Source organism: Acanthochromis polyacanthus, chromosome 19 (assembly GCF_021347895.1).
Source record: "Acanthochromis polyacanthus isolate Apoly-LR-REF ecotype Palm Island chromosome 19, KAUST_Apoly_ChrSc, whole genome shotgun sequence".
Lineage (NCBI taxonomy): Eukaryota > Metazoa > Chordata > Actinopteri > Pomacentridae > Acanthochromis > Acanthochromis polyacanthus.
Genome location: NC_067131.1, coordinates 20,925,810 through 21,860,809, shown reverse-complemented (window position 1 = coordinate 21,860,809; position 935,000 = coordinate 20,925,810). Strand labels below are relative to the sequence as shown.

The 935,000-nt window shown below is 41.4% G+C and overlaps 3 protein-coding genes and 3 long non-coding RNA genes across 19 annotated transcripts in view; 4 read left to right on the top strand and 2 right to left on the bottom strand.

Annotated features, from left to right (window-relative positions):
- The window catches only part of spata20 (spermatogenesis associated 20), a 101,094-nt gene extending 46,138 nt beyond the window's left edge, over positions 1 to 54,956 (top strand). The window contains exons 13-19 of one of the 6 annotated variants that reach the window (XR_007937893.1): positions 1,623 to 1,831; positions 4,455 to 4,496; positions 10,875 to 11,074; positions 15,283 to 15,363; positions 50,617 to 50,919; positions 51,288 to 51,363; positions 52,001 to 54,956. Coding sequence is in view for 2 of the 6 variants with exons in the window: in XM_051939221.1 (XP_051795181.1) it covers positions 1,623 to 1,831; positions 4,455 to 4,496; positions 10,875 to 11,074; positions 15,283 to 15,363; positions 50,617 to 50,811 (727 nt within the window). In the remaining 4 variants the exon portion in view is untranslated. Of the gene's footprint in view, positions 1 to 1,622; positions 1,832 to 4,454; positions 4,497 to 10,874; positions 11,075 to 15,282; positions 15,364 to 50,616 lie in introns of all 6 variants that reach the window. The other 5 variants (XR_007937892.1, XR_007937891.1, XR_007937890.1 and 2 more) reach the window with 5 other exon arrangements.
- A 25,485-nt stretch (positions 54,957 to 80,441) lies between these two features.
- On the top strand, positions 80,442 to 83,869 carry LOC127531046 (uncharacterized). 2 transcript variants are annotated; one of them, XR_007937906.1, is made up of 4 exons: positions 80,442 to 83,091; positions 83,204 to 83,305; positions 83,390 to 83,500; positions 83,584 to 83,869. It is a non-coding gene; the product is annotated as an uncharacterized LOC127531046 (long non-coding RNA). The 2 variants fall into 2 exon arrangements; XR_007937905.1 differs by having other exon boundaries at positions 80,448 to 83,305.
- Positions 83,870 to 115,491: 31,622 nt separating this feature from the next.
- On the top strand, positions 115,492 to 810,706 carry cacna1g (calcium channel, voltage-dependent, T type, alpha 1G subunit). The gene is given in 42 exon segments (XM_051939241.1): positions 115,492 to 115,643; positions 116,256 to 116,575; positions 311,391 to 311,500; positions 374,662 to 374,795; positions 420,180 to 420,277; positions 475,880 to 476,039; positions 481,286 to 481,589; positions 482,201 to 482,293; positions 482,424 to 483,306; positions 484,024 to 484,457; positions 536,371 to 536,522; positions 548,575 to 548,760; positions 560,642 to 560,756; positions 573,409 to 573,564; positions 582,680 to 582,745; positions 598,503 to 598,596; positions 599,612 to 599,793; positions 600,285 to 600,623; positions 601,981 to 602,160; positions 602,957 to 603,057; positions 633,308 to 633,431; positions 652,556 to 652,624; positions 662,297 to 662,481; positions 665,586 to 665,595; positions 707,749 to 707,865; positions 708,855 to 708,942; positions 708,945 to 708,979; positions 709,110 to 709,199; positions 709,382 to 709,574; positions 745,457 to 745,489; positions 745,492 to 745,607; positions 748,524 to 748,633; positions 760,546 to 760,679; positions 775,682 to 775,752; positions 780,083 to 780,161; positions 780,509 to 780,630; positions 782,645 to 783,067; positions 785,157 to 785,309; positions 790,149 to 790,271; positions 794,256 to 794,457; positions 801,274 to 801,443; positions 808,973 to 810,706. Coding segments are annotated over 41 exon segments (7,743 nt in total). The 5' UTR covers positions 115,492 to 115,643; positions 116,256 to 116,262; the 3' UTR covers positions 809,969 to 810,706.
- Positions 184,590 to 189,040, bottom strand: LOC127531044 (uncharacterized). Its single transcript, XR_007937903.1, has 3 exons — positions 188,912 to 189,040; positions 186,774 to 186,882; positions 184,590 to 185,183 (listed from the first exon to the last, which is right to left on the bottom strand). It is a non-coding gene; the product is annotated as an uncharacterized LOC127531044 (long non-coding RNA).
- A 1,522-nt stretch (positions 810,707 to 812,228) lies between the features above and the next one.
- LOC110956095 (urotensin-2 receptor) lies at positions 812,229 to 882,511 on the top strand. 8 transcript variants are annotated; one of them, XM_051939230.1, is made up of 7 exons: positions 812,229 to 818,772; positions 818,848 to 818,939; positions 820,541 to 821,726; positions 821,824 to 821,924; positions 824,392 to 824,505; positions 876,509 to 877,224; positions 882,016 to 882,511. In XM_051939230.1, exons 6-7 carry the CDS (start codon positions 876,511 to 876,513, stop codon positions 882,391 to 882,393), a joined length of 1,092 nt encoding a protein of 363 aa, XP_051795190.1. In that variant the 5' UTR covers positions 812,229 to 818,772; positions 818,848 to 818,939; positions 820,541 to 821,726; positions 821,824 to 821,924; positions 824,392 to 824,505; positions 876,509 to 876,510; the 3' UTR covers positions 882,394 to 882,511. The 8 variants fall into 8 exon arrangements, 3 of the variants coding, with proteins under 3 accessions (XP_051795190.1, XP_051795191.1, XP_051795192.1); XR_007937897.1 differs by lacking the exons at positions 876,509 to 877,224; positions 882,016 to 882,511 and adding an exon at positions 854,261 to 861,233; XR_007937895.1 differs by lacking the exons at positions 876,509 to 877,224; positions 882,016 to 882,511 and adding an exon at positions 839,729 to 843,478.
- A 751-nt stretch (positions 882,512 to 883,262) lies between these two features.
- LOC127531043 (uncharacterized) lies at positions 883,263 to 885,819 on the bottom strand. Its single transcript, XR_007937902.1, has 2 exons — positions 885,640 to 885,819; positions 883,263 to 884,890 (listed from the first exon to the last, which is right to left on the bottom strand). It is a non-coding gene; the product is annotated as an uncharacterized LOC127531043 (long non-coding RNA).
- Positions 885,820 to 935,000: the final 49,181 nt, after the last annotated feature.

The window sequence follows — 935,000 nt, the reverse complement described above, 5'->3', positions numbered from 1 at the left end:
GAGTGTGTTGTGGGCGGAATGTGAGGTGGATCCACCTGTGCAATCTTCCAGCTGGTGTGTGATTTATCAAGAAATTCCATGCAGCTGTGCTTACGCAAAGTTTTATAAATCAGGGGCGAGGGGCATACGCCCTTTTCGTATTATCGGCGTACGCAAACTTTAGTATGGATCCTACGCAATGTTTTATAAATGAGGCCCCAGGACTTTAGATTACAGAGAAAATTGAGCCCACAGTGAGGAAAAAAATACATCCAGAAAGGGTTAATGAAGATAATGAACATGCTAAAAATGACTTGCTTCAAAGTAGCATACCAATGTCAGGCATTTTAAGCATCCCTAACCTGACTTCCTTACCATCCACTACAGTTACTTCACTGCAGTTTTACAGTTTTTTTTCTTCATAGTAAAGACTTCACAGAACCATTAACATAGCTGTAGATGTTACGTCTTTTTCTAAATCTTTGCTTCGTTGATATTTACAAATCCATTTTTCCGTTTCGGATTTATGTTAAACTCCCCCTGTTGTGTCCCGTGCTACAGTGCTTTCTGTCTCCTTCTGGCTTGACTTATGAGTCAACCTTTGTCTGTCTGGAGAAGATAAACTGAGATATGAGTCCTTACCTCTGTATGACCTCTCAAAGTCATACACTTCATCTCTTCCGAAGCCTCCTCCTGTTTTAAGCCTCCTGACCACCAGACATCATCCTATCATGACAGAGCACTATCTGGCCTCCTGTCACTGTTCGTCCCCTTGCACTCACTTAGATGTGGTGCAATGTGAAAATTCGAGGGGGAAATCAGCATAGGGTGGAATAGCAGTGGAATTTAGAAACTGATTTGGAGTTAAGGACAGAGTTTATTGACTCAATTTTGACTCTGGGAAGGACTCGTCTTGAGCAATACATCACATTAAACATCAGTGGCAATGGGTTGTGAAATTGTGACAGATTGGTATAGACATAAACCTCCAGGTTTGGATCAGATTTCAAAGTTAAATAGAATAAGGAGAAATTTAAAAAAAAAAAAAACAGATTGGGAGAGTGTAGAAGTGAAGTACCTGAGTGAAGATGATGGGAGAAGAAGAAAGAGGTGGCATGTTGATTCTAGGATGAGGAGGGGCTGGGCTGTCTAATTATAATTATTAGATTTGCTTGATCGTTGTTGTTCTTCATTTGAAACTCCAGAGAACGTATGTACACAGTTGTGTGTGCGTGTATGAATGCCATTGCCTTTACTGCATTGAAGGCAGATGAATAATTTCACATCGCGAAAAATGTTTTAGGGAGAGATTATACTCTGTGCTGCTGTGTGTGTTATAATGTAGCTCTGTACTGTCCCACAAAATTCCCTCAGGCTCATTATAGTCTGTCTTTAAAGTCAGTTCTTCTGGATTTCTTTACTGCCTTGACAGAAAACATGGCTTGATCTTCTTCAGGCATTATAAACGTGCACTTTCTGTATACAAGATGAAGGGGAAAAAACAAGAAGCTGAACTAGTTCACTAGCAATAACCCATCTCAGTGCTTCTCACATTGATCTGTCAATAAATTCTTAATGAAAAATGTCCTCATTCCCACTCTTCATCGTCTTCTCTGATTTTCATTTTCTTTCTCCCTCTCCAGATCTCCTCCTATTTCTGGCTTCCTCGATGACTATGCCTTCATCATTTGCGGCTTGCTGGACCTGTATGAGGCCACGCTACAAACCAAGTGGCTGCAGTGGGCTGAGGAGTTGCAGCTCAAGCAGGATGTGTTGCTGTGGGATGACCAGGGAGCAGGCTACTTCTGCAGTGATCCCAGTGACAACACTGTACTGCTGCAACTGAAAGAGGGTGAGGGATGGATACTTTTACAGACTGGTGGACCTGTATACTGTCACATATCATCAGTATAGACCTTAAGACAAACCTAATTCTCTTCTTATGAAATGAAATTAGTGAAATGAATTACTTACATATTGGAAATTGACCTTGTATGTTTCAGCAAGTTTTGTTTTGTTTTTTTTGTTTTTTACTGCTTATACCAACCATAGACTGTATATAAAGTGGACGTAGCATCTGGCTCCAAAATTGAAGCCCACCCGGAAGTGTTAAAAACTTGCAATATCATGCCGTCCGCTAGGGTTGGCTCCAAAAAGCTTTTTCTCCATAGACCCCAATTCATTTTTGGAAAAAATAAAATTTGATAGACTGATTTTCTACAGCTCAGGATTTTTTTTCCCGTTAGTTTTCATGGTCAAAATGAGAGATCAGGTGGCCGATCTTAAAATAAATCAATACTGAATTTTAAATAAATCGTTAAAGTTGGCGGAGCCAGGGGGCGTGGCTATACTTGATTGACAGTCCCATTGACTGGTCCTGCCCCGAGTTGCTCTCCATTCCAGCCTGTTTGATGACGCTTTTTACGTCACTGGCTCCAAAAAATCCAAAATGGCGACCAGGAAGTAGCAAAATCTGGGCTTCATTTTCTCGGCGTTGAAACCAACGGGTGACGTCACGGTTAGTTTACGCCTGATACCAACAAAACTGAGCACTATGTGGAACAGAAATAACATCCTAATGTGATTTGTGTGGTGACCTTTAGGTATACAGATAATCGCAATCTAGCTTATAAACTCTCATATGAAAAATAGGATGTTAGTGTTTTATCAAAGTTTTAATTAGTTTCTTTGAGGCCCAGCAAGTTATAGATGATTGAGTCACACCTCATGATCTAATGATAGGGCCACGTGCTGCCAAAACACCTATGACCTCTGGTGGCCTGGAGTCCACAGAACTCTGAAGGTGTGCTCTGGTATCAGACACCAAGACATTAGCAGCAGATCCTTTTCACCACATTTTAGTAGGTGCGAACCAATGCATACTGGGAACACCCTACTAAACCTCATGTTTTGGAACTCTTCTGACAGAGTCATATAGCCATCACTGTTTGGCCTCTATCAGAGTTGCTCAAATCTTCATGCTACCAATTTTTTCTGCATATATCACTTCAGCTTCAAGAACTTGCTGCACTTGTTGCCCTATATATTCAATTCCTTGACAGCTTGTATTGTAGTCAGATAATCAGTGGAATTCACTTCACCTCCCACTGTTTTTCATGTTGTGGCTGATTGATATATGTACAGTCATTGCTAGCTGCTCTTTGAAGTTTCACTGAGGTCCTGCAGTGGTCTAAGTCAAATGCTAGAATTAGCACGCTAACATACTCACAGTGACAAAACTCATAAGATGATGTTTAGCAGGTACAATGTTGGCCATGTACATGAATACATTTTTGCAGATAATTTGAAATTATACTCAGTAGCAGTAGAAGATAAGTCAGTTTACCAATCAATTCTGAATGGAAATTGAATGTCTGTACCAAGTCTTCTGACAAACAGACCAACTACTTTGAGACAATTGACTCTAAACAGCAAATGTTCACATTGTGTTGTGCTAGAGAAAAGGCCAGGGGATCAAGGAAAGTCTTCAGCATCAATCATTTGAGCTCTCAGAATGCTTTTGCATAGCTTGTTGCCAGTTCATCTAACTGTCATTTATTGTTTCACTGAAAACTTAGGCCAGCTGGTGGCAAAACAAGTTAAGTAACAAGTAAGTCATCACTAAAATGTTTGCATATTCCATTAAATAATTGTTGCAATATTTCAGTCTTAGACCAGAGTGATCCACGAGCCAACTGGCAGACCTACTTTTCGAACAATGTTCATGATTTTCAGCTCATTTTTTATTCAGATTTAGAAAATAAATGGAGTGACACTATTGCTGTAGGCTTTGGTGCTTGCAGCTTTAGAGATATGGAGAGGGCTTGATGGACAGGTGAAGGATTAATTGTACTGCCACAACATCCCTCTGTAGCACAGACCTGTATAAGGAGTAATATCTCAGGCAGATGAATAAATAAAGGATCTGAGGGTTGCAAACACTGCTGACAGTTTGCTACTGTCAAACACAGTGACACAGTTTGACCACAGGGACTTCAGCGAAACAGCAGGCATGAATGGATTGCTGTAATTTATTTGAACAAAAGAAGAGTTAACGGATCAAAATAACTATTCATTCATTCATTCATCCATCCATCCATCTATTCCTCCATCATCCATCTTTTTCTCCCATGCCTGTATCCTTACCTTATCGATTGACTCAGAGCTTACAACATGGAAGCCCCTGCAGTAATGTCCCTACCAGTTTCATTCCATTGCTACCTTAAACCATAAGAGAGGGCAGAGACAAGGATTGATGTATGAATGGATGGATAGTTGGACAGATAGATAAATGGGGAGAGGATAAAAGAGGGGAGCAGAGGAATATTGACCTCTCCTATTTACTTTTTAGTAGTGTGCACTCCTCACCCGTTCAAGCTGAACCTCTCCACCATGAAAGCAATGGAAGAAGGTGCTCTGATTTTCAACTACTTTAATCACCAAACCTGTCAAATATGTCTCCTTCTTTCTTTCAGTTCATCTGCTTCTGACAGATTGGAACAGCACCAAAATGCACAGTGAGAATCTGAAATCAACTTTGTGTCTCTGCTTCCTTGTAGCTCGCTCACATGATAACTTCATCTAGAATTTGTTTATATTAATTACATTTTCCTACTTCATTGCTTTTCTACTTTCAGCTCAGGTATAAGTTACGAACTGGCACAAAATGTTATAACATTTAAATGTTTAATCTTGTAGACATGACAGTGTGACATTTAAAAACCAAATGCTTCAACTTTTTTATAACATTCACTTTTTGATACACTGCCTGAAAAGTTTATTGCCAAATGGCATGGAATTTTTTTCCAGCTATGTCATTATCTGCCACTGTTAGAGATGCTTTTTGAATATTATTTTAAAAAAAATATGAGTTAAAGGCAGTTATTTGAGTATCATTTCATTAATATGAATAATGGACTGTTAGAAATAATTTTTAGCCACAGTAAAAGCAAGGTTCCAGGGAATGATTTTGATAACTTGCCTTTTCTTTTGACTGCTGTAAGACTTACACTGAAGCTGAGTTATTGTGAAAGGTTTCAAAAGCTATTTCTGTGAATGTAGTACAGATGGTAATGGCCCCTTGATGAACATAACTTTGCACTCATTGCCATCGTCAGAATTTTAATCTGCCGTACACTTTGTTTAATGCGCTGCAAAGATGGTGAACCTGGTGAATATTACCTGTCAAATAACAACCTATTGGCATGCTGGTTTTAGTGTTTAGCTCAGTGCACAGCTGTGCCTCAGTACAGTCTCACAGAGCTGTTGGTGTGGCTGCACACTGGCACCAGAGCTAGATCAATACAAGATGTGTTTGAAGCTTACATTACATAACCAATATTTTTCACTCAATGACCGATGAGGAAATGCATAATCGGAACATTTTAGACAAGGTCCTAGACTTGCCGGTTGAAGGCTGCATGAACCTGCCACTGGCTTCTCATTACAGGTGGCTTTGTCTTGTCAGTATGTTACTCTGTTTTCTTTGCTGTGGGAAACACCAACCTCCAGACTACCAACCTACCACAGTGAAAATATTAGGTGTTGGCTAGGATTTGGATCATGCAGTAAGCAGGCCCTGTTAATTTTTTTCCAGTGGAATATCCATTTTTATCACAGTGCTCACATGCTAATATTCCACTGAAACAATTTTACCTGTCACTTTTTTAAGGGAACATTAAAGTATCATCCATTACTTAACCCCACCCATAACAACTGCAGCCAATTTAAAGAAATTCAAACATGTCAGAGTGTGTTTCTATCTCTATCTTATACAAGAATCATACTGGCAGTGCATTATGTCTGTTATGTTCTACAGAATAGGTTATCCAAGCTTGACCATTCTATAAATTATTGCAAATATATTTATGACATATTTTTAAAATATATATATGTCTTATTGCATGTACACTGATATATGCAACTAAAATATCTGTTAAAAGTTAAAATTAACTCATATGTAGGGTTGTATGGTTAACGTTACTACAGTTACTACTACGTTACTACTAACAGTAGAATCCTACTTTTATATGAATGCAAGAGTAATATAACCTAATGATATAATATTGTGTGTTATGGTATCCCAGGATGCTTTTTTTGTTTGTTTGTCTTGTGTACCTTTGTTTTTATCATCATTGTACATATTTGTGATTACATTGACATGCATTTACTTTAAGTACCATTTCCAGTGCAGGACTTCAAGAGTGTGATATTAGTACTTTAACATATCTAAGGTACTCCTCTGGTACCTATATTTGTCTGTCAAGGTAAACTGACACTTAATATTTATGGGAGTTCATACATTTATTGTGTTTTTTAAGCATTGAGGTAACACAGTGACTGCCTGATTGCACAACCACTTTAATGACAGTTGTGATCTAGACTAGTGGATGTGTTGTGAGAAGTGTGTTAGAAAAATACTAACAAGTTGCTGCAATCATAAGAAGTGTGGCTATATTGGCTTGTATAGTTACAGTGGTCTGCTGTATTGTGCTTAGACAAACGGAATAGTTCATAACAGTTTGTGTTTTGTGTTTGTTGCAACAGCAGAGAAACTTACTTGAAACGCTACTTAGCAATGATAAATGCTGGCAACAGAAACCCAAAACTCAAAAAAGTAATCCTAAAATAGCAATAATGGTGGTTTCTTTTCGGGTTTTTTATGTTTCGGAGTTTGTTTCACCTACTTTGCTGAAACGATAGCAGAGTCCAGTCCCGTCCTTGTGAGATGTGTTGTTTTTGGTAAATGAAGGCAATGGTGACAAGACTGTGACACAATTTGTGCTAATCAAGCAACTCAATAGCTGCCGAGTAGGTTAACTGAGAATAATGCTAAACTCATGATTTATTAAGAAAAAATGCATTAGGAATCGGGAAGATGTGCAGGCATTCAGTTTGTATGACTAATGGCTCAGATAGATTGCACTTAGTTTTTGCAGTACACTGTTTAAAAACTAGTGCGAGTGAAGTTTGTTGACAAACCGATAAGCTGAACTGAAATGAAACTTTCCTAATGAAATTTTTCTTTAGAACCCAATTGAAACTGGTTCTTGATGCCCTATTGTACTCATAAGCACATACAAGGTCACACATTTCCAGCATATATATAGCTTATAAAGGTTAAATCCAACTGTCTAAATCTACCCTATATCCTTTTTCTAATCTGTTGTGATTTATAAGCCTGTAGTCTCTCCAAATAAATACTTATTTTTCAGTAGGAACTTTTATGTTACAAACCTGTAGATAAAAAAGAGTTTTTATACCACAGGACTGATGGGATATAAATATAAATGGGTCTGACCTTGATGTGCTCTCCAGTCTGTCTTCAGTTGCCAGTCCGCTCCTTTCACTGATGGCTGCTGGCAGGTCAAAGAAAACTGACACATTGTAGACATGCAGACATTTACCTTTGATCTGTCAGACCAAAGTTTCCAGTTTGGATCTGGTTGCAATTTTCTTTTTTGCTTTTGGTCTCGAGCTACTGCATCTGACAGCAGCCATCTATTTTAACAGCATTCTTCTCCCACATGTGTTTTTATTCTTATTCCCTTGTCATCTCTCCTCAATTTAATATTTTCCTTTATAATACAGCGTATGCTGTCAGTGGGCTGGTCTTTCCCCCATCACATTGTGTCTTTCCTGTTTGTTGTCACAGGATTTTTTCAGCTGAAGATTCAGGGCTTTTGGTTTGTGTGGTGTTATAAACTAGGTTTTGTGTGTGTACTTGTTCTCCAGGGGCTGAGAGACATATGCACAGTTTAAAAAAGGCTAGATTGGAACGAGCACTGATCTCATTTTCATGCATCAACATTAAACCTCTGCATAAAATCCTCTAAACTAAAAATTATGTCTGGAAGATTGTCAGTTTCGATGTTCCACATGCTATATTTTTCCACGTAAAACAAAATGACACACAAACTCGTGTGCTTGTAGCAGGTAACTCGGTGAAAGTATTTCAGACAGGAATGAGATACTACAGATGGGTGGGTGAACAGAGAAAAAGCTAACAGTTATTCTTGTTATGAACTGTTGACAGATCAGAGATGATGGCTGCATGTGAGCTTGTGTGTATGCGGGACAAATTGTCCCTGCGAGTCGTAACACCTGCATCTGTATGTGTTTATCGGAGCTGACGTGCGAGAGGTTTCTCATCTGAGAGGATTGACGGAGGCATTGTGGTGGCGGCACTGTGCAGGGTTGAAGCCCATTAGTGACGCTACAGCCGCTGCAGTGTGGACGCCTGTCCCAGCAGCGTAGCCTGTCAGTGCAAGACGGATTACCCCACCGCGCTGCCACTCTACATCTTACAGCCTGCCAGACTCCCCTGTGTGTTTGTTTTTCAGGAATAAGGTTTTAATCACGCACAGTATCTGTTCTGCTTTTATTTAAAAATCTTATACCATGTGTTTTCAAATGTATTTGCATTTCAGAAGCAAATGCATTTAGGAGACATCCACTTGAGGTTTCTTCAGTTCAGAAACATCAGTGTTTTTATGGACTTCTAAAAACTAATAAAAGTATAAGCAGTGCTGTAGTGCAGAGTGTTTGTGGGCTGTGCTGCCATTGCTTTGTGACTTCCATGAGTCACTCTCTGTACGTGTACGTTACAGTGTTGTGCATTCCATCACGGTTTCATGTGTGTCCGTGACCTCCTTTCATGGGGCTTCTTAAGAGTGGAGATGTGAAACGCGGAAGGCGGACACACTCACACTCTGTCTCTGTGTATTTACAGTATATGTGTGTGTATGTTGAAACTTCCTTGCCCTGGGGCTCAGAGAGAGCTGAACCATACCACAGGATAGAATCTCTGCAATTTCTGCAATTCAGTCATGCAGGGGTGTTCACTTGCATCTATATTTGGTTGTTAATTCATGCTTGTCATGAATAATACTACTGCGGTTTACAGTACCGTTTGAGGCTTTTACCATTCATGCTTGTGCAAGGCTATCTTTGCTAGTTGACCAATTCCGTCTGAATTCACAGATGGGGGTTGCAGCACCATTTTCAATTTGGCTTTGGAAGATGGTGAGAGATCATGATAAAAAAAAAAACTTTATGTGCAAAATTGCAGGCATCTACTCCCAGTAGTTTTTGAGTTAGGGCATTTTCAAATTTTAATAATTCAGGCCAAAATGCCCTCCCCCAATCCTCACCTGGAATTTTTAGGTTTTAAAATGCTTATATCTCTGCTTCTGGGTATCAGTTTTTTCTCCAAGCTCCCTACATGTTGGTGATGTCCTAGAAACAACACACACACACTCAGGAGAAGTCTCTACAGAGCAGGGGGGCTTGCCCAAAATGTATAAATTATTTGTAGTTAAGGGTGTTAAAAATACTAGAAATCTTACAGATTAATGTCTTAGCACCATTTAGTATTGCTCTAGACCAGACTGGTTTGTAACGTATACAGGGGGAGCCCTCTAAGCACATTGTTTAGAGAGATATGGACTGCTGAACATTGCCCCTCATGGAAAGTGCCTAATTTTCAAGGACCCTGAAGTCAATGTAGCACAGGTGGTAGAGATCTGCAAATTTGCACAGAAACTCATCTATCCTCTTACTATAGCCATGCAAAGTCCCAACTTCTAGCTATCACTGCATCATGCTCAATTTTACCCTCATCAGCTACCAACTCGGAAGTCTTTCTGGCACTCATTGACACTCAGACACACATTCAAAAGCACAGGCATCAGGGCATTGCTGAGAAGCAGACGTGTAGTGAGGTCATAGGTTATGAGAAGATCATCTCCCGCCTCACAGTGGATGCTGATTAAAGATAAGGACCCAACCACTTAACAGAGCTAAGTCATGAGGTCATCTGCTACTTCCATCACATCACACCACAAAGTGACTCTGGGAAATGAGATAGTTGTGTACTGGGAAATAAAGGAAGACATGGAACATGCATCTGCACTTAATCAGTTTGTTTGACAAATTGTAACAGGAATGTAATTTTTTGGATCAGAGGCATCACATCTGTTATTTATTTATGTATGTATGTTATGTAAATGTCAGAACCTGTAAGTCTACATTCCATATCCTGACAAAGAAGCCTCCTCAGACCAGTGTCCTATCCCATATAGGTCTATAGTTCCTATTTTTAACCTTACTTATGTGCCATTCCTGAAAACAGTGGTCAGCTTGAACCGAAAACATCACAAGCATTTTGTCTCTCTGAGATTGACTAAATATGACTTACATAAAAATAAATGGTTAACAAAAAACTTCAAACTGAGTTTGTTTTCACAGTTAGTTGTTTTGAATTCTATTTTGCATGCTAGCTAGCCTAGCTAAGCTAAATCCATCTATCCATTATCTGTACATCGCCTTATCCTCTGTAGGGTCGCAGGGGGCCTGGAGTCTATCCCAACCGACTCAGGGTGAAGGCAGGGGACACCCTGGACAGGTGGCCAGTCTATCACAGAGCTACACATAGAAACAAACAACCAAGCACACTCACATTCACAGCTATGGACAATTTACAATCTCCTAGTATGTTCTCAGACTGTGGGAGGATCCGAAGTACCCACTGAGAACCCACGCAGGCACAGGCAGAATGTGCAAACGCCACAATGAAAGACCCCAGGCTGAGAAGTGAACCCTGGATCCTAGCTGTGAAGTGACAGTGCTAATCACCGCTGACTGTGCCACCCTTAGCTAAATCAAACACATCAGTTAATGTGATAAAGTAGTTGTTTCCCGTCAAATGTGCTATATACAGCATAAAGACAAGAAGCTAGGTTATGCTATGTAGTTCATATTAACAGACTGGCACTCATTCTGTTTGCATACATGCTGAAACATGCTGTTGGGTATATTATTGCTTGAAAAAAGTATAATGTTGGTCTCAGGCTATATTTGTCTAAATATATGTTTTGTGCCTTTGTGTGTCTCAGATCAGGATGGAGCTGAGCCCAGTGCTAACTCTGTGTCAGCGTTCAATCTCCTGCGTCTGTCCCACTATACTGGAAGACAGGACTGGCTCCAGAAGTCTCAACAGCTGCTGACAGCCTTCTCTGACCGTCTGAACAAGGTTCCCATAGCCCTGCCTGAAATGGTCCGTTCTCTTATGGCCCAGCACTACACGCTCAAACAGGTTATTCTCACACCAACACAAACAATAATTGATAATGATGAGTATGCATTCATCCACCAGGGGGATTTTCTTTGTCTGCTGCTTTCACAGCATAGACTGTATATATAGTGGACATAGCATCTGGCTCCAGAATTGAAGCCAGCCTGGAAGTGTCAAAAACTTGAAATATCACTCCGTCCGCTAGAGTTGGCTCCAAAAACCTTTTTCTTCATAGACCCCAATTCATTTTTGGAAAAAATAAAATTTGATAGACTGATGTTCTACAGCTCAGGATTTTTTTCCTGTTAGTTTTCATGGTCAAAATGAGAGGTCAGGTGGCCGATCTTAAAATAAATCAATACTGAATTTTAAATAAATCGTTGAAGTTGGCGGAGCCAGGGGGCGTGGCTACACTTGATAGACAGCAACAGAAGCCTCTGCAGTAAAATGTGGGCGGGATAAGAGAGTCCTCAGCCAATCCTGCCCCTAGTTGCTCTCCGGTCCAGTCTGTTTGATGATTCTTTGTACGTCACTGGCTCCAAAAAATCCAAAACGGCGACCAGGAAGTAGCAAAATCCGGGCTTCATTTTCTCGGCGTTGAAACCAACGGGTGACGTCACGGTTAGTTTACACCTGGTTCACAGTTGATTTAATTTTGTTGATATTTTTTTGAGTGGTTTATTGAATTAGAGAATTAAAAAAAGGTGAACTAAATATTTAGCAATCGAATCCATGCTGGATTGAGTTGAACAGTACAGCTATGCTTTGTCACTGCTATTGACAGAGTAGTCTGTTCCATTTAAAATGGCATCTATGACTGAACTTTTTTCATTTGTGTTAACCCAGTAATTTGGAAAAGCCCTTTAATCAGTTCTCAAAAATATAATTGTTAAATCTTGGCTTTCCTGGTTGAGCCCTAAAGTTATCTTAGTTTTTGGTTGTATTTACCTGGCTGTTAGTCAAAATTCATTTGCATGTCCACCCACTATAAGACACAAAAGACATTGCATTTACTGGTACAGTAAAAACAATACACAACACCATAACAAACACTGAGCAAGAAGCTGGTAAAACAATGAATGCTTCATCCATATTGATTACAGTGACTCGTTTCTATTATCAGTTACCATGCTGATAACTAAAAATGCATCACTGCACGCATACATGATGCCAATACAACAAGCTTCAGTGCCTCATAGACGGTTTGTTTAACGGTAAGACTGTAAGAATCTTTTCAGATTCCTATTTCACAGCAAGCATTTAGCTATATATTATTGATGACTGTTTTTTAGTAAAGCAATTCCCTTAATCTATGTCAGCAATGTGAGCAATGCTACAACTCAAACAGAGCCTAAAACCGGTCTCTTTATTTCTTCTTTTGTCTGAGGAATAGTGGAAAAACATCTCTCATACATGACCAAGGGACCTTTTTCCATCCTGACTCAAAATCTGTAGACATCCACCCTGACTAAGCTGTACACATTGTACATATTTTTACATATTTTGTGCCTCTACTAATTACTCTGACAGTCTATCTTTGACACATTAATAAAGCTACTGACAAAAAATCACAGAATAACATCATGACTCACACTAGAATATAGGTACAATGTAGAACAAAACCTGCTTTAATTCAGCACCAAGTGGGTTTAAAGCGCCTCTTTTATCAAACTATGTTTTGTTGTGTTCATCATAATCAAAAGGTAAAAACTGACAGTGATTTAACCACTAAAGAGCATCATGAAATGTGTTCATTACATCGGTTTTGAAGCTGAGGGTGTTGGCTACGGTCGCCACCATTCTGACTTGTCCTAACTCCCAAATAATACAAAAATTAGCTCACAGGTGAAGCGTGAGTGGAGCTAAGGCAGGTCATGCCACCATCTCAGGGCCATGGACTGTCCTATGAAGGTTCTCACCTGACACTCAAAGCAGTCACTCCCTTAACGATACCTAACTTTCAAAATTAATTAATGTTTAAATGCCATGTAATAAAATATTCCTTGTACACTTGTTATGAAAAAAAGAAATAGCTATAGAGTTCACAACAGTTTTTTTTATTAGGCCATAAATATTTTTATTTGTGCTGTAAATCATGTTGATAATTTGAACTTTGGGGATTTTTTGGGGGATTGACTCATTTTTGAAGCCAGCCTCAAGTGGCAATTTGTGAAATTACACCTTTCGACACTTTGCAGTCACATTTCAGTCGTGGAGGTTACCACATGGGTTACACACCCCATTCACTAATTCAAACAAGGCTGAACCCCTTTCAGAGTTTTGTCTTTTTTGTTTTTTTTGGAGGGGTGGGGGTGGGTGGGGGTGGGTGGGGGGTGACATCATTTCTAGAGTCACCGAGAAAGCAGGGAGTCTATGAAATGATTTTACTGTCAGTAAATAATGCAATAAAAGAAAACAAAAAAAAAACTGCATGGGATTTACTGGCACAAAATTAGATTTAGTGTTGAGGTAGTCAATTCAAGATCAACTATTCACTGTATGTCATTTTTGTCCTGTGCTGTTTCAATTTCCACTGCTAGTTTTTCCTCAATAACAAGTTGTCTAATTAAAGCTAGAGTTGGAAGCTCAACACAACATAATGTTAACACTGTTTGGATAAACATTTGCTTATGTTCCTCCTTAAAGCTCGTGTCCGGAGTTTCCGTTTGTTTTCAATTTATGTATCATTGTTTAACAAAGCTTAAATGTGTTAGTCTAGTTCGATACTATAATATAATGTTAGTATGACGCGATATGAAAATTTATTCATGAGCTCCGCCTTCCTCTCATAGACCCCCATGTTATTCCAAAAAGCGCCGGTCGCTGCCGACCAATCAAGTTCGAGCTTCAGCTTTGTCATGCTGTCAATCAACGGTTACGCGCACAGCAAGCAAGCCCATGCAGAGGTGGGCGAGCTACGCACTACGCAACCGTGCACACATTTGTTTTGCTTGTGGAGGAGAGAGCATCAGGGCTCAGCAACTTCCAGAAAAGTTAGCAATCCCACGGCTTGTCAGGCCAAGAGACTGCAGGACGTTTTTTGGCTCGGGGTGCTCGCGTCGCTCCCCGACCACGGCCTCCATAGCCCGCCTGACGGCTTCGTTTAGATGTCCGACCTCTGGAGGAAGATGTTGGGGCGTCTGGGACATACTCTTCGTCAGAGGAGTCATGCAATTCTGAACTCTAGATAGAAATAAATAAACAATGTAACACATATACACGCGTAAATGCACTAAGTTTGATAAACAACGTCATCGAGAGGGATACACGAGTGTAATCACATATTGAAACTTTACTCGTTCGTCCTAGCAGATTCATGTTATTTTGGTATTAGGACAAGTTAGACTCAATACAGAATTCTAACGTAATTCTTTTATTATTTCCTAAATGTACTAAATGTAGAAGAGTGGAAAACAGCAAAACAGGCAAGATGCTGCAGCACTCCGGGCACTCCTAGCTGGTACTGTGCGCGTGCACAAATAAAGGGGCGAAATCAGAGGGAGGGAGGGACCAACAGTGTTTTGGGAAGCGCTGCTATTCAAACTCCGGACACGAGCTTTAAGTAAGCAGTTAATGTGTTGATAGACATTTCTCACCTCATTTCAACCGTAGTAGGTCATCACTATCTATCTCAGCTCCTTATTTTCATGCACACTTAATCCCTGGACACAGACTCCAAATCTTTCCCCTAATTTTTACAGCCCTCATGCATTTAATAGGTTATTTGAGCTGTTCAGGCTCAGTTATATAATCTCTTTTGAAATATTAACACCCTCAGTTTAGCCTGAAACCACTGAAACCAGCGTACTTGCAAAGCACAGCAGCAGTCACCCCAAACTTTCTTGATCACCTGAAGAAAAGTTTAAGCATGAAAGCTTGAGCTGTACAATCAAACAACCAGAGAAGAGAGTTCAGTAGTGTTAGCTGGCTTTCTGTCCATCATACGTGACCTGCAGAAGATAAGTCGTGACAAGGGTATGAGGGTAACAAGCTCAGGAGTGAGGCGAGGTTAGGCAATCCCAGAGAAAACACCTGCACCCCTTGTTACTTCTACAAATGCAGCACTGACCTTGTATCCCTTTATCCTCCTCTCCCCTCCACTTATGTGTCACCTTTCCCCTCTTACATTACTATTTATGCTCTCTGATTTCATAACTCTTTCTTTTGTTCCTTCCTTATCCCTTTTCCTTCACTTTTCCTGTCACTCCTCTCCAATTTCATTTTTCTAGATTGTGATCTGTGGCCAGAGGGATGCTCCAGACACTACAAATCTTCTCGCAACAGTCAACTCTCTCTTCCTTCCATATAAGGCAAGTATTTAGCATACTGGTAGTGTGAAAGTGATGTATCATCTTGACCAACTTGTCAACACAAACATGTCGCTGAAGATAACCATTAAAAGTAAACATGAGCATGCAACAGCACAGGCATGCACTGATTCACTCCAACAGTAGTACCTCTGTAAAGGCAACAAATTAGCAGTAACCTTTGATGCACAGACAGACACAAAAACATACAGATACAGAGTGAGAACAGCCTAGAACTGTGCCTGGGGTTTTGGCTGGTTGAAGTGTGGTCCTTTAAAGGTCAGCCGAAACGCCTCTCCTCTCCTCAATGTAATAACTTCTCAGCTATCGCTTTTTGGGCATTAGTTGACCTTCAAGGCCTTTCCTGACATCTAAATGCCTTGTGGGTCCAACTCCTCCTTTGGTGTGGTTCTTTCTGTGTGCTTTGAGTAGGCCAGAATTTTCCTGCTTGCCCTGATGCAGACTCTTTGTTGAGAACTGGACAGCTGTCAGTCTGAGTCAGACTTTAATTCAACGTGGATGGCCAGCATTTGTGTTTATGGCTGCAGAAAATTTTTCAGCATGTCCCACTAAATCTCAGTAGCAAATCAAGGAATCTCTGTATAAGTGTTTGTGTTTTTTAGACATATTGATAATCTTGCATCTGATCCACTTCAGACTTGGTGGATGTGTTAATGGGAACCAAAGGGAGTGCATTGTTGAGGTTAAAGCAGATCGGGTGATTGGGAAGATGTTTGCAGTCCGCATCCTGGCCTTTGGCAGCTGGTAGGGAGAGCCCCTGCTGCTAGGCAACATCATCAAAGGCAAATGTGCAATGTCATGTGAAGAGTTTGCAATTTGATGGTGGGTGCCCCACTTGGTCTAGAAAATCCTATTAAAAGCAGTCACCTCTGTACAGCCAGAATTCACATCAGCCTAGTCACCAGATAATGACACATAGAGAGCCGAGGAGAAAGCAAATCATTTTGGTGGAAGCAAGAACAACAAAAGGTAGTGAAGACAGAAAGAGACGACAGAGAAACCTGCATGCCTGTGATCATACAGTTAAGTCTGTGAAGAAAAAGCCATCTGTGTAGGCAGGCTGTCTCCAACAGGAGATGGAGGTTTAGGAATCAGCGTGCCATCCAGCCACCCTGCCATCCAGACACCCTGCATAACTGAATCAAACCTCCCGGTGGGGGGTTACCCGAACTCCTGCTTACATCTCAACAACTCAGACATTCCTGCATTCACACAGCAGGAACAACAAAGTCTGTGACTAAAGAATAAAGAAGAATGACAAGATGTTTGCATATTAAATTGCATGTCCATTACCTGCAATGAATTCTTGTTTTGATGACCAAAATACAAGCTGCAGCAGGGCTCCATACTTACTGTTTCGCTGGTGGCACTGGTGCAACTTCCTCAGTCAGTCGCACCAGGACTGCTTTGATCGCTTCTTCCCACACCCGTTGGTGCTCTTGAACAGATATGAGACCATAAATTAGTTGGAATAGAGTGAAATAAGGCATTTGTATATCAGATTTGAGTTTTCTGAGTGGAGAGTATTTTTAAATGGAAATACCACTGTTGATTAAGTTCACATAATGTATTTGTGGGGAGCTAAAATATTGGTTGTGATAAATATTAATTTTATTTTGCAGCCTTAGCTCAACCTTAGCTGTTGTAATTAAATGTTTTTTTTTCTTCACCGGTTTAGTCAATATCTTCCAGCCTGTGCAAGAAGGAGCGCTACCGCAGGTCCTTCATCCCCACTGCCATCAGACTATATAACACTACTGTGTAGTTCTTATTATGTGCAATATTTATTATCTTGTTCTTGCACTTTCGTGACTTTTGCACTCCTCTGTTTTTTGTTCCTAAGAGCCCTGTAACAGTAAATTTCTCCTTTGTGAGATCAATAAAGTCTATCGTATCTTATCTGTACTTGCACTCTGATCATCAGGTACAGTGGGGCAAAAGAATATTTAGTCAGCCACCGATTGTGCAAGTTCTCCCACTTAAAATGATGGTTTGTACTTGAACTGTGAGAGACAGAATGTGACAAAAAATCCAGGAACTCACATTGTAGAAATTATTTGTAAATTATGGTGGAAAAATAGTATTTGGTCACCTACAAACAAGCAAGATCTCTGGGCTCTCACAGACCTGTAACTTCTTCAAGAAGCTATACTGTCCTCCACTTGTTACCTGTATTAATGACACCTGTTTGAACTTATCTGTATAAAAAACACCTGTTCACAGCCTCAAACAGTCTGACTCCAAACTCCACCATGGCCAAGACCAAAGAGCTGTCGAAGGACATCGGGAATAAAATTGTAGATCTGCACCAGGCTGGGAAGAGTGAATCTACAATAGACAAGCAGCTTGGTGTGAATAAATCAATTCTGGGAACAACTGTTAGAAAATGGAAGACATACAAGACCACTGATAATCTCCCTCGATCTGGGGCTCCACACAAGATCTCATCCCGTGGGGTCAAAATGATCATAAGAACGGTGAGCAAAAATCCTAGAATTATACAGGGGGACCTGGTGAATGACCTACAGGGAGCTGGCACCAAAGTAACAAAGGTTACCATCAGTAACACACTACACCGACAGGGAATCAAATCCTGCAGTGCCAGACGTGTACCCTTGCTTAAGCTAGTACATGGCCAGGCCCGTTTGAAGTTTGCCAGAGAGCATATGGATGATCCAGAAGAGGATTGGGAGAATGTCATGTGGTCAGATTAAACCAAAATAGAACTTTTTGGTACAAACTCATCTCGTTATGTTTGGAGGAAGAAGAATGCGGAGTTGCATCCCAACAACATCATACCTACTGTGAAGCATGGAGGTAGAAACATCATGCTTTGGGGCTGTTTTTCTGCAAAGGGGACAGGACAACTGATCCGTGTTTAGGAAAGAATTAATGGGGCTATGTATTGTGAGATTTTGAGTCAAAACCTCCTTCCATCAGTGAGAGCATTGAAGATGAAATGTGGCTGTGTCTTCCAGCATGACAATGATCCCAAACACACCACCCGGGCAATGAAGGAGTGGCTCTGTAAGAAGCATTTCAAAGTTCTAGAAGGGCCTAGCCAGTCTCCAGACTTCAACCCCATAGAAAATCTGTGGATGGAGTTGAAAGTCCGTGTTGCCCGGCAACAGCCCCAAAACATCACTGCTCTACAGGACATCTGCATGGAGGAGTGCGCTAAAATACCAGCTACAGTGTGTGCAAACCTGGTGAAGACCGACAGTAAGCGTTTGACCTCTGTCATTGGCAACAGAGGTTATATTACAAAGTATTGAGTTGAACTTTTGTTATTGACCAAATACTTATTTTCCACCATAATTTACAAATATATTCTTTAAAAATCCTACAATGTGATTTCCTGGATTTTTTTTCACCTTCTGTCACAGTTGAAGTGAACCTATGATGGAAATTACAGACCTCTGTCATCATTGTAAGTGGGAGAACTTGCACAATCGGTGGCAGACTAAATACTTTTTTGCCCTGCTGTATGTCTTAGTCGGGATCTCCCTCTCCACTAGCTACAGACCGCTTTATCTGTGGAACACAGAAACAGGCTTAATAGGCTGTTTTATGTGTCGCACAGAGACAGACTGGGAGAACCAAAGAAGAAATTCAAGTACTAGTTTCCACCACTGGCTAAGTCAGTAGCTAATCCGAGCCCCATGATCATCATAGACATATACAAACAAGAATTTTACACACACTTTTACATATGCAACCATTTGCAGTGACCACTGTACAGCTTTCCACAGTTGCTGGTCTGCCCACTGCTGATCTTAAAAAACCTGTTGCAGCCTCCCAACTGCATACTGCAGCCCACACACTGCAGCTCATCACCATAATCAAAATTTAGCTTGCTGCAGCTCCTGGAAACGCAATCTGGCGCAGATCCCACACTGCCTGCTACAGCCCACAAACTGCAGCTTGCAGTGACTCGAGCGCAGCCTGCTGCTTCACACAAACTGTACATGCTGCAGCTCCACAATCCCAGTCTACTGCAGTTCAGGAGCTGCAGTTCAGGAACTGCAGCCTGCCACAGAGTGCACAGTGCTTCTTATGACACCAAAGACTAGATTCTCAGTATTGACCATCTAGCTAATCTATCTAATTTAAAGAATCTGTGTGTATGTATGTGGGTGGTGTTGTTCTTCACTATCTTGACTAGTACATCCCACTGTCAACTTTATAGATCTATACCTTGGGACCTGAAAAATACTGCAGTGTTAAGTTTAAAGCTAATCGGATGAAAGGTGGCCAGTTTGGTTGTTGTTTTGGAATCTTTTTGGGAAACTAAGTGTTTGTATGACATCTGTAAATACAAGATAACTGCTGACATTAAATGTATTGAATTACAGAAAGTAGCTGCTCAAAAGTCAAATCGTCCTATAAGATTGAAATTTTGTGCTCTTTTTTTAAATGTTGCTGTACATCTTGGAGATGGTAAAAAAAAAAAAACTTTTGCTGTTCTTGTCACATTGTGTGCAAAGCTCTCGAATGGAGCTTAACAAACTGTTTGAATAGATGAAATTCAACACAAAGACCTCACAACAGTCAGCTTCACCACGGATTGTTTAGGACTGCTCACTGAATTGTGTTAATTCGACCAGCCTGTAACCAAAATTAGAACACTACATTAAAGCAGTAATTGTCCAGCGATGCTCCATCTCTCTCTCACACACACAGACCCACATACGGGCTCAACAGGGCACTGTTGAAATATAGATGAGTTGTGCAATATCAGGCACTGGCTGCAGTAACATCAGGCCATTCCAGTTCCCTGCAGAGAGACGGAGACCAAGAATGAGCAAGATAGAGCCGTTATCAACTTGGATCTATTATTAAGGAGAATGTATGTTATGTGCTATCACATTTTGCCAGCACTAGTCACATGCTTGGTCTTGTTGCAGTCAGATTATTTGGACAGAATCCTCCAAAGCAGGAGCTGTCACAGTTGTCTGTAAATTTAAAAAATATATATACTAGATGATTTGGGAAGGATGTCATTACTCTAAAATCAGAGCAGTTTTGCTTTTCAGTTTGTTGATGGTGGATTTAGTAAGTAAGTAAATGACATGAGAAAGTAAGTCATTTCTATCTCCCAGATACAGAAAAAATGCTTTAGCACATCAAATATTGATACTGTTTTAATGCTGCTATATTATGTTAGGTAGAAGTAGTGCTGGGTGATATAGCTGAAAAAGCTGTCACGTTTCCTTTCACTTGATATTGATAATGATTACTGATGAAATGTGTGTTGCTGGTACATGCAGCCACCATTCAGTCACCCAGGCAGAAGTTTTATATAAGCTCTAAACTAAAGTAATCACAAAATGAGTACATGGAGAGGAATTTTATCTCTCCTGTCAAATGTTCAGTTCTTCCTTCACATTTCTTGTTAGGTCAAGCTGTAAAATGATATGCTGTGTTTGAGTGGCTATTTCACTATAATTGTTATTTTACTTTGCTGTTAAATGCAAATCCTGTGTGTTAAATTGATTTGTTGTGGCATTTGTGTCCTTTTGATGCCTGTGGGAATGTTTTACAGGGAACTATTTGCAAGTCAATTCATGTGTGTTTGTATAAGTTGTCTTCAGTCCAGTTAACAGAATGTTAACTGGATCAGAATGTTAAATTTTGTGCACCAAATTCAGACTAATAAACCTTCACTCTAGTTGAGGGTACTGGGCTGTGTCTGCTAATGCAGTAAGAGCAGTGATGGTTGAGCTGGGGATGCAGCAATTATGGAGTTTTGAAGGCCTCATACATTGAAGGATCAGAAAAGAGATGATGGTGACCAGAAGAATGCACTGCTCTTTGCTGCTGGGATCAATAAGAATAAATGTGAAATAATGCACACTTAAAGTAGTGTGAAAGTCAGTATTGTGAAGTACTCCCAGATGGGGGAACACTCTCTTTATTACTATAACAGAGGCAAAAAGTTTTTTTTTTTTAAATCCAGAAGTTGTAACCAAAAAACAACTTTGAAAAAAGACGGTTGATGTAAAGATAAAACAGTATGGATTGTATGTGTTGTGCAGAAGCCAGAGAACAATCTATTAGCAACTGCTCTTTCTTACTCTCATCTATAATCATCATCATCATCATTACTTCTATAAGAGGAACAGATTGCTGTAAAGCAACATCTCCAACTAGGGACTGTAATTTTTTTAACTGTTAATTTTTACTATCAATAATTTAATTGAGTAAAAATGTATTAACCAATGAGGCAGAAGAGGAGTTGCATGCAGTTTAAGTGAAAAGGTATTGCAGATGTGTTGTAAAATCTGGTTGCATGACTGGATGGAGCCTCTTTCTGTTTATTGACATGGAGTTACAGGGGTGTGTGATGATCACCTGAAAAAAAATTGCCTAAAAGGAACACACTTCCCTGTTGTTTAACTACTAACTGTGATTGTGAAATTCGTGAACTATGCATAAAGTTGTAAAAAAAAGTGTTTGGCTGTCCAGTTTAGCTTGCTACCTGAGGCTCATGCTAATGCTAGACTAGAAAGCTTAAATGCTAACACATCCTGAGAACTGAGTGTAGCTATGGTAGCTGGTTACACTACTAATATTCAACAGTAGCAGCAGGAGTTCGATCACATGTTTCTAATAACATTCAAACCAAAGTTATAAAGTGTATTGGCAACGTTCTGCCCTGAGTATACATTTATAGATTGCAGTAAACACTGACAGATTTCTTGGACTGATAAAGTTGCCGTGTTTCATATCTTGGAATTTTTCTTAAGAATTATATAATAGTAATTTGAATAAAGTCTGCGAACAAAAAAAAGTTTGCTTTTTGATCTATGATTATAGTAATTTGGTGTTTACTTATCTGTTCTTAACATAACTAAAGAAAGAAATACAATTTTGCAGTGGCTAAACAATGATTTTATCAGCATGTGGAAAAGGGCTCACTGTGTTTAATTAATTTCACTGAGCAATTACTGCTTATTAACATGGCCAACTACCAGTGAAATAAATAGTTGAAATTTTGCATCCCTATTTCTAACTGCTGAAAGCAGTCACAGATAACTGAATACTGACTGTGTCTTCTCCTTACTATTCTGCTTCTATGAAAGCCTTCACACACAATTTCACACTTCCATAGGAGGGAGACAGAAAGTGGCAAAGCAAAGATGCATACGGCACCACAATGATCAGAGGCACAAACACACGCCGGGCGCAAATACAGGCATGCAAAAGTGTGGAGAGAGGCCTAATTGCTAGAAATACTGCATCTCTATTTGTACTGCAACTCCCGCCCTCTTACAATTTCAGTACCTTCTAACCAACAAACCTCGACCCAACTCTAATCAAGCAATATTCCTGTGTAATAGGAAAATGAATCACAATTTATTGCAGCAATTACAATTACAAGCAATGTTTTGAGCTATAACTGATTCCAACAAGCGAATCACAGTGCAGGAGAACCGCCGACTGCTAGGGTGAACTGAGAAGCATAGTGAGTCTTGCAGTGAATTAAAATAGTAAATAAATTAAATGAAGTGAACATTTCAGTGTGTATGCATGTGTGTGTGTTTAGATTAGCATGACTTGAGTTCTGAGCACCTCATTCACCACAATTAGTTTGTGTCGGCCTCAAACCAGGAAAACAGGCAAGAAATAATTGGATTTAAATTAGCCATGTTCTCTGCTCATAGCGACCTAATGTAACGTGGAGCATGATCCCCTCGCTGACTCTTCCTTTACTTCTTCCGTTTATCTCATTTGACATCCCCCAATCTCTTCCCACCCTTTGCGCTTACATAATCCACCCCCTTGACTCCATCCTTTATCTGTCTCATACTGACTCCCATTCTCCTCCAGTCTAATTGGTTTTCTTCAAGTTAATCTTTTGCATTATCTAACTGTGCAGACATTTTTTCCTGCAGCTTAGTGTCGTTTTATTTGTTGCATTTTTTTTACTACAACCAGGGAATTAATCGCAAAATGTATTTGATAAATTAATCTTTAAAGGGTAATCACAATTTCCTAAGGCCCTCAGTGAAGTCAAGTTGTGTGAAACTTTGTAGATGTATTTACATTTGAGAAGGGATGTGACTTGTACGCTTTACAGAATAACACAATTTACAGTACCTAAATAATAGATGAAACTGCATCTGCTTTAGCAGAAGCTGCAATGATTAACATGTCCTGCTCAGTAGAGGGCTGCTGACTAGACCAAAAAGCAAATTTTTCATTTACTCACAAGGTTACATTTGTCTGCGGACTGGGACATCCACTTTGAAAACATTGAACAAGTCAGCATGTGTGACTCCAGACTACAACCATGAATACATAACTATTTTTGAGAGCATATTAGTTCAAATTTGACTGCATTAATGCAAGTACATGATGATCTTTAGGTTGTTTTGGAACCTCTCTGTCAAGCACATACAGCTACCGTAGTAGCTATACATATTGTAGTACATTTTTCTTCCTTACTCAAGTCAAACAATCCATTCAGCTGTTACTGTAGTCCAAAGATGAAGCAGTCTATAGCCGACTGTTTCAAATACACAATAATAACAGAGGAGAGAGCCAATGAGAGCTCCCCACTCAGACACAACTGATGATGAGAGTGCAGGTGCAGGCACACATGTACCAGTTGAAGAAGAAAAAGTACATCTTTCCACAATGGCTAACATTGGCTACTTATGTTTGCAGTACAAAGGGAATGCTATGATGTATATATATTGGGGGCAGTGTGGCCTGTCCCAAGTAAACACAGAATAATCATGAAACTTTGAAGTTGCACAAAACCTGCAAAGACCAATATATCACCAAAATCATTGGGTCTCTCCCCACTTCTTTACAGTGGTAGAAGAGAGTAATCGCTCAACAGCGGACAATAAAAGCGCAAATTAGCAAACGAGAAAGTGCCAGTTCACAGTGACGAAGAAGAATAAGTTGAATAGGAATCTACTGTTCCGCAACGAACCAGTTTACAGTGGGTCGATATCAGACAACTTCTGAGAAAAGACTGGCTACAACACAGTGTCAATTCTTACACTGATACAAAATTAGGGCATGAAAATTAAGACAATCAATAACTTACAGATGCTGACTTTTTGCCTGGGACCCACACCTTTAGAATAATAACCCTCAAGAGCAAAACAATAACATTCTTTTCACAAGATCTGCATAGTGAACATTAAAAAGTCAGGTAAACACTATTTTTTTTCAACCTGTTATTGAAGTTAAAGGTAGCTCAATGACCAAGCTAGCTGCTGCCAGTAAAAACAAACAGCAGCTGTCTTTTTAGGTGATAAAATTACTGTTGCCAGCTGGGAATGTGAAGCTACTGTAATATGCGTAATAATAAGGGGGAATAGGTTCAGCTGATCAATTTTTCACTTACAAAAACTGTGGCGGATTAAACTTCCCCTCAAACAAATAATCAATTAATCAGACAATTGTTTACCACCTTTTTCTGCCTGTCTCATTTTATCACTAATGTCTTTGTGTTCATAGAATGTAAATGTGAGATCTTGTGCTTTTGTATGTGCTTCAATTTGCATATGTTTGTGTGCAATATGTAGCAGAATATGGTTGTGTTGGTATCTGGGTATATGTTTGTGGACAGAAAGTGTGTGTTTGTGAGTGTGTGACTCACATCTGCTGGAGACAGCAGTGCCATTCCTCTCAGAGGGTGGCATCCCATCTCCAGGAATAAGTCTATGTGTGTGTTTAGTGTTGTGCGAGATCATCACATCTTCGTCTGGCCAAGATAACCCTGCTGCTAATGGCTAACATCTGGAGACAGACCCACATTTAGATGCACACACTCTCCCTCCTCTGTCTCATTTACTCCTGACCAATCCCCCCCCCCTTCACCTCTCTCTGAGGCTCAATGAAGGCTCATTAGAACAAAATCTGGATTGTTCTCAAGGTTGTTCTGATTATGAAGCAACAAAGCATCTTGGCACTGGCAGGAACGGTGGTTCAAAATATGATTTTTTTTGTCAGCACATAATTTATGTGTGTGGTCTTTTATGAGATGAACAATGTTTTACAAGCACAATAATTCCCATTGTGAATTCGCATTGTTGTTAGCCTGAATGCCTCTGTCAACACTGCTTGTTAATCAGTCTCAGTGCTTTCGCTTCCAAAGGACTGTCTAAGTAACTTTGTGTTTGTGTTATACTGTTAGAATCAGGCAGTCACAGTGAGTGGTTGGCTGACTGCGTCTCTCTGGAGTGTATTTAAGTAAGGAAATGGAGTGACACGAGTAGAATCCTTGGAAAGGTGTCTGTGGACCGTAAAATGTGGGTTAGTGAAAGATGCTTGCAACAAAAAGAGTTATCCCTTGTTTTAGAGGGATATTTTACAATTTAGGAAGCAAGATATAAGAATTCTTGAATGGAGAAAAATGTGAGTAGGCATGTTTCCTATTTCCCCTGTCCCTTTAGAGAAAAGATCAAGACAGTGTGGAATAGAGGACAGATAAGAGAGGGGACAGAAGGAACATGGCATTTTAAGAGAAAAGAAAGGTCCTTTTGAAAACATCTCTGGAGGGAACCAACTGAGAATCTCTAACAGGACCTTAGAGACATGGGGAAGAGTGAACAGGGTGACATCAAGTGCACAGCAGAGAGAAGAAAGGAAGGAGGTTGTTGAAGATAGAGAGCATAGTCAGAGGCTAACTAGCACTGGTAATAGCACAGTGCAGAGGAGGATTAGAGTGAGGCAGTCTCACAGTCCTTCATAGTGATCTCTGAACCCCCTTGCTTCAATCTGCTGCTTTGTTGGCCCTCTAGTCCTTTGTCCCCACCATCACAATCCCTTGGTGCAGTCATCAAAGCCACGTGTAAGACAATGTATGTATTTATCTGTGTTTAGTATATGTACTAAGAATTAATTCCCCCTCTTTGCTCTGTTAATGACCTGCTAAGCCTAACAACCAGCCAGAGAGCAGAATGTAGGTTGATTGACAGCTGTGGGAAAGGTCGCAGATGTTTATAGTTGAAGGAAAGTGCTTTCCATGCTGGCTGTAATGCATTCAGATAGCCACTCATCCTCTTTTCTCTCTTATTTTGCATGCTATCGTATAAAAATTACTTTTACATAACCTATATCTCACTCCATCATTCTTATATCAGAACGGTTACATTTTCCTCTGCTGAGTAGTTTTTTCCCGTCTCTCTATCCAGTAATTCCACCATGTCCATAATGCTATGGGGGAGGTGCATGTGCACTCAGCATCCAGCAGAGAATGGACAGCATTACTGGTGTTGTTTGACATGTAGTCCTTTGCACATCTTGTCTGTATATCTACTGGCTTGTTGTATGGGAACATGTACACTTGTGGTTTCCTTCTCTAGCTCATATATCTGTCAATATTCATCTTTAATTTTGGCAACTTATATGAGGTGATAGCCCATTCAACTATGATCAAGCTGATATATACTTTCCTATGGTTCTGCTCATTCTGTGGGAGTGCACACACTGATTTAACATGAAAAAAATGGTAAATTTTCACATTTAATAGGGACACCTATCTAAAAGGGGGTTTAAAAAAGTGACTGGAAAATATTCTAATGCAGTGCCAGCTACTTGTGAATATTTGATGTATTACAGAAAAGCATGTAAGTTTATGAGGTAAAACAATAATAAAGAAGGTGTTTAACTTTGGTGCCAAAACACCTCACTGTTTTTTTTTTCATTAACGATGACAAAAAAAAGTTTTCAACAATCACCTGAGATATATATGTAACCAGAACAAAATGAGTTGTGAGTTTTGAAAATTGACTTGTTGTTTTGAAATAGCCATACGGTATGGTGTATAGCAGAGTAACATCACTGGTATGCTTCTCAGAGTTGGAGATCATTCCACTGGTGCAGCCTTTCCTCGCTGTTGCTTGATGTTACAGAGTACGATATTTTCCTTTACATCTATCAATAATACCAACAAAGCTGGTTCATGTAAGATTTTTCCACAGAATATGATCACATGTGACAAGATTAAAGTGTTTGTGCAACATGGTCATCCTACAACATATAGACTTGTTGCGGTGGACCATGTTACGTTGTTACAGAGTACGTCAGATTTCGGTACGTCACAAAGCATGCAGCCAAGGGATGGCTTACCAATGATACAGGCCAGCTGTTTATGTTATTTTACTAGTAGTGGTAGCTGGTTAGATTTAGTCACTAAATAGTCAACTATTTCTTCTAATATATCTGATACCAGGTCCATTAATGATACACAGACATAGTACGTCATGTTTTGTGTACGTCACGCTCTGTAGCTTTCCAGATGTTACAGAACCAGCTTGGAATCATGTCATGAGTTAGTGTGTACTATTGATTGGTGCTCACAAAAAGGTATCGTCTTCAGCAAATAAAACCCACACTGCACAGATAAAGTGTCTGTGTCATACACATTTTGACATACAATTGCAGAGGCCCACATGTTCACACAACTCTCTCTGTGTCATTACAGGCTGTGAATGTTTTCCTGTCATGTAATCAGGGATGTAAATGGGGATAACAAAGTTCATCCATTCATTCTCTATACACCGCTTTATCCTCACTAGGGTCACGGGTGGTGCTGGAGCCTATCCCAGCTGACTCGGGCGAAGGCAGAGGACACCCTGGACAGGTCGCCAGTCTGTCGCAGGGCTACATATACAGACAAACAATCACACTCACATTCACACCTACGGCCAATTTAGAGTAACCAATTAACCTCAGCATATTTTTGGACTGTGGGAGGAAGCCGGAGTGCCCAGAGAAAACCCACGCATGCACAGGGAGAACATGCAAACTCCATGCAGAAAGATAACAGGCCCAGGCTGGGATTTGAACCAGGGATCTTCTTGTTGCAAGGCGAAAGTGCTAACCACTATACCACTGTGCAGCCCGATAACAATGTTGACTGAGTTTAGTGTAATCACTATTATTTAAGGAGAGTTTTCCTTTGCCTGCATGGTTGCAAAAATTAGTCACCTTTATTTTGGTAGTTTTTGATGAAATAATTAATGTGGATGATAAATACGATACTGTATTAATAGTATTTCATTTCGTTATTATACTTTGCAAACAGAAACACTGAAGATATGCAAAGATGTTAACCTAATCATCAGAATTGCATAATTCTATAAATCTCACTCGAACATTCAGCAAAACTGAACTGTTTGACGTGATTTTTGAGTTATTGATTCCAGATTTTTTTCTTTTACATTATTGTAAATTTACTAATCAATACATCATACTTTTCTATTATTTATGACATTATAGCTGTTGTGCTGTTTTAAAGTTAAGTGAATAAGTTAAAAGTTGATTTTCAGTTGGGTTTTAAAAACAGCATCAGAGTGAGTGCTTTCGTTTTAGTTTGGTGTCAGAAATGACAACAGTATGAGCACTCTAACCGCTATGATCTATCTTTGAAGTTGCTTCGTCTCTTGCTGGTTACATCTGCTGACGTGCAGACAGCGCAACAGACAGAGCTAATTCATGGTGTTGGTAATGTTTTAGTATGCTTCTGCCACGGAGATTATTTATCTGTGAGTAAAACGTGTACATAAGCACAAATAGAAATGTCATGTTAGAAGTTTCTGTTATAATTTGTCAAGTAGTTAAACTGTGTCATACAGTGCAGAGTTACACACGTGGACAAAATTGTTGGTACCCCTCAGTTAAAGAAGGAAAAACCCACAATTCTCACTGAAATCACTTGAAACTCACAAAAGTAACAATAAATAAAAATTTATTGAAAATTAAATGATCAAAAACAGCCATTACTTTTGAATTGTTGATTAACATAATTATTTAAAAAAACAAACTAATGAAACAGGCCTGGACAAAAATGATGGTACCTCTATAAAAGATTGAAAACTATTTGACCAGAGTGACATGATTAACTCAGGTGTGTCATTTAATTGACATCACAGGTGTTTCCAAACTCATAATCAGTCAGTCTGCCTATTTAAAGGGAGACAAGTAGTCACCCTGCTGTTTGGTGAAAAGGTGTGTACCACACTGAACATGGACAACAGAAAGCGAAGGAGAGAATTGTCCCAGGACATCCGAAAAAAAATTATAGACAAACATCTTAAAGGTAAAGGCTATAAGACCATCCCTAAACAGCTTGAAGTTCCTGTGACAACAGTGGCTCATATTATTCAGAAGTTCAAGACCCACGGGACAGTAGCTAACCTCCCTGGACGTGGCCGCAAGAGGAAAATTGATGACAAATTGAAGAGACGGATCGTTGGAATTGTATCCAAAGAGCCCAGAGCAACCTCCAAAGAAATTAAAGGCGAACTCCAAGGCCAAGGTACATCAGTGTCAGATCGCACCATTCGTCGTTGTTTGAGCCAAAGTGGACTTCATGGGAGACGACCAAGGAGGACACCACTGCTGAAAAAAACTCATAAAAAAGCCAGACTGGAATTTGCAAAAATGCATGTTGACAAGCCACAAAGCTTCTGGGAGAATGTCCTTTGGACAGATGAGACCAAACTGGAGCTTTTTGGTAAGGCACATCAACTCTATGTTCATAGACTCAAAAACCAAGCATACGAAGAAAAGAACACTGTCCCTACGGTGAAACATGGAGGAGGCTCAGTAATGTTTTGGGGCTGCTTTGCTGCATCTGGCACAGGGTGTCTTGAAAGTGTGCAAGGTACGATGAAATCTGAAGACTATCAAGGCATTCTGGAGAGAAATGTGCTGCCTAGTGTCAGAAAGCTTGGTCTCAGTCGCAGGTCATGGGTCTTCCAACAGGACAACGATCCAAAACACACAGCCAAAAACACCCAAGAATGGCTGAGAGAAAAGCGTTGGACTATTCTAAAGTGGCCTTCTATGAGCCCAGATCTGAATCCCATTGAACATATGTGAAAGGAGCTGAAACATGCCATTTGGAGAAGACACCCATCAAACCTGAGACAACTGGAGCTGTTTGCTCATGAGGAGTGGGCCAAAATACCTGTTGACAGCTGCAGAACGCTCATTGACAAATACAGAAATCGTTTAATTGCAGTGATTGCCTCAAAAGGTTGTGCAACAAAATATTAAGTTATGGGTACCATCATTTTTGTCCAGCCCTATTTCATTAGTTTGTTTTTTAAATAATTATGTTAATCAACAATTCAAAAGTGATGGCTGATTTTGATTATTTAATTTTCAATAAATTTTTATTTATCGTTACTTTTGTGAGTTTCAAGTGATTTCAGTGAGAATTGTGGGTTTTTCCTTCTTTAACTGAGGGGTACCAACAATTTTGTCCACGTGTGTATATGTCCGTGAACACTTGCAGTCGGTTTCAGTACATGTGTAGTTAGGGCTGGGCGATATGACGATAGATATCGTCTGGACGATAGAAAATGTCTATCGTTTTATGTGAAGATCCTATTGTTTATATCGCAGTGTCACAAAACACGCTTTACGGTAGTATTTTACGTCACCGACGTGCCTTACGGCAATCCCAGGCACGCGGCCAGTGTTGCCAACTTAGCGACTTTCTCGCTAAATCTAGCGACTTTCCAAAGCGTCATAGCGACTTTTTTTGTCAAAAGCGACTAGCGACAAATCTGGCGACTTTTTCTGCCGTTTTGGAGACTGACAGGAAAACTCGGATCATTCTGCAGTTACTGTTTTCAACGAGCAGCAGGTGCTGCTGTGAGCTCCTCCCCGTCCCAAAGCACAGGCTGTCAGTCCAGTAACGCCACAGCAGTCCCAGTGTCTGATTAGAGGACACATTACTCCGTGGCCAGATGGCAGATGAATCGCGCATGTGCAAAGTCACTACAGATCTCATCCAGACGGGATATAAATGAAAATGTTTCTTCACTGTCATACTAAAATAAACCACAGCATTTATCCTCTCGTACAAAACATATTTTGGGTGTTTTATAATCACTTTTTGGTCTTTTCCACAACGTTATTCCTCTCTCCTTCAACGTTGATTGCAATTACATGCAAACTGGAAAATATGCAAATTAGGCGATGACGTCATTTGGCGATGACGTCATTTGGCGATGACGTCATTTAGCGACTTCTAGCGACTTTTAGGACAGCCAACAGCGACTTTCCTTACTGAGGAGTTGCCAACACTGCACGTGGCTAAAACATAAACGGCTATGGAGTAAGACGGTGGACTCAGAAGAACAATCTAAACAACAAGATGACAAACAACCAGCTCAAACCGACGAGCTTGTACCTAAAAGAGGGGGAACTTCTGTCATTTGGCGGTGGTTTGGATTTAAAAAGACCGACAAGGATCAGACTACCATACTTTGTAAGGTGTGCCGCTGCCCGGTCCCAACAACAGACTCGAACACGAGTAACTGTTTTTATCACCTGAAAAATATGCTATATCATGATGTATATCGTATTGGGATATAAAATAAGCTATATCGGGATATAAAATTTTGGTCATATCGCCCAGCCCTATGTGTAATACTTACTGTGTTCATGAATATATCAGTGCTTGTATACTGATTTATTGTATAGTCTTTGTATTGTTTCAGTTTTACAATACTGGTCCAAGTCATGCTCAAGTAAAGTACGGGAAAAGTAAGCCTTGTGTGGTTATTTGAAGACTTTGGAATGTTAGCTAGCTGTCCAGAGCACACGCTGCAAGGGCAACATAGCTGTCATACTGCACATTTTCTCTCTACTTCTAGCCATGGTTGTGCTTTATTCATAGAGGTATAGGACTTTATATTGCAGAACAAACATATGTAGCAAGAGCAAAAAACTGCCAGAAATTGCTTGGAGTTCAGAGGGTTAACTTTTTTTTTTTTGCCATGAAAACGTATCCAAAACCTTCATTTACATTTCTAGGAAGAGCAGTCAAAAACTGCTACAAGTAAGCTGTTTGTGTGGCCAGAAATAGTTGGAAGTGCTCTGAGCAAAGCCAGCATCTCATTGGCAGTCAAAGGAAGGAAAGCAGTTCTGAGCATTTTGTTCATGGACGTTGCCAAAACCCAATTTGCATTTACACGTACTGGAGGACTCTGTTGCAAAACATCCTGCATCAACATTTCTCTGCACTGCATACAGAGACTATACAAGCAGTTTAGTCAGTACAGCCTAATTAATTGAGATCATTTATCCCCAAAACAACAATTCAGATTGTGTTTCTCACTAGTTGCCTGTTTGTCTGTCTTGTTTTGGGTATTTTTCATCATCTGCCTCTTCATGAAAGCCAGTGTTGGCACTGCAGTGCTGCTACTGTGGATGCTGCTCTCACCTCTCACTGTGGCTCACAAAGCTCATCCTCTTCATCTTTCTCACTTGTATTTCTAACTAGTATCTGGACATCACCTAACATCTCACCATCCAAGATGCCAACCTGAAAGGATTCAGGCACCGATCTTTAACCGAGTTGCAAACAGACTTACAACATGACTTGAAAGGATAGTAGCAGTATCTTTTAATAATAATAATGGTTACATTTATATAGCGCTTTTCAAGACACCCAAAGCGCTTTACAATGAATCCATTATTAACAACGCAAACTGCATTCTGTCTTTAGGTGAGATAGATTTTCTGTCTCTATAAGACCTTAAAACAATTGTCAGGTCAAAAAATAGTAATATAAACTAGTATCACAAATACTAGAATATCAAAAGACTTTGCATTTAAATGAGACAAATGAGACTATGTTGAATCTTTCAGTTTCTCCTCTACTGCACATTTCTTCTGTCTGAAGAAATTTTTGAAGACAAAAACCTTTATGTTCAGATGTCCCATAAACATGACATAAATTAATGCTGTTTTTGAAAACAAACACACAAGAGAGAAAACTACATTGTGATACAGTAGCACACCCCCCCCCCCCCCCCCCGCCAACCCGGCTCAGTGCTGTTTGTTTTCTTCTTCCCATTTCTCCCCACTGTAAATGAAGCATCACTGTGATTAAATGACAACGTATGTCTGTGTACATGTATGTTACCACAGTATGAAATGGAATGTGGGCTAATGCACAGATGATTTCCGACAGTGTGATGTAACACTCTTTATCACTCTTTATCACTCTGTCAATTAGACATTTACACATGACTTAAGATTCAGATTCTTTACACATGCCTACGTTTATAGTTTCCTGTGAAGAGTTGGAAAGAAACTGAATTTTTGGATCTTATTTCAAATTCTGTCTCGATGTATGACCAGGAGATAATAAAACACCTCTGATGGATTCCAGCAGTCTTTCATCTCACACATGCAGATAGTTGTTAATGGTCCTCAGGGGTTCTTAGTGTTCATCTGCCTTTCAGCACAGTGACACTGACTATAAAGCTATGACTAAGGATGTAACAGTATGTGGATTTGTCCTTCCTGCACAGCCAGAACCTGCAACCTTTGCTGCTCACACTATACTAGTCAATCAACCCAGCACCATGCTGAGCTCACACTAAACATAAATGACAATAAATAAGCACCGTCGCTGTCGCCCGGTGACCATTGTAATGAAGTTCTTTCAAACAACATGGCTGTGTCTTCAGGGTTAGCAAACAAAGAGAGACAGGCAGTGTTACTGTGCAGTAATTCAACATAAAATTGCACTGCTGCCTTTGATGGATAGTTATAGCTACTCCACCAAAGAACAGTCCCTCCTGGAATTCACGATGTTGTGATCGCGCGAACTCACGCAAAATCAATCAATCTCCACAAATTTTGCACGGCCTTGCAATTTTGTCCAATCACCGCAATTTTCCCGCAATTTTGGCCCGCCTCCCAAGAGTTCCACCAATCATAGCAGCTCCCAACGCAAACATGTGCGTACGTCACCGAATTCACTTCCTGTTTATGGTTTGAAGATGCAAACGTGCGATACTAGTGTCTCTCATTTACCAACAAAAATTACTGCTGAAGACCGTGATAAACAATTAATTCACTGATGTTCTTCACCAAAGCGGAGCAAAACTGTTTTACAACCGTGCAGTATTGTGGTGGAATACAAAAAAGAAAAAAAAATCACACTTTTTTTTTTTAACACTAAACATATTAGAACGGCTGAAATGAGCTGACAACAGACCAGACAAATCAGCATGATGGAAACTGTTGCATCCAGATCCGTTAGAGCACTGAAAGAATGAGGTAAATTCGATTAAAGGCATTAGAGGAGATTTAATTTCCTACGACTTTGAACGTAGCATGCGCATGCGCACATACAACCTCTCCCTCTCCCCCCTCTAACCTCCCCCCTCTTAACATTTACGAAGAAACGCCTCCCTCCAGAAACTTGCGTAGCACTCGTGAAGTTGTCTATTACGGCTGGGTCCCCCTGGATTTTTATCTGCCATTATGTAAAAAAAAGATGAGCAAAACAAGTCGGCAGCTAACTACGAAGCTATACCAAAGCAACACATACACAAAACACGTAAGTCCAAGGCGTACGTAATCTACGTAACTAGGACTGAGCCGGAAGATTTTTGATTGACAGGAAAGGGAGCAAACCAAATGCCTCGGTCCGAGCGCATTGATTGGCTGATGTTTTTCAGGTCCTGCCATGTCCACAGTTATTTATTTATTTTTTTTATTCTTTTGGAGACCATACATACAAGTCCACTAAAGGTCAGTATATTCATTTTATGTGAATCAGACAAATTAAACAAAAACAAATGTCCTCCATAATGCCTTTAATTATTCCACCAAAGAACACAGCGGAGTTATGTGACGATCAGCATGTGTGAATCATTCCTCTGTTACAAACATCACTCAAAAACAGACTCAGGGATTTGAATGAAGTTTTCAGGGTCGGTCAGAAATGACACAAGGACCAAAAGATTAGACTTCGGCAGTGATACGGCTTAAAGTTTGGATCAACGGACTTGTTAAGGATTCATAGCAGCACAGCGTCTGATAGTGGCACGGTAACCATGGCAACAAGTGAACGCTACCTCAGTGGCCTGCTGACGATCACATGATTGTGATCCTACAACAAATCTACCTCTGTGGACGTATCGGAAATGACACAAAGAGCAACTGATTAAATTGTGGGGGTGTTTCTGAGTCCCATCAATTCCTGTTGCCCCCTGCATAGTTAGGTCATATCATATTAAACCAGTATCTGGCTGCTGCTAATGTCCCACCATGGTGTGCCAGCTTTTGTGGAAATGGGTTGGAACGTTAAATAATTAATATCGGAATAAATATTGTCAATTGCAGTGTTGAAACACGTTCTACAAGCTGGAAAAAATGCAGCTTTTTAGCAATTGTCACTTGTCTCCCGCAATTTTATCACAACAAATAAGCTTAAAACATCGCAACTTTTATCGCAATTTTTTAGAAAAGCTGCCGCGAATTCAGGCATTTTCAGCGGCAACAATCACGAAAAACACCCGCGAAATCCTAGAGGGTCTGAAAGAATGTGGCAGAGTTATGTCGATCAGTGTACATTTCTCCTTCGGTGAATCTTTGAATCTGTTACTCAAAAATGGGCAGACGGATTTAGATGAAATTTTCAGGAAAGGTCAGAAATGACAAAGAGACCACCTCATAAGATTTTGACAGTGATGTAGCTTATAGTCTGGATACATGGATAGTTAAAGTTTTCTGTATCATTGTGAGATAGCGGCACAGTGTCACTGTAACTATGACAAGTGAACAGTGTTGTTTTCGTTAACAATGACGATTTAGTAGAAATGACTAAATTGTGACTAAATAGAATAAGGATTTCGTCCAAAAGACTAAAACTAAGACTAAATCAGTGTTGTTTTTGGCAGCCAATTTAAATTTAGTCTTAGTTTTAGTCTTTTGGACGAAATCCTTATTCTATTTAGTCACAATTTAGTCATTTCTATAAGTGATAGTTTTAGTCCAGTTTTAGTCCAGTTTTAGTCGACGAAAACTCAAAAGGTTTTAGTCTAGTTTTAGTCTAGATGTATTAGCCTTTTAACAAATTACGTATTATTAACCTCACTGACAAAATGACAGTGGAATCAATGTTCATTACTACAAAAATGCCAACAAAGATATTCCTTCTTCAGGACTTGCGGGTTTATTTTTTGTCAGTTTAGAGTAGTATGTTAAGGTTAAGGTTTTGTAGAATAAATATCCTCGTCTCTATTATTGTTCTACGTCGTTAGAAATAAAAAAAAATACCTTTAATTCTGTGTTCTGTAAAGTCAGTGCATTTAATTTACAATGCATTGATTCTATAGAATACGATGTTGATTAACTTGCAATGCCCCAGTAAAATAAATAAATCCTGAATAACGGGGGAACAATTAGATGAAGCATATCGATGTTCTGAAGGCTGGAATGTGAAATCTCTGGTTAGAATGTGGTCAGATGGTTTATATGATGTTATTGTTTTACTTAAAATCTGTTTAAAAGTAGAACAACTCAGGTCCAACTGCTTTATCGCAGTAAGCTTTGAAAACGGTATTAGAACTTCTCTTGCCGTTTCTGTCTGACCGTCAGACTGAGGCCACAGACTGTCAGCAGTTAATCTGATCGTCACACTCTGCCGCAGTGAAGCGATATTTCCACTCCGTTAGGTGGAAGTCCTCATTAAACCGAGAATTTTACTGGTAGACGGAACAGCCGTGAGTCCCAACAGAGCAATAACGACAACGTTAAAGCTGACAAGAAGAACATTTCGGAACAGTTTATATTGACGTCTGTGTGTTTTGAACAGGCATCGGTACAGTCACCTATGCTATGCATTGCCGTTTTAACAGCCTCGCTCACTGAATATCACCAGTTGATCGAAACCATCCATTAACGTTTTCGTCCAGTCTCGTCTCTTGAACGAAAACTAGCCCACGTCTCGTCATGTTTTGGTCATCAGAGAGCCGCGTTTATTTCGTCATCGTTTCGTTTTCATCATGAAAAAAAGGGGCATCAACCAAATAATTTCGTCATCGTCATCGTTAACGAAAACAACACTGCAAGTGAACACTGTATCAGCTGCCTGCATCAATCGACACGGCCCGTTACATTTTTCGGTCACGCAGTTCGTTGTCTCTACATATCGTACGCGTGAATACCACGCATGCTCACGCATGGTAATTTTTTTTATTTAGTTTGTGGGTGCATCTATGTTAAATGGCCAGATTCTATGGTGTCATGATTTCTGATCTTCAATAACTAATAAACAAATTCTGCATTTATTTTTAAAATATGCTGCATTTCTGACAATACCATAAGGGGGTATGAACAGCCTTGGCAGAGTACTAGGCTCTCTGGATGCTTTTCTTGTTTGACAACGCTGCACTTGTCTTAATAGATATTGTTAATTTTTTGACCCCCTGCGATTAAAAAAATACATTTTTTACCTGTTTAACATGTCTATATGAGCTTTTTTTAATGATATGCTAAAAGACATGGCATGAGTGTAATACGCAGTTAATACAATGGCTGAACATACTGATAACCATTTCAAAAACACTTTCAGGCTTTCTATGGGTTTCATATGTAACATGCCTAAGGAACCAGTCCTGTCAACCTTCGGGCAAGAATTTACCATATCATTATTCTTCTCATTGTTTTCTTTTTTCTTTTAAAATTTATTTTTTGGGGGCCATTTTGTTGCTTTATTTGAGAGGACCATGAGAGAGACAGAAAATGTGTGAACGAGCAGAGGAGTAAGATGCAGGAAATGACCCAGTCAGCTGGGAATTAAACCAGGATTCGAAACTCGCTGCTTACGGTGTTTGTGCCATGTGGTATGCACCGTAACCTCTCACCTGTTGGAAATTTAAGTGGCATTTAAGTTTAGACGGCTAAATAAGGTCGACAGTTGTGTCTAGATCTGTATTTCAGAAAGAATAATTTAACAACAGATGGGAAAAAACTCTCAATTTAAACCATAACTTCTCTCAGTTTTTGGCTACCTCAAAGCACAAACACATCTAATGCTCCAGTGGACATGATAATCTTATGTATACAAATGTTCCGTGTTATCTGTAATCTGACCAATGTAATCTGCTTAGTTTATTTTACTACTGTTCTTTTGACTATCAGTACATGTCAAATTCCTGTCTTTTTATTTCAACACCCACTGTCTGTCCTGCATTGATGAAAGGAGTGGGGCTAGTTAGCATTAGCTGTCTCTCTCATGGGTCCAGTCAAGGTTACACCAAATGACCAGAGCAGTCCTATAACCTCAGTGCTTCTCTCCTTACCCTGTATATTGAGTTGCAACTAACGTGTGGAGTAAAACACAATGAATAATAGTTGGGGTCAACCAATGGCAAATACACTAATCTCCCAGCTGCTTAAATGTATGTGTGTTTTTTAAATTGATGTGATTTTGCAAACTATGACTAGTATCTGCTTACATAGGTCTTTCAACGTTCACTTTTTTTTTTTTTTTTTTTACAATTTTGTCTGAGAAATGCATGAAATGTGGGGAAGAGGAACAGGGGAGTGACATGCAGTATGGATTCAGCCTGACTGGATATCGAACCAGGCATTTGCTGTTGAAATGCATTTACGTCCGTATAGTATACGCCCTCCACTCTGTACTTGCGGTCAGATCATCCTTAAAAAAATCTTCATTTCAGTATCATGGAAGTCACAGAGGGGAATGGCTTTTGGCAAGCATCATTTAAGAGAACTGTGTCACAGTTAGTGAAACCTTTCTTAAGTCCATTATTCACATATTGACTCTCATGTTTATAGATCTGAAGTACATCAGTGCAAGATAAAGATTTTCTGACTAGGAGGTTTGTATGATCTTTTCTCAGCAAGTTGTAGTACTGGGCGCTAAATAGGCACAGAAGTCTACTGTGTTTCCAGAAATTATGATTGTGCAATTAGCAGGGATTGTCAATTTTTGGCTGGGCTGCCTGGGTGACAGTGTCTTGAAACATCAATGTAGTTTGTGGCAATTGCATCAGGAGATTTATGTATAACAAACACATCTGGGATATTTCAAGACATCGTCTTTGTAGCACTTATATGTCAAACTTGATCTCTTTATATAAAGCATTGCTAATATGCCATGACTTTTCAACATCAACAAATGAAAATTCACTTTCATCTTAAATGCAACATAAGCTGATGAAGTATGTCATTGATGTCAGGGCCTGATTGAAGAGAGAGGCTATTAATTCTGCACAGACACCCAGGAGTCCTCACATCTCGCTGCAGACACTGTTGATTTAGTGAAGAGGGTCTTGCAGAGACTGTCAGCAGCTGAAAACTGATGCCCAGTGTGACAAAGGACAGAACGCACCGCCGGAACAGGCCCGACTGTCCATTCTAACTCGGGTTGAAAGATGAACAAGCGAGTGTGTGTGTGCGTGCGCAGTTTGTATGGGTTTTTTCTTTTCTTTTTACATGCAAGTTAAACAGTTTTTGTTATAGAAATGGGATTTTAGCAGAATGTTTGCCATATAGAATCTTGACCTATTTCACCATTTTTCTTCTCATTAACAGCAGCTTAGGGCAGTTTGTTCTCTGTCAGTGCAAGACTAAATCTCACTAAATATACTGGTTAGTTTATCATTTGGTTATTATGAAACCATGTAATTCACTGGCTACATTACATATTGTTTCATATTTGCTTGCATTGGAACATTTGTTTTACTCTATGAGAGTCTTGTTTATGCAAGGAGCATGACTTTGTTTCATTGGACTGCCTTGATCAACTTTTTTGCAATGTAAATATCATAGGAATTTGAATATCTTATCACAACGCCACCTCTCCAGGGATGGAACATATTATCTATAGTGTATTATGCAGTACGTAGACAGCAGGTTCTTGAAGTCGATGTGTTGGAAGCAGGAAACATTATCTGAGCAACTTTGACAAGGACCAAAGTGTAATGGCTAGACAACTGGGTCAAAACATCTCCAAAACGGCAGGTGTTGAGAGGTGTTGCTGTTTGAAGTGGTCAGTATGTACCAAAAGTTGTCTTAAGATAGGACAGCTAGTAAACCAGCAACTGTGTGTGTGTGTGTGTGTGTGTGCGTGTGTGCATGTGTGCATGTGTGCGTGCGTGTGTGTGTGTTTTGTACCAGAAGAGATGGCAGTAAGATACTGTGGGGAAAAGCGTAAGCCAGCAGAGGCAGTGTAATGCTGGGAAAACTTGAGTCTTACATTAATGTGCATGTTATTTTACCACATATCTAAACATTGTTGCAGATCACACACATCTCATCATGGCAGCCATATTCCTTATGGCAGTATCCTCTTTCAGCAGGATAATGCACCCTGCCACGCTGCAAACATTGTTCAGACATGATTTTATGGACATGACAGAGTTGAAGGTGTCAGCTTGACCTCCAACTTCCCCACAGCACAGTGTGATCGGCCATGTGCAGGACGATAAACAAGTTTGCTCCATGGGGATTTCACCTCGCCCCGTCCAGGACTTAAAGAACCTTCTGCTAACATCTTAATATGGGAAGTCATAGGACTCAATCGGAGGTCTGTGGAGTTCAGGCCATGAGGGATCAGAGCTGTTTTGATGGTACTGCGGTGACCTTCACAATATTATTAAAACCACTATTAGGTGGCTTTAATGTTGATCATTGTGTACCTATCTTCTGACAAAAAAATGCATCTAGTCTTTTAGGATTTCACAGTAGAATTACATAATTATATGAACTGATAAAGACATACATTTACTAACATTTACCTCATTCTTCTATGCTGCTGTAACTTTTGCCTCTTGTCAGTGACAGAAAATCATTGGTTGTACCAAACAATCTGCACAGTATTCGCAGCTATGACTCACACAGCTGCAGTGAGTAAAGTTATTTTTTCCACTGGAAATAGAGATCTATCACTACACAACGTTTTTAGCTCACACTTTAGGTGTAAAATGCTCCAAAATCTTGAATTTGTTATTTGTTCAACTAGGCTCAGATTTGATAACTTCAATGCAGAGGGTTAGCCTTGAAAGCTTGTCTTGTATGAGAATCTCTAGGTTTTCCACGGATGTATCCATGTTTTTCCTTGAATTTGTCACTTCTCTGTATAATTAGAAGTAGCCTAAGAAAAGTGAAGTTTTACAGGACCTTTGCTGTCACACATCACAACATTCTGGGTTTCCCTCCCCCCACAGTAACAAGCAAATTCATTGTTGTGAACAATAGATATCTAGTGTATTGACCAGCAGATATCTGATTTCCAAAAACAGTGCAGCTTCAGTCAAGTTATGCTTGTTAAATCTTATTAATGTTCTCATATCAGTCTGTCTGAACTACAAGGCTCCCATTCCCTAAATTCTTTCTGGCACACTGACCTCTCCCTTTCCCTTTCTTCTGGTGAAAATTCAAATGAAGCTGACGGTAAATTTTGTGTCAACGGATGACTGATAATGTGCACAGTACATGTGGCCCAGCTACAGCGACTCCGACTGTCGCCAAATTTTATGTCTGAGTGTGAATACACACGTGGACAAAATTGTTGGTACCCCTCAGTTAAAGAAGGAAAAACCCACAATTCTCACTGAAATCACTTGAAACTCACAAAAGTAACAATAAATAAAAATTTATTGAAAATTAAATAATCAAAATCAGCCATCACTTTTGAATTGTTGATTAACATAATTATTTAAAAAAACAAACTAATGAAATAGGGCTGGACAAAAATGATGGTACCCATAACTTAATATTTTGTTGCACAACCTTTTGAGGCAATCACTGCAATTAAACGATGTCTGTATTTGTCAATGAGCGTTCTGCAGCTGTCAACAGGTATTTCGGCCCACTCCTCATGAGCAAACAGCTCCAGTTGTCTCAGGTTTGATGGGTGTCTTCTCCAAATGGCATGTTTCAGCTCCTTCCACATATGTTCAATGGGATTCAGATCTGGGCTCATAGAAGGCCACTTTAGAATAGTCCAACGCTTTTCTCTCAGCCATTCTTGGGTGTTTTGGCTGTGTGTTTTGGATCGTTGTCCTGTTGGAAGACCCATGACCTGCGACTGAGACCAAGCTTTCTGACACTAGGCAGCACATTTCTCTCCAGAATGCCTTGATAGTCTTCAGATTTCATCGTACCTTGCACACTTTCAAGACACCCTGTGCCAGATGCAGCAAAGCAGCCCCAAAACATTACTGAGCCTCCTCCATGTTTCACCGTAGGGACAGTGTTCTTTTCTTCGTATGCTTGGTTTTTGAGTCTATGAACATAGAGTTGATGTGCCTTACCGAAAAGCTCCAGTTTGGTCTCATCTGTCCAAAGGACATTCTCCCAGAAGCTTTGTGGCTTGTCAACATGCATTTTTGCAAATTCCAGTCTCGCTTTTTTATGAGTTTTTTTCAGCAGTGGTGTCCTCCTTGGTCGTCTCCCATGAAGTCCACTTTGGCTCAAACAACGACGAATGGTGCGATCTGACACTGATGTACCTTGGCCTTGGAGTTCACCTTTAATTTCTTTGGAGGTTGCTCTGGGCTCTTTGGATACAATTCCAACGATCCGTCTCTTCAATTTGTCATCAATTTTCCTCTTGCGGCCACGTCCAGGGAGGTTGACTACTGTCCCGTGGGTCTTGAACTTCTGAATAATATGAGCCACTGTTGTCACAGGAACTTCAAGCTGTTTAGAGATGGTCTTATAGCCTTTACCTTTAAGATGTTTGTCTATCATTTTTTTTCGGATGTCCTGGGACAATTCTCTCCTTCGCTTTCTGTTGTCCATGTTCAGTGTGGCACACACCTTTTCACCAAACAGCAGGGTGACTACTTGTCTCCCTTTAAATAGGCAGACTGACTGATTATGAGTTTGGAAACACCTGTGATGTCAATTAAATGACACACCTGAGTTAATCATGTCACTGGTCAAATAGTTTTCAATCTTTTATAGAGGTACCATCATTTTTGTCCAGGCCTGTTTCATTAGTTTGTTTTTTTAAATAATTATGTTAATCAACAATTCAAAAGTAATGGCTGTTTTTGATTATTTAATTTTCAATAAATTTTTATTTATTGTTACTTTTGTGAGTTTCAAGTGATTTCAGTGAGAATTGTGGGTTTTTCCTTCTTTAACTGAGGGGTACCAACAATTTTGTCCACGTGTGTATGTCTGTCCTGAGGCGGCAGTCCAGATGCCAGGTTGTTATGATGACTGAGCAGGTCCCTTCGTGTGTGTGTGTGTGTGTGTGTGTCGGACCATGCAACAGTAAGAGGAATGGAGGAAGTAAATCTCCCCGTGCTTGGCTGCACACAGCGCATTCCCAGTCACCATCATCACTCTTCCTCAGGTATGACAGCGGTTCTCAAAAGTGTGTGTTTAGTGTGTCCATTGTGTTGCTCTGCCTCACTGACAGAGGTTGGCCTGTGAGTTGTGTGCATACTGGCACTGTTATAATGGTTCCTGAAGCTGTGTGTGTTTCTGAGTTACTGTCAGCACAGGTACACCCTGTTCTTTGTAAGTGTCTGAGCTCAGCTGATTTGGCGGAGGGAGCTGTCAGTGTAGGGACATTTACCGAGTGGGAGTTGTGTGTGTGTGTGTTGATGTGTGTTTGTTTCAGGGTTGCCCAGTATGAGGGGATTAACCCTGTGGGAGTTTGACTGTGTTCTCATGTGTAGTCAACTGTGCTGTCTGCTACAGCTTCACACATGCAGGCTTGCACATTTTGGGATGCATAGAATACAAGACCACACAGTTCGAATTCACTTCATTACTATTGCAAACCTTGTGTATACATTCACTCATAATCCATCTCCCTCTAGCTCTCTTTCGCCATCATTCATTCCCACATACACACTTGCTGTGTCCAGTCACCAGGGGTCTGTGCAGATAGTGTTGTGACACAGAGAGACTACAGTGTGACCTTCAAGCTTAGTGTGTGTGGCTGGGTGTGGTCTGAGCCCATGGAGGGACCACATGAAGCTGACAAGTGAAATGAAGAGTCAAGACAGAGAGGGAAAGGTTTCGGCTTGGCAGGGAAATCCTCCTCCAGTCTCCATAGCAACGGTCACACCGTTATGACCACATTCCATTGCACTCCTCACCAGTCTTCCCTGTTTGTGTGTTTTAATGTCTAAAAATGTTTCTTGGCAACTCTCTCTGCCACTCTGTGTGAATCCATAGTTCCCCGTATTTCAGCAGTCCATTTATTTACTGTGTGCTCTAAGCTGTATCTATCAGGTGTAGTACCAGCACCGCTGAGAACAAGATCAGAGGAGATAGAACAGTATCACTTCATCATCCCCTAAAGAGGAATTTTATGTACCATGCATCCCATTTAGTAATGGAAGTGCATCAACACCGCAGAGAAAGATAGCATAGCCCATTGGTAGCTCCTTGGCTTTAGAAGTGCAGATGTCTACTGCCACAAATGAGCAGCTAAATGGCTGAGTAGAGCAAGCACTTGGGGCACATTGAGAGGGCCGTTGAATGAGAATATGAGGCTCGTTGAGACGGGATGGAGAGGATACAAACAGTTCTGCATGATGGCCTGGGTGAGTGCTGGCTGACAGGTCTACAGGGGACAGAGGAGGACTGTCGCCTCTAATGGACAACTTTATCTAATGACCAAGGAAAGAGTCAGGATGAAGGTAGAATGAGGGCTACCTGCAATGCCCTAATTTGTTAAAGCCACCTCTACATGAGCACATGGCTTTGTGTAAATTGGCTGGATGCAGTGAGCTACTATTAATGGGTCAACTAACAATAAAATCACTCTCTGGTCATTGATTGCAGCTCAGAAAATTCACCTCTATTAATTTTTATCTGTGAAAGTTAGCCCTTCCTGTCTGAAAATAGCTTAGATGGAACTCTACACTCTTCCTGCTTCCTCAGAAATGTGTGGATCAATGAAGTTCCTGCCTCTTTTATCTACAAGCAACTATTTTTCTTGCTGCAGCTCAAGCACACACTCACCTACAACTCTGCTAAAATACTATAAAGCCACTCTACGCTACACAATGGAAAGTTTTAATACAGGAGTAATTGAGATATACATGTTCAACCTGGAAACTAATTCTAAATATCAATGCTATTTCAGGAAGCTCCACCTTGCAAGTTGACAGGATCAGTTCCTTCAATTTGTTTCTTACTAAACACTGACTGTCTGAATATGTGTTTTTGAGACTGTCATCGCTACACTGCAGTTTCAAGGTGGAAATCCTCAATAATGGTGTTGGCTGGTTATTTTGCTCATGATGTGTTTTGTAGTATATAAAAAGAACACCATACAGACAGCTTGCTATATAGTAGACACCTGAGTATTATTTAAAGTTCAAATTTAACGCCACGCCCACACTGAAGTGCAACTGTATGTTCAGTTTTTGTCCTCAGCGTAGTGCAGTGGCTACTGGCAAATAAATACAGATGCGCTGATCGAGCTTAAAAAGCCTGTTATAATGTCCTGTATATTGGTAGTTTAATTAAAACACAAACAATTTATGCCCTGTTTTTGTGCAAAAGGCTAGCACACACCTCACCTATTTTGATAATTACTTATCTGCTCACACTGGATGTAGTTTGTTTTGTTGACTACAATGGAAGCAAAATGTTGCATTATCTGCTACACAAATGACCCATATGTGTTACACACTCATTTAATCTAAGTTTAAATTCAGTTTAGACAGTTTTATTAATTAAATTCCACATATACGTGGAAATAACTTTAGTTTTTTGGCAAATTGGTCTGAAATCAATATTACTGATTGAATTCTCTCTGTCACAAATACCAATAGATTAATCCGTTTCCTGAACTGTTCTATTAGCTGCAGTACCAACAAAGTGAAACAGATTTTGCAGCAAATTAGGACAAACATAAACATATTTATGCCTTATTTGCTTCAACAGAATCCTCATATGTTTCCATGGCAGCGTGATGGGTCCGTGTATGTCACCGTCATTCTATTTTCGTTTTGGGGTCAAAACACCAAAAACTGATAACGGCCGTTTCCCGTTTTTCGTTTTCAAAATAAAAATCTGAAAACAGAAACCAATCCGTTTTCCGATTTTCTTTTTTCAATAAAAACTAATATCAAAAAACAAATTAGAAGTTAAATTTCATTTTTTGATATCCGTTTTTTACCTACACTTTTGCAAGACAAACATCAGAAAACAGAATATTCACATATACACAGGGCTTTTCTGCATGCAAAGGTGGTGTGTGGAGCGAGGCCTTAATTCATCAAACTCATGTTCTGACGAGCGGCTGGAGCTTGAGGTGGCAAAGGCGATTGAAGAGGTAAATGGTCCATGTATTTTGATGATATTTATTGTTATAGTCCTGGATTCATGAGACACCACAGAAGAAGTGATCAGCGTCCGATTTGTTGATAATTATTAATTATTATTTCAATGGATGACAAACGTCAAGCAATCAAATCAGTCATCAAATTTATTTTTATAGCCCAATATCACAAGAGTTAGGGGCTCGACACACGGGAAGCGACAGTTGAGGGGGGAATGCGAAAGTCATCGCAACAGGAGATAAATTCAACACACGGTGCGCGATACTTGGCAGCGGCAGGCGACGGCGACACACGGCGCGCTGTGCAAAAGCACAGATCGCTTGTCTCCCTCACTTCTGATCGGCTGTGAAATTGGAGGGATTTTTTACGTTTTCAAAGATTTTCATGACAGAAAAGCATAAAAGTGATGAGCCAGAAGATATTGCTTGATTTAGCCGAAATTTTACTATTGACATTGGCTTATAAAAGTTTACCCTGGCGCCAACCAATTCCCATGCAGCAGCTTTTTTTATTTATATAATGATAGTCATTAAGGGAAGGATCATAAAGACTCGGGAAGTCAATCACAGCTAAAATGATTTGCTCCTCAATGTTGAAAAAGGGCTGAAAACAACTGTTGAAAACCGGAGCGGACCATTAATGTATGGGAGACGCCAGCGTGTCGTCATTTGTTATGGTCACGTGGTACAAGACCGCTGCTGGTTGGCAAGAACCGGCCACAATGAAGGATCGTCAACCCACCCAGTCTTCAAATTGTAGGGATCTGGCAAGGTTTTACTGTTTCCCTGATATCTCAGCTTACTCACGTATCTTTGTCGGGCCTCAGGTGATAAGGATTGAGCATAATCGGACAATTTCACGGAAGGATAGTTCGTTTTGTTATCATCAGCCATTGTTCCTCTGGTTCCTCTTGCCAACCAGCGCCGTAATCACGTGACTTTGTGACGTCACTGTTTGTAAACACTGGCATCTCCCATAGGAGCAGACTGCACTGTGTAACATGCTGTAAGCTCATTGGTAAGTGAGTGAAACCCTCGCCGATTGGTTGAAACTCCAGGCGACAGCAACAAAAGTTGAACATTTTTCAACTTTCTTGTATCGCGTCGCAAGCCAGCGGGTGCACGTCTACGTGAACGCGCGCGAAATTTCACATGCACGAATGTTGCCGTTGCGTTGTTGGGAGGGGGGAAAGCGATGTTCGTCTCGTCGCACAGCAGCCATAGAAATGAATGGAGCGCGACTGTTGTCGCCTCCCGTATGTCGAACCCCTTACCCCAAAGGAATAACAGTCAATATTCTGTTTTCTGATGTTTGTCTTGCAAAAGTGTAGTTAAAAAACGGATATCAAAAAATGAAATTTAACTTCTAATTTGTTTTTTAATATCCGTTTTTATTGAAAAAAAGAAAATCGGAAAATGGATTGATTTTCTGTTTTCTGATTTTTATTTTGAAAACGAAAAATGGGAAACGGCCGTTATCCGTTTTTGGTGTTTTGACCCCAAATCGAAAATAGAATGACGGCGACGTACACAGACCGTGATGCTTGCTGTTTGTCTGCTGTACTTGCAAGGTGTGATACAGTGGCATCAATAACGTACAGCTCAACAAGTCTGCAGATGTACCATACTCCTTACTATTAGAGAGTATGGTCAGAAAAATAAGCAGGTTGGCTCTGTAGCATCAGTTATCGTGGTGAGCTACCTTTGTGGCATTGAATACTCTGACTTTATGCTCAACATACCGGTACCTCACTAACCCATTAATCTTCCTTCGTAGTACAGCTGTCTGATGTCTTAATTATGCGGAGTTTCAGTACAGACGCTGTCAAAAAGCTTAAATTAAGCATGTATCATGCAGCATGTAGCTCTGTTGATCAGTCAAGCCCACAGTCATCAGTGTTTGTGCACCCTTGAATGTATTCGGATTGACCTTCAATCTATCATACACTGATAGACATGTCAGTCTCACAAAGCATCATCTGACATGAGATGCCTCACTGGACCTCTCTCCTCATGTGGTCTCCTCATCTCCTCCCCTGTGCTCCTTCTTTTGTTGTTTTTGTGTGTTAGTGCTTGATGTTGTCATTTCTCACTCAGTTGTGAAACAGAGGTGGTGCCAGGCCAAGAAGAAATGACACGTGCTTGACAGGAAACTGTCTTGGGGACAGACAGGGTAGCCCTCTTTAATTCTACTCTGCTGCCTGTCCAAGACCACACACACACACACACACACACACACACACACACACACACACACACACACACACACACACACACACACACACACACACACAGATACCAAGACAAGGGAGACTCCATGGAGACTCTTTCATTCTCTGGTCTGTAACCTTGAGCCATATTCACACACTTGTCAGTAGTATTGGGATATTTAATGTATTTGGTTGGCTATGACAGGACAACCACTCTGAATTCAAACATGCACTGACATTCCAAACCTCCCCCCCCCCCCCAGACTACCTCAAAACCGTCTACTGTGCAATACGGACTATTCTAATGTGCAATATCACACTGACCATGCACTTTTATTCTTTTTAACTGTTTTAACTTATCCTTTTTTGTGATTTTTATTACATGTATCTTGCACTGATGGAGATGCTCTAAATCTCATTGTACTTGTGTATAGTGACAATAAATGGCATTCTATTCTATTCTAACACTGGTGTCTAACTGGGAGTCACTTCTGCTGCAGGCCATGACAGCCACTGACCCATGACTCAATGTGTCAGTGATGAGAGAATTATTTTTGGGCTACTGTATGCATGTATGGTTGAATTATATGGCTGAATAAAAAGATAATATAAACTGATCATGATACAAACTAGGGTCTTCCCCATGCTGAGAGGATCCACTGGCACAAAAAATGAAATTACATTGAACATCTTTGTCTCTGACAATAACATTCATCTTTAATTAATGACTGGACTGCTGCCACGCAGAGGAAAAAAATCCCATAAAATTGACAATCTCAAACCATTTGCAGAGCGGTCCTCAGACTATCAACTGACAGGAATCTTACTTTTTTATGGACAAAGCAAACTTTTTTTTTTAAAGTGCGTTAATCTTCATCTGATTGCCGTGAATCCCAAATATATTTTATGACTGACTGCTCCTACTCACAGCAAAGTTAAAACCGCCCACTTAAAAGATATTTGTGTTGGATCCAAAGGGACCAACAGGATCCTAGTACTAACATAGTCCTCTTGTCTCTTGCCTTCAAGAGACTGAAGGCCCACAAACTTTATTGTGTTATCCTTAACATATTTATAAATGTGAAATCTTTATCATGTCAATTATGATTAACCACTAATCTAAAAACTTAAAATGTGCATTAGCTAGTTAATTATGTTGGATAATAAAAAAAAGTTGGTCAAATACAAAGAAAAATAGATTTCATTTCAGTTGATTGATTTCTTTTCCAATTTGGTGTAGGAGATCACTCTCAGTCTTTTTATAAATGTGGGGAGTGCCAACAGTTTCAGCTGTTGGGACTCGCATGCACTAACATGGATGTACGCCAAGACCGTCGAAAAACACAACACAAAGAAACTTGAGTTATACACACACATACCCCCTTTTGACCAATAAGATGCTAGTTTGGTGCTAGTGCTCAGTTGGTTCAAATCTTGTGCCTCCTAAGAAACTGTTTGCTTTTCCATTGGCAAGGAGCCAAGTTGGAGTCATGTCATCGCGTTAGCATAAAACATCGGTACGTCATTTCATGTGTAGCCATTCAGCAATGTTGTCACACCCTAAAAATGCAAATGCCTTATTTTGCAAGCCTACATTGCGATCCAGAAACAAATAATCAAACTGTTAGTGGATACCTGTCTTCATCGTAGTCACAAGCAACAGCGACTATGTTTGAGAAGACAGGTAATTATTGAAGATGTTGATTCTTAACAGTGATGTGTTGGGTTAGTTTAGCTACTTAGCCTCGATTACATTTGCATCCATTACATAACGGTTAAACAAATGCAGGAACAGAGGAAGTAAGACTTCATATTCTTCTCAGGATACCATTGCAGACTAGATAGTTGCTGCTGTTACATTGATGGTGCATTTCTATTCAAAATCTTGCATAATTTACCTTTAACTATCTTCACATATGCTGGTTTTTGTTTGTTTATTTCTGACAGGTCTTGATGATTGCTGACGGAACTGCCGACAGTTTCCTGTGCCAGCGTTTGCCCGTCCTCTCCTCCATGTCCCAGCTGGGTGGTGTCGCCACAGCCTACGTCTGCCAGGACTTCACATGTTCTCTGCCTGTCACTGACCCCCAAGAACTACGTCGACTGCTACTGCATGGCACCACGGACATGCCGACAGAATGACAACTGCAGAACTGAATGACTATTTAACCAGAAGGACATAATCTTCAAAAGCTACACTCTTTAGATCTGCAGTCCCAGCCAAGCTTCATTTTTTCCTGTATTTGGATAGTAAGTCTGGTTTTATTATAAATGAATGCCAATGCTTTTAAAGCAGATATGCCACATTGGTAGGGGGTTGATACCTTCCACCAGTCATTCCAGACCTATAAAGAAAGGCTATTCTTTGTTAGCAACACCAGCTAAGTATTACCTCACATATCAGATCAAGTTACATTTTAGCAGACTCAGATCAGTGAAGCCATGTTGAAATTCAGGTGTACAAATGTCCTTATAAGGACATACGCACAGCAGCACTGGCAGCCTACTGAAATGATGCAGCACTCTTACTTGACTATTAACCCAGACGTAAACTTCAGGCTCTTAATAGACCATAACCTCAGACCACTTGGATGAAGTGGACCGGTAATATTTTGCAGGTGAACCAAACTGCCCTGTCGTCCTCTCCTGGCTCTGTGTTCCAGCTCCTGTATTCATGTCAAATGGATCTGACAGGTGAGGCCAGCATGTCTTGTGCATGTTTGTGTTTGAGTGTATGAAAAAGGTTAGTTACAGATTTGTATGTAACCACGGTAGTAACTCTTAAATGTATTTGATTTCATCTGTAGTAACATTGCAGTAAACAAGCTGCTCTCTCATAAGACTCAGTTTACCACCAGCTTGCGCTTGTTTGTCTTTGTTATCTTGGATAAAAGGTTTCTTCTCCGCTGCAATATGCACTTACATCTTCTGAATTTCAACTTGAGGTTTAGACATCAAGAATATGCAGCATGTATACGCACAACCCGGAATAATAAACATATTTCTTTTACAAGCAGTGGCCATTTCATTTTAAAATGCACGCTTTTCTTTTGTGATAAAGTAGGATCGTTTCAAAAAAAAGATGGCCAATTTAAAATTCAGGTTTCTTTTTATTTTAGCTTCAAGAGAGGCTAGAATAAGATTTGCTGTGTATTTGGGTACCATTTTTCTGATATGTTCTTTATTTCTGTGTGAAAGTCAGTCCAGGTTGGGAAAACTTCATCAGGAAGGGAGTGAATATGTCCCAACAGTTTGCCTTTCTCTTCTTCTGTGCTATAAATACTCATCATACGCTATTGTGTATTCTTCTCCTCGTCTCTTCCCCCTGTAGGCTTGATGAAGGTAATGTAAACACTGTGGAACTGTGTGTTGTTGCGAGAACAGGCACATGGGAGAGAGTGTATGAATGTGTGAAAGGGAGAGACAGATGGACTGTTGATGTTGAGGCAAGGGAATTTGTCCTGGAGGGTGCTGCTTTGGGCTGTGGGAGCAAAGCAAGAAAGAAAACGGGAGGAAGGAGAGATGCGGTAAATGCGAGGCTTCCACCACGACACCATGCCTGATTCGCATGACTCACCTCGCATGTACAGGTGAAATGAGTAGCCATGTCATCGACCAACGTACTGCGAGAACACCTACACCATCTGCACTTGTTTACCTTTGATTCTGCCTCTTTTCACGTTTGTCAGCCAATTCTGCCCCTCCTTCCAGATCTGGGGAGGGCCTTGTCGCCTCAAGAACCACGGAAGTCGATTTGGCAGGCGACTGCTTCTTCGGAAGAACAAGGAATTGCCAGAAGAGAAAAACAGGGCGAGGAGGAGGAATATGAGGCGTGGGGATAGACAGGGACAGGAGAGGGAGAGCCATCACTTTGTTCCATTTTAGCTCTGGAGTGTCCCAACCTCACTTTTCTTTACCTGTCAGATTGGGTACAGTCATGCTTTTTGTCACTTTAGAACTCCTTTTTATGTATTTCCAGCAAATACATGAAGTCTTATCTCCCCTTCCCTCCCCGGTGTCTCACCCTATCATCTTCTACCAGGTTGGGACCCCTCTATCTTTGGCTGCACATGTCTCTCCCCCTCAATACCTCTGCTGTGCACTATCCCTCTAAGCATGTTGGAACTACTGTCTTCTCATTTATTCAACCCTTTCTCCTCACACACATCATTTGTTATCCCTCCTCTCCCCCTTCTCAAATTCCACACTCCTCTCATTAATGTTCTCCACTAATTGTTTTGATGAGCTGCACAAGCTAAATTTTAATTAGCCCTGAGATTAGTGGTTGACCCCAGCTAACCTGTCAGCCCCTGACAGGTAACAGCTAATTGTGAAGCTGTAATCTACATACCACAGATCTAAAGATATTAATCAGAACTTCATCTGTATAGCCCACTTTATAACGAAAGTAGTGCTTACAAGACTCCTGAACAAAAGGCATGAGACAGTAATGAAACTATGCTGTGCAAAGTGAAACCAGAAAAATAATAAAAACTATATAAAATCATCCAGGCCAGTTTAAGTCAGTTTTAATAAATGTTATTGGCTGATTTGTACATTAAAATGCTCAAGTAGTGGTAGTTTTTTGAATGGGTTTTCATGCCATACTTTATGCATGAAGCACTAGAAAAGCTATTCCTGCAAACTTAAGTGTGTGACTTTATACATATTAAAGTTAAACGGTCAGAAATATATCTGGAAGCCAGTGCATTTATTGCTTAATAGGAGATTAACACCATTGTGAGCTGGCTTCTGCAAGCAAATGAAGGGAAACGAAAACTAGGGTAATGTGCTCTCTCCCCACATTTTGTGCAAGAAGCCTTGCAGCTGCATTTTGGATTGAGTTAAAGATGATTTAGTACTTTTTAAAAAATAAGCACCGGGTAAAGAGAGGTCTAATAATCAAGATGAGGATAAATGGAAGTGAGAATAACTTTGTCAAGTCCTGCTGCAGGCAGATGATGATGTTTTTACTGATCCTGTCCTCGCTGATGACAAAACTAAGAGCCTGCAGCCATGCCAGTAGCTATATGACGCAGTTCTGAGGCACAGCAACACTCTGAGCTACATGCAACCACCAGTGTGCCAATATTTAGCAGGTGTAATGTTTAACATGGCATGTTCATCCTCTCTAATTTGTTAGGATTACAAAATTACAAGCACAGTAATACTAATGGAAATGTCATTAGCATTGCCATAGACTAAATATTATTAAACAAAGCAGGACTGAGACAGAGGGAGCTGCTTTTGTATGGAACTGCAATGATTAAACGAGTATTTTTCAATGATATAATTACTCATCAACTATTGTTCTTTAATTCCATCTTCTTAAATGTGAATATTTTCATGTTTCTTTACATATGTCTGACATTAAACCGGAAAGATTTGTGTTGTGGACAAAACATTTAAGATGTTCTCTTGAAAACTTGACTTTTTTTGTGATTTTCTGACATAAACCTACCACACCTAACTGATTGAGAAAATAATCAGCATATAATTGACAATTTTAATGAGCATTTTATATCTTCAGGCTCTTTGTTTGACTCCGTGTAAGCTGTCTCTGTGAAACCCTACACATACCTCCCAGTCTACATTGGTGAGCCTTTTTATTTTTTACCTTTCTCCATTCAGGAAGTTCATAAAACCCTTAAAGCTTCAGAGCATAGAAAACCTCTTGACCTTTTGAAAATGACACCGGATTTTGTAGCAGAGTCTATTACAATCCTTTTTAACCTTGTTGTGAAAAGAAGAGCTTTTGCTCTCCCTTTATTAAAAGGAGGCAATTTTAACTAATTATAGACCAATTTCTAATCTATAAGTGCTGACCAAAGTTCTTGAAGCTCTTGTGAGTGAGCAAGTAAAGACATTCTTATATTCCAATGCTGTTTTATCAAAATATCAATCAGGCTTCAGAAAAAAACAGCACCATCACAGCTGCAGTGAAGATAGTAAATGGCATTAGTGTAGCACTTGACAAAAAACAGCATTGTGCATCACTTTTTATGGATTTGTAGAGGTTGATAATCTAAATGGAATTTCTCCTAGTTAAATAAAGGTTAAAAATATTAATTTTAATATAAGGTTTGGTGGAAGCCATACTTCTGTGCCAAGTTGATGGAAATAACATTGCATAAAAAGTACCACGTGTGTCAAAACTACGGCTGGTTTTGAATTGCTTCTTGTTTGTAAGTACATTCTGTAAATTGCAAGTTCCAAATGTTTGAACAAGTTGATGTCTAGACTGCATATGTGTCTTACAGATAAATAATGAAGCGACAGAAAATCTATACTGGTTTATTCGTGGGTTTGTGTATATGTGTGTATGTAATCTCCTATTTATCAGAATGTGTGTATAGTTCATGATTTCCTGTGTGTGCATCAATCTCTGCTATGGATGAAAGCAGGTTTTTGTGAAGCCAGGCTATCTAAGATTGTCTGTTATTGTCCCCGCTATCAGATAAGACTACTGTGTTTCAGTCTGTGTGATAATGAGGCCACAAGGGGCTGAGAACAGTGACGCACTAACTTGGAGAGAGGCAGAGGCGGTTCTGGGAGTGTGCGAGGTGAAGATATGGATGCTTTTATTCTGCTCTTCTGTCACCGAACTTAAAAACCAGACACCTCTTAAGTTTTTCTCTGCAGTCTGAGGTGATCTTTCACATTTCACTGTACCATTTAAGCAGCTTCATGTTGAAAAACTTTAAAAAAAAAAAAAAAAAAAGTTCCTGTTTAATTAAAAACTTTTCTGTTTGTTCTTGTTAAAAGAAATGGTATACCTGCAAGGTACCCAAAGTGCTTTACATGATACGTCACATTCACCCATTCACACTCTGATGGCGGAAGCTGCCATGCAAGGCGCTAACCACGACCCACCAGGAGCAATTAGGGGTTCAATGTCTTGCTCAGGGACACCTTGACATGAGCTCGACAGGCCAAGCATTGAACCGGCAACCTTCCAGTTACAAGACAGCCACTCTACCCACTGAGCCATGCCACTCCCAAAAACAAATTAATGTTGCATATATATATATTTATGTGAAAAGGTTCACTATATATTAGCTATGTTCCCACCGCAGAGTGTTTGGTGTGTGTGTGTGTGTGTGTGTGTGTGTGTGTGTGTGTGTGTGTGTGTGTGTGTGTGTGTGTGTGTGTGTGTGTGTGTGTGTGTCTGTGTGTGGAGTAGTGTGTGAGCCAGAACAGTTATCCCACCCATGGTGCCTGTCTGATAAGCTCAAGAAACTCCCAGAAAATCAATACTTCTGCTCATCAACCCAGATAGGTACCTTGGTGACTACACACAGACGGCGCACAAAATAGAGTTAAAACATGAAGAGGAGTCCTGGGAATGTAAATGTCCTGATGTGCTATCTTCCACAGAGTAAAAAAGGCTGGTCTGTGTGGTGTGTTTGCATAGTAATGGGCTGAAACCACATTGCATTTCTTACCAACTGATTTATGCATGTTCTAGACCACACAATAGAAGTCAGGTAGGAGTTAGAAAGAGCATCAGTCATGAGAATTTTCAGTGAAATCATTTTATATAGAGCAGTAGTGCAAGATAGCCAATTCTGCATGGTTCATAAGGCTTGAAAAAGTCTTGTTGGTCAATGTGTAAGAATAGTTCTGTTTCTTTGAAGGCTATGGCAGAGTGATCGTGTATGTTCACCTGCTCCTTACTAATTTGGTCTCTGTGCCATTTGATGCTGAGAAGGTAATATCTGTTGGATTTTTGAAAGCTTTTTGCCAAAAAATAGCTGCCTGCAGCAGCCAGAAGCCATGAGCTGTATATAAAAGATGCATGTAGCCTCAAGATCGATAAAGTGAAGCCAACTCAAAGGTGCCTTAAGCCTGCATTCTTGCTCAGAGACAACAAATGGAGACTGCAATCTAATCTACTTCTTACGTGATTTGATGCTTTAGTAAACATTTTCCTGCTGTATTTATGGTCTCATTCATTAGATTAAAGCCTTCTCCAACACAGTATGATTATCACTTACTAAAAAGAAAAGCACTCAGAGATCGCAGTACTCCGCCAAGGCTGTTCATTTCCCCATATGGCATTTTCAGAAATGCAGCATTTGTTTATTAGTTATTGATAATCAGAAATCATGGCACTAAAGAATGTGGGACTCGGAAACACCCCCACAATTCAATCAATTGTTCCTTGTATCATTTCCAATGGAAAAGTCTGCAGCAGTCGATTTGTAGTAGGATCACAATCATGTGATGTGTTTTTATTAGTTTTGTCTGATATGGCGGGGCACCCGGATGCAGCGGCTTTGCTCTCCCTGTGGATGTTTATGTATGTTCTGTTTGTCTGTTTATCGTTAATTGATTGACTAACAGAAGCATCGTACTGCCGACAAGATCTGTTAAGGATTGGAACATTGTGTCATTTGGTTTGATGTGATCGTCAGCAGGAAGCTGACAGAGAGTTCACTTGTTGTCATAGTTACAGTGACATTGTGTTGCTATATCGCAATGATTAAGAAATCTTTAACAAATTCATACATCTAGACTATAAGCTGAATCACTGCCAAAATCTTTTATCAGCATTTTTTTTATTGAGAAATTCACACTATATACCTAAAGTATGTACATTAAACAATACAACTATAACTGATGATTTTCTGTAATTTTTTAACATTGCACGTTCTTACCCACCCCCCATCCTCCCTCTCTCTGTCCCATCCCCCCATTCTCCCTCCCTCTGTCCCACCTCCCTATCCTCCCTCCCACTACCCCCCATCCACCCCCCCACAATCCAACCCCCCCATCATCAACCAGCTACAGTACATATTCATGTTATGCAACTACATCACCAAAAAAACATATAAATGACAGCTATATAACACTTAATTCTGAGAGTATTTTTCCAAGATCTTCTATCAGTTGTGACCACAGTTCAGTTGTATTAGATGCTGCATTGTTAATCCTTGCAGAAGATAATTCCACATAAGCAATGTCCAGAAAACATTGACGCCAATGAGTGAATGATACATCGTCAGTTTTCCATCTTTGAGCAATAATCCTTTTGGCCCCAGTGAGACCTGCCAGCCAGATTTTATGCATCTTCCCGTGAAGCGATATTTGAGAGTCATCATCCAAAACCTGTACAGCGGGATCCATTAGTAGAGGGACACCTGTTAATGCACTAAGGCAGTTTATCACCTTCACCCAGAGCTCCTGAACTGCTGGGCATTCTCATACAACAGGAATAAAGGAGGCTATGGTTTCTGTGGAGACAGTAATAAGGGCAGTTAGGATCAGGTGCCGCCCCCATTCTATGCCTCACCAGTGGAGTTAGATACACTCTATGGCAATACTTCAGATGAATATAGTGGTGATTAGAATTTTTGGAAGCTCTTTCGATATTGCGCTAAATTAACTGCCAGTCTGGTTTAAATGTGTCTGTTGAAATATCTTCTTCCCATGTTTTCATCCCCACTGAAGGCACCACACTTTGTTTTAGTAGTTGATCATGAAAAATATGACACTATCCTTTTGGGAGCATCTAGTAGCAACTTAGAAACAGGGTGATCCTTCAGCTCCGATCCCCAAGGAACTCCATGGGATTTAGATTTAGATATTATTCTGAAGGAAAAAAATAAAGAGTGCTTATCAATGCTATATTTTGATAACAGATCCTGAAAGCAAAGAATTGATTATTCCCAGTTAAGGCCATGTAATACCTTAATGCCTTTGTTATTCCATCCTTTGTTTATAAATAGTTTTCCCCCTGAGAGTACGTTACTGTTCCACAATGGTGATGATTTGTACCAATTTGGTTTGCACTTAAGATACCTTTCCACTGCTCTGAACACTACCAACATATATGACAGAATTGGACTATATATTTGTTGACAATCCTAGGAACAGAAAATCCTTCTGCCTTAAAGGTTCAAAAATATTACTTTCGAAGGACTTCTATGCTGTTTTTTTTTGGTTTTTTTTTTTGGGGGGGGGGGGGGGGGGGGGGGTTGCTATCGTTTAACCAGTAATATAAGACCTCTCAGCACAAAAGCCCAATGATAAAGTTTAAAGTTTGGACATGCACATCCACCATCAGTCCTTTTCTTTTGGAACACTGACCATTTAATCACAGGACACTTCCCATTTCAAAAATATTTCCCAAGTAAAGAGTCAAATTTCTGCCAATAACCTGTCGGGGAAGGTAGTGGAATTATAGAACTTACAAAACAATTGTAGGCAATATATTCATTTTGACAGTAGCTATTCGGGCTGGGACCAAAGCCAGCAGGTGTGTCCACCTACTGATACCTTCTTCAGTTCTTTTAGAACAGAAAGGTAGTCATTTTTTGTGGTCAGTGTTACATTAGGGCAAATCTGAATGCTCAAGTAAATAGTTTCTGTAATGGGTATTACCTCCAGGGAAAGGGATACAACTTGTTTGTCAATATTCACTAACATTAAGGCTAATTTGGAATAGTTGACTTTATATCCTGAGAGATAGCCAAAATGTTTAAGCTTCTTCAAGACAATAGGCAGAGGTTGGTGATCATTAGCCATGTAAATCAATGTGTCATAAGCGTAAAGTGACATAACACCAAGTGTGAGGATGTACCGATAGTGATAGGAAGTACATTTGTGGACAGTTTCTAATTAGTTGTGCCAGTGGTTCAATAGACGAATTAAATACCAAAAGTGATGATGGATCGCCCTGTTTACTCCCTCTTTCAATGTCAAATAGTTCAGAAAAGCAGCCTTCAATGCATACCCTCGGTGATGGGTTTGAATATAGAGTTTGGATTATACTGATAAATTTTTCCCCAAATTTAAATTCTTTGAGCACTCTTCACAAATATGTCCATTCTAGGCAATCAAATGCAGCATCTAAAAATAATGACCCGCAGGCTGGAGGTATCTTGTGTGATGAGCTGAGCATATGGAGTAGGCGTCGAATATTATCCGAAGAGAATCGGCCTTTTAAAAAACCTGTTTGGTCAGGGTTAATTATGTTTCCTATTACTTGTTCCATCCTGTAAGCTAAAACTTTAGAGAAAATTTTATAGTCAGCATTAATCAATGAAATTGGATGATAATTTGCACATTCAAAGTGGCCTTTTCCAGGTTTTGTTACAACAGTTATTAGGGCCATGGTGAGGTCCTGAAAAAAATTAACCAGTATTAGTTACATGATTTATCGCTTCAAGTCAAAGTGACCCAAGGAGGTCCCATAGTTTTAGATATAATTCAGCCGGGATCCCATCAATTCCTGGTGTACGACCCTTCTTGGAGCTTTTAACTACTTTTAAAAGCTCCTCCAGTGTTTTGGGTTGATCTAGATTTTCAGTCTCTTCTGGTGTTAGTTTTGGGAGATTCAGGCATGCAAAAAAATCATCCAAGTCATTCTCCAAAGCAGTCCCATCACTAGTGTACACCTTGTTACCTGCATCATATACTCAACTCTGATTCTTAATAAATCATTTAACTCTGTTTAGATTTAAGCGTGTTCGCTATGGCCATTTTATGGTCTTTTTTAAATCCCTTTCCAGATTTCTGCATTCATTTTTCAGATCTGAAATTTTTTTAATCTGCGTCTGTGAAGATTTGAACCAAACTGTATTGCCATGTTACGAATACATCCTTCACCGATACCTAACTAAAGGGAGAAGGCTAGCAGACACTAATGTATAGTCGATGTGGGAAAATGTTTTTGCCTAGCTGACTAGAAAGTATAGTCCCTTGCTGATGGATTGTGTATTTTCCATTAGGGTGCAACAACGAATCGATTAAATCGATTAAAATTGATTATTAAAAGCGTTGACAACGAATTTCATTATCGATTCACTGTGTTGCGTAATTCATGCGTCACTCACCATGTCGCGGAGCTGTCTACTTCACCTGCAGAGCTTTGTCAATGCTGGTTGACTGAAGTAAAGATAAAAACAAACTCCACCTGCAGAGCGAGTTAAACACAGCAAGGTGGAGGAAAGCGCAGGCAGTATTTTCAAAGTAAAAGTCAATTCAACAAATGCAACATGACTGGCACAGAGAAAAGAGTTTGACCAAAGTCCTCAAAAGTGTGGGAGCATTTCACACTTCACAAAACAAAAAACATGCCGCATGTCCACTACATGCAATTTTCCCGCATGGTAACGCATGCCTCTGAAAATCCAACACGGTCTCACGGGGATTCGTGAAACTGTCACGTCAGTTTTTGTTTCGGTTTCGTGCGCACCAACACGATGTCATCATGTTTTTCGTGCCGCTCACCACGAGCGAAACCCGCTGTGGTAATCACATCTGAAAGTGGTTTATACCGGCGGATTCATGATGATTTAAGCTGTCCATCGGCGTTCGCGGCCGCGGCCGCGGCCGCTACTGCGGCTGGATGTCTGGCGGCCGCAATGGCGGCTGCGGCGGCGGCCGCAATGGCGGCTGCGGCGGCGGCCGCAAACGCCGATGGCCAGCTTAAATCGTCATGAATCCGCCGAATTTGCATAGGAAATTAAAGAATGTCCGGCGGCCGAAGCGGCGGCCGCAGCGGCGGCCGCTAACGCCGATGGACAGCTTAGATCGTCATGAATCTGCCGGTATAAACCACTTTCAGATGTGATTACCACAGCGGGTTTCGCTCGTGGTGAGCGGCACGAAAACATGACGACATCGTGTTGGTGCGCACGAAACCGAAACAAATACTGACGTGACAGTTTCACGAATCCCCGTGAGACCGGGCTGGAAAATCACATGGATGGCGAGCAGTCACTAGCAGGCCACAACATTGTCACATGACAGTGCTTGAGCGAGAGCGGACCACTATGTGGTCACGTGACCACGCTTTTAGCTTGATGGTCCCGCAGCTGAGTCGGATAAACACAGCAGCTCTGCCGCAAACTTTCTTTCATTTCGAAAACACCTCAGTGAAAAATATTTCTGAAAGCATTTGAGGCAAGAAATAAGCTGTGCAGTAGCTAAATCTGTCCTCGTTTTAGGTCATCGACATCTAGTTTAGATGTTTGAGGACAGTTTCACGATGCGTGGGATCCCTGCACGCCGCATTGAATTTGCATAAGGTAGAAATCCAGTCTACTTTATGCAAATCGTAGCTGGAAATGCACCGCAACCGAACCAGCATGCCATATGATGTGTGTCGCATCTAGTGAACGCGCACCTTAAGTCACTACATCATCCTACGTTTGTTCCATTCTAAAGTGAGGAAGCGCAACGTTAGTCTCTCTGGTAGCTCGCCTGATGCTAGCGTTTGCTTGTTAGCTGATTAATGACTGTGATAGGGCACATGTGTGTGAGATACTTTTTATTTCACTTTAATCACCTTAAGCAGGGTTTGAATATGCATTATAAATAAACGTAACTTGCACACAATGGTGGTAATAATTTAAAGATTAAGCCTCAATTTTTAATTTTCTGACAAAGTCACAGTGAAGACAGTGGTCTGTGTTGGAGTGAGGCAGGATGAATTGCATTGACAGGCTTCATGATGATTGCTCGGAGCTCAGCGCCTCGTCACCATCTTGCCTTGTGCCTCGACTGGAAGTCATTACTGCCAAAATCTAATGAAGTGGTCCTCGTATCATTTCTGACTTTCCCTGAAAATTTCGTCCAAATCAGTTCTTTTTTGAGTAATGTTGCACACAGATGGAATGACAGACGAACACACGAACATACACCAGATGTCACACAACTCCCCGCGTTCCTTGGCAGAATAATTATGGCCCCATTTAGAATTAAATATATAATAAAACGGTATTCTTTAGGGCAGGGATAGTTTGTGATCGACAAGATCCTCACGTGGAACTGCAACAGCCAAATTCCAAACTCGCTTCAAACTCCAAACTTCATGGATGGTGTCACAGCTGTCACATCCATCAAAAGATGTTCAAGAATATATTAAAATATATTCTTGAACATGGTTCATGAAAACAACCAAAACAGTAAGGTTGGGGACTGTGAAAGCAACATAGTATGGTATGGTATGCATTTATTTATACAGGGACAGCGTACAATTTTACATTGACCAAAAGGAAAGATGCAATGTACCTGGTTATAGCAAAAATGCTAATTTCCACCAGTAGTCCCTATATGTCCATGAGCTGAAAGATGCTAAAACTCTTTGGAAAATTTGACAGAACGACATGCAAGCAGGAACAACTAGTCTGATGCCTGTGATGTGCTATGTACCATGATTATTTGCATTCCCAAGAGGTCTGTTGCCTGCACATTTCTTCCCTGTGACCTTTAAAGCAAACTGATAGGTCATCATCATAATTGGTCAGTTATTGAGTAACTTCATGGTACTATTGTCACCTCAACTGACTGAGTGACCATTCTAAAAGACATAAATGTTACAAAGTCTGATTCCAGCATTAGTATTCTCCTCTGTCTCTCTAAGGCTACGTTCACACTGCAGGCTAAAGTGACCGAAATCCGATTTTTTTTGCCCCTATGCGACCTGTATCTGATCTTTTCATGACAGTCTGAACGACACAGATCCGATTTTTTCAAATGCGACCCAGGCCACTTGGATATGTGGTCCTAATTCTGATAGGTATCGGATCTTTTGCCATGCGACTTCAGTCTTTATCTGACCTATATGTTATTGGTACACGACAAACGTCACTATTCTGCGTTCAAGCAAAACACGTCTTCGGGCTGCCGAAGACGTGTGTCTTGCCGTGAGAGTGTTAAAAAGAGGCGCTCACATATGTACGTAAAGGTCGCCCTTGTCATTCAAAAATTCTCCATGAAGTCCGCATCTGTGAAGCCTCTCACATCACTATCCCACCACTCCTGGCTGCGACTCCACACCCACACAGTTCTCTGGACAGTTCTCTGCCATTGCCCCACAAAACGCCAGGGCCAAAATCCTGGTTCTCTTCCTTCTTGACCTTCTCCTCAAAACGATTAAGTTATAAATAGGCTGGCTCCGGCTAAACAACAACTTTAAAATGGCCAGACATGCTCTACTGTTAGCGTCCATGTTTACTTCCATAAACACTGAACACGCTCTCTACGTGTCGTTGTGTCCTCTTCTGCACATGCAGGACACTTTTGGGTCGTGTGAGGTTCACACAGGAGATCACATACAAGTCGCATTTAATTGGAAATGTGAACGAACTCGCAAAAAAATCGGATTTCACAAAAGCATCGGAATTGAGCGTTAAGCCCTGCAGTGTGAACGTAGCCTAAAACATTTAAGCCAGGGTTTAGCCTCAGCAGTTAAGCTAAAACAACATCCAAACACTTGGACGCAATCACCAGAAAAGGCACCCCGACACACCTTTCTTTCTTTTCAAATGCCACTGTGACCAATCTGTTTTTAGCTGTCATCATTGGTTGAGAGCGGAATGAAGCGTAGTTTATCGGAATGCCCAAGGTGATCTGGGAACGATCGATGCAGCTATTGTGGGAGGTGCTGATGGAGGTGAAGAAAGAGCCGTCTGCTGACATTTATCATCACTTTTCTAGATTTAGGAGGAGGGATAGAAGACTGAAAAACAGCTTTAAATCCACACATCAGGCAGTAAATGGCATTAAAATACTATATTTCTGTATTTCTACATCTGTCACCCTATTACCTCTCAGTATATGCTTCTTTATGCTTTCTCTCTACATGGCAGATTTGGCTGGGCGGGAGTGTTGGATTATGACTCAGACTGTATCAGATGCAGCAACATGTCACAAGCAGTCATGAGCAGCAGAATGCATCTAGACAGACAGTGTCGGTCCAGCTGACGGCCACGGTGGAGGTGGAGAGGTAATAGCAGAGCCCATCCTCACCTCCCAGGGGCCCTCAGCAAAACTCTAACGGGCCCTCCTATCTGACCTGTGAGCAATCTAAACCATTTGCCACACTGTCACATCTGACATGCCAGAACTTCCACTTCAATCCTCCTGCCTTTAAAACTGCTGCAACTACAAATAAATACACCAATACAGAACAGATGAGGTGTAAATGATTGTTGAACTCAATATTTTTCCTATGGAATATTAAGATAAATAATATTAAATTTGACATTAAACTTGGCTGATGGCATTCTATAAACAGTAATTGGCTGATTATTCTTTAATAATGGCTAATCAACATTAGAAATACAAAATTAGTCCAATAGTCAATCCATTTCTTTCTATCTTGTGTAAGTCCACAGTTGGAACTAAACCTTGCCTGAGAGATAAGCACTGCTCCGTTTTAAAATGACATACACGAATGACGATACAATGATGTCTATGTAATTGTCATGAATTGCTGGGATTGGCTCAGGTGCAGGGAATGAACAAACCAGCCTTGAACACAACACAAGACTTTATTTACAGAGAAATAATAACTATAGAACCAAATTAAGACTACAAACGGAAACGGAAAGCGGAAGCACAAGGCTCGAAAAACTATAGTGCCTGCTAGCGACTAGGTGGCAAATAACAACTAAATATTACAAAACGAAAATCAGGTACGTCACTGGATAACACGGTTAAGATTACCACATCGGCTCCAGGATAATAACTAGGCAACGGCTGCTCTTACAAGAGCAATACTACGAATTACTCTAATACAATGACCGTTTCTATGGAAACTAAACTATGACTCGACCAACTACTACTACAACACAGGAATGCTCGGGACGGGTCCACAGCGAAGCTGGAAACAGGTGAGGGCAGCGTGAGGAGTGACAGGTGAGTGGGTGCCGGGACAGGTGGATCCAGCACTGGAATAAACGGAGGACAGCAGCGGTTAATGAGTTGCAGAAAACAAACAGAATTTCTGAGCACTGGCTGTGAACCCTATGAGCACTTGTCACAATCCAGCACAGAGAGGTGGGTGGCGTCTCCTTTTATGCAGCGTTGGTTGCATGTGTTCCACCAGAACCGGCTGATGAAGCAGATGGAGAGCACCTGTCGCCTTGCTGCAGGAAATACCTAAAAAGCACAGGAGAGGGGAGGGCACTATCTAGGCCTGGCTGCGGCCGGCCTGACAGTATTGTCTTGAGTGGACTCCACTGACGCTGCTCCTTGAAATTGTAAATTTTGTTACTTGTGCACACATATCAATGCATGTTCATATGCAAAGCCTTCATCTATTCCAAACTGCCTTTGAATGCCGGCATTCATCTAATTTTGTCAGGAACAAAGTGACACAATACAGTCCTGAAAGTGGCTGCAAGCAAGTAAGACACAGACGGATCAAAAGATGTACTGCCCAGCTGGTTTAGCAAGACAGAAGTACTGCAAGGGAGCACATCGGCTAAATCTTACTGTTATTTATTATAGCCAAACTGGAAGAGGAGAGAAGGTTGTTTTAATAGGTTGTGTTTTCAGGGGAAATTTTAATGGGGATTTTGAAGTAAAAAGTTATGGAAACAGCAACAGTTTAAAAGGACTCAGAGAGGACTCCACTAAGGCTGCTCAGTCATTGTATGATTTTCGATGGATAAGTCCCAACAAGTTTGGATTGTGTCATTTCTGACCTCTTAAAATTTCATCCAAATCCAAGTTCATTTTTGAGTAATGTGGCTACCAAACCGACAGCCAGCCAGACAAACAGACAAATCAAGGTAGATCGTCACATAACTTCACTGCATTCCTTGGTAGAGTAACTAAAAGCATAACTCCAGAATAGTCTCTCTCTGAACTCAAAACTTACTGCCCTCTCATTGATGAGAATCCAATATGTATTTAATGTGAAAACTTGGAAATCACATGCCATGGATACAACCCAACAGGAAATGAAAGGCAGACAAGCACAAAATTACTGCAATTATTGTAAAGATAATAGCTTTATGTGCAGTGGACCACCATAACTGGGGTTGCCAATGAAACACTGGTACCTGTCACACTTGTAACCTTATTGTTGGTGTGCTACCTATTTTTCTTCAACTAGTCAATTCCAACATTTTGCACAGTTTAATGCAAACTGCGGAGAACTCTGTGGAGGCACCACCTCCTTGGTGGAGTAAACATCAATTTTGCAAAAGAAAAAAGTTTTCGCTCTTACTTGTGGACTTTTTCTTTGTCTGTTTCAATTTAATGCACATAATGGGAGGAGGAAATCCCTTTTGCAAGTAACTGCTTACCTAGAAAGCATTTAATTCATATGACTGATCAGCGTTTTCTGCTTCTAGAGCTTTCAGACAGCATGAAACATGGCTTACACCAGCCGACATGTTTAATCTTCTTCACTGTGGATTCTTGGCAGTTGGCAAATAACTGGCTTTGTTTTCAGTCAGCATGGTATCATTTAAAGGCATATGTGTAACATGGCAAGTCATGAGGAACGTTACCAGAATGCATTGTTTGCATTTGGTGTTTCATTGCGTGCCTTGTCGTTGCCATATACTTTAACCCCAATCTTAACTACTTTGCCTTTTTTAACACAGAAAAAATGACACGCTATGTTTCACGTAGCCTTCTCCATTCTCCAATACCTTCTCATGTCACTACACAGTCTAGTTTACTTGTTCCAAAGTAGCTGATGGAAACAGGCCTTAATGTCATTTTCATTTTTGTAAAATTTCAAAGTTTGCTTCAAGATAAAATGGGTAATAGAGTGACAGTCACAGTCTACATGAGAACTCCCTGGTTTATCCCCCTAAGAACTGCTATCTGTAGGTACTCACACCTGCTGACCAGGAGTACCCCACAAGTGCGACAGCCATGTGAGCTAACCTACATTACCATTCAAAAGTTTGGGGTCACCTGGACAATTTCATGTTTTCATTGCATTCATGGGCTAACATAACTGCACAAGGGTTTTCTAATCATCAATTAGCCTTTCAACACCATTAGCTAACACAATATACCATGCGAACACAGGAGTGATGGTTGCCGGAAATGTTCCTCTGTACCCCTATGGAGAGATTCCATTAAAAATCAGCCATTTCCAGCTAGAATAGTCATTTACCACATAAATGTCTAGACTGCATTTCTGATTAATTTAATGTTATTTTCATTGAAATAAAAGTGCTTTTCTTTCAAAGATATGGGCATTTGTAAGTGACACCTGCAGAATAAGTATGTGCCTGAATGTCTGCTTGCATTTGTCTTGCCTGCGTCATGAGATAATATTGAATCGGACAGTTCATGAATGCTGCTTTGTAGAAAGCTCACATCCCTTTCTCTCTCTCAGCTCTGGGTGCAGGTGACACCCAGAAAAGAAGTAATGATATGTATGTGGGAGGATGAGATGGAGTGAGGAGAATGGGGCAAATGAAGAAAGAAAGAGTCAACAGGTCAGTTATTTAAGAGTGAGGAACAGGGCCGGCCCAAGCCTTCAGTGGGCCCTAAGCGAAATTTACCTTAGGGCCCCCCCCACGAACGACTTCAGTGCAAAATCTGAATATATGTCAAGTAGTGATGGGTAGATGAGACCCCATCGTGTGTGTCACACTTTTCCCTCATTGTATCATTCATGTATCACGCAGTGTCGGTTTGACTAACTGGTGCCACGAGTGGATTAAGAAATGTACTGCAGCCAATGAACAATAAAGTTTGAAACAATTTGTGACGAATGAGTTTGACTGAAAGTAATGCAACTATTTTTTAAACTGTATGTCTAAAAATAAATACAAATAGACTTGAAAGTGTTTTTGTTTGATAGAGAAAGTAGGCCTACATGTGATAAATTGAATGTTATATTATCATTAAAATGTAGGCTTAAATGCTTTGTGCCTGTTGTGACCACAGTCAATGTCAAGTGTTGTTTATAATTTTCTTAATAAACCCAGTTGTGTTACCATGCAGGAAATCATACTGGTAGTAATTTTTAAGCCCCAAAATTATAATTCATAGCATGTATTTCAGCTGTTTTTATGCTTTTACTTTACAGCAAATGCTTCTTTACTTTCACTTCACTGAATTACTTTTGCATTTATTGGGGTAAATTTTGACCCAATTTACTTTTACTCAAGTAATGTAATCAAGTTCTTTGATCATTACTGACTATGTTGATGTTGGAAGTTCATTAAGATGTTTTTTTTTAAAGTTCCTTTTATCTTTTAACAGAAATTACCTGTAAGGTTGCTTAGCTTACTTTTTTATTACAAATGATTGTAAAACAGAGCATAAAAGTACAGATTGGCATGCCAGAAAAACATATTTTCATATTTGAAAAGGCACATGACATGTTATATTATTATACATGGAAGATCTTTTCCAAAAGGACAATTCAAAATTTTTTGATTTTATAAAATACATAAAAAACCAAGTTCTCTAGAATACTAAAATCTTTGCTTTCTTTTTGCTTTTTCTGCTCTCTTTCTCTTTTCATCAGTGTGTAATAATGAAACCGCAAATGTGAGTCGCGCTGTGTACGTTAAAGCCGTGTATAGAGAACGGAAGGATGGATATTGGTTGTTTGTTGGACAAATGTGTTTATATTACCCGCTGTGGTAATCACATCTGAAAGTGGTTTATACCGGCGGATTCATGAGAATCTAAGCTTTCCATCGGTGTATAATGTTTCTATCATCGAGTTGGCAGTGTCGTTCTATTTCGAAAAATGCTTATGCAAATATCAAAACGGCCCGCCCGCAGGCCGCTGAACGGTTCAGCGGCCCGCGGGTTACCGTCAGCTGAGCTGAATATATCAAGGACAACAAGTGCAATTAAAAATGAGACTCACAATCATAGTGTCCACAAAACAATCAACTGATGTTTTCAAAAATTACCTTGCATATCTCTCTTTTGTTCGTCCTCCTTCTTTTTCCTTTTTTCCGCACCTGAAGGATAAACGCGCTTCATCTTGTTTTTTTATGTTCTTCTTCTAAACATCCTCCTTGATGCCAGTTTTTGATCAACCAACCAAATAATTTGACACATGTCTGGGGCTGCGGCTGCCGCCCAATCAGCGACACTGAACTTACAACGCGTGTTGGGTGGTTGCCAGGTTAGTCCGAAGCAAGTAATGTTAGATGGCAGTCTGTGGGTCACACCATCAGACACAGTAGAGTGCCTATATAACAACCCGGTCTCACGGGGATTCGTGAAACTGTCACGTAAGTTTTAGTTTCGGTTTCGTGCGCACCAACACGATTTCGTCATGTTTTTCGTGCCACTCACCACGAAATGTTTTTCGCTGTGGTAATCACATCTGAAAGTGGTTTATACCGGCGGATTCATGACGATCTAAGCTGTCCATCGGCGTATACTGCTTGTGTGATCGCGTTTGCGGCCGCCGGCCGCCGGACATTCTTGAAATTCCTATGCAAATTGGTAAGTGTACCAACGGCTTATGGTTAGGTTATGGTTAGGGTTAGGGTTAGGGTTATGTTTAGGAATGATGTCATGCAAAATATAGCGTTGGATTCGCCACGGTTTTACATTAAAAATATAATATACACATTCTTTTGAAATACGTTCTGAGTGGCACGAAAAGTCCGCCGTTTAAAATACATTGGTGCGCATTTCGTGGTGAGCGGCACGAAAAACATGACGAAATCGTGTTGGTGCGCACGAAACCGAAACTAAAACTTACGTGACAGTTTCACGAATCCATAATGAGAGTGGCGACAACTGGGGATTTGAAGCCATTTTGTTTCCATTCACTCAATATGGGACGCGCAGCGCGAGGTGGACATTCACGAAAACTATGGATTGTTTATTGATTTTAAGACACGTTTTGGACAAAATAATTTACTGGCTTGTATTGTCTGGATGTCCAAGGTTGGATTATGGCCGTTTTTAGTTGAATATTTTCATCTGTGACTAGTTTTGAGCCTTCAAAGGTGAGTTGTGCTGTTTACGTTATTTGCTGTTTGTTGGACAAATGTGTTTATATTACCCGCTGTGGTAATCACATCTGAAAGTGGTTTATACCGGCGGATTCATGAGAATCTAAGCTTTCCATGGGTGTATAATGTTTCTATCATCGAGTTTGCAGCTTCGGTAAATTTAGTAAAATACGTTTTCCCGTCCACCTGTACGCTGCTGCAGCTGTAAGCATATGGCTAACAGCCCAGAAACAGGTGAAGACGGAGCCTGTTCGGGTCATATGAGGCTGATAAGTGACTGCAGGTTGGACGGAAAACAGAAAATAGGAAACAGAAAACTGTCAGCTGTTTGTTGAATTCGAAATCATGTGAATGAACAGGGAGGCTGTTGTCGAAGCTCAGATGGGCCGCTGAAGTTTAACGGGTTACCCCGTTAAATTTCAGCGGCCCGTATTTCATGCATCTCCATGCATGAAAATGGTCAAAGTCAAAATAACCACAACTGCCTAAAATCACATCAAACTTTTCTATCTGTCATTCACCCATACATCATAACATGAAAGTACATATATGGGACTAACCTGGTACAAAAATCATGATGAAGTCGGTTTCCATCCCACTCTCCGGACTTTATTTTCCCACAGTTTCATTCTTTCACTACTCCTGGGAAATCTAAACGTGTAATCCCTTCTCGGATCGATTTGTGTACCCAAAGGCACAACAGCCCGTCATTTTTCAGGTATTTATGAAGCCAAAGTCCGAGAATTACTCTCTGCGTTGTAAACAACGTTAACAGGCATAACCGGCGTTCATAAATAGGAAACAAAATGGCTCCTATAGATCACGTGACCAAAATTTTTTGGACCCGTCATGTCGCCACTCTCATTATATAGGCACTCTAAGACACAGTGAATTCGGGGGCCCCCTAGTGGCGGCGGGGCCCTAAGCAGCCGCTTAATTCACATATAGGGAAAGCCGGCCCTGGTGAGGAAGGCAAAAAGACTTATGAGGTGGGTTTTCAGAGAAAGCACTATATGGACTGTTATTACTGCACCTCAGATTATTATGGTTTTAGTGCGCTGTACAATACTGGCCATCTTCCTTTTTAGGTGGAAGATTCAGTAACTTGTTTTATTGCTCCCGCTCAGTCACTTGGTGTAAATGTTTTTACCGCCCTTCCGTTGTTGTGCTGCCTTTTTCCACCTGCTATACTGCACCATAAAGCTGCCCAGTGGATGTAAACTACTCCTCCAGCAGAGATATTATTAAACAATATGAGCAGAGATTCCGTTTCCTTCACGAGAGAAAGAAAAAAAAAAACATTTTAGAGGTTTCATACCAGTCTATAAATGATAGCATGAAGCCTAATGTTTCTCAGTCAGCTATTTAAACGCATTTAGTTTGTGCTGGTATGGAAGCCCATTGCTGCCCAAAAAAGAAAAGAAAATTGTTGCATTTTTGGACATCTTTTGTCAAGTTGACATTCTATACTCAAGTCTGCAGATACATATGATGTAAGTGCAAATGTTTACAACTTCCTTTTTAAACCTGTGATATTGTCTGCTCTCTTTGCAACTGATGTGTTTGGTATCATTATGCCAAGCTCTGAAAACGCTCTCTAAGGCTTTCAGAAAAATGTTGCAGATGCCTTTGAGTCTGACAAGAAATTTTGAAAAGAGAAGTTAGAAAGATTTTAAATGACTGTAAAATTGTCTGGGACTTGGTGTTCCTAGAAAATTTAACCCAAGAATAAAATGTTTGAAGAGAAGTTTTTAGGAACTTCAGATTTCATCACATAATCTGAAGGTAGCTCAGCAGCTGTTGGTGTCAAAGTTCTGCATCTACAATCACAGAAAGTTTGCACAAATTTGACCTGTATGGGATCTGTGTCACGAAAAAGCCTTTACAGTCCAAAAGAACATCAGAGCAAAACTACAGTTTGTCAATGAGCATGCAGGCAAAGAGCAGACCACTGGGAATAATGTGTTCTGAACAAATGTATCAAAGATGCATCTGTTTTGTCACATACTGGTCGACATGTTTGTCCACTGGTACAATGTTTGTTGCAAACTGAAGGCAACTTTTCAGGAGCAGAACATCAAACCAACTGCAATGCAAATCACTGTAGTGGAAATGTTATGGTTTGGAGTAACTTCACTGCTTCAGGGACTGAACAGCTTGCAGTCATTGATTTAAATATGAATTCTGCATCATATCAAAGAGTGCTTGAAGATAATAGGAGGCCATCTGTCTAGACGTTAAATTTGAGCCGGAAATGGACTATTCAACTCGGTAATGAGACAACAAATATGCTGTCCAGTTTCTCAGAAAGAAGAAATGATATTTGAAAGAGGCAGTGTTCTTGTGTTGCAAATATATGGGCCATACGTGGCCATTGAGCAGGCCGAGGGGGATCTGGCATGGTATTTTATCTATAGAGCACCTCCTCTTTTTTGCATTCTTTATACGGGATGGAAATAAAGTAATGTTTGTGTCACAGTACCAGTTGTATTTTTGTTATTGAGTTTGTATTTTATAGTTGCATGGTTTTGTTTGCAGTGGTCATTTTGTTATGTTTCTACTTTGTAGTTGCATGGGTTTATTTTGAGTGTGCATGTTTACTGGGTGGAGTGATCTTTCTTTTTTTGTGTGAGTTGTAATTAGTGAATACAGCTGGCACTGATTAGTGGAGACTGCCATTGACAGGGCTTAAAGTGAGAAAAAATCCTGAGCCTGAACTTCTAAGATCCAATTTATAGTGTCAATAAACGTATTTAAGCGTATTTTAAAACTCACTAAAACACAATATATACGAGATTCTATTAATTCAGAGCAAATATGAGGTCATCTGGTGGAAATAATGCCCATCATGATCCCACTGTTTTATTGTTGCTCAAATGTAAAACCTTACTCGGCCAAAACCTAAGGCATTTTAGAAAGTGCCCCAAGTCTGATTTTTTTTTGTGTTGATGTTTCAATACCACATCACTATAATTGCAAAGATTTATTTCAGTGTAAAGGGGAAAAAATCATGAAAATCAAGTACATGTATTATTAATAACTTTTAATATTTTTTTTATCTCTTCAGTAGATTTAACAAGAACTCAAAACAACACCAACCACAACAAAACTGCTACAAAACTAACTGAATTTAAATGTTTCTATTTTTTATCTATATTTTGGGAAGAAAAAACGGTGAAAAGCAGGCTAAGAACATTCTTATTTAACTATCTATCCATTATTCATTTCACACAACCCATACGTTCGTTCTATTTTTACTAATAATATTTGCTTAAGATTGGAGATTTTTTGTTTGTGGCTAGACATCATTCAGATGCATAAGGTCACAAAATCTGCTGAGAGCTATTTAACTCATTGTTACAAACATCCTATATGTCCTCAAATAAAAAAGGTTAATATCACCTAAGTTACATTCAGTTTGTGCATATTTAACTAAACAGATGTTCTGAGTAGAATAATGGGACAAATCCGTATGGCTTGATCTTTGATTTTTTTTTCCCTTTCAAAATAAAATCCAGCAAACTAAATAGCTGTTTCCTTTTTTCCTTTTGCCAAAACACATAGAAAATGTTTAAAGATTAAGAAATCAAACAAAATCAACACCTTCTGTTTTTGTTACTTTTTTTTAAAGGTAGTGTCTACAGATACGGACCCGTACCCGTAGGCTGTGGCCAACGGATACGGCACTTTACGACATTTGGGGGTTGAAATCAGCACTACTATTAAAAATAGCAAAACTTTTTATTCACGTGACCCTGTTCTAATAAAGCACAAACAGCAAACAAAACAAATGGCGGAACTAACAGCCAGCAAACTACAAGTATTTTTTTACCCTCAAAAGTAGCGACAGACTATTACATATTAACAACCTGAACAAAACCCTGACGTATTTTCTACGTCTGTCAACACAGACCCTTTCACAGTCACTTTAATGTTAGCGGACTCTGTTGAATGGCTAATTTACATAACCACAAACAAATCTCACAATATCACAGTAAATCGAGTTTGTGTTTTTTTTTTAATTCATGCCGAATTAAAGAGCTGCTCCTCACCATTCACGAGTGTTTGTTTCATATTCGACATCCTTAATTTTATCTTGTAAATTAGTGTCCGAAATTAAATGGGAACACTTGCAATGGAGTTCGTCAGCCGCTTCCACCACTGAACGCAGTAAACTAATTAATAGGATCTGGACTTCAAACAATTTAGACACGGTGTCTAAAAGCGTAAAAACTACATTGTCTAAAGTGTGAGAGGAGACGGTGTACAGTATTTTTGGTTAAATTATACAATGTTCGCCGTCAAAGTCATTCATATAAACTGCCTGTAATGTGCAGCAAATAGTAGTTAACCGGCGCCAGCTCTTCAGTGACCTTAACGGGTCCGTACCTCTAGTACAGATGCTACGGGTACGGTCCGTACCTGTAGCATCAACCTTTTTTAAATTCAATACCTAAGCCCGTTTGTTTTTATTTTGTGGCGAAACCATGGGGACTGTGGGGCGTGCACGCGCATCGCCACTGACGCACTTACGCCAATGGCTCAGGGATCGCGGCAGCGGCTGCTCTCTTTGTTAATCAGCAGAGACACATCCTCTCTCCTCTGTCACACAAAGTCTGCGCAAACTTTAGTATCTGCGTCTTTGGGCGAAACACAAGCTCCAACGCTATTGACCAGTGATCAGCTGCTCCATTCTTCACCGCACCACTCACAGATTGGAGCTCCGTGCGCTCTGGAGAGACCAGGCAGCCACAGGGCTGGGACACGTGGAATGGGTCTACAGTCCAAGCAGAAATAAAATAAATAATATGCAATATATATCAATGTGTTTCCATTAAGTCCCTTTAAATATAATTACAAAAAACACCAACAAATATTGCAAATTTGGATTTTGTTTGTGGGATACTGTTATTTCTTATCAGTGGCTCAGCAGCACTGACGATGCCGAACCAAGAGGGCGCAGCATATCGCGCGCCCAGCAGTCGATGCGCACTGGCAGTTAGAAAACTGTAATTAGATAAAAGTTCTATCAGAAAGTCGCATGCCTGGACAGAAGGTGTATATTTTTTAATGTAGGATTTGGAGTTTGATTGATTAAAGCGGAGCAACTGAATGCACAATGACGCACATGCTTGGAGCCTTCGGGATGGAGATGGATGAACTTTTTTAAATGATACACTTCCATGCGCCGGAAATCCGGCGCGGCGCCGGAAAACTTTAAGCCCTGCATTGATTGGACAGAGCTACCTGAGCTGATGAAGAAAAGAGGGACACGTGCAAGAAAGGAGCACATGGGGGGAAGAGAAAGCAGAGGAGTAACAGAGCAGCCGCGAGGAGAACTGGGGACAGACGGGGACAAAGTGGAGCGACACGAGAGTGGACCAAGCCAAAGAAACTCCGTGCCACACGCAGTAAGCAGCGCCGGTTCGAGGGGAGAGGACGGAGGCGGACTGAGTCGGGTTGTGGCTGCACGGAGGCAGGAACTGAGGGCTGAAGTGAGCGACGGACGCCGAGGAGGATTGATACAACGCAGATTCCCAGATAAGTGAAGGGACGCGAGCCATCCTACCCAGCAGTGTGTGTGTGGTTGGTTGTTTTTATGGTGTGCTGAAAATTGAGTGACGCTCCCTCTTCCACAGCGCTGCATCACGTCGGACCAGCCGTGAGGAGGACTCGGAGGTACGGAGGCCAAGAAGGAAGTGTGCTGCTCGTCACTCATCGACCTGTGTCGCCTGTCCCCCAGAGAAGATTCCCTTAAAAGGACTATTGCACTGGCCGAGATAAGCATAGCCTCAAAAAGACCAGTGTGCTCTGTTTTATTGGTCTGATGCCCCCCAACGGGACTGTTTTTAATAGATCTTAGTAGGATTTTAGTCTATTCCTTTTAAAAAAGTTGTTTTATCTTGTGGTGTTATTTTTAAATTTAGGAAATAAATTTCCTTCATTGCTCACTGCATTTGTGGATTTTTTTTTAATTTTTTTTTTAACAGTGGAAATCAAGTCTTTTGACTGCTGGTAAAAAGTTACTTGAATCTGTGCAGTCCGTGTGACATTCGTTTAGCATGTCAAAGGTCTATAGGTGTAAAGCAGGAAGCCCTCCACAATAAGGATGTGAATTTCCTCCTCATTCTTGTGGTCAGACTTTGGGACAATCTCTGTGTCTAGGGTGTTCATACCATGAGACTTCTCAAACTGGGGACTGCAGAGTGGCGTGGTGGCAAGCGCTTTCACCTTGCAGCTAGAAGATCCCTGGTTTGCGTGGGTTTTCTCTGGGCACTCCAGCTTCCTCCTACAGTACAAAAATTAGGATAATTGGTTATTCTAAATTGCCCATAGGTGTGAGTGTGATTGTTTGTATATGTGGCCCACTGGCCCTGCAACGGACTGGTGACCTGTCCAGGGTGTCTCCCTGCCTTTGCCCCAAGTCAGCTGGGATAGACTCCAGCCTGCCCACGACTGTAATGAGGATTAAGCAGTGTTTAGACAGTGAATGGACAGCCCGGTCTCACGGGGATTTGTGAAACTGTCACGTCAGTTTTTGTTTCGGTTTCGTGCGCACCAACACGATGTCGTCATGTTTTTCGTGCCGCTCACCACGAGCGAAACCCGCTGTGGTAATCACATCTGAAAGTGGTTTATACCGGCGGATTCATGGCGATCTAAGCTGTCCATCGGCGTTTGCGGCCGCCGCTGCAGCCGCCGCTGCGGCCGCCGCTGCAGCCGCCGGACATTCTTTAAATTCCTATGCAAATTCGGCGGATTCATGATGATTTAAGCTGTCCATCGGCGTTTGCGGCCGCGGCCGCTGCTGTGGCCGGATGTCTGGCGGCCGCAATGGCGGCCGCGGTGGCGGCCGCAAACGCCGATGGACAGCTTAAATCATCGTGAATCCGCCGAATTTGCATAGGAATTGAAAGAATGTCTGGCGGCTGCAGCGGCGGCCGCAGCGGCGGCCGCATACGCCAATGGACAGCTTAGATCGTCATGAATCCGCCGGTATGAACCACTTTCAGATGTGATTACCACAGCGGGTTTCGCTTGTGGTGAGCTGCACGAAAAACATGAGGACATCGTGTTGGTGCGCACGAAACCGAAACAAAAACTGACGTGACAGTTTCACGAATCCCCATGAGACCGTGTTGGAATGGAAGGATGGATTCTCAAACTTTACCGGGTTCTCCAGCCATGCATCGATCATACTCATCATGGCATACATGTCCAGAGCAGTAAGGACTCAAAGAAATCATCCTGATGAAGCACACAGCAGTTGTTTAGGTTCTTGATCAGTCGGTTGGGGTGAGGGTGGTTTTCCCTCCATTGGTTATGCTGCTGATGCCGATAATGTACTTCATGTTCTCGGATTGGTCAAAGCTCGCAGAAGGTCAAAACATCAATAAAAACCAGGTCAGGAGTGATCGGACGTGGAAAAAAGCTGAAAACGAGAAGTCTGCAGCTGGGAATGTCAACTACTTGAATTCTCCATGGTACTTGAGTTTAGTGAGTAAGGTAAGAGCAGAAGAGGAGCTGCCACTCGGATGCGGTTCTTCCACCGAGAGATCTCATTTAGCTGTCGCTGCTACACGCACTCTCAAACTGTCTTCCAGCTGAAGGATTTATTTATGGAGGGATGGTCAAAAACTTCAACAGGGAAAAATCACACTTAAGTTCACACTTAAGTTCAAGAAGTTATTTCCGCAAAAGGGGAAATACTAGCTTGCCAGAGGCACTTACTTATTCCACAAAATAATATATCTATTGATATTTTTGTTGAATTAATGATTGAAAAAGTAGATTTTCTTGTTTTGTTGTTCAAGTATATCATCTTTAGCTTTAGACACTGTTTCAAAGTGGTTCAAATGTTCACTTGGTCAACTATGTCATAAAACTTCACATTTTTGTCTAGTGATTAAAATGAAATCAAAATCAGGTAAATGCATGTAGTTGCTTTATTTAGAGTTAATTCTGATTAACTCTAAATAAAGCAACTACATGTATTTCCCAAAATATTAAACTTTGATTCAGTCAAAATTTAAATGACTTTCCATTATTGTCCTTACATTTCTCATTTTGCACATGTATTTTTCTTTCTGGCAGCAAACTTCCACAGTCTTGCAATTAGTCCTGGCGAAGTATGTATTAAAGCACATTTTAAGAGATCTACTCTCTAACTTTTATGTAATGTGACAAAGACCTGTGATTTGAGGTGATATGCCTTATATCTGTGCAGTATCGTGTTTTTTCAAGGTTGTTCAGCTGGAATAACTTGATTACCGTCACAACGATTTTTGCATTCACAGCGAGCCAAGTTGAATTAGAGCTCCTATTGATTGATTTCCTCTCAGTGAAAACCCAAGGTAACTGTGTTTATAATCATAAATTGAAATTAATGTAACTTGCCTGTGTTTCACTTCGCTTTTAAATTGAGTGAAATTAATGTGTGAACTTTGAAACATCGAGACATCACCGAGACGAAATTGATCTCATATTTTCTCGTTCACCATGAAGCCGAGAGGCATTAATCTTTGTGTTTTATATTTACTGGGTGAAAAGCAAGAAGTCCTTGATTTGAATGGCAATTAAACTGCCGCTAGAGCTGTTGTTCAACCAGGTTTGGATTCACTTTCCCTCTGTTCCATGTATCCACTCACAGCTGCTGATTAGAAATAAAGTAAAAAAGTGACGGTGCAGAAGAAACATGAGAGAACTGATCAGCATTTTATACCGAGTGAACCGCTCTCGCTTGCTCCTCCTGTTGATTTATCATGTGTTGCCAGGCCTAGTTTGTGTGGTGTGTAGGGAGGTAACTAGAGCGATGGAGGCTGAGGGTGAACGGGGCAACTAGTTCATCATGTTAGCCTAGTTAGATGAAAGCAGAAAAGAAAGAGATGCTCATTAAATCCTTCCATCCCCTCTGCCCATGCTACTCCACATTTCCCCATTTTCCTCTCCAGTTCCTTCCTCTACCCTCTTACTCAGTGTCACAGTTTTGCGTCATGCTTGGCGAGAAAAACACAAGCTGTTGCGCAAGAGAGTCAGGTAATTATATGCTGCCTGCTGCTCATTTCATCCTCTAAATTGGAATCACTGTCAGCAGTGGTGAAAGGTAGACTATGTCATCATTGATGTTGGTGTGATCATTATTGGCTTTGGCACTTGTTGAACCAAACTGCCACAGACTGGTGCTTGGGTCATGTCACAGAAGTTAAGGTGAAGGATAATGGAGTGTAGAACTAGTGTGGATAAATATAGTCTGCTTTTGTCGTGTGTGACAGCTTTAGTGCCCTCTTTGTGTTGTCATATTACCATTTTTGCTGACTCTTTCCCCTTTGAAGAAGAAAGTTCCTCCCTGAGGCTTTTACCTGATCAAGAAAAACTAAAGAGCAATCAGCTAAAGCAGCGTGTTTGTTCGTGCAGAAAGCAGAGTTGAGCTGAAGTTGTAGCTTCACACACAATGAGACACACACACACACTCAAAAACTCAAGTATCCATGCCTGTCTTCATGTCCGAGCCCTTGACATTTCCCTGACATTTGATGACATTTGTCGACACATGTAAACTGCAGGGTTTGAGAGTTTATCAAACAGGGCAGGAGAATAGTGATGGGCAAATGTCATCGGGTTCCAGCCATCTGTTATTATGGCGCCAGCACTGAGATGAACTGTACTGAGGGACAATGTGACACTGGTCACTTCTGCTGGGCCATGGCTTCGAGTCAGGGTTTCTGGCTTCGTAGACACAATAAACTTTCCGAGATCTCAGCACTTAACTTGATGAGAAAAATAATATACACAGTAAAGATACTGTCAACTGTGGCCATAATATTTTTAGAAAGTAAAACACAAGCTGTAATTGTCCAAAACTGGCCTATACTGTTCATTATATGTGCCCTCGCAATGTGCTTTGTCTCAAACAGAAGCACACAAAGTTATGTAAAGCAATTCAACTTTTTCCACATTTCAGCAACATTACGGTGTAAAAATATCACAGAAAGCAAAGGACATGGCTTTCTCCTTCATTTTGCTCTACATTTTTACTTGTAAAAATGAAATATGAAATAAAATGTGTACAAAAGCACAGAAATCTTTTTTGTAAGACTGCAACAGGACAGGTTCATTAGACTCACCAGGGGTCCGCTTCACAAAGCAGGTTTAGTGAAAACCATAGGCGTTTCTAGCCCATTTTTGGGGGGTGCTTGAGCATCCCCAAATTGAATCCCAGCACCCGTAAAGATTGAGAGATTTTTTGTATTGCATATCCTTGTTTTTTTTTTTTTTTTAACAAACCAGAAAAGTGTAAAAATCATACAGCACTTGGTTGATACGTAATGTTTTAACAACAAAAATACAGCACTCCTCTCCCCCTATCTTGCCTCAAAAATGGTTTGATCCCGTCCAACTTTCCCAACTCGGGTTCTGAGCCTTTACGCTTTACCTGCAGAGCTAAGCGCTGCCTCCCACAGAAAGACATGTTTCGTAGCAGTGCAAGTACCTGGTTTAAATCAGGACACGTGGCACAATTCTTAACTTCTACCACTCAATACCAACACATTATTATCATTACAAGTCCTCGTTTTTGCTGCATTTAATCACAGGTTACTGTTTATGTTGTTAGGTAGGAGTTAGCTGACGTTTTTTCTAGCTAGCAAACGTTATAGGTGGTCAGTGTCTGTTTGAACTGGACAGAGAAGCTAGCTGTTGTGTCAGTGCATGTGTTAATATTAAAGCAAAGGTGCTACTGACTAGCTAACTGACTGGATGCCCATTAATATTATAACTCCTATTGTGTGTGTGTGTGTGGACAGACAGACAGACAGACAGCCTCATCATGGACATAAGACTGTTTCTTAAAAAAAAGAGCCAGGAGCAGGTAAGAGTGTAAGATGAAATGGCTTATCTACCATGAGTAATGTTGTAAGTTGAATCAATGTATCAGTGTTTATATCTCTTATTAGATATAAAATGCATTGCTTGGTTATTTGCTTTTAGGCTGACAGCACAAAGAGAGAGAGAGAGAGGACGTTATTTATTTGTATTCTTATTGGTATTTTTTCATATTTATGTAATTTCTCATCGAGTTGAATACAATCTACTTGTGTATGATTGTCAGTCCAAAGAGGGAGAGACGAAAAAGGGGAAGGAGAAGAGAGAGTGCAAGGTCAGGAAGAACCAGGTAAGAACACAAACAGAGAATAGAGGCAACAGCACCTGTTAAGATGACAAAGAAGAACATTCCATTCACAATATAATTTTACATATATGTCATGGAAGTTATGTGTTCTCCCCACATTAAATGCTTTTCAGAAGCACACTTAACAGGTATCAGTGGACTTCAATTTAAACAGGACGTCTTCATTACATTTTCCTAATTATCTGTATGCTTTAATATTTGCTTAATTTCACTATACAAGGAAGAGAAGAACAGGGAGAGACTCGAGAAGATGAGAGAGAGCAGACCAGGGAAAGAGATGCTGTGCATCGCATTTCAAATAAAAGTCAAAAATAAAGTCCAAGGTCCATATTTGGTGTTTTTGGTACTCAGTATAGGGGGCTGGTTTACTCCAGAAACATACATGCTATTTATGTGTATGTTAAGGAGCTGCTGCATCTAAATTAGTCACTTTTCCAAGAAATTAGGGTTGTGATAGGTTTCTTTTAAGATTCCAGAGCATTCCTCCTTTGCTGTGACTCAGCATTTAAATATCCTTTATCAGATTGGATGGTTTAGTCACAGACTTTTTCTAAAAGTGTTATGCTTTTCTTTAACAAATGTGGGAATGAAATTGCGTTAAAATGTACAAAACAGTGAAATTTATCTTCCCTGGCCAGGCACCTCTGGGTGTTCAGCACCCCTAAACATTTGATCCTAGAATCACCCCTGGTGAAAACTCGAAGTCTGTTAACCTTGAAATGAGGGAAAGTCAGAGTTTTCCATTTCACAAAGGTAGGTAACTCAAACCAGAGAAAGAAGGGTAACTCTAGCCTGTTTCACAGAGAAAGGTAATTTAAGCTCTCGGTCAGTTACCGTAGTAACAGACTCTATGAACCTAACCTGGTTGGGACCAGGTTTTTCTCAGTAAACCTTGAGTTTCTCTCTCTCTCCACCCTCTTTCAGCAACACACACTATCTGATTTCCTCATTCATTCATTCAGTCAGCTGGTAAGCTTTGGCATAGCCTAGTTCTGCAGTCTGTTAAAATGGCATGTCCTTTCATGAACGATCCAATGGATGAAGGAGTAGCATTACTGCGCAGAGAATTAAATATTTGTCAGGAGATTGTTATCAGACCGAGCATAAGTGTTCTCACATTTCTGGACAATTAATCTTTTTGAGCGGGGCCGTTTCACATCACAGTCCAACCACAGTCATGCTGTCACATCTCAGCAGATATTGTGTGTTGCGCTGCAGTTCTTTGCAAATAGAAATTTTTTTATATAATGTCAGAGATGCAGAGCACTTAAGTAAGGCAACTGTATGCAGGGCAGTCAGAAAAGTGTGCCTTGCCCGGAAACGGTTTCTACCCGTCTTTGTGTTTCTTAAAATGTTTTTACTTATTTATTTTATTTTACTCTGTTAAGCGCCTTGTGCTACTTTTGGCTGTTGGAAAGCGCTTTATAAATAAAATTTGATTGATTGATTGATTGATTGATTGATTTGTGGTTTTCCCTGGACATAAACTTGTCACCTGAGCCATCAAGGAGGAGTTCCACAGGATTGCAGGTGAATGATGTAGAGATCTGTTAAATGAATTTTAATTCATATTCTGTTAATGACATTGTGCTGCAACCTCAGACTGGGATTAGTAATTTTAATTTCTTTTTGGATTTCCCAGTGTGATTGGCTGCATAGATGGCCCACACATCCCCATCACAGCTCCCTATAATAAAGAACATGATTACGTGAATAAGAAGTCCATTAATGCATTAATGTGCAGGTAGGCTACAGTTAGATTGACCACGGTTTCAAAATGTTAAAGACTGCATCATAATTCAACATCTGTCATTCTCTGCACTGTCAGGATCATATGTGATGCTGCATACATCATTTTTGATGTGGAGACATTAGCCTGGGTCTGTTCATGACTCAAGGATTTATGGAGAGTCCAACCTGAGCAACAGACTGCAACATGGTAAGCAGCCTGAAGATTTTAACAATATAATTCACTTGTCTCCCTCCTTTAAAATACTCTAATGTATCCACTATATATTACAGGAGAGTTTGATAGCCTTCTGCTGGGTGAAAGGGATTACCCATGCCAACCTAGGCTGATCACCTCACCCTGACCCTGAACCAGGCCCCCAACAGAACTTCAACCGGGCTCACTGCAGGACGAGAGCCCGGTGGAGATGACCATAGGCCTGCTAAAAACGCCCGTTTCTAGGACCGACGTCGCTTCAGGGTGACCCCTGAGAGGGCCTGTGATCCCCCTATAGGGACCTTGTAACTGTAAGTTACATGGTCTGTTGGGCCAAAAGAATTGTCATATATATACACATACATACACACACATATATATACACATGTGGGGGGGGGGGGGGGGCTGCACAGTGGCGTAGTGTTTAGCAAGAAGATCCCCGATCTTCCGAGTTTGCATGTTCTCCCTGTGCATGTGTGGGTTTTTCTCCGGGCACTCTGGCTTCCTCCCACAGTCCAAAAATATGCTGAGGTTAATTGGTTACTCTAAATTGCCCGTAGGTGTGAATGCGAGTGTGATTGTGTGTCTGTATATGTAGCCCTGTGACAGACTGGCGACCTGTCCAGGGTGTCCCCTGCCTTCGCCCAAGTCAGCTGAGATGGGCTCTAGCACCCCCCGCGACCCTAGTGAGGATAAAGCAGTGTATAGAGGATGGATGGATGGACATCTGGGGGGATGGGATCTTTCTGCATGGAGTTTGCATGTTCTCCCTGTGTGTGTATATGTAGCCCGTTTTTGTGTCGGTCTTTTTTTTCTTTTACTGTGGTGTAGTGATATTTACACGGGCGGACTAGGATTTGCAGTGCGTGCAGCGGTTTTTGGTCACGTGGACCAATAGGAGCCAAGTTGTGGTATCACGTCAAAACAACATGGCGTCGACTGTATCGACCACAGATACGAGCAAAGATGACGAAAAGAAAAGAAAGACAAGGAAACCACCTTCAAAAGTTACTAAAAAAGGATCGAAGCGATGCTATATGCATCTCACAGATGTCCAGGGCGAAGACGTGCAGGACTTTACACAGAAATGGTGGGAAACTTACACAACCTGCGGTTGCAGAAGGCTGCTGAGCTGAAGGAGGACACCAGCGTGCTTTTGTACTGTGTGGCCCTGGAGGTGCGGTACCACAAGACCTGTTATGCACAGTACACAAAGTTTTTGTCAAGGCCTATGGAAACAAGTACTGCAACCCAAGATGAAGCGTGAGTTATTACAATTCATTAACATTTTATTACACATTGTACGTTTCAAAATGAGGCATTGACAAACATAGTCTTTAGTTTGTTTAACTGTAGTTCCAAAAACCTATTTGATAATTTCATTCAGGAAAAATTGGCTGAATAGACAAGCTTAGATAATCTTGATTGGATGATTATGTAAATATGACATGGCTGCAACAGTTTACACATGGTTTGTGTGTGTGTGCGTGTGTTTTTCACTGTTTTTAACTGAAACACCATTCATTGACAGCTACAATTACTTCTGTGAGACTGTCATCCGTCAAAGGAGTATAGTTGACCAGGAAGTGCTGCGAATGGACAAGCTACGAAAGACATTCGTGGACATAGTGAAGAATCAAGAGGGTCTTGATGCTTCAGAATACAGGTAACCGAAATATCATCTCTCACGTGCCTCTCACGGTTCTTGTAAACAAAAAAAGTAAATACTACAAGGTTAATTGTTATTGACTTATTCTCACAAAAAAGGGTATGTTTATGTAAACACACACGTGCATGCACACACACATACTCATCTTTCCCCGTATTTTTTATGTTTCAGGCAGGATCTACTGAAGAGGCGGCTGACGCGTGACTTCCCACAGCTCACTTTCCACTGCCCTGCCAAGAGAAACATCAGTGAACTTGTTTTTGTTGAGACACTGTCAGCTGACACTATTACAAAAGATACCTCCACAGTCAGGTACATCTACTGAGTCCACTGAGGTAAGCCAAGCTGAAAGCCAAACTGAAAGTGACAGTGAACACATGGCTAGCACAACATCCGGACAGAATACTACTGATGTCACAAGGACACTATACAATGCAGGCTTGATCTTAAAGAGGGTTCTCAGTGACTCTCCTGGTATGACATGCCCCTGGCCTCCCACCGCTGACAATTTAAATGTGTCTGATGCTCAATCTGTTGTGCCAGAAGAACTATATAATCTTTATAGCAGTGGCGGCTGGTGATAAAATATTTTGGGGGGCACACTAGCAGACAGGCATTACAACACAACAAAACAATTACTTGAACATAAATTTTGCTCTCCTCTCCTTCAGACCAGCAAATTTATCAATGACTTTCTGATTGAAATCTGTCATTTCACAAACAAGTATCTTTTCCATGGAGAGCATGGCCAAGGCATTCAGCCTTTCCTGGGTCATGGTGTTTCTGAGAAAAGTTTTCACTCTTTTCAAGGTTGAGAAACACCTCTCTGCTTCAGCTGTGGTCATGGGTGTGGTGATCAGGATCCTTAAAAGACTGACAGTTTCTGAAAAGACAACTTCAAGATTGTCCTCCATGAACAGCTGGAATAGGTCCAGTGTACCACAGCAGGCTCTGAACTCTACTTTGCTGTAGATGAGACCGAGTTCTGTCTTCACCTTGCTTCCATTCAGCATCGGGTAGGCCTTCAAAGTGCGTTGCAGTGCCTCTTCAGGAAATGACCCGTGATGTTCTTCAAACCTGTCCCCCTGCAACAAGGTTGCACAGACGAGATGGTTGGTGAAGGAGAAGCGCTCCTTGGTGTGTCCCAGAATGGTGTGGCAGATCTACAGAGAGAAGGATACAAAACATATAGAGAAAAAATAGATATGAAATTAATATACTTTTGTTGACACTGTTACCCTCTGTTGCTGCATGGTTTTGGAAAAAATATCTTGCTATTATTGACTACTGCAATTGTGATATGATTTTTAATATTTTTGAATAATTTTCATTAAACAGATAGTGATTAGATGATCTCTGCAACATGACAATGACATATTTAATGCCACATTTCAAAACACATTTCTCCTCTAACAAACATTACAACCTCCAATGAAACATAGACTACGAGATTTCTACAACATAAACTCACCTCTTCTGCAACCCTTTGACGATCCTCTGAACTGAGTGCCCGACACCTCTTTGCTGCCGGACAGCCACTTCTTTGCTCACCCATGGAATGGAGAGAATTTCTGTGAAGGATAAGGAGAAGTCATAATAACCAAAAAGGGGAAAAGAGATCATGTTGAAAAATGTGATGATCATATTACTGACAGGAATACTTATTACCTGATGTTTTCAATGTCCTGTTCAAACTGCTGGATGCTCACTTTTATGTGGACTGCATCTATGTTCTTCTTCTAGAGCTTGGCATAGACGAGGTCCACATGTGGCATGATGTGGTGAACATGATGTGGTGATGTGGACAGTATGTGACGATTGTCCTTCTTCATTGTGCCTTCTAATGCCAACTCTGTAGCCCTCATCTAGTTGTTCAGCAATGCTAACACGGCCAAAAAAAAATGTAGCTTCATGCTGTTGTCAAGGTGGCTACGGCTACCTTCATGCCGTTTGCATTTTTCAGAGAGATGTTTCAGATCTCTGACCCCCGTTGTTGTCCACAGAACTTCAGTACCAAGATTTTGAAAAAGCAAGCAGGGAAAACAATACAGAGCATTGCTAACTTCACATCCAGCTAGCCAGCTGTGTTTAGCATAACACAGGCGGGAGAAGCCCCGGGTGTAACTCCGTCCACGGTCACTTGCCTGCTGCTGGATTTGTAAATCAGGTTGCTCTGGTCCTAGCTCCTTTATCCTTTTTTTTTCCTCCAGCGAACACCTCGTAAAAGGATTATTTCATAAAGAAACAACCGAATTTTCTTTTGCTGCCACCAGCATCTTCTGTCTTGTTGTTGTGGTCTGTCTGTCTCTCTCTGTATGTGTCTCTGTACGCTGCCAGGGGTGACTTTGATTGACAGGTATCATGAATCAATCAGATCAGATGAAAAATGACCACCCAAACGCGCTGATTCGCCAGGGACGCAAAGAGCTGCGCCCGGAGGACAATCTTTAAGTAACCAATTTGAGACCAGTATTAAGTCACATGAAAGCCAAAAGTTTTAGAATGTACATGCACGCTCATTTGGCAGGCGCCCCTCGCTATTGAAATGTGTAAAACAACCCCGAAAAAAAACCCCAATATGGAATGGAAAGGCTTAAAAAAATAAAAATGAGACCCATTGTATGAGTGAACACTGTGCAGATGTGTTAATTACTTTAAATACGTATTTATGTTTACTGTGTCAATACCTTTTTCACAAAATCTTGATGGGGGCGGCGCCCTAGCGCCCCCTATTAACAAGCCGCCACTGCTGGTTGGACTGAACAAGACTAAGACCAGGAACAGTCTGGCTCTAGAGGGAACACTCTCCTCTATTTTGACTATTAAAATGGCTGGTTTGGAGCAATGTCATAAATGGGAACCCACCCCAGAGATAATCAAGGCTTCAAAAAAGGCCACCAGAGAGGACAAGATGGCTCACAAGAATATATTTTTCCCTGTTCTTTCTTTTCTTGACTGTGTTTACAATTGTGCCTTGTATTCTGAGTTTACAGTCTTTACTATTTATTTTTGGGCCTAGTAAATAAGTTATTCCCCCAGCTCCTGTGAGGTCCAGTCAGACCTAGTTTAGTCCTGGGTTTAGTTCATGTCACCCTGCTCCTGTGGGACATAGTTTAGTGCCTGATTGTAATTCTGTTCAGTGAATGCATAATTTAAGTTATGAAGATGTTTTGTTTTTGCTGAAGCACTTTTTAAGGTTTAGTTTGCTGATGTGGTCAACTTGAAGCTGTTGAGTGTGTGCATTAGAATCCTCCAAGACAAATGTTACAAAGTGGTTGCTGGAGTTATTTCAATTATGCATATATTTATGGAAAATACTGAAATAGGATCAATCGTTTTCTAAATTTTCTGGGGGAGGGCCCCGGAGCCCCCGTCAGCATCCCGCACAAACCAAATCTCGCTCTAAGGTCTGGTCTAAAGTTGGCAGCCCTGGGATTGCATCTAAATTAAATAACTTAATAGGCTACCATTCAAACAGTTTTCCCTTGTATTTTTAATTGTGATTGCAAAGGACTACATTTAAACTTAAGCATTGACACGGGCAGCAATGTTCTCCTACACCTTCTCCCTCTCTGCAATCTCGTTATACATTGTGTTGTATAATGGCAATAAAGAATATTCTATTCTATTATATCCTAATCTCTGTTTTGCAGCTGCAGCGGTGTTGCACTTCTTTCTAACAACATGTTAAAACTTGCCATATGAATGCATTTAGATTTCCAATTCAAGTGGTGTAAAAAAACCCGCAGCCCTCCACTTCCCCGTTGGCATGGTGACTCGTCGAATCGACGCTCCATTGATACTGGCTTTTTAGAGTTGTGGTGCAGTTGCTTAACTGCGGGTGAAGCTACTTCCGAGTTGATTAAACAAACTTAAATCAGCTGTTCTGGAACCGAAAACTCAGTTTCCTATCTCAGAGTAGATCAACTCAGAGTTCAAGGTTATACTCAGAGTTTGTTAAACTGGCTTTGTGAAACAGACCCCAGTACTGAAGGTAATCTGGGTTTTGACAACATGTTAACACCAACTGAAGTTCAGTTTGTTGCTTCCAGTTGTTTGTTGGCAAGAATACTGTGCACATGTAAAGCAACCACTGAAATTTTATTAATTACCTATAAGTTATGCTGACATGGAGACCGGGTCGATTATAATCTTATGGTAAATGGGATTTTGTACATCAGACAGGTGAGCTGTCATACACAGAGTGAACCATTAGCCATCTTCAGGTTGAGTGCCGTCATAGCTGTTTCGTTTGAAGAATCCTAAATAAATCAGGCCAATAGTTATTTGGACAGTTTAATATTCTTACCATTAGTTTAGATTTTGTTCATTAGTGTATTATTATGCATTAGAAATGACTTGATGGAGTGTTTATTTTCTATTGCATAAAACATGTGCGTACCGTGGATCTCTGAATGAATCCGTAAGAACATAATTTAAAAGTGACCTACATTTTGTCTGATTGAAAAAGACAGCAATGTCCCAAGGGCTATAATAGCTTATTTGTGGGTTGTGGCAAGCGTTTGTTGGTTTTGGTTTCTTTTGTTTGTAGCATAATTGACACAAGCAAGTTTTTGCCCATTCAGCAGAGCTAGCTGAAATTCATTCAGATGGTGTGACTGCCTGAGCTTCAGAATCCATTGATGTTGAGTTTTACACAACAGCACAGCACAAGCAAACACATACCGCTAGAGTAAATTAGAAGCAACACATGGACCAGGGTGTGAAGTTAATATTCAACAGAACCATCAAGAGAATACTCAGCTACATGTAGAGATACCTAGCCTTTACATGTGTGCACACATGTGGCCTGGCATCATTTTTAACTTTCGATTGTGGAGGTAATTTTAATTGCAGAAGAATTAATGTACCATAGCGTTGCATGCAAGCCCCATACAAGATTCCTTATCAGCAGCAAATCACATCAAAGCAACATTCCTTTTTCCAAAGTACCTCCGATACTCTATGAGAGTGCAGCCAGCTAAGCCTCTCTGATGGAACCGATATTGAGAGATTTTTTATGACAGATGCTGAGACAGATGATTATTGTTAGCATATGGTGCTCTGTGATTCAGTCCTGCTTCACTGTGTGAAGGATTTATAGAGACGCAGCATTGCCATATTCCAGAAACAGACTCGCACTGACTCAATAGAGGAAGGATTAAAGCTTAGATATGGTGTGATGGGGTGCCAAAAAGAAGAAAAACAACAGGAGATAAGGGACTGGCTATAGTCTTATAAAGTCCACTCACTTTGGTTTCAAGTGAAATATCTCAACTGCTGGAAGAATTACATTGAGATTTGGCACAGACATTCATGAATTCTCGAGGATGGATCCTTTTGACTTTGATGATTCTCTTGCTTAGGACCACACTGATGATGAAATGTATGAGCCTAAGTGAAACGTTTCAATAACCGTCGGTTTCACTGACACATTTTGTGCTTAATCCATTAAACCCTAGAAACTAGAGGGTATTTAATTCCATTTGTAGCAGTTTTTCAACTGTAAGACCCTAATTAGCTCAGTGGATATGACTCCAGTCCTCAAGTGTAAGATAAATAAAAAACTTCAATTTTCCTTCTGTAAATCGAAACTATAAATCAGAGAGTAAATAACAGCCTGATAGCAATGAATCAGTGACACTGAGGTTTCTGAGTCTGCTCTATCATATTTGATGTCACATCTATATACATTTCAGGCATAGAGCTACAGGGAAACATTTTCATTGAATGAGCTTGGCAACCTGGTAGACAGTTGTGTTTTAAAAGAGATGCAGGCTGGTCCTGGTACAGAAACCTCCATGGTGGAATACCTTGATTATCAAGTATATGATAATATGCTGAACTATGAGGGTGAACTATCTAAGCATGTTTGTCATCTTATGTTTATTTCCACCAAATGCCAGCTTGTTAGCGTTGTAACTGTAAGACTTTAACACAATGATATTAGCCTTTATTTGATCACACCCCTTGAGCCTCAGTTGTGAGTTGACTCACTTGTTGAGACTCTTCCGAGTACATCACTTGTTTCCACATCTCTGTAGATCAGTCCCATGTTTTTTTTGTTTATTTTACCACTGAGCTCTTAAATGTGCATTCATCTTTCCAGTGAAGATTTGTGCATTGAACCCCTACTACAATATCCCCCTGAAGCTCCTGCCATCAGTGCCTCAACAATTCAGAGTTACTTTGATCTTTTCTTCTTGCCAGCTTGAAATAAAACTGAAAAACAACTGGGCCTGCACCTCATTGCTATGTAGGACCCTGAGTCAATGCTAAATGCGTTATCGTACCATGCAGTGCTGTGGTATGAAATCATGTGCGTTTGCTGTGTTGAGATGAAAGGTGAGGTAAATTATGAATACAGTATTGATTCACTGTTTAATCCTTATAATGAAAGCTGCTGATGATCTTGAACATCTTGTAAAGTCAATGGTAACTGCAACCCCATGAGTACATTCCATCGCTATAAGTGCAAATAATTCCAGTGGCTTTGATCTGTCTTTGCAGGAAAAGGTGGCCTTGCATTGCGCTAAATGTAAACAAACAGCATCTGATTAAGTCTGAGCCCTGCTATGATTTACTGCATTAATTTATGTTCATACATACGCAGATAACAGCTGTGATATTCTGTGAGTGGCGTGTGGTATATTGATGATTTGATTACTGCTGCATTTCCATTGACTGGCTGTCGTGCCATTCAGCTGGAAAGACGTACGCAGCTTAAACTGAAAAATTCCCGTCATTGCTTCAGGGTTCACCGGGGGTTTGTTTGTCAGCATCAACAGGATGCAATAATTCAGATGTTATTGAAAATATTTGACTGCTTATCTTGGAAATGGTGTTATGAGGTTGTATGAATATAGAGAGAAGTTCTAGTCCACAATATTTGGATTGGGGCAGCTACAGTGGGGTCTAAATTGACAATGACCACCATTTTTAGGCTAGCTCATTGAACTTTAAAAATATTACATCTGCAAAATGTTTATTTGTTTTGTCTACTTGGGGTCAAATATAATGTAACATTACACTTTGAGAAAAATATTTATGGATGGGCTATTCTGGTGCATTACAGGCTATGGCTTATTTTCATGGTTTTAGACATTTTTACTGTCGTTAGGATAGCATATAAAGGAAAATCTTAAAATCAGAGTTAAGGTTGTTGATTGTGTGAAGCACTTTGCAATGTGAGCTTCAAAAAGCGCTTGGTAAAAATTTTGTTATTTTTAAAAGCCTTTTCCTTTTCAAAGTGAAACATTGCATACTTCCTGTTAAGCATAATTGAAAGTGCATCTTCAGACATGAAGAGTCTTTTTCTATCATTTTGCATTAAACTGAACACAATGTTGGAATTGACTAGTTCAAGAAAAATAGGTAGCATACCAACAATAAGGTTTCAAATGTGAAGAGCCAGTGTTGCACTGGCAGCCCCAGTTATGGTGGTCCACTGCACAAAAAGCTATTCTCTTTACAATAATTGCTGTAACTGTGTGTTTGTTGGTCTGTTTTTTTCTGTTGGGTTGTGTCCATGGCATGTGATTTCCAAGTTTCACATCACATGAAATACAAATTTTTTCTTTTTTCAGTATTACACATTGGATTCTCACTGTGGGGAGGACAGTAGGTTTTAAGTGACAAACAGAGACCATTTTGGAGTTCTGCTTTTAGTTACTCCGCCAAGGAACATGCCGAAGTTACGTATATGACTAACAGCATAGTTTTGCCTGTCTGTCTGTCCGTCTGTTCGCAACATTACTCAAAAACCAACCGAATGGATTTCGATGACATTTTCAGGGAAGGTCAGAAATGTCACATGGACCAAGTGGTTAGATTTTGGCAGCGATGCAACTTATAGTCTAGATCCACGGATTTGTTAAAGATTTCTCTATTATTATAAGATTGTGGCGTGATGTTACTGCAACTATGAAAACAAGTGAACACTATATCAGCTGCCTGCTGATAGAAGTCACATTGTTAGGATTGGGGGGTGTGGAGAACCCAGGCGCAGACATCACAGACAGAACACTGGGCATGGTTAAAAGATTTATTAATCAAAATCAAAAATCACTAACAACTGAAGGCGAGACTGAAGTGGACAAAGAACAAAACTAGACTGTGACAAATGACCAAGCTAAACAAAGTACTTACATATGGAGAAACCGACGACTAAAGCAAAAGCAAAACTAGAGTCCAAACAACCATAGAGTCCAAGGGGATATTCCAGAAAAAGGTGAATCGTGACGAAGTCCAACAAACTGATAATCCAGCAGTGTAGGAGAGGTGGGGAGTGGAGTCAGAAGCTGCATCAAAGTCCTACTATACACCAGCAAAGACTGAGAGGAATGGCAGAGCTTAAATAATAGGGAAGGGAACCAGGTGCGATGAATAGAGCTGATTGCAACAGGTGAGAGTGATGAACTAATGGGAAGACAGAGCCAGGGGACGAGCGACAGGAGAGAAGGGCCACAGACAGAGGGAGACAAAGACACACCAGCTGAAGCACACACAGAAGGACAACAAACACTGAGGGGAGAAACAGGCTTAGGTCAAAAGCAAAAGACAACAGAATCCAAAAGGGTTAATTCCAAACGAGGGGGAGGAAGGAAAAAGAGAGGAAAAGTGGAAAAGGAACAAGAGGCAGCAACAGGGCAGAATCCTGACACACATGATTGTGAACCTACAACAAACGGACCACTGTGGACTTATCGGGACTTATCCGTCATAAATGATACAATGCACAACTGATCAAATTGTGGACGTGTTTCAGAGTCCCATCAATTCCCGCCATCTGCTACATATTTAAGTCACACGATTCGGTATCTGTACATAATGTACACATGCATAACACACGCCTGTGCTCAGTGCAACATCATTTTGTTTGTGGGTTACATCTATATTTAATGGCCACATTCTGTGTTGCTGTGATTTAACAAACAAACGCTGAGTTCTAAAAAGAATGCGGCATTTTTGACAATGCCACATAGGGGAATGAATAGCCTTGACACAGTACTGCCCTGTCTGCTTTTCTTGTTACTATTTACTTTTGCTTTCTGATGCAGTTTGCAGTTGTTTCTGGTTACTTTTTGCTTTAGTTCACGTGCTTTGATAAGTTTAGGCACCAACACTACTTGGTTAACTTTTGGAAAAGATATGCTTTGGGTTAAAATACACGAGTGCAAATGCTTTTCAGTTGCTATTTACTTGTTACTCATTTTCAATTACTGCTCATTTTCAGTCACAGTTTGCTGTGGTGTAGGCTACATGGCTATGTAGTTAGGTTTTGGAAAATATCATGGTTGAGGTCAAAATACATCTGCAAATGCCAGACACAAAGGTCTGGCTTTCTTGGGTGCTACAGTGATGAGTCCCACCCCAAGAGTAGTCCCTAAAAACATAGGCATCTCACAATTTGTCAGCCTTTTTTGTGAAAATATAAAATTTTGCACTGTAGATCAATGTCTACTACAATTTTTTTCTTTATTTTTGTGAAACACCATTCTTATCACTCAAAAAGCATATCTGATACTGTAAAGACATAACTGTCTAGCTCTCAAATATAATACAAATCTCTCAGTTTTACTAAAAATTAAAAACATTTGAGGAGACTAAATGGCCGACAATAAAAGTCAAATCAGAATGACCCAGAAGTGTCCTTTACAATCCATACGACGAAGTGACTCTTTCCATTGTTTTGTCAAGATACACACTGAACTTCACCCATAACCCATTACATAATATCTGCTTTATTTAATTCCGTTACCATGACTTAAACTTCAGCAGTCTGTCACATCTGTAAGCTACTTCACAGGCTCCCGGCCCCTTGAAATAAGATTGATAAAGTGGAAGTGAAATTCCTTTTTGATGAGACATCTAAACTCCAAACAGTGCTGTGACCACAAAGAACATGGATAAAAGCTGCAGATCGTTTTTCAGAAGGACATGTTGCAGCACAGAGTGAACACTTGCGTGGCTTCTTGCTATTGTGGCTGTAACTCTCTCCAGACTGTTAAAAAAAAATTTGCCAAAGGCTGGCCAAACTGTGGATGCACTCTCACACACAAACACACACACACACACACACGTACACACACACACACACACACACACATATATGTTTGTTTTTCTATACCGGTGGGAACTTACCATTGACTCCCATTCATATCTAACTCCTAACCCTTACCCTAACCCTAACCTTAACCATCACCAAATCAATGCCTAACCCTAAACAAACGTTTTTGCACTTTTACATTTTTTATTAACAACAATATGGCCAAGAAAACGGTGTTGCCACCCGTGGGGACCTCATTTTAGGTCCCCACCGTAAGACAAGTCCCCCACCTTTATAGCAAATAGTCAGGACAAAGTCCCCACCGGTATAGCAGAAACAAGTACACACACACACACACACACACACACACACACACACACACACACACACACACACACACACACACACACACACACACACACTCCTGTCTGCCTCTCTGTCAAGTTAATGAAGTGTGGCTGTTCTGACAGGAGAAACCCACTGAGGAGCAAGGTACACCCCTCAGATTTCCACAGAAAACACACACACATGCATCCAGGATTACCCTGAGTCTTCCAAACTGATGGTGTCAGTACTGTTTGTGTTCGTGCGTGCATGTGTGAGACAGGCTTGGGGTTTTCAGTGGCTTATGGAAATGTTCTCCCACCTACGATACCACATCTGTTCCCTCGGTACCACTCCCCTCCTTCCCTCTGATCAGTGTCCAGATGACATTCCTGCAGAGCCAGCCTCATCACAGTCCCAGGATGGATGAGACACATTTACAAAATCATTTACATAATAAACTGCTGGAGATGGAGACACAGGAATGAAAGGAAACCTACTTGAACTGTGACGCCTGTCTGAACTCTGTGTGACACATTTTGTTTCTTTTTGGGGTGAAAAAGCCACATTTGCTGTACAGTTATGAAAGTAAGTTAGATTTGTTGAATGTGATAAAAACTGCTATAAAAGTTTGGTGACTTTGCCCCCAAAATAACTTTTAAAAAGCCCAAAGGTTCTACTTTTCCTATGCAGTTTTACAACACACGTGCATCAGTGCAGGTTCATGATTGGTCAGTCACCCAAACACTAGGCTTACCAAAGTGATTAACCCAGAATTGTAGCAATAGCTTCATTTAGCTACGTAATTTTTGGTGAGCCCGCTGAAAGCGGCCACAGCCTCCTGCTGAAAGAGGCCACAGCCGTCAGAGAATACCGTTTCCATGACAGACTCTACATGGTCTGCAACAATGCTTAGGTAGGTGGTATGTGTCAAAGTAACATCCACAGGATGGCAGGACTCGGCCATCCATGTGATGTAAAAGAAAACGTTATTCATCAGACCTGGCCACCTTCTTGCATTGCTCCGTGTTACAGTTCTCATGCTCTTGTGCGCATTGTTGGTGCTTTCAGCAGTGCACAGGGGTCAGCATGGGCACCCTAACTGGTTTGCAGCTATTCAGCCCCATATGCAACAAACTGCAATGCACTGTGTATTCTGACACCTTTCTATCAGAACCAGCATTAACTTCCTCAGCAATTTGAGCAACAGTAGCTCATCTGTTAGATTGAACCACAGCCTTCTTTCCCTACGTGGATCAATGAGCCTTGGCCACCTATGACCCTGCCACTGGTTCACCACTGTTCCTTCCTTGGGCCACTTTTGATAGACACTGAAACCTGCAGATCAGGAACACCCCACAAGAGCTACAGTTTTGGAGATGTTCTGACCCAGTCGTCTAACCATCACAGTTTGGCGTTGTCAAACTCGCTCAAATCATCATGTTTGTCCATTGTTCCTGCGTCTAACACATCAACTTTGAGGACAAAATGTTCACTTGCTGTCTAATATATCCAACCCACTAACAGGTGACGTGATGAAGAGATAATCAGTGTGACTCACTTCACCTGTCAGTGGTCAGAATGTTATGCCTAATCAGTGTATGGTATTTTCCTCCCTCTTTGAGTTGAAAATCTCCACCATGGCAGCATTTTCATACACCAAACCATTGTAGCTGTAGAACATTTTGTTCCTAAAAATATGACAAAAATGCGTGTTGTCCTTTCCATTGATTGCATTTTCTGATTTAGTGGTATAACAGAGATATCCAGAATCTCCTCTGTAATAACATTTTAGTCTCATGTCAACAAAATGAAAAAAGAAAAAATTGAAGTTGGCTTTTAACTCATGTTCATATTTTGGTCCTGAAAATCAAATGCAATTCAACATGTAAAAAGTCATTGCTTTACTCAACAGGGGGAAGTTTTGTGTTGATACCCCTTAGAAAATGTCAATTTACTCTGTTTAATGTCTCCATTTAATCAACATTTGAATTTAAACTAAGCTCTGCAAGTTCCTGGAAATGAAGGGTAGAACGTCATTTTACACATTGTTTTCATGTGTCAGATTATTAGGTCATATTGCTTTGTATGTAATGATCTACATTATATTGCCAAAAGTATTCGCTCACCCATCCAGGTAATCAGAATCAGGCGTTCCGATCACTTCCATGGCCAAAGGTGTATAAAATCAAGCACCTAGGCATGCAGACTGCTTCTACAAACCTTTGTCAAAGAATGGGTCGCTCTCAGGAGCTCAGTGAATTCCAGCGTGGAACTGTGATAGGATGCCACCTCTGCAACAAATCCAGTCGTAACATTTCCTTGCTCCTAAATATTCCACAGTCAACTGTCAGCTGTATTATAAGAAAGTGGATTTGTGTGGGAAAAACAGCAACTCAGCCACCAAGTGGTAGGCCATGTAAACTGACAGAGAGGGGTCAACGGATGCTAAGGCGCATAGTGCGAAGAGGTCGCCAACTTTCTGCAGAGTCAATCTGTCACGGACTGAGCTGGTGGACCTGAGCAGAAAACCACACTACCAGGGCTGGCTGAATGCAAGTGGTTTATTGTTTGGGGTGAAAATGGTGGCTAGGTGGGGGAAAACCAGGGTGTAGGAGCGGGGAGTTCCGGGCAGGAGTGGGGGTCCAGGCAGGAGTGGGGGGTCCAGGCAGGAGTGGGGGGTCCAGGCAGGAGTGGGAGTTCCCGGGCAGCTGAACTGAAGAAGCAGGAGAAAATAACGTCAAAAAACACGGCAGAAACTCAAAACAGAAAATGTTGAAGGCTAGAGCGCAAACCGAACTGCATGGTTCTTGTTTAATACTCTGGCAGGGAGTGGAAGGCTGAGCCGGTCTTTATTGCAGAGGTGAGTCGTTAGTGAGATGATTGTCAGCTGCCCGGGAGACGTGGAGATAGTTGATTGCCTGAGTGGAGTCAGCTGGAGAAGCTAGACTCCACTCAGGCACCGAGCTGTAGGGGAAAGACAGGACAGAGGAGCAGATGAAAGATAGGCAGGCCAGGCAGGGCAGAGGAACAGATGAGACAGGCAGGGCAGAGGAGTGGATGAGAGACAGGCAGGGCAGAGAAAACAGGAGAGGGGGAGAGAAGCAGATGGGAAAAGGGGTATTCGGGGATGTCAGGTGGGAAGGATGGGGGTGAGGAGGGAGCCCTGACAGTACCCCCCCCCTCAATGGGCGCCTCCTGGCGCCCTATGGAGCCAGCCGGGGCGAGAACCCACGGCTACCAAGGGCAGCCAGGAGCCCCACAGGGGAAACTAGAAGGGCCCACAGGGGAAACTAGAAGGGCCCACAGGGGAAACTAGAAGGGCCCACAGGGGAAACTAGAAGGGCCCACAGGGGAAACTAGAAGGGCCCACAGGGGAAACTAGAAGGGCCCACAGGGGAAACTAGAAGGGCCCACAGGGGAAACTGGAAGGGCCCAAAGGGGGAACTGGAAGGGCCCAAAGGGGGAACTGGAAGGGCCCAAAGGGGGAACTGGAAGGGCCCAAAGGGGGAACTGGAAGGGCCCAAAGGGGGAACTGGACTGGGGCAGGACGGGGACTGGACCGGACTGAACTGAGAACAGGGCAGGACGGGGACTGGACCGGACTGAACTGAGAACAGGGCAGGACGGGGACTGGACCGGACTGAACTGAGTGAAGGGAAGGGCCGGACTGGACTGAGTGAAGGGAAGGGCAGGGCCGGACAGGGCAGAGGGGCCGCTCCGGCGGACGGCTCCGAGGCCGGACAGGGCAGAGGGGCCGCTCCGGCGGACGGCTCCGAGGCCGGACAGGGCAGAGGGGCCGCTCCGGCGGACGGCTCCGAGGCCGGACAGGGCAGAGGGGCCGCTCCGGCGGACGGCTCCGGGGGCCGGACAGGGCAGAGCCGGGTCCGATGGGTCCTCCGGGGGCAGGACCGAACACTGGGCCAGGGGCCCCTCCGGGGGCGGCGCAGGATCCAGGGGCCCCTCCGGGGGCGGCGCAGGATCCAGGGGCCCCTCCGGGGGCGGCGCAGGATCCAGGGGCCCCTCCGGGGGCGGCGCAGGATGGGAGGCGCAAAGCCTCTTCCTGGACTCGGGGAAGACCTTAGTCCCTTTTAAGGTTGCCGAGGTTCCAGGGAGCAGAGTCGGGGCGTCGACGGCCTCCTCAGGGAGCGGAGGCGGGGCGTCGACGGCCTCCTCAGGGAGCGGAGGCGGGGCGTCGACGGCCTCCTCAGGGAGCGGAGGCGGGGCGTCGACGGCCTCCTCAGGGAGCGGAGGCGGGGCGTCGTCGACCTCCGCGGGAACTGGGGGCGGAGCGTCGTCGACCTCCGCTGGAACTAGGGGCGGAGCCGGGAGCCCCTCCGGGGGCGGAGCCGGGAGCCCCTCCGGGGGCGGAGCCGGGAGCCCCTCCGGGGGCGGAGCCGGGAGCCCCTCCGGGGGCGGGGACTGGGACTGGAGCCCCTCCGGGGGCGGAACAGGAGCCGGGGACTGGAGCCCCTCCGGGGGCGGAACAGGAGCCGGGGACTGGAGCCCCTCCGGGGGCGGAACAGGAGCCCCTCCGGGGGCGGAACAGGGTCCAGGGGCGGGTCTGGAGGGGAGGCCTTAAGCCTTTCGACGGCAGCCGAAGTCCTGGGGGCCGGAGGCGGAGCATCGACCTCCGCGGGAACGGGAGGCGGAGCGTCGACCTCCGCGGGAACGGGAGGCGGAGCGTCGACCTCCGCGGGAACGGGAGGCGGTGCGTCGACCACCGCGGGAACGGGAGGCGGTGCGTCGACCACCGCGGGAACAGGAGGCGGTGCGTCGACCACCGCGGGAACAGGGGGCGGTGCGTCGACCACCGCGGGAACTGGAGGCGGTGCGTCAACCACCGCGGGAACTGGAGGCGGTGCGTCGACCACCGCGGGAACTGGAGGCGGTGCGTCGACCACCGCGGGAACTGGAGGCGGGTGGCTGCCATGGGGAAGTGTGACGGAGCTGTCCAGGAAGTCCAGTATCTCCTTGGGTAGGCGGCAGGTTAGCTCGGGCCTCTGGGCTGCTAACCTGCGCGCCAAGACTACCGTGCTCTCCTTGCCAGTCTCCTTCCACTCCCACCAGAGGTCGCTGACAGCATAAAAGAAAACGCTGTTCTCCTTGCAGGAAAAGAAGAACACGTAGGAAGAACCTGAAGTCTGGGTCTGGGGTTCAGCGGGCTGGGTCGAGGTCTTGCTAGGCATGGTGACTGAAAACTAACAGGGTGGCTCCAACAAAATTAACAGTGGTGTGTACTGGGCTAGACTGGATTTAACAAAAGCAGAGTTACTCACAGGACTGACGGTGACCAGACGAGGAGCAGAGCAGAGGGATTCCAATTACGGGGACGGCGAGGGCTGTGAAGGGGAGAGGGTTGGTCCAAACCCCGGTAGTGGGCTCTCTGGGTCCGTTTGTTGGCCAGAGTATTCTGTCACGGACTGAGCTGGTGGACCTGAGCAGAAAACCACACTACCAGGGCTGGCTGAATGCAAGTGGTTTATTGTTTGGGGTGAAAATGGTGGCTAGGTGGGGGAAAACCAGGGTGTAGGAGCGGGGAGTTCCGGGCAGGAGTGGGGGTCCAGGCAGGAGTGGGGGTCCAGGCAGGAGTGGGGGGTCCAGGCAGGAGTGGGGGTCCAGGCAGGAGTGGGGGGTCCAGGCAGGAGTGGCGGGTCCAGGCAGGAGTGGGGGGTCCAGGCAGGAGTGGGGGGTCCAGGCAGGAGTGGGGGGTCCAGGCAGGAGTGGGGGGTCCAGGCAGGAGTGGGGGATCCAGGCAGGAGTGGGGTTCCAGGCAGGAGTGGGGGTTCCAGGCAGTAGTGGGAGTTCCCGGGCAGCTGAACTGAAGAAGCAGGAGAAAATAACGTCAAAAAACACGGCAGAAACTCAAAACAGAAAATGTTGAAGGCTAGAGCGCAAACCGAACTGCATGGTTCTTGTTTAATACTCTGGCAGGGAGTGGAAGGCTGAGCCGGTCTTTATTGCAGAGGTGAGTCGTTAGTGAGATGATTGTCAGCTGCCCGGGAGACGTGGAGATAGTTGATTGCCTGAGTGGAGTCAGCTGGAGAAGCTAGACTCCACTCAGGCACCGAGCTGTAGGGGAAAGACAGGACAGAGGAGCAGATGAAAGATAGGCAGGCCAGGCAGGGCAGAGGAAAAGATGAGACAGGCTGGCCAGAGGAGAGGATGAGAGACAGGCAGGGCAGAGGAGTGGATGAGAGACAGGCAGGGCAGAGAAAACAGGAGAGGGGGAGAGAAGCAGATGGGAAAAGGGGTATTCGGGGATGTCAGGTGGGAAGGATGGGGGTGAGGAGGGAGCCCTGACACAATCGCTACAGACCTTCAAACTTCATGTGGCCTTCAGATTAGTTCAAGAACCATACGCAGAGAGCTTCATGGAATGGGTTTCCATGGACGAACAGCTGCATCTAAGCCATACATCACCAAGTGCAATGCAAAGCGTCGCATGCAGTGGTGTAAAGCACGCTGTCACTGGACTCTAGAGCAGTGGAGACGCCTTCTCTGGAGTGACCGATCACGCTTCTCCATGTGGCAATCTGATGGACCAGTCTGGGTTTGGCAGTTTCCAGGAGAACGATACTTGTCGGACTGCATTGTGCCAAGTGTAAAGTTTGGTGGAGGGGGGATTATGGTATGGGGTTGTTTTTTAGGAGCTGGGCTTGGCCCCTTAGTTCCAGTGAAAGGAACTCTGAAGGCTTCAGCATACCAAGACATTTTGGACAATTCCATGATCCCAACTTTGTGGGAAGAGTTTGGAGCTGGCCCCTTCCTCTTCCAGCATGACTGTGCACCAGTGCACAAAGCAAGGTCCATAAAGACATGAATGACAGAGTGTGGTGTGGATGAACTTGACTGGCCTGCACAGAGTCCTGACCTCAACCCGACAGAACACCTTTGGGATGAATTAGAGTGGAGACTGAGAGCCAGGCCTTCTTGTCCAACATCAGTGTGTGACCTCACAAATGTGCTTCTGGAAGAATGGTCAAAAATTCCCATAAACACATACTTAAACCTTGTGGACAGCCGTCCCAGAAGAGTTGAAGCTGTTATAGCTGCAAAGGGTGGACCGACGTCATATTGAACCCTATGGATTAGGAATGGGATGTCACTTACACCCCGTCAAAAGTTTTGAGACGGGTTCTGATTCAAATGAATGAGAACCCGTCTCAAAACGTTTGACAGGGGGTGCACGTTCATATGCGAGTCAAGGCAGGTGAGCAAATACTTTTGGCAATATAATGTATATATGTTCATGTTTATATATTTATAATTTGTCACTTGTGAGTAGATTCAGACTGTACAGTTAAGCATAGAAATGTTTTAGTTATATCAGGCTATTGTATACAGTTCATAGTTTCCTTCTTTTAACTTTTAAATCACAGTGGACAGACAGGAGGAATGTAGGAATCACAACATGGCAACAGGAAGGGATCTATATATGTCTACAAACAGAAAAGACACTGTGTGAGGCAATCAGTATTTCCCCCCTTTCTCTCAATGTTTCTGTCTCCTCTCACAAACACATGCCTCCCCAACTCCTACACGTTTCCATCATTCAAATAATTCATAACACCCACTTGAGCCATCACATAGATGGAAATATTGATCTTCCTTTTGGTGGCAGACTTCGGTCAAGGGAAATGGCTTGAAACAAATGTGTGGGGCCCCGGCCTTTGATTTAATCTTCCCAGAGTTGCATGTATACATTCAGAGGGCTGCTTGCCTTTTCTGACATACGGATGGAAAACACAAGTGTTCAGTCAAAGTGGGTGCTGCGGGGAAGGCCGCCGAGAAGCTTTTCAATCATGTGTGGGATGTAAACACCTTCGTCTGTTATCTTTCGTTTTTGTGTTGAAGTGGGATTGGCCTGTTTCTGAGTTTGAGGTGGGGACAGCAGGGAAAGTTCGCTCACATGATGGCAGTTTCCCATTTGTTCTTAACTTCTGTGGGTATGTGAGTAGTTTCTATGCACTGCTTCTATTGCTGTGTGCCTGTTTTGTTGTCTTTGTGTTGGTGTATGTGTATGTTTGAATGTATTCAAGGATATACTGTACTCGATTGTGTGTGTGGACCTGTGATAGGCAGGTGAACAGATGGCCTGTCAGATGCAATTGGCAGGTAGCAGCTGTAGATCATTTCTGAGGTCACACACGTCAGGCCATTTTATTCGTGCTGTCCTGGTAATAAAGGAATCAACAAAGGACTGTTTTGGATCAAAAACTAGAAAGATAGACAGTGGGAGGTAGTCTAACTTCTAAAAGTTTGTGTTTTGAATGATAACTATGGATAAAATGTCAAAAAAAGTCATATTTCTTCTTCCAAAACACAGAATTCGGTACAATAAGATGCTTAGCAGGGGTGTATGTCTTCATAAAAAATGTGTGTCTATATTCCCTGTGGGAGTGATCAATTGCTGTCATCACTTTTCCTTTTCCTATGTGAACAGCCAGCTTTTAATCCACATTAGCCAGACTGCGACCATCACTGAATGGTTGACACTTGGACTGTGATTTCTCACACCGCCTATCTGATGCCAGCAGCAGTTGGCCGCCTGACTGGAATGGTCTTTGCTGTGTTATGTAATCTTTTCATCAAACAGTTTACACATACAGCAACTGCAATAACATTTAGATATGATTCAGGTTGTTAATATCACGTTTCCGACTTAATGCACAATGGTGTGTTGTTTGCAGTGGTCTAAATATGCTGTTAGCTCAGAGAATCTGTGTGAATAAACTGTGGAGATGCTGATCATTCTTTATGTCAGACCACCATGTCCAGATGGAAATATTCTGAGTCGCAGAGGATGCCACCATGAGGTTGATGTTTTTTTTTTTTTTTTAAAACATCTCAACAGCCACTGATTGTCAGGTAATCTGATACAGACGTTCCTCCCAGAAGATGAATCCTAATTGTTTCTGTTGTCTCTGGTATTTTCTTTAGTGCTGCCATATGTGTGACATCTCTGTTTTATAGTGTGATGACAAGGTATTTTGAAGGATTTAGTTCTTCCCTGCATTTCCCCTCTGCATCACAACATGAGGTTGGCTTTCATGTTTTTGAGACTTGGTGAAGACTTTCTTATCCTCCTCACAATCATTTGGAATAACTTTCCTCTGATCTTTTAACTAGCACAGTCATTGAGACAATCAAAAAAAAAAAAATCACATTAATCACAGAAAAGCATACAGAAAAGTAGGTATATACATTTGTATATATGGGGGTTTCTCAACTTATGTTGGAGTTCCGTTCCTACAGATCGATGTAAGTTGATTTTTGCCATAAGTCAAAATTCTGGCAAAAATGTAAACAAAGCCGTTATGTGCATCACGATATCAATCAGTTCTTTGGAAAAGTCATGAATACCAGTGCCGGCAATTATTCTGGCGACTTGCAACAGCCTCGGTGTAACATTTCTGTCAGTTGTTGAGCTGTTAAGTATACCATCATCAACACTAACATATTGTGACACCCCTATTAAGATTAAATATACTGCTCAAAAAAATTAAGGAACCCTTTTTAATCTAAGTATTGCATCAAATCAGTTAACATGTGGTATACTGATCTGGTCGAGTAAGTAACTGAGGGGCTTTTTAGTCAGTTTCAGCTGCTTTGGTGTTCATAAAATTAACAACAGATCCACTAGAGGGGTAACAATGAGACAACCCCCAAAACAGGAATGAGTTTACAGGTGAAGGCCACTGACATGTTATTCCTTTCTAATTTTTTCTGACTGTTTTTCACTAGTTTTGCATTTGGCTAGGGTAAGTGTCACTTCTGGTAGCATGAGGCGATACCTGGACCTACAGAGGTTCCACAGACAGTCCAACTCCTCCAGGATGGCACATCAATGCGTGCCATTGCCAGAAGGTTTGCTGTGTCTCCCAGCACATTCTCAGGCGCATGGAGTAGATTCCAGGAGACAGGCAGTTAGTCTGGGAGAGCTTGACAGGGCTGTCAAAGGTCCTCAACCGATCAGCAGGACAGGTATCTGCTCCTTTGTGCAAGGAGGAACAGGATGAGCACTGCAATAGCTCTACAAAATGACCTCCAGCAGACCACTGGTGTGAATGTCTCTGATCAAACAATCAGAAAGAGATGTAATGAGAGTGGTCTGAGGGCCCAGCGTCCTCTCATGCCCGCTGTGCTCGCTGACTGGCACCGTGGAGCTCGGCTGGCATTTGCCATAGAACACAGGACTTTGCAAGTCACCACTGGTGCCCTGTGCTTTTCACAGATGAGAGCAGGTTTACCCTGAGCACATGTGACAGGCATGAAAGGGTCTGGAGAAGTCGTGGAGAACGTTATGTTGCCTGTAACATTGTTCAGCATGACCGATTTGGTGGTGGGTCAGTGATGGTGTGGGGAGGCATATCCATGGAGGGACGCAGAGACCTCTACAGGCTGGACAATGGCATTCTGACTGCCATTAGGTATCAGGATGAAATCCTTTGACCCATTGTCAGACCCTACATTGTTGCAGTGGTCCTGAATTCCTTCTGGTGCACGACAATGCCCGGTCTTATGTGGTAAGAGAACTGATACCATTAGCTGGCCCCATGCTCACCTGACCTGAATCCAATAGAACACCTTTGGAACATTATGTTTTGTTCCATCCGAGACCATCAGGTTGCTCCTCAGACTGTCCAGGAGCTCAGTGATGCCCTGGTCCAGTTTTGGGAGGAGATACCTCAGGACACCATCTGTCGTCTCATTCAGAGCTTGTCCTGGCATCGTCAGTCATGCATACAAGCACATGGAGGCCATACAAACTACTGAATACCATTTCAAATGGCTGCCAAGGCATTTCAGCTAGATGGACTAGCCTGCCACATCAGTTTTTCACTTTGATTTTGGGGTGTCTTGAATTTAGCCCTCCTGGGGGGTTGATAATTTTCATTCCCATCAAACAATATGACACTCTTCATTCCTAACACATTATCCAGTCCATATCAATGCTAAGATCCAGTTTGTTTTTTCCCCCCGTATTGAAATATGATGTATTTTCAAGTGTTCCTTTAATTTTTTGAGCAATGTACTTAAAAACTAGTAACAGAGCAGCCTTACCTATATATTGTGCCATTATCTATTTTAGTATGTTAACACTCAGATCTAAAATGTTAAATATCAGCACATTAGCATTTAGCACAAAGCACCACTGTGTCTAAGAACAACGTCACAGTGCCTGTCGTGTGGCTGTAGCTTCTTACTCTTGCTATCATGAGCACCTGTGCACTGATAATAAATGTTAATGGAGTAATGATTTGAATCAATACTTACGTTGGTTAACCGAGGCACATAATCCTATTCTTGGATATCAACTATATACATAATCTCGAAAGTGACCTCTGTTTATTCATATATGCAGAGATATTTGATATTTTCTAATTAGGATTACACAGAACATGACCCAGTATCTGTTGGTACACATGTAAACACTCATTATGAATATCTTCAACACGCAAAAGCATTCATTCTCGATTTGTATAGACTAGATACACACAGAATCTTTAATGAACAGATTAACACACATCCTGAATTCAGTTCACTCAATCTGTATTTCACCCTGTGGTAGTTTTAAGGTACTTCTCCCACTTTGACAATGTGGGACCGTCTCAGTATTCCCACATAAAGCAGGTTGTGCCCTCAGCTATTAGTAGCTCAGGCTCCAGAGCAGGGACCTCACATAGTCCCACCTCACCCCAGGGACAGCAGCCTGTCCTGGGTTGACTCTGTAAGACCCCCCAGCGGGAGCACAAATCTCTGTGGGAGTCGACACTGACAGAGCTTGAGGAAGCTCAAAGAGGAAAAAAGATGAAAGGCAGAAGCAAAGAGGGAAATGCTGAGGGGCCCCTTCTGTTTCTCCCCTGTCGCTTGTCTCAACTTTTTCCTCAGTTCTGTCTCTGTTTTGTCATGTTGCAATAGCATCTTCGTGCTAGCAATTTATGTTTGTAATAAAAAAAAGATGCAATTTTAATTAGGCTCAGAGAGGGGAAGCGGGGGGGAATCAAAGAGAAAACAAAGTAGAGCGTGGAGTTCCTGTCTCAGCACCTATCTATTAGTCATCATGGCACAGACTTGGCAAATTTGCTCAACAACTCAAATGTGATCTTCACTTGTTCTCCTCTTCTTGTCCTCCATCTGCTATCTCTGTGCTTCCTCATCCTCATCTGCTGCATCTTTCCCTTACCTTTTCCTTTCCCTCTGATTCATTTACTCCAATGTTTACCCCTCTACTACCCATGCTTCCCTCCTTCTCTTTTGCATCCTGATCATTCTTCTGGTGCACTTCCTTCTCTTGCTTAATCCTCACCCTTCCCTCTCTGTCCTTTTTTGGTTTTTCCTTCCTGTTGTTTTTTCACTTCTTATCCTACTCTATCTCCTGTTTTTCAGCTCCCTCTTGCCCCTCTTGTCTCCTCTCTTTCCTTGTTTTTTTGCCTCCATGTCATTGCCGGCATATAATTTATGAAGTGTTGAAAATGCTCCTCTCTGCCGCACTCCTCCGTAACCAAGGTTACGAACATGTGAATCAGTATCACTGAAATCACGTGTGATTTTTAGGTGGGCAAGCAGGAATGGAAAAGCTTCAGAGTTACAGCTTTGTATAGTCTGGAGTCTTGTGTTTACATTTTTCAATTAGAGGTGATTTTTGTTTCTAAATGACTGATATTGTTGTTGACCCTTTTCAGGCTCCCATAGCACACCCACACACACCGCATGGACGCACCATGTGAGTCACGCAGAGTGCATTGTATTACCGTATTGTTTTGGATTGCATGTGGGCTAAATAAACTGACATGCTCATTTTCTTTTATTTATCATCCATCAAATAAATAGAAAAGTGAGACCACAGGCAATCCCCTCTTGTCCCTTACTGACAGCCTTCTGTTCTGTCCGGCAGATTCATCTCAGCCATGTGAGTGTGTGTTTGATCAGTGTGTGAGATAGTCCGGCCGCAGTCCTGCCATATCTCCAAGACACCAGGAGAAAGTACTGCGTCTAAAGGAATAATTGACATTTTGGTGAAGAAGATCATTAGGTTTCTTGCTGAGCGTGTGATGAAATGATGAACGCTACTTGTCACATCAACATAGTAAATATATAGCTCGCAAGTTAGTAAATTTCCCTTTGTAAAACAGCAAATTGTCATTGTTACAAAATATTGCAAAGCAATTATTTTCCAAATTGAACAAACCAAAAAAGTATTGATTAGTGTGGCATTAGATATAAGAGACTAGAAAAAATGGGGTCTTTTTCCTTTGATGAAGCCAGGAAAGCCATCCACTCTGTTAGTCCGAATGTAAAGCTAACCAGCTGTAGATTCCAACATATAGACTGGTGAGGGATAGTTACTCACTTAAGTCCTCGAGCCTGACTGACATCAGATTTTTGGGGCCAATATCGATTTTTGTGGAGTCCAAAAGGGTCGTTGTTTGCAATGCCTTTCCACAAAGAAGTCTGCAACTTCCTGTGATTGCTCCTTGACTCTGCACCACTTCCTGCTCAGCTGAAATGCACACTCTGCTACATGTGCAGCAGCCAGTGCTGGGAGTGTTGTAGTGAGCGAATTGGAGCCCTTTGCTAAGGCAAAACATTTCTAAACAAGAAAACCACTCAGAGAGTGCAGGATTCCGCCAAGACTGCTCAGTCGTATCATTTCCGACGACTGAAATGCAGAAAAAATTTGTTTTCTTGCGCTGATCACAGGCATGCATTGCATGTGTACATTATGTACGGATCCGTATCGTGTGACCTAAATATGTAGTGAGTGACGGCAATTGATGAGACTTGGAAACAACTCCACAATTTTATAAACTGTTCTTGTATCATTGAACCAATGGCAGGTATAGACTCTCTAATGTACTTACTGTAAGTATCAATGTTTGCAAATATCAGTGCAACAATCATTTTTTGAAATGGAATTGTAGTTTTCTATGCCATATGCATACAGATTTTAACTCACTACCTTTAAAGGATTAATTACAACAAAAATGATCAGTTAGTTAATATTTTTTGCCACGTTAGCAGCAGTCTGTGCACTACTAACAGCTATTACATTTGTTACTAAGTTACTATTCAGGGTCCCAGAGAATAATACGAATGATTTTGGTGACAGGGCCATCACCAGAACATTGACATCTGTGTTTTTATTACTGAAAGACTATACAGTAATTGGATAGATTGCCATGAAAATTGGCCCAAACATTCATGTTCCTCGCATGATGTTTCTAATAACTTGGTAAAATCTTTGACATCTAGCACCATCATCAGGAAAAAATATGACCGTCTTCATACCTCAGACGTTATACGCTGTTGCAGATGTTTCTTATTGCTAATGATCTTTTGGTCATGCTATCTGTTGAAGGCTGTTAGGTTGGCTTGTTTTAGAAAGATGCCCATATTCGTGTCAGCAGATGACATTGAATCCCTACCAGCTCCAGAATCTCTGACCTCTGACCTCCCCATCAATGGGTGAAAGGATATTTATGTAACCATAAAATGATTCTTATTTATATGATCTCATACCTGATTATCAGTGATTATAATACAGTGATGCACTTACATGTGCTCTAAGTATTTGTGTTGATGTGTATGTGAGTGCAATCTATTCCTGTTATCGAACCCTCATTAGTCTCCCCTGCAGGATCCATGACTGAGAATTGTCCAGAGAGGTAATACTATATCGATTCATAGAGTCATCTTGCGTTCAAGCCCCAATATTGTCTTACAGATAATCTTTTACGCTACAGGACAGGGGCCTATCCAATCACTCAATTACTATTGCGTAACTCTGTTACAAACGAGCCTACAGTTTGCAGCACCGCATCCCAAAGTAAGGAGCCAGTTCTTTTTCATCCTGTCACACAGGCACACTGAAAACAAACAATTACTGTTTGTTGCCATGAGGAGAATCAGCAGCAACAAGCCAGTGATAATAAAAGCACAATTCATTGAAAAGGAACTTAAAGCAAACATCTGCTTCTTCACAAAAAATGCAGTAAAGTTGATGCAGAGATTGGTTCAGATATTAATATGATGCAGTGCTTCAAACTATTTCTGCATTACTTAAATCCCATTTTTTGGCAGATAAAAGTGAGGGAAAGGTCAGAGTTTCACAACATTTGACATCACATGTTAAGTTTGGGGCTGCATAGTGGTTCGGTGGTTAGCACAGTCGCCTTGCAGCTAGAAGATCCCCAGTTCATTTTCCGGACTTGTCGGATCTTTTCTGCATGGAGTTTGCATGTTCTCTGTATGCATGCATGGGTTTTCTCCAAATACTCCAGCTTCCTCCACAGTCCAAAAACATGCTCAGGTTCACTGATAACTCTAAATTGTCTGTAGGTTTGAATATGAATGTGACTAATTCTGTGAGACCTGTCATAGACTGGTGACATGTTCCAGCCTTGCCTTCACCCCTATGTCAGCTGGGATAGACTCCAGCACCCTCACGACCCTAACGAGGTTATAGATAATGGATGAATGGATGTTATGTTCAGCTATTACTTTCAAGATGCATCTTAAGAACCTAAAAATTCTAAAGTTGTGTGCCCATAGTCTATGGTTTAGTGGTTCAGAGCTGTCTTGGCAGCACTAAGGAGACCTATACAAAGTAGGCAGGTGGTTTTAATATTGTGCCTACTATTCTTGTTAGTCACTAAGAATTTGACCACTACCGTTTTTCTTGTATTTGTGTTTGAATTGGCCAGGCTGTATTTGTGTCTAAATAGACGTTAGCTGCAGCTTCTAGACTGGATGGTTATTGCATGTTGAAAGCACAGGGTATTTGGGGGTTTAGTTAGCAGTGGACTAACATGACAGAGACTCCTGATGGTTCATGACATCTGCAAGAGCTCGCAAAGAGAAGATGAACTGAAATTTCCTAGAACATCTTTCTTATAGCCCATAGACGAATTAACCACTGTTCTTAATGTGATATCATATGATTTTATTAAAACTTACTCAACCAACACATGGATAATCTCACTATGATTATTTATTTATTTATTTTTTATAACCATTAATTGACTACTGATAATAATGTGACCAGTTAGGGAATTTTGTATTCCTGATAAATTGCAGGTTTTATCAGAAACTTTGATTTTGCTGGATTTTCCTTGTTTGCTTTGGACAATACAGCTGCCAAAGAATGAAGTAAAAGCACTGATCTGTAGCTAATTCAAATTTCTGCCTGGACCAAAGTTCAGGGTAGACTGATCAACAAACGGCAACAATATGCAAAGAACTCCTCCAATAGCATGACTGATACAAGAAAGCACCCAGTACTATGTAGCCATGGCTAAGTGATTGCGATCTACACTAGCAAATCACACGCTGTGGACTTAACAGGATTTCTTCATCGGAAACAAAACAATGAACAGTTGATTAAAACTGTAGGGGTGTTCTGAGTCCCATCAATTCCTAGAGGTGAAAACGATTCAGGATCTTTCATAGCATACACAGCATAACACATGGGTATCTATAATAAATGGCCACATTCTGTGGTGCCGTGCTTCTGCCACAAATTTTTTTAAAAGATTTCAGCTGTCGGAAATCATACAACAACTGAGTGGCGCCATGCCGCTACTCTTGCAGTGATAGAGAAATCTTTGACAAATCCATAGATCCAAACTATAAGCTACATCACTGCCAAATGTAATCACTTGGTCCTTTCTTGTGTCATTTCTGACCTTCCCTGAAATTTCATCTAAATCTGTTAGTCTGGTTTTTTGAGTAATGTTGCTAACAGACAAACAGACCAACTGACAAACAGATGGACAAGCGTACGCCGATCGTCACATAAGTTTCCCGATCCTTGACTGAGTAATTATCAAGTGCAGAGGCCAATTGCAACTCAATCTATCAGTTGTCAAGAGCACAACCTGATTAGATTAATTTGCAGGCTATTCTCAGCAACCATTTATTTACAGATTTTACATTTTCAAATATTTCTGTCTTTCCTTAGGCCCATAATTGGATTACTTCTCTTTGGATCAGAAGTCTTCCTGTGCTGTGGGCTTGGATGGGAGCTTCTTGTTAAGTCACTGTCAAGTAATGCTTCAGTGTCAGGATTTTTCTGTCAGTACAGTCTTTGATCACGTTCAGCCAAAGGTGAGCACCAAAGAATAAGTAGTGCAATTGTGCAAACACTGCTGCAGCCTGTGGAGGAGACATGAAAGGGAGGAATCTCCCTAGAGAATCAGATCAATTCAGTTGATAAATTGGGGTCTACCTCAGAGTGGCCACCACTAACAAACATTATTCATCACTACTCATAAAGTTGCTTGAGAAGTGTTCTGGAACTCAGTGTTGAAATGCCAATGCTTCATTCCATTTAATGAATAACAAATGCATAATTGTGTTTTGCTTATAAATGAATGCATGTTGAATGCTATACTTTTAGGTGTGCTTTAACCAGAACTTGGTCAGAATGGTGTTGTATTTTTAATATTAATGAATTCAAAGCAATGCTCATCCTCGCTTAGTCGCTACAGACCATGCCGGATGCTGCAATGAGTACTTTGTCAAGAAGTACACAATTAAGGTACACTCTAAACATGGTTTATTGACCAGATGCCTTTAAAGAGTTGGCTCTCACTTTTTCTCTCTTTGACTGTTCATCCTGTGCGCACATGCAGGTGTTTTGTAGGTCATGTGTGCACATGAGCTTCTCAGTCTTCATCTTTCATGATGAGCTCCGTGTAAACAGTCCAGGTGATTAATACATGCTGCTGCACACTGGCGCTCGCTGCGACGGTGCTTATGAGAAAGAAAATTGGCCCTCCTCATTGATTTGCCCTGCTCTCAGATCAATGATCATACACTGTAATGAAAATAAAGTACGCCGCTGCTTTGTAGTGAATAATGTGCTGAACTGTGTGTACATGTGCGCCAGGGTTTAGAATCACAAAAAACAACTGGAAAAGATATGAAACAGGGAGCTGCTTTGTAATTCCTAGACACTATGTCACTTAAATACCGCTTCGTGCAACTATCTGCTCTGCCTCAGGCTGTGGTACTTTCAAATTGTCACACTCTGTGTGTGTGTGTGTGTGTGTGTGTTGTGTGTGTGTGTGTGTGTGTGTGTGGTGTGTTGTGTGTGTGTGTGTGTGTGTGTGTGTGTGTGTGTGTGTGACAGATGGCCTGGGGAAACATCTTCCCCTAGTGGCACCAGCATGTATGTCAGAGCACTTTTCCAAGACCCAGGGTCCCAAGATCTGGCTTCCGAAATAAAAAAGGAATACCATTATATTTGAATGACACTATATTTCCTATGTAAGAATTCTAGATTTCAGTTTTCCTTTAGCTGAAATGCAGTAATGACTAGAAACTAACTTCTCATTCTCTTCCAGATGAGATTTCTGGGGACCCTGGTGTGAATCTAGAGTCTTTGGGACGGTTTCCTCTGCATAATAATTTACTTGTCAGATTTTTTGGCACAATACAGTAGATTATTTGACAGTTAAGCAATCCTCACTATCAAAATGTGTTTTGTCCTAAATAATTACGATTTGTGCTGTAATTCACCAGAAATGTATACCTTTTGAACTGAGGCAACAAGTCTATAACACTCTACAACAAATTATTATGCTCAACAACAACAACAAAACAAATTAAGAGTCTTTTTTGAGTTATGATGATGCCAGTGAACAATGCTGAGTTAAAAAAAAAAAGAAGAGTCCTTCTTTGCATTCAGTGTTGTTTTTCTTTCTTAAATAGCCCTTACTTAATCATTGGTAGCATAAACATAAGTTAATAAAGGGCTTGTAGGATCTGAACTCCAAGGTGAGAAAATTCAGTTTCATGCCAATTTAATTAACTTACTACAACTTAAATTTAGTTTTCCATCAATTAGCACAGGCATTATAGCTGGTGTAATTACCAAAAATATTATGTCAACACAATTCCATCAAAACAAAATTTGCAACTTCAAAGGCGATTTTTTAATTATTTTTTTTGTTTTAGCTTGCAGCCATGTTTTTAATTAAGTGGGTGGTTCCCTGAATTACTTTTTTTGCAATGTACACACATCTCTGTATTTTCAGTTGCAGTCACATGCACCCTGTGGCAACTTTTCTACCACTCAAAGTTCCTCATAATAAAGCTCTGCACCAATCACACTGAGGTGCTCCTTCGATGCCATCACTCCCTTGCTTCTCATTGGTTGACAGCGGAAATTAAGATTCCAGCTGTTCACCCCCTCCCCTCCGTGTGCAACTTAAACCGACGTGTAACTCACCCACTGAGGAGGGAGCACCGAGTCAGGTCGCGGCGTGATTGCGCAGAGCGAGCGCTCTTTGGGGCGGGAGTGAGAAGTTGGGATCCCCCATCCAGCTGTGTGAGCTTCGCTGATGGACGGAACCGAGCGAATACAGTCTGGAGGAGACAAGAGTGAGAGCAGGAGCGCCCGGTCTTTCATGTGTGCAACTATGGAGAGGGAGGTGTCGGTGATATTTAGAAAATACCAAAGGTCTCTTTGACGTGCAGCAACGGGATGCGCAGCAGCATCTCGTGGATCTTTAAAACATTGATGCGGGATATGCGCTGAAAGAAACGCCTGTGGATGCACGAAAAGTGTTGGATTCTTAATTTAAATGAGGAAAAACAGCGGAGGAAGCGCCGTTTGAGTTCTCCTGTTGTAAGGGTTTGTCCATGCAGCTCTGTGGAGGAGGAGGAATCATACTGAAGTTTGTGCACGGCTTCAGTAATTTTTACAAAGGCGACGCGCTGTGAAGTAGACAAAACTCTCACTGCATGCGCGTTTATTTCTAACGGGAGATGGTTTCAAGTGTTGCTGAGGCCCCTGGAGAGGTTTCTTGGACAGCGGAGACCGGGGCCTGGGCGCACCTGCGTCTGCGGAGACGGACCCGGCAGCAGCGCACCACCTGGAAACTATACGGTCGCTAGACGCACAAAACCCACGGAAGCCTCTCTTTTTCTCCCCCTGCCCCTCTCTTCTGCATCTCTTCCCTCCTCGTCTCACCTTCTGACCAATCGCTTTATTTCTTCAGCCTGGTGTGACTTTGTAGCCACGACAAAAACTGATCATGCGATGACTGAGCGTGCTTTGGGCACATCTACCGAGTCCATTACAGGTAATAAATCGAACGGGAAAGATGCTGCTTCACTCTTTATCGGCAAATAGCTGTTGTAAATCACTTGAAAACGAATGTATTGTGAGTGGATGAAGGATGCTGCTGAGGTTTGGTAACGAATATTAAGAATCGTAGCTATCGTTGCAAGATTTTGATTTGTGTTTTAGTAAAAAGGAATGCGATCTCCTCTTGAATTTTTGGAGCTCCATTCTATTCTAAATAGCTGTTATTAATCCGTCAAAACAAAGCAGGCCTGCATCATATGTGCTGCTTCAAAACAGTTCTTGTAATCATTTCCGATGATGGGTGCGCATATTTTCCGAAAATAACCTCTCCACCACCTGTCTTTTTCATATTGTTGCTTGCTTTCCAAAAATGTAGATTTAATTGTCAGCATATGTGCAACAGTGTATTTTATTTATTTATTTTACGAGATGCAAAGTTTTTGTTTCAAAAATCAAAATCTGCAGCTTTAAAAACACCTTTTCCCGAAATGTTAACACTGGCCATTATGCGCTCTCCTCTGGCTGCTGCAGATACTAAGCACTTCGATGGTTGTCAGCTACATCCACTGTGTCTAATCCTGTGTATATGGTCGGCTATTGCTTGCAGGAGGTGAATGATGGCAGAGGATGGGGGAAATCTCTCCGGGGTCCCCGACGTCAGGGACTCGGAGTGTCGCTCCTCTCTGCCGAGGACTTTCATCCGGCTCAACGACCTGTCCGGGCTCGGGACAGGAGGCGGGGAATGCAGCGAGGTGGTGGTGGAACCGGCGTCCCCGGCGCCTGACGGGATCTCAACAGGCGGGGAGGAGGCGTCGGCGAGCGGCGGCGAGAGTCTGCCCTACCCCGAATGGGCCCCCGTGGTCTTCTTTTACCTGAAACAAACCACGCGTCCTCGGAGCTGGTGTCTCAAAATGGTCAGCAACCCATATCCTTTTATACCTAGAAGTCTGCTCATGCGCACATGCGCGCTCCCACCTGTGACAGGTAAGAAACACTTGCTTGGCTGTGCAGCTTCTCCAGTGGACCTCGGGAGTTGGAAACATTTCCTTACATGTGGATGTGAGTGTGATTACTGCTGGCTATTGTTGTGCAGATGAGCTTGGGCCTGATTTGAACAAAAACAAAGGGTCAGATGTATTTGTGTGACTACAGATATGTGTGTTGGTCCCACTGGAGCTCCATCCACAGTCGTCTGACTGAACATGTGAGTGTATGTGTGCTTCGGCCCTCCAGTCCATGCACTTCAGCTTTTCTGTTCCCACGTCCTGCTCTGATTCCTCGGAGCTGGTGTTTAGCTTCCAGATCGATTATTAATAATGAGTGCGGGGATGAAAATCCATTGACCTCACATGGCAGGGCCTACAGACAGGGGCTGTGTGTTATAATTAGTTTATTGATACACACCTGGAGTGGCTGCTTGTGGAGCAGGCTCCTTTCCTTAGCAGTGGAGGGGTGGAGACTATCAAGTCACAGAGCTTTATTAAATCAGTCTTGCCACTGAAGTGCATTATTGATTCATAAGTGTACAGACCTGATCTGATGTTGCCAGGATGGCAGCAGGAGAAAGGAGGCACTAGAGATTCCTTTATTTCCTCTCAGTGTCTGTCTCTCTCTCTCTTAGTGTTTAGGCAACATGTGTGTATGTGAAATCTTGGTAGCTGGATGTGAACAAACTGTGGGAATAAATGTGTCCTTCGCTGGATGTTTCAAACAGCCTTTGTTTTTATTCCTCTTAGATGCTGCGTGTTAATGTCTTTCAGAACACCTTTCTTCCCTGTCTGCCTCCCTCCTACGCCTCCTCTGTCCTCCCTCCATCCATCCCTCCTGCCTTGTCTGTTGCTGTACATCCTGACACCCCCTCCCCTTCCCTCATTTGTCACTGTTTAAATTGAAATGCAGTCAGCTTGTCCTCCTCTCCCCCTCCTAGGATTGTTGTCTGTGATGCTGCTCACATTGTTACTCCTTCAATCCCTCTCCTCTCTCCCTTCTTCCTCTCCTTCTGTCGTCCTTCTTTCATCTCTGTTTTCCATCTTTATTCTGTCTCAGTCTCTCAGCGATCACAGCTGATTTCCATGTCTGTAAATGTCAAATCTTTAAAGGTCTTACAAATACACTTTTTTAGCAGCAGGGGCACATGAGTCCCCAGTGGTCCCTCAGGGAGTGAAAGCGTTCCTTGATACTATTATCCAAGTCAGGGGTTCTCAAATATTTACTTTTCACGGACCCCCTCCAAGACCGCCATTAAGGCAGCACGTTCGGTGATAGGAATGATCCTAAACCCTGAGCTCTTTGATTACATCTGTGATAGAAATGAGTTGGTTTTGATATTGTGATTTACGATGCTCAACTTCTTGTCAGTTTTCAGGTTTAAAAGATATTGGTAAGATGGAACTGGATGTCACAAATGTAGAACTCAGGGATGATGCATTTTGTCAGTAGAGATGTTTTAGATAAGAGACATTTATTTGGAGAAGAATAAATATACCTGAGAGACTTACTGCATTGTATTTGATTTACAGTCAATGCAGAAAAGACACGGATTGATGCAGAAAATAAAATGTTTGACACTCAAAATCCCCTGCTTGAGGACCCTCACACCCCCTCTTAATGTATTTCACCCCCAGTATTCAAATGAATGTTATCCCCATATAATACATGTTATCTTGTAACCTCACAAGTCGTCATGATTTAGAAGCCGGTGAAGTTATTATTTGTTTAATGACAAACAAAAGCAGCAACTTATAACTATTGAGTTCAAGCCAAATAATGTTTGAATTCTTTTACTAAACATGCTCTCAAAGTCATCCAAATAGTTGCTAGTTTACTGCTAATATACTAATTGATTTTTCTCCTGGAGAACCATTCCAATTAGCTCCATAATGTCACTAATGCATTACTGAAAAAGAGTCCCGGATCTGCCGCAAATGATCCGACATCCTGCGAGTCCCACCAGAGCCACTCACAACCTCTTACGAACTCGTAAATTTAAATTTTTTTACTAAGTGCGACGCATATTGGTTTGGTTTATAGTTCAATACTTCTATAGCTGTGACCTATTTAGGCCCAATCCTGCATAATAAAGCTAACCTGCAGGTGGTGCCCACACGGATGTACTGAAACCTGTGCCACAGACTTATTGCACAGGTCCTATACGTTGCAAACTTAGTTTTGGCTTTTCCTTAGTCTGGATGCTTTGTCCTGAAATCGATGGGTTTTGCACGTTTTGTTTGATTATTTAGCGCATGTCGACTCTCATCAAGTTTTTTTTTTTGTCCTGACAACTGATTCTTGTCAATCAAATCACTTCTGTGGTTTGATCAGTTTCACAGACCCTGCTTTAAAATGCAGTATGGATTTCAAGGCATCGACAGGACTGCTGGGTAATTTGCGATGATGTTTGAATGTTCCTCCAAAGAGGTTTGTGTGTTCAGCCGTCCCTTGGGCTCCGTGGATTGTATTTCTCTGTCATTCTCGGTCTTCTCGTTTGCCCTTTAATGTGTATCTGCACCGATTTAGGAAAAGGTCACTGCTTTTGTAATGCACTGTAACGTTACTGAGATCGATCTGTCTCTATGCTCCCTGTGTGTTTGTGCGCTGTGCTGTGCCGTGTGAATCCGAGTGTGCGGGGAAGTTTTGTATCCAAGAGAGCAGATGTATCTTTAGCTATATTTTTAACTCTTCCTCTCTTGATCTGTGGCCCTCCTCTACTGCTGCCTCTCCACTGGTTCGAGAATTAATCCTGCAGTAGTCGCTCTCTCTCCTGCTATAAATACATCCACAGCACACCAGCAGCAGCAGCAGCCAGGAGGAGGAGGGGATGCACAGAGACTTCTTCCTCTGTCTGACGCTGTAGACCAACAACACAGGAAAGCCCGACTGATCTCAGAGCCAGAATCTATTCTAAACAGGCATATCTTGGTAAGCCCTCGGCCTTAGGCAGCCCACGGCCATTTTCAACAGTCTGAAGTAATTAGGACCCCTGGATGCTCACTGAGGTATTTAGGGTCTAATGGAAGACCCCTGAGGTGCACGCTCTGAGTGATGTTTTGCCCAGCACATTGCCTGTGTGAAATTCCCTCTGCTGGTTTTGCTAATGATTCCTGCAGAATCTGTGTATGATAAACAGTCCCTCCAGGATTTCGCGGGCGTTTTTCGTGATTGTTGCGGCCAAAAATGCCTGAATTCACGGCAGCTCTTCTAAAAAATTGCAATAAAAGTTGCGGTGTTTTAAGGTTATTTGTTGCGATGAAATTGCGGGAGACAGTGACAATTGCTAAAAAGCTGCATTTTTTTCCAGCTTGTAGAACATGTTTCAACACTGTAATTGACAATATTTATTCCGAAATTAATTATTTAACGTTCCAAACCATTTCCGTGGAAAATTTCCCACGGTGGGAAATTGGCAGCAGCCAGATACTGGTTTAACATGAAGTGGTTGGTAGATGATAATTTGCTATTGAATGAATCATATTTGGACATATCTGTCAGTGGCTCCAAAAGTTAATTTCACTTCCTGGCACACGTGTTCAAACACACGCTCACGGCTTGCCACGTCAGTTAACAAGAGTACAGTACTCCACCAAGACTGTTCATTACCTGACCTCGCGCTGAACACAGGTGTGTGTTCTGTATGTGTATGTACTGAATCGCGTGACCTAAACATGTAGCGGGCAAAGACGGGAATTGATGGGACTCAGAAACACCCCCACAATTTAATCAGTTGTTCCTTGTGTCATTTCCGATACGTCCACAGAGGTAGATTTGTTGTAGGATCACAATGATGTGATCGTCAGCAGGCCACTGAGGTTGCGTTCACTTGTTGCCATGGTTACCGTGCCGCTATCAGATGCCGTGCCACTACCTCAATGGGAGATCCTTAACAAATCTGTGGATCCAAACATTAAGCCGTATCACTGCCGTGTCCTTTATCCAGGAGAAGATCTGACACCCTGAACGCCACACACTCCCAGAGCAGATGGACAGAAGCAACCACTATACCAGCTCTGACAGGAGCTCTGCAGTGAGGCAGCCAACCCACAGACGTCTTTTCAGAATGTCACTTCTGACCGACCCTGAAAATTTCATTCAAATCCCTAAATCCGGTTTTGAGTAATGTTGCAAACAGAAGAATGATTCACATATGTCGATCGTCACATGACTCCGGCGTGTTCTTTGGTGGAATATTTAATCTAATTTACCTTCATTCCTTCAGTGCTCTAATGGATCTCGATGCAACAGTTTCCATCATGGTGATTTGTCTGGTCTGCTGTCTGCTCATTTCAGCCTTTCTAATATGTTTCGTGTTTAGAAAAAGAAAAAAAAGTGTATCAATCCATGATTTTTTTTTTTGTATTCCACCACAATATAGCACGGGTGTTAAACAGTTTAGCTCCGCTTTGGTGAAGAACATCAGTGAATTAATTGTTTATCACGATCTTCAGCAGTAATTTTTGTTGGTAAATGAGAAACATTAGTATCACACATGTCTCCATCTTCAAACCAGAAACAAGGAAGTGAATTCGGTGACGTACATGCATTACATTTGCGCTGGGAGCTGCTATGATTGGTGGAACTCTTGGGAGGCGGGCCAAAATTGATTGGCCAAAATTACAAGGCCGCACAAAATTTGCGGAGATTGGTTGATTTCGCGTGAATTCGCGCTATCGCAACATCGCAAATTCCTGGAGGGACTGGATAAAGCTTTGTGTGTGATGCTGTGTAAGCAGCACACACACACCACACACACACCACACACACCACACACACACACACACACACACACACACACACACACACACACACACACACACACACCACAGGACTCCCGTAGGCGCCTCCTCTCTGGCGGGGAGCCTGAATGTTGTGCCAAGATGGAGGAGGAGGAGGGGGAGTTTGGGAACCCATCCCCAGTCCTCTCGTCCCTTTCCTCAAACTTTGTTCTTAAGCAGAGGATTACACATGCCCAAGCACAGCAGAAACAGTGAAGGAGGACACCTGGCCTGGCTAGGTGTTTGTCATCACTTTGAAATAGCATAATTGGATGGCTGATAAACCACTTGCACTCGAGGGAGTGGAGGGATTTTGCGAAATATGCTACTGATTGTTTTGTCCTTCTGTTTCGCTCTCTTGCCGCGTGTATCTGTAAAGCAGGGCTTTCTATTTGTTGCTCATCACTGTGATGTGTTCGTCATGGAAGCCGAAGCGAATGCTTACTTAATCAGCAGAAATGTCTCCTGCTCTCCCTGCTGAGTACTTCTCTCTTCACCCTCTTCCTTCTTCTCCTCCTCTTCATCTTCTCCAGCTTCTCTTTTCTTTAGGACCCGTTGCTTTTCTCCCTCTTCTGGAGTTAAAAGCCTTCACGTTGACTGGAGAGCGAGGAGGGGTGTGTGGCCATCTTCGATGGCCTCCAAACCAGTGGAGGACAGAGGAGAAGCAGATGAAAAAAAGCACAAGAGGAGAAAAAAGAAGAAAAAAAACAAGGCTCAGTTAGAGAGCCGAGTGGGATTTCAGAGAGCCATTTTTTAAGAGGTGAAAAAGTAGGCCTGCACCCACCAAAACTTCGCTTTCATATTTTCTCTTTCTCCTCCCACACTCCATCCCCCCTCTCCTGGTTCCTCGGAGAATTCCTGGCGTTCCCACTTCGTGCAGTTTGATCCTTGTTTGTGAATTTATTAGAAGTTATTATTTTAGGCTGTGTAGGATTATGTGGCTTCAAAACTACATGTGAACTCAAAAAGCATGTTCTTTTTACCTCACCCAGAGGCTAAATATGAAGTCTGCTGATGCACTGAAAGATTATATTTATGAAGGATTCATTAAAATGTATAGGTTTTTGTGTGTGTGTGTGTGTGTGTGTGTGTGTGTGTATGTGTGTGCAGGGTCTTAAAGCTGTGATTCATATGTCTCGCTGAGCATGTGATTTGACTCAAATGTGTTTTGCATGTAAAGTGCTTGCCACATGGGATGTGTGCCTGTGTTTGATTGTGTATTTCTGTGTAAATTCAGAGCTGCACTAATGATCATATTGAAGTTTATCTGGTGAATTTAACATATGCCTTAACGTAAATTTTTAAAGGAGGTTTTGTATGTAAAACACAACTTGCCGCAACAGATGGGTCTGCAGGCGGTGTTCGTGCATGGTTGTCCAAACAGAAGAAGCCCTGCATGATTCATTAGAATACATAATCATGAGGAAAATGTGTAATTGGTCAGTGATTGCAAGGTTGAAACAGATCACTTAGAGATGTTTATAACTGAATGTTATTATTCCAACCAAAGAATGTGGCGGAGTTCTGTGACGATCAGCATTGGTTTGTCTGTCTGTTTTGTCTTTCTGTCAGCAACATTACTCAAACACAGAATAATGGATTTAAATAAAATTTCAGGGAAGGTCAGAAATGACACAAGGACCAATTAATTCGATTCTGGCAGTGATGTAACTTATAGTCTGATCCACGGATTTGTTAAAGATTTCTGTATTATTGCAAGATAGTGGCATAGCATCACTGTAACTATGACTACAAGTGAATGCTACATCAGCCGTCTGCTGACGAACACGATGATTGTGATCCTACTACAAATCCACCACTGCTGATTGTCAGGACTCATCCGTCGGAAATGATACAAGGAAAAATTGATTAAATCTATATTAAATTGCCACATTCTGTGGTGTCGTGATTTCTGTCGCAAGTATTTTCAAGATTTCAGCCGTTGTAAATGATACGACTGAGCAGCTTGGCAGAGCACTGCTCCTCCTGAGTGCTTTTCTTGTTTAAAACAGTTAGCATTAATACTTTCCAGTTGAATTTTGTTGTGTGCTGATATTTGTGACCATTTAATATGTAAAAATGTTTATTTGTGCTTAAGGAAATAGAACCCAAAACCAAAAATTCTTTCTGGGGAAAAAAAAAAAAAGAATGTTGATGCACAGCGAAGTACATGTTTGGTGGTGTAATTATTCTAAACCCGCTGTGTAGATAAATCAGACTAATTAGAATTTCAAGCTGCTTTCATTCATTTCTGGCCATTTGGCGCAGGCAGCACAATCCAAACATTAGTCATACGACACTGAACAATATGGGTATGTATTTCTGTTAAATGTACACTACCCTTCAAAAGTTTGGGGTCACCCAGGCAATTTCATGTTTGCCATGAAACTCATGCTTTTTTTTCCATGTGCTAACATGATTGCACAAGGGTTTTCTAATCATCAATCAGTCTTTCAACACAATTAGCTAACACAATGTAGTATTAGAACACAGGAGTGATGGTTGCTGGAACTGGGCCTCTGTACCCCTATGTAGATATTCCATTAAAAATCTGCCATTTCCAGCTAGAATAGTCCCCCAGAGGAAAGCAAATCCAAGAAGAGATCTCATTGTTGTCTGTTTTATTTCTCCTAGACACAAATGAGATATTATTGATACTAAGGTGAGACCAAAGACTTTTTCTCCTGCTTCTCAAATTTGACTCGGGAGAAACAGTCACATATAATCTCATGTTGGATCAAAGCACGAGATCTCTATATGATCTCAAATAAATTTAATTTCAGTCTCTTGAACGTGAGACCATGAGATCAAAGAAAGAGCTCAAAGAAAACTCAGCTATGGCTCCCAAGATCTCATTATTCTTTCATTAATGTCTCAGTTTTCTCATAGTGACCTCAGGAGAAAGAGCTCATCTGTGTCTGATTCTGATCAAAGGATAGATCTCTACATGATATTAAATAAGTCTAATTTAAGTCTCCAGAACATGGATCAGAAGCTCCATAAAATCTCATAAATCAAATTTTACTTTACTTTTACTTGTACCAGAGTATTTTCATTTTAGAGGACTAGTTTTTATACCACTATATTTCAAAGTCTGTATTGTACTTATTATAACACTGAACCCTGTAACTGAGAAGAAAACAAGACAAAATAATTCAAATTTTTCCCCAAATTATTAATAAAATAATAACACCCAGCATAACTAGATTATCAACCACTTCCCCAGAATATGTACCATCAGAAGGAAAATGAGACTAGAGATAGCAAATAATGTAGTGATATTGAACATAAAATCCTCATTGGGGTAAAAAAAATTGCAGTAGCAAGTTTGAAGCTGGCACAGAGAGTAGGCTGGGTTATGATCGGACCATAATTGGCGCATAGTTTCCTATTGGTCAGGTAGGCTGTCACTCATTTACTGGTCGACTGCAGAGCTGCCTGATAATAAGAAGTCGTCACTGTGGGACACGCCCCTTGTTGGTTGGACCACCAGTTTTGCCAGTGACACCTGTTAACGCTGTCAAGTGGAAGTTATGGAGTGGAGGTAAGTTTTGAACTTCTTACATATACTTTAGTTACGTAACCGTCAGCAGCATTATACATTGACACCCTTGATGCACAGATATCAGCAGCCAGTTTATTTACATTTTGGGCAGTGAATTTTGAACCACCATGCATTTAAGCTAGCTCTGATTTCAGCTAGCTGCTAACATTACAGGTAGCGGCTTTCCCTTGATTTTTAACCTATTGCTCAAATATTGTGTGTGGATATCTTTCCCAGAATGTCAAATATTCTCTCAGGTTAAACTTCCATAAAATAAAACCTGCACGCAGATGTGCTGAAGTAGCCATTTTCAGTAATGCATATAAGGTGAATAAATGCCAACAGTAAATATTAAGTGCAAACATTTCCAAATACATGTTCCTATCAAATTCCATAGCAAATACATTTGGATAATTTTGGCTCATGTTTAGCTTTGGTTTATTGCCTTGACTCAAAAAAACAGTCTCTCTGATGCACACGTTAAGAATTCTGTGGCAAACATTCTGTATTATTTCGAAAACACTTAAGCGAAAAATATTTCTGAAATCATTTGAAGATAAATAAGCTGCAGCAGCTGATGCTGTCTTTGGTTTAGTTCACCGAAGGCTACTTTAGATGTTTGAGGACAGTAGAAGTCCAGTCTACTTTATGAAGATGTCATGTTGTATGGGTGTGTGAGTTATTTTATTTTTATTTATTTTTTGTATTTATTTATTGTCTTCTTTGTTTTTAATTCTTGTGAAGCACTGTGTTGTTCTGCATGCAAAGTGCTATACAAATAGAGTTTAGTTTAGTTTAGTTTATGCAAATGAGCTGCAGGTAAACACACCGGATCGCAGCTGGAAACGCACCGCAACCGGACCAGCATGCCACCAACGGTGTGCGTCATCTAGTGGACACACACTTTAAGTCACTACATTATCCTGCGTTTGTTCCACTTTAAAATGAGGAAACGTAACATCAGTAGCCTATTTCTGTTAGCTCGCCTGATGCTAGCTTTTGCTTGTTAGCTGATTAATAACAGTGATAGGGTGTGTGTGACTGTGAGAGATGCTTTTTATTTCACTTTAAACAGCTTAAGCATGGTTTGGATATGCATTATAAATAAACGTAACTTGCACACAGGGGTAGTAATAATTTAAAGATTGAGCCTCAAGTTTTAAATTTTCAGACAAAGTCTGAGTGAAGACACTGGTCTGTGTTGGAGTCAGGCAAGATGAATTGCATTGACAGGCTTCATGATGAGAAAAACCTCATGTACACCACAGCAAGCAGCTGTCTCACTGAGAGCATCCTCAACATGATGGTCACTGACATGAGGCCTCTGTTGATGGTTGAAGACAAAGGCATCACTGCAATGATCTTATTTGCTCTGTCATTCCAAATCTTCGATTTCTGAATAAAGAAGCAGAAATTAAAAATGTATTTTTTAATCCAATTCATCGATTAATTGAAAAAATAATTGACCGATTAATCGATTATTAAAATAATCATTAGTTGCAGCCCTAGTTGGTATTGACATGAATGCATTTTCTACTTACTGTAAGTGTTTATTCACTCCATTTAATTCACAGTAGTGTACAATGCTAATTCAGCCCTTTATTTCCTGTTTGACATTTCCAGAAACTGCTCTGTACCAAGAACACATCACTCCAGTCATACAGTTCTACAGTAAACTGTTAAACTCAACTGATGTCTTGCATACTCTCTGACCAGAGCCCTGCAGTGGTCAGTTAGGCTATGAATCAGCATCAGAGGTCTCAATCTTCAACAACATGCTTAGAGATTTTTTTCTTCAATGCACAGAGAAAGAATAAACTCACACATCACATACATTTAACCAATCCACTCACCGTTTGTGCTCCATCACTTGAAATTTGATTTAGCTTATTGTGCATGTTTTTTTTAAAAATACTAAAGATAAAGACAAAGGAAAACAAGTTACAAGTTCAGTCATTTTTAGGGACCAAATGTCCTCTTTCAGCATTGCCTACCTCATTTGATTAACACTATATACAGGGTGACACAAAAAAGGGAACGTTTTAACAATCCAATAAAACCAAGAGTGATGGAAGAAAAATATTTTATTCATAGTAATTGAAACCTTAAAACATGCCATTTAAGAAACGATGGAATTTTCATTTTTTTAAAAAATACTTCCTGTAGATGGCGTCCTCCTGTACGAATGCATTCTTGAAATCTACCTGGGGCTATCTCAAGAGTAAAGTGTACACGACTCGACCAAGAACTCTGGATGAGTTAAAACAGAGAATTCAGGATGAAATTCACAGTATCCCAGCTGAGATGTTGCAGCGGTCAATGAGGAATCTCAACAGCAGATTCACAGTGAATATGGAGTGGGATTTTTCTTTCTCACTTTCATTATACACTTAGATGGAACCATTTGTGTATAGTACAGTCGTTTTACAGATAGCCAAATGGACAGAATATGCTAGAAAAAATCAAAATTAATCTCAGCCCCTTTCCTTGTTTTGTTTGCAGCCAACATGAGGCGGTGCACGACGATGGAGAACTGGAAACCAGTAGAGGAGGCCAAGCTTAAAAAGGCACGTGTAAATAAATGCTATCAGAGGTCAGTAAAGTGACTGGCTCTTCAGACATAATGTTTACAACTGCCTCTTGTTTACTAGTCCTGCTTTTTTTTTTAACCATTTTTTGACATGTTTTTCAACTAGTGATTCGGAACTGATAGGTCAAGACCCAAATGTGTGTTGCAGGGGCATTTTTGATGGGTTGTAAATTCAATAATCTTGTAAATTTTGTACCTTTTTTCAGAGTTGAAACTTGTTTTTATAACTGTCTTTTCAAAAATCGTGACTTTTTTTGCCAAAAATTTTGACTTTTTTTTCCAAAAATTGTGACTTTTGTGATTGCTATCATTGTTACATTCATTGTGTTGTATTAAATAAATGGGGCTGCAGTTTGTTCTCAGTTGGTTCTTATTTCTTCCATTTTAATCTTTCTATTTTAATCTCAGTTTTGTTTTACCTTTGTCCCAAAGTCATTATCACATTATCTCATTTTTTTTTAAAGATGGGATGATGAGATCTTATCTATGACTTACTGTAATTTCCGGGCTATTGAGTGCACCTGAATATAAGCCGCACCTTCTAATTTAAAAAGAAAAAAGTTTTGTTCATGTATAAGCCGCACCTGACTATAAGCCACAGGTGTCCACATTGTAACATGAGATATTTACACAGAAAGATTTTTTTTAAACTTGTAATTAAATACATACTTTTTTTCCGAACAGTACCTGTAACACGGCAGTGAAACACATTGAGTCAGTTCACGCTGCCAACTCCAACGTCTCACCATTGATTCATTGATGTCAAGCTAACGGGCAGCAGCTCTATTTTATTCTTCGTCAGGCAGATCAGTTGCCTTTAACTTAATAGCTGTGTTACCGACCCGATTCTGCCGGCTGCCGAACCGTGGTTGGGCAGCCTCGGGTAGCGCTAGTGCGCTTAGCTTAGCGCGCTAGCGCAAAAATTTATCTTTAAGTTTTTTACTGTATTGTATATCATCGTGGTGCATTTTGCTCTGCCTCCGTTTAATACACACACACAGCTGCAACACTCCTCCTCACGTCACTCTCACACACACACACACCGCAACCTGCCTACGTTTAAGGAGAGCAGGCTTGGCCTGCAACAGCTGCATGGTATGCATTTCTTCGTGTTTTCCATGATGAGGTTGTGTGAATGAAGCGCAAAATGACTGATCTGAAGAATTTTGTGTGTGTTCAATTTAATTCGAACAGTGTCAATGGTCCACTGTGACCTCTTTGGTAATTTTATTGGTCTGATGTGACGAGGCTAAACTTAATGATGGCAAGAAGCTCGCACGTAAAAATCTATACATTAGCCGCATCGATGTATGAGCCGCAGGGTCCAAAGCGTGAGAAAAAAGTAGCAGCTTATAGTCCGGAACTTACGGTACATTTCTCTTACACGTCTCAAAAGCTCCGTCTGACATTATCTCATTTTTGCTCCACAGGGGGGTTTAGGAGCAACAGTTGAGATTCAAATGATCTTAAGAAGAAAGGAAATTGAGATCTCTCTTGCCACTCTATAGTGCTCCTCCTGACTTTTTAGGAGCAATAAGCAAGACATGAATGAGATCGTAAAGATATGATGATGAGATCTCACATGATCTCAGTTTTGCTCCTAAGGGGGTTTTAGGAGCCATAATTCAGACTGAGATGATCTTAACACGAAAGGCAATTGAGATCTCTCTTACAACTCCTGAATGCTCCTCCTGGCCTTTGAGGAGCAATAAGCAAGACATGAATGAGACCGTAAGGATACAATGATAAGATCTCATATAATCTCAATTTTGCTCCAATGGGGTTTTAGGATAGCCTAGCTGCGCTAGACAACCCACGGCAGCGAATTTAATTCTCTGCCAGGGTGGGTCTAGTTACCCTCCATAAGGCTCGAGGCTGGATTCTCCTAAAACTGGCCGGACGAATCACCATGAAGTTTAGAGTCAGAAGGCGGGCATAACTAAGTGACGACAGAGGCGAGACGATTCTGACAGAAACAACCGGTGCACAATAAACAGTTATCTTTCGACTCGGCTTTGGCCACAGCCCTTAAAGATTTGAAGCTAAAATTCAACTTGAAAGATAAACAAAGGACGGCACTGAAGTGTTTCATTGAGAAGAAAGACGTATTTGGACTTATGCCGACGGGATATGGCAAATCCTTAATATACCAGTTGGCTCCGCTGGTTGGGAAGCTAATGGGACTTAGCCACAATCCGCCGGCGCTCTAGGAACTACATCAGCCTATTCGTAGTGCTGATTGGTTGTATATCTACCCAATTGCTGCAGAGTGATTTGAAAGACAACCTTTTAGCCCGCCTCCCTCCCTGTCGAGCGTTCCTAGACCCTTGTGCCTTCAGAACATGGGTCTAGCGCGGCTAGGCTAGTTTTAGGAGCCTTAATTCAGATTGAGATGATCTTAAGATGAAAGGAAATTGAGATCTCTCTTGTAACTCCATAGTGCTCCTCCTGGACTTTGAGGAGCAATAAGCAAGACATGAATGAGATCGTAAAGATACAATGATGAGATCTCACATTATCTCATTTTTGCTCCTAAGGGGGGTTTAGGAGCAATCATTCAGAATGAGATGATCTTAAGATCAAAGGCAATTGAGATCTCTCTTAAAACTCCTGAGTGCTCCTCTTGGTGTTGTAGGAGCAATAAGCAAGACATGAATGAGATCATAAAGATACAAAGATAAGATCTCATCTATAACTTACATTTCTCCTACAAGTCTCAAAAACTCAGACTCACATTATCTCAGTTTTGCTCCTAAGGGGGTTTTAGGAGCAATAAATCAGATTGAGGTGATCTCAGAAAATCTTCAATTGAGATCTCCTTGCAGTCTCGAGAGTTCAAGAAAAGACTATCTTGAGCAAGAAAATTTTCCTCTGGGCCTTTACCACATTAACAATGTCTAGACTGAATTTCCGATTAAGTTAATGTTATCTTCACTGGCAAAAAAAAAATTTTTTTTCAAAAATATGGACATTTCTCAGTGACCCCAAACTTTTCAACAGCAGTGTACGTTAAAAATTCTCTTTTTTTGCTTCACCAATTCCTGAGGCTAGTATTATGGTTAAATTCACCACTATGTTCACCAGCTAGTTGCTAACTTTAGCTGTGTAGTGGTGGGCTGGTAGCATGCAGTGGGATCAGAGGTTATTTGCTAAAATAAAAGCTGTGTGGTGTTGATGGAAATGAGGTTGATGAAAGAAGAGAGAGTGAACCAAAATCCGATATAGTAAGTGTTGTGCTGGAAAGTGAGCTGAAAGATGCTCTATGGTTCGAAAAAGGTCTGCAGAGTTGGGTGATAATTGGGAGTTTGTCAGTATATGCAATGTTTTGACAGTACAAAATGCAGTTTCAGCTCGTTGTAACAGACTGATGAAACTTTAATGTTTAGAAATCAATCAAACTTTTTAAATTTAGCTATGTTAAAGCATTTTGCACTGCTGGAGTATCACAAAAGTGGGAATCCATCCCAGAAGAGTAGAGCAAAGCATTCCTTCCACTGACAAATAATCTATCAGTTATTTGCTCGATTAAGTGTTCTCAGAAAACAGTGAAAAATGTCTATCATTGTTTCTATACGCCCAAGATGACGTCCTCAAATGTTGTGTTTTTGTCTACAACCCAACCATTTGTAGTTTGATGTAGTAGAGGAGGAAGAAAACAAGAAAATTTTCACATTTTATAAAGCTGAAAATAGAGAATATTATTATTTTTACTTAAATAAATACTTATTTCGATTAATCATTATCCAGATGGTTGGTAATTACTTTAATAATTGACAACTAACAGAAAAATCAGTTTCACATCACTTGAATGTAATGCAGTTTAATACTGTGATTTGCCCTTCCTATGGAAAAAAATGGTATTATTGTTCTATTTCTCTCTCTTACAGGCCAAGTACTCGGATTTATTCTCTGTAGGTGAACAAAAGCATTCTGGGAAACACAGGAAATTATTGTGAAGTTGAGAGTCAAGAGGGATAATGGGTACATGGAATATGTTTCCTATGACACCTCTCTCTGAAATGTTACATCTCCTGAACTGTTGGATGGCATGAGTGTGAACTTCTCCGTCTCACTTTGTGCATCCCCTTTTAAGATGAAAACTAAGTGGTGGATTGAAAACTTACATAACTGCAAACCAAAGAACTCTAATGAGAGCACAGCTACATTCAAAAAACAAGCAGCGCTGTTGCTGGTATTTATGTAGGCGTGTGCATGTGGGAGTACGGCTTTGTTAACAGGCTTGAGAATCTTTGTTACATTCAGAATTTAATGTTAGTTAGTAGGGATTTATTACTGTTAGTCACCGAGCCTTTGGTCTTGGCTCTGACTGAAGGAAATGAGTGGGTGTTTATCATATCCCTATCCAAATATCAGTTGCAATGTTTACCAGAATAATTGCGGTGATGTTTTGTGCTCCATATCGTGCAGGCCTACTGTGTGTGTTATAAATCCATCTGACATCTGTTGTATACACACTCGACACACATTCACAGGCACCAAGGTTGTTTGAAGTAGGTGACGGTTCTCTTAGCATAATGTGCTGAACCCGAACCAAACTCTGATTCACTGAAAACAGTGATAGATCAGTTTACTGGCAAAGACTAACACCCAAATCCGGACACACTATACATAATGTGCGTGAAATTCAGTGATTCAGCCCCCGCCACAGTGAAAGTGCCAATTATTGATGAATAACAGAAGTGACAATCAGAAAGAGATAGTAGAAGAGAGAGTTGGCTGGAGGGAGTGAGGCCGAGGCAGAGCTCAGACTACAGCAAGGTGTGAGTAGACGACTCAGCATGTGGTCTGGTCTTAATGAAGAGCTTTGTTTAAGCTGTTGAACACAGAGAAAAACCTTTCTTTGTACTCAGGCTTCCACTCATTTATCTACTCTGCTGATTGCTACAACACTGTAATTTCAACATTGAGTCATATTAGTCAAGCTTTTACTTTTCTCTGCATTACACACCTCATGTTTGGGAGGTTTTTCTCAGGAAAAGCTCTCCTATGAAGCAGAGAAAATGAGTACTGCATTTTTTTAACAAGAAAATTGCCGCTACCAGCAGCTAATGGATTCCTCTTCAAAGAACTCTCACAGACAGCATAGAAATAAAAACGTTCGATATTGGTTTACTAGTGCAAAATGCCCCTCGTGTTGTATTGAAGGGTGTTCAGACCACTCTGGTGTTGCTATATGCTACTTCTCCATTCAGTTTCCACCAGGGATGTATTGATTTTCAGCCTCAAGTCACCCACCCACCCAACAAACCACCCAACTGAAGCTAACAAAATCCAGAAAAGAAAGGAAGGCCCCTCATAGGTCTTCTTCACACTGTGTTTACACCATAACACAGCGGACTATATTGTTTTGTCTGATCAACTTCACTCCCTTCAGTTTGTAATGGATTTTCTGCTTCAGGCCCTTCTGAGATTTACCTTAGACAGCTCCCTCTAGAGACACAAAATAGACTATGTGGGTCATTCCAGAATTGAGGGACATTTGGGCTTCAAAATTTTTGAAAAATGCAGTCTATTTTTTGTCTTTCATAATTTTCTGCTACATTTTCATCAATAATAAGTAATAAACTTATTATTGCATGTTTTTTTTTTGTTTGTTTTCTCACAGTAACAGGGTTGCAAGTAACAGGGTTGCTAATCCATGCTAATGTTAGCTTTTTCTCAGGTATAGAAGCTAGATATTTCGCTAGCTGTTACTGCTGACCAAGAGGACAAACTAACTGATGTAAAACAGTAAAGAAAAAGGCAGAAAGAATTTTTGTTATCCTAATAATATGCATAACAGGGTTGCATGAGGCAGAGACATTCAGTCAAGGATGACAGTGCTATGAAAATCAGTTTTCTTCTTCTACTATCATGCTTAAAAGTTATGCTAACAGGGTTGCGTGCATGTTGTAGGGCACACATTCCATGCATAATAATTATTTACAATATTATGTTGAGTTAAAATGTTCCCATCAGTACAAGAAACACCAATGAAAAAATTAATGTCAAAAAAGGGATTTAAACTTAATTTTAACTGTTTTATTTGAGAATTTCAATTTGTTCAGTAATCAGAATCAGAATCACTTTATTCATCCCCGAAGGGAAATTCAGTATAGTATAGTATAGTATTCAGTATATAAATTCAGTAAGGTGGGACAAAAGAAAAAAAATGGCATTTTAGGGAGAACTCCAGACTTACTTGGTATTCTAAAAATATTTTCAGAATTCTTTTCTCTTAGTGTTTTTTAGATTTGGTCTCAGGACAAGTAATTTACAAAACAACTGCCTGTTTTAGTATTTTTTTTTACATGCATTTATTTAATGAGTAATGTCCTCCAATTCTGGAATGACCCATGTACAGTTGCAACCAAAATTATTCAACCCCCAGTGCCAATTTGGGTTTTAAGTACTATCTACAACTTTTAAGTTGTTTGGAATAAATTTAACATACAAGCGAATTTTAAACAGCTGAATATAACCAATAATACAAGGGTTTTAAATTCCACACAAAATGTTAATTTTCATAACTAGTGCAGTTTCAAAATTATTCAATCCCCTAATGTCAAGTGTCTTTAAAACTTGCTGGAGCATTTTATGACTGTTATAACCTTTTGCAAATAAGATATTTAACCAAACAATACCTTCTGGTAATCCAAATGAAGAATCTGAGTTCCTTCCTCATGGGAAAGTGTCCTAGTTCAGCATAATTCTTGAGTATATCTGCTGCAACTGTCTTCACCAAATCCCAATAAAGATTTCCTATGAAATCCTTCCACTACCAATACCACTCTAGAATATTCTAGGATGTTTTGGAAAACCCAGCCTTTGTAGACAATGTGATAAGCAGGGTCTTGTTGCTGGAAAGCCAAATGTTATCCCCAAGCATCATCTAATTCAATGTCAGCATGAAATTAGCTTCTGAGATTTCCTGATACTATTTGATCAAATTCATCTAGTTTTCTACTTATTATAGTTTTGCAGTAGCTGATGAAGCCAATCAGGCCAAGAACAGCATTCGGCCACCGACATGCCTTACTGTAGATAGGGTGTATTGTCATCTTCCATGTCCAGCCATATATACTGATAAATCACAAGCCTACAGAAGTTCTTATTTTCTTTCAACGCTTTGGAAAATATGATTACAAAACAGCTATGGATTATGTAACTGGATTTAAGAAATTTTGAGCTGATTTTTATGTGTTTGCTGTGGGTCAATAGAGGTTCCCATCTTTGAGTACCTGAAGAAGCCCTTTGGTGTGAAGTTGTATCTTACTGTACCAACTAAATATCAGTTACTGATTAGTTCCTGATGTCAGAATATCTTATTGTAGCTCTTTTATAGTCACTCAAGCTATTTTGCCACTTTTCTCCATAGAAATCTGGTGGTAGTGGTGGTTAAGTTATTCTTTCTCCCTGGTCAGGTAGTGTGGCCACTTTATGTAAACCTATTAACTGGCGAACTGCGCTTTCAAAAATATCCTTAGAACAATTTAGTGCACATGCTACCTTTTTGGATCAATTTCATTGCTTATGCACAGACATTGCCATTTTTCTTAATTTTTTAGGGTAGTGTTCTTGACTTTGATACAATATTAAACTATAAGATGCAAATCCAAGCATGTAGAAAAGAGAATTTGCAACTGTAGTACTAATGTTAGCTTTCACGCACGCTATAAAAGCTTAACCACACTTGATGTGCAATTGTGTGTCTTTATAAAGAATGCTCCCTAGGGGGTTGAATAATTTTGAAACTGCACTAGTTATTAAAATTAACATTTTGTGTGGAATTTAGAGAAAACCCCTGTATTATTGGTTACATTCAGCTGTTTAAAATCCACTTGTATGGTAAATTTATTCCAAACAACTTAAAAGTTGTAGATAGTACTTAAAACCCAAATTGGCACTGGGGGTTGAATAATTTTGGTTGCAACTGTAGGTTTTCTCAGGTTGGATTGTATACCTCATTATGTTTGACTGTCCTTTGTCTTGTCCTTTGTTTCCTTACTGGCAGAAAGAAACTGCCATTTATTTAAAAAAGACTCATATCAGAAACAGGGTGTCATTTCTACTTTGTTGCCTGTTTCCCAGTTTATATATACTCAAAACATCCTCCCCATTTCTGTACATTTAACATTGAAAGTATTAAATGCTTTTGAGGTTAAAAAAAATGCAGGAAAATTTCAGTTTGTTTAAGGTCAAAATGTCAGTCGTTTAAAATTGAGAGAGCAAAGAAAAATAAGGTCTACAATCTAATTAAATGGTGAATAAGACTAGTGGGGAATATACAGCGCCCTCAATAATTATTGGCACCCCCGGTTAAGATGTGTTCTTTAGCTTCTAGTAAATTCATTTTTTCCATATAATATAGGACCACAATGAAAAAAGAGCAAAATCGAGCCTCTAATTAAAGTGCATTTATTGAGTGGGTTAAAAAATCACACATTAAGAAATAATTCTTTTACATAAAATCATGTGTGCCACCATTATTAGCACTCCTGATGTTAATACTTTGTACAACTCCCCTTTGCCAACAAAACAGCACCTAATCTTCTCCTGTAATACATTCTGTACAATTTTCAGTGTGAGAGTATGCTTCTGCAATACAAATTGAATTTTTTTAAGGCTTTCAACACATCTTAACCAGGGGTGCCAATAATTATGGAGGGCGCTGTATCTGGACTCTGTTGTTGACTAATGCAAATGTGAATATTACTGAATTTACCATATGAGTAGACCACAAATAGCTTGACATGCAAGACTACATGACAAGTAGTTCTCAACGATATGCAAAAAAGTCATTGTGACTATTTTGACAGATATTGAGATATGCAGCTTTAGTTGCAATGATAATATTTACTTTTTTCCTGACTGAAAAGGATATGTGAAAATGATAATGTGATTTTTACCCCAGTCTGCTAAACAAGAGCTACACCTTGGGGCATCTTTGTCGCACCACAGTGCTTCATTCAGAATGATAAGTGGTGACACATTTCACCTTTATCAAATAACTGCAGCTCCTGTGATTTCAATAGTGCATCTCTCCATATTGCAATTTCAGTATGATTTAATAAGGGATAGAATATCACAGACTGATAATTAAAAAAAAACAAAAAACTTTTTTTCAGATACACAGATGTGTACCTGAGTTTTTGTGAATGTATAACCTTTACATTAGGAGTCAACTGATGTGGTATTTTGTTTTTCCATGGCTGATATTTATTATTAGTAATTGAGGAGACCAATAACTGATGATGTGTACTGATACAGATTTGCAGTAAAAATGAAACTCCCGGTTTCAAAATTGTAAATTATGTAAACTCCAACACAAAACTTAACTGAAATGTTTTTGTCTGTTAAATTAAAACTATACTTTTAAAAAATGATTTTAAACGCTTCTTTAGCATATGTATGTATATATATATATATATATATATATATATATACATATATAAACTTATTTCCTTTTTGTTATGTCATTTGCACATTCAAGCACATTCTCATTTGAACATTCTGTCCCTCTCTTATCTTGATTTTTTCTGTATTTTCTTATTTTGCTTTGTTTAATTTAATTTTACCTTCACTTTATACCCTAATATTCTGTGCTGTCTTTTTGTTTACTCATGATTTGAATATTCATGCTGCTTTAACAACCTAAATTCCCTCCAGGGATTAATAAAGTCGTCTAAATCTAAGTCAAAGTATCGTTTAGTGTTGATTGGCTAGTACTCATTCAGTACACACAGTGCTATCGGATGGGTGTAACCAATCCGATAGCGCTGTGTGGCTAGAGAATGGTGGCAAGAATTGGAGAGCGGGGACTATGTGAGAGCCAAGGAAGCACATTCCTACATTAATGTATTTTATTCTGAATCACAGTATTCATAAATGGAAAAATGCTGAATACTGGGTCCAGTAATGGCCAGGTCGATAATCAGCTGATCCCTATTTTACATCCCATGAAGAATCTTAGTAAACTAATCGAAACTTCAGAGCACCCTCAGACTACTTTGCATTCACAGTGCAGCTCTGTGGACTGAAGCTGTGGTTTGGCCATTCTTTGTTAGAACTATCATGCATTCTCCAATTATCTCCATAACTGGGTTCTTCTGAGTAACCCGGTTACTTGATGTGTTTGTGGTGCCCGGCAGCTGCCTGTGTGCGTGTTGGCAACGGCTGATCGGCTAACCTGATCCACACCCGGTGAGGCTCCGACCACAGTGATTCAGGAGCAAACCACAAACTCCACTGTAGACTGCCAGACAGCAGCAGGAAGCACTCTCACTGTCTGTCAGCATACTTATGTGCCAATGCATGATTGTATGAATGTTTGTTGTTTCTCAGTTCTTGATGGATTCATGTGTGACCACTGATTAGGTAGAGTGTACATGAGGCATGCAAACTTTTTTCATCTGTGTCAACTTTCTGACTCAGTGAGGCAGCAACCAGCTTTCACGCACTAGCTTTGTTACTTCTTTATACATGTTGCTTTATTTGTCCTGTCTGACGTGTTGTGCCCTGTGATTCCGGTGGCCTAGTTAACAAATTAATGTGAATCCTGTAAAAACCACAGGCTAGCTGCTCAACGGAGAAAAAAAAGGTAGAATGAGAGGGAAAGGGCAGCAGTGGAGCGGTCTGGTGACAGGAGGTAGTGAAATTCAGAGGGAGGGATGGAACTTAGACTTTTACAGATGTGGTTTCTTCCAGATTGTCTGCGGCCCTATAAAAATCACATCACAGTGTGTGTCCCTCACCTGCTCATATTCCTTATTTTCGCCTGCAGCTGCAGTATTGCCCCTCACATATTGCCTGTGGTTGAGAGGCACAGTCTAATGGGTGTTTGTCTCCAGACAGCAGATTCAAAACTCCGTTAAAATAATGGAAAATTAGTTAAAGTTGCTTAACGTTGCTTATAGTAATTGCTTTTAGTGAGTTGATAAGTTGATCGATTAGTGGCTGGTATACTGATTTGGTGGTTCATGGTTGCTTATTTTGATGGATGCTTGCTTTGTTGAAGTGTTAGAGAATTGAAAATCTCAACTTAAACATACAAGATATGTTTTACTGAGGTGAAATACTCAAGTCATTCTATGAATTATCAACCCGGTCTCACGGGGATTCGTGAAACTGTCACGTAAGTTTTAGTTTCGGTTTCGTGCGCACCAACACGATTTCGTCATGTTTTTCGTGCCGCTCACCACGAAATGTTTTTCGCTGTGGTAATCACATCTGAAAGTGGTTTATACCGGCGGATTCATGACGATCTAAGCTGTCCATCGGCGTATACTGCTTGTGTGATCGCGTTTGCGGCCGCTGGCCGCCGGACATTCTTGAAATTCCTATGCAAATTGGTAAGTGTACCACCGGCTTATGGTTAGGTTATGGTTAGGGTTATGGTTAGGGTTATGTTTAGGGACGATGTCATGCAAAATATAGCGTTGGATTCGCCACGGTTTTACATTAAAAATATAATATACACATTCTTCTGAAATACGTTCTGAGTGGCACGAAAAATCCGCCGTTTAAAATACATTGGTGCGCATTTCGTGGTGAGCGGCACGAAAAACATGACGAAATCGTGTTGGTGCACACGAAACCGAAACTAAAACTTACGTGACAGTTTCACGAATCCCCGTGAGATCGGGCTGGAATTATATGTCCTAAGTGGGCACTGCCTGAGTATTTTATTTCCATATTTATAATGGATGTCATGATACCATAACTTTGGTAGTTGGTGCCAATACCACTGAAATTCTACACTTCTCAACACTCTGCATGTTCTCTGTTTGAGCTGCTGAGGTAACTTTGAGGTGTTTCCTCCATTTGTTCCACATGGGACACTGTTTGACTTCTGGTTGTTGGTTATCTAAAACTGGTCCAGCAACAGTGATTTAGTCATTAAATGTCTATACATACATGACATCTGAGGGGTTTTCTTGTCCACATGTCCACAGTCTTCATTTTGACAGCTGCAGTATTTTAGGTACTTTTGTTCTAGAAAATAGTACTGTCATGTTTTATGAATTTTGGTATAGACTTGATACTGAAGTATCTGTCTTGTGGCAGATACTTGAGACTCGTATACAGGACTGAGAAACGCTGAATTAATATTCAGTGAATAAATACTCTTATGTATGTATTTAGAACTTAATCAAAACACATTTGCAAAAAGAATGAGTTGAAAGTTAATTTTTCTTTGATTGTTCAGCTTTAGTTGACTGGTTAGGGGGTTACAGACTGGTCAGTTTTAGTTGTTGGTTTGGTGGTTGGTTGGATGGTTGGGAGATTACTGTTTGCCTGATTGGTGTGCTGGTTGTCTCAATGACTGGTGTATTCATTTTGTGGCTGAATGGTGAATTGCTTTAATGGATGGGTGGTTTGTTGTTGAACTGTTGGGGAATGCAAGGACCTCAGCTTATACATATATGTTTGGGTAAAGTTCAACAGCTTTTTAAATAGGATTGATTTTATCCTTTACACGTCATCTTTGCACTAAAGTTGTTTACACCGTAATCAATGTAATTTTGAACATTCTGAAGTGAATCATTTACACATTGCTGCACACTGTAAATCTTACTGTTACTATCTGTTACTTAAAACTCATTGGATTTATTCCACCTGCTGTTTATTTGGGTTTTAACACTTACTTCTTCTGTGTTGTACCACTTACTGACTTGAAAGACTTGCTTTCTTTTTAAATCTTTTAATCCCTCTTTAAAAACCTCTTCTTGTCAGCATTCACTGTAATGCACCAAGACACCACGCCAAACTCCTCATATGTGAAAACCTCCTTGGCAGTGCAATAGATTCAGATTCTGAATAGTTTAGTCAACTTTTAAATGATATAAACTAAATGTGTTATTTGCACTGCAGTGTAGTAATTAATTTCCATGTACAAAAACTATCGGAAAATGAGGGTGGTAGCTTGCCAGTACGGTAAATTTGCACTTGGCGCATTTGTATTCATAAAACATCATACTTTCTGCTTTTGGTAATTACCTGCTATAGCTTAAGACTATGTTTCCCATGCTGTTAGCACAGTGCACCCAGTTCCTTGACATCTTCTCTTGATACAGATGTAAAAATAGACATACACGAAGACTTTTTTATATGCTTTATACATTATCGATATAATATATGTACCATACTCAAACCAATGGAGATATGTCCTTTTTAAATTTGTCTTATTTTTGCTCTCTTATGATATTTTTTCTTCTTATTCAGCCCCCCTCTCCACTGGGCTGTTCCGTGAGATGGCTGTAAGTTTATGTAGGCCTCAGTTCAGGATTTTCCTACCAGCTTTTTCTCATTAGGGTATTGTAGAAGACTCGAGCTTGGCTGCACAGAGTGGCAACAGAAAGGGGTGGGGGTAGAGAAGAAGGATGAGGACAGGCGTGGACAAGCTATACACTTATTCCTATAGAGTGAAATTTCGCTGGGCGTCTGAATCAAGTGGAACTGTCTTACCCACGTCATAGCCGATATCTCAGTCTCTTTATTCCACCTTCACCTTTTCTTAAACTCCTTCTCCTCTGCTTCTCTCTCCATTCTTGCCACCTGCTTTAGTCTTCATATACGCTTCATATTTCTAGACATATTCCCCTCTTTTCTTTCTCAAACCCTCGAGACACAGGGTTGGTAATCGGATTTACAGTTACTCCACCCTCTGCCTATAGTTCCCGCGATAACTACATTTCCCCCCCTCCTTTCCAACTGTATTTTTCCTCAAACAGATTGATAAGCTCAGCAGGGGATGCCATGTCTGATAGAAGTGCCCTTTTAAGGCCGTGTAACTAACTCAGAACTCAGGTGGCATTGACACACACCAGACCTGACCACTGGCCTTATCTCTGCACCAACACACACATACTCACAAACACTTATCAATGGACAAACATGAAGAGTGGCGAATCAGTCGACTGTCAAATGTAGCTGCGGCAGAGATACCAGCATTGTCAGTAATTCACACCCCCAGAGACACATTCAGAAATACATCTTTCTTGTCACTTTCTGCACTTTTTTGTCTCCCGCTCCACCTCTCTCTCCTCCTCCCTTTCTGTCTCTATATCTCTATCATCAGGACACTAATCAGGATTTTTCCACAGCAGGACTGGAGAGCCTGGTGAGGGAGTGAGGAGAAAGAAAAAGAGAGATGTCCTATTATAGATAACAAATGAGCGATATAAATACCTCTGGGGTCGGGAAGCTTATATAAGAGTCATGATATGTCCGTTGGCCTCTCAGCTGAGTCGAGTGAGCGAGTGAGTCTGTATCTCTGTGCATGTCTGTCATGTCCATAGCCTCGCCCATCTGTAGCTCCACTTTCCGCCATATTAAAACTCTCTCATTAATTTAAACGCAATATATCACATTGCGTAATCTTACAGCAGCAGATTGCATGATAGTGATTCACTGAATTAGCGTTCTGATTCTGCAATGTGTCTGAAGCCTCGCTGCACCGTTAGCCCGGTTTGTTCTGGTTGATGCAGATACAGTGAGTAAAAACTAATGAACTTCACCAGCTACAGTAGGCTGACCACCAGAAGGGAACTGTATGTGTGTGTGTGTGTGTGTGTGTGTGTGTGTGTGTGTGTGTATGTGTGTGTGTGTGTGTGTGTGTGTGTGTGTGTGTGTGCATTAACACATGTGATTGTGTTTTCAGTCATTATGGATAGCTGTTGTGTCTAATCCCCCCATGGTGTGTGTAATTAAGAAGCAGCTACAGAAGGCAGGAGAAACTGTTTGTTTTCTTAAAAGCATGGCCATGTATTGTTGAGCATATGTGGTGTGTGAGCATGAGTGAATGCCCAGTCATTGCAAATCTCTAAACCCCTCCTCCAAACATCGACTATCCAGTCATAGCTTAGGTCCAGTCAAGCTTTCTCCACATGGTGAAATATTGTGCATATGCAGTAAAAAAAAAAAAGAAAAAAAAAGATCTGGTAAATGAATACCTTTGCAAAACCAGCAATTTAAAAAAAAACACAGGCTTTCAAGTAAAAGTGAAGAACCCTTCATGACTGTGTCACGTGTGTAGGCTCAACACTATGTGTGCAGGCTGTTTCTGGAAGCCACAGTGTCACAGTGTGCGAATAGAGTTTAGTTGTAGCAGCTCTGTCATTTGGAGGAGATTACACTCCAGCAACCCTGGCCTAATGTGTTATCTAAAACAGTGGCAATTTTTTCATGTGGTGACCCCTGTTGTTGCCTGTTCCGCGAAGTAGTTATAATTCATCTGACCTTCCAGCCATCTCACACCATTCTCACCCCAAATGTACTCATCCTGTGTCTTTTTCATGTTTAAATTAGCTGCTTCAATTAAATAAATTGCTTTATATAAAGTTCACTTTGTCATGCGGTAAGAGCTAGGTTATAAAAAAATCAATGCTAAAGCACAATTCTAACTATAGTCTTGCTTGTCTATGTCCAAGTGTGAGTTTGATTATTCTCCTCATCATAGGCAAAATAAGTAGCTCCATGTTGCATGTATTTTGACATTTTTTTCTTATATCCATGTCTGCTACATTGATCCACAACTAATAAAGAAGCTGATTTTATGCCTGGATGAGTACCTTTGGTGGCATTTTGCACAATATATGCAGAACTAGCTTAAAATATTGAAAGGTACCATATGCAAAATCCAATTTTTCATTGATTTTGAACAATGCTTGTCTCCAACGTGCCTACAAAGGCACAAAATATGACAAAGACTATCCTTTCGTTTCTTTGCTTCCTACATAGATCATAGGTGTGTCTCTGAATGGCGCATTCAGGTTTGCAGCCTGTTGTGATGTTACAATAGAATAACCACCACCCCCTTGGCTAGCTCCTCCTCGTCAGGGTTCAATGAACAGAGAAGGTGTGAAAAGAGGTGTGTCTAGGGTCATCTTCTTTAAAGACGTGGTCAGCAACAGCTCAGTTTGATTTAAAGCTACAGACACTGAAATAGCCTGAGAACAGTGCTAATAGAGTATAGTACAGTGAAAGATCTGTTTGTATTTTAAGCTGAAATCTGATGTACACATTTTGGAGATACAGGGGACCCAGATTAACTTGTTAAAAAAATATGGTATGGGACCTTTAAAACAGCGAGAAAAGGTTACCCTAGTTTAGACGGCTATCTAGTTACAGCTGCTAAAATTCATCGGTGGTAATTGTCATCTCAGCAAACTGGCTTATTGCTGGCTATAAATGAGAACTGCTTTTATCAACCTTTGTCTGAAAGTGTCCCAGTGTTTCAAAAATTACTTAAAGCCTAGAGTTACCACAGGAGCTACACACAAAGCTTTCATGACCAAGAAGTCAGTGTAAGTGAGTAATGCCAATTTGCCATATTTTGATGAGCTCTTGATTAGCTCATGTATAGGAAAGTGTATGTCTCTCTGTGTGTGTTCTGTGTCCTTACCTTTGTCATACAGTAATTACTCCGCTTCACTTCAGTGCCCTTTAACTGTGATCTGTTTTTCGCAGACAGCGGCTCTAACAATAGATTCACAAACACACACACACACATACACACACACGTCTGGTTCTGCTATTCCCATGGGGACATACCATTGACTCCCATTCATACCTAATCCTAACCCTAACCCAGACCAAAACAATGCCTAACCCTAAAGAAACTTTTTTGCACTTTTACTTTTTTCAGCAACAACAACATGGCCAAGAAAACACTGTTTTCCCCCGAGGGGCCTTATTTTTGGTCCCTACCGTGACACGAGTCCCCACCTATATAGCACATAGTCAGGTTGAAGTCCCCACCGGTATAGATAAAAACGTACACACACACACACACACGTTTGTGTGTCTTGCTATCATTGTGGGTACATACCATTGACTCCCATTCATATGTAACCCGTGACCCTAACCCTAACCTTATCCAAACCCTAAACCTAACCAAAACAATGCCTAACCCTAAAGAAACGTTTTTGCACTTTTACTTTTTTCAGTAACAACAACATGGCCAAGAAAACACTGTTTTCCCCCGTGGGGCCTTATTTTTGGTCCCTACCGTGACACGACTCCCCACCTATATAGCACATAGTCAGGTTGAAGTCCCCACCAGTATAGATAAAAACGTACACACACACACACACACACGTTTGTGTGTCTTGCTATCATTGTGGGTACATACCATTGACTCCCATTCATATCTAACCCCTGACCCTAACCCTAACCCTAACCTTATCCAAACCCTAAACCTAACCAAAACAATGCCTAACCCTAAAAAAACGTTTTTGCACTTTTACTTTTTTCAATAACAACAACATGGCCAAGAAAACACTGTTTAAACTTGTGGGGACCGAAATGGGGTCCCCACAAGTGACATAGTTTTCGGTTTTCCTACAGTTGTGGGGACATTTGGTCCCCACAATATAGCAAAAACATGGGCACACACACACACACACACACACACACACACACACACACACACACACACACACACACACACACACACACACACACACACACACACACACACACACTCACTTTACCGGGCTCTCTCCCCTCAGCGCTTGGCCCAAATCACTGTGACATTTACAGTTTCGCAGCCATTAGAGCTTAATGTCCCAGGGGCGGCTGTGTAGTGGCTGTTCCAGAATCAGATCACAGCATTTTGTGAGAGTTCCGAGCCTCGGCATCCTTTTAAGCACTACACCTGTGCTGGGATCAGCTGAGGAGAGAACGGGATCAAGTCCCATGAGCCTGGAGCTTACTAGATTTAAAGGCAGTTACAAGGACAGGTGAAACAGGTGTAATCCCTTAGACTGACAAAGAGAAATAGTCACAGATCAGTCATTCTTTTAAAGATTTCAGCTAAACCAACTGTGTTTCTTTAGTGGACTTTATGGGATATGGATTTGCTTATGTTATTAGTTAGTAGCAGTTGCTATCAACTGCACTTTGAAATGTCAAAAATATATTGTTTGGAGTTTTATTTTGTGCCATTTAAAAATGTTGGAGGATTCTTTTGTAAATACATATACAAGTATTGAGGCAGGAGGTTGGCAACAAAGAATATGTGTAAGCAATACCATTAACATGAAAAGCACTCAGAGAATGCAATACTCCACCAAGGCTGCTCTGTTATCATTTCCGACAGATGAAATCTTCAATAAAAAAATGACCTTGTGCTGAGCACAGGCATGTGTTATGCATATGCACGTTATGTATTTATACTGAATCACATGTAAATTACCCTTATAAAGGTCTGTTGATCAGTTCATCAGTTTTGGCAAGCCTTTGTTTTGCTAGTGTTAAAATAACCCTTCCATCCAGGCTTATATTTCGAAGGCGTATTTTGAATGCTACGGACATTTATTTTGTAACCATTCCAGTGGCACAGGAAGTGTTTCTCTAAGAAGAGGTTTATTGACATGACGAAGACACTGCCGAAAAGTCCGAAAGTTCACGTGACGATGAAAGATGTTGCTGTCTAGCAAAGGATGTGTCTAAACTTAGAAGCAGCTAGCTGGAATGGGGGCAAGCTCTTACGGTGAAGAAATGAGTGAAGGACAGAAAGGTAAATTTGTGTTCAAAATAAGGCTGAACTCAACGTGTCTGGCTGGGGTTTGCTACATTGCGTGGCCTAAATATGTAGTGGGTGGCAGGAATTGATGGGACTTAGAATCACCCCACAGTTTAATCATTTGTTCCTTGTATGATTTCAAACTGATAAATCACAGTGAATTTGTAGTAGGATCACAATCATGTGATAACTGACAGGTAACTGACAGTGTTCACGTTATGGTTAGAGAGACGACGTGCCAGCAGCTGTATCTCCCAATGGGAAATCCTTAACAAAGACGTGGATCCAGACTATAAACCACATCAGTGCCAAAATCTAATCACTTGGTCCTTGTGTCATTTCTGACTTTCCATGAAAATTTAATCCAAATCCGTTTTTCGTTTTTGAGTAATGTTTCACACAGACATATTCACAGACAGATTCAGAGATTCACAGACAAACGTACGCCGATCGTCACATAACTCTGCCGTTCCTTGGTGGAGTAATAATGGCTGCTCTCATTTGGACGCTCTAGTTTTAAGGCTGTAGTATTGTGCATGCTGGCTCACAGACATGGGTTACTGGGACACTTAAATAGAACACAGCCTCTATTATGTTATTAGTTTCACTTGTGCTTTCCCTGTTTTGACTACACTAAAAACCTGCTTATTTGAATATATCCAGATTTATGGAATTATGTACATTTTAATGTACACTGCTTTTCAAAAGTTTGGAGTCACTTAGAAACATCCCTATTTTTGAAAGAAAATCTTTTTTTTTTCCAATGAAGATAACATGAAATTAATAAGAAATGCAGTCTAGACATTGTTCATGTGGTAAATGACTATTCTAGCCGTAAACGGCTTATTTTTAATGGAATCCCAGATAGCAAACTATGGGTGAATCAATGTTGAATCTATGTTGAGACCTAACGTCAAAATTATACAGAAAGCACAAGGTTGATAAAATGTTGAGTCAACGTTTGCTTTTCAACCATAAATCACACTTTACCCAGATAGCAAAAGATGTTAAATCAATGTTGAATTAGGGTTAAGAAGGTTGAATTGTGGTTACGGTTGAAGATTGATGGTTAGATCAACGTTGATTCAACAACATTTTGTCAACATTGAAGTTTGTGTTTAAAAGATACCATTGAATCTACATTGTATTTTGGTTTAATTAAAATGTTTGACAGGTCAATGTTTAATTAATGTTGAATCTATGTTTGCAAACATGTAATCTATGTAAGCAAATGTTGACTCAACATTTTATCAACCTTGCACTTTCTGTATAATTTCGACGTTAGGTCTCAACATAGATTCAACATTGATTATTGATTGTGATTGTTTGCTATCTGGGATATCTACATAGGAGTACAGAGACCCATTTCAAGCAACCATCACTCCTGTGTTCTAATGCTACACGACAGGCTCCCGGAGGAGCGGCAGTAGAGGGGGGAACGCACCGGCACTCATGGCGATCCGCAGAGAGACTCATCTCATTCATGCAGATCACCTGCAGCAGACGTGACTGATCAGACTGCTGGTAGGAAGATACTGAACCAGAGACAATTAACATTAAATAAGCATTCATCACAATCATAATTTTTGTCTGCTAACCACTATACGAAAATAACTGACCGCGGCCTTTAAAATTTAAAAATGCGCTCTGCTCTTAAAAGACGTAGCGCACTTATGTGTGCTGTTTTCTCCACTCACAGAAAACAACACATGGACAAAATCAATCACTTTCATATTGGACTAATCTAAAATGAGGACACTTTATCTTACTATTATGAATAAGTAAATTTAAACAAATTTTGCTCTCACACCTGTCTGATCACCCAGCCACTGAGCAGCATCTACCATACTCTGCGCTGTGTGGCGTTCAGGAAACATTGGTAAATGTCCCTCGATAAGTAAATGAGGTGTTTCACCTGTAACCAGGTAGGTGCAACGAACTTACAATGTGTATCACATTTTATTATCAAAGACAATAACGGGGAGGGGGTGCGAGCAGAATTAAAAGATCGTATTTGACATTACTAAAGTAACTGCAAAAAATATCTTAAAAATGTACTATTGCAAAAGTTAGTCTGGAGTATCAGTATCGATATCAGCGATACTGATACTCCCTGTATTTACTTGGTATCGGATCGATCAGCCCGATCTCACGAGGATTCGTGAAACTGTCACGTAAGTTTTAGTTTCGGTTTCGTGCGCACCAACACGATTTCGTCATGTTTTTCGTGCCGCTCACCACGAAATGCGCACCAATGTATTTTAAACGGCGGACTTTTCGTGCCACTCAGAACGTATTTCAAAAGAATGTGTATATTATATTTTTAATGTAAAACCGTGGCGAATCCAACGCTATATTTTGCATGACATCGTTCCTAAACATAACCCTAACCATAATCCTAACCATAACCATAACCCTAACCTAACCATAAGCCGGTGGTACACTTACCAATTTGCATAGGAATTTCAAGAATGTCCGGCGGCGGCCGCAAACGCGATCCCACAAGCAGTATACGCCGATGGACAGCTTAGATCGTCATGAATCCGCCGGTATAAACCACTTTCAGATGTGATTACCACAGCGAAAAACATTTCGTGGTGAGCGGCACGAAAAACATGACGAAATCGTGTTGGTGCGCACGAAACCGAAACTAAAACTTACGTGACAGTTTCACGAATCCCCGTGAGACCGGGTTGGATCGATACCAAATCTTGCAGTATCGCACACCACTAATTGTGTTAACTAATTGTGTTGAAAGGCTAACTAATGGTTAGAAAACCTTTGTGCAATTATGTTAACACATAAATAAAAGTGTCAGTTTTCATGGAAAACATGAAATAGCCTGGGTGACCCCAAACTTTTGAACGGTTGTGTATAGGAAGAGGAATGTGAAAGAGACCTCACTGATTGGTCCCATTTTACATGAGCTGTCGTGACAGTCTGTTGATGTCACCAACCTTTATATATTTCAAGAATTTGTTATTTGGGGATATGGTTGTTAGATAAGGGAATTCATGTGACAGCTAGATGAAAAGATTGATCCCTCTAGCATGTTTGTACACTAAATATTAATACAGCTAGTTAGCTTAGCTTAGCAAATAGAGTGGAAGCAGTTACCCTGGCTCTCTATAAAGGTGACATACTTCAATGAATACCTCCAAAGTTCACCAAGGAATTCATTATATGCCATTTTATCATATCAGTCATATATTTCTAATTTAATTTCAATGTTCACCTTTTATCTCTATTTTTGGTCTCCATCAATCCATAGGAAAAAATTTCTAGCTCTTTTGGTGCCAAAAGATCCACTAGCTACTTGCTACCTTTGTCTTTCCTGTACTAAACATGTAGTATACATTGGGTTTTATGGCTTATTGTAAAAGCTTTTCTTACTGGACGTGTGGTTAATGAGTGCCTTGAAAGTGAACGAATGGCACTGTACATATCTGGGAAGCTAAATCAATCTTACAGCAGGAAGATGCTAATTATGACTGGCAACCGCTTTAACATTACTTTAGCCTATTTTTAATGACAGATTTATTGACATCTGCACTTCTAGTGCTGTGACAAGTCATATGCGTGGTGCTAAAAGGTTAGGTTTGGGAAATGGTTTGCCGGTTTGCTTAGACTGTTCATGAGTGAAAAATGTAATATATGCTGATCAGCCACAATATTAAAACCACTGACAGGTGATATTCAATTCAATTCAATTTTATTTATATAGCGTCAATTACAGTCAAATTGTCTCAAGACGCTTTACAGAACCCATATGCCTGACCACCAGAGCAAGCCCAAAGGCGACAGTGGCAAGGAAAACACCCTTTTAACAGGGAAGAAACCTCGAGCAGAACCCGGCTCTATATAGGGGGGACCCATCTGCCTGCTGGCCGGGCGGGTTGAGAAGGACAGAGGAGGGCAAGGGGGAGGGATGGGAGAAAAGGGAGGGGTGGGAAAGCAAGGAAAAACACAACACACATTTGGATACATGTATGACAGGATATGTGACACAAACAAAGAATGGCTTGAGGAATGCGACCAGGAGCCTGGGCATTGATCTGGCCCCTAAACTCCACAGATCTCTGTCCAGTTCATGTGTAGAATGTACTGGAGCAAGCCTGATCCAGAGAGGCCCCATCTTGAAAACACAGAACACCCAAAGATCCTGTGTCCATGGCATGACGGGTCAAAGCTATTTTAACGACATGAAAGGAACTTAAAAAAATATTAGTCATGTGATTTTATTGTTGTTGCTATTGCTGGATTATTCATATTACATTTTGTATGCTGCATTATACTGTACAGATTGAATATTGCTTTTCATTACTGCCTCAGATGAAGTCATGCTAACCCAGACTCTCGCCTAGTGTCAGCTGGAATAGATTCCAACCCCTCGCGACCCTCTGCAAGATAAAGTGGGTAATAAATGCATGGATGAAGTCATGCAAGATTAACAACTAAATTGGGAAGTGAGAAGTATGAAAAAAAGTTGGGAAAAGCAATAAAATATTCTATGCACTGTATTGCGAAAGCCCACCAGCTAGCACAAAGAGTCACACAGCAACAACGGCTTAGTAGAATGTGAAAAAAATCTACAATACTCGCATCCTACACACATACAAATGATAGGTAAACGGAAACAGCTCGACCCTCTTCCTCCATTACACATATTGCTCCCTCACATTCATAAATGTGACAATATCATTTCATGGAGAAAACTGCATGCGCTTCACCCAAGGGTGCAGACCATCCCACATGCAGGATGAGGAAGAGAGCGTGATCTGCTTTTTGTCTTGATTAATATTTCCTCTTAGTCACCAGTATATGATCACCCCAGTTCTCTCATTTCTACTCCCCTGTGTGTGTGTGTGTGTGTGCTTGTAACAAGTGTGCATACTGTTGCGTATCATGCTGTAAGATCTGGTCTTTATTAGTCTTTATGTTACCATGGGCTTACACAGCAGAGCTTGGCCCAATATACAAGCACACAGGGAGGTCTCAATGCTCAGTTGCATGTGTGTGTGTGTGAGTTTTGCAATCATGCCATACATACAGTTTGCAGATGTAGACTGAGAGGGAAACCCTGTCTGGTCCCTGGAGGGGTGTGGGCCTGTTTTGTGCAGGTACATGTGTGTGTTAGTGATGTGAAACAAACTTGTATTGTGTTTGTTTGTGCATTCCTGTGCCTGCATATTTGTCTGTATTTATGCATTGTGTAGTTGACTTGCCATACGTGTGGTTGTGTGTTTGTTTGTATACAGTAAGCCTGCTTTTAAATGTTTCTTTATTGTATGTTTGTCAGTAGTGGCTCATGCAGTCTATCTGGGGGTGTGTGTTGTACTTTCAGATACACACATATATACACGGAGCACAGGGAGGGGTGCCTCGGCGCTCGTGGTTTCGGTGTCCCTCGTTAACTTGCTCTGTTCAGGATTTCCTACAAGATGTGGCTACAAAACCAGTTCCAGACTCCTCCGTCTCTGCTCCTCGTCTCCCTTCACTTCCTCCCTGTCTCTTTGTCTTTTGTGAGAGAGGGAGAGAGATGCAGAGGCAGGCGAGAGAGAGAGCGAAAGAAAGTCTGCTTCTAATTTAAAGTGTTCCTTGGCTGTCTTCCTCAGGGTCCTAACTCCCCTCTGTGTCGAGGCAGGCCGCCAAGTGCCTCTTTAAGAAAAACACAAATGAAATTCATAAATAAAACTGTGTGCCTGTGGCTCGCAGGGGAGCCCTTGTTGTTTGCCCTTATCCTTCTTATTTGTACGTGTGCATTACACGAAAGCTGCTCTCATGCTGATAGAACATCATGTGTCCAAATTGGGGCTGCAACAAGGAATAGATAAAATCGCTAAAAATCGATTATTAAAAGCGTTGTGTCACGTGATTCATACTTCACTTGCCATGTCGTAGAGCCATCTACTTCACCTGGAGAGCTTTGTAAATGCCGGCAGATGGCAGTGTTGCCAACTCCTCAGTAAGGAAAGTAGCTATTGGCTGTGCTAAAAGTCACTAGAAGTTGCTAAATGACATCATCGCCTAATTTGCATAATTTCCTGTTTGCATGCTATTATAGTCAGCATTTTAGGAGAGAGGAGTAACATTGTGGGAGAGACAAAAAAAAAAAAAGAGTATAAAATACCCAAAATATGTGTTTGAACTAGAGACTAAATGCAGCGATTTATTTTAGTATGACAGTGAATTAACATTTTCATTTATATTCCACTATGTAAGCAAGGATTGGATCTGCAGCGATTTTGTGCATGTGCGATTCATCTGCCATCTGGCAGTGATGTAGGTCTCATAGACTGTATGTATGCATACATAGACTGTCTTTATATACAGTCTATGGTAGGTCTCAGTGGGACTGCTGCGGGGTTACTGGAATGACCACCTGTGCTTTGTGAAGGGGAGGAGCTCACAGCAGCTCACCTGCTGCTCGTTGAGGACAATAACTACAGAACGATCCGAGCTTTCATGTCAGAGTCTCCAAAACGCCAGAAAAAGTTGCTAGATTTGTCGCTGCTTGCTTTTGACAAAAAAGGTCGCCAGGAGGCTTTGGAAAGTCGCCAGATTTAGTGAGAAAGTCGCCAAGTTGGCAACACTGGCTGATGGAATAAAGTTTTGTTGTTTTTAAAAAAAAAAAACTCCACCTGCAGAGCGAGTTGAACACAGTGAGGTGGATGTAGAGCAGAGGCAGTATTTTCAAAGGAAAAGTAAATTCAACAAATAAAACAAGACCAACACGGAGAAACAGTTTGACCGAAGTCCTCAAAAGTGTCGGAGCACTTCACGCTTCACAAAACAAAAAACATGCGTAACATGCAAGCTTTACACAACTGATATGAGATGACACGGGAACACCATGATCATGATGAAACCTGAAATGCAACATGTCACCGATGAGAATGAAGGGCCCTTAACAGCAGAGTAAGTCACTACTATATCCTACGTTTGTTCCTTTTTAAAGTGAGGAAACGTAATGTTAGTCTCTCTTGCTTGTTAGCTAATAAATGACAGTGTTAGGGCGTGTGTGTGTGATACTGTTATTTCACTTTAATCAGCTAAAGCAGGATTTGGATGTGCTTTATAAATAAAGGTAACTTGCACACAGTGATAGTAATTTTAAGATTGAGCCTCAAGTTTCAATTTTCTGACAAAGTCTGAGTGAAGACACCGGTCTGTGTTGGAGTCAGGCAGGATGAATTGCATTTAGACAGGGGTTAAAGTAACTTATTACATCTGCTCAGTTTATGTAATGAAGTTTTTTTTATAGTGCTTGTACTGTGTGTGTGTGTGTGTGTGTGTGTGTGTGTGTGTGTGTGTGTGTGTGTGTGTGTGTGTGTGTGTGTGTGTGTGTTCTTGTACTTGCTACATTGTGAGGGCCATTTTATGCATTTAACTATCAAAGTGAGGACATTTTGGCCGATCCTCACTTTGAAACAGCCATGTCTGAGGGTGAAGACTTGTTTTTAGAGAACAGGTATGAATTGAGGTTTGGTTAGGGTTAGGGAAGGATTAAGTTTAGGCAATCAGTTATGATAGTTAAGGTTAGGGTAAGGCTCTAGGAAATGCATTACGCTTATGGATGTCCTCGTGTGTGTGTGTGTGTGTGTGTGTGTGTGTGTGTGTGTGTGTGTGTGTGTGTGTTTTATGTTTTGCTCTTTGGGCTACTTCCTTGCCTTAACCTAATACTGCAAATAAAGCAAGATAATTATTGAGTTGTTGTAAATTGTGCTATAATACATACTCATACTATACTATCTTTCTCATTTCATCAACAGCAAAAAATGACAGGCTTCATGATGAGAAGGACATCATGTAACCACAGCAAGCAGCTGTCTGGACTGATCATCACTGACACAAGGCCTCTGTCGATGGTTGAAGACAAAAGCTTCACTACAGTGATCTTAATTGCTCTGTCAGTCCAAATCTTCTCTTTCTGAAAAAAGTGGTGGAAATTAAAAGTGTGTTTTTTTAATCCGATTCATCGATTAATTGAAAAAAAAATAATCGACCGATTAATCGATTATTAAATGATTGTTAGTTGCAGCCCTAGTCCAAATGCAGTTTGCTTGTCCCACCTATTATTATGAGTTTGCCAGCTCTTTATAAGGTGTGTTTTTGTGGCAGAGTTACCTCTTTTATGGTACACAGCATTATACTGATTCATCAATATATATTATACTTATACATTAGCAAGAAATTCAGTTGAGGATGTGTTGATAGATAATATAACGAGATGGGATTGTCTGTTTTTGACACTCATAAGTGCCTAACAAATGAAGGTACCTCATCATATTGATGCAAGTCAAATATTGCCATCAGGCATCCCTGTTCGTTGATCTCCAGAATTAATAGTAATGGTTTAATACAACCAGAGCTATTACAAAGACACAGTACATTACATGCACTAAACCAACCAGGTTAAAGCCACGTTTCTTCCTTTAGATCAGGGGTGTCAAATGTGCGGCCCACAGGTCAAAACCAGCCCATCAGAGGATCCAATCCAGCCCATGGGAAAATCACAGAGAAGACATAAAGTGCAAATTTTAAACTTGTAGAACTATAAATTTCAGTTAATTTCTAGACCATAACAAGTTGTTTTGATAATAAAATACTATATTGCTCATTGTTCTTTTTTCATTTTGTGTTTCATTTATGTAATTTTTTGTCACTTTGTGTCTCGTTTTTGTCGTTTTGTGTTTCCTTTTTGTCTCGCTTGTGTCTTTTGTCTCATTTTTGTCATTTTGTGTTTGTTTTGAGCATCGTTTTTGTCATTTTATGCTTTTTTGTCTCGCTTGTGTTGTTAGTCTGTCTCTGTCGTTTTGTTTGTTGCTTGTGTCATTTTTAAACACGCTTGACGTACATCAGCAGGGTTACTGCAATCGCTTCGGTATCTGGCTGGCTGGGTATGTATGTTTGTATGTCCGTTCCGATATCTCTGCAAGTGCTGAAGTCAGGATGATCAAACTTGGCAGTGATGATCAGTCTAAGGTCCCCTGCTCAGGTGTGGAGTTACAGGACAGCATATCAAGTAGGAAGGGATATACGTAGGATGATCAAAATTGATACAGAGTCATATGCAAGTATTTAATGCCATCTACTGAAACTCGCCAGGAGATGGCGTGGTTCTACCCTCTACTGAGATCTCGTCTAGTTTGTCTAGTTTTTGTCTTTGGTCAATTTTTTTGTCCCTTTCTAACTTTTTTGTCTAATTTTTTGTTCGTGTCATTTGTCTCATTTTATGTAATTTTGTATTTCATTTTTGTAATATTTTGTGTTTATTGTTTTTTGTCTGACTTTTGTCACTTTGATCGTACAATATAATACTACATCATTCAGTTCCAGATACCTGTGACTAAGTGTTTTGTGCCTTTGTAGACACATTGTGATCTGTAGGTTTTAAGGTGTAAATGATAAACTGAGGCATAATACTGTTGAAATTGAACTTAATTTTCTTGTTGTTGTTCATAATGTTTTGTAAAAAGATAATTTCCTTTCTTTTTCTTTTCTTTTCTTTTCTCTTTATTTGTTTCGGAGGGACACTGCACATTAATAAACATTTTATATACATAAAAAAAATGTAAATGCACCCGAATTAGCCAAAAGGCTAGTTTGCATCGGCTGTCCCCCCTGCCAGAATTAAAAGGCCAGTGCCTGGTAGGAAAGAGATAAAAATAATAGACAATATACAAATGCAAAGTACAGATACCATGCAAATCAACAATAAAAATACAAGAAATGCATTAATAAACAGCTAGATACATAGTATCATACTATGTGACCCAGTCTCATACTCATAGCATATATAAAAAATTTAAAAAAGTTACACGTTAGTACATAAGATTTCTACCTAACATATATCATATACATGTGGTTACAGTAATGCTCGATGCTCAGAATCAGAGCAAAGAAAAACCAGTTCAGGCTCCAGCAGATGTAGGATTCAATGTTCACATCTTTGACTATCGATTAGCCAACTCTTGAGTTTATTTTTGAAGGAGATGTATGAGCTGGATTCTCTGATGCTTTGTGGGATCTTATTCCATTCTTGAGCCGTCTTGTAGGAGAACACAGACTGTCCAAATGCACTCCTTCGAAGAGGAATTTGACAGTCACCTCTGACTGCTCCTCTCGTTACAGTCGTTGGAGATCGAAAGTGTATTAAGTCACAGAGCGGAGAGGGGGCAGAGCGCTGATGTATCCGGAACATTAGGCAGCAGGTTTTAAAAATAATGAGATTTTCCCAGCTTAACAGTCTGTATTTTTGCAATATCGTGCAGTGATGGTATGCTCTGGGTTTTTTATCCAAGACTTTGAGAGCTTGTTTATATAGAGACATGACCGGTGCTAAGGTAGTGCTGTTAGCAGTGAATCAAGTGGATAAGCAGTAGTTTATATGGGATAAAATAAGACAAAACATGTACATTTTTGCAGCTTTGGTAGTCATATGATTTCTTAGATGACGAAAATTTGCCAAAGCAGACCTTATATTTCTACAGATCTTGGAGACATGATTTTTAAATGTGAGATTACAGTCAATCACAATGCCTAAGTATTTGTATTCCTTTACTATTTGTATTCTCTGTCCACCAAATAACACTTCAGGGTCTTCATAAGCTTTATTTGTTTTATCGAAGAACATAGCAACTGTTTTAGTAGTGTTGAGTTGTAGGCAACAGTTGTTCAGCCACTCACTTACTGTGACCATGGTATTTGTGAGTAGTGTAGCAGCTTCTCTGTGGTTTCGACCTTTAACAAAAATGACTGTGTCATCCGCATACATAAGTACTTCACAGTCCTGGCACGCGGACGGCAGGTCGTTGATGTAAAGACTAAAAAGGATTGGGCCTAAGACTGATCCCTGTGGAACACCTGACATAAGGTTTTTATAGCTGGACATAGAATTAAGGATTTTAACACACTGAGTTCGATTGGAGAGATATGATTTAAACCAAGTAGATGTGGATATAGAGAAATTAAATTGACTTAATTTAGCCAGTAAGACATTATGATTGACTGTATCAAACGCTTTCTTAAGGTCAAGAAAGACAGCACCAACTACACCACCTCGGTCGATCAAGGATTTGACCCTCTCGGCGAAGTAAACAGTTGCAGTTTCTGTGGAGTGGTTGGCCCTAAAGCCATGCTGCATAGGATGTAATAGTTGATAAGTATTAAGATAAGAGATTAATTGTTTTGCCACCAGTTTTTCAATTACCTTGGATATAACAGGAAGTATACTTATGGGCCTATAATTTGACACTAATTCAGGGTTGCCACTTTTGAGGATGGGAACGATAGCAGCTGGTTTCCAATGTTCTGGGAAACCACCCTGACTCTCAGAAAATGAAATATTTGCAATGTGAGTTGTCTGTTTCTTCACCAGAGGGCACAAGTCCTTGATCATAGCAGAGTCCATTTCATACACATCTCTAGATTTTTTGGTTTTAAGCGAGTCAATTACTTTTTGCATTTGTGATTGTCACCTTTTCAAGGTTGAAGCTATTTTGCTCTGGGTTTGGAGCAGTGATGTTGTAAATATAAGGATTTGAAAAGCTGCTGGCAATGCCAGCTACAGAATCAACGAAGTACTCATTAAAAGATTCAGCCACCACAGACGGTTTGCTTATTATGTTACCATCAATCCTTAATTCGATCTGTTTTCTTACATTATTTTGTCCAATTAGTTTCTTAATTTCTTGCCATATAATTTTGGGATTTCCTTTAGAATTCTCTATTATTTCCAGAAAGTAATTTGCCTTGGCTTTTCTAATTTCTCTGGTCGTTTGATTTCTTAGTGAAGTGAATTTAAGCCTATCCGTTATCAGCTTCGATTTCAATGCCTTTTTTAGAGCCCGATCTCGTTCCTTCATATTTTGACCTAAACTCTTGTTTATCCATGGGAGGGAGGCCTTTTTATATTTACTTCTAAATTTCTTTGAAAAGTCCCTGATTGTTTTATTTAATCTTTCTGTAAGGCACTCGCTAGTGTACTCCAAACTGTCGGATACCAACAGGTCATCCCAATTAATATCCTTTACAGCATTTTTAAAATCTTCCCTTTTGTTATTTGGTATCTTCATACATTCTAAATTCAATTTTGCGTTAGAGCTCCTTTTATGTAGTTTTCGTGTCATTAAAATCATATTGTGATCAGATAGCCCTGTTAGAAGATTGTATGAGTTGCTTATTCTTTCAGGCTTATTGCTAAAAAGAAGGTCTATCTGGGTTGAGGAAGAATTAGTGAGTCTAGTGGGTCCATCAATTATTTGTTTTAAATTAAAGCTGTCAGTTACCTGTTTCAAATGCTTCCTTGAGGATCTGCTTAGCCAATTAACATTTAGATCACCCATTACAAGGACTTCTCTGTTAAAATTACATTGAAGTAATAGTTCTCTAAACTTCTCATAAAAACTACCATTTGCTGAAGGGGGACGGTAAATCACTTTAAGGGTGAATGACATTGAAGATGACAGTACTATAATTAAACCAAGACATTCCAGTTCACAGTTTGCAAACGTAATCACATTACAGCAAATTGTTTCCTTTACATAACAGAGAACCCCACCACATTTTCCTTGTTTTCTATCATTTCTGTAAATGTTAAAGCCAGGCACATTCAAACCGGCTGTTGGCGAGTTTTCATTTAACCAAGTTTCAGACATTTCGAGGAAGTCCACATTGGATTCATACAATAGATGTTGAACTTGCTCACATTTAGAGAGGATACTTCTAATGTTTTTATGTCCACCTAGAAGTCCTTTGGGTTTGCTGTGAGGATCCCAAACTAGTCTAGAGTTATTTACTGTGTTAAAAAACCTTCCTTTTCCGATGCTTGGCTATAGCTTGGTTAATGCAGTATGTCTTTACTTGCGTTTTACTGAGGGCTCCATCTGCTGCTCCACACTCGGCCATCGTCGCGGGAGCTAACTGCTCAGCTAGCGTGCCAGCAAGAGCAGTTGCTGGTCCACCAGCTGCTCTGCACCCTGCCATCGGCATGTACCCTCGGAAGGTCCGCTGCAGCAGCTCAGCTGGTGTCTCGGCTGCTGCTGCTGATATTAGCTGCTCAGGTAGCGGGCGCACGTGGCCTCATGGAGATGGTAGCCGCTGGTCAGGCAGGTCCTCGGTCACCGGCGTCTGCTCGACAGACAGCCCCGCTGGAAACAACCGCACGTTATGTCCCGCGGTGAGATCACCGCAGCCAGGCTGCCAGGCGCACCGCTGCTCTCCGTGCCGACATCCCCAATGCCTGGCCCCGGGCACTGATGCACGTCCCTGGATAGCAACAGGTAAATCGTGATGATGATGATGTTGCGGTCACGTTGATGTTTGCCTTTGGTGTTGCTGGAACACTTGTATTGGTGTTGTCCAGCGGTGGAAACAAACGCCTTCATTAGCGTATATTTGCCGTACCCGAAGTGTTTGACATAGTTGCCGTTAACAGTGAGTTTGCCTGCGTTTTCCTCAGTGTGAAACAAAGGACCCATGTCTAGAGGGTTTAGATTTAAAATGAGTCCAACAGTTAACAGCGTTAGGAGAGCTCCTGTCGCACCCGACCTGACTGCCGCCATCTTCCTCTGTTGTCCTAAATGTGAACATTTTCAGAGTTGTGCCTTTTTGCACTACAACAAAGGAAAAATTTGGAATTGTAGTTATTTATACGTTGATATGCTCTGATTTTACTGGTCCAGTCCACTTGAGATTAAATTGGGCTGAATGTGGCTCCTGAAATAAAATGAGTTTGACACCCCTGCTTTAGATGATTGTTTAAATGCCAAGTAAATGAAAAACTTGGTTTACACAGTTGAGATAGTGGTTTACCCATAGCCCGTGTAACCTGGTTTATCCGAGTAACATTGTTGCTTCAGTGTTTTGTTCCAAGAAAAAAATACATTAAAGGTCAAGAACTATAAGGTACACTAGTTTTGTGTCATATTCTTATGGCTTACAACTTCACTATCGAGTTAACTGAAGCCGCTGTCTCCCATGCTGTGGTGGGCTCAGGGTTTCTAAATGTAAGCCCACATTTCCTCATTTTCTGTCAAATATTTCTGCTTGATTAGTTTCTTCACTCACTGCTCTGCTGGTTTTGGCTTTAAGTGAACACATATACACAGACTTGTTGTTTCGCTGCTTAATCATTGCACATTTGTCAGTATTTTTTTCATATTTTAATTTGACGGGTTTGCACCTTTGATGCTTCACAATAAAATTGAACAAAAACACACCATTCACAGATTTCCCTAGAGCAGAATCTGTTATCTACAGCTATGACGGTAAACGAACGCGAGGTCAGATAAATGAACATACACGCAGTGAATGAACATGCTGAGTCTGCTTTTCTGATGCCAATACAGGAGGAGAAAGTTGGGGAGGTTTTGCAGAGATGTGGGCAATGAAGGCCGCAGTGGAGCTGAGAAGGAGTGTTTGACTCTAAGAACTGCTTTTGTTGATTTGTTGACTGACGTGCTTCTGTGCACTTGGAAGGTTTTTGCCAGAGTTGACTCCTTCATGTACCTCAAAGCTTCATTTTTTCCATCTATCTTTGTGAAAATCTCTTGAAGGAAACTGCTGCTGTTCTGCTTCTATTGTGCACCTGACCATTTGTATTATATAGCTCTTGTTTCTACCAGTGTCTCAGAATATTTAAATCAATCACTCTCTCAATACTTTATCCTCCTCCTCTTTCCTTTTTGCTCATCTGTTTTTCGCAACCACAATGACTCGAGTGGAATTGCTTTGATTTGAATTTTTAAAGGAGATCGAAAGAGACTGAGGAAGTCAGCCATGCAAGAAACATCATCTGTTCAGCCTCCTATTTTTCCCATCCCGCTGGTGAAAAAATAATGTTTTAGCAAATTCTGACACTCGAGGAAAACAGTTTAAGTGAGAAGCGTAGACAAAACAGGGAGTGGAGATGCACAGGTGGCAGAGAAGCATTTATATAAATGTAATATTGGTGCTATTCCTCCAAGAGCCTCAAGGTCATTCCTGATAGGTCGATTTGGTTCAGTGGAGCAGCTTATTGGTCATTTTTCTATGACGGAAGCTGCATAATTTGTATCCCAGCGAGGCCTCTGCTGTACCCTCATGCTCCGAGCTTGTGGGGATAATGTTCTGAGCTTGTCTGTATTAGCAGAGCTTATGATAACACATCCACAGACGGCCAATGTCTCACTGTGTGTTTGCATTATTGAGGATCTCAATCCCCACAAGGTAGGGCTAATTGGACATGCTACATCTCATCCCTTTAGAGTAATGGGAAGGCGGTTACCCCTGGAGGAATCATCTTTGACACCCGAACCAGTCTTCTATTGACTAAACTTGATACTTTGACCTCAGCTTAATGACTCGCTGACCTTATCGATGACACACTCACACAGAACACCTGCACAGGGTGAAGGTCTTGTGTTTTTTTTTTTTCCTCAGTAGTTTGCTTTTTTTCATCTCACATGTGCATACTCTGTCACACAGTTCCCCTCATCTACAGGTGGTAACATGTGGCAATCCACCAGCAAATGGCTTTACTATTGAATGAATCACATTTGGACATATCTGTCAGTGGCAATTTCATATCGTGGCACACAGGTAATCACACACAAACTCATCACACATTGTCACGTCAGTTAAAGGGGAACTTTGTTTTTTTTCAACCTGGGGTCTGTTTTCATATGTCATTTCATACATGTGAGTGATGGAGAAATTAATTTTCGATATAGCTCCAGTATTTAGCCAGGCAGGCAGCTTCGCAGCTCAGCTCGCGAAAAGTATGGGGTAGCTTGCCTTCCCCAGCGTCAAAGTCCGCCCTAACGTGCTTTTCTAGCTGGACGCTAGAAATCAAATCTCGTTCCGAAATCGTGCGATAGCTCGCACCAAAACTTTCTAGCGTCCCGAGATTTGGATACAGACCACAACAAATAGCGATCGCCAAGTAATGTGGAGATTTTCATTCTCTAGTATGTTGTGGGACACTCATTGAGACTATCCGAGCCGGTCAGTGTGGGAAAAAAAGCACGTTAGGGGGGACTTTGACGCAGGGGGGCAAGTTGCCCCATACTTTTCGCTAGCTGAGCTGCGAAGCTGCCTGCCTGGCTAAATGCTGGGGCTATATCGAAAATTAATTTCTCCATCACTCACATGTATAAAATGACATATAAAAACAGACCCCAGGTTGAAAAAAAACGAAGTTCCCCTTTAATAAGAGAAGCACTCAGAGAGGACAGTACTCCACCAAGACTGTTTTTTCTGTGAGCTTGTGCTGAGCACAGGCGTGTGTTTTGCATGTGTACGCTGTGTACGGATACCGAATCGTGACCTAAATATGTAATGGGTGACGGGAATTGATGGGACTCGGAAACACCCATCCATCCATCCATTCTCTATACACCGTTTAATCCTCACTGGGGTCGCGGTAGGGCTGGAGCTTATCCCAGCTGACTCGGGCGAAGACAGGGGACACCCTGGACAGGTCGCCAGTCTGTCGCAGGGCTACATATACAGACAATCACACTCGCATTCACACCTATGGGCAATTTAGAGTAATCAATTAACCTCAGCATATTTTTGGACTGTGGGAGGAACCCGGAGAAAACCCACGCATGCACAGGGAGAACATGCAAACTCCATGCAGAAAGATCCCGGGAAAGCCAGGACGCGAACCAGGGATTTTCTTGCTGCAGAGCGAAAGTGATAACCACTACGGCACTGTGCAGCCCCTCGGAAACACCCCCATAATTTAATCAATTGTTCCTTCTATCCTTTCCGATAAGTCCACAGCAGTGGATTTGTAGAAGGATCACAATCATGTGATCGTCAGCAGGCCACTGAGGTAGCATTGACTTGTTGTCACGGTTACCGTGTCGCTATCAGACACAATGCCACTATCTCAATGGGAAATCCTGAACACATTCATGGGTCCAGACTACAAGCCGCATCACTGCCAAAATCGAATCACTTGGTCCTTGTGTCATTTCTGACCTTTCCTGAAAATTTCATCCAAATCCATTTTATCCGTTTTTACCTGATGTTATGAACAGAGAAATGATTCACATTCACATAACTCCAGTGCGTCCTTGGCAAAGTAATAAATTTAACTTACCTGCATTCTTTTAGTGCTCACGACAGAGCTGGATGCAACAGCTTCCGTCACGGTGCTTTTTGTGGTCTGTGGTCCGCTCATTTCATCATTCTCCTAATACATTTCGCAGTAGAAAAATGTTTGTCATTCAATGATTTTCATTTGTATTCCACCACAATATTGCACAGGTGCAAAACAGTGTACCTCCGCTTTGGTGAAGAACATAAAGGAATTGTTTGCATGGTCTTTAGCAGTAATTTTTGTTGGTAAATGAGAGACATTAGAATCACACATGCCTGGATGTTCAAATCATAAACAAGGAAGTGAATTTGTGCTGGGGACTGCTATGATTGGTGGAACTCATAGGAGGCAGGCCAAAATTGTGAAAAAGTTGCAGTGATTGGACAAAATTGCAAAGTTGCGCAGAATTCGTGGAGATTGGTTGAATTCGTGTAAAATGGTGACATTGCAACATTGCAGATTCCTGGAGGAATCATTACAGTAACGCCGTGACGCTGTCTTGCAATTATACATAAATCTTTTACAAATCCGTGGCTTAACCGCAATTTTTTTCAGACTGTGATCAAGCTTCACAGCCAGTGATGAAGTTTTATGTATGTGTTTCTCCTCATCAAATCCAGCCACCGCTTTTACTGCATCTATCACAAGATTAAAGTTGAAGGACACAAAGAAGTCTTTAATACATTTCAGTCTCTTTTCTGAGACTGCTGGATCAGTCGCTGTGCTTCGCGCATTTTTTTGTCTTAAGTATTCGTGTTTGGTTTTGTCATGTCCTTGTTTAGCTTAAAGATGTTTAGCACGTTTCAAAATGCTGTTCTCTTTTCTGACAGTGCTCATGACATCTTGGTGCATGGCATTCACAAGCTCCCAAACTTTTCGGGTAACACAATCAGGAACAGGTTTTGCAAAGGCACAGAGTGACTGGATGTGACTCTTGCCTGTCTTTGGAGAGCTAAATTTTTTTTGAAAGCCTGTAAGTGGACATGTGCCTCCATAATTACTTTCGTTTCAAAAAAGCTTCACCATTTATTCTATCCATATAATCACTTGTTTTCACTGGTTTTGGAGTTTGCTGACCAGGGACTAGTGTTAACGCAGCTGACGAATGCTTCAGAACCATTAGATGTCCTGGAAATTTGCTTAAGGTATTCTTTGGTAAGCTAAAATAAGAAAATAAATTTCTCAAATTAGAAAATCTAAATTTGCCCATAATACACTAAATACACTCAAACCTAGACAGTTCAACATGACAACCAACCCTGTGTTTTACAGGGATAGCGTTAGCTTTGCACTGTCAAGAGTCAAGAAAAACAAGATAGATACAGGGTCAAAGAATTTAATTCCACTGAATATTTTATTTTCAGTGGGACTCATTTTAAAGCAATGTTAACTTTGTTTTGCACTGTCAGAGTTTGGTGCCCTTCTGATTTCAGAATGCAAACTTACAGCTACACGGTCGGCTCTTCTCAAGGGTGGTACATCTGGGTCATCACCGGTATCAGAGCGTGAACTTTCAAGAATACATGTATCTGCTGAGTCTGAGTTTGATTCCTAAGAGGAAAAAAACAGCATGTGTCAACAGGGGACCAAATTCAAATGAAATTAAAAACTGAAATACTGGTATGTGGAGAAGTTTAAAAGACCACCACACTGCATTTTATCAGGGCTATGCTTAACTCTGATACGCTGTTATAAGTAATTACAAATCCAGATAACAATACTGTAAATTCTATGATTAATCAGATCATAAAATTATATATTGTGGCCATATTTGCAGATGTAAAATACAGTGGCAGACGTTTTCTTCTTCCATCACTGGGATTCTCTGTAAGAGGTGTTTGACTGCAACATGTTATATGATGGACTTCTGGGGTTTATTTTTATAACTCACAACTTTGTCGCCTATGCAATGCTAAGAATTGCCCAAATGATGAAAAATGCTGCAGCTAAAAGTGTGTTATACAGCCACTAGAAACACTAGAAAGCTTCCCCTGTACTGGGGGCTGGGAGATCAGTCATCCACATCAATTCACGGCAATTCCCGGTAGTTTTCTTTGTTGCCTGTGAGTTCCAGTTAACTGCCGTTAACTTGAATTTCCAAATCAATTTAGAGTGCCGTTTACTGACGAAAATCCCTCCTTTTATGCAGAGAAGTGGCTTGTGGAAAATATAGTGTGCAAATGTTTCTAGGCTTCAGCAGTTATGTTCAATATTTCTGATACATATTTAATTAACATTTCTTATTTATGTCTCTCATCTCATTTTCAGGCTGTGAACAGGATGCAGTGTTCCAGCCAACAAAATCAGCTTTTAGATCTCAATGGAATCTTTGAATATTTGTCACTTATAACATATTTTTATTCTTTCATTTTACAAACATTAAAATATACTATATCAAAATTGATTCTATAAGCAGTTCTATGGGATTCATTTTGGAAAGTGGATTAAGTGCTGGATTTAGTTCCAGTGAAACCCCAAACCTAATTATCTTGTTTTGTCCGATTATCTCTCCATGTGTAATAGCTGAATACAATTATTAATCATGTAGCTGTGTTTTTACTTTGCACATTTAGATTAGATGTATCCTGTCAAAGTTTGCAGTGCTTCTGTTAGTGGCTCTATGGGGTTCGAGAGGGGAAGCCCCAGAATAATGAATAATCGTTCGGTGTCCCTGTACTTCAATTAACTCCAAATTATCCCATTTTATGAGTGCATAAGAATGGCTATTGTAATCACAAGTTCACCCACCCACCACTATTGTTCCCTCACACAGAGCAGACAGTTGCATTTCAGCAACACAGATTTTCCCATATGAGTGTTCCCTGGGGCAAAAATCTATCAAATGGTAGTCTGTAATGCACGTCTATTTTGAGGCTCAGAAGAAGTGGACTTGTGATTGGAACAGTGCTCGTTCTGATCTACAGAGCAGCTGGGAAAATGTGTGTGGGGAAACGAAATGGGAAATGCTCCCTCCTCCCTTGCTGATGTATTTCACAGTCTGGATGGTTCAATTTTCTCTACCTACACAAAACCATGAAATACCTCAATCAACAGTAAATTCACCCAACCTCGATTTAAGATATTTTTTCACATGATAATAGTTGTTTGTCTCTCTCCCATAGACACACTGCTCCTGGCTGTGTGACTGTGATAACATAGGTTGAGCGAGATCACGGCCTTTTCATTCGCCCCAAATCCACAACTGCTTACACCAGTGCGTTTAGGAACACACTGTGCCGATGTTGTACACAAGTTGGGGAACAGCCACGTGTCATTGGAGATTAGGCTGCAGTGTCATTCTTTGGCCGTAATGAGCTGACAGACTGATGAGCGAGACCGAAACGTCTGGGCACTACAAGCACTCTTATAAATCAGGGCCCGCTCTGAATTATTCATTACATCTTTACCCCAAGGAAATGGAGAAGGGAAAAAAACGAAGGAGGGGAAGATACAGTAGGACCACTAAGGGAAAAACAGAATGAAGAGAAGATGAAAGAGCAGAGGGGAAGGAGAGGCCAGGGGTGAGAGGCTGCAGAGCAAAGCAGTGCTGGAAGCGATGACAAGGTGAAGAGAAGATGAGTAAAGATGGAGGATGGTGTTTGGCTTGCTCAGCTCAGAGTGAATTTTAAATTTACCGTTGAAGCCTTTTTGAAGCCTTTCTCTTCTCTTGTTTGGTTCTTTAGTTAGCCATGCTAACTTTAGATGAGCTACAGAGTCATGAAGTGCAGGAAGGATTAATCCCACAGACTGTAGTGATCCCTGACTTTACCTCTAGTGCCGTGAGGTTGACTTTGTTTTGAAGTGAAATTTCTCAAAAATGACGACACAAAATGCCTAGAAAATGGTTATTCTAAAAACTTTGGATGGATTAGAGAGAGTCACAGTTTTTGTGAATTTTGGTGACCCTTTGACTTTTCTTGTCAAATCAAAGTTTAAATTCTTGCAGTACTTTGGTTTCTGATTATCAGACCCAGCAATTTCCTATGCAGTTACTGAAATATGAACATTTTTTATGAACTTTTTCTTAATGTTGTCGTCCTTTGTACTTCTACTCCATGATGTTTTAGGGGCAAATAATGTACTGTGCACTCCACTACATGAGTTTGAAAACTTACGGAACTAGTTACTTTGCAAATTCAAATTATTGGTGGTTTCTGTAATGTTTGTGGTTTCAGTAGTGTAGCGGTTGCCACGTGCACATGCACAGGGGGAACATGTTCCATTCAGAAAAATCCCAGGGTGAGACCCGAACTTGGGATCTTCTAGCTGCAAGCTCTAGATTCCAGGAGGGTCATGGAATATAGTAGTACAGGTTGTCTTTGACTTACGTTGGAGTTCCGTTCCTATGGTGTGATGTAAGTCGATTTTCCCCGTAAGTTGGAACTCTCGTGAAAATGTAAAGAAAATTAAAGCTGCAAGCAGCATTGGGCGGGACCTCGCCCCGCCCCCCCGTACGGTCGGCAAGCAAGTGCCATCCGTGACCGAAGATGAAAGCCAGAGGAGTTCCTCTGCCGGAATATTGTAGGGTTTCAGAGGAAATAATTTTAAAGGGTTTGCATATTTCAGGTTATAGCGCCCCCTAGATTGAAGATAGCTGAAATGCGTCGACAGGTTTTCGTCAAGCTCGAGCAGACGAACGCGTGAGTGGTGGTTGCATGTCTGTACGACATTCCTGTGCGAAGAGCTGAGGCCATTTGTGATTTTTGCAGTATTTGTGTCCCTAGGTGGCGCCATAGAGTTTTTCCAGAATTTGTTTTCAGAATATTGAAATGTTCAGCAGACCGGACCTGTGTCCCAAATTTCAGCAAAATACATGCACGTTTAGGGGGCGAAATTGAAGCAAAACAATGTTTCAAGTGAAGACAAACTCTGACAGCTTATAAAAGAAAAACTAGACAAGTTAGCCTTTTTCTTCTGGATAACTTTTGTTTGGCTGGATATTCACTATAATCTGTCCAAATATGAAGCCAGAATATTATACGGTTTCGGAGGAGATAATGCTTAAAGGGTTTTCATATTTTGGGTTATAGCGCCCCCTAGAATGAAGATGGCTCAAATCGGGCAGACAGGTTTTCGTAGAGCTCGAGCCGACGAACGCTTGAGTGGTGGTTGCGTGTCTCTACAACATTCCTGTGCAGAGAGCTGAGGTTATTTGTGATTTTTGAAATTTTCGTGTCCCTTGGTGGCGCTATAGAGTTTTTTCAGAATTTGTTTTCAGAATATTGAAATTTTCGCATGACCCGACGTGCGTGCCAAATTTCATAAAAAGTTATGCACGTTTAGGGGGTCAAATTAAGGGAAACGTGCGGGGAAGAATAATAATAATAATAATTAAAGCTGCAAGCAGCATTGGGCGGGACCTCGCCCCGGCCCCCCGCACGGTCCGCAAGCAAGTGCCGTCCGTGACCGAAGATGAAAGCCAGAGGAATTCCTCTGCTGGAATATTCTATAGTTTAAAAGGAGATAGTGTTGAAAGGTTTTGCATATTTTGGCGTATAGCACCCCCTCGGTTATCTGAAATCCGTCGGCAGGTTTTCGTAGAGCTCGAGCAGACGAACGCGTGAGTTATGGTTGCATTTCTCTACGACATTCCCCTGCGACGAGCTGAGGCCATTTGTGATTTTAGCAGTATTTGTTTCCCTAGGTGGCGCTATAAAGTTTTTCCAGACTCTTTTCAGAATATTGAAATTTTCAGGAGACTGCACCTGTGTACCAAATTTCAGCAAAATCCATGAACGTTTAGGGGTTGAAATTGAAGCGAAACATGGTTTCAGGTGAAGACAAACTTTGACAGCTGATAAATAAAAAACTAGAGCAGTTACTGTGTTTCGTTTGATAACTTTTGCTTGGATGAATATTCACTATAATCTGTCCAAATATGAAGCCGAAATATTGTACGGTTTCGGAGGAGATAATGTTTAAAGAGTTTTCATATTTTGGGTCATAGCGCCCCCTAGGTATAAGATAGCTCAAATCCGTCTATAGGCTTTCGGAGAGCACCAGCAGACGAAGGCGTGAGTGGTGGTTGCATGTCTCTACGACATTCCTGTGCGCAGAGCTGAGTTTTTTTGTGATTTATACATTTTTTTTGTGTCCCAAGGTGGCGCCATAGAGTTTTTCCAGAATTTGTTTTCAGAATATTGAAATTTTCAGCAGACCAGACCTGCATACCAAATTTCAGCAAAATACATGCACGTTTAGGGGGTCAAATTGAAGCGGAACATGGTTTCAGGTGAAGACAAACTTTGACAGCTTCTAAAAGAAAAACTCGACAAGTTCGCCTTTTTCTTTTGATAACTTTTGTTTGGATGGATATTCACTATAATCTGTGCAAATATGAAGCCGAAATATTGTACGGTTTGGGAGGAGATGATCTTTAAAGGGTTTTCATATTTCAGGTAATAGCGCCCTCTAGATTGAAGATAGCTGAAATTAGTTGGACAGGTTTTCGTAGAGCTCGAGCGGGCAAACGTGCATGCAAAATTTCATATAAAGTCATGCACGTTTAGGGGGTCAAATTGAGGCGAAACATGGTTTCAGGTGAAGACAAACTTTGTTAGCTTATAAAAGAAAAACTGGACAAGTTAGCATTTTTCTTTTGATAACTTTTGTTTGGCTGGATATTCACTATAATCTGTCCAAATATGAAGCCAGAATATTGTACGCTTTCGGAGGAGATAATCTTTAAAGGGTTTTCATATTTTGGGTTATAGCGCCCCCTAGATTGAAGATGGTTCAAATCGGGCAGACAGGTTTTCATAGAGCTCGAGCCGACGAACGCGTGAGTGGTGGTTGCGTGTCTCTACGACATTCCTGTGCCGACAACTGAGGTTATTTGTGATTTTTGTAATTTTCGTGTCCCTCGGTGGCGCTATAGAGTTTTTTCAGAATTTGTTTTCAGAATATTTAAATTTTCGCATGACCCGACATGCGTGCCAAATTTCATAAAAAGTTATGCACGTTTAGGGGGTCAAATTAAGGGAAACGTGCGGGGAAGAATAATAATAATAAGAAGAAGAAGAAGAAGAAGAAGAAGAAACCAAGCAAATACAATAGGGTCTCGCCAGCTCCGCTGGCCTGCTCCGCTGGCTCGGTCCGCTGGCTCGGTCCCTAATAAGAAACGAAGCAAATACAATAGGGTCTTGCCAGCTCCGCTGGCCAGCTTCGCTGGCCTGCTTCGCTGGCTCGGTCCCTAATAATAATAATAAGAAGAAGAAACCGAGCAAATACAATAGGGTCTCGCCAGCTCTGCTGGCCAGCTCCGCTGGCCTGCTTCGCTGGCTCGGTCCCTAACTATCGATCCGTTTACATATTTGTTCAACTACAAGCGCGACAACAGTCATTAGCCCACACTGAAACAGGACTCAACAGGAAAATAGTGGCGAAAATGTAAACTCTAAGTCTGACTTACACTTGGGAGCCAAAATGAAGTATGTAGCATAATCCAATGTGGTGGCAAATGTAAACAAAGCCGTGTGACTACTGTACGTACAGTATTCATCCAAGACGGTGTACGTTAAATCGCGGACCGGCCCATAATCAGTTCCAACGTAATGGCAAAGCGATGCAATTGGAGGACCTCCTGTATAGTGCATAAAGTACAATGTAAGATGCCAAACATCCCACTTGTGGATTTATAACTGCATGCATTATCAAGTCCAAAAAAGAGCCTATAATAGATTAGCTCAAATAAAAGAAATGTTAAAATTATAAACTTATAAAGGAAAAATATATAGAGCTGTCCAGGTACACATTCTCAATTTCAAATCAGAAAAAACAGCTTTAACGGCTCAAAAATATTACAAAACAAATAGATAACACACAGGACTGAGTTGGATAATAGACCCAAAAAGGTTAGGACCAACATAACTAGCAATTAATACAAGAAAACAAGAAAATATGCTTGAGGAATTACTGCTAGTAATTAAAAATATATAAAGTTAAAAAAACAAACACAAAAATGTAGTAAAACCTTCATTCAGCCTTCCACAGGTTTTCATTTTAATTAAATTTACCAGGTTTATGCTGTAAGTGCTCACTGTCATCAATGGAATGTCTGAAAGTAAAACACCTACAAGTTCGCACAACAAGAGACAAAACATTCTGGGACGTAGCTGTAAAGCCAAGTAAGTCTATTTAACGTAGCAAAATGTCTTGACTTCACCCCTTGAGTAAAAATAAGCTTCAAAATGTGACTCAGGGCGATATACAAATGAACCCAAAGAGTCACTTTATTAAGGCTGGGACTTTAACATGTTAATTACGATGACTTAATTACAGAAAAAAAAGGTGTTAAAAAAAACATTTAATGGCACATTTCTCATTTCCCTAACTTCTGGCACACCAGTAACACTGAAATAGGACACACTCCAGCTCTATAGGTGGCAGTAATGCACCTAAAGTCTATTTAACAGCCACGATAAAGAGTTAATTAGCGCAGAAACATCAGACCAACATGGCGGCTCAGTCACAAACATTCTCTTTTACTACGAAAACTGTTAAGCAAAAAGTATTTCTGAAAACATTTGAGGCGAGAACTAAGCTGCTGACTCTGTCCTCATCTTAGTTGAACGACGGCTGGTTTAGATGTTTAACAAAAGTTTCACGATGCGTCGTACCTCTGATCCCCACACTGCATTTGAGCTCTGGGGCTATCACCATACATTTAGCTACGACAGACCTGGTATCAGCAAGCAGTGTAGCCACCTCACCATTGATCACTTTTCAAGACATTGAAAGTACTTGAGTTTACAAAAAATCTTAAAATGTTCTATATAATCATTATAATTGCACTTTGAGTTTTCAGTAATCTGTGAATGTAGTAGACAGATGAAAAATACAAATAAATATAAATTAAACAAACTTTTTTGTTGTTTAAGTTCACGTATATGTCTGTTCATTGATTCAGTCGTCAACCAAAATTTATTTGAATTTAAAAATTTTGCTTATTGTGTCAAATATTGCTATCTCACAAAAATGTGATCAATTGCGATGAATTAATTACAAAGCCTCTCATTAATTAGATTTATTTTTTTTAATCGCATCATATAACTTGTCAATATCAACAAAAACAACCACCTCCCACAATTCATTCCTGGAAGCCCTGGAATATATATATAGCCCTATATGGTGATTAATACACAGTTGATGCTTAAATTGTGCAGAAAGTATCATATCTAATGCCAACAGTAGCTCTATCATCCTAATTAGGGTCCGAGCACCGAGGGTGCGAAGGACAGGCGGTGCAAGGGCACCGACTGTCCAAGGCACCAGCGGTGCCAAGGACCCTATTGAAACCCTAGGGTTTATTATTAGGGTCCGAGCACCGAGGGTGCGAAGGACAGGCGGTGCCAGGGCACCGACTGTCCAAGGCACCAGCGGTGCCAAGGACCCTATTGAAACCCTAGGGTTTATTATTATTATTATTATTATTATTTTTTTTTTTTTCTCCCGTAAAGTAAATTGGCTTTTTGGCGGCCTTATCATATTCCAAAACGCGTGAAATTTGGCGTGCACATCAGGACTGGCGAAAAATTTGATATTTTATGGGAGTTGCGCATGTGTGTGGCAAAATGGCTCTATAGCGCCACCTGCAAACTTGAGAAAGTAGTCATTAGGCCTAAACCCAACAGGAAGTCGGCCATCTTCAATTTGCTGTAAATTTGTCAAAATTAATTTCTCCCGGCAAATGAATTGCCTTTTTGGGGGCCTTATCATGAACCAAAACGCGTGAAATTTGGCGTGCACATCAGGACTGGCGAAAAATTTGATATTTTATGGCAGTTGCGCATATGTGTGGAAAAATGGCTCTATAGCGCCACCTGCAAAATTGAAAAAGTGGTCATTAGGCCAACTTCCACAATGTTTTATTTACAGCTACAATATTTGGTGGGCATATGCACCACATCAGGACACACCAAAAAGTCAATCACAGCCACACCCTAAACCCAACAGGAAGTCGGCCATCTTGAATTTGCTGTACATTTGTCAAAATTTATAGCTCCTAGTGGATAAGTCTGAGAGAACTGAAATTTGGCCAGTACATGCACCAGACCTTTCTGATGAAAAGTTATCAAAAACTCAACCAGAAGCCAAAAGGTGTGGCCATGGCAGAGCCTCAAACAACTGATCCTTCGCCATGAAACAGGAAGTGGTGTCTAATTCTTCTCAACATGCTCCAATCTGCCTGAAACTTTACATGTATGATGACAGTCCTGTCCTGATGTCATCCACATAGGGATATTCATTGACAGTCATAGCGCCACCTTGTGGTTTCAGGAAATAGACATCTTTTACACTTTCATGCCCTATTGTTACCCGGTTGATCATATTCACTTCAAATGCGGTGACAACAGGCTGAACACATTGATGATGCATCCCAGTGAAAATGGTGACTTGTCATTAAAGGGCGTGTCTGTGTGCGGCCAAAGGAATTTCGATGTTTCGCCATGAAAATTTAACAATTCATATCTCAGCTGAACAACATCCTATCTGCCTCAGACTTCACATGCTGGATACCAGGTCCAGTCTGAATACATCCACACTCATAAATTCTGAAAAAGTCATAGCGCCACCTGTTGGTAATAGTAAGTTTAAGGCCTTATATTTTCAGGTACAATGGCCCCAAACTTGGTGATATCATGCTGGAAATTGGTCAGTCGAGTCTTCTCCTCTTGACAATCACACACTGTGAAGGGTGTGACATTTCATGCAACGCTGTTGCCGTAGCAACCAAATATCGCCATGCAAAACAAAGTGCTGTTTGACAGGTTAGGAATACTCCAATGCTCACTAAAATTACCACACACATCACCATCGACCCAAGCAACGACACCGTATGCTTCTTGGCACTGCACATGCTATAGCGCCCCCTACAGTATTTGTAACAAACAGCCCCCCCAGCACGTTTCACCTACATCCATGAAATTTGGGAGGCTTATAGAGCACATCAGGACGCACAAAAAAGCCTCTTGGAGCTATGTCCTAAACCCAACAGGAAGTCGGTCATCTTGGATTAATTGTGAGATTTTTGATGATTTTTCTCATTTTTGAGAGTGAATACCTCCGAGGGGATAATTCCAGGAGACCTGAAATTTTGTCAGTCCACACAGCAGGACTTGGTGATGAAAAGTTATCAAAAGTTTAACCAGAAGCCAAATGGCGTGGCCATGGCGACCATTAGAGTTTTGATGCTTCGCCAAGAAACATCAACTACTGTATAACTCTCCTCTGCATGCTCCAATCTTCCTCAAACTTTCCATGTGTGATCACAATCCAATCCTGATCACATCTACAGGCCAACAGACACTCTCAGTTGCAGCGCCACCTGTTGGATGGACAGTAAATGCTGTATAACTGGACTCTACATGGTCAAATCAGCCTGAAACTTTACATGAGTGATCAGAGTCCAACCCTCATCACATCCACTGTTTGAAATACACTCTGAGTTGCAGCGCCACCTGGTGGTGGATGGGCAGGAAATGCTATATAACTAATCTGAACATGCTCCAATCTGGCTGAAATTTTACGTGTGATTAAACTCTGGTCCAGATGTGATTCAGAGGCCGACACACACTCTCAGTCACAGTGCCACCTGGTGGACGTGCATGGATTCGCCGACCAGCGTGGATGCGAGGACCCGTCCATCGCTGCTTGCAGCTTTAATTTAGCATTGCTCTCCACTAACAGTCTTAGCGTGCTTGCATTACCCCTAATAACAGTCTCCCACCCACAGTTTGGTCAAGGACTCAGGTGTGCAGCCTCGAGGATCTCATCTCAGGCAGAGATGAGCAGCGGGCTGCAGATTTTTGGTGGACTCACTCGCTCAGATTTGTTCTTTATTTTTAGTCGTCATCAGCCCCAGTGGACTCTGACTCATAAGTGTCATCACTTGACCAATTGTATAATGCAAAGCTCCCTTTGTAGACACTAACATTGTACACAACTGTTTGCGCATGTACAGTAGTGCTCCCCATCATCTCTAAACAGACAGATGTGTAAAGCCGGCACACTCTCCCTTTACTTGCTGTTGCACCACTGTAATGCTGCCACACACATCTCTGAGCGCTTCCAAGCTCCCCACATGATAAACTCTCTGTTACAGCTTACTGAAGACCTTTACTCTGACCCCCATCTTTAACCCTCTTATTCCATTTACTGCCCCGTGACTGCTAAAGATTAAACACCCATTCTGGACTTCACCTTTCATCTGACACATAGTTTGTGTTTCTGTACAGTGAGCAGCACAGCCTCATACCTGTCAACACACATTGTTCAAAATCAGCTTTATGCTTATGTTTTGTTCAGTTCTGTGCCCTTTAAGCTCCAGTTTAAACCTTCTCACCCACTGCTGACAATAATTTCTCTTTCAGTATTTGATCCTTCGTCAATCACCCCTTTTCCTAGACACATTCATTTTCCTCTCTTTCCTTCCACTCCTTTCTTTCCCATTAAGCATTTTTTTTCTCCCCATCTTTCTGGTATGCTCACCCGTCCCTCCTCAGCCAGGGTTGCCATGGTGATGGGGAATATTTTTTAATATACTGGGAGCTTCTTCCAATGTTTTTTTCTCTCCTTCTTCATGGTTTTTCTTTTGTCTTTTGTTTCTGACTGCCTGTTTTCCTGTGCAGAGAATGCAGCCATTGTCTTGCCTCGGAGGACTAAGGTGTTTAATGGTTGTGTGTGTGTTTTTATTAGATGTCTCTGAAACAGCCGCAGGGTTGATGTAGTTGGCTACAGGAAGGACAAGTGTCTAATTCTTCCTTTAGCCTAAACACTCCCATTTCCTTCTCCTGCTTTTCTTTCATTTATTCCTTATTTCTGCGCCCTACTGTCCCCCCTCCTTTAACTTTGTTCTCTCCTCACCTGTCCTCCTCTCTCCCTTTCTTTCTACCTCGACGTTTCTCATGTGTCCACCCACCTAACATGAGCTTCCACTCGTTGAAATATGTGTGAAATTCACAAGAGCACATGCACAGCAGTGTCACACTCCGGTGTCTGTTAGGGTTTTGTGGACGCAGCATGCAGCCACCCAGGGAAGCAGGGAGGAGCGTGGATGAGCAGCGAGGGGAAAAAGGGAGAATGCAGTTTAAGAGAGTAAGAAGCATTTAGGAAGGGAGGGAAACCCCTTCTGAGGAAGAATGTGGGAAACGGCATTTGGCACAGAAAAACTGAAATAAATTGAAGTAAGCTGAGTGATAAGAGATAAGATTAAGATGAAACTTTGTTGTTCCCTTTGGGGGGGATTTAGTGGCTGGCAGCAGCACAATTAATTTTATAGCAAGGTGACAGAATAACAAAAGAAAATCACAGTGACAGATGCAGGTGATAAAGAAAGCAATGCAATAAAGTGTCAACAGTTTGGTGGACTGGAAGAGCAGAAAATACAGAGCAGAATTTTGGGTTTCTTACGTTTATGGAGTCGTACAGCCAAAATTTAATACCAGACTTTGTGCAGAGTTTGCTGTAATAACAGAAGCAGATTCATCACAACTTGATATATTTTATGTATTTTTCAGTATTTGATTTCAAACAGGGCTGCACAGTGGACTAGTGGTTAGCACATTCGCCTTACAGTGAGAAGATCCTTGTCTCACGTCCCGGCTTTCCCGGGATCTTTCTGCATGGAGTTTGTAAGTTCTCCCTGTGCATGCATGGGTTTTCCCTGGGTACTTCAGCTTCCTCCCACAGTCCAAAAATATGCTGAGGTTAACTGATTATTCTAAATTGCCCGTAGGTGTGAATGCGAGTGTGATTGTTTGTCTGTATATGTAGCCCTGCAACAGACTGGCGACCTGTCCAGGGTGTCCCCTGCCTTTGCCCAAGTCAGCTGGGATAGGCTCAGGGGTGAAAGTAGTTTCAAATTCTTGCCGATATTATTACCAAAACTCTCATCTCGCTCTAACTTCATGCATTTTAAAATAGCAAAGTCAAAACGCTGATAAATAAAAAACATATTCATATTTTACTGTAGGCCAATGGAATAGGTAGGAATTAAAAACACTTGAAAATACGGTAAACTTTTTGCTTTAATTGAAACACTGATAAACATCCAGAATACAAGGCTCTAAGAACAGACATGAGGTCACGAGCAAACACTTAAAATGGAACTGAACATCAAAACACATCACCTAAAAGATAGTAGTAGCAGTTCGTTTCTGATTTTCTGTGGTAACCCATCTTCAGTGTCCCTGTCTTTTCTTTGAATCAAAGAAGTTATTTTCCTCTGCACTATTACTTTGACAAAAAAAAATCTTGACTGTTTTGTAGTCCTCTCCGTTTTTATTTAAAACATGTATTTGTCGATGATAACCGTTGTAAATCCTGTTGAAAGTTTTTCAGCCAATCACAAGAACGTGTGGAATTTCAGGTGTAATTTGTCTCGTTGCAAGCAGCGCTTGTTGACGTCTATTGAGTAGTTGTGGAAAATGTCCCAGTGCAATAAATCAAGCGCAAGTATTTGCTATTGGCTGCTACTGGCCATAGCGATCGCTGTGTTACAGAAAGTAGACACGCATGCACACTAACGTACTGCTGAGTGAACGGTCGATAGCAGGCAGCTGGGCGGCGTACCGGTGAAAGAGCGGCGTACCACCACTGGATCTTTTCCCGGTACTCCGTACCACCACCAGATTTTTTGCTGGTATGCAGTACTGGACCGTACCGGCTTACTTTCACCCTTGGATAGGGTCCAACACTCCTGCAACCCTAATGAGGATTAAGCGGTGTATAGAGAATGGATGGATGGATGATTTCAAACAGAGGCACAGAAAAGAAGCTACGTATTTCTCTTTGGTAGATTTCATTGACTTGACAGTGGTTTGAGCTGGAGCTTGTGATGACTGACCGATGTATATTTTTCTGGTTTAAAACCAGTTATAATTAATCAAGGAGACAGATAACTGATATTTGAAATTCAAATACATTTGCAGTAAGAATTTTAATCTTGGTGTGAAAATTCAGAATAACACAAATTCAGCAGGAAGCTTCATTGAAATGCCTTTGTTACTCTGTCATGGAGGCAGAGTTTCGGAAGAGTTATATGACAATTTGCGTACGTTTGTCTGTCTGTGTGTTAGCAACATGACTCAAAAATGGACTAACAGATTTGAACTGCATTCCTACTTTCTACCACTTGTTCTGCTGCAGTTCAGCACAATTGCTGGCAGTTTTAGCTGTTAGAAGTTCAATGTTGGATATGAATACTGTGCTGGTTTCCAGCATGCATGCTGATTTAGGACAGAAAAATGAAAGAATAGCAGAATATAGAGAGGAAAAGCTGTCATAGTAACAAAGACACAAACAGAAAAGAAAAGAAAGAGTAAGGCTTGACCTGCCCTGAGGTAATCTTCCAGCACTTGTACAGTCATTCAATCAGTAAAAACATGCACGCAATCCCACTGCATATTACCAAAACAATTGCATGTTTGAATTTTTATCAACTTTTTAATTGAATTGTATAAATTGAATGGTGTGTGTCTGACATGCACATTTGAATTGTGTGTTAATTTTGTGAGGTGAAGAAAAGTGTCTCAATCAGAGTTTTTATGCATGATTTTCTCCCCTCACTATATTTATCTTTGCTGCTCCAGTGTGCAGACAGCTGAATAACATGAATGCCCAGCAGAGACACACACACGCACACGCACACACGCTATGGCGTCAGAATCGTGTCAAAAAGCGTGCGCAGCTATCAACTGAACGTTTCACACGCGCGCGTACTTTGACGCCTGTGCGCCTGACGCGTAATGCTGTTTCCCCATTGACTTATAATGGCCTCCCGTTCACGCGTGCGTTCACGCGTGACCATTGCTGCGCACCGGCAATCACACTACGCGGAGCGGTCACGCGTAAAATTCATGCGTTTTTTTACAAACGCACGCATTAACGCTCACATGAAGATAATAGAACATTTCGGTCACGCGCTCACACGTACGCGGAAATGACGTGCGCGAACTCTGTCACGCGTAACAAGAAGCTGCGTGTGTATGAAGCAGCGTGTACACGCCTGTCTGTCACTGTTTGACAAATACTTTTACGCGCTCACACACGCGTGCGGTCGCAATTTCTGATTGTACACAATAGTTATAAAAGCATAAAAACACCAAGGCACTCTCTGGGTGAATAAAATGCCTTTAATACTACATGGCAAGTCAAAAAAGGAGACAATAAGCCCCGACGCGTTTCAGCCTACAAGGCTTTCCTCAGGGGGACAATCAGAGTAAAAGGACACACCATGTGGTCCTTATAATCAAAAGAACCAACCAATAGAAATCCTCCACCTGTCAAGGAGGAAGTGGAGAGAGTAACCAGTGCTTGCAAGCATTAAAAAAAAAAAAAAAAAAAAAAAATCAAAGAAAAACAGAATAATCAATATCCTCATTCAGTCCAGGATATTTCGTAGCTTGTAATTTATATATCCAAAAGGTCTCACGTTGTCTTAGTTTTTTCAATCTATTTCCTTTTTGTATTGAGTCCTGTATATGTTCAATTCCATGTATTTGGAGAGAAGATGGGTTACTATTGTGGAGGTCCAAGAAATGTCTAGCCATAGGATAATTGGTGTTAGCTGTACGGATAGCATATTTATGTTCAGCCAATCTGTCCTGCAGCCGTCTCTTAGTCATCCCTATGTAGAAGACTTGACATGTTGGGCAGACCAGTCTATAGATGACAAAAGTAGTTTTACAATTAATGAAGTGCTTAATTGAAAACTCCTGGCCTGAATGAAGATCCAAAAAGGTTTTTGTATTCAGAACATTAGTGCAATGATTACAGTTTTGACATTTGTATGAACCAATAGGTTTAAAGTCAAGCCAAGTTCTTTTACAGGAAGAAGGCTGATAACTATGAACCAGTTTGTCTTTAAGGGTGGGGCATTTTTTAAAACAAAATAAAGGAGGCTTTGGGAAAATTTGTCTCAGAGTTTCATCACTGTTAATAATATCCCAGTTCTTTTTGATAATGTTTCTAATACCATTAGCCTCAACGCTGTATGTAGTGCAAAAAACAACACCTTCCCTAGAATCCTTGGGGGGATTTCTTACCAAAAGCCTATCCCTATTCAAATTTTGTACCCTTAGATAAGCCTTTTGCAGAGTCTTTCTGTTATATCCTCTTTCCTCAAATCTGGAAATCATCTCCTTAGATTTAATCTCAAAATCATTATCGTCATCACATATTCTTCTGACTCTTTGTAACTGTCCATATGGAATATTTTCTTTCAACCAATTAGGATGACAGCTTTTATTGTGCAAAATGGTGTTCCTGTCAGTTATTTTTCTGAATAGAGTTGTGTGTAGATTACCCAAATGATCTTTATAAATTGTCATATCCAAAAAATTAACTTTTTCTTTGCTGTATTCTAATGAGAGCCGTATATTGGGATTAATATTATTCAGAAATAAATGAAATTCTTTTAATTCTTGCTCTGTACCAGACCAGAATAAACACACATCATCAATATATCGCCCCCACCAAATAATGTATTTATAGAACCTGTTAAACTCTGTGTTAAGGACATAGTCTTGTTCCCATTTTCCTAGGAATAGTCCTGCATATGAAGGGCTATAACAGGCTCCCATAGCACAACCCTTAACCTGTCTAAAAACTTTATCTTCAAATACAAAAATATTATTATTTAAAGTCCACTTGGTAAGTGAAATCAAGAACTCATTAGGAGGCATATCTGTGGGAAGGCGGTCACTAAGATAAAACCTCATTGCTGCCAGTCCTTCTTCATGTACAATGTTAGAATAGAGGCTTTCCACATCCATAGTGACCATGAATGCTTCTAAGCCTATATTTTTCATTTCTTTAATTTTAGAAAGGACATCGGTAGTATCCTGGATGTAAGCTGGGAGGGCAGGAAGATAAGGTTTAATAAAATAGTCGATAAATTTAGACACAGATTCAGTAAGACTATCATTGCCAGAGATAACAGGTCTACCTGGAGGATTAACAAGGCATTTATGGATTTTGGGAAGCATATAAAAAGAAGCCATTTTAGGGTGTTCCTTAAACAAAAACTTGAACTCCTGTTCGGAGAGCCAGTTTCTCTCTAATGCATCAGTGAGTAACTGTTTCAACTCTACTTTCAAGTCTTCAATAGGATTGTATGGAAGACGTTTGTAAAATTCTTCATTATTAAGTTGCCGATAAGCCTCTCTCACATACATATTTTTACTTAATACTACTACCGCACCACCTTTATCAGCCTTTTTGATCACAATTTCATCATCTTTGATAAGTTCATCTAAAGCACATTTTTCTTTGTATGTAATATTAGACTTAACAGGTTTATGTTGATTATTAAAAAATTTATTAACTTCAAAATCAACTTTCTTTGCAAATGTATTAAGAGTGGCATTTTGGACCAAAGGACAAAAAGTAGACTTAGGTTTAAATAACAGTCTTTCATGATTAGGAGCACTCTGACCTGAGTCTGATGAAGTGGCTGGTGTGTTCAGTCTATACCAAGTCTTCAGATGTAAGCTCCTGTAGAAGCGAAATAGGTCAATTTTGGTGTCAAATTCCTTGGCAGAGAGAGTAGGAGCAAAAGATAATCCTTTAGAAAGGAGCTGTGTACTTTCAGCAGACAACGGCTTATTGGAGATGTTGATCACGGCATGTGTCTGGTTCTGCTCCGAGTGATCCTGGCTTCTGGGTTTCCTCCTACCACGCCGAGTCCTCCTCTTCCTCTGTACCATCCCCTCCCGCGGTTCCTTCCTCTTGTAGATTTGACCTGAACAGATGAACGGTCTGGAGGTCCTAAAAAATCTTGTGAGGACAAAGTATCAGAGGAAGTAGCAATGTCTTCATCCTCACTGCTTGTGAGGTTAAAGGAAACAGTCCTTGGCCTCGTTTTAAATGATGGTCTCATAGCAGTGCTTCTCTCTGTCTTCCTACTCCAGTTGTAAACTTTCTCCTCTTTGTAATCAGTTTCATCTCTCTGAAACTTTTTAATTTTAAGTTGTTTAACATACTGTGTATACTTCTCAATGTCATTTCTTAGTTTTTCTTCAAGCTGGTCACAATTTACATGTGTATCAGCTTCAAAAATAGTCTTCCTCACTTCAGTGATTTCATTCTGTACAGCTTCTCTGTCTTTATTCGATTCCTCAATTAGTAGAAGCATAAGATCGGAGGAGCATTTGTTAAGGATGGATTCCCACCTTTGTCTAAAGTGTTGCTTCTCTTCTCCAAATGTAGGGTATTTCTTAATTCTTAAACCTCTCGGAATAAGACCCCTTCTCCAATAATCTGAGAGAGTCACAGAATTAAGATGTAATCTGATTTCTTTCTCCATAAGGTGTCTCAAGTTAGAGTAGGTTTTATTCACCATTTCCTGAGAAGGTTGTGCATTAGGGAAGTCATCCATCAATGAAGAGGTTGTGATAATTCTTTGTCCATCTTCAAGAGAGTATGAAAAAGTATTCGCCATATTTGATGTAAATCTTGGGTCCAAACACACTGGGTGGAGCTGTACCTCACAAAGTACTCCCCAGTACTTTAATAAATATCAAAAAATAGGGTAAAAGAGGAACGCTTCCTGGACATATACTGAGTAAATATTCACAAAACAGAGGTGCTCTTTGGTAGGGGAAAAATCGTAATAAAAGCATAAAAACACCAAGGCACTCTCTGGGTGAATAAAATGCCTTTAATACTACATGGCAAGTCAAAAAAGGAGACAATAAGCCCCGACGCGTTTCAGCCTACAAGGCTTTCCTCAGGGGGACAGAGTAAAAGGACACACCATGTGGTCCTTATAATCAAAAGAACCAACCAATAGAAATCCTCCACCTGACGCGTAATGCAGTTTCCCCATTGACTTATAATGGCCTCCCGTTCACGCGTGCGTTCACGCGTGACCATTGCTGCGCACCGGCAATCACACTACGCGGAGCGGTCACGCGTAAAATTCATGCGTTTTTTTACAAACGCACGCATTAACGCTCACATGAAGATAATAGAACATTTCGGTCACGCGCTCACACGTACGCGGAAATGACGTGCGCGAACTCTGTCACGCGTAACAAGAAGCTGCGTGTGTATGAAGCAGCGTGTACACGCCTGTCTGTCACTGTTTGACAAATACTTTTACGCGCTCACACACGCGTGCGGTCGCAATTTCTGATTGTACACAATAGTTGTTGATCTGCACCGTGCGCAGCATAACGCGTAACATGAGCGTGTCGTGCAGTTGTTCGGTTCCAGCTGGTGGCGCTATTGTTCCAAAACACGGGGATAAACTTTTATTATTATTTAAATTAGGTTCTCAGGCTTCACAGCCCCGAGCCACTCGGCTGCAGTTCTTCTGACGTTTATTATTATTCCATAATTCATTTAGCTTAGCGACTTAGCCTCAAATACGTTTGCATCCATTACATAGCGGTTAAACTTCTTTTCCTTTCGGCTTTTCCCTTCAGGGGTCGCCACAGCGAATCAATTGCCTCCATCTAACCCTGTCTGCCGCATCCCCTTCTCTCACACCAACTACCTTCATGTCCTCTTTAACCACATCCATAAACCTCCTCTTTGGTCTTCCTCTAGGCCTCCTGCCTGGCAGTGGGAAACTCAGCATCCTTCTACCAATATATTCACTCTCTCTCTCCTCTGGACATGTCTGAACCATCTCAGTCTGGCCTCTCTGACTTTATCTCCAAAGCCTCTAACATGTGCTGTCCCTCTGATGTACTCATTCCGGATCCTATTCATCCTGGTCACTCCCAAAGAGAACCTCAGCATCTTCAGTTCTGCCTCCTGTCTTTTCCTCAGGGACACAGTCTCCAGACCAAACAACATGGCTGGTCTCACCACAGTTTTGTAAACCTTTCCTTTCATTTTAGCTGAAACTCTTCTATCACACCTGACACTTTTCTCCAGCCGTTCCAGCCTGCACGTACACGCTTCTTCACCTCTTTTCCACACTCTCCATTGCTCTGGACTGTTGACCCCAAGTACTTAAAATCCTCCAACTTCTTGATCTCTTCTCGCTGTAACCTCACTCTTCCACTTGGGTCCCTCTCATTCACACACAGATACTCCATCTTGCTGCGGCTAACCTACATAGCAGTTAAACAAACGCAATAAATTGATGATAGTATCTATATTTACCTTTATAGATGATCTTAATTACGAGACAGAGGTCAGCTGTTGTCTGGGAACATCCGTGACCATGCTACTAGTGGGACACAACTGTACCGGATTTCAGCTGAAAGCTGCTGTTCTGTGCAAACTGTCATGAGACATTTTTATTGTGATATACCCTTCACTGCTGTTAGCTTTTGTTTTAATAAATTGTTTGGGATGAGGAAATCACTATTGCATGTTTCTACTTAAATGCCCTACTTTCATGATTTAATATCACCATAGCATTAATTTTTACAATTTCCATAAATGTCATCTGAAAGTTGAGTACCTTTTTTTGAGTAGTGTATGTAGACATGTAATGTAAGCACACTTCAATAATATATCTGCTGCAGTAGTGCAGTTTATCTAGCTTGGTGTGACATATGTTGTAAGAAACAACATACTGGTATGTTGCCGATATGTTTCAGAATGAAATCTGCTTGAAAAGCACAACTGATTATCTGTCAAAATGTGTGTACGTAGAAGTGTGCACTTAACACTGAATAAAATCTCTGTAGATTATAGACAAAACACGCATCTTTCATCACAAATATATTTGTATTCACCCAAAGTGCAAGAGTAAAATACCAGTGTACTTAAATTGCTAAGAAGGAAAATAATTTATAAAAAATATGATTACTTTTTCTAAAAAAGGTAGGAATAGTGGACAATGCAGTTTATTTCTGTGACAGTCGCTCCAGCACCGACACCATGCGTCCCATCAGTCCAGCAAAGGTGATTGAATTTTCATCCGTCCTCTGGATGTTCTGGAGCATGGCAGTGGTCAGGTCTCGGTGTCTTCAGATCTGTTTCAAGAACCGTTCCTCTGACGTCTCCAGATACTGCAGCAGATCCACAGTAGCATCCTGGTTCCTTTATCCTGCATAAAAGCACCCAGGCAGCATTAGTTGTCAGTAATTATTTTCTATATTCATGAACACAGTTAACTTATTACCTCCGCCAGGAGGTTATGTAATCATCGGAGTTTGTTTGTCTGTTAACAGCATAACTCAAAAAGTTATGGACAGATTTTGGCGGCCATCTCTCAATTGTACAGAGTCCTTCAAAAAAATCCTGGATCCAGACGGTGATCCAGGTCACCTCCAAAATTTAATTGATTGTTACTTTTGCTCTTCCGGACATTCTGTAAAAATTTGGTGAAAATCTGTCCTTAACTTTTTGAGTTATGCTGTTAACAAACAGACAGACAGACAGATGGCCTGGCGGAAGTCTGCGCTCTCTGCGTGCTTTTCTAGTTATTTCTGTTGTAGAAGTGTGTGTGTGTGTGTTACGGCCACCAGTGTTGGTGTGCCATTTGTTTTTGAGGTGGTGTTTTGTTGGGCCTTCTGTTTGGGAGAAGTTTGTGTGTGGGTGCAGCTGTGGCTTGTTACAGAGTCTTTTGGAGCCCCAGCTGCCAGCCGTTTCAGCTAATGATGAAGCTGATGACAACCTGCACTCTCGTCTGGTTCTCCCCGCTTTCCGGCCGTCCTCATTGGACCACCCTCCAGCAGCTCCTCCTCCCTGGACCAATCGGAGGCAGCCAAGCACCACACCTGTGGACTATAAAGCCCCACCACGCCATTAGGCTTGGTGGCTGGTGTTTAGACCAGTCCACCCTGGTGCTCTCTTTGTTTTGTGGCTTTGTGTGGTCCTGTGTGGTCATTCGGTCTGGAAGCACTTGTGGTGGGTGCTCCAGACAACTCCGACCTTCTGTTGGCTTTAGTTTAGTGTGGAGACTGAGGCTCCACTTGTGTAGTTGCCAACTTTGTACAGAAACCACTATGTATGCTGAGCTGTTGTAAACTATGCTCATTATGTACATCGTTTCAGAGGCACCAGTTCTGTTTAGTTTGTTTTGTACACTATTTTGTATTAGTTTTTGTTTCTGGTGGTGGGTGTTGCTTCTGTAGTTTGGTTTGGCTAGGGAGTTTAGTTGTTTTCTTTGTGTTTAGCTCAGTTACGAACTCTGTTAGCCGTTATGTTTTATTATGTTCTTTGTTTTAGCAACACCCACCAGTCTTGTGTTTCTTTCGTTGTCACCTTTTTTGTTCCCTTTTACTACTAAGCAATAAATCCCTTACCTAAACCAATTACATCTGGTTATTTTGTTGCATCCAGCCAGCCCCTAGAGGTTGGATCGTAACAGTGTGCGTGGCTGTGTGACTGTCTGCGTGTGTATGTGTGTGTGTTGATAGGGAGCATGATGGGAGTTGAGTTGGGAGGGATGTGGGGCATTGTCTTTTTATTGTTTGTTTTTAACTTGTTAAGCACTTAGTGCTACTTTATGTAAGAAAAGTGATATAGAAATAAACTTTGATTGATTAAAATAAATGTTGTACGTTGTGATTTTAGGATGGGCCAAAAGATAACATATTGATCATGTTGATGTCTGCATAGTCTAAACAAATCTTACTTGATTTTTTTTTTTATTGTAAATGTATGGTGTTTATTAATTAAATCAAAATCTTACTTGATTTGGTCTGTAGCGAGGAGGACAGCATGAAGGAGCTGCAGGACGGAACCAGTAAGCTGCAGAGTAGTGATCCTGGTAACTGGACCTCATCATCCTAGGCCGACAACTAAATAAAATTAACAAGAAATGTTGTTGATAGCATCTGTAATTTAAAACCATTTTCTCCATTAATTATTAATTTGTCCGTACGATGTTAGAAAATGTTACAAAAAATGCCTGTAATAATTTCCAGCAGTGCTAAATGCCTTGATATATTTGAGTAACAACTAAAAACCATCAAAGAAATCTGTGTATAAGTAATGAATGCATTGAATTTCCACATCTGCAAAGCTGGAAAATCACAGAACAATCAGCATTTTACCTTGAAATTATAAAAATAGCTGCACATTACCAGTATTCCTCACTTCATTGTGTTAATTTGATCTTTTGAATAAGTTTTAGACTTGTATTAATAATGTTAAACAGTTTATTGGTTCTTCAAGGGAAATTTCAATGATTATTATATAGTTCAGCAATATGATTAATGGGCCATTGTGTAACAACATGGGAGGTTCTGAATACAGGTCTGGTAATGAAATATTGCTGCTGCTTTTCTCAGGTTTTATAAGACGGTTTTCATAGCTTGCTAGCTTAGCAGTGGCTAACTGGTTGGCAAATAGTCAACCTCTGATCCTGTGTCCGGACCACGTTCGCTGGCATAACGTTCATAATATTGATGTGGATCTGTTGTAGCTGGCGTATTCATAGTCGGCTAACAGCAGGGTGTTTAACCCTTTAAGGTCCAGGCAATTTCCGCCCGAAATTTCTACTGAGATTTACAGAAAGTAAATTGAATGCTGTTCTTGAACTGTTTGGAGTACATGCATGGTTGGGGTCTCATTTGAAAGCTGACAACCTGAATTTTCACCCAGTGCAGTCAGAATTACTCTAGGTGCTACTGGCACAGAGTATTTCATGTTGGCACACACTGAATTAGGATGAATTTTTTTTCTCGCTTACATTTTTTCCCTAATAAAACACCTGAAAATCAGTGTGGCAGCACTGTAAGAGCTTGAAAACACAATATTGCAAAAGTCTGGGGTCTTATATAGTTCAGGTCAAAATTTCAGAGCAATGCTACAAGAAATGAGTGTTGCACACATGTATTTGTACTGATATGCTCCGCCCCTGTCAATGTTGGATACAATCTTTATACACTGTGCACACTCTGTACAGAATGGTATAAATTCATTTTCACTTCATTTTCACATTATTTTCATTCCAAAAACTCATAAAGAACTCAAAAAATCACTTCAGATAGGCTTCAGTGTCGATCACACACACAGATTGAGAGGAATACAGAGAAACAGCAGGTGGAGCCCGGAGCTCACGAATGAAATATCATATAAAGCCGCTGGCAGAGGCGGGATTTATATTCAAGCCATTCAGCAAGCTCATTGGCTACCAGGCCTGTCAATCTAACGTTTCCTCCGGCGTGATTTGCTGAGAAACAAGTCAATCAAGTGATGTAATCGATATCTGTCAGACTCGGCCATGGTTGGCTATATCGCCGAAGTAGGCGGAAACGAGTCACCTGATTGGTTGAAGTCCGGTTTGAAGCGGTAGAGAAGCGTTCAGTATCCATTTTGAATCGCGAACAAAGGAAATAGGACCGTGTATGATAAAGTTATAATAGAAAGATGCAGTGAATATGAAACGCACAGCGCCACCACGCGCCGCGTGCACGCGCACGGAGCCGATCGTTTTCTGGATTTTTTACTTATTTCGAGACATGTTTTGGCCAAAGTATTATACTGGATTGTTTCCTCTGGATGGCTAAGCTTGGGTTCTGGCTGGTTTTTGTGGATTATCTTCTTTTATGACCAGAAACGAGCGTCCAAACTGCGTCGACAGGTGAGCTGTGCACGTTTACATGACTTGTTGTTTGTTGGATAAATGTGTTTATATTACCCGCTGTGGTAATCACATCTGAAAGTGGTTTATACCGGCGGATTCATGAGAATCTCAGCTTTCTATGTGTGTATAGTGTTTGTATAATCGTGTTTGCAGTGTCCTTCTATTTTAAAAAAAAGCGTATACCGATAAAAAAAAACGGCCCGGCGGCGTACTTTAACGGGTTAAGAAATAAAACTTACCTATCATGATCGGTACTGCGGCCTGCATCAACTCCTGCTCAGCTGTTGCGTTCAGGGACCCGGTTGGAATCACGGAATGCTCAGCTGTTGCGTTCAGGGACCTGGTTGGAATCACGGAATGCAACCGGAAAAAATTGGGCTCTTTTTGGCCAAAAACTGCTGCATCCCGGCTGCCTTTTCTGGTTCTTGTCGTCATTTCTGAACTTTTTAGTTGTTGAGGAGTTAGTCAGGCTCCGTTCGTATAGCTGTAGCCGTCTCCCACTGGACTGTTTCGAACACTGGTGTGGTCCAAGAGGCTCCCTCTAACTTCCACTGAATTTAATATGAAGACCACAGTTCCAGGAAGCTTTGGGTCTCCTCCTCAGACCGTTGCTGCTTGGATTTTGCTTCTATATTTACCGGTTTTTAAAACACAAACACTGAACATTACTGCTGCTCGCTCGGCTGTTTAAAAACGGCGCTTCTGTGTTTCCGCTGTTGACGGTCGGACTGTAACCCCAGCCCCTGACATACTGGGCTCTCACCTCGGGCCACCTCTGGCCCAGCAACGAGTTGGGGCCGGTGCGAGTCCCAGTTTTTGGAGCCCGGAGGCGGCCCACCGCCTGTTGAAAAACAAAAAACCGGAGCCGAATCGGCCACTGACTCCAACCTCGAACCGGAACTGCCTCGGTCGAAAAGGGGAGACTCTTCTTCGTCTTCTTCTTTTCCGCCAGTATGGCTCACTGCTGCCTCCCCTGGCTGACTAAAATGAAAAGGCCAACTACACGACACGCTCATGTGAGGCGGACTGGTACGCACGGTGCAGAAACGTTCTCTAGTGTATGGCGACCGCACGCGTGTGTGAACGCGTAATAGTATTTGTCAAACAGTGACAGACAGGCGTGTACGCGCTGCTTCATACGCCCGCAGCTTCTTGTTACGCGTGAAATACAATCTGCACACGACAACGCACGCACGCACGCACGCACGCACGCACGCGTAAGAAAATAATCATGCGTGTACAGACACGTTGCTGCGAGTTGCTTTGATTGTTTTGACACGATTCTGACGCCATACACACGCACGCGCGCGCGCACACACACACACACACACGGAAGACTTGGTTAGCCTTCACAGAGCTTCTGATTAAAGCCTCCAGTTTATCTTCTTCTATATGTGCAAACTCAGACAGCACAAAGTGTAGCAATATGGCAGGTGTGGAAAGTATGAATCTGTTTGCATTTCAGGGCGATGGTAGTTGGTTCGCATGTGTAACCATCCTACAAGAGCTCAATCAGCAACACTAAAGGCCTTTACCCCCCTCAGAGGCCTGCATCAGCAACATCACTGTCAATGAGGTTGAAGAATATTAGCGCAAATGTGCGCGTGCTTCATGAAATATGCATTGTTGTCATGCACACACAGGAGTGATTGAGCTCACGTTTGGTAGAATTGCTGTGTGTACATGTGTGCAGAACCGCCTCTGCTGTTTTTTTGTTGTGGCAGGTGTGCCAGGAATTTTCTTCCTCTGTTTCTGAATTGCGCTTACTATTTGCTCCGCTTACTTCCACGTGCACACACAAAGCATTGCAGCTGCAACAGACATAGCAGCATCTGTTTGGGCATAAATGATGATTCATGAGACACAGATAAAAAGAAGGTAGAGATGGATGGGAAGAGCTTGGTGTTAAATGAACGGGAGAATGTGTGTAAAATGGATGGCTACACAGTGATTTTAACGAATTAGTCTTCCAGGGGAACACAGCCTAACTGTTGTCGTTTCTGGCTTGAGGTTTAGAGAGGCCAGAGATGAGCAACACGTCAATTCAGTTGCAGTTTTTGATGATGAAGTAAGATGCGAGAAGAAGTGTTTTTATATATGTGTGTGCAGGGTTTCAAACATTTTCTGATTTCACAGAAAGAGGTGCAACATCTTGTCTGCTTTACTTAAAGGGCTGGTTCAGCCACTTTACAAAGTGAAAACATTTTAAAGCTTACCTGAGATTCTGAAAAAAAAGGAGGGTGTGTGTGTGTGGGGGGGGTGGGGGTGGGGGGGTGGGGGTGTTGGTGGGGGGGGGGCTGGGCGATATGGCCAAAAAATAAAATCTCGATTTATTTTTTTAGTCATCTTGTGTCACGTGCTGGCATGTGAACCCAAACAGCAGGCACAAAAGAGTGGGTGAGATTAAATAAGATTTAATGAGAAAATAAGAATAAATACGAACAGAAGACGCTGAATAAAGGAAGCCGGGGGGGAACTGCGGGGAGGAGTAAGGTAAACTGAACAAAACTAAACTGAGGGCGGACCCGAAGGCCGAGTAGAACTAAACATAAAACAAAACTAAACTACGGGGAAGGAAGACTCACGGAGGTCCTGGGTTTGGAAGGTGGAAGTGGGCGGAATGGATGGAGCAGACGGAGAGACGTGGCGAGGGCAGGGAAACAGGTAAATCGTCCAAAGGGGAGATAGAGTCCAGGAAACAGCGTGCAGGAGACAGGGGAACGGTGTGCAGGGTTTAGCGGAGTGCGTCGTGGGCTTGGATGATGAGCAATGAACCGGCACTGGAGCTGTCGGCGGATCCAGGCTTTATACTGAGCTGATTGAGCATTGAGTTCAGCTGAGCTTCTCCTCAGCTGTTCCAAATTGGCCGAACCAGAGCACTGGCACAGGGAGTGTGACATCTTGGACGATTACGATTTTAATCGATTTTTGCTGTTTCTTTGCGGTCTGTTTGCTATGGCTAGTGCTAGCCATGCCGCACTCCCGTAGCTGCGAGCACTCTTCCCATTCTTTAGGATGCCTCTGCCAGAGGTGCTGAAAGAGGTTAGCTGTGCTGCTACTCTTCGTTTTCACAGTACTTTTGAAAACCTTGCACATGACTGTAGTTTGCTCTGTGTCAGTCTTGTCAAAGCCAAACCACTCCCATACAATCGATGTAACATGAGGTCCTTTTCTCGTGACCAACTCTTTGTTTGCTGTTGTGTCCGCCATGACGGGGGTGTGAGTGTTTTGGCGGAAGGAGATAAGAGGCGGAAGCAAACACCAGTGGACAAGTCGTGAAAGGCAGAAGAAGAATCTGTATTGTTATATATTTAAGCTTGCCTCGATTTTACGATTTGGCAAATTTTCAAATCATCAGGTTTTAAAAACGCGAATTAATCGAATTAATTCGATTTATCGCCCAGCCCTAGTGTGTGGGATGGATGGCCTGTGTGAGGGGATGTCATCAGTTACTGCCAATGAAAATCTGACACAGCTCTGCTGTTCCACTGACAAACTGGCCTGGACTATTTTATTTGGATGAATAAGTACATAGTCAAGCCAGTTTTTTCACATGTGTATGAGTTGAAGGTAGTATACTGTAATGTGTGTGTGCTGCCTGGTGGGCGTACGCAGGGGAGTGTGTGTCATATGTACGTCTTGTCTATGCTTCCTCCCCTGCGAGTTTGTCTGTGAGGCGGGTTTGCCTTGCTAAGTATACCTGAGGGAACGCTGCACTGTGTAGCCTCGCTTTATCATAGCTGACATTCTACTATATGTTTTGTGAGAGAGAGGGAGTCTATCACCAGCAGATGGCCTTGGTCGACCCCTAACGCTCTCCTGGCTCAGCATTCAATGTTGCCGCTGAGACACAGTCATCCATCACACTTACCTACACACAAACACATGCTTATATACATGCATGCACACAATGCATGTGCACCAGTGGAGGGGATCACATATATATCACACTAGACTATGTAAACATATTAGGATACACTCACAGGTTCTTCACATTGTAACAATAACATACAGTGCCTATCATAAGTATTCACCCCCTTTGATGTTTTACCTTTTTATTGCTTTCATAAATCAATCATGGTCAATAAAATTGGGCTCTCTTAACGTAAAAATTTATTGGAAAAAACTCTTTAATGTCAAAATGAAAACAGATTTCTATAAAGTAATGTTAATGAAAGAAAATTATATAAATAAAAATAATTGTTTGCATAATTATTCACCCCCTTTTTAATTTAATGGTCTAATTCAATAGAGGTCCATCAAATTGTTGCCAATAGTCTCACAATTAGTGAAATGAAGATCACCTGAGTGGTGTGGGTGTGTTTCAAGTGATTGAGTTGTAAAACACCTGTGTCTGAAGTGGTTGATCAGTATTCCTGGCTATCATTACACCATGAAGACAGAAGAACACTCTAAGTAACTCAGGGAAAGGGTTATTGAGAAGTACAATTCAGGGGATGGTTACAAAAAAATTTCCAAGGCACTGAACATCCCCCGGAGTTCAGTGAAATCAATTCTCAAGAAATGGAAGGAATATAGCACTTGTGTGAATCTGCCTAGATTAGGCCGCCCTCGTAAACTGAGTGACCGTGCAAGTAGGAGACTAGTGAGAGAAGCCACCAAGACCCTACAACTACTCTGAAGAAGTTACAAGCTTCAGCTGCTGAGATGGGAGAGACTGTGCATGTAGCAACAGCTGCCCGGGTTCTTCACCGGTCAGAGCTTTATGGGAGAGTGGCAATGAGAAAGCCACTGTTGAAGAAAAGTCATATTAGATCTGGACTAGAGTTTGCAAAAAGCACGTGGAAGACTCCATGGTCAAGTGGAAGAAGATTCTTTGGTCTGATGAGACCAAAATTGAGCTTTTTGGCCATCAGACAAGATGTCATGTTTGGCGGAAACCAAAAAATGCATATCACCAAAAACACACCATCCCCACTGTGAAGCATGGTGGTGGCAGCATCATGCTGTGGGGATATTTCTCAGCAACTGGACCTGGAAGGCTTGTAAAGATAGAGGACAGAATGAATGCTGCAAAATACACTGAGATCCTGGGGGACAATCTTTTTCAGTCTGCAAGAGAACTACATCTTGGGAGAAGATTTATTTTCCAGCAAGACAATGATCCAAAACATACCACAAAACTTACACAGGAATGGTTAAAAAAGAACCAGGTAAATGTTCTGGAGTGGCCGAGTTAAAGCCCAGACCTCAATCCTATAGAGAATTTGTGGCTGGACTTGAAAAGGGCTGTTCATGCCTGATACCCGCGCAACCTGACAGAGCTTGAGCAGTTTTGCAAAGAAGAATGGAGCAAAATTGCAGTGGGCAGATGTGCAAGACTGATTGAGACCTATCCACACAGACTCACTGCTGTGATTGCAGCCAAAGGTGCATCTACTAAATACTGACTTGAAGGGGGTGAATAATTATGCAAACAATTATTTTCATTTATATAATTTTCTTTCATTAACATTACTTTATAGAAATCTGTTTTCACTTTGACATTAAAGAGTTTTTTCCAATAATTTTTTGTGTTAAGACAGCCAAATTTTATTGACCATGATTGATTTATGAAAGCAATAAAAAGGTAAAACATCAAAGGGGGTGAATACTTATGATAGGCACTGTATATAAACACACACTCATACATATATTTCAGATTAACTCAACTAAATTCACCATCATTATTCTGTCTTCAGTCAGACTGATATTCATCTTCTTTGTATAAACTTTAAGTCTGAGTTAGAATAAGGAATTTGTCAGTCGTGTCAGGTTCGACACGATGATGATTTGAATATTTGTTCGTTAGGTGTTGACATTTACTGTCCAGAACAACTGTACAAGGATGAGCAATAAACAGAGAGAGACATCTTCATAACATTACAGCGTAATATCTTTTATTTCTATATGTAACATCTGAATGGTTGTTTCTCTCAATTTCTCATGTCATTTGTTATCTCAGTGAACATCTTCCTAAAAGGTTTATGGTCTCATTCACTAGTTTCAGTTCTTCTTTAAGCCAGAAAAAAGGTTCATTTATCAAATTATTGTCTTATTTAGAGTAAAATAGACTGTAAAGCAGGGTGTGTTTTGAGCAAGGCTGCTTGCCGTATTGTTCTCCATGTCTGTCAGACTCATGGACCGACCCACATGCTGTTTCCCCACGCTTCCACTGGATTACAACAGCTTCTGGACTCTTCTGCTTCCGCCCCTGTTTGGAGTCTCAAACCTGGGACTCTGTGGTTTTTGTTGTGGATTAATCCTTGCCTGTTCACTCCCTCAATTGTTTGCTTTCGTCATTCAGTGAGTACCTTTCAGTAGCTCTGTGTTTCTGATTTTTTGTATAGTGTTTGGCTTTGCGCTGCCCCCACAGTCCTGTCCTTAGTTGGTAATAGTTTTGATTTTGATTCAATAAAACCCCCTTTCCCTTTTAACCCCTGTTGTCTGCCTGTTTGAGTCTGCACTTGGGTTCAACCACACACCATTCATAACACCTGGTAATGTGTGGCTCCTTTTACATTAGCTGCATTCATTTTAATTGACAACTCAATCAGTAACAATAAAAAATGCACTGTCCTTTAGAGAGTGCAAGCACCTTGAATCAATATTCCTTCAAAAATCCCATCTGTAAATAAGTGGAAAGCAAAAAGGCCACCTTACTTCATTCTGGGAATCCAAGAGAAGATGCCAGTGTTGGGACTGGAAAAGATTTAATATTTTTTATATGAATAAAAACCTGGTCTCAGTTTAGTAGTTATTTTTAAAGCCTTTTCACATCTTTTAAATGGATAAGTTGCCAAAACTGTACGTATACAGTGTTCATACAGAATTTAGTGTATCAAGATATGCCTGGTTGCACATTCCTTTTATGGTGCTTGCATGATGCTTGTATGATGCCAAGATGAATATGTTTTGTATAATGCAAAGCTATGGTAAAGTAGAGAACCAAAAAAAATCCAGCCATATACGGCATGAAACATGACATTTGCAAGAGTGAAAACCGTAATCATTGTCACTTCTAGGCAGTGGCGGCTGGTGAATTTTTCTCTTGGGGGGGCGCACTTAATTTACCAAACCAAATAGCAGAGACGGCAACACCGGAATACAAGAATTGATGTAATTTATGTTCACAGCCATTTGATGTGTTATTACTATGCACCACTACTAGGGTACACCTAAGCACTACTGCTGAGTCAAATAGACAATTAAATGCACGTAAATGTTACCAGCTAGTGAATTTGAATTTTTCTCCCCAGTGTTCGATATGATTTGCTCTAGATAAGGTGTAATTGGTACACACAAACCCTTAAAATCTCCTTTTCTTTAATTAAACAAATTAAGAATGTATAAATATGCAAATCTATTTTTTTACTTCAAAAGTAAAAAAAAAAGAAACAATTCATTTTTCCAGCTTCAAAGAGTGCCAAGTACTTCTTCTGTCCAGCAAAATCTTTGGAACAACATATTTATATTTACATACTCCAATAAACAAAAACAAATCCAGACCTGTGAAACCAACAAACATTGGACATTTTGTGAAAAAAACAAAAACAAAAAAAAACCTTACTATAAGGCTTAAAGCAGACAGTGCTTCTGTGAGCTAACTTTTACATTAACAACCTTACATGACAATGAGAAAACAGCAAATCTGCATATGTAAGATCAAAGCAATAAAAAATTTGTCACTTTGCCTGAAAAAAAAATACTGAAACCATTAGGCATTATACTATGTATAACTGTGCATGTGACAAATAAAACCTATCTTATCTTAGGCTTTGAGTCCAAAGTGCTTCTGTCAACTAACATTAAATATTTACAATGAAAATAAAGAAAAACAGTAATTCCTCAGATTTCAGAACATATGAAAATCAACAGGCTTTCAGTCTAAAGTGCCACTTGTGTCAACTAACATTTCTATTTACATTATTAAATGACAAAAAAGTAAATCCTCACATTTCAGAGATTAAAGCCAAGCACCTCTACATCTGTGTTATTTTTTGTATGCAAGTTTTGCTCTTCTGTCTTTGAGACATGCAAATTTCTCAATGACTCTATGTTTAAAATCTGGGGTCTCCCTCACAAGTTTCTATTCCATAGAGAGCATGGCCAGTGCATTAAGACGATCCTGTGACATCGTGTTCCTGAGGAAGGTCTTGATTCTTTTTAGTGTTGAGAAGCACCTCTCAGATTCAGCTGTCGTCATTGGAGTTGTGATGAGGATCTTCAGGAGAGACACAGTCTCTGAGAAGGTGTCCTGAAGATTGTTGCTCATGAAGAGCTGGTACAGAGCCACAGCACCATTGCAACTCCTGAACTCTGTGTTGCTGAAGATGAGCAACAGTTCAGTTTTCAGCTTGCCCTTGTTCAGCATTGGATAGGCCTCCATGGTGGTGTTGAGCGTTGCTTCAGGGAACTGGCTGTCGTACTCGTAGAATCTGTCTCCTTGAAGCAGTGTAGCAGTGATTAGGAGTTTGGTGAAGGCAAACCTCTCTTTTGCATGGCCCAGGATTGTGTCACAAACCTATAAAGAAAGACACATTATATCACACAAAACCTACATAAAACTGTCTTGTCCAATTGTTCACATAACAGCTTACTATGATTATAACACTGTAAAAGACCATACAACACACTCAGGTCATGTCCATATTATTGAATCTTATCTGGAAAATGTTTATCTACAACAGAATAGCATATACTTTATTGGAGAAATTGGAGGTTTGGGAATATGGTTGTGGACACCCTCATGTCCCTCTTTAATTTACCAGGTTTCAAACATGTTACTTTACAGAGGAAAATAACAGACTTCAGCCTTGAATACCAGTGTTAATTCAACACAGATAATCAATTATTGTTGCTGACATATGTGTATGCACTAGCAGCTGTTGTGCAGTTGAATTCTGTGTTTCATAAACGCCCTGCTATCTACATGTGGCAGTTTGTTCAGCAGGTTTATCAGCGCTACATAGAGCCATGTTGTTCAGATTGCTAAGGCCAGGAAGAACCGCTGCCAGTTGATATTAGATTTATTTATGAAGCTGTGTGTCCTGATCAGTGGTGAGAAAAATTTTGATTGTTCAGGTCACCACTCATCAACTTCAGGGAGAGACGACGTCCACATATAGAAAGGAATAACAACAGGAAGGACAACAGTCACAGACATATCGTAGGATACTAAGTTACCAGAGCCTCAGCTTTGATCTCACCTCTGTAGCTATCCTCTGTAGTTTATCTGGTCCCAGTGTGCGGCGCTTCTTGGCCAGCTGCTGCTGAGGCACACATCTGTGATGTTCTTCACTGACAGTAGGGAGGGAGTCTCTGACCAGCCCCAGAAGAGAAAAAAATTAAACTTTAGTTGCCAGGAAACAGAAAGAAATTAAGCACATTAAGTATCATAAATAATGACTTATTAAGGTTAACATTAATCAGAAGTTTTTTTATTACAGTCATGTGATGCGCACATGACTGAGTGTGAGTTTTTCATTTCACACAAATTATCCACAAATAAATAATGATGGAAACAAAATCATTGTCAAAATCAGTCATTGTTACTCATCACTAATACATCCAAGACTGCATTAGTTTTAAATATTTCCTTTAGCATTAAGTGTTTGGGTAAAACTCAGTTTATTTTATTTTTTCACAATAAACAATAGTGATATAATGTAAATGAACTGGGAATTAAAGGTAATAAAGAAAATGTTAATACTCTGAAAATGATCAGTTCAATCAAAACTTTTATTATCTGGACTGATGGTATAAAAATCTAACTATGTAAGAGGAAAATGATATTATTATATAATTTATTACAGTTTTTGACTTGGACATTTTTGTCCCACAGTATTGCGTATGACTAGCCTAGACAACCTACTGCAACGAATTTAATTCTCTGCCAGGGTGGGTCTAGTTACCCTCCATAAGGCTCGAGGTTGGATGCTCCTAAAACTGGCCGGACGAGTCACCATGAAGTGTAGAGTCAGAAGGCGGGCGTAACTAAGTGACGACAGAGGCGCGACGATTCTGACAGAAACACCCGGAAACAACTAGCCTGGCCACGCTAGACAACCCACGGCAACGAATTTAATTCTCTGCCAGGGTCGACAACAAAAACGACAACAGTCGTTGCGCTCCATTAGCACCGACTCTGAATAATCTTTCTGTTAACATGTCTGTAATATACTTGAGCTTCACCCATTGACTATATAAATAAGGCTTCACCGAACTACCACATCCCCTGATTTCCGGCGCTCTAGGAGCCTATTCGTTGAGCTTATTGGTTGTATACATACCCAATTGCTGCAGAGTGATTTGACAGACAACCTTTTAGCCCGCCTCCCTCCCTGTTGAGCGTGCCTAGACCCTTGCGTCTTCAGAGCATGGGTCTAGCACGGCTAGGCTAGCGTATGACACTTTTTGTGAGAGGATGCATAAGGGTTTAATATGGTAACATACAAATGTATTTACCTGATCTTCTGCACGTTGTCGGTGAAATGCTGCGTCACTCTGTGGACAAAGACCGAATCGATGGACCTCTTCTGGAGTTGGCTGTGGAGCATGTCTACATGAGGCATGATGCGGTGGAAAAGCTCCAGGAAGAAGCAGAAGGTAGCATCCTCCAGGAGTCTCACAAAACCTCTAGCTTCACGGACAGTGGTAGGATCAAAGTCACCTGAGTCCCTGATGGTTTCGAAGCACTGACGGAGGTCGTCTTTGTGCTCAGACACAGTGTTGACAGCACGGCTGTGGAAGTTCCACCTTACTGTGCTTGCTCTTGGAAGCCTGTGTGCCACCACTCTGTCAAGCACACTGGTTCTCTTGGGGGATCTTGAAAAAAAATCTGAGAATCCAGCTAGGTCAGAGAAGAACTGACCAACTTTTGGGATACGGGATGTCACCTGCTGCATGATAATGTTGAGCTGGTGAGCATAGCAGTGGACATAGTGTGCATTCGCATACACATCGCTCACTTTCTTCTGTACACCACCTGTGGCTCCTCTCATGACACTCGCACCATCATAGGCTGGGAGATGAGCTTGCTCTTCTGGTCATCAGGGAGAATGAGGCTCAGCCTCTCCAAAAGTGCTGTGGCAATGGACTCAGCTGTGGCAGATTGCAGAGGTATAAACTCAAAAAATCTCTCCTGCACTTCATTCATTTTGTCGATGTAACGGATCACAAGAACAAGCTGACACTGGGTGGAGATGTCCATTGTTTCATCAGCCTGGATGGATATGAACTCTGCACACTGAACTTCCTCAATAATGGACTCTCTCAAAACTGCCAGCATGCAGTCAAGGAGTCCCTTTAAACGAAGTGGCAGTCTGAAGGTGCTCATTGACAGCTGCATCTAGTGATGCTACAAAATCCACCAGCCCTCTGAAAACACCTGGATTTTCGGAGCTTTCACTCTCATCATGGCCTCTCAGGGCGAGCTCAAAGGCACAGTCTATTATTTTAGACAGCACATGCCTATTTTTGTCGACCTCCTCGTTATGTTTACGGATGCCTATCCTGTAGCCATCATCAAGCTGAGCTGCTATGTTAGCTCTCCCAAACATGCCCAGACGCATAGCATTTTCCATGTGGCTCCTAGCATGCTCATGCCTTCTTACTTTCTCTGAAAAATGCTTTAAATCCGCCATACCTGTCTGAATCCAGGCTTGATCAGTTCCCTTGGTTTGAAAAAGCAGGCAAGGGAAGCAAAATAAAGCAAACTGCGCATGTCAAAGTTATAACGAGAGTCAATGGGGAAAGATGAGTGCGCCCCCGGCCAGATATATGCCCACTATTAGTAATTGTAGACAACGTTGGACGTTTCTAATCTGACTTTTTATTACAAATTATACATTTTAGTAACTCTCTTCAGGCTCTATTATCCATTTTGCTTGTTAAAAACATAGGATATACATGTAAATGTAATTTGAAAAACGTTTTATTAAAGGAAGCCTGTGACTCTACATGATGTGAGACAGAGGGAGTGGCGCCCTAGCGCCCTCTATTGACCAGCCGCCCCTGCTTCTAGGGACAAATTCGGGCTTGCCTTGACTATGTCTTTCTTTATTCTATAGGACATTAAAGCTGCAGTAGGCAGAAATTTGGAAAAGCCTAAAAAAAGACCTTCCTCAATCCTAAACCCCTCCCACTAGCAAATGCTTCGAATCAAGTTAAAAGTCAGCATTCATTTGTTGCTTCACCTGTGATAAAATTCTTTGTGGACTTTGTTGCTATGTATATTGTCTCATATGCTCCCTGTGAATGGTTAAAATCATCATGGACTTATTTTTTAAAGCTTAAAAACTGAGCCAAGAGGAGGTGTAGAAGTCTAGTTTCCAAGAATATTTGAGTGACAATATGCAAAAACTTTAGTATGGAATTTTTGCCTATTGATCCACAATACAAACACTACTTTCCCTATTCTTAATATCTATTTTCTTCTAATTTGCTAGGGTGACACTGTGCTTTGGAATGCAATTAAGTCTTCCAAAATTTCTGTTTATGTACAATTTACATAGGCAAATTTGTTTTGTAGGAAATGTAAGGCTGCCAAGATTACATTTACACTGAACATAACTTTCAGTGTATTTTAATTGATTTCCTCCAAATATCGAAAAAATTAAACTGAAGCACAGGGCTGGAGTGCATTTTACACATTTAATTAGAATCAAGATTATTCTAAATCCTTTAAGTTTTACTATCCTAAACCTTCCAATAAGCACGACACAGGACATGAACCCTGTTCTCTGGTGCTTTGTACACCCAAATGTCCACACTGACCTCCTGTGACTTCTCTGCAGTACAGGAATGTCACACCTTCTGTACTGGAAAAAATAAAAAAATATTCCTAGTGACTGGTACTATAGGTTCGACTGAACAAATTAGTATTTTATGGAGTTGTGGAAGAACATAGGTGCAAAAGTGTACAGGTGAGTGACAGGATGACTGTAGCTTTAAGAAGGTATAAAGGTAAAACAGAGTAGAAGCTTTAAATGTGGTGACATAGAGGCAGTTGCTGCTGGTAGCTCACCGCTGCTCTGTGTAAAACAATAAAAGCCGATTCATGTCTACATTCCTCAGCTGGTTGTAAAACCTGCTTGCTTGCTTTAAATGAGGGCTCTGCCAGTCTCTTTCCTTACATAGGCCTCTTCTCCTTTTGATTCTTCCTCTTATTTTTTTATGTTCTCTTCTCTCAGGGCCACTTCCCAGATGTACACACATACACACACAATCTGATCGAATCATTTCCTGATTTCAGGAAATACCTCTAAGTCCAGAACATTCCTCTGATAAAGTGAATGTGTTTGTGTGTGTGTGTGTGTGTGTGTGTGTGTAATGTTTTGCTTTGTGTGTACAGTATTTTTGTGTCTGTATCGGTTTGACACACATTTTGAGCCAATTTGAGACCCCGCTGTGATATGTGAAAGTTGGGGAAAGAAAGATCATTGTCCAAAATAAGAGACATTGAGTGGTTTCTGGCAGTGGCACAAGAATAACAAGTCATTTTGGTGTTTCCTTGGCTGGAGGGCAGAACAAAGCAGAGGGGATCTAATCAGCCTCATTTCAGCTTCATTCATGGCCCGGACTGACTCGTTTTACATTCCTCGCCTCTCCGCTAGCATGAGGCTCCCGTCGTGGTGTTTGCTACAGCCTCATAATTTGATAGAAACAGCTGTTAAAGTCATATCCCTGCACAGGATTATGACTTGCTTAGGCTGGGAGTCGAAGACTTTTATGGGTTTTCTGCAGGTTGTTGCATAACCTGGCTTTAAACTGTATTAAGACCCATGAAATGTCTAGGACAAAAAAACAAACAAAAAAGTTTCTGTGGCGGCCCTGTGATGTAGTTTGTTATTGGACAACATTAATTTTTCATAGGAAGTATATTTTACAAACTAGGGATGCAGAAAGAAGATTCATAAGAGGCTAATAAAACTTATTAGTTCTTTGTAAAGCTGTGTTCAGGGAAACTGGAGCTAAATGCTAATACACAGACAATGAACATGTTAACATTCTAATATTTAACAGGTAAGTTTCAGAGTTTACCACATTAACAAAAAGTACAACTGAGATTGTAAATTTTGACCTGATGAAGGTGCTAAATGAAAAAGGAGCAATCACAAAAGACATTAGGATTAACCCTCATAAAGCCATCAACACAATTTACACTCCTCTTCTAGGTGTGACTACTGTATTAATTACAAAAAGATGCAACATACATCAACTGAAACTGCAGGACTTGACCTGTCCAGTCACACCAGTTGCTTATTTGTGTGATAAAGTGTTAGTGTAGTGGAGGTTAAGGATCTTTAGCTGATTCTTTTAGGTTGATACAGTATCCAAGATGGATGTCGGTCAGGACACAAAGGGAGGAGACCAGCGTCTTCAATATGGTGACATTTTAATCTGACACACGGGTGTATACAGTTCTGAAATAATGAAAATAACAATAAAAAACATCAATTCACATCATAACATATGCACATACAAATAAACCATAAACTTAAATCTATACACCGCTCCTCCTGCATATTCATCATTAAACAACACCCAAAATGTGTCCTCATCCATATTCGCCTGAATTACTCTGACTGATACTGCCCTCTGCTGGCCAAACAGGGCCAATAAGTGTATCAGTACTAGCACACATGCTACATGCAAGCAATGACAATATGAAACGATACTCACGTTTCTTCATTGACTTAACAGCGAGTGTCAGGACAAAAAACACACACTTCCAACAGATCTGGAAACAGACAGATTTCAGTATTGCCCAACAGGTAACGACACAAATCCGAACAGGTAAGGAAAGGGTTGTGCTGCGGCTACGCTCTCTCTCTCTCTCTCCAGGACAGCTTCTTGCCGTGCGGCCGTTACTTCCTGTGTCAGTGGAGGAATGTCCCTTCAGAATAAGAGCCTCTAGTACAGCCGCCCCCAAATGTGCATGGCACATTTGCATCAAATAAAGCTCAATTCGTCTTAATGGGTCCAGAACTTGGAGGAGGAACTCCCTCTCCCGAGGGAAGAGCTGGCAACATCACCAGCCGGGCCACTGGTCTGGTGAAGATGCGCCCTTTGATGTTAACATCGGCGGATCTGACACAACCGTCATCACTTCGATGGATCTTGACCACGTGTCCAATCGGCCACTGCGCCCGCGGTAGCTGGGGCTCCACTATCATGATGACTGCTCTGTCTTGCAGGTCAGGAGGTGAGGATTGCCATTTCTGCCTGGTCTGGAGACCAGGTAGGTATTCTCTTAAGAACCTTGACCAGAATTGATCCGCCAGGACCTGCAAATGACGCCAGCACCTGCGGGTCAGGATCTCAGTCCCTGAGTACACCACCTGAGGGAGCGAGCCATCAGGCCGCCCCATGAGCAAACTGTTGGGTGTGACTGGGTCGATGTCAGCTATATCGGTTGATACATAGCCCAACGGTTTCGAGTTGAGGATGACCTCAACCTCCAGCAGGACAGTGAGCAGCACCTCTTCAGAAACTGGTTGCGAGCCAACACATGTGTAGAGTGCTGACTTAACTGAGTGAATCTCTTGCTCCCATACTCCACCAAAATGGGGAGCAGCAGGGGGGTTAAAGTGAAACTCGATCTTTTGACGGGCAAGTTGTTGCTGCAATGCTGGAGCCATGCTCTCGAAGGCTTCCCTGAGTTCCCGTTGGGCTCCCTTGAAATTAGTCCCTTGGTCGGACCACAGTTCTGCCGGAGTCCCTCGTCTGGCAATGAAATGCCTCAGCGCCATTAGGTAGGCATCAGCATTCATATTCTGGAGAAGATCCAGATGCACCGCTCTTGTCGTTAAGCACTTAAAGATTACTCCCCAACGTTTCTCCTGACGTCTGCCTACTTTCACCATCATAGGCCCGAAACAATCCACGCCGGTGGAGTAGAAAGCTGGTTTATGTAATCTGAGGCGTGCTTCGGGAAGATCAGCCATCTTGGGAATAGAAGGCTGACCCCTCCAACGTTGACACTCAGCGCAGGCTCGTTGATGCTTACGAACGGCCTCCCGTCCTCTGATGATCCAGAATGACCGTCTCAACTCGGAAAACACACGCTCAGGCCCAGGATGATGCAAATCACGGTCATATTTCTGGATGAGCAGACGGGTCACTGGATGCGCGGCATCAAGGACGACTGGATGCAGGGGCATGTCTAGGTCCTTTAACCGTCTGAGCCGTCCACCTACTCTGATTAGACCAGAGGTCTGGTCGACGGCAGGGGCTAATGTGAGTAGCCGCCTGGAGGGTGGTACTGTTTTCCCAGCAGCAAGGAGTTTGTAGTCTCCCAGGAATGACTGCTTCTGAGCTTGCTGCAGAACTTTGGCTTCGGCTTGTTTGTACTCGTCAGCAGTGGGTGACTTATTAGAGGAGGTCGCTCCCTGGAGGTCTCTGACAGTGTCATCCAAGAGTTCCTGCCAGGAACTGTACCTTTTATCACCAGGGTCACAGACTGCCGGTGAGGTGACTGTAGCTCCACAGAAAATGGTCTTCCGGAGCTCTGTGTGATCCTCTGGGGGCTCAGTATTAGGTCTTTGTGGCCAGCTGTCTGCGCTCTGCAGCGGGAAAGAAGGGCCCTCGGACCACCTATTGGGATCTTTGAGCTCTTCCAAAGTTTTCCCTCTCGTCAGGTCATCCGCAGGATTTTGGTGTGAATCCACATAGCGCCAGGTGCAGTTCTCTGTCAGTTCCTGTATCTCGGACACTCTCGCCCCGACAAACACTTTGAAACGGCAGGACTGCGAATGGAGCCAGGAAAGCACTGTCGTAGAATCGGACCACAGGACGGTGTGAGCCACTTCCAAGGTCAGTTCCTTTTGAAGAACACTGGCTAGTTGGGCTGCTACAAGAGCGGCACACAGCTCCAGGCGGGATATGGAGTGCACACGTTTAGGGGCAACCCGAGAATGAGCAAGGATGAAGGACAGGTGAATGTGGCCCGACTTTGTCTTTGTCCTCAGGTAAGCCACGGCTCCATAAGCCTGCTCTGAAGCATCTGCGAAAATGTGCACCTCTCGAAGGACATCCTCAAGGTCAAGGTCAGTGGGCACGTAGGCTCGGGGAAGGGTGAGGAAAGGCAAGAACTGGAGCTCGTCTTCCCAGGTGGACCAGGCTTGAAGCAGTGCTGCAGGTAAGTTTGGATCATCCCACCCTCGCTGTTTGTCCCACAGGTGCCGGATGATGAACTTTGCTCTGGTGGAGAAAGGCAACAGGTAACCTAAGGGGTCATACTGAGAAGCTAGAACCCTGTACAGGTCCTCAGGGTCGGAGCATCGTAGGACACTGGCCTGTGCTTATAGCTCAGGGAGTCTCTCTCCCAGTTCCAACTGAGTCCGAGGGTGGATTCCTCAGGGTTAACCTTGTCCTCTGCCAACCACAGGTCTAAACTCTGAGATTGGGCCTCTTGGGGCAGATGGTCCAGGACACTTGGCTCATTACATGCCCACTGCCGTAACTCAAACCCAGCTAAAGATAGAAGCTCCCTAAGACGATCCACTAGCTGTTTAGCTTCAGCTGGTGTACATAAGCTCTGTAGGCAGTTATCAACATAGAAGCAGCATTCTACGGAGAATCTTATCGGGTCATCAGGCTGTCAGTGGCCCACCACATGGCGCTGCAGCGCATATGTAGCACAACAGGGGCTACAGGTTGTACCAAAAGGCAGCACCTGCCACTCAAACACTCTCGGGGACTCATCCACTTTCAGGTCACGCCACAGGAACCTCAATAGAGGGCGGTCTTCAGGCAGGAGGCGGACTTGGTGGAACATCCCCTTGATGTCTCCACTCACTGCGATGGGGTGCTCCCGGAACCTCAGTAGGACGCCGACCAAGGAAGCTCCAAGGGTGGGGCCAGGTAATAAGTGCTGGTTCAGAGTCTGCCCCAGGTATTGGTGGGAGCAGTTAAATACAAGCCGATTCTTCCCATTGTGAGCAACTAGGTGGTGGGGAATATACCAACACTCTTCCGGGGTTTCATCCCTAGTAACCTCCTGGACGGCACCTGCTGCAGTGAGCTTCTGCATCTCTACTCTGTAGATCTCTGCTCTCTCAGGATCCTTCAGGAGCCGTCGCTCAGTGCTTCGCAGAAGAGCCATGACTGACTCCTTCGGTGCCTGCAAGGGGGGCATATCTGCATGACGTAGCAGCGGTGTAGCATACCTGCCCACCCCGTCAATGTCAATGCGGGCAGTCTTGATGTCCAGCAGTGCAACTGCCTGTTTGTCCTGTTTTGACCGAGTCACTTCTTTTACTGGTCGGTGAGGTATAGTGTCCATCTGCCATAACCGCTCTTCATGACGGTACAGCTCATCCATCTGTGGTGGAAGGGAGGTGAAGAGGCACGGCACCGGATCTGCTGGCCGCCCCATGGAACTGACAGGACCTTGGAGGGTCCATCCCAGCCGGGTGTGGACTGCTGCAGGGCCACCAGGTGGTCCAAGTCTGACTGGTTGTATAGGGGTTATAAGATGTGCCTGATCGGAGCCAAGGAGGAGAGATGGTTCTGCATTCTTCAAAGCTGGTATAGGAAGGCCACGGAGGTGTTTGTACTTCTTCTGTAGTTGCTCTACGGGGTATGAATGCAGGGCTAAACTGAGGCGACTCGCCGTGAAGGCACCGGTGATCTTATAACTGACCTCAGGGTTAGCAGCGGGAGACACATGGAATGGTATTTTATGCCCATGTAGAACCTGGATATCCTGTCCGAAGAGGCAGGTGTTCAGGGATGCCCTTTATTCCTAGGGATTCGGCTGCAGCTGGTAATAGCATGGACCGTTCTGAGCCGTCATCCAGCAGGGCGAAGGTACTGAGACTACGGCCTTTGTGACGTAGAAGCACGGGAACGATCTTCAACAGGACACGATTATTAGCTCCAGGCCGATCGAGGTAGAGGGAGTCAGAAGCAGAGCTTGTCAGGCAGCTCTCTTCCTTCACTGCAGTCTCCTGGTTCCTCTCAAATCTCTGATTTATCTCATGCAGGGCTAGGAGATGTTTCCTCTGGCAGATATTGCAGGGCTTCTTCAAGGTGCACTGGGCTGCTTGATGGTTACATGCACAACGCCAGCACCGCTTGTTCACCTGAATCCACTCCTTCAGCTGCTCTTTAGAGAGTCTGGCTACTTCACTGCACTGGCTAAGGTAATGTTCACCACTCTGGCAATAGGCACAGTAGGCTCTCCCCGTGGGTTTCTTCTTCTCAGAACTTAGCTTGGAGACAGAGACTTCTCTGGACGGCTCTCCAAGGCCATGTAGGACAGTCACCGTCGATTTCCCCAGACGAGCATCAGCCCTAGGGGGTTGTCTGTCCTTACTGGTCCTTGTGCTGACTGGGCTGTCAAAGCTCAGGCAATAGGACTCATAGCTGAGCCATTCTGACAACTCCTGCAGGGTGTGTGAGGTGCCAGGCTGTTTGAACCGGTGCCGACGGAAGTCAGCCCGCTGTTCCGCTGGAAGCTTGGTTAGAAGACGAGCCACATGGGAACCGCAATTCAGCTCAACTTCCCCCTCTGGACCTAAGGTCTTGAGCAAACCCACTAAGGATTGGATCTGGAGTGAGAACCTTTGGAAGGCTGCCGAGTCACCGTGTCTGATTTCAGGGGCTTCTAGGACGCTAGCTATTTTCTTCAAAGTTAGCTGATGAGGCTGCCCGAATCTATCATACAGAGCTCTCATTGTGTCAGTGTACGGGGTAGGTGAGTTGAGATAGGCGTCAGCTATTAGCTTAGCTTCCTCCAACTTCAAGTGGTCCACAAGAATCTGGTACCTGAAGAGTTCTGTAGAGTCCGGTGGGAGCAGATTCTCCAAGGCGATGCGAAGTCTGGCGAACTCACTGGGGTCTGGCTGGATGAACTTAGGAATTGTAGGTCTGGGGCCTCTATACACTATTTCTGACAGAGGTGCCTGTACAGGGTTGTTAGGGGGGAAAGAGTTGTGCATCACCCCAACGACAGGTGGGGAAGGGGCTGCTTGGGACTGTATTGGGGGTATTGAGCTGGCGTAGGCAGGAGCAGGGTGAAAGGGTGGCTGAAGAGGAGTGGCTGCAGGACAAGGCGGGGGACCAGTATATAGAACTGGGGGCATAACCTGGAGAGGTGTGGCTGAAGGATGAGACTTGGACGATGACATCTCCAGATTAAGGAAGCTGTGAGGAGGTTGGCTCTGAGGCGCATTCTGTTGCCCCAGGTTTAGATGCTTTATTCCTGCCGACATGTCTTCCTCAGGTGCAGGCCAAGGAGGTGGGTCAGGCCAATCTTCCTCTACTTCTTCCTTAGGCAGACAGGAAGTGGGCTTGGGCTGGGATGCTGCAGCACTGGCTCCAAGGGGCCTGTAGCTGCTGTGACTTGAAGCAGAGCTAGAGGACTGCTCAATGTTCTCCCTCAGTGAGCGGGCTACATCTATTAGCGCCTTCATTTCTTTCCGAGCCTCATGCAGTTCCTCTAAGGTGGACTAGAAAACTCGTTGGGAATGTAGTAGCTTCGCATTCTCTTCCTGGATGGCCTGGATATCTGGGCGGAGGGAGGGATGCTGGTAGGGGCCCCACTGCTGTGATGTGGGGTAGGATCCAGGTAGGATATCCCTGGCTGAATTATTCCTCAGGAGGAAACCGGGGGCTAGCTGAGGCGTCTCAAAATGAGCAGCATCCCCAGGAAATCCATCGGTGGAAGGCTGAGGTGTGTAATAGTAACTTGACTTAGCTGGGCCATATGGGGGATGAAAGGAAGCATGCTCTGGTGAGGGGAGAATGGGCGGTGGCCTCCTTGAGGATGGGTTTCTAGCATGATCACTCATGTAGTCCACTTCATAATCCTGGAGCCTAGCATGTCGCCGTGTCTGACGCTGAGATCTCACCACAGCAGGAAGCTCATCATCTGACTGCATCTTGAATGCTGTATCCGGCTCGAAGGACCAATGTAGTGGAGGTTAAGGATCTTTAGGTGATTCTTTTAGGTTGATACAGTATCCAAGATGGATGTCGGTCAGGACACAAAGGGAGGAGACCAGCGTCTTCAATATGGTGACATTTTAATCTGACACACGGGTGTATACAGTTCTGAAATAATGAAAATAACAATAAAAAACATCAGTTCACATCATAACAAATGCACATACAAATAAACCATAAACTTAAATCTATACACCGCTCCTCCTGCATATTCATCATTAAACAACACCCAAAATGTGTCCACATCCATATTCGCCTGAATTACTCTGACCGATACTGCCCTCTGCTGGCCAAACAGGGCCCAATAAGTGTATCAGTACTCGCACACATGCTACATGCAAGCAATGACAATATGAAACGATACTCGCGTTTCTTCATTGACTTAACAGCGAGTGTCAGGACAAAAAACACACACTTCCAACAGATCTGGAAACAGACAGATTTCAGTATTGCCCAACAGGTAACGACACAAATCCGAACAGGTAAGGAAAGGGTTGTGCTGCGGCTACGCTCTCTCTCTCTCTCCAGGACGGCTTCTTGCCGTGCGGCCGTTACTTCCTGTGTCAGCGGAGGAATGTCCCTTCAGAATAAGAGCCTCTAGTACAGTTAGTGAGAAAAATAATTTTGAATTCATAGAAAATTGATTTATAGTTACAGTCAGTATGCTAGTTACTCTTATTTGAATTACTCCTGAACGCATTATTACGTAGCTTTGAAATTACAGCAAATGTCTGTATTTTTTGCATGATATCTGTACCAAAATCCATGTACTTGATGAAATATTTCACCAAACACTGCCTGGTGCCATCAGAAGAAAAGTCACACTTGGTTTTGTACCACGGGTTGTTAACTTGGCGAATGGTTGGTGTTTTGCTTTGAGTACCATTAAAGTAGAAAAATGCAGGCAATTGGGACTACCAGGGGGGGCATTCCAATTAGTGTCGCTTGATGAAATATTTCAGACTGGACAAAAACTGGCAGAGCAAAAGTCTGACTCTCCCACGTGAGCCTCTGTGCTAGAGTGGCTAACAGGATGCTAACCAGTGACATAAAGTACATTAGAGGATGTTTGAAGCCCTGCCCGTCCATTTTGGATGTTGCCATGGTAATAGATTTCAACAGATGTCTTCCACCTTCTACTGGGCTAATAACCTTTTTTATTATTGAGGTTTCATTTTATTTATTTAAGTTTAGCAAAAAAAACATAGTCCAAGATTAGCACATGCTTTTGCTATGTTTACCACATGTTGCACAGCTCTATTTTTAATATTCAACATGCACTCCAGGACTACAAGAGGTCGCCTGTAAAATCTGGGTTACTCTCTGTTCATCAGTGATGGATGATAACGTACCTTGTGGTCTGCTAGTGTGTGCAGCACAGTGCCACTGGTGATATTTATGGGTGTTGTAACAGCTGATAACAGCCATTTAATGGGCTGGTAATGTCTGAATCAAGTGTCTAGCCTCAAAGCTGTGACTCCTTCTACACCTGGTACTAACATGCAGTCTGTATCTGCATAGTCATCTGCTTAAAAATTGTCTCTTTCACAATTTTCACACAAAAATCTGCCAAACAATGTCAGGTGATCTAACTTTGCCTCTGTGTGCTATATCTCAAGCAGCCAAAAAAGACAAAAAAAAAAAAATCCAAAGCAACAGAGGACTCTTTTTCTCAACAGCAGAAAAATAAGTTGAGACCAGTGTAGCAGAATGGATTTACTACACCCTGGACAAGCTCCACCTGCCTGACTTTCTTACAGAAAGCACAATATGCGCAGAATTGAGATAACCAGAGCACACAACGCCATGTGCCAATGCAGAGCCCTATGTTCAGTCAGTGTGTCTTAGCCTCTGCCATGTGTCTTGCATCCATCTCTGCAGATTTTTGTTACATTTAACACTGAAAATGTGCTTTCATTCAGGGGTTGGAGGCAAGAAAAAAATATTTCATGTTGAGCTGTGTCTTATCGAGTGCACATGCTATGGGGTGATAGTGAGAACCAGGTTTGCTGAGTTTTGGCTGTTGTTGCCTTATGTGTCTGGTTACACTTCCTGGTTGACTGTGCTTTGTCTGAGGGCAGCTCTGCATTAGATCATCCATCAATCCATCCATTAACTATACACCGCTCAATCCTCATTACGGTCGCAAGGAGGCTGGAGCCTATCCCAGCTGACTCATTCGAAGGCAGGGGACATCCTGGACAGGTCACCAGTCCGTCGCAGGGCTACACATACAGACAAACAATTCCGCATTCACACCTACGGGCAATTTAGAATAATTAATTAACCTTAGCATATTTTTAGACTGTCGGAGGAAGCCGGAGTACCTGGAGAGAACCCACGCATGCACAGGGAGAATATGCAAACTCCATGCAGAAAGATCCCAAGAAAGCCGGGACCCGAACCACAGATCTTCTTGCTGCAAGGCGAAAGTGCTAACCACTACACCACCGTGCAGCCCCTGCATTAGATCACTCTACTTTTATTGCAAGAGTAAAGTACTGTCTACGCTGTGTGTGCGTGTGTTCTTGTACTTGCTACATGGTGAGTACCGTTTTCTGCATTTAACTATCAAAGTGAGGACATTTTTACAAAGTGAGGACATTTTGGCTGGTCCTCACTTTGAAACAGCCATGTTTGAGGGTGACAACTTGTTTTTAGAGAACAGGTATGAATTGAGGTTTGGTTAGGGTTAGGGTAAGGATTAAGTTTAGGCAATCAGTTGTGATGGTTAAGGTTAGGGTAAGTCTCTAGGAAATGCATTACGCCTATGGATGTCCTCACTAAGATAGAAGTACAAACTTGTGTGTGTGTGTGTGTGTGTGTGTGTGTGTGTGTGTGTGTGTGTGTGTGTGTGTGTGTGTGTGTGTATACATGTATGTACTGTATGCTGCTTATTTTTGCAGCGACCGCCTCCACCCTCCACCCCGCTCCCTTTCTCTTAACTCCCCAATGACCAGCATTAAATTACTGTCTGCCAATAATCTTATCCTCTCTTCCTTTCAACTCTTCCTCAGTTTGCTCTTTCATCTCACTTTCTGCATTTCCCCTGGCCCTCCTTCCCCTCATCCAAGCGTCTTCTTTGCCTTTCTTTCCTTCCCTCTCTGTGGTTCCCTGGCTTTGCAGGAATTTTCTCCCAAGCTCCAGTCCACTAATCAACTCCCTCCTGAGTCAGTCACTTCTCCCTCTCTTTTATTCCCTCCACACCTTCCATCTCTCCCTCTTTCCCCCTTTTTCTGGAGTTCCACGTCTATTTGATGTGCTCCATTTTCAAATTTTCGCATAACTCTGTGGCAGGATCTCATGCTTCTCACCTCCCTCCCTGCCCACCCTCCTGTGTCCACCCTCCTGTGTCCACCCTCCTGCGTCCACCCTCCTGTGTCCACCCTCCTGCGTCCACCCTCCTGCCATTGCTCTCGTTTTCTCTAATTATGTCAGTTTTATCTGGTGATTTGCTCCCTCCCAAACCTCCCATTCCCTCCCTGTCCTCATCTTTCGCCATCTCCTCTCTTCCCTGTTGCCTGCGTCTTTTATGGGAACTGTTGGGAGGCTGCGGTGGCCCTTCTTGAGTTATAGTTTGTTTTGATGTGCTGGTATAGATAGAGATAGCGGCTGAAGGACTAGGGCACTGGGAGAAGGAGAGGCGGGAGGAAAAGCACAGAAGAGGGAGACAGAGACAAGAATAGATAAATTTGGCTACGGGAGAAACAGGAGAGAGTGACAGAGCAGGCAAAAGGAGAAGGGGAAGTGAAGAGGAGACGGTGTATGAGTGATGGCTCACTTCATAACGGGCTGCTGCACCTCCCAGTTGACCCATAGGACCACGGGTCTGAATGAATTAAATCTGAACAGACCTCTGGGGATAGTCTCCTTGCATGACAAGCTACAGCGATGGACGAAAGGATAGAGGGAGGCAGTGCCCTGAGTTGGGGAGACAGGGAAAACCCCAGAAAGGTCCCTGTGTGGCGTGAGAACCATGTTAAAGCTACAGATGGCAGCCTGCAAGGATTATGCAAAGAAGGAAAAAAGCAGATGACAGAGCACTGTGAACATGCTTTGTTCTGGAGCTTTAAAGGGAATATCTGTGGATGCCTTCACTCTTTATTTTGCCATTGATTCATTCCCAGTAGTTAAAGTTTTGTGAGGATTCAGAGATCAGAAGATGAATTGATCTAAAAGAGCAGACTTTTAGCTTTTGATCATGGAATGTGCTACTGTTCAAAGATCAAGTTTAGCCAACAAGTCCCAGAAAAGAACTGATATAAAAGCTTGTTTGTCATTGCTTTCCAAAACTGTGTGACCATGTTTTTTTGATCTGATACCTCTAATAGCAGGATGGTATTGTTTGTGACTGCTTTCCAAAAAGAAAAAAAAGTTATAGAAATAAAGCATAACTGCTGTAGTTAAGTTTATACAGGTCACTCAGCTTTTAGGGAGTGAAGTAACTTGTTCATTGATTCTTTGGCTTTATGCATGAAGCAGGCACAGAGCAATATTAACATTCAATTTGAGACATGTTTGTGTCCATCTGACATAAGTAAATCTAAGATCAATTCTCATTATTGCTTTGTTTTGGTCTCCGCCAGGTTATGAGAAGAACCTCTGGGCCCAGTATTTCAAAAAATTAAATCCAGATTAAATTGATCTAGATTTCCAAATCCCACTTTCCTGATCCATGGATCAAGATCTTCTATCCTGGTATTTCAAAACTTTGCTGGATTGGATCAGAATAATCCTGATCCTCTCGGATTGAGATTTTCAAATCCATCCCGCCCCAAGGATCAACCTGCCTTCAGGGTCACAGACAGGAGACAGAATGTGTGTTTTGTAGATCTTAAGGCTACAGAGATCTTTGATAAATTAATATACCAAAAGTAAAAGTATTATATAGTCATTCAAAATATTTTCTGTTGCATGGAGTCAATGTTTACTTCAATTCTCTGTTTAAACAGTTGCCTTGTCACTGACCTTTCATATTTCATATTCAGGGTAGGATCACACTCTGATCCTACCCTGAGGTGGGATTAATTTAATGCTGTTTTTCAGGATAAAACTGATCCAGATTTGGGACTGAAGTTTTGAAATACCCAACACAAGCTCAAATCCGGATTAAAGGCAGGATTGGATTTCCAAATCTGGATTTAAATTATCAAGATTAAATGCTGTTTGAAATACCCAATTTTGGATCAGATCTGGGTTTAATCCAATCCACCAGGATTAATCCTGGTGGATTATGTTTGAAATACTGGGCCCTGGGGATTGAGCAGCCAAAAAGTCACTACTTAATTTCTGACATTTTCATTTGATGCTGGGTTGAAAAATTCTTTAGGCTCTGGCTGGAAATGATGTTGTACCACCAAAATGTTAAAAGTCATGCAAACCACAACATTGAACTGAAGGATGCCCAAATGGTAAACTGTCTGAGTACTTTCTATGTCATACACAGCCACTTTATCCTTTGTTATGATGAAAATATTGATTACAGAAGCTTTAATGTTAATGAAAGATTGTGGTCATGTTGAGAAGAGAGCGATGTGAACTACCACCATATATGCAATACTGCTGGAACAGCATGAACGACAATGATGAAACAGAAGATATGCAGTTAGAATAATCCAGTTGAAATTCATATACTTTTTTTTCAAGTGCTTGAGGATCTAATCATCATCACAGCGTCTGTCATGCAACAGAGCCAATGAAAACAAATGGAATGATTCCACTTTTCTTGTCATTTAAGGCTCATCCACTGATTCACTGTGTCAACTTGCAAAGAACATTGGACCCTAAAAGTTGCCATTAAGCATCACAGTGAAATCATTTATGTTTTCTTCCCAGGTGCTATTAACTAGCACAGATGTAAAGGCAGCAACACTTTCTTTCATTTATCATTCACTCTGATGGCTTCTATTTGTGATGCATTTGCAAAGTAACATCAAAAAACTGACCTGCTGTACTTAAGCAGGGCTGCACAGTGGAGTAGTGGTTAGCACTTTTGCCTTGCAGCAAGAAGATCCCTAGTTCAAATCCCGGCCTGGGCCCGGGAGTCTGCCTGTGACAGACTGGCGACCTGTCCCGGGTGTCCCCTGCCTTTGCCCGAGTCAGCTAGGATAGGCTCCAGCACCCCCCGCGACCCTAGTGAGGATAAAGCGGTGTATGAATTGATGTACTTAAGCAGCTTGTGCTGCATCCACAATGGCTGGCTTGGCTATGTTTTTATAGCATCGACTGTTGGATGAGCTTGACTTCTCCCTGCACATCAACATTTCCTCAAAAAAGAAGTTTCAAATGAATTTCATTTTTTCAAAGCCCGAATAAGTAAATATAATCCTTCAAAATGCATTTGCGTTTATTCATCTATATTGCTTAATGCCACACTAATTGCAACCTACTACAACCATGACACTGTCTAATACCAGGTGTTTCACTGACTCCTGTGTAGTGTTCTTATTATTCTCTGTACTCTCTGTACTATTTTCTTAGGATCAGAGGTTACATAAACACAACTAAATCATGTGCGCTTGCAAGCATCATAGATGCTCTTAAACAAATGTCTCTACACCTCTGACTCATTGCTGGTAGCAAACAGGATGCAAAACAGCAGTTTCTGTTGTCAAACCCACACACGTTATTTATCCCAGCATCTTCCTTAAGAAGTTTTTGTGACACAACAGCTTCATGCTATTTCCATCCTTTGCTTGTGTGACTCTTAATTAAGATGACAGATGGTTTCTTACATTTTGGCCAACATCAGTTTCAGTTTAGCTCCCTGGACCTTTAAAGCAATTGTATTCCCATTAATACCAAATACAATTAATTTTTTGTGACTCATTTCCAATTTAAAGCTTCCTGTGGTTCGTTATTTGAATGCATTTACTGGTGAAGTGCTCTAAGAAAAGAAACATTTGAGTTACGCCAGCAGTAACTTAGTCCAGCTGTAAGCGACTGACAAAGCTTCTATTAACAATCCTGACCAGTAACGTCCAAGCACATGCATGCATTGTTTGCTCCTCATCTTCCCTGGACATTAGAATTGTCTTTTGTAAGATTAACTTCATTCTCCTCGATAGCTTGTGTAGTGTTTGATCACAGAGTCGGAAACTTCATTATGTCACCACATTATTGGCATAATGTACTTCGGATCACGTTGAGTAATTAATACAAGTGTTGATCGCTTTCCACAAGCATCAAAATTTTGGCATTGGAAGTTTTGGAGCCATTACCAGCAAGCGCTTACTCGGCCAAGAACAAAAATCTGGCTTTACTTTGTGCATTTTCGAATTTCCAATTTTCCACTTGAAACAATATGGTTTGAACTCTGTCCTTTAGCTTTCTGAAGTCATAAAACTCAGCTGCAACAAAATTCTTTCTTTATTAATGGACTCAGTATGCTTTACCTTGGAACAGTGTAGAAGCTCCTTGTTGCTTTAGCTCTTCTAGACTTTGTGATTTAGTTCTATTTAACTGCAATATACAGTACGTAAAAGGACAGTATTTTTGCCCAAGCAGGACATTATATACTTTTTCCAACCCTGTCTCTTTTTCCTTAGATTGCCATTTTATTTTCTCTTCTTTTTTCATATATAATTACTCCCTCCTCCATCCTTAACCCCTTCTCCTCTTTCATACTCTCTCTCTCCTGGGCCCTGTGCTGGTATGTGACCTCTCTCTACCACCTTCCATCACCACTGCAACTTCTTTCATTTCCAATGTCCATATTGCAGCGATTTGCACCATCTTTCATGATCAAAGTGGAAATACTAAATTCAGTCACATTCAAGTCCCGAAGAGGGTCAGTTGAATCATAGCCACTTTCTGTTTCATCTTCTGCTCCTCCAACCTCTTTTCCATTCTGTCTGGCTGTTTTGTTCTGTAGCTCTGCTTTTTATCAGTGAAATTTCATTTCTGTGCCTTTGTCTACGGCATTTATATTTTCTGTCTTCATCATTTTCTTTCATTTCGCTTCCATTTGCCGGCTCTGTCTTCAGTCAGTCAGCTGAGTAAACAGGGACGGTGTATCAAGATTTTTTTTTACGTCAGAGAGCGATCCCACAACCTCCATCATCTGCCTCTGAGGTCACGGGTCATTTTTTCTGCCCCCCCCCCCCCCCCCCCCGCGAGAAGAGAGCAGCCTGACGAGAACAACCTCCCCTGCCCACACAAAAGCTAAACAGTTATTAAATAAAGTCGCTGCTCTGAGGTGCCAGAGCACTCTCCAATTCTGCTCCAGCACGTCAAATGGCGCAGTCCAAGTTGAAACCGAAGCCAGCTGATTATTAAATGGGAGGCCGCAACAGCTCTGACAATGCTTTGCTGCTGACACCAAAATCTGTGATCCGAGATGATTTGACGTATGAAAAGTGAAACGCATTCTTTGATCAGCCCTGTCAGGGCCACCGAGAGTCATTTTCAGAAGACAGCTTGATTTATAATCTGAGAGTCTACTTATAGAAATGAGATATTTTTGTCCAGTGGAGGAGTCGCTTGATGGAAAGTTTCTTCGGAGAGCGTAAAGCAGAAAATGCCTCTTTTGTTCTTCTGTACCAAATTGTATAAAAATGTCTGTTTATCTCCAGTCCAAACAAATTACTGTTGCCACATAAGTGTCATTTTACAGTTTTACAGCATTTATGGTTTATTTTCTGTTGATGTAAAATCTAAACTCCATTTCCAACCTTTAAGCTTAAGGCACAGAAAAATTTGTTACTGCTGTTAGTGACTGCATGTTTTCATCTACATTAGGTGGTTTGTGATGCACTGGGAAAGGATGTAGTTAAAGGGATAGTACAGAGTTTTGACAAAAAGCATCTCTCAGCTGTGACTGTCACAGTGAGGATGTGAAGTTTGGGGGGGGGGCATTTTGTAAAGCTTCACTGGATGAATAAAGGTTAAAACAGTCAGCGAGCTCAGTCTCACTAAACAATGTGTAATTGCTAAATTGACAATGTAAAATATATTACTCTCTCAAAACATCTAAATTAATAAATGCTAAATCACGGGGTCACTTGAGCAAAATAGAAAATAACCTGAGCTTTGTTCATTTGCATATTAAAGGCATAATAAAAACTAAAACTATGACGTTTTCCTAAACCTAACCAAATACTTTTGGTATCTAAACTACACGAGTGTTTTTGTAGTGTGCAGAAAAGCAAACAGTGACTGAAAACAAAAGTAAACAGCACTTGAAGTGAATCGGTATTGCTGTAGTTTTAGCACAAATATGATCTTTTTCTAAATGTAGCAAAGTTCTTTTGGTACTGAAACATTAAACAATTTTATAGCATAGAGAAAAGCAGACAGTGACTACAATTCTACAATTTCATTTGGCTTCAGAGAGTGGTTGATTTCCATGCTGCTCTTGAGACATTGCAAGGCTTCATCTGCACTGTGATTGGAGCACCTAAGAGTAAATACCACACAAGCAAGGATCTAGTCAGAGAAAACAACCTGAATATGCACCATAACTGACTGAAAATGACCAAAAATCGTGACCTAAACCAAAAGTAAACAGCAACAGTGTGGACAAATTTAAACTTAAACCGTGATCTTTTTGTAAATAGAAACAAGTTGTTTTGGTGCCTAGGTTTAATTTTGTATTTTATACTGTGATATTTTCCCAAACCCAATCAAGTAGTGTTGGTGCCTAAACTTGACAGTGTTTTTGTAGCATTAACAAAGGCAAACAGCAAATGAAAACACAGGTAAAAAGTGAGTAAAAGGACCACAAATCACCAGGACCTCATAGGACTCAAACCTCAGTTTCCAGTGTGAAAATCCTGTAACAGTCTCCAACTTCCTTAAATAGACTTTGTTGCTTTCTTATGTGGGTCATATAACATGGTACTCAAGACCAATGTGATAGACCAAAATGGGAAGCAAAAAAAGAAAAAAAAATGTTGCAATCTCACAGTTTAACAGCCTGTATTTTGAATGTAACATGTTTTTTGTGCTGTGAAGCAATGCAGCTATTGCACATTTTGATGTGAGACAGTGTTGTCAAATCATCTAGACCAGAGGTCGGCAACCTTTAACACTCAAAGAGCCATATCGACTTTCCCACAGAACAGAAAACACCGAGAGCAGCAAAAACCTTTTGGCATTTAAAATGAAGACAACACTGCATACATCGCTTTTTTTTGCCTCTATGCCCTTGTTAATTTTGACTAATTAATTAATAAAAAATAATGCATTAAAAAAATAATGTATTTAACCGCACCTTTCTCAGTTCCCAAATTTCTGGCACACCGATAACACTGATGAACACTCCAGCCAGGTGGGTAGCGCTAATGAACCTAAAGTCTGTTTTCCAGTCGTGAAGAAGATTCACAGGATACACTGTCGGCGCACAACAAAGTTTGGTGAACAGTGATTGAAGACGAGAACACTCCGAGTGTGTTGAACAGAAAGTTTCTTTTAAAAATCTTCCTGATGGCAGCTTGGATAAAAACGTGGTTATTTGGAATTTGTGCAACAAATAGTTTTCTGATCACCACAGCACTTCAAGCCGGTGCATCCATCCCATAATAGACCACTTTTCGAGATGCTGAAGGTGCTTGAGTTTACAAAAAGCTTTAAAATACTGAATATAATCGCGACAAATGAAGTTTGAGTTTGCAGTAATCTGTAAATGTAGTAGACAGATAAATATAAATAAAATATACTTGTGCAGGACTCTGCTGTGAAGGCGGAGACATGCGGCGGTGGTGTATTTGCGACAATAAAAAAGAAAGAAATTTGAAGGAGCGACAGCTAGGATTTAGGAATGGTGGCCCGCCGCTGCTGATTGAATGTAGAGCAAACACTGGGATCCGAAGATCAACAGGATTCCACATGAATACACTGTTAACCTTTCCTTCTCAGCTCCCGACCGTGGTCAGGAAGCCCAGGGGAGGACAGTTCTCCAGTGCCGAAGTTATTGTTGTTACTTCGGGGTTAACCCCCTTCACTGCCTCAGCAGTCGTAGAAGGCAAAGACACAGGAGCCCGGCCTTATTGAAGAATACTGCAGCCTCTATTGCGAATTAACAGTGGCTGAACCATACAGTCACGCTAACCCAGCAGCTACACACCTCTTCTCTCTTACTCCCCGAACCGACTGTCGTCTTCCTCGCTTGCGCTGCATTCAGGGTCGCTCGGACATCTCATTCTCCCCTTCTCTCTCTCTCTCTCACACACACACACACTCACACACACACACACACACACACACACACACACACACACACACACACACACACACACACACACACACACACACACACACACACACACACACACACACACACACACACAAGCTGCTCTCTCTCTCCCTCTCTCATAACGGAGCCACACACTCTCATAACAACACGCAGGCCGGCGAGTGTCGGAGATTGACGGCTGGGACGCATATTTTGACAGACAAAAATTAAGACATTTTATTTTGATGTTACAAGATCACAATCATCTTCAAATTTGGAATTAAAATTTTAAAACTAACAAACTAAAATAAAAGAAATTTTAATTAAATAGCCTGCTGATTATTAATTTTCCAAAGCTACAGGGAGTCACAACAGAGGGACGAAAGAGCCACATGCGGCTCCGGAGCCGCGGGTTGCCGACCCCTGACCTAGACTATAAGTGTGTGTTGTGATCTCATTGCCGTGTTGTCTCTTGGCGACTGCTTCTTCTTCCTAATCACAACAGTTTCAACATCAGCCCTTCAGTCCCAGACACACTCCACACCACCCAAACCTTGAGAGGATCTGCAGCAGCCCTGATAACATACTCATAAATATGTGCATGTGTGATTAAGTGTTTGTAAGGATTGGTGTACCCACACTGGTGTGAATGTAAAAATGCATACACAACATTTAATGATACAAATGCCTAAAGACATGCATGTGCAAGCTGGCAAGAGGCTGGGAGAGGCTAATAAACTAACCACCTGCTATCTGAGCAACAGTGTGTCTATCTGCATGTGTGCGATAAGTAAAGTAGATTAGAAGTTAAACCCTAATCAGCGGCTGTCTTCCTCTAATGGCTCTCTTCACCATCCACTCTGAGCAGCGCCACATCTCCACAACAAACACACAACCTCTTCACAACAGTAGACAGGCCTGGTCTGGTCAAACACACTCATGCATTCACATATAGACAAACACATAAATGAGATATACAGCTCTCAGCACCATCACCACGGTGTCTACTGTTTTTGTCAGCCAGGCCCCAGAGAGAGGATGCAGTTTAAACACACTTAAAATCAGTTTACCCACGGATTCGGGCTGAGTAGCATTTTTATGAGATACACTTACATGCAGTGTATAAATTCACTGTTGTGTACCCCACAGTAGGCAATTTAAGTTGATTTAAGTGGGAAGATGGCAGCCTTTTAACTATCGACAGTAACTATCTCAGATGCTTCAACCACTACTTTATTGTGGTGTTTTATTTCAGCCACTTTTCTAGTAGAAATGCCAAACATTGAACCACTGTTTCCATATTTTTCTTAACACTTTTCTTTTCTTCCATCATCTGCAGGGCAAAGTTCACAGATTTCTTCCACGATAAAACAGAGGTGTCTCTATATACCTGGTCGTGGTGATTACGGAACTATTGATAGTAACAATATCATACATATTCCAGCTCCAGTAGCTATCTGGTTGACAAACCACAACAACAACATGCAGCACACTAATCATGACAGACTCTCTTCACCTCCCTAGACTTTTACTTTGAGTGGAATTTAGCACTATATTACTGTTTCCATGAAGTCTTTTGTCTAGTCCTCTAAATAGGGCTGTAGCAATGTCAGAGTTTCGCTAAACAGTTGATCAATCAAATCTACAGGTTTTTTTTTTCTTTTGACACAGTTCCCCTCTGGCTTTAGTGGATGTAAATTAGAAGTCTTGCCATTGCTATATCAAATTTAAATTTGAATACATTTTGACTCTCACCATAAAAGTCATGCTGTATTAATTACAAGCACTCCTTGTTTGTGATGTTTACATGTATAAATTTGATTACTGATTATCGACTGTGATAGGATTAGCATTTCATAAGTAACAAGAAAAGCACTCGGAAGCGCAGTGCTCCGCCAAGGCTGCTCAGTCGTATCATTTCTGATGAAGTCTTTAACTGATGGGATTCATAAACACTACCACAATTTTGTAAGTTGTTCCTTGTATCATTTCTGATGGAAGACCTGATCAGTCTGCAGTGATGGGTTTGTAGTAGGATCGCAATCATGTGATTGTCAGCAGGCAGTTGATGTAGTGTTCACTTGTTGTCATAGTTATAGTTAAGGTCAGAAATGGCACAAGGACCAAGTAATTAGATTTTGGCAGTGATATGGCTTATAGTCTGGATCCACAGATTTGTTAAAGATTCTGTATCATTGAGAGATTGCACCACTGTAACTATGACAACAAGTAAACACTACATCAGCTGCCAGCTACAGACTTTTCAGGACTTATCCGTTGGAAATTATACAACGACTGAACAGCCTTGACAGAGTACTGTGCTCTGTGAGTGCTTTTCTTGTTATTATTTCACCTGCTTTCTTCTTCTTTTTACGTAAGTTTAGTTTGCACCCACTGTTTGGTTAAGTTTAGGCACTGAAACTACTTGCTTAAGTTAAGGAAAGACAATGGTTTGGGTTCAAGTACACAATTTCATAACATTAAACACGTGCTACAGGGCAAACTTCTTGTCTGAAAGGGAGCAACGGTGACGACAACAGTAGAGAACCTTTGGCTACAGCCTTATTGTGTCTGTTTCTGATGTTCAGGGAATTCTTTGGTGTGTCAGATTACCCTGCACTTTGAAAAATGATGCTTACGGGCACCCAGTGCATTAAAATGTGATGCCAAGTGGTCCTGACAAAGTGCCCAAGTTGAGAGCGAGAACAGGCTCAAATTTCACACACAGGGAAAAGCACACAAGTTAATTTGGGTCTTTTCCAGTGTTTAGAGTGATAAAGAGGAGATTCTGCTGGGTGAAAACAGCAGTAGATAATCCCTGAAGCAAACCCAAACTGTAACAATAACAGAACTGTCGTCGCCAAAACTATTCGCTACACACACACACACACACACACACACACACACACACACACACACACACACACACTTACTTGTATGGAAGTACATGTGCTCACATCCCCATCCACAGTCAGATCGGTGTGGGAATGTGTTTGTGCCAGTAACAAGCGTGTTATGCTGTGTTGATGTTGTGATTACAGGGGGGTGTTTAAGGTTGAGGATGACTCATCTGACATACACACACACGCTCACGTACACACAACGTGCACCCACAGCAATCTAGATAAAGATCATCACTCACTCGCCCTCTCCTTCCTCCCTCTTGTCCTCTGACAATGCTTACAGCTTACCAGGATTTATGCTCATGATTTTAATGGTTTAAACATCTTTATATAAATGCTTTAATCGTAAACGCTGATAGGGGAGAAAAAATATAACAGCAATAGAAAAGAGTGAAAATAACTGAAATCATTAGCGGAGCCAGTTGTATGTGCATTTTATTATTACAGGCTAAATTCATGACTTGCTGGGTACCTAGGTTGTTACATGCAAAAAGCTAATTCTCCTGCTCTGTTTTCGTCCCGACACATCTGCCTTGTTTTACTTTCGTTCCTGGCAGGGATATTATTCACAGACATGCCTAAACTCTGTCAGATGAATGCTCTACAAGATTTATCTTTTCTTGTGCTTGGTGTTCCCATTTTTCTGAGGCTCTTGTTTTGCTTTGCTCTTCACATTTTCACTCACTCATTGGGATCATGTATTTATGTGGGCATGTACACATGCTGAGCCCTCGTGCTCAAGTGAAGTCCTGGTGCAACAAAAAATCTAACTACAGATCATAGTATGTTTCCATGGGACTGATTTTACATCATTTTAACCTGTTATATTCCATTTTTGCGAGCTTATACTGTACAAAGCGTCAATAAACTTTGTGCTAATCTGTATTTTAAAGCTGCGTTTTCTGTCTTTTGGGGACAGTGGAACAAACTAATTGATTTCCAGCAGACAAAAACTACTCGTTTTTTAAAATGTAATAAATCTAAGACCAGTATTGATTCTGTTTAGCTCCTTTTTGAAGTTCCTAATGCACTGCTATGTTAATCAGCCAGTTGCTAAAACAGCAGCAGCAGCTGAAAATGAGATTAATAAGGGCAGACAAAAAAAACAAAAAACAAAACAAAAAAAATGTGCTAAAATAGGATAAAAATGCTCTATAATAGCAAGAGAAAATAGAGTTGGGTAACAATTCCATAAGTCATTGTCCATGTTCTAATCATAGTAATTGTGCTTATTATTAAAATAGTCTGACTCATTGCAGCTTTAAGTTTGAGTAAAAATCCCAAGGCTTTATCATCTCCATCTGAGGTCAATCCTAGACTATTTCCATTTGAAATAATGGGGCGATCATGAAACAAAAGTAAACAAAAATACCAAAGATGTTTAATACATCTACACTCCCTGCAGAAGAGATATTTTGAGTTCTGTCAATGCGTGGGTTGGGCTCTGTTTGTGGTCATCCAACTCCACTGGGATGTTGTCAAGGAAGGAGTTACATTCAGACTAGAAAGTAGAACAATCACAACTCTGTGGTGTAGGGCTGGACCCGAATATCCGAATATTCGTTCCCTACGGCGGTATCCGGATATTCATTTTGGCTCATCTCGTCGTGTTGGGCTCATCTCGGCTCCTCCATTTGTGTTTCTTACCACCACCCGAATGACCGGGTGGCTGCCGACTCTGGCGTCACGCTTCACTTCATTGCATAAACACAAGACAAGATGCTGAAAACCTCCACTGTTTGGGAATTCTTCACTTTAACTGAAGACAAAACGAAGGCAAAGTTTGGACCCGGGAGACCAGACGAACGGATCCGAATATTCAGGCCGTCTCCACCACAAGCCGGATGTTAGGGGGCAGAGCGAATATTCGAATATTCGTCTTTAATAGGGCCCGAATATTCGGAGCCAGAAACCACTATTCGGGCCAGCCCTACTGTGGTGTCGGCCACTGTCTGTGTCCATCCGCAAGGGAGTATACTCAATATTTAACAGGTGCGGCAAAGCTCAGGGAATCAGGGAAATGTCAATCAAATCAAGCATGAACATGACCTAAAAATTAAATGAAAGGTATGCTACCATTCAAAAGTTTGGGGTCAAAACCTCATGACTTTGTCTTAACAGGAAAGCAAATGCTCTTATGGAAGCCATTGGACTGAATTATGATTATTGGGTGATGATTTTAAACTGTATGTTCAGCCTGTCGAATGGTTAGCCTGATTCTTCTTATGCAATACTCAGCTGGAGCCCCACATTTGGTCTGTGTCCAGTGCTGCGTCTGTTCTCGCTGAAACTGAGGGCCAAGCCCTATAGTCCAGCTGACTCCACTGTCATGTCCTAAATCAGCTCTGTTGCTCTTTAGATCCAAACATGCATGAGGAGATCATGTGGAGGAATGAAGGAAGAGACGATAGGCATCACAGTAGACGGAGGGAATGCTGCACCGTCTCCCAAACAGTGGGAAAGTCCTGAGGGAGACATTTGTTTTGGAGTCCTCTGCTACGCCTCACTGTCCCTCGTTCTCACTCTTTCGCTGTCTACTTTTATACCTCCTCTCCCCCTTCCTTTCCCCCTGTGTTTGACTTCCCTGGCTGGTCTGTGATTTGTTTTGTCCTCTCCTAATGCTATCTGTTGCTATTCTCAGAGGCTTACTGGCTACAGGGATGGACAGTGTGTATACAATACCCTCGGGTGCAGCATCACATCAACACTGCCCCATGGCTCTGTGAGTGTGTGTGTGCGGGGGGGGGACCAGAGAGACAGAGAGCTGGCACATGGACAACCATGGCTTCACTCCACATTCACAAGACAATTTTACTATCTACTTGCTGACAGAAACTCTCAGGGCACCCTGGGAGTAAAACTTTCTCTTGGACAACTCTCTATGAAAATGACTTCACTGAAAATGTATTTTTTTGTTATTTTTTTGCCAACAAAGTGAATGTCATTTTTCCGCTGAAAGAGGCTCGATGCAGGCATCACTGTTTTTCTGGTGGCAGCCATTTTAAAGTTTCCTCTCTTCATGGTGGCATTGTGGCACAGTCCCAGTTAATTAACATGTTGTCGGTAGCTGTGGCTGTGTCTCTGCACTCTCTGTAAGCCACTGTGCAAAGACAAGACACAAAATTGGGTAATATATGACTGTGGAGACCTGTGATCTGTTAGAAAGCGGGACTTTATTGCATGTTGTGAATTCAGTGCATATGGTTTTGATTTTGGCTACTTTTTTTCCCTCTGAGCTAGAGCACAGACACTCAGCCACACACATGCAGACAAACATGGAAACATATCCATGCAAAACACACACACATGTCTGGTTCTTATATCCCCGTGGGGACTTACCATTGACTCCCATTCATATCTAACCCCTAATCCTTACCCTAATCCTAACCTTAACCTTCACCAAAACAATGCCTAACCCTAAAGAAACGTTTTTGCACATTTACATTTTTAGTAACAACAACATGGCCAAGAAAACGCTGTCGCCACCCGTGGGGACCTCGTTTTAGGTCCCCACTGTAAGACAAGTCCCCACCTATATAGCACACAGTGAGGTCAAAGTCCCCACCGGTATAGCAGAAACAAGTACACACACACACACACACACACACACACACACACACACACACACACACACACACACACACACACACACACACACACACACACACACACACACACACACACACACATTTAAAAATACAGAGATGCAGATAATGAATGCGCTTTAGCTGAAGATCACTATATTCAGTGATCGCTGGCCTTTGACATTCTGACTGTACCATGGTTTATTCCTGATGGCTGCTCTTACAGTTAATTGCTAGTCATGACCAGTGTGTTGAGCTGCCTTGATCATACTATATCCTGTGCTGGTCACGGGCTCATTACTTTAATAGATCTGCTCTGACAACTATACATTACAACCAAGGAGGAAGGATCTAAATGCTTACTTTAATGTCTTTTGACACATCTTTGTTGCTCTAATTCTAAGGAGAACTGCAGTGTCCTGGAGCTTGTTGTGGTCACCCACAGGAAGTATAGGGATGATTCTGGAATTCAAAGACATTTGAACTTCAAAATTTTGAAAAATACACCTTCTCTTTTACAATTTTCTGCTACATATTCATCAATAATAGGAAATAAACTGTCGAAGGCGTGATTGGCTCAGCTTACACATCAGTGGACCAATTTTTGTTGCATGTTTTATTTCTTGTTTGCAAATCCTACTCTTATCACAGTAACAGGATTGCAAATCCATGCTAATGTTAGCTAGCTATTTAGTTAGTTGTTACTGCTGACCAAGAGGACAAATTTGCTGATGTAAAAAAGTAAAGAAAAAAGTAAAAATAATTTGTCTTCTCCTTATAATATGCAAAACAGGGTTGCATGAGGTAGAGCGAGGCATTCAATAAAGGCTGACAGTGTTATGAAAATATGAAAAACAGAAGAGAGGACATATAGTTTTGCTCTACCCATTCTTTTGGAAAACTGTTTGATGGTGTCAATTGCAGCATTTCATGTGATTCACTGTTTTCTTCTTCTATAGGCTACAAAGGTTATGCTAACAGGGTTGTTGTGGGACACACGTTCCATGCATAATTATTATTTAAAATATCATGTTGTTTTAAAAAAATTCCCACAATTATAAGAGACATCAATGAGATTCAATTTTGTCTTCAGAGGGATGGGACAAGATAAAAATGGCATTTTAGGGGGGAACTCCAGACCTATTTGGTATTTTAAGAAATGTTTTCAAACATTCTTTTCTCTTAGTGTTTTTTTTTTTTTTTTTTTTTTTTTTAGATTTGGTCTCAGGACCAATAAATATACAGAAAAATATTATTTTGTACATGCACTATTTGAAATTTGATGGGTGGGATGTAAAAAATCCTTGAGTTCTGGAATGACCCATAAATGTTGTTTTTGAATGCTTCTCATCTATGACAGTTGTAAAGGGTAACAAAATAGGATTGGTGTTCATAGCTAAAAGTTGACACTGCTACATTACTAATGGCAGTCACACAAAAAGGAAGTGAGATGAAAAGACGATGTATTGTGGAAAAAAGCAGATGAGCTGCTGAAGTAAAAAACAAAGATGTACAGTGTAGCTGTGATAATCAAATATGCAGCCATTGAAGCATGGCTTGGTTTAAGTAAGCAGTGTAGTTACTCATTCTTACTATGATGGAATATATGTTTACTGACTTTATCTGTGGCTGGCGCACAGTGTAAAACACTATAGCTATATCCAATCAATTAAGGTATAATTAAGGCAACCATTTCTTAAAAATCTTGTTTCTATACAACTAAACTGCATCAAATGTTGAAAGAAACATAATTCTGTAAAACTACGACGTAGTAGGAAATGCATACAGTCTGAAAGCACATAGTCTGTGCAAACAGGTAAGAATGGAGGGTGGTGACACGAGTCAGCAACAGGTCTCCGAGGTCTTCAAGGAACTTCACATAGGAGACAGGAGTTTACATCCCTGTGGGACCATTGTTATTAGACTTCAGCATTAAATTCACTTGTGTATTTTTGGTTTCACTCACTGTTTGCTTCAATGATTAGGTTTAGGGAAATATTGGGCTTTGGTTGACACTTTCACAGTGACAACTACATGTTAGAAGCCTAGTTAGTTAAGACATCAAAACTGCATGGTTAAGTGTAGGCAACAGGTTTAGGTTAAAATATGACCCTTTCGAAACATGTTTGAATCTCATCAATATATAATTGGTCGGCTCAATGGGAACAACAGTAATGCAATATAAGAAATGGAAAAAAAAATGGTTATTTGAAATGCATTTGTGATGTGTCACAAATAAATGTAATCTGGCGGAAAAGTATGTTTCCCTCATAACATAACTAAGAGTACAGTTTAATTGTGGGAAGCAGGGCTGAGTTTAACATTCGACAACTAAATACTTGGTTAAAAGTAGGAAAATATTGTAATTATGGTAATCAAATATTAGATTAGGACAAGGCAGCTAAAAATGTTTAGTTAGATTTAATGAAAGATACATAAAGGGACACACACTTCTTCCTGCTTTGGCCCCAAATGTTGGCATTGGATGTATATTGTGAGCTGCGGGATATGGATGTAATGTCCAATATGGATGTAAATATTGAGAAGCATCACTGTATTGGCTCTGTCTTAGTTTGAGCAAATACCAGTTTCCACATCACTAATGCTGTAGTGTGCATCAGCACAATTGACTGCATGTTAAACTCTAAACGTACACTTCCCTTTTTAATCAGAAACAAATGAATATTTTCATGGTTCGAAAGGCAAGAAGGAATATAGAGACAAACAGTTCTTCAGAGGCAAGTCCCCCAGTATGAGAGAGTGTTTGAGAACATCCTCTGGCTCTGACACAAGGAGTTCCAGTGATGGTACTGAAATACAAAATACAAAACAGACATCATTCCCTGAGCCACTTAAGGCAAGGGAAACCATTGGTGGACGGATATAACCTGACCGAGCTGTGCATGTATGTAAAGCCAAGGTGCCCACCCAAACTGCAGAGAAAGTTGGCTTTAAGGCAATGGCAAAAGCATTGCATTTGCAGTCGACAGTGCCAAGCCGCAAACACTCCACACAAAACAAAATCCTTAACTCGTACAGCAGCTGTCGTGAGAAAGAGGAGCAAATGGCACACATGCACACTTACACATAGTGTCAGCTGTGCAGTTTCATAACTTCCACCAACTTATATGAAACTGTCCCCATAACCACTGCAAAGTATATTAATAGTTAATTGATAATAACTTTAACTCCAGGCAATATATAGTTTCTTTTCCAGAGTCTTGTATAACTATTTCAACCTCATTCCGCTATTGGGATGAGCAAGGAAAGAAGTATGCCCTTATATATACTTTTACTGTAAAACATTAAAATAACGTGATCACTGGTGCCCCTTAGGCTGAATTAGATGTGCTAGTTTTATCATGTTTATGTTGCATATTGATTTGTGCAGCGATAATGCCTCTGTGAGACAGAATGGAATATGCAATAGGCCTGTAATTGCATCTGGCTTGCTCACAATGCAAACACAAGAGCCAGTATTTTGCCAATGTAGCCATACGCTGTTTTCTCCTTTCATTGCTCTACCAATCCGTGTATATTACCCTGTCTGCTCCCATGTCCTCTCTCTTTTCTGACTTGCAGAAATGTTGGTAAAAGGAAGTATTGTTAAACATTTACTGGCTCCAGCTCCAACATGGCCTGCATCAGTCGCCATTGTTTGTAGCAGACAAAGAAACTCAGTACAGTGGCATGGAATCCCACTGCTAACTAGTAATTGCAGAGTGATACAAACACAGCAGTTCATAAGTATATTTTCACAATGGTGTTGGCCACTTGTGTAGGAAACAATGTCACTCTGTGTAGATTCAGTTTAAATCAAGCTGTACAGCATCCAAATTCACACCTGTCAGAGGCAATAAACAAAGTGTTATGGTATAAAACTGCCTGTTGACTGTCTTTCTGACCTCCCTCTGCTTTCTTAATACAACAGCACATTAGCTTTAAACTTTCCATCAAACATATTATGCTGCTCAGCCTTACATCTGCATGACATCTCCGGAAAATATAGGTAAACAGTAAAAATATTTCTGAGAGCATTTAAGGCGAGAAATAAGCTGTGCAGAATCTGTCCTGACTTTAGTTCAACAACGGCTACTTTAGACGCAGAACAAAAGTTTTGCGAGCCATCTGACCTTCGATCCCCACATGTCATTTGCATAAAGTTGAAATGAAACTATTTATCCACATGAATTGTGGACAAATCAAGGGCAACGCACCACAACGTTGCTCAAAAGGCACTGCGGTGCATCCGGCATGCAATGTGCAATGCGGGTACTTTCACACAATGACAAAATATGAGAAACTGATGGATCCTTTCGACAAATGTTAACTTTAGCTAGCTAGATGTCTGTGTAGGTTCTCATTTAGCTAGCTAATGTTAGACAGTTTTTAACTGTGCTTTGAGAAAAAAAACTAGTTGACAGGTCTAATCTGTACACACTTCATCCAGTCTAATTCTGAAACTGTAAATTCAAGAAAGTGAAGTGTTGTAAGCCATTTAAATATTAACCTAATGGTTCTCCATTTCATTTATGCATGGGATGCTAGCATCGACTTTAATGAGGATGCTTCAAGTGAGCATAGACCGTACATTTTTGACAGGTGTCCAAACATGTAGTTGAACGCACTGCATGAGACTTCTAAAAGTTATTAAACGTGTGGCCAAAAGTAACAAATAATGCCTTTTAATAATAGATAAATGGCTGAAATAGTTAACACTTATAAGGAAGAGCATACATAAATGATTCATATAAACATAATGGTTGAATGTTAACACTTGTAATAGCTAGCTAATAGTAATGTATAAATAGCTGGTTTATCAAGCAAAAAAGAAGTGATAAATGTTAAAAATTGACATGTCAATCAGTTTTAACCGTAGCTAAAAGTAACAAATTGTTAAAATAGTTACCTGAAAGTAATACCTGTCTTAAATAGTAGCTATATAGTAGCTGATAAACGGTTGAAATAAAGGCCTAAAGAAAGCATTGAACTGATCGGCTATGATAGTAAACAACCAGTTGTAATACAATACAATACAATACAATTCAATACAATGACTTTATTAATCCCCGAAGGGAAATTAAACTGTCTTGAGGTCTCATCTGTTTACTTTTGAATTAAATAGTCTGATTGCTGATGGTAGGAAAGATTTTCTGAATCTTTCTGTCCTGCAAGCACAGGGATAGGAGCCGTCCACCGATGGTTTGTTGTTCCCTGAGGCAGATGTGAAGTGGATGACCCAGGTTTGTCAAAATGGCCTCCATCTTTCTGAGTGCCTGTCTCTCCACCTCATCTTCCAATGTGTTCAATCTGATTCCAACCACATAGCCAGCTTTTATAATCAGTTTCTTCAGACACCTTGCATCCTTGTTTTTAATACTGCCTCCCCAGCAGACTGCAACATAAAACAGGACACTTGCTACCACAGACTGATGAAACATCTGCAGTATCTTACTGCAGATGTCTAATGATCGGAGTCTTCTGAGGCAAAAAGTTGGCTCTGGCCCTTTTTGTAGATGAAGTCTACGTTTATAATTAATATATTATATAAATATTAATATTATAATTATTAATGTTATAATATCAATTAATAGTAAATAGTTAGCTAAAAAATTAAAGTTGAAATTTTTAATGTAAAAGTAAAAAATAAATGTTAAATAAAAGTTGTGTCAATGGTTTGAAGTCATTCAAGCATTCAACCATTCACTAATAGCTATAGTAATAACCAGCTCTTAAACTTAACTATAAGTAATAAAAGTGGTTTGTATGCGCATAAAGGCTCTGCTACTTGCAATTTACTTTACCAAGCAAGCCCGAGCATTCATGGGTTGTTCATAATATGTGCGGAACAGTGCAGTAATATCTTCTAATGGTAAATGACATTGAGTTTAAGATGAGATCTGATGATCATGTTTGAAACACCTTTCAGTTTATCTGACAGGACTGTGTGGTGTGCTACAGAAAAACAACCAAAATAAAACTTATTAGTGGGCAATCACAGATGTATACCATCAAACTACCTCACCAGCACTCACTCATGAAAAAGTTCAGCTGTTGGTAAAGTACTTACTACCACGTGTTTGAAAACAACAGTGGGAGGTAACTAGGTCAACAATACACACACATGCATGCCATGAATTATTCATCTCTGCTTCTCATATTTAAAAGGAAAGTTTTTGTTTACTCGACACCTGATTAACCACAGTTGGGCTGAATTATTGGCAGGGGAAGCTGTCGCTGCGCTCATTTAATAATGTCTCACACAACAATGTTTCTGTTGCTGGGTCTTTTTTAAAACTTTTTCCACCTTTCCTGTCAAATATCAAATCTCTGCTCCTGCAAACAAAGTCAATACAGTCTTCTGTAGGCTTTGCAACAATCCTTTTAAAGGTGTATATTTGGGTTTGACTGTGTAGACCAGAACCTGTTGAAAGAGTTTTCTTCTTTCCTACAACGAAGTTGTGGGTAACACTCAAATATCTGTGTGCTTAAAGAATCCATAATAACCACAAACAGAATAATGGTTAATAAATGTTTAAAGCTACTTATTTATAGTTTGTTGAAATAACCTGTGTCTATTTTCTTGTGATGGATGGAAACCTCTGATGTTGACATTGTCTCAGGTCTATTTACTGAAAGCGCAGCCAGTACTTAAATGCATAATGCGTAAAGCTGCTGGTAGTTTGGCCTTTTAACCTGCATTGATTGGTATCTTTCACAACTGTTCGTTTACTCTGGGACTGAGATTTGAACTATTCTGCTGCCCCTGGATAATAAATGTTTAACAGTCTAGAAAAGACATAGTGTCTTTGGCTGGCTGTCATCCGAAGTTCATTAGAAAAAGGAAAAAGGCACACTGGAGGGGGGTCCACAACATAATATGTTGAATGACACATAACTGACATTTGAAACTAATCCTTTTTGGTATTTTCTTATTATCCTCTGAACAGATTTGTTTTACTCTGCTGAGTCCCAAATAATCTCATTTTCATCTAAATTGTACTTAGCTGATATAAGGAGATGTGTGATTTTTGGAGAGAAAGTGTTCTGTTTCTACTTCACTATTCCAATAGGTGCTCACATAGCCAAAGAGCTAAATGTCAAAAATAACTAAACAGCATGGAGGAGCTTCACAAAGATATTTACAAGAATTTTTAAGACCACATCTTATGCACCTTTCCAGATTTCCAATTCTAGGTTTGGGATGTAGTAGAATATGTTTACAGCCTTAAAAATAGAAAAATAAAATAAAAAATTCTCATACTGTGCAGTGCTACAACACCTCTACCCACCTTTTGTCTAAAATACTTCATTTTAGCTCCAGTGTCTCTAAGCTCTTTGAGGTTTCCTGTCTCTTTAAGGTTTTGTAGTTGTAGCAGAAATGGCTCTGGTAAGGAAGTAATGGCAAACTGTGAGGAAGTTGCTCGATCCTTGAGCGTTTGCCATACCAGCTGCTAGCCAGGTGTAATGCACATGTGTAACATGATGATGTAAATGAGTAATGAAAGAAAGCCCAGACTTGAAATTAAATGTTTTAGGCAGATAGAGAATCCTCTGTTGGACAGAACAAGTTTTTTGGTATGGACTTAAGATTTTTTGGGCTTGCTAGGCTTTTATATGCACAAAAGGCTATAACATACTCAAGGAAAGGGAAACCTAAAAAGCAGAATATGGGCTCTTTAAGATCATAGCCCCCTAATTTGGTTTAACTTTTGTCCCAAACTACAGATCAAAATGTTACAGAAACAGGAAGAACAATGAAGTTTCCCCCAAAAATACAATCCTATGTAAAATGTAAAGACTATCACCAGGACTAACTTGGTTGTCATGGTTTTAGAGAAAAAATAAATAAATGCAGGGATGTCTTCAAGTCTCACAGTTTAATGAACCGGTGCCTTTGTTGTTAAGCAGCTAGCTGTTCATTAAGGCAAGTGTTAATGTTCCAGGGCAATCTCAGTGCAACAGACTACAAAGGGAGCTGCACACAAAGTCCTATCCTTACCTGCCTTCCACCAGAAATTACCCTTCTGTCCTTGCTTCCATCACATCATCCCCCACTTCCACCTCCCACCTTTCTTTTCCTTTGTATACCTCCATTTCCACCCACTTTTTGTTCTATCTCTTCATTCCCAACCTCGTTTACTTTCTCCTTGACTCATCACTCTGCCTCATTTCACTTTTCCATGCACCTTTCTGTTTTCCTTTCCTTCCTTCCGATCTCATTGTTACACAAACTCAGAGCCTCATAGCATTTGAGGATCACTTTGAAACCCGGCGCATTCTTAAAATTGAGAATAGCGCCAGAAACAGAAGCATTTCCTTAGAATTATACACTACAAGCCCTCAAGTAATATCAAGATCACAAACTGGCTCACAAAAATCCTTCTAAAAGGTAGAATTATTTATACCTTTGAGTAGATTTTGCATTTGCTTTAAGAAAATGTATGACTTTAAAACTCATTGTGCTAGAATAAATGATTGTACAAGAGGCATATTATTCCCTGTGGGAGACTTCCATATAAATGACAACCGATTCTTCAAAACACTGTATAAGTGGTTTTCTCAGGGTGGGTGGCAGCAATAAAATGCGGTAGTTGTGTATTTACTTGTGTTTGTTAGCCAGCAGGGTTGAATGGGAGATCAGATGAATAAATAGCTGCTCCTACAGTAAGGCTAGGATGGCAGACAAAGCCAGGAACTGCCAATGGAGAGATTTCTGCCTCTAATTCCTCAATAACAACAACAACAAAAGTACTCAGTCGGGTTGAATCAGACTCTCTCCTCTCTATCCACAGGTTCCTCAACTCTTCACGTTCAGTGGCACTCTGCATATTTTAGCATGCATATGAGTCTCATGATTTTTAATGGCTTTTATTGGCTATAGCTCATCATGCTAGAGTGGGCTTTAATATTTAGTGTGTCAAGGTCTCGCCTCACTTGTGGAACTAAAACAAATTAAAACTGCAAGCAGCACTGGACAGGTCCTCGCATCTTTGCTGGTCAGCGAATCGACACATGTCCACCAGGTAGTGCTGTTACCGAGAGTGTATGTCGACCTTTGGATGTGATGAGTGTTGGACTCTGACCACACATTTAAAATTTCAACCCGATTAGAGCATGTACAGGCTAGTAATTCATGGCAAATTCATGGCAAATTCATGGCGAATTGTCAAAATCCAGGGACCGCCATTTCCACGCCCTCAGATTTTTGTTGAGCATTATTATAACTTTTTGATCATCCACGTCAGCTGTACATCCTGACCAAATTTCAGTTCTCCTGATGTTACCCTGTTTGAGTTAATAGCTTTTGAAAATGTCCAAAAATGACCCAAGATTGTCGAAAATATCACACATAATTCAACATGGCCAACTTCCTGTTGGGTTTTGGGCATAAGTGTCAATTACATTTTTTTGCGTCTTGATGAATTACATATGTATATCAAATTTCATAACTGTAGATGACATGTACTGACCGTAGTAAATGTTGGAAATTTTCTAAGTGGCACTATGGAGCCATTTTCTACAATTCTACAATTTCATTTAGCAGACGCTTTTGTCCAAAGTGACGTACAACACAAGCAAGAATTCAGACATAAGGAAAAACCTGTAGTAAGTGCAAAAAGTGCAAAAAGTGTGATTGCTCAAAGGTGTTGCCATCAAGTTGCAGAAGAATTGCCAACCACCCCACCCTTTTTTTTTCTTTACTTTGTCAGCACTAAATAAGTGCTGGGTTTTGGACCACCTAACTTATTCTACCCCTAAGGTGGAGTCAGATTAAGTGCGTAGGTGTTCTCTAAACAATTGAGTCTTCAATTGTCTTTTAAAAGTAGAAAGGGACTCAGCAGAATGCACAGAGTTTGGTAATTTTTCCACCATTTGGAAACAACAGAGGAGAAGAGTCTGGCTAGACATATCGAGGGTTTTGGACCACCTGACTTATTCTACCCCTAAGGTGGAGTCAGATTAAGTGCCTAGGTGTTCTCTGAACAATTGAGTCTTCAATTGTCTCTTAAAAGTAGAAAGGGACTCAGCAGAACGCACACAGTTTGGTAGTTTGCCACACACATGCAATTTATCTAAAATATCAAAATTTTCAGCAGTCCTGGTGTGTATGGCAATTTTGGCAAGCATTTGAGCATTCCGAACCTGCCAAAAAGTACTTTGTCACAGCAATGATGCATTGCCACGACAACAGCAATTTATGAAAAGTCAAAATCTTCACACTGTGGCATCGTCAAGGTGTGAACACTGAGCTGACCGATTTCCAGAATGATATGATGAAGTTTCGGGCAATGGTACGTGCAAATATAATGACAATAACTTCCTGTTGCCAATAGGTGGCGCTATGAATATTTCTAAATTTATGAGCGTGGATGTGTTCAGACCCGGACTGGTCAGGGGCCAAAAGTATAAACACAAAAAATAAATTCTAAATTCTGTTGTAAACATCTGCATATCTGAATGGAGATGTATATGTTGGGAGCCCTTGTTAATTGTAGTGTGGTTTTTTTTTATTTGTCTTTATTCAAATACAATTAGTTCATGACTATTCTATATTAAATTAAATAGTCTCCTAAAAGTTGAAGACAGCAATCTAAACGGCAGTCATTGTTTATTACAATGACTTTATTATTTTATTTATTATTTTATTATTTTATTTATTTTATTTATTTCTTTATTTTTATTATTTTATTATTAACTTTATTTATTACAATGTTTATTACAATTCCGTTTAGATTGCTGTCTTCAACTTTTTACATCTCCATTCAGATATGCAGATGTTTACAACAGAATTTAGAATTTATTTTTGTGTTTTTGGTTTAATAAAATGTTTCTTACCTACTCCTCCTCCTCTTTCTCCTCTGGAGCTCTTCGTAGGCGGTCTCTGTGAGCGCAACTATCTTTCTGAGATTCTGTTTCCAGAATGCCAGACCTACAGAAAAGACCAAAAATGTGTTATTGTTTTTTAATGGGAGAGCTTATGCCATGTGCTGGTATATAAAGAGCCTATACAGAATATGTGCTTGTTTCATTTACAAGTATAACAAATTTGTATTGTCTTAACCACTTTTGTGATCTCTTCACACTTTCAAGCAAAACCACTGTTTAAGTCTACCAAAGTTGGGATTTTCCAAAGACAAAAAAATGGTCATTGCACTCTGAGATCATTGTATTAACTATAGTAGTGGTAGTAGTAGTAGTAGTATTGCTGTTAGTTGTTATTGTTGTTAATAATAATAATAATAATTATTATTATTATTATTTTCTAACATTATCACAAGCCTAGTAGTGTATATAATAAATACTGTGCAAAAATAAAAACGCTATTTAACGTAATTTATCTTTTATTACCCATTTATTAGTAAGGCTTTTATTTTGGTAGGGAGTCCATTTGACCCGTGACGGTCAGGGATCACGTGCTTCCGTTTTTTCGTTTTGAGACCTGAAACGAAAAAACGAAAAATTGAAATCCAAAAAACGAAATTCGGCCGTAATTTGCTTGTGTTAGTTTCGTTTTGGGGTTTGAATTGAGAAAGAAAAAAAATAAGTTTTATCGTTTTTGGTTGAAAACCAAAAACGAAAATTGAGCCGTTTTTCCCTTGTTCGTTTGTTGATTTGGTCAGAAAAACAGATTATACTTTTGGCCCCTGACCCGGACTGGTGTTCATCACATGAAGTTTGGTCAAGATTGGATAATGTGCAGCTGAGATATGAATAGTTGAATTTTTATGGCGAGAAATCAAAATTTGCCACGCTGCCAGACACGCCCTTTGATGATGAGTCACCATTTTCTCTGTGAATCATCATCAATGCGTTGAGGCTTAATGTCACCACATTTGAGGTGAATATGATCAACTGGCCAAGAATATTGCATGAAAGTGTAAATAATGGCTATTTCCTGATACCACAAGGGGGCACTGTGACTGTAAATGAATATAGCCATATGAATGCTGTCATGGCAGGACTCTGATCATAAAGTTTCAGGCAGATTGGAGCATATTCAGGAGAGTTAGACATCACTTCCTGTTTCATGGCGAATTCATGACGAATGACAAAATTGCTGAATTTTCCTAATATTTGAGGGGGCGCTATTAAGACATTTTGCCATACATGTTTGCTATTCCGTTAAAATATAAAATTTTTCGCCAGTGTGTGTGCAAATTTTTATACGTTTTCCAGTATGTTAAAGCCGCCAAAAATGCTGATTTCCCGGCAGATGTATAAAGTAAAATAATAAGAAACCGAAGGGTTCCAATAGGGTCTTCGCACCATTCAGTGCTCGGACCCCAATAATAATAAACCCATGCATTCCAATAGGGTGAATCAGTACTTGTCTCTGTTTAACTCATCTGTGCTCATCCAACTCCCCTCTTCTGCATGCAGTGTGAAAAATCTTAAGCTCATGTTGATGGGAGGGGAAACAATAAATTACCTGCTCAGAGTGTCTGTCACTGTGAAAGAGGAGCTTTTTTGAATACATTTGAAGAGCTGAATTCATGAATTTTACTTTTATTTAAGTACACTTTGATTGAAGTATTACTGCACCTCATTCCATTTTGTATTTATTTTCCTCAGCTTTAGAGTTCAGATTTAAAGCATGAGCATATTTAGATGAATTTGTGTCATTTTTCCCCATCTAGGTGTATAACCTAGATGAGCAAACATGTAAACCAAATGCCAAACTTGTATCAGAGCTCAACTCAGTCCATCCAAAACCTTGGCCAGTTGCAAAAGAAGCATTCATATTAACATCAAATATGCAAAACAAATAAATAAGAAAACAAATGCATTTTTTGTACAGAATCTATAGATCATTTATTATATGTCCATCTTGTCCTTGGATATATTAAGAATTTTAAGAAAGAGTGCAGTGATGAGCCTTGCTGCCTTGCAGTTTGTTCCAGTGGCCAATGACACTGCCATACTGCTTACCATAAAGCACTGAAATGGTCATTGCCGACTGTATTATGATTTTTAAGATATGATATGTGTGTAGCTGTATCAGAACCAGTTACCAGCTACTTTATAGCTCCATGTAAAGTCTATAACAGTTTTAGGAAGAATACATTTGTGCAGAAGTACTATCCATAAAGACAAAGACACATTTTTAATCACATCTTTAGAAGTAGAAATGATTTTGCATCTCTTTTGTTTTTCATCTTATTTGAACTAATGACTCCGTGAATGAGTCTTTAACTTGAAACACTCTATTATGTGGCTTTAAGGCAACTTAACAACAATATGTTACGTAAATTTCCCAAGATGTGTGTTCTGACTGCAAGAACTGCCCTCAGAGACGTTTTTCAGACCTTTGATATCTTTGCCGGGAAGCAGTCTTCCACCATGACCAACATTAAGCTGAAGCTAGCTCCAGTCCACTACTGTTTGTCATAGTCTCGGTACATTCAGAGTTAAACATAACAGTTACAGCTGTTGGAAAGAAATACAATGCAGTACAATACAATAGCTTTATTATCCCTGAAGGGAAATTCAATTGTCTGGGGTCTCATCTGTTTACTTTAGAGTTAAATAATCTAATTGTTGATGGTAAGAAAGATTTTCTGAATCTTTCTGTCCTGCGGCACAGGGATAGGAGCCGTCAACCACTGATGTTTCGTTGTTATTTGACTCAGATATGAAGTGGATGATCCATGTTTGTCAGAATGACCTCCATCTTGCTCAGTGCCCGTCTCTCCACCTCATCCTCCAATGTGTTCAATCTGATTCCAAACACAGAGCCAGCTTTTTTAATCAGTTTGTTCAGACGCCTTGCATCCTTGTTTTTAATACTGCCTCCCCGGCAGATTGCAGCGTAAAACAGGACACTTGCTACCATGGACTGAGAAAACTTCTGCAGCATCTTACTGCAGATGTCTAATGATCGAAGTCTTCTGAGACAAAAAGTTGGCCCTGGTCCTTTTTGTAGGTGAAGTCTATGTTTTTTGACCAGTCTAACTTATTATCAAGGTGGACACCTAAATATTTATACGTCACCACCTCGATGTCCACACCACAAGTGTTCACTGGCTGAAAAGGGGGTTTGGATCTGTGGAAATCTATGATAATTTCCTTTGTCTTTGTGAAGCTGAATAGCAGGCAGTTTTTGTGACTCCAGTCACTGAAGGCATTTATCAGATCCCTGAATTCGGCTTCATGTCCATTTCTGATACATGCCATGATAGCTGTGTCATCAGAATATTTCTGAATGTGGCAGGACTTGGTGCTGTATTTGAAGTCACATATATACAATGTAAACAGGAATGGAGCCAGGACTGTTCCTTGTGGAGCCCCAGTACTACTCATTAATGTCCCAGAAACACAGTTCCCCAGCCTGACAAACTGTGGCCTTCCTGTCAGATAATCTATGATCCAACAAACACAGAAAGGATCCACTCTCATCTCTGTGAGCTTGTCTTTGAGGATGGTGGGTTGAATGCAGTTTAATGCATTTGAAAAATCAAACATGATTCTCACACAAACTCCAGGTTCCTCCAAATGAGACAGGGCATGGTGAAGCATGAAGTGGATGGCATCATCCACTCTAATGTGTTCTTTGTATGCAAACTGTAGGGAATCAAGTTTGTCTTTGAAAGGCTGAAAGAACCAATTCTTGCAAATGCTCACATCACTACATTCCTGCAGTGGAGAGCCATTGTATTACTACCTTCAGCCGAGCTGTTCTAGTTCTGAACTAGCTCACTAGGACTAGTTTATCTGTTCTTAAATTTCTTCTTCATCTATATTAAAGTGCTGCCTTGTGTAAAATTTTGGAATGATATGATTTAAATTTGAGAAATTTAGGATTTAAATTTTAAAATGTTCTGACTTGAATTCTAGAATGTTATGATTTAAATTTGATAATGTTGTGATTTAAATTTAGATGGTTCTGATCTGTATTTAAGAATGTTTGCTTTAAATTAGAATTTTAGAATGTTACAATTTGAAGTCTAGAAAGTTATGATTTGAATTAAGGAAAGTTATGATTTAAATGTAAAAATGTTATAATTTGAATTTGAATTTTAAAATGTTATGATTAGAATTTTAGAATGTCATGATTTGAATTTTAAAACTTAGGATTTAAATTTGAATTCTAGAATGTTATGATATATTTTAGAATGTTATGATCTAAAATTTACAATGTTATAATTTGAATTACATTTTTAGAATGTTATGATTTGAATTTTAAACTGTTAGGATTTGAATTTTAGAATGTTATGATTGAACTTTTACAATGTTATGATTTGACTTTTCGTGTCACGATCCGAATTGGAATTTTTTAAATGTTATGATTGAAATTTTACAATGTTATGACTTGGATTCAAATTTTAGTATGTTGTGATTTAAGGTATGTATGTTTTGGTGACATACTCAATTACTAACATGTTGGAGAATTAAAAATTATTTTACAGTCCAGAAATCAAGTAGGACAAAGTCAGTCCTGAAGCTATCTACTCTGCTAATTTACAGCTGGATGGAGATCATCGTAGTTCGGTTCTTACCCCTTTTTTATACTTTGGTAGACCAGTTGTCAGAGTCCAATTCAGGTATTAATTCATTGTTGAACAATATATAGTTTCACATGTAGCACTTTTTGAAAGTTGTGTAATTGTGATTTGACCTCAAATAACAATTTGGACTATTAATGTGAGTGTGTTTTTTCGGTTTAGACCCTCTGTACTCCCCATAATACACCAGACTGCGTTTGTTTAGAAAATTCTGTGTGTAGACTGAGTGAGATAAATTTTAATTTGGGTTAAAAGAGGTGGTATTGTATTTCATTCACAGTGTGTTATTGTGATGCAGATGGCTGCTTTTAAATGTCTGTCTGGCTACTCCCTGCTTTCTATGCCTCTGTATGTGCTGCATGTGTGAGTGTGAAGCCCAGGTGTAGCTGGGGAAGTGAGACCATTAGCATGATCACACTATGACAGAGATGCTCTCCTCTGGGGCAGATGAAGTGTCATGGTTTCTCCCAGCAAACTCCAAGAACTATCTAAGTGTTGATGGAAGTCATCATTTGTTTCCAGTCGAAAGCTCCGTCGTCTTGAATCTCTTTTCATACTCAGATATCCTACATAATTCCAGAACATATTCATCTAGTAATAGCTGCAGGGACATTGGTGCTGTCGTAGAAAGATTTGCTCCAATCAGTAACTGATCCCTCGATGAATATATAGTCTTTAATAATGTATGAAATTACTCAACCTGCAAGCATCTGTCAGACTAGTGTGAGTTATTTTTTAACTCAGAAATCTCCTAACTTTCATGTTTTGTTTTCTGTTGGTATTAGGTTTTTTTCTACTTTCAATTTTTGGTTGACTCTGTGCTTAATTTCTCCATCAAGATCAATAATTCATCTGACTTCAACTCTGTGTTGAAATAAATGAACTGAAAGCAGTGGAGGGAAAACTGGCTTCGAGAAAAATGGCCTGGAGCAAACACTATTGACCCCTGACTGTTAACCATTTGACAATTTACTAACCCAATGGATTGGGGTCACAGGATGCGATTTGTGTCATGCACGGTCATGCTCACAACCCATCTGCTGCATGAATCATGAATTGAATGGTCAAATATGGGGCAGAGCGATGGGTCATGTTACATCACTGCTGTGAGATATGTTTATGTTGACAGAGGGAGACAGCGTGGGAGGAGACCTGTGTTTCTGTAGGGAGAGGATGTATATACTCACATATGCTCGCTTGCAGAAACAGGAACATGTCCGCCTGTATAAGAGGAGAAAGTAGGCTACTGTATGTGCTCAAACACAAGAGAACACAACAGCAGCTTCCCATGAAAAGTCGAAATGAACCCAGGCACCACTCGTCATGCTTCAGCACTGGAGCTTTATGTAAATCTAACTGGGTAGAACACAGAGCTGCAGCTGGTTATTTCTGTTCTAAGAGCACATTATCCAAAGTGATGAGGATAGTTTTGAGGTCGCTCCCACTGGAAAATACTCAAGACGCCTCCCCCAAAACGTCTCTGTTCTCTTCTAATTGCTGCTTCCAGAAAAGCTGTTCCCTGACAGTTTTTACACCAACTTTGACAAACGCAATGGGAACAAGGGAGAAAGTGAGGAATGAAAGTGTGAGAAGGAAGAAAAGTGGGCGGATGTAAAAAAGAAGGTGAGATTGAATTGCACAGACTGAATGTCAATATCGTTTCCTTTCAGGGAAGTGCTGCCAGCGGCAGTTTTTCCCTGAATCTCTTGGTATTTTAGCTTCACCTCCAGTGTCAAGAACACTGCAGTGCCCACCTACATAAACTACTCAGTTTTTATGCATTCCCCTTATAATGTTCTACTGTTTTATTCACAGAGCTCCTTTATACTGGCCTGCTGTACCTTAGTTTTTTACAGCATTAACCAAGGTGGCCATGTGAGACGCAGAGTCAAAACATTACGACCACTACATGGTCTACTGCGTGCTGCTAAAACAACTTTGACTGAGGTATGGTCTCTTCAAGACCTCTGAAGGTGTCCTGTGGTATCTGGAACCCAGATGTTAGCAGGAGATACTTAAAGTCCTGTAAATAGATTTGACTTATTCCAGCACATCCCCCAACACTCTGTTGCTTAGAACATCAGTGTCCCACAAGCCTTGCTGTTTAAGAGATGCTCCAACCTCGTCACTGACCACAAAAATGTTGCTCTCATCAAACTTATTCAGGTCTTCAAACCTCCCTGTTTCTTACCTGTCCATCCAGTTGACTGTGAGAAAGCTGCACAACTGTCTGTGTGCTAATGCTGAACTCTACCCACTGCTGAAAGCACCTACAATGGGAATGCGAATGTCAGAACTGGACCATGAAACAATGAAAGGAGGTAGTCTTGTCTGATGAATCATATTGTTTTTTTCTTTTTCTTTAATGTCATGTGAACAATTAGATATAATAAAGAGGCGTTAGCAGGATGCACTATTAAAAGTAACCAATCAGGCTGAGGCAGTAGGATTCCCTGGACAATGTTCTGCTAAGAAATTTTGAGTCATGCATTCAGGCGGATGTTATTTTCACACGTACCTACTCATTGTTTCATCCCATCATGGCAACAGTATTCCTGATGGCAGTGGCCTCTTTCACCAGGACAATGTTCTCTGCCACACTGCAAAAATTGTTCAGCAATGACTTGAGGAACATGACAAAGAGTTCATAGTGTTGAATTTGCCTCCAAACTCCCAAGATCTGTAATAACATGATCAGTTATCTATGGGATGTATATACCACTTAGCACCTCACAACTTCCCGGACCTTCAGGATCTGCTTGTACCTGAAACCAAAGGACACCTTTAGAGGTTTCATAAAGTCTATGCCTCAGTCAGTAGGTCCAAGCTGTTTGGTGGTGTGAAGGTGTAGGATTTCTTAATATATGTTTGTAAGGGTTTTCTCCACCAATTATAACCGTAAGATTATAATAATGTTTCTCCACCAATATTAATGTAGGGTTAATTTTTGCTCAAATTGGGTTAAGGGTTTTATACAGAATTATTATATAGTCTACCTGATATTCGACCAACGAAGTATTTAGATTAGATGAATATAATAATTAGCATATGAAACACTTCTTGTTGCGCTGTCAAGAAGAGCTTCAGGAATTGTAAGGGGAATTATTTAGCTTGACAAGTTATGTATAAAATTGAGGTAGCCGGAATCTATACAAGTTAGGGACCAAAATGTGAACAACAAAACAATTGAGGCACTGAACTTATATTTGTGTACATTTATTAAACTAAACTAAACAATAACAACAACAATAATACACATTAAGATGAACAACACAAAACAAATAAGATGGTGAGATGTGAATGATGGTTAAAGGAAGGAAGAGAACACAATATTTCAACATAACACTGGGATTAATATTACACTTGAAATATGATGTTCTGAGAGAAAAGGAATAAATAGACCACACCTGAAAGCAGCCCTCAATTTGATAATAGACTAATTTGTTAGCCTTTGAATTTTATCTTTGGAAAGATAATTTGAGAAAGTTGCACCAAGTTCCAGTGACTGAAAGGTACTTGTGTGCCGTGATGATGAGGATGATGATGCTGCTGCTGCCTCGGTGTGGTCCAGTCGGCCTTTGTTGATGTGAGTCGGAACAGCGGTGGACAGAGTGGAGCCTCGGAGTCTGGATCGTTCTCAGGTAGGAGAACTCATGGGTTGGAAGCCTCTTGACTGTGATGGTAAAGGAGGACTCCCAAATAGTAAAAGAGACTCAGGGTGGTAAAGAGGTCTCCCAATGGTAAAATGAGACTCGTGACTGCTACGGTGAATGAGGACTCCAAATGGTGCTTTCAGATGTGGTCTTTTATAGTGGACCATTGCATATCATTAACTCAGCAGGGGCCTGGTACATCCTCCGTCAGGGAGGGCTGGTGTCCAGATGTCCCTCACAGAGTTACATTTTCAGGTATTTTTTGTGGTGTCTGTAACTCTCAAAAATATTGAAATTTGGTGAACAGGATGTATCTAGGTGCATTACTAATAGATAGCTGATTAAAATGATACCAAACATGATCATATGTGATTGGCAGACATGTTAAAATTATGACATATATGACATACTAATTAGGAGGAATAAAATATTAAAAGTAAGGCCAGAGGTAGACTGATCATGAAGTCATTGAAAAGTTCACTTATTCAGTGAAGTGGATGTACATAAAAGGAGTTTTGTCCATAATTGTGGGATGATTGTCTTTGTTGGTTCTGACCTGAGTTTAGAGTTCCTTTGTCAGTGAATGGAATGTCTTTGAAGTTGTCATCCAGGTCAGAATGTATATTGGTGGCCATTTGGTCCTGATAGTGAGTGAGGGTTTAGACCAGCTTTATTTTCATCCTGGAGTGGAGGTCTGTTTGGGGAAGTCCTGTAACGCCTGGTCTCATGCTCTCCTGCTGATTTGATACCTTGCGTCTTCGGACCAGATGTGGAAGGTGTCTTTGTTTGCAGTGTCTTTGTGTCTCAGCTCCATTAATCAAAGCAAGCCTCGTCTCCACTGTGGCTGTGAAGGTGTTAAATCTGTTCTTGTCCTGTTCAACTGTGTAATGGCTGGTGGATCCTACAAAGGAGACCTACAATATTATTCTATTGTAGCCACTAGAATCATACAACATGAAGCCTTGCATTGTGGAAACAAGGCCCGAGCTTTTTTTTTTCTTTTTTTAAAATAATTTACCTGTAATTATTTATATTTCTAGTTTAACCTTTGGACATAGAGAGAGATACAATGATATATACTGTTTGGATTGTAATATAACAACCTTCAGTGCAGTGTTGTGCCACACACCTCTGCCCTGGGGATAATCACCATTTAGTTGTCACACTCTATTTGGTCTCCATCGATTCATGAAAGCACAGCTTAATCTGACCACAGTCTGCAGGGTTTCAACCCAGCTATCAGCGTCGGTGTGTGGGCAGCATTCATCAATACAGTCCCAGGCTGAGGGCTAGCTGGTGACTCCCACTTGCCAACTCCCACTCGAACAAACAATGTGTAAATACCCTTCTAAAACTACTTATGGGACCAAAGCAGAATCAGTGAGTAAGTAATCGGATTCGTGGGTGGTTTAGCTGCTGTGTATATTTGCATGCGCAGTTTTATTGAAAGAACAAACAGTATTAAGAAATGGATCCATTACTGTGGTTTATGAATCATATACTGATCTTCATTTCAAGCCTCAGTAACTAAAGACAGATTCTTATTTATTTCATTTTGAATGCACTTTTAATGGCTTTTCTGTCCTTTGCATGCAGTAATATGCTAGTGTCTTAAAATACTGGAGCCACATGTTTTTTTGTTTGTTGTTTTCCCCATCATCAAGCAATTCAGGAACAAATTGTACCATTGCTGCACACACAGACATCGCATTTGTGGAGAAGGGATCTGGAAGTGGTTCAGATACTGGTGTGTGGTTCAGAGTCAGCACCCAACCGGCCGGTGCACGAGGGATGCAGCTATTAAAGCTCCCCACTGCGTGTGGACGGATTTGTCGGTCATGATAACATTACAGTGGCTACAGTTTACAGAGCACAGAAATTGGTTAGCTGCAGTAGCATCATGGGAAAAAGATGTGAAAGAGCTTATTGCCAGTATCACAAGTTCACCTGTCAAAGTGAGGAGGCGGGTGGTAATGAAGAGGGGCAGTAAAAAGAAATGAATGGAAGGCTGTAAAGGAGGTGAAGAAATTGTGCTGTGCTTCAGTGGTTGGTGACTGATTACAAATTATCTTAATTATCTTAGGTCCCTTGAGATGCTTTGGACTCCATGTAAACAGCAGCATAGGGAACAGCCATGTGTTGCCTCCCGTTTGCCTCCTCCTCCCTGGATCTTTGGTCTGTATGTTTTTCTTTAGTGGCCCTGATCTTTTCCATTCTTTAAATGTACCAGTAAGTCTTTTTCTTCCATATCTGCCTGTATAAGCAGATATTGTCCCAGTGACTGTGTGACTGAGCATCTGTACAAATGTCATAAAGATCTGGGAAGTGTTTGATTGATGGTGACATGCAGTGACAGCATCACCAAGCTCAACCAGGCATCCGCTACCATCACCGTAAGCTGAAGCCAGTTTGGAAGTATTAATACCAACTGCAGCATGCCAACTATATAAAATAAGAAAAAACTCTCCCTTCAAAATTTCACAACTTGTATGACCAGCCTGTCCTCAAACCAAAAACGACCACATAGGTCATCTGTACATGCCCGTATTATGACCGAGTGTTACATTTTGACTATGCGACCTCTGGCGGTTGAGTAAATATTGACACTCCAGTGTCGCAGGTGAAACGTCACCATGAACAAAGTTTTATCTAACACTATCCCTATCCCTTTCCCTCACCCTAACCCTAACCCTAACCCTAAACCCGTGCTGGGAAAGTGAGGAAAAAGTCGTTTCGCGAGGGAAAAGCCGTTTCTCGAATTAAATCCTGTAATGCGTTCCTTTTCCCCGTAGGGGTGCTACCGTAAATACGCTCTCATGGGTCGTATTCCGGTGCACGTTACATACGACCGATGTGGTCGTATGAATTTGAGGACTTGTTGGTATGACTCTTAATCCTCTTCTTTTAGTGCACATATGTTTTCTTGGTGATTTTCAATCAGATTATCGGCTAAGCCTGGATAAAGTATCTTTTTGTCCACCATAAGCTTGCAGGACATCCTCAGTGCTTGGCAATGAACAATGATTTTCAAAGTCTGATTACATTTTGACAAACTGGCATGAATAAAACAGTGCTGTATTAGCTATTTGCAGTGTTTGCTTACAATGCAGTCATTTTAGGGCAGCCAGCCTTCACTGTATGTACTTTGATACTGAAGACAACTTTGAGACATAATGATTTTCAGGCAACTTCTGAAGTTATTCAAGTCTCATAAGTTGTCTGGGATTTTCAAGCAGATTTATTGACATTACTACTAATGGAAAATGGATAAAATGCTATCCTTGGGAAGCGAAAATCATCATGTCTGGGAGTTCAGACTTGACAGAGTTACTACTCAGTGTTACAGGCGCTGCCACTGCTGCAACTGTTGACCGTGTTGATAGATTGAGAAATTTCACCTCACGCGGTATCGTTGCCTCATGTCTCTCCCTCTGTGCCTCCCTTTCAGTTGGAAAATCTCTGGCAGAAAAGCTGTGTGCAGAATTACTCTTTTGCTCTTTCATTCATCATTCTGCTACATAATACACTCTGTAGTTTTCTCTATAATAAGCTGTGAATTGAGATCTCGGACACTCAGCGCATCGCCTTTTTCGTGTCATCTGTGACAGCTGTGGAGTTGCACAGCAATTTAATGCAAGATTGTTAACAGTAAGTGTTGTATATGCCATGGACACTTAAATGTATTGCACTGAAAAGTAACTAGGGAGTAGGATGGCATTCAGCTCAAGATTTTCCGTGAGTAATTCAAGGCATTAGACATCTAGTAAGCTGTCATTTACGATAATATATTAATTATTGAAGTATATACAGTACTGTTCAAAAGTTTGGGGTAACTCAGACAATTTCATGTTTTCCATGAAAACTCACACTTTTATTCATGTGGTAGCATAACTGCACAACGGTTTTCTATTCATCAATTAGCCTTTCAACACAATGTACCATTACAACACGGGAGTGATGGTTGCTGGAAATGGGCCTCTGTACCCCTATGCACATATTCCATTAAAAATCAGCGGTTTCCATCTAGAATAATCATAATATCTAGAATCAGAATCAGAATCACTTTATTCATCCCCGAAGGGAAATTCAGTTGTCAGGGTTCTTATCTGTTTAATTTTGAATTGAATAGCCTGACTGCTGATGGCAAGAAAGATTTCCTAAATCTTTCGGTCTTGCAGCGCAGGGATGGGAGCCGTCCACTGATGTTTCGTTGTTCATTGAGGCAGATGTGAAGTGGATGATCCATGTTTGTCAGAATGCCTCCATCTTGCTCAGTGCCTGTCTCTCCACCTCATCCTCCAATGTGTTCAATCTGATTCCAAACACAGAGCCAGCTTTTTTAATCAGTTTGTTCAGACGCCTTGCATCCTTCTGTTTTATGCTGCCTCCCCAGCAGACTGCAGCATAAAACAGGGCACTTGCTACCACAGACTGATAAAACATCTGCAGCATCTTACTGCAGATGTCTAGTGATCGAAGTCTTCTGAGGCAATAAAGTCCGCTCTGGCCCTTTTTGTAGATGAAGTCTTATTTGTAGACCAGTCCAACTTATTATCAAGGTGGACACCTAAATATTTATATGATGTCACCATCTTGATGTCCACGCCACAAGTGTTCACTGGCTGAAGAGGGGGTTTGGATCTGCGGAAATCTATGATCATTTCCTTTGTCTTTGAGGCGTTGAGTAGCAGGCAGTTTTTGTGACTCCAGTCACTGAAGGCACTTATCAGATCTCTGTATTCAGCTTCATGTCCATTTCTGATACATGCCACGATAGCAGTGTCATCAGAGTATTTCTGAATGTTGCAGGACTCAGTGCTGTATTTGAAGTCAGATGTATACAGAGTGAACAGGAATGGAGCCAGGACTGTTCCTTGTGGAGCCCCAGTACTACTCATTAATGTCCCAGAAACACAGTTCCCTAGCCTGACAAACTGCGGCCTTCCTGTCAGGTAATCTGTAATCCAACAAACACAGGAAGGATCCACTCCAATCTCTGTGAGCTTGTCTTTGAGGATGGTGGGTTGGACGGAGTTGAATGCATTTGAAAAAATCAATTCAATTACAGTCAAATTGTCTCAAGATGCTTTACAGAACCCATATGCCTGACCCCCAGAGCAAGCCCAAAGGCGACAGTGGCAAGGAAAACACCCTTTTAACAGGGAAAAAACCTCGAGCAGAACCCGGCTCTATACAGGGGGGACCCATCTTACAACACACATTTGGATACATGTATGACAAGATATGTGACACAAAGAAAGTATAAGCTAACATTGAAAACTGACTCATAGTTTACTCTTATGATGTACGGCTCCGACATTAAATATACTACATATATAGCTAGCAGTAAAATTCAAACAGTATGTAGATTAGCATAACAAGTATAGTGAGGGCGATGCAGAGTTGACTAGTGGAAAAGGAGAGCTGGAAGCGGAGGGCTGGAGGAAGGTCAGCAGCAGCATCCCACAGTGGACATGGTGGAGACTAGACCAGTTGGTGGAACATCAACCGCAGATCTGAAGCATCCAGCTCTGGGACCAGAGACACTTGGAGAAATAACACAGGGGCAAACAGAGTGAATGTAATGCAATAACGGTATACATATTAAATGTAAAGGTAGATAGAGAAGGGCTCAGTGCATCAAGAGAAGTCCCCCAGCAGCCTATAGGCCTATAGCAGCATGACTAGGGGCAGAACGAAGGGATGTCCAAGAGGGAGTCAGCTGTGGAAATGAAGACACAGGCCGAACCCCTCTGGGTCACCCAGTCAGCCCTAACTATAAGATTTGTCAAAAATCAAAGAACATGATTCTCACATAAACTCCAGGTTCCTCCAGATGAGACAGGGCACGGTGAAGCATGAAGAGGATGGCATCATCCACTCCAATGTGTTCTTTGTATGCAAACTGCAAGGAATCGAGTTTGTCTTTGACCTCAAACCTCAGGAGACACAAAACCAGCCGCTCCAGGGTTTTCATGATGTGTGAGGTCAGAGCAATAGGTCTGTAGTCATTTAGTTCAGCTGGACATTTGATTTTTGGTACCGGGACAATACAGAATGTTTTCCATAGAGCAGGCACCCGCCCCAGCTGTACACTCAGGTTGAAGATCCCGTGGAGAGGTTGACACAGTTGTGCAGCACAGTCTTTAAGCAGTCTTGGACATACACCATCTGGGCCAGCTGCCTTCCCAGAGCAAAGTCTCTGAAGCTCCAACATCACCCCTGTCTCTATGACAGAGACGGATACAGGTGCTGGAACGGAAAGGGCTGCAGCTGTGGAGACATGTGTAGGAGACGGAGGAGAAGGAGGAGGAGCTATAGTGGGGATTTCCATATGTTGAGGAGAAGAAGGAGGAGTAGCAGTGGAAGTAGGTGTGTCCACAGTGTCAAATCTGTTGAAGAACAAGTTAAGTTTGTCAGCTCTTTCTACATCACCCACTATTGGCTCCCTCCTCTTTTTATTGTTGTGTCCAGAGATGGTATTGATTCCTCTCCACACATCACGGATGTTACTGTGTTGAAAATTCCTCTCTATCTTCTTTTTGTATTCCATCTTTGCCACTTTCAGTCTCCTCTTCAACTCATGAAAAGCTTGTTTTTTTCTGGTTGAGGATTGCCTTTATGTCGCTTGTGATCCATGGTTTGTTACTGGGGGCAGGTATGACTGTGTCTCTATAGAAGTTGATGTATTCAGTAAAACAATCAACTTGTCTGTCAATGTTCATACTGTCCTCATCTGTTTCCAGGAGCACATTCCAGTCTGTTGATTCAAAGCAGTCCCTTAGAGCAGTGGTTCTCAACCCTGTTCCTCAGGACCCCATGTCCTGCATGTTTTAGATGCTTCCCTGCTCCAACACACCTGACTCAAATGATCAGCTTGTCATCAGGCTTCTGCAGAGGCTTGATGACGAGCTGATCATTTGAATCAGGTGTGTTGGAGCAGGGAAGCATCTAAAACATGCAGGACATGGGGTCCTGAGGAACAGGGTTGAGAACCACTGCCTTAGAGCTTCACTAGCTTGAGGAGTCCATTTTCTGATTTGGACTTTAGTTGCAGGCTGTCTCAGCACACAAGGTTAGTAACAGGTCTGCAGATAAACCATGTTATGATCTGACCTGCCCAGTGGTGGTAAGGCAGTAGCTCTGTAAACTTCTTTGACATTGGCATACAGCAGGTCTAGGGTTTTATTCTCTCTGGTAGGGCAGTTAACAAACTGTAAATACAGTCAGGTGAGAGGAGAGGCTGACATGATTGAAATCTCCTATTGATATTATTACAAGTGCCTCAGGATGTTGAGTCTGTATCCTAGCAACAGTATCATGCAAGACATCACATGGAACAAAGTCAGTTGCTTTGGGTGGAATGCATACAAGTATTGTTATGATGTGACTGAACTCCCTTGGGGCATAATATGGCCGAAGTCCAACTGCCAACAGTTCAATATCTGGACAACACAACTTCTCCTTAACCGTTATGTGTGAGGAGTTACACCATCTCTGGTTAACAAATAAAGCTAGACCTCCTCTTGTCTTCTTGCCACTAGCTTTAGCATCTCTAGACTATATTTCTGATTAATTTAATGTTATCTTCATTTAAAAAAATGCTTTTCTATCAAAAACAAGGACATTTCTAAGTGACCCCAAAGTTTTTAATGGTTGCTGGAACATCAGAAATTGATTTGAGTTTCAGTCTTGAGAAAGAACTTCATGAGGAGATGAATACTGTTAACATTACAGAAAAGTACAAAACTGCAGCTAATAATGACTCTTTAAAATTTAAGTATTGCCAGTGCACACATGAAGTGAGCTGCAACAAAAATTTTGAGAATCATGATTCTGATTGTGTCTAAAAGAACCAGCAAGGAGACTGAACATTCTGTTAATAAGTCTGATTGGATAGTGTGCCACCAGACCACCTGGTCCTTAACTTATCACAGAATCTAACCTTAATGCTGCCATCAATCTATCACTGTCCCGTGTGGGTAGCTCATCAAAGAAGATAATTACCACTGCATTTGAGCTTCAGTGCATTGTCAAAAAATCCACAAAGTTTTCACCAGCTCTGATTGTCTCTTTACATGCCCACTGTGTATGACTGCCATTTGGGTTGCACATGGAAGTGTATGAAACCATGTTCTGAGAGTGATGGACTGTGCTCCATCAGAGTCGGTTCCAGCTGCTGAGCCAACCAACTTTTCTGGCAACAGCCCTAATTTGCACGTCACCCTCAAGGGGTTACTCATTATTTAATTACCAGCTAATGACAGAAGGGACCAGTTGTGTAAATGATTTTCTCCGTCCATTCTGTGGAGTAAGATTGTTTTTTGCTGCAACCAATCATCACTTGGTTGATCAGGATCAGGGTTGTACTGTCCACATCCTCAAGGATCCGCATGATGTATATTTCAGTATCTGTCGAAGTTCGCAAGTGTCTGCACTGTCCCCTCCACAGACATCCACATTGAAGCCTATAATTTGAGTCAGCGCAACTATGATACAACTGTAGTATCTGTAGTGTGTACATGTGGAAGTGAACTCGAAAAGTAATTTAGTAGAGACAACTATGTGTTCTTGCCGTCTGCATTGTGCACATTCACAATTAGAAAGTAACCGTCCAGAGAAATTATGTTACACGTAAGTTTTATTCAAAAAAGTATATTCTCTCATTCTGTGTTTTAATGATAATACAAATGATTGCCTCCAAAATCTTATAAAAATTATTAAGTTCAGATCTGTTGAGGCAAGACCATAGTGTAGAACTCATTTTCATTCTCATTCAGTGACCCTTTGTACCCAAGGGAAGAATCTGCATTTAGTTAATTCTTCAGTAGTTTATTCAGTTATTCCCATAATTTATCACCTACATATATGTAATTTTTGTTTTATTCATCATCATTGTTTTCTGCGTTATGTTTTCTTAATGTTAAACTTTGTGCTATGCGACAGTGGATAGGACTGTGTGAGGTCATGCGCTATTTTAAGCTTCTTAAATGAAAATGTGAAACTGTTTTTGTACTTGAGTGTGATCCTTTGAACTACAGACACCATAAAATATTTTTTATATGAGTGTGTGTGTGAATGAGAACAGTGCTGCAGGCCACTTCGCAGTGGCAAAGTGAGAGTAGTGTGGCGGTCACATACATCACTCCAAATAGAGCAGAGTGAGGACGCAGGCGGCTTTACATCGGAGCGTCCAGTCAATGGTGGTCTAGTTAGCAGCACTCTGAGTCACTCCTGCTTCATGTTCAGATCCAAACACAGTGTAGCTGTTTGTCTCTGGTGTTGGTTTTGGTTTGTTTTAGCTCAAACTGCTTTTCTATTCATGGTTTATATGCTACCCTTTTATGTACTCTGCTCTCTGTCCTGCTCTTCGGGATGTATGATTGTCATATTTTCCATCTTTTTCGTATTAGCATTATGGCTCTGACCGTATGACGAGATGGCTGGAGTTTGCCAAGTTTGCGGTTGCAGCTTGTGAACGTGTGTGTCTGTGTGTGCATGTCAGTATCAATGTGTTTTATTCCTGAAGTTTGACTGCCCATATTTGTGGCTTTATAGATGATCTCAGCATTGCGTGCTTTGTGGGGTTGTGTTGATGGTGTGTGTGTGTGTGTGTGTGTGTGTGTGTGTGTGTGTGTGTGTGTGTGTGTGTGTGTGTGTGTGTGTGTGTGTGTGTGTGTGTGTGTGTGTGTGTGTGTGTGTGTGTGTGTGTGTGTTTGGAGCAGGCATGAGGTAGGTTCAGGGGCCAGCGTGTTGTGGTGTAGCATGGCCTTCCTCCAAAGCCCTGTAGCTGTTGAACTTTTATGGAGAGGAGCTGCACAGACCTTTCAGTCTACTCGGTGCACATCGCATACACCAGCAGCAGCTCAGCCTTCATTAAAAGTGCCACCAGTAGCCGAGCCTGCAGCTCGACACTTCAAAGCGCTTTCTCCCTCTGTCTCTGTGTCTCTTGTTTCTACCTTGTGCTCCTTCTCTCATTTTTTTGAAGCTTGTTTTCTTCCAGTATCCCTCCATGACTTTCTTTGTAATTCCTCTCTTTCTCCCATTGCTTTTTTCTTGCTTATTTTCTTCTTTTCTCTCAGTCAAACCTGAGGAAAAACACTTATAATTTGCTCAGTGTGATCTATTAAAGGAATACCGTGATGAGGATCTCTCCTATGTATAGAAAATACACACCTGGATTTACTTGTGGGCTTGAAAGGTAACTCTGAAAACTTTGTAGCATACTCTTCTGTGGAGAGCAGCAGATGGATCAACTGGGATTCAGGTTACTCCAAAGAGTGGCACAACAAATTTATTTGCACATTTTCATAAAATGGAAGGAGCTGGAAGCTTTGTGAGCTAGTCACTATTTGCACTTTGATTCCAAATAATATATTTTTCTCTTTTACCTGTTGGTGATTTACTGGTACACCTTCCTTCGATTATCTTATTAGGGTCCGAGCACCGAGGGTGCCGAGGACAGGCGGTGCAAGGGCACCGACTGTCCAAGGCACCAGCGGTGCCGAGGACCCTATTGAAACCCTAGGGTTTATTAGGGTCCGAGCACCGAGGGTGCGAAGGACAGGCGGTGCAAGGGCACTGCCCAAACGATCACCGTTAAACTGTAAATATGCTACATATGCTGACTCAGGTGGATTTGCTTCTCAGATCCACCTGAGGACCAATGTGAAGACCAAATGCACAAATGGAGGCAGTATAGAATTTGTATACAGATGTTATTGAGAAGCTATAAGGATTTGAAACGTACATAAGAGACTGCATGTATTATCAACTTTTATTGCCAGCAGCCACTGGAATTTATTAAAGGAACAGTTCAACGTTCTTGCCGAGAGTTAGATTAGAAGAGTGCCACCACTGATCAATGTCCATCTGTTAAACGTCAGGAGCCAGGAGACTGTTTAGCCCAATTTATCTCATGTGTCTGATCTATATAATTACTTCAGTGGATACATGTATGACAAATTGCAGTTTTTCCAGTTGGGGTTATTTCTTAGCCTGAAGCATGAGTTTTCTTCACACACAAATTAAACAACATTCTAATTAGTAAGTTTTAATTGATACTGGTAGGCATGGACAGAGCAAGGCTAGCTGTTTCCTCCTCGTTCCAGTCTTTGGTTTCTTTTTATCATATTGAAGTTTACCATGACTTCCCTCACTCACATCTTAGCTTCTCACAGCACCAGTGTGAGCTGAAGCTGACTGAGTAGAGGTTCTGGGTCAGCTGTACAATGAAACCAACATCCGTGAAGGTGCTGCTTTTTTTTTTATACATCAGGGCACAAAGACAAAGGTACATCCATGATTCTTCACTGTAAGGCCTTCCTGGAGATGCTTTAAAGGTCCCATATTATCATTTAAAAAAAAACACACATTAATGGAAATCTCACTTGTTCCAGAATACGTCTTTCAAGTTTCAGCTCAAAACAGGGCATAGATTGTTAATTTTGGCATCCCTACAACACACCTGGTGACAGCCCTATCCCAAACAGGCTGTTTTAGTGTCTGTGGATTTAAATCCAACTGAGAAGCTGCTGCCCACATCCCTTCCAGAAACAGAGCCACAGGTCAACTTCTTTTTGCATATACTTTATTGTTCAGCGAGTGACCGAGAGGAGCCCAGAGGAGAAGGAGCCAGACAAGGGGCGGAGCTCATCCCGTTGTGACATCACAACAGGCTGCAAACTTGAAGTAGTTGTTTGGAGATACACTCTCTAAACAATGGAAAGATAAAAGAAACAATGAGATGGTGTTTTCTAGTATTTTCAAAACTGTTAATTTTTCACCAGAGCTGCACAGTGACTTGGTGGATAGCACCGTTGCCTTGCAGCTGGAAGGTTCCCAGTTTGTGTCCTGGCCTGGGATTTTTCTGCATTGAGTTTGCATGTTCTCCTTGTGCATACATGGATTTTCTCTGGGTACTCCAGCTTCCTCCCACAGTCCAAAAACTTGCTGAGATTAATTGGTGATTCTAAATTGTCCGTAGTTGTGAATGTGAGTGTGATTGCTTGTTTCTAGCTGGTGACCTGTTTACCCTAAGTCAGCTGGGATAGACTCCAGCCCACTAACAACCCTATTGAGGTTTAAGCGGTATACAGATAATGGATGTATGAATTTTTTGACACACAAAAAAAGAAAAGAAAAATGAAAAAAAGAATGGTTGCATAATGTGGACCCTTTAAGTAATTTATAGACCCTCCAGAAAAACGCGATTATGCGATCGCATGAATTCCCGCATTAATCATCAAAATGCCGCTGATTATGCGAGGGTCAATTATTTCCCAAAAGGCCGCATAATCCCCGCAAAACAGCGCATAATTCCCGCAAGAATCTCATATTTCCACGAAAAAAAGAGAAATATGCGGGTCCCGCTTGATTTCAGAATTTCCTCATAAAATGAGAAAACTATAACCAATATAAATGGAGTTGTGAGAGAGTTTTTATGTGACACCCGGCCTGACGTCATCAGTTCGCGCATTCACACACACACTAGAAGCACGAGCTGATGCAAAGCGCGTTGCCAGTGTTGCCAACTTAGCGACTTTCTCGCTAAATCTAGCGACTTTCCAAAGCGTCCTAGCGACTTTTTTTTGTCAAAAGCGACTAGCCACAAATCTAACGACTTTTTCTCCCGTTTTGGAGACTGACAGGAAAACTCGGATCATTCTACAGCTACTGTCCTCAACAAGCAGCAGGTGCTGCCCCTCTCAAAGCACAGGCTGTCAGTCCAGTAACCCCGCAGCAGTCCCAGTGTCTGATTAGAGGACGCATCCATCCGCAGCCAGACGGCAGGTGAATCGCGCATATTTTTGCATATTTCACAACTATTCGCTTACTTTGCAACTTTCCGCAATTTCCCCTCATAAAATGGCATAAAAACCCCCCATATTTATTCGCATAATCAAGGATTTTAGCCCGCATAATCAAGGATTTTAGCCCGCATAATCAAGGATTTTTGTCCGCGTTTTTCTGGAAGGTCTAAATTTAATTACTCTGTAATGGCGCCTATTTCTGTGTCAAGAGAGAAGAGAGGACGAGAGGTAACATTCGCTCGCATAGTGAGCACCTCTTGTGTGCTAAGCCAATTGCCCAAACCTTCATATTCACACTCATAAAAATATGACTGTTGTCGATCATCTCATCTACTCTAGGCAACTTTTTTTTTTTGCAGTTTTGGACCCATGTGAAGTATTTCTGGCGTCCACCATGAATGTATAAACCAACAGGCAGCAAGCATTTTTTTATTTAAGACTGCAGTATTACTTTTCAGGATCACGTGGTCGGCAACAATTTATCAGCAGTGATTGATTTTCACAGCAGAAGATCAGAAAAGCCTGAGTGTCTGTTCGTTGAGGGAGGCACATGGCTGAAGTTACAGTTGTTCAGGATTGGCCAAGTATTGTCCTATCCTTTGTGCAAAGCAACAATGGAGAATAGTTTTCCCATGTCCTTTTCCTTTCGCAATCTCTGTTGCGTCTTTTTCTGGTTTCTACAGTTAAACATTCTACCAGCACATGCACACTGAACCCATGGAGGGAGAAGGTGTTCTCCAGGCTCCACTCTCTTTCTGAGGGATGCAGTAGGGAACTGAGCCCCACTTGGTTGCAGACAAGATCCCAGATATTGATTGATCCTCATGTGGACTGTTCCCAGAGAAATACAGCCCCGCAGAAGAGCGCTGCAGCCGTAAATGATGCTCTATGTGCTAGTCCACCAACGAGAAGGTTTCACCAGGAGCATGCAGACTAGTGCACAGATTATAAATGTCATGATTCAGCATTTGGAGGGCATATCGGATGGATTTCTGTGCTTAATTCACACCGCGATGAATCACAGTTGTACATGATAACAAGCCTGACAAAACAAAAACATCAGTGAGGTGCTGCATTGGAGCAGAAGTTAAGTTTGCAAATGTTTTCACAAGCAGAATAGAGTTGAAATTAAATGTATTTGAAGAACGTGTTGGTGAAATTAAATTTTTCACTCCAATTTTTGTACTTGTGATTGTGGCTCGGTGTTTTGCCAGTTGCCATGTGGTCTCAAGCTGTGTGTATTCCTTCACAGCATCTCTCAGACTGGAGGCAAAACTATGTCTGGCTGTGACTCAGGGAGACCCCAGTGTGTGTTGTGTGTCTGTGTGTGTGTGTGGTGTGTGTGTAGGTGTATCTAATAAGGAGTAAAACTGTCACATACTTTGACTTTGTTCTTTCATTACAGGAAGTATTTCTCGCTTATTTTCTTTTTAGCTTTTACCCCTTCTTACCCAGTACTTCCCACTCATTACCAAACTTTTTCTCTCCCCTCTTTCTCTCTCTCACCGACACACACGCCTCAGGGTATTAATAGTTCTGCTAATTGTGCAGAATATTTAGTCGAATGCCTGTGTCTATGTAAGAGGGAGAAGGAGGAGAAAATGGCTTCCAATTACGTAGCTCAACTTTGAAACTTTGGCCACCATTCCCCCCTCTTGTTTTTTTCTCTGACGTTCCCCCATCTAGGGGTGTGTATGTGTGTGTGTGTGTGTGTGTGTGTGTGTGTGTCATGAGCTGGAGGGTCTGGCACTAAGATGGCCAATTAAAATCAGTGCCGGCAGCGAAGGACCAATGGGAGAAGGGCGCCAATGCACTTCCCCACCGTCGACGTGGTAACACAAACCAGATGCAGGCACGCAATGTGTATGTGTGTGTGTGAGTTTGTGTTAGCCAAAATGTGCTGTATGTGTTTTTGCAAATGCCTCTTTGCTGACCCACACTTTCTGCTTGTGCATGTAATGAACATCTCTACCTTTTTGGAAAGAGAGTTGCAGAGGTTGCAGTTTTAGTTATGTGAGAACCAAAGGGTGGAACAAAAAGGGCTGGACAACAAAAATGTGGTAAAAGAAAGAGAGTTATGCCCCTGTTTCCTCGCAAAGTTATCCCAAATAGTGCAATAGCCCCCAATGCGCCTGCCTATGAAATATCACAAACACTGAGGCTGTAGCACTATTCTGAACTGCAAAGAATTCATTCTGATCATCAAAAAACGTCATCCCACTTTCCAATTAAAATGTGACGGCTTTGAAGGGCAGCACTATGAACCCCAACATGTAGCTATTGCTTTTTAGAAATCTCTGTATTTTCTCCTTCCATGCAGAAGATCCTGTGGAAGTATGAGTGTAAACTCCCAAATTCCAAAACTGAAGAAAGTTTTATATTGCATCTTTTCACATTGGTTACATACTTGCAGCAGTATATAGGGAAATGCCCAGAAGAGACCAGATGCTGAATTCTCTGTATTTGAACACAGAGCACCATATTGGCACAGTTAACAATGTCAGTTGTGAGTCATAACTCAGTCAAACAAGAACACATGTGACATACTGCTGGAATCAGTGGAACACACTCATTCCAGCCAGTAACTACTGAGGACCAGCCTGCTGAGGATTAATTTCCTTAAATCCACTTACCAATCAAACACTGCAAATGCTTCTTGTTATGGTGTTTCCTTTACTCAGTTTCAGTGTAATGTTTCTGAAATTAGGGGGAAAGTTTTCAGCTTACAACAAAAAAGTACTCACAGAACTGAAAAAATATACTAAGAATAACTGAGAATAATGAAAAAATATCCTTTGTGCCAACTTCCTGTCATCTCTGATCTGTTGCTTCCTCTCTAGTTTGTACATACAAAAAAAAAAAAAAAAAAAAACTCACCAAGCTGCCATCTCTTTCCTAATCCACATATAAATGAACTCATTTGGAGAAGAGGAAGAGTTGTGCTACATTTTTTCATATTTTTATTTTTAAAGTTATTTTAAAATTTCAAGTTGTTATTTCAATCCAATAATTATGTCATGATGACAAAGTTATAGTAAGAGCTTGACTGATGCTGGATTTATGGGGCCCTATGCTCATATCGATTTTTAGGGAGTAAAAACCGCTATCTGCTCAGCTGTGATGCACCCTCTGCTACATGTGCTGCACACACTGCTGAGGAAATTGTTGGAAAGAACTAAATCTGGTGAGTGGGGTGGGTGGGTGGTGACAATTGTGTTGTCGTGGTTTAGAAAAACCCTGTGTGTAAACACCACACTGTTGGAACTCCCAGATGCCATTGTGCTGTAGTTCATTTGCACCAAATGTTCTCGTTCAAATGCTTCAGAATGTTACAGTAGAACAGAGTTTCTGATCCTGGGGGATGAATTTGTAGTCAAAGAAAACAACCGTTCACTACCATTCATGTTTGGGGTCACCCAGACAATTTCATGTTTTCCTTGAAAACTCACACTTTTATTCATGTGCTAACATTGTTGCACAAGAGTTTTCTAATCATCAATTAGCCTTTCAATACGATTGGTTAGCACAGTGTACCATTACAACACAGAAGTGATGGTTGCTGGAAATGGGTCTCTGTACCCCTATGTAGATATTCCATTAAAAATCAGCTAAATTCTGCTAACTGGTGTCTGGGTCGTAGCCATAGCATTTCAGTGATGATCCTCCCCAGTGGTTTTGTCTCATTCTGGGCTGATGACTGACACAGAATATGATGTTTGCTCTCCGCTCTAATTAAAGGTGCACTGTGAAATCGCGAATGCACTCTATTGGTCACAATAATGCATATGACACAGTTCCCAGTGTTGATCGTGTGATGCTACAACAGTTACTGCTTGCTCATGCTTGCACCATGAGTGTGCAACAGGAACACTCTCAGAACTTTATGTACCTTGCAAATCTTGCAATGAAGTACAGCTTTACAGAGCTGCTCAGCATTTAAACCTATGGCATAATTGTTATTTTTTTAATAACAATAGAAGGCCTGGTGTTTATTGTTGTGGTCATCATAAAATGAGCAGTAAGTATGCCAAAAGTCTAAAAGGAGTGAAAAATGATTAAAGCTGACTTCTTGGACTGTGAGTTTGTATCAACAAAAATAATACTCTTGAACTGTTTGAGTGACACACACTTGATTTACGTACCAAAAATTAATCCAGGAGGAGAAAAGCCAGAGTCCCAACCGTCACGTCTTCCATTTTCTTGGCTGTCCTGCTTCTCTTAGGGTTTGCTGAGAATGTATTGGGCGCCTGGAGAAAAAAATTGACTTCACCTCCAGACTTGCAATTTGAACCAAGATGGTATCAGCGCCAGGGTACTTTGGGAATGATTAAACACTTGCTCTCACACACACACACACACACACACACACACACACACACACACACACACACACACACACACACACACACACACACACACACACACACACACACACACACACACACACACACACACAGAGCAGCTGTATACTATATGATGGACATTCACATCCTGCAGGGTGTATGAAGTTGAGATAAAGTGGATCAATCTGTGCATGTGCCAGTGTGTTTGTGGATGTATTCTCTCTGTTTGCCATATTACAATCTGACTGCAGACAACTGGGAGCTGTTTTTGATTCCTTCTGTAGTGATAATCGTGTTGTGATTGTCTTCTCTTTCAACATGGTAGTGTTAAATAACAGAGAAACCTCTTGGGTCGAACTTGCTCTGTCTGTTAACAGAGTCACCTCATTTAGAAGGTTTGACTGATTGTGGTAGATTTCATTCTGTGATCAATGGCTGAGGAGTGATAGACAGAGGAGGCTGTCAGAGGCGGAGTGAATGAAAGAAGCATGCATGGAAATAAGTGACGACCTCCCCTGTGTTGACTGGGGGAACTTGTGCAGAGAGAATGATGCAGAGAGGGATGGACAGAAAGAGACAAGCATTGAAAAGGAGAGAGAGAGATGGATGGACACTGTAATATAAAGCGACAGTCAGACAAAGGGGCGGAGGGACGTCAGACTTTGTCGTGTGTCTGTGGCTGTTCAGGATAGATAGGAGACCGAGACCAAAACTCATGACTTGTGAAAAGTGTATTTCTTTGCTCAGCATTATTGCTTTTGCTCCTGCCTCTTTGAGAGATGATTTCTTCTCGATTTTGTTTGAGTTCTTTTCCTTTCCTTTTGTGCACCTAGGGAAATGTCTCGAATTTACATCTCAATCTTTTCTGCATTCCAGTTTTTCAGCTCCCAAAGGAGTGGTGGCCATCTGTCCATTACGTTCCAGTAGATTAGATATTGATCTCTGATAGCCATAATTCCATCAAGGCATATAATGCATTATTGACTGAGAATCAGGATCCCACCTAGATTAAATATTTGTGTGGTAGACGTTTGAATATGTAGCGTGGATCACAAAGCACATGCACATGTTAAACAAAAATGACTGTATGTTCCTCTTTTCACCAGCGAATCTTTGTACCCACAATATTCATTAAAAGGATGTGTAATGTATAATACTAGCAGGATGGATGTTGACATTTTCACTTTGTAATACTGCACAGCTCTATGGAACTGGGTTATAGGTACAGAAAAGCAAGCTGCCATTATTATTTTTGACATTTTAAACATACACAATAACAGCATGACAGATCCATGAATAAATTGAGTGCAATCAAAGTTCAAGTTTGAAAATGATATATTTATGAAGAAAATTTATCTGCTTCAGGTGGGTGTGGTACTGGAGTTTGGCAACCTGCTACAAGTGGAAGTATAAAGCATATGCAGTATGCAGTGGTGGCAAGTAAGTACATTTACTCAAGTACTGTGCTCTGATGCAATTTTGAAGTACTTCACTTGACAATTTCCACTTTCTGCTACTTTACACTTCAACTCCACAATGTTTCAGAGGGACATATTGCACTTTTTTGTTCCCTGCATTTGTTTTACAGCTACAGTTACTTTGCATGGGAAGATTTTACCCAGAATAAGAAGAAGTATGATAAGCTTACAGTTTAAAACACAATGTACTGGTAAATATTATACCAGTAGGTCGCAACATTTTTTGCCTGTGGCAACGATCTTAAAAAAGAAGAAACATTTGTGTGTCAAAGCTTTCTTTTTCCTTTCTCCAGTGATCTTTTCACAGCCTTTCAAAGACACCTGGAAATCCAGATAAGACACTAGCTATAATTTCATGTTGTTGGCCAATGTTTTTTTTTTTTCAGGGCCAAAAAATAATGCATTAAAAAAAATGATGTATTTAACTGCACCTTTCTCAGTTCCCAAATTTCTGGCACACCGATAACACTGATGAACACTCCAGCCAGGTAGGTAGCGCTAATGAACCTAAAGTCTGTTTTCCAGCCGTGAAGAAGATTCACAGGATGCACTGTCGGTGCACAGCAAAGTTTGGTGAACAGTGATTGAAGACGAGAACACTCTGAGTTTGTTGGGCAGAAAGTTTCTTTTAAAAATCTTCCTGATGGCAGCTTGGATAAAAGCGTGGTTATTTGAAAATTGTGAAACAAATAGTTTTCTGATCACCACAGCACTTCAAGCTAGTGTATCCATCCCATAATAGACCACTTTTCAAGATGCTAAAGGTGCTTGAGTTTACAAAAAACTTTAAAATATTGAATATAATCACTATAAATGAACTTTGAGTTTGCAGTAATCTGTAAATGTAGTAGACAGATGAAAAATACAGATAAATATAAATGAAATATACTTGTTGTTTAAGTTAATGAATATGTTTCTTCGCCAATTCAGTCAACCAAAAATTATTTAAATTGAAAAACTTTGCTGATTATGTCAGATATTGCTATTTGATGCCATCAGTTGTGATTAATTAATTACAAAGCTTCTAATTAGATAGATTTGTTTTTTTTAATTGTGTCCTGCCACTAATATTTATCTTACTTGGTTAATGTCATTTTTGCTCCTGGACCTCATATGGTACATAATGTTAGCTGGAAATCAATATTTTGTGAATGTCTATTTAACTTGTAAAATCTATTTATCTCTTTATCTAGTTATCTTGAGCTAATAACTTTTCTCCGGTAAGTCACTGCCCGATTTTCCAAGACGACACTCGAGATTGACGGCTGGGACACATATTTTGACAGACAAAAATTAAGACGTTTTATTTTGATGTTACAATATCACCATAATCTTCACATTTAGAATTAGATTTTAAAAACTAACAAACTAAAATAAAATAGATTTTAATTAAATAGCCTGCTGATTATTTATTTTCCAAAGCTACAGCGAGCCACAACAGAGGGATGAAAGAGCCACGGGTTGCCGATCCCTGACATAGGGATACTTGGATATCAGGATATGCATTTTCAGCAACAAAGAAAATCTTGGTGTCAAATCCAGCAAGCTGATGATTGGCCATTCCTTAATTTCTAAGTCAGATGCCTTTTTAAAGTAAGAAATAGCAAAATGGACTGTTGATTTTTTTGCCTAAAGACTCCAATGGAAATTCTGCCTACCCCTGCTTTAATGTTCATAAACTCCTTTGAATGTCTAAAACTATAACTCTGCACACTTAGGTCACCTGTGTATAGTCTGTTATCCTAATAAGCTACCAAGTTCTGCATAACTATACATACCATTTACATCCATCCTGTGGGGCTACTGCACCACATTAGCATAGAATTGCATCAGTGTGGTTTCTTGATGCTTCTTTATCCACAAAGCGTCCACAAAGTGTTTTGAGGCTGATAAGATCCAGACTGACACTGAATACCTTCATCTTCAGATGCAGGATGGGGATTTTCTGGGCTTGGGATCTTGTATAAATTTGGACATATTGCGTAATAAGTGACAGCCACATGCTTTATTACCTGGAAAGGCTTTCACTCTAAGCTTAGTTTACCCAGCAACTGGAGGAAGCTTGCTGTGGTTTTAGTTATGAGCTGAAATGAAACAAAACACAACAACAGAGCTGAACAAAAGATTATACTCCACCAATCCTCCCATCTTCCTATCACATGCTGCACTCTCTTTTGGCTCATTAACCAGAGTGGTTTCAAAGTTTCCAATGAGCCTGGCGGTAAATCCCAAAGCTTGTTAATTAGGATTCACCTTGTGCAAGGCGGATTTTTTTTTTTAATCTAGCATGGCACTGTGGAAACAAATGCTTGTTGAGCGAATGGAACAGAGAGAGTTTTTAGTCTCTAAACACATTTCATCCCTGCAGTGGAAGAGCAGTGTAACGCCTCGGGGACCCCGCGGCTTTATACCTGCTGCCTCAACATCACTGCTCCCAGGTATCTGCCCACACACATTTACTACTTTGGTAGAAAAGACACAGACCAACTGTTGTGGTGTACTGGTGCATAGAAATGGTGGCAGGCAGTGACTTCCATCGAGCACTTCTAATCCATAAGCCTTTCAGTTTGGCTGCAGCTCTGTTAAAGCTGCCTAGATGTTGTACGAAACAGTTACTGACCAGAAATGGAATGCATGCTGATAATTTAATGGACTAATGGTCAGGTGATAAGTAGATGGATAAAAATGTTGGTGTTTTAGATCATAGTTGCTAGGTTTGAGAGGAAAATAACCTGTTACTACTCTGCAGATTCACTATTTGCTTCCTAAAATAGCCATAGCGACATTAAACTCCTGCTTTGCAGATCAATGACGTTCTCCTTCTGTTTGGCTCTGAACGAAAGGATTCAAGGATTAAACAGCTACCCCTTCACTGGAGAGTGGGAGAAGGAGAGATGATGTGTGTGACAGAGCCATATAAAGTCCCAGAGAAGAAAAAATAAAGTGGCAGTTTAATGAGAAGCCTGGCTCCAATGCAAATGGGAATTGATTGGTGTTGGCAACGTGTCAGGAGATACTTAACTCTGACGGGACTGGGTGTGTGTCTATCTTTTGCCTATCTTGTGGTCAATATGCTGTCTCTTTCATCTTCTTTACTTATCACTTTATGAGTGATCTCTAATTATGCCTTTGTGAGCGATGATGCATTTTACACGCTTCTGCACGTTTTTTAAAAGCTCCTCCTACATCGACAAACACCAAGAAAGAATGGCTACAAGTGTGATTGTGGGAAACCTACTGAGTTGGCTTTGTTGCCTCATGTCAGCAGAAGCTAGCTACAGCTCCCAGGGGACCCTGGGTGACATTTAGAAATGGCAATGGATCGGCAGCGCCTGTTGACTGACCTGCTACATTGTACCACAGCAAATAAGCAGACGTTTCTTCATTCCTTGACCAAGACGGTATAAGATACACTATAATGCCAAAAATACTCACTCACCTGGCTTGACTCGCATATGAACGTAAGTGACATCCCATTCCTAATCCATAGGGTTCAATATGATGTCGGTCGACCCTTTGCAGCTATAACAGCTTCAACTCTTCTGGGAAGGCTGTCCACAAGGTTTAGGTATGTGTTTATGGGAATTTTTGACCATTCTTCCAGAAGCACATTTGTGAGGTCACACACTGATGTTGGATGAGAAGGCCTGGCTCTCAGTCTCCGTTCTAATTCATCCCAAAGGTGTTCTGTCGGGTTGAGGTCAGGACTCTGTGCAGGCCAGTCAAGTTCATCCACACTGAACTCTGTCATCCATGTCTTTAACCCTTTAAGCTTCAGTCAATTCCAGCCGTTTTCAGTACAAAAAATCGCTAATATTCTATTTTTAAATAAAAAAAATTACGAAAAATACGGGGAATATTGGACGGGCATCACGAGGTGCATTTCCTTGAAAATGACCGATTCGGGGATTTTATACCGACTTCAGGACATGTTTTGGACAAAATAGTTTACTGGCTTGTGTCGTCTGGATGTAAAAGGTTGGATTATGGCCGTTTTTTTGTGGAATCTTTTTTTTTGTGTGTAGTAATGAACCCGGAAATGTGAGTCGCACTGTCTGTGTTGAAGCCGTGTATAGAGAACGGATGGATGAATATTCGTTTTTGTCGGACAAATGTGTTTTTCTCACCCGCTGTAGTAATCGCATCTGAAAGTGGTTTATACCGGCGGATTCATGAGAATCTAAGCTTTCCATCGGCGTATAGTGTTTGTATAATCGTGTTTGCAGCCGTCGGACATTCTTGAAATTCCTATGCAAATTAGTAAGTGTACCGCCGGCGGTACACCTACGACGCACTGAAGCGTAAAGTGTTAACTGTCATCCATGCTTTTTCAGTGGTGCACAGTCATGTTGGAAGAGGAAGGGGCCAGCTCCAAACTGTTCCCACAAAGTTGGGAGCATGGAATTGTCCAAAATATCGTGGTATGCTGAAGCATTCAGAGTTCCTTTCACTGGAACTAAGGGGCCAAGCCCAGCTCCTGAAAAACAACCTCACACCATAATCCCCCCTCCACCAAACTTTATACTTGACACAGTGCAGTCAGACAAGTATTGTTCTCCTGGCAACCGCCAAACCCAGACTCGTCCATCAGATTGCCAGATGGAGAGGCGCCATTCGTCATCTCCACTGCTCTAGAGTCCAGTGGCGGCGTGCTTTACACCACTGCATCAGACGCTTTGCATTGTACTTGGTGATGTATGGCTTGGATGCAGCTGCTCAGCCATGGAAACCCATTCCATGAAGCTCTCTGCACACTGTTCTTGAGCTAATCTGAAGGTCACATGAAGTTTGAAGGTCTGTAGCGATTGACTCTGCAGAAAGTTGGCGACCTCTTGGCACTATGCGCCTCAACATCCGCTGACCCCGTTCCGTCAATTTACGTGGCCTACCACTTGGTGGCTGAGTTGCTGTTTTTCCCACACACTTCCACTTTCTTATAGTACAGCTGACAGTTGACTGTGGAATATTTAGGAGCGAGGAAATGTCATGACTGGATCTGTTGCAGAGGTGGCATCCTATCACAGTTCCACGCTGGAATTCACTGAGCTCTGAGACCGACCCATTCTTTCACAAATGTTTGTAAAAGTAGTCTGCATGCCTAGGTGCTTGATTTTATACACCTGTGGTCATGGAAGTGATTGGCACACCTGATTCTGATTATTTGGATGGGTGAGCGAATACTTTTGGCAATATAGTGTAGTTCCAATGGAAAGTGCGGCTGTGAGAAGAACATTTATGAAACTACAACAGTTATGCATGTAACACATTCAAAACACTCTCCACCAGTACCAAAGCAGAACTGAGCTGCAGCAACGAAACACACAAGTCAAAAAACAAAAAGGTCAAAGAGAAGGTCATAGCCTAAAGCTTCAGTTAACGCTAGCCTGGCCTTTAAATGATTCGTAAAATTTGTCTTTATGGAACATCCTCTGTGGATCAACAATCTAGCACTGGTCCTCCTTTTTTTTCTCTCTCTCTTCTTTAAAGTAAAGAGCCATTTAAAAGTTAACAAAGTGGCCTTCAGCTCTCATCTGCAAAGGGATCACTCATTAGGAGCTCCATTAGTGTCTTGTTTTGTGTGATCCTGGTGAATTAGCTGCAATCAAGCCATCTTACTGATGCTAATCTGAAACAACTTAACGGGGTTAGCATAGCTGCTGCCGGCATTCCAATTAAGAGCTGTGTGAGTCACTTTAACAGCCCTTGCTTTTACAAATGGAAATTCAAAAGACAACTGCGGCAGTACACAAAGAAACATGTGAGCTGGTTGTTTTTGTGTTGCTGTAGTATTCCCTTCACTGCATGTACAGTCTGAGATTAGCATTTGGCTGGTTGGCCTTTTCAAGAGCTGATTTTATAAGGACTGAATGTTTTTATTCATTGTCTGTTGCTTCCTAAGTTAAAGCCATTTAGATTCTGTGCAAAATGAGGGGAAGTGCACAGTACCTGTTGTTTTAAAATGAGAATAAATACACACACAAGAAAAGCAATAATGAATTTAGAAAAGTGTGTCTAGATTAGGCTTCCTTTAATCTTAACGAAGCAGAAAATAACTGCAGAGCACGCACACCAATATAGAGAAGCAGCCAAATGTGGTAAAGCAAGAGAAAAAGGGCTAATATGTAGGACTAATATGTGAATTAAAGCAGTGTAGAAAGACAAGAAAGCATTTTCTTTTAGACCTTTCTTCAGTGTATTGATTAATTTTGTAGAAGATCAATGTCATTGCTCAGTTAGACCATAAAATTATCACAGAGACTTACTTTGCTAATGGAAAATAACTTTTTCCATTTAGAAAGCTGATGTGATGTCCTTTATTCACATTTAGTTGCCTAAGTAATGTTTGTTGATATAACTGTGCACCCAGTGCCTCCATTAGGTTAGATGCAAAGATATAACTCCCATATTTGCATAGTAAATACGTAGTGTCTACAGATACGGACCCGTATGCGTAGCCTGTGGCCTACAGATACGGCACTTTCCAATTGCTTCTTTAATTCTTGCTGCCTGAAATACCCCAGCGCCCCCTATCGAGTGGCCATTTTCACAGCAAACAGGACTTCCATGTCGATATGCACTGCCTTGTGCTCTATATACATGTGTCTCTACTGCATTCACTATAGTTACATCCGCTGTCTTTGGCCAGTTATTTAAAAAGTAATAAAGATGAATGAGATCACCGTGGTGTAGAAAGGTTTATAATAGAGTATAAGATGTATTTCAGTAGATCAATGTCATGGTTAAAGTTATATAACAGCTGTACACATACAAACAAAATCACGGCATGAAACAATGGCAATGTGTATGTCATATATGCCCTATATCCGTACCTCTAGTACAGATGCTACGGGTACGGGTCTGTACCTCTAGCATCAATCTAGTAAATATGCTAAAACCAGCAGCTACACAAGCTAGCTAAGCTGTCAACAGGTGTTACCAATGCTGGGAACATAAAAGGTAGCTTCCCATGCTAGACATATTTAACTATTTTCATTTTTACAATCTCCACAAGTGAGATGTTTTTCACACACTGCACATCCTGAAAGGTGTTTTACCATACTAACTGCATCCTTTAACAACTTGCTCCACTGTAAATGCAGCCTGCATTTCAACTGAAAAGTCTCAGTATTTTTGGTATGTGACTATAGCTGAGTCAGTCATGGCTTCTCAGTTGTGTGGAGGAACTCTGATTTTTTTCTTTCTTACACCATCTGGTTAATACAAACGGTTTATTGTGATTGTTGACGCAAACTTGGTTCCCTTAAGAACGCGTGGCTTCTGGCTGCTCTGACATGCTCTTGTACTCCGACGTGGTCCAAAAACAACAAAAATAACACCAATAGAGTCTATATATGTTTTTGGTCCAAAGATAACAAAAACAACACCCGAGTCTATATTAAAAAAAAAAAAAATGTCCAAACTCACAATTATGAATGGATGTATCATCAATTTATTTACCATCTGGAGTTCATCAAAATTTAAAAAAAAGCAAAGTCTTTCCAACAGTCTGCCATGGTCAAAAACAGTTCACCTCCTGTTATGTGGCAGTTGGTGTGGCCTTTAAATACACAGGTAACTAGGTCACAGCACCACTTGCTGGTTACCGATTGAAATGGCTCCAACAGTCATATTACATTTTCATCAAAAATTTTGACAATACATAAGTCACACATTTAAAATCCAACAATTCTTTCTCTTTGTGCAGTTTGTACCTCTGTTAAATGGTGAAAGTTTGGGGGTTTTGGGGTTCTGAACGCAGTATATAAGAGAAAGAAGAATCAGTGGTTGACTTAGTCAGTTGTTGATTGGAAATCACTCTTTCAAATATCTGCGCTTTAGAGGAAATTGTACCAGCATTTTGTCATCTTTGAACAAAAGGAGTCTGTCTTGCCCTGTTTTCAGTCTTTGCTAAACTAACCAACTCCTGACTCTTACTGATAAACAGAAAACATTACATTTATACACTTTTTACTCACTATGTTCATTTTCTTAACTTAAACTAGCACCTTGCAGAATGAATACCAAACTGGCTGAATGGTATTTCCTCTTGTCATGCATGAGAGGATGTTTGGTTCTTGGGAGGACAAAAACACATCAACACACACACACACAAAGTTGCAAATAATGCCATGATGCTACAGTTATTTCATTTTGTTGTAGGACATAATGGCTATTAGCCAACCACTGGTATTTATTCAGCACCCATTAGAGCTGATTGTTAGCCTATGTGGCTAATTAGCATTCCCCAGCTGGCTCTTCCATTCTGTTATTAGGGCGCTCTTATCCATCAGCTGCTATGCTAGCAAATGTATCTGTAATGTGCATCTAACCTGACACACTTCCATGTTTAGCTCCATGGCTATTAGCAGCATTGCTAATGATGTTTCCCACAAGCCTGGAGACTTGGTGTGTTCAGGGCTCTATAATCAGTCCTGGTTTTGAATCTGGTCGAATTTCTCCCATTAAACCAAAGACTCCTTCTATTTGACACAAGACAGGACATAAAATGCATTGGATCCAGGTGTTCCACACCTCCCAAACCCCCTCTGATGGTGGTCGGAGCTATTGTTGGCTCCATTAACAGGTGTCATTGCCACATGTCTAGAATCCTCACATTGTGAAACAGATCAAACCAATGCAAATGAAACAGGTGGTAGACAGTTGGATAATAACACCCAAGCGGAAAATAGATATATGATGGAAAACAAATGAAACAAAGTGTTCACTGTCTCTATTTTTTCAAAGTATGTAAGCATCAGTTGAGGTGAGGGGGTGCTTGTTTCAATGTTTGTATGAGGGGCACATTTGAGCATATGATTTAAGTGAACGACAACGAAATTACATCCAGAAACCAACAAAAACCAGCAGGGGGACCTTTATGTATGACGCAGACTCATTACATCACCATATTAAAAGTGAAAAATGAAATCAGTGCATCATCACGTGATCATACACTTCTTTCTTTCTTCTCTGTTTAAAAGTGTTGTTTGATTGTACATTAAGAACAGAGACGATTGGCTCCCCGGCGTTCATCAGAGCAGCAGAGAAATTCAGATCTGCTGGGCTCTAATTGTGCTGTAGATTTCCCTCTCTGCCTCTCTCCCCTCTGTTCTCTTTGTTTCTATGTGAAAGACATATTGTTTGTACCGCGTGCACCCGGGAAGGCATTGGCCACTTCACACAGTGGCACCCCAGGGAGCTGACTGCTCCTCATGATTCCCTACCTTTTATTCCCCTGCTCCCCTGTGTACTGATGAGCCTCACCAACTCTGTCTTCTGATCTCTTACTCCACCCTTTGACTCTTATTCATTTGTCATGCTCTAGATTCCCTCTTTTCACCAATTGTATCATTGTTTTATGATACGGATGCTTTGTCAGAACTAGGTTTATCACTCCCTAGTTAGAGCTAAAGCTTGGTCGGTTTATGTAACAACTGTGTAAGTTAAAAAATATGCAGAAAATTACCCTTTTCTTGTTTTGTAAATGCAGCTTTGATGAACAATTGTGGCTCGTACTATCTGTGATGACAACCGCATTGTAGTTCCAGTGCCAAAGCCACCCACTATTCTAAAAAACTCTATAAGGAATGAGCAAGATAAGATAGCACTGCATTGCTCGCGTGCATAATTTCTTGAGAATCTCATCTGAATCCAGCACAAGAATTTTCGACTCCATTGAGAGAGATAACTGCTAAATGCAAATATATGGAATGGTTACTGGAAAAGAAACACTGACCATAAACAGTATGATAAGATGAGGTTTGATTTAACGGACATCTTGAGGTTTAGGAATTTAGGAGATTTGATCACTTGGCTAAGCACTCCTTTGGAAAGGACGGACATAAAAAGCTAATTTTGTTAGCATGGGGTTTCTAATCTTCTCCTGCACTACATCAAATTGATTGTTGTCCAAAGCATCCCTGAAACCAGGCATGGTGGTCCCTCTGCTCTCTCCCCACAGTATAGACACCAGTGTCTTCGCAGGTCAGCAATGTTTCATATATGCAAACTCCTATTGATCTTTGGGTTTTGACCGGTCTTCTAATTGCTGATGCCTTCTTTTGTTGTTGTAGTGAAATATGTGCTTCTCAAACAGTTGCTTGTGTTGTTTTGCCCTCTGGTGCATGTTAGTGTTGAGAACTCATTATGCTGCAGTTTGCCTCTCAGTGAGAACAGGCCTAAATTATATATCAACATGTTTTGAGTAGTATTTGCATCAGCACTCTTGTTTTAAACAGTGTAACTTTGAAAAGGGAAGAACACAACAGTCAGAGGCACAGAGTTTTCAAGTATTTTACACTGTAAATCTGCAAATTTGGATATTTGAGCACAGTAATCCTTTCCTTTATGGCATACACATGCATTCACCTGCAGACACCAATCAGCCACAACTTAAAAATGGGTAACCTTGGGTCCTGACATTCATGTGAATGTTACTTTGACACTTACCTCCTACCTACACATTGTTGCTGACCAAGTGAATCCCCCAGATAGCAACCTTCCCTGAAGGCCACAAACTCCCCCAGTAAGACAATACATCCTGCCACACTACAAAAAATTCCTCAGGAATGACTCAAGGAAAGCAATATAATCCCCACTGGATTAACCCAGCCTCCAACCTTACCACATCCCACTCTGATCGGGCATCTGTTGGATGTACAAGAACAAGCCTGGTTCATCAAGGTCTCACCCAAAGGATCTGCCAATGTCCCAGTGAAAGATACCACATGTCAGAGGTGTTTTGGGGTTCAAAATATTGAGTGGTTTTAATGTTATTTCCTGTTGGTACATTTACTTGTATTTCTTCCTCCTTAATTCACAAATTGGCTTATGTGTCACAACATTGTCCACAAAGCTGCATTTGTTGAATAAAACACTATGAGAATTAAAAACTAAACATCATGACCTACGATTAATTAATTAGAAATCCACAATATTAAATTATGTACAGATGAAAAATGTAATGGATGCCCATGATCCTAAAGGTGATAGTTTTAGTAATCTGCATGCAGAAATGTCTGCTTCTCTGCTAGCAGATACTACACAGCAAAAGATTGGGTGATTCAAAAAAATATAAATGCCACAGCATGTTAAAGCATCTTACTATAAAGAGTTTACAAAGGAGCCCATGCACATTATTATCATTATATTATAATTTCTAAATTTGTATGTATTCTGTCCTCCTTCAAGTTTCAAGCAGAACCAAAAGCACTTTTCACCTGTTTAGACACATCTTGTCAGCACATTGTCATTGTGATGCACCTGTGTTGCATAATGGTGAGCACAGGTGGCAAAAGTCAAACACAGTTAAAGCTCAGATGTCACTGGTTGAACACAACAACTCAAAATTGATCACACTTGTGGCTAATGATGTGAGGGTACATATAAGCCAAACCCCTGGTTTGTGAGGCACTACAATGGATAGAAATCTAGGAAGAGGAGCATGGATACGGCATGCCAGGGTTTTTCCCCCCATTGCCTGGCCAGAGAAAATTCTGCTTCACAAGTGCTGGTGCAATTACAGAAAGTGTACATGAACTGTACATATACACGTACCGTTCGGTCCCTGTACGACCAAAGTGAGAGCTGTGTCCGCATACTCGGCACCAAGTCAGACACGTTTCCAGTGGGTGTTGGACTCCGCCAGGGCTGCCCCTTGTCTCCAATCCTGTTTGTGGTCTTCATGGACAGGATTTCAAGGCGCAGTTGTGGTGGGGAGGGTTTTCGGTTTGGGGGCCTCAGGATCGCATCTCTGCTTTTTGCGGATGATGTGGTTTTGTTGGCGTCCTCAGAAGAAACTGTGAAGCGGCAGGGATGCGGATCAGCACCTCCAAGTCCGAGGCCATGGTTCTCTGCCGGAAACCGGTAGATTGCTCCCTCCAGGTTGGGGGGGAGTTACTTCCCCAAGCGAAGGAGTTTAAGTATCTCGGGATCTTGTTCACGAGTGATGGGAAAATGGAGCGGGAGGTGGACAGGCGGATTGGTGCGGCGTCAGCAGTAATGCAGGCGTTGTACCGGACCGTCGTGGTGAAGAGGGAGCTGAGTCGTAAAGCAAAGCTCTCGATTTACCAGTCCATCTACGTTCCAACCCTGACCTATGGTCATGAGCTTTGGGTAGTGACCGAAAGAACAAGATCGCGGATACAAGCGGCCGAAATGGGCTTCCTCCGTTTGGTGGCTGGGCTCAGCCTTAGAGATAGGAGGAGGAGCTCAGACATCTGGAGGGAGCTCGGAGTAGAGCCACTGCTCCTTCGCATCGAAAGGACCCAGTTGAGGTGGTTTGGCGATCTGATACGGATGCCTCCAGGGAGACTTCCTTTGGAGGTTTTCCGAGCACGTCCGTCTGGGAGGAGACCCCGGGGTAGACCCAGAACTCGCTGGAGGGATTACATATCTCGTCTGGCCTGGGAATGCCTCGGGATCCCCCAGGAGGAGCTGAAAAGCATTGCTGGGGGGAGGGACGTCTGGAACGACCTGCTTCGCCTGCTGCCTTCGCGACCCTGCCCCGGATAAGTGGAAGAAAATGGATGGATGGATGAAAATGTGCATGACTGACTTTTCCCTCTGTTTTGTGTGTGTTTGTTCCAGAGAGTTTTTTTAGTTGGATTTTGATGATACACATAAATACACCTGGGACAATGTTAGTTTTCATAGAGGACTATTGATTTGGGAATGGTTCAATATGAACCCTCAAGTTATTGTGATTTTTCTGCCTCCATATTTTCCCTTTCTGAATCCTATAGAAGAATTCTTCTCTACATGGAGGTGGAAGGTTTACGAGCAGCAGGAAAATCTTTTGCCATCAATGGTCTTGACATGTGGTGATCTTTCTGTTGATGCATGTTAGGGCTGGATCAGACACACCAGGTCGTTCTTTCCAGAGAAAATGTGGCCTGTGATGTAGATGAAGTCCTGTGGCCTGACTAGGGCTGGGTATCAATCTAAAAGTTTCGATACCGGTACCAATTCCGATACCTTCACTTCGATACCGGTTCCTAAACGATACTTTTTTCGATACCAGTTTTACAATATATACTCTAACAGAATGAAAATTGTATTCCACATTACTTTTCACATCTTGAGTTTAATTTTCCAGTGATTTCCAGTGCAAAAGAACATTTGCAAGCAATGTACAGTTCAGTACATACTGAGCCACTTTCGCCCCCGGACCCTTCCTGGCCGACCCGGAGCCGGTCGCGGCACACCGCCACAGAGGAAATGCGCCTGGCGGGGGACGGCCCGCACCCGGCGAGAGGTCCCGCGAGGGGATCCTCCCGCACCGAGCGGCCGCCCCTGACCCGCCGAGTTGAATACCCCGGGTGGACTGCGCGGACCCCACCCGTTTACCTCTTAACGGTTTCACGCCCTCTTGAACTCTCTCTTCAAAGTTCTTGTCAACTTTCCCTTCAGGTACTTGTCGACTATCGGTCTCGTGCCGGTATTTAGCCTTAGATGGAGTTTACCACCCGCTTTGGCATATACTGCACCGCGCACTATTGGCGTCTGTGGCGATGGGCGTGGGAGAGCTCAGCTGCAGAGGGGAGAGGTGTGGAGGAGAGTGTGTGGAAGCAGCGTCAGGTTAATTAGCGCAGCTGGCACCAATTAGACTCACCTGATTCTCTCGGCAGTAACAGACTGAAGCAGAGGACAAAAGACAGACGGACAGAGAGGACGGGGGAACGGACGAGCGGAGAACAGCGGACAGGACGAGGTCCGGTGGAGCGGGTAGCTTACCGAACGAGATCCTGTGGAGAGCCGGCTGACGCCGAGACTGTTTACCGGAGGAGAACCGGCGGAGAGCCGGCAGACGTTGAGACTGTTTACCGAACGAGGTCCGGTGTAGTGCCGGGCAAGGAAGAGAGACTGTTTTATTTACATTGAGACGGTGTGGTGAATAAAAGACTTTGTTTGCATTGGCCGAACTGCCGTGGTTATTGTGCTGAGCAGAGCCGCAAACAGGTTCTCCTGTTACAGCGTCCATTTCACAAAAGTAGAGCCACATTTTAGACCTCAGAGGCATCTTTTCCCACTTCGACGACATGCTACACAACTGCAGTAAAGTCAATGTACCTAACGTGAAACCTGTCTGTGAATGGGCAGCATGCTTTTTTCCAGCTTGCCGCAATCACGTCTGATGTTACAGCCAGTCACAGGTTTGCTTTATCATAATCACGTGATAAGTACCGAAACATGGAACCGAAAGACGAGGCTTATTTCAATACTCATTACTATCGAAACATTTCGGTCGGTGCCATTAAAGAACCGAAGTTCGGTACTCAGCCCTATGCCTGATCCAGGACGGAGAAATGATGCTGTGGCAGAGTAATGCACTTCTTTTCTTTATACTTCATTTGTAAATTTTTGTGCTTTATTTTTTACAAGTGCTACATGTAAATGCACAGGATTTCTGGGTTTTTTGCAAATTCTTTTTTCTATGTACAAGTGTTACAAATGCCCAGGCATTTTGTTTTGCAACATGCATTTAGCCTAAATGAACATTTATTTCGACCGCTTCATGTCCTGAGCATTGTGTTTTTCTTTTTTCTATGTAGTGTTTAGTGACTACTCAGTAGAGTATTTAATTTAGATTGATTTGAGGCATGATTTGACAGCATAGTTCAGTTTTGAGCACAGATTGAACTGTTTTGGGGTGAAAGTTTGGTTTTGCAAGAAGAGTAAGAGGTTTTGTGAATGTAGCTTGAAAATTGTGTTTTGTGTTCACAGTTTAGGGAAAAGGAGAGCAGCTTTCCAGGAATGTGTCTTAGCAATCGAGAAAAACTGTAATACAGGAAGAAAAAAACGCATGGGTTAACAAGTTGGGATGCACAAGGACCAGGGGATTGGGGATGAGGGAAGTGTGTGTGTGTGTGTGTGTGTGTGTGTGTGTGTGTGTGTGTGTGGTCAGGTGCTGGCTATACTTGTGGGGACCAAATGTCCCCACAACTGTAGGAAAACCGAAAACAATGTCACTTGTGGGGACCTCATTTCCCCACGGGGATATAAGAACCGGACGTGTGTGTGTGTGTGTGTGTGTGTGTGTGTGTGTGTGTGTGTGTGTGTGTGTGTACTTGTTTCTGCTATACCGGTGGGGACTTTGACCTGACTATTTGCTATAAAGGTGGGGACTTGTCTTACGGTGGGGACCTAAAATGAGGTCCCCACGGGTGGCAACACCGTTTTCTTGGCCATATTGTTGTTAATAAAAAATGTAAAAGTGCAAAAATGTTTGTTTAGGGTTAGGCATTGATTTGGTGATGGTTAAGGTTAGGGTTAGGGTAAGGGTTAGGAGTTAGATATGAATGGGAGTCAATGGTAAGTCCCCACCGGTATAGAAAAACAAACATGTGTGTGTGTGTGTGTGTGTGTGTGTGTGCAGCCCGATCTCACGAGGATTCGTGAAACTGTCACGTAAGTTTTAGTTTCGGTTTCGTGCGCACCAACACGATTTCGTCATGTTTTTCGTGCCGCTCACCACGAAATGCGCACCAATGTATTTTAAACGGCGGACTTTTCGTGCCGCTCAGAACGTATTTCAAAAGAATGTGTATATTATATTTTAAATGTAAAACCGTGGCGAATCCAACGCTATATTTTGCATGACATCGTTCCTAAACATAACCCTAACCATAACCATAACCATAACCTAACCATAAGCCGGTGGTACACTTACCAATTTGCATAGGAATTTCAAGAATGTCCGGCGGCCGGCGGCCGCAAACGCAATCACACAAGCAGTATACGCCGATGGACAGCTTAGATCGTCATGAATCCGCCGGTATAAACCACTTTCAGATGTGATTACCACAGCGTAAAACATTTCGTGGTGAGCGGCACGAAAAACATGACGAAATCGTGTTGGTGCGCACGAAACCGAAACTAAAACTTACGTGACAGTTTCACGAATCCCCGTGAGACCGGGTTGGTGTGTGGGGGGGAGGGGTGTTGGTGGAAATGGAGTAAGCCAGGTGCAGAGAGCGAGAGCTGTAGTCCGAATCCTTTTTTCTGATTGGCTGAGACGAGACACGTGACAGTGTGCATCTATTAATGATCGGAAGCATTCGGGTCGTTCCGGTTATACTCGGTAGTGCTCTTCAGTAAAGGAGACGCGGTTTGTTACTTTCTTTGATTATCACTCGGCAAATTACAAAAAAGTTGTAAGTTAATCCTTTTTTTACATTTATTAGGCAAAATTAGCTTAGCCACCGTGGCTACACATGCTAAAAATGGCTTCCTGAGGAATGGCTAGCGCAAGCACAGATTAGCTGATGAGGTCAAACGTGAAACAAGGGGATAGACTTGAGCGCATTTGTAAAGTAACAATGTAGAGTTATATCTGAGCAGTTTTAAGGTAGGAAGAGAATATGTTATGAAAAAAATTGAAATAACTCTAAATATGATGGGGGGACTGTATTAATGGAAACAATCAATCAATCAATTAACTTTGTTATTTGTCCCTTGAAGGGCGATTTGTCTTGCAGCAGTTTACACAAGCATTCCAGTAAGCAAACAATAATAAACAGGTTTTCCTTATTGGTGCGATCAAGTGTTTTAATGTACCACTTGGACATTTTCACTCACAATGTACACCTAAATTTCAGCAATTGTCCCTAAAGCAGTGGTATCAGTGTTAGTTAATTGCAGCACTCTTACAGCAAAATATACCACATCTCACATGTAGTCACTAACTGTATTTAACTCTAACTATAAACTATATATTTAACTCCATCTTTCTCTGTTCTCCTTTTTTTTGCCATGTTCTCCTTTGCCTCAGCTTCTTTCTGTCCATCTTTCAACAGACCTGCTGTGTTTTGAGGCTCCCTTCTTGTTTGTTTTCTATTGTTTGGATTTTCCTCCATCGCTGATTCTTTCCCCAGTTCTCTCCATCCATCTTTCTTTCCATCTGTTTCTTTTTTCCCCTGTCACTCACTGGTGCTCCCTCATTACAGGGGCTTGCTGATGGCTACTTCCCGCTGCACTGCTCTGTGAGGGCTGCACATGGATTAGATGTGTGTGTGTGTGCTCAGTATATTTGATTTTTTTTGCAGCATAGTTAACTGGAAATGAAGCAAATCTTTCAGAACTTCCAGCCTTTTTTTATTTATTGTTCTCATGTAAGAAGATGCATTTTAAAGAGATTTGTCTCAATTTTAAAGACTCTTTTATTGACTAAGAGAAATACTACAACATAAGAGCATGCAGCTCATCTAGATATGACTTAAGTATTAAATTAAGAAGCAAGACAGCCAATCAAACCGCTGAGTGCTGCTTTAAAGGCATGCCATTGGTCAGCATCCAATTTTGAGACACATGATATTCCTGCTGCATCTCTGCATGTGTGTGTGTTTGTGTAATCACAGCCATATGAGCACACATTCCTTTACTGTACATAACATAACACTCACAGCTCACAATGCACAAACACAGAGTTGCCGACTCCATCGCCATAGTAACCGGATCCTAGCCAATAAGAAGGAGCTGCCTGCTTGGGAGTGTAAACATTTTCTTTGTTGTCATTGAGAAATGGACACAGTTTGCATGTCATGTATTTGTTCCAATTTTTTCGACCACCTTTTTGCTCTTTTTGCGTGTGCGACCTGTGTTGCCTGAGGGTGCATGAGAGAGCCAGAGAGGATTTGGGGCTGCGTAACATATTAATACCAGCAACAATTTATGGCGCTCACAGTCTGGTGCACTTTTAGGTGGAGAAATGCTCCAGCAGACTCCACATGTTGTGGACTGTGGAAGCTGTGGTTTGGAGTGCAACGGATGATGGCTTTGTGTTGGCGTGTAGGTCTTTGGGGAGAGGTTATTTAGGGTTGTTGTTTACTAAATGTTTGTTCTTGCTTGGCTTGTGCTGCACGCTTGAACTTCATGACAAAGACATTACCACTACAGTGGGCGAAGGCTGTCAAAAGGAGCTTATAAGCTCGAAGATTTAAATTTGCTGTTGTTGCATTAGCGATTCCCTCTTAGAGATCGCCTTCTTCTCTTTCTCCCTTTCTCTCTTTGCCTTTCTGATGTTGGCAGGGGCTAACAACAACACAGACCTAGGATTGTTGTATAGATACAGAGAAAGTTTTGAGTCATCCAACATTTAATATCCACAAGGCATTCTTTGAAATTGGCAAAGCTTTTAGAATCACTGGGGTTTATGGGCTCTTTCTCTCTCGTGCACACACTACTCGGCTACTTTGCTCTCCCTCTCTTAGAAGCAGTTGGAGCCTATAGCCATGGCTTATTTGCTTTGTATAATGGGCTGCTCAGTGCCAGAGGATTGGCTTGGCTGGGAGGAGAGACCGGAGGAGAGGAGAAAATGGAGTCAAGGAAGGGAGACAAAGCAGAGGTCTGCTCTTTGAAAGCTGCTGTTTGGGGCCTTTGGTTTCCCAGGTCTCTGTTTTTTCTTCTGCTCTCCCCTCATTTTGCTGTGTATGTGCGCACGCTTGCATGAAGTGGTGGTCACAAGCGGCAGCCAAGGAGAGATTAGAGGATACTCAAAGTGTACTGAGAACCAGACAGAAGTCAGAACACACCAGACATTACAACACCCTCACTGCCCCACGTATTATACACTTCTAGCCCCTGCGTATACAATTGTGTTGCTAATGTTGTAGGGATGAAAATATGTTCATACAGTCACAATATGGGTAGCAAAAGCTGTTCCCCATATAGTGAACCATTAAATTTGACAGTTAAGTTTTTGGTTAACATTGGAGTGGCTGCATGTAGTGGTTATGGTTAAGGTTGGACAAATTGCAGAGGGTATAAAGTTAAAGTTACTTAAAAGTTCTCATTTGTGAAAAAAAAATTCTTGTGAGAGTAGAATTAGGAAATTGAGTGATTATGGTGAGGACTGAATTATTGTGTTGTCATAATACAGAAAATATTGGTTTTGTCTACATTAGATTAAAATGTAGTGTGTGCACTATTCATATGCCATGTCTGATTCTGTAGCAGTTCAAGATTGATAGTGTTTTATTAAAAATTGTGTAAACTCATTCAGTCACATCAAACACATCTATCGTGGCCAAATGAATTGACTATAAGAATTATATTGCAATATATTATACAAAACATAAGTAAATTTTAACTTCGTGGTTACTGGTGCTGCATTTTTTACAATATAATGTGTTTCATGAACATGATACTTTTGTTATATAATTATTACCAATACTGCTATATGGAACACCTGTTCTTCCATGCATATATTTTCAGATTTATTTATCCTTTTTTTCTGTTTTATCTTTTATTACTCGGGTAGAGTGTTTGTACTTTCTATTTGGATTAGCTGTTTTTACTCAACTCCAAAAGCCCCCTGCATAAGAATTCTACTAATTGACTGGTTGACAGAAGATAAACTGGCAGCTTCGATAGACGATTTAAAGCCTTTTGAGGTGGAGATGTTCAAGCAATGACACTGACTGCTTATTTCACCCATGATTTGTCTTCAAGCATATCAGCTAACACCACATGGACATGTTAACAAGTTAAAAGCTTTGATTTTTTACTGAAGGTAGTTTCAGAAATCACACATATTCACCCTATCACATCATCTCCTGGTTTTGTCTGTCTTCTGTTACATTAGACTGAATATTTTGAATCTACTGAATTTCCCCACATGTACCAATGGACTGCTATCATGTGACCTTAGTCTTTGGGTCAGTACCGGGGTGCATTTGCTGAAGAATGCGCTGGTATGTGGTTGACAGGGATGAGTAATGAGGCCTTGCTCTGGGCAAATCTCTGTATGTTTTACACGAAAGCATTACATCTCATGAAAATTCCAAAAATACCCCCTTGAGATGAACTTTAGTCACCCTCTAACTGCTTTTATGTGATCCCATCAAAACCCCAATTTAACTGCTTTGCTCTGAGGAAAATGACACCTATCTATAGGTGTGTACATGAGGAAACATGTCTGTAACTCCAGACAAAAACTGTATCCTTCTCACCATATGTATATGTATTTTAGCACAAGTAATAAAAACAAACATCTCCACTAGATCTCTGCAGTGCCTGCAGTCTGAGAAATGTCTCATGATTCACGGGCCAATCAGCCCCTAACTCAAAGGCACACCGCTGCCAGAAAGAAATGCTACTGCTTTTGATTTAGGACAGAACATTCAAATACACTCTTATTTCTTCCTTGTTACGAGCACAGCAAGAGAAGACAACCAGAACTGACTGTTCTTTGCTCATTTAAAAATATTCAAGCAAGAGAAAGCAACAGAAATAAAATTTAGGGCAACAGCGAACAGTTGCTGGTAAAGAGGTGTGAGCGTGACTTCAAGCTTGTCATAGAAACCTCCATTTCTTCTTAGGATCAGGTTGACAATTTTATGGGAATTTAAATGTAGGAAGTTGCACCACAGCCTAAAGTCCATCATCATGACATCCCTGGAAAGAATAGAAGCAAAGAATGGTATGGATTTTAGAAATGATACACTGTTTCTTTATGTCTACGAATTTACAACAAACTTTAACTCAAACCTTAACTCATGATCCAACAGGGCTTTAGGTGTCATCAAATGACCTATGGCTAGATCATGTGATTATATAGGATGACACCTGAAAGTTGCTTTCCTCTGCTATATTTGAAAGCTCTGGAAAAATAGTAATTTCACAGTGCCGAATTTCGGGTTGTTTCGATGATGTGAGCGAATTAAAAACAGGGAAATCCACAGATGTAACCTAAAATGACTTCTCTATTGAGGCTATTTTGGTGCACATGCTGCCTCCAAAAGTAAAAAATAATTCTGCGCAACACTGGGAAAAATTGACCATAAACACCTCACATATAGGCTGCAGTAGAAATTAATAGTGCAGCTCCAGCGCTGTGCACACAGAAGCCTCTAGTTTCCATTCAGTTACTGCATTGCAGCAGCAATGCAGTAAACATCAATATTATAGCTAATCATTAAAAGAAATAATAGTCATTCATATTCCATTGATTGTGCAACACAACAACTGATCATTGCATTTCTTTTTTCAGACAAATCTTTCTTTTCACTGTTTTTCTTCTGCTCTCCCCTCATTTTGCTGTACATGTGGAAACATGCTAGTTCTCCTGTTGTATCAAGCAGGAAAAGAAGTTCTTAAATGATGTGTTTCAGTAAATTTGCCTTAATTTGTATGCATATATGCACATCGCACTGTTGACACAGAAACAATATATTTTCAACCTTATTGAATGAACTTCCACACCCAGTTAGTTGGGTAAATGTAAGAAAATAAGGTCCAAGCTGTAAGAATAAACCAAAAACAGCAGTCTTGTTTTATGTTAAATACACTTTATGCCCAAATACCTTTTTATTATTTTTTCCCCATGTGCACGTCATCATTGTGCAAGCCTGCTTTCCCATTGTTAGCACTGATTGTTAATGAGCTTACTCTAAATATTTGAACTATATCTCCGTACATGAATATCCTGTGTGCATGAAAGTGATTATGTGTGCTCATTTGTATTACGTCTGTGTGTGTTTTCGTGCAGACTACAGTAGCATGCCTTTGCTAACCTCCCTGCTATTAGCCTGTGTTCTGTTTCAGGGCCAGATAAGCTGCACTGATAAAGCTAACCTCCTGTTAATCATGCTGATTCTGGCGCTGTACCGCATTTTTCTCATATTGTAATTTCCCTCTCTTTGCATATTTTAAGTATTCTTTTCACTTTGTTTTCTATGGCTTCTCTTCATTTGCATTCCCATGCTAGCTGACCTTTTGCTAACCTGTCAATGCTGCACAAGGTGTGTTTTCCTTTTTCTTTCTCAAAGGATTAAGGGCCTATTTGTTTGCTGTAGCATTTTAATGGATTACCTAAAGCACTTATATAGGTGTGCATGTTTTTGTGTGTGCGTGCATTCAGTGCTAATTCGACTGAATGGAAGGGGGACTTTAAATTGCTTTGCTTATGAATGAAATAGCAGTGGTGTCAGTCTCAAGACAGGGCGAAAGAGACAGACTGAAAAAGACAGAGAGCAAGGGCACACTTGAGTCGATGCTTAATTAATGAGAAGCTACAAGGAATTGAAACACTGCCTGACCTCTACCCTTCTTGAGCACACACCCTCTCCCTTCTCCGTCACTCACACTCTCCAACAGACCAGTTTTATCTAAAGATTTATGAGAATGTGTGTGTGTAAACCAACAGCGGGCCTTTTAGCCAGCCGTGGCCATTTGTGGTGGTATCATATTCTGTGCATTTGTGTGTGTGTGTGTTTGGTCAAGATCCCTCTGCAGAGGATTAAAGCCTCATATGGCCTTCAGGTCAATTATTCATCCCTCATATCTTTTCCTCTCCCACTCTTTTCACCTGTTTAATTTACTATTCTCTCACCTCTCCATCTGTTTTCTTTATATACTTTTTTGCCTTCATTTTCCCTACTTTTGTGTATTGTAACTCACCAAAAACTGGACATGAGATGTGACTGTGTGCATGCTTTCGCAGCTCCCATATTAGAGTGATTTCTGTGATTTCACCCTCTCTTCAAACATCTAATATGCTTTCTGTATATGTCCTTTTTGCTTCCTATGGCTGTCACAGCTCTCACTCATGCACAGAGGCACAAACATTGTATAGCCAAGCAGATGCATGCACAAATATATACACACACACACACACACACACACACACACACACACACACACACACACACACACACACACACACACACACACACACACACACACACACACATACTTGCCAGTACATCTCTGACAGTTAGGATGACAGATATGGTGCTGTATCCCATCTGACAGACACACATCTTCTAATCCAGTCTTCAGAGTGCTTCCTGGCCCCAGGTGTTTCTGTGTGTGTCTGACTGCTGGTTTTAATGCATGTGTCCATACTGCTCTGTCTGTATGTGACTGTTTTCCTGTCAAGGGATGCCTTGCGGTCCTACAAATCACTGTCTTCTTTCAGCAGCAAAGGTAGAAAAGATAAATCACTGTGACATTAAACCAATACAGCAAGGCTCAGAAAGGACATTGGTGTGGTTTAAGGTGGACAAAATAGTTTTATTCAACACTCATGAATGTATTTGGTGTTGCATTCATCTCCTACTAAGATGCATGTAGCCAGCTTTTAGCTACCTATGCTTATCAAGACCTGATGTTGTTTATGATAAAAAGTTCTAGGGCTGCACAAATATTGAATATTAATCACAATCATGATTTTGCGATCTCGCAATTAAATGAACATGACTGAATTATAACACACGCATTATTTCACTCTTTTCAAAGTCATTTTGGGTGCTCATGATGCAGTAACAGATTGGGGAGACTAGAGGCTCCTCTGTGCATAGATGCTTAGCAAGCTTCTACTGTAGCTTGCTCATGAGGTGTTTAGGGAACAGTGATAAATTTTAGTGGCTATCAATGAGCAGATTTTCAACAAGTGAGGTAATTTGGGTATTTTAATTATATTTTGCCTCTTGGAAATGCATGGAACTGAGGTAAACAAGAACATTATTGAAGTCTTATTTTGATGCAAAAAGTTGTACATTGTAATTAATGTATTTTACCCTGAAAATCACTGAATAATCTTGATCTCAGTATGAATGAAAATAATTGTGAAGCTCTAAAAAGGCTTTGTAATAGTTTGTAATGGCCACAAACCACCCATTTAATAATTTGGTGTCACTTAGAAATGCTATTATTTTTGAAAGAAAAGCAGTTTTTTTAGGGGTACAGAAACCCATTTCCAGCAACCATTGCTCCTGTGTTCTAATGGTACATTGTGTTGTCTAATCATCTTGTAAGGCTAATTAATGATTAGAAAACCCTAGTGCAATAATGTTAGCACATGAAAAAAACTGTGAGTTTTCATGGAAAACATGAAATTGTCTGGGTGACACCAAACTTTTGAATGGTAGTATGAGCATCAAAAACGTTCATCATGTCTTCTTGTTAATATATTAGTTTTGAATTCTTTTATTCAGACATCAGGTAAATAGATAGATGTCAATTACCTTCTTGACAGTTTCGGCGAACACTCTCGCCTTCATCAGAAGCAAGAGTGCCATCACCAGTCTACCTGCAGATAAAGGAAGAACAATAGTAGTTATGGACACCAAATAATACAAATCACAAATGGAAACAATGTTAGCCGACACAGACACATATGACATATTGAAGAAAAATCCCATGGAAAAAAAGAAGAAAATTCTGAAAGACCTGCTAAAACCACTACTGGAGAGCAAGAACATAGCACAGGAAGCATACGATCACACTCTGCCAGTAGTCCAGGTGGGCTTTCAATAAAGGAATCCAATAGATAAAAACAAACAGAAAGCAAGAAGACAACAAAAAATGAGGCACGAGACACACATTACAACAATAAAACCATAGCTACCTTACCATAGATCCGGGGATAACAGAACCCATTCAACGAACCATGAAAAAACACAACAAAGGTACCGCCATAAAACCACACACAAAACTTCGACAATTACTAGTATACCCTAAAGACAATATCGAGCAGGATGAAAAGTGCAATGTCATTTACGAGATACCATGCAACTCTTGTAATAATACATACATCGGGGAGACAGGGAGAACATTTCATACAAGGAAAAAGATCATCAGAAGGAATGCGAAAAGGAAACATCTCCCTGACTCACAAGATCACAGAAAGAAAAGGCACTACAAGACAATCTCAAATCTGCAATATCTGAGCACTGTAAAGGTGTAAATCACGTAAATCATGTTATGGACTGGGACGGGGCAAAAATTATTGGAACGGAAGAAAACAAATTGAAACGCTGGATTAAGGAGGCCATGGAGATCAGAAGGAGAGGGCCATGGACAGGGACGAGGGGGGCTTCATGCTCTCCCACACCTGGGACACTCTACTCCAGAAGAAATAGTTCGGCGGGGGTTGCGGCATGCTTGGTGGGGTAATCGGGTCCGTTGGGCTCACCACAACATGCCATTACGGGGTGGGCGTGGTTGACCCAATGAATCTGGGTGTGCTGCAAATGCCGGCTGTCAAAATCTGCTGGCTGACACGTCACACACTGTCAGTGAGATGCTTCTGATAAAGGTGAGAGTGTTCGCCGAAACTGTCAAGAAGGTAATTATCATCTATCTATTTACCTAATGTCTGAACAAAAGAATCCAAAACTAATAAGGTAGTGTAGCATACCAAGACAGACATTGCTGTTTTTTCGTATAAATATAAGTTTGTTGTTCAGTGCTAATGTTGGTTGTCAATGTAGGTAGCTCATTTTAAAGTGTGTTCTTTTTTTAAGCTAGAATACTCACTATAGCTCCTTTGCAAAACCGCTGTCATTTACTTAGGGTTTTGTGAAATTGTCCAGCTATCAGTGCTCTGTCTAGTCAGAGATTTATGTTCTTACTGTATTAGTTCTGTTTGTGTTGTTCGTACAGTTGACTGGAAGTTTCAAAGACACTGATGAATTAACTAAGTGGCTTTCACCTTGTGTTCACAGTAACAAAATTCCTCTCCATCAGCCTCCAAGCATGAACAGCAAAGTGCTGTAATCATCAATGTGGATGGCCATTACACTGTAATAGACATTTCGAAGCTATAACACAGGTGTCATGCAAGAGGGCACTCTGCCTTTAGAAAGCTGCTGATTTGACAGTCTGAGATAAGTACAAAGAAGCCTTTGAATGAGCAAATAAAGTACATCATAAAACCAGACTGGAAGAATTAGCTTATTTGAAGCAAGAGCAAGAGCTACAGTACCAGTGTGAGATGTAGTGTGGTACTGTGCAGTCTTCCCTTCCCCTCTATTCTTCCTGCCTGTCAATTCACATGTCGGCCCGCTGGCATGTAATAGGATAGTAGAACCGTATTTTCTGCTCTCATTGTGGTAGATCAGAGTGTAATAGCCTCCTACAGGTATTAGATCAATTCTGGTCATGCTACATTTTTCCCATACTATTGAACACTCCTGACTTCGGGCCTCTCAGTTTCAAATCCAAGTGGGATCATCTGTAAGTAAGCTAAGACAACAAAACAAGAGTTTAGTCTTAGAAGATGGTTAAGGATTAAACGGAAAAGACAATTATTCATGTCTTGGATGGTTTCCATGGCTGATGATGTTGGCAAAATAAATGTCAAATACATCACAGACTTTCAAATGCCTTCCTCAAAGTTGTGCTCTGTAGCTGCAACAACTCTGCCCTATCGCCTCAACTACAGATACCACGGCAACAGAGATGTGACTTCCCAGTACTTCTCAATGAAAGCCTGTGTTGCTAAGCAACTCACAGTCTACAGTGGCAAGATACAGGGGTGTTTCCTGGCTGATGAGAGAGATATGTGTGTTATGTGTGTGTGTAGAGGAAGTGTTTGTGCACTGGGAATCCTCCACCCACCTTGATGTGTGCATCTTTTATGCAAAACTCACATGTAAAAGCGCAAGCAAGCAGTCTGCAGCAGAAATGATGCTGCATATCCACTAGAGGACATCTTGGATGTTAAACCAGTTTGTTATGGATATTGATGAGGAACTCGATTGTAAAGTCAGCCTTTTCTTTCATCACTCTCACATAAAAATTGACTTCATATATTTCCTCCTAAGGCTCCCCATTTTGTCAGTATAATAGTTGCCATACTGTATGCATCCGTTATTCATGAGCCAGGCGCTTGAAACAAAGTTTTTGCCTATTTAAATGGACAGCATCTTAGAGAGAGGGATGAATTTGTCAATAACATAAGCTGCCCAAATTTTAATGGTGTTTGCTGTCACCCATGTTCCCCCACAGGAAATCTTTAGGTCAGTTATCTCACCCCCAAACCTTCCCAACACACACACACGTGATGGTGCAGCTACTGTGCTGAAAAGCTGTGTAAGGACATTAAACTGATATGGATGTGTGTTCAGCTCCATCTTTCTCGCTTTCCCCTTCTTCTTTCACTTTTTCACATTTTTCCTGTTGCTCCTTCCCCGCTTGTCATGTCTCTTTCTCTCCAACATGCTCATCTCTTCTCTCCCATCCGTCCTCCCCGCTCAGCTCCTGCCTGTTTTTCAACTCGCCTCTCATATGGTAGGCACTGATACAGCCGGTGTAACAATATGCCGCTATTTCCCTCAGCCTTCTAACTCCCTGGCTCATGACTCAGACTGCTGATAAGTCATGTCAGCGAACCGTCGGGATATGCGGTGTTATACCAGCAGGATTTTCCACACCGCCAGTTGAGACGCGCCTTTTGCTCAGAGTTGCGCCTCTTGGTATGCCTGCTAATGCAACATATTCACAAGCCCAGTGCTTATTTGAACTGATACAATTTTGATTAAACTCAGTATTACAAACTGACAACTGCAGCAGAGTATTAATTTCCCTTTCCCCTTGTCGGACTATGGGGACATTACAACAGTTTACAGAGTGACTTCTTGTGATTGAGATTATAACAACCCCCCTGGAAGCAATGATTGAAGTAGTTTGACATGGGTATATAACCTCCTAAAGCATCGTCAACTAGACCAGCACTGCACATTTCTATGAATCTTGTATCTCCTGCTAATGCATGTTTAACATCACATTTTAATTACTCTTTCTGAATAGCAAAGATATATTACTAACTAATTAAATATGGAACTGCTCCTGCTGTGATCCGAATAACCAATAGTTATTCCATGGTAGAAATCCATACGGCTGTCCAAAGGCCAGGTTTTTGATAATGTGGGCAATTAATCAGAAGCACTTTCTTCTTAAATTCCTTTCCTATAGAACTAAATTGCATCCTCATTATGTTATGTTTTGAGAGAAATGTATTTTCTTGTGGTATGGAAACAATGTTAAGTAGCAGGAACTTCCTAAGCCACAAAGTCCATGTTGGAGGTAGGAGGGATGGTGGTGGTATATGCATGAAACATTATCTGGCACAGGATCCTAGCCCACTGGGTAAATGGGGTTCATGTCATGTGTTCCATGTGTAACCATCATATCTTTTTTTTTTTTTAAGATTGTCATCACTACACTGTAGTCTCATGGTGAAAGTGCTCAGCCATGGAACTGACTGCTTGTTTGGCTCATAATGTATCTTCCAGGATATAAAAAGCATCATATGAATATGTTAACAAGGTACAAAACTTGATTTTCACTGACTGTTTTGGCAGGTTTAGGCACTGAAAGTAGTGGATTAGGTTTAGGGAAAAGATCATGATTGGGTTAAAATGCACCCTGTGACAACATCTTTCAAATTGTTCTTCATTTTTTGGGTTGCCATGGTAATCCCCACGTATTTAGTGTATTATTAGTTGGTCAAACAGGAGCCACAGCATAGGAATGCTGATTATAAACATATTTGCATAACAAATGTAATTTAGCAGGAAATATGCACATAAGTATAAATGCATTTTAGTTGCATTTAAATGTCATTTTGGGTAGCCAGGATGCCCTATGCACTATTTTTGGTTACTTTTGACCATGACTACGACTGTTCCCAACTTTAGCTAAGAATTTTTCATTGTGAAAGTTTTCCCAAACCTTTAATCAAACAGGTGGCAGATCAGAGAATACTTTCTGAAGCAGCTATTTTGACTTCTAGATGTGAGAACTTGCTGAGCGCCATTTGGGCAGTTCTGTCAACCGTTAAACATATTTGATGATTTTTTTTAAAGTTTTTGTGTAACTTGGTTTCCCCAGCAGTCTGATGCCCCCATTATTTAAGTCTGTCCCAGGCTTTACCACCTGCTGGCTGCAGTAATGAAGCAAAGAGTTCAGAAGCTGCTTGGTCCATCATAGTGCCACTACTTATTTTGTCAGCCAACTGTATGCATTTCCAAACCTGCACACCTCAGAATTTGCCATATGGAATGAAAGCATTTGCAAAAGATGGTTACATTCCCCTGCACCAATTGGGAACAGAAGGATAACCATTAAATTGTGATTTGTTTTTCTGATCAAGTTGCATTTCTTCATGTGGGATCTCATGAACAAAGACAAATACATGTAGACATGTAGTGGTGTGTGAATGCACGCTCACGCACATTTATGCTCGATGACAGTGACAAATTAGGCATTACAAAGGGCTGCAGCAATCATCCTCAGGATTTCATGAACATCCTTCCTCTTTCTGATCTCTCCTTTTTTATTTTATTCTGGCATGTTCAGCACTCTTCTTCCAAAAAAAGGTTTTTATTTTTGTCAGTCTCTTCCCAGAAAGTAGCTAGGGTAAGACAGTACAGACAGAAGAATGAAAGGAGAGAGAGAAAAAAGTGATCAGAGAGAAAAAAGACTTTAAAGGGTTTGGAGAAAAGTAGGAATGATGGGAGATGAGCAGTAAAGGTGAGGCAGCACCAGCTGTCTCTGAACAGACACAAATCTCACTTTTCACCCAGAGTTGCCTTCCTTCCTGTTTTGTTCACCTTCACATGCTGTGGCTACATTTTTTGGCTTTGTAAAGTTTTCTCTTGGAAGAAAAGGCGATGCACCCCCGAGGAAACAAAGTCAAAACTGAAGGGCGGTTGTCATGAACGGTACAGAAAAAGAAGGTTTGTAAAACAGCAAGGCCACTGAGGAGAAGTAGAACTAAGAGAAAGGGGAGTGATTTTAGTGTCAGCATTTCTCCTCACAGGAGCCACTTTATAATCGTCTCTTGAGTGATTTCCTGTCTTCAGACATGAAAAGTTTCAATTTCTCTTGCTCTTTCAAACTAAGTTCCGGCTCAATTTCAACCCAATCTAAACTTGCACAGGTTATACGGGAGGCTGATTTCGACACTGTCCTTCTGGGAAGAAAGGCAGCATCCAACATTTGTGCACATTCCCAGTGTGCATTCAAATAACGGGATGACTTTTGTCTGTTTGAAACAAAAGAGGAATTAGAGTGAGCCAAAACCTCCACAGAGGGAGGAGGTCAGGGTGGATGGATGGATCAGCAAAATGATTGACTTTGACATGAAAATGACTTTGGTGTCTATTTTTGTATGAGTGGTAAGGAATGGTTTTGGAGTTTGTGTTACCCTGCCAATAGGAACGTCAGATCAGAAAATGCATATATAAGTCATTCTGATGGGCAATTGCAAAGAACTCATGTAGAAACATATTTGGTGCCATCGGTTTTTAGCGGACCCTCTGCTGACTTCTAGAAAATCCAGTCCAAATGTTATTCATAGGGTATAGCAGTTGGTGTCTTTACTGCTGTAGTGAGGCTTGATATTGTGCAGAAATTACTTTGGTCATCTTATGGTTTACCATGTGTTTGAAGCAGTTACATTAGTGTTAACATGCTGTGTCTTCTGCCACATTTCCAATCTACGATGAATCTATCAAAATATCAAACCCCTATATTTCACAGTGACGTCTTCTTCTTTAACTCTGTTTCATACGCCCACCGACCTTATCTGTTTCCTCCTGCTGTTTCTGTCCAACTTGCCCTTTCCAGGCCAGGACATCTCACTGACAGCTTTTAATGACTGAACAAAGACATATACCTTGTGACGTGAATGTCACTGCCTCCTGCATACTTCTCCAGGTGCTTTCCAAACCAGGACACCTTGCGTTTCGCTGGCGATGGGCTCGGCCTTTGTCGTGTTTTCAACTTAACCACAGTGTGAATTTTAATCAAGAAGAGGTGCCTTTGCACATCCTCTGTGAGAATCCTCTGTGCTTTCATCAGAATTTCTTTCATGAGTATACTAGGGAGTTGTGAAGTCAGAATTTCACCGGGTTGCATCAAGCAGACAGTTGGGTACATACTGTACAAAGTAAGCAATATTCATGCTATTTTAACTAAGGCTCATACATGTTTTTGAATTCCAATGAGTATTTTGGGGGCAAATGGAGCAGCCTATTGTTAGCATTTGTACCATATACAATGCTTCAGAGGATGCCTTAAATTATGAAATGGATGGTAATAAAACATATTTCTGGTGAGCCAGTTTGAGGTCTTTATGGATAGCTGGCCTACCAAAGCTGCACATCTTCCTTCAAGTGTGCCAAAATCAACCAAAGGCATTGGTGCTGATTCACCAAATAGGTGCTATTAAATCTCTATAGAAGTGAAGGACACAATGATGTGATATAATTAGAAAAACACTAGTCCAACCTCAAATGAACAACAAGATTGAGCATTTATTCGATGTTTTAATTTAATGAATGTTACAGTTTTTTTCTCACTGGTCCACACAAATCTTGGCTACCAACATTTTTCATTGTGCAGCATACTGTAAAAATATAGGAGAGCTGGTGTGCTTAAGCCGTCGCCTGTGGCAAAAGAGACGGGGTAAAGGAGAGAACAAATAACTTTATGGAGCTGCACATTTTAAAGAAAGCAATAGTGCAGAGTTACATTCAGAGATTTTTTTTATGGAAAATACTGTTAAATATGTAACTTTAATACACAGAGATGAGTTTTTAGGGGTTTATTTACTGAATGGAGAGAGAATTTAAGTGGCTAAGATGTTGGTAAAAGTCATTTTGTTCCATATTGTTTTGGTTTGTTCAAGAACATTTTGCTAAAGCTGTAAAACTTTCACTCACACCAAAGTATTCACTTTTGCACAGTCAAGTTGCAGAGATTAACCGATCCATAACATGCCTACAACAGCTCTTGGTTTACCTGTAGCATCACGTCATTCATTCCTACAGTGAGAGATATAGATTTTAAGGAGGAACGTACGTAGAGCCAAGACTGTCTGGTGGGCATGGAGATGGGCCGGTCAGAGTGGGATGCAGAACCACGTACTCCTTGAGTTATAGTGAACACAATAAATAATATCTATTCAGAGAGGCTCGTCGGTATTGATCGCCTTCGGACTGTGTGTGCACCTCATCTCTTCCTGCTGAGGAGCCATTTCCCTACTCTCATGAAAGAAGTAAGAGCTGCAGAGAAGTTGATGAAACTTTTTCTCCTTGCATCAAACTTTGTTTTTTAATTCTGACAGCTTATTCCTCCTCTTTTTCTCCCAAGCTACACACATACATGAACACACACTGGCTCTTTGTTGTTTGTGTCCTGGTGTCTTGTGTCAGATCATTAGTGGACAGAATCAGAATGAATCAGCAGTGTGATGCAGGGATGCAGAGGCAGACATGAGGCTTGGTATTGTTTCCCCTTCATTATGCAAGAAGAAAAGGGACTTTAAATGTGTGCATATTTATGTGCACGAAAGAACAAGGGTGTGAGAGGGAGGACAGGCTAAGAGGAATCCATGAGAGCAGCGCAATTTTTGATGAGTTTGATGGCATTGCCTCTCTGATTAAAGCATTGTTGTGTGTTTGCATGTGTACGTCTGTGGTGCGGAGCATGCAGGCGTCTGGCTTTTAGAGTTTTGACAGGCCATATCCTTGTGTATCTTTCCTCTAATTGAATCCATCCCTCAGGGCATCACCACTTGTTTATATGCAGACACCATGAAGGTGTGTGTGTGTGTGTGTGTGTGTGTGTGTGTGTGTGTGTGTGTGTGTGTGTGTGTGTGTGTGTGTGTGTGTGTGTGTGTGTGTGTGTGTGTGTGTGTGTGATCACCACAAACACCCTGTCCTTATTGTTTAATTATAACCCACCAGCTGGAGAGACAGAGGAAGAGAGTGAGGGCTGAAGAGGAAGAGTTATTGATTAAATTAGGCAGATTATTCATATTTAATGTTTTGCTTTGTCTCCATCTTTTTACCTAAGCCCTCTCCCCTGACTTGTCCTTAATGCCTTAAATCCTCTTTATTCTCTTGTAAGAACTCTAGTAAACTATGTTTGTTAGGGACTAGATAGAGAAACCGAGCAGAGAACACACAGCAGAGGCTGGGGCTGGATGAAACAGATTTTTAATTGTGAGAGAGGGGGAACGGAGGGGAGCGAGGAGGGATGAGGGGATGATGAGGAAAACCAGGAAGGGGCGTTGAGGAGCGGACTGGGGACGGAGCGGTGGAGCCAGGGATCAGTGGCAGGGAGCAGGTGGATGCCCGATGGCGGCGAGCAGACGGAGACCTGGGTTCCAAGAGGGGGGAAGCGAGGCACAGGTGATACCGAGACGTCAAGGCGGCGGTCGTTCGGGCAGAGGACTGAGGAGGGGATCTGGAGCTAGGCACGGGGGAATCAGGCGGAACAGGAGGCAACTGGGTCGAACTGAAAACGGGAGAAGACAAGCAGGGATTAGTATTACTAGAAACACGGTTAAGATACTTTTCAGAAGCGAGAGGTGAACTGACTGCGTGAGCAGAGTTTATGGTGTGGAAGGTGAGACCGGTTCTTATTGCTATGGAGTAATCACAGGGGATGACGCATAGCTGCCCGGATCCTGAGGAGGCGCTGATTGCTGAGCAGAGACAGCCGTGAGGCTGCACTCCGCTTCAGCAACAGCAGGGAGAGCGAGGGGGAGAGGGAGAGAGAGAGGGAAAAGGGAGAGAGGGATGTCAGGTGGGAGCAGAGGAGGAGGAGGGGGCCCTGACAATGTTTACGTTTCATCAGCCGACGGGGGTTTGAAGTGTACCGGTAATACCTGTCTACTTTATATATGTAGGTGGAACGTTCAAAGAACTTTTACACATTCACCCTTCAAAAAAAAGTTTGACTTGTCAGTTTTAATGAGAGATTAAAATTTAGTTTCTCAGTAGATTTTAAGTACCCAGAAGTACCCTTTTGTTAATCTGCTTAAAATTTTATGACTTCCCTGAGCATTTATCTCATTTAACAACTTTCGAGTTTGTGAATTGTGCAATATTAGCAATCGCAACTGTTGCAACAAATATGAGCAACAGAATAATGGCTAAAGTTAGCAATTGTATGTTGGCAAAAAATAGGAAAAGGAGTGAAGAGTCATCTTTAAAAGTCACTTTTATCAAAAGATTGCTCTCGTAAGCCATCAAAAGTCACTGAGTGCACTATGCCAAAGCAGCAGAACAAACTCTGTTTGTTTATACTGATCAGCCACAACATTCAAACCACTCTGAGGTGAAGTGAATGCCATTAATCATCTAATTGCAATCTCATGTTTTGTTGGAAAAACTCTGCCACTAATGTGTATGTTAGTTTGTCACGGATCTAAATATTGCTTATGACCAACACTCTGCCACGGCTGGAAGGTATCCTGCTGAGGATAATGTCCCAGCACAGCTCAAAAACTGCTCAGGAAAGTCTGAGGCACTGATCTGGCTTCCACATCCTATTCAGACTGCGCATCCATATGATGTGCTGGAACAAGCCTCATCCGCTGAGACACCACCCCACAAACCACGAGACTTAAAGCATCTGTCCAAGTACCAGAGACCACAGCACTCCCCAAGCGCTTTTGCGTTTCTATGTGGCGGCATGGATCAGTGGGTAGAGTGGCCGTCTTGTAACTGGAAGGTTGCCAGTTCAATCCTTGGCCTGTCGAGCTCATGTTGAGGTGTCCCTGAGGAAGACACTGAACCCCTAATTGCTCCTGGTGGGTTGTGGTTAGCGCCTTGCATGGCAGCTTCTGCCATCAGTGTGTGTGTGAATGGGTGAATGAGATGTATCATGTAAAGTGCTTTGGATAAAAGTGCTATATAAATACAACCATTTACCATTTATACCGCAACGAGTCAGCACTATTTTGGCAGCATGAGGTGGACATGTACAATAGTTTGTTTTAATTTAGCGACTGATCAGTGTAATGAAACCATATTATCACCTTTTAAGTCAACAAGCTGTATTAGCAATAACAGGTTATAGAGCAACATTTGCATTTATTTTGGGCCACTCTCTTTTAGCTCTATGTTTGGTCTCCTCCAGCTTCTGAATAATATGTCTGACTGTAGCTGCTAATTGCATCACTGTCCTCACCAGCTAGTAGCTAACTTTGTTGCACTGCTGTTTGCTGAAGGGCTGCTAGCACAGAGAGGGCATTATCAGGACTATTTAACCAAAAAACAGCTACCTGTGGTCTCCAATAGTAATGTTACAGGAATAGTGAGCTGAAAGTTGCCAAAGAGCTAACATGAGCCGCAGAGTTGGGTGATGACTTATTTTTTTTATTGCATTATCACTGAGTTTCATTTTTTGTTAACAAATGGTCATAAGAACCACTGAACATTACAGAAGCTTGAAGCAGGGGCAGGCTTTTAATGCAAATGATTGCAAATTTTGTATTGATGGAAGGAAGATTTCACTATATCTTCTTTTTAGAGTTACAGTTTCACTTTACATCCTGACATTTCTAGGTGTCTCAGGCTGATGGTGAACTTTCTACATCCACAGGTATGTGAAGGTGCGCTAGGGTCAAAGTATACACTACACTCTGCAGGTGTCCATGTGTCTTCCGTGCATGTTCAGTCCACATGGTCGCTTCACTACAACAGCACTGGCTACACATTTGCTAGAATAGGCAGCCTGCACTACCAGTCAAAAGTTTAGGGTCACTTAGAAATGTCCTTATTTTTAAAATAAAAGCATTTTTTTCAATAAAGATAACATGAAATTAATCAGAAATACAGTCTAGACATTGTTAATGTGGTACATGACTATTCTATCTTGAAATCGATGATTTTTAAAGGAATATCTACATAGGGGTACAGAGGAACATTACCAGCAACTATCACTTCTGTGTTCTAATGCTACATTGTGTTAGCTAATGGTGTTGAAAGTCAAATTGATGATTAGAAAACCCTTGTGCAATAATCTTAGCACATGAATAAAAGTGTCACCCAGGCAACTTTCACGTTTTCGTTGAAAACATGAAATTGCCTGGGCAGTTGCCCCGAACCTTTGAACAGAAGTGTACATGCAGATCTACTGTGCATGCATGGAACACGTCCTTGAAGCTGACTAGAAATTCTGCCTGTGCATCCTCAAGGGACTATGACCAGACCCTTAGTCAGCCTCCAGCTCACTCAGCCTACCAGTCAGTTGTCAATCTTTTTTGGTTTGTCCAAATCCCCATCACCTTACCTGTCTGTGTCTATTTATTTGTAACAGATCATGCCTTCAGTGAGTCACTCTATCCATTGCAGTATCCCCTAATGATCAGTAATTATTGATACAGCTCATTGTGATGCCCAACCTTTACACCATGGTGCTAAATGCAGATAGCAATAACCTTCATCGAGCGTTTTTTTTTTTTTTTTTTTTTTGGCTTCAGGTTATTTTCCTTACTCTAGATGCATGACTCCTATCTGCTTGCTAAGAAGAGCATCATATATCTTGTCCAAGGTCTTGGATATTGGTCTGACTTTTAATCCACACACCATGGACCTACACAAGCATTGCCAGAGCAGAGTGTTCTTATTTCTTACTGCAAACACTTCATGTATAAGTTATTTCATCTTCTATTCTTTATACCACATTAATGTTTAATAGGAATTGTATTGTTATACGGTTTATAGCTTTCTGCTCTCGCTGTCTCTCACAGCTAAGAATGTTTTAACTGAAGACAGCTTGCAGAGCTTAAAAATTAATTGGCCTGCCAACACATAATTTGACAGATGTTCTTACTATAGCAGTTATATACACAGATGACATTATCGCCACCACTACCATATGTCCTTGCTGCAAACGTAGGATGCTGAGAGACAATAAGGCAGGGTCAGAGAGAGACTTCATGCAACTGACCATTAGGTATTGACTGTGCAGAGAATCAAAGCAGATCTGCTTTTCTTTGTACTATACATACAAGTAATGGTACACACTGTAAATTATGCTGTGCTCTGTTTTCTAGGAGTTTAAATTATGCATTGTTTCCTTTGTATTTTCTGAAAGTTTGCATGGTGACCTATTCAGACTAGGATTCAGACTAGGAGAAATTCCTTAATGAGGGCAACTTTTGATTCTTTTTTTGGTACAGACAGCCATGGATTGCATGAGTTTTGACTGCATTTCTGTTGAAAAATCTAAGTTTTCCCTTCCTAAATTTGGAAGAAGCATATTAGCACAGATTGGTAGTATATGTTTTTTAAATTCTATCCGGATCACTCTCCTGTGGTATCAGGAAACGTTATCATTATCTATTTAAAATGTGTTTGTTCGATGGTCATTTGTTAACTTTGAGGTCTGCTCATTATACTATTGTACAAACAGAGCGAAATTCGTCTCAGAGCTTCGAGGAAAGTAAAGGTTCATGAGTCTGTTCTGTTGAAATACAAAAGCTTGCAGCATAGTCTCACAGGCACCTAACTTTGAACATCAACTAGACATAGTAATGATTGGGGAACACACAACCAATTTACAAAAATGTGATGCAGTGGAGAAAATCATCTTTGAGTTTCTGTGAAACAACTGCAATGGACCAATACCACCTTAGTAATTGGGAAAGCTCAACAGCTTTTCTTTTACTTGGAAAACCTAAAAAAAGCAAGCCTACTGCAGAAACTTCTAGTCAACTCCTACCTCTTTGCCATTGAAATGAGCTGACAGACTCCATGTCAGTGTAGTTCACAAAGGTGAAGCACCAAACCCTTACGCAACCACAGAACTCTAAATTCAGCGTCACGTGTATAGTGTTATGCAATACATTTGCCCCTCACCTTTTCAGTGTGAGAAAGTGTTGCCTGTTTTTCCATATTTATTTTATTATAAGCAGTTGTAATGTTTTCAGTCTAATTTGCCCTATGAAAGCAGCATTTACACCTACCTCGATCACCTGCCATATCCATGCAAACATAGCATGGTCAAGGCTGATGCCAGGTAACACTGTAATTTTAAACTGATAAATGGGTTAGTAAATACTACAAATGCACTTAATATCCAGCAGAGCAGCCAACAGGCATCATTCGCTGGTGTCATTTCTCTCTAGTAGCATTGTTATCTTGTTAATGATTAATACCTTAATACCTTGATCGCTCTGACAGATCCGTCCTGTGCTTACAGTGATGCCTCCTCTCCATTAAAGAATTCTGCTCCTCTCTCAACACTCATTATCACCGTTCTGCACCTTGTACCAGCTTGTGCTGTACAAAAGGAGTGCAGCCACTAATTCTATGATGTGTTTCTGCTGCATTGAGAGTGGTGTTCAATGTTCGTTTTTTGTGTAGAGCAAAAAAATAGATTTTTCATGTAAGACAGCATATATATCCTCCTGCTGCTCCTTTACAGAAATATCAGGTATTTTGTAACAATTTTTAAGAAAGGACAAAATAAAATTCAGAACCACCTAACTTTACAAGTATGTGATTAGTTTTGTCTGGAGCCTCATGGATATCTTAACAAAGCTGTAGTCTTTGGATCTCTGGTGACACTGTTTCACTGTGGTTGATGATATCAGTAGCTTACCCAGCCAGACGACCCCTGCAGCTCATTATATTTAATTAGCCCCACCTTATCCATCCTTAAATGTAAACATTTGCCTGGACTGTGTGTCAACAACAGTCTGTGCTTTCAGTGCCACCACTTTCAAACGAGAAGTCCATGTGTCTGAGTTTTTGTTTCCTGTTTAATGATCCCACTCTATGTACCGACTGATGTTTTTAATTGCATCCCTTTGGACTCCTAGAACTTTCTGTGTATCCTTTGGTGTGTGGCTTAATCATGCTCTGCCCTCCAGATGCAACTATCATTATCCAGCTGATGCCACTGAGGTTCCTTCTGGTCACAGAGTCACATATTCCTTCAACCTATATCATTTATTCAATATTCCTGTTCAGGAAATTATTGGAACTTCCACAAGTGTGGCAGTACTGGATGATTCTGCGCTGCGCTATTAATGTCCAATCCAGATTAATTTCCAGTTCCAATGTACAGACTTATGTAAGAGATGGTAGGATTTATTCTGGTGTGCTAGACATTTGTTACAAATGATACAGGCTGTAGTTTTGGAAAACAAACAACTTTTTTAATATTTGAGTGGAAAGGGTGAAACTCCCTACATTTTCACCATCTGTTCCTATCTGATGACTTACTGCAAACCACTTTAAAAAAAAATAAGGTAGCACTGTTAATACAATACGGGCTGCACAGTGGTATAGTGGTTAGCACTTTCGCCTTGCAGCAAGAACATCCCCGGTTCAAATCCCAGGATGGGCCTGGGATCTTTCTACATGGAGTTTGCATGTTCTCCCTGTGAACGCGTGGGTTTTCTCCGGGTACTCCGGCTTCCTCCCGCAGTCTAAAAATATGCTGAGGTTAATTGATTATTCTAAATTGCCCGTAGGTGTGGATGTGAGTGTGATTGTTTGTCTGTATATGTAGCCCTGCGACAGACTGGCGACCTGTCCAGGGTGTCCCCTGCCTTCGCCCGAGTCAGCTGGGATAGGCTCCAGCACCCCTCGCGACCCTAGTGAGGATAAAGCATTATATAGAGAATGGATGATGGATGTTAATACAATAGCATTCAAATCTCAGTCATCTGAAAAGTCAGCACTGTTAAAATGGTTTGCCGTAGGTCAATGATCCAAATCTGTATGTCTAAGCTCATCAGACCTGCAGTGTATGCTCTAACGCCCTGCTGATTTGCTTTGCCACAGCTAATTAATCCACTGATTGGAGTGATTCCATCTTCTAAGCTCTGAATGTCTCTTTAAAGAATGCTGGTGTGGTGAGCCATAACATGGAACAATGCAATTGTTTTTTTTTCTCTTTTCAAAGAGAATTTTGTCAGCTTCTTTGAAGTGCAAGCATTTACTGACACTTAATTAGGAGTACAACAGTCTAGGGCTGGGCGATATGGCCAAAAAATAAAATCTAGATTTTTTTAGTCATCTTGGACGATTACGATTTTAATCGATTTTGTTACATACATTGTTAAAACATAAACGATGCCTCTTTTCCATCGTTGTAAGGCAGACAATGTGCTACAAGCCCAGTTTTATCAAAGTAGCTGTCTATCAAGCTGCAGGAATAACACTGGTGTTAACTGGAGTCAGTTGAAGGCTGCAGTGATTCTGTTGACACAACAGTGTATCAGAGTGAGGTTATTGAATATTTGTGTCTCTCTTCGCTGTTGCAGCAGTTTTGCAATTTGCAGGCGGTCCCTGTTCACAGCCGGCTGCTCATAGACACCAATGTTATTTCTACAACTTGAAAGACAGCTACTTTTGATAAAACTGGGCTTATAGCACAACATCTGCCTTACAACGATGGAAAAGAGGCATCGTTTATGTTTTGACAACCTACATCTAATGAGTTATTGATGCTGGAAGTTTAAATCTGTGAATATCTTTCCAACTTTACCAAACGCGGGGCCACAACCATCCAAGGAGTGGTATATTTAATTTTGAATAAAGCATTTAGTCATACGTAAAGCTTTAAGTGCTTTATTAACACAAAACTAAGAGTTTCGTATTGTTTTATGATCACAGGTTCTGTCTAAAAAGATGTGGCATCATTTTAAACAGTGAAACCATACTAATAAAATGTAATGACCAACCAGTGTGTAATACTGGATTCTGCAAAAACTGAATGCAGAATACTGGACAAAGAAATTCTCTACAGATATTTTTCCCATCTAAATATTTTCTTAATACAATGAATGTATTAACTTATTTATGTGTGTATGAATGTATTTACGGACTTATTTATTTAGTACCGTTAACATATCAGAGTTCTGAGTGAGTTTTTCTTTAGATAGGCAAAGGCCATTTATTGATCACATATCGGCTATTAAATAAATGATATAAAAAAACAAAAGCATTTAAAATACTATTAAACAATTTAGGCATTTATTGAGTCACTAAAATACTGTAGAGTCTACGGCCACATTAGTCTGACTATAATCATCCTCTGGTAAATTCACAACCATGTACTGATGTTCCTTACCAAAGGGACTTCAGGAGATGATTAGATGATGATAAACTGTGACCTGCTGGTTGGTTCTCTCTGTTCTCATGTTTCTTACATGTTGATCTCCTGATGCTGCCTTACTTTAGCTAGTCTATGAGCAACAGAAACCACAGTTGCCCTGTACCTATTGCCAGGGTTCCAGTCTTTCCGCTCACACCTGTGCTTTTGAAAACGTTTTTGCCCCTTTGGACGTGGTGGAGTTTTGGGTGTAGACATTTTTAAACATACGGGAGCAGCAGCGTCTGTAACCAGGAAACCCGCGGCAGAACCGGCAAACAGACCTGCTGGACCTCGCATCGGGTCCTCGTTACATAGGTAGGTTTCAAGGACTACAGATGGAAATTAGCATGATGCTAAATCTGGTGCAGCCATCTTTTTAATGTAACTGCACGCTGTCCTTTTTCAAATAAACTTGAAAGAAAGAAAGAAAGAAAGAAAGAAAGGTCTAAGGAAGATGAAACTGGCTGCCCTTAATATTTTGTGTGTTTTATTTTGTTTATTATGCAGTTTTGATGCGTGTGTGACAGACGTGTGTGGGACATTTATGAAAATACGGAACAATTACCGTCCCGTATTGAATCAATACGGGATTGCGTCCCGTACAGTAGTCAAATAATGGACGAATCCGTATTTTAAGGAACGGGTGGCAACCCTATGCGTCACTCCCGTAGCTGCGGTCACTTTTCCCATTCTTTAGGATGCCTTTGCCGGAGGTGCTGAAAGAGGTTAGTTGTGCTGCTGCTCTTCGTTTTCACAGTACTTTTGCAAAGCTTGCACATGACTGTAGTTTGCTCTGTGTCAGTCTTGTCAAAGCCGAACCACTTCCATATAATCGATGTAACATGAGGCCCTTTTCTCGCAACCAACTTTTCGTCTGCTGTTCTGTCCGCCATGATGGGGGTGTGAGTGTTTTGGCGGAAGGAGATGAGAGGCGGAAGCAAACACCAGTGCACAAGTCGTGAAAGGCAGAAGAAGAATCTGTATTGTTATATATTTAAGCTCGCCTCGATTTTATGATTTCGCAAATTTTCAAATCGTCAGGTTTTAAAAATGCGAATTAATCGAATTAATTTGATTTATCGCCCAGCCCTACAACAGTCTTAGTTTTGGTTTCATGGATGTTGTAACCTTTGAGTTACTGTTCCGCACTGACATGATTGTATGACTTAATTTCTTTGGATATGTCAGCTGCATGTTCAGTATCTGGTGACTGAGAAACATGCATTCAGACTTCCAGTGTCTCATACACTACCGTTCAAAAGGCAATTTCATGTTTTCCATGAAAACTTATACTTTTATTCATGTGCTAATATAATTGCACAAGGATTTTTTAATCATCAATTAACCTTTCAACACCATTAGCTAACACAATGTCGCATTAGAACACAGGAGTAATGGTTGCTGGAAATGGGCCTCTGTGCCCCTATGTAGATATTCCATTAGAAACAGCTTTTTCCAGCTAGAAAAGTGACTTACGAAATTACCAATTACCAATGTCTAGACTGTATTTCTGATTAATTTAGTGTAATCTTCATTGAAAAAATATGCTTTTCTTTCAAAAGTAAGGACATTTCTAAGTGACCCAAACTTTTGAATTGTAGTGTATATCTAAAGCTTATTAAACCAAGCAGGAATGATTTTGATCAAGGAAGAAGACTAAATATATAACTTTCTTTCAGAGATGTGTTTTTAGAGGTTAATTAACAACAGGAGAGGAACTTTATGGGTTCCAAAATGTGCCAGAAAACCTCGCAAAAACATTCCCCACACTGCCACCATCAGTCTGGATTGCTGACACAAGGCAGGGTGGTTCCATGGATTCATGCTGTTGACATCAAATTCTAACCTACCATCTGCAGCCTCAGTCAAAATCAAGATTCATCAGACTGGGCTGCATTTTTCCAGTCATCAAGCTCTTCTGAGCCTGTGCCCATTGCAGCCTCAGATTTCTTTTCCTGGCGGACAGGAGTGGAACCTGTGGTCTTCTGCTGTTTTGCCTTAAGGTATTGTAAAGAGTCCAACTTTAAAAGAGGTAGAGGCAGAGGTCTGAGGTAGCTTTTCTGTCTGCTCAAACCAATTTGGCCATTCTAGTCTGATTGCTCTTGTCAGCAAGGTGTTTTCATCTGCAAGACTGCTGCTTACTGGGTGTCCTTTGTTTTTGACAGCATTCTGAATAGACTGAAAGACTGCTTGAAACCCTCATTCTCAAACCAGCACACCACAGTGAACGTCACTGAGATCATTTTTTTAATGTGAATTTTACAGGAACTTGAATGTATTGTTACCTCCGCCAGGAGGTTATGTAATCACCGGAGTTTGTTTGTCTGTCCGTGTGTGTGTGTGTGTGTGTGTGTGTGTGTGTGTACTTGTTTCTGCTATACCGGTGGGGACTTTGACCTGACTATTTGCTATAAAGGTGGGGACTTGTCTTACGGTGGGGACCTAAAATGAGGTCCCCACGGGTGGCAACACCGTTTTCTTGGCCATATTGTTGTTAATAAAAAATGTAAAAGTGCAAAAACATTTGTTTAGGGTTCGGCATTGATTTAGTGATGGTTAAGGTTCGGGTTAGGGTAAGGGTTAGGAGTTAGATATGAATGGGAGTCAATGGTAAGTCCCCACCGGTATAGAAAAACAAACGTGTGTGTGTGTGTGTGACTCAAAAACTCAAAAAGTCATGGACGGATTTTCACCAAATTTTTACAGGATGTCCGGAAGAGCAAGAAAGAATCGATTAGATTTTGGAGGTGATCCGAATCACTGTCTGGATCCAGGAATTTTTTGAAGGTCGAAGGACAATTGGACAGAGAGCTTCAAAAAATTCCTGGATCAAGACGGTGATTCGGATCACCTCCAAAATCTAATCGATTCTTACTCTTGCTCTTCCGGACATCCTGTAAAAAATTGGTGAAAATCCGTCCATGACTTTTTGAGCTATGCTGTTGACAGACAGACAGACAGACAGACAGACAGACAGACAGACAGACAGACAGACAGACAGACAGACAGACACACACACACAGACGGACAGACGGACAGACAAACGGCATGGCGGAGGTATGCGCTCTCCGAGTGCTTTTCTAGTTAACGTTGTTTTTTGGGTTATTCCACAATTTAAGGAAATTTGGGCTTCAAAATTTTTGAAAAATAGACCTTTTCTTTTACAATTTTCTGCTACATATTCATCAGTAATAGGTAATAAACTATCACTGGCTTGCACAGCAATGATGCCACTTTTATTACACATTTTATTTGTTGTTTGCTAATCCTACTCTAATCACAGACAGGGTTGCTAATCCATGCTAATGTTAGCTTTTTCTCAGGAGCAGAAGCTAGACATTTAGCTAGGTTGTTGCTAGAGGTACGGACCCGTACCCGTAGCCTGTGGACTACGGATACGGCACTTGCCATTTGCCAATCAGATATGCGAGATCTGGTCACGTGACTCCCGGTAGACGCTAGCTGTACGGACCCGTAGCATCGGTACGACAGGTACGGACCCTAAACCTGACCCTAACACTAACCCTAACCTTAACCTTTGCTTACCTTTCAACAGTTTGCAGTGGTTAGCAGCTTCTTGACTCGCGAGACTCGCGTACAGGTCCGTATCTGTCTGGCAAATGGAAAGTGCCGTACCCGTAGCCTGTGGGCTACGGATACGGACCCGTATCCGTAGACACTACCATTTCGCTAACCGTTACTGCTGACTAAGAGGACAGACTTACTGATGTAAAAAAGTAACAAAAAAAGTACAAAGAATTTGTCTTCTCCTGATAATATGCAAAACAGAGTTGCATGAAGTAGAGTGAGACATTCATTCAAGGCTGACAATGTTATGAAAATATGAAAAATAGAAGAGAGGACACAGCTTTGCTCTATCCATATTTTTTGGAAAACTGAAGATGTCAATTCCAAAGTATCACGTGATTCACTGTTTTCTTCTCCTTCTGGTAGCTTAAAAGGTTATGCTAACAGGGTTGCTGTGGGACACACAGTACATGCATAATATTATTACTGAAAATACTATGCTGATTAAAAAATGTTCCCACAATTACAAGAGACATCATTGAAGTAAATAATACCAATGAAAAAGGAGATTTAAAATAAATTTTAATTGTTTTATTTGAGATTCAATTTGATTGTCATCGGGGTGGGACAGGGAAAAATGGCATTTTAGGGGGAACTCCAGACTCACTTGTTATTTTTTTAAAATGTTCTCCCAGGTTTTTTTTGTTTGATTGTTTGTTTTTTAGGTTTGGTCTCAAGACAAGTACATTTATACAACAACTGCATGTTTGAGTATTTTGTACATGGATTATTTGAAATTTGATGGGTGTAAAATGTTGTCCACTTCTGGAATGAACTAGATATCTATTATTTCTGTCTGATCAACACTTTAGGTCGTGACAGGTGTTCACAAAGTTACTGGATGTATGTGTGGAAAATATTGCAGCATTTACGATCCTTGAAACGACAAAGTATAATAATAATAATAGTAATAGTAATAATAGTAATAAATGTGGTAACCCCTGATGTTTCTGGTCATTATCTAGTACCACTTAGAATCAGATACAATTTTATACAGATTTGCATCCTGCCCTGAAAAGTCTTGTAAAGACTTTTAAGCTCCGATATTCTTGTTCTTGCCATTTATATCAGATTGTCTGGTGTTCTGCTTTGAAATGTGAGCTTGTAGTGGCTGCTTTTGACTGGTACTAACCAGGAAACTAAAACAATCTTGGTTTCCCTCTTGCCGTTTGTCCTGCTTTGCTTTTTTGTGATGGCTGTGAACACGCTGACCCAGCTCACTTAGGCGTTGGTGTGATGAATGAGCAAGTGAGTGCTAATGTGATCAAAGGCGAACAGGTCATTTGTCCAGGCTGAATGTGTGCAAACATACAAACACACACAGGCTTTCACACATGATAAGTGCTGTTTTCCTCTGTGCTCACATGTGACACATTTAGACCCCATAGCTGGATGACAAACGGTCTGCTCCGTCTAATGTTGTTAACCAGGCTGGACACAGGTTGCTGACTGTGGGTGCAGGCAGTAGTAATCTTAAATATATGTATTTGTGTATGTATGCAGCCCACATATGTGACGTAGAGCGCATTTGTGCATGTATTTTTTGAAGCAGTGTCAGCCTAATCTGTGTTTAGTGTCATCTTTGATTGGTGTCGCGTTGCTCAGGCTCAGCCTCTGTATCAAGCTCTGTATCAAGATGTCTTCACATTCACTAAGTTTAAAATTCGAGACTGTCTTCTTCTCAGTGAGCCTCCCAGTCTCTCGACATCTGTCTCTTCTGTCTTTTGTTGTGCCTAACACAATTTCCTATTCCAGTTCTCCCTCGCTAACAATCTGAACACCGACATGCGATGCAAACAAGTCTTTGGTTAACAGGGTGAGAAGGGAGCAATGACTGCCACTCAGAACAACCAAAGGTGGGCTTTCCTCATTCCCGGGGTCCTCTGTGGCTCATTTTCCTCTCAAAAACAGTTTTTGATAGTGAATGGGACTGGAAGAGATAGACGTGCCTCACTTTGTCAGATGAGGTTGGGATAATGAAGTCACTGGAGAAAGCCGAGAGAAATACATTTATTTATTTGTTTCTTGTTGTCACTGCAAGCTGCTGTTTGTCTGTGATATATTCCTTAACTCCTGTCCGCACATGGTTCGAGCGAGCGTCCATGTTGGTGATCCTGCTGAACTGTGTGACGCTGGGCATGTTTCATCCATGTGAAGACATCAACTGTGATTCTGAGAGATGCAAGATTCTACAGGTAAGACTGTTTTTGGCTTGATTTAAAATGGATTACATGTGTTTTCTTTTCACATTTTGATTTGATTGGTTTCATTTCCCTAAAGCAGAGGGGTTATATAATTGTTTTTCCTAGAGAAATGGCAATATGCAAATCATAACACAATAAGGTGTTCCGCAGAGTTGGGTAGAGTAGCCAAAAATTGTACTCAAGTAAGAGCAACGTTACTTCTAAATATTATCACTCAAGTAGACACAGAAATTAGTCATCAAAAAAATCACTCAAGCAAGAGTAAAAAAGTATTTTGCGAAAAGACTACTCAAAGTACTGAGTAACTGTTTGATTTTAATGTCCGATTTATTTTTTAGAAGTGATGTGATCAGACAGACAAAAATGTAAAATAATGTGCAAATTCTGGTATTTACAAGTAATAAAATAGCAAAAATAAATAACATCTTTACAAAATGCCAAGTAAAGGTACAAGAAATAAAAATTTTCAAACCTGTTTTTCCACAACATAAAGCTTTTGAAACAAATACTTGTAGTAAGGTAACGTTTGTATGTTTGAACAGTGCAAACTACTTCCAGTAACAAGATATACTGTATTTCACAGTCCTTCCAGGATTTCGTGGGTGTTTTTCAAGATTGTCGCGGGCGAAAATGTCTGAATTCACGGCAGCTTTTCTGAAAAATTGCGATGTAAGTTGCAATATTTAAGCTTATTTGTTGTGATGAAATTGCAGGAGACTGACAGTTGCTAAAAAGCTATATTTTTTCCAGCTTGTAGAACATGTTTCAACACTGTAATTGACAATATTTATTCCGAAATTAATTATTCAACGTTCCAACCCATTTACACAAAAGCTGGCATACCATGGTGGGAAATAAGCAGCAGCCAGATACTGGCTTAAAATGATGTGGTTGGTAGATTTGCGGCACAAAATGGTAATTTACTATTGAATAAATCATATTTGGATAGTCACTTAAAAAGTTCATTTCACTTCCTGGCACACACATGTTCACACACACGCTCACAGCTTGTCACATCAATTGACAAGAAAAGCACTGAGAGAGCACAGTACTCCACCAAGACTATTCATTACCTGACGTTGTGCTGAACACAGGCGTGTATTATGCATGTGTACATTACGCACAGATACCGAATCGCGTCACGTAAATATGTAGCGGACCGCGGGAATTGATGGGACTAAAAAACACCCCAAAATTTAATCAGTTGTTCTTTGTATCATTTCCGATACGGCCACAGCGGTGGATTTGTAGTAGAATCACAATGATGCGATCATCAGCAGGCTGCTGAGGTAGCGTTCACTTGTTGCCATGGTTACCGTGCCTATCAGACGCCATGCTGCTATCACAATGGGAAATCTTTAACCTGGCAATAGCCAGATTAATAATTGTGTAGTACTTGATAGTACTCCACATTATCAATCTGGGACCGCTCCATGTAAATCCATTCGGAGGAAAGAGGCACGGATTGGACAATGCAACAGTATGTCCCGCCTCTGACAGGTTTGTTTTTAGCCAATCGCGGGATCTTCACAACAAGCGGAGCCAATTGGTAGATTAAACTCTTACCAAAACCCGTAGGTAAAAAAGCACAAACATCTTTACCATCCAGAAATGCGCAAAGCGCCTCTCGTTGTTCTTCCTCCTTAAGAGATTCAGCTAAAACTGACTCAATAGCAGCGTCTACACGATCGTTGTCCTCCGTTGCCATGTTTGTTTTGATCTACTGGCGCTTGGTGTCGTCTTCACACCCGGATATCCCGCCCCACACACGAATACTGCTGCGTGATTGGCCTGTGTCAACTTGGCTCTGTACGAACAGTGAATGCGGGAGCGGTGCAAGATGGTTTCTTGAGAGATTTGTGAACTCACAAATATCGCGAGAAATCAACTTGCTGGCAAGGTTAGGAAATCTTAACAAATCTGTGGATCCAAATTTTAAGCTGCATCACTGCCGAAGTCTAATCACTTGGTCCTTGTTTCATTTCTGACCTTGCCTTAAAATTTAATTCAAATTTCTGAGTCCCTTTCTGAATAATGTTGCGAACAGAGGAATGAATCACACATGCCGATCGTCACATACTCCACCGTGTTCTTTGGTAAAATACAGTGGGTACGGAAAGTATTCAGACGCCTTGAAATTTTTCACTCTCTGTGTCATTGCAGCCATTTGCAAAAATCAAAAAAGTTCATTTTATTTCTCATTAATGTACACTCAGCACCCCATCTTGACAGAAAAAAGCAGAAATGTAGAAATTTTTGCAAATTTATTAAAAAAGAAAAACTGAAATATCACATGGTCAGAAGTATTCAGACCCTGTGCTCAGTATTGAGTAGAAGCACCCTTTTCGGCTAGTACAGCCATGAGTCTTCTTGGGAATGACGCAAGTTTTTCACACCTGGATTTGGGGATCCTCTGCCATTCTTCTTTGCAGATCCTCTCCAGTTCTGTCAGGTTGGATGGTGAACGTTGATGGACAGCCATTTTGAGGTCTCTCCAGAGATGCTCAATTGGGTTTAGGTCAGGGTTCTGGCTGGGCCAGTCAAGAACGGTCACAGAGTTGTTCTGAAGCCACTCCTTTGTTATTTTAGCTGTGTGCTTATGGTCATTGTCCTGTTGAAAGGTGAACCTTCGGCCCAGTCTGAGGTCCTGAGCACTCTGGAAGAGGTTTTCCTCCAGGATATCTCTGTACTTGGCCGCATTCATCCTTCCTTCAATTGCAACTAGTCGTCCTGTCCCTGCAGCTGAAAAACACCCCCACAACATGATGCTCCCACCACCATGTTTCACTGTAGGGATCGTATTGGGCAGGTGATGAGCAGTGCCTGGTTTTCTCCACGCATACAGCTTAGAATTAACACCAAAAAGTTCAATCTTGGTCTCATCAGACCAGAGAATCTTATTTCTCATAGTCTGGGAGTCCTTCATGTGTTTTTTGGCAAACTCTATGCGGGCTTTCATGTGTCTTGCACTGAGGAGAGGCTTCCATCGGGCCACTCTGCCATAAAGCCCCGACTGGTGGAGGGCTGCAGTGATAGTTGACTTTGTGGAACTTTCTCCCATCTTCCGACTGCATCTCTGGAGCTCAGCCACAGTGATCTTTGGGTTCTTCTTTACCTCTCCCACCAAGGCTCTTCTCCCACGATTGCTCAGTTTGGCTGGACGGCCAGGTCTAGGAAGAGTTGTGGTCATCCCAAACTTCGTCCATTTGAGGATTATGGAGGCCACTGTGCTCTTAGGAACCTTGAGTGTTGCAGAAATTCTTTTGTAACCTTGGCCAGATCTGTGCCTTGCCACAATTCTGTCTCTGAGCTCCCTGGGCAGTTCCTTCCACCTCATGATTCTCATTTGCTCTGACATGCACTGTGAGCTGTAAGGTCTTATATAGACAGGTGTGTGCCTTTCCTAATCAAGTCCAATCAGTTTAATTAAACACAGCTGGACTCCAATAAAGAAGCAGAACCATCTGGAGGAGGATCAGAAGAAATGGACAGCATGTGAGTTAAATATGAATGTCACTGCAAAGGGTCTGAATACTTATGACCATGTGATTTTTCTTTTTTTTTTTAAATAAATTTGCAAAAATTTCTACATTTCTGTTTTTTTCTGTCAAGATGGGGTGCTGAGTGTACATTAATGAGAAATAAAATGAACCTTTTTGATTTTGGCAAATGGCTGCAATGACACAGAGAGTGAAGAATTTCAAGGGGTCTGAATACTTTCCGTACCCACTGTAATTATTCTAATTTACCTTAATTCTTTCAGTGCTCCAACAGATCTGGATGCAACAGTTTTCATTATGGTGACTTGTCTGGTCTGTTGTCCGCTCCTTTCAGCCATTATGTTTAGTAGGGGGAAAAAAGTGTTTATCAATCAATGATTTTTTTTTCTTTCTTTGTATTCCACCACACCATTGCACAGATGTAAAACAGTTTAGCTCCGCTTTGGTGAAGAACATCAGGGAATTAATTCTTTTTCACGGTCTTCAGCAGTAATTTATGTTGGTAAATGAGAGACATTAGAATGAGACATGTCTGCGTCTTCAAACCATAAACAAGAAAGTGAATTCGGTGACGTATGTGCATTATATTTGTGCTGGGGACTGCTATGATTGGTGGAACTCATGGGAGGCGGGCCAAAATTGTGGGAAAGTTGTGGTGATTGGACAAAATTGCAAGGCCGTGCAGAATTCGCAGAAATTGGTTGAATTCGCGTGAATTCACATGATTGCAACATCACGAATTCCTGGAGGGACTGATTTCACTTCCCTTCAAATGGCACAGGCTCAGTAGATAGGAAATAACAAGACAAGGCTGGACCCGAATATCCAAATGTTCGGTCGTTGAGGTGGTATCCAAATGTTAATTTTGAGATCAGAATATTCGGAATCCCCCACCCCTCCCACCCCCTGCCATATCATGCAAACCCACCCAGCCTGACGTCACACTTCACTTTGCCTGTGTTAGTAAACAGAAGACGGAGATATCCATGTTAATGCTATGCTAATGTTGTCGGATTCCAAAGCAAGATCAAACTTCTCGAAAATGCCCCCTTTTTTTGTGAAGAGTTTGTGCCGCTATGTCGCCACAGTTCAGATGTGGTCATGTGACTGCAGGGCGACATCTGGTGAAATGGGGTCACGTGATTATTGTTGCTTTGTCTGATTGGTGAAACACAGTCATGTGGTGGATCCACTGGGGCATCTCTCTGGCAAAATAAAGCATATCGAATGTGATAAATAAAAAAGTAACGAGTCAAATGTAGCCCAGTTTAATGGAGTAAGAGTAGCGTTTCTTCACAAATCTACTCAAGTAAAATTAAAAAGTATGGCAGAGTAAAACTACTCTCAGAAATACTTTTTTTTTCCCGAAAAGTTACTCAAGTAAATGTAACGGAGCAAATGTAACTTGTTACTACCCACCTCTGGTGTTCAGATATGCATAATTAAGAGTGGAGGCTGTGAACAGGAATACATGGAATCCAGTGGCGGCTGGTGAATTTTTCTCTTGGGGGGGGCGCACTTAATTTACCAAACCAAATAGCAGAGTCGGCTACACCGGAATACAAGAATTGATATAAATTATGTTCACAGCCATTTGATATGCTATTACTATGCACCACTACGAGGGTACACCTAAGCACTACTACTGAGTCAAATAGACAATTAAATGTAATTAAAGGTTACCAGCTAATATGAATTTATCTCGTCAGTGTTTGATATGATTTGCTCCAGATAAGGTGTAATTGGTACACACAAACCCTTAAAATCTCCTTTTCTATAATTAAACAAATTAAGAATGTATAAATATGCAGATCTATTTTTTACTTCAAAAGTAAAAAAAAGAAACAATTCATTTTTCCAGCTTCAAAGAGTGCCAAGTGCTTCTTCTGTCCAGCAAAATCTTTGGACAAACATATTTATATTTACATACTCAAATAAACAAATACAAATCCATACCTGTGAAACCAACAAACATTGGACATTTTGTTTAAAAAAAACAACAACGATAAGGCTTAAAGCAGACAGTGCTTCTGTGAGCTAATTTTTACATTAACAACCTTACATGACAATGAGAAAACAGCACATCTGCATATTTAAGATCAAAGCAATAAAAATTTGTCACTTTGCCTGAAAAAAAAAATACTGAAACCATTAGGCATTATACTATGTATAACTGTGCATATGACAAATAAAACCTATCTTATCTTAGGCTTTGAGCCCAAAGTGCTTCTGTCAACTAACATTAAATATTTACAATGAAAATAAAGAAAAACAGTAATTCCTCAGATTTCAGAACATATGAAAATCAACAGGCTTTCAGTCTAAAGTGCCACTTGTGTCAACTAACATTTCTATTTACATTATTAAATGACAAAAAGTAAATCCTCACATTTTAGAGATTAAAGCCAGCACCTCTACATCTGTGTTATTTTTTGTATGCAAGTGTTGCTTTTCTGTCTTTGAGACATGCAAATTTCTCAGTGACTCTGTGGTTAAAATCTGGGGTCAGAGGGAGACCAGAGCATTTTTAAAAGAACTCTCCAGCAATTTTCTATTGAACTTCCATTAATTCTTGTGAGAGACAAATTACAAAACGAGTGGTCAAAATCAAAGAAACATACTTTAAAGCTGTAGACATTTTGCATCAGAGCTGCTTGTCAGATGGTCAAATAATTAGAGCTGGAGGTCTCTGTATTAATCTATTTTATATCTTTCCAATACGAAGTTCAAATCCACCTCACACCATTACTGGGTTTGGACATCAAGCCCTCTTCGATACACGGCTGCTTCTATCTCCTCTCATGTGCAACTCTGTGAATGCCTCTCAGGGGTGGATCATCATCCCTAATGCCAAAAAATCCCCCACCCTCTCCCAACTGCCAGACCTGTTTTATACACTTGCAGAATCTACCTGACATAATGCTACTCACATACTATATATATATATATATATATATATATATATATATATATATATATATATATGTAGATGCTGTATTGCCATAAGATCATACAAAATATGATTGAGAAAATCTGGGATGCACCGCTAAAAAGCAAAACAAGAAAAAGATGTGACTCAAATTTGGCAGCCATCACTTTAAACACTCCCTGGTAGTCCTGTTCATCAAATACCATCTGCAGTGTATCTTCTCTGCTGGGGCAAATTGACGACCTTTCAATTTGAATTTCGTTTGGTGGACGAGGAAGAAGTTGAAGGGAGTCAAATCTAAGTGGAAATTGCATTGCTGCAGCCAAAAAAAATTATGTATTTACAATCCACTATAAGTGGGCACACTGGTGGCATGATGATGGCATGTACCCTATTCAGATTAGGGATGTCCTTATCAAATTTTATTGCCCTTGATCCGATAAGAGTGATTTAAGTGTTAAGTAGTTAGTATCTGCAGATCTGATACGATTTTATTCCCTTAGATAATGCTAATTTCAAGTATTGTAAATTAGTTGTAGTACCTGGTTGTGTCACCAGGTGGAACATCTTACTGTCTTACTACTATATTGACTTTAGGAGGTGGACATCTGAACATTACAGTGGAACTATGACAAATATGACAAATCCAAAGTGCACCATTCTTCCAAAACGTTTATGTTGCACTGCTAACCAGATGTACCTTCTTCAGTTTTGGAGACTACAGGCTCTTTGACTATAAATACTGCTGTCTCTGGGTAGCAGTAGATACAACTATGATCGCCGGTGATGGTTCTCCACATAAAGATTGGATGAGCTTGACACAGAATTAGATGTTTACTCTCTGGCCAAATTTGCAATTCACTGTAAAATCACAAATACGCAGATATAAGGAATCAGAACAGGACTTCCAGAGAGCAGTTCAAATGTGGCAGGATCACTGCATAAGGAGACTACTTGAAAGGAAATAGCAACAAATAAATCAGACACATTTTATTTGCTTATTTTAGGCGTAAATCTGAGCTTCTTGATTCCACCTCATTTTACTGTACAGCTATTTTCACTGGCATAGTAGCAATCCCATTTGCCAGCAAAGTGACTTTTAAAGAAATAGTATGACTGTTCCTTTAAAATGTGTCAGAAGTCAGTGGCCCATTCTCATCTAGTGGATGAAACAAAACTACTTACTGAAGTAGTTGCCTGAAATTTACCACAGTTTGCACACTTTGTTGTTTGAAAGAAACAACACAAAGACATGACAACAAGACACATTGTTCACTGGTATTCATTTATCTTCCTTGATCTTTATTTAATAAGACAAGTGCAACTAATTGAAAGGTCTTCCAGTGGGATGAACATGAAGGGGGGAAAAAACAGATAGAGACAGGTTCACACTCCAAAACTATCAGGAGTAGATGAGGACAACGAACAAGTAAAAAACATCAGACATCCTTGCAAAATCCCTGTCTGTGTCATGCCCCGCTTGCGCCAATGAGCTGATTCATCAGCGCAATGACAAGCGGCTGTGCTGAGTGTACAGCTGGTGCAAATTATCAATCAGAACGGCATTTAAGCCTGTCTCGCGGCACAGCCGATGCTGGATCATTGACTCACCCTCCCTGCTCCACTTGCATCCTGCTTAATGCTTCATGCCGCTCACTGTCTCTGCTCGTCACTCCCCGAACTCTGTTTTCCCCTTGGACTCTGTTTTGCCGCTATATCCCCGCTCCTCAGACCCCGTCTCCCCCCGGATGATTTCGCCTGTTGTTCCAGCCATCGCTACACTCCTCCATCGGCTCTGTCGGCTCTCCCCCTCTTCCACCTGCTAGACACTGGACTGGACTCAGTAAGCCACCTTCCCCTTTAATTTAATTCAGTACTATGTTCTGTTTTACCTTGGCCTTCGGGTCCGCCTTTTATTTAATTTAGTTCAGTTTCTTCTCCCTGTCACTTCCCTCCTGCTTAGTTATTAAGAGTTTTCGGTTTAGATATTTTTTGGTATTAAATCATTGTTTAATTCAACCTCCGTCTCTGCCTGCTGCTTGGGTTCGCATCTCATGTTTCGTGACAGTCTGTCTGGCAGATCAGCGCAAGCATCATCCACACAAAGGCAAAACAGAGATACAACACTGCAACACAGAGATAAATTCTAAAAACAATGCATTTGATAGAATCTCGGAAAGGTCTACAGGGACAATGTTTTCCAGCATATCTGGCCTTTGCAGCTCCCTCCATTTACATTATCTGAGTTGGAAAATAAACAGCATTGTGTGGAGGCGTTTCCATTAATTTATGGACCTGTTTTAACCCAACAAATACTAATGGAGGAGCACTGTTATTGTTGTTGTACAACAGAGAATAAAAAACACATTTTTTTCTGTGTTGGATGAGAGGGGATCAAGCGGAATGAGATGCAGTACAATAAATCTGTTATTTGGCACTGTTCATCTAGTGCAGTTAGGAGATAATGTGCTTACAAAGTGGTTCCAAATAGACTGAATTAAGTTGTCTTATTTTCTTGTCCACTGACTCAGTGAAACTCAGCACTTTTTTCCCCCAAAGTGAGATATCCATCATTTAAAAAAGTAGGGCCCTCCTCTGTGCCTGCTTCCTGCTAATGTCAGTGAAAGAAAGGAAGAGAGGAAGATAGTGATATGAAATAAGAGGACAGCAAAAGAAAAAATAGGAAAAGGAAAGGGAGAAGAGGACAGAAAAGGAAAAAATAGAAAGGGGATGGGAGAAAAAGAAATAACCTTGGAAAAAAGGGAATTGGAGAGGAAAGGAAAATTATACAGAAAAGAAATAGGACAAGGAAACAAGTGGATGGAGAGAGAAAAGGAAAAAACAAAGAAGAAAAAGAAGATAAGGATAGAAAATAAATGATAGGCAATTAAAGGAATGTCAGAAACGAAAAGGTGAGGAGAAGAAAGAAAAAGAAATGAGAGGGAAGGAAAGGAGAGAACAAAATAAGAAATACTAAAGGGAAACAAAAGCATGGGGGACAAAGGAAAAGGGGAAAAGAGGATTCAAAAAAAGATGGAAGGGGGATGGAAACTGGAAAATATGACAACAAAATGAAAAGAGGTCAAGAGGAAATGAGAGACTAGTGAAAGGACAAAGAAAATAGATCAGAGTAAAGATAGGAGGAAAAACAAAAGGAAAGGGGAAAGAGAGAAGAGTAGAAAGGTGGAGAGGAGAAGAAAGGAAAGAAAAGCAAAAGAGAGAACAAAGCAAAGGAAAAGAGAGGTGATGAATGGAGAGAAGAGAAGGGAACATGACAGGTGAATATGGAGAACAGAATGAGACGAAAAAAGAAACTTGAAGAGCAGAGTGGAAGTTCTGATCCTGCTGTTGCTAGGGCAGCCCAGCCCATCCACTCCTTCGATCTTCTCTGCTTGAGGATATGAGATGTGATTTCATTCAGCAGCTGTTCTCGGCAGAGAACAGATAAATGTACAGCCTAGAGGTTAAATGCATTCTTATTAATTCCCTGTTTCCTCCATTTCAATCACACTATCATGTTAAGAGATCATAAAAGCACATGACCTACACGCTTGTATGCTCTGTCTTTGATCCGTCTCACATCGTCTGGGACGTAGTTCACAACCATCTCTGCTGCTTTCTCACACTTTCACATTCTTGACATGATTATCATCTTTTCTTTTTGAGGGCTCAGTTTGTTAAAATATCAAGTGAAACATTTCACCAACAGTGTGGCTTTTATTCCATCTTCAAAACCACAAATTAACTTTCAGTTTGAAGTAGCGGTGGGATGTGATTAAAAAAAATTATCTAATTAATTAGATGCTTTCTAATTAATTAATTAATCATGATTAATAAAAAATTTGTCAAATGGTATTATTTGACACAAAAGGCAAAATTTTTCAATTCAAATAAATTTTGGTTGATGACTGAATCAATGAATACATGAACTTAAACAGCAAAAATGTTTGAGTTGCAGTAATCTGTGAGTGTAGTAGACAGATGAAAAATGCAGATAAATATCAATGAAACAATGTGCAATTATAGCAATTATATTCAACATTTTAAGACTTTTTGTAAACTCAAGCACTTTCAGTGTCTTGAAAAATGGTCTACTAGGGCTAACCACATCGTTTGCTGGTACCAGGACCGTCATAGCTAGCATTTGCTATGGTGCTAACAGCAACATGTTTTACATTGAAGTGATACTATAGACGTGAAGTGCTGCGGTGAATAGAATATTGTTTGTTGCACAATTGGCACACAACCATTTTTATCCAAGCTGTCATTGAGAAGTTTTATTTTTTTTAAAGAAAACTTTCCACCCAACAAGCTCAATGCGGTCCTGTCTTCCATCACTGCTTGACCAAACTTTCTTGTATGCTGATTTATTTATTTGGATGGGACAGTGCATATTAATGAACATACAGTCTCATAATAGTTCTCACAAAGTTGCAGTAAATACATTGGATTTAGCACAAGGCTAATTTTCGTCTGTAGTCCCACACCCCTGATTTACTCAATGCATCTTCTTCATGGCTGGCAAACAGACTTCAGGTACATTATCGCCACCTATTGGGCCTGAGTGTGCATCAGTGTTACCGGGAACTGAGAAAGGTGTGATTAAATGCGTTATTGTTTTTAGCACATACTTTTTTTCTGTAATTAATTAATCGAAATGAACAAGCCCTAGTTTGAAAATAAAATGCTACACTCAAAAAAAAAATCAGTTGGATTTACTTAAAATTGTTATGTCAAGTGGTTCCACATAACTCTGTTAAGTAGGTGTTAATGAAATAGCTTTTATATGATTTACTCAATAGATGTGAGTATATTTTACAACAGTAACTTAAGTAACTGCAACTTGACTGGATTATCTCTTTTTTGTGTATGAAATCTACAATGAACGAACTTGATGTGGTCAAGTTCAGTGAATAATATAAATATACTTTCAACAAATAAAATGTTATTGAGTAAGAGTAACTCGACGTAGCTTAGTTAGTCTTAATTCAGTTTAGTTTGTCCAATGAATGCCTAATAGTGTACTAAAAAAAAAACACATTTGTCAAAACAGCACATTTTTATTGTTGAGAACCAGTTTTTCGCTTTGAGGTACAACAGCAAAAAATTGACAGAAGGTAACAGGTACAACTGCTCAGCTCAACAAAAACAAATGCAACTACAAAGCACTCAGAGTGCAAACCTCCGCCCAAGGTGGCTCACATATTGTTACATCTACAAACAACAGTTTCTTGATAAAGCTACCATAATAATATGATTCCTTGACCTTGAAAACCCACAAATACAACTCAGAATTGTGTTGGTATCATTACTGGTTAAACAGTTAATGAACAGAAAATAATCATCTGCTAATGGCAGTCACTACCAAAATCTAATCATTTTTAAGTTGGGCCATTACCAACTCCTCCTGAAAATTTTGACAAAATTTGTCCAGTACTTTTTGGAAATGAAAACAAGCATACCCTGACAAAAACATAATCTCCTTGGTGGAGGTAAAAACAAATATAGTTGCAAACTGAACAGCCTCCAGGATTACAACGCAGCGTACCAACAATGCAGCGACAGCATTCAGTCCAGCAGTTTGTTTTTGAGAACCTGGACTTTTGCTGAAAGCAGGCGTGAGTCAAGCTCCATCAGGATCTTTTGGATGAATTCAAAAGTGTACCTGAGATCAGTTGGGTCGCTCAGGTTCAGGTCATAGATGATACCAAACAGTAGGGCACAAGCATTGGTGACATCTTTGAGTCCCTCAAGCACCTGTACACCTTCAACAATGATGCCAACATCTTCTGGAAGCTGATCAGCATCTGCACCTGGATTTTTGATCACATAGATGCCAATGACCATCTGCTCCATTTCTGCCTGGGTTTCATCAGGGCTCTCGCTCTAAAAACAGACAAAAAGGAAAAAGATTATTGAATAAACTGTTTTAAAACAACAAATTGTACAGAAGCTCCGAATGAAAGCACACAATATGAAACAAACAATTTTATAGAGATGCACCAATATTGATACGGGTATCAGGCCGATACTGCACTAAGAAATTCATACTCATTAAACGATACCAAGAAGACACATGCTGATTTAACAGCAGTCTTTGTTTAATACCTGTGTTTGGTGCTTCAACGTGAGAGAGGGAGGGAGAGATGTCCATTGAAACGTTATATACTTACATAATACAAATTTTTACTCTTAAATGCGCAGGACCATTATGGGTCCCTTGGAGCATGAACGTTCACCTAATTTAAAAGGTGCCTCAAGGGTTATATGACATTATCATGCAATGATTTCATGATGCAATTGGACAAATTAAAAAAAACATGATACCCATGATTAAAATAAACATAAAAATGTGAAAATGATAAGACCCTATCAAGGAAAAAACCCTGCAACAACTGGTATAGGATATTTCTTTTAAGTGTACAAACACTGTGATATTTGCTGGTGCAATGACAGTGAATGTAGAGGTAAAAGTCTACAACTTCCCCTCATCACAGAGGCATTAAATATTGGCATGTGATGGACACACTGTTAAGGGCCTATCCCGTATTCAATGTTCACTTCAATGAAAATATCACTTAAAAAAACTTGACACTTACTGTGTACTCGCACACCAGCTTTGCAGGGTCTTCATTAAGATACACTGCTAGTGCTTGGAGGGTGCAATCTCTCCTTTTTGCAATCGAGTCATCCTGCAAAGCACAACAGGAAATATACCGTAAAAAACACAACACTGATGGAAGAATTCATGAGAGCGATGTCTTTGACAGTGTTATGTGGATTGTGTTCCTGGAAGAGAGAGTTGTGGTTTACAGTGCAAAGTATCCACAGTAAATGAGATATCTATTACTATGCTAATAATTACAAACACACCTGGTTAATGGCAGCCATAATTTGTCCTATTTTGCGTCCTGCTGCTCCTCCTTTCTTTCGGAACACTCTTGACAGCTTGCCAGAGTAGTGGTCCAGCTGAGACATAAACTTCGGCACAAGTGGGATGGTGGTAATGCGTGTGAACTCTGCACTTACCTAGGCAAAAACAAGGTAAAGCAAGACAAAAACACAAAGTACAGAGGAATATTAACAAGTGGCTTAAAATGTTAAAGTCAGATTAATCTGAATTAACAAGGTTCCCACTCTTTTCTGGAAATCATTTTTCAGGATGGTTTCTGGCTTTTGTTTAGTGTCTTAGTATTATACATTTAGGATTCATACTATTTTTTAAATCTTTATTTACTCTGATTTCTTATTAATATATTATGCTGATTTACTGTTTATGTACCCTAAATTTCAATTTGCCATTTTTTTATTTTTGTCAACATTGTTTTTCATTTTCAAGATCTTATTTATTAACTTGCATTATTTTTTTATCTACTCCTATTTTATAGACAAGTGTGCATTAGTTACCAAGAAAATTTTTACTTAATTTCCTATGTCTGATTTTTGTTCACTAAGAAGGCAGAACGAGATAAATCATTTTCCAGGACAATTCAAGCTTTTCCTGGGCATTTTATTTTGCATATGTTTTCCATGACTGCAAAATTGGTCTATAATTTTTCATGTTTTCCAGGACGCGTGGGGACCCTGATTAGGTTAAGGTACTTTATGCAGAATCTGGCTTTCAAGTTCAGGCATATCAGGGCAATGCAGACAAAATCAAATGTCACAATTTTTGACCAATTATCAGAAACATTGATGTAACTTACCTGGAAAGCTCAATATGCAAGTGTTCCCCCTAATATTTCTCCAAAAATTATTGTGATATACAAGTACCCTTGTCCATCAGACCAAAAACATAATTTGTTACTTAGGAGCAAATTCTTTTTGCCTGACACACAATTTTAGTTTATGTCAGTAATATGGATAATATGAAATTAATACTTTTGAGTATTTACAATGGTTCAGGAGAAAAGTGAATATGGAACATTATATAATTGCAACATAGTTGTGAGGTTAGTGAGGTTAGTTTTAAGCTATATCACACTGGACTATTCAGTACATTAAACTAAGATAATATAATTAAATGCAAAGACTTGCCTCTTGTTCACAAAAAAGAGCTGGCCATCTACTTTTGAATTCTGCGATGAAGGGCATGTCCTGGATCACCTCGTGGCGCCGATGAGCAAAGGTTTTCTCCATTTTCTGTTTTATCACCTGATGGTTGTGCTTTTTCTTGACCTCGGATAGCAGTTCCACTCGCTCCTTCTCAAGACTCTCTTTGTCTTCTCCAGCTGGGTAGTCAGGAAAGAAATTGACTTCAGCTCTCCTGGGTTTTTTCACCTGGTTAGGACTAGTGGAGTTACCACGCTCTCTGTTTTTCATGGAGTTGATGCTCAGTTCTGGGCACCCCAAACCCCAAAGCCTTGTGCGATAGTTGCCCATTTTGTATTTCAGGCTTATTTTCCAGCCGTAGAATCCAGAAACGGAGCCCTGTTCCTTTAAGCATGGATGTTTTATGATCAGAGCTTCTGCAACATCATCAAACTGTGAGCTCGAGGGGTATGGTGTGTACTTGATTATTGCCGAAGCCAATGCATCCAAAATGTCAGACTTGAGTTTTGGACTTGGGATCAGGCGCTTGGCTTCAGCAAGGAATTTCTGGTTTGCTTTTGACAGCTGCATCTCTACTTCGTAGGTGAATGAAGGAATGGGGAAGCTGAGTGGCCAGCCTTGAGATCTTAGTGATGAGGTTGAGGTGGTTGACTCAGGGGATGAAAGTATGTCAGTGTCTGCAGTAGAGTCATCTGTCCCACAAAAAAGTGAAGCTGGAGAGCAGCTGGCTGACTCTGTTGGTTGCCCACTAGACCTAATCACTTTTACCGTTGATTTGTCTTGGATATCTGCTGTTGAAGTCAGGTTCATAAACTGGTCAAAATCACTGTCCATATACTGCCGTCTGAACTCTCCTTCAATACCACACTGTCTTTGAATCTCAAGTCTAAGAGTATCCACACAGTCCGGTATTCCAGAAGGAAAAGTGAGCTTCATGCAGTCATCTTCTCCAAGGATAATCCGAAGCTTTGCTGCAGTTGACATGGGCTGTGTCCGAAATCGCATACTAACGTACTACTCATACTAAATGTGACGTCAAAATAAGTATGTAGTGCGTTCACATTGGATAGTATGAATAGATTGAGTACGCGAGAAATACCCGGATGTATACCATATCCGGAAAAATTTTAAGTATGCGCGGTGACCACACTCATAGATATATACAAACGCTAGATGTCTCAAGACGGAGTCGGCGGCGTCGTCACTTGGCGGCCATCTTAGGACAGGGGACTGCTCTGGCGCACTGTACTGTAGTCAATGGTAAGGTGGATGATTTCCTCACTTTAACACTCATAACTCGCTCAATTCTTGATTGATTTACAAACGGTTTAGTTTATTACAAGCCTTATTAATGTGGCTATGATTCAGGCTCAACTCCGAAATCGCAGCTTTTCGTTTTGAAAAATGCGGCATAGTTGTGTGTCTTTTCTGCCTGGCTACTCACATTGAAGATGGTGTTACTCACAATCTGATTTTCAATTATTAGGTTTTCCTGAGACCAACGTTTTTTGAGAACCGAATCTTTAGGTGAAATTACATTCTTTGTGGTTGTATTTATTTGCTTGTTAAGAGACTTTGATTGAGACCTTAGACTTATTGTTTGTATACATCTATGCCTGGATTAGTTAGCCTGCAGCCGAAATGCATTGTGGGTAATGTAGGCACCAGGTTCATGAAAAGAAAAGACAATATCTCTGTTTGTTGTGTATTGATTTTGGTTGAGCTTTGTTTTTATCTGTGCATTAGAAAGCTGATAGTAATAAAGAAGTGCAATGCTAAATAATAAAATTACATTTACATCCATTTATGCTGAAAAAAGATGATATCTGTGTTCAATATTATATGAATTCAATGGTTTTAATTATTCTTATGTAAGAGTAAAAGAAGTACATCTCTGACGTTTATAACAAACCAAGCTGTTCTAAAATCGGTTGAAAATTGAGCAATCTACAGTGATTTTAAAATCCATGCTCCATTGACTTTAATGTTATGAGTGATCAGTGTCCCAAGATGGCCGCCATGTGGCGACGTCGCTCCCCATAGGCTGACAGCGCTCATGAGCCATCTAGTGTTTGTATATGTCTATGACCACACTAGTCATACTCAACCGCCCCATAATGCTTTGCGAGCTATCCACCGAAATGCAAGCCTCCGCGGGATATGTGGCCGGACCGCGGCGATTTTTATTTTATTTTATGTGGTTAAGTAGTCATCCTAATCACCCCACAGATTTGAGAAATAGGCGTTTTCTGACCAACGTTTTAAATTTGTAAGACGCCTCACAACGTGCTACTGAATGCTAGCAGCTAGTTGCAGCAGCTCGCTTTGCATACAGAACAAGTAGCAGCTACCTCGAGTAGCCTGCAGCTACAACTGAAACGATTCGCATAATCTGGCTAATAACTGCATGAGGAGTGCCGGCTTGAAATTGCCACATTAATTATGCGACTGTTTGTTAGCGTAAAATCGACCTGAAGCCGGCATTCAGCCGATATATTTGATAGCCGTACTTCCGGTTTTTGTCGTCGGGGTTTGAAATGCATTATGGGAAACGGAGTAGTATACTACAGTGTGAACGGTTGGCATTCTAATCATACTTATAGTACGTAGTATACAGTATATACTCATTGAGAATGTAGTACGTAGTACGTTAGTATGCGATTTCGGACACAGCCACTGTGTCCACTGTCACATCCAACTCTTACTCTGAAAGGAGAATGTTAGTTTATTAAAACAGAGTATAGTACAAACATGATTCTGAAATCTTTACTAACTTTGCTACAAAAACTTTTATATATTAATCCATCCATCCACACACACACATTACATTAGGTGTTTTTGGCAAGTGATAATCCATTTGAGGATGTTTTTTTTAATTATCATTCATCAGATTGTATTCAGATGATTTTTTTTTTTTTTTTGTAATTTGTTGATCATACATTTCAAATACTAAAACTACACTATTTAAATAAGACAGCTTTTAAGCTGTGACTTTTTTTCTTTTTCTTTTTTTTTAAACTTTTATTTACTTTGAGAATATGCTACTGCCAGCCAGGCCAGCTGACAGTCTTGGCTGGGCCCAGGCCAATATAATCTGAGATTGCCCCCCATGTCCAGATCTCTCCTTTTCCCTCTTTCCTCACATCTCTTCCTCTCCTCTTGCTCTGTCCTTCCTCTCTCTTCTTCCCCTCACGTCCTCTCCTGTTCCTGTCCTTCCTCTCTCCTGTTCCTCTGTCGTTCATCTCTCCTCCTCTCTTCACATCTCTTCCTCTCCTGTTTCTTCTCTCTCACCGGTAGCCTGGCTCTGTCCCTCCGCTCAGGTGGGCCCCTCCTGCCCAGCAGACCCATTTGTCACCCCCCTTTTAAAGAGTCTTTGCCTAAAATAATCAAGTATTTCTTGATATTACCTGAGGAATGTATGTATCTTTTCAGGGTAACCATCCGTCGAGTGCCAACTTTGTAATCAGCAAGAGGGTAACGATCTGGAAGTTGACTCAGTTCAATCACAGAAACATCCCTTGGAGAAGGATCCAGCTCGAAGGACCTGTAGTGTTCTCTGTACCATGAATTTATTTTTTTTACTATGAAGGCAAGCCCATCTTTCAAAACACAGATCTGTACAATTTCGGCAAAGTCTGGCAGTCCACCAACAAATCCATGCACTATTATCATGCCACTTCTGAAATTGATACCGTCAACAGATACATTCTGTGTAAGATGAACAACAGTAAGATCAGGGTACTTTTGCAAGAGACTATTTGCTACCTCCTCATTAAGGACATCAAGGGGGACTGTTGAGACTCGTTCAACCTCCAGGGAACTTTTTTCACAACTTGATGAGAAAATACTGTAGCTAATCATAAGCTGATGTTTAGTGGCCAAAGACAGAGTTATGTTTTTAAAACAGTTTGTATGCCTCACAACTTGTTTAAAATAACTGTGCTTGGATTCAAACCTCAAAGTCCAAAAAGAAACAAGTGGACCAAAGCAAAGGATCAGTGCTGGATAATGTTCCAGGTAGTGGTGCTTAGGTAGCAGTTTTTTTTCTGGGAAAAGTGTGCGATATCTGTATCTGTGCTCAGATATTTTATTCTCCAAGAAAGCAACTGATTCATTGGTATGTACAGGGCAAACAACCAGATCAACAATGTCCTTTAAATCTAATATTAACTGCCAAGCGGGTTCATCCTCTGGAACTAGTTTTCCAACAATCAGTGGTATTAGTCTTAATAAACACCAGTTCTCATGTGAGTTGCCACCGAGGGTTTTTTTACTTTAGAAAGCACGTGGTAATAAATGAGGACGATTTGTTTTATCTCCCCACTTGTATGGGAAAGCCTGAATCAGGTCATTTAAACCATCAAAAGTGAAATACTTTTTGGCTATCAGCAAACTAAAGCATTCAGCAAGTTCAATGGGTACTATTCCCTCAAAAAGATCATGAGCAAGATCTGGGGGGAAACCTGCTGTAACCTCAAAGAATGAAAGGCTCTCAGCTAAAACACATGCCGTTTTGACTCCAAAACAGGTTTGCCCGTGTTCACGTGCACTTGCTACATGTACATGATGTTGCTCTTCAGATCTGAGGCTGAAACCACCCTCTTTGACCTCCTTTGACTGAATCTCACAGTGTGTGGCAGTACAAAACTGACAGAAAAAATCTCCAGAGAAACTCTCCATGAATCCAGCTAATCCGTGAGCTCCAAGATTATCAGCGACTACACACTGGACAGTACCTCTGATGAATGTTCCCAGATGATCAATAAAAAACCCCTGTTGCTCTAATGTGGCAAGGTCACGCAGAAAAGGCTCAAATATCTTTTTGTAGCCAAATGTCTTCACATCTTCACTCTTACAAAGCAATGCAAGATAAATTGAGTTCAGTGATGACTGACAAACTGTGTGCAAGTTCCCTAAAATCCAATAAACCCCACAAAGTTTATGCTTTTTGCGTGAGGTCCCTAAGGGATTACAGATTTCAAAATCATCTATGTAAAGGCACAACGAGAGTCTTAATTCCTCACCTGAGAGAAACTCATTATTCTTATAGTGACAACCATCTTGGAAACACCTATACTCCCCATTTACAGAATGATGGTCTGCATGACAATCAACAACTTTACTGAGTATATTTTTCTGTTTGAGTAACTGCTGTAAAGCTTTCAGAACAGGAACATACTAAAATGTCCGTTTTGTTCTTGACTCAAGCACGTACTCTACTGGATCAACAACTTCAAAATTTTCCTTATAATACTTGCTACGTTTATGGGCAGTAGCTAGTGGGCCATCCTTTGTTATAGCTTTTAGCAAAGGATTACATGAAGACAATGCAGTGGTTAGTTCTTCAACCACAAACGGGTCCACACAGACATTATGATTCTTAAAGGTTTTTAGAATGACTTCATTTGATATCGGGGCAGATGCAGATCCTATCAAATAATTCAATTCAGCAAGCAGTTCATCTACTGCTGCATGTGGCACATGGAAACAGTTTTCAAGTTTTAGTATAAGAGATCCTAATTTCAGTTCTATAGTCTTATATAAATCCTGTTTTTTTGTTTCAGGTTCTATATCATTATCACAATCAACATTACACTCAACACTATGAGCTGAGTTATCAATGCCACCACCTGCTGAATCTTCTGCTTCACTTGTTTTTACAATACCCACTTTAAAATCTTGAAGACAGTATGGAGTGTGTTTTCTATTTCTGTGGGACTTGAAAGTGCCATAAACATTAGTCTGGAAAGAACAACCCTGAAACACACAATTTACTGTTTCATGGCTCCTGAGATGATTATTTATGTGACTAAAATACTCTTGTGCTGATGTTAGTGCTTGTGCACAACTGACAGTTAAATAGAGCTGCAGTAATGCTTTTTTTTTTTACACTTTGATTTGCATGTGACCTGCTTAAGTGACTATGAAGAGCGTTCCATGTTTTGAAAACACACGGGCAATCAGAATACGTGCATGGGTAGGGGTGTCTGCGGCCAAAATTACTGCGAGCTAACCTGTAGTGTTTTAGAAGATGAAATCTTGTTGATACGGTTGTCCCACACTCTCTACAAGACCACATTCAAATCTGTTGCAAAAAAAAGAAAAAAGTGAGATTAGTGTCAATACATTTAAGACTGTGGTATACAGAGAAAACAGTGCTCCCCAATCCTTTCAGGCCTCCCCTGCTTTTGCAGTCCACTGCCACTTAGTAAAAACAAAACTGATACTTAGTATATGTTGTTTATTGTTCATTCAATTAAACATTAAAGTATATGACCATACACATCACAAGCGTGGTTCTTGACACATTAGTCATGCACTATTCAAGCTTGTCAGAAATAGACATCATCCATACAAGAGGCGTAAAATCGATTTATATTACGGTTTTGCGGTCACAGTTTTCAGTACACATTTTCTAACATCAGCCTGAGATATATATCCACACCCAATATCTTTTCTTACCCTGAATAATCCACCATTTACATTTAAAGTAAAATCAATTGTCTTGTATGAAAATGGATATTAAATTATTAAAAAAGCTATATCACTGCTCCAGTGATATTGTAATAGCCAGAAATCATATGGTTGCATATCTATGGCATTTTGCGTTATGACTTTAACCTGTCTGACTTTTCAATGAAAGGCTGCTTTAAAACTGACTCCATTTCTGTAGTATGTGATGCTGTATGATTTCCAGAGGGTTACCTATGACATGTATGTTAGAGTAGGCTGTAAAAATTGGTTCCAAATTAATTTCTAATGGTTCTACACACAGGACCATATACACATTGATTTTAACACTAGGACCACCAACATTCTAGTGTCTCCAACAATTGTGAGACAGTCACGTAGGATTTCATTAGTTTTGCCCATTATCACACAAATTACACAGTTCTTTTGAAGCCGTTACTTGAAGTTCAGGGGCCTCATTTATAAAGCTTGCGTACGCACAAAACAGGGCTAGAAAGTGGCGTACGCCACTTTCTACGCAAAGGTTGTGATTTATAAAAACAAACTTGGCGTGAGAATGTGCGCACCGGTGCACCAACCTTGATTCTTGATGCTTCTTTACGCACAAAACAGGGCGTAAATCACAAACTTTGCGTAGAAAGTGGCGTACGCTGTGTTCGTTGTGATTTCTAAAAAAACTTGGCGTGAGAATGTGCGCACCGGTGCGCCAACTTTGATGCTTGCTTAAGCACATTTTGGAGACAGAGGGAACGGCAGTGCCGGAGGATGAAGTGGCGAATTGCAACCAGATTGATCTCAAACCTTTATTGTTATCACATATTAGACTTGTAGAGCCTGATAATCATAAACCCTCATTGTTGTAGATGTTCCTATAGTGCGCCATTCGGCTGACGACTGTATTTGCAGAACTATGTTCATATATTAACAGGAGTGGATTGAACGTTATTTCATTCGGTCGTTTGACCGAAGGGCCGGTATCTGGGGCCGGTGCGGTGATCTTTATTAAATAATTTTGTTTACTGATCACCCGGCGCCTGTATAGCTCATCCATTTGTAGGGGTGGTCTCCGACGCAGTGGCTCGGGTTCGATTCCTGCCTGCGGCACTTTTATGCAAGTCTTCCCCCTACTCTTCTCCCCATTTCCTGTCACTCTTCACTGCAACTATCACAGTAAAAAGGCAAAAAAAGTAAAGAATTTTGTTTATTTATCCATATGCGACCGAATGGGATGAGCGTCCAACCATTAATCAGCCCTGTACAGGCACGCAGGCACACATGCTTCACACCACAACTCCCGAGTGAAAATGAATTTCTCTATGTGAACCGAAAAAATGCACATTCAATCAGTGTGCAAATTATTTGTACATCGGACATGATCATAACAAATTTAGTGGCAGGGTGGCCTGGGTCAACACATGATTCATTCATCCTGACACACAGCAGTGAAGACTGCCGGCCGGCGCTGCGTGAAATGCCGTGGATCAGCAGCTTATTTATATACAGATACATTCATGAGTTACTTTGCATTGACCATTCATGGTAAAATGTGGGTGTGTTGTGGGCGGAATGTGAGGTGGGTCCACCTGTGCAATCTTCCAGCTGGTGTGTGATTTATCAAGAAATTGCATGCAGCTGTGCTTACGCAAAGTTTTATAAATCAGGGGCGAGGGGCATACGCCCTTTTCGTATTATCGGCGTACGCAAACTTTAGTATGGATCCTACGCAATGTTTTATAAATGAGGCCCCAGATGATTAAAGAATATACCAGTGAAAACTGAGCAGGATTAAAAACATTAATATCTTGTGTAAATTTAACCTAAAATGTTATGCTTTTGTTGTTTTCATTGTATTTTTATCATTGCACCAGCAGGTGAAATAGGCATTTTTTAAAAATACACTTAAAAGTACAATCATCTGTCATCTGTAACTTCTCTTCTGCTTCATTATATTACATCTTCATTGCAATATAATGTAACAAGAAAGTGATAAAAGACAAATATATAATGTATTTAGCTTTCAGATGTTTTTAGCTCGGACCTTCTTGCACTTCACCTCATATCTGCATAACATTTCATACAGTAGATGCTTATCGGGGGCTTCTAATTGGAGCTAGCTAGTAGAGTTCCCGGTTTAGAAGGGATTTGTTTTTTTAATTACGGGCTTTCTATCCCGTAACTCTCTCTCTCTGTCTTTTGGTCTCACTTTGGCTGTCTGCTTCTGTCTCCTCTCACACACAAGTAGCTCTGCTCATATTGCATGAAACCACACTCACATAATAAATAAATAAACAAAAAAATGTTGCTAAAAACAAAAAACTAGTGCAAAAAACAACCTGGAGAACTGCATCAATGAAAATGAAGGATCAAATCAGTAGTCAAACAATTAGAAAATGGAACTTAAACATAACTATAATCAGGATGAGCACAGCGGACAGCAGAGCGCGATCTGCAGTGCCTCATATTACACACAGGCACACGCACACACACACACCGGTCGACACCACAGCAGTGACAACTGTCTTATTTTTCTGTCACTGTCTGTTTATTTGGCACTTCCTCCTGTTTACTGGTGCTTTAGAGTCGCTGCGACTCGTGCTGCAAACACGACATAACCACCTCCTATCATTATGTCTCATTTCTCAGCCATCTGTATGACGGCTATTAGACAACCTTTTGAGCTTAAGAAAACGTAAAGAACAAAAATCTAGTAAAACTCATGGCATGACAGACATGTGATTTTATTTTAGCAAATTTATAGGTATCTATCACTCCCAAAGCGTGTGTCGTTGCGGTTCTAGAGGAAAAAACACCTGTTCGCACAGCTGCAAGTCTCAGATACAACTAAGTACTTTTTGAAATATTTTTTAACCGGACTGTACCTCATTCTTAAACATGTATTTGTAGTTTTTACCTTTTGGGAGGCCGCGTAACCGTGTGTGGAGAAGGATGAAAGTACGCAGAAGAGTGGAGCAGAGGCGCGCGCCTCCCGCCGCTCGGTGGAGCAGCTTTAATGGATGATATCAGAAACGCTCTGCAGCTAAAGAGTCACGGCCGCATGGCACATGTGCGCGCTAAACTGAGACAAAAGCAGTAAACAGCTCGGATTTTTTAGTAAATCCTTCCATTCCTAATGTATACCGGATACTTGTTTTAGCACAGTAACGCACAGAAACTTATGTCTCTTGTACAGATTATTATTTTGCATGAAGGTGCTAGCTTGTCATCGCATCATGATGACTAGCTAGCATCTTGCAATGAGATTATAACTCAGTCTTCACCTTAACATAACCGATTGAGAATAAATAATAATAACTGTTTTATAAAATAATGGTATATAAAAGCAAATTACTTTCCGCTATCTGGAAGATGGCCAAAGATTCTGCTGATGCAGCTACATCCATCAGGCACAAAAGGATAATGGCGGTCGTCACGAAATCTCGCGAGACCTTGAACGAGAGGTTGTACAGCGTCCAAGGGACAAGCTACCATCTAAATTTTACTTAACACTGTTGCGTTGGGGAAACTAATATAGCCAAGTAAACCTGAGATTCCACATTTTTACTTACAAATAACACAACTAACTTGCATTTTTATGAAAAACTAACAATTTTGAGTAATTCATACATAATGACATGTGTTATATCCAACAGTAGTGACATTTCCTTTTTTGAGTGTACCATGTCATTGACTGGTCACTCTTTGTGTTATAATAACTAGGTAGTTAGTCTTGAAATGGTCAATCTGGATGATGCTTCTGGGCTGGTAATTTGAGATAACAAGCCCTCCATCTAAATGAATAAGAAGAGAACCAAAACTGTGATTTAAATGCTCATCATCAAGACTAAAGACCTAAATCTATGGAATCTCTGTTCAAAGGAGATTCCCTCATAGATTCCTATTATTGGAAGCACCCACTCCAAAAGTTTTCAGCTAAATTAAATGGCCATTATCAGTTGTTATCGCTCTCATAATTATGGTTCAGATTTAATTATATGAATCATAGTTATGGAAGTCATCATTCCCATAATTATAGTGTACCTACCACTGAGCCAGAAGATGTCTATCATCCATTCTGATTACCGATAAACAGAAAGTACCCCACATTACCAAGATGACCTCCTGTGGTCATTTGATTGTTAATGTAAAATCATGCAATAGACCCACTGACCTTCAACGGGATATAGTGTCAGTGTCACATTTTGCGTAACCAAGGTGTCAATGAACTGGTTTTGTCAAACAAATTAAACACTAAATGTAGTTTAGATGCCTAAAGCTAACCAAACATCAACTAAAAATGGGAAGTCTTTAAGGTAAATAAAGCAAAAGTCTCCAAATGATACATCATGGGACACAAACCCCTGTCTCCTAGGTGATAGTCCTAGAATTGACTTACTCCCTCACATAATCCAGCATCTCCAAATGCTGATGTTTGCCTGTAGTTTTGCAGATACCCATAAAAGTCTGATTTATATGTTTTTCACCATTTAATGTGGTGATAACAGCCTACTGAGTGACCCATAGGAGGTGGAGGAGGGGCCCTACTGCTTATGTCCAAGGAGTTATAACCACTGATGAAGGCCATTTAATGGCCTGATAACATTTGAAGCAAGCGGTAAAAGTGTGGCCAGAGTTTCTTCAGTGGCACTATGTGAATTTTAATGACTACTGTAATATTTGGAACTGGCAAATTTAAACCACTGTGGAAAAGCTATAAAGCATACACTGATTGAATAAACTGGATTTGACCAAAATGTATTGTGTTGTGACAATAATAACTTGTCTCCTCAGGCAGATTTATTCCTTTGCTAAAGTCTTCTGTTTGGCTGAGAAGCTTGGTACGAGTAAAAAATCACAGTGGAGCAGTTTTAGGACCAGTTTGATGAGCCTTTAATCCAAACCTGACAAATACAAATTATATTTTCAATATAGATTTGAAATTACATAATTTTCAAAGTTTTCCACAAGTCACATAATTTTTTTCCCCCCAGTCACCATTTTCTGACATAATGTACAGTCACTTCATAAAGTGTTCAACCCCTGTACCCTTTGTACACCATGTAGATATAATTTAAATTGGGGGAAAAAAATCATTTAGTAGCACATACTGACAAAGAGAGAAAATTTGTATTATATTTCTGCAATTTATTAAAAATCAAAAACTGAATTCTCTTGTTTACAAAGGTATTCAGATCTTTAATTCACCCATAATTCAGAACTTTGTAGAAACCCATTTGGCATCCATTACAACTTAGTCTTCTGGACAGGTCTCTACAGGCTTTGCAACCTGGATTTAGGCAGTTTTATCCCATTCTTCCTGACAGATCCTCTCAGGCTTCATCAGATTGGACTGCAAGCATCTGTGAGCTGTCATCTTAGGTTTCTCCAGAGGTGTTTAATGGAGTTTAAGTCTGGGCTTTGGCTAGGCACTTAAGAATAGTCAGAGATTTGTTCAAAAGACACTCTAGCATTTCCTTGGCTATGTATTTCTTCACATTATAGTATTGTCTAAGTCTGAAGTTACATGCACTTTGGAGCAGATTTGTCATGGGAACCTTTGTATATTTGGTAGCATTCACTCTTCTATCAGTCCTGCTCAGTTTCTTTGTCCCACCGGCTAAGAAACAGCCCCATAGCAATATGCTGCCACCACCATGCTTCATTGTGGGGCTGGTATTAGCCAAGCATGGAGCAGTGTCTGCTTTCCACGGTTATAGTGCTTTGAGGTCTACCAACAGGTCAGTTTTTGTCTCAACAGACAGAAAACCTTTTTGCAAGTTCTCAAAGTTCTTCAACTATATATTTTACTCAGGTGTGTCTTTTCTACCTGCTCTACCATCAAGACCTGGGGGATCATTTATAAAACATTGCGTAGGATCCAAACTAAAAGTTTGCGTACGCCGAAAATCTGAAATAGGTGTACGCCAAAAAATATTCTGATTTATAAAACTGTGCATACACACAGCTGCATGCAATTTCCCCTTTATAAATCACACACCAACTGGAAGGTTGTGCAGGTGGATCCACCTCACATCCTGCCCACAGCACACCCACATTTTACCATGAATGGTCAATGCAAAGTAACTCATGAATGTATCTGCATATAAATAAGCTGCTGATCCACGGCATTTTACACAGCGCTGGCCTGCAGTCTTTTCCCTACACTGCTGTGCGTCAGGATGAATGAGTCATGTGTTGACCCAGGCCACCGTGCTACTAAATTTGTTATGATCATGTCTGAAGTACAAATAATTTGTACACTGATTGAATGTAATTTTTTTCGGTTCACATAGACGAATTCATTTTCACTCGGAGCCCTTACAGCAACATGAGTGCAGTCAGTTACGCCGATTTCATTTGGGAAACCGGACATTGCTGCAAATTGCCGTTTAATGTTGGGCTGTTCACCCACAGTGTAAGGAAGCCTGATGTATTGACTGATCATGTTTATAATAACATCCAGAACAGCTGGCATTATTGCGCTGAGGGATGGTTGTGATATCCCAGACCTAAAGGACATCATTTAACTGTATATCAGACCCAGATAGGATTTAGATGTAACCGGCGCCAGAGCTAGGGGGTCTCTGGGCCAGTCCATAAGATACACCAAAGTCTGAGCCTGGTGGATCTGTGAATCAATGAGAGCAGATGAAGAATATACGTTCTTCATGAGGACAGCGCCATTTTATTCTGACCACATTCACATCTTTCTCAGTTACTCCATAAATTCAATTAATTTCCACAATAACAAATATATATCTGGCTCTGTATAAAATATCATGAAAAATAAATTCCAAAATTCCATCACATAAACTCAGAGATGCAAAGTTGTACATGAGCTGTAACTGTGGTGAATAAAAAACAATCTAAATTGCAGTGCATTATCTACACACTAAACTGTGTTTTAAAGGCACAAACCAAAAAAGAAAAAAGAAATGTTTCATCACATCAGTAGCGTCAGTCAAGGTCACGTAATACGTGACACCCTCTGGCACTGCCGGCTGCGTAAGCAAGCATCAAGGTTGGCGCACCGGTGCGCACATTCTCACGCCAAGTTTGTTTTTATAAATCACAACCTTTCCGTAGAAAGTGGCGTACGTAACTTTCTAGCCCTGTTTTGTGCATATGCAAGCTTAATAAATGAGGCCCCTGGTTGTTTACTGCTGTTGAGATGATTGTCTTTCCAGCAGCTTTTTCCATCTCTGCAGAGGATGTTAAATTGACCATAGGGTTCCTGACCAAACCTACATTTGCTTGGTTACTTCACTGCTCGAATTTTGCCTGAAAGGGGTGTGCCATCAAGATTTTGTCCAATTAGTTAAATTTGTCACAGGTGAGTTCACATTAAGTTGTAGATCAAGTTGTAGACCAATCTCAAGGGTTGTTCAGTCAAGTAGGATTCACCTGACCATAGTTTTAAGTGGCACAATAAAGAATCTATATGCTTTTGTAGAGGAGAAATTTTTAGTTTTGATAAGTTTACAAAAAAATAAATAAACTAAATACATTTTGTCACTTCATCATCATTGGTTACAGAGCGGAGTTTAATAGGGAAAATGCCCATTTTTATTTATCCAAAGTTTAATCTATAACACAATAATAGTGCACATAGTGAAGGAATCTAAGTATTTTCCGATGTGACAGTATAATACATTTTAGAATTGACCACTGAAGCAAAAAATAAGTTTGTTTTATTAGTTTTGCATCTTAAAACTAGAAAAGCACTCAGAGAGCACAGTTCTGCAGCAAGGCTGCCCATTCCTTGTATCATTTCTAACGGGTAAGTGTTGATAAGTCCACACTGGTCAATTTGTAGTAGGATCGCAATTATGTGATTGTCAGCAGGCAGCTGGTGTAGTGTTCACTCTTGTCATAGTTACAGTGACTCTGTGCCATTGTCAATGATCCAGACTAGGGGGTGGTGTGTGTGTGTGTGTGTGTGTGTGTGTGTGTGTGTGTGTGTGTGGGGGGGGGGGGGGGGGGGGGGGGGGGGGGGGGGGTTGTTGATCAAACAAAAACATTGTAAGGTTTTGCCACAGTGTCTGGCATTCTTTATCATTTATATGTTATGTTAACCCAGTAACTAATATTCAGGGAAGATGATTTTAGTCTTTCACTCTTCACTTTCCAACTGGGGGCATTGCCAGCGCTGAAATTAAATGCAAACTAGGTAAAAAGTAATGTTGATATGTTTACAGTATATGACAACATTGAAATACTTCATCATCATTAATACATAAAAATATTTTTGTTTTACAGTAGCATATGTTAGCACCAAAGCTCTCAGATCAGGGCTCTGCTTGACACTGTCATGTTAGCATCGGGGCTCATGAAGGTACTTAGCCAGGCATCTCCATGACTCTCCTCCCAGATGCAGGCTACATGAGCTCTTATCTCCTGTCACAGCTAATGTCAGCTATAATGATCACAGGCCACTGCGTAGCTCCAGGGTAGGAAGAGAGATGACCTGTGATCACTGTCACTATTGTTGAAAGGTCGTCCCTTATTTACAGCTTACTTTAATGAAGCTGAGAGGTCACTTTAAATTCTCTTGTTTTACGGCAGAAAATCAAAGGTAATCATTCAGCTAATTTTAAGACTCTAATCTAATGCAATTTACTTTTCTTGTTTCCCTCTTTATACCTGTTTCTTTTAAATCCACCATAATTATTTTTATGATAAATTTAAGTCAAGCCAATCAGCCCCAATATCGCAAATCACAGTTTAGCCCCAAGCTGTTTCACAATCTATACCGCGTACGACTTCTTCTGTCCTTAGATAATTAATTCAGAAAAGGAAAAACTCCCTGAGAACCTTTGACAATCTTTAATGAGAACGTTTAATGAGAGATCTAGCCATTTCAACAAACAAACTGCTGTCATTTAAAGAAGGACTTTTCCATTATTTGTCCAATGTGGCCATATTTGCTCAAGCTATTAGCAAGATTCTTGGGATGTCAGCATTAATTGATCAGACTATCACTTTTGTCCTTATTGAAATGTACAAACAGCTGTTGGATGCATGCCATGAAATTTGATACAGACATAATGTCCCCCAGGGGACAAACTGTAATTACTTTGATGATCTTTCTTTTAGTCTAGTGCCATCATCAGTTCAAAATTTTAATTTAGAGAGATGATGGAACAATCAGCCCATTAATTAATTAGCCAATCCACATAAAATTCATGAGCAACTGCTATGGTTATTAAATAATTATCCTTTTTTCTAACAAAATTACCAAACATTTTCTAGTTTCAGCTTCTCAGATAGGATGTTTGGATGCTTTTCTTTGTCTTACATGATCTCAGGAATTTGGATATTTGATTGAACTAAACAAAGACATCTGCTTTGCCTGCAGGGAATTATACAGTGATATAAAATAATGACATGATGACAAATTGAGCAATCAAGATAATAATCTGGAAACTGCTTGATAATTATTTGAAATTCCATCCACCCATCCATCCGTTAACTATACACGCTTTATCCTGTAGAGGCTTGCGGTGGGCTAGAAACTACTCAGTCTCATTTTAGTTGTCTTAAACTGAAAGAACCTTAAAATTTGGTACCTTGATAATTGAGTGGGTTGGCTTACAGTTTAAAAATAAATTTACTACTACTGCCTGGTGGATAAACTACACAAATATGGTGCAGTTTGTAAAAACATGCAGATTTTGGGCATTTTTATACAGTAAGTACAAAAAATTGACTGGACTGCACTTATATAGCAATATCTGACCTCAGCACTGTACAAAATTCCCAATAATTTCTGCCTTTCATTCCCGCATTCACACAACAATGGTGGCAGATGTGGCATGCAAGGTGCTCAGGTTCAGTATTTTGCCCAGATATTTTTCAACACAGGAGGAGCTGTGGACTAAACTGAGCCAAAAGGGCAGATATTTAAAAATCTGTAATTTTTTTGGTGTATTTCTAATGCCAAACAGCAAATAGAAAACAACATTACTGCTTTGTTTCCTCTTTCTCCATAATTGGTAAACAGATGTGGAATAAAGTATTTGATACAGCAGAGAACCCATCAGAGAGCACTTCAGCTTAGAATGAAAAAAATAAGGGATAAGTGATGATTTTGCCAATAGATTAGTTTCAATGACTTGTCAAACTCTTGCTATCTCTGTATCAGATTTAATGTTAAGGATTATGTCTTATTTCTCCCCTGAAGGACAGATTTCAATGGAACACATTCTGCTCTGAATGCTTCAGTATGCAGTTAACCCTCCACGGTCCCTGTCATATTACCCCCCCCCCCCCTCCCCCAGCAACACTACAAAAAAAAGTCTGAGGAAAGCAAATAAAATCATTGCCAATACAATGGGGGCACGAGGTTAGCCACAGAAATGGATGTCTTGCTGAGATTGAGGTTCAGGGTGCTGATGCTTTAAAGAACTGCTGTAGGAGCAACAGGCCGGAGTGGAAAACATACACTTGACACGTACTGGTTAGTAAACCGCCATGTCAGCAGACGGGAGTATGGGGGAGAATCACGTTGTATATGTGAACGTGGATTGAGCTGAAAAGTCGCTCTCACAATTTTATCTCCCTCCACCTGTGAGGAGTGGATGTCAGCTGAATGGCAGATTACAGTTGGGCTCCCCCATTGTCCTCACCACATGAGGCATATGCTGCCTTCACGTGTATGCATTGTCGTGTGTGTGTGTGTGTGTGTGTGCTCAGGTGCTGGCTATACTTGTGGGGACCAAATGTCCCCACAACTGTAGGAAAGCCGAAAACAATGTCACTTGTGGGGACCTCCTTTCGGTCCCCACAAGTTTAAACAGTGTTTTCTTGGCCATGTTGTTGTTACTGAAAAAAGTAAAAGTGCAAAAACGTTTCTTTAGGGTTAGGCATTGTTTTGGTCTGGGTTAGGGTAAGGGTTAGGGGTTAGATATGAATGGGAGTCAATGGTATGTCCCCACAATGATAGAAAAACACGGTGTGTGTGTGTGTGTGTGTGTGTGTGTGTGTGTGTGTGTGTGTGTGTGTGTGTGTGTGTGTGTGTGTGTGTGTGTGTGGTGAAAGCACCTGACCCCCCAGATAATGGCATTCAGACTTGTGACAGGCAAAATTAGCATACATAGTGGCTGAGATTTATTTTTGGAAGAGGGTGCCGGGAAGTGTTTTCACAGAATTGATGGCACCTGTTTCAACCAAAGAAGAATATTTTTGTTCCTATCTGTTAAGATGTCCTTTAGTAAAGTGCTGAGAAGAACACAGTAGTCTTCAGACAGACATAGAATTCTTTTGGATTGAATTCAGCCTTCATTAGTTGGGTTCTGAAAGACTGTTAGGAGGGAGTGGTTTGTGAACCCAAAGGCAGGCACTCAGAGGCAGGCAGATAATGAATGATTTAATAAATGAGTTCAGCGTGAAACACTCCACACAGGAGGCACAGAAATAAACAGGACAGGGATCAAAACTAAAACCAAGGGTGACGAACCAAACGGGCCGCGATGAGGGCTTGTAACTAAACAAAAACCGGAGACTCACAACATAAAAGTCCAGGAATCAGGGGCCGAGTTGGGGACAGAGTTCTGGAGCTGAGCCGGGCAGGACAGAGCAGGGAACCGGGCCAGTGGCTGCTTGACGCAGCAGGGACAGAGTTCCAGAGCGGAGCCGGGCAGGAAGGGGCAAACGGGGAAATCCAGAGCGGGAGGGGGACCGGAGCAGATGGAGAATCCAGAGCGGGAGGGGATACTGGAGCAGACGGGAAAGTCCAGAGCGGTAGGGGAGACCAGAGCAGAGCGGCCGGCGGAGCGCCAGCCGAGACAGAGCAGACCAGAGGTGTATTCCAAGCAGATGAACCGCAGGTAATGACCCAGTGCCGAGTGGTTGGAAGAGCCAGGCTTTTATGTGCTGCTGATTACAGATTGGGAGCGGCTGTGCTCTTCTGCAGCCGCTCCCAATCAGCCGAGCTAACAGCTGGCCAGGAGCGCATCACAGGAGAGGGAGGGGCCATGACAAAGACATTGTGTGTTGGTTTCATATGAAAACTGTCTAGTTTCATTTTTATGTTCAGATGGTGATTCATCCCGCTAAAAGACTGAGAACAACGGAGGGGTAAAACTGTGGGAATCCCTTAAGATTTGCTGTTGTGTGATAGGCCTTTCCTGTAAGAATCCCTCTCGAGAACACGTAATGAGCTCACATTGCCGGTAGAAGCATGAGTGAAGCATAAATCCAAAGTTTGTTGCAAATTTTAGCCATGAAAGGCGCCGTAGCTGATCTAGCAGCGGAAACAATATTCCAACAGTTAAACAGTAGATCCATGGAAGAAATGACACTCTGACTCTCTGACCTTTGGGGACTGAAAACATGATGCCATGTTCAGACCGACAAAAGCTGGAAAGTTGTACAAAATTTAATCCTTGCTGAACTCTTGATGCAGTGTTTTCCAATGCCACCTGGAAATGTAGCATGAAGAGAAATACATTCTGTGTAAATCCACATACAAGTAGAATATCTTTCAAGTTAGATAAGTAAGAAAGGTGTTCGTGTCTGGATCACTAGATGGGACATGCTATCTTTGCACCCCCTACCTCCTTATAGAGATTTGAAATTCAGTACAGCAGCAGATTTGTTTTTGGCTCTGACCGATTGCAAATACAGAAATTAGCCATTTGGAACGTACATTTTCATAGCGCATTCAGTCATTCACTTACTGTCTAATCCAATCACCCTGTATCAGATGCTGGTGTGATTTTCCGCAGCTCAGTAGGTACAATAAATTTTAAAAAAAAGCAAAGAACATACATTTTATGCCTGAATAAAGTTTGGTCTGATTCTAGTATCCCAGAATCTCCACAGTTGGAAAATGTACGGTTAGCATGACCCAAAGAGTCACAAAAGGCACAATAAATCAAAATTCCAGTACAGTTAGCCACTTGATGGCAGCTTTTTATGTGAGGTGTTTCAAAAATTACTATTGCTGTCATGGATCTAACGAGGCGGACCCCGGCAGAGAGCCACACTACCGAGACCAGTGGGAATGAGAAGGATTTTTATTGTAAAAGGTGAATAATGGCTGGGATGGGGGAACCAATTCAATTCAATTCAATTTTATTTATATAGCGTCAATTACAGTCAACTCGTCTCAAGACGCTTTACAGAACCCAAATGCCTGACCCCCAGAGCAAGCCCAAAGGCGACAGTGGCAAGGAAAAACACCCTTTTAACAGGGAAGAAACCTCGAGCAGAACCCGGCTCTATATAGGGGGGACCCATCTGCCTGCTGGCCGGGCGGGTTGAGAAGAACAGAAGAGGGCAAGGGGGAGGGATGGGAGAAGAGGGAGGGGTGGGAAAGCAAGGAAAACACAACACACATTTGGATACATGCATGACAGGATATGTGACACAGACAAAGTATAAGCTAACATTGGAAACTGACTCATAATTTACTCTTATGATGTACATACTCCATATATAGCTAGCAGTAAAATTCAAACAGTATGTAAGTTAGCATAACAGTATAGTGAAGGCAATGCAGAGTTGACTGGTGGAAAAAGGGAGTTGGAAGCAGAGGGCTGGAGGAAGGTCAGCAGCAGCATCCCACAGTGGACATGGTGGAGACTGGACCAGCTGGTGGAACATCAACCGCAGATCTGAAGCATCCAGCTCTGGGACCAGGGACACTCGGAGAAATAGCACAGGGGGAAACAGAGTGAATGTACTGCAATAACGGTATACATATTAAATGTAAAGGTAGATAGAGAAGGGCTCAGTGCGTCAAGAAAAGTCCCCCAGCAGCCTAGGCCTATAGCAGCATGACTAGAGGCAGAACGAAGGGACGTCCAAGAGGGAGTCAGCTGTGCAAATGAAGACACAAGCCGAATCCCTGTGGGTCACCCAGTCAGCCCCAACTATAAGATTTGTCAAAAAGGAACGTTTTAAGCCCGGTCTTAAAAATAGAGAGGGTGTCTGCCTCCCGAACCCAAACTGGGAGCAGGTTCCACAGGAGAGGCGCCTGATAACTGAAGGCTCTGCCTCCCATTCTACTTTTAGAAATTCTAGGAACAACAAGTAAGCCTGCAGCTTGAGAGCGAAGAGTTCTACTAGGATAATAAGGTACTATCAGATCTTTAAGATACGATGGAGATTGGTTATTAAGAGCTTTATATGTCAGAAGAAGGATTTTAAATTCTATTCTGGATTTAACAGGAAGCCAGTGAAGAGAAGCAAGTATAGGGGAAATATGATCTCTTTTGCTAACTCCTGTCAGTACTCTCGCAGCAGCGTTTTGGATCAACTGTAGATGTTTGAGAGAGCTATTTGGACAACCCGATAATAAGGAATTGCAATAGTCAAGCCTGGAAGTAACAAAAGCATGAACTAATTTTTCTGCATCACTCTGAGACAGAATGTTCCTGATTTTTACAATATTACGCAGGTGAAAAAAGGAAGTCCTACAGACTTGCTTTATGTGGGAGTTAAAGGACATGTCCTGGTCAAAAATAACTCCAAGATTCCTCACAGTAGTACTGGAGGCCAATGTGATGCCATCCAGAGTAACTATTTGCTTTGAAAGCGAGTTTCTAAGATGTTTGGGGCCAAATACAATGACTTCAGTTTTGTCTGAATTTAGCAGTAGGAAGTTAAAAGTCATCCAGGTTTTAATGTCCTTAAGACAATCTTGCAGTCTAGCTAACTGATCAGTTTCATCTGGCTTCATAGATAAATACAATTGTGTGTCATCTGCATAACAATGGAAGTTAATACAATGCTTCCTAATAATATTGCCTTAAGGAAGCATGTATAATGTGAAAAGTATCGGTCCTAAGACAGAACCCTGAGGAACTCCATGATTAACTTTAGTATGCTCAGAAGAGTTATTGTTGACATGCACAAACTGGAACCTATCAGATAAGTAGGATTTAAACCAGTCCAATGCTGTCCCTTTAATGCCAATTGAATGTTCTAGACTCTGTAATAAAATGTTGTGGTCGATTGTGTCAAACGCTGCACTAAGATCTAACAAAACAAGTATAGAGACTAGTCCATTATCTGATGCTATGAGAAGGTCATTAGTAACTTTCACTAGAGCTGTTTCTGTGCTATGATGCACTCTGAAGCCTGACTGAAACATTTCAAACAAATTATTCCTTTGTAAGTGTTCACATAATTGATTTGCAACTGTTCTTTCCAGAATTTTAGAGAGAAATGGTAGGTTGGATATCGGTCTATAGTTAGCTAACACATCTGGATCTAAAGTGGGCTTTAACCAGGGTGCAGGAGCGGGAAAGCGGCTGATGGAGTGGGGTTTGGTCGGGTGGGTCTGGAGCCAGGGATCGACGACCGTCGGTGGTCCAGGGAGGACCAGAGTGCCGCAGATGGAGGTGGGGGGATCCCTGGCGGCCAGTTGTTGGTGGGGAATGGGTATCCAGTGGGTGACGGGAGATCGGAGGAGGCAGGACGTCGGATTCTGACGATCCGGGGGGCCGAGGTGTTCGGTTGGCCAGGCAGAGGTGGATGTCTTGCCTGTGTTGTTTCCAGGAGGCTCCGGGAGGCGACGAGCAGCCGGCTTGCTGCTGTGGGTTACAGGTGGTCGGGGGGGAAGCAGGTCGGGGTTCCAGGAAGGGGTCCGGGCGGAGTGGGGGATCCAGACGGGGGGGTACCGGTGCCGAATGGTTCGGGAAGGACGGACGAGGGTTCTGGGCGGAGGAGATCCCAGGCAGCTGGGTCTAGGTTTAAAGGGAGGAGAAACAACGTTAGAAACGTCAAAAAACCCAGTGGACTGCTGTTGGCGAGAGAGCGAACTGACTGGTATGTCTTGTTCAACAATCTGGCAGGGTGTGGAGGTATGAACCGGTACTTATTGCTTGGTGAGTAATCAGGATGATGTCTTCCAGCTGCCTGGGACTCGTGGAGGTGGTTGATTACCTGTGTGGAGTCAGCTGAGAAGCCAAACTCCACTCAGGTGCCATGCTGCAGGGGAAGACAGAGGCAGAGGAGTGGATGAGAGACCGGGAGGAAGACAGAGAGACAGAGAGGAGCACAGAGGGAGAAACAGGGGGGAGACAGATAGGATAGGGGTATTTGGGATGTCAGATGGGGAGGACAACGGTGAGGAGGGAGCTCTGACAATTGCTGGCACAATAATAGAGCATTTCAAGAGTGTGTGTGGTTACGGTGATTATCCAAGAATAATTACATCATGTAGCAGCAGCTACAGTAGTAGAAGTACCAATATCAAAACTATTTATTATAAAGTAAAAAGTTTTAATGACACGTGTATTTTGTGTTATGTCTGCCATCTGCAGATTTTGAACCAAATCACAGCGACACATATAATAATTACTCTGCCAAGGAACGGCAGAGTTATGTGATGATCGCCGTGCGTCTGTCTGTTTATCTGTCTGTTAGGATTTAGATTAAATTTTCAAGGAAGCTCAGAAATGACAGAAGGACCACCTGATTAGACTTTGGTAGTGATGCAGCTTATAGTCTGGATCCATGGATTTGTTTAAAATATCTGCATCATTGCAAGAGCATGGCACAACGTTACTGTAACTATGACAGGAACAAGTCATTAAATTGTGGGAGTGTTTCTGAGTCCCATCAGTTCTCACAAATTTAGGTTGGTACCTAAAGGTGTGTGTTATACATCTGTATAACACACACCTGTGCTCAGCGCAAGGCCGCATTCTATGCTGCTGTGATTTCTGCCTCAAATTTATTCAAGATTTCATCCGTCAGAGGTGATACAATGACTGAGCAGCCTGGGCAGAGTACTGCGCTCTCTAAAGAGCTTTTCTTGTTTGTAGTATTTCGATGAATGCAAAATATCTGGCCTCAAAATTTTATCGTTTTTAGTGTACTGCTGTATTACAGCTCATTCAAAATAATATAATGCTGCAATGAAAATTTAGGAATACTCCAACAAATTAAAATGTTAAATTGTTTCAGTTTGCCTATTTTCAATTGTGCCTTATTGTTTGCAGATAAAAATATTGTTGTATATTTAGGGTTGTCACATAATTAGATTTTCATCACACAGTTTATGTAGCCAAAAGGACTTATAACAACATTATACTGTTGAAAAAATTGAAAGAAAGGGCTTTTAATGTAATATTTAAACTTATTTATTGTATGATGATTTACACTCAAAATACAAGGGCATGGAGATGAACAGTCTCTGCAAAATAACTGTGCTGTATGTTATAGAAGCAGATAGTTACTGTCGCTGGATTATTTAAGATAATAACAAACATCACTATTTAATCTTTTCAATTTCATGGTTTATTGTTGATACTGATATGTCACAACACCCCTAGATGTACTTAAAAATATAACAGTTGGCCTGACAAGTAGTTATTGTATATAATTTCTTTCAAATAGTGTTGTCCATTGTGATAAATTATAAGACAGAAAAGAAAAGAAAAGAAAGATTAACTGTGCTGAAACGTCATACTACTATTACATCACGTCTTACTGGATATATGCAGGGATTAATTAGAATCAGAGGAGATCAGGGAGATCAGAGGTCAGGAGGTCAACTGCAGCTGAGACACCAAGGTGGCTGCTGGTGTTTCCCTCTTCAGCTGGGTGGACAACTGCACTCGTGTGACTTCCACTCTGCCACTCTGCCATATTCTGATGAATATTTACCCGCTGAGGCCTGTGCTATAGCAACACATGTCGCCATTCAGAAATCATGAGCAGGAATGCCTCTGATTTGCAGGTCATGATTGTTCGTCGAGAGCTGTCGCACTGTATGCACGGGCGCCATACTGTTTCTAATAACTGCTTTGACACTTGAGGATTTGTGAGAGAGCCACGTCGAGTTATTAGGGAGTGTTTTAAGTGCACTCAGCATCAGTGATCAAGTGCACTTAGAACATAAAGGCTCCGTTCAGGAGGTGATGAGAGGGTGTGTAGTATTGGCACTCGCTTGATGCATTGATAACACACATTACAGCTCGCTGTGCTTGCTGATGCCAGTGTGTGCGTGCGTGTGTGCGTGTGTGTGTGTGCTCAGGTGCTGGCTATACTTGTGGGGACCAAATGTATGAATGAATGGACTTGCTCTTATATAGCGCTTTACTACTCAGAGTACTCAAAGCGCTTATACAACAATTGCTTCCATTCAACCATACACTCACACATTCTCACTCTGGGGCGGACGGAAGCGTGGCTGCCAATCCGCGCCTACGGCCCCTCCGACCACCACCAACATTCACACGCATTCATACACCAGTGAAGAGCACTGGAGGCAAGGTGGGTTAAATGTCTTGCCCAAGGACACAACAGCACATGACTAGGCGAGAGCGGGAATCGAACCACTGACCCTTCGATCATTGGACGACCCACTCTACCACCTGAGTCACAGCTGCCCCCTAAATGTCCCCACAACTGTAGGAAAACCGAAAACCATGTCACTTGTGGGGACCTCATTTCGGTCCCCACAAGTTTAAACAGTGTTTTCTTGGCCATGTTGTTGTTAATGAAAAAAGTAAAAGTGCAAAAATGTTTCTTTAGGGTTAGGCATTGTTTTGGTCTGGGTTAAGGTAGGCATGTGCCGATATGAAAATTTGATATCACGATATTGGCGGCCCAAAATATCACGATATCACGATACTTGCGCGTTGCTTTTAATACTATTGAAAATGCCCAAAAATACTGTGAAATCTATCTCTGTTAAAGAATATTTATTCTTCGACATAAGTAAACAACAGCAATGGCAACAATACTCCAGTAAACTGCCACAGTAACTGAAAATAAATAAATAAAACATAATAAATAATATGACAAAACCTAAAAGAAAGTAAGCGCCAGTGCAAAATGCCATTTTTGAATGGAAATAAAAGTGCAGTTGCAGTCGTCAACTTATTGTAAACAAACATGACACTGGCTGAAAATCTTGTGGCCTAGGGAGTGAACCATGGCCATTTCAAGGTAGATGGAAGTGCACAAATGTCAGCCTGTTCACTTTTTCTGGCTTTAAGTTTTTTCGTAGAGGTGTGACAATGTGTCCACCGGCACTAAAGACACGTTCCGAAGGAACACTAGTTGCAGGTATGCAAAGAAGCCGGTGTGCAACACTGGAGAGATGTGGCATGTTGCCTGCATGTTCTTTCCACCACAGCAATCGATCCGGCTCCACCCGTGGCCGTTTCGCTGATGGATCCCTGTCCTTGTCCTCAGTGGCAGGAAGCATTGGAAGACACATGTAGACATTCACCTCTGCCCTCACCTGCCATGATGACACACAAGACACACACAGAATAAAGATAATTTAAAAAACTCTCCAAAAAGTTCTATATTTTCTTCCTAGATTATAAGATTCATAATTTCATCTCACCTGTTCTTCTGGAGTACTGGCGGCTTCTTCAGCTCGCTGCTGTTAACTCGTTGCAGTGATTTTCTTCAGCAAACCAGCCAGACTGCTTGGCTTCGTTGCTTTAAGCGACTCTGTGGGTATGCTCATTGTGCTGGAGGATGAGCATGCAGCTGTGGCGCTGGCAGTAGGCTGTGGCGGTCTTCATTTTTAGGGCCTCCTGTACACACATGTTGATTGTGTTGTGAAGATCTTCAGAGAACTCTCCTTTGAAGGGAGGGTCCAGGAAACATGATATTTCCATCACTCTCTGTGCTTCCTCTGAATACCTTGACTCAAGGTCACTCCTCATCAAACTCTTCATCTCTCTCACCCGTGGTTGGTCTCCATCACATGGCTGCAGGATCTGGCATCTGATGTGCTCCATGCATGGCTTGATAGCTGAGAGTGTAACCCTCGTCTCTGAGGAGAGCGCTTCTGTAAACTGGTGAAGCAGGCCAAGGAGGTCACACACTTGCTCCATCACAAGGACATGAGAATCTTTTGGCATCAGGTGCCATGCCCCTCTCTCTGCTGCCAGTGTGACGCTTATTGCTTGTTGTTGGCTGAGGAACCTTTCCAACATCTCATAAGTTGATCCCCACCTAGTAACAACATCATGGATCAATGACTTATCAGGGAGCCCCAGACTTGTTTGCTTAGACTTAAGCTCTCTCTTCCTCTTCCAACTCCTTGAGAACCCCTGGAACCCCTGTGGCAGCAGGCTCTGACAGCTTCATCAACACGTCGAATCTTCAGCACTTTTGTGACAACCAAGTTAAGGCCGAAGTGCCTCAGCCAAAGGTCACTGAAATCCTTGAAGGCCTTTTGCATGTTAGTAGCATTATCTAATGTGATGCACACCAGTTGCTCTTTCTTGATTTTCCACTCTTCAAGGATGTTCTCTATCATCTCAGTGATGTTGTCGGCAGTGTGGTCCTCTGGGAAGAGCACAGTTTTGAGGCAGATGGACTCTAGTGTCCATTCCTGTGACACAAAGTGTATGGTGAAGCTGAGATATGGTTCACCCCCACCTCCACTACTGGTCCAAATGTCAGTGATGGTAGCAAACCAAGAACCCTGTGCCAACATTTTTTGTTCATCTCAGCTTTGACCTCATTGTACATTTGTGGTATCTCTGTCTGGGATAACTGCTTTCGTGTTGGCACCTTGTACAGAGGAACAGCTTTTTTCATGAGCTTTAGAAAGCCAGGCCTTTCCACCACTCAAAATGGCATCATGTCCTTTGCTATGAAATAGCCTACTGCACGGGTTAGTTCTGTTGCAGCCTTGGATTTTGGTCCATATGCAGCTCGCCTTTGTAACTGTTCTGAAATGGTTGGTTGATCTTGGGATGCTTATGCTTGAGGTGTCACAGCCTAGAAGAAATAATATCACAACAAGCATGAATTCACCCATTTATTATTTTGAGAATGCCTTCATTTATTTATTTTTACATCTTATTGTGTAAATCAGACAATATAAGTACTCTTAATAACAGGCTATTGGGTCAGTTAATCACATAGCTATTATTCTAAGAATACATTCATTGCATAAACAATTACCTTTCCCCAATAACAATAACTAATAATTTTAGGATGACTGTCATTACATAATTAAAATCACCCACTGACTATTATTCTAAGAATAACCAATACTTAAGTTTTAAAAATAAATACATTTATTAAACAGAGAGGGCACACAATAGGGCAGATTTTAATGTGTTTTATTTAATTTTAGGTAAAAAACAACAACTAATGCTCATGACGTCATTGTTGCACAACAAATATAGCAACGAGTGACTACAAGCTCTCAAAGCAACCTGACGCACTGCGAGCTGTGGACAGCATGACGCCACAAACAATAAAAACTTATGAGCAACAGGCAGCAAGCGTGACGTTGCGAGCATAAGCTAAAGTTAGCACAAGTACTATCCATAGTTCGCGTTTACAATCAGTGTGAATAAATTAAGACAAACCTCACTAACATTGTCAAGTTGTAATAATTAGTAGAGTAGACCAAACATGCAGTCATGTTGTTTTTACCTGGATTTGGGCAAACAATTCTGGATGCTTTTCCCGTAGGTGGGCACGTAGGTTGGACGTATTTTACAATGGCGCTGCAACTTTTTTACGACACCTTCGGCAGACCGGTGTCTCGTTTTTCTGTTCCATCTTCTTGGTGAAACCATACAATGTCCATACGCTCGAGGTAACCCTTTTATCGGGAGGATACAGCTGTGGCATTGCTTCGTTCTCCGAGTCATCTCGGTTGGGCTGCATCTCTTCGTTGGGACTTTGTGTCAACTTCTGCCTTGCAACTGTTTACAGTTCACAGTAGTCATAATCTCAAACCGAGCACTTGAGCACTCATTCACTCACAGGCGCGCTCCCGCGGTGCTTTGGGTAGCCGCAATGTATTAGGGGTGGCGACGTATAATTTCTTTATTTTATCTTTTAATGCCTCGTTTTTAGTATCCTGGCATAAAATTACTTAATTTAATAGGGAAGAGCCTTCCCTGTGACACAGAAGGGTGCAGCGGGAGAGAAAGATAAGAGGAAGGAAGATGAGAGAGATGGAAGTCGGTGGTAGACAGCAGGAGGAGGAGGAGAAGCCAGTAGCTCACATGCAGCAGGAATCTCATCCAGATCTTACGGTGGGGAGATAAGAATGTAAGAGCATGGAGGATGAAAGATGAAATCCCACTGTTTGGTTTACTTAATTCACGTAAAAAGTGAGGCTATATGAAATTTATTCGTATTATAAAGATGAAACTAAGTTGAACATCCCTATCTAAAGCTAAGCAACAAATGATTCACATCCATGCCAAATACTGATATATAGTGAATTTTTGTTTGACCAATAGGTTTCTTCTGGATGGAAATGACACAAACATATTACAAAATGTGGTGAAATATTGTGTTACAGATGTTAATGGTCAATTTTAATGATTTAAATAAACTTATTACATCACAGAAATAACTGGTAAAGCCTTAATTTTCCAGCACATCAGTTAAACAGTTCTTTCAATTTGTAATAGTCTTCTTGTGTGTCTCCACTGGGATTTTGTTTGTCTTTGTGATTGTGACGGAGCGCCGGTGAACGCCCCGTCATTCCCCGGCGACGCGTGTCTCTCTCTCGCTCCGTGCCGGTGAGCGCCGGGACAGAGAATTCGCCGCCGTTCCCTGTACAAAACATACATTATTGTTTTAATGCACTGTTCGCCACCACCGGACTTTTGTTCTGGCTGCGGTCAACTCAGCACAACAATGAGTTTTTCTGCAAACTTGCCTGATGTTTCCCTTCCCAATCTGAATATCATCCTCTTGTCTGATGATGCTGTTTAATTTAACAAGACTGTCTGGCTCATTGGGTAAGAGAAAAAACAACTCTCAAAACATCACATTCTCCCCTCCTTGTTTGACTGTGGAGATGGTGTTTCTGCAATTCAATTTTTCTCCCTTCTTTCACCAAATGAAAGCCACATCCCTGTGTCAAGCAACTTAATTTTCATCTCATGTGACCACAGAACACATGACTGTCATCTTTGCTTTTGCAAATGCTTGGCAAGCTTTTGTTTGCTTGTCTTAGCAGCCCTGTTCAGTCTCTGCTTTGAGATGTTAATCCCAGCATTACTCAGATTCATTAGGATGGACTTGATAGTGATCCTTGAATTCTTCTTGGCCTCTTGCACTACCATTCTTACCAGTATCTGGGTCACTTTGGGCTTCCTGACACCCTCTACCATGTGGAACTCCTTGAACTTTTTGATTTTGCTTTACACTGTGTCTACTGACACTTGAAAACACTTGGATAAGGTTTAATAGTTTTTCCCCATCTTGTGAGCAGCAGCTCTCTGTCAGTGATGGGCCATGAAAACAAGCTTAACTAGCTCTTGATATACAGTTGACTAGAGAACCACTGCATCAGTTGTTCTTAGTTGCTGTAGAACATGGTAGAAATAACCGGGACCATTTGGATTGATATTAAAGCTGCATTTTGTCAACATTTACAACCCTTTCAAACAGTGTGACATATTCTGGACATGGGATTTTCAGTACAGATGTTAGAAACACGTAGTTTATATTTGAAATGTATTTTTTAAAATTATTTTTTTTGGCCATAAAACTTTATTATATAGGACAGAGGAGAGAGACAGGAAAGTGGGGAGATGAATGGGGGTGGGGGGAACCTGCAACAAAGGGCCATGGGTTGGACTTGAACCCATGACCACTGCGTCGAGGACTATAGCTCAACCAGCTGAGCTACCAGGACACCCTAAAATGTATCTTTAATATAAATCTTCTTTAGCTTGTTTATGTCCTTGCTGGCCAGAAGAAACTCACTGGTCACATATTAAAAAAAAATCAAAGTTCAGCATGGGTCTAAACAATTTTAGGTCTAAATGTACATCTACAGTGAAAAGGGTGTGAAACAATGGCCACTTTGCCTGACCGGTGTGTCGCGGGCCCGACTCGACACAAGCACCATGTACATTGTACCAGTTCAAAATTAAGTCTGATATCCGACAACGCCACCCTGGGAATTTCACCTGGGGAATTGTTTTCCTTTAACCTTAAGGCACACAAGTTTGTTACTCCAGGAGGATGAGACATGGATCCAAATTTAAAACAATTTATTATAATTTATGTAAAAGAGCAGAATAAAAAAACAGATAAACACCATTCACACCAGGGGGCCAAAAGAAAACAAACAAAAGACAACTAAAATCAGTTGCTGGCCGCTAGGTGGATGGGGCTAGTGGAGGTGAAGGAAGTACCCCCAAAATAATATTAAAAAAACACCCCAAGCACACGTGACACACACTCTGGATGTGATCCACTTCCCCAGGGACACAGCACACCAAAAGGAGGGGAACGCCACCACTGAACACCAGCACCACCACTGCAGGCCCTCAGCAACTGAGAAGCAAACAAAAACTAAATACTGGGGGAAAACAAGCAATGAATACAACAAAATATACTAATGACACAAAATATACTAAATGTGAGGGGTTCAGGTTAAACTATATAAATTGTATAGAACACTAAATGCCCCAAAATAAACAGAAACAATGACTCAATAAACAAAAATAATCCAAACCATCCATCCTCTATACACCGCTTTATCCTCACTAGGGTCGTGGGGGGTGCTGGAGCCTATCCCAGCTGACTCGGTCGCCAGGTCTGTTGCAGGGCTACATATACAGACAAACAATCACACTCGCATTCACACCTACGGGCAATTTAGAGTCATCAATTAACCTCAGCATATTTTTGGACTGTGGGAGGAAGCCGGAGTGCCCGGAGAAAACCCACGCATGCACAGGGATAACATGCAAACTCCATGCAGAAAGATCCCAGGCCCACCTCGGGATTTGAATCGGGGATCTTCTTGCTGCAAGGCGAAAGTGCTAACCACTATACTACTGTGCAGCCCTATAATCCAAACCAATTAATACTATTCCTCAATCATACAATAAATGATAAAATACGGTGTATGGCTCCACATGCGCATACACAAGAAGTCTGCAGATGATAAAACAGAAGTCCACACTGCAGAGATAAGCAGTGGCAGAAAACAACGGCGACGGAGAGCGAGCAGCTTTGAAGAGACAAAACCAGCCGGAGACAAAGCAGCAGGAGTCCCAGTTGGCTGACTTCAGCAGTGCTGGGGCCTCCAGACCTGCTAAAAACGATATTAGCATTACTATGCTACATGTTGGCACACAGCGCGGTCGCTATAATCAGAGGTGTATGTACCTGTCTGTCGCAGCAAGCACACACACACACACACACACACACACACACACACACACACACACACACACTAGCGAGGAGAGAGGACGGAACCCAGGCAGCTCGGCACGTTTCCTGCGACCACAGGAGGGTTAGCCAGGTGATAACGTACCCAGTAACACGGTACAAGAGAGGACACATACACATACCACTGCAGCCAGGAACGGGTAACGCGCGCACTACACACATGGACTCAGTTTGCACCAAATGGGGCCACCACTTGCTCTAAGGCACAAAACAAAACCCGTAAGCATAGCCTCAGAAAAACCCTAGCAGTGAGACAGCAGGAGCAGACATACCTGCTACACGGACGTGACGCAGCCAAAGCAGAGGAAGAAACGGGGGAAGGGCCGCAGGTTAAATACCCCGACCCACTTCAGTGATTGGCCACCAGTTGAAGCAGCCCAGCATTAACAGTTGTAATATACATGCTGCTACTGCTACAAGTGGAAGCCTGTTCTCACGGTTGCTGTTCATTAAAGTTAAAATAACACACTTTAAATATATCATCTTACTGAAGGGACATTTGGAGGCCTGACACATCAAAGTCAAAGCCTTGCATTGTGGGATTTATATCAAAGAGCAGTGTCCATGGCATTTGTCCACAGACACTATGCATGCTGGCTCACTGTCACACTGTTATGAAAAAGGCCACCAATGTTTCCATTTGAAAACGTGCAATAGGTTTACATTTCGTTAATTCATCGGTACTCTTAATGGTGATTAATCTTATACCCATAGTTTCTTGGATGAAGCTTTTACAATTGCTGTTCCAAACAGTCTGCGTCTGTAAGTCTTTACAAGGCCCGTCTGGTGCACGGGAAGCAAAGACTTTTCCATATCTGGCAGCAGCAACAGTGGCTTGTTTGGAATAAATATAGAAGGATGAGAAGCGTTACCTGCTACCTACTCAAATCAAAAGACAAAGGATTCACAGCACAGCCAGCAGAGTTTCATTGACAAATGATCTCTGGTAGATGAAGTGCAAAACCCCCATAACAATGAACACAATAGGCACCACCAACACATGCAAACCCTCAATGAAAAGCTGACCTCTCAACAGTTTTTGAGCCATGATACACTCATTAAATGCTTTTTACTTTGACAAAAAATGTTGCATAGGTATTTGTTTCATTATCTGATTCACCACTTAGCTTTGCTTCAGAAGTAGTTTTTATAGATTTACCCTTCACTGATTCTGAGCATTTCCAATTGGATAGACTCACCACAAGTTCTTTCACTTTCACACTTTTGTGACTGTCACTCCAAATGAAAGCTAATTTCATGAGGCTCGTCTGAGCTAGGATTAGGCCGGATGATATAATGTAATTAACTTTTTAGTTTTGTTTTCTCAGAATGTGAAAGTCTCATTATTATTTGGAGATAGCCCAAGACGTTTGCAGAAATAATCTCAAGAGGAGTTCAAATATTCTGTCCCTCTGTAAGCCTTTTTTGGGGGGAGGCAGAGAACACAGTAGAAATTAGGGAGTGTGTGAGCAGTGAGCCCTTTAGTACAGGTCACTGGTGTCTGCTCCCTTGGAGGCAGGCGAGTGTGTATTAGGCTTCTCTGGTCTTTACATGGACATACAGCCAGTGAACCATAGTGACAAAACACACCTAGAGCGATGCACACATTTTCATTTTGAGTAAACACTCAGCTTGATAGGAAGCCTCAGAGAGTTGCATCTTGGCCTGAGATTGATGTGGTGTCTACTCAGTTTTTTGCTGTACTTTTAGACATCACATCTAATCTGTGTTCATTAAGATCATGCAAAACATTTCACGCTCCAGTAGTGTGTGATACACGTTTCAGGGAATCAATATCCTGATTACTGAGCCTGTGGGAACGCCTTGGGCCAACATGTCCCGATGACTTCAAAGTCCCAGCTGTAGGTAGTGTGTGTGTGTGTGTGTGTTGGTAGCAAGAACATGAGAGAGGGTTGAGCTGGCTGACATCAGCTCAGTGTCAGTTTATCCCTGAAGCCTCGATCTCATGTTGTAAATGCGACAGTATGCTAGATGATGATGTATAAGCATGCCTATGTGTGTACCGCATGTCTTCATGGATGTGTGTGTGTAGATGTAATTGGAGTTGTGTGCATGTGTCAGTAGGGATATTGCTCCCATCACCCTGTATCTTAAGGGGGTTTCCTATATTACAGGTTATGCAGGCATATAAGCTTTAGCTAATGCAAAATAGATGAGTAATTACTCCCCAGCAGAGACAATAGAAATGGCTGATTCGAAAATTAAAGAGAACGGAAGTGGATGGATGGAGTATTGGAGGAGAAATTGATGCAGTCATTTAAGGCTCCACATGGTGGTAAACATATGTGCTTTTCTTTATTTCATACAACGCTCTTTTTCTCTCAGTCATGCGTCTTGGGTTGTAACATCTGTCAGTATTTGGACTTTTTGTTATTTTTCCAACAGAGTGTCATTTCTCTGTTATCTCTCATGCATGGTACATCATGCAGAGTCAAGCTGACTACTAACAAGAGTAGCTTTTATATCCAGCCCTTAAATGGACAGACAGAAACCCTTCGCACCTGTTTTATATGCATGGGTGGATCTTTTGCTGTTAACCTTTGTCGAAATATTCAAATACGGAATCAAAGGAAATGTATTATTAAATTCAAGGTCTTAAAATCAGTCTTTTTTTTTAAAGACAAGTCAAGGCAAAAAAAATCTGTCTCAATGGTAATTTGAGTTTCACTGGATGTGCTCCTTGCAGCAAGAAGATGCCTGGGATCTTTCTGCATGGAGTTTGCATGTTCTCCCTGAGCATGCGTGGGTTTTCTCCGGGCACTCCGGCTTCCTCCCACAGTTCAAAAATATGCTGAGGTTAATCGAGTACTCTAAATTGCCCGTAGGTGTGAATGCGAGTGTGACTGTTTGTCTGTATATGTAGCCCTGTGACAGACTGGCGACCTGTCCTGGGTGTCCCCTGCCTTCGCCCGAGTCGGCTGGGATAGGCTCCAGCACCCCCGTGACCCTAATGAGGATAAAGCGGTGTATAGAGGATGGATGGATGGATGTGCTCCAAGCTTCCACAGATGTTTTTTGGGATTTTTTTTCTTTTTTGCAATATGATGTTGTTTTCACTTATTTCTAATTCAGCAGATGATACATGTACTTTGTGCCAACCTAAATTAAAAATGTGAAGTTGAGTTTCCAAGATGATATTTAATTTAAGAAGGGTTCTCAAGGCTGTAACTGAACTCATTGCTCTTTCAATTCATCCAAAGTTGAGTTTCAAATAAAACATTGGACCCGACTGAAGTATGAAATAAGTGCTGTCATGACATCATGTTTTTCCTGCACCATTATTTCTTTCAGTAAAAATGACAATATAAATATCATCACAACACTGACATGAAAATCTAACAAGCATTAGTAAAATTAATGCTATTTTTTTATGGCAGGTACAGTGTCTTGCTTTCATTTGTGTTATTAGTGAGCTTACTAGGCACTGAGTCTTCCTCTGTCTTCTGTCCATTTTATGGTGGTGGCAACCACTGTTGAGAACCACTACTGCCTCCTACTATGTTGGAGTGTCACCCAGATAGTTAATGGTGCTGGGTTATTTATGATATAATCAAATGTGTATTGATAACATTATAACAATATTTCGTTTTATAACTATGAGGACTTGTTTTTATGTTGTCTTGCAACATACCAATATAATTCCTACCTCAACTACTCATCATTAAGAGGGCGTCTTACAAGTGCAGAGTACAGAAACTTCGGATACCAAAATTAATATCCGGATACCGCCGTAGCGAACGAATATTCGGATATTCGAGATATTCGGGTCCAGCCCTAAAAAATACACACACACAAACACGAAGCAATGATCATGATACCATGATTGCTCAAATACAGGGATAACTGTGCAGATTTTTGGACAATAATTCATATAGAGCATCCATGGCTTTGTACTTTCACATCTGATAATTATACTTAACAGAATTTCCATTGTACTTGAAGTTTATATCAAGATTTCATGAAGGTATAATTGCACCATGACAAGGTGTAACACCCATATCATAGTATCAAGTATGGCCAGTGTGGTGCCTTGCATAGGAAGGTTGGTTCCAGCATTCAGACAGCTCAGATTAAATTTAGATCAAACACAATGTTTTTTCTCCTATCTTTTCTTTTGGGAGATTATGCATCACTAAACAATCTGCTCTGAGGCTCTTCTGCCTCTTCGGAGTAAATGAGTGGTGTGTAAAACATCTGGAGTGATGTATGGTCAGTATTAGGGAGTTAACCTCAGGCAGCTGTTGGCTCCACAGCCCAACTGTCTGATAGGTTGTAAGCCCTGGAAACAGCAGTGCAGCCACAAGTGTTGTGTAGAATTTTTGGGCATTCTTTCAGCAGACTGCACGAAGACTCTTCGTAGATTGTACGGGATGAGAATTTTGAGTTGTAAACACACTCTCAGACATATACATTCAATTCAATTCATTTCAATTTTATTTATATAGCGTCATATCACAGTCAAATTGTCTCAAGACACTTTACAGAACCCATATGCCTGACCCCCAGAGCAAGCCCAAAGGCGACAGTGGCAAGGAAAACACCCTTTTAACAGGGAAGAAACCTCGAGCAGAACCCGGCTCTATATAGGGGGGACCCATCTGCCTGCTGGCCGGGCGGGTTGAGATGGACAAAGGAGGGCAAGGGGGAGGGATGGGAGAAGAGGGAGGGGTGGGAAAGCAAGGAAAACACAACACACATTTGGATACATGTATGACAGGATATGTGACACAAACAAAGTATAAGCTAACATTGAAAACTGACTCATAATTTACTCTTATGATGTACGACTCTGACATTAAACATACTCCATATATAGCTAGCAGTAAAATTCAAACAGTATGTAAGTTAGCATAACAAGTATAGTGAAGGTGATGCAGAGTTGACTGGTGGAAAAGGGGAGTTGGAAGCGGAGGGCTGGAGGAAGGTCAGCAGCAGCATCCCACAGTGGACATGGTGGAGACGAGACCAGTTGGTGGAACATCAACCGCAGATCTGAAGCATCCAGCTCTGGGACCAGGGACACTCGGAGAAATAGCACAGGGGGAAACAGAGTGAATGTACTGCAATAACAGTATACATATTCAATGTAAAGGTAGATAGAGAAGGGCTCAGTGCGTCAAGAGAAGTCCCCCAGCAGCCGAGGCCTATAGCAGCATGACTAGGGGCAGAACAAAGGGACGTCCAAGAGGGAGTCAGCTGTGCAAATGAAGACACAAGCCGAACCCCTGTGGGTCACCCAGTCAGTCCTAACTATAAGATTTGTCAAAAAGGAATGTTTTAAGCCTGGTCTTAAAAATAGAGAGGGTATCTGCCTCCCGAAGCCAAACTGGGAGCTGGTTCCACAAGAGAGGCGCCTGATAACTGAAGGCTCTGCCTCCCATTCTACTTTTAGAAATTCTAGGAACAACAAGTAAGCCTGCAGTTTGAGAGCAAAGAGTTCTACTAGGATAATATGGTACTAACAGATCCTTAAGATATGATGGAGATTGGTTATTAAGAGCTTTATATGTCAGAAGAAGGATTTTAAATTCAATTCTGGATTTAACAGGAACCCAATGAAGAGAAGCAAGTATAGGTGAAATATGATCTCTTTTGCTAACTCCTGTCAGTACTCTCGCAGCAGCGTTTTGGATCAACTGTAGATGTTTAAGAGAGCTATTTGGACAACCCAATAATAAGGAATTGCAATAGTCAAGCCTGGAAGTAACAAAAGCATGAACTAGTTTTTCTGCATCACTCTGAGACAGGATGTTCCTAATTTTTACAATATTACGCAGGTGAAAAAAGGAGGTCCTACAGACTTGCTTTATGTGGGAGTTAAAGGACATGTCCTGGTCAAAAATAACTCCAAGATTCCTCACAGTAGTACTGAGGCCAACGTGATGCCATCCAGAGTAACTATTTGCTTTGAAAGCGAGTTTCTAAGATGTTTGGGGCCAAATACAATGACTTCAGTTTTGTCTGAATTTAGCAGTAGGAAGTTAAAAATCATCCAGGTTTTAATGTCCTTAAGACAATCTTGCAGTCTAGCTAACTGATCAGTTTCATCTGGCTTCATAGATAAATACAATTGTGTGTCATATGCAAATGGTTGTATTTATATAGTGCTTTTATCCAAAGTGCTTTACATGATGATATGTCACATTTACCCATTCACACACACATTCACACACTGATGGCAGGAGCTGCCATGCAAGGTGCTAACCACAACCCATCAGGAGCAATTAGGGGTTCGGTGTCTTGCTCAGGGACACCTCGACAGGAGCTCAACGGGCCGAGGATCGAACCGGCAACCTTCCAGTTACAAGACGGCCACTCTACCCACTGAACCATGCCGCCCCCGTTGCATATGCATAACAATGGAAGTTAATACAATGCTTCCTAATAATATTGCCTAAAGGAAGCATGTATAATGTGAAAAGTATCGGTCCTAAGACAGAACCCTGAGGAACTCCATGATTAACTTTAGTATGCTCAGAAGAGTTAGTGTTGACATGCACAAACTGGAACCTATCTGATAAGTAGGATTTAAACCAGTCCAGTGCTGTCCCTTTAATGCCAGTTGAATGTTCTAGACGCTGTAATAATGTTTTGTGGTCGATTGTGTCAAACGCTGCACTAAGATCTAACAAAACAAGTATAGAGACTAGTCCATTATCTGATGCTATGAGAAGGTCATTAGTAACTTTCACCAGAGCTGTTTCTGTGCTATGATGCACTCTGAGGCCTGACTGAAACACTTCAAACAAATTATTCCTTTGTAAGTGTTCACATAATTGATTTGCAACTATTCTTTCCAGAATTTTAGAGAGAAATGGTAGGTTGGATATTGGTCTATAGTTAGCTAACACATCTGGATCTAAAGTGGGCTTTTTAAGCAATGGTTTGATGACAGCAACCTTAAAAGCCTGTGATACATAGCCTGTTACTAGAGAGAGTTTTCGCTTTCGGGATGCCTGCTTTAAAATCCGCAGCTGGGAATTATACCAAGGAGCAAGTCTTCTCTGAGATATAACTTTCTTTTTTACAGGTGCAACACTATCAAGAGTTGTACGCAGTGAGGCTGAAGCATTATTAACATAATAATCCACTTCTGTGGGGGTAAAATTATAATATTTGCCTTCTGATTTATCAGTAAATGTTGCTGAAGTAAACAGTGACGGTATTATTTCCTTAAATTTAGATACTGAATTGTCAGACAAACACCTACTGTAATGATATTTGTTCTCAGCTGCTAAACAATCCTTTACTTTAAATTGAAATGTTATCATAAAATGGTCAGAAAGAAGAGGGTTCTGGGGAAATACTGTTAACTCTTCAATCTCTATGCCATAAGTCAGGACAAGGTCAAGAGTGTGATTAAAACTATGAGTTGGTTTATTTACATGTTGAGAAAACCCAATTGAGTCTAATAATGAATTAAAAGCTGTTGTAAGGCTGTCGCTGTCTATGTCAACATTAATGTTAAAGTCACCCGCAATAATAACTTTGTCTGAACTGAGCACTAAATCAGATAAAAAGTCTGAGAATTGAGATAAAAACTCAGAATAAGGAGCAGGAGGACGACATAAACAACAAATAAAACTGGTTTCTGAGCTTTCAAATTTGGATGAGAGAGACTAAGAGTGAGATTTTCAAATGAGCTGTAATCAGGTTTAGGCCTCTGGTTCAATTTTAATAGATTGCTGCTACTCCTCCTCCTCGGCCTGTGATTCGAGGAATATGACAGTTAATATGACTAGGGGGAGTTGATTCGTTTAGGCTCACAAATTCTTCCTGCTGCAACCAGGTTTCAGTCAAACAGAACAAATCAATCTGGTGATCAGTTATCAACTCATTTACGAACAGAGATTTAGACGAGAGAGATCTAATATTTAACAGACCACATTTAATTGTTCTGTTTCTTTGCTCTGTTGAAATAGAGGTATTAATTTTTATTAAATTTTTATGGTTACTATTTCTTTTGTATATTTTTGATTTGTTTAATTTATTGAATTTTGGTGGTCGGGGGACAGACACAGTCTCAATAAAGCTAACTGAATTACTGGAGGGTGACAGCTGTGAGGAAACTGCAGAGAGGTGTGTAAAACTACAGCTCTGCATCCTGGTCTTAACTCTGGGTTGTCATGCTTTAGGAGTACTAATAAAATCAGCCATATTCCTAGAAATGAGAGCTGCACCAGCCAAAGTGGGATGGATGCCATCTCTCCCAATCAGACCAGGTTTTCCCCAAAAAGAGCTCCAATTATCTATAAAGCCCACGTCGTTTGATGGACGCCACATAGACAACCAGCAGCGAAACGACGACATGCGGCTAAACATGTCATCGTTGGTCAGATCAGGCAAGGGTCCAGAGAAAACTATGGAGTCCGACATGGTTTTGGTGAAAGTACACACCGATGCCACGCTAATTTTGGTGACCTCCGATTGGTGTAACCGGGTGTCGTTACCGCTGACGAGTATAACAATCTTGCTATATTTACGATTATCTTTAGCCAGCAGTTTCAAATTTGCTTCTATGTCGCCCGCTCTGGCCCCTGGGAGGCATTTAACTATGGTCGCTGGTGTCGCTAGCTTCACGTTTCTGACTATTGAGCTGCCAATGATCAGAGTTGGTTTCTCAGCGGATGTGTCACTGAGCGGGGGAAAACGATTAGAAACATGAAGCGGTTTGTGGTGGGCCGGGACAGCAGGCTTGAGCTTAGGACTGTGTTTCCTCCGAACTGTCACCCAGCCAACCCAACTTCCCGGCTGTTCGGGAGCTGCTAAGGGACGGCTAACAGATGCTACACTAGCAGCTAAGCTATTGCGGTCCGCACCGGCTAAGGGGGCCTGGCTAGCTGCTAGCGGGTTATTTTCCATGGTGCGGTGCCGCGATTCCAATTCGGAGAGCCTCGCCTCCAGAGTTACAAAAAGGCTGCACTTATTAGGGGCTCGGGCTTTGCAATGAGCCGTGGCTCGTATTGTTCTCCTGTTGGCGTTTATTTTTCCGCTTCTTCACGTTTCCGCCGTTTTTCGCGCTAAAACAGGAAATAACGCAATACGCTCACCGTAATGTCAGACGTCGTCGAAGACCAGGTACACAACAAACAGCCTGTGTGAACCTCCACATTTTACTTTCAGTGAACTTTGGAGCAGTGAGAGGCTAGCTTCTACTTAAGCTAGCAGGATTTGATATATTTATACATTTCTCTGTTCATGTTGGGATGACTCATCTATCAGTGGGTGTTCTGTGCCTTGATCGCCTTCCAGAATATTTTCTTTTCTTTTCTTTCAGCTGAATTCTTTTCCCTGCTCATCTCCAATTCCCCACTTCTGCTCATCTTTATTATTGATTGATTTTCATATTTCAAGTATTCACGTTGTCTTCTTTTAATTTTGCTCCAACTCCTGTTCTCATTCCTGCCCTTGTTTTGTTGTCTTCAGTCCAGTCTGATAATGATTTGGAGAGTTGAGGCTCAGTCAGACAGCCTGACAGACAGTAATGAGGGCAGGAATACTGAATAGTGCAAGCCATTCAGAGCTTGAGTTTTTCTTTTTTAATAAATTTGCAAAAATTTCTACATTTCTGTTTTTTTCTGTCAAGATGGGGTGCTGAGTGTACATTAATGAGAAATAAAATGAACTTTTTTGATTTTGGCAAATGGCTGCAATGACACAGAGAGTGAAAAATTTCAAGGGTCTGAATACTTTCTGTACCCACTGTATATACAAGATACAGTGTAACTAAATATTCAGACAGAGAAATTGAGACAGTTGTTCTTTTGTAATGTTCTCATGTCAGACACTTCTTCGCAATAATCCTGTAATCCACAAAGAGCATCCGTGTGTATGACCCCTGCTGCTCCAGGTGAGACAGTGACACCTGGAGCGCTGTAGCTACAGCATCCTCCGTCGGTCTGTTGGCCCTGTATGCAAACTGCTCGGGATTGAGACTTCTGGGGAGGAGTGAGGTGATGTGACCCCGTACCAGTTTCTCAAAGCACTTCATCACCACTGGAGTGAGAGCTACTGGCCGGTACTCATTGAGGCTGGAGATGTGTTGCTTCTTGGGCAGGGGGACGATGGTGGAGGACTTGAGGCAGAGTGGGACGACGGACTGGGAAAGGGACCGATTGAAGATTCTAGTGAACACTCCAGCCAGCTGGTCAGCGCAGTCCTTCAGCACCTGTCTAGGGACACCATCGGGTCCAGCCGCCTTCCATGGGTCGACCGCCCGCACCGTGCGCCTCACGTCGAGCTCCTCCAGTGTGAGGCTGGTGCTGCTCTGGACCGCAGGGTGTAGTGTAGCTGCCTCCGGGGATCCTTTCTCAAAGCGGGCAAAGAAGCTGTTGAGCTCCTCTGCCAATGAGGCTCCTCCCTCAGCAGCTCCGGTGTTGGCCTTGTAGTTCATGAGGTGCTGGACCCCTTGCCACACCTGTCTGCAGTTGTTGCTCTCCAGGTGGTCCTCAATCCTCCTCCTATAGTCCCTCTTGGCCTCTCTGATGCCTTTCTTCAGGTTGGCTCTGGCTGCACTGTACAGAGCGCTGTCACCAGACCTGAAGGCGGTGTTTCTGTTTTTAAGCAGCTGCTGGACCTTCTGGGTCATCCAGGGCTTCCTGTTGGGGTACACCCGGATGATCTTGTCCACTGTGATATTGTCTGTGCAGTTTTTGATGTAGCACAGAACACTGTCTGTGAACACCTTCAGGTCAGGGTGATCGAAAATGTCCCAGTTAGTCCTTTCAAAGCAGTCCTGCAGCTGCTCAGAGGCATCATCAGGCCAAGTTGTGACTGTCCTTCTGGTGCTGGGGGCAGTTTTCCGGAGGGGGGTGTATGCAGGGATCATAAGCAGGGACATGTGGTCAGACTGGCCCAGGTGTGCTAGCTGTTTAGCCTTGTAGCCCATCTTTTTTTTCTTTCCCCTTGTCTGCATTATCTCTCTAGCTGACCACTGTATCCGTTGACAGCATCGAAAAGATCTATGCATTTTTATCTTTGCAGTGAGAAATATTAAATGTGAATCACTGTCAGTGACCTTCACCGGCCCTCCCTTCAGGCTACTCCATCAAATCAAACTTTTTTAAACCCCTGATGTGAGCTGCAGGGGAGGGCTGTGATACACCACAGTGTGAAAGAAGGGGAAATAGTGACAGAAAGGACGAAACAAGACAGACGGGGAGGATGACAAACAGGTATTGTTATTAATTGGGGGTAACAGTCCAAGTGCTGTGCTAAGCTAAATCCATACAGGAAATAAAGGCTGTAAGAAAACCAGGGACACCAGAGATGTGGGGTCTTGATAGTGTGTGTGTGTGTGTGTGTGTGTGTGTGGGGGGGGGGGGGGGGGGGGGGGTAGACCCATAGAGAGGAGAAAAGGAGGGAGCATGCATCACATGAAGTAAACAGTGTGAAGATGCCCAACTCAGCATGTTCTGACGGAACAAATCACTTCTAGAGTAAGTCTCGACAGGAGCTTGAGTATCTGTTGGCATGCATGTGGGTTAATCACCGAATAACCAAGTACCTGCCCATATCCTGGGTCACCAGAGATGTGGGGTCCTCCCCAAGTCAGCAGGGCACCCAAGACCCACCACACAGCCCCCCCAAAGCCACCGGACCCAGGAACAGTCCCAGGATCCCAAGAGGCACCGACCCGTCTCCCCCAAGGACACCCAGGACAACACCAGGCGGTCGGGGAGGAGGCCCCCCGCAGACAACACCCGCCCCCACCAACCAACCATCCCAACCAGAGCGGCAACCCAGAGGCAGCCCCCCGCGCCGAGTTACCCAGCGAGCGACAGGCCCGCAGACCCCGCACCACAGCCCGCCAGGAGACACAAGCCCCAGCAGGGCCCACCCGACCCCCGGGCGCCGCCCCAGGCCTCCACCCGCAGGCCCCGGAGCCCGACTGCACATGAAAGCCACTGACACCGTCCCAGTAGATGGAGATGACCTCCCCAGCACAGAGCCCTGGCCATAAGGAGCCGGACCCCATCCTCCCACCAATCCCAAAAAAAAGTGTCCCTGCTATTCTGTATCCTTGCTCCCTAACAAAGATACACATGTGGACAAAATTGTTGGTACCCCTCAGGTAAAGAAGGAAAAACCCACAATTCTCACTGAAATCACTTGAAACTCACAAAAGTAACAATAAATAAAAATTGATTGAAAATTAAATAATCAAAAACAGCCATTACTTTTGAATTGTTGATTAACATAATTATTTTAAAAAAACAAACTAATGAAACAGGCCTGGACAAAAATGATGGTACCTCTATAAAAGATTGAAAACTATTTGACCAGAGTGACATGATTAACTCAGGTGTGTCATTTAATTGACATCACAGGTGTTTCCAAACTCATAATCAGTCAGTCTGCCTATTTAAAGGGAGACAAGTAGTCACCCTGCTGTTTGGTGAAAAGGTGTGTACCACACTGAACATGGACAACAGAAAGCGAAGGAGAGAATTGTCCCAAGACATCCGAAAAAAATTATAGACAAACATCTTAAAGGTAAAGGCTATAAGACCATCTCTAAACAGCTTGAAGTTCCTGTGACAACAGTGGCTCATATTATTCAGAAGTTCAAGACCCACGGGACAGTAGCCAACCTCCCTGGACGTGGCCGCAAGAGGAAAATTGATGACAAATTGAAGAGACGGATCGTTGGAATTGTATCCAAAGAGCCCAGAGCAACCTCCAAAGAAATTAAAGGTGAACTCCAAGGCCAAGGTACATCAGTGTCAGATCGCACCATTCGTCGTTGTTTGAGCCAAAGTGGACTTCATGGGAGACGACCAAGGAGGACACCACTGCTGAAAAAAACTCATAAAAAAGCGAGACTGGAATTTGCAAAAATGCATGTTGACAAGCCACAAAGCTTCTGGGAGAATGTCCTTTGGACAGATGAGACCAAACTGGAGCTTTTTGGTAAGGCACATCAACTCTATGTTCATAGACTCTAAAACCAAGCATACGAAGAAAAGAACACTGTCCCTACGGTGAAACATGGAGGAGGCTCAGTAATGTTTTGGGGCTGCTTTGCTGCATCTGGCACAGGGTGTCTTGAAAGTGTGCAAGGTACGATGAAATCTGAAGACTATCGAGGCACTCTGGAGAGAAATGTGCTGCCTAGTGTCAGAAAGCTTGGTCTCAGTCGCAGGTCATGGGTCTTCCAACAGGACAACGATCCAAAACACAGAGCCAAAAACACCCAAGAATGGCTGAGAGAAAAGCGTTGGACTATTCTAAAGTGGCCTTCTATGAGCCCAGATCTGAATCCCATTGAACATATGTGGAAGGAGCTGAAACATGCCATTTGGAGAAGACACCCATCAAACCTGAGACAACTGGAGCTGTTTGCTCATGAGGAGTGGGCCAAAATACCTGTTGACAGCTGCAGAACGCTCATTGACAAATACAGAAATCGTTTAATTGCAGTGATTGCCTCAAAAGGTTGTGCAACAAAATATTAAGTTTTGGGTACCATCATTTTTGTCCAGCCCTATTTCATTAGTTTGTTTTTTTTAAATAATTATGTTAATCAACAATTCAAAAGTGATGGCTGATTTTGATTATTTAATTTTCAATCAATTTTTATTTATTGTTACTTTTGTGAGTTTCAAGTGATTTCAGTGAGAATTGTGGGTTTTTCCTTCTTTAACTGAGGGGTACCAACAATTTTGTCCACGTGTGTACATTTTCCCTCCCCCGTGACTAAGTGCTCTAGGTGTAATGTGGTGCATTGAAACTGGGGGAAAGACAGAGCGAGCGGGAGCCCACCGTTGTTTGCTAATGCTGCTGTGGAGTAGTCCATTAGCCGCGCTAGCATCAGCATCGGGTGGGATGTAAAAACAACAGTCACAAACACCGCCGTTAGCTCCCGGGGAAGGTACATGGGCCTGCATTTAACAGTCACATATTCCAGCTCCGCGGAGCAGTGACTGTCCACAGTCACCGTGTCAGTACACCAGCTGTTGTTAATGTACATGCACACACCCCCTCCTCTGCTTTTACCGGAGTCCTCCGTCCTGTCCAGCCGATGGGCTATGTAGCCGGCTAGCTCAATAGCCAAGTCCGGTACGGATGAGTTAAGCCAGGATTCCGTAATCGAAATGATGCAGCTGTCCTTAACAGTGTTGTTGACTGTGACTTGGAGTCTCAGTTCATCCATTTTGTTGGCGAGGGATCGTGCATTCGAGAGAAAAATGCTCGGAAGCGGTGGTTTGTGTGGTTGTTTACGTAGCCGCGTTAGCACTCCGGCCCTGCAGCCCCGCTTCTGCGTTCTCTCTTGACGCCAAAAATTCAATGTAAAAATGCATCTTAAAAGAGCATTTCCTATTTCGCTTTCTCCATTATCCTACCTGATCTGTGCTCTAGATTCTTTTATCAATTAAAATGTCTTGACTGGTTATAATCGAGAGTGCTGGGTAAGATGTTTTAGGAACAGTCAGAAAGAAAAGATCTTTTTTGCAGTTATTTGGATGTTTCTGTATTGTTTTACCTGCTCTGTATATGTATATATATATATATATATATATATATATATATATATATACATATACATATACATATATACACACTATAACCAATCAAGTTGTTTTGGTTTTTTTTACCAGTTAGAGGTCCAACTGTATGACTGAAATACTATGAATGCATCAAAATGACACAAATATTGCACAAATATTCACCAAGTTGTCAAAAATTAATACTGTTTAAGGAGGTCATCCCTCACATTGTGATTTCACTGGCACCCCCGATTGCCCTCATCTGACCGACAGAAAACCTAGCCAGGAATTAGCCTGATTTTTAGACCCTGTGAGCATTTGCAACCCCATCCAAATTCCATATCTGGACCAGTTATAGCATCTAACCTTTGTTTTAAACCTGCACTATTTAAAGCCTATGGATTAACTTATTTTGCACAATGCTAGAACACTTAAATACAGAAACACATTCACATTCATTTTTTAAAATTTTTTTTCTTTGTTGAATTGTCATTAGACAGACATTCATGGTCCCAGAGAATGAAACCTGTTGACATTGAAGATCGGCTTGATAATGCATCAGGGCCATATCTCCCAGCTGTTTTTGTCTGACTCAAACAGCTGTAATGTGCGAATATACATAACTTTATGTCTGTAATAATAGCAAAAGAGTATCTTCGTGAAACTTTCTCATTTCATGTAACTGTTAAATGTTGTGAAAGTAATGTAAAGTTTATCAGGCATGGCACTTTTTTATTATTTCCACTATAGTATTGTTGTTATATGTGGGTGATGTGTTTGATATATCCAAAACCCTTGGTCCTTTAACTGGTAGAAGAACTTATTGGTTGCAATGCAGTGCGCTGATCAGGTAAAATGATGCAGAAACATGCAAATAATTGCAGGGATATTTTCTTTATGTGCAAAAGCGTTCTTTCCTTCACGACTGTTTAACTCACAAAAAAGAAGGTGCAGACATATATAAACTGGGTGCATCCAGAAAACTTTAGTCAGCTTTCGGCAGACGATTCCTCTTTGACACACCACATGTCTTGGGCTAACCAGGAGAACGAAGGATGAAGTTAACAAATGAAGTCGAAAAAAGGATAAAGCAGCTTCTTACTGTACAAAAGCAAAGCGAGGTCAGTCTGGCATTTTGGAGGCATTTCTCAGTTGAGGAGGAAAGATGAAAAAGAACTGGACTTTGTTGCACAAATATGCAAAGCACTGATATACAATGGTAACAAATCTTGCCTGCTCTGTTCCCCTGGTCAAAGTAAGCTCTTTCACAAAGAGAAATTACTTCTTCCTGCATATATTAAACACAATCAAGATATGTATAAAATGTGTATTTACAGCACCCACATTTATACGAAAGCAGGCAGAGTTTTGAAGTTTCTTAAATAATCCACAGTACAGTAAGTTTTCACTGCAAAATGGAAGAAGATACAAGGTCAAGATGTGACTGGTCAGAAGGCTTTGCAGGAAAGAAAACAGTTCTCAGCAGAGGGTGAAAGTAATTTCCTTTCCAGTAAAATATCTCAAACAGTTACTAAATGAACTGGATAAAAATTTTCTACAGACGTTTGTTGTTCCCAAGTAATGTTATTTTGCTAAACTGAGATGGTATTCATCTCATCCCTGGGAAAATGCCGAAAACCAAATGGTGGCTATGGGATGATTTCCATAAATCCCAAAACATTTAAAAAGATTTGAAAATTGCATCTTTTAGCCAAAAATTGTCACAAAATATATATATAAAAAAACAAGAAAATCACTCAGAGAGTGCAGCACTCTGCCAACGCTGCTCAGTTGTATCATTTCCAGCAGATGAAATCTTGAAAAAAATTTGTGGCAGAAATCACAGCACCATAGAACATGGCCATTTAATACAGATGTACCTACAAGTAAAACGACCTTGCGCTGAGCACAGCTATGTGTTATGTAGGGCTCGACCCAAATATTCGTTCGCTACGGCCTTATCCAGATATTAATTTTGGTATTGGAATATAATATATACAAATCCATGGATCCAGATTATAACCTGCATCACTGCCAAAATCTAATCACTTGGTCCTTGTGTCATTTCTGACCTTCCCTGAAAACTTCATTCAAATCCGTTTGTCCGTTTTTGAGTAATGTTGCTAACAGACAGACGGACAGACAGACAATTGTGTGCCAATCGTCACTTAACTCCACTGTTCCTTGGTGGAGTGAAACAATTGTTTAATTTAACTACTAAAAAGTTTGGAAAACACCACCATAGCATATTAGCATTGTCATGTTAGCACTGTGACAATGTTATATTTGCATTTGGTCTCCTATTGCTGGTAGCAAGGCTGCAGACATTTTATGTTGTTTACCTGTAACAGGACATACAGGAATAGATTTTGTATCTTTGTCAAATACTTGAAGAACCAAATTTACGACATCTTTATCAACATTTTACTGGTAGTAAGACGACGAAAAATACAAATGCTTGCCTCAACTGCAACCTCGCAGCTTCCTGTATTTTACATGCTAACACTCACTCTGTTTTGTTTATCCGTGTCTATGCAGGACTTTGATGATTTCATCTTTGCGTTCTTTGCCATTGAGATGGTGATTAAGATGGTGGCTCTGGGGATTTTTGGCAAGAAGTGTTACCTTGGAGACACGTGGAACCGCTTGGACTTCTTCATAGTAGTGGCTGGGTGAGTTACACGGCAACACACAGAAACACAGACAAACAGGTGGCGAAGCATAACCCTACATAAACTCTGGGGGCTTGCACAAGAAACAGAACACACACATGTAACAAATTTGAGCAGCAATCAGTCTGACTGTCAGGATTTGAGAGAGCAGTGACAGATTCGTGAACAGGAATAGAATGTAGAGAGGACAATAGATGTGTTATGTCACCTGAGGCCAATGATCTGCAGAGAGAAAATCAAAAAACACTAAATTTGAAGCATGAACCTGATAGAAGCAGCCTTTATAGTAGTATCAGGATAGGTCCCTGTGGGCTTCCTGGATTTGTCATCAAACTTCGTCGAAATTCATAGCAAGTACTGTCATAAATTCTTAAGTGCTCAGAAACTGTCAAAACTGATGGAGAGTGTGAGATTAGATTTGGTGATGAGTGTGTGGAGTTTTTTTTTTTTCACTTAAAGCTCATTCTTCACTTTCACATTTGTCCTTACATAATATGCTATAACTTTAAGATATTTGCAGATTGAATACATTTTGGTCTCAACATCACTACTGTTCAAAATTTGGGGTCACACAGACAATTTCATGTTTTCCATGAAAACTCACACTTTGTTCATGTTCTGATATAATTGCACAAGGGTTTTCTAATCATCAATTAGCCTTTCAACACCATTAGCTAACACAATGTACTATTAGAACACAGGAGTGATGGTTGCTGGAAATGGACCTCTGTACCCCTATGTAGATATTCCATTAAAAATCAGCTTTTCCAGCTAGAAGGTCCGTGTACTTTACGGCCATCTGTTTTCCGGATTGATATGGATAAACGAAAAACGGGAAACCATCAGATTTTCGATTTCCGTTTGGATGAAGGTAAACGAAAAACGGGAAACGAGCCGTGTCCCGTTTTACGTTTGGAAATCGAAAATCAAAAAACGGAAGATGAGCGTATATCTGATTTTCTACTGTAGGTTTATTTCACACAAGTCGGGAAATAAAATACAAACGTCATTCCCTTTCGTGTGTCTCGCTTTGCCTTGGACACTGCAGACAATGAGGCTGAAATAATGTCTATTCCCCTCATAAGATGTTCTGGTAGATCCCCCTGTATCGTCATTTCTCTGTGTTGAGAATTTCTGAATAAATGCTATGAAGTTCTGATGATGAACAAAACAAAAACACCAATATTTGAAGATAAGACACCCTGGTGGAATTGAGTCTGGCAGTGTGATAAAATGCTCACAGTGGTGTTGATTTTACTGTATCAGAGGTTGGACAGATTGCTCTAAAGATTGAATTACAGCGCGTTTGAATCTAGTTCCCACCCAGAGGGTATTGAGCCTACGTTTAGTTAGCAGGGTGATCGAGTAGCAACATCACACTTTATTACAAAAAGGAGAAGGAAAAGACATTGTTAGGCAGCGCGATGAATACTATTGACTGAGCAACACGCCATGTATAGCAAAAGCATTTATTCAGACAGAAATGTCACGTGCTGCATTACCAAACATGTTTGACAATCAAAGCATGATCGTAACAATCCACGTTTTGTTTTATTAATAAACTATGCTAATATCTAAACACAGGATTATAACTCCACCCTTCCGAATGCATGCGTGCTCCCGCGGCAGGGGATACAATTTCTATCGGGGGTAACTACTTTGGCACGACACCTGTCCAAGGCAAAGCGAGACACATGAAAGGGAATGACGTTTGTATTTTATTTCCCGACTTGTGTGAAATAAACCAACAGTAGAAAATCAGATATAGGCTCGTTTCCCGTTTTTTGATTTTCGATTTCCAAACGAAAAACGGGACATGGCTCGTTTCCCGTTTTTCGTTTACCTTCATCCAAACGGAAATCGAAAATTGGATGGTTTCCCGTTTTCGTTTACCCATATCAATCCGGAAAATGGATGGCCGTAAAGTACACGGACCCTAGAACAGTATTATACCACATTAACAATGTGTACACTGTATTTCTGGTTAATTCAATGTTATCTTCATTGAAAAAAACCTGCTTTTCTTTCAAAAACAAGGAAAGCCCTCAGAGAGCACAGTACTCCACCAAGGCTGCTCAGTAGTCGCATTATTTCCAACCGCTGAAATCTTGAAAACATTTGTGGCAGAAATCACGGCACCATAGAATGTGGTCATTTAATATAGATGTACCCACAAGCCAGTTGACCTTGCACTGGGCACAGGCATGTGTGCGTTATACACGGATACCAAATTGTGTGACCTTAATACGCAGCGGGCGACAGGAATTGATGGGACTTGGAAACCTCCCCACAATTTAATAAATTATTCCTTGTGTCATTTCAGACGGACAAGTCCTGATAAGTCCGCAGTGGTGGCTTTGTAGTGACACCATGCCACTGTCTCGCAATAATAGAGAAATCTGAAACAAATCCATGGATCCAGATTATATCCTGCATCACTGCCAAAATCTAATCACTTGGTCCTTGTGTAATTTCTGACCTTTCCTGAAAATTTCATCCAAATCTGTTTGTCCGTTTTTGAGTAATGTTGCTAACAGACAGACAGATGATCATCACATAACTCCGCTGTTCCTTGGCAGAGTAATAAGGACATTTCTAAGTGACCCCAAACTTTTGAACGATAGTGTTTGTTATAGCGCATAATGCTGTAGGTTGAAATTCAAGTATAGGCTGCGCATGTCGACATAACAAACATTGTTTATACACATATGCACACATGCTAACAGAATATGCACGCACATACTGCGTGCACAGTCACAGGGACACACGTACCCACACAGCAATGCACACACACTGTAATTTGATTAAACATGTTACTGAACGTAGCCTGCTGGTTTTGGTCTGACATTTTCATCACACTACATCCCCGCTGCTTTTTAATGCCATCCTTCTGCCACAGCTTCTGTTGTCCATTAGTGAGAACAAGGCACATTTCCTTGTGTGTGTGTGTGTCTCCGACTGTGTGTGTTTGTAAACGCCTGTGCAGCGTCCTTCAGAAGCAGAGATGAGATACATTTTACCTACCTTACCTTTTTTTTGGTACTATATCATCACTAACATGCACAGAGAGAGGGAGAGATCAGAGTCTCACTGGTTTACAGTCAGAAAACTATTTTCCACAGTTGAAGTTCTGTCTCGGGCCCTGAGCTTCTCCCCCGGCCCTCATTCAGTTAATTTCTCCACTCTCCACCTACTCCTCTCCTCTCTACCTGCATCATACATCCGAGTGAAAACCTTTTAGGAGCACACACGGTAAAAGCTGCTTCTCTGCTGGTCATCTTATGACTCAGGGAACAATTGATGCAGTGCCAGAAGGAACTTGATGGGAAATACCTCACTGTTTGATATTCAGGGAGCCCACTCATCTACAGAGTGAATAGAAGGTCAGTAAAAGGAATTTAAGCCACAGCAGCAACTATAATTTATCTGTGGGGGAGACACTGCAGCAGTGTAACATCTTTTTTTAATACATAATTGTAATTTTGAAAAATAACCTTGTCAAATAAATGCAGTGAGGTAGAAAGTATATTCAATCTGAACTTTAGTAGTGAGACAAAGGTATAATGCAGTATTTTCTACTTGTGGGAGAAGTCAAACAGGTGAAGTCATATCAATATGTTTGTACATATGGAATAATATTTTGCAATATCACTAATGTATAATGTCTACTTTTCAACATATCTATAACAGTACTTTTGGATAGTTCTTGTTTATGTTTGTTTCTTACTGATGTTTCTGTGTTTCTGCGGGATGAACTGTGGAATGTCATTTGAGCGAACCAATCACTGTTTGTAAATTTGTTGTTGTTTTTTTTAAAGTAGATCTTTTGGGGCACCGGATGAATGCTCAGGATAATGCTGTTGTGTTTACAATGCAGTGTAGGAAGTTACTTTTGGTGTGTTTATAAATGCAGGAACAGTTTCAATGGGAAGGATTAACATGCGTGAATGTGATTCATTCTCTGCCAAGGAAGCCATTACTCCCCTGTATCTTTACACATCTGATAGCTGATTTTGGTTATAATTATCTTCCAAATCTTGCACCTTTTTTAATACTATAATTACATTCCATCGCTGCATATCAATACCAATTCGTGTGTGCATTAATTATCCAAGCAGTCATTGGCAGAACATATGTGCTACGGTGTGGCCATAAAAGATCTTATGCTGTAGAAATATGTGATGTACATGGATGTACGAGGACAGACTTTGATTTCGTGGCCTCTGTTTATTGTAGTGCAACTGTGATATCTTGGTTTTAAATGTTCTTCCTGTCAGTCTTTAGTCTGTGAATAATGTCACAAAAATAATTTATGAAAGCTGCCGTGCATGTGTGTGTGTGTGTGAGAGAGAGAGAACATGCACAATGTAGCAGAAAACAGGCTCAAGAAATGCAGAATGTCTGTATCCAGTGGTATCCACATGTATGTTGGCTGACACAGGAGAGTGTAGGTGGTGTGTATATGTTAAAATGTTTTGGTATTTTCATGGCTTATACTATTTCTGAACATTTTTAAAAAATCTCATCTGAGAGCCTGCAGACATACAGAGACAATGGTAACCTAGGTAACGGCTGGTTGTCAAGCATTTGATATATCCTGGTAACAGTTGTTAAGTCTGTGGAGGAAGGCTCTGATGAACTGTTTGTTTCTTTCCGAGATGATAATTACAGCTAAGCTGCTTTTTCAGCAGGTCTGAACTCTCTCCTCCTAATCACCTCTCTGTCAGGAGGGAATGATGGAGGGATGGTTGGACGGAGCAGGTGGAGTGAGCAGAAGGAGAGAGGGATGTGCAGGGAAGAGGGAGGACAGGATGGATTCTGTGCTGCATTCATGTGATAAGAAGAAAGTCTGTAGAGAAGAGTTTTGTTTTGTTTTTTACTTGAAACGAGAAAAAAGTCTAAATATATTTTTAGCTGGTATGAAAACTCAGTTTTGATGAATGACATTTTTATTTCACCAGAATTTCATCACATAAATCATTTTGCAATTGCATCAGTGGACATACTTTCACAGCGCTCAATATTTCATTTCACTCTATGGCTGTCTCTCCAGTGCTTAGTTTGGTCTGTCAGTCAACAGGAAAATATAGCATAGCTTTAAATGACCTCCATTAACACTTTTAAGTTGTTTCTTTTACCTGCCAGGTTGTTCAGAATTATTTGCACAAGTCGTGAACACAACAACACCCCTTTAACCACTACCTGCAGACAACATTTAGATCTAAGCAAGAGACGGTTATAATACTTATATAAGTTCTTTGTCTTTGTGGTGTTAATGAGACATGATACAATGTGATACAAAATGATAATACAGTGGTGGAAGTAAAAAAAAAACATTTTCGGACACTTAAAATTTGACACAATCTCAAATATTATCGTGAAATATTTGTTGAAAAATCTTTTTTGTGTTTCAAAAGTTGTGGCTGGATTAGACAGACACAAATAAATATTGATTTTTTTGTTTATTATTTTCAAGAAAAACTAACAAAACGACATTCTTGACACTTTCAACATGTCAGTTCTTAACATTGTCTGTATCAAAGTCAACAAATAACTGAGAATGTGTTCAAAACTGAACAAAAATATATAAATCATCACATCATCAAATTAATATTTAGTTTCCTGCCATTAGTATGCAGTAGAGTTCTAGTCCTAGCTGGCATGTTCCCCACGAGTCTTTCACACTGTTGAGGGATGATCTTGTCCTATTCTTCTTGAATTACTGCTTTTAATTCTTCTACATTCTTTGCTTTACGCTTTTGAACAGCCCTTTGGATAATCCACCACAGATTTTTAATGGGGCTCATGTCTGGGGATTAAGCTGGCCACTCAAAGACCTGGACACTGTGCTCCTGCAGCCAAGTTCTACTGGACCTGGATGTGTGGCGAGGGGCATTATCTTAACGGAAAATACACATGCAGAAGGGAGCATGTGGGTTTGGAGAATGGCACAATACTTGGCAGAGTTCGATGTGCCATCATAGACAGTGAGATGACCAACACCAGCAACACTCATGCATCCCCAAACCATGCCTCCACCATGCTTGACAGTAGGTACTGTACATGCTGGAGATAATGCTTCACCTAGCATTCTGTGTACCGTCACATTAGCAGGAGGAAGACACAAATTGAAAACTGTACTCATCTGACCACATAATCTTCTTCTAATTGCTGGCTGTCCAGTTCTTGTGTGCTTGGGCACAAAGACGACTAACCTCTGTCTCTCATTGATCAGGGGCTTCTTGACAGCCTTGTAGGACCTTTAGCCATGATCTAAAAGTCGGCCACGTACAGTGCGGGTGGAACACTGGACACCAGCTTGGTTTGACCACTGCTGCTGAAGCTCCTGTGATGTTACTGGGCGGTTTTCCCTGCACATGCAGATCAGGATGCGGTCATTTCTTGCTAAAGAAATCCTTGAACACCCTGATCTTGGTTGATCTTCCAAGCTGTTGGTTTGTCTGTGTTTCTGCAGGGTTTATTCAACTGCTGAAGGACTGCATCTACACTTCCTGGCTATCTGGTAGCAGCTTTACCCTTTGTGGCTGAGAATCTGTATCTTCAGGCGTGTTTCCTGCGTTAGGTTCCTTGTTTTAGCCATTTTTGTCTCTGAAGAACTTTCAAATGTGCTGGCTTTATATAGCAAAAGCGATAAAAATGTGTCATTTAAATAAATGCACAACCTACATTAGTGGATCACTGGTACCAAAATGGCCCAGTACTCAAAATTTCGTATTTATTTTTAGGAAACCAAATCATTTTAAGTTTTAAATGGCTTTTTTTTCGGATTTGTTCAGTATTTTGGCAGTGACTGTACAAAGAGAAATTGTACTTGAAGACTTAAGAGTGATTCCTAATGCAATATTATACAAATATAATACAAATGCATGGGGTGTCCGAACACTTTTTTCCAGCGTTGTATATGGAACAACATGATATGATATAGTATGATATGTTGTGATACACAATATTATAAAACAATATGATTTGGCATGATACAATGCTGTGTGTTACAATATAATACAGAACAACATATGATGCTTTACAATAAAAGAAAATCAAATAAAATCATCTAATCTAATCTATTCTAATCTAATTGAATACCACAAATCACGGTTCCAAGTACAATTACAGTACAATATGACACATTACAGTATCATACAATATACTTGATTACACCTTATGGTAGTATTTGTTTTGTAGCATTGCCACTGCATTTACCACAAATTGTACATACAGAGTACCCAGACATGTCACCCATATACTAGTGAATACATGTATATATATGTGTACATAGCGTACATGGAACTGCCTTTAGTAAAAACTATCACAGCATATTGTAATTAAACCATATATTACATGGCTTAATTTTGCATGCAAGATTTTCAAATTAAACAAGAACAACGGCTAAATACGACAAATGAATCAATTAATTTCAAGACATGTTCAAAACATTACATTCGTTAATCTGCAAAGACTGTTTATTTGCATCAGAAAGAACTGATCGTGTCCAAGTGCAAAGTAACTCAGCTCTAGATTGAATGACCTGTTTAGAGAGTGTGTTCATTTATTTATGTATTTATTTATTGAGTGGTGCAGTGAAGCCCCAATCGATTGTCGAGGGAGTCTAAATAGTAGAGTGCAGCAGCACTTACTGTAGCAGACAGGCCACCCTATCCATAGTGCATCAGTCAGACTTTACACCTTCTCTGTGGCTATGATTCCTTCTGGACACAGACAGAGAGGATAACTGAGGAGGAAGAGGATGAGTGAGGGAAGGAGGCAGGGGGACAGATTGAAAGAGAACTAGAGAAAGAAGGGAAGAGGTTGGGTTGATTCCCTTAATATTTAATCTGGTCTCATGTTTTAGAAGAGACACCATGGGTACAAATATTGATGTTGATTGCATGGCTTAGCTTGTATAAATAACATTTTATTGTAGTTTGTACTTCATTGGTTATAAGAAACAGTAATCTGAAAGGTAATTCACACTCAGTGACCTAATAAAAGTCTATGGTTGGCTCCAAAAAGCCCCTTTATTACAATGAAGCACTCAATGTAAGCATTTTCTAACTTTTAAAATGAAAAACCTTTAATCATCCCCTGCAGTACTCTGCTGTAATTGCTGCCATTATGGCATATGCAAGTTCAATTTAATAATAATAATAATAATAATAATGGATTAGATTTATATAGTATAAGTAATCACTGCTTTTATCCAGTATCTGTAATCTAACGTTTCCCACCTCCAGCACAGTAATAATTATAGCTGCGAGAACCTGGTATTTTTCTGTTTAACTTAGTGGTCTTCCTGAAATCTAAACCCTGTCCAGAGTGACAGTATAGTGGATCTCAGGACAGCTGATGTCTGTCTAGTTTTTCTTGTGTATAGTCAGCTCTGAAATTTGACTTCTGTGTGAAAATGTAGAAAGTACACTGCTCAAAAAAATTAAATGAACACGTTTTAATCTAAGTATTGCATCAAATCAGTCAAACATGTGGGATACTGACCTGGTCAAGTAAGTAAAAGAGGGGGTTTTTAGTCAGCTTCAGCTGCTTTGTGGTTCATGAAATTAACAACAGGTGCACTAGAGGGGTAACAATGAGGCACCCCTCAAAACAGGATTGGTTTTACACATGAAGGCCACTGACATTTTATTCCCTTCTTGTGTTTTCTGACTGTTTTTCAATAGTATTGCATTTGGCTAGGCAATACCTGGACCCTACAGAGGTTGAAGAGGCAGTCCAGCTCCTCCACAATGGCACATCAATACGTGCCATTACCAGAAGGTTTGCTGTGTTGCCCCGCACAGTCTCAAGAGCATGGAGGAGGTTCCAGGAGACAGACAGTTACTCGAGGAGAGCTGGACAGGGCTGCAGAAGGTCCTCAACCCATCAGCAGGACAGCTATCTGCTCCTTTGTGCATGGAGGACCAGGATGAGCACTGCCAGAGCCCTACAAAATGGCCTCTAGCAGGCCACTGGTGTGAATGTCTCTGACCAAACAATCAGAAAGAGATGTAATGAGCGTGGTCTGAGGGCCTGACATCCTCTAGTGGCCCCTGTGCTCACTACCTGGCACCGTGGAGCTTGATTAGCATTTGCCATAGAACACAGGACCAGGAACTGGCAGGTCTGCCAATGGTGCCCTTTGCTTTTCACAGATGAGAGCAGGCTCATCGTGAGCACACATGACAGACATGGAAAGGTCTGGAGAAGCCATGGAGAACGTTATGCTGCCTGTAACATGGTTTAGCATGACCGGTTTGGTGGTGAGTCGGTGATGGTCTGAGGAGGCATATCCATGGAGGGACGCACAGACCTCCACAGGCTAGACAACGGCACTCTGACTGCCATTAGGTATCAGGATGAAATCCTTGGATCCATTGTCAGATCCTACACTGGTGCAATGGTCCTGGGTTCCTTGTGGTGCACGACAATGCCTGTCCTCATGTGGCAAGAGGATGCAGGCACTTCCTGGAGGAAGAAGGAATTGACAGCATTGACTGGCCCCAATACTCACTTGACCTAAATCCAATAGAACGCCTTTGGAACATTATGTTTTGTTCCGTCCAACACCACCAGGTTGCTCCTCAGACTATCCAGGAGCTCAGTGATGCCATGGTCCAGTTCTGGGAGGAGATACCTCAGGACACCATCCATCGTCTCATTCGGAGCTTGTCCCGATATTGTCAGGCTGCATACAAGCATATGGAGGTCATGCAAACTACTGAGTACTGTTTTGAGTTGCTGCCAATGAATTTCAGAAAATGGACCCGTCTCCCACATCAGTTTTTCACTTTGATTTTGGGGTGTCTTGAATTTAGCCCTCCTGAGGGTTGATAATTTTCATTTCCATCAAACAATGTGGCATCTTTTCATTCCTAACACATTAACCAGTCCATATCAATGTAAATATCCAGTTTGTTTTTTTTCCCCACATTGAAATATGTGTTTTCAAAGTGTTCCTTTAATTTTTTTGAGCAGTGTATTTTATATCTGACAGATAGAAATATGTTCACTAAGCATGCAAACACACTTAACACATTCTACAGTAGGTGCTGATTGGATGGTTTTCAGTTTTGTAGGACTTAAATCAAAAGCAACTGTAAAAGCCCTGAAAAGTGGAGTAATGAGTGAAGAATGCACGGACACAAACTTTTCCCGGCCATGTGTGTGTAATGACTGACTAAAACAATACAATACAATTGGCAATATGAATCGAGTGTACTAGCATGGTAAAATGGCTATGCTGAAAAACACAAAGCATTGCGGTGTAAATCATATAAACCTTATATCAAACATCATCAAATCCATCAATTTGGTATACTAAATGTACAATAGTCTAACATTAAACACGACAGCAACAAAACAACTACAGACCACCTTGAAGTGCAGCTTGCTAGCATCAAAATGGGTTAACTCATGTGGCTTACTTTATCGTCGCCAATTATTTAACTTCATAACTTCATAAAACATGGTCATACAACGTTACAACTCATCTCCTGGGAATGCCTGTACATTCAGCCAACACTCTTGTAAACAATAACTCTTAATTTTGAGAGATTCATACCTGAAAAATGGAGTAATGTGTGAAGAATGCACAGACACAAACTTTCCTTGGCCATGTGTGTGTTATGACTGAAGCCACGTGTCTATGAGATGCGATTTTCCCGAATGGCAACGCACATCTGAAAATTGATGTGACAGCGCTTGAGCTTCAGCAGGCCACTACGTGGTCACGTGACCGCGTTTTCAGCTTGATGGTCCGGCAGCCGAGCCGGATAAACACAGCGGCTCGGCTGCAAACTTCCCCTCCCCCATTAGTGTTTTTTTATTTCGAAAACACTAATGGTTACGATGCTTGCGCAGATACAGCTGCTATGAGCTTCTCCTCCATGGCGAACTATGTTCAAAACCTCCCAACCTTCTTCAAGCACCTTGCCTGTCCCTGATTGGACAAACGCATTGACTCGGGGGCTGGTCTGCTCTTGGATTTCAAGCTGGACCAACATGGTGGCTCGGCCTCAAACTTGGTCTATTATTACAAAAACACTTCAGCGAAAAGTATTTCTGAAAGCATTTGAAGCAAGAAATAAGCTATGCATTAGCTGAATCTGTCCTCGTTTTAATGGCTAGTTTACGTGTTTGGGGACAGTTTCACAATGTGTGGAATCTCCGCACGCTGGAGTCGAGTCTACTCTATGCAAATGAGCTCTGGGTAAACACACCGGATCACAGCTGGAAATACGCCACATGTGGCATGCTGGTCCGGTTGCAGTGCATTTCCAGCTGCAATCCGATGTGTTTACCCGGAGCGAGCCACAGCTCATTTGCATAAAGTAGACTGAATTCTACTTTATGCAAATTCGATGCGGCGTGTGGAGATTCCACGCATTGTGAAACTGTCCTCAAACGTCTAAACTAGCCGTTGGTGAACTAAAACGAGGAAACATTCAGCTGCACAGCTTATTTCTCGCCTCTAATGCTTTCAGAAATACTTTGCGCTGAAGTTTTTTCGAAATAAAAGGGAAAGTTTGCGGCCGAGCCGCTGTGTTTATCCGACATACCTGCCATACCGTCAAGCTGAAAACTCAGTCACGTGACCACATAGCGGCCCACTGTTGCTCGAGCGTTGTTATGTGACAAACGTTGTGGTCCGCTCGCCATCCGTGCAATTTTCAGATGTGGTGTGTTGACGTGCGGGAAAATCGCATCTGGTGTACACGTGGCTTGAAAGGAGCAGCGGAGTGTACCGTCAGTTTGCTCAACAAATTGAAACTCCATCTGCTGGAGCCCTCTGGTAACTGGTCTTACAGTAGTGTCATGGACATAAAGCATAACGGAATGATAATTACTGTACTAAGACCGCTGCAATCAACAATAGACATGAATTAAATCAGAATGAACTATGAAATAAATTAGATTTCTTCAATTATTAAAATTCAACAATCAGAATTTGAAAAATAATACAGCTGGAATTGCAGGTATTCCAATCCATCACACAACCGCATGTTTAATAATAATAATGATAATAATAATAATGGATTTGATTTATATAGTGCTTTTCTGGGCACTCAAAGTGCTTCACAATGGATCCATTATTCATTCTCACACATTCAGACTCTGGTGGTGGTAAGCTACATTTGTAGCCAGAGCTGCCCTGGGTCAGACTGACGAAAGCGTGGCTGCCAATCCACGCCTACGGCCCTTCCGACCACCGCCAACATTCCCACGCATTCATACACCAGTGTGAGAGTAGCACTGGAGGTAAGGTGGGTAAAGTGTCTTGCCCAAGGACACAACAGCACATGACTAGGACAGAGCGGGAATCAAACCGCCGACTCTTCGATCATTGGACGACCCGCTCTACCACCTGAGCCACAGCCGCATTATAGTATGTTAATATTAAACTTAAACAGCTGACATGTTTCAGTGTTAAACTACCATGTCCATGTCTGCAACCCAATATGTCAACATATTTTTACCCTGTTGTTGCTGATATACACCACGACAGGTGAGATGGAAAAAAAAAACTTGAATCATGGTGGCCTCCCTCATGTGGACAACAGCTTCACCATACTATAAACACTGCTCAAGAATGGACTGTGTTGAGTTTTTGCTGATGTCCAATATGCTGATATTTTATTTTCCATCCTATTTTGGCTGTGCACTTTTAAAACCAGACAGGAGTTAGCTGCCTATGATTGTTATTTTTCAGCCAATACTGATATTTCATTCACTACTGGTCAAAAGTTTTAGAACAGCCCAATTTTTTTCTCCAGTTTTTAATTGAAATTTAAGTAGTTTAAGTCCAATGAGTAGCTTGAAATGGTACAAAGTCTAAGCGGTCATCTGCCAGAGGTTAAAAAAAAGGTAAGACCACCCAAAACTGAAAAATAATGTACATTTTAGAATTATACAAAAACGCCTTTTTCAGGGAACAAGAAATGGGTAAACAACTTAAAGCTGTTTTGCAGCAATAGAGGTTGATCAAACCTTGAAAGTTGGTGCTACCAAATTCTACAGGTGTTCCAATTTGATTAATTACAATCCCCTCTGTCTGCATAATAGTAGTGTTGGAACACACCATGTCACCATACCCTTGAGAGCATTATTTGAACAGTATTGTACTGCAGAAAGTAGTGTGTTGCTATAAAAATGTCAAGGAAAGGGCAATTAACAATAGAAGAGTAACCAAGAGGACCATCATAACACCTAAAAATGTAGGTCTTTCTTACAGAGAAATTGCGAAGAAAGTCAAAGTGTCGATGAGTACAGTTTTCTTCACCACCAAAAGGCACTCAGAAAGAACTTTTAGAGCAAGAGTGGTCTTAAAGTAAAGTTTAGAAAAAATTCTGGCACTGAAAGGAGCTACATACACACGTGGACAAAATTGTTGGTACCCCTCAGTTAAAGAAGGAAAAACCCACAATTCTCACTGAAATCACTTGAAACTCACAAAAGTAACAATAAATAAAAATTTATTGAAAATTAAATAATCAAAAACAGCCATTATTTTTGAATTGTTGATTAACATAATTATTTTAAAAAAACAAACTAATGAAACAGGCCTGGACAAAAATGATGGTACCTCTATAAAAGATTGAAAACTATTTGACCAGAGTGACATGATTAACTCAGGTATGTCATTTAATTGACATCACAGGTGTTTCCAAACTCATAATCAGTCAGTCTGCCTATTTAAAGGGAGACAAGTAGTCACCCTGCTGTTTGGTGAAAAGGTGTGTACCACACTGAACATGGACAACAGAAAGCGAAGGAGAGAATTGTCCCAGGACATCCGAAAAAAAATTATAGACAAACATCTTAAAGGTAAAGGCTATAAGACCATCTCTAAACAGCTTGAAGTTCCTGTGACAACAGTGGCTCATATTATTCAGAAGTTCAAGACCCACGGGACAGTAGCCAACCTCCCTGGACGTGGCCGCAAGAGGAAAATTGATGACAAATTGAAGAGACGGATTGTTGGAATTGTATCCAAAGAGCCCAGAGCAACCTCCAAAGAAATTAAAGGTGAACTCCAAGGCCAAGGTACATCAGTGTCAGATCGCACCATTCGTCGTCGTTTGAGCCAAAGTGGACTTCATGGGAGACGACCAAGGAGGACACCACTGCTGGAAAAAAAACTCATAAAAAAGCGAGACTGGAATTTGCAAAAATGCATGTTGACAAGCCACAAAGCTTCTGGGAGAATGTCCTTTGGACAGATGAGACCAAACTGGAGCTTTTTGGTAAGGCACATCAACTCTATGTTCATAGACTCAAAAAGCAAGCATACGAAGAAAAGAACGCTGTCCCTACGGTGAAACATGGAGGAGGCTCAGTAATGTTTTGTGGCTGCTTTGCTGCATCTGGCACAGGGTGTCTTGAAAGTGTGCAAGGTACGATGAAATCTGAAGACTATCAAGGCATTCTGGAGAGAAATGTGCTGCCTAGTGTCAGAAAGCTTGGTCTCAGTCGCAGGTCATGGGTCTTCCAACAGGACAACGATCCAAAATACACAGCCAAAAACACCCAAGAATGGCTGAGAGAAAAGCGTTGGACTATTCTAAAGTGGCCTTCTATGAGCCCAGATCTGAATCCCATTGAACATATGTGGAAGGAGCTGAAACATGCCATTTGGAGAAGACACCCATCAAACCTGAGACAACTGGAGCTGTTTGCTCATGAGGAGTGGGCCAAAATACCTGTTGACAGCTGCAGAACGCCCATTGACAAATACAGAAATCGTTTAATTGCAGTGATTGCCTCAAAAGGTTGTGCAACAAAATATTAAGTTATGGGTACCATCATTTTTGTCCAGCCCTATTTCATTAGTTTGTTTTTTTTAAATAATTATGTTAATCAACAATTCAAAAATGATGGCTGATTTTGATTATTTAATTTTCAATCAATTTTTATTTATTGTTACTTTTGTGAGTTTCAAGTGATTTCAGTGAGAATTGTGGGTTTTTCCTTCTTTAACTGAGGGGTACCAACAATTTTGTCCACGTGTGTAGTGCTCATCATCTTGACCACTGTCTCGATCATTTAAGGTAATCAGACCAAAGTATCATTATTAATTTTATAATGAGAGTTGACTTTCAGAATACAAGCCGAGCACATTTAACTGGCTTTAAATATTTAGTGCATCGTCTTGGATATCAGACCTGTGATTGAGTCACTCTAAAGAGAGAAACCGAGAACCTAATCCTGAGCACCATCTCCTTTCTTCTCTTTATGATTTATTGATGACACTTTGGATCAGCTCCAGCGCAGTGTGGGAGACAGCCAAGGGAGGGAAGAGTGTGAGAATGGAGGAGAGAAGGTGATAGGTGGCTAAAGATGTCTGCAGGAATGGAGACAAAGTAAAAAATCAGGGAGAGAAGAAGAGACAAGATTAAAGAGGGGCACCAATGTTAGACAGAAAAGTAGTGGAAAAACTGAATAGACACTTTTTTCTTTTTTTTTTTTAAACCTTACTTAGACATTTTTTTAGTTAAACATTCTAAAATGAAGTGAAATAATCAATTTCTATCTCATGGCTGTGGGTTAAGTCCAGAGCTGCAGGGTAAGTGAAATGTCACACTCTGAGATGGTGTTTTGATTACAGTGGGCTCAGGTAAATTATCATGCAGTTCAAATCAAAAGAAGACCTGCTGAGCTCAGGCGGGCAGATTGACTGGTTACCTGCTGCTGGCCTAAATACCAAAGTCCTTATTGGCAAGATTTGCTGCGCAGTAGCCATCTTGGTAATGCCCCTGGGCAGTTGTTTTAGGGCTAACAAAACTTGGTGCCTATCTAAATGAATAGGGAGAGATTCAGAACTGCAATTATCAATGGGGCATAAAACCTGCATTAATAGACTCACCAGTCAAATCTGATTAAAAAAAAAAAACTCCTTAAAAAGTGACTTTGCTCCAAAATAAGGCATAATACATGATTCCCCAACGGTAATACTTCTATTACACATGGCTGTAGTTTGGAAAATAAAACGCTTGGATGCATCAAAAAAATGATGAAGGCAACTCGGAAGAGAAAGGAGCAGAAGAGTGGGGCAGAGACAAGTGGTTCAAAAATATTTCAGTTTTTTTTAACCTTGTGTTTTTCCAATAATGTGGCTATTGTAGCTATTTCAGAGATTCTGGAAAATAAGGAGTCACACAAAACAGTACTTGAACAGCATTTGGGTTCCATGCAGTTCTCCAAAACACATACTTTTTACATGAATCATTTTAAAGATTTGTTTTTCAGTCTAACCCAAAGTAAACACAGAATTTAGAAATTCCGTGCAGGTTTCCTGACATTGATGTCTAGTAGCTGGAACCTACTCTGTCTCTGTCGCTGTGATTGTTTCTCTCTTCAGCTCTGGCAAACCAGTCACTACTGGATGACGTAACATGATGGAATGTCGCCACAGAAACAAGCTTGATATTTTGTGAAATACAGTGAGAATTACCTACCACTGATGGGCTCAATCATTACTGTGTGAACTTGTTTGGCTTGAATATAATGGATTTCAATTTATGTGTAGATGTCCTGCACTCTAGCCCTAATCATTTCATTTAATTGTATTTGAACTGAAAATTTGCAGACACGGCGCACAAAATGTGCCTGAAGTGACGTGCTATTTATTCATAATCCCATTTGTGATTCTATAAAACTCATGATGTTAACCTACTGACATATTTCCTAGTACAGATACACATATGTACATGAGTGGCACATGGGTTGTATGCTAACAGTTGTTGGACTGGTTTATGTTCTTTCCTGGCACATAGAAGAAGGCCAGAAAAGCAGTGGTGGAAGGCAGATATAGTATATTATAATATATTTGATACTGTTGACTTTTAAATCCAGCTGGTGCAAAAGGCAGGACATAGTCAACCCATCCATCCATCCATCCATTCTCTATACACTGCTTTATCCTCACTAGGGTCGCGGGGGGTGCTGGAGCCTATCCCAGCTAACTCGGGCGAAGGCAGGAGACACCCTGGACAGGTCGGCAGTCTGTCTCAGGGCTCATAGTCAGCCTAGCTTAGCAGTACTCCTCCAAGGCTGCTCAGTCGTTGTACCATTTCCGACAGCTAAAAAATTTGTGACAGAACCCACAGTAACACAGAATATGGCCATTTAATATAGATGTACCCACAAAAAAATGACCTTGCACTGCGCACAGGTGTGTGTTATGCACATGTATGTTATGTAGAGATACCAAATCGTGTGACCTACTGTAAATATTTAGGTGGTGGGAAATGATGGGACTTGAAAACACCCCCACAATTTAATCAGTTGTTCCTTGTATCATTTTAGATAGATAATTAGCGATAAGTCTGCAACGGTCGATTGTAGTAGGATCGCAATCATGTGATTGTCAGCAGGCAGCTGACCTTGTGATCACTTGTTTGCAGTGACGTCGTGCCACTATCTCCCAATGATACAGAAATCTTTAACAAATGTATGCATCCAGACTATAAGCTGCGTCACTGCCAAAATCTAATCAGATGGTCCTTGTGTCTTTTCTGATCGTCCCTGAAAATTTCATCTAAATACGTTTGTTTGTTTTTGAGTAATATTGCTAACAGATAGACAAACAGACGGACAAACATACGCTGATCATCACATAACTCCGCTGTTCCTTGATGGAGTAATTAGAGTTTAAAAACCCACAAACACATCTGTCTGAATGGCATACCTGTGCAGAGACTAAACTGTAATATGTCAACCCGGTCTCACGGGGATTCGTGAAACTGTCACGTAAGTTTCAGTTTCGGTTTCGTGTGCACCAACACGATTTCGTCATGTTTTTCGTGCCGCTCACCACGAAATGTTTTTCGCTGTGGTAATCACATCTGAAAGTGGTTTATACCGGCGGATTCATGACGATCTAAGCTGTCCATCGGCGTATACTGCTTGTGTGATCGCGTTTGCGGCCGCCGGCCGCCGGACATTCTTGAAATTCCTATGCAAATTGGTAAGTGTACCACCGGCTTATGGTTAGGTTATGGTTATGGTTATGGTTAGGGTTATGTTTAGGAACGATGTCATGCAAAATATAGCGTTGGATTCGCCACGGTTTTACATTAAAAATATAATATACACATTCTTTTGAAATACGTTCTGAGTGGCACGAAAAGTCCGCCGTTTAAAATACATTGGTGCGCATTTCGTGGTGAACGGCACGAAAAACATGACGAAATCGTGTTGGTGCGCACGAAACCGAAACTAAAACTTACGTGACAGTTTCACGAATCCTCGTGAGATCGGGCTGAATATGTACACACCAGCCATATCTGGCAATCATTGCCTACATTTCTGTTGATTTAACAGTTAAAAAAAATTAATGAACAGGCATTAGGAATGTTTGTAAGAGAATTTTTTTCACTTTGAGCACAGCCAGTCTACTTTAGGTGTGACCGCCTGCTGCTTATGTTAAGCTAAGCTCATTATGTCCCATATAATGATCAATTTTTTCATGTCACTCTCCAGCAGAGAATAAATAAAGGTATTTGAATGTTAAACTATTCCTTTAACATGGAAGCAGAATTAGAGAGAAGGAGTGCTGGAGGAGGAAATGTGGACGAGTGATGTTGCAGTCCAGAGGAGAGAGGACACGGACAAGGATACAGCATCTATGAACAATGATGGCCATTAAACAAACTGTCCACTGCCAGGAGTCCAGCATTCAGTCTCTCTGTGAGCTCAGTACTAAGCAGGATACTGCACTTTCTTGTCCAGGGTGTCCTTATCCACCTAGTTTCTCCTCCATTAGCTAGACTATTTCCCCACTACAAGTGGGTCAGCAGATCCGCCATAGATGATCAGTCAGAGGGAGGGAGCGTGGGAGTGAGGGAAGGAGAGATGGTGATGGGAAAGATAAGCAAGAAAAAGGTTGAACTGAGATGGTTTAGAGCTTCACAGAGATAAATTTGTATGTATACCTTGTGTTTCTTGTGTTCCTAAATCAAATTGCGCTTTCATTATACATTTGTGGGAAATCCTCCCTCTGCGCAGAAGGTAAATACTCTTAAAGTGAAGTATCCAAAACATTGAGCAACTGTTAATCAAGACAATGCATTTATTTACTGTTTGCTATGTTTTGTCTTTTGTTTGTCTTGGTACTAAAATAGATATTATCATGAAATAATGAAGAAATTGCTCATCATGATTTAAAAAAAAAGAATAACCCTGATGCTCCATATTGGTTTTCTGTATTGCTAGTGCACCAACTATTGGTAAATCCATCACTCATTTGAGTATAAAGGTCTTTTACTAGTTACTTTTAAATTAGCAATTTATTTCAATCCAGTTCAATACTATTTCTATAATACCAGTTCACATAACATAGCACATAACAGAAATCATCTCAGGGCACTTCATATAGTACTCAACTTGTGATGTGTTTGTTACAAAATAGTTTCATAGAGACAAACAGAACAAATTCAAAGGGTGCTTTGAACAAGCTCTTTGGCAACAGTGGAGAGAAAAGTCTTTCTAGAATCAATCAATCAATCAGAGTTTATTTCTATAGCACTTTTCATACAAAAAGTAACACAAAGTGCTTAACAAGAAAGAAGAAGAAAGAAGGCTTCTGCAGAACCAGTCTCAGGGAGGGTGATCATCTGCCTCGACCGTTTGGAGTGAAGGTGAAGGTGAGAGAGAACAATATAGCAGAGAGAAAACAATTAAACAACCCTTAAGAGAACAGTAATCTCTGGTGAGGTTAGCAATGTCAGATCAGAGACATGTCGCTCCACAGCCAGAGATACCTCCAGCAAGGACAAAACACAAACTTTGGAAGGAAAAAGACAAAGTTAGCAGCATGCAGCAGTCTTATGTACATGTAAGGAGAGTGGAAGAGAAGAGCTCAGTGCATCATAGGAAGTTTCCCAACCATGTGGGCTTACTGCAACCTAACTAAGTGATGGTTCAGTGTCACCTGAGCCAGCACTAGCTAGAAGCTTTATCAAAGAGGAAAGTTTTAAGCCTATTCTTAAAATTAGAGAGGGTCTCCACCTGCTGAACCCAGTCTGGGAGCTGATTCCACAAGAGAGGAGCAGATAACTGAAGGATCTTCTTCTCAGTCTGTTTGTAGAAACTCTAAGGAGCACAAGTAATCCAACACTCTGACGGTGAAGTGCTCTGTTAGGATAATATGGTACAATAAGGTCTTTAAGTAACAACGGAGAAGAAGCTGTTCTCGATTTTACATTCAGCCAGTGAAGAGAGGCTAATATTAATCATTTTGTCATGGTCCCTCCCTTCTCTGTGCTGCGCTCCTGGCCAGCTGTCAGCTCGAGCCGATTGGGCGCAGCTGCCGTGGAGCACAGTCACACCCAATCAGTAATCAGCGGCATTTATAACCTGGCTCACCCTGTCACTCGCTGCTGGGTCATTGTCGCTGTTGCTTCTGCTGGCGCTCCACCAGCCACTCCGTCCCAGTCTGCCACAGCCCTGCCTGCTCTGTCCTGCCCGGCCTAGCTTCGGAGTCTTCCCCCTCTGCCACTGCCCCGGTCCCTGCTGCATTCCGGCAGCCGCCTGTCCCCGCTGCGTTCCGGCAGCCGCCTGTCCCCGCTGCGTTCCGGCAGCCGCCTGCCCTGTCCCCAGAACTTCCCCCTGTGTTCTCGCCTCGGCTCCCCGTCACTGCACTCCTGCAGCCGCCTAATCCCCACTGCTTGTTGCAGTCGCGGCGTAAGCCGCCCCCAGATCACCAGCTGCAGAACCTGTCTGTTCCCCTCCCTGCTTGGACCATGCTGTTTTGTGTTTAGTTCTCGCCCATGTCATTGCCAGTTTTGTTCTTTGCTTTTGCTTAGTTTGGAGCCCTGTTCAGTTTTAGTCGTTACTTCCTGTATGGAGTTTTGGTTTGCTTTGGTTTTTGTTTGAATTAAAAGTCATTGTTTAAGTATCCACCTGCCTCCTGTGTGCCTGCACTCTGGGTTATGTGGATTATACTCACCAAACTGATTTTTAGCCAAAGGTTATAAGCATAATGTTTGTAACTTAAGGTTTCTTATATCTTTTTGTAAGATAAAATGTTTAAACATTTTCAGGATTTACATTATTACAAAGCTAATGTTTTATCAAATCACTGTAACAAGTTTCAAGTCAATTAGGTATACAAAAGCTATACATGTCAATTAATGGACACTATTATTTAGCAACAACACTCTTGAAGTAGCTGCTGCAAACCATTCAGATTTAGTCATTTAAAGTCATTAACTTATTTATCACTGACTTCAAAAAGGTGTGTGAGATTTCCTTTATTCTTTTTAAAGCTATTTGATCACCAAACCATCAGTAGACAGGACAGCCTAAAGGTAACACTTGTTGGGAGAAAAAAATCAACAAAGCAACTGCCACTACTCTTGATCTTTAATATGTGGTTCTGTGGTTCCCCGGTGGTAGAACGAGTTACCAAACTCAGTCTTCAAGAAAATACTTAAAAACCCAGCTCTTCACTGAACACTTTTGCACTTGACAGACTGCAAAAAAAAAAAAAAATTCTATTACTGCCTGTAGACCCCCAAGGTCCTACTGTCACATGTGAACTTGTTTTATGGTACTTATCCAGGTTGTTTTCTCCTGACTAGATCCTTGCTTGTGTTGTATCTACTCTCAGATGTATGTCGCTTTGGATAAAAGCGTCTTCTAAATGAAATTGTAGAACTGTAATTGTACATTTGAGTTCATTGCAATGGTTTATTTACAGTTTTAACCTCCTTTTCCTTTATCTGAAATTTGGCAGCTGGATAATCAGTAGATGTTGATACTTCAGAGTAAATCAAACTGAATCTACAGGTTTCAGTTGCAGTGGAAATGATGGTTTTGGTTGCCATTTTGGTATTGTGTCACTGAAAGGATAAAAAAAAACTAAATAAGAATTTCTGATATCGTGATGCTAGATTTGTGTGTGTTGAGACACAGAATTGAAACCTCTAATTTCCTAGATTGATTTGTGCAGCTTGAAGACTGAAAAAGAGAAGAAAGTTGTGTTTTCAGAGTTTCACTGGCCAAAGAATGCGCTACAATTACAGGTTTTTTGAATCTGTACAAGTCAAGAAACAAGTATAAAAAATACACATTTTCATGGGAATATGCCTTTTGTAAGCTTTTATTTTATTAATGTTTTACAGGATAATTTACACCATAGAGAATGATTGCTTTGTAATGGTAACTGGAAGGATTCTTCTCGTAGTTTCAGCGTGCTAGAAACATGGTTCCTCTTGCATTTTATAGGAGAAAAGTATCACAAATGCTCCGGTTTACATTTAATGTATGTTTTGCATGTTAAAAAAAGTAACCCAACTATTTAAAATTGTACGACTAAACACTGTCAGCCTTATAGTGGACCAATAAAAACAAAACTCAGTGCAGCAGCCATGACCAGAGGCATTGTGTTTTCAGATTTTTCATCCATTTATCCCATTCTCATAAAAGCAACATCTCAGGAATGACTTTGGGGAATTTCTTTAAATTTGGCATCCAAGAATGTAATCATTACAATTTAGTGTTCAAAGGTTACTGTGGCCTAATAAACTCAATTTTTGACTGTAACCCAAGAAATAATTCACTAATGATGACAAAATCTCGCTGAAATGCCTAATGTATTAAAATTCTAACATTTTATATTTGAAAGGTCAAAGATGAACTTCACTGTTATGTCAGTGTTCTGCAAAAACACTTTTCAGGTCATTACACAAAGTCATTACTCAGAAACAGAAGGAGAGATAGTTACATTTCATATTTGTTTGGATACTGAATTGGTGACACTAATCCTGATTCATAGATCCTCTGTTCTGCCAGGTTCAACTGCTTGTGAAACATAGATAGATAGATAGATACTTTATTTATCCCCATAGGGAAATTTTTGTATCTGGCAGCTCATACAAAACACCTACAAAAACACATAAAAACATCATCGCATATAAAAAACATGTAAAAACATAAAAAACATCAAGGGGCAACCAAGTTGAGAGTGAGGGAGCTATGAGGAGTTATACAGTCTGATGGCTGAGGGGATGAAGGATCGCCTGTAGCGCTCCGTCCTGCAGTTAGTAAGTTAGTAAGTGCACTGAAAGCAAATGATCGCTGCGTCGTCTACATCTACATAGTAAAATTCTTCTTTGCAGCAACATCCATATCTGTAAGTGAAGATGCCATATTTGTCAATGGAAATTGTTCACTGGAATCATATCAGTATAGTGACAATGTCCACTTCACCAAACAGTACACAGAGTAGCTTTTATTAAATTCCTTGTAAATCTGCACTACATGCATTATACATGGAACAAACTACCAAACTCTGTGTGTTCTGCTGATTCCCTTTCTACTTTTAAGAGACAATTGAAGACTCAATTGTTCAGAGAACACCTAGGCACTTTATCTGACTCCACCTTAGGAGTAGAATAAGTCAGGTGGTCCAAAACCCAGCACTTATTTAGCGCTGACAAAGTAAATTTGAAAAAAAAAACGGGGGGTTGGCAATTCTTCTGCAACTTGATGGCAACACCTTTGACCAATCACACTTGAAGCACTTTTTGCACTTACTACAGGTTTGTCCTTATGTCTGAATTCTCGCTTGTGTTGTACGTCGCTTTGGACAAAAGCGTCTGCTAAATGAAATTGTAGAATTATACAAGTCTGGACAAAAATGGATTAGGGCTCATAATGGAGATTGATCATGCGAGACTTGGAGGATGGCTGTCTAAGTTTTGAGCTCCCGAAGGTTTTAATGATTAAGCCCCCAAAAAAACTGGTTTTCGCCAACAAATTATTACAGAATGAGAAAAGGGGTTACTACTGGGAGTGGATGGAGCATGTGACCAGCAGAAGATGATTCAGACTCGAGGCATAGCTGAGACAGCTCACTGGACTTTCACTCACGTGAGGGTGTTAGCTCTGAAGCTAGCCTGCAAAATATTCTCACCGAAATCCGTGAATTCAGAAGAGACAACAGAACGCAACTCTCTGACATTAAATGAGAAATAAAGAGAACTAACGAGAGACTGGATGAAGTCGAAGGGAGGATTGATGAGACTGAGACCGGGCTTCAGGCGTCATCGGCACTGATCAGGCGGCTAATCCAGTGCCAGGCTAACTTGGAGGCTAGGCTAATTGACACGGAGGCCCGGGCACGGAGGGATGACTTGAGAATTTATGGGATTCCTGATGACAAAGAGGGGACGAACATGGTTGGGTTCCTGAAAAACACGCTGATAACTTTACTCGAATTTCCACCAGACAGAAGTCTCAATATTGAACGGGCTCACAGAGCGCTAACGGCAAAGCCCACAGAGCCACAAGCGAAGCCTCGCTCTATAGTGGTCAGGTTCAGCAGCGGGCGGACCAAAGATGAGGTGATTTGGAGAGCGTGGCAGAAAAAGAAAGTGGTCTGCGACAATACTCACTTCTATGTTGACCACGACTTTCCCCCAGAGATACTTAAGAAGCGCAGTGAAAACGCCGAAGCTAAAAGGGTGTTGAAGGAAAGACAGATAAGGTTCCAGATGCCATATCCAGCAAAGATTCGGATTTTCTACGATGACGGCAACCGGCTGTTCCAGAGCGCCGCAGAGGCTACATGAGACATGTCGACGCGGGGTTTTCCAGTTACCGTGGTGAAAGCGCCGTCCACACCGGACCAAGAGGAGATTGAGCTTCTGTCTGCCTGGCACTGTGGTGAGTGTTCTGCACAAGCTCTACGACCTGAACTGTCTCGTAAAGTGACAACGCTGCTACGACCCGTAGCTAAGTCCTCCATGGCTACCTCCATGTACCCTGGGGAAGACCAACAACTCAGGAAAGCTAATTAAAGGATTGCTGACCTGCTAGAAGATATTCGCCGGCTCTCTGATGAACTGAGGGACAAAGACGCTCTGCTGACCGGGTTCATCGATGTGGCCCATGACCAGTCCATACGGATTGCCTCTCTCTGCGGCCCTCCAGGACACAGCACCCTGGGATCCCTCCTGTCCACGGCGGTCATCCTGCTCGACACCCAACCGCCAGCGATCATGGACAGAGGTAGTGATCCGGGGCAAGCAGAAGACTCCAGTCAGAGCCATCTCGCCTCCACTCTCCCTCTCGAATCGCTTCATGGCCCTGTCGCAGATTGATGAAAAGCCAGCATGTGGTGAAGGCCTGAGCTCAGCTCCAGCGGTTTCCTCTGTGTCCTCCGGCTCCAACGGCCTGGCGGCTCTCCTTCCGCTGCTGGACACCGAAACGGCCGCACACTCAGCTGGATTGGTGTCCCTGCCGGTTGCGGTCCCGGGTCTGCGGCTGTCATCCCGGGCCTCGACCTCGACCTCTGTTCCACACCGGAGGCTCCTAGAGGAGGCTGTGCGGAGGCGTTCTGGGAGCCTTCACTGCCCTCGCACAATCCTGGATTGTCATCCCGGAGAGGAAGCAGCTCCCTGCCATAGTGGCCATCACCACCGTGGAGCGCCCCTCCACCGGACCGGAGTCTACTGTCGGCACTAGGACCACCGCCTCTCCTCCCGCCGAATGGCCCACCTCGGCGGAGGGACACTCATCCAGTTTCAGCTCCGGCTTCTCTTCCTCCCTGTCGCAGGAGAGATGCCAGCGAAGTGTTCCCCAGCTCCAGATGGAGGCGTTGCTGGCTTGCCCCACCTGTCACCTCCTCCTCTGTTCAGCCCCACGACACTCATCATCGGCGACAGCATTGTCAGAAATGTCCGTTTCTTCAACGCCACCACACGCTGTTTCCCCGGTGCCACCGTTGCCGTCATACTCAACAAACTCCCTGAGCTACTACAGTCCATCCCAGCCTCCATATGCCGTGTGATTATTCACGTTGGAACAAACGATACGACCCGGCGGCAGTCTGAGCTGACGAAAAGGGATTTTATGGACCTCTTCGGCCTTCTGAAAAGCTGTGGTAAGTCAGTGTTTATCAGCAGGCCCATACCGACTCTGTCTCGCGGTGCCGAGCGTTTTTCTAGACTCCTCAGTTTGAGCGTCTGGCTCTGGCACACCTGCACAACCCACAACCTGAATTTTATTCACAATTTTAATCTCTTCTGGAACCGCCCTGCGTTTTATCGTCGCGACAGACTGCATCTGAGCACACTGGGCAGCTCCGTTTTAACAGATAACATACACCATGTGGTCCAATCAATTCCAGCTGTCTGACTGACAGTAAGCCACGCCCACTCACCACACACCTCACTCACTCACCCTCTGCCCTCAGAAACACCGGACTACATCATCCATAACATCCAAACTGTTGTTTTTAACAGATCCAACAGAACCCGGACTGTTTTTAGACCAAGAACCCTGCTTCCTGTAAAACGCCAGGAGGAGCGCACGTTCAGTACGAGCATCAACATGGCTGTGCTGAACGTGCGCTCTCTTTTAAACAAAACTTTTATCACAAATGATTTGATTTTAGATAATAAATTGGACAGTCTTCTCCTGACAGAGACATGGCTTGGCACTGATGCACCTGCTGTTCTCACCGAGGTTTCCTCACCAAATTTTAATTTTTTATTCTCCATCAGACAGGGTGAGAAGAGGTGGGGGAACAGCCTCTATTACTAAAAATGATCTCACCCCAACTGAAGTATTTTGTAACAGTTATGCATCTTTCGAGCATCACACTTTTGTTTTTAGCAGCACCCAGATCCTCTGTCTAATAGTCTACAGACCACCCCATCACTCCAGCCTTTTTATCAGTCAATTCTCTGAACTCTTGTCAATCATTCACACCAAATACAACAGAATTTTAATAACTGGTGATTTTAATCTACACATTGACAACATCTCGGACTCAATGTCCAGAGATTTTTAAAATCTTTTAAACTGACTTGATTTTTCACAGCATGTCACACAGCCAACTCACAACAGAGGACACACCCTGGACCTGGTTATATCCCATGGCCTGTCCATTGGTGTGTCCTCTGTTGTTGACCTGGCTGTGTCCGACCATTACTGTGTGTTTTTTAATATCACCAGTTTTAACCAGCAGGAGGCCCCGGTGAGAACAGTGAGGAAATGTTACCTTACTTCTGAAGTGGCTGCAGATTTTATTGAGATTTTACAGAGCACACCTGCCGTATTTCTGCCTGCCCCATGTGATTTTATTGTTGATAATTTTAACAACAGACTGAAGTCAACTCTGGACTCAGTGGCTCCCCCTTTCACAAAAACAATCAGAAAGAAACCTATACCCCCGTGGAGAAAAAATGATAAAATCAATCAATTAAAAAGAGACTGCAGGAGTGCTGAAAGGAGATGGAGGAAGTCAAAACTAATAGTTCACTATGAAATCCTACATCAACGACTCAAAACCTACAATGAGAGGTGAAACGTATTAACAATCAACCGACAAAGCAACTTAGGGAAAATTTCCATTTTACTTGGGACCAAGATTCATTAAAATACTTAGGAATAAACTTACTATGGCCCCCTCTTTTCAAAAATTAAAGAAGACATACACAGATGGGACCAAATTTCTTTCCTTAGGCATAGTGTTAGAATGAATATCCTTCCACACTATCTCTTTTTATTCCAAGCCCTACCTGTGGAAATCTCAAAAAAAAGAATTTTCTGAACTGAACAGAATTCTTTCCAGATTTATTTGTCAAGGTAAGAAGCCCAGGGTCAGGCTTAAAACGCTACAGCTCCCAAAAGAGCAAGGGGGAATGGCATTACCAAACTTCAAAGATTATTTTTATGCAGCCCAGATTGCCCATTAATTAATTTGTGTAATCCATCCTTTGAAGCTCGGTGGAAAGATATCGAACTCTCGAATATGACTAACCCCCTAATACAAGCAGCACTTGCACACAAACAATTAGTAAAATTTATTGATGAAATACAAAACCCGTGGATCAAAACACAGCTAAAAATTTGGAGTATGGTAAAAGAAGAGTATAAATTAAGCAATAAATTACAAATAATCTAATGGTGTGCCCATGACCCTGAGTTTAAACCCAATGTATTAAATAAGAATGGATTTTGAAAGGAATAACAACATATCTCTGTTTTACAGAAAAAGGACAATTTTAAACAGGGATGTGATTTTTCCGCGAATTCGCGGAATTCCGCTTTTTTTCAGGGATGGGAATTTACTGCGGATCCGCGGATTTCCGCTGATTTCATTTGTTTGAATGCCGATTTCACAAGTTTGAACACTTTATTGTCGCTGATACTCCCACGCAATGGTAACGACGTTAACGATAGCTTGTTAACGACGAAAAATCGACGATTGTAAACGGCCCAGTGATTGGAAGTCGCTGCGCCGCCGCCGCTGCACAGATTATTTCTCGCATCAAATGGTTTAGAAATATTTTTACCTGCAGTGTTTTCGAAATAATAGAGAAAGTTTGCAGCTGAGCCGCTGTGTTTATCAGACTCATCTACCGGACCGTCAAGCTGAAAGCGTGGTCACGTGACCATCCGTCGTCAGTGCAATTTTCAGATGCGTGCATTCGCATGTAGTGGATATGCAGCATGTCTTTGTTTTGTGAAGTGTGAAATGCTCCCACACTTTTGAGGACTTTGGTCAAACTGTTTTCTCCGTGCCGGTCATGTTTCATTTGTTGAATTTACTCTTCCTTTCAAAATACCTGCTCTGCACTGCCTCCACTCTGTTCAACTCACTCTGCAGGTGAAGTAGACGGCTCCGCGACATGGCAAGTGACGTATGAATCGCGCGACACGTCGAAGCGATAATTCAATTCATTGCCAACGCTTTTAATAATCGATTATTATCAATTTCATCGATTCATTGTTGCAGCCCTAAAATGGATGTTAACTGCGACTTGACTAGCTAACAGAATCATACAGTTCTAAACAGACTCAGATATGCAGTTGGCTGCACCTAACAAGATTTGTAAACAGGTTTTGAGGTCTGAAATCAATGGATTTCCCATTTACATTGTGTAGCCCAACATATGTGTGATCAAAAAGATCAGCACAGTAAAGAAATTATGTTAAACCATCTGTTAGTTTCCTCATTATGCTTTGTTAGTTCCTCAGTCCTTTATTTATAACATAATGTTTCTGGAGTTGTTTTTTTTTCTATTGCATTTTATTGGTGTGATATATTGAGAAGGTTTCCCTTTGCAGCAGTATTTTTAGGCCAACACCCCTTCTGATGGCTCGATGACTTTTACTCTTTCTACCTTCGCCTGCAGGCACAGTGCTCTGCAAAATGTTGAATAATCTAGATTTTTCATGCCAATGGCCTATTCACGCACACTCAGTCTAAAAAGTTTCTGTCTGATTACAAGTGGGGATCAGCAGGATACCAAGCTCTGCAGTTGTCAAAAAATAGCACACTTGTCATTTTTTGATAGCAGAAAGAAAATACCTCAGGTATTAACGAATTCACATGAAAATTGGTTTGTTGAGCTTGATTTTCTTTGACTTTAGAACAATGAGTTTCAATTGAACTATTTTATAAGAAGAAAAGACAGTGGGCAGTCACATACTGAAAACATTTCAGTACAGTTTGCACCGATAGCAAATGAATGGTTTTCTGAAGGGAGAAATACTAAGCACAGATCATTATTTGTAAATGTGACCGGTTTGTTTCTGTCTCTGCGTTGTGTTAGGAAAGACTCAGGCGTGCATCTTTTTGGAGGCAGTCTCCATTTATTTTCCGGCTCCTGACATGAAAATATCAACACAAAATCCTCCCGTCATTGATCGCCACAACACATGCCCCTCTCCCACAGAGATTCATGTCAAAAGGGCAACGTTAAGTTTTTCAAACAGAAAATGACATACCTGACATGAAAATATCAACACAAAATCCTCCCGTCATTGATCGCCACAACACATGCCCCTACACAGATCAAACGATAACAAAGTAAGCGTCATGTGACAAGTTTTAGCTTGCTAGAACAGGAATTTCACCGGACAGCAAAACCGCTTACCTCTCCCAAAGAGATTCATGTCAAAAGGGGAGAAAATCGGCGCGAAAACGCCACTTATAGAGGGCAGTGCTACATAGAATGTGGCTGTAGTAATACAAACCGAACCAAAGTTCCGCTTACTGACAAGGAGGCTCAACTAGTCAGGCATCAACTGAAACAAAAACAAACAAAAACAAATCCACAGACACAGATTTTGTGTAATTATCACAATAACTAAAGTACAATATACTGTATTCCATATACACACACATATATTAATGTATAATTGACCCTGTTACATAAATAAATGATTTTTTTCCATCTTCTGTCTGTTTCAAGTGAGCAATATCTTATTACATTCTCAGCTTTTAAAAGAAGACCGTGACATGTAGTCTGAAAGTTATTTTCCAGTTTGTACATACTGACTCTGAAGTGCCCACCAGCAACATATTTATTACCTATGTTTATGCAGTTCTGCAGCTTAGATCTCTGACCTCTTGCTGGAGGGTTAGAAGGACAGAATACCCCCACAGAGTCTGAGAAAAAGGAGATATTCAGTCATGAACTATGACTGTGAAGAGCAAGTTGGTTAACATTTGGGTTAGATAAGCAGCAGAGTGGGTTGATATCAGAAACTGCTACTGATGAAAGGGTTTCAATCTGATTCAGCACAAAAACAGTCCATCTGTCTGTTCTCTGTAGTTTCTTCTCTTCAGTTTGGCTCAATAATTCTACACTATACTTACTTTGACATTGCCATTATTAGCTTTTGTCCATTTTTACAAAAGGGCTGCACATATCATTTTCACTTTAATACTATATACACAGGTGTGCATACATACTAAAATTACAACCACCCCCTACACACACAGACACATAAAAGAGCGATCCATCACTCATATTTTCATTTGCTGAGGAACATCTAGTGTGACAGCTTGCCTGTCACGGAAGTGGCGGCGACTAGAAAGCAAGCAATATGTGACTAAAGAAATAGCAGAGGAGCGGACAGATGGCTGGTTGGTTTGTAATATGTAAATGACAGGACAGAGTATAAAGGAGGACCACAGTGTATAAATATAATCCAGTAATTTAATAACAAAGTCGTTATCTCATGTATGGGCTAATCACAGTAGGGATTCAACACATGACAGTCTGACATCTGAAATCAGGAATTTACTCAGGCCCAAAACTGAAAATAATTGCTACCTGAATGCATTTTTCAGCAGTCATGAATATGATTCAATATTTCTTTAATTAATGCTTTCACTCCAGGCTGATGGTGTTTTGTATGCAAATGTTTAATGAACGAAATAGCTCCAGAAATATTTAGAAATTTGTTCTAGCTCTGCATGAAAGTAATCTTTTCTTTTTTTCTGACACCATGGTCAACAAATTTTGGAAGTGTGAAGTCAATTAATGTTAAAGTAGGTTTCAGTGGATGAACTGACTGTTAGGAGTTGGGTGTTGACAGCAAATGTACATTTTTCTGCATGAAAATATTCGACTTTGCTTTCGGCAAGCTTAAATAAGAAAGCTTGGTCAGAGCATATACATGATAAAAGCCTCTTTGTGACCTATTGAGTTGTCACACTAGCACTCTCCTGCTTTTTCAGTCTTCGTGCTATCTTAGGCTACTCCCATCTCACCTGTCTTTGTACTCAAGCATAAAAGATGTTAGTTCTTGTTTTGTTATTTTAATTCTTTCACTGGGGCACCGAACTTCATGACAAGCCAAAACGCACACAGTAGTCATGTTATTTTTCATATTATGGCCTAAAGTGTGAATGGCTAGTGTGCTAGTACAGCATTTCTTTTAGCTCTGTTTTTAGTCTGTAACAACGCCTAACAACTCCTAAGGGAAACGTTGCCCTTTAGCTGCAAAATGCTTCATTGTGTTCACTAGCGAATAGGTAATGTTTTTCTGTCTGCCATTTAGTGCTGTGCAGGTAGAAAAGGGCAGCTTAAAAATTCTACACAATCTGCCTCATTAGAAAAATAGCTAAACTTTTAACTATTGAGTTTTTGAAAAGTAAAGGCCAACAGTGTCTCAGCTCCAAGTCTATGGCTGTGTCCGAAATCGCATACTAACGTACTACGTACTACATTCTCAATGAGTATATACTGCATACTACGTACTATAAGTATGATTAGAATGCCGACCGTTCACACTGTAGTATACTACTACGTTTCCCATAATGCATTTCAAACCTCCGATGAGAAAAACTGGAAGTACGGCTATCAAATATCTCGGCTGAATGGCAGCTTCAGGTCGATTTTACGCTAACAAACAGTCGCATAATTAATGTGGCAATTTCAAGCCGGCACTCCTCATGCAGTTATTAGCCAGATTATGCGAATCGTTTCAATTGTAGCTGCAGGCTACTGGAGGTAGCTGCTACTTGTTCTGTATGCAAAGCGAGCTGCTGCAACTAACTGCTAACATTCAGTAGCACGTTGTGAGGCGTCTGACAAATTTAAAACGTTGGAGAGAAAACGCCTATTTCTCAAATCTGTGGGGTGATTAGGATGACTACTTAACCACATAAAATAAAATAAAAATCGCCCCGGTCCTTGCATTTCGCTGGATAGCTCGCAAAGCATTATGGGGCGGTTGAGTATGACTAGTGTGGTCACCGCGCATACTTAAAAATTTTCCGGATATAGTATACATCCTGGTATTTCTCGCGTACTCAGTCTTTTCATACTATCTAATGTGAACGCACTACATACTTATTTTGACGTCACACTTAGTATGAGTAGTACGTTAGTATGCGATTTCGGACACAGCCTATATGCTATGCTATCACTAAACCTAGACCGATATATGTGGAAAAAAAGTCATCATCTTTTATTTATTTGTATGCATGTCCACTTAAAATCAGAAGGTAAAATTCACAAAAATTTTGGCTTTTTGGCTACCTCAATAAAGCTAAGGAGTTAGCAAGCTAGTTCCTCTTAATGCATCCAGCAGACAGAGCATAATTAGCATTAATTTGGTGTCATGTTTCAGGCAACCCGTTGAATGTAAGTCCAATTTTCTCTTTTTGAGTCCTTTTGTCTACACCAACCCCAGACATATTTACAAATGTGGAGATTCTGGGAATGACTCTGAGACCTTTTTATTTACCCAGAGAGTTTGGATGTATTTTACTCTTTGTTGTTTATGCCCCTCCTGACGGCAGCGCTAAAGCCTCAAAAGCGGCTAACACCATCGCAGACTGTGTTCGAGAAATGCAACTGAGATATCCTGAAGCACCAACTATAATAGTTGGGGATATGAACCACTGTCGCCTAGAGTCTGTCCTGCCTGGGTTTGAACAATATGTGACATTTCCAACAAGAAAAAATAATATTCCAGATAAATGCTTTGTAAACATCAAAAATGCTTATATCTCAAAGTGCAAACCTCCAGTTTTGACCTCTGATCATAATGTTGTGCACATGATTCCAATCTACAAAACTAAATTCAAGAGGAGTAAACCAGTTAGGAAGATAATACTAAATTGGACAAATGAAAACAAAGAACAGCTTAAGGCCTGCTTTGATTGGATCAACTGGGGAACGTTCTCTGAAGGTTCAATAGATGAAAGAACTACAGTTATTAATGATTATATAAATTTCTGTGTACAACTAGTGATGCCAACTAAAGAAATTAAGATATATCCAAACAATAAGTTTTATGTGACAAAAGATATTAAAAAGACCATAAATGAAAGAAATCTGGCCTTTAAAAAGAAAGATACAGGATTACTTAAACGGACATAAAAAGAGATAAGAAGTAAATTAAGACAGGCGAAGCTAAAACACAGACAAGACTTAGAAAATGTCTATAAAAGCAAAAATTCCAAGAAGTTATGGGATACCATGAAGTCATTCAACATTCAACCGGGGTTGGACAGAATTGAGATTACTGTTGATGAGGTCAGAAAGACATTTAAGGCAACCAATGCCAGAAAGGCAGAAGGGCATGACAAGTGTAGTCCTTCTTTATTAAGAAACTTTGCCACAGAACTGGCCCCAGCTTGGCAACCAATTTTTCAGCAATCAGTTGACACTTATACAATCCCCACAATATAGAAAACTTCATACATCAAACCACTGCCTAAAATTCAAAGTCCAAAAGAATGTAAGGATTTCAGACCCGTTGCTTTAATTTCAGTAATTATGAAGGCTCTAGAAAGACTTTTGCTAAAACATCTACAAAATTCAAACAGTGTCAAACTGGATTCATTCTAGTTTGCATACAAAACTTGCTGTGGTACTGAGGATGCTGTTGCTACCTTCACCCACATTATCACCAAACATCTTGATTAAAAAATACCTATGCAAGAGCTCTCTTTCTAGACTATTAATCTGCCTTCAATACTATTCAGCCTGATATTCTCATTATTAAGCTCTTCAATCTCGGAGTTAATCCGTATTTGATCCATTGGTATGCATCTTTCCTCATCAACAGAGTCCAGTTGGTTAAGGAAAATGATACACTGTCCTCTGCCATCACAACCTCTGTCAGCACCCCTCACTGCTGTGTCAGCTCAGCTTTGCTTTTCACTCTCTACACTGATGGTTTCCATTGCAACCTCAAATAATCAATTCATAATCAAGTATTCTGATGATACTGTCTTGCTGACACTAATGTCTGACATAGACAGCTCTGAGGTGCACCAACAGGGAGTTCACGAGGTTGTGATGTGGAGCAGAAACAACGCTCTGGAAATAAACACCGAAAAAAACAGAGAAAGTGGTATTTAGTTCAGCATCATTTACTATAGCTCCTATTTTCATAAACAATGAACCAATTATACAAGTGGAGTCATTCAAATATCTGGGTGTGACGATAGACTCAGCTTTATCATGGAAATATCACACTGACTTTATTTGTAAAAAGACAAAGCAAAGAATATATTTCCTCCGTCGCCTGCGGTCGTTCAGAGCCTCTCATCAGGTGCTCCTGTTTTACACCTCTGTCATTCTCAGTGTCCTGCAGTATAGTAATGCTTTGTGGTACAACCTTCTGTCTGAAACTGTTAAATCTAGACTGAGACAGCTGATTAAGATCTGCTCAAAGATAGTGGGTCAGCCCCTGCATGGACAATATGACACTTCATATCATACCAACACTGTGCGGCTGGCTAAGAACATCGCCTCCGACCCTAGCCATGTTCTAAATTCGGAATATGGGCTGTTACTATCAGGGTGTCGGTACCGAGTACTTGGCTTCAACAATGTCTGATTAAGAAATTCCTTTGTCCATCAGTCCATCCTTAAATTAAATAGTGAAAACTGGAGTTCAAACTACAAAACCAAATTATAGTGGATAACGGCGAGTCTTATATGTTAATTATATGTTAAATTTTTGTCAAGTGTTATTGTGTCTGTGGGTGGCGGAGCTGCCGAACAAGTAAAACAAATTTTGGGTCTCTGATCTGATAATAAAGTTTATATCTAATCTAATCTAATCTACACTTGTACATGTTAATTTCTGCAACATGATGACAAGCTAACTGACCACTTGGTTTACCACAACATGTAGTGGAATTTCCCCCTGTAAAAAAAAAAAAAAAAATGTTTGCTGTGGTTGGAAACTACAAAGTGAAATTGTGGGACAAATTAAAACTGTGCTAAAAGAGAGAAATAAAGTTAGTGGGTATACATACTAAGAATACAATGTGGGGTATTGCTGTTATTTTAGGAGTTACTGTAATTACCAGTTTCACAGTTGCAAATTGCTTTCTCGTTCAAGTTGCCACTGAAAGGTAAAACTGTGACATAGGAGGAAAACTTTTAATTTGAAAAGTCCACATGAGGACTTTTAGCATATTTTTAGCTGTCTTTTTTTAAGATGAGATTCTGAGCTCATGATGACAGCATGCAAAGTTGTGCACACTTAATCATTGACATTCAAGTGCTACCATCAATCCTAACTTTTGAAAACTCTGCTGCAATCCAACGGCTACATGCTGTTAGCATCCAGAAAGTCACCAGCACTAACCATTTAGCAAGTTAATGAGCAGGTAATGCAGAATAGGAAATACAAAGGCATGATGTAAAGATAAAGCCAATGTAAGTACAACACTTTAATCAGGCTTTGTATGCTTCTGAACAAAATTGTACAAACAAATACTGCTAAAACTGCAATATATAAACTTCCTATTGGCCGAAGCTACCAGCTTTCTTCTCTGGAAACACATTACAAGTTGCGATCCCTGACTTTTCAGAAAAGTAGCATTTAACAACGTTGGGAATACCACAAGAGGAACTTGATATGGACTTTTCACATAAGCAAGGCACAGTCTATGACAGCATGATTAGAAAAGTCATTTTCTTCCTTAGTGTACTTGTTGTTAAAGGTGAATACATAGCCTGTAGCATTTTAAGGAAAAACCATAATATTGTTAAGTCTCACTTGTGCAACTATACAGTGAAACTGTAATGGTGAACTTTCCCCACTGTGGGATCCATAAAGTTTATCCTTATCCTTAACAACTGTGTCTTAGCTTTGTAAGCACGCCGGCCCGCGGGCGGGCCGTTTTTTTTTATCGGTATACGCTTTTTTTTAAATAGAAGGACACTGCAAACACGATTATACAAACACTATACACACATAGAAAGCTGAGATTCTCATGAATCCGCCGGTATAAACCACTTTCAGATGTGATTACCACAGCGGGTAATATAAACACATTTATCCAACAAACAACAAGTCATGTAAACGTGCACAGCTCACCTGTCGACGCAGTTTGGACGCTCGTTTCTGGTCATAAAAGAAGATAATCCACAAAAACCGGCCAGAACCCAAGCTTAGCCATCCAGAGGAAACAATCCAGTATAATACTTTGGCCAAAACATGTCTCGAAATAGGTAAAAAAAATCCAGAAAACGATCGGCTCCGTGCGCGTGCACGCGGCGCGTGGTGGCGCTGTGCGTTTCATATTCACCGCATCTTTCTATTATAACTTTATCATACACGGTCCTATTTTCTTTGTTCGCGATTCAAAATGGATACTGGAGGCTTCTCGACCGCTTCAAACCGGACTTCAACCAATCAGGTGACTCGTTTCCGCCTACTTCGGCGATTTAGCCAACCATGGCCGAGTCTGACAGATATCGATTACATCACTTGATTGACTTGTTTCTCAGCAAATCACGCCGGAGGAAACGTTAGATTGACAGGCCTGGTAGCCAATGAGCTTGCTGAATGGCTTGAATATAAATCCCGCCTCTGCCAGCGGCTTTATATGATATTTCATTCGTGAGCTCCGGGCTCCACCTGCTGTTTCTCTGTATTCCTCTCAATCTGTGTGTGTGATCGACACTGAAGCCTATCTGAAGTGATTTTTTGAGTTCTTTATGAGTTTTTGGAATGAAAATGAAGTGGAAAATGAAGTGAAAATGAATTTATACCATTCTGTAGAGAGTGTGCACAGTGTATAAAGAGTGTATCCAACATTGACAGGGCGGAGCATATCAGTACAAATACATGTGTGAAACACTCATTTCTTGTAGTATTGCTCTGAAATTTTGACCTGAACTATGTAAGACCCCAGGCTTTTGCAATATTGTGTTTTCAAGCTCTTACAGTGCTGCCACACTGATTTTCAGGTGTTTTATTAGGGAAAAAATGTAGGCGAGAAAAAAAATTCATCCTAATTCAGTGTGTGCCAACATGAAATACTCTGTGCCAGTAGCACCTAGAGTAATTCTGACTGCACTGGGTGAAAATTCAGGTTGTCAGCTTTCAAATGAGACCCCAACCATGCATGTACTCCAAACAGTTCAAGAACAGCATTCAATTTACTTTCTGTAAATCTCAGTAGAAATTTTGGGCGGAAATTGACCAAACCTTAAAGGGTTAAATTACCCTTTACCTCCCTGCCATGACAACCTGAACACATCCTGGAGCTTTCAGTGTACTTCAAATTCACATTTAGACCTTCTATTTTTCTCTGCTCAATTGAAAAATAATAAAAGCAGCCATTATCAGCTATGTACATGGAATTACCAATGAATACATCAGTGTCTGCTTTACATACTGTCCATTTTTCATACGGAATAACTTTACATGAAAATATTTCAGAGTATCCAAAGCTATTCTTCAATGCACTGTGCAGCGAGAATGCCTCAGCCAGCCTAATTAGTAATTCAACAAATGCGTTTCCAACATTATTTATCACTGAAATTCTTCACTGATAAAGCAAACACCCCAGCCTCAGATCGAGCATGAAAACTAAGGAGACTCCATCAAAATTTGTCACTTCCCTCTCAGTCTATCCATCATAATTTGCATAAAAACACTCAGATGAAGACTCAGCCAGGAACATGATGAAATAAAATACAGTGCTGAGGTTCTTTTTATATTTGTCTCACCGCCGATTTCCTCCTGATTTAGCCATTTGGTCCGTCCATCAGTCATCGTCTTATTCATCTGTCAGATATGGGACTGGTGACCACTTAACATTTTAACAGTGCAGTAGCTGCAGGAAGACAGATGGATGCACTGACTGAGACGGACAGATAACAGATTGACAAATCCAGGCAGAAAGGCAAACATATAAAGGTTAGGTGAGGACAGGATGGGTTAAACATTCTTACGCTCCTGAGCTGACTTGTGTACTTTGCCTATCATAGGACTTCCTGGGTGGCATTATGTCGAGTGTGTGTCTGTGTCTCTGTATGTGTGTGTGTGTTTTCCAGCTTGTCTTTGTTTTGAAAGAGGTGTAACTGGAAAGCTGTATGTATACCATCCATCATGTGCCTGGCACAAACACATACAGTCTGCGATAAGAGAGGACAAACTAAGACACAAGCTGTCCACATGCCCAGAGCGATGTGTGTGTGTGTTGTGTGTATGGCCTGTCGTTGTGTGCTTTTAAATATAATACTTACATGATTCTCATTCTTCTGTGAATTTGTCCTTGTGAGGATCTCTCTTTATCAAGATGTGCACAATTATCATATCAGAGTGTGTATGACAAGATGTAAAACTGTTTATCGTCCTCCCTCCCCTTTTGCATAGGCCTGCTTTAGTTTGGGAACTCTCCTCACGCAAGCTACCTCCAAGGTTGGGCCTCCCCCGTTCTCTCCTGCTTCTCATTTCTGCATCCTCCTCTAGCTGCCCTTCCCCAATATCAGCATCATTAACACTGGCACGGACTCTGATGAAAACAGTGCACGACTTCCTGCCGTTTCCATCATTTGTTTGATGCACGCCATTTCTCTTCAGCTGTTTCTTCATTCCCAGATGAGAAAAGATGGGTCAGTTTTCACTGAGCGCACTGAACTTCATCTGGCTCTCATCAGGGGCAGTAACTGTTTTTGCATAGACTATTTTTCAACAGACATCATTCATCATCCACTTTTAAGTTTGTTTATGTAACTCTGTCTGACGAAAAAATTACCCTAATATTTGTAGTATATCACTCCGGGGATTTATAGCTTGTCTGTGGCACTCAAACATAAGTTTTCCCATTGGTATCCTGATAATGTTACTATAAATTTCCCACAGGGACTATACTACTCAATACTATAATCACGGTGAATTTATTGTATATTCTCTAACTGCCCTATACCCTTCTAATCAGATTCAATTGCTATTTTGCTTTCGCTTCATTATTCAGTCTGACATTCTGTTCATATAAGCCATTTTCTGATTTTGTTATTTTGACCTAACTAATTGGTAATGACTGATGTATGGCACTGTGCAAACATTTTAGACCCTGAAAGTAGTATGAAAATGCTGTAAAAGATGATAGTATGAATATTTTTGTATTTATCAATTAATGTCATACAAAGGTTGGAGAGGAAAAAATCTAATCAACGTTTGGTTAACAACCCTTGGACTTTAAAATGTATTTGTTCACTTGGCGTGTCCTCTGACTATTGGGGAAATTGCTTTGGATTTTGGCTGTCTCAGTGTCTTCTGTCTCTGTATGGCCCATTGACTGCACTTAAAGATGGATGAACCCTGAGCATGTGTCACCCTTAGCTTTTGTGAATACTGGTTTTAAAACTCAGTGTGATGGCTCCGGCCTGTTATCATCTTGCCAACTCCCAGCTAATCCAAACATGATCAAAGAGTGGGAACAGAAATGAAGCTGACACCAGTGACCCACCTGTCACTCAAAGTGGCCTCAGTCTTTATTATGCATAATTTTAAGTCTTAATACAAATGAAATGGGTGAATTATATTAAAAAAAACCTAGACCAAAGACTTTCTTTGTACCAGTCTGTAAACGTATTTATTTCTTCTGTAAAATTGGTCATTTTAACATGGAGGTCTATGGGGATGGACTCACTGTTGGAGCCACAAGAAGAAGACACTTGTTGAACAGCAGTTTTTCTGGCACTTCCACATTGGTTTCATGTTTCAGGCCCAGAGGTTACATCTTTGTATGGGCCAGACCACCTGTTGCAGGAGTTCTTGTTCTTATTTTTGTTGAAGTTGCCAGACTCAGTGTCATTCCACAGAATATTTGGATGTAATCAGTTGCCTCTTTGATTGTATTACTGAGCCTAAATCATCTGTCAGTCCTTCCAGGATTTCGCGGGCGTTTTTCGTGATTGTTGCGGCTGAAAGTGCCTGAATTCACGGCAGCTTTTCTAAAAAATTGCGATAAAAGTTGCGATGTTTTAAGCTTATTTGTTGTGATGAAATTGCGGGAGACACTGACAATTACTAAAAAGCTGCATTTTTTTCCAGCTTGTAGAACATGTTTCAACACTGTAATTGACAATATTTATTCCGAAATTAATTATTTTGCCTTCCAACTCATTTCCACCAGCTGGTACACCACGGTGGGACATTAGCAGCAGCCAGATACTGGTTTAACATGACGTGGTTGGTAGATTTGCGGCACAAATTGCTAATTTACTATTGAATTAATCATATTCGGACATATCTGTCAGTGGCTTAAAAAGTTAATTTCACATCCTGGCACACACATGTTCATACACACATGGTCACGGCTTGTCACATCAATTAACAAGAACAGCACTGAGAGAGCGCAGTCCTCCACCAAGACAGGTGTGTGTTCTGCATGTGTACATACCGAATCGCGTGACCTAAATATTTAGCTGGCAACTGGAATTGATGGGACTCAGAAACACCCCCACAATTTAATCAGTTGTTCTTTGTATCATTTCCGATACGTCCACAGTAGTAGATTTGTTGTAGAATCACGATGATGTGATCGTCAGCAGGCCGCTGAGGTAGCGTTCACTTGTTGTCATGTTTACTGTGCCGCTATCAGACGCCGTGCCACTATGAATCCTTAAACAAATCCGTGGATCCAAACTTGAAGCCGCATCACTGCCGAAGTCTAATCACTTGGTCCTTGTGTCATTTCTGACCGACCCTGAAAATTTCATTCAAATCCCTGAGTCTGTTTTTGAGTGATGTTGGTAACAGAGGAAGGATTCACACACGCTGATTGTCACATAACTCCGCCGTGTTCTTAGGTGGAATAAATAATCTAATTTACCTTCATTCTTTCAGTGCTCTAACAGATCTGGATGCAACAGTTTCCATCATGGTGATTAATGTGGTATGTTGTCCAGGATTGTAACAGTACAGCATCAGCAATGGTAAATGCAGTATTTTGTTATTGTTGTTGATTGATTTCACTATCAGCTGAGCAGCTAACCATTCCATCCCCAAGCATTAAGGTGTGTGTCCACTCGATTCGATTTTCCCGCATGGCAACACACCGCATCTAAAAATTGCTCGTAGGGCAGGCCACAACATTATCCAACACGGTCTCACGGGGATTTGTGAAACTGTCACGTCAGTTTTTGTTTCGGTTTCGTGCGCACCAACACGATGTCGTCATGTTTTTCGTGCCGCTCACCACGAGCGAAACCCGCTGTGGTAATCACATCTGAAAGTGGTTTATACCGGCGGATTCATGACGATTTAAGCTGTCCATCGGCGTTTGCGGCCGCCACCGCGGCCGCTGCTGCGGCCGGATCACATCTGAAAGTGGTTTATACCGGCGGATTCATGACGATTTAAGCTGTCCATCGGCGTTTGCGGCCGCCGCCGCGGCCGCTGCTGCAGCCGGATGTCTGGCGGCCGCCGCAAACGCCGATGGACAGCTTAAATCGTCATGATTCTGCCAAATTTGCATAGGAATTTAAAGAATGTCCGGCGGCCACAGCGGCGGCCGCAGTGGCGGCCGCAAACGCCGATGGACAGCTTAGATCGTCATGAATCTGCCGGTATAAACCACTTTCAGATGTGATTACCACAGCGGGTTTCGCTCGTGGTGAGCGGCACGAAAAACATGACGACATCGTGTTGGTGCGCACGAAACCGAAACAAAAACTGACGTGACAGTTTCACGAATCCCCGTGAGACCGGGCTGCATTATCATGTGACAGCACTTTCAGCTTGACAGTCTGGCAGATGAGTCGAATAAACACAGCAGTTCGGCCGCAAACATACTCTGTTATTTTGAAAACATTAATGATTGCAATGCATGCACAGATATAGCTGTTATAAGCTTCTCCTCCATGGCAAACTGTGTTCAACACCTGCTGACCTTCTTTAAGCACCTTGCCTGCCCCTGATTAGACAAACGCATCGACTCAGGGGCTGGTCTGCTCCTGGATTTCAAGCCGGCCCAGCATGGCGGCTTTGCCACAAACTTTGTCTAATATTACAAAAATACTTAAGGGAAAAATATTTCTGAAAGCATTTGAGGTGAGAAATAAGCTGTGCAGCAGCTGAATCTGTCCTCGTTTTATTTCACCGATGGATAGTTTAGATGTTTGAGGACAGTTTCACGATGCGTGAAATCTCTGCATGCCGGTGTCAAGTCTACTCTATGGAAATGAGCTACGGCCTGCTTCAGGTAAACACACCGGATCGCAGCTGGAAATACGCCGCATGTGGCATGTTGGTCTGATTGGGGTGCATTTCCAGCTGCGATCAGGTATGTTTACCCAGGGAGGGCTGTAGCTAATTTTCATAAAGTAGACTGGACTTCTACTTCATGCAAATTCAATGTGGCGTTTGGAGATTCCACACATCGTGAAACTGTCCTCAAACTTCTAAACTAGCCATTGGTGACCTAAAACCACCGGCTGCTGCACAGCTTTTTTCTCGCCTCACATGCCTTTAGAAGTACTTTCCGCTGAAGTGTTTTGAAATAAATGGGAAAGTTTGCGGCCAAGCCACTGTGTTTATCTGACTCGGTTGCCAGACCGTCAAGCTGAAAGTTTGGTCACGTGACCACGTTGCTGTTGCTCAAGCACTGTCATGTGACAATGTTGTGATCCACTTGCCATCCGTGCGATTTTCAGATGCGGTGCGTTGCTGTGCGGGAAAATTGCATCTGGTGGACATGCACCTTTAGCCTTTATATATCATTGTTTATTATCGTAAATCATAACAAGGGCCTATTCCAATTTCTGTACCAGTGTCAGAAAACCAACATATCAGTGTATGTATCTGTAGAACAGAACTTGTAACTTTTACTAAACTTAAAGGCGCACTCCAGAGACTAAGTATTGCACTTTTGTTAAGTTGTAAGATCAAGAAAAACCAGACTGAATGAAAATAGCGAGAATTGTTTAAATCAATGCAGTCGAGGCTGAAAAGTCTCTGGAGCACCTTAAACCTGGATCCTACACTTCCCAGAGTGCAACTCAATTATATCTTTTCCTTAGGCCATTCCTGCCCGAGGCACAGAGTAAGATTATTTGTAAGTTTCCCATACTTAACAAAGCTCTTCCAGAGCTATGGATGACATCACATGACCACTCTCACAGGCTAGATCTAAATTGACTTTGATTTGAAATATTGGTAGAGTGCACCTTTACTGGTATTTTATTTTTGTTGTTGTTATTGTTTCCTGTGATATAAGATGTCACCCATAATATCCCATTATCAGTAAGGTATCCGTTTTTGTCATTTTTGTGCTCCCAAAGATTTTTTTTCTAAATTACTCTTATGAAAATGCCCATTGATTCTTTTCGATCTCAATCTCCACGGCAGCGGCCATGACTGAACATTACATGACTGTGTGTGTGTGTGTGTGTGTGTGTGTGTGTGTGTGTGTGTGTGTGTGTGTGTGTGTGTGTGTGTGTGTGTGTGTGTGTGTGTGTCATCTTGTGCTGCTTTTGTGTAACAAGCCAGAAAAGCCCGTACTGGGACACCATTACGTGTTGAAGGAGAACTCCTCATAGTTCCATTAAGGGCATTTCTTGCACTCAGACTGGCAAGTATGTACACCTTCACAGCAAATACACCGTCCGACATGTGTTGCGAATTTTTCAGACGAACAGACAGACTTGGAGTCGGTTCAACGAGGGAATTCCTTCATCTGCACACTCCTTCAAGCCGCACATGTGCTCGGCATCTGCTCCTTACACACACACACACGAGCCGAGACGGCGATAAACACGAATCAAGAAACAAGAAAAAGGTTTTTTCAGGCATTCCACTGTCTCGCTCTCTCCTCTAAGCGCTGTCCTTCTAACCTCCCATCACAGCCTGAAAGGGCCTCTAAAGAGCTGCTGAGAGGGTGTTCAGAGCGTGAGTTGTCTCAAGGTTACGAGGCAGAGTGATGCCACATCTTCCATTCAATGACGAGTGAATCACCCGCACTTGACGTCTCAAAGGGGATGCACACATGCCACTCGCTCCTTTTGAAGGTTGATTGTGCGAGGGTGCATGTGAATATATGCTTGTGTTTGTCAAGCACACACACATTGCCTGTATGCTGTGCTCGATGTACAAGAACAAACAGACACAGTGCTGTGTGTGTGTGTGTGTGTGTGTGTGTGTGTGTGTGTGTGTGTGTATGCTCAGGTGCTGGCTATACTTGTGGGGACCAAATGTCCCCACAACTGTAGGAAAACCGAAAACAATGTCACTTGTGGGGACCTCATTTCGGTCCCCACAAGTTTAAACAGTGTTGTCTTGGCCATGTTGTTGTTACTGAAAAAAGTAAAAGTGAAAAAACATTTCTTTAGGGTTAGGCATTGTTTTGGTCTAGGTTAGGGTTAGGTAAGGGTTAGGGGTTAGGTATGAATGGGAGTCAATGGTATGTCCCCACAATGATAGAAAAACACTGTGTGTGTGTGTGTGTGTGTGTGTGTGTGTGTGTGTGTGTGTGTGTGTGTGTGTGTGTGTGTGTGTGTGTGTGTGTGTGTGTGTGTGTTTTGAACTTTCTGGTCTTTTAGCTGCAGTCTAATGAGTGTTGGAATGGAAGCATATTGTTTGCCAGAACACATGCATTGCAGTCATATCTACAGGAAAGAATGTAAAGTGGTTCAGAGCATGAGAAGATTAATTACCAGCAGCCCATTGTGAGTGGGAAACCATGTAATATATGCAGTACATAATTGGCTACATAATATTGCCTTCACATTTTCTGTGTTTTTATTCCCAAATGATCGAGCAGGTTCTGCTGTATGAGCTGTGGAAGCATTGAAGGCATTTGCTTTGTTATTGCTGTATTTACACATTTCCTTTCTACCTCTCCATGTGTTCCAGGATGTTGGAGTACTCACTCAACCTGCAGAACGTCAGTCTTTCAGCGGTAAGGACAGTTCGTGTGCTGAGACCGCTGAGGGCCATCAACCGAGTGCCGAGTGAGTGCCAGCCTCTTACAGCACATCTCTTTGACCAGGTTCTGTCCTTGTGATGCTCTGTCCCCTTACACCACAACAGTTTTGGCCTCTTCTCAAGACAAAAGCACCTCTTTTGGTCTGAAACTGAAGCCAGGCTGCTCTGGATAAGGACATTGTGTACTTAACAATTTTTAGACTGGCAACAGCTTTATCCTGTTATGAGTCATTAGTAGAAAATAGATGTTGGCAGTGCAAATTTGGAGTGACAAACATAGATAAATCTTGTTGTGTGTGAGGTTCACAGGGTTGAACTCTGTACAACAGGAGAACAGTGGCCTTAATCTGAACCAATATTCAGCCCAGATTATTAATGTGAAGGGAAGAATTTATAGATCCATTCTTAAGCCTCCCAAACCTGATATTATCATGTTTGATATGTAGGAGTTTACAATACTGTTCAAATGTTTGGGGTCACTTAGAAAAGTGAAAATAACATAAAAATTGATCAAATATACAGTTTCACAGGCCCAATTCCAGCAACCGTCACTCCTGTATTCTAATGGTATATTGTGTCAGCTAATCGTGTTGAAAGGCTACTTGATGATAAGAAACCCTTTTGCAGTTATATTACATGAACAAAAGTGTGAGTTTTAATGGAAAATCTGAAATTGCCTGGGTGACACCAAAATTTTGAATGGTATTGTACATCTGGATGGTTACGATAATCATGTTATGAACACAAAATATTGTAGTCCTTGATGTTAAGCTATACATATTTACACTGGTTATTTAAATCTCACCTCTAGTTCTTGATTAAGATAAGTCCACATTAAGTGTGTCTCCCAGTCATTTTCTGACTCCTTTACCCATCAGCTTTTGTTTTCTTTCTTACCACAAATTATTATTCATGTTACAGCAAGTTCTTGCAACTCACGGCAGCCTAAACTCACAATTTTAGATGTGATCGCGTCTTGATTTGCACTGTGAGCCTAAACATTATAGCTATATACAATGTGAGCTGGTCAGCAGCTCCACTCTGACTTGTGACTGAGCAGTGGAGGAATACTGAGGAAAAAATAAAACATTGAAAGTGCAGAACAAAAAAATACTCCCTTTGTTTAAGTAACAAGAGAGCAGGAAATCTTCAGACACTAACTGTAGGTGCATCTCAGGTCCCACACAAAAACTTGCACATAAACTATGCCAGAATTCTGATTGTTTCACATCTTTGTTATTTCAACATAGCTTTGTCTCATTAGAAACACATTGCCAAAATGGACAATTGCCATTTGCTCACAGCATTTCAAATCTCTGACAGATTTTGAATAAATGCATGGACAGAGCCAGTATGAGCTTTCTGAAGTGTCTGTATATACACTATATTGACAAAATATTTGCACACCTGCCTGACTCACATATGAACGTAAGTGACATCCCATTCCTAATCCATAGGGTTCAATATGATGTCAGTCGACCCTTTGCAGCTATAACAGCTTTCAACTCTTCTGTTGAAGGCTGTCCACAAGGTTTAGAGTGTGTTTATGAGAATTTTCGACCATCCTCCAGAAGCGCATTTGTGAGGTCACAGCACTGATGTTGGACGAGAGGCCTGGCTCTCCGTCTCCACTCTAATTCATCCAAGGTGTTCTATGGGTTGAGGTCAGGACTCTGTTCAGGCCAGTCAAGTTCATCCACACCAGACTCTGTCATCCATGTCTTTAGCTGTCATCCATGCTTTGTTCAGTGGTGCACAGTCATGTCGCAAGAGGAAGGGGCCAGCTCCAAAACTGTTCCACAAAGTTGGGGAGCATGGAATTGTCCAAAATGTCGTGGTATGCTGAAGCATTCAGAATTCCTTTCACTGGAACGAAGGGGCCAAGCCCAGCTCCTGTAAAACGACCTGACATTATAATACCCCCTCCACCAAACTTTACACTTGGCACAGTGCAGTCTGACAAGTATCGTTCTCCTGGAAACCGCCAAAACTCAGACCTGTTTATCAGAATTGGCCAGATGGAGAGCGCCGATTGTCACTCCAGAGAACGGCGTCTCCACATGCCTCTAGAGTCCAGTGACGGCGTGCTTACACCACTGATGCTTTGCATTGCACTTGGTGATGTATGGCTTGGATGCAGCTGCTTGACCATGGAACACATTTCATGAAGGCTCTCTGCGCACTGTTCTTGAGCCAATCTGTAGGCCACATGAAGTTTGAAGGTCTGTAGCGATTGACTCTGCAGGAAAGGTGACGACCTCTTGGCATTATGCGCCTCAGCATCCGCTGACCCCACTCCATCAGTTTACGTGGCCTACCACTTGGTGGCTGAGTTGCAGTCCTTCCCACATGCTTCCACTTACTTATAATACAGTTGACAGTTGACTGTGCAATATTTAGGAGCGAAGAAATGTCACAACTGGATTTGTTGCACAAGTGGCATCCTATCACAATTCCACAGTGGAATTCACTGAGTTCTTGAGAGCGACCCATTCTTTCACAAATAGTCTGCATTGCCAAGGTGCTTGATTTTATGTACCTGTGGCCATGAAGTGATTGGAACACCTGATTCTGATTGTTGGATTGGTGAGTGAATACTTTTGGCAATATAGTGTATATTCAAAGTCAAAGAAAAGTCTCCATTCGGCACCCATCTAGGTCGCAGGACCTGCATCAACAGAACCCGGTTTCTATCAAAATGAATGGAGACAGACATAACTGCAATTTCAAGAAATACAAAGAGAAATCTGTGATTGAGACTCTTGTTTATTTTCCTGCAGACATTTTTTTGCTTAAATTGTTTGAGTTTTTATTCATATTAATTATTGCAAAGTGGTATTATCACAGATTCCAAATTGTGTCAAGTATTAAAAAAAGAAAAAATGGTGCCACAAACATAAGCAACAACAAAAAACAACCCCCCGGTCACCACACAATGTTGAGTTAATGCAAAATGCACAGAGGTTGAAAAATAAATAAATAATTTTGAAATTAAAAAGCATTCCCATCGCCACTCCATTGCACACCATAGGGGCACCATACACACACAGTTCCGGACATATGGTAAAGCAGTCACGCTGGGAACAACAGTAAACACCAGATACTTCTACATATTTGATGGGAAAGGTCCCAGCTTTTGTTAAACTTGTCAAGAGAACCATTCAATGTAGCACCTTATCTTATCCATCTTAATAAAGTTAAAGAAGTCCTGATCCTAAAGCATGAAGAGGGAGGAAATAGGCAGACTTCCACTTCAACAAAATCAGGCATCTAGCTAACAGGGTGAACAAATGCTACAAAGTCTGCCTTATATCTAGGGAGTGACAGAGCAGGGGGCAAAACCCCAAATATTGCTGTGAGTGCTGTCAGTTCGAGTCGTGTCATGGTTACAAACTGAAATGGAGTCAAATATTTGCGACTAATAAGAAGATAACAATGGCACAACCAAAACATATGAAGATGGGTAGCTGGAGCCTGGTGACATCTATCACAAGTAGGGTCAACATCATTAGAAATTTTTGAGAGTCTAACTCGAGTAAAGTGTATCTGATGCAAGGACTTTGCACTGGGTCAGACCATGCCTAGCACAAATAGAGGGAGAATGAACCCAAAGCGATATCCCAAAGCTCCTCGGAGATCTCCTCCCCAAGATCTTCCTCCCACTGTGTCTTGATTTTCAATAAAGAAGTTGGTAGCAGTGAATAATAAGATCATACAAATGTGAGATCATACCTTTTATGGCCGGAAATGGGATTAAGAATGAGTCAATAGGTGAGCCCCGGTAGAGTAGGAAGTGAGAACTCAGATTGCGGTGAAACTACGGATCTGTAAATATCTGAAAAAATGCTGCTTTGGCAAATGATGAGAGTTGCTGAATGATGCAAATGTATTATCAATATACAAATCGCTAAACTGTCTAATACCAGAGGTGCACCACAGAGAAAATGTACTATCAAGAATAGAAGGATAAAACAGGATTAGCCCGAAATTGGAGCTAAATAAGAAAAGGTCTGTAGACCAAAATGAGGTCGAAATATCTTCCAAATTCTCAGTGTAGATTTAACTAAAATATTTTTGCAGTAGGAAGAGACCACAAAACTGATGGGGGTATGGACAAGCACTGTTCAATGAGGCTGGTTTGGTGGACTATGCCTCTATATTTAGCCAAGAAGGGAAGTAGGTAGCCCCTCCAGAAGGATCCATAGCTGAATTACTTTAACGTTGGCCGCCCAATAGTAAAACTTAAAATTAGGCAGGGCGAGTCCTCCAAGAGATCTCGGCCTCTGCAATACTTCCCTATGCAGCCGATTGCATAGAGAACTATGCCCCCCTAAGCTCACCAACAGTAATTGGCCCAGTCAGCTTTTTAACTGAGTTTGGCGTCTAATTTGGGTATGTCCAATTAATTAAAGAAACTATCAAAAGCAGAAGGGTCAGTCTCAGAATCTGAGGTATACGGGGCTGAATAGAACTCTTTAAAAAATGATCATTAATTCATTTGTTTGTCATGCCAGCTGAAGTTTGGATTTGTGGAATTTGATGTGAGGAAGAAGCCTGCTGCAACTGATGGGCCAAAGTTTACTTGCTTTGTCACCGTGTCATAATAAAAATATTCGACTTAAATAAAAGATCCTCCACTCGGTTGGGGAAAGAACATCAAACTCCGCCTGAAGAGACAGACGCTCTTTGTATATGCTAGGGGATGTTGAAGAAGCATAAATATTATCAAGCTGCATGATTCGTTGACTTAATTTCTGCAGTTTTTTCCTCCTCTGTCTATCCTCATAAACTGACATATGAAATAATCTCACCTCTTATGTATCCCCCCATAATGAGAGAGTGAGTTGTCATATTCTGGCAGTTTGGAGAACTACAATTGAAAAAGGTGACATTCATGCAGTTAGGACCATATACATTTGCAAGAAATACTGAACAGTTATGGAGTTGTCCTCTTACCATAACAAATCTCCCATTTGGATCCGAGATCACATTAGAACATTATAAAATGAACAAATTGTGAATAAAAACGGCTACACCCCTAGACTTTCCCTGGAATGTTGAATGAAATACCTGACTAATCCATCTCTTCTGAAGCTTAACGTGAAAAAGCAGGTTTCAAAGAGTCTCTTGAAGGAAACAATGTGGGTACCCAGTTGCTGAAGATGGTGCAGCACCCTGCTATGCTAATAGGTTGATCAAACCCTTACATTCCAGCTACTAATTTGAGTCCTGCCCCCGACTGTTGCGATGATCTAAAATGAGTCATATGCTAAGTAAGCAAGACAAATGGTGTGTGTACATATGGAGTGCAGCACAGAGTGGGAGTGTAAGTATAAACTTGCAAAAAATGCAACCAAAACAGAGTGGGACCAACCATACACAACACAAAACAAGAGAAAAAACGCATCCCAATCCCACCCCCCCAACCCCGAACTAGACGCAAGCTAAACCCACAAGTTAGAGAAAACATCCTAACATGCTCCGTAGCAAAAACCTTAGTGTCTCTAGAGTTTGTTATGATAAGAAATAAAGTGATACAAAAATCAGGCACAGTAATAACTCTTGTGACGTGAAAGCAATTCAGAAGGAACTGTCATGAGTGAAGTAGCTTACCAACTGGATGCAAAAAAGAGCATAAACAAGCCACTTGTTCAGACAGGCAACTAGTTAACTCAAACAGTAGCACCAGAGGTGACTCCAGTCTTAATGTTTGTCTTCACAAAGTCCATTGCAGTGACCAGGTCTTCGAAGGTGTGTGTGGCTCCACCAGCAGAGAAATCCTAAGAATGGCGGGGAATCTCAAGCCGAACTTCACCCCGGGACATGAGTGTAGACGGCGCTTGACGTCCGCAAAAGCAGCGCATTTCTTGAAACAGATGAGGTGTAGTCAGGAAAAAGGAACAGTCTCTTACCCTGGTACAGGAGAGGAGAGCTCGAGAAGCTTCTCCGGCCCGACGTAAATATTCATTCCTCACATGGAAAAAGTGCACTCTGATTACAAAAGATGCCAGATCGTGACCACTGTCACGATCTGGCATGTGAACCCAAGCAGCAGGCACAGACGAGTGGTGAGATCAATAAAGATTTAATAAAAAAATAAGAATAAATACGAACAGAAAGCACTAAATAAAGGAAGCCGGGGAGAACTGCGGGAGGAGAAGGTAAACTGAACAAAACTAAACTGAGGGCGGACCCGAGGGCCGAGTAGAACTAAACATAAAACAATACTCAACTACGGGTAGGGAGACTCACGGAAGTCCTGGGTTTGGAGGGTGGAAGCGGTGGAACAGCTGAGCAGACTGAAAGAGTGGCAGGCAGGGAACAGGTAATAGTCCAAAGGGGAGACTGGAGCTGTCGGCAGATCCAGGCTTTATACTGAGTTGATTTCCATTGAGTTTAGCTGAGCTTCTCCTCAGCTGAGTTTCTCCTCAGCTGTTCCAAATTAACTGAATCAGAGCACTGGCACAGGAGTGTGACACCGATGGCTATTCACTTTCCTCGGTTTGGGTCAGAGAGCATGGGAGCGCGGTCGAGCAGGGCACCTCATCTAGGCGGAGAGACTCCTTCAGCAGTCTGAGCAACAAATTCGGTCGGGTGAGTACCCTCAACCCCCTCCGGCACTCTGACCAACCTTAAGTTGTTCCTCCTCGCTCTCCCTCCAAATCCTCACACTTATCCGCCAGCGTTTTGACTTGAGGCTTTAAGTGTGGCAACCACGGAGTCTAAGGTGGTTAATAAATCACTGTGGTCAGTGCACGCGCGGTCGAAATCACCGATAGCTTGGTCGTGGAGAGCTGAGTTTTTGCTTGGATCGGTTCAATAGAGTGCTTCAAATCCTCCCGTACTGAAGAGATCTCAGCCCGCAAGTTGGAGGACAGCGAGTCTATCTTACCACAAATATCCCCCTTTAGTCCATTCCAGCATAGCTTGTAACTGTTCCATGTTGGGCCACACAGAGAAGCCAGTAAAATCTTTCGGCGGCGAAACAGCTTCAACTGAGTGTGAAGCCTTCATGCGGCCTGTATGTGAGGCGTCCGCTTTCGTACGGAAGTCGCCATCAGTTGTCAAAATATACCAAAAAGCGCACCTAATAAGTCCAAGCACGTAATGTTGCCGAGCCCAGGTCGAAATAAATGAAAAAACTGCGTCAAAAAGTTACATTTATCACAAACTCACGGAGCAATAGGGAGACACGTCCTACATACTGGATGCTCAACAGCACCCCCCCCCCCCCCCCCCCCCCCCCGCAGACATTTAAAAGATAAAATTAAGACGAGTTGGCATACACTAGATTAGCATGAAGACTAGGACTGGGACTTTAACACTTTAATTTTGATTAATTAATACAACAGAAATAACGCTTTAATTAAATTAACACATTTAATGGCACCTTTCTCAGTTTGTGCCTAATTTGTGGCACATCGTAAACACTGATGAACATTCCAGTGCAGTAGGTGGCGGTCATGAACCTAAAGTCTTTATGCAGCATACAGTCTATGGTCTGCAGTGAAGAACATACACAGGAGTGACATCAGAGCACAAGGATGTTTGATGAACAGTGAAGAAGGATGAGACTCATTGTGCTTGTTGGGGCAAATTTATTTTTAAATCTTCCCGATGTCAGCTTGGATAAAAGTGTTGTTGTTTGCAAATTGTGCAAAAAAAGAGCTTTCTGATCACTGCAGCATTTGAAGCAGACAGCATCACTTCAATGCTAAACATGTTGCTGTAGCCACCAGAGCCAATGCTAGCTACGACAGTCCTGCTAACGGTGTAGCCAATCCCATAATACACCACTTTAGAAAGACACTGAAAGTGCTTTAGTTACTAAAAGTCGTAAAATGTTGAATATAATCGCAATAATTGCATTTGAATTTGCAGTAATCTGTGAATGTATCAGACAGATGAAAAATGCAGATATATAGAAATGAACTAACATTTTTGTGGTTTAAGTTATTACACTGGCCAAGAGGCCTGGCCTAGTCAGAGTACTAAGTTAAACCACAAAAATGTCTGTCCTTTTAATAACTTAATTATAAACTTTTAGTTTTCGGAAAAATATTTTAGTTATAAATAAAAATGTATATTGCTCAATAAGGAACCATCAAAATAACACCATTTATCAGACCCAGGAACAATGAAAAGAGAATGAATCTGTGTATTTCAACTTTCTGAAAGTCCTTGAACTACTTATGCATTTGCTATAGCCATACAGTGGAGAAAAAAAAAACAAAACTAGATCCAGGCTTTAAAATTATCCAAATCTCTATATGTCCCATTTTAAATTGAATTAATTTTATACATTTTAAATTATACACACACGTATATGTCTCTTCATTGATTCAACTGTCAAGAAAATATTATTTGAATTGAAAATAATTACTTATTGTGTCAAATATTGGTGTTTGGCAATGTGATTAATTGTGATTATTTAATTATAAAGCCTGTAATTAAGTCGATTTTTTTTTTAAATTGTGTCCCACCACTAATAAAGACCTTTCAATTTGTGTGGTAACAAAACCAATAAGTGTAATTTTCAAAATGTCATTCTTTTAGCAAAACTCATATGCATCCAAAAAATGTCCTTGAATATCAAAAGTTTAGTTCACCATTAAGTTCTCATTTTAAAGGGGGCCATGGAAAGACTTTTATAAATCTTTGCAAATTTTAATCTATGGCTAAAGAGGAGTAAAGCAGATTTTTTTCCAGCATCTCTCAGACAATTATAACAGCTTATTCATAGTGTGACAGTTAACACAAAACTCATTAGCCATTGGTTGACAAGTGTAACTTCTGGAATCCACCTTAACTATATAGGAGACTCTTTGTCTATTGGAATCCAGTTGTTCCTAAGAGCCTGAGTTCTATACTTTTTCACCTTAGTGATGTGACACGTGCAAATGTCATATTACTGAAAGCAGTGGTCAGCTTTAACCCAAAATATGTAATTAATCATGAATAAATGATTAACATATGAAGAAAGGAACATTCAGCTGAGCTTATTTTCAAACTTTCTAAACCATTTTGTATCCTCGCAAATCAAAACAACAGGTGTCAACACACAGTGACACACCTGCTTTCTTCATCTCCACTTTGGTCATAGACATCATAAACCTCTGTGATGTTTGTAATCAAATGACAGCATTAGTAACTATTCAGATGTGACTCTTTGAACAGCTCAAATCTGTGTCCTTATATTCAGTGTACAGATGCTACAGGTTTTACATACAATAGACTCCTCTAAAATGTGTTATTTAAATCATAGTGGTCAGGACGTGATATCTTGCTCCTCATGATTAATCGGGTTTGGTCGAAGAAGATATTAGCTTTATAATTTTACCGTATCTCATACTGGACTTCGCTCCCCAGTAATGGCACTGCTATAATTGGTGATCATGCAGGTGGATTGAATTCCTCTACAGCAGGGGAATGTAGGTCAGGGACAATCCACATTCAGCATGCTGCCTCCCCCTGTGTCTCTGTGTTTTGGTTTTCCCCAGCCAGTCAGCTTGAGACCCAGACAGATTTATATGCAATTTTCCAACTCACCGATTTTTATTAAAGGACTGTAGTTCATAGCTACACGGACACACGCATACTATCACACTTGTTCACTGCGATGCCAGCACACAAATCCCTCAGTTGCTTGCTGCATCTGTCATCCTCTTCAGTCCCACCATTTGTGCCTCACATATTATGCCAAAGTTCCACGTTTCTCTCCCCAATTCTTCCGTCGGTCTCCATTAGAGTTTAATCGGTGCAGATTCCAGTGCACACATTAATGCTTAAATAAATCATGAGCGTATTTATACCAGCCCAGAGGTCCACCCTGTGCATCTTCTTTGCCTTGATACCACCACCTGCAATGCTTTCATTTAAATACTGAACCTAATTATTCCATTAGCTTCTCTCGGGATCATTGCTCACACACTGAGCAGTGATCCTCAGGATATGTGTCTGTGTGTGTGTGTGTGTGTGTGTGTGTGTGTGTGTGTGTGTGTGTGTGTGTGTGTGTGTGTGTGTGTGTGTGTGTGTGTGTGTGTGTGCAGGTGTTTACCTTGTTTAGGTGCTTGAACGGGACATCAGCCACTCCGCCGGTGACACTCCCAAACCTCTTGTCTAAGCCTCATCCTCTTGTCAATCAAAGCTGTTGCAGGGCTCCAACACTGCTCATTAGGACACACTCACTCACACAGTTCTGCACACTGATTCGCTCTTTAGGCATCCAACCATCCCTCATCCTAATTAGAGGACTAATAGCGGCGTTAATGTGTGGTTATTCGGTGTGGTTCTGACCCTCTGGGGAAAATGTCCTCGGGTAAATGTAAATGGTAGAGCAGTGGTGGTGGTGGGGTGTCTCTGTGCCAGTGCCATGGCTCATATCTGTCTTCTGCTCTCCCTTTAGAGCCTCAGCAGCTTGCAGCAGTCATCGTGACTCTGGGTCGAGATGTTTGTTGTGTCGCTTGGGCTATTTTCAGCACATTTTACTGAATTTGAATACGTTTGCTCCACTTCTTCGAGTTCATCTCCTATATGTTAAACTGGAGTCATGGCACTGGGTAAGGTGCTTTTTCTTGTTCCTGTTATTGTTTTCCATTTCCATTAAGCTAGGTGTGTAAGTAACAAAGCAGGAAAAGGGCAAAACCGCAGTTTGCCCTTTTAAAGTTCTCCAAGTCAGAAAAGGGTTTGATCTTCCTAATTTGTGCTGCCACGTTACAAAAGATGTACAGAGAAGGATTTCACAAAGAGTCACAGATCCGCAGTGTAACAGCACTGAATCATACATTCACAGAAAGCCTTGTCCCCCTTGGAATGGAGAGTAGCATATATTCAACAGAATGCCCAAGTCCAGTTTGTTAGCAGGTAAATTGGCTCGCCTTTTTCACTCATGCATCACAATCACAGCTGTGCAGGTATCAGCTGACAAGTAACATTGAATCATATTTGTGCAGGTTCACTGTGTGACCAGTAGACCCTAAGTCTTGCTGTTACTCCTGTACCAACACTGTTTACTACTGCAGCTCCCACCACCGCAGCCTCCTCTCAAAATGTAAAGTTTAAAAATTGTTCTTTGAGCCGTCCTTCAAAAAGCAGAGCCTTTTGTTCTCCAAATTTCGCCATGTAATCAAAAGGTCCAATTGGTCCTTAGCATGAGTGTCTGAATGAAGTATTATATTCTACCTCTTCTCTAATATAACCACTGAAAGTGTCCTAATTATCTGCAATGCTGTAATCTGTAACATAGCAATAGCAACAAGGAAAGCACTTAGAGAGCGCAGTACTCTGTCAAGGCTGTTGTTGTTGTATCATTTCAGTCAATTTGTAGTAGGATTGCGATCATGTGATCGTCAGCAGGCAGCTCACGTTGTTGTTATAGTTACAGTGACCCTGTGCCGCTATCTCTCAATGATACAGAAATCTTTAACAAATCTGTGGATCCAGACTATAAGCCACATCACTATCAAAATATAATCACTTGGTCCATGTGTCATTTCTGACCTTCCCTGAAAATTTCATCCAAATCCGTTAGTCCATTTTTGAGTAATGTTGCTAACAGACAGAAAGACAGACAGACATATGTAATAACTCCGCCATTCCTTGGCGAAGTAAAAAAAAACAGAAAAAAAAACAACATTTACAACTTGCAAAAATTGTCCACTGGTGGCATCTTCCTACAAGTAATCCCAGACTGATTAAGCAAAAATTCAATTTCAGCCAATCTCAAAATAAGCTAAATTTTACATAATTCAACAATAAACAACAATAAACATTGTCATACAAAAATTTTGCGGGTAGCTTTTAAAGAGCCATTTGAAACAGTTAATCACATTCTTCAATAACCAAATTGTATTTTTAATGATGTTGAAATGTATTTCGCTTTGTGTCCTGTGCATAAAACACTGCACATTAAGTTGTTTACAACCTCTGAACATTGATGCAACAAAATCGAGAAAGACACATTATCTTTAAAAAAAAAAAACACACCAAAATTATACTATCTATCAGAGCCAGAAACTGCAATAAAAGAACTAATTGTCATTTATTGATGGGTCTTGAACATACCCTGAGTGACAAATCTAGGCTAAGAATCATGACATTTTATCCAGAACATCTTTTCTACACATCATTCAAAAATCTGCTAAAACAGACTGTTGCACCAGTTTGTATAAAAATCAAAAAAAATTTCATTCCTCAGGACAACTAGGAAGTCATTCAGTGGTAAGTCAGAAAATTTGCTGATCAATCAACTGAACTGCAGGCAGCGCATTACACATACAAAAACAAATTGTCATGTGATGAACAAAATAAATGGTATTTAGTGCATTGAGTGGTCAGCTAGTTGTTAGAAGATACATTCAGCATGGTGAAACAACAACAGAGTTGATGTGCAGAGCAGTTTGAAAATCATCAAGTCTGTAGAGATTCGAAAAATAATTTTAAAAAATTGTAAAATGTCTTCACTTTGTGTAACTGCCTTTTTTTGCAGTATTGTTAACACCTATGAAAATTTGGACTACACACTGATTCCAGGTTTCATCAATGTTTGAAAAAACACATAATTATTGAAATTCAACTTTTATTTGTACTTTTTTGTTATCTATAGGATCTAACTTTGGTCAACTTAACAGAAGACATTTTTGAGTTTTCTCTACTTCCAATCATGGTTGCTCTGTTTCCATATAGATGCAGGACTTGATATTGCAGTGAAAAATAAGCCCACTATGAGGAAAATGTGACAGGAATTTCTGAGATATTATGCACTAAACCAAAGTCTTACCCAGACCTACACCGTCATCTCAACTGCCACGCTGCTAGCATGACTAAAGAATTCCTCTGTTATTCCATATTTTGCTAAAAACAAAGCTCGTCTCATCATAATAGTCCTGTTTGAATGTGTGTAATATGGAATTATAGTGGTTTTGTTTTTGCACATGGATTCATTGGCTTTTCAGCGATTGTTTCCTCATATTTTGTGTTGAGAAGTGTGAAAACTGCACTGACACCTATGAATGATTGGATTTTGGTGTTAATTCAGGCAGTTTGTCTGGCTATTCAGCATTAACATGTGATCCAATCCTATCCTGACATAATTGTGGGGATTTCCTCAGTGCCTTCTTCACCTTGTGTGTATACAGCAATCAACTCCACGTTATATTCCAGCGTGAGTTGGGTTTAAGAGCTGCATCTGCATTAACATAAATACCATAAGTGATCCTATGTGATTAGCAAGCACTCAGGGCTGAGGTGTAGAGCAGCAGAACACTCTACAGGTTGACAGAGAGCCAGTTGAAATATTAACAGAAATTACTATATTGCAATAAGAATTCAAGCTATGTAATATACCATAGCAATTATCTAAAGGAAAATGTTTGATAGTGCAGGCAACTAGAAAACACACAAATCAAACAGGTTGTCATCACTCGCAAGTATATAGATTGATAAACTGTCTCGAAGGGATCTTCAGTTCACTGTAGTGAACAGGGAGCTGTCAATTCTAAGCATCATAAATCCTATAAGAAGAAACAAGGTGTTTAATAATTTCTGCATTTAGAGACCATGAGAAATGCATTATTAATTACACTGGACATCTGTCTGTATTTCAATTACTTGCAAATGTGGCCCGCTATATCAGAAATGGGCACAGTCCATATATATTAATCCCAGAGGGAAAAACGGCCAAGCCTGATATACAGCAAAAGATGTAGGCGAGACAGGCCTGCAAACCTCACTTGATGGTCAGTGTAGATTATGTGACTCATATCAGAGTGTATTTACAGGCTTCATTAAGTCAGACAATCCAGTGTGGTACAAACTTTCCAACCCTAGCTTCTTATTTAAGGGTCATTCCAGAATTGGAGGATATTTTACACCCCACTCCTCAAGTTTCAAATAATCCATGTACAAAATACTAAAGCATGCAGTTGTCGTGTAAATGTTCTTGTCCTGAGACCACATTAAAAAAAAAAAAAAAAAAAAAAAAAAAATAGGCAAAAAGAATCTTTGAAAATATTTTTTAAAATACAAAATAAGTCTGGAGTTCCCCATTTTTGCCATTTTTCTCTTGTCCTATCCCAGATGATGACTAAATTGTATCTCAAATAAAACAGTTAAAATGAAATTTAAATCTCCCTTTTTTTCATTGACATCTCTTGTAATTGTGGAGATAAAACATTTTAAGACACAAAATATTTTAAATGATAATTATTAGGCATGGAACGTGTCCCACAACAACCCTGTTAATATAACCTTTTTAGCTGGTAGAAGAATAAGAAAACAGTGAATTACATTTTATGCTGGAATTAACATCATCAAACAGTTTTCCAAAAGAATGGGTGGAACAAAGCTATATGTTCTCTTCTATTTTTCATATTTTCATAACATTTTCAGCCTTGACTGAATGTCTCACTTTACCTCATGCAATTCTGTTATGCATATTATCAGGAGAAGACCAATTCTGTTTACTTTTTCTTTACTTTTTTCACAGGTAAATTTGTCCTCTTGGTCATTAGTAACAGCTAGCTAAATATCTAGCTTCTACTCCTGAGAAAAAGCTAACATTAACATGGATTAGCAACCCCGTTACTGTGATCAGAGTAGGATTAGCAAACAACAAATAAAATGTAATAAAAATGGTACCACTGATGTGTTAGCTGAGCCAACGAAGACTTTACTAGTTTATTTCCTATTATTGATAAATATGTAGCAGAAAATTGTAAAAGAGAAGGTTTATTTTTCAAAAATTTTGAAGCCCAAATGTCCTCCAATTCTGGAATGACGCATACATTTCTTGTCGGTATTTGTCTCTGGGTCAGCACATGTATAAACGCTAACATCTTACTTTTAGTCTGCATTGGAACAGAGGGTTGGAGACAAACCTTAAAAAACATCCTCACACTTGTCTTAACGAATACATTGTTTCCGGGACAGTGTCCACTTCCTGGGCTCTGGGAGTGATTGATGCGCCAACATGGCAGTACTACCAGTAGAAGTGACAGATACATTTCACCGGTTTCATCCACCGGCTGCCAACAAAGACCAAAAATCCCAGACTGTATCACCACCACCCACCGTCTCCCATCTGATTGGCTATTACCCTCATGTCCCCCAGCAACCCGCAGAGACCTTGAGCGGGCCTGTCATTGACTACATCAAGGCTGACATGACAACTTGTGACATGCCGTGGTGTCGGTCTTAATATTCAAAGAGAGCAGTTGCCCAAAATGTTTTCCTTGGTGACAGAGTAGGATTCCCCTCTCTGGAAGGAAATAATCATCTACTGGAAACACTGCTAATGGTATGGATTACATCGGTCTTATACATGAAGAGCTGAAGAGAAAAGAAAAGTTCTAACTAGCTTTGCTGCAAGATAGCTGGTAAAATACCCAGAGTATTTCTTTATTAGTTTTTAAAGCATAGGGTTCCTCTACTAAGTATTAAACAACTGCAAATTTTAACATTTAAAATATATTGTCAGCAAATGCTGATGCTGTAACCTTGATTCAACTGCTGCAATATTCAAATAGAAATGAAGAGCTGCTCTAATAAGTTTCAATCCTTGAGGCACAGAAACCTAGAATACGGACTTCAGAATGCTGAAATGTGCTTTTTCAGCCTTGTGTTTATGGGAGTTAAGGTGCCACTGTTATACATGGAGAAGGAATGTATCCTTTATTCATCCTCAGGCTTAAGTTGCACATTTACTTCACCATTCAGCAGACAGGATAGAAAAAAAGGACAATGGTTGCTTACCTGCAAAAGAGCCCAGATTATGCCTGGTGGCTTTACCAGCCAGCTGAAACTATAATTCATTATGCGCTGGCTGGCGAGGTTTAATGCGTTTTCTCCACCCTGCATATGAACAGTTCCTTAATGCGGACAGCAGCAACTGGAGTTAAAGAGGAGCTCCTCTGATTTTACAAATAAAGGTCAGTTTAGTGGACCTGGGGAGTGTTATTTAGCCTGTGATAACAGCTGTAACTACAGTGGAGCTTTGTCCTGTGGAGTTGAAAAAAACACCTCCCGCTGATGTGTTTGGAAACTATAAATTTGGAGCAGAAAGACAGGTTTACAAACAGCACAGTTACAAAAGTATAGAAATACAATAGGCAAGAACAGTTACAAAGTGTTTTCTGGCTACATTATGAGAAAGTCAGAATATTTTTTTATATATATTAGATAATAAGAAATTAAACAACGACCAAAGCTGCCTTATAGCCTGTATTTTAGGACTTGCATCTCTGACACCCAGTGTGACAGAAGACAAAAACCAAAGCTGAGATGATGGGACCCAAATTTAAACATTAACCCAATTTCATTTTACCAATGCAATATAGTAGCAACTACACTTTTGACAGTACTGCTAGTTTTAATGAAACTACAAAGCCACTATTTTATTGGATTTTTTGGGCATTTTTTAAGAAAGAAAAACATTAAACTTTCTCTTTCATTCTTCACTTTTAAGTAAAAACTTGAATGTGGGACCTGTGTCTTAAACAATATTTTTATTGTGCAGTATTAATACTGTTATTTAACAAGTACATTTTGAGTACTTCTATAACTACACCTCTAAATAATAAAAATATTCCAAAACTACCAAATAATGCTCACAATAGGCCTTTGCAATAGTAAAAAAAAAGCAGATTTAGTAAAATTAAGCAAAAAGCCTCTTCATAATAACGAAAAATCACATTTGCATAATTATCTGGAACACACAGTATGTGTGGACTCTGTTGCTAGCATCCATCCATTATCTACACACCACTTAATCCTCTTTAGGGTTGTGTGGGGCTGGAGTTTATCCCAGCTGACTTAGCGTGAAGGCAGGGGACACCCTGGACAGGTCACCAGTCTATCACAGGGTCACATATAGAGACAAACAAGCACATTCACATTCACACCTTTGGACATTTTCCAGTTACCACTTAACCTGAGAATGTTTTTCGACCTAGTACCTAGAGAAAAGCCACGCATGCACAGAGAAAACATATATATATATATATATATATATATATAATGCATCACAGACAGATTAGAAACTGAGTTGCTGAGATAAACTGTGCAAGATAACAGTAATGTAACAATAATAAATAAGACATTTGTCTTCCTAATCTTTCAAGTATCAAGAACAGAGCTAATGTCAGAGCTTGCCAATCCAAAGATATTTAGCAGTTTAACTCCGAGGACCATTTCATATTGGACAATGAGAAACTTATTAATAAAGTACATTTGAAGTACAAAACAAACCTGAACCAGAAGCTTTCCACAACAACTTCAGCAGAACCCCCAACTTCAATTGGGCAATTCCATGATGAGAAGGACACAGGAGAAAAAATAAAACTTCAGCTTTCAACTAGAGAACAATTGAGATAGTTAGTTATGATCTTAAGGGTCAAGGATTTGCAAAGTTTGGTTTGTTTCATTACTCGAAACTTTTTTTTCAGCCACATGACGCATACAATAAAATAAACTTGTAAAACATTAAGAAACTACGAGCTTTTTCAACTCGGCCTGCAAACTAGATTTTAAGTCCTTTTCAGTGAGTCTTTGATTGATTGAATAGCATAAGTCCCCCTTTCATTGTAAACAAAGCAGAGAATCACAGATATTTGAACTCTTTCCAAAAAATCTTTCCAATAAATTCATCATAAAATATGTAACGTCAGTAACGAAAATGACTTGTATTTGGTGCTGCTTGGTGATCCTTTGAAGTTATAAGTTGCCTTTTAATTTTCTCCTACTACAAACTAGTTGGTATAGATTGAATACCAGTATCACCCTTTAACTTGTATACTTTGGATAAAATGAAGGCATGAAATATGTAACGTCAGTAACGTGTAACGTCAGTAACGCATGTAACGTCAGTAACAATATTTTACAAGAGTTAAAGAAGCAGTTGATGGTTTTAATATATACTAAGGCAAAGGCTAGTTGCCTTCTCTAAAAATAGGGGGCAGCACCTCTTTACTTCCATGTTTAATAGGCCTCATTAGGCCTAGATGACAGCACTTATCAGTCTGTTTTACTTCCTGTTCTTTGTCTTTGGTTATTCACATGCATATAATCAGTTTGAAGATTTTCAGCCATCAAAATCCAGGAACATTGGCCGTAATCAGTTAAGAAACAAACTTAAACTGATGAAATGAGCAATAAGAACAGATCAGGGAATAATTACAGCCATTTTGCTGAATTTTATGAGGAATAAGAGTAAACTATACAGGTCTATACAGGAAGCACATGTATGATAGGCATACAGATAATTTGTTTTAAGTTACTGAATTGCATTCTAAACCAACAAGTTATTAAAGGGAAACTTAGATTTTTTTCAACCTGGGGTCTGTTTTCATATGTCATTTCATACATGTGAGTGATGGAGAAATGAATTTTCGACATAGCTCCAGTATTTAGCCAGGCAGGCAGCTTAGCAGCTCAGCTAGCGAAAAGTATGAGGTAACTTGCCCCCCTCCCCCGCGTCAAAGTCCGCCCTAACGTGCTTTTTTCCCCACACTGACCGGCTCGGACCGATGTTTTAGCGGAACGAGATTTGCTTTCTAGCGTCCTGAGATTTGGATACAGACCACAACAAAGAGCTATCGCCAGGTATTGTGGAGGTTTTCGTTCACTTCTCATCTCTAGTATGTTGTGGGACACTCATTGAGACTATCCGAGCCGGTCAGTGTGGGGAAAAAAGCACGTTAGGGCGGACTTTGACGCAGGGGGCAAGTTGTCCCATACTTTTCGCTAGCTGAGCTGCTAGCTGAGCTAGGGTTAGGGTTATCAGCTGATCCATTCAGTTAAACATTGTTCATGTTGTTGGAAGTGTTCCATCCATTACTGTCCATGCATTTGTCCATTTCGTGTATTATTATGTAATCATTATGTACTTTCACAACCAAGTATAGGTTTAGGTCAGCCAGAAACATGTCTATATACTTAGTTTGTCATACAGTAAAAATTTGGAAGTGTTAATGATGAATAGTGAGCATCTAGTGAGACATCTTTCCATGCTGCGAAATTGTAACGTCAGTAACACGTAACGTCAGTAACACACATTTTTACAGATAAAAATTAATTGACTATCAATTTTGGAAAGGAACGTATTTTGCGAATTAGTAGACATGTATGCTTTCAAATGATATCACTATCAGTTTTCACCTCTTCCTAGTTGGAGGAGAAATTTCAAATAAAGTTGACTAAATTTTTGTCATGTCTTTTTTTCGTAACGTCAGTAACGCATGTAATGACAGCCCTGGCTCCATACATGGAAGTGATGAGGAAAATTTGATAATGCTATCAGAGCAAATGGTGCCCAAGTATCACAGACACATAAGTTCAGAAACCAGTATTAAATAACACAGGAGCAACTGTGACATTTATCTCAAAAAACGTAACGTCAGTAATGACGGAATTGCCCAATTCAATATCAATTACAAGTGTATACCAACATTAATGGAGGCTACCAACAAAGAAGGACTCTGCTGGTGTGAAGCATATTTATCAAGCTCAAGTGAAAACAGAGAAATGGAATCTAGATGCTGGTGGATTAAACAGGCAACTGAACGAAACTCCCAGTTGAATCTCCTTGTCAATGCAATAATATTTCAACAACAAGATATTGGAAGTGGAGGAATTTCGACAGTCTCATAAAGCAACAGTGATGTAGAAAAATATAACAAGAGGACCTATAAGGACATGAAGGTAGAAAGCGAAAGAAAAGATTTACCCAAATGAACTTTCACCAAAGCTTCATTCATTGGAATACATCATTAAATGAGGCAATAATTCATGAATAACTAATTGCAGAAGCTGAATACATTGCATCTGGATGGAGGACAAAGGTGGCCACCTAACATGATAAAACAATCACATCCCGCTTAGACTTGAAGCTTTTGAGCCACGTTTGAGTGAGGAAGTGTTGATTGATAAACCGGAGGCAGATGATTATCACAAGAAGCAAATACACACACACACACACACACACACACACACACACTCTTACGCTTCTCTCTCCTAACGAGAACAAGCCCATAAATACCCCTTGCATGCTTCCTGATTGTTTAGCCGCTGCATGTGCCCTTTTTCCCCAGAGCCTACCTAGAGCAAACCATTTCCTAGCTCTCTCACAGACTCACACGCATACACATGTGCTGTTATTTCTACCCGTGCATTGATAATATGTGTTTTTTAATAGTGGTTTCATCCTGCTCTCCACACTTTGTTAGATTTGGTGTTTGAGCTGTGCCTGGTTCATACACATTGTCTTGTACTTCAGTCCAGATAAGCCCTAAAGGCAACAGCAACACAGCAACATCATCAACTTCACAGCCCCCTACTACATACCCATGCCTCCTCCTCCTACGGCATATTTTTTGCCAAGGTCGCAGTACTGTAATTAAAGAGCTCACAAGAACATCCTAGCTTCTATTTTTTACTGAGCTGCAAAAATGAGGCACAGAGTTTTACAGGAAGGCACCCCTTGACTTCCGCTGTTTCACTGTGATTTATAGACAAGAGGGAGAGTCTGGAGGGTCGAGGGACTGGTTTGATCCAGGGGCTCCTTGTTTAGCAATGGATGCTGAGAAAATAGCACGCTGAAAAGGTTAGAAATAGTTCAGAAGAGGAAGTTATCTGCCAGAAGATGAAAGCAAAGAATGTCAGAGAGTAATCCTTCGCTCTTCGCTGTCAATCTGTTCGCTGCTAAAAACAAAAGCTGTTGTTAGCTGAATCTCGCTATGATAAGAATGCAGCCAGCAGCTGCTGGCATGCAGGTGATATTTTGTTGCTTAAAGAAGGGAAAAGATTTTGTTTTGCTTCAATTTTCATTACAAATTTGTTTTCAAGATTTCAAGCTGCCACAGTTTTACAGGCCTTGAAATGTAGATCTTTGAGCAGTTGGAGTTTTCCCAGATAAGCAGAAGACAGGCAGCTGTGATTTGTCAGGGATTTAGGTTTAAGCTGTGGTGAGTGCTCCACTTGAACACCTAGATATGTAAAAAGGTGGGACAATTATTTTTTAAATGATAATTCAGATTAGGCCAAATGCTTTATTACTCCACCAAGAAACACGGTGGAGTTAAAGGCCCGGTCACACCGCCTGAACTTTGCTGGAGCGTTCCTTGAACGGTAGGGAGGGGGGGCAACGCTCGTCACCGCGCACAAAATGGGAAAAAAATCAAAAACACGGGCGTTGGATAAGCGGTGCACCGCTGAAGCCGGCGTTGCTTTAGCATTGGTTTAGCGGTAGCGAGCGGTAGCGAGCAGTAGTGAGCGTTGGTTTAGCGGTGACGCGAGCGTTGGTATAGCAGCGTTCTGCGCATGCGGGCATTGGATCGGCGGGGGTATAAAGTTGGTTTAGCGGCATACCGCTTGTGACTACGGAGCTGAACGGATCGTTTTGGTCAGCCTCTGTATAAGTTCATCAAACATGGCTGGTGGCATCGTCATGAAGTGCTGGAAGGCTCGTAGATCCTCATTCCTCATCTCCACCATCAGCTTGTCATACAGTCCATGTTCAGGCCTTCTCAGTATCCACTGTCTGACCCACACAACTCTGTCTCCTTCTTCTCTCTCTTCTCCTTCTGTCAACAGCTTGTTGCAATCTGAGGAGGTTCTGATTCTGCTGCTGGACTAGTGCACCAATCATAGCAAGTCTCTCAGCATCCATGGTGATACAGTTTTACTGTAACTTTGAGCAAATTCGATATAGATGAGGTCTGAACTCAACGGCAGCTCGATTCCAAATGAGCTCCTGGTCCATTTCTCCCCGTATTTATAGCCAAATTCTGGTCCCACTTCGACACCTCTATACCAACGTCAAACCAAAGTTCATCGCCGCCATGGATCGCTGCTTCAACGCCCAACACCGTTCCAGCAACCCCGTGTCCGCTCGTAAAACGCTTACAACCGCTCCACCGAAGTTTGTGCAACGTTTAATCGCCGCCCGGGCAACACTGGCAAAGCAGCGGTGGTCCAGCGTTCAAGATTTCTGCGTTGGCCTAGCGGACCCAAGCGTCCACGAACTTGCGTCTCGCGGTGCCAAACTTTGACTGGGCATTGGTGGAGCGGGGGTGAACTTTGCCGGGGCGGAAAATTGCCCCCTCCTCACCGCTCGCAATATTTTGTGCAGCTCAAAACTTTTGGAGCGGTAGGAGGGCCCCTCCAGAAACATCAGCGGTGGCCGAGCATATACGGCGTTGCTTTAACGGGGGCCAACTTCTGTTAAACGGTGGTGAACGGTTACGAGCGGTGATGAATTTTTTTCACCGCTCCAGGAACGCTCCAGCAAAGTTCGGGCGGTGTGACCGGGCCTTAAGTGACAATTGGCGCACATTTGTCCATCTGTTTGTCTTACCATCTGTGTGTTAGCAACACTACTCAAAAATGGACTAATGGATTTGGATGAAATTTTCAGGGAAGGTCAGAAATTAAACAAGGACCAAGTGATTACATTTTGGCAGTGATGTGGCTTATAAATCTTTAACGATTTGTTAAAGATTTATGTATTGCGAGATAGCGGCTCAGCATGACTGTAACTATGACTACAAGTTAACACTGCGGCAACTGCCTGCTGACGATCACATGATTGCGATTCCACTACACCACCACAGACTTATCGGGACTTGTCTGTCGGAAATGAAAGAAGGAACAATTGATTAAATTGTGGAGGTGTTTTCGAGTCCCATCAATTCCTGTCACCTGCTGCATATTTAGGCTACACAATTTGGTATCCGTACATAGAGTACACTTGCATAACACATGCCTGTACTCAGCACAGGGTCTTTTTTTTAATTAAAGATTTCATCCATCGAAAATGATACAACTGAGCAGCTTTGGTGGATTACTGCTTTTCTTATTTTAGCATTGACACTAAATATCTATCTATCATATAGATAGATAGCTATATCTAACATCTAAACATGTTTTGACTTATTTCACACTTTTTTTGTTTACTGCATAATTCCATGTGTGTTTATTCACAGTTTTGATACCTTCAGTTAGAATCTACACTGTAAATAGTTATGAAAATACAGAAAAACCATTAAATGAGAAGGCATGTCCAAACTTTTGACTGATAGTGTATATTACAGCTCATTTACACAGAGAAACACTTCACAGTGCAAAATATGGTCTTTTTTTTTTTTTGAAAAGCTCCAGTATACTTGTGCAGAGTTGCTTTTTGTGGACAAAAGCAGCAACCAAACAAGATAACAACAACAAACAATACAAACAGCAAGTTGGTGTAATATCACCAGAGTAGGAAAAGTTCAAGAAAACTTCGCAGCATGCACTGGTATGGCAAATTTTATGTATTTTTCTTTACTGTTTTGGGTCAAAATCTCCTTAACAGGCAATAGCAATAAAAATATCCTTTGCTTAGTTCTGCCACTTTTTCATCCAAAAAAGCAACGTTTAAGTGTAGAAGTCACCTTGACCCAGACATAATCTGTCAACTGGTGAAAAGCTTTAATAGCAAAAAAGTTATTTCCAGTGATGGAAGCTGCAAACTACTTTCAGCTGAACACTTTATTTCTTCTGATGCACTGTGTATCTGTCTGTAGCAGCTCTATCTGTAAGAAAAGGAAAAATAAGATAAGATGAGAGAAGATAATCCTTTATTATTCCCCGTGTCCGGGGAAATTTCCCATGTTACAGCAGCATACATCATACAGTAGAGCAACAATGAGCAACAATAGACAACAATATAATGATAAACATAATAACAATCACAATATGTTCAGGAGTGTAGGATGGAAAATGTGGCTTATGTAATGATGTGAAGTAAAGTAAAAGTAAAATAGCGCAAGAACTGTGCAGATTATGTGGTAAAGGATGATGTGATAGAGTCCAGTTTTATGTTAACATCAGCCAGTGATGCTGATGTTATAAAGTCTTATAGCAGATGGAATGAATGACTTGCGATAGCGCTCCTTCTTGCAGGTTAGGTGTCTCAGTCTACTGCTGAAAAAGCTACTTTGAGACTCCACAGTGTCATGCGGTGGGTGAGAGGGGTTGTCCCTGATGGATGTGAGCTTTGCCAACATCCTCCTCTCACCCACCTCCTCTATGGAGTCCAGGGAGCAGTCCAGCACAGAACTGGCCCTCCTGACCAGTCTGTTCAGTCTCTTTCTGTCCTTTCAGAGCTCCCTGCTCCCCAGCAGACAACTGCATAGAAAACAGCAGACGCTACCACAGAGTCATAGAATGTCCGGAGCAGAGTCCTGCACACTCCAAAGGACCTCAGTCTCCTCAGCAGGTGGAGACGACTTTGGCCCTTCTTGTACAGGACCTCTGTGTTGTGTGACCAGTCCAGTTTGTTGTTGAGGTGAACACCCAGGTATTTGTATGAGTCCACTATCTCAATGTCCATATCCTGGATGTTCACCGGTGCAGTCTGAGGTGCCCTCCTCCTGCGGAAGTCGATGGTCATCTGTTTCGTCTTACTGGCGTTGAGCTGCAGATGGTTTCGCTCACACCAGTCGACAAAGTCAGAGATGACTGTCCTGTACTCCAGCTCGCCCCCATTAGACACACACCCAACAATGGCTGTATCATCCGAGAATTTCTGGAGGTGACAGCTCCCAGAGTTGTAGTGGAAATCCGATGTGTACAGGATGAAGAGAAAGGGAGAGAGCACTGTCCCCTGTGGGGCCCCCATGCTGCTGACTACTACATCAGACACACAGTCCTGAAGCCTCACGTACTGTGGTCTGTTGGTGAGGTAGTCGATGATCCAAGCAGCCAGGTGACAGTCTACTCCCGCTCCCTCAAGCTTCACCCTGAGCAAAGAGGGCTGGATTGTGTTGAAAGCACTGGAGAAGTCAAAGAACATGACCCTCACAGTGCTGTTGGTGTCCTTCAGGTGAGTCAGCGATCTGTGCAGCAGGTAGACAACTGCGTCATCCACTCCAAGGTTCGGTTGGTAAGCGAATTGCAGTGGGTCCAGATTAGGGCTCAACAGGGGGCGTAGATTCCTGAGGATGATCCTCTCCATCGTCTTCATCAGATGAGAAGTGAGGGCCACAGGTCTGAAGTGGTTTGGCTCCCTGGGGTTCCTAGTCATTGAGACAGGAACCAGGCAGGAGGTCTTCCACAACACAGGAACCCTCTCCCATAACCCATAGGGAAACAAGGAGTTTGACTTGATACATCCAATAAATTGAATAGAGATACACATCAAGACTACAGAGCACATTTGACACAAAGTGCTTTTCAGAAAGATGAAATTATTGGACTGTTAAACTTATTACTACAATCAAACACAATCAGAAGTAAATAAAAGGGACATAGAGTGCCTTATGAAAGTATTTGGCCCCCTTGAACTTTTCAACCTTTCGCCACATTTCAGGCTTCAAACATAAAGATATAAAATTTTAATTTTTTGTCAAGAATCAACAACAAGTCGGACACAATCGTGAAGTGGAATGAAATTTATTGGATATTTTAAACTTTTTTAACAAATAAAAAACTGAAAAGTGGGGTGTGCAATATTATTCGGCCCCTTTACTTTCAGTGCAGCAAACTCACTCCAGAAGTTCAGTGAGGATCTCTGAATGATCCAATGTTGTCCTAAATGGCTGATGATGATAAATAGAATCCACCTGTGTGTAATCAAGTCTCCGTATAAATGCACCTGCTCTGTGATAGTCTCAGGGTTCTGTTTAAAGTGCAGAGAGCATCATGAAGACCAAGGAACACACCAGGCAGGTCCGAGATACTGTTGTGGAGAAGTTTAAAGCCGGATTTGGATACAAAAAGATTTCCCAAGCTTTAAACATCTCAAGAGCACTGTGCAAGCAATCATATTGAAATGGAAGGAGTATCAGACCACTGCAAATCTACCAAGACCCGGTCGTCCCTCTAAACTTTCACCTCGAGCAAGGAGAAGACTGATCAGAGATGCAGCCCAGAGGCCCATGATCAGTCTGGATGAACTGCAGAGATCTACAGCTGAGGTGGGAGAGTCTGTCCATAGGACAACAATCAGTCGTACACTGCACAAATCTGGCCTTTATGGAAGAGTGGCAAGAAGAAAGCCATTTCTCAAAGATATCCATAAAAAGTCTCGTTTAAAGTTTGCCACAAGCCACCTGGGAGACACACCAAACATGTGGAAGAAGGTGCTCTGGTCAGATGAAACCAAAATCGAACTTTTTGGCCACAATGCAAAACGATATGTTTGGCGTAAAAGCAACACAGCTCATCACCCTGAACACACCATCCCCACTGTCAAACATGGTGGTGGCAGCCTCATGGTTTGGGCCTGCTTTTCTTCAGCAGGGACAGGGAAGATGGTTAAAACTGATGGGAAGATGAATGGAGCCAAATACAGGAGCATTCTGGAAGAAAACCTGTTGGAGTCTGCAAAAGACCTGAGACTGGGACGGAGATTTATCTTCCAACAGGACAATGATCCAAAACATAAAGCCAAATCTACAGTGGAATGGTTCACAAATAAACGTATCCAGGTGTTAGAATGGCCAAGTCAAAGTCCAGACCTGAATCCAATTGAGAATCTGTGGGCAGAGCTGAAGACTGCTGTTCACAAACGCTCTCCATCCAACCTCACTGAGCTCGAGCTGTTTTGCAAGGAAGAATGGGCAAGAATTTCAGTCTCTCGATGTGCAAAACTGATAGAGACATACCCCAAGCGACTTGCAGCTGTAATTGCAGCAAAAGGTGGCGCTACAAAGTATTAATGCAAGGGGGCCGAATAATATTGCACACCGCACTTTTCAGGTTTTTATTTGTTAAAAAAGTTTAAAATATCCAATAAATTTCGTTCCACTTCACGATTGTGTCCGACTTGTTGTTGATTCTTGACAAAAAATTAAAATTTTATATCTTTATGTTTGAAGCCTGAAATGTGGCGAAAGGTTGAAAAGTTCAAGGGGGCCGAATACTTTCACAAGGCACTGTACTTCAAATAAATGAAAGAAAAGCAGAGACAATCTGGATAAAATCACGAAGACAGCAGCGTTTTTATGAGTAAAAACAGACACAGCTGCTCCGTCATGTCTTCATGGTGACTATAAAATAGTAAAGAAAAGAGATGGGTCTTCAAAGATATCAGAGGAGGATAAAACCAGATGGAAATCCAGCTTCAATATGAAATTAATTGCTGTCCTAATTAAAATGTAAATGTGCATCATCAAGAAACAGAGTTGGCAGTCTTTTGCTGACATGGTTCAAAGTCAGGTATTGTATTGTGTGTCTTTAATTTGGAAATTGGTTTAATCACACCTTTGTACCATTGAGGGTCTGTTTGGTCAAAACAGATGTAGTTCTAAATGTCTCCACAGACACGCAGCCAAGGCTGCTCAGTCGTTGCATAATTTCTGATGGCTGAAATCTTGAAAAAAATTTGTGGCAGAAGTCACAGCATTATAGAATGTAGGGCTGGTCTGAATAGCAATTTTTGGGCTCCTGATATTCGTGCTCAATACATGATGAATATCCACATATTTGGCTGGTTGACAGGGTAGGATGGTGGTGAGATCTCGTTCCTCTGGGCGTTCATCGGTGGAGTCCAACAGCTTTAGTGTTAGCATTAGCATTTTCCATCATTTTGTCTTCTGTTTATAAAGACAGACGTCAGAGTTGGTACATCCATCCATCCATCCATCCATTCTCTATACACCGCTTTATCCTCACTAGGGTCACGGGGGGTGCTGGAGCCTATCCCAGCTGACTCGGACAAAGGCAGGGGACACCATGGACAGGTCGCCAGTCTGTTGCAGGGTTCCATATACAGACAAACAGTCACTCTCACATTCACACCTACGGGCAATTTAGAGTAACCAATTCACCTCAGCATATTTTTGGACTGTGGGAGGAAGCCGGAGTGCCCAGAGAAAACCCACGCATGCACAGGGAGAACATGCAAACTCCATGCAGAAAGATCCCAGGCCCACCCCGGGAATTGAACCGGGGATCTTCTTGCTGTAAGGCGAAAGTGCTAACCACTATACCACTGTGCAGCCCAGAGTTGGTACACTATGGGTCAAAAGTTTTGAGACAGGTTCTCATTTATTTGAATGAGAAAGTGTCTCAAAGCTTTTGACCAGTAGTGTAGGTCTGCATGATGACAGTAAAGCAGCTACTTGATGGTGACAGGGGGGTGGAATTCTGACTATCTGAAGCTCAAAATTAATATTCGGATACTACCATAACAACCAAATATTCAGATATTCGGGTCCAGCCCTAATAGAATGTGGCCATTTAATAAAGATGTACACACAAACAAAATGACCTTGCGCTGAGCGCAGGCATATGTTATACGTGTGTATGTTATGTATGGATACCGAATCGTGTGACCTAAATATGTAGCGGGTGGTGGGAAATGATGGGACTCGGAAACACCCCCACAATTCAATCAATTGTTCCTTGTATTATTTCTGATGTTTTAGTCCCAATAGGTCCACAATGGTGGATATGTAGTAGGATCACAATCATGTAGTGTTCACTTGTTATCATAGTTACAGTGATGCCATGCTGCTATCTTGCAATGATACAGAAACCTTTTAAATCTCTGGATCCTGAATATAAGCTGCGTCACTGCCAAAATCTCATCACTTGGTCCTTGTGTCATTTCTGGCATTTCCTGAAAATGTAATTCAAATCTGTTAGTCCGTTTTTGAGAGATGTTACGCACAAACAGAATAACAGACGGACAAACAAACGTACACTGATCGTCACACAACTCTGCCATGTTCCTTGGTGGAGTAATGAGTACAGTATAGATAGTGTCATCTGATGGTCAACACAACAACAGGTGAACTAAAGAGAAAAAAGCATTCAGTTCTCAGTCTGTTCGACCTTCATTTTTCTAAATGCACTTTTCGGGTCATGTGATCTGCTTACACAGAGGCTGATTTCCATTTCGGGGATGTCTAGTCATCTCTGTGTGGAGTGGCTGATTTGAAGCTAGTTACCATCTCCTCGGCGCAAATAAGAAGAGACTCAGGTGTACACTGGCCCTTGACAGAAAGCCCATTAGTTCACAGTACACAGATTACCAAGCTGGCTGGGCCCGAGCTGGACCTGGACAGGAGAGCAGAGGAAGCAGACCTAATCTGCCTGCTAACAGATGGCTCCCCGATCACACACAGCAACCTGCCTGCCAGCCATGTTGGAATGGAGTGGTCGCCCACGGCGAGGTTGGGGAGGGCACACAGGCGGAGGAGGAGATGATTGTTATTGAATATGAAATGTCGATCACTTGGAAGAAGCACGCTATTCAGGCTGGGAGAGGCTCCAAGTATTGATTCTCTTATCTTGGAGATAAACAAAGGTTCTTTTGAAGATATTCGTGTTTGTCTGTGTGGCTGGATGAGGACTTTTTTTCGTGTGTGGCCCTCATCCAGATGATGTATTGTTTGATAACACTCAATCTTGAAAGGATCATTCTTGCCACCACACATATTGTATGTCCTCATACCTTTTGTCAACTGCCATCACTCTTACTCTAACTATTAACTCTATTAACTCTAACTATTGTTCTCCATGTTCCTGTAGCCATAGCAGGAATGAATGAGTGTTTTTAAATGGATATTAATACCCCAGCTATTACGATTATTCTGATCATATTCAAGATATGACATTAATACAGAGAAATCTGGTTCCGCATAACTGCGTACTTGATAAACAGTAGTAGTAATGCAGTTGTTGATTACTTCAGCAAATGGTTAATCTGACATTCATGTAACCCCATAATAATTTGACTGTGACTGTTGGAAAGGTCACCATCTCAGTGTTTTTTCTCATCTAAATAACCAACTATTTTTCTGTCTTTTAATACCAAAAGATGAAATGAAACAAGGAACAATTTGTGCATCACTCTACAGCTGATATATTTTCACTATTGCTATTGTTCTCCTGTCACTTGTCTGAACCAATGGAAGCATTCGGGTTACATCCATACTAATGTGTTTTTCTTTTATAATACTTAACTTCTGTGTTTATGCCATGCATTCACAGCACTCCAGAGTTACAGGGCCCCTAAATAGGAGACTTTTGGAAACACTGTTGTTCTGATTTAATTTGAAAACTCCAGTGATGTGTTGTAGTCTGGATGGACAGAAATACAGACTTTTGAAAATGATGATGACCCATGTTCGCTCTCTGAATGGACTTAATGTCAGCACGTGTTGTTTCCCGAGAGAGCTAATGAGTACTCCAGCTGACTTATTTCTTATGACTAGGATCTGGACTACCTCAAGCTTCTGAAATCGTACATGATGTCCTCACACAGAAATCCACAAACTGGATACTTAAAAAAAACAGAGATATCAATGATACGGGACATGTCAATGTAAAAACACTTAGTATACCAGATGTGTTTTCTGTTCTTAAGTTCATCTGACCACATGCCAGTGAAGTCAAGTAATATTCACACGTTACAATTAAAACTCTAAGACTACTATCTGAAAAAAAGCTACAATCTGATATAAAATGCTCCTTTATGGTCTTAAAGAACATTATACATTTGGGTTAATGATATCAGCAAACAGGCATTTTTAATATCCCTGTCTATATTTTGTTTATCTTCACTGGTGCTGTGTGGTAAGCTAGAGCGGGACTCATCCCCCTCATAACTCAGAAAATCGAAAATTGTCGCATTTGTTGTATTTTCTTAAGTCTCTCAAGTATTTTTGGAATCTTGTAACCAAACTTCTACCATGTAGTTATTGTTGTGAAAGCGCTAACCAAACTGTGATTTTTTGCAAAACCTAACCACATAATGTTTTAACCTTATTTTTTTGTGATCAGACATGTAATTTTGTCAAAATTATACCTGACATGTTTCGACGGAGCCTTCCGTCTTCGTCAGAGGTGTCACTAGGTGGTGCGTGACGTAGTTAAAAACCAGCTGATGTTCACTGGGTGGTGTCGACCTGTCAAATTTTGACAGGTCGACACCGTCCCCCGCTGTCCCCTTGCCGCTGGAGGATGTCGCTCCATGTGTGTGACAGTAGGAAGGCCCCCTCATCTCAGTTCATGACCGTTTCGGCGTGTTTCCTGATCTCCACTGCCTACATCACACACCACCTAGTGACACTTCTAACGAAGACGGAAGGCTCTGTCGAAACATGTCAGGTATAATTATGACAAAATTACGTGTCTGATCACAGAAAATAAGGTTAAAACATTATAGTAACTTTAGACACTATGAACTTCAATGTAGCCACAAGGGGACACAAGCCAGTGTCTTATTGTGCCGTTCCCAAGCCCGGATAAATACAGAGGGTTGTGTCAGGAAGGGCATCCAACGTAAAACTTTGGCCAAATCAAACATGCGAATCAAATGTATGACTTCCATACCGGATTGGTCGAGGCCCGGGTTAACAACGACCACCATCGGTGCTGTCGACCTACAGGGTGCCGGTGGAAAATGGACAACTGTTGGTCGAAGAAGGAGGGGAGGAAGGTGTGTTCGTAGGAAGCGAGAGAAGAGGAACACCAAGAGTCTAGGACTGAGAGTAGGGACTTTGAATGTTGGAACTATGACAGGAAAAGGTAGAGAGCTGGTTGACATGATGCAGAGGAGGAAGGTGGACATACTGTGTGTCCAGGAGACCACGTGGAAAAGTAGTAAAGCTAGAAGTCTAGGAGCAGGGTTCAAGTTGTTCTATCATGGTGTAGATAGGAAGAGAAATGGAGTAGGAGTTATCTTGAAGGAGTTTGTTAGGAATGTCCTGGAGGTAAAAAAGAGTGTCAGATCGAGTGATGAGCCTGAAGCTAGAAATCGAAGGTGTGATGTTCAATGTTGTTAGTGGGTATGCTCCACAGGTAGGATGTGAGCTGGAGGAGAAGGAGAAATTCTGATTGGACCTTGATGAAGTGATGCAGAGCATCCCTAGAAGTGAGAGAGTTGTCATTGGTGCAGACTTCAATGGACATGTTGGTGCAGGAAACAGAGATGATGAGGAGGTCATAGGCAGGTTTGGTATCCAGGAGAGGAACACAGAAGGACAGATGGTGGTTGACTTTGCAAAAAGGATGGAAATGGCTGTCGTGAATACTTTCTTCCAGAAGAGGCAGGAACATAGGGTGACCTATAAGAGTGGAGGTAGGAGCACACAGGTCGACTACATCTTGTGTAGATGTGTAATCTGAAGGAGATCAGGGACTGCAAAGTAGTGGTAGGTGAAAGTGTAGCCAGACAGCATAGGATGGTGGTGTATAGGATGACCCTGATGGTGAAGAAGATGAAGAGGGCAAAGGCAGGGCAGAGGACCAAATGGTGGAAACTGAAAAAGGAAGAGTGTTGTATGACTTTCAGGAAAGAGTTGAGACAGGCTTTGGATGGTCAGGAGACTCATGCTAATGACCACCATTAGCACACGAGGGCTCAGTGACATCTGTGCATTTCAACAACCCCCACCGATACAACGACCATCGTTGAGTAGTCAGATGAGTTTTGGTAGCGGTCGTTGGAATAATAGCCCTGGACACACCTCACAGAGGTTTAAAAGCTGAGGCAACACCAACCACCACCAGAAGCGAAGAAGCCTCTTGGATGAGAGGTGAACGTCTTCAAGGAACTTTCTTAAAGTCCAGTGGATTTATTTTGGATGGAGGCAATTGATTCGCTGTGGCGACCCCTGAAGGGAAAAATGGTAAAATGGTAAATGGTTGTATTTATATAGCGCTTTTATCCAAAGCGCTTTACATGATACGTCACATTCACCCATTCACACACAGATGGCGGGAGCTGCCATGCAAGGTGCTAACCATGACCCATCAGGAGCAATTAGGGGTTAGGTGTCTTGCTCAGGGACACCTCGACATGAGCACGACAGGCCAGGGGATCGAACCGCAACCCTCCGGTTGCGAGACGGCCACTCTACCCACTGAGCTATGCCGCCGAAAGGAAAACAAGAAGAAGAAGAAGACACTATGAACTTCATTGGATAACTAACCACATAGTTTTAGTGCCTAAAACACAACAAACAACAAGTGAAAATGAGGCTAAAGTCCAAAAATAATGATCCCACATAAACCACAGACCTTGCTCTCCTGAATGAGAGTCCTGTCGTTGACTTACATTTTCATTCTACTTTCTTCTGTGCACTTTGTGGCTCCTAATAACTGGAGGAATGTCCTCTCACGTCAGGCTTATTGTTTACAGAGAAAACATGTTTATTTCAAAATGTGAATGAGAAAGCAATTTAGTTGTAGATGAAAGTAATTTTGGAGAAAAAAGGTTGTTTAATATTCTAACTACTCAGCTATCTCTTTCTAAGAGTTGAAATATTTATCCATTGCAACACTCAGCGTAGTTTAGTCTCAAGCTCCAGACACTGGCTTGTTTTTCTTACAAACTGAGTTGAAACTCCTAATTTTGGCAGATCACTGATAACATTTTTTCTGACAACCTTCACTTTTAAACCCTGTTCCCTTGTAGCATCATTGTTAGTTACATAGCTGCAGCTAGCTGAGGTGTGTCAGTTACAGTACTAAAGTCTCATCGTGCAGATGTATCTCCACTCTGAATCGCAGCGTATGATGTATGTCAGTGTGAGGATGATAATCCCAGCTGCTGTAACTAACACAGCTAAGCAGCATCCACTCAGCTGAGCACATTGCACTGCTAATCACGTGAAAGAGCTGCTTCCTAATGTGTGTTCTGTGTATGTGTGACCAGAGACAAATTTGTTGTTGTGGGCAGCAAGTCAGGTCTATCAAAGTGTAGGAACCTCCACACCTCTGTGACAGCAACTGAATGCAGCAGAAGACTTTCTTTGTGAGTTCAGGGCAGCATTGTTGAGCGTGTCTCCTACGAAAGGCCAAAGCGGCAAATTGCCACAGGCAGTAACTCACCCTTTAATTTTTAGATCACTCTCTGTGCTGATTTGCTGCTCTTAAATCATGACAGGGTGTTTCTCTTGTAAATGACACTGCAGCACAGCCTATAATAACATTTTCATCTTGTAATGATGAGAGCTTCGGAGAGATATTTTCTCTACGCCTTTCAACTTGTTCTCTGATTGTATATGCTGTAGTTGCATCCAGTACCTAATCTGGCAGGTATTACACCAATTGAAAGGATTTGAAAACAGTGATTTTTTCCAGCATCTTGGATGTCATTCAAGAGTTTGTGTTTTTGCTGCTGTCATTTCTCTACCCAGTTTGGTTTCTTTTCCTTTGAGAGAATAACGGTGTGAACGACACAATCCAAATATGCATGTTATCCTCGCTGTCACTCATCCCCCTGTCCTTCAGTAGTACCTTTGCTCCTCTCCTTCCTTCATCTCCTCCCTGCCTCTCCTGACAGTCTTCGCCTCATTTGTTCTGCAGATCTGAACAAGTCTATAAACCCCTCCTTGTTTTTCTTCCCATCTGCCAATACGAGAAAAAAAAGTCTGTGTCTCAGTGTGTACCCACATGAAAATAAAAAATCTAGCTAAAAATATAAGAACTTCCTCATGCAGTTTGTTATGCCACTCCCAGATGGCACAGTGCACATGAAAGGTGTGGGAATACGGATGGAATTTTAATGAATTATGAATGTCTTGTAAGTGCCTGCACTTCATTTAAAGGAACAACTGCAAACCAAAGAGGATTTTAATGAATACAACTACAAGTAAAACATTAGACTGCACATTATATCCCAACAGTGTGTCAGTTGAGAATCACTGTTTAAAATGTACACAATTGTTTTTCCAAATAACAAAACTAAACTAAACTAAACTAGAAGACATTGAAGTGAAACACACTACCGGTCAAAAGTTTTAGAACACCCCAACTTTTTGATTTTTTTATTGAAATTTCAATATTTCAAGTCCAGTGAATAGTTTGAAATGATCCAAAGGTAAGTGGTGAACTGCCAGAGGTTAAAAAAAGGTAAGGTTACTCAAAACAGAAAAATAATGTACATTTCAAAGTTATACATGAAGGCCTTTTTCAAGGAACAAGAAATGGGTAAACAACTTAAAGCTGTCATGCAGTAATGGAGGTTGATCAAGCCTTGAAAGTTGGTGCCACCAAAACCTACAGGTGTCCCAACTTTTCTGGATTACTGCAGTTACAACAGAATCAGAAGACAAGATCCTCAGAGTCAACCGCTTGCATGAACAACAACAGCTTCAAGCACAGCACAGCTAGTGGTCGTAGTAAGAAAGTCTCAGTTTCAACTGTTAAGAGAAGACTTGAAGTTGCAGGTTTGACAGGTGGAGTTGCAGCAAGAAAGCCATTCCTATGACATCAGAATAAGAATTAAAGGCTTGCCTGGGCCATGAAACACTACCAATGGACTACTGAAGACAGGAAGAAGGTATTATGGACTTATGAATCAAAATTTTAGGTCTTTGGTTCATCATGCAGGATGAGTAGGAGAATGGATGGTTCTTTAGCATGTGACATCAGCTTTGAAATATGGAGGAGGAAGTGTGATGGTCTGGGGTTGTTTTGCTGGATCCAGGGTCAGTGACTTGTACAGAGTGAGAGGTACCCTGAACCAAAACGGCTACCACAGTATTCTGCAGTGCCATGTAATACCCTCTGGTATGTTTCTAGTTGGTCAGGGGGTTCATTCTACAGCAAGACAATGACCTAAAGTATAAGTCCAAACGATGCCAGAACTACCTTAGGAAAAAAGAACAAGCTTGAAAACATGTAGTAGCCAGCACAGTCTCCAGACGTGAACCCCATTGAGCTGGTTTGGGATGAACTGAACAGAAGAGCGAAATCAAAGCAACCTAGAAATGCTACACATTTATGGGAACTTCTGCAACAGAGTTAGGAAGAACATTATGGCAAATACTTGATTCGTAATGCCATGAACATACGTTCAGCTGTTATATCTGCCAAAGGTGGCTTCTTTGATGACTCAAAAGTTTCGTATACATTTTGGTTTCTAAATTGATTTTATTTTTATTTTTTTTACTTTATTTGTTTATTTGTTCTATGCTTTCATTTCAGAGTACAATGAGACACTAGCATGCATAATTTCCAATAAAAAAATAGAAAAATTCTCTTTGTATTGCTCTAATATCTAAATTAAAATAGGATCTTTACTGTTGCGACTTCTAACACTGACCTGATGCATGTGAGGAGATCAGCACTGCGTTTCATTTAAACCATCTTTAAAAATTTATAAAGTTTGACTAGCTTTAATATTTTATGTTTCATGGTCTGTTTTAAGGATTATGTAGAGTACTGTAAAGTGGTTGAAAAGTTCTTTATATTCAAGATAAAGTCACACATCAGTATGTACTGCACCTAATTGTGCATCTTTTTTTTTTAATTACTTGTCATAAAAACTAATTAAAACAATGTGCTAGCAGCAAGTGATGAAATATGAGCCAGCGGGTCCCTGGACACAGACATCTAAAAGGCCCTCCTTTTACCTGACATCCTTTTGCATCAGTCATGGCCACTTTATAGTTTTCTTTCAATTTTTGTTTGATTTTTTTGCTTGTTCTCTCTGCAAAACTGTAGTTTGTAGTCAGTTTGTAGTCAAAACTGTAGTCAGCACCATTCTAAAAGACTGCTCACATCCCCTGAATGGGGAGTTCCAGCTCCTTCGTTCAGGCTGCCGGTTTGTGGTCCCTAAGGGACGGACAAAACGCTATAAGTGCAGTTTTGTACCCTCAGCTATTTTAATGCTTAACTGCAAGTCCACCAGGTGAACACTCTTGTGCAGAATGTTTTTAGGTAGATCAGGATATGTTGGAGCAGTTTCCCTTTTCTTTTATTTCTGATTATGCTTTTTGTGTGATTTGTCTGGTCTGAATGTTTGTTGGGTGTTTTGTTATTTCACTTGTTGTTGGGATCGCCAAGTTCCTTTTTGCACAACAATTTTACCATTTGGTACAATAAAGAAACCTTGAACCTTGAGTTATGCACATAAAACAGGCTCATAGTGGAAAATATGCACACTTTGGTAGCTTGAGACCTAACTCTGGGTATTCGGGGTTGTGACAGTGGTATGTCACTATGCCTTACCAGGTTATGTTGAATTTTATATCTCTTGGCAAACAATACCTCCATTCCTGTAAGATCCCAGGGAGTTCAGTGTACACATAGTGAGAGGGGGAAGGTAGAGTTGTTAAACACTTCCTAAACCCTTTTCTTTCTCTGACAAACACAGATATAAGTGAAAAGATTCTAAGGGGAGGGAACTCAAGTCTTCCTCATTATATTTATTTATTTTTGTCTTGACCACAGTTTCAAAGGAAATTTATTATTCTCTAGACCAGTGATTTTCAAAGTGTGAGGCGTGCCTCCCCTGGGGGGTGCCAGAGGGCTTCAGGGGAGGCGCGGCGAGAGAAAAAATAAACCTGGCGAGAGGCAAGATGGATCGATTTTTAGTATCTCAAGTGAAAGTGAGAGAGGGCACAGAGTCTGGGGTGAGCAGAAAACGGAGGAAGTATGACCCTGATTATTTAAAGTTTGGCTTTTCATGTATTGGTCCTGATGATGCTCCACTGCCACAGTGTGTTACCTGCAAAGAGGTGCTAGCTAACGACAGTATGCGACCATGTAAACTCCAGCGTCATATTGAAACCAAGCACCAAAGTTTTAACGACCAAGCCGCGGGAGTTTTTTGATCAGAAACTTAATGAATTGCGGTCACAGAAGAAAGTCATCGAGGCGTTTGGCACTGTGAACACAAGGGCAACCGAAGCATCATACCGTGTAGCCTTACGCATTGCGAAGGCAGGGAAACCTCACAACATTGGTGAGACATTGCTCCTCCCTGCTGCCAAAGATATGTGTTCGGTACTAATGGGCGAAGCTACTGCTGCCAAGCTGGATGCCATCCCGATGTCTGACACCACCATCCAGCGCCACATCTCTGACATGGCAGCTGATGTGAAGCAACAGGTGCTGGACGCTATCCATGAGAGCCCTTGCTTCTCCATTCAACTGGATGAGTTCACTGATGTTGCTAACTGTGCACAGCTAATGGTGTATGTACACTTGATTAAAGAGCTCAGTGTCCAGGAGGAGTTTCTATTTTGCCATCCTCTGCCGGCTCGCACTACAGCTGCAGAAATTTTCAAGGCTTTGAATGACTTCATTCAGGAAAATCATATTGACTGGAGCCGCTGTTGTGGAATATATGCTGATGGTGTGAGGGCAATGACAGGCAGCCACAGCGGTCTGGTGAAACAGGTGCAAGCGGTTGTGCCCGCTGCTGTTTGGTGACACTGCATCATCCTTCGCCATATACATATGTAGAGGATGCCCAAAGAGCTGCGCGCGGTCCTGGATGAGGCAGTAAAAATTGTCAACCTAATGAAATCACACGCCATGAATGCCCGTCTCTTCTCCACCCTCTGCAATGAGATGGGCGCTCACTTCCATCAGCTGCTCCTGCACTCCGAGGTCCGGTGGCTGTCGCGGGGCAAGGTCCTCAACCGCTTCTGTGATCTGCACGAGGAAGTCCTCATGTCAGGTGAAGCTTATTCAATTCAATTCAATTCAATTTTATTTATATAGCGTCAATTACAGTCAACTCGTCTCAAGACGCTTTACAGAACCCAAATGCCTGACCCCCAGAGCAAGCCCAAAGGCGACAGTGGCAAAGAAAAACACCCTTTTAACAGGGAAGAAACCTCGAGCAGAACCCGGCTCTATATAGGGGGGACCCATCTGCCTGCTGGCCGGGCGGGTTGAGAAGGACAGAAGAGGGCAAGGGGGAGGGATGGGAGAAGAGGGAGGGGTGGGAAAGCAAGGAAAACACAACACACATTTGGATACATGCATGACAGGATATGTGACACAAAGTATAAGCTAACATTGAAAACTGACTCATAATTTACTCTTATGATGTACGGCTCTGACATTAAACATACTCCATATATAGCTAGCAGTAAAATTCAAACAGTATGTAAGTTAGCATAACAGTATAGTGAAGGCAATGCAGAGTTGACTGGTGGAAAAAGGGAGTTGGAAGCAGAGGGCTGGAGGAAGGTCAGCAGCAGCATCCCACAGTGGACATGGTGGAGACTGGACCAGCTGGTGGAACATCAACCGCAGATCTGAAGTATCCAGCTCTGGGACCAGGGACACTCAGAGAAATAGCACAGGGGGAAACAGAGTGAATGTACTGCAATAACGGTATACATATTAAATGTAAAGGTAGATAGAGAAGGGCTCAGTGCGTCAAGAAAAGTCCCCCAGCAGCCTATAGGCCTATAGCAGCATGACTAGAGGCAGAACGAAGGGACGTCCAAGAGGGAGTCAGCTGTGCAAATGAAGACACAAGCCGAACCCCTGTGGGTCACCCAGTCAGCCCCAACTATAAGATTTGTCAAAAAGGAACGTTTTAAGCCTGGTCTTAAAAATAGAGAGGGTGTCTGCCTCCCGAACCCAAACTGGGAGCAGGTTCCACAGGAGAGGCGCCTGATAACTGAAGGCTCTGCCTCCCATTCTACTTTTAGAAATTCTAGGAACAACAAGTAAGCCTGCAGCTTGAGAGCGAAGAGTTCTACTAGGATAATAAGGTACTATCAGATCTTTAAGATATGATGGAGATTGGTTATTAAGAGCTTTATATGTCAGAAGAAGGATTTTAAATTCTATTCTGGATTTAACAGGAAGCCAGTGAAGAGAAGCAAGTATAGGGGAAATATGATCTCTTTTGCTAACTCCTGTCAGTACTCTCGCAGCAGCGTTTTGGATCAACTGTAGATGTTTGAGAGAGCTATTTGGACAACCCGATAATAAGGAATTGCAATAGTCAAGCCTGGAAGTAACAAAAGCATGAACTAATTTTTCTGCATCACTCTGAGACAGAATGTTCCTGATTTTTACAATATTACGCAGGTGAAAAAAGGAAGTCCTACAGATTTGCTTTATGTGTGAGTTAAAGGACATGTCCTGGTCAAAAATAACTCCAAGATTCCTCACAGTAGTACTGGAGGCCAATGTGATGCCATCCAGAGTAACTATTTGCTTTGAAAGCGAGTTTCTAAGATGTTTGCGGCCAAATACAATGACTTCAGTTTTGTCTGAATTTAGCAGTAGGAAGTTAAAAGTCATCCAGGTTTTAATGTGCTTAAGACAATCTTGCAGTCTAGCTAACTGATCAGTTTCATCTGGCTTCATAGATAAATACAATTGTGTGTCATCTGCATAACAATGGAAGTTAATACAATGCTTCCTAATAATATTGCCTTAAGGAAGCATGTATAATGTGAAAAGTATCGGTCCTAAGACAGAACCCTGAGGAACTCCATGATTAACTTTAGTATGCTCAGAAGAGTTATTGTTGACATGCACAAACTGGAACCTATCTGATAAGTAGGATTTAAACCAGTCCAATGCTGTCCCTTTAATGCCAATTGAATGTTCTAGACGCTGTAATAAAATGTTGTGGTCGATTGTGTCAAACGCTGCACTAAGATCTAACAAAACAAGTATAGAGACTAGTCCATTATCTGATGCTATGAGAAGGTCATTAGTAACTTTCACCAGAGCTGTTTCTGTGCTATGATGCACTCTGAAGCCTGACTGAAACATTTCAAACAAATTATTCCTTTGTAAGTGTTCTCATAATTGATTTGCAACTGTTCTTTCCAGAATTTTAGAGAGAAATGGTAGGTTGGATATCGGTCTACAGTTAGCTAACACATCTGGATCTAAAGTGGGCTTTTTAAGCAAAGGTTTGATGACAGCAACCTTAAAAGCCTGTGGTACATAGCCTGTTACTAGAGAGAGATTAATCAGATCTAACATTGAAGAATTAATTAAAGGTAAAATCTCCTTGAAGAGTCTAGTTGGGATAGGATCTAAAAGACATGTTGATGGTTTGGATGTAGAAACTGTTGAAATTAGTTCAGAGAGACATATAGGAGTGAAGAATTCTAAAGATTCATCAGGTCTGACAGCCAATTCAAAAGCATCTGTGACATTTGTAGGAAGGGCCAGATTAATTTTATCTCTAATCATAACTATTTTATGTGTAAAGAAGCTCATGAAGTCGTTACTGGTTAAAGCTAAAGGAATACAAGGTTCAACAGAGCTCTGACTCTTTGTCAGCCTGGCTACAGTGCTAAAGAGAAACCGAGGGTTGTTCTTGTTCTCATCTATTAAAGATGAATAATAAGTTGTCCTGGCATTACGAAGAGCTTTTTTATAGATTACTAGACTATTTTTCCAAGCCACATACACTACCTCTGAATTAGTGGAATACCACTTTCTTTCCAGCTTTCGGGATGCCTGCTTTAAAGTCCGCAGCTGGGAATTATACCAAGGAGCAAGTCTTCTCTGAGATATAACTTTCTTTTTTACAGGTGCAACACTATCAAGAGTTGTACGCAGTGAGACTGAAGCATTATTAACATAATAATCCACTTCTGTGGGGGTAAAATTATAATATTTGCCTTCTGATTTATCAGTAAATGTTGCTGAAGTAAACAGTGAGGGTATTATTTCCTTAAATTTAGATACTGAATTGTCAGACAAACACCTACTGTAATGATATTTGTTCTCAGCTGCTAAACAATCCTTTACTTTAAATTGAAACGTTATCATAAAATGGTCAGAAAGAAGAGAGTTCTGGGGAAATACTGTTAACTCTTCAATTTCTATGCCATAAGTCAGGACAAGGTCAAGAGTGTGATTAAAACTATGAGTTGGTTTATTTACATGTTGAGAAAACCCAATTGAGTCTAATAATGAATTAAAAGCTGTTGTAAGGCTGTCGCTGTCCATGTCAACATTAATGTTAAAGTCACCCACAATAATAACTTTGTCTGAACTGAGCACTAATTCAGATAAAAAGTCTGAGAATTGAGATAAAAACTCAGAATAAGGAGCAGGAGGACGATATATAACAACAAATAAAACTGGTTTCTGAGCTTTCAAATTTGGATGAGAGAGACTAAGAGTGAGATTTTCAAATGAGCTGTAATCAGGTTTAGGCCTCTGGTTCAATTTTAAACTAGAATGGTAGATTGCTGCTACTCCTCCTCCTCGGCCTGTGATTCGAGGAATATGACAGTTAATATGACTAGGGGGAGTTGATTCGTTTAGGCTAACAAATTCTTCCTGCTGCAACCAGGTTTCAGTCAAACAGAACAAATCAATCTGGTGATCAGTTATCAACTCATTTACTAGCAGAGATTTAGACGAGAGAGATCTAATATTTAACAGACCACATTTAATTTTCCTGTCTCTGTGCTCTGTTGAAATAGTGGTATTAATTTTTATTAAATTTTTGTGGTTACTATTTCTTTTGTATATTTTTGATTTGTGTAATTTATTGAATTTTGGTGGTCGGGGGACAGACACAGTCTCAATAAAGTTAACTGAATTACTGGAGGGTGACAGCTGTGAGGAAACTGCAGAGAGGTGTGTAAGACTACAGCTCTGCATCCTGGTCTTAACTCTGGGTTGTCATGCTTTAGGAGTACTAATAAAATCAGCCATATTCCTAGAAATGAGAGCTGCACCAGCCAAAGTGGGATGGATGCCGTCTCTCCTAATCAGACCAGGTTTTCCCCAAAAAGAGCTCCAATTATCAATAAAGCCCACGTCGTTTGATGGACACCACATAGACAACCAGCGGCGAAACGACGACATGCGGCTAAACATGTCATCGCTGGTCAGATCAGGCAAGGGTCCAGAGAAAACTACGGAGTCCGACATGGTTTTGGCGAAAGTACACACCGATGCCACGCTAATTTTGGTGACCTCCGATTGGCGTAACCGGGTGTCGTTACCACCGACGTGAATAACAATCTTACTATATTTACGATTATCTTTAGCCAGCAGTTTCAAATTTGCTTCTATGTCGCCCGCTCTGGCCCCTGGGAGGCATTTAACTATGGTCGCTGGTGTCGCTAGCTTCACGTTTCTGACTATGGAGCTGCCAATGATCAGAGTTGGTTTCTCAGCGGGTGTGTCGCTGAGCGGGGAAAAACGATTAGAAACATGAAGCGGTTTGTGGTGAGCCGGGACAGCAGGCTTGAGTTTAGGACTGTTTTTCCTACGAACTGTCACCCATCCACCCGGCTGTTCGGGCGCTGCTAAGGGACGGCTAACAGATGCTACACTAGCTAAGCTATTGCGGTCCGCACCGGCTAAGGGGGCCTGGCTAGCTGCTAGCGGGTTATTTTCCATGGTGCGGAGCCGCGATTACAATTCGGAGAGCCTCGCCTCCAGAACTACAAAAAGGCTGCACTTATTACACATATCGTTATCACTAAAGGAGGCAGAGAAATAACTAAACATGTGGCACACTGAGCAGGAGAGGGAGAGAGAGGGAGAGGAAGAGGCAGAAGCAGAAGCCATGCTAACAACACGACACAGTGCTGAAACAGGAAATGACGCAATACGCTCACCGTAACGTCAGACGTCGCCTGCAGGCCAATCCTTATGGAGGACGCAAAGTGGGTTGCAATGCTGGCCTAGCTGTCTGATATCTTCGACCGGATAAACACACTGAACACCTCTCTGCAAGACAAAGAGTGCCATGTCTTTTTGGCACACGATAAAGTTTCTGCATTCAGGAAAAAGTTAGATCTGTGGTGTGCTCGTGTTGAACGGGGCTCGGTGGAAATGTTCCCAACCTTGGAGGATGTTGTGGAGAAGACAGGACTGCAACTGGACTGTGTGCAACAGGTGGTCATTGCACATTTGAAGGGGTTGCGTGAGCAGTTTGGAGACTATTTTGGAGAGGAGACCTTGGCAAATCAATGGGTGAGAAATCTGTTTTCTTTCCCAGCGATACCCCGTGATGGACTGACCATGCAGGAGGAGGAGACCCTTGTCGAGCTGAACTCTAATATGGACTTGAAACAAAAGATGAGTGAGGTGTCACTTGCACACTTCTGGCTGTCTGTGGAGACCGAGTTCCCCCACCTCACCTAAAAGGCTGTGAAGGTGTTCCTCCGCTTCACCTACACTTATTTGTGTGAGTGCGGTTTTCTGCATTGACAATGATTAAAAGCAAGTACTGGTCACGGCTGCAGGTAGAGGATGATCTGCGTTTATTCCTTTCCACAATGCAGCCCCTCATCAACCGCCTGTGCGCATCAAAGACACAGACTCATTGTTTCCACTAAAACAGAGGTGAGCACAATAAGGTGGCAAGATTGGCAATCGGTTTATTGGCATCATGGAAAGGATTTATGCATGATGTTGAGACCGCGACATGAAAAGCAGCGCTGTACATGGTGCGCAGTGATGCTAAAACTCTGACGTTGATCTGTTTATTATTTGATTTGAGGAATTGCACAAAGAGGCCTTAAATTGAATGTATTCAAAAAGATATTAAAAAACACTGTTAAAAATGTGTTAAAAACAGATGTTAAAATGTGTTTAAAAAGATGTTAAAAGCATTCAGATGTTAAAATGTGTTTAAAAAAGATCTTAAAATGTGTTTAAAAAAGATGTTAAAAGCATTCAGATGTTAAAATGTGTTTAAAAAAGATCTTAAAATGTGTTTAAAAAAGATGTTAGAAACATACAGATCTTAAAATGTGTTTAAAAAGGATGTTAAACATACAGATGTTAAAATGTGTAAGAAAATGTGTTAAAATGTGATGTTAAAGATATGTAAGCACATACACAGATAAAGATGATTAAAATGTTTAAAAAATATGTTTAAGAACATACAAACATGTTTAAGATGTTTACAAAAATAAAGATGTGTATAACATTTATTGTTTAAAACCTTTTTTTAGCCGATGTGGAACATACAAAGCAACAACAATAACAGTAATAATAGTAATAATAATTAGGGGGGGGGGGGGGGGGGCGGCATGCTTTTGAGTTCTCTTAGGGGAGGCTCACTATCCCACACTTTGAAAACCCCTGCTCTAGACCATTGTAATGAAAAAAATACAGACACTAAAAAAGCACTAAAGCCTTGTAAATGTTATATTATATTTTATGTATTCTTGTACTTTCATTATGGGACTTATATTGATACTCCTGTTAATTTACACATTTGTGTAATTGGGATTTTTTGGTGGCTTTTCTTTCTGCTTTTACTGCAGTAGCTGCATTGTTTTTATCCTGCATATATATTTATAACCTGTACATATAGGTTTAGGGTTATAGTTTGTTCCTTCCTCTCAGTAATTTTGGGGTCCAGAATCCTCTGTCGATCTAACATGTTGATATTTACTGTTATGTAACTGCTTGGTGTGACTGTGGTTGCTGTCTGGATATCAAAAAGATGTTCTGGTGTGGAGTTAGTTCGACGATCTTTGTTTAGACTGTTACCATTCTGTGCATCTTAGTATGAAATGCAAAGCACAGCAGCTGATGATATTGTAAGTGTGTTTATTAGATCTCTTTCTGATAACTGACCATAAATTCCAACATGTTGGCTGTGTTGGCTGAATACCAACAAATTAAGGACATTCAGATAGCTCATCTGGTGGAGCAGGCGACCCATGAAGCTGGGCTAGAAGTCCCCACCACAGTGGCCATGGCATGTTTGCTGTTTGTCTTTCCCTTTATCTCCTCACCCATGAAGGCAATTACCCAAAGAAGTAATCTTCAAATCAGTAGGTGACAGCACATTTCTGGAAGGGCAATCTTTATTTCAGTCTACACCAAAGAGGAAGACTAACGTGGTCATCAATAGATTGAATCCACAACTGTAGTTGTTCTTCCGATCTAAGTCATCTTCAAAGATTTGTTCCAGAGCAGATTCATATCGAAACCCTTGAGACAACAGCATGTAACACAAAATTATATGGTGGCCCATTAATAGAACTTCTCGTTCTATTGATGGACCACCATCAATAGAAACTTTCTCCATCTCCTCTGTTCCTTGGAGACTGTCAGCCCTACAGACGAAGGAATGACCCAGCCTCTCTAATTACCCAGAAAACCCCTGATCAGAAAAATGATCGTCATTATTGATGTTGTAGCTCACCGAGCCAACACACCGAGGGAGGGAAAGAACAAACAGAAACGCGACAGAGAGATTACGCTGTAGCAACAGGGTGAACTTTGATTGATAGATAGATAGATATTATTGTAAAATCTGACTTTACTGAGTTACAGCAGCAATGGGACACACATCCAGACTTAGCAGAGGGAGTGTGTAGGCAGTAGGAAGTGCATGTGTCTGTTGTCAGAAACTTGAGGGAACACTATCCAGAGCAGCAGAATCAGCGATGCACTGCATAAACTGCAAAAAAACAAACAAAAAAAACCCAACAGAAATCAGTTCTTTTACAGTGTCTTTAATTTTGAGCAAACAGTAGGAGTCCTGCTGACACGCACAGCCTGGTAACAAATCTCTGGACTTCTGTTTGACTCAGGACTTTTGTGTTTTCTCCAAATATATTTTTAACCTCTATTCATGCAAGGGAGGATGTTGCTAAGCACACAGCCGTGGTAAAATTACAAGCCTGGAGCTGCAATTAGAACGTGTTTGCCTTTCACTGCCTCAGAAGCACTCTATACGATATCACCAGAATTAAAAAAAAAAGGGTAAAAGTGCTTCAGTCTTGTTCTAGTGGTGTTTGCCAATTGTAACTGGGGTGTCATGTTGATGGAGGCAGCACAAGCATGAAATTTGTTATCGACATACTCCACTGACTATCATAAAATGGGACTGTTGTGTTCCAGTTGTCAATGACTGCCACTGTTTTCCCAATGGTGCATACCACTTGCACACTGGTGGTGCACCAGTCTGATTTCAGCGTGTATTTTCTTACACACTTTGGACTTTAAATACTCATTAAAGGGCATCAACCTTCCATGTGATTGCCATTCATATTTGTCAGTAGGGACCAACTGCACCTTCTAATAGGTTCACTAGGGACACCATCGTCCATTCTGATCACTGATAAACAGAAGGTAACACTGATATAGTATAGTATAGAATAAGGACACCTTGAAATATACAGTGCCTTGTGAAAGTATTCGGCCCCCTTGAACTTTTCAACCTTTCGCCACATTTCAGGCTTCAAACATAAAGATATAAAATTTTATTTTTTTGTCAAGAATCAACAATTGGGACACAATCGTGAAGTGGAATGAAATTTATTGGATATTTTATACTTTTTCAACAAATAAAAAACTGAAAAGTGGGGTGTGCAATATTATTCGGCCCCTTTACTTTCAGTGCAGCAAACTCACTCCAGAAGTTCAGTGAGGATCTCTGAATGATCCAATGTTGTCCTAAATGACTGATGATGATAAATAGAATCCACCTGTGTGTAATCAAGTCTCCATATAAATGCACCTGCTCTGTGATAGTCTCAGGGTTCTGTTTAAAGTGCAGAGAGCATCATGAAGACCAAGGAACACACCAGGCAGTTCCGAGATACTGTTGTGGAGAAGTTTAAAGCCGGATTTGGATACAAAAAGATTTCCCAAGCTTTAAACATCTCAAGGAGCACTGTGCAAGCAATCATATTGAAATGGAAGGAGTATCAGACCACTGCAAATCTACCAAGACCCGGCCGTCCCTCTAAACTTTCACCTGGAACAAGGAGAAGACTGATCAGAGATGCAGCCAAGAGGCCCATGATCACTCTGGATGAACTGCAGAGATCTACAGCTGAGGTGGGAGAGTCTGTCCATAGGACAACAATCAGTCGTACACTGCACAAATCTGGCCTTTATGGAAGAGTGGCAAGAAGAAAGCCATTTCTCAAAGATATCCATAAAAAGTCTCATTTGAAGTTTGCCACAAGCCACCTGGGAGACACACCAAACCTGTGGAAGAAGGTGCTCTGGTAAGATGAAACCAAAATTGAACTTTTTGGCCACAATGCAAAACGATGTGTTTGGCGTAAAAGCAACACAGCTCATCACCCTGAACACACCATCCCCACTGTCAAACATGGTAGTGGCAGCCTCATGGTTTGGGCCTGCTTTTCTTCAGCAGGGACAGGAAAGATGGTTAAAATTGATGGGAAGATGAATGGAGCCAAATACAGGAGCATTCTGGAAGAAAACCTGTTGGAGTCTGCAAAAGACCTGAGACTGAGTCGCCGACCGCGACCTCCTTTAAGCGCAGCCCCGTGTCCGAGGCTTTCAGGCTCCGAATCTCATGGTCGGAAGCCTGCTCCGCCCCCATGCGGGCGTAGTCCAGCCCTAAATGGACTGTGCTGATGAACGCTCTCGAGAGGCAGTCCGCGACCACATTGGACTTGCCAGAGATGTGGCGGATGTCCGTGGTATATTCGGAAATGAAAGACAGCTGCCGCTGCTGGCGGGCAGACCAAGGTTCGGCAGACTTGGACATAGAGAACGTGAGGGGCTTGTGGTCAACAAAGACCGTAAACTCACGGCCCTCCAGAAGGAACCGGAAGTGGCGGACTGCCAGCCAGACGCCGAGCAGCTCCCTGTCGAACGTGCTGTATTTGCGCTCCCTCGGGACCAACTGCCGGCTGAAAAAGGCGAGTGGTTGCCAGGCACCCCTGACCCGCTGCTCCAGCACAGCGCCAACAGCAAAGTCAGATGCGTCGGTGGTGAGGGCGATCGGGGCGCCGGGAGCTGGGTGGGCAAGCAAAGCGGCCTGACACAGCGCAGTCTTAATGTCCTCGAACGCCCTCGACCTCTCGGACGTCCAGTCAATGTCCTGGTTCGGACTCTTGTGCCTAAGGGCTTCGTACAGTGGGCGTAAGATATGCGCAGCCCGTCGGATGAACCGATGATAGAATGTGACCATCCCGAGGAACTCTCGAAGTCCCCGGGCCAAACGTGGGCGGGGAAATCCCGACACGGCCTCCACCTTCGACGGAAGGGGGGCGGCCCCATCTCTATTGATGAGGTGACCGAGGAACTGGATAACCGGCACCCCAAAAACACACTTCGCCGAGTTAATAATGAGGCCGTGCTGGTCCAACCTCGTAAACAGGGTCCGTAGATGAGCCAAGTGCTCCTCCTCGGAAGAGCTGGCGATGAGGATATCATCTAAGTAAACGAAAACAAAAGGCATGTCTCTCAACACTGAGTCCATCAGCCGCTGGAATGACTGGGCCGCGTTCTTAAGTCCAAAAGGCATTCTCAGGAACTCAAACAAACCGAAAGGCGTCACAACCGCCGTCTTCGGAACATCCTCAGGGCGAACGGGAACCTGGTGGTATCCCCGTACCAGGTCCACCTTGGAAAACACCTGTTTCCCCGCCAGGTGTCCAGAGAAGTCTTGAATGTGGGGGACGGGGTAGCGGTCGGGCGTGGTGGCGTCGTTGAGACGGCGGTAATCACCGCATGGGCGCCAACCGCCCTCCGACTTCGGGACCATGTGAAGCGGCGAAGCCCACGGGCTGTCCGAACGGCGGATGATCCCGAGGCGCTCCATGTTGGCGAACTCTGACTTAGCCGCTGCCAACCTCATCGGGTCGAGCCGCCTGGGTCTGGCGTAGATAGGAGGTCCCTCGGTGACGATGTGGTGTTCCACTCCGTGTCCCGTCGCTGCGGCAGAAAAGGTGGGCCGAGTAAGGCCGGGGAACTCACTCAGCAGCTGTTGGTAACTGTCCCCCACAGAGAGCGCGCCGGAAAGGCCGTTGTACGTCCCCACATCTTGGACGCACTCCAGGGAGGAGAAAGTCAGTGCGTCCACCAGGCGCTCGTTCTTGACGTCCACGAGCAACCCGTGGGCACACAAAAAATCAGCACCGAGTAGGGGAAAAGAAACGTCCGCTGCAACGAAGTCCCATGTGAAACGTTGACTGTTGAAGCACAAGTCCACAGTCCTTAAGCCATACGTCCGTATGGGGGCGTCGTTGGCAGATGTTAACGGCGGGCTGTGTGTTCCGCCAGCCGCGTCGTCCGCCGAAGCCGGAATCACGCTCCTCTGGGCGCCCGTGTCACAGAGGAATTTGCGCCCGGAGAGAGTGTCTCTGATGAAAAGCAGCCGGTTCGTTGGACCTGCACTCACGGCCACTACTGAGTGCAGGTCTTGTCGTTTCCCCCCGTGCCGTAGTTGCAAGGGGAACGGCATCTCTTAGCCTTTGCGCCGAAACGTGCGTGGAAGTAGCACAGGCCTGTGCCTGCACGGCTGTCAGTGGTGGCGCGGCTCCTACCGGCGGCGCGTGGCTGCGCGTCGGGGCCAGAACCTCCGGGGCGAAGCGCTGGGTCGCCAAGAAGAATCGGTCCGCCTCTTCGGCCAGCGCGCGAGGCTCCGTGATAGTCGTGTTAGCAAGCGCCGTCTGGACGTGCGGCGGCAAGTGTCTCAAAAACAGTTCGATAAAAAGGAAATTCGGCTCCTCCGCGCCCAGTAGGTTCAGCATCATCTCCATGTGCTCAGAAGGCTTTCGGTCCCCCAAGCCCTGGATAGCCAGGAGACGTCGTGCTCGTTCCGAGCGTGACAGTTCAAAAAGCCGCAGGAGGTAAGCTTTCAGCCCAGCATATTTCTCTTGGGCGGGGGGAGCCGTAATGAAACTCACCGCTCTGGCCGCAGTGGAGCTCCCGAGCGCTGACACGACGTGGTAGTAGCGTGAGTCGTCGTCAGTAATCCCCCGGAGGGCAAACTGAGCCTCCGCCTGCGCGAACCATGTGGCTGCAGACGTCTCCCAAAACTCCGGCAGTCTCAGGATGGCGGGGTTAGCCATGCCGATATGTTCGAAAGTCAGTATAGTCTCTGAAACTTCAGCGGGACTGACGTCGGGGTCACCAATGTAGTGCCGAAGAACAGGAGTCTGAGGCGGAGTGTCAAAAGCAGGTGCTAACCTCTTTACTGACATCAGTTGACAGAATAATGCCACTCAGTACATGTGGAACGTAACTTAACAACATGAAGAGTAACAACCTAAACAGTCCGTGTTCACACACAACCATCACTCCCAACGTTCCGTGGGTGAATTATGTAAACCCACTACAGGGAAAATGTATTTGGATGCCAGATAGGAAACGGGGAGAAGAGAGGGTTCTGACAGAAACTGTCACGCCCCTCTGGCTGCAGCGAGCCGGCTCATTAGAAGCGCAGCCAGGTAAAATTAACAATCAGCGCTCCCATAAAGCCTGGCGCTCTCCACCACTTCAACGCTGCATCATTGATTGAAGGAAACTCTCCGCTGCTCATCTACGTCTGCCCGCTCCGTCCTGCCGGCACCAATCCTCCTGGATCTCCGCCCCAGTCCAACTCCGTTGCCGCCAGGGATCCAAATACCATCAGCCGCCACACTCGTCCCCCTCCACCGGACCGAAGACAGCCGCCGATCCCCGGCTCACCATCCTCGGAACCGAACTCATCTCCAGGTTCACTCCCCTCTCACCTCAGACCCACCTGCCTCCATATTACGTTGTCTACAATAAATTCCCTTTATTGCTTCCATACCTGCCTCGGTGGTGTGTTCCTCTGCACGGGTCCAGCCTTGTGACAGTTTCAGTGTTTTAATAAGTCTGTTGCTTGTCCTGTGAATACTGCTGCTTTAGGAAACACTACAGCTGGAGCTAAGGTTAACGTTTAGGAAAGGGAGCCTGATGAAAAGGAAACATCAGCTCTACCTGATGGCAGGAGGAGTCTGTGAAAGCTGCACCAGTAAAATAGAAGCGACCTGTCAAATTTACACTGGTAGAGACGGCATCTGGGTCCGGATTCGGACCGCGGTCCGCCTTTTAGTGAGCCCTGTTCTCAGTCATACAGCTTCACCGCTTCCTAACACAGAGAAGACAAATTTATGAACGGGAAAGTGAATGTTATGTCAACAAAACATATACATATGTTTGCACATTTTTAAGTGGTTATATGGAAATTCGGGACCTTTTCTAGTGGGTATAAGGTGTATACCTGCGTGTTTACACCCCTGGGTATGCGTATCTTTGCGCATTTTTAAGTGGGTATAGGGAAATTTGGACAATTTTCTCGTGGGTATATGGCGTATACCTGCGTATCACACAGACCCCTGCTTTCTCCCTCCCTCGCTCTCTGTCTCTCTTGCGCGCTTAAAATTATTGCAAATTTCACTCAGTTTGTGATAACTGTGGAGAATAGACTATATAACGGCTCTCATGTCAGGAGCATATTATTTAGGATTTTTCCCAGTAACTAGTTTATGGAGTTAGAACAGTCTCATAATTCACAAATGCACACAGAAGAATTCACAAATGTAAACTGCAATCCACAAATGCACACAGAAGAATTCACACATGTGAACTGGGGTTCACAAATGTAAACTGCAATCCACAAATAAATTAAGAAAGTTCACAAATGTATTTCTGCATTCACAAACTGCTTTTGTGTGTGAATCTTTTTTGAGACTGCTCTGCCGTCAGCTCGATCCACAAATGCATTTTTTTCAACACGGAAGTTTCTGTAGCCAATCAGATGTCTCCCTCCTTTCAGCCAATCACAAAAACTCACCCCACGTGGGGGTGGGTGTACTGTTCAGCCAATCATATGAACGCGTCTGCACAGCGTTATACTTGACCGTGTCATTGGGCTGAAGAGTGAAGTTGCCCGTCGGAGAGACCATGGCGTCTGATGGGGACAATAGACCCTTTATTTGTTTACAAACATTGTGACGTTTTTTGTGGCCGGGGCTTATGCTGGAGGCAAAAGCTGAGCGAGAAGTCAAGCGGGACTGGGAGTATATAGTTTGCGCTGGGAGTTTGCGCTGCAAACTCGAGCATTTTTAACCCGTTAAACTTCAGTGTACCGCCGGCGGTACACTTACTAATTTGCATAGGAATTTAAAGAATGTCCGAAGACTGCAAACGTGATTATATAAACATTATACGCCGATGGAAAGCTTAGATTCTCATGAATCCGCCGGTATAAATCACTTTCAGATGTGATTACCACAGCGGATAATATAAACACATTTGTCCGACAAACAATGAATATCCATCCATCCTTTCTCTGTACACGGCTTCAACATACACAGCACGACTCACATTTCCGGGTTCATTATTACACACACAAAAAAAGATTCCACAAAAAACGGCCATAATCCAACCTTGGACATCCAGATGACACAAGCCAGTAAACTATTTTGTCCAAAACATGTCTTGAAGTCGGTATATAATCCAGGAATCGGTCGTTTTCAAGGAAATACACCTCGCGATGCGCGTCCAATATTCCCTGTATTTCTCGTCATATTTTTTTTATTTACAAATAGAATATTAGCGATTTTTTGTACTGCCATTTTCAGTACAAAAGTGCCCACACTAGTTAGGCATCACGTTATTTCCAGACATGCTGTTTTAAGTTAACCCGCAACATGAAGTATACCTATTTTGTTTTAAAACATTATTTTAAGCTCTGTGCTCTGTTTTCTGTTGTGGAAAGTTATTCTTACTTTGATTTGCTTGTCTGAATAACTAAGGAGAGTATGGACAGCTCTGGTCAAAAGGTCAGTATAGCATTCAGGACCACGAACAGCTCCGCACAGCCTCAGCCGCAGAGACGGCTCCACACGGTCAGTGCGCACAGGGATATTTACCAAATCTGAGTCCTCCTCCCGCCGGCTGACGTTTTATCTTAAAGCATGCACACGCTTTAACATATCGTGCTCACGTTTTAACTTAAACGTGACCACGTTTAAGCAAAGCGTGCCCACGAATAAGTATCTCGAGCGCACGCTTTCGTATTGCGTGCCCACGAATACGTATCTCGTGAGCACGCTTTCCTATCTCGTGCGCACGAATAGTATCTCGTGAGCACGAGTTTTTTTTTTTTTTCGTCCGTGGCACCTTAGGGGCTCCGTAGATTCTTGACAAAAAATTACAATTTTATATCTTTATGTTTGAAGCCTGAAATGTGGCGAAAGGTTGAAAAGTTCAAGGGGGCCGAATACTTTCACAAGGCACTGTACACATTTGTACCAAGGAGCACAGCGTGTTTTTTTTTGTTTGTTCGTTTTTTGTTGGTTAGAGCAAATGGTTTTTGTTGAAAGATCATGATTTTAAGCTAAGATTTAGTTGTTTAAGCTTAGATTTAGTTGTTTCCAGTTTGATGATTGTCTCTGTTTTTACAGTTTCTTGCTCGCATAAATATGAATTAAATGTAAGAAGCAATGCTTGTCAACTGAATAGCAGCAAGGAAGAAAGTGTCACCTGATAGTCAGGGCCGTAGCCAGGATTTTGGAATAGGTGAGGTCCATGATGCGGGCAAGCGCGGCGAAATTTTTCAATGTTTTTTTTAAAATATTTATTTTTATATATATTTTTTAGGCTACAAGTCACACAAGATGTTTGTTGTTTAAATATCTTTTAATGATGTGAAATCAGCATTTTCCAAACAAAAATGTATATTTTTAAAAAAAAACAAATCAACTTGCACATGCATCATCGCCAGGCCTGTCAGTCTGTCGTTGGACATGGTAGATCTAAGCCATGTCTTAAGTCTTCGCATGGCTGAGAATGACCTCTCACAGGCACAAGTCGTCACTGGAAAGGTTAGAAATATCTTCAACATACATTGTATGTTGTCTGATGAGCCAGGCGCTCATCAAAAAAAAAAAAAAAAAAAAAAGCGCCGGACGCGCTCTCCGCTGTGGATAAAAGTAATTAAACTCTTTGATCAGATGATCTGACAGGCCGAACTAGTGCCGAATTATCTAAAAAAATATATATATTGTGGTCACCTTAGTGTAGATGGGCGGGGATGTGGTCTACAAAGTGCTAATAATAAAAACACTAGTTTTTGAACGGGGTTTGGCCCGCTGCCAAGCGCGTCACAGGGCGCATTTGCGGGTACGTGCATCAGCTGATCAAACAGCTTTTCACCGCAACACGCACACAGGCACAAACAGAACACAAAGCCCATGGATGTTTACCACAATTTAAAATTTACAAGCACGTTTCACAGAGAGGTTTCAAGTTTTTATGAGTTTATGTTTTATTCAGTTGGGCATATTTGGCGAAAAAAAAAAAAAAAACTCGGAAAAAAGAGGTGAGGTCCGGACCTCGCTGACCTCATACCTGGCTACGGCCATGCTGATAGTGAAATAACAGTTCTATGCTGTTTTATGTGGCATGCAAACAAAAGTCAGCAAAATCATTATCATGTGCTATATACTGGTTAAACAGCAATGTCATCCAAGTAGAACCAACAACAGACACTAAAACAACAGATACTGGTATCTATCAGCAACAATGCCTTCAATAAGTTGCAAAACATGCAAATATTAAGAGTGACAAATGTGAAATAAGTACCATACTTCCAACAACTACCACATTAGTAGCAAGTTGTTAAAATGAATTTCCTGAAAACCTTCTCACTGACAAATTGATGTACTGAGTGACTTCTGTTTGTCAAGAGCCAGGCCCCATATTGTTTTCAAGTAACCCACGGCACTGCTCTTCATCTGTTCCAATGAACGATTGTGTTTTGATGGTCATTCATTAGGCCGTGTTTAAGTAAAATGAAACACAAAACACAGAGCGGCTGTATTTACCAGACTGTGATGTGTAGTAAGCTATTATTTGTAGCATTTATCATCACTATTTCATTTTCATTGAACTGTAAAAAGTGCTACAGCATCTTCAGGCAACAGTCTAATTCAATCACACAGGCAAAACACTAAATTGTGCACTCTAAGTGTGTTATGATAGACCAGTGCTAGGCAGTGTGAATGGTTGTAAATTGAGAGGTGCTTGGATCAGTACTTGTATGAAAATGAAATACTTCTATCAGCTATGAAAAATGTTCTGCAGGGCCACTTGTACAAACAGTGATATGCACCTAATCCATACTATATTGATGCAGTGTGTGCTACCCGGCTGTTTGACCTTGTCCTTGTGTCTTCCCTCAGGTATGCGTATCCTTGTGAACCTGCTGCTGGACACCCTGCCCATGCTGGGTAACGTGCTGCTGCTCTGCTTCTTTGTCTTCTTCATATTCGGCATCGTGGGTGTCCAGTTGTGGTCCGGTCTGCTCAGAAACCGCTGCTTCGTCGAAGACAACTTTTCCTTGTGAGTTTCACACTGTGTGTATGCTACAATATATTGTTTTGACTGTTCAGTCTTCAGTGCATTTATTGCATTCATTTTAATGCTAACTGAGCATTATATGTAAGTATAAGTGTTGCCCACTCTATCATTAGTGTATTTCCAGAATGCATGCAGTAGTGAAAAGTAGCCAAGCACATAAATTTAAGTACAGTGGTCTATTGCAGTTAAGGCGTACTTGTAGATTACATGCGTTTCTGCTTTTATAAGGTATTATACTTCTACTCCATATCAAAACAGTACAGCATATGAGGCAATACACAGAGCTCCAATAATAATAATATTTTTATGAAGTCCCATTCAGCATTTTCTATACTTTTTGTGCATTAAGTTCACTGTTTATTTGCACTTACACAACCATTCAAAAGTTTAGGGTCATCAAGGCAACTTCATGTTTTCCATGAAAACCCACACTTTTATTCATATGTTAACATAACTGCACAAGGGTTTTCAAATCATCAATTAGCCTTTCAACATGATTAGCTATCAGGATGTACCATTAGAACATGGGAGTGATGGTTGCTGGAAATGGGCCTCTGTACCCCTATGTAGATATTCCATTAAAATCAGTCTTTTGCAGATAGAACAGCCATTTATCACATTAAAAATGCCTTGACTGTTGTCTTCATTGAAAAAAAATGCTTTTCTTTCAAAAATAAGGACATTGCTAAATGACCCCAAATGTTTGAACCGTAGTGTATGTTATTTTAGTAAATTTGTGGTATTAAACCTGGGATCTGTATGGATCCTTATCAATGACTCGACATACTTGTGAACCACAGGTTAATTGCAAACTTTAACCGTCAACTGAAATTCCTACCTAAATTCAGTAGAAGGTTACTTGGGGGGCACAGTCAAGGCCAAAATTTCCTGAACTTCCTCCTATGTAATCGTGCTTGCAGAGAAACACACAGGTAGACAAGCAAATGCCACTGGAAACATACCCCTGCCTTGGCAAGTAATAATGCCCTAAATCTCAATACAGAGTGGTAGCAGCAAGACACAAAGCAGTTTTGTGTTCACACGAAGATGGTGTGTTCAAAGTGTTGCACAGTGACAGTCTTGCAGTATTTGTCTATTTTGTGATTGACTGCACCACTAGTTCCAACCTCCGAGTACTGAGACAGGACTCTGATCACACCCACCTTGTTCTTTTCTTTTTCTTTTATTTTTAAAAATCTCCGCCACACGTCTGCAAAGTTTTGTGACTACATCTTGCACATTTGTGTACCTAGTCTGTTGACAAAGTCTGTTCACAGACAGACAGGTACCATTCAAAAGTTTGTGGTCACTTGATCTTATTTTGGAAAGAAAAGCTTTTTTTTTTTTTCCAATGAGGATAACATTAAATGAATCAGAAATACAGTCTGAACATTGTAAATGTGATAAATGACTATCCTAGCAGGAAACAACTGATGTTTAATGAAATATCTACACAGGGGTACAAAGGCCCATTTCCAGCAACCATCATTCCTGTGTTCTAATGCTACATTATGTTAGCTAATCATGCTGAAAGGCTAATTGATAATTAGAAAACCCTTGTGCAATTATGTTTGCAGATGAATAAATGTGTGAGTTTTCATGGAAAACATGAAATTGTCTGGGTGACCCCAAAAGTTGTGAAACAGGTGATCACAACGATGGCTATGGACAAAAACAATCCTCAAGAGAAAATACTGATGCTACTACATGACCTCATGAATCCATCCATCAATTGTCTATACACTGCGTAATCCTCATTAGGTTAGTGTGTGTGTGTGTGTGTGTGTGTGTGTGTGTGTGTGTGTGTGTGTGTGTGTGTGTGTGTGCTACACATAGACAAACAAGCACACTCATATTCATGGACAATTTAGAATCACCAGTTAATCTCAGCATGTTTCTGGACTGTGGGAGGAAGCCGGAGTACCTGCAGAAAACCTACGCATACACAGGAAGAACATGCAAACTCCATGCTGAAAGATCCCAGGAAGGCCGGGACGTCAACCAAGGATCTTCTAGCAGCAAGGCAAAAGTCCTAACCAACAAGGACTCATTTATATATCTTTGTCTGAATATGGCTGTGATAAACACAGATAAGATTGCAAACAGGTCTACAAAGGTCAAGGTTAATCTACAACACGAACCTTGACCTCACACACTGAACTAAGTCATGTATAAAGTCAGTGAGGTCAGTGATGATGGAGTCTCATCATAGTGATAATGGGAGAGAGACAGGCTCTGGAGTAATGAGAAAGAAAGAAGAGTAATTCCACAGTAGCAGTTAACAGTTTTTTGATACAAAGCAGTCACTTCCCGCTAAATCAGTGAGGTAGACTGGGTCCGACTAACCCACCTTGGAGCTCCAGACGGTAAGAACATCTGGTGCTGCTGGAGCAAATTAGCCTAGCCGCGCTAGACAACCCACGGCAACGAATTTAATTCTCTGCCAGGGTGGGTCTAGTTACCCTCCATAAGGCTCGAGGCTGGATTCTCCTAAAACTGGCCGGACGAATCACCATGAAGTTTAGAGTCAGAAGGCGGGCGTAACGAAGTGACGACAGAGGCGTGACGATTCTGACAGAAACAACCGGCGCACAATAAACAGTTATCTTTTGACTCGGCTTTGGCCACAGCCCTTAAAGATTTGAAGCTAAAATTCAACTTGAAAGATAAACAAAGGACGGCACTTAAGTGTTTCATTGAGAAGAAAGACGTATTTGGACTTATGCCGACGGGATATGGCAAATCCTTAATATACCAGTTGGCTCCGCGGCTCCACTGGTTGGGAAGCTAATGGGACTTAGCAACAATCCGCCGGTGCTCTCGGAACTACGTCAGCCTATTCGTTGCGTTGATTTGTTGTATATCTACCCAATTGCTGCAGAGGGATTTGATAGACAACCTTTTAGCCCGCCTCCCTCCCTGTCGACCTTCCCTAGACCCTTGTGCCGTCAGAAACATGGATGTAGCATGGCTAGGCTAGGAGCAAATAGCATCTCAAATTTTCATTTTTTTCTTTCCTCCATCGATCATATGCAGTTCTTACACAGCCACACCAAGATTGTCTCGCTAGCCAATATCCGCGTTGTCGTCGTGAGTCATTGATGGGAAAGTGCCTTTTTTTCTGGGAGGTGAGGGGTGGGGAGGTGTGGTCAGGTGGGACAGGAAATAGGTCCGACTTTAAAACGTAAAAATGCATCCTTAGTTCATTCTTAGTATTTCTAAAATGGCTTTTTGTCGAAGCTCACATACCATGTTGTCCATGGTATGTGGAACATGGGCACCCATGACTTTTTCATGTTCCCTGCGTCATCCTGGCTTCATTACTCACTATAGGTTTTATGACACCTCATAGCTGTAATTTAAGTTCATACATAATGGCTTTGGTGAGCAGACAGATTTTTTTTTTCATCATGGTCATTTTTTTTAGATATTCTTCTTATATCTGGAAAGCCTGTATCTTTGTATTGGATGAATGGCATATAAGCCTGTCCCTATCCGTGTTCAAAGTCACAAACATATCTCTTTTAATGTCTGCTGCCATTTTTCTTCAACTCATGTTGCTGATACATATTTTAGGAACCTAGCAACAGCTGGCAGCAGGGCTGACAGTAACCCTTTATTAGACTGATTGAGAATATTGGAGAGCACCCAGCAGGAACCACATGCCACATTCTGGTGTGATGAATGAAACGTGTAATATACTGAGTTCATCAGTCCAATAAGTGCTCTTGTAGATCATCCCAAAGTGTGAAACAGCTTTTATCATGCATAAATAAGAGAGTGTGAAGTGGTCTTGAAGTGGCAATGGCCTGGTTTCACGAAATACATGGCGCTACTGTGCAAACAATAAAACCCCTGAATGTGCTGAATGTGTGTTGACTGACAAGCCAGATATTAGACAATCACCAGACACCAATTATTCCAGACAGCAGAGTGCTCAGGAAGAAATATGCCAAGAGGTGTTATAACAAATACGTGACACAGGGGTCTTCTCAGGTTTTTGGCCCAAGGTTTTTCAACACAATTACAGCTGGCTTCACTGATTAGTTCCTCTTATCTGTTTGAAGGAGTGCTAATCAGTGAAATCAGCTGCGGCTGTATTTAAATGAACTTGAAGCCTGCAGATTTTGGGCTTCTGAAGATCTTTTGAATCTACTTAAAAATTCTGCCCAGTCTATGCCAGAATCCAAAGGCAGAATCGTTAGATCATAAAAAATGGTCAGCCATTAACTGGCGTTGAGTTGCCAATGAAAACAGGCCGCAGTTAAATAATATTGGAAAAAGATGAATCCCCAAAGACAGACTTATCCCTTTCTTTTTTTTTTTTCTTGGCGGAACCAAGATGATGGTCGTATTTTAAACTCAAATATCCTTGTGCCAAAATCGTGTGTGGTTTTGCTTAATTTAATTCTGGGGCTGCACAGTGGCTTGGTGGTTAGCACTTTCACTTGCAGCTAGAAGATCCACGGTTCACATCCCCGCCTTCCTGGGATCTTTCTGAATGGAGTTTGCATGTTTTCCATGCATGTATGCAATTATGTTACCGTATAAATAAAAGTGTGAGTTTTCATGGATAACATAAAATTGTCTGGGTGACCCCAAACTGTTGAATGGTACTGTATATCTCATATATCATTATATGTCTTTGTTTATTGTGTGGTTTATCCCTTTTTCAGCAAAGAAATTACAATAAAAATTCAAATGTGGAAAGGTAGAGTGTCTGAAACAAAAACTGTATTGTATGTTGTTCTTGTGTTGGAATATAAACCAGATGGTTGCTGTCACTAGATAATTTACAGGATCATATTATCAATATGACATCATTGTATCATGTTTTTTAAGTATCACAGTTATTGTTAATACCGGTATATCACAGGCAACCAGTTCACAACTTAAGCTGCCTAATGGTGATATTTAAATAATTCAAGACAATCTTGGGGAATGAAGCAAAGTCATTCTGTATTTGCCAGTGGTGACCACAGAAGCCACCTCTGAGTTACATCTAACTTTAAGGGAAGTGTTTGATAGACTGTGTAAAAAAAAGAAAAGAAAAAAAAGTGAGTCCATCTCTTAGAGAGACCAATAATAATCCAGAATCCACGAGCATCCTACTGCCAGTTCAGTTGTTTTAACTGTGTCAGTTTTCAGAGCATCTGTTTTAATTAGTGTGGTGTAAAAATCCATATTAACCAATTTCCTACAATATTGTCTCTTTCACCTCGTACAAGCCCTCTTTCTGTAGAGCTGGGAAAATACTACCACACTGAAAATGACGATGAGAGTCCCTTCATCTGCTCTCAGCCCCGAGAGAACGGCATGAGGGACTGTGGCTCAGTTCCCAAACTGTACGAGGAGAGGGGCATGTCCAGGTTGCAGTGTAACATGGACATGTACTATTACAACAGCACAGACAACACCACCTGTGTCAACTGGAACCAGTACTACACCAACTGTTCTGCTGGTCCCATCAACCCCTTCAAGGGAGCCATCAACTTTGACAACATCTGCTATGCCTGGATTGCCATCTTTCAGGTAGGTCGACTGATAACAGCTGTAAGCTGTGGATAAAAAGCTGGACTGAAAAAGCAGACAGATTTTAAAAGACCAGATCAAATTAACATTTGTTGTAGAGGTGAGGATCCACTATGGTTTGGCTGATGTGCAATCATGTAATACAAAAAGAGGCAAAGAAGGATAAAAGAAGCCTAATTGCCCCAGTAGCTCGTGTATCACACAAACAGGGCTTACAGGATTACCAGGTCACCACAGTCATACCACCAGACTGCAGGCTCATTTTTCCTTGCAATTTGTTTGCTATCTCTACATCCTCTGAAACATCTTTTGTCGGAGTGTTCATTCATCGCTGTCTAACTGAGGGGGGTTATTTTAGAGGACGAAAGCCAGATTGGAGATGAGTTTCCCCAATAAGTCTGGCTTCTGCTATGGTTTGCCTGTGTGAGGTGAAGCACACAAGAGAAATGTTGAGGATTAGTCTTTTGCTGAGTCTCCGATTTGGAACACTCTGGACTGTGAAATACGGTCTCTTTCAATTCCTATTTTTAATTCTACTCTGTCTGGCTTCTTTCCTGTTTCTATTGTTTGATCTGTTTATCTCTCTCCTTTACTGTCCATATTCCTTTCAGGTGATTACCCTGGAGGGCTGGGTGGACATCATGTACTTTGTGATGGACGCTCACTCCTTCTACAGCTTCATCTACTTCATCCTACTCATCATTGTAAGTGACACTTCGTGGTGCCACCAGCTGTGTGGCTGCCAATGACTGAACAAGCGGATCAACTAGGGGATGGGTGAATCCACTGAGGATGTGTGAATAACAATGCCATCTACCCCTCCTCTGTCCTTAGATCGGCTCATTCTTCATGATCAACCTGTGCCTGGTGGTCATCGCGACCCAGTTCTCAGAGACCAAGCAGAAGGTGAGCCAGCTGATGAAGGAACAACGAGTGCGCTTCATGTCCAATGCCAGCACTCTAGCGTCCCTGTCCGAGCCGGGCTCCTGCTATGACGAGCTACTCAAATACTTGGTTCACATCATCCGTAAAGGTGCCAAGCAAGTGGCTCATATCTGCAGGTTCTTGGCTCGTCGTGCTGGGCTCAACATTGCTGCCTCGCCCCCAGCCACAGAGCCCCAGCGCAGCCAAAGCCAGAGGAGGAGGAGAAAGCCCTCCAGGCAGGGATCCATGACAGTTCATCATATGGTGCAGGTGCACCATCATCACCACCACCACCAACACTACCATCTAGGGAATGGTAGCGTGAGGGGTGGGAGCTTCAGGGGTCTGGAGAGTAGAGATGTGGAGGCTGGGACTCAAAGCAACAACAGAGGTGCTGTTACACCAACCACTGGCAGTGGGCATCTTGCTTTGGCGCTGCCCTCCTCAGTAACAGCAGCAACCTCCGATACAAACCTTGCCACTTTGTACAATCCTGCAGATTCATCTTCAGTTTGCAACACAGAAATGCTTCGCTGTGTTCCTTCACCCACCAATACCAGAACAACTCCAGGCTCCCTTTCCCTGGCTCCAGTTCCCATGTTGAGGGCCATGAAGAGGAATTCTGTCCCCTTTGCTGCTCCAGGGCCCAAGAACTACCCCACCCTCCAGGCTCGAGCCCTTGCAGAGTCTAGGCGAGGGAGCACCCTGACCAATATCAGCTTAAACTTCAATATTCCACCCATGCCCTTGGAGAGACGGCCATCAACTCTGGTGGACACTCATAATCCAACAGGTAGACACACAACAAACATACAGAGCTAATGTCACACATATACTGATTAAAACCAGGGATAGTTTGATTAGCTTCATTCTTTACATGTCCTCTGTGTTAACTGTGGTCTATGGTTTGCATTGCTGGGCTTAGCAAAAACCTGGAAATGGAAAATTACAAGAACATCTCATTTACTCACAATCAGTGTTTAATTTCTACATCAGGGTTCAAGCTTATTAAGTGACACAGCACAAGAAGTGTTCTTTTTCTGCAACAACCTATTTGATGCAGTGTGGTATCAATTTGTTGTGACTAAGCCTCAAGCTGTAATGCTATTTTTTGTGACAGACAGAAAGAGTGCTAATTACGGTCAATAAATGTTAATCCCTCATGTCCATTTTTGCGGCCAGCTTCGTTTTCTCTTGGCCAAGTTTCTAAAAGGCTTTGGACTCAGCAAAAATCAGGCCTGGTCTGTTAAGGTTATACAGATCGTGGAAAATTTGACTTTCAGCCAGACAGGCCACAGCACAGCCTGTAGAGACAAGACATTACTCATACAGCACACACTGCCCATCACCATCAAACACACTCCCTCTGATACACACGCAACTGTACGAAAATGTTGTTATTCACAATAGATTTCTGTCACTGGATTTGACAATTTGTCCAAACATCTTCATTTTTGTAATTTATCACAATCACACTGATTTCACTGCAATACCCTTCTCTTTGTCTCAGCCTCGCCATCTGACCTTTCTTACCCGACTGCAGCTCAGCTCTCCTGCCAGCTGTCGGTTCGTGACCTCAGCATCACAAGCAGCGCCATGGACACAGCCGCTCTGACATTGGACCCTGAGAGCTGCCCTTACTGCGCAAAGGCCCTTGCCAACGAATTGGAGGGTGGCACAGACGGCAATGAGACGCCTGGTGACTCAGATAGTGATGGGGTTTACGAGTTCACCCAGGACCTTCACCAAAGGGACAGGAGAGACAGTCGGCAGCCCAGGAAGAAGCACCCAAGGCTGGGGAAAACGGTGGCCAAGGTGGTTCACTTCTGGAGGCTGGTGTGCGACACATTCCGAAAGATTGTGGACAGCAAGTACTTTGGTCGAGGGATTATGATCGCCATTCTGATCAATACGCTGAGCATGGGGATCGAGTACCATGAGCAGGTTAGTGTTTATGTGTGCTTCTGAATGTTTTATTAACAGAAGTATGAGTCTGGTGAGTTGCTACTGGATGGTGCGCCAATGGAGTAGCGAAGCTAAGTGATTGCATGGAGTTCACACTGGGACTTATACACTGAACCGTAATAGACAGACAGATGAGGCATAATGAAAGATAGTAGGAGAGTGTTCGTTTAACTTATGGATCCTTTGTGGATGTGTGTGTCATCGTGTGTGATTGTGAAAGCAAAACTGCTCCCGCAGGCCCAACTGGAATTCCTGATGTCTTTCTTTGGTCTCATTTGTTTACACAAGCATAATTACAGCCATGTGTGAGAGAGAGAAAGCAGAAAGAGAGACAGACTATGAGAGACAGAGAAAAAGACAGAAAGAAGAGAGAGAGTAACAGGGGTGATTTAACGACTGTGGAAGGCCCAACAACATCTGAAGGATATTTTCTTGCTCGTTCACTCTCAGTCTAGTTTGTTATTCCCGTGCTTCCTTCTCTTTGACCCAATTTACAGCTGATATTAACATGCAATCTGCATCATGATTACTTAGCTGGATGAGGAAAAATGCATGTTAATGTAAGGTGTAAATGCATGCAGCATGCTAAGAACCACATCTGGAGATAGTCTGACACTCAGTGTGGTCAGATGTCAACCAGGTGTGTTTCCAATCTGTTTGAAAGGAAACAAATCTGCTGAACATGTGGAATGGTCACCTATCCCCACCTCTTCCTGAAGTCTCATGCTGCCACCTGGGACCTTATCAGCGGTAAAAGAAAATACAGCAGCATCTTCTCCCCTAATCTCATGGCCCGGTCACACCGCCCGAACTTTGTTGGAGCGTTCCTGGAGCGGTGAAAAAAGTTCATCACCGCTCGTAACCGTTCACCACCGTTTAACAGAAGTTGGCCCTCGTTAAAGCAACGCCGTATACGCTCGGCCACTGCTGATATATCTGGAGGGGCCCTCCTACCGCTCCGAAAGTTTTGACCTGGACAAAATATTGCGAGCGGTGAGGAGGGGGCAATTTTCCACCCCGGCAAAGTTCACCCCCGCTCCACCAATGCCCAGTCAAAGTTTGGCACCGCGAGACGCAAGTTCGTGGACGCTTGGGTCCGCTAGGCCAACGCAGAAATCTTGAACGCTGGACCACCGCTGTTTCGCCAGCGTTGCCCGGGCGGCGATTAAACGTGGCACAAACTTCGGTGGAGCGGTTGTAAGCGTTTTACGAGCGGACACGGGGTTGCTGGAACGGTGTCGGGTGTTGAAGCAGCGATCCATGGCGGCGATGAACTTTGGTTTGGCGTTGGTATAGAGGTGTCGGAGCGGGACCAGAATTTGGCTATAAATACGGGGAGAAATGACCAGGAGCTCATTTGGAATCGAGCTGCCGTTGAGTTCAGACCTCATCTATATCGAATTTGCTCAAAGTTACAGTAAAACTGTATCACCATGGATGCTGAGAGACTTGCTATGATTGGTGCACTAGTCCAGCAGCAGAATCAGAACCTCCTCAGATTGCAACAAGCTGTTGACAGAAGGAGAAGAGAGAGAAGGAGAGACAGAGTTGTGTGGGTCAGACAGTGGATACTGAGAAGGCCTGAACATGGACTGTATGACAAGCTGATGGTGGAGCTGAGGAATGAGGATCCATGAGCCTTCCAGCAGTAAAATACATAACGGTATTTTTTCACAGTTGTTAAATATTTCTTGACACAACCAGTGGGCCACATCTATTTACCTGACTCCATTGCTTCAGCCGCTATACCAACGCTCGCGTCACCGCTAAACCAACGCTCGCTACCGCTAAACCAATGCTAAAGCAATGCCGGCTTCAGCGGTGCACCGCTATTCCAACGCCCGTGTTTTCGATTTTTTTTTTCCTATTTTGTGCGCGGTGACGAGCGTTGTCGAAATTCGGCCCCCCCTCCCTACCGTTCAAGGAACGCTCCAGCAAAGTTCGGGCGGTGTGACCGGGCCTTCAGCATGAATGTTTGTGGAAAAGTCTGTCAGCCCCACCCTGCTAATTAGCACATTAAAATCTTTTAAAGTAGGCAGAAATGCACCTCATGTGGTGTATTTAAGCATAAAGTTGAATAAGGCAGATCTGACGTAAGGCTGTAATGTCTTGATGGCACAGAAGATCAAGCAATGAAGGAGGTGAGAAAACAGGACGGGTGGGAGTGACTGGTGTAAAACATGTCATATTATAGTCTATGGTGCAAAATCATATCTTTGTTCTCTCTCTGTGGCTCAAGCATGTTATATCAAGACACCTCGATGTGCCATACATGTGACATATTTTCTGCTGTGGCAAGGTCAGAGAAACATGCTGGCTTACATACTGCAAAATAAGGATGTAATAGAACATTCAGCTAATTTTGGCTTACTGTATTTGACATCTGCACAGTGGTATAGTGGTTAGCACTTTCGCCTTGCAGCAAGAACATTCCCGGTTCAAATCCTGGCGTGGGCCTGGGATCTTTCTGCGTGGAGTTATCATGTTCTCCCTGTGCATGCATGGGTTCTCTCCGGGCACTCCGGCTTCCTCCCACAGTCCAAAAATATGCTAAGGTGAATTGGTTACTCTAAATTGCCCGTAGGTGTGATTGTGAATGTGATTGTTTGTCTGTATATGTAGCCCTGCGACAGACTGGCAACCTGTCCAGGGTGTCCCCTGCCTTCGCCCGAGTCAGCTGGGATAGGCTCCAGCACCCCCCGCCGCGACCATAGTGAGGATAAAGCGGTGTATAGAGAATGAATGGATGGATGGATGAATCTTTTGTTGGCATGCTACATAGTATGATAGTAAAGGAATTAGAACATATCCTAAATCATGGGAACGCAACAACCAGACGGAAGGAATGTCAAAGGAAAAACACATTTTTCTGACAGTCAGTGCCAATAGCAATCTGACGGATTGGTGCAGTCACGGTGGCAGCCCTGTCAACTTAAAATAATGCTTGTATCTAACTTATTTGCATTAAAATATATATGTTTTGTGGAAAATGCAAAGCTGCCAGGGAGAAAATGTGTAAGTTGAAGGTATTTGCATACTGTTCACTGTCATTTGTAGTCCCTTCGGTACCTGCTCCAGCCAGCCAAAGTGTGATGAATGTTTTTACTGCTGTGGTTAGGCAATTGAAAGCACTTGGTTAAGTTTAAAGAAAGATCACGGTCATAGAAAAAGTAAACATTGATTTTAAGCACAAGACCTGCTCCAAGGAACCACCCGAGAGATTTTATGCATGATGGGCCTTTGATGAAGTCCAGGCTTTTTGGCCCATTTTTGCAGAGTATGACATTCAGAAGATTTAAGAGTGTTACACTTTTGATACATCTGCAAAGGAATATGCAATGATCTGGGTCCTTTGTCCTGTGTAGTACGGTAACAATGCACTGGAGGAACTATTACCTTTGGGACAGTTCCTTTAACTTGCATGTCATGTCCACCATAGTCTTCTGCTTTGAATCCTGAAATGCCCATTTGCTGTAGTTATCAGTGGTGAATTCCCTCCAGTAATCATAACTTACATTTCACTTGCGCTGTTATTAAAAATCCTGCGACAGACTGGCGACCTGTCCAGGGTGTCCCCTGCCTTCACCCGAGTCAGCTGGGATAGACTCCAGCACCATCCACGACCCTAGTGAGGATAACGCGGTGTATAGAGAATGGATGGATGGATGTTATTAAAAATGTGCTTTCATCACACAGTATTCTCCTCTGATCTTCTTGTGGTGGTTTGTAGAAAGAGAATAAAGCTGTTTGCCAAGTGCAGGTTTCAGCTTTGAGATATTTGTTTGAGGCCATTGTGTTGGCTGTTGTGTTTTTGGCATATGTAATTTGGTGTGAAGTTATATAACACAAGTAAAGTAAGTGACACAAGCCATGTGTTTGTGTGTGTAGGTGTGTGGTAGGAGACAGAAGCCTAGCCAGGCTTTTCAGGGTTACTTTCGGTCCCTGACCCAGTGCCTATAAACACATCCAGATGCCAAACATCCTCAGCACACAAAAACACACTCACTCTCTCTCTCTCACACATACACACAGAGAAGGTTTTATAGCTTTCTCGTCTTGACCTTTCTACCATCCCTTTTTTCCTGACTTTCCCCCTTGTGTTCCTGCTCAGTTTTTTTTTGTTCTTTCAGTTCTGCTTCATCTTCCTCTTTTCCTCCTCCCTTGTTGACTGCTTTTTACCTCTTGCTCCTTTTTATTCACCTTTATGTCCTTCATTTCTTCACAAATCCATTCTGCCTCTATTCTTTCTTCTACAAATTTCCTCACTCTACAAGTTTTTCTTTTCTTTCTCAAGTTTTCTCTCCTAGTTAGGGTAACATGGATCCCTCCAGCCTCCAGACAGGCTGTGCAAAACTTTAGTGAGACACTCCATTGATTGCAAACCCATCAACATCCAATAGACACAGGATCAAGAAGCTTCTGATGTCTGTATAACCTCACATGGAGATGAGACTTCAGTTTCCGTACATCCTTCAGCCAAGTTCTCTCCTGGAGTTTAATGTATCCTAAGTGGTCACACTTTTACTGTAAAAGCAGTTTCAAGACTAGAAAAAGTTTTATATTTTCACTGACTGTCTTCAGTGCAATACATTATTAAATTAAATATTTTCTCAATTAAAACTTAGACTGAGATGATGACTAAAAATACACCGTGCACAAGCGAATCCCACTGCAGAACCTCCTCACCGGACAATCAGTTATTGAAGTCCCCCCTCAGGTCTCCGGTTTCTGGACTAGCAGTGCTAGCACTGAGCTACACTGCACGTCTACGTAGATCATGTGACCGACTGAGGGTAGATCTGAATGATTGTTATTTTTTATTATTTTGGGCCTCAAATACTTTTACACACACACACACACACACACACACACACACACACAAAACTACATAAAATTAAATAAAATTAAAAAAAACAACTTTGAAAAAAGGGCACTTTGGGAAACACGGGGCAAAAGAGGCAAGGGCTTCAGCCCCGACACCCCCCCACCCACCACCCACCACCCACCACCCACCCGCACATGCCTGCTTACCACATCTTTAATGTACTTAGGATTGACAAATCCCTTAAATGCTGACCCAGTTACTAAAACTCCAGCAGAGCCTCTCAGGACTATTTTATCTTTTAATGTTTACACTAGAAGTGGGAAGGTGTCCTGTTGTGCTGACATTTGCTGCCTGCCAAATGCTTTTATAAAAATATAATAGAACATATAGATTTTATGTTTGACTGTAACTTGTTTCAGTGTGATGTATTTTCTATTACTGTGGCACACAACTGTGGCACTATGCCAGTTTTCACTCTCCACCTCCACTGTAGAAATTTGGCAAAATGAAAACAATGTTTATTAGCAAGAACAAAGCACAACCTCCATGCAGCTTTCCAGCACACGCGATTTTTACAAGAATCATTTGAAACATTTGCTTTCAAGTCTGACAGAATGTAAACACAGAGTTTTGTAACATTAATAAACATAGACCCTATGTCTGTGTTTATTAACGGCTAAGGTGGTATTTCACATCCCCAAAATCTGTGCCTCCACTGATCAGGGTTGATCATGGGTGTACATCCTGGTTGTCCTGTCTGTTCAGCTGTTGCAGCGTCGCTTGTGGCTAAGGAGACCTACGCAGAAAGACAATTTCTGTCGCAAAAGTCACATTTGTGTGTGGTCTCTGGTCAGTTGGGGTTGTTGCATTCCTTTCTGCGGGCCCTCTGTTCTGCTTCTGTGTTAGTCAGCTTCTCTTCCCCTGACTTGAGGTGTTGATTCTGGGTGCTTTTCCACCTCGCATGGTCGGGTGCAAGGTCCTCCCAGGACTCAGTGTTGATGTCAAGTGCCTTCATGTCTTTCTTGCAGACATCCTTGTAACACAGCTAAGGTGGTCTTTTATGGAAAGCCTTTTGAGCATTTATTCCACATCCTTGATATCAGACATTAGTTTTCTTCACTAGTTCGGTCTTTGTCAGCACTAGTTGGACATTCAGCCACACTAGTTATGCACTTTGCTGTACTAGTTGGACAAAAAATCTGACTATTCAATCATTTTCAGCAGCATGTTAACTAGTCAAACATGGATGCTCCTCACTAGTAAACTAGTGACCTATGATTTCCTTCACTAGTTAACTAGTAAGGACCAAAACAGCCACTAGTTAACTAGTGAAGACCAAAATACTGTCTAGCTAACTAGTAAAAGCCTCTTGAAGTCTAAATTTTTAACTAATGAAGCTCAAAAGTTGTACTAGTTAACTAGTGACGCCTCAAATATCCACTAGTTAACTAGTGAGACATTTTGACTTCACTAGTTTAACTAGTGAGGTCCAAAATGTTCACTAGTGAAACTAATGAATGCCAAAGTGCTCACTAGTTAACTAGTTAGACAAAAAACTAACGAGGAGGTGGGTAGAAAGTCTGCATCCAGGATTCCTATTGGCTCTACAGTTAAAATACACCAATCAGGATTCAGATTTTGTCATTATGCTACCCAAATCATTTGCATGTTTTATACTAGTTGACAAGTTGCCCTGAGAAATTGCAGCTAGTTAACTAGGAGCTGCCTATTATAGGCTACATGTTGACTAGTGAATGCAGAAACCCAGACTACTTTACTACTTAGTTTATTTTGACCTTACTAGTTGTCTAGTGAGGCTCAAAATGTTTACTAGTTAACTAGTGAATGTCAAGATATACGCTTGTTACACTATTTGGGCTCATTTTGACCCCACTAGTTAACTAGTGAAACATATGTTTTCTTACTAGTAAACTAGTTGGGTCCAGAGTGAGTCACTGGTTCAGTAGTGACACTGATATTCATCTCACTAGTTAACTAGTGGAAGACATTTTGCCTCACTTGTCAGGCTCTATACTGAACTTGCACAGACTTTGACTGAACATGTTTGATAAAATTGTTTACTAGTTGATATGCGCACACAACTAGTTAACTAGTAAGATGATAAAATTTGACTAGAGACATGTTTGCCAGTTACAACACTTCACAAGTTCACTACTTGTTTTCACGTCAACTAGTAAGCGATTTTGTGAAACTAGTAAGATGTAAATGTCAACCAGTATGCCATAAACATGAACTAGTGTGCCAGAAATCCCTACATGTTAGAGAAATGTTGTACTAGTTGTGTACAGTCGCTAACTAGTGCTGCGTAAGGCTCAGCTAGTTAAAGGAAAAGCCCAACATGTAGGGAAAATGTCAAACATGTTAAATCAAAGTTTGTAAACGTTCATTTCTGAGTCTGACTTGTGAGGCAATATGCCTTTGACTAGTTAACTATTGAAATGAACATCAGTGTCACTTGTTAAATAGTGACTCACTCTGGACCCAATTAGTTTACTAGTAAGAAAACGTGTTTCACTAGTTCAGTAGTGAGGTCAAAATGAGCCCAACTAGTGCAACTAGTGGATACCTTGACATTTACTATTTAACTAGTAAACATTCTGAGCCTCACTAGTTAACTAGTAAGGTCGAAAAGATCCCAACTCGTTAACTAGTGGACATTTCATGCCTTACTAGTTAACTAGTGACCAATTTTTAACCTGACGAGTTAACAACTAAGGGTAGAAAAATCTTACCTAGTGAAACCACTGCGCATTTGGCCCTTACTAGTTAACATGTAAACTGCAACATGTGACATTAATGTCTCTAGTGCAACACAAAGATCAACATGGTCACTCGTGGACTGCATGCAAATTAGGCAGGCGGGATAAGAATTTTGACTGGTCAGTATTCAGATTGTATGATGTGTAGCTTTAACCCATTAGAACCCAGATGCAATATTGAACAATATTAGTATAGCTAGACAGATACTTAATGTATATATGTATGTAATATATATTCAAGTGTGTAAGATTGTCATAAATTTTTAAAATGTTTTAGAGCTGATGATTTATTGACAGCTGCAGTTTGTGATGCAATTGAACTCAACCATCTCATTCTCAGTTCTATCATTTCTATCCACAAAACCTTTTCAGAAACTGATTGCTGAAAAAATATTAAACCTTCACGAGGACACCTCATAAACAGGGATGGATGGTTTACAGCTTTATTATTAACATTACTAAAATACATTGGTCTACATTCTACATACAGTGGGTATAAAAAGTCTACACACCCCTAGCCAGGTTTTTGTGATGTAAAGAAATGACACCAAGATAAATAATTTCTCAACTTTTTCCACCTTTAATGTGATCTATAACCTGTAGAATGCAATTTAAAAACAAACCAAAACCTTTAAAGGGGAAAAAACAAAAATAAACAGCTTAAAATTGCCTGGTTGCATAAATATGCACACTCTGAAATTAATACTTTGTTACAGCACTCAGTCTTTTTGGGTAGGAGTCTTTCAGCATGGCACATCTTGATGTGGCAATATTTGCCCACTCTTCTTTGCAAAACCGCTCCAAATCTGACAGATTGTGAGGGCACCTCCTGTGCACAGACCGCTTCACAGATGTTCGATCAGATTCAGGTCTGGACTCTGGCTGAGCCATTCCAAAACCTCAGTCTTATTCTTGTGAAGTCATTCTTTCTTGATTTGGCTGTGTGCTTTGGGTCATTGTCGTACTGAAAGATGAAGTACCTCTTCATCTTCAGCTGTCTAACAGAAGTCTGAAGGTTTTGTGCCAACACTGACTGGTATTTGGAACTGTTCATAATTCCCTCTATCATGACTAAAACCCCAGTCCCAGCTGAAGAAAAACAGCCCAAATGCATGATGCTGTCACCACCATGCTTCACCATAGGCATGTTGTTCTTTTGGTGATGAGCAGTGTTGTTTTTGCCCCAAATATACCTTTTGGAATCATGGCCATAAAGTTCAACCTTGGTTTCATCGGACCAGAAAACATTTTCCCACATGCGTTTGGGAGATTTCAGGTGTGTTTTTGCAAAATGAAACTGGGCTTGGATGTTTTTCTTCATAAGATAAGGCTTCCGTCGTGCCAACCTACCCCATAGCCCGGACATATGAAGAAGGCAGGAGATTGTTGTCACATGTACTACACAGCCATTACTTGCCAGAAATTCCTGCAGCTCCTTCAATGTTGTAGTCGACCTCTTGGCAGCCTCCCTGACCAGTTTTCTTCTTGTCTTATCATCAAATTTGGAGAGACGTCTTGTTCTTGGTAATGTCACTGTTGTGGCATTTTTTTCTCCACTTGGTGATGACTGCCTTCACTGTGTTCTATGGTACATTTAATTCCTTGGTCATTCTTTTGTACCCTTCACCTGACTGATATCTTTGAACAATGAGATCCCTCTGATGCTTTGGAAGCGCTCTGCGAACCATGACTTGTACTGGAAGATGTGGCTACTACAAAAATGTCAGGAAAAGCCTACTAGAACAGCTAAACTTTATTTGGGGTTAATCAGAGGCACTTTAAATGGTGACAGGTGTGTGCTGACACCAATTTAACATGAGTTTGAATGTAACTGGTTAAATCTGAACACAGTCACATTCCCAAGAGGGTGTGCACACTTGTCCAATCTCATTATCTCAGTTTATTTTTACTTGGCCTACCTGAAATGTTTCAGTTTGTTTTTCAATTGCGTTGTACAGTTTATAGGTCACATTAAAGGTGGAAAAAGTTGTGAAATTATTTATCTTGGTGTAATTTCTTTACATCACAAAAACCTGATGTTTGTCCTTCAACATCCAGAGGTTTATAGTCTGACACATACACAAACATCACTACACTTCAATGTGATCACCAGGACTCCTGTATGCTGAACATGATCACTGATTGAGAGAATATTTCATGTCAACTACTGTACTCAGAACCTGAATACAGTTGAACTCCTGCAGGTGAGCTCTTTTTCTGCCTGTCAGGTAATAAAACAGAAATCTTCTCAAACATCAGCAGTGTCTGATCAAACTGGTCTGATATTAGAGGAACATTTACTTCTGGCTTCAACAATTCAATTCATTTTTTGAACACAGTCGAAAAATATTTCATTGCAAAATACTTAAATATAATCTCCTTCAGTTTCCATCAACAGCATCCTGCTGGTCCAGATGCTGAAGATGGAGCTGCTGATGTTCTGTCTGTGGAGTATCCCAGCAGTCAGTGAGGAATCTGGGTTTCTTCAGATGTCTCTAGAATAAAATATTGATTAAATGCTATTTTTAATGCACAGTAATAGTCATAAGAGTAGAACAAAGTTTTTCTGCAGGTAATGAAGATAAAACAATAATTCAGAAGCACACAGTCAGCGATTGAGTATAACTTGAACAATATTATGTTATGAATATTGATTTTAGCTTCTTTCAAGCCCATTTTTCTCTGAACAATAAAAAAAATACACCATGAGCCCAAAGTGCGACCATTGGATAAATGTAAAACTACTTATAACCCCGTTTAACCGCTATAGAACCATCAGAGCCAGCGGCAGATTTCAAAAAGTATTGCCGACATAAGGCTGCTCTCGGTGGCTACAGTGAGCGCTTACCGGCCGATCACAGCCGTCTAACGTGGTGCCTCATATCTCCGAAACCGTTGGAGCAAATTTTTAATCCGGCTATATCTGAATAAATTGACCACATATTTGACAATTACACAACTACTTTATCGCCTGAAATAATCTTAAAACTACATTTTATATCATAATAACAGTAGTATTCCCCAAAAAACTTCTGTTACCTCTGAAAGTTTCCTCGGCCTTTCCCGCTGGTCGTCCTTGTGATGATATTGGTCAATAAAACGCATAAAACCGATCTCTCGTCCCTCGATTATGGCAACAAGAAACTTAAGAATCGAGACTACAGAACTTGAAAGAGCGACAAAACTTAAGATAAACACTACAGATAGAGCATTACAGATGCTCTGCACCTTCATCTGATACACCTCAAGACGCTGTTCGCCATGTTTGTTTTAGAAAATGAAACTGGCAGCCAATAGGAAACCATTACACGCTTTCCTCCTCCTCCTCATTAGCATGTAATGCAAGGAGCAGTACAGGTTCACTAATTAACTAGTAGAGTGTCAATAAAGTCCAGCTAGTGAACTAGTGAAGAAATTTGACACTTGATCAGGTCTTTTTGACTCCACTAGTGAACTAGTGGGCGTTTATTAACTTACGGGTCATTCCAGGTGAAATGACCAGATATTCCTTGGGGGTGTTGCTGCACCATTTTCAAATTAGTTCTAAACTTGCATGCCATTAGATAGTCACAAAAGTACTTTCTATGCAAAATTGTAGGCCTGTAGCTCAAATAGTTTCTGAGTTGTGGGGGTCTGAAATTTTCAGAATTTGGGCTATAAAAAGCCTTGCGAGCGTTTTATGCATCTTTAAGTGGTTATTTCTCAGCCTCTAGATGTACCAGAGAACTGTGAGTTGGTAAACAAGGCCTCTGCATGTAGCTAGTGCCCCACAAACATCCCCAGGTGTTTCCCTACACTCTGCAGGCCATGGGGGCTTGCTAAAAATGCTAAAAAATTAAGAGATACCTACTCACAAGTGGGGTTTGGGACCTTAAAAGTACTAGAAATACTGCACAGAAGTGTTCTAACACCCCTGGGTTCCATTCTACACAAACTTGTGTGATAACTTAGCAAACTGGAGCTTTCTAAGCACCTCAGTTTGGAAAATATGAGCTCCCAAAGTTGGACGAGATTTTTAATTGGCTATTTTTGGTGGCAAAAATCTCAGTGTGGGACAGGTACCAGAGACCCCAAATTTTTCTACAAGACAGTTCCAGCTGTCTTCTATCACTGTACAAAAAAGCAGCAGGGTTATATTTGTAGTTACTGAGATATTCTTACTCAAAATGGCATGGGTAATGTCAAAATCGTTTTTTACTTTTCAGTACTTTAAATTGGGATACAAGTATTAGTAGTCATTCCAATGGTAGTATTATATATGTTTTGTTCTTTTTGAAATGTTACTTGTTAAAGGTGACTACCTTCAAAAAGTGTAATGGTATAACTTAGGTATACCTAAGTTATAACTTAGGTATAGGTTCTTTTGCTTGTAACATGACATTGTACAATTAAATTTAACATGTTTAGTCCCACTGCACTGACACTGTAAAATTCAACATTATTGTTGTTATTTTTAAATTAATCAACCATGAACTACTACAGAGCTCCCTGAATTCAAGTTAGTACATGTAATTTGTATGTGTATGTTATAATTACTTGTATGCATTGCAAATGGGTGTCAACATGTCATTACACTTTTTGAAGGTAGTCACCTTTAACAACTAACATTTCAAAAAGAACAAAACATACATAATACTACCATTGGAATGACTACTAATACTTGTATCCCAATTTAAAGTACTGAAAAGCAAAACAATGTAATGCCCTTTTTGGGTCACAAGGTCTAGTTTAAAGCCATACCTGTAGATATCATGACATGTTACTATTACAACAACACATCATCAGTAGGGTAAAACTAACCTGTCTCACAACGGTCTAATCCCAGCTCACGTTCCCTATTAGTGGGAACGTGAGCTCCTGTCAACTCTAAAGTTGACAAAGAGCGAGCGAGTGAATTCCACAAAGTCGAAAGCATATGGTCCCATCAAAGCGGCACTGAAAGAGAAGGGGATGCGATACCAGACACCTTACACAACAGATGCGAGTGTTCTGGGACTCTGGACTGCAGATCTATGGGACAGCGGACGAAGCAGCACAGGACCTAAATTGACGTGGAGTCAAGGTGACGGTGAGAACCAAGACAAGCGCCGCAGCGACCGCAGAGGACCGGCTGAACGCAGCGATGCCATGGAAACGTGCCAACGCTTCAGACAGAGCGGCCTATCGTGCAAGAGAGAGGCTGACAGAGTTCAGACGAGGTACAGAGTAACAAAACTGAAATGAATGAAGAGATAAACGTGGCCCAGGTGAATTCAGACATTATTACCACTTTATTTGAATGGACATTTATTTTTGTGAAGTTTTCTTTAAAACACATAATCGAGGGTCACACAGGACAAATGACTCATGATGTATGTTATTAGATCAGAGGAACTGATTAGACGGAGTGCGTCCAGTAGCACTAAATGTTGGACAATTCTAGTAAAAGTGGGTATTCTCACACTACTGGGGAAGGCCCCTACAGTAGAGAGGCACTTTACCCTCCTCCCACCAACAGGGACCTTGAGGGATGGTTAACCGCATCCCTTTTTTTGGAAGTCGCAATGTTCAGTGTTCCATTGATGTTCCATAGTTACGTTTCTCATGTTTTGAGTTGGATTGCTGCACAAACCCTGCTGCGGGGTGGGCGCCATGCGTCCTTGGCATGCCGGCTCCTGGGTGGGCATGGCGGCTTATGGCCCTCGCTTCCTTGTGGCGTGGCCTGGTCCCCCCTTCGGGGTGGGGTGCTGTGTGCAGCTGGCCCGTGTTGGGGCTATGGTGCCTGCCGGAGTGCTGCTCTGATCTGCGGCTCCCGGGGGTTGTTGTGCTGTCTGGGCCAGTTGGTTCATGTGGGCCCTCCATGGCCCCTTGACTCTGGGGGCCCTCTGCGTCAGCACCGGTGGTCTTACTACCTGTCTCCCCCACTGCTCTGTCCTCTTGGGATGGAGCCACACCAGACTGCCTCTTATTGTGCACTTCACATTTTTCACACCTCTCTGTAAATGGCAACCTTTAGGCACATATAAGGAGAAAAACAGTTAGGGCCCCGAGGGCAGGTGGGGGTGGGAACGATAGTCACTGTGGTGGGGCGGGTGGTGGGGCGGGTGGCAGGGCTATACGGCCCTGTCTCCCCCTCATCACCCTCTTGCCTGCCTCCCCTGCTCTCCAATCTTTTTTTAATGCACCACACACACTCACCTTGGGGATAGGTCTGGGTTGGCTGACGCCCCCCCAGCCTCCCCACTTTTAATGCACCACATGACACTCAGGGTTACATTATCACTGGGATAATGTTTCCCGTCAGGGATCCGGAAACGTATTAATAGGGGAGTAATGGGTGGGATTCACAGTTATGGCCTCGCTGGTGGGATCTGGCCCCCTTACGGCTATGGGGCGGCAGGGTGTACCATCATCCATGTCACTGTGGCTGGGGGTCCCCGGGGCCGGGGGGTCGTGGCCTGTGGGGGTTATCCTGCATGCCCGATGGGTCCCGGCTGGTACGGTGGATCTTTGTGGGCTGCGGGGTCTGGATTGGCTGTCCTGGTGGGTGCTGTGACTGTGGCGTGGGCTGGTGGTGTGTGGTGGCTCTCTCCTGGTGGGGGGGGTCGGTTCGCATTGTGGGATGTGGGGGCCTTGGGTGTGCTGTGCTCGCCCGGGGACTGGTGCGGGGGGGGTATGCGGGGTGCCTCCCCGTTGGCGTCGCCGGGCCCCACCGGGCCCCACCGCTCTGTCCATTTTTGCCTTCTGGACTCGCATTGGGACCTGGCTCCGGTTCCCTCTGGCCGGCCTCCGGTGGCGGCCTGCCTAGTGGTGGGCTGGTTGCCGTCCCTTCGGTGTGGCGCTCTGCCCCTGTGTCTGGCTTCCTGGCTGCTTGGGGCCGTTGGCCCCCTTGGGGATGGGGTGTGGGTGGGGGTGGGCGGGTGGGGTGGTGGGATTCTGGTGGGGGCTGGGGCGGGCAGGGTTGGGGCTTGGGTGGCAGGTGGGTCCTCTTGCCCCAGGCTGCCTGGGTTGGTTCTGACATGCTAGGGGTGTCGGTAGCTGCTCCCTCTTGTCTTCGGGGTCCGTGTGGTACGCGGTGGCCCCGGTTGCTCTCTGGGGGTGCCACCCCGTGGCTCCTGCGGCCTGGGGGGGGGGGGGGCACCCTGCCAGCTTGGCCCTGCATTACTGTGATGGCCGTTCTGGCCTTCGGGGTCTTTCACACTTGCATGTGCATGTTTGTTCAGGTCCCACCAGCTCCTGTCGAGTTCCACTGTTGAGCAGTGATGGGACCCTCCAGAATGTGCTGAGACTGTCTCCAGAGTCTAATCTCACACTAAACCCACTCTCCATTTCTCTGGTATCTTCTTCTGGCCTATTCAATTCAATTCAATTCAATTTTATTTATATAGCGTCAATTACAGTCAAATTGTCTCAAGACGCTTTACAGAACCCATATGCCTGACCCCCAGAGCAAGCCCAAAGGCGACAGTGGCAAGGAAAACACCCTTTTAACAGGGAAGAAACCTCAAGCAGAACCCGGCTCTATATAGGGGGGACCCATCTGCCTGCTGGCCGGGCGGGCTGAGAGGGACAGAGGAGGGCAAGGGGGAGGGATGGGAGAAGAGGGAGGGGTGGGAAAGCAAGGAAAGTACAACACAAATTTGGATACATGCATGACAGGATATGTGACACAAACAAAGTATAAGCTAACATTGAAAACTGACTCATAGTTTACTCTTATGATGTACGGCTCTGACATTAAGCATACTCCATATATAGCTAGCAGTAAAATTCAAGCAGTATGTAAGTTAGCATAACAAGTATAGTGAAGGCGGTGCAGAGTTGACTGGTGGAAAACGGGAGTTGGAAGCGGAGGGCTGGAGGAAGGTCAGCAGCAGCATCCCACAGTGGACATGGTGGAGACTGGACCAGCTGGTGGAACATCAACTGCAGATCTGAAGCATCCAGCTCTGGGACCAGGGACACTCGGAGAAATAGCACAGGGGGAAACAGAGTGAATGTACTGCAATAACGGTATACATATTAAATGTAAAGGTAGATAGAGAAGGGCTCAGTGTGTCAAGAGAAGTCCCCCAGCAGCCTAGGCCTATAGCAGCATGACTGGGGGCAGAACTAACGGACGTCCAAGAGGGAGTCAGCTGTGCAAATGAAGACACAAGCCGAACCCCTGTGGGTCACCCAGTCAGCCCTAACTATAAGATTTGTCAAAAAGGAACGTTTTAAGCCTGGTCTTAAAAATAGAGAGGGTATCTGCCTCCCGAACCCAAACTGGGAGCAGGTTCCACAAGAGAGGCGCCTGATAACTGAAGGCTCTGCCTCCCATTCTACTTTTAGAAATTCTAGGAACAACAAGTAAGCCTGCAGTTTGAGAGCGAAGAGTTCTACTAGGATAATAAGGTACTATCAGATCTTTAAGATATGATGGAGATTGGTTATTAAGAGCTTTATATGTCAGAAGAAGGATTTTAAATTCTATTCTGGATTTAACAGGAAGCCAATGAAGAGAAGCAAGTATAGGGGAAATATGGTCTCTTTTGCTAACTCCTGTCAATACTCTCGCAGCAGCATTTTGGATCAACTGTAGATGTTTGAGAGAGCTATTTGGACAACCCGATAATAAGGAATTACAATAGTCAAGCCTGGAAGTAACAAAAGCATGAACTAGTTTTTCTGCATCAATCTGAGACAGGATGTTCCTGATTTTTACAATATTACGCAGGTGAAAAAAGGAAGTCCTACAGACTTGCTTTATGTGTGAGTTAAAGGACATGTCCTGGTCAAAAATAACTCCAAGATTCCTCACAGTAGTACTGGAGGCCAACGTGATGCCATCCAGAGTAACTATTTGCTTTGAAAGCGAGTTTCTAAGATGTTTGGGGCCAAATACAATGACTTCAGTTTTGTCTGAATTTAGCAGTAGGAAGTTAAAAGTCATCCAGTTTTTAATGTGCTTAAGACAATCTTGCAGTCTAGCTAACTGATCAGTTTCATCTGGCTTCATAGATAAATACAATTGTGTGTCATCTGCATAACAATGGAAGTTAATACAATGCTTCCTAATAATATTGCCTAAAGGAAGCATGTATAATGTGAAAAGTATCGGTCCTAAGACAGAACCCTGAGGAACTCCATGATTAACTTTAGTATGCTCAGAAGAGTTATTGTTGACATGCACAAACTGGAACCTATCTGATAAGTAGGATTTAAACCAGTCCAGTGCTGTCCCTTTAATGCCAATTGAATGTTCTAGACGCTGTAATAAAATTTTGTGGTCGATTGTGTCAAACGCTGCACTAAGATCTAACAAAACAAGTATAGAGACTAGTCCATTATCTGATGCTATGAGAAGGTCATTAGTAACTTTCACCAGAGCTGTTTCTGTGCTATGATGCACTCTGAAGCCTGACTGAAACACTTCAAACAAATTATTCCTTTGTAAGTGTTCACATAATTGATTTGCAACTATTCTTTCCAGAATTTTAGAGAGAAATGGTCGGTTGGATAATGGTCTATAGTTTGCTAACACATCTGGATCTAAAGTGGGCTTTTTAAGCAAAGGTTTGATGACAGCAACCTTAAAAGCCTGTGGTACATAACCTGTTACTAAAGAGAGATTAATCAGATCTAACATTGAATAATTAGTTAAAGGTAAAATCTCCTTGAAGAGTCTAGTTGGGATAGGATCTAAAAGATATTCCACTCTATACTGACATGACACCCACATCTATGGCGTTCAGTACTGCCTGGTTATTTATTCATTTATTTATTCTTTTGTTTGTTTGGTTTTCTGTTTTTTGTGTATGTGTTTGTTTGTTTGTTTGTCTGTCTGATCGGTAATTAATAGTCGGGAATAACACAGCACCTGATATTCTTCAGATGTAATAACAGCGCTTGCTAGTCCCTGTCCCTGTCCGTCCAGTTTCGTCCTGTCCACCCTTTGTTTCCCCTCACGTCACCACTGAGGTGTAGCACTGCCCTCCCTGGCTCTTAGCAGGGAATTGTAATAAAGAGTGTCAGCTTAGCTTTCAGGGAGGGCTGGTGATGGTCACACGCATGCACTAAATAATAAAAATATTTGGCTGCAAGACTAAAATATGCATTAATCTCATAAAGTGTTGACACTGCTTCCGTGGAGTTAAACAAAGAATAAATGCAGACAAAAAAAAAAGAGATTTGGATATGCAAATAGGCAGTCTAAGGTTTTGATTTCTTCGTCAACCAAAGATGCTAAAATTAAATTTCTTCAAAATGCAGCTGTATTTCACATCATAAATGGCACATTTTCACATTTCTGTATTTATTTGACTTAAAACATCAATTTTATGTCAATATGTGATGCAAAATTGATCTAAAGAGATAATTTGCATAAATTATGTTCACCGATTCTTCATATATGCCACTCAAAGGAATGCATTACAGTGTTTGAATTTCATATCCATATGTTTAATTTTTTAAAATAAAATTGTCGTAAACATAAACAGATGCTAATCAAAATATATATTTATCATATATTCAGCAAAATGTAGTATTTATGGCACCTAATTTGCATATTGTCAATGACAAAAACTCCTGTGTGTCCAGAAAAAAATACCAAAGTAAGTAGGTTGCTTACACAGTCTGCTACCTGAGAGCCCAGTCTGAATCTTCGATCAGCTGTCTTTGACTTTACATGCTCATGAAGAGATAAATTAGACATTTAACATAAATTCAGGGCTTAAAGTGAGAAAAAATCCTGAGCCTGAACTTCTAAGATCCAATTTATAGTGTCAATAAACGTATTTAATGTGTTTTAAAACTCACTAAAACACAATATATATGAGATTCTATTAATTCAGAGCAAATATGAGGTCATCAGGTGGAAATAATGCCCATTATGATCCCACTATTTTATTGTTGCTCAAATGTAAAACCTTACTCGGCCAAAACTTAAGGCATTTTAGAAAGTGCTCCAAGTCAGATTTTTTTTGTGTGTTGATGTTTCAATACCACATCACTATAATTGCAAAGATTTATTTTAGTGTAAAGGGGAAAAATCATGAAAATCAAGTACATGTATTATTAATAACTTTTAATAATTTTTTATCTCTTCAGTAGATTTAACAAGAACTCAAAACAACACCAACCACAACCAAACTGCTACAAAACTATGCTGCTTTCCTTCATACGGCACAATTTTTACTTACAACATTATCTCAAGTGTCAGTCTCAAGAGAATATTAAGTGCTTGGAGAATACTGTTTGAAAAAGTCATTTCTTTCTTCTTTTTTGCTTTGTTTGTGAATTTTCTGAACATTTTCTTTTTAACATGTTCAAAATGTTGTTTGTTGAAATAAACTGCAAAACACAGACAACAGAATTAACTTGTTTAATATTCTCTGGAACACTACAAGAGAATAAACTGTCATATGTCACTTGCTCTACCAACTTTGTATTTAAGCAGGTAATAAAAGTACGAGTATTAACTCTTAAATGCAATTTTAGTTATTTCCTCACAATATAAGATACCTCTGAATAAGTTGATCATGATGCTGACTCTCTCAAACTCTGTAATTAGCAAAGAAATCCGGGCCTTCCTGATCTGGTTTATCTGGGTCCTGGTGGCAATGAACTGCTCATGCTGAAGAACTTCTACTCTGGCCTTTTCCTCTGGAGTCAGCCCATTTCTCACAAAGCTCTGATTAAGAAGCCCTCTGTAGCACATAACCACACATAGGCATGTTAGTAACTGCTCATTTGATAAACCTCAATAATCTGTGTGATTAGTTTAAATCATTTGATTTTCAATTTGAACTGACACACATTTTGTTTGTTTTTGGCAAGGGAAAAAATGTATTCACTGTATAATTTGTTCAGTTGGCTTTCAATTTAAATGTTTCTATTTTTTAATCTATATTTTGGGAAGAAAAAACAGTGAAAAGCAGGCTAAGAGCATTCTTATTTAAATATCTATCCATTATTCATTTCACACAACCCATACGTTCGTTCTGTTCTTACTAATAATATTTGCTTAAGATTGGAGAGTTTTTGTTTGTGGCTAGACATCATTCAGATGCATAAGGTTACAAAATCTGCTGAGAGCTATTTAACTCATTATTACAAACATCCTATATGTCCTCAAATAAAAAAAGGTCAATATCACCTAAGCTACATTCAGTTTGTGCATATTTAACTAAACAGATGTTCTGAGTAGAATAATGGGACAAATCGGTATGGCTTGATCTTTGATTTTTTTCCTTTCAAAATAAAAATCCAGCAAACTAAATAGCTGTTTCTTTTTTTTCCTTTTGCCGTTGTAAAACACATAGAAAATGTTTAAAGATTAAGAAATCAAACAAAATCAACAACTTCTGTTTTTGTTACTTTTTTAAATTCAATACCTAAGCCCGTTTGTTTTTATTTTGTGGCGAAACCATGGGGACTGTGGGGCGTGCACGCGCATCGCCACTGACGCACTTACGCCAATGGGGCGAGTCAACACACCGCGGCTCAGGGATCGCGGCTCTCTTTGTTAATCAGCAGAGACACATCCTCTCTCCTCTGTCACACAAAGTCTGAGCAAACTTTAGTATCTGCGTCTTTGGGCTAAACACAAGCTCCAACGCTATTGACCAGTGATCAGCTGCTCGATTCTTCACCGCACCACTCACAGATTGGAGCTCCGTGCGCTCTGGAGAGACCAGGCAGCCACAGGGCTGGGACACATGTGGAATGGGTATACAGTCCAAGCAGAAATAAAATAAATAATATGCAATATATATCAATGTGTTTCCGGTAATTCCCTTAAAATATAATGACAAAAAACACCAAGAAATTTGGATTTTGTTTGTAGGATACTGTTATTTCTTATCAGCGGCTCAGCAGCACTGACGATGCCGAACCAAGAGGGCGCAGCATATCGTGCGCCCAGCAGTCGATGCGCACTCGCAGTTAGAAAACTGTAATTGGATAAAAGTTCTATCAGAAAGTCGCATGCTTGGACAGAAGGTGTATATTTTTTTAATGTAGGATTTGGAGTTTGATTAAAGCGGAGCAACAGAATGCACAATGACGCACATGCTTGGAGCCTTCGTGACGGAGATGGATGAAATTTTTTAAATGGTACACTTCCATGCGCCGGAAATCCGGCGCAGCGCCGGAAAACTTTAAGCCCTGTAAATTATGCAAATGTTGCATTATGTAACAACGTACATGGTTAATACGAATGCAAAGTTGAATGTTTATGTGAAGGTAACAATAATGTTTTTTTTTTAGTTTAGATGCACATACATCTGCAAACAGAAGTTTACAACATGTGCCAGTATATTATGCACTCAGGCTGGTAATTTGACATTTTGCTGAATGGATGCTATATTATCTGATTTATTCTACAAGAAAATGGGCATTCTACTCATCAATTTAATGTATCAGTCACAATTTTTAAAAGCAGTATTTATTGTGTACAGACTATCATTTTCTCAATTGATCGTATTAATGTTATATATTTAAAACGTTACCAGAATTCAACAATAAACTTCTCTGATATAATAATTATGTCAGCATTCGACCTATTCTTAAATATCTTAACATCATTTAAATGCATTGAAAACAAAAAAATCAACAGAACAAGAAATCAAGCAACTTCAACAATGCAACAATTACCTTGATTCATTCTTCCTGTAATGCAAAATAAATATTTAAATCTATGAACATCATAAAGGTTTGTGTACATATTTTTTAAACCACCAGCAATGTAGATCTAAGTTTTATCAATAAATCAAAACATACACATGACTATCTGCAACACTCTTTTCATAATGTAATATAACAAATTTTGATTATTAAACTAATTTTAACTTTTAAAAATTACCAGCCTGAGTGCATAATATACTGGCACATATTGTAAACTCCTGTTTGCAGATGTATGTACATCTAAACTAAAAAAACATCATTGTTACATTCACATAAACATTCAACTTTGCATTCGTATTAACCATGTATGTTGTTACATAATGCAATATTTGCATAATTTATGCTAAATTTCTAATTTATCTCTTCATGAGCATGTAAAGTGGAAGACAGTTGATCAAAGATTCAGGCTGGGCTCTCAGGTAGCAGACTGTGTAAGCAACCTACTTACTTTGGTATTTTTTTCTGGACACACAGGAGTTTATGTCATTGACAATATGCAAGTGCAATAAATACTACAATTTGCTGAATACATGATAAATATATATTTTGATTAGCATTTGTTTATGTTTCCGACAATTTTATTTAAAAAAATAAATTAAACATATGGATATCAAATTCAAAGACACTGATATGCATTCCTTTGAGTGGCATATATGAAGAATCGATTAACATAATTTATGCAAATTATCTCTTTATATCAATTTTGTATCACATATTGACATAAAAATTAATGTTTTAAGTTCAAATAAATACAGAAATATGAAAATTTGCCATCTATTATGTGAAATACAGCTGCATTTTGAAGAAATTTAGTTTTAGCACTAATTTATGCAAAAATGCTTATTAACTCCTTAAATATGCATGATACAAAAATGTATGAGGCAGAATTGGATTCTACGGGAAAAATTACATAAGAATCAGTTAAGACATCTTTGTTTGACTAAGAAATCAAAACCTTAGATGAATATCCCTGCCTAAAATTCATTCTATAGTTCATTTCGTCATGGATGTACACACGTGGACAAAATTGTTGGTACCCCTCAGTTAAAGAAGGAAAAACCCACAATTCTCACTGAAATCACTTGAAACTCACAAAAGTAACAATAAATAAAAAATTATTGAAAATTAAATAATCAAAAACAGCCATTACTTTTGAATTGTTGATGAACATAATTATTTAAAAAAACAAACTAATGAAACAGGCCTGGACAAAAATGATGGTACCTCTATAAAAGATTGAAAACTATTTGACCAGAGTGACATGATTAACTCAGGTGTGTCATTTAATTGACATCACAGGTGTTTCCAAACTCATAATCAGTCAGTCTGCCTATTTAAAGGGAGACAAGTAGTCACCCTGCTGTTTGGTGAAAAGGTGTGTACCACACTGAACATGGACAACAGAAAGCGAAGGAGAGAATTGTCCCAGGACATCCGAAAAAAAATTATAGACAAACATCTTAAAGGTAAAGGTTATAAGACCATCTCTAAACAGCTTGAAGTTCCTGTGACAACAGTGGCTCATATTATTCAGAAGTTCAAGACCCACGGGACAGTAGCCAACCTCCCTGGACGTGGCCGCAAGAGGAAAATTGATGACAAATTGAAGAGACGGATCGTTGGAATTGTATCCAAAGAGCCCAGAGCAACCTCCAAAGAAATTAAAGGTGAACTCCAAGGCCAAGGTACATCAGTGTCAGATCACACCATTCGTCGTTGTTTGAGCCAAAGTGGACTTCATGGGAGACGACCAAGGAGGACACCACTGCTGAAAAAAACTCATAAAAAAGCGAGACTGGAATTTGCAAAAATGCATGTTGACAAGCCACAAAGCTTCTGGGAGAATGTCCTTTGGACAGATGAGACCAAACTGGAGCTTTTTGGTAAGGCACATCAACTCTATGTTCATAGACTCAAAAAGCAAGCATACGAAGAAAAGAACACTGTCCCTACGGTGAAACATGGAGGAGGCTCAGTAATGTTTTGGGGCTGCTTTGCTGCATCTGGCACAGGGTGTCTTGAAAGTGTGCAAGGTACGATGAAATCTGAAGACTATCAAGGCATTCTGGAGAGAAATGTGCTGCCTAGTGTCAGAAAGCTTGGTCTCAGTCGCAGGTCATGGGTCTTCCAACAGGACAACGATCCAAAACACACAGCCAAAAACACCCAAGAATGGCTGAGAGAAAAGCGTTGGACTATTCTAAAGTGGCCTTCTATGAGCCCAGATCTGAATCCCATTGAACATATGTGGAAGGAGCTGAAACATGCCATTTGGAGAAGACACCCATCAAACCTGAGACAACTGGAGCTGTTTGCTCATGAGGAGTGGGCCAAAATACCTGTTGACAGCTGCAGAACGCTCATTGACAAATACAGAAATCGTTTAATTGCAGTGATTGCCTCAAAAGGTTGTGCAACAAAATATTAAGTTATGGGTACCATCATTTTTGTCCAGCCCTATTTCATTAGTTTGTTTTTTTAAATAATTATGTTAATCAACAATTCAAAAGTGATGGCTGATTTTGATTATTTAATTTTCAATAAATTTTTATTTATTGTTACTTTTGTGAGTTTCAAGTGATTTCAGTGAGAATTGTGGGTTTTTCCTTCTTTAACTGAGGGGTACCAACAATTTTGTCCACGTGTGTAGAAGAGGCGTAGCCATACTCATTCCTAACTCAGTGAAATTTGAATGTACCAAAGAAATTAGTGACAAAGAAGGGAGATTTATCCTTGTAAAAGGAAAACTGGAAAATGAAATGCTGACATTGATTAATGTATATGCCCCGCCCAACAGTGGAAAACAATTCATTGAAACTTTGCTTGATACCATGATCTTAGAGATGGATGGAACATTAATATGTGGTGACTTTAACATTTTGATGAATAACAAACTGGACACAACAAACTGAAACAAAAATACCAACCATGTTACAAAATTGATAAAGACAACATTTAAAGAATTTGGGATAGTCGACATTTGGAGGGAATGACATCCCTCTAAAAGAGATTACACACATTATTCAGTGCCTAATGACAGCTATGCCAGAATTGACTATTTTTTTATGAGCAAGAAGGAAGTGCATAGAGCAGGGGTTGGCAAGTAGATGTGGTTTTGGGCCAAAATGTTTGTAAACAATCGAACAGCGGGCCAACCTGGGGGGGGGGGGGGGGGGGGGGGGGGGGGTTGGCGATACCGCGAGCAGAGGAGCTTCTACAGCTGATCGCCGCTGTTTGGGACACACGTCTCAATTCTGATCACAGATGTATTAAAAATGACTCCCGAGACACACATGTTTTGCACACAATGTTGTTCAGTGAAATCTGGCTGGTACAACCGTGTCCGACCAGTAGCGCAAACGCGGAAATGCCCGGCAGCAGCCGACCACACGAGTTTCGTGTTGCGGTGACGGACTGGCTTGGCTCAGTGCCAAATCAAATTTTCAAAATCATCAGCCTCAATAAGCCTTGATGCCGAGAAGGCGTTCCACAGTGTTAATTGGACTTTTCTATATCAAGTACTCAGAAAATTAGGATTTAATGACAAAGCCATTCAATGTATTAAAACACTCTACCAAAAACCAACTGCAAGGATAAGAATAAATGGTAGTCTCACTGAGAGTATAAATTTAGAACGATCAACGGGGCAGGGCTGTTGTCTTTCACCAACTTTATTTATAATCTTCATAGAGCCCCTCGCACAAGCAATCCGGCAGAATAAAGATCTTAAAGGAATAACAGTTGGGGGAGAGGAATACACCATTGGACTTTTTGCTGATGACGTGATCTGCTTTTTGGAGAACCCTGAAACATGTATCCCCATATTAATTAACCAGCTAGAGATGTTTGGCTTCTGTTCTGGATATAAGCTTAATTTGACTAAAACACAAATTCTAACATTCAATTACACTCCATCTAAAAACATACAGTTAAAATATAATTTGAAGTGGAGAACAACTAAAATGAAATATCTTGGGGTCACACTCACACAAAAAATGGATGAACTATATGAAGCTAATTACACTCAAATGGATAGGAAGGATTTGAATAGGTGGGCTGTGCTTCCACTAGACATTGGGTCAAGAATAGAGACCATTAAAATGAGTGTTCTCCCTTGGTTCCTGTATTTGTTTCAGTCTTTACCTATTCAGATACCAGAAAAACAGTTCAGAATATGGGATAAAATCTTCTCAAGGTTTATATGGAATGGGCATAGACCAAGGATTAAATTTGAAACATTACAAATTCGGAAAGATAAGGGAGGGATGGCGCTGCCAAAACTTAAGGAATACTGTCACGTGGCACAAATTAGACCCATGCTTTGCTGGTGTGACAAAGATTATATGGCAAAATGGAAAAACATAGAGCAGTTTATACAAGGAAGAGAAATTCACAGCCTAATTGGAGATAGGGAAGAAACAATGAATATAATTGAACAGGTGAATGCTATCACCCAATTTAAATTAAAATTGTGGTTTAACTTAGTACAAAAGTATAAACTGAAGAAAGAGCTTAGACTACTTCGATGGATAGCATATGATCAGAGTTTTGTTCCCAGTTCTCTTGACCAGAGGTTTAAACAATGGATTCCTGGTGGAATAACAGCAATATGTACAGTAATTTAAAAAATGGAAATTTTATGAGTTTTCAGGAGATTAAACAAAAATATAAATTAAGTGACCAAGACTTTTTCAGATATCTGCAAATAAGGGATTTTTTTGACAAAGAAATAAAACACAATGTAAATTTGGATGAAAATGGAATAATCAGAACCATAATGGGAATCTATAATTTTAAAAAAAAATACAGAGTAGTATCCACAATATATAGTCATTTAATGGAGAGAAGAGGGAACACAACCTCTTATGTAAAACTGAAATGGGAGAAAGAATCGGGTGTAATAATTTCTGATGATGAATGGTCGCATATTTGGAGAACACAACAGTCGACGACTTCATCACGTGTATGGAGATTATATGGTTGGAAGAATTTAATAAGATTTTTCATTACACCAAAAATCAGGAGTAAATATTCATCTGTGCCACAGACACGTTGGAGAAAATGTGGAGCTATAAATGTGGATCATTCTCATGTCTTTTGGTTATGCCCTAATATTATAAAATTTTGGAAAGATGTCTACCTTGTTATTGTCAACATCCTGGGATACGATGTACCTGAGACATGTATGTTTCTGTATTTTGGCAATATGACAGGGAATGTTGTGGTAAAAGAGGACAAATATTTGTTGAAAATCTTGTTAGCAGCATGTAAAAAAGCAATAACAAGAAAGTGGTGTACGCCAGACCCACCAACACAAGCTGATTGGTTGAAGATTGTGAATGAAGCATATATTATGGAACAATTGACACATAAGATAAGGACTCAAGAAGTACAATGCCAAGGAAAATGGGAGAAATGGACCATCTACTCACCAACGACAGGATAAGAACTACTCCACTAATAATACGGAGACAAAACTGTAGAGACATGGCAATCCAAGATGTTTTTTTGTTGTGACCTAGTGGACGTTTTTGAGCTTACTAGTTAACTAGTGCAGTGAAAATAAAGTCCAACTAGAAAAGCACTCGGAGAGCGCATACCTCGCCAAGCCAGCTGTCTGTCTGTCTGTCTGTCTGTCTGTCATTTTTACAGAATGTCCGCAAGAGCAAAAGTAACAATCGATTAGATTTTAGAGGTGATCCGGATCACCGTCTGGATCCAGGATTTTTTTGAAGGACTCTGTCTGGACTCAAAAAAATCCTGGATCCAGACGGTGATCCGGATCACCTCCAAAATCCAATCGATTGTTACTTTTGCTCTTCCAGACATTCTGTAAAATTTTGGTGAAAATCCGTCCATGACTTTTTGAGTTATGCTGTTAACAGACAAACGGACAAACTCCGGTGATTACATGACCTCCTGGCGGAGGTAACTAGTGAACTAGTGAAGAAATTTGACACTTGATCAGGTCTTTTTGACTCCACTAGTAAACTAATGGCATTCATTAGCTTACTAGTTAACTAGTGCAGTGAAAACTGATCTTAACATCAGTAATAACACTAATGCCACTGGTAGTACTAGCAGACCTAAATTAAACCTAAAATAATTGAATTATGGTAAGACACAATAGTTTGTCAGCACCAGACACTGGATGGAGCACATTTAATTTTTTATAGGTGTCACTATTAATTAATTTATTTTCAGTGAGCTCTGTTTTAAATAAAATATTAAAATAGTATCTTATGTTTCTACAGAGCCCTGGAAGGACATGGAGAGAAAAAAAAATCTTTTGCAGTCTCACAAAAACTTTATCTTTCTTTTTCTGTATTTCTAAATAAATCTTTATGGAAATGTGATTTACAAACAGTGTGACATATTTAAAAAAATATTTATAATGCAATATATATAAAAGCAATAAAGATGTTTAGCGAGTTATAGGTCAATGAACTTCCGAGTCATTTTGTCACTATGGAAACAATAATGGAGCTCACTCATCCATTATTCAGTTTTATTTTTAAATTGGCTTCAAATATACAGATATGACATAAGTGGTGTCTGCTACAAACTCATCACTGTCGGCAGGAGAGCATGCAGCAGATCAAGGCTGCATCACTCACTTTATGTCCGTCTTTTTTCCTTTCAGAGCTCCGTAGATTGCATGACTGTATGGTTGTGACAGATCTGCATTAATACTGTGTATTATTAATATGTTTTTATGGACTTTTATTTTGAATTACATTCTGTTTTTTAGGGCTGGACCCGAATATCTGAATATTCGGTCATTGTGGTGGTATCCAAATATTAATTTTGAGAATCAAATACTCAAATTTCAGGACTGTTTTACAGGACCACGTGTGTTTTATCTTAATACACCTTATAAACAGGGAAGGATGGGTTTACAGTTTTATTTTTAACACTTCTAAAACACATTAATCTACATTGTACATACATACTTGATGTTTGCCCTCCAATATCCAGAGGTTTATAGTCTGACAGATACACAAGCATCACAACACTTTAATGTGATCACCAACACTTCTCTATGCACTGAACATCAACATTAATTAATGATAGAACATTTCATGTCAGCTGCTTTACTCAGAACCTAAATTGCTATTTAGACCAGCCCGACTGTTTTTCAAGGTCACCAAAGCAAATCAGTATGTGGCTTTGGGTTTCAGAATTTCAAAAGCAATAAGGAAACAAACAAACAAAAATCAACCAGTGAATTGTTACAACAGGAAAAATTGGCTTTAATCTACGTGTATAATAAGCAAGGGGCAGTGAGCAATAGTGGAAGCTCAGAACCAGGCTTTACAGGGTTAAATTTTTGCTGGGTGGAACTCTGACCAGAGAACCAATAGGAGGTGTCCGCTTATGGCATGTTCTTGCCTCCTGATTAGCATTTAGAGCAACTAGTGTAACTAGTGGGCAATTTGGGTTTCACTAGTTCTACTAGTAAACATTTGGACATCACTAGTTAACTAGTTAATTCAAAAGACTCTTTAACTAGTTAACTAGTGAGCACTTTGGCATTCACTAGTTCTACTAGTGAACATTTTTGACCTCACTAGTTGAACTAGTGAAGTTAAAAATGTCTCACTAGTAGAACTAGTGGATATTTGAGGCATTACTAGTTAACTAGTACAAATTTTGAGCCTCACTAGTTAAATATTTGGACTTCAAGAGGCTTTCACTAGTTAACTAGTCAATATTTTGGCCTTCACTAGTTAACCAGTGGGTGTTTCAGCTCTCACTAGTTAACTAGTGCAGGAAATCATAGGTCACTAGTTAATTACTGAGATAAATCCATGTTGTGCTAGCATGTTAAAGCTTTTGCATCTTACTAGTTAACTAGTATGACTTTGAACATTACTAGTTTGGTCCAGTGGGCCACTAGTGCATCAAAAAGCTCACTAGCTGCGAGTTTGGCACTACTAGTGTGGTTCTAGCTGTCACTAGTTGGACTTCTGTTGGCACTTGTTGGACAAAAGTGCCACTAGTTGCTGAAAATGACTGACTAGTGAGAGTTTTTATGCAACTAGTACGACAAAGTGCATAACTAGTGTGGCTGAATGTCCAACTAGTGCTGACAAAGACCAAACTAGTGAAGAAAACTAATGTCTGATATCAAGGATATGGAGTAAATGCTCGAAGGGCTTTCCATAGTCTTTGGTTCTCCACCCAGATGCCAACTCTCCATAGAGGATGTCTTTTGGAATGGGGCCATCCTCCCTGCAGTGGACATGGTTCAGCCAGCGCAGCATGTGCTGTCTGAGCAGGGTGAACATGCTTAAAAGGTTGGCTTGGGATAGGACCTCGGCATAGGACACTCCGTCTTGCCAGGATTTATCCAGGATACGACGGATGATTCTCAAATGGAAGGTGTTGAGTCTTCTCTCTTGTCTGGCATATGTGGTCCATGTCTTGTTGCCATACAGAGTGCTGATGACACAGGCATTGAGCACTGCCATCTTGGTCTTCACTCGTGAAGTGAGGTGAGCAAGTGTTGTCGTTGCCTTCCCGATCTTCTTGTCGATTTCAATGTCCAAGGAGAGGTTGTCAGTAATGGTGGAGCCAAGGTGCATGAACTGGTGAACTACGTTGAGCTCAAAGTCGTAATGGTTGGTGGTTCCACTATGTAATGCCCCAGGATGTTGGTCTTTTTCACACTGATAACTAGTCTGAAGAAGATTTTCTCAAATCTCTAAAACAGAGTTGGAGAATACAAAATTAGCATGAGCCACAATAGCAACATTAATCAGACATTGTCCAAGTTGGAAGAAATTGGAATTATCCTTTCGGGTCTGCAATTGCTGGAAGAATAGAAACCCAACAAACATACTGGCTGCCATTAGCATTCTGCTTGTCTAATATGCACATAATGTATATATACCCCTGGACCCTGAGGATGCTGCGTCTTGTCTGGTACCAGGAAGCTGGCAGCAGATACATGCTGAGTCGCACTGCAATCTGGAGAGATTAGGGGCGGGGTTTGTATTCCTCTAGTTGTTTCCAAGCAATTTATGCAGTGTGACAGAGTGAGTTGTCCTGCTGGGCCATGAGGGTGTGTGCCTTGTCTGCAATATTGTTCAGGTGGGTGACAGATGTCAAAATAACATTCACATGAATACCAGGACCTGATGTTTTCCACCAGAATATTACATTGTAGTGAGAACACTAATGTTACTTCACGTGTCTGTAGTTTCAATATTGCTGTCAGTGTACTGTGTTAGCAACACAAAAATCATCCAAAATAAGTTATAAACTATCCAGTGTTTTGTTGTTCATTCATCATTCATGGTTCATCTGTCTTGTGCCTCAGGCAAAGTGGATGTATCATAGATGTCATAATTATTGCCATGACCTAAGATCCATGCACCTCTCAGGCAGAGAAAACCTCCCATGTATCATCTGGTGAATGCAAGTCAAATTTTGTGTTTGGGGAAAACTGTACAGTACCTATAAGAAATGGTCTTTCAGCCAAGTTGAGTGTGACAGCTTATCGATCAAGTTGACCTGTTTTCCAGTGCCCCCTCCTGTTCTGCAAATGGATGGTACACACAGAGACAAACACGCACACAATAGATCTCCTATTATGTATCATTCAGCCGCAAATAAGGTTGCAGGCTTCTGACTGTGTCTTAAGGAGAGTTTACGAGGACAAAACAGCCGACTTGATGAATAATTGATGGGGAGAGAAACATGCAGAACATGACTATAACACGTGCAAAATCGAATCAAACCAGAAGCTCAACCTATTTGTACAGGCCAATAAATGTCTGCTGGAAAAATTACATATAATGTGCTTATCAAAAACAAATTACTGTGATTAAGAACAGGACGGAGCTATTTGATAGAACAAAATATGCTGTCAATTTGCAGTTTGCAATTTGTTTGCATGTGTGCGGATTTCACTTACGGTTTCACTGTCCCAGTGATAGCTGTCTCTATTTTTCTCACCACAGTTGCTTATTCCTTTAGTCACAAACTTCCTTTTGAAGAAAATATTTTATTGCTGACTTAATTTGCAACATTTTGACATTTCTGAGTTGATCTACCACTCAAAGTATTTATTAATCATCTAAGTTTGGTTAAAACAGCACTAAGCAACACTACTGTTCAAAAGTTTGGGGTCACTTAGAAATGTCCTTATTTTTGAAAGTAAGGCATTTTTTCAATGAAGATAACATTAAATTGATCAGAAATACAGTCCAGACATTGTTATTGTGGTAAATGGCTATTCTAGCTGGAAACTGAGGATTTTTAATGGAATATCTACATAGGGGTACAGAGGCACATTTGCAGCAACCATCACTCCTGTGTTCTAATGCTATTTTGTGCAAGCTAGTGGTGTTGAAAGACTAATTGATGATTAGAAAACTCTTGTGCAATTATGTTAGTATGTAAATAAAAGTGTGAGTTTTCATGGAAAACATGAAATTGCCTGGGTTACCCCAAACTTTTGAATGGTAGTGTATATTGACTGTTTCATCTGAGAGGGGTCAGTAGTCGTGGAAAACCCACACAGTGATATCTGCAGTTTGTTAGCGACTAGCAACTGGTAGGCAAAAAAAATAAAAATAAATCACATAAATGACGAGTACATGTGATTTTGCACATGTGCAAAAACTTGTTCAAATCACACTAAATATGCGGAACACATGAAGCATGTACTTTTTACATGGGAAATGTGGTTTTAGGACCCTTTCATGGTGTAAGTGTGTGAAACTCATGTATATTCCAATGTGGAACCTTTTGGATTGCATGTGAAACCAATGTGTATTCCCATGTGAAATCCATACAAATACCCATGTGAGACACATGGGATTATATGTGGAAAAAAAAAGATTTATTTTATTGTCATTGCAAAGAGTACCATAAAATGTAGTTGTGTTGCCCAGCCTGCTGGAAAGCTGGAATCAGAGCACAGGGTCAGCCGTACTACAGCACCTAAAAAAATGATGAGGGTAAGGGCCCAGCAGTGGCAACTTAGCAGTACTGGGACTGGAACTTGGAACTGATTGGTACTACTGAACCCAAACCGTGGAGCCATCACTACCCTTGGCTCAGGCACAGGAAAGGAGACCAGATAGTGTCCAGCACAAACAACACACATACAATTCCATAGGGTTCAGATGTCAATATACACTACTGTTTAAAAGTTTGGGTTCAATCAGGTAATTTCATGTTTTCCATGAAAACTCACACTTTTATTCATGCACTAATATAATTACACAAGGGTTTTCTAATCATCAATTAGCCTTTCAACACCATTTGCAAACACAATGTAGCATTAGAACACAGGAGTGATGGTTGTTGGAAATGTGCCCCTGTACCCCTATGTAGATGTTCCATTAAAAATCATCTGTTTCCAGCTAGAAAAGTCATTTACCATATTGGCAATGTCTAGACTGTATTTCTGATTAATTTAATGTTATCTTCATTTTAAAAAAAAAAGTTTTTTCAAAAATAAGAACACTTCTAAGTGACTGCAAATTTTTGAAAGGTAGTGTACATGACTTGACTCCAAATAAAGACTACATGTGCAAAAAGCAAATGTTTGCAAAGAGGTCTGTTATTTTAAATTGGCTTAAAAACTGATTCTATAACCATATTAGCCACAAGTTAGCTAAAAATCATAAACTGTAATATTTTAGAGTTAAGTTAATTTAATTCAAATTCATTAAAGTCAACTTAAGTATGCACACAGTTAAGAAATAATCACTTATTGCTGACAAATTTAATGTAAAGTTCCTACACAATAATTAATCAGTTATTGCAGATGAATTGGGTTTAATTAAGAGTTAACTTCATTTAACTTATCTTAAGTAACCATGCACTTACTAATTAATCAGGTATTTCAAACAAATTACATTGAATTTAGAGCTAAGTTTCTGCTCAAAAATTACCCACACAGTTATGCGGTTTGGTGAATGTGTGCACATGATAGATTTTTGAGTATTTTGAAATCTGCATGTTTAAATTAGCTGCCAGTCTTCTTGTTGTTCACATTTTGGATGGCAGATTGCTTCAAAGAACAACTGCCAGAAATGTATTTTACATGTGTGAAAATTAAACTAAGGTCCACTTTAATTTTTTAGCTCCCGACATAATATTTTCTCGTTATTGTGATGAAAGACAGGAGACAGTTTACTTTTGGCTGGGACACGTGAGCGCTACTTTGAGAATAACGAGTACTGACTCCTTATCTCAAGACTTGTGGCTGGGTCTGGCACTCTGGATCAGAGTCTACAGTCGAGTCAAGCACAGTCACATACACTACTCACAATAAGTTAGGAATATTGTGAGGTCCTCAGTGGATTTCATACATAAGGTGTTTGTTTCACTTCAGTGATTTTGGGAATAGGGATGCAATTGTCTTAGGGTGCTAGACACACCTCATTTTGTGTTTTCCACATAATGATCTCACTGTGTACAGTGCACCTTACATATTACACCAAGACACCGCCGTGACAGTTTGCAGTGGGCACAAGACCATGTGACCTGGACAATGCAGCAGTGGTCTACCATCCTGTTCACTGATGAGTGTCAGGTCACCTTGTACAGAAATGATGGTCAACAGCATTGCTGGAGAAGGCAAGGTAAGTGATACTCCGATGTCAACATGGTCCCCAGGGTTCGCTTTGGTGGAGGAGGTGCAACAGTCTGGACAGACATCACCAGTCAGTACAAAACAGATTTGGTGATTGTAGATGGCTCAGTTACTGCACATTTTTACCTCAGAGACATCATAGAACCCATCATCATCCCCCAATTTCGCCAGCACACCCCCAACTTTCTGTTCATGGATGATAATACTCCACCACATGTTGCCAGAATTGTCACAGCTCGACTTCAGGAAGTCGGAGTGCCTCATATGGTATGGCCAGCAATTTCCCCTGACCTAAACTCCATAGAGCACATCTGGGACCAGCTGAAGCAGCAACTGGATGCTCGTACCCAGACCTGGCAGAACTGCATGTAGCACTTGTGGAGGAGTGGAACACATTGCCTCTGAACAACATCAGGAGGCTAGTTAGGAGCATGAGATGTCGCTGTCAAGCTGTAATTGCGGCAAATGGTGGAAACACCCACTACTGACTTTGTCAGTTTTGGTTATTTGGGGCTATCTTTGTTATTGTCTAAATTGTTGGGGTAATACATATTGCACTAATGAAAATGGTGCTTCTTCTCATTCATTAATAGTAATATCAAAGGGAACTATTACTTATTTCATTAAAATTCAGACCAAATAGGAAAAGCACTCAAATACTAAGTAACACTAACACTAAATAACAATATCCCTAACTTATTGTGAGTGGCATACATGTACAGTATGATTCACTGTGGCCCGACCTCTAAAATATAAACCAGGGCGGCTTCTTGAGTAGATGGACCACAACAGATACTGTACATCCACACATGTCCTGCAAACACAGACACGTTATTTCCCTACAGCCCGTCAGTGTATAGAGCTACAGTGCCTCAACCCTCTTTGTCCATGACACATAACAGAACCCTTCATCTGCTTCTAAAATGCACAATAAATGCACACAAACACTCGACATGGTGCACACATTGCCACAGCAGCCCGGCCAAGTTCAGCAAACATAAATGTGTGTGCGATGCAGAGATGGAGGGATAAAAAGATGATTAAATAGAGTGTTGGATAGGGACAAGAGGAATGTGACGACTTGGCGGTGAAGGGATAGAAGAGGTGATGGGTGGAAGAGTGGACTTGAACGAGTAAGGGTAGAGTGTCTGTTTTATCTCCCTGAGCAGTTTAAGAGCGTTACCATTTATGGTGGAGCTGATGGAATAGTTGTGTGTCTGCCAACTATGTGACACGGACCACAGTCTATTTACTTGAGAAGGTCAACCTTTCTCTCGCTTTACATAAGAAACTTCCCCCAGTCTTTATGGCCTCAGAGACAACCTGCCACTCTCTTGTCTACATCCTTTTTCCTCAGCTCTCCTATCAGCCTCTCCACTCCCTTGATGAATGGCGCTCATGCCAAAGTACACGATATTGCCAAAAGTATTTGCTTACACATCCAAATAATCAGAATCAGGTGTTCCAATCACTTCCATGGCCACAGGTGTATAAAATCAAGCACCTAGGCATGCAGACTGCTTTTACAAACATTTTTGAAAGAATGGGTCACTCTCAGTAGCTCAGTGAATTCCACCGTGAAACTGTGATAGGATGCCACCTGTGCAACAAATCCAGTCATGACATCTCCTCGCTCCTAAATATTCCACAGTCAACTGTGGAATAGCTGTATTATAAGAAAGTGGAAGCGTGTGGGAACGACAGCAACTCAACCACCAAGTGGTAGGCCACGTAAACTGATGGAGCGGGGTCAGCGGATGCTTGACATAGCGCCAAGAGGTCGCCAATTTTCTGCAGAGTCAATCGCTACAGACCTTCAAACTTCATGTGACCTTCAGATTAGCTCAAGAACAGTACGCAGAGAGCTTCATGGAATGTGTTTCCATGGCCAAGCACCTGCATCCAAGCCATGCATCACCAAGTGCAATGCAAAGCATCGGATGCAGTGGTGTAAAGCACGCCGCCACCGGACTCTAGAGCAGTGGAGACACATTCCCTGGAGTGACCAATCGCGCTTCTCCATCTGGCGGTCTGATGGACGAGTCTGAATTTGGCCGTTGCCAGAAGAACAATACTTGTCTGACTGCAACGTGCCAAGTGTAAAGTTTGGTGGAGGGAGTATTATGATTTGGGGTTGTTTTTCAGAGGAGCTGGGCTTGGCCCCTTAATTCCAGTGAAAGAAACTCTGAATGCTTCAGCATGCCAAGACATTTTGGACAATTCCATGCTCCCAACTTTGTGGGAACAGTTTGGAACTGGCCCCTTCCTCTTCCAACATGACTGTGCACCAGTGCACAAAGCAAGGTCCATAAAGACATGGATGACAGAGTGTGGTGTAGATGAACTTGACTGGCCTGCAGAGTGTCCTGACCTCAACCCGATAGAACACCTTTGAGATGAATTAGAGCGGAGACTGATAGCCAGGCCTTCTTGTCCAACATCAGTGTGTGACCTCACAAATGCGCTTCTGGAAGAATGGTCAAAAATTCCCATAAACACACTCCTAAACCGTGTGGACAGCCTTCCCAGAAGAGTTGAAGCTATTATAGCTGCAAAGGGTGGACCAACGTCATATTGAACCCTATGGATTAGGAATGGGATGTCACTTACGTTCATATGTGAGTCAAGGCAGGTGAGCGAATACTTTTGTCAATATGGTGTAGTTTTGAGCAGAAGTATAGAGGCATAGAAAAGACGGAGGTGTCGAAGGAAACGGGTAGAATGCATGATTCCCATTGTAGAAAATGGTGTTACTGTTCTACTGGAAGCTTTTTAGCACAGACATGAATATTGATTCAGCGTATAGCTGCTACATGAGCGCAGAGTGATCTGAAGTCACTTTCGGGGCACTTGGTCTATATTTCCCACGGACAGCATTTTGACTGTATTAACCTTGAAAGCTATTCCCCTGGTAAAGTAACCACATAGAGTTGATCTCTGAACTTCTGAGTGCTAGGAAATGGTAATGCTTGTACAGTGGTGTGTGTGTGTGTTTGATCTTGTTTTCTCACTTAAGTATTAGAAGGAAAGCTTCACTTTAAGACAGGCATATTTCAGGGTCAAGAGCTTGAGGTTGATGCTAAATGTATACTTACATTCAAAGAAACTAAAACATTGCAATTGACAAGTGAAGGCTTCAAACCATCATTGACCCCCATCTGAAATAATGTGCACAGTGCTTTACTTTGCATTGTTACTTTCAGCAAAAGTTGTGCACTTTGGAATAAAACTTTAAAGGTGACATCGAGTGATGGTCAGCTGTTTGAATTTGTACTTAGGAGCTCTAAGCCATCAGAGAAAGCTGTTTTGCATCATGGATTTGTAGCGCAACCATGGAACCAATTGTAACGACCCGGCTGTCTAGGGTAACTGGATGGAAACAAAAGAAAGTAAAACCAATGATGTGTTGTAGAGTAAAGGGGCTGGAATTTATTTTGAAAGAGGTACGTTCACAATAAAATAGAAAAATTAAGGAGGTTAAATGCAATTAGGTGCTACTGAAATAAAAGAACAAAACATAACCGAAAGCGAACGCTATCCAGAAGTTGATATTCACATATTAGAAGAAAATAAAAGACAATTAATACAAAAAAAACCTCTTAAAATACAGTGCATTAGCACCGGTGACTGAACTGTGAAATCTCACCAAGTATTTCTAAGCACGCCAAAAGAACCACTAGCTAGCATTTAGTCCCACGCACGCACACTCAGCATGCTAACTGGGCAGCTCAACTTATCCTATGAACTGCCAACAAAAACTGGATGAATGAACCTTGTGAGGTCCACCTGGCCCCATGACTGGAGGAGTTTGTTTGTCCAGAACCAATCCTTCTATGGCTTCTTGAGCTGTAGGTGGGGCAAAACCATGGAGGCGGGGCGGACAAAGGTGTTTAACCGGCTCGCAGCTGTTCATAATACAAATCATAACAAAGGAGGGGGAGCCATAGCACCAATATATGGCTGTTTCCATCGCACATGCCACTGGTAGATGTGGGTCTTCTATTTGAAACCTTGGTTAAACTCCAAAGCAGAGATGCACAGAGACATCTGTGAAACAAATAGATGTATTGTTGTTGTTTCTATATTACTTTCTATATTACTTTCTAGTCTACTTGTTCCCCATTCCATGCATGCACGGTATGTAGTATCTACTGTTGCCTGGTGAATGAGGCCTTTTAAAGTTACACATCTCAATTGGAGGCTGTAGCTTCAGAGAGGGTAGGCGGGACAAAACAACGGCAGCAGGGAAAGTTTCCCCATAGAACCAATGCATCAGTGAGTTTAGGGATGGGGTAGAAGTGAGGATGATGGTAGGATGGAGGCTATCAACTTCAGCCTATTGTTGTAACACAGACTTGGAAAAACTCTATGTCCTTCAGAGTCTTCATATGATCATTGGTAAAACCCATAAAAAGTCATCTGTGTGAAAGTTACCCTTTTTGACATTTTCACCAACAACATAATCCCTTAACATTGGTTAGATGCAACTCCACATTGTTGCTTCCTCCACAATATGCAGATCTGTGATGTCCCTCTACCTCTACCCATCACTGCACTTCCGGCACTGATGTGCCGGAAGTGCAGTGATGGGTGCATCACAACACTATAAAACTATTGTACACAAAAAAATGGCAGTCAGGAAACCGATTCTGAAGACGGATAACAATACAGAAAGTTTCACCCTGCAAGTTTACTGAATTTGTTCTTTAGGTTTGTGACATATGAAATCCTGGAAGTCTGAATCTGTGTATTCGAGGCTGTCATCAGTATACTGCAGTTTCAAGGTGGACATGCTCAACCATGGTATTGACTGCTTATTTCACTTATGATATATCTTCTAGCATGTAAAAAACACTGCATGGACATGTTGAAAGTTAAAATATTAATTTTCACCAGAGGGGTCTTTAATGTTTGATTGAAGCTCGTCTCCAGAGTTTCCGTTTGTTTTCAATTTATGTATCATTGTTTAACAAAGCTTAAATGTGTTAGTCTAGTTCGATACTATAATATAATGTTAGTATGACGCGATATGAAAATTTATTCATGAGCTCCGCCTTCCTCTCATAGACCCCCATGTTATTCCAAAAAGCGCCGGTCGCCAATCAAGTTCGAGCTTCAGCTTTGTCATGCTGTCAATCAACAGTTACGCGCACAGCAAGCAAGCCCATGCAGAGGTGGGCGAGCTACACACTACGCAAGCGCGAGCACATTTGTTTTGCTTGTGGAGGAGCTGAGAGAGCATCAGGGATCAGCAACTTCCAGAAAAGTTACCAATCCCACGGCTTGTCAGGCCAAGAGACTGCAGGACGTTTTTTGGCTCGGGGTGCTCGCGTTGCTCCCCGACCACAGCCTCCATAGCCCGCCTGACGGCTTCGTTTAGATGCCCGACCTCTGGAGGAAGATGTTGGGGCGTCTGGGACATACTCTTTGTCAGAGGAGTCATGCAATTCTGAACTCTAGATAGAAATAAATAAACAATGTAACACATATACACATGTAAATGCACTAAGTTTGATAAACAACGTCATCGAGAGGGATACACGAGTGTAATCACATATTGAAACTTTACTAGTTCGTCCTAGCAGATTCATGTTATTTTGGTATTAGGACAAGTTAGACTCAATACAGAATTCTAACGTAATTCCTTTATTATTTACTAAATGTACTAAATGTAGAGGAGTGGAAAACAGCAAAACAGGTAAGATGCTGCAGCACTCCGGGCACTCCTGTCAGGTACTGCGCGCGTGCACAAATAAAGGGGCGAAATCAGAGGGAGGGTGGGACCAACAGTGTTTTGGGAGACGCTGCGATTCAAACTCCGGACACGAGCTTTAAGTGTTGTGAGGCGCTAGTGTTGCCACTTGTCTCTCTCTTAATCATTTCAAAATCAAAGGATCGCAACTATTACCGTATTTTCCACACTATAAGGCACACTTAAAAGCCTTTAATTTTCTCAAAAATCGATGGTGTGCCTTTTAACCCAGTGCGCCTTATGTGTGCACTGAGTTCCAAAATCTGGCTGACGGACCAATTCCCGCCGACATAGGGACGTAATACGTAATACAACACACGCTGGCAGCGATAAACCTATTAGAGAACATTACATAAAGCTGCGTACAGTACTGACTATTGTCCAAGCTTTCGCGGAAGCCGGCATCATTGCTGGCATCGTCCCGCTCAGGCAGCGGTCGACTCTCTGGACGACACGGTCATTTCTCCAAGCCACACCGTCTGTCCGTTCACCCCAGTACAGCCACGCTTCGCTGCCCCGGTCCCGACCAGGCACCGCCACCCAGCTCTACGCTCGGGCGTGCGCCGCACGCTCGTCCCGTCTGGGCTACCTGGTTGATCCTGCCAGTAGCATATGCTTGTCTCAAAGATTAAGCCATGCAAGTCTAAGTACACACGGCTGGTACAGTGAAACTGTGAATGGCTCATTCAATCAGTTATGGTTCCTTCAGCATCATTGCCGGCATCAGCCACCCGGCAATGAGACTGACTCCGACAGTGACAAGAGTGTACGCGGCATGTTTGACATCGAAATTGCCCAGCTGTTCAATTCAGATACAGAAGATGAGGACTTTTATGGATGTGTGACAACAGATTGATCAAAAAATAATGTGAGTGTATTTTTAAATACGTAGTAGAATAAAGTTCAACCACACTCACTGTTTTACTTCCGTTTCCTTGTTTTAGCTTGCGCCCAATAATACGGTGCGCCTTATATATGGCTTAAGTACAGAAATAAACCCCGTAATCGAGACTGTGCCTTACAATCCGATGCGCCTTATGGTGCGTAAAATACGGTAATTGGAAAAGTACAATCAGGTTCAATATTGTAAGGAGTGATAGTTTGAAGTTAGGATGTGTCACTTCCACAGGTGATGGAATTAATGTATGATGTGTTTAGGGATGTTGAAGGCCTCTGGATTCGTTCCCGTGCTGCACTGAGCTCATGCACATTCACTTCTCCACTGCCAAACCCAGACAGACAGTGGAAAACCCTCTCGCTGTGCTTCTTGCTCAAACCAGAGACAATATTTATTCAGGTTTTATCCTGCCCTGCCAGAGGAATGTAGAGTTGGCATCTGAAGTCACTGGCCTCCCTCCAAGATGGGCCAAAGAAAAGTGTTTTTCTAATTTGTACAATGGGAAGATGTAGAAAGCAGAACAGCAGATCCTAATCCTGGTTTACAGAGCAAGGGCTTGTCAAGCCCTGATGGCCATGAAATCAAAATGAGAGAATCAATGAAGTGATCAAATGATGGATTCAGTTTTTTCTTGGTTCAGTGAGATGTCAAATAACATGCTGCTTGTACTTAGTAAATTCTTCCTTTGAGCTCCTTGGCTGGATCTGCCAAATCATCCCTTTCGCATTGTTCCTTTAAGTTCTGGTTTCAGCTTTTTCTGCTCTGAAGAGCAGCTGTTTATGCAGAAAATGTTTAAAATTGTATTAAACACTGTCAGAGTGTAAGGATAACTAGGCAGACAGGCACAGAATACAACATTTAGTTTATTTATATGATAGAAAATGTCAAAAGTCAGTGCAAAATTCAAACAGGTTACCTCAAGGATAGAATCATACTATAACAACAGATTTCCAGGCAGAAGCCCAAAGTCAAGACAATTTGGCAGCAAGAAAAATACAAGCAGCCATCCCGCAATCATTTAATTAATGAAATTAACATAAGGTACTGTTAGAGATGTAAATTCTAAAAAGAAATTTAAAAAACTTATTAGCACAGGCACATTTTGTAACATATTTTTTAAATGCTCTGGAGAAAAGTTAATGACACACAGAGTAAAAATTTGTTTATCTTAAGTCATTTGGGTGATTTGACAGTTCCTTTTTAAAAGTGTTTTGGATAAGCGCAATCACCTAAATGACAAACAACAACCAGTCTAAAATTGAGCAATGTGGAACATCTGATTTCAAGGAATAGTGCACCATTTGTCAAGTTTTAAACGAACTAAGCTAGATCGCAGCTTGGTGTGGCTTCCTATTTAACACATAGACATAAAAGTTATATCAGCCTTCTCATCTAAATTTAAACAAGAAAACACCAAAGCTTTCTTTCTATCCTGTTTTCTCTTCCCTTCAAGCTCCCCCCACCCAGTCAGGAGGACAGATGTCTGCCTTACCTGAGCCTGGCTTTGTCAGAGATTTCTTTCTTTCGAAGGCGAGTTTTTTCTTTCCACTCCTGCCAAATAGTCTCTTCAAAGGGAATTGTTTGAATGTGCTTTGTCTTCCTCTGTAACTTTGTAAAGTCTTCTCCTTACTATGTGACGTGCCCTGAGATGACATCCTGTATGTTATGTATTTGCACTATGAATAAAACTGAATGAAACTGAACCAACCATACAGTGGGTACGGAAAGTATTCAGACCCCTTGAAATTTTTCACTCTCTGCGTCATTGCAGCCATTTGCAAAAATCAAAAAAGTTCATTTTATTTCTCATTAATGTACACTCAGCACCCCATCTTGACAGAAAAAAAAAACAGAAATGTAGAATTTTTTGCAAATTTATTGAAAAAGAAAAACTGAAATATCACATGGTCATAAGTATTCAGACCCCGTGCTCAGCATTGAGTAGAAGCACTCTTTTCAGCTAGTACAGCCATGAGTCTTCTTGGGAATGATGCAACAAGTTTTTCACACCTGGATTTAGGGATCCTCTGCCATTCTTCCTTGCAGATCCTCTCCAGTTCTGTCAGGTTGGATGGTGAACGTTGATGGACAGCCATTTTGAGGTCTCTCCAGAGATGCTTAATTGGGTTTAGGTCAGAGGTCTGGCTGGGCCAGTCAAGAACGGTCACAGAGTTGTTCTGAAGCCACTCCTTTCTTATTTTAGCTGTGTGCTTAGGGTCATTGTCCTGTTGAAAGGTGAACCTTCGGCCCAGTCTGAGGTCCTGAGCACTCTGGAAGAGGTTTTCCTCCAGGATATCTCTGTACTTGGCCACATTCATCCTTCCTTCAATTGCAACCAGTTGTCCTGTGCCTGCAGCTGAAAAACACCCCCACAACATGATGCTCCCACCACCATGTTTCACTGTAGGGATTGTATTGGGCAAGTGATGAGCAGTGCCTGGTTTTCTCCACACATACCGCTTAGAATTAACACCAAAAAGTTCAATCTTGGTCTCATCAGACCAGAGAATCTTATTTATTATAGTCTGGGAGTCCTTCATGTGTTTTTTGGCAAACTCTATGCGGGCTTTCATGTGTCTTGCACTGAGGAGAGGCTTCCGTCGGGCCACTCTGCCATAAAGCCCCGACTGGTGGAGGGCTGCAGTGATAGTTGACTTTGTGGAAATTTCTCCTATCTCCCGACTGCATCTCTGGAGCTCAGCCACAGTGATCTTTGGGTTCTTCTTTACCTCTCTCACCAAGGCTCTTTTCCCACCATTGCTCAGTTTGGCTGGACGGCCAGGTCCAGGAAGAGTTGTGGTCGTCCCAAACTTCTTCCATTTGAGGACTATGGAGGCCACTGTGCTCTGAGGAACCTTGAGTGCTGCAGAAATTCTTTTGTAACCTTGGCCAGATCTGTGCCTTGCCACAATTCTGTCTCTGAGCTCCCTGGGCAGTTCCTTCGACCTCATGATTCTCATTTGCCCTGACATGCACTGTGAGCTGTAAGGTCTTATACAGACAGGTGTGTGCCTTTCCTAATCAAGCCCAATCAGTTTAATTAAACACAGCTGGACTCTAATAAAAAAGCAGAGCCATCTTGAGGAGGATCAGAAGAAATGGACAGCATGTGAGTTAGATATGAATGTCCATGTGATATTTCAGTTTTTCTTTTTTAATAAATTTACAAAAATTTCTACATTTCTGTTTTTTTCTGTCAAGATGGGGTGCTGAGTGTACATTAATGAGTAATAAAAGGAACTTTTTTGATTTTGGCAAATAGCAGCAATGACACAGAGAGTGAAAAATTTCAAGGGGTCTGAATACTTTCCGTACCCACTGTGCATCCCAGAAAATCGACCTATACCTTTAATCTCAACAGAAATTGAGTTAAATCACGATAAGTGACTTCACACTAGCTAGAAAGTCCTCAGAGGTCCACCTAGCCTTTCAGCAGATGCAATAAAAAGATCCAGAAAGTCAATTTAATTTCCTCATCTTTACCCCTGAATAGTTTTCCTTAAATGACACTAAGGTGCTCCGAGTAGACTTTTCTAATCATTCAGTCATCTCAGATAAGGCACCAGACAACCTAAACATTATTTTTGAATCAAAGCCAACCTCAGTGGTGAGGGTATCATTCTCCATTTCTTGCTTGAAATTTCCTCCTCTGTACCATGCTTAAGAAAACCGCTTGACTAAACTAACACATGCACGCACACACACACACACACACACACACACACACACACACACACACACACACACACACACACACACACACACACACACACACACACCAAACACAGTGCTGCATCACCGACAGTCTGGAGTGGAGTGCGGCATCCCGTTTAGATTAGATCACATCAGATTAGGTGACATTACATTAGTGATAACCAGATTACACTATTCCTCATCTGACACACTTTACCTCGTAATGCTCCTCCAGCCTCATTACCCAGGAAACAGCCATTGAAAGAAGCAATTAGAAAAGCAAGAGCGTCTTTTTAACTTACAGACACACACGTGGACGCATTAATCTCCATCTAGGTAGTATGCACACTTCACTGGCCATTAGTCAATTCAGCGATTTCTCCTGTTTGATAAGCTAGTGGCTGCAAACCTTTGGTGGCACAAGCATGTCTGTGTGTTTTTAAAACTTCTGTGTCTCGTGTTCCTGTGTTCACTTCTTTGTGTGAGGACGGCTTTTGTGGTTTCTTTCTCTTGCTACCATCTTGCTTTATCTAGCATGATGTCTGAGGAATGTCTAATATACAAGCTGGAACAATAGCAGAGCAGAAACAGTGGGGAAAAATTAATGACCTGAACCTCAGTCTCAAGACCAGATGTCTGCAGTCCAAGTCTCACCTCATAAAAAGTGTACTTCTTGTTTCTGGCCTATCAGCTGCATCTATTATGCAGCTGTATGTGTGTGTTTAAGTGCATGGAAAGAAGTGTGAGTCTGTACAGAACATACAGTATGTGTGCATACATGGTAATAAGTATGGGAGTGGAGCTCGATGTGTGGGTTTGTGTGTGTGACCTGTGGTTGTGTGATATACCTTCAGATATACCTGCAAGTGTGTCTCTACAAATCTGTGTGTGAGGACATTCATCGGAAAGAACACGCAAACATCTAAATGCATTTGTTTACCCTTTGAGCCATCGTTAATCACACGATGTATGTGTGTGTGCACATGAAGGATTTGCTGCTGTCACCGCCGCCGTGCTTGTCACTGTACAAATGAATGGGCACAATAAAGCAGCGGGATCAAACGAACGGGTTCATCTGCATCTGTGAACCCAGAGACAGACACAGGAGACAATGACAAAGAGGTGAGATGAAACAGAGAAAAGCTTGTTTTTCAGGAAGCGGGGTTGACTGACAGGAGCTGCACTGCAGGCTGTGGGCAAATCATTCTTTTTGAACACTGTTGTCCTCTTCTTTGTTCTCTGCAGATAGTTATTTTAACATAAAAGGCATGCTACTGATAGTCCATCCATCCATTTTCTTCCACTTTTCTGGGGCCGGGTTGCGGAGGCAGCAGACGAAGCAGGTCGTTTCAGACGTCCCTCCCCCCAGCAACGCTTTCCAGCTCTTCCTGGGGGATTCCGAGGCGTTCCCAGGCCAGACGGGATATATAATCCCTCCAGCAAGTTCTGGGTCTACCCTGGGGTCTCCTCCCAGACAGACATGCTCGGAAAACCTCCAAAGGAAGTCTCCCTGGAGGCATCCGAATCAGATGGCCAAACCACCTCAACTGGGTCCTTTTGATGCGAAGGAGCTGTGGCCCGACTCCGAGCTCCCTCCGGATATCTGAGCTCCTCACCCTATCTCTAAGGCTGAGTCGAGCCACCCTACGGAGGAAGCTCATTTCGGCCGCTTGTATCCGCGATCTTGTTCTTTCGGTCACTACCCAAAGCTCATGACCATAAGTGACGGTTAGAATGTAGATGGACTGGTAAATCCAGAGCTTCACTTTACGGCTCAGTTCCCTCTTCACCACGATGGTTCGGTACAATGCCCGCATTACTGCTGACGCCACACCAATCCGCCTGTCCATCTCTCACTCCATTTTCCCATCACTCGTGAACAAGATCGCAAGATACTTAAACTCCTTCGCTTGGGGAAGCAACTCCCCCCCAACCCGGAGGGAGCAATCCACCGGTTTCCGGCAGAGAACCATGGCCTCGGACTTGGAGGTGCTGATCCGCATCCCTGCCACTTCACACTCGGCTGAAAACCACTCCAGTGCGTGCTGGAGGTCACGGTCTGAGGATGCCAACAAAACCACATCATCCACAAAAAGCAGAGATGCGATCCTGAGGTTCCCAAACCGAAAACCCTCCCCACCACGACTGTGCCTTGAAATCCTGTCCATAAAAACCACAAACAGGATTGGAGACAAGGGGCAGCCCTGGCGGAGTCCAACACCCACTGGAAATGTGTTTGACTTAGTGCCGAGTATGCGGACATAGCTCTCACTTTGGTCGTACAGGGACCGAACGGCTCGTAGCCATGAGCCCGGGACCCCAAACTCCCGCAGTGCCCCCCACAAAGCCCCTCAGGGGACACGGTCATAGGCCTTCTCCAGATCCATAAAACACATGTAGACTGGCAGGTCATACTCTCATGACGCCCTCAGCAGCTCCGCAAGGGTAAAGAGCTGATCCGCTGTTCCACGACCGGGACGGCATCCGCATTGCTCCTTCTGAATCCGAGGTTCAACTATCGGTCGGATCCTCCCTTCCAGCACCCTAGAGTAAACTTTCCCAGGGAAGCTGAGAAGTGTGATACCGCGGTAGTTGGCACACACTCTCCGGTCCCCCTTTTTGAAAATAGGGACCACCACCCCGGTCTGCCACTCCACAGGTACTGTACCTGCCTGATGCCCACGCGACATTGTATAGACGTGTCAACCAAGACAGTCCAACAATGTCCAGAGCCTTCAGCATCTCAGGGCGAATCTAGTCCACACCTGGCGCCTTGCCACCGAGGAGCTTCTTAACTACCTCGGCGACCTCTGCCACGGATATGGACGAAGATCCCCCCCGAGTCTTCAGGCTCTGCCTCCTCCATAGAGGACGTGTTTACCGGGTTCAGGAGTTACTCAAAGTGCTCTTTCCACCGCTCGACGATATCCCCAGTACGGGTCAACAGTTCTCCACCCTGACTGTACACAGCCTGAGCGAAGCCCTGCCTCCCCTTCCTGAGGCGTCGAACGGTTTGCCAGAACTTCCCCAAGGCCGACCGAAGGTCCTTCTCCATGGCCTCCCCAAACTCCTCCCACACCTGAGTTTTAGCTTCCACAACCGCCACAGCTGCTGCCCTTTTGGCCAACCGGTACCTGTCAGCTGCTTCGGGAGACCCCCGAGCCAACCAGGCTCGAAAAGTCTCCTTTTTCAGCCTGACGGCCTCCCTCACCGCTGGTGTCCACCGGCGGGTCTTTGGATTGCCGCCGAAACAGGCACCAGTGACCTTCAGACCACAGCTCCGAGCAGCTGCTTCTGCAATGGAGGCTTTGAACATGGACTACTCAGAATCCATGTCCCCAACCTCCTCCGGGATGCAGGAGAAACTCTTCCAGAGGTGGGAGTTGAAAACCCTACAGACAGGGTCCTCCGCCAGACGTTCCCAGTTCACTCGCACTACAGGTTTGGGTTTACCAGGTCTGTCCGGCAGTCTTCCCCCCCATCAGATCCAACTCACCACCAGGTGGTGATCAGTTGACGCTCTGCACCTCTCTTCACCCGAGTGTCCAAAACATACGGCCGCAGGTCTGACGATATGACTATAAAGTTTATCATCGACCTTTGGCCTAAGGTGCTCTGGTACCAAGTACACTTATTAGCAACCTTGTGCTCAAACATGGTGTTTGTTATGGACAATCTATGACTAGCACAGAAGTCCAATAACAAAACACCACTCGGGTTCAGATCAGGCAGGCCGTTCCTCCCAGTCACCCCCCTCCAGGTTTCTCCATCGTTGCCCAAGTGAGTGTTGAAGTCTCCCAGGAGAACTATGGAATCCCCGGGCGGTACCCCTTCCAGGACACCACCCAGAGACTCCAAGAAGGCTGTTCGGCGCATAAGCACAGACAACAGTCACAGTTTTCCCCTCTGCAACACGAACTCGCAGAGAGGCGACCCTCTTGTTCTCTGCGGAGAACTCCAACAAAGCGGTGCTCAGCCGGGGGCTTGTGAGTAATCCACACCCGGCGCCTCTCACTTTGGGCAACTCCAGAGTAGGAGAGAGTCCAACCCCTCTCCAGGATTCTGGTTCCAGAACCCTTGCTGTGCGTGGAGGTGAGCCCAACTATCTCTAGCCGGTATCGCTCCACCTCCCGCATCAGCTCAGGTTCCTTCCCCGCCAGTGAAGTGACGTTCCACGTCCCCAGAGCTAGTCTACATCACCAGGGGGCAGCACGCCCAGGCGCCCGCTCCTGCCTACTCCCCGGTGGACATAGCACCCAACCCCGACTTCCTGCCCTGTAGGTGATGGGCCTACTGGGCGGTGGCCCCGTGTTACTTCTTCGGGCTGTGCCCGACCGAGCCCCACAGGACCCCAAGGCTCGGCCACCAGACGCTCTCTTGCGAGCCCCCCCCCCCCCCAGGCCTGGCTCCAGGGGAAGGCCCTGGTTTCCCTAACCCGGGCGAGGTAGCGGTTTCACCATTGCCTGTTTTCATCAAGCTCTTCTGAATCGCTCTTAGTCTGGTCTCTCGCCCAGGACCAGTTTGCCTTGGGAGACCCTACCAGGGGTTTATGCCCCAGACAGCATAGCTCCCAGGATCACAGAGACACTCAAGCCCCTCCACCGCGATAAGGTGGCGATTCAACACTAACATGCATAACATGTGGTAAAACAATACAGTCATCATTCACGTCGCAAATCAAGTCAAGGAGTCTACATTGTATCGGCTTGTCTTTAAATCAAGCTGATGCACTGCTACCCAAAAACTGGCAACAACACTAGTTCCTCAAGTATTCATCTGTGCAATTACCTGTTTTTTTTTCAGTTTTGCTTAGAGTAGTAATGGCAAGTAATATTGGTTTCAGTAGTTTCAGTCAGAAAAAAAATCCACCACATGTACTGCAGATCAGAAAACACTCAAGTGAATCATTTTCATACAACCAATTACAACCTATTTTGTCATGTAGGTATGAGTAACAGTAAGTGGAGTCATTTATCAAAAAACAGTGAAATTCAGTTTTAAAGCTTTAGGCTGTGAGTTGTGGTAAAATCTTAGGCCTTGATGTTGATAGACTCTTCGCTTCGCTTTTTGGCCTCTTGTTAAATTCATGTCTTGTGGGAATAATGACTTAATACCAAGCAATGACTTGTGTTTACTTGTTCACACTCAGATATGCTGTCAAGACCCTCGTATTGAAGTTTTCGGTTGATGGTGGATGATTTTGACTAGTTTTTATTTCACTATGCATACATGCGCTGAGTGTATGACCCATTTCAACTTTTAGATTTAAAAAGTTTGTTTTGCTGAAATGCTGTTGTTACATAAATTATTTATTTAGTTTATTTTAGCTGAAGCTAAAGTAATTAACACCAATTTCCCTGCCCTTTTTGGTTTGGTATAGGTTTTAGAGGAAGCTATTGGCAGAAATGGAATGTATTATTTTTCTGCCAAGGAATGCAGCAGAGTTATGAGATGATCAGCATTGCTTTATTTGTCTATTTGCAACATTACTGGATCCACAAATCCATTGAGCTAGACTATAAGCCACATCACTGCCCAAATCTAATCACTTGGTCCTTTTGTCATTTCTGACCTTCCTGAAAATTTTATCCAAATCCGTAAGTTCGTTTTTCAGTAATGTTGCTAACAGACAGACAAACAGACAGATAGACTAACGTATGCCGATCGTCACATAACTCCGCCGTGTTTCTTGGCAGAATAATAAATCCCCACCTGTTCCTCTGCAACTCAGTATTTGTTGTGTTTTTGTTTTGTTACTCCCTGGTTACCCTAGACAGCCAGGTCGTAGCGTAGCTCTTCAAATATTTGACTTTTGAATCACAAATCAGTGTCAACTGAAAAACTTTAAGACATACATGGCAATTTATTGCCCTTGGGACACTATAGCCACTATCTTTCCCCCCCCCGTATGACATGAACACTGTGTAACAACAGCAACGGCGACGTATTTCATAGTGACTGACTGACTGTTGCTTCAAGGCTCAAAACGAACTGGTGCCATAATGCATCACAAGAAGCTGTTTTTCAGCTGGTGATGCTAACCTCTGTATTCATTTCTGTGTATCCACGTTAGTGTTGGGTAATCACTGCTTAAATAGTCATGGTGTGTAGTGATTAGTGGCAGTCCACCAGGACAGGCCTAATGACACACACTTTGTTTACATTGCATTACGTCACCTCCTGGTTCAGCCTGTTGATAATGTTTCTGCCAGGACGACCACTACATTATACACACACAACACTGAACAGAATATTAAGATTGTAAAATACGCAGTTACACACATACATGCTTATGATGGAGAACATGTGAACCCAGATCAGGCCTTCACCACTTTCCGTCCTCTGTGTCATGTCAGTGTGTGTATGACACCGCGTTTGAGTTGTGTAAACTGTTTACTGCACAGAGATGAAAGGCCTTATGAAGCCTGTCTCAGGTGTTACACTTTCCACAGACACTTAACAGCACTCTCACCGGCTCTTTCCTCCTCCCCGTAATTATGGATACTCGTTATAGAAGTCTGATTTACATACCGTGTCACATTCGGATGTGCCGTGCCTTTTATCTTTAGGCTCGTGTTCTTTCTCTTGTCTGTCTGCTTGTTCTCATTGCCTGTTGTTCTCTCTCTGCGCTCAAATGCTTCCACACACACACACACACACACGGACACACAGCAATTGTTTGATCGAGATGTGAGTGGCAGTGCAAACCTCTGATGAGCTTTGTGCTGACATGCAATGTCAGCACAAAGCTGGTGCATGATAAAGATTGTAGGTGTTCAGTGGATGCTGAATAAAGGAGCTATGATTGATTTGTCATATTTGAGTTGTATTTAGGCTCTGACATACACTGCCCATCAAAAAAAAAAAGTCGCACACTAATATTTAATTGAATCACTGTTAGCCCTGAGAATGACACATATTCACCATGGCATCATTTCAATAAGCTTCTGCAATGTCACAGCATATATTTTTGTCTAGAGTTGCATTAATTTTCTGTCAAGATCTTATATTGATGATTTGAGAGTTAGACCACTGCGCAAAAGTCTTCTCCAGAACATCCCAAACATTGTCAGTGGGGCTGAGGTCTGGAATCTGTGGAGGGCATTCCACGTGTGAAAATGATGTCTCATGCTCCCTGAACCACTTTATCTCAATGTGAGCTCCATGAATCCTGGCATTGTCATCTTGAAATAGGTCCATGCCATCAGGGAAGCAATCATCTAAGAGCTTGTTCTAATCACATTTCTTCCTTGAAGATGATGTTTCACCACTTCAGGTTTTAATACGTTGGACGGTTCTTAACCTGATTTTTTAGTAGCAATGTCCTTAGTTGTTTTCTTTGCTTGATACAGGCCAACAATTTGACCAGTCTGAAACAGATTAACTTCCTTTCCATGACCACATGATATGTCTAAGTTGTTGCCTGCTGAAACATATTCATCACCTCAGCAATTATCCAATGGAAGACTCTTACCTATTTGCTTAGTTAAACCCAAATGACAACTTTTTTTGGATGGGCAGTGTATTATGTACATGCAGTACAGCAGGTATTGATGCTGTTGTTGTACAAACATCTTGCGGTTTGCCTATTTTCAGGTTTTATCATCAATACATCCGACATTGTAAGGTTCTGCTGCAGCAATCCATTAATTTCTCCCTCTTTTTGCTTCTGTTTCTCCAGCCAGAAGAGCTGACCAGTGCCCTGGAGATCAGTAACATTGTGTTCACCAGCCTGTTTGCCCTGGAGATGCTGCTGAAGGTTTTGGTCTACGGACCCTTTGGCTACATCAAGAACCCCTACAATGTCTTTGATGGCATAATCGTAGTCATCAGGTAAGGACATCTTGGCAACATGAAAACTGTGAAATGATACATACATCCTGTTTTTCTGTTTTTTTAAATCTGTTTCTATATTTAAAATGATCACATTGGAAGTAAATACCCCGAAGGCCCCATTCAGTGTTGTGAAAAATTGTTCGACCCCGTCTTGACATCAGCTCATTGTAAACTCTGTCAGATCTTCAAACTTGAGTCAACACAAAATGCAAGTCAGACAAGAGGGTTTTATTTATTGAAACATCAAACTTAGCGTGTCTAAAAGTAATCCTCCATAGAACTTAAAGGATTGAGTAGAGGGGATGGCTGCTTAGAGAGAGAGCTCTCAACAAGAGTTTATCAAAACTGCTCCAAAGTGCATTATTTAACCTGCAAAATACAAAGGAAAGGGAGAAGGGACAGAAATGATGTCCAGAAGACAGAGGAGAGGCGGAAAATTCAGTACTGCTCAGGCTGAAGATGACGAGGCGCAGCTAACATCAGAAGCTAATGCTAGCTCCACCGAGGCCAGCCACGATGCTTACCCCACACCCACCCACAATGACGCTGAGTCAGAGAATGAGGACACACCAGCGAGTTTAATGTTGATTTTGAAAGAGTTAAGAGGTGTTGGAAAAGAGGTGAAAGAATTTCAAAATGACACGAAATTACAACTACAAGACATCAGAGGAGAGCTGGACAAGGCGAATGTGAGGCTCAACGCGGTGGAGAGCAGGGTCTCTGAACACAAAGACACGCTTCAAAACACAGATGACATCTTATCCGAGTTGATAACAGCACATGAAAAATTGCATCTTAAAATGACGTCACTGGAGGCCTACTCGAGAAGGGAGACGATCAGACTATATGGAGTCCTGGAGGGGACGGAATCAGGATTGCAATCCATGACCAACTTTGTCGAGAAGTTACTTCGGGAGAATCTCAATATCCCCCCCTCAATGGAACTACAGATTCAGAGGGCGCACAGAGCGTTAGCATCCCCCCACCAGACAGCTTCTGGCCTAGATCGATCTTGGTAAAATTCCTGTGCTTCACTGTGAAGGAAGAGGTGCTTAGGTTGGCATGGCAGAAGAAAGAATTTATGTGGAATAACAAGATAAGCGTTGACCACAACTACCTACCCGAGATCATGAGGAAGGAATATGCCGAGTCCTGAAAGAGAAAAATCTGCGATTCTGGACCCTTTATCCAGCCCGTCTAATGGTGTTTTATGAAGAAGGAGCGAAAACTTACGACACAGGGGATGCGGCGAGTGCGGACCTCGCTAGCCGGGGCCTCCCGGTGAAGGTGATTAAACCACCTACAACTCTAAGAGAGAAACTACAGAGATTCTCGTAGTGGTGTCGGGCAGGGGCCAGCGTCCACGGCAACACCGAGGAGCTACAGGATTCAAGGAGAGACTGCAAGTATTTAGATGGGAGGATAACTAAATGTAGGTCCTTTCTTTCTTTCTTCTTCTCCTTTTTTCTTTTTGGACAAAAAGGCAAAAATACGTAACTGTCGAGTGGAAATGGTTGGGAATTCTCTTTTCTGAAAAAGAGGGCTTGGGAAGGCCCCCTATCTGAGGGGGTAACTAGATGAGCCCTCAGTAGAGGGCAGAACCACGCCCTCTACTGGCAAAAACCCTGTCCTCCCTATACACATGATGCAATATGTATCAATTTTGATCATCGTACGTATCTCCCTTCCTACTTGATCTGCTGACCTGTAACTCCACAACTGAGCAGGGGACCTTAGACTGATCTTCAGTGCCAAGTTTGATTATCCTGACTTCAGCACTTGCAGCGATATCGTAACGGACATAGCCACATACATACATACATACATACATACATACATACATACATACATACATACATACATACATACATACATACATACATACATACCCAGCCAGATACCGCACCGAATGCAGTAACCCTGCTGACGTTCGTCAGGTGTGGTTAACTAGGGGGTTTCCTTCAAACACTAGAGGAAGCAGTGGAAGTGATCCACTGTGGGAACTTTGGTTAAGAGAACTTACGTTTCAGTTCTACACTAAATATTTGTGTTCATTTTCTGTTGTTGCTGTTCTGAGGGGGATTGGCCTGCTACTGTCAAAGGTTTGTCACATGGTCAATAAACATAATACTATGCAAAATGATCCAGTGAAAATTATTTCTTTTAATGTAAATGGGGTTATGAATATAATTAAGATGAATAAGATTTTGTCTAAACTAAAAGGAGAAAAAGCCCAGATCGCACTACTCCAAGAGACACATATGACCCAAGTTGACCACCTAAGGTTAAGAAGGAAAGCCTTGAAATATGTATTCTTCTCATCTGTTAAATCTAAACATAAAAGGGGTGTGGCCACTCTCATTTCTGGCACGCTTGGCTATGAAAACATTTCAGAAATCAGTAATGATGACGGTAGATTTATCAGGATAACAGGAAAGACAGAGGGGTCTGAAATCACAATATTGAATGTATATGCCCCACCCGGGAGTGACTGGTTATTCTATAGAAATATTTTTGATTTGATGTCGGACTCTCAAGGCACAGTTATTTGCGGGGGGGACTTCAACTTCAGACTAAATCCTAAACTGGACTCCTCCAATCCAACTAACCATTCGAATTCACTCATAAGAAAAATCAACTCTTGCATGATAGAAATGGGGATAATAGATGTGTGGAGAGAGCTGTACCCATCTAGCAAAGACTATAAACACTACTCAGGCTCATATAAAGTTTATGTCAGGCTGGATTATTTCTTTATGTTTTCAGTGGATAGGTTTAGAGTTACAGAATGTGATATCCTAACAAGGGACTTGTCTGACCACAATCCTATATGTATGTCCCTGCAGACAGACAGGAAAAAACGAACTACGCTGTAGAAATTTAACTCATATATATGTCAGGGTAGAGACTGCGATTTGGTAGAATTGGAGTTTCTACCAGTAGAGATTGCGATTGGAGTCTCTACCAGTAGAGTTTGCGATTGTAATCTCTACCAGTAGAGATGGAACTTTAAATCTGACCCCTGACCCTAACCTTAACTAACCCTGACCTTTTAATCTAACCCCTGCCCTGACCCCTGACCCTAACCTTAAAAGTCTAACCTTAGCGCTGACAAATCTCTACTGGTAGGATTGGAGTTTCTACTGGTACAGATTGCGATCACAGTCTCTACTGGTAGAGACTCCAATTGCAATCTCTACTGGTAGAAACTCCAATTCTACCAAATCACAGTCTCTACCATGATATATACTTAATGACCCTGCTATTGTATCTAAGATAAAGGAAAACATTAAAGAAATTCTAGAAACTAACGATACGGGTGAGGTATCGCCAATTATCTTATGGGATACGCTTAAAGTAGTAATGAGGGGTAAATTGATCTCTCTTACTTCTCACCTAAACTAAAGAGCAAAAACTAGTAGATCTTCAATCAAACTTAAAGTTGAAACAACAGGAAAACATAAAGAACCCAAACCCCAATGTAAGACAGGAAATTAGGAAAATACAAGGAGAAATCAATGATATTTATACACAGGAGGCCCAGAAGAAGTTAACTTTTTTAAGGCAAAGATATTATGAGATCGGTGGAAAATCAGCAAAATATCTGGAATACAAACTCCGTAAACAACAGGAAGAAAGTACAATACACCAAATTAAAAACCCTAAGACTAATATATTGGAAACAAAACTGGAAAGAATACAGGAGTGCTTTGAGGTCTTCTTCAAAGAGATTTTAGAGATATTCCCAACCAAGTGCTCCCAAGAAGGACTCCATTGATAACTATCTAAACGCATTAAACTTTCCTTCTCTCTCAGTCTTTCAAAATGATAACTTAGTAAAACCAATATCAGAGCAGGAAATTAATGCAGCCATTACCAGATTAAAGCCAGGAAAGGCAGTTGGTCCGGATGGGTACAGCTCTCAGTGGTATCGCTGCTTGAGGACAGAACTAGTGCCACTATTACTGAAAATGTTTAATTTTATCTTACAAAAGGGAGTGATCCCACCCTCGAGGAGAGAGGCAACTATTTCAGTTATCCCGAAAGAGGGGAAAGATAAACGAGATTGCAGGAATTACAGACCAATTAGTGTCCTCAACTTAGACTACAAATTGTTTACCTCGATTTTTGCCCATAGACTGGAACAGCTGTTACCTGACCTTATTGATTTAGATCAAACTGGTTTTATTCACTACCGTCAAACAACTGATAATATTAGAAGAATTCTACATATTCTCGATCAAATTCAAAAAGATAAAACTCAATCAATCATGGTGAGTCTAGACGCTGAGAAGGCCTTTGAATCTGTTAGTTGGCCATCCTTATTTGGAGTGCTTAGGAAGTTCGGTTTCAATGTTAAATTTATCAAAATAATATATACTAATCCCTCAGCCCGTATCAAGGTTAACGGTGATCTATCTAAGACCTTTATACTAAAGCGTGGGTGTAGGCAAGGCTGTGCAATATCACCACTTCTATTGGATTTATTTATAGAGACGCTAGGTCAACTTATAAGACAAAACCAAAATATTAAAGGTATTGTCATGTGAGGAACTGAACATAAGGTGGCAATGTTCGCTGACGATGTAATGGTGTGTCTGGGCGAGCCTGAGAGAAATTTCACTGAATTGATGTCCATTATATCTGAATTTGGAAAGTTATCTGGCTATGAAGTCAACATTTCAAAAACCCAGGTAATGACACTTATGTTGTTCCAAAAACATTATGCAAAAAATACAAGATAAATTGGGAAAATGATAGAATTAAATATTTAGGTTTTCATCTTACTAGGGACCTCTTCGAGCTCTTCTGGGTGAACTACAAGCCAATATCTGCGGCATAAAAGCGGATTTGCACAGGTGGAATCTGGTTCCCTTCTTGAGTCTCAGCTCCAGTATATGTGCTGTTAAAATGATTGTGCTCCCACGTTTACTTTACCTTTTTAGAAACCTGCCTATAGAGATAAGTGAAAATCAATTCAGGGAGTGGGACAAATGGATTTCCAGATTTATTCGGCAAGGCCGGAAACCAAGGATCAAATATGCTACATTCCAGCTGTCCAAAGAGAGAGGCGGGTTGGGATTGCCATGTCTAAAGAACTATTACTATGCTGCACAGATAACTCCCATTTTATTTTGGTGTAACGAATCATACAGTGCTAGATGGAAGGAGTTGGAGGTTAATTTATCAAATAAATTCCCCATCCAAGCTGTAATTTCAGATAGGAGTCTAATGGGTCATTTAGAAAAATTGGGGAACCCTTGGTTGAATCACACACTTCAAATCTGGCAGAAAGTAATTAATGCTTGTGAGATACAAAAAATGCTGAGGATTTTCAGATGGTTTGCTTATGATTTAGATTTTATCCCTAATAGACATGACTAACTTTAAGACATGGATGAGGTATGGTCTCACAACACTCCTCTCTCTTACTCAAAGAAACATAGTGGACAGCTTTGCATCCCTGACGGACAAATATGGTTTAGTACAAGAAGATTTTCATAAATACCTGCAATTGTATTCATATATTGATCACAGATGTAAATTGAGTAACCTCACTGCAGTGGAATCTGATTTTTTCCATATCTTGAAAAATGCTCTAATCATGACCCCATCTAAATCAATCTCAAAGCTGTACACAGCCCTCTCTTATGCTGACAAAAACGACACTCTATATGTAAAAGAGAAATGGGAAAGAGAATCGTGGATTGAGATTTCAGAAGAGGCATGGAGCAGTATCTGGTCCTTCCAATTGTCAGCATCCAGCTCTATGAGCTGGAGAGAACACTGCTGGAAGAATGTTATTAGGTTTTTCAAGACACCTTATCAGGAACGTAATAAGGATGCACATATGTCATGCTGGAGACATTGTGGCTCGATTTCTGCTAACCACTACCATATTTTCTGGGAATGTCCCAAGTTAAACATTTTCTGGAATGAGGTCCAGGCTTCCCTCTGTAAGGTCTTCAATACTCAAGTTCCTTTGAGCTTTGATGTTCTGTATTTGGGCCGTATATACTTTTTGGAACAAAGAAGTGAGATTAAGTTGCTTCAGTTGCTTTTGGCAAAACAATTACACGGAGATGGTTAAACCCCGTTCCACCATCCTTAGATGATTGGATTGGAATAATTATCAAGATATTTAGGATGGAAAAGTTGACTTATCAACTAAGAATTCAAATTGTTTGTTTGTTTGTTTTTCAGAAAAATGGAAGGATTTTAGTGTCTATATTTATAATTTATGGAAATTGTACTCTTTCCTGTCCTCTCCAAATAAACAAAAAATTAAAAAAAAAAAAAAGAACTTAAAGGATTATTGTGTCCGTTTTAGCAGCAAAAATCTAAACTCCTCTCGTACCGAGGGATCACTCTGGTGGGATTTTGACCCATTCCTTTTGCGTCGCTGCTTTATTACCTTCACTTTGGAAGGTTTGCTATCGTTCCAAGTCTTCCATTTGCAGATAATATCTCTAAATGTGGATCTCTGGATTCCCGGAGCCTTTGTAACCCCTCTCAGACCAATATATTTCAATCACCTTCTTCCTCATCTCCTCTGGAATTTGAACTTTGGAACAGTGTGCTATTACTGAGACCTTTCAGCTGACTTCATGCTTCTGAAAATGGTCTGTTTAATGGATGATTTGATGGAAGAGAACTGGTAGTAATCAGGCCTGGGTGTGTCCAGAACAGCAGATTTCAACACATTTATGTAGCTCTTGGTTTTAGGAGCAGGCCCAGTTGGTATTAGATCATTCTTTTGCTTTGGTAAATACAATTATCATTTAAGAGTTGTGTTTTGTATTTACCCATTCGTAGTTGGAAGATCTGACACAGTTACACAACATATGCTAGGCACCAAAATAGAAGAAAACAGAATTTCAATTCAATTCAATTTTATTTATATAGCGTCAATTACAATCAAATTGTCTCAAGACGCTTTACAGAACCCATATGCCTGACGCCCAGAGCAAGCCCAAAGGCGACAGTGGCAAGGAAAACATCCTTTTAACAGGGAAAAAACCTCGAGCAGAACCCGGCTCTATATAGGGGGGACCCATCTGCCTGCTGGCCGGGCGGGTTGAGATGGACAGAGGAGGGCAAGGGGGAGGGATGGGAGAAGAGGGAGGGGTGGGAAAGCAAGGAAAATACAACGCACATTTGGATACATGTATGACAAGATATGTGACTCAAACAAAGTATAAGCTGACATTGAAAACTGACTCATAATTTACTCTAATGATGTACGGCTCTGACATTAAACATACTACATATATAGCTAGCAGTAAAATTCAAACAGTATGTAAATTAGCATAACAATTATAGTGAGGGCGATGCAGAGTTGACTGGTGGAAAAAGGGAGTTGGAAGCGGAGGGCTGGAGGAAGGTCAGCGGCAGCATCCCACAGTGGACATGGTGAATTTACTCTTATGATGTACGGCTCTGACATTAAACATAAGAAGGGAGTTGAGTGCATTTTCACAGATCTGCACATGCCTCTGGACATTATTATACAAGTAAAATGTAGTGTTGTAATTAACCCAGAGAGGAATAAGTAAATACTAACCATAAATGTACAACCAGATTCCATTCCACAAAACTTACTCAAATCAAACCCTGAAAAACATTATAATAACTCCTCTAGTGTGGGTAGCAAATAGAAAAGGTCAAAAATTAAAAACAGCCCAAGAGCGATGCTACACTTTGTAGTCTGTGCAGTGCAGTGTTGTAGAAAATACGGCTGCAACACGGTCTCACGGGGATTCGTGAAACTGTTACGTAAATTTTTTGTTTCTTTTTCGTGCGCACCAACACGATTTCGTCATGTTTTCGTGCCGCTCACCACGAAATGTTTTTCGTGTTGCTCACAACGAAACCCGCTGTGGTAATCACAGCTGAAAGTGGTTTATACCAGCGGATTCATGACGATCTAAGCTGTCCATCGGCGTATACTGCTTGTGTGATCGCGTTTGCGGCCGCCGGCCGCCGGACATTCTTGAAATTCCTATGCAAATTGGGGAAAAAAAAAAAGGTAAGTGTACCACCGGGTTATGGTTATGGTTAGGGTTATGGTTAGGGACGATGTCATGCAAAATATAGCGTTGGATTCGCCATGGTTTTACATTAAAAATATAATACACACATTCGTTTGAAATACGTTCTGGGTGGCACGAAAAGTCCGCCGTTTAAAATACATTGGTGCGCATTTCGTGGTGAGCGGCACGAAAAACATGACGAAATCGTGTTGGTGCGCACGAAACCGAAACTAAAACTTACGTGACAGTTTCACGAATCCTCGTGAGATCGGGCTGAAAATACACAGATGACACGCCACCAGAGTAATGACTTCTCCAATAAATGTTTTATTGTTTCTATTTTGTAACTGTGGGAATTGGCAGGTACAAGCTGAACAAAAGTGACCTGTTAATCTACCACAGCAAGCCAGGAGATCTCAGTGAAATGAAGAAATGTAGACTGAAGTTTGTCACTTTGTCAGGTTCACATGAAGTACATGGGAAATGACAGGAGTATTAGCTAACAGTATAACTGTGTCACGGGAATAGCTCAATTTGTCATTAAAAAAAAGCTGACTTAATTTTTGTTAATGAGCATGAGACCATGAATACTTAAATTAGAGTTGTCAAAATTACTGTGTAACGTGGATTAATCCATAATCATGATTAATCGGATTAAAAATTTTAATGCAGTTAACCCATCTGCAGTGCAGAATGACTTAAATTCCCTGAAACGTCTCTCGCAACGCATTTTGGGCAGTTTGTTCAAGTAGACTTCCAGTCGCACATGCAGCCGTGCATGCACAAATGGGCAGTTGATCTGGTAGTGGCAGAACCAAGCAAGTCCACATGGAAGACGGTAAACAGTATGGCTGATTTATTGGCCACCTGATTAAATCAGCCGATTATAGCCTTTTTCAAAATAATCATAATCAGCTGGAGTTTTGACAATTAAAAGCTGATGTATCATTAATTTCTCATAAAACAATAAATGCTGTTAAGTATCTCGCAGAATGATGTCCTGGCACCTTTTAAGCTTACAGCCAGGCAACATTACAGGAGTGGGCTGAGCCGACAGGCAAGTTTTTAACAACGTTGTGAAATTATCAGTGACTCAACATGCCTCCCATTTCAGTTCAGAGAAAATGTTAAAGTCCAAATGATTGGTTGTCTTCAGCAACCATCATGATGTCACTCTTAGATTTAGTTTGTCAGAAAATACTAGAACGTGACCCAGGCTGGAACAGCAACTCACTGTGTGTGTTGTTATGGAGGAACGTTTGTGTCGGACTATTTGTGACTATTACATATTTAAAATGCATCTCTGTCAAAGATGACATGTTTTGACATCTGAGAAAGGCGTCTCTGGTTTTCATTTTGGTTCATGTGAGTTCTGACTTCATGGCAAAGAAAATAATGGAGTAGAGAAAATGTGATGTAACGTTACAGGGCATCAGAGGGCTGCAGAAATAATGTTTTATCAGTAACTTCACTCATTATGTTGCTCACATACAAAAAATGAAGAGTTCATTTGCAAAAACAGATAACTCTGTTTTGATAAATTTTCAGAAAACTTTTTTTTTATTGTTTACTTGAGATAATATCAATCAAACTGAAGTTGAGTGGATTTGACTCAGTAGAAAAATGCATGGCAAAATAGAGAAAAAATAATTTATTAATGTTTTTCAACATAATTTTTATTTTGAAGCCCGAAACTGGATTTTCTTCATATGAATCATTTGTTTAGCATATTGGCATGCAGAAACAAAAATCTAAAGTTTCAAGAATGATTTCAAAATAAAGAATTTCACAAAAGAAAACGGCACCTGCCAAACACAAAGTCACAACAGTCAATACCGAGTATGGCCTCCACTAACAATGGTGGCCTTTTTTGGGCCTTTATATAGGCCTTCAAAACCCATTCTCAAATTGTGCAGATACTCACTGAGTATTGATTGGTGTATATTTGGTTCACTTTTGCAAAGTGACCAACCCATGTGCAATGAATCATGACAAAATGACAACTCATCATTATCTCAACTACCAGGGCACTAGATCATCAGTAAATCCACAATGAATAATTACAACCCCCTACACGTAGAATTCTGCATTCATTTCTACCTTAAAGTTTCTCTTGACTGTCAGTATATAGCTATATATACAGTATATATATATATATATATATATATATATATATATATATATATATATATATATGGGCTTTGCAAAAGTTCTGTTACACTTGTTGAGACATTCATGAAAATGAACACAAAGATTTTTTGGTGCAATAAAATAATTTTTATTTTCCAAATATTTCAATATATGTGTTAATGACAATATTAATCAGAAATCTGGCCACCCTCAGCTGCAATCACACGCTCCAGACCAGACCTGAAGGCTGTGCACACCTTGCGGACATAGTCCTTCTTCATTCCTGCCCACACACGGTTGATGGAAGTCTTGAGCTCCTCAACACTACTGTGCCGGACCTTGCAGGCCTTACCCTCAACGTGCGCCCACACGCTGTAGTCGAGGGGGTTGAGGTCAGGTGACTGTGGCGGCCACATGTCCTTCAGCCAGAAACTCAAGTTGGACCCTAACCACTCTTGCACAACCTTGGCAGTGTGGGCTGGTGCACCATCCTGCTGGAAGACATAGTCTCCCTTCTTTGTGATCTTTTTCACCCACGGCAGGACTTTTGTGGCTGTTCTTTGCGAACTCAGTCATTTTGAGCGTCGGATTGCTTTGAAAGGCCTTTCTCACCACCGACGCTTGACAACTCGAGGTCTGCCTGATCGTGGTCGATCTTTCAGGTCTTCACCATTCTTGAGCCTCTCTGCGACAATGTTCAGCTGTTTGGCTATGTCAGACTTGTTGTGGCCTGCACGAATGAGAGCAGATATCTCAACTCTTTTGACTTCCACCTTCATACAACTTCATCACGAACAAATTTGTATTAATGACACCTGCCTATAAGGTAGGTTTGTTTAATGGAATTTTTCACTCCGACATGTAAACATCTCTAAAGATCATGAAACCGAGTGTAACACAACTTTTGCAAAGCCCGGTATGTATGTATATATATATATATATACAGATATATATATAGATATATATGTGTGTGTGTATGTGTATGTGTATGTATATATATATATATATATATACATACACACATAGATTTAACCTACCTCTAATTTGCAGCAACAAGAAGTACAAGACAAGATGTATTGAATACTCATTTAAAGATTTACTCTTTTTTAAGGTTATATAAAGGTTTAATGCTTTGTTGCATGTTTTTGTACTTGAAAATTCCTCTCTGTTGTAAAATTAAACAAATACTAAAGGACAAAGTATTGTAAAACAGTAATATGTTCTGCCTGTAATTCATCTTTTTGTTGTTGTAAGCATTAAGGGGCTCAAAAAGAAGTTATTTTATTCATTTAAATTAATTGGCCGATTAATCAGTTATCAGAATTTTTTCTGCCTAATATTGGAATCGGCCTCAAAAAATTCATATCAGTCAGGCCCTACTAAACAGCACGTTGGCCCTCTGGGTGGGAAATTTGAAGACAAAAACACTCCAATATGGAACAGTCGACCGACATACAGTAATATGCACACTCTGCAGGAAGGAATTTTCTTTTCACCAAAGCACTTCCAGCTTAAGGTACCAGATTAAAGCAAAGGATGTGTTTGTCTGGGATTCCAACATGAATTTTAATCATTTGACGGCAATAATTTAAACAATTAAATTGAGTGAAAATAATGACTCAGAAATCATTTATAAAGCTTAAATCATTAAACTGCAGTGTGTTGTTACAAGGGGTGTTTATATGGCTTAATGACTTACTGAAAATGTGTTACTTAGTACTATGGGTTGCTTTTTATAAAAATCTATTGTGCTTCACTGGATCATGGATCATGTTCAGAAATTGTGAAAATGGATACAGTACGAGCAGTAGGGTCTCATGACACTTGACTTGGTCTGGGATCTAAGATTACTGATTAGGAATTTTGTGTTTCATCCCATCTGACAGTGTGTGGGAGATCGCGGGTGAACAGGATGGAGGTCTGTCGGTGCTGAGGACCTTCCGGCTGATGCGCGTGCTGAAGCTGGTCCGGTTCATGCCGGCCCTGCAGAGGCAGCTTGTCGTGCTGATGAAGACCATGGACAACGTGGCCACTTTTTGCATGCTGCTCATGCTCTTCATCTTCATCTTCAGGTAGGCTGAAGAAGAGTGAGTCATTTTGAATCCTGTCTTACACTGAAACAACATACACAACCGTTACTTGGAAATGTCCTTATTTTTGAAAGACAAACTTTTTTTTTCAATGAAGATAACATGAAATTCATCAGAAATACAGTCTAGACATTGTTAATGTGGTAAATGAATATTCTAACTGGAAACAGCTGATTTTTAATGGAATGTCTACATAGGAGTACAGAGGAACATTTCCAGCAACCATCACTCCTGTATTCTAATGGTACATTATGTTATCTAATCGTGTTGAAAGGCTAATCGATGATTAGAAAACCCTTGTGCAACTATGTTAGCACATGAATAAAAGTGTTAATTTTCATGGAAAACATGATATTGTCTGGGTGACCCCAAATTTTTAGACGGTATTGTATTGTTAATATTTTCAGGTCTAACTCCCATTCTGCATTAAAAGTGTGGATATGGATCAGCTGGTTCAGCAGGTTAAATTTTATATATTTATATATATATATATATATATGCAGGCTGGGAACAGTCTATTTCTTGTTGCTAATGGAGGAACGCCAAAGCAGGGAAAAAAGCAAAGAGAGTTCAATCTGTGACCGTGGAAAAAGCTCTCTCACAGGAATTGGACGCACAGAGGTGTGGAATGAAAGTAAATTGGTGGATCAGTCCATGGTAACTTCTACATGAGAAGCAAGAGGCACTGAGTAGCAGAGATGAGTGCGACAAGAAGAATAGGATCAGTTGATAGAATGACAAGACTAAGTGATTTACACTTTTAGTCGGCATTCCTCTGTTCTGCCTGGTTAGGCTTTGTGGCTGAGCTCAACAAAAATACGAACGTGTAGAGGTCCTCTGCACTTGTCTGATACACAAACACAGTATTGATCAATAAATAAGAAACTGAATAGATGTGTTTTATTGTGTGTTGCACACCCTCTCCAGTAGTTTAAAGCAGTGGTTCTCAAACTTTATTCAGTGATGTACCCCCTTAGAAATATATTTTTAGTCAAGTACCCCCTGACACGGGCAAAACATTTTTGGAAGAATAAAGAGGTACAGTGCTGTAAAATCAGTGTCTGATTTATTAAAGCCAAACAACTTATATCAGTGAACCTGACAAATACATTCATATTGCAAACAAAAAACAAATAAAACAAAAAGAAAAACAGAAGACGGTGACCACCAGGAAGGCATAAAACCAGTCAAAACTCAAATATGCAAAATGCTGCTAATTTATATTGGTCTCTGTAATAGTACAAAATAAAAAATATACAGTGCCTTGTGAAAGTATTCGGCCCCCTTGAACTTTTCAACCTTTTGCCACATTTCAGGCTTCAAACATAAAGATATAAAATTGTAATTTTTTGTCAAGAATCAACAACAATTGGGACACAAACGTGAAGTGGAACGAAATTTATTGGATATTTTAAACTTTTTTAACAAATAAAAAACTGAAAAGTGGGGCGTGCAATATTATTCGGCCCCTTTACTTTCAGTGCAGCAAACTCACTCCAGAAGTTCAGTGAGGATCTCTGAATGATCCAATGTTGTCCTAAATGGCTGATGATGATAAATAGAATCCACCTGTGTGTAATCAAATCTCCGTATAAATGCACCTGCTCTGTGATAGTCTCAGGGTTCTGTTTAAAGTGCAGAGAGCATCATGAAGACCAAGGAACACACCAGGCAGGTCCGAGATACTGTTGTGGAGAAGTTTAAAGCCGGATTTGGACACAAAAAGATTTCCCAAGATTTAAACATCTCAAGGAGCACTGTGCAAGCAATCATATTGAAATGGAAGGAGTATCAGACCACTGCAAATCTACCAAGACCCGGCCGTCCCTCTAAACTTTCACCTCGAACAAGAAGAAGACTGATCAGAGATGCAGCCAAGAGGCCCATGATCACTCTGGATGAACTGCAGAGATCTACAGCCGAGGTGGGAGAGTCTGTCCATAGGACAACAATCAGTCGTACACTGCACAAATCTGGCCTTTATGGAAGAGTGGCAAGAAGAAAGCCATTTCTCAAAGATATCCATAAAAAGTCTCGTTTAAAGTTTGCCACAAGCCACCTGGGAGACACACCAAACGTGGAAGAAGGTGCTCTGGTCAGATGAAACCAAAATCGAACTTTCTGGCCACAATGCAAAACGATATGTTTGGCGTAAAAGCAACACAGCTCATCACCCTGAACACACCATCCCCACTGTCAAACATGGTGGTGGCAGCCTCATGGTTTGGGCCTGCTTTTCTTCAGCAGGGACAGGGAAGATGGTTAAAATTGATGGGAAGATGAATGGAGCCAAATACAGGAGCATTCTGGAAGAAAACCTGTTGGAGTCTGCAAAAGACCTGAGACTGGGACGGAGATTTATCTTCCAACAGGACAATGATCCAAAACATAAAGCCAAATCTACAATGGAATGGTTCACAAATAAACGTATCCAGGTGTTAGAATGGCCAAGTCAAAGTCCAGACCTGAATCCAATCGAGAATCTGTGGGCAGAGCTGAAGACTGCTGTTCACAAACGCTCTCCATCCAACCTCACTGAGCTCGAGCTGTTTTGCAAGAAAGAATGGGCAAGAATTTCAGTCTCTCGATGTGCAAAACTGATAGAGACATACCCCAAGCGACTTGCAGCTGTAATTGCAGCAAAAGGTGGCGCTACAAAGTATTAATGCAAGGGGACCGAATAATATTGCACGCCCCACTTTTCAGGTTTTTATTTGTTAAAAAAGTTTAAAATATCCAATAAATTTCGTTCCACTTCACGATTGTGTCCCACTTGTTGATTCTTGACAAAAAATTAAAATTTTATATCTTTATGTTTAAAGCCTGAAATGTGGCGAAAGGTTGAAAAGTTCAAAGGGGCCGAATACTTTCACAAGGCACTGTACCTCTGCCATACACCAGTGCCACTCCCTTGGTGAAAACGCTGCTGGTTCCGGGGTAAGCGAAGCGGGTGTCTGGTGAGGCTGAGGGCCAGATTGGTGCGCACTGTTCGTGGTGGATGTGGAGCGGTACCTCGCCTTGATGTCTCCCGACGTTGGTTGGACCCTGTCGCTGTCTGCTTGGTATGGCTTGGATGACATGTTTCTGCCCCACGGTCCCTGCTCTCCTCATCCCCACTGGCACGGGATGGATCCGGGGAACTTGCGGCCTCTGCGTAGGGACCCATTGTAAGCTGTTCGCCCAGACCCACCAGATCCTGCCAGGTTTGCCCTAGTTAACGCAAGATCACTTGCAAATAAAACATTCATCCTAAAGGGTCATTCCATGTGGTTTCATCAGATGGTGGTTGCCGCACCATCTTCAAATTAGTCCTAAATTTGTATGCCATTAGATAGTCACAAAAGTATTTTATATGCAAAATTGTAGGCCTGTAGCTCAAATAGTTTCTGAGTTGTTGGGGTCTGAAATTTTCAGAATTTGGGCTATAAAAAGCCTCGCCAGCGTTTTTTGGATCTTTAAGTGGTTATTTCTCAGCCTCTAGACATACAAGAGAGCTGTGAGTTGATAAACAAGGCCTCTGCATGTAGCTAGTGCCCCGCAAACATCCCCAGGTGTTTCCCTACACTCTGCAGGCCATGGGGGCTTGCTAAAAAAAAAATCTATTTGAGGAAAGCAGGTGAAATCCTCCTGATCACATGCCCTTTTCCACATCTCTGCTTTCTTCAGGAAACCACCCACCTTGTCATACAGGTTCAGGATGCTGGTGTCCTTGCCCTGCAGGGACATATTCAGTTCATTCCTGAATATATCTGCCAGATAGCAAAGCTTTGCAAGCCAGCCCGTGTTCTCAGACAAGGTGGCATGGGGAGATTCATGCTCTGTCAGAAAGGTGTGCACTTCAGCTCGCAACTCAAACAGCCTGTTCAGTATTCTTCCATGAGACAGCCAGCGTACTTCAGTATGCAGGAGCAGTTCTGTGTGTTCAGCTCCCCTATTTTCACAGAGGCTGCGGAACAAACGTGCGTTAAGTGGCCTTGACTTGATGAAGTTTATAACTTTAATGCTGTCATTCAAAACATTGTGCAACACAGAGCTCATTTTCTTGGACGCTAGCGCTTCCCTGTGAGATGCCGGGATTTTCTTTTTTAATCCGCGCTATGAGCCCTTTCGCGCTGCCCGTCATTGATGCAGCCGCATCTGTGCAGACGCTTCTGCAGGATTCCCAGCTGATAGCGTTTTCAGTGAAAAACGTGTTAACGACATTAAAAATGTCCTCTCCGGTTGTTCGCCCCTCCATTTGTTTGCAGAATAGAATGCGTCCACAGATGTCGTCCGTGTCAACGTATCTTACAAATGCAACAAGTTGCGCATTTCCACTCACATCTGTGGATTCATCCAGCTGCAGTGAAAATGAGTCGCCAAGTTTCCCCACAACTTGTTCGACAATGTCTGTGCCCATGTTATCTATTCTGCGGCAAACAGTGTCATTAGACAGAGGCACAGTTTTTAATGTATCCGCTGATTTTTTTTGTCCAGCATAGTTTCAGCCAATACAACAGCGGCGGGGAGCAGTAGGTCTTCCGCTATGGTGAATGGTTTTTTGGCTTTAGCAACGAGCAAAGACACCGCGTAAGACGCCTCCAGGGCTTTGGCTGATGTAGTGGAGGCTTTTCGCATTGTGACTTGGGATGACTTGAAGTCACAAAGTTTTCTCCTGAAGAACTCTGGTGGCTTACCAACGTGACATCCATGATTTGTGGTGAGATGCCGCTGGAGATGTGCCGGCTTCATGCTAGTGTTGGCTAATTTCTCCCCCCCAAAAAAACACATTAAAAAAAAACATACTCTTCCATGTACTTTCTGTACTTCGTCGGCTCTGGTTTTGCCTTCTTTTTCACTTGTTTATCCGTACTTTCAGCAGCATTGCTGCTGCGCTTTAGCCACGTCTCCATAGTTACAGTGTTATCATGGTGACGACAGGTCGTTGACGAGTGCGCTGGGTCAGTGGGTCAAACTAACTTGGTGGGGGGAGGGAAACAATACTGAATATAAAATTCAGTGCATGAACACACATTTATATTTTATCGAACTTTTTACAAAATAAATTTTCCCAAGACTTATTATTAGAATGAGCCTACTGATTTTTTAAAAGAATTTTAAAAAGCTTCACGTACCCCCTGCAGTACCTCCACGTACCCCCAGGGGTATGCGTACACCCATTTGAGAACCACTGGTTTAAAGGGCATTTTGCAAACTTTGCTTAACCCTCAGAAACATGAGCAGTTTCTATGTCCTGTTAGCCTAGCCGCGCTAGACCCAGCTCTTAAGACACAAGGGTCTAGGAACGCTCGCCAGGGAGGGAGGCGGGCTAAAAGGTTGTCTTTCAAATCACTCTGCAGCAATTGGGTAGGTATACAACCAATCAGCGCAACGAATAGGCTGACGTAGTTCCTAGAGCGGCGGATTGTGGCTAAGTCCCATTAGCTTCCCAACCAGCAGAGCCAACTGGTATATTAAGGATTTGCCATATCCCGTCGTCATAAGTCCAAATACGTCTTTCTTCTCAAGGAAACACTTCAGTGCTGTCCTTTGTTTATCTTTCAAGTTGAATTTTAGCTTCAAATCTTTAAGGGCTGTGGCCAAAGCCGAGTCAAAAGATAACTGTTTATTGTGCGCCGGTTGTTTCTGTCATAATCTTCGCGCCTCTGTCGTCACTTAGTTACGCCCGCCTTCTGACTCTACACTTCATGCTGATTCGTCTGGCCAGTTTTAGGAGCATCCAACCTCGAGCCGTATGGAGGGTAACTAGACCCACCCTGGCAGAGAATTAAATTCATTGCCGTGGGTTGTCTAGCGTGGCTAGGCTAATGTCCTGTCACATTTTGACTCACTGCAGTAAAAAGTCCTGCATAACTATGGAAACAGCACAACAATAGTTAGAAGTTCAGAAAAGTCAAAGGTATGATGCCATGTATCATTAAAAATACAAAACAAAAGTTATATTTCTTTGATTATTTATTTTAGAAATATTGCAAAAACCTGGAGTCACAATGACTGCCATTTTGTTCCAGGTTCTCTGTATATTACAGATGATTAGTTCAATGATTGTCAGAAAGTCGATACATTTTTTCAGTTTTTATAGTTTATTGCGGGCTCCACAGTGGCATGATGGTTATCACTTTCGCCTTGCAGCTAGAAGATCCCTGGTGCACGTTACCACCTTCCCAGGATCTTACTGCATGGACTTTGCATGTTCCCCTGTGCATGCGTGGGTTTTCTCCGGGTACTCCGGTGTCCTCCCACAGTCCAAAACATACTGAGGTTAATTGGTAACTGTAAATTGTCCACAGCTGTGAATGCGAGTGTGCTTGTTTGTCTCTGTATATGGCCCTGTGATAGACTGGTGACCTGTCCAGGTGTCCCCTGCCTTCACCCTAAATCAGCTTGGATAGACTCCAGCTGCCCTACGACCCTAATGAGGATTAAGCGGTGTATTGATAATGGATGGATGAATAGTTTGTTGCTCTGAAACATGCTGTAATTTTGGTACTTTCTTTTAAAGTTAACATTCCTCTCAAACCCACCCATCGGATATGGGGTTTTGAGCCTGTCTGTATGTACGTGTGTTAGATTTATCTGAGCATTTAATGCTTCATTTCAGCAGCTTGTTGGTTCTGTGTGTATATGCAGATGCATGTATGTGAGAGTGCTTCAGCACACATACACAAACACACACAGAGTTCCAAGGGCCTTGTACACACGTGGACAAAATTGTTGGTACCCCTCAGTTAAAGAAGGAAAAACCCACAATTCTCACTGAAATCACTTGAAACTCACAAAAGTAACAATAAATAAAAATTTATTGAAAATTAAATAATCAAAAACAGCCATCACTTTTGAATTGTTGATTAACATAATTATTTTAAAAAACAAACTAATGAAACAGGCCTGGACAAAAATGATGGTACCTCTATAAAAGATTGAAAACTATTTGACCAGAGTGACATGATTAACTCAGGTGTGTCATTTAATTGACATCACAGGTGTTTCCAAACTCATAATCAGTCAGTCTGCCTATTTAAAGGGAGACAAGTAGTCACCTTGCTGTTTGGTGAAAAGGTGTGTACCACACTGAACATGGACAACAGAAAGCGAAGGAGAGAATTGTCCCAGGACATCCGAAAAAAAATGATAGACAAACATCTTAAAGGTAAAGGCTATAAGACCATCTCTAAACAGCTTGAAGTTCCTGTGACAACAGTGGCTCATATTATTCAGAAGTTCAAGACCCACGGGACAGTAGCCAACCTCCCTGAACATGGCCGCAAGAGGAAAATTGATGACAAATTGAAGAGACGGATCGTTCGAATTGTATCCAAAGAGCCCAGAGCAACCTCCAAAGAAATTAAAGGTGAACTCCAAGGCCAAGGTACATCAGTGTCAGATCGCACCATTCGTCGTTGTTTGAGCCAAAGTGGACTTCATGGGAGACGACCAAGGAGGACACCACTGCTGAAAAAAACTCATAAAAAAGCGAGACTGGAATTTGCAAAAATGCATGTTGACAAGCCACAAAGCTTCTGGGAGAATGTCCTTTGGACAGATGAGACCAAACTGGAGCTTTTTGGTAAGGCACATCAACTCTATGTTCATAGACTCAAAAACCAAGCATACGAAGAAAAGAACACTGTCCCTACGGTGAAACATGGAGGAGGCTCAGTAATGTTTTGGGGCTGCTTTGCTGCATCTGGCACAGGGTGTCTTGAAAGTGTGCAAGGTACGATGAAATCTGAAGACTATCAAGGCATTCTGGAGAGAAATGTGCTGCCTAGTGTCAGAAAGCTTGGTCTCAGTCGCAGGTCATGGGTCTTCCAACAGGACAACGATCCAAACCACACAGCCAAAAACACCCAAGAATGGCTGAGAGAAAAGCGTTGGACTATTCTAAAGTGGCCTTCTATGAGCCCAGATCTGAATCCCATTGAACATATGTGGAAGGAGCTGAAACATGCCATTTGGAGAAGACACCCATCAAACCTGAGACAACTGGAGCTGTTTGCTCATGAGGAGTGGGCCAAAATACCTGTTGACAGCTGCAGAACGCTCATTGACAAATACAGAAATCGTTTAATTGCAGTGATTGCCTCAAAAGGTTGTGCAACAAAATATTAAGTTATGGGTACCATCATTTTTGTCCAGCCCTATTTCATTAGTTTGTTTTTTTAAATAATTATGTTAATCAACAATTCAAAAGTGATGGCTGATTTTGATTATTTAATTTTCAATAAATTTTTATTTATTGTTACTTTTGTGAGTTTCAAGTGATTTCAGTGAGAATTGTGGGTTTTTCCTTCTTTAACTGAGGGGTACCAACAATTTTGTCCACGTGTGTATATGCATAGATAAACAGCCCCTGATTTGAGGGAAGAGTTGCCAAGCTGACACAGCGGATACCTGGTCATTGATCCCTCAGCTCCAGTTGAGCCTCAGTGTCTGTGTTTCTGAATAAAAGACAGACTGCAATGCAGACACTTTGCTGGTTTACGGTTTAACACCGTTGTTAGTTGTCTGTGGGTCTATAACATAGCATTACTGTCTTTCCCTCCATTGTTCCTGCCCATCTGTCAGATAGACATCTGTTTTAGCTGAACTACTGTATACACAGAACTATATTGTCCATGATGTGGAGATCAGGACTCTGTGGTTGACTGGGGATAATTACAGGACTCCTTGCTCTTCTTGTCGCAAAAGACAAATCATTTTGACTCTGGTAGTATGTTTGGGCTTGTCGTCACACTGCAGAATGAATTTGAGCCCAGTCAGATGCCTTTTTGATGGCAGTGCATGATGAATAACAATAAATATATAAACAGAACTTAACCTAAGTTTCATTCTTTCAAATAGTTCTCAATCCAAAGACTATGACAATCAGCAGACAAAACTATCCAGTTCTATTTCTCATGTATCTCTAAAAACACATTTTAGTAAATATTTTTGGTCTACTGATTGCACATCAACTAGGTCCACTACTCGGACTAAGGTTTGATGCTTACAGTGATGGCTAAGAAGTTTACTTTATTCCTATTCCTAGGGTGAAATTGGCTATGAATGTCTAGTATAAAAACAACTTTTCAAAACAATTACTGTAAATATGCCCTATGCCCATGTGATTTTTGTTTCTCAGAGTTAGCTGAAAAGATTGATACCATTCTCATGTTTGTGCAAAAAATATGAAGCTGGAAACCAGAATGATTGCTGATAGTTCTACACGAAGACTGAAAGCAGAATTAAAAATCCAGCCTGGGTCTGACCAAAATCTAAATATTTCATGTAAAATTGTCAGTTTGAGGTTGAGAACATTGTTTTGAGGTCCCACTAAGGTAGAGAGATGCCATACAAGTACAGACCATTTACCATTTACCTGGATGGATAAACTTCTATTGACCAGAATACTGTTACACCACAAAGCTCTCCTTCTAAAACCCTTAAATTTTTTTTTGCCCCAACTCTGGTGGTGTAACTAATGAGCTGGAACAAGTTAGTTAGTGAGCTTTAGACGTCTTAGCAAGTGGATTTTTATAAGAGCCAAGGTAGCTTTCCCTTTTATTTCCAATGTTTAAACTATACTAAGCTATGCTTGTCACCTTACAGTTACAGGTGCATGTATACACATAGTTGTTACTTATCTTCTATCTCTCAGAAGGAAAGACACATTTAATTGCCAAACAGTGGAAATAGATCAGATTCTTTACAAAAGACACAAGGTGTCATAGCCATGGGTTGTGACGCTCTCCATGGTGCTGAACCTCACCTGCACTCAATCACCATTCAGTTTCTGGGCTGCATTTCTGCCTGAATGCATTGTGGGCCAAATGATGTGACCAGTAACTCACAACACTTCATAAGGTTAGGCCATTCCAGAATTGGAAGACAATTGGGCTTCAAAATGTTTAAAAAATTAACCTTCTCTTTTTACATTTTTCTGCTACATGTTCATCAAAAATAGGCAATAAACTAACAAAGGCTTGAATGGCTCAGCTTACACATCAGTGATAAAATTTTTGTTACACGTTTTATTTGTTGTTTGCTAATCCTACTGTAATCACAGTAACAGGGTTGCAAATCCATGCTAATGTTAGCTTTTTTCTCAGGAGTAGAAGCTCGATATTTGGCTAATTGTGACTGCTGACCAAGAGGACACACTGACTGATGAGAAATATCCATCCATCCATTCTCTGTACACCGCTTTATCCTCACCATAGACTATATATAGTGGACGTAGCATCTGGCTCCAGAATCGAAGCCAACCCGGAAGTGTCAAAAACTTGCAATATCACGCCGTCCGCTAGGGTTGGCTCCAAAAAGCTTTCTCTCCATAGACCCCAATTCATTTTTGGAAAAAATAAAATTTGATAGACTGATTTTCTACGGCTCAGGATTTTTTTCCCATTAGTTTTCATGGTCAAAATGAGAGATCAGGTGGCCTATCTTAAAATAAATCAATACTGAATGTTAAATAAATCGTTAAAGTTGGCGGAGCCAGGGGGCGTGACTATACTTGATAGACAGCAACAGAAGCCTCTGCGGTAAAACGTGGGCGGAATAAGAGAACTTATTCCGCCCCCCTGCCAATCCTGCCCCTAGTTGCTCTCCGGTCCAGCCTGTTTGATGACGCTTTTTACGTCACTGGCTCCAAAAAATCCAAAACGGCGACCAGGAAGTAGCAAAATCTGGGCTTCATTTTCTCAGCGTTGAAACCAACGGGTGACGTCACGGTTAGTTTACGCCTGATCCTCACTAGGGTCGCGAAGGGTGCTGGAGCCTATCCCAGCTGACTCGGGCGAAGGCAGGGGACACCCTGGACAGGTTGCCAGTCTGTCGCAGGGCTACATATACAGACAGACAATCACTCTCACATTCACACCTACGGGCAATTTAGAGTGATCAATTAACCTCAGCATATTTTTGGACTGTGGGAGGAAGCCGGAGTACCCAGAGAAAACCCACGGAAGCACAGGGAGAACATGCAAACTCCATGCAGAAAGATCCCAGGCCCAGGCCAGGATTTGAACCGGGGATCTTCTTGCTGCAAGGCGAAAGTGCTCCACTGTGCAGCCCTGATGTGAAACATAAAGAAAAAATGAAAAGAATTTGTCTTGTCTTGATGATATGCATAACAGGGTTGCATGAGGTAGCGTGAGACATTCAGTCAACCTGTCTCTACCTATTCTTTTGAAAACTGTTTGATGATGTAAATTCCAGCGTATCGTGTGATTCACTGTTTTCTTCTTCTTCTGTCAACTACAAAGCTTATGCTAACAGGGTTGTGTGCATGTTGTTGGACACACGTTCCATGCATAATTATTATTATTTCAAATATTATGTTGATTAAAAAATGCTTCCACAATTACAAGAGACATCGATGAAGCAAATAATACCACAAAAAGAGATTTAAATTTCAATTTAATTGTTTTATTTGAGATTCAATTTGGTCATCAGGGGGATAGGAAACGAGAAAAACTGCATTTTAGGGGAAACTCCCGACTTATTTGATATTTTGAAAATATTTTCAAGCTTTGTTTTCTTTTATTTTTTTTATTTAAATTTGGTCTCAGGACAAGTATATTTGCACAACAACTGCATGTTTTAGTATTTTGTACATGGCTTATTTGAAGTTTGGTGGGTGGGACGTAAAATGTCCTCCAATTATGGAATGACCCACATGCTGTTGTAAATGTGGGTTTTTCTTATCCCAAAATTGCATGATAATCCTCTATGCAGAAGTTATCATTAATGTGCTTTTTTTTTACAAGCAGGAAAACAAATATTTTCAGCACATCTTTTCTGTTTATTTGTATGGTATTTGATTGGTTGGCCTGATGTAAATATTTATCTGTAATTTTCCTGTTTGTTTTTCCCCCAGTATCCTGGGGATGCATCTGTTTGGTTGTAAGTTTGGGTCGGAGAGTGACGGAGACACTCTACCTGACAGGAAGAACTTTGACTCTCTTCTCTGGGCCATAGTGACTGTCTTCCAGGTGAGCGTCAACCTTCTTCTCTTCTCCCCTGTTACTCACATCTGGCAGTGTTATGGCCACTTTAGCTGCAGCTTTACGCCTGACTTCACAGTCTGTTAAGACGGTAAAAGTTTAGCAACAGGATGACCTAAAAGAATGCATGTTCGTCTCCCATCTGGAAGCCTGAACTTCTTATGTTATCAAACTGTACCTGTTGGAGAACCCTCAAGCAACTAACTTCAGGTCTTTCTGCTTCATTGATGATGACTGATCCTGTCCCCGTACAGAGCCTGAAAAGACAATTTCCTCCTGAGTAAATAAAATATATCAAATCAAAATTTCTTCTTCACTTTCCTACCCCCTTTTCCTTCCTCTGAGACTAGTCTTTATCTACCTCCCTTATTTTCCTCCACTCATCTAATTTCCATTTCCAAGTGTCTGACACAGGTTAAATAGGCTTGCCTTTTGCGTCATATTGGATTCATGAATGAACTAAAAGTCGCTCTGTGGGATCCAACCATTCACCCACTATATCCAGCCATTCACCCACTATATCTGCGGTATAGCATACACACGTGGACAAAATTGTTGGTACCCCTCAGTTAAAGAAGGAAAAACCCACAATTCTCACTGAAATCACTTGAAACTCACAAAAGTAACAATAAATAAAATTTATTGAAAATTAAATAATCAAAAACAGCCATTACTTTTGAATTGTTGATTAACATAATTATTTAAAAAAAACAAACTAATGAAACAGGCCTGGACAAAAATGATGGTACCTCTATAAAAGATTGAAAACTATTTGACCAGAGTGACATGATTAACTCAGGTGTGTCATTTAATTGACATCACAGGTGTTTCCAAACTCATAATCAGTCAGTCTGCCTATTTAAAGGGAGACAAGTAGTCACCCTGCTGTTTGGTGAAAAGGTGTGTACCACACTGAACATGGACAACAGAAAGCGAAGGAGAGAATTGTCCCAGGACAGCCGGAAAAAAAAAATTATAGACAAACATCTTAAAGGTAAAGGCTATAAGACCATCTCTAAACAGATTGAAGTTCCTGTGACAACAGTGGCTCATATTATTCAGAAGTTCAAGACCCACGGGACAGTAGCCAACCTCCCTGGACGTGGCCGCAAAAGGAAAATTGATGACAAATTGAAGAGACGGATCGTTCGAATTGTATCCAAAGAGCCCAGAGCAACCTCCAAAGAAATTAAAGGTGAACTCCAAGGCCAAGGTACATCAGTGTCAGATCGCACCATTCGTCGTTGTTTGAGCCAAAGTGGACTTCATGGGAGACGACCAAGGAGGACACCACTGCTGAAAAAAACTCATAAAAAAGCGAGACTGGAATTTGCAAAAATGCATGTTGACAAGCCACAAAGCTTCTGGGAGAATGTCCTTTGGACAGATGAGACCAAACTGGAGCTTTTTGGTAAGGCACATCAACTCTATGTTCATAGACTCAAAAACCAAGCATACGAAGAAAAGAACACTGTCCCTACGGTGAAACATGGAGGAGGCTCAGTAATGTTTTGGGGCTGCTTTGCTGCATCTGGCACAGGGTGTCTTGAAAGTGTGCAAGGTACGATGAAATCTGAAGACTATCAAGGCATTCTGGAGAGAAATGTGCTGCCTAGTGTCAGAAAGCTTGGTCTCAGTCGCAGGTCATGGGTCTTCCAACAGGACAACGATCCAAACCACACAGCCAAAAACACCCAAGAATGGCTGAGAGAAAAGCGTTGGACTATTCTAAAGTGGCCTTCTATGAGCCCAGATCTGAATCCCATTGAACATATGTGGAAGGAGCTGAAACATGCCATTTGGAGAAGACACCCATCAAACCTGAGACAACTGGAGCTGTTTGCTCATGAGGAGTGGGCCAAAATACCTGTTGACAGCTGCAGAACGCTCATTGACAAATACAGAAATCGTTTAATTGCAGTGATTGCCTCAAAAGGTTGTGCAACAAAATATTAAGTTATGGGTACCATCATTTTTGTCCAGCCCTATTTCATTAGTTTGTTTTTTTAAATAATTATGTTAATCAACAATTCAAAAGTGATGGCTGATTTTGATTATTTAATTTTCAATAAATTTTTATTTATTGTTACTTTTGTGAGTTTCAAGTGATTTCAGTGAGAATTGTGGGTTTTTCCTTCTTTAACTGAGGGGTACCAACAATTTTGTCCACGTGTGTATATCCTTCTTGATATAGTAACCATATATAATTTAGTGAAACACCTGAGCTGGGATTATGTAAAATGTCAGCATATGTCCCTATATAGAACATACTGACACATCTGTTCTCCTACAGTCAGAACATAGCGTGTTTTTCCAAATGAAAAGCATTTTATGATCACACAACTTTTAAATATTACAAGTCAGAGCTTGAAGGCTGATATTTATTTGAAAGCTCCGATGCTAGCAAGACTTCAAGCTTCGTAAGAGGACCTCAGACCTAAAATCATAATCAAGAATGAAGACAACATTTCTTTCACTCTTTTTACTGAAAATTTGCCACATTATGTATTACTCTCTATGGTCCAAGTCTAATCACAATACACTGGAATCACTACTGAAGGAAATTGAAGCCTTTGTGATTTTAATAAAGTGAAACAGTGATTACTTTCTAAGCAGAGAACAAATTTTAGCTTCTGCTTTTTTACAATGTCAGTTTCTCCAAACCATAAAACTTCCAAATGTTCTCTTCTAAAGTCAGTTTCAGCTTTGTAGGTGACATTCCTGCTGTATATGTTGAAGTGAGTTAAAACAGAAATACTAAAATAATGTTAGAGATAGAAATCTAATAGAAATAAAAATAGATAACTGGCATACTTGATCAAAACACATAAAACAAAACTAAGCAATGCTAGCATAGTTAGCTACCTGGGTTTATACCTTCAGTAGAACTAAGCCAATGCACATATATTTACCTAAGAAGGTTAGTTTTTGGTCTTTAAAAAAAAAAGTCTATAATCATTTTGCAACGAGTATATACACTGTTCAGTATTTCTTGAAAAAGTAGAAGTGAATCCTGAAAACTCTCTGTATTGGGGCAAACGCTAGCAGCTATGTTATGCTTGTAAACTTCAGTCAACATTACCCAAGCTAGCATTATGACTTCTGCTTTTGACTTGTTGTATTTTAATTTGTTTCAAAATATGAATAAATATGTAAGCTGCAAGCACAAAAAGCATATTTATGTATGGGATACAGTACATGCAGTGATAGTACTACCTTGTTGTAGGTTCCAATTAAAGACTCCGATAGCTTGATGCTCTGAACATTCCTTTCTCCACGTACCACATTCCAGAAAAAAATCCACTTTGCCACTCGTAAAAGTGGCACTGTTTACTGAAATCTTCAAACAACAAAAGTACAGTGCACAAATAAGTTTTTTATAAATTTCTTAAATCCATAATATGGAGCCCTGGAAGGGACATGGAGGGGGGAAAAAAAGGAAGAATCCCAAGAAACTTTCTTGGGATCCCGAGAAACTATCGCGAGATCCTGAGAAACTTTGTCGGGCTCCTGAGAAACTTTCTTGGGATCTCGCAAAAGTTTCTCGAGATCTCGCAATAACTTTTGCGAGATCTTGCAAAAGTCACATCAATCTTATTGAACATTTGCTCTTCAGATTAGCAACCTCTTTTCACCGCAGTCACGGGCAACAGCGACTGTGTTTGAGAAGATAGGCAATTGTCAGAGCTGTTTTGATTCTTAACAGTGAACGTGTTAGCATTAGCTTGACAGGTAATTGTCAGAGATGTTTTGATTCTTAACAGTGAATGTGTTAGCGTTGGCTTGGCTACTTAGCTTCGACTACGTTTGCATCCGTAGCGGTTAAACAAACGCAATAAGTTGATGACAGTGTCTATGTTTATCTTTGTAGATGGTCTTAAGACTAACTGCGAGGCAGAAGTCAGCTGTTGTCTGGGTACATACTCGATCACCCTACTGGTGGGACACAATTGTACCGGATTTCCGCTGAAGGCTGCTGTTCCGTCCAAACTGTCATAAGACACTGACATTTTCATTGTGATATACTCACTGCTGTTGTTAGCTTTTGTTTCAATAAATTGTTTGAGATGAGAAAATCACTATTGCATGCTTCTACTTAAACACCCTACTTTTGTGATATATCACTACAGCATGCACTTTGTACATTTTCAATAAATGTCACCCAAAATTTGAATAACTGAGAGTAGTGTATGTAGACACATCATGTAAGCACACATCAATAATATATCTGCTGCAGTAGTGCAGTTTATCCATCTAGCTTGGTGTGATAGTAAAAACAAGAAAAGCAGTCAGAGAGGGCAATACTCCACCACGGCTGCTCAGTTGACGTATCATTTCCGACGGATGAAATCTTCAATAAAAAATGACCTTGCACTGAGCACAGGCATGTGTTATGCATGTGCATGTTATGTATTTATACCAAATCATGTCTAAATTACTCTTAAAAAGGTTTGTTAATCAGTTCATCAATTTTGACAAGTCTTTGTTTTGCTAGTGTTAAAATAACTATTCTCTCCATGCTTTTATTTTGTAGGCATGTTTTTAATGCGTCGGGCATTTATTTTGTAACCATTCCAGCAGCTCAGGAAGTGTTTCTCTAGGAAACACATGACGAAGACGCTGCTGATTAGTCCTTAATTCACATGAAGATGAAAGAATATGGTTCCACACTGTTGCTGTGTATGTGTCTAAACTTAGAAGCAGCTAACTGGAATGGAGACAAGCTCTTATGGTGAATAAATGAGTGAAGGACAGAAAGATGAATTTGTGTTTTAAATAAGGCTGACGGCTGAACGTAAATAAAGGCCTTGTGAAACATCAAGAGCTTCACAATTGTCTGGCTGAGGTTTGCCACATCCTAAATATGTAGCGGGCGGCAGGAATTGATGAAACAGAAATACCCCACAGCTTAATCAATTATTCTTTCTATGATTTCCAGTGGATAAATCATTGTCAATTTGTAGTAGGATCACAATCATGTGATCGTCAGTGGGTAACTGACGCAATGTTCACGTCATGGTTACAGCGACACTGTCCCGGCAGCTATATCTGGCAATGGGAAATCCTGAACAAAGCCGTGGATCCAGATTATAAACTCTATCAGTGCCAGAATCTAATCACTTCATCCTTGTGTCGTTTCTGACTTTCCCTGAAATTTTCATCCAGATCCGTTTGTTTGTTTTTGAGTAATGTTTCACACAGACAGATTCACAGACAGATTCACAGACAAACGTACGTCGATTGTCACATAACTCTGCCGTTCCTTGGCGGAGTAAAAACAACATATGTTGCTGATATATTTAAGACTAAGAATCTGGTTGGAAAGCACAACTGATTATCTGTCAAAATGTGTGTACATAGAAGTGTGCACTGAACACTGAATAAAGTCTCTGTAAGATTATAGACAAAACATGCATCTTTCATCCCAAATTTCTTTTTATTCACCCAAAGTGCATGAGCAAAAATACAAAACAGATGAAGTTAAATACATAAAAAAATAAAGTAATTTAACAAAAAATAAGTTTTTTCTCAAAAAAAAAAAAAAAAAAGAAGAAGAAGAAGAACCAAGATGTTTGAATTTCCATCCATCCTCTGGATGTTCTGGAGCATGGCAGTGGCCAGGTCTTGGTGTCTTCTGATCTGTTCCGAGAACCTTTGACCTCTCCAGATACTGCAGCAGATCCACAATAGCATCCTGCTTTCTTTTTCCTGCATAAAAGCACCCAAAAACATACTAGTTGTTAGTAATTATTCTATATATTCATAAACACAGTTAACTTAAAGTAAATGTTCTATTTTGCAACTTTAGGATTATCCAAAAGATAATATATTGATCATGTTGATGTCTGCATAGTCCAGTGGTTCTCAATTTTTTTCTGTCGGGCCCCCCTTCGGAGGACAAAAAACTTATGCGCCCCCCCAAATAACTTTGACTATATATATATATATATATATATATATATATATATATATATGCGGTGAGAGAGAGAGAGAGAGAGAGAGAGAATAACAATAATTATTTATTTTTTTCTCTATTTTGTCATGTATTTTTCTACTGATTCAAATCCACTCAGCTTCAGTTTGATTGATATTATCTCAAGTAAACATTTTTAAAAAATTCTGAAAATTCACGAAAACGGAGTTATCTGTTTTTGCAAATAAACGCTTTATATATATATATATATATATATATATATATATATATATATATATATATATATATACCGGTATATATATATATATGTACACTGGGTAAGGAAAGTATTCAGACCCCTTGAAATTTTTCACTCTCTGTGTCATTGCAGCCATTTGCCAAAATCAAAAAAGTTAATTTTATTTCTCATTAATGTACACTCAGCACCCCATCTTGACAGAAAAAAACAGAAATGTAGACATTTTTGCAAATTTATTAAAAAAGAAAAACTGAAATATCACATGGTCATAAGTATTCAGACCCTGTGCTCAGTATTGAGTAGAAGCACTCTTTTCAGCAAGTACAGCCATGAGTCTGGACGCTAGTCAAGAGTGTCTCCAATAAATTTTCCGCAAAACACTCTTTAAAACCTTTGAAATGCCTAAATTGTCACTGGCATTGATGGATTATCTCCAACATGGACACAAGATCTAAAAATAAACAAGGAAACGTGACAAATCTGGATGGTTTATTGTGTGAGGAAGAAGACTTGCATGAAGGAGCTAGCAAGATGGCGCAGGAAAATGTGTTTCGAACTGTGGACATGGCCCTTGTACTCCAGGAGACTCGAACTGGCAACCAAGCCCTTTCCGACAAAATGGATATGCGCACCGCAGAGATCCACGAGTCTATAGAAGTGGTAAAGGGCCTACTTGATGGACTGACATCCCGTGTCACTGAGGCGGAGGAGCGCATCGGGGAAGCGGAGGACCTTATTGCTGATATGCGCACTCAGCTACTCAGGCTAACTAAAAATAACACGTTTCTGCTGGACAAAGTTGAGTCATTGGAGAATTACAGCAGGCGCAGCAATGTACGGATTGTTAATCTACCCAAAGGCTGTGAGGGAAATGCCCTGGTAACATTTTTTGCTAACTGGCTGCCAAACATTCTGGGACATGAACACTTCCTTGAGCCTCTGGTGATAGAGCGAGGGCACCAGACACTCACCCCACGACCATCCGCTGGTGAGAAGCCAAGGGCAATACTGATACGACTGCTGAAGTACCAAGACCGGGAGAAGATACTCAACGCTGCCTCCAAGTTGACCAGGGCAAATAAAGGTCCCATCATATTCGAGAATAAGCCCGTCATGTTTTTTTCCTGACCTTAGCACCAGTTTTGTGAAGCGTCGAAAGGAATTCGTCCAAGTGAAAAAGAAGCTACGGGCTCTGGGCATCGAATATTCCCTACTGCATCCTGCGACTCTGAGGATGAAGCTCCCAGATGGAAAGTGGAAGTATTTCAAAACACCAAAGGAAGCCGCAGATTTCCTGGACAGTACACTGGAAAAATGAAAGTCAACTATGGCTGGACTCGGACTCACTGTCCACAACAAACCTGCGCAGTAAGTCTTTATAGATCTATTCCCTGATGAATCCTCTAGTTTTATTTCGCCTTTTCTTTTTGAAAAGTTATTTTGGACATCAAGGCTACTTTCTCTCTTAAGGCTGATAAGCTGAGAGTGTTGGAAAAGTGTTTCATTATAATTCTACGGAGACCCCACAGGGGACAGAATTTGTAGATATATCAAGGTTGTTTGCATTCCAAGACCACTTTAGATGGGAGGTGTGCCATTTGTTCTGGGTTTGGCACTGTAAGGTTTACGCTCACTCTGTTTTTGTTCTGTTCCTTTTATTTTGGTATGAATGCTCCACTCGGTGCTTTATCTGTTTTTTTGTTGACTTTGTTTTAAAGTTACGATATGAGTATGCTGTATGGACAGGATATTGAAGTTTGTCAGTTTTAATGTCAATGGGCTGAATGGGCCAATTAAGAGAAAGAGGATTCTAACATATCTGAAAAAGTTAAAGGTGGCCATAGCTTTTATTCAAGAAACTCACCTTACTTCGCAAGAACATAAAAAATTTAAAAAAGGGAGTGGGTAGGACAGGTGATTTCCTCATCTTTCAATTCAAAAGTGAGAGGAGTGGCCATTTTGGTGAATAAAAACACACCTCTAGAAGTTATAGTTTCTGTAATTGACCCGTCAGGGCAATATGTTTTTGTTAATTGTAGAATATTCTCAGAAAAATGGTCACTCCTCAATCTATATGCACTAAATTATGATGATGAAATATTCATGCAAGATATTTTTCTTAAGGTTGCAGGTGGGCAGCAGAATATATTAGTAGGAGGTGACTTCAATTTCTGTTTAGACCCTGATCTGGATAGATCTTCCAAGACCACGACCAGATCAAAAGCAGCTAAAGCAACTCGAACTGTTATGAAAGACCTTAATTTAATGGACATCTGGAGACAGCTGCACCCTCAGACGCGGGATTACTCTTTTTATTCATGTCCTCATAATTCCCACACCAGAATTAATTTATTTATTCTATCTGCACAATTATTCCACAGAGTACTGGAATGGGAGTATTTGTCTAGAATTTTGTCTGATCATTCTCCATTAACTCTATCCATTTTGTTTTCTGATATACCCCCCCCCCCCCCAAAAAAAAAAAACACCTATAGATGGCGTTTGAATCCCACTCTTCTTCAGAGGGATGATTTTTGTTCATTTATAAGAGGTCATATTACGTTTTTCTGTGAGACAAATAGTGCCTCCTCTCCTAATTGTTTTATCCTATGGGATACATTGAAAGCCTATTTGAGGGGACAAATAATTTCTTATACAAAGAATCTTAAAAATAATACACAGAGGACATTGAAAAGCTTGAGAAAGAAATTTTACAGCTGGAAAAAGATTTTCAAAAAAATGGCTCTGATGACACCAATCTCGAGTACAAAGGAAACTCCAATACAATACATTAAATACATATAGAACTGAAAGAAATATTTTGAAAACTAAACAGAGATAGTATGAATTGGGAGAGAAGGCACATAAAGTTTTATCTTGGCAACTGAAAACAGAGGAAAGCAGTAGAACAATTAATGTAATACAAACTGACAGAGGTACAGTTACGTAACCCAACAGAGATAAATGATACATTTCAAATTTTTTATTCCAAATCATATAAGTCAGAACTTTCAGATGACTCACACATTGATAATTTTTTGTCAACAATTGAACTGTTAAAAATAGATGAAGACGACCGAAAGAATCTTGACTGCCCCTTTACTCAGGCGGAAATCATTAAAGCCTTACAGTCACTTCAGTCAAACAAATCACCAGGAAAGGATGGCTTTCCACCAGAATTTTATAAAGAATTTAAAAATCTGCTTATCCCTCTTATTACAGAAGTTATAAATTTAGCAGCAAAAACACACACACTACCCGAATCCTTTTCAACTGCCATAACAGGTATACACAAGAAAAATAAAAATCCATTACAGTGCGCCTCTTATCGGCCCATTTCACATCTTAATACTGATTATAAATTGATCTCCAATTTGTTAGCAAATAGACTCAGTGATATATTACCAAAAATAATAAAACCAGATCAGGGTGGCTTTGTCCAGAACCGCACATCTGCCAATACTCGCTGTAGATTGTTCAATATAATCCATCTAGCTAAATCAAGATCTGAACCAGCGGTAGCATTGGCACTAGAGGCCGAAAAAGTCTTTGACAGGCTGGAGTGGCTTTACCTATTTGGCAAAGTTTGGCTTTGGGAAAAGTTTTATTGACTGGGTAAGAACTTTATACTATGACCCTAAAGCAAGGATTTCTACTAATTGGCATATGTCCACTGTATTCCCCTTGTCCAGATCCAGGGGTGTCCACTGTCTCCAGGCCTGTTTGTACTGGCGGTTAAACCCTTGGTGGAGGCAATTAGACAGGACTCTGAGATCGGGGGTTTCGTGACTGGTCAGACAGTTCATTAAAAAATTAACTTATTCGCAGACGATGTCATGTTGTATATAACTGAACCAGCTCATTCCTTTACTCAATTGCAAAACTTACTTAATTTGTTTGGTACAGTCTCTGGTTATAAAATAAACTATGAGAAAAATGAAGTTATCCCACTTACATCATTTAATCACTATGAATGCAAAGGTTTGTCAGCTTTTAAATGGACTCCTACTGGTGTAAAATATCTGGGTATAACTGTAGATAATAACCTACAGAATCTTTATAAATTGAATTACACCCCGCTAATTAAGAAAATTGAGGAAGACTTACACAAATGGTCTAGTTTACTCATTATTTTTGATTGGGAGAATTAATTGTATCAAAATGAACATCTTACCAAGATTACAGTATCTCTTTCAATCACTTCCTATACCCTTATCACAGACTTTCTTTAAATCTCTCAAGAAAACTTTGAGACAGTTTATCTGGAATGGTAAACCAGAAGATAATCTGAAGATAACCAGAAGATCTCTAGAGGTATTAACATGGGACTACAAATCGGGAGGTCTTCAATTACCCAACTTTAAAAAAATATTATTTTGCTGCTCAAATGTGATTTATTTTGAATATGTTTGAAGATACAATTCCATCTTGGATACATATAACATTTCAAGGCTTAGGAGATGATGTCTATAGTGGCTTCGTCTATAAGTACAATTTAAAAGTCTTGTCTAAAATAACAGAAAATCCAATTCTATTGCACCTTCTTAAGTTATGGCATGCAGTACATAAAAGTATTGGACAAAAAGTTGAATTGTCACCAAAGTCACTGTTAAAACAAAATCATCTTATCCCTCTAACTGTAAACAACAAGATTATTGAAATCTGGCATCAAAATGGAATTCATGTGTTGGAGGACTGCTTTGTGCAAAGATCTTTGATGGCTTTTGAGCAATTGATTGTACATTAGGCAACAACATAGTGCTTCCAAGCCTCACAGAGCTCGAGAAACTGCTGCATAATGGTGAAACGTGTAAATTTATTTCTAAGGTGTATTCTGTGTTCATAAAAAGAATGCCCAAAACCAACACTGTATAAATCCAAGAAAAGATGGGAATCAGACTTAAACATTTCAATTGAAGACTCTCTTTGATTCGGTTTATGTCAGGATAGCATATCTGCCACAATTAATTCACGATATAGGCTCATCCATTATAATTTTCTCCATCAGCTGTACCTGACTCCAGAAAAAATCCACAGGTCTAAACCCGATCTGTCTGATGTTTGTTTTCGATGTGAAATAGAAGCTGGCACGTTCCTGCATTGTACTTGGTCATGTATAAAAGTCAGAGATTTCTGGTTGGACTTATCTGGTACTTTATCCAATATTTTAAAGATTTATATACCTCCAGATCCTGAACTTTGTTTAATTGGAAATTTTACAAAGATGGATGTATCAATAAATAAATATCAAGCAAAATTCTTAGAAATTGGCAGTGGCTAGAAAATGTATTGCTGTTACTTGGAAATCTGATTCCTCCCTAACTTTAACTAAATGGTATGTAGAAACAGTTGTGTACCTTTAGAAAAAATGACGTACAGCCTGCGAAAGTCGTACAAAACTTTCCTGGAAATTTGGCAACCATACTTAAACTCTGTGAATATTGTCTTGTGATCCATATCAATCTTCATGTGCCAAAAACAGCAAATAGTAACTGGAGCTTGCTTTTTTTTTTTCTCCCCCAGAGTGAATAGGGTGGGTTGGGGTAGGGAGTTGATGTTGTGTTTTTGTGTTGTGAAATATGTTAAAAATCTAAATAAAATAATTTTATAAAAGTGGCAACGTTTATCTGAAAACTGTTGCTCTTGTTAAGCACTGCTTGAATGTCTTTATATTTTAGGCCGATTTCAAAATAAAACTCAGTAAAACTGTCATACAGGTGGGTGTCCTTCGTTGTCGTTTCTCCATACTGCCAAAAAGATCCAGAAGTATATATATACCCACAGTTTTCCAGTTTTTTTTTTTTCCCTCCATGTTCCTTCCTGGGCTCCGTACCAGAAAATATTCCAAGGCAATCCAAAAAATGAGGAAACAGAGGTCAATACAGAGGTCAAAATGCGTGTGGCTCTCCTCTCTATGCCTGACAGCTGACTACTTAGCCACACCTACTTTTCTCAAAACTCAAATTACTGCAGTTTAATTGTTACAAATGCAATTAACGTAATGCATTTAGGCTCCTAAACTTGTTATGCACTGAAATATGTCACCTTTTGCATTAAGCATCACCGTCGCTCTATTAACTTAGTATTATTTACAACATATGATCGTCTGGTGCAAATTTTTTAGACCGCTTCGAACAATCTAATTTTTAAATATGCCAGGTTGAGACAGCGTTTTCAGCCAACTGACAGAGCTAACATTGGCTAACTAGCTCGGTATTACCAGTTGTTGTTACCTAGCTAGCTAGCTAGGTAATAAAAGCAGCAGACACAAATTCAGTTATTTAAGCTGGCAAAAAAATGCTGTTACTGGCTACAAATGAGAAGAATGTTCTTGTTTTCTTCTGCCTGATATCAATGACAGTATCTACCTGGGAAAGTCAGTTTTGAAACAAGTACTATTAAACTGTTAGAACAATTGCTGATCGATGACATGCTTTTTCGCTGAAACCATTTCTGCTCTCCAACAGATCCTAACCCAGGAGGACTGGAACAAGGTGTTATATAACGGCATGGCCTCCACCTCTCCTGTGGCTGCCCTCTACTTCATCGCACTCATGACCTTTGGCAACTACGTCCTTTTCAACTTGCTTGTGGCCATCTTGGTCGAGGGATTCCAGGCGGAGGTATAATGTTGCTATGCAAATGGATACATTGGCACCATATGAAAACTAAATAATAAGGCTGCTTTACTTTGTCTCAACATCTGTTTTCCCTTGATAGACTGTGATGGAAATCAGATAGTTTAGATCAGCGTGATCTAGTTTGCCTCAGTTCTTTTTAGTTTTGAAGAAAGATGAGGTTTTAATACTTTGTGTGTTGCATGTTTTCAATGCAGGCTGACATATCGCTAATGAATGGGTGTTCAAACCTACACACACATAACAAATTCTGAACATTAGAGGCATTAACCTACTGTATATGTTTGTTGCACTCTTTGCAGCGGTTTATGTAAGGACACAGCAAGTCATTTTTTTCCTCATTTCATCAACATCTCCCTTTTGTTGGTAGCCTCTTCTCCTCCCACTCTCTCCCACAATCTCAGCGGTCATCCTCATTATTGTTCTGCTTATTTGCCAATGCTATAAAGTACATCATAAGAAAACTATGCTCGTTAGACTGTGTAAATGTAACAAAACAAAAGTGATGTGTTATTTACCACCACTATGCTTCTGACTCCTCTCAGAGGCTGAAAAGTGCAAGAGGCAGCAAAAAGAAAGCAAAGAAGGTGGTTTAGTGTTTGTTGTTCAGGCAGATAGGGAAACAGGAATTAAAGAAGTTTAAACCCATTGAGAGGCCCCTCCTCAGTTTTCATCCTTGACTTTATTTGAGACAGACAGAGTGACAGACCGAAAGGAATAGAGGGCGAGACATGATAGAGTAAATCACATAAATATCCAGTCTCTCTCTGCCTGTCTACTCATTTTGTCCGCTTTTTCTCTTTCTTTAAGGGGTGACAGCACCAATGCTTTGATCTCTGACGCTCTTTAACTCACTGGCTGAGCGGACAGAGAATAGACGTGAGGTGGTTAAGGAAAAGGTTGACAGCCTCATAAAATATGGATTAATTGGAATGGGCTTCCCCTGCCACGCCACTTACGTATCTGCCATACTGATATGAAGTGCATTTCTGTGGTGAATGGAACCACATGCACAGTTAAGAATATGGACCCAAACCACTCAAGATGATGGTTTTATATTTATTTCCTTGGAAAGCACAATGACGTTAGAGTTTTTCCGTGGGTGTCAGAATTGGGTTCCTCCAGGTGCAGGGATTTTATATGGTGGATTTTTGAGAAACTCAACTCCCCCTTGCTACTTTTTGAAGTAAGGTCTAAATTACCCTCCAACAAGTGTCTGCTTGGGGATAGTGATTTCTGAAAGTTCAGGAGCTTTCTGAATGAGGATTGCAGCTGTGAACATCACTGATTGTTCAAGTATGCTTTCTGAAGCACTGGGTAGTGTTCAACTACAGGATCTTTAGGGCTTTTTAGGGTAGCCCAAACTTCGGTGTATGTTCCCCACTGCAAAAAGTGGAAAAAGTGCTTCTTTCCATTACTTCTGACCAGCTCTGAGACACTGATGTATGTGTATCGATGCTAATTAACCTTAAAGAGGGCAACAAGGGCCATGTTTCTGGCCTTTGAATGAGTTTGTCAAGCACAAATCCTCTTTTCTCTACCATCGTCATCCTCAACCTGAAATTCAACACACTGGCTAACATAACAAACCCCCATTCTTCAATTAAATATATGCTCTTAGAACTACAGTTGTGTCAAGTAACTACTATTGGCATCATTTTGGTACACTCAGAGTTAATGTCAACTGCTCCCAAATACATATATTGAGCAAAATTTAAAACAAGCAAATGCAAACGCAAAATCAATGATAATATTCAGGATGGAGCAGCCCAAAGGATTTCACAGAAAACGACCAATGCCAAAGTAGAATTTTTGGAGGTTCTGACATTCAACTGCAATTTTAGACCATCACTCTTTTAAGACATTAGCGGACGAATATGTTAAACCCTCCTGAGGTCATCATTGCAGGGTGCAAACTACAGGGTTTCTTGGCTTTTCTCAGTACGACATCTTGACTTGTGAAATTTTAGATGGGTCTCTAAATTATTGACACTGTGCTGTTTGTACAGTGCATTTCTATTTTTAAGTATTTTCCTGAATCGTGAGTAAAATTAGGCTATTATTGATGTATGATTCATGCATGTGGGTGGTTCATCATTATTCACTTTATTAAAGATGGTGGCATGCATGCTGTTCCTGCCATTACCATTCAAGCTTGGCAGAGCAGTATCATAAAACTCACTCACTTAAACTCGGAAAACCACAAAATACAAACTATCTTCATGCCATACGCCATAAAACATAAGAGAGGAACAAACTGAACCTGTCACGGTTTCTGAGGGCGGACCCGAACAGAGAACCACACTACCAGGGCCGGTGGAACTGAGAAGGATTTTTATTGTAGGGCATGAATAATGGCTGGGATGGGGAAACCAGGATGCAGGAGCGGGGAAGCGGCTGATGGAGTGGGGTTTGGCCGGGTGGGTCTGGAGCCGGGGATCGACAGTCGACGATGGCCCAGGGAGGACCAGAGTGTCGCAGATGGAGGTGGGGGATCCCTGGCGGGCAGTCATTGGTGGGGAATGGGGAGGGGTTCGGAAGAGACAGGACGTCGGACTCTGACGATCCAGGGGGCCGAGGTGTTTGGTTAGCCGGGGCAGAGGTGGACGTCTTGCCGGTGGTGTTCTGAGAGGTTCCGGAAGGCGACGAGCAGCCGGCTTGCTGTTGTGGGTTCCGGGCGATCGGGAGGGAAGCAGGTCGGGGTTCCAGGGAGGGGTCCGGGCGGAATGGGGGATCCAGATGGGGGAACACCGGTGCCGAATGGGTTGGGGAAGACAGGTGAGGATTCTGGACGGAGGAGATCCCGGACAGCTGGGTCTAGATGAAGGCAGGAGAGAAACAAGTTAGAAAAATGCCAAAAACTTAACTGACTTCAGGAGGCTAGAGAGCGAACTGACTGTGTAGTCTTATTCAACAATCTGGCAGGGAGTGGAAGGATGAGCCGGTTCTTATTGCTGGTTGTGTAATCAGGTCGATGTCCTTCAGCTGTCCGGGACTCACGGAGAAGGCTGATTACCTGAGTGGAGGCAGGTGTGAGCCCGCACTCCACTCAGGTGTCGCACTAGGGAGGGAAGTAGAGGCAGAGGAGCGGATGGGAGACAGAGGAGACAGAGGGAGAGACAGGGGTAGAGGAGCGGATGGGAGACCGAGAGGGAGACAGAGAGAGGCAGAGGAGCGGATGGGAGACACAGAGACAGAGGAACAGAGAGGCAGAGACAGAGGAACAGGAGAGGGAGAGAGGAGCAGGAGAGGGAGAGGAAGAGAGGAAACAGATGGGAAAAGGGGTATTTGGGATGCCAGGTGGGAAGGACAGGGGTGAGGAGGGAGCCCTGACAGAACCATCTGTGGTGCTGAAAAGAAGGCAACAGCAGCTACTTTTTATTTATTTTCTCATTTTTAATCATACTCTTATTGGTCGGAAGAATGATAAATAAAAGATAAATCAAATGCTCTGTAAATGTTGCTTTTAAATACAAAAAGTGACCTAAAAAGATGGGCCATGGTGTAGCTTGGACACTGCTCTTGTCCTGCTGTTAAAACTACTGGTAGAAACACACCTATTGTGAATGTTGGTCCTATAATTAGGATGTTATGCTGAGACTCTATATGTGACTCTTCGTGACATAAATCAGTGTAGAAAGTGCTGTGGTAATACTGCTACTATTCCCTGAGTTTCAACAGTCTGGATATTTGTTAAATCAAATCAAATCCAACTTTATTTATAGAGCACTTTTCATACGAAGAATGTAACACAAAATGCTGTACAACATTGAAAAACATTAAGAACAAGAAGATTCATCAAGTTAAAAGAGCAAAAATACATAAGATAATAAATAAGTAATGATAAGAGCATAAGTATTAAAAGGTAAGTTAAAAGCCTGATTAAAAAGGTGCGTCTTTAACCTTCTTTTAAAAACATCGACAGTCTCTGCAGTCCTGAGGTTTTCCGGCAGGCTGTTCCACAGGCGGGGGGCCATAGTGGCTAAATGCTGCCTCGCCGTGGGTTTTAGTTCTGGCTTGTGGTATGGATTAAAGGCCACTGCCGGAGAACCTCAGGATCCACGAGGGTCATGAAGACATTTAAAAACTAATAAAAGAACCTTAAAATCACTACAAATTGCAAAGACAGACAAGTTATGAATGCTAACAAAACGACAAGCACCAAACTCTGTTAAAATTAAAAAGTTAGGTTGACTAGCTTTCACTTTCCCAATATTTATATATTAACAATAGACCATATAACAACTTCTAGTCTACTTAGTCGTAAATCCAAAAGAAGATCCATAGTTCCAAATCGGCTGGATATTCCGCTCAGGAGTTGGTCGAGACCAAAAAAAAAGAGCTAAAAGATGGTGGTGAAACATGACTCCAAATGAATGCTAATGTTGCCATGTATGTGGCAGATGTGTAGATAGGTAACAATTTGTTCATATGCTAGTATTCTGTTTGTTTCTGTTCCCCTCAAGTAGCATCAATATTCATTGTTGCGAGTAACTGTAAGTTTTACAGCACAACAAACTGATGGTTTCTGTTGTTAGCAGTTGATAGCGAATATTATGTTAGCACAACACTTTGGAATGCTTATAGTTCATATTTCCAAACATAAAAAAGAGAAGAGTTAGTTTGACTACAACACAATTGTGCAAATCCGAATAAATGTTGACTTAACAAGAGGAGGAAAATAAAAGAAATCTTTAAAGAACAAACATGCGTAAATACACTCTCTCGTGCAGACTCACACACCCGAATGTCTAACCCCCCGTGGTTCTGTTCTCCCTGTCTGCCCTCTTTTATTATCTGTCGACTTAATTCTCCCCCTCCTTTTTCTTTAAACTTTACATCCATTTCTGCAAACACTAAGTTTATTTTTAGTCGGCCAAACTTTCCCTACGTCAGGGTTGCTAGGTAACGAACACTTGAACGACGTGAGCCAAGCCAGGAGAGATGTATGACAGTGGTGCCAACACACACACACACAAACACACAGCCATGTACAGAGAAGTGTGTTACTTCTTATGTCTGTATTGCTTTAGAAACAAAGACGGAAGGGAAATCACCTGATACACACGTGGACAAAATTGTCGGTACCCCTCAGTTAATGAAAGAAAAACCCACAATGGTCACAGAAATAATTTGAATGTGACAAAAGTAATAATAAATAGAAATTCTACGAAAATTAACCAATGAAAATCAGACATTGCTTTTGAACTGTGGTTCAACAGAATTATTTTAAAAAATAAACCCATGAAACAGGCCTGGACAAAAATGATGGCACCCCTAGAAAGGACTGAAAACAATGTGACCATAGGGACATGTTCAATCAAGGTGTGTACTCTAATTAGTGTCTACAAACTTGTAATCAATCAGTAGGCCTATTTATAGGGTTACAAGTAGTGACTGTGCTGTTTGGCAACATGGTGTGTACCACACTAAACATGGACCAGAGAAACCGAAGGAGAGAGTTGTCTCAGGAAAGAAAATTATAGACAAGCATATTAAAGGTAAAGGCTATAAGATCATCTCCAAGCAGCTTGATGTTCCTGTGACTACAGTTGCACATATTATTTAGAAATTTAAGATCCACAGGACTATAGCCAACCTCCCTGGAAATGGACGCAGGTGGAAAAGTGATGACAAATTGAAGAGACGGATAATACGAATGGAAACAAAAGAGCCCAGAACAACCTCTAAAGACATTAACCCTCAAGCGACCGAGCTATTTTAGCGACTAAAATGACTGACTGGGGTCATTTATGACCCCACCATATTTTACAGAGGAATACGTCTACTTTAGTACAGAACACAAAACATGTGAGTGTTGCTAAATCAAAGAACAGAATAAAACCAAATGAAGGCTAACAGAGTCTGTAACCTATAAACTAAACTCCATAGACAAACATAAGTACAACAGCAACATCCACCACCAGTAACAGAAACTAATACAAAGTGTGCAAAAACAAACTAAACAAAACTGGTGCCTCACAGGTCACGAATACTCAAGAGCGAATGGCTTCTTCACTAAGCCCACAGTGTCTATAGCACTCACCAAAAGTGTCTACAGACCAAAGTGGTCTGCGGTACCCACCAACCCAACCACACGTACCTACAGACCAAAACTCATCAAAATACAAACAAATGATCCCACACTGAGAGGCACCAGGGCAGACGGGTCACAAATACCAGCCGCACTGACTGACAGCATGGTTGCAGGTACGTAGCCTGCAGGTGTGGCAGCTGTGTCTGGTTGCTCAGAGGTGGAGGGGAGCTGGACGGTGGCCCAATCAGGAAGGTCAGAAGGCGGGGAGAACAGGACTGCAGTGCAGGTCGTCAGCTCTGGTGTCATTAGCTGGAATGGTGGGCAGCTGGGGTTCCAGAGACTCTGGAACAACCACAGCTGAACCGACACATCCAACTTTCCCCCACACAAAGACCCAACAGGACATCGCCCCAGAAACCAGACGGCACACCAATACTGGTGGCCGTAACAGCCTCTTTTTGTGCTTTCTTACCTACTCCACTCCACTGCATTTTAAGATGGATATTCTAAAATATCCTTCTGTTATTACTCATGGAATTTAATCATTTTTGACTCAGAGCTAAAGTAAAACAATATGAACAATATGACGCACTGTAAGAATGCAATAACATTTATTTAGACACACTTTGTCTGCCACTCCTTTTAAAACTTTTTTCCTTTTGTTTCCACAATAGTAATTCAAAAGTACATAAAAAAATAAGTCATAGCCATAGTGCACTGTAAAACACTGAAATACAGCGATTAGAGGTAGAAATAAATAAATGAAACCAAAGTCTACAATAGTGAAAAACCTATACATCTTTCTGGGGTCATAAGTGACCCCAGACAAGTTTACATTATCCTTGCCACACCAGTTGGCCGATCCCTATAAAAAAACTATGAGCGGCTGTAGGACAAGTAGATTGACAAATTCATGGTAGGAAACATTTTTCGGATAAAAGATATAAAAACGGCAAATATAATTATACGGCTGGAGTCATAAATGACCTCACTTGGTCACTTGGGGCGGCTGTGGCTCAGGTGATAGAGTGGGTCGTCCAATGATCGAAGGGTTGGCGGTTCGATTCCTGCTCTTGCCTAGTCATGTGCTGTTGTGTCCTTGGGCAAGACACTTAACCCTCCTTGCCTCCAGTGCTGTCACACTGGTGTTTGAATGTGTGTGAATGTATACTGACTGATGTTGCAGGTTGATTAGCAACCTGCACATTAGTGTGTGAATATGTGTGTCTGGGTGAATGGGGAAATTGTTGTAAAAGCGCTTTGAGTACTCTGATGAGTAGAAAAGCGCTATATAAGAGCAAGTCCATTTACCATTAACTTGAGGGTTAAAGGTGAACTCCAAAGTTAAGGTACATCAGTGTCAGATCGCGCCATCTGTCATTGCTTGAGCCAAAGTGGACTTCATAAGAGACGACCAAGGAGGACACCATTGTTGAAAAAAATAAAAAAGCCAGACTGGAATTTGCCAAACTGCATGTTGACAAGCCACAAAGCTTCTGGAAGAATGTCCTATGAACAGACGAGACAAAACTGGGACTCTTTGGCAATGCACATCAGCTCTATGTTCACAAATGCAAAAATGAAGCATATCAAGAAAATAACAGTCCCTACTGTCAAACATGGAGGAGGCTCTGTTATGTTCTGGGGCTGCTTTGCTGCATCTGGCACAGGGTGTCTTGAATTTGTGCAGGGTACAATGAATTCTCATGACTATCAAGGTATTCTAGAGAGAAATGTGCTGCCCAGTGTCAGAAAGCTTCGTCTCAGTCACAGGTCATGGATCTTGCAACAGGGTAATGACCCAAAACACACAGCTAAAAACAGCCAAGAATGGGTATGAGGAAAACATTGGACTATTCTGAAGTGGCCTTCTATGAGCCCTGATCTACATCCTATTGAACATCTGCAGGAAGGAGCTGCAACATGTCATCTGGAGAATATACCCTTCAAACCAGAGACAACTGGAGCAGTCTGTTCATGAGGAGTGGGCCAAAATACCTGCTGAGAGGTGCAGAAGTCTCACTGACAGTTACATAAATCGTTTGATTGCAGTGATTGCCTCAAAAGGTTGTGCAACAAAATATTAAGTTAAAGGTACCATCATTTTTGTCCAGGCCTGTTTCATTAGTTTATTTTTAAAAATAATTCTGTTGACCCACGGTTTAAAAGCAGTGTCTGATTTTCATTGGTTAATTTTCACAGAATATTTATTTATTATTACTTTTGTCAGATTCAAATTATTTCTGTGACTATTGTGGGTTTTTCTTTCATTAACCGAGGGGTACCAACAATTTTGTCCACCTGTGTACATTTGTTATCTCTTGCTGCTTTTATTTGCTTGACTTAACTCCTTTTTCCATCCTATACATCACAACCATGCTATTTGTCTTCTTGTTTTTTCCTGTTATCTACCTTTTCCTCACTCCGAGTCTCTTTGTTGAGTTGTGACAGTGTGTCCATGTGACAGAATCCAATATCCGCTGCAAAGAGTGCAATCACACCAATTTGTCTCTCTATGGAGACCTTTTAACAGATGCGAGACAAAAGTTGTTCATCCTTTTTATTGCACCTTTCACTGTGACAGTAAACATGCATTTCACACTACAGCACACACATGCACTCTATGCGTCAGATGCAGAGGAATGCTTCCATGCTGCGCACAAAATTTCCGGAACGATGCATAGCTGTACTGTACTATACTGCACAGTCATTAAATGTACATGTCAGGATCATTTTCATATCTGCTTTCTGGAGAAAAAAAAACATGGAGGGTTTGGGTAAAAACATGGCTGTGCTTCAACTTCTTCTCTTTGCTGTCCTGACTTTTCATGCTTTCGACTAATTCAGGTTGCTGAAGTGCACATGTGCAGCGCACGACTGCACGCTGTGATCAGGACAGTTGCTTTGATATGTTCTGTTGCATGGTCAAGTTCCAATGTTCCAACAGGCTGGATCTACTTCTGCTCGTGTCTCCTACTGTGGTTCCACCTCTCACCTCTGTGCCTCTTTTCCTGTGTGCGCCTCCCTTTCCTATCCGGCTGCACCCACCACTTCCACTAATAGGAAGTGTCCAAGCGGGAGGACTTGCATGCCCAGCTGAGCCTAATTCAGCTGCCTGTAGACTCAGGGGTATGTACAGCACTGCAGCTCTACCTTCCCTCTCTCTGTTTAATTGACTAACTGCCTCCCCAGTCCTTCCCTCAGCCTTTCTTTTCCACCCCTTCTCCTCGTCCTTTCCTACAGAGGCTTTGCAGGGATGCCATAGATCTCTCACTAGCTACAGCTTGGAGTTCTGTTGCAAAAGTACTGCTCAGTAATGTCAGACTGACAAATGATAACTTTTCCTGTACTAAAATTTGCTTTTTGGTATCATTCTGCTCATTAAACAGCTCAATACTTTATAGTTGGCATCTCCAACACTCGTTACTAGATTTCCCAAGAGATTTTAATAAAATTAGAAAAGCAACCTACACTACTAGTCAAAGGTTTTGAGACATTTTCCCATTCAAATAAATGAGAAACTGTCCCAAAACTTTTAACCAGTAGTGTATTTGCAATTGTCCTCCCTGGTGTAATTGAGGCATGCAGATATAGTTTATATTTTACTCACAGAAGTTCAATCCAATCCAGTAGAGTACTGAAGTGGGAGCTCTTCCAAGACTTAAATGCACATCAGACTCTCGGGTTAATTATGAGCAGGTAGAAAAGATGGGTTCTTTGAATAGAAGGCAAAAGTAATGCACTTCCCAAAGAGCATTTTGGTAAGAAATGTTATGTTTAACTAGTCTAAAAGTATGTGTCATGAGCCACTAATGGCAGGGGAAAGCTAAAAAAAAATTAGGTTTTGAAGAAAAAATAAATCTGATGGGTATCATAGATTTAATAAGTCTGTAGTGAAGACCAATTTTAATCACATACAAGTCTGAGTACAATTTGAGCTCAAATAAAGAGCCCATACTATTCAATCCGTGTCTGGTTTGGTCATTCGTTTTCCCGTTTCAAAATAAAATCTAAAAAAAACGATAAACCACGTTGTTTTTTTTTGTTTTTCATTTTTTTAAACCTAAATGTAGAAATGTATTATTTAACTAATGGAAAAACCACAGTGTTGGATTTTTGCTCTTGCTTTTTAACCCAAAATACAAAATACGGCTGCTGTTTTAATTTGTTGCAACACTGGAAGTCGCTGATTAAGAACAGTTTAGAGCTGGTATGGACCGTGAACACATCTAGAATGGATGTAATCGAGCGCTTTTCCGATTTCATTCTCTTTGAGAGTAACAAAACCCACGCAGAAATCATGGAGCTCCACATTGCTCTATATCATAGAGTTTGTATTATATTATATTATATTATATTATATTATAGAGTGCATAATGAGAGTCAGGAGGTTCTGCATGGAGAATAATTTAAGAAGACGCAATCATGTGTCCGATGCTGATTTGGAGACAGCTGTAATTTGTTCTATTAACCACATATGTTATTTGAGCCCGATCTCACGAGGATTCGTGAAACTGTCACGTAAGTTTTAGTTTCGGTTTCGTGCGCACCAACACGATTTCGTCATGTTTTTCGTGCCGCTCACCACGAAATGCGCACCAATGTATTTTAAACGGCGGACTTTTCGTGCCACTCAGAACATATTTCAAAAGAATGTGTATATTATATTTTTAATGTAAAACCGTGGCGAATCCAACGCTATATTTTGCATGACATCGTTCCTAAACATAACCCTAACCATAACCATAACCATAACCTAACCATAACCTAACCATAAGCCGGTGGTACACTTACCAATTTGCATAGGAATTTCAAGAATGTCCGGCGGCCGCAAACGCGATCACACAAGCAGTATACGCCGATGGACAGCTTAGATCGTCATGAATCCGCCGGTATAAACCACTTTCAGATGTGATTACCACAGCGAAAAACATTTCGTGGTGAGCGGCACGAAAAACATGACGAAATCGTGTTGGTGCGCACGAAACCGAAACTAAAACTTACGTGACAGTTTCACGAATCCCCGTGAGACCGGGTTGGTTATTTTCAGTGCCATACTTTATTAACTGTAGAATGTTATGTTTCACTTTTGTGTGTTTTACAGACAGGTGAGACGTATGGACGAAAGTTTATGCTGGGACATTTGTCATCTATTGGTGCCGGTGTTCCAGGTTAACTGGTGATAGTTTCAGTCTCCAGATGTTTCGTAGCAGATTTGACCAGACCAGATCTAGCTATGTGTGAAATTAAGATACTAGATAAAGAAGAGCTCGCTGTAAAACGTTGGCATCACTGCTGAAAAAAGGAAATGGAATTGTTAAAGGAAATGTGCTGGCGAAATAAAAAAAACACGTACTTTTATGAACGGTGAGAGGAAACGATGGAATCCAGAAAAAAAATTAGAGACATTTCTTTTAACCGTCTGTAGGTGATATTTACATGGATGTAGACTTTATAAAGTAATGATGCCGACGTTTTCTTTGTCTAATGTCTTTATATGACACACAACCAGGTCTGGTTGGGACAAACCTGCAACGAAACATCTGGAGACGGACACTATCACCAGTTAACCTGATCGTCAGTTAAACTGGAACAGAGGTCGCCAGAGTTCTTGACATTTTAATACTTAAAACTAGAAAAGCTCTCAGAGAGTGCAGACCTCCGTCAAGGATAGAGAGGAAAACAGGAAACCCATGCAGTAAAGGAGCATGAGCTAGAATCGAACCTGCATGTCTGGCAGTTCTGTTTACAAATCACCTTCTTAACCAGTTAAGCTATCTGGACACCTAGATCCAATTTGTTGGACGACATACTAACCTATGATGTTTTTGTCCTATTTTGGACTACATAGTAAAGCATACAAAAAAATTCAAAGTGATCCAGAATCCAGGATCCTTTCCAGATTGCCACCAAAATTAAATCAGCTCTTCCTCTTACCATGGTCTACATCTCCTCAAAATTTCATGTGAATCTGCCCAGGCATTTTTGAGTTATCTTGCTAACAGACAGACAGATAGACAGACACACAAATGCCGGGTGTCACATAACCTCCTTGGCGGAGTAGGCTGTATTGGGACCATGGAAAAAGTGCCTAGAAAGTGAATTTCGTTCCACTCATGTGGATCTACTTGAACTCTGCTTTATAAGATATATCTATTGCTAATTAGTACCCAAAAAAAATTTCTACTCACCGTTTCCAGTCATTTTTTAATAATTACCGTTTTTGTGTCGGTCTTTTTTTTTTTTTTGCTGTGGCGTAGTGATATTTAGATGGGCGGACTAGGATTTGCAGTGCGTGCAGCAGTTTTTGGTCACATGGACCAATAGGAGCCAAGTTCTGTTGCTGTGGTATCAGATCAAAACAACATGGCGTCGATTGTATCTACCACAGATACGATTAAAGATGACGAAAAGACAAGGAAACCGCCTTCAAAAGTTACTAAAAAAGGATGGAAACAATGCTATATGCATCTCACAGATGTCCAGGGCGAAGACGTGCAGGACTTTACACGGAAACGGTGGGAAACTTACAGAACCTGCGTTTAGGCTGTATTGGGACCATGGAAAAAGTGCCTAGAAAGTGACTTTTGCTCCACTACGCTGGATCTACGTGTTCAATGCATTTTTTCATAGGCAATACCCTTCTCGACTCTGGGTTAGAAGTTCTACTCAGAATATTTGTCCGAACTTTGTCACCTGCCGGAAATATATCTTTATGAGAATACCCAAAAAACGAAAATCTGGTGCTGCTGTTTTTGCTTGTTTTAAGTGCTATGTTAATTCTGGCAACACAAAATCTTTATCAAATGTCATAAACACATCTACCAAACACTTGAAACAAGTATCGGTGCCTTAGTGTACACATAGGTGAATTCAGAGTGAGAAATGTAGCTAATTTCTTGAAGGAAATGCTTCAACTTAAGTGATTTGCACCCAGCACAATGAAATAAATAGTACATTTAGCTAAAAGTTTATGAGTCATATATTAAAAATATCACAACCTACTGTGTAATGAAAGATATAAAATAAAAAATGCACACCATGGCCATAAATGGCTGAAAATCAACTGAATTGCTACCACGCCCTCCTAAATCGGAATAATGGCAAAAATGGAATAAGACAAAAAAATAAATGCACAAAAGGTCAGAGTCATTCACAAGTATGGTATAAAACATTTATTCAAATACGACAGTGTCTCTGAATATGAAAATATAGATTAATACACATATAAATACATTGCAGACTCTCATACATAAGTTTGTGTGCCCTCATGCTACGGTTGTACTGATGACCACTGATCACCCCATTGATGGATCCTGGGGCAACAACTTCTGACTCAATGAGTATATCTTGCAATCCTGCATCACCAAACCTTTTTCCTAAAATACCTAGGAAAGACATGCATGTATGAAACTCACCTAGTCGAATCACTAGCCACTTCATGAAATCGTCATTTTTCCAGCAGATTTGTTGAGCTTTGGCATATATAGCTTGGTCAAAAACTAATACTACCTGGTCCAGTTCTAGCTGATCAGCAACTGCAACACTTCTCTTCAGAATTGTGTTAACAGTTGACATCTCTGTCGGTGAAGCCTCAATGACTGGAAGATATTAGTACTATTAAAAACGGTAATTATTAAAAAATGACTGGAAACGGTGAGTAGAAACTTTTTTGGGTACTAATTAGCAATAGATATATCTTATAAAGCAGAGTTCATGTAGATCCACGTGAGTGGAACGAACCAACACAATCTCGTTCAGCCAATACAGCCTAGAGGTAAAAATACTTGCTTGGACCATTAAAGCAATTTTGTTCACACTGAGATCATGAGTTCTCAGAGTGATGCGCCTACTCACTCTAAATAAGACAAACACGTCTTGTTTTCACAGTATGTGGTGCGGAGTTTGACACAGAGAAGTGAAATCAAGTCGCCACGAGTTCTCACTTTGACTTCCAGTTCTGCCAGTAGTGTCCAAATGGGAAAAGGCTTTTTTTTGTTTGTTTAAACCTTAAAATTTGTAAAAATAAATAAATAAATAAATAAATAAATTTTAAAAAAGCTTTTTTTCTTTCTCTGATTTTCGTTTTTCGAATTTCATTTTTAACGAAAAAACAAAAAACTAACCGATTTTTTTTTGTCATTTTATTTTGAAACAGAAAAATGAATGAGCAAACCATGCTTGGATTCTATTCACATTTACGACTTTTATTATTTCAACACTATGTTATTTTTCTCAAACTGTTCATTTCAGAGCACTTTCCCTCACTTTCTGTCTGAAATGCTCCATTTCGCTCCTCTGCCTTCAGGTCTGAAAAGTGCAGAAGTGTTTTCAACCTGCTGTTTTTCTAACAGTCAGCAGGTAACTCCTATGGTTGTAAAAAGAAGTCTGTCTAGAAAATGACCTTATGTCTCACTTAACTGTTTCCTCAGTAATAGTTTAAGTGAGAATGACAATAACCATAGTGGAAAAAAATTAAGAAGGTTGAATTCAACATTTTAAAAATAATTTGGTGCAAAAAAATCATTGGAAAAATGCATCTTAAAAGAGCATTTCCCCTTTCAGTGACAGAAGTATTGCATAAATATTTACCAAACTGTCAAAAATTAATACTCTTTATGGAGTCATCCCTCACATTTTGATTTCATTGGCACCCCAGATTCTTAATTGTCTCATCCACAGAAAACCTAGCCAGGAATTAGTCTGATTGTTAGACCTTGTGCGCATTTCCAACCCCACATTTTCCTCATGAGTTTATGGTCTCAAGTCACCTTCAATACAGCATGGTGTTTCTTTTGTAAATCTTGGTCCCATTTTCACTAAAATATCACATAAAGCAGGGTATACTTTATGGCAGGGACACATTGTATTGCTTGTTATACCTGGTTTCAAAAGACGAACATGGTGACGGCCAAATACCAAACTCCAGAAGTAGTCCTTAAACCAGTGAGTACTGTCAATATGACCAGCCTTTATGTACAGTCTATGCTTATAATTTCCTCTTATTAGGAACTCAAAAATTCACAAATTGACTGTCCTCTACCCCAAAACTTAAACGCACACAATACCACGAACAAAATTTTATCTGTAGTGTTTCTTTTTTTTGAATAATTTGAGTTGCTCTGACCCTTTCAAATGAGTAATTGTGCAAAACATGTTAACAAGATAACCATGTTGAGCTGATTTTATCACCACCAAATAAGCAACCTCTTTCAAATATCATACTGGAAAAAATGTAGAGTAAAGCAATGCACAATCACCCATGTTACCAAAAGCAAAGGACCTCCAGTGTAGCTGCCAGAGGATGTGTCACATTATCTAAAAAGTCCTCTAACCTGCTTCCTGCATGATGCCCTTACTGCTGAAACTGACTGAATGACCGCTCAGAGGAGTTTAGGAGACCAACAAAGTGCTTAAACACTTGCATGACTTTGCTGTGTGTGTGCATGTGTGTGTGCTTTCTTATTTTTTTTCTCTTAAGAGCAGACTCCACATCAAACTTCATGTTGAATGCTGACCTCCTTCCAGACTTCCACCCCTCGCTTTTTTCTTTCTGGCCTCTGGGTGAGAGTGTTGCACCGGTGCTGCCAAAAACCTCCTCTCAGTCTCTGTTTTATCTGGCCAGAGGATGAAGTCAAGAAGAGAGGAGGATGAGAAGGGGTGATGTGAGTACTGGCTGTTTGGGTGGGCCTGATACAGCCAGATAAGTCCAGCCAGACTAGCAGATGAGAGCCAAAAAAATTAAAGGTCCTGCTTTGAAAAACCGATGGTTGTAAGTCTTCTCCTTATGCCCTCTAATTTTACTCTCCTGAATGCTTGTACAAAAAAATTCAGGGATTTTCTAATGTGCAGAAGTTACAGATTGTTCTCAGATTCTTTACAACTGTCCACTGGTGCTGGCTTTGAGCTTGACATATGGTTTTGAGTGGAGTCTGCTGGACTGGTCTAATAGTCAAAGCTGTTATTAGAATTTTATGTTCTTCTGTTATCTTTATTTGTACATCTTGCATAAACTGTATTATAGGTCTGTATTTTTAACAAAAGTGCACCAAAGTATATTGTAGTATTTTTTTACAGACTGCATATTCTATCTCAGCTGACTCGGGCGAAGGCAGGGGACACCCTGGACAGGTCGCAAGTCTGTCACAGGGTAACATATACAGACAAACAATCACACCTATGGGCAATTTAGAGTAACCAATTAAACTCAGCATATTTTTGGACTGTGGGAGGAAGCCGGAGTGCCCGGAGAAAACCAATGCATGCACAGAGAGAACATGCAAACTCCATGCAGAAAGATCCCAGGCCCAGGCTGGGATTTGAACCAGGGATCTTCTCACTGCAAGGCAAAAGTGCTAACCACTACATCACTGTGCAGCCCTCCTCCTAAACCCCCATGTTTAAAAGTACAATTTTACAGCAGAAAATAACATGTTTACAGTCCGGTACAAACAACGCTGTTGGCCTCTGGAGCTAATTTGCCCATTCATGACAACTGAATGGGGGACTATCTCAAATATTACTCACAGATTAAAATTGTATTAGGGCCTAAAGCTTTGAGAGTGTGCTGCTTTGAGTGACAGGTGAGTGCCGTCATAAGACAGTCCATGACCCGGAGATATTTGCATGACTCGCCTCAACTCGACTCATGCTCCACTTGTTTACCAATTTTTGCATTTGCCAGGAGTTATGGTACATGTCTACAGGGATGCGAAGGGTCGCCCTGCTTTCCAGCACTGGACGGTTGATGGGTGTACAACTAGACAGTGTCATGTTAGATGACAGATGGGTGCACTCCAACACCAAACTTTTTCAGGCTACACCTCCTACAACTGCGTGCACAGGCTGGACCTGATTGGACAAGCGCTTCACTCATGGGCTGTCTGCTTTTGGAATTCAAACCGGACCAACATGGCAGCTCCTTGGGAAACAGTTCACTGTGTTTGGTTTCTGTATAGCTAAAAAAAAAAAATAATAAAAATTGCTAAATCTTTAATTTTACATCAATAACAGCTTAAAGTTTTTTTGCTAGTTTCCAGATGCCCCTGATTTGCATAAAGGAGCCTCGACTTCAACTTTATGCAAATGATTAGCGGGCTATAGGAGTCTCCACCTCTCACTACCAGACACTACTGGAATGCACTGCATGCCTGCTTACATAGACAATGAATGGGAAGTGTTTCAATGGCAGATCCTGCACCATTCGGAGTAATCGACTACTGCCAAGATGGCAACAACTGGAACCACCACACTCAGCTTCAAAGCCGCTGTTTGGGGAGCCTAAGAGTAACGTTGTGGAAGTATCCTCCATCTTTAACTTTTAATTTTGTTTTCCTTTCAAAATGATCAACTGAACCTTCAGATAGCATTTTAGCCATTAATGTAGTGTTTACCAAAACTGATATGTAAAGGTTGCAAATGCTCATTTTGGAACATTTTGGAAGAACCTGATAAATATTAGTAAGCTTTGCCGTAACTGTTAATAAACATCTTAATGTAGCATGACTTAGCAAAAAAGGGGTTACAATTATGAATTCTCTTGCACCTTGCACTTTGATTGGACTGTAGTACAAGCCATCTGTGGTAATCTATTTCTAATTGAACTGTATTTTTCAGTTTAGCATGCACATTATTAACCAGCATGAACATGAAAATTCAGTTTATCATTTATTGACTTCACTGTCTTTGTGACAGTGAAGATATTATGACTCATGAATCCACAAATGTGGTACTGAAATACCTCACCAACTAAGATTTAAAGTGAAATATCTTGACAAATTTTGGATATATTCCCATTTATTCTGGTACAGACATCCCTAAATGGCATTGCAATTGGATCCCATTACTTTTCATCAAGCACCATCATCAGATTATTATCTGTCTGATACTTTAATCTATAACCAAGTATTTGCATGACTGTTAACTGCAAGTGTTATCTTATTATCACCACCCTTGCCTGTGCATTTTATTGCAAAAACTAGCATGCTAACACAATGAAATAGATCTTTAAAATGGTCAACATTATATCCAATAAACATCAGCATGTTAGAATTGCAGAGGCACTGGAAGGATGCTGTTCTTTCTGGTCCATTACAAAGCAGCTATCAAAAGCAACTGACAGTTGTGATTTTCAGTTTGAGGAAACAGATTACAAATTGAAAAAGGATCGTATTGTTATAGTGTGTACACTTGAAATGATTGGCTAATTTTTTTCTCATTCCAGCTGCAATTCCATTAAATTTTTTGTTTTAAAACATGAAATTTGGATTGTTGAAGCTTATTTGAAAATTTGTCACACACACACATATGGAAAATGAAATTGCAATTTGGCAGGCCTAGGCTTCCATAAGAACTAGATTGTTGTGGATGTCATTAAGACCTTGGTATTAGTTTGCAGGTTAGCACAAGTAAATCCAGTCAGGACTCACAAGTCTCTGATGCAGCTCTGTTAGGCTACATTTTTAGTGGACACACACACATAGAAACAATTACACAGCTTCCTCCTATCAGCAGCCGCCCTCCGTCTCCCATTTACACCATTTTTAAAGCGCTGTAATTGAGATGCCCCTGTGCCACTAGTGTCTATTATAGTCTGGCTATCAGCAGCAGGCCTGGTCTAGTCCATCTCCTACTCCCACTGCCATACCCTAAATTGGGGTGGCTGAGTGTAAACAAGCAATCCAAACAACTATTTCAGGAGCAGGGATTTCCCTCGAGTCCAGTACTTCATCCTTGGTTCAGAGCTGTTATCTCCACCTTCTCTTTCCCCCATGAAGCCTCCATTGTCTAATGCTTGGGAAGAACATCTACCTCAAACCAACTGTTTCATCAACACCAAGATTCCAAGTCTATTCTCTTTTAAACTGCAGTTGAAAACTGAAGGGTTTTTTAATATATTTTACTTCTATCTTTTCTCAGAGGGTTTGACAACCGAATTACAAATTAATATCTGCCTGTGAGGAAGTTGTGCATATTAGAGAGGGAACGGAGAGGGAAAAAGAGAGAGGAACAAAAGACACTGAGGAAAAAGATGCAGAAAGACGGGACAAAGAATACATGTGAGCAAAAGCAGCAACAGAGAGAAAGAGGAGGAAATTTGGCAGATCAAAATCAGCTCTGTGTCGGATGAATCTCTTCCTCGCAGTCCGATGTAGTTTTATTGACTTCTGCTCCTCATCTCAGCAGCCAGTTGACCGTGGGTTTGTAAAATTGCACTGTGACAATCAGAGGATTAGGGCTGAGCAGATTTTATGTCAGCTTGGTCTTTTGACTTGGTGGTCAGAACTGTGTGGTTTAAATGTGCCAGTCTGTGTTGACCTAATAAGTAGCACCTGTAGATATATCAAAGGTTAAACTGCTACTGCACATAGATGAGACTGAAATATAGAAGACAAGAGTACACCAGATCAGACTGTCTGCTAATGTCAAATTTGTCAAAGCAGTTACTGATCAGTCTTTATAATGTAAATTCGAGACACATGGGTCATTTCAGAACTGGAGGACATTTTGCGTCCCACTCATCAAATTTCAAATAATCCACGTACCAAATCCTAAAACATGCAGTTGTTGTGTAAATTTACTTGTCCTGAGACCAAATCTAAGAAAAAACAGAAGAAAAGAATGTTTGAAAATACTTTTAAAATTACCAAATAAATCTGGAATTCCCCCCAGAATACCATTTTTCTCTTGTCCCACTTCCCTGATGACCAAATTGAATCTCAGATAAAACAATTAAAATTAAACTTAAACCTAATTTTTGGTATTATTTTTTCATTGATGTCTCCTGTCATTGTGAGAGCTTTTTCCTTTTATCAACATAATATTTGAAATAATAATTATTATGCATGGAACATGTCTCCCACGACATGCACACAACCCTGTCAGCATAACCTTTATAGCAGGTAGAAGAAGAAAAAACAACAAATCACATGATGCGCTGCAGTTTTCCAAAGCAATGGGTAGCGCAAAGCTATGTCCACTCTTGTACTTTTCATAACATTGTCACCCTTCATTGAATGTCTCACTTTACCATCATGCAACCCTGTTATGCACCTTATCAGGATGAGACAAATTCTTTTGACTTTTTTTTTACTTTTGTCCATCAGTAAGTTTGTCCTTCTGGTCAGCAGTAACAGCTAGCTAAATAGCTAACTTTTACTTCTGAGAAATAGCTAACTTTAGTATGGATTAGCAACCCCATTACTGTGTTTTAGAGTAGGGTTAGCAAACAAAAAGTTAAACTTGTAATAAAAATTGTACCACTGATGTGTAAGCTGAGCCAATCAACTTTTTGATGGTTTATTACCTATTATTCCGAAATATGTAGTAGGAAACTGGGGGGTCAGGGTTCTGTAAAGCGTCTTGGGACTATTTGACTGTAATTGGCACTATATAAATAAAATTGAATTGAACTGAATTGAAAACTGTAAAAGAGAAGATTATTTTTTCAAAAATTTTGAAGCCCAGATGGCCCTCAATTATAGAATGACCCAAAGTTAATATTTCCTGAAAGGAGTATTGAACTTAGTAAAAGCAAGAATTGTGTTGATGTAATCAGGTTTACCTTTTAGGTTATTACATAACAGTGTGAACTAATACCTGTAGTTTATCTGCTATCCAGTGATGTGATCTTGACAATTCCTACCAGAAAAGTATTACAATGGACCAAATTCTGAACAATATATAGACTCAGTAAGGTGTGTTCAGTGAAAAAGAAAATATTCCTTCAGAATCAATAAGTGGTCTGTATTACAAAGCAGGATAATGTTTAGTTTAAAGTTTTTCGGGAATTTCCAGATCCTCTCTCTATTCCTCCAGACGGTCAGTGGATGCAGCTCATGGGTTTTTCTTATTGCTTTCTATATAAAAAGATAAACTGAAGCTCATAGAAAGTATTCCATAAGAATTAGTCAGTGTACTGCAAAGCAGGATTTGTGGTTAGCATGGTATCATCACGTTTCACTCAGGGTTTTAAGTTCTACAATCATGATTAATTTCTTACTGGGATAACTCACCATGGTAACTTATGCTTAAAACCTAACTGGCTTGGGAGCAGATTATGTTGGAGATAGCCGATCAAGATGAGTAAAAACACAGCTTACTGACCAATACATTTTCTTCTTGTGAAAAGTGAGAAGGTCTCTGAAGAGGGCAAGAGCTGTTAGTATCGAAACCTATTTCTTTCTTTGACAAGCATATAGAGAAATTCTCAACAAAGAGAACTCCAGTCTTTTTTGCTTTATGTTTCCGATCCTTATTCCCTGTTTGAGAATGCAGCTGTAGATCTGTCCATGTTTGTGATCGGTCATCTGGTACCAACACATTACCTTTTATGTGAATGCGCGCATTGCTAGATTCCAAAATCTGAGGTTGACTTATTGAGTTCATAACAGATTCACTTGTCCATTTAGTGTGATTGTGGTTGTTAGGTTTAGTAAAGCCAGATAATGACAAGATATCCTTGGTATGTTGAACTTGTACAGGCAACAGGAACACTAGGCTTCCTATTTGTTTTGGTCTTTGTAATGAAAAATGAATGAACACAAGATTAAAGCACCAGGATCAGTGCAAAACCCATGCCTAGTTGTTCTGTGTTCATTTATTTTAAATGCAAACATGACCCTTTAAAATTCCAGTTGCATTTTGAATCTTCACATTGTCCTTGTTTGACACATTCCTTATACGTATGTAACATCAAGAACCAGAGCATGTATATAGTGCAGTCTATGGAAGGATCATAGATGATGATGTGTTCCTTTGTTCTCAGCAGGTAAGCTGGTGAAACCGTCCATCTTTCAAATCCTGAGCCAATTCCTTTAAGTCATCTTTTGTCTGTGTCGCTCAGAAAGCAGAGGTGAGGGTCAGGTTGTTCCATTGCTTTTCACTTGACCCTGCCAGGTCTGGTATTTACGCGTTTACCACAAGGCCCTCACAACAAAACCCCTAACCGAGCTTTGATTTTTCTCAGTACACACACATATAAACACCCTCTCTCTGTCATACTGATCTTTACAGCGACCAGAGGCTGCAGACACCACTTTTAACGGAGCTGACCACCGTTCAGCAGGAAATAAAACCAAGACCAAAAGCACAGCCTCTCCTCCTTACCTGTTTGAGAAGGAGACAGAGAGGAGATAAGGCTGAGCAGCCACCATTCTCAGTGCTGATGCTCCACTGGCTTTGTCCTATCACTGCTGTCCTTTCTGATTGATTGCATGTGGAGAGAGGAACTCTTGCAGTGGTCAAAACAGATTTTTTATTTTTTTTAAATTTATGTCTGGTGATGAATTCTTGTGGGTGTTGGCTGTGTGTTTGGTTAGCAGTATGTCTCTGTGTTGGTGGATATGTGAATGTCTGAAACATTTCTAGAGCATAGCGAAAGGAGAGATGGTCCTACAACACTTCCGGTACAATTTTCGAAATCCAAATGCCTGAGCAGGGCCACTCGCTGGTCCATCTGTTTGTCTATGTCACATTGTTAGTAAGGATAGAAGTGAGACAAAACCTTTGTTTCTCTTTGTTGCTTCATTCCTTCTCCTCTTAATGTCCTCTTGTGATTTATGCAAGGATGTCGGTTGTTGTTCTGGACACCATTCAATTGCAGTGCTGTTCAATCATAGTGTTCCAGAGCAGACGTTCCCCAAACAGCACATCCAGAGATGACACAGCTCAAAAATGGCCTTCCATGTATAACAAAACAGAAAAGTCATAAGAGGTGGAAGCATTAGAAAGTAGAATTGTATGCAAATGCTTTGCCCCTTAGGTTTTAAGACAGTACTCAGGAGTTTTGGGCCAACCAAACATATAACAGATAGTTTAGAACTCATCACCCTGACACCACATGTTGTTAAAGGGTTGTATTTTACCCCAAACTGTGTTATTCTCCTAAACCAAGTAGTACCTCTATTTAGCCAATTTTTTACAAGTGGTACAGTGAAACTGTCAGCCGAAACGTGATATTTTCCTAAATCTAACAACTTAGTTTTTGGTGCCTGAAGCTAACCAAACAACAATGAGTAAAAACAAAACTTTGGTCCAAGAATAACACAGGATAGACCATGTTATTCTAAATGAAATTCATGTTGCTTACTTAGCCAGGAATCCCCCCTTAATATTTCCTTCTCCAGACTTTGTTGCTGTTTCATTGTAAGCCTTTCCTACTACGTCAGATATGAGCCGAAAATGCAATTGAAAATTGTCTAAAAACATAATTATTGGGTGACAGAGTTGGCTACTAATAAGTCAGAAATATTACAAGGAGCCTTAAAAGTAATTATGGTATGGTACTCAATTCTACTTTTACTTAAAAACAAAATACTGATTTTTTTTTTTTTTTTTTTTGCAAAAGGCAATGAAATGAGCAGATGGGTAACTTTTACCAAGTAATGTGCTCAGCCTAACAGGGATACACAACTGTGTGTCTTCGACATAACAGAGATAACAGATGCCTCCAGGGAAGCACTTACAGGAAAACTAAATATGGTCCTGGAATGGATATTGGAGCGACACCATATTATGTAAGAAAGTGATGAAATGTAAAACTACTGCTACTACTCTATGACAACTTCTAGATTACTGATTCTGTGACTAAAAGGTACCTCCAGGCGCCTCATGTTTCCTGCTCTGAGCCAAGACTGTAAAACCGAAGTGAGGCACTGTGATACATAAGTAGATGCAGGAATGTGTTTAGCAACCGTGAAAAACTCCATGTAGCCCTTACGTTGATTGGCCTGCCTGTTCAGTAGCATCCAACTCTCCTTACATAATTGTCCCATACTTCACAGGTTGGTAGAAATCAGTCTAAGACACACTAACCACTGTTTGTGTGCACTGCTGTTAAAGCATTTCCCCCTGCTTTAGCTGCAGGGGGAAAATGCAAATTGGTATCTCAAAGATAGCATACACAACATGCCTGCAGTAAACAAATACAATATGCAGTATATCCATACCCACTTTGTCTTCACTAATACTCTTGGGAAGTATCAAGAAAGTAATTTGTTAGTTAAAAAGGAGGTGCATGGTGATTAGGTCCTGAGGCTTTTCTGCACAGTTTATTCGCTTTGTTACTACAGTGGTCTGACCCACTGGGTCGGGATTCTATTAATCCAGCATCCACCTGGCACCGTCGCATATATTAATGGAGTCTGCAGGCTCCACCGTACCACAACAAATACAAGCAGCAACTCTAGGTTCAATGCAGTGGGTATATAAGTAGAAAAAGCAATGTGAAGCAGAGGCTAGAAGAAAGTAATTAGGAGCTTGTGAAATGTCTGTGAAAGATAGTAAGTAGAAAGATATGGAAATGTGTGATGCACTCATTTTCACATTGTTGGCTGGAACAACAATAGAGAACAAAACAAAGCAGAAACTGCTCTGCTGTTCTGATAGAAATCAAACTGGGTTGCTGATTTTACCATATTGCCATATGGTACAGTGGAATACATTCGGCATGTGTTTGTGTGTTCGTGTGAAAAATGTACACCTAGTAACCACACTGAAGCTCTGCTGTAGCTGTTTACAGCAAGTGAAAATAATTGTAAACTCAGTTTCTCCCTGAAAAGTTCTAAGATGCATTTTACTCTCTGCATTCCAGTGTGGTTATTTTGTGAACACCTGTCCCTGCATGGCAAAATTTTAGTCGATCTTTTTTACATCCTCTCCAATGAGCACTGAGATCAGGGAGATCACACCTTCACCAACCTCTAAGAGAGAGGTTGCCTCTAGTGACTGATCCATGGTCAAATCTGAATCAGAGTTGATGTGAAGGTAGATATAGCTGGGCAGGGATCTGTGTTTCTTCATCCCACTTGCTTTCTCTTAGCTCAGAACCACGTATTTTCACAGGTGTTTTTCTCTAACACTTGGTGTGTGTGTTTCATGTGTCAAGGGTGACGCTTCTAAAACAGGTTCGGAGATTGATTCCTGCGCACGAAGCATGGAGGATGTTAACGGCAGCAAGAAGGACTTATCAGCCTCTGCAGGTGAAGCACGTGCACATGCTGTACATACAGTATGTATACAGGCAGCACACATTGATCCTACAGGGAGGATTAAACTCAACCCTCTGTGATTTTTGAAAACCCTGCATTACAGGCATTTTGCAAACTTGTACCATCTGTTAGCGCAGTTAACTGCTGGCATTTTGCCTCCCTAATCTTTGTTAGATCCCTCTAGATTGCATGCTGTGTTGCATTTCTTTAAAAAAATGTATGTAAACGTCTGTGATAGTGCACCAAGTTAGGCCAAAAGCATTTAAAGTACGCCCTGAGAAAACATTCCCCCACCTGTTCTACATCTGTGGTCTCCAGTCTTTTCCCTCTCGGTTTGTGATCACACTCGGTGGGCACGTGGTTCTCCATCTCCCTGCTCAGCTCAAACCAGTACAGCAGCCTCATCCATAATTCCTCACACATCAGTTCCCATCCCTTCTACTTACTGTTGGCGCAGACTGAAAAGCCCACTGGAAACACTACTGTATGGAGTACAACTCCCAGATGAACTGTATCATCTCCCCTTCAGTCCATTCAGGTACTCTGTATAAAACTGCTTACATAGCTGAAAAATCCTAATATACATCTTGTACGGCTCGGACAAGGGCTGGAAGACGGAGGAATTAGTGTTATTAAAGTTGCATTCCCGTCCATATTTCATGTATTTGTGTTGCTGCTAAACATAATATGCTCATGCTTTGCTGAAATATTCGTGGTGCTCAATAACAGTATGAGGCATGCATTTTTTAAGTAAAATGTTCCTGAGGGTGTACCTCCATCACATTCCTCCTAAAGCACTACTTCCTAATGCTGTTACTCAGGTTTCTTGTCAATTTATCACTTTCGTTCACCCTTCATTCTTTCTTTTTTGGTTCTGTCACTTCTATATCTCACCTCTGTCACTTTTCTGTCTTGTTTTCACAGTATCTCCTAAAGCTGATTGTCTTTGCTGTTACCCTCCCCTAACCTACCTACATTTTTTATTCTTTGCTCTTTCCTTCTCTAGTAGTGCCTGTAAATGGTCATGTGGACCTGAAAACAAGCCTGACTCCACCGTTAATTACCCACACTGCTGCCACCCCCATGCCTGTACCCAAGTTACCCGTGGGAGGTGACCCCATCCTGAGCTATGAGTCTCGTCGAGACAGCAACGTCTCCATAGATCCAGCCTGCTACAACAAATCACCGGTTAGTGTCTTTAATATTGATCTCACCTGCACCCCTGTTCCAGATCCAGCCCTATTCAAAAGCCAGCATTATGCTACACATGTAAGTGCATAAGTGGAATTACCCCCACTGGCACTTGGCCTTCACCAGAGTGTCTGTCTGAATTTATTGTATGTGTCCAGCTGATGTGTGGAGATCTTTATGATTGATGAAGATTCATAGGGTGTGCGGTCCGACAGTCACCTTACTGCTGCCATTGCCACTGTCTCTTTGACAAACTGATGATCGGCATGAAGACCAGAGAGAATAAGTCCAGATGTCTACATCTGTTCCTGTCTTTCTGTGAGCGTGAATCTCAGTCAAATTCACCACACACAATGCTGAGTCATTTGACGCAACCAGAAGGCTGAGACACAAAATCAACTCTTCTATCAGGCAGTTCTTCTTTCAATTTGTTTCTCTCAACTGGAGCTTAATTAATACATTCTCCTCTTGCCATCTTCCATCTCCAGACCAGTGCCAGGAGTTCTTCTCCCTATGCCCCGTGGAACTCTGGGAGCGGCTGGACCAGTCGTAGATCCAGCTGGAACAGCTTGGGTCGTGTCCCATCTCACAAACGCCAGAAGCGACAATCTGGGGAGCGGCGGTCACTTCTTTCCGGGGAAGGCAGCTCCAGCTCAGAAGATGGGGAAGGTGTAGGAGAAGGTGGAGGCGGGCTGATGGAGGAAGATGACGCATCCTTAGCCAGAACAGACTCCATGTCCCAATCGCAGAGAGGACCTCAACACAGGAGGATGGAGTCAGTGGAGACTCGGAGCTCAATGGATTTGCCTCCTGATGCTCTGCTGCAGGTAGACCTCCAGCATTACTTATAAGTGTTAGGGTTGGTGGAAAGTATGGCACCTGACTGGAAGCATCCTGGGAGTGGAAACTGTCCAAAAAATAAAAAAGTTCCACAATTTCAAGATCCTTCACACTTAGCAGTCGTAACATATAGTGCTGAGCTTAAAATACAGGTTTAATTTTAATGTACGAAGAGCAGTGTTGTCCTTCAATTCAATTCAATTTTATTTATATAGCGTCAATTACAGTCAAATTGTCTCAAGACGCTTTACAGAACCCATATGCCTGACCCCCAGAGCAAGCCCAAAGGCGACAGTGGCAAGGAAAACACCCTTTTAACAGGGAAGAAACCTCGAGCAGAACCCGGCTCTATATAGGGGGGACCCATCTGCCTGCTGGCCGGGCGGGTTGAGATGGACAGAGGAGGGCAAGGGGGAGGGATGGGAGAAGAGGGAGGGGTGGGAAAGCAAGGAAAACACAACACACATTTGGACACATGTATGACAGGATATGTGACGCAAACAAAGTATAGGCTAACATTGAAAACTGAGTCATAGTTTACTCTTATGATGTACGGCTCTGACATTAAACATGCTACATATATAGCTAGCAGTAAAATTCAAACAGTATGTAAATTAGCATAACAAGTATAGTGAAGGCGATGCAGAGTTGACTGGTGGAAAAAGGGAGCTGGAAGCGGAGGGCTGGAGGAAGGTCAGCAGCAGCATCCCACAGTGGACATGGTGGAGACTGGACCAGTTGGTGGAACATCAACCGCAGATCTGAAGCATCCAGCTCTGGGACCAGGGACACTCGGAGAAATAGCACAGGAGGAAACAGAGTGAATGTAATGCAATAACGGTATACATATTAAATGTAAAGTTAGATAGAGAAGGGCTCAGTGCATCAAGAGAAGTCCCCCAGCAGCCTATAGGCCTATAGCAGCATGACTAGGGGCAGAACGAAGGGACGTCCAAGAGGGAGTCAGCTGTGCAAATGAAGACACAAGCCGAACCCCTGTGGGTCACCCAGTCAGCCCTAACTATAACTGTTTCTCATGATTGCTCCAAGCAGAACACCACAGTATGAACTCACACAGCGTCCAACACAGAACAAATGTAGCACTGAAGAATAGAACTATTATAACCTCTTCGACTAACATACTATTAAAATAAGAGTTAAGTCATGTTAGATAGTTTGGATGGTCTAGTAAATCTGGTACAGAATTCCAAACAAGTGAACCGGGTCATGACAGGACTGATCATATTCAGACTCAAAATCAGATATCACAAGCAAACATTCATTTTCATTACATAAACCTGTAAATAAAAATAATTTTCTTCACCCTTTTTTTCCGCCATATAGGTGCCCTACCTGCATCGCTCAGCCAGCATGCACAGCTCGAGGCCCCCCTCCCTGGGCCACTTACGGCCCCCAGAGCACAGTGATTGCGATGGGAAGGGATCCTCGTCAGTCCTGGGCCCCACACACATCTCACTGGAAGAGAACACTGAAGACGAGACTGCAGAGGAGGAGGTCAACCTGGTCAGTGTGTGTGCACGTGGGCTTGTACTTCTGCCTTTATGAATATTGTATTCCTAGCATAGTAAAGGCAAGAAAATAGTTTCTAGAGTTTAGATTTCAGATTCACAATAATTTCAAACAAAGACCACATGGATCCTTCAGCAGTGAAACACAATAAAAGATTGTTGTAATTTTTGTTCTTTGTTTCCAGTACAAATAGTTTGTTTATGCTAAATTTTGATCAGAAATATAGAATAATGGGATTTCAATGTAATGACACAATTGTACAGTTTCTGACTATGGTGAATGGTGTATGAAAAAACGTTTCAAACTGGATAGGTTGGGGTTAAGGGAATTTAAATAATAGTAATAAAATGTAATTCTGGTCTTTGTTTATAGGTACCTGCGCTATCATTTTTCTATGAAAACTCACATATATTGTTGTGCTAACACAATTTCTCAAGAGTTTTCTAATCATCAATTAGCCTTTCAACACAATTAGCTAACACAATGTAACATTAGAACACAGGAGTGATGGTTGCTGGGAATGTTCCTCTGTACCCCAATGTAGATATTCCATTAAAAATCATCCCTTTCCAGCTAGGATAGTCATTTACCACATTAACAATGCTGTATTTTAAACTTTTGAATGGTAGTGTATGTTAATAAAGCCATACTTATTAATTAATATATATGAGCCAAACAGTGTCATAAAAACTAATTTCAAAAAATTCTACCTGTGGAACGTAGCTGTGGTATACAACATGCAGAGAATTTTGTTCATATAACTGATATGTGCTGTTTTCACTTTGTCCAGGGTCGCGTTGCCAGGCTGTCCCACTGGCTGGGGAAAAAACAGCCAGACTGGTGCCGACAGAGAGATAGCTGGTCACTCTACCTCTTCCCCCCAGACTCACGGTAGCGTTTACCCCTCTGATTTTCTTCACACCTCTCCCTCCGTGCAGCTTTTTTTTGATAATATTTTTACATATTGGGCTGCACGGTGACTCGGTTGTTGGCTCCGTTGTCTCACAGCCAGAAGATCCTCAGCTTGCATCCCTACCTTTACAGAATCTTACTGTCTGAAGTTTGCATGCTCTCCCTGTGCAATGTGGGTTTTCTGTGGGCACTCCAGCTTCCTATGAAGTGGAAACTAAGTCCCAAATCATGGACCTGAGTCTAGGATTTGACTGTGTTCAAATGTCTAAAAAGCTTCTTGAAAGATCTTCAAAAAATCACCAGAAGTCAGCATTCAAGGGCAGCCGGATTTATTGTCGACAAAAAAATTCAGGAATAGTTCTGATAAGTGATTTGCACCCCCAAGAAAAAACCCAAGATACTGAGCTTTGCAGTGTCTTTTATGCTGTGAGAGTTGGTCATTTTTCCACACCTATAGGGCATATTTTTAGAGACAGTTTTGACACTATTATACCATTCTAAATCTATTAGTCAGATCTTGTCATCAAGTTATCATATTTCACCATTAGGTCATACTCTACAGACGACACACGCATTAGGTTATCATAAGGTCATGTTTTACAGAGAACATGTTCAGACATGTTCCAACTTTGCTTCAGCCCCCCTGCACATTTTACCCTTATTATTTTGAGACAGATGTTTTCATATTATACCTTTATGTATTACTGTGTTTTTGGTGTACCTCTTTTAAAAGTTATATTGCCTGAAGTTCACACCATTATGTTGTATAATTTTCTTTAAAAAAAAAGTGATATGTCTTTGCACCAAAAATACATGTTTTACTTTATGATCTTCCACAGACACACAGACAATGTCATCAAAGCATCAGCAATTGCAAGAAATTTCATTATTATGTAGTTCATACACGTCTTAACTCTATTCTTCAGTTTAGTAGCATTTGCCATAATTATATCACATTATACTTTCAGTATATTGTACCCAAAAATATTATACTACACCTCAAACGGTCCAAAAACATGCTCAGGTTAATTGATGATTCTAAATTGTCATAGGTGCGAATGTGAGTGTGCTTGTTTGTCAGTTGGTATTGCCCTGTGATAGACTGGTGACCTGTCCAGGGTGTCCCCTGCCTTCATCCTAAATCAACTGGGATATCCCATGACATTTTTGAGGATTAAGCAGTGTATAAATAAGAGATGAATGGATTTTTACATATTCTTTGCGGGTACACAGCTCTCCAAAAATGTGTTGTTTTGAAAGGAAAATGTTTAAAAATGTCTTCCTCCTGTGGCAGTTGTCAGCGCACACAAAAACACTGAGCCCTTCTTGACAAGAACTGGATTCTTACCATTGCATTTGACTGACATTCCATAATGCTGACTGTAATGAAAAAGAGTGGATTTTTTTTTTTTCGCATTGTGAGCACAGCATTTTTTTCCCTTTATATATCAGCTTCTATTCTCTCCCACATCTCTTCGGAAGTCTCTTTTATCTGCACATTTCTGCTATGTCAGGGGTGAGTAAGCAGGAGCAGAGGGAGGAGGGGGATTTCTCCCACTGAATGTTATCTCAGCCACGTGCTGAATTCTTTGCCTCCCTCCCTGCTTCCCTCCCTCCCTCTCCCTTCACTCCGTCTCCCCTTCTGGGGCTTTGATCTGTGTGTCTCTGTTGTCTGCTTAGAGGATGTGGCTGTGAAGGCAACACCGAGCAACATGCTCGCCTCGGCCTACCGCTACAGAAACACAACATGCTAACTGAACATCAAAAAAACATCCCCCCCAAGGCGACCTTAATGTTAGCCAACACCAGTGTCATGGCATTTATATTTCAACTCATAAGATACTCAGACTTTAAGGATACAGTAGAAATTTAAAGTTGGCAGCACCAGAGAAAGGACAAGACTAAGTGAAATTATTGGTCATGTTTGTGTAAGAAGTCTAAAGTTTTTTTTTTAACTTTTGCAACTTTATGAAATGACAAATTTGGTAGAAGGATTTTATGTATTTCCAGGAGTTATAGAGACTGTACCCTAGCATTCCGAGGGAGCTCTGAATTTCTGGTTCTGATTCCATCCATCCATCCATCCATCCATCCATCCATCCATCCATCCATTATCTATACATTAGGGTCACAAGGGGGCTGGAGTCTATCCCAGCTGACTTCAGGTGAAGGCAGGGGGACACCTTGGACAGGTTACCAGTCTGTCACAGGACTACATATAGAGACAAACAATCACACTCACATTCACACCTATGGACAATTTAGAGTTACTAACTAACCTGAGCATGTTTTTTGACTGTGGGAGGAAGCTGAAGAACGTGGAGAAACCCCATGCATGCACAGGGAGAACATGCAAACTAGAAACATGCTGGAAAGGGCGAGACGCAAACCAGGGACCTTCTAACTGCAAGGCGAAAGTGCTAACCATCAAGCGATTGTGCAGCCCCTGGTTCTGATTGATGTAGTTATTAAAACAAACTTCATTTGTCCCCTGGAGACAAATCAAGCCCCATAGAGCAGTTGGACACAGATCCATAGCAAGAACTGTACAGTTTGAGGTGGAAAAACCTGCAGCCATGTAGTAGTTAAAATTGAATAAATAACATTCATTTTAAAAATGTATAACTGAATGTACATAGGAATAAAGTAAAATATTGTACTGACCACAAATGAAGTACATCAAGTGCTAAAATGGTTCAAAGGTGCAATGTGACTGTATATGAATTTGGCAGCAATTATTAGTGTCATTTGACAGTATTAGTGTAGGTTGCTAAAGTTAATACAAGAAGTCTACCAGCCAGGAATGGGCCCAGTGATATTAGCAATTGCCAAGTCTTGGCAGTAGTTTGAGAGGTTAGGCCGGTTTGTTTGGGTTGATCACATGTGCACGTTAGGATGTTCTCATGCTCTCATTGTGATTTCCTCTGTGAGGGATCAATAAGTTAATCATATCTTGCACCCTGAATGACAGCAGCATAGAAAGGGCTGGTAAAGAGAAAGACAGGACTGATGGAAACTTTATGACACTCCACTGACACATTGATGTGGCTGCTGCCCACCGGGATTTGAAGCCTGTATGACTGGCACCAATCGGTCCATGAGCACCTGCCTCATATTCCTCCAGAGAAAAACAGTTGTCATACACTAGGAATGTTTTTTGTGCAACAGAATTGTGCACAGAACTTGCCTGTGTATCTCATTAAATCCTTCTTTAGTAAACTGCATTCTATTATTCTTCCTTTTGTATGGAACTATAAAAGCCACAGAATAATTAAAGCTGCAAGCAGCGTTGGTTGGGTCCTCGCATGTCCACCAGGTGCTGCTAAAACTGAGAGTGAAAAGTTTCAGCCAGATTGGGCTATGTACAGGCTAGGTACACAGCACTTCCTGTTTCATGGTGATAATTCCAAAATGGCCACCAGGTGTCACTTGGATGTCATTAGGTCCGGACTCTGATGACACATGTAAAATTTGAAGCAGATTGGAGCATGTACATGCTAGTTAGACAGCACTTCCTGTTTTGTGGCGAGGCATTCAAAATGGCCGCCAGGTGGCACTATGACTGTCAGTGTATATTGGCCTATGTATGGGACTGTGAACGGACTCTGATGACACTTGTAAAATTTGAGACAGATTGGAGCATGTACAGGCTAGTTAGACAGCACTTCTATTTCGTGGCGAGACATTCAAAATGGCCGGCAGGTGGCACTATGACTCTGAGTGTATATCGACCTATGGATGTGATTGGGGCCGGACTCTGATCACATATGTAAAGTTTCAAGCAGTTTGGAGCATGTACAGGCTAGTTAGACAGCATTTCCTGTTTCGTGGCAAGGCATTCAAAATGGCCACATTTCGTGGGTCGCCATGGCCACACTCTAAGACTTTTGCAGAGCGTTTTGATAACTTTTGATCACCCATGACTGGAGTACATCCTGCCAAAATTGCAGCTCTCTTGGTGTTAGTGGGTTTGAGTTTATAGCTTTTGAAACTGTCAAAAAATGACAACTTTGTCCAAAATATGAATCATACTGAAAATGGCCGCATTCCACTGGTTGCCATGGCCACACCGTCAGACTGTTGCAGACCATTTTGATAACTTTTGATCACTCATGACTGGTTTATATCCGGACCAAATTTGAGCTCTCTAGGGGTTACACTGTTTGAGTTAATAATGTTTGAAAATGTCCAAAAATGACAAAATATGAATCATATTTCGAAATGGCCGCATTCCGTGGGTCGCCATTTCCACGCCCTCAGACTTTTCCAGAGCATTTTGATAACTTTTGATCATCCATGGCTGGAGTACATCCTGGCCAAATTTCAGCCCTCTCGGGGTTACGCTGTTTGAGTTTATAGATTTTGAAAAGTGTCCAAAAATGACACAAAGCTGTCCAAAATATGAGTCATAATTCAAAATGGCCGACTTCCTGTTGGATTATGGCTAATGGTTCAAGAGGCTTTTTTGTGCGCCTTGACGAGTTAGATATGCGTCCCGAATTTCATGGCTCTAAGTGAAACCCTGTTCGGGGGCTGAATTTTCTTAATTTTCTAGGGGGCGCTGTTGAGCCATTTTGGCACGCACGTGTGCCATTCCCCAAAAATATCAAATTTTTCGCTGGCCCTGATGTGTCTGGCGATTTTCACGTGTTTGTTTAGGGGGTCAAAAAGGCCAATTTCGAGGCTGACAAAGAATAATAAATAAACCCTGGGGTTTCAATAGGGTCCTCGGCACCGTCAGTTCTTGGACCCTAATTCTTCATTAATTATTTCTTTAGGGGTAGATAGGATCTTACCTGCTCTTGACCTAATCTTGTGAATAGTCTTGTCATTTTCAATTTTTCGTAGTTGTGCTAAAAGTTTGTGGGGTTTATCGCCGAATTCGAAATACTTCTGCTTTGTAAAGATAAAGGCATTGCATATTTTATCAGCTAGTAGTTCTTTAAGTTTATATTTTAGCGTTGAAATTTTTGTGTGTTTTTTGGCAGATGGTTGTTTGGCATTTTCCATGTTTAACTGGTGGATTTGTTTTTCTAACTCCAATTGTTTAGCCCTGTTCTGCTTCTTGCGAGATGATTGGTAGGAAATTATACAGCCCCTCAAATATGCCTTGAGTGTGTCCCACAGTAATGTGGAGGGGGTGTCCTTATTGTCATTGGTTTCAAGAAACAACTTGATATGTAGTTCTATATATTCACAGAATTTAGCATCTGAAATAAGTTGTGGGTTAAACTTCCAGCTTCTCTGTGCAGATATGTTTTCGCTAGGCCTGAATGTGAAAGAGACTGGACTATGATCTGAAATAATGATGTTATAATATTTTGCATTGTAAGTAAGTGGAAATAATTTGCCACTGACTAGGAAGAAGTCGATCCTGGAATAGACATTATGCACCTTAGAATGGAAGGAGAACTCTCTGCCAGCGGTGTTGGAGACGCGCCAAACATCAACCAGGTTCATATTGTCGATATATGATTTCAAAAGTACACCTGCTTTGGTTGGATCAACCCTCTTGGTGGAGGACCTATCTAAATAGGTATCCAACACCAAATTAAAATCTCCGCTGATGATCAGATTGGTGGTAGAGATATTCGGTATTAGGTTTAGGGTCTTTCGGAATAATTCTGGATCGTCATTGTTAGGGCCATAGATGTTTAGCAAGGTAACCGGGGTAGAGTAGATCTCCCCTGTGACAACTACATATCTCCCCTCTTTATCCACTATTGTGGACAATTGCTTAAAAGGGACACCCCTGCGGATCAGGATGGCTGCACCTCTGGCTTTCACTAGGAAGTTAGAGTGGTATATTTGTTGTATCCACCTACGTCTGAGACTGGCATGCAAGTTGTTTTTTAGATGAGTTTCTTGTAGGAAAATTATGACAGCTTGCAGCGATTTTAGATGTGCTAGTACTTTACCTCTTTTAACCAGTTCATTAATACCATTCACATTCCATGAACAAAAGGTTATATTCTTCCTCCTCTTCCCTTGTTGTATTTCACTGAGCATTAGACTGTGTAGGCTGTTCACAAGAAGATAGGCTTACCCTCCATCCTTCTGTCTTCTGTATAAGATATGTGCGACCTTGAGCTAAGTAACACTCCCTCAGCCCTCCTTCTCCCTTGCCCACCCCCTCTCACCTCTACATATAAGTAAATACAGGAAAACCACAACGATGTCTGAAGTAGCATTAGCCGACTCTTCCAAACTTTTTAATGTCTCACTTTGGGAGTCTACTCGCGCATTAATGGCATTAAATGCATTGTCGCTTTCTTCTCTTAGAGTGGTTATTTCTTCCCTTAAAATTTTACTCACATTGGCAATTTTTTCAGCGATTTTGTTGCAGATATCTGACCTAGTTTGCGTCAGTTCGGTTCGGAGTGAAGCTATAGCGGCTAGCACCTGTTGAGCTTCTGCGTCCTGTCCGCTCGTCTCCGGCTTCTCCTTTCCACTCCGAGTCGGGGCATCAGACGGGCCTCTATCGTCACTCGGTTCCGTCTTGGAATTGCCTCTTGTTCTCGGTATTCATGCTGGACAACCTGAGGCAGGAGTGGTGTACCAGCAGATTCTCCCAAACTTCAGGGTTAAATATACACAGGTTTAACTTTTAAGTGTAATTTTAAAACGAATTCTGAAGGAGCTATGGCGAGATGCGTCCTATCCTTTCATCGCTCAACAGCGTCCCCCCTAAAAAAGTCATAATGACAAAACTTTTTTTCTGGGTCTCAAGAGGATATATATATATACACACGTGGACAAAATTGTTGGTACCCCTCAGTTAAAGAAGGAAAAACCCACAATTCTCACTGAAATCACTTGAAACTCACAAAAGTAACAATAAATAAAAATTATTATTTATTGAAAATTAAATAATCAAAAAACAGCCATTACTTTTGAATTGTTGATTAACATAATTATTTTAAAAAACAAACTAATGAAACAGGCTTGGACAAAAATGATGGTACCTCTATAAAAGATTGAAAACTATTTGACCAGAGTGACATGATTAACTCAGGTGTGTCATTTAATTGACATCACAGGTGTTTCCAAACTCATAATCAGTCAGTCTGCCTATTTAAAGGGAGACAAGTAGTCACCCTGCTGTTTGGTGAAAAGGTGTGTACCACACTGAACATGGACAACAGAAAGCGAAGGACAGAATTGTCCCAGGACATCCGAAAAAAAATTATAGACAAACATCTTAAAGGTAAAGGCTATAAGACCATCTCTAAACAGCTTGAAGTTCCTGTGACAACAGTGGCTCATATTATTCAGAAGTTCAAGACCCACGGGACAGTAGCCAACCTCCCTGGACGTGGCCGCAAGAGGAAAATTGATGACAAATTGAAGAGACGGATCGTTCGAATTGTATCCAAAGAGCCCAGAGCAACCTCCAAAGAAATTAAAGGTGAACTCCAAGGCCAAGGTACATCAGTGTCAGATCGCACCATTCGTCGTTGTTTGAGTCAAAGTGGACTTCATGGGAGACGACCAAGGAGGACACCACTGCTGAAAAAAACTCATAAAAAAGCCAGACTGGAATTTGCAAAAATGCATGTTGACAAGCCACAAAGCTTCTGGGAGAATGTCCTTGGGACAGATGAGACCAAACTGGAGCTTTTTGGTAAGGCACATCAACTCTATGTTCATAGACTCAAAAAGCAAGCATACGAAGAAAAGAACACTGTCCCTACGGTGAAACATGGAGGAGGCTCAGTAATGTTTTGGGGCTGCTTTGCTGCATCTGGCACAGGGTGTCTTGAAAGTGTGCAAGGTACGATGAAATCTGAAGACTATCAAGGCATTCTGGAGAGAAATGTGCTGCCTAGTGTCAGAAAGCTTGGTCTCAGTCGCAGGTCATGGGTCTTCCAACAGGACAACGATCCAAAACACACAGCCAAAAACACCCAAGAATGGCTGAGAGAAAAGCGTTGGACTATTCTAAAGTGGCCTTCTATGAGCCCAGATCTGAATCCCATTGAACATATGTGGAAGGAGCTGAAACATGCCATTTGGAGAAGACACCCATCAAACCTGAGACAACTGGAGCTGTTTGCTCATGAGGAGTGGGCCAAAATACCTGTTGACAGCTGCAGAACGCTCATTGACAAATACAGAAATCGTTTAATTGCAGTGATTGCCTCAAAAGGTTGTGCAACAAAATATTAAGTTATGGGTACCATCATTTTTGTCCAGCCCTATTTCATTAGTTTGTTTTTTTAAATAATTATGTTAATCAACAATTCAAAAGTGATGGCTGATTTTGATTATTTAATTTTCAATAAATTTTTATTTATTGTTACTTTTGTGAGTTTCAAGTGATTTCAGTGAGAATTGTGGGTTTTTCCTTCTTTAACTGAGGGGTACCAACAATTTTGTCCACGTGTGTGTATATATATATATATATATATATATATATATGTCAGGGTAGAGACTGCGATTTGGTAGAAGTGGAGTTTCTACCAGTAGAGATTGAGATTGGAGTCTCTACCAGTAGAGTTTGCGATTGTAATCTCTACCAGTAGAGATGGAACTTTAAATCTGACCCCTGCCCTGACCCCTGACCCCTGACCCTAACCTTAACTGACCCTGACCTTTTAATCTAACCCCTGCCCTGACCCCTGACCCTAACCTTAAAAGTCTAACCTTAGTCATGACAAAGCTCTACTGGTAGGATTGGAGTTTCTACTGGTAGAGATTGCGATCGCAATCTCTACTGGTAGAAACTCCAATTCTACCAAATCGCAGTCTCTACCATGACATATATATATATATATATATATATATCCTCTTGAGACCCAGAAAAAAAGTTTTGTCATTATGACTTTTTTAGGGGGGGCGCTGTTGAGCGATGAAAGGATAGGACGCGACTTAAAAGTTAAACCTGTGTATATTTAACCCTGAAGTTTGGGAGAATCTGCTAGTACACCACTCCTGCCTCAGGTTGTCCAGCACGAATACCGAGAACAAGAGGCAATTCCAAGACGGAACTGAGTGATGATAGAGGCCCGTCTGATGCCCCGACTCGGAGTGGAAAGGAGAAGCCGGAGACGAGCGGACAGGACGCAGAAGCTCAACAGGTGCTAGCCTATATATACAGTGCCCTCCTTAATGCCCTGGTATAATAAATTAAAATTTTTTCTAAATAATACCCATTTCAGCAACCATCACTCTTGTGTTCTAATGCTACATTGTGTTAGCTAATGGTGTTGAAAGGCTACTTGATGATTAGAAAACCTTTGTGCAATTATGTTAGCACATGAATAAAAGTGTGAGTTTCCATGGAAAACATGAAATTGTTTGGGTGACCCCAAACTTTGGAATGGTAGTGCATATAGATGTGTCGATGCATAGTAAATGTGCGTTGCTCTAGTCTAGTCCATAGAGAAGTTGACAGAGAAACAGAGAAGTTGACACTAGTCTCTTCGCAACAGCAGCTCAGAAATGTCAATCAGCCACTGTCATGGGGAAGTTAAGTTTGAGGTGGAAAAATCTGTGTTAAAATTCAGTTTTCTTTCACAAATCTGACAAAAAATTTTAATTTCTCCTGAGCTTTAGAAGTAAAATATTTCAAAGGAACCTAACATCTATATCAGTTGGAATAATTTGTCTGTTTTTTTTTTGTTTTTTTTTAATGAATGAGCTAAAGTCCATTTATGAGTCTTGGCCCTTTCAAAAGTTCTGGATTATTCTCCTCTCTGTTGGTCGTATTATATAATTTGGAAAAGGTTATTAGGAAAATCTCTCTGTAGTCTGTTATTGTCAGAGTATTAAGAAAATTGAAGGAGCTTGGCTCAAACCGGACTTCTAGCTGGCTTTCAGTCACAGCGGGTTGCGAGGTCTGGCCTTCACTGAGAGTGACACCGAGGACACAGGCTCTGTGTGGCGCGCATTGTGACGCCTGCCTGTGCTGACAGTCACATCAAGAGACAGCAGCGCAGCGGGGGGCCGGAGTCCAGCAGCTTTCACATGGACCCGAGTTCACCTCAACCAGCCTTTTGTGCTCACTGTTGTTAGCGGTACTACCGATGATTACTGCGGGGGAAGCTTTTAATGAGCAGAGGAGTGGGCTGGCGATGTAGGGCATACTGCGATACAGTCACTGTGATTAGACGTATGCACCATAAGACTGAACACTGGTCTGTCAACACAGGGACCAGGGATGTGCAGGGCTGAGTGACAGATGTACATGTGGTCCCCTGTACAGCACCACATTAGATTATATGGAAGTGGAATGAACTTTGTTGCTGAAAGCTGCACACAAAAACACGGTCATTCCTCATCATATTGCGTTTCACTTTTCACAGTCTCACTGTTTCGCAGATTTTTAAATTGTATATATCAAAATTTGTATTGCGGATTTTTTGCTATATCGCAGGATTTGTTTCTATATATTTATGAACGCTGTCAAACAATTAAAATATTTTTAATCAGATTAATCACAGACCACAGTGTTGCTGTGGATTAATTTAGTTTAATCATATGGCCCAGATGCTGTTTAGTGTCCTCCATTGGAGAGTTGGCTGGTTCTGTCACTGCTGGATAAACTGCCCATTTGCGCATGTGCAATGGGCAGTCTACTTGGACAAAATGCCCGAAATCCTTTGCCAGAGACATTTCAGGGATTTTGAGTCATTCTATGCTGCAGATGAATTAATTGCATTAAAAAATGTTATCCGATTAGTCATGATGATGGATTAATCTACATTAACTAGGGGTGTGTATCTCTCTCTTAGGCGGCGATCCGATCCGAATCGAGATACATGTCTTATGATACGATTCACCAAGGATACATTTTAATACACTATGATTCGATGTGATTCGATGCGATGCACTTTAAATCTGTTTGTGGTGAAAAAAATGAAAGAAATGTATGATGTCCGAACTTCGTCATTCTGTTTACTTTTCAAACAAACAGATCAGACTGTTAATGCATCATATGAAAAAATATTAACATTGAAGGTGTGATGTGTGATAGAAGAGTTTCAGCTAAAATGAAAGGAAAGGTTTACAAAACTGTGGTGAGACCAGCCATGTTGTTTGGTCTGGAGACACTGTCCCTGAGGAAAAGACAAGAGGCAGAGCTGGAGGTAGCAGAACTGAAGATGCTGAGGTTCTCTTTGGGACTGACCAGGATGGATAGGATCAGGAATGAGTACATCAGAGGGACAGCACATGTTAGAGGCTTTGGAGATAAAGTCAGAGAGGCCAGACTGAGATGGTTCAGACATGTCCAGAGGAGAGAGAGTGAATATATTGGTAGAAGGATGCTGAGTTTCCCACTGCCAGGCAGGAGGCTTAGAGGAATACCAAAGAGGAGGTTTATGGATGTGGTTAAAGAGGACATGAAGGTAGTTGGTGTGAGAGAAGAGGATGCAGCAGACAGGGTTAGATGAAGGCAATTGATTCGCTGTGGCGCCCCTGAAGGGAAAAGCCGAAAGGAAAAGAAGAAGAAGAAGAAGATGAAAAAATATTAACATTGACCACTTCAGTGCAATAGTGGTTTTCAACACTTATAACTATTCAGTGTTTACAAATGGCACAAAGAAGATAAAAAAACAAACAAAGGAGGATGAAAAAATACTTCCGACAACTTTGTTTTTGTAGTGCTGTTTGCTCAGGTAACAATAATAATATAGAGAGCCCTAAGCAAGCTGGGCATAAAGTTTCAGGTGTTGTAACACCACAGTAACATAAGTGCAAGATACAATGAAGTGCCACACAGTAAACTAAACAGCAGCTGCTATTCTGCTGTGAACTGTGCATCTAGGTCTTTAACATTGACCAATACAAAATCTCCACAAACAATGGAGAATGAAACAGAACAGGAGCACAATATTACTTTTTTTATTATATCAGTCATTTACTTCTTGTTTTCAGTCTTCTGTGAGACAAAACCTGAATGCATCCTTGCACACTCACTTCCCTTCACTTAACTATACTTGTGCAAAACATAAGTTTCACAAGATTATGTGCAAAACTATTCGTACATTTAATCTCCCAAATAGTGAAAAGTTCATGAATGCCTTTACGTGTCAAGATTCTTTTTGAGGAAGATTAATTGATTAACATGATCATGTCGCAGTACACTGCGTTGTGCTGAAACAGTGTCTCCTGCAGTGCTGAATACTCTCTGATGCCACACTGGTGGCTGGTATACAGAGGTATTTTTTTTGCAAGAGCTGACAGTAGTGGTAGGTCCACTTGTGCTTTCCACCACTGTAGTGGGTCGTCATTCAGGGGCAAAGGAATATGCTCTCTGCACCTCATGATCTCCTCACTGGCTTTGGCCTTTGAAGATCTTGCCATTGCTGCTGTTTTCGCTTCATATATATCTCCCAAAAGCTGGCCCAGTGCTGCACTTTTCTTTTTCTTTTTGCAAGGAGGGGCTGCATCTGAAATACAAAACAACTTCTGTAAATAACTGATTTTGCTGTCATGAATTAAGTTTTATGTCACTTCAACATTACCATTTATTCATCTGCTTATAAATCAGAAAGGATTGAAAAAAAAAAACAACCCACCTTTTGTATAATCCTGGATCTGGGGACTGACTATGTTGTTGTCTTGATCTCCATGTGCACCGTTTCTCTGAGCTGGATTTGTCCACACTGGATCCACCTGAACTGGATGTCCCTGATTGTTAGTCGTCTCTGCTTCCTTGTAAAAAAAAAAAAGAAAAAAAAAAAAAGAAAATGTAAAAGGCATAGAATTTCAATGTTATCATTAATAAACAGATAACACTGATAACAGTTAAATTAACTGGTAAACAGTTTGTGTTAATATGAAATATAGTTTATACTGACAGTAAAATCATGTAGTAACACAAGTCACACAATACAACTATTGTCATATCACAATATTCTTAGTAAAATTCTTCACACAGTATGATTGATCACTCTTTTACTCTACTCTTAGCCACTGAAATAAGATCATGCCCCTTGTTGTGAGATTTAACATTTGTTTTCTTATTTATAGCAATATTATCAAAGCACAGTGTTAGAATACACTGTACTCATTTATTGTATTTGAAATGAAATACTGTTTAGTGTTGGTATACCTCGTTATACAGGGCTGCTGCTTCCACTGCCATATTTGTCAAGATCTTCTCGGCATCATGATTACTCAGGAATGGCAATGTTTTGAAGCGAGGGTCCAGAGCAGATGCAGTGTAGAGGAGGTCATGGAGGTGTGTGTACCGCTTCTCAAACTCATTGTTAAAAGCCTTTTTCATCTCTGTCATGAGTGATGTGTCTTCATCAGAAGCCTCAAAGGGCTTTAGAAGTTTGAATCTGAGTGGGGCAATCATTGAGATGGTGGGTTGTTCTTCTTCGCACATGATGGTGGTCACAGCTTTGACAGGAGACAGGAGACATGACTTTGACAATGTCTTCAGCATTGCAGATGTCATTCTCCTCCCCTTTTCTGAGCTCCCTTGACAGAAGTGTGGCAAAGACTGCAGGTTGCTGCTCTAGAAAGCGCTCCAATATGTCCAATGAGCTATTCCAGCGGGTGGGCACATCATGGATGAGCTTGTGTGATGGTAACGCCAGTTGCTGTTGTTTCTCCCTTAGGATTTCAGCTCCCCTTATGTTACGGTGCAAAAATCCAACCACCCTCCTCACCTTTCCAAGCAGCCTTGCAGCAGTATCCACTTGAAAAGCTTTCTGGGAGGCCAGATTTAATGTGTGAGCAAAGCAGGGAAGATGAGGGGCCATCTCTGCTTCCACACCAGCTAGAATCATGTTTCTAGCATTATCAGTTACCAATGTCCCAGTTCACACAGGCTTCTTTCAGCAAAACGCCTTTATTTTTCCCTGTATGGGACTCATTGAATACTCTTGTCTGCAAGACATGACTCTTTATCTCTCAACCAGGGGTGATGTGGTGAGCTGTAATGGTCACAAATGAGTCCATGAGTCAGTAGTTATTGCCACCCGCTCTGCAGTGGACAGTTGTTCCTTAACTTTGCTCTTAACTTTAGCATACAACTCTGGCACGCACTTGTCGGTGAAATGTTGCCTACTTGGTATCCTATACCTCGGCTCTAGCACGTGTAACATGTCACAAAATCCATCATTTTCAACGACACTATAGGGTCTTAAGTCCTTGGCAATGAAGCAGGCTATTGATGCCATGATTACCTTGGACCTCTCGGAGTTGTGGCTAAGTTGGGGATGGAAGAAGTTTTTAAGTCCACTGTCTTTGTCTTTTGAGTTGTTGCTCACGCTAGCTTTGGTAGCTGTAGCGTCCACAGATCCCTGGTCATCCGCGTAGATGTCTCTGTGCCGTCTCGACAGATGAGTGCTAAGATTAGTGGTGCTCCCGGTGTACTTAATCGCTGCTTTACACACTTTACAAACGGCCAGACTTTTATCCAACTTTCCATCCTTCTTGTAAAATCCAAAGATCTTCCAAACTTTCGATTTGAGATTTGAGGGTGCATTGTAAATACTTTCGGTGCTATCAGCCATGCTGTTGTGTGTGAGTTACCCGCTAACATGCTACAAGAACGAAACTCTCGTAATACGTCACGGCGAGAGTCTCGCGAGACTTGGGCGGCCATCTTTAGTAGCAGAGCTCAAATAAACCGATTCATATGTTTTTAAATGGACATCGACCAGTCCACAGCAGATATAGATCAATCCAGAGACACGCCGATCGATGTATTCATATCTCTAAAGGTGAGAATAGATTATCGATTTGTATCGGTTTATCTTTACACCGCTAACATTAATGCATTAATTTTGACAGCCCGAATACTCATTATTTTAATTATTTTTGCGGTAAAATAAGCATTCTCTAGCCTTAAAAATTTAAAACAAAATAAAAAAATCTTTTTTTTAAAAATTAAAACATATTAAAAGAATACTAAATCGAAACAAAATGTGCAGCATACAGCACTGGGTACTGATTGGCTCAGCAACCACAGCATCAGTCTCCTCCATCTCCCGTGTATAGCATGCGTTCAGCATTTCATCTTGACCATTTCATCTTGACCATCTTGACCAACATTGGATTATTGTGCATAGTGTTGCTCTGCAGTGTTGTGTTTTTGTGAAATTTTTGTAAAATATTTTATTTATTTTAAGATCTATGATGTTGATCAAACATTCTGCGCCTTTTAAGGCTTCTGGCACTGAATGCAAGTGCCAGAGGAAGATGCTTACCATTGCAGAAATGATGGAACTCTTTAAAATATATAGAAATAATAAAATAAATATAAGGTCGCTTTGCAGACATCTCCTATCATGCGGGGTTCTGCAACTTAACCTTGCGATAAACGAGGACCAATTGTCCACTCAACCATTGTAGAACAAATACAGCGCAAAGAGAGCATTAGAATTACAAGGAAAGCAATGGCGTGTGTCTTTGATGCTATACTCTCCACTGCCAGGAAATACAAGTGCCTGGACAGGTGGTTGAAGACAACATTGCTGTCCTTAACATCTGTCAACTCTTTCTTGGAAAACAATCATCCAGCTCAACAGAAGTGATGCAATTAATGTGTGTGGCCTGTTTAGAAGAACAATTGAGTAATTAGTTTGAGTGCATTTTGTGTTTTCTTGCCATTCAACACAAAGAGGTCATGCCTGAGCACCGCTGATAAAAATTTAAACATCTTCAGCAGAAGGTCTGAGTTAACATGTCACGCTACTATACTGTTCAAGTGACAGGCACTTACTGGAAGGTGCAGTGCAAAAAGACTGTAATAAGAATTGACTGACTATGTTAAAAAAAACATGGTGAAAAAAGTCAGAAAAAAATGACAGATTTTAGAAAAGATGCTTGAACACACATTAAAAGGCATAAAACTAAGCTTAACCAGTATTTAAGTCAATTATCTCAGCTGTCATTTAGAAGAAGTTGAAGTTTGGATGTGAGAAGACTCGAAAGGTCAGTAAATATTAACACAGGGGGAAGCTTCAGACACTTGTCAAAATCATTATAGAAACATCCGTTCATTGAGATGTCAGTGAGCTTTTCTAATCCAGGCTCGGACAGGGTATTTTTGCTTGAGCGTGCAGTGACAGCTGTTTCTTTCCTGAGGTTTTAGTATGTTTGTGAGTGTCAGGGGGGCTGTTTGACCTTGAGATTAAGGTTCACATCCGGACAATGGCCCTTCAAACCTCGGAGGAGGAGCTGAAACCACAGGCCTCCCTCTTAGCATCGAGGCTCTGGCAGGCTGATCTCAGAGAGGAATTAGCTCTCCCAGTTTGTATAATGCACTATATGAAAAAGTACAGTCAGATGACACACACACATGCCTGTACACTCAGGAAATGTTGACACAGTGATGTCTGTATTGCCAAATAAAGCCAAAAATCCAGATCTGAGCCTCACAATTTTGTCCCCCACTGCACACTTATACTGATGTGGGCCATCAAAGTGGATTTGATGCACAGTTTAATCCCTTTCACTGCCATATATAACAAGCACTCCTCTTTTTTCCCTCTGTTGTTGCAAGCTGAGAGTCTGGGAACCTTTTCATGTTGGGCAATGAAAGTCAGGCATAATTAATGACTTCTAAATCAAGAGTGGTTCATTACAGAGTCACTGTATGTGAGACAAGTGCTCTTAAATTGAATGAGATCATTCATTTCTTGTAAAGTGTTTTTCAGTAAATGTCCTTCTGCAGTATATGACATAACTTCAGGTTTTATAGAATATGCGTTGGCTGAGCTGGATATGGGGATTAGAGTTGGCTGGAGTATTTCCATTTCATGTCAATTTAAACGTGTTGTCCACCACAATTCAGTGAGAAAAATCTGAGTTTTCACTCCAATTTACACTGCCGTTCAAAAATTTGGGATCACCCAGGCAATTTCATGTTTTCCATGAAAACTCTTTTATTCATATGCTAACAGAATTGTACATGTATTGTTTCCTAATCACAAATTAGCCTTTCAGCATCAGTAGCTAACATAGTGTACCATTAGAACCCTGCAGTGATGGTTGCTGGAAATGGGCCTCTGTACCCTTATGTACACTCAACAAAAATATAAACACAACACTTTTGTTTTTACTCACATTTTTTATGAGATGAACTCAAAGATCTAAAACTTTTTCCACATACACAATATCACCATTGCTCTCAAATATTGTTCACAAATCTATGTATAAATCTGTGATAGTGAGCACTTGTCCTTTGCTGAGATAATCCATCCCACCTCACAGGTGTGCCATATCAAGATGCTGCTTAGACACCATGATTAGTGCACAGGTGTGCCTTAGACTGCCCACAATAAAAGGCCACTCTGAAATGTGCAGTTTTATCACACAGCACAATGCCACAGATGTCGCAAGATTTGAGGGAGCGTGCAATTGGCATGCTGACAGCAGGAATGTCAACCAGAGCTGTTGCTTGTGTATTGAATGTTCATTTCTCTACCATAAGCCGTCTCCAAAGGAGTTTCAGAGAATTTGGCAGTACATCCAACCAGCCTCACAACCGCAGACCACGTGTAACCAGACCAGCCCAGGGCCTCCACATCCAGCATGTTCACCTCCAAGATGGTCTGAGACCAGCCACTCGGACAGCGGCTGAAACAATCGATTTGCGTAACCTAAGAATTTCTGCACAAACTGTCAGAAACCGTCTCAGGGAAGCTCATCTGCATGCTCGTTGTCCTCATTGGGGTCTCGACCTGACTCCAGTTCGTCATCGTAACCGACTTGAGTGGGCAAATGCTCACATTGGATGGCGTCTGGCACGTTGGAGAGGTGTTCTCTTCACGGATGAATCCCGGTTTACACTGTTCAGGGCAGATGGCAGAGAGCGTGTGTGGTGTCGTGTGGGTGAGCAGTTTTCTGATGTCAATGTTGTGGATCGAGTGGCCCGTAGTGGTGGGGTTATGGTATGGGCAGGCGTCTGTTATGGGCGAAGAACACAGGTGCACCCCCCGTCGAATCGCCACCTTATCGCAGTGGAGGGGTTTGAGTGTCTCGCTGATTCTGGGAGCTATGCTGTCCGGGTCATAAGCCCCTGGTAGGGTCTCCCAAGGCAAACTGGTCCTAGGGGAGAGACCAGACTAAGAGCGATTCAGAAAACCCTGATGAGAACACAAAAAAGTGAAGCCGCTACCTCGCCCGGGTTAGGGAGACTGGGGCCTTCCCCTGGAGCCAGGCCTGGGGGGGGGGGCGGAGCTCGCAGGAGAGCATCTGGTGGCCGAGCCTTGGGGTCCCATGGGGCTCGGTCGGGCACAGCCCGAAGAAGAAACACGGGGCCACCGCCCAGTAGGCCCACCGCTTACAGGGCAGGAAGTCGGGGTCGGATGCTATGCTTACCGGGCAGTAGGCTGGAGTGGGCGCCTGGGTGAGCCACCCCCTTGTGGCGTAGACTAGCTCTGGGGACGTGGAATGTCACCTCACTGGCGGGGAAGGAACCTGAGCTGGTGCGGGAGGTGGAGCGATACCGGCCAGATACAGTTGGGCTCACCTCCATGCACAGCAAGGGTTCTGGAACCAGAATCCTGGAGAGGGGTTGGACTGTCTCCTACTCCAGAGTTGCCCGAATTGATACTCACAAGCCCCCGGCTGAGCGCCGCTTTGTTAGAGTTCTCCCCGGAGAATGAGAGGGTCGCCTCTCTGCGACTTCGTGTTGCAGAGGGGAAAACTCTGACTGTTGTCTGTGCTGATGCGCCGAACAGCAGTTCAGAGTATTCGGCCTTCTTGGAGTCTCTGGGTGGTGTCCTGGAAGGGGTACCACCCGGGGATACAATAGTTCTCCTGGGAGACTTCAATGCTCACGTGGGCAATGATGGAGAAACCTGGAGGGGGGTGATTGGGAGGAACGGCCTGCCTGATCTGAACCCGAGTGGTGTTTTGTTATTGGACTTCTGTGCTAGTCTTAGATTGTCCATAACAAACACCATGTTCGAGCATAAGGTTACTCATAAGTGTACTTTGTACCAGAGCACCTTAGACCAATGGTCGATTATCGACTTTATAGTCATATCATCAGACCTGCGGCTGTATGTTTTGGACACTCAGATAAAGAGAGGTGCAGAGCTGTCAACTGATCACCATCTGGTGGTGAGTTGGATCCAATGGCGGGGAAGACTGCCGGACAGACCTGGTAAACCCAAATGTGTAGTGCGGGTGAACTGGGAACGTCTGGCGGAGGACCCGGTCCGTAGGGTTTTTAACTCCCACCTCCGGAAGAGTTTCTCCTGCATCCCAGGGGAGGTTGGGGGCATAGATTCTGAGTGGTCCATGTTCAAAGCCTCCATTGCACAAGCAGCAGCTAGGAGCTGTGGTCTGAAGGTCACTGGTGCCTGTTGCGGCGGAAATCCAAAGACCCGCTGGTGGACACCAGCGGTGAGGGAGGCCGTCAGGCTGATAAAGGAGGCTTTTCGAGCCTGGCTGGTTCGGGGGTCTCCCGAAGCAGCTGACAGGTACTGGCTGACCAAAAGGGCGGCAGCTGTGGCGGTTGTAGAAGCTAAAACTCGGGTGTGGGACGAGTTCGGGAAGGCCATGGAGAAGGACTTTTGGTCGGCCTCGGGGAAGTTCTGGCAAACCGTTCAACGTCTCAGGAAGGGGAGGCAGGGCTTCGCTCATGCTGTGTACAGTCGGGGTGGAGAACTGTTGACCCGTACTGGGGATATCATCGAGCGGTGGAAAGAGCACTTCGAGGAACTCCTGAACCCGGTAAACATGTCCTCTATGGAGGAGGCAGAGCCTGAAGACTCGGGGGGATCTTCGCAGAGGTCGCCGAGGTAGTTAAGAAGCTCCTCGGTGGCAAGGCGCCAGGTGCCCTGAGATGCTGAAGGCTCTGGACATTGTTGGACTGTCTTGGTTGACACGTCTGTACAATGCCGCGTGGGCATCAGGCAGGTACAGTACCTGTGGAGTGGCAGACCGGGGTGGTGGTCCCTTTTTTCAAAAAGTGGGACCGGAGAGTGTGTGCCAATTACCGGGGTATCACATTTCTCAGCCTCCTCGGGAAAGTTTACTCTAGGGTGCTGGAAGGGAGGCTCCGACTGATAGTCAAACCTTGGATTCAGGAGGAGCCATATGGATTCCGTCCCGGTCGTGGAACAGCGGACCAGCTCTTTACCCTTGCAGAACTGCTGAGGGGGTCATGGGAGTTTGACCTGCCAGTCTACATGTGTTTTGTGGATATGGAGAAGGCCTATGACCGTGTCCCCCGAGGGGCTCTGTGGGAGGCACTGCGGGAGTATGGGGTACCGGGCTCATTGTTGGCGTCCTCAGACCATGACCTCCAGCACACACTGGAGCGGTTTGCAGCTGAGTGTGAAGCGGCAGGGATGCGGATCAGCACCTCCAAGTCCGAGGCCATGGTTCTCTGCCGGAAACCGGTGGATTGCTCCCTCTTTGTTGGGGGGGTCTCTTCCCCAAGCAAAGGAGTTTAAGTATCTTGGGATCTTGTTCACGAGTAATGGGAAAATGGAGCGAGAGATGGACAGGCGGATTGGTGTGGCGTCAGCAGTAATGCGGGCGTTGTACCGAACCGTCGTGGTGAAGAGGGAGCTGAGCCGTAAAGCAAAGCTGTCGATTTACCAGTCCATCTACGTTCCAACCCTCACCTATGGTCATGAGCTTTGGGTAGTGACCGAAAGAACAACATTGCGGATACAAGCGGCCTAAATGAGCTTCCTCCGCAGGGTGGCTGGACTCAGCCTTAGAGATAAGGTGAGTAGTTCAGACATTCGGAGGGAGCTCGGAGTAGAGCCGCTACTCCTTCGCATCGAAAGGAGCCAGTTGAGGTGGTTTGGCCATCTGATTCGGATGCCTCCAGGGAGACTTCTTTTGGAGGTTTTTGAGCACATCCGTCTGGGAGGAGACTCCGGGGTAGACCCAGAACTCGCTGGAGGGATTATATATATCTCTTCTGGCCTGGGAACGCCTTGGGATCCCCCAGGAAGAGCTGGAAAGCATTGCTGGGGGGAGGGACGTCTGGAACGACCTGCTTCGCCTGCTGCCTCCGCGACCCGGCCCCGGATAAGTGGAAGACAATGGATGGATGAATGGATGGATGGAACACAGGTGCATTTTATTGATGGCATCTACCATGACGAGATCCTGAGGCCCATTGTTGTGCCATACATCCAAGAACATCACCTCATGTTGCAGCAAGACAATGCACAGCCCCATGTTGCAAGGATCTGTACACAATTCTTGGAAGCTGAAAACGTCCCAGTTCTTGCATGGTCAGCATACTCACCGGACATGTCACCCATTGAGCATGTTTAGGATGCTCTGGATATCCAGCAACTTGGCACAGCCATTGAAGAGGAGTGGACCCAACCCCCCCCCCAATAAAACAAAACTGCACCTTTCAGAGTGGCCTTTTATTGTGGGCAGTCTAAGGCACACCTGTGCACTCATCATGGTGTTTAATCAGCACCTTGATATGGCACACCTGTGAGGTGGGATGGATTATCTCAGCAAAGGAGAAGTGCTCACTATCACAGATTTAGACGGTTTTGTGAAAAATATCTGGAAAAAAAAGGTGATATTGTGTATGTGGAAAAAGTTTTAGATCTTTGAGTTCATCTCATAAAAAATGGGAGCAAAAACAAAAGTGTTGTGTTTATATTTTTGTTGAGTGTAGATATTCCATTAAAAATCACCTGTTTGGGAGGGTTTACGTGATGTGAAGAGAATAGGGGTGTCTGAACAGAGCTCGCGGGCCCAATATAACATTTCAGGGGTAGTTTAATGCTGTAAAAATAGCGCAACCAGGAGAGTACTGTCATTGCGTGAACTCTGGGTGAAAACACCTGATAAAAAATGCCTTCTACGACCGAAAACACGAAAAACTCAGCCACAGCCAGAAACCTCCAGCCCTGAAAAAATGGCAGAAGGTGAGGAAATTGATAGCCTGGTGGCGAAGATAAGTGAAGGTATATTCGCTAAGCTCAGTTCCATTCTGGACGCTAAACTTGACCAGATAGCCAAATTGGTAAGCTCTGTGTGTGAGAATGTGAAAGTTCTGGAGAAAAGAGTGGAGGACGCAGAACAAAGAATCTCTGACACGGAAGACAGCGTCTCAACTGCTAGCTAAACTTGAACACACAGAGACACGCCTGAGGGAGACTATCCAGAGGTTAGGAGACCAAGAGAACAAGTCCAGAGGTAACAGCATAACGATCGTCAACCCGCCAGAGCGTACAGAGGGCAACAATGTTAAAGAATTCTTCAACACGTGGATTCCAAAGATTCTGAATCTTAAAGTGAAAAACAACCGGCTCAAGATGGATAGATGTCACCACAGTCTGGCGCAACTCCAGATGGGGTCAGAGAGACTGAGGATCGTTTACATCCATCTCCATAACTACATGGATAAGCAGCTGATCATGCAGAGTGCACGGAACATGGGTGAGATCTCTGCCTCCGGGAATCACATACACTTTTTTGAAGACTTTTCACCCACTGTGGAAAAAAAGCGACAAGAATTTCTGAAGGCAAAGAGGGCACTCCGGGCATTGGGGATTCCCTACAGGATGCTTTTCCTGCGGTGCTACATATCTAGACCCTCCAGAAAAACGTGGGCAAAAATCCTTGATTATGCGGGCTAAAATCCTTGATTATGCAAATAAATATGCAGGGGTTTTATGCCATTTTATGCGGGGAAATTGCGGAAAGTTGCAAAGTATGCGAATAGTTGTGAAATATGCAAAAATATGCATGATTCACCTCCCGTCTGGCCGTGGAGAGATGTGTCCTCTAATCAGACACTGGGACTGCTACGGGGTTACTGGACTGACAGCCTGTGCTTTGGGAGGGGGAGAAGCTCACAGCAGCATCTGCTGCTCGTTGAAAACAGTAACTGCGGAATGATCCGAGTTTTCCTGTCAGTCTCCAAAACCACAGAAAAAGTCATTAGATTTGTGGCTAGTCACTTTTGACAAAAAAAAGTCGCTAGGACACTTTAGAAAGTCAATAGATTTAGCGAGAAAGTCGCTAAGTTGGCAACACTGGCGCCGCGCTCCGCATCAGCTCGTGCTTCTAGGGTGTGTGTGTGTGTGTGTGAATGCGCGAACTGATGACGTCAGGCCAGGCGTCACATAAAACTCACTCACAACTCCATTTATATTGGTTATAGTTTTCTCATTTTATGCGGAAATTGTGAAATCAAGCGGGACCCGCATATTTCTCTTTTTTTCGTGGAAATGTGAGATTCTTGTGGGAATTATGCGCTGTTTTGCGGGGATTATGCAGCCTTTTGGGAAATAATTGACCCCCGCATAATCAGCGGCATTTTGGTGATTAATGCGGGAGTTCATGCTATCGCATAATCACGTTTTTCTGGAGGGTCTACATATCACACATGATAACGAGGTCCAGCTCTTTAAAATGGCGGCAGAGGCACAGCGATATTTTCAGGAGATGCACAAAGACGACATAAAGGACACATGCAAGTGCTGTGGAGCACACATACAGTTTTGCTGGTGTGCTCAGTTCAAGTATTGCACAAAGGACATATATGGACATGAGTGCAGCAACGTTATATATATTTATAATTCAAGTTCATGACTTGTTTAGGGCTGCACAGTGGTATAGTGGTTAGCACTTTCGCCTTGCAGCAATAAGATCACCGGTTCAAATCCTGGCCTGGGCCTGGGATCTTTCTGCATGGAGTTTGCATGTTCTCCCTGTGCATGTGTGGGTTTTCTCCGGGTACTCCGGCTTCCTCCCACAGTCCAAAAATATGCTGAGGTTAATTGATTACTCTAAATTGCCCGTAGGTGTGAATGTGAGTGTGATTGTTTGTCTATATATGTAGCCCTGCGACAGACTGGCGACCTGTCCAGGGTGTCCCCTGCCTTCGCCCGAGTCAGCTGGAATAATCTCCAGCCCCCCTGCGACCCTAGTGACGGTAAAGCGGTGTATAGAGAATGGATGGATGAATGGACTTTTTTAACATCGAAGAAATGCTGAAGACATTGGCCTGATTACTAGAGGCTATACTCTAAGTCAGTGGTTGTCAACCTGTTGATCGTGATCAACAGGTCGATCTTTGCCTAGTTAAAAGCTGATCTTTACATTTTTTTTAAATAAATAAAAAACATATTTACTACTTTAAACCTATCATAGTTTTGTTGCAAATCTGCCACTCTGTCTCCGATTTCTGATTGGGTCATCCAAATCCTCAGCTGCGGGCTACCATAGACTGTATACAGTCTATGTGGGCTACCAGCATTTTAACAGATGAAGAAGAAACCGCTCAGCAGGGCTAGCAGTCGAGATGGCGGACGAACACAGAAAAAAGGTGAAAACGTGCCACTTCCACTCTGAGTGGGAACATGATTTTGGTTAAAAACAAACCTGTGTGCCTCATCTGTCACCAGTCTACTGCTCTCTCAAAGAAAGGTAACTTGGAGCGTCACCACGCCACAAACCACGACAAGTTCAGGGAGGAGTACCCGCCGAAAAGCACCCTGCGCACCAGCAAAGGTAAGGAGCTGAAGACAGCACTGAAGGCCCAGCAGCAAGTTTTTACCAAATCGGTGGACAAAAATAAAGCCACGACTGAGGCGTCATTTCGTGTGAGTGAGCTTTTGGCTAAACACAAGAAACCCTTCACCGATGGAGAGCTGTTTTCGGAGACTGCGGACACTTTATTCAGAGACTTTAAAAACAAGGATGTGATCAGACATGCAATTGAGAGTGTGCCACTTGGTCCTGCAACGGTGGCAAGAAGGATCGAGTCACTTTCAGAGGACGTATCCCAACAAGTGATGTCGGATTTATTGTTGTGTGAGTGCTTTTTTCTGCAGTTTGATGAATCGGTTGACATGACTGGCACAGCACAGCTGATGGTGTTTGCTCGGATGACTTTTGAGGATTTAACTTCAAAAGAAACTTTCCTGACTCTTTTACCACTCAAGAAGAGGACCAGGGGCGAGGACATTTTCACCAAGTTCAAACGTTATGTGTGTGACAACAATATTCCACACATGCTGGATTTATTACACTGTGCCGCAAAGATCCCGATTTCCCCGTTTTAGTCAATTTTCACTGTGTTATCCACTAGCAAGCTCTTGCTTGTAAGGTTTTGAACTTTCCCATGTAATGATGCTGGTGACAAGGATTGTTAATTCAATACAAGCGAAGGGACTGCAGCACTGTTTATTCAAGCCATTGCTGGATGAGGTTTACGCAGTTTATGGTGATTTGCTTCTGCATGCTGAAGTGTGTTGGTTAAGTCGCGAAAAAGTCCTGCAGCGTTTTATTGACCGGTTGGCTGAGATCTGCTTATTTCTGGAATCACATGCAGAGCATCATAAAGAACTGTCAGATGATGCGTGGCTGCATGATCTGGGATTCCTCACAGACCTGACAGCCAAAATGAAGCATACTATCTGTGAAGATATCTTTCTGGGTGTTCTGGGAAGCTCTGGTTCATCCTACTGATTTTAGTGTTGGAGTTAAAGAAGGAGGAACAGATGTTAGGAAGTGAGTAGTTTCACATGAACCCCAGAGGAAAGTTTGTGCTAAAGCAGGTATGTGTAAGTTTAGGTTTTCTGTTGTCTCTGTTAAGGGTATTTCAGTTTTGTTATTTGCATCACCATCAAAAAACATCAATTTGAATTGGACATGAAAGGGACAGATAAGCTGGAAGAGCAAGCAGGTGATAGAACTCATGCATTCATGGGACAGAGGAAAAAATGAGACATGTCAAGTATGAATACCATTAAATTCTGCACTTTTAATGTGAAAGGGATTCATCACCCCATAAAGCACAAGAAAATGCTAAGCTTTCTCAAAAAAGACAAGATACAGATAGCTTTTTTTTTTTTTTTTTTTTTTTACAAGAAAGTCATTTGATGGATAAAGAACATATAAAACTTAAGCGAGATTGGGTGGGCCAGGCTTGCTACTCATCATTCTCCTCTAATAGAAGAGGAGTCGCTATTCTGATACACAAGGCTACCCCATTTGTACTTAAAGCATGCAAGAAGGACCCTGATGGCAGATATATTATCGTTCATGGTACAGTTTATTACTATGATGAATATATGTGCCCCTAGTCCACCATCCTCTTCGTTTTGGACTAGAGTAGGAACAGATCTGGAGAAGTACAAATGTCCCACTGTTGGGTGGTGATTTTAACTGTGGTCTGGATCACAAATTAGATAGGACTCCAACAGATGCACACAGTAAAGCCAGCATGGGTACCTCACTTTTCAAAATGTTGGATGATGTCAATCTGATAGATAAATGGAGAACTTTAAATCCAGCAGCTAGAGACTTTACATTTTACTCAAATCCACACAACTCCTATTCTCAAATTGACTACTTCTTCACACCACCACAGATCACAGGACAAGTAAATACATGCAGCATAGGATCCAATTCAAAATTGGTACGAAGTTCACTGACTGGGTGGAATTGTTATATCTGTCCCCTAAAGCAGCTGTTATCACCAAACTTGTCAAAAACAGAAGCTATGCCTATTCATGCTATAGCGGGATCTGCTCCACCTAGTGGCTTCCCTTTTTATTGGTCACCTAAGGAGATTACCTATCTAGGAATAAAAGTTAGTCCTTTTCTCAAAAAAACTGATTAAATTAAACCTACGACCAACCAATTGTCATCAAGGATGACTTGAATAGATGGAGAAGTTTACCTACTTCTTGGTTGGGCAGGATCAGTGTGCTGAAAATGATTATGTTACCTAGGTTGATGTATCCACTGCAGATGCTGCCAAATTCCATTCCTAACAGCTAGTTTGCAAATTTGAATAAAATGTTCACACAATTCATTTGAGAGAGAAAAAAGGTAAGAATGAAAATTAGTAAACTTCAGAGAGATAAGGATCAAGGGGGGTTGGGAGTCCTTAATGTACAGCTTTATTGCTGGGCTGCATAAATGCGCTATACGTATATGAATGAATGAATCCGGACGCTACAAATACACGGCTTGACATGGAATCTTGGAACTGTGGCCTCCTGACACTAAAAGACTGCCCTTTTATAACCTACAAGAAGATAAAATTGGAGGTTCAAAACAATTCCATTGCCAGGAATACGTAGAACAGATGAAACAAGATTATGGGCTGTTTCAAACTTAAAAATCATTTTTCTCTTCTGGCCCCGATATGGAAGAACCCAGATTTTGTTCCGTCATGTCATGATGCGGTGTACAAATTTTGTCAGGAAAGGGGCTTGGACCGGCTAGTCAAACTCTATGAGGGAGGTGCAATGGAGTCATTTGAAGCCCTGAAAAGTAAATATTCTTTACTACAATCTCACTTTTTCCACTATTTACAAATAAGACACTATATACCTAAAAATGTACATGCTCCCAATATGACATTTTTGGAAGACCTTCTAATACAACCCACACCAAAAAGATATATTTCTCATGTTTACAAAACCTTTGGTTTACATTTTAACTACAACAACAACAACATAAAGCAATGGCAGACTGGGAACAAATAGAAGAGAATGTGTAGACTTCAATTATAAAAGACACACTTAGAATTCTGAGCTGGAATACAGACAGAGAGAGACACAATTCAAAATATTACACAGACTCCATTGTATACCATTGCTGAGGAGCAGGCTTGGCCTGGGCTCTCCTAATTGTATTATATGTAATTCAGAAATTGGTACATACACACACTTGGTTTGGAAATGTTGTAAAATACAAAATTTCTGAAGTGAAGGAATCAGTTACTACTTGGAGCTCACCCCATTTCAGTGTATTTTGGCAGTGAAAGAGGCCAATGCTAGGGACAAACATAATGCTAAACCGACCAAAATTCTCTTAGATATATGAAGAAAGACAATCCTCAAACTCTGGATATCAAAGGACAGCCGTACAGTGGAAGATTGATACAAGGAGGTCCTGAGAATACTCCCTCTGGAAAAGCTGACCTACACCCTTCATGACAGTAGTGAAGGACTTATTAAGATATGGCAATCCATTCTGGACAATGTGGCTATTATGGACACATTTTAGTCTGGACCCTGTTCTAATAAGTCAACAGTATTCCAGTCAATTTAAGAAACATTGACAGTCTGGTGGTATAGAGGGGTGAACTTCTGATGTGTTTGTGTGTGCTTTTATTTATTTCTTTATTTCTTTATTATTATTATTATTCATTCATTTATTTATTTCTTTGTTTATTTTCTCTCTGACACCTGTTGTATGTTCATATCTGTTTAGTTGTTAAAAATTGCATCTGAGGAATAAACATCAAAAGGAGTATCTGACATAGACGAAAAATCAGCTGTTTCCAACTGTAATAGTCATTTACCACATTAGCAATGTCTAGACTGTATTTCTGATTAATTTCATATTAAAAATGCTGCTTTTCTTTCAAAAATAAGGACATTTCTCAGTGAAACCAAGATTTTGAATGGAAGTGTTTATATAGGCTGCTTTACATATAAAAACATTTTACATGCAGAACATGTGAAGAAGGATTTTCTTTTACAAGTCAAACTAACTGAAAAGAAATAAAATTCATTTAAAATATCTCCACTGTGACCGATGCCACTTCTGCATTACTTTTACATGACTGTTTATGTTACTTTAAAGCAACTATAGTCCATATAAAATTGATTGTGAAAATATTAGATGTGTATTTTAATGCTAATGGTGAAAAAAATCCCTCAATCTCACTAAAAAAAATTGGTATATTTGCTTGAGGTGGATTTTAAGTTCTTCAAAAAAAACTAAATGTATAAAATCAGTGATGAAAACCCCTTTTTTGAAAAAGTTTGAATGTAGTAAGCATTTAACTCACATGGCTGATCAGCTGTTTCTGTGTCTTTTGTTGCCTTTCCCTCCAGAAAGCTTGAAACATGGCCAATACCAGCTGACATGAAAAAATATTTACAACTTGCTTAATTGGGAACAACTGTTGAAGCAGCCCGATCTCACGAGGATTCGTGAAACTGTCACGTAAGTTTTAGTTTCGGTTTCGTGCGCACCAACACGATTTCGTCATGTTTTCGTGCCGCTCACCACGAAATGCGCACCAATGTATTTTAAACGGCGGACTTTTCGTGCCACTCAGAACGTATTTCAAAAGAATGTGTATATTATATTTTTAATGTAAAACCGTGGCGAATCCAACGCTATGTTTTGCATGACATCGTCCCTAAACATAACCCTAACCATAACCCTAACCATAACCTAACCATAACCTAACCATAAGCCGGTGGTACACTTACCAATTTGCATAGGAATTTCAAGAATGTCCGGCGGCCGGCGGCCGCAAACGCGATCACACAAGCAGTATACGCCGATGGACAGCTTAGATCGTCATGAATCCGCCGGTATAAACCACTTTCAGATGTGATTACCACAGCGAAAAACATTTCGTGGTGAGCGGCACGAAAAACATGACGAAATCGTGTTGGTGCGCACGAAACCGAAACTAAAACTTACGTGACAGTTTCACGAATCCCCGTGAGACCGGGTTGGTTGAAGCCTTCTCACCATTTTTCTTTCGCAAATGTCCAAAGTTTTGCTATCTGTTTCTTTCTCCTTTTCGAGGTTGTTTAGCTGTTTCCAGCTTCTTCTGCTCTGTATTAGAGCCACGTGCCACTCAAAACTGCCATACCTTTAATAAGCTGTAATACAACTTAAACAGGCGATTTTTATATAAATTCACTTCTCATAGTATTATGATCTTGGAAATAAACTGTAGGAAACAAAACTGTTTTTGTACCGGGCTGTAAACAGGTTTATTTCTGCTTTGAAGTTGATCATTTTAGCATGGGGGTCAGTGGAGATTGACTAAAGTGAGAAGCCAGTCTCAAGTGGACATTTGTGGAACTGCAGTGCTAAAAGAAGTGCTGCCACAATGTACAGTATGAGACAGACACAGTGTTTTTTTGTTTTGTTTTTTTTTACATTGAAGTATATTGTCAGATACCAGTAGACACCAAAAATGTAATTAGAGACCTATAAATCTGTGTAATATGGACTCTTCAAGTGATATTTTCAATGCAAGATTTTTACCTGTAATGGCTGATTCGTTTATTGTAGCATTGCAACTTTTATCTTCTATCCTCCAGAGAGACCTAAAGGTTTAAAATATACTCAACTTTAAGCAGTAATTTATTGCGAATGCTATATACGGTGCGCTTTAAAAACTGCATTGACTTCTCAACAACTTCTTCCTTTCATCACATCAACTCACACACTTGTACTTGCTTAAGCTGCATACTGTATTTTCAGTGCATTTCCACTTTGAATAGAAATGTGAAATATGTGCATTTTATATTTATTTAATCGACAGGTTTCGGATCCTGTGCAACCAGATCATCACCCACAAGATGTTTGACCATGTTGTGCTGGTCATCATCTTCCTCAACTGCATCACCATCGCCATGGAGAGGCCTCACATCGACCCCGGAAGTGCTGTGAGTGTCGCATTATTTAAGAATACAAAGACACTGCGTGGCTCGTGACTCTTTCTGAGCCTATGAAAAGTCTATGGAATAAAACAACTTGAAGGTGTTGGCTTCATAATCTTCAGTGACAAAGAAAGAAAGATATGGAGGAAGACAGGTGTATTATTAGACACAGAGATTCCTCAGTGCCAGCTCAACAAAAGTCCAAATAGGAGTGATAGTAAAAGGAAGAAAGAACCTGTCAGTGAGCCCAACCTTGATGACTGTTCAAGGAAACGCACATACACACCAACATGAAACAGAGTTGCTACTGTAGTTTACTCTGCAGAGAAACGGAGTGGAACACTGTGCAAGCAGGGAACCACTCCTGTTTGACTGTCAGCCAGTAGCTTTGGGGAAAGTGTGCTTTACCCCAGTATCTGCTGCACTGCATCATCAACACCATCACCTCCTGGCTAATGGCGCCATCCCTTCAAATAAAGGAGGACTGACAAGGTGCCGCATAGCAACACAATTATACACATATCTGTCTCTTCCAGAAAGTTCCAGTAATAGCAGCAGAACACAGCTCAGACGCTTCATGCATAAACACAATAATTAACGCTGCTTTGAGAGTCTTTTTTGTCACTAAGCGAGGTGTTCCACGGATCGGCCTAATTGCATTTTGGTCTCGCTGGAACACTCCGTTCTGCCTGTTTTGTGTCTGAAACATGGAGGAGACAGTGCTGTTGTAATTGATTCAATTATCTGTGGGCTGGCGTACGTGGCTAATGTCCAGGAAAGGAGATGTTTAACAAATGGAGGCCGCTCTAAAGGCCACCAGATCTCATCAAGGCAGAGGGATCACACATATAGAGAGGGATTGATTTCTCCTCTCTCACCTCTGCGCACACACAAATCTAAATCCAAAAAAATCCAGCACTGCATCCATGCTAGCATTCACATCAGAGAGCAGTATTTTCGCATGCACATATTTTTAATCAGCTTCCTGCCGTGTCCAGTCTGCACCCAGAGGCCATTATTGAAATGAGATGGAAATGTATGATGCAGCAAGCAGCCCGAAACAAGAGAATGAGCAGTCATTATAGTTTTGAGCTGTGATGCTTATTGCTCTAGATCTCATTTGCCTGGGTGGTCATTGCATGATTCTATTTGTTTGCCTGTGTGGGTTGTTTTGAATTAATGAAGACGATTGTGAATCGATTTCCACTCACTGATTCTGTTTTGGCCTGTGTATAACAACCAAACATGTATAATTTATCATTCAGCTGCTACTCTTTTGAAGCACCTGCTTTACATCACTCTCCCTGCCAACATGACACAAAGCACGTAACATTCTTTAAATAGAGATGTAGTCATTGTCATTGAGATGAAGAGTTTTAGTCTAAACATTTTAGTGTGGAATGCAGGCTGAATGTCACATGCTTTGTATTTGGCTGACAGTCCTTTGCTGTTTTGGTTTGGTGCTGGAGGTTGCCTGGATACAGTCGTCATGTAACACAGTGGAAATGATGGAGGATGATTATACCACCTATTATGATTTATTATCTGTAATTGAGCTGTAAGGGAAACTACATCACTTTCTAAAGGTTTATATTTTAATATCAGCATCAGCTGTATATAATACGATCAGTCTAAGTTCTCTGCATCTGTGTTATCTGCTCATTAGAGGGATGACACTGCACAGGACTATGATGAAAGCTTTCCAAGAAATGTTTTCTGTTGCCCAGAAATAGGGTTTATAACTGAATAACTAAATATTGTATAAAGTAAGATTTATGTCTACAGCAATGCATCGATGTAAATAACTCGGCATCAACCGGGGAGTTTGAGTTCCTTAAAAGTCAAGACTGACACCAAACCTCTCTGGAATCCAGAGTTGCCAGTGTGAATCACATACTGGAAGTGTTTAGCGATGGGTTTTGTTTTTACTGATATGTAACTATGCAAAGTGCCTCTTGATTTAAATCATAGCTGGCCTTTAAGATTATGTTCAGCATTACTTCAAACCAGGCTGAGCTGGAAACAAAGTCTCCAGGCTGATGGCTTGCGGTTCCCAGAGTTGTGGTCAGGTCAACTAGATGCCCAGCATTGAACTGGGAAGAACAACACCAGCACTACTAGAGATGAGGAATGGGTTTTAGTCCTTTTAAGGAAACCGTGGTTTGCCGTCTCTGACAACCTGTTTCTTTCGGCTTTCAGCCAGAAATATACACGAGCTGTAAAGGAAAGCATCCATTGCACACAAAAAGAAAAATGTTGACTGGAAGAGAAGCCACTTTGGCAATCTGTTTCAATTAACATTGTTTATTCAAAGCACTTTATGCATCTGTTTTTTTTTTTTTCATTTTGTTTGTCCAAACTCTCACGTAGATCTGAAAAAATGAAACAATAGATGTTATTGTGCTACTTTCTGTGGGCTACGTAGCTAAGATCATCTCAACTGCCAGAGTGAAAACTAACAGCTTGCACAAGCTAATTTTCATTTTCTTTAACATTGTTTTTTTTTTTTTTTTTTTTTACTTTTCATTTAGTTCAAAGTTGACTGTATTTATTCCCCAAATGTAAATGTATATGAAAGAGTCTCCACATCAAGTGAAAGTTGTGTCTAATTTTTTCAGGCTAGCTAAAATGGCTATCGCATGCTGTATATCTGACTACTGCAAGTACTATTATTCCTAGCAAGCTATATTTGTTTAGCCTTGTCATATTTTCATGCCACCTGGCCAAACCAATGACGTAAAAATAAACTAAACATAATGTTGTGCTTAGTTAACTTACTACAGTTAACTGAAATATTTAACCTTGAAGTCTATATTTAGCTAACGAGGTAAAATTAAAATATTTTAGGAGCTAACTTTCAGTCTCCCAAGCTAAGTGTGTATAAGAAATTTCTTTTAAAAAGTTTCTTTAGAAAAATTTTTATTCAAACTGGACAAAATATACCCACATATAGATGTATTTATTTGTCAAAGAAAGCTGAAGTTAGTCCTTTTTATGTTTTAAAAGCTACATAGCATGTTTGCAACAATTTCAGCAAATGAAGACAACTTGTTCAGTTAGTGAATTTCTTCATTAGTGCACACAGCATTAATTTGACATCTGCCTCTGTGTTAGTTTATAACAGGGGTGTCAAACATGTGGCCTACGGGCCAAAACCGGCCCTTAAGAGAGTCCACACTCGCCTGCGGGATGACTTTGTAAAGTATAAAATTTGCAAAGAAGACATTAACTGCAAATTGTCAATTTGTAAAACTATAAATATAAACAGTTTATAGATCATGACAAGTTGTTTTAATCATAAAGTACAATACTATATTGCTCATTGTTCTTTTGCCATTTTGTCTCATTTTTGTACTTTGTTGTTTTTTGACTTTTTTTGTCTGGCTTGTGTTACTTTGTCATATTTTTGTCATTATGTTTTGTTTTATTTGTTGTTTATGTTGTGTTGTGTTTCCTTTTTGTCTCAATTGGGTGGACCAAACGCTATACTATGGGTCGAAAGATGGCACCAGTGTGTGATGCGTGCTGTCAGCTGCTCCGAATGCTACACACGTGGACAAAATTGTTGGTACCCCTCAGTTAAAGAAGGAAAAACCCACAATTCTCACTGAAATCACTTGAAACTCACAAAAGTAACAATAAATAAAAATTTATTGAAAATTAAATAATCAAAATCAGCCATCACTTTTGAATTGTTGATTAACATAATTATTTAAAAAAACAAACTAATGAAATAGGGCTGGACAAAAATGATGGTACCCATAACTTAATATTTTGTTGCACAACCTTTTGAGGCAATCACTGCAATTAAACGATTTCTGTATTTGTCAATGAGCGTTCTGCAGCTGTCAACAGGTATTTTGGCCCACTCCTCATGAGCAAACAGCTCCAGTTGTCTCAGGTTTGATGGGTGTCTTCTCCAAATGGCATGTTTCAGCTCCTTCCACATATGTTCAATGGGATTCAGATCTGGGCTCATAGAAGGCCACTTTAGAATAGTCCAACGCTTTTCTCTCAGCCATTCTTGGGTGTTTTTGGCTGTGTGGTTTGGATCGTTGTCCTGTTGGAAGACCCATGACCTGCGACTGAGACCAAGCTTTCTGACACTAGGCAGCACATTTCTCTCCAGAATGCCTTGATAGTCTTCAGATTTCATCGTACCTTGCACACTTTCAAGACACCCTGTGCCAGATGCAGCAAAGCAGCCCCAAAACATTACTGAGCCTCCTCCATGTTTCACCGTAGGGACAGTGTTCTTTTCTTCGTATGCTTGCTTTTTGAGTCTATGAACATAGAGTTGATGTGCCTTACCAAAAAGCTCCAGTTTGGTCTCATCTGTCCAAAGGACATTCTCCCAGAAGCTTTGTGGCTTGTCAACATGCATTTTTGCAAATTCCAGTCTCGCTTTTTTATGAGTTTTTTTCAGCAGTGGTGTCCTCCTTGGTCGTCTCCCATGAAGTCCACTTTGGCTCAAACAACGACGAATGGTGCTATCTGACACTGATGTACCTTGGCCTTGGAGTTCACCTTTAATTTCTTTGGAGGTTGCTCTGGGCTCTTTGGATACAATTCGAACGATCCGTCTCTTCAATTTGTCATCAATTTTCCTCTTGCGGCCACGTCCAGGGAGGTTGGCTACTGTCCCGTGGGGTCTTGAACTTCTGAATAATATGAGCCACTGTTGTCACAGGAACTTCAAGCTGTTTAGAGATGGTCTTATAGCCTTTACCTTTAAGATGTTTGTCTATAATTTTTTTTTCGGATGTCCTGGGACAATTCTCTCCTTCGCTTTCTGTTGTCCATGTTCAGTGTGGTACACACCTTTTCACCAAACAGCAGGGTGACTACTTGTCTCCCTTTAAATAGGCAGACTGACTGATTATGAGTTTGGAAACACCTGTGATGTCAATTAAATGACACACCTGAGTTAATCATGTCACTCTGGTCAAATAGTTTTCAATCTTTTATAGAGGTACCATCATTTTTGTCCAGGCCTGTTTCATTAGTTTGTTTTTTTAAATAATTATGTTAATCAACAATTCAAAAGTAATGGCTGTTTTTGATTATTTAATTTTCAATAAATTTTTATTTATTGTTACTTTTGTGAGTTTCAAGTGATTTCAGTGAGAATTGTGGGTTTTTCCTTCTTTAACTGATGGGTACCAACAATTTTGTCCACGTGTGTATGTGTGTTTATGCCGCTTGTATCACTTGTTGCACATGAAGTCAACTCTCTGCTGGTGTATGATTGCCAAACTTTGCTAAATCTAAGAATCTTCACTAAAGATCCTGCCAATTTAGGTCTCTATGGACAGATATCTCTACCTCATTTCTATCTGACATCCCAACATACAGTGCCTTGTGAAAGTATTCGGCCCCCTTGAACTTTTCAACCTTTCGCCATATTTCAGGTTTCAAACATAAAGATATAAAATTTTAATTTTTTGTCAAGAATCAACAACATTTGGGACACAATCGTGAAGTGGAATGAAATTTATTGGATATTTTATACTTTTTCAACAAATAAAAAACTGAAAAGTGGGGTGTGCAATATTATTCGGCCCCTTTACTTTCAGTGCAGCAAACTCACTCCAGAAGTTCAGTGAGGATCTCTGAATGATCCAATGTTGTTATAAATGTCTGATGATGATAAATAGAATCCACCTGTGTGTAATCAAGTCTCCGTATAAATGCACCTGCTCTGTGATAGTCTCAGGGTTCTGTTTAAAGTGCACAGAGCATCATGAAGACCAAGGAACACACCAGGCAGGTCCGAGATACTGTTGTGGAGAAGTTTAAAGCCGGATTTGGATACAAAAAGATTTCCCAAGCTTTAAACATCTCAAGGAGCACTGTGCAAGCAATCATATTGAAATGGAAGGAGTATCAGACCACTGCAAATCTACCAAGACCCGGCCGTCCCTCTAAACTTTCACCTCCAACAAGGAGAAGACTGATCAGAGATGCAGCCAAGAGGCCCATGATCACTCTGGATGAACTGCAGAGATCTACAGCTGAGGTGGGAGAATCTGTCCATAGGACAACAATCAGTCGTACACTGCACAAATCTGGCCTTTATGAAAGAGTGGCAAGAAGAAAGCCATTTCTCAAAGATTTCCATAATAAGTCTCGTTTAAAGTTTGCCACAAGCCACCTGGGAGACACACCAAAAGTGGAAGAAGTTGCTCTGGTCAGATGAAACCAAAATCGAACTTTCTGCCCACAATGCAAAATGATATGTTTGGCGTAAAAGCAACACAGCTCATCACCCTGAACACACCATCCCCACTGTCAAACATGGTGGTGGCAGCCTCATGGTTTGGGCCTGCTTTTCTTCAGCAGGGACAGGGAAGATGGTTAAAATTGATGGGAAGATGAATGGAGCCAAATACAGGAGCATTCTGGAAGAAAACCTGTTGGAGTCTGCAAAAGACCTGAGACTGGGACGGAGATTTATCTTCCAACAGGACAATGATCCAAAACATAAAGCCAAATCTACAATGGAATGGTTCACAAATAAACGTATCCAGGTGTTAGAATGGCCAAGTCAAAGTCCAGACCTGAATCCAATCGAGAATCTGTGGGCAGAGCTGAAGACTGCTGTTCACAAACGCTCTCCATCCAACCTCACTGAGCTCGAGCTGTTTTGCAAGGAAGAATGGGCAAGAATTTCAGTCTTTCGATGTGCAAAACTGATAGAGACATACCCCAAGCGACTTGCAGCTGTAATTGCAGCAAAAGGTGGCGCTACAAAGTATTAATGCAAGGGGACCGAATAATATTGCACGCCCCACTTTTCAGGTTTTTATTTGTTGAAAAAGTATAAAATATCCAATAAATTTCATTCCACTTCACGATTGTGTCCCACTTGTTGATTCTTGACAAAAAATTAAAATTTTATATCTTTATGTTTAAAGCCTGAAATGTGGCGAAAGGTTGATAAGTTCAAGGGGGCCGAATACTTTCACAAGGCACTGTACCTCTGCCATACACCAGTGCCACTCCCTTGGTGAAAACGCTGCTGGTTCCGGGGTAAGCGAAGCGGGTGTCTGGTGAGGCTGAGGGCCAGATTGGTGCGCACTGTTCGTGGTGGATGTGGAGCGGTACCTCGCCTTGATGTCTCCCGACGTTGGTTGGACCCTGTCGCTGTCTGCTTGGTATGGCTTGGATGACATGTTTCTGCCCCACGGTCCCTGCTCTCCTCATCCCCACTGGCACGGGATGGATCCGGGGAACTTGCGGCCTCTGCGTAGGGACCCACTGTAAGCTGTTCGCCCAGACCCACCAGATCCTGCCAGGTTTGCCCTAGTTAACACAAGATCGCTTGCAAATAAAACATTCATCCTAAAGGGTCATTCCATGTGGTTTCATCAGATGGTGGTTGCCGCACCATCTTCAAATTAGTCCTAAATTTGTATGCCATTAGATAGTCACAAAAGTATTTTATATGCAAAATTGTAGGCCTGTAGCTCAAATAGTTTCTGAGTTGTTGGGGTCTGAAATTTTCAGAATTTGGGCTATAAAAAGCCTCGCCAGCGTTTTTTGGATCTTTAAGTGGTTATTTCTTAGCCTCTAGACATACAAGAGAGCTGTGAGTTGGTAAACAAGGCCTCTGCATGTAGCTAGTGCCCCGCAAACATCCCCAGGTGTTTCCCTACACTCTGCAGGCCATGGGGGCTTGCTAAAAATGCTTAAAATTAAGAGATACCTACTCACGAGTGGGGTTTGGGACCTTAAAAGTACTAGAAATACTGCACAGAAGTGTTCTAACAGCCCTGGGTTCCATTCTACACAAACTTGTGTGATAACTTAGCAAACTGGAGCTTTCTAGGTACCTCAGTTTGGAAAATATGAGCTCCCAAAGTTGGACGAGATTTTTAATTGGCTATTTTTGGTGGCAAAAATCTCAGTGTGGGACAGGTACCAGAGACCCCAAATTTTTCTACAAGACAGTTCCATCTGTCTTCTATCACTGTACAAAAAAGCAGCAGGGTTATATTTGTAGTTACTGAGATATTCTTACTCAAAATGGCATGGGTAATGTCAAAATCGTTTTTTGCTTTTCAGTACTTTAAATTGGGATACAAGTATTAGTAGTCATTCCAATTGTAGTATTATGTATGTTTTGTTCTTTTTAAATGTTAGTTATTAAAGGTGACTACCTTCAAAAAGTGTAATGGTATAACTTAGGTATACCTAAGTTATAACTTAGGTATAGGTTCTTTTGCTTGTAACATGACATTGTACAATTAAATTTAACATGTTTAATCCCACTGCACTGATACTGTAAAATTCAACATTATTGTTGTTATTTTTAAATTAATCAACCATGAACTACTGCAGAGCTCCCTGAATTCAAGTTAGTGCATGTAATTTGTATGTGTATGTTATAATTACATGTATGCATTGCAAATGGGTATACTTAAGTTATAGTGAGTCCAGTGTCTTCACAGAACTTTTACCTGGTGAGTGCTACTATTTTATTTCTCCACGGACATCTGGTCTAGCAGGAGGAATTGCAACTGCTTTTAAAAGTGATTTTAAATGTAAACAGATATTCCTGTCATTGACCTTCTCCAGCTTTGAATTAACTCTGAGCTGAGAAGTTCTCACACAGTGCTTTGTGTTGTGGTTTATCGGCCTCCTAAATATAACAGTGACTTTTTAACTGACTTTCCTTGGTTCTTGGCCGACATCATGCTGAAATATGACCGGGTCCTGAGTGTTTGTGATTTTAATATTCACGTGTGTTGTCCGGAAATCTCCTTGGCTAGGGATTTCTTAAACATAATTGACTCTTTTAAACTTGTACAGTCTGTTCTGGGCCCAACACATGATCGTGGTCACACACTTGATCTTGTTTTATCATATGGTCTGCCTGTTTTTTAACTTGGAGATCTGTGAAGCCTTCTTCTCTGATCATGTGCCTGTACTTTTTGAAGCTGCTGTACGTGATAACAGTTAAGTCTCGTGCTGCTGCTCACAGATGTCGGGTTTTTAACTCTTCCACTGTTGCTCGCTTCTCAGCCACTTTCAGTCAGAACTCCCAGTCCTATGTGTGATAATACAGAGGCTCTGAGCTCTCAGTTTCTTGGTACCTGTCAAATTGCCATTGACGCTGCGGCCCCATTAAAGAGCAGAAAGCATAAAGTTCTACCAGAGCCTTGGTTGAATGAAACAACCCTCACTGCCAGACGGGAGTGTCACAGAGATGAGTGCAAGTGGAAAAAAGATAAACTGGAAGTGTCTTTTCAGTTTTGAGAGATCGTTGGCATCTTTACCAGTCCATTGTGAAAGAGGCTAAAAGAAAATATTTCTCTTATTGTTGTCTCTGTCACAAACCTCATGTGTTGTTTAATCAACTCTGCTCTGAATGCACCATAGACTGTGGGAATTGAGCCCTCCCCTTCTGTGTGCGAAAACATTTTGCAATTCTTTATTGCTAATGTCACTTCTACCAGAGCATTTATTTCACCTCCTGCTTATGACCCCTCTGTGTTCGTTCCTTGTTCTGCTGTTTTCGACTCATTTGAGCCTGTGACCCTGACTTTAGTGCAGGAGACTATGGGTCATTTAAAACCTTCAGGTTCACCCAGTGATCCTGTTCCTCCTCGACTCTTTAAGGAGGTTTTCCCTGCAGTTGGGCCACATTTTCACAACATCATTAACAGCAGTCTGTCCTCTGGTGTGGTCCCTGTAAATTTTAAACATGCAGTTGCGCAACCCCTTATTAAAAAATCTGGACTGGATCCTGCTGTTATTGCTAATTTTAGGCCCATTATTAAACTGTCCTTCCTCTCCAAAATTTTAAAGAAGATTGTTTACTCCCAGCTCATGGACTTTTTAAATGAACAAAATGTCCTTGAAATTTTCCAATCTAGTTTTAAAAGACTGCACAGCACAGAGTCGGCCTTTTTAAGAGTTTTTAAACGGCATTTTCTTAGCTACTGACTCTGGTCACCGCGTAATCCTTGTGCTTTTAGATGTAACTGCAACATTTGACACAGTGGACCATGACATCCTGGTTGCTCGTCTGGAGCAGTGAGTGGGCATCAGTGGCACAGCTTTGAAATGGTTGAGGTCCTACTTGTCACATCGGACATTTTGTGTTAGCCTTGGTGACTCTGTGTCCTCTACTGCTCCTCTCTCACGTGGAATCTGACAGGGTTTGGTTCTAGGCCCTCTTTTATTCTCTTTATACTTTCTCCCATTTGGCTCCATTCTCGGGAAGCATGGCATTTCATTCCACTGCTATGCTGACGACAGCCAGATCTAAGTCTCCCTCAAAAAGGCCAATTTATTTTCAATCAAGTCACTGCTGAATTGCTTGAATGACCTCAAGGCCTAGATGTCCCTAAATTTTCTCAGTTTTAATAAGAAAAAGACTAAGGTGATGGTCTTTGGTGGCACCCCTGTGCCCCCCCCCCCCCCCCCCCCCCCCAATTGATCTGGGTTCCTTGGCACAGTACGCCAAACCTATTGTTTGTAATTTAGGGGTAAAAGTGGACGCAGATCTGAAGTTTGACAGCCAGATAAAATCGGTGGTGAAATCAAGCTTCTTCCAGTTAAGGCAGCTGGAAAAAATCAAACCTTTTCTCCAGAGACAACATTTTTAAACAGTAATCCACGACTTTGTGACCACTCGGCTGGATTACTGTAATGCACTTTATATGGGGGTCAGTGGGTCCTCCATTGCAATTAATCCAAAACGCTGCTGCACGTTTTTTAACTGGCACAATTTGAGCACATTTCACCGGTTTTAGCTTCACTCCAGTGGCTGCTTATCCATTTTACAATTCATTTCAAAATTCTTTTATTTGTTTTTAAATCCCTAAATGGTCTTGCCCCACCATACCTCTCTGAGCTTCTCCATCCATATGCTCCTAGTTGATCTCTCAGGTCAGCTGACCAGCTGCTCCTGAGGGTGCCCAAAACGAGGCTGAAGCTCAGACGGGATCGAGCGTTCTCCATGGCCGCTCCACAGTTTTGAATGAGCTGCCAGTGCACATCAGACAGGCCTCCTCACTGTCTAATTTTTAAACCTTTCTTAAAACCCACCTCTTTTCTTTGGCATTTCACACCACGTGGGTTTGTTGTTCTCATGTGCACATATTTTTAATCTAGGATGGGCAGTCCAGTCTGTTAGTCTATTTATTTTTCATGTTTTTATTGTGTACTTTGCTTTTAGTTCTATTATTTTTACCTAGTTCTATTGTTTTTGTCTTAGTTTTATATTATTTTTTCTTAGTTTCATTATTTTTATCTTGTGATAATGTTTTTTACACTTCTATACAGCACCTTGGTCGGCTCTGGTTCTTTTAAATTGCTTTATAAATAAATTTGATTTTGATTTGATTTAATTTCTTTTTTGTCTTTTTTTGTCATTTTTGTTCCTTTTTGTCCTTTTTTGTTTCGTTTGTGTCCAGGTGTTTTTTGTAGCTTTTTTGTCAATTTTTTTCTCTTTTTTTTGTTTTGTTTCATGTCGTTTGTCTCATTTTTGTCATTTTGTGTCTCATTTTTGTAATGTTTGTCTTGTTTTGTTGTTCTTTGTCTGACTTTATTCATTTTGATCATAAAGTAAAATACTGTATTATTCAGTTCCAGATACCTGTGAGTAAATGTTTTGTTCCTTTGTAGACTCTCTGTGATCTGTAAGTTGTAATGTGTAAATGATAAACTGAAGCATAATGTTGTTGAAATTGAATTTATTCTTCTTAAGAAATTTCAGGTTATCAATATTGTTTTGTGAAAAGATAATTCCTTAAATGTGAACATTTTCAGAATTTGGAGTTGTCATTATTTATAGGTTAGTATGCTGTGATTTTAATGGTCCCACCCACTTGAGATCAAAATGGACTGTGTTTGGCCCCTGAAGTAAAATGAATTAGACACCCCTGGTTTATAATGAATGAACCTTCGCTCACACACAGAGGAATGGCTGCTCTCAAGAGTGGAATTTATAACACCTCTCAGCCCAGTATTCCCAGTGATGTCATGCCTGACAAACCCAGAGACTTCACAAAAATGGCTGCAGGACTGCCATCTCTGTTTATGCAAGAGTGTGATTTTGTGTTGCTCAGAGTATGTGTGATGGTTATCCGGTTCTGTGGGAAAGTCAGCCACCTACACCCACACACACTCACACACATACACAGACAGTCAGTGGTAGGACGGGGTCGTGTCTTCTCAGACCGAGGGGAAGTAGGGTAAATAAGCAGTCGACGAAGGGATCTTATTCTTGTTAGGCTGCTTGTTTTCCCTCCTCAGTACTTGTTTAGCTCAGGAAATATGCTCCCATCTTCTCCTGCATGCATACACACCACTGAGCCACGCTGCCTCAGGCAACAGGGAAGCATGGGAGTGCAGTAATGTGACTGTACAGATGGAGGTCTCACTGCCCGGATTTGGTGGTGTTGTATTTCTGCAGGACTCCAGACTGGGACTAAATGGTCGCATTTTGCGACCAAAATTTGAGCGAGTGCGAGTAAATTTTTCATCTATTCAAGCATGTGCGACCAGTAAATTTGCCGATTTCTTTTTAAATTATTCTTGAATATTTTTTTGTTGCTGACAAACGTCTGCTCCGCACTTCAGCCCAGTAGACAGTCATGCGCAAATAAGCTGTTTGCCAACCAACATTAACTCCAAAAGAAGAAGAAAGGAGACGAACACCAAAGAAGAAGAAGGCGGCAGGCGGGCCCATAGATATGAAGAGTAGATACGCCAGGGCATTGTAGCAGCTGGCTAAGCGACGTGCCTATGTGGCGGCCATCTTGGAGGGGGCAAAGTTCCCATTCAAAGCAATGCATGTACATTGAAAATAAATCAGAATTTGCTCATTTCTCAACCGATTTTCGTGTGGTCTACTTTATTGTCAACGTCAAAACGTGCTATTGATAGAGAATATTTGATCTGCAAAAAAAAAAATAAAACACTGAAAAAAACTTCATACAAATGTAGCCTGCAATTTTAGTTATCTTATTATTTTGTCACGAACTGAGCAGGTTGGACCCGAGCAGAAAGCCACACTACCAAGGCTGGCTGAATGAAAGTGATTTATTGTTTGGGGGGGTGAATAATGGCACGGAGGGGGGAAATCCAGGATGCAGGAGCAGCTGGTGTAGTGGGGGATTTTGGCCATAAACGGGGGGTCCAGGCAGGGACAGAAGGGGTCCAGGCAGGAATGGGGGTCCAGGCAGGAGGAAACCGGTGATGAGTTGCTGGGGAAAACAGACTAGGGTTCTGGATGGCTGGATCCCGGACAGCTGGGTCTGAGTGGAAGCAGGAGAAAACAACATCAGAAAAAGGCAGGAACTTAAACAGATTGTGCAAGAGGCTAGAGAGCAAACTGAACTGCATGGTTCTGGTTCAACAATCTGGCAGGGAGTGGAAGGATGAGCCGGTTCTTATTGCAGAGGTGTGTAATCAGGTTGATGATCGTCAGCTGTCCGGGAGCCGCAGAGGTGGTTGATTGCCTGAGTGGAGTCAGCTGGGAAGCTAGACTCCACTCAGGCACCGAGCTGCAGGGGGAGAGACAGGGCAGAGGAGCGGATGGGAGACAGAGAGAGACAGACAGGGCAGAGGAGCGGATGGGAGACAGCAAGACAGACAGGGCAGAGGAGCGGATGGGAGACAGCAAGACAGACAGGGCAGAGGAACAGGAGAGGGAGAGAGATGGGGAAAAAGGTATTTGGGATGCCAGATGGGAAAGACGGGATGAGAAGGGAGCTCTGACATATTTAGGTCCAGAGGCCAGGGAATCTTGTCAGTTCAACCATTACATATATAAATGTAAATACTTAGATATGTAGAAAATGTTTTGAGATCAAAAAATTTAATTGCAAATGTAATATATTTATTTATTAATATTAATTTATTATTACTTATTATGGGGCGGCTGTGGCTCAGGTGGTAGAGCGGGTCGTCCAATGATCAAAGGGTCGGCGGTTTGATTCCCGCTCTCGCCTAGTCGTGCTGTTGTGTCCTGAGGCAAGACACTTTACCCACCTTGCCTCCAGTGCTGCTCTCACACTGGTGTATGAATGGGTGTGAATGTTGGTGGTGGTCGGAGGGGCCGTAGGCGCGGATTGGCAGACTAGAACAGGATAGAGTGTATTTATATTTACAATAAACAACACATAAATAATAATAATAAACAACAGAATTATTATTAATATTCAATATTTTTTATTTATCTCTCTCTCTCTCTCTAGGCTGTTGTATAGTTGCAGCAAACCCCTCTCCTCAGAGCTGCTTCCCAATTCTTCCTCAACCCATAGTCTTTGGGAAACCTACACGGAGTAAAGAAAAAAGTAGACAGAAGTAAATAAGTATGTACACAACAACATATTTATAAAGAAATCATGCTAATAAATTAAGTACAAAGAACTGAATTAGCCAATATACTGGAGACCAAAGCTATTTAATTTGATAGGTATAACCTTGTTTAGTAACATTTCAATTATGTGAGAGCAGTCCTAAAGAATTGCCTGTAATCCCAATCATAAAATGGGTTTGGAGGAACAACATAGATGTTAATCTGTATATATATGAATTAGGCTTTATAACTACTATTGGTAGTACTGGTGGTATTAATAGTAATGCGACTACTAATAGTAGTAGTGGTAATACACCAACTACTGCTGCTGATACTGTCACTGCTACTACAACTTGTAATACAAGTACACAGGCTGATACTACTTCTACGACTAACAGCTACTTATACTACTACTGCTGCTTGTATTTTTCGTATTGCTACTACTGCTTGTACAGCTATACTACAGCTACTATTAATCATCTGGTATTTGGTTGTCCAGCTGTTAGCTCATGTTAGTGTTTTGCTAGTGGCTAACTAGTTAGCTCTCATGGACTCTCAAAAAGATTTAATAATGAAAAACGAGCCAAAAATTATTCTTACCTGTGGAAAGTTATTCCAAGTTTCCTTGTCTTGATCGTCCGACGTCGTGTGCAACCAGGGGTGAAAGTAGTTTTAAATTCTTGCCGGAACTATTACCATTATGTCCGTAGTGTTGCCAACTCCTCAGTAAGGAAAGTCGCTTTTGGCTGTCCTAAAAGTCGCTAAATGACGTCATCTCTTAACTTGCATATTTCCCAGTTTGCATGTAATTGTAATCAATGTTGTAGGAGAGAGGAATAACGTTGTGGAAGAGACCAAAAAGTGAGTATAAAACACCCAAAATATGTTTTTGAACTCAAGGTTAAATGCTGTGGTTTATTTTAGTATGACAGTGAAGAAACATTTTCATTTATATCCTGATCCGTAAGTCTGGATGGGATCTGTAGTGACTTTGCCACTGGGACTGCTGCGGGGTTACTGGACTGACAGCCTGTGCTTTGGTACGGGAAGAAGCTCACAGCAGCACCTGCTGCTTGTTGAGGACAGTAACTGCAGAATGATCCGAGTTTTCCTGTCAGAGTCTCCAAAACGGCAGAAAAAGTCACTAGATTTGTTGCTAATTGCTTTTGACAAAAAAATGCTTTGTAAGTCGTTTGATTTAGCGAGAAAGTCGCTAAGTTGGCAACACTGTATGTCCGTTGATGCTAACCGTTGTAAATCCTGTTGAAAGTTTTTCAGCCAATCACAAGAACGTGTGGAATTTCAGGCGTAATTTATTGCTCGCCCCCTCCCAGCGCAAGCAGCGCTTATTGACGTCTATTGACTAGTTGTTGAAAATGTCCCAGTGCAATAAATCAAGCGCACCTATTTGCTATTGGCTGCTACTGGCCATAGCAATCGCTGTGTTACAGAAGTAGACACGCACGCGCACTCACATACTGCTGAGTGAACTCCGGTCGATAGCAGGGAGCCGAGCGGCGCATGGGGCGCCGTACCCATAGATACCGGTGGAAGAGCGGCGTACTGCCACCGAATCTTTTCCCGGAACTGCGTTCCACCACCAGATCTTTTACCGGAACGCAGTTCCGGACCGTTCCGGCTTACTTTCACCTATGTGTGCAACTATATGAAGCACAATGAGCCGACATTCTTCTTGTTTTAGTTTTCGTGCCATTGACATCAATGGAAAACACTGAAACTTTGCCCCCACTAGCTTAGGCTACGTTCACACTGCAGGCTAAAGTGACCCAAATCCGATTTTTTTTGCCCCTATGCGACCTGTATCTGATCTTTTCATGACAGTCTGAATGACACAGATCCGATTTTTTCAAATGCGACCCAGGCCATTTGGATATGTGGTCCTAATTCCGATAGGTATCAGATCTTTTGCCATGCGACTTCAGTCTGAATGGCCAGGTCACATTTATCCGAGCTATACGTCATTGGTACACGACAAACGCCACTATTCTGCATTCAAGCAAAAGTGTCGTGCGGTAACAAGCATAGATATGAAGATCTATGGTAACAAGCACCTGTTGCCAGCCAATACAGCCCAACGCCAACACGTTTGCTTACCGATATGGGCTGCCGAAGACGTGTGTCTTGCCGTGAGAGTATTTAAAAGAGGCGCTCACATATGTACGTAAAGGTCGCCCTTGTCATTTGAAAATTCTGAATGAAGTCCGCATATGTGAAGCTTCTCACATCACTATCTCATCACTCCTGGCTGCGACTCCGCACTCACACAGTTCTCTGGACAGACGTTGCTGCCACTGCCCCACAAAACGCCAGCACCAAAATCCTGGCTCTCCTCCTTCTTGACCTTCTCCTTAAAACGATTAAGTTATAAATATGCTGGCTCCGGCTGTACAACAACTTTAAAATGGCCAGACATGCTCTACTGTTAGCGTTCATGTTTACTTCCGTAAACACGGAACACGCTCTCTGCGTGTCGTTGTCATGTGAGGTTCACACAGGAGATCACATACAAGTCACATTTAATTGGAAATGTGAATGAACTCGCAAAAAAATCGGATTTCACAAAAAAAATCGGAATTGAGCATTAAGCCCTGCAGTGTGAACGTAGCCATAGTGTCTCGGTATGCACGCCGCTCAGAGGGCGTGTCGTATCTAGTCTTCATATCTATGGGCGGGCCCATGTGTGTGAGAGCGGGGGGCGAATGATGGTGAAGCTCCTGATATTTCACAAAGCCTTTATTTACGTTCAGCCTTATTTTTAACACAAATTCATCTTTCTGTCCTTCACTCCTTTCTTGTCCTCATTCCAGCTGCTTATAAGATTCGACACATCCTTTGCTAGACAGCAAAAGCGTGGAACTGTTTTCTTTCATCTTTACCGGAATTTTCAGACTTTTCAGCAGCGTCTTCGTCATGTCGAGAAACCTCGTCTTAGAGAAACACTTCCTGTGCCGCTGGAATGTTTACAAAATAAAAGCCCGTAGCATTAAACATACACCTTCAGAATAAAAGCCTGGAGAAAACGGTTATTTTAACACTAGCAAAAGAAAGGCTTGGTAAAAGAGATGATGTCATGGCCCCTCCCTCTCCTGTGCTGCGCTCCTGGCCAGCTGTCGGCTTGGGCTGATTGGGAGCGGCTGTGGAGGAGCGCAGCCTCTCCCAATCAGCAATCAGCAGCTGATAAAGCCTGGCTCACACCACTACTCAGTGCTGGGTCATTGCTTGGGATACACCTGTCTGGTCTGCTCTGTCTTGGCTGGCGCCCCGCCGGCCACTCTGCTCCGGTCTCCCCTCCCGCTCTGGATTTCCCCGTCTGCTCCGGTCTCCCTCTCCGCTCTGGATTTCCCCATCTGCCCCATCCTGCCCGGCCCCGCTCCGAAACTCTGTCCACGCCTTGGTTCTCCAGCCCTCTGTCCCCGCTGCGCCAAAGCAGCCACCTGCCCGGTTCCCTGTTCTGTCCTGCCCGGCCCAGTTCCAGAACTCTGTCCCCAGCCTCGGCTCCCGATCCCTGGACTTATAATTGTGAGTCATCCCGTTTGTTCTAGCCCTTGTTGTGGCCTATTTCTGTTCATTGCTCATGTTTAGTTGGAGCCCTGTTTTATTTGAATACCTCCTGTCTGGAGTTTTTGTTGCGTAAGTCCTTGTTTATTAAATCTCTGGTTATCTGCCTGCCTCTGAGTGCCTGCTTGTGGGTTCAAAAACCCCCGTTCCCTAACAGATGAATTGATCAGCAGACCTTTATAAGAGTAATTTACACGTGATTTGGTATAAATACATAATGTGCACGTGCATAACACATGTCTGTATTCAGCACAAGGTCATTTTCATCTGTCTGAAATTATACATCAACTGAGCAGCCTTGGTGGAGTACTGCGCTCTGAGTGCTTTTGTTGTTATGTTGTGTCAACTGCTGCATTATAAAATGTGAATTGAAAACATAGTTTCTGAATTTATTGTGCAATTATATATCAGTAATACAGTGAAAATGAGAGGAAATGTGAATATTTACTTTGCAAGTCGATATTGATGTGCGCCCCTAAATTTTCTGCTTGTGCTCCTAAAATTTTAAGTTAGGGGCCACTGTGCTCCTAGGAAAAAAAGTTAGTCTGGAGCCCTGTGTCTGCACGCTCGCACAACAAAATAACGCTGCTTGTTTCTGAAGTCACTGTCTCTGAAGAAAAAATAAAGGATCTGATGCAGCATGCTATTTTATGGGAGAAACATCAATTGCAGTCTTCAGTTGTTTCTCAGCAGAAGTGAACCATTTTACAACATGTTCCAAAGGTGATATAATGTCACCTTTTTGTTTTAGTTGATTCCTGCAATTCCTTCAACAGAATTTTTTGTATTATGATATTCTGTATCAAATTATTTATTATATTCTTTTAGCTTTTTATGTTGCCCAAATTTTGCCCACAGGGATCAATGAAGTGTTGTCTCTTATCTTAATTTTATTGGAGTACTTTTTTGTTTTGTTTTACTCGTATAAAAAAAACATATTTTAAGTCTAAATACTGCATCTGATGCCTTGTTTAAATATTTCATGCAGTGCTAATAAAGAGTAAACCTTATAATTCCCTGTCAGCCATTATTAGAGCATGCAGGATTGTTGTTTGTACTAAGATGTTTTCAGATAGTATATGAAGAAAATATCTTCCTCATACATTATTCAGCTGTACTCTAGATCAATTAAGAGGCAAACAACAAACTCAACAAAAAAATGCTCATAACAAAAATGTGAATATTAAATCCTTAGTGCTACCTCAGCTAAACCAGATCTCTTTTTGTTCGGCAGGAGCGAATCTTCCTGACGTTGTCCAACTACATCTTCACGGCAATCTTCGTGGTTGAAATGACTGTAAAGGTGAGACACTCTGAATTTCCACTGACACATACAGTGCCTATCATAAGTATTAAGCCCCTTTGATGTTTTAACCTTTTATTGCTTTCATATATCAATCATGGTCAATAAAATTTAGCTTTTTTAACAAAGAAATCTATTGGAAAAAACTCTTTAATGTCAAAGGGAAAACAGATTTCTATAAAGTAATGTTAATGAAAGAAAATTATGTATATGAAAATTGTTTGCATAATTATTCACCCCCTTCAAGTCAGTATTTAGTAGATGCACCTTTGACTGCAATCACAGCAGTGAGTCTGTGTGGATAGATCTCAATCAGTCTTGCACATCTGCCCACTGCAATTTTGCTCCGTTCTTCTTTGCAAAACTGCTCAAGCTCTGTCAGGTTGCGCGGGTATCGGGCATGAACAGCCCTTTTCAAGTCCAGCCACAAATTCTCTATAGGATTGAGGTCTGGGCTTTGACTCGGCCACTCCAGAACATTTACCTGATTCTTTTTTAACCATTCCTGTGTAGCTTTTGCAGTATGTTTTGGATCATTGTCTTGCTGGAATCAGAAAATAAATCTTCTATCAAGACATAGTTCTCTTGCAGACTGAAAAAGATTGTCCCTCAGGATTTCAGTGTATTTTGCAGCATTCATTCTGTCCTCTATCTTTACAAGCCTTCCAGGTCCAGTTGCTGAGAAACATCCCCACAGCATGATGCTGCCACCACCATGCTTCACAGTGGGGATGGTGTGTTTTTGGTGATGTGCAGTGTTTGGTTTCCGCCAAACATGACGTCTTGTCTGATGGCCAAAAAGCTCAATTTTGGTCTCATCAGACCAAAGAATCTTCTTCCACTTGACCATGGAGTCTTCCACGTGCTTTTTTGCAAATGCTAGTCGAGATCTAATAGGACTTTTCTTCAACAGTGGCTTTCTCATTGCCACTCTCCCATAAAGCTTTGACCGGTGAAGAACCCGGGCAGCAGTTGCTACATGCACAGTCTCTCCCATCTCAGCAGCTGAAGCTTGTAACTCCTTCAGAGTAGTTGTAGGGTCTTAGTGGCTTCTCTCACTAGTCTCCTACTTGCATGGTCACTCAGTTTACGAGGGCGGCCTGATCTAGGCAGATTCACACAAGTGCCATATTCCTTCCATTTCTTGAGAATTGATTTCACTGAACTCCGGGGGATGTTCAGTGCCTTGGAAATTTTTTTGTAACCATCCCCTGAATTGTACTTCTCAATAACCCTTTCCCTGAGTTGCTTAGAGTGTTCTTCTGTCTTCATGGTGTAATGGTAGCCAGGAATACTGATCAACCACTCTCTGGACCCTTTAGACACAGGTGTTTTACAACTCAATCACTTGAAACACACCCACACCACTCAGATGATCTTCATTTCACTAATTGTGAGACTATTGGCAACAATTTGATGGACCTCTATTGAATTAGACCATTAAATTAAAAAGGGGGTGAATAATTATGCAAACAGTTATTTTATTTATATAATTTTCTTTCATTAACATTACTTTATAGAAATCTGTTTTCACTTTGACATTAAAGAGTTTTGTTCCAATAAATTTTTGTGTTAAGAGAGCCAAATTTTATTGACCATGATTGATTTATGAAAGCAATAAAAGGGTAAACCATTAAAGGGGGTGAATACTTATGATAGGCACTGTAAAAGCATTAGTGGTGAAGGACTTTCTGTGAGCTACATTTGAACTTTCCTTGAGGCTTATTGCAAAGTCTGGGAAAGATGTTGGTCATTTTAACCATTATGTTATGGGATAATTAATGTTATCATTTCCAATTCATGCGTCTTGTTGTGCTTTCCTGCATGAAGTCATCCTTGAACCCCACTGACCTCAGCACTTTATGCCACAAAATATCTGGCAGGTTTGAAGTGGAAGGAACCATATGAACACTGGCTGTCTCACCTCGAGACCTCTTATTTGTCCTGAGCTTAGAAACAAACAAGATGTGATACCTCAGCGTTCGCTCGCAGTGCAAAAAATTTTGCATAATATGGAGAAACCTGAACCAGACTCCAAAAACTGCTCAGCCGCAAAGCTTTGGAGAAAATAAAGTCTGTCTGATACCCGCATGTACTGTAAGCACAAAAGCACAAAAGAAAGCAGAGTGGGAAAACAAATGAAAGAATGAGAGGCTCAAACAGACAGCAAACACACACGCGCTTCCTCTGAGGGCTGTTTCATAAGGCTAAGAGGAGGATTGTCTCGCCAGTACTGAAATGGCCCAGCTTTGAATGGAGATCCATGCAGGCGTGGGTAGGAGTGAGCAGAGGCAGAGGGGAGAAAAGTTCATGGGTGTCACTCATTCAAAGCCTCTGTCTCTATTTTTGGTCCCAGTGGCTCACAAACATTGTGCCTGCACTCACACACTCAGATTTTGGTTCTATAATTTAATGCCCAAGTCATCTTTTTAAGAGTAGTGCAAACACTAAATCAAAACTTCAGGACTTTAAAGCTGCTTTGTTCAATATTTAATAAGTAACATAATGGGAGAGGTGGATTAATGTCTTTTATCTCGATACACAGGATGTCACAATAACTCAACGTAAGAACACACCATTACAGGTTCAGAACAAGTAGGCCTACATTTACTCCAGCGATCTACTTAGTTCCTCTCTAATTATTTTGAGTGTTTCTATTTTCTGCTACCTTATCCCTTTGTCACTATATTTGAAGAGAACTTTGTAGTTTTTACTCCACTACAGGTACATTTATTTTTACAGCTGGATTCACTGGAAACTTTCCCGATGAATAATACATCACATTGTTAAAGATGATAAAAGCACTTAGAGAGCACAGTACTCTATCAAGGTTACTCAGTTGTTATATGATTTGTGACAGATAAGTCCCAATAAGTCCACAGCGGTGGATTTGTAGTAGGATCAAAATCATGTAATTGTAAGTAGGCAGCTGACGTAGTATTCACTTGTTGTCATAGTTACAGTGACGCCATGCCACTATCTTGCAATGATACGGAAATCGTTATCAAATCTGTGGATCCAGACTATAAACCGCATCACTGCCAAAATCTAATCACTTGGTCCTTGTGTCATTTCTGACCTTCCCTGAAAATTTCACCCCAATCCGTTATCGCTTTTTTGAGTAATGTTGTGCACAGACAAACGTAGGCCAAACATTATATAACTCCGCCGCGTTTCTTGGCAGAGTAATTAAACTCAAAGGGTTTGTCCAAAGTGAAACTTTTAAGTATCTGACAAAAGTTTACTTTGTAGTTGGTTCACTTAATTGCATTTTAGATGTCTGAGTTCTCAGCATTTTAATTAAAGAGTACTTTTGTTGATTATTTTCTTTAGATTATTAATTAACTGGTGCAGTTTGAATTATCCTTTTGCTTTTCACAACAAAGCAAAGATTAGAGAAAGTTCCAAGAAAGAAACATGCATTTTTGAGGCAACCCTTATGGTTTTTCTTCTTTTAATCATGCTACATTTCCAAATGGGCCAACTTCTAATTTAAAAATCATTTCACTTCACTACCTAACAAATAGTTAGATGTGTCTAAATCGCAATTACAGCCATAAAATGCTTTCATACTTTTGAAAATACATAATGATATTTTACTCACAAGGCCTGTTTGACTACTTATGGACTTTTGCGTGGTTCGGTAAAGTGATAAATGTATGAAATGTTAAAGGTGTACATTCACATTCTTGGATTTGTAATTTCATTGAAGGATGTGAATTCAGAACCACTCAAAAGTTCAGACCTCCTGAGATCCAGTTTCATCATAGAGTTTGAAGGTTTTGAAGAAACTTTCCAGACTGACCAGCTTTCATATCTTAAATGGATGGTGGACTAGCGTCTGTCTTTACTTTACAGAGCTTTTCTATCTATCTATGCCTGTCGCCCCTCCTGGGACATAGGCCACCGACAAGGTCTCTCCAGCCGTCTCTGTCCTGGGCCAGTCTTTCCAGCTGTCCCCAGGTGTATCCCGTCTTTTTGGCGTCGGCGTCAAGGTCGCATCACCAGGTGTTTTGTGGCCTGCCTCTCTTCCTTTTTCCTTGGGGGTTCCATCTGAGGGCTTGCCTTGTGATGTTGGTGACTGGCTTCCGTAGTGTGTGGCTTATCCATCTCCAGCGGCGTTGTCGAATCTCTTCCTCTGCAGGTTTCTGCTTTGTCCGCTGCCACAGCTCCTCGTTTCTGATGGTGTCCAGCCAGCGTATCCGGAGGATCCTTCTCAGTTAGTTGTTATTAAATGTCTGGATTTTCTTGGTGTTCATCACTGTGGTCGTCCAAGTCTCCACGCCGTATAACAGTACTGACTTCACGTTGGTGATGAACAGTCTGATCTTGGTACTGAGTGACAGGTCTCTGGATGCCCAGACTTTCTTCAGTTGGAGAAATGCTGCCCTAGCCTTGCCTATCCTGATTCTCACGTCGGCATCTGACCCTCCTTGCTTGTCGACGATGCTGCCAAGGTAGGTGAAGCTCTCCACCTCTTCTAGCGCCTCGCCCGCAAGTGTGATGGGGGTTGTGCTGGCAGTGTTCACCTTCAAGACCTTGCTCTTTCCCCGATGGATGTTCAGCCCCAACTTTGCGGAGTTCTCTGCAACGATGCTGGTCTTCTCCTGCATCTGCTGTTGGGAGTGCGAGAGGAGGGCTAGGTCATCCGCAAAGTCTAGGTCATCCAGCTGGGTCCAGAGTGACCACTGAATGCCGTTCTGCTTCTGTGCTGTTGATGTTGTCATGACCCAATCAATGGCCAGCAGGAACAAGAATGGTGACAGCAAGCATCCCTGTCTCACCCCTGACCGGACTTGGAAGGCGTCGGTCAGCTGGCTTCTGTGCACCACTCTGCAGGTCAGTCCTTCGTAGGAGTTCCTGATGATGTTGGTGAGCTTTTCTGGCACTCCGAAGTGTCTCAGCAACTTCCATAAGGTCCCTCGATCAACACCGTCGAATGCCTTCTTGTAGTCTAGGACGTTGATGTAGAGGGACAAGTTCCATTCTAGTGACTGCTCCAGTATAATGCACAACGTGGCGATCTGGTCAGTACATGATCGATCCTTTCGGAAGCCCGCCTGCTGGTCTCGGAGTTGGGGGTCGACAGTGTCCTTCATCCTGTTGAATAGGATACTGTTGACAACTTTTCCTGGGACAGACAGAAGCGTGATCCCTCTGTAGTTAGTACAGTTGCTGAGGTCTCCCTTCTTTGGCAGTTTGACCAGGTATCCCTCTTTCCACTCTGCTGGTACTTGTTCTTCGTGCCAGATTTTCTTGAAGAGAGGGTGCAGTATCTCAACCGTTGTTCCAGCGTGCGCATTCAGCGCCTCTGCCGGTATGCTGTTGGGTCCAGCTGCCTTGCCTGACTTGAGCTGCTTGATGGCCTTCCGGATCTCCTCTTTTGTGGGCTCGTCACAGTCTATCAGCAAGTTGCTCTCGGCTGCCTGAATGTCTGGTGGGTCCTGTGGAGCTGGTCTGTTCAAGAGCTCTTCGAAGTGCTCCCTCCATCTGTTCTTCTGTCCCTCATCTCCCATCCAGGGAGATGAGGGACAGAAGACCGTTTGTCCTTCACAGGTCTCTCTGGCTTGGCAAATTTTCCTGAAAGCTTCTTTGTGGTGTTGTAGAGATATTTCATGTTTCCATGCAGGGCTGCCTCCTCTGCTTCTGCTGCAAGTGCTTCAACAAAGTTTCTCTTGTCGGCTTTGATGCTGTTCTTAACACTTCTGTTAGCTGTTGTATAAGCCTCCTGAGCACGGGCCTTCTCCACTCTTGTGCGGCTATTGTTGAGTTTTGCTTTCTTCTTCCTATCTGCCACCTTCTCCAGTGTCTCTGGTGATATCCACTCTTTTTGGCTGCGCTTCTTGTAGCCCAGTACTTCTTCGCATGTTGTTTTCACTGCGTTTCTCACTTCCTTCCACTGCTCATCGATGGTCTCTTCTTCCAGAAGCTCCTGGAGAACCTGGAACCTGTTGGTGAGGGCGAATCTGTATTCTTCCAGCTTGTCTGCATCCTTCAGCAGTGTGGTGTCGAACCACTGGCGTTGGCAGGCCTCTCCAGTCCAGTTTCTTTTCAGCTTCAGCTTTAAGCTGGCAGCAAGGAGGTGGTGGTCTGAAGCAACGTCAGCTCCTCTCTTAACTCTGACGTCCTGGAGTGATCTTCGGAACTTTCTTGAGATGCACACATGATCTATCTGGTTCTCAGTAGTTTGGTCAGGTGATATCCAGGTCGCCTTGTGGATTCTCTTGTGGGAGAAGACTGTGCCGCCGATGACAAGGTTGCTTGTGAAGCATAGGTCTGCAAACCTCTCTCCGTTGTCATTCATCACTCCCAGACCCTGCTGCCCCAGGACCTCCTCGAATCCCGTTGTCGCTGCCAACCTTGGCATTGAGGTCTCCCATGACGATGTTAAGGTCTCTTTCTGAGAGTCCCGCTGACAGTCTGCAGTCTGTTGTAGAACTGATCTTTGATCTCGTCATTACTGTCATTGGTTGGGGCATAGTACTGTACAATGGTCATGTTAAACCTCTTCTGTTTTGTTTTGAATGAGGCTGTGATGATGCATGGGCCCTGGGCTTCCCATCCAATGAGTGCTCTCTGTGCTGACTTGGAGAGCATAAGAGCCACTCCCTCTGTATGTGGTGCATCTTCTTCCTCATATCCAGAAAATAGCAGCCTCTCTCCTGTGGTTAGTCTCTTCTGTCCACTGCCTGTCCATCTTGACTCGCTTATTCCAAGGATGTCAAGGTGATATGTTCTCAGTTCTGCTGCGATTTGGGCTGTTTTTCCTGCTTCATACATGGTTCTTACGTTCCATGTCCCGATGTTGATGGTTGCCCTGGTTGAAAGGATGGTAGTCGGCTGAGTGGCTTCCTTTCGACTTTCACCACCTCTCATCATAATTCCTCCAGCTGAAGGTCCATCTTCTCCCAAGGCTGAGTTGGTTGTTGGTTTCCTTGTTGGCGTTTCTGTAGCATAAGAGTTTTTTATGGGGAGGGGCTGCTGACCCCACGCCCAACCCCCAACCTGGAGGGCCAGGGACTGTGCTTCGTCTGGCTTCTACCCTTCGACCATGCCGGCATGGTTGAACCTGCCGGGGGACTGTGGCCCCCCACCGGCGTAGCTCTAGGGGTGATCAAAGCGTGCAAGCCTCCCCACCACGTCAAGGTGACAGTCCCTGGGGAGGTTACAGAGCTTTTGGGGGGCTAAAATATAAAATTGTTAATTAGGGGTTTTTGCCTTAAGCCAACACTTCTACATCATCACAACTGGTAGTTTCCATAAGAAGGCAATTCACCTGCTAAATAGCCATCATTCTAGTCGTTGATGAATTGACATATGCAAGCATGCAAAGGAATACCAAAAATATATTTCTAAGTGTTTTGTGTTCACTTCTTAGTGTACTACTTAATTCCATTTGTGTTAGATGATAGTTTTCATGTCTTTGATGTTGGTCTACAGTATAGAAAATAGCAAATTTAAAGGAAAACCCTTTGACTGGCAGTTTTCCTTTGTAAATATCATGTTTTTAAAATCAAATGTATGTTTTCTCTTTTTCCCTACATTTTTTTCAACTTTGAAATGATCCCCTTTATCACAATGCAAGCTCAGAGGTCTTTTCCACACGCACGCATGCACGCACGCATGCACGCAAGCACATACATAAATTGAAATGAAAATGCTGAACTGTTAATTACTTGTTTTTGATCATAAGCTGATCAGCCTCTTTGATGATTCTGCTTATACACTATACATATCCAGTTGATTCTGTTGTGAACCAATGAGCATCAATAAAATTAAACAATCCCATCTTTTCATTTATGCATGAAGCAAAAATGTTGTTGTCTTGGCCTGATATAAGATTGAGCTCAAAAAAAGAGAACTATGTCAGCCTATCTATTATTTTCTAAAATTCAAGTTGTTTTTTGGGCAGAATAGATGATGAGCAGAACCTATAGAATTAAAAATTAGGTTTGGAAAGCTTGCAGTTTTTATGATCTTCGCTGCCAAGTAAACAATCACTCCACAAAGTCAATAAGCCGGGCATATGGGCCATCAAACATCATCTAATAATGAATACAAAAATGCCCTAATAACAAACACCCGCTCAGCCCACAACAGACATTGAATTACTGATTCTTTTATCGCTTTTTCTCCACTTATATTTCGAGTGAGTAATGATTTTTAAATATCCAAATGCAATTGTAGCCACAGCAGTCTACCCTTGACGTTATCCAACACGGTCTCACGGGGATTCGTGAAACTGTTACGTAAATTTTTTGTTTCTTTTTCGTGCGCACCAACACGATTTCGTCATGTTTTTCGTGCCGCTCACCACGAAATGTTTTTCGTGTTGCTCACAACGAAACCCGCTGTGGTAATCACAGCTGAAAGTGGTTTATACCAGCGGATTCATGACGATCTAAGCTGTCCATCGGCGTATACTGCTTGTGTGATCGCGTTTGCGGCCGCCGGCCGCCGGACATTCTTGAAATTCCTATGCAAATTGGGAAAAAAAAAAAAAAAAAAAAAAGGTAAGTGTACCACCGGGTTATGGTTATGGTTAGGGTTATGGTTAGGGACGATGTCATGCAAAATATAGCGTTGGATTCGCCATGGTTTTACATTAAAAATATAATACACACATTCGTTTGAAATACGTTCTGGGTGGCACGAAAAGTCCGCCGTTTAAAATACATTGGTGCGCATTTCGTGGTGAGCGGCACGAAAAACATGACGAAATCGTGTTGGTGCGCACGAAACCGAAACTAAAACTTACGTGACAGTTTCACGAATCCTCGTGAGATCGGGCTGCGTTATCAGCTCTGACCAACACATTGCTGACACAAAGTCTCTCTGCAGTCCACAAACTATGCACTTTCTGTTGCCACCCTGCCTTCTGCTGCTGCTTTACAAAAATACACTTCAACCCATTCACCTCCATTGTGCCCCGTTTCCTCAGCATGTTAACCACCTCCAACAGGAACAAACTATTCCCATTCAACGCCTTTAAAGTTTTTGGCCTTCACACCCTCAACCTCTCCCACTTCAACAGCAAAGTCATCTCATGCAGAGCACGTACAATTTCACAGGACCCCAGGCACCTCCTCATTTTATTCTTCTCACTGCTTCCATCAGGTTGCAGATATAAATCTCAGGGTTTGCAGCTTACTTCTCAGGCAGGGATTTTTGTGCTCCCTGCTATAGCGCCAATAAAGAAAACACCTCGTTAACACTCAGTTCAGTTTAATTCAGTTTTATTTATATAGCGCCAATTACAATTGAGATTGTCTCAATATGCTTCACAGAACCCATATGCCTGAACCCCCAGAGCAAGCTCTAAGGCGATAGTGGCAAGAAAAAACGTGCTTTTAAGGGGAAGAAATCATGAGTAGAATGGCGACTCATATGGGTGGGACCTTTGAAACTGACTCATAGGTTTACTGTTACGGTGTAAGGCTCAGGCATTAAATATACTACATATATACTGTAGCAAGTAGTAAGATGCAAACAGTGTGTAGAAGAGTATAGTAAGGGTGATGCACAGTAGATTAGTAAAAAAAAAAGGGCAGCTGGAAGCAGTGAGATATAGGAAAGACAGCAGGAGCATCCCACAGTGGACCTCTTGTGTTAAGGGTGCCATGTGTTTAAATGCTGATGCTTCCCCGGCTCTGTGTCCCCTTTTCTGTCCAGATTGTGGCAATGGGCTGGTGTTTTGGTGATAAGGCCTACCTGAGGAGCAGCTGGAACATTCTGGATGGAATGTTGGTCACGATTTCCGTTATAGATATCCTGGTCTCTCTCATCTCCAACTCGGGAACCAAAATACTGGGCATGCTCAGAGTGCTGAGGCTGCTGAGAACTCTGAGGCCGCTACGGTAAGTGGTTCTCCCGGGGATGCCAACATTCTTTGATAAGCATTCAGCAGAGAGACAAACTCCGCTGAAGCTGTTGAATAAAATCACAAAGTAAAATCAATAGTTGATGGGCATGAATTAAAGTTCAGTAAAGCAAAAACCCTTCTATACAGTGTACATATTTGTGCCTGGAAAATAACATTCAAATATGTCATCCACCCTCATCTCCCTAATGCTTGGTTTGATCGTTCCAGCAGCGCAAATTAAGCAATGTGTATGGTTTGTTTTCACATTGGGGTCGAAATAAACTGAGCTTTCTCTCAGTCCTGACATGTGCCACCTTTTGGAGCTTTTGGGATTTGTGTATTTGCGTATGAGTGTGAGAAGAGAAAGAGGCTCCTTAATTCTGAAAGTGACCTCACTGAGGACTTCCCCACTCATGTGTGTTTGTGTGTAGGCATTTATTTTAGTGAGCATTCATAAATGAGCTCTTGTCAGCTTGCATACAATTGCAGTTATGTTTATTTGAGCGGAAATAAATTGGAAATCACTAATTTGGAGACTGTTTTTGCTGTCACATCTCCAAATATGCATGAGAGAGAGAGAGAGAGAGAGAGAGAGAGAGAGAGGAATGTGCTTCTTTTTGTTAAATCACTCAAAGTTCTTACATGCGTGCCCAGTCCTTCAGTTTTAGCCCCACTGTGTGTTTGCATGTGTACATGCGGAGCTGTTTGCATGCATGTGGTTTCATGCTTGACTTGGCTCACAGCCGCATGCTTGGTGTCTCATCTCATAAAGGGGAGCCCTCCAGGCTTTGCCCTCCTCTCTTGAATATTTATCACAGTTCTTAGGGAGAACAGGTAAATCAAATATTCATTTTCATCCTCCCAAATTTACCCACTAAACACCACTGATCTCTTCCCCCATCCTTTTGCTTTTTTAACTTTCACCTTTGACATGAAAGTGAAATATTTTGCCAAGACTGCTTTCGCTCTCACAGCCTTCAAAGCGTTACTTTCTGCTTTGAGTTCATTCGAAATGCTTGTGTGTGTGTGTGTGTGTGTGTGTGTGTGTGTGTGTTCTTGTACTTGCTACATTGTGAGTACCATTTTCTGCATTTAACTATCAAAGTGAGGACATTTTTACAAAGTGAGGACATTTTGGCCGGTCCTCACTTTGAAACAACCATGTTTGAGGGTGAAGACTTGTTTTTAGAGAACAGGTATGAATTGAGGTTTGGCTAGGGTTAGGGTAAGGATTAAGTTTAGGCAATCAGTTGTGATGGTTAAGGTTAGGGTAAGGCTCTAGGAAATGCATTACGCCTATGGATGTCCTCACTAAGATAGAAGTACAAACATATGTGTGTGTGTGTGTGTGTGTGTGTGTGTGTGTGTGTGTGTGTGTGTGTGTGTGTGTGTGTGTGTGTGTGTGTGTGTAAACTATGTGTATTTGCAATAAGCCAGGGACTTTTATCATCTTTTCTTCACATTGCAACCCTCAAAAGTAAGTTGGGTTGACTTTGCTGTAGAGCTTTCATCATGTTTCTAACCGTCAATACTATTTGGTATTGTAACTGATAGAAATGCCCAAAACTACAAAAATAATCAAGTTTCAAAAAAGTAGAAATATAGTTTAAGTAGACATCTGCCCTAAATCTGTTGCATACTATTCATATTGCATCCACATCCACATCAAAAGTTTGGTACGTTTTCTCTTTTTTATCTGCGAGATGTAATACAGTGCTTATTGCTTTTGAAGACTGAATCATGGTCAATTTAATTTGGTTCTTTTGGCAAGAATTTGCAAATAAATAAATAAATAAAACAGATTTTTATAAAGTATTGTAAATTAAAAAGATAAAATGTAAAATCAAGTGATGGCATATCTCTTCGCCTCTTGTAAAATGATTCACCTAATTCAACACAGGTGCAACCAGTTGGTGCTAGAAGTGACTCAATTATTAACCACACCTGACGTACATGTCAGCGGAGTTACTGCATTCGCTTCGGTATCTGGCTGGCTGGGTAAGTATATACACATGTGGACAAAATTGTTGGTACCCCTCAGTTAAAGAAGGAAAAACCCACAATTCTCACTGAAATCACTTGAAACTCACAAAAGTAACAATAAATAAAAATTTATTGAAAATTAAATAATCAAAAACAGCCATTACTTTTGAATTGTTGATTAACATAATTCTTTAAAAAAAACAAACTAATGAAACAGGCCTGGACAAAAATGATGGTACCTCTATAAAAGATTGAAAACTATTTGACCAGAGTGACATGATTAACTCAGGTGTGTCATTTAATTGACATCACAGGTGTTTCCAAACTCATAATCAGTCAGTCTGCCTATTTAAAGGGAGACAAGTACTCACCCTGCTGTTTGGTGAAAAGGTGTGTACCACACTGAACATGAACAACAGAAAGCGAAGGAGAGAATTGTCCCAGGACATCCGAAAAAAAAATTATAGACAAACATCTTAAAGGTAAAGGCTATAAGACCATCTCTAAACAGCTTGAAGTTCCTGTGACAACAGTGGCTCATATTATTCAGAAGTTCAAGACCCCACGGGACAGTAGCCAACCTCCCTGGACGTGGCCGCAAGAGGAAAATTGATGACAAATTGAAGAGACGGATCGTTCGAATTGTATCCAAAGAGCCCAGAGCAACCTCCAAAGAAATTAAAGGTGAACTCCAAGGCCAAGGTACATCAGTGTCAGATCGCACCATTCGTCGTTGTTTGAGCCAAAGTGGACTTCATGGGAGACGACCAAGGAGGACACCACTGCTGAAAAAAACTCATAAAAAAGCGAGACTGGAATTTGCAAAAATGCATGTTGACAAGCCACAAAGCTTCTGGGAGAATGTCCTTTGGACAGATGAGACCAAACTGGAGCTTTTTTGGTAAGGCACATCAACTCTATGTTCATAGACTCAAAAAGCAAGCATACAAAGAAAAGAACACTGTCCCTACGGTGAAACATGGAGGAGGCTCAGTAATGTTTTGGGGATGCTTTGCTGCATCTGGCACAGGGTGTCTTGAAAGTGTGCAAGGTACGATGAAATCTGAAGACTATCAAGGCATTCTGGAGAGAAATGTGCTGCCTAGTGTCAGAAAGCTTGGTCTCAGTCGCAGGTCATGGGTCTTCCAACAGGACAACGATCCAAAAACACCCAAGAATGGCTGAGAGAAAAGCGTTGGACTATTCTAAAGTGGCCTTCTATGAGCCCAGATCTGAATCCCATTGAACATATGTGGAAGGAGCTGAAACATGCCATTTGGAGAAGACACCCATCAAACCTGAGACAACTGGAGCTGTTTGCTCATGAGGAGTGGGCCAAAATACCTGTTGACAGCTGCAGAACGCTCATTGACAAATACAGAAATCGTTTAATTGCAGTGATTGCCTCAAAAGGTTGTGCAACAAAATATTAAGTTATGGGTACCATCATTTTTGTCCAGCCCTATTTCATTAGTTTGTTTTTTTAAATAATTATGTTAATCAACAATTCAAAAGTGATGGCTGATTTTGATTATTTAATTTTCAATAAATTTTTATTTATTGTTACTTTTGTGAGTTTCAAGTGATTTCAGTGAGAATTGTGGGTTTTTCCTTCTTTAACTGAGGGGTACCAACAATTTTGTCCACGTGTGTATGTGTGTATGTACGTTCAGATATCTCTGCAAGTGCTGAAGTCAGGATAATCAAACTTGGCACTGAAGATCGGTCTCAGGTCCCCTGCTCAGTTGTGGAGTTAGAGGTCTGGGCGTGGTTCTGCCATCTACTGAGGGCTGGTCTAGTTTATATGGAGATCATCTGAGAGCAATGAATGTGTCTGTAGTATAAAGACAACTGTATCTGGAAGGTCCAGTCCCTGGCTATAACTGCACCATGAAGACAAAAGAACACTTCAAGCAACTCTGTGAAAAGGTTATTAAAGCACAAGTCAGGGGATGAATATAAGATTCTAAGTCTCTGAATATCCCTTAGAGTTTAGTTAAATCCATCATTGAAAATTAGATAGGATATGTCACATGTCAGTCTACCTCGAGCAGGTCATGCTCAAAAACTGAGTGACTGTGCAATACAGAGACGAGGGAGGGAGGCCACTAAGACACCTATGACTTCTTTGAAGGAGTTACAAGCTTCAGCAGTTGAGATGGGAGAGACTGTGGACATAACTGCTGCCTGTTCTTTGCCAGTTAAGCTTTATGGGAGAGTGGTAAAGAGAATGCAACAATTTAAAAAAAAAAAAAGTTTCAGAAGGCATATGGGAGACTCTGATGTCTACTGAAAGAAGGCTCTATAGTCTGATAAAACCGAAATTAAGCTTTTTGGTCATCAAACTAGACGCTATTGTTTAGCTGACACCAAATACTGCACATCATTACGAACACACCATCCCCACTGTAAAGCATGGTGGTGGCAGCATCATGATGTGGGGGTGTTTTTGGTGGCAGGCCCTGGAAGGCTTGTAAAGGAAGAGGTTAAAATTAATGCAGCAAAATATTTAGAATTTTTGGACAACCTGATACAGTCTGCAGGACCACTGCCACTTGGGAGACTTGCCTGCTATCACTATCAGCAGCAACCACCCCATCACTTTATTAGAAGGTGTTTCCACCATTTGTTCTGAATGTGAAACAGTATTGACTTTTGGTCCCAGAAGATTTGTTGCTTCGCCTACATTTGTTGGCCATTTCAGAGAAATCTGAAATGACCCATCTGTCAATACCTTCAGTACCATAGGAAATAAGTGCCGCAATGTTTGCAGAACTGTGGTATTAACTTGATACTGGTTCTCCTACCATCTTTAGTTTACAATGTATATGGAACTATGTAAAGGTTCCTTATACATTGCACTAAAAGTAACAGCTGAGCATATTATTTAGTAATAAAAAAAAAGTCGCAGCTGCTGTTTTATTACTTAAACTAATACAAAAATGCAGTAAACAGAAAAAAGTCAAATGAATTTTTGGATTTATGTGACCATTTTGCCAGGTGCAAATGCACATAGTTTCTCATAGTACTCGGCAGTGAAGTTATTCCAAGCACTTAGCAGAACTTGCCTCAGTTCCTCTGTGGATTTGAGAGGTCTCAGTGTGTTGTTTCTTCACTGACCCCTTGATGTTGAGATCAGGACTCTATGAAGATGAAAATATGAAGTAATTACAGAAGGAAATTGGACACATTTTTGGGGGGTGGCGTGGCTCAGTGGGTAGAGTGGCCGTCTTGCAATTGGAGGGTTGCCGTTTCGATTCTCAGCCCGTCGTGCTCGTGTCGAGGTGTCCCTGAGCAAGACACCGAACCCCTAATTGCTCCTGATGGGTTGTGGTTAGCGCCTTGCATGGCAGCTTCTGCCATCAGTGTGCGAATGTATGGGTGAATGTGACATATCATGTAAAGCGCTTTGGGTACCTTGCAGGTATAGTAAAGTGCTATATAAATACAGACCATTTACCATTTATGAGGGCCAGACCATCTGTTGCAGGACTTCTTGTTCTTATTGTGGCTGAAGATAATTCTTTATGACTCAGGCTGGATGTTTGGTCCTGTTATCATGCTGCAGATAGAATTTTGAACCAATCAACTCCTCCCTGCTGGTATTGCATGATAGACATCTAAACATCTGAAATTGCTAAAACATATCCCCAATAGTGGATTTTATACAACAAACAACCTCAGAATTTAGTTTTTACTTCAAAATGTATTTGGCACCATCTTTGGTCTGTCATTTGTTTTTCTTTGTGATGAAAATCATTCCTTTCTGCCTATAAAAATAATGGTTTCGATGTGAATGGTACTGCCCCCAAAAGTTTGCAGATCTATGAAGATCTATCTACATCAGTTTCAACCCATCACTCCCCCAGCTCAACCACAACTCAGCTGAAACACTGACAAAACTCCTCTACATGACACAATGGCAAGTTGTAATTTGGATGTATATGTTCTGATTTTTAAATAGGAATAATGATATTGAATAATCTGAATCTTTGTATTTGAGACTGTATTTTGAGTTGTATTGTCACAGTAATTCAGCCAGACATGTTCAATCCAAAAATCTGTTCCTAAGAAGAATAATGAAATGGTGAGCCAAAGACAGGGTTGGTTCATGAAATTTGTTACATATGAAACTCCTGAAGTATGAATTTGTGTTTTTGAGACTGTCATCATTTTACAGCAGTTTCAAGGCAGACGTGTTCAGTCATGCTTATTTCTCTCATTATATGTCTACCAGAAGATGAAAAACAATATATAGAAGGTAAAAAGGTTGATTTTTATTGGGAGATATTAATAAAAACTAGCGTGCTGATGATTTAGAAGAAAAAGGTTAATGTGACATTAAAGAATGAACTTGCTGTCAAACATGAGGCTTCTTCATTAAATAGTGGCGCAACTGTTACAAACTGAATACTTGAAAAGAGTTACCTGATTCTAACTGCTGCTGAATCCTGAAAGTCTTTCTGCTATATGCCCCGCCCTATTTAATCCCCAGAGGGCAGCAAGGCTGAGTCCATATTAATGTCAAGTAGGCAAGGTTTTAAAGTCAGATTAGAAAATATGAAGTAATTACAGAAGGAAATTGGACAATTTTTTAGTATAGGGGAAATATTCTTGGGAGCAAAGGGCAACCACGTCTCTAGGGAATGGTGTCTTTAGTTTGAGAAAGATGCAGAATGGCAGAGAGAGAAATAGGATTAGGAAGCCTGCATGAAGACAGGCAGAGAGTGAGAGTCGGAGAAACAGGACAGGACGGAGAAAGAAAGAGGAAAAGAAAGAGCTGAGCTGGGGAACTCTGCTCACTTCTCTGCTGAGGCTGCAGATGACTTACAGAATAAGCGATACTGTAAAATCATTTCTCAGGTAGTTATTAACTTTTAATCCAAAAGGGAGAGTGCAGCATTAAAGGCTCTAACATATTAAGACTGCTCTGGGTATGCATGGTGTGATTATAGTGTACTGCAGGTACTTAAAACCCTATCTGAGATACTGTAATTTGGTCTGGTCAACGCAGAGTGGAACTAGAAAAGCACTCAGAGTGCAGACCTCCGCCAAGGATAGAGCGGAAAACGGGAAACCCATGCAGTAAAGGATCATGAGCTGGAATCGAACCTGTGTCTCAGACACAGCTCTGTTAATGAATCACCTTCTTAACCAGTTGAGCTATCTAGACACCTTGCTCCAATTTGTTGGATGACATACTAACCTATGATATTTTTGTCATATTTTAGACCACATACTACAACATACTAAAAAATTCAAAGTCATCCAGAATCCAGGATCCTTTCCATATTGCCACCAAAATTAAATCAGCTCTTCCTCTTACCATAGTCTACATCCCCTCAAAATTTCATGTGAATCTGCCGAGGCGTTTTTGAGTTATCTTGCTAACAGACAGAAAGACACACAAACGCCGGGTGTCACATAACCTCCTTGGCGGAGGTAATAATTAGTATTTGCCGAGTTACTGTGTGGTAGAAAACAACATTGTTGACCCTGCAAAAATATGCAAAAATCAAACTGTTGAAAATGTTGAGTTTGTTCCACAAGATGAATGGGGGTAAATTTCAACTTGATCAGCAATCATTTTGTGACTCAAAATGGCAATTCTTGTCACGAGACAGGGAGGGTTAGAACCCAAAGTGCAGGCACACAGATCAGGCAAGGACAGATTAAATTAAGCAAGGGGATTTATTTATAATGCAAACGTAACAACACAAAGTGAAACCAAACCACCCTCAATTCACAAAAGCAAAGACTTAACTACAAACTAGAAATCAGACTAATCAAACCAATGAATCAGGCCGAAGTTGAAACTGAAGGTGATTAGCAATTAGGCTAACAGAATGGCTGACTTTCTAACACCCAAAATCCTAACGGTGGGGGGCAGGCAGGCTCAGATACCAGCAATTTAGGAGACGCATGCCGGTGCTGCAAATCATGCAGTGAGGAGCTGCGGCGGGAAACAGGAGTCAAGCTCACCTGGCAGATCGGCCGGTCAGAACAGAGTTGACAAGGTGTGTCCGAGGCCACTTCCAGAGGCGGAGCAGAAGACCGAATTACAGCCCACGGCTGGATCGGCAGGCCAGAGGCAAACCAGGCACTGCGGCCAGCAGAAACTGCAAGCAGAACAAACATGGATTACAACGTAACTCAACCAGAGAATATGCAATGAAGTGCACCTACGACCAGACCAACTTGGTAACGTAGCAAAAGCTAGAATCTGGCGGAGACTGGAGGGACGAGGCGCCGATGACCAATCAGATGCAGCTGTGCTCCCTCCGCAGCTGGAGTCACTGAGCCTCGATCACCAGCGCAGTCAGGGGTGTAGCACAGAGGGGGGTGGGATCGAGAGAGAGAGCAGGAGAAGAGAAAGAGAGAGCAAAGGAGAGACATGAGGAGAGAGCGGAGAGGATAGGATGAGGAAGAGAGAAGCGAGGAGAAAAGGAGGGAGAGAGAGAGGAAAAGAGGGGAGAGAGAGGGGCGAAGAGGGGAGAGAAGAAGGCCGACATGGCCAGGGTGGGGCAGTGACAATTCTAGTTTTATATGACATTATTTTTAGTAACAGTAATGTGATACATGCCATGACAGCCTTTGCTATGCATTTAAGCCTGGTTGCAGCTTCAACTCAACATTAATAATTTTTTTTGAAATGGTCTGTTGATTTACAAAATCAGTAAATAACATCCCAACCTTTATTAGCGGACTCCGCAACAATTTTATCAGACCTTTAAGCTTTGTATGTGTAAAAATCAGGGCTGAAACAACTTGATTGATAAAATAGGAATTGATAAAATAAAATAAAAAAATCGATTAAAAACGTTGGCAACGAATTTCATTATCAATTTGTTGTGTCGTGCAATTCATGCGTCACTCGCCATGTCGCGGAGCCGTCTACTTCACCTGCAGAACTTTGTCAATGGTGGCTGATGGAATTAAAGTTTTGTTGTTTTTTTTTTAAAAAAAAGTAAAAGTAAATTCAATGAAACATTACCAACACGGAGAAAACAGACTTAAATCTTCGATCTAACTGCATTTCACAAAAACATGCATAACATGCAAGCTTTGCAAAAGTGATGTGATGGCACAAGAGCACCACGATGATGATGTACACACGTGGACAAAATTGTTGGTACCCATCAGTTAAAGAAGGAAAAACCCACAATTCTCACTGAAATCACTTGAAACTCACAAAAGTAACAATAAATAAAAATTTATTGAAAATTAAATAATCAAAAACAGCCATTACTTTTGAATTGTTGATTAACATAATTATTTAAAAAAACAAACTAATGAAACAGGCCTGGACAAAAATGATGGTACCTCTATAAAAGATTGAAAACTATTTGACCAGAGTGACATGATTAACTCAGGTGTGTCATTTAATTGACATCACAGGTGTTTCCAAACTCATAATCAGTCAGTCTGCCTATTTAAAGGGAGACAAGTAGTCACCCTGCTGTTTGGTGAAAAGGTGTGTACCACACTGAACATGGACAACAGAAAGCGAAGGAGAGAATTGTCCCAGGACATCCGAAAAAAAAATTATAGACAAACATCTTAAAGGTAAAGGCTATAAGACCATCTCTAAACAGCTTGAAGTTCCTGTGACAACAGTGGCTCATATTATTCAGAAGTTCAAGACCCCACGGGACAGTAGCCAACCTCCCTGGACGTGGCCGCAAGAGGAAAATTGATGACAAATTGAAGAGACGGATCGTTCGAATTGTATCCAAAGAGCCCAGAGCAACCTCCAAAGAAATTAAAGGTGAACTCCAAGGCCAAGGTACATCAGTGTCAGATCGCACCATTCGTCGTTGTTTGAGCCAAAGTGGACTTCATGGGAGACGACCAAGGAGGACACCACTGCTGAAAAAAACTCATAAAAAAGCCAGACTGGAATTTGCAAAAATGCATGTTGACAAGCCACAAAGCTTCTGGGAGAATGTCCTTTGGACAGATGAGACCAAACTGGAGCTTTTTGGTAAGGCACATCAACTCTATGTTCATAGACTCAAAAAGCAAGCATACGAAGAAAAGAACACTGTCCCTACGGTGAAACATGGAGGAGGCTCAGTAATGTTTTGGGGCTGCTTTGCTGCATCTGGCACAGGGTGTCTTGAAAGTGTGCAAGGTACGATGAAGTCTGAAGACTATCAAGGCATTCTGGAGAGAAATGTGCTGCCTAGTGTCAGAAAGCTTGGTCTCAGTCGCAGGTCATGGGTCTTCCAACAGGACAACGATCCAAACCACACAGCCAAAAACACCCAAGAATGGCTGAGAGAAAAGCGTTGGACTATTCTAAAGTGGCCTTCTATGAGCCCAGATCTGAATCCCATTGAACATATGTGGAAGGAGCTGAAACATGCCATTTGGAGAAGACACCCATCAAACCTGAGACAACTGGAGCTGTTTGCTCATGAGGAGTGGGCCAAAATACCTGTTGACAGCTGCAGAACGCTCATTGACAAATACAGAAATCGTTTAATTGCAGTGATTGTCTCAAAAGGTTGTGCAACAAAATATTAAGTTATGGGTACCATCATTTTTGTCCAGCCCTATTTCATTAGTTTGTTTTTTTAAATAATTATGTTAATCAACAATTCAAAAGTGATGGCTGATTTTGATTATTTCATTTTCAATAAATTTTTATTTATTGTTACTTTTGTGAGTTTCAAGTGATTTCAGTGAGAATTGTGGGTTTTTCCTTCTTTAACTGAGGGGTACCAACAATTTTGTCCACGTGTGTAGCACCTGAAACGCAACATGTCATCGATGAGGATGAAGGGAGCTCAACAGCAGGGTAAGTCACTCCATTATCCTAAGTTTATTCCATTTTAAAGTGAGGAAATGTAATGTTAGTCTCTCTGATAACATGTGATTTTTTTTTAACTTGTAATGAAATACATAGGCCTACTTTTTCCGAACAGTGCCTGTAACACGGCAGTGAAACACATTGAGTCAGTTCACGCTGCCAACTCCAACGTCTCACCATTGATTCATTGATGCCAAGATAACGGGCAGCAGCTCTACTTCCTTCTTTGACAGGCAGATCAATTGCCTTTAACTTAAAAGCTGTGTTACTGACCCGATTCTGCCGACCGCCGAACCGTGGTTGGGCAGCCTCGGGTAGCGCTAGCACGCTTAGCTTAGTGCACAAGCGCTAAAAGTTTTTTTATTGTATTGTATATCATCGTAGTGCATTTCACTCTGCATCCGTTTCCCCATTCATCTCACACACAAACAGCTGCAGCGCTCCTCCTCAGGTCACACACACACACACACACACACACACACTCACACACCGTAACCTGCCTAGGTTAAAGGAGAGCAGGCTTGGCCTGCAACACCTGCATTGTATGCATTTCTTCATGTATTCCGTGATGAGGGTGTGTGCATGAAGCGCAAAATGACTGATCTGAAGAATTTAGTGTATGTTTGATTTAATTCGAACAGTGTCAATGGTCCACTGTGACCTGTTTGGTAATTTTATTGATCTGATGTGACGAGGCTAAACCTAATGTTGGCAAGAAGCTCGCACGTAAAAATCTATACATTAGCCGCATCGTTGTATAAGCTGCAGGGTCCAAAGCGTGAGAAAAAAGTAGCGGCTTATAGTATGGAAATTACGGTATATGTATTAGGGCTGGGACTTACACTGGGACTAACACGTTAATTTCGATTAATTAATTACAGTTGCCTGAACTAGAATAAATCCAGTTCAGGCAACTGGACTTATTCTTGTGATCTTGAAGATGTTTCGCCTCTCATCCGAGCGGCTTCTTCAGTTCTAAAAACTAGTTTGGAGAATCCCAGGTATTTAACCACTAGAGATGAAGGTGGGGCTAAGGCTGATGGTATCTACTAAAAGACTAAAGAAATCTTTCAACATCTTCCAAACATGACATCCCGGTTCATTTCAGACCTGAAAACACACTCAGACAAAGACTGGTTCACCCAAAGGACAAAACACCAAGACACAAACTCAACAATGCAGTTTACGCAGTCCAGTGAGGACTGCACAGATCTTTACATTGGTGAGACCAAGCAGCCTCTACACAGACACATGGCCCAACACAGCAGAACCAGCACCTCAGGACAAGATTCAGCTGTCCATTTACATTTACAGGAGAAAGGCCACTCTTTCCAGGACTCTAATGTAAATATACTAGACAGAGAGGACAGATGGTTTGAGAGAGAAGTAAAAGAGGCCATTTATGTTCATCTTGAGCGACCCACTCTGAACAGTGGGGGAGGCCTCAGACACCATCTCTCAGAAACATACAAAGCTGCCTTAAGAACTCTCCCCAGAAGATTTAACCACTCTTCACACCTTTCCTCAGGTGAGCCCAACCATAGATATGAAGAGTAGATACACCAATGCGCTGTAGCGGCCATCTTGGAGGGGGCATATTTCCCATTCAAAGCAATGCATGTACATTGAAAATAAATCAGAATTTGCTCATTTCTCAACCGATTTTCGTGTGGTTTACTTTATTGTCAACGTCAAAACATGTGCTATTGATAGAGAATATTTGATCTGAAAAAAAAAACACCGAAAAAGGCTTCCTACAAATGTAGCCTGCAATTTTAGTTATCTTATTCTTTAGGTGAAAGTCGACATATATACAGTGAAAGTACATATATATATTGAATGAAAGTTGATATATATATATAATGAAAGTATGGATATATTGAATGAAAGTCGACATGTATATATAAAATGAAAGTCGATATATATTGAATGAAAGTCGATATATATTGAATGAAAGTCGATCTATATATATAATGAAAGTACGAATATATTGAATGAAAGTACGAATATATATAATGTTCAGACTTTCATTCCATATATTCAGACTTTTTCCGATGGAGTCCCGGAAGGGATATGGCAAACAAAAACAGGAACATCGAGCATTTTTCGGTCTAAAAGACGTCTAAATGACGTCTAAATGTTCCTTAGACGTCTAGTCTAAAATCGGTCTATCAGAGGTCTAAAAATGAAAGTTTTTTAGACGTCTAATTAGACGTCTAAATTTTAGACGTTTATCCGATGTTCATGCTTATACCGAATATAAACGAAGGTATACACTTAGACGTTTATTAGATGTCTATTAGCGATCTAGTCTAAATTTAGACATCTAAAAAACTTTCACTTTTAGACCTCTTGTAGACCAATTTTAAGCATAAATCCTAAATTTAGACGTTTAAAAAACTTTAGACCTCTGGTATACCTATTTTAGACTAGACGTCTAATAGACGTCTATTAAACATCTGTTAGAACTAAAAAAAAAAGTCAGTGTTTTCCTGTCAATACTGTAATACACTGACAATGTCGTGTGGTGACCTTTCAGCAGCAGCATATTAGTGCTCAAACTTTTTAACTTGCTTTTAACCTTTAACTTTTTTTTTCTTTTACTAATATTGCCTTTCTGAGCGTGTCTTTGTCTTGAACTGTTTTTATCGGTAATGTGTCTCGAGCTCAAGTGAGAATGCAGGTATTTTTTCTACCGCTCCTGTCAGCCACACTGAACCTCGCCATGGAATTGTTTGTTAACCAGCAAACAAACAGGATTCAATACACCCGGGACTTTCTTCTTGGATTCCAGTCACACAACTTACTACTGGATCAACAAACCGGTCTACTTTCGGAGATGGGCGAGTATGATGTTTTTATTCCTAATGGGGCTTTTAACCGAACTTGCAAACCTGAAGCGAGGAAACGCAAGAAAAGGGGAAGAAAGGGAGGCGTACGCCAGCGGATAAGGAAATTAACTAAGACTAAACGTCTTCCCTTGCCGTCCATTGTCTTGGCAAATGTCCAGTCCCTTAAAAATAAGACTGATGAACTGCAAGCCTGCGTCTCCTCTATGCGTGAATTCAGGGATGTGTGTGTTTTGGCTTTTACTGAGACATGGTTATCGGACTCTGATTCAGACTCCGTCTTGAATATTGATGGATTTGGGGTCCCGATCCGCCTGGACCATGACCCACTGACGACGGGGAAACACCATGGTGGGGGTGTCTGTGTGTATATGAACCCGAGATGGTGTAAAAATGTCACTGTGCGTGAACGAATCTGTCTACCGGACATTGAGCTCCTGTCACTATCTTTCAGGCCGTTCTATTTGCCACGTGAATTTCCTCAGATTTTCTTTACAGTGGTTTATATTCATCCCAGAGCCGACGCTAAAGCAGCAAATTATGTCATTTTTTCAGTGGCTCAACGACTACAGTCAATATCACCTGATGCGCCGTGCTTCTTTCTGGGTGACTTTAATCATGTTAACTGTAAAAAGTCACTCAGCAACTTCAGCCAGTACATCACCTGTCCCACTCGCGGTGACAGGATATTGGACCGGTGTTATGGCTCTATTAAGGGGGGCTATAAGTCTGTCGCTGGTCCCCCCTTGGATCCTCTGATCACAACGTGGTGCATGTATGTGCAGATTGGTCAGTTTTCCAGGAAACATCAAGGGACGTGGATGAACTGACTGATGTAGTGTGCTGTTATATTTCTTTCTGTGTTGACAATGTGATCCCAAAAAGAACAATAATCTCATATCCCAATAACAAGCCATGGATCACCAAGGAATTGAAGAATCTGCTGAAGGAGAAAAAGCGTATTTTCAGAAGTGGAGATTAAAACTGCATATGTTAAAATTAGGAGTGATATTCGCTCAAAAATCTCCCAGGCTAAAATAAATTATAAAGATAAAATTGAGGAAAGATTCCACCAGGCTGACCTAAAATCTGCCTGGGATGGTATGAAATTAATGACAGGTCAATGCAAAAAGATAAACACTGTAACACTGGATGGCTTCTCTTCTGATGTTGAGCTAGCAAAGGAACTAAATAGCTTTTACTTGAGATTTAACTGTGATGACTCAGGAGAAACCAGTAATATTTCTAAAACTGTCCAGTGTACCTCTGCTCTGAATATTGATGTTGATGTTCATCTGATTGAAAAGCTTTTCAGTCAAACTAAGGTTGGCAAAAGCTGTGGTCCTGATAACATTAGTGGCCGGGTGCTGAAGTCATGTGCCTCGCAGCTGAGTGAAATCTTTCACTTCATCTTCACCCAGTCCCTTCTCGTGCAGAGAGTCCCGAAAATATGGAAACATGCTACTGTTGTTCCTGTTGCCAAATGCATGAATCCAAAGACATTAAATGATTTTCGATCAGTGGCTCTCACCTCACTGGTGATGAAAACTTTTGAAAAGCCTGTTAAAACTGAGATCCTGAGGCAGGTGGAAGGTCAGCTGGACCCTCTTCAGTTCGCCTATAGGACAGGCAGAGGAGTTGAAGATGCAACACTGACATTGTTGAATCTTATAGTTCAGCATCTGGAGGCCTCTAAGACTCATGCTAGGCTCTTGTTCATTGACTTTTCCTCAGCTTTTAATACTATCCAGCCACACTTACTGGCAGAGAAACTTCTTTCTCTTTTTAACCTGAATTTTAACCTTGTTGGCTGGATATTAGACTTCTTGACTGACAGGTCTCAGTGTGTCAGGGTTAATGGCATTTTATCCCCTAAACTGTACTCCTCTACAGGCTCCCCACAAGGCTGTGTTCTCTCACCGTTGCTTTTTATCTTGTACACTAATGACTGCAGGAGCATGCACATGAATAGGCATTTTCTTAAATTTGCTGATGATACAGTGATCGTGAGTCTCTTGGATAAGGATGAGTCTGAACATGGTCCTGTAATTGATGATTTCATTACTTGGTGAAAAGAGTTTCACCTGCAGATCAATGTGTCCAAAACTAAAGACATGATTATTGACTTTAGAAAGTCTGTCATTATAACTACTGTCGTTAATGACATGGATGTTGAGATTGTTTCTCAGTATAAATATTTGGGAACAATTATTGATAATCTACTTCGATTTGAGCCTAACACTGATGCTGTTTGTAAGAAGGTCCAGCAGAGACTTTATTTCTTGAGAAAGATGAACACATTCAAGGTGTGTAAGGTTCTCATGTCTCTTTTTTATCAGTGTCTTATAGAAAGTGTTCTTACATACTGCGTTGTTGCTTGGTTCTGTTGTCTTGCTTTGTCTAGTAAAAACAGACTTGTGAATCTGGTCAAAATAGCGAGCAAGGTGATCGGAGTGCAGCAATCTCAGCTGCAGGATATCTATAGCAGACGTATCGTCAGCAGGGCCCAACAAATTCTGAACTGCCCTGATCATCCCGTTTGCTGAATTTGATCTTCTTCCTTCTGGCCGACGTTACAGAATGCCTAGAACCAAAACGAGGAGAGCCAGAACTTCTTTTATCCCAGTTGCCATTGAAAACCTCAATTCCTTGGCCTGACCAGTTTCTTTCTTGTGTCTGCTTTTTGCACCTGTGGATAGAACTGATTGTTGATTTTAAGGCTGTAATCTTATATTATTTATTGAATATTTATTGCATCTCTTTTTATTTGCTTTACCCCGTATGTTCATCATTACTGTTTATTTATCTGTTGCACAGCACTTTGACTGAATGCACTTTATGGGTTTTGCCTGATCAGAGTTTGGCATTTTGTGGCTTAAGTGTCGTCCTTTTTCACTTGTGCTCAGGATTTTCCCCATTTTCTTTATGTCTGTATGTCTTATGTTTATGTCTTATGGTTTATGGTTTATCTTGTACTGCCTGCTGCTGAAAAACAAATTTCCCACGGGATAATAATAAAGTTGAAGTTGAAGTTGAAGCATACTTTTCCCAAAATTCTAATAAATTAATAAGAATTTGTCAATTCATAAAAAATATTCACAATAAAAATTTAACTAGCAAAAAAATGTACTGTAGACCAAAATCTCTCTCACAAAAACAAAAAAAAGCCTAAATGAGAAATTACTTGCAATTCTTACCTTGATGTACTCTAAGGATGTCCTGACTATTTCGCCAATGTGTCTCTTTCTGGACCTTTCACAATACATTTTTAATCTAATGTCATGCTTTTTCATAATTTAACACTAATCTACATTTGTCATCAGCAATTGCAATTACAGTACATTATTCATTCAGAATACAACCATTACAATCATGGACTTGGCTTTTTTTTTCTTTTTAATGTTACACAAATAGAACATAAATTTAAACATGGAACTTCGGAAAAATTAAAACAATTCAAAATAAACTGAACAAAATATTACACAGTATAAAAGTGGAAAAAATGTAAAAAAAAAAAAAACTATAAATATAAATACTTTTAACAACCCTTTAACTGGTTTTATGAAATTTGCCTCGCAATGCAAAAACAAAAAAAAAATGATTTAAAACATTTGTTTTTAAAAACACTTGTTTTTAAAGAACTTTGTGGGGCTTTTAGAAAAACAAATTTAGAAGGGGGAAGTTCTGTCTTTCCTGTTGCTTATTGCTTCATGCGATACAAAAGACCAGTTGAGTGTAATGCTTTAATTTGGCTGTTAAACAATATCACAGCCTGTTTTACAACTTTAAAAAAAAAAAAAACATGCACCAAAAATAACACTGCTAAATCTGACACAATAGCTTTAATTTACCTTTAATCCTTGGGGTTTTGGGCCACTGACCTACAGAGGAATGAGCTGTGTGTCAAAGAAAAGAGAAGTATAAGTCATCATAGCAACATCACTATTTAATATCAATACCATGGTCAATTTGTACCTTGGGAAGCACGGGCGGGGATCCAGTCTGAGGTTTAGGAGTCTCTGTTGGCAGAGGGAGAAATGGAACATACTCACCTAACTTAAAAAAAACAACAGTTATATCACTCTGAAACTGACTATACAATACATTTTTACCTTGCTGTGATGCTCCCCTACGAGTTCGATCACCTTTTGGGGTCATAACATAATTAACTGCACATCATAATTGCCTCAGCAATTAGATCAACAGCAATGTCATCATTGTTCAATTCAATAAAAGTCTACTAATAAAAGTGTCTTTGGGTGTCACAAAACTTGAAATGCCACGGTTCATTGTTTGGAGGTGAAAAAAAACTTAAAATGTAAATCAAAATAAAAATGTGTGCAATGCCATCTCAAATTCACTTAACTTTGCACTATAAACTTACCACTTGAACTGAGGGTAATAACTTGTCTGTTTACTCGTGCTAGCCGACTTGAGACAGCTGTAAAAAGAAGAGGGAATTAAATGTCATGTTTTTACACTCACAACTGTGAACACTGCTATAATGAATAAAAGTTTACCCTGTGGGCTCAGAGCCTGCGTATTGGCCCCTCCCAGGGACCACTGGGGTGGTCTGACCTTGATTATCTAATCGGAGAGAAGGCGTGTTGAAATGACGTCTTTTCACTCACACCATTTTCATTTACAGTATATTCAGTAGAGGCTTTAAAAAAGGTCAGAATATTAAAATTTGCAACTTGTGATGTCTACTCCAATGTATTAAATTACAATGTACACAGGGGTGGGGGCAGCAAATGCAATTAATGATCGTATTTGCAACCAACATTGTAATCGCTGCTATAAACATTAATGATTACCCTGTGGGGTCCGGGCACGGGTCATCACAGGAATACGCCGTCTATCACAGGCCCTCCCAGATACTACTGGGGTGATCGGAGCTCTGCTAGGAGAGAGACACATACAAAAATTGAACTGTCCTGGCTGCATGTGTGAACTTGACGTCTTCTTGACACCCACATTCATTATTTGGGGTGAGGGATAATTAGAACTTGATAATCGTGATTATGACAAAACAATAATTTCACTACCTGAGAAGGCAGGTAATTTTTAGAGATGTTTTGATTCTGAACACTGAACATGTTAGCATTAGCTGAGCAACTTTCGACTACGTTTGCATCCACTACGTAGCGGTTGATAGATAGATAGATAAAATTATTAATCCCACAGCGGGGAAATTTACAGTATACAGCAGCAAATAGAACACTTGAATCAAAGAAAGAGTTCAGCACACAATGCATATATATGTGTGTGTGTGTGTGTGTGTGTGTGTGTGTGTGTGTGTGTGTGTGTGTGTGTGTGTGTGTGTGTGTGAATAAAAATATTTTCTTCAGAAGAAGAAAAGAAAGCAGTATTTACAGCAAAATTTTAATGAGATTGCACTGCATCATTATTTAAATTTTTTATTGCACAGTTTGTAAGTGGGTGAACGAACTGAAACTACTGGGAGCAGGCTTGATTGTAAAATCTGACTGCAGCAGGAAGGAAGGACCTGCGGTATCTCTCCTTTAGACACCGCGGGTGAAGCAGTCTGTCTCTGAAGGAGCTGCCCAGTGATCTTACTGTTTCCTGCAGGGGGTGGGAGGTGTCCTCCATGATAGACAACAGCTTTGTCATCATCCTCCTGTCTCCCACCACCTCCACAAGATCAAGAGGGCAGCCCAGGCTTTCTTAACCAGTTTGTTTAGTCTCTTCCTCTCTGCAGCCGTGATGCTGCTGCTCCAGGAGACCACTCCATACATGATGGCTGATGCCACCACAGAATCATAAAAGGTCTTCAGAAGTGCTCCCTGCACCCCGAAGGACCTCAGTTTTCTGAGCAGGTGCAGTCTGCTCTGACCTTTCTTGTAAAGTGCGCTGGTGTTAGTAGTCCAGTCCAGTTTCTTGTTTAAGTGAACACCCATCTATGTTTATCTTTATAGCTGGTCTTAAGGCTAATTACAAAGCAGAGGTCAGCTGCTGCCTGGACACATCCACGATCACGCCACTAGTGGGACACAATTGTACTGGATTTCAGCTGAAGGCTGCTGTTCTGTCCAAACTGTCATGAGACATTTTTATTGTGACATACCCTCCACTGTTTTTAGCTTTTGATTTAATAAAATTTTTTGAGATGAGGAAATCACTATTGCATGTTTCTACTTAAATGCCCTACTTTGATATATCACTATAGCATGAACTTTTTACATTTTCCATAAATTTCACCCAAAAGTTGAATAACTATTTGTGAGCAGTGTATGTAGACACGTAATGTAAGCACACTTCAATAATATATCTGCTGCAGTAATGCGGTTTATCTACCTAGCTTGGTGTAACAGTAAAAAAGAAAAAAAAATATGGTACTGATATGTTTCTGACTAAAATCTACTTGAAAAGCACAACCGATTATCTGTCAAAATGTGTGTAGCAAAAATGTGCACTGAACACTGAATAAAGTCTCTCTAGATTATAGACAAAATTTGCATCTCTCATCACAAATTTCTGTTTATTCACCCAAAGTGCATGAAGAAAATACAAAACAGGTGAAGTTAAATAACTAAAAAGTAAAGGAATTTACAAAAAAAGATTTTCTAGAAAAGGCAGTAGTGGACAATGCAGTTTATTTCTGGGACAGTCGCTCCAGCACCGACACCATGTGTCCCATCAGTCCAGCAAGGTTTTCATCCATCCTCTGCATGTTCTGGAGCATGGCAGAGGTCAGGTCTTGGCATCTTCTGATCTGTTCCAAGAACCGTTCCTCTGACCTCTCCATATACTGCAGCAGATCCACAGCAGCTTCCTGCATAAAAGCACCCAAAAAATACTAGTTGTCAGTAATTATTTTCCATTTTCATAAGCACAGTTAACTTAAAGTAAATGTTATATTTTGTGATTTTAGGATGGGCCAAAAGATATTGATCATGTTGATGTCTGCATAGTCTAAACAGATCTTACTTGATTTGGTGTGTTGAGGAGGACGGCGTGGAGGAGCTGCAGGATGGGACCAGCGAGCTGCAGACTAGTGCTCCTGGTAACTGGACCTCATCATCCAAGGCCAACAACTAATTAAAATGAACAAGACATGCTGTTGATAGCATCTGTAATACAAATCATTTTCTCCATTAACTGATTATTGCTTTGTCCATACAATGTTAGAAAGTGTTACCAAAAATACCTGTAATCATTTCCAATAGTGCTAAATGCCTTGTTTTATTTGCCAACAACTAAAAACTACCAAAAGCATCTGTGTATAAGAAATCAGTGCATTGAATTTCCACATCTGCAAAGCTGGAAAATCACACAGTCAGAATTTTACCTTGAAATTATGAAAATAGCTTCAGATTACCAGTACTCTTTACTTAATTGTGTTAATAACTTGATCATTTGAATTAGTTTTTTAGACTTGTATTACTGATGCAAAACATAATCAACAAAAAAATTAAAATTTGTTTGCAAAGAGTTCAAGGGAAATTTTAATGATTACCATATAGTTCAGTAATATGATTAATGGGTCATTGTGTAACAGCATGGGAGGTTTTGAATACAGGTCTTGTAATGAAATATTGCTGTTTCTTTCCTCCGGCTTTATAAGGAGTTGTTTCATAGCTTGTTAGCTTACCAGCGGCTAACTGGCTGGCAAACAATAGTTCAATGCCAACCTCTGATCACTGATCCGGTGTCCAGACCGCGTTAGCTGGTGGAACGTTCATAATACTGATGTTTGACTGTTGCAGCTAGCGTATTGATAGTAGGCTAACAGCAGGATGTTGGAGAAATAAAATTTACCATTATCAGGATCGCTGGTCTGCATGGCAGACTCTTAGTGCATCGCACTGCTTGAATGTCTGTGTATTTCAGGCTGATTTCAAAATAAAACTCAATAAAACTCTCGTCCGAGTGGGTGTCCTCCATTGTCGCTTTGCCATATGGACATGTCCCTTCCGGGGCTCGGTAGGAAAAACAGACTGAAGATATATTGAATGAAAGTACGAATATATATATAATGAAAGTCAGAATATATTGAATGAAAGTATGAATATGTATATAATGAAAGTCAGAATATATGGAATGAAATTCGATATATATTGAATGATAATCGGAATATATGGAATGAAAGTACGAATATATGGAATTATTCAGCTGCTGCTGACCTTCCTCCAGCCCTCTGCTTCCAACTCCCCTTTTTCCACCAGTCAACTCTGCATCGCCCTCACTATACTTGTTATGCTAACTTACATACTGTTTGAATTTTACTGCTAGCTATATATGGAGTATGTTTAATGTCAGAGCCGTACATCATAAGAGTAAACTATCAGTCAGTTTTTCAATGTTAGCTTATACTTTGTTTGGTTCACATATCCTGTCATACATGTATCCAAATGTGTGTTGTGTTTTCCGTGCTTTCCCACCCCTCCCTCTTCTCCCATCCCTTCCCCTTGCCCTCCTCTGTCCTTCTCAACCCGCCCGGCCAGCAGGCAGATGGGTCCCCCCTATATAGAGCCGGGTTCTGCTCGAGGTTTTTGGTCCGTGTACGTCGCCGTCATTCTATTTTCGATTTGGGGTCAAAACACCAAAAACGGATAACGGTCGTTTCCCGTTTTTCGTTTTCAAAACAAAAATCGGAAAACGGAAAACCAATCCGTTTTCCGATTTTCTTTTTTCAATAAAAACGGATATCAAAAAACAAATTAGAAGTTAAATTTCATTTTTTGATATCCGTTTTTTAACTACACTTTTGCAAGACAAACATCAGAAATGACGGCAACGTACACGGACCCACTCTCCTGGAACCAAATCAAAACATAAATGTTGTTAACCCTTTAAGCTGCAGTCAATTCCAACCATTTTCAGTACAAAAAATCGCTAATATTCTATTTTTAAATAAAAAATATGACGAAACATACAGGGAATATTGGACGCGCATCGCCAGGTGCATTTCCTTGAAAACGACCTATTCTTGGTAAATATACCGACTTCAAGACATGTTTTGGACAAAATATTTTACTGACTTGTTTTGTCTGGATGTCCAAGGTTGGATTATGGCCGTTTTTTGTGGAATATTTTCATCTGTGTGTAATAATGAACCCGGAAATGTGAGTCGCGCTGTGTACGTTGAAGCCGTGTATAGAGAACGGATGGATGGATACTCGTTGTTTGTCGGACAAATGTGTTTATATTACCCGCTGTGGTAATCACATCTGAAAGTGGTTTATACCAGCGGATTCATGAGAATCTAAGCTTTCCATCTGCGTATAGTGTTTGTATAATAATTTGCAGCCTTCGGACATTCTTTAAATTCCTATGCAAATTAGTAAGTGTACTGCCGGCGGTACACTGAAGTTTTTAAACTGTACAAACGCATGAGTGCAAATAGTGCTTCTCTTACATGTTAACGTGCTTGGTGGTAGGGTCCATGCAGGGATCTTACCCTTAACCCTGCCCTCACAAGCCTTGACATTTCTTGATAACAGGTAGCCGGTCATCATTTTGCGGCCAAATGATGATCCAGTCTGGAAGAACATTTAATGTTGAAAATTGCGTATTCTGAGCTAGAGCACCCAGAAGGTGGCGATGTTCACATTATTACTATGACATTCAGATATAGTGGATGAGATTGTTCACAAAGTATATAAAAACTTGGCATGCAATTATGATAGACCGCTTCGGCAGTGCTGCTCTGACTATTACATTTATTTCTTAAGTCACCCTGCTAGTCCTGTGAAAAAATAAGACAGCAGTGTACCCATTGTACCATTGTACCCGATTTGCTTGCCCTTTGGGGTAACTCTTGTGATATTGGGCTATAAAAATAATAAATAAATAAAAAATGGATATCAAAAAATGAAATTTAACTTCTAATTTGTTTTTTGATATCCGTTTTTATTGAAAAAAGAAAATCGGAAAACGGATTGGTTTTCCGTTTTCTGATTTTAATTTTGAAAACGAAAAACAGGAAACGACCGTTATCCGTTTTTGGTGTTTTGACCCCAAATCGAAAATAGAATGACGGTGACATACATAGACCGTTTTTTCCCTGTTAAAAGGGTGTTTTCCTTGCCACTGTCGCCTTTGGGCTTGCTCTGGGGGTCAGGCATATGGGTTCTGTAAAGCGTCTTGAGACGATTTGACTGTAATTGACGCTATATAAATAAAATAGAATTGAATTGAATTAAAGTATGAAAATTCCATATATTTCAATTTTCATTCAATATATATATATATATATATATATATATATATCGAGTTTCATTCAATATATTCGTACTTTCATCATATATGTACACTGTATTTTTAAAAAATTGGTTGAATCGATTCATAGGGTGAAGCGTTTCACTAAATGTTTTGAGTTGACTCAATTAGTATTTAAAAACATTGAATGAAAAACTCTTCGTTGGCTATTAATTCAGCCAATTGCTTAATCATCGTTGACAGAACAAGAGACTGTTGACTGTTGAGCCAATTGAAACAAATTAGTTGACACCATGTCATATGCTCACATCATGTGCTCACTCAACTAGGATTTATTAGTCATTACAACTATAGAGTAATAATTTAGTGAATAATATAATGATTGCATGAATTAATATTTAAATGATATATACTATGATATATACTCAACATAAAATATTAAATAAAAACTAAATAAAAACAAATTTACTTTCAAATTTTATTTTTCTGTGTACAAAACTAGAAAACATTTAAATTCAAACAATTACACAACATTTGAAAAGAGTGCAAAAACAGTGCAACACCATTTTCTAACAGTATAAGCTGTAAAGGAAAGCCTGGGGTTCGAGGCTAATAAGGAGGTAGCAATGGTTTTCAAGTTTAAATTAGTTCAACACTTCAATAACAGTTCAGCTTGCGAAAACAAAGGCCAATTTCATACGGGACCACGCCCTTAAAACAGTCGTGAAGGACATCTGGGGCAAACGCAGTTACAGGATGGAAAGAAGACAATTCACTCAAAACACATCCTTGCTTGACACATTTACATCTTTTTCCTTTTTTGGAGCCCTTTTGAGCCTTTTTTCGATGTCTTAAATTTCTCTGTCTCAGCTTTCAGCTGCTGAAGGTGTGCGTTGTGTAGTTCTGGTGTCCTCAGCTCACAGAGGCTTGCGGGATTTTTGCTGAAATTCCTTCTTAGACACCAAGCAAAATCTACAGAATTTGTCTACCTTGAAACATTCCTGAAAACCTGCCAGACTATGTGCACCCAGATTATCTGCTGAAACAGTAAAAACAGTTCCTTTGATATTTTCACCAAGTTCAACGAAAATACCATCTGTCTCAAGAGTCTTTAAATCACAGAGTAAAGGCTCAAAAAAGGTTGCATAAGTATATTTTTTGACATAGTCACTTCTGCCCAGAAGTGCTAATTGAATAGAGTTAATACTTGAAATTCTGCCGGCCAATTGAGGATCACCCAGCAGTTAACTTGTTTTTCTTTCGGGAAGTGCCAAGCGGATTCGCTGTCTCAAATTCGTCCACGTACAAGCCAAGGTTCAAATGAAGTTCTTGGTCTTGTAAAGGTTGGTTGACTTGATAGCACTGCCCATCTCTAAATGAGTTGTACACTCTAGTTGTTTCCCCAGTCGTATTCAGTCTTTTCCAGAACATGGGGGTCGACACAATAAAATGTCCAAAACTTTTAGAATGGAAGCATAAGAGGAAAAACTTATTCTCTGGCCGGCTGAAGATACATTGTGTAGGCGCCACAAAAGGAAAGATCTTTTTAAAATATTGATTCAATTTTATTTATATAGCGTCAATTACAGTCAAATTGTGTTAAGATGCTTTACAGAACCCATATGCCTGACCCCCAGAGCAAGCCCAAAGGCGACAGTGGCAAGGAAAACACCCTTTTAACAGGGAAGAAACATCGAGCAGAACCCGGCTCTATATAGGGGGACCCATCTGCCTGCTGGCCGGGCAGGTTGCGAGGGACAGATGTGGGCAAGGGGGAGGGATGGGAAACCACAACACGCATTTGGATACATGTATGACAAGATATGTGACACAAATGAAGTATAAGCTAACATTGAATACTGACTCATAGTTTACTCTTATGATGTACGGCTCCGAAATTAAATATACTACATATATAGCTAGCAGTAAAATTCAAACAGTATGTAGATTAGCATAACAAGTACAGCGAGGGCAATGCAGAGTTGACTGGTGGAAAAGGGGAGCTGGAAGCAGAGGGCTGGAGGAAGGTCAGCAGCAGCATCCCACAGTGGACATGGTGGAGACTAGACCAGTTGGTAGAACATCAACCGCAGATCTGAAGCATCCAGCTCTGGGACCAGGGACAGTCTGAGAAATAACACAGGGGCAAACAGAGTGAATGTAATGCAATAATGGTATACATATTAAATGTAAAGGTAGATAGAGAAGGGCTCAGTGCATCAAGAGAAGTCCCCCAGCAGCCTATAGCAGCATGACTAGGGGCAGAACGAAGGGACGTCCAAGAGGGAGTCAGCTGTGGAAATGAAGACACAGGCCGAACCCCTCTGGGTCACCCAGTCAGCCCTAACTAAGATTTGTCAAAAAGGAAAGTTTTAAGCCTGGTCTTAAAAATAGAGAGGGTATCTGCCTCCCGAACCCAAACTGGGAACAGGTTCCACAGGAGAGGCACCTGATAACTGAAGGCTCTGCCTCCCATTCTACTTTTAGAAATTCTGGGAACAAGTAAGCCTGCAGTTTGAGAGCGAAGAGTTCTACTATCAGATCTTTAAGATATGATGGAGATTGGTTATTAAGAGCTTTATATGTCAGAAGAAGGATTTTAAATTCAATTCTGGATTTAACAGGAAGCCAGTGAAGAGAAGCAAGTATAGGGGAAATATGATCTCTTTTGCTAACTCCTGTCAGTACTCTCGCAGCAGCGTTTTGGATCAACTGTAGATGTTTGAGAGAGCTATTTGGACAACCCGATAAGGAATTGCAATAGTCAAGCCTGGAAGTAACAAAAGCATGAACTAGTTTTTCTGCATCACTCTGAGACAGGATGTTCCTGATTTTTACAATATTACGCAGGTGAAAAAAGGAAGTCCTACAGACTAGCTTTATGTGTGAGTTAAAGGACATGTCCTGGTCAAAAATCTCTTCTGTACTGTGTAGCAAGGGGTCCCCTTTCAGTGGGGACAAGAAAGGGGTTTGAATTCTGTACAAATTCAGTAATTTGTGCAATTACAGTTTGGTCAACAGCACAATTGCTTCTTTGCAATATCTCCTCAACACCTTTTGCTGTTTTGCAACTTGAAAGTACATCATTAATATTTTCAAGAATCACTTGAATGGCATTGCTAGACACATGGAGATTTGTTTGCATACACAGCAAAAGAGCAGCAACCTTGTGTTCTTGTCATGAATGAAAGTCTATAGAATTGCAGTTAGACTCAGTGATTGTGTCGACATTACAATCATCCTCAGCCAGACCATTAAAATCATCCTCACTCAGATACTCATCATTGACCTCTGTAGACTGCTTGCTGTTTGCACTTAGAACTGAAGGTTGTAAGTGCACAATTAAAACATTGAGCCAATGGTCTATTTCAACTTGCCTTAGCAATCTTCTATTTGAGTCAATGTTTTAGTAATTGGGATTTTTGTAGGTGTAATTTCCTAAACAGCATGTCATATATATATATATATATATATATATAGGCTGTTATATAGATATAACAAGGAACTAGACTAGAACAGGATGGAGTTTGACATTTACAATAAACACAATTATTAATATTGTTTATTTGTATTATTTCTCTCTTTAGGCTGTTATACACATATGACAAGGAGAGACTAGAACGTGAGAGTTGATTTACATTTATAATAATCATAAATATTATTATTTATTTATCTCTCTCTAGGCTGTTATATAGTTGCAGCAAACCCCTCTCTCCTCAGAGCTGCTTCCCACTTCTTCCTCAACCCATAGTTTTTGTAACCTACATGGAGTAACAAAAAAAAAGAAAGTAGTTAAGTATGTACACAACAACATATTTAAAAAGAAATCATGCTAATAAATTAAGTACAAAGAACTGAATTAGCCAGTATAATGGAGACCAAAGTTATTTAATTTGATAAATATAACATTGTTTAGTTACATTTCAATTTTTTGAGAGCAGTCCTAAAGAATTGCCTGTAATACCAATCATAAAATGGGTTTTGAGGAAGAACATAGATGCTAATCTGGATATATACGAGTTAGGCTTTATAACTACCATTGGTAGTATTGGTGGTATTAATAGTAATGTGGCTACTAGTAGTCGTGGTGGTAATACACCAACTACTGGTGCTGATACGGTCACTGTGGTGACAACTTGTAATACTATTACACATGCTGATACTACTATGACTCCAACAGCTACTTATACTACTACTGCTGCTGGTACTTTTCATATTACTACTACTGCTGCTGCTTGTACAACTATACTACAGCTACTTATAATCGTCTGGTATTTGGTTGTCCAGCTGTTAGCTCGTGTTAGTGTTTTGCTAGTGGCTAACTAGCTAGCTCTCAAGGACTAGAAGCTCTGAACAAGATTTAATATGAAATGAGATTTAATATGAAAAAAAGAGCCAAAAACTATTCTTACTTGTGGAAAGTTATTCCAAGTTTCCTTGCCTTGATCGTCTGACGTCGTGTGCAACCGTATGCAGCACAATGAGCTGGTATTCTTCTCGTTTTAGTTTTTGTGCCATTGACATCAGTTGAAAACACTGAAATTTTGCTCCCACTAGCTTAGTGTCTCCGTAGGCACGCCGCTCAGAGGGTCGTGTCGTATCTACCCTTCTATACATATCTATGAGCCCAACGACTCACATGATGAGTCATAGGTAGGAGGCTACTCATTGGGACATTAAATCAACGACTCTCACCAGGCCCCCCCTCTATTAGCATATTAATACCTCATTGTGTTAGGAAGACGGGCATTTAGAACCCAAGCACAGACACTTTAACAGGAGTTAAAGAAAAAGGGGTTTAATTAAATAAGGATCTCACTACAACAAAACTGAAAACCAGACTGTGGTGGCCAAGCAAAATCAAGCAACTGAAAAAAAAACTGAACCATGGAAGGTACTCACACATGGGGAACTTAAGAACAGTGGGTGAAGGCAAACTGAGGTCCATCCAAGTAACAAAGTCCAAAGGGTAAATCCATAAGGGGAAACCGCTGAGAAGTCCAAAACTGATGCAGTCCAGAGGGAAAGTGGGGGAGTGGAGACAGAGCCGACATGAATATCCAACAATGAACCAGCAAAGACCAAGGAACAGGGCAGAGCTTGAGTAGCAGAGGAGGGGACCAGGTGAATGAAGTTGAACTGATTACAGGATCTGACAGCAATCAGTCAACAGGGTGCAGCAGACAGGGGGCGAGCGACCGGGAGAGAGAGACACAAGGGGAAGACAACAGACAGAGGGAGCCAGAGGAACAAGACAAGTAGGGAGGTGAAAATGGGGAGTGATGATGGAAAAGGGAAAAAAGGAGAAAGGGCAGGAGCTGGAGTGGGATCGTAACACACTGGGATTCAACACCTGTTGTTGAAAGATTTCTTTAGTCTTTTAGGAGACACCATTAGCCTTCGCCCCACCTTCACCTCTAGTGGTTTAATTACCTGGGACTCTCCAAACTAGTTTTTAGAACTGAAGAAGCCACTCGGATGAGAGATGAAAATGTCTTCAAGATCACAAGAATAAGTCCAGTTGCCTGAACTAAACCTTCACCATAAGATGACCTGGACAACTGAGAACCTTCACAGACAATGCATTAATGAAATTAACGCATTTAATCGGACCTTTCTCATTTCCCTATTTTGTGGCACACTGGTAACACTGATGAACACTCCAGTGCAGTAGGTGGCTGTGATGAACCTAAAGTCTGTTTACAGCATATGGTCTATGGTCTGCAGTGAAGAAGATACACAGGAGTGACGTCAGCGCACAAGGAGGTTTGGTAAACAGTGAAGGAAGATGAGAGCACATTGTGCTTGCTGGGAGGAAATTTTCCTTTTAAAAATCTTTCCAATGTCAACTAGGATAAAAGCGTGGTTGTTCGCAACTTGTGCAACAAAGAGGTTTTTTGATCACCTCAGTGTTAAACATGTTGCTGTTAGCACCAGAGCTAACATTAGCTACGACAGTCCTGCTAACTGCTAAAATTGTAGCTATCCCATAATAGACTACTTTAGAAGAAACTGATAGTGTCATGATTCCTCCCTCTCCTGTTCGGCACTTAGCCTAATCACCAGCGGCTCTGACAGAGCACAGCTGCTTTCAATCAGTGATCAGCACAGCATAAAGCCTGACTCTCTCCTCCGCTCCAACGCTGGTTCATTGCTTCATGCCTCACGCTGCTTGCCAACATGCTTCAAAGCTGGATACACGCCGCAGACTGCCGTTTACATGCTGGACTCCGTCTTTTGCCCGTCGCTCCCTGGACTCTGTTTTCCCCGTGGATTACTTCGCCTCCTCTGCCTTTCTCTCCTCACCCCGGAACCCACGTTGGCTCGTCACCCCTCCTTCGCTCTGCACCCCTCTGTCCGCTCCCAGCCTGCCTGCATCTCTGCCCCCCACCTCGTCTCCCGAACCCAGGACACTGTTGTGAGTCAACCCCTCCTCTGTTTAGTTTATTTCTTCACCACCACGGCCAATTGGTCCATCACCTTCAGTTAGTTTAGTTTCCCCGTTCTGTTAATTTCCCGTGCCCTCCGTTTGATTATTCTCTGTTCTGTATCATTAAACCTTATTTAGAATCACCACCATCTGCCTGCTGCTTGGGTTCACCAACTAGTCTTAACAGATAGTGCTTTAGTTTACAAGTCGTACAATGTTGAATATAATCGCTATAATTGCATTTTGAGTTTGCAGTGATCTGTAAATGTAGCACAGATGAAAAATGCAGATAAATAGAAATGAAACAAGCATTTTTGTGGTTTGAAGTTATTGCACTGCCAAAGAGGCAGAGCCTTGGCAGAGTAATTCATCTTTTAATAACTTAATTATAAACTTTAAATTTATGAAAAATATTTTGTTTACATATAAAAATTTATATTCCTTAAAGATAGAACCATCAAAATGACACTATTTATCAGACCCAGAAAACTATGAAAACAGAATGAATCTTTGGATTTTCAACTTTCGGAAGGTCCTTCAACTACTTAAAGGGGGAAAGAAAATAATAAATCCAGGCTTTAAATCATCCAAATCATTTTTTCATATGTCCCGTTTTAAATTGTATTCATTTTATACATTTTCAATTATACACATGTATATGTTGTTCGCCAGTCTAGCCTTCCTTAACCTCACCTCAGGTTAAGTCTGGTCCAGAACTCCGTTTAAAGGGTTAGATTCTATCTGCCTACTAGAATTTACCTAACAGGATTAGTAGAATATTTTAAGCTGGCTGTCGAGGAATACTCGCCTAGGTCCTTACTGTCTTCTTCCCAAATGTCTTACCCCTTTATTTCAATAAATACTCTCTACTAAGGCCCTCCATGTGGACAGAATTGATTTATCGATTATGTTGGTTAACGACAGCTTTCCTCTTATAAACTGTTTGCACTTGGTGATGATACCTAGGTTCGTTTTAGAGGTTTGGAATACTAACCTCAGGGATAATGTTTAAATAACTCATTGTACTAAGTAACCTTTAAGAACCATTAGATTTCATGCACAAAATAAACTTAACTTTTTACCTCTATGCAGAATAGGTGAATTATAATAATGTCATTAGACGTCTCTTTAAATGCAATAAAGCTTTTATTAAGCAGGTTTAGCAGAGGCACAGCATCAATTCATGATTAAAACAAATAATTATCCCTAAATAAATCACTAAACTAAACTGAGTGTACCTAAAAATCTTCTCTAATTGTAAATTTAGGGTGGACAGTGCGGTCTCACCCGGTCTTGACCTGCGTCTGGGAGAGTTACTCAATCGACCAGTAGACTTGGTACGATGTCTTCTTTGTGGGTGAAGAGTGTGCTTCCTCAGCAGGGGGAGCAGAGAGGTCCCGTAGGCCAATCGTGGTCTGGCAGTTATCTCTAGTAGCAGCTGGAAAGCAAGTGCGGACGTCCCAGCTGTCTCTCAGTTGGCTGGTGGCTTGTGGAAAGTCCCCGTCTCTCCAGACTGCAGTGGGTCACTGGATCTTCCAGCCCCTGGAGGGGAGCAGCCCTCTGCTGCTGCCTCCTACGCCTCTCTGGATGTCGTCGGTTCTTCCCTCTCTTGGTCTCGTCTGGATAACTGCAAACCTCTTAGGACTCTCCCTCTGGCAGAGTGTGGTCTTCGCGTGTTGAACAAAGTTAGAATAACTTTGCTTCCAACGATGTCCTCAGCTAACTCTGGAGCCTAAGTTCAGCGTAGCCTTCACGTCTCATGGGCAAAAGGTCCGGTGTCGACTCTTCAGAACTTTGGCAGCTCCGAAGAACAACCCTCCCCGGGGGAGAACTCTGAATTCAGTGTCTCTGACTCTCTCTTTTATACTCTCATCCTCTAATACACACACATTATCTGTATGCTCAGTTGCTCAACTATCAAGCTCACAACAGCTACACACATTGTCAAGGCCTAGTCAAGGCACATTCAAGGCATATTCAAGGCACATTCATTGAGAAAGGTGAAGTCATTCTTCATGTGCTTCCTATAACCATATTTGGAAATGTGCACGCACTCCTCACAGGCCAAGATTTCCCCAGCATTATAGTTCAGCTTTTTTGTAAGTGCGCAGTTTAGAATGGGTTACTTCTCCCCATACACAGAGTTTTTACTAATCAGTTCTTTTAATCATTACATCTTCGCATGATCGTAGTACTCATTTTAAATCATTCTATGGCAATCATCATTTCAGAATATATATCAGCCTATGAAAATCATTCTTGCATCAAGCATAAGCATAATCATGTGGTTAACTTATATAGTTTCTCATTTTAGCTTTTCATTGGTCTGCTTAAAGCTTTTATTTAGGTAGTTGTTGTTCTTGGGATCTCAAAGAACTAGGCCCAACTTGACACCCTCTCCTGGAGATCACAGGTAGCTAACATCAGGTAATTTTAAAAGATACTCATCATCCTCTGAAACAGACAGGTCAACCATATCACCCAGCTGCACCTGTGCGTCGTCTTCAGTGGTGACGGTCCCTTCTCTAGCGATCTGCAGCAGTTCAGATGTGTCCTCACAGCTGCCGATGACTTGCATCTCTTTTCCATCCGACAGGATTCTGTTTTCAGCATAATCCAACTTCAGAGCTCTGCCTGCCCAGAGCCTCATTGTATTTCTCCGCATAGTAACCACCCCTTTAACGTTGGCTACTCCGATGCAGGGTGGTAAGCCTTGTGTGCTTGTAGCCATGGTTTCTGGTTCCTGGTTTTCTTTAATCTGGAACAGGCTCTAACTGCTCAACTCCTTGGATTTCTCTTTTTTCGAGCAAAACTGTATTGCTATCTAAAACTTGCTTTATTATGTCAGGCTTCTTGTATTTAGCTCTTCTTAGCATGCTAACCACACTGTGGCTGTTGGCCTTTTTCACTTGTTTAGTAACCATAATAGCCTGACATGGAACCCACCAGCACTAAAAGGTATTTCCACCTCTTTTCCCTCCAACCCCCATTGGGCCTGCTTACGTCCATGCAGACAGATCCCCAGGGAATAGTGCTCTTGATGGTGAGCCCGTCTACTCTTCGCCCTTGGCGTCCTGCGTTGTATCGACCACATACTTCACAGGCCCTCAGTACTTGTCGTATACGGCACTCTGGAATCCAGAGTTGCAGCTTCTCCGGCTCCCTACGGGTAGGAAGTGTGCTCACATGGCCAAGCGCTTCATGTACGGCCCGCACCACTTCTTCCACACACTTCTCTGGGACTATTTTTCTTTTAGGGGTCTTGTCCCACTCCCCGATCCTGACAAAAACAGTTCTTCTCTTCTGGATGAAACGATCTACCTCGTCATTTCCCAATCAGTGAGCCCCCCAATCTCATCAGGGTTCTCTGGTGCTTCAATTACTCAGTTCCTTAGTGACAGCTGCCATCCTCTACAGCCGCTTCTCTGCCTCTGCAGCCGGGGTGCCTGCAGCTGGTGTGGCCTACTCTATTTTTGGCCTTACTTCCTCATCTGCATCTGAGCTCTCGCCCTGCGATGCAGCATGTCCAGAATAACACAATAAACTTAACTTTTTACCACTATGCAGAATAGGTGAATCATAATAATCTCTTAAGACTTCTTTTTAAATGCAAAGTAGCATTTTATTAAGCATAATTAGCAGGGGCACAGCATCAATTCATGATTAAACAATTAATTATTTCTAAATAAATCACTAAACTAAATTGAGCGTACCTAAGAATCTTCTCTAATTTGTAAGTTTAGGAGAGAGGGTGGACAGTGCGGCTGCTGCCGTCTCACCCGGTCTTGACCTGCGTCTGGGTGAACACCTCGGTCATCCAGTAGACTCGGTACGATGTCTTCCTTGTGGGCGAAAGGAGTTCTTCCTCAGCAGGGGGAGCGGAGAGGTCCTGAAGGCAAATTGCGGTCTGGCAGTTATCTGTAGCAGCAGTTGGGACGTAAATGCGGACGTCTCAGCTGCCTCTCGGTAGGCTTGGTGGCTGGGATGGGTCGCTGGATCTCCCAGCCCCAGGAGGGGAGCAGTCCTCTGCTGCTGCCTCCTGTGCCTCTGTGGATGTCGTAGGTGCTTCCTTCTCCTCATCTCTTTGGATAACTGTAGACCTCTCAGGACTCTCCGTCTGACAGAGTGTGGTCTTCGCTTGTTGAACAAAATTAGAACAACTTTGCTTCCAACGATGTCCTCAGCAAACTCTGGAGCCTAAGTTCAGCGTAGCCTTCACATCTTCTGGGCAAAGAGTCCGGTGAAGATTCCTCAGAACTTTGGCAAAAGTTCTCCGTGCAGCTCTCAAGCAGCTCTGGTGAACAACTCCCAATACAATGTCTCTGATTCTCCTCTTTATACCCTCAGCTTAGCACACACACACACACATTTCTACTCTTGGTACACCCAGTTGATTGACTCATAAGTTTAGACATAGTCTAACACTTGTAACACATACATCAGTTATACAGAATCATTACTCTTCAGCAAGTACAGTAAACCCTCGTTTATCGTGGGGGTTACGTTCCAAAAAGAACCCGCGATAGGCGAAATCCGTGAAGTAGTCAGCTTTATGTTTTTCCAGTTATATACTATATACTATAATACTATATAATACTGCCCTGGGGAGAGCTGCAGCTGCAGCCAGGTGGACGCCGTGGCCTCGTCAGAGAGCGGGCCCAGCTGAATCAATTGGAGCAGTCGGGGGTGGGGAAGGCTCACGCCGGCGCTCTTCTCCAGGGGAGCGCGGCTGCGGTGGCCTGAGATGGCTGGGGACCACGTCCACTGTCTGGTTGACGGCAGGGAAAAAGAATAAGGCTGCTCCGTCGACTCTGTCTTTCAGGGTGTCTCACTACATGGAGACCAAGGAGAGAAATGATCCAGCGCTCCACAGCAGGCAGCGAAAACCAACGTTTTTCGTGTTGCTCACAACGAAATTCACACCAATGTATTTCAAGCGGAGGACTTTTCGTGTCACTCAGAACGTATTTCAAACGAATGGGTATATTATATTTTTAATGTAAAAGCGTTGCGAATCCAACGCTATATTTTGCATTACATCGCCCCATATTTATAATGTAATGCAGGGGTCGGCAATTAGATCTGGCTTCGGGCCAAAATTTGTGTAAACATCATTCGGCCGTTTGACCGAAGGGCCAGTGCGCTGGTATTTATTAAATAATTTTGTATAGTGGGTATCCGATGCCCATATAGCTCAGCAAGTTAAGCAGGCCACCCATGTACAAGAGCTGGTCTCCAACGTGGGTTCGATTCCGTTCTGCTGTATTATAACATTAGGGAAATTTTTCATACACAAATGCAGATTTCTAAAATGTAAACCTATTTTTAATATGTTTCATCAAGAAATGTCTCTATTCTTCTCATCACTGAAACATATGAAAAAATGGACTGCTGTAAAACTTTTTAACATGATTGAAGATATCAAACTCATGGACAACCCCTAACCCAGTGGTCGGCAACTGGCAGCCTGCAGGCCAAAACTGGCCCGTCAGGAATAATATCTGGCCCGCCAGATGATTTTGAAAATTTGATTTGGCACGGAGCCAAGCCAGTCCGTCACCGCAACACGAAACTCCCATGGTTGGCTGCTGCCAGGCATTTCCGCGTTCGCACTACTGGTCGGACACAGTTGTACCAGCCAGATTTCACTAAGCAACAGTGTGTGCAAAACGTGTGTGTCTCGGGAGTCATTTTTAATACATTTGTGGTCAGAATTGAGACGTGTGTCCCAAGCAGCAGCGATCAGCTGTAGAAGATCCGCTGCTCGTTTATATAATAATTTTCTCTGATATATAACTTATCTATTATATATATATATATATATATATATATATATATATATATATATGTGAATGATGTTGATACTCCATCTATGATTTATATCACTTCTATCTATTGTTTTATATAAAAATATGTGTTCATTAGTCAGTATTTTGTTTATATATGTATATATAGCGTAATCATATATTGTCTCTTCAAATTATTAAAATAATTGACTTTACTGCCATTATCTGCTTCTCTAACATATATTAGTGTGTGTGTGTGTTTACAGTGTTTGCAAAATACCTGTCTACAGTCGAGCTTAATATCAGAATATTCTATTACCTATTATTGTTATCTATTATTCCCGCTATGAATATTAAAATACGCCGAACCATTTGTCCTGTATCATAGCTACATGTATGACATTTGCAGCAAAAAAAAAAATAAAAAAATGCATGAAAATCAGTTTAATATTCAGAGTTAAGATGGATTAAATGTGCTGTCAAACAGCACTGAGTGGAGCGGATGACCGGACCAAGATGGCGGCCCCACCGCTCGTCAGCCCCAATAGACAGTAGCGGTCGATGCGGCATCTACTCTTTATTATGTCTATGGTGCTGAATGCTCTGGGAGCAAGTCTGCAGTGAAAACACTTTTGAAGGGGTCAAGGGTCACTAAATCAAGGTTCAAAGGTTCACTTTATTGTCATATCATTCCACATTTGCACATGAAACAATATGAAATTTGACCCTGGTCCCGGTTTCAGCCATCAAAAAAATATAAAAACACTCTCATAAAGACAATGTAAGTATAAAGAGACACACTAATATATACAAATCTGCAACATAGATATATGTGCAGTGAACCAACAGTTTGTGCAATATTTAGTAGGTAAATGAATAAAGAGCCTAGTCCAGTAGTGCAGTGTGTGTATGAATGTGTGTATGCTTGTGTGTGTATGTAGGGATGTGTGCATGCATGTGTATTTGCGGGGGAGAGGTGGTGATGATATGAAAACAGAGTCTACAGAGACCTGTTCAGTAGCCTGACAGCTTCGGGGAAGACGACTTCAAATGAAGGAGACATTTTGTGCAACATATCAAGTATCATAAAAGTCATTCCCAGTGGAATTCAAGTCTGATATTGTGTGGGACTATTCAGAGCAGTCACATGAAGCACTGTATCTGTTTTCAAGGGTCTAGCCCCATGGGAACCCGCTTTTTTCAGCAGTGAGGCCTACGAGCAGTGATGACGCCTAAGGCCTTCAAACATGTAAAAAAAATTCCTGCTCAGTCATTTTTGGGTCTAGTGACACCAAATCGGACACACTCCTACTCAACCACTCCCTGACCTTGCATATTTTTTTTTAGAGAGTTAGCTCAAAAGGGGCCCGAGCACGGCCTGGTTTTTCACTCGACCATTAACCCTTTAATGTCCAAATGCTTCAAAATGGGCTTAAAAGGTCAAAATCGCACACATTCCTTAACCAATTTGGACCAAACTGCACAGGTTCTATACATGGAGGCTAATGTGAACGCTCATACATGTTTCAGACCTCCAGGGGCACTGAAGAAGGAATGAGGGCCAAAAAAACATGTTTTTTCATAAATGTCCCTCTTTTGCTTTCATTTCTCTTCTGTAACACTCAGAGAGCTGACACCTGGGATCTGGTACCTCTGAAACATCTAAAATCTAAATCCACTGGAACTGTTTTGCTAGCCCCTCCCAAACCGGAAGTAGCGCCAGGAACGACCTGGAGACTTGTGCTTCAGATCAATTGTTCACCAAGGTCACTTAAATCACCCCTAAAAGTTTCAGCTCATTTGATGCAAAAATTACCAACGTCCAATTGAAGCACCAATGTTTGGTGCTTCAATGTCCAAAAATGTGACATTTTGACCCTGCGCCAGGGGTCACAGGAAGGTCATAGAGACACCAAACCACCACAGTTCAGCTCCAAATATAGCCTAGTATAACATACTAAAAGATCAGCCCCAGGGTCAAAGTAGAAAAATCTGACCAAGTGTTCATGTTAGGAAAACCCTAACCCTTGTCAGACTCTTCGACCCTGAGAGCCTTCTGCCAGTGGAATTAGACCCTCACCCTCATTTTTTACCCGAACGGGATGAAATCTTAACCACAAGTACTAGGGCCCCCATGAGTCGGTATATACCATTTCAGCCTCCTAGATCAACAGGGGGCCAGATGGTACCATGTTAAAGTTTGGAGAATGGAGAACACACCTACTCAGTCAAATGTTAGGTACCATCTGGCCCAAGGACTGATCCATACCAATGCCCACAGTCCAAAAATATGCTGAGGTTAATTGATTACTCTAAATTGACCGTAGGTGTGAATGCAAGAGTGATTGTTGGTCTGTGTATGTAGCCCTACGACTGACTGGCAACCTGTCCAAGGTGTCCCCTGCCTTCGCCCGAGTCAGCTGGGACAGACTGCAGCACCCCCGCGACCCTAGTGAGGACAAAGCAGTTCATAGAGGATGGATGGATGGAGTATGCTTCTGCAATAAAAACTGAATTTATTTTAAGGCTTTCAACACATCTTAACCAGGGGTGCCAGTAATTACAGTGGGTACGGAAAGTGTTCAGCCCCTTTGAAATTTTTCACTGTCTGTGTCATTGCAGCCATTTGCCAAAATCAAAAAAGTTTATTTTATTTCTCATTAATGTACACTCAGCACTCCATCTTGACAAAAAAAACAGAAATGTAGAAATTTTTGCAAATTTATTAAAAAAGAAAGACTGAAATATCACATGGTCATAAGTATTCAGACCCTGTGCTTAGTATTGAGTAGAAGCACCCTTTTCAGCTAGTATAGCCATGAGTCTTCTTGGGAATGACGCAACACGTTTTTCACACCTGGATTTGGGGATCCTCTGCCATTCTTCCTTGCAGATCCTCTCCAGTTCTGTCAGGTTGAAAGGTGAACGTTGGTGGACAGCCATTTTGAGGTCTCTCCAGAGATGCTCAATTGGGTTTAGGTCAGGGCTCTGGCTGGGCCAGTCAAGAACGGTCACAGAGTTGTTCTGAAGCCACTCCTTTCTTGTTTTAGCTGTGTGCTTAGGGTCATTGTCCTGTTGAAAGGTGAACCTTTGGCCCAGTCTGAGGTCCTGAGCACTCCGGAAGAGGTTTTCCTCCAGGATATCTCTGTACTTGGCCGCATTCATCTTTCCTTCAATTGCAACCAGTTGTCCTGTCCCTGCAGCTGAAAAACACCCCCACAACATGATGCTCCCACCACTATGTGGTGGGTGGCGCGCTGCACAGCGCAGCAGCCAGAGCTGCCATTGGCGGGGCAGCTCAAATGTAATTTCGTTGTATACTAAAGTGTGCAATGACAATAAATTTCTTTGACTCTGACTCTGACCATGTTTCACTGTAGAGATCGTATTGGGCAGATGATGCACAGTGCCTGGTTTTCTCCACACATACCGCTAAGAATTAACACCAAAAAGTTCTTGGTCTCATCAGACCAGAGAATCTTATTTCTCATAGTCTGGGAGTCCTTCATGTGTTTTTTGGCAAACTCTATGCGGACTTTCATGTGTCTTGCACTGAGGAGAGGCTTCCATCGGGCCACTCTGACATAAAACCCGGTGGAGGGCTGCAGTGATAGTTGACTTTGTGGAACTTTCTCCTATCTCCCGACTGCATCTCTGGAGCTCAGCCACAGTGATCTTTGGGTTCTTCTTTACCTCTCTCACCAAGGCTCTTCTCCCACCATTGCTCAGTTTGGCTGGACGACCAGGTCTAGGAAGAGTTGTGGTCGTCCCAAACTTCTTCCATTTGATGATTATGGAGGCCACTGTGCTCTGAGGAACCTTGAGTGCTGCAGAAATTCTTTTGTAACCTTGGCCAGATCTGTGTCTTGCCACAATTCTGTCTCTGAGCTCCTTGGGCAGTTCCTTCTACCTCATGATTCTCATTTGCTCTGACATGCACTGTGAGCAGTAAGGTCTTATATAGACAGGTGTATGCCTTTCCTAATCAAGTCCAATCAGTTTAATTAAACACAGCTGAACTCCAATAAAGAAGCAGAACCATCTCGAGGAGGATCAGAAGAAATGGACAGCATGTGAGTTAAATATGAATGTCGCTGCAAAGGGTCTGAATATGTGATATTTCAGTTTTTCTTTTTTAATAAATTTGCAAAATTTTCAACATTTCTGTTTTTTTCTGTCAAGATGGGGTGCTGAGTGTACATTAATGAGAAATAAAATGAACTTTTTTGATTTTGGCAAATGGCTGCAATGACACAGAGAGCGAAAAATTTCAAGGTTTGCTCTTTTAATTTGCTCTTTGGGCTACTTACTTACCTTAACATAATACTGCAAATAAAACAAGATAATTATTGAGTTGTAATTTGTGCTATAATACATACTCATTCTATACTGTCTTTCTCATTTGATCAAAAGCAAAAAATGACAGGCTTCATGATGAGAAAGACATTATCTGACGCCACAGCAAGCAGCTGTCTTGACTGATCGTCACTGACCTGAGGCCTCTGTCGATGGTTGAAGACGAAGGCTTCACTACAATGATCTTATTTGCTCTGTCAGTCCAATCTTCTCTTTCTGAATAAAGCAGAGAAATTAAAAATGTGTCGTTTTTATAATCCGATCCATCGATTAATCAGAAAAATAACTGACCGATTAATCAATTATTAAAATAATCGTGAGTTGCAGCCCTAGTAAAAGTCGTCTTCAGTTTAAATCTGCAATAACTGAATGATTTCTGAGAACATATTATACATTTTCAAATTAATTAAAAATGATATCGGCTACACATTTAGGATAACATAGCTATGAACTCAAAATCTCCCATATTCTCTAAAATACTGGTAATCAAAACTACCACAAATCAGATTCAGCTTTGTCATCCATTCAGCATCAGCATTAGTTTCAGTATCAGCTTGTTGTCACCCCAGTTCGATTGTGGCAGAATCATATTCGCTAGGTGTTTGAATTAAATATGAGCTTGTCTGTGTTTTCCCCCTGGCTGCACAGTGCACACGGGGTTCACACAGCAGCACTGGAGCTGCTGACTCTGACATGGGAATAATAATCAACAATCATGTGTGCCTTCATAGTCTGAAATCCATGGCAGCTTGTCACTTACAAGCAACCAAGTTTTGAACAACAGTAGGTGATGACCACTGCAGTTTCTGTGATATGAGGCGTAGAAAAGCTTGCAATTCACTGTTTGTCTGCATTCATGTTCCTTGCTGTGTGTGCAGCAGGTGTACAGGACTCTTGACTGCTGTTTGTTTCTAATTAACAATATTAATTACAGCATTGCATTACACAAGAAGGGAGGGTCCACTGGGGTGCACGAGTCTGTGTGTGTGTGTCTGTGACAGAATGATGCATCAGCTTTGTTTAATGGGCGCGCACACACACACACCTCCAAAGTCATTCATCAAGCCCGCTACCTAGGACGGGGCTGGCCGCTGGGAAGACCCACAAGACCCACAAGTTAACACCATGTGTCACCAAATGGCACTTTCATGTCATCCAACATCACAAATCATCCAACATCATGAATCGATGATTCAGCTGCAACCTAGAAACTCCACCCCGATCCTTCCTCATCTTGCTGTGTCCATTAATTACACCTGCAACACTGCTGGCAGAGTGATCTAAGCAGCTTTGTGGTTGTAAGGTCAGAGCTTGTCAACAGGTTCATTTAGTGATAAATCCTCACTGTGGTCGATCTCAGTCGGATCAGCCTTTGAGCTCATCCATCATTTGATGATAATTTAATCATCTCAAGACATCCATTGGTTAGTTTATGTGCTTGCTCAGTAGTGTGCACGTGCATTTTTTGACCCTTGGAATTACTGGAGCTGGCAGTAGCTTAATTAACTAGGAACATGGTTATTCCACCAAGGAACGGATTTGGATGAAATTTTTAAGGAAGAAATGACACAAGGACCAAATGATTAGAATTTGACAGTGATGCGGCTTTCTGTATCATTGCAAGGTATTATCATTGCATCATTGCAAATAGTGGCACAGCGTTACTGTAACTATGACTAGAATTAAACACTCCCTCAACTACCTGGTGATCACGTATGCAATCCTACTATAAATCGACCTTGCAGAATTCTCTGACTGTATCATTTAAGATACAAAGAACAATTGATTAAATTGTGAGGTTCATTAAATTTGCACAGCAAGGTGGAGCAAGAAACAAAGTTTACACACAAAAAAACCTCAGAGAAAATAGAAGCTGCCTCATTTTTTTCCCTTTATTTTCCTGCAACACATCAGCCTCCTCTCCTCTTGTTCCATATTTCTATCTCTCAGCATCGCTGAATTACACTCAGTGTTTGCACTGTGGGAGCATTGCCTGCCATTTACTGCCCTACTTGTTGTTCCCTTTCCTCAATGCGAGGAATATGTTGGTGTGTGGAGAGAGACGGGCATGCATGTGTGCAGGTGTTGAGCATCCCGACACACTCCTTTCCGCTTCTTTGTATAGCGCACAAAACAAGGACATGCTGTGAACTCCTACAAATTATGCAGGGAGGTAGATTAGAAGAAGCGAATGTGACCTTTTTTTCCCCTGCGCACCCTCCACCCATCTACTACTCAGGTTCCTTTGTGTGTTAAACGCAAATAGACAGTATGAGCCCATCGCAATCTTCCTTCAGCTACCACATCATCAGAGTGTATTGACTCAATAAGATGCTTTGTTCCCTTCCTTAATAAGTCTTTTCGCTTCTGAATAGTCAGTGAAGCTGGAAAGGAGAACATGATGTAAAGAGGTTGGCTGGGTTTTTCACATAGAAGCAGAAATGCATGGAAAGACTTTTTAGAAGTAATGTACAATGTGAGGGAGGTTATGCAGTGCGCTTTGGTCCTACACAGATTCTGCAAATTCACTGAGTTCCCCAGAAAGCAGCCCTTTTCTTCCTCTTAATTTCTTCTCAAGCTACATTATCTTCTTCCTGAAAGTTTTACAGACAGATTCAGAAAATAATGGCAGTGTTAGAAACTGAAAGTTTATTTACCCTCATCTCCACAAGGAGGCAACGAGTTGTGAACTCAGTATACTTGTAGTAGTACCCTCAGCTTCATAGTAAGAGGCCTGCACCCTCTTTGTCGCTTGACATCTTTACCTTGAATGGTGTTGAGGTAGGCTTCATTCTATCCCAATCCTTGATTGATTTCTTAAATCATATCATTACAAGTGTTTGACCAAGTATATTATGACATATTGATGGTACGTGATTTGCAAATACCTTAATTTAAAGGCTGAATGTAGGATTTGCTTGAGTAACATATATGCTTCTTTTTGTTATGAGTCATGGCAGTCACCATCGCATCATTTTTCATTAAACAAACTGAACAATTGTTTGCAACCCACATTTCCTGCTGTTTCCCGGTGGATTGTGGTGCCACCCTAAATCAATAACAGATAGGTTAGTCTAGCTCAAGAACTTCTTGAAGTTAAAAAGTATTAAAAATCATATTTGAAACACTCGCATACATACTGGAGAAGACTGATTCAACAAGTCTTTTATGTGCATTTAGAGTATAAGAGATATCACTAGTCAAAAAAGAATAAACTGAATTTTGATTGCCCATGCTGAAGAATTTATTACAAAGGTATTTATTCCTCAAGTCTCTGGAACTCTACTACATGGATGGAACACCATTCATATAAAAAATTCGCTGATTTGGTATTTTTATGATGGTGGTGCAGACTGCTGTCTGAAACATCAGTTTAAAATCTTCTATAGGTGTTCAATTGGGTTGAGATCTGGTGACTGTCGAGACCATAGTACATAATTTACACCATTTTAATCAAACTCATTGACCCTTTGTACCCTATGGAAAGGGACAAACAAACCCAAACTATGCCACTAACAAAGCCATTGGCCCTTACATGTAGGACTGAAGTTTTCAGGTTTCTATTTTAAGTTACCTTTGCCTGTGTGTTGTCTTAGCCCAGGTTTTTCTGCATAGAGGAATTTTTGGCTTCCCTCACTGTGGTTTTAGTCAGTGCCGAAGGAAATTTACCAGAGCCAAAATGATAGGAACTGAATAAAAACACATTTTATTCTATTATCCACTTTTCATTGACACAAACACTTATATTTCTGCTTATCAAATGGTCTGAAATATTTGGAAAATGCATAGATTTCTCTCAGACTTGTTGCATTTACATTACACCGTCCAGTCGTGCTTATTGTCATGTCTAGTCACTCCCCAAAGGCCCATTCTGAGCCAGGAAAAACCTGATAACATAACAACATGAATCCACAAGGAGATAGACGGGGTTACAGCTCTTGAACACTAGTGCCTCTATAGACCACAAGTTGTACCTCAACTTAACAAGCTTTTCTGAGGAATATCAGGAGAGGCAGTGAGGTGCAGACCGATAAGGTGTACCCTTCGCTTCGTTATTCTCTGATCAGGTCTATTGATCTGTGTGGCCTTGGTCAGCCCTGTCCCTTATTATCGCATGTCTTCTCCTAATGTGCTATTGACTCTTCATTCACTCAACTGTCTGCTCAGGGGAAAACATACAGTGCAGACAAAGACAAATAGACAATGGCAGAGCATATTGTCACCTCAACAGTACCTTGGCTTGTATAGCATTGTTTTTTCTCTCTTTTGTGTGTATCTTATCTGTCACTTCATATTGACTTTGGTGTGTGTGTTTGTGTGTGCTGTTTGTGCACAGAGTTGTAAATCATGTGTTTTATGTGTGAACGCCTGTACAAATGAGTGTGTGTCCATTAGGTTTTATGTCAGATATGTGGGTTGAGTTTTGCCCTGTCTGAGAAGCTTAGCTGCAGTGCTGGTGCCCTGCTGGCATTAATTAAACATCCTCATCAGTCCACTGACTTAATTAGATGTGTCTATCTCCTTGACAGCAAAAAAAGAAAGGAAACAGAAAGAGACTACTTTTTAAGAGGGTGGTAGTGAGCAAAAGTTACTGTGTCCAAAAGCAAACAAGTGCTGGTCTGAGAAGTTCAAATAAAAAAAAAACTGTGGTAACAAGGGAAATTAAGAAAAATGTGTGTTTAAATGTGTGTGAGAGCCTGGGGGTGAGTGTGGGGTGTGAGGAGGTTGCAGGTTGAAACGCTTCAGGCATCCCTTCTCCATCTGGTCCGAGTTATACAGCAAGTGACCTGAAAGTGCCCTGCAGACATACACGCAGTGCACTAATACGCTATTATATGCAATGTTGCAGCGTGATCAGCAGAGCCCGGGCCTGAAGCTGGTGGTGGAGACTCTGATGTCGTCACTGAAACCCATCGGCAACATAGTGGTCATCTGCTGTGCCTTCTTCATTATCTTTGGCATCTTGGGAGTACAGGTGAGAAGGGAAGGGAAGAAGAATGCAGGCAAAAGTAAAGGGTGAAGAAAACTCTGGCAAATGCTCTGACAGTTCTTCACTCTCTCCTGTCCCGCCTTGGGTGGACTTACATCATGAAATCTTAGCAGAACAATAGTTTTTCCATGCACTAGTCACATTGTAACTCATACGTGAGAACGCTGAAGTCTGCTTATCTGGTTTTCATGGAGATTTCATGGCTAACAGCCCAAGGACTGATCCATACCAATGAGCTCTGTGCCCTTGGTGCAGCACCAGCTCCTGTTTATCTGCCATCAGAATGTCAATGTCCATAAACCATCTGTCAAGCAAGCTACTGCCATGAAGGGTTAATGGCTATTATGATACCACGAAGCAGTGATTTCAATATTGACACGTTAACATGTTTCTGTACCATTTACTGCCCCAGCGCTTAAATGTTTAGAATGCTGCCAGTCCCAAAATTGTCTTTCAGTGACCTATGATTTTGTGTGACATGTTTTTTACTGAACTGCTCTTCAGTATCTCTTCTGGCAGTCCAAATGCTTCCTTTTGATAACTGCAACCTTGATGACCTATGTGATGTGTTCTAAGTAAATGTAATTTTTTAAACTCTTCTCATCTTCATCTGTGATACATTATACATGGAGCACCAAATGGAGCAGCGCTCCAATTTCATTGTATACCCGTTATGCAATGACAATAAAGGCTTTCTATTCTATTGTATTCTATTCCAAGCAGAGGTGATAAGGTTCATCTTAGTGAAATGTATGCAAGCTGAAACATAAATATATTCACAAGGTCAATCAAAATATTCACAACTGGAGCCAAATCAAAGCATTATCTGAGGTTCAGAGCCTCTCATTACAAAGCTCCACCCCCAAAGTGATTTTTACATATTTTAACCCTTAAACCAAACACAAGCCACATAATTTAATTTTACAAAGTGGTTTCCTTTTCAGGTTCAGACTTGTGTGTGTTGTTCTCCTCAGCTTTTCAAGGGAAAGTTCTTCTTTTGTAAAGGAAAAGATGTGAGGAACATCACTAATAAGTCAGACTGTTTGCAAGCCGATTATGAATGGGAAAGCGCAAATACAACTTTGACAACCTGGGACAGGTGAGTCCTCAGAAATTCCAAGATTCCCGATAGGCTGATTAATAAACATATGTATTCATGGTGTTTTCTTAGACTTCTTTCCAGTGTCCCATGTAGTTAGGCTTCACCCCTTCCTCCTTTCTTGCCTCAGGCCTTGATGTCTCTCTTTGTACTGGCGTCAAAAGATGGCTGGGTGGACATTATGTATGATGGACTAGATGCTGTAGGAGTTGACCGCCAGGTAAGTATAGTCATTTGTGAAAACATGCAGTCATGGCAAGTCATTTGGCTATGCATACAAGCATTTCAAACAATTCACTGAAAAATATTTACCCAGCAGTCAGTCACAAGTTAAAATGCTCTATGAAGGCTACAAGATAAAAAGAAAAAATCCTTTATATGTGTTTTTTTTCTGTGTTTCAGCCAATAATGAACTACAACCCATGGATGCTGCTCTACTTCATCTCTTTCCTCTTGATCGTTGCCTTCTTCGTGCTCAACATGTTCGTGGGTGTGGTGGTGGAGAACTTCCACAAGTGTCGGCGCCACCAGGAGGCCGAGGAAGCCAAACGCAGGGAGGAGAAGAGATTGAAACGCATGGAGAAAAAGAGACGGAGTAAGGAGAAGGAGCTGGCTGGTCGGTAGTCTTTCCACATCTTTCTGAGTCCTGCTTGATTTGAGCTTGAGCCTTTTTTTTTTCTTTTTGCTTTTTAATTTGGTTTGGCCGAACTCAGAAGAGCGCAATTAGTGAACTAGTTTCAACTATAGTTGCTACTCTGCGGTAGATCCCCCTTTCCCTCAACCATCCTCTTTCCTTTTACCCTTGAGTCCTCGGGCTAGTTTTTGTTGCAGACTGATGGTCACCTGCTCTGGTTCTGCAGACTCTGCTACAGACTGTGGAGGCTCTTCTTCAGCCCCAGCATCAAACTGATCAAGCTGAATTTTAAGACAAGCTCTCATAATCGACAGGTTTGCAGAGATAGAACAGCTGACTGCTGAAGTTAGCCCCTTCCTTTCCCTCTTCCCTTACCTTGCCTGCTCTACCGCAGATGCCATGCTTGGGATGGCCCCTTGGAGCATGCCCAGTGAGTGCTGACATGCGGGGCTTGCATGGTGGTGGGTATACAGAGCTAGAGGGAGGGGGAGTTGTTAATCATTTAATCGCCCTGATCGAAAAGGAGATGACCCTCCTCCCTTCCTCTCTTCTGCATGTGGGTTTAGTACAGCCGCGGGGGCAGGGATAGACCGAAATCTGGAAGGAAAGGATGAGGAGTTTTCCTGAAGCCAAGATCTGAGATCACTTAAGGCGAGATTTGTAGGAGCTAGAGCTAATTCCCAGCCTGTCCCCCCCTCCCCTGCGGCTGTATAGGATCTGGTGACAAACTGCTTGGTTTGGTTTTTATTCTTTCCACTGCGTCCTCCACACCAAAATAGCAATGCTAGCATCTGCTAGCATTAGCCTTCTTGAAAATTTGGTGCCTGTACTTACAGTATTTTACCCACTTATTTCAAGGGCACTTACTTTTTTATACTTTGGACAAGGAGCAGTGGACACAATTAGTTTCTTAAAGTCGAAAGTAAAAACTTTTGATTTCCTTCTCTATGATAATTTTGATTCATCACTGGAATGTTTCCGTCAACCTCTTGAGAAATACAGATGGAAAGTGATCTTCCTTTTACAGGAGGTTTCTACCAAGGGTGTCTGACCAATCAAGAAACTCCCCCCAGACCATATCACACACAGTCTCTATGTACACACTGTATACATCAAGAGGCCCCTTTGCTTTTTCTTTTTTCATATGTCAAGGTTTGTGACTGTGTTTTTTGCTTTTTCCTTCTCTGATTTTTAGTTGAAAATTTTGTCTTCTTTTTTCTTGGCTTGGTCCTTTTTTGCCAGGAAATCTTTTGTATATATACATATACACAGTGCTATTCAAGGTGACAAAAGGTCCAAATGTTGCTTTGTGAGCAAAATAGCAACCCAAAAAGGCAAGGTTTCTGCTAGAAGTAGACAACATACAGGAATAACTCAATGGCATACAGTTTGTAAGGTGGTTGTCAATGTCTCCTATGTCTGGAGAATTGTGGTTTTGCAAGTCAGCTACTTCCTGATTGTTACAATACATAAAATGAATAATAATCCAAAGAACTGGACTCAGAATTACTGGAAAGACAAAACATAGGAACATAAACCAGCTTAATCTTTCATCGCTTCCTTCTGGCCTTACTCCATCCCTCTTTTCCTCTTTCCTTCTCTTTAACTCTTCTGTTTCTAAAAGTCATCCATCCTTCCTTACTTACTTTCTTCTGCTTCTCTCTGACTAACACGGTCTCATTCCTCCAGATTTAATGGTTCCGGGGTGAGTTGGGCCCTATCTGACGGCACATTAAAAGGTACAGAGTTTCCAGCATGTTCTGTGTGTCCCTTTAAACCCCCACCACCACCGACCACGACTACCCACCATGGTGGCTAGGGTTTTAAGTTCAATATTCACGGGAGGTAGGGCCCCATCCTGCGTCCCCGCCCCCTGCCTCTCTTCCATCAGCCCTCAGTTTGCTGGACATGCTGTTACCTGTTTTCTCTGTCGTGGCTTTGTCTTTCACAGCTCTTCCACACCGTCCGCGATCCATCCACTGTTCACAGCACTGCACCGCTGCACCATCACCACAACAGAAGAAGACTTTGGTTTAGTGAAGTTGGCAGGAAAACTGAGATAGAGATGTTTTGAGATAGACCCTTAGTGAGGGACAAAAGATGTTGACTCTTGAGATTAAGGTTTCCAGAGCGTGGTCCTGTTTGAATTCTTTCAGTCAGCACGTGAAGGGTCATTCCCGTTATTGCCACTTGGGGTTTATTACCTCCGCCAGGAGGTTATGTAATCACCGGAGTTTGTTTGTCTGTGTGTGTGTGTGTGTGTGTGTGTGTGTGTGTGTGTGTGTGTGTGTGTGTGTGTGTGTGTGTGTGTGTGTGTGTGTACTTGTTTCTGCTATACCGGTGGGGACTTTGACCTGACTATTTGCTATAAAGGTGGGGACTTGTCTTACGGTGGGGACCTAAAATGAGGTCCCCACGGGTGGCAACACCGTTTTCTTGGCCATATTGTTGTTAATAAAAATGTAAAAGTGCAAAAACGTTTGTTTAGGGTTAGGCATTGATTTGGTGATGGTTAGGGTTAGGGTAAGGGTTAGGAGTTAGATATGAATGGGAGTCAATGGTAAGTCCCCACCGGTATAGAAAAACGAAAACTGTGTGTGTGTGTGTGTGTGTGTGTGTGTGTGTGTGTGTCTGTTTGTCTGTTAACAGCATAACTCAAAAAGTCATGGACGGATTTTCACCAAATTTTTACAGGATGTCCGGAAGAGCAAGAGTAAGAATCGATTAGATTTTGGAGGTGATCCGAATCACCGTCTGGATTCAGAAATTTTTTGAAGGTCGAAGGACAATTGAGAGATGTCATTGGACAGACAATTGGACAGAATCTAATCGAATCTTACTCTTGCTCTTCCGGACATCCTGTAAAAATTTGGTGAAAATCCGTCCATGACTTTTTGAGTTATGCTGTTAACAGACAAACACACACACACACACACACACACACACACACACAGACGGACACACACACACACACACAGACAGACAAACGGCGTGGCGGAGGTATGCGCTCTCCGAGTGCTTTTCTAGTTTTAATTGTGACGGCCACCTTCTCTGCTGTTATGATCATAATTTGCTCACCAAAGTCATTCCTGGGATATCTGGGAACATGGTGACAGTGATGCAACAACTTGTGACAGGAAGGAAACATGAGCAGTAAGACATCAGAGTGTGGTTTGAGCTGAGTGTCAATATCAACATGCTGACCTTCTGATATTTAGCAGATATCATGTTTACCAATTTTATTATTTAGTTCAACCTGTTAGCATGCTACTGTTTTCTAATTAACACAAAACACAGAGCACAGCTTAATTTTGCTTTTACTTAGATATGAGATAGCAACATCATTGTGGTACTGTATATTTTCATGTATTTGTATGAGCATTTTCAAGTATCATATTAGAAAAAGTCAGAGGTGGGTAGAGTAGCCAAAAATCGTACTTAAAGCTCGTGTCCGGAGTTTCCGTTTGTTTTCAATTTATGTATCATTGTTTAACAAAGCTTAAATGTGTTAGTCTAGTTCGATACTATAATATAATGTTAGTATGACGCGATATGAAAATTCATTCATGAGCTCCGCCTTCCTCTCATAGACCCCCATGTTATTCCAAAAAGCGCCGGTTGCTGCCGACCAATCAAGTTCGAGCTTCAGCTTTGTCATGCTGTCAATCAACAGTTATGCGCACAGCAAGCAAGCCCATGCAGATGTGGGCGAGCTACGCACTACGCAACCGCACGCACATTTGTTTTGCTTGTGGAGGAGAGAGCATCAGGGATCAGCAACTTCCAGAAAAGTTACCAATCCCACGGCTTGTCAGGCCAAGAGACTGCAGGACGTTTTTTGGCTTGGGGTGCTCGCGTCGCTCCCTGACCACGGCCTCCATAGCCCGCCTGACGGCTTCGTTTAGATGTCCGACCTCTGGAGGAAGATGTTGGGGTGTCTGGGACATACTCTTCGTCAGAGGAGTCATGCAATTCTGAACTCTAGATAGAAATAAATAAACAATGTAACACATATACACGCGTAAATGCACTAAGTTTGATAAACAACGTCATCGAGAGGGATACACGAGTGTAATCACATATTGAAACTTTACTCGTTTGTCCTAGCAGATTCATGTTATTTTGGTATTAGGACAAGTTAGACTCAATACAGAATTCTAACGTAATTCCTTCATTATTTACTAAATGTACTAAATGTAGAAGAGTGGAAAACAGCAAAACAGGCAAGATGCTGCAGCACTCCAGGCACTCCTCTCAGGTGCGTGCACAAATAAAGGGGCGAAATCAGAGGGAGGGTGGGACCAACAGTGTTTTGGGAGACGCTGCGATTCAAACTCCGGACACAAGCTTTAAGTAAGAGTAACGTTACTTCAAAATAATATCATTCAAGTAGAAGTAAAAAGTAGTCATCCAAAAATTGCTCAAGAAGAATTAAATTAATTGGAAATTAATTAATGAAAAAATTAATTGGTGAAAAGACTACTCAAGTACTGAGTAACTGTTTGATTGTAATGTCCAATTTTTTTTTTTTAGAAATGATGTGATCAGACAGACAAAAAAGTAAAATAATGTGCAAATTCTGGTATTTCCAAATACATTTTAAAAAATAGCAAAAATAATAACATCTTTACAAAATGGCAAGTTAAGGCACAAGAAACACAAATTTCCAAATCTCAGTTTTTCACAACATAAAGCTATTGGAACAAATACCTGTAGTAAGGTAACATTTTTATGTTTGAACAGTGCGAACAGACTGCATGCTCATAGTCTATGACATTAACTGTATGTGAATACTGTACCCACCACCATCTCCATCCCCCACCCTGCTGAATCACGCAGACCTACCAAGTCTGACGTCATGCTTCACTGCGCCCATGTTAGTAAACTGAAGACAAAAGCCGAAGACAGAGATATCCATGCTAATGCTATGATAATGTTGTTGGACTCCGAAGCAATATCAAATTTCTCGAAAATGCCCCCATTTTATTCATTCCTTGTCTGCTACGCGTGTAGTTTGTGCTGCTATGGCGCCACAGTTCGTATTTGGCCATGTGACTGCAGGGCGACGTCTGGTGAAACGGAGCCACATGATGATTGTTGCTTCATCTGATTGGTGAAATACAGTCATGTGGTAGATCCACTAGGGGCATCTCCAGCAAAATAAAGCGTATCTAATGTAGTAAATTAAACAGTAACAAGTTGAATGTAGCCCAGTGTAATGGAGTAAGAGTCGCGTTTCTTCTTCACAAATCTGCTCAAGTAAAATAAAAGTATGGCAGAGTAAAACAACTTTCAGAAGTAAATTTTTTTCTAAAAAGCTACTTCAGTAAATGTAACGGAGTAAATGTAATTCATTACTACCCACCTCTGGAAAAAGTTAACACATATGACATAAACTATGAAAATTGGCTCCGATTTTGCACAAGAAATATGTACACTGACTTAAGGTGACTTTTGACTTTTTTGAAAACGAAATTATGTGCATAATAGGAAGTGGAAACACTGTTATCTAACATGTTCAGACATACAGAATATCTCGCTCACATGACTGATGACCAGTTTTCATTTGTTTTATTGTCTTTGACACTGAACTGCATGTGACTGTTACCAGCTGACAGAAAAGAAAAACATTTTTGTTCACGTGGACTACAAGACAAGGACAGTAGTACACATGCTCGGCAGTAGCGTTGGTGAAAAATACAGATATGACCTACAGTGGTTGTATGGATGCATCGAACAAACTCCTGCAAACTAGAAAAGTAATATAATACCAATACATATCTGTATGCAGTGTCTGCAAGGGAGTCTAATTAAGGCTTTGGTCATAATGATCTAACTTTTTCCAGTTAGCTTAAAATGTAAAGTACAACTGAGTCAAGCCTTAGTTGTCTGGTCATGACCCAAAGTCCAGTTTATGAGAAGTAGACATTTTTACATGGTGAGCATGATTAAAAGTTCAGGTAAAAAGTTAAGGATGGTTAGTCCTGAGGGGAATATGTATGTGTCTAAACATATACATAGTTAGCATGACTTTAAGGCAACCATCTATGATGATATGAACAGTGAAAAGTTAAATGAGGATGCTCTATGAAGTGTGATGGATGTTTGGAGAAGATATTTTGGCTGTGTTTCTCATCTGTCTGACTGACTACCAAGAGGAAAGAAGACAAAAGTTGTTATCATAAGACCCAGTATTGATAACTGAGAATTAACCTTAAAACTTGAGTTACGTGACTTATATTGAATTCTGTCTCACGTGTCGTGTAATCTTATCTCACTTCTGTTACTTTATATCAGAACTTAGATCAGGTTGCACAAGCGGCCCCGTCTAAGATGACCAGACTGTCTAATATCATCTTCTATAAAAGGTCACTGGCCTCCATTAAAGGGTATTGGACCACAGAAATTCAATCAAGAACATTCTATTATTTCAGCACTGAGCCTGCGCTTGGCTGAAAGCTTAATTTAAGACTTCCTATGCCAAAATGTGTAAATGCAATCACAGTAAATTAAATTGCAGCAAACTCTCTTAGAATATCCAACTAGTGTTTCTAGCTGCAATTACACACACAGCTCAGGGCTTTGCACAGCTTGTTTCACTTAAGAATTTAAATAGTTCCATTGGTGGAAAACAATCTATCTCTAGTTTAACGGATGTGCATTGTTAGGATAGAATTATGAAATCATGGATGAAAGTAGAATTAGGGACTCTTGCCAACTGCATAAATGTATCTTCACCTAATGAGTGATTTACTACAGCACATTGTGTATAAGGTCACAAGTTGTTATTAAGCAGGACCACAGCGGTTCTTGTTGAGCATAAAGGTCTTCTTAGTGTTGTCTGACCATTCTCTGGTTTTCTGGCACATGCTGTTGGATTGTCACAACCAGTTTCCATGGCAATCTGCTTAAGTTGCTGTTATGATAGATAGGAGCTGCTGAGGCTGAGGGGTGTCTTCCATAATGACAACCCTTTCATTAACTCGTCTGTGTATTCTTGTGGTTGTGTCTTTGTTTACCCACGTATCAGCAGGTGCAATGTCTGTTAAATAGAGGCACATTCCCGGAAGGTAGATCTGATTGTGTTGGTTTATATTCTTTTGTGCTTGTGCATGTATGTGTGCATATGTGAGTGTGTCAGAGAGCAGATGGCTGCAGAAAAGCTTGTAAAATATGCAGGACCAGCTATCTCATCCTGATATCCCTGAACCTCTCGGTCTGCATGACTGTCTGAGAGGGGAACAGGACCCCTACAATCCTTTGTTGATCCAATGCAGCATTTTGTCTCAGGGCACATGTGCTTGCAGTATTCTGATATTTTTACCTAAAGGTAATTACAGAACTGTCAAGAACACAAAACTCACATAAAATACAGCGTCCACACAGCCAGACACTCAGGTATTTGTGTTTAGGTGGTCAGTGCTGCACAAAAAAGGTTTTGTGTGCTTTTCACACATTGTGTCTGTGTGTGAGCGTGTGGACTCTTTATCTTTAGCTTGCACTGCACCAGAGTAGCCATTAGTGGAGGCTAGATGGAGTAGACAAACAAAGACAGGAAAGAAGGTGATGGAGGAGGTGCATTGAGATTTTGACTAGAGATGGAGGGAGGGCAGAATCACCGTGGATGGATTTAAATGTATACAAAAGGATTTTGAATATGATGCAGAATTGGACCCGGAGCCAGTGAAGCTGCTGGAGGACGGGGGTGATGTGGTTTTAATCTGTTAAACCAAAAGTAAATCCATCTATCCATCCATTATCTTCTAGCTACGAGACAACAGTGCTAACCACCTAGCCACTGTGGAACCCCACAAACTAAAATATGTACCAAATGTTATGACAATCCTTTCAAATGCTGTCAAGTAATATTACTAGGGTTCATTCTTTGGAAAGCATAGATGTCTACAGCGAATGTAATGTTGAATCAGTCAAACAGATGGTGAGACAGTTAACTGAAAGCAAAAATTGTTAAACTAACGCTGACACTAGAGTAACAGTCAAAGAATAACCAAGTATCTCGACTTTATCATATAGGGATCATGAATGTATAACAAATTTCAAATAAATTTAGTTTTTATTTATATCGCGTCAATTCACAACATATGCCATTTCATAGCACTTCACATATTTTAAGCAAAGAGCAGAGAATCCAACAATCCAAAGTTGCCTTGGGATTCCCTCTTAGCAAGCAGTTGATGACAGTAGGAAGAAACCAGTCAGTTCTATTTATATAGTGTCAATTTGCAACATATCTCATTTCAAGGCATTTCACATAGTAAGGTCAAATATATATTTTAGAGAGAAACTCAAAATTCCAAAGATGCACTTTGCACAAGCTCTTTGGTGATGATAGGAAGAACAACAGCTGCTTTAACAGGAAGAGACTCCTGGCAGAACCAGGCTCAGGGATGGTCAGAGGTGGGTAGAGTAGTCAAAAATTGTATCCAAGTAAGAGTAACATTACTTCAAAATAAGATCACTCAAGTTCAAGTAAAAAGTAGTCATCCAAAAAATCACTTAAGTAACAGTAAACAATTATTTAGAGAAAAAACTACTCAAGTACTGAGTAACTGTCCATATATCCATGCTAATGCTATGCTAATGTTGTCGGACTCCGAAGCAAGATCAAACATCTCGAAAACGGCCCTTTTTTTCATTCCTTGTCTGCTACATGTGTAGAGTTTGTGCTGCTATGCCGCCAGAGTTCGTATGAGGTCATGTGACCACAGGGCGACATCTGGTGAAACGGAGTCACGTGATTATTGTTGCGTCATATGATTGGTGAAACACAGTCATGTGGTAGATCCACATGATTGTGTTTGCGCGAATAAACATTAGGTAAAGCATACCTAATGTGGGGCTGCACAGCAGCGTAGTGGTTAGCACTTTCGCCTTGCAGCGAGAAGATCCCGGTTCGAATCCCGGGGTGGGCCTGGGATCTTTCTGCATGGAGTTTGCATGTTCTCCCTGTGCATGCGTGGGTTTTCTCCGGGTACTCCAGCTTCCTCCCATAGTCCAAAAATATGCTGAGGTTAATTGATCACTCTAAATTGCCCGTAGGTGTGAATGGGAGTGTGATTGTTTGCCTGTGTGTGTGGCCCTGTGACGGACTGGCGACCTGTCCGGTGTGTCCCCTGCCTTCGGCCAAGTCAGCTGGGATAGGCTCCAGCACCCCCGCGACCCTAATGAGGATAAAGCGGTGTATAGAGGATGGATACCTAATGTGTTAAATGAAAAAGTAACAAGTCGAATGTAGCCCAGTGTAACGGAGTAACAGTAGTGTTTCTTCTTCACAAATCTGCTCAAGTAAAAGTAAAAAATATGGCAGAGTAAAACTACTCTCAGAAGTACACTTTTTTTTGAAAATTTACTGAAATAAATGTAACAGAGTAAATGTAACTCATTACTACCCACTTATGGGGATGGTGGCTATTTGCCTCAAGCAATTGGGGTGGGGATGCTGTTGAAGAATAGAATAGAATAGAATAGAACAGAATAGAATAGAATAGAATAGAATATGCTTTATTGTCATTATACAGTGTATAACGAGATTGGAGAGCATCTCCTTTTCAGTGCAAATAAATCTTAAAGATGCAAACAGTCTATTTACAAATATACAGTATAAATTACAGTGTGAATATAAATAGCAGAGTGAATGAGGCAGTGGTATACATTGCACATTTCACATTGTATTGTTGGCTGGGCATGAGACGTGAGAGTTCAGGGTGGTGATGGCTCTTGGAAAGAAGCTGTTTTTAAGTCTGTTTGTCCTCGCTGTAATACATCTGTAACGCCTTCCAGAGGGCAACAGATCAAAGAGTTGAGAACTGGGATGTGAACTGTCCTTGATGATGTTCTGAGGTCTGCTTAGGCACCGGGTGGAGTAGATGTCCATGAGGGAGGGGAGAGGACAGCCAACAATCCTCTGTGCTGCTTTGACTCTCCTCTGAAGCCTCGCTCTCTCTGCCTCAGTGCAGCTCCTGTACAAAGTGGAAACTCAGTATGTCAGCAGACTCTCTATGTGGAAGGCCAGCAGCAGCTTCCTGTCCAAGTTGTTCTCCCTGAGGACTCTCAGGAAGTGTAGCCGTTGCTGAGCCTTCTTTATGACAGCCGTGATGTTGTCTGTCCAGGAGAGGTCATAGGAGATCTAGACTCCCAGGTACTTGAATGTGTGGACTCTCTCCACGCACTAATGTAGAGGGGGAAGCGAGTTGGTTCCGGTCCTCCTGAAGTCCCTGATGATCTCCTTTGTCTTTGAGGTGTTTAGTCTCAGGTTGTTTACTGAACACCAGGTTGCGAGTTTCTGGACCTCCCCTCTGTAGGCTCTCTTCTCCCTTTGAAATCAGACCGATCACTGTTGTGTTGTCAGCAAATTTGACGATGATGTTGTTTCTGTTCAGCTGGGATAGGCTCCAGCACCCCCCGCGACTCTAGTGAGGATAAAGCGGTGTATAGAGGATGAATGGATGGATGGATGTTGTTTCTGTGGGCTGGTTTGCAGTCATAGGTGTAGAGACAGTACAGGAGGGGGCTCAGTACACAGTCCTGTGGTGTACAGGTGCTAACTGTGTGGGTGGAGTAAAGGTGGGGACCAAGTCTCACAGACTGTGGTCTGTTGGTTAAAAAGTCCTTAATCCAGGTGTGTGTGAGAGAGGGGAGGCCCACGGTATCCAGTTTGTTTATCAGGATGTCCAGTATGATTGTATTGAAAGCCAAGCTGTAATCCACACAGAGCATCCTGGCATAGCTCTGCGGTTGTTCCAAGTGGCTCAGCACAGTGAGCAGAGTTATAGCGATGGCGTCCTCTGTGGATCTGTTTGCTTGGTATGCGAACTGGTGAGAGTGGAGTGGGAGGGGAGACAGTCTTTGATGTGCCGGAGAAGCAGTCTCTCAAAGCACTTCATTATAAAGGGTGTGAGGGCAACAGGGCGGTAGTCATTGAGGCTGGTTGTGGGTGACACTTTTGGTACGGGGATGATTGTTGCAGATTTCAGGCAGGTGGGGATGACTGCTTGGGCCAGGGAGAGATTTAAAATCCTGCAGAAGATGCGAGACAGCTGGGGAGCACATGCTCTGAGTACCTTTCCAGCGACTCTGTCTGGACCAGCAGCCCGCCTTGGGTTCACTGCTGGGAGCACACGCCTCACATCGTACTCCTCCACAGTGAGTGGGAGGGGTGCTGGAGTCTGGTGGGGGTGGGGGCAGGGCTGGGGCAGATAAGTGTCACTACGATGATTCAAATCAAACAAAGAAGAAGTTGAGCTCCTCTGACAGCAACTCGCTCAGGTCTCCTGGTGTCGCATCACAGCCTCTGAAGTTGGTGATGCTCTGCAGACCCTGCCACACTTGCCGAGGTCTGTTGCTGGCGAGGTGGGACTTTATCCTCCTCTTATAGTCCGCTTTGGCTTCCTTTATTCCTTTTTTCAGGCCAGCTCGAGCCGCACTCTAGAGAGCTCTGTCACATGACCTGACAGCATCATCGCATCCAGGGTTTCTTGTTTGGAAAAATCTGAATGACTTTGTCCACAGACATAGTTCCCATACAGAACTTAATGTAGTCCAGTACTGTCCCTGTGAATGTTTCCAGGTCCTCGTGTTCAAAAAGGTCCCAGTCTGTGTGTTGGAAGCAGTCCTGTAGATTAAAGAGTGCATTCTCAGGCCAAGTTGTTACAGTCTTTGTGTTGGGCCTGGATGTGCGACTCAGTGGGGTGTATGCAGTGATGAGCAGCAGGGAGAGATGGTCTGACTGACCGAGGTGGCGGAGAAGTGTCGTTCTGTTGCCATGCGTGATGTTAGAATAGACATGATCTAGAGTGTTTTCCCCTCTGGTTGGACATTTGACATGCTGATGGAACTTCAGGAATACAGATTTTAAATTGGCCTTATTAAAGTCTCCAGCTATAATGTGAACACCATCGGGGTGGGCCCGCTGCTGTTCATTCATGGCGTTCAGCAGAAGAGAGAGCGCCATGCTAGCATTAGCATCCAGCGGAATGTAAATAGCAGTGATGATCACTACTGTTAGCTCTCTCGGGAGAAAAAAGGCCAGCATCTAACAGACATGTACTCAGTGTCAGGGGAGCAGTGTCTCTCTATAATCACGCTGTTGTTGCACCAATCATCCTGCACGTAGATAAAGAGTCCTCCATCTCTGGTTTTGCCAGAGTCCTCGGTCCGATCCCAGCAGTGCAGGGAGTGGCTGGCTAGCAGTTCGCTAGCATTGGGGATCTTCGGGTGAAGCCAGGTCTCTGTAACAATGAGAACACAGCTGCCTCGAACGTAGCGATTACCCGCTAGTTGTAATTCCAGGTCGTCCGTTTTCTGTGTGTGATGGATCTGGCATTGGTGAGGTACAGGTTCAGTAGAGGTGGCTTATGTGGATTGGTCTTTAGCTTCAGCAGAAGGCCAGACCTGCAGCCCTGCTTTTGCTTCCTCTCCCTCCTCTGCCTGCGCCAATGTGTTTTCCCAAGCCCGATAACAATCCATGGAGTGCCTGGCGGTCTCGCTATCTCATCTGGGACCTTGTGGTTATGATGAAAGTCTCTGGAAATAGCTATCTTGTGTTGATAACCGATGTCCACAAGGTCTTGGCGAGTGTATTGGTTGTACGTCGAAGTGAACACAAACAAACAAGAATAAAAAGCAAAAAGGAGCACTGAAAGGGGGAGCTGGGACCCAGGAGCCGGGAGCCGCTGTGTCCGAGCGCGTAACCATCTTAACAACAACTGCTTGTTGTTGTTGACTGTCACCTTCAGGGACATGAAACATTTACAACTTTACAACTTGACTTTGAATTTGCTCATGGAGACGTGTGACTACACCTGCTGCTAAAGAAATTGTAACTGGAGAAGATAAGTGTATGAAGCCCTGTTCGCACGGGATTAGTATTACCTGGGGACCTCTGGTGATTTGTAATAATTGTGGAGGAGGTCAGTGATCTTAATCCCGCGCGAATGCGCCATGTCAGTAATTTGTAATAATTAGGTAATTAAGTAATAATTCTCCCGTAAATTACCTGCCATATTTCGCCGACCACCGACGTCTTGGGATAATACTAGTCCCGTGCAAATCTGCATCTCGGTGATTAGGGGGTATTTTATTTGTTTGTTTTTCTTTATTGCGCGTCTTTTTCTACATCTTTCTCGGTTGAATTGTGGAGGCTGTGGTGGAAATTATTAACAGCATTTTAGGTGCAAATGCAAGAGTAGGCCGATACACAGCAGGCCTATGGACTATTCACAGAAACGACGAAATTAAATCCACAAGAAGAGGGAAATTTGGAAGGATATTGAGATGGATGACATGCGTAGCAGCATGCGTTAAGCATATCTTTCAACAGGCTGAATACAAATGCCCTGATGGCCCGTTATCCCGACAGCGCTGCCCGCTGTTCTCAAGTCACATTGCTGCTTTGACATGTTTACTGTTACCATGACGACTACGCACCACGTTAAAAGTGGTCATTTTAATGCGAAACACAAGCTTTCCGTGATCCTAACCAAGTGTTTTTTTCTGTCCAAACCTAACGTGACGCTATAACAAAAGCGTCGCTACAACATAGGCTTTTAATGTTTGTTTATTCGCGCAACCGGTGTTTGTATTTTTTTTTGCGAGTAGCGGTTGGACACTTTGCACATGGACATAATATGTCTATGATGGACATGACAACAGCGGATGTTGTGACCTGCACAGATTTGACATCATATCCGAGCTGTAATATCAGTAAATTTGAGTAAAATATAGACTTCGCTTATCCCGTGCATCAAGCAAAGAAAACAACTAAGGAGATTTTTGAAACTAGTAAAATCAAGTTGAAACATTCAACATATTATTAAAACCTGAAGGATAGTGGTGAACCATCATCTTTGAGGAATACATAAGCTCATAGATTATCATAGAAAATCAACAGTAGAGCTCACGGCTGTTTAACAGTGAAAGTAAGAGCATTTTCACATGCACAATGCGAAGGGAACTCAAATGACTGGGACTAAACAGCTGTGTAGCTCTAAGAAAACCACTGATCAGCAAGGCTAATCAGAAAAAAAATGTTTCAATTTGCTAGGTAGCATGAATATTGGACTCTGGAGTAATGGAAGAAGGTCATATGGTCCGATGAGTCCAGATTTATCCTGTCCCAAAATGATTTGCGCATCAGGGTAAGAAGAGTTGCAAATGAAGTGATGCACTCATCATGTCTACTGCCTACAAGCCTGTGGGGGTTAGGGTTATGATCTGGGGTTGGTCAGGTTCAGCAATGTTATGTTCCAAAAGAATGAGGTCAGCTGAATATACTGAATGAACAGGTCTTTCCATCATTGGAGTTTTTCTTCCCTGATGGCATAGGCATGTTCCAAGATGATAATGCCAGGATTCATGGGGCTCACATTGAGAATGAGTGGATCAGAGAGCATGATTTATCATTTTTATATGTGGATTGGTCTTCAGAGAGTCCAGACGTCAGCCCCACCGAGAATCTTTGGGATGTGCTAGAGAAGACTTTGCGCAGTGATCCGACTTTCCCATCATCAAAATAAGATCTTGGTAGAGAATTAATGCAACTCTGGTCAGGAATAAATGCTGTGACATTGCAGAAACTTATCGAAATGATGCCACAATGTGTGTCGTTCTCAGAGCTAAAGCCAGTCCAATGAAATATTAGAGTGCGCAATCTTTTTTTTGGACAGGCAGTGAATAATCTGTAGTTCATTTTTCTGCACTCTTTGAATGTTGAATGTGCTTGTAGTTTGTCACTTTATGATAAATTATGTGCTTCTTTGTGTGCCTTGGACATGAGTTTCAATTTGTACTTGTTAATTTGTGTGTACAACTGTAGTATTCCTCCTAAAAGTCGGTCTGAGAGAGCTGCAGCTCTGCCATGTTAACAGATGGCCTTCGACTTCCCAAACAGGCTGAACAGATCAACACTGTGTCCCAAGCAGCTCTGGCTGAGTCAGTCCCCACATGAATTCACTCTATCATAACACTCTGTCATCACATCTCACCCCAAACAGTCATCTTATCAAGGATTTCAAGTACAGAACAGCGTAATAGATACATACTGTACCTCGAACACAGCACTCACCTCTAAGATGGGTTTTGATATTTACTTCTATTTATACTGTCCCGTTTTTCAGTTAGATTGTGTTGGATATAAGTTGCATTGATTTTAAAACTGGTCACTTGCATATTTAAGAGCCAGTGGTACCAGGCAGAATAGTGGAACCCGGAAATGCAAGGGTTCTTTTTGGACACTTGTGTCTCTGCACTTGTGTAAGGCACTTGTGTAAGGGAAACTGACCAATGTGAAACCATACTGCTCGTCAGCTTTTGGAGATCAAATTAGGCTAACACACAAAATGTTTTTGGTCATTTATAAAACTTTGCATTGCAGATGCATTTGTCAGATTAGACTGATATAATTCACATTTAGTGCTTTTTTCTTTGCAAATACAAAACATAAATCAAGTAATATGTTCAATAACAAGTAATAAATGTTTTTAATTAAGCCTCTTTCAGACTTGTAATCCTTTCTATTACTCTGATAGTGTCTGAATATGTGGGTCTTATAACTACTAACTTTTGGCCTAACAGTGACAGTAATATTACAAAGTCAGACCAAGCAAAAATGATGAAAATAATTTATCTACACTACCGTTCAAAAGTTTGGAGTCACTTAGAAATGTTCTTATTTTTGAAAGAAAAGCATTTTTTCAATGAAGATAACATTAATCGATATTAAAGTCTAGACATTGGTAATGTGGTAAATGACTATTGTAGATGGAACTGGCTGATTTTTAATCTAGTATCTACATAGGGGTACAGAGGCTCATTTCCAGCAACCTTCACTTCTGTGTTCTAATGGTATGTTTTGCATCAGCTAATCATGTTGAAAAGCTATTTGATGATCAGAACACCCTTGTCCAATTATGTTAGCACAAGGTGTGAGTTTCCATGGACAACATGAAATTGTTTGGGTGACCCTAAACTTTTGAACTGTAGTGTATGTGTGAACAACCCGGTCTCACGGGGATTCGTGAAACTGTCACGTAAGTTTTAGTTTCGGTTTCGTGCGCACCAACACGATTTCGTCATGTTTTTCGTGCCGTTTCACGAATCCCCGTGAGATCGGGCTGGTGTGAATGACAGAATGACGTTGCCTGAAAGGGGCTTTAGAGACAATTGTCCTTATTTAAACTGAATGGAATAATCCAGTCCTGTGTTTAGCTCTGAAAGAGTTCCACTTCTGTTGTTGTTGTTTTTTTACCATCCTTTTTGACACTTTAAGAACCTCAAGTGCAGGTCAGACTCACAAATTTCCAACCTTTTGAACCTTTCACTGAATTCAGTTCAATTCAATTTTATTTATATAGTGCTAATTACAGTCAAATTGTTTCAAGACGCTTTACAGAACCCACATACCTGACCCCCAGAGCAAGCCCAAAGGCGACAGTGGAAAGGAAAATACCCTTTTACCAGGGAAAAAAACCTTGAGCTGAACCTGACTCTTTATGTGGGGGGACCCACCTGCCTGCTGGCCGGGCGGGTTGGGAGGGACAGAAGAGGTAGAGAAGTAGAGGTAGAGAGGAGTAGAGAGGGGTAGAGAGAGGTAGAGAGGGGGAGGGGAACAGGGAACATAAAACACACTATTAGATGCATGCATGATAAGACAGATGATACATACAAAGTAGAAGCTAACATTGAAACTGATTCATAGTTTACTGTTATGATGTACAGCTCTGGCAATAAATATACTACATATATAGCTGTTAGGAAACTCAAAAATATGTAGAAGAGCATATCAAGTAAAGTGAGGGTGATGCAGAGTTGGTTGATGGAAATGGGCAGCTGGAAGCAGTGGACTGGAGGAAAGTCAGCAGCAGCATCCCACAGTGGACATGATGAAGACTAGGCCAGTTGGTGGGACTGTAGTGTATTGAGAATATACTGTTAGAGTACTCTGCCCTCTTGTGGTCATGTTAGGCTACTGCCTGCTCTGTCACATGAGTTTTTACTTGTTGACGTCTGAGTAAAGTCCCAGTCTGCACGCGGAGTCCGGTATCCGTCTGACTTATTAAACCCACATCAATATATTACAGGGACAGCAACCGCAGACCTGAAGCATCTAGCTCTGGGATCATGGACACTCGGAGAAGAACACAGGGAGAAACTGAGTTAGTGCAATGCAATAGCAGTATATATATTCAATATAAAGGTAGATAGAGAAGATAGAGAAGGGCTCAGTGCATCAGGAGAGGTCCCCCAGCAGCCTAGGCGTATAGCAGCATAACTATGGGCAAAACTAAGGGACATCCAAGAGGAAGCCAGATGTGCCAATGAAGCCTCCAGCTGACCCCCTCTGGATCACCCGAGTCAGCCCTAAATATAAACCTTGTCAAAAAGGAAGGTTTTAAGCCTGGACTTAAAAATAGAGAGGGTGTCTGCCTCCCGAACCCAAACTGGGAGCTGGTTCCATAGGAGAGGCGCCTGATAACTGAAGGCTCTGCCTCCCATTCTACTTTTAGAAATTCTAGGAACAACAAGTAAGCCTGCAGTCTGAGAGCGAAGATTTCTGTTAGGATAATATGGTGCTACCAGGTCTTTAAGATATGATGGAGATCGGTTGTTAAGAGCTTTATATGTTAGAAGAAGGATTTTGAAATCTATTCTAGCTTTTACAGGAAGCCAATGAAGAGAAACCAGTATAGGAGAAATATGATCTCTCTTGCTGACTCCTATCAATACCCTGGCTGCAGCATTTTGGATCAACTGAAGATGTTTGAGATAGCTATTTGGACAACCTGATAAGGAATTACAATAGTCAAGCCTGGAAGTAACAAAAGCATGGACTAGTTTTTCTGCATCACTCTGAGACAGGATGTTCCTGAATTTTACAATATTTCTCAGGTGGAAAAATTAAGTCCTACAGATTTATGTGTGAGTTAAAGACATGTCCTGGTCAAAAATAACTCAGAGGTTCCTCATAGTAGTACTGAAGGCCAATGTAATGCCATCCAGAGTAATTATATGCTTTGAAAGCGAGTTTCTAAGATGTTTGTGGCCAAATACAATGACTTCAGTCTTGTCTGAATTTAGTAGTAGGAAATTACAGGTCATCCAGGTCTTTATATCCTTAAGACAGTCTTGCAGTCTAGCTAGCTGATTAGTTTCATTTGGCTTCATAGATAAACACAATTAAGTGTCGTCAGCGGAACAGTGGAAATTAATACAGTGCTTTCTAATAATATTACCTAAAGGAAGCGTGTATAATGTGAACAGTATTGGTCCTAAGACAGAACCCTGAGGGACTCCTTGATTGACCTTAGTACGCTCAGATGCCTCCCTGTTGACGTGCACGAACTGGAACCTGTCTGATAAGTAGGATTTAAACCAGTCCAGTGCTGTCCCTTTTATGCCAATACAATGTTCTTGTCGCTGTAATAGCAGTTTGTGGTCGATTGTATCAAATGCTGCACTAAGGTCCAACAAAACAAGTATAGAGACTAGTCCATTATCTGATGCTATGAGAAGGTCATTAGTAACTTTAACCAGAGCTACCAGAGCTTTTTCTGTGCCATGATGCATCCTGAAGCCTGACTGAAACTCTTCAAACAAGCTATTCCTTTGTCAATGTTCACATAATTGCTTTGCAACTGTTCTTTCCAGAATTTTAGAGAGAAATGGGAGGTTGGATATTGGTCTAAAGTTAGCTAAAACATCAGGATCAAGAGTGGGCTTTTGTAAAGGTGTGATTACAGCAACTTTAAAAGCCTGTGGTACATAGCCTGTTACTAGAGAGAGATTAGTCAGATCTAACATTGAAGAATGAATTAAACATAAAGCCTCTTTGAACAGTCTAGTTGGGATAGGATCTAAAAGACATGTCGATGGTTTGGATGTAGAAACTGTTGAAATTAGTTCAGAGAGATGTATAGGAGTGAAAGATTCTAAATATTCATCAGATCTTACAGCCAATTCTAAAGCATCTGCGACATTTGTAGGAAGGGCCAGATTAATTTTTTCTCCAATCATAACAATTTTATCTGTAAAGAAGCTCATGAAGTCATTACTGCTCAGAGCTATAGAAATACAAGGTTCAAAAGAGCTCTGACTCTTTGTCAGCCTGGCTACAGCGCTGAAGAGAAACCTGGGGTTGTTCTTGTTTTCCTCTGTTAAAGATGAATAATGTCTTGTCCTGGCATTACAAAGAGCTTTTTTTTAAATAAATTACTAGGCTATTTTTCCAAGCTACGGTACATAAACTTCTTCTAAATGAGTGGAATACCACTTCCTTTCCAGCTTTCGCGATGCCTGCTTTAAAGTCCGTAGCTGGGAATTATACCACAGAGCAGGCGCTCTCTGAGATAGAACTTTCCTTTTTACAGGTGCAACACTATCAAGTGTTGTACGCAGTGAGGCTGAAGCATTATTAACAAAATAATCCACTTCTGTGGGGGTAAAATTATAGTATTTGCCTTCTATTTTATTAGTAAATATTGCTGAATTAAATAGAGAGGGTATTAATTCCTTAAGTTTAGTTACCGAATTGTCAGACAGGCATCTACTGTAATGATATTTATTCTTAACTTCTATCCAATCTATTGTTGTAAATTGAAATGTTATCATAAAATGGTCAGAAAGAAGAGGGTTTTGGGGAAATACTGTTAACTCTTGGATCTCTATGCCATAAGTGAGAACGAGGTCAAGAGTATGATTAAAACTATGAGTTGGTCTATTTACATGTTGAGAAAAAGAAATTGAGTCTAATATTGAATTAAAAGCTGTCGTAAGACTGTCACTGTCAACATCAACATGAATGTTAAAGTCACCCACAATAATGACTTTATCTGAGCTGAGCACTAAATCAGATAAAAAGTCTGAGAATTGAGATAAAAACTCAGAGTCAGGAGCAGGAGGACGATACAAAACAAAAAATAAAACTGGTTTCTGAGCTTTCAAATCTGAATGAGAGTGACTGAGAGTAAGATGAAACATATGTAAATTATTTACTAAACTGTCACATTACGCAAGTCCCTGCATCTTATTCAGGTCAGTCAGATTTGGATTCAGTAAAAAACTAGGATGGAGTTTTAAATGTTGCTTGGCATATATAGTGTTTTTTTTCTGTTTGTAAACACCAGCTTACAGGTCTGCAGATAATTAAGCCAGCAGCTGATGTGAATAGTACGACTGCTGTATTTTTCATGTAGATTCATAAATCCTCATCACCTTGAAAGTCATTTCCTGTGTTGTGGTGTTAATCTTTGTTGTCAGTACACGGCCAGCAGTCAACAACGGGCCTGTTTCACGAAGCAGGTTCAAGAAACTCTGAGTTTCTTCCGCAACTCTGAGTTGATCTACTCTGAGATAGAAAACTCTGAGTTTTCGGTTTCACAACGACTGATTTGAGTTGGGTTAATTAACTCGGAGTAGTTTGACCCGGAGTTACGCGCGTGCACCGCAACTCTGAAAAGACAGCATCAATGGAACCCCAATTCGACGAGTCACCATGGAATCAGGGAAGCGAAAGGCTGCGTTTTTGAAATGGAAGTTTTTAACGCGCTCATATGGCGAGTTTGAACACGTTTTTAGAAAGAAGTGCAACACCGCTGCAGCTGCAAAAGAGAGGGAGACGGCGTGGAGAACGCTGCGGTCAATGCGTAAGTTTAAATGTTTAAATGTATTCCTTTGTAATCGTAATAATATTACAGGGACAGCACAATGTCATTAACAGAATATGATTTAAAATGAATTTAACCCATAAAGGTTCAGCAGCCCGCGGGCGGGTCATTTTGATATCTGCATAAGCATTTTTCGAAATAGAACAACACTGCCAACTCGATGATAGAAACATTATACACCGATGGAAAGCTTAGATTCTCATGAATCCGCCGATATAAACCGCTTTCAGATGTGATTACCACAACGGGTAATATAAACACATTTGTCCGACAAACAACGAATATCCATCCATCCATTCTCTATACACGGCTTTAACGTACACAGCGCGACTCACATTTGCGGGTTCATTATTACACACAGATAAAAATATTCCACAAAAAACGGCCATAATCCAACCTTGGACATCCAGACGAAACAAGCCAGTAAAGTATTTTGTCCAAAACATGTCTTGAAGTCGGTATATAATCCACGAATGGGTCGTTTTCGAGGAAATGCACCTCACGATGCGTGTCCAATATTCCCTGTATTTCTCGTCATATTTTTATTTACAAATAAAATATTAGTGATTTTTTGTACTGAAAATGGCTGGAATTGACTGTACCTTATAGGACTACCAGATCTCTACATCATTCACCTGCAATCCTGTGGAGAGTTCCACAGGATTGCAGGTGAATGATGCTCTGACAGGTTTATGTCCAGGAAAACCACAATGATGAGTTAAAGCCGTTTCAGGGCCAGGAACACTTTTCTGAATATCCTCCATACAGTTGCCTTACTCTGCATCTCCGACATTATATAAAAACTTTCATTTGCAAAGAACCGCAGCGCAACACACAATATCTGCTGGATGTGAGAGCATGACTGGTTAGTTATGTAAATGTAAGGACAGATTAGGTTGTTTATGTAGATTATGGACTTAAAACGATTCCGAAACAGTACCGCTCAAACAGATAATTGTCCGAAATGCTAGAACATTTGCTCGGTCTGATAACAATCTACCGACGAATATTTAATTATCGGCAGTAATGCTGCTCCTTTATCCACTGGATCGTTAATAAAAGCTATTCTACGCCAAAACTCGCTCGCTTACTGACTGAATGAATGAGGAAATGAAATGGCGTATGTGGCTGAAAGAGGGCGGAGACGGAGAGAAACTCAAGGTTTTCTCAGATAAACCTGCTTGCGACCAAGTTCAAGTCATAGAGTCTGTTACTGCGGTAACTGACCGAGAGTTTAAGTTACCCCTCTTTGTGAAACAGGCTCGAGTTACCCCTCTGTCTCAGGGTTAAGTTACCTCGCTTTGTGAAACGGAAAACTCGGAGTTTCCCTCATTTCAGGGTTAAGAAACTCAGAGTTTTCAATGAACCTGCTTCGTGAAACAGGCCCAACAACAACACAAGGGTCCCCCAGCACAATGACATCCAAAACATAAGTGTGGGAATAAGCAAAGCAGCTTGACATTCCATGAACAGCTTCTCTGCTTTGCGCACACACAAGGAAACACACAAGGCAGTCGGTGCCAATCCCTAGCTGTATCTGGGTCAAAGCTAACAGAGATTAATCTAACAGAAGTTTCACATGCCTGTCTTTCTTTTCTCTACTCTTCTGTTGTAGAAATGTGATTAATAACAGGAGGTCTTTAGGGAGAGGGAGAAGGAGGTAAGGGAATTTCGGAAGGGAGTGAGATTTAGAGGCAGGAAGGGAGAGACAGTGACATACCTTGGCAAGATGTCTGAGAGATGCAGCTCAGGGTTGTAAAAGTTTGATGCCACAGGGTGCAGGTAGTAGTTTTAAGTGACGTGTTAAATGTGATGAATCTTTCATAAGTTTTGGGGGTGAGCAGCAACTGGACGCTATGCCGGTGTGCCAGAGCGTGTATCGATAGCCTCAATTACATTAGTGCAACTCAGTCACATTATGTATTAATGATACTTTATTTCTTCAAATAAAATGAAAATGAAGTTGTTCCCAGCGCAAACGTAATGCACGTACATCACCGAATTCACTTCCTTGTTTATGGTTTGAAGATGCAGACGTGTGATAATGTCTCTCATTTACCAACAAAAATTACTGCTGAAGATCATGATAAACAATTAATTCACTGATGTTCTTCACCAAAGCGGAGCTAAACTGTTTTACAACCATGCAATATTGTGGTGGAATACAATGAAAAAGAAAAAAATCACCGATTGATACACACTTTTGTTTAAACATGAAACATATTAGAACAGCTGAAATGAGCGGACAACAGGCCAGACAAATCACTATGATGGAAACTGTAGCATCTAGATCCGTTAGAGCACTGAAAGAATGAGGTAAATTAGATTAATTACTCCACCAAAGAACACAAGAACACAGCGGAGTTATGTGACAATCAGCGTGTGTGAATCCTTCCTCTGTTACCCACATCACTCAGGGATTTGAATGAAATTTTCAGGGTCGGTCAGAAATGACACAAGGACCAAATGATTAGACTTCGGCAGTGATACTGCTTAAAGTTTGGATCAACGGATTTGTTAAGGATTCATAGCGGCACGGCGTCTGATAGCAGCACAGTAACCATGGCAACAAGTGAACGCTACCTCAGCGGCCTGGTGACGGTCACATGATTTTGATCCTCCAACAAATCTACCACACATGACACAAGGAACAACTGATTAAATTGTGGGGGTGTTTCTGAGTCCCATCAATTCCCGTCGCCCGCTACATATTTAGGTCACGTCATACTAAACCAGTATCTGGCTGCTGCTAATGTCCCACCATGGTGTGCCAACTTTTGAGGAAATGGATTGGAACGTTAAATAATTAATTTCGGAATAAATATTGTCAATTACAGTGTTGAAACATGTTCTACAAGCTGGAAAAAATGCAGCTTTTTAGCAAATGTCACTGTCTCCCGCAATTTCATCACAACAAATAAGCTTAAAATATCGCAACTTTTATCGCAATTTTTTAGAAAAGCTGCCGCGAATTCAGGCATTTTCGACCGCAACAATCACGAAAAACGGCCGCGAAATCCTGGAGGGACCGTTTATTGCACATAGTGTGTTAGTTTATGTGTGCAGTGGGGGAAATGGATTGTACAGCTTTGGGATAAAAACTGTTTTTCAGTTTGGAAGTTGGAGTTTTTATGTTTATGTACCTCTTACCTGAAGGAAGCGGAACAAACAGTCCATTTCCTAGGTGTACGGAGCCCCCGAAGGGAGATGGAGAAAAAAAACCCAGGAAGAATCCCGAGAAACTTTCTCGGGATCTTGCAATAACTTTTGCGAGATCTTGCAAAAATTCCTCTTCGGTAAAGTTGGAAAGATATTCATAGATTCGGACTTCCGGCATCAGTAACTCATGAGATATACATCGTTAAAAAATAACTGACGCCTCTTTCAAGGCATAAGCTGGACAATGTGCTACAAAGGCCAGTTTTATCAAAAGTCGCTGTCTTTCCAGCAGCAGAAATAACATTGGTGTCAATGCGGAGCCAGCTGTGCGACGAGTGCAGAGGGACCGTCTGCAAATTGCAAAATCTCTGCAACAGCGAAGAGAGACACTAAATAAATATTCAATAACTTAACTCTTATGCATTATGCAACTGACTTGTGCTGGTCATACTACAATTCTTGATTTGATAATAAATATGTTTTTTTCATAATTTTAAGGAATTTTTATTATTTCTTTATTATTATTCTGTTAGTAATGCAATTCAGTAATTTCACTCTTATGTACCAAGACGATCCCAGTGGCATGTAATCAGAGCTTTGATCAGCAGGAGAAAACCTCGGAGACAAAGAAAGCTGCCCTTGAAGCCCAGAATGCACTGCAAAATCCCTAGAGCCATCAACTGGCTCCTGCTGGTCATACTCTTGATTTGATATTGAATATGAAATCTGAATTTTAAAGAATTTTTATTATTTTATTATTATTTTAGTAGGAATAAAATTCAATAACTTCACTCTTATGTACCATAATGTCACCAAAATCACTGGAGCCATCAATTGGCTCCTGCTGGTCAGACTACAACTCTTGGTTTGACATTAAATATGCTTTTCATAATTTTAATGATTTGATTATTACTTTAATTATTGTTTTATTAATAATAAAATTCAGTAACTTCACTTTTATGTGCTGCAGAAAGATTACACTCTGTCTAACCATTAATTGGTTCCTGTTGATCATACTACAACTCTTGATTTGATATTTAACTATTTTTCATGATATTAAGGATTTTTTATTAGTAATGAAGTTGTTACATAGCTCAAATATTTTTTGTTGTAACAGAGAAATGTGCTCATCCATTTTTTTGGTAGATTTTGGAACATTAATAACTGAAAATATCAAAATTTTATTTTATTTGGGTTGTTTATTGCCATGTGAAGTTATGCACACTATTTAGTGTGCATGCCTGTTTGTGAAGTTTAAGGATTGTGAGTAAATTAGTTTTGATGGCACTTGTCTTGATGCATGTGGTACTATATTTTTAGATCCATAGTGCACCATCCAAATACATGATACTGAATCGCAATGGAACTTGGAATCCTCACCAAAGAGAGTATCAGATAACATCAATATACCAAACTAAACTGTTCTGATTGTCTCCTCAAGTACTGATGATTGGAAAGAAAGACAATAAGATGCCTTCTTACAAGGATGCAGCATTAATTGATTAATTTAAACCATAATATTAAACCGCTGATAATATTTTCCAAGTTAAGGAATGTATGGACAATATTTGGAAGAAAAAACCTGAAGGTATGATCAGCAGGACCCCACTGATGGTTGGATGGAGTTATTTTTTCTGCAGTCTATAAGAGTGAAGTGATTGAATTTTATTTACAATAAAAATTCCTTAAAATTCTGATTTTTTTTATTTTGTATCAAACCAAGAGTTGTAGTCTGACCAGCAGGAGCCAATTCATGGCTCCAATGACTTTGGTGACATTACAGTACATAAGAGTGAAGTTATTGAACATTTATTTAGTGTTTCTCTTCGCTGTTGCAGCGGTTTTGCAATTTGCAGACGGTCACTGTGCACACCTCCTACAGCTGGCTCCACATTGACACCAATGTTATTTCTGCTGCTGGAAAGACAGCGACTTTTGATAAAACTGACCTTGTAGCACATTGTCCAGCTTAAAACGATTTGAAAAAGGCGTCGGTTATGTTTTAACAACGTATATCTCATGAGTTACTGATGCTGGAAGTCCGAATCTGTGAATATCTTTCCAACTTTACCGAAGTGAAACTTTTGCAAGATCTCGCAAAAGTTATTGCAAGATCCCGAGAAACTTTTGCGAGATCCCGAGAAAGTTTCTCGGGATTCTTCCTGGGTTTTTTTTATCCATGTCTCTTCTGGGGTTCGGTACAGTTCTTTATTGCACATAGTACGTTAGTTTGCGTGTGCAGGGGAGTAAATAGATTGTACAGCTTTGGGATAAAAACAGTTTTTCAGTCTGGAAGTTAGATTTTTTATGTTTATGGACTGCTTACCTGAAGGAAGCGAAACAAACAGTCCATTTCCTAGGTGGGTGGGGTTGGTGGTGATACCTTGGGCCTTCCAGGGCCTTCCAGTCCAGGTCTGGAAGAGGACTTCCCACAATCCCCTGTGCTGTTTTCACCATCTGGGCGAAGTCCTTTCTGTCCTCAGCTGTGCAGCTGCCATACTACACTGTTGCACTGAGACAGAGGATGGTTTAGATCTGTAGATCGTAGTGTCTGCTGCTGTTCAAGTCCTAAGGCTGTACTTGTCCACAGCAGCCCTTCAGCTAGCAATTAGCCTGCTAACATGCATTAAAATACGTAATTTAGTAGTATCATCTTCACCCCAACTAAAAATCATGCTTTCGATGAAAGTTTAGTCTTTCATAGTGTTAGTCACATGTCTTGTGCTTGGTCCAGTTTAGGAAATATTGTAGTGTGGGTTAAATATCACATCATGAAGCTTGTCCTCCATTTTCTTGGGGTGGTGAGTCCCATCCAATGTCAAATAATGGTTGTTTGGCTGAAAAGGAGCGAGAGGTGTTAAGCAATACAATAAATGGCAAAGATATGTTGACTCAAAATTTATTTGTCAAACATCACATTTTCTGGTTGAATATGCATAATTCGGAATACTATTGAGCTGTATTGGAATGAACTTGTTGTGAGACATGACTCTGGGTACCATCTATGTCAATATCAGATTTCATAGCAATCCATCTAGTAGCTTTAGAAACATCTCACTGAAATCAAAAGTGTGATGGATCCAGAAAAGTAACAGGTCATTTTGGAATGTGGTAGTGAAAACAAAACCTGAACTGAAGAAGGAAACACGGACAATGAAATGAAACACTCGTTTTGAGTAAAGATGCAGAGTTACTAAAAAAAATGATGCTCTCGATAGTATGCAAAGTATATGTTCCATAAAAATGACATGGAAGTTGAGCTTTTGTTAGGCCTGTTCCTGAAGTTATAGATAGTTAAAAATGAAAAGCAGAAAAGAAACAGTGTAATAAGACTGATTGTGTAACACAATCAGATTGTGATATCAAAATGAATAAAGATAATAAGAGTGTAAGTTCATTCTTACGAACAGTTACACACATTAACGAAATCTAGACAGTATTTCTGATTAATGTTATCTTCATTGAAAACACTGCTTTTCTTTCAAAATAAGGACATTTACAAATGGACCCCAACTTTTGAAGGGTAGTATAATGTACAAAGGATCTTTTACAAATAAGCTGTCATTTATTAAAATATCTGCCTTCTTTCTCATTTCAAGTTTTCTTTTCAGTGTAGAATTTTATTTTCAGTGGCAAAATTAACTCCCACTTCATAAAATGTGAGCCTCACGTGGCAGTGAGTGAAAAGCCAGGGTTTACAAAAGTCAGAGGTATTGTCTGCACTGTGAATGACATCCATCAGAAGATAAAAACAGTGGTCAGAAACATGAAGCAAGTAGTTTAGGTGTCTTCTGCAACCTGGGCCACGTTCTTGGCCTTCAGCACCAGCATGGCTGCCGCGTTGGCCACTGCTTTGGCCAGATTCATGAGGATGTCCTGGAACCTCTCATCTGCTCATTCCTTTGTACCTTTACTTTTCCCCACAACTTTCTGCGACACCAGATGTTCAGATGCATTTGGAGGTCACTAATGAAATGATTGTAATCGTATTCTAAATAATGCCCAGTGTGTCATCCTCTATGCTCTCTCAGTGGTTCAATATATGTTATTTTCCGACTGTCAAGATTGAGGACATCTGCATTTGTGGTTAGAAATAGATTTGATGTGGGAGATGTCAAGCTGTCTTAAAATGCGTTCCCAATTTTCATGCTTGACAAGAAGGATTAGATTTTACAAAGTGAAGCAGTCAGGAGGATTTACTGCAGCTACTTTGCGTGGTTTATAGCTGTGTGGCAGAAGTGTAGACCAGACAGAGGAGAAATTATGGCATCTAATTGCAAGTCAGTGAACAAATTAAAAGCCTTTACTAAGATATTGAAAACACTGACTTCTTGGGTTTGTGTGTAGTTAGACAGAGATTGTGTTAACTTGTTGCTCTGGATGTAAACATGGATTCAAACTACAGCAGCCAAGGTTCCAAGACTGTGTCATTACGCTGTTAAGATTCCCATCGATTTGTATTTGTTTCTCTGTTCTCCCTGTTACTCCGCCCTCCACTCACTGTCCAATCGCTTGCCTTCACCATTCAGTACCCCATTTCAATTGGTCCATCCTACTCAAGTATGACTCAGAAAGGTGTGTCAGTCTACCATGTGAACCAGCACAATGTGTGTTAGTGTGTCTGCATTAAAGAGTGTGTGCTGTCGTGCACTGTCACTTTTGAATGATGTCATGTTTTCTTATTTCTTCACCTCTTTTCTTCTGGACTCCTCAATTTTGCTCTGCTGTTCATCCTTTCTCTCCCTCGTTTGGGTTTAAATCTTGTTTTTTTCATTGTATTTGTCTTTTTTCTTCTCCTGTATTTCTGTTTCTTTCTCTCATCTTTCATATTTAAGTGAGACAGCAGAGCATTCGGGAGCATCCATTAAATATAGTTTGTATTGTTTCACAGTAACTGTTTATCTTTTACAGTGTTTTTTTTTTTTTTTGACTCAGGTTTGCTGGTTCTAAAAATTGGACTCCCATATCTTGAGAATGAAGTCGACACAATTTTTCCTGGCAGACACTGAATCTCAAGGTTTACTACTGAACCATTCACCATGAAGGACAGGGACATAAAAGCAGCCACCGCAACCACCCAAACTACTGCTTCAGAATCGAAATTAAATGTTTCTCACTGGCATTTCATCATTTGCATCCAGATCTATAACCTTATACTGCAATGTTGCTGCTTTTACGTCCTGTGCCCTTCTCTTCCTCTCACAGTCATTCTCTTTGTCATCCAGATCCAAAACTTTAAGTCTATTTCAGTCCCCACATCTCATCCATTTACCCCTATCCACACCTGTTACCCTAATATTCCAATCAGCTGTGAAAAGTCTTGCAGAACTACTACATCCACAGAGTCTTGAGATACATTCCAGCGAAAGGCAGCAGCCATTGCGCCAATGAATCAACAGTCATAGCAGTGTCTGGTATCGTTTCAAGATTCATTGTTGGGCCTCCTTTTCATCAGACTAGCTGGCACAAACATCCTTTTCCACTCCACAACCAGTCTAGAACCCTCACATGATCACCAACATTCTGGACAGCTGTAGGTCCTCTGTGTTCCAGACCCACAATCCACATATCCAATTCAACCCAACCTGCCCTCACCAAACAGTCACAGGACACCATAGTGCTGTGCTGTAACTGTTTTTACTCATTGGTCCAACAACCAAGGACCCTTACTGTGTCTGTATTTCCCAAAAAATGACCGCCTCGGAAATGTATGCATTATGTTTTTTGAGCGTGGCCACGTCCAAAAGCAACTTCTAGGCTGATTCCTCAGCTCTCAATGTTCATCTCCAGCAAAGACGGTGGCGAGAGTGGAGAGTAAGTGTTCTTGGAGTGAAGCGTGAGTGAAATGGAGGGCAGAAGAGGAGAAAATGATGGCTCTTGGAGTTGTTTTTGGACAGGGAATGTCTTATGTATTCAAATTTTTCTAACTGTTTTTCTTCTTGTCTGTCAGACCCTGGGACAGATTTTCAGCAGGGATTTTAGATCTCCTTAAAATCAGTGAAGTCATTCAGTAAACCAGAATGTCCGCAGGATGTGGCTGTTATGGCTCAGTTAGGGTGCCGGTTTCGGTGTCTACAGGAAATATTTCAGGAGTGGACCATCTGTCTGGCCTCAGTTTTTTGGAGTCACTTATCATTGTTTTTTGTCTTGTACATACAGCTCTTTTTGCTGTGGAAGCAGCTGCTTTTTGACTTAATTACTGAAAAACCACAAACCAGACTTACTGTAAAATGTCTACATTTGTAAAATGTAGAAACTCATACTTTCCCTTAGTTTCAGCTCTACGTTCTCACTTAACCTCTAAAATGTGAGAAAAAGTAACATATGCAGTTAGTGTCAGATGCAGTGTGGCATTAAAAGACAACCTTTTGCCATCTCCTGGGATGAGTTATTTAAATGTCATACATAATACTAAGATAAATAATGTTTTCATCAACTCTGCAGCCCTTCTGCAAATAATATTTGCAGAAAAATACAGTCCTAACAGTGTGCAAAATTTTTGGCATCTACATCACCAGAAAAACCCAATATCATTCTGTAGCAGGACAATAAACACAAATGTACATTACCATTGAAAAGTTTGAGGTCACTTAGAAATGCCATTATTTTTTGAAAGAAAAGCAGTTTTTTTCGATGAAGATAGCAATAAATTCATCAGAAATACAGTCTAGACATAGTTAATGTGGTAAATGATTATTCTAGCTGGAAACAGATGATTTTTAATGGAATATCTGCATAGGGGTACAAACCCCATTTCCAGCAAACACCAAACGTGTGTTCTAATGGTACATTGTGTTTGCTAATGGTGTTGAAAGGCTAAATGATGACTTAGAAAACCCTTGTGCAATTATGTTAGCAAATTAATAAAAGTGTGAGGTTTGATGGAAACAAGAATTGGCTGGGTGACTGACATTTCATTCATTTGCATCCAGATCTATAACCTTTATGCTGCAATGTTGCTGCTTTTACGTCCTGTGCTCTTCTCTTCCTCTCACAGTCATTCTCTTTGTCATCCAGGATTCAAGCTTTAAAGTCTGTTTCAGTCCCCACATCTCATCCATAACCCCTGTCTACATCAGTCCACACCTCTTACCCTAACATTCCAATCAGCTGTAAAAGTCTTGCAGAACTACCACATCCACAGAGCCTTCAGACACCTTCAGAGGAGATCCAGCGAAGCAGCAGCCATTGCACCAATGAATCAAAGTCATAGCAGCATTTGGTATTTCTAAGTGACTCCAAACTTTTGAACAGTAGAAAGTATTAATGGATCATCTTTGCGACGTATGTCCCATTCAGCACAGCACATCTGGTGGACATTGGCAATAAAAGTATCAGAGGATAAAGTGCAAAACATTTTGAGCATCTGTTTAGTTGGGACCCAACAAGGACAACCTGGTTTGTCTTTGTGGTCACCTGCATTGAAAGAATAAGCATTTATTCCGTTTAGGTGCAAATAACAAAATACCATTTGCAGACTAACACCTGCATGTATTGCAGTTCTTTAAACAAAGACAATGAGATTTAAGTCCCACTGAGAAGATTGTCCTGAAGGTATATTAATTAACCACGGAAGTGGTGTCACATGCGAGGCTGGAAATGCAGCGAGCAGATGTTGTGACCTTCACAGAGAGGCTGGTCATGACCCCTCTTTGCATTTGCACTCATCCTTTCAAAATGATATCAAAGCTTAGAGAAGAGGCTACACCTGCCACATCAGTGAAGGACATGAGACTAAAAGGGCAGAGCGGAGACAGAGCTTGCCAAAGTGGGAGAATGGGGGCTAAATCATTTCCTCATTCTTCCTCTGAATATTTCACAACCTCGCTGAAAAAAATCATCCCATGTCAGCTTGACTGAAAGTCAGAGCAGCAAAAAAAAAAAAAACTCCATTTGTCATTGAGAGTAGCTTTCTTCTTTTCTCTGTGAAGGAGAAAAGAGCAGTGAAATAAGAGCAGGAGAGTCAGGGCAACCGGTGTAATTTGACTTCCTAAACTTTCACCTTTTCTTGTCTCACTTATTCACTTTCTGCTCCTCTAGAGACTACATATTTGAGTTTTAGCCAAAGGTTTCTGTCTCTTTTTCTTTTCATTCTTCTCCCTTATCCCCGTATCTCTTGTTCAGCCTTGGCCTCTCTTCACCCCCATAGTATTAACGGCGATGCTTACTTCCTTCCTCAGATTACTTTTTTCTGGGAAACTAAAGTTCGAAGTGGCAAACTAACTTAAGCTTTCACTTTTTTGTGCTGTGATTGAATGTGTTTCACTCTATAGGTAGGTGTCTGTAAATGGAACAGCAGATTTGACAGACTATTCAGAGAAAACCACAACTGCATCTTCTGCAGCATATTTAAATAAATGAGGGAGTGTAAGGATGAAGCAATACAGTAAGACCGCTGTTATGTGTGTGTCTGTCTGTCTCAGCTCACCATGCACCTGCAAACAGTAAGTAGAGCAGAGAAAATAATGTTTGATCTTCCAAAGATGATGGAGGATCTCATAAATATGAACTCCCAGTCAGGGAACCAAGCTGTTGCATCCCACCAGGGCAACATCTAACTGCTCCAATTCAAAGACATATGCCCAGACTTATCCAAGATGCTTTAAATCTGCTTTATCACTGTCTACTAAGCGGCCATCTGTTCAGCCACCCAAAAGTTAGTCTCATTTATAAAAAGCAGCTGACAAGATGAAGAAATGTTGGTGCAGAGACAATTGCAAGGTCCTGAGGCGTTAAAAAGCAAAGCAGGTGACAGAGTATGTCAGCCTTGTTTCAGAACATTTATTTGAAAAACCAGGCTATGCACAACCAGGAGCCACATTATTTCACTTTCAGGCACACACTTCTCTGTAGGTGTTCAGCAGTAGTCAGACTCCACCACTGGCTGCCCTGTGGTTCGCCTGTACCAGTGTTCTGGTTCATCTCCCCTGTAGTCAATATCAATAATTACCAGGCAGGCACAGTATTAACTCTCAGCAAAAATCACTCTGAACACAAATATGGAACAATTAACTCGAAGGCACTCAGCAGAGCGCAAACATCTGCCAACCTCAACAACTCTCCAACCTTGTTATTTACCTCAACAGCAGTGAAACAAAATAAATCAGGTCCACTTTCGGGAAGGTTGATGCTAGAGGAAAGGCCTAATTCCTTCATACTGTAAATCATTTGAAGTTCATTCAGCCTAGAGACATAGGTTCCCTGCTGCATTAAAATGTCAGAACCGTACTTAAATTGACTGATTAGTTCATGGTCACATTATGGGTTGTTAAAGATGCAAGACTAGCTGATCTTTATGAAACAAGTTCAATTAACTCAAGATATTTAGTTGAAGCAACTAGCCACATAGGCAGTGGTTACAGAGAGACTTGTTTCCTATTTACATTTTCAAAGTTTACAGAAATTCTCCTTAATGCAACATTGAGAACTTCCTTTGCTGTTGAAGCCAGAGTCAGTACAAGGACAATCTGTGAGGCTGCTGATGAATACAGTGAGATAAATGATAGTTCTATGAATGGAGTGACTGAATCCAACATTTGCCATTATTAGAACTGTTTGATTATTATGAAATGAAACATCCATAACGTCATAAACATTTATCATGCATATGCTCAACAAGTTTCCACTACGTCAGTTTCACAAACTACATTAAATAAGAATCTTTTAGGGTTTTAACTCTCTAAACAATGCATTCTGGGAAGTCTGCTTATATGCTGGTTTTATGTTGTATAAAACTAATTTAATAAGTTTAGTGAAGTCAATTTATTCAATGTTCCTTATTTAACTACTATTTTCAAGTCAATGTCCCAAGTCATAGGAATTTCTGTTTTTCAGTTGGTCTGAAACTAAAAATTTGACATTTTAAGCTAGCGAACAAGGAATCACCAAAACTCATACATTTAAATAATTAAACTAGAAAGATTCAGTTCATTTGAATACATATTTATGGTGTTTACAATAAATAATTACCATGAGAGCATCTTCCTGTTTGCACTGTCAGTACCAGCAGCACAGTATTAACTCTCCATGATTATCTTAATAAATTGTTTGTTTGGCCAGTACAACAACAAACAAAAACACTGACAGGCATCATTCCATTCTACTATTTCTAGCTTCTATTTTTACGTATTTATTTTGTTTTGCCTTTTGTTGATAGACACAGTAGAGAGGCAGACAGGAAAGCAGGGAGAAGACATTCAATAAAGGGCTGGGAGCTGGAATCAAACCCAGGTTGATGCATCTATGAGTCACTCGCTCAACCAGTTGAGCTCTCTGTACGCCCTTTAACTCCTATTTTTCACACAAACAGTGCTCACACTAGTTAATTCCAGTCACTACATTTGTTCAGTGTACCTGCACTTAAATTCCGAGTTTCTTGCACAGAACTTTTACATTAAAAACCTCAAAGAGTTCAGACAGCATATCCTCTCCCTTTTGACAGTTACTTAATTTGAAGCATTAGCAGAAGTGTTAAATTTCACTTTCACTAAATGAATACTGGATCAAAGAATGTTTTGTTAAGGTAACTGATGAATGAAAATAGTATTTCTGCTGCGGAGGAGGAGCTGTTGCAGATTGATGTGTTTGACCACATCACCTTATAATATGGGTAATTTTATTCACCACAGTATATTTGATGTAGCCTTTATTTTGTTTGAATATATGATTTTTTTTTTTTGAATAATGGTCGTGATTTATTTGAATTGTTCTTGTTTTTATTTAGATAGAAACATAAATAATATTAATGTGGTGTCTGCAGGTCAGCCAGTGCTGGTTTTCGACTGCGACTGCTATTAATACACAACTGAAATGCGAATATATATTCTATTTACGTGAAATCCTTTACTGCAGTTGCTGAACACATCACAGAATGCATTACGGATATTCTCTGCTCCACATTTGTAATAACTCTGCACCTGGTAGGGTTTATCTCAAGAGATAAATTTCAATCCCAAAAGATGCAAATATATATTTAACATCAGGTATGGGTGGCTAAATTTACTCTGTTAATCGGCTCTGCTTGCTCAGCTCTCCTGTCCTTATTCCCTGATTTATGAGTGGTTCAATAGGGAACCCACTTGGCACAAACCACGCGTTGAACACACACATACAGTATACACACACCTGGGAATCAGCTGCTGCAACAGCAGCACACCTGTGCTAACTGGGCAGATAGGGAGTGCTCACAGCACTCAAAGGACTTTTAACTTTGTGTGTGTGCGTGATTCCCTTTCCCTTGTCTGACCTCTAGTCTCTCCTTCACTGATGGAGTGATATGTGATCGATGGTGCGAGCTTCCTCTCTCCTCCTCATCCAAACTTCCAAACCATCCATCCATTCTTTATGGAAGGCAGGGAAGAGGCGAGGAACCAAGTGATGGATGAGTATGGAAAACTTTCCCACTGTGTTATGTTCTTCTCCTGAGAGGAGGGGAGTGAAAGAGATGAAGAGAGGCTAAGTCACATGATGACCAGAGAGATGAAGGGAGACGTGGCCACATCTCCAGACTGAAATATCCTGATAGCAGCCTCCTCCATGGAACCACTGACAAACACTGAGCAATGCTATTTATATCTCATCATGCTCGCTGAGAGGGGAGTTAATTTAAGTAACTGTTGATTTGATTAGTCATGACTGCAGCCCAATGCATAGGCATGCTTGGCTGGACTTTCCCTTTCTCTCTGACCATTATCCGACCTACCTTGTGTAATCTCTTCACATCTCTTTACATTCTCTCACATTCCTAATGCGAGCCAACCATCATGAGTGACTTCATTATTTCTATCATGTTCCACTAACAACTATTCTTTCAGAGAGGTTTCCGTGACTCCAGTCCTCAATATTTGCAGGTGCACTGTACGGTTTCCCAGTATATTTCTTGATGTCTCACTTTTTGAATGCCACCCTTCCCTTCCTCCTCCTCCTCCTCCTCCACCTCCACTACCACCACCTCCTTACCCCCGCTCCTTGTACCCCCAACCTCCCACCATTTCCCACTTCCAACAGAAGCTCAGAGTAAGCCCTACTACTCCGATTACTCCCCACTCGCCTGCTCATCCACAAGATGTGCACCAGTCACTACCTGGACCTGTTCATCACCATTGTAATAGGCCTCAACGTCATCACCATGTCCATGGAGCACTACCAGCAACCTCAGGTCAGGAGTGGGTTGGGGGGGGGGGGGGGGGGCTTTGCTTCAAATATCAATACCTGGTGCCTCAAGGTACCTCTGAAAACAGACTTGGCTTGAATATTCTTAGAGTTTGTCTTCAGCCAGCACTGGTCAGTCATTACAAATGCATATCAGCAGCTACACAGATTTCAGAGTTAAATTGCCTTGTATGATATATAATAATGTACAACATGGTGTCTTGGAGTCAAAGGCATTTTAATCTTGCCGCAAATAAAATTTAGGAGAAAAACTTGAATTCTACGAAACATTTTAGAATGTTCTGGAATGAGAATGAACAAATTTAAATGAATATTGGCTCATTTTCATGCCACAAAAACTGAAAATTAGCTGTTTAAGCCTTCATTCTAAAATATATATGACTCTGCATTGGCCATTTAAAATGAACACCATTGGAATATTAGTTTAATCTTCCTGGAACACCAACTTTATAGCTGCAGGAGAGCTCAAGAGACAGTGTCAGTTATACAAGCTGTTCCAACAATAATAAAATACTACTACTACTAATAAAAGTAACCTTTAAAAACTGTCGTATTAGATTTTTAAACAAGGAGGGGAGAGGGATCAGAAAATCACAATGAGAAAAGAAATGAAAGCTTGATACAAATTTTAAAAGCCTGGTGAGAAAGCCAGTGGTGAACTATAAAAGGGAGGTCGAAACAATAAATAAAAGATCATTGCACAGTCACCGAAATAGAGAAATGCTTTAAACTGTAGAATTTGAAGATATCCTGGGGTACCACAAATCTCAGCCATCTGGTTCACTCAAAAGGTAATTATATGTATCCTAAGTATCCCTGAGGTCTAGTACGGATACTTAGGATTTATAGCCCAAATTGTAATCGCCATAAGGCGGCTATGACATCTGGAATTTTTCCTTTAATCATTTTGAAATATTTCATATCACTTTATGTATCATATTGTTGGCCACCTGCTTGCTCAGAACCTTGAGGTGGAGGTGGGAAAAAAGGTGGTTGAGGGAAGTTTTATTTAGCAAGAGAAAAACCATGCAAGGGTGTTGCAGTGCAGATAAGGAGCTAGTAATGTAGACTGGACGGCAGCTGGATGCTAATAACATAGAAAGGCTATTAGGTGGGTAGTAAATGCTATACAGTTAGATTTGTTGGTTGAGCTTCTGCTCTCAAGGAATCTGAGCAGCGGTTTATATTTTGCCAAGTGAACTAATAGGAGTGAGAGATTGTGTGATGCATGAATGAAGCAGTTTATGACAGTCCGCTAATACTAGAGAAGGTGATCTGGCACAATAGAAAGTCTTTGGGTTGAATAGAAGGTCTTTTGGTGTAGAACAAGGATTTGCCTAAAGAAATGTCTTTAGATTAAAGAAGTGTTTGAAAGAAGGTTTCCCAGTAGACGGCAAAGTCATTTGACAGAAACCAGACTATCTCGATACAAGAGTAAATGTTTTTTGTAATATTTTCATTAGAAGAGAGCGTTGCTTGATCAAGTAGAACTTTATTTAGTGGGACATAAGATTGCTAAATTGCATTTAATGTCGATTAAGAATGTTGTTTGGTGAAATAGAAGGAAGAATAGAAGGAAGATTGTTGAGTAGAAGAGAATGGAATTACAGTCTTTGTAGGATAGAATAGAGTGTCTTTAGTTGGACAGCATGTTGGTTGGAAGAATGACAAGTATTTTGTCATAACAGGAGGATATTCGATATGATAGAAGACTGCTTTATACTACAGAATGTCATTGAATTGATTTCAGTATCTAGGTAGAATCAGAGAATTGCTAAAATAGAATGTCATTACATGGAAAAGAAGGATGTTTTGCAGGTGAAATGACTTTGATTGAAATACAAAATTGTTAGACAAAGATTTACTGTAGGTAGTCTAGAACTTTGTTTGGTAGAACAGATTGTCTTCAGTTGGGTAGAATGTTTGAGAAGTATTTCGGCAGAACATGTGGTTACTTGTGGGATAGAAGGTTGTTTAGTAGAATAGAAGGTTGTTGAAGAGAGTGCAATCTCTGTAGGTAAAATAAGAAGTTTAGTAAAAGTAAATGCCTTTGGATAGGATTGAAATATGTTTGGTAGATGGAATGACTTCAGTTGAAATAGAAGAATGTTTGGTAGCACAGAATGTCTCTCAGTAGAATAGAAGATTGTTAGGTGGAAGGGAAGTACTTTATAGATGAATTGTTGGGGGTTACAATAGAAGGATATTAGGTAACATATAATGTCTTTCAGTAGAATAGAGGGTCTGTGCTTAGCATAAAGTTTCATAGATTGTTGGGCAGAAAGGAAGACAGCGGAATAAAGAGCTGCACTGCAAACTGGACCCAAACGCTGGTCGCTGCATTACCAGTGGTAAATTCTCACCAGTGAGAATTTAGTGAAATCCGTGCTGACCACCAGTTCCCTAGTCCCACGTCTCTTAGCTAAAGGTCAGTTTTTACATGCAGATGGGCACTGTGAGTGTCCCTCAGGCAAAAATGGACACTTTGATTCTAATGGCATTTTCAATAGAGAATTAGGGAGGAAAGAGTGGAGGGTGATGTGAATGATCTATTAATGGAATGGCTAATTCTGGCGAAAAGGGCAGTGCTTTCAAAATGTACTCTTTGGTATTTTATGCAAGGACTGTAAGCTGTTTACCTACAGAAAACAAAAATATCCACCATAATAAGCCATTTAGTGCAATCAAGTCAGGTCAAAAGTGTTTTCCTGTTAAAATATGAAAAAAAAATAGCAAGGAGGTTTTCTGTGCAGTTTCAGCACATTTTCATAAATGACTGTTGATGAAAGCCATGGCTCATTATGGTAGAGCAGCAGAAAATTTAATGCTGGGTTTACAGACTTGTTAAGATTGATGCTTGTGCAGTTTATGAATCTTTAACATTTTATAATTTCTCTCTCAGGAACTGGATGAGGCTCTGAAGATCTGTAACTACATCTTCACTTTCATTTTTGTTCTGGAGTCTGTCTTCAAGCTGGTGGCCTTTGGATTCCGACGCTTCTTCAAAGACAAGTCAGTATTTAAATCACTGCTGTTGTCTCCAAAGGGACGTTATGACCTTTTCCGAACATCTCTGACACAAATCAAATGAAGATCCCGAATAAACAGTTACTTCCCAGTTTAGGGTTCAGACAGTTCAGTGAATGCGATATTCTGATGTAGACTGGTAGTTCAAAGCACCGTTCTTTAACCTCTGAGTCATGCGGAAAATCTGAGGCAACGTTCAGAGTTGCTTAAATGAGCTTTTCGTAGGTGCTCCAGTGAATGGTGCTCGGTGAGGCCTGTATGAATACAAACAGTCTAGTTAAACACCTATAAAACACAACAGCCTTAGATGATTTCATAGCTTTGAAATCCCTGGCTTCCTCCTGAAAACCACACAATAATGCACAAACACAATCACAACAGAACAAATGTGTACTAGCACACATCAGCATATGCATGACTACACACACTGACACACACACCTCATTGGAGGCATCATGTTTTGGACAAGAACTGACCACCTAGGATTTCTGCTCATTTTCTTTGTCAGAGTAGACCATTATCCTTTTTGAGTTTGGCAGCTGTCCAGTTTTTGATATCAGCTCAGTACACACTCATTTACTCTTACACACAGGTACACACAAACAGGTTGGCATGACATTTAGCCAAAACGGCCATGACTAATTTAAGATCTCACAGAATTGTAGCTTGACTTTTCCATGTCGATGCATACAACATGAGTATTTATACAAAAAATATAGAGAAACGCTAAACCTCCAACTCAGACAGATAAAGAAACCCTTGGCCCTTGTTTTCATGGATGAGAAACAATGGAAACGGACAAACCAGATCACTGCGACCACCCACCACCATCTTCACTTTTATGTGTTCATTTTGTTCCAGACATTTTGCTCAGTCCACATTTATTGCACAGCAAGTAGAAAATACAGTCTTGTTTCAACATTTTGATCTCAACTCAGGTTACACTAACTGGCAATGTAAGTAGCCTGATGTCTTTATAGCAAGCTATAATGAAATTAGACCTTTGCAACGTTCGAAATCTGCTTTAAAAAAATCTGCGCACTCTCAGACACTGTCATCTAGAAAATAATCCCTCTCAAAATTTCTGTTTATATGATTAATTATCCATGTAAGACATGTAACATTTTTGCTGGATTTTGGACCATTAAAATGATACTTAATCCAAAACTATACATTGAGTGTCACGTAGGCATGAAGATTAAAAAAAGTTTTTTAGCTGGCATCCTCACAAAGTACTGCTGGCACCTTGGATTTTGGTATACCTACATTGAATTCCAGTGTCAGAGCAGAAAAAGGCTTTCAAAATGACCATAAGAAATACTCAGACCACTTTTGTAGCACAGCTCCATCCATACAATCAGTATATTTCAAATAGGTGAAAGACTGCAAACTTTTCTCCGTAATATTTTACATGCCTGCAGGAAAAAATTGAAGTTCAGTGAAATACACTTCTTAGATTTCTTACCAAGACTTAGCTGAGAAGATCAAAATCCTAGTTCTGCTGAGGATGAAGTGATAAGATACTAGAACTAGGAGATGGTTAGCTTGGCTTAGCATAAAAGCTAGAAAAAAACAAATTGTTTACCATAGCTCTCAAAGATACAAGGTCACTAATTAGCATACTGTATCTTATGGATAACCAGTCCAGGCTTTAGGAAGTCACTCTACCCAGCCAAGAAGTGGTCTGACCCCCCATAACACTTTTGTTGTTACACAAACACAGAATAATGTATTCATTAGTGAGCTTTGGAAGTGGCAGAATTTGTTTGTGGCCCAAATGTGACTTAATACTTAAGAGAGAGACATAACAATGGCCATTTGGAGGTCACGTGACCACAACCAAGATGGCAGCTTAGTGAGAGAACCCTGTCAAACTTTGCACAAATGTATCTATAACTCCTTAATTATACTGCCAACTTTTAAAATTTAGTATCAGCGATGGGATGTCTAATCCGCAAGTAACCAAACAGTGTGACATTTTCACTCGGACGCGCAAGACAATCTCCAAAACAACTTTAATGAGCTCACCAAGTGACCAGGAGACTAGCCAAATGGCTAATACAGCTGCAATTCTAAATGAGCTAAAGGCACTTCGGTCAGACTTTGGAAACAAGTTGGATAGCATTGACACTCATCTGACCGTTATGGCCCGGACATTGAATACATTAGAAAGCACAGTTGCAGACGTTAAACGGGATGTCTCATCCAACGCAACACGCATCGAGGAAAGCTGAATGCTGCATCCATAAAGTTGAAGAAGTGCTTGAGAAGTCTCGGGCTGCCTTCAACTCTGCCTCCAAAGGCATTGCTTATCTTGAAAATAAGACTGACGACCTGAAAAACAGGAGCAGAAGAAAGAATCTACGACTGTTCGGTATACGAGAGGGAGCTGAGGGGCAAAAGTCACTCTTTGACTTCATTAAGGACATATTACCACAATGGCTGGTACACCCCTTACACATCATTCACGCTGGAGCAGGTGCACCGCACACTGGTGTCAGGGAAGCCAACCAAAGTAGAGCGGTTCTCATCCGTTTCCTCAAGTTTCAGGAGAAAGAGTTTGTCTATCTGGAATCAAGGCGGCAGGACATCACACACGATGGAGTCAAGATTTTATTTGTACAGGATCTCTCTGCAGAAATGGTCCAGATTCACCATGAATTCAACTCTGTCACCAAGCTGTTTGTCAACATTAAGGTTTTCCGTGGATTCCACCACAACCCCTGCCATCTTAGAGTGCTACATAAGGGGAAGATCCACCTCTTCTCTACACCACAAGAGGCTGAAGAATTCTGCAACAGCATCCAGCAGCTGGAGTGAACACAACAGATGTGTGGGCCAGTGAACGGGATGCTGCAAAGCTGGAGCCATCTTCACTGCCGCGGCACACTGAACTCTTACAGAAAAATAACTGATCGGTTTCAGATCACCACAATGTTCAATATAATTTAAAAACAGATTAAAGTGAGCTGTTTTTTTTATCTGTTTACATGTTCAGTAATGTTCACCTTACAAATGATAGTGAATGTTATAATATCTGTATATATAAAATGCTATAAACCTGAAGGGAGAAACACTAAGAGTTTTAAGTGCACAAGTTATTTTGATTTGAATCTAGGTCAAATCACGTTGACTAGTTGTTCCTCAAGAGTTGTGGACCAACGTTCCCCAGGGAATAAATTATGGGGAAAGGGAATGCATTTCAGATGGAGAAATGCTGGAATGTTGGGGCTAGGTTCTGTCTGTCTTCCTACGATAGGGGAGGGACAAAGTGGGTTTAGACTTGCACCTTTGTGTGATGATACGCGACAAACAGGTTGCCGTAGTCGTGCCAGTGACGTCATCAGTGTGTTTACACAGGAACAACGCAGGTGTACCGTTGTGTGTTACCTGCTAATAAATGGCAAGATAAATGCCGAAGTGAGTCGACCTAGTTCTCATCTTTCCTACAACAGTGACTATTCATGACATGGTGTCAGAAGTGGCCGACAGGACGGCTACACAGTGTGAATAATGGCAAAGTTCGGAGCACCAGAGCCTTTTGACCTCACCCGCCCTGCTGAACGGCCGATGTGGCGCCGGCGATTCGACCGCTTCCAAGTGGCGTCAAAGCTGGATAAAGACAGCAGTGAAGTGCAGGTGAACATGCTTCTCTACGCTTTGGGAAAGGAGGCAGAGGCCATTTACGACTCTTTCGTGTACGACCGAGCTGACGAAGAAGAGGAGGGAGCCGCCGGGCATTCTCCAGAGCTCGACTACTAAAAGGTAATGGAGAAATTCAGCGACCACTTCGTGCCCAAAAGGAACGTTATTCACGACAGGGCGTGCTTCCACATGAGAGTACAGAGGCCCGGTGAGTCTGTCGAGGCTTTTGTCAGAGGACTGTATGAGTTGGCACAGTATTGTGAGTTCAAAGGGACAAAAGACGAACAAATCAGAGACAGGATTGTTATTGGCATATCCGACAATGAAGTCTCTCAAAAGTTGCAACTCGAGCCGGACCTCTCGCTCGAAAGAGCTATCCAAGTAGCACGCCAGAGTGAACAAATTAAGCAGCAGAACGTGAGCCTGCACGCAGATTGTGCAGTGGATGCAGCGAGACAAGAAAGGCGGCAGTTTCGTGGTAAAAGGAGTGACAATGGCGGACAACAGCGGCAGAAGCAGGAGCATGGTGAGCATAAAAACTCTGTTGCATGTTCTCGCTGTGCTAGACCACATGGAAAAAAACAACCCTGCCCAGCTAAGAATAAGAGGTGCCGAAAGTATACCAAAATGGGACATTTCGAAGCAGCCTGTCAAACAAAAATGCTGAAAGAAGTGGCAGTAGTCTCTGACAACCATCAGAGGGGGACGGGGACATGTTTTTCCTTGGCGCAGTGACTGAAACTAAGCCAGCTGTAATCAAGCAGCCAGACACTGACGATGAGTGGCTCGTGGAGCTGCCTGTAAATGACAGCATAGTCGAATTTAAAATCGACACAGGCGCTGACATCACTGTAATGTCACAGACTGCATTTAACAGACTGCACCAGAGCCCAAGATTGGTCCCAACAAGGAAAATACCACCAGTCACCAGTCCTGGAGGTAAAGTACAATGTATTGGCAAGTTCCTGGCCAAAACTCAGTTTAAAGGACAGAACTACCGCTACTGGGTCACCGTCATAAAGGGCCCGTATGCTCACAACCTATTAGGAGGGACTGTTGCCAAGAGGATGGGGTTGGTCAAGCGCATTAATGGCGTCAACACAAACATGTTAGCCGACGTGTTTGGGGACATCGGTTTGCTAAAGTGTGATCCTGTGAAAATTGAACTGAAGGCAGGTGCCGAGCCCTACATTCTGACTGCGCCACGACGCATCCATTCCCTCTCCTGTAAAAGTGGGACAGAACTGAAGCGTATACTTGCCATGGGGATAATAGAGGAGGTCACGGAGCCCACCGATTGGTGTGCCCCAATCGTTCCAGTGGAAAAGAAGAACCGAGACAAACTGAGGGTTTGCGTCAATCTCAAACACTTCAACAAAGCTGTGAAACGTGAGCATTACATCCTGCCAACTCTTGAAGATATTGCCCCAAAACTGGCCGGAGCAAAAGTGTTTTCCACCTTGGACGCTTCCTGTGGATTTTGGCAAATCCTTTGGATGCAACCAGCCAAAAGCTGACAACAGTCATAACCTCGACTGGCAGATTCTGCTTCCGAAGCCTGCCATTCGGAAGTACCTCAGCTCCAGAAATCTTCCAAAGACAAATATCAACACTGCTGAAGGTCATGAGAGAGTTGTCGTGGTGATGGACGACATACTCGTGTTTGGAGAAAGTAAAGAGGAGCACGACAAGCGACTGAACGCTGTTCTGAGGACTGTGAAAGACAGCGGCCTGAAACTGAACAAAGCAAAGTGCTATTTTGCTCAGTCAGAGATAAGATACTTCGGTCACATCATCAGTGCTGAGGGCATGAAACCTGACCCTGCTAAAGTGAAAGCTATCACAGACATGCCAAGTCCGACCAACTTGGAGGAGCTTCGCCAAGTCCTGGGTCTCATCAACTACGTTGGGAGGTTCCTGCCTGACCTCTCTACGAAACTGCACCCAATCACTTGCCTGTTGAGGAGAGAAAGCCAGTGGATATGGAGTGACGTGCAAGAACAGACATTTGCTGCTGTTAAAGCCATGCTGGTGTCAGCCCCAGCTCTCGCTTATTACGACACAAACAGGAAGACTGTCATCAGCGCCGACGCAAGCAGCTTTGGCTTAGGAGCAGCACTGTTGCAAGAACAGAAGGACGGCTTAAAGCCAGTGGCATTCTGCTCCTGCACGCTGTCAGATGCAGAGAAGAGATATTCTCAAATCGAAAAAGGGTGTCTGGCAGGCTTGTGGGCGTGCGAGCGGTTTGCACGTTATGTGCAGGGCATGGATGGCTTCCGCCTGCAGACGGCTCACAACCACTGGTGCCGCTCATAAACATATGACTTGGACAAAGCACCTCCAAGGTGCCAGAGACTCTTGATGCGACTCTTAAGGTTTCACGTGGTGGCCGAGCACATTCCAGGGAAACAGCTGGTCGTCGCCTATGCTCTCTCCCGGAGCCTGCTGACTGACGTGAGAGATGAGAGCACAGATCAGGAGGTACAAGCATATCTCGAGTCTGTCATAGCAAATGCACCTGTCTCATCACAAAAACTCTGTGAAATTCGCACAGCCACACAGCATGACACAGACCTGCAGAGGATCGTGCATTTCATCAGGTACGGGTGGCCGCCAAAGTCAACGCTGTCACCATCCCTGCATGGATTCTACACTGCAAGAGCACATTTCTCTGAGACTGATGGCCTAGGCTATCCAAGACCGGCTGGTCATCCCTTCTTCACTAAGGGTAAATGTGTTAAAACTGTTGCACGAGGGACACCAAGGACTGACACAGTGCCGTGCACGTGCCAAGATGTCTGTGTGGTGGCCGCGCATCGGTGCTGAGGTCATACAGACAGTATCCACATGTGAATTCTGCATCGAAAACAAACCTGCTCACAGACATGAGCCCTTCCTGACCACACCCCTGCCGGAGGGCCCCTGGCAGCGTATTGCTGCTGATTTGTGTGAGTCAGGAAAGGAGGATTATCTCATCGTGACAGACTACTATTCTTGGGACATTGAAATCACTCACCTGTCTACAACATCAAGCCGTCAAGTCATTAACTGGCTCAAGAGTATGTTCGTGAGGTGGGGCATTCCCTTGGAACTAGTGAGTGATAACGGCACTCAGTCCACGTCCGCAGAGTTTCAAGACTTCAGCCGAGAGTATGGGTTCGTACACACAACATCTAGCCCCCATTACTCCCAGGCTAACGGCGCTGGGAGCGTGCCGTACAGACTGCAAAACACATCTTAAAGCAACCTGACCCACATCTTGCTGCGACAGGGGCAAACCCAGCTTCGGTTATGACTGGGAGAGAAATCCGAACAACACTTCCTGTGCTGGAGAACAAGCTGCGATCTGCTCCTGTGGACCGACAGCAAGTCCAGCAGAAAGACATCCAGACCAAGTCTGCTTACCAGTTCTTCCATGATCGTCGTCATTCTGCGCTGTCTCTCCCTGCTCTAAACCTTGGCAGGACGTCAAGGTAAAACTGGATGGAGAGAAGGGGTGGAAGACATCTGCTAGAGTCATCGGGAGGTGCCACGATCTTACATGGTGGAGACAGACGACGGAGCTGTAATGCATCACAACCGGAGACATCTGCAGGCCGTTCCACAGTCTGCTGACCCACCAGACCAGCAGTCGCAGCCACCTGGATCTCCTGTGCAGCAGCCCAAAAGCCCTAGACCTGTGGTCCGTACTGGCCTCAGGAACCAGGTTGCTGATCAGACACAGTCAGCTTCAGCTGCAGTGTACGCCACAGAGCTCATCTCCACGCAGTGTTGTGCAGGTGACTTCCAGAGGTCGTGAGGTCAGAGTTCCTCTCAGATATAGAGACACTTAAAAGACTCAGACCTGTTCAACTTCACACTAAGTTCAGTTCATCAGTTGTGTAAGAGATAATTTGAGTACAGGATAATTACCTCCACCAGGAGGTTATGTAATCATCGAGTTTGTCTGTTTGTCTGTTAACAGCATAACTCAAAAAGTTATGACGGATTTTCACCAAATTTTTACAGAATTCTTGTCATGACTTTTGAGTTATGCTGTTAACAGACAAAAAACAGACAGACAAAACAGATGGCCTGGCGGAGGTCTGCGCTCTCCGAGTGCTTTTCTAGTTTACTTGTTTTAATCTGACAGTCTAAGGAATTATATGGTTAAATTTGAGATTCATGTTACATATTATTTATAGTATTCCTGAAGTAATGAGATTACTCTTGAGTAAAAGAAAATGAAATCCTAAACTAAAGGTCACATCCCTGTTGGTGTAATACAGTACCCATCTAAGGACTTATATGACTGTTCTGCAACCCTGATAGGATAGATAAATATCGAAGTGAGTCGACCTAGTCTCATCTTTCCTATAACAGCGACTATTCATGACACTTTGTTTGTTTGTTTGTCTTTGCTATCTGTTTTCTCTTCTTTTCGTTTTTCCTTTATTTTCAATTTTATGGTTCCTCACAATACCATAACATTGCCTCAGTGCCAAGACTATTCATGGATACAGCAAAACAAAACTAATATGGAAGTTATAGTGTCAAGCTGGAATGTCAGGGGAATAGAAAGCTGACGAAAACTGAAACAGATAATAAACAGAATAAAGCATCTGAAATCTAAGATAGTCTTTTACAAGAATCCCACATAGTAGCCTCAGAAATTACAACATTGACCAAAAGGTGCCGGTCAGGTGCATCATGCTTCATTTAAAACTCATGCAAGTGGGGCCATAACTCTCATACATAGATCCATGCCATTTCAAGTTACAAAAATTATCCAAGATCCATTTGGGAGGTTATTCATAATATCTGGGGATATTTTATCACAAAAAATTAATCTCATAAATGTGTATGGTCCAAATGAGGACAATCCACTCTTTTTTGAAAGACTTTTTTTACCGTAGCCAACTTGGAGGGATTCAATATCACTGAGGAGACTTTAACTGTGCCCTTGACCCGGAGCTGGACAGATCAACCCAAGCAGACAGAACTCAAATGCGAACCAGGAAAACACTGACCAGTTATATGAAATACCTAAAATTGATTGAAATCTGGAGGACACAGAACCCAAAAGACAGGGAATACTCTTGCTGTTCAAGCTCATACAAAACCCATTCACGCATTGATTACATTTTAATTTCATCTGAATTATTGACTAAAGTTAAAAAATGTTGGTACAGTAGTGTCGTAATTAGTGATCACGCAACGGCATCTATGGAGATCGATCTGGGTAGGATTAAGCAGCTTTCAAGATGGAGATTACAAGTTAAATTTTTAAAAGATCCAACTTTTGTTAAATATGTAATTATTGATAATTATTTTGAACTAAACACAGATGAAACCACGGCGTGCACCAGGTGGGAAGCATTCAAAGCCAACATAAAGGGAGAAATTATCCACTATACAAGCTCCAAGACCAAACAGCTGAACCAGGAACTGCAAACATTAAAAAATCAAATTTTAAAAAAATGAGACCGAAATATACAATAATTCTGATCCTGCAAAATTGCATAATTTGTCAATCATGAGAGCTAAATATGATAGACTGTCTTCAGATAGAGTAGCTAGAAGTTTAATGTGGACTAAACAGACATATTATGACCAAGGAGAAAAAGCAGGTAAATTAATCGCTTGGAGAATAAAAAAAATAAAAGCAGAAACAACAATCAACAGTATAAAATCAACAACTGGTAACCTGACTACAGAGCCATAGGAGATAAGCAATAATTTTCACAATTTCCACGAGACACTGTATAAATCAGAATATACAGAAAAAGAAGAACTAACTCAATTCATTGAACAATTACAATTTCAGAAAATAACAGAGGAAGAGAAAAATGAACTGGATAGCCCATTAACAGTAACAGAACTCTGCAGCTATCGGAGACCTCAACAGTGGTAAAGCTCCAGGTCCTGATGGACTACCAATAGAGTTCTATAAAACATTTCAAAGACAACTTGTTAAACCCCTTCTTGATGTGTTTACAGAATCTTTTAATAAAGGGATCCTTCCAGACACACCAAGATTAGCTTTAATAACTGTTTTATTAAAACCAAACAAAACCCCGACTGAATGCTCATTATACCGGCCAATCAGCTTAATGGGATGTGACACAAAAATACTTTGCAAAGCATTCAAAAGAAGATTAGAGAAGTATCTCTCTCATTTGATTAAAAATGACCAAGAAGGCTTCATACAAAAAAGACAGGGATACCATAACATTAGAAGGGTCTAGAACATACTCCATGAGAGGCGTGATGCAGCTGACGTGGCAATGTTATCAGTAGATGCTTCCCAAGCATTTGACCGAATAGAATGGAACTCTCTTTTTTATACACTTCCCAAATATGGATATGGTTCCGGGGGTGAGGGAAGGAAGACAGAGCAGGCGAGGAAATCCAAGGGCCAGGGGAGAGAGACAGTGTCCAGATAGAGGTGTGCGCTCGACGGGGAACCGCAGGCAATGACCCAGCAAGGCGTAGTGGGGAGAGCCAGGCTTTATACTCTGCTGATTATTGATTTGGAGCAGCTGCGCTCCTGTGCAGCTGCATGTAGTCAGGCCAAGCGCAGCACAGGAGAGGGAGGGGCCATGACAGAAAGAAGTGTAGAAAATAATGGACCTTTATCAAGATGAGATTCTTCTTTCTTTTGAAGCCTTATGTCAGAAATATCAACTTCCAAAAAAACACTTTTTTAAATACTTGCAGTTAAAAAGTTACATGTTATCAAGTAATAAACTAACAATACGTTCACCACCATTATCAGAACTGGAGGAAATAATTAGCTGTCTCAGCTAAAATCCCGGGCACTTATTCTAAATGTTTAAATGAAAAAGGCACTCTATTTCATTGTTTATGGGAATGTAAACATAATAAAAAATTCTGGAAAGATGTCCTAAAATGTCTATCAGAAACGTTTCAAATCAATGTACCCCTAAGTGCTAAACTACGCATACTTGGAATTTACCCTTAGGACTTTCCATTAACATCACAACACACAATAATGCTGGACTTTGGACTCCTGCATGCCAGGAGAGCCATTACACTCTGTTGGAAAAGCATGGACGCTCCTACACTGAGAATGTGGACAAAGGAACTGCTGAGTTGCATTGGATTACAACGATTGACATATGTAACCAAGATCAAAGGAAAAGACTTCAATAAACTTTGGGAACCATACATGGCCACGTTGACACAGGGCAACATAAGACCTGCTTAAAATAATGTATTTCCTTATCTGGCACTGTATTTAGTGAAGTTTACTTTTATGGACTTGTATTTTATATGTTCCATTTTGATTCAAATCATTTACTTACTTAATTTATAATTCCTCATTTATATTTTTATTTAATTACTTAACTGTTATTTACTTACTGATTTTTATTTCATTTTTATTTTGTTTGTTTTATGATAATTTTTTGTTACGAATAATATGAGTTACGATAGTGCTATGTGTGGGTTTTTGCATATATGTGTTCTGTTGTTAATTCACAAAGGATAAGGATCAACTTTATTGATCCCACAGTGGGGAAAGTTCACCGTTACAGCAGCTCCAGAGAAAAAGTATAAAGTCAGCACAAAAAATAAATAGAAAAGAGAAAGACACAGTGCAGATTACATTATATACAGATGATTTTTTAAGCACCATGTGACAGGAGGATAACTGATAAAGATATTGTAGTAAACAGTGGCCATCTAATTCTTTGCGGTATGTCACTTCTTCTGCTTACTAAACAGAAGAAGAGCAAATTGAAGAGCAATTGTTAAAGTTTTAAAGTAATTAGCTCACACAAATAATAACCTTGGAAATCTGAAAAAAGTGCATGATAAATTCACTTAAATCCAAAGTTTATGTTTAACTTTTTCGAGATGTTTCAAGCCAGCACATCAGGCCCTTCACTGTACTGTAACATGTCAGCTACAATGACATTAGCTGATCATGATCTCTCTAGAGTAGGACCTTCTGTGCACTTTTAAGTCCAAAAGAAGTCACAAGGTATTTGCTTTGAAGTCAAAATTGACTTTCAAGTGTTCTTGATTTTGTCAAGTGCAGTCAGATCTGTGACTTAATTCTGATTCAAGCCCCAGTCATATGGCTCGAGTTCACACTTCTGTGCTGCAGGAAATGACTCACAAAGAAGAAATGGATGATTTGTTTTGATCCGTTTTCACAGCCAGTCCCATTTGTCAGAGGTTTCAGTGCAAAGAAGTGATCGAAGTTGGTGTTAAGGACTGATGAGTGTGTGTGTGTATGTGTGTAGGTGGAACCAGCTGGATCTGGCCATTGTGCTGCTGTCCATCATGGGCATCACTCTGGAGGAGATTGAGGTCAACGCTTCACTGCCCATCAACCCCACCATCATCCGCATCATGAGAGTCCTGAGGATCGCACGAGGTATCTTATCCTTTGCCCGTCCTGCCACTGATACATCACGCTGTCAGACATGAACGGGCTGCTGTCTCATTCACGGTGCTGCACTTTTAAGACGCTCTGTAAAACAACCACATCTCTGGGACTCCCCTCTTTCTCATTTTTGCATGACAGAGCTTAGCAGGGTACGGGCAGAGTGTGAGCTGACCAGATGGCACAGAGAAACACAGTCAGCTGACAAACACAGCATTATGAGAAAAATACAGGGAGAGAGGAACAAGGTGAGGAAAGATATTCAAGGGTGGGGGAAGAGCCAAGACACATTATGACAGTAAGTGAATTAAGCTGGAAGAAGCTGGGGCTACATATGGAGGGAGGGGAAAGAGAGAACACTAGAGAAATCACTGGAGGGGGCCAAGATGAATAACATCTGACCTGCAAATTAGATTCTACAAAGACAGAAAGAAGAGAAGCAACTGATGTTAGAGTGAAAAAAAAAGTTGAGGTGAAATGAATGATAAAGGAATCAATGGAGAGGAAAGATATGTAGGTGGGTGAGAGAGAGCAGATACTGTATTTAGAGAGAGAATAATGCTTGGAAAGGAAGGGTAGAGAGGGTTGAGCATTAAGAAGGTTGAGTTAAAGGCTGGATTTAGCAGGAACGAGGACGATCACGAGGAAAGCTATACTGTCCATGTGCTTGGGGCTGATTACTGTCTAAGTAATAAGGATAAGAGAAGGCTGGAGTGACGGAAACAGGAGGAGAGCTGGGTGAAAGAGGAGATAATAAAGGCAGAGGGAAGCTGTCTGTTTTGTCTGGTTACTGAATGGTGTAATAAAGGATTAGGCTATGGGCGTCGGAGTATATACTATCATACAGCAGAGATGGCCCAGATGCTGTTCTGGTAATATATGTGTCCAGGCCGTGTATTTGACACTATAATTTGCATGGGTCCAGTATTTCTATCAGCATCAATGTGATCTCCCATTCAGACAGAATGTAGATTTGATTTAGCTGTACTGCTAGTTCAAAAAAGGCAGAAAAACATCACATTTGTCTTTTCTGAATTTCACTTGATCTACATGGGTGTTCTTGCAGTGGGAACATGCATGAATACACGGGGCATCTTAAAATGGCTCATAGGTTCCTACAGTGGAAAACTGTCTAATAACTGGGAGATTGTGAGAAGCTCATGATGCCCTTTTTGTGCTTTTAACTGTGCAAAAAAAAAAAAAGTAACAGGTGGAAAATGTTCATTATTCCAAGAAAACCTCCCTGTTAGCTCAGAATGTGGAATTAGCAATTAGCTCTAGAGATCAGGCCAGAACCATGAACTTATTGAAGATGGTGGATTGTTTTGCTTTGAAAGTGTAAGAATAATCATGGGTTTCAAAGTGAGACGGTTCAACCGCTGTTGTATTTGAGGCTGATAAATGAAGAGTTCAAAGGTTTGTCACTCTCTCTGCTTTACTAATCAGTTTGACATATTTAGAGTTTCATTGGCAGCAGACATATGTCTTTCAATGGAAAATGAATCATCTACAACCTTATAATTATTCAAAGAAAAGTGTCAATGCTGTTTCTCATGTCCAAGCTAACAGATGCCGTGTGGTTAAAACCAAAAATTGCATACATATTCTCCTCTTAGCAGTAGTGGTGTGCAATTCTGCAAGATTTAATAGAAGTAAATACCGCCGGGAAGATCCTTGCCCGCATCCTGCTCAACCGCCTCAACGCACACTTGGAACGCGATCTGCTCCCCAAGAGCCAGTGTGGATTTCGTGCGGGACGCAGTACTGTGGACATGATCTTCGCAGCCCGCCAACTACGTGTCAGGAGCACAACGTCGGACTGTACACCACCTTCGTGGACCTGACAAAAGCCTTTGACACTGTCTGCCGTGAGGGGCTGTAGAGGATCATGGCCAAGTTTGGATGCCCCAGCAAGTTAATTGCGATGGTCCAGCAGATTCACGATGGCATGAGAAAGCTGAGGACCGCTCTGTCTGGCGATCCACTGTAAATACTAGTTTGTCCAACGCTGAGCAGAGACGCATCATTAGCATAGTGCAGAGACGGCAGCGTATACAAGATAGTCTGAACTCTCAACACGGTTCAGCCCCACTTATCCCTTGCCCCCACTGCAGACTTTCCGTGCAATGATTGGCTTAATCAGCCATCTCCGCACACATGCCACCCCTCATGTATCATGAAGAAGTCAAGGTCATCTTCGCCTGCGAAGGACAAACAACAAACCCAGAGCAATCTTGCCGATACCAATACTCAACACTAACTTTTTCAGTAGTAACAATGGTACGACAGACATTGTCAGTTGGTCATACCTATCTGGTTCTACCTGGTTACAGGCGAAACCCCTCACTTGCTGAACATTTTCTTATCACAGATGTTCCCTAAACCCCTCACAGTGCAGGCTATGGTAGATCCTGCTCAGTGGCTGCAGTGCTTAGACAGGTGTGAGAGCAAAAATTACTTTGAAAGAGTGAGATGAAGTGTTCTCATTCATGTCTGTCAAAGATGAAAGTGATTGATTTTGTCCACAGTTGTTGATTTTTAATTTTAAAGGCCACAGTCAGTCGTTTTCTTGTAGTGGATAGAAGCTAAAATCATAATTGTGATTAATGATTTTTTAATTTTGTAGCCCGGCTACCGTGCTAGCTTTTGAAACTGGTTCATCGATTCAGCATCTTCCTGCCTGCAGTCTGATCAGCCGGTGTGTCAGTAGGACTTCTCCCTCTCTGCCTCCTCCTTTATCAGTTTTGGTTGAAGAACGAACAGACTGACATAGCCACGGAAGAAATTAAAGTTTACTTTCCACCACTATGATGTATGATGGAGCTGCTGAGTCTGGTTGCTTGTTTGTCTGACACCGCTGAGTCACATGATGGTACAACATCCAATCACAAGAGAGGGGAGGAGCAAAGTGCTGCTCCTCAGACAGGAGGAGCTCTGACAGCCAGCCGGGTCGCCTCTTTGATGAATCCACAGCAGTGCAGACATACAGCACAGAAACTAAAAAGTATTGCCCTCATTAAACTGGTATCATTCAATATCAATACCAACATTGATATCGCTATTATCAATATTTGGATCGATACGCCCACCACTACTAAGCAGTAGCTTTATCCATTTCTCTTAAATATGTCCACACATGTAATACTTAAAGCCAAACATTTATCTCATTCAGAATTCCCACAGTCCCATTTTAACAAGGATTCTATTTAATGCTGTCTTGTAAGAAAATGTGACTGTCTGGATTATTAACACTTTATACATAATTATAGGATGTGTCTAATATTACAATCTATATTGGAAAATTTCAGAATAGTGAGATAAACTTCATATCCTATATACAGTGGGTACGGAAAGTATTCAGACCCCTTGAAATTTTTCACTCTCTGTGTCATTGCAGCCATTTGCCAAAATCAAAAAAGTTCATTTTATTTCTCATTAATGTACACTCAGCTCCCCATCTTGACAGAAAAAAAACAGAAATGTAGAAATTTTACAAATTTATTAAAAAGAAAAACTGAAATATCACATGCTCATAAGTATTCAGACCCTGTGCTCAGTATTGAGTAGAAGCATCCTTTTCAGCTAGCACAGCCATGAGTCTTCTTGGGAATGACGCAACAAGTTTTTCACACCTGGATTTGGGGATCCTCTGCCATTCTTCCTTGCAGATCCTCTCCAGTTCTGTCAGGTTGGATGGTGAACATTGATGGACAGCCATTTTGAGGTCTCTCCAGAGATGCTCAATTGGGTTTAGGTCAGGGCTCTGGCTGGGCCAGTCAAGAACGGTCACAGAGTTGTTCTGAAGCCACTCCTTTCTTATTTTAGCTGTGTGCTTAGGGTCATTGTCCTGTTGAAAGGTGAACCTTCAGCCCAGTCTGAGGTCCTGAGCACTCTGGAAGAAGTTTTCCTCCAGGATATCTCTGTACTTGGCCACATTCATCTTTCCTTCAATTGCAACCAGTCGTCCTTTCCCTGCAGCTGAAAAACACCCCCACAACATGATGCTCCCACCACCATGTTTCACTGTAGGGATTGTATTGGGCAGGTGATGGGCAGTGACTGGTTTTCTCCACACATACCGCTTAGAATTAACACCAAAAAGTTCTTGGTCTCATCAGACCAGAGAATCTTATTTCTCATAGTCTGGGAGTCCTTCATGTGTTTTTTGGCAAACTCTATGCGGGCTTTCATGTGTCTTGCACTGAGGAGAGGCTTCCATCGGGCCACTCTGCTATAAAGCCCTGACTGGTGGAGGGCTGCAGCGATAGTTGACTTTGTGGAACTTTCTCCTATCTCCCGACTGCATCTCTGGAGCTCAGCCACAGTGATCTTTGGGTTCTTCTTTACCTCTCTCACCAAGGCTCTTCTCCTACCATTGCTCAGTTTGGCCGGACGGCCAGGTCTAGGAAGAGTTGTGGTGGTCCCAAACTTCTTCCATTTGAGGATTATGGAGGCCACTGTGCTCTTAGGAACCTTGAGTGCTGCAGAAATTATTTTGTAACCTTGGCCAGATCTGTGCCTTGCCACAATTCTGTCTCTGAGCTCCTTGGGCAGTTCCTTCGAACTCATGATTCTCATTTGCTCTGACATGCACTGTGAGCAGTAAGGTCTTATATAGACAGGTGTGTGCCTTTCCTAATCAAGTCCAATCAGTTTAATTAAACACAGCTGGACTCCAATAAAGGAGCAGAACCATCTCAAGGAGGATCAGAAGAAATGGACAGCATGTGAGTTAAATATGAATGTGCTGCAAAGGGTCTGAATACTTATGACCATGTGATATTTCAGTTTTTCTTTTTAATAAATTTGCAAAAATTTCTACATTTGTTTTTTCCTGTCAAGATGAATCCGTGTATGGTTCGCTCATTTGTTTTTCTGTTTCAAAATAAAATCTAAAAAACCAGTAAACCACGTTGTTTTTTTGTTTTTCAGTTTTTAAAACCTAAATGTAGAAACGTATTATTTAACTAATGGAAAAACCAGTGTTGGACTTTTGCTCTAGCTTTTTAACCCGAAATACAAAATACGGCTGTTGTTTTAGTTTGTTGCAACACCGGAAGTCGCTGAGGAAAAACTGTTAAGAGCTGGTCCGGATAGTGAACACATCTAGAATGGCTTTCATGGAACTTTTCCAATTTTATTCTCTTTGAGAGTGACAAAACCCACTCAGAAATCATGGAGTTCACATTGCTCTATATTAAAGAGATTATATTATATTATATTATATTATTATCAGGAGGTTCTGCATGGAGAACAATTTAAGACGCAGTCATGTGCCAGCTGCAGATTTTGAGAGAGCTGTCATTTGTTCCATATTAACGACATATGTTAATTTCAGTGCCATACTTTATTAACTGTAGAAAGTTATGTTTCACTTTTGTGTGTTTTACAGACAGGCCCGACGTATGGATGAAAGTTTTTGTCATCTATTGGTGCTGCTGTTCCAGTTTAACTGGTGATAGTTTCAGTCTCCAGATGTTTCGTAGCAGATTTGACCAGACCAGACCTGGCTGTGTGTGAAATTAAGATACGAGATAAAGAAGAGCTCGCCGATAAACGTCGGCATCACTGCTGAATAAAGTCAATATCCATGTAAATATCACCTACAGACATTACAAGGAAATGTACTGGTGAAATAAAAAACACGTATTTTTATGAATGGTGAGAGGAAACAATGGAATCCAGAAATAAAATTAGAGACATTTCTTTTTACCGTCTATAGGTGATGTTTACATGGATATAGACTTTATTAGGTAGGCTAATGATGCCGATGTTTTTCGGGGAAGTTTTCTTTGTCTAGTGTGTTTATTTGACGCACAACCAGGTCTGGTCGGGACAAACCTGCAACGAAACATCTGTAGACGGAAACTATCACGAGCTAACTTGATCGTCAGTTAAACTGCAACAGCGGTCGGAATCGCCAGAGTTCTTGACATTTTAATACGTAAAAATACTTACTTGGACCATTAAAGCAATTTTGTTCACACTGTGATCATGAGTTCTCAGAGTGATGCGTCGACTCGCTCTAAATAAGACAAACATGTCTTGTTTTCACAGTACGTGGTGCGGAGTTTCACAGAGAAGTGAAGTCAAGTCGCCACGAATTCTCCCTTTGACTTCCGGTTCTGCCGGCAGCTTCTAAATGGGAAAATACTTTTTTTGTTCGTTTAAACCTTAAAATTTGTAAAAACGAAGCGTTTTTTTCTTTCTCTGCTTTTCGTTTTTCGAATTTCATTTTAAAATGAAAAAACAAAAAATAAACCGATTATTTGTTTTTTCTCATTTTATTTTGAAACGGAAAAACGAATGAGCGAACCATACACGGATTAAGATGGGGTGCTGAGTGTACATTAATGAGAAATAAAATGAACTTTTTTGATTTTGGCAAATGGCTGCAATGACACAGAGAGTGAAAAATTTCAAGGGGTCTGAATATTTTCCGTACCCACTGTACCTTGACTTCTATATTTAGTTCACAAGTTAAAAACACATTACTAAAGAAAATCTGTAAAAAATAAATAAATGGGGCTATGCTTGCATTTATGTGATGTCATAAAACTTTATGAATCAACAAGGATAATAACTAAGAAGATTACACCAAGATTCGAGAAGGTGAAATTTTATAGCTAAATCAATTTATTCCAGTAGAAACGCTGGATCCACACACACACAGGCAGAGTTAACCACTGCAAATGCTGGACAGAGTTTAAGATTTGATTAACTTCAACACAAGCCCTTTTAGCAATGCTGTCTTATTAGCTGTATTTCATTATTCGCTTCTGTTTGACTGCTTGTAAAGTGCTAAACAGAATAGCACTACTCGAAGACAGTTATGAGATGAGTCAGAGATGCATTTTTTAAAGTGAACTGTGTGACGTTATAGTCCTTAGTCCTTATAGATGAGCTAACAAGCAAACAAGTGTGTTGCTTTCCCTCATCAGTAACTTTAAATTTTAATCAAGTGGTGTCCAATATTGCAGCCCGGTCTCACGTAAATTAATCTATGGTTTCGTGCACACCAACACGATTTCCTCATGTTTTTCGTGCTGCATACAATGAAATTCAAACCAATGTATTTCAAGCGGAGGATATTTCGTGCCACTCAGAATGTATTTCAAACGGATGTGCTACAACTGGAAAAACTACTGCAACGACGGGTTTGATATTATTTTCATATCTGAATCTTAATCACACCCAGTGGTGTAGTCTACGTGATACGCAGGTATACGCCATATGCCCACTATAAATTTTCCAAATTTCTGTATACCCACTTAAAAATGCGCAAAGATACGTATACCCAGGGGTGTAAACACGCAGGTACAGTGCCTTGTGAAAGTATTCGGCCCCCTTGAACTTTTCAACCTTTCGCCATATTTCAGGTTTCAAACATAAAGATATAAAATTTTAATTTTTTGTCAAGAATCAACAACAATTGGGACACAATCGTGAAGTGGAATGAAATTTATTGCATATTTTATACTTTTTTAACAAATAAAAAACTGAAAAGTGGGGTGTGCAACATTATTCGGCCCCTTTACTTTCAGTGCAGCAAACTCACTCCAGAAGTTCAGTGAGGATCTCTGAATGATCCAATGTTGTCATAAATGTCTGATGATGATAAATAGAATCCACCTGTGTGTAATCAAGTCTCCGTATAAATGCACCTGCTCTGTGATAGTCTCAGGGTTCTGTTTAAAGTGCAGAGAGCATCATGAAGACCAAGGAACACACCAGGCAGGTCCGAGATACTGTTGTGGAGAAGCTTAAAGCCGGATTTGGATACAAAAAGATTTCCCAAGCTTTAAACATCTCAAGGAGCACTGTGCAAGCAATCATATTGAAATGGAAGGAGTATCAGACCACTGCAAATCTACCAAGACCCGGCCGTCCCTCTAAACTTTCACCTGGAACAAGGAGAAGACTGATCAGAGATGCAGCCAAGAGGCCCATGATCACTCTGGATGAACTGCAGAGATCTACAGCTGAGGTGGGAGAGTCTGTCCATAGGACAACAATCAGTCGTACACTGCACAAATCTGGCCTTTATGGAAGAGTGGCAAGAAGAAAGCCATTTCTCAAAGATATCCATAAAAAGTCTTGTTTAAAGTTTGCCACAAGCCACCTGGGAGACACACCAAACATGTGGAAGAAGGTGCTCTGGTCAGATGAAACCAAAATCGAACTTTCTGGCCACAATGCAAAACGATATGTTTGGCATTAAAGCAACACAGCTCATCACCCTGAACACACCATCCCCACTGTCAAACATGGTGGTGGCAGCCTCATGGTTTGGGCCTGCTTTTCTTCAGCAGGGACAGGGAAGATGGTTAAAATTGATGGGAAGATGAGTGGAGCCAAATACAGGAGCATTCTGGAAGAAAACCTGTTGGAGTCTGCAAAAGACCTGAGACTGGGACGGAGATTTATCTTCCAACAGGACAATGATCCAAAACATAAAGCCAAATCTACAATGGAATGGTTCACAAATAAACATATCCAGGTGTTAGAATGGCCAAGTCAAAGTCCAGACCTGAATCCAATCGAGAATCTGTGGGCAGAGCTGAATTCAATTCAATTCAATTCAATTTTATTTATATAGCGTCAATTACAGTCAAATCGTCTCAAGACGCTTTACAGAACCCATATGCCTGACCCCCAGAGCAAGCCCAAAGGCGACAGTGGCAAGGAAAAACACCCTTTTAACAGGGAAGAAACCTTGAGCAGAACCCGGCTCTATATAGGGGGGACCCATCTGCCTGCTGGCCGGGCGGGTTGAGAGGGACAGAGGAGGGCAAGGGGGAAGGATGGGAGAAGAGGGAGGGGTGGGAAAGCAAGGAAAACACAACACACATTTGGATACATGTATGACAGGATATGTGACACAGACAAGGTATAAGCTAACATTGAAAACTGACTCATAGTTTACTCTGATGATGTACGGCTCTGACATTAAACATACTCCATATATAACTAGCAGTAAAATTCAAACAGTATGTAAGTTAGCATAACAAGCATAGTGAAGGCGATGCAGAGCTGACTGGTGGAAAGGGGGAGTTGGAAGCGGAGGGCTGGAGGAAGGTCAGCAGCAGCATCCCACAGTGGACATGATGGAGACTGGACCAGCTGGTGGAACATCAACCGCAGATCTGAAGCATCCAGCTCTGGGACCAGGGACACTCGGAGAAATAACACAGGGGGAAACAGAGTGAATGTACTGCAATAACGGTATACATATTAAATGTAAAGGTAGATAGAGAAGGGCTCAGTGCGTCAAGAAAAGTCCCCCAGCAGCCTATAGGCCTATAGCAGCATGACTAGAGGCAGAACGAAGGGACATCCAAGAGGGAGTCAGCTGTGCAATGAAGACACAAGCCGAACCCCTGTGGGTCACCCAGTCAGCCCTAACTATAAGATTTGTCAAAAAGGAACGTTTTAAGCCTGGTCTTAAAAATAGAGAGGGTGTCTGCCTCCCGAACCCAAACTGGGAGCAGGTTCCACAGGAGAGGCGTCTGATAACTGAAGGCTCTGCCTCCCATTCTGCTTTTAGAAATTCTAGGAACAGCAAGTAAGCCTGCAGTTTGAGAGCGAAGAGTTCTACTAGGATAATAAGGTACTATCAGATCTTTAAGATATGATGGAGATTGGTTATTAAGAGCTTTATATGTCAGAAGAAGGATTTTAAAATCTATTCTGGATTTAACAGGAAGCCAGTGAAGAGAAGCAAGTATAGGGGAAATATGATCTCTTTTGCTAACTCCTGTCAGTACTCTCGCAGCAGCGTTTTGGATCAACTGTAGATGTTTGAGAGAGCTATTTGGACAACCCGATAATATGGAATTACAATAGTCAAGCCTGGAAGTAACAAAAGCATGAACTAATTTCTCTGCATCACTCTGAGACAGAATGTTCCTGATTTTTACAATATTACGCAGGTGAAAAAAGGAAGTCCTACAGACTTGCTTTATGTGCGAGTTAAAGGACATGTCCTGGTCAAAAATAACTCCAAGATTCCTCACAGTAGTACTGGAGGCCAACGTGATGCCATCCAGAGTAACTGTTTGCTTTGAAAGTGAGTTTCTAAGATGTTTGGGGCCAAATACAATGACTTCAGTTTTGTCTGAATTTAGCAGTCGGAAGTTAAAAGTCATCCAGGTTTTAATGTGCTTAAGACAATCTTGCAGTCTAGCTAACTGATCAGTTTCATCTGGCTTCATAGATAAATACAATTGTGTGTCATCTGCATAACAATGGAAGTTAATACAATGCTTCCTAATAATATTGCCTTAAGGAAGCATGTATAATGTGAAAAGTATCGGTCCTAAGACAGAACCCTGAGGAACTCCATGATTAACTTTAGTATGCTCAGAAGAGTTATTGTTGACATGCACAAACTGGAACCTATCTGATAAGTAGGATTTAAACCAGTCCAGTGCTGTCCCTTTAATGCCAATTGAATGTTCTAGACGCTGTAATAAAATTTTGTGGTCGATTGTGTCAAACGCTGCACTAAGATCTAACAAAACAAGTATAGAGACTAGTCCATTATCTGATGCTATGAGAAGGTCATTAGTAACTTTCACCAGAGCTGTTTCTGTGCTATGATGCACTCTAAAGCCTGACTGAAACATTTCAAACAAATTATTCCTTTGTAAGTGTTCACATAATTGATTTGCAACTGTTCTTTCCAGAATTTTAGAGAGAAATGGTAGGTTGGATATTGGTCTATAGTTAGCTAACACATCTGGATCTAAAGTGGGCTTTTTAAGCAAAGGTTTGATGACAGCAACCTTAAAAGCCTGTGGTACATAGCCTGTTACTAGAGAGAGATTAATCAGATCTAACATTGAAGAATTAATTAAAGGTAAAGGTAAAATCTCCTTGAAGAGTCTAGTTGGGATAGGATCTAAAAGACATGTTGATGGTTTGGCTGTAGAAACTGTTGAAATTAGTTCAGAGAGACATATAGGAGTGAAGAATTCTAAAGATTCATCAGGTCTAACGGCCAATTCAAAAGCTAAAGACAGCTGTTCACAAACGCTATCCATCCAACCTCACTGAGCTCGAGCTCTTTTGCAAGGAAGAATGGGCAAGAATTTCAGTCTCTCGATGTGCAAAACTGATAGAGATATACCCCAAGCAACTTGCAGCTGTAATTGCAGCAAAAGGTGGCGCTACAAGGTATTAATGCAAGGGGGCCGAATAATATTGCACGCCCCACTTTTCAGGTTTTTATTTGTTAAAAAAGTTTAAAATATCCAATAAATTTTGTTCCACTTCACGATTGTGTCCCACTTGTTGTTGATTCTTGACAAAAATTTAAAATTTTATATCTTTATGTTTGAAGCCTGAAATGTGGCGAAAGGTTGAAAAGTTCAAGGGGGCCGAATACTTTCACAAGGCACTGTATATGCCTTATACCCACTAGAAAAGGTCCTGAATTTCCATATAACCACTTAAAAATGCGCAAACATATGTATCAGTATGTTTTTTGACATAACGTTCGCTTTCCCGTTCATAAATTCGTCTTCTCTGTGTCAGGAAGCGGTGAAGCTGGCTGGGACGGGGGAAGGTGTCTGGCTGAGAACAGGACTCACTAAAGGCCGACCACGGTCCGGATCTGGACCCAGACGCCGTCTATACGGGTGTAAATTTGACAGGTCGCTTCTATTTTACCGGTGCAGCTTTCCGGTGTTTATCATTGGTCTGTCAGCTCAGAAACGCACAGACCAATTATGTACGAGTTCAGGCATCCCACGTGACGCTACTCAGCCAATGACGTCGCTGAATTGCATCGCCGCTCTGCCTTCAAAAACCAGTTGAGAGATGAGCGACAAAGAGGACAGTAGTGATGGAAGTTCGGCACTTTACAGAGAGCTTTTGGCACGGCTTCCAAAGAAAAGCCGGACTTTTCGGCTCCCAATTTATTATTGCTTGTAGCCTCATATTTAGCCTAACCAGGCAAATATGAATCATTTGTGTTTTGACAAACACTTTTTCATTCAGTGTTTTTATGAGAAGTCTTATAATTGACTCATTTTGTGTTAGGAATGGGGGGGTGTGGAGAACCCAGGCGCAGACATCACAGACAGAACACTGGGCATAGTTAAAAGAATTTATTAACAAAATCAAAAAACCTTTACAAACTGAAAGCGAGACTGGAGTGGACAAAAAACTAGACAGAGGCAAAACAGCAAGACTAAAGAGGTACTTACTTAAGGAGAACAAATGACTAACGCAAGAGCAAACTAGAGTCCAGAGACGAGACACCATGAGACAGGTGGGTGGAGGGGGTCAGGATGGAGGGCGAAAAAACAATGAGTCCATATCAGTCTTGGGCCCCTAAGGCACACAAAAGTCCAAAACAAAAACAAAAACAGCGTCCCAAGCCAGTCCAACAACCTCAAAAGAAAAACAAAGTCACTGGTAAGTCCAAAACCAAAAAACAAAATATGTCCCAAGAGGAAATCGCTCTGGGGACCGCCGGAGACTGCAGCGAAACCACTCTGGAGGCCGGCAGCGAAACCACTCTGGAGGCCGGCAGCGAAAGCGGCGGCTAATGAGGCGAGGACCCTCTGGCGGCCGGGCTGGAGGCTGGCGGCGGTGGATGAGATGAGGACCCTCTGGCAGCTGGGCTGGAGGCCAGCTGTGAATTTTTTGCACAAAAACAAATGAACAAAACTCTGCACATGAACCCACAGAACCAGAACAGAAACAGAACCAAACTCAGTATTCAAACAGTATAAATGTCCTCAGTGTAGGTTGACATTCAGAAAAATCAGAAGCCCGAGCTCGGATGGGCTGATACCATTTCTTCTTTCAGTGAATATCTGCCGTGTTTTTGAGAAGATTCTCTCAGATGGAAGAAGTTGTCTCTCCTCCATCACCTTCACCAGGTGGGGCAGACTGAGGCCTTGTCCTGCCTCCAGCTCAGTGGGTCGTCTGCTGGTTGGATGAGGGGTTCCTCTACATATGATCCTCCATTACCACATCAGCTGTAGGATTTCTCCTTGCAGCATCTCCTGTAGCTCTTCCATCAAAGAGCCTCCACACAGCAGAAGTTTGAGATTCCTCCTCCACTTTGTCCTCTAATGGTGGAGGTGTCAGGCTGCTGCTGCTGCTCTTATTCTCTGAAGTGTCTCATCAACAGCTCTGTTGTCACTGAAGGCAAGCTTCTTTAATCTAGGATCCAGTAACATGTTTTCTGCGAGGACAGTGTTAAACTCCATACTCCATTAAATATGTTAGGAGTCAGCTTTTCAGATTCACTACAAAGCATCGACTCTTAGAGTTGTATCTTTTGCACATTATATATCAGTGGAGAACAGACTGTGGTCACATGCTGAACAAAGGTATAACAAAATGAAAAAGAACAGAGTAAAAGAGATGTCAATCAAGCTCCATCTGTACACAGATAACTCAGAGAGGAGGTTTCGCTAGAAAACTGGTGTAGTCACCTGGGTGTGTCGGACCAATTTACTGTTAGCTATGCACAGAAAAGTGGGATTATTGTGATGCTATAAGCCGTTTTTAAAGAAGGCATTACAAAAAAGCACAATGGCAGACTCACATTGTCATTGTGTTCCAAGGCCTTCAATCTGAACCAGCTTAAATGGGATTCACTTTTCATTAATTTGATCATTTTCACTGGTGCTTTTCATACTGTGGCTGTTGAAATATCTTGTGTGAAGGCCCACTGGTTGGACACCCACTCGTGCTCCATGCTGCTACATTCACTTTACATCAGAAGTATTTGTAATCGGGTTTAATTACCTTGAACAATGAGCATTGGCAGATGTGAGGCATCTGTGTTTCCAAGTTATAATTAGAACTTCGATGTTGACTTGAATGCTATTAAGGGGAAAGCTGATTATTACAGGAACTTCTATATGATATGAATGAGCTGGTTAATGATTTGGCACAGTCTCTGAAAAAGGCAGCAGTTTTCCATGAAGTCAAATTGCTCATTTCATGGAATCTGCAAGTGTTTTCTATATGACCAGTCACTTACCCTACTTTGGTGATTCATATTATTTACAAGTGGACTGAACTGCTTCCATGGAAAGATATGAGCGCAGTATGGGATTGTCAATGAACCATTAGATTCATATGTAAATACATATATATTTTATGCTAGAATATAAAGCACGTTGTGTTCCTGAAAATGGGGAAGAATTTCAAGGAACAAAGTATTCAATTTAGTTTTATATACACCATACCGTTCAAAAGTATGGGGTTAACTTAGAAATGTCCTTATTTTTGGAAGCGAAGCTGTTTTTGCAATGAAGATAAGATTAGTCAGGCTGCTCCGGCAGTAAGGTGTCACCCTGTGACGAGATGACAGCAGACAGGTTGATCTGACGCTGCCTTCACTGCAGCGCCGGTCTTTATCGTGCATCATGACGAGATGAGCTGCAGATGTACCGGTGCAGATCATCTCATTCATGCCGACCACCTGCAGTGGCCGAGACAACATGCACACATTCGTGAAAAAAAAATTTCACAGGGTTTCCATTCTTGATGTAGATTTCAGATTGTGTTGTTAGCAAAGCTTCAGTGACCAACTACAGAGGTGTTTCTCTAGTCTTTCAGCTGGTTTGTTTGGCCATGTTTTTCGCAATTACACTTTACTCACCCAGGACAAATGAGGGTTCTTTTCTTGCGGTGTTCCTTCAGTATTTTGTGTCTATCTCTACTTTTCCGTGTCAAGGAAAAGGTACCAATGGAGGTGCATTGGTACCTCCATTGGTACCTCGTCTCCATATCAGTGATCTTCAAAAATCATGAGGCTGCAACCTCAATCATGCCATCTGAAAGCAAAATGTTGTTTAAAATCTGTGACTATGCTAGCCGAGAATAATTAGACTGTGAGGAAAAGACAGGATGGCACCAGGCCCTGTTCTGTTCTGTTCTGTTCTGTTCTGTAAGACTGAAAAATCTTAATATTGGTGAGGCAATCTTTCATTTGCTGTGTTTGTAAACTTGTGTCCCCACAGTATTGAAGCTCTTGAAGATGGCAGTGGGGATGAGAGCTTTGCTGGACACTGTTATGCAAGCCCTGCCTCAGGTAAACAGTCAACACTGCTAAACAACATCCGCCACTCAATTCTCTTTCCTTCCTCATCTATGTTTTTCTCCATGGATTTCACATCCTAACAAGTCCCACAGGAGCTGTCCCTAAAAATACACCCCAGAAGCATTTTGTTTTTGCTACATATTCTTCTGTTTCAGGGTGTCGTCTTTTCCCATGAGTTTTTTTTTCACTCAGCTCTAGAGATTGGGATGTGAATGTAGCTTGAGGTTTTGTTATGTACAGTGGTGGGTGGATGATGGAGTTGGTAAATTAGAGCAACTTCTTCCGTAGTTTGGATTTAGTGAAAAATAAAATACAATGCTGTATGTTCTCAGCATTCTTTGGTACCACCTCTGATGATTTCATTCCGAGCGACACAGAGAATAAGTCCAGATTCATTTCCACCCTAGCTCGTCATAAATGTTCATGTTAAATATAATGATATAGGGGGTGGTGGGGGTGTGAGCAGATTGCTTCATGCTGAATAGCAATGACAGGAGCAGACCCTAAAGCTTTTTTTTTTTTTTTTACCTAAACCCGCCTCTGTATCAAAGCTGTAAATCCTTATTATCCCTTTCGTGTTTGTCCATAATCAGCAGCACCCCTTTGTGCTTTGCTTCTATCTTTGCTGCTGTGTGTCATGGAATGTATTTAAAAATGGACAATATGTCACCACTTCTTCAGACTGTGCGAAAGTGAGGTGGAAATGGGCATCATTTGCAACTAGAGTCTGCAAATTCACTATACGATTGAGACGTGCTAATTTAATTTCCAAATGTGAACACAGACCTCTCATTCACTTCTGATTATCTTGGATCTTTAATAGTTTTCAATTTAAAATTGACGAGTATATAGCTAGCTCGGCATATATGCCTTTGGCTTGGATTGCATCTGACTTAAGTATTGGGGGTCAGAAAGAAGAATACATTGACTATAAAAGTTTATGTAGTTTTGAAGTTTGACAAGTGAAGCCAGTAAAGAAGGGACTTAAACCTGCATTCTTTCAAAAAGTCAACAGGGGCCGAGCCTTCTGGTTCAATTCATCAATCCATCCATTATCTATACACCGTTTAATCCTCATTAGGATCATGGAGACACTGGAGTCTATCCCATCTGACTTAGGGTGAAGGCAGGGGACACCCCTGACAAGCAGTCTATCACAGGGCTACATATAAAGACACAATCACACTCACACCTGCAGACAATTTAAAGTTATCAGTTAACCTTAGCATGTTTTTGGACTGTGGAAGGAATCCAGAGTACGCGGAGAAAACTCACGCATGCACAGGGAGAACTCGCAAACTCCACAGAAGGATCCCAGGAAGGCCAGGACCCAAACCGGGGATCTTCTAGCTGCAAGGCGAAAGTGCTAACCACCAAGCTACTGTGCAGCCCTAGTTTAATTCAGTTCTGCTCAAATGAGTTTTATACTATATAGTTGCAACTTACTACATATGTCATCTCATGGCACTTCATGTCATTCGGTGAAGACCTTCCAAAATCACGAAACAAAACCCAAGGAATTGAAACTTCTCCCTTTGAACAAGCTATTTGCTAACAGTGAGGAGGGTCATTCCAGGTGAAATGACCAGATATTCCTTGAGGGTGTTGCTGCACCATTTTCAAATTCGTCTTAAATTTGCATGCCATTAGATAGTCACAAAAGTACTTTCTACGCAAAATTGTAATAGCTCAAATAGTTTCTGAGTTGTGGGGGTCTGAAGTTTTCAGAATTTGGGCTATAAAAAGCTTCGCCATGGTTTTTTGCATCTTTAAGTGGTTAATTCTCAGTCTCTAGACATACCAGAGAGCTGTGAGTTGGTAAACAAGGCCTCTGCGTGTAGCTAGTGCCCCACAAACATCCCCAGGTGTTTCCCTACACTGTGCAGGCCATGGGGGCTTGCTAAAAATGCTAAAAATTAAGAAAAACCTACTTGCGAGTGGGGTTTGGGACCTTAAAAGTACTAGAAATACTGTACAGAAGTGTTCTAACACCCCTGGGTTCCATTCTACACGAGCTTGTGTGATAACTTAGCAAACTGGAGCTTTCTAAGCACCTCAGTTTGGAAAATATGAGCTACCAAATTTGGATGAAATTTTTAATGACTATTTTTGGTGGCACCAGAGACCCGAAATTTTTCTACAAGACAGTTCCATCTGTCTTCTATCACTGTACAAAAAAGCAGCAGGGTTATATTTGTAGTTACTGAGATATTCTTACTCAAAATGGCATGGGTAATGTCAAAATCGTTTTTTGCTTTTCAGTACTTTAAATTGGGATACAAGTATTAGTAGTCATTCCAATGGTAGTATTATGCATGTTTTGTTCTTTTTGAAATGTTAGTTGTTAAAATAGCCTATACCTAAGTTCTAACTTAGGTATAGTTTATTTTGTTTGTAGGTAGCAAAATATTATGTGTCATGTTTGCTTGTAACATGACATTGTACAATTAGATTTAACATGTTAAATCCCACTGCACTGATACTGTAAAATTCAACATTATTGTTGTTATTTTTAAATTAATCAACCATGAACTACTACAGAGCTCCCTGAATTCAAGTTAGTACATGTAATTTGTATGTGTATGTTATAATTACATGTATGCATTCCAAATGGGTGTCAACATATCATGATATCTACAGGTATGGCTCTAAACTAAACCTTGTGACACAAAAAGGGCATTACACTTTTTGAAGGTATTTAAAAATAACAACAAAAATAAAACCTACTCGCGAGTAGGTTTTTCTTCATTTTTAGCATTTTTAGCAAGCCCCCATGGCCTGCACAGTGTAGGGAAACACCTGGGGATGTTTGTGGGGCACTGGCTACATGCAGAGGCCTTGTTTACCAACTCACAGCTCTCTGGTATGTCTAGAGGCTGAGAATAAACTACTTAAAGATGAAAAAAAAAAAAAACCCTGGCGAAGCTTTTTATTGCCCAAATTCTGAATATTTCAGACCCCCACAACTCAGAAACTATTTGAGCTACAGGCCTACAATTTTGGGTAGAAAGTACTTTTGTAACTATCTAGTGACATGCAAATTTAGGACTAATTTGAAAATGGTGTGGTAACCACCATCTGGTGAAACCACACGGAATGACCCAGGATGAAAGTATCTCCCCTTTAACAGGAAGAAACCTGCAGCAGACTCTTGCTTCTGACTTGATTTTTTGCTCAGCAAATATTTTATTAACAAGTTTACGATCTAAATTACTTCTTTGAAGTCGTTTTCAAGACAGTGTGATGTTCATTTTGTAGATATGACCCCATTTAGCATAAATTAGACGATACATGGCATTATGTTTTAGAGTGTCACTAAATTGTGACGGAAGTGTCCAAACATATGTGTCCTCAGTTAGATCAACCGTGCACTAGTTTTGTCTGCTTTCAAAATAGCAAGATGGCGATGGAAAAATGCCAAGCTTGTGGCTTCAAAACCAACAGGCGACAACTATCTTTATATATAGTCTGTGGGCAGGAGGAACAGCTAAACACCAACCCCAGTCACTACTGTGCAGAGTCTGGATGCCGGACATGCTAATGTGTGCAGCTTACATTACAGCAGACAGATGTGCTATTAACTTCATTTCTACCATTTTTGCTTTTGTGTGTCTAATTTTAAAGGATTAAATGAGGGTGACCCCAAACTTTGAATGGTATTTTGTATACATTACTACTAAATAAAAAGCAACCCACAGATTTAATAAATATTTCCATTAACATATGTGTGGTAAAGGCGGGATCGAATCTCAGACATGTAATCATCATCATCTGTGGCAGAATGATGATTCTGATGAGTATTCCTCTGATGCAGTTTCCATTTTAAATATTGCTTTGAATCCCACACTATTAACTGGTGTTATCGAGCAGAGCCAAACTCCAAAAAACAGACAAGGACCATTTCTGCAATAAAATTTGTCAATTCCAATAAAGATGTAAGGAAGTTGTTTAATTCTCTGAGAGAATGGCACGTCTTTGCTAAGAACAGAGAGAGATTGTGGATCCAGGTGCATTGAGGTACCTGTGGAATGATGCGGGTGGCCTTTGAAATAGAATATTATTATTGAGTCACAAAAAATAAAAATTTTGTGTTAAATAAAATGGTTAACTAAAATGTTATGAGTGCCCACCAAAGCAGTCTCATGCCCTGAATGTGCCCACCCCCAACAAACTTCTATACTCTCCCCTGAGGTCTTCATCATGACCCTCCATTTATTTTTTCCCGAGAATGAGCTGTGTGTTGTCCTTCCATATTGGTTTATTTTGCCTGTGATTTCTCTCCTCTGACTAATCCCTCTGTCCTCTATTTGTCTCTCTGCAGGTGGGCAATCTGGGTCTCCTCTTCATGCTCCTCTTCTTTATATTTGCAGCATTGGGAGTGGAGCTGTTTGGTGACATAAGTAAGAGCACATGCACTTTGCAAACAGACACTTGAGACAGTAAAGACTCTCACTCGAACACCCTGCGCAGGTCATGCACTCAGTGCATGGCTATGCACTGAGTGTTTAATTCTTCCCTCAGTGGGTTTAATCTATATGATGTTAATTGCTTTCTAGGATCCTTTGTTGAAATACCATATTGATCTCACTAATTGTGTCTCGTAGTGTCACAGTAATTATCCTCTCACCGCAGAGCCCTGGGAAAAGCTACGGAAGTTGCTATCTATCGAATTTCATGTCTCCTTTTTAGCTCTCTTTTGGCTATTCCTCCCCCTTTATGTCCTGCCTGCTTCTTGTCATCTCCACAGTTTGCGATGAGGTCCACCAGTGTGAGGGTCTGGGGCGATATGCTACATTTAGGAACTTTGGAATGGCATTTCTGCTGCTCTTCAGAGTTGCCACCGGAGACAACTGGAACGGCATAATGAAGGTGAAACTCACACTGCAGCTCCAAAACTCACACACACACTTCACATTTATTCATTTATTAATCAGTGCTGACAGTCAGTTTCCCTGCAAATCATATTAAAATCACAAGATAAATTGAATGATTTGCACTTAATCTAATGTAAATGCAGTGCCTGCATTAGTGGTGTGACCTTTATGTAGTGAGGAAGAAAATAACAGTGTGGAGGTCATGACTTCACCTACCACCTCCCTGGCCTTTTGTGCCATGCTGATACTATCCAGAAGAAATGCAGAAATTAATTAGTTTCAAAAAAACCCAGAGTGGAATATTTGCTCTAGATTTGTAGCTTTTGTTTTTCCAAGTACTAAACAATTAAGCTCCTTTAGTTCTTATTTTATCTTGGCTTATTTACATTGTCAGCATCAGTATGCTAACGCAGCAGCCATGTTCACTACCTCAGTTTAGTTTGGTGTTGGTTTCATTTACTAATTATAACTAAAGAGGTATTTGGTCTGGACAGACACGTTGGGTCCACATTTAGTTGAGTTCCTCTCCGAGTATTTGTTGCAGTGATCAAAAAACTGCACTACTTCACATTTCCAATAGTTGTAGTTGCTTGTTTATGCAATGAAGTGTCATAATAAAAAAATAATTTTGTATCTACATCAAATCTAATTATAGGTCTTGCACCCATCTCTACACATGTAACACAATTCTATAAAACATAATTTCACAATTCAGAAAACAAAATTTCCTTGACGTAAAGGGTAATACCAAAGAAAACTGCAACTATCCTGATCTTTCAACATTTGATCTGAAAATGTGTGAAAATGTGTCAAACATGCGGCCCACAGGCCAAAACCAGTCCACCAGAGAGTCTAATCCGGCCAGCTGGAAGGCTTTGTAAAGTGTAAAAATTACAGAGAAGTCATTAACTGCAAATTGTAAATTTCTAAAACTATAAATTTAAACTAATTTCTAGACCTTGACAAGTTGTTTTGATCATAAAGTACAATACTATATTGCTCATTGTTCTTTTGTCATTTTGTGTCTCATTTTTGTAATAGTTTGTCTTGTTTTTGTTGCTTTGTTTTTTTGTCTGACTTTTGTCATTTTGATCATAAAGTACAATAATGTATCACTGAGTTCGTGATGACTGTGACTAAATGTTTTGTGTCTTTATAGATCCACTGTGATCTAAGTTGTAATGTGTAAATGATAAACTGAGGTATAATGTTGTTGAAATTAAATGTATTTTGCTTAAGAAATTTCAGGTTGTTCATAATGTTTTGTAAAAAAAAATTCCTTAAATTTGAATATTTTCAGAGCCTAAACTACTTGTCAAAAGTTTGAATACATCTTTTCATTCAATGTTTTTTATTTAATTATTTTGTACGTTGTAGAAAACGACTGAAGACATCAAAACTATAAAAGAATATATATGGAATTATGTTGTAAATAAAAAATGTTAATCTTGAGTATATATCTAAAACTGTAGAAAAAAATAAACAATAAAAAGCATTGAATGAGAAGGTATGTCTAAACCTTTGACTGATAGTGTCCTGTTTTGCACTAAAACAAAGGAAAAATTTAAAGTTATCGATTACTATGCTCTGATTTTACTGGTCCGGCCTGCTTGAGATCAAATTGGGTTGAATGTGGCCACTGAATTAAAATCAGTTTTACACCCTTTGCCCAGACTAATAACACAGTATGTACGCCAGCTCTCATAATGATCAATATAAAAGCTTAAAAGTAAAGGTAGCGGAATTGTCTTGAAAATAGCTGAGAGCTCAATGGGTTGAGTAAAGTTTTAAAATTTTGCCCAGATTGTGTTGTTTGATGAAAAGTGATAAACGTTATCACAAAATGAGTATGATTGATTAATCATACTCATTTTTACGACTACACATGCATGCATGTATAATCAAGGTAAGTAAATTAAAATATTTCTCCTATCTTGACTGAATACTGCTTAAGTGCTGCTCAAGCTTTTGTCGATATGCTCATGTAGAGTTTTCATGTTTTCTTCCAGGACACATTGAGGGACTGTGCAACCGGGACCACTACCTGCTACAACACTGTGGTTTCTCCCATCTACTTTGTCTCCTTCGTCTTGACCGCTCAATTTGTTCTGGTCAATGTGGTCATTGCAGTCCTGATGAAACACCTGGAGGAGAGCAACAAGGAAGCCAAGGAAGAGGCAGAGCTGGAAGCAGAGTTAGAACTGGAGCTCCAGATGGACGGAGGGGACATGGCAGCCAGGTCACCCCAGCTCAACCCTCTGGCACTGGGCTTGGACAGGTCGAGTTCTGGAGGTTCCCCCTGGAGGTCCATTGGAGGAGGGGACATGGAGCAGGAAAGGGAAGGTCCTATGGACTCACCCACTGCTGATATAACCAGAGACTCTGTAAACATCAGAACAGAACCCTCCTCATGCCTGGAGCCCCAGTTGGAGGTAAGGTGTTTTTTGCCACTGCTATGGTATGTGTGTGCATTAGACATGGCAAGTGTGTTTTTGGTTATGATATTGATGCCAGTCCCCTTACATGTGATGTTATATCAGTATCAGAGCACCTTGATCACTTTGTTGTCTTGGAGTATGTATTATTCAACATTCACATTATTGTGCCTGTTCAGAAAATGTCAAGGTCAGATTATTCGATTCTCATTGATCCAAGCAGCATCCTGTATGACGTGATAGATATGATGAGGTCACTTCATGCTGTGGTCCAGGCTGTGAGACCAGTCAGATGACCCCTACATCTCTGTTCACTAGTTCTGACTCCAGTCCAACCCATTAATTAATTCTCGGGCTCGTGCTGAGGAATGCTGAGCATGCCGAATGGTATCTAAAATAATGGATTTCTTGCGTTTCCTGCTCTTTACTGTCTTGATTTAATAACTGTAGTCCATGTGTAAATAAACTAAGGCAGACATGTCTATACTAGGTGGTATTCACTAGACAGTCTCAACCCGGTCTCACGGGGATTCGTGAAACTGTCACGTAAGTTTTAGTTTCGGTTTCGTGCGCACCAACACGATTTCGTCATGTTTTTCGTGCCGCTCACCACGAAATGTTTTTCGCTGTGGTAATCACATCTGAAAGTGGTTTATACCGGCGGATTCATGACGATCTAAGCTGTCCATTGGCGTATACTGCTTGTGTGATCGCGTTTGCGGCCGCCGGCCGCCGGACATTCTTGAAATTCCTATGCAAATTGGTAAGTGTACCACCGGCTTATGGTTAGGTTATGGTTAGGGTTATGGTTAGGGTTATGTTTAGGGACGATGTCATGCAAAATATAGCGTTGGATTCGCCACGGTTTTACATTAAAAATATAATATACACATTCTTTTGAAATACGTTCTGAGTGGCACGAAAAGTCCGCCGTTTAAAATACATTGGTGCGCATTTCGTGGTGAGCGGCACGAAAAACATGACGAAATCGTGTTGGTGCACACGAAACCGAAACTAAAACTTACGTGACAGTTTCACGAATCCCCGTGAGATCGGGCTGACAGTCTGGCATCATTTCAAAAATATATGTGGATGCATTTACGTGAAATATATCCAAAATCAGGGTCACAGTTGTAAGCATACGCTTGGACACAAACCTCTAGACTAAAATACTTGTAAAAAAAATATATAAAAATCACTGTTAAATGTGTTTTCTCTACCACTCATGTACTACACAGCAGTTTTCAGTGCATATTCTCTTCACTTTTCAGACACGTTTGAAAGCGTGTGTGGGTTGTTAAGTCAAAAACGTACACAGAAAATATATCTTTATGCAAATGTATTATTCTGTGGGGCCTATACTGACCCATATTAGAATGGTTTACAGTTTGTGTGCATTCATGACTGCGTGTGTGTATGTGTGTCTGTGTGTATGTATTTGTGTTGCGCTGGTCCCTGTAGAGGACATGCCAGTCATAGACAGGTCACAGTGGCATGGGAAAGCTGGACCACAGGGCCTTGCTGTTCACTTCAACAGCTATTTCCAGACAGCAGGGAACTTTTTGGGATAGGAAATAGAGGTCTCACTATCGTTATGTTTCCCCTTTAAGATGTTATCCATCTTCCTCTGCTGTTGTCAATTCCCTCTGTTGCCCTGTGGAAGATCGGCTCTGCTGCAGTGTTGTAGCGCCCCCTTCTGGGTTTAAATGGTAACATGTGAGCTTGTGAAGGATGCTGATGTAGAAAAAGTGTTGTGCGGTATATTGTTTTGCTGCACACTGCTTCAATGTCTTAATGGGTCATTTTAGTGAAACTGATCCACGTTTGGTGGAGAATGTAGTTCTCCTGCTTGGATGTGTTTATTCTGCCATTTATGTTTGTATCTGTTTGTTTCTTCTTGATCGACTGTGTTTTTTCCTTCCTTTCTTTCTTTATGATCCATTCTTCTCTCCACATCTTTTCATGTTTCTCTGTGTGGACTTCCGCCTTTCTTCTCCCCTTATCTTTGTCTTTTTTTCCCTCCCCTTCTTTTCCTTTTTTCTCCATTTCTGCATCTGCTCTCTCTTTTCTCTCTGCATTATCCAAGTTTGTCCAGCGGAGAGCGCTGTTTGACTCGGTCTCCCTGGTCATCCAAGGTTCAATGGAGGGGGAGTTGAGTTTGATGGACAACCTGTCTGGTTCTATCTGCCACTACTACGCACTGCCCCCCAAGCCCAGCAAGCACAGGACCGACAAGAAGGTCAATAATCACCAGAAACTCTACAAAATGACTCACTTCCTTCATTTCATCCACTGGTTCTTATTTCTCTGCAACATGCAGGGCTGCACAAGTAATCCATAGGAGAATAAACTGAAATACAGAAGTTGCTAATGAAGATTTTGATTCTCTTATTATCAGAAATCAGTATATTGTAAATATATACACTACCAGGCAAAAGTTTGGACTCACCCCTAATTTTTCTGTGATTGGTTCATATTACCTAAATTATGAGCGCAATTTAGCCGTGTTTCATTTCTAATCACAGTAGAACTATCGATAAAACACTGAAAACAAAATTGAAGCATTTAGCATATAATACTGTTAATAAACTGTCTAAATCCATGACTCATCAAAATAGCATCTGTTAGCTTTGATAACTGCTTGACAAATTCGAGGCGTTCTTGCAATCAGTGACATGAGAGAATGACTTGAAATTTCCTCCCATGCTTCTGCCAACATCTCATGAAGGTTTTCAGCACTGGGGATTGCTTGTTCTTGACGTTTCTGTCCAGTTCATCCCATGCAAGTTCGATGGGGTTAAGGTCAGGGGATTGAGCTGGCCAAGTCATAATCCTTAGCCCTTAGCCTCCCCTCCTCTTCTTTCTTGGCCAAATACCTCTGACACAGTTTGGAGGTGTGCTTCAGATGGTTGTCTTGTTGTAGTGTGAATGGCTGTCCCACTAAACGCAGCCCAGAAGGAATGGCATGCCTCTGTAAGATACTGTGGTATCCATGCTGATTCAGAATTCCTGTGACTTTGTGCAGATCACCAGTCTGTCCCCCTGTAAAACAGCCCCAGACCATCACACTACCTCCACCATGCTTTACTGTGGGAACAACACACGCAGGAGTCAAGCGTTCTCCAACCCTACATCGAATGTACTTGCGCTGTTTTGATCCAAACATTTCAAACTTTGACTCATCTGTAAACAGAACTGTTTTTCATTCTTCTACAGTCCAGTTTCTATGTTCTTTTGCCCACTGAAGTCTCTTTTCTGAATGTTCTGCTTTCTTAGCAGTGGTTTCCTGGCAGCTACCCTGCCTTTCAGACCAGATTCCCGCAGCCCACGCCGCATAGTATCCACTGACACATTATTGCTCCTGGTTGAGTTTAGCTGAACTCTTATTTCTGAGGCTGTCTTTTGTCTATTTCGAAGACTGGTGACCCTGATGAACTTATCTTCAGCTTTAGACATGACTCCGCTTCTACCAGAATGAAATCTGCCTCCATGTGAACCTGTTTCTCTTCATATCTCTTTAATGTTTTTGCAACTTCACTTTGTGAGACTTTAACTTTCTGAGCAATTTGTCTTGTAGAATAGCCTTCTTTTTTCAAAACCTGAATTTCAATCCTTTTTTCTTTGCTTAACTGAGGTTTTCTGGCCATTATTGTGCTACTTCAGATTTACATAAGTTTCAAATTAGGTAAAGACATTCTTCTTTCCAGAAATTGTCAGTCTTTTATATCAACTCAAAAAGGTAACACAAAATATTTGTGAACAAAGTAAAGAACTGTGAATCAAGGTGTGAAAAACATTCTATTGGGACGGCATAGTTATTACAGGGGACATGCAACCCTTTGTATAGATATTTTAAGTGTTTTAACCAAACAAAAGATAGGGTAATGTTGCTACCTAAACCTTCTGGTAATGCTTTCATCAATAAATGCTTTGAAATATCCCTACTTGAGTGCAATACTTGATTACATTTTGTTCATAGCATAATCATGAATGTTCTTGCAATAATTAGAAATAAGAAATTGATAAAGTTAGCCCTTAATTGGGCTGTTTTGACAGAAATATGGGAAAATTAGGGGCGAGTCTAAACTTTTGCCTGGTAGTGTAAATACATGTGCTTCTAATGCAGTTTTACACACAGGTTTTCGTAAAACAAGTAATAATGACTTTAAAGAATACATATTTTTAATTCTCATTTTTTATGACTTTGAGCTTTACAAGCTAAGTTCCATTCACCTCCATTGTTGGGAGACGTCTCAGAGGTAGGGAAGAGTAAATCAAACCTACTGCATGATTGCATATAATGACAGCAGTGTTTAATGACCTGGGATTCGGACCTCACCAGATGTCACAAGACAAATTTCGGGTGTAAGGTAATTACTGGAGAGAAGGAGAAAAACAAAACTCTGGTAATCAATAGTTTTCTCTACTGTTAATCTTTTCTCTCATGGCATACTGTACTGTAGCGTTACTGTTAATAAGGCCTCGTCAACTATTCACATCATTCTTTGAGTGAACAGTTTAAAAGCTCATGAACATAAAATTTGCAATAAAATGTCATAAGGTACTTTTCCACTGCAGGAACTCTGGCCAGGCATGAGGTGGTGGAAATATTTATAGGAACGACCCCCAAAACAGCCCTTTTAGCCTCTGTGATTTGATTGTATGTCAGATCCAACATCTGTACACCAAATACTAGTTACTGGACATAACCTCAGCTATTTGAGTATGAAATAAATACAATATTGGAGGTTTGCTTTGTTAGCCCACATGATGAATTTGACATTGCTGATAGCGATCTTACAGATGAGAGGACTGCTTCTCGATGAAGACATCAAGACAATTATTTGTCTTCTTCTTAACCATTCAGCGTATAAAACACAACCTGCAGAGTTGTGTTTCAAGGGCTGCTCTGAAATACCAAAGCTTAATTAAGAACATGATGGAGTGATGTAATGATCGGTGTACATTTGTTTGTTTGTCTGCCTGTGCGCAACATTACACAAAAACAGACAAACAGATTTGTATGAAATTTTCAGGGAAGGTCAAAATGACACAAGGACCAACTGGTTACATTTTAGCCATGATGCAGCTTATAGTCTGGATCCACAGATTTATTTAAGATTTCTGTAGCATTGTGAGATAGCACCACAGCGTCACTGCAGCCATGACAAGTAAATACTCCGTCAGCTGCCTGCTGACAATCACATAATTGCGATCTTAATACAGGACTTATCTGTCAGAAAATGATACAATGACTGAGCAGCCTTGGCGGAGTACTGCGCTCTCTAAGTGCTTTTGTTCTTAAGTATTGTTTTCTTCCCCAATAACAGTCCTGAATAAGGGGCAGTTCGTGTGGTTGAGAAACACACAAAAGCTCAGGCAAGTTCCTGCAGTGGATAATAGCTCGCAGGTTCCTGTCAGAAGAGGTCACAAGTAAACAAGTTTCAGAAACATTGAAATCTTTTTTCTAGAGAAAGAAAATGATTGTTTCAATATGCTGAACAGATCCTTTAAAAGAGACAGGTCACCCCTCAAGCATGCAGGTGAGCTATTGAAACATGATTTGCAATTATAAACAGTTGAAATAATCTAATCAGTAACTGGCAGACTTTACGCTTTTTTTTGAAGTTGGTATGAATAAAAATAAAACTTTATAACTCAGCACCAGACCGATCTCTTACAGCCTGACACACTTTTTTTTTAGACAACATAATCTTTGGCCTATAAAGTCGGCAGTTGTGCAAACTAAAGTACATACTGTCTGGGAGAGCTTAGTTTCATAATTCAGTAAAAAAGCATGCAATGCAATGTTTGTTAATATCCTGCAGCCCTACAGCCATTGCCATTTTAGTGCTGGCATTCCCCCCACATTGGATATTTTTCCCTTTCTAACCAGCCCTGTCAACACAGTGCAATGTGTCATATCCCGCCTCAGTTATGATCTCGATCTCATTCCCTCACTCACTTGTACTCATTCATGCTTGGCAGGTTTTTGGTCTGGTTCAGCAGCCTCAGTGACATGGTTTAGTTTGCTTTCCTTCCCTTACACAATAATTTACTGTCAGTGTTTTTGTGTCTGTCGGTGGGTGTGACATGTTGTGAGTTTATATCGATAATTTAAGGCACAGAAAAGTGATACCCTACCTGAGGCATTTATCGACCCTGTTGCACACATGTCTGAAGAGAAACAACTCAGTCAAAAAGCTATGGATCACTGAGTCACTGAATAATGCATCTGGGTGCCTCTTTTTCTCATTTGAAGGCAAATTTGACACAATTACATTAGCATTACAAAATCACATCCTCTAAAAGCTCTAAAAGGGTTTGAGATGTCAGGATTAGATGCCACAGGCCAACTTTCTCCCTCTGATGCGTTAGAGTTGTTTTACATTGTGCTTAAACCCCTGTTCCTCTCTGCACGGATGGCCCATTTGTCTGTCAGACAGCATTTCACTTGTTAAAACAGTGTAAGGCCAAACATGTATTTGCTGTGTAGTAGCTCCTCCTGCAGGAGCCAGAAATGTTGAAGGCTTAAAAAGGCTGAAGAAAAAAACTCTAGATCTGTAGCATTAAGTAAAGCAACTGAAAAATAACGAGTATTTTCAATTCTGGTAATTTATCAGTTTAAGCACTTGAATGTGCTTTTAATGATTAGGAACCACAAATTAATTGGTGTACATTACAATGCGTGTAATGTGAATTAATCACTCTTCTGTCAACTTGTTTCTGTCAATCTGAGTGTGTGTGATTTTCTCATTTACATCAGTTTATTGTTCAGAATCATGTGGCTGTATATTTTCCTGTGTCCAGTCCCTGTCACAGTATGGATGTCAGTAAATACAGTGATACCAAGACAGATTATAAAGTCTAAACATGAGAAAAATGTCATCATATGTTCTCCAGACTATTCTTACTTTATCTTTGTCCCTTGTTTTTCTCTGCTAAACTTGCAGTTCATATATGTATGTATTTCTCTGTTAGCCACAGGTCTTATCTCTCTGTAACATCCTTCTTTGTGTCTTGCATCGAGTGCGCATTTGTTTTCTCTGCTCACCATTGGTTATCTCTTCCTGCCTAGATCCCTCTAGCGGAGATGGAAGCTCTGTCTCTGGCCTCTGAGAAATCCTGGTCCTTAGCTCTGACAGACGACTCGGCCCCCGACGATTTTAACCCCCTCTTTCTAACCAGTCTGGAATGCAATGTACTGACAGTTCCTCTTTTTCTCTTGCTCCATCCCTCTTCCTCCTCCTCTCCTCTGCAGTAGCTTGTACAGTCTCCTTCTTGGGGCCCTTTCAAAGCCACTTGCCCCCTCCCCCCACTACACTCTCACACTCGAGTAAAACCAGCTTTGATTGGCAAGGGATGCTACATTTGATACGGCTCATTTGCATCTGTAGCCAAATCTTGAAACCATTATTTAAAGCCACTGTGTGCAGAATTTAGATGTTCCTGTTGTGCCTTTCAAATCTTTGAAAATATTTGCTGTGTTTGGTCAATGGAATAACTTAAAACTGAAATACTCATCAATCATGCTTCCATACTATATTTTGTGCACATTTTAAAGTATCTCATTGGAAAGAAGTTAATGAAATTGGCAACCCCCCCCAAACAAACTTCCCACTTTGTCTAAAGCTTCCACACTCACTGTAGGTGAATCTGTCTTGTGAAGCAGGAGTCAGCACTATTAATAGGTTCAACACCTTTTCTGAATGATCTGTGTCAAACATTTAACACAGATGACTGATCAGCTGTTTTCACTTTATTTCTGCATCTAGACTCAAGAAACATGACAGCATACAACATAAGATAACACAAGACCCTGACAACACCACATGGCCTCGTTTATTTGCTCCAAGGGGTTATTGGAAATAACCCTAATTCACATTTTAATTTTTTTGTTGTTGTTGTTGTTGTTTGCCCTTCGTATTGTCTTGACAGTTATATGGAGGCACAGTCAATGAAACATTGCTCCACAATGCTACTATTGGTCAAAAACTTTGGCCTTTAGTTTCTATTTAATTTAAATTTTGTCTAAATGCAAGCATGAAACTCCACATACATCGCCAGTCAGAAGTTTTAGAACACCTCAGTTTTTCCATTTTTATATTGGAAATCATGCGTGTTAGCATCTTATTGTACTCTGAAATGAAAGCATAGAGCAAATAAACAAATGAAGTTTGAAAAATATCAATGTAAAAACCAAATGTATTCTAAACTTTTGACTCATCGAAGTAGCCACCTTTGGCAGATATGAACATACTCATGGCATTCTTTCCACAATAGAAATCAAATATTCTTCAGAAAGTTCTTTCCATCTCTGTTGCAGACGTTCCCATAAATGTGTGGCACTTGTAGATTGCTTTGCTTTTACTCTTCTGTCCAGTTCATCCCAAACCAGCTCCATAGGGTTTAAGTCTGGAGGCTGTGCTGGCCACTCCATGTTTTCAAGCTTACCATTTTGAAATTTTTTTCTACAGTAGTTCTGGCATAGCTTGGACTTGGATGTTTTGGGTCATTATCTTGCAGTAGGATGAACCCCTGAACAACTAGGCGCATACCAGAGGGTACTGCATGGCACTGCAGAATGCTGTGCCATGTGGTTCATGGTACCTCTCACTCTGTACAAGCCACTGACCATGGTTCCAGCAAAACAGCCCCAGACCATCACACTTCCTCCTCCATGTTTGACAGTTGATGTCACACACTGAAGAACCATCCTTTCTCCTACTCAACGGCATACAGAAACCCCATATGATGAACTAAAGATCTCAAATTTTGGATCATCAGTCCATAATACCTTCTTCCAATCTTCAGTAGTCCATTGGCAGTGTTTCATGGCTGAGGCAAGCTTCATTTTCTTATTCGGACATTTTAGCAATGGCATTCTTGCTGCAACTCCAAGTCTTCTCTTCACAGTTTAAACCGAGACTTGCTTACCACGACCACTATTAAGCTGTGCCTGAAGCTGTTATCTTGTGAGCCGCCTATCACGCAAGCTGCTGACCCTCAGAAACTTGTCATCGGATTTTGTTGTGGCTTTGGGTCTTTCAGACTTCTTCCTGTCAGAGTTTCCCCTAGTTTCTAAGTGCCTTTTGATGGTGAAGAAAACTATGCTAACACCTTGACTTTCTTTTCAATTTTTTGTAGGAAAGACCTTAACTGTGATGATGGTCCATCTCTTTTAATCACATTATTTTTAAAGCAATACTTTCTGCAGTACAATGCTGTTCAAATAATGCTCTCAATGATGTATTCCAACACTACTTTTATGCAGACAGAGGGGGTTGAAAGTAATCAAGAAAAGTTGGGACACCTGTTGGTAGCACCAACTTCCATTGCTGCAGACCAGCTTTAAGTTGCTTACCCATTTCTTGTTCCATTAAAAAGGCTTTTTTGTATATTTTGTATATTATTTTTCAGTTTTGGGTAACCTTTTTTTTTCAACCTCTGGCAGTTCACCGCTTACCTTTGTACCATTTAAAGCTATTCATTGGACTTGAGCTACCTAAAATTCAATTTTTTAAAAAAATGCAAAACTTTGAGTGTTCCATAGCTTTTGACCAGTAGTGTATATGAAGAGTAATAGGTCAACAATATATGAGTAATTAATGAATAATTAGTCACAAAAAAGTTTTGCCTTTGGACCAAATGTATTTTGAAAAAGCAAAAATAATGGACAATGTATTTTAAATGCTACATAACTGTACCTGTACAGAACTTCTGTCCTAACTTTTACAATTTTAGGAAACTACAGACCAATAAAATAAGATGTACAAAGTATATTTTAACGTATATATACATCTAAAATACATGTCTGCTTGGATGGCATAGGTGAATTCACATCAAACTGATACCCTTCAGCCACTGTTGAGGAATAAATGTGTAAGTGTGCACACCATTGCAAGAGTATTTACTTCATGACTTGTGGAAAATAAATCATAACATCTGGTTTATATGATCATGGTAGTGCAGTAATGCACTTTGAAATGTTTTTATATTGGAAATATTAGCCTTGCTGGAAGGAAAGAAAGTGTTCGACATCATGACACCACCTGATCCATTATTTTCTCTCACCGAGACACATTGTCATGGACTGTAGCTTATGTATGCATCTTCGCCAGAATTAATCTATACATTCCACTTTGATATCCCATCCCACAAGGCTCTGTCATTAAATTGAAGATGAATTGAATGTCATCAGGATGTTAGGGTATAATTAACCACCAGGTTGGCTCATTAATAACCCTGTGGCTCCCCCAGATAGGGTCACAGTAACCTTGGCTCATTCTGCATACCCACGCCATTGATATCATCAGAGCAGAGAACGCCGGCCAACACAGTGCTGTCAATTGGATTGTGCTGGGACTAATATGAAGAAAACAGAAAGGAGTGAAGAGGTAGCGGAGTGCAAGTGGCACTGAAAGACTCTGGTGAATTTAACCATGTGCCCACCAAGTTTTTCTGATCTTTCTCATTCCACCTTTCCAGCCTGGTGTGTTGTTATTTTCCAGTCCAGTCTAGTCCAGTCCACTCCAGTCCACTAGAGTAGTGCACCTCCTCACTTGCCAGTTTGCAGTTTTCTCTCCTTTGTCTCTACGCCTTTTTTTTCTCCTCAATCTCGCCTCTCTCTGTAATCTCTTTCTCTGTTATTTTCCCTCCTCCTTTTCCTCAGTTTCCTTTTTCCTTTGTGCTTTACGTGTGAGTCTACGTCTTTTCTCACAGTCCTTTCCTATCAGTCTCCTTCTGTGTTCGTACTGTCCTTTGTCCTCTGGTTGTCGTAGTTCTCAGTCTACTCCAAGCTGTTGTGTGACCCAGTGGCTCTGTGACTGAATGTAAACTGGTTCTGTAATGGCTCAGACTGCAGGACACTGCCCTAGCTGACATACAATCACAGTTTACGTAAAGTTACATGACCGAGGGGGTAAAAGCAGACACAAGACGCAGAATGTCTTATGCTTTAAAAAAGAATTGGAAAAGTTTCTGTGATCTGTGACAGCTCTGAGCCAGTCAACTCCAATGTGGAAAGATTGTGTCTGTTTTCTGTGTATGCTGATGATCACTGCCTCTTTGTTCACATTGTCTTAGACAGATAACTTGCCTTAGAGTGTGAGAGTGCTTGAGTTGAAGATGAGCCCCAGCCCTCATTAATCCAGTGGTACTCTGACTCTCTTCTCTTGTTTCCTTGCCCGAGCAGCATGGTCCAGGTGGATTGCTGGAGGACAACCTGCTGAGCGTCAGAAAGCCTGCGGTGGGGCGCACACACTCCCTGCCCAACGACAGCTACATGTTCCTGTCCCCATTTGGCTCTACATCTCCAGCTCCAGCACAGCTTCTAGCACAGTCACAGGGGCCCCAGCACATACTGGGCACCCACAGGGCCCAATCAGGTAATGAAGTATCCATCTATCCATTATTTGTACATCCTCATTAGGGTCATGGAGGGCTGGAGTCTATCCCAGCTGACTTAAGGCGATGGCAGGGGATACCCTGGACAGGTCACCAGTCTATCACAGGGCTACATATTACACTCACACTCACGCAGTCACACTCACATTTAGAATTACGGGTTATCCTGGGCATTTTTTTTGGACTGTGGGAGGAAGCCAGAGTACCTGGAGAAAACCCACGCAAACTCCATGCAGAAAGATCCTGAGAACGCCGGGATACAAACCAAGAATTGTCTAGCTGCAAGGTGAAACCACCAAACCTGTAGTAAAGGATATGTAACTTTTAACTAAATGCCTCAGTAAGTTGCATCCTGGTAACCCTATTTATTTAGTTTTATTCTGAAATTCGTGACATTTCATTAAATTAGGGTAGCCTTGATTTTTAATGTAGTATGATATGATAAGCCTGTATTTATCCTGCAGCAGGGAAATTTGCATTAATTGAGGCCTTCTGTATCATATGGCATTCAAAATTAAGGCCTCCCATTTCTGTCTTAATTTATTGAGAATTCCAGATTAAAACAGGTTGACGTGAGCTCAGGAAGTTAAAGGCCTATTTCCTCTGTTAGAAACACATAGGGGTGGACAATCACGCATATTTAAAAGCAGAACCTCATTTATGCAAAGCAACAAGGAGTTGTGGCAACTATGGATCACATGTGGTCCTGAACTGAAAAGGTAGTCGATGCAGACTAAAAGTTGAACACTGCCGCTTTATTCGGAAGCTAAATGGCCTTGCTCTTTTTGCCCCCCCCCCCCCCCCCCCCCCCCCCATATACACACGTGGACAAAATTGTTGGTACCCCTCAGTTAAAGAAGGAAAAACCCACAATTCTCACTGAAATCACTTGAAACTCACAAAAGTAACAATAAATAAAAATTTATTGAAAATTAAATAATCAAAATCAGCCATCACTTTTGAATTGTTGATTAACATAATTATTAAAAAAAAACAAACTAATGAAATAGGGCTGGACAAAAATGATGGTACCCATAACTTAATATTTTGTTGCACAACCTTTTGAGGCAATCACTGCAATTAAACGATTTCTGTATTTGTCAATGAGCGTTCTGCAGCTGTCAACAGGTATTTTGGCCCACTCCTCATGAGCAAACAGCTCCAGTTGTCTCAGGTTTGATGGGTGTCTTCTCCAAATGGCATGTTTCAGCTCCTTCCACATATGTTCAATGGGACTCAGATCTGGGCTCATAGAAGGCCACTTTAGAATAGTCCAACGCTTTTCTCTCAGCCATTCTTGGGTGTTTTTGGCTGTGTGTTTTGGATCGTTGTCCTGTTGGAAGACCCATGACCTGCGACTGAGACCAAGCTTTCTGACACTAGGCAGCACATTTCTCTCCAGAATGCCTTGATAGTCTTCAGATTTCATCGTACCTTGCACACTTTCAAGACACCCTGTGCCAGATGCAGCAAAGCAGCCCCAAAACATTACTGAGCCTCCTCCATGTTTCACCGTAGGGACAGTGTTCTTTTCTTCGTATGCTTGCTTTTTGAGTCTATGAACATAGAGTTGATGTGCCTTACCAAAAAGCTCCAGTTTGGTCTCATCTGTCCAAAGGACATTCTCCCAGAAGCTTTGTGGCTCGTCAACATGCATTTTTGCAAATTCCAGTCTCGCTTTTTTATGAGTTTTTTTCAGCAGTGGTGTCCTCCTTGGTCGTCTCCCATGAAGTCCACTTTGGCTCAAACAACGACGAATGGTGCGATCTGACACTGATGTACCTTGGCCTTGGAGTTCACCTTTAATTTCTTTGGAGGTTGCTCTGGGCTCTTTGGATACAATTCGAACCATCCGTCTCTTCAATTTGTCATCAATTTTCCTCTTGCGGCCACGTCCAGGGAGGTTGGCTACTGTCCCGTGGGTCTTGAACTTCTGAATAATATGAGCCACTGTTGTCACAGGAACTTCAAGCTGTTTAGAGATGGTCTTATAGCCTTTACCTTTAAGATGTTTGTCTACAATTTTTTTTCGGATGTCCTGGGACAATTCTCTCCTTCGCTTTCTGTTGTCCATGTTCAGTGTGGTACACACCTTTTCACCAAACAGCAGGGTGACTACTTGTCTCCCTTTAAATAGGCAGACTGACTGATTATGAGTTTGGAAACACCTGTGATGTCAATTAAATGACACACCTGAGTTAATCATGTCACTCTGGTCAAATAGTTTTCAATCTTTTATAGAGGTACCATCATTTTTGTCCAGGCCTGTTTCATTAGTTTGTTTTTTTAAATATGTTAATCAACAATTCAAAAGTAATGGCTGTTTTTGATTATTTAATTTTCAATAAATTTTTATTTATTGTTACTTTTGTGAGTTTCAAGTGATTTCAGTGAGAATTGTGGGTTTTTCCTTCTTTAACTGAGGGGTACCAACAATTTTGTCCACGTGTGTACACATATATGTATACATATATATATATATATATGTATATATATATATATATCTATGGGGCAAAGTGGTCGGCCGCTACTCGAAAAAAAAATACCTTCATTGCCGCTGTGTGGGACTTTATTGCCGTCACTGCCAAAGTGAGGTGTGGACTTTCTTGCCGCCACCGCTGAGCCCTGCCGATGTACGGGCTTTATCGACCGTCACAGCTGAACCTAGCCACGGACATCGCTGCTGAGGCGAGTGGAGAACGTCACGGCCAGCCACCGAGCCGCCAGCTGTTGAGCCGAGTGGAGAACGTCACGGCCAGCCGCCGAGCCGAGAACGTGGCAGCCAGCCGCCAGCTGCTGAGCCGAGGGACTGACATCGTTGATAACCGCCGAGAAGGAAGGTGGAGGTTTCTTCAGTGTTGCTGTGTCAGGTTCTGGACCATGTTTCTTCGTTCTTCATCATCGACAGTCACAGTAAGGAGACAGTGAATCGCCATTTTGACACTGGTGAGTGAGAACGGCATTATTCTCAGTGCCGTCAACGTGTCTCCATTGCATCGCACTCAAGCGTCATTCAGGCCTGCAACGAGGGTTTTGGGGTTCCATTTATTGCCGGCTTTTGTGTTATTTTGTTGTGTGGGCCCACACGTTGTGTTAATAGAGGACATTTGTTGTGTTTAAGGTTTGAATATACTTGGACTGACCGTCTAGTTAATTTTGTTACTTTTGCAAAGATTTGTAAGGACAGTAAACGGGTTACAGGAACGTAATTTTACCCTCAGAGGGGGTTAAGAAGTTTGAAGGGAATTGAGAGCTTGTTGTTGATTGTGTTGAGTTTTGGACTTTAAAGGCAGGCTCCTCCATTTCCTTTTGGAAAACAAGGTTTCCTAATACACTCAAAGGTGTTAAATTTAAGTTCATTTTATTATTTATTCTTATTTAATTTTCTCTAACAAGCCTATGTATTTATTGACGTTGTCAATAAATACCTTAAAATTCATATTTTCCTGTGATTGATTCTTAGTTAATGTCAGAGGGTTTTTAACTGTCAAAAGATTAAAACAATGCTACACTTTAGTACCTGAATTCCATGGTTTCGAATAGAAAAGCACACTAACATTAGGCTAAACCATCAGGCATATTACTTTAAGGAGTATTCCATGAACCAATTAACCATTAGGTTTAAGCTAAAGAACCTGGGGTGCTGTATCTTAAACTAGTGATACATATAAAGCGCTACATTAGGTTCATGGAAAGCTTGTGGTTCAGGTTAAAATGATCAACAGTAAACATGTCAAAGCAGCAATGTGACTTGAGAACAGCGGGCAGTGTTGTGGGATAAAGGGCCGTCAGAGCGTTTGGATTCAGCCTGTTGAAAGATATGCTTAACGCATGCTGCTACGCATGTCATCCATCTCAATATCCTTCCAAATTTCCCTCTTCTGGTGGATCTAATTTTGCCATTTCTGTGAATGCTCTATAAACCTGTTGTGTATCGCCCTACTCCTGCATTCGCTCCTGAAATGTTGTCAGTAAGGGCCCTGTCACACTCTAGCGTATAGAGCCAGCGTCTGAGGAACGTATCGAATATTTCGAAAAATTGTTTATACGCACAACTTTTCAGCATATGCGGTCGATTTTCGGTTAATGACCGTTAGAGTAACGTAAGCGTAGCGTACCGTCAGCGTATGATTAGCGTATGAGTAGCGTACGCATAGTGTATGTCAGCGCATGTGAGCGTATGTGATGTGATGTGTATTTGAGTTGGACGTATACCGACGTATGAGTAACGTATATCAGCGTACCTCCGACGTATGAGAAACGTATGCGGAACGTCAGCCACACGTATGATGAGCGTACACAGCTGGTGATGTTGGGACCAACCCTGTCCAGCAGTTTATCATACATTTCTGGAGGCATGCGTAGGAAGTTCCTGAAGGCTCTCTGATCTTCATTTCTCAATCAGCCATAAGCTGGTCATAAAGGCCAAATTGACGCCACCTTCCAGTCCAAGGTTTCACCCAGATTGTACGTCTCATTCTACGCCTTCTTCTTCTGTGTCTAGCATACTCAACTGCCAACTGTAACAAATGTTGGTGATGTTGCAGCACAGCAACCTCCATCTCTGAACTGCTGGTACAAACTGATACAGATTTGGAAATGTGAGACTTTATATACCCCACATACGCTGGAAATACGCATGTAATACGCATGGGATAAGTTGGCTGTAAGCTCAGAACACATTAAGCATAAGTTGAGTACGTTAGACTGTCGTTAGAACTACCATCATAACGCTAGCCATTCGTTAGACACACGTCAGACACACGGTCATTATACGCTCCTCTAACGCTAGGTTTCCTGACCCACTGAATTTCAACGTATGAGAAGCATACTCGACGTATGTGTAACGTACCTTCAGCGTACCTCTAGCGTGTTCAGCGTATGAGGAACGTATGAGGAGCGTAAAATTCATACGTCGGCATACGCTGAAAATTTTTGTGCATGTTCAAAAAAATTTTTGGCCGTCAGCGTACATCAGCGTAGACCGACGTACCCCGGCGTACTAGATACATATTCCAGCGTACCCCTAGAGTGTTTCAGCGTATGTCGGCGTATTCCCAAAAAGTCCATACGTTCCTGAGACGCTGGCTCTATACGCTAGAGTGTGACAGGGCCTTAATTTCCACCGCAGCCTCCATAATTAAACCGAGAAAGAAGTAGGAAAAGACGTGCAATAAAAAACAACAACTTAAACACCCCCCAATCACTGAGATGCAGATTTGCACAGTACTAGTATTATGCCAGGACGTCAGTGTTCGACGAAATATGGTAGGTAATTTGCGGGGGAATTATAACTTTACCAATTACCGACATGGCGCATTCGCACGGGATTAAGATCACCGACCTCCTCGGCAATTATTGCAAATCACCAGAGGTCCCTAGGTAATACTAATCCCGTGCCAATAGGGCTTTAGTTTGACTTTCTTGTGTTAGCTGGCTCAACAAATCCTAAACCCCAAGCAGAGATAACGACTATCACAGCAGTAGTTATCAACTTTCTCTACTAACAAGGATTTCTGACACACATAAAAAGGGGGCTTCAAATGTCATGTGACTCTTCTCCCACAAAATGGACCAATCATGTGCTACCTACTTAATAATAATAAATTAGATTTATATAACACTTTTCATGGCATTCAAAACGCTTCACAACGGATCCATTATTCATTCACACATTATCACTCTGATGGTGGAAAGTGACATTTGTAGCTAAGCTGCCCTGGGGCAGACTGACGGAAGCGTGGCTCCCGATCCGCGCCTACGGCCCCTCTGATCACCACCAATATTCACCCACCAGTGTGCAAGGCAGGTAAAGTGTCTTGCTCAAGGACACAACAGCACATGACTAGGCAAGAGCAGGAATCAAACCGCCAGCCCTTCAATCATTGGACGACCCGCTCTACTACCTGAGCACAGCCGCCCCACAGCCGCCCCTACTTCAGTTGAGAGGAACAGGTTGCTATAATGACGAACTAACAAAACCTAAAAATGATTATGATAAAAAGTGGTGTGATTACAAATGATGCAAGAGAAAAATGCTGGTAAGAAACTGTTAATCTTGTAAGTGTACTTATTTTATCACTTGTTCAGTGCATTTTCAATGGAGCTGCCTATTTCTAACATGACAGCTGCACGTTAGAGCTCTTAAACTCAAAATTTCGTGCATTTAAACATGATAATCAGCTAATGCATTTTCAGATGACCCTGTCACATATTGAAAACTACATGGAATCTTCAGTTTTTGTCCAAATCGAACTAAAATTATTGTTATTGATTGGATATTCTCTCTACCAAATATTAATGAGTTTTTTTATCTGATGATAGATTTTTGATAAGCTGCAGTACCAGCAGAGTAAAACAGATGAAGCAGCAGATCAAACCAAACATAACCACATATTGATGCATTTTTTATATTACAGACTGAATCCCTATAGGTTCTTGTGGCGACACAATACGTACAATTTGTGCTACTGTAACTGCCCGGCTTTTGTTAGGTTGGATTACTCTACAGGTTTATAACATATTCCCTAAGTTCAGAATCTTCATCACTGATAGAGGAAACAAATACTTGAAAATGGGGCACTTCTTGCAGACAAATCCCAAATTCTGAACAGAGCCTCCTCTGAAGCAGGTTGTCCATGTAGCATCAGTTACCATGGTGTCTGGAGAGCCACCTTTGTGATAATGCTAACTTTAGGCCCAACGCACCTGCTAATCCATTAATCTCTTTGTGGTTTAGTCCTCTGGTGTAACCATGTAGTTGTTATTCACCTGTCAGTGCTTTGCTTTGTGTGCAGGCTCCAGTGGTTCAGTTCGTTCACAACCTGAGGACTTTTCCCAGCAGCTGACTGTTCCCACAGACCTCTTCAGACCCATCAGCCCCCACAGCCACTCAGATTCAGAGAGTATACCATGGCAACCCCCTTCCAGACGCAAACAGACATTCAGCCGCACGCTCCGCAGACAGGTAACTAGACCTGTGTAAGGTTTCTCTCCACTCCAAAATCACTTTTTGGAGGTGGTCCTGTCATATTGTGACTGTATGTGATGATAAATTTGTTTAATGCAACACATCTCAAACCATGTGTAAAACTCATTCACCTGGAAGATTCTGTTCATACCAGCCACTGCAGAAATATTTTTTTATTCATTAAAGCACTTTCCAGTGAGACAAGGAGCTGATGTTCAAAACAGCTGCTGAAGTATTTAAGAGCCACTTTTTGTGCTTTGACTTATGAATTACAACAAAGAATTAGGACTATATATATATGTGTGTGTGTGTGTGTGTGTGTGTGTGTGTGTATATATACACACACACACACACACATACATTGCCTATCCAAAAAAGAATTGCCACTTGGATTTAACTAAGCACACAGCTAAGAGTCTTTAATTGGATAATTACTGCAGTGATGAATTTGTTTCAGCTGCAACAACTTATTTAACCCTAGCTGATGCAGTGAGTAGCTTCTCACTTCGACAACCATGTTGGAACATGGTTATGTATCCTGTGGTCGAGGAAAGGTTGTTAATCTGTTTCAGATAGGGTCAAGTCATTGGGCTGCTTCAAGCAAAGAAAACAAATATGGAGATGTCTGAAAATACTAAAATTGGGTTCAGAACTGGCCAACACCTTATTAAAACCTGTAAAGATCACTATCTTCATCATCATCTTCAAGGAAGAAATGTGGTCGGAACAAACTCATTGATGATCGTAGGAAATCAAGAGTAGAACTCACGGCTACGTTTAATGGTGAAAGGAAGAGCAAACTCAAAGGCCATGCTTTAAGAAAGTCATCAGTGAGGCTAATCAGGAAAAAAGGCTTTAGTTTGCTAGGTAGCATAAAGATTTGACTCTAGAGCAATGAAAGAAGGTCATGTGGTCTGATGAGTCCAGATTTACCCTGTTCCAGAGTGATGGGTGCATCAAGGTAAGAAGAGACACGGATGAAGTAATGCACTTGTCATGTCTACAACCCTGTAGGAGTTAGGGTTATGATTATTTTTTTATTTATTTATTTGTTATCCGTTATTAATCCCACGAGGGGAAATTCTGAGGGTCAGCCGCAGTACAGCGCCCCTGGAGCACACACATTCACCCATTCACACACCCATTCACACACACATTCACACACTGATGGCGGGAGCTGCCATGCAAGGCGCTAACCACGCCCCATCAAGAGTGTCTTGCTCAGGGACACCTCAACATGAGCACGACGGGTCGGGGATCCGCAACCCTCTGGTTGCGAGACGGCCACTCTCCCCACTGAGCTATGCCGCCCCAATAATGATCTGGGATTGGTCAGGTTCAGCAATATTATGTTCTCAAAGAATGAGGTCAGCTGACTGTCTGAATATACTGAATGATCAGGTCTTTCCATCAACTGAGTTTTTCTTCCTTGATGGTGTATGAGCATAGTCCAAGATGGCAATGCTGGGATTCATGGGGCTCACACTGAGAATGAGTGGTTCAGTGAGCATGACACATCATTTTCACACATGGATTGGCCTCCACAGAGTCCATACCTCGTCCCCATTGAAAAATCTTTGGTATGTTCTGGATTTTGCAGCAGTTCGACTCTCCTATCATCATTACAAGATCTTGGCAGAAAATTAGTGCAACTCTGGACAGAAATAAATGCTGTGACATTGCAGAAGCTTATCGAAATGATGCCACAGCGAATGAGTGCCATACTCACTCACTGCTAAAGGCAGTCCAAAAAAATATTAGAGTATGACTTTTTTTGATGGGCAGTGTACATGCGTATGTATTTATATGTGTTGCTGTTTCTTCCTTTATACTTAGACCTATATCTCTTTAATTTTAAATTCAGTGGCACAGCTTTGAACAATCATCATTCACATACAAGAAACTGTGATGGAGGGTGGAGTCATATTTTTGGAGGTGCGGCATACAGTATTTCCTGTATTAACTATTAACAGTACAGCTAGTACTGCTGAATTCAATCCACATATTGTGAATAATAACTAGGAGTTGAGTCACATTTTTGAAGAGCAGCAGAAATTAGGTAATGCAGATATGAAATAAAGGAATAGTTTGGTAGTTTGGCTTTCAGGGAAAAATACTTTTTTTTTACTTTTTTTTTTTTTTTTTACTATTTTTTCATATATTACTTTTTCCAAAGTTAGTTAAAAAAATGATGCCTCTTCAGAACTGTTGGATCAACAGTTGGCTTAAATTAGCATAAAGAATAGGGTAAGCATAAGGATTCTGTCCAAAAGTAACAACATGTGCCTACCAGCATCTGACACACATTTTTGGTTTTAAGTTAAGCTAACTAACTGCAACAGCAGATATGTGAGTGGTATCAATCCTCTAATCTACTATCAGAGTGGCAGAACACAGCAGATTTTGAAGCAGCGGCTGGCAACCTTGTGACACCCACACCACAGAGCAAATCAAATTAAAACTAATGTTAATGAGACAAGAATTAAAGAGTTAGTTAATCTACACTACCAATCAAAAGTTTGGACACACCTTCTCATTTAATGCTTTTTATTTATTTGTATTATTTTCTACATTGTACATTAATACTGAAGATTAATACTTTATTGTTTATAACATAATTCCATATGTATTCTTTTAACATTTGAATGTCTTCAGTATTAATCTACAATATGTAAAATAATGAAATACACACGTGGACAAAATTGTTGGTACCCCTCAGTTAAAGAAGGAAAAACCCACAATTCTCACTGAAATCACTTGAAACTCACAAAAGTAACAATAAATAAAAATTTATTGAAAATTAAATAATCAAAATCAGCCATCACTTTTGAATTGTTGATTAACATAATTATTTAAAAAAACAAACTAATGAAATAGGGCTGGACAAAAATGACTTAATATTTTGTTGCACAACCTTTTGAGGCAATCACTGCAATTAAACGATTTCTGTATTTGTCAATGAGCGTTCTGCAGCTGTCAACAGGTATTTTGGCCCACTCCTCATGAGCAAACAGCTCCAGTTGTCTCAGGTTTGATGGGTGTCTTCTCCAAATGGCATGTGTCAGCTCCTTCCACATATGTTCAATGGGATTCAGATCTGGGCTCATAGAAGGCCACTTTAGAATAGTCCAACGCTTTTCTCTCAGCCATTCTTGGGTGTTTTTGGCTGTGTGCTTTGGCTCGTTGTCCTGTTGGAAGACCCATGACCTGCGACTGAGACCAAGCTTTCTGACACTAGGCAGCACATTTCTCTCCAGAATGCCTTGATAGTCTTCAGATTTCATCGTACCTGGCACACTTTCAAGACACCCTGTGCCAGATGCAGCAAAGCAGCCCCAAAACATTACTGAGCCTCCTCCATGTTTCACCGTAGGGACAGTGTTCTTTTCTTCGTATGCTTGCTTTTTGAGTCTATGAACATAGAGTTGATGTGCCTTACCAAAAAGCTCCAGTTTGGTCTCATCTGTCCAAAGGACATTCTCCCAGAAGCTTTGTGGCTTGTCAACATGCATTTTTGCAAATTCCAGTCTGGCTTTTTTATGAGTTTTTTTCAGCAGTGGTGTCCTCCTTGGTCGTCTCCCATGAAGTCCACTTTGGCTCAAACAACGACGAATGGTGCGATCTGACACTGATGTACCTTGGCCTTGGAGTTCACCTTTAATTTCTTTGGAGGTTGCTCTGGGCTCTTTGGATACAATTCCAACGATCCGTCTCTTCAATTTGTCATCAATTTTCCTCTTGCGGCCACGTCCAGGGAGGTTGGCTACTGTCCCGTGGGTCTTGAACTTCTGAATAATATGAGCCACTGTTGTCACAGGAACTTCAAGCTGTTTAGAGATGGTCTTATAGCCTTTACCTTTAAGATGTTTGTCTATAATTTTTTTTCGGATGTCCTGGGACAATTCTCTCCTTCGCTTTCTGTTGTCCATGTTCAGTGTGGTACACACCTTTTCACCAAACAGCAGGGTGACTACTTGTCTCCCTTTAAATAGGCAGACTGACTGATTATGAGTTTGGAAACACCTGTGATGTCAATTAAATGACACACCTGAGTTAATCATGTCACTCTGGTCAAATAGTTTTCAATCTTTTATAGAGGTACCATCATTTTTGTCCAGGCCTGTTTCATTAGTTTGTTTTTTTAAATAATTATGTTAATCAACAATTCAAAAGTAATGGCTGTTTTTGATTATTTAATTTTCAATAAATTTTTATTTATTGTTACTTTTGTGAGTTTCAAGTGATTTCAGTGAGAATTGTGGGTTTTTCCTTCTTTAACTGAGGGGTACCAACAATTTTGTCCATGTGTGTAAAAACCACTGAATGAATAGGCGTGTCCAAACTTTTAACTGGTAGTGCATTTTTATATCTTCTTACAATATTATGCTATTTTTCTTTCAATCATGTATTTTTCTCCAAGAGTGGATCTCAAACTCCCCATAGAGAATCATGGATTTATAGCTGTCCACATTGCATGTTCTAAACAATTTCACTTTTTTCTTCTTTCTCTGTCCCCTTCCTCCTGGTACTCATATTTTTTTAACTGATCTTCTGTCTCATTTTTCACACTGTATCTGTCACTCTTTGATCTCAGCTCAGTTGGGCCCAAAAGCCACCTGACCCTGAGATCCTGCTCAAACACAGATACTCCTGTTTCTGAAACAATGATTAACTTTAGCTACCACTGGGCCTTTCAGAAACACTGGACTCCATGTTCATGTTCAGTGAGACAAACAAACAAACACATACTAACACACACACAGACACCCAAAATTCCCTCTTTCTTCCCTTCATTTCTCTTCATTCATGTGTGTCATGTGTGTTCATGTGTGTGTATGGCTAGACATCAGCCATAAGCATCTGTAACTTTCTAGCAGGTAGTTTTTCTGGAACTGGAGCTATGAAAGAATGCAATACTGGAAATTCAGTAGAAGCAGGATGTGGATGCAATGTGGCTATGAAATTCACCCACAATACAGTGCACTTAATATTTTACAAACTATACTCAGGGGATTTCTACAAAACTCACAGTATCATAATGACGGAGCACCAGAGATTTTTATATTGATTAGATTAGTGCTATAGCTGTTAACCAGAATGCAGTACTTGTTATACTTAAGCTGGTTTTGTTCAATTAAAAAGAGAATCTCTGACAAGGTGATGATTTTCATGTTATTTGTTACCTGGTGTTGCATTGCTGTGGCTGGTGATTGGTCTGGGTATGATATATTGGACCACTAGATGTCTCTGTGGGCACACTGTTGAAGCTCATGCTGGGAAACCCATGGCTCCAGACTCTTCTCTAAGTGCTTTGCTCTACAACTTGTGCATGCCTTGTTTCCTCATAAATTAAAGATCTTATTTTAATTGGCCCAATTAAACACAATTAAAATTCAAGTAGTATTAACATCCTCTCAGGTCTATAAGAGATGATAAAAAGTCATGAGTTCATGAGGACATCTTGGCGATCACTGTGGTTACTAACCACCTACTGTAGTAGCATGTTCTGTTCACCCTCTGCCTGTTGGCCTCACACCCTGTAGACGGTTCTGTACAGAGGTAAGGATAAAGGCACGGTCAGACTGATGAGAATCTGGTTGTAAATTCTACTGAATATTGTACTGCTGGTGGTTTACAGGGTTTTAAGTGAATGGTCAAAGGTTAGAGGGTCATGTGGTCTGGCTCAGCATTCACTGTGTAAGCTAGCAAATAATCAATCCACGTATATTCAAAAACTAAAAAAAAATTTGCTGCCTTCGTAGCTGAAAACGCCACTCATGTCAGTTGTTACTCGTTTCTTGGAAACCTCATCTGATGTACTGAATTTTCAGTTAAATTATGTTAAATATGCTCAAGTCTATAATTAGTTCACACACATATGAAGATTTTCCAAAAAATTTAGCAATTTAGCTAAATGAAATTCTCATTGTAAAGTCAGTTTCTTATTGTTGATAATTATTAATAAGTTGTATATAACAAGGACCACGAGAAGAAAGGTTGAATTTGATTTTAAAGACCTTACTTTTAATTTTAATCACTATAGGTAACGGGTCAATAATTTTAACATAAAAACACAAGTACCTCTATTATAGGCTGTTTATGACACAGGGAGGAAACATGATTGGAGTTTGTTTGTATCTGAATTACTTAAGTGAAACTATCAAACATTCTATCGAACAAATTTTGCATTGCTTTTGATGGATTCTATTGTCTTCCCATATTGCTAGCATTTTGTTGCCCAGCTTAATCATTAGTCATTGTTGTTCATATGGTCCTCATCCTTGTAAAGTAAAAAATGTGGATAATAATGTACACACAGAATGTTAGACATGATGAAAGTTTGATCACAGCCAGTTTTACTCATTTAAAGTTGTCAAGTCACTTGAAAGATCTTTCAGTATTAAAGACAATAAAAAAACAACTCTTTTCTTTAAAAAAAAAGACAATAACTTGTATGCATTGCAGACTGGGTAACAATAGACCTCACACTAGTCATGCATGAGGTCACAAAGTCTTGTGATCAAGGCAAGCAAGGAAAAACTTTCTCCCCTTAGCAGAAGAATGTGATAATATTTCAAACAGACATCATTCTGTACAGTTAAGCTCAAACATCCGAGGGCAGGGGGATCTTAACAGTTCATCCTGTCAGATGTGAATGAAAATGACTGATTGAGCCTCAACAGAGTAAGCACACAGAAAGCATCCAGTAATGTCAGATGTTGTTTACTAAAAATACAGAGATCTTCTACACAAGTTATATTACAGGACATCACTGATGTCAGCTGCTTTACACAAACAAACCTGCAGGGGGGACTAACCTGTCGGTTTAATAACAAACATACTGCGATGACAGAGAAAGAAGTGAGGGAGTGAAAATGTATTTCTGCTGGATTCTGACACTACTCCTCATCAACAAAGATGAGAAACATACAATCAAAGTGCAACTTAAGGGAGCTAACGGCTCTTGTTTTTGCCTAATTCGCATCTTTTCGACAACTTAGGCACATAATCATTTGAAACATGTCCCGTCTCATGATCAAATTCTTAACTGCAAACAAATGGCTTGAACAGCAGTGACCCATCGTTAGATTTTTTATTTTTGCGTTAAAAATATAAATATCTCTCGTGTAAAAAGATATCACAGGTGAAATCACCTGTGATATATAAATATAAATATAAATATTTTCTTTAAAGTACAAATAGAAAAAGGAAATTCTTGGCAAAATTTTGTCAGTCTCCAAAAAGGCATTGAGCAATGCAGTGCACAACCTCTGGATTTCTATGTTATAATTCATGGCAGAATGTTGCAATAGAAGCCCACACTGCCCACAGGAAGAGCTGTACAGAGACTAAGCTGGCCAGACTGTGAACTTTGACCCAAACTGCGCTTCTCATCCTCATCACTTCTCGTTAACTTCTCCCCCTTTCATCTCCTCTGTCCCCATTCCTCCCCCTTGCCTTCCTCTCATTGCACATTTACCTCCATCTCCTCAACCTTCCCTCCTCTCCCATGCCCCATTTTCCAGGTTGCAGTGTCTACTGATTCTCAGGAGGCCCTTTGTTCAGACGTAGGGGAGAGCACTGAAGGACTTGTGAATGTGGCCTCCCTGAGCCTCCCCCCATCCCCTTCTTCCTCCTCCTCCTCCCATCATCATCAGCAGCAGCCTGCTCTCTGCCTGGTCCCCGCCACACCAGGGGCCTCCCCCAAACCCTCCCGCCCCAGCAGCGTGCACACTCAGCACCACGACCAGCACTGCCTCTCCTCACACTCCCCCTCACCCACTGTCTCCTCACCTCTTCCGCCCCTACCGGCCAGGCCACACCAACAGGAGGAGACCTCGGAAGATCAAGAAGTGTCTCTCATTACTCATGGCGAGTTAGCTGGCAGCAATGATATCATGGCAGATGACAGCGGCAACGGTGGTAACGAGGGTTACAATAGCTACTCAGGCTGCCAGGAGAATCGGAGTCCATGTTTGCGGCAGCTGAAGAGGTTCCACAGTGCCGACACGCAGGGCCGCACCACTCTCCTGCCTCGGCCTCGCCCTTACTCCTGGTTGGACGACCCGCATCGCCACTCTGTAGAAGTTTGCTCCTTAGTGGATTCCAGCCCCCAGCGCAGCACCACCTCCACTTCCTCCGGCTTCGTGTCTCGGGCCGACAGCCTGCAGATTCAGAATCAGATCCCTATACAGACTTCGCTGCCCTCGCCCCGCCACAAGAAGAAGATGAGTCCGCCCTGCATATCCGTGGACCCCCCTGACGGGCTGGAGTCTGGCCTCTACCCGAGCCTGGGCGGGCTCAGCAGCATGGGGCTGGGGGGGTTGGGGCTGCTGCCTCCTCTGCCCAGCCGGGACACCTGCCTGAGGAGGAGAGTGCCCTCCAGTGACTCCAAGGACTCCTTTGACCTGGGGGTCAGTGAGGGTTCGGGACAGGACGGAGGATCGCCAAACCCCAACACCAACCCCAAGCTACTGACTCTTCCCAGCTTCTCTTTTGAGAAGACAAGCTCTGAGCACTGAACACCCATACTCCAAAGACACTGACACACACCCACACAGCCGGACGAATCCTCCACACACACAAACACACGATGCACTCTGTGTATCTGTGACGGTGATAGTTCTAGTAATAATGCTGTAGAAAGTAATAATGGTAAAACTACAACAAACAGTAAAAACATCCTTGGTTTCATAAGGAGTGCAGTACTGTAGTAGTGTGACCATCCCTTGTCTTTGTATTGTTACTGCCGAAACAACCAGAAAGAAAGAGAACATGGAACAGCACACATTTCTCTTCTTCTATGTATGCCTGCATGGCACCGGCTGCAGCTTGACCCCAAAACCTCTGGAGCAACATAGGCACCTGGGATTTGGCACCCTCTGTGACCACCATCTGAACTGCCTGGTGTTGCACAGAGTGGAACTGGTCAGTGGAGGTACAAAGCAATATGAACGTTTTAGAGACACTATTTTCTTAAATTATTGGGCCACAGTGTTTGTACAGGATGTTGTTTTTAATTTCATTCAATTGTTATTTTCTGTAATTTTCATGTCTTTTTTGTGACTTTCTTTTTTGTCAAAAATGGTTTGTCTTTGTCTTTCTTTTTCACTGTAGGATATTTCTAGCTTTCTTGGTTTTACTGAGGAAAGTGAACGTTTTTCAAAGTGCTGAAAACCATGTATTTGTAGGAATAATATATAAATATACATATAAAAAAAAAAGTAAGTCATTAAACTGAGCTTGGATTTTTAAGCACACGCATTAGACCATGGAGGTTTGATTGTTACGGGAAAAAGAAGGCTGCACTTGAAGTTTTTACTTTCATTGCCTGATTCTCAGACAATCTTAGAGTCTCTTTAAAGACGTGAAGGTCGACTGGAGAACAATTTGGGAAAAACAACCATTTTAGAGTAATCATACAAGTCTTTTTTTAATGTGGCTTTGATTTTGATCTCTTACTATGTAGCTAAGAAGGCAGAAGCAGAGTTCTGTGCCTCTCACTTTTCATCTCCAAGTGAAGAATGGACTGACACTGCAGACACATGATTCTTAGGTCACAGAAACACACAAGCTTAATAAATCTGACCTGATGAAGAAATCTAATAACATCTGAGGTAAGTAAAATATGAAAGGTTTTCAATTTTAGAGAATGATGTCTTATTGATATAGTTAAGCAATTTACTAACCATCTTAGATAATGAGCACACAGTTGATTATCTGAAACCAAAGATGCATTAATGGGTTCCTGTGCAGCTGCTGTGGCTGTGTGTCAACGTTCAGAAACTGCACCACAGCCAACATTCACTTCTTCACAAATTTAAGTAGAGGTTGGGATTGGAGAGATACCGCACTGTCAGGGTTCCCCATTCTTTCCCTGAAATTATTTTCCAGGACTTTTCCAGGACATTTTCAGTCGGTACAGATACACATTATCACATCTTACACTATCTTACACTACCCCTCGTTCTTTGGAAGTGTTCTTCACTACAGTTGTAACTTGAATTTACCCAGATTGTTTCTACATTTATTACTCAGACATTTGATGTGCAGTCTATTTTTTATAGATAAATTATAATTTATCTTTGAAAAATAATTATGACGTGTCATAGAATAACGCAAATACACCTATAGATTACAGCCACTTTCATTGGCTGTTTTGTGGTTCGTTGTTGGTTGTACAGCTACTTCCCTCGATCCTGTATCGTTTGCATTTGATTTGTTTAAAAGTTACAAATAAAGTCAAATTAACTGCAAAGAAGGAGAACAAGAGTCACGGAAAAAAAGATGATAGCAAAAACATTGTTAAATTAGCTGTAATGCTAATTTAGCCATGTTAAATTACATTCATTTATGCTAACAACAGTGGAATTAAGAAATGTCAGTCATCAGAGATGAAGCAGCAATTTTAAAACTGAAGGTGTTCTAAGATGCCACCCTGTCCACCCCCCGCCACTGCTGCCACCACCACCACTTTAGTATTAAACCAGTTCGAATCAAATTATGCACTATTTCCCTATTTATGTGTTTTATTCCATTTGGACTGCATGAAATGCTTCTTTGGCCAAAATGTGTATATGTTTGTAAATTACATTTAGACAATGTGTTTTTCCTCAACCTCTTCTACAATTCTACAATTTCATTTAGCAGACGCTTTTGTCCAAAGCGACGTACAACACAAGCAAGAATTCAGACATAAGGAAAAACCTGTAGTAAGTGCAAAAAGTGCGATTGGTCAAAGGTGTTGCCATCAAGTTGCAGAAGAATTGCCACCCCCACCCCCCCACCCCTTTTTATTTTATTTTATTTTTTTTAACTTTGTCAGCACTAAATAAATGCTGGGTTTTGGACCACCTGACTTATTCTACCCCTAAGGTGGAGTCAGATTAGGGGCCAAGGTGTTCTCTAAACAATTGAGTCTTCAATTGTCTTTAAAAAATAGAAAGGGACTCAGCAGAATGCACAGAGTTTGGTAATTTGTTCCACCATTTGGAAACAACAGAGGAGAAGAGTCTGGCTAGAGATATCGAGCTGTGCTGGGCTGGAAGCACCAGGCGTCTCTCACATGCAGAGCGAAGGGGAGTAGACCTGGATCAGGGAATCCAGGTAGGCTGGGGCCGTTCTTGTAAATGTTTTGTAAGCCAGGAGGAGAGTTTTGAATTTGATTCTGGCTGCAACTGGAAGCCAGTGAAGAGAGATGAACAAGGGAGTGACATGAGCTCTTTTGGGCTGGTTGAAGACCAGACGTGCTGCTGCATTCTGGATCATCTGTAGAGGTTTGACTGTACATGCAGGGAGACCTGCCAGAAGAGAGTTGCAGTAGTCAATGCGTGACATCACAAGAGCCTGAACCAGAAGTTGTGTGGCCTGTTGGGTCAGGAAGGGTCTGATCTTCCTGATGTTGTAGAGGACATAACGACAAGATCGAGAAACTGAGGCCACGTGAACCTTAAAGCTGCTGTCCGGAGTTTGAATCGCAGCGTCTCCCAGAACACTGTTGGTCCCACCCTCCCTCCCTCTGATTTCGCCCCTTTATTTGTGCACGCGCGCAGTACATGAGAGAAGTGCCCCGAGTGCTGCAGCATCTCGCCTGTTTTGCTGTTTTCCCCTCTTCTACATTTAGTACATTTAGTAAATAATAAAGGAATTACGTTAGAATGCTGTATTGAGTCTAACTTGTCCTAATACCAAAATAACATGAATCTGCTAGGACGAACTAGTAAAGTTTCAATATGTGATTACACTCGTGTATCCCTCTCAATGACGTTGTTTATCAAACTTAGTGCATTTACGCGTGTATATGTGTTACATTGTTTATTTATTTCTATCTAGAGTTCAGAATTGCATGACTCCTCTGACGAAGAGTATGTCCCAGACGCCCCAACATCTTCCTCCAGAGGTCGGGCATCTAAACGAAGCCGTCAGGCGGGCTATGGAGGGCCGTGGTCGGGGAGCGACGCGAGCACCCCGAGCCAAAAAACGTCCTGCAGTCTCTTGGCCTGACAAGCCGTGGGATTGGTAACTTTTCTGGAAGTTGCTGAGCCCTGATGCTCTCTCCTCCACAAGCAAAACAAATGTGTGCGCGGTTGCGTAGTGCATAGCTCGCCCACCTCTGCATGGGCTTGCTTGCTGTGCGCGTAACCGTTGATTGACAGCATGACAAAGCTGAAGCTCGAACTTGATTGGTCGGCAGCAACCGGCGCTTTTTGGAATAACATGGGGGTCTATGAGAGGAAGGCGGAGCTCAGGAATAAATTTTCATATCGCGTTATTCTAACTTTATATTATAGTATCGAACTAGACTAACACATTTAAGCTTTGTTAAAAAATGATACATAGATTGAAAACAAACGGAAACTCCGGACAGCAGCTTTAAAGGTCAGCTGGTCATCAATCATGACACCCAGGTTTCTGGCTGAGTTAAGCCTCTTAAGCCCATATAGCCCTAATATGGCTCTGCTGGCCTACTGGAGAAATTATTGCAAAAATATGGACAAAAATGCCACAACGTGGTCCAACTGTATGTGCCCAGAAAATGATAGAATGAAGCCAAAATGTGCCCTTAATGCGATAACATGTATCTTAACATGTCCAGGAAATTCCAAAATGAACCAGAAAAATACCAAAATGTGCTCTTGGTATGCCAATATATGCCTGGAATGTTCAAAAATGTGTTCAGATTATATATAAAAAAATTACCCAAAAATAATCCCCCTAGTGTTCCAAAGGATAGCCCTAAATATACCGTATCCAGAATATGCCCAAATGTAGCTTCATTTGCCAACAAGTCCTCAAATTCATACGACTGCATCGGTCGTATGTAACGTGCACCGGAGTACGACCCACGAGAGCATATTTATGTTAGCGCCCCTACAGGGAAAAGGAACGCATTACGGGATTTAATTCGAGAAACGGCTTTTCCCTTGTGAAACGGCTTTTTCCTCACTTTCCCAGCATGGGTTTAGGGTTATGGTTAGGGTGAGGGAAAGGGATAGGGATAGTGTTAAGATAAAAGTTTGTGATGTTTCACCTGCGACACCGGAGTGTCGATATTTACTCAACCGCCAGAGGTCGCATAGTCAAAACGTAACACTCAGTCATAATACGGGCGTGTACAGACGACCGATGTGGTCGTTTTTGGTTTGAGGACAGGCTGCATTTGCTGATCAGGGTTTAAGAGGGGAAAGTTTGGTTCAGTCAGGGGAAAAAAATGTACACAATGACATGTAAACAGTTGCCAGGACAATTCACCCTTGGGTTCATCTGGTCCCGGTCTACCCTAGTTCCACTGTTTAGAACCTCGATTATTCAGAAACTTTGCCCATGTAGTGTTTGCAGACCGACATGTTGATGATGTACTCTGTAGTAATTGGATATGTTTGCAAATGGGTGTTAGTAAATTAAAAATAAATAAACAGAACTAAAAGTGAACTTCACATTGACATTGATGAGCATTCCAACCAGGAACAAAGTAAAAGATCATCAATACAAAAAAAAACTCTTTTTGTTCACCTTTTAAAACACAAAAACACACCGCAGTAGCACCCTAAACTAAAACTACCAAGGGGTTCCCTGTTTTCCTTTCTGAACAATTCAAAGGTCCCTCCCTATCTCGCCACACATGCACCAACCACTGGAACACATCTCCAAAGTTCTGCTGAAGTTCAGCTTCCCCTCAGAAGAAGTGCCGCCAGATGAAAGAGCCTTTTGAGAGGCAGCTAGCATCGTGATTGTACTTTGGTCTGTTCCAATCCAGCTTCAGTTCCAGAGACGGCAGGCGGGACGAGTCAACGGAGGCCGAGTGGACGAAGGCATGCAGCTGAGAACAATCCAGAAAACAACAGAGGAGGAGTGAAGCTGCCCAGGGCCAGAACAAACAAAGTAGCATTGTATGTCTCTTAGAAAACATCATAGTATATAGCATTTGGTATAAAAAAATGCCACCATATACATCGTATATTGTACAAATAACAAGTCAGAGGAAAGAGACATACACTGTAGAATTGTAGTAACTGTGGGCTGAATGATTTACTAATCAGTATTTCTTTTTTTAACCGATTTACGGTAATAAATCCATTCATAAATGGTGCTACTTTGGCTCTGAACCTTCATCTACCTGTGGTCGCTCTGTCTTCTGGAGTGATTTGATTGTTATATGTCACAAATAAAACTCCTTTAACTTAACATATTAACAAAAACATATCAACAAAATTTTCTGTTAGTTTGTGTTCTAAGTTTAACTCCAAGATTTTAAATACTTTCATTTACTGCAAATGAGTATCTCCTCCAAATGTCTCACCAATAATCTTTAATCGGCCTTAAAAACCCACAAAACACCCTTCTATACTTAACCACACTTAGTACAGTCCGGTTCCCCCTTCTATAAATTTGCTTGGAATCTTCCACTTCCTGTTTGTCAAAGTGGCCTTCTACCTGGACAGGTTTTGTTGGCGCTCATGCAACAAGCATTTTGGGTAAGTGCACTTTAATATGGATGGATGACACTGAATTAGAGTCTGTTGTAATGAGACTGAGTCTAAAAACATCATAGCTCTGTCAGGCTCAGAATTCACAGAGAAAAGTCTGAAATGTTTGCTAGGTTAGTGTCCCACATGTTTTTTTGGCTCAGCTAAAGCTAACTCTCTCCAACTTCTTGATCTCTTGAGTTGCTTGGTAAAATATCTAGCGAGAGGTGCTGAAGCTCAGAAAGTCTGAGATGTTTGTTCAAAATAAGCTCATTCTCAAGTCTTATCTGAACTGTCCTCTTTTGTTTGAACTTTCCCTAAACTTAGGAGTTAATGACAGAGCAGCACATCCAGATTCAGTCTCATTTATGTAGAGATTAATCTTCAGTGTCATTCATTGCAGTGTTTCAAATGTTGGTTTGTCAACCAAACCAGTCCAGGTGGAAGATGATGTGAAGAGAAAGCTCCAGAGGATGAATATCACACATTTACGTTGGAAATAAATGTCATTTAATTAGACATTGTCATGCAAAAGTTGGATTTCCCTTTAATGATGTTCAGATCTTTGACTGTTTTGTTGATGTTGGTTTCTAAATGTTTTTTGACACTCGGCCCCAGAGATTCAAACTCTTTACGGCTCACAAACTGTAACAATTCACACATTATCAACAATCTTTCTGACTAAATTAAGATAAAAAGGGAAAAACTGCCTGATTCCTGCATCATGAATGTATAATATTATATAATAATGTAATATATTTGGGTTTGACATTTTATAAACCAAAACAGGAAATGAATTACTGGAGAAAACAATCAACAAATTAATGGACAAAGAAAATGTGTTTTTCAACATATATGGCTGAATTACTCCAACATTACAAGATACATACAATTTAAATTCAGTTTTATTTATATAACACTAATTACAGGTCAAATAGTCTCAAGACACTTTATTTTTTATATTTTTTGTCATATTTAAAATATGAAAAAGTTATTTGGTTTTTAAGAGAGTAATCGACGATTAAAATAACTTTCTCCACTAAAACTAATAAACCTGAGTTCAAATAGAAGGAACAGATTTAAATACTGCAGTCGCACGACAACAATAATAAAGTTTCTCAACAAAAACTAAATCTGCTGGTGGATTCCATTGAAGTCTAATAAATGAAAGTAATAAATATATAATAACTTTATTTATAATAACTAATAAATAAAATGTGACACTAAAGGTTTGTGGTGGTAAAAAAAAAAAGTAAAGATATCACGCTGAATATCTGGATGGTGGCTGATAAAAATTGGCCTCCCTTCATTTCTCTGGAGCCGACTCCATAGATTATTTACGAAATGATTTTATTTTGTCTGATCTGTAGTTCAGTGAGTTAAGTGTTGACCTGTGGAGCTGCAGGTTGTGAGTTCAAGACCAGATCCTTCTTACATTTTATCAAAATCCTGACTGTGAGGGTGCTGGAGAGCATCCCCCTCACTGCATTTTGTACAGACTGATACAAGTTTATTTATTTTGTTTTGCGTTGAGGTGACTTCAGTGGGGCGTGTTCCATGGAGTGCACACATGAAGATGCAGCCACAGAATACCACAGTTGTCACTTACCTGATTAGATGGAATTGAGAGATCAGAGGAGAGAGGGGAGGGGTTACAGGGGTATTTTTGAATAAGTTTGATCTTTTGTGTTTCTGTGGGTTATGTGTTTTCTTTCCTTTGTATCAGACTGTTAATTGCATTCATGTTTTTTTAGTACAAAGGATATTTAATATTATATATTTTTTAATATAAGTGTGGATAGGTCACTGGTGTGAGAGAATATAAGAGCCAGGTGTCAGTGTGGTGTGAGAAGGAGGGTAACCCCTCCTTCTCACACCCAGGGCTGAAGCTTTGCTCTGCTTCATGCCGTCATCCACGGCACCTTGTCTAACTGGTGAGCTATATTTTGCACATGGAAACGAAGTAAAAACTGGAGCTCTGGAACAAAACTCCTTGCTGTTTGGCTGCTTTTTTACTGTGCCATCATGCTTTCCCCTTTAATGCCGTTGGGTTTATCCAAATTGTAGTGTATCACCACCAAAATCCTACATTTGGCGTCAGACGTGGATGAGACGCGGCCAAATTTAAGAAGTAAAGCATTGTGAGCCAACAGCATGGGGCCTAAAGTTCAAGCCAAAGTTCCACGGACAGAAGTTGTTGAGGACAGCCAGGAAGAGGGTGTCGCAGGAGAGGTGCCAATGGTCGTACACCCTGGGGAGAGGCCCCCAGGGCCTGCTGATATGGACTCAGTTACTGGCATGTTGCAGCAATGTCTTCACTTCCAACGTGACCAAAGTGAAAGATGGGAAAGAGAAACAGTTAAACAAGACAAAAGGTGTCACCAAATGCAGATTCAAGTGTGGGATGAACTGGAGCAGCAGCAGAGCACAGAAAGCCGACCCCAGCAGAGCACACCACAGCCACTACAGCAGGTATCCCAGTCCAGTGCCCACACTGAGTTAACGGGTAGGGGCTGGGGGCAAGCAGCAGTTCCCCGACTGGAGGAGGGGGATGATATTGAGCAGTATCTGGCCACCTTCGAGCGCTTGGTGTGGTAGGATGTCCCCGCCCATCTCCACTCATGTGTATGTGTGTGCATTGGATCAGGTTCGCGCAGCTGGGAGCAATCGCTGTGATCCTTGATTACTGGGCAGTGCAGCACCGAGTCATATCTGGGAGAGGGCTGCATGTCTCACACATGCATCTTACCTCTTCCTGGAGCACAGTGTCGTGTCGGCGGTGTGGTTTGGCGTGGCTGTGCTGAATCCACGGGGCGGTCTTGAGACGCTGTCGATCGAGCTTTCTCCATTTATGTTGTCAGGTATGTTCCAACGTGGTCGCTGCATCTCTGGGCCATATTAGTGGTGTGTTTTAATGCGCTTCTGCTTTTTGGCAGTGTCAACCTGTATCCTGGTCGAAGGCTGGGAGCTGGGTCTGTGTGTGGCCTCGGAGCTGGGTGTAATCTACACGCTGTGTTGAACTCCTGAGGTAGGCTGGCTCGGCTTTGCCTGGCGTTCGTATGTTTTTTCTGCTGAGCTGCACATGAAGTGACGCTGGTCTCTGCTTGCTGTTGGCAGTGGCCATGCTGCATGTTGCTGTGGCTGTCTCCCCTGTTCCCTGAGGAGCTGTGTCTTCACTGACAGGCTTTTACTTCAGAGGCTTGCTACTGCTGTTTTGTCTGCGGGATGACCGCAGGCTCTCGGCTCATTTATAATTTTTTTTTTGTAATTGTTTTATGGTTATTTTGTTTCGTCTTTTAAACTTTGTCTTCCTTGGGTGGGCGGGTGCCTGAGGGTAGGATCAGAAGCTGTATCAGGCAGACTGACCCCAATTACCCAACTCATTAATATTCAGTCAATTATTTCTGGGTTATTTTGATTGGGTTAGTATTGTTAGTATTAGTAGTATTGTTAGTACTATTGTTTCCTGACTTTGGGAGCATTTGTTATTTTTAGGGTCCGAGCACCGACGGTGCCGAGGACAGGCGGTGCAAGAGGCGGTGCTTAGAGACTTCAAATTTCACCCATAGATACAACACAGCATAATGATCAAAAGTTATTAAAATTTCCTGCGTAAGCCAAAGGGTGTGGCCATGGTGACCTCCAGAATTTTGATGCTTCGCCATGAAATAACTGCTGTGTAACTATCCTCTGCATGCTCCAGTCTCCTTCAAACCTTCCATGTGTGATCAGAGTCCAGTTTAGAAGACATCCATTGACCAACGTACAGTCGGAGTGACAGCGCCACCTGTTGCATAAACAGGAAATGCTGTATAACTAGCCTATACATACTCCAATCTGCCTGAAATTTTACATGTGTGATCAGAGTCCAATGCTGATCCCTTCCATAGGCTAATATACACTCTTGATCGCAGCGCCACCTGGTGGATGGAGAGGAAGTGCTTTATAATTAGCCTGTACATGCTCCAGTCTGTCTGAAACTTTACATGTCTGATCAGAGTCCGGTCCTGATGACATCCATAGACCAATATGAAGTCACAGTCATAGCACCACCTAGTGAATGGACAGGAAGTGCTGCATGTCTAACCTGTACATGCTCCAATCTGCCTGAAACTTTACACATGTGATCAGAGCCCAACCCTCATCACATTCATTGGCTGAAATATACTCTCAATCACAGCGCCACCTGGTGGACATGCTTGGATTCGCTGACCAGCAAGAGTGTGAGGACCCGTCCAACGCTGCTTGCAGCTTTAATTCTATTTATTTTGGAATTGCGTCAGTCTCAGGTGTCGTCCTTACCTGCGTGACCTTTTTGACTGCTTGACGGTAGAGTGGTGGACCCGCTAACAGATTTCCTGGGGGTGAAATTCCCCCAGATGGAGTTGTCGAACACTTGTTCCATACAAAGATAAATTCAACCCTCATAGCATTGCCACATTCTTGGCATTGTCGGCAGGATCACACTGTGAAGACAGACGTGTATTCCAATTTTTTTCCTTCCTTTTTTGTGCTTCTTTTGTATTAATTGCTAGTTGATAGCTTGCCTGTTAAGTGCAAATGGCTTTAGAGACAGAACAGCAGTAGCTGGTGTGTAAATCTAATCACCCTAAATTTTTTTTCTGGAAGTTTTGGTGCAGCTCGTCCTTTGGTGCCATGGAGGAGGAACTGCAACAGCTCAGAGACCTTGTCATGCAGCTGAAGGCAGATAATGGGTGGCTTCATCAGGAGAGGGATGCCTCTCAGGCCGGCCCAAGTACTGCCGCCTCGGCCACTTCCGCTCCAGTGAGTAATGGAGTACTACAGATACCGGCGCTACGGTAACAGAGTGCTTGGTCGTGGTGCCAAGAGACCGTAGATATCCCATGTTTAATGGCAAAACTGGCATCAGTGTAACTGAATGGGCAGAGGAAGTTCAGGCCTATATACGTGCCCGTCGCTTGTCAGCTCTCGATCAAGCCCTCTTTATGTTTGATCATCTAGAGGGGGAAGCCAGCCAATATAACTAACCCAATATAAATTGTATAAAATGGGGTTCTCGCACTCAGACACGGGGTGGGCCCCTCAATGCGCCCAAAACATGGCTGATACTTACTTTCACGCTCTTTGACGATGTACATCTGTCTATCAATTCTGGGCAACAGTCACGCAGAAGCTCTCCAATATTTTGGACTGCGGGATTCCGCATTCCCCTAACATTTGGCAAATTGGTGACCTAACGCTAACAGCCTTACCAGACATTCATATCCATCCCACACTTGCAGCTATCGCCATTGCCAAAAAAAAATATTTTAGTTAACTGGAGAGATAAGAAAGCCTTCAACATCATTCATTGGCTGAATCTCCTCACAGAACACATTTCACTTGAGAGAATATCTGCTACCCGAAAAAAACAATTGGACTCATTTAAAGAGAAATGGTCTCTATTTATTAAATATGAATCTATAGCTTCTGCTTGTTTGTGAGCATATGCCACTTCCCTTATAAAACTGTGATACCTGTTTTGTCTGTTCAGATGTCTAACTATCCTCTGCTTTATTTCAGTTTATTAACCCTCTACTTTTTAAAGAATGATGGCACCATGGACTCCAAGGCCGTGTGCATGCACTGGTGGTGTCCTTTCCCTATTGTTCCTGGGGTTGCTCTCTGGCTCTGCGGGGCCTGCGTGGCTAGGGCCCCTCTCCCTGGGGGTGGGTGTCTCCGGTGTCTCTCCCATTGAGCCCTGGATCTGCTGGGTCTGCACGCTCTCCTGAGGCCTTGGGGGTGGCGGTGGCTGGTCTCTTCTGGGGCGCCCTGGCTGACATTGGGATTTGGGGTGGGTCGGCCATAGACATATAAAGAGTAGACGCCACATTGGTTGCTGGGGTGAAAGAAATGCGGCCGCTATCTTGGACTTGTCATTGTATTTACAGTTCAGCAGCAGAAAGAACAAGATGCCAGAGCACTGTACCACATATTCGTGTTCAAATCGCCAGACCGTCGAAAACAGGGCACGAGGGATTACTTTTCACAAGTAAGATTGAACATTACTACAGTGCCTTGCGAAAGTATTCGGCCCCCTTGAACTTTTCAACCTTTTGCCACATTTCAGGCTTCAAACATAAAGATATAAAATTTTAATTTTTTGTCAAGAATCAACAACAATTGGGACACAATCGTGAAGTGGAATGAAATTTATTGGACATTTTAAACTTTTTTAACAAATAAAAACCTGAAAAGTGGGGTGTGCAATATTATTCGGCCCCTTTACTTTCAGTGCAGCAAACTCACTCCAGAAGTTCAGTGAGGATCTCTGAATGATCCAATGTTGTCCTAAATGACTGATGATGATGATAAATAGAATCCACTTGTGTGTAATCAAGTCTCCGTATAAATGCACCTGCTCTGTGATAGTCTCAGGGTTCTGTTTAAAGTGCAGAGAGCATCATGAAGACCAAGGAACACACCAGGCAGGTCCGAGATACTGTTGTGGAGAAGTTTAAAGCCGGATTTGGATACAAAAAGATTTCCCAAGCTTTAAACATCTCAAGGAGCACTGTGCAAGCAATCATATTGAAATGGAAGGAGTATCAGACCACTGCAAATCTACCAAGACCCGGCCGTCCCTCTAAACTTTCACCTGGAACAAGGAGAAGACTGATCAGAGATGCAGCCAAGAGGCCCATGATCACTCTGGATGAACTGCAGAGATCTACAGCTGAGGTGGGAGAGTCTGTCCATAGGACAACAATCAGTCGTACACTGCACAAATCTGGCCTTTATGGAAGAGTGGCAAGAAGAAAGCCATTTCTCAAAGATATCCATAAAAAGTCTCGTTTAAAGTTTGCCACAAGCCACCTGGGAGACACACCAAACATGTGGAAGAAGGTGCTCTGGTCAGATGAAACCAAAATCAAACTTTTTGGCCACAATGCAAAACAATATGTTTGGCATAAAAGCAACATAGCTCATCACCCTGAACACACCATCCCCACTGTCAAACATGGTGGTGGCAGCCTCATGGTTTGGGCCTGCTTTTCTTCAGCAGGGACAGGGAAGATGGTTAAAATTGATGGGAAGATGAATGGAGCCAAATACAGGAGCATTCTGGAAGAAAACCTGTTGGAGTATGCAAAAGACCTGAGACTGGGACGGAGATTTATCTTCCAACAGGACAATGATCCAAAACATAAAGCCAAATCTACAATGGAATGGTTCACAAATAAACGTATCCAGGTGTTAGAATGGCCAAGTCAAAGTCCAGACCTGAATCCAATCGAGAATCTGTGGGCAGAGCTGAAGACTGCTGTTCACAAACGCTCTCCATCCAACCTCACTGAGCTCGAGCTGTTTTGCAAGGAAGAATGGGCAAGAATTTCAGTCTCTCGATGTGCAAAACTGCTAGAGACATACCCCAAGCGACTTGCAGCTGTAATTGCAGCAAAAGGTGGCGCTACAAAGTATTAATGCAAGGGGGCCGAATAATATTGCACACCCCACTTTTCAGGTTTTTATTTGTTAAAAAAGTTTAAAATATCCAATAAATTTCATTCCACTTCACAATTGTGTCCCAATTGTTGTTGATTCTTGACAAAAAATTAAAATTTTATATCTTTATGTTTGAAATGTGGCGAAAGGTTGAAAAGTTCAAGGGGGCCGAATACTTTCACAAGGCACTCTATTGGTTGTATTTTGTGAATCGAATATTTCTGTACTGTACTTATGCCCACCAGCGAAATCGTGGCCAGCGAGCTGGGCTATGTTTAGTGCCGGTGTTGACCCGTCTGTGAACTAAGACTTTATAAGTCATATTCCATAACACTGACTTAGATTACAACTGACACAGGAAAGCTAAAACAAATATTACTGGTATAACATTGACCAGCGAATTTTACACAGGTTGCACAGACTGTATTGTTCACATGTAATTCACCCTAACAACAGTAAGCTACCTCTAATGTCTCATACCCACCCACTTACTTAAAAATACAGACAACTGAACATCTGACTGTAGAATCGTTTGCAAGGTTAGAGAGGTTATTCACAGTTTAAGCAGTTTTGGTTCATTATCAAAATATGCATCAAAATAGGACTTTGTTAAAGACAGGTTATAAGAAATTTGAAGGAAGAAAACAAGCTTGACCTCTTTTGTAAGATGTTTTTGTATAGACTCTCCCAAATCTTCCGTTTTCATTTTGAAAGTTTCCCAGAGACATAGATATAAGGAAGAAGTGGGAGATGGCTTTGAGGAGGGAAGGATTCACTTCAAGTGATTCCTCAGTGCTTTGCTGTGGACATTTTAAGCAGGGTGATTTTGATAGGACAGGTCAGATTGTCCGACTCAGAGATGGTGTTATTTCATCCATCTTCAGCTTCCTAGTTCACCTCCAAAGAGTAGGTGTAGCATCATAAGGCTATTAGCATTCATAAATGTAAATATTCTATTATCAATCACAGGGCAGGGTGAGATACTTAACCCTGTATATTCTTTTTCATTTTAGCCGGAAAAGGGCAGGAGTACATCTACCTCCAGAAGAGCTGACGAGAGCCTGTCCGTGGCCTCTCAGGATGATCCAGAAACTGGAACCTCAGACCCACAACCTCAATCTAATGATGTGAGTATTTCTACTGTAAAAATCATATCATAATGGACCTGGACATATTCAAATCTCACTTGTTTGCTGCCACTCATATTAAACACACTCTCACATAAACCCATTCACACGCAATTGAAGACATGTTGAACATGCATTCCTGACACACACACACTCTCACTGTCTGTCTCTCTCTCTCTCTCTCTCTCTCTCTCTCTCACACACACTATGGCGTCAGAATCGTGTCAAAAAGCGTGCGCAGCTATCAACTGAACGTGTCACATGTGCGCGTACTTTGACGCCTGTGCGCCTGTCGCGTAATGCAGTTTCCCCATTGACTTATAATGGCCTCCCGTTCACGCGTGCGTTCACGTGTGATCATTGCTGCGCACTGGCAATCACACTACGCGGAGCGGTCACGCGTAAAATTCATGCGTTTTTTTACAAACGCACGCATTAACGCTCACATGAAGATAATAGAACATTTCGGTCACGCGCTCACACGTATGCGGAAATGACGTGCGCGAACTCTGTCACGCGTAACAAGAAGCTGCGTGCGTATGAAGCAGCGTGTACATGCCTGTCTGTCACTGTTTGACAAATACTTTTACGCGCTCACACACGCGTGCGGTCGCAATTTCTGATTGTACACAATAGTTGTTGATCTGCACTGTGCGCAGCATAACGCGTAACATGAGCGCGTCGTGTAGTTGTTCGGTTCCAGCTGATGGCGCTATTGTTCCAAAACACGGGGATAAACTTACCCAGTTTTTATTATTTAAATTAGGTTCTCAGGCTTCACAGCCCCGAGCCACTAGGCTGCAGTTCTTCTGACGTTTATTATTATTACATAATTCATTTAGCTTAGCTACTTAGCCTCAAATACGTTTGCATCCATTACATAGCGGTTAAACTTCTTTTCCTTTCGGCTTTTCCCTTCAGGGGTCGCCACAGCGAATCAATTGCCTCCATCTAACCCTGTCTGCTGCATCCTCTTCTCTCACACCAACTACCTTCATGTCCTCTTTAACCACATCCATAAACCTCCTCTTTGGTCTTCCTCTAGGCCTCCTGCCTGGCAGTGGGAAACTCAGCATCCTTCTACCAATATATTCACTCTCTCTCCTCTGGACATGTCTGAACCATCTCAGTCTGGCCTCTCTGACTTTATCTCCAAAGCCTCTAACATGTGCTGTCCCTCTGATGTACTCATTCCTGATCCTATCCATCCTGGTCACTCCCAAAGAGAACCTCAGCATCTTCAGTTCTGCTACCTCCAGCTCTGCCTCCTGTCTTTTCCTCAGGGACACTGTCTCCAGACCAAACAACATGGCTGGTCTCACCACAGTTTTGTAAACCTTTCCTTTCATTTTAGCTGAAACTCTTCTATCACACCTGACACTTTTCTCCAGCTGTTCCAGCCTGCACGTACACGCTTCTTCACCTCTTTTCCACACATTGCTCTGGACTGTTGACCCTGAGTACTTAAAATCCTCCACCTTCTTGATCTCTTCTCCCTGTAACCTCACTCTTCCACTTGGGTCCCTCTCATTCACACACAGATACTCCGTCTTGCTGCGGCTAACCTACATAGCGGTTAAACAAACGCAATAAATTGATGATATTATCTATATTTACCTTTATAGATGATCTTAATTACGAGACAGAGGTCAGCTGTTGTCTGGGAACATCCATGATCACACTACTGGTGGGACACAACTGTACCGGATTTCAGCTGAAGGCTGCTGTTCTGTGCAAACTGTCATGAGACATTTTTATTGTGATATACCCTTCCCTGCTGTTAGCGTTTGTTTTAATAAGTTGTTTGAGATGAGGAAATCACGATTGCATGTTTCTACTTAAATGCCCTACTTTCATGATTTAATATCACCATAGCATTAATTTTTACAATTTCCATAAATGTCACCTGAAAGTTGAGTAACTTTTTGTGAGCAGTGTATGTAGACATGTAATGTAAGCACACTTCAATAATATATCTGCTGCAGTAGTGCAGTTTATCTAGCTTGGTGTGACATATGTTGTAAGAAACAACATACTGGTATGTTGCTGATATGTTTCAGATTGAAATCTGCTTGAAAAGCACAACTGATTATCTGTCAAAATGTGTGTACGTAGAAGTGTGCACTTAACACTGAATAAAGTCTCTGTAGATTATAGACAAAACACGCATCTTTCATCACAAATATATTTGTATTCACCCAAAGTGCAAGAGTAAAATACCAGTGTACTTAAATAGCTAAGAAGGAAAATAATTTATAAAAAATATGATTACTTTTTCTAAAAAAGGCAGGAATAGTGGACAATGCAGTTTATTTCTGTGACAGTTGCTCCAGCACAGACACCATGCGTCCCATCAGTCCAGCAAGGGTGTTTGAATTTTCATCCGTCCTCTGGATGTTCTGGAGCATGGCAGTGGTCAGGTCTCGGTGTCTTCAGATCTGTTCCAAGAACCGTTCCTCTGACGTCTCCAGATACTGCAGCAGATCCACAGTAGCATCCTGATTCCTTTATCCTGCATAAAAGCACCCAAGCAGCATTAGTTGTCAGTAATTATTTTCTATATTCATGAACACAGTTAACTTATTACCTCCGCCAGGAGGTTATGTAATCATCGGAGTTTGTTTGTCTGTTTGTCTGTTAACAGCATAACTCAAAAAGTTATGGACGGATTTTGGCGGCCATCTCTCAATTGTACAGAGTCCTTCAAAAAAATCCTGGATCCAGACGGTGATCCAGGTCACCTCCGAAATCTAATTCGTTGTTACTTTTGCTCTTCCGGACATTCTGTAAAAATTTGGTGAAAATCTGTCCATAACTTTTTGAGTTATGCTGTTAACAAACAGACAGACAGACAGATGGCCTGGTGGAAGTCTTCGCTCTCTGCATGCTTTTCTAGTTATTTCTGTTGTAGAAGTGTGTATGTGTGTGTGCGTGGCTGTATGACTGTCTGCGTGTGTATGTGTGTGTGTTGATAGGGAGTATGATGGGAGTTGAGTTGGGAGGGATGTGGGGCATTGTCTTTTTATTGTTTGTTTTTAACTTGTTAAGCACTTAGTGCTACTTTATGTAAGAAAAGTGATATAGAAATAAACTTTGATTGATTGATTGATTAAAATAAATGTTGTACGTTGTGATTTTAGGATGGGCCAAAAGATAACATATTGATCATGTTGATGTCTGCATAGTCTAAACAAATCTTACTTGATTTTTTTTTATTGTAAATGTATGGTGTTTATTAATTAAATCAAAATCTTACTTGATTTGGTCTGTAGCGAGGAGGACAGCATGAAGGAGCTGCAGGACGGAACCAGTAAGCTGCAGAGTAGTGATCCTGGTAACTGGACCTCATCATCCTAGGCCGACAACTAAATAAAATTAACAAGAAATGTTGTTGATAGCATCTGTAATTTAAAACCATTTTCTCCATTAATTATTAATTTGTCCGTACGATGTTAGAAAATGTTACAAAAAATGCCTGTAATAATTTCCAGCAGTGCTAAATGCCTTGATATATTTGAGCAATACCTAAAAACCATCAAAGAAATCTGTGTATAAGTAATGAATGCATTGAATTTCCACATCTGCAAAGCTGGAAAATCACAGAACGATCAGCATTTTACCTTGAAATTATAAAAATAGCTGCACATTACCAGTATTCCTCACTTCATTGTGTTAATTTGATCTTCTGAATAAGTTTTAGACTTGTATTAATAATGTTAAACAGTTTATTGGTTCTTCAAGGGAAATTTCAACGATTATCATATAGTTCAGCAATATGGGTCATTGTGTAACAACGTGGGAGGTTCTGAATACAGGTCTGGTAATGAAATATTGCTGCTGTTTCTCAGGTTTTATAAGACGGTTTTCATAGCTTGCTAGCTTAGCAGTGGCTAACTGGTTAGCAAATAGTCGACCTCTGATCCTGTGTCCGGACCACGTTAGCTGGCGTAGCGTTCATAATATTGATGTGGATATGTTGTAGCAGGCGTATTCATAGTCGGCTAACAGCAGGGTGTTTAAGAAATAAAACTTACCTATCAGGATCGGTACTGCGGCCTGCATCAACTCCTGCTCAGCTGTTGCGTTCAGGGACCCGGTTGGAATCACGGAATGCTCAGCTGTTGCGTTCAGGGACCCGGTTGGAATCACGGAATGCAGCCGGAAAAAAATTGGGGCTCTTTTTGGCCAAAAACTGCTGCATCCCGGCTGCCTTTTCTGGTTCTTGTCGTCATTTCTGAACTTTTTAGTTGTTGAGGAGTTAGTCAGGCTCCGTTCGTACAGCTGTAGCCATCTCCCACTGGATTGTTTCGAACACTGGTGTGGTCCAAGAGGCTCCCTCTAACTTCCACTGAATTTCATATGAAGACCACAGTTCCAGGAAGCTTTGGGTCTCCTCCTCAGACCGTTGCTGCTTGGATTTTGCTTCTATATTTACCGGTTTTTAAAACAAACACTGAACATTACTGCTGCTCGCTCGGCTGTTTAAAAACGGCGCTTCTGTGTTTCCCCTGTTGACGGTCGGACTGTAACCCCAGCCCCTGACGTACTGGGCTCTCACCTCGGGCCACCTCTGGCCCAGCAACGAGTTGGGGCCGGTGCGAGTCCCAGTTTTTGGAGCCCGGAGGCGGCCCACCGCCTGTCGAAAAACAAAAAACCGGAGCCGAATCGGCCCGACTCCAACCTCGAACCGGAACTGCCTCGGTCGAAAAGGGGAGACTCTTCTTCGTCTTCTTCTTTTCCGCCAGTATGGCTCACTGCTGCCTCCCCTGGCTGACTAAAATGAAAAGGCCAACTACACGACACGCTCATGTGAGGCGGACTGGTACGCACGGTGCAGAAACGTTCTATTGTGTATGCGTGAACGCGTAATAGTATTTGTCAAACAGTGACAGACAGGCGTGTACGCGCTGCTTCATACGCACGCAGCTTCTTGTTACACGTGAAATACAATCTGCACACGACAACGCAAGCACGCACGCACGCGTAAGAAAATAATCATGCGTGTACAGACACGTTGCTGCCAGTTGCTTTGATTGTTTTGACACGATTGTGACGCCACACACACACACACACACACACTCTCTCTCTCTCTCTCTCTCTCTCTCTCTCTCTCTCTCTCTCTCTCTCTCTCTCTCTCTCTCTCACTCTCACTCACACACACACACTGCTTGCAGTGGCTTTGACAGGTGATGACAATAAGAAAGAATGTGAGCCATACACTCGTGGTGTCAAAGTGTGTGAAGTGAAACATCATTCAAACCGGGCGGTTAGAGATGCTGTACCATCATCATTTGATGACAGCTACCATCTTCTAGCCCTGAAAAACAATGGCGGCCTAGTGATTCCATCACAAGGCATAGTGAAGGTTTGATTTTATAATCTTGTTTATTTTTTTTATCTTTGCATGTTAAAGTTGCTTTGTTCTTTGTTATTTTCTCTGTACTGTAAAGTGTCTTTTAGCACTGTGTAAAGCGCGATATAAATATATTTTTTATTATTATTATAACTATTGTAATTATTATTATTATAAGGTGCTGAGAGTTGCAGAGAGGGTGATTTGCCAGGCTTCAACAAAGCAAGCTCCAAAGGTGTCAACAGTCACACACATCGTCCGGGAGGAGATTGGAATGGAGGATGTTTTTCTGCTTGTTGAACACATTGAAGAAACACAGTTTAGTATCGACAACCATCATTCCAGCTTGTTGTCATTGGTTATGTCCGTGTTTCTCCGGATAAGGCTGCACCATATTGCCAAACTTACCTGTCTTGACCTGCAGTTTGTACATGTGTAAATATGGTTTGGGGCAGGGATGTCATGTTCTTGTGTTAATTTGAGAATTTACATTACATTTTATTCTCTCTGCTTTGTACATCTCTATGATGTGTGTGTGTGTGTGTGTGTGTGTATATATATATATAATTTTCTGATTATATATATTTTTAATATATATGTATGAATTATATTGATACTCTATATATGATTTGTATAATAATTTTCTCTGATATATTGATTATATTAATATTCCAGATATGATTTAAATATATTATGTTTTCTGATATATTGATTATATTGATACTCCATACATGATTTATATATGTAGTATGATTTTCTCTGATATATAACTTTTATCTGTTTTATATGTGTGTGTGTGTGTGTGTGTGTGTGTGTATGTATGTATGGCGTCAGAATCGTGTCAAAAAGCGTGCGCCGCTATCAACTGAACGTGTCACACGCGCACGTACTTTGACGCCTATGCGCCTGACGCGTAATGCAGTTTCCCCATTGACTTATAATGGCCTCCCGTTCACGCGTGCGTTCACGTGTGACCATTGCTGCGCACCGGCAATCACACTACGCGGAGCGGTCAAGCGTAAAATTCATGCGTTTTTTTACAAACGCACGCATTAACGCTCACATGAAGATAATAGAACATTTCGGTCACGCGCTCACACGTACGCGGAAATGACGTGCGCGAACTCTGTCACGCGTAACAAGAAGCTGCGTGCGTATGAAGCAGCGTGTCAGAGTGTAGCTCCGCTGAGAGCTCCCACATATCAAATGAAGATATTCACCGAACCAGAAAGACACGGAGACTGTAACTTTTTACTTGCAAGGGTAACAGCACAGTGTAACAAGACACATTAGTGCGAGCTACAAAGACTGCTCCCATACGAAGTTTATTTTATACACAAGCAGAAACGAAAACATAGCATAAGATAAGAAATAGCTCGAGTTACACAAGGGGGTGTGCTAAGCTGTAAGAGTGGAAATATACTGACTAGAGGAGCAAGATGTGTGTGTGTGGGTATGTAATGAAGATTATTCTATAAAGACACTATATACAATCAGTTAATGCCCTAGGGCTTGATTATGATAAATGTATTCTCAAATTCAACTCTAACATTCCCTCCTGTTTATCATGATCAAGAAGTGTAAAGTTCAGTTAACAACATCTTGTAAAAACATATTCTGCTGTCACGTCATTAAACTACACTTCAACATCATCATTCTCATCATTAGAGTCACATTGTGGTTCTTCCATTTCAAGTGCAGCATAAGCAATAATAGAAGTAGTTATCATTTTAGAAATCATGGATCTCAAACATGGTAAAATGCAGGTAGCAAAAATACAAAATAGTAACAAAATACATATACTTATAATTACAAATCTTTTAATAGTCTGAAAAATACCACCAGATGTAAACCAAGAGGTAAAATCCCAGCCTGGAAAAATACCTTTGTCTTGGTTTCTTAAAATGTCTATTTTAATCTCATCCAATTTCTGTCTGATTAAAGTGTAATTGCCTTTGTGATCAGGGATGTATGTACAACAATGGTCATTAACAACTTCACAAACTCCTCCTTGTGTTGCTAAAAGAAGGTCTAAAGCTATTCTGTTTTGGAGTGTCATTTGCTTGATAGCCTTAAGTTCAGGATCGTTTTCTAGCTGATCAGTTATGTCGATGAGTGCGTTAGTGAGATTATTGAGAGAAAACCAAAGTTTATTTACACTTGCGGATAATCTTGATGTACCATATGAAGGAACTAAAGACATAAGAAAACGTTTTGGTTTACTGAAAGCAGGTTGTTGTTCTTCTTTAGTTTCACGGCTTTGGATTCGGTGTGTGTGTATATATGTCCTGTTCTCTAATTGTTGGTCAGTAATGACAATTACAGCAGGTTGCAAATGAACTAAGGTACAAGTACCGCACCAATCAAATGGCAAATACCAATAAAGAAGTCCTCCACATTGCCACATCATTTCGGGTGGAGTGGAGATTTTTGGTCCGAGATTAAAGGTTGTTATGTTTCTTCCAGTCCTATATTTATCTTCAGAAAACCATCAAGATGTGTTAAATCCTGCAATAAAGGGAACTGATGATAAGATAGCAGACAAGTTACTGGAAAGTGATATTATATGGATGCAATTAGGTGTTCCTGGTAAGTGATGCCTGTACATATCGCCACAGGTGCGTTGGAGACACAATGGGAAAGGAATGTTAGTTCGTAATGGTGCAATTCCCACTCCTAATGTGGTGTTCGTAGCCTGTGAAAAATTAGTGGGATCCAGCCATTTTTCCTCATGAATAGTACAATTTGGAAACCAGTATGACATGTTACCAGTGAAATGCTTTAGCATTCTGAGTGTGCTTTCACCAAATATACACATTGTTTCTGATTTATTAAGTCCTACAGGAGTGAAAATGGTCTGATGTGTAGCATGATGAGGTAATTGTGAGCACACGTAGCAATTGGTGACATTATTCTGTTGTGCTGTAAAATTCATAGCTTTATACCAGAAGTTCTGTTCCCAAGTCGCTGCCATGGAGTGTTCATGGGTCCTTTTAGTCCTGTGAGTTCCTGTAGAGGAGAGAGAGAGGAAGAGGAACCACAGGAGTGACAAAGTCACCCCTGCGACTAGCAGAAGTCGCCAGAGAGCCATTCTAAAGTTGGGCGCGGATTAGTTGGGTTCTTCACCGGATTGAGACGTCAGCACCCTATTGTGCTACTGACCCCTTTGTATCGGACTTCCACCGCTACCCCGTCGGTTGATCTGGCTCGGCTTCCAGTTGTATCAGCTTACAGTGCGATTGGTGGATCCACGAAGGCCGTTCAGCAATTTTTATTGCCGTGGGTGTCGTCAGCAGTATTTGATACGGCCCTTCCCACCGAGGCGACTTCCAATTCTTTCTCCTCAGGACTCTGATCAGGACCCAGTCTCCAGGCTGGAACTTCTGTGTAGACAAAGGAGAAGAACACTCTGGCAGATTATTGGAACTCTGAACTTCTCTCGTTTTTAACATATGCATCATCCAATCTGCTAAAGTTACTTCTCTCTCACTATGATTCAGTGGATTATTGTTTTGTGGAAGTGGAAAAGGTCTCCCATCCACTATCTCAAAAGGTGTTATTGTTGTGTCTCCTGTAGGCGTAATTCTCATCCACAATTTAACCAAGGATAAACAATCTGGCCAAGGCCTCTTGGTTTCTTCTATAGTTTTGGCTAGCCTGTTCTTTATTGTCTGATTCGTACGTTCTACAAGGCCGGCGGAATGTGGATGATATGCGCAGTGATTTTTTAGTGAAAAACCCAATGCCTGTGAGCAATGTGTCATGATTGCATTTACAAATGTGTACCAGTATCTGATCTAATTATGGCGGGAATACCATAAGTTGGAAAGTAATGGTTGCAGAGTGCTTTTGCTACAGTTATGGCTGTTATCTTTGGTTGGGTATATTTCAACCCATTTTGAAAACACATCTACAACCACTAAACAATACTTTAGTCCTTTTGATGCTGTTAGCTCAATAAAGCCCATATGAATTGTGTGGAAGGGGTGTTGTGCTGGAGGAAATTGCCCTCTCTTTGGTCTATTCCTTTGGCAAAGACAGAAAAGTTTACAGAGAAAAACTGTCTCTGTACCATGCATACCATCCCTCCTGTTGAGACATGGGTGAGACCATGGCTCACGAGGGCGGCTGTGGGGAACAGAGAACGCGGAAGAACGGGCTTATTATGAATATGATAAAGGACATTTTGCAAAACAGCTCCACGTCTGAGCCAAGAAGCTTGTTCAGCCGTGGGAGCAGTGTTTTGTGCGTCCGCCAAGATGTTTAGGTCTACTGAGAGGAAAAGGTCATTCTCAGAACATGGTGTGCCAAATGAAGCTTGTTTCGCCGCAACATCTGCAAGGTTATTACCCCGTGTTATGGCAGAGTCGTCCTTTAGGTGAGACTTACATTTACACAGCGCCAATTTAGCAGGAAACTGAATCGCTAAGAGAAGATTTTCCGACAGAGAGGCATGTGCAAGAGGTTTCCCACCAGAGGTTTTCATGCCCCTGTTATTCCAAATTCGAGCGAAATGGTGGACAGAAGAATACACATATTGACTGTCTGTGTAAATGTTAAGTGATTTCCCTTCAAACATCTTACAAGCGTTAATGACTGCTAGAAGTTCAGCTGTCTGTGCAGAATACGTGTGTGGCAGGCCTTCTGCTTTTAGGACCGTAGTTACTGTTGTTATTGCATAACCTACACAATTATTATTATTATTATTATTATTGTTACAGGGCTAATTTCAGATTTTTAAAAGCTTCCTCAGCCTGTACAGTCCAAATAATCTCATCTGTTAACGACATGTTCTTGCCATATATTAAATCTTGCAGTGGCTGTGAGAACACTGCGTAATCTGGAACCCAGGATCTGCAAAAATTACAAAGTCCTAAAAATGACATCATTTGTTGTTTTGTTCGCGGCTTTGGAGCATTTTGGATTGCAGTTTTTCTGTCAGTGAGGAAAGACTTCCCATGTTTTGAAAGATTATGGCCCAAATACACCACCTGCGGAGCCCACAACTGAAGTTTGTTTAATGAAACCTTATGACCTGTTTCATGTAAGTGTCGTAACACTGCCATCGTTGTCTGTTTACAGTGTTCCTGCGTGTCTGCAGCCACAAGAATATCAACATACAACAGAATTTGGCTGTGTTCTGGAATTTGAAATGTTGACATGGAGCACCTGAGAGCCTGAGTGTATATGTGGGGGCTTTCCGTAAAACCTTGTGGTAATCGTGTGTAGGTGTACTGTGTACCTTCAAATGTAAACCCGAACCAGTGTTGCGAGTTTGAATGTAGTGGTACAGAGAAAAAAGCATTACTTAAATCTATAACTGAAAACCACTTTTTATCTGGGGTCACTTCATTTAATAATGTATGTTGGTTTGGAACATCAGGCGTAGTTTTCTCTACAGCATCATTCACCGCTCTCAAGTCTTGAACCATCCTCCATTTTCCTGTATGTGCTTTTTAAACAGGGAAAATGGGTGTATTACAAACGCACTTTTCCGTATTCACAATAATCCCTGATTTTTCCATATCTGAAATAACAGGTCCTATACCTTCTATCGCTGATTGCTTCAGAGGATATTGAGAAATCTGTGGTCGACACGGAGTGGCTGCTTGTACTTTAACAGGTGGAAAATGTTTTATCAGTCCTACATCTGTAGGGCTGTTGGACCAGAGATCACTGGGCAGGTTTTTTTTTTCAAATTCTGGGTAATCCTCTATGGACAAACAAATTAATGATCAGGTTTCTTTTCCATTCAAATGTGTGGAGGGTGTGGTGTTTACACACCACCCAAGAGGCTGTTTCATGAACCGCAAAAGTTGTAGTAATTCGGGTGTTTAGCCCTATTACTCTGGTTTTCAGGTCCGCACTCTCATGGGATAGAGTTTGTTTTTTTTTCGTCCGTTAAGAAATATGCAACCACATCTATATATTAATATCTTTAAATAGTAATACATTTATACTTTATTACATCTATGCTTTATCAACATGAAATTTTATTTTAGCTTGATCTGTTGAACCGTGTGATAATTGTTCCTGTGGTCTTAATACTGCATACAGAGTGAAGTGTTTGAAATGTATCAGGCTGAGCTGCATTCCAGAGATAAAAAGAACCTTGAAGCAAAAGCAGCTGAAAAGAAACCATTTTAAGCACTGAGTTCTCATTGTGGTACGAATTAACAGCAAGAACACAGTCTTGGTCTTACAGGAACAATTATCTCACACACCTCATAACAGCTCATTAGTGAAAAATCCCAAATCTCGAAACATATGAACAACTGAAAATTAGATTCCTATTTCACTGACCCTATCGCAGGTGTCTATAATCAATGTTACAAAGCAAATCTGACCATAAAGAAAGAGGTCATTTATCTGGTGCTTCAGCTGCCGCGGCGCCTTCGGCCTCCGATGCACCAGGCCATCGTTGTTGTTGTCTTTGTGTTTTTGTACACTATCTTATCACCTTCTGCTCTGGCTGCACAGGCCTCAGTTTTTTTATTTGTTGCTGTATTTCTTTTTTTCCTCTTTGTGTTTCTTCCAGCCATATTTCTGCGTAATGAAGCTGTTTTTCAGTTTCTTTTGATTTCTTTTATCAGTTTGTTGTTTTGCAGTTAATTCTGTAAATAGCTCTGTGCAGCCTCCTACTATTAATTTGCTATTAAATTCATATTTCTTTTCCCAATCTGACAAGAATTGTATCGAATCTGGATGCTTCTGTTCTGTTCTGCTTATTTTGCATTGCCTTATAGTGAATTTTTTTTCCTGATTATTTATTGGAAAACAAGCTCCTCGGCCAGCTCTATTAGCTAGTCCGGTTTTCCACTAGGAGTCTGATATCAGGACTAAAGGTCGTTTTAGAGTTTTCACAAAGTCCTCCTAAATCTTAATGACTGTTTACACTCAGTGATTTACTTCAGTGACAACAGCCGTATGTTCACACCGATAGGTTTCAGGCTGTCTGCTGCTTCAATCACTGACCAGTCCTTTCACACTCACAGTTTTACACATGCACACATTTTGTAAGTTCTGGCTTCTCTTAGCTCAGGACTTCACTTTCCTAAAGCGCTTTGTTCGGATGCCGTCAACCTGGAACCCCGCAGAACCTGGACAGGGTTTTAACCGGCCGACGTGGAATTCAACCACGGAGGGCTTTCGTCCCCAAACCTAGTTTCAGGGGGCTGTGCACAGACTTCGGTCTCCCTCGAACAGCTCTTTAGGTTCCCAGGTGTATGGGCATCCTTTCTGCGCTTTTTTTTCACTCTTTATCTGAAGGATTTCAGTTTTTATTTTAATATGGAGTTCTAAGATGTCTCTCTCATCTAATTTGCCTGAGAGAGTATGTTTCTTTCTCCGTCTTTTTTGACTTATTTTCCCTGATTCTTCCACATGTCCTTCCATAAATTTCTCATCGCCTTCTAATACGCTTTGTTTTTGTCCCATAGCTGCTTGTTGTTGAGTTCTCTGGCACGAGACAACGGGAGGACACTAACACATCCTTCTACTGCAGATAAGCTGCAGCGGTGTTAGTTTTTATGAGTCTAGCTCGCCCTTAATCCCCTTGTCACCAGTACGTCGTCAACAACAAGGAAAATAATAAATCAGAAATTCAGCAAGGTATTCTAGACCTTATAATATGCTTGAAGTTCTCAATCACTCTTCACATTCACACCGTGTACACCTTGCCGACGGAATCTCTTTCCTTATGTCGGCGGAATCTTTACACTCACACCGTGTACACCTTGCCGACAGAATCTCTTTCCTTATGTCGGCGGAATCTTTACACTCACACCTGTGTACACCTTGCCGACGGAATCTCTTTCCTTATGTCGGCGGAATCTCTTTTATCATGCTAGCGGAATCTCTTTCTCACCCGTGGTTCTGATCGGTGTCACTTCCTGGATCGGATCCTTGGATTCACACCCAGCGCCGAGGGACCGCTTTTCCTTTCACCGACCTGGCCACGAATTCACGTCCCAGGATTTTCAGATCTCGCTGCTTGGCGACGATCGCTGTCGACAGACTTCGGTGTCGGCTCTCCTCGACGTCGGGAAGGAATCCTCGGATCCGGCTCGAAGGACCAAGTTATATGTCAGAGTGTAGCTCCGCTGAGAGCTCCCACATATCAAATGAAGATATTCACCGAACCAGAAAGACACGGAGACTGTAACTTTTTACTTGCAAGGGTAACAGCACAGTGTAACAAGACACATTAGTGCGAGCTACAAAGACTGCTCCCATACGAAGTTTATTTTATACACAAGCAGAAACGAAAACATAGCATAAGATGAGAAATAGCTCGAGTTACACAAGGGGGTGTGCTAAGCTGTAAGAGTGGAAATATACTGACTAGAGGAGCAAGATGTGTGTGTGTGGGTATGTAATGAAGATTATTCTATAAAGACACTATATACAATCAGTTAATGCCCTAGGGCTTGATTATGATAAATGTATTCTCAAATTCAACTCTAACACAGCGTGTACACGCCTGTCTGTCACTGTTTGACAAATACTTTTACGCGCTCACACGCGTGCGGTCGCAATCTCTGATTGTACACAATAGTTGTTGATCTGCACCGTGCGCAGCATAACGCGTAACATGAGCGCGTCGTGTAGTTGTTCGGTTCCAGCTGGTGGCGCTATTGTTCCAAAACACGGGGATAAACTTACCCAGTTTTTATTATTATTTAAATTAGGTTCTCAGGCTTCACAGCCCCGAGCCACTAGGCTGCAGTTCTTCTGACGTTTATTATTATTCCATAATTCATTTAGCTTAGCTACTTAGCCTCAAATACGTTTGCATCCATTACATAGCGGTTAAACTTCTTTTCCTTTCGGCTTTTCCCTTCAGGGGTCGCCACAGCGAATCAATTGCCTCCATCTAACTCTGTCTGCTGCATCCTCTTCTCTCACACCAACTACCTTCATGTCCTCTTTAACCACATCCATAAACCTCCTCTTTGGTCTTCCTCTAGGCCTCCTGCCTGGCAGTGGGAAACTCAGCATCCTTCTACCAATATATTCACTCTCTCTCCTCTGGACATGTCTGAACCATCTCAGTCTGGCCTCTCTGACTTTATCTCCAAAGCCTCTAACATGTGCTGTCCCTCTGATGTACTCATTCCTGATCCTATCCATCCTGGTCACTCCCAAAGAGAACCTCAGCATCTTCAGTTCTGCTACCTCCAGCTCTGCCTCCTGTCTTTTCCTCAGGGACACTGTCTCCAGACCAAACAACATGGCTGGTCTCACCACAGTTTTGTAAACATTTCCTTTCATTTTAGCTGAAACTCTTCTATCACACCTGACACTTTTCTCCAGCTGTTCCAGCCTGCACGTACACGCTTCTTCACCTCTTTTCCACACTCTCCATTGCTCTGGACTGTTGACCCTAAGTACTTAAAATCCTCCACCTTCTTGATCTCTTCTCCCTGTAACCTCACTCTTCCACTGGGGCGGCTGTGGCTCAGATGGTAGAGCGGGTCGTCCAATTATCGAAGGGTTGGCGGTTCGATTCCCGCTCTCGCCTAGTCATGTGCTGCATGCCGAAGTTTCCTTGGGCAAGATTCTGAACCCCGAATTGCCTACCAGTGACTGTTCCACTGGTGTGTGAATGTATACTGACTGATGTTGCAGGTTGATTAGCAACCTGCACATTAGTGTGTGAATGTGTGTGTGTCTGGGTGAATGGGAGCAATTGTTGTAAAAGCGCTTTGAGTACTCTGATGAGTAGAAAAGCGCTATATAAGAGCAAGTCCATTTACCACTTGGGTCCCTCTCATTCACACACAGATACTCCGTCTTGCTGCGGCTAACCTACATAGCGGTTAAACAAACGCAATAAATTGATGATATTATCTATATTTACCTTTATAGATGATCTTAATTACGAGACAGAGGTCAGCTGTTGTCTGGGAACATCCATGATCACACTACTGGTGGGACACAACTGTACCGGATTTCAGCTGAAGGCTGCTGTTCTGTGCAAACTGTCATGAGACATTTTTATTGTGATATACCCTTCCCTGCTGTTAGCGTTTGTTTTAATAAGTTGTTTGAGATGAGGAAATCACGATTGCATGTTTCTACTTAAATGCCCTACTTTCATGATTTAATATCACCATAGCATTAATTTTTACAATTTCCATAAATGTCACCTGAAAGTTGAGTAACTTTTTGTGAGCAGTGTATGTAGACATGTAATGTAAGCACACTTCAATAATATATCTGCTGCAGTAGTGCAGTTTATCTAGCTTGGTGTGACATATGTTGTAAGAAACAACATACTGGTATGTTGCTGATATGTTTCAGAATGAAATCTGCTTGAAAAGCACAACTGATTATCTGTCAAAATGTGTGTACGTAGAAGTGTGCACTTAACACTGAATAAAGTCTCTGTAGATTACAGACAAAACACGCATCTTTCATCACAAATATATTTGTATTCACCCAAAGTGCAAGAGTAAAATACCAGTGTACTTAAATAGCTAAGAAGGAAAATAATTTATAAAAAATATGATTACTTTTTCTAAAAAAGGTAGGAATAGTGGACAATGCAGTTTATTTCTGTGACAGTCGCTCCAGCACCGACACCATGCGTCCCATCAGTCCAGCAAAGGTGTTTGAATTTTCATCCGTCCTCTGGATGTTCTGGAGCAGGGCAGTGGTCAGGTCTCGGTGTCTTCAGATCTGTTCCGAAAACCGTTCCTCTGACGTCTCCAGATACTGCAGCAGATCCACAGTAGCATCCTGGTTCCTTTATCCTGCATAAAGCACCCAAGCAGCATTAGTTGTCAGTAATTATTTTCTATATTCATGAACACAGTTAACTTATTACCTCCGCCAGGCGGTTATGTAATCATCGGAGTTTGTTTGTCTGTTTGTCTGTTAACAGCATAACTCAAAAAGTTATGGACGGATTTTGGCGGCCATCTCTCAATTGTACAGAGTCCTTCAAAAAAATCCTGGATCCAGACAGTGATTCAGGTCACCTCCAAAATTTAATTGATTGTTACTTTTGCTCTTCCGGACATTCTGTAAAAATTTGGTGAAAATCTGTCCATAACTTTTTGAGTTATGCTGTTAACAAACAGACAGACAGACAGACAGACAGACAGACAGACAGATGACCTGGCGGAAGTCTGCGCTCTCTGCATGCTTTTCTAGTTATTTCTGTTGTAGAAGTGTGTGTGTGTGTGTGTGCATGGCTGCGTGTGTGTGTGTTGATAGGGAGTATGATGGGAGTTGAGTTGGGAGGGATGTGGGGCATTGTCTTTTTATTGTTTGTTTTTAATTTGTTAAGCACTTAGTGCTACTTTATGTAAGAAAAGTGATATAGAAATAAACTTTGATTGATTGATTGATTAAAATAAATGTTGTACGTTGTGATTTTAGGATGGGCCAAAAGATAACATATTGATCATGTTGATGTCTGCATAGTCTAAACAAATCTTACTTGATTTTTTTTATTGTAAATGTATGGTGTTTATTAATTAAATCAAAATCTTACTTGATTTGGTCTGTAGCGAGGAGGACAGCATGAAGGAGCTGCAGGACGGAACCAGTAAGCTGCAGAGTAGTGATCCTGGTAACTGGACCTCATCATCCTAGGCCGACAACTAAATAAAATTAACAAGAAATGTTGTTGATAGCATCTGTAATTTAAAACCATTTTCTCCATTAATTATTAATTTGTCCGTACGATGTTAGAAAATGTTACAAAAAATGCCTGTAATAATTTCCAGCAGTGCTAAATGCCTTGATATATTTGAGCAATAACTAAAAACCATCAAAGAAATCTGTGTATAAGTAATGAATGCATTGAATTTCCACATCTGCAAAGCTGGAAAATCACAGAACAATCAGCATTTTACCTTGAAATTATAAAAATAGCTGCACATTACCAGTATTCCTCACTTCATTGTGTTAATTTGATCTTTTGAATAAGTTTTAGACTCGTATTAATAATGTTAAACAGTTTATTGGTTCTTCAAGGGAAATTTCAATGATTATAGTTATTATAGTTCAGCAATATGATTAATGGCCCATTGTGTAACAACATGGGAGGTTCTGAATACAGGTCTGGTAATGAAATATTGCTGCTGTTTCTCAGGTTTTATAAGACGGTTTTCATAGCTTGCTAGCTTAGCAGTGGCTAACTGGTTAGCAAATAGTCGACCTCTGATCCTGTGTCCGGACCACGTTCGCTGGCGTAACGTTCATAATATTGATGTGGATCTGTTGTAGCTGGCGTATTCATAGTCGGCTAACAGCAGGGTGTTTAAGAAATAAAACTTACCTATCATGATCGGTACTGCGGCCTGCATCAACTCCTGCTCAGCTGTTGCGTTCAGGGACCCGGTTGGAATCACGGAATGCTCAGCTGTTGCGTTCAGGGACCTGGTTGGAATCACGGAATGCAGCCGGAAAAAATTGGGGCTCTTTTTGGCCAAAAACTGCTGCATCCCGGCTGCCTTTTCTGGTTCTTGTCGTCATTTCTGAACTTTTTAGTTGTTGAGGAGTTAGTCAGGCTCCGTTCGTACAGCTGTAGCCGTCTCCCACTAGATTGTTTCGAACACTGGTGTGGTCCAAGAGGCTCCCTCTAACTTCCACTGAATTTCATATGAAGACCACAGTTCCAGGAAGCTTTGGGTCTCCTCCTCAGACCGTTGCTGCTTGGATTTTGCTTCTATATTTACCGGTTTTTAAAACACAAACACTGAACATTACTGCTGCTCGCTCGGCTGTTTAAAAACGGCGCTTCTGTGTTTCCGCTGTTGACGGTCGAACTGTAACCCCAGCCCCTGACGTACTGGGCTCTCACCTCGGGCCACCTCTGGCCCAGCAACGAGTTGGGGCCGGTGCGAGTCCCAGTTTTTGGAGCCCGGAGGCGGCCCACCGCCTGTCGAAAAACAAAAAACCGGAGCCGAATCGGCCACCGACTCCAACCTCGAACCGGAACTGCCTCGGTCGAAAAGGGGAGACTCTTCTTCGTTTTCTTCTTTTCTGCCAGTATGGCTCACTGCTGCCTCCCCTGGCTGACTAAAATGAAAAGGCCAACTACACGACACGCTCATGTGAGGCGGACTGGTACGCACGGTGCAGAAACGTTCTATTGTGTATGGCGACCGCACGCGTGTGTGAACGCGTAATAGTATTTGTCAAACAGTGACAGACAGGCGTGTACGCGCTGCTTCATACGCACGCAGCTTCTTGTTACGCGTGAAATACAATCTGCACACGACAACGCACGCACGCACGCACGCACGCACGCACGCACGCACGCACGCACGCACGCACGCACGCACGCACGCGTAAGAAAATAATCTTGCGTGTACAGACACGTTGCTGCGAGTTGCTTTGATTGTTTTGACACGATTCTGACGCCATAGTGTGTGTGTGTGTGTGTGTGTGGTGTGTGTGAGTGTGTGTGTGTGTGTGTGTTTGTGTTTGTGAATGATGTTGATACTCCATCTATGATTTATATATATTCATTTTCTCTGATATATAACTTCTATCTATTGTTTTATATAGAAATATGTGTTCATTAGTTAGTATTTTGTTTATATATGTATATATAGCATAATCATATATTGTCTCTTTAAATCATTAAAATAATTGACTTTACTGCTTTACTGCTTCTCTAACATATATTAGTGTGTGCATGTGTGTCTACAGTGTTTGCAAAATACCTGTCTACAGTCGAGGCTATGTCAAAAAAGAAAAGAACACACCTTTAAATCTTTGACTGTGTACAATGAGTTCTTTAGGATATCATTAAGACACTATGTTTTTATTATTCTGTTATGTGCAAGGTATAAGTTCATGGCAGAAATTACAATACAAACCCTGGATGTGCGCCTCGTAGTTGAAATAATCAGGGTTTACAGACACCGTAGGGCATATCCACCTCCAGAATCAGGCTGCTTCTATTACTGTTAATCCCGCTATGAATATTAAAATACGCCGAACCATTTGTCCTGTATAATAGCTACATGTATGACGTTTGCAGCAAAAAAAACAAAAAAACAAAAAGCATTAAAATCAGTTTAATATTCAGAGTTAAAATGGATTAAATGCACTGCCAAACAGCGCTCAGTGGAGCAGGTGACCAGTCCAAGATGGCAGCCCCACAGCTCGTCAGTGCCAGTAGGCAGTAGCGGTTGATGTGGTGGCTACTCTTTATATATGTCTATGGGGTCGGCCCCTCCGTTGCTGCCCGTCTCTTCCTGCTCCACTTCCCTCTTCCTCCCTCCTGCCTGCTACCCCTCGCCCTTCTCTCTCCTCTGGGGGGGCCGTCGGCCCTCTGCTGCCTGGGGGTCTGGCATGGGGGCTGGGTGGTCTCTCTGGGGAAGGTGGCTCTGGCTCATCTGGGCACAGGCCTTGGTCCTGGCCTGGCTGGAGGCTTCCGTCCGGACCTGGTGCTGTCCTGGGTTATGGTGGAGCGGATGGGGTCTCAGTGGCGCTGCGGGGTGGGCGTCCTGCATCCTTGACATGCCAGGTCCGGGGTGGGCGTGGCGGCTCATGGCCCTTGCTTCCTTGCAGTGCGACCTGGTCCCCCCCTCCGGGGTGGGGTGCTATGTACGGCTGGCCCGTGGTGGGGCTATGGCGTCTGCTGGGGCACTGCTCTGGATCTGCAGCTCCCAGGGGTTGTTGTGCTGACTGGGCCAGTTGGTTCATGTGGGCCCTCCCTGGCTTCTTGGCTGTTGCGTCAGTGCCGGTGGTCCCCTCCGGTGTCCCCTCCACCGCTCTGTCCTCATGGACCAGATCCACACCAGACTGTCTCTTACTGTGCACTTCACATATTTCACACCTCACTGTAAATAGCTACTCTTAAGCACATATAGGGACACAACATCTAGGGCCCCGAGGGCAGGTGGGGCGATGGCCTCTGTTGTGGGGCAGGTGGCAAGGCTCTACGGCCCTGTCTCTCCCTCACCACCCCCTTGCTTGCCTCCCCTGCTCTCCAATCTTTTATTAATGCATCACACACACTCACCGTGGGGATAGGTCTGGGATGACTGACACCTCGCCCAACCTCCCCACTTTTAATGCACCGCATGACACTCAGGGTTACACTTTTCACGGTGCAGGGATGAGGTTTCCCGTCAGGGATCAGGAAACATATTAATAGGGGAGTAATGGGGCGGTGTCATTGATATGGCCTCGCTGGTGGGACCCGTCCCCCTTATGGCTATGGGGCAGTGGGGGTGGACCATCATCCGTGCTGCTGTGTCTGGGGTCCCCAGGGTCTGGGGCCTTTGGCCTTTGTCCTGTGTGCCCGACGGGTCCCGGCTAGTGCGGTGGCTCTTGGTGGGCTGTGGGGGCTGGATTGGCTGTCCTGGTGGGCACTGTGGCGGTGGTGTGTGGGTGTCGGGGAGCGTCGCGGGATGTGGGGGCCTCAGGCCCACTGTGCTCGCCTGGGGCCTGGTCCGAGGGAGCGTGCGAGGTGCCTCCCCGTCTGCATCGCCAGGCCCCACCACTCTGTCCATTTTTGCCCTCTGGATTCGCATCGGGACCCGGTGGCGGCCTGCCCACCGGTGGACTGGTTGTCATCCCTTCGGTGGGGCACTCGGCCCGTGTCTGGCTTCCTGGCTGCGTGGGGCCGTCGGCCCCCTTGGGAGTGGAATGGTGGGTGGGGTGGGGGGTTCGGGTGGGGGCTGGGGCAAGAGGGGTTGGGCGTGGGTGGCGGGTGGGTCCTCTTGCCCCAGGCTTCCTGGGTGGGTTTTGGCGTGCTGGGGGTGTCGGTAGCCGCTCCCTCTTGTTCTCGGGGTCTGTGCGGTACATGGTTGCCCTGGTGACTCTCTGGGGGTGCTACCCTGTGGCTCCTGCGACCCGGGGGTAGGGGCTCCCTGTCAGCTTGGCCCTGCATTCCTATGATAGCTGTTCTGGGCTTATTCTCTCTTTCTTCTTCTGGCCTATTCTATTCTATACTGTCAAGAAATATACAATTATGGTGTTCAATACTTTGTTTTTTTATTTATTTTTTGATTTTTTGTCTTTCTTTTGTTTTTTGTTGTTTTGTTGTTTATATTTTTTATTGGCAATTAGTAGTCAGGGATTACACAGCACCTGACACTCTTCAGTTGTTATAGCACCGCTTGCTAGCTCCTATCCCTGTTTGTCCTGTTTCGTCCTGTCCACCCTTTGTTTCCCCTTCACATCACTGAGGTGTAGCACTGCCCTCCCTGGCTTTTACTAGAGAATTCTAATAAAGAATATCAGCTTAGCTCTCAGGGAGGGCTGGTGATGGTCACACACACGCACTAAATATTAAAATATTTGGCTGCAAGACTAAAATATGCATTAATCTCATAAAATGTTGACAGCCCTTCCGTGGAGTTATACAATGAGAATGAATGCAGACATAAAAGAGAAAAAAAATAGAGGCGGACGCTAGAAAGAAAATTAAGTATCGTACCAGTGCTGAGCAAGCAGACCCTGCTCAGATCCTTGCTATCTTGAACGACTTGTATGGTTACGTAACTTTGCAACAAGCCTTCTTCTCTCGGATGCAGCAGGAAGGAGGGACCTTACTGGAGTTTTCTTTGGCACTGATGGCCCTCATGGATTGGGTAAAGCAGTGTGCACCTGATAGTCTTCTTAATTCAGCAGTTCTACTTCGTGACCAGTTTGTGGAACATGTTCTTGACAGTGCTCTTGGTCAGGAACTTAAGCAGCTGGTTTGTTGTCAGTCTCAGTCTACTTTGCTGGAAGTGCGTGCTGAAGCAATTCGTTGGGAAAGAGAGGGGCTTCCAGGGGGTGCTAGGGAATGTAGCCATTTTCTCCCAGCCATGTATGGTCTACAGTATGGGGTGCAGAGCAGTCCCCGTCCATCTCCACTGGCCGTCTCACAGGGCTCAGAACTGGATGAGTTGAAGGAACTCTTGAAACGCCAACAGGAGCAACTCAACCAACTCCCTCAGACAGTGGCAGCTTTGCAGACCTCATCCTTGCAGCCCCACTCCAGTTGCCCTCGTCCTGTAATCTGTCGAAGATGTCAGCAACCAGGTCACTTTGCCAGGGAATGTGATGGAGAACGGGCTCCTCCTCATGCTCAGGCTACTTCGGCCCTTGGTTTGGCCGCCAGTGTGGGCAGGCCCCCTTCTGCTTCTTGCCAGCCGGAAAACTGAAGCCCACTGAATTTCTCAGCCACAGCTCAGATGGGGAGTCGATAGGCTCAAGGGAGGGGACCGTAGGCAAATTAATGTCATCTTGCACTCACAGTAATCTCTCTATGGGTGGTGTCAGGGTCCCATGCTTGGTGGACACTGGATCCATGGTGTCCACCATCACAGAGAGCTTCTTTTTGCAACATTTTGCACCTTGGGGTGCCGATTGCCTCCAGTCTTGTCATTGGCTTCGGGCCGCTAACGGGTTAGCGACATCGGCTATCTTGAGTTAGACATGGTATTGTGTGGTAAAGTGTTTCCTGGTTGTGGTATATTGGTGGTGCGAGACCCTCAAGGTGCGTCATCTTCTGTTTCTGGAATCTTGGGGATGAATGCCATCCGGCGATGTTATTGTGACCTTTTTGGGGCACTTGGTGCTGCCCTTTTCAGCTTGCCTGTAGTGACTTAGGCTCCTGATTCAGTTATTGAGGCACTGTAACAGTATCACCAGTATCACCACTCCCACTCTCGGTGCTTTTCTTCCGACAGGCTAGAGAAGGAGCATCTGTCAAAAAGATCTCTTTGGTGCCGCCAGGGTTCGAGGCCCACGGGCAGAGTGAATACCTGGCGGTGTCATGCAGTTTGTCGCGAGCACCTGTCCTGAGCAGTTCTCTGGCCAGGAGGTGCTCTTTGAGCCCCCTCAGTCCAGGGCTGCCGACTGGGCTGCTTGCTTCTCCTTGCCTGGTCCAGGCTGTCCGTGGTACAGTCTACATCCCGGTGGTCAATGTGGGGATTACTGAAGTTCTCCTCTACCCACGTACCAGCTTGGGTGTCCTCAGTTATGCCCAGGTTGTGAGTCTACCTACTGGAGTCACTGAGATGAGGTCTGCCACCGTCGCAGTCTCCTCCCAAGTGACTGGCAGTTCTGCGCAGAGTGGAGCAGAACTGGTAGACCTGTCTGCCTTGGCAGAACAGGATCAAGCCGAGGTGCGGTCCCTTCTGCAGAAATACAGCTATGTCTTCTCTGCACATGATGATGGTGGAGTGTACTGACATTTCACATAACATTCCACTGCTTGACAACATTCCTGCTTGACAGTGTTACCGGCATATTCCTCCATTGGAGTACGAGGAGGTCAAGGCCCACATTAACTAGCTTTTTTGGAGGCTAAAGTCATCAGGGAGAATAGTAGCCCTTACGCCTCCCCCATTGTGTTGGTCCGGAAGAAGGATGGCAGTCTACGCGCATGCGTAGACCATCGACTTCTCAACAGCAAGACAAGGAAGGATGCTTTTCCTCTTCCTCGTATCGAGGAGAGTTTAAGACGCCCTTTCTGGTGCATGCTGGTTCTCGACCTTGGACTTGGCCAGTGGCTACAACCAGGTCCTTGTGACAGAGCAGGACAAGCCCAAGATGGCCTTTTGCACACCCTTTGGTCTTTTTGAGTGGAACAGGATGCCTTTTGGGCTGTGTAACGCCCCAAAGCACTTTCCAGCGGTTGATGCAGAGGATGTTTGGGGACCAGCAGTGTCAGTCTCTTCTCCTTTAGCTTGATGACATTGTGATGTTTTCCTCCTCTGTAGCGTCTGGAAGTTGAAGGAGGGCTTAAAAGTCAAGTTGGAGAAGTGTGCTTTCTTTCAGAAAAAGGTCCGCTATCTTGGTCATGTCATCTCGGGGGAGGGTGTTTCCACCGACCGGGCAAAGATCGAGGCAACTGCCAAGTGGCAACTGCCTCTTGGCAGTCCTTGCAATGTGTTAGAGCTACGTTCGTTTTTGGGGTTTGCCAGCTACTATAGGAGCTTTGTGGAAGGGTTCGCCAAATTGGTTGGTCCTCTACACAAGTTGGTAGCAACAATAGCTGGTAGCCGGTGCAAACGAGGACAGAGAAGTTCTGCAAATATCTGTTGGGTTGCAAGTGTGTTATCTTCACAGATAGCAACCCCTTAAGCCATCTCCAGTCCACCAAACTAGGGGCCACAGAGCACCGGTAGGCTGCCCCACCAGTCTCAGTGGTTCCAGCGACCCAGTCTATGTTTTCTGCTCTTCTGTTCCACTCCCTCTCTGACATTTGTTCATTGCAGGAGTCTGATCCCCTCCTGAAAGAGGTTTTGGTCTTTTGGAGAAGGCAGGTTCGGCCGACCCTGGAGAGGAGGCGATACTTGTCCCCAAGCCAGCCTTGGTGCTATTGCGACAGTGGGATCGCTTGGTGGAAAAGGATGGTGTGCTTTACCGCAAGGTTTTCCACTCGGAGGGGGGGGGGGGGGGGGGGGATTTTCAACTGGTCTTGCCGTCCCTCCTGAAACAGGAGATGTTGAAACAGCTCCACCATGAACATGGCCACCAAGGCGTTGATCGAACTACGGAGCTGGTAAGGGAACGCTGTTAGTGGCCAGGAATGTGCTCACTGACACGAGGAGGATCATAGATTAAGTACATGCTTCAAACTTTCCACAGTTGCCACTGCAGGCACTAAAGGGATAATACAATTTTTTCTTTATATATGTACCAATTTTTTTCTATATATATCCATAAAGCAATGGATCAAGGAACGTGAGCGCTGCCAGGTCGCAAAGGACTCTAGGCCTGTTTTACACAGCTTTATGGGCTACTTGCTGGCATCTAGGCCAAACCAGATTGTGGTCATTGATTTTACAGTGTTGGAGTCCTCCAGAAATGGTTGGAAGACCATCCTTGTAATGACAGATGTGTTTAGTAAATACACTGTGGCTGTCCCAACTAGGGACCAGCGTGCGCCCACAGTTGTCCAGGTCTTGTTGAATGAATGGTTCTTTAAGTTCGGGGTACCAAGTCCATCTATCCATCCATTTCCTTCCGCTTAGCCAGGGCCGGGTCGCGGAGGCAGCAGGCGAAGCAGGTCATTCCAGATGTCTCTCCCCCCAGCAACGCTTTCCAGCTCTTCCTGGGGGATCCCGAGGCGTTCCCAGGCCAGATGAGATATACAATCCCTCCAGCAAGTTCTGGGTCTGCCCCGGGGTCTCCTCACAGACGGACATGCTCGGAAAACCTCCAAAGGAAGTCTCCCTGGAGGCATCCGAATCAGATGGCCAAACCACCTCAACTGGCTCCTTTCGATGCAAAGGAGCAGCAGCTCTACTCCGAGCTCCCTCCGGATGTCTGAGCTCCTCACCCTATCTCTAAGGTGATAGGGTGGCCGACGGAAAGTCCAGCCACCCTACAAAGGAAGCTCATTTCGGCCGCTTGTATCTGCGATCTTGTTCTTTCGGTCACTACCCAAACCTCATGACCATAGGTGAGGGTTTGAACATAGATGGACTTGTAAAGCGAGAGCTTCGCTTTATGGCTCAGCTCCCTCTTCACCACGACGGTTCAGTACAATGCCCACATTACTGCTGACGCTGCACCAATCTGCCTGTCCATCTCTCGCTGCATTTTCCCATCACTCGTGAACAAGATCCCGAGATACTTAAACTCCTTCGCTCTGATAAGCAACTCCCCCCCAACCCAGAGGGAGCAATGCCAGTTTCTGGCAGAGAACCATGTCCTCAGACTTGGAGGTGCTGATCCATATCCCTGCCGCTTCACACTCAGCTGCAAACCGCTCCAGTGCGTGCTGGAGGTCAAGGTCTGAGGACGCCAACAAAATCACATCATTTGCAAAAAGCAGAGATGCGATCCTGAGGCCCCCAAACTGGACACCCTCCCCATTATGACTGCGCCTTGAGATCCTGTCCATGAAGACCACAAACAGGATTGTACTCCCGTTACTACGGGAGTATGGGGGTACCGGGCTTGTTGCTACGAGCCGTTCGGTCCCTGTATGAGAGCTGTGTCCGCATACTCGGCACTAAATCAGACACGTTTCCAGTGGGTGTTGGACTCCGCCAAGGCTGCCCCTTGTCTCCCCCACAGTGCCCCTCGGGGGACACGGTCATAGGCCTTCTCCAGATCCACAAAACACAGGTCAAACTCCCATGACCCCCTCAGCAGCTCCGCAAGGGTAAAGAGCTGGTCCGCTGTTCCACGACCGGGACGGAATCGGCATTCCTCCTCCTGAATCCGAGGTTTGACTATCGGTCGGAACCTCTCTTCCAGCACTCTAGAGTAACCTTTCCCGGGGAGGCTGAGAAGTGAAATACCCCGGTAGTTGGCACACACTCTCCGGTCCCTCTTTTTGAAAATCGGGATCACCACCCCGGTCTGCCACTCCACAGGTACTGTACCCGATGCCCACGCGACATTGTAGAGACGTGTCAACCAAGACAGTCCAACAATGTCCAGAGCCTTCAGCATCTCAGGGCGAATCTCGTCCACACCTGGCGCCTTGCCACGAGGAGCTTCTTAACTACCTCGGCGACCTCTGCCACGGATATGGACGAAGATCCCCCCCGAGTCTTCAGGCTCTGCGTCCTCCATAGAGGAAGTGTTTACCAGGTTCAGGAGTTCCTCGAAGTCCTCTTTCCACCGCTTGATGATATCCCCAGTACGGGTCAACAGCTCTCCACCCCGACTGTACACAGCCTGAGCAAAGTCCTGCCTCCCCTGAGGCGTCGAGCGGTTTGCCAGAACTTCCCCGAGGCTGACCGAAAGTCTTTCTCCATGGCCTCCCCGAACTCCTCCCACACCCGAGTTTTAGCTTCCACAACCACCACAGCTGCCGCCCTTTTGGCCAACCGGTACCTGTCAGCTGCTTCAGGAGACCCCCGAGCCAACCAGGCCCGAAAAGCCTCCTTTTTCAGCCTGACAGCCTCCCGGTTCTTTGGATTGCCGCCGCGACAGGCACCAGTGAACTTCAAACCGCAGCTCCTAGCAGCTGCTTTTGCAATGGAGGCTTTGAACATGGACCACTCAGAATCCATGTCCCCAACCTCCCCCAGGATGCAGGAGAAACTCTTCTGGAGGTAGAAGTTGAAAACCCTACGGACAGGGTCCGCCAGAAGTTTCCAGTTCACCCGCACTACATGTTTGGGTTTACCAGGTCTGTCCGGCAGTCTTCCCCGACATCGGATCCAATTCACCACCAGGTGGTGATCAGTTGACAGCTCTGCACCTCTCTTCACCCGAGTGTCCAAAACATACGGCCGCAGGTCTGATGATACGACTATAAAGTCGATCATCGACCTTTGGCTGCTCACTGCTCTGGTACCAGGTACACTTATGAGCAACCTTATGCTTGAACATGGTATTTGTTGTGGACAATCTATGACTAGCATAGAAGTCCAATAACAAAACACTACTGGGGTTCAGATCGGGCAGGCCGTTCCTCCCAATCACCCCCTCCAGGTTTCTCCATCGTTGCCCACGTGAGCGTTGAAGTCTCCCAGGAGAACTATGGAATCCCCGGGCGGTACCCCTTCCAGGACACCACCCAGAGACTCCAAGAAGGCCGAATACTCTGAACTGCTGTTCGGCGCATAAACACAGACAACAGTCAGAGTTTTCCCCTCTGCAACACGAAGTCGCAGAGAGGCGACCTGCTCATTCTCTGGGGAGAACTCCAACAAAGCGGCAATCAGCCAGGGGCTTGTGAGTATCCCAACACCCGCCCGGCGGCTCTCACTTTGGTCAACTCCGGAGTAGAAGAGAGTCCAACCCCTCTCCAGGATTCTGGTTCCAGAACCCTTGCTGTGCATGGAAGTGAGCCCAACTATATCTAGCTGGTATCGCTCCACCTCCTGCACCAGCTCAGGTTCCTTCTACCAGTTTTACTTTCTGTTTTAATTTTTTAAAAAGTTGTTGTCATGAATGAATGGTTCTTTAAGTTCGGGGTACCAAGTCGCATACACTCTGACCAGGGCCGTAGTTTTGAGAGCACCTTGATCCAGCAGCTCTGTTGCTTGTATAGGGTAGAGAAGTCTCGCACTACCCCATATCACCCTGCAGGAAACGGACAGTGTGAGCGGTTTAATCGAACCCTCCTGCGTACCCTGGCAACTTCGCAGAAATGAGATTGGGCCTCCTGTCTTCCACAGTTGCTCTTTTGCTACAACTCCATGCCTCATCAGGTCACCTGAGAGTCCCCTTTCTTTCTTATGTTCGGGCGTGAACCTAGGCTCCCTGTTGACTTTCTGCTGGGTTGGACCCAGTGCCAGGGAAAGTACAAGATTGGGTGGCTGAGCATCAGGCGAGGCTCAGGGTGGCCTTTGAGGGGGCTCATAATCGGTTGTTAGCAGCTGCTGGCCGCCGTAAGCAGTGGCATGACCAGCACGTCTATGATGAGCCTCTGTGAGTCGGCCAGCTTGTTTGCCTTCGAGACCATTGTGTTAGGATTCGCCATAAAATCAGTTATCTATGGAGTTCGGTGGTATCCAAGGTGCTGAGAACCCCACATGGCGACGGTGGGGGTCTCAGCACCTTCACCATTTCTCCCGTGAACGACTTGGAGAAGGTGCGCAATGTGCATCATTAACATGCTAAAGACCAATGTAGGGCCTGACTTGCCTGGGCCTACTCCTGCTTCTCCTCCACTGCCATCAGCAGTGCCTGAGGGTAACTATTCCAGTGATGGTGACCTATGGGTATTGGTCCCTGAAACTCCTTTGCCATCAGCTGCACCTGCAGCTGGCAATGTAGGTTCTATGGAGCCACTTTGCAGCCATTCTGCTGAAGGGTTCTCCTGTTCCTGAGACACTTCTGGCACAGGGAGGTGCTTGCATGTTGGGCTCTTCTCCACCTCCGCAGAATTAGTCAGTGTTGGAGAATTAAAGTGTTAAAGAATTAGTTCTTTAACGTAGTGGATCACTGGACTAGCCACGTTTCCTGCAACAATACTGAAGGATGACACTTGTGGGTTTCTTTGCACCATTTTGTATCACTTCACCGTCGGACAGGCCGATCCACTGCTGGCCAGCACTATAATGTGCATCGGTTTCCACGGCCAGTTGGTTGTACTGACTGTGAAGTTGCTGAACCTTCAAGGGCTGTGTCTAATGTCCAGTCTGCCTTCCACCAGCTTTGGTGTTAATTCTTCAGGTTCCATCTTGAGGTCCATCGTCGGGGCAACGATGCAAAAGTGGGGGGTAGATGTGTTAGGATGTCCCCGCCACTCGTGTGTATGTGTGTGCATTAGCTCAGGTTCGCGCAGCTGGGAGCAATCGCTGTGATACACCATATTATATTTGGAAGAGGGCTGCATCTCACACATGCATCTTACCTCTTCCAAGAGAAGAGTGTTGTGTCAGCTGTGCTGAATCCACGGGGTGGTCTTGAGACGGTCAAGCTTCCTCCATTTACGTTGTCAGGTATGTTTCGACGTGATCGCTGCATCTCTGGGCCATATTAGTGGTGTGTTTTGATGCGCTTCTGTTTTTTTGGCAGTGTCAACCTATATCCTGGAAGAAGGCGGGGAGCTGGGTCTGTGTGTGGCCTCGGAACTGAGTGTAATCTCCATGCTGTGTTGAGCTTCTGAGGTAGGCTGGCTCGGTTTTGTCTGGCATTTGTATGTTTTTCTGCTGAGCTGCACATGAAGTGACGCTGGTCTCTGCTTGCTGTTGGCAGTGGCCATGCTGCATGTTGCTGTGGCTGTCTCCCCTGTTCCCTGAGGAGCTGTCTTCGCTGACAGGCTTTTACTTCAGAGGCACGCTACTGCTGCTCTGTCTAGGAGATAACTGGCAGGCTCTCGGCTCGTTTATAATTAATTTTTTTGTAATTGTTTTTTGGTTATTTTGTTTCGTCTTTTAAACTGTCTTCCTTGGGTGGGCCTGAAGCTGTATCAGGCAGACTGACCCCGATTAGTCAACTAATTAAAATTCAGTCAATTATTTCTGGGTGATTTTGATTGGGTTAGTATTGTTAGTATTAGCATTGTTAGTATTAGTAGTATTGTTAGTATTCTTGTTTGTTGACTTTGGGAGCATTTGTTATTTTTCCTATTTCTATTTATTGTTTATTGTTAGAGATTTTGTGTTAAGTTTTTTTTGATTCTGTAGATTTTGTTTGTCCTTTTTTGAGTTTATGGGGTGGAATGAGTGTGTGCAGGTTTCAAATGAGAGCACGATCAACCTTGGTGATTAACAGTGTTCTTCTTCATTTTGGACAGGGACTGTTGGGCCAGGTGCAAGTGGCTGACTGATCCCCTGTGTACAGGAAGTGATGGTATGGTCCCATCACTTCCTGTACAGCAGTAACTTGGTGTGTCAGTGGTGTTTGGTTTTCTTCACATATGGTGTGTAGCGCCAGGACTCTTTCCCCTCCCCTCAGCCTGGTAAGCCCCAGCCCTGTGGCTGGGGTCTGTAGTTCGGAAGCACACTTAACTAAGCCTTGTAGAGCCCTGGACGATAGCGCAACATTGTGTCATTTACCACATTACTAGATGGCATCCCCACCAGGAGATTTTAACTGAACTGTTGTAGTTTAGTATTAATAAATTCTATTTTTGTATATTTTGGAATTGCGTCAGTCTCGGGTGTCGTTCTTACCTGTGTGACCTTTTTGACTGCTTGACTGTAGAGTGGTGGCCCCTCTAAAAGATTTCCTGGGGGTGAAATTCCCCCAGGTGGCGTTGTCGGACACTTGTTCCATACAAAGATAAATTCAATCCTCGTAACATTGCCACATTGGCAAACAGCATATCTGTGGCCAGAGGTTGACTGGGCCGTCAGGCACGTACCAAACGGGGTTAGTGGGTAACTACCTAACGTTAGTTACCCACAGCCCAGGTCGAGCCAGAGATGCAGGATTTAGCTGAGGATTTTGATGTTATCCTTGAGATGCCTTTCTTTGATGAGGAGCTCACAGATAGGGCTGTAAAGGAAGTAAAGAAAAATTCTTACAGAAAAGGCTGGAGAAGATTGCAGCAACCGTTAGAGCAGGCTAGTGAAGCCAGAGGGTGGTGAAGCTGTTAAAGGTGGTGATTGTTTTACAACTGCAGGTTTTTTTTTCAACAACCTAAGGCTGCAGCAGGGTCAGGTGGAAGGAGGTTTTTTTCTTGCGAGATCAGGTGCTGTATCACAAAGCAGATCCTGATGATAGTGAAAGGCTGGTGGTCCCACAAGGGCTTTGGGAAGAGGTGCTTGAGCTAGCAGGATAGCAAGCAGATTTTACTGGCCAGGGTTGATCACACAGGTTCCTCTTAGAGACATCACTGATAAGCAAATTGCATATGCCTTATTGCACCTTTTATCCAGAGTTGGTATTCCATCTGAAATTTTGACAGATCAAGGCACAAATTTTCTGTCAGGTTTCACCGCAGTTCCACCGTAACAACACATTTGTTCATTGTGTACCTAATACCTACACAGGCATTAGAGGTATTCAGACCACTCCCAGACTGATGGTTTAGTGGAGAGGTACAATAGAACTCTGAAAAGCATGTTGAAGAAGTTCATCTTCACTAATGCCAAAAACTGGGACAGGTGGCTCCCTTATCTTCTGTTTGCCTATAGAGAGGTGCCTCAAGCGTCAATTGGTTTCTCACCTTTTGAGCTCCTTTATGACAGACAGGTGAGAGGTCCCCTCGATGTGCTACAGGAGTCCTGGGGTGGGATCCCAGGGAAAGAAAAAACAACATTCTGGCAAATGTCAATGGAGAGAGAAGATGGAGCAGCTGTAAGCTGTAAGTTCCTTACAGAAAAGGCGAGAGAAGATGGCAGGAAGGAGGAATACAGAGAAGGCTCAGAGTGGACAGCAAACCTGGTATGCGGTCAGGGACAGGTCCTTCAGCCCAGGTCAGCAAGTGCTTCTCCTTCTTCCTACAGTTGAGAATAAATTAATGGCAAAATGGCAGGGTCCTTATACTGTGCTGAAGAAGCTGAGTTCAACAACTTATGAGACTGAGATGCCAGAGAGGAGAAATCCAGCATCAATATGTTGAAGCAGTGGAAAACCCGGGAAATTCCACCGCAACAACAGATGCTTGTTCGGACAGTGGAGGATGATGATGACGTTGTGGGAGAGGTCCTTCCTGCTAGTCGCAACTCTGAATCCCTTGACCTCTCTCATCTCTCTCTAACCCAGCAGAAAGACTTGCAAGCTGTAGTGCCAACCGATTTGTTCCAGGAGAAACCAAATGGATACTTTGCTCAAATATATTGTCCCTGCAATTCCTTCCATACAAGTCAAATGAAACATCATGTACCGTAATATTTAATATGTTTCATGTCATTCTGAAGAAGAACTTTGTGTGTCAACATAAAGTGTACTTTAGTCAGTCCCTCCAGGAATTCACGATTTTGCGATCATGTGAAATCAACCAATCTCCGCGAATTTTGCGTGGCCCAACAATTTTGTCCAATCACCGCAACTTTCCCGCAATTTTGGCCCGCCTCCCGTGAGTTCCACCAATCATAGCAGCTCCCAGCGCAAACACACATACGTCATCGAATTCACTTCCTTGTTTATGGTTTGAAGATGCAGACATGTGCGATACGAATGTCTCTCATTTACCGACAAAAATTACTGCTGAAGACCGTGATAAACAATTAATTCACCGATGTTCTTCACCAAAGCGGAGCTAAACTGTTTTACAACCGTGCAATAGTGTGGGGGAATACAAAAAAATCATCGATTGATACTTTTTTTAAAACACGAAATGTATTAGAACGGCTGAAATGAGCGGACAACAGACCAGACAAATCACCATGATGGAAACTGTTGCATCCAGATCTGTTAGAGCACTGAAAGAATGAAGGTTAGATTAATTAATCCACCAAAAGACATGGCGAAGTTATGTGACCATTGACGTGTGTGAATCCTTCCTCTGTTACCAACATCACTCAAAAATGGACTCAGAGATGTGCATGAAATTCTCATGGTTGGTCAGAAATGACACAAGGGCCAAGTGATTAGACTTGGGCAGTAATACGGCTTAAAGTTTGGATCCACGGATTTGTTAGGGATTCATAGCGGCACGACGTCTGATAGCGGCACGGTAACCATGGCAACAAGTGAACGCTACCTCAGCGGCCTGCTGATGATCAGGTGATTGTGATCCTACAACAAGTCTACCACTGTGGACGTATCGGAAATGACTCAAGGAACAACTGATTAAATTGTGGGGGTGTTTCTGAGTCCCATCAATTCCCGTCGCCCCCTGCATAATTAGGTCACTTCATGTTAAACCAGTATCTGGCTGCTTCTAATGTCCCACCGTGGTGTGCCAGCTTTTGTGGAAATGGGTTGGAACGTTAAATAATTAATTTTGGAATAAATATCGTCAATTACAGTGTTGAAACATGTTCTATAAGCTGGAAAAAATGCAGCTTTTTAGCAATTGTCACTTGTCTCCCGCAATTTCATGACAACAAATAAGCTTAAAACATCGCAACTTTTATTGCAATTTTTTAGAAAAGCTGCCGTGAATTCAGGCATTTTTGGCCGCAACAATCACGAAAAACGCCCGCGAAATCCTGGAGGGACTGTTTAGTGCAGCCTTCATGATTTCTACACGTTTCAAATGCTGTTCCTGAGCTGAAATGGACACTTTGTTCAAATATGTTGTCCCTGCCATTCCTTCAAACCAGAACAAGTTAAACATCATTTGCCTTCACATTTATCGCATTTCAAGTCATTCCGAAGAAGATATTTGTGTGTCAACATGAAGTTCATGTTAATGCAGCCTTCATGATTTCTCTGCGCTTCAAATGCTGGTCCTCAGCTGAAATGCACAGTTTGGTCAAATATGTTATACATACAGTTTCTTCAAACCAAGTCAACAGAAGCATCATTTACTTTAAATGCTTCATTTTTCATATTTATCACATCTCAAGGCATTCTGAAGAAGAAATTTGTTTGGAAAGATAATGTGTACTGTGACGAACAGGGCCGTCCGTCACGTATGTTTGCACATTGCACATGACACTTTATGCATTCAGTTAGCGTGTTAATGCACCCAACACTGTGAGAAGCTAATTGGTAAATAATTTGTACACGATTGTCGGTTTTAAATATTTTATTAACCAAACAGTTTTATTGAGGTTGGCCGTGGGTCCGGTCCGGTGGCGTCACCTTGGGTGATGGCGGCGGCCGGGTCTGCGGAGGTGACAGGATAATTTAGATTGGAATGTACAATATTGTGAGATAATTTAAATTGGTGGTTCTCTTAGTGTGGTGTGCATGCGGTGAATGTATTGAGTGTCGTGGAGGTGTGTGTGTGAATGAGTGGTCTGTGCAGTTAACCTACCGTTTCCTCTTGTGTCCAGGTGCGTCTGGCCAAAAGAGTCCCCAGGGAGCCAGACGCCCAAAAGACTGTTCCGGGCTGAACCAAGGGGAGGGATACGGAAGGGGTGGCTGCAATACTTTTAACTTTATATTGTGTGTTGGATTAAGTTTGGTGGGTTTAGTTGGGTTAGTTTGCATTAGTTATTTTTTGTTTACTTTATCCTGGGTTTTGGTTTATGATGGAGAGTTTTTAACTTAGGTGGTAACGGCTAAGGATAAGGTGATCTACCTCCAGAGTTTTATTGGTTTATTCCTGTTGAGCAGACCAGTATTAGAGGAGGCTGTTCCCCTGATTCAAAAAAAGAAACGGTTTGTCTGTCTGGTTGTTCTGCGTTCTGCTGCTGGAGAAGCCATTGCTCCTACCCTCCAACGCACCTGCACTTTTTGCACTTGCACTTTTTGCACTTGCACTTTGATATTTTGTATTTTTGCACATTTGGAAAATAAAGAAGGAAAAAAAAGAAAAGAAGTCGACCACTCAAATGCTGCCTCCGCCTGCCTTTGTACCACTGTTCTTCCACCGCTCGAGCCGCTTGATCACATGTACATTAGTGCAGCCTTCGTGATTTGTGTATGCTTCAAATGAGATGAAATGCACAGTTTGGTCAAATTTGCTGTCCCTACAATTCCTTCTATATACCTCAACAGAAACATCACTTCCCATCTTATTTATCACATTTCAATTCATTTTGAAGAAGAAATTTGTTTGAAAACATAAAGTGTACATTGGTGCAGCTTTCATGATTTCTATACACTTCAAATGCTTTTCCTGAGCTGAAATGCACACTTTGCCCAAATATGTTGTCCCTGCAAATCCGTCCATCTAGAACACCTTACACATCATTTGCCTTCATATTTTCAAGTCATTCTGAAGAAGACATTTGGGTGTCAACATGAAGTTCACGTTAATGCAGCCTTCATGATTTCTATGCGCTTCAAATGAGAGAAATGCACAGTCTGGTCAAATATGTTGTTCCCAAAAACCATTTAAAAATTCAAAATCAAAGTGGAGTGGCCTTATCTTTTTAGTGTATTGAAAAGATTTGGATATGGCCCTAATTTGTTAAAATTGATTAAACTATTGTATTCAAACCCTACAGCGGAAATTTAAACAAATAAAAATATATCGCAACCAATTACAATAAACGGGATGTCTGCAAGGATGACCCCATCACCGTTACTGTTCACTTTAGCTATCGAACCGTTGGCAATAGTGGTATGCACAAACCAAGAAATAGCTGGAATGAGGATATGTCACAGAGAACATAAGATATCACTCTATGCAGACGATGTAATTCTGTTCATTTCACATCTCAGTAAATTTATTCCTGCTCTGCTGGGGTTGATAATAGCATTCAGTGACATTTCAGGATACACGATTAACAATGACAAATCTTCCATTCTGCCGCTTGATTATAATGAGAGGGAAAACCTATCTAGAGAAATTTCCCAGTTTAAGGTGGTAGAACAGTTCACCTATCTGGGGATAGAAATTACCTCCAGCTTAGCCTCAATTACTAAGGTAAATTATAAACCCCTACTGGAAGAAATCACTGAACTAATTAATAGATGGATGCCACTGCCGTTGTCATCGATTGGCAGAAACAACGTGATCAAAATGTCCATTCTCCCAAAGATATTGTACATATTTACATGTTTAAAGTGCCCAAATATAACTTTGTATTACTGGGCAGCACAATTGCGGTCTATTAAATTCTATTTTGCAACAAAAGATGTCCCACAGTGGAAAGAAATGGAGTCAGAATGTTTAAATTTACCTTTGCCCTCAAATTTATATTCGGACACATTAAGAAATCTAATGAAACGAACTGCCAATCCAATTGTTAAAAACATGGTTAAATTCTGGTTTGAAGTGATGAAATTCATTAAAGCTGCTGTCCGGAGTTTCCGTTTGTTTTCAATTTATGTATCATTTTTTAACAAAGCTTAAATGTGTTAGTCTAGTTCGATGCTATAATATAAAGTTAGTATAACGTGATATGAAAATTTATTCCTGAGCTCCGCCTTCCTCTCATAGACCCCCATGTTATTCCAAAAAGCGCCGGTTGCTGCCGACCAATCAAGTTCGAGCTTCAGCTTTGTCATGCTGTCAATCAACGGTTACGAACACAGCAAGCAAGCCCATGCAGAGGTGGGCGAGCTACGCACTACGCAACCGCGCGCACATTTGTTTTGCTTGTGGAGGAGAGAGCATCAGGGCTCAGCAACTTCCAGAAAAGTTACCAATCCCACGGCTTGTCAGGCCAAGAGACTGCAGGACATTTTTTGGCTCGGAGTGCTCGCGTCGCTCCCCGACCACGGCCTCCATAGCCCGCCTGACGGCTTCGTTTAGATGCCGTGGTCGGGGTGCTCGCATCGCTCCCCGACCACGGCCTCCATAGCCCGCCTGACGGCTTCGTTTAGATGCCCGACCTCTGGAGGAAGATGTTGGGGCGTCTGGGACATACTCTTCGTCAGAGGAGTCATGCAATTCTGAACTCTAGATAGAAATAAATAAACAATGTAACACATATACACGCGTAAATGCACTAAGTTTGATAAACAACGTCATCGAGAGGGATACACGAGTGTAATCACATATTGAAACTTTACTCGTTCGTCCTAGCAGATTCATGTTTTTTTGGTATCAGGACAAGTTAGACTCAATACAGCATTCTAACGTAATTCTTTTATTATTTACTAAATGTAGAAGAGGGGAAAACAGCAAAACAGGCAAGATGCTGCAGCACTCCGGGCACTCCTCTCATGTACTCTGCGTGTGCACAAATAAAGGGGCGAAATCAGAGGGAGGGAGGGTGGGACCACCAGTGTTTTGGGAGACGCTGCGATTCAAACTCCGGACAGCAGCTTTAAGGAACCTGAGGTGCTGTCTCAGTATACTCCAATCTGGGGAAACCAATGTTTTGCACCAGGGAAGGCAGATGCTGTACTTTGACAATGGGCATTAAAAGGGTTAGAAAATATTACAGACCTATATTTGCCCCAATCAGACAGCATGATGTCCTTTGAGGAAATAAAATGTAAGTTTGATATCGACCAAAAATATTTTTTTAAATTTCTTCACCTTAAAAGCTTTATTAGAACCAGCCAAAACAATGTTTTAACCAGGCCTCCAATATCTAATCTAGAAAAAATGATGTCTAAAAACAACTTAAACAAAGCGGCTATATCAGAACTATAAAATCTGTTAGTGTCAAGTTGAACTGAGACTTCAGATAAAAAACAGAACGAGTGGAAGGAAGATCTAAAGATGGACATAACATCAGAGGACTGGGAACTGATTTGCACCAAAGCCCACACTCAATCAATAAATGCCCGATTTAAATTGCTACAATACAAATGGTTGTTGAGAACATATATTACACCAGTTAAATTAAATAAGTTTAACAGCAACATTCCAGATTTATGTGTTAAATGTAATGAGGCAAAGGGAACTTTATACTATTGTATGTGGGATTGCCCAAAGGTTAAAAAATTCTGGGGGGAGATTAAACAAACAATAGAAAATATTATTTCTAAAAATATTTCAATGAACCCTGCTCACTTTATTTTGGGACTTTATCCAAGGCGACATAAGTACACCAAGAGTGAGCGTATAATAATAGATTCAAGCCTCCTGCATGCTAAAAGATTACTTGCACTCTTCTGGACAAAATCTTGCATACCAAGATTAGTAGACTGGGTGAGGCAGATGTTAATAACCTTTCCTCTAGAAAGAGTGGCATATGTACGAAAAGGGAGACAGGATTCGTTTGAGAAAGCATGGGGACCCTTTATTGCTTTTGTGAAAACCATGAATTTAATAGACGAAAGTGATGAGGTAGAAATAATGATTATGATGTAAACCTTGTAGAACTGCCAGAATAGAGAAATGACAGGATTACCTGCTGTTCTGTATAAAATACTGTATTTATGTATTTACATGTCTGAGAAGATGTTGGTTTTTTCCCCTTTCTTCTTTCTTTCTTTTTCCCTTCTTCATTTCCTTATTTTAATATGCAAGTACCACATTATGGTTAAAATATTTGCATAACTGAGTAAGTCTTGTAATGTACCTGCATACAAAAACTGTTAATAAATATATTGTTCAAAAAAGAAACAGAATATTTACCAAAATAAATTTACACATCCAGGAAAAATTTTTTTTAAATCGTATGTGTTCACATCATCACACTTCAAGTCATTCTGAAGAAGATATTTGTGTGTCAACATGAAGTTCACGTTTCATGATTTCTATACTCTTGGAATGCTGGTCCTGAGCTTGAAATGCACACTTTGCTAAAATATGTTGTCCCTGCAATTCCTTGAAAGCAGAACTACTAAAACATAATTTATCTTAGTGTTTATCACATTTCAAGTCATTCTGCACAAGAAGTTTGTGTGTCAACATGAAGCTCACATTAATGCAGCCTTCATGATTTCTATATGCTTCAAATTAGAGAAATGCACACTTTGGTCAAATATGTTGTTCCCACAAACCATTTAAAAATTGAACATCATTTGCCTTCACATTTATCACATTTCAAGTCATTCTGAAGAAGAAATTTGTGTGTCAGCATGAAGTTCACGTTAATGCAACCTTCATGATTTCGATACACTTCAAATGCAGTTCCTCAGCTGAAATGCACACTTTGGTCAAATATGCTGTCCACACAATTCCTTTCAAAAAACGTCAACTGAAACATCATTTGCTTTCATATTTATCACGTCTCAAGTCATTCTGAAGAAGAAATTTGTTTGCAAACATAACGTGTACATTAATGAAGCCTTCATGATTTCTATACGCTTCAAATGCTGTTCCTGAGCTGAAATGCACACTTTGCTCAATTATATTGTTCAAGCCATTCCTTCAATCCAAGTCAACTGAAACATCATGTGCCTTAATATTTCACATGTTTTATGTCATTCTGAAGAAGAATTTTGTTTAAAAAAACACAAAGTGCACCCTTCATGATTTCTAAACGCTTCAAATTCTGTTCCTGAGCTGAAATGCACACTTTGCTCAAATATGTTGTCCCTGCTATTCCTTTAAACCAGAACAACTTAAACATCATTTCCTGTCACATTCATCACATTTCAAGTCATTCTGAAGAAGAACTTTGTGTGTCAACATGAAGTTTACGTTAATGCAACCTTCATGATTTCGATACGCTTCAAATGCGGTTCCTCAGCTGAAATGCACACTTTGGTCAAATATGCTGTCCACACAATTCCTTTCAAAAAACGTCAACTGAAACATCATTTGCTTTCATATTTATCATGTCTCAAGTCATTCTGAAGAAGAAATTAGTTTGAAAACATAACGTGTACATCAGTGCACCCTTCATGATTTCTATACGCTTTGTCAAGTAAGATGCAGAAGTTGAGGTCTCAGAGAGGACTCAGGCTCATTATGGCCCTAAGGTAACAAAGGTTTTGAAGCAGACAAATAAAGATCTTAAGAAGAAACATTATAAGTTAACCATATGATTATGCTTGCTGAAATATATATACATTTTTGAAGTGTGATTTGATTAGAGTAATGATTCAGATGATTTATTATGTTCAGATGGAGAGGAACGATTTAAGAAGTGATTCTGTGTGAAGTAATCCTTGTTTAGGCTCTGTGTGTGCGTACAGGCCTCATAGGCTTGTGTGTCCAGGCCTTAAGAAAGCAGAAGTGCAGTAAACAACAGTCACCATGACTCGGCAGCCACAATGACATTGCAGCCTCCTCAGAAAAAAGGGAAGTTTGGGAAAAACCCAAAAGAGTGGGCTGAAATGTGTGTGTGTTAAACAGAATGTGGACACTGTGTATTTGCTGTAACAACATGACTTCTGTATTACTGCTGTATGTGATGACAAAGTTGATTGCATAAGTTAGACGGTGTCAGAGGGCGTACCTAGCCAGTTTTGTGTGTCCGGAGAGAGTATAAGAATGGGAGAGCAGAGACATTACGGGGGAGTCGTTCACCGGAGCCGCCAGAAGAGCTGCAAAGGGAACTTGGCCGGAGTTCTGAAGAATCTTCACCTTCCTCTTTTGCCCGAGAGACGGGAAGACGACGCGGGACTTAGGCTCCAGAGATCGCTGAGGACATCGTTGGAAGCAAAGTCTTTTTCTGACTTTGTTCAACAAGCGAAGACCACACTCTGCCAAACGGAGAGTCCTAAAGAGGTTCTGCAGTTATCCAGAAGAAACCAATAGAGGGAAGATCCGACTACACCCGAAGAGGCAAAGGAGGCAACAGCACCGGGCTGTTCCCCTCCCCGGGGCTGGGAGACCCAGTGACCCACTACAGCCTGAACAGACGAGGGTTTTTCCATCACCACCATACCACAGAGAAGGCAGCTGGGGCGTAAGCACTAACGCTCCAGCCAATTCCAGAGATAACTGCCAGACCACGATTGGCTCACAGGACTCCTCCGCTCCCCCCTGCCGAGGGATAAGATCCTTTTGTCCACAAAGAAGACATCGTACCGAGTCCTCTGGACAACTGTGTGCTTCTCCCAGACGCAAGACAAGACCGAGTGATACGGTAGTGGCCACGCTGTTCGCTCTCTCTCCTAAATTTAATAATTAGAGAAGATTGTCAGGTACGCTCAATTTATTTACTTTAGTCTCATTTTTAATCAGAAATAATTAATTGTTTTAATCATGAATTGATGCTGTGCTCTTGCTAAACTTGCTTAATAAAACGCTCTATTGCATTTAAAGAGAAGCCTAATGAAATTATTATAAACCACTGAAAATCTGCATAGTGGTAAAAAGTTAAGTTGATTGTGTGCATTCAATCCAATGGTTCTTAAAGGTTACTTAGTCCAAAGTGAGAGTGTTTAAACATTACCCCTGAGGTTAGTTCTTTCCAAACCTCTAAAACGAACCCAGGAATAGCACCAAGTGCATGCAAGTCCTTAGAGAGAAGGTGTCCGATAACGAATGTGAATGATAGATCAATTCTACTACTTAGAAAGGCTGCTTGGTGGGATAGCATTTATCAGATAAGAGGGGTGAGACATTCGGATGCAAGGCAGTTAGAACCTGGGCAAGTGTCTCTCGATTCCAGCTTAATTTATTCTGCTGAAACCTGTTAGGTGAAATACTAATAGGCAGATAGAATCTAACCCTTTAAACGGAGAGCTGGACCAACTTTAACCTGAGGCAAGGGTTAAAAAAGGCCAGAGTGGCGAACAGCTTCAAATGCTTGTTCCCGAGCTGAAATGCACACTCTGCTCAAATATGTTGTCCCTGCCATTCCTTCAATCCAGGCCAATTGAAACATCATGTGCCTTAATATTTATCATGTCTCAAGTCATTCTGAAGAAGAACTTTGTTTGAAAACATGAAGTGCACCCTTCATGATTTCTATGTTTCAAATGCTGTTCCTGAGCTGAAATGCACACTTTGCTCAAATATGTTATCCCTGCAATTCCTTCAAACCAGAACAATTTAATCATCATTTAACTTAGTATTTATCGCATTTCAAGTCATTCTGAAGAAGAAATTTGTGTGTCAACATGAAGTTCACGTTAATGCAGCCTTCATGATTTTTCTGCCCTTCAAATGCGGTTCCTCAGCTGAAATACAGTTTGGTCAAATATATTGTCCATGCAATTCCTTCAAACGAAGTCAACTGAAAGCATCATTTGCTTTCATATTTATCACGTCTCAAGTCATTTTGAAGAAGAAATTTGTTGGAAACAATGAAGGACACATTAGCGCAGCCTTCATGATTTCTATACGCTTCAAATTAGTGATGTGTCGTTCGCGAACGAAACGGCTCTTAGAGCCGGATCTTTCAAGTGACCGACGGGAGCCGGCTCCTTATTGGGAGCCGTGCTGGGAGCCGCGTTGTTGTTTTTCTCTCTCTCACCCTCTCTCTCTCACCCAGTCAATATGTGTTTGCGCTGAGCAGAGCGGGGGAGGGGCGGCAGTTAAACTCACAGAAGCAGCAGCGGTAGATCAGGAACAGAGCAGGAGGGACAGAGAGAAAGAGAGCCAGGGGCAACAAAACCAGACATTGATAGAAAGGTAAAGAAAATGAGTGACACCAGGAAAACGAGTAAAATCTGGAACCATTTCAATTTGATATCAAGTTGATAATACAAAGGCAGAGTGTAGAGTCTGCAAGAAAAGAATATCCTACAGAGCTGGCTCCACAAAAAACATCCACAGGCATCTGAGAACTGTCCACCCATCAGTGCAATGGGTTGAATGTGGTATTAATGAAGGTGCCAGTGTGTCTACTGTTGCTGCTGCTGCTTCTGCTGCAGTATCTACAGAATCATGTAGTATGCCACCACAACCACCTAAACCTCCGACCCAGAGCTCTATGACACAGTTTTTGCAGAAGTCTGTGACCACAGCAAGGCAGAACTCAATTGATGAAGAACTGGCAAAAATGATTGCCCTTGATTTTCAACCATTTTCAGTTGTGGATGATAAAGAATTCGGGAAGTTTGTTCATGCACTAAATCCAATGTATGCAATTCCAAGCAGGAAAACACTTTCCCAAAAATCATCCCAGGCCTGTATGACACAGAACAGACATTACTGCAAGAGAGGGTTAAAAAAGCCACAGCAGTCTGTCTAATAACTGACAGCTGGACATCCCAAACCAATACATCCTTCTTGTCAGTTACGTGTCACTTTACTGAAAAATTTAAAATGGTGTCCTGTCTTCTGGATTGTTTTGAGTTCAGCGACAGACACACTGCTGAGAACTTAGCAGAAGAGCTGCTCAAAGTGGCAAAAGAGTGGGATGTGGAAAACGAAGTGGTTTGCTGTGTTTTGTGTTGTTTCACTTTAAATTTGTTTAAAAGGAAAAAGCTGAATATTTAAATAGTTGAAAATTGAGTTGTAAATAGTTGTTCTTTGTATTTTATAATTTATTTTTTTTACATTTTTGTGGAGTCTGCTGCACAGTAGTGTAGTGGTTGGCACTTTCGCCTTGCAGCGAGAAGATCCCAGTTTGAATCCCGGGGTGGGCCTGGGATCCTTCTGCATGGAGTTTGCATGTTCTCCTTGTGCACACGTGCGTTTTCTCCGGGTACTCCGGCTTCCTCCCACAGTCCAAAAATATGCTGAGGTTAATTGGTTACTCTAAATTGTCCGTAGGTGTGAATGTGAGTGTGATTGTTTGTCTGTATATGTAGCCCTGTGACAGACTGGTGACCTGTCCAGGATGTCCCCAGCCCAAGTCAGCTGGGATAGGTTCCAGCACCCCCCCCCCCCCACCCCACCCCCCGCGACCCTAGTGAGGATAAAGCGGTGTATAGAGAATGGATGGATTTTTGTGGAGTGAATAAAAAAAGCATATATATATATATATATATATATATATATATATATATATATATATATAATAAACATATATAAATTTTTAAAAAACACAATCTTGTACATTAGTAATTCATTTTGTGCATAATTTTATATTGTTGTTGATAATAAATTAATTAAAGCAACAAAACAACCTGAAGAGCCGTTTGGGAGCCGAAAGAGCCGGCTCTTTTTACTGAGCCGAGCCAAAAGAGCCGGCTCGCTAAAAAGAGCCGGATTTCCCATCACTACTTCAAATGCTGTTCCTGAGCTGAAAAGCACACTTTGCCCAAATATGTTGTCCCTGAAAATTCGTCCATCTAGAATACTTTAAACATCATTTGCCTTCATATTTTCAAGTCGATCTGAAGAAGACATTTGTGTTTCAACATGAAGCTCACGTTAATGCAGCCTTCATGATTTCTATGCACTTCAAATGAGAGAAATACACAGTCTGGTCAAATATGTTGTTCCCAAAAACCATTTAAAAACTCAACATCATTTGTCTTCACATTTATCACATTTCAAGTCATTCTGAAGAAGATATTTGTGTGTCAACATGAAATTCACGTTAATGCAGCCTTCATTATTTCTCTGTGCTTGAAATGCTGGTCCTCAGCTGAAATTCACAGTTTGGTCAAATATGTTATACATGCAATTTCTTCAAACCAAGTCAATTGAAACATTATATTTTTATATTTATCACATCTCAAGGCATTCTGAAGAAGAAATTTGTTTGAAAACATAAAGTGTGCAGCCTTCGTGATTTGTGTATGCTTCAAATGAGATGATAGACACAGTTTGGTCAAATATGCTGTCCGTGCAATTCCTTCTATATACCTCAACTGAAACATCACTGACGATCGTATTTATCACATTTCACTTCATTCTGAAGAAGAAATTTGTTTAAAAACATAAAGTGTACATTAGTGCAGCCTTTATGATTTCTATACACTTCAAATGCTGTTCCTGAGCTGAAATACACACTTTGCTCAAATATGTTGTCCCTGCCATTCCTTCAAACCAGATCAACTAAAACATCATTGACCTTAGTATGTATCACATTTCAAGTCATTCTTAAGAAGAACTTTGTGTGTCAACATGAAGTTCACGTTAATGCAGCTTTCATGATTTCTATACGCTTCAAATGCTGTTCCTGAGCTGAAATGCACATTTTGCTCAAATATGTTGTCCCTGCAATTCCTTCAAACCAGAACACCTTAAACATCATTTGCTTTCATATTTATCGCGTTTCAAGTCATTCTGAAGAAGAACTTTGTTTGAAAACACAATGTGTACATTAGTGACGCCTTCACGTCCTCAGCTGAAATGTACAGTTTGGTCAAATATAATATTCATGCAATTCCTTCAAACCAAGTCAACTCATTTGCTTTCATTTTTATCACGTCTCAACTCATTTTGAAGGAGAAATCTGATTCCCAAAGAAAATGGTGACTGGTCATCAAAGATGGTGTCTGTGGTGGCGCGGCGAATTTTGACTTTTCGCCATGAAAATTGAATTCCTTATCTCAGCTACAAATGGTCCAATTGGGACCAAACTTCACATGATGGACACAAGTCAGGGTCTGAGCACATCCACACTCAAGAAATTAGAAATTCTCATAGCGCCACCAATAGGCAATAACAAATGTTGCTCATTACATTTGCATTTACCATTACCTCATACTTTGTCAGATCATTCTACAAATTGGTCAGGTCAGTGTTCACGCCTTCACGATGCCACAGTGTGAAGATTTTGACGATTCATATAACGCTGTTGCCCTGGCAACGCATTGTTGCCGTGACAAACAAAGTACATTTTCACAGGTTAAAAATGCTCAAATGCTCACCATAAATTCCACACATATCTGGATTGACGAAGCAATTGATATTTTCGGGGAGTTTCACCCCTTTTGTGGCAAAATGGCTCGATAGCGCCACTTGGAAAATTTCAAACATTTACTACCGCCAGTGTGTGTCACCTACAAGTATGAAATTTGGTAGTAATATGTAACTCATCAAGACACACAAAAATGTAATTTACACCCATGCTGAAAACCCAACAGGAAGTGGGCCATTTTTTCAAAATGCTCCGCAAAAGTCTGAGGGAGTGAAAATGGTGACCCCTGAAATTTGACAATTCGCCATGAAACAGGAAATACTGTGTAACTGCTCCATGCTACATGCTCCAATCTGCATCAAACTTTACATGTGTGATCACAGTCCAGTCCTGATCACATTTATGGGCCAATATATACTCTCCGTTGCAGCGCCACCTGTTGGATGGACAGGAAAAGTTGTAAAACTAGCCTGAACATGCTCCAATCTGCCTGAAATTTTGCATGTGTGATCAGAGTCCACTTGTCATGGCATCCATAGGCCGACATACATGTGCTGCTATCTTGCAATGATTGAGAAATCTTTACCAAATCCGTGACTATAAGCCACATCACTGTCAAAATCTAATTAGGTGGTGCTTGTGTCCTTTCTGACCTTCCCTGAAAATCCATTAGTCTGTTTTTGAGTAATGTTGCTAACAGACAGACAAACAGACAGAAACAAATGCTGATCAACACATAACAGTAATAATCTGGGCTCCTTGGTGCAACTTTGAAGCTATTGGTAACTAACCAACCAACAGTCCTGATAAAAAAAAAAGTCCTCTTTATTTATAGCTGTGATTGTGATGTTTCCAGAGACATGTGGGACTTTTTATTGAAGTGAAAAATGAGCCACAATGAGGAAAAATGTGACAGTGGCAAAATAAATGAATAAACCAAATGAACACTTTGAATATGCTTGGGGTCCAGAGAGTTAAGATTCCCGTCTGGTTGTTGATCTAACCTCTCAAAAATTACCTCTATGTATTGTAGATACAGTCAATGTCCACAACAGATTTGCAAAGAGAAAGTAAGTACTACTTAAAAAGAACAAAACCAAGGTTTCGGACGAAATCAATGGAACATTGCATTTCTGTAAACGGGTCAATTTCTGGAACAATCCAGACAAGGAATCAAAAGAATCTAAATCACAAGCAAGATTTGAAAATGTAATTAAAACCAAGATATTGCTAAAATATATTGAAATGAATTAAGAGTTTCATAGTGTTTGTCATGAGAAAAAACTCTGACATAAGTTAGAGAGGCTGGACAGGCCTCTCAGACACGATAGTCATTTTGTTTGTTGTTTGTTTTAAGTGCTCATTGTAAACTGATTGTTGATATAAAGGGGCAGATTACATCAGTATATTCTTCTTTCTGCTCCCTTTCATTCATAAGTTGGAAACTTTTCTTTCTGTATTTTTTTAATTGTGTTTTTTCTTTTGTCAATGAATGAAATAAAAACTAACATATTGAGAAGCCTTTTTTTAATAAAATAAAAATAACCCCTTTCTTGCCTTTAAATGGCTGAGATGTAACTCTTCACTGTTGAAGGCTGGTTTCTCTCCACCTGAGGCCGAATTTGAAGAAGAATACAGAAAGCTCCTGCAGGCTGACAGGATTCATTCTTTAGGTTTGTTTCACGCTACTGTTCAAAAGTGTGTTATAACTACATCGGGGTACAGAGGCCCATTTCCAGCAACCATCACTCTTGTGTTCTGATGCTACATTGTGTTAGCTAATGGTATTGAAAGGCTATAGCTGAGGATGAGAAAACCCTTGTGCAATTACGAATGAAAGTGTGAATTCTCATGGAAAACAAGAAATTGATTGGGTGACCCTAAACTTTTGAACAGTAGCGTTTGTCTGAGCAGCAGCACAAGTTGCTTATGCTTGTTACCTATATAGTGCTGTTTAGGTGTGACAAATGTGTATAAAAAGAAGATTTCTGTAGGGGTAAATACTATTTCACTGCGCTTTTTTGTTTAAACCGTAGTATTGGTAAAAACGGGTCATTTTTTCTCTACTTTTTAAAAAAAATAAAAATTTAAACAAAAAACCAAAACAATTATTTGTTTTGAACCTTACAAGGATTCAAAGGGCTGCACTCTGCAATGAGTTTTATTCTCAGCTTGCTTCAGTTTGAGCCATTTCTACAAAGCACCAGTCCCACAAGGGACAAGAAGTTTTCCCTGAAAACATCATGTTGGACCACCCAGACAGCTTCAGCTTTGAGTAAACATGAAAAAACGTGAAATTGTCTGGGCAACCCCAAACTTTTGAATTGTAGTGTATATGAAGCCCTGCTGTTAGCTTCCCGAACACGTAAAATGCTTTAATCATAATGCCTTTCTGGACTTACTAGATTAGCACGCCAAGGCTGTTCGTTTCCCTACATGGCATTGTCAGAATTGCAGCATTTATTTATTTTTTTTAGAAATACAACATTTATTTATTAGTTATTAACAATCAGAAATTACAGCAACACAATGGTTATTTAATATAGATGTACCCACAAACAGAATGACTTTGCCTTGAGCACAGGCATGTGTTATGCAGATGTATGTTATGTACGGATACTGAATCGCATGACCTAAATATGTAGCCAGCAGCGAGAATTGATGGGACTTAGAAACACCCCCACAATTTATTAAATTGTTCTTTGTATCATTTCCGGTGAATAAGTCCAACAAGTCCACAGCAGTTGTTTTGTAGTTAGATCCCAATCATGTGATCGTCCTCAGGTAGCTGACGTAGTGTTTACTTGTAGTCATAGTTACAGTGACGCTGTGCATACAGAAATTCTTAACAAATCCATGGATCCAGACTATAAGCCACTTCACTATCGAAATTTAATCAGTTGGTCCTTGTATCATTTCTGATCTTCCCTGAAAATTTCATCAATATCCATTAGTCCATTTTTGAGTGATGTTGCCAACAGACAGACAGACAGACAAGCAGATGAACAGATAAAACAACACTGATCATTCCATAACTCCGCAGTGTTCCATGACTGAGTAATAAAATGAGTATGAATAAAAATGCTTTTGGACTAGTATGCTCTTTCCTCAGGCTTGATGTGCATAATATTTAAATCCAAGTAGCATTTGGTAGGCTCCATCACTCACAAAGAAAAATATTGATGAGTAAAAATACATTTAATGTTCTTTTTCTTTTCCTTCCAGCTTTTCCCTTCAGGGGTTGCCACAGCAAATCATCTGCATCCATCTAACCCTATCCACTGCATCCTCTTTCCTCATACCAACCAACTTCATGTCCTCTTTCACTCCATCCATAAACCTCCTTCCTCTTGGCCTCCTGCGTATTCACTATCCATCTGCTGTACATGCCAAACCATCTTAGTCTGGTCTCTCTGGCTTAATCTCCAAACCATCTAATGGACAGATACATTTATTGACCTCATGATACTGAATGCCAGTTATGTTTAGTATCAAAAGTTGGGTTTGATATGATAAAAAATGTCATTTTTTCAGCGAAAGCATTTTCAATCCAATTTGTTCAAGCATGAATTTTATATGCAATAATTTCTTTAAAAGCAAAACAAACACATTTCAAATGATTTGCTTTAATTGCACATTGGATATAAATAAGCTTGTTTTGTAAGTATTTTTGCACATTTTTTTTCATTTAAAATGGCTCAGAAAAGAAGAGCAGATTTCCCACTTAGCATGCTGTTTTATTAATGTGTTGTCATTTTGCAGCCTGTAGCGGTAACAGAAGGCCAAAGACATTGTTTGGTTTGGATCAGCCCCCCTGCAGTAAATGATGTTTGATGATGGTCCTCAGGAGAAATTGCCGCAGTGTTGGCTGACATTGACCCTAGCACTATTAATTTAAAATAATGGACATTGGATAGCCCACACTGGAATGAATCGGCATCGCTGGCTGTCTTTTTAGCTATTGAGTTGTTTACTGCATTTGTGTGTGTGTTTGTGTCAGCGGGGTTGTTCTGAGTGTGTAACGTGTCTAAAGTCCCAGTGTTGCATATCAGTTAGTGGCACACGCCCCTGTTGCATGGAAATAGATGGCACAGGGGTGAGAGAGAGAGAGGGAGAGAGATGAACACATTTCCTGCATACCACTCTGTTGCTTGTTCTCTCCGTCTTCTCCCTCCCGCTTCTGGTTTCTGAGCGAGAGAGTCTCACCAGCAGTGCTCTCCCCTCTCTCCCCTCTTCTCCCCCTCCCCCTCTGCCTCTCCCTCTCTCTTTCTCTCACTTATTACTCTCTCTCAGTCAGAGGGGATTCTCCGTAACAGCTGTAGCTTAATGTGATCCTCACTTGTCATCATCATTTCATTCTTTTTCCCCCCAGCATTTTCTCTGTTTTCTCGAATTGAAACCTCAGCTGCTGGAGTCACAGCTGACATCCACCGTTTGGATGCTACAAAGGTGCACAGAGCTTAGAAGGAAGGGAAGAGAACTTTTAAGGCTGCTATCAGTGCACCTTTCTCCTGGATCGCTTTATTTGCTATTTTGAGAGGTGTCAACAATGGAGGGAATTTTGTTGTAGTGGATGACTCATTTAGGTTATTTCTCTCCACTTAAAGCTGCTGGATGATATCTTTTTTCTCCCTTTGCTACACCTGTGTGCTTCACCTCTAACACACTCTGCAGAATCTGTAAGGACTTTACGGAGTGTGAAATATTGCCAGTAAGTGTGAGGTTTGGAGGAGAAAAGTGAGATAAAGCATAGCTGATGGAACCACAGCTGAGTGTTAAACCCCACTGTCCAGGAAGGCAGCCCAGGTAAGAACATCTATGACCCAGATAGAGCTGAAATTGTCCATGAAGATACATTCATGTGCATGCACTGTGGTGCTCATCGTAGTACAAAAGACAGGTCTATTAGTGAGGGCTGAACTGCAATACTCATCCAGACTGACTTTATCTCTGCCACTGGTGTTAATAAAACTGCTTAACTCTGAGAGGCGAAGTATTCTCTCACTTATTTCTGTCTGAACCTTGACAGCTGCGCATTAGTCTGAACAACGGGATACTTCTGTAACTGAGTTAAAACTTCCGTTAACAGTTGAGGAAGCTCTGATAAATGAGCAGATTAAATCTAGGCAGCACAGTGTATTGATTTGGAAATGTTGATGTGATTCCTGTGCTTAAGTTGTGAAGCTGAGTCAGTACTGATGTGTCATTGTGTTTCGACAGGCATAAGGCAAACTCCTGAATGTATTCCTGATTGAATCAGTATTCTACTGAGGTCAGGATGTGATGTTCACTCCGGGTAATTTACATGAGACGAGGCACTCTGGAAGTCCTTAAGAGAGCAATGAATATTTATATAGATCTGATTCATCACACCGTGTCTTAATTTCGTAAGAGAATTCAGAGAACAGCAGTTCTCAAACATACAAGGAGAACATACACTCAGGGTTGTTGCACCAGGACTTTCTTCATTTTGTGTACTCCCTGTGTACTCACAGAGAACAAGGATACATTTCATCATCAGGGCTCAGAAACTCTGCTGACATAATTAATGCTTGGATAGGACATCACTCAATAAGTGAAGCTGTCATTTCCACCAGCAATGTTCAATTTTGCTCATTTTGCAGCAATCAAAGCAATCAAACTTCAAGTTTAGAAATATTTCTCTCTCTTGTATTTTGCTGTCACTGTGTTTGCTGAATGTTTCCCAAACCAAACACTTCAGTCAGACTGTGGCAGTGCGGTTCAGTTTCTAAATTTGCCCAGCATCTCATTTAATGACTAATTTGGGAAAACACATGTAACCTACCATGAATGGTGTTTTATATGGCTCAAAATAAAAGTTCATTAGATTGGCATGAACTTGTAATTCTTTTTGGAGCTTTACTCTAAAGTGAATGAGCACAAAGAGAGATTTTCCTTAGTACATGTGAGTTGGTTTTATTTAGGTCTGCCTCTGTAGATATGCAAGCAGCCAGCAGTACTGAAAAAAAATGCAGATTTTGCAAATGATGATTAGAAATAGACCCTGATAAGAAGCTTTGCATAGAAAGTATGTTCATTAAGTCCCTCTCTAATTCCTACTTCTGCCGCAAATGGAGACCATGAATGATGGAAAACAAGCCAGTGTAGTTTCTCTGGCTATTAAAGAGCTACTTCAATGATATAATTGTCCCAGAATTCATCTATGTTAGATGACAGGAGGTTTAAACATATTTTTTTATAATCCCATACATTTCTGTTCTCATCCATCCAGACATGACGACAGTGTCCATGGAGCCTGTAGGAGTTCTAGCGGAGAGGGACGCCAATGCCACTGATCCCCTTCTGAGCTCGCATGAGGACACAGCTGCCACCTTCACCATCGGCACCATCCTCTCCATCATGTGCCTCATCGGAGTCTCAGGGAACATCTACACCCTGGTGGTTATGTGTCAGTCCATGAGGACTGCGGCCTTGATGTACATCTACATCATAAACTTAGCTCTGGCAGATCTGCTGTACCTTCTCACCATCCCCTTTGTGGTCTGCACACACTTCCTAAAGGGATGGTATTTTGGGGATGCGGGATGTCGGATTCTGATCAGCATGGACTTCCTGACTATGCATGCCAGCATCTTCACGCTGACGATCATGAGCACGGAGCGCTACTTTGCGGTGCTCAAGCCATTCGAAATGGTCAAACGATCTAAAAGTTACCGGAAGGCCATTGCGCTGCTGGTATGGGCAGCTTCTCTAATTCTCACCCTACCGATGATTGTTAGCATTCAGCTAATGACAGTGGGCACCAAGGCCATGTGTCAGCCCACCTTGTCACCACTCTCCTACCAGATTTACATCTCCTTCCTGTTCTGCACTAGCATTGTCGCTCCAGGACTGATCATTGGCTATCTCTATATCCAACTCGCACGGACTTATTGGATTTCACAGACGCAGACCTTCAAGCAGACCAAGAAACTACCTAATCAAAAGGTCAGTGAACCACAAGATAGTGTATTTCATGGGTTATGATTCTATTTCACACTAGTTTGCTTTCTCAAGGGACTTTCTGTGTTTTTCCCATCATTTGATGGGTGTGTGCTCAACTGTTTATGACAACCCCATTTCGAAGGTTCTCAGGACATCATTTGTCAGTGCTGTCCACCGATGTTACAAAATACCATTGAAAAAAGAAATTTTTTGTCTGATCAGAAGCTTCTATGATTGAAGCTTGGACACTGAAATGGAGAGGTTAGAGAGAGGTAAACATGATATTGGGGAGTGATTGTGGTCAGGGTGGACAAATAAAAACACTGACTGCAAGAGTTCAAGTGTAGTGGCCCATACAACTACCCCAACCTCCTCCTGTGGTGGACCATGTGATTCTTTTACATTGTCTGATTATGGTGGAAGATGTATTTTGACACTTTACTCAAGTAAAACTATTAATATCACCCTGTAAAAATACTCCATTACAAGTGAAACCTTGTATTTTAAGTATCATTTAAGTAAAACTATGTAAATATAATCAGAATACTGTACTTAAAGTAGCCATTTCACTGTGGAGAAATGGCGTCTGTGGCTGTTATAGTAGTATTTATTATATAAGACTATTATTTTCCATGCATTCATTTGAACGTAATATTTTACGGCTGCAGATTCTACTGCTCATTATCTCTTTTATATTATTCATAGTTTAATTTGAAAATAGTGCCCCTCAGGATTACTCAGGGTGCAAAAGACATTATCACAATGCTTATCTTGTCCAAACTTCTAAACTACTGAAGTTATTAAAGGGAGAAGGACCAAATCCCCATTTAAAAAAAACTTGAAATTTGAAACATCATTAAAAATGACTCGGACTGTTGATGACCAAAAGCAAAATACTATAGTTTTTAATTAGTTTTCTTTCAGTTGACAAATCACTTTATCAATACTTCTTGAAACAACTTAATTTCTAAGTATTACTCAATACACTTTCTTAAAAGTTCTTTATACTTTTAACATAGTCTCTCCAAATAAGTCTGGGGTCCAATTCTTGGTCTCCTATTTCAGCTGCTTCACCCCAGGACATGTCTTCTACCTCCACAGATATTCCACTGACAATATTGCTGATTAAGATACACTTTTCACAAAGTGTTTCAGAACTCCCGAGGGAATGTTCCTATCCCAAAACTCTCAGTGTTCATAATGTTCTTTCTTACAGCTATTATATGAGATGTGTTGCTCAGGATTTGCCAACAACAATCATGTCATTATTGGCTGGCAAGAAGTTGCTATTTAAGATTGTGTGAGTGTAGCAGCATCACTTAAAGCGTTGTTATCACGCTTCTCTGTGCCAGCTGCTATTCTATTTTCCAATTCCCCTTAGCTCTCTGCTCATGCTGAGATCGACTCCGTTCCAATTTGATTCATTGCAGGGCTTAAGAAGGCTTCATTTTTTCTTATCAGTGTTATTAACAAAGTGGTGAATGTCGCCCTCCAGTTCAATCAGATTTTGGAACAAAATCATAGAGCAAAAGAAAATTTTGACTGTACAGATTTCTCTCTTTCTCTACTGGTGCTGTGAGACACCTAACCTACAAGACGAAACGCTATCGCAAGTCATTCATTCCATCTGCTATAAGACTTTACAACATCAGCATCACTGGCTGATGTTTACACAAAACTGGACTCTGTCACACAATCCCTTACTACATAATCTGCACAGTTCTCTCGTACTTCACATCATTCCATAAGCCACCTTTCCCATCCTACACTCCTGGACATATTGTGATTGTTATTATGATAAACATTATATTTTTGTTTATTGTTGCTATTGTTGCTTTACTGTAAGATGTATGCTGCTGTAACATGGGAAATTTCCCCGGACATGGGGTGTAATAAATGATTATCTTATCTTATCTTATCTTATCTTATCTTATCTTATCTTATCTCATCTCATCTCATCTTTAACTGGGGATCCTTTACAGTTATCACACTGGGGCAACAGAGGTGGACCCCACCCTTGGTTTTCATTGTACTCATTATGTCAAAGAAGTCACCAAAAATGAAACAGGGTCAAAGAGCTTTAGCTGTTCATAGATAAAAGGTCATAATTCCTTGTCATTAGCCTAGTGAGTTTGATTTACTTTTTAAAATCTTTTAACCTCCTGCTGACTATAGAACATACACTATTGTTCAAAAGTTTGGGTTCACCCAGACAATTTCATGTTTTCCATGAAAACTCACAATTTTATTCATGCGCTAACATAATTGCACAAGGATTTTCTAATTATCAATTTGTCTTTCAGCACGATTAGCAAACACAATGTAGCATTAGAACACAAGAGTGATGGTTACTGGAAATGGGCCTCTGTACCCCTATGTAGAGATTCCATTAAAAATCAGCCATTTCCAGCTAGAATAGTCATTTACCAGGCACTCAGATAGCTCAGTTGGCTGAACGGGTGACCCATAAACATAGTTTATAGTCGCTCATGCAGCTGTCATGGGTTTGAATCCAGCCATGGACATTTACTGCATGTCACCCCCCACTCTTCTACCTATGTTTCCTGTTTCTCTACTGTCCTATGTAATAACAAGAAAACCACTCAGAAAGCACAGTACTACACCAAGGCTGTTCAGTCCCCCACATGGCATTGACAGGAATGCAGTGCGTTTTTTTTGTAGAAATGCAGCATTCCCTGCCTTACAACAATTTTAGTTCAACTTCAGTTAGCTCACTGTGTTGCAGCAGTACATTAGCTTAATGCTCCCATAGTGAACATTTCGACAGCATTTATAGAGGTTGATGTCTGTCACACTACTGTGAAACAAGGTGTTTTTATTACCTCTTTCAGTCTTTATCTTTGTATGTTGTATTGTATTAAAATATCACTTATTTCAGGGAATCAAACAGATAAGAAAAGGTTAAAAAATAAAACAATAAAATAAACAAAAGTGAGAACAGTGGATAAAAAAAATCTTCAACATCTCAGGTCATGCTTGCCAGGGAGAAAATTTACAATGTATTTGCTTTAGAAGCTCATTTCTAGTACTTGCAGGAATATTTGCAGTTGCCTGAAAAGTGCTTCAAACTGCCATCAGGGGATTAAACAACCTCCCATAAAACACATGAAAGGAATGACCTGAATACAGACAAACACGAGAAGAAACAAAACTGGATATAGGAAATCAATTCAGCTACATCAGATGGGCAATCTTTGTCCTCAAGCTCTCAAAGTCCTTTAAATCCCATTTTGCAGCGAAGTCACAACCAGGACCACTGAAACACTCGCGGACCACTCGGTGTCAGCTCAGCGTTGGATTTTAAAATACCCTAGGTGTGATTTTCAAGCTGACAGAGAACACAGCCAAACCTGTCTCCACAAAAATATGTTTCTTTACAGCTAAACTGCAATCTCAATTATGTTTTGAGTGACTTTTTGTGACAAATCAAAAATATGAGTTCAGTCATCATATGTTTTCATTTTTTTCTTTTACTGTCACTCTTTAAAACATGTAGCAAAAAGGAAGAATTTTAACCCAAACTGCAATATTTTCCTAAACTTAATCATGTGGTACTACGGTACTAATATTTGTACTTATGTGTTCATCTTCGTGTCAACAAGTATGATATGATCCTAATCCTTTGGTTAATAAACCTAACTAAACAGAGTGACACACCAAAAGTAAATAAAACTTAAGCCTAAGAATAAGAATCCCACTTCCTTACACATACCTTCAAACTGGAAGCCTTTCCTGTTACATTGTACTGTCGCAATCGGATGTTCATAAAATATATAAATGAGAATGGAGTTCTTAGGCTCTATAGGTAATGCAGGAATTTTGTGTGGACAGAGTTGTACAATACCTAACATATCAGGAGTTTCACATTTCTCTACCTTACTACCTTAGAAAAACTCAAGGCTACACAGTTGGCTCACTATCTTGCTGCTAACAATGCACAACTGTCATATCTTTATTTTAAGTCACTGATGAAACGAAAGTAGTAAACGAAAATAACTTTTCTTGTCAAATCTGTACGTATTTAATAGGAGTTTTATCTGAAAATACAATGCAATCACAAACACCAGACATCTATCCTTATGATCTAATAGGTTTTGACTTTTGCTGTTGACAAGATGAAATGAGAAAGCACTCAGAGAGTGCAGTACTCGGCCAAAGCTGCTCAGTCGTTGTATGATTTCCGACAAATAAGTCCCAATAAGTCCGCAGCGTTAGATATGTAGTACAATCTAAATCATGTGATCGTCAGCAGGCAGCTGAGGTAGTGTTCACTTGTTGTCATAGTTACACTGACGCAGTGATGCTACCTCATTATGATACAAAAATATTTAGCAAATCCATGGATCCACGCTATGAGTCGCATCACTGCCAAAATCTAATCACTTGGCCCTTGTGTCATTTCTGACCTTCCCTGAAAATTTCATCCAAATCTGTTATTCTGTTTTTGAGTAATGTTGCTAACAGAGAGAAAGAAGGACAGACAGACTAACAGATGGACAAACGTACGCCAATCATCACATAACTCCATTGCGTTCCTTAGTGGAGTAATCATGGAATTGGAGCTTTTAAGTGCTTATAACAGGTCTTGTGATTTCAGAAGCCTTGCAAAGACAAGTGATTGGATTGGTAGAAAAGACCAAAGCAGAACTTTTTTGGGGAATACAGATAACACTTAGCTCAGCATCTCACATCAATGTTGCTCCATCAGGTGTGCTGCCAAATGAAATGTGAGTCTCATTAATAGCACCTTTCTCTGTTCTTGCACCCTTGCAGGTGCTGTACCTGATCTTCACCATTGTGCTTCTGTTCTGGGCCTGTTTCCTGCCCTTTTGGATCTGGCAGCTGCTGGGTCAGTTTCACCCGTCACTGCCTCTGTCCACTAAAGCCAAACGCAATATCAACTACCTGACCACATGCCTGACGTACTCAAACAGCTGCATCAACCCATTCCTCTACACGCTGCTCACCAAGAACTACAAGGAGTACCTGAGGAAGCACAAACGGTCATGGACGGCTGCCAGCTACTTCAACCGGCGGAATCGTTTCCAGCGTTCACCACGCAGATCGCCGTCTGCCAGCAGCCAGCAGTGTACTGAGAGCTTCATGCTCACTCACACAGCCTCACTAAGAGCTCATAACAGCAGTTTGTGAGGTAGGAGCAGCTTTCTCTCACTAAAATGGGATTTGTTAACTGTTGTGAAAACCAGAAGAAAGCCTAAACACCCCTGCTGAAAAAACCAGCATGGACCAGCATGCTGGTCACCAGAATGAAGACCAACATTTGTTGTGTTTTGAAGCTGGTCACCAGCATGGTATGCTGGTATGCTGGTGACCAGCATGGCATGCTGGTCACCAGCATGGCATGCTGGTCACCAGCTTCAAAACACAACAAATGTTGGTCTTCATGCTGGTCACCAGCTTCAAAACACAACAAATGTTGGTCTTCATGCTGGTGACCAGCTTCAAAACACAACAAATGTTGGTCTTCATGCTGGTCACCAGCTTCAAAACACAACAAATGTTGGTCTTCATGCTGGTGACCAGCATACCAGCATGCCATGCTGGTCACCAGCTTCAAAACACAACAAATGTTGGTCTTCATGCTGGTGACCAGCATACCATGCTGGTCATCAGCTTCAAAACACAACAAATGTTGGTCTTCATGCTGGTGACCACCGTGGCATGCTGGTATGCTGGTGACCAGCATGGTATGCTGGTATATACCAGCATATCAGCATACAATGCTGGTCTGTAGTGCTGTGTCACCTGTATGAGATGCTGTTGGCTTATTGCCCACACAGAATAATGGCAAGCTGGTAATGTGGTCCTATCATGGAATACTGATGTCAAGCATTCTATTCTATGGTCACCAATCTTTTATGCCGATTAGCAGAACCATACCTGTTGATATTAGTCTCTGTTGGGATGCTGGAATGTTGATTGCGACCAGAAGTTGTAAAAATATCACGTGCTTAATGTTTCTTAATGTCAAGTTGCTGTTCAATGAAGACAATTTGAGGTTTCATGACAATGTAGTTTAATAACAATAAGGTAACAAACATTAGGAAATATATTACATAATATTATTTAATAAGATGAATGACTAAGATTACAAATAAACACACAATACATCTATGGGCCTAAACAAGGAAAATCCAAAACATGAAAATGCAATATACTGTACAACTGGAAATGTTTTGGACTTAGACACTCACCACTTAAGTGGCCTTTTTTTTTGTCTATTAATGTCCATGATTTTTTCGGAGATGCAACATCCAGCCTTTCCCACCCTGGCTTCCAATTCTGCTTGTTCCACATTCTGTTTTTTCAGCCACTGCCTGAAACACACTGAAAAGACATGCACAGATTTGTAAGTATCACAGTGTATTAGAAAAATACAATCAAGCATCATAATGCCAAAATGTTAGTAATCTAAGTCTCATGCAATTTGTACACAATTGACTGAAACATGCAAACCCCCCTAATATTGATCTTTATACATGAGTACTTTATCACACTTCCATTCACTGCAAGGGACAAAAATTTCTTTCTAGTTTGATGTTTCTGTAACACCAGGCCAAAGAAACTGTTGGCAGTGCATACTAAATAACCCTGTTAACTGTAAAATCCAATTAGTTATCATTACTTAAAAAAAGCATGCAAACCGGTTGCACTTAAAAAAAAACAAGTAAAGAGAACGAGTTAAATTTAGTTGTACTAACTAGCACTTCCTTTGTAGAGTACACTTACAAATGAGGTTCAGCAACTAAAACAATCAAGTAGACTGTACTTGATAACTCATTTTAGAACACGCTTGACTTAGTAAAGACTACTCAGAATTACTATTTCAATCTACTAAATTGCATGTTAAATTTACACTGTTCAGTTCATTTAACATATTTATCTAAGTTGAACTAACTTAGCATTTCTAAGTTATATATTTACTTGGACAGCAATCTGACTTATTTTCTAAAACCATGCAAACTGAACTTCAGCAATTCAAGTGGTTCAAAACTATCCATACAGGAATGAAAAACAGGCTCCAATTTCTTAAAATAATCCGAATTACAATTAAACATAATAAATCAAGGTAATAACTGCTGAAAGTTCAAATATAAATTGCCTTTTATTTTTCTTCCATTTACATCAACTTTTTCTTCTCTTTATAACACTGTATTTAACACAAAAACCTGAGAGGGTAATGACTGGCAATCTCACCTGTGTGAATGAATGTACGAACATCTACAGCCTCTAACTTGCTGATGAACCCGTGGGCTGACAGTGAACAATAAGAAACAACTGAATCCACTCGTGCATTTGCATTGTAACTCAACAAGAGATTTTTAAGACTTTGCAATTTTGGTGGGAGTTTGCTCTCTCCCAGGCCAAGCATCACTCTTTGAATGAAGCCCAAAGTGTTTTTCATGGCCTTTGGGTAATCTAAATGTAAAGCGTATGACAATCCAAACAAAAGGCAAAGTGCCTCAGGCAGGTTCTGGACATTGTCCATTACAATACCTCCCTCAACAATGATGGCAGTAGATATTGGGTGAAGGTGGAGCTGATTTGGAACGACTTGCTCATCTTCACTGACAACAGTCAGCACCCCGACAGATACTTTTGCCCACGTCTCATCAGTGTCACAATCCTGTGATGAAATCAAACAAAACATTCCATCAGCAAAATGTTGTAAATTGTCAATTAAAAATTGTCCCCATTTCAACTGTCCTGACGACACTGCTTTCTAGCCTTGTGCATTAAAGGAATACTCAGACAATTTGGGAGTTAACCCTTTCTCTGTCATTTTCATAGAGAGACATGATCAATATCATTTTTGTGTCAATACGACCAGTAGCTGGCTTTAAGCTCTTAACAACATGGCTTAGCTCAGGCTCGATAAAAGTGAACAAAATATTCACTGTCATGATTTCTGCTAAGGTAAGTTGTGATGCTAACAGCTGGAAGCCAGCCACTGGACTGTATCAATCTAGAAAACTTTTAAGATTTTCACCTCTGCCATGAAGGTTATGTTTTGGGTGGGTTTGTTTGTCTGTTAGAAACATAACTCTGTGTGCAGATTTTGATGAGACTTTCAGGAAATGTCAGAAATGGGACAAAGAACAATTGATTAGATTTTGAGGGTGATCCAGATCACTGTCTGGATACAAGAAATATTCTGCGTTCTCTGAGTGCATTTCTAGTTTTTCAGGCATTTCTGCTTTATTTGATAGTGTCTGTGGAATCAGCTCTCTCCATGCGTCAGACAGGCAGACACTCTCTCTACATTTAAGTCTAGGCTTAAAACCTTCCTCAGGATGGCGAAGCCATTTTTAGCATGTTTAGCCACGGTGGCGAAGCTAATTTTGCCTAATAAATGTGAAAAAATAGTTAACTTACAACTTTTTCGTGATTTGCCGAGTGATAATCAAAGAAAATAACAAACCGCGCCTCCTTTACAGCACTAGATTTAAGGCTGAGAGGTCCGGTCGCCCAAATGACATTTTTTGGGCCACCAACATACATCAATTTAGACATTTTTAGGAGCCAAAATCAACTTTCAGTGGCCAAAAAAATTAATCCTACTTTTTTTTTTTTTTTGGAGGGGGGAGGGGGAAGAGATCCAGTTCCTCTTCCACGTCAACTTGTTAGCTGGAGCCGCCGAGCCATTACTGGTCGCTGGGCAAAGTGTGCCTTAAAACCCCCCACGGCCGTGAAAAGTCACCCACGAATGAGCAGCGCATTGTCCGGAGCTCCTAGTGGGTGACTGGGGACGTTGACAGCCGGAACAGGTGCGGTTTGTCCCGGGCAGATGAGCGGCGAGGAGCGGCAGGTGTTAGCCGAGCAGCTAGCAGGGGAGTCTGAGCAGTCTGTGACCAGGGAGAGCAGCCAGCGGACCTGCCGAGTTGAAAAAATGAGAGCTCCGGTGGCTTGGTGCTTTCCATTCGCGGTGCTCAGGCTCAGTTGGTGCTGTCCTCCGGATGCCGCCACCACATTCTGGGCTGGTTCTGGATCCGACGGAGTCTCGCGGACTCCCGCGAGATGTTAACGACGTTAACATCAGCGACAATAAAATGTTCAAATTTGAAATTAAATCGGCGGAAACTTGGATTTGGAGGTCAGTAGTCCAACTCAAAATATTTGGGCCCCTAACCAGCGTGTTTTTTGTCATTTTTGGTCGCCAAAATCGGTTTTTAGTCGCAAATGGCGACCTGGCAACCGTCTAAATTGAGCGCTGCTTTACTGAAGAACGCTACCGAGTACAACCGGAACGACCCAAATGCTTCCAATCATTAATAGATGCACACTGTCACGTGTTTCGTCTCAGTCAATCAGAAAAAAGGATTCGGACTAACCCCGGGAAGGCGTACAACAATGAGGACAAGGAGAGGGATCTGTCAGTGGCTGGAAAATGTTCTAAGTCATAAACAATTGCAATATCACATAGTGACTGTTTAATCAAAGGCTTTTCTAGTCTGCATTATTTTGTAATACAAATTAGTAATTTCTAGTCTGAGGGATAATTTAATGACTGAGAGTACTTTCCAGTGATACTTTGTAGTTTTAGAAGAAAGCCATTCTATGGCAAAAATAATGTTTTTGTTTAGATGAATCTCATTTTTTTCACGAATTATCATGAATCTCAATAGGAAAGTAAGATTCAGTACTTTCTAGTCTTAAAAAGTGTTGAATGAGTATGTATTTTATGTTACAGATTGATATATTGATTTTTTACAGTAATTGTTGTGCGTATTTCTTATTACTTAGAAATAAAAATAGTCCAGATGCAAATTGTGTATGAGTAACTTGTTTAATTAAAATGTTGAAATAAACTGAAGCAATATTGAACATAATTTTTGGCCTCAAAATGCACCAGAATGCAGGAAAAGGACTCCATTTTGTCAAAATTTTTCCCTGCATTAAATCCTGTCCAAATGCAACACGTGCCTGTTCCTTGGAGGAAGCGATGCAAGAAAGAGTTTAGCTGGCTGTGAATCTCAATACAGGACACGAGGTCACATTGGGTGCAACAGTACAGTGAAATCATAGCACTCTGTGAGGGACAACAAGCAGCAGTTCTACTCAACCATGGATAAATTAGGGGCTGAAGGTCAAGACGAAGAAACGAGGTCCATTCGCTCAGCGAAGTCCTCAAAGTCTTCAGGAAAACTGACTGTTAGATCATCAGCAGCATGTTCAAGCAGGTCATCAGCGTCAACCCGAGCCAGTATGGCAGCAGCACGAGCACAAGCAGAAGCTCAAGCGGTGAAAGCCAGATTAGCCTATGCTGAAAAGGAGATGAGCATTAAAGTGGAAAAGGCCCGTTTAGAAGCAACTCTCGACGTGCTCAATCTCCAAAAGGAAGCCGATGCAGCCATGGCTAAAGCAGAGGTGATGGAGTCAGCAGCAGCTCAATTTGACATAGCTGAATCAAAGGAAGAGTTGTCATTTTTGCCACTACAACCAACACTGGAGCAAAAAGTGAGTGAATACATAAATGAACACAAATACACTGACCCGGCTCAAGACAATAGAGACACATTTCAACATGATGACAGCAAATATCAGATGGAACGATGCAAACAACCAGTAATGTACACACCTCTTGGTCCCAAGATAGAACCAGTGCAATACCCATTTACGTCACAAGATGGTGCTACACCACCACAAAGAGATGCAACTCCACAAATTCCCCATCATGTGTTAACACCACAGCAGGGATTAAGCCCAAATAATAATGCTGACAGCATAGCAAGTGACCTTGCCAGATTTCTAGCCAAGAGTCAACTTGTAACTGGAGGACTGTCTAAATTTGATGATAAGCCAGAGAGTTACCTAAGCTGGAAAGCCACATTCCAGAGTACCATCGGGAACCTTGGACTTACAGCCAGTGAAGAAATGAATCTACTCATTAGGTGGCTAGGCCCTGAGTCCTCTGAGCATGCTAAAAGACTAAAAGCAGTCAACATAAAGTATCCACCTGCTGGTTTGAATATGATATGGGTGAGATTAGAGGAATGTTACGGCTCGCCAGAAGCAATAGAAAACTCCCTGTTTGCCAGAATACAAAATTTCCCAAAACTCTCTGGCAAAGAACCACACAAGCTTCGTGACCTGTCAGATTTACTGTGTGAAATCCAAGCTGCAAAGCTAGACGGATATTTACCTGGGTTAAGTTACCTTGACACGGCCAGAGGAGTAGGTCCAATCGTGGAGAAGCTGCCTTACCACCTTCAAGAAAAGTGGACCATGGTAGGCTCAAAGTTTAAAGAAGACCACAATGTTAGCTTCCCACCCTTCTCAGTCTTTGTTGAGTTTGTGAAAGGTCAAGCCAAAGCAAGGAATGATCCAAGCTTCGCCACAAATTTCAACACAACAAATCTCTTGTATGACCATCACACTCCCAGCTATAGAAAAGGTAAACCAACTGGTAACTACAACCAAAGGCCATCAGTCACAGTGCACAAGACGGACGTATCATCAGAGGGATCCAACACGAAAGAAGCAGGTAAAGACATTGAAAGACAGTGTCCCATACATCACAAACCCCACCCACTTAAAAGATGCAGGGGTTTCAGAGCTATGCTACTCGAGGACAGAAAAAAGTTGCTCAAAGACAACAACATCTGCTTTCGCTGCCTTGCTTCGACCTGCCACCAAGCCAAACATTGTACAGTCACAATTAGATGTGAAGAGTGCGACAGTGAGAAACACCTGACAGCTCTTCATCCTGGCCCACCACCGCAAATGTCCAGGTCTCCTTCATCTACTAAAGAGCATGGCGGGGAGCAAACAAATGCACTGGACTCAGATGTTACTGCCACATGTACAGAGGTATGTGGAAACAAAATCACAGGGAAATCCTGTTCTAAGATCTGCTTGGTGCAAGTCTATCCCAAAGGTCAGCGAGACAACAGCAAAAGAATGTATGCAATAATTGACGATCAAAGTAACCAATCACTTGCAAAGACAGAGTTTTTTGACATATTTAATATACAAAGCCCAGCTGAACCATACACGCTGAAAACCTGTAGTGGTATTACACAAGTGACTGGTAGAAGAGCATGTGACTACATAGTCGAGTCATTAGATGGAAAAATGAGTTTTCCGCTCCCCACACTCTTAGAGTGTAACGCCATCCCCAACAATAGGGAAGAAATACCCACTGCAGAAGCTGCTTTACACCACCGCCATCTGAAAGCAATAGCTCCTGAAATACCACCTCTCGACCCAAGTGCAGATATACTGTTGCTGATAGGACGGAACCTTTTGAGAGTTCACAAAGTGAGGGAGCATGTTAATGGCAGACACAACGACCCATTTGCACAGAAGCTTGACCTGGGCTGGGTTATTGTTGGTGACGTGTGTCTTGGCAATGCTCACAGGCCAAATGAAGTGACTGCTCTGAAAACACATGTATTGGACAATGGCCGCCCAAGCTATCTCACTCCCTGTGACAGTCGCTTCAGTGTAAAGGAGGACTTCAGTTTAAGCCAAGAGAAAGCCATTTCCAATCAACTGCCATTGGCTCACCCACATCACAGACTCACAGTTGAGAATTTAGGGGAGACTGTGTTTTGTCGCACTAACAAAGACAACCAACTAGCTCATTCTGTCGAAGACACAATCTTTCTGAAGAAGATGGAGGGATTCTTCAAGGACGACAGTAACAGCTGGGTTGCACCACTCCCATTTCGGACCCCCAGATGCAAACTCCCGGACAATCGGTCCTACGCCTACCAACGGCTCACGTCCTTACGTCGTATGCTTGACAAGAAACCAGAATTGAAAAGACACTTCACAGAGTTCATGCAGAAAATGCTCGACAACCAACATGCAGAGCTTGCTCCACCACATAACAGCAGCAAAGAGAACTGGTATCTCCCGATATTTGGTGTATACCATCCACAAAAGCCAGGAAAGATACGTGTGGTGTTTGATTCCAGCGCACAGTTTGATGGAGTGTCCCTCAATGACGTACTGCTTTCCGGCCCAGACATGAACAACACACTTTTGGGTGTGCTTCTTCGTTTCAGGAAAGAACCAGTCGCCATTACAGCTGACATTGAACAAATCTTTTACTGTTTTGTAGTCCAGGAAGATCATAGGGATTACCTTCGCTTCCTGTGGTACGAAGACAATGACCTAACCAAAGACATAGTAGACTACCGAGTGAGGGTGCACGTCTTCGGTAACAGTCCCTCCCCAGCAGTGGCGATCTACGGGCTGAGAATGGCAGCGAGGGAGGCAGAAAGTGAATATGGAACTGATGCTCGAAACTTCATAGAGCAGGACTTCTATGTCGACGATGCGTTAAAGTCTTTTCCAACTGAAACTGAGGCTATTGATGTCCTACAGAGAGCTCAAAAAATGCTTGCCCTCTCTAATCTGCGTCTCCACAAGATTGCTTCTAATAAAGTGGAAGTGGTGAGTGCATTCCCCCCTGAAGACAGGGCCAAAGATATCAAAGACCTTGATTTGACAACTGATGAGCTTCCACTCCAGCGCAGCTTAGGGGTGAGTTGAAATCCCACATCAGACACATTTACATTCTGTGTTCCACAGCAGCAGAAGCCCTTCACTCGTCGTGGCGTGCTCTCGACAGTCAACAGCTTGTTTGACCCCCTTGGTTTGCTTGCACCCGTTACCATCAAAGGCAGACTTCTTCTCAGAGAGCTCACTAGCAGCAACATTGAGTGGGACAGTCCCTTACCCCAAGACATGTATGATGACTGGAGAAGATGGCATGATTCATTGCAGAGTCTCACAAATCTTCACATACCACGTACCTACGTCACATTCTCCATCTCACAAGCCACCTTCATTGAACTTTGTATGTTTTCAGATGCTTCAGTGAAAGCCATCGCTGCGGTAGCTTACCTGAGGGTCACACATGAAGATGGGCACAATGAAGTTGGGTTCGTGATGGGTAAGGCCAAACTGGCTCCTGTTGCGGAACTCACCATACCTCGATTAGAGCTCTGTGCTGCAGTACTCGCTGTGGAGATGGCAGAGCTCCTCACAGAAGAGCTGAAAATAAAGACTGACAGGACAACATTTTACACTGACAGTAAGGTGGTGTTAGGATACATAAGCAATCAGAACAGAAGATTTCATGTATATGTGAACAATCGTATACAGAGAATCAAGCAGTCTTCTCTACCAGGCCAATGGAGATATGTCCAGTCAGAGCACAATCCTGCTGATCATGGCTCTCGGTCTTTAGCAGCAGAGAAACTTGCTAGCACTGCATGGTTGTACGGCCCAGCATTTCTTCTCAATCACGAGAGCCTTTCCACAGAAAAGGGCCCATTTGAACTCATTGATCCAGAGTCAGATGTTGAAATTCGTCAGAATGTGACTGTGCTTGTGACCACATCTGTTCCAGGTGCCTTAGGTTTGTCACGCTTTGAACGGTTCTCAAAATGGACTTCCCTTGTCAAAGCAGTGGCCTACCTCCGTCACATCTCTCACAGTTTCAAGTCCAAAGATGGTGGTGGTTGTAGAGGCTGGCACCTCTGTAAAGCATGTCTCACGGATGAAGCTTTATCTCAAGCAGAGAACACAATCATCAGGTGTGTTCAGCACAAAGTCTATGCAGAGGAAATAAAATGTGTCATGACAAAACAAGACATATCACGCAACAGTTCTCTCCACAAACTTAATCCTATTATTGATGACAAAAACCTACTGCGAGTAGGAGGACGACTTGCAGAGTCCAACTTGCCAAGTCATGAAGCCAACCCTCTTCTGATACCAGGAAAGCATCACATTGCTACACTGCTCATTCGACATTACCATGAAGCTGTCCAGCACCAAGGAAGACACTTCACAGAGGGAGCTGTGAGAGCAGGTGGCTTATGGATAGTTGGTGCGAAGAGATCCATCAGTAGCGTAATCCACAAGTGTGTGATTTGCAGAAAGCTTCGGGGCAGAACAGAGCAGCAAATTATGGCAGACCTGCCTGCCGAACGCTTACAGATTGATCCCCCATTTTCTTATGTTGGTCTAGATGTATTTGGACCGTGGGAGGTTACAACGCGCCGCACTAAAGGTGGTCAAGCTAACAGTAAGAGATGGGCAGTCTTATTCACTTGCATGTCTACAAGGGCCATTCATATTGAGGTGATTGAAACTCTGAGTTCCTCCAGCTTCATTAATGCTCTTCGTAGATTTTTTGCAATCAGAGGACCCGCTAAGCAGCTGAGGTCAGACTGCGGCACCAATTTCATTGGTGCCTCAAAGGAATTAAAGCTGGATCCTCCAAAGCCTGGTGAGACAAGTGTGGATGACTACCTACACAAACAGAGGTGTTCTTGGGTGTTCAACGCCCCTCACTCATCTCACATGGGTGGCACCTGGGAGCGTATGATAGGCATCTCACGACGCATCCTAGACTCAATGCTCCTACAAGCAGGAAACCCTACACTGACTCACGAGGTTCTGACAACATTAATGGCTGAGGACACAGCGATTGTCAATGCTAGGCCCTTAGTACCTGTTTCCTCAGATCCGGAGGCTCCCTTAATCCTCACCCCATCGACTCTACTCAACCAGAAGTTCGATCCAATTCCAATTCCACCTGGGGATCACACCAAGGCTGACATGTATAAACATCAGTGGAAGAGAGTTCAAGCCCTTGCTGACACATTCTGGGCTAGATGGCAGAAAGAATACCTGAACATGCTCCAGAGTCGTCAGAAATGGCAGCACAGCAAACCGAACTTGAAGGAAGGAGATATCATTCTTCTAAAGGACAAGCAACTGAAAAGATATGAATGGCCTATGGGAGTCATCTTGAAGGCCTTTCCAAGCAGAGATGGAGTCGTTAGGAAGGTGGAAGTGAAGGTTGCATATGACAAAACTACTAAGACCTTCCGTAGACCTATTTCAGACTGTATCCTTCTTTTGAGAGAGTAGTTTATTGAAGTTTATACAAGTTATAGTGGCATTCTTGAAATAATGCCAGGCGGGGAGTGTATTGGAGCTGTTTTTGTATTGTTGTTTCTCCAGGCCTGTAGGGGGTGCAAGTTTACACAGTTCGTTATGTTGAGCATAGTAGTAGATAGAAGAAATGTAACAGGCAGTATTGATTTCGCACGAGGCAAGCAAGCATGTTGTGTCTCTCGCGTTGCAATGTCATCTGCTCCTTTCTATCCCTTCCAGTGGCAATATGAGTAAGTTGTGTATGTTTATTAGACATTATTAATATCAGTTTGACACGTTTTCATATGCTATGCATGCCATATAGTAAAGTCCGGTCTAATTCATGTGATGTGACAGCTAGGTTTGAGTTAGTCCTTTGATGCACCTTGTGTATGCAAGCAAATGTTTGTTTTACATGGACATATTATAATTTGTGTATTGAGTATTTTTCTATATTTTGTATCATTTCAGTTTCACACTTTTTTGCATTAAATCCTGTCCAAATGCAACACGTGCCTGTTCCTTGGAGGAAGCGATGCAAGAAAGAGTTTAGCTGGCTGTGAATCTCAATACAGGACACGAGGTCACATTGGGTGCAACAGTACAGCCTTCATTAGTAATTCTCCCAAGATGTTAAATTTTATTTAAATTCTCTGTAATTCTATTTAATTTTGACATAGTTGACAGAATCTCAAACAAAATAATTTATTGTTTCACCAACAAATGAGACAGTGTGTTTTAAAGGTATTGTCTGCTTAGCTACATACAAACTGATGAATTAGCATAGTTGAAATTTTATCAGCTCCGACCATGATGGTTGACAGCTGATTCAGCAGAAGAAAAAAGAGCATGAGCAAACTAGCATTAACCAGCATAGACTAGCACAGCATAATTTGGTGTTGGTTTAGCTGATGGATCAGCACTGCAATGCTGGTCTACCAGCAAAACCAGCATAGACAAGCATAACCAGCACAGACCAGCATGATTTGGTGTTGGTTTAGCTGGTGGACCAGCATTGCAATGCTGGTCCACCAGCTAAAACCAACATCAAACCAGCATAGACCAGCATAAACCAGCATAGACCAGCATAGACCAGCATAAACCAGCATAGACCAGCATGAAATGCATGCTGGTCTATGCTGGTTTTTTCAGCAGGGACACCTTAGGAGTGCAGTCATTTCCAGCAGTTTTTCTACTAACAATTCTGCATCAACAGCCTGAGAAGCAGTTGAGGCTGTAGATTTGGAAGCTTTGTTGAAGGTTTCTATCGCAGGAAAGCCTAGCTTTGATGGGTTCTGTGATTGCGGATGGTATTTATTTCTGGCCCTCTAAAAACTTGTCTGTTTAGGATTCCTACTTCCTGGTATGCAGTGTAAACATGTCCATATGGGACAACTGGTGCCTCTTAATGTTTATGTGTGGAAGTGGGTGAGCTGGTTGAGACATGTTCAGCAACAATAAATATTCTCTAGCCTGAGAAATTCAGAAGATTTAGGACAGGAACTTACCATAATTAGAATAAATTGGCAATGGACTCAGATGAACAAATAGTTGTTAGTGAGATGTTTGCCTCTTGTCTGGTTATGTTTTCTGCACATTAAGGATGTTGACATCTGACAAAAGATTATTTTAAAGAGGTAAAACCAATTTATATACTTTACTGTTAAAAATCCGAGTAATGTACATGTGTCTATGATCGTGCCAGATCCTTGTCTAAACCCTTTCTAAACTCTTATCCAGCACCAGTGAATATCACCTATATGAGCTCCCATACAGTGCCACTCCAGCATGTCCTGTGCACGTCTGTGCTAAAGGTCAACAATCTTTCTCCAGAATCAGATTGCATCTTTAGTTGGCACCTTAGAGTTTGAGATCTGTATCACATACACATTCAAAAGTTTGGGGTCACTTAGAAATGTCCTTATTTTTGAAAGAAAAGTATTTTTTTCAATAAAGATAACAATAAATTAATCAGAAGCAGAACTTTCAGAACATTTTGTCTGCCCAGCGGGAGCTAACTGAGAGACTGACAACGACGGAGAACCAGGCTGCAGATCACGAGCACGTATCCATGCTGTTGAAACTTCAGTCGCTGAACTGCAGAAAGAGAACAAGATGCTGCGGGCCAGGCTTTCGGATCTTGAAGGAAGATTCAGGCGCAACAACATAAGAATTATTGGCATCCCGGAGGATGAGGAGAAAGGGAGGCCGATTGAGTTTGTGTCCAACCTGATCCCTAAGCTGCTCAGGGAGGACAACTTCACCAAGCCGGTCGTTATCGACAGAGCCCACCGCATCCAACAGCCCAAACCACCAGAAGGATCTAGACCCCGCATGATAATCGCGCGGGTGCATCTAGCCCAGGAGAAGGAGAAGATTCTGCAGCTGGGGAGACAGAGTTCGATGGAATACCAAGGTAACCAAATCCTAATCTTTCCCGATTACACTGCGGGGGTGATGGAGCAACGGCGGAGATTCCGTGAAGTGCTGCAGCTGCTGAGAGAGCGAGAGATCCATCACTCGCTGCGTTTCCCGGCCAGACTCCACATCCATTACCTCGGGCAAGTAAAAACATTCAACCATCCAGATGAGGCTAAGACTTTTGTAAACCAAAAACTCTGAAAGCTCATCTTTCTAAACACAGATGAAGAGAGTCTAAATGTGTTCTGAGTAAACTTTCACCATGGCGGTTTTTGTTTCCAATGCTTAACTTGCTTCTATTCTGCGTACTAATGAGGGGCAGTTAGATGGAGGTTTTGTTTTCTTTTCCTGGCGATCCCAGATGTGGATGAGGGTAACTATGCTTCGTTTGGGGAAGCTTTGGGTAGGAGATTTGTTGGTGTACTTGTTAACTGTTGATGTTATTTTTCTGTGTATAAGATTGGCTGCCAGACTGAATGTTAAGTTTGTATTTCACCCTAATGTAAAAGGTACCATCTGCGAATAATGCTTTGGATTTCATGTCCCTGGCCTCTTGTAATGTGCGTGGTTTAGGTCACACAGTTAAAATGTAACAAAGTTTTTTCACATTTGAAATCATTGAAATCTGACATTATATTTTTACAAGAAACCCATGTTAAAGCTACTCAGTTCACAAAACTCAGGGCTAATTGGATTTCACAGGTTTATCAGTCACCATTCACATCAAAAGCCCGAGGCGTCGCTATCTTTTTTGGGAGACTGTGCCGTTTCGACTTCAGTCATCCACTACTGACCCAAATGGCAGGTTTATAATTTTGACTGGGCATATTAACTTATTTCCTGTTACACTAGTGAATATATATGGGCCGAACACAGATGACCCAGCTTTCTTTTGAAAGATGTTTGATTTGATCCCAGATGACGATTCAAGCCACATAGTGATCGGGGGCAATTTTAATTGCTACCTAGACCCATATTTGGATAGGCTGTCTTCTGCCCCCCCTCCAAACATTCTTGCTGTACAAACTATTAATAATTTGATGAAAAAAAAGAAGATGGTGGATGTCTGGAGACTCCAGCACCCATCTGATTGGGATTATTCTTTTTATTCTAATGTACACAGATCCTACACACGAATCAATTATTTTCTAATAGACTCCAGATTAATTTCTAACACCACACCACACTGAATATCACAATATAGTAATATCTGACCACAGCCCTGTTATTCTCAACCTTACATTGTCCTCCCCTACACAAGTATATAGTTGGCGCCTTAATCCCTATCTTCTTGAGGATCCGGCTTTTAAAACACACATCACTACGCACATATTACAGTTCCTGGAGACCAACGACAATGGGGAGGTGAATGACACAATACTGTGGGAAAAGATGCTTACAGACCAAAAGGACATAAATGAATGTTTCAAAGAATTTTATTCAGAAATCTACACGTCACAATCAACAGCTAGACAGGAAGACTTCAATCAGTTTTTTGATTCACTCCACCTCCCAACATTGGACGCAGCTTTCAGGGAGAGTCTGGACTCAGATTTCTCGCTTTCTGAACTACAGGATGCTATTAGAGACTTCCCCACTGGCAAAGCGGCGGGTCCAGATGGGTTTGGGCCAGAGTTTTACAAAGCCTTTCATGGGGTTCTTGTACCCTCTCTGCTGAGAATGATTCGAGATGTGTTTGGAAATAAGCAGCTTCCACCCTCTCTCAGCGAAGCAAATATTTGTGTTCTACTAAAAAAGGACAAGGATGAAACAGACCCTGGTAGCTACCGGCCTATTGCCCTACTAAATTACGATCTGAAAATAATTACAAAAGTTCTGGCAAAACGGCTTGCTAAAAATGTGGCAAGTATCATCCATCTGGACCAAACAGGATTTATTCTGGGCAGGTACTCCTTCTGCAATGTCCGCAAAATCCCTAATATCATGTATACAGAGTACGGTAAAAACGACAGCACGGCTATATTGTCCTTAGACGCCCACAAGGCATTTGATATGATAGAGTGGCCTTATCTATTTGCAACACTCAGCAAATTTGGATTCGGCAACACTTTCATAGAGTGGGTCAAAATATTATACAGCAACCAAAATCTTCCATTCTAACGAATGGGGACAGATCTGATCCATTCACTGCAATGTAGCGTCCGCCAGGGGGACCCATTGTCCCTTCTGCTGTTCAATATAGCACTGGAACCCCTGGCTATTGGTATTAGACAACATCCATACATTAAAGGTATTGGGTCAGGCAGCACCGAGACCCGTGTGACTCTGTATGCGGACAATCTCCTTGTCTGTCTAACCGTGGTCTCAATCCCCATACTATTAGAATATATAAATTCCTTTGCAAGCATCTCTGGCTATACCATAAACTTATGGAGTAAGATTACTGTCAAAAATATTCATCCACGATTCTAACCATTCGTATTCGTAATGTTAAACATTTGTATGTTAATAAAAAACTTGTACACAAAATTCTGCTGTCATATGCATGAGTTTGATAAATTTAGGGTTAGGATTGTTTTTACGAGTATGAACCTAAAAGTTGTGAGTGCAACTCTAATTTCTACGACTACGAAGTCTTCCCTGTGAGGATGAATTCAAGTTTATGGGTACGAGTAGAAAAATACTGAAATGACGTCACATAGGTCACAGGGGAAGGTAATCAAATAGCGATTGCTCCAAACGCGCATGCGCCAAAGATGGCTCGAACTCCCTTTCTGTATTTATCGCAGTTGGACTGCTTCGGTTTGCACGCTAGCATGAAGCTAAAAGGGGCGCTCGTTTTTGTTCAGTGGGACCGCTCGCGGGACGGTGCGCTTTTTATACATTCAGAGAAACAGTCGCGGTTTGGTCAGTAGAAACGTTGACAAAAACGAGCGCTCCTTTTAGCTTCATGCCAGCGTGCAAACCGAAGCAGTCCAACTGCGATAAATACAGAAAGGGCTAATGTGACTTGAGATAAGCAAAGTTCAGAACAATAGATGAAGCACTGTAGTATTCATTAAAATAATTATTTACCGTTTGGCATGTAATGTCCCAAGGTGATGATCAGCCGGTGTGCCAGGCAAAGCAAACCTCCAAACTAAGTTTGGACAGGAAGTAGTACCGTAGGAATCCGTCCTCTGACTCCCCTGCTGCACGCTCAACAGACTGACTGAGTGGCACTGCTCGGGCCCAAGACGGAGTTCGACTTTGAACGCGGAGTTCGTTTTAAACGCGGCGTTCGACTTTGAACGCGAACTCCGTCTTTGAAAAACAACTTGTCAACAACAAAAATGACAAAAGTGTTCCTTAAAAAATAAAGGCGGAGGGCAAAAATGACAAAAGTGTTCCTTAAAAAATAAACGCGGAGGGATAAAACACAAACGCGGAGGAGAGAAAGTACAACGCGAAGGAAAAAAACACAAACACGAAGGAATAAAATACAAACGCAGAGGAGAAAAAGTAAAACAGGAAGGGATATAACACAAACAGGAAGGAGAGAAAATACAACACGAAGGATGTCCCCTAGGGGGCTCCGTACAGGTGTGATGCCTGACTCTACTTTTGACATGGTACTCGCTTTACTTTATCTACTGCAATTGTTTTTTTCCCTGAAAGTCTGTTTATGTAAATTTTTAACTGTCTGGCAGCCTTCTCCTTTTTTTTTTTGTTTGTTGTTTCTCATTCTTTAATGTTTGACTGTTGCCCTGTTGTGGCATGTTTTGTAAAGTTAAAAACTTAAAGTATTAAAAAAACAGAACATATTAGAAAGGCTGAAATAAATGGACAACAGACTAGACAAATCACCATTATGGAAACTGTTACATCCAGATCCGTTGGAGAGCTGAAAGAATGAGGTAAATTAGATTAATTATTCCACCAAAAAACACGGCAGAGTTATGTGATGATCAACGTGTGTGAATTCTTCCTCTGTTACCAACAAAACTCAAAAACCGTCTCAGGACCCTGAATTAAATGTTCAGGGTCAGTCAGAAATGACACAGGGACCAAATGATTAGACTTTGGCAGTGATATGGCTTAAAGTTTGGATCCATAGATTTGTTAAGGTTTCATAGCGGGATAGTGGCACAGTAACCATGGCAACAAGTCAACGCTACCTCAGCGGCTTGCTGACGATCACAGGATTGTGATCCTACAACAAATCTACCACTGTGGAAGTATCGGAAATAACACAAGGAACAACTGATTAAATTGTGGGGGTGTTTGAGTCCCATCAATTCCCGTCGACTGCTACATAGTTAGGTCACGTGATTCGGTTTGTTCACATGCAGAACACACACCTGTGTTAAGCACAAGGTCAGGTAATGAACAGTCTTGGTTTAGTACTACGCTCTCTCAGTGCTGTTCTTGTTAATTGACATTACAAGCCGTGAGCGTGTGTGTGAACACGTGTGTGCCAGGAAGTGAAATGAACTTTTTAAGCCATTGACAGATATGTACAAATATGATTAATTCAACAGTAAATTATCATTTTGTGCCGCAAATTTACCAACCACGTCATATTAAACCAGTATCTGGCTGCTGCTAATGTCCCACAATGGTGTGCCAGCTTTTGTGGAAATTTTGGACTAAATATTGTCAGTTACAGTGTTGAAACATGTTCTACAAGCTGAAAAAAAATGCAGCTTTTTATCAATTGTCACTGTCTCCCGCAATTTCATCACAACAAATAAGCTTAAAACATTGCAACTTTTGTCTCTTTTTTTAGAAAAGCTGCCACGAATTCAGGCATTTTCGGCCGCAACAATCACAAAAAATGCCCGCGAAATCCTGGAGGTACTGTATATTAAATGGCCACATTCTTCAATGCTGTGATTTGTGCCACAGATGAAAGATTCGATCCGTCAGAAATCAATGCAACGACTGAGCAGTTTTGGTGGAGTACAGTGCTCTCTGAGTGCATTTCTTATTCATAAAATGAACATCATGCTGCGTTGAAGGAGACTTGAAGGTAGTGAGTAAAACAAGAAAAAATAAATGTTTACTAAAGTGACAGATCAAATGAGAAGTAGGATTTTTTTCCTCATACTGTACAGTCAGACTTCTGTTTGTAAGCAGAGGAATCACCTCCTGCTGGCTAAAGGATATGTCCATCTTTTTTGCATATTCTCTTACTGAGTCAGGTACAGCTTGATTGGAGCACTGGGCTGAGTCCTTGATCCTATCAGTTAAGAAGGACGAGAAGAGAAGAGAAGAGAAGAGAAGAGAAGAGAAGAGAAGAGAAGAGAAGAGAAGAGAAGAGAAGAGAAGAGAAGAGAAGGTGCAGTCAGAATGACAGACTGAGCAGGAAACAAGGGTGTGGTTCAGTCGCCATAATACTTCAGTATTTATCCATCCATTCATCCATTCACCGCTTTATCTTCACTGGGGTCGCGGGGGGTGCTGGAGCCTATCCCAGCTGACTCGGGCGAAGGCAGGGGACACTCTGGACAGGTCGCCAGTCTGTCACAGGGCTACATATACAGACAAACAAGCACACTCACATTCACACCTATGGGCAATCTAGAGTAACCAATTCACCTCAGCATATTTTTGAACTGTGGGAGGAAGCCGGAGTACCTGGAGAAAACCCACGCATACACAGGGAGAACATGCAAACTCCATGCAGAAAGATGCAGGCCCACCCCGGGATTTTGAACCGGGGATCTTCTTACTTCAAGGCAAAAGTGCTAACCTAAAAAAATAAATAAATTGTGGCCACGATATAGCTATAATGTGCGCACGAAATACTAATTTGTTCCCACGAAATACTACTTCGTTCGAACGAAATGCTACTTCGTTCCCACGAAGTAGGTACAACGTGAGCTCGAAATACTAATTTGTGGTCACGAAATAGGTATAACATGCCCACGAAATACTAATACTATTAATATCATTTCTGGACAGCTGGGTAAGCAAATCGAGCACCCTCTCTACAACCTGCAATAATATGTGTACGGGCCGTACCTACGTGATGTTCCTAAAATGAGTGTCTTTTCTTAGCTGTTCTAGTCCATATCTTGTTATCCCGCATTTAGGAAGTTATTTATTTCGGCCTGTGTTTGATATTTTGTTGCAACGGGTAGCCTATCTGCTGACGTGTCACCCGATGTACAAACTTTTTATCCTCATCCTGTTACTACATGTTGTTTTGTTGTGCTAATATGTAGCCGTAAACTCATTTGTGTCTGTAGAAGCTGCAGCCCTGCACACATATCAGGTTAAATTCTGATCACTGACAGGCAACTGGTTGCCTTGGCAACGTATACAGAGAGCGCTACCGTAACTGCACGGCTTCGTCCCGTAGCATCATTAAATGCTGCGGTATGTATATATATATATATATATATACAGTGAACCCTCGTTTATCGCGGGGGTTCGCGATAGGCGAAATCCGTGAAGTAGTCAGCTTTATTTTTTACAGTTATTATACAATACTGCACTTGGGGGCGCGCTGCAGCTGCAGCCAGGTGGACGCCGCAGCGGTACTCTTGCCTCAGAGAGCGAGCCGGCTGAATCAATTGGAGCAGTCGGGGGTGGGGAAGGCTCGCGCCCGCGCTCTTCTCCTGGGTAGCGCGGCTGCGGTGGCCAGAGACGGCGGGGGAAAAGAATAAAAGGCTGCTCCGTCGGCTCCGTCTTTCAGGGTGTCTCACTACAAGGAGACCAAGAAGAGAAATGATCCAGCGCTCCACAGCAGGCAGCGCTGGCCTGTATGGCAGAGGAGACGAGGCGCAGAGACTGTTCACGTTGGTCAGTCCCTTAGCCAATCAGGATGCAGAACACAATGAACTGTTTAAAAAAAGCATAAAAAAACTGCACTAAAAAAATCCGTGAAACAGCGAAGCCATGAAAGGTGAACGGCGTTATAGCGAGGGTTCACTGTATATATATTGTTCTGCCCTCACTATGCGTAAGCCACTTTTGCGAAGCTAGGCAGACAGTTAACATCAGAAGGTGGGAAAAGGACCAGGAGGAGACTGAGTTTTGTTTGAAGGCAAAGTCTTGTGTTTTTGATTCTCTTTTCCTTTCCTTCTTTTAATATATCCTTCTTTTTTGTAGAACTGCAATGACATGAAATACACACAGAATAAATTTACACTGTGTACTGAATAACATTTTCCACTGTAAATAGTTTACCTTTTTAACAATGCTTTTTAAACATATGAATTGACACAAACATGAATTTAGCTACTAAACATTCACAAAATTACAATGTAAGTGAACAGGAGAACTAAATCAGTATTAGCTCACAACCCTATAAGCAAGCTTCACAATCAGTAAACTGCACGTCATGCTAAAGGCTAACAGAATAAGCTTCATAGCTAGAGCTGATTAGCAATGAATTTGGCATTTCTACCACAGAAAGTAACACATATTTGCAACAGGTATCATCAATAAACAGTAATAAAACAATGAATCGCTACTTACAGACGTATAATCGCTCAGACTTGAAATAGAAAAGGAGAACTGCACATGGCTCTGATGCACACGGCTGCACTGAAGAGAAAATACTGCTGCGGACAGCGATATAAAAAGGGACCAGTAGGAGGTGCTGTTCAGCAAGATTAAAAGGCAGAACATATATATATATATATATATATATATATATATATATATATACACACGTGGACAAAATTGTTGGTACCCCTCAGTTAAAGAAGGAAAAACCCACAATTCTCACTGAAATCACTTGAAACTCACAAAAGTAACAATAAATAAAAATTTATTGAAAATTAAATAATCAAAATCAGCCATCACTTTTGAATTGTTGATTAACATAATTATTTAAAAAAACAAACTAATGAAATAGGGCTGGACAAAAATGATGGTACCCATAACTTAATATTTTGTTGCACAACCTTTTGAGGCAATCACTGCAATTAAACGATTTCTGTATTTGGCAATGAGCGTTCTGCAGCTGTCAACAGGTATTTTGGCCCACTCCTCATGAGCAAACAGCTCCAGTTGTCTCAGGTTTGATGGGTGTCTTCTCCAAATGGCATGTTTCAGCTCCTTCCACATATGTTCAATGGGATTCAGATCTGGGCTCATAGAAGGCCACTTTAGAATAGTCCAACGCTTTTCTCTCAGCCATTCTTGGGTGTTTTTGGCTGTGTGTTTTGGCTCGTTGTCCTGTTGGAAGACCCATGACCTGCGACTGAGACCAAGCTTTCTGACACGAGGCAGCACATTTCTCTCCAGAATGCCTTGATAGTCTTCAGATTTCATCGTACCTTGCACACTTTCAAGACACCCTGTGCCAGATGCAGCAAAGCAGCCCCAAAACATTACTGAGCCTCCTCCATGTTTCACCGTAGGGACAGTGTTCTTTTCTTCGTATGCTTGCTTTTTGAGTCTATGAACATAGAGTTGATGTGCCTTACCAAAAAGCTCCAGATTGGTCTCATCTGTCCAAAGGACATTCTCCCAGAAGCTTTGTGGCTTGTCAACATGCATTTTTGCAAATTCCAGTCTGGCTTTTTTATGAGTTTTTTTCAACAGTGGTGTCCTCCTTGGTCGTCTCCCATGAAGTCCACTTTGGCTCAAACAACGACGAATGGTGCGATCTGACACTGATGTACCTTGGCCTTGGAGCTCACCTTTAATTTCTTTGGAGGTTGCTCTGGGCTCTTTGGATACAATTCCAACGATCCGTCTCTTCAATTTGTCATCAATTTTCCTCTTGCGGCCACGTCCAGGGAGGTTGGCTACTGTCCCGTGGGTCTTGAACTTCTGAATAATATGAGCCACTGTTGTCACAGGAACTTCAAGCTGTTTAGAGATGGTCTTATAGCCTTTACCTTTAAGATGTTTGTCTATAATTTTTTTTCGGATGTCCTGGGACAATTCTCTCCTTCGCTTTCTGTTGTCCATGTTCAGTGTGGTACACACCTTTTCACCAAACAGCAGGGTGACTACTTGTCTCCCTTTAAATAGGCAGACTGACTGATTATGAGTTTGGAAACACCTGTGATGTCAATTAAATGACACACCTGAGTTAATCATGTCACTCTGGTCAAATAGTTTTCAATCTTTTATAGAGGTACCATCATTTTTGTCCAGGCCTGTTTCATTAGTTTGTTTTTTTAAATAATTATGTTAATCAACAATTCAAAAGTAATGGCTGTTTTTGATTATTTAATTTTCAATAAATTTTTATTTATTGTTACTTTTGTGAGTTTCAAGGGATTTCAGTGAGAATTGTGGGTTTTTCCTTCTTTAACTGAGGGGTACCAACAATTTTGTCCACGTGTGTATATATACAGTGCCTTGCCTTCTCCACAACAGTATCTCGGACCTGCCTGGTGTGTTCCTTGGTCTTCATGATGCTCTCTGCACTTTAAACAGAACCCTGAGACTATCACAGAGCAGGTGCATTTATACGGAGACTTGATTACACACAGGTGGATTCTATTTATCATCATCAGTCATTTAGGACAACATTGGATCATTCAGAGATCCTCACTGAACTTCTGGAGTGAGTTTGCTGCACTGAAAGTAAAGGGGCCGAATAATATTGCACGCCCCACTTTTCAGGTTTTTATTTGTTAAAAAAGTTTAAAATATCCAATAAATTTCGTTCCACTTCACGATTGTGTCCCACTTGTTGTTGATTCTTGACAAAAAAATAAAATTTTATATCTTTATGTTTGAAGCCTGAAATGTGGCGAAAGGTTGAAAAGTTCAAGGGGGCCGAATACTTTCACCAGGCACTGTATATATATATATATATATATATATATATATATATATATATATATATATATATATATATATATATATGATTATTTAGTTCTCTTTTGTGTCTTTTTTTTAATCTTTTGGCCCCTTCACACCAGAGACCTTGTAACTGTAAGTAGGCAACACTCCAAAGGTTTAGTTTGAATGTACTGAAACATATCACTGATCTAGGATGAAAAGGATGAAACTGTGTCTGCTGCCTTTACAGAGGGGGATCCAGAAAGGCATACATATCTCTTCCCATTCAAATTTCTTAACATGCTGGTGGAGTATAGAGTGTGACATTTAGCCTACACTGAAGTATTGCACATTCTCATCTTTTTTTAACAGAGCATGGCTGGACAGCAGCAGTATGATCCTTCAACTTCCACTGCACATATTGACACAGTGAGATGGATGTTCAGTAAACACCAGAAATTCATTCTATGGAATTCATGTGCAACTGTATAATTTAATGTCCTCTATGTATTCCCAGTTATCAGTAAAACGGATTTACAAACTGCTTTTGCTGAGAAAAAAAAAAAACAGATTAGGAGGGCAGATCTGGAAATTGATATACTGGAGCACAAGTTAGAGGTGGGTGCATGGTTACAGGTGAATTATGTTAACTATTGCAACATGAACTGAACTATCTTTTATTTGTAGCAAATAAAGAAGACCAAATGAAATGTGTATCATGTCTTTATTTGCTGTGGTGATGATGATGGTAACTTAAACTCTGAAGTGATTATGGCATATGGTGTCTCTGACTGCTCTGCCGTCTGGATAGCTGCAGGTGGATGGGGTCATCATCTGGGTCTTCAGTTTGTAGGGCAGGGTGTTGCTCTCCTCTAATAGTGGTAATATCATGAAGAACAACACATGCCACAGTAATATCACAGGCCCTCTCAGGGGTCACCCTGAGGTGACGTAGGCTCTGGAAACGGGCTTTCAGCAGGCCTATGGTCATCTCCACCCGGGCTCTGGTCCTGCAGTGAGCCTGGTTGAAGTTCTGTTGGGGGCCTGGTTCAGGGTCAGGGTATGAGGTCATCAGCCTGCGTTGTCATGGTAACCCATGTCACCCAGCAGAAGGCCATCAACCTCTCATGTAATGTATAGTGGATACATCAGAGCATATTAAAGGAGGGAGACAGGAGAATTATATTGTGAAAATCTTTAGGCTGCTGACCACATTGCAGTCTGTTGCTCAGGTTAGACTCTCCATAAATCCTGGACTCATGAACAGAACCAGACCACTTGGCCTCCACATTAGAAATGATGTATGCAGCATCACATATGATCTGGACAGTGCAGAGAATGACAGATGTTGAACTATGATGCAGTCTTTAACATTTAGAAACAGTAGTCAGTCTACCTGTAGCCTACCTGCACATTTATGCTGTGAATGGACTTCCTGTTCATGATGTGAGGGAGCTGTGATGGGGATGTGTGTGCATCTATGCATCCAATCACAGTGGGAAATCCCAAAAGAAATTAAAATGACTAATCCCAGCCTGAGGTTGCAGCACAATGTCATTAACAGAATATGATTTAAAATGAATTTAACAGATCTCTACATCATTCACCTGCAATCCTGTGGAACTCCTCCTTGATGCTCTGACAGGTTTATGTCCAGGGAAAACCACAATGATGAGTAAAAGTAATTTCAGAGCCAGGAAAACTTTTCTGACTGTCCTGCATACAGTCAGTATGCAGGACTGACTTACTGTAGTCTTACTGTAGTGCTCTGCATCTCCGACAATATATAAAAACTTTAATTTGCAAAGAACCGCAGTGCAACACACAATATCTGCGAGATGTGAGAGCATGACTGCGGCTGGTAATGTAAATGTAAGGACGGATTAGGTTGTTTATGGACTTGAAACGATTATGAAACGGCACCGCTCAAACAGATAATTGTCCGGAAATGCGAGAACATTTATGCGCGATCTGATAACAATCTACCGACGAATATTTAATTATCTGTGCAGTAATGCTGCTCCTTTATCCACTGGATTGTTAATAAAAGCTGTTCTACGCCAAAACTCGCTCGCTTACTGCCTGAATGAATGAGGAAATGAAACAGCGTGTGTGGCTGAAAGAGGGCGGAGACAGAGAGAAACTCGAGGTTTTCTCAGATAAACCTGCTGGTGACCAGGTTCAAGTCATAGAGTCAGTTACTGTGGTAACTGACCGAGAGTTTAAGTTACCCCTCTTTGTGAAACAGGCTAGAGTTACCCCGCATTCCCTGGTTAGAGTTACCTCTCTTCGTGAAACTCTGAGTTTTCCTCATTTCAAGGTTAACAAACTCAGAGTTTTCACTCAACCTGCTTCGTGAAATAGGCCCCTGGCCTCTTTACTGAAATTCAGATCTCAGTACCACCCTTCTCATTCAACCCGGTCTCACGGGGATTCGTGAAACTGTCACGTAAGTTTTAGTTTCGGTTTCGTGCGCACCAACACGATTTCGTCATGTTTTTCGTGCCGCTCACCACGAAATGTTTTTCGCTGTGGTAATCACATCTGAAAGTGGTTTATACCGGCGGATTCATGACGATCTAAGCTGTCCATCGGCGTATACTGCTTGTGTGATCGCGTTTGCGGCCGCCGGCCGCCGGACATTCTTGAAATTCCTATGCAAATTGGTAAGTGTACCACCGGCTTATGGTTAGGTTATGGTTAGGGTTATGGTTAGGGACGATGTCATGCAAAATATAGCGTTGGATTCGCCATGGTTTTACATTAAAAATATAATATACACATTCTTTTGAAATACGTTCTGAGTGGCACGAAAAGTCCGCCGTTTAAAATACATTGGAGCGCATTTCGTGGTGAGCGGCACGAAAAACATGACGAAATCGTGTTGGTGCGCACGAAGCCGAAACTAAAATTTACATGACAGTTTCACGAATCCTCGTGAGATCGGGCTGTCTCATTAGTGTCAGCAAGTTATTGGTTTCTTGATCAATCTGAAATTGAATGCTTTGAATGGTAACATCTGTCACTAAGCCAAAAGCATACTTATGCACTTGGACTTATGACATTTTTAAAAAAAAAAAATTATTCAGCATCTTGAATAAGATTTGAATATAACTGTTGATGTTGTGTACCTGTAGATGTGACACAAACTATTACTCTCTGAAAGATCTTGTAAAAAGACAAGAGCAAAATTTGCTTGTTTAAACTTTAAAACAGATGACTTTGCATTACATACAACTCCTGTTTAAAATGTTCATGAGGCAAAGATATTTATCAAACTCATGGAAATTTAAGGTATTCCATACAGTTCAATGTTCAATGTTATCTGACTCTCCAGATATGAATTAAAGGCAGAATTGTGTTCATAGAGTTATTCATGTCTGCCTGAGTGGCTTATATTTGGTTACACTGCCATTTGAAAAATAAAGAGAATTGTGACAATGAAAATTGTTTTATAATAGTGTACATTTGCATGTAACTTTTGTGGTTAAAAAAAAACATCAGAAGGAACTACTGGCCCCCGGGCATCTTCACTTTATCAAATCTGGCCCTCTGCAAAAAAGTTTGGACACCCCTGCCCCAGACAGTCGGGTCGTAGCAGTTAGTAAAAATCTGAAGTCAAAAACATTGTTCTGTCATGTCAAGTCTTTAATTATGGAGAGTTTTCCATTTCACAGCCTCACAGCAGGCTATTTGGAGCAGTGACATTATGGGAGTGTGGATGAGTTCCCAGACCTATACATAGATCGTGTCCTTGCTAATTCTAAAGTAGCTACCAAAATATAACAACAGGTAGGTTTCTAAAAATAAAACACATTTTAATTGTACCATCAGTTGCCATCTGTCATTACACATGGTCAGAATTATCAGTGTTTATTGTAAGCAACGAGCACTGACATTTTGAATTTATTGAGGCATTATTGTATGATGGGACTTTATGAAGGAACTTTCTCCCAGCACCAGCATCTCCTCTACTGGGATTTTTGAATGGTCAGTCACCCAAATTATTTTCAAAGATTCCATCCGGGGAAGACCAAGTTTTTTTTAGATAGTGTATTTATATATATAGGATTACATGTTGTAGGTGAAATAAGTAGTGAACTGAATGGCTCAGCATTTTGACCTCAAAACTGCAGGGCTCAAATGACAGTCTCAAAAACCTGGATTCACACTTGCCCAGTTTCATACGTAACATGAAACCTACTGTAGTTGGTAGCTAAAGCTTAGTGACCCAATTCATAGTGCTTTAAGCACACAATTTGCTTACTATCTAGTACAGGGGTCGGCAATCTTTAACACTCAAAGAGCCACTTCGACCCGTTTCACACAGAAAAGAAAACACTGGGAGCCACAAAATCCTTTTGGCATTTAAAATGAAGACAACACTGCATATCACTTTTTTTAACCTCTTTGCCCTTGTTAATCAGTTGTGATTAATTAATTACAAAGCCTCCAATTAGATAGATTGATTTTTTTATTGTGTCCTACCACTAATATTTATCTTACTTGGTTAATGTCATTTTTGCTCCTGGACCTCATATGTTACGTAATGTTAGCTGGAAATCAATAATTTGCGAATGTGTATTTAACTTGTAAAATCTATTTATCTATTTATCTTAAGCTAATAACTTTTCTCTGGTAAGTCGCTGCCCTATTTTCCAAGACGACACTCCTCTGACTCTCTGACCTGCTGCCTGGATGCTGGACGTCACATCGAGCCGTGCTCTTGCGAGTAACGTCGTATTAACCTGACATATCAAAGAGTAGATACTGAGCAAGACAATTATCCGTAGTTTACCTTAGCACTCACGAGTACCCGACACAATGCAGGACTCTGCTGTGAAGGTGGAGACGTGCAGCGGTGGTGTATTTGCGACAATAAAAAAAGAAAGAAATTTGAAGGAGCGATGGCTAGGATTTAGGAATGGTGGCTCGCCACTGCTGAATGAATGTAGAGGAAACACTGGGATCCAAAGATCAACAGGACTCCAAATGAATACCCGCAGGCGGCGACTGTTGGAGATTGCCCGCTGGGACGCATATTTTGACAGACGAAAATTTAAAACGTTTTATTTTGATGTTACAAGATCACCATAATCTTCAAATTTAGAATTTTTTTTTTTTTTAAATTAACAATCTAAAATAAAACAAATTTTAATTAATGGGAGAACTGAGCTGCTGCTTGTCCTGCCAGTGTTTTGAATCATGGCCTGAATGGTGTCAGAGCTGTTCTCAAACATATTTAGAGGAGCTCATTGGTGAGTCTGGAACAATAGTTAGTTTTGATTATGTTCATAGTTGAGAAAGCTGCCTTACAGCTGTATGTTGAGCCAAACATGTTCAGCATGTGACCACAGTCTGTCCTCCACTGATGTATAATGTGCAAAAGATACAACTCTAAGAGTCGATGCTTTTTTAGTGAATCTGAAGAGCTGACTCCTAACGTATTTAATGGAGTATGAGTTTAAAACTGCTCTCGCAGAAAAGATGTCACTGGATCCTAGATTAAAGAAGCTTGCCTTCAGTGACAACAGAGCTGTTGATGAGAAACTTCAGAGAATAAGAGCAGCAGCCTGACACCTCCACCATTAGAGGACAAAGTGGAGGAGGAACCTCAAACTTATGCTGTGTGGAGGCTCTTTGATGGAAGAGCTACAGGAGATGCTGCAAGGCATCCTACAGCTGATGTGGGAATGGAGGATCATATCTAGAGGAACCCCTCATCCAACCAGCAGACGACCCACTGAGCTGAAGTCAGGCCAAGGCCTCAGTCTGCCCCACCCGGTGAAGGTGATGGAGGAGAGACAACTTCTTCCATCTGAGAGAATCTTCTCAAAAACACGGCAGATATTCACTGAAAGAAGAAATGGTATCAGCCCATCCAAGTTCGGGCTTCTGATTTTTCTGAATGTCAACCTACACTGAGAACATTCATACTGTTTGAATACTGAGTTTGGTTCTGTTTCTGTTCTGATTCTGTGGGTTCATGTGCAGAGTTTTGTTCATTTGTTTTTGTGCAAAAAGTTTGATTGAAATATTAAACAAAAGTAAGAATGCCTGTTTTTGCAACAAAACAAATGCACAAAATGAGTCAATTATAAGGCTTCTCATAAAAACACTGAATGAAAAAGTGTTTGTCAAAACACAAATGATTTATATTTGCCTGGTTAGGCTAAATATGAGGCTACAAATAATAATAAATTGGGAGCCGAAAGAGCCGGCTTTTCTTTGGAAGCCGTGCCAAAAGCTCTCTGAAAAGTGCCGAACTTCCATCACTACTGTCCTCTTTGTCGCTCATCTCTCAGCTGGTTTTTGAAGACAGAGCGGCGATGCCATTCAGCGACGTCATTGGCTGAGTAGCGTCACGTGGGATGCCTGAACTCGTACATAATTGGTCTGTGCGTTTCTGAGCTGACAGACCAATGATAAACACTGGAAAGCTGCACCGGTAAAATAGAAGCGACCTGTCAAATTTACAACTGTATAGATGGCGTCTGGGTCCGGATCCGGACCGCGGTCGGCCTTTAGTGAGCCCTATTCTCAGCCAGACACCTTCCCCGCCCCGTCCAGCTTCACCACTTCCTGACACAGCGAAGACGAATTTATGAATGGGAAAGTGAACGTTATTTCAAAAAACATACTGATACATATGTTTGCGCATTTTTAAGTGGTTATATGGAAATTCGGGACCTTTTCTAGAGGGTATAAGGCGTATACCTGCGTGTTTACACCCCTGGGTATACGTATCTTTGTGCATTTTTAAGTGGGTATACGGAAATTTGGAAAATTTATAGTGGGTATACAGCGTATACCTGCGTATCATGTAGACTACACCAACTGGGTGTGATTAAGATTCAGATATGAAAATAAAATCAAACTCGTCGTTGCAGTAGTTTTTCCAGTTGTAGCACATCCGTTTGAAATACGTTCTGAGTGGCACGAAATATCCTCGACTTGAAATACATTGGTTTGAATTTCATTGTATGCAGCACGAAAAACATGAGAAAATCGTGTTGGTGCGCACGAAACCAGAGATTAATTTACGTGACAGTTTCACGAATCCTTGTGAGACCGGGTTGTGTGTACGGATACCAAATTGCTTGGCCTCAATCCACTACTGTTTAAAAGTTTGGGGTCACCCAGGCATTTCCATGTTTTCCATGAAAACTCGCACTTTTATTCATGTGGTAACATAATTGCTAATTGCACAAGGCTTTTCTAATCATCAATTAGCCTTTCAACACCTTTAGCTAACACAATGTCCCATTAGAACACAGGAGTGATGGTTGCTGGAAATAGACCTCTGTACCTTTAAATCATTTACCACATTAACAGTGTCTACACTGTATCTCTGATTAATTTAAAGGTCCCTTCATTGAAAACAAATGCTTTTCTTTAAAAAATAAGGACATTTCTAAATGACCCCAAACTTTTGAATGGTGGTGAATGTAGTGGGTGGCGGGAAATGATGGGACTTGGAAACACACCTACAATTTAGTCAATTATTACTTGTATAATTTCTGACATATAAGCCCCAATAAGTCTGCAGTGGTCAATTTGTAGTAGGATCGCAATCATGTGATTGTCAGCAGTCAACTGACATAGTGTTCACCATAGAAATCATAGAAGCCTCGTGCCACTGTCCAGCATAGGCTGACGATGCGTCAACCGGCTGCCATCTTGGAACGGGAGTGAAGTTGTAAACAAACAATGAGACCATTACACAGCCACAGTTTTCCGGTCATAACTTTCCTTGTAATGCATAGATTTCGACATGGTATGGCTCATTTGAAAGCTTACGAGGTCGTCTTTTGATTACACTCCCAAAGAGATGGTGTCAATCAGCACAAGAAGTTTTAGGGATCCTTTTCCTGCAACTGTTTGTTGTGTTGACCTGTTGTGATGTCAGGTTTCTCTGATCACCACTGCAGCTTCTTAGTTTTATTTATTTAGTCTACCGATTATTCCTTTTTGTGCCGCATTTCCATATGGGATTAACATCTTTGAACAATTATGAAATTACGTTGAAGTTTAATATTAAGTTAATAAAATTTTGAGGGTTTTTCTCTTTTTTTTCATTTTCAGTGCTTTACTACTAAAGAATTTTCAAAGCTGGCACAAAGTTGGAACCATGCCTAAATTCTTCAATTTACTTGTGTTCCATGCGTGCATGAAATAAAGCTAGATATAGACCCTTTAATGACCCATGTCACGAATGACGTCACAGCTTTAGCTGGAGGCAAAAGAGGAAGCCCGCGGCCGTGACCGAAAGGCGAAAGACTGAGGGACTAGGCACTATCAACTTTTCTAAAATGTCGCCCTGCTGTGTTTTTGGATGCCAGCATAGGAGGAATGACATTGGCGAACGCAAATTAAAGTTTTATAGGATTCCACCGAACACTCGTGCTCAGAGGGAATGAAGACAGTTGTGGTTAAATGCACTGAGGCGAAAAGACTGGACAGAGACGATCAGCTGCAGTCAATTCCAGCCATTTTGAGTACAAAAAATCGCTAATATTCTATTTGTAAATAAAAAATATTCAATTCAATTCAATTCAATTCAGCTTTATTCCAGACACTGGGTCCAAATACACACACCATAAGAACAAGGACACAACAAGACACAGAAAAAAATACAATCAAAAACAACAACCCGTTAAATATGACGAGAAATACAGGGAATATTGGACGTACATCGCGAGGTGCATTTCCTTGAAAACGACTGATTCGTGGATTATATACTGACTTCAAGACATGTTTTGGACAAAATAGTTTACTAGCTTGTGTCGTCTGGATATCCAAGGTTAGATTATGGACGTTTTTTGTGGAATATTTTCATCTGTGTGTAATAATGAACCCGGAAATGTGAGTCGCGCTGTGTACGTTAAAGCCGTGTACAGAGAAAGGATGGATGGATATTCGTTGTTTGTCGGACAAATGTGTTTATATTACCCGTTGTGGTAATCACATCTTAAAGTGGTTTATACTGGCGGATTAATGAGAATCTAAGCTTTCCATCGGCGTATAGTGTTTATATAATCGCGTTTGCAGCCTTCGGACATTCTTTAAATTCCTATGCAAATTAGTAAGTGTACCGCCGGCGGTACACTTAAGTTTAACGGGTTAAAAATGCTCGATTTTGCAGCGCAAACTAAATACTCCCAGTCCTGCTTGACTTCTCGCTCCGCTTTTGCCTCCAGCATAAGCCCCGCCCACAAAAAACGTCACAATGTTTGTAAACAAATAAAGGGTCTATTCTGCCCCCCCTAACATCTTGTCAAGTTGGCAGGTAGTTAACAGTTTTCATACAAAGACAATGCTTTGTGGGTTCAGGCCACACTTTATTATCTCCACACGAATTACTGTAAAACTGAATAGACAAGAAAAATACATTAAGTAACGACATACACGATAATACACGTATAAACAAAGTCCGCTAGCTTGATGCTAATTCCTATGGGAAAACCCATTGACATGCTAACTGTTAGCATTGCAGTCACGGAAAATAGTACAAGATCAAACTCAACAGCATTGTACTTGCTCAATTCAATAACACAAACGGTAAGTAATTCAGTACTCACAGGCATAGATTTTCCTCACTCTGAGAAAAAAGGGAACAGCAATAACAGCACATAGCTGGCACAAAGTTGGAACCATGCCTAAATTCTTCAATGTACTTGTGTTCCATGCGTGCATGAAAAAAGCTAGATATAATATTGATTTCATTAACTGCTCATCAAAAACAATATATCCTTTTCTAAGTTCAGGATGAGTTTATTTCTGAAACCCAATTTGCCATCTCTGTGTGCACTTCTCCAAAGATATAGCCACATCAAGAAGTGACAGACTGACAACGTCTTGGTATCATACCATGGGTTTCTGCTACAGTATCTAGTGAAATCTGTGAAAAGTTCAATGGAAAGGACATACTCACTTGTGGAATGTGATTCCTTGTGCCCTTGTGTTTGGGTTGCATTGCATTGTGCAGCCCCAGGCCGCACAAGACTGTGGCATTTTGAGTTTTTTTGTCAATCGGTGTGTGATAAACACGCTTATCGCTGGTTTGTTTACTCCCGCTTGCTTCCGTTCCAAGATGGCGGTGCACTTACGCATCGCTCATTGGCCGGCGAGACATCTAGTATATCTATGGTGTTCACTTGTAGTCATAGTTAAAGTGATGTTATGCCGCTATCTCGCAATGATACAGAAATCTTTAACAAATCCATGGATCCTGACTACAAGCTGCATTACTGCCAAAATCCAATCAGCTGGTCCTTGTATCATTACTGACCATCCCTGAAAATTACATCAAAATTTGTTAGTTTGTTTGTGAGTAATGTTGCTAAGAGATAGACAGACAATTTACGCCAATCGTCACACAACTCCACCAAGGAACTAATTAGTGTATAATTTCATCTCAGGAACATTCCATTTTGATCCCCCCGGTAGGCTAAACTTTTCCGACTCAGAGGCTGTGTTTTATACACAGTTCGTGCTGAACCCACAGCTTCACTATGAAAACAAGACTTCTTTAAAGCTTTTTTGAAGTTGCTGAATGTTGCTAAGTTAACTGCTGCTTTTCAGGCTGTCTGCATTTAAATCTCTCCTTTCTTGTTTTCCACACATTAGACGAGTGCGTGTCGAAATGTGCTGCTTTGTGCAGTTCTTGTTTCTCTGAAAATTGTTGCTTAGTCTGGTTTTACTCTTCAGCAATCACAGCCTCACTTAATGGGCTTTGATTTAAACCAGCAAGTGTGGAAACATTAAATTGTTGTTAATAATATATAGAATGAGCTTTTAATTATAATGACATTTGAACATTTTATGTTCCGTGGAGAAACACAGCGTGATTTTACAGCTATCTCAAACTTGGCAGACCACCAGCTTGAAAATCCTCTCATTGGCTCTATAGTGATGAACATGAGAGGCGTAACAAAGCAGCTATACTCTCAAAGTGAGGATTGAGTTTATATCCTGCAACTGTGGATTGGAATTACACACACTGCAGTTAAATGACCTTGGGAGACAGCGGCAAGGATGTGACTAACTGTGAGCATAAAAATGTGATATAATTTGCTCTTGTGTATAATGTCTCCAGTAGATAAATGTTTAGCTGACTAATACAAATGTATAGAACCTTGAAAGATCTTATCTATTCTTCACTGACATTTTATTCATTATTCATTTGTTAATTACTGGATTGTAGAATCGTTTCCCTTCTCTCACAAAGACCGCTTCCGACTACTTTGGTGATGTTTTTGGAAAGTTGTGCATGCAAAGCCTGGCTCAGGAAGACTTAGAGCAGATTTTAAAAGCAGCACCTTTGGAAAAATCTGTTTTCAAATGAATGAGCTATTGGAAAACTCAGCAGATCTCTTAAAATTATTTTAGCACTTACTGTGGAAAATACATACTGCATCGGCTTGTGGTTTAATATTCACCACAGCAACAAGGGCATATGGAATCTCTGCTTCGACGTGCTTAATTATTCCATATATAGAGAGGTTGAAAGCTTCCCGCACTCTCAGGTCTGAAATTGCCCCGTAATGTGCTGCTAAAGTGTCCCTGGAAATTACCAGACATAAGAGAGGAGGACAACATTAGTTCAGTTATTTCTATATTGTCTGATCGTCTGTGACAACTTTGTGCACAAGTGTCAGTTGTCTACAGAATGCATGACTCACAAGAACAGTGTCTGGGTGTAAAAATAGCCATCTATTACAGGCATAAAGAGCATCACACAATCACAGTCTGCATCTACTGCATATGATTATGAAGAAATACTTCTATATGTAACATGTTCTGAAAACACGGTAATACATATTACATTTTCATTGTGGTAGTGGCAGGTCCAAATGCTCGGCCTTTTCCTCCCAGATAAGAGCAGGAAATTAGTCAGCAAAGGATGTGGAAATCTTCACGAAAGAAAAGATTTTCAAGTAATGTTCTCTGTGCCTGTTTGCCAGAACAGAAAAGGTGAATAATTGATATGTAAAAACAAAAAAAAATGCTCCAATCCATTTGTACATACCTCCTATACATTATGCATTACGTTTGAAGTACTGTCTTTCAGGGATTTTACAGCAGGGAATGTTGATTTTGCGCCCAAGAAAAAATTATCTGGTGCCTGTGGGCTATTAAAGAAAATTCACCTGTGGACGAAGCTTACACTTTGTAATGATCACCAGGCTTTTCCACCAGCAGGTAAAGATTTTCCTTTATTCAGAGAAATGTCAAAAAGGTCACAGTTTCTGATCTATGCTCACAGAAGACAAATGAGAAGATGGTATTTTCTCAGATTTTGTGGTTCTCCAGACAGACTGGGAGTAAGTAATTATGTTCAAAAACTATATAAAAAAAATGATTTTGGACAATATGGTTCCTTTCACAGTAACATGATTTGTCACAAGATTTTGTACATCAAAATTCAAGCACGTTGCCAGCTACACCATGCAAATACTTTTGCCTTCATCTTGGTAGTTCATCAGGAGGTTTCCTGACACAATAGCCAAACATCGGAGTGATTCATAAATACCAAAATATATATACTGACAGTCAATAGAAACTTTGAGGTAGAAATGTCCGCAGAATTCTACTTGTAGGGGGGTTGTAATTATTCATTGTGGATTTACTGATGATCTAGTGCCCTGGTAGTTAAGATAATGATGAGTTGTCATTTTGTCATGATTGCACATGGGTTGGTCATTTTGCAAAAGTGAACCAAATACACACCAAGCAATACTCAGTGAGTATCTGCACAATTTGAGAATGAGTTTTTAAGGCCTATATAAAGGCCCAAAAAAGGCCACCATTGTTAGTCCAGTGAACAGCATCACATGAACAACGTCTCCGGGCACTGGGTATGGTGGAGGCCGGTTTGAGCTACAGTGATGTAGCCAGGCGTATGGGCTGTTCCCAACCCACAATCAGAAGCCTGGTCCAAAGCATGCACCGATGGATTGCTGCCTGCATCGAAGCAAATGGAGGCCATACTCGGTATTGACTGTTGTGACTTTGTGTTTGGCAGGTGCCGTTTTCTTTTGTGAAATTATTTTGAAATCATTCTTGAAACTTTAGATTTTTGTTTCTGTATGCCAATATGCTAAACAAATGATTCACATGAAGAAAATCCAGTTTCGGGCTTCAAAATAAAAATTATGTTGAAAAATATGGTCTCAAAGTTTCTATTGACTGTCAGTGTACTAACAAGCATAGCACTCAGACAGTGCAGTACTCCGGCCAAGCTGCTCAGTCGTTGTATCATTTCCGATGGATGAAAAGTTGAAAAAGTTTGTGGCAGAAATCACGGCACCATGGAATGTGGCTATTTCTTACAGATGCAATTTACAATTAAAGCTGCAAGCAGCATTGGACGGGTCCTCGCATCCTTGCTGGTCGGTGAATCTAAGCATGCCCACCAGGTGGCGCTGCCACCAAGAGTGTATGTCGTCCTCTGGATGTGATGAGGGCCAGACTTTCATCACATTTGTAAAGTGTTAGGCAAATTGGTGGGCGAAAAATTCAGCACTTGCTGTATATCCAGCAGGTGGTGCTATCACTGTGACTGCATATTAATGTATGGATGTCTTCAAAGCTAGTTTTTGATCACTCACGGAAAATTTGAGCCAGATTGGGGCATGCAGAGGATAGTTACACAGCAGTTATGTTTAATGGCGAAACATCAAAATTCTGGAGGTTGCCATGGCCACGCCCTCTGACTGAGAATGAAAATTTTGATAACTTTTGATCACAAATACCTGTTGTACATACTGATCAAATTTGAGGTCTTTTGGAGTTAACCCCTATGAGGAGTTCACTTTCAAAAATGACAAAAATCCCCTAAATTCTCACAATTAATCTAAGATGTCGGACTTCCTGTTGGGTTTATGGCATGCTCCAAGAGGCTTTTTTGTGCATCCTGATGTACTCTACATGCCTTCCAAATTTCATTGATGTAGGTTAAACACACTTCGGAGGCTGTTTGTTAAAAATGCTGTAGGGGGCGCTATATCACATGCTGCGGCGAGATGCATACAGTGTCCTTCCATTCACCGATGGTGATGTGTGTGGTAATTTTGGTGATCTTTGGAGAATTCCTAACCTGTCAAAACGTGTTTTGTCTGTCACAGCGATAATTGGTTGCCACGACAATAGCGTTGCATGAAACATCAAAGCCTTCAAAGTATGGGATTGTCAAGAGATGAAGATTTGGCCGACCCATTTCAAGCATGATATCACAAAATTTGGAGGCACAGTACCTGAAAATATAATGCCTTAAACTTGCTGTTACCAACAGGTTTCACTATTAGTTTTCATGACTGTGGATGTGTTCAGACTGGACCTGGTGTCTAACATGTGACATTTGGTCAAGATAGAATCATGTGCAGCTGAGATATGATGAGTTCAATTTTCATGGCAAAACATCAAAGTTCGCGGTGCCGCTACAGACATGCCCTTTGATGAAGAGTCTCCATTTTCTCTGGGAATCATCATCACCATGTTGAGGCTTATGTCACCACGTTTGGAGTGAATATGATCAACTGGGTAAGAATATTACATTTAAATAGAAAAAATGTCTACTTCCTGATACCACAAGGTGGCACTATGGCTGTGAACGTATACAACCACATGGATATTGTCAGGGCAGGTCTCTGATCATACATGTAAAGTTTCAGACAGATTGGAGAATGTTCAGCAGAGTTAGGCACCACTTCCTGTTTCATGGTGAAGAATCAATATTTTTGCAGGCCGCCATGGCCACGCCTTTGACTTATTAAAAAAACGTTGATAATTTTTCATCAGGAAGGACGGTTCTTTATGCTGGCCAAATTTGAGGTCTCTTTTACGTACCCCCTAGGAGGAGTGTATCACAAAAGTTAAACAGTTAACACAAGATGGCCGACTTCCTGTTGGGTTTAGGGCATGGCTGTGATTGACTTTTTCATGTATCCTGATGTGATGCATATGCCCACCAAATATTGTAGCTGTAGATGAAATGTTGTGGCAATTGGCCTAATGACCACTTTTTCAATTTAGCAGGGGGCGCTGCGGAGCCATTTTGGCACACACATGCGCAACTCCCATAAAATATCAAATTTTTTACCATTCCTGATGTGTGTGCCGAGTTCATCGCATTTTAGGGTATGATAAGGCCACCAAGAGTGCAGTTCAAAAGTCCGGTAAAGAAAGAATAATAATAATTAAAGCTGCAAGCAGCATTGGGTGGGACCTCGCCCCGCGCCCCCGCGCGGTCAGCAAGCAAGTGCCGTCCGTAACCGAAGATGAAAGCCAGAGGCAAAGCCAGAGCCAGAGCTCTGCCGGAATATTGTACGGTTTCGAAGGAGATAATGTTTAAAAGTTTTGCATATTTTGGTGTATAGCACCCCCTAGGTTGAAGATAGCTCAAATCCGTTCACAGGTTTTCGTACAGCTCGAGCAGATGAATGCGTGAGCAAAATCCATGAATGTTTAGGGGTTGAAATTGAATCGAAACATGGTTTCAGGTGAAGACAAACTTTGACAGCTTGAAAAAAAATTAGAGCAGTTACTGTGTTTCTTTTGATAAACTTTGCTTGGTGGGATATTCACTATAATCTGTCCAAATATGAAGCCGGAATATTGTACCATTTTGGAGGACATAATGTTTTAAGGTTTCGCATATTTTAAGTTATAGCACCGCCTACATTGAAAATAGCTCAAATCAGTCAGGCAGGATTTTGTAGCGCTCAAGCAGACGAAAGCATGAGTGGTGGTTGCATGTCTGTATGACAATCCGATGTGAAGAGCTGAGGTTATTTGTGATTTTTGCAATTTTCATGTCCCTAGGTGGCGCTATAGAATTTTCCAGAATTTGTTTTCAGAATATTGAAATATTCAGCAGACCGGACCTGCGTACCAAATTTCAGCAAAATACATGCACGTTTAGGGGGCAAAATTGAAGCGAAATATGGTTTCACATTAGGACAAACTTTTACGGCTTATTAAAAAAACTAGACAATTAGCCTTTTTCTTTTGATAACTTTTGTTTGGCTGGATATTCACTATAATCTGTGCAAATATGAAGCCGAAATATTGTACGGTTTCGGAGAAGATAATGTTTCAAGGGTTTTCATATTTTGGGTTATAGCGCGCCCTAGATTGAAGATAGCTCAAATTGGTCAAAAATGGTTTGGGAGAGCTCGAGTGGACGAATGCGTGAGCGGTGCTTGCATGTCTCTACCACATTCCTGTGCTAATAGCTGACGCCTTTTGTGTTGGCCTTGTGTTTTTTTTGCAGTTTTTTGTGTCCCTTGTGTCTAATCAAGTTTTTGAAGTTATTTTTTTCAGAATATCGAATTTTTCGCATGACCCCATGTGCGTGCCAAGTTTCATAAAAAGTTATGCACGTTTCGGGGGTCAAATTAAGCAAAACGTGCACTACACGTAGAAGAAGAAGAAGAAGAAGAAACGGAGCAAATACAACAGGGACTCACCAGACCGCTCCGCTGGCTCAGTCCCTAATTAAAGCTGCAAGCAGCATTGAACGGGTCCTCACATCCTTGCTGGTTGGCGACCCCAAGCATGTAACGAGGGCTGGATTGTGATCACAGCGGTCAAATTTCAGGCAGATTGGAGCATGTACAGGCTATTTATGCAGCACTTTCTGTCCATCCACCAGGTGGCGCTATCTCTGTGACTGTATATTGGTCTATGAAACTCATCAGGACTGGACTCTGATCAAACATGTAAAGTTTGAGGCAAATTGCAGCATGTACAGGGGATTTACACAAGACATCTGCTTCATGGCGTAACATTAAAGTTCAGTTGGCCGCCATGGCCACGCTCTTGAGTTTTGTGAACAATTTTCACAAATATGCAACCCGAAGGCGTGTTTTATGTATTGTCCCAAATTCAGATGTTTTGGAGTTATTGCCTGTGAGAAATGAATTGTTGAAAATGACTAAAAACACCAAAAATCTGACATTTAATTCAAAATGGCTGACTTCCTGTTGGGTTTAGAGAATGACTGCAAGAGACTTTTTTGTTTGCACTGACGTGCTACATATGCATGCCCAATTTCATAGTCATAGGTGAAAGTCTCTGTGGAGGCTATATTTTAAAATGCTGTACGAGGCGCTATGGCACATGCTGTGAAAGTATTTTGGCCTATAAATGTGATCAAGACAGGACTCTGTTTAATTATGTGAGGTCTGAGGTCGATTGGAGCATGCAGAGGACAGTTAGGTAGCACTTGATGCTTCATGGCGAACCATCAAAATTCTGGAGGTCGCCATGTCCACACCCTTTGACGCTGGAAGAATTTTTTAATAACTTTTGATCAGGAGATCGTGTTGTATATCCTGGCAAAATTTCAGGTCTGTAGGAGTTAACCCAGAGGAGGATTTCGCTCTCAAATTGGCTCACGTAATTCAAAGTAGCGAACTTCCTGTTGGGTTTAGGGGATGGCTCCAAGAGGCTTTTTTGTGTGTTCTGTTGTGGTCTATATGTCTGTCAAATTTGGTGGATGTTGGTGAAACGTGCTGCTGGGGCTGTTTATTAAAATTACTGTAGGGGGCGCTATAGCACATGCTGTGCTGAGAAGCATACAGTGTCCTTCCTTGGGTCGACAGTGATGTGTGTGGTAATTTTTGTGAGCTTCTGAACATTGTAAACCTGTAAAAAAGCACTTTCTTTATCAAATCAACAATGCGTTGCCACGGCAACAGTGTTGTCAGGTGTCTGCTTATGTACTTTGGCATTGTGTAACTCATGATTGTCTTCAGTTAGGAACCCAGTCACTGTCAGCAGGACCGACCGGGCCGTATCGACGACACCTTACAGCCATCATCTCCTCAGGATCATCTCTCTATATGCATGAATGGCTAGCTTGGTGCCACTGCATGCTTGGCTAACTTTCCAGGTGCTGTCCCCTGTGGCTCGACGTGGTTGGCCTTGCCCCCCGGGCGGCGCTCAGTTTGGGCGGTCGCCGCGGGCGCCGGGGTCGTGGGGGGTTGGTGGCGTTGTGCGGGGTGGCTGCTTCCGTGGGGGGGCGTGGTGGGCGGTTTGGCTGGGTCGGGCGCTCAGTTTGGGCGGTCGCCGGGTTGCCATTTGTGACTAAAAACGTCACGGGTGGCGGCCTGGCGGCCGTCTGGGTCAGGCACCCGGTCGGGCTGGGCCGCCTGTCGTGCTTTCTTTGTGGGGGTGGCCGCTTTGTGTGGTGTCGTCGGCCTCCCGTGGTTCCCGGCGCTCGCGGCGGCCTGGTGGCCGTCTGGATCGGGCGCTGTCCCCCGGGTCTCTGCTGGGTCGTGTATAATAATTAAAGCTGCAAGCAGCATTGGGTGGGACCCCGCCCCGCATCCCCCACGCGGTCGGCAAGCAAGTGCCGACTGTGACCGAAGATGAAAGCCAGAGGATTTCCTCTGCCGGAATGTTGTACGGTTTCGGAGGAGATAATGTTTAAAGGTTTTGCATATTTTGGTGTATAGCGCCCCCTAGGTTCAAGACAGCTCAAATCCATTGACAGGTTTTCGTAGAGAAATTTATTGAAATTTTCAGCAGACCGGACCTGCGTACCAAATTTCAGCAAAATACATGCACGTTTAGCGGGCGAAATTGAAGCGAAACATGGTATCAGGTGAAGACAAACTTTGACAGCTTATTAAACAAAAACTAGACAAGTCAGCCTTTTTCTTTTGATAACTTTTGTTTGTCTGGATATTCACTGTATTCTGTCCAAATATGAAGCCGGAATATTGTACGGTTTCGGAGGAGATAATGTTTAAAGAGTTTTCATATTTTGTGTCATAGCGCCCCCTAGGTATAAGATAGCTCAAATCCCTCTATAGGCTTTTGGAGAGCACGAGCAGACGAATGCTTGAGTGGTGGTTGCATGTCTCCACGACATTCCTGTGCGCAGAGCTGAGGTTTTTGGTGATTTATACAATTTTTTTGTGTCCCTAGGTGGCGCCATAGAGTTTTTCCAGAATTTGTTTTCAGAATATTGAAATTTTCAGCAGACCAGACCTGCGTACCAAATTTCAGCAAAATACAGGGACGTTTAGGGGGTCTAATTAAGCGGAACATGGTTTCAGGTGAAGACAAACTTTGACAGCTTATGAAAGAAAAACTAGACAAGTTAGCCTTTTTCTTTTGATAACTTTTGTTTGGCTGGATATTCACTATAATCTGTCCAAATATGAAGCCAGAATATTGTACGGTTTCGGAGGAGATAATCTTTAAAGGGTTTTCATATTTTGGGTTATAGCGCCCCCTAGATTGACGATAATTGAAATCGTTCGGACAGGTTGTCGTAGAGCTCGAGCGGTCGAACGTGCGTGCAAAATTTCATATACAGTTATGCACGTTTAGGGGGTCAAATTGAAGCGAAACATGGTTTCAGGTGAAGACAAACTTTGTTAGCTTATAAAAGAAAAACTAGACAAGTTAGCCTTTTTCTTTTGATAACTTTTGTTTGGCTGGATATTCACTATAATCTGGCCAAATATGAAGCCAGAATATTGTACGGTTTCGGAGGAGATAATCTTTAAAGGGTTTTCATATTTTGGGTTATAGCGCCCCCTAGATTGAAGATGGCTCAAATCGGGCAGACAGGTTTTCATACAGCTCGAGCCGACGAACGCGTGTGTGGTGGTTGCGTGTCTCTACGACATTCCTGTGCAGAGAGCTGAGGTTATTTGTGATTTTTGAAATTTTCGTGTCCCTAGGTGGCGCTATAGAGTTTATTCAGAATTTGTTTTCAGAATATTGAAATTTTCGCATGACCCGACGTGCGTGCCAAATTTCATAAAAAGTTATGCACATTTAGGGGGTCAAATTAAGGGAAACGTGCGGGGAATAATAATAATAAGAAGAAGAAGAAGAAGAAGAAGAAGAAGAAACCGAGCAAATACAATAGGGTCTCGCCAGCTCCACTGGCCTGCTCCGCTGGACTGCTTCGCTGGCTCGGTCCCTAATTAAAGCTGCGAGCAGCATTGAACGGGTCCTCGCATCCTTGCTGGTCGGCGACCCCAAGCATGTCCGCCAGGCAGTGCTGCGACAAAGTGTATTTAGGCTCATGGATGTAACGAGGACTGGATTCTGAGCACTCAGGTCAAATTTCAGACAGATTGGAGCATGTACAGACTATTTTTGCAGCACTTTGTGTCCATCCACCAGGTGGCACTATGTCTGTGACTGTATAGTGGTCTATGAAACTCATCAGGACTGGACTCTGATCAAACATGTAAAGTTTGAGGGAGATTACAGCATGTACAGGGGATTTACACAAGACGTCCTGCTTCATGGCGTAACATTAAAGTTCAGTTGGCCGCCATGGCCATGCCCTTTGAGTTATGTGAACAATTTTCACAAATACTCAACCTGAAGGCATGTTTTAAATATTGTTCCAACTTGAGGTGTTTTGGAGTTATTGCCTGTGAGAAATCAATTGTTGAAAATGATCAAAAACACCAAAAATTGGACATTTAATTCAAAATGGCCGACTTCCTGTTGGGTTTAGAGAAGGAGTCCAAGAAACTTTTTTGTTTGCACTGACGTGCTACATATGCATGCCAAATTTCATAGTCATAGGTGAAAGTCTCTATGGAGGCTATTTTTAAAATTCTGTTGGGGGCGCTATGACACATGCTGTGGATGTATTTTGGCCTATAAATGTGATCAGGACAGGACTGTGTTCAATCATGTGAGGTCTGAGGTCGATTGGACCATGCAGAGGATAGTTTGGTAGCACTTGATGTTTCATGGCGAACCATCAAAATTGTAGAGGTCGCCATGTCCACACTCTTTGACTCTGGAAGAATCCTTTAATAACTGTTGATCAGGAGATCGTGTTGTATTTCCTGGTAAAATTTGAGGTCTGTAGGAGTTAAGCCTGAGGAGGAGTTCGCTCTCAAAAATTAAAAAAATAGAGAAAATTTATCCACATATTTCAAAATGGCGGACTGCCTGTAGAGTTTAGGGGATGGCTCCAAGAGGCTTTTTTGTGTGTCCTGGTGTGCTCTATAGGCCTCCCAAATTTTGTGGATGTAGGTGAAACGTGCTGCCAGGGCTGTTTACTAAACATACTGTAGGGGGCGCTATAGCACATGTCCTGTAGAGATGCATACAGTGTTATTCCTTGAGACGACTGTGATGTGTGTGTAAATTTTGGTGAGCTGTTGAACATTCTAAGCCTGTCATAAAGTACTTTGTTTGTCACAAAAACAACGCATTGCCACGGCAACAGCATTTCATCAAATATCAAAATCTTCACACTGTGGTATTGTCTGGGGGTGAAGAATCAGCTGACCAATTTTCAGAATGATATGAAAAAGTTTGGAGCAATGGTGTGTGCAAATGTAATTTCTAAACTTCTTGTTACCAATAGGTGGCGCTATGACTTTTTCTAAAATTTTCACCGTGGATGTCCTCACACTGGGCCTGGTGTCCAGCACATGAAGTTTGGGGCAGATATGATGAGGATTTGCTGAGATATAAGCATTTTAGAAGTCATGGCGAGACATCAAAATTGACTGTGACGCCACAGACACGCCTTTTGATGATACATCACCATTTTAACTGTGAATCATCATCAACATGTTTAGGTTTATATCACCACATTTGAGGTGAATCTGAACAAGAGACAAAGAATAATACATCAAAGTGTAAAAAATGACATTTTCTGTTGCCAGCAGGTGGTGCTCTGACTGTGAATGGATTTCATCATATGGATGTGATCAGGGCAGGAATCTGATCAAACATCTAAAGTTTCAGGCAGATTGGAGCATGTTCAGGGCATTTACACCGCACTTGAAATTTCATGGCGAAGGATCAAAATTCCACAGACCGCCACGGACACGCCCTTTCACTTTGGAAAAAGATTTTAATAACTTTCGCTCATTAAGGCCTCCTGTAAGTACTGGTCGAATTTGAGGCGAATTGGAGTTTCCCACTGGGAGGAGTTCGCTCTGGAAAAAAAATGAAAAATGGGCAAAATCTCACATTCAACGTAAAATAGCTCACTTCCTGTTGGGTTTGGAATATGGCTGTCACTGACTTTTTTGTTCAGTCTGATGTGCTGCATATGTGTACCAAATTTGGTAGCTGTAGGTGAAACATGATGGCCTTGGGAAAGTGTAGGGGGCGCTATGGAGCCATTTGGCACACACCTCTACAATTCCTTTAAAATATGAAATTTTTCACCAGTCCTGATGTGTGTACAAATTTTCATGAGTTTTTGAGCATGTTTAGGCCCTCAAAAATGCAATTGTTCTGAGAGACAAATAATAATTAAAGCTGCAAGCAGCGTTGAACGGGTCCTCGCATACTTGCTGGTCGGCGGCCCCAAGCATTTTCACCAGGCAATGCTACGACTGACAGTGTATTTAGGCCCACGAATGTCACAAAGGCTGAATTCTGAGCACACAGGTCAAATTTCAGGCAGATTGGAGCATGTACAGGCTATTTATGCAGCACTTTCTGTCCATCCACCAGGTGGCGCTATCTGTGTTACTGTATGTTGGTCTATGAAACTCATCAGGACTGGTCTCTGATCAAACATGTTAAGTTTGAGGCAGATTGCAACATGTACAGGGGACAAGACGCCCTGCTTCATGGCGTAACATTAAAGTTCAGTTGGCCGCCATGGCCACGCCCTTTGAGTTTTGTGAACAATTTTCACAAATACTCAACCTGAAGGCGTGTTTTATATATTGTCCCAATTTCAGGTGTTTTGGAGCCATTGCCTGTGAGAAATCAATTGTTGAAAATGATCAAAAACACCAAAAATCTGACATTTAATTCAAAATAGCTGTTGGGTTTAGAGAATGACTCCAAGAGACTTTTTTGTTTGCACTGACGTGCTACATATGCATGCCTAATTTCACAGTCATAGGTGAAAGTCTCTATGGAGGCTATTATTTTAAATGCTGTAGGGGGCGCTATGGCACATGCTGTGAATGTATTTTGGCCAATAAATGTGATCAGGACAGGACTGTGTTTAATCATGTGAGGTCTGAGGTAGATTGGAGCATGCAGAGGATAGTTAGATAGCACTTATGTTTTATGGCGAACCATCAAAATTCTGGAGGTCGCCATGTCCACACCCTTTGACTCTGGAAGAATCCTTTAATAACTGTTGATCATAACATCGTGTTGTATACACTGGTAAAATTTGAGGTCTGTAGGAGTTAAGCCTGAGGAGGAGTTCGCTCTCAAAATTTAAAAAAATAGAGAAAATTTATCCACGTAATTCAAAATGGCGGACTTCCTGTTGAGTTTAGGGGATGGCTCCAAGAGGCTTTTTTGTGTGTCCTGGTGTGCTCTACAGGCCTCCCAAATTTTGTGGATGGAGGTGAAACGTGCTGCAGGGGCTGTTTGTTAAACATACTGTAGGGGGCGCTATAGCACATGCCCTGCAGAGATGCATACAGTCTTATTCCTTGAGACGACAGTGATGTGTGAATAAAGTTTGGTGAGCTGTTGAACATTCTAAGCCTGTCAAAAAGTACTTTGTTTGTCACAAAAACAACGCGTTGCCACGGCAACAGCATTTCATCAAATATCAAAATCTTCACACTGTGGTATTGTCTGGGGGTGAAGAATCCGCTGACCAATTTTCAGAATGATATGACAAACTTTGGAGCAATCATGCACGCAAATGTAATTTCTAAACTGCTTGTTATCAAAAGGTGGCGCTACGACTTTTCCTAAATTTTGAGTGTGGATGTCCTCAGAGTGGGCCTGGTGTCCAGCACATGAAGTTTGGGGAAGATAGGATGAGGATTTGCTGAGATATGAACATTTTAGTCGTCATGGCGAGACATCAAAATTCGCCGTGCCGCCACAGACACGCCTTTTGATGACACATCACCATTTTAACTGTGAATCATCATCAACATGTTTCGGTTTATATCACCACATTTGAGGTGAATCTGAACAAGAGACAAAGAATAATACATCAAAGTGTAAAAATAACATTTTCTGTTGCCAGCAGGTGGCGCTCTGACTGTGAATGGATTTCATCATATGGATGTGATCAGGGCAAGAATCTGATCATACATATAAAGTTTCAGGCAGATTGGAGCATGTTCAGGGCATTTACACAGCACTTGAAATTTCATGGCGAAGGATCAAAATTTCAGAGGACGCCACGGACAAGCCCTTTGACTTTGGAAAAAGATTTTAATAACTTTGGATCATTAAGGCCTCCTGTATATACTGGTCGAATTTGAGGCGAATTGGAGTTTCCCCCAAGGAGGAGTTCGCTCGAGAAAAAAATGAAAAATGGGCAAAATCTCACATTCAACGCAAAATAGCTCACTTCCTGTTGGGTTTGGAATATGGCTGTCACTGACTTTTTTGTTCAGCCTGATGTGCTGCATATGTGTACCAAATTTGGTAGCTGTAGCTGAAACATGTTGCCCGTAGGAAAGTGTAGGGGGCGCTATGGAGCGGTTTTGCCACACACCTCCACATGCCCTAAAAAATATGAAATTTTTCACCAGCTCTGATGTGTGTGCAAATTTTCATGACTTTTCGAGCATGTTCAGGCCCTGAAAAATGCAGTTCTTTTGGCAGGATAATAATAATAATTAAAGCTGCGAGCAGCGTTGAACGGGTCCTCGCATACTTCCTGGTCGGCGACCCCAAGCATCTCCACCAGGCAAAGCTACGACTGAGAGTGTATTTAGGCCCATGAATGTCACAAAGGCTGGATTCTGAGCACACAGGTCAAATTTCAGGCAGATTTGAGCATGTACAGGCTATTTATGCAGCACTTTGTGTCCATCCACCAGGTGGCGCTATCTCTGTGACTGTATGTTGGTCTATGAAACTCATCAGGACTGGACTCTGATCAAACATGTAAAGTTTGAGGCGGATTGCAGCGTGTACAGGGGATTTACACAAGACGTCCTGCTTCATGGCGTAACATTAAACTTCAGCTGCCCGCCATGGCCACGCCCTTTGAGTTTTATGAACAATTTTCGCAAATATGCAACCTGAAGACGTGTCTTATATATTTTCCCAAATTCAGATGTTTTGGAGTTATTGCCTGTGAGAAATGAATTTTTGAAAATGACCAAAAACACCAAAAATCTGACATTTAATTAAAAATGGCCGACTTTCTGTTGGGTTTAGAGAATGACTCCAAGAGACTTTTTTGTTTGCACTGACATGCTACATTTGCATGCCAAATTTCATAGTCCTAGCTGAAAGTCTCTGTGGAGGCTATTTATTAAATGCTGTAGGGGGCGCGATGGTACATGCTGTGAATGTATTTTAGTCTATAAATGTGATCAGGACAGGACTGTGTTTAATCATGTGAGGTCTGAGGTAGATTGGAGCATGCAGAGGATAGTAAGATACCACTTGATGTTTCATGGCGAACCATCAAAATTCTGGAGGTCACCATGTCCACACCCTTTGACTCTGGAAGAATCTTTTAATAACTTTTGATCATAACATCGTGTTGTATACTCTGGTAAAATTTGAGGTCTCTGGGAGTTAACCCCTAGGAGGAGGTCGCTCTCAAAAATTAAAAAAATAGAGAAAATTTATCCACTTAATTCAAAATGGCGGACTTCCTGTTGAGTTTAGGGGATGGCTCCAAGAGGCTTTTTTGTGCATCGTGATGTGCTCTATCGGCCTCCCAAATTTTGTGGATGTAGGTGAAACATGCTGCCGGGGCTGTTTATTAAACATACTGTAGGGGGCGCTATAGCACATGCCCTGCAGAGATGCATACAGTGTTATTCCTTGAGGGGACAGTGATGTGTGTGTAAATTTTAGTGAGCTGTTGAGCATTCTAAGCCTGTCAAAAAGTACTTTGTTTGTCACAAAAACAACGCGTTGGCACGGCAACAACATTTCATCAAATATCAAAATCTTCACACTGTGGTATTGTCTGGGGGTGAAGAATCAGCTGACCAATTTTCAGAATGATATGAAAAAGTTTGGAGCAATGGTGTGTGCAAATGTAATTTCTAAACTTCTTGTTACCAATAGGTGGCGCTATGACTTTTTCCAAAATTTTCACCGTGGATGACCTCACACTGGGAATGGTGTCCAGCACATGAAGTTTGGGGCAGATACGATTAGGATTTGCTGAGATATAAACATTTTAGTCGTCATGGCGAGACATCTAAATTCGCCGCGCCGCCACAGACACACCTTTTTATGACACATCACCATTTTCACTGTGAATAATCATCAACATCTTAAGGTTTATTTCACCACATTTGAGGTCAATCTGAGCAAGAGACAAAGAATAATACATCAAAGTGTAAAAATAACATTTTCTGTTGCCAGCAGGTGGCGCTCTGACTGTGAATGGATTTCATCATATGGATGTGATCAGGGCAGGAATCTGATCATACATATAAAGTTTCAGGCAGATTGGAGCATGTTCAGGGCATTTACACAGCACTTGAAATTTCATGGCGAAGGATCAAAATTTCAGAGGACGCCACGGACAAGCCCTTTGACTTTGGAAAAAGATTTTAATAACTTTGGATCATTAAGGCCTCCTGTATATACTGGTCGAATTTGAGGCGAATTGGAGTTTCCCCCAAGGAGGAGTTCGCTCGAGAAAAAAATGAAAAATGGGCAAAATCTCACATTCAACGCAAAATAGCTCACTTCCTGTTGGGTTTGGAATATGGCTGTCACTGACTTTTTTGTTCAGCCTGATGTGCTGCATATGTGTACCAAATTTGGTAGCTGTAGCTGAAACATGTTGCCCGTAGGAAAGTGTAGGGGGCGCTATGGAGCGGTTTTGCCACACACCTCCACATGCCCTAAAAAATATGAAATTTTTCACCAGCTCTGATGTGTGTGCAAATTTTCATGACTTTTCGAGCATGTTCAGGCCCTGAAAAATGCAGTTCTTTTGGCAGGATAATAATAATAATTAAAGCTGCGAGCAGCGTTGAACAGGTCCTCGCATACTTCCTGGTCGGCGACCCCAAGCATCTCCACCAGGCAAAGCTACGACTGAGAGTGTATTTAGGCCCATGAATGTCACAAAGGCTGGATTCTGAGCACACAGGTCAAATTTCAGGCAGATTTGAGCATGTACAGGCTATTTATGCAGCACTTTGTGTCCATCCACCAGGTGGCGCTATCTCTGTGACTGTATGTTGGTCTATGAAACTCATCAGGACTGGACTCTGATCAAACATGTAAAGTTTGAGGCGGATTGCAGCGTGTACAGGGGATTTACACAAGACGTCCTGCTTCATGGCGTAACATTAAACTTCAGCTGCCCGCCATGGCCACGCCCTTTGAGTTTTATGAACAATTTTCGCAAATATGCAACCTGAAGACGTGTCTTATATATTTTCCCAAATTCAGATGTTTTGGAGTTATTGCCTGTGAGAAATGAATTTTTGAAAATGACCAAAAACACCAAAAATCTGACATTTAATTAAAAATGGCCGACTTTCTGTTGGGTTTAGAGAATGACTCCAAGAGACTTTTTTGTTTGCACTGACATGCCACATTTGCATGCCAAATTTCATAGTCCTAGCTGAAAGTCTCTGTGGAGGCTATTTATTAAATGCTGTAGGGGGCGCGATGGTACATGCTGTGAATGTATTTTAGTCTATAAATGTGATCAGGACAGGACTGTGTTTAATCATGTGAGGTCTGAGGTAGATTGGAGCATGCAGAGGATAGTAAGATACCACTTGATGTTTCATGGCGAACCATCAAAATTCTGGAGGTCGCCATGTCCATACCCTTTGACTCTGGAAGAATCTTTTAATAACTTTTGATCATAACATCGTGTTGTACACCCTGGTAAAATTTGAGGTCTCCAGGAGTTAACCTCGAGGAGGAGTTCGCTCTCAAAAATTAAAAAAAAATTGAGAAAATTTATCCACATAATTCAAAATGGCGGACTTCCTGTTGAGTTTAGGGGATGGCTCCAAGAGGCTTTTTTGTGCATCGTGATGTGCTCTATATGCCTTCCAAATTTTGTGGATGTAGGTGAAACGTGCTGCCGGGGCTGTTTATTAAACATACTGTAGGGGGCGCTATAGCACATGCCCTGCAGAGATGCATACAGTGTTATTACTTGAGGGGACAGTAATGTGTGTGTAAATTTTAGTGAGCTGTTGAGCATTCTAAGCCTGTCAAAAACTACTTTGTTTGTCACAAAAACAACGCGTTGCCACGTTAACAGGATTTCATCAAATATCAAAATCTTCACACTGTGGCATTGTCTGGGGGTGAAGAATCAGCTGACCAATTTTCAGAATGATATGAAAAAGTTTGGAGCAATGGTGTGTGCAAATGTAATTTCTAAACTTCTTGTTACCAATAGGTGGCGCTATGACTTTTTCCAAAATTTTCACCGTGGATGACCTCACACTGGGAATGGTGTCCAGCACATGAAGTTTGGGGCAGATACGATTAGGATTTGCTGAGATATAAACATTTTAGTCGTCATGGCGAGACATCTAAATTCGCCGCGCCGCCACAGACACACCTTTTTATGACACGTCACCATTTTCACTGTGAATATCATCAACATGTTCAGGTTTATTTCACCACATTTGAGGTGAATCTGAGCAAGAGACAAAGAATAATAATCAAAGTGTAAAAAATGACATTTTCTGTTGCCAGCAGGTGGCGCTCTGACTGTGAATGGATTTCATCATATGGATGTGATCAGGGCAGGACTCTGATGCATACATGTAAAGTTTCAGGCAGATTGAAATATGTTCAGGGCATTTACACTGCATTTGAAATTTCATGGCGAAGGATCAAAATTCCAGAGCCGCCACGGACAAGCCCTTTGACTTTTGAAAAGATTTTGATAACTTTTGCTCATTAAGGCCTGCTGTATGTAACTGGTCGAATTTGAAGTGAATTGGAGTTTCCCCCTCGGACGAGTTCGCTCTAGAAAAAAACAAAAAATGGTTCAAAATCTGGACATTCAACCCAAAATAGCTCACTTCCTGTTGGGTTTAGAAATGGCCATCCACTGACTTTTTTGTTCACCTGATGTGCTGCATATGTGTACCAAATTTGGTAGCTGTAGGTGAAACATGCTGCCCGTAGGAAAGTGTAGGGGGCGCTATGGAGCCATTTTGTCATACACTTCCACAATTCCTTTAGAATATAAATTTTTCACCAGTTCCTGGTGTGTGTACAAATTTTCATGAGTTTTTGAGCATGTTTAGGCCCTCAAAAATGCAATTGTTCTGAGAGACAAATAATAATAATAATTAAAGCTGCGAGCAGCGTTGGAACGGGTCCTCGCATCCTTGCTGGTCGGCGACCCCAGCATGTCCACCAGGCAATGCTGCGACAAAGTTTATTTAGGCTCATGGATGTAACGAGGACTGGATTCTGAGCAGTCAGGTCAAATTTCAGACAGATTGGAGCATGTACAGACTATTTTTGCAGCACTTTGTGTCCATCCACCAGGTGGCACTATGTCTGTGACTGTATAGTGGTCTATGAAACTCATTCAGGCCTGGACTCTGATCAAACATGTAAAGTTTGAGGTAGATTACAGCATGTACAGGGATTTACACAAGACGTCCTGCTTCATGGCGTAACATTAAAGTTCAGTTGGCCGCCATGGCCATGCCCTTTGAGTTTTGTGAACAATTTTCGCAAATATGCAACCTGAAGGCGTTTCTTATATATTTTCCCAAATTCCGGTGTTTTGGAGTTATTGCCAGTGACAAATGAATTGTTGAAAATGACCAAAAACACCAAAAATC

Bases quoted from the DNA above. Each gene is read 5' to 3' on its own strand.
- LOC110956095 (XM_051939230.1), top strand. From the start codon at position 876,511: ATGACGACAGTGTCCATGGAGCCTGTAGGAGTTCTAGCGGAGAGGGAC. The intron at 877,225-882,015 runs GTCAGTGAACCA...GCACCCTTGCAG, and splicing joins AGAAACTACCTAATCAAAAG to GTGCTGTACCTGATCTTCAC.